General features: G+C 40.5%; 6 protein-coding genes across 20 annotated transcripts; 3 read left to right on the forward strand and 3 right to left on the reverse strand.

The window, feature by feature from the left end:
• Nucleotides 1-53,381: 53,381 nt before the first annotated feature.
• Nucleotides 53,382-391,146, reverse strand: SAMD12 (sterile alpha motif domain containing 12). Of its 5 annotated transcripts, XR_013814923.1 has the most exons (7): nt 390,993-391,146; nt 349,700-349,878; nt 327,808-327,892; nt 247,295-247,424; nt 200,963-201,103; nt 57,504-57,980; nt 53,382-55,442 (listed from the first exon to the last, which is right to left on the reverse strand). XR_013814923.1 is itself a non-coding variant. In XM_079796045.1 (6 exons), exons 2-6 carry the CDS (start codon nt 349,831-349,833, stop codon nt 57,958-57,960), a joined length of 513 nt encoding a protein of 170 aa, XP_079652171.1. In that variant the 5' UTR covers nt 349,834-349,878; nt 390,993-391,146; the 3' UTR covers nt 53,382-57,957. The 5 variants fall into 5 exon arrangements, 4 of the variants coding, with proteins under 4 accessions (XP_079652171.1, XP_079652174.1, XP_079652172.1 ...); XM_079796045.1 differs by having other exon boundaries at nt 53,382-57,980; XM_079796046.1 differs by lacking the exons at nt 53,382-55,442; nt 57,504-57,980 and adding an exon at nt 135,551-136,877.
• Nucleotides 391,147-391,192: 46 nt separating this feature from the next.
• On the forward strand, nt 391,193-770,496 carry COLEC10 (collectin subfamily member 10). Of its 8 annotated transcripts, none has more exons than XM_079796044.1 (13): nt 391,208-391,322; nt 393,968-394,099; nt 420,176-420,259; nt 502,471-502,616; nt 616,247-616,333; nt 691,218-691,430; nt 706,025-706,120; nt 728,121-728,196; nt 751,163-751,234; nt 752,572-752,643; nt 761,448-761,501; nt 763,223-763,318; nt 765,121-770,496. In XM_079796044.1, exons 7-13 carry the CDS (start codon nt 706,106-706,108, stop codon nt 765,510-765,512), a joined length of 777 nt encoding a protein of 258 aa, XP_079652170.1. In that variant the 5' UTR covers nt 391,208-391,322; nt 393,968-394,099; nt 420,176-420,259; nt 502,471-502,616; nt 616,247-616,333; nt 691,218-691,430; nt 706,025-706,105; the 3' UTR covers nt 765,513-770,496. The 8 variants fall into 8 exon arrangements, with proteins under 8 accessions (XP_079652167.1, XP_079652166.1, XP_079652170.1 ...); XM_079796037.1 differs by having other exon boundaries at nt 727,931-728,196; nt 765,121-770,495; XM_079796039.1 differs by lacking the exon at nt 391,208-391,322 and adding an exon at nt 391,461-391,815 and having other exon boundaries at nt 727,931-728,196; nt 765,121-770,495.
• On the reverse strand, nt 606,248-632,883 carry TNFRSF11B (TNF receptor superfamily member 11b). The gene is made up of 5 exons (XM_079796035.1): nt 632,693-632,883; nt 614,820-615,189; nt 611,055-611,246; nt 609,134-609,358; nt 606,248-607,413 (listed from the first exon to the last, which is right to left on the reverse strand). Exons 1-5 carry the CDS (start codon nt 632,720-632,722, stop codon nt 607,025-607,027), a joined length of 1,206 nt encoding a protein of 401 aa, XP_079652161.1. The 5' UTR covers nt 632,723-632,883; the 3' UTR covers nt 606,248-607,024.
• A 50,932-nt stretch (nt 770,497-821,428) lies between the features above and the next one.
• MAL2 (mal, T cell differentiation protein 2) lies at nt 821,429-845,092 on the forward strand. The gene is made up of 5 exons (XM_079795979.1): nt 821,429-821,669; nt 835,891-836,061; nt 840,069-840,224; nt 842,786-842,884; nt 844,104-845,092. Exons 1-4 carry the CDS (start codon nt 821,538-821,540, stop codon nt 842,855-842,857), a joined length of 531 nt encoding a protein of 176 aa, XP_079652105.1. The 5' UTR covers nt 821,429-821,537; the 3' UTR covers nt 842,858-842,884; nt 844,104-845,092.
• An 84,299-nt stretch (nt 845,093-929,391) lies between these two features.
• CCN3 (cellular communication network factor 3) lies at nt 929,392-937,486 on the forward strand. The gene is made up of 5 exons (XM_079796127.1): nt 929,392-929,588; nt 929,709-929,934; nt 931,130-931,384; nt 932,792-933,006; nt 935,945-937,486. Exons 1-5 carry the CDS (start codon nt 929,505-929,507, stop codon nt 936,239-936,241), a joined length of 1,077 nt encoding a protein of 358 aa, XP_079652253.1. The 5' UTR covers nt 929,392-929,504; the 3' UTR covers nt 936,242-937,486.
• Nucleotides 937,487-997,670: 60,184 nt separating this feature from the next.
• On the reverse strand, nt 997,671-1,074,437 carry ENPP2 (ectonucleotide pyrophosphatase/phosphodiesterase 2). Of its 4 annotated transcripts, none has more exons than XM_079796338.1 (26): nt 1,074,290-1,074,437; nt 1,073,969-1,074,071; nt 1,063,909-1,064,064; nt 1,059,978-1,060,103; nt 1,057,507-1,057,567; nt 1,054,857-1,054,954; nt 1,054,552-1,054,631; nt 1,053,740-1,053,859; nt 1,046,847-1,046,902; nt 1,041,321-1,041,386; nt 1,040,463-1,040,535; nt 1,033,787-1,033,895; nt 1,030,888-1,031,013; nt 1,027,539-1,027,570; nt 1,026,714-1,026,841; nt 1,024,470-1,024,557; nt 1,024,235-1,024,322; nt 1,023,014-1,023,186; nt 1,019,598-1,019,649; nt 1,012,825-1,012,896; nt 1,011,366-1,011,502; nt 1,010,044-1,010,179; nt 1,008,746-1,008,823; nt 1,005,072-1,005,204; nt 1,002,936-1,003,092; nt 997,671-998,270 (listed from the first exon to the last, which is right to left on the reverse strand). In XM_079796338.1, the coding sequence occupies exons 1-26, from the start codon at nt 1,074,320-1,074,322 to the stop codon at nt 998,100-998,102; spliced, it is 2,652 nt and encodes an 883-aa protein (XP_079652464.1). In that variant the 5' UTR covers nt 1,074,323-1,074,437; the 3' UTR covers nt 997,671-998,099. The 4 variants fall into 4 exon arrangements, with proteins under 4 accessions (XP_079652464.1, XP_079652463.1, XP_079652466.1 ...); XM_079796337.1 differs by having other exon boundaries at nt 1,023,002-1,023,186; XM_079796340.1 differs by lacking the exon at nt 1,012,825-1,012,896.
• Nucleotides 1,074,438-1,128,591: the final 54,154 nt, after the last annotated feature.

The raw sequence follows: 1,128,591 nt of genomic DNA on the forward strand, positions 1-1,128,591 counted from the left end.
CAAAAGCAGACTAAAAATATACATGCTGGCTTTAAGTAAGCCTTGAGAAGGAAATTGCCCACAAGAGCATAATTCTCAGTTTCCCTAATTGTTCTCCCCTACTGGGGAGTAGCCCGCCCTCACTACTGGCCCAATAACTCCTCATCACATGGGGAAAATGCAGGCTTTAGTCTTGATTTAAGACTGGATCAGCCCGGTTCCTCTCTTGTTCTTTTAGGCCTGTGGAGACTTGTTACTGATGGGAACCCCTAGTCAAAGATTGCTTCAGGCACAATGCAGGCAGGTCCCATTGCTTTGTAAAACTCTACCACCCCTTCCTCCAATAACTTCTCCATGTAAGCTCAGATCTGACCTGTCACCCTCCTTGGCCCCTCTGATCTTGAAATTCCTTGCAACAGGAACTGCCAATTGCTGTAAATTATATGCTGCCTTTATGAGGAGAATGCTAATCCTTTGGGGTTTAGGAAGAGACCACGGAACCTGTTTTTGAGGGTGAGAGCACCCACATCATTTGGAGGTGGTCGGACATGACACTGCAGTCCTGAGCACCTTTCTTCCCAACAATGTGGGACCCGTGGGTGGGGAAGGGGCCTCCATGAATGAACTACCGCTTGTCCAGTTCTCACGTTCATGGATATGGTCTCCTGAGAAAGCTTTCTGGTATTTCCTGGTCGGATCTGATATTATAGTGTCATCTAGCTGTTCAACCGTGTACATTTCTATTCATGCAGAATATTTGCTTAATGAACTTCATTCCACTGGAGGCAGGAGAGTGGAGTGGTTAAACACAAGAGCTTCGGAATCTGACAGCTGGGTTCCGTCGTGCTTCTACACTAGACTGCCTGTGATGTTAGGCACGTTAATGAAGGGCTCTGCACCTCAGTTTCCCCATCTGACCCCCATAATGATAATGACTACTTCAGATGCATATAAAACATTTAATACAGTGCCCAGCGCCTAGGAGGAGGTACTGTGCACACGTTAACTAGTATAATGGCCTCCCACTCTCTCTCATCCCTTCCCAGTTCCCTAGCAGCCCCTTAAAGTTAAAGTGACTTGGTTTCACATTCTGTTTATCAGCAGTTTTGTCTTCCAGAATTTGAATTAATGTCCTTTGTGATGAAGATGGACATTTCAGCAAAGCATGCTGAATTGTTATAGTGGCTGTGGAAGGACATGTTCCTTCATTCATTTATCCATTCAGTCGCAAATATTTATGAAATGCCTACTCTGTCCCAGGGCGGGCACTGGGCCCTGGGCGTGTACCGTGTGAGTAAGACAGACGACGCGTTAGCCCTCAGAGATGATAAAGTGTACTCAGGGAGACATGGTAACAGGTAAATAAGTTAAGATCCAAATGCTAGTGCTGCTTAGGAGATATAAAGTGCACTGAAATGGAGGCATTATTTAAATAGGGAGATTAGGAAGACTTCCCCGAGGAGGCATTTAAGCAGAGGCTTGAAGGATAAGAAGGAGCCTGCTTTGCTAGGAGAGCAGGGGAGGGGAAGAAGCTTTCAGAGAGAAGGAAGAGCAGATGCCAACACCTGAAGGTCAGATAAGCCAGGCTGCCTGCAGCTCTAGGAGCAAAAAGCAGGACCAAGTGGCTAAAGCCTTGTGAAAAAGACACCAGGCCCTGCGTTCAAACAGCTCTGGTCTGAAGAGGCTGTTATGTCTGATGCAAGTTTTCTACATAAAAGAAAGATAGAGACTCAGAAGAACTGAAGTGAGATTTTGGGGGAATTTAGGCCATACTCTCTACTCCAGTGGTTCTCAACCTTTTTAATGCCGCGACCCTTTAACACAGTTCCTCATGTTGTGGTGACCCCCAACCATAAAATTATTTTCGTTGCTACTTCATAACTGTAATTTTGCTACTGTTAATGAATCGTAATGTAAATATCTGTGTTTTCCGATGGTCTTAGGCTCTACAGCAGCGGTTCTCAACCTGTGGGTCGTGACCCACAGGTTGAGAACCGCTAGCAGGGTCGCGACCCACAGGTTGAGAACCGCTAGCAGGGTCGCGACCCACAGGTTGAGAACCGCTAGCAGGGTTGCCTAAGAGCATCGGAAAACACAGATATTTACATTACAATTCATTAACAGTAGCAAAATTACAGTTATGAAGTAGCAACGAAAATAATTTTATGGTTGGGGGTCACCACAACATGAGGAACTGTATTAAAGGGTCGCGGCATTAGAAAGGTTGAGAACCACTGCTCTACTCTTTTCTCCTAATGCCTTCATTCACAGTAGAATTGACATCTTCTGGGCTCCAGAAATCAATGACAGCACTATAACCCAGTGGTCGGCAAACTGTGGCTCGCGAGCCACATGCGCCTCGCGAGCTGCGGTTTGCTGCTCTGTTGACTAATGAGTTTGCTGACCACTGCTATAACCCATTACTGTGTTTATTCTTTCAATGCCCATCTACCTTATAGGACAATGGTCCTAGGAGAAGTCTTATTAATCTTTGTAACGCCAGCATCTAGCACAATACCTGGCCCTTAGTTGATGCCTTATAAATGTTTGTTGAATGAATGAATGACCGCTAAATTTATTTTACTTACTGTTGCCAGGCAACATGCAAAGTGCTTTAAATATAGTAATTCAACTAGTCTTCTTTATATTACCTAAAGGTATGTACTATTGTTAGTGACATTTTTACCAAAGAAGTGAAAGCACAGAGAGGTTAAGTATCCCACTCCAGCTCTTAAAGTTGGGATTTCCACCCAGGCAATCTGGTTCCAAAGCCCCTGCTCTTAGCTTAGTTACTACAGCGCTTCTCAAACTACCATGCATGAAAATCCCTAGGGAACATGTTAAAATACACATTTTAGGGCCCCACTTAGAGTTCCTGACTGAATAGTTTCATTACTTACCTATTGTTGCATAATTTTAACCCAAAATTAGAAGATTAAAACAATACAGATTCATCATCTCCCCATTTCTGTGAGTCAGTAATGTGGGCACAGCTCAGGTGGGTTCTCTGGCTCAGTCTTTCACAAGGCTCCAATCAAGATTTTAGGGGCTGCCCAGCTGGCTCAATGGTTGAGCATGGACCCATGAACCAGGAAGTCATGGTTCAATTCCAGGTTAGGGCACATCCCTGGGTTGCAGGTTTGATCCCTGGTAAGGGGTGTGCAGGAGGCAGCCGATCAATGATTCTCTCTCATCATTGATGTTTCTATCTCTCTCTCCCTCTCCCTTAAATCAATAAAAACATATTTAAAAAAAGGAGAGGGGGAGAGAGAGAGAGAGAGAGAGAGAGAGAGAGAGAGAGAGAGAGAGAGAGAGAGAGATGTCTGGGGGCTGCTGTTATTTCAAGGCTTGACTGGGGAAGATTCCGTTCCAAGCTCACACACTGCCTGTTGGCCGACCTCAGGTCTTTGCTGCCTATCCATTTCTTGCCACATGCGCCTCCCAAAAGGCTGTTCACAGCAGGGCAGCTGGCTTTCCTCATAGCAAATGAGTGAGCAAGAGAGAGAGAGTGTGTGTGTCCAAGACTGTAGCCAAGGTCTTTTGCAGCCTCATCTAGGAAGTGACATCCCATCACTTTTGCCTAGTCTTAGGGATCGCCTACCAAGGTAGTGTGGAGTGGGACCGAAGAATTTGTTATTTCTTCTAAGTTCTCAAGGGATGATGCTGTGCCAGTAGAGGACCCCACTTTGAGTTGTACCAGTACATTGTCCTGGAAAAAGGAAGAGAGAGAAAGAGAGAGGGAGAGAGGGAGAGAGGGGGGAAGTAAAGAAAGAAAGAAGGAAGGCAACCAGGAAACCAATCCTTGACTAGATCATATATTACATTTACATAGATCTTCTCTCCACCCAGGCCAGTCCTTACTGCCTGCCACCTGTAACCCCAAGGCTCCTGTAAAAAACTGTCAGGAAGATGACTATGATCCTCGGAAACCAGATGTCCGTTATGTTACTCCCTAGAAAACAACGGCCTGACCTGAAGTGGATACACCCTGACTTCCACTTTCTGTAAGTCTCCCTCCAGGGGACAGAAAACATTTCCCTGGCAGTCAAAAACCTTGCCTAGTGAGTTACAGTCTCACAGAGCAAAGAGACATAATTTTAAAGAGATTCTCTTTCCTGTTCCCTTCTTGTAAGACGGTTTAGTAAGAGGAATGAACGTGAACTCCACCGGGGCCTTTAAGAAACTGACCCGCAGAATGACGGCCAAATTAAAGCAGATTTGCTCTTCCTGCCTAAGTTAGACAGGTCTCTCCACTTGGTCTTCCCTTGGAGCAACTTGTCTGCCTTTGCTTCCTACCCCCTGACCCCCTGCCGCCTGGAGGGGAGGAGGAAGCTCTGGAATGCTGGCTGGCTCTACTGGCAACTCAAGAAGCGTCCTGCAGCACACTGCCCTTCCCAGCCTGGGAGGAGGAGGGTGTGCTGCAGCTTAACAGCTGCTCAGGGTGCAGGGAGGCGAATGTTACTAAATATATGTTCTTACTGTACATTGGTGTGTCAAGAAAAATTACATCTCCTTGTTCTCCACTTGGATGTTCTTTAAAAAAAAAATTCTTACACAAGCACAGGGCACCTCTCAAGTCCTGCCCCCCTACAGAAGTATCCAATGGCAGCCTAATTTATTCTTCTCCCCACACCCTTAAAATAAATGCCCTCTTGTTCTGACAGCTTCTGGTACATCCTACCAGTCCCACTAGACACACTGCTTGGGTCTCTCAGCCGCTAAGCATTCCAGGCTTTTCCTTTTCCTACCAGCCTTTCTCGGGGTGGAACTCAGGGTAACGAGCCTGCGATGGCCAGGGAAGTCTCTCTCATATGCAGCCAGTCATCGGGGTGTCCGCGCTTTCTGTCATTTTTATCTCAACCATAAATCAATTTCCAGAGAACCATAAACACATTATATGTAGCATGTGTGTGTGTACAGACATGTGGCCTTAAATTAGATCATTAATATTGTGTTGATTGGGATGTTTCTAAATTCAGTCACTGATATGAATGGAGCATGGAGATCTGAGAGCCTTCCCTCAATTGAAAAGAAAGTGTCATGCACCACTTGGTCTCTTAATCGAAGGTGGGAAATTGATTTCCAAATTCACGAGGCCCAGGCTCTTAAATATTCTCTCAGCCACCAACATGAATTGACCCAGCCCCACAGTTGTTCCCTTCATTCCTCTGCTTACAGCCAATCCTTACCTCTTCTTTCCTTTACTCACACTGGGAACCAGAATGTCCCTATTGCCCCAACACAGAGAGTGCAATGAATTTTTGTTGAGTGAATGGCAAAATAGATAAACCCATATTCTCAAGAAAAGCTAATGAAAATAATTTTGAGCAGATATGTTGTCTAAGCTAAGTCCTGCTTTAGGACAAACTGGTTTATTGAAATCTGGCCAGAAATGGATCACTTCCACAATGTTTATTAGTGCTGTAGAAGAAACATTTATAAAGTAAAAGGCCTACTTTACTGAATCACATTGTGAATCGGATCATTTCACCAGGTGTGACTCATTCCTGTACCTTGTTCATACTCCTGTAGTAATGCTGCTCCTGTCTTATTTCAATTGTTGATTTACACACAGAAGTCTCAGAAGGACCGTTAACTTCATAAGGACAAGGGTGATCTAGTTTTCACCTCTGTGTCCAGGGCACCTAGCATAGTGCCTGACACACTGCTAAGTGCTTGTTAAATGTATGCTGAATAAATGAATGAAGAAGTAAGTCAATTCCTAATGTAATGTAACAATGTAAATTTACTAAGAATTTGGGGAGAAGAAAGGATTAGACACAAATAACACTTAAGAATTAATCAGCCTGATAAAAATCAACTTTGACGTGATACAGGCCAATAGGAGAATGGGATTTTCTTTACAATAAGTAGATTTTTCACTCATTTTCCAGTGCTGCTTATAATCAGTAAAAGGAGGCACACATTTAGTATGGCTTGTTATTTCCACAAGCCCACTTGCCCTATTCTCAATAGGTATACTACTGGCTGAGGCTCATTTTCAAGACCAAATCATTCACCCAAGTATTCAATTTCTTTGGCTCTTGTGAGAGGTCATTAACTCTCCCAGAATGACTGTCCCTCCAGTAATGAAGGGGCCCCAAGGCCAAGCAACCATTGTCAAGTTATGCATCCCAGCCATCTTCTGGCCCTGCCCGTCTCCCGAGGTGGTAGAGCTGGGAGGTCAGCTGCCACGGCTATGTGTGCCCGCCTGTCTCCTCTGGCTTCACAGACAAGGGTATCAATAAGCTGTTTCCCTTTTTTAAAAAGACTTCTGTTGTTGGAGACAAGAAAAGATAAAATTTACTATAAAACTGGCCTACCAAAGAAAACTGTTTTACCCTTTGGAAGCTAGAATGATTGTCTTATCAATCATTCTTGTTCAACAAGAATAACCTATAAGAGCTGAGCCTCCTTTCCCTTTTAACAAGAACTGAAGTCTAAGAGCCATGCAGCTGCATGGATATTATCTGTGGTCAACAGAAAAGAGGTCTTCTTCTCCCACTCACTCCTCCAAATGCAAGTGTGCACTAAGCAACCACAATATGCATATAACTTCATGTCAGAAGGGAATCTACCTTTCCAGGTATCTCATATCCTCCTGTGGGGACAATGTTCAGAGTCCTGGAGGCCAACCAAAAAAATGATATATTTTTTCAAGCTTCTGATTCTGTGACTGAAATGATGATAAAGAGCAAACTTTAAAAAACAGATTAGCTAACAAAAATACAACAGTAGTGGAGAGTTATACTTTATCTTTCTCTGGCTAGTTTCTGATGCAAGTAATAGCCCATGCAAACACAAAGTGGTTTAATAAACGTCTGTCTGATCATTAGCTCCTCACTTAACAGGTGGTCTGGAGAGCGACATTGGTTGGTGAAGCAGGTCAGCAATATCGACAGGAATCCAGGGTCCTTCCAGAGTCCCGTTTTGCCATCTGTCATGTGCCAGTGATGTCTGCAGTCATGCAGCAACATGTCTACCCCAGCTCCAGGCATCTTGTCACATAACCCTGATCCAAATCAGCGGCTTCTGTTTGTGCTAGTCTTTTTCTTATTGAAGAGGATAACTGTCCCATAACACCCCCCACCAGCGGTCCTCTTACATTTCACACCGGAAGGGGGTCACAGGGCTACCAATCATCAGCAAAAGAGAAAACAATGACCAATGGCCATGATTGGCTGTATTAATCTGGGTTCCAAGAGAAGATTTATAATGAGAAATTTATTGGAAGGAATTGGCTTACATTATAATGAAGGTTGAGACATCTCAAAATCTGCATTCAGCGAGCTAGAGACTCATGGCATAAGTTCCAGTCTGGATCTGAAGGGAGAAGACTGATGTCCCAGGTCAAAGATAGGTCGAGAGAAAATTGTCTCTAACTCTGCCTCTTTGTTTGATTCAGACCTTCAACAGATTGAATGAAGTAGTCCACCTTGGGGAAGGCAATCTGCTTTATTAAACCTACTGATTTAAATACTAATTTTATCCAGAAACACGCTCACAGACTTGCTATAGTTTAACCCAGTGGTCGGCAAACTCATTAGTCAACAGAGCCAAATATCAACAGTACAACAATTGAAATTTCTTTTGAGAGCCAAATTTTTGAAACTTAAACTTCTTCTAACGCCACTTCTTCAAAATAGACTCGCCCAGGCCGTGGTATTTTGTGGAAGAGCCACACTCAAGGGGCCAAAGAGCCGCATGTGGCTCGCGAGCCGCAGTTTGCCGACCACGGGTTTAACCAAATGTGCGGGCATTCCATGGCCCAATCGAGTTAACATAAAATTAACCACTGCATTGGCTTCTTAGACCAAGAATAACCCATCAGAGCTGAGCCTCCTTTCCCTTCAGGCTCCTGCTCAACCCAAACAGAATGTGGATTGTGTTAGCCAGGAAGAAAGGTAAGATAATGGATAGGTCACAGAATTTCTTCTGCAGTGCTGTCTGTTTTTTTGTTTTTGTTTTTAAATCAAGCTTTTAAAACCTGGTTAAGAGCAAACCCAAAATAAATGTGGATGTTAATCATACTATCATCTCTCTGGGTTATCATAAAAGAAGAGTAAATGGCATTTTGGGGGGATCATTTGAGTATGGTCATGCTTGAGGGCTCTTAGATCTATTAGCCAGGGGTCTAGTTGCTTTTTAGGTCTTCAGAGTGTCTGTTTTAGTATACCCTATTTCATCCATCTTTGTATATTTAAATTAGAATAAAGGTATTCCTAAAGCAATTTTAGTACTTATACATCTTCCATTTGCTTTCACTTAGAAAAAAATTTTTTGGCCAAGGTGACTTGAACTCTAGAACAGGCATGAGCATATACCTGTATCTATATCTATAGTCCTTTACTTATATACCAGCATCCTCCTTCCCACATCATCCTCGTCCTGATTTTATTGCCTGTTTCCCAAAAGAAGGCTATAGATAGAAGTCAGAAAGAGCTGAATTTTCAGATGACTAGGGAGGAGTAGAAAGAAATAAAACTCTCCAATTAATGTCAATTTGTTTGCTTTGTTAAGGTAATACTTTTTCCCACTAAAGAACAACCTCATAATGCCATTGTGAGGAGCACATGACCTAACAAAGGTAAAGTACTGTGTACAGTGGTAGGCTTTCAATAAATATTATTTATTATCATCCCGATGATAAAAAAAATACTTGTTCAGAAAAATTTTATTTTTGCAAGTTAGTTACTATAGAAAATTTAGAAAATGTAGATAAGCAAAGAGATTATAAAAATTGCCTGTAATTCCATTATCAAGTGATAACTAATGTTAAGATTTTCATATATACACATCCACCATTTTCCTATTCATATTTATACATTTTTAAATAAAAGTGAGATCACATTGAATACTACTGTTTGAAGCTGAAATTCTCTCTTACAATATATTTCAGATTGATTTCATATTGATACATACAGTTTTACTGTATGATTTTTTTGTGTGTTCATATAGTGTTCCAGATTTGCTCAAGCTATCTCCTACTGGACATTTAAGTTAGGAGAATATTTCTACATAAAAAGAAATCCTGTGGTTGAGAACGTCACAACATTGAGTTTTCCATTCTCCAGTGAGTGCTCCCCACCTATAGCAGTATCTCTAATTCTGGCAAAGGAGGAATGCACAATCCTAGAGCGTTCTTTTGATTTCTTTGAATCCATTCTTCCTTAGAGTGAACATTATTAGTCGAGTATTGACCTGCTCTTATCCTTAAATAAGTTTCCAGGACATTCAGAAGATGAGGAAACCCATTCCTCACAACTGCTCCATAGTAAGTCTGGAGGCATCTGCAGGGATACCAGGCAAAATGCAACAATATTAGCAGCGCTCTTAGAGAGTTTCTAGACCAAGCACTTCTAGAAACCCGGATGGAGTACCCTGGGCCCCCAATACAAATGCTAGTCCAAAGCCACAGTAATACTGCTACATTCACCAGCTCTGAGGAGCTACTTCCTGGTTCCACCCTGAATTCTCCCCTTCCATCACAACCATTGGAGCCAAGCAGAGTTTTTAATCCTAGAAGCCTTAGTAGATAGATTTACTAAGGTATATTTTCATTCCCAAAAGTATAGTGTAAGTCTGGGTGATTTCAGAATGTGACCACCTATTAGTCAAACCGTATTTGTTGTGTGTTTTGGGGGTGAAAGAGAATACCTGTAGGGCATAGTATATATCACATTACTTAATCTGAGCCGGACAGCTTATCTAAAGAATTCCCACACTGACAAAATTGGCATGTTCATTACCTATTTGTTCCATTCTCTCCTTTTTATGTTTTTACTTCTCTTAAGATTTCTTATGAATCTTAAAGTATGATCATATAAGTCAAGCACCTAGCTCAGTGCCTTATGTAGAAGCATTCAATAAATGATAGTTCCCTTTCCTTTCCTTATTTTATAGGATGTTACATTACATTTTTATATCCATCATTCATCTGGTTTTTTTAATCCTGAGAGGGAGGTGCCACTCTATGCCCATTCAATATATGAGAAAGTATTTAAATCTAGCTGTAAAGGTCCTACTTCCCATTTTAGCTCATGAATTATTTCAAGACAAATGTTTCCCTATGTTTCTTTCTATCAAATACCTCAACATGTTAGAGTTCCATAAAGGATAGATGGGAACAGTGAGAGTTTCCTTTTCTATTGAAACCCACCTTAAAACGGGGTGGTTATTGTTTTTGTTTTTTTGTGTTTTTGGCTTCCAGAAGTTTTGCTGCTGATAGAAAAAGACAGAGTACTCTTTCTAATGTGAATTTATGGAATGATTGTCTGCCCATAAAAAATTATACTCCAGCTTGGAGCAATTAAAGTGGTCTCTCTCCTCTCCAAATTAATGTAATTAATACTATAGTCTTGGTTGTTTATCATGTCTTGATAATATCACAGGGGAATGAAAATATTGGCTCTTTTATCCCTTTAAATAGCTGAGATGAAACTGTTCAAGTTCTAATGTTACAACAGCTGTTTCTCATGTCCCAGAATATAATTGGCTGGCACTGAGGTTACTAAATTGTAAGAAATTGACTTTGGTTTTATGGTTGTCTACTTTTGGTGGAAGGAAAGATGGGAAATGCTAGCTTTCTCTTGTAATGAAAAGGCAAAACCTTCCCTGATGAAATGGCAGCTTCCGGGTCTCCTCTGTATAATTTTCTTTACCAACCCACTGTCTCTGGGTTTGCTGGATAACACGGCTGGGAAAGCAGGACCATTCTAGCTTCCCTCCTAATTAGCTCTCAACCCAACACAGCTGGTGGAAATGCATCAGGGCTTTCCCAGGAGGGCCTCTTTCTGGAAGTCATTGGAGTGGTCTGGTCTCCAATGGCAAATTCAAAAGGGGATTTGAGACCATAATTACCCCAAATAATTTATAGAAGGGAGAATCTTTATTTTTAAAAAAATATATTTCAGAAAGGAAGGGAGAGATATAAATATCAATGATGGGAGAGAATCATTGATTGACTGCCTCTTGCCCACCCACACTGGGGATCGAGCACTCAACCCGGGTATGTGCCCTGACCTGGAATCGAACCGTGACCTCCTGGCTCATAGGTCTATGCTCAACCACTGAGCCACACCAGCTGAGCTAGAAGGGAGAGTCTTTAATCTCGGTATCCTTATTGCTTAGGGTAGTTGTTCTCAAGTGTTGTCCCTGGATCAGCACCATCAGCATCATCCAGGCCCTGATTAAACATGCAGATTCAGGCCCCCCTAGGCCTATTGAATCAGGAACTCTGGAAGGGGTGCAGATCCAGCAATCTGTGCTTTCACAAGCCCTCTGTATGATTCTGATGCACACTAAACTTTGAGACCCCACTGGCTTAGGGTAGAACTAGGGATTCCTGGTTTATGCTGGCCCAAGACCAGTTCATCTACTGCTTAACCTCCATTAGTCTTCCCAGGAATAGAGGCCATGGTAAGTGCACACTGCTTCATACCAGCCTCCTCCCTCACTCCCTCACTCACTATCCTCTCTTCCTCATCAGTTCTGGAGTTGTAGGGCACTACCTCGCAGTCTTTAATGTGCACATGAATCATATGGCGATCTTGTTAAACTGCAGATTCCGATTTAGCCTGGCGAGAGTGAGGCCTGAGATTCTGCATTTTTAACAAGCTCCCCAGAGAGGCTGCTGGCCCAAAGACCACCCAGAAATCACTGGAAAAGTGAGTGGAGGAGCCAGCAGTCTCACTGTAAAACCAAGTACAATAAGTCCTTACCTAACGTTGTCAGTGGCTTCTGTGACTTGAAGCAAAATGACATATAATGAAACCAATGTTACCATAGGCTAATTACTACAAACAAGAATTAAGTTCTTAGCATCTCATCAATGTTATAATAGAATGATGTTGAACAAAATGATGTTATTTGTTATTCAAGGACCTCTGTATACACAGGAAAATATTATAAATAATTAAAGGGCTTGTTAGTTGGTCAGTACAACATGAGTGATCTAAACAATGAATATTATAAGAGTTTGTCAGGTTGGGTCTTGAAGCAGGTAGGACAAGGATATTCCCATTGCAGAAATGCTCTTTATCTCTACTTCTTTCTCCTTGAGTTCCCTTGACACCCCACTCTTCCTTCTACCACCATCCCACCCCCCAGCCATATATACTTTGTTCACCTGCTTGGTCCTTTCAATCTGAAGCTAGCTTCTCTGTTGGGACTCATGTCAATTCTCATGAACTGAACAGCCAATACCAGAACCAAAACTTTGAAACAGGTCTAGTGGGAAAGTCACAAGGTAAAATGTAAGGAGAAGATCCAATTTTACCACCTAGAGAAGCTTTTCCTGTTGCAAATCCAGATGCTCCCCATTGAATTCTAATGTCCCTTGGGGCTCTCCCAATGAGCTACAGATCCCCCATCACTTAGGCTCTCTCCTTAGATTGGAAAGAAATCAAGTATGTGTTGGATTTCCCCTGCAGCTTCCAGATTGGCAAGTTTTCTTTAACCTTTGAAAAGACTTCGAAGTTTCTCTTTGAGGGCAGTCGGTGGCATGCACAGCTGATGTCTTTGCTCCTCTATCTGACTCCCCTACCCCAGCTGCAGATATGTAAATTAAGAGAGAGGGAGACACTTTGATATCTGCTGTGAAATAAAGGCAGGAGACTTTAGAAGATGTGCAAAATAAAGCAAATGTGTAATTAGTCAGAAAAGAAGAAAACCCTGTGTGGGCAAATTCCTAGACAGTTTCTTCTTGTCTCCTCTTTCTCCCCCATTTCTTTGGAAATAGGGCTTCCTCTTCCACCAGAATGTGCATCCCTGACTCCCAGTAGTGCCTGTAACTGTCCTAGAGACATTAAGCTATGAGGATGGGAGAAGTAACAGCTTAAAGAACAGAGGCCTTCTGTGCCATGTTCTTAGGCTCTACAGGTTAGCACAGTGCCATGAACAAATGTTAAGAATACACCTGAAGGGTGGCTGCAGAAGCAGTAGAAAGCATTTCATTTTCCATAAGAGCTAACGTTTCTTCTTCTTTTTTTTTTTTTTTGTGGAGCCAAGATTAAAGGGGAAAATTAAATATTAATATTAGGCAGGATGAGTCAACAGGAAGAGGCATTGGATAGACATCTGCTTGGAAGGGAGGAATCAGGGTCAAGGTGAGAATGGAGGTGAAACTTAATTGGGCCATAAAAGATAAGGAAGGAGGTGGCAAAAATAAAAAGGATAAGAGCATGGGTCTTAGAATATGTCTAATGACTACTTCTTAGTGAGTGAGTGACTTTGAACATGCTGCAGTCAATGACTATCCATGTGAGATAGTGTATAAAAGCACTGCATAGTAGGTAAGGAAATAGAAACAACTCTAGGTATTTCACACAGAATAAGATGTAAAATAGAAAAATTAGTTACAAAATGATAGAGAGAGTGGCATGTACTGAACACAGGGGGTGCCACCAAACTTTAAGGCTTCTCTTAGGAAGCTGCAGAAAACCACTTTCACCATCCGAGCTGCCCCACGGCCTCAATTCAGGTTCCCAGACCAGCTTCCCTGGTCACTACAAAAGTTCCCATTTGGTGACAGTGTGCACCAGTCAACAATGACACTGAATCGAAATCCTCTTCCCTTCCACTTTCCAATCTCATGAGAGTACATTTCATTGGCGGGCCCTACATTGCATCTGCACTTAACATCAAGGAGAGACTGCGAATGTAATTTTTAGCTTTCTGGCCTATGTGACATAAGGCAAACTGGAGCTAGAGGTGGTAGAAATGGATGCTGAGAATATCGAGTCCAAGTACTAAGTGCAGTGCAGAGAATCAAGAAAGGCTAGGGTTGCATTAGAGGAGCAAGTCATGTTGGGTGAAGTCAGCCCAGAGATTGGTGTCAGGGCTTTGGCAGATAAGAAAAAAATATATATTTATTTTAAGCTCCAGTGGTAAAAGGAAAAGACTATCACAAGAAATTGGCAAAAGAGGAAACATAACTGCATCTCTCTCCCATTCCTTCGATGAATACTAACCATGGCTTCCATTCCATCTGGCCAGGAGAGTGAAGACACTATCACAGCTTGTGCATAGCCTGAAGCTGGACCCCCTATCTTCCTCCTGCTCACGCACCAAAACGCTGAGGCTCCTTTTCCACTAGCTTTCTTTCTGACTCTATCATCCGGGACCTTCCCCTTCCTGCCCAACCCCCTAGGGTGATAAGTACATTTTCCAGCGGCTCTGGAGTCACGGCTGCTTACAGAGACTGTGCCAATCCAAACAAGTCCAGCTGGAAGGCGCTGCCTCCAAGCCTCCCTTCCCTCTTCCAGTTAAAACCACAGGGGCTTTTGAACCTCACGACCAGCAGACATGAGCTAAAACAGAAGAAGCAAGTCAGTCTCACTTCCCTGGGGAGGAGCACAGAACAATTAGAATGATCTCAGTCCTATTCTTTCACAAACTTGAACACCTTCAAAAATGGCACAGTTGAAGAATAAACAATGACTGAGTGGAGGAGGGATGGAGAGTAGACAATACTGTAAGACCAGAATGCAGCCAAAATGTTTTCACTCTTTCACCTCAACATAGCCTCCACAAAATCAAGGAATGTTTCTGTCTCAAGCATTGCTGTGCTTCTTTGTGCCTACCACACCATCTGGGGTGCAATGACTCTTGTTGAGAGGGAGAGCCTTTTGTCACAAAGAAGTTAATACTCAGCAAATATTTTGACACCCAACACATACTCCCCTATATTCTGTAGCTTCTTCTGCAATTCAGTTGTGCTATATTAGAAGTTCTGGCGATTATCTGTGAATGGAAATGACATGTGTCACTTGTAGGGCAGTTAAAACTCTTTGAGCTTTCACCCTAGCTGGTTTGGTTCAGTGGATAGAGCATTGGCCTGTGGACTAAAGGATCCTGGGTTCGATTCTGGTCAAGGGTGGCATGTACCTCAGTTGCAGGTTTTATCCCCGACCCCTGACTCTGATCAGGACGCATATGGAAGGCAATTGATCCATGTGTCTCTCTCACATAAATGTTTCTCTCTGTCTCTCTCCCTCCCTTCCACTCTCCCTGAAAATCAATGGAAAAATGTCATTGGGTGAGGATAAAAAAAAAAAGCTTTGAGCTTTCTCTATCTTCTCTTCTTTTCCTGCAGCAATCTTGGAAACTATGTCAACAATACACAAGAACCCTGAACCTCTGAGTCATTGGAGACATCCTCCTGCCCCACTGATCTGCAGCAGATTTAACATGAGTGAGAAATAGTTTTGTTGGGCAACTCACCGAGATTTCAGGGTTTATCTGTTATTGCAGTATAGCCCAGACTAGCCTGATTAATAAACACTGAGTAATTCATACATTAATTCAACAGACACGTATTGAGAACTCCAGAGTATTAGTCACAGGGGCAAGAGTAAATTTAGAACCTGGTAAAAAGATAAGCTATAGAAGCAGATTCTAAGAGAATGTGATATTCAAGAGACATTGTCAACCCTTTCCTGACTCCTGTTTTATGAAGTCTTGGGATTTCAGTAGCTATTTGTACAATGGAACAGAAACACTTGGTAATTTGAGACTGCCATATGCTTAGAGAAGACTCAAAAGTGATAACTCCTTATATCTTTATTTACTTTATATTTTGCAAAAGCTGTCATGTGCATAATCTCACTAACTTCTTCTCCAAAACCCTGTGAGAAGGTTGGGTAATACTGTTCCCATTTACCATGGCGGGAAATAAAGTTTAGGCAGGTGAGGACCAGAGAGCTCCTTAGTGACAGAATCTAGTCTTGAACCAAGGTCTTCAGTTTTGAAACCAATGTCATATACACCCAGCTGCTTCCCAATAGACAGTCTGATGTTTAACTTTCCATGGTGCAAAAATACAAATGCAGAAATTGAGAAGTAGGTTAAGGGGAAAGGAATCAGGTAGCCCAAATAACTGTGGTGAATAGTTTTGACATAAAAAGTAAGAATGTTAGCTCTTATTCAGTGAGTGGTAGAAGCCATATGGACCTTAAATGGAAACTCTTCATACTTAATTGATCTTTGCTATGCACCTCACTCCATGACAATTCCTAGGATGTAAGCAAGGAAGAAAGACCAAATACAGACTTTCAGATCTAGAAAACCAAACCCATTAGAAAGGGTCATGGTCGTAAACATGGTCTTCTTGACCATACCTTATGCCTGTTTTTGGAAATTTGCTTCACCCTGGGGTTGTTCTCAATAGAATATGTACCAGGAGGACAACTCCAGCTCATTGTACCATAAAACAATACCTTCTTAGGCTCAGCAGCTGATAGCCACACAAATCTTGTAGCCCCAACTAAAATTTCTCAGTATACATAGGGATCAGCAAAAGTAGGTTTACAGTTGACACAGAGTTTATTCTTATATTATTATTTATTAACTAGAGGCCTGGTGCACGAATTCGTGCATGGATGGGGTCCCTTGACATGGCCTGTGGGGATTGGGCTGAAATCGGCAGTCATCCCGGCCCAGCTGCACCTGCCGCAGGCTTGCACCCAGTCAGTCCTGATCAGGAGAGGCTCACGCTGCCTCAGCAGCAGCGCTTGCCAGCCATGAGCCCTGCATCTGGTGCCCATCCCAAGAGGGGTAAGGGAGGACCTGGATGTGACTGGCCCCCTGGGCAGGCGGTGGGATGCCCTTGCGACCCGGGATCCGGATCCATCCTGCTGACATTTGCCCTGGTTGTCAGGAACCACCTGGCGGCTGCTTTTATATCATTTCTTCCTTGCAGAGCGTGTAGGGAGGGGGAGCGGCCACGGTGTCCGAGGCTAACTTTGGGATGGTGCCGGCAGCACCAGTCCGTTGGTGCCTGGCCTGTTCTCTGGAGACTGGACCTGGAGGACTATTGAGGGAGGGAGTGGCTGCCACCCAGCTGGTAGGCCGCCAGGACGAGTGGGTCAGCTGAGTGGCACTCCCACTGTGGGAGCACACTGACCACCAGGGGGCAGCTCCTGCATTGAGTGTCTGCCCCCTGGTGATCTGTGCGCATCATAGCGACCAGTTGTTCGGTCGCTTAGGCTTTTATATATATAGATTACTGTGTGATTTTTCTATACAAACAACTGTAAACTTACTTTTGCCTATCCTGGTAGTTAGAAGTTTTAGAGACAAAAAGTCCTTAACACTTGATTAGGAGAGTTTTTGGAAGTTAGTCACACAGAAAGGCCATGCATTTCTCCCAGGTCCTTGAATCACTGCCCAAATGAACAAATGTTGAAGCAGCCTCTGGCTCTTGGACAATCTATAAGCCATGAAGTGAAATGACATTAACTTTTTAAGGATCAATCTCGGTATTAATTTTGCATCCAAATCCTACTTTTATCTCTATTTCTGTAACTTTGCTTATAATCTCTCTAGAAATTTCCTCTTGCCTTACAGCTTCTAATGTCTCTCAATTCTTCAAAACCTGACTCAACTGTCTTTTCTCCTGGGAACCTTCCCCTGACCATCCTTACTCACTTCAGACCATATGTTTAACCATTCAATTCATATCTATTGAGTGCTTGCTGTGGTGGACAAACTGTGCTGGGCATTGGGAACATAATGGCAAGTTGGACAGCTTCTGTCATGGGGTACCTTCCAGTGTAACAGACCAGAATATTTGCTTTCTGCTCTCTGCTTCTACAAGAAATTTAAGTAACCTTATGCTGGCCCTTAAAATACACTGCTGACATGAAGGCTCGGCTACCATGGCATAGGTAAGCTCTTTGATGGGAGGGGCCACTCATGCCTTGTACATTTCTGATTCCTGCAGTGCCAGGCAAAGATGTAGGCTGCTTGATTACTATCTAGTGATGTATATAAGTGACTAATATTATCCTGTGTCATATAGAGATAGAAAGTGAGAGGTGAGTAAGTTAAGAAGAGGCTTGTTTAGACTTGGTCTGCCTGGAGCATAGAACCAGAGATTTGTTAGAATGATAAATAATCCATCACAGGCATGGGCTAGGGCCTGTTTATTGCCAATCTCATTAAGGAAGTATGATGGTGAACCTCCTCTGGTTGAATATCTTAGCTTATACTGCCTGTTTAAACATACTCATAAATATGACACTATAAAACTCACAACATTAAAAAAATAGTGAATTCCCAATGCTTGACTTGAGTTGTATGATTTGGCAGCCAAGTGAAGGCCTGTGATTACCTGTACATCTGATATTGGGAATCATCTGGGTTGGGCAAAACCAACAGACCCATAGTATCTAAGAGTTTAAATCCTCTTCCTTTTAGATTATATACTTTTCAGACCTTTTCATTTACAGAATTAGTTGTAAAGGACCCAAAGTCAATTTCCATAATTTTTTTCCACGAATGTAAAAACACATGATTATGCAAATTATGATTATTTTAAAGCCAGAAGAGAACTTTAGGGTGAAACCCATCCCAAACCCTCATTTCACACATAAGAAAACTGAAGCATAAATAACCTAAATAACCCACCAAAGATCATGCAATCAATTAGCATTAGAAGCTGAATTAAAATGTAGAACTCAGTTGCTCAGTTGGTTAGAGCATTGTCCCGATGTGCCAATGTTGTGGGTTCAATCTCAGGTCAGGGCACATACAGGAATCAGCCAATGAATGCATAATAAGTGGAAAAACAAATCTCTCTCTCTCTCTCTCTCTCTCTCTCTCTCTCTCTCTCTCTCTCTCTCTTCCTCTCCCTCTCTAAAATCAGTAAATAAAAAATAAAAATGTAGAATTCCTGATGTTGGTGGTTTACACCACATCACAGTGCCCTATGTCAGGGAGTACCTAACTGCGAAGGTCCAGGAGGACAAAATCCCTGTCTGCTTTACTCATGGCTGCAAGTGCCTGGGAGATAGTAGACCTTTAATGAATGTTGGGAGAATAAGAGAAAGGATAAAGGGAAGGAGGGAGGAAAATCGGAAGAGGAAGGGGTGAGCAAGGAAGGGAGGGAAGGAAGAAAGAAGATGGGGGTAGGGAAGGAGAGAGTGAGAGCAAAGAGAGAGAGAAAGGAGAGGGAAGGAAATATTTCCAAATCTCACTACTAATTCTTATAAGATGGGGGTTCAAGGTGAGGAAAACAAGAATGAATTTTAGAAGGTGAAGGTCACAATTAGGTGGAGCTTTTATTTCAGCTGAGGTATTTGAAATCTATTGCTTGCAAGTACAATGCAGCCCTTGTCAAGGCTGGGGTTTAGATTAGAGTGGGAGAGATGGGGTACAGAATTGCTTGCCCTCAAAGGAGTTCTGTCTCCTGGGGGAGCTAGCTAGGTAGAAACTTCATATAGATGGCAGTGTGACAAGTGCCAAATAAATAGGGCCTGGATTTTGAAGGATTTTTAATGCCTTTGGATTTTGTTCTATAAAGCAACCTTTAGACGAGATTTCTAGGCATAAGCAGTAATATTTAAAATTTGCTATTTGGGTAGTAAATAACAATTTTATAGCTATTGTGTAATTTCAAGTACAAATATCTATTATGACTCATACTAAATTACATTAGCCCATGGGAATATCCTAAGGGTAAATTATATATTTGGTATAAATGCAAGCATTGGAAAATACCCAGTTGAAAATGCACAATTATGTCATTCCTACAGTGCATTTCATATGTGAACCTGAGTTTTCAAATAAAAATGTTCTTGAATGTTGACCAGTACCTGTGAATTGTATAAGATCAAGACATGATTCAGTGTTGAAAACTATCTTGAGATTTATTTACTGTGTGTTGTTCTGGGAGCTAAAGACACAATTTGAATAAGAATGTGGCCCTCACCTTCAATGAGCTCATAGTCTGTGCTAATTGGGTTAACCAAAAAAACAGATGCAGTGACAACTGAGAGCCTTATCAGGGAGCAACACTATGAAAGCGAAAGAGGAAGCAGGATTCTGCAGGGAAACCCTTCATACCAAAAAGCAGATACAAACGTCTGCTAAAGGAAAGAGGGTGGAAGTATGATGAGGTAGAGAGAGCCTCAGATCACAATGCAGATCTGACCAAGTCTCAGCCAACCTGACGATTTAACACTACAAGTCTTGAGTTAGCCTTAGTACCACTATTATGCTCAGTCATTGGCTGGGGCTGCCCCAAAAAGACTGTGGCCTCAGTTTGAAAGCTGAGGCAGATTTGAATGCATTAACAGCTAGAGACTGTCTGCTAATTGCACTCCTTGCAGTTAAATAGCAAGTTCTTTCTTGAAGGGAGATCAAAGTGATGCAACCCCATGGCTGCCACATAGTGTGATCAGGAAGAAGGCAAATAAACAGGCAATTTAAATCCAGGAAGGTAATGACAGGGTGCCATGTGAGCTTAAAGATGGAGTACCTAACTTGATCTTGGGGACAGGAAATAGCTCCAAGTATTTAAGCTGAAGCCAGGGTTATAAGTAGAAGTTAGCCAAATGAAGTGGCTAGAGATAGGGGGAGAGCGCGAACTTTGATGCACAAAGCCTTGTGGGAGAGAAAGCATGGCACATTGCGGGAAATGGCAAGATCTACCGTATGATTTTAGTATCACATTGGGGGAGGTGTAGCAAGAATTGGAGCTGGAGAAGTAAATAGAGGTAAATAATGAAGAGTCATATGCTGTGTTAAGGAATTTGGGCAGCATAACCACATACAAAGTGGCCTGTGGTTTGAACACACAATTACCAACATTTTTTGTTCCGTCAGTAGAGAATCGTCAAGACCTCATGTTCTAATTCTCTGTATTTATATAGATACTAGTGATCCTTCTGAAAAGACAACTATATTACCTATGAGGAATAATGTAATTTATTATTACCCATTTTCACTTTTGCCCAATATTTTTATCCAAGTTCACCTAATTCACTCCCCCCACCCCACCCCCACCACCCCAGGAGAGAAATCACAGGATGGATGGGTTTGGAGGGTTTGGGGTTGGAGAGATTGAGAAGTTTAGAGTCATGAAATCTCAGGGAATCAGAGCAAGAATCTGAAGAACCACTCTGGGTTCCCAGTATCAGAAAATGGGGTGGACCTGGGTCAGGAGCGGGCAGGCTATAGGAGGTCAATGGGAGGAAAAAGGGGACATATGTAATACTTTTAAAAATAAAGATTAAAAAAAGAAAATGGGGTAGAGAAGAGCCAAGAATGTGTTTGCCTACTTCCAATTCAGAGAGTAGTGTTATTAAGAAATGACTCCTGAGATTTCACATCTATGATTCTATGCTGAGGAATAACCATAAATTTAAAGTTGTATAATGATTGCTGTTGAGAGCAATATGATGGCTAACATCTAGCTGGTGTCTGCCGTTACCAAGTGCTAAGTGCTTCACACTTTATTGTATATGGTGTTCAGAATAACCTTGTTGTACCTAAGGAATAGGAAGTATTAATTATGCCCATTTTCCTATCAGAAAATTAAACCTGAAAGAAGTTAAATAACACGTTTGAGGTCACACCATTAATATGCACAAAGAGGTTTAACAAAACATTATTTTAAAAGATCACAAACAATCTAAAAGGAAACTATTAGGTAAATTTTGAGTACGTGTATGTAAAAGAATATTAAGTAGTTATTAGGAAAATGTTTTCAAATTATCTTTCATGATGTTAACAAATATTGATGGTATGGTTTTAAGTGAAAAAAGTGAAATGCCGAATTGCACATACAATATTCATTAATTTTTTAAAAGCAGCTTCACTAAGGCATAATTTACATACCATAAAATTAATCAATTTTAACTGTACAACTCAATGATTTGGGGGAAATCTCAAGAGTTACACAACCATTACTACAATACAGTTTTAGAATATTTCCATCATTTCCCTCCACCCGCCCCCCCCCACCACCACAATTTCTCATGCCTATTGCAGTTAATCCCCATTCCTATGCTCAGCCATAGTCAACTCTGATATACTGTCTCTACAGATTTGCCTTTTCTGGATATTTCATATAAATGGAATCATATAATATGTGACCATTTGCATCTGGCTTCTTTCAATTAGCATAATGCTTTTGAGGTTTATCCATGTTGTAGCATGAATCACTATATGGTCATACACATTTTATTTATCTACTCCCCAGTTGGTGGACAATTTTTGGACTGTTTTTGCTTTTAGCAATTATAAATAATGCTGCTGTGAACATTTGTGTGCAAATCTGTTTTCTTTTTTTTACTACATATCAGTGTGGAATAGCTAGGTAATATAGTGAATGTATGTTTAACTTAAAAAATATGTTTATTGATTTCAGAGAGAGGAATGGAGAGGAAGAGAGAGACAGAAACATCAATGATGAGAGAGTGTCACTGATCAGCTGCCTCCTTCACGCCTCCCACTGGGGACCGAGCCGGCAACCCGGGCATGTGCCCTGACCAGGAATTGAGCCGTGATATCCTGGTTCATGCGTCAATGTTCAACCACTGAACCACACCAGCCGGGCTGTTTAAAATAATCTTTTTTATTGATACTTTAGAGAGAGAGGAAGGGGAAGTGAGAGAGAGAGAGAGAGAGAGAGAGAGAGAGAGAGAGAGCGCGCGCAATGTGATTGGTTGCCTCCATCAGATACCCTGACCAGGAACCGAACCTCCAACCTGGACATGCACCCTGCCTTGGGAATTGAACAGGCGACCTTTGGTGCATGGGATGATGCTCAACCAACTTAGCCACACTGGCCAAGGCTTTTTTAAGAAAGCACAAGCAGGTTTTAAAAATGGGTGTCCCATTTTACATTCCCACCTGTAATTCATGAGAATTCCAGTTCCTCCACATTCTCACTGATATTTTTGTATATATTTTTTATTGTAGCCATTCTAGTAGATGTGAAGCAATAGTTCCTTGTGGTTTTAATTTGCATTTACATAAAGATAATGAAGTTGAAAATTTTTTTAATTTATTGATTTGAGAGAGATAGCAACATTGGTTTGTCATTGGTTGATTCTTGTATGTGCCCTGACCAGGGATTGAACCTGCAACCTTGGCACATCAGGATGACACTCCAACCAACTGAGCTATCCTGTCAGGGTTTATTTTTTAAATCATTTTTTACAATATATTTTTATTGATTTCAGAGAAGAAGGGAGAGGGAGAGAGAGACAGAAACATCAATGATGAGAGAGAATCATTGATTAGCTACTTCCTGCATGCCCCACACTGGGGATAGGGCCCACAACCCAGGTTTATGCCTTGAGCGGGAATTGAATGTGACCTCCTGGATCATAGGTTGACACTCAACCATTGAGCCACACCAGCCATGCTTGTGCAATAGCAAATTAAAAACAATAAGACCTTGGAGTACAGGAAATATCTAGTGAAGACGTAAAACCTGAATCTTGAGAGCAATGACAGAAAAAAGAGAATGATAATTCTTTGTAAATGTACGTGAGTTCCAGAATAAAAAAGTAAGCAAATGGCTTAACATGAGACCAGTTTTGGACACCAAAGAAACTGCGAAGACTGACAGAGCCTGAAGAGAAGCTGATAAAAACTAGACCCCACCATGGACATGACTTTCCTTTGGGTGACACTGTTAGCAAGACTGCTCTCATTATAGTTAGATTTTAGTGAGCTCTGCATATCAGTTATGGCTTAGTTATTAAACTTTAATACTGCATATACATGTATAATCAACAAAAATATATATTTTTAGTATCTATTTAGTGTATCTAATATATTTTTAGTTGTGGGTCCAATCAAACTATTTAATCCTTTTTATTGTTTTTATTAAGTCCTGGGCAGAAAGATTTTTACCCAAGGTAGAATGGACCCAAATCTATATAAAAACAACAATCTAATGGTAAGAGCACACAGACCCAATACATCGTTACAGAACGAGGTAGCTGAACGTATTTCCTTTTTGGGTGGGCCACGTGTGATTACAGTTCCTAATACAGTTCTTTATAGTGCTATTCAGTTGTGAGCTGAAAAATCAGGCATCACATTGGCTCTACTATAGGACCTAGTGTTGTGCCGGGCATCCAGTTAGGTATGCAATCAGTGCTCACTGATCTAAACTGCGCTGGCACCAGAAAGATGCCCACTGATGATGCCCCTGGTCTTGACTGAAAATGGATGTGCTCGATGGAGGGCGATGCTGGGCTGCTCCTCGGACAGGAGCCACAGGAGGTCCCCGTGTTGCTACACCTCATGAATGGAGCACAGGGTGGGAAGGGTGCCAATGGCGAAGATTTCATCACCTTTTCACAGCCCCACCTGATCACATTTCTGGTCTGTCCAGCTTCCAGGAGGATGAATAATTAAAAGGAAATGGTATGTGTCCGAATCAACAGTGTCCCTGCTCGGTGAGTTGAAGAAGGGGAAGCAGCATGGAGTTTTTATTCTGGTTTTAAGTATATATATATATTTTTTCCTTCTCATTCTTTAGTTAATCCCCCTAGCTGAGTGAAATTATGTGTCACAAGCACAGAAGTAAATCCAAGCATTTCTATCCAGTGCCAAATTCTTTTTATATCACAAAGCACACTTTCCCCCCACAATATGTAGCATTAATACATGATTTATTTTCAGCCTTCTGTAATGAATAATTTCAAAGTCACTGTTCTGTTTTAGTTGAAGGCAGAGGGAGCTCTAAAATGGGACTAAACTTGCATGGGATTAGCTGGGGAATCTACTGTATTTTTTATTCCAGCTCAAGAGGGTTGCTCCACAGCTCAGTACCCATAAAAAGGCCCATTGACAGCAACGCCTTTCATTTCAGTGGCACTTTCCATGGCAATAATAATAACAACATACAATCACTCAAGCCACAAAGAACAAAACAATTGTAGTATACCATAACATCAGATTGTATCAGTGCGGAAATTTGGCCTAATATCACTTGCTTGGATCCAAATGTCTCTCAGCCAACTTGCTTTAAGATGTTAATGCCGTTTACTGTGGGCGGAAGCACAGAGTTGAGACTTCCTTTTGTGTTTCGGAGGTTTGGTGGGGAAACACTGGCTAACAAGGTTCTGCAGGGACAGAACACGGGAGGTTTTAAAAGGGCTCTATGTACTTACCAACCCAAGAAACCCCTTGTACTCCATATATTTTTAAATAGCTGAAAGTAAATGAAAATAAAAAAGCTACTAATTGATCCATTTCCCTATATTTCCCAGGATATCCAAATTTGGGGTGTACAATCAATTTAATAAGCATTTGCTGGGTACCCATTATGTACAAAGGCACTGTGGTAGACATTCAGGGCAATACAGAGAGTAAGTTACCAGAGAGAAGGAGGGTATGTATTCAAAATACTATAAAGGATGGCAGAATACTCGGGGGAGAGATTTAAAATGCTTTGTGGTAAGATTCGGAGTAGGGTGACCGAATAACCACAAGCAGGAAAGACACAAAGACTCAAACAACCATTGGTCATCTGCTCTTTGCAGTCATCAGTATTTGACATGACCCTAGCCGGTTTGGCTCAGTAGGTAGAGCATCAGCCTGTGGGCTGAAGGGTCCCGGGTTCAATTCCGGTCAAGGTCATGCACCTTGGTTGCAGGCTCGATCCCTGGCCCTGGTTGGGGTGCATGTGGGAGGCAACCAATCGAGGTGTCTCTCTCACACTGATGTCTCTCTCTCTCCCCCTCCCTTGCACTCTCTAAAACAGTGATGGCGAACCTATGACACGCGTGTCAGCACTGACACGCGTAGCCATTTCTGATGACACGCGGCCACTGAGGCGGCCGCATGCCGAGGATGAAACATTTGCTGCTCCTGAGGATGAAACATTTGCGAAATAATGTTTTTTCCTCAAAGTGACACACTACCCGAGTTATGCTCAGTTTTTTGGCGAAGTTTGACACACCAAGCTCAAAAGGTTGCCCATCACTGCTCTAAAAGATCAATGGAAAAATATCCTCGTGTGAGGATTAACAACAACAACAAAATATTTGACGTGAATGAATGAATGAATGAATGATGCATTTTGTCAGGGAAACTATGAGTGATCCCTATGGATTTTGACCTATAGAAATGGGGAGAGGAGGACATTCCAGACAGAGGAAAAAATATAGGCAAATGACACAGCAGCAAGAAAATCCATGGTGATACTGGGGCAACAAATGGTTTTGTATGATGTGAAAAGGAAGAAGTTTACATAGAGTAGGAGTGGCTGAGCTACACTGAAGTCATGCTTTGTCAGGATTCTAAAGCCAAGATAAGAAACTTACATTTAATTCAAGGGTAGCAATCAAAATTGGGAATGATATGACCTGAATAGGGCTTCAGGAAGATGAATGTATTTTTCTCGTGAAGTACATGGCTTTGGGCCAGAGAGACCTGGGCTTCAAAACGAGTTTCACCAGTTTTAAACTGCATGACCCCGTGCATGCTGCTTCATTTCTTGGAGCCTCAGATTTCTCCCAGTAAAATGGAGATAATTAGCCTGCCTTGAATGTGTAAGTCCACGGACACGAAGAACACCACAGCCAGAATGATGGCCACCTAAACAGGGAGAAAGCAGTAGATGGGTCTGGGGAAGGAGGCTCAAAGGAAACTTCAGCTTTTGCTGAAGCGAACATGGCCAAAGGTTAGTATTGTCGATTCTGGGTGTTGAGACCATTTATATCACTTTCAACTTTTCTAAATGTTTGAAATATTTCATAAATAAAAAAATCCCAACTTGCAGTCATGGTTGCTGGACATAATATTTATCAAGTGAGGGATACAAGCCGTTGCACATACAGGGTTTCATAAATGAAAGCTATTTCATCGTGGTTTTTACAATGTGACAATGAGGGTAGTGAAATAGAAAATAGAGGATGAGAGAAAAAATGGCAGAATAAAATTATAGGGCAGGGAGGACTTTTACTTATAGCCTAGATGGAATAACAGGCATAGCTTTGTCTTCTCACCTGAAAAACAGCTGGGGGGAAAAAAGGGCACATATATGACACAGAGTTTTACAAGATAGTGGACATGAGACAAGGAAGGGCAGCGTTCCCAGAAAGATGGGAAACAGATGAGGTGAACCGGTGATGGCCCAGTTACTGCCTGAAGAAAGTTTCCAGGCCTTAGAGCCGGAAATGGAGCTCGGTGGATGCAGTGGTCCCCCTGAGATGAGGGGCCAAAGATGGGAGTCCAGGGAGGCCGTGCTCCCACATTGCTAGAGTCTGCAATGGGAGAATCCCCGAGGAGAGAGACTGGCACAGAGAGAGGACTCTGAGGGTCTGTAGAGGAGATCCCTTGCCTATTCATCTGAGGAATGATCAGCACCTGCACGTAAGAAAACTACCTGAGACCAGGAAAATAATCATCTGAAAAGATTAGAGCAAGCATGTCAAACTCGAAGGCTAACACGGGCCAAATAAACGAGGCATGCAGCCCTCGGGCCGTGCGTTTGACATGGTTGGATTAGAGAAAACAGCCCTTAAGATCTCACACAAGGCCAGGAAGGTTGCATGCTCTCACCAGCAAGCATAGAAAATGCTGTGATTCATAAGGCATGAAGTAGCGTGCTCAGAAGGGTTTTACTTCGCTAGTGGGGAAAAATTAATCCTGCACCAAGTGCTGCTCTGGTTGTGCCTAACAAAGCTTTCTAGCCAGACCCCGGAGGATCAAACTGTTTTCTAATTTCCAAGTAACGTAACCATATTCCAGAACAAAGCTCACAAATACCTATTGGAATATAAAAATATACAGAACCCAACAAGGCAAAACTCATGATATTTAGGGATTATTCTAACAAAAGATAAACAATACCTGTGTACAGTAGTCCCCTCTTATCAGGGGGGATAAGACCCCCCCAGTGCATGCCTGAACCCACGAATAGTACTGAATCCTATATAGACTCTTTCCTATACATACATACCTATGATAAAGTTTCATTTATAAGGTAGGCATAGTTAGAGATTAGCAACGACACTAATAAAATATAACAATTATGACAATGCCCTTTAATAAAAGTTATTCACATAATAATGTGAAGAAGAAGAATGCGGTCTTTCTCAGAATATCTTAGCGCACTGTACTCACCCTTCCTCGTGCGATGCTGTGAGATGAGAGGATGCCAACCCCGTTCCTGAACCTGTGCAGCCACCGCTCTGGCAGCCAGTGGCTTGGTGTCCCTCATCCCAGGGCCCCCCCACCGAAGTCCTCCTACAGGTGCAGCGCGGTGCCGGCCACCAGAACACGATTCTGTTCATGCCTCCCGCCCACACGTCCAAGGCCTTTTCCAGCTTCACTCACAGCCACCGTGCACCGCGGCCGTGACTTCTGCAGCTTGAGGTGAGACAGCAAAACTGGCACGAGTTTCTTTTCCTTTTTTCACAATTTCACGACAGAAGATTCATTCGTACCCTTGACCTTGGCAACTTCAGCAGAAGCCTGTTTTTGTTTGTTTGTTTGTTTTTTGTTTTTTTCGTTTCTTACTAAGTCGAGAACTTTCACCTTTTCACTGCAAGGGAGCACTTTGCGGCTGGCTGCCTGTGGGCGTGTCCGCATCGCCAGCATCGCCACTCTGGGGCCGTGGGGCCACCATGACGTAAAACAAGCCTCTCGTGGACACAAGCCCTGGGAGACTGACTGCCCTGACAGCCAGGATGGCCACCGATTGACTAATGGGCGGAGCGTCTGCAGGTGGAGACGCCGGACACGGGGAGGATTCACGCCACGGAGCAGACATCGCGAGATTTCATCACTGCGACTCAGAACCGCGTGAGATTTAAAACGTAGGACTTGTTCATTTCTGCAAAGTTCTAGGTAATATTTTCAGACCCAGGTTGAGACCGGGTAACTGAAACCCCAGAAAGCAAAACCATGAATAAGGGGGAACTACTATACTGAAAACTCTAAATTGTTGCTGAGGCTGATTTCAGCAGACTTGAAAATGAAGAGATATACTGTGCTCATAGATCTGAAGGCACCGTGTTTTTAATATATCAGGTTTCTCTAAGTTGATCTATCAGTTAAACACAATTCCAGTCAATATAAAAATTTCATTAAAAACTGCAGCAGCTGGTTGCTCAGTGGTTAGAGCATTAGCCCGTGGACTGAAGGGTCCCGGGTTCGATTCCCGTCAAGGCCATGTACAGGCTCTGGCCCCGACCAGGGATGCATGTAGGAGGCAACCAATCAGGGTCTCTCTCACATCCATGTTTCTCTTTCTCTGTCTCTCCCCCTCCCTTACACTCTCTCTAAAAATCAATGGGAAAAATATCCCTTGGTGAGGATTAAGAAAGAAAAAAATTATGAAAAGCAGAATAGCCAATACAACCTTAAAAAATGAAGAGCAAAATTCACACTACCTCTCCAGATTTATCATGAAGTTACAGTAATCAAGACAGTGTCATATTAACAACAATGTGGACAAATTGATCAATTATGCAAAATGGAGTCCAGAAACCAAAAGAAAGGGACCCAAACATATATGGTCACTTCATTTCAACAAAGGGGAGGAAGAGTCTTATTAGCGTTTCCAACTGTGGAACAATTCACCATCCACATGCATCATTAAAGTTGAGGAGGACCTAGAAATAGCTAGTAGGTATTAGTTATCTGAACTTAAAAAAACAAAAACAAAAACAAAAAAACCCTGCTCGGGTAAGTTATTAGAGACTAAAGCCTGATTCTGAAGGATTGAATATTGAATGGATTTAAGTAAACAGGCATACGCAACCTCTTACTTAATTTTTAAGAACATAGATGACAAGGTAACTTGTGGATATGCAGGGTCAATGAAAATATGTTTGTTTGTTTTTTTAGAGTTGGAATAACGTGAGCACGTTTTTAGAGGAGGAGAAAGCAACAGAAGGAGACACTACAGACACAAGACAAGTTAGTACACAGTGGTTCTCACACTTGGTCACACATTAGAACCCCCTGCGGGAGCTTTGAAGAAATACTGATGCCTTCATGGGTCAAATCAGAATCTCTGGTTGGAGCAAAATTTGGGGGCTGCAATCTACTCAAAGTAGGGAGCAAGAGACGATGAGGGGAAAGTGTTTTCCCTTCCAATGTTACATGGACACTCTTGATGTACAAAAACAAATGGCTCTTCTTCATGGAAGAGGAAGAAAAGGAGGAAGAGAAGGGGCCGGGGGAAGAGACACTCCCATCTTTTTTGGTGTTTGCTATGGTCAGGAGACACTTTTACCCCCTCAGCTTCCACTTGTAATTATTGTTTGAGGTCAAGGTCAATGGGGGAAATGTGAGCCCTTCCAAGAAAAAAAAAAATGTAATTTTGAAGCATCTTCTCTTGTCCTTCTCTGGATTTTGAAGGTCAGCCCTGCAGCTTTAACGGTAACCGTCCAAGCTGTCAGGGAGGCCCAGCCACCTACACCACTGTCCAGGGTCCCCCTAAGCCAGTGGTCAGCAAACTCATTAGTCAACAGAGACAAATATCAACAGGTTGTTTGAAATTTCTTTTGAGAGCCAAATTTTTTAAACTTAAACTTCTTCTAACGCCAATTCTTCAAAATAGACTCGCCCAGGCCGTGGTATTTTGTGGAAGAGCCACACTCAAGGGGCCAAAGAGCGACATGTGGCTCGCGAGCCGTAGTTTGCCGACCAATAACACTGTCGGCCTAAGCAATAACTTAGGGCCTAAGCAATAACACTGTGCAAACCAATCCTGCTCCTTTGTCTCCAGACCGTAGAGGGTCAGGCGGTATTGTCTTGTCCTAAAGACCCCAGGCTTCTGTGCATTTTGTGTTCTTCTATCTGGTTTTGGATGATTTTTAAGCTCTTCCACACTGTAAGCTTTTGTGTTGTTGTTGTTGTTGCTATGAGCAGGTAACTGGCTGTCTCTCAGAGAGGCAGAATGTTATGGTGGAAAGAGTATGAGCTTTGAGACAGACCAGGGCTCATGTCTGTGTTCTCCTTCTTACATGCAAGTGTTTGAATTACTCTGAGCCTACTTCTAGTTCTTTATCTATAAAGTAGAAATAAATAATGCCTATCTTTATGTTTGTGCATATATAAAAATTAGAGACTCTCTCTATGTAAATCTCTATTATCTCTACAAACTCTATCTATCTATCTATCTATCTATCTATCTATCTATCTATCTATCTATCTATCTATGAAATCGAAGCATAGTGGTATTGTGGGCACACAGTACTAGTAAATGCCAGCTGTTATTAGTATCCTCTTTCATGCTTTTAAATTTGCTTACACTCTTTTAGACCAGTAGTTCTCCAAATGTGCTTCCCAGGTCAGAAGTATCTGTATCACCTAGAAACGTGTAAAAATGCAAATTATCCTGCTCAGCCTACGAAATCAGGAACCCTGTGGTGGAGCCCCAGTGGTGTGTGCTTTACCAAGTTCTCCAGGTAATTCTGAAGCACGCTAAGGTATGAACGAACCACTGTTCTAGATTGCGGGGCTTGCTCAAGTAAATGGGTAATGAGAAAAGGCTTTTTCTTATGCCTTGTAATTCTCAACTGTGTTTGAGATATTAAACACAGTTTCCACCTTGTAGAGCCAGCAAAAAACAGCCTCTTATAGCATGTATTACATGATACAATTCTTTGTTATTTAGCTGACATTGATCGAGTGCTTGTTTTATTCCAGGCATAGGTTTTAACCAATGGATTTTGCTGCCTTATGTTATTCTCTGGTCATTTCATTTGCATTACCTTTATTTCCAAACCAATTCCCATGCTCTCAGAGGGCAGGAACACAGGGTATCCCACAGCATTTCATGAGTCCTTGTGCCAAATTCCTTATAGGCACTAGCTAACTAATCGATAGGGGCTGATGGACTTTTCTTCTTTTTTAGAAATGAGAAAGTTCGGGAAAATAATTTTTCCTTTTTACTTTTATGGTTTGAAACATGATACTAAGGGACAGAGTCCAGTGCAGTTTTGTTTTGTTTTTAAACTTTTTATCTTCTCCACTCAACTCTGAAATCCTTGCTTTCTACTTACCTTTGGATGTGTCCTTGAAATGTGTCCGCTTGGGTAGTATCTTGGCTTCTGGGTGGGTATGTTGGGTTTCTTCACTTCATCCGATTTCAGTTCCGCACAATAAATAATAGCCATTTTAGCTAGGGTTTTAGCTATGAATAGCTTCTTTCCTCATAACTTCATCTTATATTTATTGCCTAAAGTGATAGATTGAAAGTCATCACCTAGCAACTGGCACATTTTTCTCTTGTGGTCTAGTTACTTGTAATGACTGACTATTGCTTTGGCTTCACGAGCTCATGGTGGTCAAAAATGGATATAACAGGTCTATAAATAGAGGTGCATTTACATACTCTTAAGATTATCAGTTGCGACTTACTGAAATGAGTTCATTTGTACAAGCGACTTTGTCTATCAATTTATTTCTCACATTCTCAAAAGGAGTCCCCGATTGCAGCTTATTTAGGATTTTATACTTCCAGCACTTTATTAGTTCTGTTATCTCAGACCCCAGATCTCCTGTTGGAGACTGGCTTTTGTGTCTCTGTGAAGAAAGCAACTAAAAATTGAGAGCAAGAAAGAACACAAACCATTTTATATTGCTTCATGTTCATTTCTCACATACTGCTCTGTCACACACAGAAATTAATGCTTTGTACTTTAAAAGAGCCTTTCATCCAAAAACCTCAAAGAACTTTATAAATAAGTAAGCATGATTACCCACATTTACAGGTTGGGAATGATGCACAAAGCTGTTAAGAGTGCATTGTGCACCGCTGCCAAACTCAAGAAGAAGATCGTTCTAATTAAACACCTATAAAATTAGTTTATCTGGTGCTTAAAAATACACACACTGGATTCTTCTAGGCCTCAACAGACCATGAATATCAACAAAGTTATCATAATGATAAGCTCCAATTTCTCTGGGTCTTCCCTCCTACACAATTTAAGATCTCAGCTTCCTGCAAAGGCCACTGTTTGTATCAGTGGGCATCTCTTCTGTTGCTCATGGGCTACCCATGCCTCCTCGGCCTCCTCTGCTTCACTGAGCATCGGTTTCCAATCAGGGGCTGGGATGCAGTTTCCCCTCGTTGCTCTGCCTGAAACCTTCACAGAATTCACTGTGCCCCCAGGTGCCTGAGCTGCACGGTGCCCAGTGACCTTCCGTGACATGGGAGAGGCGGGCCTCCCTTCGTGTCATATCCTGTTACGAGGCGGTGACCAGAGCACAGCATCTTGAGCTCTAGTGTGTTGTCCGAGACATTTCTTTCCAAGAGTTGTACCAGTTCTGTTCCCCATGGAAAGCTGGGCTCAGAGATGGAGCCTCTGATGATGGACATCACCTCGGACTCAGAACTTTGCATCTTCGGTGGTCTTATCCAATGCTGAGGTTCTGGGAGAATTTTATGTTCAATAGGAGAACCCCAACATCTAGCTGAGTATATCCGGCCAGGTGCTGGAGAGGAGCGGCTGCTTTGCTCTTGGTTAGAAACCAGCCTCCCAGAGTGTGGAGACGCAGAACATGGTATCTAGCACAGAACCTAAACATCAGGCCAGGCCACTCTGTGTGACCAGGAATCCAGGCAGCAAGCCCACTCTACTCACATCAGAACACAGACAAAAAATGTGAACATTGCCCACGCCCCCAAAATGGTCGACCACTGTAGCTAGAAGAGAAAGATATTCTCCGTAAGTGGGAATCTGGATAAATCTTACCTAGAATGAGGGAGCAACGAAGTGAGGCAAAAGCTGTAATTAATAAAGAAGCTGCTTTCGCCTTACTTTCCAAAAGCATCTAACCCAGAGCAAAGCCTCTCCTTTCTCAGCCCTCCCCCAAATTACCCACCACTAGCCCAAATCCCGGCAATTAGACCTCAAACCTCCCTCTACTGAGATTTCTCACGGTTCTCTAGGGTGTGCATTCTTGTCCACTACAATGAGCAAAAACTCAGTTCAACTACAGCCGTGTTCATGGAGATTTTTGGCTGGAGGGCATTGCGAAGCAAGTTGACATAAGATGGGCTCCCTAGCTACTGGTGTTTTGTTGGGTTTGGCCAATGAGAGGAACCAGCAGAAGATCAAGGGTTAGAGGAGAGTGCGATGTTTATCCCCCATCTTCTGCCCTCCAGTCAATGCATCCTCTGTCCACATGACAGGGATCACACAGTCTTCCCCTGCGCTGTGAGCCCCGACACATCGCTACAGATCTTGCTGGTTTCCCCAATGTCGGATCACACCTTTGCAGATAGTGTCTTTTTTAAAAAAATATATCTTTTTTGAAATTGACTTCAGAAAGGAAGGGAGAGGGAGAGAGAGAGATAGAAACATCAATAATGAGAGAGAGTCATTGATTGGCTGCCTCCTGCGCACCCCTACTGCATGTGCCCTGACACAGGAATCAAACCTGTGACCTTCTGGTTCATAGGTCGATGCTCAACCCACTGAGCCGAGCAATAGTGTCTTTATTAAAAGATCAACTATCCAATTTGAGAGTGCTGTCGATTTATTGCTGGGACCACAGCTTCCTTACTGGATTCTCCTCAGGATGCTCTGACCCTTTTCTCTTAGGATGGCTCTTCCCGAGGGATATTGCAGTCCTCTTGCTAACAGACCTCCTGGCTTGCCTGCTTTGCCAGTTTGTCAGGAACATCCCAGACAGGGCAGAAGCAAACTTGGACAAGTTCTCCCTTTTCTGCTCTACCCAGCTTCATGAACAGGTTTACTAGTAGAAAAGACCTTCCGAAATGATGACATTTCAAGGTCAGCTGACTGGCAGGCCTTTCCTCTCCTTTCCTGGCTGATGTCAGAACACTGCACGCCTGTGGTGGAAATCGGGTTCCAAAGGCAAAACTTCAGCATCATGAAGACATGTATGTTGAATGAATGCATTTTCATGATAAAGAAAATACAAAGAATATTAAGTAAACACATCAATAGCTCTAACCATGGAATGCCTAAGAAATCACCTTTAATTAACACATTTTTAAATGGCAAGCATTTTAACACATTTTTTTCTGTCTTTTTTTTTTTAAAGAAGTTTTATTGAATTTATTGGGGTGACATTGGTTAATAAAAATATATAGGTTTCAGGTATACAATTATATAATACATCATCTGTATATTATACTGTGTGTTCAGTACCCACCATCAAGTATCCTTCCATCACCATTTGTCCCCTCTTTACCCTCTCCTAACTCCCCACACCCCCCTTTCCCTCTGGCAATCACCATACTGTTGTGTCTATGAGGTTGTTTTATTCTTTCCTTAATACTTCACCTTTTCACCCGGCTCCCCATTTTTTTCTCTTAAAACCAGTAATAGACTGATTATACAGCCCAGGGAACACAGTAGACCAATTTCCTTTTCCGGATGCTCCTCCGCAAGGAAGTGCTGATCCTGGCTCAGCATTTGAAGCTTTAGCACACTGTTTGTTCTCCCTGTGACTTCGTTTGGCTTTATTATTGTTTTATCAAAAATGATACACTTTCTTTTTAAATATGTGATTTTGAAAAGCTTCCCTGCAGAGCAATTGTTTCAAAATTACATGTTGGGGCTACGTTTCTTTGTTCCTGTGGGAATACATCCTCACTGCATAATGTAAGTCAGTATGAAAATAAGATTTACTTAAAGGAAATTGCTTTACAGCCATGCCTCAGAAGCATGTGGAGCCCATCAGTCAGCTCATCAATGTTACCAGCAGAATCCCGACCCCAAGAGCTCTCTGAGGGAGGCTAAGAATAGTGCTGGAGGGTTTCAGAAGAAGGAATATGTACAGTGTCTGGAACATTTAAATTGTAATTTAAAAAGAAAGGATGGGGAGGACAACAAAGGAATCCCCTACTTCTAATGGGTTACCTCCAGGAGCCAGCTGTATTTTAAATAAGCACATATATTATGCAGTTTAAATGAACACATATATTATAGAGATGGAAATTTTGCATGATTTTAAAGCTTGAACATGGGGGCTTTAAGGGAGTTTTGGGTTTGCAGTGGGCTGCTTTGGGCTATGCTCTTGGACCTTGATAGAAGATTTAGACTTTCATATCTGCAATTAGGCGATATCTGAGTTATCGCCCTACAGAGGGTGATCAGTTCATCTGAGATTTTGAAATGTACAAGTGAGTCACCAGCTGTGTGAGGCAAGTTTCTTAACCCCTCTGAGCCTCAGTTTCTCATCTGGGGAACAACTGTACAATGAACTCTTTGAATTCTTGTAAGGATTAAATGCCATATGTACTTACAGAGCTCAGCACAGCTCCAGGCTTGATATATGCTAGCTACTATTATTCTTATAATTATTGCAGATATATTAGTTGAATATTTTGATTTGAAAACTACTATTCCTTATAAGTCATGGGAGGAGCATAAAGGCATCTTTAAGATGTCATATTCTATGGGTCTATGTATACTTTGCAAATTTTCTAGGAACACATCAAATATTTCCCAAACAATAAAACAGGTCAATTTAAATAACTGTAACTTTTAGAGGTTCGTGTAAGGCATGCTATTGTAAAAATAAGCCCAATCCTTATATTTCTAGTTGATTTTGACAAGGATGCCAAGATAGTTCAATGGGGAAAGTATCTTTTAAATAAATGGTTTTGAGATAAGTAAATATCCACATGAGAGACAATGAAGTTGGACTCCTATCTCACACTGCACACAAATGAACTAAGAATGGGTCACAGACTAAATGTGGGGAATATAGTAAAAAATATTCTAAGAACTATGCATGGTGCCAGATGGGTACTAGACTTGTCGTGGTGATCACTTCATAAGGTTTATAAGTGTCTAGTCACTATGTTGTACACCTGAAACTAATATAATATTGTATGTCAAGTATAACTAAAAAATAAAGCCTGGCCAGTGTTGCTCAGTGGTTGAGCATCAACCTATGAACCAGGAGGTCTAGGTTCAATTCTCAGTCAGGGCACATGCCTGGGTTTTGGGCTCTCTCCCCGGTGGGGGGTGTGCAGGAAGCAGCCAATTGATGATTCTCTCTCATCATTGATGTTTCTATCTCTTTCCCTTCCCCTTTCTCTCCCCCTGAAATCAATAAAAAAATGTTTAAAAAAACAAGTTTAATTTTTAAAATAAATTTAAAGGTAACACAGGAATAAATCTTCATGGCCATGGCCTATACTTTCTTGCTTAAGACAGCTATAAAATAATATAACAAACACAGGGTGGGGCAAAGATAGTTTTACAGTTGTTCATATGGAAAATAATACAATAATTAATGAATAAAAATACAAGAATAAACTCAATTTCCTGTACTCACAACTGTAAACCTACTTTTGGCTCATCCTGAATATAGAATGAAAAAACATATATACAGTGGGTGTTCACGACAAGTCTCCCCAAGATGTGCCACTTTGACATGCAGATTATTTTGAGCTGAAAACAATCAAGGCTCAGAAGACTCAAGAAGAAAGTCTGGCCTTCCCCTTACTGCCTAAAAGAATTTAAGGTAAAGGACCTGCTCCAGGGAGGGAGGTATCATCAGAGATAACTACAGGTTAAGCTGAAGTAGGTATGGTAGACAGGGAGGAACCCAGCAAAGCCCATTTGATCAAGACCCTCCCTGTGTCCCATTGTTTCAAGATGACCCAGCAAACTTTTTTTTTTTTAACCTGAACATTAACTCTTTTTCATCCCCTTGTAATCTGCCTTATTTCACTTTGAAGTCCTAAACCCCCACCTCCCCATCCCAGGTCTGGAATGTCATATATATCTCATTTTGCCCGGCTGTCTTTGGAATTTTCATGTGTACATAAATTCCCCATGTGCACATATTAAAACCTGATTTTCTCCTGTTAATCTGCCTTATATCATTCTTATAATTCTACCAGCCAGAAGAACCAAGAGGGACTGGAGAAATTCCCCCACCCCCCACAATCTATATCAGTCTCTGTCTCTGTTTCCTGGCATGGAGCTCCTGAAACTCTTGTCATTTCCTGAGTGATAAAAACACTAGGAGCATCTTCTGTTCTACTGTTTGATCCTGGTTTCTGATACAGATCCTAAATCCTTTGGAATTTCTTGGGTGATAGGAACATCTTTTGTTCTAATGAGGCAATGCTTGGTGGGCCCCTGGATGGGGCTGGTCAGCAGAAAGAGCTAGCCATGAGTAGAAGCTTGAAGTTTCAGTCTCACCCCCTACTGTCCAGGTAGGAGGGACATGACTGGGAATTGAGTGAATGATTGATCATGCCTATGTGATGAAGCCTCCAAAAAAATATCCCCCAAGTATGGGCTTTGAAGAACTTCCAGGTTGGAGAACACATCCACATACCAGGAGCTGACACATCAAACTCCACGAGGACAGAGTTCCTGGGCTCAGACACCTTCCAGACCTCGCCCTCTGTATCTCTTTATCTGGCTGTTCTTGTGTATCATTTATCATACCCGTTTATAATAAGCCAGAAAACATAAGTATGAGCTGCTCCAGAAAATTAACCGAACGCAAGAAGGTGATTGTGGGAACCTCCAATTTATAGCCAGTTGGTCAGATAAACAGGTAACAACCCGGACTTGAGACTGGCATTTGAGTAGGGACAGTTTCATGGGACTGACCCCTTGGCCTGTGGGATCTGGCACTATCTTCAGGTAGAAAGTGTCAGAATTGAGTTGAATTGTAGGACACCCAGCTGGTATCAGATAATTACTTGGTGTGAAAAAAACACAACAACAATACACCCTACACATCTAGTTTCAGAAGTGTTGTGAGTAGTGTGAAAAAAAAAACCACAAAAAAAGCACAGTAGGAACAGTGAGTTTTTCTGACTCAACAATGAAAATACAAGTGACAAAAGAAAAAATAGATCACACCAAAATTTAAAACTTTTGTGCTGCAGATGATACTATCAAGTAAATAAAAAGGCAGCATGAGGGAAAATATTTGCAGATCACATATATGATAAGGCACTTGTATTCAAGATATATAAACAAGTCTTACAGCGCAATGAAAAGACAACCAAATTTAAAAATGGCCTAGCCCAGCCAGCGTGACTCGGTGGTTGAGCATCAACCTATGAACCAGGAGGTCAGAGTTTGATTCCTGGTCAGGTCACATGTGCCTGGGTTGCAGGCCCGATCCCCAGTAGGGGGCATGGAGGAGGTAGTTGATCAATGATTCTCTCTCATCATTGATGTTTCTATTTCTATCTCCCTCTCCCTTCCTCTCTCTCTAAAGATCAATACAAAAAATTATTTTAAATGGCCTAAGCACATTTCTACAAACAAGATCTACATATGAACAATAAGCACATGAAAATATGCCCAACATCATTGGTCACTATGGAAATGCACATCAAAACCACAAAGAGATACCACTTCCTACCCACTAGGATGGGTATAGTAAAAATGTCTCACAATAACAAGTGCAGGTGAGGATGTTGCAACTCTCACACATTGCCAATGGGAAAGTAAAATGGTTCAGCCACTTCGGTAAAACAGTCTGTCAGGTCCTCAAAAAGTTAAACATGTTGTTACTATGAGCCCCAGCAATTCCAATCCTGGTATATACCCAAGAAAAATAAAAATATATATCCACACTTGTAGATGAATGTTTAGAACAGCGTTATACCTCATAGTCCAAAGTGGAAACAACCCAAATGTTCATCAACTGGTGAATGGATAAACAAAATGCTGTATATTCATACCATGGGATATTTTTTGGCAATAAAAAGGGATGAAGTGCAGATGCATGCTGTCGCATGGATGACCCTTGAAAACATTATGCAAAGTGAAAGAAGTCAGTCATAATAGATCACATATTGAATGATTTCATTCATATGAACTGTCCAGGATAGACAAATCAATAGAGATAGAAAGTAGATTAGTGGTTGTGAGGGGTTGGGAAAGAGGGTTTGAGGGTTAATGGGTACAGAGTTTCTTTTTTGGGTGATAAAAATATGCTGAAATTAGATTGTGGTAGATGGTTACATAACCCTGTGAATATATTAAAAAACATTGAAGTGTGTACTTAAAATGGGTGATTGTAGGGTATATTAATTATATCTCAAAAAAGCTGTTAAAAGAAAAAGAAGCCCCAAACAGATCTTGAATGTAAACTTTATAATCAGTTTCCTTAGGGTAGGTTTCTAAAATATAATATTTGAACATTGTATTGCTTTAGCTTGACACTATGTTTTATAGCAGTCAATGTATGGAAGCCTATTTGAGCATATTGGAGACCACTGGAAATTTGGATGGGAATGTAATTACCTGAGTTGAACCTTGATCAAAAGGGATGCTGGTCTAACTAGAAGATACTACTGGATTTTTATTAAGTGCCGCTTCTAGGAATCAGCCTTTCGATTCCTCCCATAAGACAGGAAGGATGCTTTTCAATCAGCCCTCTTTTTCTGTTAGCCAAATGGTGCAGTGTTGACTCATGGCTAAGAGAGCAACTTCCTGAGTGAACAATACTATTCCTGTGATGCCTGAAATTTCTTTTCTGTTTTTGCTTCCCGACCAAGTATTGATTGAGGCAGGGTTCTGTGTAGCTTACATGATACTAGGGTTGTCAGGGTGTGACGTTAAAGCTCTGTCTTTATGGAGCTGAAAGTGCAGGAGGGAAAGCTGGTGGATTAAGGAACAGAAGCACTTGCCTTAAAGGGCCCAGAGGCTTAGCTCAAAACCTGTATGTCTAGAACCTTTATCTCAGTGACAAAATAAGTACTTGTCATTGTACATTACAAGGCTGTATATTTTAGACAAATAATCTCTTTTTTAATGTGAAAAACTATTTCAAGATGTGTTATTGACCACTATATATATCCCAAATAATGTGTGTATATATGTGTATATATATATGTGCATATATAACATATATATGTGATATACAGAATTAAAATACTGTCTGCTAGTAATTGTGAATAATATTTTGAAATGTACAGTGAAAAGGGAAAATTATACTGAGTCAGAAAAGCAGGGTTCAAATCCTGGTTCTGCCAGTTAGACCTTGGGCAAGTCACGTGAACCTCTTTGTTCTTTGGTGCCCTGCTCTGTCAATAGGCTAATAATTTTACCTGTCTTGTAGGACTGAACTGAGGATTCATTGAGCCAAGATTCACCACAGTGCCTTCATAAAGTGAAAAGGGGCCTCACAGTCGTCTTTGTTTTGGGTGGACCTATACATGTCTCCATTGAGACTGACATTTCTCTGTGTTTGTAGCTAGACAGGGGTGATGAGTGTGAATAGTCCGATCAGATTTGCTGATTTGTTGGTCATTTGGGGGCCTGTTGGTTGTTGGAAGAAGGGAAGTGTTCAAAGCACCTTTCCCTGACTCATTTATAAGGAGGCCAGGAATTGGCATGGGTAAGGATATCTGAATGGTCATTCATTCATTCATTCATTTGTGCATTCATTCAAGAACTGTTAATTGAGATCTATTCTGGTCTAGGTACTTGGGATAAAGTGGTTTGCTAGACTGATAAAAAGCTCTGTTCTCAGGAGCTTACATTCCACTGGGAGAAGAAGATGTGATAATCAATAAAACAAATAAATACATAATTTCAGTGGCAGCTACTCACCCCGGCTACATGCTCCCATCTGGTGTAACGACACTGTCGCGTATGCACGTGTGTGGGTCTCAGGCTTCTCTCTTTTTCTGTTTCATGGGCCCAGAACCCAAGTTTTCTCATGCTAGAACCTTTGCTGTCAACCTGGATCCCTGAGTTCTGTGGGAGTCAGGTGTGGAAGGTAAGTAGGAAAAAATGTTTTGGTATAGTAACCATTGACATTTCAGGTTTTATTTCAATTACCACAGTATAACCTAAGCAAGGAGGACTAATACAAGACTTACAATCACATCTTGGCTCTGCATTTGCTATTTTTGTCCCCCATTTTCTCCTCTGTAAAGTGGGGGTACTGCAGCGACTGTCTGATATATTTGTCTGCCCTGCATCCATTCTTCCAGGGCAATGCTTCTCCTCCTCTAACTCCAGGAGATTCTTGCTGGGCTGTCAATCCAGGGACTCACTTTCCCTTCCACAGGCCAGCCAGTTGGAGGGCCACATCCTCTGGACACACTGACTGGGCCACGGGGTGGACAAATGGCCCAACAATGGCTAATTGGAGTCTACTTTTGGCTTGATGGTGTAAGAGAGGATCTGTGCAATGTCACCTTCTCCACACATAGATGGAAGTAGATACTGAGTGGAAAGTGGATAGAGAGCCACAGTTCTATCTAGCCCTGGGCTTTTCCATGCATCTTCCAATATCTCTCTCTCTCTCTCTCTCTCTCTCTCTCTCTCTCTCTCTCTCTCTCTCTCTCTCTCCTTAAGGTAGTTTGAGGTGGGCTTTTGTCACTTGTAACTGAAGGAGTCCTGATCAATACTACTCCCTTGAGAGTTATGATATGGGTTAAACAAAACTGTATTAAAGTGCCTGCCACATTGCCAGCGCTCCAATCATGATTGCTATTATGAGCTTGGTTGCTAAGGGGCTCCCGCCATGAGCACATTATCTTGGTTATTCCTCATTCTCAATCCTTTTGGTAACCTTAAGATTTGATGAGCTCATAAACTGTGACCACATGCCTTTGGGCTCCGCAGAATTTCTTCCACCCGGTTGCACACAGTTGCTGTGCCCTTTGCTGCGCTTGAGGGACATCATGCGAAGCAGCTACTTGCAAAACTTTATTGCACCTGCCAGGGGGACCTTGTCGGCTGCTCACTCAGTGACCCACCTAGAAAGAAGCATTAAGAAATTTTGCTCAGACTTAAGTGGGGAGGAAAACTTGACTTCCTCCTTCTCTAACTTCTTCACCCTCATCATCAGAGAAGACTGAACTCATTCATACTCCCAAGGGATAGCCCTGAGCACAGTGAACACAACTCCTGATTTATGTGAAAAAACTCACATGATTTTAGTATTCTTCTCCAGTAGACATCCATGTTTATTTTTATGGATGTTGTAAATCCTGTGGCAGATCACTTTGACTGCCTCCAAGGTTGACATGAAATTTATGGCTCCTCTTTAATAATGACAGCCAAAGTATAGAGGCTACAACCTACATCCTTGTCTTGATCTTCTAATTGCTCTACAATTTTTCTGATACTGATTTTAGTATATTTATGGCTTTCTATTGTATGGTATATTTTCCTGTGAATTGTCTCAACTACTTTGTGGAAATAAATGGGTTATGAATAAGTAAAAGCATTCATAGAAACATTAAAAAACTGACAAGCTTGAAATGATACCATATGAAAGACACAGAATGTGTACTTGGTTTCCTACTAACAGACATCTTACCCCCAACCTCAGCTGAATTGAACAACAACTGAACAAAGAGAAGGTGTTTAAAATTTTAACAGAAATGGCACCAAAAAAGGCACAGCCAATATCTTATTATCCACAGAAAATCAAAAGTTCTAACTTGAAGGGAATACATTAATACTGTTTTGGAGGCTAGATGTTGTATCAGCACTTGAAAGAGTGGGTCCATTTTCTTTCTCCTCCTCCTCCTCATCCTCCTCCTCCATCTTCTTCTTTTACCAAAGGCAATAAATAAAAATATTTTTTGCTAATAGAGGTGTTCATTACATTTTCAACTTTACACATTAGGACAGAAACTGAGCAATAGCAATATCTTTTTAAATATCCAGAAATGAGTTAGCTGATCTTTCAGACACTCTTAAAAGCATTGAGAAATTCAGAAATGCAGAATGAGGGCTACAAATCTATCTCCTGTTTACTTACCTGTCTCCCCTTCTGAACAACATTCTCCATGAGAAGTGAACCTTGTCTGCACAATTTCTTGTTGTATTCCCAGGAGCTACCATAGTACGTCCCATGGGAGGCACCCAGTAACCACTTGAGAAATGAATCATGACTAGCTCCCCTCTTCCTGTGAGAGGAACTTTCCTGTGTATTGAGGGTAAGTCATTGCTGCCTCTGCTTCTTCTGCTGCCATCTCTTCTTCACCAGTTAAATTTGTTGTCATTACTTAAGGCAGGAGTTCTTAAAGTGAGAAGGTCCTAGAACCCACTGAAAAAGTATGTAAAAGGTTTTCGTGTTGGGTACATTTTTTGATGAGAGCATCCATAGATCTCAGAAGATTATCAAAAGTACTTGTGTTGGCCTTTTAAGCAACCTTTCCCTTGGATTACTTGTCTCTGTCTTAGTGATTTGTGGGAGTTGTTTACATCTTCCAGACACAAGCCTTTTGTGTAATAAATGTACTTGCAAATATCTTTTTCTACTCTGCAGCTGACATGTTCACTCTCTTCATGGTCTCTTTTGTGAACTGAATTTATTAATTTTAATGTGGTACAATTTATCATGTATTATTATTTTTAATTGTTTCAATTAAATTTTTTTCTACACAGTTGGAGTTACAAAGGGCCTCCAAGTGAGAAATGTCAGCTCTGAAATGGAACAGGAGTGAAAGGCCTCACAAAAAATATTCTATTGTGACAGGCAAGTACTTGTGATCTTGAAGAGGTCAAGGATCACTCAATAAATGTGTATAATCTAAGTTTCCTGTTCAGAAACAGCTGAGTTAGCTGTATGATCTGGCCTAATAATTTAAGCCCTGTAAACCTTAGTTTCCTCATCTGTTAAATGGGAATAATACATCTAACAGAATAGAGAGAGGATTAAATGAGGTGAGGTAAAAAATGCGTGACCTACCTTAAAGCACTCCGTGAACATAGCTATTGTTTTTTCTTAGAGTAGCTTAAATTGCATTTCAGAAACCATGGTCATACACTCATGAGGACCAATTCTCATAACAACTTCTGTTTTTAAAAAGGTAATAAAAATAATATAAAGAAACTTAAAAAATATTATTCTATTTTCATGCAGCAGCATCACCGAATGATTTGGGAATATGATACAGACATATACAAAGGGAAATAAGGGTAGGGATTTACCTGTCTTCTTCAGGATCAGAGAGGAAGTCAACCTGGTTGAAGGAGAACCAGGTCTTTGTTTGAAACTTTTTTAGTCTCTCCCTCCTCTCCTTCTATCCCCCCCCCATCTTCATCACTGTGCATGTACATACACACATGTACACAATCACACATGCATGTATACAAACACATCAGCACACTTCCAGAAATATCATCTCTTGGAGTTAGTGGGAATAATTATGAATCTTTCTTTAAAATAGAATTCTGAACTCAGGCTCTAACTCTCCTAACTTAACTTCTGAATAGGGTGTCATTCAGGGAAGAATACTGTTAGTGTCAAGTTCAAGACCCCTTGCTCTTTTCTTTCAAATGCTTTGAATGACTTCTTTCTTTCCCTAGTTCCATTGCATCCAAAATAATTTTTAAAGATTTTTGGCTTAACCAATAAAAATCAATACCTTTTTGTGTCGGTGAAGTTACCAATTGTGGGCCTCTCTGCTTGTGTGACTGTTCACACTGTGGTCCAACTTCTCGTTTCCTTTGAAAATCTGCCATGATTCTCGTGAGAGAACACAAAAAACCATGTGAAATAAAAAGTCTTCTTCAGTCTTAAGAAGGAAAGGAAGCTACAGTGCGTGGGGCTTCCAGATTTTTAAATGTGTGCTTACTTCTCCTTGAAAGCAAATTTGCAGATAAGGTGGTAAACTTTTATAATGGGGCTTAAATTTTTGCTCTGCAAGGGGATACTGGAATCCATCCATTCCAACCCATGGTATTCCAACAACAACAAAAAATGAAAATACAGAGGTATGTGAGCCTTGGCCAAAATCATGTTACTGTTGTCTCCTCCTCCTCCCATGGCTGGTAGCAGAGCTATGATATGATAGGCTTACCGGGTTGACCTGTAGTAACTGCTCCATAATTATTTTTATTGATAGAAATGAGCAAGTTTGGTTTTAGCCCACTTTCTGGCTCATAAGCCTCCATTACCCTCTTAGGAGCCCCCCTTCTTTTTGTACCATTCAATTCCTAAGGGGCTTCATACTCACCTAGTTGAGATAATACATTGCCAAGCTAATGATTATCCTAGAATAGCATTTCCAAAGTGCTTATTATGTGGATTGTTAGTTGGTATTCTCTGAGAGGAAACAGTTGATGGTTCAACGAATTTTGAAAATGCTACACTGAACAGATGGGTCTGATTATTTCCTGCAAGACTTCTCAGAGCCTTTAATATGCTGATGTGCACTGATCATGTGTCTCTAGGAGTGGGGTCAAGTACCTACACAGTGGTTTCAGAGCTTACTTGACATGGAACGTTCTTGCATCTTTCCATGGTCCCAGCATCTGAGGATGACTGGGGCTTAAGTTATTAGCCTTCCAAAGATATTTGCATTTTTAATAAGGGTTTCAAACCCTATTTGTTGGACTCCTTATTTCTCTACCTTAGGATGTAAGATCTTAAGGGCAGGAAAAAATGTCCTTCATCTCTGAGTCACCATCCCGGTACCATGCTCACTGCCAAGGACAAATAGTACAAGACCCATCTGTGTTTGCTAAACGAGTAAACAAAACAGACTGCAAACCCCGCAAGACTTACTTTCTGGACAGTAGAATTTGAGCCATCAATGGAAACCACATTAACCTTCCGTTACTCTTCATGTTTTGATCATCTCACTACAGTTCAGGGACAAGACCTATCAAAAACTGATAAATATAATTATTAAGAAAAAATGTTGTATTCCTACATCTTGTCTCCTTCACTCACCAAAGAAAAGCTGATACTAGCATTTTGCGAGGCAGAATCAGGGTAATAGGTGTGGAAAAGCACAGCAGGAGAAGCAAAATGGGAACATTGCAGGGAAAAGGGCTGAGATTTAGAAGAGAAGGATGGGATTGGAGGGATGGAGGGTGAAGAGGAAGAGGAGAACCAGGAGAGTCTGGTGGAAGGACAGTTCTAGGTTGAGAACAGAGAGTGGCAGAGGGAGAAATATTTGGGGGGAGGAAGGGAAGCAGCCACCTTTGGGTGACATAGATGGGAAGGATTTTAAAGATAGTTTCTGTGTGACACATACCATACCTGTACACTCTACTATGGAGGTTTCATGAAGGACAAAATAAAATCGGGAAATGTTTTCATATATTTTTATTTCCCTCTTGGACTTCCCTCTAGAGACTGGGCAATGGGAGAACCTGGCCAATGGGGACAGCGCCACTTGTGAAACAACTGTATACAGTTTTCATGACCCACTCCCACCTTATATCTCCCAGCTGCACAGGAAAACAGAAGAATGTGGTTGCCTTTGTTAAAGCTTATTTTTTTTAGCTGATTTTTCCAATATATGTACAAAATCATGAAAAGTAATGAAAAGCTGTTTTATAATGTACATATATCTATATGTCATAAAAATAGATTTATGTGAAAGAGAAAGTATTGACAGTCCCTATGATTTGATTTTATTTATTTTTAAAAATATATTTTTTATTGATTTCAGAGAGGAAGGGAGAGGGAGAGACAGAAAGAAACATCAATGTTGAGAGAGAATCATTGATTGGCTGCTTCCTGTAGGCCCCACACTGGGGGATCAATCACTGCCAGAAATCTGAGGACAGCATATCTGGCACAGAATACCCTGCACTGCAGTGTACACTCACTAGATGTCAAGGAGGGGTTTTGTAAGAGTCTAAGATTCTGAGTGATCACAGGTCAACAAATTATTTTGGTGGCCTCCACTAAGCTTCTCCAGACATCACTGTTCTTGATCCAAATATGGCCACCGCATTTACTCGGGCAAGTATGAATCCCCAAAACACTGAGATGCCAGGAAACTTTTCTCTGTACTGGCAAAGTGGTTTCTAAGGGAATCTGTCCACTTTGATCATGGGCTACCTTAAGCTACCTAGGTAACCTCCTACCTAAATCTTTCACCTACTTCAGAAAACACATCTGGCTTCAGTCTCTCTTTTTTTAAAAATATATTTTTGTTGATTTCAGAGAGGAAGGGAGAGCGAGAGAGAGGTGGAAACATCCATGATGAGAGAGAATCATGGATCGGCTGCCTCCTGCACACCCCCTACTGGGGATCGAGCCTGCAACCCGGGCATGTGCCCCTGACTGGAATCGAACCTGGGACCCTTCAGTCCTCAGGCTGACGCTCTATCCACTGAGCCAAACTGGCTAGGGCTGGATTCAGTCTTATTGCTATGAGTTAATTTGCTTAATGCAGTATTAGTAGGGGTTACTAGGCTCAGTAGAAGGAGGAAAATAAGGTGGGAAGCATGTGGCACCAGGTTTAATTTAGTTCACCTAACATTTACTGAGCAATTGTTATGTGCCAAGAGATGGGGATCAAATACAAATAGGATGTGTCCTATCCTATAGAGAGGAAAATGATAGAGAAGGGTAGGATGGGTTGGGGGAGAGAGATTGAGATGGGATGAAGAAAGGGGGAGAGAAGGTGAAGAGACAGGGGGTGAAGAAGGTAAGGCAAAAAAAGTAGCAAGACAAGCATACAGAAAGGGAGACATAAGTCAAAGGCAGAGAACTGATGGAGGAAAGAAGGAAAGTGGTAAGAGAAAGAGCAAAGAAGAAGAAGAGAAGGAATGGTCAGAAATGATCCAAGAAAGGTCAAGACAAAGAGAATGCTGGGGGTTGGGCTCTAGTTCTACATCTGAAGAGGGTAACTTTGTTTCATTTTTCTGTGTTTAGTTCCTATGAACAAACTGTGAGTAAACTGTGCTTTTAGAGTTACTAGGTGTGCAGACAGATTTAGAAGGCTTATACATTAAGTTGTAAGCTAACTTAAAAGGATAATACAAGTTTTGATTTTGGAAATATTCTCTGGGGGGAAAAACTCCCCCCAAAACTAGATTTTCAGTAAACATGTAATAAAAAAAACACATGGGTGTTTTCTTTCTTTTTCATGCAATTTATAAGTGCTTTTTCCTTTCTGGGAAAGAAGTGTCTCCAGTACAAGTTGAGGCAATTCATCATATTCAGAAAAGTTATAGTGGCTACAAGTACTCATTACAATGCCTCCTTAAGAAAGGGAGGGGTAAAATGGTGAATTAGAGTAGGTAAAATGGTCTGCTGTTTATATCTGGTGCCTCATATTAATCAGTGTGTGTTTTTTTTTAATTTGAGAAAAAAGTTTGACATCTTTTAAATATGTGGTGAGAGTGGAGTGTCTCCAGATGTTTGCTGAACTAGAGAACGGGCTGAGCCAAATGTGTTGGAGGGAGCTGGTTTCTAATCCCAGATCTCCAGAGCAGGTGCTATTTGCAGGTCAGTGTCTCTTTTGATAAACTACAGATAGCTTATCCTTGGTCACTCCCTGAGAGAGATGGAGATGGCGGTGCTGGGAACTGCCATCCATCATGCTATTACATGCCCTGAAGACTCTCGAGGGTGAGAGCAAATTGGTGGCCCCAGAACTGTGGTTCCATCTCTTTCAAGGGTGTTACCATATCTGGGGATGAAAATTGTGTGTTTTGCCCAGCTGTGCTCACCACTAAAGCATCCAACAGTAATAGCGATTGCACTGGTGGGATGTGGAGCTGGGGGAATTCTGTGCGCTGGGAGCTGGAGGGAGGCCACCAATTCATTGCACATACATTATTTCTCTAGGAAACACAGCATAATTGAGGACAATTTTCCACCAGGAATTGCATCATTAGCCAACACAGGGAAAGTGAAATGCTGTTAACTTTTCTTTTTCTTCTTCAAAGCTGATGAGCTGAAGAAAATAGAAATAAAAAGTTTAATATAATTTTTTTTCTCTCAAGGATGTATGTTGAAAATCAGAATCAAAACACTTTTACACAGTAATAGAAATCCCACATTTTAATACATCGCCATGCACATAAGGAATCAAGTAATGCGGATACAAAATAGTCAAATGTACAAAATAATAAAGCAGATTTTCAGGCCCGATAGAGATCATGCTCACAGATACAGGGGGGCAAACATCTGTACAGTTTCATTTCTACCAATTTAAAAAGAATTATGCCCACCCCCCCCATTGTTTTTGAGGATAGCCCAAAACTAAAGGGAACATTATAAGAAAATATAAAGGAAACCCAAAGGGAATTGGCAAGTTGATAGCTGCTTACTAGTAAGATATGGAAATTGGTGGTTCAAAATTGTGGTGCACAATAATTCTATGTTTAGAGAAAACATTTCTAAACATTATATGCCCTGGAAATCCAGGGAACGAAAATGAACATCCAGCAGAAAAGGCACTCTTATTTCACCACCTAACATGTTTGTGTTCACCTAAGTCCAGCCTGGGTTTTTTTTCAGGGTGCATAGAGGGAAAAAATCACAGTTGTGGGCGATGAATAAAGAAAATACTTATTTAATTAACTACTCTTGGGGACTAAGAGAATTCAGACTGCTGGCTTAACTACTCACTTAAGAAAGCTAGAGAAATATCTACCATTTACGTAGGCTTTGTATTATGAAATGTGCTTGTATAATCATGTTTGTCAGTGTTTGTAAAAGAGTGAACCAGTTTTTTTTTTTTTTAAATCTGATCCCCCCATACACTATTGAGAGCACTGGTCTTCATTTCACATTGTTTGATTTTCTTCTTTCTTTCCTAGAACAATTGCTAGTATACTATAGCTCATCAAGAAGTTATATGGCTCTTTGCTTCCTGTGACCCTCAATTTGTCAATTTCACCCTTGCATTGGTCTTCTCCAACCCTGAAATCAGCAATCTTCTGGCACTAAGCCAAGTTCAAAGCTCTCTCCCTTGACTAAGTCATAGTGTTCTAACCCTTTGGGAAGTGGAGAAGTGGAGATAAAGGAATGCCTTGACTGTGGGCTCTGTAGACCAGCCCCCAAATATTGGAAGCAACATGTGTGGGCAAAACTCTGATTGTTACTTTCTTATCATTCTTTTATTTTTTTTAAAATCCCCAAATGGAGCCTTATAATAATAGCTATGAGAAGAAGGCAGAAAGAAAAGGGGAAGGCTCACTGACTAAAGCCTGTAGCTTCGTCACCGTGAGAATTACAGAGATACTGGTGGTATAGGACACCTTCTCCTCTTAGCTCATCTTAGCCTGCAAACAACCCTGTCTGCTAAGGAAGGGCAGCTGGCATCCCAACCAGAGGGGCAGAAATCCAAGGCGATGGGCAATTTCTATTGAATTCGTGTATTCCTACCCTTTATCAGAGCAGTGCAGTGTCCACAAAGTCCCAAGAATAACTCAAGTATATAAACCACAACAGATCAATATTTCCTTTTCTCAGGTACTTTTGACGGCGAATATGTAATTTTGTAACGATATTGATCTTTTCTAAAATTTTGTGTGCAGCTGTTTCATTTAGTGCCTAAAATATTAAATAGTTGGGTTAACTGGAGCTACAGTAGTATGATTCAGTGACACAAGAGTTTCGGTGGAATTAGTTTCAAAACACTTATGCTGGCTTGGCTTCTGTGCCTACCACGACCGAGACTTACAGGGCCAAGTCACGAACATGGCATTATTCGGCTCTGCAATGTGAGCTCCTTGAACTGGCTCAACCATGGTCTCCTCAAATATGGCCACATAAGGATAGCATTTTTCTGTTGGTGGAGGAAAAGCAGTGGCAGAGAGATCATTCAAGTTGCCTAAGTAGAAGGTTGAACAAGTGGAACCCCAACTACCCCCAGTTGGGGCCAACACTCCCTGAAGGGGCTACAGCTTCTCTTTCTGATGATTGGAGGTGGGAGGTGAATTACAATGAAAAAAGACAAAAAGTGCCAGTGTTCAAACATGAATACCCCTCCCCCCACATCTACAAAGAGGGGCCTTTTGATGTGGACCTGGTATTGCACTTCAAAAACCTCTGCAGCTGGTGTGAAGGGAAACCTATTCTTGGTCTTCTCTTGAATGCCTTGTGTGGAAACTAGGCATGGGAATTGCCCAAGCCGCCACAGAGTGAGCATGCAGCTCCCAGTGTAAACACAAATGCAGTTGATTATGGTTAAAAAAAGTACTGGAAACACATATAAAGAATGAGAATTAATTTAGGGATCATATAATCAAGGACCATGACCATACTCAATCCAAATCATATTTTTGGAATGATGCTTGGAGAGTTTACTTAGAACTTCGGAAGGTGTCTTCATGGCATTTGTGCTATTTTAGAGAGAGGTCAGGCTAACCTCTGGGGAGATAGAAGATCACCATCTGTGTGTGGAACGGGACAGGAGCAACCAGAAGACGCTCAAGGCATTTAGTAGCAAGCTTTTTTTCTTTAAGGTTATATTACAAATTCAGTTCCCTCACCCCGAGAAGTAATGATCTCATAAGAATCTCTTGTTTTGCAATTTTTAAATATTTTTTAAATGATTTTTAGAGAGAGGAAGGGAAAAGGATAGATAGAAACACTGATTGGATGCCTCCTGCATGCCCCCTACTAGGGATTGAGCCCACAACCCAGGTATGTGCCCTGACTGGGAATCGAGCCAGCGACTTCTTGGTTCATGGGTCAACACTCAACCACTGAGCCACACAGGCTGGGCTCGTTTTGCAATTTTTTAAAGGGTAAAGCATTTGAATACATTTTTATAGAATTTGGGTGGTGGTGGTGGTAATTAAATACAGGTCACAAAACAGATCCGTGTGCTCATGAATATTAACCCAGCTTAGAGTTCCACATGTGGTAGCTGTGTGTGTGCTAATGTGGCAAAGCCACAGGAAAGCAGCCCTTTTTATTTCCTTTGATCCAAATGACTTAAATTAGAAGGCTAGAAACAATGCAAGAGGTGACAAGCAGAATCTCCAATGTCTTAAATGTTTAAGGTATAGATCTCCAACTTTGGATTGTAATTTAACCATCTCCTCGTCACTCCTGTTTCTCTCACTCTGCACTTTAGACAAAAAGGCCTGCGTTAAAGAGCCCTTCTAAGGCTTCTGTAAATGTTTAAAGTTTGGAACACAACAACAAAACAAGCAATTAAACAAATGAAATGCCTGAACCACTGGCTCCAGTAAAAAGAATATTGTGTAATCAGAAATAATGTCTAACTACCCAAAACACTTAATATTATGTCAACCAGTCAACTGCAATTCAATGCAAATCATATGGTTCCTTTAAAATTTTATTATTAGGTGTATGTTCCTGGTCACTTTTGGTGCTTGATGGAACTGGGGAAAGGAAGCTCTGAAGTAAGAATGCTTGGAGTGCGTCTAGATTTTGAAGTAGCCCTACATGGCGAATGAAACTCCAGATTTACAAAGGCAAGTCATTCCCCAGTCTTTGTGCTGTTGGGCAGGGGGTCTAAAACTGGCCCAGTACTCAATGGCACTTCCCCTTTACAATTGTTGCAGGTGAATTTCACCCTAAAAATTTCAGATCTCAGAAACAGTGCTTGCCCCTAGCCCAGCTCTTCCCCTGAGGGGCCAAGTTGATGGCCTGAAGAAAACCAGCATGGAGACCATCCCTCTAGCCACCTTCCCAAATGAGAATCTGCCAGGAAGTATCTAGTTTGCTCTTTCTGTGGCAGAACCTCCCTGTGCACTTGGCCAGCTTTTCCGTAGGCTTCCCGCAGGTGGTCAGCTTTCTAAAGCATGCTCCCTGTCTCCCCACTAGAGTAAGTCACCAGAGCAACATGATGGAAATGTGATTCTCTTTCATCTTAAAGTTAAACAGTGGTACCAGAAATCATGCACATTGATAAAGTAGAATTCCTAAGATAGTTTTCTGGCTACAGCGTTAGATGCAGATCTAAGGAGACTAAGGGGCAGTGAAATAGAGTCCATCCCCCTCAAACCCCCCCCCTCCCCCCGCCGCCCACACACACACACTTGTCCCCTAAGCCAGGTAAACTCATTAGTCAACAGAGCCAAATATCAACAGTACAACGATTGAAATTTCTTTTGAGAGCCAAATTTTTGAAACTTAAACTTCTTCTAATGCCACTTCTTCAAAATAGACTCGCCCAGGCCGTGGTATTTTGTGGAAGAGCCATACTGAAGGGGCCAAAGAGCCGCATGTGGCTCGCGAGCCGCAGTTTGCTGACCATAGCCCTAAGCCAATGTAGCTTTTGGTCTGTCCTCTTTCATGATCTCATGGCCTCTTTTTTTTTCCTTTGTGATTTTTTTTTTAGTGAGAGAGGAAGGGAGAGGGAGAGAGAGAGAGAGAAACATCAATGTGGGAGTGAAACATTGATCATCTGTCTCCCGTACATCCTCTACCAGGGATCATGCCTGAAATCAGGGCATGTGCCCTGACTGGGAATCCAACCAGCAACCTCTTGGTGCATGGAATGATGCCCAAAACAACTGAGCAGCACTGGCCAGGGAGGGCCTCTTTTTAATTAGTAGCAATGACCAGCCATACCCCGAAGATGAGAAGATATGTCCCACTGGTGTTTGGGCAGCAAGATTTCACCAAGATCAAGCTTAAGAAGGAATTACTAGTCAGTACTGGGCCAGGGAGGGGGCGTGTGGAGGGATGACTATGTTTTTCTGCTTGAGTTCTTTATAGAATACTTGAAATCTACCCACAGAACAATGTCAAAAGTAGAAATTAAAACAAAATCACAAAACAAAGCAAAAAAGTGGGGTGGAGGGGGCTGTGGGAAAGGTGGATAAAAACAGCCTTTAGTGCATCAAGGAATATATGTCATTTTCAAAGATTAGATGTTCAAAAAGAGACTATTGCAGCTTTAAGTCTAGTTGTCAAGTAACAAAATTGCCCTAAAGAATGTAGAGGAAAACATCACAAAGAATGGAGCTGCTAATGCTCTGGGAAGAGGAGGTTTTGGTGAAACTAAAGTGCTGGGGGGTCTCAAAAATCTTTCTTCCTTGAGACTTCTAGTGTTCCTACCCAAAATCAATTGGGTGACGTTTGCAGACAAAGAGAGCATTGGCAAGTAATGAGGGGGGTGAATCCATCTGCGTTTATCCTGAGTTTATATTCTCACGTAATATTCCTTTTCCCCTTGAATGTTAAAAATAGCAGAATTCCCTCAGAACTAAGGTCTCCGAGCCTTTGTGTGAGCAACTTGGAAGTGATTCTGCAGACCTGTGTGCTGTTTACCCATATTTCGGAGGTAGCATCAGGTGTGTGGCAACACACCTCACAGAGCCTGAGCAGGATTTGAAGATGAGAAGATGCATCGTTACCCACAGAGAAAGCTCTTGGGGTCTCTACCCCGCTAGGTCTGTCGTAAATTACCGAAGCGATTGCTTTTTACCCTAGCAGAACCTGGATGTTCTGCATATTTAAATTCAGTTCTGGAGTTGGAAAAAGCTAATCCCCGTGGCACTCAGGGGAGTCTTGTAATTATTAATTTCTGTTCATTCTTAAGAGTGCTTTTCGTACACACTGTGGGTGTCAGCCTTTTCATAAAAGGTGTAGCACAGGTTTAAGGAAAAGTTAGACATCAACAGTTTACAATTCTTGGAGCTTTGGGACAGCAACATATTTTCCCACACCTCCCTGTCTCCTGCTTCCTACTAAACGAAACTCACCCCAGCCATTTCTGACCTTCTGGAGGCCGGATTCCCCATATGCATCTTAGGAAGAAGGTACAGCACATGCACCTGGGAAACTGCATCGACACGTAACAAAGAAACTCGGGCCCCAGGAATGGCATCATTGCTCCATTTTGCTGGCTCAGCTTTTGACAGCTCAGATTTGATGCTCCCGTGTTTTCAAAAGCATCCCCCGAAGTGATTTCAAACAGAGGTGGACAGTTTGGTAAACAGTTGTAGTTCATTTGCAAATATGTGGTACTTGCCAGGAATTAAGGCATTTTTAGAGAAGCCATCTTCAAGTGGGCTCTTTGTCTTCTTCTTGTCTTTCCCAGCTCCAATTTCACCCACCACCATTTTCCAGCACTCTTTTAACTAAAAAAAAAAAAGCTAGGAAACTTAACTTATTTAATTGTCCAGAACGTATTTCGCAAAAGCCAGAGTAAGTAAGGATGAAGATGAACCACCATCATTTTATGAACATCTGCACCATCAAGCATGTCCGGCTTTCCACGGGTGTTAGCGGTGGTCTCAGAATGTCCCGGCTAAGCCAATCAATTCCCAGCTACGCTCTCTCAGCACCTGGCAGTAGTTCTTTTGGATGCATCAGGTCCAATTCTGTGTCCCCAGGACTAATTATGGAATTGGAGTTTCAGAGAATACTTACAGCAAAGGACGTCTTTGTGTTTCTATAAAAGATGGGAATATAGGTGACCAGGATAGACATCAAGAAAGCAATGGAGAGCTGTTCTAGGAAGCTCTTCCCAGCGACATCTGGGCCCTGGGAGAGTTGGCTATGCATGAAGCGTGCCAATATGTGGCTCAATGCCATCCACCATCCCTTCCTCCTCTGCCCCCTTTTGCAGGCATTTTCCCAGCTTACTCTGGCAGGGGGTGAATGCTGTTCCAATGCTGTTGTCATTATGAAAAAGATAGGGTGGGGGCAGTGTTTGGGAGAAGGAGCTCTTTCTAAAGCTGGAAAGACTCTACCTTGTACACTGTTGCTGCCCCAGCATAATGTTTGGCACATAGTAGGTGCTCAGCAAATGCTTGCTGAATAGAGGAAGGAACGACAGGAGGAGGAAACCCTGCTCTTGCAATTGAAACTGAGGAGATGGGCAGTGGAGATTGGCATGCTATGTCCGGAAGAGTTGGCAGCAGGGTTTGTAAAGAATTGTGGTCTGCTGGGGGCGCTGACAGTCCTGTTGCTAACGTGTTGAAGGGTCAGATCTTGGGGGTATCTGTCCTCTGAGTTCCCTCTTGGAAGTCCTCTTCTTTGGCACCACAACCTGACAGGTGAGTCACCCTATTGGGTGATTCACCCCAATCACCTTTGAAACTCTCTGCCCTTCCCTGTCAGGTTTCCAAATCTCAGTGTAAGCCCCTTTTTCAGTGGGCTGTGTTTTCCTGAGACCCCAGGGGAAACAAAATGTGGGAGAGTGTGTCTGGTGACCCCCTAAAAGGCAAAGCTTGCTTGTGCTGGAAGGGTCCCAGAGTTGTTACATGTATTTTATAGAAAATTATTCCATGTCTGTCAGTCCCAGGCTGAGGCCATGGGCACACAGAACATGCTTTGCTGAGTTTTTGATTCAGCCCAATTTATATTTCCAGGGGGAAAAATGCTAAAGCATTCTGTAGGGTCAATTAATTGGACAATTTTCTAATGCTTAAGATAAGCAATAACTGGATTGACCTTTTCCCCAGGACTGTGCTTTGTTGTAAGACAGTAAAAAAAACAACAACAACTAGTTGTGGGTATAATCCCAGAAAGAATTAACAGGTTCTCTATTGAGGAGGAAACCTCGTGTGAAATTGGACCTTTTTCCTTCTTTAGGCACTCAAGAGTCCCTTGCTGGTTTTTCTCCCCAGAGAGCTATGATTTGAACTTGACCTTGAAAGTCTTCCACGGTTTTAAAGTCAGACCACTGGCAAACTGTATTCTGCTGCCCTTAACATCAGCCCAGCATGGTCTTTGATTAAAAGAAGGCCATTTCCCTGTTTTTGATTTGAAAGAACTCTTCTATAGACTGAGAGAGCATGCACACTGGCCAAGAAGCCTTCTGTGTTTCAGTGGTTGTATGTGCAAGCGGTTAAGTTGTGCCTCAGTGCAAGGAACCAGGAGCTAAGGTATTACAATCAGCCCACTTCTACTTCTTTTTGGGATCCAGTTGTTCAGGAAAGTGTCAAGAGGTTAAGTCTAACAGTATCGTGGCCATATTTACACCGATCTACCATAAACAACTGGGGATATGCTAGGAGTGGACTTTGTCTTGGACAGTCTGCGCCAAAAATAAGATTTATAAAGAAAAAGAAAATACTTCTTTTCTCACAGGTACTGAACGTGCTGATTCGTGTCTCCTATAAAGTGCTTAAGAGTTGGACAGACTACTTTTAGATGTCAAAACTAACATAATGGAGACATGTGGACATTCCTACCAGGGCATACTATGGTAAACACCTCCACCGAGATTGCAAAACTGCTGTAATTGTTGTCTAACACATCATGCCATCTGTGCACATAGGAAGAGAATCCAGTAGTTGCCATGCGGAAACAGGACTTCCAGGAAGGGGTACAGACAGCTCCCCGAAGGGCGCCGGAGTGATGCACAGTGATGAAATCTGGAAGCAATTTTCCAGCCAGTCGTCTGCCGATGACCGCTTGCAACGAGTCGGCACTGCATATTATGCACCTCGTTTTCAAATCCACGGCAAGCTAAGATTTTCCAAAGCCCATCAGCTTGACTGAATGGGTGCTTTCCCCCCGTTAATCCGGTTCATCTGTCAATGCTCCAAGGGGATGGTCTGGCAGGGCCATGAGTTAGTCTTTCTGGGAAGAGCAGGTCATGTTCATATCCACTGGCAGGACAGTAGCTTGGAAGGCTCACCACGTTTATGGAGAACCCTCGGTTGAGGCTGCAAGAAGAAACAGGGGGAGACACAATAATTTATTACTTTATGTTCCCAGGTTCTGGTAGGAAGCAGCAGTCATACTACTGCAACAAGCCCTAACATCCTTAGGTGAAAGAGAAAGTTCTGGCGAAGATACTGGTCACTCAACTCCAGGACAATTAAGGGTGGCTTGGATTCCTGAAATGTCCTTCTACATCCATCGCAGGAATAGGCCAGGTGGCCTGTGTTCACCTGAAAATAAAAGGCCCTCCCACAGGAGAGGCAGCCAGCATTTATTTGCGATTAAAAGAAAAGAATAACCATTTAGGTAAGCACTGATTCAGGCAGAAGCCCAAACAGTGTTCCGCCTAGTAGACGAAGGCAGTAGATACTTATGAGAAAGGGAAGGGGGACAATTACATTAATAGAAGGAAGGCATTTCTATTGGTGCCGATAAGCTCACAGGGCGATGCTGATTCCAAACAAGGATTTTAATTTTCAGTCCTGTAGCCATCAGGGAGTAGTCATCATCTCTGTTTCTTGTTAATGTTGCAAACAGTTCTTTGGGGCATGATGTTGCATTAGGCCCAGTCCAGAGTCTATTTTCCATTTTAAAATTCCAAGGTTTGAGGCCTAAGATGCGCGAGGTAGCTGCTCAGGCACGGCAGCCTTAGCTTTATTTTAAAGTAGCTCTGTTCATTCTTATTTTTTGACACCTGGAAGCGAGGGCAAAACCAGACCTCTGGAATTGGCATTCAGCCCTGATGGGCTGTGGTTTGGGAAACTTTTTTTTACATGACAAGGAACGAGTGTGAAAGCAGGTGTTTTTTTTTGTTTTTTTTTTTGGAGGTGGGGGGGGGATTGGGAGGAGGGGTTTATCCATCAAGAAGCTTTCCTGGGCTGAAACCTAGAAGGAAATATTGGAGGCAGTGTGGCTGGAGCTCCTGAGTTTGCACTTGAAAAGTCAGGCTGGCTGAGCAGGTTAGAGACCAGACAGACAAAGTCCTCATCAACATCTGGTCAGAGACTGAGCTACTTGAATTGCTTTTGGCCTTGGGAATGCTGGTGCAGATCTTGATGTTCTAATTTTTTATTTAAAAATTTTCTATTACTTTTTCTGGGTTCTCCCTACAGTTCCTGTACACAGATCCTCATTTAGTAGTTAATATAGGCATGCGATATAATGTTTTTCTCAGAAAACTATCAATATTAGCTTTGTTTAATACACAAAATTATTGTGCAGTGGGAGTGGATGGCAAGGTTTCTTGAGGTTAAAAGCAAAACTACTCTGTTTTCAAACAGGAGAGCATGCACAATGTATAAGCACATGTTTGATTAAAGCTCGCTGTTTTGGAGAAAATGCAAAAACAAAAGGAAGGTACTATTAAGCATACTAAATATAAAATAATAATACACACTACCGATAAGCCTGTAATGAAAGTGGAATACTAATACACTGCTGGTGGCATTGTAAACTGAAGAAACAGTGCCAATTTATTTAGAAACCATTAAAAATTCACATTCCTTGACGAAGTGATCCCATTCTATGAGTATATCCTAAGGAAATAATAACAAAAAATGAAAGAAGCTGTACACACAAATACATAACCTAGAGGTTATTTATAATAGTGAAAAAACTGGAAACAACCAGTCTCCTCAATGATGATGTGTTAACAAGATGGATGATTGCATGGGCACTAAAGTAATAATTATGATGATTATGGAGCAACATGGTAAACAGTTATGATATACTACAATATAAAGCTTACACATATGCATAGCAAAGCACTGTAAGTGAAATAATGAAAACACTAGAATTTTTATTATTCTCATCACAATATTTTGCAAGTCAACCACAACAATTAGGCTCACAAGGGTGCAGATTTGACCTGTGAGCATTGACTGACTAAAGCATCCAGGGTTGTGTTCCCTCACTAATAGTACCTTGAAAATAAATACTTCACAAGTGCATTAAGAGATAATACTCTAGTACTACTGAAGGGGGGTTAGAAAACACATGAGTAAAAGTCTTTCGTGCAAGGCGGCCTGCAGGGGAGCAGTACATGGAACAGGAAAGATTTCTAGGAACCAGACACAGTCCAGCCTCCTTAAGACCTTTGCTCAAGTCAGCTCTGGAAAATGCATGACTCTGGAAATGTATGGTTAAGAATAAGCTGTAAAATAAAACTTAAAAATGAATAATGATGATAAAGAGTGAATGCTACTTAACTACTGTGCATCCCAAGTCAGGGTCAGTTAACAGTTATCGCAGTTGCTGCTTCTCCAAATAACCCTGTTTTCCACGTGAGCCTCTGGTAGCTGATGACAAGCGAATGTATCTCACGTTAGCAATCACACTGATAGCCATGAACACGAGCTGAGCCCATTGCACTTTAAGGCTCTTTCACCTGTGGTTCCTCAATATGCTCCCTTTAAATCTCTGTGTGATGGGCCAACATTAGTCACTTAGGCTTCTGGGAACCCAGCGCCTCTGTAGTCCCATGGCCCGGACGTCCGGATGGGTAGGGAAACGTTAGAGTCCAGTGACTAAGAGCTTTGGAATCAGGAGGATCTGGGTTGACATCCTAAGTGCATCACTCCCTAGTTATATGATGCTGAAACATGAATTTCTCAGTGTCTTCACCTTAAAATGGTGATCACAATCACCACCTCACTGGGCTGCTGTGATGGTAGAAAAAGCACTTTGCGTGGTTTTTGGTGAATACTAAATATCGGCTAAGTGATGGCTACTATTTATTATTACTATCATCATCATTATTATTATTACAAATTCCCAAGATTTCCTAGAGAAACCAGAGACACAAATGGGGCAGTGTTCTAATGCCAAAGCTGGGAGCCAGGACAAAGACACGATGTGCCTGGAGGTCAAGCCTCTGCAGCCTCCAAGAGATAACACTCCTCGCCTGCCAAGGGCACAGTCAACACTCTCTGGCTTCCGCTCTCCCCCAGATGAGCGCAGACTTTAACAGACAGTTCCTTGATACGGAGGGTTCACATCAAAGGCAGGAAGGGGCTGGCCTGGGAGGCAATGCTGGCCTTGCGGAGCGTTCAAGAACAGCTCTGGGACCGACTGTGTCCACTCCACTTTCCCTGCTCCAGCTGCAGGGGCTGAAGGGATCGGCGTGTCTGGGGAAGAAGTGCAGCTACTGTGTGCAGGAGGCCTCGCCTCTCATGGATCTGAAGGGAAGAAATAAGACTTCACCTCTAGAAAAGGCTGTGTGGTATCTCCCATTCACAAAGAAGAGCCATATCTTCTATCTGTGTATTCTATGTGACTCAGGCTTGAGGAATTTGGGGTGGGCCTGAATTGCACTTCGATGTGGGACTATTTATATAAGGTGTGAGATGCACATTCCAAAGGAGTGACCCCCACAGTGACCCCCACATAAGAGTCAGTAATAAGCAGACCTAACATGTATTGAGCAGCTACAATGGGCCAACTACAGTTTTATAGGCTGCCACTCATTGAACCCTCACCGCCATCTTTGAGCCCTAAATTGCATTATCCTCATAACACACCTGGAAAAAACTTGAGACCAAGTTCATTAACTTGTCACAGCCAGACTGCCAGAATGCATAGAGTGGAGACTAGAAACAGATCCGTTCTCCCCACAGTGCTTTCCTGGCTCGATAAGAAATGTGTTGGAAAAGCAAATTCCTTTGTTCCAACGAGAACAGAGGAGAGAAAGCAAGTAGTTGTGTTTGTAGAGCTAGAAGAATACTCATCAAACGTGAATCCTATACACAAAGTACCATACATAAGAGGTGTGACCTAGAGAAAGTAGGTCTTACTTAACAGTCTAAAGTATTTCCTATGTTTAGAGCAGTGGTTCTCAACTGAGGGCAGTTTTGCCCACAGGGGACATCTGGCAATGCCGGAGACATTTTTGGTTGTCACAGCTTCAGGGGTACTACTGGCATCTAATGGGGTAGTATTTTAAGCCAGGGACCCTGCTAAAATATCCTAGAATGCATAGGACAGCCCCCTAACTTAGAAGAATTATCAGGCTCAAAATGTCAATAGAGTGAGGTTGGTTTAGAGGATTCAGGTCCTTGTTTATCTTCTACCCCTGGTTGTGAGCCAAATACATCACTCCTAAAATAGGCCAAGATAAAAACCAACATAAGTGTGCCTCTTGTGCGTACAGGAAATATGGCTAATTTCAAACCTCACTCCCCTCTTCTATTCATCATTTGCTCATTTTATTTGATTTTATATTCAATGTAATCAAAACCTCTAATATTAAATCACTTTCTAACTTTTAGAACCCTCACAGGCAAGCTATTATAAGAATCACAGGCAAGATTGGATGATTTAAACAGGTATGCTCAATTAATTAATTAGTATGTATGGGAGAAGTTAGGAGATAAAAGAAGGACAAAGGAAGATTGATGTGGCAATAAAACTAAACTCTGCTATACCAGCCCTTTGGTGGGAGGAGTGGCACGCGTTCTCAGTTGTACTGGTTTCATTTCTGCCACCACCTGCCCCCCAAAAAGTGGAGGGATGTTTGTCTCCGAGAGTATGATTAAGAAGTCAACCTTACCCCCTGACTGCATGAAGACTGAGGTCAGAATCTCAGACATGATGGGTATCAGGATGGCAGTGGGCTTAGGCTAAGGGCAATAATAAAGTGATACATACAAACTGTGACCTTTCCTAACCTTGTGAGGGTTAATTTATGTGTGGACTTGACTGGTCCATGAGCTACCCAGATGTTTGGCAAAAAGTATTCATTTTTTAAAAAAATATATTTTTATTGATTTCAGAGAGGAAGGGAGAGGGAAAGAGAAATAGAAACACCAATGATGAGAGAGAATCACTGATTGTCTGCCTCCTACATGCTCCACACTGGGGATTGAGCCTGCAACCTGGGCATGTGCCCTGACTGGGAATCAAACCATGACCTCCTGGTTCATAAGTTGATACTCAACCACTGAGCCATGCCAGCTGGGGTGTGAAACAGTATTCTGAGTGTGTCTGTAAGGGTGTTTCTGGGTGAGATTGACATTTGAATCAGTAGACTGAGTAGAGCAGATTGTCCTTGCTAATGTGGGTGGGCCTCAGTCAATCCACAGAAGGCCTGGGTAGAACAAAAGACAGAGTGAGGGAGAATTGACTCTCTCTGCCTGTATTTGAGTTGGGACATCAGTATTCTCCTGTCTTTGGACTGGAACTTACACCATCAGCTGTCCTGGGTCTCCATTTTACTGGCCACAGATCTTGGAGTGTAGATCTTAAGCCTCCATAACTGTGTGAGCCAATTCCTCTCTTTCTTGCTCTCTAGATATCTATCTATAGATATATACATATATCTTCTATTGGAGAACCAATATATCCTATTGGTTCTGTTTCTCTGGAGAACACCAACTAACACAGCGTCTGTAGACAACAATGACTATAATAGTAAGCACTATCATCAACCAAGTACTTACCACATGCCTAGCCTCATGCTAAGAACCTGTGTCCATTTTGCAGCAATCTGAGGAGTTAAATACCATGACCTCAGTACAGACATGCTTCAGACATACTACGGGTTTCATTCCAGGCCACTGCAATAAAGTGAGTATTGCAATAAATAGAGGGTCTCACTTCTGATTTATAAAATATGCAACACTGGTGAAGCACAATAAAGTGAAGTGCAATAAAATGAGGTGTGCCTGTACACAGATGAAGAAAGTCAGGCTCGGAGAGATAAACGACCTAACACAGGTTGTAGCCTGTAGGCCAGTCTGTGACCCTTGATCTGGTTATGACATGTCAGGAGCCCGCTGATTCCAGAAGTGCTAAGCAGGAAATATGAGATCCCAAGGGCCCATGGGAACATTTCCAGGCAATCATTTATACCCAGACAGGAGAGGAAGGCCTTGACCTCTGTCCCCTACTCTCTCAGTCCTAAGAGAGTTATTGTTTCAATTAGAATGTGATTGGCTCCTGATTATAATAGGAGTCTTTCTATAGGTGGCTCTGCAGTCCTCATTGGCTTGGGCTGACACCTCTCTCTAGGGAGTGTTAGATGAGTGAAGCGTGACCATCATCACCACCACCATCACACACACACACACACACACACACACACACACACACACACACACACACACACACCCCTCCTCTGAGTGAGAGATAAAAGAATGGACTTCTGTGCAAATTGTCCCTCTCCTTTTTTTCAGCCCTAGGGAACAAACACACAAACCAATAACATTATATTTGTCCCCTTACTGTTCAACTACAAATAGAGCTGCTAGTCTATACTATGCACCTCAAAATCCTCTTGGAAATGGACTCTGGTTCCTCTGGATTAAATTGAGTCTCTGGATTCCAAGATTTTAAAAACTCTGAGATTCTTAAACGTGAGCCCATCAGACTCATCTCAAAAAGGTTCTTACAATTTTTATTTTGTCCAGCCTCTCTCCATTTCCATTGATTAAGAACATCCAGAGGGAGATCTGGAACTCTCTATGTTTAACAAGCAGCTCCGTGATTTTTATAAAGCCAGCTTGGCACAAATCCATGGGAAAAACATCTATGTCTTTTCCCAGTGCTTAGATAGTAGTTAGTTGTCCTTTAGACAAAGAAAAGTGTGTAGACAGTGGGGAAACTGGTTTATAGTCTTGTTCACGTCATACAATAAAATACCAAGAAACCTGGATATAATGCAGTGCTCCAAACATTGGGTTTTAGAGGGGTACGAACAGGAGTGGCGAGACCTGAGCAAGCTATCCAAACCATCCCAAATCCTGGGGATCAGATATGTTCCATCATCCCAGTATTGTTTAGTTTCTATAGGTTTATTCATGCATCAATCAACCAAGAAAGGAAGCAACATGTATTCCACTGAGCACTTACTAAAATGTTCAATGTTGCCTTGGGGCCTGTCGGGTTGGGGGAGTTTCAAACTGATCATTGCATTTATCATACTATATTAGAATCCCTTGATGACATGTCTGTCTTTAGATTAATGCTTCTTGACCTTTATTGTATGTAGAAATCCCCAGGAGAGCTTGATAAAGCACATATTTTGGGCCCCAAATAGAAAGATTCATTGAGTGGTTCTGTGAATTTGCATTTCTAACACACTTACAGGGCACACCGATATTGCTAGTCTGAGGACCACTCTTTAAGCACCACTGCTCCTTACCCCGCGCTTCTTCAGGTAGCAAGTATGCCTCTTTCTTCTTTCTGAAGGGTGTGGTAGTTATGCCTGGAATATGGAAGGTGCTCTGAAATGTTTGCTGAATGAATGAATGTCTGGTGAAAGCAAGATGAGTGAGGTTAGCAGTTTCCTAAAGCAAGGGCAGAATTTATTTGGGGGCCATAGCATTGTTTTCTAATGAGAACTGACTTAGGAATTTGAACTCTATAAATTCTTGGTGATAATACAGGACACCTGTCATATTCAGTCTCAAGTCATGATTTCCCCAGGAAAATGGTAAAACCTCAACCAACTGTATGGACATCTTGAATCAGAAGCCTGCTGACAATAGTAGCTACCACCTTGCACCACGTGAATATGGGATGATACGTTTCTGGAAGAAAGTATCCAGGCCAGATGCTCTCAGCAGGGAGGCATTTGTACAGCCAATTAGAGGCAACTCCAGTGATAACACTTCTCTGCACTGGACAGAGGCAAGCATCTCAAGTCATTAAATTCCAATAGCCACTCTAAAAGCCTACAGGACTTTCCAGAAGAAAACTCTGTCCACTGGCTCAAACAACAATGAATCTCATGAGAGAGCATAAAAATACAATTGGACATTTAATCCAAGTTACCACGGAAATTCCTCCCCATCTCCACAATATCAGACCAGCTGGGAGATGATCTTCTGAGTGACTGTGTCCTAATTTCTCGCCTTGCTCTGTACTCCCCGCCCCACTCAGTCACAGAGCATGGCACCCTGTGTGTTCATCAACTGCATGAATAATTCAAGTTCCTTTTATTTTTTAAAGTTCATCTACCCCCCTCTTTGTGTTTCTATTTAATCTTATTTTAATTTCAGAGGCCTCTCTGTTGACCAAGGCAATGGCATTATTGGAAAAACACTCCCTAAGAGTCACTTCTTTAGAAAAAAATATATCCACAAAATTCTGCACATCCTGCAGCTTTTCAAAGAGAAAGAGAAGAGCACACTTTTTAATGAGTATACAAGGTACACTTAGTGTTTCTCCTTTTGCATGCCAAGTCTCAGGGGGCTAGAAGTATCTCTTTGAAACAATGCCATACAAGCTAAATAAATAGGAACAAATAGTGCTGCTAACAATAATGGATGTCACCATACAGAATCTTAGTGGGAGGGTATTTTAGAACAGTGCTTCTCACACTTTAAAGTGACTATGAGTCACCTGGGTATTTTGTTAAAATGCAGATCACACAGGTCTAAGGAGCTCTCAGGTGACACAATGCTTGTCTATGAGTGGCAAGGCCATAGCATTCCTTAATCTAGAGGAGCCCTGTCCCATGGAGCCTTCTGCTTTGTCCAGTATGGCAGCCATTAGCCACATGTAGCGACTGAACACTTGATATGTGGCTAGTGCCTTGAATTTTAATTGGTTTAAGTTTAAATGAATTACAGGTTACATGTGCCTAATGGCCACCATATTGAACAGTGTATCTTTGTAGAGTTGAAAACTGAGACTCAAAGATTTGGTAAAAAGGTTTTAGAAAGAAGAAACCTTAAAAGCCAGGTGAAGCCCCAAATCTTTGCACCCATGTAGTAAATTTAATTCTGATCCCCTCTCTCCTCCTCCCTGCTTTCTGTAGGGAGGGCTCCAGGCTGCCCCCTCTTTCTCCAGCGTGTTCCCAGAATCACTCTATAAACAAATAGTAATTAGGAAAGACTTTGTAAACATTCTGAATTGCAGAACATTATCTTGTTTACATGAACCCTCTGACTTGGCAAAACAAAGCAAAAAATCTTATGAGAAATAGTTCTTTTGTTATGGTCCTTTCACTTTGGGGTATGTCCCCCAGGATTCTGAAGACAGGCTCCTAGGTTATTTCTTTGCTCTGGGTTTTGGCCCTTTGGCCTGGAACAAGGGGAAAAAAATGCAAATAGTCCAGACATTCTAGAAAAGTTTAAAAGGAAAGAGAGCTCAGTTCAAGTTGAGTTCCCCTAAGTGAGAAAATGCTGAGAGTGGGGAAAGGGTAGGGCTTAGTTTTGTCTGAACTGGATTCGTCAGCTCTCAGCAGTCTGTAATCTATATTACAGCTAACAAGGTTTGGGGATCTTCCCTGGGCTGGTGAGTACTAATTTCCATGGAGGAAAAAGTTATGAGGCTTGGATGTCTTAATGATAACAGATAATTTCTCTGTGTTGGCAGAGCTACAAAGCACGTTGCTATGAAAACTGCATGAATTGGGCTATTTCTTTTGTGTACACAGTTTTCCCTTAAAGAACCCATGTGGGAGGAGTTGCTAACCTGCTCGGGGACCCTAGTGATTAATTGCTTGAACTGGCTGGTGGCCATCAGCATGATCTTGCAATTTACCAGGTTCTATGCAGAATTATGAGACTGAAGGTTTAATGGGATTTCAGGTAATAGAGCCCAGATGTCCAAGACTATGATGTTTGAAATAACACTGCTTACAAGGCTGCAGGGCTTAAACTTTATTTCTTTCTTGCTTCGTAGATGTCCCTGTTCCCTTGTTTATGTCATCTTGGACCAGTCACATGCTAAGGCCCTCAAGTTGACCTATGAGAGGACATTCAGGGACCGCACCTGTGGCCAATAGTCTGGAGACACACAAGCTCCCTACCTTCCTGCCCAGGCTCTTAGGATTACTTTCAGTCAAGGATACGGTAATTAACAGCCCCAACCGCCACATAGCACTGTACAGCACTTACCTTCCAAATTGCTTTCACACATTTAATTGCATTTTATTCTGTCGGGGTTCAGGAGGAATGGGCTGGGACAGGTACTATTATCTCCATTTGGATGAGGAAACCATGGTACACAGAAGAGAAGGGATAATAATAGTCAACATTTGTGGAACCCTTATGTGCCAAGAAGTACTGTTCCCCTGGGGTTTCTGTGCATCACTGCCTTTAAGCCTCGTAACAGCTTTGAGGTCGATACGATTATCAGCTCCACTTAGAAGCCGAGAAAACTTCGGCACCCCGAGGCGGATCACCCAGCTAATACCTGAAGGAGCCAGGATGGAAGTTGGCCTTCTGGCTCTTTGTTACCATGCACTGCCACCTCCCTATGGAAGTACCACCAGCATCACAGACAAGATCTGGAGGCTGTTCTTGCTAATGCAACATTCATTTCCCATCATTTGTGAGATGGAAGAAAAATCCCAGGCACGTTTTTTCTATTGAGATGACCTTGTATTATCCCTATTCTCTGTCCTCCAGACAACACCGTCTCCTGATGTCCGAGAAGAGGGGCATTCTGCTTAATACATCCCATTTGGTAAGAATATTCCAGGGCCTTTATGATCATGCTTCAGCCTCTCCTTCTAGCCTTATGCACTCAGGCATAGTAATTGATGAAATTCTTCCCATACTGCTGGTCCTTTGTTTACATGATCCCTCCTTCTTTCCTCATCCTCCTGCCCAAGTTCTCCCTTTCCTACAGGGCCAGCTCACAGGGCACTTCAAGAAGGCTCGCCATAGTCACACACAGCCTCCCTCCCTGTTCTGGAACTGTATGAATGCGTTTGTGGAGTGAATGGGTGAACAATGGCATAAATAAACATCACTTCTCCATCGAGGTACCAGGGACTATGTGAAAAACTGGGGATATAAAGGTAAATAACAAATAGCCCTGCTCTAGCTGGTTTGGATTAGTGGTTAGCGTGTCAGACCTGAGGACTGAAGGGTTCGATTCTGGACAAGAGCACATACCTCATTGCAGGCTCGATCCCAGGTGGCAGTCAGAGCCCATGTAGAAGGCAACTAATCAATGTGTCTCTCTCACATCGATGTTTCTCTCTTTCCCTCCCCCTCCCTTCCACTCTCTAAAAAATATCCTTGGGTGAGGATTAACAAACAACAACAAACAAAGCTTCATTGTCCTCAGGAAGCTCCCAGTCTAATGGAGATATGGACATGGGAAACCACTACTACATAAAGCCCTGCATGCTATCATAGAAGGGCAGGGTTCCAAGGGAGCAGCGAGAAGAGGTGGGGGTTGTTCACTGGTGTTTACAGATATGTCTGGAATTTTCCCCACGCCTTATACACCCTCCTAGTTTGGGAAACTTCATGTTTGTGTTTTATGCATCTTTGTACAGCCTCTGAGCAATCACAATCGTCTCTAAACTGAGCAACTCTGTATTAAATATTGACCCTTGCTGCTGCCCATGGTGGTGACCCAGACAGAGAGGGGGAAGCTCCCACTGTTTCCTTAGGGTCAGTGCACAGCAGCGGCCCAAACCACTGTTTTCTTCTGTAAGGGGCCGAGGGAAGTTTAATGGACTGCCTTGGAATTATAGTTTCGGCAAGTCTTCCTCAAACATACTCCTGATCTCCAGGGTTGGGAAGTAGTTCTTACTTAAAATGATTCCTACTTCAGAGTAGCTATTCTAATTATTTAGGATTATGTGGCCCCTCATAAAACTCTGCACAAATAGGCCTTTTTATTGGTTATTCTTCTCAACAGGATTGTGAGGGAATCTTGGGCAATGGCCCAGCCCCATGGAACGCTCTTTCTCTAGAGAGTTCAAGTTTGGTTTCAGGAGACTGCAACAGCGTTTCATTCAGATTTGTGAGGTTAGGGACAGTAGGCGCAATGGCCGTCACCACACAACATTTGTATCTTCCCAGAAACATCAGCCTGTGTTGCCCTATCATTTGAAGGAATCAATGTGGGAATAATGAAAATAACAGGTTCCCCCACTTGTAAGTTTTGAGACCAGTTAAGTGATCGAACCTCTCTGAGCCACTGCTTCCTCCTCTGTACAAGGAGGGAATTCCGGTGTGTTTTGCAGATGATTTTGCGAGAACTACTATTTTTCATTGTATCCAAGATGCATTTTGTGTTTGTTTAATAGTTTTTTGTTGCTTTACTCCTTTCATCTAGTCAGAAGGGCGTGGCAATTTCTCTGTCTTCAGGAACGAGCTTGTGTACAAAAGGCAATCCTTTCTCATGCAGGCCTGTAATAACACTCAACGCATCTTCATCTACTTGTGAGAGCATAAGGAGTGCGAAACTCACTATTGCTGGTTTGCAAAAATGTATGAAATTGAGGTCATGCTTCCAATTTCACTCACGGGCCTCACTAATGGCTCTCTAGTTCTATAACTTTCGACATACAAGATAAATTTTTGTTTCAATGTCAAATTATAGTGTAATACTTCTCAAGCATTTTTAAATAGCAATTAAACTCAACAGGGGAAATTTTAATAGCATACATAACATGAGTGAAGTGATGAAAATATAAATAATCATAGCCAAATTCATGCATGCATGACTGCCATATGACCTAAAGTGATTATAAGGCTGCCTACATTGTCAAATGTACAATTCAAAACTGTTAAAATAGGGGGAAAAAGTGCATTTCAGATGCAGTGAAATACAGTAAATGAAGGAGCATATACTATGGGTCTTGCACCCAACAGATGCCCAACAAATCTCAAATCCATTCCCATTAAATAATGGAGAATGGTGACCCTTGAAAGAGTGCAGGGAGGCTGGGCTCATATTTTTGCAGAGAGATAAAATGCTGGATTTAAATCTGATTCTTGCCGGATAAAATGTATATTTCAGAAACTAGAAAACCATGAATGATCTCCAGAGAAATCAATGCATTTTTCCAAACACTATGTGAGAGATGACTGCAAATTTTTTTTGCAGCCTCTCCCCCTACATCCCATTGAGAAGTAGGGTCTTTTTCCCTACCCCCTTGGACCTAGGCCAGGCCTGAGACTGCTTTGTCCAATAGTATATGGCAGATGGCATTGGGCCAGTGTGGGGTCTAATCTTCAGGAGGACTGGAAATGTCAGCTTCCTCTTCTTTGGAATTCAGTGGCTATGCTATGAATAAGCCAAGGAGAGGCATGGAGAGACTCCCGTGGAGGAGAATTGAGGCTCCCAGCTAACATTCCAGCTGAGCAACCAGCCATGTGTCCGGACTAACTTGCTAGCCATCTGAGTGTGCCATTTTGGATGTGGCTCTCCCAGCTCCAGCTGACAGCATGTGGGGGAAATAGAAGAGGACCTTACTGAGCCTTGCCCAAATTACAAGGTCATAACCAAATAACGGCTATTGTTGTTTTGAGCCTCTAAAATATGGGGTAGTTGGTTATGCATTAATAGATAACCGAAATTCATTACCTTGTTAATTTTCACAGATGTTCTAAGCTAGACCTAGTCTAGACACTTGAAGAGCAGAACCTGGAAGTGAATCTAGATCTTCTGACTCCTGGATGGAGACCCTTGCATAATTATTGTACACACTGAAGTTTTTAAGGTATAAGCATGGCTTGTAGGGCTCCTTCTGTCTTACTCCTTAGCTGACATCTGACCATATTAGGAAATGAGTCTAGGCCAATTCTAGGAAAGAAATAGGGATTAAAAAAATATTCAAGAGGGGAAAAGTTTCGGTATAAAACACACACACACACACACACACACACACACACACACACACACACAAAATCTTAAACCTAGCTTGGAATTTGGGAGCCGAGTTCATGAATTAGGTGCAAATGTGCCTGTGATATGCCCCAGCTTTTTAAGATACCCTGTGGTGGCCTCAAGGAATAACATCCTTGTGGAAACAAGCAGGAATCACTGGGGATTCAGTCATCTCAGTCACTGATTATTCAGGCTGGAATCCTAAGGAGACATAGATTACTTGTTGACAGAGGAGAGACACATGGAGTCATCTGTCTTATGACAGTAAGGCTTCACTTAGGGACAGAAGTCTGGCTGACCACAATCTCACTTTCAACAGCATTTCACATTGCTGCTCACTTTTCTGTGCCAGGATGTCATGTATCTAGCCGCCAGTGTGCTGAGACTGTGGTTTCTGCAGCATGTGGGAGCCGATGGTGAGTGGCTGTCCTTGTTAGAGACATCAAGGTGTAAAGAGGCAACACTGTCAGGCATTTCTACTGCAGGGCAATGTTCATCTAAAGAGGCTTCAGGAGAGAGATCTTTTTTTGTCTCAGAGAAACTCCATATCTCACTGAAGCAGAAAGCATTTAGCAGGATGCTATCTACCATGGGTATAGATGTTCGTTAGAAACGTGGCGTTAAATTTATTTTGGAAATCAAAAGGGGGAGGAAAAGTACAGAAAATGTACTAAGTTGCAGAAGTCTGGGGCTACTTAGTGTAGCGGCATATTACTGTAGCATAGTAAGTAAATGTGGTGTTGAATTCAATACCCAGGTTTATCTTTGTATTAAAGCTATAGCACTCATGAAATTGTAATTCTTTACCACGACTTGCTGGTTGACGACAAAGCTCCTATTTCTTTCTTGCTAGAGATTGCATGTTCCACAAAGCGTAAAATATTTACTATGTGGTTCCTCCCCGCCAAAAGTTTGCTAACTACTAATACAGAGTATGGAAATAAATCTAAATATCAATGACAGCCTTTAAGAAGCTTATATATTGCAAGAAAAATGGCTGTTACCAAGTGCTCTCTATTCCATGGAAATGCATGCAGTGTCCTTGCATCTTCACTCAGCATAAGTTCTGAGAGGAAGCTAGCAGGATAGAAGTCCAAGGTCCTATAGACAGTACCAATTAGTAGTAGTTGGTAGAAGACTGAAGAAATAGAAAAAGGACTGAATTGCATCTGTGTGGGGCCATTTAATATAGCAGCATATGTACTATAGCATAACCAATAAACTGATGTGCACAGGGAGAGATTAAAAAAAACTTTTTTAGGTGCTTAAAAGAGAAACTCTCAGTAACCTGGAAAACCCTTAAGTATTGGAGCTTATTCTGAATGTTTCTTGATAAATATCAACCACCCATAAATATGGTGTGAGACTTCCGGGAACCACTGATATGACTTTGTGTGAATAATACACACACACACACACACACACACACACACACACACACACACACCACACTGTTCTTCACTATACATTCCCTTTTCCTTTCCAGTCCCTGGTCCCAGCTTTCATCTCTTAGGTCCTTGCAATAGTCTCTTATCTAATCTCTTGCTCTCTATTCTTCTGTTCTAATCTATTCAAAACACTCTTACCAGATTATTCTCCCTAAAAAAACTACCTCCCTTGCTAGTCAGCACATACCAAGTGTATATCCACTATGGGCAAGAGATTGTGTTAGATTCTGAGGGAGACTCAGAGCTGGATAAGGGAGTTTTTGCCCACAAAGTGCTTAAAATACTAGGGAGGAATGACAATATCCCTATAGTGGATGCAGAAAAAAAGGTTTATTGGGCTTTACAGAAGGGAGTGATTGCTGTTGCATAGATAGGTCCTAGAGAGGGTGAGGTTTGAATTGGGCCTTCAAAGAAAGAAGAAAAGAGGGGAAGGGCATTCTGGGAAGTTAGTGATGTCAGTCTCCATGGGAAGACCTCCTATGGCTCCACATTCCTCACAAGATAAATTCCATTGTATAGGGCTGTATCTGAGGCTTTCTATAATCACCACCCACCCACTCACCAGTACTACCACCCCTCATAAATAAATTCTCTCCTGATGGCTCTTGGTGCTTTTCTGACTCTGAGTTTGGGGCATGCACTTCCTAACATTTAGAAAAGCTTTCTGTTCCCTATGTTTCCCTCAACTCCATCTGTTAATTGAGATCCAACTTCTCCATGGGGCCTCACCATGGGGCTCTCCTCCAGTGCTTGGTCACGTATGGTCCTACTTATACACTCACACCAAAAACAGCTTGTTGCCCAAGTTCTACAACACCAAAGCTCACCTGTATCTCAAAGACAAGCACACCAATCACAGGCTTGGATATTAAATTGCTATCAGAGCCTAACTCCTTAATCTCAACGCATTTACGTTTTCCACTGCGGATCAGTGATAAATAGTTCACAGCCTGGCACTGGTGTGCAGCCCACACTTTAAACAGCACTGCTCTAGTCAACTACATCTGTTCTCCCCCTATAAATCTTTAAAGAACTTATTGTCCATTTTAGGGGCTAAAAATGGTGGCTTGCCTGGCCGGAATGGCTGAGTGGTAGAGTATCAACCTATGAACCAGGAGGTCTTGGTTCGATTCAGGGTCAGGGCACATGCCCGGGTGTGGGCTTCATTCCCAGTGTGGGGCCTGCAGGAGGCAGCCAATCAATGATTCTTTCTCATCATTGATGTTTCTCTCTCTCTCCCTCTCTGAACTCAATTAAAATATATTTAAAAAACAAACAAAAAAAACTTGGTGGTCTGTTTGAGTTAATTAATTTGCATTCATTGCCAACATTTGAAATTGGGAGATTTATACTTCTTTGAAAAAGTTGGCAGTTCATCATTGTCCCACATCTACAAGTGGCAATAATTGGCTGAAGCTCAAGAGATCTGCCTCTTCAGATACGAGATGAACTCTCCAGTTCTCTGCCGTCCCCATTGCACTTCCTGCTGCTCTCAGGACAGCTCACCTCACTCCTTTTGTGCTTGCCTGAACCCCGCAGGCGGTTGTGTTGGCCACACTGGTCTATGATGTGCATCTTGCTGCTTTAATTACATTATTACATATCCCAATTGCTTGTTTGTGCTTCTGTCTTGGGTTCACATCTAGGTGCACATTCCTGGAGGGGGAGAGACCATGCCCTGTATTTCTTCTCAGTCTCTCTCAATGGACAGCACAATGCTACCCATATAACAAGCAAGTCCTTAATAAATATGTTTGAAATAACTGAATGAAGAAATAATATATCCTGTTTGGTTGTAAATCTAAGTACAAATCCTACATCAAATGTACAGAGTAATTTTGGTAACACTCTCTGGTGGATGGAAAACAGCTACACATTCTTTGACACCCCTCCAGTGAGAGATGAGGGTTTGTTCCTCCTCCCTGTGAATTTAGGTTGGTCTCTGACTGCTTTGGCCAGTGGAGAAGGCTGGAATGATGCCATGCCCGATCCAGATCTGGCCTGTAACAGGCAGGCAGTTTCCATGTGTTCTGTTGAGAAGTCTGACTGCCTTGCAGGAGAGATGATGAAGAGAAGCCTTGAGAGTTTATGGAGAGAATAAGGACCCGGCTGAGCCATCCCTGCCGATGCACCAGGAATGTGAGGAAAGCCGTCTTGGACCAGCCCTGCCACCAGCTGAGGACCACACAGGAACCACATTCAATGCCATATGAGGCTGAAAAGTCGCCCTACCGAGATCTGCCCCAATTCTCAACCCTCAAAATTGTGACATAATAGTTGCTGTTTTACGCCACTAAGTGTGTTACATAGCAATAAATAAATGAAACAATTTACCCCAAAGTTTCTACTGTTTACCCAGATGGCATCCTTATGATCAACATTCAAGTCCTTATTTATCTTTTTAAAATTAAGATATCCTTTGGAGCCCAGCTGGCATGGTTCAGTGGATGAGCATTGACCTGTGAACCAGGAGGTCATGGTTTGATTCCCAGTCAGGGCACATGCCCAGGTTGTGGGCTCAATAACCAGTGTGGGGCCTGCAGGAGGCAGCAGATCAATGATTCCCTCTTATCATTGATGTTTCTCTCTCTCTCTCCCTCTTCCTTCCTCTCTGAAATCAATAAAGTATATTTAAAAAAATCAAACAAATGAACAACAACAACAAAAAGGTATACATTGGAAATGATAAAGATTATCTAGCCTTCTGGGTAAATGGTTTATGCTGCTCATAGATGGAGGGACTGGCGTGGGAGTTGTGCCTCTAAGGCTGAGAGAAACAGTATCTCTTGGCACATGCACCAGGGTGAGTGAGCACTGTGGTTATGCATAATTCCACTGTCATGTCCTTTCGTATGGAAATGGTGAATAATGTTCTTGTTCTCTACAGCAATTCTGCTGGGCTATTAATTTTTTATTTTATATTTTACAAAGGCATCTATCTGTTATTTTGATATACATAAATAATCTGGCCATGATCCTGCACTTTATGACTTTGTTTCTGTGACTATTAGGCTGTGGAATAGGAAATTAGATAGTCTCTGAGAAATGTTTCATTTCAGCTGCCAGATCCTTGAAGTCCTCAAGAAGTGTACATTTTTAATAAAAGCTTACCTCCTTCCCAAGAGTCTGTTTTCAATTAATCACTGCGTTTTTTTCCTTCTATCCTTCTTATCATGTTGTAAAAGCAGTTTCCCAAGGAATTATTCTCAACTATTCTCATGTGTTTCTCAATTTCCTGTTGCAAACCCTGGGAACCAATCGACAATAATCATGATTGAAGCTACTTTAGCAGGGAAACAAGATCTAGACTTGGCCAAGTTTGGAAAGGTAATGGGAACAGAGTTGACTGTTACTTCATCCATTCCCAGTACTTTATCCCCATTACACAAATAAACAGATCGAACCCTCCCAAAGAACACCTCTCCCATATTTTGTTGTGGCCACTTTGTAATCATTTAACCAGTGATTGTGCAAACATGGAAGGCCTGTCCTTTGCCAGAGGTTGAAAAGCAGGAAGGGTGGGGGACATGTTGTACATAGAAAAGAGAAGATACATACACAGTAGAATATGATGATATAAAGACCTCTGGAATAACAGGAGAGAAAACTAACTTCTTGAAGTTAAACGGGGGCTGGGGAGGAGAGGGATGGAATACTCAAGACAAATTAGAAACTCACGGTGAAAAGAAATGACACATGAACAAAATACTTTTGTCCCCTCTATTGTGTATTTATGGTTCCACTCTATGTAATAGAATAAACATACATTCAAACCTATAGTAATTAAAACAATCTCTGCCTACAAGTGGTACACGATCTGATGGGAAGGGAGGTAGAAAGAATGTTACTACTAGTATCTACACTGAGTGGCCAGATTATTATGATCTCTGAACACATAATAATCTGGCCACTCAGTATATATATATATTAGAGGCCCGATGCATGAATTCGTGCATGGGTGGGATCTGGCCAGCCTGGCCATGGGGAGGGGACATGGGCGGTTGGCCAGCCTGTCTGCTGGTCGAACTCCTGGCCGAGGGGACAATTTTCATATTAGCCTTTTATTATATAGGATATACACGGAGTGGCCAGATTATTATGCGTTCAGAGGTCATAATAATCTGGCCACTCAGTGTATATTCTAATGGGAGAAGTGCTATATGAGTGATGGGGAAATGTGTTACAAACCTTTAGGAAGCATTAATTACATGCAGGGGGTGGGAAGGGGCATGCAAGCTGAGCTGGTGTGTGTGCAGGTGTCTCCTGTAGCTAGAGCATCAGCATTCTTGGAGAGAGTTAGTTCTGTGGAAGCCAGGATGTGGAAGAGAGAAGGAGCAGGGCTGTTTCTGGAATGGCAAGGCATGGAAAAAGATTAGTTACGGCTTAGTCACAGGATGAGTTAACCGAGTAAGGGGTGGGGGAGCAAGCAGAGTGCAGTGGCTTGCAACATAACCTAGTGTTTGGAGCCAGATCATGAAGAGACACGTATGCCAGGCTAATGCGTTTGGATTTTATCATGTAGGCAGTGGGCAGTTAGGAACAGAGGGTGTGCCGAGATCATATATATGGTTTAGAAACACCACTCTGTATGGGTACTGCTGGTAGGGTGATCATGTATTTGCCTTTGGGACAATTGTCATGTATTTGCCTTTTGACAATTGTCAAAAAGTTGCCCTTTTACATCTGTTGGAGTGATTATTTGATTATTACTATTTGGAGAACGAAGCACCGTGAAAACAAGGTCCCTGTTTGCTTTTGCTCAGAGCAGTCTCCCTAGACCAAGCACAGAGCCTAGCCCATAGCAGAGGTTCAAGGATGACTTACTGAATGAATCAAACTATTGAATATTAGTGTAGGCCAGTGGTCAGCAAACTCATTAGTCAACAGAGCCAAATATCAACAGTACAATGATTGAAATTTCTTTTGAGAGCCAAATTTTTTAAACTTAAACTTCTTCTAACGCCACTTCTTCAAAATAGACTCGCCCAGGCCGTGTTATTTTGTGGAAGAGCCACACTCAAGGGGCCAAAGAGCCGCATGTGGCTCGCGAGCCGCAGTTTGCCAACCACGGGTGTAGGCCAAGCAGGAGGCAATGAAGGCCTGCATTGGGCAGTACCGGTGACAACAGGCAAGAGAGAAGAGCTTTGACTGACATTTCAAAAATGAAAAATCAGACTAACTCTAAGAAATCTGACAGGAGAAAGGAGGAATGTTCAAGGGGGACTCAAAAGTTGCCAGGGAGGGCAATGGGGGCGAGTGGAGGGCAGTAATTAAATAAGCAGCAGGAAGAGGAGGGGTTTGTTTTGAGAGGGGAAGATAATAATGACTTTGGGTTTTGACACGTGTTTGAGAAGCCTACAGGATATCCAGGGGGCGATGTCATGAGGGCAGAGGCAGAATGCCATAGTGAAGAAAATGAAGAAGCCAAAGGACCTTGGATTTGGCTTACTCATTTACCAGCTATGGGATTTGTGCCTCTTAACTCAGGACATGTCATTAGCTTCTCAGGTCTCTAACCTATAAAATGTGGGAGATAAGACTCTCTGCCATAACTCACTCAGGATGAATTTATAACAATCTGAAGTTTAAAAGTATGTGAGAACGTGCTTTTTAAAGTATACAGAGCTTTATGAGAACTCGCTGTTATTATCATCACTGCCCTAAAACACTGCAGGGCATCCCTTAAAAGAGCCTGGTACTAGTCAGTTCAAGGTCATATAGGTTTAATGCATATGGGCCCCTGACTTGTTAAAACTTACAAGTAGGTCCCTCACCCTTCGCCGGCAGATGAGTGTAACAGCAGAGTAGTCTAGGCGCATCAGCAGAAGTAGGAAAAAATCTCTCTCCGCATGTCTTCTACTGAGAGTGACATATTCCACTTTAAACAGGATGAGGAGATATTAACAGGAGGATTAGGAGGTGTGCTCTGTTGCTGGTGACAAGAACAATTCATGCTCAAACAAATGTATTCTCCTGACAGGCCCTCTTTTCAGAAAGCCAAACACAAATTCCTTATGTAACACACCCTGACTTCTAACGTTGTCACTTTTTCATCTAGGGCTTCATCCCCACATTATGCCTATGGATTTGATGCCTGGTTCAGGCAGTGATGAGTAGCTCCCATGTCATTTCTGGTAGCACCTGGATTTTCCCTCTGACCTGCTAAAAGCATCTCAGCATTTTGACTTTAGGTCACTTGTAAGGCTCCGGAAGAGTCTGGTGGCTAGGAAGAGGAAAGAATCTTCCATTCAGATGACTGATTTCAAGATTCCTAAAAGCGAACACCACAGTGGCTCTGCGCTGACATGGAGGTAGACTAACTGAAGACAGTTTTCTGCTAGAGACGGGCTCCTGTCTTCCAAATGAGCCTCAAGCACAGATTCTTTACCACATGGAAATGCTGAGTTTCTGAGAACAATCAATAGGGCTATATCTTTTGCCTGTCTCAAGTTCTTTGATGTGATATAAAAGCAATAATGTGCCTGGGAATGAACTCATAAACAGTTATTCATTTTATAGCATAATAAAAGTGTGGCAAGATTGAACTGGGATTTAGGCAAAGAATTGGGCTGGCGGTAAGGAGATTTTTTTTTTCTTGCCAACGTGCTCACTGTGTCATCATTAGTATATCACCAGGTGGCTCTTGGCCTCCATTTTCCCACCAGTGGAACATGGGTAGAAGTGGCATGGCACAGTAGGCGAACAGGTAAAGATAAGAATCGCAATGTATAGCGAAGGCTTGCTACGTGCTAGGCTCTGTTCTTGAACGAGGGATCCATCAATGAACAGAACAGAAAAAAAGAATTCCTGCATTGATGAAACTTGCAATAAACAATACACATAATAAGTTAGTTAGTTTGTACATGGGAAGTTGATAGGAGCTATGTTAAAGGAAAACACATAGAGCAGGTGAAGTGACTTTGGAGCATGAATGTGGGTGGGGAGCACACTGCTAGCTTCAGACAGGTCTGGATTCTCACTTTGTCTAGTGACTCCCCTCATTCATAACAAATCCTATATAATAAAAAGCTAATATGCAAACTGTCCCCTCGACCAGGAGGTCCACTGGGGGGCAGGGCCAGCCCGCCAACTGCCCGCAGCCCCTCCCCCGGGATAGCCCAGCCTGATCCCACCTGTGCACGAATTCCTGCACTGGGCCTCTAGTAATATAATAATCTACTCACGTCATAGGTTGTCATGATGACTCAATGAGGGGAAGTAAAGGCACTTAGCTCTCAAATGTGACTATTCTGATCTTTATTTTCTAACCCCAAATACTTGGACTCCAAAAGCAGGATTCTCAGAAAATAGGTACTAGAGTGACAAAGGACAATATTTTAAAATCACAAAGAAAACCAAGGTGGTAGTTCAGTCCAGGAAATTTGCCTCAAGATATGGCCAATTATGGGAACAATAGTGCTGCTTGCAGACATAGAAGTGCCTTTAAGATTCACACAGGACATCTGCAGGCTAGTTTTAGTTCCAGGAGAAGAGAGAGAGAGAGAGAGAGAGAGAGAGAGGGAGAGAGAGAGAGAACACACAAATAAAATGGATTTATATAATTTTTAAGAGACTTAATTTTATAAGTCTAACAAGCCTCCGGTGGCTGGCTCTTTGGAGAATGACACACCTGAACAATAACCAGAAAAGGCAAAATTGCCCCCTCTGGGTACTGGCATTAACAGATTTGATTTTTTTCTTATTCATGCCAGCAAGGAGGCTTCTGGCAGAGGTGTGAATTTCAGAGCATCTGGCAGAACTGCTGACCTCTGTGGGAAATGCTTGCGTCCTTTGATGTAACTTCTTGTTGAGCAAACAGTATTTCTGGTACTAGAAACATTTTGGGTTTATATCGTTTTCCATCAATCTTTATTCAATGACATTATCATTGCTCACCTATTACAGACATTTCTCAAATGAGACTTCTCAAAAGGGCACAGGGTTGACGTGAGGGTATATTGAAATGACCAAAAGATTTTGCTGCTTCCTCCTGCCCTTTGCTCATAGAGGTCATAAAATCACTCATGGGAGAAGACATTTTATTAGAAAAATGGTAAAAGAGGCTCTGCCTAGTCTTCTTCTTGTACTAGGTAAATGCTACACATCTTGAGGCTGATACTAGTAAAAAACAGTGCCTCGTTCATTCATTTATTCATCATATGTTAAGTGTTTGTTAAGTTTCAGGTGCTGTGCTAGATAGGTGGGCACAGACATTAAGACTCAGGAAGGCTCGTAACTGCAGAGAGAGCCTGGATTGCCCGGAACCCAAAACAAGGTCCTTCCATGAACTCTACAGAGAATGTGGCCTAGCTTCCCGAATGCTGCTGGGAACCTGGTGCTGCCAGAGCTTTCCAAGGCCTCTGGCTCCCCCAGAGGATCCAGGAGCAATCTGAGAGGGAATGGGCTCAGCGCCAGGCTGGGGGCAGCGGAATCATTACGCTCACTAACTGCTTGCAGGGGAATAGGGTTAATGGGCCAAAGCCTTTCCGGAGCTCAGTGTTCAGGAGTTCAACTAAGTCCTCCAAAGAGCATGCTAAGCGATTTAGGCAAGTTTATTTCAACTCAGCAAAACTTTATGATGGGACTCCTGAGGAGCAAGTTGGCCCAGATGTGGAAGGATGAGGATTAAAAGGTACCCACCTCCAAGGAGTTGACAGTTCAAGTCACACCTTGGGCCAGCCAGGTGCAGCAGGGGTGCTAGAGCTTCCTCCCCAGCTCACTGAAAGATCAGAGCAACTCTGTCAGACCAGGTGATGAGACTGAGGCTCAGAGAAGGGAAGTACCTTGGCTAAGGATGCAGTGAATTAGAGCCTGTGTAGCTTCAATCACATTTTCAGGGTTTTTTGGAACTGGGTGTCCAAAATACAGAGGAGATTCAACCAGCTTTGCGGGTCACAGGATTCATAGTGTGCAGTAGGAAGGTGGAAGAGTTCACAGGTAGTCAGCCCTTTGTGCCAGGCACTGTCCAACGTGCTGATACTTCACATTTATTATCTCATTTAATTCCCACAAACCATTTGTACAGAAGGCACCATCATTGTTCCCTTTTAATGCATGATGAAATTGAGAAATAAGGAGGCTAAGTTACCAGCAAGAATTCAGATACTCAATCGTGGCTGTTGGAGACTGCGTTATTCCTAGGACACTGCTGCCTGGAACTACCTCTTTTCCTTTGGGGCACTTTGAAGATTGATACCAAAGAAATATTTCAGCTGTGGAACTTCTAGCAGAATATGGATAAGTAAGACGATCTAAACCAAAGGCACCCGAAGGATTCTGTCTCTTTCAAAAAGTCCAGACAGCCCTCCCTTGACAGCAAGCTGGTTACTCATGTATTTCTTTAAATCTCAACTTTGAAAGAACTTCCATCCATCTGTCCATCCACCCATCCATCCATCCATCCAACCAACCACTCACTAAACAATTACAGAGGGTCCACTATATGTTGTGCACCATGTTAGATGCTGGTGATACAAGGAACGTTTTATAAAAATAATTAGAATTCAGTGATATGCATATCATAACTGAGGTAGAAGTAATTCTATGTGTGCACAGAGGAAGAAGGTAGTAAATATCAGCTTGGTGGAGTCAAGGACTTTCAGAGGGGGTGACATGTAATGTAAGGTGACATGTGTGCTGCTTGGAGGAACATGGCAGCTTTGAATGTGTGTGTGTATGTGTGTGTGTGTGTGTGTGTGTGTGTGTGTGTGTGTGTTTGTGTAAAAATTGAGGAACAGTATGAGAGTGAATGAGTGGAACATGCAGAAACCACTGGCCACATTAGGAGTGAAGGACACTGGAGTAGGAATTAGAAGACTTGGGTTTCCCCCTGGGCCTGGCACAACATGGATGTATGACACTGGGTAAGCCACTTTGCTTTTCTGGGACTCACTTTCCTCACTTATGAGACAAGAATACTGCTATTCATAAGGGTGTGACTGAACACTTATGGAGTTTCAGAAAACCATTTTATTATTATAAGTGAATTTATCCTCTCCATTTCCCAGCTGTCCCTCACCATATAAGGACAAGTCTCAACCTTAAGGGAAAGTAAAGATCCATGACTAACAAATAAGACAGGAAAATGTATCTCCTGTCCAATGTTCAGATTTTTTTCTCCCTCACTGTGTCTCCCCAAAGTCCACACCATACCTTATCAGTAACTAGTGCTCGTTTTTCTTTTTTTACATTTGGCCTTTCTCCCCATCCTTTCTAAATTCACAGCGGACTTTCAAACCTGCCCTTCCCACTTCCCCAGGCACCATTTTCATTATTTTTGCTCCTATGGTGTTGACTATGATGACTAAAGGCTGAACAATCTACAACAAACTCTGGTAACCTAATGAGTTAACTTGGGCTGGGCTCTGACTCTCAACTAAGCACACATCAGGATGAAAGCATTCAGAAAATGAACTCCCAGATCCTCTCTCTGGTTTCCTCCTTCATTACAGACCCTGCACATCTCAGGTTCCCCTGTGGGAAGACTTGCCCTACTATGACCAGTAATGACTGCCGTCTGAAGTTCAGAGCAGAAGCCCAATTATCTACCTTTATTGTATCAGATGCTTCAATCCCGACTAGTTCTGGGGTGCAGAATACTGCCCCTCCTCCTGGGATGCAATCTGTCTGGGAGAGGAGAAATATGAATCTGCCATGTGGGAAAAGAATTTTAAAAAAGAACAAAGAAAGCTGAGGGTACCTGGCCTGGAAGAGAGATGTTTTGTAATGGTTGGCTAGACGTACCTACAAAGCCTCTCAGGAGGCTGAGGACAAGTGAAATGATGGCAATGGCAACTATGTTTAATGATGGCTTTCCATGGGCCAGGCACTGTGCTAAGAGCTTTATCTGGAATGCCCATTCAGTCCTCGCAACAACCCTTTGACATAGGTACTATTCTGGTCACAGTTTTAGAGGTGACAAATAAAGAGGCCTAAGTGACTTGTTTAAGGGACTATAGCTAGCAAGTGACGGAAGCAAGATTCTAACCTAAAGAGAACTATCAGACACATGGTTTCCTAGACTGGCCATATATAAGGATCATTCTTGGTAGCTTTTCAAACTGAATAACCCAGAGGATGTACAGAACCAGAATTTCTAGCGATACCACCTGGGGCCATGGAATTTCCTAAAAGCTTCCTAGGTAGTTCTGATATGCAGCCAGGTTTGAGCACCTCCACAGGACACATGCTTGTCTAACCTGAAGGGATAGATTTGGTAGCATGTGCAGGGGGCCAGGTTTCAACTCAATGGAAGAGTAACAGTCAAGGTTGTTAACACCAAGATGTCAGGTGGTACTTTGAACATGACTGTACTTCCTATGAAGTGGGGACTGGAGATCACTTCGCCAGCAAAATATAAACATGGTGATGTTTAAATCACTCCTAATCTCCAGTTGTTGATTTCCAAACACTCATTCATTTGACTGATATTCACTGAGCATAAACTATATGATAGGTCCTGTGCCAGGCATGGCCATTCAGCCACTGAACATTGAAGATGGCTAAGGCAATTAATATTTTCACCTGCCCCTCTGCCCTTTAGGAGTTCTCAGGTTTTTAATTTGAAGTACCTGTGAGCAGGTGATCCTGTACCACACAGCTTAGAATATGTTAAGAGGATGTCCTTTGCCCTAAGTTTTTTCACTAATTGATTCATTCATTTATTTAGCAACTATTTATTGGTTAGCTACCATGTAATAGATGGCTACCTAGTCACCAAAATTTGTGCTCTCTCTTTCATAGAACTTTTATTAGGAGGAGCTGCCTAGCTAGGACTACATGTTCCAGCATCCCTTGCAATTCGGTGTGGCTAGGAGACTCAGTTTTTGAGAATAGGATGTGAACAATAGCGATGTACACAGCTCTAGCCCTGGTCCAGAAAAGCCTCCCATCAGGCACTCCTTCACACTCCTTTTCCTTTTGGTTGGATTGAACAGAGAAAACCTCCAGGAAGACTTAGAAAGCTACTTACCAATGATGGCAGAGCCTTTGGTGACCTGAGTTGCTGAACAATCACATGGATGAGGACCATCTTGCCTGTCAAACTTGCCTAGTACTGTTACCCATGCTAGAAATAAAAGTCAACCATGCTTGTGCTTTTAGACACTTTTTGGCCGATTTGTTCTAGCAGTTGGCCTACCTTCATAGAGATCTGTGAGCAAGACAGACCTTGTTTTGTGTCTCAGAACCAGCAGCTGCATTGGGGAGACAAATTACAATCAAGGTTGTGACAAGATAAGCTACCCACAGGAGCACGTAACAGGGGCATCTAAGCCATTATCCTGGGTGATCATAGAAATGCCACTCAAGCCCAGCCAGTGTGGCTTGGTGGTTGGGTGGTTGAGCATCAACCTATGAACCAGGAGATCACAGTTTGATTCCTAGTCAGGGCACATGCCCCGGTTGCTGACTTGGCCCCTGGTAGGGGACATGCAGGAGGCAGCTGATCAATGATTCTCTCTCAATGTTGATGTTTCTATCTCTATCTCCCTCTCCCTTCCTCCCTAAAATCAATAAACATATATTTAAAAAAAAGAAATAAATAAAGAAAGAAGAAATGCCACTCAAATAGAGACCTAGATGTCAAACTAGAGTTCATCAGGAGGGGAGAGGGGAAGGGAATTCCCATCAGCCTGGGGCAAGAAAGAGCTGGGTGTTTGAGGAAATGGAAGAGGTTCAGTATGGCCAGAGGGAGGTCAGAGGCACAGTTGGGAAGTGGTAAGGGATGTTGCTGGAGCATTCAGATCATCTGCTAGACTTAGAGGAAAAGAAAGGTCCCATGTCCCTTTTAGAATAGCAGGCTCAGCGGCCTCAACTTCACTGGAGGAATACCTTCAGAGACCTGCTGTTCTGTATACTCAAAGTGTGTGTGTGTGTGTGTGTGTGTGTGTGTGTGTGTGTGTGTGTGTGTGAATGTGTATGTGTATGTGTGTGTATGCATGGGTGTGCATGTGCACACGTGTGTGTACGTGCACGTTGGGGTAAGAGAGGGAGGCAAAGAGAAAGGGGAGGAAGCGAGTTGATTCCGTCATTTTTGGACTGAGTCATATCAAAGAGCCAACAGAGGGTGTTGGCTGTCAGGGTGCCGCCAGCCCATGCTGGGTGCAGGCCACGGGGCCGGGAGATTTGTGTGGTGGGATCACCAGCTTTGGCAGGATTAGCAGAAATGAAGAGCACCAGCCCAATTCCAGTTTAAACAGACAATATTGAAATCCTGCCAGGAAGAATCTAAGTAAGATTTTGCAAACTTTAATAACAGCTCAGAGAAACTGATCAGAGCATTTGGCTTCGCCGTGCATTACTGCTGAGCTGGACCCATGCAATAGTAGAGAGGAATGAATCTATTCCCCCCGCCGCCCCTATTCCCAGGGAATAATATTTTTCTTCCTCCCACATGGAGAGGATTTCAGTAAAGTCTAAATGTACTTTTGTTCCTTATTTCAACTTCTCTATAAATTGCCCATAGGGTTTTGGCACCATTGGTAGTCAGTTTACTGACTGAAATATCTTCTCTTATTGAAAAATGTATTCTAGAAACTTTCTTTGGTTGGAACCTTAATTTGTAGCTTTGATGTCCCATTTTCTGGGCACTTACCATGAGAATGAGGTAGAAGGTTTTTGGACCTGCCAAGCAGTGGGAGAATTCCATATTTATTTCCCTCTGGGAAATAGAATGCTGTCAGCTTTCTGGACCCACGTAGTAGAAAGAGCATGAAATGGTTTTGGAATTTGAAATGGAACCAAGTCCCAGATCTACCACTTAGGAACTGGGTAACTTTAAAGAAGTGACTTAAGCACTCAAGGCCTCAACTTTCTCTCACCTGTGAGATGAGGACATCCCTGGTAAATTGCAGAGATTAGTAAGGCAGTGGTCGGCAAACTCATTAGTCAACAGAGCGGCAAACAGCGGCTCGAGAGCCGCATGTGGCTCGCGAGCCGCAGTTTGCCGACCACTGATAATGTGTATCAAGTGCCTGTGATAGCGCCTGCCTTTCAGGAGAATCCTAACACATGGCATTTCCCTTCCTCCTCTACCTCCTTCTCCTGAGGGCTGAGAGAAGAGGCTGTGAAGCCATGGACAGCATCACAAAGATTGTTTTCAGGTTGGTACATGGTTAGTTAGCATCATTCCTTACTCCCAGCTCCATGAAATGGAAACCTCCATAGTTTCCCCTAATCCAGGGTTTCGCTTTCTGCAGTTCTAGTTCCGTACAGTCAGCTGTAGTCCAAAAATATTAAACGAAAAGATCCAGAAATAAACAATTCATAAGTTTTAAATTGCCGCGGTCCTGAGTAGCATGATGAAATCTCATGCATCCCCCTTCCCGTCCTGCCTAGTACCTGACTTATCCCTTTGTCCCTGGTCTCCACATTGTGTGTTCCCACATGTTAGTCACCCGGTTATCAGGTCCACTATTGCGATATCTCAGTGCTTATGTTCAAAGAACCCTTATTTAAGTTAATAATCACCCCAAACCACCAGAGTAGTGATGGTGGCAAGTAGTGATGGTGGCCAAAGAGAAGCCAAAAAGTGCTTCTTTTAAGTGAAATGCTAAGTATGTATAGGAAAAAAATAGTGTTTACAGGGTTCAGTACTCTCCATGGGTTCAGTCACCCACTGGGGTCTTGGCTCATGTCCTCCTTGGATAAGCGGTGGGGAGGTACTGTAAAACTATCAGACCTGGCAGACAAGTAGATCCAGGGGTGTGTGTGATGTTAAATGTTAAGGTGCTTCCTGCAGGGAGCAGGTATCTGAAGAGTCCAGAGGATGAAGCAGACCCAAGCACACAGGAGCCTTCAAATAGTCCCGGGGCTATAAAATACAGCATCAGGAATATAGTCAATAATATTGTAATAACTATGTAGTGTGCCAGGTGGACACTTGAAATATTGGAGGGATCACATTGTAAAGCATATGATTGTCTAACCACTATTCTGTACACCTGAAACTAATACAAAATAATACTGTACATAAACCGTAATTGAAAAATAAAATTAAAAAAAAACCAGGCTGAAAGCTAATTATTACTAGAACTGGGTCACTGGGCAGAGTTGCTCAAATTTGGTTCAACCTCAGGACAAGAGAAATGCTTTGGCCTCACTTTGGGAATAACATTAAATGAAAGATGGACTGAGATCTTTTCATCTTAGACAGAGAAATATTTTCCAAACAAAACAGATCTAGGAGAAAATGAGGGGTGGTGGTGGTAGAAGGTAGGAGAGTATTATTTCCCTGATTGTTCTCAGTGAGGAGTTTGTACACAGGGGGATTGGAGCATACTTTCTCATTCATACATCTTTGCTGGGATTCTATCTCCTTCAAAAGACTTCCCTCACTACCCCGCCCCTCCCCCAAAGCAGGCATTGTCTACCTCCTAACCTTGCTTTATGTTCATCATAACATCATCATCTGTAATTAGACATTTCGAGTTGGGTTTGTGTTCATACCTTGTCTCCCCCAGTGGAGTACACCTGTGACGGCAGGCACTGCATCTTGATGGCTGGCGGATCCCTGGTGCACAATGCGAGGTACAGAAATGCTCACTGAATGAAGCCACAAACAAAAGTATGTATATTCATGTACAGGGACTGCTGTGTTTATTTTTAGTGCTTAGGACGATGATTAAGTAAAATAAAAATTTAATTATTGCTCTAAAATAAGACATTAAAAATAGATAATTTCCCAGCAAATATAGTCACTTTTTCTGGGGTTAGAAGTACTTTTGGAAGCAGAATTGATTTTCCTCCACTTTATATTATATAAGTATCCTCAAAAAAGTTCCATGTTAGGCCAATGAATTCCAACTTACATTTAGGTAAATGTGCTCACATTTTAGAATTTCATCCCATTTCTTGGTATTCGGAAGGTATTATCCAGATAAGCTGTCATTTCTACCACCACTTATCTAAAAATCTGCTCAATAGTCTCAGATCTATAAACCTACATTTTAGGGTAAGATGTCACTCTCCGTCTACTAATAAATAACATATGTATTACAAGCACTTTAAATAAATGTGATGAGCTGTATGCTGGTGTGTGTCCACAGGGTTTAAACACTCTGATAAAGAAAGCATTGTCTTTCATGAGGCAATCCAATGTGAGTCTTGCTACAAAGTGAAAGGTACCTTAGTAGTGGGAATTGACACAACTTCATACGATGCTCTACACTTCAGAGGCAAATTCATTCTGCTCCCGGTGGTTGGGTCACATTTGAAAAGTGCATAGGGGAGGCAGACAGAAAGAAGGACAACACTAACTGGCAGTCAGGACCAGCACAGTCCACCTGGGAAACAGGCAAAGAAACCTCCAGAATGTGACTCATTTGGGGCTCTCTCCATTCCTAATAAGGTGGGGGGCGAGAGGGTGGTAGAAGGTAGGAGAGTATTATTTCCCTGATTGTTCTCAGTGAGGAGTTTGTACACAGAAGGGATTGGAGCATCCTTTCTCATTCATATATCTTTGCTGGGATTCTATCTCCTTCAAAAGACTTCCCTCACTACCCCGCTTCCCAAAGCAGGCATTGTCTACCTCCTAACTTTGCTGTATGTTCGTCAAAACATTTATGATCATCTGAAATTACACATTTCTGTGTCTCTCAGCCCATCCTTAATGCTTTGCAAAAGTAACTGCGAGCAGCCTGTTCTGGGAAGACAACGTAACAGAAATTGCAGACCCTGGACTCTGGAGCAGGCATTTTCTGCTGCAGACTGTGACCTACCACAGAGGAATCCCTCCAAGCTTCTGTAAATGGGATGGTAATAGTAGCCGCCTTCTAGGGTTGTTTGAAGTGAAACAGGCTGATGGTACAGTGCCAGGCACTTAGTGTGACCTCAACCAATGTATGTTAGCAGTTATAAAAAGCTCTGTTTGGTGACTACTTCGTGCCCTTAACTGATTCTTCCACAATGCGCCCCATTTATGAGAGAGTCCTAGCAAAGACAAGGGGTGTCGGCAGCCATGCGCCTTACTAGCATGAAAGCAATCACACCCTGCATTATTAAACTCCACGGAATCCAGCGCAACGTGCGAAATAATAAGTATTAAATAGAGCCCCAATAGTAGCACTTTCCCTCATCTGTGAAAGAGTGGCACTCAACAATGAAGCTCGCTAGCTAAATTACCAAGTGCAAGGTTTAAATTTAGGACGGGGCCATTCCGAAACAGTTGATTACCGCATCTAAGATTATGGGTGTTCTTGTGAACTGTTGAAACGGATGAAATAAATATAAAACGGTGGATGATTACAGACATGTTACGGGGAACACCTTGCCCGGGCTGCCTGGAATCATTCCACATTGCTCCATGGAGAGATTAATCAATTGTAACTGGCGCCTGCAAAAGGCATTGCTAACGATATCCATTCTCTAGAAGAAATCTCACATAGTGACTAAATAGAAAAATTCATTTCATTATCAAAATTGACCCTTAAGATGAAAAGACATGTTTTAGGAGATTGGAACCCTCCCCTATGCTTCACTCAGATTGGGGGAAAACACACACACAGCAAACAAACAAAATACCTTGCAACAATAACAACAACACTCAACAGTGGCTCACGGCACAGAGCCACTCGGGCGACTAGACAAAGTGGTTCAACAGCACAGTCAGAAACTGACCTTCCTGGTTTGTGATTAGTTTTCGAGAAGGTCAGAGGTGAGGGCAGGTTAGCATTTGGGCCCTGGCAGAAGACAGACCCCACAGCTCGAACTGTGCATTTTCAGGCAGTTTCTCACCTTCCCGAGCCGTGCTTTTCGCAAGGGGTAAATTTAGCATGGTCATCACAAGGCCTTTGTCATAGGGTTGGTGTGAGGGTCCTGGTTCAACGTTTATATGAACTACTCCATTCAATCCTCACAACAGCTCCACTGTAAGTGCTTGGTGAGGGGTAGCCATTTTCAAACATTCTGCTCGCACTTGAAGAACTTTAGTGACCTTGGGCAATTCCCATAACTTCTAGGTACAGCTGTTTCCTCATATGGAGAAAGATGATGACTAATGATTGTGCCCACTTTACCACTTTGCCGGGAGAAATGAACGAGTTGGGTATAGCGTGCTTATCAGACAGATGGTCAGTCTCCTATGTGTTAGCTGCTATTATTATTATGACTATGACTCCTGCAACTATTTTAAGAATCAGTCAAGTCCCATAAGAATAGACTGGGGAAAGCATCCCTTCTTGGACTGTGGTCCTAATAGTTATGTCTTGTCAAACTGATATGTTGGGAGTCCTGCATTTGCTGTTCCTCTCTCACTGTGGTGTCTCAGAAGCCTTATCTACGGTCTATGGGTGTGCCAACCTGAGCCACCTGAGAGGCATCACCATGTCACTCTCAGCCTCTCTGGATGGGAGGGACCAGAGTATGGGAAGGAGGAGACAGAGGCTAGAAACTGTTTGCTCAGGCCTCCCAATTTTGTAGGGCCTTGATTGGGACATTTGATGTTGCTTAATAAGGTATTCTTCGTTATTATTCAAACCACACAGTTATAATGAATGTGAAGATTATAAAATCCCAGCAAAATATTGCTCTTTTCCTCCTCTCTCTGTTTGTATCTTTCTTCCCCCTCCCCCTCCTTTCCTCTCTTCCTCTGTTTGAATATATTGGGAGCTTCAAAGGACAGGAGTAGCTAAGGCAACCCTGGTGGGCACCTTGACTGAAACTTCATGAGCGACTTTGAGCCAGAAATACCCAACGAAGCCACTTCTGGTTTTTCAACCTCATAAGAGGTGATACTGTTTGTTGTTTTAACAGCTAAACTTTGGGGTAACGTGTTATGCAGTGATGGATAACTAATACAAATTTAGGTGCGCAGACATTCTCCCTGGAATCAGACAGTTCTGGATTTGCATTCCAGTTTTGCCACTTATTAGCTTTTTAATTTGGGGCAACTCATTCCACTTTTTTTACACCTCAATGTCCTCATCTGCAGAATGGAGATACTCATTACACTTATGCCCTAAGCTCCCCCCACCCCCAGGATAAATGCTTGTTAAACAGAGTGCTTGGTGCACAGTAAGCAGTCTGTATTGGGAAGATATAATTAATATTGCCATTATAACCTTTTGCACTCATTTGGCAAATCTCTGAAATACAGATTCTTCTTAAAGTACCGACTGTAAGCCTTGCTCAATTGGATTATGCAAAAGGAATCTTTTTATGAGTAAGGCGTGCTCGGTCAGAGAACACAAGCTTTGCCTGCTGTTGCCTGTGGTGCTGAAGGACATGGCAAGATTAACAAAATGCTGATTAACAGCATTTTGTAATGTAATTAAGATGACGCTGAAGAATGAGTCCTCCATCACCCCATCATTCAATCACCCTTTTCTTCCCCAGTGAGAGCCAAGAGCTGGGCTTCTTTTTCCCCTACAATCACCTGACCTCCAGCTATCGGTCCCATCCCCAGAATAGTATTTGTTGATTTTAGGGGCCAGAGTCCAATATTCTTTCAACTCTGTCTTTTAACAGTCTGCACTGAGGTCAACATGAACTATATAGTCATTTCCTGAAAGAACATATTCTGATGTGTGATTAGAAACTTTTCCCTACTTCCCATTCTTCATATCTAGGTTTCTGTTCCTCTTGGCCCAATGGTTCATTTCCTCTCTCTCATCTGAGGGCAGGATTAGAAGACAGCTCATCTTGAAACCATAATTTATCTGCAGTTACCACCTTCAGAACAGGACTCATTAAGGAGACTTATCTCCCACAACAGTGTTCAAAGAGATGAATGATCCCTCCCCACACTGGCACCTCTGCCTTTTTGGAGAAGACCATTTGACTCACTTTTTAGATGGAAATGATAGGTTAATCCAGGCTTATTAAAACATGTGTTTCATGTGATGATCTAGTCAGGTGTTGAAAAACTTTCTCATGGAGAATTTTAAGATGAGTGCACCTTGTTGGAAACAATCTGGACTCTTAATTAACCCATGAGGATAACGCTGGGAGACAGGAGACGATACTGTTGATCTTGGCTTCGTCACCGAGTAGCCATGTGAACTTGGGCACGTCACTACATCTCTCTGTGTCGAATCAGTTTCCTCATTGATACATTGGGAGAATAATACCTGCTTTCTCTAGATTTCAGGGCTTTTATAAAGATCACAAGAGATGATATCAATAAAAGTTCTCTGAAAAGAATAATTTTAGGGACCTTCAATTTGTATACACTTTCCAGTTGTAACAAGAAACTCTACAAACCAGGTTTAACCAGCACATTCCCCCAACACACACAAAAAAAGTCATATGAAAGATGTGTTCCATAAGTGTAAATCAAACTATAAGGATAAAAAAAATTTGTGTTTGGCAAAAGAACAATGATATAAAGTTAGCACAAAGATAAGAGACTTTCAAAATACAGGCAATACCAAAAACCTTAAAGTAGGTATTATTTTGAATCTGCAAGAAAGTCAGACAAATAAATGACAAGAGGGAGGGAACCTTCTGCCCATAATAATCTAAGGGTTTGATCAGGCTAATCTTAGAATAGGGAAGCCTTGCTGGCTAAGAAGTATTTGGAACTATGCCCTGATTATCAGAAAATGCCAGTTAAAATAGCCAGATAGCACTTTGCACCCATCAGATTGGCCAAAATTAGAAATCTGGGTAATACCATGTTCTCCAAAGGGAATGCACACTGGTTCACCCTTGCAGGCTGCAATCTAGCAGCACTTTGTAAAATTAGACAGAGAGGTGCCCTATAACCCAGAATCTCCATCTTTGAGCAGACCAATTCTTCCCAGGTCTCTGTAGGAGACAACCCAAATGTATATGACTAGGGTAGTAGCTAAGAAAGTGTGATGGAATGATATGTGACCATTAGAACCACGGACTAGATATATACAGAAACATGGATAGATTTCAAAACAGCGTAAGATAATAATGAAGAAACTGAGGTTTACATCACAGTATTATTTGTGTGGATTACAAACACATTTACAATGTTAAATGATATTTTAAAAACACTGGGAGTTTTGTTTAAGTGTGTGGGGATTGGAAAACTAAAAAAGAGAGGAGAAACCCACAATAGTGTCTTGAAAGAGCTGAAAAAATTTATTGCCATGAATCAAGTAGTACAGTTAACTCAACCTGGGCACCTGAGGTCCAATGAGAAGACCTGCATGTGATGTAGGATTGCATTTCTGTAAAAACCATATACCCAGGTACAAACATGCCAGAAAGATCAAAAGCATTTGCAATGAAATATTAACCGGTTATTTCTGGGTGTTGGAATGAGACATGACACATTTTCTGTTGCTTATCTGTATATTCTAAGACTTTCTACCACAGACATACATTTCTTTTGTGCAAAGGAAAATAACTTTGCTTAAAAATCCTCATCTGTGTTATGCTTTTCTGTCTTAGTAACCTGTACACGTGCCCACGATGTATGGCTTTGAAGACCTGAGTCCCTGAAAGATGACTCGAAGTTCTTGTTTTTTGAATGTTCTCATGAAAATGGAGAGATGTAAGATTTTCAAGAGTTGAGACTTCAGCCATCGTATTTACCAAAAGAAAATATTCTGCATGAAGACAGAGAAAATGGCTCAATGGGGCAATCATTTTCTTTTGTTGGCTCCCCCAAGAAACACAAGAGTACATGATTAAAAAATGTCTCTAAGAGCTGCCAGGCCTTTTCTCCTGGTTAGAAATCCACTGGCAAGGAACACTTAAACGGTTTACCCTTCTCCTATTCAGATATCAAATAATGCCACTGGGTTTGTGTGTGTTTGTTTGTTTGTTTTGTTTTGTTAATCCTCACCTGAGGATATTTTTCCATTGATTTTTAGAGAGAGTAGAAAGGATGGGGAGAGGAGAGAGAGACATTGATGTGAGAGCGATACATCCATTGGTTGCCTCCAGGGCCAGAGATCAAGCCCCAATCAGGGCCAGAGATCAAGCTTGCAAACAAGGTATGAGCCCTTGGTCGGAATAGAATGGGGGGGCCCTTCAGTCCGAAGGCCGATGTTCTACAGACCAGCTAGGGCTCACTGGCTTTGTTTTTTGATCACTGAGATTTTGGAACATTTGCAGTCCTTTCCATGGGGTGGCCCTTTCTATACATTTTTGCAGGAGGAAAAATCCATTCACATTTCTATAAGAAATGAATATTATGAACAATGATCCTACATAATAAAATAGTAATATGCAAATTGACCGCACCTTTGCTATGCCCAAGCCACGCCCACCAGCCAATCAGGGCAAGTATGCAAATTACCCAACAAAGATGGTGGTTAATTTGCATACGTCGAGGGAGGGAGGAGTGAAGACTGAAAACAACTTAGAAGGAAGAGGGAGGAAAAGTGGAAAGCAAGGTGGCTGCCAGAGGGAAAGCCCGGGTAGGGCGGGGCGGAGCAGGGCGGGCGGCAGCGGCGCATGGGTGCAGGCACCGCACGAGGCCGCACGAGGCCGCAGAGGCCACTTTCAGGATTCTTCCTGCAAATGGGCTACTAGTTATTGATAACTGACATTAGAATTCTTCTGAGGGAGGGAACTACTTTTGTTCCATCAAGTTTTTCATGAGCTCTACAGGGTAGAAGGAGAGTGGTAGTCAACACCACAAAGGTAATGATAATAAAATGCCCTGAATGAGACCGTGAGAGGAATTTTGCTTTGTTCCCAAAAGGAAAGAGATGGAAACCCTGGGAAAAGGAAGAGAAGGAAACAGAAAGAGAAGAACCAAGAGGAGGTACAAAGATCTGAAGGAATAACCAGGTAACAGCCTGTGCGGGGTGCTACAGTATAAACAGGGATGTGGAAGATAATTCTGAAGTTGTTTGAGGTCTACAAAGAACTTCTCTTCTCTGTCACACACTGTAAGTACGGTTTATTTTTGGAAACAGAAGAGGAGGCTGGGTTTTATATCATGGAAACAGCATCAGTGGAAGCAAGAGTTAGAGAAATGCTGAGGACACTCAACGCTCCTTAGAGGCACAGCCATCCTCACTTTCACACCGCCCTATCTAGTTCTTCAGAGTGATCACAGCTGGCAAGCTTTGTATTTTCTGCTTCAACCGGAAAACAAAATGAGGGCATGGACAGACAACTGCCATTTTGGGGAGCGGGGCATGTTATCAAAGATTGCCAGGCAGTGTCCAGTTCCTATGCTTAGACACTGTGAGGCCAGACTAGCTTTCAGAAGAGCTTCGCATATAACAGCAAGTTTCTTCAACAGCCTGGACCATCTGAAATTGGCATGATGAAACTAAAAATATTAGGCATTTCAATATTGCACTCTGGATGCTACAGGGTGAGGAGAGAAGTTACATAGATTGGCCATGTATGGTCCCAGCCATATTACTCAGCTAATCTTACTTAACCCTGATTATAATCCTGGGAGGCATTATTAGCCTCATTTACATAGGAGGGGGCTGAACCCAGAGAGATTAAATCATTTGCCCAACATTTCATAGAGGTAAGAGGTGATGATACCAGATTGACCCAGACCTGTTTGTAAAGTCTTTCTACTCCGTTCTCTCTTTCTTTTGAAGGAACAATCAAAAGACACATAGCAGCTGCCTTTGGGGAATATTTAATAAAAAAGGGCTGACTGAAAAACCATTCTCTTTTCATGTTTCCATTATTTCTGGCGATATGGTCAGGCATTTATTACAGAATCTTCAACTTATAAGGGAAGTCTCAGAGAGCATCCAAAATGGAAGCTCTTTTTGGGACTGGGGTGGCCATGGGTAGGGTTAAAGGGTGAATTTTGATTGAGAAAAGATAACCTACAACAAAGGAAATGGGATCCACTTTAGGCAGAAGAATTCATACCGTGGAAGGGTGAGAAGTGGCTGTCGGAGGCAGCCAGCATGGAGGTGGATCTGTAGAGCTAAGGGGGGCAAAGGTGGTTGTGGACATAGATGTGTTTTAGTTCTGAGCATGCTCAGTTCTCTTTAGCTAAGCAAATATGTATTGATTATCTACTCGGCATGCTTCAAGAGCTGTGCTACATGCCGGGAACCCAAAAATGAACATGGCAGGGGATGTGTGACCACGAGGAGCCTGGTCTAATTGGAAAGTATAGTGGATATTGTGGGTGGCCTCCAAAGTATTTTTGTCCTTTCTTGATCCCTACAAGGACCTAATCTTTTCAGCCATGGAATCTCAGCCAATCATCTCATTCTCATCCCTTTTGCACTCATGGTTGGTTTAGGGATGGGCAGAAGTCATTTATGGAGTGAATCCACAAAAACGCAAGAGCTTTTAGTTGCTGGTGACAAGAGAATTCTTTCTTCTTATTTGGATATTAATGAGAAAATGAAATCCAATGATCTTATGGACCTCTGGATCAAACTATACCTGAAACTGGATACCACTTTTTATTGATGTGAATCAATATACTTTGTAACGTGCAGCAAAAACATAATTATTTAAGAAGATATAAAAATAGATCATTAAAATATCACATGGTGAGTGCTATAATAAATATATAAACATAAAAATAGGAGGTTTTAGAAGGAAGGTACTGATTCCAACTCTGGGATACAGGGAAGAATTTCTAAGGAATTCATGATTTAACTGAGCTTTGAAGGATGAACTAGAGCTAGGAGAGGAATGAGTTTCAGGGAGAGCAAACAGCATGAGTGCAGGCACAAAGGCATGAACTATATGATATTTGTGGGGAACATGAAAGGGTTCGGTATTACTGGTAGGCAAAGTGCAAAGCTTGGCTGGATGCCGATGTGGCTGGAGAGGAGTTTGGCTTTCACTCAGTAGGTGCAAAGGAGATAAGATTTTAGGCAGAGGAGTGATGCGTACAGATTTAAATATGGCTGTGAAATGGAGGATACAATGAAAGGAGGCAGCTCCAATGGGGAATTAATTCAGTCACACTGAATCACTGTGCTAAATAGTGCTAGGCACTCACATACAATAAATGATAAGAAAAACAGACACCTTCCCTGCCCTTGAGAAGCTTACTATTGGTTAAGATTATCAAAGAAGTTCAGGTAAGAGATGGTAAGAAGCAGAATGATCCGGGGTCTATAAAGCTAGATGGGTAGGGACATTTCACCAGTAGAAGGTATGAAATGTATATATAGTAGAAACTGTGCTTGACTTACCCTAAATATAACCTAACTCCACATGATCAATTGTTTTCCTTCACCAAAAGCTACTATCCTTCTTCCTCTCATAATACAGGAATCACATGGTACGATTTCCACAGTGAATAATTCCATCTTTATTATTCCATATGGAATCCTGTTCTTACTCTTGTATGAACCTTGGCTCTGACTATGGAGACAAAGAAGGACTGTTAGCTTAGCATCAATGAGTTGGTGGTGGCTGTATGAATGGTGGTGTGGAGAAGAATGTTAAGATTGCTCAGATTGATTTTTGATGTCTGCCTTGGGCACAGGCAGGACCTGATGGCAATAGCAATGGTATATATTTGCTAATCTGGTCCTAGTCCAGTGTTTGTGGTGGGCACTATCTGATACAATGATTAATGAGTAGGTGACTTTATTTTTTTAAAGATTAGAAGATGCCCACCCTCTTCTGAAAACATAGGTGAAGTAATTGGAAGCTAATTAAAATATGATCAGTGTTATCTGACAAAAGCCCCAGAAAGCTTTCTTATTAAAACACTCTTTTAACTTCTTACCATGCACTTCTCCTTAAATACTCCACTCACTAGAACAAACCCATTTTTAGATAAATACAGCTATGAGCACCTGTTTATTCATGAGAATCTGTTCATGTTCAAGGACCATCCTCTGAATGAAACTGCTATTTTCAAAATACTACTTGAACTGACGATTATTTTATTTTTTTACATAAAAAGGAATATACATCCCAGCCACTGTGGCTCAATGGTTAAACACTGACCTATGAACCAGGAGGTCACAGTTTGATTCCCAGTAAGGAGACATGCCCGGGTTATTGGCTGGATCCTGAGTGTGGGGCATGCAGGAGACAGCTGATCAATGATTCTCATCATTGATGTTTCTTTCTCTCTCCCTTCCTCTCAGAAATCAATAAAAATATTTTTTTTAAAAAAGGAAAAAGGAATATGCAGTATATGTGTGTGTGTGCGTGCATAATTTTCTGTAGCAGCAGTTTCTGTCCTCATAAATTATTTTAGATATCCCTTACAATAGCACCTTCTGAAAGATTTTGTACTTTAGAAAGCAAGAAAGGTAATTCTAATGATAGGTAGCTTCTCACTAACAAAAGACAGGCAGTAATCCCAGGATTTCTGTGCATTGTCCATAAGACAGCAGGTTCCCTTTGCTCTTGTTTTAAGCAGCAGCTACAGCCACTTAGAATGATCTCAGATGAAATGTAAACTTCAAATAGGGTTATTTTTCAAGTGCACTATGAACCTCTGTGGAGTCATGGGTGGAAGGCGTCAGAGACCCCGTGTGCTGTTGGCCTCATCACGAGGTGGGTGACCCGAAGCTTGCAGTGGCTTCTAAGTGAACACAGGCAGCCCACACTCCAGGCTGTGGGTGGGAGGCTGGAGGACCAGCTGAGGAGCTCTCCCCGTATTGTACCTCAGGCTGAGCTCCTGGCCTGTAGGACAGGAGCGGCAGCCAGTCAGGTTGACTAGAGGTTTCCTTGATCGTGCCAGGAGCGCGGTGTGTGTGGGTAGGCAGAGTACGCCAGAGAGTGCCGGCAGGTCACGTAATTGTCCAGTCCCTGGTGTGTGCAGGAGGCAAGTAAAGGTGAAAAGAGCATGAGCTTAGAGGATGTGTATGAATCCTGGTTCATTCATTACCAGCTTACCACCTGTAGCGAGTTCTTTAAACACTTTGAGCCCCACTGCCCTAATATTTAGAATGGGAAAAAGAAGAGGGTTACAGAAGGATGAAATAGAATCCTTTATATCAAACCTGAAACAGTATTTGGCAGGTAGTGGGCACTCAATAAATGGGAATAACCTATGCTTGTTCAGTTTGATGAATATCCCCAAGCTTTAAAATATGAAATGCTCGGCAGGTAAAAAATTTGAGATAAAAAGTCAGTCAATAAACTGGGTTTCCCATTAAGCTGTGAAAATGAATCAAGCCCTGGGCTAAGGCCTGAGAGTCAGATGGGGGCGTCCTCCACAGGCACTCCGAACCTCTGTGGAATCATGGGTGGAAGGCGTCAGAGACCCCGTTAGTTACCTGTAATATTTCCCGCATGCCAAGTGCTGAGTGAAGTTCCTCATATTCAATCCCCCCACCCCTATTACTATTATCGCCACTTAAAACTTGCCCTAGCTGGTTTGGCTTAGTGAATAGAGCATCGGCCTGAGAACTGAAGGGTCCCGAGTTCAATTCTGGTCAAGGGCACAAGCTTGGGTTGCAGGCTTGATCCCCAGTAGGGTGCATGCAGAAGGCAGCCAATTAAGGATTCTCTCTCATCATTGACATTTCTATCTCTCCTTCTCCATTCCTTTCTGAAATCAATAAAAATACATTAAAAAAATAAAATGTACAAAACTTAACAAGCACAGAGGTTAGGTAACTTGCCTGAGGTTGCAGGACTTAACCCTTAGGCAACACTACCTCATATGACCGTTATAGTCCTAGCCATGTGCATAGGGTCTGACCCGGTGAGACCCAGGACAGAGTGGTGGGTGGGAGACAGGAATCAGGAAAGGCTTCATGGGAGAAGGATTTAGGATTATTCTTTAAAACCTTTCAGTCTGGTCTTAAAATGATACCTTACTCATGTGCATTTTGTAGTAGCTGTTAAGGAAGCTGGGCAGCCACATATAATGCACGCAGAGGGACGGCAGGTGTCTCCGGTGCCCGCAGGGCCCCCGCTGCTGCAGTCAGGGCATCAGTGCGGGTTCCGCGTTGCTTATATACAAGGTGATCGACTGGTCTGAAATGAGGTGTCAGAGGTGGGCCTGCACCCGAAGGTCTCTTGTCTGTCTAGTGCCCGCTCGGTGTTTTTACACCTCCACCCTCTCTGTGGGCACCAAAAAAAAAACCCCTCTGGCTTTTTGGTCACCCCTGCTTTAGATGTTCTATCCCCAACTACTTCTTTCTAGGAATAGAAATTTAATCTTCAAAACTGTTCTGCACTGCTGGCCCCAGAATTAAAAGCAAGCGCCTTCAATGGGGAAATTAAATGTATTTGATACACCTGCACATGTATAAAATTGGACCCAGCATCCATTCGGTGTGCAGACTCCCACAAAATGCTTCTCACTATCTTCTGGACCTAATACCGAATTCACAGCTGAAAGGGGCCGACCTCAAAGACCTTGTCTCCTGCTGATCCCAAGCAAGGGGATCATTAGCCAGGAGTGGGCGTCACTTTCCCTCACAGGTTCTCCCCACCTGTGCAGTGTAAGCCACAGCTGAGGACTCTTCCTCGGGGAACCAAATATTCACCTGACTGAATTTTCATTAAAGAAAAAAGAAAAGAAAAGAGAGAGAGACCCAGGGGAAAGAAATTTCAATTATACACATCTATCTTTCATTTTACATCCTCTGTTCTGAAGCGTCCTAGTCAGGCTCTGCCCAGGTCCCGCAGAGGGCAGAACCCGAGGTTGGCATTGCATGGATCTTGGCTTCAAGAAGCAGTCAAATGAGAGATTTGTGCTTCTTGAATCCTCTCTCTGTTGTGCAATTGAGCTCCTACGGAAACTGCAGTGTATGTTCTTCCTTACCAAACGTTTAGGGCACGATGCGCCTGATACGAAATGGATACTGGGGAAGTGAAGGGAACCAGACTGGGTCAGGATGCTGGCTGCTAAGCCACTTTCGCTGGTCCTTGGAGGAACAGGACGGAGACTGGCTCCTGTAGAAAGGGCTCAGTCAGATGACCTGGTCTGATTCCCTCCTGCTACAAATAAGGTCTCCTTCATGTCCCACAATGGCTGGGCGTCTTGCCCGAGGTGCCGCAGCTCAGACAAGAGCTAGAAGAATCCTGTCATTTTGTTTTGGCCTGGGCAGTGTGCTTCTAGCTTCACTAGCTGCATATCCTCCCACAACCCCCCGCCCACCCCCACCCCCCGCCCGGGTCCAGCTCCAGCATCCCTTCTCGCTGCCTTTGCTTCGTTTTCTTCCTTCTATTCTTTTCTCCTCTCTTGCTTTCCTCATTTCTCTTTCTTCATTCCCTTACTTGTTCTCTCTTTTCTTTCACTCTTTCATTCACTATTTTCTGTCTTCCTTCCTCTGTCGCATTCTTGCCCTCTCCCCACTTTGTCTCACCCTCCCTTTCAATAACCAAATGCCAATCCCCTGTCTAGGCACCCTCACAGACCTGTTAACAGCCTTGATGGTGGTAGCTATTAGCCCAGCAGGGAGGTAGGAGGGGTCCCTGGCCAATGAGCTGCTTTGGTGAGAGATGGAACGAAACCTGGATACTTCTTTGTGAATGAGCTATTGATAAGATATACCCAAGCATATTTTGTTTGGATATGTGTTATCAACTTTTGTGTTTGCCAAAATTAAGTGAAGCTTGGTGTGGCTGGTATTTCAATGAGAAACCGGTGGAAGGCAGTGCACTCTGAGATCTCATTCTTCATAGATGTGCAGTCTCGGGTAAAGCACCTGGGATGGTTAATTTGATGTGTCCTGGGCCACAGGGTGCCCAGGTGTTGGGTTAAACTGAGTGTGTCTGTGAGGGTGTTTCTGGATGAGATTACCACTTAAATCAGTGAACTAAGGAAAGCAGATGGCCCTCCCTAACATATCTCTCTCTCTCTCTCTCTCTCTCTCTCTCTCTCTCTCTCTCTCTCTCTCTCTCTCTCTCTCTCTGGCTGTCTTTGAGCTGGAACATCCAAGAAAGTTCTCTCAAACACAATTTATTTATTTATTTATTTATTTATTTATTTATTTAGAAATATGTTATTATTGATTTCAGAGAGGAAGGGAGAGGGAGAGAGAGATAGAAACATCAATGATGAGACAGAATCCTTGATCGGCTGCCTCCATGGGGGATCGAGCTTGCAACCCGGGCATGTGTCCTTGACCGGAATCAAACCTGGGACCCTTCAGTCCACAGGCCAATGCTCTATCCACTGAGCAAAACTGGCTAGGGCTCAACCACCTTTTAGAAATAGGTAAAGCTTAAGTGACAATGACACCCACCACCATAACCATAATAGTGCTGAAACCATAGTTGCCTGCAAGTAAAATAGGCCCCACCCATGGGAAAACTGGCCACATCTGCTGTGGACAAAAGATGAAAGATGCCAAGGAGAGCGGTGGGAATGGGAGTCAGAAGCCACTCCTTTTAGAATCTGACTGAAGTTTTGAAAAATCATTCCAGAGTCAACCCCCTATATGTCAGGTGTTTGGTGGCAGTGAGTGTCTCCACCCTGGGGTCTTTCAGGACGGGGTGGACAGCAGGGTGAAGAACAGCTGCAGAAGTGGCGGTGATGTAACACTCAGTCTTCCCAATAGCCCTTATCAGCACCGCAGCCTCCTTGTTGGAAACAAGAAAGTTCCAGGGATCATGACTCATGCCACATGGAAAGAGACAGTGAGCTATGTCGGAAAGGATTTAAGCAATACCCACTCTGCCCTCATCCATCTTGCCACACCAGGCTCTTTGGAGACAATAATTAATAACACGCATCTAAATTGTTTCCATTCCTTCTGTCCTGGGGGCCTCAAACCTTCCACACATCACCATCCCATTTTTCCCATGACAAATGAGTCATGAGAGTCCCTCTGCTTCCTATGGCACCACACCACAGGCCAGGCCTTCCAAACACACCCATGCCCACTGCTCGGCCGGGCTGCTGCTCAAACTTTCCACCACACAGCTCCCAACATGTCTTCACGTCATCTCCGGGCCTGGGTGTTTCCATCTGTCTAAGGCCCCACTCGTGCTTTGAGGTCCACCCTTCGTTCTTCTCCGAGCTTGATGGCCGAGGTTGTGAGGGGCAATTCTGTTGTGAGTTTCCCCTGTACCTGCCCACCCCCTCTCCCAAACCAACCTCTCCTGCTTGAGGGTCCTATAGATCAGGAATAATCTACTCCTTCCCTTTGGTGTCTCCTATTTCCTCCCCAGTGCCTTGCCCAAATGTTCTCTCAGTCCTAATTATCATGCTGTACCTCAATTTTGTTGAGTTGATGCCTTTGGTATTTTGATACCTGCACAAACTTAAATTAGTAAGCTCGCAGGATCACCTTGAGATTGATCAAGTAAGCTGTATCACCGTGATGACACCAATACAGATGGGAGAAGGGACTACAGAGCAGGGGAAGCCACACACACCCGAATCGAAAAGAGCCAGGTGTGTGCCTGCTCCTCTATTTGTTGTCTTCCTACGAAATATAATTTGTGCTCCATTCCCTCTGTATAAAAAATTAGATTATCACAAAAATAAAATAATAAAATAAAATGGAGTGACCTTAAATCCTGTCTTTTAGAGATGGCTTTTTAAAACGTTTTAATATCTATTGTTTTGAAATATTTCTGGGTGTAGTGGATATAGGATATGTTAAATAAATAACTACTATATACATACATGTGTACACATATGTTTACTTACTATACATAGAGCTTATTCATTACCACTGATTTAAACATATGTGGTTAGCCTACAGGTTACAAATAGGTTGTGTTTTAACAACTTCTTTTTACATTTGTTTTGAGAAACCATTTCCACATCGCCATAGTACTGTTCCTGGAGTTCAGTTTCCCAGGCCAGACCTCAAAAATTAATTTAACCTATGAAGCATAAGAAGAAGTTTACCTAGTATAAAATAGACAAGACAATCAGAAAACCCATTTTGTAATTTTAGTTCTGCCATTCCCAAATAAAGCCCTGCTCTAGGTCAAGTTTCAGTCCAAAGTGTGTAAGACAAATAAGGCAGATGCCCTGATTTTCCCATCTTTAAAATAAAGATAATTCATATCTCAAAGGTGTCTCTCTTAAATCACATATTTGAAAATGACCAGCCCATTTCCCAACTTGAAAATAAACATAATAATTCATATCTGAAAGCCTTATAAAAATTCCCTTACAGCACGTTATAGAAACATGGCCAGCACGTAGCAAGGACTCCATAAAAAATTACAAAATGGGCAGCAGGACCTCCTTAATTCAATGTCTCTTCTTAGATGTCCTTTTCAGTCACAGAACCCACTGTTCAATGAGTCTTTTAGGATACTTTAGATTCAAACCGATAGCAAGAATTCAACCCAGAATTTCACAACTGCACTGTTCCCACTTTTGCCTACATCCTCCATCCCTCATTTCCTAATTGGTTACTAATCCTGAGTTCTGTCCGAGATGAGCTCATCTTATACCACTTCCCTGTTTGCTCCTGCTCTAGACTCAGTGGCCTCAAGAAATTGCTGTGCGATTCTCTCATTAGAAAAGGCACTCATAGCCACTAACTGCTACTCTTTGTTATGAATAGAGACAAAACAAAGCTAAGTACCCACTGTCTTCCAAAGCCACTCCATGGAACTCCTGATCTGTACTGGGGAGACTAAATGCCAGAGAAGTGGTATCTTTCACCCACAGCAGCCCATGATTTAATCAGGCACCTTCTGCCAAAATATGGTCAAAAGTCACCATAATAAAAAGCACCATTAACCCAGCCCAATTAGCCAGTGACCTATCTGAAATGTCAAGACTACAGAACCTAAGAGATACAGAGAACTTTTCTGACTAATGTTGCCTTTTGGAAACTACAAATAGAAGGTTACTGTCTTCTAAGAATTTCTTTATCTTTCAAGGCCTTGCTATTTTCTTGAGTTTAGCCAGGTCATACTGCCTTAATTTCTTCAACAGAACTCCTCACTGAAATGACCTGCTGAAATGTGCAAGTAGAAGTCACAGCATCCTTGAGTTCATTGCATTCGGGGGACACACAGAGCTTAGCCTTGATTCTGGGCCAAGCCTTAGAGTGATCTTGCTACTACTAGCATGATCTCAGATTTCATACTCCCAGGCGGGAAGAAGGCCAATCTTTCTCAAGGGTCTGGCTGGTCCAGAATCACCCTCTGGAAACCTGTCATCCTTGGGGGCTAAGACCTGTCATGACCTTGAGAAAATGCAGTAAGTCAAATGCCATTCTTTTCCCAGTGTTCAGAACCCTAGTGGACACTGATCCCTTTCTTACTCTGTACGAGCCATTTTTTAAATGACATGCTTCCCTCTTACCTTGCACACCATTCAGGTAAGAGTTCCCCTACAGGTTCCTTTATTCTGGTGTGAGAGATTATTCTGAGCCACAGCAGATAGAAATAGCCTAACAACCTGGACAAGCAAGCGGTTGAGATCCCTAAGATTCTCTCTGCTGGTGTCGTGCAGACACTGAGAGGCCTCCCACCTTTCTTCCTGTGCGATGAAGAACAGAGACATTTGCAGCGGGCAAGATAAAAGGAGTTGCATTTGTCCTGGGAGCTGGATCTGCTGGGCCATTCCCAGTCTATAAATCTGAAAGAGAACTGCAGCAGAACAGGAAGTGGGTTGGCATATAATCATTTTATTTTCCCCTCACTCTAGGACTATTACAATTCCCTCATTATCTGTGACATGAAAGATTAGCCTTGCTTTCATTTCAAACCACTTTCCTCATCAGGATTTTTGAAGTCCTTATCTTTGGCTTGACACCCCTTACATGAGGTTTTCTATCCTGACAATTGGCAAGGGAAGTTATACCATGCCACTATACCAGGTGCTAAGATGTTAGAGATTTATTTCGCTCAAAATTTCCAAGAACATCTTACTGGCTCACATGCTACCAGACTCTGTGCAACCTCCCAGACAACAGAAATGACATATGATCCTCTCATCTAATTTCTAAATGGAAGCCCCCATGAGAAGGGTTGTAAGAAAACAAAAGACTAATTGTTTTTAGAAATGTTTGTGGTCAATGGGTAGGCATGTTTAAATTATTCTTATCCTTCTCTTATCCTAAATCAAGGATATGGGAAAGTTGATGTAAGATCATACAATCATATTGATAATCACCTTGGTGACACTACACATACCTGGCAGATGTCCCTAAAGGGAGAAGAGTTGAGGACCGAGGAATAAGAAATCCTCTGCAGCCTGGCTGGTGTGGCTCGGTGGTTGAGCATTGACCTATGAACCTGGAGGTCATGGTTCAGTTCCCAGTTAGGGCACATGCCCACGTTGTGGGCTCGATCCCCAGTGGGGGGCATGCAGGAGGCAGCCGATCAATGATTCTCTCTCATCATTGATGTTTATATCTCTCTCCCCCTCTCCCTTTCTCTTTGAAAATAATAAAAATATATTTTAAAAAAAGAAAGCCTCTGCATAAACCAGGCCCATCTGCCAGGCTCCCGCACACCCGGGGCCCAAGGTCAGGGACTGTTGATTCTCATTTTAGGTGCATTCTATAGAAGTGGTCAAACACTTTTTAAATCCTCAGCAGATTAGAAAGAGCAAATTAGTATACTTTAATGATTACAGGAAAATGACAGCTGTCAGCCTCTCAGGGAGAGAGGGCGGAGACATAAAAAGCATGACATGCAGACACACGGTCTACAAAAATGTAAGAGACCAAGGATGCAGGACACTAATCCTAACATATTTTAATGATGTTATAATTGTTACAGCCAGAATTCTAGTGTAGCAACCCAGGAGCTCATATTTAACAGGCCAAGATGTGAGCAACATATTTCAGAAAAGATTTCACACAGAATGATTAAGATTGAAAAAAAATGTTTCATGTCATGGTTCTCAATCAGGGGATGGTTTTGCTTTCTAGGGGACATCTGGCAAAGTATGGCGACATTTCTGGTTGTCACCATTGGATGTTTGGAGGAGGAGAGTGCCAATGGCCAATGGGTAGAGCCCAGGGATGCTGCGAAACATCCTACAATGCACAGGACAGCCCCCACAATAGAAAAGTATTCTGGCCCCAAATGTGCATAGGACTGAGAAACTCTGGTTGCATGGAACACGATTTAATTATTTGAAAAATTCACTTATGTAGCCTATCTCAGTTGCTACTGATGCAGGAGAAGGAGCCAACATTGTATCTTATCTGTCAAGTTATTTATACATGTCCAGTACCTTTGATCAACACAATGATGATCTTACGAGATGGCTGAGGGATCGGGCACCACTCCCCCTTTAGAGACAGACGAGATGGGGAACGGAAGACTAAATGATGTTTCCAATGGTGAAGAGAAGTCCTGACTCCCCAGCTCATGCTTGTTCCCCCAGCCACTGCTCTTTCGATCTACCTATTTCTAGCACAAAAAGGAGGAGTCGAAATAGTGCCACTTGCTAGCTTCGCATATAGCAGTTCTTTTGTTTGCTTGTTCATTTATTCTTTAAAGAGCAATTGAGCACAGAACACGGGCCAAGCACTACCATAGTGAACGAAGGGGACCTCTCACCGAGCCTGCGGGCCAGAGGTATCTTCCACTTGCTGATTAGACACATTCTGGTGACTCTGGATAATCCCTCCAAGAATCCAAACAAAGCCTCCCGGAGTCCCAAATCCTTTCCCCGTGTTCCATAGAACTTACTCGGTGGCCATGCTGATGATCTCTAAACAAGCTTTGCATATTTGTGTGAGTCATATGCCTATCTTTTCCTCTACCCCTCACGGCCTTGTGCCTCCACCCAGCAAACTCATGCTCCTTCTTTGAGATCCAGAATAAATGCTCCCTAATGCCACAGCTGGTAAGCTCTGTCAGCTGGGCTCCCACCCTATTTTCTAAGTATCAGTATAACGCTAATTACTATGGGCATTAAAATCTATCTGCTTGCCTGTCAGTCTTCTACCGCTAGACTGAGTCTCTTCAGGGAGGTCATAGTTGTGCGGGATTCTTCCCTTTGCTCTTTCCAGCTCCTTCCCCATTGTGCTCGGTGCCCTGGGAGGCTGACTCGGTACACCACACCAATGGGTTCCCAGTCCTGCTGGCTTCCGGCAGGAGTGTCAGAAGGCAGGAGAGGAGTGACCTTGGTGTTTCTCCTCCTTGGCTCCCTCCCCGGGTGTAGCTCACTGCATGAGGGCCTTGGCTGCATCTCCCAGAATGACTGACTCATACTACCTTCTCTCTGGGTGCCAGGACTCATTCCTTCCTCTAGTTCATTTGGCTCAGCGAATGGTGATGGCTCCCCACTGTCACGAAGCCTAGGGCACTGCACCGTCCCTGTGACTTTATCTAAACCCAGCCCATCCTTTTGAAACTCTCCTCAAATGATAGAATTTAATGGAGCCATTTCTCTCCTTTTACAGCAGCCTTACTCATTTTAGTATCCCAGTGTCTAACAATACACCTGGCTCAAAGAAGATGCTCAATACATGTTTGCTGAAAGTGTTAATGAATGAATCCAGATGTTACAAAAAATTTTTACTGTCAGAATTTTTCATACCAAAAAACTGCTCTCATCAAAGGCTTCTATTTCCTCAGAAGTAGTGAATTCTATTTTTTTTAACGTGACTAGACAAAGTACCACTTATTATTAGCATTGCCATTCTTGGTCATTTTCAGCTTTATAGAAAACAGAAATCAGGTGATATCTCTACCTTCCCTAGAGCATCAACAACTTTCCTCCTGAATTCTTCATCACTAACCTCAAACACAAAACAAAATCAAAGCAACAAACTTCTGTCTGAACCAAGCCCTGGTCAGAAAACTCCACCTCTGAGGATACACATAATGACAGATGGGCAGACAAAAAAGGGGTAAAGGTAACACATTCACTGAGCTTCTCACATTTCAGCAAAAGTTTTGGTCTGAAGTGGACAGGACACATTAAATGAGCATCAGTCTCGAAGACCGTTTGGAACTTCCTTGGTAGCTGTGTTTTCTAAGCCAGCAAATGCCTCTGTTAATATGAAAATTGGTTTCAACTTAATTTGGCAACCAAGAAAACACATTATTCCCTTCTTTGGTAGCTATTCCAGTCCACAAGTTCGTACTTTCCTATACTCTCCGTGACTTGTAGAGGTGATAGTAATTATAGCTTTTGACCACTTGTAAAGTCTTTACAATAGGTAGCAGGTCGCACACTGGACACTTTTCAAGGATTATCTTCATGACAATACTCCAAGGTAGCTATTTTCTGCCGAGCTACAGAGGGCAAAGCCGAGGCTCCCTGCAGAGCGGGCAGGAGGCTGAGTTGCTGACTCAGAGGCACAGGTTGGAAACTGCCTGCTCTGATCAAGAGCTGCTCACCTCTACTATCAAACACAGAGACACAGATACAGAGGGACTTCTTTCCAACTTACTAGATACTGGCTCTCTGGGTGTGGAAGTGTTTGACCTTCAGTTTGGCCAGGGAGGCCAAGTCACTTAGTTCCCAGAGTGGGTTTGGGATGAAGTTAAGCAAAAAGCAAAAGAGAAAAAAAAAATTAAAACACAGAAAAACAATTCTATAAATTGTCAAAGGCAACAGGGTTTCTACCTGGTAACCAAACCCCATGTTTATATTTCTGTTCATAGTCTAAGAAATGTCCCCAACTAAGAGACAGAAAACTCAAGGCTCATGCAAACTTGACTATTTCTTTAAATGGTACCCACACCCTAATCTATTACTATGAAACGACAATGCAGAGCAGATGGAAAGCATAATGCAGATGCAGACCTGAAGCCTAAATAGAGATGAACAATTCTTCAGTTAACAAGAGAATGAGGTGCAGCACAGACAGGGAAAAGACAGTTTACGCTGGAGAGACCTTGCTGGGAAATGCATATGTGATCGCAAGTGAGCATGGCGTTTCAAATAGCACCTCCATGTCTTTCTGGGGAACCAAATAGGCCTCTGTCTATTACTCAGGACGAGGCTACAGGAAATCTGAAGACTTTAAGGCCATGGCTATGGCTGGAAACAAACTACACAGGATTTTGATGGGTTTCTAGCATAGAGTTCAGCTATTGGGAGGCACCCAACTAATCCTACGCCAAGAGAAGGTGAAGAAGAGATGTTATTTCTCTTGACAAGTGATGGACTTATTTTTATTTTAATAATTTAAAAATGTTTACCTTATAGACATTTCCGAACATATACAAAAGTAGTGAGACTAATATTACAAACCCACATTCCCCGCCAGTTTCAATAACCATCCATGCCCACCACTCTTGTTTCAACTCATATTCCCTCTCCATGATTTTTCTTGGTATTTAAAAACATATATATTATTGATTTCAGAGAGAAAGGGAGAGGGAGAGAGGGATAGAAACACCAATGATGAGCCGAAACCGGTTTGGCTCAGTGGGTAGAGCGTCGGCCTGCAGACTCAAGGGTCCCAGGTTTGATTCCGGTCAAGGGCATGTACCTTGGTTGCGGGCACATTCCCAGTAGGGGGTGTGCAGGAGGCAGCTGATCGATGTTTCTCTCTCATCGATGTTTCTAACTCTCTATCCCTCTCTCTTCCTCTCTGTAAAAAATCAATAAAATATATTAAAAAAAGAAAAAAAGAAACACCAATGATGAGAAAGAATCATTGATTGGCTGCCTCCTGTACGTCCCACAACCTGGGCATATGCCCTGACTGGGAATCAAACCGTGATCTCCTGGTTCATGGGTTGAAGCTCAACCACTGAGCCACGCCAGCTTTCTTGATATTTTAAAGCAGTCCTGATGAAGTGCTTTTTCTTAGTTTCCCTATTTTTGTAAAATGTGCCTACTTCCCATGATTGATGTTGTGAAGAAAAGCTACAAAGTGTTATGCACAGAATCTTTCTTAAGGGAAGTACCAGGCAAATGATCATTTTAATCCTTCTGTGTGGACACATGAAAACAATGACAGAGGGTGTGCAAAGGTGAGACGTTCATTGTCAAATGTGGGAACACAACAAAACAGGACAGGAACATCAGTGGTTTTCAGAGATGTGGCATTATTTTAAATATTGGCTGATGGAAAATATGAAACTTTTCCGACACACATTTAACTGAAGTTAAGCAACAGAATTCTGTTTGGAGGCACAGAGCCATCTATCCCAGAAAAAAAATCTATCAGTGAGTCAATCCACATGTCAAGGCCTGGCTTTTTATTCGTAGTATTGCCCTATATGCACCACACCCACTTCTGCACAAGGCATTGCTGCTAGCTTCCAGGACGTTAAGACTCCCAGGGTGAATGCAGAGGAAGGACAGGAGAAAGATCCCGACAGAGTTCAAGAGGAGCATATGTGAAAACACAACGGAAGAATGTGACGTGTGAATGCTTAGGAGATGCTGACTACCTGGCCCTGCTCAGAGGCAGCACCACGAGGTGGGGCGGAGTTGGTGCTGCCCAGGAGGCAGTGCCCTCAGTCTGATGGTAACGCATAAACCAAGCATGTCAAACTCATGGCCCGCGGGCCGCATGTGGTCCACAATGAATATTATTGCGGCCCAGCCAACATAACGGTATATAAGAAACGTTCTAATAAAAATTTCATAACTTAATGTTTACAATATCCTATTATACATAATTATTAATAATGAACTACAATATTCGCTAAAGACTGATTACTATAATCATGTTGCATTCATTTCCCTTACGTGCAGGCGCACCATTTCTCTCCACTAATACCAACAGCGAATATTTTAGCAGCCGATTGCCATGTCATTAGTCTTGTACTGACTTGTTTGGTGTGCATAACAGAAAATATTTTGCTTTTGGAGAACAAGAAAACTAGGTTAATTTGCGTTATGCTTATTAATATGTGCAGTTATTCAGTGTCTGGTAAGTTAACGTTCAAGAAAAAATATTAATTTTTATTAAAATGTTCTATTTTTTTATGTTAATGATTACTCACTTATTTCAGCCCTTTGTATTCAGCATGTCTCTATGAAACAAACCTATGTTTCTATGAAAATTGAAGCTTTTGTTTTTTTGCGGCCCACATAAACTTAAATCTTGTTTATTTGGCCCGTGTTAGCCTTTGAGTTTGACACGCTTGGCATAAAAAGTCCTAAAAAGGCTTGGGCAACGTGCAAATGCACCGACCACGCCTCAGCCTGGAGAAGATGGTTTTAAGCGTGTAACATGAGACTTCCTGTGCTTTGTGAACGCTGAAGCCATATTCCATTGCTATTAAAATAGTGCTACCTTCTGTTGTTTAACATAAGTTTCAGTTTAAGTCCAAAGTTCCTACTCTGTTTCTTAAGAAAATCTGCAAAAATAAAAACAATCTTCTAGTTAGCTCTCTGCCTATAAGGCCAGTGGTTCCTGGGTGACCAGGCTCATAGTGTTTGTTCTATGGGCGCCTTTACCACCCTCTGAGGTGTCTTTGTAATAACACTAACACGTCCTCCTCTGTCCCTCCCAAGATCCACAAAAGGATATGATCAATTCCTGGATTTCTGGCCATCTTTTACTAAATTTTCCACCCTAAAATGTGTCTTTATGTTTCAACTTAATGACGTCAAGAATGTCTTGGAGTAGTCTTCTGGTTTTCAAAGCCAAAAAGGGAAGACAGAATTGTTTTAATAGAAAACATTCTGCAAGCCCTGGTGACCTATCGCAAAGTCTTCAGGATTCTCATAGCTGGTTGCTTTCTAGCGCTGGTTAGGAAAACCACTAGAGTGAAAATAAGGTTACTGCCATGTACTCAAGAGTGAAATGGGTAAAGGCAGAAGGCCAGGGGAAGACAGAAAATAGAGCAAATGCACTAGAGAGAGAACTGAAATCTCTGGGACAGGGACTTGGGCATCTGCATCATCTTACCTGTGTCCCCAGAGGGATTCAGAGACACACCAACATTTACATTCCCCACGGCTGTCCCCACCTGCTTGGAGAGTCGAAGAAGGAAATGGCGATGAAACTTTGTGATCCTGGCAACATTACAAGGTGAGGACTTCAATGGAGACTCGCTGTCCTTGTAGAATAGAAAGGACCACCCACAGAGTAAGGTTAATTCCTCAAGTACCTTCCCATGACTCTGCTAGATTGCTCTTCACGTGGCCACTGAAAGTTTCATTATCCTGCAAAGGGCAGGGCGCAGGTAATGTTGCTCAGTTACTCCCGACGGTGATCACCTGAGGGAGCACAAATGGTCTGCAAGGCGGCATTTCATCATGAGAGTCTCCTGAATCCATATACCCTGGCACGGTCATCACCACTAAACTTGCTAAGTATTCCCAACTCTCCTTAGGACTTGCACATCTTCAAGACTTCCACAACCGCTGGCTAATTGATTAGGACTTGGCCAGACAGCTCCAGGTGGCTAATTGGTAAAGCGATATCGCAAAGACGATTCATCTTTAATTATGGGCATTCGACATCTTTATGTGGGTTTTATGAGATATTAAATGTATTTTCACTAGACAGGCACTGAAGCCATATGGCAGCCTTGAAAATGTAGAACAAATTGTGCCTAATGAAGTCTTGTTTATTTATTTATTTATTTCAGAATGGCAAGACGTACTGTGAGGGCACTTTTTATAAATTGAGGCTAGGAGTTCAAGAGTTAAAGTAGTAGAGAAAACATTCTTTAAATAGTGCTTTAGGATGGATGGAGGATGATACAAGGGCTGACAGAGTCCAAAGAGCAAGGAGAGAAAGCAATCTCCATATTCCAAGAGGAAAATCCAAGACAAAATAAAGCAGACACTGATTGTGTCCCTGTTTTCACCTATAAAATCAGCTGGAACTACAGTCCCTCTCTTTGGGTCCATTCAGTCAATCGATTCAACAGTTACATAGAACCTATTCGCATAGCAAGTGATATGGACCAGACTCAAAACAGGTTCACAGACACTTCAGTGGTGTATGAATGGGCATCTGGGACTCTGATTTTCCTAAAGTGAATGCAAAATCTGATATAGGAATTTTTCTGAAGAGCAAGTCCACAGCTTTAACAAGATCAAAAACTCCTTGTCAAAAAGGTTAAGAACCACAGAGCTCTACTATGACCTGAGGACATACAAAGACACTAGGGAGAGCAGTGACTGTCCCTCCCCAACCAGTATATTTACTTACAGGTATATATATATATATATATTTCTGAAGAAGGGAGGCAAGAGACTCCATAAACTCCAGAGAATTTTTCAGCCATAATTCTCAGAAAATAATTTTTACTATCTGTAAGATCAAAAATGTCCTAAAGAAATACAACCCAAAGTGGGAGAAAAACAAAAGCAGTTAAAATGAGATGGCCTGAGAAGACTGAGGCCATCTGCTTCCTATGCATCCTAAGCTAGAGCACATCATTTCATCAGCACAAGAGGAAGGCATGACAACAGCATGTGGACAGAGCGGGTTTGCTAGGAAAGACACAAACATAGGAAGGAGACACTTTCTGTTCCTCCTCACCTCTGGCTGTTGAGACAAATGTTCTCACTAATTAGGCTTTTCAGCCCATATTTCCACCTTATGTTTATTAATCAGTTTGAGATATATATATATCTATATATATCTATATCTATCTATCTATCTATCTATCTATCTATCTATCTATCTATCTTGCAGGTTGTAAAGGGTTTTTTTTTTTTTCCCTCTGAACAAAATCTTTAATTTACCAGAGCAGACATTAAATATAATAAGATGAAAGCTCACAGAACATCTATCATTGAGTTACGTGTTCCAAGAAATTTGACATTGGGGCCACCAATCTTTTAAGAAAAAGGTAACCCTTCATCTGACATTTGACAAAAACCTTGAGAAATTATAAAAATTTAAAAAAATAATTAATAGCATAATAGGTTTAGTATTACAGTGTATATACCTTTGCCAATGAGATTAGATTTTTTAATGGTCATTATTTTTGGATACCTCAATCCATATAAACTGCAAATAAAAATACTTGATTTCATATCATTTTTATAATGTTTGATTTTATAGTCTATTTAAACAAATATTAAAGTAACTATAATGTACAGACTCCTTCAATTCATGCAGAAGGAAATTATCCCCAAGACCCCCCAACAAATTATATATATCTAGGCCTAATTTTTAATAATTGAATTGCTCTATAAGACTAGCTATTAAAAAACCTACACTATCTCTCTTCCCTCTTCCTGATTATTTTGGCATTTACCTCCATATCTCTAAATCATATTCTTATATTGCTACTTAAAAAAAAAGTCCAGCTTTGAAATTCAAACCTTGACCATCCATTCTGAACACGTAAGACTCAAATCTCCTTCCTCCCCTACTCCTGTCTCCCATGTTCTCCTTTCTATCCCCTCTTCGTCACAATACCATAATTGTCATCAAATCAATATCCAGTGTGGACAATACTATACTATTTAAATGCTATAGTCAGCATGGAGTCAACTACCCATCACAGTTCCTTTTGTGCATGGTTATTGTTTTCCCGAGAGGCAATAATTATCTTCTGTTTAAATTTGTCTCGTTTTCTCAATACTTATCACTAACTCAGCCCCAAACTTGTCACCAGTTGCGTAAATATACTCTGGAGATGATCCACACTTCAGGTATTCCATCCCGTTCGTCTCCCCAGAGAAGCCTAGTCTGGAGTCTTGCTCTCAGCTGTGCCTGGTGTACCCATTCCCAGATATTATTTTATCCTCTCCAGGAATACCGCTCCAGACATTGGCCATGGTGAGTGTGTGGCAGTCTCCCGAATGTGAGGACTGGGAGAGGGATCTGGGGATGATTGCTTCTCAAATTTTCCAACATTCTTCGTTATTTTAACTCGGATACTAATATCTTGTGTCTGCTAATGTATTTCCCATGTGTCCCTCTGCTTTCTAGCTTCCAAAATTTATGTACTTCCCTTTTCCCTTGCTTTTTAAAAAAGTTGGGAACAAATGTAGAAGTATGTATCCGATCTGCTTTTGAGAATATTTTAGAAATCAATGTTATGGAAAACCCAGATAAATACATTAAGTAGACACTTCACCAACAGCTGTTTTTAGACAATAACCAATATACGCTTACCTGTAACTTAGAGGTAAATAAATGAGGCATATTCTTCCTCCAATACATCATCGGCTAGATGATATAAATACAGAATACTTTATGCCCCAGAACCCTTTCCATTTAACCTCCCCCGTTTTAGGCTTCTGCAGAGCACTGCCTTCTTGATGGTCTCTGGCTTGCTTTTAGGTCCCAAGTACCTGAGAATTGCTTCAGTCAATCAATAACTCTGTCATGCTCCATTACAGCTGATCAATATGGACAAGGATGATGCAATGAGGTGGAAGCGAGATGTTTTATTCAATCAACTTTTGGGTCTCTTCTATTGATCCCAATACTTTGAGGTGTTTACAAAACTTTTATAGTCCTCTCATTTAGTTTTATTCCAGCTAGCAAAAGTTGTTTGTATAAAACACCCAAAGGTGACTTTCTTCCTAGTTTCAGATTGAGTCCATCCGCATGAACAGATCTGGATCCTAGACTCATCTTTGCCTCCACTTCTGTGATTTTAGGTAAATCATTATGACTATAGGTATGTCTCACCTGTGCAATGGGAGTTGTTAAGGCTCACATACTGGTATCTCATGGGCCAATTGGGATCAGCAGACATTGTGTGGCTCACACAAGAAAGAATTTTGGGGGGAATGTGACTGCCTTTAGTGGTGGTGGGAGAGGGGAAAGTACTCCATAGTTTTCTGCAGTAATCATTATTTCTTATTATGGTAACATCACCAGGTTGCTTCCCAAATTTTTGTGAATTTTCTGCTCCTTATAGGTAGTTGTGTGTTTTTTTGCACAACGACTATTCTTTCATGTCCGCTTAGCACTAACCTTTGAGTTTATGGTCATTGCCAATAACGTTGGCCAAAATACTCGAGGATCCTGGGGATGGCAGAGGTGGGCTAGCTGTGTAACCACCCGAAATCAGAGGTAGAATGTTATAAAATAAAAGTGACCTTCCTCTCCTTCTATATGTTTGTGTATTTTCCTTTCACCAACATCCAAGAACTAGCTGACTCCTCTTTCTGTATTTTTCCATTTCCTAAACGGACATTAGTGTCAGCAATATCATAACCACCCACTTTCTTTTCTCCTATCTCACTTTATGTTTGTCATATTTAGACTATGAATCCTCAGAGGGTAGGATGGTCTTGCTGGAGTTTTCATCTTTCCTTTCTAAATGTTTATTTGGATTAACAATTTTTGCATTGCACACACAGCACGTTGACTAGAAACATTTCTCATTTTTATATGTTGTTTTTTTTTAAGAGGTTATGGAGTTACAGAACACACTATGTGCTGAATTTTAGTACTTTTTGGAGCTTGGCCACTAGAAGGAAAACGAATGACACAGCTATAAGACAATCTTTCCTACCATTCTCCTCTACACATCCTTGACCACCTTTTAGATCCTATAATCCAAAAGACAACAACAGTGACGTATATCCTGGATTACAGAGAGAAAAGAACACAGAGCAAAACCAGAGAACATACTAGTACAAGGACAAAGAAGAGATAAAATACAATATTTATACCATGAACAGGCCAAGGGGTAATTGCATCAGTTGAATGTAATTATTGGGTAAGCAGGGGGTCACAGGAGATTCAAGTTTAAAGCAAACGGAGCAGGGGTAAGCTATCACATCACTTATTAATTGGCTGGGAAGCCAGGATTCATTGTTGGAATTCTGAGAACCACTTGAATGCAAGGAAAGAGTGTGAAGGAGAGAGGGCATGGAACAAGATAATTCTGAGGAGGATCTCACCTGTCATCTTGTGGTAGCAGCTTTTATAAGTCATCTCACTGTGATGACTTACTAGACAAAGTAGATGGTCAACTGGTCAGCCAGAGAGAAAGGATGGTACAGCTCAGAGTTAAGGAGACCAGGAGAGGAAAGCACTCCAGGATGTCCCTATGATGAGCTTTCCCTATGGTGATAACTGTGAAACAGATGCCAACCCAATGCCTTAAAGAAATCCAGCATTCAGGAACCCTCCACCCCATCCCACCCAACAATGAGTCATAATAGGCAATGCAGATACACAGATGGGAAAATAGGGAACCTGCCTCAAAGAATACATCCTATGGAAACGGGGCTGGGCATCATAGACGTGGGCATAGTCCTGGAGGTAGGGACAATTGTCTCCAGGAGGTCATCATCAAAGGGAAATAAATAAGGCCGGGAACGATGATACGAAGAGTAGTTGTGATGTGTTTAATGTCTACTTTGTGCTCAACATTTTCCTGGAACTCTGTGTAAGCTATTTCGTTTCTTAACAACAATCAATGATAGTTAACATTTACTTAGTCCTTCCTAAATTCCAGGCTGATAACATCTCATTTAATCCTTACCCCCATGGTATGGGGCAGGTATTATATTTTCTGCCTTGCAGATGAGGAAGTACCTGAGGGAAGTTAAGGAATCAGCAAATAACCAAGTGAGTATGTAGTTAGTTATGAGTGGGGCGTGACACAAACCTATTGTTATGAGAGAAAGGGTAGTTTTAGAAGAATGTGAAGGAAAATAAAATATTTTGGCCAGAGACCGAGTAGCAAAAAAATCCCACCAGTAAGATAATTATTCTGTGAGGTTTCTTGCACAATGACATTTGCAGTTTTTTTTAAATGGATGCTTTTGATGGGAGAAAGGACAATATATTATGGAAGAATGTTTATTCCACCCACAGTCGTAACAATTTTTTTTTTGTTTTATACATTACGAAGTATCATATAGACAACACAAAATGTAGCATCTAACTAATAATGATAATTATACATCTATTAACAGCTTTGAAAATCTTATACAAGCCCATCCTTGTGCTCATCCTCCATGCTCCCTCAGTACCAAAATTCTGAATTTTGTGTTAAATCATTTCCTTATTTTTCTTTACAGTTTACATATATATGTGTATTGTAAATATAAATTAAACATTTCCTCTTATGAACTGTATGTAAACTTCATATAAATGGACCGATACTCTGTATTTGTTCTTCTGTGGTTAGCTTTTTGCTTAACATTATTCATCCATGTGGGCACACAGAGAAAAGGCCCATTTGTTTTCCTGCTGTATAAGAGGCCAATATATTAAGATGCTACAATTCATTTATCCAGTCTACATCAAAGGATAATTGGTTAATTTCCAGTTTTCTGCTATTGAAATAAAAGCTGCTATGAATATTCTGGTTCATGTTTCTCAGGATACAAGTTATTTACGTTTCTCAAGAAGTTCCCAAATTATGTTGAATGGAAGTGGTGAGCTAGCATCCTCATATTATTCCTGATTTTCAAGGGGCTTTAAAAAATATTTCACCATTGAATGTGATGTTTATCATTTATCAGGTTAAGAAAGTTCCATTCTATTGAGAGTTTGCTAAGAATTTTTATCATGAATGGTTGTAGAATTTTATTGAATGATTTTTTGATATGTATTAAGATGACATACATGTTCCCTTTCTAATCAGTTGATATGAGAAATTACATTAAATAATTTCCTAATAATGCTTCTAGGGATAAACAGAAATTTATGATCCACCATTTAAAAACCCATTGCTTAATTTGGTTTGCAAATGTTCTTTTTACTTGTTAATGTTTTAGATATTTGAATGGTGTGTGATTTTATTTCCTTATACTGTGCATCAAGTTTTAGATCCAAGGGTAATATTGGGCTTGTAGAAAAAATTGGGACTATTCCCTCTTTTTTTTCATTGTCTAAAAGAGTTTGTGTATATTGGAATTGAATATTTGGTGTAACTCACATTCATAATCTTCTGGTCTAGTGTTTTCCAGTAGAAATAATGTTAAGTTACTGATTTCATTTTCTTCATGGTTATAGGACCATATTTTTTTTCATGGTTATAAAATCATCTTTTCTATTTCTTTTCTAAAATTAGTTTGATAACTTATATGTATTTATAGAATGTTCATTTTACCCACATTTTAAAATTTAGCTACATAAAGTAATTTATAATTTTACCTTATTATCAATTAACTTCTTGTGCATTTAGAAGTTGTATATTTATCTTTACAATTTCATTTTTTTTGTCATCAATCTTGTTAATTCATTATTCTTTTCAAAGAATGAACTTTTGATGTTGGTGAACCTCTCTCTATTTTGGTTTTCTATTTTATTAGCATTTTTTAATCTTAATTTTTTCCATTATATCTGGGTTTACTTTGCGGCTCTTTTCCCAAATTTTTCAGTTAATGATTAACGCACTACATTTTTTTCTAATATAGACATTCAAGTCTATAAATTTCTCTTTAAGAACTACTTTAGCTTCATCTCACATATTTTGCTAAGTAGTACTTATATTATCATTTAATTTCCATGGTTTCCATTATTATTTATTCTTTGACCCTTAGGTTATTTAAAAGTAGATTTTTAAATTTCCATATGCATGGATTTATCTTTTTAAAACTGATTTATTTATATTCTGTATAATAAAATGCATTCTTTAACATTTGTTGAGACTTGCTTTATACTCTAGAATATGATTAATCTTAATAAATTTTCCGTGTCTCCTTCAAAAGGAATTTCTAACTCTCTAATTGTTGGAACAGTATTCTACATATGTCCTTGAGGTCAAGCTTATTCATTGTGTTATTATAGTTTTCCATATTTTACTAAAAATCATAAGTAAAAATTTCCTGCTCTGATGTGAATTTGTATATTTCTCATTGTAATTCTGTTAATTTGTTTTTCATATCTGAAGCTATACTGTTCATTATATACTAGTATAAACTCAACATTACAATTTCCCGAGGAATATTAACTCTTAAGAAATTCCACATACTGCTTTATTTCTGGCATATTATTTTTGTCTTTAATTCTATTTTTATTTGATGTTATTATATTAATGAAGGCTTTCTTTAGGTTCATGTTTGCCTAGAATATCTTTTTTCCCCTAATTGTTACTTTCAATTATTGTGTGTCTCTTATAAACACATATACAGTTGGATTTTGTCTGATAGTGTGTGTGTTTTAATCTAGTTTGACAATATCTGCCTTTTAATAGGGAAGAGTAATAAATTGCATTGATATTGATTACCGAGATATCTGGATTCATTTCTACAAGTTTATTTTGTGGTATCTCTGCCTCTTTTCTTGTATTTCTTCTATTACTACTTTTCTTTCTTGACTTCTTGAGGATTTTTTGTGTGGGGAAATTTTCTCTCTGTGTGCAGTTCGTTTTTCCTCTAAAAGCTTAGAAATTATAGATATATATATATACCTCCCATCACTTGGAGCCAGGAGAAACAAGTCTTATGTGGTGTGGTATTCCCCTCTCCCCCCAAAAAAATTCAACTAAGAATGTCACTCTTTGGGCTCTTGCTTTTTGGATTCCTGTAAGGATACCTGCTTCAGTCTCCCATGCTGCTCAAGGTCCAGGCTTCCACTCCTGCCCATCTCTCTCCCACAATGCATAGCTCTAAAACCTAAACCACAAAATGCCAGCTCGAGGATTTGCTTATCTCTGTGAAGTAAAGCTTTTCTGGATGCCTTTTAAAACAATATTTTTAATTAATTAATTATGTTAATCCACACCCGAGGATATTTTTCCATTGATTTTTAGGGAGAGTGGAAGGGAAAGGGAAAGACAGAGAGAAACATTGATGTGAGAGAAACAAATGGATTGGTTGCCTCCTGCATGAGCCCTGGCCAGAGCCCAGGCTGGGGAGGAGCCTGCAACCAACATAAGTGCCCCTGACTGGAATCGAACCCAAGACTCTTTGGTCAGCAGGCAGATGCTCTATCCACTGAGCAAAACCGGCTAGGGCAATATTTTATTGTTTTTAGATAGAAAGGAAGGGAGAGGGATAGAGAGATAGAAACATCAATGAGGCAGGTACATCATTGATCAGTTGCCTCCTGCACGTCCCATATTGGGGATTGAGCCTGCAACCTGGGCATGTGCCCTGATCAGGAATCAAACCAGTGACCTCTTGCATGCTGGGTCAACACGCTGAGCCATCCCTACCAGGTTGGATGTTTTGTGTTTTTTTTTTACTTTGTTCTATCATCTATCTATCTATCTATCTATCTATCTATCTATCTATCTATCTATCACCTATTTGCCATCTAGCATGTTTAAGTGCAAACTGAACATCTAGCCATTCATCTTGCTAGAAGACCAGGCTTTGGTTCTGATGCAATAACTTCCTAATGTAGTTTTGACAGGTTTACGCAAGTCTGGGACAAAGGAAAAGTAATATATTTGATTTGTATGTCTCCTGCAAAATTTGCAGAATTCTGCTCTCAGATGATATTTAGGGATCAAGAAAATGAAAGAATTAACCCTAATAAAATGGTTTACTTCCACTATGTATATTATTTTCATATACTTACTTTATTTAATCCTATAATGACTTCATAGGATAGTTATTACTACCCTCATTTATAGATGAGGTGTCTGAGACCACATTTTAAGATTTTTAAATTACTGAATTGTGATTCAAACTCTTGCCTGTCTAATTCCAGAGCCCCATGCCCTTTATCCCAAAATCATGCTGCCTTGCCTTAAGCAGAGAGCTCTGAGGGATTCTTTTCAGAGCTGGTAGGAACAATCCCAGTTAGGCTTTCACTGGTAATTTTCATAGCAAACAATGCAGCTATTTACCCAGCATTGGTTAGAACTCTGCTAATTGCTAGCACTCATTCTGTTGGCAAACATGCTATTTATCGACTCCAGAAAGAGTCCAGATTGTGGGAAAACATAAACAAATGCTTTCAAAGCAAACCTTTGTTTGGGTCCTAGTGTCAAGCAATTTTTGTATTTAATTGCCATTTTTACTTTTGACCAAATATCTCATATTTAACACCCTATAAACCTCTGAGAGTAATTAAGCCTTCCAAAAAAAATCTCCTGATGTCAGTTCCCATGCTAAATGTCATAAAATCATGCATCTGTTTATGCAAGAGCATATGTGGCCCTGCAGGCTAAGCCTAAGCTATTATTAGAGGCCACCTTGCCAGGTCTAATGGATGACCCAAGAGTGCCATAGATAAGCCAATCTTATTTTATCTCTGTGCTTTATCACTGTGGACTTTACACAGGCAACAGGCTCGGAAAAGGCTCTCTGTGTCTTCCCACATGTCTCCCTTTCCTTAGCTGAACTTGAATGTCTAAGGTGGGTCTAGGAGAGCTCCAGTATCTGGGCAGCTTAGAGAACAAACCACACAGAGGGCACACGGGCCCGCTTTTATTGGTCACTGGCTGCCTCACCATTGGAACATAACCATTTCTACTTAAAACCAGGTTGGAAGCAACATACCCAAAGACAGCTCACTCTGGAGCTAAATGGGAAGGGGTTAGAGTTTGGATCACTATAATTTGGAGGTTAGTGATCACAAATGTAAAACCAAGTCAAGCAGGTTTTCTCTTCCGAGGCTTCATACATGATCAAAGGGACCCACGTGGCAGTATAAAGGGAAGGGAAGGGAAGTAGGGTGCATTGTTTCCATTACATGTAGCCATGTGTATATGTAACATGGCGCAGAAGATCTTGCCATACCCCAGGTTACTAAAGGCTGTGCTAAATCCTTCTTTGTGCAAAGTTGGCCCCAAAATACACTTTAGAAAAAAAAAACAAAGTATTAGCATGCTCTCCCAGTGGGTGTCTCTAGCTCTGTTGTGAAAATGAAATGGGTGTGTTTACATAATCTGGGAATTTAGGGGAAAAATTACGCAATTCTGTGTAATTTTCCCCTAAGAGTTGAAATTGAACAAAAATCAAGTGCACATCTGGGTCTGGAGCTGCTTTAGCCTCTGATGCAAAAATGAAGACAAATTCTAAGTGATCAAAAAGCTCAACAGTGCTCACCCCTGGCAATTTTTTTCCTTTTGGAATGAAAAACATAACGTTTTTCCAAAATATAAATTGCAATCAGCTGGTGTTAGTTTTATTATTTTTAAGACCTTCCACTGATCAGACCAAAAGTCTTTTATTACTGATTGAATACACACGAAAAGAAAAATATACCCTAACACCTTCCAATCCTTTTAACTGGAATGGATATCTACATGAAACTAGGGTGTGCCCTTGTATATTTTAATATTAGGGAATAACCATACATTACCATCTTCCCATTAATGTTTGTGATGAACATTCATAGGAAATGGTTACAAGAGAAGTGATGCAAACACCGTGTCTCTTTAAACTTGGTTTGAATCACCCATTTCTGGTCCACATTTGAATTATGTTTTGAACTGTGGCAAAGACTGTAGCTGTCAGATACAGAACCAAAACAACTAATTCTCCCACCATTTCCTTGCTTTGACATTGTGGGTCGCACTGTCAGTGCTCTCTGTATGTCAGAGGGAAGAAGTAGAAAGTTGATTTTAACATTGAGATCTGGACATGAGTATTTGATGCATTTCTTGATTCCCATGCAGCACAAATCCTGTTTCCTGTGAGACTGAGATTTGTTTCTTTTTGGGGCTGTTTGGCCCGTGGGATTGAGTTTTACCAAAGTGATGAGTGTTTAAGACAACATGAGCACAGACTACAACACACTCAAACACACAGACACATGCGACTTGCCTTGGCAAGTTTCTCGCCTGCAAATATTTCCCTTCTGAAGGATGCTCCTGAGACTCAGAGTTGACCCTAGCCCTTTCTCTCCACCTGTACATGGGACTGGGGCGATGAAGGGAGTGGGGGGTGGGGGTGGAGAACAATAAATGCTTGCAGGTTTTGCTCTGTTGCAAGTACCCACATAAACCACAAAATCAATAGACATAACATTTTCTTTAGCTGAGCAAGGAATTCCGAAAGCAAGTCCCTGTATAAATGATAGCACAATGTCTTCATTCTTAGTCAAAATATACTTCTGAGTCCAGTTGTTATGGTGTTACAACCAAAGCAAAACCTCCCCCTGGTGCCATCTTGTAGCCAAGCAACTCACAGAGCAGCACAATCACTCAAAACACATTGAGCTTATCTCCAATCAGCCGCATCGCCCACTCTCTGCTCTAAGAGCAAGGATAAACTTGAGTTCCAGATAGAATCAAGGACAAAATTGTCGTCATTGATACCTCCTGGGTGAGTTATAGCCCTCGACAGGAATGTGGCAAAGGTGGCCGGGATGCTGCTGATCGTATTTAATGACCTGGAGGGGGCTATGACACTGAACTATCAAGCTTAGGAGAAATAAAAAACTAGCTCTGCTTCCTAAAGCAAGCCCCAAGCACCAGCAAAGGGAAAGAAAGGGCTCAGGCATTCTTCAGAAATGAGAAGAAGCTAGTTGGATCCTAGCTTCTAGGAAACAAACAGAAATGGGGACAAGAGGTTATTTTCTCATTAGGCACCTGAGGCATCTTAGCTATAGTACCATATATGTACTGTGCCCCAAGCACTTTTGCAGGGAGGGGAAGGTTCTCTAGAAATACAGTTCTTAGTAACTTCAGGCTATCTTAGACACTGCACAGGGGCAGGGATCTCCATTCTTTTAGTTGAAGTGGCAGTGGTGTACATTCAGGGTCCCCACGCAGAAACATCAAGGCCACCCTCCTCTGGCCTATGTTAATGGGCACATCCTCATCATAGTCTTAGCAGTACCTTGTGTCTCCACGGATACCTTGTATTGTTAAAACTCATTCACCTGTGATCTAAATTCAATTTCAGAAACAGTTAATGGTGGTAGTAGAGCAAATACCGTGATTTCTCTTGAACAAATATGGAAACTGAGGCACTGATTTTTCTAAGGTCAAGGGATTAGGTTATTCTAGAATTGAAAGGGTCCTAAAAGAACTCATTTTGGCCTCTGTTTATCAGATGAGGAAACAGAGGTCAAGAAGGATCACATGGTGAGTTAGTAAGAGAAAGAACAGATTCCACAAAGACTCGGAATCTAGTGCTCATTTAAAATGTAGCATGACACACATCTAGAGAGGAGGTCCCCTCCCTTCAAGGGTGTTCCCGTGTGCAGTGGCTGGAGGCCCAGGAATGCAAAAGCTCCAAGGCAGGACTCTTTCTATCTTGCTCACCATTTTATTATCAATTCCTAGCACAGAGCCCAGTTTGTGACAGGTAGGCAATAATGCTAGGTGAGTGAGTGCAGATCTTCTAATTAGATACTAGGCCTTTTTAGGAATAGATTGCTGACATTTGGCATAAAGTGACAATCTCTAAACCAGAAAGAAAAGAGGATATATCATCTACACGCCAGTTGTCTCTACAAATGATGTCACTCACCTGGAAGTCGCTTAGAAACCTGAGTTGGGTGGGTAGGGGTTCTGAACCAGGCCTGAGACAAGCTGCTAAACTGCTGAGTGTGAGCAGCGTCAGCCATGGTGACCTTCACTACAGACTCTCTACTGAGTATGATGTTATGAATGGTTAAGAAGGCTTCCCAAATTTCTAAACCACTTTCTTCTCCTCTATCCTCCCTAAAATTTGCTCATCATCTATTTTTCTACATTACAGGCTATGGTCCCCACCAGGGGGTCATTTCAAACTACAGTTTACCCTTGAACAATGTAGGGGTTTAGGGCACTGAACCACTTCACACAGTCAAAAATCTGCATATAACTCTTGACTCCCCCAAAACTTAACTACTAATAGCTTATTGTTGATCAAAAGCTTTACCGATAACCTGAACAGTCAATTAACACATACTTTGTATGTTGCATTATGATATATTCTTACAATAAAGCTACAGAAAATATTAAGATAATAAAAAATACATTTACAATATTTATTGAAAACATTTGTGTATAAAATGGAGCCCTGAGGCTCAAACCCCTGTTGTTCAGGGTCAACTGTGTGTCTCCTCTCCCACCATCTAGGTAGAGAAAGCCACTGTTACACACAGGAGTTGTATCCTTCAGGAGCATTTGGCAGAAGTGAGGTCAATACAACTGAAGAAAGCCATTCATGATGTCAGTTTTCACGCAAGTTATTTGGAGAAAGGAGTGGGCCATTGGAGCTGAGTGACAGTAGATGGTAATAGCCTAATTTGTCTTGGCTACAGTTTATTGGGTCCTTTCACTTCTTTGTGACCATACGGTATAAGTAAAAATGATTATTTCCTTTTTTCCAGAGAAGAAATCAAGGCCTGGAGTGGCTACCTTACATCTCAAGGTCAACATCTGGGAGGGCTTGAACTCCGGGCTTCTCTCTTGTTCTTCCCATCTTCCTCAGCACATGAGGTCCAAGAAAGGTAAAGACTTTCTTCTTTGGATCTCTCCTCTATAGGCCAGCGTGAAGGTTGCCTGCTGAGCAGGTGGAAAGCTGGGCTCCAGCAGCTGCCTTTTCCTTCCATGGTCCAAAAAACTTCTGTGTAAACCCAACCTGTCCGTCTCCTGCCATTCATTTCTCTTGCTTTTCAAACATACAGTATGTTACTCTAAGCTTGCAGAAATTTGAAGCTGAACTTCAAATGAATCCTGGCTGTAACTATGGGGGAGCTTTTTATTCTTTACGACATAAAGAAGAAGAATATTTGAAAGAATACATTTCAAACATTATTGGAATTTGCTGAAAGTGGACAGGAATTGGCATTTGGATGCTTCAGTCAACACCATCCAGACTGGAAATTCAGGAACGAGGTGCAAGTTTTCAAAGCAAATACGACTATTTTTAGCATGCAGACTGTTTTCATTAGCTGTGGTTCCCTGTAACATTTTATTTTTATTTTTATACTAGCCATATATATATATCTATATATATATATTTTCTTTTTCTTTTTTCCCCTTTAAGCATATCATTTAAGCCTAAATTAAGCATCAGGTAGGAGCTGGACAACTGCTCTCATGGATAAAATACACAAACAATAAAAATTCAAAATTAAAAAAAAAAAAAGAAAAAAAATTCAATGAGCCTAACTACATCACAAATAAAACCTAGTTCTGAGTGTGGTTGCGTGTGGAATTTCACTTTATCTTGATGTCTGGTGGGGGCTCATGGAGAAAAGCACACAGCACTCATTCTCTGGCACTTCACCTTGAGAGAATGTTGTCTCTGGGTAAAAACAAGATACTGCTTTCCAGACACCTTTAGATCTTCCTCCTGATGTGTTAATGGCACCTTTTGGGACATCAATCAACAAATATGGTTTGAGCTCTTGCTAGGAGGTCACAACCACCCCAGGCATGCAAGGGATATAAAATCCTAAGTGAGAGATTCTTATTCTCTAGGTACTTAAGGGGTAGTTTTGAACAGTGAATACATAGCCCAAATGGTCTATTTCTTGCTGCTAAATTCATGGAAGAGGCTGCTAATCCATCACAGCATCCTTCTCATAGACTCTGTAAGAGGCCTTGTGATTGTCCTCTGACCAGCCATACCCAACCCGAAATAGCATGTGAGATGCAGCCCATGGACCATACCTGAACTGATTTGTGAGACAAAGGAAAAGACAAGAGTAAAATTGACCAAGCACTAAATTCTTGGTAAGGGAGGCAGGTACATCTTCAACTCCAGTGATGACCTTCTCTAAAGAGGAAGGGTTGCCACTGGGTCTTGTCCAAACAGCTAGAACTGGGAGAGATGGAGGAAAACAGAGGAACAGACACCAAAGAGCAGATGTGTGGACAGAGGAAATGAATATGGAATATGAATATGAATATGAATATGAATGGAAAAGGGGTCAGAGAGTAGGGTTCATTATCTATCCATTTCGTTCAGAAACTTCCCCTATTACGGTATATTTCCGTTCTTAAGTTCTAACCAATGGTTTCTGGTCTGTGGATGCCTGCTGGCACCCAAAAGTGAAATGTATCATATTCTGGAAGGTGTGTGAGCTCATTTTCAAAGAACAAAGATGACTGAGTCATACTTTTTGTGCCAATAAAATGGGTAAACTAAAGGTGACTTTAAAATACTGCCAAATCATCCCTCCACCAAGCTCATTAAAGAAAGCCTTCCCAAATACAGTCCTTTGGATTCATTATGGGCAATGCTGATGGTTACCTTTTGCTCCCCTGGATGAGAAAATGAAAGAAGCTCCAGGTTTCTTGCACTTCTTGAAAACAGATGAAAGAATAAGCCGATCTCTGTCTTTTACTGTTGGGGTGTGTACCTGGCTCGAGGCAGAACTGGCTAGGATGACCTCGTATCTTCCCTTCAAGCAATAGCATCCTATACATTTTCACACTGAACTGGACAAGAATCAGCATATCCTGTTTTGAACATCTGCACAATTAGATTGCGGAGTTATTCTGGTTGCCTGATCTTTATCCCTAAAGAATGTGAAATGGTCCCTCTTACCTTTTCTATCTCAGGGAAATGATGGTGTAAAATTCATTAAATTCTCCTGAAATTGCCAGAGGGGACACATATATACTCAGCACCATTATTTTCTAGAAAATAGGCTTTGGAGAATCTTGGAGAAGTACTGGATAACAATTCATCTGTTGCTGAAAATGACATGATTGCAGGTGGGAAAATGACCTGTCCAAAGTTCCTCCTAATTCCCATGTGGGTGCAGAAGTGCGTGGATGGGCGCCATACCCTATTATATTCAGGCAGGTGCCTTCTGATTTCTGACTCAATTTCTCTGCTCTTAGCTATGTTTGTTTAGGAAGGTCAAAGAAAGAGCTTGGAATATTAGTTGTAGGAATGTACTTCAGGACTGGATCTCCCAAGTCTGAAAGGTTTGTAAATCCAATTTGCCCAAACTGCACAATGGGCACTCATGAGTGTTGCATCAACTTTCCATCAGATATCTGCTAGCCCCATGATATAGCAATCTTGCAACCTGGGGAGGATACAGGGATTTTTTTTTTTTTTTTAAGGAGTGGGCAAGCAGAAAAAGCCCAACAATCCATCTAGCAGCTTGAAGGTTTGTTGTATTTAATAAACAATGATGAATGTAGGCATTAAAAAATAAGTATCTCATTATATTTTCTTAGGTCACTGTGGCATCAACAGAATTCCCTATAAACTGTTTCCCTGTTCCATCACCATCCCTCCAAAGGGGACCTACTAATTTGAATGGCACACTTGAAAACCTATCCCGCTACCGAGGATGTGGCATAGTGGAAATGACACAGGCTTTGGAGACAACAGGGCTTAGTTTCAATACCAGATCAGCCTGTTTCTCTGTGACAGTAGGCAATTTCTTTAATTTGTTCAGCCTTGGCTTTCTTGTCAATTAGCTGGAAATGAGAATTTACTAATGTCACAGAATTATTGCGGAGATGGTCTGGTATCTGGCACAGGGTGCATGGACAATAATTGGTAGCTGATCCTGAGAAAACCCTTGTTGGATACTTGGAGAAAGACAGGACATGGCTGGTTGTATCACTGTGGTGCCGGAATTTGGTGGCTGGGGTTAAGCCTATGTTAGAAAGCTGTGTTGGACTTCTCTTTCTGAGATGCTGTGGATTTTCTTGTCGTTTGGGGGCCTGTTCATTTCTGAATGTGGTTTGTTTCCTGTTTCTCATCAATCCCTCTTCCTTCCTTCCGAAACCCATTCAACCTTTGTTTTCTTCCCGGCATCTTTAAGAAACATAATAAAGTCTAACATGACCACGCCCTTCCTCTAAGAAGAGGAAAACATTTTCTCCCGTTACCCCTAAGGCAATGTGTCATAGCTGGCAGGGTTCTCCTGTTCTTTTGAACTGGGAAGCTAGGCTGGTGGGACCAGGAAGCTGTGAGATGAACAGGATGGATCTAAGGAGGAGGGATCGATCCCTAAGAATCAGCTGGATTTGCAGCTCTTGATTAACACCTATGCACTGAAAGAACTGGGTGGACCTGTGAGAATGGTAAGGGAGGTATGGAGAAGTCGGTTTAGGGATCCACCATCTAAGTACCTACCATAGCATTTACATTTAGAAGCAAAACTTAGTTTCTCGGGTGGGTATTCCATCTGAACTCACCAGTCTGTACCTAGCACGTTGAACATAGCTAGAAAGATAGTCTGGTCTAATGTATCTGAAAGAGCTCACGCAAGCCCTTGCTCTAGCACTTACTATCTGTACGATGCTACAATTTTTTCTCAGCTGTGTAATGAATTATTTTAAGGATTAATTAAGATATCATATGCAGAGCATCCTATGCCTGGAATATAAGAAGCTATCAACAAACTTAGTACCTGAAACCAAGAAACTCAGGAAGAATGTTCTCTAAATCAACAACAAAATGAAAAACGAGAAGTCAGCACCAAGAGCTAAGGACAAGAAAAGGAAGCAGGTTATTAATGAAAATAGTTGGGATAGTCTGGGAGTTAGAGGGAAAACCTGAATGTGACATTCATTATCTCTGCCTCCTGACAGAAGCACTGGACACCCAGTTTTTAGTAACCTGTATGACTCATTATATTAATTTGTAATCAAGAATAAAGGAAGAGAGGACTAGGGGGAAGGGGGTCACTGGAGAGGCATGCTTGTAGGGGTTTTTCTTATTGTTTGATGTCAGGTTTTCTGTTATTGTTGTTTATCTCTAGTTTGTTTTCCTTCTTTTCCTAGGGAGAAATTGGCAAAGGGTGGACTTGCATGAAATTATGAATGGGTGGGCTTTCAAGACGTTGCTGGTTCATGGGAAAGCCCCTAGTAACTATATGGTCTGTCCAGTCACACTTTCTACCCACACTTAACCTGGCTTTGGAAAATAACAAAGAAAACTTCTGCTTTTCTGGACTCTTTCACTTTGATCCCGTGTTCTTGGTAAACACAAGCCTACCACCGAAAACGACATTGTCACAAGACACCATGGACTGACTGTTCTGAAGACCAAGCTTGGGCCTCTGAGAAGCTGTAGATGCTTCTATCACAAAAATGACAATGGGAATGATGATATGCAACAATACTAATAACTATGATGCCAGCTTCTGTGCTAAAATTTTTATAAACATTGTCTTTAATCCCCCAGACAATGCTGTAAGGTAGGCATTATTGTCCCCGTTTTGCAAATGCAAAAATTGAGGCTTGGAGACATTAACTAACACACCGCAGGTCACAGTGAGCTTCCAGTGCTGCTGGAATGAGATTCGGGTCCATGGGGCAACACAGCTGTTTGACGCCATCACCCCGCACAGCCGCCTGTGATGACCTTCATCCAGCTGAGCTTTTCAAAGTCCTGAAAATTCAGACGTTGGCTGTGTTGAATCCTCCTTCCCATCATTTTTCCCCTCCTTCTGGAATGGAAACTTGCAGCCGCTGGGGAGTATGGCTCTAAGGCAGTGCTTTCTGATTTCTTGAAGACCATCATAAACTACAATTAGTTCATAATAATTAGCAAGAAACAAATGCTTCTTAAAAAAGCACCCATTTACTTAAAATGATTTTTAATTTCATAATGACTAGTATGTAATTATAGCAGAGCAGAGCTATTTAGTTTGAAAAAAATAGCTTCAAAGATGAGAGCCCATATAGTGTTTACTTGCTCTGGGGTTCTAATTACTTTGAAAACCAGCAAAACCTCATATATGATTACTAACAGCATTCACTAGCTGCTTTGAGGGAAGCTGAACCAATCTTTTTTTTTTTTTTAGCTCCATTAACATGGGAAATAAATAATAAAAGATAGCAGGGGCACTCATGCACTATGTCATGATCACTTTCCTGCTCTGTTGCCAGTTCAGGCCTCTTATGCTAGAGAAATAAAAAAATAAAATAAAACCAAACATGTCTTCCTGGTCATTTTCTGAAATGAGACCAACAGAAAAAAGACCAGTGAGGAACACAAAACAGGGTATTGTTTCTCTGTAATGTGTTAGCAACCCCAGGTCACTTTAATTTGGTTTCATTACATTTCCAATATGTGCGTGCATCAATTCATCTTCTTTCTTCCCCTAGTTAAGATTTATGCAGTTTATTAATCACCTCGCCACAGTCATCTCAGCAGTTTCGTTTAGCAGAGTAAACCAGTCAAACCCTGTCAGACTTTTGGGGATGTCACGTGGCAGACTGTAGATTCCTGGCAACTCGAATCACTCTTGCCAATATGAGATTTTTCCAGAGCCATCCATCTTAGGGCCATCTGATATATCACATCTGTCTCTGCTCTTCTCCTAATTGATGGGCTGAGAGACACCTGCTAGATCTCGCAAACATCCTCCCAAAGCAACCTCAGGAGAGGGGCTGCCGGGCAGCCAGGAGCTCAGAATGGCAGGCAGTTACACGTCCTGTGCCCCAAATATAATTTGAATGATCCGAGGAGCTTGAGTGCCATTCGGCGAGCCCACACTTTTCAGAGATCTCTGATAAGCAACCGTAAACCTTCCATGCATTCACTGCATGCTCAGATGGTCGAAAAAGACAATGTTGCTAGATGTAATGGAATGGTCATTCACTATGGCTTCTTCGCTTACAATAGAGCTAACCTCACTGAGGGGTGCATGACACTTCCTAAGTGGCTGTCACCGATTCTAATTCTTGGTCGCACTGATTTTTTTAATGCTATCACTTTTCCGATGCCAACTCCAGTCTGCCTAAAGTGCTGAAAGGCCGTAGCCCTAAGCATACTTAGTATAGACTCAAATCATTTTCAAACACCCGTTAAGTCCTTAACAGCACATCTGAGTCACTGGCCAGCTTGCATTGAGATACCGGGAGTTAAGAGTTAGATTCCAAATGTAGCCCTAATCAGAGAGAAGCAATCTCAGCACAATTATTTATTTGAGAGAGGAGTCTTTGGAGCTTTTCTAGGTCTTATCTGTTTACATCATCAAACGGATACGGTTTCGGGGTGGCACTTTTCACACTCAAGAGCTCAAATAAGAAAGATTCCACGACTTACGAGCTCTTACAATGGATCAGCTAAGGAGAGATTAGGGCCCTTATATAAAAACAGGACACACGAGACAAATTGAAAAATGACCAATTTGATGTTAAGAAAGTTTAAGGAGAAAGCCGGAGAAGAAAATGGGTCATAAAAGTACTATCTCTACCATCTTTCAAATGTGGTTGTACTTCCAAAATCTTGGAATTAATAGCACTCAAAACTGCTCAGCCTCACCCCTTTAGAAAGTGGCAGTGTGGTTTAGCAAAGAGAGCCCTACGCTAGAAAGGAGAGACCTGTATTGTAGATTTCACTGTGTACTAAACCGAGTCATTAAACCCGCCCTACAATAAAGGGGTTGGAGTAAACAGTGGTTCCCAACCAGTCACCCTCAAAGGTGGCAGTGGGCCTCCACGCAGGAGTTTTGCTTTCAATTATATTCCCTGAAAGAGGTCACCCTGGTTATTTTGTGCTAATCCAATACTCTAATTGGAGGATCCTGTTTTTACTCAGTGGGAAATCAATTTAAGTACTACTTCATAAGTGCACCTTGTAAAGAGAATCTCTCAAGAAGTAGAACTCATGGGAAAAAGCACATTTTACAGGGGAACTTGGCAGTGGCCAGTTTAGAAATGGTTTTACAAACATCCCTCCTGGGTCAGGGTTTCTATTACTACAAATCTGTAAATATCTATGTTCTCCAGCCCTTTCCCGGCACCTTTTGGCCTTCCGTGTAGAAGTTTTTATTTAACAAACCCATGACTTCACAATTCCTTCCCATTCAACCCCATACATGCAGGGAGCGTTTTAATCAAACCTCACAATTTCCCTGGCTTACGTGCTCCTCGCTTCACTGCCCTAATTATTTTAATAAGCAGCTTAACTAAAATGCTGGCTTACATTTATATTTCAGGTTAATTGTGTATACTTCCTGGTCCGATGAAAACCTTGAGCGTCCTTCCTACTTGTGACAGTGTTTCACCGTGTCTATCTGTTAAGGGCACAAACAATTAAACTATTGCTACACAGACATCTTTACTTTCTAATTTCTTTTTCTCTCTCTCTTTTTTAAGATGAACAATGCAAAGAAAAGATCTCAAAGTTCTGTCATTTTGGCTGTCTAGACGGAGAGAGAAAGAGAGCTCCCACCCAGGCCTGCAGGAGAACTTAGATCTGGTGGATGGAAATGAAAACCCGGCAGCATTCCGTGGGTCGGCCGCGCAGCCCACCGGGTGTGGGTACCTCCATTCCATCTGCTGTTATCATTTAGCAAACAGTTTTCTCAAAGGGAGGGGAAAAGCAGGAAGTGGAAAAAGAGAATGAACTGGAAAGTCACTTCCTAATCACAGTCCCTGGGGAATGGAAAACAGAATTCCCCTCATGGTCTAATGATTCTTTGGTATTTTTAATGAAACCAAATCAGGCGCGTTTCCAGCGTCTGGTTGATGTTTCAGAGGCTTCACCGCCACGTGCCCCTGGCTCTGAAAGGAAATATGTACTAACGTCCTGGAGCTTCCGTATTATCGTCTATTACCATTTAGTTCCCAGAAAGATCTTTGCCGTCTTTCTAACGTGGACGGAAAAGGCTAGAGGAACCTGAAGACCCATGTAGACTGTCATGGGTTTGGCTCGCCTGAAACCACAGCAGCGTGACCTCAGAATTCGGGATCAGGTCCCCGCGGAGCAGCTGACTCTTTGGTGACAACTTGTTAGGCACCAGGCAATGCATCCTAGGCATGTCCTGCTTTAAAGGCAAAAGTGAATGCACTGGCCTCTTTCCGTCCCTGCCCTTGCATATGGTCTATAAAAGAAGAAAAGTGCTACAGGGTGACGCTTTAGAAGCAGAATTATGTTGCCGACTATAAAATCGCAGCATGCCTGAATCGGGATTTGGGTCAATCTAAGAAAACACATTCTGGAATCTCTGAATCAAAAGCAGTATTTACAGATGCACAGAAAAAACAACAACAATACAAGAACAAATACTTGTATTCTGCACTGTTATAAGGCCAGGCTAGACTTTAATTTTCATGCTGTTAAACACACACACACACACACACACACACACACACACACACACACACACATATACACACACACACACAATCCGACCCCTGGAAAATAGAGCATGATTTCATTTTATTTAGGCAGTGTCTGAAACTCAGAAAGGCTAAACAGCGTCTCCCAGGCCACACAGGTGCCTGGTGGAGAGGCCAGCTGAATGTTTTCTAGGTGCTGTAAGATTATCCAGACCCATTCCCCCATTTACACACGAGATGCTGAACTTTAGGGCCATCAGATATTTAGACAAGGTAAAAGCGTGAGTGTGAAGTGTTGCGGCTATGGGTTCACATACAGTCAACTCTGATGCCTCAAGATAACTGAAGGACTGATACTGGGATGGTTAGCTTCTTATAAGCCAGGGAAACGTCTGTTTGTGCTCGTCTTAGTGGTGCCAGCGACAGGCATTTAATCAATGGAAGGACAATCTATAAAACGGTAAACAGAAAATATGTAAGTCAATTTATGATTGGTTATGAAATACACCATTCTCTCCAACAGATTTACATTCTATCTCCTTTTGGATTGCCTTTTTCAAACAAACAAACAAACACACAAACACACAAACAAACAAAAAACTGGTGAAAATTGGAAGCAGACGTGTACTTCTAGAAGCCTGTTGAAAATGTGAAACCCAAAACACCCCTAACGTGCGCTCAGATCACAGGTCCCAACTGGTGATAGTTTTCACTCTTAGGGTTCAGTGTCAATTCCTTCAAGAAATCCCAGCTCCCTCCCTCACACTCAGGTTCCCAGTCACGGGTGAGATGCGGCCAGGAGAAGTGAAGGGGCAGGCGATGCCTGGGGAGAAGGCATGTGCCCCTCACTAGGACTTCAGTCACAAGCCCGCTCTGTCACACCGTCCTCACCCTCAACTTCTTAGGCATTGAAGACACATCAAAAGCTGATCATAAGCCCACACTGAAGTAAGACTCAGCAGGACCTACTCAGTTGAACAGAACTGGCCCTAATTTGGGGTATCCTTACATCCCAATCTAAGGGCAGCTTGCTTTCGTGTCAAACACATCTGCCGGCCAGCTTAGGCGGGAAAACGCTTGGTCAGCAACGAGGCACAAGCTGCCATTCAGGGACATGAGCAGAGCCTGCGTGCAATGTCAGTGAAAGCTCCTCCTTCCAGCCTGACAGCCAGGAATGCCATTTTCTTGCTCGGTGAGTGCAAATCTTTTCATTCCTACTCCAAGGCCCAGGAGCCCGGCTATACATCTTGACTCTCCCCTTAGCTGCGCGGGCTGAAAAGACAGACACGGGTGTAACACACATGAGCGATGTAGGTGCACGCCACCATCGGCAAATGGAACACAAACTTAATTGTTTCCCTAGCGAAGGGAGAGGTTCAGAGGCTCGTTTCCCCAGGAGCAGGGCAGGCTGCAGGCACCCGGAGGTGCAGCTGAAATCCCCACTAGTTACATGTTGCTGAAAGGTGACATTAATAATTTACGAACAGACCACTACACAAGACTGTATTTGTAAGAGCTACGGAGGGGTGGGATAAACAGGAACTTAACTTCTTAACAAAAACTGAAGAGTGGAAAGGACAAAAAGCCTTTCTGTGAGTAATACATGGAATATACATATTATCTTGTACCTAACGTCAACCATCGGGAAAAGATCGTGTAGAGTCACACAACAAGAGGGGATGCTTTCTCTTCTGATCTGCTTTCTGAGCACATGGCTGGGTCTGAGGACACTTACCTGATTAAAGGGAGTTTTTGTAAGTGTTTAGGCTCCTCTCGTTAAGGAAGGCTGGGATGCATTCTATTTTGTCTTGTGTGTTGTTAACAGAATTATCAGCAAAGTCTGGAGTGCAGGAACTTCATTATGTTATTATGTGAGAGAGAAAGAGAGTAAAAGTTTGTTTTATTCACTTTAACTGCCAAACAGCTTTAATATGCAGTTTAGCAGTTAGAATAAAACAACCTTTTTCTTTTTGCTAGAAAATTGGATAAACAGGGTATCCAAGGCATCTAGACACAAAAGAAATGGAGTTTGTCTAGGTCAGTTTTGGGCATATGGATTCACTTAGATTTTTTCATCAATTAGATACAATATAACATGAAATAAAAGAGAATTGGATTCCTCGATTCAGCTGAATTAAAAGGTCAGAGCTCTACATGATTGCTTGCTTTGTTGCTTGAACAGCACATTATTGGTAAAGGGATATTTTTATTTTTATGCCTTCATTTAATCTCAGTATTTATATACTTTTCTAGTAGCTATCAGAAAAGTGCTGTGATGCAAATATATGTTACAATTCAATATATACATGGATTATATTTCTCATCATTCTATATCTTAGAGATGCTTTGAAGCTTTGAAATAACCAACATCCACTTACCGGGAAACAAAACCATGTCCAAACTACACAATGAAACCCCTAATATCAACGAATAACAAAGATGCATATTCCACATAGGAAACTATCAGATGCTAGAAACTCAACTTGGTATTGTAAAGCCACAGCGATTTTTTAATTAAATACAAACCTAAGTAAGAAAGTATATGTAAAACCCTAGCATACAAAGGACTGCTTAGTAATAATAATGATAATCCCAGCTGTCATGTATTGTGCATTTACCAGTCAGTCCACATTGGGATGGGCACTAAGGTGATCCATTGAAATAAAAGATCAAGTTCTTGCTCTTAATGAACTCCAAATATAGGTTATAAAAGGAAAGAAAGAGGAAAAGAAAAGGACCATAAGTGAGCATTTCCTATGGGCCAGACATTAAGCAAAGAGCCACACACATATGTTTTATACTCAGAATAACCCTCTCAGGTAGATGTTACCAAGCCCAGTGTGTCTGTCCGTCCTCACAAGCAGAGAGCTACCAAGACCTCACCAGCTTCATCTCCCAATGCTCTCCACATCACTCTGCTTTCTGACACTCATTTTTCCTCCATTTCTCCAATGCACAATGATCTTATTTTTGGGGTCTTTGAACTTGTGTTCAAAATGTTCTCGATTAGGCAAGTGGTCAAATTCAGCAAGATTAGTGGGGACAAGAGGGGCAGACATGAACATCTAGGCAGACTCCAGAGAAAGGATGTTGTTCAGATTCAGCAAAAGTAGTACTGGCAATGGGGTTAAGGAATAATCTTCTGAAAGGCTCTCACCACTTAGGACTCTGATGAAATATGTGGGTCACTCTGGGCCTACTGACCTTACTGTGAAGATGCCTAAGGGAAAATTCTGCCCCAGTCAAGTTAGGTCAGAAATTCTGCGGTGACCACATTGGCAGAACAAGGTAGGAGAAGCAGAGAAGGAAGCAAGGCAGAGCGTCTGTAATGGGCTTTGATTAAGAGGAAAAGGACCTTGGTCTCATCCAACATGAAGCAAAGGGTGTGCAAGGTAGAACCATCTAGAGCAGTGGTCGGCAAACTCATTAGTCAACAGAGCCAAATATCAACAGTACAACGATTGAAATTTCTTTTGAGAGCCAAATTTTTTAAACTTAAACTTCTTATAACGCCACTTCTTCAAAATAGACTCGCCCAGGCTGTGGTATTTTGTGGAAGAGCCACACTCAAGGGGCCAAAGAGCCGCATGTGGCTTGCGAGCCGCAGTTTGCCGACCACTGATATAGAGACTATGAGAATATAGGAGTCTGAGGAGCTGGCAGTTGGAAAAGTTCAGATGAAAGCCCACCCAAAACGCAGGAAGGTGAATTTAGAAGAGATTCTGAGAGATTGGCCAAAGTCACTTCGTGGCCTACAGACATATGGCTCTAACATTAATCAATGTAAATACAGTAAGTCCTCACTGAATGGCATCAATATGCCCTTGGAACTGTAGCAAAACCATGTATAATGAAACCAATTTTACTATAAGCTAATTGACATACACAAGAATTAAGTTCCTACAGCATCTCATCAGCATTATAACGAAATGACAATGAACCAAAGGATGTTATTCAAGTATCTACTGTATATATTTTTTGAATGGGAACAGTGGCTGGTAGATGGGTTTAATCTCCATTCAAATGGGTGTAATAAAAATTTCCTGGGAGCCGGGCATGGTTCCTCTCATGACCACGTTCTGAACGTCCTGTGTTATTAGGGTGAGTTAGGCAAGGCCCCCTGTGACTTCATGTCGCAGAGGCTCATCCTCTCCCACACGACAGTTTTATGTGAGGCAGGCAGCTTTCCTCCACGCACACACTTGTCGATCTAGGTGCCATCATCCTTAACATGCAGCCTCCACAGGTGCCTAGGAAAGGCGGGAGAGTGGAGAACCATGCAGGGAATTTCCTGCCCTGGCCCAGCCCTGGTCATGTGGCCCCAACTGAACTTCAGGCTCAGCTGGGAAATGCAGTTTCTGCGTGCTCAGGAGAAATGGGAGAGCAATGGTTTGCAGTGTGTGGTCCCAAATCAACAGAATCCGAATCAACTGGAATCTTGTTAGAAAAGAAAATCCACAGGCTCTACCACAGACCCAGGAATCAGGAGCTCAGCATTCTGGGTTTCAATCAGTCCTTCAGGCTCTTCTGATGCACATTACAGTCAGAGAACCACTGGGGAACGGCATTATTTAGTCAATCTCTTTTAGTCTGTTTTGATTAATTAAAAAAATTTTTTTTGTTAATTTTTAAATGTTACAGATTACAGATGGTGCATGTTCAGTGAATCATATGTATTTTGAGCATTTATACATGTTCTCTACTGAGAATGAAGCTTGCAGTTTCTACAATGTGCAAACTTAAACACGGGAACCGATTTTGAACTTAACATAATACATAAATATGTTTATAAGAACTGCCTGCATTTTTGAACATTCATTCATAGAGTCAAATCACTTTATGCACCTGTCAGCATTTATATATCCAAAGGTTAACAGGTTTAAAGCTGTCTAACCACCGGTGAACCACTTGCAGAAACTCAAAAAACAAACAAGCCAGAGTAGAAATGCTAATGGCAAATTAGAAGCAGGATCAGGAAGACCGACATGGGAATAAAACCCAGAGACAAAAGTGACAGAAAAAGCTTAGGCGAAAGAGAAACTTTGGAAATGCAGAGTGAAATGGGGTGGGGCCGCTGGATGTGCATAATGAGCAAGCTGTAATCGATGGGGCGGCCCCCAACATGTGAAATGTGTTACCACGGAAAACACTGCCAAGAGGAAGACATGAAATAAAACTATGAAAAGCTGTGACCTACTGACTGAAACACCGTCTCTATTATTAAAATGCTTACTGGGTGCATGTCATCCAAAGCAAAAAGCTATGAATACAACAGCAGCTCCACCATCATCCGCCCATAAAAGGCGCCAGCATGAATGAAGGGCCAGTACCTAATTACTGACACCCAGAGAGGCTGCAAAAGCTGGATACTGGACTCACTGGGTGTTGTATCTTAAAACAACATGAGTGTTCATTTGTTTATAATAAACATCTACATAAACAAATGGCATTAATATCTCATTAAAACTTTTACGACCTGCTAGAATGGTATATGTTGTGATGAATATAGATATTTTTTAAAACCAGTTCATAAATTATAAAAGTAACACAGGCTCATGGACAAAAATGATCATACAGATGGTTACAGAGAGGAAAGTACACATTCTCCTCTTCCGCATTTCTCTACTTCCCAGATGTAACCACTGCCACCAATTCCTTATGTTATTCTTAGAGACATTTTCTACTAATAGAGGATCCTTGACCTGTATTTTAGGAAGATCTCATTTAAAATACGTATCTTCACAAGCTGTCCCAAAGAAGGCAAAGACAACACACTTAGAAAATGATAGTGGAAACTGAGGAAATTGAAAAAGCTCAAGCTAAGGTCAAGAATAAAATAAGTATATAAAGACACAGATGCTGGAATATGGTAAAGCTCATCATAATATTTCCCAGTACTGTACCATATAGTTGAGTGTTTTTGCTGGGGTAGATTAAAAGGGCAAAGGGCTGGAGGGAAGCAGATTAATTCTGTGTATTATTCATGAAAGTCCGAGGAGGAGAATTTGGATGCCTTCCAAGGAAGACTAAGGAGCATCCTCACTTGTTCACTCTTCTTGGATTTCTCAGGTCACATCTCAGATGTGAATGCTGGCATCTTGAATCTGCAGCCACATTCATCTATGCCTCTGCTCATTCATTTATTTACGATCTATTTATTGAGTATCTACTGTGTGGCATTAGCTCTGATCTCAAGGAACTTACCACAAAGTTGGGGAGAACAGGATGAGCATCCAAGAAAAACATTTGGAGAATAATAAGAGATGGTATATAAAAAGATAAACTGAATATAATTTAGTGCCAGTCAGCATGGTGCCATGAACAACACAATTAAATTCAGGCCATAATCCATGTTCTGGTCCTAAAGAAAGAGTCTCCTACAATTCCTCCTTTTCATTATACCAGTAACTAATATCTAGAGTTCAGTCCAATAATGTAATTGAGCAATGGCTGTATTTCCATTCTCAAAAGGGAAATCTTTTGTTCTAGAAATGTGCATTTGTGTGTGTTTAAAAATACCTATTTAGTTTTGGGGAGAGGGAGGGTGGATTTGATTGCACTTAGTGATTGATTCTTCAAATTTACTACCTCTGAGAAAAGATGTCACAGGATCATAAAATCTAGAGAGAGGAGCCTGAGAAATCAGCAGGGCCAATCCCAAGCCTCCAGGTGGGATGAAACTTCTGACTGATTACTTAGCCAAAAAGTTACGGAGACATCCTCATATATCTTCTCTTCCTGCATATATTGAATCAAAGTATAACCAAGCATCTGGTATGGAAGCATTAGAAAGCCATATGTGATGCTCACTAACACAAAATGCTTGGAAGCAAGCTAAATTAATGCATATGGCTTTAAATTTACAAATGAAGACTCATCCATCATCAAAGGCCCAGAATGCTCACTGCCATGACATAAAACAGAATTTAGGAGAGATATCTGTTTTCATTTGTGTATCATCCGCTTCAACACAAGCAGAGAGAAAGACATGTGTGCATTTCCTGGACTTGATCTGGGGGATGCAACACGTTTTACAAAGGGATTAAAAGGGCTGAGGTCTCTTAGACAAGACTATCTTGTGTTGATTTCATGTCAGAGACAACTTATGTGGTGGAGTCATCAAAAGAATAATATTTACGCATTATGCCAAAGCCAGAACCGTTATTGGAGGTTCTTATAAAAAAATAATATGCAACAGATAAAATAGAAGACAGCTCTGGAATGGAATCCTGTGGCTAGATCCCAAACACTGAAATGATTTCCTTTTCCAAAAGAAAGTGTATGCAACTTAAACAGCATTACCTCACATAACTGATTGGAGGAGACATTAACAAGAGAGTTTTTTAAAAATCCAGTGAGGAACAAAAGTCAAAGAGGAAACAGAATGTCTTCAATGTTGGCAATACCTTCTTAAGATCTCAAAAAGAAAGTTTATTTCCTTTCCAGTTGTGACCTTTGATATGGGGCAGACATTGATTTTTCTTTCCTGCTTGTGTTTCTAATGGAGCTTGAAATTAACATGGCTTTTTGTTTCCCTCTCAGTTTGTGTGCCACCATCATCGATGTTGCGAGCAGAGTTCTGAGAATAGGGTTTGTTACTGCTTCTGTTGTACCTGCAAATGCAGAAATGAAAAAAAGACAATTGGGCTTGTCCCATCCCAGTTTGGATTCCCTGTCCGTTCATAGAAATGGTCTTCACTGCACAGCCAATGACCTACTTGGGAGCAAAAGCCAACAGCCATCTTCAAGGGCTTGTTCTTGATGATATTTCTGGACTGGTTTTGATATAGATGAGTATATCCTCACTCTTCCACTCATTATTAACAGAGGACTTGGAAACGAAACCTTTCCCATCATCTCCATTCTTCAAAGGATCTCTTGTAGGCTTTCTGGGGTTTCTCCTGTTTTCTTCCTTTGTAAAACTAGCTATTTCCAAGTTCTCAGATGATATACATACTAGTGGCCCAGTGCACGAATTCATGCACATTGAAAGGAAATTAGAATACTTTAATATTGCTATTCGCCCTTTATAATAAAAGTGTCAATCAAATTCACGATCGACAATGACAGATCGAAACACACACGATTGGCGCCAGTGAGAGCTTTATATGTATTGCACATGCTTGAGTCAACTTAGCCTTTTATATATAGACTAGAGGCCCGGTGCACGAAATTTGTGCACTGGGGGGAGCGCATTGTCCCTCAGCCCAGCCTGCACCCTCTGCAATCTGGGACCCCTCGAGGAATGTCCGACTTCCTGTTTAGGCCCGATCCTAAATGGGCAGTTGGACATCCCTTTCACAATCCAGGACTACTGGCTCCCAACTGCTTGCTTGCCTGCCTTCCTGATTGCCCCTAACTGCTTCTGCCTGCCAGCCTGATCACCCCAACCACTACCCTGCCAGCCTGATTGATGCCTAACTGCTCCCCTGCCAGCCTGATTGCCCCTAACTGCCCTCCCCTGCAGTGCTGGGTATCCCCAAACTGCCCTTCCCTGCAGGCCCAGTCACCCCCAACTTCCCTCCTCTGCCAGCTTGGTCAACCCTAACTGCCCTCCCCTGCAGGCTTGATCACTCCCAACTGCCCTCCCTTGCAGGCCTGGTCCTTCCCAACTGCCCTCCCCTGCTGGCCATCTTGTGGCAGCCATCTTGCGGGTTGGAGTGACAGTCAATTTGCATATTACTTTTATTAGATGGGATAGAGGCCTGGTGCACGAATGGGGGCTGGCTGGTTTGCTCTGCATGGTGTCCCGGATCAGGGTGGGGATTCCCTTGGGGCGTGGGGTGGCCTGAGCAAGGGGCCTGTGATGGTTTGCAGGCCGGCCACACACCCCGGAGACCCAACCGGAGGCCCTGGTATCTGGGATTTATCTTCTATAATCGAAACTTTGTAGCCTTGAGCGGAGGCCAGGGCCGGCCAGGAAGCTTGGCTTCCTCCATCGCTGGGGGCAACCCAAGCCTCCTGCTCTCTCCAGCTCCATGGCTGCCGCCATTTTTGTTGGGATTTATTTATATTCTATAATTGAAACTTTGTAGCCTTGAGCTGAGGCCAGGGCTGGCCAGAGCAGGCGGGAAGCTTGGCTTCCCCCATTGCCGGGGCATGTTTCTCTTTTATTAGTGTAGATATATACTAGAGGCCCAGTGCATGAATTCATGCACGGGTGGGGTCCCTCAGGGTGGCCTGTGGGGATCGAGCCAAAACCTGTACTCCAATGCTGCCTGTAGCTCCTACCTGCTGCTTCCGCTCATCCCTATCCCATTGCGCCTGCTGTGGGGTCACGCCCAATCAGTCCCCATCGGGAGAGGCTTGCACTGCCGCAGCAGCACTCACCTGCTGTGAGCCCTGGGGGATCAGGCTGAAACTTGCTCTCCAACATCCCCCGAGAGCTCCCAGATTGCGAGAGGGTGCAGGCCAGGCCAAGGGACCTAACCAGTGCACAATTGGGCCCAAGGAGGGACCACAGGGGGACTCCAGGGTGTGTCTGGACCCATCTCACCCAGTCCCAATTGGGACCAATCAGGGCAGGCCAGACATGGAGGGACATGGGAGGGCTCCAGGGTGTGTCTTGCCTATCTCTCTGAGTCCCAATTGGCTGGACCCCAGCAGCAAGCTAACCTACCGGTCAGAGCATCTGCCTCCTGGTGGTCAGTGCATGTCATAGTGAGTGGTTGAGCGGCCTTAGCATATCATTAGCATATTATGCTTTGATTGGTTGAACAGTCAACTGGTCACTGGACGACTGGAAACTTAGCATGGTAGGCTTTTATTATATAGGAGATATACACACACACACACACACACACACATACACACACACACACACACACACTGTACCATATGCCTCTAACTTTGCCTATGCCTTTTCATTCTGAGTTACTCTTATGCTCCATGACCATGTCAAGTTCCGTTTGAGAAAGGGGAAGCAATATTTCTTCCCCCATAAAGTGTTATTGTAAATTCACAACAAATCTTGGCCATAGAGTTTTGGTGTTTAAGTCTTCATGGTCTTTTGATCACACTGTTTTGCCTATTAGTCAACTTCTATTGCTTCATTACGGCACCTTCTCCATAAAGGGCTCTTATAATCAGTAAATACATTCAAGAAGCAAAAGGATTTTCTTATTTGTATGCTTTACCTTTAAAAATTTTTGTATTTTTAAAAAATATTACTTTATTTCTAAATGTAAAATTTGGCAGCACTAAGTACATTGACAATGTTTTGCAACCATCACCACTATCTATTTCTAGAACTTTCCATCATCCCAAACAGAAATTTTATCCCCATTAAACTATAACTCTCCATTGTTCTCAACTCCCAATCCTAGGTAACATCTGTTCTACTTTCTTTCTCCCATGAAATTTCCAATTCTAGGTATCCTACGTAATAAAATAGTAATATGCAAATTGACCACACCTTCGCCACGCCCAAGCCACACCCACCAGCCAATCAGGGCGAGTATGCAAATTACACAACAAAGATGGCGGTTAATTTGCATACGCTGAGAGAGGGAGGAGTGAAGACTGAAGACAACTTAGAAGGTAGAGGGAGGAAAAGCGGAAAGCAAGGTGGCTGCCAGAGGGAAAGCCCAGGTGGGGTTGGAGCAGGGTGGAACGGGGCGGAGCGGGGCGGGTGGCCGTAAAGGCGGCGGCAGTGCACGCGGTCGCAACAGCCGCTTACAGGATTTTCCTGCAAATGGGCTACTAGTCTCATATAAGTGGAATAATACAACACTTCTACTTTTATTTCTGGCTTATTTCACTTAGCATAATGTTCTCAAGGTTCATCCATGTTGTAGTATGTGCCAGAATTTTGTTCCTTTTTATGACTGAATCATATCCTAATATATATATCTCACATTTTGTATATCCATTCATCTGTTGATGCACATATGGGTTGTTTCTACTTTTTGGCTATTGTGAATAATACTGCTGTGAACAATGATGTACATGAATCAATTTGAGTCCTAGCTTTCAACAGAAGGACCCCCTTTTGTTTTGCAAATTTCTCAGCTTCATCCAGAAATACTGTCTAGCAATGTTTCAATCATTAGTAATTTATCCTGGTCTAGAATTTGGGTTTGGGAGCTACACCAGTTCCCTTGTTTGATTTCAGATCCATGCTTTATTCTATCTGGCTGCTCTGTTTACACAGAACTACATTTTCCAGACTCCCTTGCCCTCTGGCTTCCAGGTAGTTTCAGCCAATGTGAGGCACTACAGGTAGATGAGGGGCAGAAAAAGGGAAAGGCCAGTATCTTTCTTCCTCTATAATTTTGCTTCCTATGGCATCTTGGACAGTGGCTGCATCTTCCCCAGGAGAGCCCACGGGGGTTCCACGTTCTGCCAGGCAACCCTGACCGTTAAGCTCTGCTTCCTCCTGTTCCTCTTGCTCCAGGGAAGCTAGAATTCCTCCTCTTGCTATATTCCAAGTTGCCTCACTTTTGCACTTTGAATAGTCAACTCTTCTTTCACCTGTGCTGCCAATTCCATCTATGAAGTTCTGGCTTCTAAATATACCTGGGATGGTTTGTGGGTTCCTGACTAATAACCATTCTACTGGGAAAAGAAAGAACCAGTTTCTCAGGATGCAGAACCTATGGCAGTGAATTCTAGCTCTCCTCAACGTATCATCCACTTTACAGGATATTGAGCTGTCATCCCACTTCCAAGCCTCCTTGGCACTTTGGCATGGCCGAGGTAATAAGTTCTGGCCAAAGTGATGTAATCAGGTGTGCTGTGTGGCAGATTCTAAACCTTCTCTGAAAGTTCGCTGCTCCACACTCGCTGCACTGTCTTCCCTTCTTCTTCCCGTGGTTCGGAGCCTGGATGTGACAAATGACTGGCTTCCATTCTGGAGCATGAGGACAAGGGCCATGTTCTGGGAAGACCACGACCCAAAGCTGAAAGGAGCCAGTGTCCTTAAGTTTGTTGGGTAAAACCACCACCCTAGCCCTGCTCTTCCTACCTGTGTGGTTTTACATGAGAAGCAAAGAGAATTCTCTTTTGTCGAAGCTCTGCTATTTCAAGTCTCTGTTTACTGCAGCCAATCTATCCTAACAACTTCAAGACCAAAATCATGAGCCCGAAGTCAGTCCCAGACCGCCACTGAATTTTCTCAGACCTTTCCTTACTAAATTAAAGCAAGGACCCCCATCCTCTGATCTTATTGTAAGTTTTGACCTCCTCCTGTTTATACTCAAAATTGACCTATTCTCATCTACAACACTTTCAAAATGCTTTATTTCCTTTAACAGCTTCTGCTTTGCTTATTAAGTTTCTCTGGAAGGGGTGTAAATTCCAGCTACTCACCAAGCCCATATCCAACCTAGAAAATGATCAGAGTCTGGATGTTAGAGAATTTTTAATTAAAAGCCTGGGAACATTGTTCCTTAGGTGTTAATAAAGCCAGCAAAATGGAGAATCAGCATGGCCTAATACCACATGACAGACAGTTAGTGTCCTGGTCTGACAGCCCCTCTTCACAGAGCTGATGGGCTGTAACTGAACCTAATGGCTGCCATGCTCAGATAAATCTCACCTGTATTTTACCCAAGTGGGCATCAATTAGAAATATGGACTTCCAGGATGGGGGTTCCCAAACTATTGTGCATGAAAATCTCTTGGGGGGAACTTGTCCGAAATGAAGAATCCCACTCTTCTGCTCATGATTTAGCTGGGCTGAGGTGGGGGGCTGTGAACCCGCCTATTTAAAAGGACCCCAGGTGCCTCTCAAGCACATGGTCTATGGACCACACCAGGAGAGACCCTGCTCCTAGGGAACTCATGGCGATAAAGCGGCTGCCAGTGGAGTGGGCTGTCACTAGCTGGGGTAGAGGCTAGAGAACACTAATTGCTCCTCTGCTAGGCATTTCACAGATATCATCTTAGTTTATGCTTACAGTTACCTGATAACCATTATTATTACCCTTGTTTTACAGCAAGCAACCCGAGGCCCAGAGAAATTAAGTTAAACAACTTGTCTAAAGTTACAAAGCGGCTTCAAAGCTGGGTTATGTGTGCTGAATCTATTCTATTAACCCATTGTATGCCACAAGCGTCTGTAGATGCAAGGGGCAGACCTTGTCCACATGTCACGCGCATCTATAAAAAAAAAGTTTTCCCTAAGTGGCAGTCCTGACCAACTTTAAAATCATTTTTTGTGTGAGAATTTTCAGCTGAAAATGTTCAAGAACACCCGAATGGTGAGTAATATATTTATTTTTATAATATTCATTGCAAATTGATTTTTTAAATTAAATTCAAACTATCGTGGCGTGTGGGGATGGTTTTGATTTTGGACATGTGGCAGTTAACTGTTAATTTCTCTAGTTTTGCTCTGTACCCTCCCCATCATGCTCTGTACTCCTAGGCACTGATGTTTATGGACTGACTCAGAACAGTTTGCCCTCTAGCTTCCTATTGGGCAGGGTTCTTAATGGGAAGTGCTGGGAAGACTGGGGGTTGGTGCCTGGCTGGTGTGGCACAGTGGTTGAGTGCTGACCCATGAACCAGGAGGTCACGGTTTGATTCCTGGTCAGGGCACATGCCCAGGTTGTGGGCTTGATCTCCAGTAAGGGGCATGCAGGAGCTAGCCAATCAATAATTCTCTCTCGTCATTGATGTTTCAATCTCTCTCTCCCTCTCCCGTCCTCTCTGAAATCAATAAAATTATATTTTTTAAAAAGACTGGGTGTTGGGAGGAGAGTGAGGTCAGGGTATTCATTCCCCCAGCCTCCCTCAGTGCAGACTGTCTAGGCTACATCCCTTGACCCAAGGTCACAGCCCTTGTCAGTGACTCTCAACACATGACTCTCTCCTTCCAAGTTCTTGTAATGATTCACTCTTCTTGCCCCTTCAGGCCTAGGACTGGTAATTGTTTTCCTTCCTGTCTTTTTTCTAACTAGGAGGGGGCAGTATGCTAATCCTTTTTTTTTCCCTACAGTTTGACCAGGATTTTGAAAATACAGTCGTTTCTTTACTAAATTCTCCTCCAAATTACCCCTTTTAAGTGTTATATCTGTTTCCTGCCAGGGATCTGACTGATACAGTTGGCTTGGCTCCAAAGTTTTCCTCTTCCCACTGCTCTACCCAGCCTAACTCCCTTCCTCTGGAGATGATTATCATAATGATGATGATGATGTAGGAGAAGAAGAAGTCAAAGAAGGAGGAGAAGGAAATAATGACAACAATGATGACAATGGCTGAGCACTTATTATATGCAAGGTATTGTGCTGAGAGCTTCACTTCTTATTTTCAGCTTCTATTAAACTATTTGTAAAATAAATATCCATGTAGAACATGCTCTATTTTTTTTAATATTGTATCTACTACAAGAACCTTTGTGGTAACAATTTTACCTAAAGTTTATAATTGGGGAAATTGAGGTTCAGAAAAGTTAAATGACATGTCCAAGGTGACATGCCTAATAAAAATCAGAACTAGGTTCAAAGGCTGGGCTAACTTCAAACCTGTTATTTCTAGACTCAGCTCATAGATGGCACACAGAATAAGGACAGGGAAACTTAGTTACCTTAGTTTGGTATTAAATAAAAAACAGTATTCCCATATTTCCACTAAGAAATCCTAGTCTTTCTTAAGATAACTGAACCAAATTGATGGGAGGCAATCATAGAAAGAAAAATTTAGAATTTGCAACCACTAAGAGTAGATTATGTCATACAGATCTCAAAATTGCCATTTTCCCTTTATCCAGAGCCACTGGTACAACAAAACCATCAATGAAGGTAGTTAAGAGATTCTCTCCCTGTCACATGCCTGCTGTGGGATTTAAGGAAGATATTTTCGACCATAAGCATTCACACACCCAAGCTAGAAATCCATGTAGCTCAGAAAGCACTTCATGCCCCTGTATTGACATATTAGTTCAAAACACTGATGGCACGCAGGTGTGAGAGCAGCAGGGAGCGAAATTAGATAATCTGCTGGTAATTTGCTCATTTATAAGTTGAGAGAAGGTATTCTGGCTTTTCTTCACTTACATTTCTCCACTTGGCCAAGCACAAAACAACAGCTGAGGTGGTGGTTATGAAATTCGTCCAAGATGTAAATGTGAGAGCTGCCAATCTTTTCTCCTCCTTTCCTGCAGGCACCTCCCTCAGTGACTCTACTGGCAACCTGAAAGTGCCAATGTTTATCAAGAAGTATACAGAAATTAGTGGATAATTCATTCTCATTTTCTATGGAAAGCATGTTATATTGGGACCATGTGGGATAGTGGACAGGATATAGAAGAAGTGATTTCAAAGAGCAATATCGTGTCTCCAGGCAGAGGTGGTGGCTGGGACACAGGTGAATCACAGAGGTCAGCTTACATACTTTGAGGAAAACACCTCCTATGACCTCATTCACTGCATTTCCCCCTAAGTCTGAAATAGTCACTCCTGGTTTATATGATTTCATGGGAACAAATGCTCAAGTTTATAAAGATTTCCACTCCTGATAACAAGTAATTATCTAGGTTCCATTGTAGCTTATTGCTTTTTTATTTTATTTTTTTACTGCTATCTGATATATACATAAAGGGAGGGAGGGAGAAAGAGAGTGTGAGGAAGAGAGAAAAGAAGGAACCCCATGAGAATGAATAATTCTGAATCTTTCCTTGAAAGACTGTAAAGATGAAGGTTCCTAATAAGTTAAGTTTTGTCTTTAATCTTGCTGAAATAAATGTAAAAGAAAATATAATTCCAAACATCTTTAAATGTCTATATCCTACCTCTGACACTTCCTATTAAGTTAAAACTAAGTGGCAGGAACAGATGTTGGTTTGACATCTGTACCATTTTTTCCTCTGTATCTATTACACTTTCAAATTCATAAATTCTATAGAATAAAATAAAATCTAAATACGATTTTTAAAGTAGGATAATGGAACTCTATTGCCAATTGAAATATGATGATATAAAATTTACCAGCTTTCTTCCTTTTTAAAAAATAGACTTTGCAGATGAGATTAAGTTAAAGATCTTAAGATAGGCTCATATGATAAGATCATAAGATCCTGAATTATCTAGGTGGGCCCTATATGTATCACAAGTGTACTCAGTGGAGGGAAGCAGAGGGGAATTTCACACAGACAGAAGAGAAGAAGGCAATGGGATCATGCAGGTAGATATTAGACTGATGCAACCACAAGCCAAGGAATGCTGGCTGCCACCAGAAGCTAGAAGAGACAAGGAGCAGATTCTCCCTTAGAGCCTCTGGAAAGAATGCAGTTCTTTGATTTCAGCCCAGGGAAACTAATTTGACATTTCTGGCCTCTAGAACTGTGAAATAATAAATTTCTATTGTTTAATGCAAAAAAATTAATAATTACAGATTCAGAAGAAGTTACAGAAAAATGTTGCAGAAGATCCCTGACTGCACTTCACCCAGCATCCCCCAATGCTAACATCTTGTGTAACTATAGTACAACATTAAAACTAGGAAACTGATTTTGGCACAATCCATCTGTTTTATAAGGATGTGTGTACATGTCTATCGGATTTTATCACATGTGTGACTTTGTGTAACCACTACCTAGGAATGTTACATAAGAGAGAGAAACTAAGCCACCAATTTTTAGGAACCTATTTGTTACAGCAGCTAGAGTTTCTTGGACTAACTCATATATCCTACTTTATAGAATTGTGAGAGATAATAGTTCTAATGTAGAGGAAAGAGCTTTGGGAGGCGAGTACTATAAAAATTTGCATTTTTACATTATTTTCTAACTTTATTAAGGTATAGTTGACATACAACATTGTGTATGTTTAAGGTGTATAACGTGATGATTTGATGCATGCATACATTGTGAATCAACATTATTATTAATACAGAGAAAATGAGTGCATGTTAGACTCCCTGACACATAGTAGTTATTTAATATTTCTTTGTTGAATGAAAGAATGAACATCTTGTTGATAAAAAGCCTGAGATTAAAAAAATATTCCACACAATGCAACAGCATTGCCAAGATACTTGTTTGCTCAGAGAACATCTTTGATTGCTACACTTGAGCTCATACAAGTAAAGCAAAAACCTCTCAATATGAGCTTCTTTCAAAAGGATAGTTTTTTTCCTAATACTTTTCCATAAAAAAATTATAAAATATTAAAGAAAATTTTGGAAAAAGAAACACTTAATCTTCCCACCCAGTTCCTTCAAAATTTTAGCTGCATGCATGTCTATTTTTTATAGTTATAAATCTGCTACTTCTTATTTAAAAATAAATTTTAATTTGTACTAAGGAAAGCATAGGCATGGTAATTCTCCAGAAGTGGTTCCAACAAAGAACCACCTAATATTTCTAACAGTTCCAATTTAGTTTTGCCAAGGGGTTCCATGCTTATTAAAAAGCATACCAGAGCGAGGAGGTGACTTCCTTAAGAAAGACATGGGGGTGTTAATTCTCACTACAATTAGGGTGAGCAAGATTGCAAATGTCACACTCTCTCTACTTTCTATTTAAGAACTATCGTGTGGGTCTTGTAAAAATTACATGGAGGGAAAATGATTGCCTATGAATCTTACACAAGGATATAAATGAATTCGATGGTTAATTCAACAAATGTGTGTGTTTTTTTTGAGTGCCCACTATGCGTTAGGCAGAATGTGGACTTTAATGAATAAGGCACAGTCTCTACCCTTGAAAAGTGAAAGTGGGGGTGAAAGACAATAAGGCATGTCTCAGGTGAGCTCAGAGGCAGGGCGAGACCAGAGGAGGTACCTGGAGGAAATGAGAACTGACGTTTGGCTGGAAGTTAGGCAGGCGAAGGGGTAGAAAGAAGTCCAGGCACATGGGCCAGAATGAACAGACTCAAGAAGGAGCATGATACTCGTGGGACTGCTAGTCACTCTGCCTGACTGGGCGTTCATGGCGCACCCTGGGGGTGAACTGAGAAGTAAGCAGAGGCCAGACCCTGAGGAGTGGACAAGCATCGGCAGAGCAGTGTCGGTGTTTGTTCAGCGCTGCCGAGGACAGCCCTGGCACACAGGCATTCAATCAGTATGTGTGGAATGAATTAACCTACACCCTGCTACACAGCTGGCCCATGACTGGACACAGTCATGGGACTCTGGTTGCAAAGGAAGAGCACACACAGCTGAGCAGGGACAGCCTCTCCTCCCTCTCTCCAGGGACTCGGCTATGAGGGTACTTATTGCCACGCTGGGTATCCACGTGACCACTTGCTTCTCAATGCAGAGACGCAGCTTTACTAGTATTCTTTTTTTTTTTAAATATATATTTTATTGATTTTTTACAGAGAGGAAGGGAGAAGGATAGAGAGTTAGAAACACCGATGAAAGAGAAACATCGATCAGCTGCCTCCTGCACACCCCCTACTGGGGATGTGCTGGCAACCAAGGTACATGCCCTTGACCGCTATTGAACCTGGGACCCTTGAGTCCGCAGGCCGACGCTCTATCCACTGAGCCAAACCAGTTAGGGTTTTACTAGTATTCTTGTTGCTTCTGAACTGCCTGCTGCTAAACAGCAGGGGACAGACACACTGAGCCTTCATCTGAGAAAGGCCCCTTATCTCAATTTCATTTTTTATTAACATCAAGAATGTAGCTTCTTAGGAGATGCTTTCAGAGGAACTGTATCAATGCCATTTCCAACTCCCAGTCCTAGAAGCAGAGGAGCAGGGTAAATGGGGAAAGAGATGATGGAGCTGCAGAAGAAACAAGAGGAGGGGCCGAGAGGAAGGCCATGAAGATGACGTTTAAGTGTTTCTTTATCTGTGACTCCATTCTTCTCTATGTTTGGAAACTCATTTTGGTTGAATTTGGGCATCAATGATGTAAAAGTACCAGAAGTCTCACTCTCTAGGGAGATGAATGGATTTATAAACCTAACAATCCTGAATAATTTGGAGGCAAAAACAGATTGGACTCACAACGACCCAGCAGGGTGGTGTGCTGTGGAAACAGCCTGCTCCCACTCTGCTGGGCACACCAAGAATTCACGGTGCTGGCTGGCCCCCTGGGGTGGTGATGGGGGGATCACACATGGATTCAGCTGCTGAAAAGTGATGGGAAATTAAAGGGAGAATGAAATGTGTGATCTTATTTAATCACACCTGGTGCTTCAATTTCTCAGTAACAGCAACCTGCTCCACTGTGTCAAATTGGAGAATGAAAATGTGTGTGTGTGTGTGTGTGTGTGTGTGTGTGTGTGTGTGTGTGTATTACTATTACATAAAACAGCTAAAGAATGGATTAACTCTTAATGCCTGCCAATCCACTGCAGGAATCTAAAATGCAAATGACAGTTGAGTTTTTCTCATAAAGAATTGGGAGGAATTATCCCTGGACCCGGATTGGCATGAAATTACCATAAACTGAGGGGTAAGCAGTGAAATGGCACTTCCTAAATGGGGCCAAAAAATTAGGGTCCTGGGCTAAGGGGCAGCTTGGGGAAGAATATGTGTTTTCATACTCAAAGTATACTTTAGGTCATAGTCTACTGTTCTGATTATCTGAGCGTGTAATCTGTGTTCCTTCAGATGTCTAGGAGGATGAAAGGTACCAAGTAGAGGGGAAAAGAACCATTTCAGCCTATTTAGAAATGTCTGTTTGTGAGGAGTATAACCATTTGTAAATCTATATTAGAGTTGATATTTAGTGGAGATCACCGCCCTCACTCTCCCTCATGAAGGAGATGCTACTTTATGGCATCCGGGTTTTTTTTTTTTTTTTTTTTTTTTTTTTTTACTGATGATCCAACGCAACGTAATTCTGCAGGGCCTGCCACATTTCCCTGGATAGTCAGATACTTTATGACAACAGAGTCCTAAAGGATAAAAAAGTGCCTCATGTCACGTAAAAGGGGTTACTGTGGTTAAACGTTCCATTCTGCTTGGGGTGGGGAGATGCCTTCTGCATGGTCCTATTTAGCAGCAGAAAATTAAAGCTTAGCAATAATTGGCTCAGCATCGCCAGCTTTACATCACACGGTAAAGCAAATCAAAATGGAAACAACTAGACAGTAGCCGTTTTGGTCCCTTCCATAGAGGAACCAGGCGGTGGCCTGCTAACATGCACAGGAGTGATCCCCAGGTGCTCTGCAGGCTCAGAGAAGATCGGCTTCCAAAGACTGACTCAGTGAAGGGAACTTTCCAGGGATCCCTGAATGGACTGCCTGGGACTCTGCTGTGATTAATTTCTCAGGAGTATGGGCCTTCGAGGTATAGCTATGTTTTAAAACAACTTCCTAAAAAATAATTCCTACGGCCAGAGATCCAAGTAACTGGAAGTGCTCCTGGTTTCTCTCTTGCTCCTGAAAATCCAGTGTGTCAGCCACCTGGCCAGCACTTTTCCTATCACAGGCCATTGTCATCCTCTGTCCTCCTCCCCTAAGACCGGAGGCCTCTTCAGGCTAGAAAACCTGGCTTGTTCATCTTTGCCATCCATTTCCAAAGCATGAGACATAGCACCTGCATGCCACAGGTACTCAATAAACAGTGTGCGCTGGACCATTCATCACTCCACGTGGCATTATTCTGCAGAGCAATCAGTTATTTCCCAGTTTGTGGAAGAACAATGGATAAATGTCATTAGAAGTGGGGCAGCCTGGTAGGCAATCCAGTGAAGTTATATTGAAATGAATTCCCTGCTATTAATAAGACCGAATGGAATGAATGGCCCCGTTATAGTCATTGAATTAGAATCTATAAAAATAACAGCTGATTTAAAATAAAGGCCCGTTTATTTTCCATGTGGTACATTTCTTTGGCCCCTTGAAGAGCCTAAGCAGCCTTTGGGGTCTGTGGCCCCAACCTTTGGTTGGCAGGAGGGCAGGCAAGTCTGAAAGGTGAGGGTGGAGTGCGGCAAGATCGATGGGGGTTACATAAAAATTCTGACATCTGTTCAAAATGAAGCTTCAACTTGAAATGTTGTGAATGTATTTGAAGGTTTGCCAGATCTATGACTGAGAGTGGCATATTTTCACCTATTTAAAGAGTCTTATAGACACTATAATAACGTAACAGGTAATTAGTGTATATTAATTACTCCCCATTATACTTTGGCTCAGGAATAAGCACGTTTGTTCTTTTCACCCTCTTTTTTAGCAGACAAAGTAATGGATATAACCATACCGCCCATCCTTAAACCTGTAGAGACTTGTCCCTACCTTTAGAACAGGGATGGGGAATGTCTGACCCGTGGGCCATATAACACCTGAGAAATCATTTGGTCTGGCCGTGCCAAAGCATGAGGGGCAAGTTATGCTTGACCAAATTTAGCAGGCTAATTTTTAAGTTGATAGTTTTGTATGGCCTGCAAATGATGTTATAAATATCCAAATGGCCCTTGGCAGAACAAAGGTTTCCCACCCCTGTTTTAGAATAAAACCCAAATCCTGGTTATCATGGCGGACACGGCTCTGCAAAGTATGTTGCTCCTCATCTCTGGCCAGTGTCTACCTTCCTCTCTGTGCCCTTAAGCTAAACTTTAGTTTAGTTCTTCCAGCCTCTGGACTCTTCCCACAGGTTCTACTTCTATTGCATTGCTATCCCCCCTGCTTCTTTGCTTGATTAACTTGTTTATCCATTGGGTTCACATTATTGGCCACTTCCTTAAGAAGTTCTTTCTCTTACCTTATACACTAGATTCCCCCTTATGTATATATTCATACAGCAACTTCTTCATAACTGTCACTTAATAGTTATTCCTGCAAAGCTTTCTTTTTTAAAATACATTTTTATTGATTTCCGAGAGGAAGGGAGAGGGAGAGAGATAGAAACATCAATGATGAGAGAGAATCATTGATCAGCTGCCTCCTGCATGCTCCCTACTGGGGATCGAGCTTGCAACCTGGGCATGTGCCCTTGATTGGACTCGAACTCAGGATCCTTCAGTCTGTAGGTCGACACTCTAACCACTGAGCAAAACCAGCTAGGGCTGTGCAAAGCTTTCTTTAATGCCTGTGTTCCACTCTATATTTTAAGTGTCATGACAGCAGTGAAAAGGTATGACTTGTCTTGTTCATTCTTTGTCCTAAACACCTAGTCCAGCACATAACAGCTACTAAATAAATATTTGTTGAATGACTGAAAATATCTTTCTACTTGAGTTGACTATAGACTTGAAGCATTAGGTCTTGTGATGTAGTGGGCAGTGGGCAGACTTAGGACTGTATTCGAATTCAGCTTCTGTGTGGACAACAAGATAAACAGTCACTTTCTCTCACTGAGGCTCGCTGCCCTCATCTGTAAGCCTAGCAGCACTAACCCTACCTATGAAGACAATGTGCACACAATGGGGCTTGAACACGATGCTCTGCACCAGGGGTCCTCAAACTTTTTACACAGGGGGCCAGTTCACTGTCCCTCAGACCGTTGGAGGGCCGGACTATAGTTTTAAAAAAAACTATGCACAAATTCCTATGCATACTGCACATATCTTATTTTTGAATTAAAAAAACAAAACGGCAAAAACACCCACATGTGGCCCGCGGGCCATAGTTTGAGGACGCCTGCTCTGCACTGTTCACAGATGAACTAATAGTAATATCACCTGTGTCCAGCTCCAGCTCTTCGGTATGTATTTCTGGGAAAAACTCTCACGTGAAAGCAAGCTTCCCACCTTCCTCCTCTTAGAAATCCAAAGAGCAGCAGGAACACGGAACAGCCTCTCCTCAGTACTGAACCAGGTCGCCTAGCAAAACCCTTTTACAAGCATTGAGAACCGGCATCCAATGGCCTCTCATTGAGGGAAAACATGCAACCTCTCATCCTGAGAATGGAGCACAGTTGTTTGGCGTCTTCTGTTTGACCCTTGATCAACTTTGTTTTTGATGTTTGTCCATTCTGAAGCATGTGGCTATTAGGTGTGCATGCCATTGTTCACATACAGCACAACTTATGCAACATAACTGCAAATGGACAACGGGCTTATTTCCAGTTTGGGTCTATTCCTTGCCTTTTGTGTGGACTTACTCCTACATCCAGGGGAGAGGTTCTTACTATGGAGGGTTGAGATCTGAAGGCGAGTGCAATTAAAAGGAGGTAGAGGGACTGGCTAATATGGAGCAATGTGGACTATGCAGGGTGGGGACGAAATGCAAATGAACTCCTATGGGGTGGGGACTTTTCTCTAACCCACTGTCACCAATGTGTGACAATTCCTGAAAAAAGAAATAGCACCAACATTCTGGAACTAGACAGGTAAGTTCTATCCCATGCACATGGGTAGACATTTCATGTGACAGACTAGAGGAAGTCACACTAGGTGCACAGGATAGTGGATGGGGCGAGGCGTATCCAAGATATGGAGAGATGCGTCTTGATGCAAGAGTTCCCAGATACGTAGAAAGTGCTGCTTAAGGTAAGGTTCTTCTGCTGGCTCTGCTCATGAAAATGTCTCCTCTCCATGCTCCTCACTTACTGAATGGCCAATTTACTATATAAGTGCATGCCAGGCAGCCCACAAATTAAGAGTGCCTGGTAAGACTTCCTTCTTTTTTATGGCCCAGTAGCATTCTATTGTGTAAATGTACCATAGCTTTCATATCCACTCGTCTACTGTGGGCACTTAGGCTGCTACCAAATCTTAGCTATTGTAAATAAAGACAGAGAACAGACTGACAGCTGTCAGAGGGGAGGAGGGTTGCGGAGGCTGGGTGGCAAAGATGAAGGGATTGAGCAGAGTGAAAAAAAACCCTCATAGAGTCAGACAACAGTTTGGTGATTCCCATAAGGAAAGGGAGGTGGGGGGAGGTGAAGGAAGGTATTGGGGGGGGGGGGAATAAGTGGTCATGGACAGAGACTTACTTGGGATGGTAAACATACAATACAATATACAGATGATGTATTATAGAATTGTACACCTGAAACCTATATAACTTTATTAATCAGTGTCACCTTAATAAGTTCAATAAAAATCCTAATAAAAGAGTAATATGCAAATTGACCACACCTTCACTATGCCCAAACCACGCCCACCAGCCAATCAGGGTGAGTATGCAAATTAACCAAACCAAGATGGCAGTTAATTTGCATACATAGGCGCTCTGAGCGGACCCCCTGCAGGTCGCAGGGAGCTGGGGTTCGCTCCGGCACCAGGCCGAAAGCCTCCGCTGAGCAGACCCCCTGCGATTGATCACAGGGAGTAGACACCCTGTAATCGATCGCAGGGAGCTGGGGGTTGCTTTGGCCTGGTGCAAGAGCGGCCCCCCTGCAATCGATCACCTGAGCAGGGAGCTGGGGGTCTGCTTTTGGCCTGGGCAGGAGCGGACCAGGTCCCCCTGTGATTGATTGCAGAGAGCTGGGGGTCTGCTCCTGCCCAAGAGGCTTTCGGTCTGGGAAGGCCTGGGCAGATGATCAGAGGGAGCTGGAGGGGCCTGCCCAGGCCTAAAGCTTCGGCCAGAGGGCTAAGAAATGTCATATCCTGCCCTAGCTGGTTTGACTCAGTGGATAATGCCTTGGCTTGCAGACAGCAGGGTCTGGGTTCGATTCTGATCAAGGGCATGTACCTAGGTTGCAGGGTCCTCCCTGGCTGGGGCCCAGATCAGGGCTCATGCAGGAGGCAACCAATCAAACTTGTTCCTCTCACTTTGATGTTTCTCTCTGTCTTTCCCTTTCTCTTCCACATTCTCTAAAAGTCAATGGAAACATATCCTCAGGTGAGGATAAAAAATAAATAAAGAAATGCATATCCTATGAAAGACACATCTTGAAAATGCCTAAAGAAAGTTGTCATTTTTTCTTGGTGAAGAGACTGGAGTCCGTGTTGATGAAAACACCTTGGTGGTTGCAGCAGTGGGGTGATGGGGCTGGTGCCTTCCCCTGATCAGCCCGGTTGCCTCCCACAAAGGAGGGCCAAACTGCGGCTTAGGCCCTGGGGAGTGGGCCTAAGTGGTCAGCAGGACATCTCCTGAGGGCTCCCAGTATGTGAGAGGGGGCAGGTTGGGCTGAGGGACCCCCGACCCCCCAGTGCATGAATTTCGTGCACCGGGCTCCTAGTTTAAAAAAATAAAAGTAAATAAAAATAAAAAAGAGTACCCTGGACTACAGAGGAGTCATCGAAGGCACCCCTGAAGAATGGGCTCTCAGCTAGGCCCCCCGAATGGAAGAAGAGGAGCTCTCACTACAAACTATAAACATATCAGAAAGACAGGAAGTAAATGTAACATGCCAAAGATTTAAAAACATAGTATATTTTGGAAAAAGACTTGCCACATGAGAAAGACAAAAGTTTAAGAGAGTAACTACTTTGTATTCTCAAGGTAATTACTCAAAACACAAACTTGCTAAAAGAGAGGTAATGAGGCAACAGACAGAGATAGAAAGGGATTTTATAAGAAGAATACAAGCCAGCAAATAATACCATTGCAGAATTTAAAACGGCATGAAAAGCAGTAAAGAGGAAAATCACCCCTAAATTAAATGGAATTAGGCCAGTGAAAAAGAACAGTGGTTGCAAAACAGATATGAGAGGGTATACTTAACATATACATGGCTAAGGTCAGATATAGGAGCTTTGGATTCAGTGGGTCTTGGGTGAAAGCTAAGAAATCTGTATTTCCGAAAATGCCTTGAAGTGATTTTGAAAATCAATCTGGTTTAGAAACTATTAAGGTGAGTGTGAACTTGAGACAATCACTGAGCATTCAGAGGGAGGAAAAAAAAAGGCATCTGAAAATGATTAAAGAGAAAACGATGGGCTAGAAACGAAGTCGATGCATCATAGGCACAATGGGAGTAAGTGAGGAAGCAATCGGAGCCAAGGCAACAGAACCAATTTCAAAATATATAGTGAAGAAAATCTTGAAATAAAAAGAAACACCTCGAGTTTAAAAGGTTTCACTGCGTACTTTGTGAAAACTGGTACACATTTCGATCTACTGAATATTACATCTAAAAATGAATCTCCCCAAATCCAGGAAAAAGAAATAGATCACATAGAAAAAAAAAAAAAAAAGATGTCAATGGAATGTGTCCTCATTGTCAGGGAGAATGGTTATGTTATAATCTCCAAATTCTATTATCTGCCCAAGCTGTCAGTAATGAGTGAAGGCAATGAGAAGCCATTTACATTCTCTACAGTAATGGAGATTAACCAACAATCTGGAAATTGGGGAATACAAACATTGTTCAATAGCATTCTTTCTAAGAAAAATGTAAATGGTATCATTTTTGAAACAAGAGGTCCAAGGATATAAGAATCAACAATTTACCTATTACAGACTGGGACAAAAATCCCAAAGTAGAATCACATAAACCTGGGAGGGGGTGGGGGTGTGTGGGAGGTGCTGGATGAAGGAAGAGGGGTCCTTTTTCATTTGTGCACAGGGCTGAGTCAATAGATGCTGATTTATTCTTTTTTAAAAAAATATATTTTTATTGATTTCAGAGAGGAAGGGAAAGGGAGAGATAGAAACATCAGTGATGAGAATCACTGATTGGTTGCCTCCTGCAAGCCCCACACTGGGGATCGAGCCTGCAACCTGGACATGTGCCCTAACTGGGAGTTGAACTGTGACCTCCTGGTTCATAGGTTGACACTCAACTACTGAGCCACACTGGCTAGGCTATTTTATTCTTGATATTAATAATTTGAGAAACATTGCTCTAGATAATTGGTTTTAAACATATATCAATATTATTTAATCACTAGAGGCCTGGTGCATGAAATTCATGCACAGGTAAGGTCCCTAGGCCTGGCTGGTGATCAGGGCCAATCAGGGCCTTCCAGCTGCTGGCCAGGGCCTTCCTTCATTCCTCACAGCTCCCTGGTGGTCAGCGTGCATCATAGCAAGCAATTAAACTCCTGGTCTCCAGGTCGAACTCCCAAGGGCACAATTTGCAAATTAGGCATATATATATATATATATATATATATATATATATATATATATATATATATATATATATAGATTAGATAGTAACTATCAGAGGAACCTAAAACAAGCATACTTTCCAAATTCTTGAGGTGGCATGGGGCAAAGGAAAGGAATCAAAGAAAAATTCAAAGTAAAAATAGACCTTCCCCTTTAAAAAAAAGGGGGAGTGAGTGAGGGAGGAACACAGGAAACAAAAAATATTGAAAAGTCAAATGTAAACAAGAGAACAGAAGAAATAAAACAATCAGCTTTTGTCTATATATATATATATATATATATATATATATATATATATATATATATATCTGCAACTATATGCACCAAAATGTTGGCAATCGTTTCTGCATAGTGAGTTTGGAGTAACCTTAACTTATTTTGATATGACTATTATTTTTATTTTCTGGCAATGATTCCATATTACATATGTGATTGAAAATAAAACATAGACCTAAAAGTCCTCTTCATTCATCTGAATGAACACTGGTGAGGAAGCCACTCATGGAAACTAGAAATGACCAGCAAAGCCACAGCGGCTGAGATTGGCATTTGCTGTGATTACACAATTTGTTTCACTAATTTGACTCATTTCCCCAAAGAGATGCACAGGTGGTGTTCATTTATTTAGTCACAACACTACTTACTTTTTACAACTGTGCTCTTCCCTGGCTTTCTCAACAGAACCATTGCCGTGGTAGAAAGTGCCCTTGAACGATGGCTGTGTGTGTGTGCAGAAGGTGGGGGATCTTGGCTCACAGCCAAACGTACCTGGGTCTTCTCTGGGCTGTGAGGGTTGATTGATAACATTTCAGCTCCCCAGCACCATCCTTTTGTCTTAACTCAATCTCAGACCTCATACTTGCCCCACCACCACCTCAGACTCCAGCCACACCGAGTAAGTCATTTCTTAAATCTTGCTGCCATGCCCGGAATGCTTTACCATATTAGGGGGAGCTAGGGACCCCTTACAGGGACCACAGTGCCCTCTCCCTAGCCCTTCCCATGGTACTGTGACTGCTCAGTAATCTGTCTTGCAGAGGAAATGCCTGTCTCGTGAGGAAGACCCAGGATGCTTGCTGGCAGGGAATGGATGAATTTGCCTTGCAGCATTAGCACAGTGCCTAGAACACAGAAGGAACTCAACAGACAGTTATGCTTGGAGGGCTCCTGTCAGCTGATGCACTTCAGCTCCCAGCCCCTTCTTCCCTCACTTGCACCTCTTGTTTTGGTGGGGGAGATCCTAGGATCTAAGAGGCAGCCTTTACCAGAAGCTTGTTCTCCAGCCTCTGGGCTCCACAGAGCTCCCCGTGTCCCTGCGCACACAGATGAGATTTTTCACACAACGTGATAAATTGGCAGGGGCTCTCTGGCAAATGCTGTGCTCCAGGGCTGCGGCCTCTTTGAAGATCCTCGCTGTCTCCCGCTTTCCTCACATCTACCTCCTACACGAAGTCCCACCACTCTCTGGAAAGAAGGGGACACCAAGCTCGCTCAGCTTCCTGTAGCATGATTCTGAGTGTGTCACCATGGAAAGAGAAGGATCTTCACAAATGGCTGCTGTGGATGGCGAGTATTCCCACATTGAAAATCACCTCACACACCCGTCTCTTAGAATATGAACAAGCAATGACTTTTTGTTTTGTTTTACAAGTGAAGACCCAAAAAGGAATGTCTTATTTTCAGGTCAGGTCAAGAGAGTATTAATTGCAGGAAGACTTATAGTAAATAAAGTATTACAGACATGTAGAGCTCAAGAGATACTCTAAGAATTGGGGTTTATGTACTTGACTATCCTCCTGCCTCCTCTCTGATCCCTCTTTCCTCTCAACCTTTCCTACTCAGTAACCTCTATGCCCATCATGCTGTACTCAGCGTCCAAATAGCCCAGCACTATGCTTCTCAGGCGCACATGTGTGTCCCATACCTTCATGCCCACTCTGCAAACCAATAATCATCCTTCAAAATGTTGCTCAAATGCCAACTCTTCTGCAAAACACCCTCTAATTACTTTTCCCATAGTTAGAAATATAAACACAGTACCGGGCAGCTATTCATATTATGTCAACGGTTTAGAATTTATTTATTTGTACATCTCCATTGATATATTTATTCAATAACGAGATACTGAGCATGAAGCATTAGTCAGGGAGCTCAGACACTGGAACTCAGCTCTCTCCGACTCTGAAGCCAACCAGGATTTTACTTTTGGGGGAGGTATTGAAGCATCGGGATAGGTTACCAAAAACAAGCTGGCCATTATCATTTTCTTGAAGGCCTAAAAGCAGGCATGTTATCTTTTGTGGATGGGTTATGCATGGTTTTATGTGAGGTTGGGACCATGGATAATACAGTCTTTCAAAGTTCCTTTCTGGATCTACGATTTTTATGATCATAGAATAGTCTTAATGAATTCAGGAAGAAAGCTCCTTGTGCTTCAGGGATTTTATCCATGGAGGCCTCATTAGAAATATCTGGTTCTCTAGGTTGAGGGACAAGACTATGCAATAGAGCTGGACCCTCATAATGGCTGGCATTGGATCAGTGATCCATGTCACATGCCAGTCCTGCTTTCACACACCAGTGAGTCTTCCATGCCCTGAGTCCCAAGGTCTTGAGTGAATTCAGACCCCTTAGAAGCAGGGAGGCCTAGCACGCTCTCTTGACATGCTTTCTTTCACTTCATTCCACCTTCCAGTTCCCTCCAGCAGGTTGGCTATTCCTTTAATAACATAAGGGCCGCCTGAAGACAGGAGTCTTGGGCCATGAGAGTCTAGATAGATTGAAATCACCATGAGCACCAAGAAACATAGCAGCTAAGGGTGACGCACCAGAAACTCCAAATCAAAGAAAGGTGGTGAAACTTACAAGGACAGAAACAAAAATTAGCAAGCATGTGATGTTTGCATGAAGAGCCACAGCTCTGCCCTGTTAGAAAGTGGGCACCTTCAGCCAGAATCAGATGAAGTACAAGTCTGTGCCATATTACGAGCAAGTTAGTCAGCACTTACTATTGATGGTTTTCGCAGTTGCTTTTTATCTTTAACTAGAGGCCCGGGATCGGGCTGAAACCAGCTCTCCGACATCCTCCGAGGGGTCCTGGATTGCAAGAGGGCACAGGCCAGGCCGAGGGACCCCACCAGTGCACGATTGGGGCCGGGGAGGGACTGCGGGGAGGGCTCCAGGATGTGTTGGCCCGTCTCACTCAGTCCCAATTGGCCAGACCCCAGCAACAAGCTAACCTACCAGTCAGAGCGTCTGCCCCCTGGTGGTCAGTGCGTGTCACAGTGATTTGTCAACTGGTCGACTGTCTGCCCCCTGGTGGTCAGTGCACATCATAGCGAGCAGTTGAGCAGCCTTAGCATATCATTAGCATATTATGCTTTGGTTGAACGGATGACTGGACACTTAGCATATTAGGCTTTTATTATATAGGATAATACCTTTAACTTATTTTTTATCATTTTATTAAGTTACGAAGACAGTGAGTTTATGTTGACTTTGGATTCCAGTGTTGAAATCATGCAAAGCTACCTTTTAAAAAGGAAAATGACCCCCGATGAAGATGAGATTTCCTCCCCAAAATGCTAAGACACTGACAAAAGTTTTAAACTTTGAGGCAGAGAAAAGTTTGGTTGCTGCTGTTGTGGCTTTTATCTTCTCTTGTAGGATTTCTACTCGAAGGAGCTCAGAGTCTACTGAACAAAAACAGCAAATTAACTACTGGCTTAACTATTTTACCAGGTTCTGCTTTGCAGGTAGAAAGTCATTGCCACCTGCAGGGCTCGGCTTTCCCGCCTGGAACACACTCTCTTGGCTTGGAAATTGACGAGAGAACCCAGGCCCGGCTCCCCAACAATTTCCTGACATCTTCACAATTTGCTACTTAACGTAAACAAAAAGAAATCTCCCCAAACCCAAGTGCGTTTTCATCAACACTCTGCACGATGTTGATCGTAGCCATATGTTGACACTGATAGTCATCTCACTGGGAGAATAAAGAACAAAACCCCCTTATCTTTAATATTAAACAAAGGTCAGCTTCCCCTGTCCGGCTTTACAAAGTCCTCCCTTACAAAGAAAGGAAGGGGGGAAATGCCCAAGTTAACATTTTTCCAAATAACTTGGAAGAAAAAAAGATCATTCTTGAAGCCCAATTCGGGACAGGCTGATTAAAATCAGGGCCTTCTTCACATCTCTTTTAAAAAAACAAAACCGGCTGAAACGGGTTTGGCTCAGTGGATAGAGCGTCGGTCTGCGGACTGAAAGGTTCCCAGGTTCAATTCCGGTCAAGGGCATGTACATTGGTTGCGGGCACATCTCCGGTATGGGGTGTGCAGGAGGCAGCTGGTCGATGTTTCTCTCTCACCGATGTTTCTAGCTCTCTATTCCTCTCCCTTCCTTTCTGTAAAAAATCAATAAAATATATTTAAAACAAACAAACAAACAAACAAACAGAAAAACAAAAACAAAACTGAATTCTGGTGTTGGCCCTGCCTGTCCCAGCTCAGGCTACAGCTCCGAGGGCCATGATGATGAAGCGACCTCACCGCCGCCTCCTCAGCCAGCGGTGCACACACAGCCTGATGGAATGGCGTGTCAGTGATTCTGTTTCTGCTTTTCTGATGGGTCCCTCAGGGCGCTTCTGAGTAAGTGAGCCTCAGCTCCCACAGCCCTGATGGGCCGTTCCTCCCTTCCTCCTGCTCAAGACGGAGCCTCAACAGGAGAAGGCTGCCTCGTCAGGATGGGTGGCTTGCAGTCCCCGGCCCCATTCTGGGATCCTCCGAGGCATGTTTCCTTAACTTGTCGTTTCATCTGGGTTGGGCTGTGAACAGCAGCTCGACACAGATAAAATGGTGTTCCTGAATAAAAGAATGTGCTACCCAGGAGGCAGAACCAGTGTTTAATTTGCTGCCTGTGTTCGATAGACTGTGAGCTCCTCAAGGGGCAGGGACCATGTCTCATTTGTCTTCGTAGCCTCGGTGACTAACACGCATTCATTTGTTCATTCATTTATTCAACTAATATTTACTGAGCGCTGGAGGTACGAGATGAGAAAGGCACAGGCTTCACAAAGACTTAGACATTTTCTTTTGCTCCCCAGGCTGGATTGCCATGGAATAAATATACTTTCTAATATGTTACGAGATACACAATACACACTAGGAATCAATCACATAAAAGCAGAGAGATCTTGCTCATAGACTCATCCAAGGCTGAAGATGAATGGGACCCGCTTTTATAGATTAGGAAGCCAACTCCCAGAAAGGGCTGACCGAGCCTAGAACTTGTACACTTTTCACCTTGAGCAAGGTCATTCATGGAGGTAAAACACTTCAAGTAGAAACTTTCATTGCTCTCCGAATCCCTCCAACCCTCACATCTTAATTTTGTCTTAGATATACATTTCTTTATTTTATCATTTTAATTTCCAAATTTCACATAATTCAAGGTTCACCAGACCATGGTTTAAATAAGAATTGTGATCCCAAATTCCTACAGGAGCCTGGATATAAAATAGTTTACGTCAAAAGCCAGTGGATAGAATGGGGGTTACTATAAACTGGAAACACGTGACCTTGTTTCAGTTACCGACTCCACGTCTGAGGTTTAAAGCAGTGATTCTTATTGTACTTAGGCTTTTGTCCGTTAGGAATTCATGGGGGGCTCCCTTGGGGGCTCATCCCTGATGCACGTGTTGCCCCCTCCTAGGGACGGAGATCTATTGCCAAGATGGTTTCCTTGTCACGCGTCTGGTACCTGGTGCTCCTTCATCTTCTGTCTTTCTCCACGTGGTGCCTCTTTTTCTAGGGCCTCTTCATGGGGCTTGGGCTTGTCACAGGGCAGTTACATGTGTTATACAGTGGCTTATTCCCCTGAGCAAGGGTCCCAGGGGACAGGAAGTGGCTGCTGCTGGTGTTTTTAAGGCCTAGGCCAGAAACTGACACAGCACTACCTCTGCCATATTTTACTGGTCAGAGAAGTGATGAGGCCTTCCCAGATTCCAGAGGGGGGCGGGCGGGGGGGAGGTGCCCAGACCCCACCGCTCCATAGGAGGACTACTGTTGTATTTACAAACATCTTGAATGTGCCATGGTCTGGCCCAGAGAGCGGGTACTGTGTTCCAGGTTGCTGTATTGTGAGACGGTGGCCCAGGATGAAATATTTTGGTTGAAATTATTTAAAGAAAAGATGAAAATTTATATTTAAAAATGTGAAACATCCTGATTCTTAAATACCGGCAACTCATTCAAATTTTCTGCAAAGCTCGCGCGCCACACATTTGCAAACACGGCCCACGCCCACCTTCACTCCAATCATTAAACCAGATTCTTACAAAGGAGTTTTAAAAAAAACACTGACATGTATTTGGAAATATCTGCCTACAACTGAAAATGAAGATCTTATGAGCTGTTCACCATGTTTGACAGTAGATTTTTTATTGAAAACATACCAGTAAGCAAATAAGGGATGTTGCTATATAATTCTATCTTGACCCACATGAGAAACTGCATGTGTCCTATTCCAAAAATTCCCTTCTCCCATTTCAAAAATTCCCTTCTCCCTGGTCAAATCACAGCTTGATGGAAAAGTACAGTAATTTTCATTTCTTACTGAATTTGACTAAGAACTAGAAATATAAGATAATCATGGGGTACTGACTGAAGGCCCCAAAGGAAAGAAAAACAAAGAGAAGCCCAGAAACTAAATAAGAAGTATAAACAGCCCAAACTCCACATTAGAACTTCTTAAACTCTAGTGACTGGATCGCTTTCTGACTCTGACCTACGGAATATCCCAAGACTCAGTGTTTTGAATCAATACTCTAGATGCATCTGAGGTAGGTGGCCCTGAACCACATTGCTTGTTCTCTATTACAGGGACAGGTTCGGAGAGTCAGCAAAACTGGGCATAGCTATGGTACAAATCATGCCTCCTTTTAGGAGTTGATGGAGCCAAGAGAAGAACGTATACAGTGGGCCCACTTCCCTGACTCAGGGAAGAAAATGTGCTAGGAGTAGGAGACAGGGTTTCTAACCCTAACTTTGCATTAGTTAGCGAATTGAGGTCAGGGAAGTCATTTCTCCTCCCAGGACCTCAGTTTCCTCGTCTGTAAGATGAGGAGGGTTAGCCTGGGTCCAACAATGATAAGTGCAACTGCCCACATTCTGTGTCCACAGTGAACTCTGCTCACCCAGAGCACCATCTGTCCACCAAGCCCTGGCCTGGCCTCCCAGTTCTACCCAGCTATTTCCAACACATTAGTGTGAACACATGGATCCAGACCAACTTTGTGGCCCTGGAAGAGGTTCTCCGTGGTCTCTTCCTGCTTGCGTGGTTGCATTACAGTTTTGGAGGGAAAGTCAGGTGAAAGGAAATCATGAAAGGCAGTTTTGGAGGAGAGCAAATCGTTTTGGGGGCAGAAGCGATACAGAAGTGGTAATGTGCCACCTGAGAAGGGTGAGGCTGCCAAACAGTCTGCCAGCCACTCCCAGGCCCATCTGATTATCTACATGATGGAGGTCTTGGTGTGGTTTCCTCTAGCAAATCCTAACACTGGGACAATGAACAGGAGGGACAGGGCTGGGGTCAGCATGAGCAAAATCATGGTCTGCACACATATGACCCTCCTTACAGTTTACACCACGGGATTACTTGTCATGTTGCATTAGAACAATGGAGTTGCATGCTTGCTGTGAAGTTGTCATCTTTACCACAGATTCACTGGGTGGAGTGGAAGTGGGTCGTTGTAGAAGGGGGAAAAGCAGACAGATCAGGCCAAACTAGGCCAGAGCTGCCACAGATCTGATCTATTGAAGGGCATTTGATATAAAGGGCAAAGGCTTCGGACCAGTGTTGGGTTAGCTGTGCAACTTGGTCAGGTTACTTAAATTCTTTAAGTCTCAGTTTTCCCATCTCTACAATGGGAATAAGAACACCTTCTTGGCAGGGATGTTGTGAAGATGAAGAAGGAATGTAAGGCACCCGGCTCATAGTATTCAGTCAGTATATAGAAATTCTGTCTTTCTTCCCAGCCTCCACTCTGCCTTAAATGACTATGAGGAAACGGAGCAAGCTAAGACAGCATCCTTCATGCCAAAAATGGATGTGGAAATCCACATTCCTGTGCAGAGGAAGCCAGGCAGGTCTTTAACACATTGTTGATGTTCTGACTCACAACTGCTTTCTCCTTCAACTCCTCCCATCCTGCTCAAGTTGGACCAAATGTGGCAAGGTTGACAGTACAATGCCAGGATCTCGCCCACCAGGCAACACCTCCCAGTGCTGCTTGAGGCCAAAGTTCCAGGAAAACTCTGTGTCATAGGCTTGCTTAGTAAGAATTATAGCAAATCTTTAGTAAAAGATTAGTACATGCTTGGTCTAGCACAATATCTAAGTAGCCCTTTCAATGCTATAAGAGGTACATAGAACAATTCCCACTTTACAGGTGAGGAACCAGAGGCCACTATGGCTCATGGACTTTAGAAATGGGAAAGGAATGGATTTTTCCTGAGTTCTTAACCACTATTTACTATTGAACATTCATGATTCTAGAAATGCAAAAAACCCAAGTATAGGTCATTGTTCTCAGGGAATTTAAAGACGCAGAGAATAGTCAGCACCAGCAAGTGGGAGTAATCGTGTAGCATGGTATAGAGCAGATCAGCTGAACAGTAAGCTCCCTGGAGGCAGGGACTTGGTTTCATTTTTTTTTTTTTTTTTTTTAGCATCTCTATTTTCTAGTGCAGTGGTCGGCAAACTCATTAGTCAACAGAGCCAAATATCAACAGTACAGATTGAAATTTCTTTTGGGAGCCAAATTTTTGAAACTTAAACTTCTTCTAACACCACTTCTTCAAAATAGACTCGCCCAGGCTGTGGTATTTTGTGGAAGAGCCACACTCAAGGGGCCAAAGAGCTGCATGTGGCTCATGAGCCGCTGTTTGCCGACCACGGTTCTAGTATAAAGGGTGGCTCTTAAGTGGGAGTTCAATCATTGTGTGTTGGATATATAAGCAAAAAAGAAAAGAAAAGACAAGTGCTAAGAAGGGTGATGGTGCCCAATAGTCTGCTACACATGGACATAATGGTGGGGATTCAAGGTCAAGGGAGGTCCCCAGGGATGCAATGGAGAAGGTCAGCTTCATGGAGGACAGCGTAAGGCATGAGCTGGGATTTGGAGAGGTCAACAAAGCACAGAGGACAGAGACACACATCAATGGAGGCATGCTGCAGCATTAGCTTGAGGTTCTGAGACCGTGAGGAGGATGGACTGCTTAGAGAATTATCTGCCTGCTAGTCAGCTTGGCAAGGAGCCAGCTAAACCAACTCATAACTGGTAAGTTCTTGGTGTAGGCTGGCTACTTTGGCAACAGGTCAACAAGGGCTGTGAGAACAAGGTCAAAGGAAAACAGGCGAGGGTGGTCTAGACACACGATGTAAGGAAGTCAACTGGAGTGGGCTGGATCACAGGAAGCACAGTTCCCCACCGGGGCAGAGGATATGCAAATATAACTGTTGGCAGCTGTTAAAAACATCGAGAAGGGCAAGTCAGCCATGAAGAATGTGGAGGAGGGCGAGTGCCCGGGAGGTACGGGAAGAACACACACTGGAGCTGACCACCCTCTCCATTTGGTTTTCCATGCACCACAGCAGCCTTCCTGCTCTCAGGAGACCCTTGGTGCATCTATACAATGAACTCAGAGAAGTCATATTTTCCAAGGGATAAGCCACAGACTCAGCCATGAGGCTCAGCAAGCCATGTCCCTTTGGTAGGGTTGTCTAACTAGGTATATTAAAAAATTCCTATGTACTAGTACATATATAATTTTATGTAATTTAATATCTTTCTTCATATAAAGGCTACTATAATGTGACATATAAATTTATACAAATAATTTTATCCTGGGCTAAATAGCGAAGTCTAAAAACGAGGCCATCCTTACCATTCTGGTTCCATCCTTACCATTCGCACCTAAGTGTTCTAAAAGTTCTGGTCTGTTAGTATGTATATATTTAATCTGTGTATCCCAGCCAGTAGGAAAATCATTACTTGGTAATGACCTCCATATAGACCTTAGGAACTGTAATATTTTTTACCAAAAAGCCAGAGGGCTCTCTACCTTGGGGGAATGAACATTTCATCATTGCCTACACTATGCTTTAGAGCCCTAGGGACCCACAAGATGCTTCAAAGGCTTGGTGAAGAAAGGATTTGGGTTGTGACTGAGATTCCAAAGAACATCCCTAGGTTTGCTGATTCACTAGTAGGACCAATAGGACTCACCATATAGTTGTACTCACAGCTAAGATTTATTACAGAAAATGGATACAGAGCAAGATCAGCACAGGGAAAAGGCACATGGCAGGAAGTTGGGAGGAAACCAGGCACAAACTTGCAAGAAATCGCTCACCATGGAGTCACACAGGATGCTATTAATTCCTCCAGCACCAAGTGGTGCCAACAAGCGTGAAATGTCGTCCACTGGGGCTGCTCACCTGAGATGGACTGATCACACAGGCATCCTCTGCCTACCATGTACCCCATCTCCGCACTCCCAGAGGGAAAGCATTTGTACAGTTTAGGCACATGAGCCATTCTGATCAAGGAGTGGTGGGACCTCCCCTGGAATCCAAGTTTCAGATACCTGCAGGGGCCAACCTTGCAAGCAGGACCTTCTAAGAAATACAGCTTCAGGCCTGCTGTGCCAACTTTTTCTATATGATGGTCCAGTAATTCCAACACAGCCTATGTAACACAGCCACTTTTTGGTGATTATTAAAGGCTTTGAGAAGTACTGCAATTTAAAGTACTGCAATTTAAAGGACTGTTTTATTTTTTAAGCCAACATTTTCCAAACTTATTTGATATCTATCTATCCATCCCCCCATATATATGTGTGTGTACACACACACACACACACACACACACACACATATCCTAAAATGATTTTCTTTTCAGATTTTTCCTTGGTCAATTTAATGGTATCCAAAAGAACACACAAATATATTCTACGGAATACCATTTGGGAAATTCTGAACTAAATATATATACACGCATCACCTGTTTGGCCCCATCTTTCACCATTTATTAAATATATGAATAACAACAGCTCGCACATATATTGCACTTACTGTGTGTTCGGAGCTTTTTGTGCCACAACTCATTCAATTAGTAAGAGGCTGGACTGGGTGACCTCCAAGCATGGTACAGCAGCACATTGGGGTTAAGAGTACAGACCCAGAATTCCATTCTCTGAGCTAGTTTCCCGGCTTCGCTTGTCGTCAGCTCTAGGACAGCTTTTTTAACCAGGGTGCTCCTCCATTTCCTTATGAGCTGAGTGCTTAATACCTAGTAAGTGGGACCAGTGTGCTTGTTGACTTTTTATTTAAGTGCACAAAATTCTCTCCAACTCTAAGAGTTTAGATCCCTTTCCTATGCTATGAATCACGGTGAGACGCAGACAATAGATGGTGGCTTTGGAGCCTATGGGAGGGGATGCTCAGGTAGAGGTGGCCTGAGGGAGCCAGAACAGTGCCAGGTGGACCTACCTCCAGGTCCCTGGAAGCCTTGACACCCCAGGCCGGTCAAAGCCAGAGCCCAACTCCAGGAAGTAAAGGCAGATGTCACAGGCTAAGAGGCACATTAATTTCCTGGGAGTCTAGGACCAAGGCCAACAACAGAAGCGAACCGCTTTTGACTGTAAATAGAGCAAGACTCTAAACCTCCCTCAATTACACCTGGCAATTCAGTCCATATGTTTGAAGACAGACACCTTGCAAGAAAATCCCCTCTGAATCAAGACTCATGCAGATCTGCATGGTAGAAAAAAGAACAGGGCAAGATGCCAAATTGAAAAATGACAAACTGCTACCAGGAGAAAGCCAATGTTTAATATGCCTTAACACTTCTTCTTTATCCGTCCTTAAGCTATCTCCAGCTGAGGAATGTTCTGTATAACGGAGCCATCCTTCACCGAGATATATGAAGAGTCAGCAGCGTCATCCTGCTAAACGAAGGGCAGTGATGTATTCTGTAGTGTGTAGGTAGACACAGGTGGGTGGAAAAGGTGTGTCTGTGTGTCAGACCCCTCAGTGCACTAGGGTGTGCTCAAACAGTTCCTTTGAGTTAAGAATTTTGAAAGGGCTTGGTCAAGAAATTCGGCTGATATGTCCTTGAGACAATCCTAGCTTTGTCATATCCATAATGGTTCTTACAGATAATTCCTTGTGACTGTTTCCCTAGGATTCATCTCTTTCTTGAAGTCAGGATCTAAAACATTCCATGTACTTTCATAGTGCCATGCCTATGTACCCATAACTAACATTGGCTGGGTGCCTGGCACACAGTATATGCTAAATACATGTGTGTTGAATAAATGAAGTTATTTGTTCACCCATCCTTCTGCTTTAAATATCCAATATGTGCCTCCTTACCCAGCAACATCTTATGTCAAAGCCTCTTTCCTCTCTGAATCCTGCCTCACTCCACCAAGGAGTACGAATTCTCGCAGTACATAGCACGTGGTGAGCAATAGTGAAAGCATTGTGGGAACACCTACTTTGTCTCAGGCACTGCTCCAGGTCCTTTAAGGGGATCATCTCTTTTACTCCACACAGTCACCTCTAAGGTAGGTCCTTTGACAGGTGCAGGGCAACAAAGCCCAGAAAGGAATTAGGAAGGAATTACCTAGGAATTAGCAGATGCCACTTCTCTAGCTGCCTCATTCCTAATATTGACCACCTCACGTGTGGCTTATCATGGTCTAACCACTCCTTGGCCCATGTCAGGGCTAGCCTGGGAGCTATCTGTGATGGGGCAGGGGTGTTCCTCATGTTGTCCCTCAAACAATTAATAGAACAGGTTGACAAACCCATGCAACATGAACACTGAAAAAAATAAAACCAAGGGTTTTGTGGTCAGACACATCTGGGTCAAGCTCCAGCCTCTCCAAACCTTAATCTTGTCCCCTTGACCATGTCAGTTCATTCTCTCAGAACCTTAGTTTCCTCCCTATAAAATGGGAGAAGCACTGGAGGTGTTTCTTGTGAGAAATGGTTGAGTTAAAGAGCATGAAGTCCTTACTCAAGTACGCAGCATGCAGCTTAATAAACACTTTTACTCATGTAAATGTTTGTTTGATAACCATATTGCCCAAGATTTGACTGGAGTCTAATGGGTATCCTGCAAATGTCTATTAGATGAATACATACATATATGTCTCCATGTGAGGACGAATACAGAAAGAACCACACAGAAAGGCTAATTGTATTTTGGCTGCTTCAAAACACATCTTATTTCTAGGATGCAAGCTTCATAAAATATGTGTAGATTGGTGTCTAGACCGCAGTGTAGTAGATTCTTAAATGTGGTACCAAAATAGTCAGATTCATTATGGGAAACCTGCCTGTCTCTTACTGGCTTGTCCTTCTTTGCTTTATGTTTCTTGGTGTCATTTCTAGTTCTGATATTTTACTTCAGTCCCTTTGATCACATCCTGTCATCTCCTTGACATGTCTCTGTGACAGTCAAGAACACAAAACTGCTCTTTCTTGAGCACATAAGGAAAGAATTCTTCAAAACTCCCTTTCCCCACAACTCCATCTTTATAAGCTATCTGCTTCTTCCTCTAAATACTGGTGCAAAAATATTAATTTGATAAATGTATATCTCTGTCATTGATTAAGTAGAATGAAACCATCAATTACATAAGAACTGTGGTCAACTCCTTTTAGGGTGTCTGACTGCCTCACAGTGACCACAGGGGTGTCTCTGGGCAGCAAGCAAAGTACATTACAACTCTGCCCCTGGCTGTTGCTGATTGGCTCAGAGCTGGGACAAGCAGAGTTCCTGTCCAGGGAACATGCAACTGGGATGAGGGGGGACAGAAACTAATTGGGAGCAGAAAGATGAGAAGTTGAGAAAGCACTGGAGGAGGTGTGAGGTCTCTAGCCACAGTTAGAAAACTTGAAAGGGGTGAGAAGTCATCTGCCAGTCCGTGACATGAGTCACAGAGATATCATGTACAGGGAACAAAGCAGAGAGATAAAAGGAGAAACAAGAAAGAGAGAGCCGAGTATTGTCTGGAGACCCGCTGGTTTTCCAATTCACAGTCTACTTCTTCCCAAGGTCCTGCTGCCTCCTGGTGCTGAGCCCTGCCAAAGACTTCTGTTTGTATCTCAGGAAGACGCCACCAAGCCCCACGGTTTTGCTGAAGTCATCTTTCTGTTCTTTGGAACCACAAGAATCCTCACTTAATCCAATGGCAAAACTAAGATTACAGTTAGGGTTATCAGCAATAGTCCTTACATGCATTCAACACTGTGCACATTTACAAACTACTATTATTAATATCTCCTACAAGCAAGGAGTGGATTAATGCTGCTGAAGCAGCCATCCAAGAACGAATAATGGCACAGCAGCTGGAGGTTGAAAGGCAAGCCATGGAGAGAGAGGGAGTGAGTTTAACTAAAACGATTAACTAATATGAGAAGTCATCAAATCACTGGCAATGATTCCATCTACAGGAGTCCATCAAGGTCGGATGATTGTACATCCGTAAGACAGTACAGGAAAATGTTTTTCTATCAGGAAAGAATAGGACAATGAAACAGATGGATTGCTGTTTTTAAGCTGAAGATTACAAGAGGACAAAAAACTGGTTCAGAAAAAAAGAAATGGCTACCACCTCCATGGTTCCTAAGAAATGTGCTGTGTTCCTACAGATGCCAATAAAGCTTTATGCAACTGTCAATTTAATAATGGGAGTGCCACCAGAGATTCATATGCAACAGAGAGCAAATGGAATAGACAACGGGGAAAGGTGGTGGGTGGGATCTGAATTAACGAACCATGTTTGAGAAAATGATTGAGGCAATAAAAAGATCAATAGGAAACCAGGCCATACTCCAGGACCTGTGGGTCTCTCAGCGGAATATTTGAAAAGGAGAGCATTTTATTGACTCGTCCCATTTTTAATGCACTAAGACGTGTAGCTCAGCTGCCTGTTGTCACTGCAGAAATGGGTACATAATGTAACTTAAGCTCACTGTCAAGCCAGTGGACGGCTGATAAAAAGGAGCTTGGTCACATACCTCGCTCTACTCAATCTAGTCCTGCAGATAAAAGAACAATAGAAACATTGTCCCAGATAAGAAAATACAGTAATTATGTTGCTTTAGAAAATTTGGAAAACCCAGGAGAGAGCCAAGAAAAAAACAAAAAGCACCTTTAAGCCTCTATCCAGAGATACCACTGTTAACGTTTTGATGCATTTCTCTCCGGTTTTCTTCCCCCCCACCCTGAATGTGAATAATATACACTCTTATTTTACTGTATATACACTATTTAAAAATAACATTTTGACCCTCCTGTATATGCTATTATCATTTAATATCTAGTGAGGATTTTCTCTTTGTTGTTATGTATAATTTCAATGCTGCATCATGTTCAATTGCATGGTTTTGCAATAATTTAACCAACATATTAAATATTTATATGGTTTCCATTTTTATACTGTATGATATGGACTCAACGTTTGTGTCTTCCTAAAATTTTGAAGCCCTAATGCTGAAGCCCTAATCCCTAATGTGATGGTATTGGGAGGCAGGGCCTTTGGGAGGTAATTGTGTCTTATGGGGGGAGCCCTTGGGAATGGGATTAGCGCTCTTATAGGACAGCTTGCTCTCTCCCTCTCTCTCTCTCCATCGTGTGAGCACCCAGCAAGGAGGCACGCTTCCGCAAACCTGGATGACAGTTTTCAGCAGAAACCCAATCTGACGGCAGCTTGATTCTGGACTTCCCAGCCTCTAGAACTGAGAAAAATAAATTTCTGTTGTTTAACCCACCCAGTCAATAATATTTTTGTTATAGCAGCCTGAACTAAGATGCTGTCTTTTTTTAAACATTAAAAGAGAGAGAGAGATAGCTGTTTATTTCCACTTACTTTCTCAGTCTCTTCCCTACAATCCATTCTCGCCTTTCTTGTCCATCTCTGCGAAGGGAAGCTGGCCCCTGAGGACTGCATTCCCTGTGATCGCATGCCATCTAGCTTTTGGTTGTGTTTACCTAGTGAGAGGCAGCGCAGAAGTCAATAGGCAAGAGGTTTGCCTCTTCTTCTCTCTTCCCTCCCTGCTCTCGCCCGATGGTTCTGGCACTGGCTACACCTGTCTGCTGTGGTTACTCTGTCAGCTGACCCCTCCTCCATGGCTCCCACTTTGCGCAGACTCTGTTAATACAGTCCCTCCTTTTACTCCCTCTGGTTTCTTCTGTTAGTCCCTGGTGACTGAACACCCTTGTGGGTTCCTTTAACCTCTGCTAAGTAACTGTTTCTTCAAATAATCTTTATATTCTTATCTGATGTGTATTGAAAGTTTCAATGAATGTGTATATTATATGGTCTAACTCTGTGAACATCCTTTATTTATAAAAAGCACAACAAAATCAACACCATGTTGATTTATGCCAAATATCCAGAGGCTTAATGCAGGTAAAATACTCATACCAATCCTGTGAAATGGAGGAGTGGTCTAGATTCTACCAACTTCTTCCCTGACATTTTCAGAAAGTCTCACTCATCTAATGTCCCTCAATTTCCTTCCCTCTGTAATGTTCACAAACCACATACATTCCCCTTCCTTGCAGCCTTTGCTCACACTGCTACCTAGACAGAGTGGTCCTTTAGCTTCCTCCCGACTTCTAAGCTCAAGCTGAGGTCCTGCTTCTTTCCTGAACACTTGGAACCAGCACCATCTCTTCTTAGAATGACTGGAGCTGTGCTCCAGTAGTCAGTATCCACAGAGGGCCACTTAAACCAACATTACCTTATACAATCAGTCCCTCAGTCACACGAAGCACATTTCAAGCCCTCAATAGCCACATGTGTTCAGGCTACTGTGCTGAATAAAACAGATCTAGAATATGCCCTTCGTTTCAGCAAGTTATATTGGACAGGGCTGTTCTAGAGCACTTGATTATGGATGACTCCAATGAATATTAAATCATAAACTATTTTTCTCCAGTTGCAGAGTCAAAGAATAATAAGGAAGAGTCTGCCTTCTTCATTCTGAGTCCAAGCAGTGCTGGGCACCCAAGGAGATAGTAAATGCACTTGTTGACGTGGGTAATGACCATGATGATTTGTCAGATGAACATTAAAACACAAGGAAGTATTAATAATCGAAACAAGGGTATAGCGAGAGTACAGACTGGACAATTTGGAGGTCGTGGTGGCAGGGATTCTTCTAGTCCCCACAATAATAAAGGCAAAAGCTCTGTGTCCTATAAAATGTCCTCCATATGTAATCATATAGAATCTATGTAAGATATTGAGGGCAGTTCTTTAACAAGCTACATACCCTGATCAAATGAAATCATCAAAAGGACTCAAAGGCACGCTTATATATAGAAGCTTCTATGCCATCCTCTGGACTTGCTCACAGACAATGGAAGACTGTCATTAGGTGTTGGTACACTTTTGACTGTGATTCTGGTTGACAAAGAAACTGGCCTGTGTCAGAAGCAATGTCATGGAAGTGATACAGCTCTGTATCCTATGCAGTGCCTTCTCTCATCTCACCAGCTTGAGGTTATTGCAGAATCTTAACAAATACGCAGTGTTTGACTTATTGCAACAGCCTTATAACATACACATTTCAGCCTGCTGCTTATCTCGGGAAAGAATGTGTTCTTGGATGTAGATCTACTTCTTATCCACCATGTATTCAGATAAGTGCTAATAATCACTCTGTAAAATCTCTCTTTTAATCCTCGTAGCAACTCAGTGAACTAGGTATTTTTGTTCTTATTTTACAATAGAAAAATCTTACTTTCTGAGAGGATATCTCATTAGCCCCAGGTTAAATAGGTGGTGAAGGATGGAGCTGGGATAGCACTCCAAAGATCATGCTTAGGGTCACTCTGTGATAGTTTATCCTAATGTAGGCAGGACAGGACAGGGCACATCGCCTCCTCATGCTCTCTTTCCTCCTACAGCTGCTTGTCCCCCCACTCCCACCCCCCAGGCCATTTCTGATATTCATTGGAACAAGCCTTCATCAGAAGAGGCTGGTGATATGCACAGACACTGATGGTGGCTCAGTGAGGGAGGCACACATGGGACAGTTGGAGCCTGTCCCTCTAGCTCTCTTCACTGACATAAAATTTAATGTGAATAAAGGTCAAGAATGTTTGGCCGTCAAGCGACTGGACCACCCTCAAGGCATAATTCCTAAATTTACATGATCAGCGCCAATCCCCATTCGACCTCCATACTCAAGACATCTAACTGCTTTCTTATATGTTTCAAAGGGACCTCAAAGTCAACATGCTACAATCAACTTCATTTCCAAGTCAGGCCTCTCCTCACACTGCTCAGCACAGGTTCCTCAAGCTATGTAGCAGTTCAGACCAGGAACCTGGACTCAGTCTTGAATCTCTCCCTCTTGGCCACATCTACTCCATCATCAAGTCCAGTTGATTCTATCTGCCAACAGATTCATCCCCATTCAGCTCAGTGGGCGTCCCCCTAGTTCTAACTATCATCTGTTTTCAGCTGGATTTCTGCAGAAACCACTGTGTAGACTCCCCAGTTCCACCCTTACCTCCTCCAATCTATTCTCCACATAGTTGCAAAAGTGATCTTTTAAAAATGTAAATTATTAATACAATTATACAGGTTTCAAGTGTATAATTCTATTATATATCATCTGTATATTGCATCGTGTGCTCACAACCCAAAGTCAAATCATTTTCCATCCCAGCTTGAGATTTTTGCAGAATTTTAACAAATATTCAGATTTTAACAAATATACATTTGAGCCCCTTTAGCCTTTATTACTCCATCTCCCTTCTGGTAACCACCATATTGTTGTCTATGTCTATGTCTATGAGTTTTTGTTTGTCTTATTTATTGGATGCTTTCAGTTTTATATCTCACGTATGAGTAAAATCATATGGTTCTTGACATTTTCTGTATAACTTACTTTGCTTAGCATGATACTCTCAAGATCCACCTTATATAATTTTATTAACCAATGTCACCCCAATAAATTTAATAAAATTTAAAAATAATTTAAAAAGTAAAAAATTTAATTTTATTATATTTAATATTTCATTTGAGATTATCCTGTTATCTAGTTTTATCAACATGATTCAATAAAAATATTTGTATAACAGGGAAAAATAGGTAAATGAAATCTCATCACTCCTCTGCTTAAAAATCCTTTAATGGTCTTTTTACACTTAATGAGACCCTATTCCAAAGTTTTAACGTCGCTTCAAGGTCCTGCAGGATCTGGTCCCTGCTGTGTCCAGGCCACATGCCCTTGAGTTTTGTGGTCCAACATGTGGTCTCTGTTCAATCCCTAGATCAGGCTAAATAACCTCTCGGGTGCCTCTGAGTTTAGCACATGCCTTTCCATCTGTCTGCTTTCTCTTCCCCTACTCTTTACCTAGAAACCCTCATTTCTCCTTGTTACCACTGAAATTACCACTGTAATTCCCCAATTAGGACCTCTCTCATTCCATTTTACAAAATAAAAGGCAGAAAGAGAGGCCAAAGCAGAATAAATATAAACAAGGGAGTGCAATTAACTGAGAATATTAAGAAAGTCTGCTGACTAGCTGAACATGCTCCAGGGCAATATAGCAATGCTCATGGGCTGAAAGTGTACAGCCCACCCACTGGATGAGAGACTATGGGGGTGTTCAGAGAGTGGTTAAAACGAAAGTTAGAAATACTAGGTTGAATAGGCATAGATATAACTTTTTTTAGAGAAAACATGAAGAAAGAAGTAGTTCTAATGAGGCCATGCTGCGGAGGTGGCATTAAATGAGATAGGATTACATGCTTCTTTTTGTAACATCCATCTCTTTTCTAGGTTCTAAAATCAGGACAGGAACCATTTCTAGTGACCCCAATTTGAACTCTAGTACCTGGCATGGAACTTGGCACAAAACAATGATGAAATTTATTCATAGCATCGCCAGAGTTATAGCAACAAACTTAGCATGATGTTTAAGAACATGGGCTTTGGAGAGATCCTGTGTGCAAATCCTTGCTCCATCACTTCTTAAACGGTGTGATCTGGTTTAAGTCTCATAATTCTCTGTGACTCAGTTTTTTGATTTGCTGAATAGGGATAATAATAGCTCCATCTCATAGCGTTGTTGTAAGGACAGAATGACAATGCAAACAGTGTTCAGGAGACTACTGATACATAATTAGCATACAATAAATGGTAGTGATTATTGTTGTTGTTGGCATTCACCAGCTAAGTATTCTGGGTCTATGGACCAATTTTGATATGTCTTAGAGAAATTAAAAGTCTAAGTGTTTAGAATATTAATTGGTCTAAAGGATCTTTTAAGGTAGGGGCTGACTTGGCCTAGTACAGTATTTCACACATAATAGATGCTCAATAAATGTTTATCATATTAAATACTCAATCAGCTGCCCTTATAAGATCTGGGATCGAGCTTCTAACTTGAAACCATTCTCCTACCTTTGGAGAAACCTATTCATCTCTTCCTTTCCACCTGGGCAATGGGATTTCAGCCAGAGTCAACACTTTCAACATCAGTATCAAGGGACAAAAAGGTCAACTCTTTCTCAACCTTTTCTTTCTAAGCCCAGGGCTTGAATAGAATAGGCTCCCTAGAGTCTAAGTAGTGATTATTGCAATTATCTTTACTGTCACAGCATGTAGTACCTACCAGGAGCTATTTTAAGGATAAGAAAACTCAAGTACTGGCAGTTCCTAACCACAGTGCCGGGTTTATCCAAGGGACCAACTGACTCCCAGTAGAACTGTCTCTCACAACAGAAACTGCCAAGCTGTCATAATTTTAACTCTTATTAAACTTAAAGATTAAAATTGTGTCTATTTTATGGAGTAACTCATTAAGCTTTTGGAAACGCATCATTCAAGCCCTTTAAACCCAGTTTTGTCTCCAGACCATTTAAAGTCAAAACCAAACCAAACGAAACAGGTGAAGTGAAAAGTTTGCTCATACCACAGTAGAAAAAATGGCAATGTGTGTGTGTGTGTGAGGGAGCCATTTTAGCACAGCCCCTCAGACCTGATCTTTGTACCCACAGGGATCTTACTGCAAAAGGTGGGTGATCAAGGAGATCACATCTGGGGTTGTGAGATCACCAGAAAGTCTACGTAAGTAAAAATCTAACCATGCTAGTTGGGCATCAGTGCCCATTTCTACCCTTTTAATAAGAGAGAGAACTACTTTAACTGAAATTTTCTTCTGAGAAGTATTCAAGGTAACATTTCTCCCTTTCAGCACGGGCTCTGGAGAGCAGAGTAGGTCTCCTAAAAATCAGTGCATTGGCCTTCCAGAAAGTGAACATGGTTTGCTCATGCCAAAAAGACCTTGGTGAATCTTTTGCAGCTAGCCTACTTGTCAATTTTAAGGAATACATTGTTTGTCATCCAGTGAATACCTAGTGAGTATGCAATAAAGTTTGTCCAATGAGTGAATGACAAAGTATGCTCATTCTATTTTAACATCTTAAAGCATCTCTCTATATAAAACCCTAATATGCAAATACACCGAACGGCGGAACAACCAAACAACCTGTTGCTATGAGGTGCACTGACCACCAGGGGGCACATGCAGAACATGGAGGGCATCGGCAGCAGGTGGAAGAGCGCGGAACATGGTGGAAATCAGCTGCGGCAAGATGGTGGAGCAGGTGAGCAGGGGTGCTAGACCAAGGCGGGGTGCCGGTCGCTGTCATTGGGACGAGCCTCTGGTGGTTACGGAAAATTCTTTGCTCCCACGTGCCGCAGTCCCACCGGGCACTCACACCTGCTGCCAGGGCTGAAGCTGCCCCACTTGCACCCACTGCTGGCGCCCAGCGCCAGCCCCGATAGTTTGGCATCATCAATGGGTGCGAGTGGTGGCTGCTGGCCCCAATCGCCCCACAGGGCTTCTCTACCTCCCCCTGCTCCTGAGGGCAATCAGGGCCAGTAGCCACCTCTCACACCTGCTGCTGGTGATAGCCCTGCTCTGCTCGCACCCACTACCAGTGCCTGATGCCAGTCCCAATAGCTCCACACTGTCAGTGGGTGCAAGTGGTGGCTGCAGGCCCTGATCGCCCCTGAGGGCTTCTCTACTTCCTCCTGCTCCTGAGGGGCAATTGGGGCAGCAGCTGCTGCTCACGCCTGATGACAGCTCCAGCCTCACTTCCCCCCACTGCTGGCACCGGCCCTAATCGCTACTTGCTGTCAGCGGGTGTGAGCGGGGCCAGTGCTGTCAAGTGCATGGGAGCAGCAGCAGTGGGAGCAGGGCTGCCGGCAGACAGGGGACCGAGGGCCGAGGCAGAAGGAGCTGGGTTGCTGTGTGGAGGATAGGCCAAGACCTGCCCCTGTGTCCACCACAGCCTCGCGGCCCACAGTTCCTTTCAAGGTGCATGAATTAATGCACTGGATCCTTAGTCTATATATATAAAAGCCTAAGCAACCAAATGACCTGAAGACCGGTCACTATGATGCTCACTGACCACCAGGGGGCAGATGCTCAACGGAGAAGCTGCCCTCTGGTGGTCAGTGCACTCCCACAGAGGGAGCGCCACTCAGCTGGCCGACCCGTCCTGGCGGCCCACCAGCCTGGTGGCAGCCACTCACTCCCCCTCAGTAGTCCTGCAGGTCCAATATCTGGAGAATGGGCCAGGCACCGACAGACCAGTGCTGCCAGCATGATCCCAATAGCGCCTCTGGCCTCCTGGAAGTCAGCCTCGGGTACTGCAGCCGCTTCCCCTCCCTAGACTCTCTGCAAGGAAGAAACGATATAAAAGTGGCTGCCAGGTGCCTCCCGACAACCGGAGTGAATGTCAGCAGGACAGATCTGGATCCCGGGCTGGCAAGGGCGTCCCACTATCCCTCCAGAGGGCCAATCACACCCCAGCTCCTTCCCTATCCCCTTCGGCACAGGTGCCAGATGCAGGGCTCACAGCTGGCGAGCACCACTGCAGCGGTGGGAGTCTCTCCCAATCAGGACCAACTGGGCGCGAGCCCACGGCAGGTGCAGCAGGCCGGGATGAGTGGGAGCGACAGGCAGGAGCAGCAGGTGGTATTGGACTGCTGGTTTTGGCCCGATCCTCGCAGGCCACCCCGAGGGACCCCACCTGTGTATGAATTCGTGCACCGAGCTTCGAGTATATGATGATGTTAGAATCAGACCATATTCAATAAATAACCCTTCCAAAATTCTGAAAGGAAAGATTGGGTAGACTTTTAAAACTGCACCAAGAGTTAACATTTTGAAAGACAAATAAAGACACATGGATGGTTAAAATTACCTTGGAGACGTTCTTCAAGTCCTATAGGATTGTGGTGATGGATGTTGCTCACTTTCCTGCTCTAGCACACACAGGTACACTAGCATCCTTAAATACATATTCTTCTATGTGCTTAGATAACAGAACACAAGAAAAATAACCATTGGCATATTTGTTAATCCTGGCTTTGTTTATACAGCACTTTTAATGGGGGGGGGGGGGGGAAGCAATCATTTGTGAGCCTTTTACAGAGACATTTTTTCAGTTCATTCTGTGAGCAAATATGATGAGCTCAAGTCTCTAAGAAATTCAAGCCTGGAGAACTGGATAAATAAGTATAAATGAATTCATTTGACTGAGTGACATTTTCATTTAATTAAAGTAGAAAATCAGCTCTAAAATAAATGATTATCACTGACAAAGAAGCAGAAATAGGCCCTTAATTAATAAATTTCTAATAGTTGTTCTGTGGACTGGGAAGAGTCGTTAGTGAAGCAGCACATTGGGGAGGGGAGGAGACATGGAGGAGACAAGGAGAAAAGAAAGGGAGCGAGGAAGCACGAAAGATAATGCATATTTAAACTTTTAGAAACAGAAAGAAAATTAGGGACCATTTATTTATGCCTTAGTACATGTTAAATTCTGCCAGACCAAAATTGTTATAGTAAAACTCTTTGTGTAACAAAACAAATAGCCAAGTCTCAGGAGAGGATCCATGTAAAAACAACAACAACGAATTTAGGTCAATGAAATTTGCTCTGCTATCATTTCATTTTCCCCTCTTTTCCACAGTAAGGTCTGAATTTTAGGGACACTAACGACAAAAGAAATAGCAAATGTCCTGATACTCAGAAGTAAGGATAAGTACCGACATACATAGTTTACTATAAATATGAATAATTTCATTTCTCTGATGCAACTTGGAAAAAAGTGAGCCTTCAGATGTATAAATCAAAGCCACATCAGCTCTTACATAGCAGGCATTTGAAACCTTCGAGGTCACTTTTAATAATTTTCATGTACTCATTTATGCCAAATCAATTTCAATTAAATCAATTAAAATGGCAACTAGCAAAATGTCAAGTCATTGATCTAACAAGATTAAGATTACTCAGGATATTCCAGGGCATCGGGAAATCTAGACTGGCATCTCTGCCTCATTATGATGTCAAGTTGGGGGACAAACACATTTGATTTCTCAGTGCCCCAATATATCAGGTATGCAGGAGGTAGCTCAGCAAAACCGCACACCTCCCATTCCCAGCAGCCAAAATAATGGACAATGGGGGATGGAGAGTGATAACTGTGTGATAAGGAAGCTATTTAGAGACATCTTAATATTTACTGTGTTTTAATCTATCACCACAGGTTTGCCCCGTCTTGAGTTGACTTCTCTCCCTCCTCACTTGCAACCACCCTCATTCAGGCTGTCAGCATCTCCCACACAGATGAATGTGACAGCTTTCTAACCAGATATCTGGCCTGGTCGTCCTGTTTCAGTGCATCCCCTTATCTTCTGTTATACAAATCTAATCAGGATAGTCTCTGGTTCACAGCCTTTCAGTGTCTTAAGGGACTTTAAATTCCTTAAGGAGAATAGACAAACAGGCATTCACTTCACCACTGGGTACCTCCTTTACCCTTCCCGCCTCACTTTCTGCCTTCTCCCCTTCCTTCTCACTCACTCTTGACCCTCTAACCATACTAGCTAACCTTCCTCATATTTCTGGAATACACCAAGCCCCCTCCTCAACCTTGGCCTCAGACCAGACTGTTCCCTACAACTGGGACATTCTCCCCACCTACCCCAGTTAATGCCTCATGCACACATTGCCTCTTTTAGATCTTAGTTTCCTGAGGGAGATTTTCCCTATGCCCCGAGTCATGGACGTCCCTCTGCTTATGCAATCTCCAAAGTATCATTAACATTCCCTTTCCCATCATGCACTACGTTACTATGCTTCCTTGTTTGATGAGCATCTTTCCCATTAAAATGCAAAATCCATGTACTTGAGAATCATGTCTCTTTTGCTTACTGAATTTCAGCAAAACCAGTAAGGGCCTGACAGACAGTAGAAACTCAGTAAATATACTATTTTTTAGTAAATGTACTTTTATGTCATGGTAGACCTCTCCAAGGTTCCTATTGTCTTGGCAATTTTATATTTGGATAACTAAAAAAATAAATAAATAAACACTCCCTCCTAACTATAGCATCCGGCTCAATTCAGAATCATTTACTCTTGAAAATATTCCTAATATATTCCTTGTGGATTGGATGCCATTCCTATATAATCCTAGAATTCTATGTTTACCTTTGTCTTTCCTTGCATCTCTTTCACTTGACTTCAAGAGCAAGGACTGTCTTGTTCATCCCTGTATCCTTAACACATAACATACTAGTACAGTGCTGTGTACATGGTAGGGTCTCAATAAATGTTTTCTGGATGAATTACTGAATGAATGACTGTGTAATTACTCTTGTAAAGGGATAAACAAAAAGTGGGCTCCTAAGAATGGAGGGGTTATTTCTGAGAAGAACAGATTTTCATTCTTGGCTGGGGCACAAGACTGGGTCATTCACAGTGCAGTCCATGCCTGTGGTGCCTTCTGGAATGGTCATGTAGAAACCTGGATGCAAGGAGAGCCTTGGATATCTACACTGTGTAGAGCTTTACTCCAGGTACTGGGAATTGGTGGCCCCTCACAAAAAAAGGCCACAGAGAAAGCAGAAAATATACAATACTAGGGGCATACATTCTAAGGCACATGACATATTTCTCTATTTCTTCTCAGAAATGCCAAACCAGCTCAGCGTCTCCCTGAAAATGGCTGTGATTTTCTCTCTTCTAGTGCACATGCCATTGTCCTGCTATAGTTGCCTTTCCAAAAAGTCCAAAGAAAATTTGAATACCATACAGCCCAGACTACAGGGGTTAGACATACCCTGAAGAAATCAACTAATATCATTTGTGGAAAACCCATTTATGTATCAGTCATTCAAGATCCTTCAAATCCACAGTCAAACCACAAGGTCAACGTGAAATAACAATGCAATCCCCTGGTCATCTTGAACAGTCCAAACAAGAGGCATCACATATATAGCTTATTTCATCTACAACACTTAAATGCAAAGGGATCAAAGGTAAAGAAGGCTGAGGTTGGTGATTTCTGCAGAGGCAGACATGAAGTGTTTGGAATCTTTGGGGTTCCCTAAGGTTACTCTCCACTATGTAAAAAATCCCATTAAACACCGAGTTGTACCAAAGTAATGTTAAGGATCATTGTTATTACTGATAGAACATGTCCAAATTAGGCAAATGTGCCAGATTTCTTCCACATGCTGGTTGGAGGGGCCATCAGTGGCACTCAGAACAGGCAGGTGTTTCTCTACCACGAAGAATATAACAGTCAAGAAGCAAGGGTCCACCTCAAGCCCCACTTCAAACAAAACACCTGATGGATGGACCTTGAGAACATTGTGCTAAGTGAAATAAGTCAGTCAGAAAAAGCTACGTAAGAACTATATGATTTCATTCATATGTAGGATATAAAACAAACTCGTGAACACAAACAGCAGTGTGGTGATTGCCAGAGAGAAGGCGGGGGGAGAAAGGGGTCCTAATATGAGGTGACAGGAGAAGATTTGACTTTGGGTGGTGGGCACATGATGCAATATACAGATCTTGTAACATAGAAACTCACACCTGAAACCTAAATGTTCATGTTGCCCAATGTCACCCCAATCAACTTAATAAATAAATATTTTAAAAAACCCAAGTAAACAAAACACCTGAATGAACTGGCCATAATGAACTCTCAGAATGAAAATGAAATAGGAGTGGATACTAGCGAGGGTGCACGTGGCACAGTGCTAACTTCTGCTGATAAACTGACATGTGAGCTTAATAATACCCACAAAGACGTCTGTGTGTAGGCTTCTAAATATAAAACTCAGACTACAGAAATTTAGAAAGTTAGAAATATTCCTGGTCACAGAACTTTCATGACAGAGTGTGAAGATTTTTGAAATGTGTTGAGAGAGAGCTCAAAGGTAGCAGTCTGAGGAAATGCTATCTTGGATGCAACAGGGAAGAAACATTTGGTTGGCAGATCATAATCAAATATCACTGAATGAAGAAATGGTAATGAAAGCTTCAACTGCAGAAGAATAATATAAACTAAATCCTATAAAATTATTGATCTAACATCCACATCTACCATGAGCTCCTGCACAATTAAATGGGTTTTGGAGAAAAGATTCACTTTATGTCACCTGCAAGTGTCTCTCACAAGAACACTTAAGAACTGAAAATATTAGGCAAAGCAGCAAGTCAAGGCAAGTGGGTAGCTTATATTTTTAAGGGCTCTTGCCAAAGGTGTGTGTTATATTTAAGAGTCCTCACTATCATCTTTATTAATGGTGACACAACACAAAAAGATCATAGGGAATAAAAGAGGTCCTGGGTCATGTTGCTCATGGAGAAAGAGTATTAAAAATGATTTTGTAGCTACACTCATTTTTCAATTACAAATTCATAAAAATTGATATTGCATCCACTGCTTTGAAAAGATTAAGTTGAAAATGAAATAAAGCCAATAAACAGGACAAAAAGGGCAACATTAAATTAAAATCAGAAAAAAGAGGAACCACTCTCAGATAACTACTGTGCTAGGATGTAGGAGCACAAAGAAAAATCAGGAAACAACTAAGGTTGTAGATGACCTGCAGGGAAGATGGAGAGACACTGTGTCTCTGTGCCTTTGCAGAGGCTCCTCTTTCTGCCTCATGCCAGCCCTTGCCCATCTGTTCAAACTTTTATTCTTCAAGATCTAGCTCATATGTTATACCTTTGGCAAGTCTTCCTTTATCCCCCCAACTAGTGGCCTGGTGCATGAATTCATGCACATGGAAAGGAAATTAATTAGAAGAAATATTTTAACATCGCTATTCGCCCTTTCTCTATAATAGAAGTGTCAACCAAATTCATGATTGACACTAACAAATTGAAACACACACATGCAATTGGTGCCAGTGAGAGCTTTATATATACTGTGCATGTGCGAGTCAACTTAGCCTTTTATAGATATAGAATAAACTTGCTTAATTAGACCTGCTTTCTGATTTAGCTAAAATTTTTCCAGCCAAGTGAAGCACCCCAACTTCTCTTCAAGGTAATTGTCAGCAACACAGCAGTAAGTATCAACACAAAGCAGATTATTATTATTATTATTATTATTATTATTATTATTTTAATATATTTTTATTGATTTCAGAGAGGAAGGGAGAGGGAGAGAGAGATAGAAACATCAATGATGAGAGAGAATCATTGATTGGCTGCCTCCTGCATGGCCCCCACTGGGGATTGAGTCCACAACCCGGGCATGTGCCCTTGACTGGAATTGAACCTGGGACGCTGTAGTCCACAGGCCAACACTCTATCCACTGAGCCAAACCAGTGAGGGTGCACATGGCACAGTGCTAACTGCTGCTGATTATTATTGTAGATCACGCAGGGAGAACAAAGAGTAAAATATTTAACTGCAGTAGTATTTGACTATATTCTGCATTGTGAGAAAACCTGAAGTCATTTTCAAGGTCCACCATTTCTTTCTTCTTTTCAGTTAGGTCAAGTTTCTAAGCTTTCTAAATCTCCGTTTTCTGGCTAATGAAAAGAAACTAAGATTCCACCAAGTCTCCTATATACCTACTCCAGGACTTCTGTGAGGATCAAATGAGATGAGGCACGGGAAAACGCTCCACAGACATTTGGTTAAAGTGTGAAATGTTTCCACCTGGCTATAAAGCAAGTTGTGTTCCTGGGCTGAAGAAACTGCAAGATGACGAGTAGCTAAGGAAAGGAAGCCGGGAGTTGCTACATGGCATCATTACCCAGATGGACATTTAGCATATTATCCTTTTATATATATAGATTCCTAGTGAGGCTATGCTCCAGCTCTGTACATCTCTGCATCTCTGCAATGGCGTACACATCCTATCCTCATTGCTAGATTGGGTACTCCTTTTTATCCCTAGTATCCACTACAGAGCCTGCACTCATTGGATGGAAAAACAAAAGGACACTGTGTAATGCCAACATTATTAGCATGAACAACGTGCTTAGTAATGCAGAAGAGGGAATGACTGGTTTTGCCTGAGAGAAGGTGTAAGGTTTCTCAAAAGAGGTGCTGTCTTATAAAGGCCAGGTCCTTTTGTGAGCTTTATTCTATCATACTCATAACAACTATGTGAAATAGAGCCTCTCCCCATTTTACAATCTAGGAATCTTAATCTCTGATAAGTGACTTGGCCAAAGTTAATACATCTATAAAATGCCCAGAATGGCTTTCTACAGAATGCTAACAAGTTTGGATTTTATTCTGTAGGCAATTGAGAGATATCAAATGGTTTAAGGAGGAAAATAATGTGGTCAGAAATATATTTAAATTAACTCTGGCAATATAAGTAGAAAGTTAATTAAAGGAGAATGAATGGGTCAGGGCAGAGACTAGAGGTCAAATAATAATTAGTGGGTTACTCTATGGATTATGAAGGAGCTAACGAGGAATGAATTAATACAGTTGCAAGGGTGATGATGAATCAAGAAAAGATTGGAAACCCATTTTACAAGAAGAATTCAGAGGATTTAGTCACTGCTTACTCTAATTGGTGAAGGGAAATGAATAATCACCAGTGACTCTGAGCTTCTATATTAGGTAATGGCATTATTAACCTCGAGAAGAAATATAGGGGAAGAAAGGCCAGGGAGATAGTGAGAAAAACAATGGGGTTAATGTTGGGTATTTTTAAGATGGCAGTGGGATATTTAGGGGAGATTTAAATGAGGCACTGAAGTTTCAGAGAAGTCTAAGATGTATTTACGAGTCACTATGAAGTAGGGGATGATTAAAGCAATGGGAGTAGATGGGATTCCCCAGAGAGCATGAAAAAATGAGAAGAGTTAAAAGGACCCATTGACAGGGAACATTGAGGTTTGGGGAGTGGCATGGAAAGGCAGACTGCCACCAACTTCAGAAGAAGACATTAGAAAGAGAAGAGGGGAACCAAGAGGGTCATTATCATATTCATGAAAACAGATGATTACCAAGGAGGAACAGTTCAACGTAACCCAACGATAAGACAGAAGAGCTGAATATGACAAGAACTGAGATGTGAACACCAGATTTGTCACACCAGTAGCACAACTAAATAAAATACAAGAAGAAGTCGGGAAATTCAAGTGGTATAATTTGAGAGACACTAGAAAAGGCCATCAGGCATACTTCCATATGTATAGAAGGGAATCCGATTGGCTCATGCTTTCTTCCCTGGGAGCTGGAAATATTATGATATTTTCTTCCTCAAAAGAGAGACAACAGAAGTATTTCTCAATGGTATTTGAGGAAAGCCATATCCTATTACCTGTACAAACATGCTAAGAAAACTTTTATCAAATTAATAAGTAAACTACACATGTCTAACCTGAACTTATTTTGAGACAATGGACTAGAAACTCTCAGGAATACAGGGGCTTAATGTGGTGATGCCTTCAAGAAGTGGGAGGTGGGCCTTCTATAAAGGTACAGTAATTTTCAGAAAACCTCCAATACAAATTTTAATACATATGTATTAAAGCCCCTCTCTAATACTGTAATCTACTTTTCTTATTCTAAGAATACTAGCCTGGCAGGGTTTTTTTGTTTTGTTTTGTTTTGAAGCTAAACATATATGTAGGATACAACCTAGCAATCTCTCCTCTATGTATTTACCCAATGAAGTAAAAACTGATTTTATATAAAACCTGTATGTGAATACAGCAGCTTTATTAGTACTTGCCCAAACTGGATCCAACCCACATGTCTCTCAACAGGGAAATGGATACACAAATTGTGGTATATCCATCCAATGGGATACTAAGCAAGGAAAACGAATGAACCAGTGGTATACACCACAGTATTGATACATCTCAATGCACTGTAGTAAGTGAAAGAAGCCAGACTCTATGATTCTACTCACATAACATTCTAAAAAGGGAAAAGCTAAAGGGCCAGAAAACCATATGAATGGTTGCCAGAGGCTGGGAGTAATGAGAGGGGTTGACAACAAAGGGGTAACAAGGAAAGTATTTTTTGAAGTATGGAACTTTTATATCTTGACTGTGATAGTGGTTCTGCAACTGTATGCATTTGTCAAAACTTGTAGAACTGTGTACTAAAAATGAAAATTTTACCATATGTAAATTATACTTGAAAATAGAGCCCAGCCAGTGTGCTTAGTGGTTAAGTGCCGACCCAGGAACCAAGAGATTGCTGGTTCGATCGCCAATCAGGGCACATGCCTGGGTGGTGGGCTTAATCCCCAGTAGGGGCCATGCAGGAGGCAACTGATCAATGATGCTCCTCTCTCAGTGACATTTCTATCTCTCTATCCCTCTCCCTTCCTCTCTCTCTAAAAAACACACACACACATATTTAAAAATAAACAAACAAAAACAGTGAGGAGAAGAATACTCGTCTGGGAATTAGGAGACCTTGGATCTAGTTTCAGTTATGCCACTAAATAGCTGTGTAACCATGGGTTATCCTTTAGTCCTCTTTAAGTCTTGGTGACCAAATCTGCAAAACAAGATTGGAAAATTTCTCAAAGAGTCTATTGCAGGGGTCCTCAAACCTTTTAAACAGGGGGCAAGTTCACTGTCCCTCAGACCGTTGGAGGGCCGGACTATAGTTTAAAAAAAACTATGAACAAATTCCTTATGCACACTGCACATACCTTATTTTGAAGTAAAAAAACAAAACGGCAAAAACACCCGCATGTGACCCGCGGGCCATAGTTTGAGGACGCCCGGTCTATTGCCATGTTTTATAAAGACTTCCTTCTTTAAGCTAGGTGGTAGACCAGATGGCCTATTTCAATTCGAACCAACTACCTCAGTTGCTGAGTTATCATTGCGGGGGTGACTGGACTAAAATACCCAATCTGTGCACATGGTTCTGGAAGTCTTCTTGGATTGGAAAGTGGTATTGCTAATTTGTGTTGTTTTAAAAGATGGAGCTTTGGGAAAGTCCATCTGGTCATGCAATTCGCAATTAAAATTTGACACATATATTTGGACAATGTGGAAAAAGTCTTTTGGGAAACACTAATGTTTAATGAGTTATAACTGGCCTCAGTAAACAATCATGCTCTTCTATTTTTTCATTTTGTAGGCACTAATTAAAAAGGCATTTGAAGATGGATGTTTTTACTACCTTCATCTGCTTTATCCTCCAGTGGGAACACTGCTTCCTACTGCATGAATTTACTGAAGGCTCATAATTGCTGTTACATTTTTATACTATCCATGAATTTGTAGACAAGGCAGACATTGAAAAGGAGCCAGGAGTGGCTCTATCCGGGTTGAAGAAAGCATTTATAGCTCAAAAGGGAAGATACTAAGTATAAAAAATTAATAATCTTGATGAAAATAAAATCAAACCTTGTAAAGTAGAGGCCTACAAACCATGACTAGCAATTATGCTTGTAAATGATGTTTTATTGGGACACTGCTATGAACAATTCATTTAGGATTGCCTGTGGTCATTTTCGCACAGTATGACCCTCAAAAACTAAATTACTTACTGGCCTTTTACACAGAAAAGGTGCCAACACACTTTCATAGAACATGCCCTGAACTATGCTACATGGCTTCTGCATATCATCTCACTTAATCAGCTTAGCACCACCATGAAATAGGAATTATTCTTCCCACTTGACAGATCAGAGGTGGTGAAGTCTAATGGATAAAGATTTGATGTGGAGTCAGACAGACTTGCACCATGCTTTTTACTAGTTGTCTGACTTTGGGTTTATTACTTAAATTCTCTGACCTCAGTTTCTCCGTGTGTAAAATTGGGGCCAACACCAATACTGAGTATGGTGGGGCCAATGTCAGGGTAGCTGTGACAATTAGTGCAATGCTTTGTCTATTGTAAGCATCTCACACTCATTTGCTATATGAGAAAAGCTTTCAGTATCCCTGGGGTGTTTTTGTTCCTAGAGATATTGTCCATGAATAAAACACTAATGATGCCCATCATATGGTTGGTTATGGATTAATTTGAAGGATCCCAAAATAGTCTGCACCACTGCTCTGTGTTACATAAGGCACCTTTTTCTCGGTCTCTCATGAATCAAGCCAAAGGAAAAGATAATAATGATGTTTCCAGCTCTGCGCTGCATTTCCCAAGAGAAAATTGAAGGTGCCCTAACAGGGTGAACTTTCCTACAAGCAATCCCATCAGATCAACATCCCCATGGTGCCACTGATGGGACGCAGAAGACCAAAGGGCTGCCCAGAAGAAGGAACTGCTTCAAAGGCACCAAAAGAGACATTACAGCAGGGCCCAACATTGTTTATGTTGCTTGCAAATGTCAGGTAGTTACAGGGCCATGGTGAATAAAGGCAGGGAAATCAGAGGCCAGAATTTCAGCAGAAAGGCAGCTCTGACTTTAGATGACAAGCTGGTTCAGGAATTTTAGTCAGGATGCATTAATAGTGCCTGTAAACAGATATATGCACCATGCATCCACCATACACATGTTTAAAATGCCTTATAGTTCTTGTCTTTTGGTCAGCATCCAGGAGGAGCAGAGCAGGTAAAAGGAGGACACAGCCTTCGTCTTCCTTGAGCTCAGGTAACTCCTATTGGCTGGGACCAGTCCATTTCTGGCCATCTTGGTCCTATTACTGTCCTGGGGCTCCTGGCCAACTGGGTGAAAATGACTGGTGTAGAATTAAAAGCTTGGGGCAAGTTTTAAAGCAGCAATCAAAAGTTGGAAAAGTAGGCTTAATTACCTATTATTTCATTTCCTCTAGAAACATGGTAAAATGAGCTTTCAGATGGGTGTATCTCTTCTGGAGGTCTGATTATAAACGGATGCAATTAATTTGGTGTGTGTGTGTGTGTGTGTGTGTGTGTGTGTGTGTGTGTGTGTATGAGTATGTTTAATTTCTACATTCAAAATAATGATGTTTCCTTGAGAGAAAATATTTAGAGTCTATTCATTCATTTCATTATGGAGTTGATCTCCAAGTTTGTGGCAGGTTCTTTTGAATGACTCCAGTGGTGGCCAGACTTCCTTCCCCCTTTGAGGATGGGGTTCCTCTTTGAAAATGGCAGCCAACTATTTAGCTCCAGATCTTGTAAATAAAGTGGGTAATTAAGCATGGTGAAACATGGTGGGTCAAAAATAAAACTTGGAGAAAAGCAAATAATTCAATTAAAAAATAAGCAAAGAATCTGAATAGATGTTTTTCCAAAGAACATATACAAATGGTCAACGAGCACATGAAAATGTGCCCAACATCATTAGCCATCAGGGAAATGCAAATCAAAACCACAATGAGATACCACTTCACACACATCAGAATGGTTATAATAAAAAAGACAATAACAAATGTTGGCAAGGATGTAGAGAAATTGGAACCCTCATACATTGCTTATGAAAACGTAAAATGATACAGCTGCTTTGGAAAACAGTCTGGCAGCCCCTTAAATGGTTACATATGGAGTTATCATATGACTCAACAATTCTACTCCTAGCAATATACCCAAGAGAAATGAAAACAGGTCCACACAAAACTGGAGCACAAATGTTGAAAATAGAATTTTTGATAATAGCCAAGATTCAGAGCAAAACAAATGTCTACCAATTAATGTATGGATAAATAAAATGTTACATTCTTGCAATGGAATATTATTTGGGAATAAAAAGAGATAAAATATTGACACTTGCTTACAACATGGGTGAACTTGAAAAACATTATCCTAAGTGAAAGTAGCCAATCACCAATGACCACATATTGAATAATTCCATTTAAAAAATGTACAGAATAGGCAAATAGACAGAAAGTAGATTAGAGGTAGTCAAGGTTTGGTGGCTGGCGGGCGGGGTGTTGGGAGGACATGCAGAGTAACTTTTAATGGGTAATTTTTTTTCTCTCTTTTTCTTAAAATGAAGTAACATTGATTTATAACATTACATATGTTTCAGTTATATAACATTATAATCAAGTATCTGTATATTCTATAGCGTGTTCACCACCAAGAGTCCAGTTTCCATACTTCTATAGCAAACCTAGACCCAAAATATTTTAAGGAACCCCAGCTGTCTTTAGAACTTCTGTTATCAGTCAACAAAACAAAATAAAACAAATTTTTTGTTTTATGTTTTTTTTAAAAAAAACCATCTTTTCAATAAGGCTATGGATTTTCTAAAGGCTGCCTAACATAAAATGAGTTTGAACATTAACATGTAAAGGACAAGCAATAAAAACAGTATTGTGAGTACAGACAAAATATCCCAGAGCTGGAGAATGTGACCTCTTCTAAGGGGAATAGAAGGCAAGGATTCAAAATGCACAGCTTTTGAAAGCAAAAGAAAATGACAACAACTGAATTGAAAAGGCTGAACTTAGCATTACCTTCCCAGAACACAAACATATATTTAGCTTAATAGACTTGAGTACTATCTCAGGAAAAATCTTATATATTATGCATCTAGGGCGATGAAAGCTGTAGAAAATGATTTTGCAAAGCAAACACACTGCAGGCTGACAGTAGCAGAGATAAAAAAAACAAGTCCAAGGCACACGTAATAAATTTAGGTCTCATTTCTTATATATCATCATAGGAGGAAAACAAAAGAGCAGAGGAATCCTTAGACACTAAATAGAACCTGGCAGAACGACGCATGCGATTGAAGCTTAAAAAAATGCGTGTGTTTTTTTCTGATTATAACTGTAATATGGATTTATACTAGAAAATTTGAAAAATACGGAAAAATATAAAGAAAAAATTACAATTACCCACAAAAAAATCCCACAATATTGGCATGTTCATTTGCATCCCTTTTTCTACGTACATATAAAAATGTAATTGTTTAATAAAATTGGGCTCTCATTTAAAGAAAATTTTAATCCCCACCACTTCCTATTACTTCTTTGAATATACTCTCATGTTCTTATATATTCTTTGAAGATGTAATGTGAATGATCCATTATATTGGATCTTATGAATTTAAACAGAATTATTTGATCCTTTCCATATTACTGGACCTCTAGGTGGTTTCTAATTTTTCAGTTTCATAGATAGCACTGCATTGGACTTTCTTGTGATGAATCTCTATTTACTTTTTAGGAGAAACTTAAATGTATATCAATGTGTCAAATTCAAATTTAAATTTAAATCACTCAATGTACCCATACCTATACATTTACCAGAGGAAGTCTCTGGAGACAAGTACAAATAATGCATAACAAATAAACAATACTATTTTCATACCACTCAAGGTCTATCTTTATCCTTCTGGGCAGTCATCTTTCAGGCAGTGCATTAGTTCCTCTAGGCAAATGGTCTATATCACTGAGCTAATCTAAATGCAATAACGTGAAACTTGGCTGACCCAGATTTCTCCAATATCAGTATGCATGCAATTACAATATTCTAAAGATTGAAAAATAGCCAAGACTCTAAAAAATACATACATTATTATCCTTTCATTTAAAACAATATACAATGGGCATTAAAATGAAGTAAATAAAGGGTTATAGCCAATGGAGGTAGATAGCAACCAACTCTTCTCTAGACATACAAGTTCCATACAGTGTCACTTAAGGTTTTCTTCACATTCCAGCTTTATGCTGTCACTTCCAGTTATAGAACTCTTAAGTGCTCTCAACATATTGAAGTTATTAATGGTTCTTGTTTAGAATTATATGGTCTTAACATTCCAGTTTTAAATTCCTTATAGTCTATTTTTTTAAATGGTTCTATTTTCAAGATTCTAAATAGGGTTCTCACAAACACTAAAGTGTGTGTGTGTGTGTGTGTGTGTGTGTGTGTGCAGGTGTATACATATAGACACATACCTGTAAAATGTTTTTCTCCCATTAGTCAGTGAAAGGCAAGTAAAATGAAACACAACAAAAATTCCACTTACATCACTGGTCATATGAACTATGAAATCATTCAAATTCCAAGATAGCCTGGGCTGCCCTGTAAGTTGTGTGGACTGTGTACACTGTACAACTCTAGGGGGTGCAACCGTACCCTGATCTCTGTGATGGGTACTCTCTGGGGTGCACAACCTACATAGTTGTATGTGATGACCTTGAAATTAACTAAGGCAATACTGTTCACCCATCCATTACTTATTGGGCATTCTTCCCCCCTAGTGAGCTATGAAAAAGACAAGTTTGAGGTGGGAAGTGACCTTTAAATCTATATAATTCTTTAAATAAAGAAAATGCTGCAAAAACAAAACAGAAACAAAAATAATGACAGCTTCTCCCTGGCTCTACTGTATCCCTCCCATCTCCCCTTCCATGCACCCTCTAGGAAAAGTGGAGTACCTTGTGTGAGTAACTGTAGGTTTCTGACTTCTTCCCGCACCTTCAGCTGGAGCACCTGTTGCAAGATGTGCTGCCGGAGGTTTTCCTGGGCAATCCCCATGCGCTCAAGCTTTTTGTCAGTAAGTCTCAGCAAAGCTCGCCCTGGAGGGGTTCAGGAAATACAAGGAGAAGCACATAATCAAGGGCTGGAGAAGGATTTCCATCTTAGCCTTGGCTAATTCTTCATACCAGAAGTTTCCATCTAAACACAGACTCTTCAGAATACAGGATCCCCCATGATTCTGGTGACAGGAATGGATAATCCGGATGAAAAAAAATCCACACATTTAAAAAAAGAAGCCACATTTAAAAAAAACAAAAACAAATGTATTTTTATTAATTTCAGAGAGGAAGAGAGGGGAGAGATAGATAGAAACATCAATGATGAGAGAGAATCACCAATTGGCCACCTCCTGCACGCCCTACACTGGGGATCGATCAAGCCTGCAACCTGACCAAGAATCGAACCATGACCTCCTGGTTCATAGGTCGATGCTCAACCACTGAGCCATGCTGGCTGGGCCAGAAGCCCAATTTTTATCTAATATTGGCAATCCCCAACTGACCCACACATTGAGTGAAATGGAACAGCAACATTTTAACCTGGGTATTTGGGTCACAGATTGCAGGTTTCCATAGAAACAGTGCTGTTCGCTGGATGATGGGTTCTGAGGTTGGCCCACAGGAGCCCATGTTACTGCCAACTCAGCTGAAGACCTGGATGCTGTAACTGTGGTTAGAGAGAAACTCCAAGACGTTTAATGCAGGTTACAATAACGTTTCTGTGAAATATGTATTTAGAGTTCCAGTTTTAATCTGCAGCATGAGCTCCCTTGCTGCACCCCTGGTGCTGGGCCAGGTTCCACATCCAGCTGGTGGGAGCTAAGGCTTCCTCCCAACCATTGGCCTAAAGAGTGAGGGGGAGAGGGGGAGAGGGAGTGAGAGCTTCCACAGACTGCAAAATAAGAAGCCTCAGGGTATACATGCCTGCAGTGTGCAGACACCCCGGACCCTAGGTAGCCCAGCCTGGCTTCCTTTCGGCCTCTTTCTTTCCCTGGAAGGTCAGCGTGCTTCTGCTGTTACTGTGGTCTTCATCAAATTCTCAAATTCTCTCCTCTCTGTGCTTGCCTTGAAATAAGTATAGGTCTATTGTGAGAGCTGAGAGCAAGAAATACAGAGAATGATTGTTGTTAAAGGCCCACAGCACCACCCTGTGCACTTGCCCCCTACACCTCCAGTCATCACACTGCAGATCTTTCCTCGATTGATGAAGAGGCAAGTATGTGTAATCAATGGTAAGTCTTCGGGGATCACAGCATATACATTTCAGAAGAAAAATGGTCTACCTCTTCAAAAAGGAAACGAAATAGCTAGAAGGTGGGGTTAATGGGCACACCGAGAATCTTATGGACAGAATCTGATTCACTATTTTCTTTGGATGGTTTCTATAGTGCCACCCAGGTCCGCGATTCTGACAAATCTATATATATAAAAAGCCAGCTACTGTAATGGCCATAACGACCATAACAACCGGTCGCTATGACACCCACTGTGGCCAGCAAACCAGCCCAATCAGGGAGTGGGGCCGAGAGGTTGACCGGCCTGCCCTTGATCAGACTCTCCTACCCTGATCAAGAGCGGGGTGGCCAAACATTCCCTCCTTCCCCCCCCCCACCAGCCACACCCCCAATCAGCCCACCCCACCACGATAGGCCTGCAGCCCCTACCCCCAGCTGGCCCGCCCCTAATTGCCATGCCCAGATTGGCCCCCACCACTCTGATCGGCCCATAGCCCCTCCCCCTGGCCAGCCCCACCCCAGATTGGCCCCCCCACTCCAATCAGGGGCAGAGCCAGCCGGCCAACCACCCACGGCCCCTCCCCCAGGCCGCTGGCCCCTGATCGGCACCCCCCACCCACCTCATTCAGGGGCAGGGCCGGCCAGCCCACCTCCTACAGCCCCTTCTCATGGCCCCAATGGGGGGCGGAGCCTGCCAGACAATCACCCATGGCCCCAACCCCCAGCCGGCCCAGCCCTGATCAGGGACCCTGATCCGGCCCCAATCAGGGCAGGCCAGCCTGCCAACCTCCCGCCATCTCCTCCTCCCAACAGGCCCAGCCCCAGTCCACCCTGATTGGGGCCAGGCTGGCTGGACCCCACCGGTGCATGAATTCGTGCACTGGGCCTCTAGTCCTTATAATAATTAAATCACTTCCAGGAGCCAATGTCCCATCGATCTCCTAGCCCACCCCCACTGTTGACCATACACTAAGAGTAACCCAATTAAGTGTGGTGCTGCTTTCGATCAGGAGTGATAGGTAGTAAATCGCATCTGTTTTGTTTTTTTTTTGCAATTTATATTGTCACTTTTTGTTGCTTATCATAAAAATCTAACTGTTAATTCAACAAACATTTATTGAGCATTTACTATGTCCCAGGTTAACTTGGTGTGCTTTGCTGTCTGCTGCCTACACAGGATGAAATGCGGGAGGGAAAAGTCAACTCAATATCAAAAGAGCAGCACCAACTAAATTTCCTGAGACCCTAAACCACTATGCAGGTGATGTAGGCTGCAGGGCCATTCATAGATGCCTAGGTTCCTGCAATTGAAAGAAGCTTCAAGTCCTTCCCATGGATTGTATTCCTGGCCTTTTACTTCTTTTCTTTTTCAAATCAAAACAGGAAGTGATGGTGCCTTGGACACAGGTGGAGGTGAAGAAGTAGAAAGAAGAAGTAGAATTCTGGGTATATTTTGAATGACACTGGGATGCTTAGAGGTAGGTATGAAGGAAAAACAAACATCAGAAATGACAGGTTGTCCACCTGAGCCCCCAGTGGCAGGGAGCACCATTTCAGCACAGGACATGGAGTCACTGCTCCAAGAGAGGATGTGTGGGAGGGAGGAAATCCCATTAGTGTTTCTGCTATTTTTTTTTTTCTTTTGAGAGCACTTCGGATCTGGAGAAATGATGAAAAGGATAGAATTAAACAAAGGAGGACAATTAGAATATTCTTCTCTCTTCCCCATGGTGTTTTTTTCCCCTTCTAATAAGTTTTTATTGATTTTAGAAAGAGAGAGGAAGGGAGAGGGAGAGAGAGAAACATCGATTAGCTGCCTCCTGCACACCCTTCACCAGGGATCGAGCCTGCAACCTGGGGCATGTGCTTTGACTGGGAACTGAACTGTTGACCTCCTGGTACATAGGATGATGTCTAATCAACTGAGCCACACAGTTTTTTATTCCTTCAGCATTCTACTCAAAGCCCAGAGCTCCGAGTTGAAGGGGGAGCATAGGCATATCCTGGTGGAATGTAGAGAAATAAGAAGAGTCTCTTATGAGCCAAGCTCTGTATTGCTTGGTCCCAAGAGAGTTCTTGTGTGCTAAAAATATTTCCCAGGACTCCTTATAGAAGAAGTTCAAGCCAGGGAATATTCCGTGAGGAAGTTCACCCAGCAGAGACATGGATCCGATGCCCTGCTAACAATCTTGGAAAACTAGAATTTTGCTGCAACTGAAGCTTGAGTACATACATATAAGCTTCACTGTGTGTGACTCACCCCTCTGCCAGCTCCACTAGAATAAGTACTTTTCCTGTCAGGTGTCCCTATCGTCCCAGGTTCCCTATTGTTGCCTATGGCTGGCACAGAGTAATGCTCAAGAAATATTTATTGAATGAATATTTGCTGCTAAAATGAATGTTGTCTTGGTTACTGACAAACTGATGACCTCAAGGTCATTAAATTATTGTCTTTTCCGTTGCAACATACTCCATTGGAAACTGACCCTTAGATAGGACGACAACAATGAGAAACTGGATGTCATAGAGGGAGGAAGCTGCGTTGTGTTGGTGGCAACCACAGAAAACCCGTGCCAAGTAAAGAAATAGAGGACTTGAGACTAAGTGAGTCCTCCGCCTTTCTGCAGGCTTAAAGAAAGACACGTGACAGTCTTGTTCTGTTTTGGAACAGGCATCAAGTGAGACTACAAGCCTTGCTGGATAGATGGGCAGGGAGAATAGGTGAGAGACAACTGACTCAGAGGGCAGTGCCTTCATTTCCTCCAGTTGCCATAACAAATTACAAACATGGCGGCTTAAAACAACAGACATTTATTCCATAGAGTTCTGGAGGCCAGAGCTCAGCATCAGTTTCATTGGGCTGAAATCAAAGTGTTGGCAGTGCCATGCTCCCCCTGGAGGCTGTAGGGAGCCTCCACTTTTGCTGGCTACCACATTCCTTTGTGGCCACGGCCTCTAATCTCTGTCTCTATCTTCACCTTCTCCGGTGGTGTTTAATGTCACCCTGCCCCTCTCTTAAAAAGACACTTGGGATTTGATGTAGGACCCGCTTAAATAATACAGGATAATCTCCTCACATGAAAATCCTTAACTTAATCACAAAAACAAAGACTCCTTTTCTTTATAAGGTAACATTTACTGGTTCCAGACATGAGGACCAGGTACCTCTGGGTGGCCATTATTCAGTCTACTACACGCTGGAGGGAATCTCTGAGATTTCTGAGTGTGGTCCAGGATTCACAGCGTCCACACGGAGAACGGAGGTTCAGGGAAGGGACTCGTCTAAAACCGCGCAGGAAATAAGGGAAGATTTAGGTCTAGACCTCCAGGTCCAATCTGGTCTTTGGTCTCTAGTTCAGGTGTCCCCCATCATCTGCTCGGAGACCTGTCACAGAAGCCCTGTCATAGCTTTTCAAGATGAAAGATCGCCTGCTGTAAAGCACAGTCGGAAATTTCAGGGTTAGCTGGAAGGTGTGCCTTTAGTTCGTACCCTCCTGGGAAGTCTTGGTACCACTGCAAGTGGTTGGGAGTCCACATTTCCCAGAGAAGAGGCTGAATTACAGAGGTCACTATATAGTTACCCAAACTAATGGCCACTTACTTACTGGGTTAGCTCCAAACCTGCTCTCAGGTAAAGGCCTGCATCACCCAACGGGTAGAGTTCCCTGGCTATACTCCAGTTCTGGCTGGGCCAAAGAAAGAGAGTGACAAGTGTTGGGCATATAACCTGTGTCCTACAGCCTGAACCTGTGTTTCTTCATCTCACCACTATTCCAAAATTGGAATTTGTGAAACAAAGGAATAGGGAGAGAGATATAATCGCAAAAGCCTGGGGTCAGGAGCTGAAAGGTAGAGATACATGCCCAGAAAAGCACACTGGAGTCTTAATTTCCTCATCTCTACCATGGGGATGAAAAGGACATTATTTCACAGGGCGACTGTGAGGATCAAATGACATAACACACATGCCCTTAGCAAACTGGAGTCACTATGAAGATGCAATTTGGGTAGTACCACTCTTTGATAGCTGAGAACACTTCCTCCTTCTCTTCCTCCTTCTCCTCCTCATCACAACAATGATTATAACAGCAAATATTCATTAAGCAGTTACTGTTAAACACTGTCCTAAGAGTTTTACAGGGATCACCTCATTTTCAACAATTCTCTGAAGATACTAACTATAATCCATTACGAGATACTATACACAGGGAAAGGTCATAGACGTACCAAACTGCAGATCTGGGACACAGACATGCATAGAGACATGCTCTGGACCACCTCCTAAACGTCTGCCCAGGAATTCTTCAAACAGACCTTATGTACTCCCCGAGCCCATTTCTGTCAACTCTCACATAGGCAGCCCCACTAGGGCAGGCGAGAGACTGAAGATCAGGGAAGTCACCATTTCTGATGACTTAAAGGCGAGCAGTGCAAACAGTGGCATAACTTCATGATGCACAAGACTGTGATGGCCTTCAGTCTTTGGTCTTCACTCAGTGGAGTATGGCGGAGGGGTCTTTGAGAGCAGGCGTTAGACCGATTCGTCCACTTCTTTATCATGCAGACTATCTATATCTAGACCTTGGCTGAGCATGTCACATTGCTAGGAAGTAGGAAAGAAAGGTAAATAAGTTCCCTGCCAGGGGGACAAGCACAGGTTCTTCAAGAGTCCATAGGTGGGACACCTAACTTAGCTAAGGTCCTTCAACAACAACAATGAGTCAGAAAGGTGTGTGTCGGGGGGGTGGGGGTGGGGGTGGGGAGGGGCGGGAAGGGCAACTGAGGCACAGGGATCAGCATAGGCAAAGATAGGGCTATGAAAACCAAACGGTACATTTAGGAAACTTCAAGAAACTTGATAGGGCAGAGTGTGAAGTGTGAGGCAAGAAGCATATGTGAGGGTCTGACCTGACATTTTATGATGCCCACCTGATAAGTAAACCAATCTTACTTTTTTTCCCTCCCCACCCCCGAGCAACACATAGGAGACACAGGGATGATATTCACAGTCATAAAGCACTCCCATTTGTAGAACTAATATTATGAATAACTCATTTTTGCCTATACCCAATCCTTGCTCATTTATGGTAAAAGACTCTCTCTTTTGCATTTGGGGGCTAAAAAAAAGGGTTTTCCTGTAGTAGTTTTTACTTCTAAAGTACTGTGCAACTTTCTTGCTTATCAAGTCCATTTTTTTTATTCCGCCTCCTCCCGCAATGAAGATGCCATAGAGCAGGGCTTCACTGAAGTTTCCATGCACCTAGCTAGGGCTGACTCCATGCTGGCACTACATGAATACAATATTTGTTAAATGAATGCTGGGTGTGTGACCCAGACAGGGCAAATAAAATATCTTACTAGAATTGTTATGGTTTCTCAGAGAGACATTGTATTTCTTAGATCATATCTCCAGGGACAATATAAGCCTAGACTTGCTGTCAATGACTGTTTTTGCTACCATATGGAGAGATTTTGCTAGAGAATTAAGACAATAGAGAGACAGAAAGAGAAAAAGGGGGGTGAGAGAAGTAAAGCAGAGAGAAAGGGAGAAAGATAAGATGACATTTCATTTCATGGGTAGAGTCTTGCCTGAAGTCAGATACCCCTGGGTTTCTCATTGATGAACGGCAACGTTTCAGGGAGGAAGTGAGTGAGTTGAGCTCATTGGTAGCCCTTGCACCCAAGACAATCTTGACTTACAGATCCAAGCTTATGTATAATTCCCAGTTGACTCACTGTACTGTCCTGCATACCCCCATTTCAAGAAAGCCCATCCTGGTGTAGGTGATAAGAAGGATATGAACCTACAGTAATTTGTTCCCAAAATGTTAATCATTGGCAAATTTTGTTATTTTAATGATCATTCCTTACAAATTATCTGGAATACATCTTAATTCCGATTGCATACTTCCGTAAGTTTGATACACCAGGGCCAACCTCCTTATCCAATTCCACCAAGGTCACAATCTTAAATGTCAGGCTGACATAATGGCTGGAAGAGAACCACTCTAAGGGACTATGGGAGCAGGTGGACCACAGTGGACTAGAAAGTTTTGTTTTCCTAAAATGAGCAATTACCACCTACTTTTGCTGTGCTAGAAAACAGGCCAAGTGGTGCCACTTTTTTTTAAGAACTGAAAATCCAGAAGTTTCATGAAATCTCCCAATTTAAAATTTGCCCATATTTTCCACCCTCTGTGAGCCAAAGAAATCATGTATATGGGTCACATTTAGCTCACAGGTGGCCACTTTCAACATCTGACTTTTAACCCTCTTTCTGCCACGTCCCTCCCACATGCAATGGAAAGTGATTTGGCCAGCCTTGCCTTCAGGGTTTCAACTGACTTTAGGAATGGACTTGAAGCTGTGTGAGTCCATGCTGTATGTAGCCTATTCTAAATTAACAGCTAACAAGACCAAGGGTAGCTTGAACTAGCCCTCTGTTTTTCATAACCTAGACACGCATTGCAAACCCATCCTCCTAACTAACGCCCAGCCTGATGCCCGATTTCCTAAAGGTGACTGCGAGTCAGTGGTACCAGAGCCAACAAGGACTCCGAGGTCAGCCAACCCACTGCCTCATTTCCTGGCAGGAAAGCGCACAAAACCTTCCAAGACCCATACGTGTCCTCTCACTGCTACCTGAGTGCACAGCCCACTCTTCACAGCCCGAGAGCCAAGGCCGTTCACTCATTTGGTGACATTTACAACAATGAGCAATGAACTGAAGGCCCTTCTATGGGCCAAGGGGAAGAAGGGCTAATGGGTATTTGCTTTAGGTAATTTACTGTAGGCAACTTACCATACTGATGAGAACTGAATATTGATATTTTTTTTAACCAGACTTGGATAAAAAGACTGTTTTAGACAATCTAGTTTTTTGGTTGGGTATATTCAAGTGCTGATGATATTAATAATTAATTCTCACCTGAAATATAAACTCAGAAAGAAATGATATTACAGTGTTTTTCAAACAGAGTGAGAATGTGGCCCTGCACTGCTTTTTTCTGCCCTTCAAGAAAGACTACACAGCTTCCAAACAGTAAAATCAAGGTTAAATCCTTTTATGTTGCCGGGAGTACACAGAATTACCAAATCTCCTCCAAAAAAATTAATTTAAGAAAACGCTAAAACGTTTTGTTTGGAGATTCTGTTTCAGTCCCTGGGAAGACTCAGCAATTACTTCCTCTGTACCTCGGAGCAGGTTTTTCAAGCAAAGTCTAGTACCAACATAACACGGATGATAGCTGAAGATGGATGATATCATAAACAACCTTCAAGGTCTTTTCTGTTCCTGATAGGTGGACCTAAACTCCTGGTATGCTGGCGTTTATTTGTTAGCATGTTTATGTATTGTTCTGGGATTCTCTGTTAATCGAGTGTCACTAGGTGAGCAACCCACTGTACATTAGACATCTTTTAAAATTAATTACCAAGAGGCATTCGAGATGCCTATTGACAAGCCTCCTCCTCCCCCTCGATATTCTACTGATGGCCATCTCAGCCAGCACATGTAATGTGCTTATGCTGAAGAGACAGGCATGGGCATGCTGGCTGCTATCCTTGAATTAATTTGAACTAGTGACCCATTTCCAACGTATCATTTAAAAAGTTTCAAAGCTACTTTGACTTTCTCTTCCTGAATACTAGGAATTGTTTTTCCTTGAACTTTTATTAAATGTTTAACTTTATTCGTATCAGGGACTTCTTTAGTAGAAAAAATTATCAAGTGAGCATTGTCCCAGCTCCAGCTACATTCAGCAAGAGATGAAAACAGTGTTCCTGCCTTCAGAGAGCTAAGAAAAAAAAATTACCTGCAGATGTGAGATCAGCAAGCATGAAATGGCCTAAAAGCAATTACAGTACACCCTCCTTTAACGGCATTGAGAGGTTCTGTGACTTTAAGTGAAACAATGTATAATGAAACCAACGTTACCATAGGCTAATTGATATAAACAAGGGTTAAGTTCCTGTGGCATCTCATCAGTGTTATAAAGAAATGATGCCGAACAAAATGATGTTACTTGAGAACCTGCTGTAGGTGATAAAACCTGTAGCAAAGACCATGAGGGCCATGAGATCTATTAGGAAAGCTCTGGAAAACAGAACGAGGCCTTGGGTCTGGAGCTGCAAGTCAGGGCTAGATTAACCAGTTACTAGTATTTGCTACATGGTTACTGTGATGATCACCTCACTAGGCTTCTGATTCTTCACTTGTATATTGGGGGAAGAAATGACACCTTCTCTCCCAAGCTGTCCGATTAAGTACTCTACGAAGTAAGCAGAATAGAAAGTATCATTGCCACTTTTAGGACACAGACCTAAAGGAAGGTAAAGGGGCCCACCCAACATCCGATGGGCAGTGGTTCAGCTCACTCCAAAACTAAGAGAGGGGCACCTGAGTCATGGCCTCCTCATCTGTAAAACGGGAGTAATGATTTTAGTCACTTTTCTATATGAAAGCTAAATTAGGTAGCAAATTTGAAAGAGTCTAGCATAGTGCTTGACTCAATATAGTTTTTTTCCAATTAAACATACAGGTTACAACAAGGTGTGTCTTGTTTGGGTTTCTAAATTTATAGTTACTATATCTTATATAATGAAGAGCTAATATGGTAATTAGACTGGACAGCAGAATGACCTTCAGGAATGACCTTCTGGAATGACCACTGGGTGGGGGGTGGGGCCACACGGGCCAATGCAGCCGGGCCCGTGAGGGCCGAGCCCCTTGAACGAATTTCGTGCATTGGGCCTCTAGTTATAATATAATCACGATTTTGTTCACATGCTTGTCTTCAAATTTTGGACTCTTTATGAAGAGAATGTGGGTTTCATTGAACTGAGTAATTCCAGATTCAGCAGTTGGTAGATGTTTACTAAAGTTTTGCTGAATGAATACATGACCCTTGAGAAAGAGAGAAGAAATGATATAATCCCCATTTCAAAGATAAAAAATAGGCCAGAAAAGTGAAGGGACTTGCCCAAAGTCACAGGGCTAGGAACTGGCAGAGAAAGACAAGAACCAAGACATGTGATTCAAGTTCATGCTGCCTTCACTTTAGAAAGGCTATGCACACATCAGATTAGCATTCACTTACTAAAAATCAATGGTGCATGAGGCGGGGAGGAGAAGGTACAAAGATCCAGCCCTGCAGGGCCACTGACCCAGCTTGGGACAACTCCAGAGGTCAATCCCAGCTCCAGAATCACAGCCCAACTCTTCCCTCTGCCCAGTCCTGTTTCTGTCATTTCCTCCACAGGTGTTGAACCCGAGGACACCACCCAGTAAATGACCAACTCGCAGATCTCCTCTGAGCCCGCTTTCTGGGGGATCCAAACTGTGACGGGCTTTTGCTGGACAAAGGGGCCCCGACTGATTAACTGGCATCAGCCTTACAGGTTGCCTGTAGCGATTTTAAAACAGCCCAGGTGGCTTCCCTGTAACATCCGGCATGCTTCTGGTCACCTACCTTCACAGATGTGTGTGCAGGGAATGAAAATGAATTTTTATAGTGACCTCTGCAGTACATAATTAGTAAGATAATCCTGCTGCTAAAAATTCTGTGTGTATATCATCTATTGATTTTATAAGTGTGCCTCATTTCCATAAAACACTACATAATCATAGTACACTAGGTGTTTGAGCACTATGTAAATCATAAATACATATACATATGCATACACCCATATATTTTCATACACATATGAACACGTATGTATAATTTATCTTACCGAGGGTTAGCTCTATGCCAGGCACCATGATAAATGCCTGACAGGAGTTAACTCATTGGGCTCTCAGAGGGAGGCACAATGACTTCTATTTGTTTTTTGGATGCAAACACTTAAAGCCTAAAGAGGTTAGGGATCCTCATAAAGACTACCCAGCTAGAAGAGTTGATGCCTTGGCTCAAACCCAGGACCACCACACTTCAAAACCTGTGCTTTTAATCACTACACCACACTGAACATTAATTTGAGCGAATTTCTTATAAAATTCTGTGAATTTGATAAAAGAATAACAAAAACAAAATGAGACTCACTGATCCCTCATTTTATAAACTTGGGTTTTACGTAGGGAATATTTCCTTAAATCAGGAGACACCAAGAAATACAAACAGGTCAAAGTCACCAAGCTCTAGGGAAATATATAACATTGTCCTTTGTCCTTTGTAAGAGCTACATCTTCTCATGAGCTTCACTTTATAATCCTTTCTATGCAGAGTAATGGAGCATCGCAGCATACACACCTTCAGCTACAAGAATCTGTAAACCAACACACACTCCACCAAGTTGTGACTGTTAGAAAACACCCTCAGAAGCCAGGAGATAGCCACTGTCAAAGGAAGGGCTGATTCCAATGAATATTGATCAGCCTCTAAAAAGAGAACTGAGATGGGAAAAACATCTCATAACTGATAAATGTATTGCTATCATAACATCAACAGCTTGAATTCAATCAAAACTCTATTGGTTAAATTAAGTCCTCTACATAAAAATGTCAAATGTTAGAACTTCACTATCACAGTGAGTAATAGCTTCAAAATGTGGCTAAGCTGAAGAATTAGATGATACCATCCTTAGAAATGGCTTTGTGGAATTGCTAGGTCTGAAATCATAAATCTCGATTAGAACGTGAAATTTCCATTGGCTTGGGTTGCATTTCCCAGTGCACCATCATCCCAATCTAAGCCATCCAGACCATTTTTGTGTTGTGCTGCTACCAAAAAGAACATAAGTATTTGTAGTGAACATTCCTAGAGTTCTCCCTCAACCACAGAGTGATATGAAATTGGACACATGAAAATTTGAATTCATAACACTTCTTTCAGACTTTCTTTGACAATAAAGTAACAGTCTTCAAGGTTTTTTTTATGCTCTAGGTCCTGTGTATTTTCTGGGTTCGATTATGACACCATTGGGCTTTATTTGAAGTACAAAACCATTAAAAACTAACAAGGATAGAGAAGTCAGACCCTATGATGACTCACCTTTTAAATGAGTTAAGTCATAAGATTCATTGCTGGGATCACACACACACACACACACACACACACACACACACACACACACACACACCCCATCTGAAGATATTGGGATTGCTCAAATATCTAGTAAATGTTCCTACATTTAACCTTGAAATCTTATTTTCAGAATGCCTTTCAACCACTTACAAATGTAGCCATGTGATTTTTTTCCCCAATCCAACTTTTAAGATGAAAGTAAGCCTTTCTTGAGCACGATTTACATTTTGTTCATTTGTTCCCCACAAATTATATTTTAAGCTCAATATTCTGATTTATGAAGCTCCATGTCCTTGTCTTCTCATAAGAAAAAGACACATTTCCAAGATTAGATTCTAAACAATCCACTGCATGTGATTATTAAAACACAGGAAAGTTCGAGGTAAAAAAAATCATATGCCCACAAAAAGAAATAATTCAGTATTTCAAAATCATTGAAATTAGAGATGGAAAAGGCTTATTAGGTCATCAATCAAAAAAAAGTACATGCATTTGATACCCAGATTTAATATGCCAGAGATATTGGGTCACCCGAGATGCCTCTAATCTCTTGATAAAGTGGAGAAACTAAAAAAGAACACTTAAGGAGCAGAGCCCTTAATCAAAGGCAAGTCCTCACAGATCAAAATATCAGAGAGAAATATGTAAGATGCCGGGGACAGGCAAATGGAGCGATGATACTGAACTCTCAAGGAGATACAACTTGATTGGAAAGTTCTCCAGATAGAGAGGAAGTCATGAATGATAGCTGTGACATTCATGCTGACATTGTCCAGGGATGGGCTTTACAAGGGACCTGTCACAGCCAGGAAAGCCAGAGGGGTCAAAGGCTAAAGGTTATTATTGTGTGCAAAACCCCAACCTTTCATCTAGGGACTATAACAGCCCTTAGAAACCGGCTCTGTTTTCCTTCCAGTAAAGAGCAAAGGTGGGCAGTAAACATTCTTCTGAGTATGTGTGTTGGGGAGGGGAGTGGGAGAATGGGTGTAGGGGCTCTGATGAAGCAAACACACAGGGAACAGATGCTGGCAAATCAGCAGCCTTATCCCAATCTTTAAGTATCTTCACATTTCACCACATGACCTTCGATAACACAAATCTTTGGTAAGACAGAGTCCGGTTGATCTTCTATTTTATTTCTTCATTAGAAAAACAACCTGACATCAGTAACTAGTTGCTACAAGCCACTTGAAAAAGAGAAGCCTGCCAGAATACACAGTGAAATGGGGTTCAAAGAAGCTGCTGGGGAGCAATCTCTAAAATGTATCAGAATCTCGTCAGGAGTCCACCCACACACCCTGCCCTGGGAATTGGGTACAAAGTTTCTCTTCTGATTTATTGCATCTCTCCACATACACTGAGTTGGCTACCTGTGGAGGTGACTGGCCAGCCTGCCAATTCCTTTAAGGCAACTCTGAGAATTCTGGAGGATTTGTTCATTTCAGCCAGGTCGCTGTTGCAACTGGGCTAATGAAAACAAAGGTAAAGAGATAAAATGTGCCCTAAACTGTTGAACAAATTGGGCTAGAATTCTCAGTGGAAATGGAGAATAAGGTCTTCTATACCTTGGTAAATGTTACGTGTATATGTGTGTACGTGTGTACGTGTGTGTGTGTGTGTGTGTGTGTGTGTGTGTGTGTGTGTGTGTGTGTTTAAATTGAGACAGTACAGTAGAATGGTTAAGGGTAGGATATATACTAGTATATCAAAACCTCGTCATACAACTTAAATATATACCATTTTTATTTGCCAATTATACCTCATTAAAAATGTGGAAAAAAGACATTCTGGAGACAAATTGCCTGAGTGTAAATTCTAGCTGTTTCACTTACTTGTTTTAAATTCCTGTATCCTCAGTTTTTACATGTGTTAAGAAAAAGAAAGTATAATAATAGTACTAGTTATATCATAATGTTGCCATGAGGATATTGACCATAACAGATCAAATTTAATGGCTGGCATCTGACAGGCTTATCCTATATAATAAGAGAGGAATATGCTAATTATCCATTTTGTCAGGCGTAAGGACTGACTGCATAATGACTGGATCACGGATATGCAAGAGGGTGGGGCAGCGAACTACAAGCGGTTGGTGGAGAGCTACAGGAGGGGGCAGGGCATCAAGCTATGAAGGGGCGCAGGGGGAGCTACAGGAGGGTGGGGCAGCAGGTGGAGAGCTACAGGAGGGCGGCATCGACCTACTGGTGCACGGATTTGTGCGCAGGACTACTAGTCCTGATATAATACGATAAAGTGCACAAGTCGTGGGCGGTTTTCTCAGTGGTTAGAGCACTGGCCCATGGACTGAAGAGTTGCAGGTTTGATTCTAATCAAGGGCTTGTACTTGGTGGCAGGTTTGATCCCCATCCCAGTTGGGGCACATGCAGGAGGCAGGAGGCAACCAATGGATGTGTCTCTCTCACATCAATGTTTCTCTCCCTCTGTCTCTAACCCTCCCTTCCACTCTCTCTCAAAAAAAAAATCAATGGAAAAAATATCCTCGGGTGAGGATTAACAAAAAATAAAGGAAAAATTTGTTCTAATAAAAAAAAATAAAGTGCACCTGAGAAACAAATCAGAGGGAGGGGAAGCTCTGGTGAGGGACAGGAACAGCAGTGCCATCCTCTTACAAGGAAGGACCGGTAACTTGAATTTACAAGGCCATAGGTGATTGATGACAAAAATGCTGCCAGGCCTTTGGAACACAGACAAGACATTGCATTTGTTCTTCAGCATTTGTTCTGATAAGCTTGGTGTGATGTGTTTTGTTCCTTTGACTGACTGATTTTTGGTATTGATACTACTTGGTGTTCTCATACCTTCTTGGATCTCTGGTTTGGTGACTGCACTAATTTTGGAAAATTCTTGGCCTCCCCAAAAAATTCAAATATTTTCTTGGCCTCATTTTCTCTCTCTTTTCCTTCTGGAATTCCCAATGATACTGAGGGTGGCTGAGGTACTTTGAGGCCTTCCTGATTTCAGAACACCTCGATTGTTAGCCTGGAAATACAGTAAACAGAGTTAACCCAATGGTTCTTAGTTGCCATTTGAAGTTTCTGTCATACAAATATGTACATAGTGTGTACATACAAACTTTAATGTCTATAAGAATTACCAAGGGAGTTTGGTATGTATGCAGAATTCAGAAACAGGAATTATGACTTGGTAGATTTGGGGTGAGGTTGGGATGATGTATACTTATAAGCACCCTGCAAGAGGCTGAGGCAGGTGATATCATGGTTATAGTTAGAGAAACGTCAGCTCAACAAGTGCCTTACTATTTTTGACTTGTGGTACCCCAATAAATTCTGTAAGATTAATGACCCTCTGCCTGAACCTATACTTCCTTTGTTATATATTAAAACTAGAGGCCCGTTGCAGGAAGATTCCTGCAAGAATAGGGCTTCCTTGGGCCTATTCCTGCAAGCATAGGGCTTCCTGTGGTCAGAGCGAAGCCGAGAAGGGCTTCATTCCCTTCTCTGCTGCCTAGCTCCCTCCCGTCTCCATTGCCTCACTTTCCTCCCATCTCCACTGCCTCGCTCCCTCCTGTCTCCACTCCCTTGCTCCCTTCTCTGCAGCTTCGCTCCCTTCTGCAGCGTTTGGCTTCCTTCTATGCCGTCTTCAGTCTTCGCTCCTTGCCTGAATATGCAAATTAACCACCATCTTTGTTGGGTTAATTTGCATACTCACTCTGATTGGCTGGTGGGGTTAGCAGAGGATGGTCAATTTGCATGTTTCTCTTTTATTAGTGTAGATTGTCTTAATTTAGTTCAAGAATGAACTGTACAACTCTCCTACAATGGCAAAAATTAAAAACACTGATAATACTAAGTGTTGACAAGGATGTAGAAGAACTTGAATTATCATGAACTGCTGGTCAAAGTGTAAACTGGAATAATCACTTTTGAAAACTTTAGAGTATCTATTAAGCTAAACATACATAGGGCCCAGCAATTCCATTCCTGAGAATGGAAATGAGTGTTTCTTTCCACCATAAGACATGTACAAGAACATGCTTAGCAGCTTTACTCAAACTAGCCCCAAACTGGAAACCTTCCAACGTTCCTCAACAAGGGAATATTGAAATTTAGGATATAATCATCCAATGAAGTAATCTTCAACAATGAAAAACCACAGACTACAGTTATATTTGACAGTATGGATGGATCTCAAGAAGAAAATCTTGAGAGAAAAAAGCCAAGCATAAAAGATTTAAAAAAATGAATAAATCTAATATATGGTGGTAGAAGTCAGAATGGTAATTCACTCTGAAGATAATCAGCTGGGATATGGCATAAGGGAATCTATTAGAATGAAAAAAGAAAGGAAGGAATGATGGGAGGGAGGAAGAGTAGAAGGAAGAGAGAAAGAAAGATAAACTGCTTTGTCTTAGATCTTGAAAATCTGGAAAATAAGTCTTTTGGTCCTTCCCACCAATGACTTAACAGATTTTATTATGTTTCTTAGCCATAATGGACACAGACTATAAAGAAAGTCTAGATAAAGAAAATATTTCCTGTTAATAAATATTAACAATTGATGGAAAGCACATGTGTAAAAAGATAGCAAAAAAAATCTTGCTGATTTTCTTTTGGCATTCTATGATCAGTCATAAAAAATATTTTCCATGAGTAAATACAACAAGATTCAATAACTTCAGGAGGTTTAACTAGATTACATAAGCTGAACTCAAGCAGGTTTAACTATTTCTCTCTGACCAGAAGAAGAGACTTAAAGAGGAAAAACACACAAGGCCTTCCCTGAAATGAGCTGGGTCCAAAATTTCCGTTAAAATAAACACTATGCATTCTTTTTTTTTTTCCATTTGTTGTTCCACTTCTTTTTTTTCCCAATTTTTTTTATTAAGGTATTATATGTGTACATATCTTACCATTGCCCCCCCCACCCCACACCCATATATGCCCTCACCCCCCAGAGTTTTGCGTCCATTGGTTATGCTTATATGCATGCATACAAGTCCTTTGATTGATCTCTTATCTTCCCTACCTCTCTCTAACCTTCCTGCTGTAATTTGACAGTCTGTTTGATGCTTTACTGCCTCTGTATCTATCTTTTTGTTCAAGTTTTTAATGTTCTTTATTATCCATAAATGAGTGAGATCATGTGGTATTTTTCTTTCATTGACTGGCTTATTTCACTTAACATAATGTTCTCCAATTCCATCCAGGTTGCTGCAAATGGTAAGAATTCCTTCTTTTTTATGGCAGCATAATATTCCACTGTGTAGATGTACCATAGTTTTCTGATCCAGTCATCTGCTGATGGGCACCTAGGCTGTTTCCAGATCTTAGCTATTGTAAATTGTGCTGCTATGAACATAGGGGTGCATATGTCCTTTCTTATTGGTGTTCCCTGTTTCTTAGGATATATTCCTAGGAGTGGGATTACTGGGTCAAATGGGAGTTCCATTTTCAGTTTTTTGAGGAAACTCCATACTGTTCTCCACAGTGGCTGCACCAGTCTGCATTCCCACCAGCAGTGCACGAGGGTTCCTTTTTCTCCGCATCCTCGCCAACACTTGTCATTTGTTGATTTGTTGATGATAGCCATTCTGACAGGTGTGAGATGGTACCGCATTGTTGTTTTGATTTGCATCTCTCGGATAATTAGTGACGTTGAGCATGTTTTCATGTGTCTCTTGGCCTTTCTTCTGTCTTATTTGGAAAAGATTCTATTTAGGTCCATTGCCCATTTTTTTATTGGATCATTTATCTTCCTTTTATTAAGTTGTATAAGCTGCCTGTAGATGTTGGAGATTAAACCTTTATCAGTGATGCCATTTGCAAAACACTATGCATTCTTAAAAGAAATAAATCACAAAATGAAAATCTCAGAGGGGAAACTATTTTGCATTCATTAAATTAGGAAGGACAATGCATGGATAAAAATTTTAAATTTATTAAAAATTTTTTTTCTTTTAAAAATAACCAAAAAAGAATGCCCCTCCTTGCCTCCTTGACAAATGTCACTGGTGGGAGAGACAGTGAAGAGGTCTAGAGTGACTGATGGAAACAGTTTTCTATTTCTGCTTCCAGATTATTGCTCTTCTCATAAAAGACACCCTTTGCCTTTGATGTTCATGCCATCCTCCAATTACATCTTTACCTCTCTTGTTCTGATCTATCTTCTCATTCACCCACATCCCTTGAGGAATACGGAACCTGGATCCTGGACTCATTTTTACTGCAAATCCTACTCTCTGCTATACAAATTAATCAATTCCTCTACTATTACACTACTCCACTCACTCGCCCTCATAGCAGCACTCTAGACATTCCCTCTTCTAGACTTTGTCATCACTGTGAATTATCTGAGCTCTTAAAGTTTAAACTTCATCACCAACCTCCTCTCTCACCAGTTCTCATACTCCGGCTTCAACCTTATGCACACTCAAGTGCCTGTACCTCCCTTGTCCCCATGTCTATGAATTCCACATGAGCTCACTTTCTCACTCCAACCCTGAACTTAATTGCATAGCAGACCCCTTTGACAAATCTTCAAATTTAGTGTGCCTTATGCTTATGTGCAAAAGACTCGCTAACTGTTACAGATAACACCAACCATCTGCCTTCTCATGTGTGCCAACTTACGCATTACTGGAGAGAAGTTGCAGCCGGGTGTGGACTACTATAAGCTAAGTCATGGTCTCCATCCTCACCTGGCCTCTCAGATCTTCCAAAGAGTTCTCTTTCTGGGAATTTCTTCTCGCTTCTGTGCTGCTGCAATTCCGAATTCCTCTTTATCCCACTCTCCTTATCCAACCACTACCCAACATCACTTAGAAGTGTTCTGCTATGCAGACAAACCTGGGTTGGCAGAAGAGAACTCTCTCAATTTTTGCTCTAACACCAACCAACAGATTGCTTTGGGGTGAATGTAGGTAAGTTTCTATCTTACACCTTCCTAAAAAGGAGTCTGGAAGAATCAAACTAGTCTGCTATTTTGGTTTTTCCAACTTAACAGGCTGTTTTGTAGCAACTCTGTTCGACAGAGTTCTTACTGAATTTGCTATGCTAACTGCTTTTAGTTTTGAAAGCTCCATTATTTGCTGTTTAGAAAGAAAGTCTACTTACTTAATCATCAAGAATTACTTTATTTCAAGCAAAGATCATATGGCCATAGAGGCTTCAAGGAACACAGGTAAAGCCTCTGAGTAAAGATGTTTAAATTTAATCCCAGCATGGTCACTGATGCTCTATGTGGCCTTAAATAAGAATTTTCAACACTGTATGCTTTAGTTCTCCCATTTAAAAGAACAGAAAATATATTAATACTGCAAACTCAGCTCAGCTAATTTTTGAAGGAAATTAAATGACTTAAGAGGCTGTTATGAAATGTAAAATCCAAGACATAAAGGTGACATTACAAATGGGAAGGGTGTGAAGGGGAGGGAAATTGTTAATCTTCACTGATAAAAAGGTTAATTTTTCAAATTAGCCTGCAGTAGAAATGTATTTCATAGAAAAATATCTTCTAATTTTCCACAATGTTTTGACTAGATCATTGAGGAGATGAGTTGTTGAGAATGATGGAGATTTCTGCAATTTTTTTTGATTTGTTATAGATACAGCAATTTCCCTCTTCATTAAACAAATATCTAGTGCCTACTTATTTTTGTGTCAGAATTTTAAAAAATTACTGGTAATGCAACATATACTTATTGAATATCCATTATATCAACTGCTTTTATTATAGTGTGTTTGTACCCTACAGGTGTGCCAGATGACTCATTGGGGTATGATAAGAAAATCTTAGACTATATATTCAGATTTTTTTAATATAAAAAATAAGAATCCATTAGTTGAAAGTTCATGGGGTGTCTAAAGTATTCCCAAGAGAAAAGTGAGAATTCCATAAGCTTGATGGATAGCACTGTTGCCCACACTCACTAGTTTCTGATCAATGTCCTGGGACACACACTATTGATAAGTGTCTGGTTAAATAGATTTAAATGGACTTACACAAAATAGATAAGAAAATTAAAACAGTTTCTAAAAATCAATAAAATTGTGAAACTGGCACTTTTTACTCCATTAAAAAACATTTACTTAGCTGCACCATGAGGTAAAAGCAACAACAATATACTATTTTGACAAAAGAATGGCCTCTAAATTAATATCATTAAATATGAATACCATCTTAAATATTTATTTTTGTCTTGATTAGCAAGATATTTAAGAATAATTGGTTTTTATCATATTCATTTTTATTTTCTATTTTATAATGTGCATAATCATTAGGTTATTTATTTATGAAGTATAAATACAAGAGTATTTACACATATTGGGCATACATGTTCAAAAGTGTTTTACATTGGGGTATGCAACCCAAAAATTCAAAATGAATGAAACTAGTATGGGAAATGAAGGTTAAAAGAAAGAATGTGGTGCTAAGTCTGACTGAATACAAGGTCAAGTCCAAGTCCAAATATTTCCACAAGTGCTACGAAAAATGTCTCATATGGAATATTACTTGCATGAACGGTCTATGTGGTAGTTTAAAAATAGAAACTTGAATATTTTAACACTCCTTTCATTGAGAGGTAGAGATTATGCCCCTTCCCCTTGGATCTGGGTGAATTTCTATCTGTTTTGAGCAATAGAGTTTGTTGTCAATAAAAGCCACTCATCATTTTTTTGGCACTTGGGATGCTTGCTATTCTATGGACAAAGGTACCTGTCATGTAAAAAGTTCAATTACCCTAAGACAACCATGGTGGAGAGGACACATGTAAGTGAATGGTTCTGGCTGAGATCAATTTTCTGAGCCATACTTGTAAGTGATGCCATTTTAGACCTTCTAGACCAATCTATCTGCCAGGTGAATAACAGTGAATGACCCCAATTAACGTTACAAGGTACAGAAGAACCACCCAGCAGAGCCTTGCCCAAGTTCCTAAAACATAAAATCTCTGATATGTAATACTTTAAACAATAAAAAAATCAATAAAAAAAGAGACAGACCAAAAAAATCTCTGATATATGATAAAAGACTTGTTTTTTAAGGCCACAAATTTTGGGGCTTCTTTGCTATACAGCAATAGGTAATTGTAATAAAACTTGTTATCTGAAGTAATGAGCTAATATAACAAAAAACTATTTTTATTAACTTTGAGAATAGGTGGTGTGCAAAAGATAGAGAGACCTTGAGGAGGCTTTCAGTGAGGTTAGCAGAAAGTGAAGACAATATTATTGGAAGTTAGAGGAAAAAAGATCCCTCCTACATAGTGTAGGAAATTTTAGAAAATACAATTCCTATAGTATTTTGTAAAACCAAAAATGTACTAATAAATTGAAGAACCCAGCTAAGAAAATTTCCCGCACAATATCAAAAGTTTCACTTGGTTTCTTTTAACTGTTTTATAAGTTGCAGATAAAGGGAGATGAGCTAAAAATGGAAATATGCTTTTTCAAGCAGATTTTAGAGAAAATATAAAGGAGTCAGACTTGCTTACTTCTAAAATAAAACTATTTCTCAACTCCAGGGTCTCTCAGTAGAACATTATCAAAGTAAGAAAGTAAGGAAGGGTATAAGGGCAAAGATCAAATATAGGATGTTGTGAGGAAGGTGTGGTATCATAGTCAATATGATCCCAATATAAAGCCACTTTTTAACACCTTAGAAGATTTGAGGTGCTTTCTCATAGACCGTTTTAGTAAAGCAAAACAACAAAAACAAAAAGCAAGCATCAGAAGGATCTTAAGAGTGTGCCTAACAGACTTTCTTTGTTAAACAACAGACCTTCTAAAAAATCTTAAGAGCATTGTCCCCACAGCAGTCTCACAGGGGACTCATGATAGGGAAGGCCATGTTTCAAAGACTTAAATGCATGTGAGTCTTGTCTAATAGAGTGAATTCTAATAAGGTTTCTAGTAGTTGTCTCAGCTTGTTTTTAGTTCATAGAATTTTGAGAGTACAAAGCTCTCTTTTTGTTACTTGATCGTTTTGACCCTAGCTGGCAGTGTATTCTGCCAATACAGGTCTCTTTAAATGGGAAAGAAAAAATGACCCAAAGAGTAGTATCAGAAGTTACTATGACCCAAATTTAGGTGGCGGCCTGATTTTACATGTCCAAAGAGCTAAGAATGTCTTTACATTATGTAAAGATTATTTAAAAAAAAAATTCAACAGAATATATATGGCAAAGAAAGACTAAATATAGGGTGTCTCAAAAAATGTATTCACACTTTAACAGCTGATAACTCACTTAATTATCACTCCTTTTCAGTTTTAAATGATTTGAAATAATGGGTAAAGCCAGACTAAGCTTTGAGCAAAGGAAATTTGTCCTAAAGTGCCACTAGAGTGGTTTTTTTTTAAATGGGGATATATCAAAGATAAAATTTACAATATAAAACTGACAACTGTTGATGAATTGAACCAAATACCGAAACAAATGATTCTTGATGTTTGTGATTCTATTACTTTCCGTTATTAGCAATGCCTGGACCAGAATGGCCATCAGTTTGAAAACAGGCATTGACCAAAAAAATTTATTAATTTCTGTATGTTCTTTTAAAATTTGAAAATGAACTGTATGTTTATAAACACTGACTTTATAATCATTCAAAATGTGTATACATTTTTTGGGAACACCCTGTATTTACTCTCTGGCCCCTTACAGAAAACATGTACTGACTTTTACCTAGATGATGAAGCCAAGAAACATGGAGCATCATTCCCAGGGAGAAGTAATGGGCCCTGATCATAGAACTGGGAGTATGGCCCTGGCTATATTTCAGAACTAATATGGACTTGTGTCAATTGAGATTAACCAATGCCTGTTCCACCGTTTTAGGTTAGAAGTCACATAACTTAGTCTCTTTCATTGATCTATCTTCAGATCAAAAGGAACTACACCCAAGGAATAGCACCTGAGGTGGGAGCTTCATTTGCACTTGGTTTAGATATGATCCTGGATCTTGTGCCTAAGCCTTATATTATAATAGGATGGGTCTCTGTGTGGGTGGTCTTCTTGAGGGATTGAGTATAATTCACACATCAGAAAAATGTGATTTGTTGTTTGTAGAATGACCATGGTGGTTTCAAAACATGTCTGCAAATTTAGTTATACTTCTCCTCTTGGAATCTGGGAGGGCTTGTATCTGCTCTGACTTCTAGAGTACATCAGCGCTTACTGCATGAACTTCAAAGCTCATTCAAAAAAAGTCATGCATTTTCTGCCTAGACCTTTTGGGAGGCTGGCTCTGGAAAGTGCCTCCACCATGTAAGGGTTTTGGTCCCCCAAGATCTCACCAAGCTGGAGTGGAGTCCAGCCACTCGTCTGGGAAGTCTGGGTAGCTGAGCCCAGACTTCTAGCCAAGGCATCAGACATGTGAGTGAAGCTGCCTCGGACTCTCCAGCCCAGTCCATCTACCAGCTCAGTACCACGAATGTCATGAGAATCAAAAGAACAGCTCAGCCAAGCCCTTCCTGAATTCTTGACCCATAACTCTGTGAGACTTAATAAATAGTCGCCATTTTAAGCAACTAAGTTTTGGAGTATTTTGCTAAGCAGCAGCAGATAACTGGAACAGGATAGACTCAGGGTGGGGTGGTGCTGTGGACCCAGCCATCCAGCCACGTGAGTTGCTTTGGTAAATGGAAGGTTGGCAAATGTGACACAAGCAGAAGACTGAATGGCGCTTGTAAGAGAAGCTCTCTTCTCTTGCACCTGCACCACTGCTGTGAGAAGGTATTCCCGGGCCAGGCTGCTGGCGGGTGAGAGACGCGGCATCAGAGCAGAGGTCCCAGTTGTTCTTGTCAACCTGGTCCAGTCTGCCCTACACAAACGAAGAGCCGGCTGGCTCACAGATCAGTGAATGAGTCCAGGCAAGATCAGAAGGACCACTCAACTGGCCTGAATCACCAGGCTGTTAAGTTTTGAGCTAAATGTTGATTATTTTAAGCCACTCATCTAGAGGATGTATATGTGTAATATTATGTACCTTTAGTAGTAAGAGATCATCAATGCAAATGAGAGTTTTTATTTCAAGGTACTTCCTTAATAAAAACACCTTCTAATTATACAGTTTTGTTTTTTTTCTAAAATATATTTTATTGATTTTTTACAGAGAGGAAAGGAGAGGGACAGAGAGCTAGAAACATCGATGAGAGAGAAACATTGATCAGCTGCCTCCTGCACACCCCCCACTGGGGATGTGCCCGCAACCAATGTACATGCCCTTGACCAGAATCGAACCCGGGACCCCCCAGTCCGCAGACCGACGCTCCATCCACTGAGCCAAACCGGTTTTGGCAATATACAGTTTTTTTGTACAGTTCCTAAAACACTTGGATTATTCAACCTGACATTTTTTCCTGTGTTGCCCTTTCCTTCCAGAATGACCTCTGCCCTCTTTCTGCCTCTCCTATTCCTGCATGTTAATAGCCTAGTTTAAATTCTGGAACCCTAGAACCAACCTGGGTCCTTCCACCCCACAATGGCTGTACCTCTGATTCCTGTAGAATTCCCTTTCTGAACCACTTTTTAATAATGAACCGTCTGTGGCTTTGAGATGCTACCTCACTTAGTTTTGTGTTTCATTTCTCCCTGTTTATAGTCCAAGATCTCTGAAGGGTGGTACCTTGTGTCATCCTGCTTCCCACCCTTCATCCCAACCCCTAGAGCACGTAGCCCAGTTTCAAGTGCATCACAGCGGTTGAATATAGTAGGAAAGCAAGGACTGCACCCTAGCTTTTGAAAGGGTCTTAGACATGTAGAAACCACAGAATACACATTTTATAACATGGCTTACTATCATTTTCTATTACTTCAATTTTGAAAGAATAATAGAACTCTTTATGGAAGAAAATTGAGCAATTTGGTGCAGGGTCAGGGGGTGGGAGGGAAATCTGTTGAAATCTTAGATGTTTTCGGTGATTCAGAGTCTTTATGGGTAAAAAGGTATTAAACAGTTGCTGTCGGGCTTGACTATCTGCCAAATGACTGATCACAACAGCAGAGCTGTATTTCCCAACTTGGAGGTTTTGCAAGTCATTAATAAGCTGTGCAACATTTACCAGGTGTTTGGTTAAAGCATGCTTACATAAAGGGTTTGCAAATATTTATATGCCACAGGAATCCTCCCACTGTAGTTACAAGAGAAGAATCATTTTCTTGTAAAAGACTGTATTTCTCATAAAAGGGCATTATATTTCCAAGAATCATAAAGAGAGGTTTTATTCTGCATCTTCTCTTTGTCTAACTTTTCCCCCAGGGAAATTACCTCTGAGGCTAATGGGGAGGCTGAATTAGAGCAAATAATCACCTGCCAAAAATCACATTTTAGTAGTAATGTACCATATCTGATTTTTTCTTTAAAAAAAGCAAAGGGAAATAACTTTTTATTGTTTGTTGAAAAAAAAAGTCCTCTTTATGCCCAATTTCAATTGCAAGTAAGGTTAAGTACAGTTACTAATTTATCTTTCCTCTTACTTTTGAAAGTGGAGCCTGAGTAGGACTTAAATCCAGACCTTAAAAGTAAAGACAAATATGTACTTGCACTGAAATAGATTTGTATTGAAGGGACAGGGATTGGAGGTGGGGTGGGGAATGCCTCCAAGTAAAGGAAAAGAGTAATCTCTTTCATATTATGAAATGGTAGGTTTGAATAACCCTATCCACAAGAATGCTCTAATTAAAAGTAAGTGTCATTTGCTTTCTTCATCTAGTGGGGATGCTGACCAAACTGACTACTCTCCTTCCATACAGTGGGACGCCTAACATTGAAGCTGATGAATTTACATCCAAATACAACTTGATAGGATTTTTCAAAAGATTGCAATTGGCTGCCTGTCACCTCCCCTGTGTCAATTAAAACAGCACAACTTGCATACCAAAGGGGAGAATCCTACCAGGACTGAAATGGATAGATAAGGAGATACCCACTCAAAGTCCAAATCCAAGCTGAGAGGTGCGTACAGTACAGTTAGCTTGTGTGAAAGCTCCCCCTTGAGGAGCTCAGGAGAACTGCAACACTCAGCTGAAAAATTACATGGGCAGCTCTTGTCCATCAGAAGAGAAAGAAGGCTGAGTGAGCTCTCCTTTAGGACAAAGGAAAATACATCCTTCACAAACATTCCTGTCCAAGACTATTTTATAAAAGTGTTTTCTTTTTTTAATACCCCAGCTAAGGTATTTTATTATTTAACTGGTATCTCTAAAATGAAATAAGACATATAATAAACCATATCGCCATCTTACCCTGTCACCAGCCAGACATCTTTCAACCACCTCCAGGAAAAAAAAAACATGATGACAAAAAAAAAAAAAAAAAGAAAGAAAGATAACTGCATCCTAAGGCATATTTTTTGGTGTAGATTGCTGCCAATAATTAGTTGCTTTCTGTACTGAGAATGACATGAGGGAAAAATACACATCTTCACAAAAGGTTATAATTAATTGAAAAAAAATCATTTGGCTGAATTAGAATTTGGAGATTCCACTTTGTGTTCCAGATGAGCATACCAGCAAGCTGACCCTGACTGAGGCTGTGAAAGCATTAGGAGGTTCCGTTCTCGTCTAGTCTCCTCTAGTATCCATTCTCCTTCAGCATAAACTGGCGCCTTTTCTGAGTATGTTTTAAGAATGAGCTATCCAGTTGGCCCGAGTAAGTCAAATAAGCAAGTCTCCAGGGCACATTCCACACGCAGAAATGGCAACTCACAAGCTGGGATCTGCCCGGTTTGTGCTAGAGCTGAAGAGAGGGCTCCGTCAGCTAAGAGTGCCTGAGGCCTCAGATGACTCAAATGGTTCAACCGTTCGAGTTGTCTCAATATTCTTATTTATCTAGTGCGGCTTTCCCGGTTTCCCTTTAAAGGTTTTGGAGACATTTCTCTCAGCACAATGAAGAACAGACATCAATGCTCGGTATTACAAAAGGAGAATAGGGCTTTTTTCTAGAGATCAGGCAAGCTCCGTCCCAATAACAGTTTAACAGTTCCTCCTGAAGTGGAATCACTGTGCAGTGTGTAATAGGCATTGTCCATTTAAACCACCGAATGATGGCAACAAAGTGGATACAGGAAAGATACAGAGAACATGTTGTATGAATGATGAGCTTATATTATTATCATGAACTATATTAACTATGATTACTACCCATAATTACAGAAAGTTAATCAGACCAGGAAAAGAATTCAGGCCAAGAGGCATTCATTATTATTTTTTCTTTGCAGGGCATGCTACTCAAATTCTGGCAAAGGATAATCAATGACAGTGCACTTTCAGTTAGTATATCTCTAACATGCCCTAGGGAGTCTGTGGAAATCAAGAAAATCTTTAAACTTGGGCAGAATCAAATAACAAAGAGTTGGTTTCATTTAAAATAACATTTAGCTGTTGAAGAGAATGTTGCAGTTGCCAAAATCCCAGATTGAAGGAATTGCCCTGTGTGCAAACAAAGCCATTCAGTGGTGTACAATTTCATTCCCTGGGACTTGGTTAGCCTGACCAGTAACCACCCATGACAACCAGCACACGGGACTTAAGGATAATCTTTAAGCCCCATCTAACTCGTCCATGTTTGTATTTATTTCCCTCAGTATCTCTACCCATCTCTCTTATTTCACCCCTCAAATACTCAACATCTATCTTTATCTGATGATAAATTTATGTATATTATTTGTAGTTGTATAATACAAAAATCTGATTTTGGTGATTCAATAAACTGTGCATTTTGATTTTTCAGTGTTCCAAGATTATAAAAAAAATTTTTTCATTTGATCAATCTTGGAAAAAAAACTATAGCAGATGAAAGTTTCTACATAGCACCCTTTTGGGGATTTTTTAAAAATGGAGCTAAAGAGAATGAGGTAAACAAAGAGAGGTTGTGAACATATGTGTTTGCACTAAAGAAGACCCAGTTTCCTGAAAGACACAGTGGATCCCTTCTTTAAAGAAGGGGTACAAACATGGCCAGTTTTGCTCAGTGGATAGAGCATCAGCCTATGGACTGAAGGGTCCCAGGTTCAATTCCGGTCAAGGGCACATACCTCAGTTGCAGGCTCAATTCCTGGCCACAGTTGGGGTGCTTGTGAGAAGGCAACCAATTGATGTGTCTCTCTCACATCCATGTTTCTCTCTGTCTCTCCCCCTCCCTTCCACTCTCCCTAAAAAAATAATCAATGGAAAAATATCCTGGGGTGAGGATTAACAAGAAAAAAACAAACAAGAAGGAGCCCAACTTCCTTCTCCACACTTGTGTCTCCATTCTGCAGGCGCCGGCCATCTAGTAATTGCTCAGCAAATGTTTATTGAGTAAATTAATGAGCACTAATTTAAAGATAATTGAACAATTAGTAGGTAATGAATGATTTGTAAATTAGCAATTTATAATAAATTACAAATTGGTTAATCAGTAAATAATTAAACTTCAATAGAGACGATGATAAAATATTCAGTAAGTAAACAAATTACTGGAATAAAAAGGGGAACCCTAAAAATTGAAGCTCTAAACTTTAGCATATTTACAACAGAAAGAAATGTTATTATTTTCAAACACTGTAAGCTATAAATGGGGGCTGAAAAAAAATCAGATAAATTAGTGAGCAGAGCCAAGTCCACCGTGCCATCTTGCATAATAACCTATTATTAATAGAGATTTCTTTAATATTCAACTGCTAACTGCCCAGTTTAGAATCTCACCATTAAAATATACTTGAGAGGTTTTCTATTCAAACCCCATCGTTATGCAAATGAGGAATTTGAGCCCCCTTTCAGATGTATTACCTGCCCAAGTTTCCTTGGCTAGCACAGCTGGCCTTCTCTGCAGTGTCGTTTTCCTATTTTCTCCTATCCCCTTCTTCCCACTAATGTTAACTCAATCCCCATGTCTTCAGGGCAGAGTATGTGTCATTTTTATGTGCTCAGCCAATTTTTGTGAATTAAGAGGTAAGTGGGTCCCCAATATATAAGGGTATACTTGTAACACTTATTCTTTTAAACGATGAAGTTTCAAAGATAGGCACTCTACCATCGATCGCCTTCTGAACCCGACCTGGTTTCACCCTGAGTGAAGCAGGAAACAATCATTTCTATTGAAGCTGCGTCCAAGAAGCAAAGCAGCCCTGTTTGTAGATTCTATTTATTTTTAAATGTCCTAAGGAAATCCAACTTAAATGCGTGCAGCCAGAGGTGATAAAGAGGAAGGGAGACAGATGACAAAGACTTCCAAGAGAAAGCCAGCTAGTTTCTTAAATAAAAAGTAGACAAAATGGTAAGGATACTTTTCCAACCAGGAAACGGGTTTATGTCACTACAACACCCAACACATGATCAAATAGAAAAGTCAGTAAAACAGATGTTTTCCCATAGTTTCTAGTCCACCTGTCCCTGACATTTTGCTAATTATCTAAAAAAAAAGGGGGGGGGGAGTGGGGGTTTTAGTATAATTTGTCTTTCCCTTCTATTTCTAGTTAAAGGTGCCAATATCGTCTGGTGAATAATAGCTTCAGTGTTAAATGATCTTGAACAACCATGCTTGGGAAATATATCATTGCAGAGTTCTGAGTATGCAAAGACAACATTCTCATTGGTTTCAAAAAATTTCCCATATAGTTTGCATGTTCTATAGCATGGAACAGTTTTGAATGGTTTGTAACAGCCAGATATGACTGGGTTGAGCATTTAATTAACAATGGCCAATTCATGGGAGTAAGGAAGGCAGAACTTGCCATGGAATGGAGCCAAAAATGGAACCAAAAATGGAGACGATGGTGTCCAAGGAGCTGGGTACTGCCATCTACTGGCCATGTGGGCTGAGTCAATTTTCCTAACTTTTCTAAGCTTTAGATTCCTCATTTACCATGATACCAATGGGGTTCTGAGGTTAGCTAACGAGTGCAAAATATCACTTTATAAATTGCAAGTATGACACAAATATCAGTGGGAAATTTCTTATGAGTAATGAAATCTGTAAGATTCTGGGGACATCCTCAGTATAGTTAACTGAACACATCCAGGAAATCATTTAGAGAAACGAAGAGATCTCCCTTTTATATTCTATAGCGGCTTTTCTTTTGTCTGTGCCCAGCTCTAACTGCATCCTTTACCCTGTAACCATCTATTTTTTTTTTTTTTTGGAAGAGTGGTTAGTCTTTGACTTGAACGTAGTGTGAGCATATTTTGTAAAAACAAGTAACTCTATCTTGTTCCCCCTTTTCTATGTGCTCATCCAGATCATCACCGTGAATTCACTACCAAATGGCAGATTTGGGGTTAAGACCCCTCCAGAATGACTACAGCAGTCCCAGCCTCCCCCCTCTGGAAACGCCTCCCCACCCTGGGAAAGATTTATAAAGAAGGGCACCGTGGCAACACGCGACCTTTTGAAACTGCTCACAGTACGTCCTCTCCCCGGAAGGAATCCTAATGTCCCCCCGTCTTGTGTTACCTGCAGTGTACCAACCACTGGGGAAAGACACTCAAAATTTAATGAATTTTTAAAAAGCTGCGCAAGCCTCTCTCTTGGAGGAGTCTCCGGGAAAGGAAAGCCGACAGAAAGAAAACATTCACAGAAATTGCATTGCCCCCAAGGGTGGCATCTACAGAGGACAATGGCTGAGATTTGAAGATGTAATCCTTTTCTGGTGCCCATTTACCTGCAGGACTGGACCTACTGCTGTCGCTGGCCACAGCCCGGGCAAAGGTGAAGGAATCTGATCAGTATCAGAGGCACAAATGCGAGAGAGAGAAACTTATGAGCCTCACAACTCAGGGCTATTGACATGGCGATAAAGGGGCTCTGAGGTGCTGTTTTGAGAGTCTCTGTATGTGTGTGTTAGAGTCCGAGGCAGAAGAATTCAGAACACAATTAAGAATATAGGACAACGGGCACAGCCAGGGAAGGGAGGGTGGGATGTTGAAGGGGGAGGCATATGGCACCAGATATGCAGTTGATTTGAACAGTGGAAATATATCAACATCCAGGGAATAACTACTAACAGCCAAAGAAAACATTTTGCATCTAAGAGCTGACATATTTTTAAGTGGAAAGGGAAGGCTATTTCACTCGCTAAAGCATGGTGCCATTCTTATAAGTAACTACATGTGCATTAGACACCAATCTGAAAGCATGCACACCTAAATGTTGGTGCCAGGGTTTATTTCTGGGTGTTGGAATTAGAGGGGAATTTTACATGTCTTTCTTTATTGTGTATGTATATTTTCTACATATTCTAATTTTGCTAATATACAAAAGGAGAAAAAGTAATACTTAAAAAACAACAACAGTGACTTCTAAATTTCTTTCATAACCATTGCTGAGAAAACATATTTGGGCAGGGGGAGGATGAGGTTAGAACAGGGGTCAGGAGACTACAGCCTGTGGGCCAAATCCAGTCCAATGCCTGTCTTTGTAAATAAAGTTTTATTGGAACACAGACACCTCGTTCATTTACATGGCCACAAAGGCAGAGTTCAGGAGTTGTGACAAAGACCACATGGCCTGCAAAACCAAATGTCCCTATCTGGCCCTTTACCAAAAACGTTTGCCAACACCTGGGTTAGAAGAACTCTTCCCCAGATACTGGGTTATCCATTTCACCTTGGTGGCTCTGTGAGCCTGAGGAAAACATAACCTCAGTGTCTCAGTTTCTCCATTTACAAAGAAAAGGATAACTCATCTCATCGCTGTTAATCACAAAAAGTGCTTAACACGGTGCCTCAGTAGGAAACTCGCAACATTATCCTACTTACTATCTACATCCTTTATGCAAGATACACCATTCACTGCTGTGTGAAACCTAATGAAATTGCCATTTCTGCAGGTCACAATTGTCCAACATTAGCAATGTTATACTTTAGCCACTCACCGTCCTCATTTCTTCTGTGTAAGTTATCATTTCTGAGATAGTGTTGGTGTCATTAAGATAGTCTGGGGTTAGCTCATTTGCCACGAAGGCATTTGGGAGTCAGAAACCATAATGCCATATGTATTTGTAATGCACTTTGTTACTTGTGAAACCCAGGCAAACGAGCACTAAATGTATCTGTGGCGTGACGGGTTCTGGGCTCCGGCCCTGCGGCCATAGCAGAAGCTTTTCAGGTGAATGATCCTCTTCCCACCCTACAAAGCAACACCTGTCTCTTGGGTTTCAGTGCACCCAACAAGCGGCCACAACACAGCGACACTCACTCTTGGCACCGAGCAGAGGCCCAGGCACAGCCAAACCTCCCTGGGAAGACCTTCTTGATGGGAATGTGGGACCCTGGATCCTGCAGAATTTCAAGAGCGTCTCATTCAAGTGCACTCATAGGTATCATTTGGGGGCTTAGTACAGTTCCCAAATAGGGGTTCTTTAAAAAAGTAAAATAGGGCTTCTCCAAGAATGAGAAAAGAAGACAGATGTGAACATCAATGGAATATAGTTATAAGGAGCTGCAGGTAGGAAAGTATAGGATAAGCTCATGGAAAGCAGGCAAATCAGGACACTGAAGGAGTAATCAAAGTATTCTTATCAACAAAAGTGAAGAAAAGATTGAAGTTCAGTGTTAAGCCTATCAAAGGAAGAACAAACTCCATTTGATCCAATCAACACTTATAAAATGCCTATTTTATGCCTGGCACTGGGTTAACACAGCTTAGAGATAGTAAAATACATCAGGTGCTATTTCTACCCTAGGGAGTTTCTGGGCTGGTGGAAGGAAGATAAATATGTAACCAAATAATGCTAATATAATGTGATAAGTGTTATAATAATAATAGCTGTCATTCATTTATTGAAAACAATGTACAGAAAATCAATTCTGCTTAGAAAGGCCCAGGGAGGGGAGGAAAGAGAAAAATAATTTGAGTTAGGCCTTGAAATACTCACCAAAAGTTCACTAGGTGGGTATTGGGGCAAGAAGGAGAGTGGTCTACTGTAGTGTTTGGATAGGATGATATGAGAAATGGCTACAACGAAGCTGAGAAATGTTTATGAAGGGCTCAGATATCAAGCTTAAGAATTCAGACTTTATCCAGGCATTAAAGCCTTTTCAAATAGGAAGTAATCTGGTCAATTCTGATTTAAAAAGACAAAATAATAGATTCTTTCCTAGAGCGTCATGAAGCAGGATCATTACGAGACTGAGACTAAAAACCTAGGCCAGAAGGATGGCAGTAAGAGTAGCGTGAAGGGGATGTATCCATGATATCACATGTTTTCAAACTCAAATGCAAAAGTAGAGGCAGAGAGTCTGAAGACCCAGAAGTAAGGGAAAAGCAGATGAATAAAATTCTGGTGTGGGAGGAGGGAGGGTCTGGAAGGCCTGGAGAAGAGCACAGGTTAGAGTAGCATCCTTGGGAGAGAGATCTTTTCCTCAGAGACATAAAGGAAGCAGGTAAGGAGGGGTAAAAATGCAAATAATACTGCAGGGAGGATGTTAAGGAAATTCATTACTATTAATCTCTACTCTCAGAATAGCGAAAGGGGAAAGGGATGAGGGCCTTGTGGAGCTAGGTATGAAACCACCTTTGAAGACGGGGAAAGGGAACCAGCTAGAGACAGGTAAAAGAATTATCTTTGGAATATGAAAACAAAACAAATGAACAAACAAAACAAAACACAAAGGTAGACAACAGATTGGTAGTTATCAGAGGGGGATGATGGACAGTAAAATGGGTAAAGGATACAACTGTATGGTGACAGATGGAACATAGACTTTTGATAGCAAGTATGATGTAGTAGATACAGACATTGATTTAAAATGTTGGACCCCTGAAACTTATATAATGTTACAAACCAATGTTACCTTAGTAAAAATAAATTCAATAAAAGATATATTCTAAAAAAATTATCTTATAGCTTGAGGACCCACCTGAGCCAACAACTCAGACATAGGTGATGTCTCTCATCTGCACATTTATTTGATTTTTTTCCCCAAGAGGGCTTTGAACTTGTCATGTCACTCATTAAATATCATTAACGAGTGCTGACACTCAAGAGAGGAAAGTCTAATTTCCTTAGCCTGACACTTAAAGCCTTCTCTGCTGTAGCTCTCAACCCACTCTTCTGATCTGTCTCCACCTCTATCCCTGTTCTCTCCTCAAGATTCAGAAACCCAGTGCTTTCAGGCTCAGACAGGTAACAGAAGGAGGAAAACAGGCAGTGTCTGAGGCAATAGGGAATGGTGAAGTCCATGGCACAAAAGCTGTTATACATCCTTTTCGAATTCTCTGAAGGCCAAACAAAATATATGAACACAACTTGATATTTTAGGGGCTTTCTCTTCTAAAATTTTACAGAGTAAACTCAGCATCCTCCAAGCAGATTTCCCAATTAACCAGACTCACAGATATTAGTTATTTTCAAATGTCTGGTACTTACTGGTACCCTCATGTTTACTTTCTGTCTCACTCAAACTTATAAGATGCTATCTTTCACTGTACAGAGGTGAAATCATGAGTTTTGGATTCAGACAGTACTAGGTAAAAACCCTGACTTTGCCATTTTTTGGCTTGTGTGACACATGACAAGAAAACCTAAATTTTCTAAGTTTAATTTTCCACATTTGTAAAATGGGAATGATCATAACGGTGTTATTGTGAAGATAAAATTAAATAATTCATGCAAAATACTTATAAGAGTGCCTGGCACATAAACACTCAATAAATACTTTTTAAATGTATGATTTACCCCAACATGATAATTTATTTAAGGACAAGAATAAAATCTTCTGAATTCTTTAGACTCTAAGTTATTAGAGACATATCTTTGGAATATTTGCTGGTAAGTATACATTTGGAAGATAAATTGATATTTATTTACAATAATTACTATTACTAAAAAATGCATTGGGCAAAGCAAAATTTCGGTGGGCTGGGAAAATTGAAACTGCTGATAGGTTTTAGGGCCCCAATTAGAGAACTGGGATATTCTTAAACAATGAAAAAAAATATATATACACATGCATATGTGTACACACTTATGTATAGATATTGACACATGTATGCATTTAAATAATTCTTTACCATTTGCAAAGTGATTTCTATACTATTCTTTGCTTCTTAAAAAACTTTTTAAAGTACAGATCAATAATAACTAATACCAACTTTGTAAGTTGCATATATTTATATTTTAGAGAAAGAGAAACAGAGGTTCATTGAGGTTAGACTTGGCCAAGGTCACACACAATGAGTAATCAGTGGAGAGGACTCCATCCCAGTCTTTACAGGCCATGCTTTTTCTAATCTTTCCTCACTATCTAAGATATGGAGTTTGGCAAGAGCAATTAAATGCTTGGCTATATCACCCTAAAGTTAACATGGGAACTGAAAACATCTAATGAGACTCTGAATGAGGAACATGCGAGTCCAAACACAATAGCCTAAAATGTCACTGGCCAAGAACTCCTGAGGACAATCGCATTTCATTCAAAACAAGGCCATCGAGATCTTAAATATAATTAATCCCAGGAGTGGGGGCTTCAGTTTGCTCCATTAAGAACATTGGCATCACACTCATCACCATAAATGATGCCATCCGAAGGAAGACAGTTTTAGCAGACTGCCTCTAAAAGGGCGTAATTTCCAGTCCCCCACTAGAATGTAGTGACAGCGGTTCTGCCTGTGCAACCTGGGGCTCCGTAGGGATGACGCACCTGAGTTGACAGGAAGAGAGTACACAGTGTATTAATTTTCAAACAGGAAATGGGAGCAAAACCAAGGGGAGGGGAGCTCCAATTTTGCAATCTGACTTCAGTGCTTTTCCAAAACACACAAAATGAAACAGACACAGTAATTAGCAAAGTCATCAGTTAAAAAAAAAAAGAAGCACCAAATGGATACAGATGCTAAAAAGCAAAGGAGGACTTATCAAAAGAGATTGTGCTTAATCATCTTAATTTCTCTGATAGGGTAAAATGCCCAGGGTTTAGAGTAAGCAGCTAAGGAAGTTAGACTTTTGGTCATATTTGATTTAGAATCCTGTGACATTCTTAAAGGGGACTACAGAGGTAGAAAAAGAGGAGGAAAAAGAAGGAGCCGTGGGATCTGGTAGAAAGAAGGAAGTAAGAGACTGAATTTTGTGGCTATAAAACTTTCCTTCTGTTCCTGGAGTTTGGAGTGGGAAAAACACGTTCACTAAAGAGTGTCTTGCCCATTCCAGGCCCCTGTTCTGGGTACTTATAAGTGAGGTATGCTGCTGGCCTTCTCCTAAGAATGGTCTCCTGATCTCCCACAGCGAGTGACCTAGTTTTTAATATTTTGGGGTAATCTGAGAAGTTGTATGCTCTTGCACAACTCATTTAGCTCTAGGCTTCTGTTTAGTCATGTGATCACAGGAGGTGGATGATGTCCCTTTCAGTCTGGTATCAAGGGACCAACAGTGTCCTGCTTTTCTATCTCGCTATAATCAGCCCAGTGCCTGGCCCTCAGTGGTACTTATTAAATGCTTACAATTCATTAAACATAGACCGATAATGACGATGGCAGGTTACATTTGTTGAGCCCCTACAATGTGCCAGGCACTATTCTAAGTACTTTCCAGATTTTAACTCCTCTTATCTCTCAACAAGCTGATGTTGAGTGCTCAGCCGCTGGACTTTCTTAAGTCACCCAACTGAACTCAACCTGGCTTCTTCACCTGTGCCAGCTGGCGAGATTATCAGAGCTACTGATAGGCTAGCATGGAACAGCTGGGCATCCTCTCATGCTGTACACGTAGCTCTCAGCATAGCCTCTTGCCCATAGAAAGCCTCCAAGAAAAAATGAGCACTGTTTATGACATCAGGGGTCTTCTAAAGCAGGAATAGGCATTCCTTTTGGTTGGCACTGGTATTTCTCAGGTCTCAGAAGTCTCTGGCTTGGGCTCTGCTCCCTGGGGCTGGCTGGGGAAAGGCAGTAGTAGGGTGTCTGGTGAGTGACAGGGGTGTCGCTGCCTAATGGTCTTAGGCTCTACAGGTTGTGACCCACAGGTTGAGAACTGCTAGCAGGGTCGCCTAAGACCATCGGAAAACACAGATATTTACATTACGATTCATAACAGTAGCAAAATTATAGTTATGAAGTAGCAACGAAAATAATTTTATGCTTGGGGGTCACCACAACATGAGGAACTGTATTAAAGGGTCGCGGCATTAAAAAGGTTGAGAACCACTGCCTTAGAGCAAGTTTCCTTATGCTAGCTTGCAAAGCAGCACTGCCCTGTGATAAAAATGGAAGAAATAAAAATAATGTATTTTTTTTCTGAAAGTAAAACTTATTCCATTTTTAAATCATGAGATTTTTTAAATTTTAATATTCCTTTGGTTTATAAAATGATGGTGAGGGTAGTTTTTAACTTTAAACAGTATACACGCATAAAAGACTAAAGTGGCAACTCTATGCCATTTCAAAATGTTTTCTGAAATTAGACTCATCTTCGAATTCTAAGTCTTGAATGCGCTGGTGTAGGTTCAGACAAGTGGGATCTCACTAAGACAAGAACATTGTTCCCTTTTGTCAGGGGTAATCTTCCAAGGACAGGTAAAATTACTTTTCTTCATACAAATGTTCTGGAGTCTTCAGGTTCTTCTTCCAGTGAAAACTGCATAAAGTGGATTTTCAAACTCAATTGCTTTATATCTAAATACATATCTATAGATAATAGATGAATATAAAACCACATCTATCTATCATCATCTTTAATATAAATGATCCAATAGCCAATAAGGAAGATGTAGAATGACATTTTCACTATTTCCTCTTAAAAAACAGTATGCCATTTCAGAAAATTTGGAAAGCACCTGTTACTAAAAATGACTTTTGAGTTATAGTTTATATACAATACATTTCACACATTTGAATAGCAGATGTCTTTTGACAAAGATCTAAAGCATTTTCTTCAGGACAGAAAGTTCCCTTGCTCCTCTGCACTTTCGATCTCCCTTCAACCCCCCACTCCAAGCCACCACTGGGCTGATCTGCACTGTAGATTAATTTTGCCTATTTTAGAATTTTATATGATTGGAATTACATGGTATATAGTCTTCTGTTTCTTCTTTCATTCAGCACAATGTGATCTTCATTCATGTTGTTGTAATGCATCAGTAGTTTGGTTCCTTCCTATCGTTGAGCAGTGTTTTTGGTATGAATGTAGCATAATTTGTTTACCCATTCTACTTTTGATGGACCTAACTATTGTTTGGAACTTAATCTAATTTGAGTAAAGCTCCTTTAGATATTAGTGCACTGGAATTTTTAAAAACATATGATTCCAATGCTGTTGGGTAAATATCCCAGAGCAGAATTCCAGGAACATTTAAAAAAATATGTGATTAACTGTATAAGAAATGGGCAGTTTTAAATCAGGTGGCACCACATCATACAATAACAATGTACAAGAGAGCGAGTGCTCACATTGTTAGCAACACTTGGTATTGCCAGGCATGTGAATTTTAGCCATTCTACCTGGTGAAAAGGGGTACCTCACTGTGGTTTTATTTGCATTTTCCTGACCCATGAACATTGCTGAGCACACTTTCATGTGTTTGTGGGCCATTTTAAAATCTTTGTAAGGTGTCCAAATCTTTTGTCCACCAATATCGGGTTGGTTTCTCTTCCAGCTAAGCAAGTCTTCAGGGCTCTACTCCTGCACGGGCCCTACTCTCCAGATTTCAGGGCAATGACTGGCCTTGTGGCATCAATTCTCTGATGGGTCCAAAAAAGAAAATCATTAAATTTCAGTTTGTCCAGCCTTTCTTATAGTAAAGATCTGAGTGATGACATCCAAGCTCTTTATACATCAGAGCTGAAACCAGCAGCCTTCTGTATCTAGTGAGATGAACATATGACTTTCTTCATTTATTCTTTTGATGTGATGAATCACATTGATTTTTCACAAACTGAATCAACCTTGCATTCCTATGTACACATGACTATGATGTAATCTTTTGGTCTACTGCTAAATTCAATTTGCTTGTATTTTGTGAAGGTTTTCAGATTTATGCTCATGAGAGATCTTGGTCTAGACCAGTGGTCGGCAAACCGCGGCTCGCGAGCCACATGCGGCTCTTTGGCCCTTTGAGTGTGGCTCTTCCACAAAATACCATAGCCTGGGCGAGTCTATTTTGAAGAAGTGGCGTTAGAAGAAGTTTAAGTTCAAAAAATTTGGCTCTCAAAAGAAATTTCAATCGTTGTACTGTTGATATTTGGCTCTGTTGACTAATGAGTTTGCCAACCACTGGTCAATACCATAACATTTTTTTGTAACATCTTTGTCAGGTTTTGGTATCATGTTATTTTGGTCTCATAAAATGAGTTTGAAAGGGCTCCCCTTTTCATCTATTTTCTTTCTTTTTAAATTTATTTTTCAATTAAAGTTTACATTCAATATAATTTTGTATTAGTTTCAGGTGGGCAGCATAGTGATTAGATAACATACTATACAGTGTTTCCCCTTATATTTCCAGTACCCACCTGAAATCATACATAGTTAACAGAATACAGGAGGGCAAAAGTAGGTCTATAGTTGTGAGTATGCAAAACACTGAGTTTATTCCTGTACTATTATTAATTATTCTTTTATTTATTTGTATGATTTGGTTTATTGTGATTTTCTTTATTGTGATGGTCTGGAACCAAACCTGCAATATGTCCAAGGTATGCCTGGAGAAGGGAACAAGGCCATGTTTTCTGAAGCAAGAGGAAGGAGGACCCAGATGAACTAGCGGTTAAAAATTGTAGGAATGTCTCACGAGATAGTTTATAATTTCTCAGCACAACAGAAAAAAGATGCCCACTAGGGATGAAGGGGTTAGGAACAAAGAATAATTTCTGTTCCTGGAGAATTCTATTATTGGGGGCCTGGTGATGTCAGAAAATTTCCTATGGTGCTTGGGGTTCAATAAAAAAAAATGTAGAGCAGTTCAGACAAAATAGAAATGTAACAAAAAATACAAAGATGTAGAAAAGTAGAACGTAATATCCAGAGGGGAAAACCAATAAAGGTAAGAAAGTCTGCAGATGAGGCACAGTGGTAAATACACCCGCACTTTATTTGGCTAACCTGGATTCTGTAAGTAGTATTCTCACAGGTGCATCACACAAAGTAATTATTCTACTTCTTTTGACACCTGTTAACTACACACCCCACTGGTCTCCATGGGGAACTCTAACCATAATAAAGGACAAAACAGCACAAGGATAAAGGGGTGGAACAGCTCGGAGAAGTCCCCACTGATGGGAACGATGTTAGCAAATACACAGAGCCGCTGTCTGAAGGCCTGAAAAGGAGAAAAAGGCTTCTCCTTTATTCAGCAGCATAAGCAAACTGCCACATCCCAGGGGCTACATCTCAGCCGAGTATTTTGCAGAGGGAAAGAGGTACAAATGAGCAGTGCTTGAAGCACAAAAAGGACTAGAAGTACTCATCTCCTTGGTAGGAGACCATTGAGAAATAGGACAGATCAATATTGACCATTTGCGGAGGATACCCATATGATAACTGTTTATTCTTGTATGCACCTAGATATCGAAACGATTCCTGTTGCTGTTCACAAAGCAGCCAACACAAAAACCTTTTACACATTCAAAATAGCTTTAAAAATGCTTTGTATTTTGGGGAGGGCGGAGTGCTTCACCCATGAACATACGTCTTGAACGCTGGCAGGGGAGAGAACCCTTTGCAGATGGAGGATGTGAGGCTGAAGGAGGTGAGTTGACTTGAGCAACCACCACAGGAAGAATACCAGGCACCATCAGGGGTTGAACGCCTCAGACCTGAAAAGATTCTTAACTGTGCATAAAAGGGAATCTGAAAAGCTGTCTGGGAGCGTACACCTGGGCCCAGGGAGCGTCCTCATCAGCATGCTAAGCCTGGCCTCCGAAAGCCGGGCAGAGAAATCTCGCAAGCACAGGGAAATAGACAAATTTCTCTCCTTCAAGCCTAATCTGATGATTTAAATCTATCGCCCCTAATGCCTCTCAGGTGTTCTAACCATCTTATGCCTTTTTAAGAGCTCTTCTGCAGGGAGTTAACACTAGCAGCTTCTCTTCTGATTAAACACATCTGCCACAAAATCGCAGGAACCTTCTGGACACAATGCGATTCTCAGAACTTCTAACAGAAAATTTGCCAAAGGTTTTTTGCACGCTGGTAGGCTTGAAGCATATCCTAAGTGTGCTTAGACTTTGGAGAAACTGGGGGCAAAGTTTGTTCAGTACTTCATGGCCTTTAAACAAAGGCAATCAGAAAATGTTGACGTAGTGAAATTACTGGCTAAAACATAAATTAAAATTTTAAGCTACCGAGGTGAAAGGTTACATTTCCAAAGAAAGTTAAAATCATGACTATCGTCAATATAAAAGTGAGCACAGGGTTTGAGATTTTATTTAACTCTTTAATGAGGAAAATGATGTTACCACCAGTTCAAAAGAGGATCTAAACAAGCAGACATAGTTATAGAACAAGGAGAGTGAAAAATGAATGTGTAAGTGGAAGGCAAAACTCACCTTTCCCACAGTAGCTAGGGACGTCACCTGAAACTGTGCGACAGGATTTACATGTCTACAACAAGAATCATTTTGTATCGCTATCAGTTTACAGAGCGGTAAACCAACTCTGTAGACATGGAATGAGATCATCCCAAACGGCGTGCTACTGGCGATGCATCGTTTTCCACGGAAGCACCATTTTTTTCACCTACACAGACCACTGACAATCTTATGGATTGCTATATTCCCCAAACCTGGTACAGGGTAGAGGCTTCATAATTACTTGCTAAATGGATAAATGTCTATTATGCACTAAGCTAGGCCCTTCACATGCATCATCCCATTTAATCTTCTCAGTAACACTTTGAGATAAATATCATTGTCATTTCACTGATGAGAAACTCGTGTGACATTGCACAGCTATTATGTGTCCAAGGTTGGGGGGTGGAGGACAAGGTAGAAGGGTCTGACCCAGCATGTTATTTTTATTTACATTCACTGTATCATTTGCCTCTAAATTAAGAGACTGTTTATATGTCACATTGATATACCGCACCTCCTTGATGAGGATGATATTGGAGATCCTGGCTATAGGGAAGACAAGGGAACAGCATTACTCAGGAGAATCTACGTAAGAGGCACATGAGCATCTCTCTTGCAGCCTTGCAGACAAGCACAGCATAGTTACCAGCCCGGATTATCTCCCTCCCCTGCTTAGGTGCTCATTTCCCAGTTTCCATGAGAATAAAGATTGATGGATTCAACACTGTTTATATGTGTTGTTTATTTTCATAGAAGTCAGGACAACACCTCAGAAAACAGCAGCAGCTAACATTCATTGCATGCTTACGATGACGGGGAACCGCTGTCCCAGCAACACTGTCAGGCGGAGACGATCCTCATCCCCTTTTTACAGCCGGAGAAAGCCACAGTGCATCCAGTAACCTTCACGACATCACAGAGCTCGGTCGCAGCACCCAACCCTCTGACCTGTCCCTAAGTCACTCTATGTCTGCACAGGCTGCTGAGGTGGGCTCTGTCAACATGTCCTGATATATTTTTTAAAATATATTTTATTGGTTTTTTTCAGAGAGGAAGGGAGAGGGATAGAGAGCCAGAAACATTGATGAGAGAAGAACATCCATCAACTGCCTCCTGCACACCCCCCACCGGGGATGTGCCCGCAACCAAGGTACATGCCCTTGACCAGAATCGAACCCGGGACCCCTGAGTCTGCAGGCTGATGCTCTATCCACTGAGCCAAACCGGCCAGGGCTGTCCTGATATTTTATTAGCCTCTCTGCTTTGTTGATTACAGCCTCAAAGGGCACTAGGATTCTCTCAGCTTCTGGCACCACAGAGCTGGTAACTGCAGGCTGGCCCAAGTTCTGAGAGCTAATTCTGGGCACTTGGCACTTGTGATCACTTGGGAATTTTACCTTCTATCTTGGCCCAGAGAACAGGAGAGGGGAGTGGTCTTCTGAGGCCTCCAATAGGTGAGTGTCAAAAAGAAGTGGACCAAATATTAATCTGAAGTCATTACCTCTGATCCCTAAGTCCCCAAATAAGTCCCTTTCTTTTCTTGCCAGAAAAGGGCTTAGAATGAAGTCATAGTATGCTTTTAGACACGTCCCGATGAAACTTGACCTAAATAATAGCTTAATGCCGGCATGAAAAAGGTGTCAATAAATGGCGTTACTTATATTATCGCATTTAATTTTCACAATGATACTATGAGGCAGGTACTATTAGTACCCCATTTTCGGGATGAGGACGTGGGGTTAAATAACTTGCTCAGAATCCTTGCCAGGTCTTGCCCAAGGGCCCAAGGAGGTTGCCGGCAGTGTTCCACGGAGACCAAGGGTGCCTCAGAAAGGAACAGGATAGCTGTTTGAAATACATATCTCCGCCCCACACCCCCTTCCCTCACGTCACTCAGCAGAAATCCTTGGGAAGTGGGACCATTTGCTCCACGCGCGTTGAAGCATGAGATCTTCATTTCCGAGGAGCAATAGGCTCATCCTCTTCAAACTATTATAAATGCTTACCCTTCCCTCAAGGGTATCTCATAATTCTCACCCTTAATGAAAGATAACACTACTCTCAAATAAGATCACGAAAAAGGCTTCGCCCTCGCCATCACAGGCATTAAGAAACATTAGCGGACATTACCTGATGAAGGCTACCATAATCAGCCAAATGGTTCCTAAATGACTGATCGCTTTTAGGGGTGGAACAGCTGACCTTACATAGGATTTTCTTATATACTTAAGGGAGGGAACTAAGAAATACAATCTAACACCTGAATTCTAAGCAAAGTTCCACCTCTGTCCTCAGGATTTCAGGAATGTTATCCAAATGGGCCATTACCTCCGGTTGAGGGGAGAGAGGAAGTGAATTAAGGACCTTTTTTATGCTTAAGTTGGGAGGTATTTTATGCTCTGTTAACTCAGCTTGAGCTACACTTGGGTGTGTTCCTTATATATTTAAACATTATCCACTTGGTCACCAGGACTCCATGATAATCTAGCTTAGCGATTTTTAAACCTCAGGGTTGTTCCAAATCAAGTTTTCTGTACAATTCAAACATATAAAACAGACAAGGGAGCTGCTTTGATTGACATGCTCACCTCTACCCACAGCACACTCCTATCCCCTGGGCGGCCTTGAGTGTATCTAAGGGCTCCAAGGAGCACATTTCAAAACCACCCATCAAGTCCTGCCCTACGGAGGTAGGATCTGCCCCAGTTCTCAAAGTTACAGGGCAAACACTGAACTGCAAAATTAAATACCTTCTGCTTAATGTACCCCTTTCCAAAGTAATAGGAGTAAATAGAAACTATAGAGAAAGGTTAGATTTCAGAAGATAGAAAGGAAGAGTTTGTAAAGAGGCTGGGCAGTTAGAGCGTTAAGCTCCTCCAGAGCAAGCCACTTTCCCACTAGAGCATCACTTTTTTTCTTAGGAAAAAGGAAGACTCTGCTTGGGCAGCATGGCTCCGTGGTTGAGCATTGACCTATGAATCAGGAGGTCATAGTTCGATTCCTGGTCAGGGCACATGCCCAGGTTGCAGGCTCGATCCCCAGTGGGGGTCGTGCAGGAGGCAGCCAATTGATTATTCTCTCTCATCATTGATGTTTCCATCTCGTTCTCCCTTCCCTTCCTCTCTGAAATCAATTTTATATATATTAGTGTCCTGGTGCACAGATTCGTGCACATTGAAAGGAAATTGATTAGAAGGAATATTTTAATATCACTATTCAGGTCTTGCTAATGAAAAGAAAATAGGATTCTACTAAGTCTCCTATCTACCTACTCCAGGACTTCTGTAAGGATCAAATGAGATGAGGCACGGGAAAACACATCACAAACATTTGGTTAAAGTGTAAAATGTTTGCAACTGGCTATAAAGCAAGTCAGGTTCCAGGGCTGAAGAAACTGCAAGGAGGCTAGTCACTAGGGAGAGGAAGCCGGGTGTTGCTACCTGACGTCGTTACCTGGTGCCCACAGTGACTGTTTCTGGGCTGGGCTGGGCTGTGGGCCGCATTTTGTGCCATGGGGTCTTGGCAGCATTGGCTACAATTTGTTGGGGTGTTGCTCCGGGCCTGTGTCCCACTTGGGGGAAGCCAAATGTTGGTTTGTCGGCGTCAGGTCCGCAGTACAGTTTATTTTTAAATGGCCAGTGCAAGTCATGGCAGCTCCTGCACTGAGCGTCTGCCCCCTGGTGGTAAGTGCATGTTACAGCTACCAGTTGGATGGACACTTAGCCTTTTATAAATATAGATTTTTTTTAAAAGGAAGACTGTATTAGAATCAGAACTTTCTTCATGTTTGTTTCCTCCTGAAGCAAAGAGTATATTCCTCAGTGCTGTCTTTGAGCACAGTGTTTGCAAAGGGGCGGGAGGGAGGAAGGCTGCCATGGAAAGAGGCTCTTAGGGAGGCCAGGCCGGTGAGGTCTGGAAGAGACCCCTTACTCGGATGGGCTCCTGCAGTAGTCCCGTCCTCTCCCCCTTGCCACCCCATTCTCCCACTGAGAGACTTGATCCTGAGGGCTTTTCCAGTTCATTATACTGTCATGTTTTCTGCTTCCAAGTGCTTCTTGATCACCATATATTTTTCTCTTAGGCCCTTGATCTAAACGAAGTCTTAATTTGTGCTTTGAAGGTATTCATCTCAGGGGTAGTGAGTTAGTAATATTCTATTTACTTCAGAGTTTTCCTACTTAGAATATTTACTGATTGACCCTGTAACCAAATTGATTTGAAAGCCTTCTTCCCTTTTCTCTAGGATTGCTTTTATTTCTCTCTAAAATCCCTGAGCCCCCTTACCCTGATTTCCACATATTTTTATATTGGACACTTGAAATCATGGTTCTCTATAACAATGTCTTATGCTTGTTAAGTGGTATGGCTCACTGGGATCTAGAGTTGACCACCCATTTTAAAGGAAACCAGTGCCAGAAAATTTCAGCACGAAGATGCTGTCTCATTGCAAGGGTATGAGAAAGGCCATCGCGAAGGGGAGAGGGAATGAAATATTCTGGATGCCGCATACTTTACCAGTTATGTCATGCTGTTTGAATGACTCGCTGTAGATCTGATACTGATTCGGACAATGTTTCTTCAACCACTTGCAGACATCCTGCTGAGTCCACAGAGCCACTGGTTTTGACAGCTTCACCGTAGACGACTATAAATAGAGAAGGAAAAGCAGGTCTGTTAAAGCCAGCCCCATGCCTAGAAAGGCACTACTATTAGGAGTCCTAGAGTGCAGTAAAGGCTGCTGGCTGGAGTCCCCAGACATAAATACCTGGCCCTTGTCCTCCTAACCTCAGCAGACCTTCTCCACACCCCCGGAAACCAGAAAGAAAAGCTCCAGGCGGGGAAGCCCATCTATCCTCAAGTTATCATCTCGACTGGGAAAAATCCCCAAGAAGCAGTGCTTTCTGATGAATGCTCCGACAACAAGGCAATGGTGTTGCTAAGCAATTAGTTAACTTTAGGGGGGAAATAGCTGCCCCCAAGTGGTCTTTCTCTGTATTCCAAGAAAGTGTCCACCGCTTGTCCTCTGGTATCTCCAGGGCCTAGTACAACACTGGTCCTGGCAGATGCTAATAATTATTTCTAAAATGAATGTTGCAGGAATACTGCATACTAAAAAAGTGCAGGTCGGTCTGGCAGCTCTGGACTGAAGGCGGTTCTATAAAGTCTAGGAACATTAGTTATGCCACAGTGAGGAAGCAAGAAGTCAATTCTGCCAGCATGTGGGGAAAGGTAATAAGGTACTGGGAGCAGCTAGACCTTCTGTAGAAGCCAACGAGCCAAGGCCCTTTACTGCTCACTGGACCTTTCAAGGAGGTGTTTAGAAAACCAAACCAAGCAGAGGTACAAGGACCCCCCAGCCTTTGACAGATGGCGGGTTACAAATACATTTGGAAATTACCAGCAATTAACTGTGCTAGACACTGGTCCTCCTCATGGATCCCAGGAACTTGCTTGAACCTACATAAATGCTTAACTACCTATACTTTTAAAAATATTTTTATTGATTTCAGAGAGGAAGGAAGAGGGAGAGATGGAAACATTAATGATGAGACAGAATCATTGATCGGCTGCCTCCTGGACACCTCCTTCTGAGGATCAAGCACACAACTGGGGCATGTGCCCTGACTGGGAATTGTACCGTGACCTCCTGGTTCATAGGCCGATGCTTAACCACTGAGCCACGCCAGCAGGCCAGCTATCTATAATTTTTATCCCTCGGATCAGTGTTTGCCAACAAAGTAGGATTATAATATTGATAGTTCTTTAAAAGCTGTTGGGAGGCACATAGACCTGGCTATAAATATCACTGACCTTCTCACTGGGGATCATTTGCTTTCACATCTCTTTCAATCTTTCAGAGTAAGTCAAGGGGAGAGCCTTAATTTTGTCTGAGTGTGATTTAACACCTTTCTAACACCCGCCAGCGTGTGTTTTGACAAAGAGAGGGGTCCCTTCAGCCTCAGCTCCTTCAACAGACAGCAGTCTATTTAGCATCTAATAACTGTTCTCTTTTACTTTTATTATATCTAAGGTTGCTTTTATTTTATGGCAAATAAATCATGGCAAAAAAGAAATCTTATTTTGGTAGTACTGTCTAGTTTTCTCTTAAAACAAACTTGAGTAGGTCAATTTTAAGAAAAAAAAAGTAAGGACACAACAGTACAAATAATAAGATAACAGTAAAAATAGTGGGCGTGATTCAAATTTAGAAAACAGTGCTCAGGTGTTAGCTTTCATCAATATCTTTTCAGTTGTATGACTCTGTGCCATCATTTATAAAGTAATCATAAAAATGCGTCACTTTTTATTTTGAGCTGTGGTAATTTTTCTTCCACTCTTATTAAATGTGATAGATTTTATATATGAACACATATACGCACATTTATATACATATATACCTATCTGCTTTTCATTTATCATGACTGGCTTTCCTCCACTGATACTTGGGGTTGATGTTCTCTCCCTTTGAATTTCTCAGGGTCCGTGATCAACCTGACCAATCGAGTACAGCAGAATTCATGCTATCTGTGTTTCTGAGGGCAGGTGACTAAAACAGACACAGTCTCTGCCTGGCTCACCCTCTCCGGCCCCCTTCTTTGGAACCCAGCCACCATATTGTGAGGAAGCCCAGGCCACATGAAGAGACTACATGTAGGAGTTTGGGCCAATCACCCAGCTAACGTCACAGCTGACAGCAACCACCAACACCATTCCTCAGACAAGTGTGCAAACAAACTTTAGACGATCCCAGCCACCAGCCTTCGAATGTTCCCCCTGAGGCCCCCAGACACCAGGATGCAGAGACAAGCTGTCCCTGCTGAGCCCTAAGTGAATTCCTGACCCATATAATCCATGAGCATCATAAACAGTTGTCTTCCACCACTAAATTTTGGGGGTAATTTGTTTTGCAACCCTAGTAACTAGAACATTAAGTTATATGCTCAGGGAGGATAGAACTGTTACACCAGCTCTCCGGAGTGCCCTACATTTAATAGATGCTCATACAGCAGCAATGAATAAGTGAATGAATTAATGACATGAAACCGTTCTCACTGAGTCTGGGCTCACAGACCTACTGGCGATTTGTTCAGCAGTGAATTTCAAGCCCAGCCCTTGCTGCCCCCCACCGACCTGTGTTGTGCTCATGTGGCTCCTAGTCAAACGTGGCCTCTTCCTTCGACCCTCCATCCCTGAGTCAGATGCTGCCAGACATGTGCCCTCTGCTTTCCTAATTTTGATGACAGAGGAGGACCTCTGGCATGGATGATACAGATGAGTAAATGTTTTGTTGTTGTTCAATTTTTCCCTGTTTGCTGGTCATTGCCTCCTTTCCTTTGCATGATTAGGACACTAGACTTTTGGCTCCTTTAGCTAGAAATGCACTTACCACCACGTTTCACAAGTCAGCACCTCTGAATCTGGCTCTTTCCTGCTCTAAAAATTTCCTTCAGATGAGCTGAATGAGTTCATAGCTGACACATCATTACCCTGCAACCCCTTGCAAGTTTCCTGCAAGTCAAGCTAATCACATCTCTTGAAAACTCCTAAAACCAGACCCACAAGGCTGTAAATTAGGAAGGGAAAGGCACGAGGATAAAGCTGCTTATACAACAATATACTAAACGTCCTGGAGGGTCATTCTTTAACTTGCTCATTTCCTAGGAACAGGGCACCCTCACACCCAGACAAGCCCATGCACCTGGAGGCTCAGGGGGAGATGAGCTCAAACATGCCAAGTCATCTCAGAACGCAACCTCACCAGCCCACCAGGTTTGCTTTCGTTATAAATTTTCCCTTTATCACAAATCCAGGTGTTCTAAGGCTAACACTTAAAAAGCGGGGTCATTGTTCCTTCAGAATATACTCTTGCTATGTGGTCACTTGGTTACCACTCGCTTGGACGGCAATAGACACAAGGCTTTAGACATAGATTTTTAAGACTGTGTGAACCTACAGGGATATGCCTCCACATAAACTGCTAGAGCAAGTAACATGGGGAGGAGTAAAGATTCCTACTATGAAGAAGCACTACTCATCTCTCCTCAACCAGTGACAGAAGTATTGGCCCCATTTCTGAGCGGAGTCTTTGCCGTGGCTTTATTATGGGATTGGTGTCAGTTTGCTCCCCAGTAAGAGCCACGGTGACTCCAGCTGCCCTAGTCCGGATCCTCAGAGCAGACTCATTTGTTCTGCCTGAACTTCTCCTTGTAGCCCCCCCAGGCGCCCTCAGGACTTCTCCAGTCTATCAGGATGCCCCACCCCCAACAGCAACCAAGTCTGGGGGAGTGAATGTTATAACCTTATTCCTTTAAAAAGCTTAACCTTTATTTCTATGTGCAGTTTGAAACGCCAAGCATTTGTTCAAGTCACATCAATCTGTGTTTTACACTGTCCCACTGGGCGGTGCAGAGCAGTCAAATCTCAACAGTTCCATAGTTACTTGAACTTTTATTTGAACCTTTCCTCGCCACCCAATACACACACCTCTCTTTACACCCAATGGATGATAATTTTGTTTGATGTGCCATGTTTTTTTCCCCCAAAATAGGAGCCTAAACCAAAATAATAATAGTTCATAAAACAAAGAAATAGTATTTCACATTTATTAGAAACAATAAACTAATTTTAAAAAAGTCCTGTCCCTAGGCAAACATTAAAAAAACATTTGCCCCAGTTTCCCCCCCACCCCCATGTTCAGTCTGCTACAGCATTCTCTGCATTTACAGCTCTGGGGGCAATTTTGGTTGCTTTTGCTGCCCTGAGAGAGGCCGGAGGCAGTTTGTTGTTTTAACCTGGATGCATCCTGACACCAAGCAGAACGGCAGGGATTTCCTTTCTGAGTCAGTTCTGGCCTTTCTACAGACAAGCGGAAAGTCTAGTTTACACAAAGATCTCACTTTATGCAAAAGACACATCTTTGTTTACAAATTACTTTCTTTGCAAATGATCCCATTTTAGACAATAATTTCAGCTATGCTTTATAGTAATTTCTGATTTGTATTTAACTAGAAAGAACTCTTAAGTTTTAAGTCCTTTGAGGTAAACCTGAAGCTTTTCTGTTAATAAAATAAATGCTTTAAAGAAGTTTGCTATGGAAAGAACATACACAAGACACTTTTTAAAAAAATATGTATTTTATTGATTTTTACAGGGAGGAAGAGAGAGGGTTAGAGAGCTAGAAACGTCGATGAGAGAGAAACATCGGCCAGCTGTCTCCTGCACACCCCCTACTGGAGATGTGCCCACAACCAAGGTACATGCCCTTGACCGGAATCGAACCTGGGACCTTCCAGTCCACAGGCCGACGCTCTATCCACTGAGCCAAACCGGTTTCGGCAACACAAGACACTTTTAAGAGCTGAATTTTGAAACCAAATTACCCCTTATCTGTTTTGCAATATAAATTCCCTTTTAATTTATTGGGTTTTGATTTATAAGAGAACACTGCAATTTTAAGCTCCCAATGGCTGTACAAACTCTTAACTGGGTAAGCTTACACGAGGCCCAGTGAGTTGATTGTGGAAAAATAGAGAAAGAATAGAGTGTTTACACCCACTAGAAGGACAAAGAGAGCTTTATGGCCAAATATCAAGAAGTGGTAAACATATTTGCAGTGTCTCATTTATAAGCAAGGATCATTTATCAACTGCCTCCTGCACACCCTCTACTGGGGATGGAGCCCACAACCAGGGCATGTGCCCTGACGTGGAATGGAACCGTGACCTCCTGGTTCATAGGTCGATGCTCAACCACTGAACCACGCTGACCGGGCGCAATGTGTAATCTTAAGATTGAAAAAAGGAAGGAGACTGGAGCGGGAGGGAGTGAGGGAAGAACAAACAACAACCTATCAATATTTATTTTAGCAGGTTTTGATGGACTGTGTGTGTGTGTGTGTGTGTGTGTGTGTGTGTGTGTGTAAACAGCTTTCCTTGGATAAATAAAGACTAAATATAAATCCTCTAATAGAGAATAATTACTATTTTTTTCTTTTCTCTCTCTCTCTCTCTCTCTCTTTTTTTTTTTTTTTTGTGGGGTGGGGAGAGGAGGATACCTGCACAAACTTTGGGAAAACAATTTTCAAAACTCTCCCTGAAAATTTGCAGTATCAGAAAACACATCCTGTGAAACAAGCCATTCCATTGCTAATAAGTTCCAATGGTTTAAAATGGTCTTTTATATTGAAGCCCAAATCAACCTTCCATCATCTTTCTCACTGATTCTTGAGTCCTATCTTTGGAGCAATGCAAGACAAATTTCACCAACCATTGCACCAGTTTCCATTCGGCACATCATATCAGCACTCTCCATTAAGTCTCATTCGTGCTTTTATTTAAAGCCATGGTATATGCTAACGAATCTCCAATTTTATCTCCAGCCCAGTCTTCTCTCCAAACTAGTGAATCATACATACAGCTGACGACTTCAGTTAACATTTGCATCTCTAGTAAACATTTCAGATTCAATATGTACAAAACTGACCTCCTTTTCTTCTCAAAATTTCCTTCATCTCACCTGAAACTTTATACTTCCTGTTGCTGAAGCTCCAAATCGTGGATTCATCACTGGCTCCATCTTTCTCTAGCATTCCATATCTAATCTATTAGGACAACCTCAGGGGTCTCCCTTTAAGTACATCCACACTCCCATCTCTTTTCACCACTAACAGTGCTACAATCCTGATCAGAAACACTATCACACTACACCTAAGTTACTTCATCCAGGTACTTAATACACCTAAGCTTATTCTGATTTCCCCTTACCCTTATTTTAAAATAGTTTACAAAGCCTCAAGCAATCTGGCTACCCAGTACTTGATATCAGTTTTACTGTTCTTCCCCTAACACATTCTGCTCCCACTATTCCTTGCTCTTGGTGACTATGCCCACTTAAAAATAAAAAACAAACAAACAAACAAAATATATATATATATACATATATATATACACACACACATACATACATATATATTTCAGAGAGGAAGGGAGAAGGAGAAAGAGAGAGAAACATCAATGATGAGAGAGAATCATTAATCGGCTGCCTCCTGCACTGGAGATGGAGCCTGCAACCTGAGCATGTGCCCTGACTGGGAATCGAACTATGACCTCCTGGTTCACAGGTCGATGCTCAACCACTGAGCCATGCCTGCCAGGCCCGACTTCTTATTTTGCAGGGAATACTCTTCCCCCAGATACCTACATGGCTAATTCTCTCACTTCCTTCAAGCCTTTGCTTACATGCTACCTCCTCCATAAGTCCTATCTGATTTCCCTGTTTAACAAATGCAACACTCCTCTCTCTGCATCTCCCAATACTTACCATCTTGCTCTATTGTCTCCATCTCTACAGCAAGTACCATCTAACAAACCACACAGCTCACTCTTACTTTGTTTATTGTTTATTATCTGTCTTTTCCCATGTCCTTGCAACCTAGTCAAGGGCAGGGATCTTTCTTATTTTGTGAAGAATCCCGGACTTTAGGACAGTGCCTGGCACATGGCAGGCACTCAATAATTATTTGTCAAATGAAAGAAAGAACTGTCCGGTAGGTCATCATATATCACAGCTCCTCTATCCTTGAGTGTCAGAAAACCGGTTCAAGTCCCAGCTGTGTTCTTGACATTCCCAGGTTGGGAATAAAACAGCCTTTGCCCTGATTAGGTTTCTCCTACGCTGAGCCAAAAGAGCAGAGCCATTCTAGCACTACAGTTCTTAGCAAGATAGCTCACATTTCTGGTGCTCAATTTTTTTCTCTTTTTACATTGACACAGGAGTGATGTAATGAAAAAGGCCTTTAGGCATCTGCAGGCACGCAGACCTGAACGGAAGTGTGGCATTCACTGTGACCTTGGGCCAGCGATTGGACCCATCTAAATGTGGCCATTGGTACACTGGATATAGTGCCTATCCTGTTGTTTTGGAAGGGTTAGAAATGGTTCATCCAAAGCACATTAAAAGTATTTGCCATCTTTTATGCGTTCAGTAAATCTTCTCTTCTCTAGCATGGCTGCTGCTGGACTCTGGATCGTGCTGAGGGGAAGCAGCAGAGCAGCACAGAGGACAGGCAGGGCCTTTGGAGTTCAGTGGCCTCGAGTTGAGTGGCAGGCAGCGTGAGAGAGGGCTAGGGGTAGTGTGCTCAGACGCAAAGAAAAGAGTAGTAAAAGATAAGAAAGGAGTAGTAAAAGGCACCAGTGGAAAAGGTGGGTATCAAAACAAGAAAAAAAGTGAGAAAGTACAGAGAAAGGGAAGAAAAGAAAGATGGAAAGATAATCATTCCAAATTAGGAGAGGAAAAGGGATGCTCCTCCTATCCAGGCTGGGCTTTGCTGCACAAACACCACCTCTCCTTCCAGTGACTGGTCACCTCCGTGGTTTCCCTCCCACGCGGAGCCTGGCCTGTCCCCAGGCGCCACCACGGGCGCCGTTCCCTAATCCTGTGTCAAAGATTCATCCCACATCCCCCAGGCGACGGAGCTGTTTATAAAGGAGCACCATCCAGATGGGTAGAGGTTGCTGCTCGCAAGCTGTGAAGTGAACACTGGCATGTGATGCTGGTAGGATCTGCTGCCTCCCACATGCATGCCGCTGGGCACCGGGGTTTCTAACAATCAGACCTCACAGAAGGCATACAGAGACGTGCGCAGGCAGTCAGCAGAAAACAAGATGTCTCTGGCATCCCAGATGGTCCTGGGTATCCAGGCCTGCTCTTCCCATCAGCCCAGATTGTTGCACCTGTCAAGAGGAATACGGAGGGAGAGCATCACAGTGTACTTTGCGTCTGCTCTGTCTCAGTACAGCAGGGAAACCCATCACTCATCTGCCCAGGTGAGCACACTACGGGAGATGCTGTGTGTGCAAGGTGCAAAGCTGCCCACACACTCTGAGCACGTACCTATGGGCAAACCCTTGTGCGCATGTTGGATGAATGAAAGCATGACAAAAGCCAAAATGGTGACAAATATGAACCATAAAAATGGTTATTGATCATCATCATCATTTCATATCTCTACAACAATTCCTTGGGAATAACAATGTCGTAGATCGATAACAAAAATGTCCTGAGTGCAAAATGACCCTCTGCAATATGGCCTGAGTTCTGTCAATCATGAGGTGGTGCCTAATTCTCTGTTGCTTGGGTCTGAAAGTCTGGGAAGGGGCAGGGGAGCCTTGTGAGGTGATGAGGAGCTAGGTGTGAGATGATTTCTCAAGAGTTCTTTTGTGTTTGTGAATTCTTCCTTGCTCCTATGAAATCACTATGAGAACATGTGTGGGAAAGTCTGACCAAATCAGGCTTGGGAAGATGGCCTGACAGCTTATGAATGCCATTCCAGACAGACATGCATAGTACCAGGCATACATTCCATACAGACATACAGTTCAATACATGCAGATATAATTTCAAACATACATACAGTTCAAGACATACATCTATAATTCCAGACACACATACATAGTTCCAGACATATATACAGTTCAAGACATGCATAAAGTTTTAGATAACATTTTGTAACATAGCACATGGAAATAATTGTTTTCAATACTTTAGATAAATCACCTCTAATCTTCTCTACAACATACAATGTAATTATTTCTAACTCTTCGCAGAGAAAGGCTTAGAGTGGGGAAGTAACTCACTCAAGGCCACACTGCCAGTGAGATCAAACTCCATGCTTCCTTCATGATATCACTCTGGCTTGGTGCACACAGGGGAAAGAGAGGTGAGCTGTCTTCCTGAGAATCCCAATGATGGATTGCTTCCCTAATTGAATCAGTCAAGAGAAATCTGATCAAAACAACCCTGCCTCTGACCTAACCCGGGTGTGCCAGGCATAGAGCCCGTCAGACGCCTGGTCCAGAGCTCTTTCCACGCCCTTATCATGGAAGGAGGTCCATGTGCTGCAGTTACAACAGGGCCGTGCCAATCCCTCTCAATTACAGCACCAGCACCATTTGAATGAATCACCAATGCCCATCTTACAAAGTTTCTGTGAAGATCAAAGATCAAATGAAATAATTGAAAAGCTGAGTGTTTACTTTACATGATTTGACAGAAAAGAGGAGGGTGAGGGGTCCCAGGGAAGTTGGGGCCACCATGCTGTTGGCACTCAGAAGAAACAAAAGCAATAAGAAAATGCTGCTTGCTGTAATGAGCAGGGGCAGGGAGGGGGTCTGGGGTCTGGAGAGCCTATGGACTCTAGAATCTGTGAGGGCAGGTGTCCACTGATGCAAAACTTCCAGTACTGGCCTTCCGGGGCTTTAATTAAGTTCACATGAAGAACAGCCACTGCCCGGCTCCATGACGTCTCCGTGGTAAAACAACGTATCCACATGTTCAGTGCAGCCAGATGATAACGTTATCCAATGGGGGCTGCTATGGACTGAATGTGTGTATTCTCCCAAAACACAGGTGTTGAAACTCTAACCCCCAATGTGGCTGTATTTGGAGATAGGGCCTTTCTGGAAGTAACTAGGATAAAATGAGGTCATACAGTGGGATCTTGATGCAATAGGGTGAGTGTTCTTATATCGGGAGAGACACTGGAGAGCTCTTTGCCTCTCTCTGCCACGTGAGGACACAGGAAGAAGGTGGCTGTCTGCCAACAAGAGAGCTCTCACCAGAATCCGGCCAGGCTGGGATGCCCTGACCTGGGACTTTCAGCCTCCAAAGCTATGAAAAAAAATAAATGTCTTGTTGCTTAAACCCTACAGTTTATAGTGTTTTGTTATGCTACCTCAAGTGGACTAACACAGGGGCAAATTCTAGCTCAGATAAACTGATAAATTCATAAATTCGCCATATAGTATGCCAATCGAAGGCTGATAAGTTTTGAAAATCTTACCACATACATATAATAGAGAAGAGGATAAACTGGAAGTGAGATGAATTATAAGACAACAGAAAGAAAACATACTTTTCTTATATATTTGCATTTCGAACACTGACTTTTAGACAATTAAAGAAAATTTTACTCATTAACAAAATTACCTTTATTTTTATAAACTGTTTTTTATAGAATCCATGTCCACGTACATGTCTTTATGGCCATATCCCACTTGGAACAAAATATTTGCTTAACAATTTTAGTAGGTTTTATGCTTCTATAATTTTCCTGGTTATTTTTAATCTTCTTATGGCAATCAAAGAAAGCACGGACATGGTTTAAAAAAATGTTATACAAAAGAAGTTGTGGTGAAAACTACCAGTCTCTGGTCCCATTTCTTCTCACTGGAAACTATTACTATTTTTTTAAGTAAAACACAGATGGTCTGGTCTAGCTCTAATATCTCGCTTCTCCAACCCCAGGTGCAATTTCCAGGGGCAACCTCTGGTAGGTTCTCTTTTCAGTCTCTTTAGTTATCAGTTTTAGAGAATTATTTGTGGATACTTCGATGATAATGGTCAGAAGTTAGCACATATCCTACCTCACTCCCACCTCCTCTCTCCTTGGTTTGCTCTTGGTATTACTAATTTTAATTCTTAATTGGTTATTGTTTTGCCATGCAATTTCTTTTTAAATATTATTTTGTTTTGGTTTCAGATGTATAGCATAGGGTTGGACAATCATATACTTCACAATGTGTCCCTCTCATGTTTCCAGTACCCATCATACATTAATATGCATTTCTATGCTGTACTTTATATCCCTGTGACTATTTTGTGACTACCAATTTGTACTTCACCTTTTTCACCGAGTCTCCCAAGCCCCCTCCCATCTGGCAACCTCTAGTTCACTCTCTGTGTCTGAGTCTGTTTCAATTTTGTTTACTTATTTTGCTATTTAGATTCCACATATAAGTAAAATCACATGATGTTTGTCTTTCTATGACTGACTTATTTCACTTAGCATAATACCCTCTAAGTACATCCACATTGTAACAAATGGTAAGATCTCATTCTTTTTTTATAGGCAAGTAATATTCCACTGTATACATGTACCACCACTTTTTTATCCACTTGTCTATTGATGGGCACTTGGGTTACTTCTGTATCTTCACTCTTGTTAATAATGTAAATAATGCCACAATGGACAAAGGGGTAAATATATTCTTTCAAATTAGTTTTGGGTTTCTTCAGATATATTCCCAAAAGTAGAATAGCTGGGTCATTAAGGCAGTTCCATTTTTTTTATGAACTTCCATACTGTTTTCCACAGTGGCTGCACCAATTTGCATTCCCATCAACAATGCAAGAGGCTTCCCTTTCCTCCACATCCTCGCCAGCACTTGTTGTTAGTAGATTTATTGTTAGCTATTCAGACAGGTGTGAGGTGATATCTCATTGTGGTTTTAATTTCCATTTCTATGACAATTAGTGATGTTGAGCATCTTTTCATATGTCTATTGGCCATCGGTATGTCCTCTTTGGAGAAGTGTCTATTTAGGTCCTTTGCCCATTTTTTATTTTTATAACCTTAAGTGATATATTTAAATATATATGTTTTTCCATTTATTTCCCATTTAAAAAATATTTTATTGATTTTTTACAGAGAGGAAAGGAGAGGAATAGAGAGTTAGAAACATTGATGAGAGAGAAACATCAATCAGCTGCCTCCTGCACACCCGCTACTGGGGATGTGCCCGCAACCAAGGTACATGCCCTTGACCAGAATCGAACCTGGGACCCTTGAGTCTGCAGGCTGACGCTCTATCCACTGAGCCAAACCCGTTAGGGCTTATTTCCCTTTTTGTGTTTTCTATATTTGTTCCTTTCCTGCCAAGTCCCACCTTCTGTCATCCACAGCATTGTTTTTATATGGTCAAGGTCAATAGCAAATATTTTCCATTCTCCACCCTCTACCTGATTTGCTATGTTATAACTGTGGATTGATTCAAAGTTAAAAAAAAAGGTCAAGAAGCTGCATTTACCTAATAATAACTGTGTAAACACTGTTCAAATGCTGGGCCAACTAGTCTGGTTTGGATTATTTTTTCTTGTACTACATTCTCAGAAGCCCTATGTCAGAAATGTTGAGAATCTCAAAGAAGCTTCCCAAACATGAAAATCAAAAAGATTTTCTTTTCTTATATGTCAGGAGTTGTTTAAATTCATGCCACAAGTTAGTTTTATATTCTTACATATCATCCATATTTTTCATCAACATTAGGGGTCAATAAACTATGGCCCCATGGGCCAAATCCAGTCTACTGCCTAATTTCTCATGATCCACACAGTAAATAACAACAATTACATTTTTAAATGATTTTAAAAAATTAAAAATATGTTATGTATAAAAAGTATGAGCAACTCAAAAGTTGGTGTTTACAGAGTTTTATTAGAACATGGCCATGCCCATTGCATTCATGTTAAAAAGCCCGAATGAATGATTGTGACAGGGACCGAATGGCTTGAAAAACTGAACATATTTACCATCTAGGTCTTTAGAGAAAAAGTTTTCCAACCCCTTCCCTACACGGTGGGAGATTTTTCTCAATTTCATCTGCCAAATCATCTACTACATTTTAAAATTTATTTAAAAACTTGCATTTTCATTTCCATGGGCTGCCTTATTCTCTGGTGTATTCCTTCTTAAAAGCATCCAGGACTTTTTTGAATGGATGCAATTTTTAATGAATGCAGTATATTTCTGAATTTCTTTGAGGATACTAAAGTTTTCTAAAGGAGGTTTTTTGTTTTTTTCCTTCAAATATTCTCTTTGTTCATATTTGACTTTATCTGTATGTTTACTGCAAATATGATTTATATCTTTGTCTCTGAATTTTAAAAAATATATTTTTATTGATTTATGAGAGAAAGGGAGACGGAGAAATAGAAACATCAGTGATGAGAGAGAATCATCAATCAGCTGCCTCCTGCATGACCCCTACTGGAGATTGAGCCCACAACCCAAGCATGTGCCCTGACCAGGAATGGAACCCTGACTTCCTGGTTCACAGGTCGAGGCTCAACCACTGAGCCATGCCAGCCGGGCTATCTCTGAATTTTTTTTAAATTAAGGTAATAGCGATCAGATTTTGATTTTTTGTGTATTTGCACTGGGCTTATTGCCGAGAAATCACAGAATCCTCTCTGATTGGCCACAGATTCCCAATTAAACATGAATTCCAGCTCCCAATCAGTACACGCACACTTGGCGTAAGAGAAGCATTTTTCACTTTCTCAGTCTTTCTCCCAATATGTCTTGTCTTTTTGGTCTGTGTGGCTGACTGACCTTCTCTAGGGAGGATCATTCGGGGACATAAACAGAAATCTGGCTCATGAATCTTATTTGTGACAATAAAACTTGGGAGCCTATGGAAGTGCTTAACGAATCCAAAGCAAGAGAAACTCTCCCACTAAACAAGCATTGTCCAGAGTCTGCAGGAACAAATGATGCCATAAGAGATACACCACCAATGCAGTTCCCCTGCGTAACTGCACTTACATTTCCCCACAAATCATCATCGAAAATCCTCCTTCATACCTTTATTTATTTCTGTTTCCTGTTTATCCCCTTCTAATAAACTCCCCCTTTTCATTTCTTCTCCCATGTCCATTGTTTCCTTGAAATGACACAGGCCGTTGAATTGAAAAACCTTCGCTCTCTGCTTGGGCATAAACATTATTTTCCATTTCTATCCTGGGGCCTAATTCTGCTCTTTAAGCCATTAGGCATTCTGAGCAGGTGCAAAAGGAGGCTGGAGGTTCAAAGGTTTCTTCTGCATTTCTCGCCGTCTTTGATTTGAAAGCACATTACCTTAATAATAAAAATATCTGGGTGACACATTTGATATACAGGCCAGAGAGAATTGAGTGCAGGACATTTTTCTGATCCTTTAAAGAAAAGCCCAAAAATGGATTCCAAACTAATTTTCCACCGATTCTCTACTCCTCCATGACATTATTTTTCTGTACCTTCTATACATCAGTGGAGCCCTTCAGAGTCATTTGGGATTATTGATTATGAAGCAGCAAAAATCTTTCATACAGCAAGCAGAGTGATTCCTGCCTTTCTCTCCACTACCCTTTCAATCATATTATTTCTACTCATCAAATGAATTTTATCCCCTAATACTTTTTAGAGTCAAACTAGTTTTGAAGTTACTATTACTTATTGAAAAGTGGCCATATAAAAAGTTTAAAATGTGCAGATTTAATGTGTCCAACACTTAATTTTATGCTCTGTTTGCTCCATTGTTCAAAGCAAATAGCAGTTAAGTCTCCAGCTATATACATATAAATATATATGCGTGTGTGTGTTCAGTTCATGGCTCCAGCTTTTACACTATTAATATAGTGTTCTATTAAAAAAATCTGCTACACAGAAAAGGTGTCAAATAATAATTTATAATCTATCACAATAGTGTTGCAATTCCTATTTGCAAAGCTGTCTGATTCCCTGGTTAACATATTCAGTAGTGACTCTACATTGTTTTTTAAAAAATATATGTTATTGATTTTTTTACAGAGAGGAAGGGAGAGGGATAGAGAGTTAGAAACGTCAATGAGAAAGAAACATCGATCAGCTGCCTCCTGCACACCCCCTACTGGAGATGTGCTCGCAACCAAGGTACATGCCTTTGACCGGAATTGAACCTGGGACCCTTCAGTCCGCAGGCCGACGCTCTATCCACCAAACCAAACCGGCTAGGGCTATTTTTTATTTTCTACTTTAAACAAGTCAGCTGTACATCCAGATGACAAAGGACTGGACAGTGGGGCAATATTGAAAGAATAGAAGATGTTTCTGCACAACATCATTCGAATTAGTTAAAAACCACTCAAAATAAGCAAACAATCATTAATCACCATGGGTGACTATTTTATAGTGTCAGCTGCATGCAAAGGTTTTTACATCCACAGAATATGTGGCCCAGGCTAACTCCTCAAGGCTTAAAAAAACACTTAAATATGATGAATTTTTAATATCGGGCAGCAGGCAAATGGTTCGATAGATTTTGCTATAGAATAATGAGAAGATTCATCCACGCATGAAATATTTAATCAAGTATCTATTACAGGCAAGGTGCTTTGGGATGCACCAGGGAGAAAGAATGAAGAGGTATCTGCCCACATATGGCTTAAGTTCTAGCATAAGACAGACATTAACAAGTCGGCAGCCGAATGGTGCCAAGTGCCACGAAGACAATAAAGCTGGGTCTAGAGAGAACGTGGGGCCAGGACCCAGGGGAGGCGCTGTGAGGAGACTGCTATCAGATGGGGTGGCTACTGTATGTCAGATAACAACTAGTCACTGAAATAAAAACTCATACAAATTGGAGGCATTTGAAAACATTAACATCTATAAACCACAGTGTGAGAACATGAAAATTAAAATCATGTTACACAACACTGATTTTATTGAAAGGCTTCTACTTTTCAATAGAAATGTGTTTTCCACTAATAATATGGCCTCCAACCTGCTCTGAATTTCTCATGATATTGCTTCTCACAAATGCTCCACTCCCATTACTTTTACTTAGGCACACATGACATTGTACTGTGTGGTGATGGGCCAGGTATAAAAACACAAATTAACAATAACAACCCAGTATCAAATGGAGGGAAAATTCATTAATTCAACATCTATTAAGCACTTGCTATATGCCAAGCACTATGCTGTCTCCTGGGGACATAAAAATGAAAAAATCAGAGCTTGAGGCCAAGGGTTTCAAAAGAAACTGAAGAACAGAGAGAAAGATAACTCAGTAAGAGCAGTATATGGCAGAAGTGCAAGAGAGAGGCATGCAGTGGGTGATCTAAGCACCCACAGAGGGCACCCAGCCCACACCCTGAATGAGTGAAGATGACCTGGAGTCAGTTAGGAGGTAGAGCCAACACTGTCATTTTTAAGACAGAGGCACCCGAGGATATTAATGTGATGAAACGAAGAAACCAGAGGACTAAGAGAGTTGGAAGATTCTGAGAAAGGAACACTATGATGAAGGACGTACAGGAGCAGAGCTAGAGTAGGCCAGGGATGATGAAGCCTTGAGCAGTGATGGAGTTTTGTTCCCACACTCAGTAGGGATATTACCGAGTGTACACAGGCATGCATTCTCTCCACGTATGCTAGGCTGGGTGCTGGTGAAGCAACAGGGAAAGAGGTCCATCTCTCTAGTCCCATTTGTGAAACCAGACATGATTCATACTCCACACAGCTTCCCAGCTTCATCACTCATCCTGTCCCCAGATCCATTTCTCCAGCCACATGAACACCTGCCCCTTCTGCTTCTGTGCCCTTGCACATAACAGTTTATGGTGCTCGAGTGTCACTTTCACCATCTCAGCCTGGAGAATTCCTGCCCACCCTTCAAAACCCACATCCCATACAGCCTCATTTGGAGGCTTTCCCCAACCCTCCCTGCCTTGTTCCCACAGTTCTTGGTAACATTCTCCAATTCAAGTCCCTTAATCAGTGAAGCTTAATTATCTGTCTAAATGTCTGCTCCCACACTGAACCATAAACATGTCAAGGGTAATGACAGTTCTGTCTATCCATCCTTCTTACCCTTCACAGCGCCAACAAAAGTCTGCCACATAGTAGGTGTCGATTATATAAATGTTTGCTATCATATATTTTGCTATCCCAGCAGTCATTTAATAAAGGCTCCTATACCCAAGACAGAAGACATTATACCATGGATGTTTTCATTACTTTTTAAAAATCATACATGGTAATCCTTGAATGCATTCCCACTGTAACAACTCAAATACAGATGTATGAAGAGCCACATACTCTTTTCATAATATTTTCCCAATTCCATTCTTCTCAGAGTTAGAAACTGTCATCACTTTGAGGTGTAGCTTTGCGCACATTCTTTCCCTATGCATTTTGCACATGTATATATTCAGAATAGGAAAATACAGTTTACTTTGAGCCTGGCCCATTGCTACAAGTGGAACAATACTATATGCATTTCTTTTCTTTTCTTTTTTTTCTTCTTTTTTTTTTTTTTACTTAACAACAGATTTCAGAGATCTTTTCCAACCTGGACCATTCAGATTCAGCTCATTATTTCCAACTGCTACCCAGTGTTCACTAGTAAACAGAGACATGCAAAGAAAACCATGACTGAGTGTTCATTCAAGAGACACGTGAGCAGAGAGAAGACTGACAGCATCCGGTGGGAAGTGGGCTGTCTCTCAGACTGCGTTTGCCTTTCTGAAGTCCTAGCAGTTTACACTGTGCAATTCCATGTCAAGGTTTCTATGTGGAGGAAACACAGACCCCCGTCTACAAAAGGGCACTAGACGTGGGCACTGCTATGGAATTTGCAATAGTGAAAAAAAATCAGAGGCATTTTCAATGTCAATCATTTTCATTTTTAAATTACTATCATTTTGAAATTAAAATAAGTTTCAGAAATCGTGGAATTCCTGCATTTTATCCTGTCGATCTTGGGTACATGGTATTAAGTGAATTTAACTTCTCTCCCTCCAGTCTCATGTCTGTTCCTTTCTAAGGCTGCTTTGTAAGATCTGTGATTTCTTAATATTTCAAATGCTGCACTTCAGGTTTATGGGCATATCTGATAATGGGATGCCTCTAGAGACATTAATTATTGTAATAGCCCTGTCTTGCTTCTCTTCCTATACAAAGAGAAGGATAGGGTTGTTCTTGTAAATTTGTACAAGGCTCCCCTGCATTCCAACAACAGCCCTGAGTCTGGCAAGACAACAGTATTGGCTTTATTATTAATAACTGGTATGTGTTGACTGTTAACTACATTTAAGGGACAGTGGAGGAGACAGTGATAAAACACAAAGACCACTACTCAGTTTCACACATATCAGATACCCTGGGTGTGGCAGCCATAGATCATGAAAAGGGAAATACGCAGAATGTTTGCACATTTGTTCTTCCGTCCGTCCATCACCCATCCATTTGCTGGGTAGATCGATGCAGTGAAAGACGGGTCAACCAGAACCCTCCACAAAACGAAACAAGTAAGAAGGAAACAAAGGAAAGCAAGAGAGAAAGCAAACCTGACACCATGGCTGAAAAGTAAGGACAATGAGAAATGAGGACAACTTACAGAATCAAAAGCAGAGGTCAGACAGCACTTGGACAGAAAAAAGGCAATCGCTGGTTACACCCAGATGCCAGGATAAAAGGTTAAATTCTCTGAGAAATAAATAAAAAGTGGAGGAAAGTGCTGAGTCCAAATAGAATCTTCGCTTGGTAGAGGGAATGGATGGCTCCTTTCCAGGCCAAGAAACTGGAACTTCACAGATGGTGGGCAAGACCAGAGCCTTGAACCTGGACAGACTCACAGGGGCGAGGCAGACCCAGCTCTGGGCAGTGGGGAGAATCCCTGGCAGGCAGGGCAGTGTGGCTGCTAGGTGTACAGTGAGACACAGTGGTCCAGGAAGGCATCAACAGAGAAGGAGGTGTCGAATAGAGGTCAAGTTGTATCCGGGAAAATGGCATGAGAAAGCAGGCGTCATGGGGGAGGCGAGCAGATGGTGAGTGGGCAGGGGAAACCAGGGCTCCCACTGCTTGGCAGAGGCTCAGCGAAAGAACGTGGACTTTGGGGAGGTAGGCGGGGCACCAGGACGGGGCTTCCCAGTCTTGCAGGAACTGGAGGACAATTGGGAGAATCCAACCAAGGGGAACCAAACAGCGACCCTAGGTATTCCCAGTGCTCCCAGTGCCAGGTCACAGCAAGGTGCGGTGTCTCTACCAAGAAGGTGAAGACCTGACTCCTGAGGATGGCTCCCCAAATTCTTTCTCATTAGTGACCACTGAGCACCCTACACCCTGGCCTGGGACAGACCCTTAAGTGTGGTCAAATGTCTTCAGCTGTGGGCATCGGAAGGCTTCCAGGGCAGGGGGCCAGGCGAGTCATCATACTCAACGACTGTGTTTGGCAGGAGGAGGAGGGGAAAGTGTGGCTCTGGCAACACTGCTGAAATGAGAAGGCCCCAATTAGATTACTGGATCAGCCTCTGACTAGCAATGAATGTCCTTGGGGAGGTCTTTTAATCTCTTTGTGAGACTGAATTTCTACATCTAAAAAATGGAAATATTTCAGAGGCAGCTTCCAAGAGAAACCCTACACAGCAACAGAGTTGCAAAAAGGATTAGGATATCAGCCAATCCCTTAATTACATAATGCCCTTCACCCCCTGGCCTTGAAGAAAAAAAATGAAGGAGATATGGGAGAAGTTTCTTTAAATAATCACTGCACAGAAATGTACCTGTTTTATATTTACGCTAGGGGGAGGAGTTCGCTTTGCTGAACCTATATGGATCGTGTTGTAAAACCGTGTAAAATAACAGCCGCTTACCTCGAAGGAACCTGCAGATGAGAAACAGCAGGGACAAAGCGTCTCTGTATTCCCAGTGGGCCAACAGTTGGACTGGAATCCCTACAGAGAACACTTCGGAGAAAAGATGGCTCCCGTAAAAAGGGTAGTAAAGGTTGACAATAGTTTGAACCAGGGGAAGAATCAGAAGAACTAGAGAACTGTTTATGTTTGGGAAGGCGGTATTAATATGGAGTCTCACCCGCGGAACGGTGGCTGTTTAGCTAAGAACAAAAGGCTTCTCCCAAAAGTTTCCAAAGGCAAGTCAGGAAGGCACAAAGAAAGTCTTCTGACAGTGGAGTAAGGGGTACCCAGAAATGATTCTATTTGGCTCCTATTCTATTCTATTCTGTTCTATTCTGGCTTCTTTATTTTGAGTGGATGCTATATTGCATCCATTAGAAGCTCCCAGTGGGGCTGCTCTTCTAAGCGTTGGGGCCCAGATTTGCAAATGGCATTCTTTAAAACTGGAGCTAATAAGAATCCATTAGAAGTGGAGGGCATCAGAAACTCAAAAGATGTATCTCACTATAAGAAACTGTTCGTGAACACCCCCAAGTCTGGCTGAGGAAATGACAAACAGAATCCAGAAATTGCAAACAGAAAGCCATGGATGTTATGTTCCGCTATGTGTCTTAACAGATGATTTGGTCTTTAAGGAGTTAAAGCAGAGAACTGCGGTGTTCTGTGTGTCTGGCACCACCCAGTGGAGAGGCTCCCCGGGCCAGCAGGGGAGCGAGTTCCCTACATGCTTAGCTGTAGGCCCGGATAAAAATTAGGATAATCTGGAGAGATTTGAAAAAAGAGCAATGTCTGAGCTTCACCCCAATCCAATTAACTTGAAGTCTCTCGGGAACAGACCCAAGAGCAATGATTATACTTCACAGCCAGGCTTGAGAATTAATAGATGCTTTCAGATGGGTAAGCGGACTCATAAAACTTGATGGCTTTCTAATATGATTACTCAATGTGGGCACCATGATTAACAAGCAACCTTTTTATGGTTATTTTATTTTCGAGGTTGACTCTTTTCTTAGGGACAAAAAGGATGTGATCAGCCCTTGGCCGGGTGGGTTACTTTGGTTGGAGCATCACCCTGTACCCCAAAAAGGTTGTGGGTCTGATTCCAGGTCAGGGCACATACCTAGGTTGGGAGTTCGATCCCTGGTCCAGGTGCATACAGGAGCAACAGATAGATACTTCTCTCTCACATTGATGTTTCTCTCTCTCTCTCTCTCTCTCTCTCTCTCTCTGTCATCAATAAAAAATATATTCTTAGGTGAGGATAAAAAAAAGAAAAAAGATGATCCATTGTCCCAAGGCATCTGCCTGCTTGCCAGTTATAGTTCTTATTTCAAATCAATAAAAGAGACTTTTCATTTGTCAATTGTCTGGTTATTCGCAAAAGTCTGACAGAATCTGTTTAACTGGAAAGAAAGGGATATATGTGACTTCAGGTACATACAAAGCAGAAGATATGATGTGGGTCCCTCAGGAGAGCTATGTAATAGACTAGCCTCTGTAACAAATGGAACTTAAAAGGCAATTGCTGCATTTGAAAGGGAATAATTAATCTCTTTTTTTTTATTGTGGCAAAATAATTACATACAAACAGGACATGAGGCATGCATTTGTGAAGACTGCCTTGGACGGTCTTCTGCACCTAGGGTGACCAATATCTCTTTTTGGCTGAGACCCAGGAGGTTCTTGGAAACTGAGGTTGTTAGTTTTATTTTTTAAAAGTGTTATGATGAGAGAGAGAGAGAGAGAGAGAGAGAGAGAGAGAGAGAGAGAGAGAGAGAGAGATTTGTTGTTCCACTTATTTATGCATTCACTGGTTGATTTTTGTATGTGCCCTGACTGGGGATCGAACCCATAACCATGGTATATCAGAATGATGCTCTAACCAACTGAGTTGAGCTACCCAGCCAGGTGTATTTTCAATTTTATAGCTTGAGACAGTCCTGGGGAAACTATCCCATGGTGGGTTCCTGGGACTCAAGGCGAAGTGCTAAGTCTGGAATGAGTTGGTGACCCCAAGAATACCCCTTGTTTTCTAAGGTATGTCTACTTTATAAAAGAGGTTACATTGATCACCTAGTGGTAACTAAAGGGAAATAAGCAGATTTGAGGAGGAATTAAAGATGCTCTTGATCTCACAAATCTCAATTCCTCAACATTAATAAAGAGAAACCAGCAAACACTCCATTGCACAGCTCAGAGTTAACACCTAGCACAGCGCTTCTATGCATGAAATCTCGGTATATAATTGAAACCAGTCACAGTTCAGGCATTGGCAATGTGAAAAGAGTAAGCAGGAGTCTCAATACAGGTCTGGGAGCTTGGAGAGCAAGGAACCAGGGCAGGTCTGCAGGTTTTAGGTTATAGAATCAGAAACCAAGACAACCTTGAGGCCATCTGGCCCTAGATAAACCTTACTGATTACTAAGAGTATGACTTTTACTAAGATGATATCATTTAATCAGCACTCTATGGAACAAATCTAATGATCACCTTCCTTTTACATCTGAGAAAACTAAAGCTATAGTATGGGTTTTATTCACTCTTGTATTTCCTTCATGTCCAGCCCAGAGTAGACATAAAAATCACCCAAAACTATCACTAGCCACAAAAAAATTTTCAGTGTGGGAATTATAAGTCTTTTAAAGGACAATTTAATAAAATTTTCTTGCTTTGTTGGGCATTCTTCAAAATGGCTGACATCGTTTAAACTGGGCTGTAACTGACCATCCTTTACAAATTACTTAAAGGAAAGATAAGAAGGCAGAGGAGTCAGACTCATATTTTCAACCAAACACTCAAGTAAAGCGAACCTACACATGATGTGTTCTGGCTAGCAGTAATAAGGAGAGAAAGAATGAAAATAAAAATGGAGCTGTGTGTGTTAGGAAAGGAAATTAAACTGAAAATTAGATTCCCTGCCCGCAAATTTGGACAAAACCTAAAGGAAATAAATCAACCGCTTTACCCTTGCTTGGCTGACCGCAGAAGAGCTCTGACTCCGCTTGACAGAAGCAAACAAAGATGGAAACACTTGACATGTAATTCTGGGCTCACTTAGTGGCATCGTGTCACAAGCCGTTTTCGGTAATCAATGATTCCTAGTAAAATCACAGAGGAAGACACCAGGCTGTTGGGAGCAGAATATGACAGAACTGCATTTCCCCAAGTCATCTATTCAGAGGCAATGGGCCAACCATCAAGTGCTTCTATCTATACTTCTCTATTCATATGGCTACTTCTGGGCCCCTGTGAACGCTTAACATGAATTATAACCCGTGGATCCCAAAGTCAGACAGGCTGGGCTCAAATCACCACTCCATAGCTAGATGGCCCAGAGCATATCATCTCAACACACTTCTGTCTCCTTGTCTGGAAAGTGGGCATACCTGTACCAACCTCATAGATAGCGTTGCTGAAAGATTAAGTAGTATAGTCCATGTAGCATGCCTAGAGTAATGCCCACTGCCTGGAGAATTGATATGAATAATTATTATTTTTATCACTGTTTTGGTTGTTTTTTAATGTTTCAAATGCTGCCCCTACCTCTAAAGTTAGGATCTCAGATTTGGGTTCAGTTAGAAAAGTGGAAGAGCCATCCTGTGTGCCACCTCTAGAAGAATATGTGGCCGTGATCTTCACTGCAATCTAGACTCAGTAGAAAGTAGAGAATATCAAGACATCTAGACCGCCACCATTTATCTAAGGCTTGTTGGGCATCCAATCTAGGACAGCCTTGGGCTCAGCAGCTCTTTAACCAGTTTGGAGCTGGGCAAAGGCCAAACACACTAATAAAGAATATTCCATTCTGTGTATTTACCATAATTTATTAAGTAAGGCTCTGTTCAAATCCTGCCCCATCAATAACTGTGTGAGGCAAACATGAAGAGTAGACGGTTCTCAATCATTTACGATGAGGTCAATCTATCTATGATGCAGAGTGGCTACCTAAACTACTCATTCAAATCACCAAGACACAGTTCCAATTCAAGAGCCCAAAAGTCCTTGAGGAGATCATGAGAACAGTGGCTTTCTAAGCCCTACCGGTGCACAAGGATGGGGGCTGGGGTGTTACTATCTGCACATCACTTCATCTTCCCAGTGGGAGATTAGGACCTGCTACAAGCCACAACTTCTTTCTCCTTCAGTAATACCATTCCTGCAAACCACAGTTCTTTCTCTGTGGTAAGTAACAAGAGAATATGTCAATAGCACAAATATGGGAATCAGGGAACAGTAACATAAAGCACAGTGCCATAGTACAGGAAGTGTGCATATAGGTACACCGCCCCCCAGGCCTGACTGCTAACAATATGAAATGGATGTAGATGGTGGGCACAGAGATGCAGCCAGCTGGCCAAAAAGTGTATCATCATGATCTTTGGCAGAGTCACCAGGTGGTAACATGAACTAGCAAGGAGGGATGGGTTTTAGCCAACTGCCTCCAAAAACCAACCCCACCTTTACATGCTCACAAAAACACCACCCCCATTGGCAGGCAGCATCCTTCTTCCAAATGCCCAGACGTCTTTCAGCTACCTTGCTATCATTTCCATCAGCGCAGAAATACCTTCAGAAAATAACCCGCTGCGGAGGGAGATTCTGATGAGGCACTCGGCGCTTCACAGGGCTTTGTTGATATGAAACAAAATTCTATTTCTGTTATGAAAGCTTTTAGTGGGTTGAGAGTTGGTTTTATAACCTTCTTGTCCCCTTCACTTTTTCTTTTCTGTATTCGCCTGGCAGGATGCTGGACACAGAGCAGCTCAGGTGAGTTGAACTGAAATGGAGCTTCATTACAGCAACAGACTAGGTTTTTCACTCCAGCCCCAGCTATGTCACTAAACTTTTCACGAGCACTATCCTCGACTAGAGGAATGTGCAGGGCTTTGGGGAGCCTGTCCATGGGTGTGTGATTCTGGTCACAGTGCAGAGAAGTGGGGTGCAGAAAGCAAAGGCTTATCTCCCTGTATGACTAATGAGCTGCAAAAGAAAAAAAAAAACACCAGAAGTATTTTAAAATACATTTTTATTGATTTCAAAGAGGAAGGGAGAGGGAGAGAGAGATAGAAACATCAATGATGAGAAAGAATCACTGATCGGCTGCCTCCTGCACGCCCCACACTGGGGATCGAGCCTGCAACTGGGGCGTGTGTTGGGAATCGACATGGGAATCCAAACTGTGATCACCTGCTTCATAGGTCGACGCTCAACCACTGAGCCACGTTGGCAGGGCAACAAAGCAGAAGTTTTAATCCCAACAGTGAAAGGCTGCCGCTCTGTCAGACCATGGGGGCTTTTGCTGGATTCCACACTCCTCTCCTTGCCTGGCCTTGCTACTTCTTTCTGCCTAAAATGCTGCAGCCCAGCATGTCGCTACCCATCTGCTAGGCAGGCCGAGACTTTCTGCTCTTCCAGCTCACAGCAGCTGAAGTCTTCTTCTCTTCCTCTGACCTTTTAAGACCGAACCTGTCATCCAGATGCCCTTGGCATTGACTGGCTGTATACGTTTTGGTGAATCTGTCTTATTCATGAAAGAGGGTGAAATCCTGCAGGGTGGCTACCATTACAGATTTTAAGATATGCATTTATCTATATACCACGAAGACAGACAAAGAAAGATGCTAAGGAAACTATATCACACAATGATGCATGATTTTGGAAAGGGAAAATGTGAAAGAAAATGTGCATTTAAGTATCTATGAAATATGGTATTTAAATGAAAGGCTTCAGGAAAAATTAGCTGATCAATTATACATTGTGTCTTTCAAATGAAATGACTAATTTAATAATGGAGCGTGGCTCTCCCATACCAGTGATGCTTTATAGTGCCTTTTCCCCTTTGGATGTGCTGGCCACAGCATTTTTTTTCATGTTTTAAAAATTATATAGAATGGATAATTACTAGTGAATGCTGACCTTTCCCTCATTATGAGTAATTATGGTATTAAAAGCATCATTTGGGCCTTAATAATTTGGTATACAAATTATTCAATTACCTCGTCTGCCATGGTGGGGGCTTTTAGCTGCCACCATTTGGGGGGAGAATGGAAGGACAGTCCTGGGCAATTTTGCCTTGCACCATGGTGCAGACATTTCAGTGGCATTAAAATGGTATTAAAGTAGTGGCTAAGCCAATGATTCCACTGGAATGCTTCACAGCACCAAATTATAACCAATATGTCACCACTGAGAGTATCTGCAGGGAGACACCAGATAAAAATCCTTTTACAAAGTCAAAATTGAAACTTGTCATTAAAAAAAAACCAAAAAAAAACCAGGGGTAAGCAAAAAAAATAAAAACAAAGTAAGCCTCGTCCTTAAGATGTTCAGGTTTAGTGTGCACAAATCTTGCCTCTGGCACTCTGTGTCTATTTGTTGCTTTTGCTTTGTTGTTGATGGTGATGATGAAGATGGTGGTGATGGTGATGACAGTAGTGGTCCAGGTCCCAGTATCTTTCCCAAAGAAGGCTGGTAACCTACCAAAAGAACCTCTATTGCCAAAAGGCAGTGGGATCTAGACAAAAATACACACATACAAAAAACCTGAATTCGTATCCCAGTTTCATTTGAATCCAGTTCCCGCTGTAGTGTTCTTGGACAATCGCTATCTCCATTTCCTTACCTGAGAAATATGAGTAATAATATAGAGCACCTTTCAGACTATTGTAAGGACTGGCGATAAGTCTCAAGAGCCTGTCACAAGGATGAATCTCAATGAGTGGGAAAGAGAGAGGGGCATTATGGTACCTGGTCAGTGGTTTCTCATGAGAATGCCCTAATGGAAGAAAGTGGCCTTGTGCAAATTTCTGATACAGAAGAGGAAGGTGATTTGGAAAATTTCACAAATTCCTATCTTATCCACAGCTATTGTCTTGCAGTGGATGTTGACAGACAACAAATAAATAACTTAAAATATTTAAAATAGTCTCTGAGTGGTCTGTCCTGAGAGAGGTGCTGGTTATTTCCCATCTTGCTAGGTCTATTCATAGTCATTCTCTGGACCCCAGGAGGCAGATCTCTAACATTGCTCTCTTGCTTCCACTGGGGTCAGTGACAGGAGGCACCAGCAGGAGGTGAGGGTGGGGAAAGGGGAGGCCAGAGGCTCTCGCTCCCTGTTCCCCAGCAGGCCTGTTGGTGGCTCGTGCTCTATCACGTGGCTCCTCATCGACAGTCTCAGCTCTGACCCAGGATCTGTCATCCTGTGTCCTCCTCCAGGTCCTTCATGCTCCACTCTCAATATGACCTGGGTCCCTCACCAAGCCCTGGTGGTTTCCTAAACCCTAACAATACCTCTAAATGAGTCCCTTAACAATGATTTTCAAAAATCCTAGTCGAGTATGCCATCTGTTTCCTGCCTTGTTGATAGAGAATCCAAAAAAAAAAAAAAGAGAATGTTGTGTCCATTTGTTCTGTACCAACAAGCACGGCAGAGACCTTCACTCCCTGAAGTCCCAGACTCCTGATTCTAGAGATGAGGAATCTCAGAATGTTCTAAGAGTCACTGATGTTTTCACCCATTTGATTTTTTCAATTCGCTGCCTCCCTGGCTCTGTCATTCCCTTGCTTCAGACCATTCAGATAAAACCCCAATTCCCTTGAAGACATATAAACCCATTTGTGATATGCCCCCTACTTCTTTCTCCAAGTTAACTCTTCACCCCTCCTTCACCTGCACTCTACATGCTAACTAACCATGCCAACCGAACTGTGCTTCTAAAGTTGTCATACTCCTTCACACACAGGTTTTCACTCATGCTGGTGCTTCTACCTAGAAGGCTCTGCTCTCATCTCTCTTCCCAGCCTACCCCTGCTTTCTGCTTGAGACACACTGGCACATCATATCCCCTAGAGAGTTCTTCCCATCACGGCATGCCAAGTCTCTTCTATTCTGCACACGTATATCCAAACACATCACACCTCTGGGATGAACTGTTGACTAACTTAGCTGTATCCCCACCCAATATTACTAGCCACTTGAGAGCAGAACTGTATTTTGCATTCTCAGCCCAACAACAAAATCATCATCGTCATCGTCAACATTGTTGTCATAGTCATAATCATCGTCATTATCACCATCACCCAACGAGCTCCTAAATAGTGCTCATTATGTCTCAAAAGATGTTTTTACTCCTTTTGATACAGTAATTCAATTACTATTCCCATCAACCCAATAATATAGATTTTAAATTTATCCCCATTTGATAGATGCAGAAACTTAGCATAGAAGGATTAAGTAAATCAACCAGATCATAAAACTAGCAAGTTGCAGAGCCACAGTTGAAATCTAGGCAGTCTAGGTCTTGAGTCTATCGTCTTAAGCTCCATTCTCTACTACCTCACATGGGAACTTAATTAAGGGTTGTTGGACTATTTAATACGTGCTAGTGAGCTTACTAGATGTTGATTTGATTATAAAGAGGTCATGGCTGAGTCTAGTTATAGAAGACTTTGCGGGGAGTCCCAGTTGAGTCTTGATATGTACTAACACCTCCATGTGACTTTCCACTTCTCATGAGAAGCAGATGGAATCGAGAATTAACACATTAGTCCAGTGATGGCAAACCTATGACACGCGTGTCAGCACTGACACACGTAACCATTTCTGATGACACGCAGCTGCTGAGGCGGCCGCATGCTGAGGATGAAACTTTTGCTGCTCCTGAGGATGAAACATTTGCGAAATAATGTTTTTTCCTCAAAGTGACACACTACCCGAGTTATGCTTAGTTTTTTGGTGAAGTTTGACACACCAAGCTCAAAAGGTTGCCCATCACTGCATTAGTCAATGTTCTCCAGCAAGGCACTGCTAGGGTCTTCCCTTCCCACAAGACTAACTGAACCTGCCACAAGGTAGGCAGCAGCAATGCTAAGTTTATAAATTTCCCGTGAAAAGTCATTCCCTTTTGTAAGAGTATCCTTTAAGCAAAAGTATAAAAACATCTGCCACTTGGTATCCCAAACAGTGTGCCCATGTGTCACTATCAAACCTGCTCCCAAAGCATCAGGAAGGCGGACCTACCTCCAGTGGTCACAATTCAATTCCCGACCTGAAGAGAGTGGAAGAGGAGCCAAAATAGCTCTCCGCACTGGAACCACCACACGCTGGATGGCACGGCCCCAGCTGCATGTGCAGGTGTGCCCTCTGCTATCCACCCCAAAGCCTGGGTGCCCTGACCCAGTTCTCCTGCCCTGGACCGTGCAGGTAAAGGAGGATTCTCACCTTGCTATAGAGGGCAAGAGCAGTGTGGGTAATTTCTGGGGCTTGCTGGGCATTCTAATTTTTAAAGGAATAATGGGAGAATAAATAGGTTTTGGATGTGTTCTATCTCTTGATATCTGAAATTGTCATCTTAGGAGAGTCTGGCCCAGAAAAGCAAGGCATCTTGAATTGTGCCAAACCCTCCAACAGTTCCAAAGCTCCCAGACCGCAGTTTGGTCCCCTCCATGGCTGACAGTTTCTTCCAACAGGGCGTTACTCTTAAAGGAAAGGATTGGAGGAGAGCCCTGAACTATCAGGCTCACCTGCAGAGCCATCAACCCTCCAAAGACAGAGGGGAAAACATGGGGACCCAGGGAAGAGCCAACAGGGCTCTTTGTACGTGTACACAAGAGACGGATGGAAGTCATGTGGAGGACCTTCAAGTGGTTAGGCAGGAGACTAAAGATGCCCGGCTCTGTCTCCATCCCAAGTCAACAAATCTGAACAGGTGGCTCTAGGAACAAGACAATACCAGGCGTGTTCTTAAAATCCTTAAAAATAAATACTACAATTATTTCATGCCCTAATTCGTTTCCTGGCAGCTCCAACTATCAAAGATTTCTGCCAAGAAACCTTGGTGCTCAGAAAACAGCATTTGTTCTTCTAGCTCAAGCGATCTCTGCCAGCACATGAACAATGAATGCTCAATGCCTCTTCCCAATTGCGGGCAATAGATTAAATACAAGGCTCCTGGCGAACCTGCCATCACTGGTCCCCACCAGACACCTCACCTCCTGGACCCGCCCACGTCAGCAGGCCTCTCTCATCATCCTGCTGAGCTGTAGCCTGCAGTGGAGCACAGTGTGATTCTGAGGTCAGTTTGATGCCCAATGCATGATGGCTGTTGCATAATCCTCAAATAGCAACCCCCGCTTATTCTCTAAGACACAGCCCTACAGGGTTAGTTCCTTTGTTACAACCAGAGATATTAATTTGAATGACTTACTTTTCCTATTTCTCTATTTTTCCAATCTTTTGCCTTCCTAGGAATGGCTAACATGATCCTTTGGTTTGAAAACCAATCGGAAGTCTGTAAGTCCCAAGCCACACTGGAACCAGGACACACACAAGGATTTATTTATTCCGATGCCAATTCTAGGAACATTGGCTGCAGGGGTCTAAAGTTCTCACAGGGCAGCATTAATGTTACCTACAAGGATGGAAGAGATCAAGTCCGTGGACTCCTAAGGCCCAGCGGTGACTTACCAAGGGAGGCAGGAGAGTGCAGTGGGTAGAATGGGATATTGGGGAGCAGACATAGAAGGTTCTGGATGTTGGCTGCACCATTGATAGAATTGTAGCTGTGGACCTCTCAGCGTCAGTCTCCTCAAATTGTAAGTCAAGGTAATACTATTTACCAAGTGAAGATAAATGGAGGTCATTTTTAAAAAGCACCTGAATGGTACTGCACTTTTACAGGTGATTTTTCCTTTTTTAGTTGTCTGCTCTGTAATTTTCCAGCCACTACCTCACTGACTGCCATTCACTTTGTTTTCAGCGTTTGCCACCACTGATAACACTGCACACAAGAATCCTTTATACATGTCCATACATACGAGTGTCTTTATCTGTATGGAGAAAAATTCTGTGGTGGAATTGTTGGGTCAAAGGATCTGTGAAGCATTTAAACATTAAAAAGTATTTTTATTGATTTCAGAGAGGAAGGGAGAGAGAGAGAGATTGAAACATCAATGATGAGAGAGAATCACTGAGTGGCTGCCTCCTGCACACTCCACACTGGGGATTGAGCCCACAACCAGGGCATGTGCCCTGACTGGGAATCGAACCATGACCTCCTGGTTCATAAGCCAATGTTCAATCACTGAGCTAACCACTGGGCTAAACATTGTTAAAATAAAAGTTTCCATTGGTGCTTTTTTTAAATAAAAAAAAAATTAAAAAATTAAAAGCCTCTGGTATAGGATAGTACTCAGTAACTGATCATATTTTCTCTCAATAATGACCTGATTCTAGAGTAAAAAAGAACCAGACACTATTCTAAGCATAGCATCATGTGGATGCCAATTCCTCAAAGTCCTGAGAACCTATGGAGACTATATGCTCAATAACATTGCGTGCTGTCTCCTGTACCTCTAGTTCTCAATATGCCTTCATTCTTATTCTAGCGGCCATCCAATTACTTATATAGAAATCCTTTTATACCACATTAATTTAATAAGCTATTTTTTAAGGCAGTAAGCTCAATGACTACCCGAAAATCAATTCCTTTCAGCCTTCGATAATTAGCATGATGGCTCGGCCAACATATTTTCTTCCAACAGGGTGTTCCTCTTAAAGGAAAGATGCGGTTCCAGGGTCAGGAATGGGCGCCCTGAACTCTCAGGCTCACCTGCCGAGCCATCCACCGTCCAAAGGCAGAGGGGAAAACGCAGGGACCCAGGGAAGTGCCAACAGGGCTTTGTGGGGAGCTGTCTCATTTCCTTGAGTCACAAAATAGTAAACCTGTACATAAACCCCAAAAAGGGAGGGAGTATATGTGCATTTTATGGACAACCTTTATAAAGCATTTTCCAGGTAGTAACTAACTAACCCTCAAGGCAATTCTAAGCTTACCACAATTATTCCCATTTCAAGGTTGTGGCAACTGAGGCACAGAGATGCTAACTTACATCACACAGCTTGCAAATGGCAGAACTGGATCCCAACCCAGGCTGTCCGGCCTAAGAATCCCGGCTGTTAACCCTCCCTGGGCTGCCTCTCCACTTCAGCCACGTGTGAGTCTGTTCCTAATGACCAGCTGCTTGGGGCAGTTTCTGTCATCCTCGTCTCTGCTTCTCACGATCCCCACGTTCTCTCTCCAGCAGTGAGGAGGAGCTCCAGGATCTCATTAGCAAAGAGCTGACGCTCCATCATTTGAAAGGAAGCTACCAAAGCAATGACAGTATGTCACAGTTACTCAAGGCCAGTGTCAGCAAGTTCCTATGCCATATGTGAGACGCCAATTTCAAGACAGATTCCCTCTGTCCTTTAATGAGCACTTACTAGTCAACCCACCTGTAATTCCTTTGGTCATACTGTGCACCCCATTTCCCTCAGAGAGAAAAAAACCAATTCCTTACACTGGACCACCTGCCTTTCCCCATCTGTTTATGCAAATTACCTCACTGATCACAGCTCCCATCAGTGACCTTTAGCTCACCTTCCGCTAGCCACATTGGCCTCCCTGCACTTCCTCTAACTTGCCAGGCACACGGAGCCTCAGGACCTTTGCACTAGCTGTTTTCCTCATTGGGAACATTCTTTCTAATATCCTCACAGGTCACCTGTCTTCAAGTATTTGCTGAAATGTTGCCTCCTTGGACCATGAACTTACCCACCAGCAAGCTTTTTCCCTCCCCCACCCCCTCCCAATAATACGTATCATCTTCTTATATAATTGCTCCTAGAAAGTAAGTTCAGCAAAGGCAGACATTTTTTGTAACGTATTTTTATTGATTTCAGATAGGAAGGGAATAGGAGAGAGAGATAGAAACATCAATGATGAGAGAGAATCATTGATTGGCTGCCTCCTGCACGCCCCCTACTGGGGATCAAGCCCGCAACCCTGGCATGTGCCCTTGACTGGGTTCTCTTTAGTTTCCTGAATATTATTCCCAGGGAAGCCAGAGTGAAGAGAAAGCAAATACATTTCACATTCAGTAAAACTAGCAATTAGAGGGCAGTGCACCAAAGTACTTTTAAAGTATCTGATCTCTGCCATCCATCTCCATCTAAAAAAATCTCAGGTGCAGATATAATCATGCTAGTTTTATGCACAAAATGATGAGCCTCCTGAATAAATTATTAGAGAGATGTGGAAGAAGTATAAGGGCATTAAGCTAAATTATTTAATAAAGTAATAATCACGTCAGAGAGCATACCTTCTATTTGTAACAATCAAGACAATAACTGGGAGTATTTGAGGTTAAAACACAAACCATCTGCAACATCTTAGTGATTCACGGCACTTGACATTTTCGAGACACGCTTTTGCATTAACCTGAACTTTTTATGGAGAAACATACCACTTAGATTTGTAAATCGAAAAAGACTGACATTAGAAGAACCTAGCCTCAAATCACTTTCTCCACTTATTGCTCTGCTTGTGTCATCGAATGTGGTCATTTACAATTTGCTTTAACAAATAAGAACTGTCAATCACTCAACTCTGGCCATATTGAAACCAAGATTGCCATCTAGTGAATTTCATTACAATGTCTTATTTAATAATAAGTGGCCAACTTTTACTTTCGGTCTCAATAATAAAATTTGATTACTACAACTCAGATCTAGGTCATTAATATTTCCTAAATACATAGTAATATTTCTATATAACACAGAAAAATGACTTATGCTCTTGAAGACCATACACAATTAAAATAGACATCATTTAAAAAACACATTTTAAAAAAAACATTTAAAACTTATTTTTATTGATTTCAGAGAGGAAGTGAGAAAAAGATATAAACATCAATGAGGAAAGAGAATCATTGATTGGCTGCCTCCTGTGCAACCTTGGGCATATGCCCCAACTGGGAATCGAACCATGACCTCCTGGCTCATAGGTCGACGCTCGATTTCTGAGCCACACTGGCCGGGCTAAAAAACATCCATGTGAGAGATTGATTGGTTGCTTCCCACATGCACCCTGACTGTGGATCAAACCTGCAACTCAGGTATGTGCCCTTGACTGGGAATTGAATCCATGACCCTTTGGTGCTCAGCGCAACACTTTAACCATTTAGCCACACTGGCCAGGACAAGTTTAGCCTTCTCTTAACCTGCATGTAAATGAGATGATACAGAAAGCCCTCTTTTGTGCCTGGCTTCTTTTGCTCGGCACACAGTCTGTGAGATTTATGCTTGTTGTTACATGTGTCAGTTCATTCTTCTTTAATACTGTGTAGCATCTATACCATGATTGGTTTCAGTTTTTCATCTTTGTTTTCAGTTTGTAGCAATTTTGAGTAAAGCTGCTATGACATTCTGTACAAGTCTTTATTCAGACATGCCTTCATTTCCAATACCTAGCAGTAGAACTGTGGTATCACAGGGTAATTTAACTTTATTTAAAAAAAAAATCTCTCAGTTTTCTGAAGAGGTTGTACCAATTTACACTTGAGCAATAATGTGTGAGAGTTCCAGTTGCTCCATATCCTGACCCAACCCTGGAACTGACAGATGTTCCAATTGCAGACATTCTGGTAAGGATGCCATGTTACCTCATTTTGTTCTTAATTTGCATTTCTCTGATTAGTAGTGATGCTGAATTTTTCATGTATTATTGCCTGGGGTGTTTGCCATTTTTTCTCACTAACTTAAAGAATTTCTCTATAAACTCTAGATACAAGAGTTGCTGGATTTATTTATGTATTGTAAATATCTTCCTCTAATCTGTAGCTTATCTTTTCATCCCAGTATGTCTTTCGATGATCAGAAGTTCTTAATTTTAATGATGTCCAAGTTTGTTATTTTGATTGTGTTTAGTGCCTGTTGTACCTTGTTTCAGAAATCCTTGCCCACTCCAAGGTCATGAAAACATTTCCTTTGCACAGAACTGTTTAAATGTTCTTGCAGAAGAGAACTTCAACGCCAGCAATTTCAGCCTCGTGCTTTCCACCAAGTTTTCTCTAAAATAAGACAGATGAGCTGCTTTCCCTTTAAAGATCTCTTGAGAAACCACCTTGACAAATCTCCTTCCCTAATCTGTTCCGGTGCTTTAAAAACCCTGCTATCAGGATGCTTTCTCTTTATATCGACTGGAAATTACATTCCTGTTGATGTGATGGATTTATAATGCCTTTAATTTTCACATTAAAAACTAATTTAAAACATTTTTAGATCATAGTTTCCTTCTATTCTAAGTACAGTTGGTGTAATGGCTTTTGTTTTATTGTATGCATTTTTTTTTTTATGTTAGGGTTTCCTTCTGTCTTACATACTGAAGGGAAGTAACATGATTTAGTTGTTCAAAACAACTACAGACATTGTTGATTATTATGAGGACATTGAGGTCCTGGTGGACACTGGAGTCGGGGGATGGGAGGGGAAGAAGGCAGCTCTGTGGTCCGGAAACATCCTGGAGAATTCGGATTGCTATGGTGAGGAATGGTCCCTGTGCATCCACCCTCTGCACAGTCCCTACTTACGTTTCCTCCTTGCAGAGAGAGAAAACCTTTATTGAGTAAAATGAGTCAAGTCCATGCTAGCTAGGCATGTTAAAAATAAGGGGTCTGCTATTGTTGATGTAGCAAATCATTATCAAATGCTAATATGTTGCAGCTGCTCAGAGATGAGAGTCATGTAACTTTCCTATTTAAGATGCTAATCGACTTTGCTCAGAATGAACTGGGGCGGGGAACCATTTACTGAGATTTGGTTCCCCTGTTCTTGGCAATTAGTTTATAATTGTGCCTCTTGTCTATCATTTTTTTGAGCACTTTAAACCAGCCACTTGCAGAAACTGAACGTAAAAACCACAAAAGGTTATTCCTGTTGAAGAAGGATGGCTTCGTTTTCATCACCGTCACCCCTAAGGGACAAGGAAACGGAAGAGAAAGCAAAATAATCCTAGGACAGTGGACTAAACTTTGTGTCCATGGAATCCCAGGGAAGCCAGGATGATCTTTTAAAAATACAAATCCGCCACTGTCCGTGAGTCAGGTTTACCTAGACAGTGGTCGGCAAACTGCGGCTCGCGAGCCACATGTGGCTCTTTGGCCCCTTGCGTGTGGCTCTTCCACAAAATACCACGCGTGGGTGCGCACGTACAGTGCGATTGAAACTTCGTGGACGAGGCGCAGAAGTTGGTTTTCGGCTCTCAAAAGAAATTTCAATCGTTGTACTGTTGATATTTGGCTCTGTTGACTTAATGAGTTTGCCGACCACTGAAGATGCTTTTTCTTTCTTCCCTCCTTCCTTTCCCCTCTCCCCATAAAAGCCTGAGGGTTTGCAACGCAAGGCCGCCTTGTAAGCTCTTCTCCTTGAGGACCTCAGGATCGAACCCTGGGATGTGGCCAGCATTCTCAAGGTGCGAGGCCACATCCAAGTCCCTGGCAGCAGGAAGGAGCCGGGAATGAAGAAGGTGGGCATACTCCAGGGCTCTCCTAGAGAAGGCTCTCAGAAACCGCCAAAGAACACTCTATTTGCATCATCTCCTGTCACTGTCCCACCCCTCTCCATGCTTCCTCCAGCCATACTACACATCTTCATGTCCTTGACGAAGTGAGTTCGTTTTTACTTTCCAAGGTCTTTGGAAACTCTTCCTCATCCTTTAAAAGTCTGCTTAGCCCTAGCTGGTTTGGCTCGGTGGATAGAGCCTCAGCCCAGGGACTGCAGGGTCCCAGGTTTGATTCTGGTCAAGGGCACATGCCCGGGTTGCAGGCTCAGTTCCCAGTGGGGGGCGTGCAGGAGGCAGCAGATTGATGATTCATTTTTTAAAAAGTCTGCTTAGATGTCATTTCTCTGGGGCCACTAACCTTTCCTGAGTGTTTTCCCTTGTTCTATGCCCCTGTAGCGCCATGTAAGGCTTAATCCCATGAGTGATTTCTTAATGCCTTTTTTACCCTTCAACTGCAAAATCTAGGAAAGTTGGGACCTCATCTATTTTGTTCACCATTGCATTCCTAGTACCTAGCACAGAATTTTTCTTTTTCTTTTTTTTTTTAGGTAAAATTCACATGTAGCAAAATGTATATACCTTAAGCATACAATTTAATGAGATTTGAGAAGTGTCACTCCAATCAAAGATGGAACATTTTTATCTCCCCAAGAAATTCCCTCATGCCAACCCCTACCACTTACTGCAACGATTTTCTATCGCCACAGATTGGTTTGCCCTGTCTCTGGGCTTCACAGAAGTGGAATCAAACAGTGTATTGGGGTCTGGCTTCTTTCATTCAACACAGTCTTTGTAAGATTCAATCCCGTTGCTGTGTATACAAGTGGGGGGTGTTCATACCTCAGGAATATGATGAATAAAATTGCTATGACTACTCATGCACAAGCATTTGTGTGGCTCTGCGTCTTCATTTTTCTTGGAGGTACCCGGGAGTAGAGTTTCTAAGTCACGGGGCAAGTGTATCGTTAATGTGTTTGCCAGTATGTTTCAGGTTGAGTGCTGCCAACAGTTTCCCAAAAGTGGCAGCAAGACTTTCCACGTCCCTCACACTCTGTGAGGGTTCTGCTTGCCCACACCATCCCTGATTTGGTGTTGCTGATCTTTATAAAGTTTCGCCTATTCCGGGAGTGTGACGTAGTATCTCACTGTGTTTCCAATTTATATGTATTTCTCTAATGACACAGAATATATTTTCATGTGCTTTCATTGTGGTTCTAAATTATATCTCCCTAATGACATCAAATATTCTTTCAGATGCTTACTGGCCATTTCAGTATCTTTTTAAAAATGTTCTAATTGATTTTTAGAGAGAGAGGAAGGGAGGAGGAGAGAGAGAGAGAAACACAATGAGAGAGAAACATCATCGACTGGCTGCCTCCTGCATGAGCCCACAACCCAGGCATGTGCCCTGACCGGGAATCAAACTGGTGACCTCTTGGTTCCTGGGTCGACACTCAACCACTGAACCACACCAGCCGGGCTCAATACCTTTTTTGGTGAAGTGCCTGTGCAAGTCTTTTCCAGCTTAAAAAGTTGTGCTGTTTGTTCTTTTTTTATTGATTTGCATGACCACATCATATATTCTGAATATAAGCCATTTGTCAGGTACATGCATTTCACATATTCCTTTCTGCTTGGGCAAACACAGTGTTTTACAGTAAGGATTTAATGAATCTAAACTGAATTAAGTTGAAAGGGATGGAAGTTACTTGCCTGGGTGGGTGTGGGGGCCTGAGGTTAATTCTACTGAACAAGCCATGCCGTGGCCTTGTGACTTCCAGCTGCTGTTCGGCTCTCTCTGCTGCTCCGACATCTACTCATGGAGGACGGACACTTTCCATACATCTCTTCAACCATTCCACTGGCATTATCACCATGTCCCAGTATCCCTAAGCTACTTGGAAAGAGAAACATATACTTTCCCTTATCTTACAAATATACGTAACATGATGCTAGACTTATAGAGAGAACTTGAGGAAAACTCTGAGTTTACTGGCTCTGGTGATTTCTTCAGAGTCTAGTATGTTTTGATCATGATGTATAAACTAGATTTAAAAGCCAATGTCCTACCCTTAGACTATAAAAATGGATTCATTCACCTACAACAAGTACTTAATATATTTTTGCAAATAAAAATGGTATATATTTAAGGTATAAAACATGATTTGATATATGTATATGATTGTGAAATATGAAATGATTATCACAATCAAGCTAATTAGCAATTCACTCAAATCCCATAGTTACCCTTTTTGGTGTGTTGTGGCAAGAACACTTGAGGTCTGTTAGCATATTTCAAGTATACAATACATTATTACTAACCGTAGTCACAACGCTGTATATTTAGTCTCTAGGACTTAGTTGTCTTATAACTGAAAGTTTGTACCCTCTGATCAATATCTCGCTCTTTCCCCTCCCCTAGTCTCTGGGAACCACAATTCTACTCTGTTCTGAATTCAATTTTGAATTTTTAAAAAAGATTCTACATAGAAGTGAGATCATATAATATTTTTGTGTGTGTGTCTGGCTTATTTCATTTAGCAAAATGTCCTCCAAGTTCATGTTGTCATAATGGCAGAATTTCCTTCTTTTTTCGCGCTGAATGATATTCCACTGTATGTGCCCTCCCCCCTACCCCACACACACACCATATTTTCTCTATCCATTCATATCTACCAAAAGACACTTAGGTTGTTTTCATATCTTTGCTACTGTGAATAATGCCGCAATAAACATGGAAGTGCAGATAGCTGATTGAGAAAGTGATTTTATTTGTTTTAGATACATACCCAGAAATGGGACTGCTGGGTCAGAAATGACTTCCGCATACATATGAAGAGCCACAATAAAGAGGGATGTGTGCCAAGCCTTATCATACCCTAAAGGCTCCAAACATAGGCTAGCTTAAGATACTACACTGAAATGCAATATCGTCGGGAAGACATCTGGGTATGCCAGCATCTTAAAAAAAAATAGCCTACAACAGAGGAAAGAAAAATATAAAAACAGAAGACCTGAAGAACTTCACCAGTGATTTGTGTGAAGTCGATGCAGCTAATGTTGTACTAACCTGAATATTTGTGCTGACACTGAATACTTCAGAAAAATATCACTTTAAGCAGAAAATTAAGAACATTTGCTAACCAGCTGACCCAGTGAGAAATTGGGGTCAACTCCAAATTCTCTCTCTCCTTCATCTACCTGTCCAATTAATTGCCAAGTGCAATATGTACCAAATTTCTCTTAAATTGATCACTCTTCTCCACTCCCACTGATGGTGCCTTACTTCAAGCCCTCATCAGCGCTCACCAGCAGACCCTCTAAACATTTCTCTTCTTAGCCCTTGGTGCTCCCATGATTCTATTAAATGAAGCCCAGTTCCTACTACAGCAAATGAAGCTCTCCATCACCTGCCTCTAACAGGCCCCAAAGGTGAGCACATCCTGTGTGTACCTTCCATGGCTAACGGGACTTAGCAGGCACTTCATGATTAAGGTGAAGGGAAGACTACCCCAGATAGTCCAGGAGGGTCCAATGTCATCACAGGGTCCTTGAAAGGAGGAGGCAGGAGTGTGCGTGTAGGAGAATTTTGAAGATACTATACTGCTGACTTTGTAGATGATGGGAGGGGCTATGAATAAAGGAGTATAGGCATCTTTTAGAAGCTAGAAAAGACAAGGAAATGATTCCTGCCCTGGCTGGTTTTACTCAGTGGTTAGAGCACCAGCCCACGGACTGAAGGATCATGGATTCAATTCCTGGTCAAGGACACATACTTAGGTTGCAGGCTCAATCCTCGGCCACATTTGGGGCGTGTGTGGGAGGCAATGGTCGATATGTCTCTCTCACATCATGTTTCTCTCTCTCTCTCTCCCTCTCCTCCCTCCCTTCCACTCTCTCTCTAAAGACCAATGGAAAAAATACCTTCAGGTGAGGATCAAGAAAAAGGAAAAAAACAAACAAAACAGAAATGATTCCTCCCTAGAGCCTTTAGAAGAAACAAGGCCCTGCCCACACCTTGATTTTAGCCCATAACACTTATTTTGGACTTCTCATACCCAGAACTGTAAGATAGTAAGTTTATACTGTTTTAAGCCACTATTGAGGCATACCTCATTTCATTGCACTTTGCTTTATTGCTCTTCACAGATGTGATTTTTACCAATTGAAGGCAGACCCTTCACAAGAAAAAGTCTGTGACTACCTTTACTGTGATACTAACTTGACTGTGGTGGTCTGGAACCAAACCCGAAGTATCTCCCAGGTACGCCTGTACCTGTGGTAACTGGTTACAGTAGCAATAGGCATAGCCTCACCTGCCTCCAGTTAATAACCCCAGCTGCAGCTAAATACCTCATGCATGTCCATGAAATCCCAAACAAGGCTATCTTGTGTTTGGAGCAGTGGTCGGCAAACTCATTAGTCAACAGAGTGGCAAACCACGGCTTGCGAGCCGCGGTTTGCTGACCACTGGTTTGGAGTATCAGGTCCATGAGGGCAGTCCCTGGGGCCTGCACTGTAGGGTTTACTCAAAAACACTTGATCAGTGAAGGACTTCAGGCCTTTGCACGTGGTTCCCCTCAGTCTTTCATGCCTTTCTTTTATTCATGCTTACTTATCAAATAGACAAGAGTACCTTGGAGATATTGCGGGTCTGGTTCCAGACCACCGCAATAAAGTGAGGATCGCAATAAAGCAAGCACTGCAATAAAGCCAGTTGTAACCTTCCATTTGTAAAAAAATGCAACACCTATAAAATGCAATAAAGCAAAGCACAACAAAACGAGGTCTGCTTGTATTAGCGCTGTTCCCAGTTTTCCCTCCTGGAATTGGTCCGTCTTCCAATTGTGCTTCTCCAGCACCATTCATCTCTTTTTTAAAAAATATATATTTTTATTGATTTCAGAGAGGAAGGGAGAGGGAGAGAGAGATAGAAACATCAGTGATGAGAGAGAATCATTGACTGGCTGCCTCTTGCACGCCCCCCACTGGGGATCGAGCCTGCAACCTGGGCATATGCCCTGACCGGGAATCGACCCGGTGACCTCTTGGTTCCTGGGTTGACGCACAACCGCTGAGCTACACCCAGCTGGGCACCATTCATCTGTTTACCTCATAACTATCTGTGTGCATGACTGACTACAAGTTTGTGAGGGCAAACATCATTTCCTTCCTCTGAGTACTCAGCTCATCCAGCACCAAGCACAGTACAAAGAGTGTTTGATGAATGAATGCCTTCCATAGACCCCAAATCATGGATGGTGAGAACATGGGTTGCCCAGTCCTGCAGTCTCCCATCTGCCTCCCATCAGCAAATTACATGAACTTCTCTAGGCTCAGTTGCCCTACCTATAGGCTGGGGATATAATAGTACATACAGGGAGTTGTTTGAAGAATCACAGGAGAAAATGCTAAGAAGGTGCATAGCACAAGCGAGTTTAGAGTAAATGTTCATTGTCATCAGTCTTCCTGTCATTAGCAGGAGATATTAAAGAACGCCCGGTGAGCTTAGGCAGTGATCCACCAAATGGGAAGAGAACCAACTGTGCCAACTGAGGTCATCAGATTGGTCTGAGATGTCTGTGCTCCTGTAGATATAGGGCTGATTTGGCTTGTGGGCATCAAGCAGCCACAGCACTTAAGTCTCAGCACCCCACATCCCAAAGCTTCGGGGAAGGAAGTGCAACATCATGACATTCATGCTCTCGTCCAGTTTAAAAAACGGTTTCAAATATATTGCCTCTGTGAAACACTTCTCTTCTTCCAAGTTCAGCTGGGCATGATTTTTACACGATCAATTCAGCCAATAAATAAATGTAAAGATAGTGACCAGTTGAAAATTGGTTAACTAATAAAATCTGACATTAACAGGAAGATAATTAAGCCTCAAAGACTTGCAGGTATTTCTGACCAATTATTTATTTACCCAGACTCTTTATAAAGGTTAAGAGAATGAGACCTAAAACCAGCCACCTGGTTGGACTCCACAGTTACTGATACTGAAATGCAGTTTCTTCATCTGTAAAATGGGGATAACAATAGCACTGACCTCTGAGGGTTATAGTAAGTATTACATGAGCTAATAAATACAAAGTACATAGGGAAATGCCTGACACATTTAGGTGTTCATTAAATGTTAGCTATTTACTACTATTAATTATGTTTTGAAACAACACAACTTGTACTATCCTATGGGCCATCTACTTTGGATTTAAGAGAATAGAAAAGTTTGATAAGAATTATAAGCATTTGGGAATATTTATTTACTAAAAAAAAATGACTTTTTGAGGATCAATACCCTTAATCAAGAGTCTAACATTTTTTAGATATGTAAAGTGGTTGAACTGAATGAAACCAATCTGATGAGAAATGCTAATGAACTAGGAAATGTTAGAGGAGACATCAATTAAACTTAAAGACCAAAATGAAATTTTCAAAGACAGAAACAGATGGAGAACATGAAAGAAATGAAGAAAGTCGGGAAGCAGGAAAATGAAAACAACACGGGACTAATTAAACATAAATATTGGAAACAGTTAATGTACGGAAATAGGTGGTGAACACAGACACCATTCTCAGGCCCAGCAAGCTCCTGATTGCAGCTGAGACAGCGTTACCTCTTCTAAAGGAAGGTGTTCGCAAGCCATTTAACGTTTCAGTGACCACCCAGTCACAGAAACAGTCTCCAAGGATGCTACTTACAGAGCCATATGCTGTTCCCTTGCATAAAGGCTCATTGTATGGTCTATAAAAGATGAAGAATAAGACAGTGTTTTCAATGAAATATAAAGAACTTACACTAATCTCTTTTATTTAAGACTAGAGGCCCAGTGCACAAAATTCATGCACTCAGTGAGGTGGGGAGTTCCCTCAGCCTGGCCTGCACCCTCTTGCAGTCCAGGAGCCCTTGGGGGATGTCCAACTGACAGCTTAGGCCCACTCCCTGAGCCAGCAGTCAGACATCCTTAGTGCTGCTGTGGAGGCAGGAGAGGCTCCCGCCACCGCCACTGCGCTCACTAGCCATGAGCCTGGCTTCTGGCTGAGCAGCGCTCCCCCTGTGGGAGTGCACTGACCACCAGGGGGCAGCTCCTGCATTAAGCATCTGTCCCCTGGAGGTCAATGCGTGTCATAGTGACGAGTTGTTCCACTGTTTGGTCGATTTGCATATTAGCCTTTTATTATATAGGATGGACTAGATCGGTATGTTACACCTGTAACATGTATTACCCCACAACATTCCCAGACATGCATGGGGAGCTCCAGGCATATCAGTGAATCATGCTGGGGAATCCTGCACCGAATTTCTAATGACATGGAGGCTTCATCCTTTTCTTCCTCCTCTGATGTTAGCTGTTCAGGGATGATACAGATGTTCTAGCCAAACTGATGGATACTGGAGGCTGCCAAAAGATCAGTGTGATAAAAACTCAAACTCTGATCACAGACTTTAAGATTGCTCAGTTGAAGGCCAAGAGCTTCAAGCATTTCTTCCCTTGAGTAATAAATAAAATAAAATAAAAGTGGAGGGTACTAACCTCCTTGAGCTCAAGTCTCATTAAAAGAATCAACAAGGTTGCAGTCAGCATCCAGAGAGGACCACCCTTGATATGGCCCCATGGTCCTCCTTGCTGGCACCACCAAGTGCTCGCTGATGCTGCCTCCTCTCTACCCATTCAGCGTAGATGCCGAGCTGGGTCCCAGAATCCCTTTCATGCCTCAAAGTTTTATGCTGTCCTTGAATCCTTTCCTCCAGCTTTTCCTCCCACATCAGTCTTTCTTAAATGTAATTAGAACAATGCCTGGAACACAGGGATGGGCTGCTTTCTGCAAAGCCATTCCTCATGCTTTTAGCAAAAGCCAATGGTTCCTTCCTCTATGGTGAGAATATGATGATTTTACCTTGTTTTCCTATTTATTTCCTTCTTCCTTGGATCACAGTTATTGATATTCTTGTCTCCCCCACTCTATTAGAGAGTGTTTGAGGGCAGAGAGAGTGTCTGATTATTTACCTCACTGTCCATCACTTGTCTAGCATGGTGGTCTGCTAAAAAGACACCAACAAGTATAGGGCTAAGAGTACTGCTCTAGCCACTTTTTCTGTCATTTCCGTTTTTCCTTGTCCTTCTCAAATGGCCCCTCACTAATCAGTACTTGGTACTATAGAGACACTCAGCGAGATCTCTTTTTCGCCACATGAACCTTCCCTTTACTCATCCTCTCTTCAACCGAACTTGAAAAACTGAGTTTTATGTCTCATTTTCCAATGTCTTGCTTCCTACAGAACTAGCTGTTCAGCACAATTGCCTCAGAAGCTTTCTAAAATATATATAGATTTCTCCTTCTCACAAGACCTACTAAAGCATCATTTTGAGGATGTAGTCTGGGAATCTGTCCAGCTTGGACACTGGCCCTCTGAGTGACATTTGAAAAACACCTATATAATACATATGTGTTCACAGGTGATAACGGGTGACTCCCATAGACTATATGTTTTTTAAGCAGAAACTTTAGCCGTTTACTCCAGTGCAGTGCTTCTCTAGCTAACATGTATGTAAATCACCTGGGATCTTATTAAAATGCAGACTTTGATTCAGTAGGTCTGGGGTGGGGTCCAAGCGTATGCATTTCTAACAAACCTTCGGGCTATTGGTGTATAGGCCACACTTTGAATAGCAAGGTCACACTTTTAAGCTGTTTTGTTAGTTTGTTTTTCAGGAGGCTATTTTAAAACAAAATCTCCCAAGGTCTCTTATAAAAGACAAAATCAATATTGTATTCACTTGATTATATAAATTCAAACTTATAACATTTCTAATTATCAAGTCAGTTAAGTCAAAATATCAGTGAGGTTATTTTGATGAATGCAAGATTTGAAGTCATAGGTTATGTTAAGACAAAATTAATATTAGCATTAGTACTTATTTTCACACATCTGGATGAATGTCCTGATTCATAGAGACACAACAGAATAACCATTTACAACTCCTTAACAGCTTGCCTTACAATCTTAGGTTAGGTGTCAATGAAACAGAAATGAGAGGCAAAGCTTTTTTCTGATATTTGTGTAAATGCCAGGGCAAGTTTAGGCACTAATTGTCTCCAGTATATTCTAATCAAGAAAACATTTAAGGGCATATTTTCATTATGGTGTTCAGTGAGTAAAAATGGATAGAAATTCAAAGCAAATATTTGTTTAACTCCTGAGCCTCCAGTGTAATTTGGATGAAGATATCTTAAAAACCACACCTGGATCCTACCAAGTAGAGTTTGTAGGCTTTTCCAACCTTGTGTTATGCCCTATGCAGAGGATAATTGTGAAAACAGGGAAGGGCTAAGAGTAGCATCACTTATGGGCCTCTGCAATGACAACATGAGAGTAGCACCTTCGTCCAATTCTCTACAGCAGGCAGAGCCCATGGGCTTGGCTTCCAGGAAGTTTCAGGATTAGGATTTCCCCCACTCTCTTACTAAAGTTCATCCCCAAACAATGCATTCTTCAGAATAAGCCACGAACATGCCCAGCACTATACACCACCATGCAGAGCGGAGAATGCCTGTGTGTGTGTGTGTGTGAGGCGGAGATATTAAAAGCATCCAGGTAACAATTTTTTATGTTCAATGGATGGTTCTGTCTCAATATTAAAGAGCCTGGTAGCTTTTAATGATGAAAAAAATATGCAAACATTAAAAAACGATTTTATATAATTATTTGGAGTTTGCTTTCATTTTACAAACAACAATTTAAAATAAATCCATTAATGCTGTCTGTGGGGATTTCTAGCAAGTGAAAGGAAATACATCATGCAGTAGAGTTGGGTTGGTTTAATACTAGAAATTAAGCTCTCCTACCAGCAGTGCATTATGAACGGAAATGAAGAAACTTAAGTGATTATTTCTGTGGCTGGGACTGAGTCTTCAGTGGGGTAGGTTCTTTAGTGGAAAGGTGTTAGAGTCACCTATTTATTTCACCAGCGTTCAAATCAAGAGAATAACTCTGCTCAAGGCTCCCTTCCCAATAGCCAACAGCACTTCTAAGATTCGTCCTGCCACGCCCTGCTGAAGACACTCTAGAAAACTTTCTGTAAGGCCGAAATTTACCCTCAAGGCATAGAGTCCACAGACAGTTGACCATTTGTTTCAAGATGATGTTGCCTTCATCACTTCTGAAGAAATTGAGGAGGAGAAAGGCAATATTCTCAAGCTAAACATGCCGGCAGAAACCACGCGCCACCTGGTGGTAGGAGGGGGCATCACAGCACTGCTGTCATCTCCCTCTACCCCATTCTCTCAATTCAATCCTCATCCATAACCACCACCTCTTTTTCTGCCCCGAGTAAAATCTAACTAACTAACTAAATAAAGCAGAACTAAAATAAGCATTAATCTTCTCACAGAACGGTCCATTGAGGTGATTTTGCAGAGGGTGAGGGGAGCAGTAACACTAATTTTGCAAGTCGGCCATACTGGGTGAAGGTAACACACCAAACTTTACTTAGCTGTCATTTTGGGGTACCTCAAAGCATAAGTCCTCAAAAATACTTTCTTAGATTAATCATAACCTAGAAATAGCCTGTGCCATAGTTTCCTTGGCTTACTGCCAGCCCCTGCACCATCTAAATCAGCCCCTTATTCTCCTGTCTTTTCCTGACAGCATATCATGAAACTCATATTCACCATGCTTTTCCTATGTCCTGAGGCCACAGCTGAATGGGGAAGATAGGTCAGTGTCTACAAAGCAGTTCTCTACTAGCCTCTTTAATCTATGGCAAACCAACAAACTCCTGTCTGTCACCTGTCTCTCCTAGACCAGGCATTGTAGAGAAGCCCAGATAAGAGCAACACTGTAATGATACTTAAATTCTCTTTGCTGAGCACATACTTAGTGCCCTGTCTGCCCAATTCTCAAAGCAACCCCACAAGGGACCTGGCTGTAACCATTCTCTCTATCCCCTTATCGTCTACAACATGTGGATATTTATAACATCGTTAGCGGGCCATACAAAATTATCAACTTAAACATTAGCCTGCTCTATTTGGTCAAACATTTAATTAACTCACCCCTAATGCCTTGACAGGGCCAGACCAAATGATTTCACGGGCCTTATATGGCCTGCGGGCTGGATATTCCCCACCCCGTGATTTACAACTGGTGAGACCATGTGGTGAATGTGCCTTTAACTTGGTATTTCTAAAAGGTTTAAGCTGACCTGGGAAAACTCAGTGCTTCGAAGAGGGTATACTGGGTTGAATGGTGCCCCTCTCCCCAAAACTATGTCCATATCCTAATCCCTGGAACCTATGAATGTGACCTTCCTGGAACAAAGAATGTGGCAGATCTAATTGAGTTAAGGATCTTGAGATGAGACCATCCTGGATGAGCCAGGTGGGTGGTGAATCCAATGACAACTGTCCTCATAGGGAAAAGGCACAGGGAGACCTGACATAGGGAGGAGAAGACACAGACACACAGAAGAGGAGGCGGCGTGAAGACGGAGCAGAGAGGTAAGGCCGTAAGTGCAGGAATGCTAATAGGGCCAGAGCTTGGAGAAGCAAGGGACAGGCTCTTCCCCAGGGCCAGCAGAGTGACTGCAGCGCTCTGTCAGCTCCTCTAAGTAAGAGCTTGGGTTCTGGCATCTAGAACTATGAGAGAATAAATTTCGGTTGCTTTAAGCTACTCAGTTTGGGGGGATTTGTTAGACTGTGCACGAAATATTAACATAAAAGATGTACATGACCTCCCTCTTTCTCAATATTTCCAGTTCTGAGCCATGGCCTTCCTGGCACTAGGCTGGGATAGGGTGACATCGTGGTAGAATCTGAGACTGGGTTTCGGTGAGCAGCACCAGAGACTGGGCAAGACTCAGGGAGCCGCTGTGTTCTGAAGGTCTTCAGGCGCAATTAGCCTTGGCAGTTGGTGCTAGTGGCTTCTTCAATATCTATTCTGTCCTTTCTTGTGAACAGAACTCTAACGTTTTTAAGGGAAGCAACGGGAAAACTACACTTCCCAGGATCCCTTGCAACTATCCAATTGACTGAGTTCTAGTCTAAAAGAGAAAAGGAAGCTTTTTAGGCTGTACTCCAGGAAAACTATTTTCAAAGGGGACAGACCCCTCTGGCACTCACATTGGCCTGGGAAGGAAGACTCCTCTTCCTGATTGGCATGCAAATATGATGAGTAGAACTGAAACTACGAAAATGAAAAAGCTTTATGCTAAGGGAGAGGATGGCAGAAGAGAAAGACAGAAGAAGTCTAAGATATTGTACATGTGGGACACAGCTATGCACTGCATACTTGGACTTCGTATCATGTGAGAAAAGTCAAGCATATATTTCAGCCACTCTGTAATGGGGCTTTCTACAACTCACACCAGATATAACCCTAATACGTCCACCAGCTTAGAAAACTGAGAACGTTCTTTGTGCCCTCACTCAATTAATAAAGCTCACTACATCAGGATTTGAGGTGAACTCAGAGCCCCAGATGCATTGTGTTGCCTCCCATTTTGCAGTCACTGGAGTGGCTTTCTCAAGTCCCAGAACAGGTATGGAATATTACTTGGTGCTTTGGCCATAATACCATCCACTAGTACTCCAATCTCATTGTCATCCCAATAAAGTTATCATGATAGAAGCTTCCAGTGAAAGTTAGTGTGTTGGAAGCCACCCATTATCTTCACTAGCAGAGAGGTGTGGACAAGGAACCCGGAAGGCTGGAGACCTTGAGCTCTGAAAGGTCAGAGCTCTGCACCCACTGTTTAGTTGAGACAATGGTAGCTGAAGCAACTTCCACCTTTTAGTTTTATGTAAATCCTTGCTGATTGGCTATTATTGGAATTGCCTGCCAAGGGCTATGGGTGTATCCCAAAACCTGAATAAAAGGGCTAGCAAGGCCAGAGCAAAGTGGAGTCCTTCCTCTTGAGCTGGGCTCCCGCCTGGCCCCCAATTCCCAAATTTATATTTTCTTGTCTAGTCTCTTTCATTTGTGTGTGGCACACCTGTGGCCTAGGTACAGCACACTGCAGAACAGAACACAGGTCCCTATATATCTCAGGGTGGAGCGGAGGAGGCACCAACATGAAGAAAACCACGCTCCAGCTTTGAACACTGACACCTTGTCTTTCCCAGAGATTTTCAGAACTCCTAAGTTTTTATCTACTCCTGATTATATCTGCTCACTAATCATTGGCTTTCCTTTTGTTGTCTTCAGTTTGTTGTTGTTTTTTTAAACACACATGTTTTTACCGATTTGAGAGAGAGAGAAAGGGGGAGGGCAGATATATATTGATCTGAGAGAGAAACATTGATCAGTTGCCTCTCGTATACAACTCCACCACCTGGGTATGTGCCCTGACTGGGAATCAAACCAGCAAGCTTTTGGTGCAAGGGATGATGCTCAACCAACTGAGCCACACTGGCCAGGCCTTATCTTCAGCTTTTTAATATTTTTATTATTCATTAAATTTAATAATGTACTCATTTCTCTATGGCTTCAAATACTTAAGAGCTTTGAATTCCTACTCTGTCTTCGGTATCTAGTGAGCAAAACACCTCCTGAACCCCAATTCAGGTAAGACTACAGACCACTTTGGAGGGGCCCATTCCGTCCTGACTTTCTCTGGCTTACCTGACGTTCTGGGTCTTCCACATATCAGCATTACTCCCTACTTTTCCAGGCGGAAAAGGAAAACTGGACTAGATCAACCCTACTGCTAGATCAACGATGTTTACAAGAACTGGAAAAAGCTACCCAATCTCTCATTTTGGATTTTTCAAACTATAAATGCATAAAAAAGCACAAGGTCATAACTTGAAGTAAGAAGGGTCGCATATACTTGATATTGTCACCGATGCTGGCTGACAGGCATGAGGGTCCCATTTTTCTGCTGATTTCCTCGGCTGACACTATTTACAAAAAAATCAGTCACAGCCAATTTAGAAAATGTTAGCCTTTAGCTCAGCCAACCTAAAAATATGGCATCTGATACTAGATGATGACACAGGTGTGGTGGGAAGTGTGACCACCTGGATAACACCGAAGTCCAGAGCTGCCCAGAAAGCTCCAGCCATTGGCCTGTTGCCACATAGTGTTGGCCACCATGAAGCTACGTGGGCGGGGGCTCTCAGTGGTGGGTAAGTACGGTGGTTGTAATGAGCTAGCCATGCACCCTTCCATATGACCAGATGAGAATGCATTTTCCATGCTCAGAGACCAAACTTGTGAATACAAAGCATTCCAGGTCCCACATAATCTGTCTAGCTACAACTAAGTTCATTTTCCCAGGCTTCATTGCCATTGCTGCATTTCACACATTCTACGATGCAGTCGCACGGAGGACCTCATTGGTATGTTATGCTTCCCCACCTTTCCAGCTCTGCTTGTATAATTCCCTCCCCCTAGAAAGGATTCCCTAGCTGCTGAAATATGACTCATTTTATTCAGGCTCAGGTCAAACGAAACATCCTCCTCTATGTTGTAGGTTAGAGGTGACCTCTCCTCCTTCCGAACTCTGCCTTGTATTAAATGATAACAATATGAATCCATGTCCCTTCTTAACTGCTAGACTGTAACCTCTTTAAAGGGATATAGAACACAGACAACATCCACTCGGGAGCACATTTTCAGGGCTTATTATGTATGGAGCCTGATTCCAGGAATGGTGCAATCATCATCTCATTTATTACCTATTATTCCTATTTTGTAGATGAAAAATTGGAGGCTTAGAATTAAGGCTACGTGATTTGACCAAGGTCCCAGAGATAACTGGGAGTTGAATTCTGAACTACTAGACCAACAGTAAGAATTAATTATATATTAGCTGTTATATGGAATACTAGAGGCCTGGTGCACGAAAATTCATGCACTGGGGGAGGAGGTCCTTCAACCAGCCTAACAACTCTCACAGTCCAGGAGCCCTCAGGGGATGTCCTACTGATGCTGCATGGGGAGCGGGCCTAAACTGAAGTCTGGCCTCCCTCTGTGGGAGGCGACTGGGCTGATCAGGGGAAGGCACTGCCCCCATCACTCGGCATCTCCTGCTGCTGCTGCTGCCGCCGTCGTGGGCCCTCACAGCTGCCGCGGCTTTGTCTGGAAGGATGTCCAGAAGGACGTTCAGCTGTCCAGCCTAATTAGCATATTATGCTTTTATTATTATAGATAGACCTAAACCTGGAAACAAGAGGAAAACAACCCAAACTTCTAATTTATGAGAGATATACTCTCTGAGGAAAGATCTTATTTTCTCTCAAAAGGAAGGAGAGGCCTGCTTAGCTGAACAAACTCCCAGATAATACAATCTTTTTCCTTTTATTAAGAAAAGAACTTATGAAGCAAAGACTAAAACAGTATTCTCCCAATGGTGTTTTGTTTTTTCCATCTATGAAGTCAACATCTTCACAATAATGAACTTTGACTTGGTAATGTCATTTCAATTTATCAATGATATCTTCATGTCTAATGAAATAAAGGGAAAAAAAGACACCTCTACGTGTTTTTATATTCTCACTTCAATATCACTTGCACAATCACCACTGATTTGTATTAGTTTTTCTTATTTGGGGCAAGAGGTTGCTTATTTTTTTTTATAAATCTTTATTGTTCAGATGATTATTACAGGTGTTCCTCTTTCCCTCCCCCCTCCATAGCTCCCCTCCATCTGATTCCCCACCCCACCCCATACCCTTACCCCCCGCCACTGTCTTCATCCATAGGTGTAAGATTTTTGTCCAATCTCTTCCTGCACCCCTCAGACCCCCTTCCCCCTGAGAATTGTCTGTCGCCTCCCTTTCTATGTCCCTGATTCTATTATATTCACCAGTCCATTCTGTTCTTCAGATTTTTTATTCACTTGATTTTTAGATTCACTTGTTGGTAGGTATGTAATGCTGAAGGGTATTCTTTAAGAAGAGGAAGAAGAAAAAAAAGGTAGAGGTTGCTTATTTTTATTCCTGTTAAATATCGGGGCACTTTGGGGCACACAGCATGTGCTCAATCACTACACACTGTCTTATTTTCAACCAAATTCTCATGAACAGTCAGAAAGGTAGGCAGAGCATGACTGAGATAGAGATATGAATGAAAGGGATTTTTTTCCCCCCCAAACTCATTTTTTTCTTCAACCTTAAAAATAGAACCTTAATGTTATAACATGATTGAAAGTCTGGGATCAGATCTAAGAAATGGATCAAATTTCATACAAAATCCGCTCTGTAATAACATTTCATATTCTTAATAACACCCTCGTCTAAATATTGACCGTGAGTTGCCACTTGGGAGACCAGAGGATGATAAAAAATATATTAAGAATATTAGCCTTCTTCCCTTAAGGTTCAATAATTGGTAAAATAACAGCAGCACTTTCTTGAGTGATTCTGAATTGATCTTCAATGAAGGTGCAAAAGATCACAAATTTCATAAAATGCGCCTCTGTGAAATACTTACTGTATCCAGTAAGTGCCAAATAATTAAAAGTTCTATGTGCATGAATTTGGCAACTCTAAAGTTTAATAATATTTAACCCTAAAGAGTGACTCAGAGCCTAAACAGTCGCCTTGTCTGTGCTGATTATACACACAAGCTAGATCAGGTTGGGGCGGGCAGTGGGAAGGGCCTGAGTGGCACCTGAACTTCAGCAAAACAGCCTGAGCGTTTCAGAAGTTACTCCCCCAAGGAACAGAAATTTCATTGTGTCTTCACAGACCTGGCTTTGACTCCCTGTGGGCAGGTATGGACACATCTATACATGCTCTGTTTCTGAAATGGTTCTATTTCTGAAATGGGCAAGTATAAAATCCTAGCTACAACTTCCACACAACACAAAACTGAACATTATACACATACTCACACACCCTTTTTAAAAAATTCTCATCTGAGGACATGCCTTTCCCTCTCATTGATTCTAGAGAGAGAGGAAGGGAGAGGGAGAAGAGAGAGAAACACTGACGTGAGAAAGAAATACCGATTGGTTGCCTCGAGTGTGCACCAACCAGAAATCAAACCCACAACCTAGCCTACTAGGGAATCGAACCTGAGACCTTTTGGTGTATAGAACAATGCTCCAACCAACTAAGCAAACAGTCCAGGGCTCACACACACACACATCTTTCCTGATACCTTTTGTATTGTTTACTCCAGATTATAGCTAATTATTTTTAATTAAAATTTAACATCAATAGCAGCTTTAAATTAATTTATATGTAATGTAAATATTTAATTTCTTTGCTTTCTGTCCTTAGAATATATCGTAAATATCCAACAGTTGACTACTATTTATCTTAGATTATAAATCTTGATAGAAAGGTGCCATCTGTATAATAATGTATTAACCTACCCTAAAGTGTAACATTATATACTAACATTCAACAAGTTATTTTAATAATAGTGCATAATGTTGTCATTGATATTTAGCAATGATAATATTGTGGGGGGTAGAGTTATCTCTCAAGCTACAGTAGTTATACACACATACACATATACTCATATGTACATACACACAGACACATATACATATACTAGAAGCCCGGTGCACGAAATTCGTGCATGGCGGGGGGTTGTCCCTCAGCTCAGCCTGTACCCTCTCCAATCTGGGACTCCTGGAGGGATGTCCGACTGGGCCTAAATGGGCAGTTGGACATCCCTCTCACAATCCAGGACTGCTGGCTCCCAACTGCTTGCCTGCCTGCCTTCCTGATTGCCCCTAACCGCTTCTGCCTACCAGCCTGATCACCCCCTAACCACTCCGCTGCCAGCCTGGTTGATGCTTAACTGCTCCCCTGCCAGCCTGTTTGCCCCCAACTTCCCTCCTCTGCCAGCCTGGCCACCCCTAACTGCCCTCTCCTGCAGGGTTGATCACCTCCAACTGCTCTCCCTTGCAGGCCCGGTCCCTCTCAACTGCCCTTCCTTGCAGGCCGGGTGCCTCCCAACTGCCCTCCCCTGCTGGCCATCTTGTAGTGGCCATCTTGTGTCCACATGGGGGCAGGATCTTTGACCACATGGGGACAGCTATATTGTGTGTTGCAGTGATGATCAATCTGTATAGTACTCTTTTATTAGATAGGATAGAGGCCTGGTGCACGGGTGGGGGCCAGCTGGTTTGCCCTGAAGGGTGTCACAGTAAGGGTGGGGGTTCCCTTGGGGTGTGGGGTGGCCTGAGCGAGGGGCCTGTGGTGGTTTGCAGGCCGGCCACGGCTCCTGGCAACCCAAGGGGAGGCCCTGGTATCTGGAATTTATTTTCCTTCTACAATTGAAACTTTGTAGCCTGGGGCAGCAGCCATTTCTATGGCAGTTAATTCACCTTCTACAATTGAAACTTTGTAGCCTTAAGCGGGTGAGCCTGGCCAGGGTGTGCGGAAAGCTTTGCTTCCCCTGTTGCCGCCGGCAACCCTGGCCTGCTCTCTCAAGCTGCATTCTGCCGCCATTTGTTTGAATTTGTTTACCTTCTATAATTGAAACTTTGTAGCTTGAGTGGAGGCTTAGGCCTGCAACGGCTATGGAAAGCTTGGCTTGCTCTGTTACCTGGGAAACCTTGCTCTCTGTGGCTGTAGCCACCTTGGATTGGGGTTAATTTGCATGCTCGCCCTGATTGGATGGTGGGCATGGCTTGGGTGGTGGGCGTGGCTTATGTAGCGAAGTGATGGTTAATTTGCATAATACCATTTTATTAGAGAGGATAAAGAAGTAAAATATTTCTTTCCTTTTCGTATTCCCATCATTTTAATGGAAAAACCACTGTGTTAATGTGTATTGGGCCAGTACTTTGCAATCATCAGTAATTTTTTATAACAGTGGTTCTCATTTTGTATTTATTTATTTATTTATTTATTTATTTATTTATTTATTTTACAGAATACCCTGGGAAGCTTGGCAATCAGCACTACTCTTCCCACCAAAAATAGTTTGTCTGAACAGGCTCAGCTAGGAGGCGGGGTGGGAGGGTAGGGAGTGGGGTGAGAGGAGGGGACGGACCTTCAGTGGCAAGCAAGCAATTTAAGAAACAAAGGAGGCACCTCAGTGAGTTGTTCATGTGGTACTGAACAACCTACCACATTCAGTTTTAAAAACCAGAGAGGGAGCTAACTGCACATTTAGGGAAGTGTCTTTTATAATATTCCATTACTGCCTAGGAAGGAGGGTAATCATTACATGTATAGAACACAATCTTGAACTTTGAGGGAAAGGTTAGGCAAGGCAATTCCAGGAGGACTCATTCATATGATAAATCAAATGAAAGCTCCCCACTCCCATCATGCAGTATACACTCTGGCCACAGCCAATGGACAAGGAGGCATCATATGTTGAAGAGTGGCACTTACTGGTCCATCCTATCAATACTAATAAAAGGGTAATATGCTAATCAGAACGGGAAACCTTCCGGACAAAGCCATGGTGGCGGGGCCGAGGCAGAGGCAGTTAGGGACAATCAGGCCAGGAGGGGAGGGCAGTTGGGGGTGAGCAGACCAGCAGAGGGGGGCAGTTGGGGGTGAGCAGGCCAGCATGCAGAGTGGTTAGGGACGATCAGACAGGCAGGCAGGTGAGCAGTTAGGAGCCAGCGGTCCCATATTGCGAGAGGGATGTCCGACTGCCCACGGGGATCGGGCCTAAACCAGCAGTCCGACATCCCCCGAGGAGTCCCAGATTGGAGAGGGTGCAGGCTGGGCTAAGTGACACACACCCCCGTGCACAAATTTTGTGCACTGGGCCACTAGTCCTATATAATAATCCTATATAATAAAAGGCCAATATGCAAATAGACCAAACAGCGGAACAACCGATCGCTATGTTGCTCACTGACACCAGGGGGCAGACGCTCAATGCAGGAGCTGCCCCCTGGTGGTCAGTGTGCTCCTCAGGGGGAGCGCCACTCAGCCAGAAGCCGGGCTCACAGCTGGAGAGTGCAGCGGTGGTGGCGGGAGCCTCTCCCACCTCTGCAGCAGCGCTAAGGATGTCCAACTGACAGCTTAGGCCTGCTCCCTGCAGGGAGCCAGACATCCCCCGAGGGATCCCGGACTGCAAGAGGACACAGGCCGAGCTGAGGGACTTCCCCCCCCAGTGCACAAATTTCGTGCACTGGGCCTCTAGTTTTAGATATAACAGCCCAGCTGTACTAGGCACTAAAGACCCCAAACCTCTCCAACCACTCCAAAAACCACAACACTGCAAAACAGTAACAAAAAGTGGGGCATTTCATTCATTTAACAAGTCTCACGGAGTTCCTATCCAGAGCTTGGTCAATAGTTAAAAATGTTAATAGCTAACAACATTCAACAGATAGAATGCATTCCCTCTAAGCAATGAAAGTGTGAATGTGGTTACCTTTCTACTGATTTTAAAACTAGTGAAGCTCCAAGTCCCTCAGGAAATTCAAATGAAAAGGTATTAACAACACTGCTGTCATTTGAAAAATAAACTGACTGTAACAGTCTAGGATATTTTATTTTTCTTCACAAAGAACCTACTGGAATTTGAATATTACTTCGCTTATCATTGACAACTCATCTAGAACGGTAGAAGGAAATTGAACTGTTAACAAAAGAAATGTCTTAGTGCAATAGACTTACCAAATGAGAAAAGAAAAAATAAATATAAAAACTCAAAGCTGCAGAGATTCATTTAATTTGGCTACTTCCTTGGAAAGCACTCTGAATGATGGGAATAGGAAGGGGGGAAAAAAAAAGATCGATTCTTATTTAGAGGAACTGACAGCAATTGAAATTGAAATGTTCATATGAAAGAGAAAACCATTAAAAACTGTAGGTGATTTGACAATTCCACTTTCCCCCCACAGTTTACGGTGTTATTTTAGGCAACCTAATATGCAGTGTCTAGCAGGTCAATTGACAAATTTAGAAATCTCTTGATGTTAAAAAAAAAAAAAAAAAAGTGCTTGAATAGAGGTTTTGCAGATTGCAAAATCTGGGTAGGTTGGGTAATGCAAACCTCAGAACAATGTTTGCTGAACCTCCGCTGGCCCTAGCAGGCAGCCCCACAGCTCCAGTTACAGATGAGCTTTTCTTTTTTCTTTTTTAAAATATATTTTTATTGATTTCAGAGAGAGAGGAAGGGAGAGGGGGAGAGAGAGAGAGAGACTCATTGATTAGCTACTTCCTGCATGTCCCCTACTTAGGATCGAGCCCGCATCCCAGGCATGTGCCCTGACCAGGATTCGAACTGTGACCTCTTGGTTTATAGGTCGATGCTCAACCACTAAGCCACGCTGGTCAGGCAAAGAGAGTTTTTCTTAAAACCTTGCATTCAAGCTTCTATAGAAAGCTCTCACGGAAAGAAAAAAGACAATGTAAAGTATTTTTCGACAAAGAAAAGGACGACGTAAAATATTTTTTGACAAAACCCACAGCAAAATGAAGTTTGCACTGAACCTTACAATGCCATCTAGATTAGTGAGTAAGAAACTGAACAGACACATTTTGGTTGTAGTGAAATCGTTTCTCATGGTCGTGACTTTAAAAGCATCCATTTAGAGCAGTGGTTCTCAACCTTTTTAATGCTGCGACCCTTTAATACAGTTCCTCATGTTGTGGTGACCCCCAACCATAAAATTATTTTCGTTGCTACTTCATAACTGTAATTTTGCTACTGTTAATGAATCCTAATGTAAATATCTGTGTTTTCTGATGGAAGGGCAGATAAAAAGCTTCACGGATAAGAAAAAGCTAAAGGAGTTCATCACCACCCAACTAGTATTATATGAAATGCTGAAAGGTATTCTTTAAGAAGAGGAAGAAGAAGAAAAAGGTAAAGATAAAAATTATGAACAACAAATACATATCTATTAACAAGTGAATCTAAAAATCAAGTGAATAAAAAAATCTGATGAACAGAATAAACTGGTGAATATAATAGAATCAGGGGCATAGAAAGGGAGTGGACTGACAATTCTCGGGGGGGAAAATGGTGTGGGGGTGAGGGAAGAGACTGGACAAAAATCGTACACCTATGGATGAGGACAGTGGGGGCGGGGGTGGTAAGGGCAGAGGGTGGGGTGGGAACCGGGTGGAGGGGAGCTATGGGGGAAAAAAGGGGAACAATTGTAATAATCTGAACAATAAAGATTTATTAAATTAAAAAAAATAAAAAAGGAAAAAGGCCCATAGACTGTCTACTGCGCTGTACACTTAAAATGGGGACTTTGTTCTCACTGGTCCCAACTAAAAAAGTGATTGAGTATCTTTCTGTGGATTCTAGACAATTTGACAAAAATAAAAAAATAAAAAAATAAATGCCACAGCAACATCACTTGTGCTCCAGTTATCAGAGTGTATTCAAGTTCAGAGCACTGCACAACATGTAATAATTATGTTGGTGCTTCTATGAGTTATAATTGCCTCTTGTATGATTACTGATAATTTCAGGTAATTGTCAGCAATATGAAAGAGCTTTTTGTGGTCCCACACTGGATATTCCTCTGGGGAAGGCCTTGCAGAGCTGGGAGGGGGGCTGAGGAAGGGAGGATGAGCTTCCCCAGTATGATGTGCTTGGTTCATTCTCTAAAATAAACACCCGGCTAGACTCTGAAGATTTAGTTACCGCATATGACAACCATATGCTGAAAGACAGCACCAGCTTTTGCAAGGAAGAGAAAGGACCCATAAAAAAATTCTGCCGTCTTCGCATCCCTGACTTTTCAGAAAATGTAGTCCATTGAAACCGCGTGGAAGCCGAACCTGAATGTTTTTTACATCTGAGATATCTGAACTGGCAGGCGTGGCGAGAGATCACACCGAACGGGTGCGAGGGATTTCCAAACACGGTGGTGACTACCGTCAGGAAAGAAAAAGCGCCTGAACACAACACGAGCCCATTTTTCTCCTCACTTCGATGGGGGCAGAGGGAGTACAAATAAGATAATTTTAAAATCTAAATGCTCAGTGGACTCTATAGAGTAACACATTTAGTCCAGGAAACGTAGATGAATTCACTGTTTCTGAAAATATATAACCTGTTTGCGAACATACAGGCTCTCCACGGTAAAATGTGATGTGATAAAGAACTGGATTCCCAGGAAAAGTAATCGGAAAAGCAGGTGGTGTATGCCTCTCGTCTGGAACACTCATCATTAAGATGTCTGAGGATAATCACTTCCATTTTTGCTTTATCCAAATATCAAAAGATCAGAGTGGCCCAATTTACTGTTTCTTATGCAAGCGCACACCCCGCACCGCTCCCGCCCCACTGCTTTAGAAAGGAGAAGACCGAAAAGATAGTAAAACTCCAATCAGCCCCAGAGAAAGGTTAAAGCCATTCTTTTTTATATCCATTCTGGGTAGTGATCCATAAAAAATAATTAGGACAAGGGTAAACCTATTATGTAGCACAGACTCACCATCAGTCTTGTCAATCTGTATTTGCTCAGGCACTAAAGATTTGTTGGGCTCTGTGTATATGTATAATTAAAATGTACATTAACTGCATATGTATACATTTCTCTTCCCTCATGTCACCTAGTCCACGTCTGTGAGAATGCCTGCTGGCCTCTTCCCTTTAAGTCTACACTGGCATCCCCGCGCATGCTAATCTAAAGATTGTAGGGCTTGCCACCTCTCCATTTTATTTGTTGCACCGTCTATTTTTCACACCTTTCTAACTATCCATCACGCAGCGTTATCTCTCCCCAGCACTCCCTGTCTGTTGCATTTCCCTTGATCCTCCCTCTGAGCTAAGCTCCTTTCACACCATGTCTATTTCCTTCATCCCCCTGCTGAGCAGAGGTGGCTGGGCACAGGTCTCTGGCTCTCAGATGCAGGCGATGCGGAGCCTGGGGGGAAGGATTTTGTATTAAAGACCTGTCAGAGCTGGCCTGAAGGAGGGCACATTTGAAATCATTTCTCTTATTGAGAGATAAGTGTTCACTGTCATTTAGTCTTCCATTCTCGCTTTTACCTTTCACACCACGTCCCTATTTATCCTCCCGCCGCCTGCATATTTGACAATGTTATTGCTGATAGTGTTATAGTACCAGATATGCGCACGTATGGCTGAAGTGACGGATGCGTGACCCTGGGCGCTTCCTGTGCTTAATCCACCCATGTGGGCTCCATCCCAGACTGTTTGGGCCGCCCCGATGATCTCTATCCAGGTCCTTGTTTTCCTTAATGGTAATAATAATGCTAAGCGACAAGGCCAAGAATTTATTAGGCTTCTTTCTTCCCAGGTAATTAAATGGCATATCTTTGTCACCACTTCCTTTTGTTGGCCTTCAGCCAGACACAGAAGTATTGAGCAAAGGCAGAAGGTCTCCCCTTCATTGTGTGGGTGGGGCTGGGTGAGGATATTTTTGCCTAGTTTTTCAAGCTCACTTTGGACTGCTCATTCTTTTTTAAATATATTTTTTATTCCAAAGAGGAAGGGAGAGGGAGAGAGAGGTAGAAACATCAAGGATGAGAGAGAATCATCAATTGGTTGCCTCCTGCATGTCCCACCCAGCCCGCTACCCAGGCACGTGCCCTCACTGGGAATGGAACCGTGACCTCTTGGTTCATAGGTCAATGCTCAACCACTGAGACACACTGGCTGGGCAGATTGCTCATTCTTAAAGCGACTTACTATACATATTTGTCAAGAGAAAATGGATTGTTCCAAGAAAGTACTGGTTAACTTACAAGGTCTATCATCTATATGGTAATCCACATACCACAATTTGCCCAGTATTTCCCTCTTGCTTCCCCACATTGTGAGCTCTCAGGGGTAAGAATGTGCCCTCCCATAACTCTGCCATGTTTACAATTCACATTATAGAGGTCACTCCTAACAAGATGGGGGGAGAGGGAGCAAAAGAAAGTTTTTCAGCAGTCTTTGGGAGACTTAAACACATCCGTTCTAGGTTTAGAGTAACTCAAACACTCATGTACGAAACCAAGTTCCAAATGAATGCCCACCATGAAAGAAATTACCGATACAAAGTTCAGTAATAAATTATCATCTTCAGTTAGCAAACATAAGCTTTAATGAAATTTCCATCAAAGAAAAAAAACCAAAGAATTATTTTTTATTGATTTCAAAGAGGAAGGGAGAGGGAGATAGAAACATCAATGATGAGAATCACCAATTGGCTGCCTCCTGCATGCCGCACACTGGGGATTGAGGCTGCAACCTGGGTATGTGTCCTGACCGGGAATTGACCCCTGACCTCCTGGTTCATAGGTCTGAGCCACAGCTGGCTGGGCTAAAGAGACACTTTTTTAAAGTTGCTATTAAGCTTTTACTCTATTTGTGACAATTCCAGATTAAGGAATTTAACATCCAGTTTAAATGTAAACTTTGTCAGCAGGGCTTTCCTGATTTGTTACATTGAGAAACAAATGTATGAATAGACACGAAATGAATTTGAACACAATCTGCACAGCTTAATGCAGCAATTTTCAACTGGTGTTCCACAGAATTTTTAAAACATGCTATACCTGACCACTTACTTAGTCAGGGGCACTGACCTCTTTTCCCTTAGATTGTTACAAATACAAAAATGACAACAGCCAACACAATAATAGCCATCAGTGTGAATGAATCAAAATTATACCTATTTTTTTGTCAGATCGGGAAAAAAGACATACTTTGGTGTGCCACAGAATTTTAGTAATTGGCTTATGTGTACTGTGAGATGAAAAAGTTTGAAAATTGCTGGCTTAATGAAATAGTTTTTTTTTTAATTTTTCTTTATTTACATGAATTTTAAAAACCCTAAGATAGTGTGTTGCTCCTGAGGGCATAGGCAAGTAGCCCTGAGAAGGTCATCCCGAGATAGATTATTCTGGTATAAACACATTTTATACATTCCCACATGATGGATTTTGTTTAGATCTCTCTACTTAATAAAATACACAATGTTCCTGGGTGCTTTGGTCCTTGGAGGTCATTCTGATATTTGAGATTTCTCTGGCTGAAAAATGCAATTTTATCGGGCTTTACAAAATGTACTCTTTAGAAAGATACCTAACTCATAAAATATATTTTGTACCTGAAAATAGTTGGCCCAGTTGAGCCAAAAGGGTGGCACAACATGTGTGTGCTGCAATATAGAAAACTTTTAAAATTAGCTCTGGGAACTGCAAACCTTACAGAGTTGGCTGACTTGGCACATGGTTCATTGAAAACTGCAAGGGGTGTGTGTGTGTGTGTGTGTGTGTGTGTTGGGGAGGGGTGCTCCCTCAACCTCCTGTGGAAACCGAAGTCATTATTTGCCTGTGGACAAAAAGACACAAGTCTAATGCCAGGTCCGGCCTTTGCAGAGTCCACCAAGTTGAAGGCAGACACCAATGTCAGAGGGGCTGACACGGAAGCAAAGAGGAAGCAGCCAACTGCTGCCACACTGTGTGGGTTCCCGCTTCCGCGTCTATCAGATGCGCATTATGAAACACACGTGTCATCACAGATGGCTCCCAGTGCTCTGAGAGCAGAGCTCAACTTCTCACAGGGCATATTTTGCCCCTTTTTCATTATTGGGTCCATATCCCTGCCTGGCAAAACCCCACCTTAGAAATTCAACTCTGTCTACTCAACACCTCCAGCTGCCCCACTGAATCAGACTAGAGAATAATACACAAGCCTTGTGACTGGTGTCCCTTGAAATTCAAGGTCAGTAACTCTAAGGGGATCTCAGGGCTCCTGGACATCAGTGCTACAGGTCCCTAATCTCACCATGTGCCCACTCCCCTCCCGCAGACACCCTCTGGGCTCACTGGTGAGCAGAAACTCCAATTCTTATTTCTGAGAAAAGAGCCAGTAGGACAGAGCTTCCCTGTCTCAATCCGGCCATCTTGTCTCTGGGCCCATTTGCTCTGCTTTCTGTCTGGTAGCTCAGGATGTTCCCATGTGACACCAAACCGTCCATTTCTACACTAGACCTCACACCCTCGTGCCTACTTCAGGACGTCACACCGGCACATGCACCCCCTCTACTGGGTCATCTCATCCCCACAGAAGTGGATTTTTATACCTTCACTCCACGTCCCCACATCCTCCTCAAGCTCCCATTCCATTTCTCTTTCCCTCCTTTAGAGTAAAAAGCCTCCAAAGGGCTGCCCTTGCTCTTGTTCTTCAAATCCCCAGGGTTCACCCTCTCCTGAACTCACTCCTATCAGGCTCCTCCCCGCCACGCCCCTGAGACAGCTCTTCAGGGTCACCAGTGACGGACTCCACATTGCCACACCGTCTGGTCCGTTCTCAGTCACCACCCTCACCTCAGGGACATTGGCTCCTCCCATCCCTCCTGCAGAAACACTTTGTTTTAGCATCCACCTCCTTCCCTTCCCACCGCACCGGTTGCTCCCTCTCTAACTCTTTTCTGCTTCTTTCTAGTCTCCCCAATTTCTCATTACCAGATGCCCCACTTCAATCCCTGCATATCTTCCCTAAGGGAACTCACCCAGTCTCGAGGCTTTAAATATCATTCATACACGAATGCCTCCCAAATGTATACCCACAGCCTGGACTTCTCCCCGGGACTTCATCTACCGAGCTGCCTGCTCAACACCTCCCACTGGAAACGTCTCACAGAGAATCCCCAATCCCCATTCTCTCACCATAAACCGTTTCTTCCTGTAGTTCTCCGATTCAGTTAATAACTACCGTGACCTTCCAATTGCTCACGCCACAAACCGTGAGTCAATCTTAACTGCTTCTTATCTCTCGTGCACACACCTACATGTGATCCATCTTCAAAAGGCTTTGGCTCTATCTTCAAAACACATCACATATCTGACCCATCCTTGCCATCGCCATCACCACGGCTCCCACACTGCCCCTCCTCTCTCTGCCCCCTGGATGAAGACAGTAGCTCCCTAAGTGGTATGGCCCTCTTTCCTCTTGCTCCCCTATAGTCTATGCTCAACACAGCAGTCAGTAACCGATGTCTGATGATATCAAAACCCAAGCTCGCTTTACAAACGCCCTCAGAGTCAAAGCAAAATGCTCACAATCGCCTCCCAGGCTTTACATGGGCCACAACCACCACCCGGTTCTCTGATCTTGTCTCTTATCCCTCTTCTCATTTCTTTCTGTGCAGGCCACACGGGTGCTTGCTGTTTCTCCAGCACGTCACATACACGCTGTGTCAAGGTCTTTGTATTGTGTGTTGGAAGGCTTTTGCCAGACATCCATGTGGCTAGCTCCTGTATTCCCTCTTACTAGAGAGGCCTTCCCTGGCCACCCTATACTGTCCCCCTTCCCTGGCCACCCTATACCATACCCCTTCTGCCCATCCTACCCCACACCACTTTCTCCCTTTACCTTACTTTATAATACTTTTTCTATGACAATAGTCACCACTTCACATTATGCATTTACTTGTTTGTTCACCAGTTAAAACTCTTACTAGAATGTAGGCTCCATCAGGACAGACAATGATTTTTTGACACGTGTCTGTGTTACCAGCCCCCAGGCCAGTGCCTGATCTATAGTAGAAGTTTTATAACTATTAGTTGAATGAAAGAACAGCCGCATAGTTCATCAGTGGCCTCTCACATTGTGTCCCCATCATACTAAGCTGTGCCTTTCCCAATGATCCCACATGCTCACATCCATACACTCCATATGCCGTTCCCTGTCACGGGAACACTTGTCCTGTCTCCCTGTCCACTGGATGGACAGCTTGAAATGCCTGTGATGTTTCATAAATGTCTCTGAAACCTGCCTGCTTCTCCCAACCTCTTCTTTACTCCCAAAGTAGTTCAACAGAAAACAGCTCCACGGATGAAGTCAGGTGCATAAATCCATAACCCTGTCTCCTAGAGAACAGAGTTGACAAACATCTGCTCTGGGCCACAGCTTTGTTGGCATCAGTGAAACTTCCTAAATGACAAGTTTGTAAATATTGGAGCATCTAATTGCATTTCATTATAATTATTTTACTTTGCTATGTCCTTCACAAAAACGGAATACAGGGACCCAGTCTTATTTGACCTAGAGTTGGCAAAATCTGAGTAAGTTTATAGAGATTAAATGGATACGATCAACAGATCATAAATAACACTTACTGAAAGCATATTAAAATCCTGCTGCTTTACATGGAATATCTCACTTAAGCATCTGAAAAACAACATAAGGTAGGAATTATGAAGTCCCTTTACGTTTGTGGAACCCAAAGCTCAGACGAGTAAAATAATTATGGCCAAGGTCACACGATGACAGTGGCAGAGCCTGGGACTGAGCTGTTTAACCTCAACCATCTGGCTCATGATGTCATCTTGCCTCAGAAGGGCTGCCAAGAAGACCAGGGAAGGTTCCCCAATCTGGCTACAGATCAGAATCACTTGAGATGCTTGAGAAATTGCAGAGTCTAGGGTTTCACCCCTAGAAATTGTTTTGCTAACTTTGGGATGAAGCCCTAAGAGCCATATTTTAATAGACACCTCAAGGGATTTTGATGCTGCCAATTCACTGGCCAGGTGTAGCAAACAGAAAACAGTACACCAAATGGGGGAGATTGGGAGGAGTTTAATGAAGGGACCACTTATAAAGGTGGAGGCTGGGATAAAGTAGAGTAGAATACCCACAGAGAGCTGTTCAGACCTCTAGGCTGAAAGGGGCAGGTGAGGAAGAAGTTGCCAGAAGGTTGTGCAGTTGCTATAGCTGCCAGAGATGACAGCCTGGCAGAAGCTTGAGCATTCAATCCAAGACCAAAGGCAATCAGAAACCAGAGAGCAGGAGTGTCTGGCTACAGTCCATACAGGGCAGCCTCGTGAGGTCTGGAGCAAAGTGGAGAAAGTTGATGTATCCTATCTGAAGGGCTAGAAGGAGAGTCAGTTTCCTTGGGAAGGCATGCTGGTCCAGTAATTGCACTGGACATATCAGGCATCCTTCACTCTCAGCTCTGACTCATACAATCACTGCCTGCTGAATACTTCTGTATCCCACAGGCATGGCACATGAAGCCTGCCCATCCTCCGGCATTCCTACCCAACAACAGACCCCAGGCTCCTGGCCGGAATCTAGGGAGTCTTCTGTATCTCTTCTCTCTCCCTTCCTTCCAATCCAGTTGATGGCAATTCCTTCTGGGTTCTCCATACTTGCTATCTCAGCACCTTCCCGTTCTCTTCTTTCCCACGGCCATTTTTGCTTGAGGCCTCATCATCTCTGCCTGGATCTTTGCAGGAGCCTTATAATTGGTCTCCTTGCTTCAAACTAGTCTCTTCAGAGTCGCTGAAGCATTCTTTTCAAAACGCAAACCTGATCCTATTTCTCCCAGGCATCTTATCCTGCACTGGTTCCCCCGCGGCACATAAGTAAACTACAGACACCAACTGTGAATGCAAAATGTTTCCTCATTTCCATTTCTCGATAATTTTTGCTAAAGTAGAGAGACACTTGATTTTTCCATATTTACTGCGGATGAAAGTCTTTGTTAATTCTAGTGTTTTATAGTCCTTCAATCATGCATGTTCTAGGTATACAATTTAATAAGCAAAAGATGATATAATTGAATTTTTTTCTACTACTGATACCAATTTTTATATTTTCTTTCCTTACAATATTAGAATCTCCAAAACAATGCTGAATAATAATGGTGATAGTATCCCTCCTTGTCTGGTTCAGTTTAACTGAAATGATTTCAGTGTTTTGCCATTTAAGACAATATTAGCCACTGTTTTTTGGGGGAAAGCCTTTATTATATTCTGAAATTACCACCTATTCCTACTTAACCTTTAACTTGTTTCTTTAATTAGGAATACCTGCTGGAATTTAGGAAATGCCTTTAGGAGCATTTTAATACAATATCATTATTTTCCTTTATTTTGTTATAGAAATGAATTACATGGATAGATTTCCTGACAGTGAATATTTTTCCATTTCTGGAAAAAGCCTACTTAGTCACAGCATATTATTCACTGACACAATTATATTATTTGATAGTTATAGCCATATGATGTCGGTCTGTGGTTTCTGTTCTTTATACTATTTTTATCATTTTTGCTATAATTGTTATACTGTCTTCCTTTATAGTCTGGAATAGTGCAGTAACACTAAGATTAATTGCTTGCTGATCGGTAGAGATCTTAGCTGTATAACGGTCTGATTCTTGTGATTTCTGAAATGGCAGACCTTTAACTATGTTTCTAGTATCATCTATATCTTATATACAAATTTTCTTCTTCCTGAAGAAAATATGTAAGTTTAAACTTAATTTATATAAAGTAAGAGTCATTCTTTTTGGCATACAGCTCTATAAGTTTTGGCCAATGACAGAGTCTTGTATGGACCACGACGGGGGCCTGCTTTTCCCTTTCCTTTGGCCAAAAAGGTGGGGCTCTATAGTTTTAGACACCCCAAGGTCTGGTCCACACTTCTGTGCAACTGGGGCTGCCCTCAGGCCAAGTGGTGAGAGACAAGAGAAAAATAATGGGCTTTACCCTTCGCCCCCATTACTCATTGGACCACAGTAATCCCTTTTCTCGATTCTTCTGGCTACAGGGCATTTTCTCTCAAGATTTTAGATGCCTGAACCTCTGCTGAGGCCACCCTGGGGATGAGGCTGAGAGGAAAACAAAACAAAATGAAGGAAAAAGGGAGATTCCTCCTACACTCTCCAGTTTGCAGGAGGCCTCCTTCCTGGCCATGGACACTGGCACAGTTCAGTGAATGGGGCTGCCCTCAGAGCCAGCCAGGGCTGAAGGAGGAAAACACCAGGAGCCTCACTACTGCACTAGTTTGTCAAGTTCTGACTTCTCTCCAAAGACTTTACAAAGACTTTAACTATACTGTCTGTATAGTTTCCTTTTCAGAGGCCTCAGGTCCTTGCTTTGGGTATTCTGTCCAGGACTTATAGTTGTCATCAGTGGAAGAAATGGGCTTGGTGGGCTTCTGGGTCTTGGCCAGCACCAGAGATGGCATAATTTGCATCCAAATTATTTTGTTTGGGCTTTCAAATTTATTGTCACAAGGGTGAATGTTTTACCATTCTCTATCTGTGGTTTTATCACATTCCTTGCTCCTAATTATGTATATTTTTTGGTGTCTCTCTAAACTACAATAAAAAAGAAGTTATCAATTTTATTGGTCTTTTCAAAGAACCAGATTTTGGACACATTTAGCTTTTCTACAAGTCATCAATTTCTAAATGAACAATTTCAGCCCTTATCTTTAATACTTCTCTTTTCCTACATGTATTATTTTTATGTTCTTTTTCTAAATTTTTAAGATTCATTTCATGTCCCTTTATTATACTTTTAAAATATTGATGTTTAAGGCAATAGAGTTCTCTTAAGTTCAGCTTTTAATATGTCCCATAGATTTTGGTAGAAAAAAATTTTAATTGCTTTTTAGGTGGTTTATAATTCAAGTTTTGACTTCTATTCTTATCCAAGGGTAATTTAGAAGAATTTTAGTAACACGTAATTCAGAGCCTTATGGTCATCATTTTGCACTGATTTCCTTTTTAGAATTATTTTTAACTATTAGATTATGATTTAAGAAAATGGCTTATTAAAATTTAGGCCCAAGAACATATTTGGAATTATTCCACAGATATGCAAAAATACATATACTTTTCCCCTTTATAGAACTGAAAGTTAAATATATTCAATTTTGTTTATTAAAATACATAGTTTGTCTGACACTTGGTAATTCTGAAAGATGTGTAGCAAGATCACACACTAAAATTTTATTAATATCAAGTTTTAATAAATTTTGTTTGTATTTTTTCAGTCTCATTTGTGCATTTATCCTTATAACGGATGTATCTTATTTTATCTTGTACCTATTATAATTAAGTAATGTCCTTATTTATCCTGTTCAGTGCTTTTCACCTTAAAGACCCATGTTTGCTGTTAAAATTATAATCTCTATTTTTTCTTGGTAGCTACATGCACATTATTGTAATTTAAACCATTTTTCATCTCTTTGATTTAAAAATGCTTCGATGTTGCTGAGTTTTAACTGAATCTGTATAAAATTGGAAGGGAATTTGTCATGTTCATAATAATAAGCAACTTATACACAATTCTATTCTTTGTATCTCCCACTATTTTACTTGGATGTTCTCTTTTCCCTCCTTTTCTTGGCTTAGTCAAGTTACCCTTCACTGCCTCCTCCATTTGTAACCTGGTTGATGTCGAAGTTCTGTCTTTCTTGAGAGAATTAGGAAAACCTGAATGTGGACTTACAGTTGTTCTTGTGTTAGGTATAATAACGGTATTGTGGCGACACTTTTTTTAAAAACAGAAGTTCCCATCTATTATAGTTACACACTAGTATATTTTTCAATGAAATTATAGTATGCCTGCTTACTTTACAACACCCCAACATTGTGTGTGTGTGTGTGGTGGGGAGAATAGTTGGACCAATACATAAAACTACATATTTGTTGAAACTAAATATTAGGTAACTGGGAGTCCACTTTATCATTTAAAAAAACTATTTTGTGTATGTGTGAATATTTCATATTAAAAATTTAAGAAAAAAACTCATTTTTTTTATTAATACAAAGGCTTTTTGGTGTTGTTACTGAACCTCCTCCATGTTTATGTTACTGTTTTCATTAATGTTACTGGTGATCTCCTCCTGAACTTCCACAGCACTAAGTCAGGGTCAGCAACTGTTTCTGTGAAGGACCAGATGGTAAACAGGTCAGGCTTTGTGGGCCAAGAGGCAAGACTGAGGATATTATGTAGTTACATGTATAGCAGGAGAGAAAAATCAATCCTCACAAATTCTTTGTTGGCTAAATTAAAAATATATAATAGCAAGAATTGAGTATAGTTTTTTAAAATTTTTTTTTTATTGATTTCAGAAAGGAAGGGAGAGGGAGAGAGAGATAGAAACATCAATGATGAGAGAGAATCATTGATTGGCTGCCTCCTGCATTCCCCACACTGAGGACTGAGCCTGCAATCTGGGTATGTACCCTGATCGGGAATCAAACCGTGACCTCCTGGTTCATAGCGTTGACACTCAACCACTGAGCCATACCAGCTAGGCAAGTATAGTTTTTATAATACAAGCCTAAGGTCTACTAATGAGAAGAGTGAATTTTTTATGGGTAAATTTTGCTTGATTGAGGTTCAAAGTTAGTTCAAAGCTCTATCATCATGGTAGAAATGTAGCCCCTCCTCTCAGAAAGCCTTTCTTTACTTCTCTGAAATACAGTGATGTTCTCTCTTGGGTACTCAGCAGAATGCATTACCTGCATCTTCTTTTCTTTTGTTCCTTAAATACTGTACTGAACTTTTCACTGAGGGAGGCAGATTAAGAGTATAGGGTCTGAGGTAAGATTTTTCTGGGTCAAATGCCAGTTGAATGACCCATTAGCTCTAACTACTTAACCCATCTAGAAACTCCAGGCGCCTCCTCTACAAAAGGACTCTTAGCACATCTGTACAACAGAGTTGCAAAGATTCATGGAGGAGATCAATGCAAAGATTTAGAGGAAGGCATGACACATTGTAAAGCATTTGATGTGATATTTTTCTTTCAATATTTTTGCCACCATTTAAAACTGTAAGATGATTCTTACCTTGAAAGCCATTCAGTAGCAAGTGGTTGGTCTGGGTTTGGTCCATGGGCTGTCATTTGCCAACCCTTGGCCGAGTTGCTATCTATTCTGGGTGTTTTGCCTATCTTTCCTCTCTCTGGTTTCTGGGACTCCTTTTAGGTTATTTTCCTTTGCCCATTCAGGACTCTGTTCATCCTTAGATCAGGTCCAGCAGCTGAGGCCCTTTAAGCAATAATCTGCTAAGAGGCAGAAGGCACAATGCACCTACGAACCAGCAATGGCCAGGTTGGCAGTTGCCAGTCCCAGATGTGGTAGACATTTCCACTGTTCACCTTTATAACTCTGGCATAGAAAGAATTCTACTCCTCCCAACTTCCAAAGCTACATGTACCCATGTGAACTGTTCTGTCCAATGAATATGAGAAAAAATGGCATGCATCACTTTTGGGTGAAAACATTTAAAGGTCAGCGTGCAAATACTCATTTTCCCTCCTTCCTGCTACAGTGACTATTGAGTTTCCAGATGACAGAGCCTCAATCAGCCTGGGTCCCTCATGCAGAAACCTCAGATCATGGGTGATTGACATGTAATATGAAAAAGAAAGAAAGGCTTCCTGTATTTCTGCCACTGAGATTTGGGGAATTTTTGTTTCCACAGATTAACCCAAGCCTACCAGGACTAATATACCATGGCAAGGAACTGTTTCCATCTTGGATCCCTCAGCTGATAAAGTTGATATTCTCCTGCTTGCATGGAAATAAAAGACTCAGCCTAGGTAGTCTCATTCCTTGTCATAGCTCTTTGAGGGCCGGGGTCTTCTCAGAGCCACTTTGGACCCTTAATCCCGAGGTCCACAGCACTCTGCAGACCAAGCTTGCTCCAGATAGTCCCCGGGGGCTCTCTGCCACTGCACCCCACACTTGACTTGACTCCTGGTGTGGCCCTTTGGTTCTGGATTCCAGAAAATTCCCAGGTGCTCCTGCCTAATCCAAACCCAGTCCACTCAGGAGAGATGGAGAACAATTAGGCTGGAATTAGGAAGGAAGGTGGCAGAGACCTGATTCTATATCACCATTTTCCCAGGCAAATTCCAAGGTAGAGTTTACAAAGTCATTTTCATCTGGCTCCTGCCTTCTCTCTAGCATCATCTCTCTCAACTTTTCATTCATTTCACACTGGCCTTGTGACGTACAGTCTGCTATTCATTTGCTGTCTTCTTTACTATAGCAATGCTGTTATCTTACTTCATCCACCTTCTCACCTCTAGTCCCTTCCCCCAAACCTATTAGCACCGTTCTGAGTTTCATGTTCTTCTGAAGTACTCCTATACTTCTGTACACCTTCAACATGTGAATGTTCATACTACGCTATCATCAACCATTCACTTCATAGTCCTGGGCCTGGCTTAAGTGTCTAACCCATGAACAAACATGCATTGTCTTTGACTCCTTTGAACTCTCGAATCTAGCCATAAAGACCCAGATAAATAAGACATGCTTTAACAGATAGCTATGCAGAAAGGAAGAAAGGATGTGCATGAAAGGATGGATTTGTTTTCCTTGGGATGAGAGGAATTAAAAACGATCAGAAATGTAGCTAACTAAGGAGCATCAACAACTTAACTGTACATGTCCAACATGAAGTAATGTAGTCATGGCAGAAGTGTGTGGCAGCGCATAGGTAATGGGCATAAACATTACTGGAGTGCATGAGCCCATCCAAATCACTGTTGGAAATATCTGTGAATCTGTCATATGTTCACAAGCAGAATGGAAGGTCCTTAGAGATAAGCTCTCCCCAGGATATATTGTAGGCACTAACTGGAATATTTTTTTAATTCATACCATTCTCATCTATTCTAGCGAAGGATTAAAAGAAAACACTAATATGTATCAAGGACCTATTACCTGCCAAATATTGTCCTAAGTGTTTTGCATTTATTTCTTTATCCTTACATCATCACTGTTTTAAAAATAATTTATTACTTTATGTTTCAGAAGAAAAATTAAGACCTTTAACTAAATAGTTAAATAATGCAATAATATAGAAAAGTGTGATTACCATCCTTCACCCACACATTTAGACATTCTACAAAGGCTACTACTGTCTAATGTAGTGTGATGCTTCCTGTCCCTTTCCCATACATGTATATTTATGTACATATATATAAGTATGTTTCACATAAATTGGATCATATTATACTTAATAATTCTATTATTCATGATTCCATAATATTATTTGTGGGCCTACCTCATTCATTTAAATATCTGCAAAACATTCCACAGAATGAATATACCATGACTGACCAGCTAGCCCTTTTTGATGGACATTTGTTTCCAGTTTTTCACTCTAATGGATGCACCATCATTTAACTACTCTCCTCTTAATAAAGGTTGTTGCTAATTTTTTCTCTACAACAAAATATTCTGAAACAAAAATCCTTTTATATATATTATTGTGCACAATTGAAGAATTCTTGATGGATTCTTAGAAGTTGAATTGCTGGGTTAAAGGGTATATACATTTTGCATCTTGGAATTACTGCCAATATAACTTAAACAGGAGCTTTATTTAAAAATGCCTCCTATTAATACTATATGAAAGTTCTCCTTGTCCCACATAACTTGCTTTTTCATTTTTGCCAAATGCCATTCTTTGAAAAATGAATCTTTTTTATTAATGGGGCTGAGTCTTTCTATACATTTATTGTGATGTAAAATTTTCTTCTCTGAATTGTCTATTTATTACTTTAGCCCATTTATCTACTTGTCTTACTAATTTTCTGTGGATATGAGTTTTACTAAGTCTGTTATAGATATTAACTCAAGGTCTACTATATATGTCCCAAATATTTTCTCCCTTGCTGCCAACTATGTTTAACTGTGTTCACAATGGCTTTGTATTTAGAAACACTTAATTTTAGGATGCTTAAGAAAGCTTTTCCCCCCTATATTGCCTTCTGAAACCTTTGAAACTTTGTTTTTTCACACTAGCGCTTTAACCCATCTGGAACTTATACTTATGTATGGTACAAAGAGAAGTATCTATTTCTGTTTTCTTTCTTTCTCCTGAAAAGTCACAATTTCAATTTTGCTAATGACAAAAATAAAACTCAGAAATGTTAAGAAACTTGCTTGATATTTCAGAGGTAGTAGCAAGTGACTTACCTGGAATGTTACCTGTTTGGCCCTTTCTACCAAACCAAGTAGAAAGGGCCAAACATCGCCCAAGAGCTATTCATGATACTTTCCACATTAAGACCTTATTACTTAACACTCAGCACAAACAAGCCTAAAAATGTCGCTCACGTCTGCTGTGCTGCTTTAGCAGCGAGAGGTGCCTTGGCATTGCTGATCATGTTTAGAGACACCTGCCAAGATCTGCTTTGCATTTGCTCAGAGATGAAATCACGAAGTCCAGGAATAGAATCTCATTATTATTCAGCACCAACTAGCTATCATGAAAATGAGGGTGCCGCATGAATACATGGAACAGATTGACAGCTGTCAGAGGGGAGGGGCATTGGGGGCTGGATGAAATAAGGTGATGGGATTAGCCAAAAAACATACATACATAGCACATGGACCCAGACCACAGTGTGATGATAGCCAGAGAAAGGAGGTTGGGGTAGGTGGAGGTGGGCAAAAGGTGGATAACTGGGGACAAAAAGAGACTGCTTGGGGCAATGAGTGCACAATGCAGTATGCAGATGATGTTTTGTTGTGTTGTATACTTAAAACCTGTATGGTTTTCTGAACCAATGTCACCCCAAAAATTCAATTGAAAAATGAGGACTGCTCACATTGACACTTTCTCAAAAGACCATCCTATGCTCTCTTGGCTGATGTGAACATAAGTGATAGTAACCATGGAAGAAGAGTAGGTTGACATTCTATCCAAGACCAGGAAGCCAAACTATTCCGACTCGAGGTATAGCCACCAATCCCAAGCGAATCCTGTCCTGCAGCAAAATACACAGAGAGTTGGCTTTAATATTTTCTGTTTCATCAATCTAATGGAGCCCATTCCCAGTTGCTAATGGATTTCTTTGTGTCTGGAAATGCTCCCCATACTGCCCAACCCAAAGCCACGGGATCCTGGGGATTATGCTGCTGGCCACCATGCTGTCACAGGTGATTGAGCAGGGGTGGACTCCTAACGCACACTGGGCCAATCAGATAGATTCTCTCTCCACTAGCAGTTAAGAGTTGGAAGCAAAGAATGAAGTCAGCCTCATCAAATGACTGAAACCAGATGACATCAACTCTGGAGCTATGGGATGGCCATGTGCTGTCACATAGACTGGGAAGTAGAGGTACTAGCTTCAGGGAAGAGGAGAGGTATGAAATATTACAAACAGAGAAGAAGAGATAAGAGTTGCAGACAGATTACTATCTGGGTTTCTAATGACTTTATGGTTGGGATCATTCATTTGTAAACAAATATTTACTGAGCACCTAAGATGTGCCAGACATCATTTTAGATAATTAGAGACTAGAAGATATATTGTATTATAATAAATTCTTCTTTTTTGGTTAAGCTAATGGCAGGGGTTTCTGTTTGTTTGTTTGTTTGTTTGTTTTTAACCAGAGACCTATAACTTATACAGATGCATAAATACAGGAATCCTTTATCTGTGGGATTTTTATACTCTTAGCTGTTTTAGATGCTGTTCCATTTATTAGGCATTCAACCCATCTCCTTGTATCAAGACTCATTTTATAGGCCTCTTCAATCACCCTAAGGTGACTGCAAGTTCTTCTAGGGTAATGGTTCTCAACTATATGACACAGGTCCCCAGTGTATTGTGATCAATTATGAGGTATATCATTAATTTTTAAAATTATAATGAAGTACTAAAGTTGGCTAGTGCTTTACGATTGGGCAGCCCTTCCAACCCCTCCAAAGAAGAAACAAGGTCATCTGTAATAAAGTCATCCTCACTTGCATTCCCATATATTTTCTTGGTGGAAGAGAAATTGTCCACAGCCATAACCATGGGTGTGTACAAAGGGGTATGTTAGCTATGTGAAAACCATCCCTACTGTTTTTCAAGGTAGACGGAAGGTTAAGAATTACAGAGACTGTGTCTTCCACAGAATTCCAAACAAATCATAGGAGCCCAATAAGCAGCAGCTGTGGCTAATGCACCTCTTGCATTCTGCTCCTTAAGTCTGCGCCATTGCAGTTGGCCATACAGTAAGTGTCCACATGGATTCTGGTCCTTAGCCCTGGGGAAAATGTGTCTCCAGCAAAGGTTGGGTAAAGTCAAATAATAAGGTCAAGCAAAGGTAAAAACAATGTTCTTAACATGTTACTTTTTGGTTGCATCCCTTTCTTATGAGAAATGCCTCTCCCTCAGGCCATAGGTTCCTGATAGGACAGTGTTTGGTCAAGGGGTGGGCATGCGGCTGCAGTGGGCCAATCAGAAGTTGAAATGACAGTACAAGTGTCCTCAAACCTCAACTAGCAGAATCCTGTAAGCCTAGAGCTACAAGAAACTGTCTTTCCCAGAGAATGAAGCCAACCCAGAAAAACTACCACTTAGTATTATTTCATTAAACCTTTACGACCCAGGGAAGTAGATAGCTATTAAGCCCATTTTTCTGATAAGGAAACTAGGACTTTAAGTCCCTGTCCAAACTCATATAATCAGCAAACAGAAGAGCAGAAATTTCAGTCTTGGTCTCTCTGGCTTGTCCTCCAAAAAGGTATATAATGTTTTAGAGTAGTCCTCCTATTATCCAGTGGATGAAAGAAGCCTCAGATAGTATCAAACCCTATGAATACCATATATTTTCCCCTTACAGTACATACATACTGTCAGCATCACCACTCTTGCATTTTAGGGGACATTATTAAGTAAAATAAGGGTTATTTGAACACAAGCCCTATTAAACCATGACAGCCCATCTGATAACCCAAAAGGCTACTAAGTTGACTAATGGGCAGGAAGCATATATGGTGTGGAGAGACTGGACAAAGGCATGATTCATGTCCTGCATGGGATGATGCAAGATTTCATCACAGTACTCAGAATGGCATACAATTTACAACTTCGGGATTGTTTATTTCTAGAATTTTCCATTTAATCATTTTTGGAACTATTAAATATTTCCGTTGTTTACCAAAGTTAACCACGGGAAGCAAAACCACAAATAAGGAGGACTACTATATCTAAATTTGTAGCCCTTCTGAAAATATCTACTCATGAGATTTGGCAAGTCTTAGGGCATCAGTTGACTCATACTTCGGTGCTTTTAAGCTTGTGGTTAAGGGAATTTCATCTGTAAAGAATCAGGTAAGTATTTTCAGGTTTGTGGGCCACACAATCTCCATCAAAACTACTCAAACCTGTCATTGCAGTGTGCAAGCAATCATTGATAACATGTAAATGAACATATGTGGCTGTGTTCTGATAAAACTTTATTTACAAAATAGGTAGTGAGAAAAGGTAGGATTTTGCCTGTGGGTTATTTGCTATGCAAGTTATTACTCACCCTGCAACCAGACCGTAAATTCATTATAGACAAATACCATATGGTAAATTGTTCTATATTGTTTTATAATTTACCCATGACTAAACACATGCAAACTCACACTTATTTCAGCAACAAACTGCCAAGCACAAAGTACACAAATGTACTAATTAAATTGACATGTTATCTCATAATGATTTTGAGTATTTTGACTCTTGAAGATGAGTGCTTTCAAATATCTCATTGGCAATAAATTCAAAAGCATTAAAATGAGCAGGCAATGCTAGAAGGAGGGCATATGCCCTTTGAAAAGGGGCAGTCGATTTTACTGCTTGCATGGATGAAAGAACTGTTAAGCCAGGGAGAAATAGACTACCCTGGCTGCATGAAGAGTAAATGTTAGGTATTTCCTGGCAATAGGAAGATAAGAAGATGCTACCCCCAAAAGATAGCCTCTTTCTTGGAGAGGTGTACATAGGATTAGATCATCTTATTTGCAGTGGGAAAATACTAATTTTCCAACAGCATTTGTTTTTAAAATTAAATCACTTCATGAATGTTTAAGATATAACTGAAAATCCCCATGAGATAATAATGTTTGCTACAAATATAAATTATTACTTAAAATATTGTACTAATAAAAGAACACAATCTTAGATATACCTTTTTAAAGTCTGGTTTCTAAGGGAACATGTTCCCAAGGGCATTTGGAGAAGGAGGCGGCATTCTGATTTCAACTTCCAACATCACTAGCTGCGAATACAAGGGAGTTGTCCCCGGTCTTCCAGAATTAAGAAATCAGAGAACAAAACAAGGCAAATTTTATGACAGTCACTTTCACTTAACTAGATCCAAGTGAAAGTTAATTTCCGAGCCTATAAACATTTAGGTAATGATTTTGCCTGTAAATACCATTTCAAATAATGCCTTTTATTTCTACTATGAGGAATAACTTGCCCTTGGACAAAGAAGTCTTGTGTGTAATATGTAAAACAGAACCATGGACTTCCCAAGGTTGTCCATATTTTCCTTTCTGCCTACACTCTTCTCCCTTGCATCCATGACTGTTCCTAGCCTACACCTCAGTGACCAGGCATCTTTGCACAAGACTAGGGGAAAGGAAGCCAAAGAGAAACAGGAAAAAAAGGAATCAAAGAAGTGAAGGAGAAAAAGGAAATAAAAAAAGGAGAAAAAGAAGGCAATCTAACATGAAGCATGGTGACTATAGTTCCAAGATGAGTGAGTTTGGGAGATGGAACACACAGCGTGGTAATTACAGTTAACAACACTGTATTGTTGCCAAGAGGGTAAATTTTAAGTGTTCTCACCACAAAAAGGAAATGGTAATTATATGCTGTGATTGAGGTGTTAGTTAACCCTAAGGTGATAATTATTTTGTAATATAAAAATGTATTAAATCAACACGTTGTACAACTTAAACCTATACAATGTTATATGTCAATTATATCTCAATAGAGCTGGATAAATACTGTGTGGTACATACACTTGAAAGTTGCTAAGAGAATAGATCTTAAATGTTTTCAACACACACACATATAGGGTAACTATGTGAGGTGATATATGTGTTAACTAACTTTAGTGTGGTAATCATTTCTCAATGTATATCAAACCATCACACTGTACATGTTAAACTTACGTTATATGTTAATTACATGTATTAACCCTTTGCACTCGCTTGCTTTTTTCTCGATTCCTTTATTCTAATGCTAACCGTGTCGAGTCACACTCGACATCCGAGTGCAAAAGGTTAATAAAGCTGCAAATAAATAAAATGTAAGAAAATTTTTTTAATGGGAGGGCAGATGAAAGAAGTAGGAGAAAAAAATAAAGTTAAACAGCCTCAGAAGAAAGAAAAAAGGGCTACCCCAGCAAAATAAGATGACAGAGAACCTTGAATGAGCTATTCCATGTCTAGAGCCCTGTGGATTTGGTACTTGTTCCCTGCCTTCATTTGGGCAATCCCCAGAGTCTATGCATTTAGTCCTAAGATTACATTCTCCACTCGTGACTCCAACTACACCTCATGTGTACAACTTCCAAATCCTGTATCTCTATCGCTGATCCGTCTTCTAGTCTCTCAGTCTGGGTCTCCAATTTTCAGCTGTAGAACAGCCACCTTCATCTCAACCCCTAAGGTGATCCAACAAAATCTCACCTTTTCCTTCAGCCAGCTTCCCTTCACAATACCCCTGCTTCAGTTCATGGTAGAAACGTCAGGGATCTTGACTCCACATTCCTCAACAATAAAGAGTCTTTCATCCTGACATAATTTAGAATCCATTCATCCCTTTCCATCCCTTCTAAGAGCATTCAAAATCTTAGGCACTCATTAATTTCTAGAATAGTCTTTATCTTTCATCACTTTTTCTCCAGCATCTCCCCATTCCAAACCATCGGAGCTAAATGTTTATTGACAAAATGCATTTTTTACCCCATCAGTCTCCTGTTCTGAAAAACTTTGGTGGTCCCCTCTGCATAAAAAAAACAATGTCAAGGTTTATCTGTGGTTGTATGCCTGGAAACTGAGATTAAGGTCCCTGAGTTTTACAGCAAGTAAGAGACCAGGTAAAGAGGGCTCCTGACTCTAAAGCCAGGCCCCTTTATGACACCATGTCCAATCTCAGCCTAAGTTCTGCTGTTCTTCACCCTCAGAGCTCCCATGAGCAGTCTGGATGCAGGTCCAGAAATCAACCTTTACTGTATACCTCCTCATGGGATACACAGAAAACATTCAGAACCAGGCTTGGCACAAAGGAAGCTCTTAACACACTATCATCCCTGCCTTCACACAGTCTGCAGCGCAGCAAGGGAGCTGAAAGTCACTGCTACCAAGTGTGATGAGACGAGAGGCACAGAGTGCTGTCAGAGGATGTGACATGGGCTCACCCACACCTTACGTGGTCACGGAAACATCCTGAACTAAGGGACATTTCAGAGGAGACTTTATCAATGATGAGTAGCATTTTGCTACCAAAACAGAGGGGGGAATGTAGGGGGTGGTTTCTGTAAACCCCAACCCTGATAGGGAAGAAGAGACCTACACTCTCCTGCTCTCAACCAGAATAACACGGTGGCACACAGTTCTTCCCGGAGCCCGCACCCACTTTGTCCATTCATCCCACCAGCTCCCAAGGTGTCCAGATGAGGCCCATCAGGAGGGGAAGCAAAATTAAATCAGGAGGACTCTCAAGGGAACCGATGACCCGATTTGCTTGCAAGGCTGATGGCAATGAAGCGAGAAATCAGTCCTGCAAAATATTTCAAATTTAAATGTGTAATCGCTCCTATTTCTAAAGAATCTTTATTAAGGACAGCAAATATTGAAATGTTGAACTAATTGGCAAGCCCCTCTGCACCCCTACTCCATCCCTCCATTTAGGCAGCTCAACTGGTAACACATTGGGAATGGCTTTATTAGCCAAGGTGATGATGTCAGCCTCACCTCGGCAGATCTGCAACAGGGGGTGGGACAGAAGGAATGCATTACACAGACGCAGTGGGAACCCAGCCCGGCAAGCTCTTGGCGCCTGGAACAGAACAGAAGGCCACGTTGGTTTGCTTTACAGTAGGCTCCCAGCAAATGCAAAACCAAACTCAGGCATTTAATTAGGGATACAAAGTTTTCTTTCGCCCAAGATCATTGAAAATCATTTTTCTTTTTTGCAAAAGAATGTTTATAGGATATGCAGACTTATGCTTGAGTCTCATTCAGGAATAAAGAAATAGAAACCCCCAAACCAGCTGATAGGTAAGCACAGAATCGGCAAAGATCCCAGAATCTAATCCATGAATGTGGAAAGATTAGCTCAAGCTTGCCACTTGGAACTGGGGAGAGACCTGGAAATGATCATCTTCTATGTATAGGCAATTCCTATGAAAAGAGATACTTTCAGCAGACTCTTCATACATATATACGTATCAGAAACACCCAAGAGTCTACCAAAAGCCTCTGGATATCCTAGTCCCCGTACCTAGCATGCCCATCCCCAATTTGTTGGCCAAGTCAAGAATGACTTCAGTGAGGCTTCTCCTGGTATCCCCAAGACAGAGCCAGTCTCTCCTCTCTGTGTTATCCCAAACCTGGTCCCTAGTATATAGTTCAGTTACTGCAGATATGACACTGGATTATAATTCATCATTCATACTTCTGATGTTCCAGTAGACTGTAAACTACCCAAGGCCAAAGTCCCATCCCATTCACCCCAGGATCCTTGCATCAGGCACAGTGCCCACAGGATGTACTCGATACAGGTTGAGCAGAATGCTCAATGAACAACACTCTACACAGCTCTCTGCTAAGAGAACTGAAGTCTTTGTGGTCTCTGAAAAAGCGACATGAGGACACATCACGTTAGATTCATGGATTAATAGTGCATATGTCCTAAGCTTCGTTCATTTCCTAATGTTTATCCAGATCAGTCTAAGACATGTGTTTTCTTAATATTTTTCTTTAAAATGAATCCCTTTGTTAGTTTTCATGTTGCCCTAAACCAGTGGTCAACAAACTCATTAGTCAACAGAGCCAAATATCAACAGTACAACGATTGAAATTTCTTTTGAGAGCCAAATTTTTTAAACTTAAACTTCTTCTAACGCCACTTCTTCAAAATAGACTTGCCCAGGCCGTGGTATTTTGTGGAAGAGCCACACTCAAGGGGCCAAAGAGCCGCATGTGGCTTGCGAGCCGTAGTTTGCCGACCACGGCCCTAAGCCACAATAATTGGGAAGTCATGATTTTATGTGCTAATTACATTTTCCAAGAATACATTAGAATATTGAATTATTAAACTCAACCCTATCCATGTATGTACGACCTCCACCCCTCCTGCATATAGTCCAAGACTGGTACACATACCTCACTTTACAAATTCTGGCTTAATAAAACATGTAAGCTGATAGGTCATTGGATATTGCCAAGCCCAAACTATTCATAAATATAATTTTTTATAAACTTTTTTTTATTAATTTCAGAGAGGAAAAGAGAGGGAGAGAGAGATAGAAACATCAATGATGAGAGAGAATCATTGATCAGCTGCCTCCCACACGCCCCCCACTGGGGACCAAGCCCACAACCCAGGCATGTGTCCTTGACTGGAATCGAACCCAGTACCCTTCAGTCCACAGGCCTACGCTCCATCCACTGAGCCAAACCAGCTAGGGCCCAAACTATTCATAAATAGATAAGAACACTGAGGTTCAGGAGGGTTCTATTTCTTTCTCGACTGATGAAATGAGTGAGTGGCAGAGACTGGACAAACATCGAGGGCGCCAACTCCCATTTTAATGTTTTGTTTTGACAACAGCGACAAATAGGAGAAACAGATAAATCCCGAACATCTGACACATTATTGAAAATATTTTCAAGATTTAAAAAAAAATACCCTTTTATGAAATAGACCAGCTAGAAAATAAAACATGCCTGGTGCTGTAATGGATATACAATGTTTTTCTCTTTCCTGGTTTAACTTACAATGTGGTTACAGTACTTTGTAATAAAAAAAAATGAAAACACCACATGTGATGGTTAATTTTATGCACCAACATGACTAGGCCCAGTAGTTTGGACAAATATATGCTACTGCGAACGTGTTTTTTTAACATCAGTTGATGTTACTGTAAATTGCCCTTTGCCATGATCAATTTTATGTCACCTGGGTGCCCAGATATTTAGCCAAACATTATTCTGGGTGTGCTTCTGTGAGGGTGGTTTCCATGGAGATTAATATCTGAATCAGTAGGCTGAGTCAAGCACATTGCCTTCCCTAACAGGTGGGTCTCATTCAATTAGCTGAAGTTCTTAACAGAACAAAAAAGCTGGCCCTCTCATGAGTATGAGGGAACCTTCCCATCTGACTGCTTTGAGCCGGGACATCAGTCTTTCCCAGCTTTTGGATTCAAACTGAAACACCAACTCTGCCAGGGTGGTGAGCCTGCCGGATTTTGGACTGGAACGACACCATTGGCTCTCACGGGTTTCCAGCTGGCGGGCTGCATATTTTGGCATTTCCAGGCTCCATAATCTGGTAAGCCAATTTCTTATAATAAACCTGCACAGACTACTCCGTTTCTTTGGAGAACCCTAATACACCTTCCGTAGTATAGGTGGGCTTCATCCAATCAGTTGAAGGCCTAAAGAGCAAAGACTGAGATTTTTCCAAAAGAATTTTGTCTCAAAACTGCAACATATAAAAACCCTGCTTAAGTTTCCATCCGCCAATCACCTGCCCTGTGGATTTCAAATGTACCAACCTCTGAGATATATCTATATCTATATCTATATCTATATCTATATCTATATCTATATCTGTATCTGTATCTGTATCTGTATCTGTATCTGTATCTATATCTATATCTATATCTATATCTATATCTACATCTATATCTCTTATTGGTTCCATTTCTCTACACAACACTGACTAATAGAACATATTTTTCCATGTTTGTGCATTTGCAGGAAGGGGGGACTCAGACCTAAAGATGACCAATCAGGGATTTGGGGGGAGGGGGCAATCAATAATTCAACAACTATAAAAAAAAAAAAGCTAACATTCATCTGTTGTTTGTTAACACAGAAAATGTGAGAATCAAACAAAATAAGCAACAGACAGAGTAGCTCCACAAATTAATTATAAATAAGTTTCCATTATGACTTTCTCAGGGCACATACTGGAGAATCCCTTTCCTGATGTTGTTTATCTTTACACTTGATTTCCATTCTTTGTTTTGTTTAAATCACTAACGGGGAAAAAAATGAAGACACTCTTACTGAAGATTCACAGTTTGTTTATGGTATCTTTTTCTTTTTTGAGTGGGTGCCAGGAAAACAATACAGCAAATCCATTTCCCTAAAACAACAGCATTCCTCTTCTTCATTCCCCCAGCCCCAGGGATGCCAGCTGGGTTTCTTCTAGTGTCTCACTTTGTATTACTCACATACAACAATGAGCCTGTCTTCTCGCACACCATCACAAGGACACTGCATATAAAACTTCTGCTAATGAATCAAATAAGGGAATGAATTCTGTATCCCATGTTGACAGCCAAGTCAATATTCAAAATTATTAATGTCATAAAATTTAAATGAATTCTCTTGTACTCTGCACATCGGCACGCTGTAAATTCCCCATTTCCACTAAATAACACATAGTGCCAATGGAGAGCAGACCAGCTCCTGGCTCTGTTACGTGTTTATCCATTGCATTTCCTGAACAGAGAAACAAACCATAAGAAAGTGTCTTTTATTCTATAGGTAACCCAACCAACACAGTCCCTTTCTCGCTGCAACTTGAAATTGGTCATGGGTGTGACTGGATCCTGGTCAACTCACGATTTAGCAAAGTAATTTTAATTTTTAAAAGATATTTTGGGCACAATTACCAATCCCTAGTATTTGGCCATTTCCAGTGTGTTCTCCAGTCATGAAGGGATATTCTTCCTACTACCTGGCTTAGAAAAAAGAAAAGAAGAAACCACATCCTGAATAATAAAACCCAAGTGTCAACCTCCTACCCAGGGCATCCTAGTGCCCTTCCCATCCTCTCACCTCCTCATGTTCAAGTCCCCTTTGTGTTTCTAGCAGCTGGTGATTTCCTTTACTTCCTAATGAGCTCTGCCCGGCATGTATTAGATTTTCTACTATATTTCATTGAGCTTTCTTGAGACTTGTAATGGGAGGGCTTTCAGCTTATCTACCAGAATGAGAGGTGGTGACATAGGAAATGCATTTGGAACAGTAGCTGCCACATGAAAACTGCTATATAAGTGTTTGCTGTAATTAAAAATTCTCTCTCCTCTCCTTCTTTGTGTAGAAGTAACACACATAGCAAGTCTAGTGTGCTATACTAACTGAATGATAACACAAACTACGCCTTTTACTATTAATTAATACCTGTCAAGTAAACTGACTTTTTTTTTATTCAATTTTAAATTGATTATGTGTTCTTTGTTGGGAGGAGTGACTCCAATCAACAATGCATTTTTATGTTAAACCACAGGTTTAATAATAAAACCTCAAAGTGATAAAACAAGCTAATACCATACCATAAACTGTGAATTAAAGTAGCTGAGGTTCAGAAAGCAAATGCTTTCTTGAAATCATATACATTTAAGGCTAAATAAGGGCAAATATACGGTAACTCAAGCTGGGGAAGCTTAAGGACCCCTCATTCGCTCAGGGCCAGGAAAGGGTCTTACCAATGGCATCACATGATCATATATTTTGTTAAAATTTGTAAAATTTGCAAAGATAAAGTACTGCATTCATAGTCAATTAAGATAATGGTCTCTTTCTACACCTTCCTCATGTTGGGTAGTGTTGGTATATTCAACAGACATTGTGGGGATCCAGCTAAGGAGAAACTGAAATGGAATCACACTTAGTTTGGGTTTAATAAGTTGTATTTATGTAGTCTATATGGTATCCTATGGTTAACTTATTTCTTTTCATAGTCATTACTAGATGTTTCAGTATATGCCTTCCAAGAATATTCCTACAACCCTCCCGCCTGCATGGACTCAGTCAGAGACAGGAGCAGCAGCATTGGGCACCAGAGGTACAGGTGTGGTGAGGAAGCAGGCTTTGAAATGTAATGAAGCAGAGAGCTGGTCTTTGGGAAATTCTCCCAATATTTAGAAACGGAAAAACTGAAAGCTGAGAATCTAGTTCTCAGAGACACCAAGTCAAAGGAGAACTATAGAACAGACTTGACAGTATGACACAGACAATTACAAACACACCTTATCTGTTCCTGTTATAGGAACCAGAGGAAATAGAATTGGTCGTAATTCCTGTTTTGGGGCTCAGGACTATAGCAAATACTATAATCAGTAAGTATGTATTAGAGGTCATGTGATGCAATTCCTACTATTGATAATACCAATAAATTTTAGCCAAACATACAGAAGAACATTGAATTATCTTTCTATTATGGCTTTAGAAAACGTTACAAAATCAATGTTTTAGGGAGAGGCAATCAATGAGCAAGAAGTCAAAACATAAAGGGAAAAATGTATTATAGAGATATGTCAATCAGTTAATGAAAACTTATTTTTCTGGATTTGGTGATATTTGTCAGCTCTTTTAGATTTGCAAAGTTTCTGATTTATTACTCTAAAATAATACTCATACTATATTAAAATTTTTTATTGAAAATATTATAGCAAAAGTTCCAAAACTATCTAAGTGTCAGACCTCACAAAACCTGCATGTACTCAGGGAAAAAACAAAAACAGAAGCAACTGGAGTAAAAGTGACTATAAAAACACGTCTAATGAAATAATGAATAGTGAGATTTGAGGCCCAATATTAAAGAAAATTTTTCATAATGCATAGCAAATAAATACTTTTATTTATCTATTTGGTTAGAACACATCTATATTTAAAGTTATACCTGAATTGTTCCTTTGTCAGGTTCACTTAAAATAGGAATTAAAACCATTTATAAACATCTCAAACTTTAACTCAGTGGTTATAATCATTATCTTAAAACTGCCTATAAAAAATCAAATTTAACATTTGGCTTCAATAAGAGAAGCCAAATGTTAAATTACAGCTCTCAACCTGGCTTGAAAAAAAAATAGTATCTTAAAGTTTATGGTTCATGGAACTATCTGATTAATACATTTTATTCAGAAACCTATAAAATTTAAGTATAAATTCTTATTCAGTCTACAAATAGAGAAATTGATACTCGGTCGCCGAGTATAAAAGAAAACGACTTGGAAAAGTGAATGGTAATCAAATAATGTAGGTGTGCAGGATTTCTTAAAAGGAAATGCCTTCCTTGAAAATTACTTCCTAGATGAGCACTGGACTTGACGGCCACCTGATACAATAGACACTAGGTTTTCCCTCCCTGAGTTCTGTGTCAAAGGCTTATACGCTACTTAAGAAGGGAGGCAACCTTTCCCTGGTGATGGTCCTGTGGATGTGGCCTGTGACGTGCCTGCAGTGGGTCCCAGCGGACTGTCCACCAGGCAGCAGAAACGCAGGCGGCCTCGGGAGAGACGTCTGCCTACGCACTGCCAAGGAGGGAAATGGTAACTAAAGACCAAACTCGGGCTGATGGAAGTTTTGAAAATCACTGTAGTTGAGGAATACAGTTTAAAAATAAAAAAGAGTGTTGTAATTGTCATTGTCTTAAAGAGAGAAGACACTTATATCTGCTCAGTCACATTTTATAGGATGAGAAAATGAAAGAAGAAAAAAATAAAAGGATGTAGCTAAGGGAGCCACTTCCAGAAAACACAAGAGAGGATGAGTTTAAAAGGGAGCAGACTTTCATTAAGTTTGGTGGTGGCTTCACCAGTGTTAACTTTACTGTTAGCCACACACACATTTTATGTGCTATTGTATATGCACCAAATATTACATATATATTTTTAAAAGAGTGGGTGGAAATACATGCATGAACCTGGGAGTCACTGTTAGCAGCAGCTGGAGTTGCCATCCCCTTCCATTCCATGCTCAGCAGTGTCCCTCCCTGTGCCTGCCCAGAGCATAAGGCTAAAGCATAGCCTGCCCCGCCCTAACCAGCATTGGCTCTAAGGAGACTTTCTCCGGGAGGAAGGTGCATACAACCTGAAAATGACCAACCAAGCACAACATGACTTTTCGCATATTTTTCTTCTGTGAAAGAAAATTTAAGAAATAATCTATGAACACCTGGCCAGTGAGCTCAGTTGGTTGAGAATCGTCCTATGCACCAAAAGGTTGCCAGTTGGATTCCTGGTCAGTGCACATACCTGGGTTGTGGATTGGATCCCCATTCGGGGACCATACAGAAAGGCTACTGATTCATTCTCTCTCTCTCTCTCTCTCTCTCTCTCTCTCTCTCTCTCTCTCTCTCTCTCTCTCTCTTCCTTTCTCTAAACCATGTCCTCAAGTGAGGATTAAAAAAGAAAGAAAGAAAGAAAGAATCTATGCACAAAGAAAGCTTTTCCCCATAAACATCCTGGATTAAATATTGAATAAAGTATCACGAAAGAAAAGCCAGGATGGAGTACCAAAAGCCAGAGTCCTGTCTGCATCTCTGTAACTTCTTTCTTACAGGCTTCTACATGTTATTTCACATCTTTGTCCCTCAGTTTTCTCACCAGTAAAATGAGAAAGTTGGAACAGATGATTCCCAATGTCCATTCCAACTGTAATGGCTCCTTTCCTTTATGTTCTTTATGAGTTCTCATCAAGGCACACAAGCCTTCCGCTGCCTGAGAAATAGCTGCCAATCTCAGGGCTCCATAGGGCCATCCTCAATGAGATGGAGGAGCTGGCTAGCAACTTCCACGACCCGCAGACGTGCACTGATAAGCACTGCTGTACCTTCATTGCGCTCAAGCCCAGATGTTGCTGATAACTATTAGCCAAGGAAGCCCGAGAGGGAAAGGGGCCATTCAAGAAGCACTGGTGTCTCAGAAAGTCGGTGTGTACATGGTAAGATGTGTAGCTCAGATTTGCATTCAGGAGAGCAAAACAGGTCAGCTTCTGCAGAACAAAATAATTGCTTAATGGATTAAACCACACACACAACATACACACACACACACACACACACACACACACACACACACACACAAACGCATGCATGCGCACCAACACACACAAATGACGCCGGAAAAACAACATTCACCTCTAACTTTTAAGCCCAACAATCAGACCAGTTACACGTGCTGAGCTTGTGTGTTACACTCTAGAAAAAAGCATGAGTCACATGAAAGGAAATCACAGCATCGAAGTGAGATGGAAATGGCAGTAATTGCTGTCAATTACAGACAAACACAAAATGAGGCACGAGGGAGAGGCGTACCCCAGAATGCCCTGACATGGGTAACAATCACAAAGACCCAGGAGAGAGCTTCTTCAAATCTTCAAATAGTGATTTTCAGTTTGGCAGTTCAGTGATTCAGAGAAAAGGATAGTCTACACCTATTCAAAAGAGAGTCACAATCAATACTGCCTTTAGAGCGACAGTTTAGCAAACCCATTTTTTGCCGGGGGTTGCACCTGGCCTGATGTTCAGCAAGATGCCTGCCTGTGTGCAGCTTGAGTTTTGAGCAAGTATTATTGTATCATTTCAAGATGCCGCATGGATTAGACTAGGTTTTTATGAACAAACATCCCTCAAAGTCTTAAAAAACAGAGAACCAAAATGAGCAAAAATAACAAGCGTTTATTTCTTACTTATACAAAGTCTGTGCTTAGCTCTTGGGCAGCTGTCCTCCCCCCGGTGACTTGGGGATCAAGTCCCTTTGACTTTCTGCACTGCCACCTGAGCCTGTAGCCAACACACTCCCCAGAAGGAGTTGGAAGTGGGCACCAGAGCTCCTAGCCCATCAGTGGAGCATGGCACTCTCTGTCACAGGCCATGGTCTAGAACAGTCACTCTGGGAGATTGGGAAGTGCATTCCTGCATGAGCCCAGGAGGAAAGGAGTGAACACAAGTGACATCTGCCATGACAGTGAATACAGCCTTACACCCCTATGAAAAGTTAATAAGTCTTAAATCCTAAAGATGGTGCCAGCTGCTCTTCCCCTTTTCTGACTGCCCATGAAATGCACCGGCCTCTTTTCACTAGATGTGTAGAACAGTTCACAGTGGGTGAGCATGATGGGAGAGTGGATGCCAAAAATTAGGCTGAAAATAAAGAAATGAGGATGATCTATTTCTATCTAATTGTTTTCATGCTGTGTCAATACCCTTCAGTCTGATGTCTATTCCTCAGGCTTATCAAAGTCCAACGATGACAAGGCATGGGTAACAAGAATCAAGAAGTAGCAGCAACAAAGGCAGGGAAACCAAATGGCTACCATTTCCTAGAGGTAAGAACCAATGAACATTCCTTGACTTCTACACTCCTTGTCTCTTTACTTCACACCCTCCCCCCCCCAGAGTGACAGCTGTGACCTCTAATCTGTATCTGTAGCTGAGACCTCCCTTGGAAACCTAAATCACAAGTTTCATGGCCCACTTCACATATACTCCTGGATGGAACTCAAAAACCATAAAATTAACATGAAACTTCTGATTCTGCCCCAAAGCTTCCCCTATTAAACCCTCAAGTCCCCCCACCCCGCCCCATTTCACTAACATTCAGTTAACTGCTTAAACTGGAAACTTAGGAGTCATACCTTGATTCCTCCATTTGCTTCATGGGTTACACCTCATAACATCTTACCAGGGCTTCACAATAAACTTCAAATATGGCCACTTCTATCCATTTCTATTAACTGTTCTGTGGCTAGCCCAAGCTACCATGAATTCTCAATTCCAGAAACTTCAAGTCACTTCCTCATCTCCCGTTTCTACTCTTGCTAGCTTCTATCAACTCTCTGAGGAGCAGCTGGACTCTTCTCATTGTAAGTCCCTCCCCGATCTAATACCCTTCATTGGTTTTCCATTGTGCCAAGTATAGAATTCAGAAAAAAAAATCACATAGCTCTGCACTGTCATCCTGAGCCATGTCTAAACGTGCCACATTGGTCTTCTTTCTGTTCTTCCTAAGCAGGACGTAGTCTTCCCTATCGCATGGTCTTGGCCCAAGCTGACGCAGTCCATGAAGTGTTCTTGTTCCCAGTTTTTGGCATGACTGCATTTTTTCACATTTAAAATATGTTCTTTTATTGATTTTTTTTTTAGAGAGAGAGAGGAAGGGAGAGGGAAATAGGGAGGGAGGGAAAGAATAGTCTTTTATCTATCTTGCCAAAATGTATTCTGAGGATAATAATGATATTAAGAATAACCATAGTTCCAACTTCTATTGTGCCTACTATATGCCAAGAGCTGTTTTAAGCATGTCATATATACTAGTATGCTCTCCAATGATCCTAACATCACTCAGTGAAGTAGATACTGTGATTATTCCCTACTGGACAGAGAGACACTGAGGCAGAGAGAAGTCAAGAAATTAGCACCAGAGGATATAGTGGCAGAGCGAGACTTTTTACTATGTATTTTGAAGATAAAGCAAAATGAAATCATGTGATATCATGAGATGCGTGATCTCACTCATCTAGGGGAAATAATGAACAACATAAACTGATGAATAAAAACAGACCCGGAGACAGGAAGCATCGTTCAGACTGTCAAACCTCAAGAGGGAAGGTAGGGGAGGGTGGGGGAAAGGGGGAGAGATCAACCAAAGGACTTGTATGCATGCATATAAGCCTAACCAGTGGTCATGGACAACAGGGGGGTGGGGACATACGTGGGGAGGGGTTTGGGATGGGAATGGGGGGATGAGGACAATTATGTGATACCATAATCAATAAAGAAATTTAAAAAACAACAACAAAAAAAAAATCACAGTGAAATCACATATCCTCTATCAAAACATTCTGCTTGATAACAAATCCAAGTTTTGATGCTTCCCTTTCTTCCTTTTGTTACAGTTCTGGCCTATTACTGACCCAAGTGGTTTCTATTATCTGGGCATGTGTAGGGTTAACCATTCTTTTTCTATTTAGTACAACATGGAAAAAGGCTGGTATCGGATTTTCCCAAAAAGCAGATTACACAATGTGCAAGTTAGACATGTGAACATTTAAAATTAAACAGAGTAATCACAAAGAATGAGGAGGTACTGAAGCTCAGCTTTGGTTGTGGCACTGGGCCAAATATCGGCTATTAAGATTTGGCTTCAACCTTGGTTTCTGGCAGTCCAAGAAGCCAAATGCCATTTCAACTATATTTTTGGCAACCCTGAAATTGTGTGCAATTTATGATTATTTGAGCACACAGGTTATTTACTTACCTGATCATTGTAGAACTGTGAGTAACACAAATAGGGATGTCCTTTGGGTTTACTGTCACTATATAAAAATTCCCTTTCCAAGAAAAGTAGGCATGGTAGATGTAACTTAGAGAGTTGAAATTACCCTGGTTTGCTTTATACTAAGTCCACTGGCTAGGTGAAGATTAAATGTATACTGGTAATTACAAGACTTCATTTAAACAAATAGTTGAGCCTCTACAAGGTACAAGGCATGGTTTGAGTCTTAAGAATACATCATTGAACAAAGCAGGTTCCTGTCCTTGCGGAGTTTACAATCTAGTGGATGAGGGCATAACACAATAATAAACATAACAAGGGAATAATATACAGTTAGAAAGTGGCCGGTGGTTTTTGGGGATGGGGGAGGAGAATAACAGAAATGAGCCAGGGGATCAGGAGCATGGGGGAAGATGCCATCATTTAAATAGAATAGCCCATGTAAGCCTCCCTGGGGAAAGCTCTGAAGAAGATGGAGTGCCCCTTGTGCATCCTGAGGAAAAGGAATTGCAGGCAGAGGGAACAGCCAGTGCAAAGGCTCTGAGGTGGGAGGATACCTAGTTTTAATCCAGGAGCAACCTGAGCATGGAAGACTGTAGCAGAGGACACGTGTGACTCGCCAGGAGAGCAGATCCTGGTAGGGCATTGGAAGGACTTTGGCTTTTCGTTTGAAGAAAATGGGGAGTGATTAGAGGAGTTTGAGCAGAGGAACAACATGATCTGGCTCGCACATTAACAAGGACATTCTGGCTGCTGAAGTGAGAATCATGTTTTCTGTTTAATATTGTGAAAGCATTGCTTTAAAACAAAAAAGGAAATCACCAGAGAGAGCAGCAACATTTAGCTTGATTTTGAAAATTGTTAAAAAGCATCTTGTTTCAGTACAGCCCAAAGCTTTAATTTATGGGATTGCTTCAATAGAATTGGATCATGACTTTGGAACCAAGATGGTAAGTTCAAGAGTTGAAGTCTTTATTTTAGTTATTATTAGAGAGGAAGAAGGCTTCATGACTTGGGGGGCAGGGTGTGGAATATCACCATTAGCATGACCCTGCAGTGGCGGAGTTTGACAAAATACATCTGTTGCTCCTTCACTAACCTCAGTTGACAGAGAGCATATTTTTAACATGGTAAAGGTACAATATAAAAACCATAGGAACTGACAGCTCTGAGAGATTATTACCACTGCACTGTAATGCCATTAAAAAATCTGATTGGTATAATTTAATTAAGTTTTAATAAGTATGCATCCTTATTAATATTACAGGTGTATTCTTGTAGGCCAGACTTTCAGTATATGATGATGATATTGAACTTTAGCCTAACAGTGATTTAACACTTAGCCGTTTGGCCAAAACATGTATTCAGTATATGTTATGAACTGTTTGTGGCCCCAGAGATTCATATGTTGAAACCCTAATCCTCAATGTGATAGTACTTGGAGATGGGGCTTTTGGAAGATAAATAAGATTAAAGGAAGTCACAAGGGTGGGGTCTCCATGATGTGATTAGTGCCCTTTTTAGATGAGGAAGAGAGACCGGAGCTCAATCTCTCACCACTATATGAGGACAAAGCCAGAGGTGACCATCTGTAGGAAGAGGGCCATCACCTGGAACCAAATGGGCTGGTACCTTGATCTTGGATTTCTCAGCTTCCTAGAACTGTGAGAACTATACTTCTGTTGTTTATGTAGTCTATGGAATGTTGTACAGCAGCCCAAGCTATGATAGCATATATCTGAAGTTATTTGTGCAAGTGACATTTGAAAACTATCTCTAATTCATACAGCCCTGGAAATAATGTTTGATTGGTACTTAGTGGTTTGATCCTCATCATTTAAGGAGAAGCTGTTGCTTTCCATTTTTCTCAAGTTTTTGACTTTAAGGAGATGAGGTGAGATCATGGGAATCTGTCAGTGCTCTCAAGAGAGAATGACCCTGGTGTATCCAAGAAACAGAAAGGAAAGTATGTCTGGAGCTCAGACAATGAAAAGAGAGCCTGGTCTGAGGCAAGGCTGGGAAGGTAAGCAGGGCCCAAATGTCAAGGGTTCTTCATAATTGTGATAACAGGTCTGGAGTTTACTTTTAGGGCCATGAAAAACCATCAAGGACACTAAGCAGATTAATAGCATCCTCTGATTCAAGATTATTGTGTGTAGAATGGATCACAGGAGGGGAAGACTGAGGTGAAAGCCAGGTAAGAGGCTACTGATGAGGTCTGAGGGAGAAGATTTGGTGAGGTGGACCCATGAGATGTCCATGAATGTGAAACTTACATAGATTCCAGAATACATAGTGGGGGTAGAAAGAATCAACATGACCTACTGATGAATAATCCAACAAGAACAAAAGAATTACCATTTGCATATTTTTTTCATGATGGAATACTCTTTTTCCAATTCAATCAATATTACAAAATCTTTCTTTTTTTTCTTCTCGATATATGAGTGATACCAGGACAATTTTAAATGATTTATTACTCATGACCATTTTTTTTAACTTTGTAGTAATAAACTCTTGGCAACTTATATCCAAACTGTGCGAGGGTGGGGGGGGCCCTCAGACCAGTCTGCACCCTCTCCAATCCGGGACCCCTCAGGGGATGTCCAACTGCCGGTTTAGGCCCGATCCCACTGGCTCCTAACTGCTCACCTGCCTGCCAGCCTGATCCCCCTAACTGCTGTCCTCTGCCAGCCTGATCCCCCTAACTGCTCTCCCCTACTGGCCTGATCTCCGTAACTGCTCTCCCCTGCCGGCCTTATTACCCTAACCGCCTGCCTCTGCCTCGGCCCTGCCACCATGGCTTTGTCCAGAAGATGTCTGGTCTAATTAGCATATTACCCTTTTATTAGTATAGATAGAACATCAGCTATGGATATGTGTGTATTCCAGAGAAGAAGAGAAGGTAGGGTGTTCCTTTACAAAGATTTGAAGTACCTCTTCCACCTCCCAGCCCTCCTAGCACAATTCTCCCTAACACTGGGTGTGCAGCATCTAAAGTCAAGCTGTCTAGACTTCCCATCAGCTGAGACACAGCAGAGGTGATTCAGAGTAGTGAAGATATGCAGACATGCATCAAAATCACAGATTCACTACTTACTATCCCAATGAAATGCATCTACTTCCTCAAAGTCATGTGGGGATAATGACACCCACCATGCAGAGCCATTTACCATCTGCCTCTTTACAGGAAGTCTTTGCAAATCTGTTCTAAGGGGACACCTGGGTCCAAGTAGTCACAGTTCAATAGCAACTACCATGTAGGACTTGGGGAAAAGCAAGGCAAAGACTTACTTGAAAACCTTACTAAACAATGTTCATTTTATAAAGAAGATCTTTTAGCATGTGTGGAAACTGCATGTTTTGAGATGATGACTATTTATTTAGCTACAATGACCTCACCAAGAACTGTCATCAGCCCTTTAGCTATGGGTGTAAGCCAAGCACGTCAAACTCAAAGGCTACCATGGGCCAAATAAACAAGTTTTAAGTTTATGTGGGCCGCAAAAAAAACAAAAGCTTCAATTTTCATAGAAACATAGGTTTATTTTGATAAAGACATGCTGAATACAAAGGGCTGAAATAAATGAGTAATCATTAACATAAAATAATAGAACATTTTAATAAAAATTAATATTTTTTCTTGAACATTAACTTACCAGACACTGAATAACTACACAAATTAATAAGCATAATGCAAATAAACCTATTTTTCTTGTTCTCTGAAAGCGAAATATTTCCTGTTGCGCACACTGAACAAGTCAGTACAAGACTAATGACGTGGCAATCGGCTGCTAAAATATTTGCTGCTAGTATAGTATTAGTGGAGCAAAATGGTGTGCCTGCACTTAAGGTGAGTAAGGGGAATGAATGCAACACGATTCTAGTACTCAGTCATTAGCAAACATTGTAGTTCGTTATTAATAATTATGTATAACAGGATATTATAAAAATTAAATTACAAAATTTTTATTAAAACATTTCTTTCTTACTGTTATATCAGCTAGGCTGCAAAAATATTCATTGTGGACCAGGCTGCGAGTTTGACATGCTTGGTGTAGGCAAAGGCCAAAGCTCACTTTCTTCCACCACCCTTGGCTATGCTCTTACTCTGCCTCATGGTTCTGGCTTTATCTGCTCCTTGAGTTCTTCACTTGGCTGGGTTGACCAGGGCCTGTAGATACCTCGAATCACTCATCACGGACTGGGAATCTTTTCATCCTAAGGACAGACTAAGCTCACGGCTGTCATGTTTGTCTCTGAGGTATAAGCTGTCTATGTCTTTATAGAGATGCATGCAATCCTGCAATATCTCAATCACTTCTGACTGGAATGCCTCTTTAACTGCTGCCACATGGTTGGAAGGTTTCGGGCTAGGGAAGCATTTGGGCACAGTGCTGCCAGATAAGCCATCCCTAGAACTCAAATGCCCTTTTCTCCAGAGGCCTGTCTTTGAGGTATCAAAACTGTCAATGGAATTGTACTTGTGCTCTGATCAACCCACTGTTAGGGGTTCCATTTCTTTGAACACCAACCACTTTCCATTTGTTGTTTGTCTGTTTTTATTAATCCTCACTTGAGGATATTTTTCCATTGATCTTTTAGAGAGAGCGGAAGAGAGGGAAAGACAGAGAGAAACACATCGATGTAAGAAAAACATAGATTGGTTGCCTCCTGCATGTGGAGTGACCAGGGTTAGGGTGGGGAGGAGCCTGCAACCAAGGTACATGCCCTTGAATGGAATTGAACCTGGGACCCTTTGGCTCAAAAGCCAATGCTCTATCCACTGAGCCAGACCGGCTAGGGCCCACTTTCCATTTTGCATCCTTAAGTGGCATACACCTCAGTCTTAATTCACCAGAAAAGTTGAATTAACCAAATGGCTTCAAATACTTGTTGTTTTGTATAGATTTGACCGCATAATAGAGTGGAAAGCCCTAGCCATGAGTTAGAAGAACTAAGCTCTAGGTCTCAAGATCTTAGAAAAGCCATTTCATCTCACCTTAGTCTCAGTGCCCTTATCTATAAAACAAATTAGGTCAGAAGAATGCTAAAGTTCTTTTCTCTGTTGACTATACTATGAAACTATGGCTCAAATACACCCTACTTTTTGCAACCCTTTTCAGGGCTCAACTCTGTAGTAATAAATGCTTACCTTTTCAAACATAGGTTTGCTGTTAATTTTCGCTGAGATCTTCCCAAGTGCCCAGCGTATGTGTACTAGGGCCTTGGCATTCACATAGCATGATGTCATTTGGTCTTGCCTTACTTGTCCTGACCCTTCTGACAATTCCTAACAAAGTGTGTGCTCATTATGTTACCCGTGCATTATGTCCTTTCATATCATTAGTGACATTATATTGGGTTGGCAGCTTCGTTTGGAGAGACACTTGTGCCCCGAGCCAAGCAACACAGATAGCCAAGAATTAGATCATTCTATCCCCAAATTGCCACAGACCTTCTCAGATACAGCTGAGCAATGTAACTTGATCAAGGTTAAGTACAACCCACCCTTCATCTTTTTACCCAAGCCAAAATTCTTTTAGCTTTCTGTTCAAATCCCAGAGTAATGCTTCCTGCTCATTGTTACAAGCGGCCCTCCAGTCAACTCTCATTTATCGGCCTGTGGCTTATCCAAAGCACCAGGCTTTCTCCTCATCCTGCCTCCAGCACCAGGTTCCAGGCCGGCTCCTTTAACTCTGTGCCAAATGAATACAAACTAAATCTAATATTAGCCTAATGAGAAAAGGCCATCTGCTGCCAAAGATTTGCATGATGCATCCCAAAGCCAAACACGGGCCGTTATTCACTGTTTCAGATGCCGGCATGGCTTCTCCATTATATAATACCGCAATCACGATTTTCCGTGTTTCTCTTCGAGTTAGAAAGGCGACACACAGTGTTCTAACCTGTTCTTTGCCTAGTAGGCCAGATTCTCAGGAGAACAGCTTACATTTTCTTTTCAAATAAATAAATCATTTGTACATTTAATGTTAAGGGAATAAGAAATGCCTGGATTTGGAGTCATGAGACTTAGACTCTGATCTGAAATTCATCTTCCTCTAGTTGTTAGTGAGAAACTAAGCAAGGCACTTAAATTCCTTATTTTCTCAGCAATAAAACTAGATACAAATTTTATAAACAAAAGGTATGGGACAGTCACACATATACAAGGGACATGCAAAAGCCACCCTCAAAAAGCCAGGGAGACTCTTGATTGTCACTCTGACTCACCACTTTACAGGCTCTGGCAAATTGCTCACAAGGAAAAAAAAATGTGTAACCTTATGAAACTTGTATTTTACAGATAAAAACATAGAAAGGGTAAGTTTCCTTGTAAGAACAAAGAAAATCAAATCTAGAAGTCTAGATTTTCTAACTTCCCAAGACTGTCTGTAGGCCACGTGTAAGGACAGATCCCAGCATTCCAAGCTGGGGAACCACCAGGGTACTTCCTGCTGATAGGCTGATCGTCACTCCCCAGCCACCTTCCAAGTTGCCGCAGAAACTCAAATTCCAGCCTTCAGAGCATTTAGAAATATAATTTTCAAAGAAGACTCTTACTTTGACATTTTTCTTATGCCTGAGGCACATGTCCTCCAAGGACCAAGGATAAGGGTCAGGGAGAATGTTAACACCACACCATTTTCCTTTTTCCATCTTACTCCGGTACCAGAGACCATCAATGGCTTCCCACAGATCAGAACGGCGCTGTCCAGAACTTTCTGTGATGTTCCCTGTCTATGCTATCCAAAACAGTAGCCCCTAGACACACGTGGCAACTGACCACTTGAAATTTGGCTAGGATGACCAGGGAAATTCATTTTTTTCATTTTATTCTATTTTAATACAATTAAATAGCAACTCGTGGCTAGTGGCTACCATATTGGACAGTGCCCTGTTTTGATAGAAAATAAATCCATGCTCCTCATTCTAGCATTCACATCCCATACAACTTGGCTCCCAACATACTGTTCCATCCTGTTTCTACAACAGGAAACTTGACTGCTGAGCGCAACTGAGGGTGTCTGCTGCCACACCCCAGCTCAAGGTACTTAGACTTCATTGCTAAGGGCGCCCTCCATTCTTGTTGCTGTGTATTTGAATTGTATCCATATTTCACAACACAGGTTCAAGTTCTACCTCTACTGCAAGCCCCATCCCTACTTCCTCTGTGAGGAAAGGGTTCATTAACCTCAGGTCTGGGCCTATCCAAGAAGGGCCTCAGTCTATCACAGGGCTATGTCTTTGGAACTACATCTGGTCTTTTGGGAGCTGTGAGCTGCCTCCAGGCCTTCATAACTGGAAAGATAAGTAGAGACTGATGGGAAACAGAGGCTGTGCCTTCTCTGTGTCGAGGAGACTCATTCCTACTTTGGCTCTCATCTGGGGTAGTTGTACATGTCCCTGGGTGGATGAGGGGTGGGGGGAAGCTGTACCTTCATATCTTCTGTGCCTCCCAATTAGATGAACCTGCTATACCTCCTATCTCTCTTGCCTTGTACCCACCTGTAAAGCTAACACAGTTTTGCATCTAGAACTTGTGGAATGGTGTGCATGCTCTCTGGATTCCCAAATGCTCATAGGCATTTAGGACTTATACTGGTAAATAATCTTTGCATATCAGCATTTCAATTGGATCCATTTTTTTTTTCCAACTAGATTGAAAGGCTTAAAAGTGAGCTTGGTTCTCCGTTGCTTTGCCTTTGGTCTATGAGAGCTGAAGGCAGCTGGCGGCACAGACAACCTCCTTCCAGAATTAGGATTCTGGCTTTTTGAGGAATTGGGGCCAAAGCCACATTCTAAGAGAGAGACAAAAAGGGTGGTTCTTCCCACAATGGATATACAAGGTGGGGCAAAAGAAGGTTTACAGTTGTAAGTACACAAAACACAGAATTTATTCTTGTGTTATTACTTATTAATTATTGTATTATTTTCCATATGAAAAACTGTAAACCTACTTTTGTTCCACCCTGTAGATATAGAGAAATACATTTTTAAGTGTTGGAAGTAATACAAGTTTCAGGATCAAGATGCTAGATTAAGCTCAAGCTACAAACCCACCCTGAGGCTCTTGAAACTTAAAGATACTAAAAACAATATTTTTTAATGCCACGCTTAAAATCAAGGAAGAGAAATCTCTAGACACCAGAAAAGCACAGCAGTGAGAAGGCACAAAGTTCACTGTGCTGGTTGGAACAGTTGACATGCTATGGGTTCATTGGTTTCAAAGCCCAACTCAGTGTCAGAGCCCACAGGCATGGTAGGGAGTGGGAACCAAGTTCCCAGTGTGAAGCCTGCAAATGGGAAAGTGCAAAGGAGGGAACCTGATTTGCATAGTCAGTCAGTAGCCAAGAGACAGAATGTCAAATTGAAACATAATGTAACACCTGGTCAAAGATGTTTCATCCCAAAAGATTCAGGAAGAGACAGGCATAAAACACCTCATCAGTGCTTGCTTCAGCAGCACAAATACCAAAAGACACCTAATCAAGTGGCTTTCACCACCATTCAAAGTCCCCAAGATAACTTTCTACCTTGGCCAATAATGTACCAGCAAGAATGTGAAGCCATGGGAGGAAACACAGCACCATAAAAGGCCGAATATGACCCACCAAACAGGAAAAGCCATAGTTGAGTTACTGAAGTTAATAGGGCAACCTATAAAAGGCTTAAAATAAATACCATTCTTAAAAGAATGCATATTTAAGGGGAAAAAAACTCAAAGAAAATGTTTTCTCCATAATCTCAACTCTAGATATAAACTGCTGCTCAAATTGTGGAGTACCCTCTTTCAGACTCAGTGATGCCCTTATGCAGTGAAAGGCATTTTTACAACAGGAATGTGCTATATGTGCTGTGCAGTAACCTGCCCTTCTCATCCCCTCCCCACTTTAAATATTACCACACTCATTTTCCCACATAAAGACTGCTATAGACTGAATGTCTACATTCCCCTAAAATCCATGTTGAAACCTAACTGCCAATGTGATGGTATTAGGAGGTGAGGCCTTTGGTAGGTGCTTAGATAACAAGGGTGGGGCCCCCATGAATGGGATTTGTGCCTTTATAAAAGAGACCCCAGGCAGCTCCATGTCCCTTTCCACCATGTGAGGACACAATAAGATTACAGCTATCTATTAACCAGGAAGTGGGCCCTCATCAAATATTGAAACAGGTGGCACCTTGATCTTAAACTTTCCAGCCCCCAAAACGGTGAGAAATAAATTTTAATTGTTTACAAGCCATCCAGTCAAAGTGTTTTGTTACAGAAGTACAAATTGACTCAGATAAATCCACATAGGTCTCCCTCACTTGCCGGAAGTCAATTCCAGCATGTCAGCAGGGCTGATTCATCTGGAAATGGCTGAGGGCATTTCCTCAAACCTGAAAAGGATGCATAAAATGATTGCTTGCTGCCAGACAGCTGAAGGCATTTCAATCTACATGTTATTACCTCCTGCTGTCCAAACACCTGAACAGCTGTAGGGAGTTTCTCCCCAATCTGACAATGGATTCTGTGTACTAAACCCTTGCCTTTGATGTATATCTCCTTTCCTTAGGACAGTGGTCGGCAAACCGCGGCTCGTGAGCCACATGTGGCTCTTTGGCCCCTTAAGTGTGGCTCTTCCACAAAATACCACATGCGGGCGGGCACGTACAGTGCGATTGAAACTTCGTGGCCCATGCGCAGAAGTCGGTTTTCAGCCTGGGCGAGTCTATTTTGAAGAAGTGGCGTTAGAACACTCAAGGGGCCAAAGAGCTGAGGTTTGCTGACCACGGCCTTAGGACAATTTGTGTTAATAAAAAGCAAGTGGTCCTGAGACAAGAGAGAACTTAGTTCCTTTAGCTAAGTCTTCTCTGGCCGCCCAAGATGCCTTCCAAAATTAGGTTTCGTCTCTGGACTCTTTAATCAATTTACACACAGTGCCTTCTCCAGATTCCTGAACCTCTTGCAGATGCCGAGAAACATACACCGGCAACCCTTCTAGATGCTGGATCAAGAACCCCACCATTACTCACCCCTATCAAGTAAAAATTATTTTCCAATGTCAGTTATTATCATTATTATTATTAACAGTGCTTGTCAGCAAAAATGCCTCAATACTCATGCAGCCAACTGGGCCTTTTACAAAATACTTCCAGACGCACTGTATTATTTCATCTGCTCAACCGGATGAGGGAGGCAGCTTTTATGATACACTCTTTATAAAGACTCTGAGGCTTGGAAAGTCACATGACTTGCCCAACATCATAACATGACAAATCTGAGCCTGGCAAACAAATCTTTCAGCTTTAAGTCCAAGGCGGTCTTCACTATCGCCCATTCTCTACCATACTCAGACTCTCATGCTATGAGATTGACCACAAACGTGTTTTGATTTCACCCCAATGGGGAGGCAGTCAATATTTTCATTTATGATTACTATAATCCAGAAGCAGTGTTCGTTAAACTGAAGGGACAACGGTGATTAGTGAGAGCACCACCAGTTCTTCTCTGTGGCTTGACCACAGAGCAGCAACGCTGCAGTTTCAGAGTCTCCTTAATGTATCGGGTTATTGCTTACCTTAGCCGTCTCAGCTTCTGCCTGCAGTCGCTTGGGGGATCCTTTTTGGTCAAGCACCTTCTGGAAATGTTTGTTTTTAATGGGTTGAGACTCAACACCTTCACCTTCAATTTGCAGTTTAATGCCTTCAGCATGAGCAGGATGATCAATACCCCGTGGATTCAAACCGCAGTGGAGAGCTAGGTGAGAGAGAAAAAATGTAACTCAGAAAACAAATCATGTGAAGAAGGTGTCCAGGGCAGACAATATTTCATCTGGCCTAAGTGGAAAGAGAGACAAGGCTTCGGCGAGTTGAGCGGTGGTCTGGTAACTGCGGGAAGGAATTTGGTGAGGAAGGAGTGTTGTTGGGTGGGAAACCCTAAAGTCAGAAAGACAAAAGTGCGAATCCAGAAACCATCAGTTCCAAGTTGTTGGAACTTCAGCAAGTTACTGATCATCACATCGCACACCAGAATACCAAATCAGGCAACTTCATTAGTGAATCCAACACGTTTAATTATTTCAACCCTTGCAGGTTAGCTGATAGCTCTTCCTCTATCTGAAAAAGTGCTCATTCTGCCCCCTTCTTGAATCTTCTCTGTTTCAAGCATCCACTCAAGCCCACCATTCTCATGCATTCACTCAACAAATATTTATTAATAGTGGTTAATATATGTCATCCCATGATTCTGGAAACATGAATGCAGGATATATGATGGATGTTACCTGCAAAGAATTCACAATCTAAGTGAAAAAGCAGATGAAAGACAATGACCTAGTGATTTTAAAACCCGACACACTAATTTGAAAGACTATATGCAAACCTATGTTTATTACAGCATTATTTGCAATAGCCAAGATTTGGAAGCAGCCCAAGTGTCCATCCGTAGATGAGTGGATAACAAACTGTGGTTCATTTACACAATAGAATACTACTCAGCTGTAAAAAAGAAGGAAATCTTACTTTTTTCGACATCATGCATGGACCTGCAGAGTATTATGCTAAGTGAAATAGGCCAAGTCAGAGAAAGACAAGTATCACATGATCTCACTCATATGTGGAATCTGATGAACAAAATGACCTAACAAAGTGAAGACAGGCTCATGGATACAGAGAACAGACTGACAGCTATCAGAGGGGAGGGGTTTAGAGGTTGGTTGAGAAGGGTGAAGGGATTAACCAAAGAAAAAAAACAAGACTCACAGATATAGACAAAGTACGGTGATTGCCAGAGGGAAAGAAGGTAGCAAAGGGTAAAGAGGGGATAAATGGTGATGGAAGGAGACCTGACATGGGGTGGTGAGCACACAAATACAATATACAGATGATGTATTATAGAATTGTACACCTGAAACCTATACAACTTTATTCACCAATGTCATCTCAATAAAGTCAATAAATAAAAATAAATAAATAAGAGTGATAACTGCTACATGGAAGACAAAAAAAAACAACAACAGAGTAGAAGGTGCAAGGGAGTCAAGTCTAATGGCTTCTGATTTTACATACCTTCCCACATTCTCTGACATCAATATCCTCATAAATCAAATGTAAAGCCCATTTCCTGGGCATACTTAGTCAATAAATTCTTACTGAGCATTTCCTATGCATGCACTATTATCAAAGAAATAGCAGGGAATGTTATGGGAGCCATACATTCTACCTAAATGACCTCGTGCATGACCAGGGATGTGGGGTGTGTGTGTGTGTATGTGCACACACATGGCTTATGTGTATTTTGAGGTTTCTAGTAGGAAGTTATCTCACCTTCCTGTGTCCCCAACCTTCAAAATTAGTTAAATTCCCATCCTTACATCCTTCCCTGGGTGTCGGAGGATTTAAAGCCATGACCTTAAATCACACCCCCTTCCCGCCCCCCCCCCCCCACTCCATCGCTTTAGGGTTCTACTTCACTGATAAATTCCTTTAAGGTAATATCTTCAGTTTTACCCTTTATCATCATTATCCCCTTTCAACCAACTTCTGTGATTCTAAAAATTCTTCAGTTACTCAGCTCCCCATCCAGGTCAGGGCTTCCTTTTCTCCTTACCAGGCCTCTAAATATTTTTCACATGAGAGGTAAGAGGTGGCTTCCCAGACAAAGTGAGCTAAGGTGTCCTCTTCCCACCTACCACTCCCTCCTTAACCCATTCCCTTCACTTTTGATAAAAATCAACCTACCAGTGACTTCAACATTCAAGTCCAGCCTAGAAAGTCCTCTTATGAGGTTCAGGCATAAGTAAAACTGTCACTCAACTTCCTAATTTCAATGTATCACAGATAACTTAAAATTAACATGTTCATACCTGAACCTTGATTTTCTTATGAAAACAATGCATGTTTTCCAGTCATCTCCAGTTACTCACACAGAAACTCAAGAGTCATTCTTGACCTCACTCTCCCCATGATTCACATCCCTTCCATCTATCAGCAGATCCCGTAAGCGCTAACCCAAATGCTGCTCAAACCCATCCACTTCTCTAGCCCAACTGCTCTTGCCCACTCGAACCCTGACATCTCATTGAAAAAGTGCATAGGCCAGATCATGAGACTCTCCTGCTTCAATCTTTCTAATGGCTTTCTTTTGAACTTAGAACATTAGAAATCTTGAACATGGCCAACAAGGCCCTGCATTACCTCTCCTCTTTTTCCCTTTCCACCTTCATCTCCCACCATGTTATTCCTCGTTCACTCCACTCTGACCACACATTCCTTAAATACACCAAGTTCTTTCACACCTCCTGGATTTTGTCCAAGTTTCTTTGCCTGAAATGATCTTCCCCATTCTTCACCTGACTCCCACTCATCCTTCAGGTTTCGGTTTAAATACCACTTCTTCGGATATGCCTTCCCATAATCCCCTTTCTCAGCCCATCCTTGCCCCCTCCCCATGCTAGATCACGTGCCTTGAACAAGAATTATTTAAACTGATTGTATAATGGTCCATATGCATGTGACTTTATGCCACTTAATATGAAGTTATCCATATATTTCTCTGTTAGTCCCTAATGTGCCTAAAACTAAGGACCAGACTATTATGTGGTACATAGTGGGCACTCAACATATATTAGTCCATGGCTCCACCCTTGGGCTTTGTGCTGGATCTCAAATAACCTTCAGGAAACACTGTGAGACATAATTATATTCATTTCACAGATAAAAATGAGGCTCAAAGACTTTCACAAAAAGTTATACAGGTGTCGGCTGAAGGTTACAACGATCAAGTATCATTTAGGATGCAGATAATTTCAAGTTTCAGATGAACAAACCCAAAAGAATTAAATAATAAGACAATTTATTAGCTTTTGGGACAAAAAGTTCAGCAATGACAAAAGCTCAGAGTTAGCTATTTCACAGTTCAACAGGGTTATTGAGGACTCTGATGTACGTGTTTAAATCTCTCCATTCTTGCCAACCTTCAGCTAAAGGCAATTCCCGAAACTTCACGGCTGCTACTCAACAAGGCAGGAACCAAATGGGTGCTGGAGACACAACCACAATGCCTAATTCAGGCTGTGGTAGAAAGAGGACAAAGCCTACGAGGGCATGAGCTTCCCCAACTCCAAAGAACAGCCTACTTACACTGAACACTCAATCACCTATACACGTGGTTGGCAAACTGCGGCTCGTGGCCACATGCGTCTCTTTGGCCCCTTGAGTGTGGCTCTTCCACAAAATACCACGGCCTGGGCAAGTCTATTTTGAAGAAGTGGTGTTAGAAGAAGTTTAAGTTTAAAAAATTTGACTCTCAAAAGAAATTTCAATCGTTGTACTGTTGATATTTGGCTCCGTTGACTAATGAGTTTGCTGACCACTGACCTACACTAAAATTGTGATTACTAAAAAAAGTTGTGCTCATGTGGGGAGATGGAGGGTTAATGTGGGATGGATTGAACCATTAATGAGGAAAAGAAAAATAAATCTTTCACTCTGGCATGGTCCCTGACTTCTTCCTGTCTTGGGATTCATGGCTTCGCAATACCACTGAGTTGCTGGCAGCTTCTAGGACCTCCTGGCCTCCCTCCCCGTCACCTCCCCACCAAGTCAGACTCTAATACATCCTCCACCTTTGCTCAAGCTGGTCCTTCCTCCTAGAAAGAGTTCTACTCTCCCTGAATCCTACTTCCTTCTTTGGGAGGCTAACTCCTTCTCAGCCCATGTGTCAGGTCAGACCGCTTCTTCTAGGGGTCACTGGCTCTCAGAGTGAGAAGCCCCAGGCTATGCTCCCTCCATGCACACAGTATCCCGGAGCTTGACCTCCTGGCTGTATTGAGGATGTCTGCCTAATTGATCTGTCTGCCCCGCACACCACAACTGCAAGTTCCTCCACATAAGCTCCACGTCCCATTCATCTCCATGATCGCCACCCCTCAGTCCAGAACCTGGCACATAGTAGACATCTAAGATAAACATTTGTTCAGGTGCTGAATGAACCAGCCATCTCCTCTTTTTTCCCTCACAACCATGCCTTTAAATCTGAGGGAAACTATTCCCTGCTAGTAAATACCTAGCATTCAAAATGTAAGGTATCTATAAACATGAGGCGGAATGCGGCATTTTGACTTTCTACACACGTAGCCGCCTTCCTCACACAAATATTTTAATCCTCCATAGCTGTTCCTGCCTTACCTGCAAACCCAGGAGTTGATTTAGGTTTCTATGCTTGGGTTTGTTTATTTAAAACCATTTCTGACAGCCTTTGCTTTGTTTTCCCTGAAATTTCATGTCCCTAATATTTACATATCAAGCAACTTTCAAATGCCCTCTTGCAAGCTGTGACTGCCATTTCTTTGCACATCATGTAAAAGGTGCCCCAGTTCGTTTTCTCTTTTCCGTCTTCATCAATGCCCCTCTTGTTTTCAATAGTTATTTACTCAATTTAAGGGGCTCTGCAGCTCATAGGTCGGCTTAGAGTCCATCTACTTGTTCCCCTGATCTTCCCGACCAGTCTCATGCCTTTATCTTTATTGAATAGACACTCCAAGCTGCTTGCAGTCTCTACCTAAAGTGCTGTCACTCTAATGCCGATGCTGCTGATACTGAGCAATTCAAAATGAAGAGCTGAAAACCAAAACAGACTTCTTAAATATTGCTTTTACATTTAACAGGGAAATGTTTCACTGTAAATGCACATATTTTAGCATTGTTTTGAGCTGCCATTTTGAAGGCACCATCTCTTTTTCGTGTGTGAAAAGCCACTTCCTCAGAAATTCCAACCTTGTGCATTGCTGGTGAGAACATAAAAATGGTGCAACTGCTGTGGAAAAGCATCTGGTGATCCCTCAAAAAGTTAAACCTAGCCTGGCCATTGTGGCTCAGTGGTTGAGCATTGATTCAGGAACCAAGAGGTCAGAGTTCAATTCCCTGTCAGGGCACATGCCCCGGGTTGTGGGCTCAATCCCCAGTGCGAGAGGTAGCCAATTAAAATGATGTTCCTCTCTCATCAATATTTCTATCTTTCTATCCCTCTTCCTTCCTCTCTAAAAATCAATAAAAACATTTTTTTAAAAAACGTTAAACCCAGAATTTACCATTTGACTCAGCCACTCAACCAAAGAATTGAAAGGAGGGACTCAAACAGATATTTGCACACCTATGTTCATAGACATTATCCTATCTAATAAAGAGGGAATATGCTAATTGACTGTCATGCCCTCACAAAGATGGCAGCACCCACAGCCAATAAGAAGGGAATATGCTAATTGACTGCCAGGCCATCAAAGATGGCATTGCTTACAGCCACAAGATGGCGGCACCCAGTCCCCTCAGCCCCACCAGGGTGGCAGGCACGCGGCACAGCTGGGCCCACCCCCAGGTGAGTCCGGCCGCTCCGTGCACCTGCCTCCGGAGTCCCCCAGTCCCCTCAGCCCCCCAGCTGCCCAGGGCCAGCCTGAGGTGTAGAAAAGCCTCGGATGTCAGCCGCCCAGTCGCCCAGGGCCAGCCCAAGGAACAGGTAACCAGAGCTGGGCTGAGGTTTGCGCTGCCAGCAGTGGCAGCAGCAGAGGTGTGATGGGGGCATCACCTCACGCCCCTGAGGGTTTCCGGACTGTGAGAGGGGCAGGCCGGGCTGAGGGACCCCCTCTCCAGTACATGAATTTTCATGTACCGAGCCTCTAGTTCATAATAAGCCAAAAGGTGGAAATAACTCAAATGTCCATCGACAGATAAATGGATAAAAAAAGATGGTACATCCAGTGGAATATTATTCTGTCTTAAAAAGGAATGAAGATCTGACACATGCTGAACCTTGTAGACATTACATTAAGTAAAATAAGCCGGGCACAAAAGGACAAATATATTGTATGATTCTACTTATATGAAATACTTAGACTGGCCACATTCATGGAGACAGAAGGCAAATCAGTGGTGACCAGGAGCTGGAGGAGAACAGGCTGGGGGCATATTGCTTAGTGCAGAGGTCCTGTTTAGGATGATGAAGAAGTTCTGGAGATGGACAGGAGTGATCCAACAATGTGAATGTGCTCAATGCCCCTTAAACATGGTTAAAATAGTAAGTTTTATGTTATGTATATTCTACAATACAATAAAATAACTAAATAAAAACCCTACACCCACTCATTTCATCCCTCTACAGCCTCCATAAGGGGAAAGAGAAGTTTTAAAGATATTTTCTTTGTTCAAAGTTTTGCGAGTTTATCGATAATCTCACTGTGATTTTCAGTTAGAACTTTTGAAAACGGTAATAATGACAGCTCAACAGAGTCCTTTAGAATATTCCTGGGAAGGGCATGTTCTCACAAGTCCCAGTCTCCTGGGCAGAGAGCGCCTTCAACTGCTGGAAGTGAGCCGGGTCCTCCTGGACTTGACCCTGACCTCACAGGGATCCCATTCTCACGTGCCTTACTTACGTCACGGTAACAGACTATCCCGAAGTTCCAGGCCTCATTTAGCCTCTTCAAGATGATGTGAGAAGAGAAATAAGATGTGCTGGTGTTGCTGCATCCATTTTCAGGAATGAGTGTCTCTTATTTGCCAAGAAGTCACCCAGCTTCCCATGACTTTTGATTCCCACCCACACCCCACCATCCCTGCAGTGCAACAAGGGATGGAGCTTCATTCAAGTTGAAGGCCCCTTTAGCCTGAGCTTCTCTGTACACAGAGACATGGTGCAAACACTCCTACCGGCCTGGAGGCTGCGCGGGCCCATGCACTGAGGGCTTCCACCATCACGCAGAAACTGCTCGCAGCTCCTGAGATGTTCTGTGCTTCTCTGCTTCGTCAGAACTCATCTTTGTACAGAACATACATTTCCTTATTTTTGTGGATAACTTTTCAGGAAATAGCAAAGACTCTCTCATCTCCACTCTGGAGCTTTAACTGATTTTGCACTCATTATATCCTTTTAAGCAATGTTGACAATTACCTCTTTTTCTTACTAGAAGATACGTTTTGTGTGTGCGTGCGTGCGTGTGTGTGTGTGTGTGTGTGTGTGTGTGTGTGTATACCATGCTCTGCAAATATTTACCAACATGTCTGCCTAGCCTATGGCTGGGAATCCCCTGAAGCAAGTGACTACTTCTGACTAAGCTTTACAAACCCAGCCTCTAGCCAAGTGACTAACCTACAGTAGGTGCTCAGTCACTGCTTACAGAATGGGCTGAAGTATGTTGGAAAGAGCCTGCTTCAGTCCTATTCACTGCCATTTCCTTCTTATGAGCAATGAACATCTCTTTTCCAAAAGGGCAACTAAAAGTTGCTTCCAACCTAATTGTGCAATTCACCAAAAACATGTTAAATCACAGAACCATAGAGCTGTCCTGAAACCGATTTGCCTGACTGCTTTCTGCTGAGCAGACAGTCCTGTGCGTCCATGTGCCTGCAACAACTAAACAGTTGTACCTATTAGGCACTCAATAAATATTATTAAATGAATGAATGCCCTTAGAAACACATACATTCCAATCCCATTATTAGTATTAGAACAAAGATACACTGTTTACAGTTTCATGGGTATGTCTTGCTTCTAGCTAGAGATAAAATTCTTAGCCCATGCTGCATACATCTCTCACATAAAATATACCCTTAAAAGACATTCTCCAAATATGGGTTTCATTAATAGAGGTGACTTACTCTATTCAATTGGATTCGAATGCCAATGAGAAGAAATACATGAATGTGAAGAGTTGGACCCCAAAATAGTACACTCTATCATCCTCACCAGTTTGCCAGATGGCATCCCTGATGATCATTGTGTGGGCACTGGAGCTGGGCCTGAATGACTCTGTTCCAGCCAGATGTTCAGACCACGTGCATCTGTGTCAGAACACTGTATTTCTGTGCCACGTGAAGCACACTCACTCTGGCCTGGTGTTTACAGACAATTTTATCTTTGTCACAGTTGCTATCAGAGCTCCTCATTCCCCAAAGACTGCTTAAAAGTAATCACTACAGCTGATACCCTTCCTGCCCACGATATCTGGACTAGATAATCTAAATATAGCAGAAAGTAAAATAATGCTGAACTTACCTATTTCAACCTCAGGAGAGTGGGGGAAAGGCTCTCCCTAAGGCACACACACATTCATGAAGAGAATACGAAAGTGGATATATTTAGAGTTTCTATAAAATTTTAGACACGATTCAGGTGTCAGATAAGTGAACTACACAGGTGACTTTAAGACATTTTTAACTATAATACTGTATGAACCACATTCCATTGTGAACCAGTGCCCCCAAACGTCTATATCTATGTATATGAATTGGAGAGTTTATAGAACAACATTTTCCTTTACTGTAGTTGATCTACTCTAAGTTTTTGTATAGCCTTTATTTTTTAATATAAAGTAGTACCTCTTCGATGCTTCTGAGAAATTAATAGACATACTCTTCTTAATTTACCCTACTGAGGACAAATAAAAATGCTGGACATTATACATAACACAAAAATGACTTTGAAAGGTAGAAGAAGGAAGACATCTAAGGAGCTTGGAAGTCATGGAATGATATGGTGGTAAATTCCTAGGGCTTTCTTTTTGCCTCATCTATTCTAGGCTTGGAACTGAAACAGCCCACAACCTAGAAATGCCACAGGGCACAGAACAGAAACAAGCCAACAAAAGCCTGCCCTCTCTAGCCAAAGGACCATGATAGGGGCAGCCTGGCAAGACAGAGTTTAGTCCAAAACCGCTCTGCTCAAACATCACAGAAAAGAATATGACCCAACCACTGAGTGAAGGCTGAGTGGAAAGCCTAGCCTTCTACCCTCTCCAGGCTATAAGGACCTTGAGACTCCCGAAGGGCTGGTTGTCAGAGAAGGCCACATAAGGAGATTTTTATCTCTGTCATCTGGTTAATAAGGCCACCTGTTCGCCTCTGTAGTGTCAGCTGAGGTAATTCATGGAGACAGGACTTCCTCCTTCCTGAGGTGGTGTCAGAGGAACCTGATAACTTTCTCCATCACCAAGTGATAACTAAGAGACCTCTTCTCCCAGGAACCATCTAAGGCAGAGCGGGGCACCTGGACATCTAACTCCATTGGGCCAGAGTGGTGTTAAAGAAAGCCAAGCCAACGAAAACTGAATATTAAAGATCCAGAGATCTGTGACATGAAATAAAAATATCTAAATTTTAATTTAACAAAATCACTCATAATGAAGAACAGGGAAGATCTCAAATGGAATGAAAAAAGGTAATCAATAAATGGCAACACCAAGATGACAGAGGAGACAGAATTATCTGACAAAGGATTTATAGCAGTCATAATAAAAAAGCAATTACAACTGATATGAGTTTTTTAAAAAAGAAAACTTCAGCCAAGAAATAGAAAGTCTCGCCAAAGAAATAGAAGACAAAGAAGAACCAAATGGAAATGTTAGAACTAAAATAAATACAGTAACTGAAAAATACAATAAGTGAAATTGTTACAGAAAACCAGAGAAGAACCAAGCAACGCTTAGAGAGATGGAGTTACACTTTATTATTTTTACGTGCGGGCTGATAGAAAACTGTATTTCAAATTCTGGGCCAAGTCACACAGGAAGTTTCTGGTATTTATATGTTTTTACCTTCTTTGTCTCCCAAATAAGGATTTTTAGGTTCCCTCTGCAAGTTCTTAAAGGGCCCTCTGTGCTGGGGTTTTGAGACCTCAACCAAAGGCTTGGCCTGGCACCAGCACTGATAACTTCGTCTGGGGAAGGTTTATGGCCTCTTTGGAATAGGGAGGAGTCTTATTTCCTTATTATTTAAGCAAGCAAGCATTTACAGAAGCCAAAATAGCAGGATTAAAATTTCAAACAGCAGTTTTTATGTAAGATTGATGCTTCAAAATAAAAAACTCAGTGGATGGCTCAACAGCAGAATGGAAGAGATAAAGGAAAGGGTAAAGGGAACTTTCTTGGAAATGGAAATACTCCACATCTTGCTTTGGTTATACAATACTGTCAAGTATCAAACCTCAATGAACTGAACACTTGAGATATATTATTTCCACTGAAAATAATTTTAAAATGTAACAAAAACAATTAAATAGAGGCACTAGATATGTTTCCATTACTTTCAGAAAGAGTTTATGAGTGATTTTTGAATGATGTGTTTTCATCCACTTCCCTCTTCACCCAAGAGCCAATGACACAGCAATTCAAGTCCAAGCTCTACCACTTTCCTGCTGAGTGTACTTATGCATGGGCAATGATATCACCTTTTTTCCATAAAATGGGAATACTAATAATACATTATTAATCCTCACCTTTTTATTGTGTTGATAAATTAAGACAGCACATAAAAATACCTGACAGCACCTGTTTAATGAACATCAATCTTCCATTTTATCCTATTGCCCTCCTCCGTCATAATGGAGGAATAATTGGCATCAATTTAAAATTTTTTTTTGTTAATTCTCACCTGAGGATATTTTTCCATTGATTTTTAGAGAGTGGAAGGTAAAGAGAGAGACAGAGAGAAACAATGATGTGAGAGAGATACATCAATTGGATGCCTTCTGCACGCACCCCAACCAGTGCCAGGGAATGAGCCTGCAACTGAGGTATGTGCCCTTGACCAGAATTGAACCCGGGATCCTTCAGCCCATGGGCCAATGCTCTATTCACTGAGTCAAACCAGCTAGGGCAATTAAAAAAAAATTTTAAACAAAATTGCAGCCATGTAATTTATTTTATTGGCATTTATTTTATGCTGGATTTACTGGTACTCCTGGGCCATAAGTTTTTGTTTCTTCAGTTTCTTTTATGATATCTTTTTTCCTGTGCAACCTCCTCTGTGATTTAGGAACAATCTGCTTTTTCAGTAAGATCATCTCCATTCATCAAGGACAGTTCACGTATGGGTTAATCTACCCGTGAACTCTGTTCAATAACCAGAGAATCTATGTCTAAACCCTTAACTTCAGCACTATTCTCTGCATTTTTGAGCTGGTGCAGCAAAAATTCAGCACTCCTTTTGAGCCACTGACCCTCTGTCCATCCCCACTCTTTAGCCTAGGCACACCTACTGACTCTATGATTGTAATGATGGAATGGCACACACTGCTTCTGTGAAGTGACATCCCTCAGAAGCTTGGTGGCTTTTCGGATATGCATTCCTTGTTTCACTTGATCTTCACAAATGAATATGTAAGCATATAAATCAAAGGTCACATTCTCTTGGTGGCTTTTCGGATATGCCCTGGATGGCCTGGGCAGTTTCACAAGTGTTCTTAAAGTGAACGAGAAGATGTGAACCTCTTGATTTGCACAATTCTGTGGGTTTTTCTGGGTCAAGTGACGCGCGACCCATTTTGAGAGGTCACCTCAGGCCGCTACGGGAAGAGTAGCCATGTAGTATTTAAGGACAAGTACAGACTTGAAAAGTGCCAAGTGGCAATCCCAGTGAGGAGGGCAAATTAAAGAGAAATTCAGTATAAATGGTAAAAATAAATAAAGCCAGAGGAGAAAAGAATAGCTTTACAGTTATATAAACAACCTTGGTGAGAACTGAGGAATGAGGTTAAAAGTAAAGATAAAAGCAAGTGCCTGCCCCTTGTAACATACTCGTTACTGACTATATTTTTGTTATTTGTGAAACCAGCAAATGAAACAAACCTAACTCTGTTTACAAAGAGTTGACATATTACAACCTGGTATTTCAGGAGGGGAGGAGGACGTACAGAACTAATACGTGTGGCGGCCTCTTCATCCGCTATCACTATGGTATTAGATATTAGAAGGAGGGAAAGACTTAGAGATGCTAAGCAACTTGTTAAAGGCCATCATAATGAGGAAATGAAAACAGGAACTGTTTCACCTCACGTTCCACGTTGTTCCCACTACAAGCTACTCCATGATTTTTCCCCTCTAAATCATGGGCTTTGGAGTTAACAAATCTGGCTCTACCACCACCTAGATGTGTGGCATCGGGCAAGTTACTTAGCTTTAGGTTAGGGTTGTCTTACCTATAAAACTGGAATAACCACCACTTTTTTAAATAAAGCTTCAGAAGAAACCAATGAAAATATATTTAAAGTGCTTTGTCAATGCCTGGCACTGATTAAGTGCTCAACAAATGGCACCCATAGCTAGAGGCATTTCTTTCTTGGTTCTTGTTAATATCATCTTAATGACACTGATTTATTCAAAGGCAAACACCCTGACCCTTGAAATGCACAGGCACAGACAGCTCCACTAAAAAAAGCAAGAGGTGACTGGTCAGGGTGGTTAGGGAAAGTGGCGGGGACAAAGGGTCAGATAAAGGCATCAGAGAAAAAACAAGAAGCTTAAAATTCTCTTGAAATGGGTATCCTGGCAACTAAGGGAAAAAGAATACTATTTCAGCCCAAAACATTAAGTTATCTGTCAAATCACAGAAACATGAGAAAGGCTTGATAGGTTCTGATTTGACTTGATGAATGTTAGTGTTCCCTTTCCGTGTGTGTGTGTGTGTGTGTGTGTGTGTGCGCGTGTGCGCACACACACACACACACACACACATGTCCGTGCACAAAGCAAGGTCATCTTAGTGGGCAGTTTCATTTGCTCGCTCTCTCTATTCAGAGTAAATGCTCCTCAGACTAAAGGAACATTCAAGTTTAACACACCCATTCCTTGTTTCACTTGATCTTCACAAATGAATATGTAAGCATATAAATCAAAGGTCACATTTTCTAAAAGAAGAGCTATAATGTAATGGAGGAAATATAACTTAATGTATGGACAAAAAATAGCTCAAAGTTCAATGGAGCCATTGCTAAGTATATAACTTGCTAAAGATTCCTTAATGAGAAAAAAAGTGGTCCTTTTAAAATTTCCCAAATTTACTAAGAAAACTGATAAGATGCCATCCAAGTTGGCATCCCAGATTGCAGATCAATACTCCTGAGTGCACCTTGGTCACGTTTTTGAAGCCACACTGTCCAATGTGGAAGCCAAAAAACACACACCTGGCTATTATGTTTCAAACTCATGATATTTAAATACAATTGGAAATTTAGTTCCTCAGTCCCCCAGCCACATTTCAATGGCTCAACAGCCACACGTGGCCGTGACTACCCCACTGTCAATGCAGATGACTGGAGACATTTCCATCATCCCCGAAAGATCTACTGGATGGCACCAATGTGAAAAATCAGTCTTTCTTCCCAATAAATGTTACTTGAAAAAAGAAGAGAAAGCAATAATTTGACATCAGAAATTATTTTCTTTTCTATTTAATTGGTTTTAGTGATCTAAATAACCATATCTACTTTTTAGGGATAAGAAGAAATATTAAATGCAATATCATAATGAGGGATTTTCTAACATGTTTGCTCTTGGGGAATAAACAGCTCTTGTAGCATGTCTAGGTCTGACTTTCATACACATTTCAGCAAGAGCTTTCCTTTTCAGTTATTTTATTATATTTATTTATTTATTTATTTATTTATTTATTTTTAAATATATTTTACTGATTTTTTACAGAGAGGAAGGGAGAAGGATAGAGAGTTAGAAACATCGATGAAAGAGAAACATCGATCAGCTGCCTCCTGCACACCCCTTAATGGGGATGTGCCCGCAACCAAGGTACATGCCCTTGACCGGAATCAAACCTGGGACCTTTCAGTCCACAGGCCGACGCTCTATCCACTGAGCCAAACCGGTTTTGGCCTGTTTAGTTATTTTATACAACTTTCAGATCTTGGAATAATCTATCTCCCAACCTGGCTGCTTCTGTGCCACAAATCAGTTTGTTTTCTGTTATAAGCTTTGGGAGACCCCAGGTTATCTATCTCTGAGGGAGATCGAGATCAAGTGAGAGTCAGAGACAAGTCAGCTCTGGCAAAGCTTGCCGTCTACCAAAATAGTGGCTCCCAAATGTCTGCCCAGAACTGAGACATGTGATGAAAATTGCACTGGTCCTCAGCAAGATGGGAAAAACAGCCTTGGGCGTTTTCCATTGGCCATATGTTATTTTGATTTTGTCATTCCTGGATTTTTTATGTTAACTGCCTATCTTTTATCAAATTAGGTAAGATATGGTGAGTGTATGTATCTATGCACATGAGTTTTAATGTTGTTAGCAAAATAAAAGTTATAGAAACTGAAGTGTCCCCAGTTTAAAAAAATTACTTGCCTATGAAAGCTCAAGGTTCGAGCAGAACTTCTACGCTACTGACCCAAAATATCTGCAGATGATATGAGGGTAAGAGAGGGGAGAAATAAGAGCTACAGAACAAGTAATGATGAGAGGATCCAAAAACTGAACAAGTAAAGGATTATTTCCAAGCCACACACACACACACACACACACACACACAACATACACACACACACACACACACACACACACACACACACACACACACACATACCTATATATACATCAGGCAAGATAGAAAACTGGCATTTAAAATAGGTTTTGAAGAAGTCAGACCAGGTTTGCACTTATATTTCAGGGGTAGGTGTCCAAGCAAAAGGACCAATTTAAAAGAAGGTACAGATTAGGAAAGTTTGGAGCATTTACAAGGAAGAGCAAATCATTTGGAATTTAAAGCACAAGAAAAAAATCAAGGGAATGAGACAGGAAGATAATCTGGGAGATTACAGTGAGTGTAGAGGGCTTGGGGTACTAGGATAAGAAATTTGGATTTTTTTTTCATTAAACAATTGGAAAGTCAATAAATATTTCAAGCAGGGGGAAACTTAGCCAGGGTTTTGACTCAGTAACATGGATAAACACATTATGACAATAAACATCTGGTGATATGTGAGCATCCTTCAAGATTCAATTTAAGTCTCATTAAAAACCGTATCCTTTATTACAATACATACCTAGCTTCCTTAATCTGAACTCCCAAAGCATTTATCTGCACTACATATAGCAGCACATTATCAGTTCATTAAGTCACCACCACAAAATTAGGCACCAAATAAAATCATATTATTGTAGTTAATTATCAACATCACTCCTATGTCCATTTAAATACTGGGCCCATAACAGGGGCCAAATAATGACAAGCCAACACATATTCCATAGCACTTATGATCCCACCTATGAGTACTACAGCTGAGGGCTGGTGGGTGGGCAGGTACCCCGTGGACATCTGAATCACACACACACACATGGTCCTAAGAGCCAACTAAAGAAACAACCACAAGCAAATGGCAGAGTGTGTGATCACGTATTTGAGAGAGGATTTATATTCCTACTTAGCTTTTCAAATCAGATGATGCTTCTAAAATATTTTACCAGTTTCTTCACTGTTCTGGATCTTCTTGGCTGGTATACAAAAACGAAAACAACTCTAAAAAGTACACTCTGAAAGATTGGCAATTCATTTTATGGTGTTATAAATTATTTTTAAAGATGCTTCTAGTCAGTTCTCAATATGACAACCATTAAAGCACTGTAAATACCAACTGTTACCATCTAAATCTATCCTTAAGATTAGGGAGAAGGGGGTAAAATCAAGTACATAAAGCTCAGATCAGAGAAAGCCTATCAGTAATGCCTCCTTGGCCACTGATAGCAACAGCCATGAGGGAGACGGTACCACTCTAGTTTCCAAATTTCAGCTGAATCCTCAAGCTTTGCCCTCCATCTTTGACCAGCCCTCTTGCTCCTCCCATAAGTCTATTAACATGCTCAAATCTTGCCCTTTATAATAATCCTCCCCCAACTCTGTCGTTCACTTATTAAACCACTCCCTTCTTTTTCCCTTCCCTATAGTAAGACTGTTAAAAGTACATTGCTGTCTATAATTTGGGCAGACCTGTATGGACACTATTCTAAGCAATTTAGATCGAACCAAATGACTGATAAATACTGGTCACTCCCCTCCCCTGGGAGCACAGTGTGTGCCCCTGTACAATGACTTTGGCCTTGGCCATGTGAGTTAATTTGGCCAGTGGATATGAGCGGACAAGATGTGAGCCGAAGAGTTTAAAAGTGTGTATACAGTTTGGTTTGGTCTCTCATGCACTTGTAGTAACCAGGGAAATAGCATGCCCAGGGGCTGCTGCCCCTTCAACCTGGACCCCAGAATGAGATACACAAAGCAAAAATGACCCCAACCCGAAGTCTAGGACCAAGATGAGCCTCTCTTGGCAGAGAGGTGGTGAGAACTGGACACTGTGCCAGGTGTCAGACCCTCAGGGACATGTAGGCCATGGCAGGATTTTGCTCTTTATCCTAAGGACATAGGAGACCTTTAGGATGAAGCTTCTAGGGGAAGTCCTCTCCATTCTATTCAGATGCTGTTTGGTGTCCGTGATCCTTTAGAGGTGCACATACTAGGATACAATTACTGTTTATGCTTTTTCACACCATCAATGCTGACTTCTCCCCCCCATACTGCTTCTTCTAATTCAGGCTAACGACAAAAGTGACTAAACTCTGGTCATGTCAAAGAAAAGTGAGAGGAACAGATGTTGGAGTCGATAGGTCTTATTCCTCTGAATGCATGTCCAAGCACTTCAGAGACAGGATAAGAAAGACCCACAGCTAGGGGAGCAGTCCACAGTAACCATGCCTGGCTCAGAGCAGACCCTAAAGTCTTGCTCTTTAGGCAGCGGAACTGAATCTGGGAAGCAGCTGGTGTGAGGGGAGGTGGCTCTGCCAGCTGATTCTAAAATAAACCAGAGACTAACAGGCATTTCATCAGCCATAAGCCCTCTGCCCCCATCTGCATGGCTAACTCCCTCTTATTCAAGCCTTCACTTAACCATCTCCTCAGTGGGGACATTCCTGACCATATAATCTAAGTAGCTTTCCAGGCAAACAACATCCCATCATTCCGTTTTAATTCTCTTCATGGTACTTGGTACGCTTATACTTGAATGGCATATGTATTTACTGTCTATCTCCTCTGACAAAAACTGTAAGTCATGAGAGGGAGGGGTCTTGCCTGAGTTGTTCATTGTTATAACTGCAGCACAGTGCCTGGCACATTGGCAGCACTCGGGAAATAATTCTTAAACACCTGAATGAACGAAGGAGAATGGGATGCCCTCTTCTTTTAGACACATCCTTCTCTCTGGTATGTTTTCCTCTGTTTCTGATGCTCCTGTTTAATAAGGATCTGAAAAGTCTTATCACTGAATATAAGGTTTAATTTGTGTGTGTCTACATTTTTCTGGATAAAGAATCCTAATTTTCTCCTGGCTGGTGTGGCTCGTTCCCCAGTACGGAGGCATGCAGGAGGCAGCTGATCAATGATTCTCTCTCATCATTCATGTTTCTATCTCTCTCCCCCTCTCTGAAATCAATAAAAATATATTTTAAAAAAGAATCTTAATTTTCATCAGAGAACCAAAGAATCCATATCTATTAGGAACTAAATTGTGTCTCCCCAAATTCATATGTTGAAGTCTCAATCCCCAACATGACTATATTTGGAGATAGGGCCTTTCAATAGATAAAGTTAAATGAAGCCATAAGGTTGGGCCCTAGTCCAATATGATTGGTGTCCTTATGAAAAGAGGAACAGACAGCTGGTATGTGTATGCACAGAAAAAAGACAATCTACCAGCCTAGGAGAAACCAAATCTGTCAACACCTTAATCTTAGGCTTCTAGCCTCCAAAACACTGAGAAAATAAAGTTATGTTGTTTAAGTCATCCAGTTTGTGGTACTTTGTGATGGCAGCCCTAGGAATCTACATTAATAAAAGAGAAACATGCAAATTGACCGTACCTCTGCTACGCCCACCAGCCACGCCCACCAGCCAATCAGGAGCGAGTATGCAAATTAACCCTACCAAGTTGGCAGCGGCCTCAGAGCAGGACTCTTGGGTTGCGATGGAGGAAGCCAAGCTTCCCGCCCGCCCTGGCCGGCCCTGGCCTCCACTCAAGGCTACAAAGTTTCAATTATAGAAGATAAATAAATCCCATAAACTTGCTTCCAGCCAGCCCTGGCCTCCACTCAAGGAGGCGCTGAAAAAAAAATAAAAGAAAAAAAGGAGGGGCTGGGCGCTTGGGTTGCCGGGGGGTGATCAGGCCAGGATGGGATGGCAGTTGTGGGTGAGATCAGGCTGTGGGGGGGTGGAGGGGCCACTGGGGGTAAGCAGACCAGCAGGGGGGCCAGTTGGGGGTGAGCAGGCCGTCAGTGGGGGTCAGTTGGAGGTGATCAGGACAGCGGGGGGGAGGCAGTTTGGAGTGAGCAGGCCAGCAGGGGGCAGTTGGGAGCGAGCAGGCTGGCACAAGGGGCAGTTGGGGGTTATCAGGCTGGTGGGGGGGGGCATTTGGGGGCAAGCAGGCCAATGGCGGGGGCAGTTGGGGGCGAGCAGGCTGGCAGGCAGAGTGGTTAGGGGCAATGAGGCAGGCAGGCAGGCAGGCAGGTGAGCGGCTGGAGCCAGCAGTCCCGGATTGTGAGAGGGATGTCCGACTGTCGGTTTAGGCCCAATCCCTGTAAGCCAGCAGTAGGACATCCTCCGAGGGGTCCCAGATTGTAGAGGGTGCAGGCCAGGCTGAGGAACACCCCCCCCCAGTGCACAATTTTGTGCACTGGGCCACTAGTCTAATATAATATCCCTGTTCAGTTAAGAACCACTAATAAGAAACTACCATTTCTTTGAGCACTTAAGTAAGTAGACTGTATTCCTTACATACATCACTTCATTTATTTCTCCCAATATTCTGCTGGATGAAGAGGACTATTCCCATTCCACAGAACTAGTAAATAAAGTCAAGACCTAAACCCAATCAATGGTTCATCTTGGCTGCATAGTTAGAAAACCACTGCACTTGGTTTAGAATCACCTGGAGAATTTGTAAAGTCACTCAGATCTGGCAAACCAGAAAAGATTCCAAGTTAGTTGGTCCCCAAAGAAGCCAGGCATAAGGTACTTCTAATGATCAGCCGGAATTAAGAACCACTGAGTGAGGCAACCACAATCCAAAAACCTTGTGATACTCTGACTGCTGGCCTCCCCAGGTACTGATGGCAACTGCTAATGCATCTGACTGTCAAAGCCTCCCACCCAGTGAATCTTGGCTATTTTGTCCCCAGCCATCTCCATTCACCACTTTTCCACAAAAGCCCAATATTAGCTTGAGGATAATCCCTCCCCCATTCCCAGTCCTAATTGCTCAGGTGGAATCTCATCCCAAATTCAGGGCTTAAGTGTGTGAGCTGGGCTTAAGCCAATCAGCACATTCCATTACCCTTGATCACATGACCAATGCTGTCCAATCAGAGAACCTTCTTCACTCTGAGAATTACTGAAAACAAGATTTGTTCTGTCTCCTGCCAGTGGGCTACACAGAAAGATATGAAGTAGTAAATGCTATAGCAGTCATCACAGACAAATGCCTCTGTGTGAATAAGGCTAACGCAGCAGAAGAAGAGCCAAAAGAAAGAAATGGAGTCCAGGTGACAATTAGGAACCTGGATCACACCTTTCCAAGAGCTAGATCAACACCTGGGTTTCTGAGTTTGGTGAGCTAGCATGTAATCTCTTTGTTCTAAAGTCCACTTAAGTGGGATTGGGTTTTCTGAGACTTGCATTTCATACAGCATATGTCATGTCAAACAAAGGCCTGTCTTTTATGACTAGGAGGGTCTTCAGGTGTGTCAAGTGCAGTGGTTTTCTAACTATGTGTGTTAGGTAAGGAATGTGGGTCTTATCCTGAGTCCAACAGGTTCCCCTGAATGGTTTGAAGCAAGCAAATTGGTATTTCAACATTTTTTAAAAAATGATACTGCTTCACCCAGCTGGTGTGGCTCAGTTGGTTGAGCATCGTCCCATGCACCAAGAGGCTGCCAGTTCAATCCCTAGTCAGGGCATATGCCCAGGTTGTGGGCTCCATCACTAGTAGGGGGCATGCGGGAGGCAGCTAATCCATGTTACCCTCTCAAGTATGTTTCTGTCTCTCCCTCTCTCTCTCTTCCTTTCTCTCTCTCTAAAAATTAAAAAAAAGCAAATAAAAGCATATTTTTTAAAAATTAAACTGTTCCTATACAGAGTACATTTGTGAGGCTCAAAATTGGAGTCAGAAAAACTAAGTTTAGAGGCTCTTGGGTTGTGCAAGGGAGAAGAGATGAAGGCCTAAGTTAGAACAAAGGTAGTGAGAATGAGAAAGGATGAGTTTCCAAATAGTTTAGATCAGAGTTTGAACATCTTTTTCTATAAATGGCTGGATGATAAATATTTAAAGTTTTGAAAACTATATGGTATCACAACTACCCAACTCTTCCACTGTAGCACAAAAGCGATAATAAACTAATAAACATAACGGTGTTCCAATAAAACTTTAAGAAAAGAGGTGGCTGGTTGCCAATTCCTAATCTAGACAGTCAAGTAGGTCAGACTTGGTCACTGACTAGAAAGGAGGCAGGAAGGAAATAAAGAGTCCAGGTCGCTGCGAGGCTTTTGGATCTTTCTGTTCACAAGTGTTTGGTCCCAGAATCAACAATTCATTGAGTCAACTGAATGTCAGAGGAGGATAAGAACACATTACAATTACATAGTTCAACAGCCTCATTTCATTGGACATGATATTGAAGGCAGGAGCCTCTGAGGTGGTGACTAGTTAGCAGCACAAACAAAACCTGAGTTTCTCACTCTGGGGTCAGTAGTGTCCCCTTTGCATGGCACCCCTTTCTTCTATACCTCTAGATCAGTGGTCGGCAAACTCGTTAGTCAACAGAGCCAAATATCAACAGTACAACAATTGAAATTTCTTTTGAGAGCCAAAATTTTTTAAACTTAAACTTCTTCTAACGCCACTCCTTCAAAATAGACTCGCCCAGTCCGTGGTATTTTGTGGAAGAGCCACACTCAAGGGGCCAAAGAGCCGCATGTGGCTCGCGAGCCGCCGTTTGCCAACCACAGCTCTAGATAAAAAGATTTTTCCTCTCTCTGCCTTGAGACCACCACATTACATGTAATACTAATTATTGTGTATTTAATAAATATCACTAGACATCTGTCACATTTCCTAGGACCACTGAGAGACTGTCTCCCGTCGCAGGGACCTTAAAGTCTTATCAGTGTTATACACATTTCCCCAAGCCATTTTTGTGCTTCTGAATTGTTTTTTTTTAGATCTGATATTTTTAAGTGACCATGAAACATACATCATTATTTCTTTGCTCTAAGGATTATTCACTTTCTAATCTGAATAATGTTTTATGTTAAAAGCATACAGAGAATTTATTCAAGCCAAGAACTAAATCTAAATCACGGCTTACTCAGTCTCATGAAAAGAATAAATCACAGACATGCATTATCAGAACGTAACCACAGTCAACGCCAATTGAAGACCAAAAAAAATCTAACAGGCAAGCAAAATGCCTTTTGACTGTTATGCAAAACCAAAAGCCATACAAAGAGAAAAAGGCTAGAAGAAAATATGCCAAACACTAACAGTGGCTTTCTAAGGTGAATCCATGGAAATTTTTTTATTTTCTACTCTCCAGAGTACATACATACCAAGCATGTAATTATTATTATGTTTTAAGGTTCATTTAAAAGAAAAATGTTACTATATTGCATTTTAAAAAAACTCTTGGAATTCTAAATGTATCTTGCTTTAGGATATTAACAGAATGCACCATGTAAATATTATCAGAAAATTATGTAAAAATTTTTAAAGATCTTTACATTTACAATGAAGTATGCTTTAAGGTATAAATAGCTGATATACGGTAGCTTTGTGGCTGGATAAATTATTTTTTCCTTCATGCCAGTGAATGGCTCTTCTTCAAGTATTTCCAGACACCATACCCTCCTCACTATTATCTTATTTTCCAGTACTGCACCATTTTTTTCTCAATTCCTGACAAATAAACCCACCATGGTTGGCTAAATGAGTATCATAAGTTCAAATTTTTCTGGACTATTAATTATCTTTAAGAAAATGGTTGCCTTATGCTCATCAGGAGAGAATTCCTTGTGCCGTGGACTTGTTCTCTTCCTCTTTCTTTCAGGAAATCTTGATCCCCACAGACCTCTCCCTGAAATTGGGAGCCAGATGTCAAAATAGAGGACAAAAGCAAGACCACAGAGCAGTGGCCATGCCAACAGCTGAGTCTTTTTGGTTTCACAGTTGGCACTTCCAAAAAGGCCAGCTCAGCATTATCAAGCTCTGACCCCCATTCCCACTCCAATAAAGGGTAGATGCAGAGGGAAAGAGAGGAGAAAAGCTAGTTGGGATGGAAAGAGGCAGCTGTGCATGACCCTTGGAGACATCTCTCCATTCTAAGTTTGAAAAGACACTGCCAGCAGAAAGGAGCAGGCGGGGAAGTCTCCAGGAAGCAGTTAGCAGAATGTATGCTTACATCAGGATCCAAAATGCCTCATCTGAACACACAAGTGCGTGCAAGTCCCTAAGAGGACCAGTTCTGTACCTCAGCCAGCCCTCTCACATTGCCCTTTTCTGGCCAACTTATGGTCAATGCCACCTCAATAATAACTTCCAATCTCAAATATAAAGAAATATACTCTTGCCCCAAAAGGTTCCATAAATAGGAAACCTCTCTTCCTGTGTTGAATCTATTCTGGTTTGCATGGCTGCCTTTGTCAAATCGGAGCACATACACTCAGCACTACAATGGGAGTTAGGGAACTTGGGCTTTTTATATGCCCCCTTACATATTGTTCCGAAAGCCTGACGCACTAAGCAAAATATGAATTCATTCAACAATTATTTCCCAAGAACCTACTATGCACCAGCTGTTCTTCTAGGTGCTCAAATACATCCACGGGCGGGGCCGGAGGGGGGGTGATTATAACTGTATTGAAGGGAAATATCTGGTTAAAAGAATCATCTTCAGAAATGAGAATTTCTAGAATATCGACATTGAGATTGCTAACTTACTTAGAAACAATACAATAAAATATACCCAGACCTAGAACCTTATCTGGAAGTTAATAAAATGAGTGGATAAGGGAACATACCATGGAATCAGACGTTGGAATTCAAATATTGGGTCTTCTCTCAGTAATTAACCAACCCCATAAAAAAGACCTAAACATTCTGCCAGGAGAAGATCTTTCTTCTTGTCCTAAAAACATCCAGTTAGTTCATCTTATAATGAAAACCATGATTAACTGGTCCCTTTCAAACATAGACAGATTTCCATTTTTTTAAAATAGGCTACTCAAATATGGGCAGAGAGCCTATTATACACAAACATTTAAGGTTATATAACATGAAAGGAGACCAAAATAAATAAATTGGGGGGGGGGAATGTAACTTGGAAGAAAGAAATATGGAGAGCAAAGTAAACTTTATTTAAAAAATAAAAAAAGTTAGTATTAATATCCTCAATGAAATATGGAAAGATTACATCCACAACATAAGATCAGGTGCTATAAAAACTTCAAAAAGAAAAAAATCTCTTTAAAAATTAAAAATAATAGGTATTATAAAGTGCCATAGAAGTTTGAAAGACAAAATTAATCTACCAGAAAACAGAACAAACAAACAAACAAACAAAAAACCAGGATGAGATATAAGAAAATATAGACTTCAAAAATAAGAGCCAGTCTGGAAAAGTTATCATTTCAAAAATAGCAGTAATTGAAATAAAGAACAGAGCAAATTGGATAAAATCAAATAAATAATTCAATAAAAATTTCCAGAAATGAATGTACATATTGAAAAACTACTTTTATTTGGAAAGACCACTAAATACACAATACAATGGATGAAAATAGACTCACTCCAAGCATAGTCTCATTACATTTCTCAATACTAGGGATAGGAAGAAGGTTAAATATTTTTTAATGTATATTTCATATAAAAGATAAAGAATCAGAAGGGCTTCGGATTTCTCAACAATAAGGCTGGAAACTTGAACATAGAGTGAAAGAAGTTTTTAGGGATGAAATAGGCAGGTTTAAGAAATATCAGGAATTAAGGGGTCCATGGAAAAAGCACAGGGCCACAAAGCTGCAAAGGGTACATTTCCATAGAATAAGGGAGCTGGGAGCTGCAGAAGGTACATTTCCACAGAATAAGGGAGCTGGGAGCTGCAGAAGGTCTACATTTACAGAATAAAGGGGAAGGAAGCCCCTCATTCAGAGAGGGAAGAGGAAAGCCCAAAGGGAATAGGAGAACAGTAAGGGAGAAGAAGGAGGGAACCTCGCATACCTCACTTGAGGTTTGAGCTCTGAAGTTGCTTTAGTGACCCAATCAAGAGGGGATAGTGACCAATCAGAAGGGATATCAAGGCACAAAAAAACTGCAGCCTTTATAAACTGTGGAGAAAAGTGACTTAGTGGGACTCTTCCCCTTTCCCACGTGGGTGTCTGTGCTTGTTTCTCAATAAATTTCCGCCTTTCGTCCGTGGTCTCATTCTTCGACTCCACCAGACAAGAATCCAGGAACCATCTTGCCCAGAGTAATACCACGTTCCAGTTCAATTTTCCCGTTTCAGTAGAGACTTCAAAACTGTGACAGAAGATAATTTCCAATGTTTGAAAATCTACTCAAATTATAAATTAAATACATGGGTAGGAGATATACTTTTTCAGATATAGATATGCATGTGCCTTTTCTCTGCAGATAACTGGAAGATGAGCTCCATCAAAACCAAGGTTAAAAGAAAGTGAGAGGAATACTCAGGGTCCTGGAAAAGCGGATCTGACACTCTGACACCAAGAAAGGCACCCAAGAACAGCTGAAAGAAAACCTAAACACAACAGCTCTAAAGCAGTGGTCGGCAAACTCATTAGTCAACAGAGCCAAATATCAACAGTACAACGATTGAAATTTCTTTTGAGAGCCAAATTTTTTAAACTTAAACTTCTTCTAATGCCACTTCTTCAAAATAGACTCGCCCAGGCCATGGTATTTTGTGGAAGAGCCACACTCAAGGGGCCAAAGAGCCGCATGTGGCTCGCGAGCCGCGGTTTGCCGACCACTGCTCTAAAGCAAGTCTAGAGAACACCTAGACCTATTTGAAACAAGTCAAAATTCTTTTGGGAAACTTTCTTCAATGAAGAGAAAATCATAGAATACCTACACTGAGTGGCCAGATTATTATGATCTCTGAACGCATAATAATCTGGCCACTCAGTGTGTATGTATGTATGTGTGTGTGTGTGTGTGTGTGTGTGTGTGTGTATACACACACACACACACACACACACACACACACTAGAGGCCCAGCGCACAAAATTTGTGCATGGGTACTGTCCCTAGGCCTGGCCTGTGATCAGGACAATCTTCCCCAGCTGCCCGCAGTCAGCCCCGCCCCTGCCGCCACCCACCCCCAGTTCCCCATTCGCCACAGGGTGATCAGTGCCTGACGGCAGGGGGAAGGGACCAAGAGGTGGTCAGTGCGCCTCATAGTGACTGGTCCAGCGATTGTTCTGGTCATTCTGCAATTAGGGTCAATTTGCATATTACCCTTTTATTATATAGGATATATATATATATATATATATATATATATATATATATATGTAAATTAGAGGTCCAGTGCATGAATTTGTGCATGGGTGGGGTCCGGCTAGCCTGGTCAGGGGGAGGAGACATGGGTGGTTGGCTGGCCTGCCTGCTGGTTGAACAGGGGGACAATTTGCATATTAGCCTTTTATTATATAGGATATACACTGAGTGGCCAGATTATTATGCGTTCAGAGATCATCATAATCTGGCCACTCAGTGTAATGTTTGAATTTCTGGGAGGAGATTTAACTGAGAAGTTTTTGGTTAAAATTAGTGTTAAGTTTTTTGGACACTAAGCAAAGAACAATAAAATATTATTAAGCAGCATTTTAAAGATGACTAATTTTAAAAGTATTCTCATGTATAACTTTAATAAAAATAAAATATAAATTTTAAGTTTATAAGTGCTTATCATACTTCCTGGCAAATAGTACTCAAAGAATTTAGACTCTTACAGTGATAACTTTAACCATATTGTACATACACAGGCTTCACTCCTCACTTGTTTTGTTGAGTGGCCTCAGGAAAGTTACCCAAAACCACTGGTCATTTTGAATATAGTTATCTCTTTCAGCCTTAATTTTTTTCATGGAGGAAATGGACATAATATTAATAACCATTTCACCAGATTATCGTGAACAGGTAGGCTATTCGAAATAAACAATTATTAGTATGATCTGAACCCCACCCCATCAGAACACTCATTGCTATCAACAAGCAGTACAGTACATGCCTGTATTAGGGCATATACAATTCTAATATTAGTTCAATGCCTAATAAATGTTAGCTATTGTTATTAGTTTCTTATTTGTCTTGTCATTTTTTCTTTCTATGGTGAATAATAAAGAATTTTCATACCCAGAAAAAAATATGTTTTTAAATATTACTTTAATATAGCTACTTGGGAGATAGAGTTATGGAGAATCAAGAAAATACTGGGAGAAGAAAAAAAAGGAAACTTAATCTCTTGTTACTTGAGCCAAGGATTAGGCACAGCCAGAAATCTACATAACCACAGGCCCACTCTGGCTGCTTTCATCCAATATCTAAGAAAAAATCTTGATCCCATTTAGGACATTTCATTTGCAAACCCCTTCAACAAGGCACTGTGCCATTCTTCCCATTCATAGCAGCAATGACAGATACTGTAATAAAAAGACTCAAGACACCAAGTTCTCGATCTAAGCGCGGCCACTAATGAGTTACGTGACCTCGGGCAAAGGAGCCTTCACATCCTTACTTATGAAATGGGGACAAGGGCACCTGTTCCAGCTGGATCAGCTGTGGCTCCAAGGAGAAGCTGTACTTTGGAAAGCACAGTGCTGTGGAAAGCCAGGGCGGTATGATTTCAACGATGATGGCCTTGGGGTGAGCCCCAGCAAACATGCGGGTGCCAAAGCTACCAGCTACCGAGTTTCAATTAAGAAACCCTGGCCAAGCAAAGCAGGTCAGAGGGAGGCAGGAGCTTCCTGGGGTGGTAGAGAGGCACTTAGCAAGCAATAGACCGTGCATCAGCCAGGGAAGATCACTCTCCCTTATATGAGACTCAGGACAAGCCTCAGCATCCTGGAAACCTAATTCTTAAGGCCTTCCAAAGCAGGATGGGGGCAGGAGATAGGAGAAGAGAATGGGAAGCATGCTCTTGCCTTGGCAAAATGGTAAAGTTGCCCAAGTTAATTTCCAGCATCTGTTTCACCTTTCCTTTTTGACATCAGCCCTATTTGCTGTTGGTTTCCTGAAACCCCGAACCCAGGCTGTAGGGTCAGATTTCCCTTGTGGTACCTGCTGGTTGGACTATGCACCCAACCCCTGCTCCACTTGCAAGCACCCACCAAGGCCTCATGTTCTGAAAATTATACCCTCCCCCAATATTTAAAAATTGGAGGTCCTATTTCATCCCTGTCTCACCTGGACTCAGTTATTACAAAATAAATGAATACACAAGAAATTATCAAGGACCCACGTGTTCTTATAGGTCATCGTTAAAAATTATTTGAGATATAATTGATATAACAGTATAATAGTAGGTCATCTTTTCATAGTCTAATTTTTAAAGAAAATTCTGAAGCTGATGTCTTACTCCAGTATTCCCCCAAAGTGTCCTAACTAGGAAACTGGATGGACGCCTTTTATTTTTATCCAATTCCAGCTCTGCCTCTTACTAGCTGAGTGACCACAGCCAAGTTACTAACCTCACTGTGCCCCTTTTGTTATTTATAAGGGATGCTAATGGGCCTACCAGGCAGGATTGATGTTTAGAAGAATGAGCTAATAGATAAGCAGTAAGAACAGCACCTAGCACACAGTCCAGGTATTACTATTTTTAGTTATGTGGTTAGGTTACAGTTAACAACACTTCTTATCTGCACCACTCATCCCTTCCAAAAAGAACAGCACTTTCTCCAAGAGGTAATACGTCTAAACGCTTGATGGTCCTGTTCTAACAGTCACCCCTTCTATCCTTTGTGTCTTTAAATTCTCCCTCTCTACTGGGTCAACTCACACAGTCGATAAACACTCTCATGTATTTCCTATGTGAGCTTCTTTGAACTTGTTTCCCATCTAGGCAAGGCCCTTTGTCTTCCTTCTTCTGATTTCTCGTCATGTATAAAACTCTTTTGACCGCGATCTCTCTCTGCCTCCAACTATTTGTCCCTTCTTTCCACTTCTATCTAGTTCCTTCTTTCCATTTCTGTACATTTACTTCAGAAGAGTCGTGTCCTGGTTGCCCATTTGGTCTTTGAACTACTCTAATATGGATTTGCTTCCCCATCTTGCCTTTACTACTTGCCAGACCCATGGGCATTTCCCAGCACACGCCTTGCTGGCTGGCTGTGCGTCCCGCGATGCTGACACAGTCCATTCTGACACAGTTCCCCTAAGACCCATGCTAGAGAGCCTGGGCATGATTTTATTGGCAGTGGAGAGCTGCTGCAGAGTTGGGAGCAATTCTGTGTCTGCCATACCCTAGAATTTAAACAATCCCAAATCCTATATTTTACCCTCCTATGAAGTGTTTCTCACATCTGCTTCTCCCTGTTCCTTTTCTTTCCTGTATTATCTCAGCGAGAGGGCCATTTCTGTGGGCCTGCCAACTCCCCTGATGAAGCCCCTACACAGCCTACCCTGCCGGAGTCCATACCGTTTTTTTACTGGGATACATTTACAACCTGAGCCTGGAATCTGACTCAACAGCAAGCCCCCTGAGGGGACGGTTCATAGCCTTAGATTCTTTTACATCTCTCCATGCTGTTGACAGCTGTTATCTTATCGCAGGTGCACAATGAAAACGTATTACCATATAAATAGAAATGCACACTCACTTGTGCTGGGCAAACAATGAATGTGAAAGACAGCATGACACAACAGCAGCAACAAAACCCAAAGACCTGGGACTCCTGACAAAGAGAGAAGCTAAACTGTAGAGAGAGCCAATATTGAGATCAACGCCTTGTGAGAGATTTGATCCAAAACCCTAAAATAATTTTCCCTATTGAAGAGCAATGTTTTATTATAATTATTTTTTCTTAAGTCACCAAAGTTTCCTAAAGACATAGTAAACCAGAACCAAACGACCAAATTGGAACTAAACCAAAACCAGAAAGCAACACACAACAATGAAAAAGCAAGGGCTCTGGAATATGGCCGAGTTGGCAACAAAGCTCAGCTGCACCACAAATTAGCTGTGTGGCCTTGGGGAAATGTCGTACCTTCTCTGGACCTAAAGTCTTTCAATGATGGAGAAGGGGGAGGGGACCACTTATCCACTGCCTTATGAAAATTCATGTTTACAGATTGGACAGCAAGAGGCTGGCAGAGCATAGGCACAAAATAACGTTAGTTCTCTTGTCTATTCAACCAACAGTTGAGGGCTTTCTGTGTTTCAGAGGGGTTACAAGCACTGGAGATGTTTCAGATGATAAAAAAGTCAAATGCATGTTCCCATGGAATTCATCTGATTCTTCCTGAGCCTCCATCAGAATAGAATGAAAGCCTAGGCCTTTCCCTCATAAAGAGCACACAGAATGCCCATAGACAAGTCGTGCATACAGTTGTAAAGGAGTCAAGGATCTCACGAAACCTTCAGTTTCTTCTTGTGATCTTAGATTAAGAGCCCTGCCCCTATTTCAGGGATTCCCTAAGATTTTATTAGGAATGACTTAAGGTCATAGATAAGAGAGGTGCAGGCAAACCTCAGTTTCTTGTCCTTGGTTTCACTGTGCCTCACAGATACTGTTTTTTATATATGAAAGGTTTGTGGCAACCCTGAAACAGAAAAAAGAGTGACTAAGGGCACATGTTTCTGATTTATAAGAAAGCAAAACAACAAAACAACCAAGGGAAGGGATTGGGGATGCAGATGTTATCTAGGGCCCAGGGCAATCTCATCCTTAAGGAAATAAGATAGATGCAGATCCTTCTCCACACCTGTTCTTCCTAAGCTGACCCACCCTATGGCAGGACAGTAAATCAAACTCTGCGAGAGCCTGGCACACAGCTTCTCAATAAATTATATGTGAATGGAAAATGAAGAATATTCCACTCCTAAGCTACAGGAAGTAAACGCCATGGCTGCATAAGTTTCCTAGATGACTTTAACACCAAATGTCAGCCCTACAGTTTTCCCAGGCAGAAATGTTTATTAAACAACCACAAATGTTAAAAAGCTGTGTTTTCCCAGAGAGCAGAAAAAAAAGAAAGCAAGAGTTCGGCATCTGTCTGACACACATCTGCTGCTCCTCTCAGAGAGGGACGGGGAGACAGGGCGAGGACTCAGCCACGCCAGGAGCTGCACGTCCCACTTCTGGGCTACTGGTTGCTCTCTCCACCTATAAACCATCGGTCATCAAGGAGGCAATAAGAAACTCCACACAAAGTCACCTCACCTGTAAAGTACATCTAGTGAAACCTGGTTGATATCATAGTTTCACCTCCATATAATGTACAGGCGCCTCCTCAAAAAGAAGAAAAAAAGGCAACAAACCCTGAACTCAACATTTTACAGTGAAGGCAACCATGTATCTAGGAATTCTGTACCAATTCCAATTTCCAGTGTTCTATCCCCTGCTTCCACAGACCATGGAAAATCCTGGAAATCCTAGTGCGTTTGCACCCAAATTGTATCTCCAACCAAGTCTGCCCTTTGCATTTGGAAGCCATAGCAGATTCTGTTGTCAGGCCCTATACCCGGATTTGTGGCTAAAAAAATGGGTCTTGCGTATGAACCAAGCACTTCTCCCACTGTTTAGGAGGACAGCTAATGAAATACCAAATGCCAAGTCAGAATCGCACAGGGCAGCAAACAAACCTGGCCCCTGCCATCCTTCAAATTTAAATCACACTAGAAACAGAATCAACTAACCTTTCAGGCTTTGCTAAAGAAGTCCATAAATCCCCTGGGCAGGCAAGACCAATCCCTTTCAAGGGCAGGTTAAGGTCCGCGCCACTCCCCCCTCTAACTCACCATTAGTGGCCTCTCTGACATGGTCTTTCTCTTCCTGCCTTCATGTTCTTGCCTAATTTTCTGCAAAGGTAAGCCCTTCCCTCATCTGGGCTGCTTTCCTTACCTGTTTTTCCACCACCACCACCACTACAACAAAAATATTAATATCCAGAACTTGATAACAAATTCTGGTGTTTTTTTTTTTTTTTTTTTAATTAAAGAAGGGAATGTAACAGCTTTCTTCTGGAGGCAAAACTAGTGGTATTTCAGGCTTATATCCCAGCGTGAAGGCCTGATAGCAGTGTGTGTGTTTGCTATAGCTACCCTCCCCCTCTATAATGCAGCTCAAGGAACCCACTTCTGCAAAGGAGTTTCCTTCTAATCCCACCCGACTGCCTGCACAGTCCCCATTAATGTCATTCTCTCATTTTTTGTGAGGTCAGATTATTAATACAGAGAAAAAAAAATCCACATTGAGGGAAATACGAGTGAAGCACAGTAACTCTAGAAGACTGGCCGGCCATTTCTTAGAAAGTTAAGAACACAGTATATGACTCAAGAACCCCACCCTAGCTATTTATACAAGATAAATAAACCTTTATGCAACTATTTATAGTGGTTTATTCACAATTACAGAGAACTGGAAACAATCCAAATGTACTTCAGAATGGATAAACTGTGGTACATCCATTCAATGCAATAAAACAGAGTAATTAAGAGGACTCAGCTACTGATACCTGCAAGGACGTGGATGAAACTTATATGCATTACACTAAAGTGAAAGAAGCCAGACTCAAATGGCAACATAGTATATGATATCATTTATGTGATGTTCTGGAGAAGGCAAAAGTATAGGGACAGAATGCAAAGCAGTGATTGTCAGGGAGTGTGGTTATAGTGGAGTGGCACAAGGAAAATTTTTGGGGTGTAGGAATTTAACTTGATTGTGTGGTGGTTACGAGACTGCATACATTGTATATGTTTGTCAAAATGCAACCACAAATGGTACACTTTATAGCATGTAAATTATACCAAATTAAAGAAAATGTTAAATACTAATACAGAATAGAGAGAGGATATTTGAAATAGGGATTCAAGTTTCAAAATAGTAAAATAGATTGAATAGTATTTTATCTTGAAAAGAGAAACTGTATTTACATTATCTCCTATTTGACCAACTTTAGTTAATTGTGTGTTCATTCTTAACAAAAATTCATTTTTTTAGCCCTGCCATTGTGGCTCAGTGATTGAGCATCCACCCATGAACCAGGTTATGGTTCAATTCCCGGTCAGGGCACATCCCTGGGATGGGGGCTTGACTCCCAGTAAGGGAGGAAGGGGGGACAGGAGACAACTGATCAATGATTCTCTCTCATCATTGATGTTTCTACTTTGCTCTCCCTCTCCCTTCCTCTCTCTAAAATCAACAAAAATCAATTTTTAAAATTTATATAACTTCTGCAATAAGATTTATGTCAACAATACAAGACACCTGTTATTTTACACTTGACTTTCCATAGCCCATTTAAAAAGATCATTTTGCCCCCCAAAATATTTCAGGGTATCACTTTTAACCAAAGACTTCTTTTAATTCTTAGTTGCTTTTAATATTTTTTCTTTGGTGCCTATCAAGTCAGCATCTGATGTCAATTTTCTCTTCTTCAATGGTGTTCTAGTCTAACTCAGCCAGATATTGAATCACAGCTGTATGATTCCTCCTGTTTTCCAATGTCACTTCCATAGAGTCCATGGAATTTTTCCTCTTTTGAAAGACCTAAACTTTCTCTGTGTAATCAATATACATACATACTGTATTGTACGGTTGGGTGATTATTAGACTACTAAAGACAGCCCAGCCTACAAAATTGTGGGTGTTATGTGGCAGGTAAATTTTTGGATGGTAAAAATTATTTGCCCTAACCGGCTCAGTGGATAGAGCATCGGCCTGCGGACAAGGGTCCCAGGTTCGGTTCCGGTCAAGGGCATGTACCTTGGTTGTGGGCACATACCCAGTAGGGAGTGTGAAGGAGGCAGTTGATCGATGTTTCTCTCTCATTGATGTTTCTAACTCTCTATCCCTCCCCTTCCTCTCTGTAAAAAATCAATAAAATATATTTTAAAAAATTATTTAAATGATGAGTCCTTCATGAATATACTCATCTACACTAATAAAATATGCAAATTGGCCATACCTCCGCGACGACCACCAGCCAATCAGGAGTATGCAAATTAACCCAACAAAGATGGCAGGTTAATTTGCATACATAGGCACAGAGCAGCCAGGTGGGGCAGAACGCCTGCTATGAGGGGGAGGGCAGGGGGCGGAGGGAGCTACAAGAGTGGTCCTCTGGCGGGAGTGGAGAAGACGGAAGGCTCTGGCCAGAGCAAAGGCCTGGGTCCAGTTGCCAGAGGAAAACCGGTGCGGGCAGCCAGGGAAAGGAAGGCCTATTGCACGAATCTTCATGCAATGGGCCTCTAGTGTTATAAATACTTCTACTTCCCTCTATTACCTCATAACTGCAGGAATTAGATAATTTATAAATCAAGTAACACATTTAAACGTAAGGATGCCTTACAGTTTACCAAGTACATTTTGTTGGTTTTATCCCAACTCTGAGAACCTACATTCCTTCATTGAGTCTCTTCGATTATTATACCAGACGCTACATCACCAGGGGGCCATAAAAATGACTTAGATACTTTCTAAAGTATGGCAGGAAGACAAGGAGAGACAGATAGCAGCATCACCATCATCTTGTCTAACACGTACTGAGTGTTTATTGAGCCACTACCAGAAGGGGTCCTAAGAGCTTTATTGACACTAATATAAACCTCTCAACATGCCTATGAATATTATTAACATTCCAATTGGATAGATGAGCAAAGGCGTCTCCCAGCTGTTGAGTGAATGGCCTAGGCCCACCCAGCAAGTCCTTAGCAGAGATGGGGTTCACACCCAGGCTGGCTGCAGAGCCTGTGCATTTAAAGTCAGCACTGTGAGTGGTATGCACCCCCCAACAGTGCAACGTGAGCTGTCCTGAGCCCATTCTGGGCCTCAGCTCTCCAAGTCAGCCGCAGCTCTGAGGCTCATACCCCATGGCCAGTCCAGTAACATCTGTCAAATCACTGAAGACGTGGGATTTTCTGGGCAGAACATCACCAAACACCTTCCACAGCAGCAAGGGCAGCCGGGGAGCAAAGGAACTGAGCTTGCCAGCGGGCTCCTCCCAGCCCCAGTGCCCTTGGAAAAGGGCTGCTGGAGGCAGTGAGGCGGCCGCCCCCGACACCCGACAGCTGCCGCCCCTCCGTGCTCTTCACTCGGGGGATGGAGCTGCGCAGGCAGCTACTTGCACCCACACTTTAGTAAAATCAGACTAAATATAGCCAAGTGTGCTCTCCTGAGCCAGCTCAGAGCTGGAAGAGCTGCTGCATTTCCTCTTCAGAAAACTGGGGAGGAATCGGCCTGATTTACAGGAGAGAAGCTTCCTGCTTTGCTCCCTTGCTTTCCAGAGGACTATAGGCAAGATCCAACTGGGCCGGGGAGTGCTGAAGGCTTGGCCCAGCAGACGATGGAACCTATGGGAAAAGGAAGGTACCAGACATGACTTAGGAGCATCCTCATTCACTGTCCTGCCCATAAAGGGCTAAGCCATCATAACACCAGGACTTGGGGGGAGGGGGGAATCCATTAGGTAGAACATATTCTACATACATCACTCTGTTATGCCCTTTCCCATTTCCCTGTCCATCAATCTCCTACTGAAAGCTCACTCAAATGCTACCGCCTTGGTTAGGCTTCCCCATCCGGCCCAGAACTCAATGCTCCATTTGTTCTCAGACCTCCCACGTCATGCCACTTGGACTTTTATTTAGCACTTATATCATTCAGCCTAATCTGCTTCTCTGTCTCCTTCACCAAAAGGGGGTGGGGGTGGGGCAGAGTGGGCTAAGCTCCTTTATTTATTAGATTTGTCCTCAATCTACTAGAGTTTCTTGCACACAGGCAGCACTCTTCCTGCTTATCAACAGAAAATGCAAAACCTGCCTAAAGGCCAGTGGGAGAGTTTGCAATCCACCCCCACCCCTTTCTCCTGGTTCATTAAATGCACACCTGACACTCCCTAGCGTTCAAGTACCAGCTTCAGATCCCTGCGGCCCCTCCTGTAACAGGTCCCCCACCGCACCCACTGTGACTCAGCATTCCAGACCACAGCAACACCCGCAAAGGTTCCACACAATCTCCCGTTATTAGCACCAGCCCTTGTTCCTTCTGGTGTATGAGTAAGGCAAGAAGGATGAGAAAGAAAGGGTGGGCTGAAAGGAATTAGTAAGGGCTGGGCTGGGCTAGGCTGGGCAATGCAACAGTGGGGTTAGCCTGAAGCCCTGTCTGAACTGGCTGTGAGGTCCCGAGGAAGAGAGGGGAGTGGCAGGAACCACCACCACAGTAAGTCGGAGGCCCCACTGCTCAGTCGCTAGACAGGAATTGTCAGCGATGGGCTTCTCTCCTCCACTCTCATGTCCTAAAGCAGTGATGGCGAACCTATGACACGCGTGTCAGCACTGACACGCATAGCCATTTCTGATGACACGCGGCCGCATGCCGAGGATGAAACATTTGCTGCTCCTGAGGATGAAACATTTGCGAAATAATGTTTTTTCCTCAAAGTGACACACTACCCGAGTTATGCTCAGTTTTTTGGCAAAGTTTGACACACCAAGCTCAAAAGGTTGCCCATCACTGTCCTAAAGCGTGGTTCAATACATGCTGCTGGTGAGGGAAGGTCAGATCTTATGGGCTAAGGAACAAAATAAAAATTAGAAAGAGGGTAAAAAGGACCTTGGTGATAAGTGAAATGGGGTAGTATTCAGTTGAACAGTAACACCATGCACAGATAAGTACCTGCTAGGGAAACTTGTCCACAGTCCCACTGCTTTTACATCTACTCTGTAGATGAACACAGTTGGGAGTTTACCGTAGGGGTGAAAGGGGCCTCTGTGGAAATCGGAAGCACCCATAATCCTCCTCATTCATTCATTCATTCATTCATTCAACATACTTCATGCAGCGTCTACCATAGGCCAGGCCTAAGACACAGTGCTGCCCTCAGAAACCACCACCAAGTAAAAGAGATGCCAACAAAGAATTCCCAGCAAGGAAGTGCAGGTAGGAAGACACAGGTATGCTAGCACCAAGTCAGCCATCTTCCTCCTTCCTTCCTGTGTCCTGCAAGACGACAGCCATGAGAATGACTCTTAGGGTCTCTCTCCACTCCCTCATGGGTTTTGCTCAAAAGAGGAGAAGACAATGATGTCCATGCAAGTCTGTGAAAGGGAATGAAGCACAGGTAGGTGGCTGGGGCCTCCCTCCTTCCCTTGAGGTACCCCTGTCTGCTGTGGGAGCCCCATTCTCTCTGCTGTCCAGCTGTCAGTATCACAGTCAGGCACTTCTGTGAGGGCAGTTTCACTCTTGGGGTACAATATTAGTACCACTTTATCATTCAACCCAAAGCCAGAAAAAAATGACCCATGTGGCCTTGCCATAAACATGACGTTTTTATCTCCTATTGTCACTCTCTGCGACCCAGTTCTGAATTCAAGCAGGGTCCAGAACCATCATTTCCAACTGCTTCTCTTTGCCACAAGTGTCTCTCTCGTCTGCTCTTATTTCCAGCTGCTGTCATTACATATCTTAACAATATTTGATAATGGGCAGTTTTTTCACTCTTTTACAGGAGAAAAACTGTAGAACCTGAGCACTGAATGACTCATCAAGAGACTATTTGATAAGTCAATTTGTTCACTTAAGATGGAAAATTCCAATTCCCTAACACAGATGTCATTTAGAGCACATAGCCTTCTGATTGCAATCTTTGCATAGTAAGGGGGGAGGGGAGGAGGATGCTGAATATTAGAAATCATCTTTCTGCCAGTAAGGGGGCTATCCTCTTAGATCTGGAATAGAAACACTATGTACAGGTTCATCGGCTCCACTTTACTTGAAGCTCTGTGGATGAAGCAAGGAGATAAATTGGGGACAGGGGCCTGGAAAACCCTTCTCTTGCTTAGGAGCGTTTATACTTCATTCATGAAACAACCAGGGTGGCCCTCTAAGTGCCAGGCACCAATCTTGGAGTAATGAGATGGATACAACACAGTCCCTAATGAACCCACTCTTTCTCTCTCCCTGTATAATACTTCTGTTATTCAACAATGCCTCAATGGACACACCGTCTATCCATGGAGAGTGAATCGCCTTGTGACTTCTGCACGTACCTTCTTTCTAGTGGTCCTAGTTCTCCAGCTATTGGGGCAATTTAATACAATACAATGTTTTTTTTTAAAAGAGACATTGGATGCCAGGATAATCCCAATCTGAATGCAGACCATCACATGTTCTATGGCTGGAAGGCACAACTGCAAGGTGCCCAGATGCCCAAAGGTGCAACAAGGCATTGATTGGCCAGGGCAGGGAACAGAGAAGTAGGCTGTTGTCATTAAATTCAAAGAAGAAAACACAAAACCGGGTATCCATCAAACAATAAACAAAGGGCACCTCTTTTTCCTCTTAAACTCAAGGTTCAACAAAATGAATGAGCCTCCTACTTGCTATTAACACTTTTACAATTCAAGCTTACTTTAAAAAACAGGTTACACACCCAAGAACCTTCCTAATTTGTTAGTAATTAGAAAGACTGGCATGAATAAGTGAGAATTTAGGATTAAAAAACATGTGCCAAATAGGTTTGTTGTTGTTGTTGTGTGTTTTTTTTAATGAAGAATGGGAGGGAGTTCAGATAACATTTGTTGAGAATCTATGATCCAGGCACCCTTGTACAAGCCTTTTCCTCACAACTTTTCTGGAAAAGTACATAGTAATGTACTCATTATTTTTTCCAGATGCAAAAATTAAAGTTCCGGTGTTCATTAACATACATTATATTTCCGATTCCAGTTCCTCTGGCAAAGTTTCTTATTCTCTGAGTCAGTGTTTCTCAATGAGCTTGTGGACACTGGTCACTAGTTGGTCTTGGGCTGGGAACTTTGTGTGTGATGACCCTGCCCTGAGGGAGTGTTAACATCCCTGGCTCATGAACACAAAACACCAACAGCAAACCCCAGCAGCAGTCCCTCCATATCCCACACACCCCTGAGGCGGGCAATGCCTCCTCAGATGAGAACCACTCGTCTAAAAGATTTTTTTTTAGTATCAAGACACAAGACCAAAGAGAGGCGCATCCTTTAAAAGTGCCCCCTACCTTCAAATCTCTGGAATCCAAAGCAAGTCCCATGCTCTATGGCAGTGGTTCTCAACCTGTGGGTCGTGACCCACAGGTTGAGAACCGCTAGCAGGGTCGCCTAAGACCATGGGAAAACACGGATATTTACATTACGATTCATAACAGTAGCAAAATTACAGTTAAGTAGTAGCAATGAAAATAATTTTATGGTTGGGGGTCACCACAACATGAGGAACTGTATTAAAGGGTCGCGGCATTAGAAAGGTTGAGAATCACTGCTCTATGGAGTCATTTACAAAAGCTCTGAGCATTTAATGCCCATGCATTCCAAGAGCATTTATTGAGTACCTATTATGGGTCAGGTACTGTGCTGGGAATATAAAGTCAAAGAGAGCATGGTTCCAACCCCCAAGGGGTTACAGTCTCATAGTCTAGTGAGAGAGATTAAGTATGGTAAGAGTTAGGATACGGTAAGAGATTAAGTATGGTAGGGATGCTTAGTGCAGAAAGCATCTCCCATAGATAGGACAGAGAGCTGGAAGGCAGACCAAAAGGAGGGCTGGGACAGGTTCCCAGAGGAGCCTCCAAAGACCAAATGAAAGTAGCCAGGAAGGGCCCAGTCTGGGCAGAGAAAACTGCCTTTGCAAAACCAGAGAGAGGAATCATATTTGTAGCCAAAGTTTAAACTACTTCATTCTTCAAGTGGAGACCTCATTGTGATTCAAACTCAGGATCTCCTGTTTACTAGACAGGCAGGTTAACCAAAGAAGCCACTGGATTTATCTTCCTTAAAAGTCATCCACAGTCCATGTGTATTTCCTTCCAAAGCCCTTGCTTTTGTGGGTATAATAACCCATCAGACAAGAAATACAACTAATTCTGTATTTCTTCCAGGGAGCAGGAAATTGCTTTCAAGTACATTGTGGACTGGCAATCAGTTGGAGTGTCCCTCACTGGGGATACACAAAAGTGGGGAACAGAAGAGGTAATAATGTCACCTAAGGAGTGAGGTAGGAAGAGGGGTGTCCATAGGTCAATATACCCTTGACCCCAAGCTCAGGGTGAACTTTCCCTTGTTGGGATTGTTTTTTGTCAGTTTATTTAATCTGAAATCATGCCTCACTTATCATCAACTCTAACATGCAAAAAGCCAGATCCTGCCTGGCCAGCATGACTCAGTGGCTGAATGTCAACTTATGAACCAGGAGGTCATGGTTCAATTCCTGGTCAGGGCACATGCCCAGGTTGGGGGCTCGATTCCCAGTGGGGGTCATGCAGGAGGCAGCTGATCAATAATTATCTCTCATCATTGATGTTTCTACCTCTCTCTCCCTCTCCCTTCCTCTCTGAAATCAATAAAAAAATATATCTTTTTTTAAAAAGCCAGATCCTCACCCTATTATTACGTTTGCACAGAAAACTCAGAAAAGACTTTGGTTATTGTTTGTTCTTTTCAAAGGCATATATGTTATATATAATTTAAAAATATAGAAATAAATATATTAGATATGGATAGATACCTAGAGCTGGCCAGCTGGGGATCTCTGAACCTGAGATAGCCCAAAGGCAGTAGTTTCCTGCATTAATGGGAGCTGAGCCTAGGAGCTGGGTTGTTGCTACTTCAGGTGAAGTAATTATAAAGAGCAAGAGTCAAATTAGCTTCATTTCTCTCACCTGGGGTGGGGAGCAGAGAGGGAAGCAAGCAAGCCCTCATGATTCTTTATTGCCTCCAGTCTACAAGGAACAGGCTCATTTCCCCTTGGCAGGAAGCCTGATGCAACTAGCAGGCATGCCCTCTTTTTCCTACCTCCCGCCCCAACCCCTACCCCTCTGACCTGAGCCACACTCAGGAACCACAATTCTGTAGGTGAACTAGGCTCCCTTTAGTCCCATGCTTGTTTTTCTTCTTCATTTTATCAGTTTGACCTCTAATTTGACATCACAACCATGTCTGGTCCACATATTTCCCCCCAGAAACTGCCCTCCACAAGAAAGCCTGTGTTCCGAGCTAAGAGAATCTGAAATGAAAACGGGATCCCTCACAAACCGCCTGTCTCTGCTTTCAACCAGGAAGTTTAAAGGAGTTAGGACTGCTGAGCCCAAACTGCAAAGCCAAAGGCTTCAGAATTATACTAGGAAAGAGGCAGGTGGTCTTTGGGGTGGAATTCACCCAAAGCGAATTAGGTTGGTTCTCCTGTTTACCCCTGGCTGATTCCATTTCGTTTCTGTAAACTTTGAAATCCCAGGAGGGTTGTATAAACAGAGACAGGTGTAGGGGCGCCTCCACTCCCTTGGCACATCTGCTGCCGCCCCTGCCCGATGCATAGGACCAGGGGCCCTCGATTCCTCGACCCAATCGCAGCGCATGCTTCTTGATGACGCACCTTGCCAGGGTCCTCTCCAAGGTGTGGGGGGCAAGCGAGCATCCCCTGCCCAGTGGCCACCCCGCTGATCACCCAGCTTGCCGGCCCCAGAGGGAGGGGAACAGCGAGAGGGGCACCTCGGGGCTAAGACCTCCTGCCCGTCTCTCAGGCTTTCCCCCCATTTCCAGCACATCCTTTCACATTAGGGGCACTTCGTCTCCAACCGTAAAGTCCTGCGCACCTACGTGTCTTTCCAAAGCAACTGAATAAAGCGCCTACTAGCCTTCCGTGGCTCAGGTGAGCGCCAAGAGGTGTAGGAGGAAAGGGCCGGCTCGCCCCCACCCTCTTTCCTCTCCTCCCCACGTTCCCCAAGATTCACCGGGGATGTGTGTATTGGGGTGCGCGGGTTAAGACGGGGCTTAAAATGCCCAAGCGTCCCTTACCTTCCACAGCCATTCTCTCAGAGCTTCCCTAACGCATGCATAATTTTCTTGGCCGAGGTACTCCTCCTTCCCCGCGCAACCCCCCTCCTTGCGCTTTCGCCTAAATATTCTGCGCTCATCTGCTCCAGGACCAACCTGCCGCGGTCACGCAAAGACAGGCTGCCGGCTCCCAGCTCCGCGCAAGGCCGCTTGGGAAGTGTAGTTCCCTCCCTTCGCTCCGACCCGCTAAAACACTCGGAATCCTTGGCGGGGCGCGCCCTCCCCTCCACACTCGGACTGCAGCTATGGTTTCAGCTGATCCACGCGAAGAAATCCTTCCTGGGAGGTCTGGTAAGCGGACAGGGGGACCCCCTGGAGGTGGTAGGGACTACATTTCCCAAGATGCCCTGAGCTGGATTTCGTTCCGCACTTAGAGTAGACCTGATTGAGAGCTTCCCTTCTATTAGAAGGGAGTAAGCACCTGGCGGGGGTAGAGTGGGAGGCGGAAGGAGGCAGGGTTTGTGGTGTGATCTCCTGAGCTTGTTTTCTGGCCTCCTAGGCCACCCCTTTAATGAGGACAGCAGAGCCACCACCAGCGGGCTGTGGTTCATCGCCTGGGTTAGAGAGCCATTGCACAGGGTGCTGTTGAAACTTGTTCCTCTGCGCCCTGGGGTTTGTGGGGTTTGGCTGAATCCTGGCAAATGCGGTTCAGGGGGCTAACACTTAGCTAAGGGGTGGCGGATGGCCTAAAATTCCTCAACAGGCATCATTCCTAAGGAGCATTACCTAGGAACCAGGATTCCGCCTGAGGATGTCAGCGAGGGGAACCTGTCTGGCTTCCAAGGTAGGAAGCTTTCGAGTTGCCTGGCCTGGGACCTGTCCGGGGGTCTGTGACGGGGCCTGATAATCAACAGCGCCTCGGAATTAGTGTGCTTTCAACTTCTGAACCGGTGCCCCTGTTACAGGTGCTGGGAGTACCTTGAACACACAGGAAAGAGAGAGTCACGTGGAGGGCAGTAGCATTCCAGAGTGGAAGTTCGCAAACTTTTTCCTCCTGTGTGTGGAAACACAGATGCGCTATGGCTTGGTAGAGAGTGAGGGAATGGCCTTGGGAAGAAAACGGACCGAGGACTGCGGTGAGCCTTTGAAAGGCCTTGAGTTTGGAACTGTACGTGGTACCACTTCACTTCCACCCAGTCCCCAGCATTTCTGTCCCCTCTCCCACATATACTTAAAAAAGAAAGAAGAACGAAGGAAGTAAATAATAACTCGAAGGAAGTACAAAAATCTGATTCTTCCCATTATCATGACAAATTTTCTTTTTCTGTCTTGGTCATAATTTTTTTATTTTTTTTTTTTTACCCCTAAGTACCTATGATTTTAGCCCTCTTATTAGGTCACAAAGCTGTGTCTGGGTCTTTTAAAAAGACCAGTGTGTATCCAGTAAAGACCCTTAATGATACTTTAACTCTGAGTCCGGTTTGCTGTGTGCACATCAAACCCACGGCTTCCAGCTTTGGTAAACAGAGACCTGTTCAGTGAGACAGTACCATTTTTCCAACCACATATGCAACCAAGCACTCCAAAAATTTGGAAGGAACTGAAATCCAGGTGCCATCTTTCCTCTCAAGTATACAAAATGACCAACACATTCATTTCCTTAGATTGAATGAATGGAAAAGAAAATCATGGAAGGAGAGGCAAGATCAGTAGTTCTCAATGTCGTGCATCAGCCCTTTACAAACACACTTTCCTAAGCCTGCCTTAGTCTTACAGAATGAAGATGTTTTTGAGGTTTGGGTGGGGACACTTAAGTTTTAAAAATCCATAGGTGATTCTACTCTGTAGCAAGGGCAAAAACCATTGGTTTTCTCTCAAGCTTTTAAGGATCTGGGTGATACTAAAATGTGAAAATCACTGAAATTCATTTTTAATTTAAAAACCTCATTTGATTGCTTCTCAGCTTTTAGGCTAAGGTCGGGTATGAAAACATCATTTCACCTGAAGTTTTTAAGAGCTTTCTCAACCGATATGCAGTTTGAATTTCATTTAGTGTAAATGTAAGTAAGATGTGAAGGAAATAATTTGTTTAACCATATGAAATAGCTAATATTTAACTTTTAAAAAAATCTATAAACAGAGCAATTTTATGTGTTTTTACCTACTGAAGGATAAACAGCAGTTAAACAGGGGTTTTCAATTCTGGATAAATATTAGAAGCACCTGGGAAGCTTTAAAAACAAACATTTCTGGTTGAATAGCCAAAAGAAAAAGACAGAAAATACCAACTCTTAGCAAGATTGTGGACCAGTAAGGACTCATGTATACTGTGAAAACTGATACAACCACTATGGAAAACCATTTGGCATGTTAAGCTGAATATGGGCTTATTCTGTGACCCAGCAGTTTCAATCAAACGCATCTTCATACAATTTTCAAAAAGACATATACAGAAATGTTCGTGGCTACATTATTTGAATAGCTACAAACTGGAAACAACCCAAATGTTCATCAACAATAGATTGGATAAACAAATTGTGGTATAACCAAACCATCCTCTATAGCAAGGGTCAGCAAACTATGGCCTAGGGGCCAAATATCGCTCACTGCTTATCTTTGTATGGCTCATAAGCTAAGGATGCTGTTTATATTTTTAAATGGTTACCAAAAAAAATCAAAAGAAGAAGAATATTTTGTGACCCATAAAAATTATAAAGAAGTACCCACATAATATTCTTAATTTTGCTTTTTGGTCTACAAAACCTAACATATTTCCTATCTGGCCCTTTATAGAAAAAAGGTTCTTCAAACCCTACATAAAATGAGAATGAATGAATAAAACAACACAGTTGAACCACATGCATTAGTTACCTATTGCTGGTAACAAATTGCCCCCTAATATAATGGTTAAAAATAATACCATTTATTGTCTCAATGTCTATGAGATAGAAATTTGGGCAGCTCCTCTGGGCCCTCTGACTCAGGGTCTTTTACAGGCTCCAATCAAGGTGTTGGCTGGGCTGAAGCCATCTGAAGGCTCATCAGGACAAGATCTGTTTCCAAGATCACATGGCTGTTGGCAGATTTCAGCTCCAAAATATGCCTATAGAAACTAGGCTTTGCATAAGGTAAATTTATTTATCATCCTCAAGAAGGCTTGAGAAGTAGGACCCAATCCCAATCGTGTGTGTGTGTGTGTGTGTGTGTGTGTGTGTGTGTGTAGGGTTGTTGGAATAAGTGATGGGAAGGGAATTACTCACAAGGGGCAGGTGCTAGAAGTAGAGTGAGTTTTAACCAATTCACTGAGGACTAAGAATAGAATTCTCAGGTGTCTGGGTCCCACTTGCCTCATGGATCAGTGCAGTTGATAAAGTTGATGATTATTCGTAGGCCACAAAATCATCACAATGAATTTTCACTTTCTGAAACATGGGAGAGGTCACCAGGCTGCCTTCCAAGTCTGTGGCATGAGCAAAACGGGGCAGGGGTGGGGGGGGGAAGTGGGGGGATTCAGGAGAAAATGTAGGCAAGGTGCTTACACAGTGTTGAGGACATTTGTGGAAGTGATTATTCCCAAAAACCTAATGCTGACTCCACAGTGCTGTCTTCCACCATTTCTGGAAAAGAAAGACCCTGGTATGCACACTTTCTCCCCTCCTCCAGCAAAGCTGTTTGTGCAGCGCTAAGAAAGAAAACATGCCACAGTTAAGTATAATATATTTCAGGCCTGGGACGTACAAAGTTCATTCACTAGTGAAGTCATATCTAATACACAACTAGATTTAGTAAAGGGGAGTCGATGCTTAGATGGGGTTAGATGCTCAAGTAAAAGTATAGAATAAAAACCAGGTGTGGGCAACTTGGTGCTTGAAAATGCCTTATGTTGCCCTTTGAAATATAGGACCTGTAATTTTAAGTATACAATCCTGTAGAGCAATTTTCTAGCACATCGGAATTAGAGAGCATAAAGGAAAGACTGTAAGGAAAGACTTTATGCAGACGGCTACATATTCAAAACAGCCTGCCCTTAAAATAATCTAACCAGTGCCCGGCCAGCGTGGCTCAGTGGCTGAGCATCAACCTATAAACCAGGAGGTCACGGTTCAATTCCTGGTCAGGGCACATGCCTGGGTTGCGGGCGCTATCCCTAGTGTGGGGTGTGCAGGTGGCAGCCCATCAACGATTCTCTCTCATCATTGATGTTTCTATCTCTCCCTCTCCCTTCCTCTCTGAAATCAATAAAAGTATATATTTTTTTTAAAAAATCAAACTAATTCTGAATGGGAGGAAGTTTAGACAGTTTCATGTTTTTCCTTTCGGACTCTAATACCTTAATATGCTGTTTGATTTTGTGCGGCTTCGATGGGGTCTTTAAAGCTCCATCTGACAGTAGAGGCAGGTCTCTAAGGAAATGGCAGTGCATTCAATAGATTGAACCTACCTACAGGAATCAAACACTTACGACGTGGTTACCATTTGCCAGAAATTCTCTTAAGTGCTTTAAAAATGCACAGGTCTTCTGAGGGCCATGTGTTTAAACACTACACTGGGCTGCCTTCCTCGTTTTCCACATCACCGTGTTGCTGCCACAGGCAATTTTGGAGAGTGGCAGGCCAAAGTCAAAGCAAGAGGCTGGCTACATGGTTATCAGGTGTGATCCCCAAGGAGCGCCTCCTTGAGCCTCTCATCTTCAAGGGCGGGTGAGTAATATGGATAAAACCTCTGCAGCCTTTTCTCTTTGGGAAACTCTGTGCTTTGTTATTTTCCCAGAACCAGAAAAACAAAAACAAAAACAAAAACAAAACACAAACAAAAAACCCCCAACATATTGTGTTGTCACAAAAGAAAAGGATGGAGTTGAGCCTTCGTGATTAGGGGTGAGAAAGGCCCATCACTTGTCAGAAGGTGGGAGTCGGGGGAATTCATGCCGTCATCGCCTGAGAAAAGGCACTGCAGGTGCTGATGACAGATTACTGTCCTCATAAACCTGAAGGCATGATCTAGGGCTCAATCCTAATGTCTGCCAAACTCAAAGAAGTGAGAGAAAAATGGGGACAGAGGACATGATTTAGATTGCAGCTGGGAGAGAAGGAATGCAGCGCACCCAAGAGGTGCCTTGTGAGAGAAGGCAACCATTCGCAGGGCGCAGGCCCCGGTTTTGCTTTCGCTTTGCCTTTTCCAGCCCCTGGTAAACTGTTAGAGAAAAATGTGCCATGTGAAAGGTATGTCTGTGCAGTCTGGTTTTATTCAAGGCAATGCAAATCTTATGGGGGTGGGGAAATATTCAGCTGAATTTTGCCCCATTGTTTTTAAGGCTGATGGGGTGGTATCTGTGAGGTGTCTTAAGTGATGCAGTGTGTTATTGTTAAGGTGGTCTCTGTCTCCCTAATACAACCCTTCCATGGACCCTTTGGGGTCCTTCATTCCCATGTCCTGGGCTGGTCTCAGGAAAAGAACAAAGCTAACCATAAAGCATCCCACTGGCCCTGGATCCTTAGGATGCTGCCTCACAGGTGTGGGGTGCTTTGTTGACTCTGCCTTTGGAGGCAAAGTGAAGGTCCCTGGAAGCATACAGACCCGAGTTTGAAATCTGCCTCCCACCACATACCATCTGGGTGGACTGAAATAAAGTAATTACCATCGTTGGCCTTGATATTCTCATCGTAGAGGTGTGAAGGTCCTAAGGAGAAATGCAAGTTTGAAAAATCACCAAACTAGGTGACCTTAAGGTCATTTCCTGCTCTAAAGTTTTATGATTGTGTGAGTCCTCCTCCTTCCTGCTTCCTCATTCTTATAGAAATTAGTGACTAAGACCAGTTCATCCTTAACAATTTCTCCCTTGACTGTCCTCTTCTCATCCCTTAGCCACTGCTAAGGACTAGAATGGAAACGTTGTAGCAGTATTTCAACAAGTCCAGTTATTCTTACCTCCAAATGATCTCCCACGATCACATAAATCTCCAGGAATATCCTCTTTGGGGATGCCCTTCCAGTGTTAAATGCAAGCCCTTCAATGGCTGTGTAACAGTCCTTACAAGAAGGACCAAAGACAGATATTAGTACATATCAATGGGTGGTTTTTGGAGAATACAGTCGTAAAAGTTGAGTAGTTTTCCAGCATTGATGGGATATCCTGAAGACTCTGATAAGCAATGGTACATGTGAATCTTCCTGAGCTTCTTCCTTTCCAGCTTGTTGTGGGCAAGCACAGGTTTCAGGTTGTCCATTTGAAAACTGTTTCTTACCACTGTGCTCTTCCCTGACACGTCTCCCTTTGAACACATGAAAGTACAAAAAGCCATTTCTCAATAGGCTGTTGCTCTGCTTCTCATTTACTGTCCAACCCTCAGCCTCCTGAATTCAGAGTCACCACTGCAAAATATCAAGATGTGTTTGTGTTTGTGTATGCCTACATATACATAATTCTCTTTAGGGAAGGACTGTGTGATTTTAAAAGGGAATTGAGCCACAGAGGATTTCTAGGGCATATAAGCTACTCTGTATGATATTATCCTATATAATAAAAGGCTAATATGCAAATTGTCCCCTCAATCGGAGTTTGACCAGAAGGCAGGGCTGGCTGGCCAACTACCTGAGGCCCCTATCCCCAACTGGCCCCGCCCTCAATCGTTCCCCACCCCAATTGGGGGTGAAGCCAGCCCACCAACCTCCTTCGGTCCCTCCCCCTGGCCGGCCCAATTGCTCCCGATATGAGCAGGCCAGCCAGACCCCACCTGTGCATGATTTTGTGCACCGGGCCTCTAATAATAATATAATGGTGGATACATGTTATTATACATTTGTCCAAGTTTATAGAATGTACAACACACCAAGAGTGAACGCTAATGGAAACTATGGGTTTTGGGTGATAATGATGTGTCAGTATAAGTTCATTAATTGCAACAAATGTGCCACTCTGATGGGAGAGGTTAATAATGTGGGAGGCTATGCATGCGTAGGGCTGGGAGTATATGGACTTCTGTGTACCTTCTACTCAATTTTTCTTGAGCCTAAAACTTCTCTAAAATATAAAGCCTATTTCAAAAGAAAAAATTTACATCCTAGTACTAAATATATCTTCCTCAGGGTCCAAAGGCGTGCGTGCGTGTGTGTGTGTGTGTGTGTGTGTGTGTGTGTGTGTTGCTAAGAAGTCAGCCCTTCACTAGATGGGGGTTGAGCACATCTAGTTTTAATCTGACTTCCCTACCCCTGGATTTGCCCTTTATCCCAGCAAGCCTTATCTTCTAGACTTCTCCACTGAAGTTCCCATTCTTGTTCTGGAAAACCCCAGCTCCTACCCATTGGCTCCTTCCAGGGCCTATTTGACCCCCTCATGAGGACATTCCCCCAAGTCCAAGTCACTGAGTCCCAAATAGCATCCTGGGGTTTTTATTTGGGCAGTTGCTGATTTCTTCTGATCACCCAAAGAGCTGCAGAATGGTATAGGCGGAAAGAGAAGTCTTGGTGCTCCAGATCTTACAGCATCATTCCAGTGGGCATGCCTTCCAACCCCAGCAAGTTAGATATTTTTGCTGGTTTTCTAACTTTAAAAAGTCCTATTAGCACATAGCTTGTCCTAGAGTTATTTTAATTCACAGGGAGAACACAGTCCCTCTAAAGTTTAATGAAAAGCAAAGTATTTTCTAACTGCTATGTAAATTGCAATATAGCATTTTCTTCCTTTGAAAGCAGTACATTTCATTATTATGCAGAGTAATATTACATACAGTCCATGTTTTTAGCTTGTATCACTTTGAGCCTAATAGGTAAAGAAAGGAGGCATTTGCCTCCAGAAGGACTGTTCCCTTATCAAGAGAACATTTGAAGAGCCATTTAAGCAAGTAAGTAGTCAGGCCCTGTGCTGGACACTAGAAATGGTCACATAATACAGGTTTTTTTTCTGCTCTTGAGAGTTGGCTTTAAAAGGCATTTGTCTATTCATTTGTTCATATATCAAGTACATTCTGAGCACCTACTATGTGCCAGTTATTGTATGACAGGTACTATATTGGGTGGTGGGGAGTGCTTTAGATTGGACTCCCCAGAAATAAACTCTAAGACAGAGAATCATTCATCGTGTGCAGAGGTTTATTGGGGAACATCCTTGGGAGATACACCTGAAAGAAAGTGAGGATGGCAGCAATGGGTGGGGAGAGAAGCAGCTACTGAATATGGTTGTGACTGAGGCCTAGTTTGTCCTACTCAAGGCTCTGGAGCCGAGATAACCCTTTAGAGGCCTTCGTACACTTGTTCCATGGGTATGTGGTGGCCCAGAGTCTCTGAGAAGGACTTTAACCAGGAGCAAGGAAGGGTTTTTTTTGTGTGTGTAGCCTAGGGCACTGCCCAGCAAGGGACATGGTTTTGACCCATCAGTTATCACTAGTTTCCAGTGGGAAATGATGGTGACTTAATATTGAGACATGTCAGGTGGGATGGAGAGAAATGTGTGGATTTGAGAGATATTAAGAAGGCCAAATCTATAAGACTTGACTGATTGGATTTGAGTCTTTTGGGAAGAAGAGGAGTCAGCTTCCGCTTTGTCTTTGAGCTGAAGCAGGCTGCCATGAGAGTGAAGGATGGGTTTAAGAGTGTCAGGCTGAAACAAGGGAGCCAATTAGAGCCATGATAAACATTGTACTTTTGTACAAGGGACCCAGTCAGGAAAACAACAACACGTTTATGATCATACTCATTTCTTCCAAATGAAAATATTACGGAATTCTATTAAAATAACATTCTTACTTCTTTCAATTACCTTTGTTACAAGACTGTCAGTGAGAAAATTGTCCCAGCTTTTAGCCAATTAAATATGAATATGTGGGTCAAGTTTAGACACATCAATACAGGTGGCTTGTCATGTTTTGATTCCTATTTGTGTGGTACTCTGGGTCTCAGACAGAATATTCTAGAGCATGTTCTTTTTTATCCTTGATGCAGCCCTGCAGGTAGGAATTATTACATTGCTGCTATACAGAAAGGGAAACAGAGGCTCGGAGAAATGAAAGGACTTGCCAAGTGGCACAGTGAGTCTAGAACAGTGGTCGGCAAACTCATTAGTCAACAGAGCCAAATATCAACAGTACAAAGATTGAAGTTTCTTTTGAGAGCCAAATTTTTTAAACTTAAACTTCTTCTAACGCCACTTCTTCAAAATAGACTCGCCCAGGCCGTGGTATTTTGTGGAAGAGCCACACTCAAGGGGCCAAAGAGCCGCATGTGGCTCGCGAGCCGCAGTTTGCCGACCATGGGTCTAGCATGTTAGTTGTATTCAGTGCAGCATTTCCTGAGGCTGCAGCCAGGTTTGTCAGGGATCACACGGGGATGGAATTAATGGATCCACTCCCTGCTTCCCTCAGCAACCTGGGCCTTTCTCTCTGCTGGTGATAGGAGTGTCTGTCTGCTTAGAAACAGAGACGCCGGGATGGGCAGGGAATTCCTAGTTACCAGGGAGCTCTGTCACTCTGTTTCTCCTGATGGAGTGGCCGCCTGAGCATTCTTCCCCTCTGACCACATTCAGGACTCTTCTGGGCGCCCTGCCCTGAGCCATCCTATCAGACAACCTTTGGCTTGGGTTTCCTTGGAGCACAGGAGCTGTGCTCTGTAGTGTCTAAAAACCTTCCAACTAGGCCGAGCTTGGTTTCTGGCTGATACATGAACGAAATGTAGCTAAAGGAGCTCCTCTCCCCACCTGGAGAGCACTATGCTAAGCGAAATAAGCCAGTCTAAGTATCACATGATCTCACTCATGTGTGGAATTTAATGGACCAAATAAACCGATGAACAAAAATAGACCCAGAGACATAGAAGCATGAACAGACTGTTGAACGTCAGAGGGAAGGTAGGGGAGGGTGGGTGGAAAGAGATCAACCAATGAACTTGTATGCATATATTCATAACCTGTGGACACAGACAATGGGGTGGTGGAGGGGGATGGGAGTGTGCATCTGTGATGAGCACCTTGCTTCCATAGCTTCACTATTGTGAATTGTGTGCAGTGGACACAGGAAAAGCACTCCGTAAAAGCTCTTTGTCACCTTCCTTGCCACCTTCTCCTCTGAAGCCCACCTCTGTCCTGAGCTGCCTCCATTGTTTCCAAAGTCCCCTGATATTGTCTCTGAAATGACCATCAAACTGGGCAGGGAACTGCCTTAGCATTATAAATACTGGCTGGAGAGAGTCACAGAATAACGCTAATTTCAGTTTAAAAAGTTATAGTAATAATATAAACAGCTACCATTTATTGAGCACTTGATATTAAGCAAACTAATTTCATTGCACACACTAACTTTGTCATAGGTTGGGATTCAATTATATTACAATGTAAGGATTTTGCGACTTTCACAGCAACAGTTTAGCCATTACCACACCTTTTCTTTTTTTTTTCACTGCCTTTATCTAATTCTTGGAAATGTAAACTCTGTCCAGGACTCACAATGCTGCTCTGGCACTATTGTTTACCCTCTGTGAAGGAGGGAAGGGTACACTTTTCACACGGGTGCATCCAAGTGCACCGCTGTCCGCTTTGTTTTCTGCCATGCTGCTTCTGTGCTTCCCTAGAATCTTCTCCAAGGACGTCTCAGGCCAAGCAACACTTCAAATGCAGCAGTTCGCAGGGAGTTTCCCGTCTGACACATTCCTATTGGTGTAAGCACATTTTGATAAAACTCTGAACTAAGAAGCTGTCCCCATAGCTGTAGCAGAGATAAGACCGGCTGCACTGACATGGGGTTCCCAGCATGGCCCAGGGACACCTCCACATTCTGCTCTGTAGACAGACACAGCACCGTAATACCAATAATCTTGAGTGCATTCTAACTTGTTTAATTTAAAATTAGGTTGCTATGAATCTTATTCCACACATACATATGAGTGCAAAATATGTCACCCGTGTATTTAGAAAATCCTAAGGAATCCATCAGAAAAAAAAAAAGAAAAACTGCTGGAAATAATAAATCAGTTTAGCAAGGCCCCAGGATACAAGATCAATTTACAAAAATCAATTGCAACTTTATATACTGACAATGAGCAATCTGGAAATGAAATTTAGAAAATGATTCCATCTACAATGGCACCAAAAAGAATAAAATATTTAGGAATAAATTTAACAGAGGTGTAAGACTTGTACACTGAAAATTCTGAAACATTGGTGACAAAAATTAAAGATCTAAATAAATGAAGAGACATCCCCATTATGTACCGGAAGATGTTGATTCTGCTCAATCACTATGAAAATCCTAGCAGGCATCCTTGCTGTTCTGCTCTCACAAGAGAGGCCCATTAGCTAGAAACTGGGCCAGAGTTAGTTTCTCCAGATTCACATCTTTGTAATTTGTAAAGGTTGAAAAATTAATTGGCTTCCCAGTCATATGTTAAAGATAAAATAACTAAATGTAACGAAATAAGGCCCGTGTATATCCTGAGTGAGCAGATATAACCATCCATGGTCAGAGGGGTTGAAAAGATGCCATTAATCAAATGAAAATGTTATAAATCATCTATCTTATAAAGGACTTACGTTCAGAATATATATATTTTTAAAACTCTTGCATCATGGCCATGATACCTGAAGAGACTTTTCACTTTTGAAGATATATGAAGGGCTAGCAAGTACATGCAGAGATGTTGAGCATCATTAGTTATTAGGGATATGCGAATTAAAACCACAAAGAGATACCTAATACCTTCTATGCGCTGGAATGGGTATAATAAAAAAGAAACAAGCAGGTGTTGAGGAAGTTGTGGAGAAACTGGAACTCTTACACATTGCTGGGGGTGGGGGTGGGTGGGATGAAAATGGTGCAACCACTTTGGAAAACAGATTTCTAGTTTCTTAAAAAGCTACCAGGTGACCCAGTAATTCCAATCTATGTATCTACCACCCCCACCCCCCGCCAAAAGATGAAAATGTGTACACGAAAGGACTTTTAAATGAATGTTTATAGTATTATTATAACATGAAAACCCCAAACCAGATTCAAATGCCCATCAACTTGTGAATGATTAAACAAAATGTGGTATATCCATATACTGGAATATTCTTCAGTAATAAAAAGAATTGAACATCTTATATACACTACAACATGGATGAACCTCAAGAACATTATGCTAAATGAAGGAATTCAGAAACAAAGAGTACATATTGGGTAACTATATATGTAATGTCCAGAAGAGGCAAATCTATAGAGACATAAAACAGATTGATGGTTGCCAGGGCCAGGACTGGGAACAGGAATCGACTATAAGCAGGCAGGGGAGTGGGGGGTGGGGAGATAGGCTGGGGGGACTTGGGTGATAAAAATGTGTATTGTGGTGATATTTGCACATTTATTAAATATACAAAAAAATCAATGGGTGAATTATCTTACAGTGGGTGAATTCTATGAATTTTATACCTTAATACAGCTATTAAGTAAAAATAATTAACACAGAATGAAGAGTGGGAGGTATAGACGAAACAAGTTTGGCAAAATGTTGATAATTCTTGGGGCTGGATGATGGATAATGAAAGCTCATTATTTTTTCCTTTTAATCCTTTGTGTATATTTAAGTTTTCATATTAAAAAAATGTAAAGGCAATGATTTAAGGAAAGAGAATGTCACACTTTTTATTGCTTTAAATGCAATGAAATCCGACTCATAGCCTTTATATCACAAGGCTGGGGGAAAATTCAGTTTGTGCTTATGGAGGTCCCTTGTTAGGACCACTCAATAATCTGGGAGGCTCAGGTTGTGCTCCAAAAAGTCTTAGGCCAGCAGAAGCATGGTGGGTGATATGGCCATTATCTGGTAGGAATGGTCTTTAGAAAGAAGTCAGCAATGTTGCATTTATGCCAGGGCTGAAGCAGGGATCTTTTCTGAAGTATATGACTAGCCTCCCTCCGACCCCTGTAGGCACAGGATCCTGGGCATCATTCCCCACTGAGTCCGGGTCCATTTATTCCCAAGGCAGGTGTGACCTACATCCTCTTCTGAGGCATGAAAGTAACATCTCCAGGCTCACCCCAGCTCTCTTGTCTTGATCTCTTCCTTAGATTTAGGATTTTACAAAGGCCAGAAAGGAGTAAATCTTGCAGACACTGAAGTTGTGCTAATGAGCCTGGGGTATGAATTCAAAACATAGTCTTTGATTTAAGTGTGTGTGTGTGTGTGTGTGTGTGTGTGTGTGTGTGTGTAAAATACAGTGAATAATACACAAGCAACTTTCATTGTTTTCAAATTTGTCTTCAATATGCCTTAGTGCATTCACTCAAGTAATCATTCATACAACAGATATTTGTTGACCCCCTCCGTGTAGCACCAGGCACTGTGGGAGGCAGAGGAAATACAACACGGAACATAGCCCGCAAAGGCTCTGCTTCCATGCAGCCTAGACTCGAAGCCTTCTGCTTTCAAACTTGAATGTGCATAAGAGTCACAGGGAGATATTGTCAGAATGTCGATTCTGCGTCCATAGGTGTCCATAGGTGTGGATGCTGCCTGAGATCTGCACTTCCAGCAGCCTCCCATAGCATGGCGACGCTGCTTGTGCACACGCCACTGAGTTGCACGGTTCTAGTGTGGAAAGTGGGAAAACCTTGGGAAACACAAAAGTTAATCATTCACAAGTTTCTGTACTGAATTATTTGCAACGCGCTTCTTGTCTGCACGGAGGGGTGGTTATTGACACACTGTGCCCTGAGGGACCCCACACGTGTCACTTGTCCCCCAAGTAAATTATTTCTCCCTCTTGTCAGGGAGACCAGGGCCGGGCAGCCTACGTGAATCACACCCCCGAATGCCTGTGCTCCCTGTTCACACACACAGCGGCTTCTCTGATGAATTCACAGGTTGGGACTTGTGTCAGCCTTCCCTTAGGGATCTGGTCCTATTCAGCACTTCAGAGGCCCCTCTGGCAGGCATCAAAGGTGTGTCTAGGTCTTTGCAGCGAAACTGCAGCTTTTTCTGGTGTTACAGGTCAACCCCTTCCTGCGTACCCCTTCTAGGTTATAGTGCCAATAAAGAGAGAATGCGCGCGGGGGAAGCACCCTTGTGTTTTCCTTATTTTCTATATGCCTGGTTTCCCATGGAAAACAATCTCTGTGTGTTTGTGTGATTATTGCACAAAGTGGGTTCATTGTACGCAAGCCCTGAGGCTGTGGTTCCAGGAGCAGACTCTTCTAAACAGCCAGGCTGCTCAGGCATTAGCCCAGCCACCTGTGGAGATGTAAGGTGGTGCAAGCTTCCAGGAACTCTGCTTCTCGGATCCATGGGGAAATCACTGGAAAGGCAGGCAGACCCTCTGTGAATGGAAGTTCACAGCATCATGAGAAAAAGTCCTGAATATCTATGTTAGTTTCCGTTGCTGCTGTCACAAATTCAAATAACCTTTTTCAAAATACATTTTTACTGATTTCAGAGAGGAAGGGAAAGGGAGAGAGAGATAGAAACATCAATGATGAGAGAGAATCATGGATCGCCTGTCCCCTTGGCCCTCCCCCAACCCCCGGGGACCGAGTCCGCAACCCAGGCATATGCCCTGACTGGAATTGAACCATGACTGCCTGGTTCATAGGTCCATGTTCATACCGGCCAGGCTTAAATAACTTTAAATAACACAGACATAGTCTCTTACAGTTCTGGAGGTCAGAAGTCCGAAATCAGTTCTGCCAGGGCTGGTTCGTCTGGGATCTTTGATGGAATAATTGTTCCTTTGCCTTTTTCAGCTCCACTGAGCTCCTTCCTCCATCTCCAAAGAGCGTCACTTCAGCCTCTACTTCTGTGCTCACCTTGTCTTCTTCTGCGCCTTTTTTAAAGGACTGTTGTGATTACATCAGGTCCATGTAGATAATCAGGGTAAATAGCCTCATTTTTAAATCCCAATCTCATAAAATTAAGAACCTCAACTAATACAAAATAATATTGAATGTAAAATGTAATCGAAAAATAAAATAAAAAGACCCTTAACTTAATCACATCTGCAAAGCCCCTTTTGCCATCTAAGGTCACAGTCACAGGGATTAGGATGTGCAGGACCATCATTCAGTTTACCACAAAGTCAAAACAGAGGAAGTCGTGGTGTTATATCTATGCAACACAATGCTACGCAGCATTAAATCTCGTGAATAACATTTACTGAACACAGAAAATTGTAATTCATTCAGCATTTGTTCACCAGATCTAACACTTAGAATGTTCCAGGTCTTGTTCTGAGCACTGGGGAGATGATCCAGGGCCAAGGCCCAGCTCCCTGGCATCTTATGTGCTAGTGAAGGAGAGAGTGAACAAGTGAATGAATTAATAAACAGTCATTTCAACTAGCGATTAAGTGCCATGAAGCAAATGGGGGGGAGCATAGGAAATCAAGGAAGGTGTTCTGAAGTGGTTGCATTTCCACTAAGACCCCATGAAGCGAAGGCTGCAACATACAGACCAGAAGGCCCAACCTTCCAGGCAGAAGGTAAACAAGGGCCATCATCCTTCTTTTTTCTTTTTTTTTAAAATATATTTTTCATCAATGATGAGAGAGAATCACCAGCTGCATCCTGCACGCCCCACACTGGGGACTGAGCCTGCAACCGGGGCATGTGACTTGACCGAGAATCGAACCAGGACCTCCTGGTCCACAGGTCAACGCTCAACCACTGAGCCACGCTGGCTGGGCAGGCCATCACCCTTCCTGAGGCAGGCAGAAGACTGGTGTGTGCTAAAGTCTCAGGCCAGTGTGGCTAGGCATAGTGAGCAAGGAGGGAAAGAGGGCAGGTGGGCACTCAGGAGAATGTTGCAGCCAGCGGGTAGCAAACACTGCTAGTTGCTTCCCCCTAACATCCCATCTGTCTTCTTTCTTACAGAGGCAACCAGTTTAGTGTGCATCATTAAGATATTAGTTTTCCTGGTGTCTCTCACAGCTGGAGTCAGGGCATTGTGACACTGTCCACGCCAGTAAAGTTGTATGATGATATCAGTGTGTGGAGGGAGGTTTCTAGGAAGGCTCTTGCAAAGGAAACAGATTCTGCAGCTCATCTTCTTAGACTTTTGTCCCTTAGCATGTCTCTTCTCTTTCTCTATGAAACATGGATAGATCCTGGAATAGAGGAATGCATTGCAACCAGGAGAGTGAGAGCTTTAGGCAAAGGGTTTGGGGGCAGGAAGATAAAAGTGCCTGGGATCTTGAGGGCATCATATGGCTATTACACTCATTCTGGAATACCACCTTCCGATCCCCGTGTGGTTTGACCTCTCTCACCAGGGTTCCTTGACATGAATTGGAGCCCAACCCCTCAGTAATAAATCTAGGAAGACATTTACATTTTGTTCTGTGTAATTGGAAATCATCAGAGGGTTTTAAGCAGGAGACTATATGTCAGATTTATATTTGTAACAGATGATCATATCTGCTACATGGAGACTAGAGGGGACATTTAGTATATGATCATTGTAGTCATTCAATAGAGAGATGATGCTGGCTTAGACTAGGGTTATGAAGGTTGGGAGACAGAGTTTAAGTATATTTTATAATGTTAAAAAAGGAAACAAAACTGTATGTACATTAAAATAATAGTGGCCAGCATGTATTAAGTATCTGTTATGTACCAGACAAGGCTGTAAGGATATTACATAAACTAACTCATTTAATCCTTACACGACTTCTATAAAGTAGGCATTATTTTTATCTGAATTTTACAGATAAGAAAACTAAGGAGTGACCAAGTGAAGTAATTTTCCAGTAAGTGATGGAGGATGCGTGTGTGTGTGTGTGTGTGTGTGTGTGTGTGTGTGTGTGTGTGTGTGTGTTGGAGGTGGGGTTCTGTGTGTGGGTATGGATGTGTAGATATGGGGATACAGATGGAGACAGCCTAGAAAAAAAGGCTGGAAGGAAATACACAACTATGTTAGAAGTTTTATCTTGGAGCAATAAGATTACATGCAATTTTTCTTCTTTATACTTTTCTTTATACTTTTCTAATATTTCTACAGTGAACATGTGATACTTTTATATGCAGGCAAATAATTAAAATATAAAAGATATTGTGGATTAGCATTGTCATGTTTAGCAGTAGATTTAATACCACTTTAGTCATTCTGAAGCAAAGAAACAGCCACAGTATAATTCTCATGGATAAGACAGAAATCATACGAGGCTGAGCTGTGGAAATTAAGTCACCGAGCAGATTAAGTTCCATGACCTCTATCATATAATTACAGCTTCCTCATCCTAGACCAGTCACCTGTCCACTAATGACATCTTCTAGGAATAGTCTTACCCAATAGCCCAACTTCTCAGCTTTTCCAAACCCTGGCACAGAGAAGCAGCATTTTAGCACACGGTCTGCCTGTTTGGTTATATGTGCTCGCCATGTCTGGATTCTGTATGCCCCATTGGCTTTCTATGAAGAATGTCTCTTGCCAGACATGACATCATTTAGTTTATTGATGTTGGCGAACACTCAGGGGGCTACTACACCTGTGTTATATATGTTTGTGTATGTGTCTATAAACTGCAGAACAACAAATCTTTAGAAGGGGAATTCACTTATCAAATTCCCAGTCCATGGAGCTGTTCAAAGGTAAACCACATAAACTCTTCATATGCACCCTTCGCTGGAGTCAGCAAATAAGGAGATGGCAGTCAAAATCCAATCGGGGAATGGAGAACCCCAAAACAACTTTTTCACCTCCAAATTCTGAGAGAGTCAGGAGCCATTTTTTTAAAAAAAAATCTAGATTCAAACATCTCTGCATGCAGTAAACATTTATTCCATTTCTTATAATAGCCCAATCTCTCTATCCTTAAACTTCTTCACATGTATATTGTTTGCTCAGTTCTTAGCACTGAACCTTGTACATCAATACCATGAATATATAAGAAGAAAAAGTGCAACCATAAATTTATGAAAAAATATAAAACAAGAGGTAGTAAAATAATGGAATAAAACTCAGAGAGTGAACAAAATGCTAATACTATGCATTAATATTCATGTATCTTTTTCTTAAGGAGTTGAGAACATTGGTGTATGTGCTTCTTGTTTTTACATAGAAAATTTGCAGGTCATAAAATTCACGATATATTAAAAACATTATAGTAAAAACTGAGGATAAATGTCTAAATAAAACACAATTTGTTCTTTAAAAATAGCTTTCTGTTTCATTATATTTTCTGCCATTTCTAAGATTTGACCAATTCATAAGTGAAGGTAGCCAATCAGATCATGTTGTCAAATTACATGGAATGTCAGTGGGAAAGAAGACAATGAAGAAATAGTGTTCATTATACAATCAAGAAGCATGAAGATCAGAATAGAGAGGCTTTAGGAGAACAACTGAGTGAGGGCCAGAGAGGGCTTTTTTTGTGCATGTGTTTTTACTTTAAAATAGATACAGGAGCTTAGGTTAAGCTACATAGCAATACCAGTGTGTGGATAAAACAAAAAGAACAGATTTCAATTGAGCAAAACACTCTTTTCTAAATGGACTAATTCTGATAAATCACCAAGACATGGGCTTACTAGATTTTAGACAATGAATTTATACAAAAGGAAACAAAGCCCCATAGACATTTTTATTGTAGATGTTCTCACTATGTCAGTACTAAGCTATAAAACAAGCAAAGAGCTGAGCATAATTACAGCCTCTCAACAGAGCAAGGAAAATTGGTTTGAGAAAATCTCCATTATAACTCATTGCACTGGGGCGGGGGGTGTCTCTCAGCAGCACCATAAATCAGGTTCAAGGACAGGAACCAGATCTATGCCATGCAAAGGCTTTGGTCTGACTTGTAGACAATAAGTTGGGTTAGCTCATGTAGGCAATGATGTACGATTCTAAGTCCTGAGACCAGGGGCTTGAGATTTGGTCTTAGCTCTCACATGATGCAGGGTTGCCTTGGGGAAGGCCATCAGCTTCTCTGAGCTCGATTTCTCATTCATGAAATATGATATGGTGCTGTGACTAAGTATGCTATAGGGATCTTTCCAGTTTGAGCATTCGGATCCTTTCTTTCTCCTTCCTCTAGAATCTCAGCTTGTATTCTTTACTCCAACTGCAGGGAAGTATTGTAAGTTTAATTGCTGACAAATGAAAAGCCAATCCAAATGTCCACCTGCTGGTCTCTGGAATAGACTATATATGACTGTTTGTCATATTTTACACTTCCTCCTTGAAGGACCCCTTCTTGTGGGAGGTTTATATGCCTGCCCTGTTGAACTCAGGACTGGCTATGTGAACTTGCTTTACTCAATGAAATACTCAATGTATCACTTCCAACAGTAACATTTTTTAAATCCTCACCTAAGGATATTTTCCCATTGCCTTTAGATAGAGTGGAAGGGAGGTGGGGCGGGGGGGGGGGGAGAGAGAGAGAGAAACATTGGTGTGAGAGAGACACATTGATGATTGTTTGCCTCCCCTACACACCCCTACGTGGCTTGGGATTGAGACTACAACTAAGATGCATACCCTTGACTGGGAATCGAATCCATGACCCTTTGCTGTGTAGGCCGATGTTCTAACCACTGAGAAAAACAGACAGGGCCAAGATTAACACTTTTTACTTACCATGTTATGTCTCTCTGTTGGCCATAGATATATCAGAGATAGAAGAGGTTCTGTTAGCATGAAGACTGGAGTGACCTATATTTGGAATAGTTAATGACTGTGTATTGGGAGCAAGACATAATAACACTTTGTTTTTTTGCCACTGCAATTTTGGGGACCACTTGATACCACAGCAAAACCACACTTCTCCTGACTAACATACCTATATTCTAGGAATGGCCAACTATGAAAAGCAGTTCTCATTTCTTAATGATGATTCCAACAGAAAATCAGAACTCCAAACTTTTATTTTAAGAAGTCTTTTTTTTTCTCTGATCTTCACTAAAGCATAGCTATATCTATCTATCTATATCTATCTATATACATATATCTCTATCTCTATCTCTGTCTCTATCTCTATCTCTATCTCTATCTCTATCTCTATCTCTATCTCTATCTCTATCTCTATCTCTATCTCTATATCCATATCCATATCTATATCTAAATTCTTTGTTAATGCCCATATCAGGTACCCCAGTGCAGGCACTAGGCTCTGGAATATGTGAACAATTTAGTTTTTATTTAGTTTCTTATGTCTTTAAATTTCTTCCATGAACAAGTGTTGCCTCTATGCCTTTTAACTATTTATCCAACAAATGTTTTGAGCACTTAAGTAACTGGTAAGCACTGGAGATGGGAGAGCGAAAAGATAGGCCTGGTCCCTTAACTTAGTTGTGTCGTATCTTCCACTAGCCTCAAGGAGACAGGTACAAGACCCTGATAAATGCTGTACTAGGGAATGCATGCAATGTTATGGGAGCACTTACAGTGAGCACTGTAAATCAGAGCTTTGGCATTGAGGAAGGCTTTCCAGAGGCAGTGATGTCTAATCCAAGACCTAAAGAACAAATGCTAATTAACAGGAGGATGCTGTGTGTGTGTATAGCTAGGTTGGGGAATTAAGTGTGGTTGCAGTACACTGGTAAAGAATGTTTCAGGAAACCACACATGAAAGATTAGTGGTGAGTCCAAACAGCAGATATTAAATGGGCCATTGTTTGGAAAGGAAGGCGAAGCCAGATCATGTAGGGTCTTCTAAATAATTTTGGGGCATTGGATTTGATCTTGAGAATTAATGGGGAATCACTGAAGGGCTTTAAGGAAGATGTTTCCTGTGCCTTGAATGCCCTCCCCACCCAAACCCCATGCTTCCCACCTAAACTACTCAGCAACCTGTTCCTCTTTAAGAATCAGATTGAACTCTATGGAACCTTTCCAGGCATATATCTCCTTCTTCTCTAATTTTAGGTAGGTAGTAGATAGATAGCTATAGAGCCGTGGTCGGCAAACTGCGGCTCGCGAGCCACATGCAGCTCTTTGCCCCCTTGAGTGTGGCTCTTCCACAAAATACCACAGCCTGGGCGAGTCTATTTTGAAGCAGTGGTGTTAGAAGAAGTTTAAGTTTAAAAAATTTGGCTCTCAAAAGAAATTTCAATCGTTGTACTGTTGATATTTGGCTCTGTTGATTAATGAGTTTGCCGACCACTGCTACAGAGATATGGATATAGGTATATCTGCCTGAACACATTTAATTTATACTTTTGCACTTTCACCCCTTTCCCAATATTTAAGACCTAAACATTGTGAGGGCAGGGCCATGTCTCTTCATCTGTGTCTCCTGGGTGACTCTCAGAGTTCTTGGCTCATAGCAGGCACTCTATAAAAACGATATCAATGATAAGCAGAAGGAAAGGAGCCTTGGGGACAGCCAACTGGTAAGGAAATTTAGCCATGGGATGCAGGGCAACCAGATTCCACCTGATGGTCTGGGGCCTTTACACCTGGAAACACTCAGTTTTGAGGAATCTCAGAATGATCCCATTCAGAGTGACACTTGGCAGGGAAATTTAAGAACTAGAATTTGCCACCACCCCTTCCTCTGAGCAATCTCCGGCCAGCTGGGACTTTACCCTTGTCTTTTAATTCTCTGAACAGCTGCCACTGTTGGGAATATCTGTCTAGACTCCCACTTCAAACCTAGCTGGCTCAGGTGTGTAGACAACATCATGCTTTGAAGGTGAACAGACCTGGAATCATGCCTTAGCTCTGCCATTTGCTGGCTATGTGTGGTGGGCAGAATTCTGAGATGACCCTCAGTGCCCCACATCCTGTATAATCTCCCTGCCCTATACCTGAGTATGGGTGGAACCTGTGAATATAATTGGTTAGCACTCCTGTGATTATGTGATGAGCCTTCAAATTAACCAAAAGTGAGATAATCCTGCATGGGCCGGATTGGCCTGGGGAGGAAATAACCAAGTTGTGAACTGCCTACTAGAGTCATGTGGCAAGGAAGTGTGTGACCCCCTCCTAGCTGAAAGGAATCCTGCCAATAACCAGTGAGCTTGGATGAGGACCACAAACCTCAGACAAGAATTAAAACCCCAGGCCAATACCTTGATTTCAGCCCTGTAGACTCGAGGAGAGGACCTGGCTAACTCATAATTGCCCTCCTGATCTACAGAAGCTATGAGATCATACAATTGTGTTGCTTTAAGATGCTGAGATTATGGTAATTTATTCTGCAGCAAGAACATAGCAATGGAAAACTAATACACCATGCACTTGTGTTACTTTAGGAAAGTTGCCTACCTTTTCTGAACCTCGTTTTCATCACCTGTAAAGTGAGCATGATAATCATATCCCCTCATGGGTTGGTGTTAAAAATCACTTGAGATAATATATGCAGGGTACCGCATAGTCCCTCAACATGGAGTAATGACCCCTCTATTGCCTCAGCCCCACCAGCACTACCATCTGTGACTATGGCTTTTCTGGCACATTCTGCCCTGGTTGCCCCTGCAAGAGCCAGCACAGGGACTCAGGCAGCCACAGGTGTCATTTGCCCAGCAGCCTGTCCTAGAGCGAGTGCTCTGATGAAAATTCCTATTGTAATGCATAGCCATGAAGAGTCCACAGTGAAATTGCTTTGGGAGCCTTTGTGTGATTAACATTTCAGCTGTTTATGGAGTCTTTGCCCTATCATTTCCTGTTTTAAAAATTAATGTGCTGCTTTCTTTATTATTAAAAACCAAGAAGGGGAACTTCAGCTGGAGCACAGAGAAATAGTTCTCTATGATCCAAATAAAAGTTTCTGAGCATGGAGACTATTTGAAAGAGCCCTTTTGATATGCAGATTCTTTTGAATCCCCATAACTTTCTCTTCCCATGTCACTCCTCCCCAACCTCACCTCCTTGGCTGCCGCCCATTCCACCCCTGAACTTAAATGGGATAAAAGGCATTTGAGTCAAGAGCACTGTGACTTTTTAATGATGCCGATGGTATTGTGTATGACAGTGTTTTGTAACCCACACAATCAGAGAGTTAGAGTCAGAAGGGACTTTGCAGGCCTTGTAGCTTGCCGCTCTCATTTTACAGATGAAAAAACACGGAGCTTTGGAATTTAATTGCCCAAAGAGACACAGCTAATTAGTGACTAAGTTTTCTCTGAAGGCTGTCAGATCTCCTGATGTACTTTCCTCAAGTAATCGGAATCCACTTCTTTACTTTAAATGTATATGAGTCTAAACCCTGCTCCTTTGACATGAGGATCAAAATGCTTTCTTCTTCATGATGTGCCTCAGCGCAGACATCACCATGGCCCCATGCTCTGTGCTGCTGCCACCAACTCAGCTTCCACAGGGAATAGAGAAGGCTTTCTTAAGCCCAACAGAAGACCCTGTTCAACAAGAAGGAAAGATTTAGGTTAGATTGAAGGGGCAGAAATATCTCAGTTGCCGGTACTAACGCTCAAGTGACTGAGAAATAATGTTCTTTAGGGGTCATCAATGAAACTATAGAGTTATGTATCTATCGATGGATTTAGTTATTTGCTACATGGTATGACTCTTTCTCCTGAATTTACTAACCCATTATACTTCTGACGACTGGTATTTATATATAGGAACGCTCTGGGCTTTGTTTACCTAAGAGGAAAAAATAAATTCTGTCATAGAGCCTAATAATCAGCCAGTGATGGTAATAAAATTTTGGGCTTGATGGAATATTTACAGGGTGTGAAGAAAAGCTAACCTAGCAGCCCTAGCCTGTTTAGCTCAGTGGATAGAGCGTTGGCCCGAGGACTGAAGGGGCCTGGGTTCGATTCTGGTCAAGGGCACATGCCTCAGATCTGGTTGGGGTGTGAGCGGGAGGCAACCTGTCAACATGTCTCTCTCATATAGATGTTTCTCTCTCTCTCTGTCTTTACCCATCCATTCCACTCTTTCTAAAATCCAATGGAAAAATACCCTCAGGTGAGGATTAACAACAACAACAAAAAGTTAGGATAGCAGACCCGAGACTGCCTTGGCTGGCATCTAGGAACCTGAATGGTGAATAGTTCCCTGTACTGATGTAAAATTGCCTCCAAATGATAAGATTGGCTTACTGTGCCTAAACTGTCTGTATAAATTATAAAATTCCTGCTGAACACCTGCTTTTCTCCTTGGATTCTGGGATTTTGCTGCATGCCAGGCAATGGTGCCCAGGTGCCCAGCTTCCAATAAAAACGTTGGTCGTGGAGTCTCCAGTGAGCTTCCGTGGCAGGCAGTATTTCACACGTGTGGTAATAACCTGTTGCTGCAGGAATTAAGCACGTCCTGTGTGACTCCACTAGGACAGGTGTCTTGGACGCTTGCACTTGGTTTCCTATGGACTTTGTCCTATGAGCCTTTCCCTTTGTTGGTTTTGCTTTATATTCATTCGCTGTAATAAATCTAAGCTATGAGTAAAACTACACACTGAGTCATGTAATTCCTCCTAGCACATCATCAAACCTTGAGACGTTTTCTATTTCTTAGGGGAAATATACTTGTTTTATTTTATTTTCTTAGAGGCATCCCTAGCACCAAAAAAGCAGCAGGCTATGGCCTCAGGGAGCTCAGGTTCCAGAGCCAATATGAAGAAAGACAATCCACTCCAAAATATTGAAATATAATAACATACCTCTTTTATACCCATCATTTTCCTCTGGTTTGCACATCTGCCTTTTTCCAGATCCCATATATTTTCTCTTTTAATTTCCTAGCTTACTTTTTCCTTCTTGTTCTCCATTTTCTGTGGTTCTATTTTCCAGGGATGCAGGCTCAGTCCTCCCTCTATCTTATCTGTCGGCCTTAGATTACATGCTGGGCTGTGGACGTCATGAGGCCAGAGACTATATAAATAGCAGATTTAGTGTATGGAGGCGCTGTTTTGATGCTCAGAAATTTTATTATTTGTCTTCTAATGAAAGAAAATCACTCAATGCTATTGTTCCCCAGTTTTCTACTCCAATAAATGGGGCTATATAAATATTACCTATCTACATTGCAAAGTTACAGAGGGGATCAAGTGAGATATTCTTATGTAAGAATTTAAAAAATTGTGGCCACGTAGAAATGCCGATGCTTATTATTCTCCTGGAAGTCTTCACAAGTAAATTGTGTTAAAAACACATGCTCCTGAGATGTGGGCATACTCTCTCTCTATTCATAAAATGACAGAGAAGGGAATATAAAGTTTCTCAATGAGGAAGGGCCATAGGAATAGTTAGCCCTGAATAAAAGAAGGCTTTGATTATTGACTTTAAGTATTTGAAGGACAGCCATGAAGAAGAAACTATAGAATACTTTTGTATGGCTTTTGTCCTGCAGAATAGTCAGGACAAATAGTGGGGAGGGATGGGGGACAGAGGAATAAGACTGGTCTAAGGCATGGGAAAGGGGTAGCAGGAGAAACTGTTTATTGGAGGTTCAAGATCAAGCTGAACTGCATCTTGCTCGTTGCACAAGTAATTCAAGATTGGATTTATGAATATATTTCTTTTGTGAACCACCCCCACATTTTTTTTTGCTCTTATGCTCTCTGTTTTATTATTTATTGAATAATTTTCTTTACATGATTCACTATTTTTATTAGATATACTTATTTAGAAACTATATTTTGCACATTTGATGTTTTGGTTATTTTGTGTAATGTACATTAAAATAAAAAAAAATGACTATAGAAACTCTTCTATTTGTCAGTAAACCCCAAACTAGACACCTTCCAAACTTGATATTCCATGGAAATTGTTAATCCAAATGGAAGGCAAGAACAAAAACAAAGCTATAGCCCTGGGGAACAGGCTAAGACCCCTCCTTGTCTTATATGCACACGTGGCCTGCAGAAGTTATAATCCTGCCTCCATGATCACAGTTGATTAAAACAGACAAGGACCCCTGACCTAAGATGGACCAGTTTTCTTCTTGCTGGAATTTGCAATTTCAAACTAGAGACAAAATATAGTTTGCTAAGGCTGTTGTAACAAAGTACCAAAAACTGGGTGGCCACTGGGGAGGAGCAATGAATAGTTTGTTTCAGGGTCTGAACAAAAAGAATGTTGATACTATCTCTATATATAAAACTCTAATATGCAAATAGACCAAACGGCAGAACAACCGAACAACCGGTCACTATGATGTACGCTGACCACCAGGGGGTGCATGCAGAACATGGCAGGCATCGACTGCGGCAGGATGGTGAAGCAGGTGAGAGGGGGGTGCTAGACCAAGGCGTGGCACTGGTCACTGTCATTGAGGCGAGCCTCTAGTGCAGTGATGGCGAACCTATGACATGCGTGTCAGCACTGACACGCGTAGCCATTTCTGATGACACGTGGCCGCTGAGGTGGCCGCATGCCGATGATGAAACATTTGCTGCTCCTGAGGATGAAACATTTGCGAAATAATGTTTTTTCCTCAAGGTGACACACTACCAGAGTTATGCTCAGTTTTTTGGTGAAGTTTGACACACCAAGCTCAAAAGGTTGCCCATCACTGCTCTAGTGGTTACTGAAAATTCTTTGCTCCCACGTGCTGCGGTCCTGGCTAGCGCTCGCACCTGCTGCTGGTGCCTGGCACAGGCCCTGATCACTTGGCACCATCAGCAGGTGCGATTGGCAGCTGCTGGCCCCAATCGCCCCTCAGGGCTTCTCCACCTCTCCCTGCTCCTGAGGGGCAATTGGGGCAGTAGATGCCGCTCGCACCCGCTGCTGGCACCAGTCCCAATCGCTCCAAGCCGTCAGCGGGTGCGAGCGGGGCTGGCACTGTCAGCGCGTGGGAGTGGTGGTGGCGGGAGTGGGGCTGCTGGCAGACTGGGGACCAAGGGCCATTGCGGGAGGGGTGGACCCATCCCTTGGCCCACCGCAGCCTCACTGCTCATGGTTCCTTTCAAGGTGCATAAATTAGTGCACTGGGCCTCTAGTATATTCAATAAACAATTGGCCAGCTGGTGTGGCTCAATGGTTGAGCATCAACCCATGAACCAGGAGGTCCTGAGTCAATTCCTGGTCAGGGCATATATCTAGGTTGTGGGCTCAATTCCCAGTAGGGGACGTGCAGGAGGCAGCTGATCAGTGATTCTCAACAATAATGTTTCTATCTCTTCCTCTCCCTTACTCCCTGAAATCAATAAAAACATATTTTTTAAAAAAGAAGAAACAGTGACTAAATTAGAGGAAAGAATATTGCGAACATCTCAAATAATATAGTCCCCACAAGCAAATGCTTCAAGCAACTGACCTTTATTAATTAATGTAGAAATGTGATATCTTAAGTGTACCTTTGGTATGTTATATAATATATGTTACTTAATGGAGGAATAAAAACCATGTTTAATGACCACTGCTTAAAAACAGTTTGATCAGACTGAAGTACCTTAAACTTAGAGCCAGTTTAAGATCTTTTCATTTCTTAGCCTTCCATGTTTTTGGAAGCCTACATAATATATAATTTATATATACCATATATAAATCATATATATATCATTTATAATATCAGATAAAATATATATTAATAAGGGAAGTGGTACATTTATGCCTACATATAACCATATTAAGATTTCACTATCATTGAATAGTTAACAAAAGGATGCATTCTGTAGGTTTAATAGCATTTCTTAATTCCTATTTTACAATATTCTTTTCCAATGTTAGAGTCAATATATTTTTGATTATTTTTTTGTGGGTTTTGAAATTTTTATAGACCTAAGGTATTGTGCATTTGGTGCCTAGTGGAAGAAATGGATGCTTGTATCTGAATCTTTTTAAAAAAATTAACCTTTCTATAATTACATTTTTCTTAACAACTATACAACACAATTAACAAATAGTATAGCATTAAACTGCTGAAATATTTGTTCTCAAGAAGCATCTAGAAATTAGCCCATGTTTCCACAAACATAAAGAGTCCTATATTTAAAAATCTACTGTTAATAACTTATTCAGCAAAAAATAATCTCATTTTAAAGATGACTTTTTATTTTATTTATTTTTAAAATATGTTTTTATTAATTTGAGAGCAAGGGAGAGAGAGAGAGAGAGAGAGAGAGAGAGAGAGAGAGAGAGAGAGAGAGAAACATTGATTGGTTGCCTCTGACCAGGGACCGAACCCACAACCTGAGAATTGGTGACCTTTTGGTGCATGGGATGACACTCAACCAAATGAGCCACACTGGCCAGGGCTAAAGAACACATTTTTAAAAAATGCATCTGGAACAAGCCACATTTCATAATTGGCTGACTTACATGAGCATCACTATATCTTAATCAAACTCAAAATGTGTTCAGAAGCACAACATACAATCAGCCTATTTATATAGTTTCTGTACTTTTGAAATAAAATGAATTAAACCCAAATGAACCACTTTCATGATAGGGAATTTAGAAAACATTTATGTATAGTTGTAGATAGTCTGTTTCCTGCTTGAAAATAAAAGGCAATTAAAATATTGCCATTTGCTTTTTTTCCAGTTATAGTTCACATATAATATTATATTAGTTTCATATGTATACAATAGTGGTTAGACATTTATACACCTTATGAAGTGATCACCCTGATAAATCTAATACCCCCCTGGCACTGTACATAGTTATCACAATATCATTGACTATATCCCCTATGACTATTTTTATAATTGGCAAGTTGTACTTCTTAATCCCTTCAACTTTTCCACCCATCTTCCCAACCTTACTCCCATCTGGCAACCCTCAATTTGTTGTCTGTATCTATGAGTTTGTTTCTGTTTTATTTGTTCATTTAGTTTGTTTTTCAGCTGCCACATTTGAGTGAATTCATATCGCATTTGCTTTTCTCTGTCTGACTTATTTCACTTAGAATAAAAAAAAAAAAAAAAGTTGCACCCAGCTGGCATGGCTCAGTGGTTGAGTGTCAGCCTGCAGACTGAAGGGTCCCAAGTTCAATTCCCAGTTCCAGTCAATGGCACATTGCTGGTTGTGGGCTCGATCCCCAGTGGGGGGCATGCAGGAGGCGGCTGATCAATGATTCTCTCTCATCGTTGATGTTTCTAACTCTCTCTCCCTCTCCCTTCCTCTCTGTAATCAATAAAAATATAGAAAAACATTGCCATTTGCAAACATTTTTAATCCTCCTGAATTACTAATAGGTTTCATCCAAAAGAGTGGGCTTATCATTGCTCAACCAATTCAGTATCATCACATAAGACAAATCTCACAGCATTTGCCAGGGTTCAGCTTAAGGTCTAGCCTTTGCAAGTTTTGTCCCTTTTCAGACCTACTATAACATTTGATTTCATTTAGTTCATACTGGGTACCATCTTATATTATTTTTCTACTGCTTTCTGTCTGACCCTTCAGGAATGATAAGTTTGTTGAAGGAGCATCTGTCAGCTTGAGTCTTGAGTTAAGAAATGAACCCCGCTGAATGGAAGCATGGATGCTGTGAGTTTTTCTGTAAACACTATCAGATATTTGCTTTGTCTTTAACAGATCAGGTGGCCATTCTGTTCTTTCAAGCCTGCTATCCTATATTCAAGTAGTCTGAAACAGTATTATTGATCTGCTTGAATTAATTGTCTTTTCTCAATGCACTAATTAATCGATCAACTAACAAATATTGGTTGAACTCCAATTATGTCCAAAGTACTACTTTCTCAAAGAGAAAACGTATCTAGGTAATTCATAAAAAAAGAGATTGAATTAAATAAATGCAAATTTAAAATTTTGGAAGTTACATTAAAAGCTGTATATTCTATGTTAGTGAATGTAAGGTATTGCAAGATGAGGTACGTATGCTCATATGTAGTTGCATAGTGTATGATCTTTATAAAAATTGACAGTATTTATGAAAAGCCTGGCAACTTTTCTTAGCAGGCAGCTTGGAGCATTTACTTGAGTTCAAAGCCCTGTTTTTCCACATACCCACAGTGTGACTTGGTGAAATTACTTGATCTCACTGCCTCAGTTTTCTCATCTATAAAATAAGGATAACAATGGCAGCATTATAAGGATAAAATAAGCCAATGTTATTAAAGCTAGGAAGAAGTGGCTGAAGTGGTGAATCACACCCTGGCCAGGAGGCGAGGAAGCAAAAGCTGATGAATTTTAGATAAACTCAGCAATAACTCAAGTCAGGAGACCAGTAGGGACCAAAGCCGAGAGTCAGGGGAGGAAAGATACACCAACCAACTACAGACTGATGGTCTTGGGAGTTTCAAGTAATTTGCAAAGAGTAAATGTTATTGCAAATCTGACAGCTGGATGTAGCAAAACTCATTCCATCACCGGCCAGCTAAGTGACAGAGCCCCTTGCAGGCCTGTGGGGCCCCTTTCCCCCTAACGCTCTCCCTATCTTGGAGGAGTGAGTTATGTTCTCAAATCCCCATGTCTCTTAATGAAAATGTACCTTCACATGATTTGAAAATGTTTCTCCTCTCATCTCCTGATTTGGAGGAAGAAGTATGCCTTCATGGTGGGTGTCCAAGGAATATTTATGTCCTAGGCAATTCCTATCTGGATTTTCTTGAAATAGTAAGAAAGGGTTGGGGGGAGTGCTCTGAATACTTATAAATGTGCCTACTGAATCAAAGAATGTGTAAAGCAGCTTGGTAGTGAACATAATAAGTACTGATTATAATAGCTGAGGTGTATTTCTTTCTCATTTTTATGGTAGTAGCATTGTGCCTGAAATCCAGGGACCCTAGAGAAAGTTACAGGGAAACGTTAAGGTTAAGGACTTATCCTTTAAATAGGAGATAGGCACAAGATACATGTTCAGCCACTTTCAAAAAGAAAGTGATCATTGTAATTCATTCGAAAGGAAACATTCTTAATTTATAACCTTTAAAAGAAACTGTCTTTAATATACGGCAGAGTCTTCTAAGTGTGTATCATGGCCACTGATATTTTATGCATACTTTTTTTTTTCAGTTGAAGGCATTTGCCATAATTCAGCTTAAACAAACTCTGTTCACAGCTGTAACTCAGAGTTATGACATATATCTGTTGTCCGGCTATAAATCTATGGTTGTTATTATACTTTTATGAATCTGATTCATGCAGAAAGCATTATTCCTGCAATTTTAATTAAGGGGTTAGGAATTTCCCCATTTGAATTCCTAGCATTCTTTACACTTTATTGCACCTTCCCCCAGGAGCCCCAAATGAGATATTTTGGATTACAGATCCTTAGAAGAATGAAACCCATAAGCTCTAAATCAGGGATGGATAAGTGGATTTGATCCAACTTTAGAACTGACTTTGATGTTTCAAATTGCAGTGAGTCTCTTAAGATTGGTTCAATCATTAATATCTAACTCTTTAAAGCTGTAATTTTTGGTATTTGTTGATATCAGGATATTAAGATGCAGTCTCTTGTTTGAATTGTTATTTCTGGGAAGCCCTCCAGTCTCTTACTTAGGTTCTACTAAAGCCAAGATTCTGTGACTCATGACTAATAGGACAAAATCAGGCATGAAGCAGAGAAATCTATGTATGGCCTATAACATTATTATTATTATTATTATTATTATTATTATTATTTATTTGAGAGAGAGAGAGAGAGATTGATTTGTTGTTTCATTTATTTATGCATTCATTTGGTTGGTTCTTATATATGCCCTGGCTGATGTCCTGATGATGGCTATGCACATGCATTTAAGAAATTTGAGAAAACATAACGCTCCAGCGACATGATAATGATGACTATTAGGAGGATAATACCAAGAGACTTAGCCAGGGTCCCCATAAATCAAATCAATCGGTATCACATAAACTAAAGGATATGCCTGGAAGGGCATCAACCTGTTTTAGCCAAGTGGCTTGTTTGTTAATTTTCGGTATTTGCTACAACACCAGAGATATGTGCTATGACACAGGCGCCTTTTTGTTCAGCTAAAAAATAATGTAGAGCAATTGTATTACTAAGGCCAACTTAGCAAGAAAGCCTAGGGCCTTTTGTTGTGTGGCTGAGCGATAGATTCAGTGACAGTTGCCAGAGTTAAGGATCACTGTCTTCCATGCCTGAACAGAGAGAAAAAGCAAGCGAGAAGAAAGGAAAAGGAAGGAAGGTTTCATTCTGGAGATGAAGATCTGGGGAGCGCTGTCCATTTCAAGATCAAGATTCTAACAGCTTCAGGGGAGGAACCCCTCCCCACGCTCCCCCCTCCGCCCCCCCCTCCCCACCGGCAATTTTAATTTTGCATCTCTGGTTGGTATGCCGTGCCAAGAGCCTGGAGGAGCCCTTTCCGATTGGGGCATGTGGACCCAATGTTCAATTCCCTGAAGCTTGGCTGCTGTCTGGGTAGTGAGGGGACCTGGTAGGGTGCCCTCCAAAGAGGTTCAAGGTCAGTCTTTCTTCTTGTTCTCTGGACCAGGCAGCACAGAGAGAGACCTGGACAGCTGACTTTGGCAAGAATTCTTATCCTTTGCCGGCTTCTGCAAGTTTGCCCAGGATGTTGCCTGTAGGGTCCAGAATGACCCTCCCACCCCCCTCTCCCTCCTTCCCCCAGATTGAAGCCTTGCACTGCACCCGGTCCGGTTTCTGGTCGGAACCAGTCTATTCCTGGACGCGGCCTGGTTTCTAGTCGGAACTAGTCCGTTTCCGGACCGGCCAGTTTCTAAATTGGAACCCGTGGATTCCAGCCGCTTTCTGGGCCCAGACCAGAAAGAGAAATGCCCGGAGTCTGAAGGCTCCTAACGCAAAGCTGCGGAGCTGGGACCTAGGACCCAGCGGGACCTGCCACCACCTGCAGAGGCAGCGAGGAAACAGGGACCTGAGGCCTCGCCAGGTACCTGCCCTGGTTTGCTCCTTGCTCCTGGGCGTCTTGGTGGGTGGGTGGGTGGGGGTCTCCTTCAGTTCCCTGTTCTGACACCAGAACTGTTAAAAGGTAAACCGAAGCATATGAAAAATACTTAGGGGTTATTTGAGCAACAATTGGTTGGAGTCAGGCTGCACCAAAGCAGTCCCTTATTTCCGAAAACGTAGAAGGTGTGTGTGAAATCCACTGGCTCAATTCCCTGCAGCAGTTTCTCCCCTCTGTTCTCCCCTACCTCGTTGTTGTCTCGTCCCCATTTGGAAGGCATGGGATAGTTTGACGATTTTCCCAGGTGTTCGAAGTTCTTTTTGAATCTTGTATTTCTCCGTCAAGCCCGCAGTTAGAGTCTACGAGAGCAAATCCACGAAAGAGCTTTAAAAACAAATGCCTGGTTGCCTGTTGCTCTCTCGGTCTCCTTTTAATGAGAAATGGACAGGTTAATGTGCGATTGCACACACGGTACAGCCCGTTCCTGGAAGCCATGGTCAGCTGTAAGGATAATGTATCTCCACACTGCATCAGCCTCTTTGTTCCCTAGATGCTATTTTTTTTTTTTTTTAGAGTTTTATGAACAGCAAATGGCTTCCTTAGGAGAACATGCTAATTGCCCAGTCTGGATTTTTCCAGCAGTCTTGGTTGTAAGGGTGACAAAATGCCCACGGGGCAGTGCCAATTTGAAAAGGACGATTAACTCCAGATTTTCCATCTTTGGGACACTGGAAATGCCTGGATCAAGGTCTGATGTGTTCCAGATGATGGGCAGAGAGTTACAAACATGCAGGCTTCCATGATGAGGAAGCCTGGGAGCAAAAGAGAACACTTCATTCATTTCATCATCCACCCATAAATCTACAGTGAGACCCTGCCCTGTATCAGTCACTGTGCAAGGAGCTGAGAATACCGAGTCCCTACCTACCCGCAGGGTGTTTGCATCCTCTGGGAGAAGACAGGCAATAAATAAATAAATAAATATATTACAATGTTCTATCAGGAAAAATAAAGCAAGATAAGGAAACAAGGCGTGATATGGGTATGGCATGCTATTTTATCTAGAATGAGAGGAAAAAGGCCTCCCTGAGTATAAACTCCACAGAGATCTTAAGGAATTGATGGAGTTAGATCTTCAGATATGATTAACTGTAAACCTCCTTCTGTCCCACCCTGTCTAGTTAGGAAAGCAGAGGTGTGAAAGGAGGAGAGCTGAGGGTGCTCCAGCTAGGGGTAACCGCTGGCATCCCAATCTGGGGAAGGCAAAGAGGGGGTGCAGGGTAAACCACACTTCTGAAAGTGAATGGTAGCTACATGCCTATTTCACTGTAACGCCTATGCATGAAGAGAAGATGTTGCAGTGGTTGTGAGGGAACATATAAACTATTTTTCTACCAAGACCCATAAATGGAATCTACTGGGACATGGATGAGATTTAGAGTGGTTGATTCAGTAGATAGGGAGGTACGGATATAGCCACTGGGCTGGAGCAGGTCCATGCAGCGCAGAGAGTTGCCAGAGTTGGAGAAGGTCTAGAAGGCACATCCATGTAACTCACTCTCTCCCCCTCCCTTCCACTCTCTAAAAACCAATGGAAAAATATCCTTGGGTAAGGATTAATAAACACACACACACACACACACACACACACATTCATACACGCACACACATGCAGTAATCTAGTTGACTCCTGAATCTGCTGTTACACCTCTTCTTTAATACTAGAGGCCTGGTGCATGAAAATTCATGCATTGGAGGGGGGTTCCTCAGCCCGGCCTGTCCCCTCTCAAAGTTCGGGAGCCCTCTGCTGCTGCCCCTGCCAGCAGCACAAGCCTTGGCCGGCCCTGGTTACCTGAGCCTCGAGCGACCCTGGGTGGCTGAGCAGCCGCCATCTGAGGCTTGCCCGCGTCTCGGGCCCGCCCTGGGCAGCTGTGGGACTGAGGGGACTGTGGCTGTGGGCGCCGCCATCTTTGAGGGCTGGGCAGTCAATTAGCACATTCCCTCCTTATTGGCTGTGGGCGCTTTGATCTTTGCAATGGCATGAGGTTCAATTAGCATATTCCCTCTTTATTAGATAGGATTTCTGCTTGTGTTTATCAAGCCTGGACTTAATCACTTTTATTAATAAAAGATTCACTTCCTTTTAGGGATTTTCTTTCGTCTTGAAATAATTTAGACTGCTTGAAAATATTTCCTGATGTTGATTTGTAATCTATCTCTACACGGCCTCTGGCCCTCAAGAGCATTGAGGTCGAATCCCTGTTGTACATGACAGCAGCCCAACCACAAGCTTAAACTCAGCCATAAACCCCCCCACCTTCTCAGCTTCCTTCCCTGCCTTCCTCTTTTTAGCATAACTGCTACACATTCCCTTAGGCCCTCTTTATATTTCAGTCTCAAAACACCTGACAAACTGTTGGAAACAGCAGGTACCTTTAGTCCATTATTATAGATGCTGTCAGCTTCATGGAGCAGTATGATTTAAATTAGATACAAATTTGTCATGAAAACTAATTATAATATTTATTTTTTCCTAGAGAGATAAAATTCAATGAATTGCTATGTTGAAATTGGGCAATGTAATTTGCAATATTTATCTTTCAGTGATGTTTTATTGGGATATTAAAACTCATACTTAATTCAATAAATTGGATTTTTTAAAGGCCTACTTAGATTCACTTGATATATTTATGGGCCACCAGCCATTGACTCTGGGATAATCCTGAAATTCTTGGCTCCTTAACTATCCCAGCACATCATTAATGCAATATGTAATTTCACAAATTATCTAATACCGCATTCTGGCTCTTTGAATACACTGCTTTTAAAAGCAAAAAGCTCCAAATCTACATACTTAATTATACAGCATTATCATTTCTATCCTTAATTCCTTAATCAAAACAGTCATTAGCAAAGCAAAGGAAATTGGATTATGAAGGAAATAAAGATTGGTGACGCTAAAATCAGATAGCTTGTTTTAGAAAGTCAGGTTTGAAATTGGGCTCTATCATATTATTCAAATAAATGCCATCACACCCTTGTCATAAACCTTTTCAGTCTGAAGGATAAAGCACTCAGTATTTTTGTTTTCTTTGATGCAAACTTTGCATGAAACCCATGGGTAGCGAGGGATTATACTGTGTTATATAAGTTTATGACCAATATAACATATTGACTCACCCCAAATCAGAGCAATGCTTTGTGGGGTATCATTTGTGAAGCTGATTGTTGGTGGATTCAGTGAAAGCTATTTTCTTTAGGTCCCAAGTTTTGAATGGTTGTGTGGCTAATCTCTGGAGTTCAAGTATTTCTATTTTAATTACCCAACTGAAAGCATTGTTTTACCACCACATCAGGGTTCTAAGGAATTCATTGAGAAGAAGCAAGCTAGTACTTGGGAAAACTGTAACTAAATTTAATTAAGGTTTCTACCAGGGCAGAGATTGGTAGAAATCTACCAATCTATCAGCTCCTACCTCTAAAATAGCCTAACTCTGTGCTCTGCAGGCTGGTTAGATTCGCTGGGCCTATGTCTGCGTAATGCAAAATGCATTTCTGCTATTTAGATTTCTAGATTTTACATATTAGGTATGTACATATTAATAAACATTTTCTGCCCTTAAATATTACATGTCACAGTTAATATTCTGTACTCTCTGTCTAGATATGTGCTTTTCCATATTTGCTATTAGAACTTTATTAATAAATTTGAAGCTTGTTGTTTTTCTCCCTCCTATGTTCAAATTTTATCTGGAACACTAGGTTCAGACAACGAAGGGAAAAAATATTGGCCATTCATTTACTGATGGAAGATAGGAATGTAGCATGTGCCCTACAGTTTTAGCGATATAAGATATTACTGAGATAAGTGTTATCTTAGACACAATGCACTTCATCTTGTGTTTAACATAGCAGAGGAATGTGCCACTGTCTCCTGGAGCCACAGAGGCTCCCACATGGATGAGCTAGCACAACAAGATATCAAGGAGCCTATGTTTGTGGGAGACTAGATGGCAGGGGCTCTTAATGCGGTTGTTTATTGTAATTCCTTTGGGTGTTTACAGACTACTGTCGCCTGGGTCCCAGTCCCAGGAATTTTGATTTCTTTAATCTGGAGTAAGGTTTAGGCACTGGGGAATTCTAAAGGTTTCTCAGGTGATTCTATTGCACAGACTTCATTGATGACAGCGGTTGTAAAATCACTTCTGAATGAGACTAGAGACCTCTGCTAATCTGATTCTTTTTTTTTTTTTTCCAATTTTTTTATTAAGGTATTATATGTGTACATATCTTACCATTGCCCTCCCCACACCCCCCTCCCATATATGCCCCCACCCCCCAGAGTTTTGCATCCATTGGTTATGCTTATATGCATGCATACAAGTCCTTTGATTGATCTCTTATCTCCCCCACCTCTCCCTAACCTTCCCCTTGTAATTTGACAGTCTGTTTGATGCTTTACTGTCTCTGTATCTATCTTTTTGTTCAAGTTTATAATGTTCTTTATTATCCATAAATGAGTGAGATCATGTGGTATTTTTCTTTCATTGACTGACTTATTTCACTTAACATAATGTTCTCCAATTCCTCCCAGGTTGCTGCAAATGATGAGAATTCCTTCTTTTTTATGGCAGCATAGTATTCCATTGTGTAGATGTACCACAGTTTTCTGATCCAGTCATCTGCTGACGGGCACCTAGGCTGTTTCCAAATCTTAGCTATGGTGAATTGCGCTGCTATGAACATAGGGGTGCATATATCCTTTCTAATTGGTGTTTCTAGTTTCTTCGGATATATTCCCAGGAGTGGGATTACTGGGTCAAATGGGAGTTCCATTTTCAGTTTTTTGAGGAAACTCCATACTGTTCTCCACAGTGGCTGCACCAGTCTGCAATCCCACCAGCAGTGCACGAGGGTTCCTTTTTCTCCGCATCCTCGCCAACACTTGTCGTTTGTTGATTTGTTGATGATAGCCATTCTGACAGGTGTGAGATGGTACCGCATTGTTGTTTTGATTTGCATCTCTCGGATAATTAGTGACGTTGAGCATGTTTTCATGTGTCTCTTGGCCTTCCTTCTGTCTTCTTTTGAAAAGATTCTATTTAGGTCTGTTGCCCATTTTTTTATTGGATCATTTATCTTCCTTTTATTAAGTTGTATAAGCTGCCTGTAGATGTTGGAGATTAAACCTTTATCAGTGATGCCATTTGCAAATATGTTCTCCCATGCAGTGGGCCTTCTTGTTGTTTTGTTGATGGTTTCTTTTGCTGTGAAAAAGCTTTTTATTTTGATGTAGTCCCATTTGTTAATTTTCTCTTTAGCTTCCATTGCCCTAGGGGCAGTGTCAGTGAAGAATTTCTTTTGGCATATGTCTGACATTTTGCTGCCTGTGGATTGCTCTAGTATTTTTATGGTTTCCCGTCTTATGTTTAAGTCCTGTATCCATTTTGAGTTTATTTTTGTGTATGGCGTAAGTTGGTGATCAAGCTTCATTTTTTTGCATGTATCTGTCCAATTTTCCCAACACCATTTATTGAAGAGACTGTCTTTATTCCATTGTATGTTCATGCCTCCTTTGTCAAATATTAATTGAGCATAGTGGTTTGGGTCAATATCTGGATTCTCTATTCTGTTCCATTGATCTATATGTCTGTTCTTGTGCCAGTACCAGGCTGTTTTGAGAACAGTGGCTTTGTAATACAGCTTGAAATCTGGTATTGAGATCCCTCCTACTTTATTCTTCTTTCTCAGGATTGCTGTGGCTATTCGGGGTCTTTTTTTATTCCAGATGAATTTTTGGAGAGTTCTTTCAAGGTCTGTGAAATATGCCGTTGGTATTTTAATGGGGAGTGCATTGAATCTATAGATTGCTTTGGGTAGTATGGACATTTTAATGATGTTGATTCTACCAATCCATGAACATGGTATGTTCTTCCATCTGTTTACGTCTTCCTCTATCTCTTTTTTCAGTGTCCTGTAGTTTTCCGTGTATAGGTCTTTTACCTCCTTAGTTAAGTTTATTCCTAGGTATCTTAATTTTTTTGGTGCGATGGTAAATGGGATTGCCTTTTTAGTCTCTCTGTCTGTAAGTTCACTATTGGTGTATAGAAAGGCTATAGATTTCTTGGCGTTAATTTTGTATCCTGCTACATTGCCGAATTCATTTATTAAGTCTATGAGTTTTTTGACGGAGTCTTTCGGATTTTTTATGTACAATATCATGTCGTCTGCAAATAAAGACAGCTTTACTTGTTCTTTTCCAATCTGGACGCCTTTTATTTCTTCTTCTTGTCTAATTGCAATGGCTAATACTTCCAGTATTATGTCAAACAGGAGTGGTGAGAGTGGGCATCCCTGTCTTGTTCCTGTTCTTAGGGGAAATGTCTTTAGTTTTTGTCCATTGAGTATGATGTTTGCTGTGGGTTTATCATATATAGCTTTTATTATGTTGAGGTATGAGCCATCTATTCCCACCTTGTTGAGAGCTTTTATCAAGAAAGGGTGTTGGATTTTGTCAAATGCTTTTTCTGCATCAATTGATATGACTATGTGATTTTTATCTTTCAATTTGTTTATGTGATGTATTACGTTTATTGATTTGCGGATATTGTACCATCCTTGCATTCCTGGGATAAATCCTACTTGGTCATGGTGTATGATCTTTCTGATGTACTGCTGGAGCCGATTTGCTAGAATTTTGTTGAGGATTTTGGCATCTATGTTCATGAGGGATATTGGTCTGTAATTCTCTTTCATTGTGTTGTCTTTATCTGGTTTTGGTATTAGGGTGATGCTGGCTTCATAGAAGGAGCTTGGAAGTGTTCCTTCCACTTGAATTTTTTGGAATAGTCTGAGGAGGATAGGTTTTAGTTCTTCCTTGAATGTTTGGTAAAACTCTCCTGTGAAGCCATCTGGCCCCGGGCTTTTGTTTGCTGGAAGCTTTTTGATGACTGCTTCAATTTCGTCCATAGTTATTGGCCTATTGAGCTGTTTAGATTCTTCTTGATTGATTTTTGGAAGGTTATATTTTTCTAGGAATATGTCCATTTCCTCCAGATTGTCCAGTTTGTTGGAATAGAGTTGTTCGTAGTATTTTGTAACAATCCTTTGTATCTCAGCGGGGTCTGTTGTTATTTCACCTCTTTCATTTCTGATTTTGTTTATTTGGGTCCTCTCTCTTTGCTTCTTGGTGAGCCTGGCTAGAGGTCCATCAATCTTGTTTATCCTTTCAAAGAACCAGCTCTTGGTTTTGTTGATCTTATGTATTGTTTCTTTGGTCTCTATGTCATTTATCTCCGCTCTGATCTTTGTTATTTCCTTCCTTCTGGTTACACTGGGCTTTTCTTGCTGCTCTTTTTCTAGCTCTTTGAGTTGTAGGGTTAAGTAATTTATTACCATTGTTTCTTGTTTTTTGCAATAGGCCTGTAGAGCTATGAACTTCCCTCTCAAGACTGCTTTCGCTGTGTCCCATAGATTTTGGATTGTTGTGTTTTCATTGTCATTTGTTGCCATGATGTTTTTTATTTCTTCCTTGATCTCTCTGGTGACCCAGTCCTTGTTTAATAGCATGCTGTTTAGTCTCCATGTGTTTGATTTCTTTGGATTGTTTTTATTGTAGTTGATTTCCAGTTTTATGCCACTGTGATCTGAGAAGATGCTTGATATAATTTCTATCTTCTTGAATTTGAAGAGACTTTGCCTGTGACCCAGAATATGGTCTATCTTTGAAAATGACCCATGTGCACTTGAGAAGAATGTATATTCTGTGGCTTTGGGGTGAAATGTTCTGAAGATGTCAATTAATTCCATCTGGTCTAGTGAGTCATTTAGGATTGCTGTTTCTTTGCTGATTTTTTGTTTAGAGGATTTGTCCAGTGGTGATAGTGGGGTATTAAAGTCTCCTACTATGATTGTGTTGCTATTAATCTCTCCCTTGATATCCTCCAGGAGTTTTTTTATGTATTTGGGTGCTCCTATATTGGGAGCGTATATGTTTACCAGAATTATTTCTTCTTGTTGGATTTCTCCCTTTAGTATTATGAAGTGGCCTTCCTTATCTCTTGTTATGGCATTTACTTTGAGGTCTATTTTGTCAGATATAAGTATTGCTACCCCAGCTTTTTTTTCATTTCCATTTGCCTGAAAGATATTTTTCCATCCCTTCACTTTCAATCTGTGTGAGTCTCTTGTTCTGAGGTGGGTCTCTTGTAGACAGCATATATATGGGTCGTGTTTTTTTATCCATTCAGCTACTCGATGTCTTTTGATTGGAGCATTTAGTCCGTTTACATTTAAAGTTATTACTGAAAGGTATTTGTTTGCAGTCATATCTATTTTTGTGTCTGTATTCCTTCTTACCTGTTTATTTCTTCTTTTTACAGTATTCCCTTTAGCAATTCTTGCATTGCTGGTTTGGTGGTGATAAACTCCCTGAGGCTTTTTTTGTCTGCAAAGCTCCTGATTTCCCCTTCAATTTTGATTGATAGTCTTGCTGGATATAGTATTCTTGGATTCAGTCCTTTGCTTTGCAACACTTTGTATACCTCCTTCCATTCACTTCTAGCTTGTTGTGTTTCTGATGAGTAATCATTTGACAATCTGATGGGTGTTCCTTTGTAGGTAACTCTCTGTCTCTCTCTTGCCGCCTTTAGGATTCTCTCTTTATCATTTATATTTGCCATTGAAATTATGACATGTCTTGGTGTGGGTCTTTTGGGGTTGATCCTGCTTGGGACTCTCTTTACTTGCGTAACTTTTATCTTTCCCATATCCGGGAAGTTTTCTGTCATTATTTCTTCAAATAGATTTTCTAATCCCTGCTGCTCTTCTTGTCCTTCTGGCAGCCCTATTATACGCATGTTACTTCGTTTCATGTTGTCCCGAAGCTCCCTTAGGCTTTCCTCCTGCTTTTTAATTTTTTTCTCCAATTGCTGTTCAGCTTGAGCTTGTTTCTGTACCTGATCTTCTAACTCACTAATTCGGTCCTCTGCTTCTTGTAATCTACTGTTGAAACTTTCCATGGTGTTTTTGATTGTAGCTATATCACTTTTCATTTCTTCCTGATTCTTGCATAAGTTGTTGATTTTCTCATCCATCCGATGTATAAATTCCATGACCATTACTCTGAACTCCTTTTCGGTCATGTTGCAAGCTTCATTTTCACTAATTTCCTTTCTTGGCGACTCCACATTTTCTTTCCTCTGTGAGTTATTTCGTTTCCCCATTCTGGCTATTACCAGAAAGCTCAAGCTTCTGTTTGCGTGGACCTGGGTCGTGTGCTGTGGGGACTTCGCTCCACCCTAGTTTCACTGAAGTGCTCTGACACTAGGACGTGTGACTGTCTTTGGTTGGTGGGAACCAAACTTGCCCAGGATCAGTGTCCCCAGTGTTCCGTGTGGTCTCGTGTGCACATTTAGAATCAGGGGCCCTGTCTGCACCACACTGTTGGTATGTGCCGAGAATGAGATCCTTAGCATGTGCCAGGAGTCAGAGTTTCCCTGTGTCTGCACCAAGACTCGAGTGTCAAAGTCTCTGTTGCCTTGTGCGGTTTCTCGTTGAGAATCAGGGTCCCTGTGTGTGCACGCACCAACAATTGGGGTCGCTGGCTCTTAGTGTGAATGCGCTGTGAGTCAGGGATCCCAGGCAGCTGTGTCCGGCGTGCCCAATTCCCTGAAGTGGGGCTGCGTCCTGTGTGTGCTCTCTCTACTGAGCCAAACCGGCTAGAGCGCACATTCTTAAAAACCTGAAGGTGAGCTGGCTCAGTGCACTCTCCCAAAGTCCCAGAAGGGGGGCGGAGTCCGTCCTGAGTGCCAAATTCCCCAAAGGGAAGCCCCTCTGTGCACGCTTTTAAGAATCTCCGAAGGGGGAGCTGTGCCCCGCGAGCCAAATTCCCCGAAGGGGAGCCCTCTGTGCGCACTGACAGATTTCCCCGACGGGGAGCTGCTTCTGTCCCGTGCGCGAGCGCGCGCCAAATTCCCTAAGAGGGAGCGTGTCCCTGCGCAAAGCTCGGCAGCTTGGGCCAGGGGCGGGTCTATCAGTTACTATGACGCTGTCTGTGCACGCGCCTGTGAGCAGCTTGGGCGAGGGGTGCGTCTATCAGTTACTATGGCGCTATCAGCGCCTGCGAGGAGGGGGATAGGCTCTTTGACTCACGGAAATCTGCCGGGAAGTCTGGATTCTTGTTTGTTTGTCTGAAGCTGTGATAGCAGTTCTCTGTCCCCAGTGGCTGCAGGGTCCTGGTTTGTGTCAGAAGCCAGGATCCGAGTCTCGGGCAGCTCTGTTTCCCAAGATGGCGTGGTCTCTGCGTCCGCACCAGCCGCCGAGAAGTGTCCGCTTTGTGCGCGGGGCTCCGCCGTCTAGGGCTGCCCTGTTCGGGAGCCCCTTGGAAGACCTGCAGAATCTAACTGACCCTATCTCATACACACACACACACCACACACATCTACACTCTCCTCTATGGGTTCCTCACTCACACTCTCTCTCTCCCTACCTTCCTGCCGGTCGCCATCTTTTTCCGCTAATCTGATTCTATAATCTAAAAATGTAATCTGGTTCTATGATTTTTAAAGCTATGCTCCCTAAGAAAACCCGAGACCAGCAAAATAATGTACAAAAAAAAAAAAAAAAAAAAAAGAGATTCTGTGGCCAAATAAACTTGGGAAATGTGACATCTCTTTCCATCCTCTAGGCTAGGGGAAATTCACTTCACCTTGACATGCTAAAGACAATGGTTGAAGGAGCTTAACTTATTCAGAGTTTCCTAGAATTTTTAACCAGGATCCTCATTTTTTATAACAGTTATTATGATCTCATGAAAACCTTAGCATTCTGCATTCTATACGTTGGTTTTGTTGCTTTGTGCTTTGTTGATTTGTTTCTGCAATTTGTGTTTAAAGAAGGAAATTCTCATATTAGTTGCTTATCTATACACTTCATCACAAAGTGGACTAAGCTCTTACTGGTCACACGGTTTTGTATTGGTAATTGTTATATCTGTGTGGCTGTTGAATAAAGTACATGCTGGTATGAAGCTTGCTGGAGATACCTTTTCTTTGGGCCATTCCCTCTGGACATGGTATTTATGAACACAAGGAGCCTGGTATTAAGGCCATTCATCTTTAGTGCCCTACCTGACAACCAGCAGGAAAGGGCTCCTGGTTTTGTTTGAAAGTTATCATCTTACCAGTTACTTCAATCTCCTTTGAATTGACCCTCTCTCTGGTTTAAGTCTTGCATTCCTTGTCTTAAAATGCTTTTCTCTTGTCTTAAAATGTCATAAAATCTTGAAAGTGTTATAGAATGTGTTTCTTTGGCAGGGAAGGGGGCTGGAAGATTTGGGATGTGGCAGGAGTAGAGAATGGAGTGATCAGGGTGGTGGAGACATAACCAAGAAAGGGAGTTTTACTCACAAATGAGAGTCAGATTGAGGGGATGGTAATCGGCCTTGAGGTTGGAGAAGGCAGTAGACATGTCATTTATCATTTCTCCTTGGGTAGAAGTGAAGATGTGACTAGAATACACACCAAAAAGCAAAGCTACATGCTGTTCAGCTCACATCCCAGGTGTTGTCTTACTTGTTTTTTGGGCTGCGTGCCAACTTGGCCTCCTCCTAGGCTCATTTTCTTTCCTTGGCTTCTGTAACTGCATACACTCATAGCTTTTCTGGTATGGCTTTAACTGCTCCTTCTGGTCGCAGGTTCAAGAAGACACTCTTGCTCTTTGCTCCCGTAGTGGCCTATGCCACTTACTTCCATTATAATACTAGCTCCAGGTAATGAGAAAGATTTCTTTAATGTTCTCTTAACCATAGTATCTTTGTATTAAATATGTAACTAAATAATGTAACTTTATATGCACTGTATTATTTTTAAGAGTAGGAAATGTACTGTTCATTCATGTCTCCCCAGATTATGGCAGATACTTAACAGGGTGTCAACAAATGTTTGTTAAACTAAACGAATTGAATGATCCCATAAACACTCGGAGCTCCACTAGAGAAATGGGGTCAAGTTCAGCAAGAAACACCACCAAAAGGAATAGTGACTTATGTTTCTAATGCACACATGTCTTTTGTCACTAACAACATCTCTCTTTTTCATAGGACTCATGGATATTTATTGTATAAAATTTTAAAAATTAAAGCACATAAAAACAATTCAAAAATCTACCACCCAAACACAATCATTGTAAATAATTCTGAGTATTTCCTTTCAGATTGTTTTCTATGCATAGGTAGGGTTCTGTCTGTCTATCTTTCTAAATTATGCTTACAGGAGAATTTGGATAATACTAAAAAATGATTTTGTACCCTCTTTTATTCAATGTTATATTATTTCACCTGACAAATATTCAGAGGGCTTAATAACATGTACCAGGCACTATTTTTAAGGATACATTAGTAAACAGTATTTTGAATGTTTTCCTGAAAACCTGATTTTTAATGACTTGCTAGTATTTCATATTTTAGGTTAACTATAATTCATTTAGCAAATTCCTGACTGTTATTGTTACCATTTCACACTATTATTAGAAATCTTGCCACAAGTACCCTTATTTATAAATCTTTGTGTTCTTTTCTGATCATTCATGATAAAAGGGTAGTTATCGGATTTTTAAAAAGTTGTTTACGGGTGCTTCTGTGAAAGATTGTAATAATTTATAAACTCTGTCCCCCCCGGCAGAGTATGAGTGTACCCATCCTATTAACCTGTACTTTCATGTATATTTTAAGTATATTAGTTTGCCTATATATTGCCTCATATTTTATTTTAGTATGTCTAATTTTCACATTCTTATACAAATATGTAATCTTTGTTTTCCATTAATTTTTGTTGAGTTTTACTAAATGTGATCACTCAGGAAATGCAGACTTCAAAGAAAACCCCTGAAAACCTCTTTGAAGGGATTTTCTTTTGAGCATCTCAGTTGTAGCCTACTGGCAGCAGGTCCTGGGGTTTTCAAACTGGCTTCTTGCTGGTTGTTTTCCTTGGTTAACATATTCAGTCCAGGTGCTCACACTTAGTAGAGGTACATTAAGCAAGGCAGATGTTCGGTGAAAGTCAAATGTCCTTCAAAGAGTAATAATAGCTTCCCCGGGGCTCCCTTTGAGTGTGAAACCTTCTGAGACTCAGCATAATAATTTGTGGGAAGAATCCTGACACAACAGTCTCTTTATGAAAAAGCAAGTCCAACTTAACTAAGATCAACGTGTTTGACAATACTGCCCATTGTGGAATACTGTTTATTTTTACGCGTATTCATGGAAAAGGTCCAGGTATTGTCACAAAGTTTTAAACTCTATCACTAATAAAATGCTCAATTTCTGAAGGCAAGTAATCAACTTGTGGAAAGAAAGACATATCCAAGGACAAGAAATGCCATTCATCAAGGATTTCCAAGTGTCAATATAATGTAATCTAAATGGATGCTATTTAATTAAAGGAAAATAATTTCACCTTATTGAAATTAAAGGGAGTTCAAAAGCATCTTTGTTTTTGGTACAAAAGGTGTTGGAGTGACTTCATGTTTAGAGTGACTCTGAGTCTAGCTTTACAGCTTCTTAAGCTTATTAGTTTGCTGCTTTGCTTCCCAGGAACACACACTGCTTAGAATTTACATAGCTTGTTTTTTCCTGTTGCTTCTGTCATGTAATCCACAAGTCAAAGAGCAGATCTGCATAGATAAATCAGGATTTTTCAACCTTGGCACCATTGGGTGGATAGTTATTTGTTGAGCAGCTCTGTCCTGTGCATTCAAGAATGGTTAGCAGCATCCGTGCCCCTCCTAACTTGTTGCTAGTGGCACTCCTTTCTCCTAGATGTGATGATCAGAAATGTTTCCAGATATTGCCAAGTGTCCTGTGGGAGGCAAAGTCACTCCTGAATGAGAACCATTAGAGTAAATGCAGAGTAAATGTAGCCTAGTCTTCCTAAAAGATCCACCGATTCACCTCCTGGCAGGCACGGTCTACTCAGCAGGCATAGTGGTCTTTCCTAAAAATAGGATCTTGTCACTTTCCTATTTAAATCTTTCAATGGCTCCTCACAGCACTGCAATCAGATCTGAAGTCCTTGTAGCATTCTTTACATTAGCATCCTCTACAATCTTGACCCAGCACATTTCGTGACCTCATAGGCTACCCTACTTCCTTCCCTCATTCTTCTACATTTATCCTGGTCAAAGTTACCACCTCAAAAAGGCCTTTCTTGCTTACCTATGAATGCAGCCCCTCCCTCCTTCTAATTATTCTATCATTTGGTTTATTTTCTCTATAAGCATTTATTTCAACCTGAGATTGCCTGGTACCTTTCTTTGTTTACTCGTTTACTGTCTTTTCCAAAGCACAGTAGAATGAAAGCTCAGGTGTCCAAAGGGCATTTCTATAAACCTAGTATTTCATAGGTGCTCAAAAATATATAGTATGAATGAATGGTTACAAATAGGCAGAGGTTGTGACTCAGTATGTGTATTTTCCTTTTTTTCATATTCAGATTTAATAACTCAATAATACTTTAAATAGTCAAAACAGTACAGAGAACAATATAAGCATTCTTATGTGTCTACTATCCAGACAGTGTGATTTTGAATTATTTGAGTGTGCACACATATACAATATTGTACAAACAGATCATTAAGACCTTTTCCATCTACATAAATGAACATTTATGAGGTAAATATTCAACAGGGTGGAATACCAAAAAGAGTAAGATGCATTCCATCCATCAAGGGGCTCACAGACAAGACCATTAAAGATGGTCTGATAAGCACTTCAGTGTGAATTGAAGCATCAGAGATGAGGGGGGCAGTTTAGAGAAACTCTGGAACAGACAGGAGCTGGAGTGAATGTGCTGGAAATCAGGAAGCTGACTGGAGTTCTAACTCTCAAAGAGCCCTCTGATGCCTTTTGGTAGAGAAACTCTTCACTTGGTTAGTGAAAGGAGCATGCTTTTATATCTCCCTGCCTTCCCAAGTGAGGAGTGGCTGTTGGCAATTGGCTGTGCTCAATGGCTCCAGGAGCCTCCAGATTTGGAAAGCCTTCAGTTTTCTCACTTCCTTTGACTCCCATTTTACATTGTATGTGCAGCTCCTACAGTTTCCCACTTCCAAAAAAAACCTCTGAGCCAGAACGGGAAAAAAAATTATGTGGGGGAACTTCCAAACATTTGTAGATTGCCATCGATTGCCTTTTCACTGCAATAGTTGGCAGAATCTGCACCATCTACTAGTGACATAATATTGACATTCTGCCCTTAGTGATGGTTCCAGTATCAATACTGTGCTCCAGTGTGTCCTTTTTTTTTTTTTTTTTTTTGAGTATGGCACTATTTAAGTGGGGGCACTAGTATTTTCAGGTGTTTTACATTATTTAAAAAAAAAAAAACTACAAAAAAAAAAAAAAAAAACGTGACCAGGGTACTGAAGTATGGGTAAGTAATGGGTCTCCTGTAAGAGTATTTTTTAAAAACATTTTTGGGAGAGTTTATGACCCAGGAAGTCCAGCTCATTGGTTCTTCAGTTGAGTAGCTGCTCAATGTGATTTAGTCGATCTGGCTCTTCATGGAACAGCAACGAGGACAGTGAAGATTCACATAATTATTGCATTTCAGTATGACATGAGAACTCAAAAGGCAAATGCCTCTCAGATTAATTTAATATGTAGGGGTAATTCATGCTGTCCTTGATTTGGAGGTGGGTGGGCAGAAGCTACATACACTTTACCCAGTCATATTTTCCATGTGACTTCAAAGTCAAAATCATTGAGATATTGTTCATTTGGGAGGACAGACACAGGGAGGAACTCAGAAGTAGCTGATGAGAGCTTTCTACTCATCTGAAGATAAGTGGCTAATCATCTTGAGAATAAAACTCTTTCCTCTGATTCTGCTTAAATTTTTAACTACCCAAAGTAGAATGGGAGAGTGATTTGGCTCATTACTCCCTGGTTCCTATTCCCCTAATCCCATTTTATTTATTTATTTTGCAACTCCTGTGCTTCTACTGATGTACTGAGATGGCTTTTGTGATCTCTGCTTTTGTTACTGTTAGTTGAATTGATGCAGGGTTTTCTTTAACTGCCTTTATAACACCATGCCTCCCCCACAAGCAAAATAGTCACACACTCTCTGCAAGGCAATAAAAAAAAGAACACAAAAAAACTTCTCTTCTTTTCCAAGGATTAAAGATATCCACTTTCTAGTTTGTTTCTGCCCCTGTGGACATAAATGTCAAAATCCATATTGCTGGTGATATTTGAAATGGTATATGCACAGTTCAGGGAGCATAACTATTTACCCATTAATCACTCTGGGCCACTAGTCAAAATATTTTCTCTGCAAAGATGCCTTTTCCATTTTGTACCAATTAATATTGGATGGAACTTGAGTCACAGTTAATCTGTGGCAAAGCTTTTATTTGCTGTCAGGCACGCAGACATGAAAAATGCTCAATGCAATGTTTTAATTAATAAAAATATGCTGAGAAGTGTATTTTTCTGAAGTAGATTCTTTATTACACTTCATTACATTTCCAAATTTAATGGACACATATATTATGTCCTGTCACCATGGGAACCGCATCAAGACAGGCTTTTTATAGGCTGTTGGGTGTAGTTATAAAACTCTCACAAAGACAAAATTGTTTCTTGTAAGTTTAAAAGAAGCTGTGTTCATTTACAGTATGTATAATTTACTACAGAACTTGAGGCAGTAGAGAAGGTCTTTATTTGATTTAGAGACTAACACTTCTTTTTATGAAGCTCTTGAATTTTAATTATTTCAGATCTCCGTTCAAGAAGATATAACTTGGCTTTTTATTAAAGTAAATTTAAAAAATGTAATTTTTGTATAACATGAAAAGATGAAATTATTTTTGTAACTGTTTAAAGTACAACACTTTTGAAAACAAAAACTTCCAAATAGATGTAAATAAACTCCAATATCTAGCTTTAATAACCATCAACAATATGTGTACTTATTCTATCTATTCCTCTGCCACCGCCACATTTTTATGGTTGATGTATTTTAAAGTAAACCCAGACATTATATTATTTTACTATCAAATACTTTACAGTCTGGATCTTAAAAAAGGGAGGAGGCAAGAAAAGGACCACTATTTGTATTCAATAAAAATATCATAAAACAATATGACAGAACAAAGACCAACATATAGATCATATTAACAGATATAACAGGGTTGCCTCATTTATTATATAGGGGGGGGGGAAAGGATTTCAGTTTGCCCAAAAAGGCAAAACTCTGTTCTCCACTGTTTAAAAGAAATCCACATGATTTTAAAGGTTAAACATAAAAGGATAGACAAATACAACAAAAATAAACAGCGGTCTTGATATAGACAAGATAGAATGAAGGCCAAAAATATTAAAATAAATAAAGGAGAATATTGTATAATGCTAATATTGTAAATTATAAAGATGGTGCAAACATTATTATTATTTATTCATCCAATAACACAGCAACAACTTTCAAAAAGCAAAAACTACTAGAGACGAGAAATAGACACACTAAAACAGATTTTAACGCGTGTGTCTCAATCCTGGGAACGCCAGAGGACAAACCACCAATAATGTGTAGCTAATAACTATTGAAATGTGAACCCTGATAAGAGAGGTTATTTTTTCTTTTCAGGTGAAAGTCTTTGGAACGGAAATTAGTGAAAGCTGTTGGGGGAAAAACAGTTATAGAGTTTGAACCCTGGCTTATTGACATCCTTTAGGACTTTGAAAGTTGGAGAATGTTCATTTTTTTCCTACTCAAAATTATTTATGCATTTTCCATGTTCCATTCACATGGCCTGCCCCATCCCAAACAGATTTATTCTAGCAATTTATGACTTTCCATATTAAAAGTAAGCGTTGGTGCTGATTTTTACATCAGACCGAGCTTGAAATATTTTTCCTCAAAGGTTTCCAACTTTAACCTGCAAGCGGCTATCCAGTGTAGACTCATATTAGCTTTCTGCCTTTTAAAAAATGCCAAGAGAGCAGTGTGAAATTTTAAAAGCAGGGAAATAGCTTTTCCATCAGTGACAACCCATGCCTGACAAGTGCATGGTGCTTTTTAGTTAGACAGGTAAACACAGGTCTTTTTAAACAAAATGAAGGATTAAGCTATTTCTTTGGGTCACTACTTCTCTTTGTTCAGACTCTCCCTCCCCACGAGGGAAATGACATTTAGGATGGAGCTCTTGTGGCCTAATTTTTCTAGGAATGTAGCATTTTGTTTAAATGCTGCATTTGTTAAAATCCTTTAGAATGTTTCAGGTCTCTAAGGTATAGCATTTTCCTCCTCCCACTTTTTATAAAATGAATTGAATATGAGTGAGTGATAAGGAGTATGGTTTACATCACAGCAGCCAATATAGGTTGTAATCCATAAAATGGGAAATGCATTGGAGTTCAAAGCCACTCAAGTGGCAGGCTGCCCTGCTGGCTTAGCATTTATTCATTTATTTACTCCTGTGTTGTTGTTGTTGTTGTTGTTGTTGTGTGTGTGTGTGTGTGTGTTTCATTATTATTTATTTTGTTTCAGTATCTGGGGCTGGGGGGCAGGGATGTGTGGGTTGAACTGTTTCAAGTGAAGTTTGCAATTATAGCAAAGTAGCTGTGAACGTGGATTTTTGTAGTCAAATTTCTCTGCAAATTAGAACCCCTTGCTAGCAATGTGACCACTGCAATTTACTTAAATTTTCTGACTTTCATGTTCACCACCTGTAACATGGGAAACAGAATACTAAGACCCTAATGGAGTTGCAAGGATTCAATTGAAGAATTATTGTGAAATGCTTAGCAGAGCCCTTACATACATTAAGCATTCTATCAATGCTAGAGGCTACACTAGTAATAACTATAATATTGTAACAATTAATATTGAATATTAAGATGATTGAAGAGAAACTCTTGACTATATCGCTAAAAGTGGAAATGAGGCTTTTTACATTTTTTAATTATGATAAAAATCCCATAACATAAAAATTAACCTTCTTAGCCATTTTAAATGTACAAGTCAGCAATATGAAGTATATTTGCATTGTTGTATACCAGAACTCCAGAACTTTTTCACTTTGAAAATCTGTAACTTCATACCCTTTATACAAGGCTTTTTAAAAACAAACTTTTTAAAACAACAATTTCATATTTACACATATAGTGCAGAGAATTTCTGTATATCCACATCCAATTTCCCCTGTTATTAACATGGAACACTAATATGGTACATTTGTGACAATTAATGATATTGATACATTATTAACTAAAGTTCGTACTTTATTCAAATTTCCATAGTTTTTACCTCATATTCCTTTTTCTTATTCAAGATCCCATTGAAGGTCAACCTTACATTTAGTTGTGATGTCTCTTTAGGTTCCTTGTGGCTATAACAGTTTCTCAGACTTTCCTTGTTTTTGATGACTTGGACAGTTTTAAGGAGAACTGGTTGAGTATTTTTGTAGAATTCTCTTTATTTGGATTTGTCTGAAGTTTTTCTAATGATTAGACTCAGAGTTGTGTACATACTAATAATATGACATTCCTGTGGATGTTGACCTAGATCACTTGGCTAAGTGTGATTGATAGGGTTCTAAACTATAAAGTTTTTAATGTTTTAATTTGAAATTCCCTAATGACAAGTGATGTTGAGAATCTTTTCATACGCACATTTATTTCTGTATATCTATTCTGGTGTATGTTCAGATCTTCTGTCCATTTTTAAATGTTGGGTTGTTTGTTTTCTTACTGTTGAGTTTTAAGAATTCTGTGTATATTTTAGATACAAGTTCCTTCTCAAATAAGTGTTTTCTGAATATTTTTCCCAAGGCTGTAATTTGCCGTTTCATTCTTCTAACAGTGTCTTACACAGGGCAAAACTTTTTAATAAAGTCCAATTTACCAGGTTTGTCTTTCATGGATCCTGCTTTTAGTGCTGTATCTAAAAGCTCACCATTGCATAAGTTCATATGGATTTTCTGCCTTGCTCTTTTCTAGAAGTTGTATAGTTTTGCATTTTACCTGTAGGTACATAATCCATTTCGAGTTAATTTTTGTGAAAGGTGTAAGGTCAGATCTGTGTTTATGTATATTCTTTTTTTATGCATATGGGCATCCAATGATTCCAGCACCATTTTTTAAACATATATTTTTATTGATTTCAGAGAGGAAGGGAGAAGGAGAGAGAGAAACATCATTGATGAGAGAGAATCATGGATAAGCTATCTCCCACGCGCCTCCTAGTGGGGATCGAGCCTGTGACCCAGGCACGTGCCCTTGTCTGGAATCAACTTGGGACTCTTCTCTCCACATGCTGATGCTCTATCCACTGAGCCAAACCGGCCAGGGCCAGCACCGTTTTTTGAAAACAGTGTCTTTGCTCCATTGCATTGCTTTTGCTCTTTTTTCAAAGATTAGTTTACTATATTTGTATAAGTCTATTTTTGAACTATTTTGTTCTATAGATTTTATTCTTAACAATATTATGTTGTCTTGATTACTGTGAATTTATCATAGGTCTGCAAGTCAGATAGTGAGTGTTTTTCAACTTTGTTCTTTTTCAGTATTGTGCTAGCTAGTTTATGTCTTTTGCATTTCCATATAAACTTTAGAATCAGTTTGTAAATATCTACAAACAGGTGGCTGGGATTTTGACTAGGATCATATTGAATATATAAATCAAATTTTGAAATATTGTCACTTTAATAATACTGAGTTTTCCAATCAATGAAAATGGAATATCTCTCCATTTATTTAGATCTTCCTTTATTTCATCAGAATTTTGTAATTTTTCTCATATAGACCCTGTGCATGTGTTAAATTGATACCTATATGGATTTCTTCTTTGGTGCTATTGTAAATGGTATTGTTTTTTAAAATCCCAATTGCGCAGTACTAATATACGGGAAAGCAATTGACTTTTGTATATTAACTTTGTATCCTGTGACCTAGCTAAACTTCTTGATTAGTTCCAGAAGTCCTTTCTCTGATTCTTTGGAATTCTCTACATACCAGGAGACAATACAATCTTGTCACTTGAGAATAAAGACTGCTTATTTCTTCCTTTCAAATCTGTATATTATTTGTCTCCTTTTCTTGTATTATCACACTATCTAGGACTTCCAATATGATGTTAAATAGAATTGGTAAGAGGGGATATCATTGCTTTGTTCCCCATCTTAGGGGAAAGAGTTTCATTTCTTATCATTGAATATAATGTAAGTTACCTATAGGTATTTTGTACATTTTCTTCATCAAGATAAGAAAGTTCCCCTCTAGTCCTAATTTGCTGAGGGTTTGCATTCTGAATGGTGGTTGGATTTTGCCAGTTCTTTGTCTGTATATATTAATAGGATCATATATATATTTTTACTCTTACCTGTTGTTTTGGTGGATTACATTGATTTTTTAAAAAAAATATTGAACAAGCTTGTTGTTCAGGCATAGTTATTATTATACATCATTATATTTTATTTGCTAATATTTTGTTGAGGATTTTTGCATCTATATTTATGAGAAAGATTGGTTTGTAGTTTTTCTGTCTTGTAATGTCATCTGGTTTTGGTATTAGGGTTACAGTGCTGATTTCAGAGAATGCATTGGAAAGTTTTCCATTCACATTTATTTCTGAAAGAGATTGTGGAGAACTGGTGTCACATCCTCATTACATTTTTGCTAGTATTCACCGGTGAAATTGTCTGGACCTGATGCCTTCTCTTTTTGGAAAGTTATTAATTATTGATACAATATATTTAATAGATATAGGCCTATTCAGATTACCTGTTTCTCCTTTGTAAGCTTGAGAAGTTTGTGTCATTAAAGGAATTTGTCCATTTCATCTAAATTGTCAAATTTGTTGACATAAAGAAGTTGGTCATAATATTTCTTTATTGTCCTTTCAATATCCATAGTATAAATAGTGAGGAACCTTTTGTTTATTTGTTTGTTTCTGATGTTAGTACATTTGTGTCTTCTTTCTTTTTTTCTCCTGGTTAACCTGGCTAGAGGCTTATCACTTTTATTGATCTTCTCAAAGAGCCAACATTTGGTTTTATTGAGTTTTCTCTATTGTTTTTCTGTTTTCAATTTTATTGATTTTTGCTTTGTATTTTTCCCCTGCTTGCATTAGACATAAATTCTTTTTTCTCTAGTTTCCTAAGGTGAAAAGTTAAGTTATTAATTTTAGATATTTCTTCAATTCTAATATATGCATTCAATGCTATAAATTTCCCCCTAGGCATTGTTTTCAGAGGATTCCCACCGTTTTTTATTAAGTTGGGTTTTCACTTTTCATTTAGTTCAAAATACTTTTTTATTTTTCTTGTAACATTTTCTTTGATCTACATTATTTGGAAGTAAGTTGTTCAAACTCCAAATATTTGGGAAGTTTTCCAGCTATCTTTCTATTATTGACTTTTAGCTTTAATTCTATTGTGAGGTGAGAACATACTTTATATGAGTTTTGTTCTTTTAAATTTCTTAAGGTACAGGAGTTGAAGGGAGGTTGAAGAGGGCAAAGAAGGATAAATGGATGGAAGGAGACTTGATTTGACATGGTGAACACAAAATAAAATATACAGATGATGTATTATAGAATTGTACACCTGAAACCCATATAATTTTATTAACCAATGTCACCCCAATACATTCAATAAAAATAAAAAATTTTGTTAAGTTATATTTTATGATACAGAATGTGGTATATCTAGGTGAATATTAAAAATTTAAATGATTTTATTTAACTAGTTTAATATTTTTATTTCCCAATTTTAAAAAATGTACTTATAGAACACTTTCACTATTGAAAGGCATATTGAAAAACAATCTCTTTATCTATCTGAAACCCTCTGGCCATTATCATTTTTCTTTAGTTGAAACAACTGCTTTTGTAGGATGAGTCTTGATAGTGGTATTAATAATTTTAGTAGAGGAAGCAGCAGCATTGATTGAGTACCTTCTGTGTCCCAAGTACTGTGCTTTACCTATATAATCTCAATTCTCACAAACCCTCTAGGATGGATGCCATTAATACCTTCATGCTGCAGAGATGAGGAAAGCAATATGTGGAAGCTTTCCTTGTCACCATGTGACTTACCTGGTCACCTGTCAGACAAGTGGCAGAGGCAGAATGTGAACCCTGGTCAGTCTGACACTTGGGTGTCCTTGCTTTACAGTTCTTGCTTTACCCCTGCTTAAAATATTGTATTTATGATTGTTAGGTTTTGCTTTCTTAACGTCATATCTTCAAACTTCCTACCCCTGACCGGTTTGGCTCAGTGGATAGAGCATCGGCCTGTGGACTGAAGGGTCCCATGTTCAATTCTGGTCAAGGGCATGTACTCCTGGTTGTGGGCACATCGCCGGTAGGAGGCAACTGATCGATGTTTCTCTCTCATCGATGTTTCTAACTCTCTATCCCTCTCCCTTTCTCTCTGTAAAAAAATCAATAAAATATAAAAAAACTTTCTTAATTAATTTATTGAATAATATTTGATCACTTAATAACTGTCAGGTCTTAAAGCTAAAATAATGAGCAAACCAGGCATAGTCCTGCCATAAAGAAGTTTACAGTAAAATAAAGCAAAAGGAATCTATCAAAGTACACAAAAATAAACGTGGAATGATGTAATGTAACAGTATATAGAACTGGTTAGACTTGATGTGGTGTAAATAGGAAATTATCTTTTTCTGTTTCTGCCTTTAAACATGCTCTGATAGATTTCCTTCCTTATGCAAAAAGGTACCGTATTTTTCCACGTATAAGATGCTATTTTTTTCTAAAATCATTAGACTGAAAATTGAGGGGCATCTTATACATGGAGGCATATTATACATGGAAAAATATGGTATCTTTGACATGTCATATAAGTGTATTATGGAAAATTTTGTATATATAACTTTAGAGTTACATCTATAATAATAAAAGTGTAATATGCTAATTAGACCAGCTGTCCTTCCAGATGAAGGGGGGGAGCCCGGGTCCTGAGTGACAGGGGGAAGCTGGTGCCAGCAGCCAGGGGAAGGAAGGCCTACTCTTGCATGGATTTTGTGCATTGGGTCTCTAGTATAGTTATAAGAAATAATAGAGAGAGAACCCGTGTACTCTTTACTTAGTTTCCCCCAGTGCTGACATTATATAAAACTATAGTATGGTGTCACAAATAGCATATTGACATTGATAAAATCCACTGACCTTATTCAAAATTTCCCACTATTTTTTGTATTCATTTATGTTTTCACATGTGTGTATGTGTATTTAATTCTATATAATTTTACCACATATATAGGTTCATGTATCCGCTACTATAGTCAAGATGCTGAGTAAAATTTCAGCACTACAACGACACCGTATGCCACACTTTTATAACAACATCCACCTTCCTCACTGCTTTCCCCCTCTATCTCTAACTCCTGGAAACCACTAATCTATTCTCCATTTCTAAAATTTTGACATTTAAAAATGTTGTATGAATGGAATCATACAATATGTAACCTTTGGGGATTGGCTCTTTTTCACTCATGATAATTTCCTTGGGATTCCTCCAAGTTGTTGCATGTCAAAATAGTTAGCTGTGTGAGCAGGGCTCTTATCTTAGTTGTTACTCAAAGTACCTCTTTGGAAGATTCCGGATGACAACTCTTTTTCTATGGGATTGATAAGAAGGATTTTCAGGTGGGCAGTAAAAGAAGGGAATCATTCAAGGGTTAAGTTCATAGACTCCAGCAATTTTTACTCCAGAATGTTTAGAGATGATTACTCAACCAGAGTAAAGCAAAAAGCCCAAACAAACCCTATCTGCACTTGTTTACATATATATTATCAGAAACAGCCAACATTTTGTACTTTATGTCTTTATCAGAAATATTTCATTTTACTCTATTCCTTGATTTACTTCTACATCTGCATTCTTCAAATGAGTGCACTATTGTTGAGTTGACAAAAACGATGAAATTTAATGTCTGTCTGTGGGTAGTACCTGAATCTGTAACTTTACCCTAATTTTCATCAAGGCCTTGAAAGGAAGAAGGAAGATTTAGCAGCATTGAAAAATATAAAGACTCATCCTTGTCTCAGAGCCTTCTAGGCATATTCCTTCAACGAGGCAACCAATTTTCAGTCCAGGTGACTATATTAATCTCTGAGCCAATTCAAACCAATCTAACAAATAGAATTTTATGAGGTTTTTGTCTCTAGCTTCAGCAAAGGCCAATTATGAAACATCTACTTCATTTCCTTCAGTCATTGATTTTCTAATTTGTTGGCAAAAATCTATGACTTCAGCCTCACGTGAGATTTTCTTTATAAGCCCATCTTATCTTTCTCTTAGGCTCCCATTCTCTTCTAACTGTTTAAAGATTTTTTCATCTTATTATATTTGCTTCATGATATTGCTAAGGTAGAGTTTCTGAATTATAATAGCTGCCTCAGCCATTCTTACCTGCTCCATGGAATGATACCACATTTGTTTGTATCTAATCTTACGGTGTGTCTTGAGTGCTTTGTGTTTCAAGACAATTATAAGCAATTCAATAGATGTTTGCTAATTTTCTTAGTATGTTGGGATGCATATTATCCAGACCAAATGTTTATGTTCCCATTTACTCTAAGTACTCCCCACCTGGTCTTTGCCAATACTTATTTTGCAGCGTCTCCATTATTCTTATTGTGCTAGTTTATTTTTCTAATTTGACTTGGTAAGCAGGAGTTGAAAAATAACTACAATCATTCAGCTAAGTTTAGAGTCCTAATAATTTAACAGTCTATATTTTTATTAGCCGACCTGTCTTCTCTAGAGTTTATATTTCTCCCCTGGTGTATTTGTTTAATGCTTTTTAAATTCTACTTCCTTTCTCTGTCTCTTAGTAGCATTAATTTTATTCTAGATTTTCACTCACATGATCAACTCTGGCCACACTCTCTAACAGAACAGGTATTTTCTCTCTTTCTTTTGCTGGTCCCTCTCTATGGAACCATAAAGCAAATTATAGACATTAATTTTTATGACATGGAGACCAAAGTTAAAGAAAACTGTCAGCAAGAATTACACAAATGACTATAATTATTCACCTTGATAAGAACTTAAGCTTTTAAATGTTGGCACTTTTAAGTCCTGTCTGAAAATATGAAAAATCTTCACTTGGCACAAATTGGGCATTGTAGAAAATCGCTATGGTAATACGTTACATAAAGGAAGTGAAAGAAAAACAAAAGGGAGGAAATTAATCCACATGTCGATATTGTGACAGACCCTGTGATCAAAAAGTTAGCAAGTACTCTGCATCACGAGGGCCTTGAGAATTGGTTTCTAACAAAAATGGTAATTAAGACAGTCTCAGTGTATAGAGTCTTTCTTTTAAAAAACAGTCTCACCAGTTGGAAACACGACCTCATGCTTTTCAAAATGAGGCTGGTAAAAGTTAAGGATTACCCAAGGGGACCACACACGCTACCATACAAATAAGGTAATCATGGCTGACCAGGATCCGATTGGCCAAAGTCTCTCATGTGGTGATGGTTGGGCTTGGCCTTCCTCCCAGGCCATTGCATTTTGGGTCTGTGACTATGGCTATCTGATCATTTTGGCTACAATACAGGGTATAAATTAGGCTCAGGAGCCTTAAACACCTGGATGTTTTATTAGGGGCCCATTGAGAATCATTAAATATATTGAATAGGCATATCATATGGTCAGAGATGCTAAACCTGTCTGGAACCATATTCCCATCTCCAAAACAAGTAGGATTTTGGGTTCCTGTATCAGTCAGAGTTTAAGCAGGGACGCAGAATCCACTAGTGTGTGCACATGTATTTCTCCCAGGGACTTGGTCATATGCAATGGGTTTGGGGAGCTGCTTAAGCATTGTTTTAAGGCTGTTGTTTTGCACCTGCTACTACGGCTTGAAGACAGGCGATCCTGATGGGATTGAGGATGTAAAGTGGGGTCAAGCAAGATCAAGCTGGAGCCCACAAGCATGAGTTGGAGCCCACAAGGATGAATAAAACCTGTGTTTGTTCTTAGTGCCTCTGATCTTAGTGGTGTGAGTGCTCTACAGAAGCCACAGCTCTTTGTCAGGGGGTAAAAGACACACACCTGGCCCAGGAGTCAGCCACACTTCTGATAAAGAGATTGACTCCATTTTTGTTGTTAAGCTGACAGCTTTCAGTCCCCATCCTACTCCCCACTCTCCTGTCCCCTCTGCCACACAGCTGGACAAGCAGATAAGAGAGCCTAGGTGGCACTTGTGGGAAGTTGGAACCACATAAACCCCAGCCCAGGTGTGGGAGTTATCACCCTAGCCCCACCCTCTAATCACCATAAACCCTAAGCGAATCTCTTTGCTCTCTCTCAAGCCCTTTTCCAACCCGATTGAAAGCCTGCCTTACTCTATCCAGAAAAATCTCATTATGTGGCTAATGGACCTCTCATGGTGCATGTGTAATCTCAATGTCTGAACCAAATTTATGTGTAGGCAGATCCATCCCACAACAAAGTTGGAGGATCCAGGAAGAGGTGGAGCAGTTGAAGGCCCAGCTACTATCTCACGCCAACAAGATGATCAGCAGCAATGTATATGAGCTATGAAAGGACTGACCTCCTTAGGAATCTCTCATCAGAACCTCCTGTGGTTTAAGCTCACACGAAACATACAGGAAAAGGAATTTGGGGAAATGTTGTTCTGTCAAGCCAACTTAACACATTGCAGAGCCACTCTACCTCCACTTTGATTTCTTTCTTTCTCTTGGTACCCACAGTCATTTAATCAATGACATAATCCAACACATGATTTACAGTTCTCAGCATCTCCTCTTTTTTTCCGTAAAGGAGATATTATTAAAGCATTTAATGCAGTGCCTTGTACATGCATCACACTTCAAATTGAGCTATTATTCTGTTGTCACAGAATGTGATATGTTTGCCTTATCATTTTGCAGGGCTGACCATTCCCATCAACCACTAAGAAAGGCTCTTGACCTCACTGGCCTTGATACCCTTTGGGGGTGGAGTTCAGAAAGTGTGAAGGAAATTTGCGTGCTCCCGTGGTGTTGCCACAGAAGAAAAGGGTTTCTGATTCTAAACAGAAGTAGATTTCCAGTGCAAGAAGTCCATGGGGCCAGACACCCACTTTCCATTTTAAGTGTGTTTTCCATTAGATGTGTAAGTCTGTGAATTTATTACACTCTCTCCTTCTCCCCCAAAGTTTAAAACATACTTTATTATATGTCTAGCTCTTCTACTAGATATTCTTAAGTCTTTCATCTCTTTTTAACATGGCCCTTGGTTCTCCTTTTTGCCCTCTCCTCTGGTTTTCTGGTAAAAGACTGCATGCGCTTTGGGTTTTATTTGAAAAGATCCAGGTCTATTCATTTTCTCAAGTACAATTCAAGAGCAAAACTAGAAACTTGGAAAAGGGAAACTAATGTGCAGAGAGTTTAATGAAATACTGGCAGGAAAATAATTCCTTTGTTTAGTTGTGTCACAATAGACGGCACATTTAGCAACATAGAGAAATACAGTGCTTATTTGTTCCCACATAATCGCTCTGTGATGCCGATCGGGTCCCAGAAAAGCAGACTGCGAGATGGAGATTCGTTTGGAGGGCTTTTATTAGGGAGTGTTCTTGGGATCCACCTATGGAAGGGAAGTGGAAGAAGCAGGAATGTGCAGAGGGAGAAATCAGGCTAAGGCAAGCTCAGTGGAAGGCTCAGCAGTTCTAAGGGGAGTTGTGAAGATGGCATTGCCTTTCAGAACTTCCCTAGTTGAGCAGAGAGGTCTGGCCCTTTATAGGTCTGTCTTAACCAGTCTTGGATGTGCACTGTTCTGGAATTGGGAAGAGGTGCATGACCTTGGGTGAAAGTCTTTCTTCAAACTAAGGCAGTCCCTGGAGGGCACTGATGATTGAGAGCCATTTGCCAACACCATTTCCAGCATCTGGGGGGCTAAGATCTTTTTCCTGCTGAGGAAGCTGCATGATCCTTTACTGTGTTCTACATACCCTGAAAGGAGTGCTCATGGAGAAACAATTTTCTAGAAATACCGTTTTGCTATCCTATTATGGAATACTAGAGGCCCAATGCATGAAAGTTTGTGCAAGATTAGGCCTTCCTTCCCCCGGCTGCCAGCACCAGCTTCCCTCTGGCACCCAGGACCCGGCCTTCCCTTCTCCTTCTGCCAGCAGGCAACCTGGACCCTGACTGGCTTCCCCCAGGCCACCCACAGGCACCCGGGACCCAGCTGGCTTCATCAGGAAGGACATCTGGAATGAGGTCTGGAAGACCTCTGGTCTAATTAGCATATTACCCTTTTATTATTATAGATTCTCTACTAATCCAATATCCAGTACCTACACCATTAGTGGTTAAGGGAATAAAACCATAATAAAAGGTACTTTTAATACTTTTTTATGCATCTCATGATCACACATTTCTTCCTATAAGTCTTTATAGCATAATTGTATAGCCATGTCAGTATGTTACCTTAAAAATTGTAGAAGAAACATGACTTCTATAGACTCTGCCGTGGGGGAGTAACCATTTTCTACTCTCTGCTAGCCATATTTCTGATCCCAGTCAGGTTCAAATGACTAAATGGGTCTTCAGAGCCTGAATAAAGGAGAGAAAAAGAACTAAATGAATCACCCCTCTGCCCATCCACTTTGATCCGCTCTCTGCTCTGTGCCCTGCAAGGCTGACTGCATTTCCCTGCCCTCTTCTGGCTGGCTCTCGTTGGGTTCAGCTAATGGGAGATAAGGAGAAGGGAGTGAGCCTGTGAAAGGAGAAAGAGATTGGCCAACTCCTCCCCTGTCGCCTCCCAGTGTCTGTCAGTGCTGCTTCTGTGCAGTAGCAGTATTTTGTAATTACAGCCCAGCCCCATAGTCCCTCCTCCGAGTTCAAATCTCTCACTGGTTTGACTCTAAACATGGACCATGAGAGTGCCTGGCCAATGAGGCAACTTTTTTTTTCAATTAAAATGCATAGCTCTGTTTCATATTTCTTAGGAGTTCTGCCCCCCAAAACCTGGTCAATTATATGTTGATGTCCTTCAGGATCAAAACAACATCTGTGAGTTTTTATGTTATACCAGATACTCATATTTTGGAGGCTAATAGTGATGAACCCCTGTGGCATATGGGCCTATGCAATGTGAAGTGTAGGCTGTGGGTCCCGAGGCAGCAGTTTATCATCATTAGCAGAGCTGAGAAGCTAAATACCAAGAAAACTTGGAAGGTCTCCTGCAAAATTAGCGAGGTGCCTGCCAAGCTCAGGCACTCTGACTTCAGGACACTTTTCTCTAGGCTGCCTGCGGCCAGTTCTCTGGTAGTTTATACAGGTCATACCCTCTCTCCCCCGCAGGCAACTTTCTTCACCACTGCTTGTCTCCTGGTAACAGCTGTTGTTATGTAGTGAAAATGAATGATTAGGAAGAACAGAGTCTAAGGGATGTGAATGACTCCTTTCTCCCCTCCTAGCACAGGACAGAGAAGCCAGCACCATGCTTCTACATGTCTGAGTTCTCTTGGAGTAGAAGGGGGAAGAGTCAGGAGCTTTTGAGGATTGGGTCTGTTCAGAAAGATTAAGGGTAGGTTTCTCCATAGAGAAGGAGGCCAGTGCTCAGCTGGGCAGAGTTAGAAAGACCTCCGAGGCTAAGAACATGACCCTGCTGAGTCTCAGTGGGAGAGGGAGGCTGTGGAATCAGAGTCTGGGAGAGAGGGCGGGACTCCTAGGAGATGCACCCCTCAGCTTGTCCAGGGCATTTGTACTTGGGAGGATGCACTGAAAAACGGAGAAAGCCAAAAATGCCCGAACAGTGGTAACAGTGTGGGATGTTGTCAGGTGATATTTATTTATTTACTTTAATGCATGTAGGAAATACATATACCTTGCACATTAAAACTGTTATTTTTATGTTCATTACCTTTTTAGATGAAATATATTGATTTGAAGATCAGATCAAGAAAATAATTATATAGGTCGTTCCTAGATATGTGAATGCCCTAAAATAGGGAAGACTGACTTGGCCAAGGAACAAAATTAACAATGGCAGCAACCACCAGGACCTGCACCCTCTCCCAATATTTATGCCACAGATTCCTAGGATTCCTCTGTAATCTCATGGAGGAAGTGACTGGGGGACAAGCATTTACTGAAATTAAATTTCTCTCCAACCAAGTAGATAGAAACTTAGAGCAGGTATAATGTAATAGAGAAGGAAAAATGAGGTGTGCACAATATTCCACATGTTCTTCTGTGAATTTGCTCTGTCTTCTCTCAGCCTGCCCACAGGGCCGCAGCCACAGGCTGTCTTGCTTTCTGGTTTAATGGGGTTTAATACTTAAGGGTCAGATTAAGGACCAAGGTCTCCAGAGCCTCCTTAAATTTTGTGCTTATTGCAGGCCCTGTATTCACCAATAACAGAATGGAGGAGAGTGAGGCTGGGGTATGTACTCCCCAGGCCTCCCTGCTGGTGACTGAGAGTTTGTTGCATTCCTTCACTGAGACCAGGGTTCCTATCAGTCAGGCGTCTCCATACAGTTCTTCCCGGTTCCCCTAAGCATGGTTTTCTTTCTCCTTTAATTGTGTAGGCGGGGTGAGGGAGGGGGCCAGAGAGAATAACTTGGGGGTAATAGCTGGCTCCCTGCTGTTACTAGGATACTTAACCATTTCTTATTATTACCCTGAAGGATGTCATGATTCCTTGCAGGGGACTAAATCCTGCCCACACCTTTATAAATAGTGTGTTTATTAAAGTCTCTCATTTACCTATATAAGTGCTATTTCTTGCTGAGACCCAAAGTGATACAGCATGTAACTTGTTTTGATCCCTAGAGCTATGACCTACATTCAGTTCTTTTACATTTAATAAGTGAAATAACTTCCTTAATATGTGTCTTCCCCACTAGTTTTCTGGCTCCCTTAGTAGGCAGGCCATTATCTGTGTGTCACCAGTGTGTCCGCAGAACCTAGCAATGTGCTCAGCATATAATAGATGCTCAATAAATACTTGCTGACTGACGTACTATCTTGGCAAAATCCAGGTCACAATTTCCTCATATAGGAAAAATATCAAGGATTATTGGATACCTGTCTGTTAGAATAAAAATCTTGCAACAGAGGAATAGACTGAGAAAAGAGAGGTGACTTTGTCCTCTGTCCCTGCCTCTCGGATATATCATGGATTTCCCCCAGCCTCTTAATTTTATCTTTGCAAATACCCCTGTCTGATGGATATGGGAAAACAGCCAGCAGTAAGCAAACTTCAGGGGGAAAAGCACACAATAAGTATAGCACATGTTCATTTCTCCTTTATTGCTTCATCTTCCATCTGTTGGTCTGGGATAATATTGGTAAAGGAATTAAAGACACCACACCATCTCCCGAATCAAATGAGAACAGTCATTTTCAAATTACAGAGTATGACATTTTATGTTTTGCAACATGAAGAAGGAAGAACATTTAATTTATTTTAATGTGGTTAATTTGAAGCTAGATTAGATCATTGAGTTAACGCACAGGTTCTTGACTTTTAAGACCAAACGTTGTGCGGCATCTCATTTTCACAGTGGCAGTCACTGCTGTTAATATTGGCTTACGAATAATCAACTAAGAAGTTAACCTTGAATACCAAACACAAAATCTATAAACTAAAAGCTAGAGGTAACATGATTTCGGGAAGAGAGTCGTTCTTAAATAAGAGACAGCTTCAAGTTGCTTCAAAGTGAACATAGCTTTAATGCTGGAATATTTTGATTTATTTTTATATGTGGAAAATGTCTGTTATTTTAAAACCTAAGTTACTTTCTCATGGTGAAGAGTAGATAGGATGAAGGAAGATTTCAGAATAGCCAAACAGGTGTGGCTCAGTGGTTGAGTGTTGACCTATGAACCAGGAGGTCACGGTTCAATTCCAGGTCAGGGCACATGCCTGGGTTGCAGGCTTGATCCCCAGCTGGGGGCCATGCAGGAGTCAGCCAATCAATTTTCTCTCTTCATTGATGTTTCTATCCCTCTGTCTCCCTCACCCTTTCTCTCTTAAATCAATAAAGATATATTTAAAAAAAAGAAAATTTCAAAATAAATAAAAGCAACACTAGTTGTCAGCACTTGAGATCATTTCTGTTGTGCCTAGTGAAATGGAATAATTACACTTGATCTGGAGACAAGTTGACATTTTCAGTGGGCTTGGGTGTGTTCTCAGGTAGATGTTCTTGCTTCTCCAGGGAGGGGGTTCTTTGAGCCACGAAACCAGATGTAGAATTGGTAATAAGCCATAACACACAATTGCAATTTTCTGCCATAGTTTAGACTGTATGCTTGGGAATGAAATTGGGCAAATAAAATCTTTCAGTGGCTTAGAAATTTTGAGACTCCTGAAGACTTTAGTATTTGAAGAAGAGGGTTGTAAGATGTGCTGTTCAGTTTCCTTTTTAAATGATTTTGGGAGCTTTTTAGAAAAGCTTAAGCTCTATGCTGAGTAGATTTTAAATTTTCCCACAACCTCACTTCTGTTTACCAAGTTCCAATTTCAGTTGAAGCTCAAATATTGGCAGATAGTTTTCAGAAAGTCACCAGTTCTCAATTTGCACCCCGTTTATCCTCCACTCCCCACCACTGCCTTTACTCTCATTCTGGAGTTATCCATTTTCCTCTTGACAAAAATTGAAGAGCTTCATTTAACTGAGTCCAGACTAATTATGGAATGAGTATGTAGTACATTTGCCTGTCTTCTAGGTATCCTCAGATGATTGTTGTAGATTATTTATGTTTCCTGTAGGCTAGTTTTCCTACAGGCTACATTGAATGGTATTTTGATTATTGTCTATTATCTTTGTAGGCTTAAAAAATGCCATGAAATATGTCTGTCTTTATTTATCTCATCTATAATTCTTTGTGATTAAAAAAACCATGTTTATTTAGCCCAATATTCAAGCCCAATCGTGTGAAGTTCTTTGTGGCCCACCTGTTATAGATAGAAACAGTGAGACTTTTCAGTTGTATCTCTTACCATCTGTATTAGGACAGGAAAGGATTTAAGGGTGAAAAGACTTTTCAGCTGAGTAGCAGGAATCTAAGTGGGAGCATCAGCATTTTTGCTTTAAATATGGCAGGTTGTATCGATAGGTATCTGGGAGCAGGGGAAAGGTCTTGAAAAGGCAAATAAGACAAGATCATACAGAAAGGCTTTAATTCTGTATGTGTCTCTATTACACTTTGCCCCAAATCTCTTATTTTTTTGCTAAAAACAGTGGAGTCAAAATCAATTGCCCCTTCCAGTGTGTTCACAGAAGGGATAGAATGTCAGAGACATCTTAAGATGAGGACAGACCGATGCCATCTCTGAGTCCCGAGAGTCACACCACATTGATAACATGGTGATCGGGGTTGCAGTATGTTGAATGGTGTCTTGTGGAAGTCAGCATGGCTACTCAGCAAAGATTCCCACAGTGGATGAACACACCCACCTAGAAGGAGGGAACCGGTGAACCTCTGGGCTGGTGTGTATGTAGTCAAGGGCACAGTTCCCAGGAGAAACATGAAGCCTTAAAACTATTCCCAAGGGAAAATGGCCAAGGAGAAAACCCAGGCTTCAAATATAGACGGGATTGATTGACACAAAAGGACACTCACGTTAAAGTAGAATCAAAGAAACTCAGCTTCGCTGAGATCGATGTATTTCAAAGATTAGATTTAAAAGGACATTTTTCAGTGGTTTGAGTTACAAAGAGAAAAGGTGGCCTTCACTTGGCAAAAACACAAAAAGACAGTTATTTAAAAGGTAAGTGTACCAGGCATAGATTGTGTTTTTTTTCTAACTAAAGAAACCAGGGGAAGGCAGGCAATTAGTAACAAACTCAGTCTTAGAGATAACCCTCCCAGCAGGAGAAGTGGACGGAAATGGGGAAGACAAGGTTTATAGGCTACAGGGCAGGGAGAGCTAAACAAGAAAATTGTGTGGGTCAAGGGCATGGTGACACGTGTACCTGATACAGAGGGCGTAAGCTGGCGGCCTGTGTTTGTCCTGCTCATAACACTTTCAAACCAAAAGATTTCACATCGGTCAAGCTTTCTGGCTCCTGAAAAACGGGAAGATCTGGCCAATCCGCAGTCAAATCCCTGCGGAGCAGCCATTATGCAGAGCCCAGCAGCAGTGCCCTCCCCCGAAATGCCCCACTGCAGGCCCACCTTCCTGGCTCACTCCAGCTGCTTGGCCTCTTCAGGTAGACATTTGAGTTGGTGAAGGAAACCCTGGCTTAGGGTGAGTATGACAGAGGCTGTACGTACTTTGTCTGGAGTGGTTTGTGTGTATTTATTTTTACACACCTCATAAACATTTAGCAAGCATCTGCTATGCACCAAGCTAAATACAATCGGAGACCTGAAGACAGCAGACGTAGACTTTGTTTAAAGAGTGTATGCTCCAGCAGACTGTACCACATGCACACATCGTTATGTGCAAGCTGTAGCCTGGTGTGAGCTAGGACACTGATCAATGCAGGGTCATGGGGACAGAGCAGGGCAAGACCACTCCAATCCGAGTGACATTAAGGAAGGCTTCAATAAAGAGGAAATGTGTGTGTGTGTGTGTGTGTGTGTGTGTGTGTGTGTGTGTTAGTGGCTGTAGCCCTGGTCAGGTGGCTCAGTTGGTTGGAGCATTGTCCCAAACACAAAAAGGTTGTTGGTTCCATTCCTGGTCAGGGCACATGCCTAGGTTGTGGGTTCAATCCAGGATCTGGGCAGGTACAGGAGGCAACAGATTTATGTTTCTCTCTCTCTGTCTCAAATAAATAAAAAACAAACATATCCTCAGGTGAGAATTTAAAAAAAATTAGTAGCTTTATTTTTAAATGCCTTGGGTATTTAAGAAGTTCATACAGGTGGTTGTTAATATAGAAACACTTGATTTTGGATAAACTCCCTTGATGTAATTATGAGAGCTACACAAAACTATTCTTGATTGTATAGGTCAGAATTCTAGTTGCAAAGTGGTTCATCGGCATACTCATCTTCGCAAACAAAATTGATGTGCTTGGGGTTGCTGAGTGCCTCTTAGTTTTCTACCTCCTGTTAATGAATGTTTTTTAAATTTTTGTTTAAGTCCATTTGCAACCCTGTGAGAGAATCAATCTCACTTTGAGTGGAAGAACTTACTTCCTTTCCTGATCCAATCTTAGGTCATGTTCTTTAACAATGCTAGCAGTGGTCAATAAAATGCTAAACTGTTGGCTTTGTTGATGACAGTTGGGGAAACAAAACCAAGTGACCACAGTAGGTTTGATTCAAAGCCAGGCTGAAATCACTGTCTACTCCCATTTAGGCTCATCTCTTACTTAACTCAGCATTTTTTTTTTTTTTTTTGCTTTTCTATATTTTCATCATCAAGTGTGGCTTTGAGAAATATGTGTGTTATAGTAGGAAAGGTGTCTATAAGCCAAAATCGCAGATAATCCTACATCCTATAACTATATTTAAAAATCATTTCATAGTAACAGGACTGTTTTCCTGTTTTATTTGCATTGGGGCAATTTTACAATAAGCTTACACACCTGAACATATCTGGGTTTGGGGAGAACAAATAACTATTCCACTCCCTCCTCCAATGCCTATGGTAGTTTAGTCACGCTGGGCCTAGACTCAGCATCAGAGCCCTCTGGCACTTCAGCGACAATCCAAGTGAGGACTCGGGCCCAGATAGAGCTGTTTGTCTTCCCTGCAGAGCTGGCGGAGGAGGAAGGCGGTTGGAGATGGGAAGGTACTCTGGGTGGAGTCACTCATTGAGATGCACCATGTGTCACGCCCTTGCTGGGCATTTCACCCAAACTCTCCCTTAATTCCTACCCATTATCACTCTTACTTTAGAGATTACAAACTGGTTGCTAAATCAAACTAAATCACCAGAGTCTGGGGGCAGGGGAAAGCATTTATCTAATTCCTACTAGGCATTCACAGAAAAATCAGTGAACTGAGGAGAAGCCCTGCCTCCTTTTAACCTTCTCACTAGGGGTGGGGAGCTCCCTGCTGCATTTCAGCAGCAGCCGCACAGTTTAGTTTTGTCATTTATTGAGAGTCAGGTGCTCGGATCATGCCCTGTCTCCCCAGTGTCCAGGGTAGTGCTTGGCACACAGCGGGTTTTCCATCGACATCTGCTACATGGCTTAGCTACGTAAGGCTTCCCGGTAGTTGCTTCCCTCCTTTACATGATGAGGGGATATTTCCAGGGAGTCACCTTCTCACGTCTTTCCTTCTGTTTTTTTTTTTTTTTTTTTTTAATTTGAATCCAACTATACAAAGATTATTATTTTGACTTTTTTCTCTTAATAAATATCTTGAGTGCTTTCGCATATCATGAAATATTTCTTTAAAACATTATTTAGTGTTTCATCATTTGAGTTTCTCCTCATATTCCTCGGTATAAAACATTGAGATTATTTCCAGGTTTTCTCAGTAATAGAAAGCACTCCCATCAATGCCCTGGGTGGGACTTCTTTGTTTGCATCTCCATGTCATCAGATCAGTTTTCCAGAAGTGGAATTACTGGGTCTGCTCATGTGAGGGCTTGTGATAGACATTGCTGTGGACCTTCGTGGCTGGGCATCCTAAGCATACCCCAGATTTTGTGGCATAGGAAAAAGTTTTCCTTGGCTCTCATAGGGTCCCTGGCTGGGTCTGAAAAAATTTTTTTAAATATATTTTATTGATTTTTTACAGAGAGGAAGGGAGAGGGATAGAGAGCTAGAAACATCAATGAGAGAGAATCATCGACCAGCTGCCTCCTGCACACCCCCTACCAGGGATGTGCCCGCAGCCAATGTACATGCCCTTGGCCGGAATCGAACCTGGGACCTTTCAGTCCGCAGACCGACGCTCTATCCATTGAGCCAAACCGGTTTCGGCTGGGTCTGAAAATTTAATGGACAAAGACAAATTAGCAGGAGAAAAGCATACACATTATATTCATTTTTATTGTGTGCATGGTAGCCCTGACAAGAGAATGAAGACCTGAAGAGACCAGAGCAAGGAGCTTTTATACCTTTTAGACAATACTTTTGTGAGGAATTGACAAGACAAGGGGGTTTGGGCTAGGTGTAGGGAATGGTAAAGAAATAACTAGGAAGATAGGCTTGTTTGGCCTGATTTCTCGGCCCCAAATCCCCAGTCTCCTCCTCCTGGGTCATGGAGGTAACCTTTCATGTGGGAGATTTAGCTACTGCTTTCAGGAGGACAGAAGAGGGTCAGAGTGTCCTTGTACCAGCTATTTCTTAAGTGCCTTTAATTCAGAATATGCCAAGTGGCATATTTTAGGGTGACATTCTCCTGCACTTCCATAGACACATAAGACTGGCTATCATGATATACTTCCCATAGGATGGGGTGTATGTAAAGTCCAACCATTGCTACATGACTCAGGCAGTGATACCATACCAGTGATGAAGGGAAAACTCACACCCCAAGCCTGGAAGTGAGTCCTCAGGAGCACCGTGGTCCTGTGCTGGAGGTATAATGGCACAAAGTTTCTGCTTTGCTCTTCCCGTGACTTTGCAGGACCCGTTTTTCCTAATTCCCTAATTCCCTATCTGGTCTTCTATTACACGATAAATTCTTCAATTTATTTAAAAAGCTTTCTAACCACTTTCCATGACCTGTTTTTCAAAACTTTCATCAGTATGGAGTTTATCATTGCAAAACAAACTTTGCCAGTTTGGTGAGAATATTATTTATTATTCGATACTTCTTGGATTATATATGAGATTGAAGTTTTGTTCATGTGCTTATTGATAATTTGGATTTCTGAGAGTTGAATATTTAGTTCCTCTATCTGTTTTTCCCCCCTAGAGGTTTCTTGTATTGATTTATAAGAACTAATTATATATCATAAATATGTATCTTTGTCTATCTTAAACATTCCAATATTTTCTGTGTTGGTTATTTTCCTATTGATTTCATTTACAATATTTCATGATATGTGGAAATTTAAAATTTTATGTAACAAATCCTATTAAACTATTCCTTTGTGCTTTTGTGCTTAAAATTTTATCAATATTAACTACATAATCTATTTTCTCTGTGTCTTGCTAATTTTTTTTGCATCTCACTTTTTAATCCACTTGGATTTTATTTTAAATGTTATGTGTGAGACAAGTATCTAACTTGACATATTTTCCCTGAAATAGTGCATCTTCTCTCTTCCAACCCTCTATCACTTTGCTCAGGGAGCTGAGTCACAAATGTAGACAATTCATTGAAAAGGAAGACATAATTTTCAGGCCACAGAGGCTCCGTAGTTGAGCATTGACCTGTGAACCAGGAGGTCACGGTTCGATCCCAGGTTGGGGCACATGCCCAGGTTGCAGGCTAAATCCCCGGTAGGGGACTTGCAGGGGGTAGCTGGTCAATGATTCTCTCTCATCATTGAGGTTTCTATCTCTCCCTCTCCCTTCCTCACTGAAATCTATAAAAATATATTTTAACAAAGGAAGATGACATAATCAAGGAAGACCACCTCTCCTTGTGCCCACCATGCTAGAGAAGGGGTGGCTACCTTGCTTTGGTCATTCAGAGAGTCACTTAACATCCCGTTGAGTTCTTTAAAAAACAACAACTCCATAGGCTTCCCTACATCCTCATTAATTCCAGACATAATAGTGGTACTTGTCTCCTTTATGCTGCTGAATCTTATTTTTCCTGGTGTAAGGTGTGATTTTTTTTTTTTCATTCCCTTGGTCACTCATGATACCCTTTTCAAAGGAGGTGGATAACATTGACTCCCAGCTTCCCCTATGCCTTGGGAGAGAAGCCAGGCTTTCATGATGAATTGCATCGAGAAAAAGGCAGCAGAAGCGGCTTGTTCCGAAATGAGAGTGGCTTCTGGCTCTGCTTCAGTGGCGCCGCTCCACACTTCTTCCTGAACTCTCACAGAAGTGATAATGGGAGTCTAATCGCTAGACTTGCGCTATCAGCCGTTTATTTCCCTTAGACTATTTTAATTCCTACACGGCCTCACTTTCAGCCACTAGAAGCTGCATTTTCATGGCAGTTCTTCCCTGGCGTGGAACTAATCAGAGGGTGAAAATCCAAGGCTTGCCATAGTTCCCAGTGTATATTCACCATTTTAAAAAAGACCAAGGGTGCCAAACAAAGCTTGATGGGAACGAGATGAAGGAGAGAAACAAAGATATTCTTCAGTTTACTGGAACCCTGCTATTTCTTTTGACATTAAAATTTTTTAAAAATTACGGTTTATGTTCAATATTATTTTGTATTAGTTTCAGGTGTACGGCAGAGTGGTTAGACAATAATGAAACTCAGCTATCCTGAAGGTATAGTATTCAGTATCCTTGTGGATGCTGCTACTCTGATTCTTCCATGTCTCAGGACTTTCCTCTCTACCTCACTGCAGGGGCCTGGAAGGTACCTTGTGGTTCCTGTTGTTAGACTTTGGCAGAGTTGTGTGTGTGTCACCCACAGATGTGGAACCCACGAGAACTAAGGATTTCTTCAGTGGAATCCTTCCTTGAAGCAGATAGAGTATCATGTGGACAGAGGAAGTGGCAAGGACCAACAAGAGTGCTTGTCTAACATTTTTTTAAAGGATTAAAACCATTTTTCCCAAGCCTTATGAAAATAACACTTCTAATTACTCCACAATGCTTGGGATACAGATAATGCCATATTTACATATTCATTTAAACCACATCAAATATGGCTCCCAGCTTCTTGTTGCTAATACTGATGGAAAGCCGACCCTTTCTCCTGCTTTCTCTGGCTCTTATCTATATACTAGAGGCCCGGTGCATGAAAATTCATACACTGGAGGGGGGGGGTCCCTCAGCCCAGCCTGTCCCCTCTCACAGCCGGGAGCCCTCAGGGCCAGGAGGCGACCCGGAGATCAGGGGAAGGCAATGCCCCCATCATACCTCTGCTGCTGCCACTGCCAATAGCGCAAGCCTCGGCCGGCTCTGGTTACCTGAGCCTGGGCAGCCGCCATCTGAGGCTTGCCTGCACCTTGGGCCAGCCCTGGGTGGCTGGGCAGCCACCATCTAAGACTTGCCTGCACCTTGGGCATCTACTGGACAGCCACTATCTGAGGCTTGCCTGTGCCTCGGGCCGGCCCTGGGCAGGTGGGTGGCTGAGGGGACTGGGTGCTGCCATCTTTGAGGGCATGGCAGTTAATTAGCATATTCCCTCTTTATTAGATAGGATATAAAAGGCTAATATGCAAAGTATCCCCTCAGGAGTTCAACCAGAAGACCAGGTGTTTGATCGCTTGCTATGACCACCAGGGGATGTCACGGAACGAAGGAAGGCCCCGGCCGGCAGCCGGAAGGCCCTGATTGGCCCTGATCACCATGAATTTTATGCACCGGGCCTCTAATATTTGATAAGGCTCTGGGGTGGCTATGGCTCTGGTCACCCCTCCATGTGAGTACTGGCATAGGTCTTTTGATTCATCTGGGGAGAGCTGTTTCTGCCTGCTCCACTTCGGTCTTCTCCACGTCAACCACAGAGCTGCTGAGGTTCCTGAGGTCATGTGCTTAACACCACATCCTGATAAACATGCACAGGGCCAGCCCTGGTGAGGACTGGCTGGCCACAGAGGGGCCAGGCCTTGAGAAGGGCCTCTGCATCATCTTTTTATTCAAGCCAGGGATTGAATATCTCACAGGAGTCTGGGAGTTTCCCTTGCCAATCTTTAAGACATAAAGCTGCCATCTCTTTCCTCTTTAGGCGATTCCACTTAGTTTCCACATTTACCTGGCGCTTTGACCTTCACATGCCTCTAGGGGCCATCATTAGGGCAATCACTTGCTCTGTGAGCCGCTCTGGAGGGCATAGAGCTTGCGTGATGGTTCCATGCATTTGGGGATCAAGCAACTGAGCAGATATGTGGCCCTTGACTGAGATGGAGAAACGGGGTTGGGGGATGGGATAAATCATATTTGTATAGGTATAAAATACAATATTTATCATGTGCCTTTAGTTTTATAAAATTTGAAAGTTGTTTTGGTTCCCATGGCCTTTCATGAAGAAGTTTATGTTGATTCATAGCAGACAGTGCTTTCAGTGTTGAATGCGTTGCTCCTACCATGAATAAGGTCCTTTCAAGAAGTTTAGTTTTATTCCACCATCAGGGTATTCTCTATGGGAAATTCTTCCCTGTGGTCGACTATTCACAATCATACAAGGTCCCATTCTTTGACATGGAAATAAGTGGCAACGCCCACTGAGGTCAGCAGTAGGAACTTGGCTTCCTTGGCCGTGGATCGTGCAGTTCCACAAGTCCCGAAGATAAGAGTTGGGAAAAGAGTCAGGACTGAGAAAAAGGGCCTGGCTCTGATTTCAAGGGTGAGCCTGTGTAAACATTTCTAAAGCATGATTCTTGTTCTTAAACACTGGAAAATGGCTTTTATAATGAAAAAACAATTCCCTCGTTGCCCACACACCAATGCTTACGTGTCAATCATTTGGGTTCTAAGAAACAAAATCTTTTCATTTAAAGGGAACTTGGTCATCGTAATTGTCATCATCTGAAGGAGGATACTCACCCTGCAACTGGTTTTAATGTCAGCCCAGAGCAGGCTTCTCAAGATAGAGGCTTGCTGCCTTATTGGATGAGGTTTGCCTCTGGGTTTATGATAATGGTTTCTGCCTCGTGAGGAGGCTAGGATAACCTTGTTGTCTCAATGTTTTTAGCACTTGGAGGTCTGCCATAAATGAAGTTTCTACTCCTCTTTAGATTTTCCAGTGTAAAAAAAATTTGGTGCTGAAGATAGACAAGGTTTATGGAGAAATGGTTTTCATTTTTTCAGAGAAAGCTTTTGTTCTTGCAACAAGTGCCCACTTGATTATTTTGCCACAGAGTGCATGGTGGTCCATCCTGTAATGTCAGCCCCTCGCCAGCAGATGGCAGACACACCACACTGTGCTTTGGCATTCAGGTGAAGCTTTGAACAGGGAGAATTTGTCCTGTCCACAAAGGGAGGGTCTAATGGACTCTGCCTTGGAAGAAGGGCTAACTTGTATGGAGACTAATTCCAGGGAATTCACTGCATAAATATGTGAATTTGGCCTTGAATTTGGAGATATACTTAGTTGGAAAAGGAAACAAAAATTAAGTAAAACAACAGCAACAACAGAAACTCCTTAAATAAATCTGTCAAAATGAGCCATGAGGTGAACATCCCAAGGTCTTGGGCCTAGTTTGGACTTTGTTTCAGTGATTCATGGGTCAATATAACCACAGTCAAGGAGTTGGCGTGAAAACATAATGGACAAGAGAATAGGCTGGAAACAACTGCAAAAGTATTTTATTTTCAGGAGGATTTACTGTGCTCTGGGCAGCTGAACAGGGTTGGGGAAAAATAAAAGAAACTCAAAGATGAAACTAGAAATCTTAGAAGAACTTTTCTCTCTTCCATAGGGATGATCTTTCCAAAGGAATTCTTTATAGGGAGAATAGACGTTTTCTCCAGCTAGAAGGGAGACATTGCATGCCTTGCTATCATCATAGCTTCTACTTCATCATGCTTCCCTGAATTTCTGCCGCCACACCCAGCTGATCTTGGTCACTCTTCCTTTCCCACCTGTTAAGTGGCTGCTTGGCTCTCGGTAGAAGGTGCGCCAACTTTGGGATAGGTACAGGGGTTATCTGGCAGTCAAAGGACATTTCCTATTTCTCCACCCGCAGTGTGTTTTCTTTGAGCGAAAGGCACAGTTTGTCTCTATTTATGTTTAGTTTGGTTTTCTGAGTGTGTCTCACCAGGAATGGTGTGGGGATGAGGCTCTGTTTAAGGAAAATGGCCACAGTCCATTGTTAGGGAGAAGGCTTGGCTCTCATGGAAAAGGACTACCTGGATCAGGAATCTCTGCAAATGTTTTCTCTCCCAGAGAACTATCCAAACTAGGAGTTTTGTTTCTGACTCAACGTCTTAGGGAGATCCTGGAATACACAGTAACAGAGCTATCCACAAAAATGTGCTCAAAACCTTTACAGATTTAAGCATACAGGCATCATTAGAGGTGTTAACAGATTCCTGGTTCCATTGCCCTTCTCATGTCTGTTCACATTTTCCATTCCAGTAAGTGGATAGTTACATAATCATCCATCCGTATTTGGGCAGGGGTTGGATGCACGATCCACCTGGGGTACAATTAGGGGGTGCATCACCCGTGGAGAATTTAAAACACACTGAAACTAAAAGTCGGTCTGCTTTTAAATTACCACCATGCCCAGCAATTCTTAAGCACTGTCAGTGAAAAAAAAATATTTTTTTGTGGTCCACTTTTGAAACATTTGCCACAGTTTCAACTGAGTTTCAATAACATATATTTATGCTTCAAATTAGCACATTAAATGACCTCTTTATAAAAACACTGGATTCTATATGAAATTTAATTTAGACAACTCCCAGCTGTGTAATTGGCCTCCAACACATGTGGACTCAGCAACCAAGTTCATTTCCAGAGGAAACCCTAATGATTCAGAATCCTTGGAACTTGCTTCCGGTACAGTTTACTAGTATATTCCCAACTCCCGTGGCATTATATATTCCTGCATTCAAACAGTACGTTTGAAATAAACAAAGATAACTGTACTTGATTTTTCTTTTCTGAATTACACTTTTTTTCCCCCTGGTGTGAAGAAATCAGGCATAAAAATATTTGCAAACAGCCAGAATGAGTTTAATATTAGATTGAAAACAGTAAGCTTCAAGCTTGTTCCTTGCAGACTAGTGCACAGACATAGTGGGAAAGGCTATTTATTAACTATGCAAAATGTAGAAATTGGACATTTACAGTGAAAAATGAATCAAGTTAGAAGAAAAATACTCAGAGAAGTAACAAAAGATGCTAAGCTTATATTGTTGGAGAAATAAAACAGCAACACCTGATCATTCCACCAAGATACAGACACAAGTTCTAAAGCAGAAAAAGAAAACCAAATTTACATTTACATTTTACTAAATGTAATAGAAGTTTAAGATGATTTTCTGGTGAAAGTATTTTAGTGGAATATTTATGACTATAACAAAATGGAAGTAACTAGAATTGATACCAAAGAAACAAAGACGTGGACAGTATGCAAATTCTGAAATTTATGAAGAAATGGCATTTTTATGAAAGTTGGCCAGGCTTATAGTGTTTAAGAGATTTCTTAGCTGTTTGTATCTGTTGCTTCACATGAAAGAAACTTTATGACATTGAAATGAATAAAAATGTATTTTTCCATCAACTATCAGAGAGATTGACAAAATGTATATATTAACAGAAATAGATGAAGAAAATTAATTTTGAAAAAATCATTGACAGATTCGTAGAACATTAAAGCTAGAAAAATGGAGGCTATTATTAGACTAGATCAATTGTAGGTGTATACTTTCGCCATTTAAAAAATACAATAATGCAATTAAAATGATTTTTTTATGTTCTCTTATTTTATTTTTTGTTAAAAAATTTAAGTCATAATATATAGAGTTATATGAAATAGAAAAATTCACTCTGCCTCTATTTTCTGACTGTTTTTATTTTTCATGTTGTAAGTCAAAACAATTTTCTCATATTGAGGAAGAGGGTATTAAAAATGATCCTGTGGATATCAACTATGCTAGGTAGAACACTGGACTTTTACCATATTTATTCATCACAGTGGGCCATGCTATAGTAACAAAGAAACTCCTAATCTCAATGGCTTACCCCAATTATCATCTGTGTCTTGTTAGCACAAAATCAATATGGACATTCCTGGTTGGACGTCAATCCTTGGTGGTTTTCTGCAAGTGTAGCCTAAGGGACACAGCATCTTGAGTCTCTATAACATTGTCACTTCAGAGTTGCCCTGATACCATCCAGCTAGAACATAGGGAAGGAGATATGGGGATGAGAGAATATTGAATCTGGAGCAAGATATCTAATGGACAGGCCTGGAAATAACATATACCACCCCAAGTTCATTGAATTGGCCAAATTCAGCCACCTGCAACCTAACTGCAAAGCAGGCTGGGAAATAGTCTTTGTGTATGACAAGGAAGAGGGAACAGGCTTGGTTAGCAACTAGTCAGCTCTGTCCTTCCATTTGTTCAAGTTGATATTCCTGCAACTTTCTACTGTTACAATAGCTATTGAATATTGTTTCTGCAGTCTCTCCCTGTTCCTGACCATGCAGAGAACAGCTAAACAGTCAATGGTTTTCAAATCAAGCAAGTGAACTGCTTTTTTTTTTTTTTTAATGAAAGATTCTATGCAAACCAATATAGTAAAAATGGATACATACATAGCTGTTCCGGTTGGAGTAGGCATGGACAGTCAGAAACATTATTTAATTGCTCTTTTCATGACCTCAGCTTCCACTCCAAGCCCACCCCAGACATTCCTGGGACCCTAAGTCACCTTTGCGTAATTAAATCCTGGGCTCTGATGAACAGAAGTTGAAAAGCATCACAAGAAACAAAATGAAGTCTTTAGAGCTTTAAAACAGGGAGTGTTGTTTAGAGAGATTAAAGTTCAAACTCTGGCATGTAAGGTTGCCACACCCTACCCAATACATTTTAACTTTTTCTTATTAAGCTCTTCTTCATGTTTCATAGAAGTTTTCTACTCATTTCAGCCTGTATGTTCATATATGCTGCCTTTTAACATTGTTTTCAAGGTTCAGCTTGTTTTTATTTATTCAGCATCACATACGAGGCATCAGGAAAACTATAACAGAGGCTCTGTCAAGGGAAAGAATTCTCATAAAATGAAAAAGAAAAACTCTAAGTACATAGTTGAACATACAATGCAATATTAATAATGTAGAAAGAACCTTTTTCTCTATACCTAAAGATATAGGTTGAGCCTCTTGTTTATTTTTCCAGCCCCTTTGGTGGCCTCAAGGCCCACCAAAAGTAATCAAGCCCAAAGGCTGCCTTACTTTCCAAGAAACAAAGCCAATCCCCAAAAGCCCCCATACCAGGGGAAGGAGCTATTCCCAGTTCCGGGATTTCCTCCCATGCACGAAGGCCACTGGGAACGGCTGGCATCACAACACAAATGTGCGAAGGTTTAATTTACTTGTCCTGACTGGCCGAGGCAGACATCTGCACTGTACAAGCAAGCTGGAGGTCTGTCTTACTTATAATCCAAGACTAAACCTCTGTGATCTTATACTTGTGAGTCCCTCTACATCTCTCCCAAATCTCCCCACCACAGCCCTTAGGCAGAACCAACTACAGCATCCAATTTACTGTTAGCTTCCTTTGCACGGGGCTTCTCTTCCATGGTATCATTGATGAGGGCATACGTTCATGACCACCCTGCTAGTTGCAGAACAGACATAGTGTCACTTTTTAAAAAATTGATTTTTAGAGAGCAAAGGAGAGGGAGAAAGACAGAAACATGAATGTGTTCAGGCATGCCCCCCTACTGGGGATCAAGCCCGAAACCTGGGCACGTGCCCTAACCAGGAATCAAACCAGCAATCTTTCAGTTCATGGAACAATGCCCAACCAACTGAGCCATGTCAGCCAGGGCAATAGTGTCACCTTTTTGTTGTTGTTGTTGTTAATCCTCACCTGAGGATATTTTTCCAATGAGTTTTAGAGACAGAGAGAAACATTGATGTGAGAGAGACACATTGATTGGTTGCCTCCTGCATGCACCCCGACCAGGGCTGGGGAACCTGCAACCAAGGTACGTGCCCTTGACCGGAATTGAACCAGGGACCCTTCAGTCCGGCCAGGCACAGTGTCACCTTTTTAGAGATTTTTGACTCCTTTGGTCTGGACCCAAAGCCCTGCTGTCTTATCGCATTCTTATGGTTCCAGGAATGTAAACACAGCTCCCCAAAGAGTTCACACACCTCACAGTTAAACTATTTCCAACTTGGCTTTTTTATTGTCTTGAATTTTTTTTCTCCTGGAACAAGCCTGACATTGCTAATTCAATTATCACATATACTTCCGACCACTTTTCACACACTATATAACAATGTCCACAATGTCAGAACAGCGTATAGTTTGGGCAAACCAACCTTGAGAGGAACTCACATAAGGAGTAGTAGGATTATTGAACTTTCTGTGATGATTTCACTATGCTGATTTGAGCTTTCAGTATAGTTAAAGCATGCTTTTTCATTGATTCATCTCTCTGTCCATAGGTGGCTGGGGATGAAACCTGAGATATTTGTTCATGAATAAGCTATCCTGATGATGGGGGATGATATACAACTGTCTATCCATTCATCTAAAATGTATTTATGTTTCTCGGCTGGCGTGGCTCAGTGGTTGAGCATCAACCTATGACCAGGAGGTCACGGTTTGATTCCAGGTCAGGGCACATGCCTGGGTTTCGGGCTCAGTCCCCAGTGTGGGGTGTGCAGGAGACAGCCGATCAATGATTCTCTCTCATCATTGATGTTCTCTCTCTCCCTCTCCCTTCCTCTCTGAAATCAATAATAAATATATATATTTTTTAAAAAGTTTAAAATCTATTGATGTTTGGATAGGCAAAGAGATGAATAGGATGAAACATCTGCCGTTACATAGCCCCACCAATAGTAAATAGTTGGGAACTAATGTAATATTTGCTGATAATAGAACCATGTATGGGATATAGTGGGTTCAATGGGAATAGAAAGGGAGGGGGCAAATAGCACAGGGTAGAATATAAAGAGAGTCTAGACCAGGAAAGAGCAGGACTTAAAAGGAATGGCATTCAGGTAGCTAAGTGTTGATCAGTTGGTCATTATGGAAAAGAGGTATTGGAAAGATCCCAGAATTTCAACACTGCCCTGTTTTGGTGGAATCCTTTTGTAGGGATTGGGTTGAAGGAAGTATTGGAAGGTCACAGATGCTCTCAGAATATAGAAAGGGGGACAGGAGAAAGCATGGAAAAGAATGATAGAGGCCCTCAAAACCTTGAAGATAATTCAGCTTAAGGAATGAGAATTTGGAGGAGAGACGAAGAGAAGGATAATGGAGAAGACTCGGGGGCCTGATGCGGCGGGGGCCAAACATGGCGGGGATCTCCCTTTTCCGCGTCCCGCGCGGAAAGAGAGATGAACGAACCGGTTCTAAGTGGAGGCGGCCAGGGATTGAGAAATAATAGAAATAAAGAAAACAAGACGCAGAAATAGATTCATGAAGCTGGGGCTGGGTGGGACGCCATCTTTCCTCTCTCATGGAGAGGCAGCATGATGACGACGCTGAGCCACCCAGCAGGTTTATTTTATATCCCAGAAATCCAGGAAGTAACACCAAAACTTAGGATCAAAGGAGCTTATTTGCATTCTTAACTAGGCCCTAGTATTACTGGATTTACATATCTAGTCCCGCCCCTGCTGACACCTGGGCTGCTAGAAGTCAGAACTGATTAACATGTCCAGCCTTATTGGGGAAGCATGTTCCCAGGGCGTGACTCGGCCTAAGCCCTGAGTTCAGCTGATGATAATTAAGGAAATGCCCAGGTGCCTCCCAGGCGGCCCTCTACAGAGAAGGGAAGGAGGGAAGTTCATATAAGATGTGCTTGGGTAGCCAAGTCAGTGAGATGCTTTGGGCATGTGACAGATGAGCAGGGAAGAAGATGAATGCGGGAGGTAAGGGGGGTAGAAGGGACATTGCAGGACACCCACAACATAGATGCCTACTTTGAAGCTTGCCTAGCATTGGTCTTCCTGGTAGTCTCATCCAGCAGCCAAGTGGATTCCTGTGGGTAATTTATAAAATGAGAAAATATAAATTAACATCTTCATGTACAACCAAGATGTCTTAAGCCTCCGAAAGGTTTCATGTATCCACTGTGGTACATGATGGCTCCAAATGACTTATTTGGATCGCTCCCTCTGAGATGTCGCATTCTCCTTTGCCAAACAGAGCTTCTTGAGGGAAGGAAAAGAAAATCATAGTAAAAAGCGGGGGCGGGGGAAGGGCACAAGAAGTCCATGTTGTAACACGGATAAAGGACCCACAGGACAAGAAAACCTAGTTTTGATTTGAGATCGCATGAAGTTCCTTTGACATCTTATGTAAGTCATTTACATTCCGTAGGTCTTTGTTACCTCATCTATAATGTGAAAAAAATCTATGATTTCTGGGCTCTTGTATGATACACAATTCTGTTATGCAAGGGGTTCTTTTGAAACTGGTTAACATGGCCAGAATTGGAATGAGCAATAGGGAATGAAAATACAGACTTCCGAATCATAGAGATTAGTAGCTGAGTTAAATTTGGGAGTGTTGCTGACCTGGGTTCCAATTCTGACTTTACCATATGTAAGCAGATGACTGTGGGAAAGTTATCTTATCTCCCCATAAATAAAACTGAGGATAACAATAGGTATTTATCTATCAATGTGGTGAGTGTTAAATGAGATAATATGTGTTAAGTGCTTAATGATACATGATAACCTGGAAGTGCTCAGAATGTGTGTAGAAAATAAAGTGAAACGTTTTTGTTCATGTAAGAACCACATTTTTCTTTCTTTTTTAAAATTATGGTTTTTTCTTCCAGATGGGGAAAAAAATGTTGTGAGCATCTTGGCAATAAAAATACAAGTAAATATGGTAGTGATTTAGCAGTACATAGTAAACATACCACTTCACAGCAGGAAGGAAGGAAGGAAGAATTAAGATCGACCAAACAAGAGAGGAATATTACTCAGACAGGGAACCAGCCAGCTCAATGGCTAAAAATACTGTGGGATCATCAGAGAAATTGAGTTGCTCTTTGGGTCAGGAACCCTGTGATTTATAAAACACAGCACATTTCCGTTCCTGACTGTTCGGTAGTGACCCCGTGGTCTCTCCACTTCCAGGACTAGTCTGCTTGCCCAGCCTCATTGGAGCTGATTGAGCTCTGTGGAAGTTTTGCTGTGAGTGTTTTGAGTGAGATTTGATAGACCAGCACCACCACACCATCCAATGCCTCAAAATCCAAAATCCTGTTAAATGTTAACAACACCTGCACCCTCACAGCCCTCTCATGGGCTGACTCCAGGAAATGATGAAATCTTTCCACCTGCAGAATTTAACTTTTAAGAAAATATATTTTTATTGATTTCAGAGAAGATGGGAGAGAGAGAGATAGAAACACCAATGATGGGAGACAATCATTGATTGGCTGCCTCCTGCTTGCCCCCTACTGGGGATCGAGCTCGCAACCTGGGCATGGGCCCTGACCAGGAATTGAACCATGACCTCATGGTTCATAGGTCTGAACCACGCCGGCGGTGCTTCAGTGTTTAACTTAATGTGAGAAAATGAAGATTTCAGAAAGGGGCAACAGTGTATTTGCAACCAGTACCTATGTATTATCTCCTAAATGCTGAAATCAGCCATGATCCCAACCCATGAAGAGTGATAGTCAACAGTCATATATAGGAAGGAGTGTTTGGAAGAGAAGTGTGATCTAATGATGAGAAATTAAGATAATTGAGATAAATTTCTATCTTCCAGAAGTTCACAAGATGATGAGAGGAATGAAGTGGAAGGGGAATGTTTCTGTGCTCTAAGGGTTATAAGTACTAAGGGTTATAAGTACTGATGAGGCAGGATGGAGAAAGTGGTTTTACAGAGGAGACCTACTGAAAAGTTATACTGTGTTTCCATTGCAAGCAAGTAAGAACATCAGGAGAGTTTGGAACTATTTTGGGGATATTGGGAGAAAAGATTGGGTACTAAGGTGGAGTCAAATTCCCATTTTAATAACCATTTTTTATTTCCACTTGGTACGATAGGCCATGTGATTTTTCAGATTTTTGCTAATTCTCTTGGTAAGGTGTGGATTAAAATTATTTAGCATAAGTGAAAATATGAAGCTATGGCACAAAATATATCTGAGCGCACAGTATAGCACAGAAACATTCTATTCACAATGGTGGTTTTTATAGTCACATTATTCTATCATCATTTACTGTCTTGGATAGCAGGTCTGGCCTTCCCCCTTGCACTCTACATAAAAGGTCATAGACACAGGGTGGAGGAGGCTCCATGTCGGAGGCCACAGGAGAGTCCCTGCATGAGCCGTCACATGTGGGTACACACGAAGGAGCAGGGAGGAGAGGAAAGCTCTACCCTTCTGGTAAAAGGCACATTTGATCTTTCCTGACCACAGTAGGACAAGGCAAGTTTCCTGGAAGAAGCTTAGGGGAGGGAAAAGGAAAATTAGAAGGCTTCATTTGAAAAGTTGGGGCTAAGCTTGAATTCCTAATTGCCACAGGTCTTTTCCAAGAAGCATGTCTGTCTGTGGTATACCAGCCTTCTGCTGGGTGGCTCCTGGATCATGTCTCCTTAGTCAACCAGGCTGATGGCACCAACACCATCAGCTTCCTTCCAGGAATGCAATGCCCATCCTCTCTGGTTTTCTGTTGCGTTGGTCTGGCCCTACTTAAGAGGAAAATAATTGGTATTCTTGACTCCTGTGTTGGGCAGTAATTTCCCTTTGAGCCACCCTTCACATCAGGGCCAGCCCTCTGCAAAATTATGCAGCAGACAGTTAGTTTTTAAGCATTCCTTTTCCCCCCTGGTGCCCATCATTCACCCTGTCCTTCTCCCCGATGGCCCAAATTTTCAGGACCCTCGAAAATTTGTGAGGGTTAACTGCACCCTCATCACTGTGATACCTGCACTTAGCTAGGAAACACTGCTGCTTCCTTTGGGAATTGTCAACTGTCTTTAAAAGTTACCAGTCCTTTGTCTCATTCTATCCTGTGTCAGTCACTGTGTCAGGTGTCATGAAATACAACAGTAAACAAGACATGGTCCCTTTGCTTATGGAGCAGTTTCATGAGACAGATTAGTAAGACTATCCAGGATCGCAACAAAGATGGAAAGGCACGAGGCAGCATAAAGCACTGGGGAAAATGTCACTGTGGCAGAGAATCAAAGACCCCTAAACATATGCTTGGAGTTGTTCTGGAAAAGCCACTAAACAAGAGTACCTGTGAAGACAGAGATGGGTGTGAGCTTTATCCTGAGGACTGTGGGAGACCACAGGGAAGTTACGCAAGGTGACAAGATCAAATTTAGCAGTTTAGAAAAGTCTCACATTGAAGTAGGGTCGGGGAGTAAGACCACTTAGTTTATATCAGAAATCCAGGTGAGAGGTGGGGATGCCTAGATAGATTGAAGTGGTGGCAGTGTGGATAGAGAGGAGGGGGCAGATTTGAGAGATATTTTAGGAAGTACAAATTGCACATTTTGGTGGTTCTGTATGCCATTTGGGGGAGATAGTGAGGGAGATGGAGGATTCTAGTGCCTTCCCAGAGATGTGGAATGCACAAAATGGAGTTGATTAAAGATTCATATTTTGATAGTGGTGGGTGTAGATGAGGCTTAACCGAAGCTCAGAACTTCATTAATCAGCTCATATGTTCCTTTCTTACCAAATTGGCATCAGATTGGTTTCACTACGTTAAAATACGTATCTCTCTTATTACAACCTTGAAGAATTTTGATAATGCTGCCAGTTTCAGAGACCATGATAAATCAACTGCAGAAATGTTCTTTTGGTTGCATGGTGGGGTGGAACTGTACAGAGCTACTCAGAACCGACTTGCATCATCTGACCTCTGATCATGGTTTAACATGGGATCCCGCCCTCTCTGCATGCCTAATTTGTCTCTCACTTCAAAAAAACAACAACAAGCCTTTAATTTCTGTACATTTTAGCTTTCAATTCATTCTTTTATCCCTTCCTGTTCCAGCACAACCCAAATCCCCCCTCTGTGGAAGTGCACTGGCTATATCGCGAAAAACGCCCCAGCTCTGTGCATTTATTCTCTAAAAGGAAAGGGATGAAGATTTCTTACCCATGGACTCAGGATTCTGAGAATTTCTCCTGCTACCAACAAAGACATTTTGGGAGAGAGGTGATTACTGAACCAAGTAAACATTCCCAAATCCTTGCTATTTCCCAGACAGATAAGCTCATTAGTGTTGATAGAGCTTAGGGAAATAAGATACATGAGAAATCTGAAAAATGTTTTAATGTTAAAAAGCTGAAAGTCTTTGGTTTGGTTCTTTTTTTTTTTTTTCCTGTCAGCGTGCCTTTTACATATTCATTCTCTTTCTCTATTTGCTCGATCTGTAGGTATTCAGTGAAAGCCTTAAATTCCCCATTCTTCTACTCCCCACAGTTATATTTTTGCTAGGATGTGAGGAAAGAGAGAGAGAGCAGCAGACACTTCCCAAGAGTCAAAGACAGACTAGCAATGAATATGAATAGAAAAAAATGTTTAATAAACAACATGGAACCAGATAGCTTGCAGTTTTTATAGCTTAAACATAATAGACAAACACTTTCACCCTTCATATGACCAGACAACTAGTTACCTAGTGCCCTTGGCCATGATGTGGGAAAGAACATATCCACTTGTTATGCAATGTGGACCTAGGAAGTGGTTTTGAATTGGTTTTGGCTTCTTTGAGATGGTTTTGGATAAGATTTTGTTATGAAAGCTAAACACAAGTTATGATTGCATGCTATAAGAATGCCCCATACTCATTGGCTGTTCAGTCACCTAAACCCACACTGAAATCCTGTTGGGCAATTGATGTCAGGGGCAATTTAGAAAGAAAAGGATAAGAGTTAGCTACTGAAAAATATGGCAATGGCTTTGGGTCTTGTTGCTGTCTGTAGATGAGCAATGCAATTGCTATGGCAATGGACATCAGCTCAGTTCTGCTTGGCAGAGGCACATGCCTTGAGTGACTTTAATCCAAGTGGCATGCCAGGACCCTAACAAATTAAATGACATAATAGGGAATAAGCATAGGAAGGAGAGGTCAGAAAGCATTCCAGTGGAGTTAAAGGTGGGGGAGAGATTTCACACTTGCTATAACTCCTGTTTTCTATCCTTGAATAGAAAACAGAGAACTACTTGACCGTCACATAGAAATATGAAATTCAATAACCAATAGTAGCTGAAAACAGAAAGAGGAGGTCATATTTATTTGAAGTGAAATTCTGTAGAAATCCTATGTTCTTCTTAAATTCTACTAGAATTACTATGGTAGTAAAATAGACTGATTTTTTTTAGAGCAATTACCATTTATGTTCAATTTTATATGATCAACAACCAAGACAGTTTCTAGTATATAGTAGGTACTCAATAAATGTCTATTAGCTGAATGGCTATACAGTTGTCCACATACACAGATGTCCACATATCACAATCATAATATGTTTTTCATTGTGATACCTACAGTAAAATAAACTTTGTCTACCCATTATCTATAACCAAAAGTCATCAAAATTTTTCTATAAAGGGCCAGATAGCAAAGCCTTGACCCTTGTCAGGCTAAGAGATAAAATTGAGAATATCAGGTAGGCGCTTATGTAACATGAGGGAAAACAAATTTCCACTATATTTTACTGATGAGATTAAAAATATAATAATAACAGAGTATATAACTAAAAATGAGAATTTTTGGGGGTGGGTAAGAACATTTTGTTTAATTGGGTTCCCTATCGTAAGACTATTTTGTAAATACTGTATTTGTTAATGCTGATATTTAACAAGATTTTAATTATTTTATTTAGAGTTTGAATTGCATATAAATTTTGCATGTCACTCAATATTATTTGTCTTTTAACTTTTCCCTATCATTTAAAACTGTACAAGGCATTCTTAGCTCTGAGGCCCTAGAAACACAGGTGATGGACAGGACTTGGCCATTGGGCTACACCTGGCTGATCCCTAATCTACACCTACTGCTTTGAAAAGTGTTCGATCCATTTATTTGTTTGTTTTCAAATCTGTCATGGGGAGTTGAATTTGAAAATGTGGGCCTAATCACATTATTTGCAACATCTCACATGGCAGAAAAGTCTCAAGTTTGAGAGTTTTTCATGTGTTTTTTGAAAAAAATACTTTTATGTAGGTGTTGGTCTGAGATCTATAAAATTAAAAGTTGCCTAGGTATCCTCTTGGTTAACTTGATAGCTTCACTCCTAAACTGACTATGATTCTTAGCAAGATGGGATGAGAGGACAAGAACTTCCTCTCCCTGGGATAAAAATACAGTGACGGGGACAGCACCCTCAGGAACTGCCAAGTCCTCTGGATGCCCATATTTGAAGTTATTTTTTCTTGTTGTCCTTTCGGTCGGAAATGCTTGAAATGCTTCAGTGCCTTATAAGCCTTACTCCTCACTGTCACTCTCAGGCTGTCTCCTTCCTCTCTCAAAACCCCAGATTCTTTGAAGTGCACATCATTGACTTCATTACCCACATCCCTTCCTGTAGCTCTCATGTCTCTACCTCCAATGGCTTCTCCTCTTTCATTGTGTCCTTGCCTCCTGGCCTTTTCTATTTCCCTGTAATTCACCACATAGAATGGTGGCAAAGGGCAGAGTATCTGGAATCACATAACTTGGTTCAAAGCCTGCCTCTACCATTCCCAGCTGTTCTATGTCTCTGAAACTATGAAATGGGCATTAAAATAGTACCTACTTTGTAAAGACATTGTGAGCATTAAGTGAGATTTTAAAAAAGATAAGTGCTTAGAATAGTACCTGTCATAGAGTGAATACGCAATATATTCAGAATCTTAGTTATCATTGAAAAATAAAGTAATACATATATAATACAAATATAGACAGTACTAAATGTTAATACCTACTGAAGGCTTACTATGTGCTAGACACTGTTGCAGACACTGTATATATATATATGAACTTATTTAGGTTTCAAACAGCTCTACGAATTAGCTTATATTGTTATCCTTCTTTTTTAGATGAAGAGACAGAGACATATAGATATAAAGTACCTTATCCATGATCACCAGCTAATAAGTGGAAGGGCCAGGAAGAGGATATCCTAGACCCCCAGATCCTTGGTATCTTTAGCTCCAACTATCAGCTGTCTTGTCATCATCAATAGTTAGCCCACTTTCAAAATTTTAATTTCAAACCTCCCATTTTCTGACTATCTTCTGCTCACCTTCTACATTTTCAGTTTATTTCTTTTACTGCTCCCACAAAAAAATATATATTATCTGACTTCATTCAAATTTTCAACCTGTTGGCCTTCTTCTCTTCTTACTCAGCCTAAAAATTTCATGATCTAGTACTATAATACCTTCTTGAAAACACTCTTATCCCCTTTACTTCATTTTCCCCTCCACTGTCCTCATTATATGGCAAAATCCCATCCCAACCAAACCAAATTATCCACTAAGTCATTGCCAGTGTTGTAACAGTAAAAATTATTTTGAAAATCTGAACTCTTCCTACCTGCCCCATAATAGTGAATGCATTTCCTCCATCTCAGAGCCTCTCACTTATCTTCTCTCCCCAAATTTCAAACATCCCCTCTTCATCTTCATACTTTTTAAATAATATTGAAGCTCACTTTATAGAGAAATTAGATACAATTGGATGTGAACAACCTTATCTTCTAAAAATTCCATGAGCCTGTCAACATTTGTACTCATCTACTGACTTACTTATCCTATTAAAAGGACAGGCTTATTTTTGCTACTAACACCAAACTCTCTATTAACATCTCAGATTTTTTCCATCTCATTTTCTGGAGGGGTTGGCTTCTGCAGTTGTCACATTGCTTACATAAATTCTTTCCCATTTTAGGGTAATTCATACTGACATACAAAAATGCCACTAAATCACCTACTCTAAAAATATAACTAAAACCAACCCTAAATTTCTTTGACTCTATATCAGTGATTCTCAACCTTTTTAATGCCACGACCCTTTAATACAGTTCCTGATGTTGTGGTGACCCCCAACCATAAAATTATTTTCGGGGGTCACCACAACATCAGGAACTGTATTAAAGGGTTGCGGAATTAAAAAGGTTGAGAACCACTGCTCTATATCCTTCTTTGGAAGATGTTAGGTTGATCTTCCCTTTACATCAGAACTTCTTAAAATATTGTTTATGTTTACTGTCTTCTTCACTTCCCCTTCTCTCTGCAGCTTCTCCAATAGAACTTTTAGTTCCACTCTCCACTGACATTGTCTTTATAAAACTGTGGGAGTCGGTACTGTTGGTTATCTATCCCAAATATATTTTCATCCCACCTCTTCTTTTCTTCTTCTCTTTCCTCACCTGTTCCTTTTCCTCCTCCTGCTCCATTTTTCTCAACCTCCTCTTCTTTTTAGTCCTTATCTTCTACTTACTTTAGTTAAGACTTTTATGATATTTGGACTTTTTCCCCCCTCATGAGATAAGGGAATATAACCAAACCCCTTCCCATTCCTTAGAATGTGAATTGTAATTGATCTGAGCAAAATATAAAAGGGGAGGGGGGTAATTTTTCTTTCCAATGACTGGTTTAGGCTTTGGTTTAAGACCAAATTAAGCCTATGGGTTCTGAGTAAAGGTCTGAAGGGGCATATATGGGCACTTCCTATTAAATAGAGAAGCATAAAAGAAAAAAGCCTCCTTTCTTGGATGTGGTCACATCTATATGAGATTTTGAAGATGTATAGTAATCTTGCTAGCACATAAAAAGACATTGTTCACACTCTGAGGATAGCAGGAAAAAAAGATGAAAGTATCTGTTTCTTGGTAGTATTATTGATCCTTTGAATAAAGGAAATCTAGATAACTCATGGCTTAGACGTGTTGATATGTGAGATAACTAGCCCCATATTGTTTAAGATAATCGTGGTTGGATTTCTGTAGCTTGCAGCTGGAAGAATTCTGTTCCAAACTTTTCTATCCTTATTTATTTGATCTCTTGCATTTGGTAGAATTTGTTGTTGTTGACTTCTTCCTCCATTCTGAAACACTTTTTTTCTTTAGGGTTCTTTGACTTGGAAGCCCTTTATTTTTCTGCCACCAAACACACTATACCTTGAGTGACTTGCTGTCAGCTCCTTCTCCACCAGCCCTCTCAATTTTGGTTCCTTTCTCTTGGTTCCTTTATCTACAGTGTCTTTTTAGGGAATGCATTCATTCCAGAGAAATCTATAAGCTGAAGACTATGGCTTTTTACATCAATTCCAGCCCCTTCCTGAATTGTAAACTCAGATGCCTAACTACCTATAGGACATCTCCACTTGGATGTCTAATAGGCATACTAGTCATAACACTGGTAAAACAGAAGTATCCACTCCCACCCACTCACCCACTCTATCTGCTCTACCATAAGTTTTGTTATCTCAATAAATATCCTTATCACATAACCTGTTGTATAGCCAAATATCTAGGATTTAGGAGAGAGCTGGTTTCTTTATTTTCTTCACACAGTTTTATAAGCTTTTTCTCCAAAATGTGTCTGGAATCCATCTACTGGTCACAAATCTCACAGCTAAAATTGAGTTCAAGCCTCCACCATCTCTTGCCTATTCTTCCACAATGGCCTCCAGCCTCCACATGTGTTCTCCCCTCACACAATTCTTCCTTCAGAGTCATCATTCTAAAGTACAAATCAGATGAAGTTACTTCCCTATGAAACTGTTCAATGACTTCCCATTAAACATGTAAAGCTCTTGGCTTTGGCCTACTAACCGCTGCAGGATCCAGATCATGCTCACCTGTCAAACCTCTTCTCATATTTCTCAACGCAGCTGCTGAGATATAGTCATACTTGCTTTATTTCAGCCCTGTGAACAGGTCAGGCTTGTTTCCTTCTGGAAAGGTCTTTACACTTGAACTTCCTTCTCTTTGGAACGGTCCCATTCTTCTCCCCAATACCTCCTACCCACCCAGAATTCTGCATGGCTGTCTTTGTCTTATAATTCAGGATAAATACACACAGCATGGATGTCAGAGAGACTGGGCTTTAATCCAACATTTAAGTTCCACTGGCATCAGCTAGTTCTGTGAAGGGCTGTGCATCACCCCTCTAGCAATAGCTTTCTCTGAACCATTTTCTCTTCTTAGGATTGGAAACAGATAAAGACAAAAACACAGAAAACTGTGTGAAGTCCACCTACTTATTTATTGGGTTGTGTTGGGCACACTTTAATTTCTTTTAATTACTTAGCTTTTATTTTCCTCATCTGCATAATGAGAATAATACTTGCAGGCCCTACATCATGGTTTTTATAGTGAGCATCTCTGAGTTTGTCTCATGATAATTGTCTCCAATTTACCTGTATCTTCCTCATCCCACTCCCATTTCTTGACATCCATAAGGTTTCTTTAAGAATAGGATGAGTTTATTAGCCTAGTGGGGTAGGTAGGATAAAAATAACTTTTTTTTTGCCAGAATTTTTTGAACTGATAAGTGCAAAGAGAGTTAGTATCTCTCCGGGGCCAGACAATTGAGATATAAATTTTTGGACCTGTCGATAGCTCAGTTTCTTGCCAAAAAAGAAAATTTGTCTGGAATGAGGGAATAAAGGCACATGCAGAGCAGTCCAGACAGGAGCGAGACAAAGTACTGGAAAGCTTCAAATTGCTGGCTCTATGCATGCCTGAGGCCCTGCTGATCTATGACCTTCTTTCAGTCTGTTTGTTTAAACTTCTTTGGAATTTTTAGTCGAACTTTACCCCTTTTTACCTGAATTAATTGGAATCCTATTTCTGACACTTGCAAACAGAGGATCCAGAAACCAACCCCATTTTATGGCCTTTTAAAAAGTTAGGTCTGAGCCTTGGTTTCCTTAACCACAAAGGACACAAAACGTACTTTCATTTAAATACCCAGCACAGTGTCTGGCACATGCTTGATGATTCATAACAGGTAGCTGTTATGATCATCAACAAGGTACTCCTGTGAGTGACAGAATATCTCTGACACACTCACCTTCTCTTTTCCATTCCACCTTGTGATCAGGCCTCCTGAGGGCAAGCCAACTGAATGATATGTAAGAAATACCATGGAGCAGAAAGCGTTTCTTATAAAGACTTCTGGAAAGTTCTCATCATAGAGGATTAATGGAATTTGGAATCAGTGAATAATGAGAAGAGAGATTAGCAAGGCTGGAGTGATCAGAATTTCTTAAAGAGTTCTAACTAGTTAGTCTCCAGGGTACCAATTTAAATAACCTGGGTCACTTTCCAAATAAAACTTTTTATTGCCATCCCAAGGGAACAATTAAAAAATATGTAACACATGTCATTAACAGAAGTATAGGAGATAGAATGAAGGAAATGATGGAAAATAGAGTAAGTTATAAGCCAGCTTGTCTACAGGTGAGAAATAGACACATAAAACCACTACCTCCTCCCCCATAAGTAAGAGAGGAAGAAAGCAAGTCATGATAAAATATGACTTTCAAAGTAGTAGCCAATCAATCCATGCTTTTAAAAAAATTAATACACATCATTTTTAGAGCAGTTTTAGGTTCACAGCAACTTTAAATATATATATATTGATTTCAGAGAGGAAGGGAGAGGGAGAGAGAGATAAAAACATCAATGATGAGAGAAAATCATTAATCAGCTGTCTCCTGCATGCCCTCAACCAGGAATTGAACCGTGACCTACTGGTTCATAGATTGGCACTCAACCACTGAGCGACACTGGCCAGACAGGTTCACAGCAACTCTGAGCAGAAAGTACAGAGCTTCCATAATCATTCTTCCCCAACCCCCACCCCCAACATTTGACTTCCCTCATTCCACACCAGAGTGGTATATTTGTTACAATCTTCCTTCATTTAATAATATGCATTTAAGTTTCCTCCATGTCTTTTCATAGCTTGATAGATCTTTTCTTTTTATCACCAAATATATCCATTGTCTGAATAAAGCCCAGTTGAACCACTTGCTTACTGAAGGACATCTTGGTTGCTTTCAAATTTTAGCAATTATGAATAAAGCTGCTGTAAACATCCATGTGCAGTTTTTGTGGACATAATGTTTAGGTTCATTTGGGTGAATATCAAGAAGCATGATTGCTGGATTGTATGAGAAGAGTATGTTTAGTTTTGTAAGAAATTGCCAAAATATTTCCCTAAATGATTATACCATTTTTCACTCCCATCAGCAATGAATGAGAATTGCTGTTGATCCATATCCTCACCAGCATTTGATGTTGCCAATGTTCTGGATTTGGCCATTCTAATAAGTATGCAGTGGTATCTTATTGTTGTTTTAATTTGCATTTCCCTAATGATAAATGATGTAGAATATCTTTTCATATATTTATTGGCCATTTGGATATATTCTTTGGTTAGGTATTTGTCTCTATCTTTGGACCATGTTTAAATCAGGTTGTTTGTTTCCTTATTGTTGAGTTTTAAAAGATATTTGTATATTTTGGATACTAATCCTTTATCAGATGTGTCTGGCAAATATTTTCTCCTAGACTGTGGCCTTGTCCTCTCATTTTCTTGAGATTGTCTTTCTAATCCATGTTTTTGAAATTGAAAATATTATTGTTTATTTAAATGCACTTGCACTGATATGCCTCAAATTTAAGACCCTCTTAAGGCTTAAATTTGGATACTTAAGATTGACTGTCTGCTCCATTAGACATTCAATTATAGTTGAATATAGGAAACCTCAACACTGCTCCATCATCCACCTCTGATTCCATGGACAACAATGTCTATGGGTCAATTTACACAACCCAGACAGTCCACCTCAGCTATTAGTATCTCTTTCATTCATTATATTTTCCAAAATTGGAGTAGGCAGAAATATTCTCATGATGAAATGCAATCTAGTCTGAGGCAATGTCACATAGGACAAAGTTCTAGCACCTGTTTTCAATCTTTATCAATATAGTACAGGTATGAAATGAATTGACTTTATCTATTCCTGTTGTAATAGAGAATTACAAGTGTCCTCCTTTATGTGTTAACCTTGTCCTATTCACTCAGAGTGAACTTAAGCAGTATGGGTCTATTGACATCTTCATTTTCATAAGGAGCAACTCAGCATAAAATTTTGCAAAACAAAAAATTATTATATGTGGTAGACATTCAATTTTAAATATCCTCAGGCAACAAGTCAATTTATTCTGTCTTTTGTAAGGATTTAGTCACTCTTAGTGTACAAGTAGATTTATTCTCTTAGTCAAGCATGCATTTTGCTCCTAATTCATCCTGGTGGGTCTTGAGGATCTTAGTTTTTAAAATGAGATCTTTGCTAGTTTATGTATTGATGTTCTTTTATACTTGAGGCCAACGGCTAGACACACACACACACACACACACACACACACACACACACACACACTTCTATAAGATAAACCTTAAGCAAGACTAAATCTTATTTTATGTTGCCTGGTTCTGAACTCTAGGCTTTCAAACAAATACACATACTGAAAGAATCAAACCTTTGCTCTGAAAAAAAAAATTACTTTATTTTTACACCTCCCTGCTGCTCTCTCTAGACTGTTATAATTAAATTTGAATGCATGGGAAATTTCCATTTTTGACTCAGCTGCCAGGAAACAGAATGCAGTCACTACCTGGGATACAAATTGATTATTCTACTTGAGCCTACCCTGTTGACAAGCCTCACTTGCTTCTGTATTCTTTGGATAATTTTTTAAAATTTCTGTTTATGACATTCAACAGTGTGTTTAATTTTGTAAGCATTAAAATAATTTTTGAAGACATTCCAATTGCTTCTTTCAACAGAAATTTATGCAGTTATTAAGTTATTGTTTCTCAGTTTCAAAACCATGTTTCCATACTCAGCTTTGTGATGCTGTCTGAGCTGGGACTGTGCAAATATTTTGGCTTGGCCAGGTGGCTCCATGGTAGGTAGGCTCCACCGTAAGGGGCAACAGAGGGAGACAGCAAGACCTGAAGAGGAAGAGGGGATAGTCTTCCTCCCAGCTTCCAGTAGAATCGCCCAAACAATACTTCTTCACTCGATAGCAGTTTTTCCTTATCATTTCAACAGCTGGATCCAACATGCAGTTAATTCTTCCAGCTCGAACAGAACCCATTTCATCACGCTTGCTATCTTGCTAGCTGCCCAGCCTGCAGAGACCATTCCTTAAAGGTCTGGGTTCCATGTTATTCCTTGGAGCTCAGAGACACCACCCATGGAGAGACCACTCCTCAGAGCCCCGAGTTCCAGCTCTGCAAGCATCCTCCTCCAGGTTTCTAAGATTTAATAACTCCGATATCTTCCTTTTCCTCAGACTGAGGGTGGTAGTTGTTTTCTGCTGTTGTTACTTCTGGGACACTTGAGAGTTCTCTTTGTATCCTTTCTGGTAATGATCTTACAGTAGTTCACACTTCTTTTTAAAAAAATATATTTTTATTGATTTCAGAGAGGAAGGGAGAGAGAGAGAGATAAAAAACATCTATGATGAGAGAGAATCATTGGTTGGCTGCCTCCTGCACACCCCATACTGGGGATCGAGCCTGCAACCCAGGCATATTCCCTGTCCAGGAATTAAACCATCAATCACTAAGCCACGCCAGCTGGGCAACACCTCTTTATATTAAACTCCCTCTCCTCACATAACTGATGTTTCCTGAGTCCCTGTTGGCTCCTCACTAACGCAGTTACTTAACATGGATCAGGCATAGTTCTAAATGCCAGCAAACAGTCATGACCTAAAGGAATCCACTGCCTTCATTGAATTGATCTTCTTATAGAGAAAGGCAGGCAATACACATAAATGTGCATTATGATTGTTTTTTCATTGCTATGAAAAAAAATAAAGCTAGGTAAGGAGAAAGAGAAGAGCAGGTGGCAGGAAGGGGCTGCTATTGTATGGGGTGGTAGAGAAAGGCCTCTCAGGGCAGGTGACATTTGAGGATATTTGAAGGAAGTGTAGGACACAGCTCTGTGATACAAGAGGGAACAGGAAGTGCAAAGACCCTGGGGCATGAAGCCAGCTTGCTATGTAGTCATGGAATGGAAAGCTCAGGGCATCTCTGGAGCTAGTGGGAAAGTGGGAGGAGCTGAAAGCTGAGAAGAGGGCGGAGGACCAGATTCTGTAGGGCCCTGGGAGCCACTGTTACATTCTAACTTTTCATAAATGTGAAATGGTAAGCCACCGCAGCAGTTCTGAATATAAGAAACATAAGCACAAACTCGATTATCAAAGTTTTTGTGAGCATCTACTTTGTGCCAGTTACTGCTCTAAAAGCAAAGAATATAGCATTGAACAAAACCAGTTTATTCCTGCCCTCTGGCAGCAGAGACAGACGAGGAACTTCTGAGTCAGTATAGAACATGGCAGATGGTGTTTTGGAGAAAAGTACAGCAGGTTCGAGGTGTAGGGAGTACTCAGAGGATAAGAGCCTGAAGGGAGCAGGGAAGACAGGGAGGCCAGTTAGGAGGCAACTGTAAGACTCTGGGCAGGAGCTGGAGTGGCTTGGACCATCATTGGGATGAAGATGTGTAAAAAAGCGTGGTCAATTCTGCATACATTTTATATGTAGGGATGGTAGGATTTTCTGATTATTTATAACTCTCCATTGCTCTTAGAATAAGGTGCAGATCCTGATCATGGCCTACACAATTTTGCATGATATTGTCTCTGCTTACATTTCTAACATCCTCTCTCCCCAGGCTTCCCCATTATGTACTTTGCTCTTTCTCTCTACTAAACACCAATTCCCCAAAAGAGCCATGTCTCCCCTGGCTAATGCTTATTTGCACATGGCTGTCCCACCTTGTTTATCTGAATAGCTCCTTGTCTTCTTCCTTCAGGCTATGGCTTACATTTCTCCTGTTCACAGTAGCCTCCCCGTTTTCTGGAGACCAGGTTAGGTGTCTCTCCTGTGAGCAATACACCAAGGCTGACTTGATTTTCTGTAGCTAATCAGACCCCAGTAAGCTGTGCACACTCTTCTTATAATCAAAATTTTCTGTTTGTTGAGCCACATCGTTAACTCTGTTTTGGCTTCCATGCTCTTGGTTGGGGAAAGAGTTGAAGAATGGTCCCTTTACTGTAGACTGCAAACACAAAGATATAGGACCCATAGCAACAGAGATGCTTGGCAGGCATCATAGCTTCCAGTGAATACTTGGTGGAGACACTCCTCAGTGTGTTCATATTTACAAGTCTGTACCAATAAAATATAATTGGATGAATCACTGAATTTTTTGTTTTGGAACCTAATGTGATGCCATTATGACCTTTAAATGCCCTCGTTTTCTCAAGATTTTCGTTTATTATATTCATTTATTTTAATGCTTTGTTTTTGCTTCTTGATTGTGAACCTGCCAGTTTATAATCAGCAACTCATAACGTCCCGTGGAAAGAGCTATTGCTTCTGCTAAAACAACATGCAAAATGCATCACATGTTCATTTCCCGAAATATGGAGTGAATTTCTTCAAACTTTGAAAACACTTCATTTCCATGAAATAAATCTCTCAGACTGGTAAATTCCCCGAGATTATCATAACACACATAAGTCAAACTGAGAAGAGGTTTTTATTTTGAGAGAATACTGCTTCTGGCAGCCAGCAGAGCCTCTGGTAGACATCTTTTTGAGAATGGGATAACTTATCTGCATTCATCAGAGCCAGAAATAAAGATTTTTGGTGCCTGATGTAGGTGCATTACCGGAAGGATGATAAGTCTGGCTTAGTATTGCTTGCAAAAATTATTTATGATTGGCACGCCCAATGTGTTTACAAAACCTCTTTTCACATTTGGTTAAATATCCTGTCTTGCTTTTCATTATTTATTTGAAGTCTCCCTTCAAAATGCTAAAAATAAGGTTGTTTTTGGACAGACCTCTATCTGAAATCCAGGAAATAGTTTTCATTTTGGCCCCAGTTAGAACCCACATCATGTATATTAATGCAATTTTCTCATTTGAAACTACTTTCTGTTTTTCAGTTGCAGCCAGGCTTTTATTAACATACTTAAACCAATAACTCCTCATCTTTACTGGAAGGAGCTAATTGTGTTCTATAATGAAGAGGTCTGAACATCATTTGTAAAATTTGTGTTTGCACACAGGCTACCTCCCTGAGAGCAGACCAGCTTAAGATAGAGGAGTATCTTTTCAAAGAACTATGTTGAATGAGTACCTCAAAAATATCTTTCTTTGCTAATGACATTTTATACAACCTAACCCTACAACTATTATTTTTGCCATAGGTATGCAAACTCTTCCTACTAATATTTACAAATTTAGGTTATGATATGTCATTTCCTATTAGTTAGAATGCTCATCTCACCCACATTCTTTCTTATATGAAAAATATATAGTCATTAGCTTGTTTTATTATTTCACCTTAGCATGACCTTTCTGTTCTTTGCAGGGCTCAATTTTCTGCTTCCTTCAAATCCATCTAAAGTCTCACCCTGGCAGCCTCACCTAATTTTGGCAGAATATTATGGAGATTTCACTACTAAGTGTGCTGTATGCTCGCAGGTGTCAATGCAGGCAAATATTTCCTGGGTGTCAAATATTCACCTATAAGAATTACTTTATTATTATCTTAATGGAAATGATAGGTCCTGGGAGAAGTTTTGCTTGCTTTTACAACTCTGAGCGGCATTATAGGGAACAGTGGTTGTTTTGGTCTTTCTGTAAGCCATTTACCTTCATCCAGGTAATAGCAGTCTGGGTTACCTTGGGATTCTTTTCAGGTGTGGACATATAACTGATCAGAATGAGGTTGAATTCTTAAACTGCTGGCAGGACGAGTTTTCATTGAACTGGACTTGGGGCTGGGGAGATATTATTCTTGAGTTCTGGGCACAGTCATTATGGAAAAGCTTACTTAAAATTCAGCCATTTCACCAGAAAGAAGGTATATAGGAAAGGTCACTTCCTGACAGTATTGAGCACCTGAATCAGGTATGCCAGAAACTGGAGATGCGTAGGCCTTTCTATTACATAGTCAATACATTACTTTTTTTTTTTTTTGCTTAAGCAAGTTTGGGTTAAGTTTCTGATATTTGCAATTGAAAAGAGCTCTGAATAAATATATTAATCCCAATTCTATAGGTGAGAAAATTAAACCGAGAGAGGCTTAGAAAACTATAAAACTTAGAGACAATTAGAATTGGCAGTCAGGTATACCTGCCTCCATGGTTCATTCTCTCTCTGCTCTGTCATTATTGCATTGCAACTTTCTGGTATGCTTTTTGCCAGTATATTTTGACTCCTTTAAAACTTGTCGTTTATTTATTTTTGGTGGATAAAGGCCATGAGTTGCAGTTGTATCATTTTCTACTAGTATTTCCGAGGAAGAAAATATGAGGGTCACAGAAACATTTGTGTTCTAAGTATTTATAATAGAAACCCCATTAATACTTAATGAGTTTTCAGCAATTCACATTTATCAGATGTGGTCTTTCTCTGGGTGTAAGTCATTCTTGTTCATGGAGGGGCCTGCTAGGCTTTGAGTCTGTGTTGGTCTAGTGTCTCATGTCCGTGATCCCTATCTCCATCAATTTGCATTATTTTCAGAAACACAAACAAGGGTTGAGTTGGACCATTACAAGAACACTTATGGTAAGGATACTGGGAAAATTATGACTACTCCTAGGCGGGGTCACAGACAAGGCCGCAAAAAACATCTGAATTTCATTCCTGGAATTGTCACTGCATTTCAGAGTGGCCTTGTAAAAATTATTGTTTTAGGTTTCTCCAAAAGGTATATAATAGGGGAGGGAGAAGAATGATCAAACAGTCCCAAATGTATAAATGTATTCTTTGCAGTATTAAGTACTATATTCCCATTTTCCTGAAATTACTGTGAACTCACAGGCTAGATCTCAGAGAGCACCCTTTGAAATTCCAAAAATAGAAGAACGAAAACAAAAACAAGTAGAAAACAGTCTTGGTGCACACACAAAGCTCCAGACAGGTGGGCCATTCCGGTCAGTCAGTGTCGTTTACTAAAACCTAATTAGCTAGGCTGCCTTGGTGGCATTTTCAGAAAGGAAACTGGGCTCCTCAGCCTGTAAATGTCTCCATTAGCTCAGTGTGTGTGTTTTTATTGGCCTTTGGAGAAGACTCTAGGTCTATTATGGTTTTGTTGATGGCTAACAGAGTTCTTGGCGCTGAGTGAGATATAGAAGAAGGCACAGGATCCGCCCAAGGCGCTTGCAACCTAAGTTAGTAAGACAAATAACGCACTATTAGTCTTGACCTTGCTGGAAATTGGGCTTAAATATCACTGGTGCTTAGTTCCAAAATACTTCTATTTTTGCCCCTTTTGGATGGGCAAGAATGACATTGTGGAGCGACCGTATTGCCTGGTATGCTCTCTTGTTTCTATTTTTAGTGTGTCTGTCTTTCATACTCCAGGGCTTTTTCCATGGCTGAGTGAACCGCATACATGGTTTCTGAGCATCCATTTGTTTTGATGTAATAGTTACTCTGACTTTAGTTCATTATAGTCAAATCTCATTTATCTTCACCTACTACAGATGGTAGAAAAAGGATTGGTGCAGATAAACCCTAAATAATTTTTATGTGCTAACAAATGCTTCTCATATATAATCATGTGGTCATCCATGGCACCTCAGGTAAAATAGTGAATCTTGAGCGTGAAGATCCATTTAGCTAGTGGTTGAAAAAGTGTCCAACATTCTCTGCCCATGTATTTTTTTTCTATATTGATACTAAAGGAAAACTTTACACTTCAGACTCCCTGATGTTCATATCTTCAGGAATTTCTGAGTGAAGTACAAGAGCTGGTGGAGGGAGGTGTCCAGTAACTGGTGGGGCAGAGCCTAGAAAAGGTAGACAAGAAATATGTCATTTGATAATACTTTTCAGGCTATTGCCAAGTGGAAGCCTGTCTGAGAAAGAATAAGTAGAACTGTTTGAGTTAAGGAAATTGTTGATCTTGCCTCTGCATAACGCCTGCTTGTAAGCACTCAGAAGTATGCCAGGATTGATATATCAAGCTAATTGAAATATACTGGTGAGGACTAATCTATATCTATGAAATAAATGGCCTTTGGCTGCATGTAGCCACATGTTGAGAGTAGAAGTCAAACACAAGAGACAGTAGACTGAGTAATTTTATTTAAATGAAGTTCAAAAACAGACAAACTCATCCACGGTTACAGAACTCTGCATAGTGTGACCATTAGAGGGGTGGTGGTTGAAAGAAAGAGTGATAGGGATACTCTGGGATGTTTGAAATGTTCTATTTCTTGGTTGAGGTGATGGTTATATGGGTGTGCTCCCTTTGTGAAGTTGTAATTGGTACTTTTTTTCTGTATACATTTTCACTTAATTTAAGAAAGATTACTTATACATTGTTTTGTCTATAAGAGAGATGCTCGCATGCATGTATGTTATTATGGACCCATAAAAACTTTTAAACAATTGTATTTGCTTGTTTTTCCTGTTAGTAGCTGCCTGGCATGAATTCTGGGGGGTATTTGTTAAGTAAATAATTTCCAGTTAAAAGAAAGATCCAGTATGTCTTGGACAGCAGCTGGACAGATCCCCAAGTATTATGGGCTGATGTGCACCCTCATCACAATCAAAGGCAGTTAAGCCAAGAACCAAGTGCTCTTAGTGCATAATGAGTTCAGGAGGAGAGTGGTGGGGGTACGTTAGCAGACTTTTATGGTAGATTAAGAAAAATGATCTTTATCCCATTATCCCTCAGATTCTGAAATGGGTGGCACCTACTGTCACCAGATCTTGTCCCCTTTCTTCACTCTATGGCTAGCATGTCTAGAAAGGGAACCTGTTCACTGTCTTCCCAAACAGGGACATAGTTTGTTCTCTCTCTCTCTCTCTCTCTCTCTCTCTCTCTCTCTCTCTCTCTCTCTCTCTCTTCCAGGAGGGGAGTAGTCATTTGAATGACTATGGTTGACTTGGCATATAAGAGATCAGAGAGAGAAGAAATAAGAGAGAGAAATGAGAAGGGAGACAAGGAGAGAAAGAAAAGAGAAAAGTGGAGTAAGTCAAGAGAGATGTATCGAGGTCACCTGGAAGTTGTAAACTTCAAAGTAAGACCAGCTAATAATGACAAAGTGGTGAGGTCTTTAGACTATCCTATTTTTTAAAAAGTTTAACATACTGCTGACATGCTATCTGTCCTATAGAATTCTATTTAATTTTAATTTTATAGATGATAAAATTGAGGGATCAGGATGATTTTGGATACAGTGTGTCAGACTCTATTCTAAACCGTCTTACTCACAAAGATAAACCCTCTTGTCAGAACCCACTCCACTGAGTAAGAATAATAATGCAATGTGTTGAGAGCCTACAATGTCCCAAGTACTTTTACTTCAACTTTTAACCATTTTTTTTTATTGTGGTGAGAACACTTAACATGAGAGCTAACCTCTTAAATTTTGAAGTGTGCATTGTTATTGACTATAGGAACAATGTTGTACACCAGGTCTCTAGAGCTTTTTCATTTTGCTTAACTGAAACTTTACATCCATTGATCAGTAATTCCCCATTTCTCCCTTCCCCTGGTCCCTGGAAGTCACCATTCCACTCTTTGATTCTATGAATTTGACTATTTTAGATATCTCATATTAATGAAGTCATGCAGTATGTATTGTTCTGTGATTAGCTTATATCATTTAGCATAAGGTCCTCAAGGTTCATTTATGTTGTCACATATGGCAGAATTTTACTACTTAAAAGGCTGGCTATTATTTCATTGTATGTATATGTACACCATATTTTCCTTATCTATTCATCTGTCAATGGACAATTAGGTTGCTTCCACATCTTGGCTAACGTGAATGATGCTGCAATGAACATAGATGTGTTACTGTTTCTTTGAGATCCCAATTTCAATTCTTTTGGATAAATAACCAGAAATGAGGTTGCTGAATCATATGGTAGTTCTATTTTTAATTGTTTGAGGAGCTCCAGTCTGTTTTCTATAGTGGCTATACCATTTTGCATTCCCACAACAATTGTAAAAGGGATCCGATTTCTCCACCTATATATTTGTCCTCGCCAACATATTTATTTCATCTTAAATAGTTTGTTTTTATTCCCTCTGATCAACATGTGCATATGACTAAGGCTGGTTACCTGTGCCCATTTGTATCTTCTATTTGTTATTGGCTGTGACCTTATCATTTGGAGTTCCAACCAAGGATGGCCTGGAGCTGGGCTGGACTGCATGGAGCTACTCCAGGCCACATGGACCCTCTGGCCACTCTGGTCTGGACTCATTCTTCCTTCCCACTGGGGTTTATCTGGAACTGAACCAACTCCCAAGGGTAAAGATAGGTCACTAGGCAGATGAACATGTGCCTTTAACTTCTGACCCTGACTGTGTATACTGGCTTTGAGGGTGGATTTTTGCGGCTTTTTTACTCTGGGTTTATATTTAAGTGAAGATTAGACTTGCTGCAGTCCTCTCACTGGCACATGAAAGGTTGGGTATGCATCATTGGATAGTATCCTACAAAACCAGAGGCTTTAGAAGTTGATTGTACCACGTATAAGTGATCAACTTGGACCTTTACATTTGATTGACTAAAATGACTAAATGTTTTGTAAAGATCAGTTACAGGATCATTGCAAGTGACTGAGTATCCCTGGCTTGCAGGTATTTTTCTAGGTCCTTTTGAGGTGTGATGTCAAAGTCTGGAATGACAAAACTACTGGGAGCAGGCTGTCAAATACTGTGCTGAAAACCAAACCTGTTTGTACTTTCATACTTGAATGAGATCATTAGGAAAAAGAGTTGCAAATGAGCACATGTTAAGACAAGCGAGATGGTCATTTCACAGTGCAAGGAGAATGACATTTCCATACATCTGTACAAGTAATCACTTCTATATATTTACAGATCATATACATGATAATTGGTGATTTGTGTAGAGTATGTCTTCATTGGCCAAATAAGTTAGGAAATACTAGTTTAAAAGATATTTCTAAGCTTTTTAAAAAATATATATTTTTATTGATTTCAGAGAGGAAGGGAGAGGGAGAGAGAGATAGAAACATCAATGATGAGAGAGAATCATTGATCAGCTGCCTCCTGTATGCCCCGCACTGGGGCAACCCGGGCATGTGCTCTTGACTGGAATCAAACTCGAGACCCTTGAGTCCACAGGTCAATGCTCTATCCACTGAGCCAAACCAGCTAGGGCCTTACTGAGCTTTTTTAATGCTAATGTTGAAGCTCCAAATAGAGATGAATTTCCTGGTTTTCCTCATTTTGCACCTTGAAACATTTTCATATGCAACATCTCCTGGAGCTAGTCTTTGGAAATCTGGAAACAATGGTTTCTAGATCATCTGCTTTTCATTCCATGACCTCTTCTCCTTTAAGTTCTGGAGGAGAATATCTAGGCAGTATATTGTGATGGGAAAGTGACCAGAAAGTAGCCCAAGACCTGGCCTCATCACTCTAGGCTGTTTTGGTTCTACCTTCTATGAAAATAAGTCCACTCCTACTGTTCTCAATGGAGTGAGCCTTTTTGAGACGCACTGACCCAGAGAATGAATTGGCCAAAGGATTTCTTGTTTCCTAAAACAGGAACAAATCCAGCCATAAACACTTCGGATTTCCAATATGCATACCCCTTTTATTTTCTCAAAATACTCAATACTAAGCCCTTACCTTGTCGCTCATGTTGTGTTTTCTCAGTGCAACCCAAAGAAATGGAGTAGATTAGTGCTAGAAAGGTCCTAAGGAAACACTTCAGTTCAGGTCTCCTAATTTACAGAGGAAGACTCTTAACTGTCTTTGAGGTTTGCCTTTCCTTTGGGTCATAGCACTAGTTAGGGTGAGGGAGAGTAGAGAATTAAAGTCACCTGGTTCAGAGTCTGTGACACTTCCTCTGGTGGCATACAGAGATCCCAGGAGCACCTTGAGGGTTGATTCCCTTCACAAGAGGCTAAACTATGGGAAATCCCCAGGGGAAGTTCCCCTGTTTCACCTACATCCCCTTACTTTTTGCAGAAATATAATGCTCAACCTAAATATAGCTGCTTTTACCTCTTGGGGGAAAACATTCAACATAAGTAGTCAGGTTTAAAAACTCCAGTGGTCTTTTAGGGATTTACCTAACTCTGTCCCAGAACTACAACTCCACCCCCAAAAAACAAAGAAACAAACAAACAAAATCACCTATTAGCAGATTCTAGATTCTATTGTATCAAGGATCTCAGGAAATGATTGAGTTTAACACTTGAGGGTTTCAGAATAAGACCTAGGGAAAGAGCATGGTGTCTCTGAACCTCAAGCAAATTTAACTGTGGCTGCCAAGGCATCCACAGAAAGAGTGTTTCAATTGGTATATTTATACTTTCTTTACTTAGTATTGATTCTAAATAAGGATAAAACCCGTCCTTGATGGGAAGCCTATGAGTAAGAACAGATGAACTAAAGTTTGTTTTATCTTCCCACTTTCCTTTCTCGGTAGCCAAAAAAAGCCTTCCCTTTAGAGGCAAATGGGCGTGTTCTAGAGGCAGGAGCCACTACTCTCAGAACCACTAAATGGTGAAGAACAGGAGTGTTCAATTCCTGTGTAGATCCAGAGCTTCCTAAACCTTTCGTCTATAAAACTGGGGAAATAGACCATCTTGGAGGACCACAGTTCTCCATACGCCCCCTGCCCCATGCTGCATATTGATGCACAGGCCCATCATTTCCTAAACCCTATCTGCTGCTTAAAACAGCTGCTCTGGGCCACCAATAAAGCAAGCTCTCTCTCTCTCTCCCCCACTCTCTCTCTTTTAGGTCTTACAACAGATTGACTTCCCATACATATTTGCTCATTGATTATTTGTAGAATTGAAAATAATCTCTGGGTAATGTGCCTGATGGCATAATATGAATGGAGAATGAATGACCAATGTCTGATTATTTAAATATCAGTGTGAGTGTGCGTGTGCGTGTGTGTGTGATATGTACAAACTTCTTTAAATCAGACCTGCTGAAATAGGAATTGTAATGGTTCTCCTAAATTAACACAGGGCTCAGGTTCATCTTTGCTTCAGTTATTCAACAAGCTTTACAAATACAGGAAGGCTTTATCTGTACTTTTAAGAAAAGTGTTTTTCAACACTGAAAATTTCACCTCTATCTATATCTAATGTGCCCCTACTTTCAGCCTATTTTCTATGTCCCAGTGTTGTATCGAAAATCAGCAAGCTGGACAAGACGCCTAATGAGCCGATTAGTTAGGAGCCATCTTTATTGCACGCAGGTTCAGAGCAGATTACCTCTGTCAAATTCTGAACTAACACAGGAGGGAGTATTTCCTTTTTTTATATCCTTCTAGTTCTTTGTGTAAGACAGCTTGTAACCTTGAATACATATTATATCTAATCAAACACCTGTCATATCTATACAGACAACTTGTAACTTTGAGTACATGTTATATCTAATCAAACACCTGTAATATCTATACAGACAACTTGTAACTTTGAGTACATATTATATCTAATCAAACACCTGTAACCTTGGATGAACAAACACTTGGCAGAATATGTGATTTAATATAGTGTACCAGCCCCTTTAGATGGCTAGCTTGCAAGGTCAGACAGTTAAGTTTATCTTTTCTATTATTCAAGCTAAAAAGCAAAGTTATATTTTATAGAATAAGAGACTATCTAAAAATAACAGAGTAGTTCAAACAGCAGTTTTAAACAGCAGTTTTCCAAAGGAGGGCCACCATGCTTCACCAGCACACATCTACTCTCCCTGGAGTTTGACATTGCTGGGCCTTTGCCGGTATAGATTTACTTCCTGGAGTCCTCTTCCTCTTCCTCTCCTTCTTTCTCCTCTGTAATCTCACTTACCTGGTTCACTTTAAATGCCCTGAATAAAGTCTTTCTTTACCCCCACCACCCAAATTCATTATTACCTCCCTGGGTTCCACAATCATTTACTTATTTCATTCTGCCTGACGTTATGGTGAGATGTTGAAAGAGGAATAGTAAAAGAGTAGAAAAAGAACAGACTTTGGAAATACAGAGGAGGTTTAAGTGAGGCAAAATTCTAGCTGAAAAATGTTGAGCAAGTTACTGAATCTTTTTCAGTCTTCATTTTCCTCTCTTCAAAATGAACACAATTATCACCTTGCTGGTTTTTGTGAGCATACTAATGAGCAAATATAGGTAAAGAGCCTAACACACTGCATGTTTTATGTTGAGTAATAAATGTAAGATGTTATTAACAGTAAAATTATATCTTTTTCTCATTTCTTAGTGTTTTCACAGTGTCTGGAAAACTGTATCTGTTTTAAATATGTTTGTTGAATAAGTGAGTTACTCCCTTGACATATTCTAAGTTCCTATTTTCCGTATGCAGTTGCCACAAGATTTAATACAGTGTCACTGAATGAATAAAAGATGTAATTGTTTAACAAGGTAAGCAGAGATATGATATAATGATATAATTGTCTAGACCATTGGTCGGCAAACTCATTAGTCAACAGAGCCAAATATCAACAGTACAATGATTGAAATTTCTTTTGAGAGCCAAATTTTTTAAACTTAAACTTCTTCTAATGCCACTTCTTCAATATAGACTTGCCCAGGCCATGGTATTTTGTGGAAGAGCCACACTCAAGGGGCCAAAGAGCCACATGTGGCTCGTGAGCCGTGGTTTGCCGACCACTGGTTTAGACTAATTTATTCACCAAAGTAGCAGCTCCATGGGACAACTCTTGAGATTTATTTTTTAAAATCATATCGAACTTGAGAATTTTTTGTGCACTGGGCTCTGTAGTTGGAGGACAGAAATGGTCACAGTTGGTAAAGATTGAGTGATAATATGTACCTGAGCCTGGACTTGGAGTTTTTTTAGATGGATGATTTAGCACATACAACACCAACAATAATCTTATGAGGTAAATAATGAAAAAAATGAAAATGAAGACTGGAGAGATGGAATAACTAGACAGAATTTATAGACATAGAAGTAGCAAACACTGTGCTCAAACCCAGGCACTATGACTCACCAAATCCACTGTTACTGCTATGCCATGGGAGATTTGTCCTCAGAGAGTGTGTACACTCATCAAATAGAGTAATCGTTATAGTGTAATCCATGCTCCAATCCAGGCAACTGTTAGGTGCCTGGATGTGCATAGGAGATGCCATCGGAAAAGCAATTGATTTGTTAGGCTTTCTGCGTCTCCTCCCAGTTATTTCTTCAGTTATACTTGAGCGTTTCTTGACCAGTTAGTTATTGGTGGGTTTTCCCCTCATTTTCTCACAGAACTACTGTGATTCATTTAGCTGGGAGTTTCAACTGAGAGGGAAAGTACCGGCCTTTGGTCATGTTTACTCACTGGCTGTCTCCAGGGGTTACATGTGGTCATCCAAAGAAATCACAACCTTGATTGTGTTTGTAACAGTGCTGCTGCTGGCCTCTGAGGAGGAACTAGATAACCCCTCTGCTATCTCTAGTTTCTCTGAAACCGTTCTTCAAAGAGTGTCTTCTGCATGAACTGAGATTCTTTCAAGGGTGACTCTGGAAAAAACAAAGAGAGAAGATAGAGTTAGTACAGCAGCAGCCGCCTAGACTTATTCAGATCCTCCATACACAACAGCATTTCTCAGAGCCCTTTCAGGGGATACCAAGGGGAAAGGATGAACAAATAGGTGTCTTCCTGTCTGATAGAGAACTAGGCATTGTCCCATTATAATGACCCATATTAGGGTCTTTGCAGAATGGCTTTCCTTGGATGACATTTTTTGATTTTCTGTTACCTTGACTTATTAGTACTTTGATTAGTACTTTGTTTATGGCTGCTTACCTGGTTGATTAATGCATTCACACCAGATTGCCACATGGGGGCGGGGAGGGGGAAAGAGAGAGAGGGAGGGAGGCAGAGAGGTGTTTGTGATACAGAGAGATGGGGGGAAGGAGTCCAAAGCCTGGGTGAAGACAAGCTGAGGCATTCTGAAAATCAGTGACAACCAAGGGGAGGAACATCTCTCACAGATGGAAACAAAGGGAGTTGGGAAATAATGAGGCAAATTCCCTTTTACCTTAGGCTGGTCCCATTGTTTTGCTTACAAATATCACTACTATTCATTCATTCTTTAGTTAGCCTCAACTCTTCCCCAGACACAGTACGAGACAAGTCACTCAAAGAAATACAAAGAAGAAAACTTTGTTTCCTCCTTCAAGTTCACAGTCTACCAAGGGAAACATATCTGCACAATGAAGACTGCAGAGGGCCTGGTTTTAGAAGGAAGGTGTATACGCAGTGGCATAGAACCGTGGGACTTTCGCCTTTTTTATCTGAGTCCCGAGAAAATGAAATAGAAGCTGGGGGGAAGGGGGAGGGGGGTGCAGGCATGGCTGGGTCTCTGGGTGGAACTTGTCCAGCTCACCTCTCTGTTGGTGGAGTTGCCTTCAGTGTGGTACTTGACCGTGGCCTAAGGAAACCTTGGCCTTGTGGGGATTTGTGTAACGTGTTCTACTGAGTAAGCCTGGCTAAGGCAGGGGTGTGCAGGTAGATAATGAGAATGCTAGGAATGAAAACTGATATTTTTTGGTACTTTTTATGTACCAGATACCACTAGTCTATTTAATAATCTTGCTGACCCTGTAAATGATAGGGGCAGAAATAGAATATTGGAGACCATCTATAATTGTAAGAAATCTTAATTATACTGTTAACCGCGATTGTTTTGTTCTGATTAAAGAAAGCACATTCTAACTAACCTGGCTGGGAGTTGGACATGGGATTTGGGAGCAGCCCATCCTCCCCATCAGGGAGCTGATGCTATTATCAAGAAAAGATGAACAACTTCGTTGCAGAAACCAGAGCCGCCAACCCTTTGAAAACCCCCAGCCCTTTGCATACCCGCAGGCCTTTGCAAATCTCCAGCCTGCATTACCTGTTAACTGCCCATTTGGTATAACCTTTTGCCTACTTCCCCATATAATCTTTGTCCTTCTACCCAATATAAGCAGCTGGCTTATCGGGAGAGGTAGAGCAGATTTTTGTGGATGACCTGCTGCTCTCCCATACTGCCAGCCGTATTAGAATAAACTCTCATATATGATTCACCCCTGTCTCTGCTTAATTGGCTCAGGTAGTGACAGGCAGCACAGACCCACTGATTTTCCGATTACATAAGTACTTTTTTTATTCCCATTTTACAGGTAAAGACACTGATGCTGAGGGAGGTTAAGTCTATGCTCCAGGACATGCAAGTTAAGTGGCAGAGTTGGGATTTCCTTCGGTAGTCCAACTTGACATGGCAATCCTTAATCACTACGCTCCTGGATATCCAGTCTTCCTCACACTGGTAAGTGGAGATCCTCTTTGCAAGCAACTCTAGGAGTATACCATGCTGGGGATCCAGAAGCTCTGTTGGGGGTGCTAACTGTGAGAAAGGGAAGCTACTGTGCCATCCTGGGGTAACAGTGTTCCTTTGGGGAGAAAGAATGAGTCAAATGAGACAGACTTTAGTGTGAGTAATGGTTGGGAGCAGGTGTGTGATTAGAAGGCCTGAGAATGGTATCTTCCCATTGACCTAAGAAACTGACTTTCATATCCTCCTGATGAACTCATTTGGAAGAGGGGATGTGGTGATATTTCTAAGCCTAAGATCTCTTATTCTCTGCTCAGCCAGACAGGCATCACTATCATCATATCAGTGTTTAAATCCAATATCGGTATCAATTGAATAGGAAAACAGTAGTCGTTTTTTGTTCAATGGAAAAGTTTAAACCAAGATTTTTGTTTTGTCTGTGGAAAACTATAATAAAACAAAACTAGCTTTCCAAACACAGGTTGCACTATATAATTAGGTAGATAAACATGGCTGTAGAAGTTACAACTCATGGACCTTTAACAAACAGCAGAGAAAAGATTATTATAGTCATCTATTGGTGAGGATATAATTCTGCCCATGGCCAAAAGAACATCGTTTCCTTGATGATAGCTCTACCCTCAAGTTTAGCGAATATGTGACTTTGTATTCTGTTCCAAAAGAGTGTGTTTTCAGCTGAAGATGTGTAGTCAGTATTCAGTGTGTATTTTTCAGTGTGTAGTCAGTATTCATTTTGGCTTTTGACATCAGTACTAGAAAGCACAGATGTGATAGCTTTTTCTTTTAAGTTTTCTGAAGTATTGTCTTGATTTTAAATGGAAAAGAAGCACAAATTAAAGTACAAAATAGAAGCATGACTATGAATGTTCAGTATACAGAATTTGGGTCTTTCTTGGAAATGAGGGAGTGTCTGGAAAAATGTTGTCCCTTCTCATACACCTCCTCCAGCCTTTTTAGTAGTAAACTGGATAGTAAAGCATCTACTCAAGCAAGGTTTCTCCTGGGTATTTTTGCCCTCCTGAGCCCTCTAGTTATCTTGTCGCCCATTTTATGTGTTTAGGTAGTTGGCATGTGTCATACAGGCAACAATGAAAGTAATGCTGCTGTAACACCCATGCGAAATTATCTTTAAGCAGAAGTGAGTAGTCTATGGGAGAGAAACTGCAAGGTGAGACTGCTAGGCCAAAGTATAAACGCACTTGAATTTGATGCACATTATGAAATTACACTGCAATAAGGTTCTGTTTGCTCTCCTACATAGCGTGTATGAAAGTGTTCATTTTCCTGCACCCACACTTTTCCCAATGGTAGAATTTGTGTAAATTTGATGGGTATCTTAGTGTTGTTTCAATTATTCCAAATTCTTCAATTACTACAGGTTGAGTATCTTTTCAAGTGGTGATTTGCTTTCTTGTATTTTTGAACTGTCCAAATCTTTTGTGCATTTTTCTAGTGGTTTATTACTCTATTCTTAAAAATTTGTAAGAACTTTTAATATCAAGTATTGACTTTTCAAATAAAGATTTTTCTCCCACTGTTCCTTGTTTTCTGAAGATCGTAATGATATCTTTCAAAGTATCTTAATTGAATGACTTAGGTAGTAAATTCTACCAATTGTTGTATTTATGTCCTTTGAGTTTTGTGTGTTGCTTAGGAAGACTTTCTCATATGTATGGGAAATATATGTATATCCTATAGTTTTTTCTAGTGCTTTATGTTCATAATTTAGTCATAATTTTTCTTACTAGCATCTGTTTCCTTCTAATAATTTCAAAGTTTTTTTTATACATTTGAGTCTTTCGTTTGAGTACAAAGTAAAATATATCGCTTATTCTCTACAAGTAGATATCTAATTTTTCCAACTGCATTTTGAGTAGCACATAATTTTACTTCCAAGTTGAAGTGTCACCTTTATCACTTAATAAATTCTTACATATGTTCACTTTGAGACTTTTATATTCTGTTCCAATTTATGTGTCTATTCCTGACATAATCACCACAATGTTTTAATAACTATATCTTTATGTTTTGATTTGGTACACTTTTTGTATAGAATTTGAAACTTGGGACTAAATTCATTAGATTTGATTCATCATATTTTTAATGACTACCAATTTTATTGGATTGTGTAGCTTTTATCTGAGGTTATGCAAACTCCAAGAGTGCCACCAAATTCAGTGAATTCTCACCCAGGAAAATTACAGACAAAATTACACATAAGGTTTTTAAAATATATTATTTGACATTATGCACACCAAATTATTAGATAAGTTAACAAACTTTAAACTCTTTCTTTCCTTACTTTTCTTTCCTTCCTTCCAACAATGCCTTAACTTATTTTCAAAAGATTGGAGAAAATAGGTACCATTCTCCAAAGTGTAGTTTTTACGTATTGTGATTTACCATTGTGATTCTTACAAATTGCAAGCAATCTAAATGTTTAAACAGCCTAGGTAAATAGGTTGGTTTTTTTTGTTTTGTTTTGTTTTGTATATCATTGGGACATTACATTATAAATACTTTAAAACAATGAGAAATTATTTATAATATGTAATGGTAGTAAAGGTTTAAGATATATTACTGAACAGAGCTGACTTACTCTGTAGAACAGCATATATAATATGATTCATTTTGTTTAAAATAACATGTTTATTAAACACGCATACATACATACCTAAAGGAATATGAAAAATAATTACTGAATATTAGAGTTTGGAAGTATAAAATTAAAATTCCGCCTTACTCATTTTGTAGGTTAACTTAGTAGCACTGCTAAACCATCAGAGTAGGTAAAGTGCATGGTGAAGACACCATGGAAAAGCACTGTTTGCTTTGGTCTGTGTTTAGATCTGTTCTCTAGGTGAAAAAAAGGCAAAGCCAACCAGCACCACCTTTCTTTAGGGAATCTATTCATTTGCTAGGGCTGTGGTACTAAAGTACCACAAGCTTGGTAGCTTAAACAACAGATACATATCTTCTCCCATGGTTTGAGGTGCTAGAACTAAACCAAGATCAAGGTATTGATTTCTGAGAACGGTGAGAGACAGTTCGATCCTCTCTCCTAGCTTTTGGTGGTTTGCTAACACTCTGTGGAGTGTCATGGCTTGTATAAGCATCACCATGATCTCTACCTTCATCTTCACATGCCACTCTTGCTGTGCCTGTCTATGTAAAAATTTCCCCTTTTTATGGGGATACCAGTCATATTTGATTATGGCCGCACCCTACTCCAGTTCGGCCTCACTTTAACTAATTGTATGTGCTGTGACCCTACTTCCAAATAAGGTCACATTCTGAGATATGAGGGTAGGACTTCAACATCTGACTTTTGGGGGATCCACCTAAGCCTCTACTAGAGCGTCACTTTCTCCTCCTGGGGCCAAGGCATATGCTGCAGAGTCCCTTCTTCATAAGCCAGATGTCCCTTTGCACCCCAGTGCCTGTGGATGAGACACTGAGTTCTTTGGAAAGTCCTCAATATTCTCTGTTTTCCATCACTCTTTAAACACTTTAAGGAAGATAATTGGTTGGAGCTTCTTGTTCACACTGATCTTCTCTTAGGAAACCTGATACTAGCTTTGTATGGTTGCTTGTAAGGTGCTCTATAGTTAAGATTAGTTTGCCAAGCTTTGGAAGTACAATAACTTCATTTTTCAAACCCATCCCATTCACACTTTGGAGGATATGGGGAATTCTATATGTAAAGCATTATAATTACTGTGGCCTCATACATGTCTGAGGAAAGTTGCTAATCTTAAAAACCTACAGTGTCAAACCTGTACACGTTTTCTTTCCTTCTGAGTTGCAACCTCATAGAGTAACATAGAAAAGAACTGGAAGCTTTGACCTGGAATTAGCACTAGTCAGTAATTTCTTGTACCCTAACAAAAAATCCATGAATTTTAGATCAGGTTTTGTGCTGACAGCTAGCTATGGGGGTGTATAAAAAGACGGATGATGACAGGCACTGTTAGTTTCCTGCATATTGGTTCTCTCTGCTTCCGATTAATGCAATCTGGTTTTTATTGGAGAAGCAACAACTTTCTAATTTTCTCTACAGAATTCCTTTTAGCAAAGCCTTGCCTGTTTTAGGACAATGAAATATAAGGGGAAGTCTGCTGGATAGAGCTTTTGGTTCAGACTGTGCCACTATCATTCTCATGGTTGTGAGAAGGTCATTCTACCTTCACCTGAGTTGTAGGCAGAAAGATGAGGGAAACACAAAGGACAATACCTACAAGCAGTTAAGAGAGAGAAAGAGTCTTGGTATTTGAGGATTTTCATGAGCAGCTCTCAGCTCTGCACTACCCTCCTTTATACCTTATTACATAAGAGAAAAATAGACTCTTATTTGGTTAATATGCTGTGACTGGATTTTTGACTTCAATCCTGACTGAAACATCAACCATCTCTGGCTTCTTCGTAAAGGTGAGCTGTTGGCTCATGTTGGACAATATTGTGCTACTGGCCTGAAAACGTTCTGCCGTTTCCAGAAGTTTCTCTCAATGGGGTCTCCCTAGAAGAGTGGCTTCCAACTGATAGCAGCCCCTCAAGAAACTTGGTCCTCGGCTGAAGCTCCAGAAAGTGGTGGATCCTTGACTTTCTCATTAATGCTTTAGGTGACCCTGCTAGTGGTTCTCAACCTGTGGGTCGCGACCCACAGGTTGAAAACCATTGCTGTAGAGCCTAAGACCATTGGAAAACACAGATATTTACTTTACAATTCATTAACAGTAGCAAAATTACAGTTATGAAGTAGCAATGAAAATAATTTTATGGTTGGGGGTCACCACAACATGAGGAACTGTATTAAAGGGTCGCGGCATTAGAAAGGTTGAGAACCACTGCTAAACTTTAGTGTCTCGCACGTGACTCTAGCAGGTCCAGGCAGATGCTGGGTCCGTCATTAACAGGTCAGCTCAGGGTGTTTTTTTAAGAACTCCTGGACATCATGTTCCTGTTGCGTTGGTAGCACATAGGTCTTTCAAGGAAAACCTCTCTTAGTGAACTCCCTGAAAGCTCTCAGGAATTGGTCCAAGAAAAAAAGCAAACTGTAATCCCAGGTGGTGTCATAATTCTACTGTTTATCTAGTCTAGTTTGCATTTTCCTGAACCCAACAAATATCTCCTAACCCATGTAAATGGGAACTCTAATAGCTCTTAGTTGTATGAGACTTTTCTGGAGCCTCAAGAATTAAGTAATTAGTAGATTTGATAAGAGACCATGTTCTTCTTTATGGATGTCCCTTGAGACACAAAAACATGGTTGCCAGGGGCTGGGGGAAGGAGGAATTAGGTATTGCTACTAATGGTTCTGAGATAGCAGAGTTGTTTTTTTTTGTGGGTGTGTGTGTTTGTGTGTTTTTTTTTTTGTTGTTTTTTTTTGTGTGTGTGTGTTTTGGGGGGAGAGTGGGATGATTAAAATGTTCTGAAATTAGACAGTAGTGATGGTTGCATAACTTTGTGAATGTACTGAAAGTCACTGAATTGTATACTTTAAAAGAGTGAATTATATAGTATGTAAATTATCCTATATAATAAAAGAGAAACATGTAAATTGACCATACCTCCACTATACTCATCAGCCAATCAGGAGTGACTATGCAAATAAACCCAACAAAGATGGAGGGTTAATTTGCATAGGCAGGCGCTGAGCAGCCTGGGTCTCAGGACACAATACGTGGGGTCCTCTGTGCATGAGCTACAGAGGAAACACTTGGTTTTTTTAAAAATATATTTTATTGATTTTTTCACAGTGAAGAGTGGAGAGGGATAGACAGTCAGAAACATCGATGAGAGAGAAACATCGATCAGCTGCCTCCTGCACACTTCCCACTGGGGATGTACCCCCAAACAAGGTACATGCCCTTAACAGGAATCAAACCTAGGACCCTCCAGTCTGCAGGCTGACGCTCTATCCACTGAGCCAAAATAGTTCAAGCATAAACACCTTTTCTGACAGCTCATTGGCTAAGCTCCCTGTACACCACCACTTGCAGTGTTCTTGGTAACTTGGGTTATAAGAATCCAAGAAGGTGATCTAGGGTTTTTCCACCACACTCCTGGAGGAAAAAACGAAGGTCCACTGCTGGAGGGGCTAAGAAATGTCATATCCCTCGTGCACCAGGCCTTTCAGAAGCCTCCGCCCCGCCGGAGGCTTCTGAAAGGCCTGGTGCACCAGCGGACAGGCACCCAGCTCCCCTCCCCTAAACGTGCATGATTCAATCATGCACTGGGCCTCTAGTATAATAATAAAACCATTATTTAAAAACAAACAAACAAAGGTATCACCCATAGTCACTGAATGAGAACTTTCTGGTATCAAATGGGTCCCTTAGAAGATTATGGCTCAAATACCAGGTTAAGAATCACCACTAGGTCACAATATGCTATCCTAGAATGAAAGGGCTACATATTTACACGTACACACAATATGTCTGTAAAATACACTGACTATTATAATAGTTATTTTAGGTTCCTCTGCTCCTTTATTTGATTTCAGCCTGTAGCCTCATATCCTACAAATAGAATGTTGCAGAACATATTCTAGGCATCATTGAATGTGGCCATGAGATATTGCTAGTGAAAGTTTTATTTCTGCTTTTCCACCATTCAAGTTCTTAATCCACTAAGCTAGATAAGTTACTTTGCTTGGTCAGTTGAAATTGTTTTATAAATACAGAAAATGGTCAAAGGGTAAGGGTTTTTTTTTATTGTTGTTGTTTTAAATATATTTTTATTGATTTCAGAGAGGAAGGGAGAGGGAGAGAGAGATAGAAACATCAATGATGAGAGAGAATCATTGATTGGCTGTGTCCTGCATGCCCCTACTGGAGGTTGAGCCCAAAACCTGGGCATGTGCCCTGACTGGGAATTGAACCATGACCTCCTGGTTCATAGTTCAACGCTCAACCCTTGAGCCACACTGTCTGAGCCAATGCGTAAGGTTTTTATTACCATCACTAGCATTCCAGTGCATGGATTTGTGCCCATTGAAAGGAAATTAATTTGAAGAAATGTTTTGATATCACTATTTACCCTTTCTCCATAATAGAATTATCAACCAAATTCATGATCCACTATGACAGATCGAAACACACGCAGGCAATTGGCGCCAGTGAGAGCTTTATATGTATTGCACATGTGCGAGTCAACTTAGCCTTTTATATATAGAGAATAAACTTGCTTAATTAGACCTGCTTTCTGATTTAGCTAAACTTTTTCCAGCTTTGTAAAGCACCCCAACTTCTCTTTCAGGTAATTGTCAGCAACAGAGCAGTAAATATCAACATGAAGCAGATTATTATTGTAGATCATGCAGGCAGAACAAAGGATAAAATACTTAACTGTAGCAGTTTTTAATTATATTCGGCAAAGTGAGAAAAACCTGAAGTCATTTTCAAGGTCCACCATTTCTTACTTTTTTTCAGTAGGGTCAAGTTTCTAAACTCTCTAAATCTCTGTTTTCCAGCTAATGAAAAGAAAATATGATTCTACCGATTTTCCTCTCTACCTGCTTCAGGACTTCTGTGAGGATCAAATAAGATGAGGCACATGAAAATGCTTCACAAACATTTGGTTAAACTGTAAAATGTTTTCACCTGGCTATAAAGCAAGTCAGGTTCCTGGGCTGAAGAGACTCCAAGGAGGCTAGTCGCTAGGGAGAGGAAGCGGACGTTACTATGTGATGTCATTACCCGGAGCCCACAGTGACCATTTCTGGGCAGGGCTGGGCTGTGGGCTGCATTTTGTGCCATGGGGTCTTGGCAGCATTGCCTGCAATTTGGTGGGGTGTTGCTCTGGGGTGATGGCAGGGCCTGTGTCCCACTTGGGGGAAGCCAAGTGTTGTTTTGTTGGCACCAGGTCCGTGGTGCCATTTATTTTTAAATGGCCAGTGCACATCATGACAGCTCCTGCATTAAGTGTCTGCCCCCTGGTGGTCAGTGTGCATCATAGCTACCGATCAGACAGATGGACACTTAGCCTTTTATATATATACTAGAAGCCCGGTGCATGAAAATTCATGTACTGGAGGGGGGTCCCTCAGCCAGACCTGCCCCCTCTCACAGTCCAGTGGCCCTCAGGGGCGGGAGGCGACCTGGTGATCAGGGAAGGCGACGCCCCCATCATACCTCTGCTGCTGCCACTGCTGGCAGTGCAAGCCTCAGCCAGCCCTGGTTACCTGATTCTCTGGTGGCCCTGGGAGGCTGGGCAACCACCATCTGAGGCTTGCCTGTGCCTTGGACCGGCCCTGGGTGGCTGGGCAGCCACCATCCGAGGCTTGCCTGCACCTCGGGCCGGCCCTGGGCGGCTGCGGGGTTGAGAGGATTGGGTGCCACCATCTTGTGGCTGTGGGCACTGTCATCTTTGAGGGTGGGACAGTCAATTAACATATTCCCTCCTTATTGGCTGTGAGGGTCAATTAGTATATTCCCTCTTTATTATATAGGATAGATGAACTTCCTAAATTATGGGACAGTCAGAAAAAGTGTAATAACATTGCAAATATTATATAAAAATAGACTGTTTATTCATCTTTGAATTACAAATACTTATAGACATGAATTTGATGGTCAACTTTTTTGACATGAACTATTTCTATTTGTCAGGAGGGGAAACTTTAGACATTCTCTCAACCAACCTTCCTCCAACTAACCTTCCTCCAGCCTACCTCTCCTCCCTAAACTAAGTGACTGGTACAACGTCTCCTGACCTTTTAATTAGAGAGATAAGGATAGAACCAAGGTCTTGTGTATCCTGGGCTAGTGCTACATCCTTTCATCTTCATTTAAATAATCAAAACCCTGCATTGTTAAAACACCATTTTATTTAATGACAAAAAGTACTTCAAGATCATGGACATCCCTGATGAAAAGCCAGATCTTAAATTTAGACATTTATGGGAGTAAAAGTTCAAGAATGGGACTATATTTCAGTAGTTTGTGGCTTAGAATTGAGAGAATTTTTATGTTGACTTCTTTATATTAACTGGATTTTCATGACTCTGTCCCCTTGGATTGCAGTAGTAATTATGTAGCAGTTAACATCTTCTCCGGGCCCAGCACATGCCATAATTAGCTGTGTTCTCTCCACAGCATATGACTCAACTCCATGTGGTTCTTCTATATCAAAGGCAGGGTAGCCAGATTTTTTTAACCGCAGTACGTGAGCATGTAGTGGCAGATGGCTGCACAACCCAAGTGCATCGGGTTCTTTTGAAGAGCAACCTCACCAAGAATAAGCAAACAAACAAACAAAACCAGACTCTGAGATTTATTTTTGAAAAAAGGAAAGAACTTTCATGAGGATGTTTCCAAACACTGCATCATTTAAAAAAAAACACAGCATGCCTTTTTTTTTTTAAGAACTAAAAAGAAATAAATGACTTCAAAGTTTGAGGTCAACCTTGAACAGGAAGGAAGGCACTTCCTGGTCTGTAATCAAGAGTTCTGCAGAGGTTTGGTTGATGTAGGGCATTGGGTATAATGTAATATACGTATAGTGGGAGGAACACAGAACTAGGGGTCAGACAACCCCATTTCTTGTCTTTGCCATTAATTAGGTATCTGATGTTGTCAGAGCTTAGGTGAATCCAACTTCTTCTATCTGAGATCATTTATGCAAGACCCCTCTTATAAAGGCAAGATCGTATATTATTAGACCGGCTGGAAAATAGAGCATCTCAGGCTCCCTTCTGCACATACACATTAATATGTATCAACTGGTGAAGAACCCGAGAGAAGGGAAAAATCTCAGTAGCTGCCCTGGCAAGCCTATTCTAGGCTTAGTGAAACTCACCATCAGGGAGTTCTTTATTATGTAGTAATAACATATAAGAATGTGGAGAATGTTTTATTCACCAGGATTCCATAGAGGAACACAGCTATATTTGTGGGGAAAGGCACTTAGAATGGAAGGCCAGACCCATTAGACCTAAATATGAGCTTTACTGCTCTGTACTATGTAAGGGAACAGATTTTCTTGCCATTCTTCAGAGAGAGGGTAGAGGAAAATAAGAAAGAGGAAGAGAGGGGATGGGACTAAATGATGGTATGAGGATGCTACATGATATGCAAGGTGATACCCCTCATAACCCTCAAATACTGAATTTTCTCAAATATACATAAATGCTAGTGTATGTGTGTGAGAAGACAGGAAGAGGTAGTTAATGAGAGAAGTTGTGAAAGGACTCTATTTTATACTCATTAATTTTGAATGGTAGCAAGCTTGGGTGTAGGAATGAGGAGGCAGAGCTCAAAGAAAACCAATGTTGGGGACTGGCAGGAATGTTATGAGAGCTCTTGATTTCCAATCTATGGAATTGGACTTCAGATCACAGTCAACATATCTTTATAAATATTTATAACAAACATACCAGCAACATCTATGATTTGCATACTTTTCACATTCCATGTACTGTTCCAAATGCTTTGTGTGCATTACATACATACATACATACATACATACATACATACATACAAAGATTATCCTTTTTCATCTTTACACCAGCCCTGTGAAGTAGATATTATCATTTCAATTTCACACTTGGAGAAACTAAGATTCAGAGAAGACACATAGGTGTGAAGTGCAATCTAGACTCCAAATATACTCGAATATTATCTTATTATTTGTCAATATAAAATGTCTCAAGCACTTTATCTGCTAGATATCAAATGGTCTACAAAGATAATTCTAAAGTGAATCTTGCCACAGTGCATTTATTTTATCACCCAACAGAAGCTATACGATGAGGACAGACCATGTGATCAAGACAGTATAAGGCATGGGCCATGTGAGAGGTTTAAGCACTGACCATTTCAGAGGAATCAAAGATCTAATTCCACCCACCCCAGGTATAGTCTGAATCCTTTGCTCTTGTGGTGCTGGAAGATAGCTACAGGTGACTCAAAGTCGATGTTCTCTTGGCCAGTGTCATCAGTTGTGACAAGGATCTGCCTCTTCCTTAGGTTCAGTACTTTTGGCAGTCTCTACCGAAAAGCCTTGAGATAACGGCCTGTGGTCACCTCAGAAAGCACATTCCATCTCATTCTGTACATTCCCCATCCAACATTTTTCCTGTCTTCAAGCTCCATCTGTGGGTTCTTGTTTTTCTTCCATCTGCCACATTCTTGCTCCTTATCTCTTGGGGTAGCATCTTCCCTTCCTCTGGCTTTCACCTCTACACATTCCCTTCCCAATCCTGCCCTGAAGGGATTTTAAGGAAATATTTCCCAGCAAAGCAGATCTCTTGAAGTGAGGGATTTATTGTCTGTTGCTAATAGAATGAATTTTCTTCATGTAGCAATTTCTTTCATGAATGTATCGACCTACTGGAGTCATCCATTCCTCAATTGTCCCTTACTTTCTGAATCTTCTCCAAAATCTCCACTCTCCAGCCATCTTCCTTGATTTCAAGCATCTTGATATTCTGTTGCTCATTAGTTCACCATTTTCCCTATACATTGAATAAGTATATATGAATAGTATGGGAAACTAAAATAAGCCAAATGTTTTATGTGCAATTTTCATGAAAGATCTGAAATGAGAAGCTATCATGGTGATTACAGCTGGCCTGGAAGTTGACATTTATTTGATTTTTCCCTATTTCACCAATTCCAAAGTTCACTTTCTAGTGGAAAAGGGGGACCTCTCTTAATACATTGGTGTTATAATATATAAACAATTTTATATGTTGGGATTAATACTGGTCCTGAAGTCAGAAAGGCTCTATAAATCCCAGCTCTACCACTTTGCAGTTCTCTGATGTTGGCAAATTATACTTAGCCACTCTCAGTCTCGGTTTCCTCATCTGTAAATTGGGATGATAAAACTGTAGTTACTTCATGTTATTTTAAGGGTCAAAATAAGATAAGTATGTTTGTAGAACTCCGTAGGTGCTCAATAAATGAAGGCAGTTGGCTACACTAGGAATCTAAATCACACCCATTAAGAAAAGCAACTATTACAGAAACATAAATATTCTCAAATTCCCACATTCTCTTGGACCTTTTCATACCAATATTAGAAGGTGATGCATGGGTTGGCTATCCTTTGGTTTAATCCAGTTACAAGTCTGTAGATATATAATATGAGTGTTCATAATTGAATTATAAACTCTGCTAACTTAGAGAAGCCCAAGATTGGCATTCATAGCTGAAAATAATATCCCATCCCTGAGCCTAGGTTTCACATCTCTGCAATTCATTTCCTGAGAAGCCTTCCAACATGTGAGTTTTTCATAGCTTCAGGCTTTGTTATTAGTCAAGGACCTCTTGGGCACCTTACCAGTTCTGGCAGCTGCTGGCACAGGTTAGGGGTGGGGACAGAATGTAGGTGGGGGTTTTCCAATTCTGGGTGCAAAGATTCTTTGTAACAACAAAGTGGATATATAGTTTAGCTGGGATATAAGATCTCTGTGAGGAAGTAGGGGGTCCACAATGAGAGTGTGCTGCTGATAAGCAAAAGAATAATGATTGAATTTAATAAAAAGTTCCAGGTCAATAAAGCCCCACATTCATCTCTGTGTTTTACATGGGAGACTGCAAAGTAAAACTCTCTGAACCAATTTTTCTAACTTTTGTTGCCTCAAGGTACCTGCTACCTTAAATGAAAAGGGTAAGAAAAGTGACCAAGGAATAACAAGTAATTGCCATCATTTATTGGAAAATTATTATGTTCCTTCTAAATTATATAAAGTAGATATACTTAATTTTACTGTACAGATGAGGGCTGTGAGGGTTACTGATGTTAAATGATCTGCCCAAGGTTCAAGAACTAAGAAGTTACTTCCAAGAATCCATTAGTTCAACATTTTTCCATTAAGAAATATACACTAAGAATTGTTTAGTGATAAAATTTGCCTTCATTTTGTCCTATTGGTTTCAAAAGATATTTTACCAGTGACTTACATTTGGGACTGCTTAAATATGGATGAATCCAGTTTGAAAGGCATGAAGATTACTTCACCTTTTCTATACAACAGAGTAGCTGATCAAGGCAGCTTTGGTAATGTCTTTCTGTGGGGAAAAAATTGATCCTACAAACCTAATACCTCTTAAAAACACAGGGACAATACTAATATAATATATTCGGTCTTAGAATACTGGGGAGTCTTAAACAGATTAAAGAGGAAGGTAACACCATTCAAACATAGTCCAATCTTAACCTTTCTAGAATTTAGCTTCCTTCAGGGTGTGAAATCTTGTCTTTAGTATACTTCAAAGCACTTATCACAGTTTTTAGCAAAGAATGTGCTATCAATAAAATATTTTATCAAATGGATAGCATTTAAACATCTCAGATATCTCAGAAAGTCTTTTCTCCATGTTCTTTATGATTAAAGCATTTTGTCACAAAATAAACAGACAAATATGAAACAGAATAAGAATAAACTCCTTTCCAAACATATGATGTCAGACAGTTAATTAGGAAAAGTGATATTATGGTTATTTGAAATTTAACTATATTAAAAATGGGAACTCACATTATTGACTGACAACCATTTAGCAAGATTTTCTGTAGATTAAATCATTTTCCACCATGCTTATTGCCATTTTATTGCCAAAAAATGGAGGCCGAATTATATGTGCCTAAAAACATACAACACATTGATGAATGGGCGTAATTTGAGTCCCTTGCTTAACCAGTTAGTTTGACTCTGAACTCTTTCTTCTATTACTCTATACTCTCTCCTACTACTTAACATCATTTCTAAGGTTTAGGATAACTTCATTTCATAGTGATTCCTTGTCGATAAAGAATAATCCTCTAGAGATATCTGGACCAGCAGCACCAGCCACACACAAGAAATTCAGTCTTTGAACTCCTTCCTTCCCCCACTGCATCAGAATCTGCTGTAGTCCTTTATCTGAGCTTTCGCTTCCCACCATTTCAGTTACCTGTGGTCAACTGAGGTCCGAAAATATAAAATGGAAATTTCCAGGAATAAACAATTCATAAGTTTTAAATTGTGCTTTCTTCTGAATAGCATGATAAAATCTGCAGCTCTCCTGCCCCATCCCGCCCAGGATGGGAATCATCCCTTGGTCCAGCATAGCCGTGATGTAAACATTACCTACCCATCAGTCCCTGAGTAGCCATCCCAGTTATCAGATGGACTGTCCTGGTATCACAGGGCTTGCATTCAAATAACCCATATTTTACTTATTATTACTACATTCACATGACTTTTATTACAGTATATTTTTATAATTATTCTATATTATCATTAAGTATTGTTGTGAATCTCTTATTGTGCCTAATTTATAAACTAAGCTTTATCATAGGTATATTTTTATAGGAAAAAAAAAAAACAGTATATAGAGGGTTCTGTACTATCTGCAGTTTCAGGTGTCCACTGGGGGTCTGGAAACACCTCCCCCAATAAATAAGGGGGGGGGAGCTGTTTGTTTAACATGATATCTTGGTGATTTGTATGTAGATTAGTGCTTTAGTAGCACTGCCCAAGAAGTTATGTCCCCCGGCATCTCAGAAAAAAACAGGATTGTACCTTTTCAAATAGGCCTCTTTCCTTTCTTGGTGGTGAAAAATATTTGACTGTTATGATTTCTGTCAGAAATATGGCAGAAGATCAAAAATGTGTGTTTTGAAATCATCCACTCATTTATTCTGCCAGATCGCTTTTACATTATCAGTGCTGAGGAAATTAAGCCTCCACAGGACAGTTTCTCACTGGAGGCGCCGACACTCACACTCTCTCCCGCAGAAGGATGCAGATGGGCCTGGACAGAGACATTATGCATTCTGATGGCGAAGTGGCAATCTTTCATGAGCTGCCCTGGAGCAAAGTGGGAAGAGTTCTGTGTTAATTTTTTAATGTCTTTTTAATTAAAAGTGTCAAGCCAGAGCCCCTGAGTTTCACTGAGAGAACCGGGTTCTTCTCTGTTCTCTTTGAAATGAAAGTCAATTCATGGAGCCATTTATATTTCTTAGTCTTCGTTTCTGTTTTCCTTGTTTCTAGTTTTCCTATTTTTGGCACATTTCAAGGTAAAACTCAGTTATCATTATTTGCTAACTTTCATGTTTGCATTTGAAGTTATCTTGGAACAAAAACAGATAGACACCTGTGTCAATCAGTGGTGGTCATGGTAATGCTGCATACTAGCATCAAACACCCCAGGTGATCAGCCATAAACATTTACTTCTCACACATTATGTGGAGGTGGGTGTTTGCTCACTTAGAAGAAGCTTGGTTAGGCAGCTACCTGCTGTGGCTCTCGTCCTTGGGTCTCCCATCTTCTTCCTGGTACCTGTGGTCTGGGCATGCTCTTCTTACAGAGATGGCAGAGGTCAAGAGAGCAAACCGAACCGTACAAGGCCTCTCTCTTATTGCCTAGTCTCAGAACTGAAGACTACTGTCACCATTGCTTTGCTCCATTGACCAAAGCAAGCCTCTTAGCCAAACACAAAGTCAGAGGGCAAGGAAATTTACTCTACTTTGTTACATGGAGCAAACTACAGAATTACATAAAAAGGGTATGGATAGAGGAAGAGGTGAAGAATGGGGCTTATACACTACAACCTATACAATCTACCACACTGCTTGCTTTGTATTTTTGGGATTTCCGTAATTCAAAGGTACCTAACTTCACATTTCTGATGCCAATAGGCATTCTGATATATGTAACATAATGGGTAGTGCATAGTTTCTCTCACACATGCTGAAAAGGGATCTACTTAACACTTGGAGTTCAATTTATTTCCAATTTTTTTCATAGTTATAAGTAATGGGACATTATAGAAAATCACGTCATGCTAATTACAAAATCATTTCAGATGCTCAATATTATGGATTTTTCCTTGCTTGGTAATAAAGCCTTTCAGAGATGGTCAGATCACATTGGGGAGAATTGCTGAATGTAAATAGGAGTGAATAATTCAAACACCAGTCATGAACCTATTGAGAAATAAGTTCAAAATAGGGAATCCAAAGAATTCTTTTGTGTTCTAACAGTATTAAAATCCACTACTTTTCAACAACACTTCCAGGTTATAAAGCAAAAGTTAATTCAAGTACCACATGGGAAAAAAGTTTTCCATATTTTTGAGGAAGGACAGGAAGATAACCTTAAAGGTAAAGCAGGTTGATTGTCTTACCCCAATACCTCCCTTCCTATTCCCAGTGTCTAAAGTTTCACCCTTAGAGAGTTACTCTTTGGGCAAAGAGTTTATTGATTTTTAAAACATTTACCATATATCAGTTTATTCTATATTCCCAGTTTATGCATGGAAGATTTAAAAAAAAAGACAGTCATCAAAATATCAGTCTCCAAGGAGACCAACCTTTTGCATTATCTTTCACTTTAGTTACCTTTGTTTTATCCTCCTTATCTCAGACTGGGCTATGGTCTTGCCTTGTACAACCAAAGATCTCATTAGAAATAATACTACACAAAAGAGATATTCTCCCTTAATAAAGTGTTCCTTTCTTAGACTTGTACCTCATGGGATTACTGTGAGGACTGAGTAAATTGACACATGCGCACCACAGAGGAGAGTGCCGGACACAAAGAAATTATTCCTAATAATATTTTGTCATAGCATCTGCATCTCTGAATTGCATTTATTTTTATGGTTGTCTGTCTTTTGCTGTTAGATAGACAAATTTTTATATGCCTAGAAATAAATATTTATGGCAGATAACATGTGCTGCATATTTATTAATTAAAAGAGTTTGTTTAGTATTCATCATGTGTCTGAACCATGTAAGGCTTTGGGTATGCACAAATAACAATTAGTTAACACCTACCCTAGAGAGGAGCATAGTTTACGAGCAAATACACATTTTTAGGAGTTGTAAACTATAATATGAAAATGGGTAGAATAGAGGAATATAAAGAGTAATATGGGGCAACCAGAAGCAAGAAAGATAATGAAATGAGCCCACAGCTTTGGCTTGGATGGCAGGAACATTGTCTAAGCAATTAAGAAAATGAGTTAGAGCAGTGTGCTTCTCACATTTACTGTGAATCAGAATTACCTGGAAGGGATTTTAAAACACACATTGCTGGGCCCTTTGCCCAGAGATTCCTAATTTAATTGGTCTGGGATGAGCCTGAGAATTTGTACTTCTGACGGGTTTCCAGATAATGCTGCTGATGGTGGTCTAGGGAACACACTTTGAGAGTCAGGAAGGAATGGGGAGAGAACACTATACATGGAATCAGTTCTTGAAACTCTGTCATCATACAGGGAATAGAGAAGTGCATACACTGAAAAAGGTGTAGAAGGCCCCTATCCTACAATGTGCTTCACATTCATTTTCATGTGTTCATCTCCAGCAAAGTTGTACAATAGGTTTATTAGGCAGGGTAGTGTCTAGGCCATGAAATTAACCATGAACTCTCGGTATTGAACACACACACACACACACACACACACACACACACACACATACGTGGTTTATTTTCATTTATGCACATACCCTGTGTAAGTAGATGGGTCTCTACTCTGCTCTGCATAGTCACTCAGGGACTGGAGTAGATGCTCTGGATCATCACCCATAGGGCTTAGATACTCAATCTCCTTGGTGGTTGGGACTTTTGTGTTGTTAGGTAGAAATTTTTTGATATGCCAGAAATATTCAGAGATGATCAGATCACATTGGGGAGAATTGCTGAATGTAAATAGGGGTGAATAATTCAAACACCAGTCATAAACCTATTGAGAAATAAATATAAGATAGGAAATCCATGGTCTATGAGCAATCCATGACCTGTTAACAGTTAAATGGAGCTGCCATGCATGGATTGGGCAAAGTGGGGACTGTAAGCCTGGCCTACTTGCAGGAGCATGGGACTACACTGAAGAGCCATTTTAGCTCTAGAAGTTGATTGGATTGAACTTACTTAAACCTGCACCTTCGTGGGCCCCTGTCTTAGGCTAGATTTCCCAGGAAATAAACTCTGACATGTTTTGTTCAGGAAGTTTATTGGGGAATATTCTCAGTATCAATATGTGGAGTGACTGACAACAGTGGGACTAGGAAGAGGGTGTGGTTATGAGTCCGGAGCTGAGATGAAAGCCTACATCTAGCTGGGCTGCTTGGCTCAGAAGCAGGCGTGAGAGCTCAGTGGTGATGGTTCATCACCATCATGTAAAACAGTAGTGCCTATGGGAGAAAATGTGAACTGTGCTTTGACTGGCTGAGTATTTGGACAGACACATTGGCATTTGTCATGGATCTCACTGTTCTTGTCACTGATCAGAAATTAATTGAGTATCAGTATCATCTGGAGGAAGTTTTTGAAGTTTCAACTGAGGCTCTGCTCCATAAGTCAATCTATGTTTCAGATTTGAGTTTTGTGTTTCATTCTGGGCAACACTTTGTTCAGATGGCCATTGAGAAACAGAATCCCACATAGAAGAGGCTGACTGGGATAATGAAGGGATCTGTAAAACACTTCCAATGAAGCCGTAGAGCCCAGAAATAGACACAACTTGAGGAAACCTGATCATAACCTCAAATGTTGAGACTGTCCTGTGAGAGAGGATATTGACTCAGTCTGGCTCACTTCCAGAAAAGTCCGTAGCTAGATGTATAATCTCCAGTAGCTTAGGGAGAGTGTTTCTCACAATTGCCTTGTATTTCCAGAGTCCGGCATAGTACTAGTCATAAAGTAGGTGCTCAATAAATATTTGATTAAATAATAAACTGAATTAATGTTAAGTGGGTTCAGATTTTACCTCAAAAGAGTGAACATCTGCATACCTAAGACTCTAAAACAATGAGGCTGCCTTACAAACTAAATCAAAACCTCCTTATTGAGAGGGCCCCAATGTAGGTAGGATGACTTTCTCTCAGCAAGGGATATTGTAAGGTCAAATTCCTGCTCTGGGTAGGAAGTTGGATTTTTAAGGCATCTTTCAATTTTGAGATACTTAATATTTTAAGGATAGAAAATGACTACTCTTTGGGGAAAGAGCTGTCACAGTGTATGGTGGCCACTGAATACAGGAAGCTTTACACTTCCTATTTTTACTGAATTCCCACAGAGATTCCAAAAACAAGTTGAAGGAAGTCACATTTACTCTGTGGCATTTGATATATAACGTCAACTACTAATATACCAATTCTTTCCTGAACTCAAAGACAATTTCTTGGTGAAGACCAGGGGATCTCCCAAATCTCTGGACATGTAGTGATGGAGAGTTATAGCTCCAAGGATGCTTCCTGTCCTCACATACCTAGAATTACAAAGTCAAATTCTTTGTACTGTAATTCAGGTTAATTGAGTAGAAGCAGAAATTATGGAGCAAGCTCTGAAGGGTAGGATATCTACAATCAGGAACCACAGTTACCTTTGAGGATTTGAAGAAAGCTTGTATAAATTATAAGAAAAATGTATACATGTATAAAAATTATTAACATGGACCTCCTAAAACCCATTTATGAATTAGAACCATGGGGTAAAGATGGAGATTTTTAGAGGCCCCTATGCCTTCTAGGTATTCCCCTTTGAGCACAGAAAGCTACTCTTATCCCTGATACCCCATATAAGGAATAATTTATAGAGATATGATTCATTGCATTTATTAAGTCCAAGGAGAGATGGGTGACCTGACTCAGAGTCAAACAGGTGGGTAGGAACTGATGTCTCATTTATGCTACTGGATATAGTAAAGCAAGTCGTGATCACAATACTTCATTATGAATGGTAGTGATTGGCACTGGCTCTTAGGAATACTTGTTTTCTTAAGTTATATTTCAGTCCTTCTAGGACCCACACTCTGCATAGCTGGTTGAATATGCCTACTTGACTTGATTAATGGGTAATGATGGACCTGCTCATTGGAAGATATGTCAAGCCAAATAAATGTATGCCTGAAATTGCTACCAAATGGTGAGCCCTTCAGGAATTTCTGGGTGCATACACCTGTTAACAGAAAGAAGGCTGGGAAACTATGTGCAGAGTGAAAAGAGTGAAAAGAGCGTGGCTTTGGGGACAGAAAGATCTGGGTTTGAATTCATCTTCACTAGTTGTTAACTATATGATCTTAAGTCAGTTCCTTATTTAAACTGAGCCTCAGCTACTTCATCCATAGAATGAGGCTGAGAGCCCCTCCAAATACATAACATAATTATCTTATTTATACTGCCTAGAGAGAGTAACCTGAAGAGGAAAATTAAATAACTATGGGCTTAAGTAGATGATTGATGAGTAAGGGCTATAAAATGTAAAATTTCTAACAACAACACAGATCCCTATATAGATTGAGATGGGAGATAAATGGTGTGGATTGTTACAAAGGCTTCTAGGTAAGATTAACAGGCTGAAATTGAAAATAAAACAATTTTGTCCCTTATGACAAATATCAAGACATTCAGATTAATGATATACTGAATACTTTTATAGAGAACTGTATACTCTGCAGTCTTAGAGGGCCTGAAAACAAAATATGACAACATACAATATATTCAGAGGCAAGGAGATTGGGGGGTAGTGAAATATAATAATAAATGCTTTGGGAACCTTCAGAGATGAGGTCATTGACTGCTAAGGTTAACGGCAAAAACAGTTTCTGTGACTGTACTGCTCAGACTTAGAATATACCAAAACGTACATTAAGCATTAGAATGCCTCTTTCAGATCATCTATGATTTATAGACTCCGCATGTTAGCAATATATAATCTTGGACAGATGGGATAAAATATTTCCATAATACAAACTCTACTAAGTGCTGGACAGTTCATACCAGTGTTCAGAGAAAGTATAAGGTGTGTAATTCTCTTCAAGGAAATAATACTAGACAGAAAATACCAGACTGAAAGTTTTGGGCTGGGTTATATTATAGCAGGTAAACAAAATACCCAATGTCTTGAATAGTATTTCTGCCCTATATGTGGTTTTATACCAAAATTTACAGAGAATTATGAGTTTAGTAAAAAAGTGAGTATTGGATTTGGAAGAGGTAGTTTGTCATTGTGGCAAGGTGAAAAGGATGACCATAAAATAAATAAAAATATGTATCAGCTCTTTTAAGTCAAGATCTGAGATGGTTTATTTTATTACAACAACTATCTACTGAGAAGTGACTCTGTGCACATTACTATTCTAGGAACTGAGAAGGGTGACTGTCACCTGGGTGCTCACAGTGTAGGGAAAAAGGCACAAATGAACATTAAAAATGATTCTTGAATAAAAGGCAGGCTAGAGCAGGGATATAAAGATGAGGGGATAAAAAGAAATCCACATAAAATGAGATAATTTAGGATTAGCCTTAGAATCCCTACATTGGCGAGGGATAGCAAACAAAAAAGAATTTATGATGAAAATATTACCCAGATTAAATTGCAACAACACCATATTTCTGGTATATATCTTAAAACAATTGATAGAATGAGGTTCTGGCAGGTATTAAACATGGGAGCAGAAGTATAGGGTAGAACCAGGGATAATCTCATTTATGATCCTTCTCAGTGTCCCACTAGAAAAGTCTAAGCCTCAGTCCTTAGCAACTCTGAGCTCTGTGGGCTTCCGAGAGCAGACACTTCCACCAGGGGCCAGCAAGAGCCCCGCTAAGCACAAAGTTGTGGTTGCCACTGGTCACTTTAGCATTTATATGCCAACAGGCCAGTAGTCAAAGAAGGAGCCACCATAAAAGCCAAGCCATTAACCCTGATCATTTGGGGGAAGTGGGGCTGCTGCTCCATAGTGCAGTACAGGAAGGAATACCTTTGGCACTCAGAAGACCCAAGGAGGCATCACTAGTTTTAAGGGGAATAACTTTGTCCTAATAAGGGCATCCCAAGCAGTGGACAGGCTTTTTGGGAACAGGTCAGACCACCAGGCATGTCACCTGCTGCCAGAAGTGTCAGAGGAAGAGGAAAGTCTAATACGACAGATGAGGGAGATGATGAGAATCAGTTATGGTCTTGGAATCTATAGCAACAGAGAGGCATGTAGTTCCAACTGACATACTCTGTGACCAATAAGAGTTCTGGAGAAACTGTGCCTGGATGGACTAAACTTAGATTGAGAAAGCAAAAGGTCTTAGCAGTGCAAAGTATAGATTACAGAGAATGTTGTTGGTATTCCACTCCGACGTCCCCCAGCTCCCGTAAGTGTTGGCTTCTCATAGCTCGCAGCTGCTCCTCTCGCCAGTGAAATGCCCTCAACCTATGGGAGCTGCCTTGCCCAGGAGGCTACACCCACTCCTCTGAGTGGTTTGCAACCAAGGGCTGACTCTCTGGTGTACAAGGGGCTGGTCCCTGACATGGAGATGGGGCTTACTCTGTGTTGCTATTCATGTTCCAAAGCTCGCTGTTAGACAAAGCTGAAGCTGGAACTTTTCTACTCTGATTCGTTCTTCCATTGTTTTTCCAAAGCTCTGCTACAATAAAGCATTTACAGAAGAATCCCTGCTTCTAGGAAACTCAAAACAAGGTACATGCTCATACAAAAATTTCAATGCTACAGAAAACTGCAAGTCATCCATAGTCCTACCTTACAGTTTTTACCACTGATGATTCTATAGTCTTCCATGTTTATTTAAACACTAGTAGCCCCTTGCAGGAAGATTCCTGCAATAGGGCTTACTGCTGTGTTCTCCCCTGCCCCGCCTGCTTGCCTCCCTTCTCCTCCGGCCCCGCCTGCTTGCTTCTCCACAGCTTCGCTCCCTTCTGCAGCACTTGGCTTCTTCCTATGCTGTCTTGATATGCAAATAAACCGCCATCTTGGTTGGGTTAATTTGTATACTCACCCTGATTGGCTGGTGGGCGTGGCTTGGGCGTAGCGAAGGTGCGGTCGATTTGCATATTACTCTTTTATTAGGTAGGATATGTAAAATGGAATCACATAGGTGACATGTGTTTGTGTGTATGTGTGTACATATGCATGTAACATGTGTTTCTGTGTGTGTACATATACAGACCCAGACTGTGTGGTGAATATCTTTTTAAGTCATAAATATAACTACATCATCCTTCTATATATATCCTCTATAAATACACATATCTTCTATAAATATATAATTATTTATCCTATAAGCTATATAAGTGCTATGATAAAAGTATTTATACATACATCTTTGCACACTGATCTAATTATTTTCCTGGAATAAATTTTTAGATATGTAACTGTTAGGTTAAAGTGCACATAATTTAAGGATTTTATTTTCTCTTGGCAAATTGCCTTTCAGTGTGCTATGCATATGAGACTGACAGTTTCTGAACAGCTTTGCCAACACCTTGTCAATGACAGTTTAGTGCTGAATCAATTTATACTGTATATTAGAACTGACAATTTAGAGCAGAAGTTTTAGAAAGGCCAATTGAATTGAATATTAAAGATTATTGACTAATTTAATATTTCTAATTAATGCTTAAAATAAAAACTACTGTCAAGTGCCTACATGCTTAGTACTTAAGATAACTTCACCAAAGTTTTATAACCTCAAGAGATTAGTTTAATTATTATCTAGTGTAAAAATGAACAAACCAGTTGTGAGACAGACTAAATTGCTTATAAAGTGTTTACCCCCAAAATGTATACACATTTTAACAGCTGGTAACTCATTTAATTTTCACTCCTTTTCAGGTTTAACTGATTTGAAATAATGGACGAAGCCAGACTAAGCTTTGAACAAAGAAAATTTGTCCTAAAGTGCCACTAGACTTTTTTTATGGGGCTATATAAAAGATAAAGTTTACAGTACAAAACCAGCAAGAGTCGATAAATTGAGGGTGCACAAATACTGAACAAAATTATTCTTGATGTTTCCAATTCCATTGCTTCGCCTATCAACAGTGCCTGGACCAGAACAGTCATCCGTTTGAAAACAGACATTGGCCATAAAGTTATTCATTTCTGTAGATTCTTTTACATTTTGAAAGTGAACACTAACACTATACTAGTATGTTAATAAACACTAACTTTATAATCATTCAAAGTGTGTATACATTTTTGGGGACACCCTGTATTTATAGAGCTAGTTAAAGACAACATGATCTGCCTGATTTTATGGCATAGCTCACTGTCTCCCACAGGTATTGTAAATCTGAAAGTATTATAGTATGCAAATAAAGTCAACACAGAAAAAAATTAGGTGATTGTTAATGAGGAGGCTGATGACATCTGAAGTACTAGCTGAAAACATCCCTATGCATTACTTGTATGACCAGCTAAGCCTTTCCCCATCTTATCTGTTAAACATTTTCCCAAAGGTAAGCATTACTTTGGTGGATGTTCACTGTCAAGAACAAAAATGCCACACCCTAAATAGATAAAGCCAAAAGGATAGCACTCCTAATGTGACATTAGACTAGCATGAAGAGGCAAAGAGATTTCTCTTTTCTTTCTTTCCTTCCTTTCCTTCCTTCCTTCCTTCCTTCCTTCCTTCCTTCCTTCCTTCCTTCCTTCCTTCCTTCCTTCCTTCCTTCCTTCCTTCCTTCCTTCCCCATCCCAGTGGAGATTAAAAAGAGTTTTTTCTTGACTGGTCATTCCAAGAAGGGGGTTTGAGGAATAGAAGGTTATGCTTCTCTGCTATTCGGCTGAGCTGCAGGCCTCATGGTTGTGTCTCTGTGATGGGGGTGAATGACAGGAGAGTGGCATGTGGTCTCCAGGAGAGGTTATCCTCTGTTCCTGTGCCCTGCACATGCCATGGACAAAATCCAGATGAGGGAGCTAAAGTGGATAGCTGGATTGATTATGGAATATGACCAAAGAACAAAATTGGTACTGAGGTGTCAAGTCCAATGATCTCCTACTCCATTGGAGAAGGGGTCAGTCTACATGACAACCAAAAAAAAAACAGAAATCAGTATCAGTACTCTTCAAATATATATATAATTGATTTCAGAGAGGAAGTAAGGGGGAGACAGAGATACAAATATCAATTAATGAGAATCATTGAATGGCTTCTTCCTGGATCTCCACTACTGGGGATTGAGCCTACAACCTGGGCGTGTGCCCTGACTGGGAATTGAAATACAACCTCTTGGTTCATAGGTCAATGCTCAACCACTGAGCCATACCAGCCAGGTAGTATCAGTACTTTTGTGACATTCACCTAAGTTGCTTTTTCTATCCTTTCTTGCTCCAGCCAAACAAGGGGAGGGGATGAAATATGGCTCTGTGAACAGACTTAAAGCATTGTAGCTTTTCTAAAATGACTGATGAATCACTGAGTTTGCTGATAACTCAGCACTGGGTTTGCTGAAAGCCACGCAGATGCAGTTGCAGTTGTACATGAGTGGGTGCAGTGAAGTGGAATGGACTAGGGAACAAATTATTTCTCTTAAAGAAATAGCTTCACCTCTGTACATTAGGACTTGCCTACTACCCTAATTTTAAAATATCTGATCAGTGACGGGTGCAATGTAACATCTCAACACTAAATTTTGTAAAAGTGAAGCAATCCCATGTTATTTCACGCAGAACATTGAAGTAGGTAACTGGGGAGTAATTGAAGATCTGAGTCAAATCTTCATTATGCTATGTGAATTTCCTATTAGAATTAGCTTTAAGATCCAAATGCTAGCTTTCAGGTTTTTTTGTTTTGTTTTGTTTGTTTGTTTGTTGTTGCTTTTTTGCAATAGTTTCATTAGTGTAACAATTGTTCTATTGTGTTAGATGCTTTCTGGAATCACAGGGGCCCTAAATCTTAAAGCAGTGATTGGGACAGAACTTTATTAGATAAGCATCAGCTAAAACCATAACTTTACCCACAATACAATATTTGAACAAAGACAGGAAGTTTCATAATCTTCCACTTCACAGCATATATATTTGACACTATTTATAGATAAGGTAGAAAAATAGAGAGAATTTCTGTTTAAAGAGAGAGAGTTTGGCTTATCACATTTACAGATAAGTGTCGATGTATAACATTCACAGGTCATCTAACACCTATGAGAAAAGGCATTGATGTCTATAGTGTTTTTACAGGTATGAATTCATTGTAAAATTTGGATGTGAGAGATATTCTTTTTTTCTTAAATCAAATTAAATCCAAGCCCAAAATAATATTCAGTAGGGGGGGAAAAATCCATCCCTTGTTTTGGCAAAGAGGAAGAACAGGTGAGAAGTGGATGGTTGGAGGGTATTTTCTATGTTTGCATGATATAATAATCCAAGAGAAATAAAACTCTGGTAATGGTACAAAGGCTTGGTCCTTATTTTGCGGTGCCTGGTATAAGTGGAAATCATCATTGTTGTCACCTTTTATACATAAGCAAGAATGGAGCAAACGCTCTGCTCTTGGCCTTTAAGGGCTTAATATCCCAATGAGGAAAATGAAGACTCAAATACATGTGACAAATGACGCCAAAGTAATTGATTGAATTTTCAAACTAGGAGTACAAAAGGTAACTGCTCTGGATGGGCTGTTTAGGTTGGATTGGACAAGACAGGCTGTAGCATGAGGAAGAGATTAGTGTTCATTCTGAGATGGTTTTTGATGTGTTATATTATTTGTTCTTAAGTGAGTGAGAAGCACTTTTTTTCCTTTCCCTAGCCTAAGTATGCAGACAGATTTTCCGAATCAAACAGGGATAGGCTTCCTTGCCTCAGAAATTCTTTTGCAGCTTTGGTCTCAAGCCAAGAAATACTTTCCAGGCCTTCAGAAGCAATTAAGTCCTCCTTCCCAGTCTTGTATTCTATTGTAAGGATGTGAACACTCATTGAAGGAGAGAAGAGAGAGGCTGGTTTGGGGAGTTGCAAAGCCCAGGGATACCCAGTGCTAGCTTCTCAAGAACAGGAAGATATCGGGGTTTTGCTTTGCAGATCTGGGCCTTGCTTGCATGCAGTGATTTGAATGTAGATGCCTGTGGATGCTGCAGAGCTGGCTCTGTGCTGAGTCCTTAAAGGGTCAGTAATCTGTTGGGAAGGACACTTCTGATCTTGGCCTTCTTCCTCAGTGCCAGTCCCTGACTTGGAGGATATCAAAAACAGCACGTCTGCACATATCTAGGGTAGCTTGCAAAATGGCAAGACCCAAACCCATCATCTTACACGCCCTTCCTGGAAGACTCTACTGTGGGAGTGGATTATTATTGCTGACAAGCAAGGAGAAAGTCCTGCCCATATCCCACTTAATTAAAATTTTACCACTTTTTTTTTTCCAGGCAATTTCAGAAAACCCTAGAGATGTTGGGGCTCAGATCATGAGTTCTATATTGCCAACAGCTAAATGGGCATAGCCAAAGCAGGTAGAAAAAAAGAGAGGAAAAAAGGATACAAAAGTTATCAGAACACTAAAGCAAGAATCCATTTTATATGAAGCCTCACAGGGTTACTCATAAAAGGCTTCAGAAATCCAGAGGATTTTAGACATAAATGGAGATTTAGAGGTCATATGGACTATCCCCTTTACATTTCTTCAATCACTTCTTCTATTTATAACTGGAAACTGTAAAGAGGCAGATGTCAGTGAGATTCAGGCAATAACTAGTTTATTCACAATTGCAAGGCTCCAGAAAGAATTGCTAAAACCTAAGCCATTCCTTCAGTCAGGTAGAAAGCTTTCAGAATGAAATGGAAAATCAAAGCTCTATTTGAAGAAATTAGCTCTGAGGATTGAAAGTAAGGATGGCTTACCATTAGTATGTGGTGACGGAGGCCAGGGAACCAGGGAGGACTTGATCTAATGTCCACAGGCCCACGGTGGAGAATTGCACCTTATGTTTTATACATACCAACCTCACTGGGCTCTCAACTTATATTTTACACATTCCAACCTCATTGGGCTCTCAACTTATATTTTACACATTCCAACCTCATTGGGCTCTCAGCTGAGAGAAAGCTCCAGGCTGGATGAAGGAACCACTTTAACTGTGCCTCATCTTCCCCATGTTGGCTGAATGTGTTTGTCTCCTTGATCCTAAATTTTGACACACTTGGAATCATCTGTGTAACTTGATTTTGCCTTCCAGATCAATTAATCCCTGACAGTGGGGCCCAGGTATCAGGGCTGGGGGAGTCCAATATGAGGCAAAATACTAACTTGTGCCCCCTTCTCCAATAACATCACTTGAACCTACTCGACTCCCAGAGGATCCCAGCCTAGAATGAATACCAACTTTTCAAATGATTTTGGGCTGATGCAAATATTATTTTTAAAAATAAGAGAGAAAAGACCGATAAAAATACACAAAATATTGGGAGTGGGTACTTTCTGCTCTAAAACTAAAAGTGCTCTAAAATATAAACTCTACTAAATACCTTTTTTAAAAGCTTTAAAAATCTGGTAGTCAATTTGTGCAGCTATAATAGAAATACCATAGACTAGGTAGCTTATACAAAACAGAAATGTATTTTTCATAGTCCTGGGAAGTCCAAGATCAAGGCACTGGCAGATTTGATATCTACTGAGGACCTGCTTCCTAGGCAGCCATCTTTTTTTTTTGGTAACCTCACATAGCAAGGGGTGAGGGAGCTCTCTGTGGAGTCTCTTTTATAAAGGAACTAATCCCATTCATGAGGGCTACACCATCATGACCTGTTCATCTCCAACAGACCCCACATCCTAATACCATCGCCTTGGAGATTAGGGGGAGTAGAAAAAGGAATGGGGCATAGCCCTGAAACTTCATGATACCCAGTAGCCCCCACAATGATGAGAGGCCCTATACATTGGGTAAAGATTGTAGGGTTTGTGAATAAATCCTTTCATCTGTATCTTACCAAATGGTGATACAGCTGAAATGGTCCCTGAGCTGAGCTGATGGTTTTATGATACAATTTGGCATTTTGTGTTTATCAGTTATTTTGGTAAAGAATACTTTGATGATTGGAAGTAAGTGGAGACCCCCTACTTCTTTGCTATCCAGGGTCTTGTCATAGTGAAGTTAAGACTGAATAATAAGGCACAAAGCAATCACTTTGCATGAGAAATAGAATCCAAGATGGACAAACAAGATCCTGATGCTAAAACAAACCCATCTTTTTGTCCAGATTTGCCTACAGGGTCTTTACAGAGGTCAATTAAGTTAAAATGGGGCTGTTATGGTGGGCCCTAATCTAATCTGACTGGTATCCTTATAAGAAGAGGAGATGAGGATGCATGAAGAGACAGGAACATTGCACAGAGAAAAGGCCATGTGAGGACAGTGCCACAAGAAGCCAAGTAGAGAGGCCTCCAGAGAAAGGAAACCTGCCAGCACCTTCATCTCAGACTTCCAGCCTCCAGGATTTTGAGAAAATCAATTTCTGTTTTTTAAGCTATCCAGTCTGTGGTATTTTGTTATAGCAGCCCTAGAAAACGAATATAATTTCCAAATTCTACAGGCAGCTTTTTCAGTTTTTTCAGCTTCCAATGAGCTCGTTTTCTTGAAGTGCATATATCCAAGTAGGTCTTGTGGCAGGTACATTATTCAAACCACCACTTCTCCTAACACCTCCTACCTCCTCTCAATTGTCTAGCTATATCTTACTGGGCCAGAATCCTTTTCCTTTGTGGCATCAGGGACCCTTGATGGGGGAATATGTCTTCTCTACCCATTCCTTCCCATGAGAAGGAAAGTTCTGCTAAAATTTCCTGGTGTCTTAGGTTTCTTCATTCCTTTTACTTCTCCCCCAAAAGTGTGGTGAGCTATTTCATTGGTGAGATTGGGAGAGGAACTGGATATGAGTACCTTGGCCTGTTCCTTTCCTCATTGTCATGGAGGGCAGTCTGGCCCAGTGTGTCCTTCATTATATTGGGGCGCCCTGCTTGGAGAGGCTTTGATTATCCAGTGCTGTGTGACAAACTGTCTCAAAACCTATTGCTGTGTGACAAACTGTCTCAAAACCTAGAGATTTTTGAAATAACAATGATTTTATTAAGTTGATAATTTTGTGGGTCAGAAATTTGGGCAGGACACAGCAAAGAGGACCTGTATCCTCTCTTCTACAATGACTAGAGCCATTGGTTAGGTTGACTCAACTAGCTAGATTTGGCTCAGTTGGCTTGACTGGAGCCACATATCTTGGTCCTTAATTCTAACCATCAGTTGAATTCCTCCATTTTTCTCCACATCATATCTACCAAGGCCAGAATGATCAAGCTTTTTGCTGACATAGCTTTCCCTGGGCTGGGGTGGCTGAACCAACTAGGGCTAGCTGGATATTTCTACCATGGCCACTCTACAAGGTTATCTTGGACTTTCTCACACTGTGGTGGTGTCAGTAGTTGGGTTTCTAACGTGGTAGTTGGCTTTCCCACAGTGAGCATTTTAAGAGACCAAAGTGGAAGCTGCAAGTCTTCTTCTGACTTAATCTCTAACCGCATCACTTCTGATGTATTCTCTTGGTTAAAAGTGAGTCACAGGGCCAGCCAAGATTTAACAGGTGAGGGTTGACCACACAAGGATGTTAATACCAGAAGATGATTCAAAGGTTGGGGTATCTTTTTTAGAAACTAGCTACCACCATGCTTAAGCCTTGTCCTTAAACTGGTAATTAAGGTGCTACTGTGTCTTCATTTGCCTGACTGTTTTGTTTTGTTTTAGTTTCCATTTGATATAAAACTGAAGCCAGGAAAAGTGAGATTTTTTTAAATTGATATTCTCATACGTCAGCAACAGCTATCATCTGTTCTTACAATATGGCTTGTATCAGAAATATCCTAATTACAGACAACATTTAAAAATGCTCTATTTGCATGCAAATAAGAGAATGCTTGGGGGTTGGGATGTTGACTAACCCATGTATTAGACACAAATTACCATCATATTTTAGTTAGAAATAAATTCTAAAGACAGGAAGGAGTTATGAAAACATGCTGGCAAAAACATCCTGGTTCCCTGCCATTCCCAAATTCAACTTCAGTCTTTTCTGTTCATGAGCCAAATGGCTGTTTGGATAAGAAGGCATCCAGAACCTAGGGGATGTGTACGATGAGGGCTTTTGCATGACTTGCCATGCTTTGGACATGATGAGTGTCCAGGACCAGTACAGATGAGCACTGGGGTGAATATTTGAACTAGGGTCAGATCCTGAGATAGGTCATCATTGGTCTGTCATATATGACCATCTGAAGAGAAACTGAGCAGATGAGCTGAGTCTACTCCACTAGAAAGCTTGGAGAAACCAAGGAGCAGGTAAATTTCCTCAGGTGATCTGACAGGAGGCCCCCAAATTTGCTGGCTACATCAATATAAGTAAGCATGGCAAAAGATACCAAAATCAATGGATAGATGATATATTTGTAAAATGTATTTTCAACACAAATGTAGGAAATAGTTTAAAATCTATAGAATAGAAAGAATATATAGGGTTAAAACTGACACAAAAACATAACTCAAAAGAATGTGAACAAAGGGTATAAATAGAAAACTTTCAGAAACAAGAAATCATATGGTAAAATTCTTAATCTTACAATTAATATAATGAATCTGAAGACATAAAAGCAGAAAGGAGGTGTAGGGAAATTTAAAAAAAATAAACTTAAGAGAAAAATAAAAACTGAACAAAAAATTCCCAGAATGTTAGATATAAACCTGTATGTTTAAAAATTTTAATGTATGTGAATACATGTGTTTTTAGAAACAGATTAAATTAGATCTATTAGAGGAGTCATTGGAGAAAAAAGACACAAACAAAGGGGACATCTTTAATACTTTCAACAATAAAGATAAATAAAAAAACAATAAAACGCCTATGAATATGATTGCATGTATAAATTGGATGACATGATTTGAAAGTATATACCCCAAACTGGTTACTCTGTGAGTGAGTGTGAGTATGTGTGAGTGTATGTGTGTATGAGTATATGTGTAGGGGTATTGTTGAGAGTGGTGACATCTAGTGAATTTCCTTTTCTGTTCTTTTGTAACGTTGTTTTTACATACTATAAGAATATATTACTCTGGCCCTGGCCGGTTTGGCTCAGTGGATAGAGTGTTGGCCTGTGGACTAAAAGGTCCCAGGTTCGATTCTGGTCAAGGACATGCACCTTTGTTGCAGGTCAGTTGCAAGTTTGATCCCCGGCCCTTCTTGGGGTATGTGCAGGAGGCAACCAATCAATGGGTCTCTCTCACATTGATGTTTCTGTCTCTCTGTCTCTCCCTCTCCCTTCCACTCTCTCTCTAAAAAACAAACAAACAAACAAAAAGAATATCTTAATCTGGATATTTGAAAAACACCAAAACTAAAAGGGTATATATATTTATAAATCAGTTTTCTGTTCTGTGTTAAATAATAGATATACATTTATGAAAAAAAAAAGAAATTCTAAATCATTGCATAAGGTAAAAATTGGGTATAGTTAGAATTAAAAATTCCTTATATCACGAAGTATATAACACTTGATTTCCAGCATACAAACCAATAAGATACTTTGCACATTAAGGTTTACAAATGAAACATCCTAAGGAGGAACAAAGGAAATATCTCTGCGGGTATCTTGGCATGTAACCCCTTTGCTCGAACATAGCCATATGAACTCTTAAGGTGAGGAAAGATGAATGTAGAATTCTGAATATTCCTTCTTGGCTGTAGAGTTTACTCCATTCAAGTTTAATATTTAGTTTCCAAACCATAATACACTGATTTATTGTCAGGATAAACATAGTCCAGTTGCATTTTTTTGGTATAATTTAGGTTCTAAGATTACTCTAAAAGTGATATGATCTTGATGGTTTTATATGATTACATTAAATGACAGCTCTAACCTAGATGACAATAAAAAATCTGCCTACATATCAGGTTGTTGGATTAAAAATCTCCATTTTACAAGACAGTAGTTAATAGGCTTTAAAGTCACCTATGTAAGGACCCCTCCTATATAATAAAGAGGTAGTATGCAAACTGACCATCATGCCCTCACAAGATGGCTGCCTACGACCAGACTGGCAGGGGGGTTAGTGAGGGACAACCAAACAACTGAACAAGCAGGCTACGTGGGGCAACCAGGCTGGCAGGGGGGTTAGTGAGGGATGACCAAATGACTGAACAAGCAGGCTGTGAGGGGCGACCAGGCCAGCACGGGGGGGGGGGGGCAGTTAGGGGTGACCAGGCTGGCTGGGGGGGTGCAGTTGGGGGTGATTAGGCTGGTAGGGGGGAAGTGAGGGGCAACTAGGGTGCATGTGGATTGGGGGTGAGGTTTTCGTGTACGATAAGTATATGGAAGAGACTAGAGGAAATTGACTTGGGGAAATCTAATTGGCTTGGGAGTGAGAACTGTGGGTGACTTAAAAACTGCGGTGGCCTCCAACTAGCAATTTGCACTTCATCCTACCTTTATTTCTTGTCCAAAGGGAGAAAAAAAGCCCTTGAAGAACAGGAGTAGGAGGGAGAAGAAAGGAAGAGCTGGTGGGAGGTTGAGCCAAGGTTGGTTTCCTTCCTGACCTCACCCACGTTCTCCCACTCTTCCTGTCTGCACCCAGCTGCTGCCCAGGCAGAGGCTGCTTGGGAGAGCTGGTTTCAAGGAGGAAGCTGGAGGCTTAAGATGGAGCACAAGCTAGGGGTAACTCTTAGGTAATGTGTGATAAGCTTTCCTGGGGAGCATGTGCCCCTTCCTTGCTATCTCATTGAGTTATAGAGGCAGCAACAAGAGCCTCCTATGTGGTAAGTGTCCCTTAAAGGGTAAGTAAAGGAATGAGTGACAATATGATCATATTTGCCTTGCAGGATATGGATGTTAGTAACTGTAGTTCTCTTACTTGCCAAACACCAACTGGGTGTCCAACAATTAAAATCTATTCTGACACTAACTACCTGGAGTTAACATTAGACTCCACAAACTTAAGGGCTCATTTCCAAAGACTTCCCACTTCTGGTGCTAGTTGCAAGTATTGGATACTAGGTTACCTGTACTAATATCTGACTTGGCTACAGATTCAGGAGTTTCCACATCCTCACATTTAATATTTCCCTAGAAGGACTTACAGAATGCTGGGAAGCACTTTATTCATTTTTTAAAATATATTTTAATTGATTTCAGAAAGGAAGGGAGAGAGATAGATAGAAACATCAATGATGAGAGAGATTCATTGATTGGCTGCCTCCTGCACACCCCCTACTGGGGAGGGGGATCGAGCCTGCAAACTGGGCATGTACCCTTGGCTGGAATCGAACCTGGGATGCTTTAGTCAACAGGCTGATGCTCTAGCCACTGAGCCAAACCGGCTAGGGCAGCACTTTATATATTACTATAGTAGCCCAGTGTATGAAATGCGTTCATGTGGGGGGTGTCCCTCAGCCTGGCCTGCACCCTCTCCAATCTGGGACTCCTCAGGGGATGTCCGACTGCTGGTTTAAGCCCAATCCCTGTGGCAATCGGACATCCCTCTCGCAATCCAGGACCGCTGACTCCTAACCACTCACCTGCCTGCCTGCCTGATTACCCTTAACCACTCTGCCTGCCGGCCTGCTCGCCCCCAACTTCCCCCACTTGCTGGCTTGATTGCCCCCAACTGCCCCCTCACTGGCCTGATCACCCCCAACTGCCCTCCCCTCCTGGCCTGATTGCCCCTAACCACCTCTGCCTCGGCCCTACCACCATGACTTTGTCAGGAAGGATGTCCAGAAGGTCTCCCAGAAGGTCTCCCAGTCTAATTATCATATTACCCTTTTATTAGTATAGATTATCCATATGTGATAAAGGATAGAACTCAGGAAGAGATACACAGGGCATAGTATGAGGGGAGGGGTGCAGATCTTCCACGCCCACTAACCTGGATGCTCTCTGAATCTCACTGTTGAAGAGTTTATATAGAGGTTTCATTAAGTAGACTTGGTTGATCAAATCACTAGCCATTGGTGATTGAGCTCAATCTCCAGCCCCTTTTCACTCCCCAAAGATCATGGGATGGGGCTGAAATTTCCAACCTTCTAATCATCCTTGGTCTTTTGGAGGCTCAGCCCCCATCTCGAAGGTCTCTAGGGTCACTGAAGAGTTCCCTTTTGAACGTAACTCAGGTATGGTTGAGAGAGGCTTGTTATGAAGATCCAAAGACACTTTGCTCAGGAAATTTCATGGGTTTTAAGAGCTCTGTGCCAGGAACTGGGGACAAAGAGAAAATATATATTTCCCATTATACCATATTTTTATATTAAAAATTGAACTTTTTTCGAGGGGGGGACTTTTATTTGTTACATTGGAATAAGTCATTTGTTTCATTCTAGGGGTAATCTGATATCTCCTCCCCCCCAAAACCAGGAATTGTTGTTCTGAATAAATCTCTCTAATTTAAAGGAAAAGGCCAATATCCCCTGTATTAGTTTACTAGGGCTGATAGAACTAAGTACCACAACTGGGCAGCTTAAACAACAAAAATTTATTGTTTCAAAGTTCTGGAGGCCAGAAGTCCAAAATCCAGGGTTGGTTCCTCTGAGGGCTGCGAGGGAAGGATCTCTTCCAGGCCTCTCTTCATGGCTTGTACATGGCCCTGTTCTTTGTCTCTTCCCATTGTCCTTGTCTTCCCTCTCTGCTTATTACTGTGTCTAAGTTTCCTCTTTTTATAAGGACGCTAGACATACTGGAGAGCCCACAATAATGAGCTCACTTTTACTTGATTAGTTCTATTAGGAAAAAAAAAACAACTGTCTCCAAATTGAGTGATATTGGGTGTTACAGCTTTAACATATAAAATTTGGGGGAACATAATTCAACCCATAATACCCTGTTTGCTCGTGGTTTGGCTTTTAAGGAGAGATCAACACTTCTGAATTAGTCACTAAGGGCTATTATGAGAGATGTTGTGTGGAGTCATAAATATGACTTGTTATAGACTAAATATTATATAAATGTAGAGTGTGGATAGTCTAAGAAGAAAACACCATAAATTATCTCTTTCACTGTCAAATTCCCACTAGGACACACCAGACTGCCTTGTTATCCTATTCTTGGCTCTGCACCCCTTTTATCCAACTACACAATTTGAGAATTCATCCTATACATTATTCACAGAGTTCGATGCTCATGCTTTCCATCAATCCCACCCATATTTTCAGGATATGTTGAAACAATGTAATCCTCAATGATGTATTTCCCAAATTCAGATATTTTCCAATCTGAAACTCAGATTTGTTTGGTTCTATTTCCCTGTTGTGTTTAGAAACAATGGTCTATTTCTATCCAATGCCCAGCTCAGCCAAATAAGAATTCCCGAGGGTCCGACCCTGATTTTTTAAGCTCCAAGGTGATTTTACAACAGAGTTAAAAACCACCAATTTAGAAAAGCAACATGAAAAATGGCAAGATGAGGCCTGGCTTAGATATTCCAAGTATAAAATGCATATGCCTTTTCCAGAAGCAAACGTTACATCCCCGACAGTGTAGTCTAAATGCATACTATGACGAGGAAATATTTTTCTAATTGCAAAGTAATGTAAAAAAGTTATCCCTGCCCACCATGGATATAACATCTTACCTCATTATGATAAAATTCTACATTCAGTTTGTTGATTGGATTCCTAAATACAGACTGTACATTGCTGGCTTTGGGTACCAAGTTCAGAAGTAGCTATGCTGAATTCTACACTTAGGTACACAAAAGGTTTGCTGGGGTTATAAAATTAAAAATATTTTCATTACTCTTTTCAGCTTTTCAAAATTTACTTTTGAATCAAGTTACACATTTACATAATTTAAAGGTCTAAATTGCTACAGAAGTATTTATTAAAAAAAACAGCTCCTTAATACACCTCATCTCATTTTCTTGTCCCATAGGAAAACATTTTTTAATGTCATTTTAAATTTTATTTTGTTAATCCTCACCCAACAACATCCCTCCATTGACTTTTTGAGAGAGTGGGAAGGAGGAGAAGAGACAGAGAGAGAAACATCGATATGAGAGAGACACATTGATTGGTTGCCTCAGGCCTTTGATTGGACTCAAACCCTGGACCCTTCAGTCTGTAGGCCAACACTCTGTTCACCAAGCCAAACAGGCTAGGTCCAGAAAAATATTTTTAACATTTGGTGCTGAGTGCCACTTTGTAAATGTCAGCTCCTTTTGTTATCTTGCCCTTTCCTAACTGAGCCCTGGTGTCCGTATTTGTCTCATGTTTGTGAGATGATGGGTTCATCATGTTAAGTAAATTATACCAAATTATACCAAGTTTTTATTCATTGGGATGCATTGACTTTATTGTGGATATTCTTATATAAACTTTATTTTTCCTTTTATCTTCCTATTTTTCTTTTAGCTTGTTGTGCTTTCTTTAAAAAAAATTATTGAGGTAAATTTAACATAAAGTTAACCATTTTGAAGTTTGCAGTTCAATGGCATGTAGTATATTCACAGTGTTGTGTAGCCATTACCACTCTCTAGTTCCAAAACATTTTCATCATCCAAAAAAGGAAACCTCTTACCCACTAAGCAGTCTTATTACTCTTTGGTAAGACCAAATAATTACTGTATTATTGTCTATGTCTATGTAACAAATGACTGAAACATAGCAGCTTAAATCAGTAATCATTATTATCTCACTAGAGGCCTGGTGCATGAATTCATGCACATTGGGTCCAGCTGGCCCGCCCCGATGATAAGGGCCCATTGGGCAGAGCCAGCAGGGGGGAGAGGCCATGGGCAGTTGGCAGGTCGGCCCCACCCCGATTGGCCCCTGGCCTGCCCCACTCTTGATCAGGGTGTTGGGGGCCTTTGAGGGGCCAGGCAAGCCACGTGGTGGTGGTGGGGGGGCAATTGGGGCCCAGATCAGACTTGTTGGCTGCCACAATGCGTGCCATAGCCACCAGTCATTCTGGTTGTTCTGGTTGTTCCACTGTTCTGGTTGCTGAGCTTTTATACTATAGATAGTTCCTGGGGGTCAGAAACCTGGATACAACCTAGACTTCAGCTCAGGGTTTCTCACATGCTAATCATAGTATTTATTTAAATACTATGGGGCTAAAGTCATGTCCATTCCTGACTAGAAGAGGGTCAGTTTCCAAGCTCACTCACATGGCTGTTGGCAGGACTCAATTCCCTGCAGTCTGTTGGTATGAGGGCCCTCAATTCCTTGCTGGTTTTTGGTTAGAGGGCAGCCTCAGTTCTTCACCATGTGGGTCTCTCCAGAGGGAAGCTCATATCAGGACAGGTGGCAAGCAAGTGAAAAAATAATGTAGGACTCTGAGAAAGAGAGAGAGATTGTGATGGAGAAATAGAGATAGAGAGAGGGAATGGAAAGAGAGAGAGAGAAACAGGGAACGATAGAGAAATAGGGAAAGAGAAACAGGGAGACAGAAATAGGGAGAGGCACAGAGAGATCCAACAAAATGAAAGTCATAGTCTTTTGTAAACAATCTTGGAAGTGACATCCCATCACTTTTTCTGTATTCTATTTGTTAGAAGCAATTATTATGCCTAGCCCACATTCAAGGGGAGAGGATTATTCAAGGCCATGAATGACCACATGTCAAGAGTTAGGGATTATTGAGGATCATTTCAGAGGTGGCCTACCATGCTTTGGCATGGCTTTCTCCAAATATTTTCTGTTTAAAACTGGTGGCTATTTAAGGACCTGTTATCCAATTTTGAGCAACCTTTGGTAATTAAAGGGTGGTTTTGCTTGTCCCACTGCACATCTAAAAGAATTTACATTAATTTAGAGGAGAAAAAATTATACAGGCAAAACTCATAACAATTAAGACAGAACAAAACAAATTTTTGAATATATGAGCCTTGCATATGAAAAAGGAAGGCAGGGTTGAATAATTATTATGATCCTGTACCCAGATATATGTATTCATAAATTTATATCCTATATACTAGGTATGGAGCAAAATTATATTGTTAAGTAAGAAAGCAAAAGATTAATGTTGGCTTTCGCTATTAAGAGGCGGGTAGAAAACGTTTTAAAGACCTTACCACAGTGAGTTAAAACCATGTTATTTGAGCAGTAGGAATCAGTTGATGTTTAACATGAAGAAGCTAATATTTTGTGAGTTTCCATAGGTGTTTCAATAACTGCCAAGAAGAGGATTCTGATGCCTTTGTGTATCCCTGGAGGCAGATGTAGAACCTCAAAGTGGAAAGACCTTCTTTGTATCCTGGATTTTCCCAACTACCTGGGAAACTTAAAGCAAATTAATACCTTTAGGTTTTCATTTCCCTGTCTATAAACTGGATAATCATAGTATAGATCCCATAGAATTGATAGAATGATAAACCAAGTAGAAGTTCAAAGATATATTTTACTAGAGGCCCAGTGCATGAAATTCGTGCATGGGCAGGGGCCCTAGCGGCTACCAGCTGCTGGCTGCTGGCTGGGGCCTCCCTTTGCACCTGCCTTGGGCTGGCACTGCCCGCTCACCTGCTCCACCATCCTGCTGTGGTCCCTCTCTTGTTGAGGCCCATCAGGGCTGGCAGTGCCTCCACTGCTGCCTGCTGCCAGCGCTGCATCACCGACACTTGCCATCTTCCACACCGTCCCCTGGTGGCCAGTGCACATTGAACTCCTGGTTGGTTGAACTTGCGCCCGTAGGGACAATTTGCATATTAGCTTTTTATTATATAGGATTATATTTACTTGTATTTAAGTGGGGTTAAGGGATGAAAACATTGTGATGAGGGTAGGCTTTGCTTAACTCTGGGAAGAGTAATTTCAATTTAGAGAAGGAGTTGGCAAACTATGGCAGGTGGGATTTCGCCCATGGGCTGTTTTTGTATGGACTGTATCTTAACCAGTTTGGCTATTATAACTGAATACCATAGACTGGATGGTTTAAACAAGAAACATTTTTTGGTCACAGTTATGGAATCCAGGAAGTCCAAGATTAAGGTGCTGCAGACCTGTGGTCTGGTGAGGGCCTGCTTCCTGGTTGTAGATGGCCACCTTGTCCTTGTTTCCTCACATGGATAAGAGACAGAAGATACAAGCTTTCTTGTGTCTCTTATAAGGTCACTAATGCCATTCAGGAGGACTTTACCCTCATGACCAAGTTACTTCTCAAAGTTCATATCTCCATGCCCTAACCGGCTTGGCTCAGTGGATAGAGCGTTGGCCTGCGGACTCAAGGGTCCCAGGTTCAATTCCGGTCAAGGGCATGTACCTTGGTTGTGGGCACATCCCCAGTAGGGGGTGTGCAGGAGGCAGCTGGTTGATGTTTCTCTCTCATCGATGTTTCTAACTCTCTCTCCCTCTCCTTTCCTCTCTGTAAAAAAATCAATAAAATATATTTAAAAAAAAAAAAAGTTCATATCTCCAAATACCATTGCATTGGAGGTTAGGATTTTGACATATGAATTTTGGGCAGACACAAACATTCAATACATAACAGATTGTGAGTGAAGAAAACAAAGGAGGAGAAGGAAGAGGAGGAGGATGAAGAGGAAGAGGAGGAGAAATGGATACTCTGTGTGGCTCACAAAGTAAAAAAAATTTAATATTAAATTTTAAAATATTTAATATTTGTCCAAAAACAACATTTTCAAACTTCTGAAAATCTTTCTCAAAATGGGATGTCATCCCAGGAGAGAGAGTTTCTGTGCTTAATAATTTCTCAGAGGTACTTAAGATAGAACTAGAGTGTTTCTTCAATGATGGTATAGAGATGATTCAAACTCAAGAGGATAATAAACACCTCTGAAATCCCCCTTAGCCATAAGATTCTATCAATTTTGGGCTGCTTATTCCATATTTTGACAGCTCTGGTTGTTGGAGAATTCTTTCTTATATTGAACAAAGTGTTTCTTTTTTAAGTTTATCCATGGCTACTCTCTTTCCTGCCCTTTGTTCTTTATTGCTCTGTGTCTTAGAGTGGTTGTCAGTGTTAGAAGAATTGAGGCCTAGGCCACTGCTGAATACTTGACACTAGATTAGTTCATATTTTATTGCAAAGTGTTGGAGAGCCATAGTAGTGATAATAGTGAAGGGACAAGAGAAGATAAGAAGACACTCTTCCTGTTCATAGCAAGAAAAGTAAATTAAGGAAGGCAATAAAAATAACTTAAGAAAGGCAATTTAGATTTTCTGCCTGACTGATGGCACCAAGACAAATTATAATAACACACAGTTATTGTTCATCTATTTGAACAATAAATATATATATACTGATAAGTATATATAATGATAAAAATATATGTATCTCATTTAATCCTCACAAACACTCTATGAGGTACCAACTATTATCACAACAGTAACTAAATATAACAACAAATCTGCATACAATATGTTTGATACTATTATCCCCATTTTACAAATAGAAAAATGAAGCTTAGAAACATTAAGAAACTTGTCTGAAGTCAAGTGAGAAAGTAAGTAGCAGGCTCCAGACTCAAGTCTAGATTTGCCCAACTTCAAAGCTTGTTGTCCTACCCACCATAGTACCTAACATATGGCACCTTTTATTGGTAGTAGTTATACGTAATGTGAATATCACTGCTATAAAACCTCCACCTAAAAAAATAATAAAAATAAATAAATAAATAAATAAATAATAATAATAATAATATAGCCCAGCCAGCATAGCTCAGTGGTTGAACTTCAACCTATGAACTAGAAGGTAACAGTTAGATTTCCGGTCAGGGAACATGCCTGGGTTTCGGGCTTGATCCCCAACAGGGGGGGTGTGGGTGGTGGCCAATCAATGATTCTCTCTCATCATTGATGTTTCCATCTCTTCTCTCTCTCTCTCCCTTCCTCTCTGAAATCAATAAAAATATATCTTTAAAAAAGTTTTAAAAATAATGATATAAAATCCAATTGTCTAATTTTACATATTCCCTCCATTTGCATTATAGGAAGAAGCAGTGTCCCTTACACATTATCTTCTCTTCTCTGTGTGCCAAAAGCATGATGGGTATTTCTAAATATTTATTTTGGTTATCCAGCACTATGTGCATAGCTAAAAGAGTTGATATACAATCCAGAATTCTTCCCCTGCTTTGTTTGGCCAAAAAACAATGGTTTTCTGGTCTCCAGACAAGTGTAATGAATATTTTTAAAAGAAAATATTATCCTGGAGCTACCTGAATCTATTATATGTGGTAAGTTTCCACATTCCTTCCTGCATGTTTTTCTACTTCTCCAAGAATTTGGTGCCTCTGCATTTTTTTGTTGCTCAGAAGGAAGTCTATGTCTCTCTGCCTTTATTTCATTTATTTTAAAAAGCAACAAGATTTAAAGAAGTTGGTTACCATGTGGACTGGGGATGATCGTTAGTTCATCTAAAAAGATGAATCTTCCAGGATTCTCATGTGTACAACCATGAAAATGACTCCATAATATAGCTCTGGGTCTGCATACTTTGGCCTTGAGGATGGGTAAAGCCTTGATGGACAGAACAAGAAAAGCTATGGGAACTGGTGGAAGTGTGAGCAGATTGAAGTTACCAAAGGAAAAGGGTGTCCCACACAGGCAAGCATCCACATAAAAACCAAAGAAAATTTTGGTCACAATTGCTTGGTTTAGTTACTAATCCTCATCCTAGGCTGGGCTAGGACATACCTTATTATTTATTTATTTAAAAAAGTAAAACAAAAGATTTCTAACTCGCCATCTTTCTGATGGACTCATTTTTACATGCCTGTAAGTGACAATGGCACTCCTTTATGATTCAATGCATGTCTTGTATGTATCTCTGCCTTGGAGGAACTAATATTATCTAATGACAATCAGAAATAAAGTGTGAATACAGATGGACAAGTGGGGCCCCGAGCAAATGAGCCCTGAAACATCGCTGGAGGCAAACGTGACAAAACTGAGGCTGTCCTACTTTGGGCACATCGTAAGAAGGCAGGGTTCTTTGGAAAAGACAAAAATGCTGCGAGAAATAGAGGGCAGCAGGAAAAGAGGAAGACTAAATAGGTGCTGGAGTGACTCCATAAACAAAGCCATTATGGTATGAGTCTCAAGGAGCTGACCAGGACTGTGGAGGATAGGACATTGTGAACATCCCTCATTCATAGGGTCTCCAGGAGTTGGAACAGACTCAAAGGTGCATAACCCACATGAAGAAGATCGCAAGGCAATATGCTCTCAAGTATTAAAATGTATGTGAATTAACTGTGATGAAGATTTTGAGAAGGATGAGAGCTCATGTGAGTGAAACATTGGCCCCAACAATAGTGGGGATGAAATTGAGGTTTGCCATGATCAGTTCTACCAGTGTCACCGTCTGTCCTTCTAATCTCACATGTCCCGGGGCCTTGCCTCTGAGTTATAATTCATTTAGGAGATTATTGAGCTGCCATTTGCTGCAGCCTCTCAAGGTATCTTTTTCAATATATTTTCTCTTTCTCACAAAGTCTTCCTTTTCTTCCCCAGACCACTTTGCTTTGCTAACATTTTTTAAAGATAGTTTTATTGATTTTTTTTTTTTTTTTTTTAGAGAGAGAGAAGGGAGAGAAACACTGATTTGTTGTTCGACTTATTTATGCATTCATTCGTTCCTTCTTGTATGTGCCCTGACTGGGGATGAAACCCACAACCTTGGCATATCAGGATGACCCTCTGACCAACTAAACTACCCAGGCAGGGAACATTTCTTAATCCATTAATGTAATAACCTGGTATCACCTCTATCGAACCCCTCTCAGCCTGCTCGGTTTGGAATAGTTGTGATCCGCTCAAACACTCCATACAAATATCTGTCACTGCATTTACCATATGCTACTACAATTTCCTATTTATATGTGTAAATAAATACCTCTTCCAATTATTCTGGGCCTTAATTTTCTTTGTGCAGAGAAAAATAAGTGGTTTAAAAAGGCCACCCAATGAAATAAGTCCATTTTCCGAAAAGGGCTGGCTTCAGATAAACTAGCACATGATCACATAACTGACTTAGGTTAAATCATCTAAGAAGCCAGACACACAAGGCCATATATTATGTGATTGCATATATTTAAAATATCCAGAACAAGCAAATCCATAGAGACAGAAAACAGATTAGTAGTTGTGAAAGGCTGAGGGAAGAGGGAAATGGGAATGATTGCTTAATGAGTATGGGGTTTCCATTTGGGGTGATGAAAAATTCTGTAACTGTATTGTAGTGAGGGCTACACACATTGTCAATGTTCTTAATGCCACTGAATTATACACTTTAAAATAGTCACAGTGATATTTTACCACAATAAAAAAATGTAAAAAGAAATGTAAACTAACAGCCAAAAAACAAAAACAAAAACAAGTAGTAAAGCCAATTTCCATATTCCCATGTGTGTTCCTAAGACTTCTGATCAGAATGTCCTAACTTCCTTTGTCTCCACAAATACTGAAATGTTGATATTTTAAGATGCTCTGAGATGAATTCATAACCTACAGACTCTTCACTATAATATTCTTCTATATCAAAGTCCCCATGATGGGAAAAAAAAGAAGAGATAAGATTTTCACACAAGAAAAATGGGATTAAAGTGGTCAGAACCAGGTAAAAGCATGCCCAAGGATTGTTTTTCTCTCCTTTACATGCATAACTTTTAATTTACAAAGTAATAAGAATTGTTTGCAAAAAAAATTGGACAAACATATAAAGTAAAAAATAAAAACTGTGTTTTAAAAATCTCCTTTAATGGAGACAAAGTTATTTATAACCAAACTGGGATTTTGTTTTCTTTTTCTGGGCACACAAATTACATTCCCAGCCTCTCTTGCAGTTAGGGCAGGACTGTGTAAGTGTGTTCTGTGCAATGGGGTGTTAGAAGAAGTAATGTAACCCACTTCAGAAGCTGGCTAGAAAATCCTGTGCAGTCATCATGCTCTTTCCCTTCTGCAATTACTTGGGGGTGATGGATGTGTTTGAGATTAAGTAGAACCATAAGTAAGGAGAAACCTGGGTCCTTATGTCATTGCTTGGAAGGTGAGCTGCCCAGGAGAGCCAGGCAACTTGCACAGAACTGAGTTGAATGAATGAAAATCTATATTGTTATCCCATTAAGCCTCTGAGATTTAAGGCCTATTTGTTATTGTAGCATAACCTCTCCTATTCTGATTAGTTTACATCTTAGTCTTACTTAACAGAGGTAACTATCCAGTTTTTAAATCAAAATATAGAATATTTCCATGCTATGGCTTTTTCTTATTTCTTTCAGATCCTGATATAGTTTTGGTAACCCACTTACTGTCAGGAAGCCATGTTCTTCCTTAAACAAAGAAAGGGAATCCCATTCCCCTTTCTAGGCACTTGCTTAGGAACGGATATGTGATCTGATTGTGGCAAAGGGTAATGAGAGGAAGTCTAACAGAAGGTTGCTTGGAAAGATGTTTCCTTAGGTTAAAAAAATGATGGTTGTTCATCTTTTGCTCTGCATTGTTAAAAGTCTGGATTTTTGTGCACTCTGGGGAGGGAGGGGGGGGGTCCCTCAGCCTGGCCTGCACCCTCTTGCAGTCCGCTGTCCAGGAGCCCTCAGGGGATGTCAATCGGACATCCTTAGCGCTGCCAACCTGATAGGCAAAATAACTCCATTCACCAACATATGGTAACATATGTTGGTGAATGGAGTTATTGTGCAAACAAAGTTTACATGCCAAGCTGAGGAAAAAGATGATTGTAACTATTGTTCTTTCTGACATCATTGAGCTAATACATTAGCCAACAGTAGAGACCTTTCCCCCATTAAATATTTGCCACATGAGATAATAAAACTTTCTTATTTTTTAGCTACTTTGGAATGTTTTTATTACTTGCAGCCGAAAGCATCCTATGACATATTGATGTTTAAGTTGTTTTCAGTGATTTTATTGTTTTAAATAGTATTGCAGCAAATATGCTTTAATATTTATCATTGATTATGTCTACAATTCATTCTGTAGTTGTACTTGTAGGTCAAAGGATATAAGCATTTAATTTTTTGTAAATATTACCATATTTTTCTTCAAAAATATTGCTTTTTCTTTGTCTTTTAAGTTTGCCATTTTGAATATTATCAATTTACTAGAGGCCTTGTACATGAGATTTGTGCACTCCGGCGGGGTGGGGGGGGGGGGGTCCTTCAGCCTGGCCTGCACCCTCTTGCAGTCCGCTGTCCAGGAGCCCTAAGGGGATGTCAATTGGACATCCTTAGCGCTGCCAACCTGATAGGCAAAATAATATTGTTTTGCTTTGTATTTCTTTTGTTACGGTGTTAAACATGTTTTCATGTGCTTAGTAACTATTTGTAGGGCTTTTATAAGTTGCCTGTTCAAGTCTTTTGACCTTTTTTTCATTGACATTTGTATTTTTCTTATGAATTAATAGGAGCTGTGAATAAAAATAGAGCTATTAACCATTGCATTGTAAACATGTCCTTCTAGTTTGCTATTTATCTTTGACTTTGCTTATGACATCTGTTTCCACATAAGGATTTAACATTTTTATCTCATCACTTTCATCACCCTTAAATTGAATGCCTCCCAGTTTTCATATCTTAAAATCCCAGATGTTGTTCCTCTCGGTGGTATTTTCAAGGACCAAGAAATCTTTTAAAGTACAAGTAATCCCAATTTTAAATGACTGAGGAGATATTTAGAGGGCTAGGGTATATAGGCAAATATTTCATAAGTTACTTCATATAGATAACTGATTTTCCTGTGAGGGCATCGGAAAGAGAGTACTTACTCTCAAAGGGGTAAAAGATTTGAATAGGCAATTTACAAAAGCCCTACAAACAGTCTGTAAGCACACAAAAACATGTTAAACTCAATAACAAAAGAAATACAAAGTGAAACAATACTATTTTGTCTATCAGGTTAACAAAATTACATTTTTGTCCAGTGCTTACTGTGTGCTCGGTATTATGCTAGATACCTTACATGTGATTTTTTTTCAATTTTAATTCTCATGACAATCCTATAAACTGGTTTTTATCATTACTATTTTAAGAGAAGCAAGGTTAATTGCTTGCCCATGGTCACATAGCCAGCAAAGAGTAGGTCTGTGTTATGACTCCAGGTCTTCTTAGCTTTCCAACACTTCCCTTAAGGCACTATACTGTCTCTGAAAGATACACATTCTGGATAAATATGCAAAATATTTGGATTTTCCTCTTTCATACTTCTCTTTTTGATATTCTTTTATCCTGGAACCAAGAATACAAAAAAAAAAAAAAAACAACCCAAAAACAAACAAACAAAAAAAAACAAAACAAACAATGCCCGGCCAGTGTGCTCAGTGGTTGAGCATTGACCCATGAACCAAGAGGTCCCTGGTTCGATTCCCAGTCAGGGCGCATGTCCAGCTTGCAGGCTCCATCCTCAGTAGGGAATGTGTTGGAGTCAGCTGATCAATGATTTTCCTTTCTCATCGATGTTTCTCTCTATCCCTCTCCCTTCCTCTCTCTCTAAAATCAATAAAAATCAATAAAAAATTTTTAAAAACAATGACAAAATAGTTCTAAGAGATTCAACACTAGTCTTATTTTTTAATTTACCATGATGTCTTCCCATGAAGTTAAAAACAAAAACAAAAACTGGGACATTTTTTTAATATTTTTAGCTGTTTGTATCAAGCACAATTCTTTTTACAAAACCAAATTGATCACCAACATTACCCAGAAAAAAATTCATGATGTTTGTGGGCTAGATCCATATGTTTCTGGAGATTTTGATAAATTCGATGATGACTTTGTCCCATTTATCAGCAGAGCTTGTTAGGGACTTACCTTGCTGAATCCCTCCCTGTTTGAACAGTCACTTCTTCCTGTCTCAGCGGCTGACTTTGATGTCTGGTACTGTCTGGTATTATTTTTAAGAAGAGAGTGTGGGAAGAAAAGAGGAAATGTGTCTGTGTATTGCTGAACTCTCTGATCCAGGAGGACTTTTCTGCTTCTGAATCTTGAGATGTACTCTTTCAGGGCTTTTCATTTCTGCGGATGCTAATCCCAATTTGAGCCCCGAGTAATAGCCTTTTCTTGAATAAACATTCAGAAGAGACAAAAGAAAAGAACCTTTAATTCAAAGACTGAAAAGCTTTGAAAATAGCATCTGGAAAAACCCTACTAACTGAAGATCCTAATCTTAAGAACTGCCATTTTTTTTTTTAATTTAGCAAAGCAGGTGAAGAGTCAGAAGTCTAGATTTCTAATCTTTCTTCTATCACTTACTCTCCGAGTAGATGTGAGCAAGCCACTTATATGTCCCAGACAATGTTTTCTCTACACATAAAGTGAAGGAATTGAAGAGGGTGTCTCCAAGGTCGTTTCTGTTGTTCAGTCTCATTCTAAAACCCAAGAGCAGCCCTACACAAAATTAGAAAGTTTTCTGAGTTTGTCTTTTTTTTTTAATTGATTGAGAGAGAGAGACACACAGAGAGAGAGACGAAGAGGGAGAGCAACATCAATGTGTTGTTCCATTTATTTATGCATTCATTGGTTGATTCTTGTATGTGCCCTGACAGATGATCGAACCTACAACATTGGCATATCAGGACAATGCTCTAACTAACTGAGCTACCTGCCAGGGCTCTGAGTTTGTCTTATGTGCTCTTTCCTTCTCTTTACATTCTCTGTTCTCTTCTGAGCATTCCACCCAGTAGATAACATTTGTATTTTTATTTTGACCCATGAAAGTCTTAGGTATCTGATTCTGGGTCCCTTTGTTCTAGTTTTCTCAAACGTTACCTATTATTCTAAAACCTTTCATATTTGTAGTCTCCTAAGGCCCTTTTCCTTGGTATGAAAATGATACATTAATCTATGATAATCAGTTAATGGTTTACTTTTTCTTACTAACTTGCTTGTATTTTAACAAGGACTTTCAATAAATATATTTATTCCAAGGGAGTGACCCCCAAAATAAAAATTACAAGCACTTTAGTTGGACCAGTGGGAAAGGTTGAGGGTGGGTACTGAATTCTTCTCAGAAATCTTTAGAAACAGCCACTTGTCTGCCCTGTAGAACAGAACATAAATGCATTAGGTTCCTGACCTCCTTGAAGAGACTGATCTTGATGTCCTAAATTCTGTTTGTAAAACCTGATATATTTTTTTCTTTTAACAAAGAGTCTAATATACATTGAAGGGGGAAATGAGGACCAATGCTTCTTATTAATTCAGAGAAGCCTGAAGCCCAGTCAGATGTCAGCTGATTTCTAAGGTCCCATTAGGGAGCAGGCATAAGGGACCTGGCTAAATCACCAGGGCCTCTCTCTTAAGTTTAAGATCCTTAAACTCTAGTTGTTGCTTATGGAGACACATTATTTTCCTGAAGAGAATTTTGAGTTCTCTGTGGTCATGGTTTGGGGATTTTACTTCAAGTACAGGCTTGGAATATAGAGTTGCTTAATGAATACTTACTGATGTATAATCTTTCTGGAAAAGAGACCAAAACAGTTTTATAGTTAAGCAGCTATGCGGTTATTACCTCATTATTCTGAGATATAGCAACCTTTAAAATATCAATAGCATCAGTATCTTTATTTTGCAGAGAGAGAGAGAGAAACAAAGAAGTTTGAATGACTTGTCTTATGGCACAGCTTGAGAGTGGCAGAGTTCGGATTAGAACTAAATTTTGACCAGTAACTAAAGCAGAAAATGCAGGAAGGATCATCCCTTTGAGGATCACTCTTTCGTCCCCTGTGTTCTCACAAGCAGGTTTTGAGCAAAAGGAGAGGAAGAAGGGATATCTGAGAATGGGGGCTGGGTACAAAGGAGAGCTGGGGCCAGGCAGAAGGCTGGATGCTGCTTTGCAGAGGAGGACTTTGTGGTAGCACCTGAAGATAGATGCCTTCCAGGCCACCATCTTATCTGCTTACCGAAGTAGCCCTTTCTGTGTGTCACCATCTCAGATACTGAACTGGAAGACTCCAAGTTATGCCCCAGGCCTGCCACTTTCTAGTTGAGAGCTCTTTGGGAAGGTCCAGAGAACGATGCAAAAGCTGTTATTGTTGCCTGCAAGTCCCTACATTACGGGGCTCCTGCCGACCTCTGTTCTAGCCCCGTGTCCACCTTGCCATTTCCTCACCACAGCAAGCATGTTCCTACCTCAGGGCTTTTGCACTTGCTGCCCCCTTTCCCTGGAAAGCTTCTCCTTCAGAATGCTGCATGATTGGCCCCTCACTTCATGGAGATTTCTGTATCTTATCAGTGCCATTGGCTTTGCTGATAGTCTAACCTAAAGTATTGTTTCTGCATTATTATATGTAAAGCAAGAATAATAACCCTACTCTCCTGTCCTTGAAGAGTTATATGTGAAAGATCTTGGTAAACTTTAAAGTACTATGCAAATATAGAGTTTTGGTTGTTTTTATAATTCTGAGAGAACCGTAAGAAATTTACTAAGGGCTTTGAGTTTATTTTTTTTAAAAGTTTTCTTTTTTTGCTTATAGCTCCTCAGAATCAACACTTAAATCATCAGACTAGTGTTCCACATAAGTCCTTTAAATATATTTTTATTGATTTCAGAGAGGAAGGGAGAGGGAGAGATGGACACATCAATGATGGGAGAGAATCATTGATTGGCTGCCTCCTGCATGCACCCTACTAGGGATTGAGCCCGCAACCCAGGCATGTACCCTGGACCCTTCAATCTGCAGGCTGACAATCTATCCACCAAGCCAAACCTGCCAGGGCTGAATTTAAATATTGACGAACTTTTGCCCTAATTTGGATTGACCTTTTGAAAAACTTCTTATTGATATTTTTCTTCACATTTTATAAGTTACAGTCATTATATATACTAATAGCAAAGATCAGACTTTACATATATATCTGGAGAAGAACAATGGCCTGTTCAGTAGTCCTGTTTTCCAATTTCCTTAGTCTTTAATGGAATCAATTCAAATTCATGACTCTACTTATCTTTAAGAGCAGGGGAATCTTCCCAGTTTAACAACAGTTGGTAAATCAGGAGAAGGAACTCTTTTTAGGTGGAAGGTGTTAAACCTGACTTTAGATACAGAGACTATGCTGTAGTGATGTAGCTTCCACATGAAAATCCCTAATGGACTCTTGGATATTAGCAGGAAGAAGTTAGCAAGTGTTATTTATTGAGTTTTCTCTGAATGGAGATATGTGAAAACTGGCCATTCCCCAGTACAAATTCAATATTAAAACATCTACTTTGGCCCTAACCGGTTTGGCTCAGTGGATAGAGCATCGGCCTGTGGACTGAAGGGTCCCAAGGGCATGTACCTTGGTTGCGGGCACATCCCCAGTAGGGGGCGTGCAGGAGGCAACTGATTGATGTTTCTCTCACTGATGTTTCTAACTTTCTATTCCTTTCCCTTCTTCTCTGAAAAAATCAATAAAATATATTTAAAAATTATATTTTGAATGGCCCTATTGTGCTAAGTACTTACTATGTGCTAGAATCATGCTTTGTGTTTTTCATACTTTATTTCATTTAATTCTTACAATAACCTTATGAATTTGTGCTGTTTCCCAATTTTTAGTTGAGGTGGCCATGGTTTAATGAAATAAATTAATTTGCAAAATCCCACAGAGCTAGTGAGATTAGGAGTTGGAATTCAAACCCAGGTTTGTCTAAGTTGAAAACCAAAGCTTTTAATCACTATATTAGATTGCATACTGTATAATTTATGCAATAAAAATTAAAAGCATTCTCAGCAGGAACGCTGTCCCCTTGTAATGTGTTACATGAGAAGCCCGGGGAGTCCCTGAAATGACTCCAGTTTTTCAGTTACTCTGCTCTCTGGGTAGAGTCCAATATGACATCCAAAGGGAGATCTCATATTTCCCACTTACATGTTGGGTATTCATAACATGTTCTTTAGGAAAACTCTCTCTCTCTCTCTCTCTCTCTCTCTCTCTCTCTCTCTCTCAGAGAGCCAGTGTAATTGCACATGACACAGGCTTTTGTGTAGAGTTCACTTTTATCTCTGTAAGTATTTGGATATGTATTATATGAGTTTGTGTATCTCCTTGAAATAAATATAATGTGAATATTATAACTAAATGGAAATAGTTTTTGGCATGAAAGCAAAGAATGATGAATGAAGCCTAGTGTGATTTGTCTATAACTGTTCTCCTCTGTGTCTATCTTATGTCCTTTCCTTTGTTTCATTCCAAGCAAGTATAACACAGAACAAATAGCAATACTAAACCATACTAAATAATTCACTACGGTGCTTGCAGATGTTTGTGGGGTATGTATATTAAAGGTGACGGTATTCTTGGTAGAAGGAGAAAGACCCGGAGCTTCCACATAGTTAGGAAATATGTTTATATTTCTTGCTTTGTTTCTTTTAAAGATTTAGCTTCTTTCCAGCTTCTGTTAGTGTATTATTTGAGGAGTCAGCATATGACTTTTCTTTTTCTTTTTTCTATTAGATACTTAGGGGTCAGATATCAAACCAAGGAGTGTAGCAGTAGGGGAGGTAGTGTGGGAAGACAGTGACACTGGGGGTTCAAACCACATGCGTGTGTGTGCACGCGCACACACATACACACACACACACACACACACACACACACACACACACACACACACACACAGAGCCAACCACCCCCAGGAGGTAGCTGGAAGAGAGAGAGATTCAAGGAGTGGTAGTGTCTAGCACCACTCATAGGCCAGCAGCAATGGGAAAGTCAGTCAGCTATTCACCAGCCATCTTTGCACTTGGCTAGGATTTACAGTCAAGTCTCCCGTTCTTGGAAGCTGGGAATGCCAAGAATAAAGCAACTTAGAGTCACTAGGTAGATTATCATGTTGGAGATGGAGACCCAGAAAGAAGCAGAAAGAAGTGCAGTTTCAGAACCAAGCCAGAGGGCAGAGCTATAGCCCACAGGTCCTACATTCCCAGGAGCTTCTATCCTCTGTCACAATGAGTGCAAAAGATCAAAGAGACTACTTCTGAAGTTGGGGTCAAATAGATCCAGGCCCAAAGCACAGACTTTTACTCCGTGGTCTGCATTTGTCTGCACCCTCAGTGAACAAACCTTCCATGAGGATATCGACTTGGACTAGCAATACCATTGATTAATACTGGGCAACGCAGCAACGCTGTGAGAGTTGTTAAGTATGTAATACTAGTACGTATATACAAATGAACAAACATTTATCCAACACATAATTTTCTTTATCAATGAGGGTCCCAGGAAGAAACAGATGGCATGTTCTAATGGGGTAATTGAAAAAGTTGAATAGCTTACCAACCAAGCTGTAGGCAGGGAAGGAAGCCCGACCACAGGAGGATGAAGCATCCCGTGGCTTATAACAGTGAGACCATTGCCATCCCAAGAAAGGATGGGAGCTGAGAACAAAAGCATCTACACCCACATAGCTTACATTCTACCTTAACATGACTTTGCTATTTCAGGCAACTCAAGCCCAGAGAGATGAAGTTTCAGATAACCTTATTGCTTGTTTTGGGAATTTCCTGAAAGATCATTCATCTCAATATCATACAACTTAGCTTATCCTCACTTGAGTGAATGTCCCTTTCTCAGGATAACAGATAGCTTAGCCACGCTTATGAAGCAATTATTCTTTAACTCACCTGGAAAGGACTCATCTTGTTATATCCACCAATCCTAAACTGTGACACCATGAGCTTTGCCCAATGATAACCAAGCCCTCACATTGAAAAATGCACCTTAAACCAGACCTTCAAAACCTCACGTGTGACCTGACTTGGCTCTCCATTCTCCTGCAAGTCCTTGCAAATAATCTGTCAAGGTGGGGATTTGTCTTATCTCGATGAATGAAAACTCAGCTTTGCTTTATCAACAGATTATCTTGGTAATATTTTCACCAGCCAGCTTTTGACAGAGCTCCCACAAGAAGCTGGTACAAATGCTTTCAGTATAGGCAATGGCCACCCAACAGGAACTGAGGCCTCTATAGTAGAGTAATGCAGCCTTTATTGTCCAGGTCTCGGTAGGCCCAGGAAGAAACACCCAGTGTTGCCCAGCTCTCAGCCTCTGGTCTCCTGCTGGTGTCTCCCTGTGTTCACATCCAACTGGGAAATGGAGGCATGGGAATTCTGGATACAGCCCTAGTTTCAGAGTAGGGTAGCAAAAGGTGAAACACAAATCTGGGGAGAAAAAGGAGACTGTCCAGCACACTGACCAGAAATAAAAATCAACACAGACTTTAAGCTGCATCCTTAAAAATGTAGGTCTGCAAAAACTGACCTAGAAAAACTGGACTTTCTAGAGATACACTGAAGTAGCATTTTAAAAACTGGTTTTAAGTTCTAAAATAAGTTGAAAATCATGTGTAGTAGAATTACCCTGGAAAACCCCTAAATTACCCATAAATATAGAGTACAAAGATTCTGGAAGATAGTGCTGTACAGTAATATGTATGTGTAACGATAACATATGCAATATTCAATTCCACAGAAGGGCCATACTCAGCAAGTAAATAATTCAAGTATTTTGCAACACTTTCATAATTTTGCAAAAATTCCAAATTGCCAGCTCTGGCATTATTATTTTCTGCATCAGATTTTAATTTTTTTTTCAGTTTTGGTCAGTGTTTCTCTGAGACCTTCAAGTAATAATTTAAAAAAATATATTTTGAAGTAATTTCCAATTTGAAGGTAAGTTTCCTGAAACCACAAAGAATAAGTGTATATCCTTTACACAGATTCACTGATTTGGAATATTTTGCCACCTTTGCTTTTTATTTTTTCACTATGCATACAGGCACAGACACACACACATACATACACACACACAGCGTTTTACTGAATCATTTAAGAATAGATTGCATACATCGTAACTTTTTATCACCTAATATTTCAGTACGTGTTTCCCAAGAACAGGGGTATTTTCTTACATAACCCCAGTCTAGTTATCAAATTCAGGACATTTGGTATTGCTACACTGATTTAATATAATTTGTAGTCCATTCCCAGTTTCATCAATTATCTCAATAATATTCACAGCGACTTTTCTTCCAGTGCAGGATCTAGTCCAGGATCACATACGTATTGCACTTAGTTATCTTGTTCCTGCAGTCTTATTTAATTTGGGATGGCTCCTTAGCTGTTTGTCTTTCCTGACCTTGATATTTTTGAAGATTACAGACCAGTTATTTTACAGAATGCCTTCTCTTTAGTTTACCTAGTCCTCCCTCATAATCTGATTTTGATTATGTATTTTTGGCATAAATGCTAAATAAGTGATGTTATATGTTTCTTAGGCTATCACACTTGTAGGCACATCATATCTGTTTGCCCTTTATTCATGGTGTTAATTTCTATCACTTGGTTAAGGTATTATTATGGTTTTTCCACTGTATAGTTTTTGTCAATTATAATTTGTAGAGAGATATTTTGGGATTATGTTAAGAACCTGTTTCTCATCAACACCATTCTTCCCCCTCAATTAATTCCTTAATTTCTTTATGGAGGAATCAGTACCGGATTCTATTCTCACCATGCATAAAATCTTTCAATGTTTGGAAATCCCTTGGGGGTGGATTTGGAGAATCACTGAAACTCTTAGATTTATTTTAATTTTTGGCCAAGCTGATTAAATTCATGTAAATTAGATGTGGGTCTGTCAAATCTCTCTTATAATAACCATAAAAGAGTAGTCCTAAGGGTAGATGTTACAATCAGTCACATTGGATGTAGACAAAATGACTGACCAATAAATCAGATGTTCAGTGTACAGTTTACAGAAAAATGATCCTGCTGAATATAGTTTCAATAAACTACACATAAAAATGTTTTAACTGTGCCAGATAGAAAATTCAATAATAAATTAAACTGGCCTAATGATATTTGCTCTATAAGGTGCTTGCTTGACAAAAATGTTTCAGTGGTCTTATGATTTTAAATAAAATGTTTGCTTTTATAAAGATGGAATCCAGATATCCATGGCATCAAAAAAATAGGGCAAACATTATAGGGGGAGGCAGTAGAGCTCGCTGTTTATCACAGGGACCTTGGAGTCTGGAGTCCAGGGTTTGAACTTCATTTCTGTCAGTTATTAGATGTGAACATGAGCAAGTTATTTAATCTTTGCCTCTGTTGTTCTACCTGTAAAATGAGAAAATAATAATATACAGCATTATATGATTGTGATGAAAATTGAAATATTTAATACATGTAAAATGCTTACAGTAGTGGTGGCACATAGTTAATTTCTGTAAGAGTTATCATCATCATCACCATCTTCATCATTTTCACCTCCATGGGGAAAGGAGATATATTTAAAGACTGGAACCTCGTCTGACCTGAGACTAAATTAAAAAATTAGGAAACAATTCAGGATATTACTTATTATTCTTTGATAATGATAATAATGCTGTTGCCATTTGTTTATTGAGTAAAGTAGCACTACTAATGTTCCTTAGCATTGGTCACTAAAAACAGTCATCTGTAAAATGTTTAGATTATACCTCTCAGTTAAGGTTTCATCCCTGGAAACATCATTTTTTTTTTAAATCCTCACCCAAGGATATTTTCCATTGATTTCTTAGAGAGAGTGGAAGAGAGAGGGAAAGACAGAGAGAAACATCAGTGTGGGAAAAACACATTGATTGGTTGCTTCCTGCATGCACACTGACCAGGGCCCAGGCTTGGGAGGATCCTGCAATCAAGTTACATGCCCTTGACCAGAATCGAACCTGGGACTCTTCTGTCCAAAGGCTGATGCTCTATATACTGAGCCAAACTGGCTAGGGCTGGAAACATCATTTTAATGCCATTACTACAATTATAGCTACAGGCCATAAGTTTTATTGCTGGTGGCATGCCATGAGCTCAAACCAAACCATTTTTGTGTAATCCCAACAACATTTTATGAGATATTATTATCTTCATCTTATTAAGGAAGAAACAGTTTTTGAGAAGCTACAAGATATGCTCAAGTTCATGGATCTAGGAAGAGGCAGAATGAGAATTTGAACCCTGGTATGAAAAACCAAGTACTGATACAATCACTACACCCGTGGTCGGCAAACTGTGGCTCGCGAGTGGCTCTTTGGCCCCTTGAGTGTGGCTCTTCCACAAAATACCACAGCCTGGGCGAGTCTATTTTGAAGAAGTGGTGTTAGAAGAAGTTTAAGTTTAAAAAATTTGGCTCTCAAAATAAATTTCATTCGTTGTACTGTTGATATTTGGCTCTGTTGACTAATGAATTTGCCGACCACTGCACTACACTATATTGCTTTCTGGAAATATACTCTTTGTCTGTGGGATTGTTGTCACTGCATTTTGCATTGACTTTGCTTGTAATAGATCTGTGGTTCTTTAGATTTGGTGTTACAGTAAATGGTGTTCCTCTGCCAACTTCAGTAATCAGAGTTCTAGAAGGAAAGGAGATGTTGTACATGTAAACATAATTTAAGAAAATATAATAAGAAGGCTTTGTACCAAAGTATGGCAGGGCTAAGGGATCCAAAATAAATTTGCAAAGCCCTCTGAGACTAGGAATGACAGGAAACTGTCCCCACCATGAGGCCAGCATGAGCAAGGGGAGGAGGCTACCAATGGAATGTGGAGAGAGCTGTTGTCACATGACAGGGACCCTCTAATATGTCCACTCCAAAGACCATGGCCCCTGCTAAACTACAATCCAGTTGGAAGAGAGTAAGGGTAATAATACCCCAACCTTTCTCTCCTCTTAGCCAAACCCAACTGGAATCCAGAGGGTAAGGGAGTCCAGGTGGTATAGTTGGTGGAAGTCATTCTTCCTGGGCACAGGTTAAGGTTGAGAAGGGTGGAAAGTAAATCTAGAGGGGGAAATGGAGTATTTTTGTCACCCTAGCATACCTGATATATTATTTTAAATTATGATCCCTTAGTACAATATTAATAAAGAAAATTGAGCAATTCAAGAAGAAAAAAGATAAATTATGCAAATAACATATACTAGTAGCATACTCTTCCAAGTGTGAGAAGAAAAAATAACTTTTCATTAAAAGAGAGCATCCTGGAGGTAATGCTATTGTGCAGGTAGGTAGGATGTAAAATGTTCAAATAAGATCAGGAATCTTATCAAAGTTCCTTATATGTTATAGCTGTCCTTTGATCAGTGGCTATAATTACATTTTTAAATAATTTTTTTTATTTTTCAATTTCAGTTGACATACAATATTATAATAGTTTTAGGTATACACCCAGTGATTAGACATGATATAAGTTACTAAGGGATCATCCTGATAAATCTCAAACCCATCTGACACCATATATAGTTATTACAGTATTCCTGACTATATTCCCTAGGCTGTACTTTACATCCCTGTGACTATTCTATAACTACCAATTTGTACTTCTTAATACCTTCACTATTTTTACCTAACCCCCCAAACCCCTCCCATATGGCAACTATCACAAGGTTCTCTGTTATCTCTGAGTCTGTTTCTGTTCTGCTTGTTTGTTTATTTTGTGTGTGTGTTTTAGATTCAATTGTAGATAGATATGTATTTTTATGTGTTTTATAGCTTATATTTTATTATTCATATTTTATTTTCTTCTTCATCTTAAAGAAGACACTTTACATTTCATGTAATAACAAATTAGTGGTGATGAACTCCTTTAACATTTTCTTGTCTGGGAAGCTCCTTATATATTCTTTGATTCTAAATGATAGCTTTGCTGGGTAGAGTGATCTTGGTTGTAGGTCCTTACTTTTCATCACTGTGAACATTTCTTGCCAATCTCTTCCAGCCTGCAAAGTATCTGTTGAGAAATCAGCTGACAGTCTTATGGGAGCTCCCTTGTAGGTAACTAACTGCTTTTCTCTTACTGCTTTTAATATTCTCTCTTTGTCTTTAACCTTTTGCATTTTAATTATAATGTGTTTTGGTGTGGGCCTCTTTAGGTTAAAGGTTCTGGCAAACTTTGCAGGTTTGCCACTTTGATTTCAAATTGGCTCTCCATCTTGGTGCCAATACCAGTTTTCCAAGCTGGTGTGAGCTAAGCTGTGGGTTTTGAATGGTTCACAGAGCTCTGGGCCCCTCATGGTGTTTCTTTGGAAACACTGTTGACTGTTTCTCTACTGTAAGTCATCTTCTAAGAAATCACATTAACATCTATTCTCATCGTGTGTCCTGTCTTGTGCTTCTGTTCAAGGAACTCCATGCCATGTGCCTGCTTGGCCAGGTTTGATTTGGTGAAGTGAAACATGAGTATTACAAGATTTTGTTCTTTTACTCAGTTAGAAAATAATTCAGATGCCTTCATGTGCTGTCTGCTACCCTTTGTTTTAGTTTTCTACTTTCATATTCCCAGAGTCCACTTCTGAATTGGGACTTCTTTTGCTCTTGCCTAGCAGAGCATAGAGAAACAAATGCAGCCTTGGTCATGCACTAATAGGCCACTATGAGCCTAACTAACCCAAAGCCTCACTGGTAGGAGAAGGCTGAAAACTGAAATCCATGAATTATTTGCAAAGTTCAATATTTTCTCATCCCAAGCAAAGTGTTATCGTTTAGTCACCATGTAAATCCCTTCCAGCAGTGCCTCCAACCCATGTCACATAGCCAGATGGGGAGGAATTCCTAGAACTCATCCCGAACAGTGGGAATTGATGAATTTAAAAATTAAAACAAAATTAAAAGTTGCTAAAGCTGAGTTGAGGGGAAAAAAAGAAAGACAAGGTTTTCTTTCTATTATAATATGCTTTGTCAAAGTTCTCCATTTTTAATTCCTCTCATTTTATGTTTTCCAATGATTGAAGCACTTTGTTTAGAGCAAAGAAATATAAATCAATAGAGAATTACTTAACTAGGAAATGCAAATCAATAGAAACTTACTTACACAGGAACTTTTGGGTCTGAAATGTTTAGCAGTATACTATTTGTTCTAAATGTGTGGCTTTAATACGTGATAGCTTATAGTGATGCTATTTGCATATCAAAGCACTGTATGATAATCTTTCATTTATCTGAGGACAACTAGTGTTTTTTAGTACAATCTATATCTATCATAAAGACAACATAAGAAAAACAAATCAAATCAGAACAGCAATAAAAAGGGCAGTTTCTAGTGTGAGTTCATATAAAATGCATGCTTAACTCAAATGTCCTATATTTTCTATTAATAAATCTCTAAAGAGAATTGTTGAGCATACTGATCATTGAGAAGAACTTTAAGTGGCTTTTGAATGAAAAAAACACAAAGATTACTTTGTGTTTGGTCTTCTTTTTCTTTTGGTATTCTGATGATTTTCTATGACAAGAAAACAGAAATGCTGAATGAGAAAGTTAAATTATTTTAGTGTCTGCTGTAACTGCTAGAGAAAAAACAACAGTGTCCTAGAAATATACCTTTAGTTCATGATTCTGAGTCTACCACATATTAGCTGCTCAACATTGAGCAAATCATTTATGTAGTGGTTGTCTTGTATTTCCAGATTCTTCTTGGTACAGATCCTTTTCTATGCTGGCCAATGGTTGCCTCCTTGTTGTTGTTGTTTTTTTTTTTTTTTTACAAGACACTACTGTGACAACAGCTGCCCAACTGGACCAATTAAGGTCCTTCCCTAGGATTTGGCTTGGCCCAGAGATACCATCTCTGCAGTGGTGGACGCTCTGTGATGTTTAACTTATGACTGACGGAGGCCATGTTTTCCCGCGTCTGAAGAATGTTGGCCTACCACAAGAGAGAAATAAAGCCAGTGTACAGTGAGAAACAAAGACACAGAGAATTCTGGTGAGGTTCCTGTCTCTGGTTCCACTTGGTTCTGATATCCTCTGTTTCCCTACACTTCAAGGGACTGGGTGGTTTTTGCTTTTGCTTTTTCAAGTTGGGTTTTATCTCATTCAGTTCTGGTTAGAATATTAACCTCTCACTTTAATGAGCCACTCCCAAAGTCTGGTGTATAATTTTGTATTTGTAATTCTGTGTGAGTTTTTTTAAAGATGGCTCTCAAAAATTGTGTAAATTTAACACTGCCATCAACCTCAACTCACTTTTGACCCTAATTAATACAACTTAACTTCTCTGATTTTCACCTGTTTGTAAAAGATAGGAAATCAATCTTAAATGTCCCTAAAATTCTGTGCCTCTGCTACTGTATAAAGTATAACTTCCCTTCATGTTCCATTGGTTTTTACAACCATTGGGAAACGGCTCCTTTTACTCAAACTTATACCAAGATTATAACAAAGTGCCTGAGATTAGTACCAGGAAGAATTTTGAGGAGGAAGTGACCAGGAGAACTGGAAACTTGAGGGGATTTCAGGTAAAATTCTACCTGTCATTACCCCTCTGGAGCAGACAAAGGGTCTCAATATTGAAGGGACAATTGCTGAAATGAAAATTCTAGGTATTATACGTTGGGGATTTTTAAAATTAAAATATCATACTTCCTCCCTGGTGATCAGATGATACTTGGAAGTTTTGTGGTCTAGTGTTTGATTCTTGCTTTTGTATTTTTCCATTTTATTAATTTCAACTTATTAAAAATGTAATATCTTTCAGATGTATTAAATATACTGACCTTCGTTTTCTACCACTAAACTTTTATTATCAAAAGGTAAAAATGTTTTCATTGTTTGTTGTTGTTGTTGTTGCTGTCCAGCTGTCAGATGCTGAATTCTTGTCAGATGGTCCTGGTTGCCTCTTCTCTTCTTACTTTTCTTAGTGTATAATAATGCACCTCGACATTTTTTGGTTCTAAAGGTATTATGGTTTTTATTGATATTGTGGCTTTACTCACTTTTAAGGGAGAAGTTACAATCACAGGTAGTAGTTAGCAAAAGAATTTAAATTTTAAAGAATCAAAAACAGTGGATATATGGTGAATTAAATATAACTTTAATTTGGTATGATTTCTTTATTATTCTTATTGCCCTGTCCAGTATCAAAATTACAAGATGAGTGCTGTGTTCAGAATGGAAGTTAAGTAGGGCCAATTTGTGTGTGTGTGTGTGTGTGTGTATGTGTGTGTGTGTGTGTGTGTGTGTGTGTGTGTGTATTTCATATATATATATGAAATTAGCAGCCATGGTTAACATTAGCTGATAGAACTGGTCACTAACAATCCAAAGTCAGTGAAAGAAAATGTCAGCCTAGCCCTAGGTAATATGACTTGGGTGAATGGAGAACGGTGGGTATTTAGAAACAAAAAAGATCCACAAGGATAGCACAGGCAATAACAAAGGCACAACCAGTAGCAACTGTGGCATTTTGGGACTGGGGTGGGAAAGCAGGTTGTGACCCTAAGACATGGCAGAGCATATAAAATAGAGACAGTGGAGCCGAAGCCGGTTTGGCTCAGTGGATAGAGCATCGGCCTGCGGACTCAAGGGTCCCGGGTTCGATTCCGGTCAAGGGCATGTAACTTGGTTGCGGGCACATCCCCAGTAGGGGGTGTGCAAGAGGCAGCTGATCAATGTTACTCTCTCATCGATGTTTCTAACTCTCTATCCCTCTCTCTTCCTCTCTGTAAAAAATCAATAAAATATATTTAAAAAAAAATAGAGACAGTGGAGTTAAATATCCTTTTTATGTAGGGTACAATAGATGGAGGGCAAAGAGGAACCCTGATTTCCAGGAAGGGGAGGGGCAGGAAGGGAGTTTAGGGTCCTTAGGGTCTCTCAGGATCCCAGTACTAGCAGACAGAAGCCACTCCAGGGTTGTTGTTATTTTTTTGTTTTTGTTTTTTTATATTTAAAAAAACATCATTTAAAAATTTTTATCTTTATTGAAAGTATTACAGATGTCCCCCTTGTTTCCCCCACTTACCGCTTCCACCCCATTCCTGCCCAGATTCAGTCTTGGCGCTCCTTCCATGTCATTCTTCACACACAGGTGGCAGATGTGCAAATGTAATTATATCCTTTTCCAGTTTAAACATTTTAATGACTTCCATTGCTCTAATTCCTTAGAATAACCCTGAAAGTCTTTCTTGAGCTGAATTACGTCTTTCCCATCTGCCTCATTGCTCACTCTCTATATTCCAATACACCAAGCTATTATAATTCGCAAAGAGAAGCTCTATGCATGTTATTTTTGCATATGCTGTTACCTCTGACTGTAAGACTTTTAGCTTAAATAATTATTGTCCTTCCAGTTTTAACTCAAGCAGCACTTCTTTTATGATACCTACCTTACTCATTCTTTTAGTTGATTTGATCCCTACTGTTAATGTACATTCTCAAATTACAGTACTATTGTACTGTACTGAAATTTTATTTTACATGGTTGTCTCTTTCACTAAAAATATCAACTCATTGTGGATAGATTCTATGTATTATTTATTAACTCTAATCTTACTGTTGTTTCTAGCTCTTGTTAGGCCCTCAATGCTTATTGAATGAATGACAAGACATGTTTACAATGAGGCATTGGATGAAAGTTTGAGATACAATGAAGTAAGATGTGGTCACAAAAAAAAACAGAAAAGAAGGTATAGCATACCCTATGCCAGCAATTACTTCTGCTGAGCTCTTGAGTATGGGCCTCCACAACTCCCTTCGAACTAGAAAGAGGATTATTATCAAATGCAAAAGCAGAGTGAAACTTATTTAAACATCTGGATTTAAATAACAACCAAGGCCTAGGTTAGAAGGATGTAAATACAGAATATGAGGCTGGTTAGCCAAATTTCAGAAGTGAAAGCTTCCCTTGGCTTAAATAAAGAGGCACCAGATAGTAGAAAGAAACCGGCCTTTGGAGTTATACAGAACTTGGTTTATAGCCATTTGTTAGGTGTGAGATACTGAACAAGACACTTTAATTCTCTGAGCCTCAGTTTCCCCAAATAGCAATAGTAATACTAATCATAAAGGGATTGTGAGAATTAATTGAAATTATAAAGTGCAAATGTGATAGCATGGATTCAGAAATGTATGTCTCTTTTATATGCCAAGCCCCAACTACTTATTGGCTCTTTTCAGACCTCCCAGAATTGTTTTGAGGGGGAAAGTCAGGTTATAGATAAAAATACACATCAAAAGTGTTATACAGTCCTGGCCGGTTTGGCTTAGTGGTTAGAGCATCAGCCTGAAGGGTCCCAGGTTTGATTCTGGTCAAGGGCACATTCTGCAACCTGGGCTCGATCTCCAGTAGGAGGTAGGCAGGAGACAACCTATCAGTGATTCTCTCATCATTGATATTTCTCCCTCTCTCTCTCCCTCTCCCTTCCTCTCTGAAATCAATGAAAATATTTTTTTAAAAAAGAAAAAATAGTGTTATACAAAGAAAAATCTTAAATATTGAGCATTGGCTACTAAGAATGGCAATATCACCTAGATAATGTCAAACGTTAAATATTTTTGAAATGTTAACCCTAGATATACATAAATACATACATAAATGTAAGCTATTGTATATGATTTAAAAGTGTGTGACGAATAAATTCAATAACATGGATAAAGTTATATGAGCATGCTGAACCTCAAGAAAATAGTTTGCTAGCAAATTGTTTTATCCTCATCCATATCTGGAGGTCTTAAGTGGAACAGACTTAACCTTTGTGGAGCATTGCGGAGAACTTTATAGCTTAGTCAAAGGCATTGTCTTTCTTCTGAATCATGAAAGATGACTTATCCAATTATCTTTCTAGTTTTTCCCTATTCTAGTGATATCACCTTGTTGGTCAGAGAGACACGACTTCTTCGAAATATACATTTATCTATATATAAAAGGCTAAGTGACCGACCGTCTGTCTGACCAACCAGCCAGCCAGTACATATGACGCACACTGGCAATTTAAAAATAAACGTTGACTCGCGCATGCGTGATACATATAAAGCTCTCGCTAGTGCCAATTGCACGGGTATGTTTCGATCTATCATTGTTGATCGTGAATTTGGTTGACACTTGTATTATAGAGAAAGGGCGCATAGCAATATTAAAATATTTCTTCTAATTAGTTTCCTTTCAATGTGCACGAACCCGGGCACCAGGCCACTAGTATCCAAATAGGGGATTTATTATGGTGTCTTGGCCTTACAAAGTTGTCGGACATGGTTAAACCATTATGTGAGGCGTTTGCTTTCTGAGTCTGATGGTAGAGTCAAAAGTCCACAGGGCAGGCAGTTGAGAAGGAGGATGGATATGAAATACAGGTAGAGAGCATAAATGAGCACCTGCAAAGCTGATGGAGCCCATGAGGATGGGCTAAAAGCCGTGACAGCTTCTCCCTGCCTTTATACCTGCAACACCAATGATGGGGTGTCCTGTAGGTGAAGCTAGTGCCCTTCATTATGGAGCTAACTCTGCATCTAGCACAGGAGTCAGAGAAGCCGAATGAGGATCTGCGGGAGCTGTAGGAACCATAGGGCATGGGGATGCCACCCCAATGGTGTGAGCCAGCAACAAGCAATGATGTGTGTAAGCTGCAAAGAGCCTTCCTTACTGCCTGCTCTGACCTTCTAAAAATGCAAAAAGAATGTGGCCGATACTTCATGCTAGCCAGGAACTATGTAGGGAAAGAAATTTTGTGAAATTTTGTTCCAGTTGAGTTAAATCGACATAATATAAATCCATCACATTCTGAATGGTGGTGTAAAATTCCATCTCTGTACCATATACTTTTCTTAACCTAACTTGTTCTAAGCTACATCCTTGGTATAAAATCCTCTCCCCAGATATCCCAAACACTTCTTGCCAAAATTGAGCTCTATTTGCTATTCAATAGATACATGAATTCAACTCACTGTATCAATTTTCTAGTGCAATGTTTAACTTTTATTTGTTTCGTAATGGGTTCCCAGAACTAGTAATCACATTCAACCCACACTGTCTAGAAGAAACTTGTTTAAAATGAATTCTGGTTTAATGGTTTTTCCATGTTATTTGGAAATGTAGCTCTTCCTTTATTCCCCCTCATTTATCTTGCAACTAAGTCTTTTGTTTTACAGATGTAGATAGATCTGCATTATACCGAGAACCTGAAATGGATTAGGGAGGTATCCTGGGTATTGGAAAAATTAATTTATTGTTTAAAATGAAAGTAATTAGTTCTGGTTCAGCTTTGAAGAGAAATATGGAAAGTCATGTCATTAGCAATAATTTACTCATTTGTATAGTTTATACAGATTTAATAAGTCTTTTCTTTAAACTTGGCTTTCAGATGGAGATTATAAAGTGCTTTGTCAGGTTTGCAAATACACTTTGAACCTTTAAACTTGACTAATACACCATGCGGCTATTCCCTCTTCTTCCTAATTCCATATGATAGAAGCAGGAGCTGAACAGACAGAACTTGGCATTAAGGGAGCAGAGGCTATGAAAAGTTGATGAGATGGGGGACCAAGCAGAAGGCAGACCTCCAGCCTTAAAATCATCACAATGCAACATCTCTAGGCCGAATATGTACTGTATCATCCTACAGACCTTAAGAACAACCTCCCAAAAAGCGGTGTGCCCAAACTGATGGGCAGCTGTTGTCAGAAGGATGGGCCAGTCCTCTGATGGGCCAGTGTTGGCAGAAACTCCTTTAGGAGGAGGAGAAAAGACAGGAGCACCGAGACGCTCTGGAACAAGGGTCTAGGGAACAGGTCAGGTGCAGCATCTGGGAAATTATGGCTCTTAGCGATGGAAAGTAAGGGTCAGGCCAGTATTTGTAGAGGGGAGATGAAAGAAAGCATCTGTGGCTAGCAGTGCTCCCCAAAGACCTATGAGTCCTCTACACAAAGTCATCTCACAACCTCACAAGCACTTCACCACCATCAAGGCAAAGCCCGGGGAAGTGATCCGGACAGGTACTGGTAATCTTCAGGCTACACTTTATATCTCTGATTTACCCTTAGGAGCCATTTTGTCCAAGTCTTGCCTACACGAAGACTATTTGAGTAGCATTAAACACAAAAGATAGATAACGTATGAAATGTTTGCAATTTTATTGAACTATTGTTAACAGAATTTATCTTCCGAATTACACTGTGGATATTGCCGTTTGTAAAACGAATACAAGAATTTCTCCTGAGGTTCTTTATTCCACAAATATTTATTGAGCACCTACTAGGTGCAACCACTAAGGAAATACAAGGGAGAAAAAAATTCTTAATTTTATAGAGCTTGCGTTATAGTAACCTTGTCACCTGTCTGTCCTTCCTCCAGTCCCCCAAGATAGTGACTACAAGCCTAGTTTACCTTCTCAACTCTCTTCAGGTTTCCCTGTCTCATCTTTTACTCTTAGTGGATAACTTTGTATACCACTTCACAAAAATAACAAAGAACACAGGCTAAATTTCTCTTTACCTCCCTCTTGAGTAGAACCCAGCCTCACTCCCTTTCTTCCTGGTTCAGTAGACCAGGCAATAATTTTGGAACATCTCCAAAATTACTTGGAGGCCAGGGACTTATAAACATGCCTAAGTCTGCAATGGATATTTGTCTGCAGTGTTGAGAGCACCAGTATTTTGCTTCATTCAAGAATGTCTTCATTTGCTAGCATACTAGCTGCCCTCAGTCCACTGCATTTGACTAACTCATTTTGATAGCCTCCAAGAAGATGTACCCACTCTTATTCGGGGTACAGAATTGCTTCTCCCAACAAAATTTTATTAGTCATTAGTTAGAGGTAATATAACCAAAGAGTGGTAGTATAAATACTGGTGCCATAAAGAGAGGGAGGGTCTGCAAAAAATTCTCTTTTAGTTCCTAAGTCACAGAGATGCCAAAATGTAAGAGTTCAGCAAAAAAAAACAGACCCTTAGTAAATACTAACTAACCTGACAGAGCGCTAAGGTCGAAAGGTGATGGGTTCAAAGAATCCTTGGTTCAAATTCCAGCTCTACTACTCAGTAGCTATGCAATTTTTATAAAAGCTATTTGATATCTGTAAAATCAATTTTATCATTTTTTTAAATGAAGATAAAAACATCACCTTGTCAGGATTAGCTAGAGTAGATGAGATAACATACCCAACATGTCCTTTTCTTGGGTTAAATGGCAACTGATTCAATATTAAAAGCCAGTTTTCTTTAGAATTTTGCCCCCCTCTCACCACCACCACCCTTTGTCTCATTTGTTTGGGTCATAACTCTGTAATTGAGGTAGAGTGGACAGCTGGAGGTTCCCAGAGGAGCTGACCAAATACAAATGTTCCTAAACAGTCAGTCCACTAAGAGACAGTATTTGAGTAATTCTTTTGTTTGTGTGTTGAGTGGTAGACGTTGCCTATTTGACACAAATTTGAGTAATAGAAACGTAACAACCCCTTTCTCATCAGAAGGCTATCTCTACTTACAAACAAAATGTATTCATGAAGGGTCAATTATTTTTTTGCTTTCTTGGCCAAATTTTGAGATGATCCGTTAGTAGCAGGAATAAGAATATTGAGAGTATCATTCCATTTTCTACCCATGGAAATCCTGCTGCTTTATTAGTAAGACATAGACTAGAGCAGAAACACTGATCAAGAAACTTGTGCCCTTCAGATTAATTTAGATATAGTCACATGCTTTTGATTAATGTAGGAGTTCTTCTCCTTTTAGATGACTCTGTTAATTCATTTGGTAAAATCTGATCTATCTTCCTTAGTGAAGAGAAATGGGATCATTTGCCAGGGATACAATAGAGACCAGAGCCTCACATTTGTTTTAATCTCTGGTGATATACTATGCTACTACTAAGAAAATGCCCCATCTTTATTTTCTGAAGTTGACTTGATGTTTATCAACCTAATGCTGATTTAATATAGGAGAAAGGTAAAATTGAGGAATGGAAAATATTCTCTGAGGAAGCTGATAAAGGAAAAAATAAAAAGGAAAATTTGGTTTAGATATATGGCCATTAGCTACTGTCAATGAATCTATTCCATTGATAAGGTACCACTGTTTAATTACCTGCATTGTTGTAGGGCTTGATTTGGGGAGAAGGGCTTTTTCATTCCCCCTTACTCCAGAGCTTACAGCTTCTACCCACAATTCATATTAATTTGGTCTAGGAGAAAGCTTGGTATTAAATGATAATCCTCTTTTGCACTAGGATTTATCTATTCAGTACAAGATGAGACTAAAGAATGAGATAAATATACTTGCATATTAATTCAAATTTACAAAATTTTTTTCGTGTTTACTATCTGTCAAGCACTGAGTTAGGTCCTAGATATGAAGAGATCAACAGAAATAAATCATTCTGTTCTTAGGACTCTCAGAGTTTAATAGGAGAAAAAAAAATTTGTTACAGAAATCAGTATACTCAGTGCTATGTCTTACGTCAGATTTCTTAAAAGTAAGCCTGAGATTGGGGTTCTTGTGCAAGCAATTTATTGATGGCGTGCTTTCAGGGACAAACTTGTAAGGATGAGAGGGAAGCATATTGGAGGAGGGGAAGAAGCTAAACAAAGAAACAAAGATGTGGGTTCAGCTAAGTCCAGCCTTAGGCTGATCTCCAGGGGAGCCCTGGAGTATGAAAAATATCACATGTTGTCTCACCTTGAGTCAAGAGGCAGGGACTGTGTGCCCTTGAATCATCCAGACATTTGATGTGGGCTCTCCTCCTAGGCATTTCTGGGTTCCTTTTGGCCAAAGAAAATTCTCTGAAGAAAGACAGCTATGGGCCATTAGTAGCCAAGACTCACAGCAACTGGGAGATAAGTGTACTGCTCAATAAAGGTTCCACTACTGGAGACAAAAACAAATATGGTTTAAAGCAAGGTGATTCAGAATCTCGCTGCATAGACTGACATTAGACAAACAAGAGCATTGTGTGCCAAGTATAAGCACAAGAGTTGGTGCAAGGTGGCAAGCTCAGGAGAGGAATTGCCCAATTATATGTTCATTGATACTTTATCTCATTGCACAAAATGCAGGAGGTATTTTTGAAATAGCTTTATCTTTCTGATGGTAAAGAGTATAGTCGCAGAAGTCTTTTCGGAGAAGGTGATGACCAAGGTACATTTATAAGAAACAGGCCTTGTGAATGTGATACTGGTGAATGGGGAATTATTAAAAGTGCATGGCGTGGCTCAGTGGTTGAGCTTCAACCTATGAACCAGGAGATCACGGTTCGATTCCTGGTCAGGGCACATGCCTGGATTGCAGGCTCAATCCCCCTGTGGGGGGCGTGCAGGAGGCATCCAATCAATGATTCTCTTTCATCATTGATGTTTCTATCTCTCTCTTTCTCTCTCTTCCTCTCTGAAATCAATAAAAATATATATTTTAAAAAGTGCAATGTCTAATCCATGATCCTGAATTAAATCTCAGTGGGAACTCTTTTTCAACACTGTTGCTATTCTATCCCATAATGGTAGAGTTAAACATTTATATGATATTAATATATTATATTTGAATATATAATTATGTAGCAGATAGTATATGTTATATAAACTATGTAATGATATATATATATATATATATATATATATATATATATATATATATATTATATATTACTAGAAGCCCGATGCACGAAGATTCGTGCCAGAATGGACCTTCCTTTCCCTGGCTGCCAGCACCTCCTTCACTCTGGCCAGAGCCGCCATTACCCTCTGGTCCGGAGCTGCCTTTCCACCTTCCCATGCTGCCCAGAGGCCCCGCCCCAGCCACTCTGTGCCTGTGTATGCAAATTAACCCACCATCTTTATTGGGTTAACCCTTTGCACTCGCTTGCTTTTTTCTCGATTCCTTTATTCTACTCGGGATTTAATTTTTTAAATGCCCCAGATTTTACAAAGTGGGGCAGTAGAATAAAAAACTGGAGTTTTTTTTCATACAAACTTATTTATTTGGATTTTTTTATATTTCAAATTATTGATACATTCAATAACTGTCACACTCGACATCCGAGTGCAAAAGGTTAATTAGCATACTCACTCCTGATTGGCTGGTGGGTATCATGAAGGTATGGTCAATTAGCATGTTAGTCTTTTATTAGGTAGATTTTAAGTGAATCTTTAAGAAAGAAAAAAAGATGAAATTTTAAGAAAGCAAGCCACTCCCAATCCAATGGTAAAAGCCTTTTCATGATAGTAAGCACATGAAGACAGCATTCTCTTTTGGAATCTATCAACATGAGTTTAATGCAACCAGTATGAGTCAAGATATGTTGAAAGATGTAGATGATTTTTGTTTAATAATGGAGTTAGCCTGTCAAGTGAAATGATTGAGGTGTATTTTCATAAAACATTTTTTCCATATCCAGTGATATTTTCATTTAATCATACATTGTTTGACTTGATATGTCTTTGAAGTAATGTTGCTATAGGCTTGTAGAACCTCCAGGGAAAATGGGCCTAACCTAGATCTGGGAACATCAATAATTGCTTCCAGGTTTTCATTTCTTGTCATGCACTCCTCCAGAGTTTTAGTTCTTGTGATAATAAATAAAAGTTATGCTTCAGTGTGCTTATCTGATACACTGCCCACTCAAATATTCATGTTTTAAGAACACAGTAGAATTATGTGAGATTTCTTTGTATCTGTGGCTTAGTATCAGTTTCTGTGGTTTCCCCCTTTATTTTAAATCCTGGAATTTAGTGCTTGGCTTACAGGTTGAGAAACTGGAAGAGAACTTATTTAATTGTGTTCATTATTTATTACTTGAGATTTTCATATTTCATATTCTTTTCTTAATGGTCTTCCCAATATTTTCCCAGTATTTTCTTTTAACTTGTAACCTAAAAATGCATGTCTCATTTCATAACAAAAGGTTAGAAAGTAAATATTTTGTGACCTTCATTATTATCTACCTTCTACATTTGTTTTATTTTCCTTCTCATGTGCACATTTAAAAATTGGCTTGTATCTCTGACATTCCTCTTAAGAAACAGAGTTATGTTATCTCAGTATTATTTCATTCTTCCATGATTGTTGGCTTGAGTGGTAGATGACCATAGAGAAGGAAATTTCTTATGAAGAGAAATGTTAGGGGAGAGAATAAGGAAAACACAAATACTTAAATACACACACACAAGCGCGCTCTCTCTCTCTCTCTCTCTCTCTCTCTCTCTCTCTCTCTCTCTCTCTCTCTCGTATATTAGTATGACTCTAGGACAAAATCCCTGACTTGGGTAATATCTGGAGCTTGCCATCAATGGGACTTTTATTTTTATAAAGGCTTCTGGAACAAAGCTTTATCAGGAATTATTGGCAATTTATGTCTCTCTGAATGTTGTTATTCTTACGTATTCTTCCCTGAGACAAGGGAAATATAACTAGGACAGACAGGCATGGGGAAATTGATCCTTTTATTTACATAAAACTTCTGCCTTTTATTCACATTCTTCCCCTCAGGGTAAGTGAATGGTAGAAGCTTCCAAGCTATGTCTTGTAAGGTTATGTCTCTGTAGGCAAAGTGGAAAGTTTAAAGTAGGCATGTAGGTGGTTGATGAGAGAGGCTAAAAAAGACTCCTTAGAAGGAAATTCTCTCTTAGCCAAATGAGTGATTGAGGAAACTCTGATTGGCCGAGTTGGCTGTCTGCTGATGTCCATTTCACTGACAGTGCTTAGACCCAGCTTTGTGGCCTCTAGAATGATTCCAACTACATTCTATCAGAATAGGCCTTGAATTGGCCTGTTTCTCTTTCATAGCTCCAGATTTTGGTTTTGAATAGGAGGAAGCAGGCATTTGGAGATGCTTTCATCCCTCTTGGTTAGTAATGTCATCCTGGTTGGTTTAGTTGCTTAAGGAAACACAGCAGCTTTTAAAGCTTTGTCTGGTAGTAGCACCCTGATTTTCCTTGAGTGCATGTCTCTTTCTCTGTCCATGTGGTTTGGGTAAGAGAGCACTCCCCTCCCAAACCCCTCACTCATCCCAGCCCTTTGAGGAGGTCATATGACCCATAGCCACACCAAATCACCTCATCCTTATTGCCAACCTGGACCAAACCATCCTGTCCTTGCAACCAGACTATTTAATGAATACTTTCTTGCTTACTTAAATCATAAGTAGCTATAAACTGAGCAGTCAAATGAAAAGATATTTTCTTACTCTCTATTATAAAAAAATAATAGTAATAACATGTCAGGAGCCATGTTCACTACATTTAGTTCGCCTTCTACCAAAATTTCCACAATAATTCTCTGAGGTAGGTACTTCTTTTATCCCCATTTATACATGAGAAACTGAGGCTTAGACATATTAAGTAGCCTTTTGAAGGTCACATGTTAATAAATAAATGGTAGTATGGTTTTAATCTACTTGTCTGACCTAAAACCTGTGCTCTTAGCCACTGCATATTGTCTGTAGGCATTCTAGTGAGTAGAAGGAAAGCCTACATTTAATATTTGTTGATATCAAAATAAAATGTGTGTTTGGGACAGAGGAATGAAGGAGAAGTGGATAAAAGTTTGTGAGAGAGAATCACAGAGTCAGCGGGACCTTTGTCTTTAAGCTGCTGGAGATCAAGATCTGAGCATCCTGAGTAATGGGGAGGCAGAGGAGGGTAACATTCAAATAAGCCGAATCCTAGCTAAATACCAGCCAAGCTAAATCTGTAATTCAAGGACACCTGGGGGCATCACATCACCTTCCATGTGAGCTCCATATTCCAGAGTATTCTGAGGTTTGGGTCTGGAATGGCACCCTGTTGTTTCATTCTTTTTCATTCATTCACACATTAGTCCATTCAGTCACTCATCCTTTCAATTTATATTGAGCACCTGCTAAGTGCCAGGTATTAGGTGTCTAGACTCTATCAAGGTGCCTGATATCAAGGATCTCCACATATAGACAAGAAGATGGATGAATTAAAAAGAAATTATAATGAATTAATAAATGTTCAACAATTTTAGTAGAAAAGAAAGAAAGAAATTATAACAGAGCAGATTTGGTAACTAGGCCTGTATTGGAAGATACAGTCGAGCCAAGGAAGGTGGCTCTAATATTTATTCTTATTCATATTGTTTATTTAAATATGGTTATATTTAATTCTGAAAATATTCCCAGATGTCTTTTCCTACTGAGAAACCCAGCAGTTTTATACATGGCAACCTTTTCCTCTTAAGCTGGCAGGAAGCCATCTAAATTCTTCAGTGCCTCTGGTAGAGGTGATATTTTAAGGATTTCATGCTGAAGTACTATGGCATAATTTGGAAAAATACAAGGAATCAAATACACTTGGGTTCTAATTCAACTTAACTGCTTATGAGGTGTATGATATTATGCAAATTATTTAACATCTCAGAGCCTAAGTTTCTTTAACTATAACATGGAGATGGATATGTAAATTTTAAATGAATTTATAAATATTAAGTATATCTCACATTAGTATTCATTCACTTGCTCAACAAATGTTTAGTTTAACTAAAATGATCTGTATATATAACCTGAATGATTTGATTAATATTACCCAAATCTTATAAAAATAAAAACAATGCTTTGAAACCATAAATGGCACAAAGAAAAAACATTGCCTTATTTAGTCTATGGAAAAAGTAATTTAGAAATAAAATTTTTATTCATTGGTCACCTATATTTTGTAATATTGGGCCCAAACCTTGGAGCTGATAGTCTGATTATATAGAAGCCCCCTTCTTACTGAAAAGTAGTTTCCTATACTAAGCCTACTTTTATTTATGCTGAAATGATGAATAATGCAGTGTGAAATTGCTTTTTGTCTGACTTAATACTAGCAAAGAACTCCTCTCTAGAATAATATTCTATTAAAATTCACTGTGGCAGATGTGGGCTGTGGACCTGGTCAAAAGGCATAAATTCCCAACCCACCTTGTGATTGTTTTAGTAGAAGATTTCCAGGCATTACTTCGAATGACCTCAACCATGCATTGCAAGTAATGAGGGAGGCACAGTTTTATACCAGCATCCTAACTCCTTGGCTGCTGTTGAATATGGTTTTATTTTCCATTTGGTGGGCCGAAACATCCCCTTGAATTAGAGAGAAGGCAGCCCTTTGCAGTTTATAAAAGCGCAATTCTGTCAGGAGTGAATAATAATAGCATGGACTGTGATTTTTTATAGTCAATTTTATTTCTACTCTAAGGAACAAATTCTTTTTTTATTACATTTGTAAGCAGAGGTAGAAGGCTCTTGATAAAAGTTAAGATAGGAACAATTCCAGCAAGGATAATTGAAATCTACAGCTTTAAATCTAATTCCATTTGATTTTTTTAAATAGGTATTAAGCCTTTACTATATGCAAAAGAGTATGTTCAGTGCATATATGTTGAATTAAATATGTCAACATCCATCATTTAGATTTGTCCAGCAACATTGAATAGAATCTCCCAATTTAATGCAGTTATGCAATTCAACTAGTGATGGATAACTTTGATGTCCTTCTTGTCTTTTTACTGTTGCCCATAAAGTTTAGATCCATCTTACATTCTTGGAATATATTTGCTTAAGTGAAAGCTAATTTTGTGAGGGAAACCTGTTAAGATTCCAAGAGTACATCAAAGAATCAAAAAGGAATGAAAGTATTAAGAGTAAAAAATGACTAATCTCTGTTGTGGTCTATGCTGTATTGAGTGCTTTATATTCATCAACTTTAATCATCACAATAAATCTTAATTTGTGTTCCCAGAATCTCTGAGACAAAGATTCAAAGAAAAAAAACAATAAAATTATATTATCAGAGAGACATTAGTAAGATGAAGAATAGAAAACCCAAGACTCTCCATCTCCTTACAAATACATCAGTTCAACAACAAAACATTAAAAAAAATTTTTATGGCATAGGAAGATATCACCTCACACCTGTTATAATGGCTTTTATCAAGAAGACAAGAGATAGCAAGTGTTGGTGGGAATGTAGAGAAAGGGGAACCCTAACACACTGTTGGTGGGAAAGTAAATTGGTACAGTCACTATGGAAAACAGTATGGATATTCCTCAAAAAGTTAAAAATAGAACTACAATATGATACAACAATTTGACTTCTGGTTATTTATTCAGAAGAATTGAAATCAAGATCTTGAAGAGATATTTGCACTCCCTTGTTCATTGCAGCACTAGTCACAGTTGTCAATTTGTGAAAACAACCTAAATGTCCATTATCAGGTGAATGAATAAAAAATACGTAGTATATTCATAAAATAAAATACTATGAAGCCTTATAAAAGGAGAAAATTCTGCAACACGTGACAACATAAATGAACCTAGAGGATATTATGCTAAGTGAAATAAGACTATAAATATTTTATGATTATACTTATATGAGGTATCAAAATATCCAAGGTCATATAAGCAAAGTATAGAATAGTGGTTGCCAGGGTTGAGGAGAGGGGAAAACAGGAGATGTTCAATGGGTATAAAGTTTCAATTATACAGATGAGTAAGTTCTAGAGATCTGTTGTACAACATTGTGCCTACAGTTCACAAGGCTGTATTTACATTTAAAAAATGTGTCAAAATGGTAGATTTCATATTAAATGTTTTTATTAAAAGAGTGTATATTGTCAAAGGAACTACTCCTGGGTGTAAATAGAACTTACTCTGTTTGGGGACAATGGAGGCCTGTACAGAACACACATCTCAGTTATTTTGCCCAGCAGATGAAGTAGTTCAATGATTAACCATGCATTCCACAGCTATTCATTGATTGAGGGCTGATGGAGGGAGGTACAGGGCATTAATTCCTCCAGAACTTCTCCACATAGGAACAGAAGGGGTTTCCTGGTCAGAGGAAAACCTCTGGCAGTAAGTCAAAGGTTGCTGGCAGTTGGGATTTGGGCTGCACATGCAAGGATGTGGTTAAGTGTAGAAGGGATATAGGCAGGATACCAATGGTATCTGCCACGTGTTAGGTATGACTCTTAATCCATTTTGCAAGACAGGAAACTGAGCAAGGAGTTGTGGAATCCTTGCCACATCTCAGTTTAATTCAAGAAGAGCTGGGATTAAAATCCCAGTGAGACTATAAAACAATACTTATCCAGTAAGGCAGTTGTGAGGATTAACTACACATTAAATGTACCTAGCAAGTAATGAGCACTCAGTAGATAACAGGTTTTACATGACATGCTCTCATATGCCTGGAGTTTCCAACAAGAAACTGGATAGCATACATAAAGAACCAGGGATGGGGGACCCATGTCCTAATATCAGCCAATAACAATGATTTGGGCCCTGCCTGCAATATATGTACCATTTTTTTGTGCTATAGTAAAAGAGATATAAAAAGTGACTATTCTTCCTCTCTAAATTGAATTTCAGCCTAGATTGGTGTGGTTCAGTTGGTTGGGCATCATCCCATGCACCGAAAGGTTGCCAGTTTGATTCCTGGTCAGGGTGTTTCTCTCTCTCTCCTCCTCTCCCTTCCTCTCTCTCTAAAAAAAAACAAACACCAAAAAACAAAACAAAACTCATTAAAATATTAAAAATAATGATAATAAATATAATTTTAATGATATGAGAAACTAATAACCTTTCTTAAAAGTCTCATAAATAAGGAAAAATTAAAAATTCTTTTATATGACTATTAGCATTTTTGTACCTTCCCTTCTAATCTCTTTCACATAAACATGTTTTACTTGGCTGTTATCATAGTTTATATACACTGCTGTATGCAGCATTGTAATGTGAGTTTGAATAATGTAGGAAAGAGACTGTCTCTATACCCCTTTGACAATCCAGTGCCTTACCAAATTTTAAAAACTTTTTTGTCTGACAGATAAAACGGGTGCCTCAGAATAATATCTCCTTCTAGTAAGACTGAATATCTTTGCATATGTTTAAGGGTTATTGTTATTTTCTTCCTTTAATAACATACATTTTTCACTGCAGTGGACAATTTTGTTTGAGCCTAGTGAGAGCTTGAGCAGAGAACCCAACTATAACATGTGGGACTACTGATCTTCAGAATTATGAGGAAATAAATTATATTTTAAACTGCTAAGTTTGTGGTAATTCATTACACATCAACAGGGAAGTGGTGAATCCATGTTTATTTTTAATATCATTTTTAATATCATCACAAAATATGCTGTTTCCACCTGACTTAATTAACCTTTTACATAAAGTTGAGCATGTAGGTGGCTATTGGTTGTATACTATTATAAATACTGTAGTGATGAACATGTCCATGCACATAGCTTTACCTATTTTTAAAAATAATTTATTGTTTATTTGCTTTTATATTGAACAGGTAATACACTACTTGTTTCAAAATTCCAATGTACAATATGATTAACAGCAAAGATTTTTCGTCTCAATTGTATGCCTTGGCTATACATTTACCCATACCCCAAACAATCAAAGTATTAAATTATTTTGAATTCTTCTGGAGATATTTTATCCTTAAGTGATAGTATGCCCACTGTTCTGTATCTTGCTTTTTCAGTAAACAATATGTCTTAAAGGTTGTTCTACATCAGCACTTAAAGAATATCTTCTCGCCCATGGCTTAGTTGATTATGCCTTGTCCTATACACCAAGAGGTCACTGGTTCGATTCCAAGTCAGGGCATATGCCCAGGTTTGGGGCTCAATCCACAGTTGGGGGCGAGCAGGAGGCAGCCAATCTATGTTTCTCTCTCATTGATATCTCTCTCTCTCTCTCTCTCTCTCTCTCTCTCTCTCTCTCTCTCTCTTTCTCACTCTGAAATCAATAAAATATATATAATCTTCTGAATGGCTAAATAATGTTCTATCATATAAATGTACCATGATTTGTTGATTGGTAGACATGTAGGGTTTTTCAGAATTTTGTTCACGGTCTTATGGGCAAGATTAAGTGGACCAAATTCCCACTAGGACAACCAGAAAAGCTAAGTAAATGTTTTTTTTAAATGCCTGCTTGAAAATAGTAGACTAAAAAGAGAGAGAGGAATTACTTGGTCAGGAGCTGAGGGGATTTGAAACCCAGGACTCTGAACCCAGCATTTGAGGCTGCTTTTTACCCGGGCAATGAGAATGTTGAGAAGGACTTTGTGACAGCCTCATAGAGCTAAGAGGAGTTGAGGTCCCTTCAAAGAAGGGAAGCCTTAATAACCCCTCAACTCCAAAGAGTTGAACCCTAGGAGTAAAAATGAATCCCAGGTATAATCCTTCAAAAGGGACTGGTCACATTCTCTTAATTCCTGAATTTGCAATGCGATGATGTAAGATTGCTAACAGCTCTTGGTGGAAGCAAAGATAAACCTCTGGAAAAGATAAACACACTTGACTTCACATTATTTTTAGAAATGATTTTACAAAGTCCCAACCACCAGAACCAACCAAACCAAACTACAGGCACATGAGGAGGCATGACAACCCGAATAAAAACTAATGACAACAATAGAACGTAGACACAGATCTGCAGCAGTCCCAGAAATTCAGAGGCCACCTTGAAAAGCCCAAGGCAATAAAGGAAGAGAACAATTTCAGTGGAGAATTAGAAACAATATTGTTTACAATATTTTGTTCTTACAAAAATGGCAGCCGTGAATATACTCGTGCAAGTGTACTTGTAGACGGACTAAATAGATGTGGTATTTGGTTCCATGATATATGCACCTACAGCCGGTAATTCCAAATGGCTCTTCAGAGTTATGTCACCAGTCTGCACTCCTATCCACAGAGCATGAGAGCTTAGACTCTCAGTCTCTAACAACACGAGTGAAAATTTTCTATATGCTGATTCCTTGTGTTTTTTATTAAACATTTTTAATGTTGACATAAATGCAGGTGTCCCTCTTTTCCCTGCCCTTTGCCCACATCCACCCACCTTCACCTCCCCTTCCTCTGTCCTTCACCAAATGAAGGACATTTGGGTATGCATATATGTTCTTCAGCTAACCCCTTCACCTTCTTTACCCAGTCATTCCACCCTTGTGTTTTAATTTCTGTTGTATAATATTGTTTCTGTATTTTTTCTGTCCTCATTTTTATTTATTTATTTTTAAATTTTGTATTTTTAAAAAATATTTTTTATTGATTTTTTACAGAGAAGAAGGGAAAGGGATAGAGAGTTAGAAACATCGATGAGCGAGAAAGATTGATCAGCTGCCTCCTGCACACCTCCTACTGGGGATGTGCCTGCAGCCAAGGTACATGCCCTTGACCGGAATCGAACCTGGGACCTTTCAGTCCGCAGGCCGACGCTCTATCCACTGAGCCAAACCAGTTAGGGTTCTGTCCTCATTTTTAATAGATTACATACATTCTTTATTTAAAAAGATATCTAATTTCATATTATTGCCAAGCAGGATTCTCAATATATTACTTACATTGGAAAGATCTGTGAGGTTTCTTCAAACATTGCCATTTTTCAATTTACAAAGCATTTAAAAAATATTATTTATATCAGGAGTCTCTACTTTTGGTAAGAAAAATCTACTTTTACTTTTCCATAAGCTGCCTATCTAAATACAGCAGAGAAGTGGCTAAAAACTCAAAAGCGAACTAAGATAGGGATGAGGAGGGAGCAGGAAGTCAATGTAGGCACAGCGATCATTTCAGAAATATATTTGCTCATTTAATAACCACCTAAATTTATTATGTGCTGGGCACAATAACAAATGTTGATGATACAAAGATGAGTAAGACTGTCACCTCCCTTAGAAAACACAGGTGCAGTGGAGGAGAAAAGCATGTAAAAACAAGTGAATTACAAGTGGAACTACAGACACATTAACAGAGCACAGGGCACACGGGTTTCTTCCATTTTCTGACTCAGATTTTCCAGTGCTAATGTGTTTATTATATTCATGACACATTTTCAGAGTCACATTAGGGAAGAAAGAAAGAAAAAAAAAGAGAACTGAATCCATTGATTGTTGGATTCAGTCAACAAATATTTGCTGAATGACTCGTTCTGCTACTGCGCCAGGTGCCAGGGATACAAAAGTGAGCAAATAGCCAAGCGATAAACTTCAAAGAACAACAACAAAAAATTGTTGTCCGATTTTAAAATTCCCAGGAGCAGTAGTTCACTGCAATTCATATAGCATAGTAACCCGGAATGTATTAACATATTCCTTAGTCATCTATTGCTGAAGGTCAGAGGTCATAATATGTGTTTATACATGGGAGTAAGCACTTTAATTTTGTGGCTTTGGCCACATGGTGCTAATTCCATCTTATTTTGCTAAGATGAACAAAGATGCATTAAAAAGAAGGAAGTGTTGACATAAGGCAGGTGGCTCTGCTTGCATGGCTAGTGGCCTGGCCCTCTTCAGAGTTTCCTATGGCAAGGATGGAATGAATGTCAGTCCTCTTCAGTAATCTTCCAGTCCTGTCCCAGGCAGAGGGACATCTCCATGTGAGGGGCTGGGTGCATGCCGACTTAATGGTATATGACAGCAGAGCAGAGGCTGGTTAGGAAGTCAGTGAAAAACAGTAAAAGCTTGAGGTGATGTAAATTTAGTCCTTTTGTTTCTAAGGCAATAATGGGGTGCTTTGAATCTCAGAGATTCTAGGGGAAAGCATTTCTGGACTGTTTTTTTTTCTTTAAATACCGATGAGGAAATATATTGGGCAATAAAGTTGCCTCTCGTCATTCATTTTACTCTTCCCTCTAAATCAACTGGAATAAACACATTCTGCTTACCACATTAACTGGTTCATTGGTAGCCCAAAAGGCCTGCATGGAGGAGGAGGATTGAGCTGGCCTTTGAACACAGAGTAGAATTTTGATAAGTGTTCTTCACTTTTGAAACAGGAATATGCATGGTTTGTTCAGGAACTGTGAACAAATATTTTTAACTAAAGCAAAATATTATATTGTCTTTATTTCCCAGAGCTTCCCAGGTGATTAAACTCGATTCTTATATTCAGTAAGCAATTTTTGATCAGTGCATAGTACTATACTAATAAAATTCAAAGGAACTTGCCCTTCAGGTTGAGAAACTCCCCCACAAAGATAAGCACATCACACTAAAAAGGCTATAACATAATCTGACACAATCCATTCATTTTCAAGTACAGAAACCAAGGCCCACTTAGTTTAGGTGAATGGAAGCAGCAAAGCATGCAGGGAAAAGTACAAATGGTAGGAGTCATTTAAACTCTCTTTCTTTAATTTCCATCGCTGGAAAAGTGGCAGGAATAACACAAGAAGCTATTGCTGTGATTCAGGGAGATAGCATATGCAAAGAAACATGCACAAAGTAGATACTACGTGAATATTCCTTGTCATTTTCTTTCTTCCCCTTATTGATAGTAACATAGTAAATGTATGGCAGCGTTAGGAATCCCTCTACCTTGATTCCTAGGACAGCTTCCTCCTACACAGCACAGGATCCCATTGTTAGAAATCCAATGAGAACAGACCCCAAAGGCTTCCAACTTTCTTCCAAATGGAGCATGTATCATCACACATTATTTTATCTTGTCTTGTGCACGTACCAAGCTCATTCTCTTCTCTAGACCTGTGAACACCTTGGTTCCTAATCTCCACCTCTGTAGGAATATCTTTCTTCCTCTTTTCCATCTATCTCAACCCTCTCATTCACTCATTTATTCACTCAGACAGTCTGAATGGAGTCAGTCAGACATTTATTAAGCACTTACTATGTGGCAGACACGAAGACAGGATTTAAGACTACAGCAGACTGCCTTCAGGGGTCTAGCTGGGGCATAGTCTAGCTGGAGCACAGATATGCTCTCCCCAGAGAAGTTAAGAGATAAAGTTGTAGAGGTATGGGCATGATATCTTGGGAGTATTGGGAGTGGAAAGACTAGGTGTGCCTGAAAGGTCTCTGCTATTATTCTACCCAAATTGCACATCCATCATGTTTTTCTCTGCCTCCTATTATACAGTATGCTATAACATACAGAGATGGCTACACACAATTGATCCCAAAGTGTATAAACTGCTTCCTAACATTGCAGTGATGCCAGGATATGGACAGGTATAAGTGCATCAAGCCAGAAAGGACCCAGGCAATCCAATGAAACACAATATGTCAAGGAGGTACCTCAGATTTGTCTCCAAAAGCAATGGGTAATGTTCAGGTATAAAGAATGGATAATTCCTTCACAAACACTTTACTGAAGGCCTACTGCAGTATTTCTAAGTCCTGGTTGGCCATCAGAATTATCTGGGGAGCATTTGCAAGCTACAATTGCCTGGCTTCTATCCTAGACTTAGGGAAGCAGGATGATTTGGGATAGAGCATAGGCATATGGATTCTTAAGTGACATATGGTTGGTTCTAATGATTAATTAGCAGAGGTTAGGAAGCGCTGGTCTATTTTGTGCCAGGCATTTGAATATCACTGAGAATGGAGACATGAATAAAACACAATCAGTCCTATTCCTGCTTTAGAAGACAAGTCTCTGTTCTAGAAACACAGTCAGGTGGGAGAGACAGGCAAGCGAAGAGTCACGACCCCCAGGTAAGATATTTGATAGAGACTAGTACAAAGTGATGTTAGAACACAGTAATGGGAAGGTCCAACTCACTCTTGGGAAGGGACAGAAGCTTTTTAGAGGATGTTGCATTTGAGATGAGATGTAAAGACTCTCCCAAGTGAAGGGGATAAAGAAGGACATCCTAAGCATAGGACTGAGCCTCCAAGAGGCATGGGGATTAGCCAGCAGGCCAGATGGTCTGTGAGAGAAGTCTGAGTGGGAAGGATTAAGGCATTTGAATCCTGGGACAGGGCTCTTAGGTATGTCTGAGATGGAGATGGTGATGCTCATTGATTGCATCGCTGATTTATAGCTGTTTCATGTACCATTTTTATTTTTTTCAAATGGACATTTACTGGGTGTCTTGTCCCTAGGGGACAGTCATAAACAGAATTTGCAGTGGAAATACACTAGAAGAGTAACACCTCTTTCAAATTTGAAGCCAAAGAAAAGATTGCAGAGAAAAATGATGCTGAGGGAAGCCAAAAGAATTAAATGGAGTTATCCTAAACAGGGAGAAGGGCAGGTAGGGGCAGAGTCATTCTGCAAGGGCAAAGCATGGAGACGATAGCAAGCTCTGCACATTTGAGGACCTTCAAGTTCAGTTTGACTGGAGAGAGGGTGGCTATGGATAAGACTGGGAGGAAGGAAGGCATGCACCAAACTGTGCAAAGGCTTCCTATGCTCTGCTGGAGTCTAGACTTCATCTGGCTGGCACTGGGGTATGCAGTCATTTTACTCAGGGCAGTGATGGGGTCTGACTTACTTTTCTGAAAGGTCACTCTGAGCATATGTATATTTTCTTTCTCCAACAGAATTGTAAGCATGCTCTCAACAGGGATCATATCTTGCCTTTTATAAAAAAAAATCACCAATAGCCCTTGGCAAAGTAAAGGACACCTGTGGAGAGGTCAGTACTTAATGGATTCATTAATTAACTGAGAGCCACAAATTCATGCTTGAGTTAATGTTGTAATGTGGCCTCTGGATCCTATGTGGTGCCTGATACTTAGAGACTTCAGACACGCTCAAGCTGTGCTTCTTCATTTTCACACGCACACAGATCGCCTGAAGATCTTGTTAAATGGAGATTCCGACTCATTAGGTCTTGAGTGGGGCCCAAGATTCTGCCTTTCTAACAAGCTTCCAGATGCTGGTGCTGCTGAGAGAGACCTGCCCATTTGGGGTGGCAGGGATCCTCAATCTTTTTTATGTGGATTTTAAAAACATTTATCTTTATTGATGAAAGTATTACAGATGTCCCCTTTGTTTTTATTGTTGTTTTTCCATTGACCACCTCCTCCCCGACCCCACCCCTCCAAAGCCTTTATGACACTATTGTCTGTGTTCATGGGCTATGCATATCCTATATAATAAAAACCTAATGTGCTAAGTGTCTGGTCAGCCGGTCAGCCATTCAACCAATCAAAGCAAAATATGCTAAGGCCACTCAACTGCTCGCTATGATGTGCACTGCTCTGACCAGTAGGTTAGCTTGCTGCTGGGGTCCGGCCGATCGGGACTGAGCGAGGCAGCTGAGCGAGACAGGCCGGACATGCCCTGGAGCTCTCCCACAGTCCCTCCCCAGCTAGCCAACCTCCTGTGTCCCTCCCTGGCCCTGATCTTGCACCAGTGGGGGTCCCTTGGCCTGGCCTGCGCCCTCTCGCAATCCGGGACACCTTGGGGGATGTCAGAGAGCCAGTTTTGGCCCAAATGCAGAACGACCAGTTGCTATGACATGCACTGACCGCCAGGGACAGACGGTCAATGCAGGAGCTGCCCCACAGGGGAGCACCCCTCAGCCAGAAGCCAGGCTCACAGCTGGCGAGTGCAGCGGCAGCAGCAGGAGCCTCTCCCACCTCTGCAGCAGTGCTAAGGATATCTGACTGACGGCTTAGGCCCCAGGGGAGTGGGCCTAAGCCATCAGTCAGATATCCCCTGAGGGTTCCTGGACTGCGAGAGGGCACAGGCTGGGCTGAGGACCCTCCCCCCCCGCCGAGTGCACGAATTCATTCACCAGGCCTCTAGTATGCATATAAGTTCCCTGATTAATCTCTCCCTCCCCAACTTCCTACCCCCACGTTCCCTCTGAAATTCAACACTCTATTCCAAGCTTCTATGTCTCTGGATCTATTTTGTTCATCAGTTTATTTTGTTCATTAGATGCCACATATGAATGAGATCATGTGATACTTTATCTGTCTCTGACTGGCTTATTTCACTTAGCATAATACTCTTCAGGTCCCTCCATGCTGTTGCAAATAGTAAGAGTTCCTTCTTTTATACTGCTACATAGTATTCCATGGTGTAAATGTGCCCCAGCTTCTTTATCCACTCATCTGCTGATGCAGGTGCCTCATTTGGAAAAGTTCTGGTGGTGAGATCATCTGTGATCTGTTCCATAAAGAATGGGGAGAATAGAGGCTAAGATTCCTTGGGTAAGACTTGATACAGCTCTTTCATCCTGATTTTAAAGGCAGGAGCACATCTTTGAGGCCCCTTGGGCAGACATTGAAGTTATTCGCCTTTAGGGAATTTCCAGTGCCACTGCCAGTTTCTCCTTTGTGCTGCCAAGCATTGGGCTCCACCAGCAAATTCCTTAGTAACCGTGGAGCTGATCATGGAACAGCAGATTAAGTCAAAGGCTCTGAAAGCCACATGCGGCCAATGTGCAATTTGTTTAGGGTTACATAGAACTGAGTCTTTTCTCGGGAGTTTTCAAGATTGGAGTGTGATGATGGGCCAGTTTGTAACTTTCTGATATTTTCCTCTGTTCCCTTTCACACACTCATTGTCATATAATAGTCATCAGGATGTCCTCAGGGCCTCACCAGCTTGTAGGCATAAAGACCCCCTCATGGATTAGGCCGATTTTCAAACAGTGTGCCGCAGGAATTAGTAAAACGTTCAATACCTGACTAGTTAGGGGCACTAACCTCTTTTCCCTTAAATTGTCAAATAAAAAAATTACAACAGCCAACACAACAATAGCCATCCAGTGTGAATGAATCAAAATTATACTTTTTTTTTTGCCAGATCGGCAAAAAATACATTTTTTGATGCGCTGCAAAATTTTAGTAATTAGTGAGTTAATAAGGTTTCCATGAGATGAAAAAGGTTGAAAATCGCTGGATTAGGCTATGGTCTGCTGGCTTGGTACCACTCATTACTATGAGCAGGAAGTTGGTCTTCATTTGCAGGGTCCCCGCCTTCTCCGGTAGCTCTGAGAGGAGTCCCAGGCCACATCTCCCATCACCCCCCAAGTTCATATGGGGTTTTGCTTGCATTTCTCCCGTCATTCAGCCATAGACCCACAATGGCTTCTCCATCTCAGACAGCTCCCCAGGACCCTGCCGGTCTCCTTGGCGTCCACTCCATGCATGCGTGTGCCCCCTTGTGAGCATACGCTGGGAGGTAGTTCAGGGTAGCAGCTCTGTAAGATAATTTTCTGTGGAGACAGTGCTACCTTTCAGCTGTGTGAACTGGGCAAGCTATTTTAGTGCTCTAAACCTCAGATTCCTTACCTGTAAAATGAGGGTAACCAGAGTTCTAAATTCTTAAAATGGTTGAGAAAATAAGATAATCCACTTAAGCTCCTAGCACTTCATTACCGGCATAAGAAAAAGCTCGATAAGTGTTATCCATTATCCTCACTGCTGTTCTCTTTATTGCCATGGTCTGAGCCCGAGCAGGCTTCCTTTTTATTTCTCTGCAGCACATCTGAGACCAGTTAGTTAATAAGGTTTCCATGACATGCCAGTGGCTCTGGGATAAAGAAGGGAATAAAAGCTGCTATTTAATATGGAGACTCTCAGAAGTAATAGGCCTGAGGGTATTTCTGGGGTCCCTCTCAGGGACCTTCATGCATGCCTGTAGGACTGCCTTTCATGTCAGAAGACATTGTCCCACATGACACAGAAAATAAAAAATGCCTTTGAACTTACCTGGACTCCTTTGAGTCCAGGCTCAGAGATCAGTTTGTCATCCTGGGTCCATTTCCTTTTCCAGCACCAACTCCCTCTTAGGGTTATTGACAGTAGGAATCCGCACTCCCTTCACAGAGTGTTTATCCTACTCGGGGCGTCACCTAACCTTGGAATGGAGGCCCACATCTCCATCCCCTTCCCAATCTGGTTCCAGGATTCACTCTTTCCTTTGTGAAGAGGATAACTAAACTCTTGACTCAGTTCTCTACTCAGACTCACATGAGTGATAACCTACAATAATAATAATAATAATAACAATAATAATAACAACAACAACAATTCATTGTTCTCTTGTTTTTCTTGCCCCACTGTCTCTAAAATAATCTTTCTAATATAGTCTTCTTTATTATTTCACTTCCTTTTTAAAGCCATTGCCCTTCCCCCCAAACACACACACACACACACACACACACATACACACACACAAATTTTGGAAAAAGATGTTTTACTAGCCTAAGAGGCTCTTTATATGTGCTGACCTTTCTTCCTTTGTTTTCTCAAAAAGGCCCATTTGACCTTCATGGTCCTGCTCCAATCTGACTTCCTCTGTGGGGCCTGGTCTGGACCCATCAAGTTGCAACCCATAATGATCGGCTTCCAGTTCTGTGTCCCCCCCTTTGAAAGGGAGCTCCATGACAGCAAGGTCTCTATCACAAGAGTGGCCAGTGAATAAACTAATATTTACCTTGCATTTTCCCAGGTTCCTTTTCAATTTTCTTTTTTTATGATCATTCCTATAAGTCTATGAGACAAGTAGGACAATTATTATGTGATCTCCACTTTATACATGAGAAGAGGAGGTTCTGGCAGGTGGCCAGTCCATAGTTGCCTGAGTGAGACTGAGCTCTTTGGATTGTAATTCCAATACTCCCTTTCACGTCTTTATATTGCATCCTTTTAAAAAAAACAAAAAACAGGTTTTTTTTTAATTGATTTTTAGACAGAGGGGACGGGAGAGGGATAGAAAGATAGAAACATCAATGAGAGAGGAACATCATCAATTGGCTGCCTCCTGCACACCCGCTACCATTCCCTACTGGATTCGAGCCCCTATCCCAGGCATGTGCCCTCACTGGGAATCAAACCATGACCTCCTGGATCATGAGTCAACACTCAACCACTGAGCCACACCTGCCAAGCTACATTGCATCCTTTTGATAGACTAAACCCTGGTAGCAAAAGGATAAGATCTCAAGGAAAACAGGAGACATAAAGCCAAGGAAGATTGAGGGGAGGTGGCCACACACAGAGAAACCGCAGCTGCAGAATTACTAGGACTCAGGTAAAGCCATTGGGCATAATGAGAACGCTGGGCACACTGTTGACTGACTTTTAGATTTAAGGAAGATGCTCTTTGATTAAAATCAGGTGGATGGGAATGGGGATAAAAAACAAAAACGCCAGATTCCACTTAAAATCGGGTCTCAGGCACCACCTCACAGAGCCATTCCTTTCAGCAGCCCTCGCTCTAAGTGGCGATGGATAATTTCATAAAAGTCTGGAACAGCTGCTCAGAGTCCTTTTTAAAGCTGAAAGTAAAACAAACAAGCGTGAAGTTTTACAGAGCCGAGAATAAGCACCAGAGAGAATGAGAGCAGCGGAAATAGTTACTGGGATGGAGACAGAGATCACAATGTACTTTGTTTCAAACCCCACAAGCGTTGTCACCTCACCCACTTGCAGGTCCTGCGGGCAGTCTGAGCTCCGCTGAGGAGGGTAGCGGGGAGACGCCAGGATGGGAGGCCTCAGAGCTATTTCCGTCTTAAGGCCAACATCCACGGAGACCTTGAGTTCCGTCATTGAAACTGTCTGGACTTTAGGCCCCTTATGCCAAATGCGGTTTCCAGAAAAAGGATCCGTCGCATATTTGGAAGCCATCAGCCAAAAGTCGTCTCGTCACTTTTGTGCCTGAGATCTTTTAATTTGTGTAGAGTATATTATTGTGCTTAATTATGGGCTTTGAGGAGATGGCATAGAGCAGCGGAAAAAGCAGGAGTTCGGAGTCAGAGTCCTGGGTCTGAATCATGGCTCTGCCCTCACCAGTTGTGGGGCACTGGCTGGCGGGCCTCAGTCTCCTTGTACATGGCTGACAATTACCTTGTAATATTGCCTATGTTCTAGGGCAGCTGTTAGGATTAGATTTTTAACGCATATTAAGAATTTGACATTGTTCTTCTACTCAGATATTTAATAATCAGTAGTTAGTATTAATAAAGTGACGTTTATCACAATCACTTTTGGCAAATGAGATTTAATTTTTATTTCAGAAGTAGTATATTCACAGTGGTATGTTTATACATATATACATATATATTTTTTCCCTTTTCTTGTAAATACTACTGCTTATATTAAGTTTCTGTTTCCTGGTGGAACTTGCTGTGATTCGAAGATACCTCCCTAAGCTCACCTTTCCCGGAAATTTTTAGGTGGAGTCTTAATGGTACCTTATGGATACCGAGTTTCATCACCTTAAGAGTTTGTTCTTTTTAAATACTTTTAGTTTATTTCGTAATCATCTATGCCACGATTGATTCTACTTTTGTTAGGGAAGGAATGATCCAGAAAATGGGTAAGATCAGAAGCCTTTTTCTCCATCACTCAGTCACTCACTGCCTATGACTTGACTCTTCATCTCAAGAATGTGGATAATATCAGACCTATGTACCTTACAAAGGTTTTGTTTGTTTTTTGCTGGGGAAAAAAAAGTCAGATAAGGCCATGAGTAGGAAAGGATTTTATAAATGAAATAAGATATGTAAATTCAATGTATGACAATTTTTGCCTAGACCTTTCTGCAACATACGGGAATGTTCTTTGTGCTGTGGCCACCTGCCTAATGCTGTTGACTGGCTGGTGTTTGATGCCTGGGTCACCTTGAGGTGACTTAGAGCCTCTTTCCGCCACCGGATGTCAGGAGATTGGGCAACTTTCTTGAGTAATTGTCTCCTCTGACTCATGTTCCTTGCAGTCCCCATAATAACCTGTGCACTACCCAGGGTGAGCAAGGAATTTCCTCTCCGAGTTGCTTAAGGAATAGCCCCAAATTTTAGCTTAATCTTTTTTTATACCTCTTCCGGTACTACCTACCTGAGTAGCCACAGAACAAATCTGTGCTGCTCTAAATTCAGGTTTGCTTAAATGTATTTTGAGCATATACTCTGGGAAGAGCACAGAATCTCCACCTCTCTAGTCAGAGTATGTTCAAGAATATTCATGTCTCCTTAGAGGCCTACGGGGGATGGAAGAACATAGTGAATATAGAGAGTGAGTGCCAACAAGTGGTCAAGAGATACCTTTAAGTGTATGTGACTAACTTTCTGTTTCTGGTTTCTCCCTTTTTTACCCCTTCTTTTCCTTTACTATATTCTTTTTTAATAAGTAGACCCATCATGGAATTCCCACACATAAGTCATTAGCTTCATTAGAAGTACTCAGAATGCAACAGTCATAGACATGTGGTCCAAGTCACAGATTCTCATTCCTTGCTGTGTATTATAATTACCTGGAGAGCTAAAGGAAACTGCTTGGACCTCCATTGAATTAATATCTCGGGGGAGCGGGGGTTTAGGCCCTAGGCCTGGTAATTTTATGGTTTTTATTTTCCCCTTGTTTTTCCTTTCTTTTTTTCTGGATCTGGTAATTTAAAAATGTTTCCAAAATGATTTGAATGTTCATCTAGCATACACTGGTTGAAGATAGTTGGGAAGCAAAGATATGACCAAACTCTTCTAAAAATAAAATGAAAAAAAAAGTTATGGCTCTAAGAGCTGCAATCACATTGTTTGGCCATGCTTGCTTGTATTCTACCAATTAAATAGCAAGTATTTTTTGAGAACCACAGAAAGAAGGGTTGCTGATGCCCAGGCAAAGCTTCTAGGTGAGTTTCAAAGACAAGATGAATGACAATGAAACGCTATTAGTGTTAGTATTGTTTGGGAGCATACTCTGAGCTATGAGCTACACTCAACACTTTTACATACATCGCATCATTTAGTCTTCTCAATAATAACTCTATGAGGCATTATTATTCCCAGTTTACAAATAAAGACATAGGGGCATCAAGTGATTGCTTAAGTAGCTCAAGATCTGACCACTAGTTAGAGATCGAGCCAAGAGATTTGAATCCAGGCAGCTGGACTACAGTCTTCCTTTTGATCATCATATGATACCTCCTCTCTATAATAATAGATAAGATGAAACTTACAAAAACTTCCTAGAGAATTGGTTCTCAATCTTGGCTGCATACTAGAATCACTGAGAGAACTTTGTAAAAAGTTATCTGCTCAGATCACACCTTAGACCAATTTAATCCACATCTCTCAAGAATGGGACCCAGGCATCAGTATTTTTCAAAGTGCCATAGGTGAATCCAGTGTACAGACAAGATTGAAAACTACTGGATTAAAGCAAAACAAACACTACAGGTGAGAGTTATCAGGGAAAGCTTTATGGGTAACTAGAGGTCCAGTGCATGAATTCGTGCACCAGTGGGGTCCCTTGGCCTAGCCTGCGGGATTGGGCTGAAACCAGCTCTCCAACATCCCCTGAGGGGTCCCAGATTGTGAGAGGGCACAGGCCAGGCTGAGGGACCCCACTGATGTACAATTGGGGCCAGGGAGGGACATGGGAGGTTGGCCAGCCGGGAAGGACTGCGGGAGGGCTCCAGGGTATGTCCGGCCCATCTTGCTTAGCCCTGATCAGCCAGACCCTGGCAGCAAGCTAACCTATCGGTCGGAGCATCTGCCCCCTGGTGGTCAGTGCACATCATAGCGAGCTGTTGAGCGGCCTTAGCATATCATTAGCATATTACGCTTTGATTGGTTGAACGGCCAACCAGTGGACCGGACACTTAGCATATTAGCCTTTTATTATATAATTAGAGGCCCGGTGCACGAAATTCGTGTATGGAGGGGGGTTGTCCCTCAGCCCAGCCTATACCCTCTCCAATCTGGGTCCCCTCGAGGGATGTCCGACTGCCTGTTTAGGCCTGATCCCGGTGGGATCGGGGCTAAACGGGCAGTCGGACATCCCTCTCACAATCCAGGACTGCTGGCTCCCAACTGCTTGCCTGCCTGCCTTCCTGATTGTCCCTAACCGCTTCTGCCTGCCAGCCTGATCACCCCCTAACCACTCTGCTGCCAGCCTGTTTGCCTCCAACTTCCCTCCTCTGCCGGCCTGGTCACTCCTAACTGCCCTCTCCTGCAGGGTTGATCACCTCCAACTGCCCTTTCTTGCAGGCCTGGTCCCTCTCAACTGCCCTCCCTTGCAGGCCTGGTCCTTCTCAACTGCCCTCCCTTGCAGGCCGGGTGCCTCCCAACTGCCCTCTCCTGCTGGCCATCTGTGGTGGCCATCTTGTGTCCACATCGGGGCAGGATCTTTGACCACATGGGGGCAGCTATATTGTGTGTTGCAGTGATGATCAATCTGCATATTACTCTTTTATTAGATAGGATAGAGGCCTGGTACAGGGGTGGGGGCCAGCTGGTTTGCCCTGAAGGGCGTCCCGGATCAGGTGGGGTTTCCCTTGGGGTGTGGGGCGGCCTGAGCAAGGGGCCTGTGGTGGTTTGCAGGCCACCCACACCCCCTGGTGACCCAAGCGGAGGCCCTGGTATCTGGAATTTATTTTCCTTCTACAATTGAAACTTTGTAGCCTGGAGCGGAGCCAAGCCTGCTGCTCCCTCCAGGGCGGCAGCCATTTCTGTGGCAGTTAATTCACCTTCTACAATTGAAACTTTGTAGCCTTAAGCAGGTGAGCCCAGCCAGGGTGTGTGGAAAGCTTTGCTTCCCCTGTTGCCGGCGGCAACCCTGACCTGCTCTCTCAAGCTCCATTCTGCCGCCATTTGTTTGAATTTGTTTACCTTCTATAATTGAAACTTTGTAGCTTGAGTGGAGGCTTAGGCCTGGCAAGGGCAGGTGGAAAGCTTGGCTTCCTCTGTTACCTAGGAAACCTTGCTCTCTGTGGCTGTAGCCATCTTGGTTTGGGTTAATTTGCATACTTGCTCTGATTGGATGGTGGGCGTGGCTTGTGGGCATGGCTTGTGGGTGTGTCGGAGGTATGGTCAATTTGCATATTTGTCTATTATTAGATAGGATGCTATGTTACCTGAACTTGGCATGAGATAGAATATTTCCCTCCCTCCACCAAAGATGTTCACATCCTATTTTCTGGGACCTCAGAATATGTTGCTTTATATGTGAAAGGGGAAGTAGGTGTTCAGATGGAATTAAGGTTGTTAGTCAGCTGATATTAAAATGGGAATTAGCTTGGATCATCCAGGTGGACCCATGTGACCTTACTGGTGGCAGAAGGAAGCTGAAGAAGGAGAAACAGAAAGATGGCAGCCTGAAAAGAATGTGGCCCAGTATCGTTGAAAATGGAGAATGCACTTAAGGACTGTAGGTGTCCTCTAGAAGCTGGAAAAGACAGGAAACAAGTTCTACCCCAGAGCATCCTAAATGAGCACAGCTCTTGCCAACACCCTGGGATTAGCTCAACAAGACTCATTTCAGACTTCTGTTCTCCAGAACTATAAGAAACAAATTTGTATTATTTAAATCACTGTTTATGCTGATTTGTTTCAGCAGCAATAGAAGGTTAACATAGTGCCTTAAGAAGGAAGGATTTGGAGAAATGTGCAATAAAAGTGAAAAATACCCATTTAAACTGCAGGTTAGATTTTCTGTTTATAATAATCTGTGTGCTGAGTACCTTACATCTCTGCCCTATGCAATGCCTCTACCATGTAGGCATCCACAGCTTGAAGTTGAGCCAGGATTCAAACTTAAGCCTTCTGAACTCTGGATTCAGTGCTCATTCCAGTCTCCATCCTGGGTGCTTTTCCTCAAGTCCATTTGGAGCTCTGTTGATTTTTCTATTCTTCCTTGAGCAAAAGACAAGGATGTCTCAGGGGACCTCCTGGTAGAATGAAAAAGGATTTTCATACATGCTGCTTAGAGGAACAAATTACTGCTAATTACTTGGCTGTTTAAAGAAGATTGATCTAATAGTTGCATGGAAGAAGGATTGAAGTAAATGAAGCTGGGAGCAGGCAGATCAGTCAAGAAGTTGGACCAACAACTTAGGCTCCTGAGGGCTTGGATTCTCAAGGGCAGTGTCAGTGGTGGTAGTGGAGGTGAAGAGGAGAGGATGAATCCAGGAAACCTGGCGAAGAAAATAAACCTAGGGGAAGCCATCCTACTTGAGGAGGAAACGCAGAGTCAAAGACAACTGCAGGTTTTCAAGTGTGGCAGGCTTAAAAGGGGGTCGGTTAATGTCCCCGACTGAATTGAGAATGCTAAAAAAGGGGAACAAATTTAGGGAGTGGGATGGATAGAGTGGTGGCCTGTAATAAAGAGCTCAATTGGTCTTTGTTCCGCTCTAAATCCTTGAACTATCCCTAGTGAAATGACTTATGGTAGCCCTCTAGATAATTTTAGCCTGGAGGTTGGTCATGGGAAAGACCTACCATGTTGACTGAAGTGTTGGGAGTTTGAGCTATCTTAACTTCTTGGGCGTGGAAGAGGGCTGGAAATTGAGTTCAATCAGTCAAGCTCATGTAATGAAAACCCAATAAAAACTCTGAACAGTGCAGCTTCCTGGTTGGTAAACACATTATTGAAGTGCTGGGAGGGTGATGCATATGATTCCACATGGAAAGGGCATGGAAGCTCTGTATTCAGTACCCTCCCAGTTCTTGCCCCTAGAAGTATCCTATCTAATAAAAGAGTAATATGCAAATTCACCATCACTCCGCTACACCCATAAGCCATGCCCACAAGCCACACCCACCAGCCAATCAGGAGCGAATATGCAAATAAACCCAACCAAGATGCCTACAGCCACAGAGAGCAGGAGGGAGGCTTGGGTTTCCCAGGCAATGGAGGAAGCCAAGCTTTCTGCCTGCCCTTGCCAGCCTAGGCCTCCACTCAAGGCTACAAAGTTTCAATTATAGAAGGTAAACAAATCCAAACAGAAATGGTGGCAGCCACGGAGCTGGAAAGAGCTGGAGGCTAGGGTTGCCCCCAGCAATGGAGGAAGCCAAGCTTTCTGCACACCCTGGCTGCCCAGGCCTCCACTTAAGGCAACAAAGTTTCAATTATAGAAGATACATAAACCCCAACAGAAATGGCTGCTGCCATGGAGCAAGCAGAAGGCTTGGCTCTGCTCCAGGCTACAAAGTTTCAATTGTAGAAGATAAATAAACCCCAGATACCAGGGCCTCTGCTTGGGTCGCCAGGGGGCATTGTTGGCCTGCAAACCACCACAGGCCCCTCGACCAGGCCGCCCCATGCCCCAAGGGAACCCCTACCCTGATCCGGGACATCTTTCAGGGCAAACCAGCTGGCCTGCACCCATGCACCAGGCCTCTATCCTATCTAATAAAAGAGTAATATGCGATTGACCATCACTCCAACACACAAGATTGCTGCCCCCATGTGGTCAAAGATCCTGCCCCCATGTGGACACAAGAGGGCCACCACAGGATGGCCAGCAAAGGAGGGCAGTTGGGAGGGACCAGGCCAGCAGAGGAGGGAAGTTGGGGGTGACCGGGCATGCAGGGAAGGGCAGTTGGGGGGGGGGGACTCAGGCCTGTAGTGGAGAGCAGTTTTGGGGGACCAGGCCTGCAGGGGAGGGCAGTTAGGGGTCACCAGGCCGGCAGAGGAGAGAAGTTGGGGGTGACCGGGCCTGCAGTGGAGAGCAGTTGGGGGACCAGGCCTGCAGGGGAGGGCAGTCAGGGGTGACCAGGCCTGCAGGGGACAGCAGTTAGGGGTGACCAGGCCTGCAGGGGACAGCAGTTAGGGGCAAACAGGCTGGGATCGGGCCCAAACAGGCAGTTGGACATCCCTCGAGGGGTCCCAGATTGGAGAGGGTGCAGGCTGGGCTGAGGGACAAACCCCACCCCTGTGCATGAATTTCATGCACCAGACCTCTAGTCCTTTATAATAATCAGTAAATCATAAGTATAGCACTTTCCTGAGTTCTAAGAATCATTCTAGCAAATTATCAAACCTGAGGATGTTGTGAGAACCCCTTTTTTTATAGCCCTTCTATCAGAGTATGGGTTGCCTGGGGACCCATGAAACTTATGGTTGACAGCTGGCCTCCGAAGAGGGCAGTCTTATGGAAGGAGGACTTTGTTCTTCCCTTATGAGGCTGTGCCAATTCTGGCTAGTGAGTATGAGAATTGAATTTCTGTTCATCCACTGATGAACATAATAGGTGGACACTAATGTGACATAAATATCTGTGGGCAAGACTCAGAACCTTGTGAGTTTCCCCACAACACAAGAGTGAAAAGAAAATGCAGAGAATCTGACATACAGCTTTAAAATGCCCAATTCTTGATTCTTAATTGATCGCCCGTTGGCCTCCCCAGTGTCTTCGGGCCACTGTGATTGAATGAAATATCAGGGGTTTTAAAGACAAAATGGGGCTCAAATTCTGTCTCTGTTAGTTGCTAGGAAATCATGGGCATGTAACCTGTTCTCTTTTGTCCATAGCCCATTATCTTTAAAATGGGAATATTAAGGCCCAATTCGTAAAGCTGTTAAAAGAATGAACATTAAAAAGGTAAGATCCTGGCACATGACAGATGCTCAATGAATGTTATTTTCTGGTGTCCTTTACGATGAAGTCCAGTTGGAATGGTTCTTTCTGAGAGAGATTTTCTTTTATCCCGATTCATCAAAAGGAAGTCAGCAGGATTGATGCGGCTTCACTGAAGACTCCACAAACTCTCTGACTTTGGGGGGATATGCTGACGCAGCCTCTCAAACATTAGAGAGTTTTGTCTTACAGAGGGTCTGAGTGTAATTGAACCTTCGGGATCTCCACTATGTATGTGATGGGAGACGCTTCCTACCTTGCCTGCAACTGCTTGGAGCCCCATTGGTCACAAACCATCCAAGCGGCAGGTGCCCTGTGTCCAGACTCCGCTCAGCACCATTGTCACAGGCACACAGTAAGCTTCAGTGACTTTTCCGGGGAGTCCCAGCAAGTCTGGGGCCCCGACTGGAAGCCAGGCCTGCGGATACCTCCTTGTTTCTTTCATTGCCTCATCCAGACTTGCCTCTCTTCCATTTTGTTCTGAAGTGGTCACTGCTCTGAACCCATTAACCAGCACAGTTTTCTGGAGGGATGCCCCTTTGTCATTTTCCCCAGACCAATCACACAAATGGCTGAGAACAGCCCTTGTGTGAATTTCTCTCTTGTGAAGGAACAGTGTAAAAAAAACAACAACAAAAAACAACACGTTTACTATGCCAAGTTCTGTGATAGAAACATGGAGTACCCAAAGGGGCTTCTGAGGTTTTGTTCTTTTGATTATGCAGACAGGCAGGCTGAGCCTCAAAGCACTCACGCTATTTAGGAGAAGAAACAGGATTGGAAATCAGGTGGGTCTCACTCCAAAGCCTTTAACGAAGGTTTATTGACCCACGTGGGCCTGCTTCTGAGAAAGCCAGCTACTTATTTCTAGGTGGAAACTGCTCTTATTTTCTTTTTATTCCCAGAGTCCATCAAATTTTATTTTTTTTCTAGAAACTTTATTATGCTATTTTTTAAATGTGGCGTAGTCAACAAAGCCAGTTTTAAGTAATAAGGAAAAAAATATATGGTGCCAGGTATACCCAAGTGTGAGCCTGCTGGTTTTAATTTTTTTCTTACACTCAGTTTCAACCTCAGAGTTTGGGTTTAAACAGAAATTTATTCTGGAGGCTTTGGCAGAGCTTGTTTCTTTTGCCACCTCCTCTTAGCAGGCGTATCCTGGATGCTCTCCTCGCCACTGGTGTTTACTGGAAGGGTAAAAGCAGATCCTTGAGAGTGGCACAGCCTCCTGGCTGGAGGGAAACATCTGCTCCAGACCCAACAGAAAGCAGATGCAGTTTTCCATACAAAACCATTACTCTTGGCTTCCGCTGGTGGATTTCTTTTTTCCAGAATTGTGACTTTTTCTCTATTGATCTTGCTGTTATCCTACTTCAGGAGTGATATTTGGCAGCTCGAGGTTAAATCCAAATGTATAATCAAGACAGATCATTATAGGATGAATAACTTGGGATATCTGGGACTATATCAGGCAAATATTGCACCCATTTCAAGCAGCAGATGATAAGAGACCCCAACAAAAGAATAGGGGATGTCAGGGGAAGTCAGTTGCTATGGCTGTTAAGATTTAGTAAATGGTCATGAGATAATAAGTTGATCAGGGAGAGTCAGTTACTTGGTGTTTGGGGATTCAATGAGATGATGTTTATAATGCCCTAAGTAAGGCTGTGTGTCTAGCAAGTTCTCAATGAACGGCATTTACTCTGAGTACCAGGGTCAATGTATAAACCGTGACAAATCTGAGGATCAATTAGTAACTTCCCGGCTTTGGCTTTATGGAACATGGTTTTCTAAGGACTCAAATGGATCTAGATTCTGGGGCTAACAGGAAAATGTATAATAAATGATATTGATTATTCTTATTGCTGTTGCTATTATTACCATGAGTATTAGCATCAAGGGAAACACATAAACAGTCAGGTGATAACTGCAATGGTAGATACGCACACATTGTGATTAAATCACCCAAAGAGGAGAAAGCTAGTTGTTCCCCGTCTTCATCAAGAGAATCACAAGTTACACAAGAGTCTTAGTAAGACAGGAGCTCTGAGTTCTTCTACCAGCTGTGCAATTTAATTTCTCCTAGCCTCATTTGGATCCTCAAGGATTAGATACAATATTTCCCAAAATTGCCCTATAAGAACTCTAGCACCCTGCACACTCCCTACTGGGTATGTGCCTGCAACCAAGGTACATGCCCTTGACTGGAATTGAACCTGGGACCCTTCAGTCTGCAGGCCGACGCTCTATCCACTGAGCCAAACCGGTTAGGGCTAAAACTATTTTTTAAATGCTTAAATCCAAGCTCATCACTCCCCAAAATGATTTAGGAATGGCTGGACCAAGGCAGGAGGGATGAACAGATGACCTCATGTTGTCTCTCAGAGACCTACGAGTCCACAAGAATGACACAGCTTTTATGCATGATCTTCCCAGTTTACCTCCTCTTGTCTGAAGTCAGTGAGTCATGAAAAACCAAAATTGCTATAGAAATGTCAGTTTGGGAGATGTCTTTGTTTTAGTTAGAAGAATATTTGTGGAAATATGACTTAAGCTTTTTTGTCTCTAAAGATGTGGTGGATTTCCCTGGGAAAAGACTCATGAAAACCCAAGGAAATGAAAGATTTGTGTTGTAGTAAATACTTGGAAAAAGACAGGAATCCTGATCCATTAGTCATAACCGAATACCCAGGGATCGTCCTCCTCCTCTGGTGACTCTTCTGGAAAGATTAATGGTTATTTAATGTGACTGTTCCTTTCCCCTCTGGGCTCCCACCTCCAGTCTGAGGGGTCTGTTTACCTCATGGCTGACCCATTTTAATAGTCAGGTTTTCTGGGTTCATTGTCTCCAGCCTCTAATTCATTCTCTACTCTCCTGCCAGAATAATCTTCTTGAAATGTTGCTTTGCAAACATCAATACCTTTCTTAAAACCTCAATGGCTGCTATTGTGTTTATAGGTAAATAGAAAATTAAAGAGTTTCAGGTGGTTAAGGACCTCACAGTCATCACAGTGACCTCCTCAAATCCAAACATCTCTGTCTGGTATTCAAGGACCTCTTGTTTACTCCACATATTTGTTAGGACTCTTGTTTAGGAATGACAGAAACTGGCTTGGATGAGAAAGGGAAGTCAGTGGTTCCCAAAACAAAACAACAGGACGAAAAGATGTGGCTGGAACCAGAGGCTTGAATATCAGCAGGACTCCTTGCCTCTCTCTTCCTCCTAGTTCCCTCTGCTAGCTCCCTTTCTCTGTGGCCTCTGGCAGCTTTCACTTTACACTTTCATAGCTTTTCATTGGACAGGAAAACAATTCTAAGTAATTCCAATGCACAGATCCTAAGAAAGGTGTCTTATGGAATGACTTGGGATAGCGATGGTGAAGGGTTGCAGTGAGCAGAAAGAGAGGCTATGGGGTGTGGTGGGAGAGGGCAGTTCCCTAAAAGAAGGAGCTGCTTACCAGACTAAAATGAAGAGTTCTGGGTAGACAAAGCAATTAGTCTTTCTACTGCAACTCACCGTCTGTTCATAATAAGTTTCTGTGAGCTTATTTTATATTACTCTTTGAATTTTTATATAAGCTGCATGAGTCTAGACAATGTTTTCGTAACAAGTAATGTACATTTTAGCCTCTCTGGCTTTCCAATTCAATTCCTTATGTCTGAAATATCCTGCCTATTTCTTTCTGGCTAGATGTGTCTACAAGACCCAGCTAAACTTACTGCTTCTTGGCTTGCCTGAGGCTTCAGATATGGTATTTGATGACTGTGCCATGTTTATACAATTCAGTTGGCACTAAGTAGATATACCATATGGTATTAGCAATTACTCTTTCATGTGTGAATCATGTCTCCACAACTAGATTATAATCAATTTCAAAACAGATGTATTTAAACTCAGTTATGGAGATTATTGTTGTAGGCTATTATTACTGTTAAACCCCTGTTTTGTAGTTTCCTAGAATCGAGGAGTGAAAATTTTGGAAAACATTAGCAAGAAAGTCAAAGAATTGTAGTTGTATCCAATATCAGCAATCATAATTAAACTAATTATAGCCACCGTTGTAAACTTTGAGCAAGGGAAGAGAGTAGTAAAAGTGTAACCTTCACATTGAGTTTGGGCATCAGTTTAGGGAACATTTCCAAAGGTGCTAAGTGTTTAGAAAGGAGCTGCTTCCAGGGTTATCAACCTCTGCATTGGTAAGAGAGTGCAGAATTCTCTGTTCTTAGAACTCTCCCTTTCTCTCACAGCTCAAGGGGAAGACCTAAAACTCAGAATCAAACAAGCATTGATCTAATAAATATCCACCAGCCTAGAAACAAGCTACAGGAATTTGAAACCTATGAGCTCTGAGTATAACCATAGCAAAAACAACAACTAGTCCAATTACTAACTGAATTAATGTAAAGCCTTCTATTACAATTCTAGCAGAAGGAAAGGCATGCCCATATCCAGGTATAAAGACTGTATACCTTAGTTTCTACTGGTTTACACATGTTTCCTTTAACCAAATATTAGGAGGTATACAAAGAGCAAGAAAAAGAAACATGCTTCCAAGTGACAGCGTAATGATCAGAAATAATATTAAGATTTACCATAAATGGCAGTAATTAAGACAGTGTGGTATATGTGAAAGGATAAATTTATAACTAAATGGAACAGAATAGAGTCCTGAAATATACCCACACAAATGTAATCAACTGATTGTTGACAAAGATTCAAAGGCTATTAAATGGAGAAATCCTAGTCTTTCAACAAATCATATTGGAAAAACTGGATGACCATATATTTTTTTAAAAGGGACTTCAATACGTATCTCACGTCTTATATAAAAATTAACTCAGTTATCTGATGTAAGAAGGCTATCACCTATGTGATATTCTTCCCCCATAACATCAGTCTATTCATGAGAAACATCAGACAAACTGATTGGGGCATATTTTATAAAATAGATCATTATGGGGACTTTATACTGTTTTTTCAATGATCCTAAAATTATTTCAAAATTAAAAGTTTAAAAAGAGAAAAACTGACATGAATTTATGTATTATATCTCCCTTGGAAGAGAAGCTTGAAGTAGACCTAATCCAAAGGAGTAGCCAGGGAAGCCAAACAAATTAGCAATTGCATGATTTATACTTAATATCATTAACTTTTAAACTTTTCTCACACTTAACTGATGTGTGTAGGCCACTTCATTATCCATAAACTAGAGGCATGGTGCACAAAACCTGTGCATGGGTAGGGTCCCTAGGCCTGGCCGATGATCAAGGCCAATCAGGTTCCCTGCCTCCCCGCCTCCTCCTTCCCTCGCCACCCACATGCTACCACCACACTGGTCACCCACCATGTTCCGCGCCACCCCCTGGTGGTCAGCGCACATCATAGAGAGCGATCGAACTCCTGGTCTCCGGGTCAAACTCCTGAGGGGACACTTTGCATATTAGCCTTTTATATATATAGATAGGAATTTTGGTGGGGAGACAGATGCTTCTGAAGGGAGAGTGCAGGCTGTTAGTTAACGCCTGTCCTGATAATACCTGCAACATGTAATCTCCACAATTTTTTTCCACTTCAAGTATTGCAAGGTCGGGACTCAGATTCTCCAGGTTTGAGCTTCTTGACTTCCCCTGTGCTTTTTATTTCCCTAGATTTATGAATTTGTGTAGTATCTACGTGGATCTGCTCTTCTGTCAAAGAGCCATAACTGATCTGATTTTACAAAGGCAAGGCTGCTGTGGCCACATTAAATTCTAAGTCATGGTAAAGCGAGAGGAAAGAACACAGACTGGGAAAGGATGGGAGACAGTGTACCCTGTTCACAATATCCCATTCTTGGGACCTGAAACTGATAAAGATATCACTGGACGTGTCTTTATGCCAATGTAGGACAACCAGGATTTTTCTCCTGGGAATTTGGAATTTCGAACTAAAAAATACAGAAATTAAAGATAAGAAAATAGTATAGGAACTTTAGCCCACCATGGTGCCAGAGTTATCTTAATTCTGCCATTTGTGAGGCTTGGACACAACCTTATATAGTTTCCAGTGGCTGTTGTAGCAAATTACCACAAACTGGGTGGCTTAACACAACAGAAATTAATTCTCTCCTAGTACTGGAGGCCGGAAGTCCAAAACCAAGATGTCCACAAGACTGTACTCCCTAGGAGGCCCCAGGGTAGGCTCTTTTTCTTGCCTCCCCTAGCTCTCTTGGCTCATGGCTACATCACTCCCATCTCTGCCTCTGTCTTTACATCATCTTCTCTTCTGCCTGTCCCCTCTGTGTGTCTCTTGTAAAGACACTTGTCATTGGATTTAGGGCCCATCTAAAATCCAGGATGCTATCATCATCTCAAAATACTTAACTTAATTACATCAACAAAGATCCTTTTTCTAAATAAGGTAACATTTACAGGTTCTGGGGATTATGAAGTGAACCGATTTGGGGAAGGGACACCATTCTACCCAATACACCACCCTTACAATTAATTTCTTCTTAAACTAGGTAGTGCCAGGTTCTATAACTTGCAACCAAAATAACTTATATAGTTGGCCTCAATGCTAGTGTCAGCAGTTATAAGTGGTTTTCGCCATCTGTATGCTAAGCTTGACTTCAGAAGTTCTCCAGTTTTTTGTTTGTTTGTGTTTTTTGTCTATAAGAGACTCACTTTATTTTTTTTAAATAATTATTATTGAAAGTATTACTTATATCCCCTTTTCCCCCCATTGACGCCCTCTAGCCCGCCCCCGCCCCGCCCCAGGCCTTCAGCACCCTATTGTCTATGGCCATGGACTATGCATATATGCATTCAAGGTCTTTGGTTGATTACCTCCCACCCACCCACCCTCCCCCATCTTCCCTCTGAGATTCCACACTCTGATCCATACTTCCATGAAAGTTCTCCAGTTTTAATGTAAGAAGAAGTGTTTGGGGAATTTGTTACAAATGCAGGTTTCTGCCCTTCTCCCCCAAATTTGCCAATAAACTGACCCAGAAATCTGCATTTTTAACAATTCCCAGATGGTCCTGGTGATATAAGAACAGAGAAAATTATAAAAACTCAGACCTATTAATATCCCATTCAAATAAAAACAAGAGGAAAAGCAATGAAAAATAATTTGAAAACTTTAATGGTTTATACACTAAAACATAAAATCTTTTAAATAAGGTACATTCAATTTCTCAGCGTATCTAATATTCAGATAATTTACATTAAAACATTAAACAATTGACTAAATAATGCATTTTTCTATAAAATGATATCATAGCTTATATAGGTAAAATTATATTACAAAACACACCACACAGGAAGGATGGCTGTACTTATCAGGAAATGCTACAAACTTTCCATTAAAAAATATATTTTATCTCTTTCATTTGTCACAATAAACAGAATATATAAATTTTTTCTTTCTAAAATTAAGTCCACACAGTTTCCCTTTAGGACGATAATATGTACAAACCTTATATCTGAATGAATATAAATAGCAAATACTGTAATAGTGTTACAGATATATTAGTACTTTTACAGAAAAAAAATGGCTTTCTGATAAAAGCCTCTAGACAGCTGAAATCTCAAAGCTATTTAAGTTAGACATTCCCATATTTAGTAAGGCACAATGGAGTCTAGTTTCTTATTTCCAGTTGAATTACTTCAAGCAGTAATAAAGGAAAACATAGTCAGTAGATACTGGACCAGATCTGTCAGTTGGATAAACTATTTGGGGTTTATTGAATTTTTGGGGGAGAAGTTCGTTCTTTCTTCATACCAAAGTTTTTTGTGTTTGCCCTGGGCCCAAATCTAGTCCTCAGTGATGAGAAAGAAATCACTGTACCCCCTCAAGTGCCTGAGAAACCTGAGAAACAGTTTACTCATCCATCGGATCTGGTCCACGGTGAGGAAACAGCCCAATGACCATTTCCCGTTATAAGCAGCTTATTTTCACTGATTGGACCTGGTTCCCTATCATTTCTAGAAATAGCTTCTGATACAGTCTGTACATGGTGAAGCTGTGAAGGAACCTGATGGTCTTTTTCAGGCTCTGGGAGACCGTTTTGGGGAAGTGGTACATTTTCAAGTGCTTCAGTGCGTGCATGAGGCCCTTCAGAGTGTCCTGGTCGCCGTTCTTGACCCTCCACAGGCTGAGCAGCTTCAGGATCTGCTCACCCGATGTGCAGGCCTTGGTTGTTTTCTCAATGTCTTCTGTGGTGACTTTCTTCCCTGGCAAGCTTTCCATCAAGCTGCAGAGCTGCTCGAAGGTGAGGTTCATGTGCCCGAGGTGCCGCTGCACGCTGTTTTCACAGAGGTCGATATCTGCACAGAGCAAAAGCAGAGACAGTCACACCATGTACATTCTTCTAGTGCCACCAAACTACGCTGAGGCAAAGGCAAGGGTCATCACTTTAACAATAACCTTTTCCTTTATGTTTTTGGGAGGAGTGGGGGAGACTTAAGTGGTGTTAGTTATTTCTGAGAACTGAGATGAATATTTCTGTGTTAATGTAGGAGAATGTGCTATATATTCTAGGCATCCAACAAAGCCTTGTGAGAAGCTCTACTGTTGAAAATCGCTAGTAGAAAACTACAGGCACATCATTCTCAGCTAAAATAAAAAGTTTGAGGAATTAAAACCGTAACATTTCAGAGAAACGAAGTATTCAAGTTAGTTATTTTGCAATATAAACTTTCATTTGTTGATATCTGACGTATGTGCTGCTTTAAAAGAGTTAGTTGCTTCAAATGGTCTTTAATAAATAGCATGAGAGGGTTACCACCACAGAGAAGAAAATTTAAAAACAGAGTAATGTGAGGCCAAGGAATGTGGTGATACACACAGCCTAGAGAATTTTTCCATAACGAGTTAGGACATAAACATAAGAGGGAGTAACTAATGTTTCTGTTAATGACATGAGTCATTTAGTATCTGAGCCCTAAGGCAAGTCAGTTCATCTTTCTGGGCTGAAATGTCCTGGTTTATAAAATAGGGATTTGGTCCTTTCCGATGCTAACAGTCTCTGAATCTCTACTTCCCTTTCTTTTTGCTTCGGGGCTAATTATAATTTCAAAGAATATATTTTGTCTGCTGAAAACAGAAAAAAAGTTTACTCTTTGCACAAGTGGAACATTCAGCTGAAAAATGTTAGTCTCCTAACATCTCAGTTTCAAATGTTTGAGGCCTTTAGGGTAGGGTCAGGACTCCTCAATTGTTTTACTATAGCGAAGAGGAGAATGAATTTCTCATTGCCATTGTCTGACTTGTGAAAAATCTTGCTCATTTTTCTTCTGACATGTCTTCTCATTGCTAATTGAATTCGGAACTCTTTCCGCTGTATAACCCAAATCTTACGGTCCACACTGTATGAAATTTACTTTTACTATTGAATTATCTCATCATCATCATCAACTCACACATGCACACACATGCACACAGGCACACACACATGCACACACAGACACTCACTTTCTAAAGGAGATTCTTTCGAAAACTCTAAAACGTGGTTTTAACTAGCCCTTTTCTCCAAGAAACTCAAATACTTTTTACAGATCTTATCTCATTAATCCTTACAACATATGCTATTAAAATGGTAATTTTAAAATAGGCTATGTTGTGAGGATTAATGAGAGGCTATCTGTAAGGCTCTGGGAGGCTCTCTAGAGAGAATTACCAAATAAATACAACAGAGCTTCTTGGTAGAAATGCAAGGTAAGATTCAAAGTGGTTAAAGAACTTCTAGGAAGGTCAGAGGGATAATAAAACTGCTGAGGGATGTAAAGGCAGATTTCCTGAGGTCTAGCCCTGCACTTGAAATGCATTGTGGCTTCTTTATACACTCTATAAAGAATGAGGGGGGACAGGTGGGGGGATTGAGAAGGAAACCCTGCATGACTGCTCTAGAAACACCATCTACATCATCGTGAAAACTCCTTCAATCCAGCAATAATTACAGAAAGAAAACATCATCCACACAACTAGCCCTATGGTTAAAGGGTATGTTTGATTTCTGATCGATTGGTTTATTTCAGGTTATCATACCTTGGATGATCTTCTTGACCATATCCTGGTCTTTGTTTTGATGTTTCCATAACTTCAGCAGCTGGAAGGTCTGTTCTTGTGAGCTGTGCCGTCTTTTTATCCTCTCCACACTCTCTGCATTTACTTTGGTGCCAGGCAAATTGTCCACCAGGACACTGAGCCAGTTAGGGGTGAACTTGGTAGGAACAGCAAACCTGAAGAATGCCTCCTCACAGAGGGTAACATCTAAAGGAAGGTGGGAAAACCAAGATTTACTCAACAATTGGATTCCTGGAAGTCTATTGGACAAAATCCAAAATTTAAAAACCAACATAATTGAGGTGTTTTTTTTTAATATAATGTGCTAAAATGAAAATTTTGAATCAAAATCAACCTTCTGTTGGCTGGTCTAAGTGGTAAACTGCCAATCCAACTGGACTTATGTCCTTTCTAATGTTATTTTAGAGTGTTTTTGGGGGAGAAAGTTTAATAAGTGTTTAATAAGAACTTAATATTGCTATAAACAAATTACAGCGAAAATTGTATGATTTAATATAAATATTAACATTCTGTTAAAGGTGTTCCTAGAGCCCACAGAATGCTTTGAGATAAGGGCCAAAACAAATATAAGCATTGCTTTGAAAGGGGCTTGAAAGTAATCTGGAATAGTGTATTATTTTCTGTACATACACAAACATGTAGTTTACCTTTGAGAATAAGAATATATGTAAACATATAAGCATGTATTACATGAGAAAAAAGTCACACACAGACAAAAAACAACAACATGTCATTTAGAAAAGAGGTGCAATAGCCTGAATGTCTGGGTAGGTCAGTATATCTCAGGGGTTAAGAGTTTATCTTTGGATGCATCAGGCATAGGTTTGAATCCTGGCCCTGCCATTCATGTCCTATATTAAACTTGAGCAAACTTAACTGTGTTTTTATAAAGATTAAAGCCCAATAGCAAAGAATCTGTAAGACAGTAAGTATTCAATGATTGACAAAAATAAAAATTTAAATGTTTTAAAGAGAATGATAAAGTTAGAAGTCACTCCTCTTACTACCCCTTCCTTTATTCCATTTTTAGATAAGAAAGCAGAACAGCTAAATGAATTGTCTAAGATTTTGATTACAGTGGAAATATGTTGGGACTGAGTTGGAATCTTAAATCTCCCAATCCATATTTCTATGCTTCATACACTTCTGTCATACAAATAGATGCTTGGGAGAGTCAAGCTGGTTCGTGACATTGTTTAGCTAAATGCTAAAAGCAGATTATCCTTGGTGTAATGAGTCCTCAGTAGAAGGCGTGAGATTAGTCTAGCGGTAGGAGTGACAGGGAGAGGACACCAATCTGATTAGTGACATCACCTACATGGGATGCATTCAGATAACTTAAGCTCAGAGCTAGTGACCCTTCCTGAATAAAAAGTGCAGGACAAGAGGAACTTGGAACTTCCATGTGATAGACATAGCATTACCATAGGTAACAAAGCCAGTTTTACATTTCTAATGTGTAATCAATTACATCATTGTGCTTCTTAGTTGCCAGTTTATACTTTGGCTAATAATACAGGTATTTTTAAAAGTGATAAAAATGGATAGCAAAAAAAAAATTCTGCAATTTGGACTCTGCTCATTGGGCCTCAGACATAATCTTTGTACCACCCTTTCTCCATGGGTAAAATTTGAGTAAAGTATAAAAGGAAAAAATTCAGGGTTTAGAGCATGATCTGTGAGAGATGAGGACTTTTTGAAGGACTTTGAGTTGTGGCTTTAGCAAGAATAAGACTATTCTCCACTAGAGAATAGTCTTAGAATAGAAGAGCTGATTAAAATTCAAGAAAGGGAAAATATGAGTTTGACTAAGAAGGTGGCCAAAGGGTCTTCTACTCAACTCAGAGGTGGCATGAAGGCTGATATTCTGATTGATAATTACCTATTCCACATCTGTGCGTCAAGTCACTGTTTCCGGAACATATATTGTCATGTGTTGCATTTCCTTTCTGAGTCAGAAGGAGACCGAATGCACTGCAGTTGGTGTGTTTTCTGCAGGGTGCTTTAGCGGACGTCTCATTGGAGAAGAACCCATCTGGACATCTTTTGCAAACCGTATTTCGCTCTGGGGTTCCTACAGAAAATACCGAACCATTTAGCACCTTCTTCTCAAATACTTTCACAGCAGATACCCTCTTAACAAAGTTTTAGAAAGACTTTTCACTTCGTTTTAACTGCTATGTTGCTAAGTTTTTACTATTAACGCTGTACCAAACTTCAGGCATTCTCATTTTTCACTTCATTACACAGACAGAACAAAACTACAGTTAGCCCCTTAGGCGGCCTCCCCTCCCAGTAATACAAACACAAGTTTGTTTTCTGTTACCTACAAAACATTTCCAAAATATGAGAGGAAAGGAAAGAAGGGAGGGTGTTCATTAGTCCTGAGTGAGCTACAATGGCATTAGGTCTCGTTGTCCACATATTCTTCACACAATTTTCCTGGAAAAGCATCAAGATAGCCCTTGTGTAACTGCTGTGATATCATTCTCCAAAAACAGTACCCATTGACTGCTACATCGTTAAATTCTAATCGGTAGCTATCAAAGTTCTTTCTTTCCTGAATCATAATTGTGAAGCAGCTCATAAGTATGCTAACCTTGAGAAGTAAAAATTTACAGCATTATAATAAACTCTTGAAGGTGGCAATAAAGTTGGCCACTGACTCAAAAGCGTAAGTCTGCAGTTAAGCTACACAGTAAATGGAAGATGATATACCGTTTGCTTAAACTGTTGAGTTTTAAGAGTCTGGTTGTTAAAATTTCAGGGAAGGGTGACTGCAAGGGCATCTTATTTCATGGTGGAAAAATACTTGACAAATTTGGAGAAATCACTGGTAAGCAAACTTGAATCAGTCAACTACTAAAGATGCTATTAGCTAAATACTTTCAAACCCTTGACTCTATCATTCGTGGATAAATCATACATTACAGTGCATTTGCATATGAAAATACCTCCATCTAGTGTAAGCTAGTTGAACAGATTTAGACTTCAATGTTCTAATGTGGCTTTTACAGTCCAATTCCGGCTTATGCGAGATAACAAATGTGAACGGGACAAATGAAGCTGTGGGAAGTTAATAAACTTCAGTTATTAAAAATTTGAACCTCCCACTTTGTATCAAATCCAGAGGTGGGGGGAAAAGAGCAAAGTGGTTTGGTTCTCATTTTATCTCTTGCTTCTTCCAAAGGGATTAATGATGCAATGACCAGTAAAAATGATGAAGGGCTGGCAGAGAAAAAAGAGGAGGTGGGAAACCACAGGCAGAAAACCTTCACATATTAAATGCCACCTTTAGTGTTGCAGTGACAACATCTTAGGAACCAACTTACAAAGAGGGCTACTTTTTTTAAAAAAGTACTTTCTTACTGTATTGCTCTTTTTAAACGGCATGCAACGCCACACCAAATTCTACAATATCCTAAGTGAAGGTATTTGGGCAGGGAGTCCATGGTATTCTTTCGTTGCTAATATTCTGGAAATAAGTGGACTTGGACACCTGGATCCAAGTCTCCCTTTGCCAAGTGTTCTGGAGAGCCAACTGCACAAAGAACAATGTGTCATCCTTCACATACACATTGACGGGTTGGGTCTTTGCATGCATCTCAGTGAGAAAGTCATCGGTACAAGCCATTCTCTCAGGTAGCTTAGCCTTTAAAGTTCTTTAACAAAAGAAATCCAAGGATGACAGAAGTAAAGTTTCTCAGTGTCTTTGGAGGCTTTATATAATGAGCTTGCTGAATAGGACTTCCCTCTTTTATAATTGATAGAACTTTTTACAAAGAAAGATTTATCCATCTAAGTAAAAAAGTTTGCCTTATTAATACCAGTGGAAACATACAAAGTATAATCAGCCAGGCCAATGCCAAAAGTCTTAATGATGAGAGGAGTTCTGTTCTACTCTTGAGAATTTCACCATGCTGGCCCCTGGTACTGACATAGGAATTATAAGACTAAGAGATAGAATGAAGTAAATAAAATTCAGAGACAATCTGACTTCAAAGCAATGACAGAAAGGAAGGGTTAATAAATATTTCTTAGAATAACGTTGCATAATTCTTCCTTCTCTTTGGGCTGGAAACTCTTATTGTCCATGAGGAACAGGGAGTGAGAGGTAAACAAGCCCACGGTGGTACTAGCTTACTTCATTCTACAAACAGATTTCCATGCTTCTGTGAGAAAAATCCTTGCTATTTCCATTATTTTATCAAATCTTTCTAATTTCCAAGCTGCCTAGTCCCTTCATTAATTTTTCTACATATTCAACGTACTGAATTAAATGGATTTATTTTTGTTGGATTGGCTTTTCCCGTCTACAACTTGGCTTAGCTTTTGAGTCCCAAAGTATCATCCAATATAAACTAGGAAGTGTTACCAATTTCTCCCTCAAATACTCATACTAGAGGTACTTTAAGGAGCCATCATGCAGTTTGCACCTTCTGTGATTAATTTTACAAGATTCACAACTTAGGAAACAATAGATTTAAATATTTGAATATGCTTGTTTTGTATTTGTCATCTAATAATTTAAACTCTGTATATCACAACTTTTGAAAGTTAAAATAGTTTCAAATAATTAGCTCCTCTAAACCAGTGGTTGTCAACCAGGGGCAATTCTGCCATCAGGAGACAATTGGTAATGTCTGGAGACTTTTTTTGATTGTCACCACTGGGGGAGGAGCATCTAGTGACTAGAGACCAGGGATGCTGCTAAACACTCTAAAACACACAGGAGAGCTGCACATGGAAAGAATTATCCAGCCCTAAATATCAGTGGTGTAGAGGCTGAGAAATATGATTTCTAACTGAGTAATCAGAATTTGTACTGATTACTACTTCCTCCAGAAATTAAGTGAATTACTCTTCATTTTCTCAAGCTATGAGACTACACTGAAGCTTCATGAATGTGGTAGGGGAAAAATAAAAGTGAATTGCAGCTTTAAAAGATTCAGTGCACACTGGCCTTAACCTATGCTGTTCAAAATGCAAAGAGAAAGTATTTTGTTTGTAGACAAGTACTTACTCTTGACTTGACAATCTGTTTTGTCTAAGATAAAGAATAAGCTCATCGGTGAGATACTGCTGCAGTCTTTATCCTCCCAGACACTCAACTCCCATGCCAAAGGAAGAACTAGCTTCATTTTTTATAATGAAATTCATTTCCCCTAGCCATTCTCATTTTTTGCATAATTAATTATAACTGCTCATTGTTAGCACTGCAGAGCCTCATCAATATCAGCATAATTACTCTCTTGGTATCAATTAAGATTTCTGATGTTTGTCAAAAAGCACCGCAGTTTGAAGCTGTCCGTGCTGAAGTGAAACATAGAGGTATCTATCAGCTATAAACAGTGCAACTCAGAGTGTGTCCCTTTAAAAAAGCAATCCATCATGCATCTCATTAGAGAGCAATTTGCTGCTTTTGAGATTTGTCACTAAATCGCCCTGGAGCAGCAAAGTATTCCTCTGAGAAATGGTCGTTTGGCAGCCATCCAGACACATAGTACATATCTAGCAGGTTCCATTACCTTTGCAATTTGCTATCCTTAATATCATCAGACAAAAAGTGTTCCCTTAAACTTCCCCTACTACTTGACTTTGTACAATCCTAATCACTTTGGCAGCGTGTTGGAAAACGGATGCATACCAACTTGCAGAACTCCGAAGCCAGGGGGGCAGCTCCTGTGCTTCAAGCAGAACTCCACCTCGAGGTAGCGCCCTTCTTCGCATTCGCACACGCGGTTGTGGGTGCGGTTGCACTCCTGCTTGACATACTGCAGCTCTTTGCACGCTGCGTTGCAGTACAGACACTCGTCACTGGTGTGCCAGGTGTTTGTGTAGTAGTTGTCAGGACAAGGGGCACACACGGTCTTCCGCCTTGCTGTACAGTGCTGTTTTAAGTAGGTGCCAGGGGGACATTTGTCACACATCAGCTGGCGAGAGGTTTCTGGGTCATAGTGAAGGTACTTTGGGGGAAATACTTCTTGGGTGGTCCATTTAATGGAGATGTCCAGGAACTAGGAGAAAGGAAAGAGTGGCGATGTCAGCATGGAAATAGGGCGGTTCTTTTGTGCAAAGGCATCACAAGAATCAAAGAGTCCTTTACGAACTTCCTACCTGCTGAGCAGCACAACAGAGTAAGTTCTGAGGCCACAATTCTTGCCTCTATTCGCTTAATCTCAAAGACCAAGATGGGGATGGCATCACATCTATATTAAGTAAATTCAGCTCATAGATCACCGGAGTAGAAAGCTTATCAGAATAGAAATTATTACAACTAGCTGTATCACTAAATAACCCTCGTGGCCTCAAAGACACTGTATCTCCCTGGCCTTCATGATTTTCTCTAGATGATTGAGTTGGATGAACCAGTGGTTCTCAGAAGAGCATACCACACCTCTTCTAAGACTTAATGATTCCAAACATATAGTAAGTAAAGAAGTGGAGAAGTACAAACAAAAGTTTGTATCATGACATCAACAGTCATCTTGATCATTCATTCATTCATTCATTCATTCCACAGATATGCATTGAATGCCTACCAGGAATGTACCAGGGAGATGCTGATGAGTAAGGCATGGCCCCTGTCCCCATAGAGCTTGCAATCCACTGGAAAGAGTCCTAGATTTTTAAGACTGATATTGCCTCCAGAACATCAATGGCCCAGTCTTGACTGTCACACGTCAATTGTGTCTAGAAAACTAAATGACTACCTCTCTTCTGGGAAAAACTTCAGAGAGTAGGTAGGGTTTCATAAGTATCCTTACATATGGCAGGAAGAATTCTGTGCAGCAAAAAAAAAAAAAAAAAAAAAAAAAAAGTAAGAAAAAAAAAGGATTTTTCAAGCTTGGGAGGGCAGCTCCAACTAATCAGTCCATCTTGTATTTTAGACCTCACAGGGTCTTCTAGGGAGCACTGACATAGCTCAGAAGAAACAGTGTTCTTTGTATGTAGGGGATGGTTTGTTTGCTTTTTATTATTTGTTTTTGGAAAAGGGATCAACACTGACTATTTTCATACTTTTGGGAGGTGGCAGGCCAAACACAATAAATTTTTCCAAACTCTTCCTTGCAGAACGCAGGAAATGTCACAGAAACCCCTTGACCCAGGAAAAGCATGCCACGCTGAGGAAACAGCACCTGGGGACTTAGAGTGACAAAGGTAAAGAATGGCCTCTTTTTTTATAAGCATTTGGGCATTTTAATCTGAGTCATTTCATTCACTTCTTATTGCAACACAACGAGCATCTGGGCTGACTGGACCTGATAGCAGCTGATTAACCAGAAGAAGAGAACAAAGTATCTCACTTAGGGCCATGCACCTTTTATCCAAGAGAAATTTTCAGAGTGCTATGATGTTCAGGACTCCTAACCAACAAAACATAGAGTACAGTGCAAAATGCGGGTGACACCTCATAACCTGAGGTTCACTGAGGAAAATGTTCTTAAATTTTCCCTTCCTTCCTTCCTTCCTTCCTTCCTTCCTTCCTTCCTTCCTTCCTTCCTTCCTTCCTTCCTTCCTTCCTTCCTTCCTTAATTTTAAATTTAAAATTTTAACATTGACACTATTGTACTAGATGTCCCCAACCCCACCCCCTCCTGCTTTGTCCACCTCTACAGCCCCGGCTCCCCATCCCTTGGCCCTGGCTCCCCCTCCCTTGGCCTTCACCACCAATTGTCCAAGTCCATGGGGTATGCACATGTGTTCTTTAGCTAATCCCTTCACTTCTCAGTCACCTCTCCCCGCCCCACCTTCCCCGCCTCTCCTCTGGCACCTGCCAGTCTGTTCCATGTATCCATGCTTCCAGTTCTATTTTGTTCATCTTATTTTGTTCATTAGAGTCCACATATTAGTGACATTAGTGAGATCAGATGGTGTTTGTCTTTCTCTAAAGGGCTTATTTTGCTTAGCATAATGCTCTTCAGGTCCATCTATGCTATTGCAAAAGATAAGAGTTCCTTTTTTTTCTTGGCTCATTTGGAGTGGGTGGACATTAGAAGAAAGGAATGAATCAGAACCGTGTGAAAGTACTGTTTTGCTCCTAATCTTTCAGAAATAGATGGAATCTATTCATTCAACACACATTAACTGAATACCCACGGAATACCAGGCACTGTAGAAGGAAGGAACATAGCATATGGTGATGCATAAAACTAAGATGGTCTGTGCCTTCAGGAGCTCATAGTCTAGCGAGGAGGAGGCAGACAGCAGAGGAGAAATAAATAGTTACAAATAATGATCAGTTTTAAAAGAAACAAAGCAAGATGAAATGACTTTGTTGCTTCTTGATCATTTGAATATGTTCTATAACATATGGCTACGTCTTCTTTCAAGGCCCCTTGTGTAGATTGGACTCAAATATTTCTAAAATACTCAATGGTAGGAAATAAAATTTTCCTGGTGCAACTTTGCAAAGACAAGGCAAGCAATGAGAGATGCTTTGTTCTCCCGCTGTTCCCTTCTGAAGGATCTGTTTCTTTCAGAACACTAGTCTTGCATGCGACTGCTGAGTGAGCCCCATCCTGGTAGGCCTGGCAGTCCTGAGACCTTCCCCAGCCCACCTTCCCATTATTCCCCCTTTCCCATTTCAGCACAGTGGTTCAACTGTGCTCACTCATTCAGTGCCTACTCTCCTCCCTCACCAAGAAGTGATGAGGATGGGATGGGAAAACCCCACAGATGGTGCCTGTGTTCCTCACTGGAAGGAGCCACGTAAATGCAAGATCAGACCAAGAATGCTGACTCAATTTGTATTTTTCTAGGCAATGGGACATGACACTATTGGTTTCCTGAAGCCATGCTTTGGAAATTAGTTACCATTTCTTCAAAATACAGAGAAGTTGAGGTAAAAGGAATCCACAGAGAAAAAGATAAATAAGTTTGACTTAAGAATTTGAGAGCAATTGTATTATTGAAGGCAGTTTCTCTAAGGCTACTGGATAGAATTATACTATATATTTTAAAAAATAGGAAAGCCTGGAGGGACTGCAGACTTGTTTTCAGTAAGTTGCATGGGGACTCTGTGTTTCATTTGAAAAATTTCCACTTTGGTAAAAAGACAGAACTCTGTGTGGCCAAAATTGGATGCTTAGGTCTCAGTCTCTGGTTAGCCCCAATTCCCACATAAAATTTCTGGAACCAGTTACTGTACAGAGGGCGAGGAAGATTAATAGAATGCTTCAACAGTCCTCTCTCTTACTTTCTTTTGCATTTCCTGGAAATGCAATGAAAAAGATGCCCTAGGAAGGCAGACTGACTTAGCATGGCCTTTATCCCCTTTGCCAGCTGATAGTACTGATAAAAGTTCAAAAATTTTTTTCTGTATAAATTACATAATCACTGAGGAGCACCTGCAAAAGCCAGGACATGTGCATAGGTGTGTAATAACAATTAGCACAAGCATAATTCAAACCCAGAGCATGTGGCACAGAATACTATTTTTTTGCCAAATCCTTTAACATTTACCAAATGCTCTCACGTATGCTATAGCCTTCATGCAATCCAAAAGTAGCCCTAAGGTGCTAATTTTTCATGTAGACTCAAGAGCATAGAGTTAGGAGATCATGAAAGTTAGAAGATCAACCAAAGCCTTCCTAAAGTCCTTGACTTTTCTTTCTTTGTGCTAAGTCTAGTAGCTTTTGTCCAAAGCTACTGAGAAGGACATTTCTCAGATGATAAGTAACTTGAGTATAGCACGCTACTGGTGCATGCTTCTTCAAAAAGCACAAGAGGAGAATACACTTCCTCCAGCAAGTTTATTTTTTTATTATGCAATGCAGCCAACCCCATACTACTGGGCTTGCCCTCTGGTATGTAGAACCGTGAGTGACCCAGTGGGTTTCCATTTATGGAAAATTCATTAAAAGAGCCCACGCAAAGCTTGAAATAACTACTTGGTTTGGGAGTTCCTTTTGTGATCCCTCGTCATGATCTTTGCCGCAGAAAACTATTTGAGGACCATCCAGAGTTAGATAAACTTCTGGTCAGTTGGGAAACCATGCCATTTTATAGTTCATCTTGGCCAAAAAAAAAAAAAAAAAAAGAAAAAAAAAGAAAGAAAAGAAAAGAAAAAAGAAACATTCAGGATATATAGCATGGTGAGTTTCCTAAAGAGCTCTTGCAGTATGAACTATAAAGCTTATTTAAAGAAAAACAACTTTTCCCCCCAATATCTTATATCAAAGCCTCCTACAGAATAGAATGGAACATTTTTAATGAGTTTATGAGATAAAGCAATGTTTGTTGTGAGTAGCTTTGGGCTACATCTATAGGACTTTATTCATTCACTCATTCTTTCTTTCACTCTTCATTCATTTGATAAATATGCATTGAGTGCCTAAAAACACACACACAGAAAGAACCGTTTTTCCTATGGAGGTTAGTTTATTTGATTTCCTACAGTCTTAGAGTGTAGTGGCTCCTTTGTATTTTCCTCCATTCCTTAAATAACTCATTTATTCAGCCAACACTTATTGAAACAATTACTATGCTTTAGAAATACTGCTAAGCAATGGAGTTGAATAAGTTAATGTTCCTGTTTCATAGGAACATTCATCTAAAAGCTCAACCTGATGTTAAATACTCATAAATCACTGCGAAACAGTTGGTTGCAGAAAGAAAGAGAAAGAGAATCAAAAAAAGACTCAACAGAGTAACAGGTCAGAAATGAGGAGGGGCTGATGTGAAACACTAGTAATGGAGGAAAGGAAGGATAGATATGATCTGTTGGCTGCCTGCATGGGGAAGAGGGACTAGACTGAGCAATTGAATATCATGACCACAAATTCTAACCATTAGGTATGTGCTATTGCCATTAGTTAGTGACAGAAGAAGGAGGAGACAATTATGGAGAACGACAATGAATTTAGTTTGGAACATCTTCCATCCATGAGACTCAAATGGACATATGTACTGGGAATTCAGGACATAAATGCAGCTAAGATCACAGCTTTTGGGGTTATAATCATGTAAATGGGTCTAGAGGCACAAAAACAATCAGATGGCATTCCCCAAGGATATTGTATACAAGCAAAAAGGACAAAAAATGTTAACCCTTGGGACTCATAAATATTTGCAAGATGGGATAAAAAAAGAGAATGTTAAAAAAAAAGTAGGGATATCACAGAGAGTTTCAAAAATGCTAAAGGGATAATGAATAATCTAAAAAGTGCATGGCATGGCAATTAATTAGATCAATGTGAATCGACAAAAACACTTTCAGTTTGGAACCTGCATCTAGACTATGTACTCCAGGGTTCCAAACCCAGTTAGACCCTGGGCCACTATCTTACCTCTAAAATGAAAATAATACTTAGTTTACCTCTCCTTGTACAACTGTTATATTTTAGATGAGTAAAGCGACATAAGTAAACTTGATAAAGAATAAGGTCCCAGAAAAGTATGAGGCACTGTTATACATGCTAATTACACAGGATGTGAAAAATGGGAGACATTTTGAATCACACACATTTCGGGAAGTATTTTCAAGTTTCTTGTCCAGTAAGAAGTAACACGTCTAAAATGTGGCTTAAGTTGATTTTCTGCCCTGTCCTTAAATGTCTCCAGGAAAAAGCATCTCTGATGTGTTTTTAACATCAGCTTCAGTGTCTTCCCAACTGGTATCATTTTCTTGGTGTCGGTCAAATGCTTCAAGGCAGTTCCATGGGTTTCCTCAGAGAGCCTCATACATCTTAGATGCTTAGCATAGTGTCCTACACATAGCAAGTATTCATGATAGCTAATGTGATTTTCTTCAGTTCAACAGATATAGTGAATGAGTACTATGTGTAATTAGGATCATTGATGATCATGTAGATGCAGATAAATATCCACATTAAAGGATATGTGAGCAAGGACAAGCACAAAAACTGCAATTTTCTCATCTGTAAAACCATAGTGATGACAATCAGCCTAAAGGAAGACTTTTTAAAAGCGTTTTTCATTTTGCACAAACTGTTCCATTTGTATTTAGCTTCCATTCCACAGAAGAATGTGTGAAAAAAGCAGGTTGTTCATTTGAGAGGTTTATCTGCTCCTACCAGTTCCCAACCTGAGGGTTTACCACTGCTTAATACTTTCCACAACAGCCAGTTGCTTGGCTGAGGATTATGCCTGTAGGTAGGAAGTAAGAGCAGATGAGTTAAATCTGTTCATCTGTACAGAACTGATTTGCTCCCAACAGCTTTTGCTAGGCAAACAGGGGAAAGAAAATACAAGCAATTATGATTTATTAGATGAATCACTGAGCCAAATTCTACACTATTTTGCTTTCCTTGGGGCTGAAGAACTGTCTCCAAGTAAAACTTAACTTTAAAATGTGATTTTTTTTGGAGTTACCTTCAGACTTTTCCTTTAGTTGTTTGAAGGCTTTTACATTCATTAGCAGTAGCTATTTATTTTTGGCATCAACCAGAATTGTCAGGGCAGATTTGCTTATGATGCTTTTGGTGCTTCAGGAGTGTTACAGACAATTAACATTTGACAGATTAATAAATAAAGGAGGAAAATCTCTGGGGAAAAAAAGAACTTGTAATGCAGGTAAACACTTAAAACTTTCCAATGGATGTATGTAGAAATCTCAACATATTTTGGATCCCAGATCTTAACATTTCTTCTCTTGGGCTTCTGTTAATCACCAGATTTGAGATATAAAATCAATTCTAAAATCTTCAACTCAACAGCAAGGTTGATTGCAATTTTTAAAATAATTATGTCCATTCAGGCCCACTTGATAAGCACAGGGTGGAATCACAACAGTTTTCCATCTATAGTCCTTGATATTTGGTGCTCAGAATTGGCAATGCATTTAGTATGCCAATAGTTTTTAACATCAATTTTAAAATTTCATTTTATTTGTTTTCCTTTGAAGATAGTACCTGGCTCACAACATCTTATGCATCTCTTTTGGTTGCTAATGACCTGGATTAAAGCTCAATCAATATATGGTCAAGGACAGCTGGTCAAAATTAGAAAAGGAAAACCATGGTGGTTGTGATATGGAATAGAAACTGGAAGTAGAAATGAAATAGAACAGCATCCGATTTAAGCATGTAGACATTTACTCTGTGCCTATAACAGGTGAAACACCATAGAAGCCCTGTGTGTAGTGAATAATAATAGCCAGTATATTATAATATTATTATACAGTATAATATAATATAGCCAGTATATTATAATATTTTATATTATTATTATAAGCCCTTTTATTATCCATCCCCTCCAACCATCTTTTATTTTCTTTTTTAGAGAGAGAGAGGAAGGGAGTGAGACAGAGAGAGAGAGAGAGAGAGAGAGAGAGAGAGAGAGAGAGATTTGTTGTTCAAGTTATTTCTGCATTCATTGGTTGTTTCCTGTATGTGTCCTGAGCGGAGATCAAATCTGCAACCAACTGAGGGATGACTCTCTAACCAACTGAACTACCCAGCTAGCGCCCCCTCCAGACATCTCTGGGGAGATAGGATTAGCCCATTTTATAGATGAAGAAACTGATTTTCAGAGAAGGTGAGTGACTTGGCAAAGGCCAGAGGGCTAGTGCACATTTCAGCTGAGATTCAACTCCACTCTAAGCCTTTAATAACTGACTCACCCCCCCCCCCCCCGGAGACTTACATTCTTATGAAGGAGAGAGGCATATCAATGATCAACTACAGTGTAAAATTCAGTAAGATCTATCTTCTCTCTGTCTACCTGTTGATCTATCGTGAATGAAAAAATGGAGCTGTGGAATAAAATCTGACAAGCTCAGGGGGCACATGGCAGGCCTGACAAGCTTACTGAGCAAAAGTAACCTCACAGGATGGTCTAATCACAAATCCCTAACTGGGCAGGCCATGGCAGTAGTCATGTCTCAGGCTTATAGCTCCCTTAGCAAAGGTCAGTTTACCTTCAGTGAGCCCTTTCCATTGTTCTTACTCACCTAGGATAACATACCTTTGAAATGTCAGAGTAATTTTCTTTTCTAGACTCCTCTAAGGCACACTGCAGGCACCAGAGCACGAGACCACAGAACCCCTTATCTTGTTCCCCTCGTACTGTCTCGTCATCATGCTGTGTTATTACCTATCTTGTACCCACCAATGTAAAAGAAGTATGTGCTTCTTCTTTTGCTTTTGATCGATCCTAGAGATTTCCCTTGTTTTGCTTCCTCTCACCTTCTTCATCTACCACCAGGGAATTTTATGTACCTTCCTTAGGTTTTTCTTATGATTCTAAATGCATAAAAGGGACTACAAAACTGCCATTCTTCTGAGCATTTTCTCAATCCATTGAGATTGTGTTTCTGGGCTTGTCCTCAAAATTTTGCTCAAATAAACTCTTATCAAACTTTTGTATAGGCTGGGCATTCTTTTGTTGACTCTATCTATCTCTATCTATCATCTATCTATCTATCTATCTATCTATCATCTATCTATCTATCTATCTATCTATCTATCTATCTATCTATCTATCTATCTATCCATCCATCCATCCATCCTGGTGAATAAATTCTTCTCTCTGCCCTGAAATACAGTCAGTTCACACAGCCTTTTTGGAAGATGGTCCTGTGAGATTGAGCAATTAGCTGCACTTCACACATAGCAGCAGCTTCTCAGTCATGCACCCCCTCGAATCTGCTTTCTTTTCTGCCTTACACTTATTTGGCTCACTCTTGCTTCCCTAGGATTGCACTTTCTAATGAGGTACTAACACATAAGTGTTTGCCTCTGGCTTTGTTCCCTAAGGAATCTGGGCTTAGAATTAAGTCCAATAAAGAGGCCCAGGCACTTAATTTCAAAACAATCAAAAACCATGGTGACCCCTGGAGCAGGAGAGAAAAGGAATGAAAATACATTGGCATTGTGTTGTCCAGGGATCTGGCCCTCTGGGGTCCCATCCTGAGGTGTGTTTAACCCCAGCAGAGAGAACTCTGGGTTGAAATCAGACTCCGCTCTGATTTATGGGTATTTTTCACTGGACTCAGTAACTAGATCTAATCTCCTATAGGGCAGAAGAAAACTTAGCTAGTTAACCAATCTTAGGGAAAACTATTCAGTTTCTCGTTCATAAAATAGATACTAATCTTTGCATGATAGGATTTTTGCAAAAGTTATGTGAATCATCTTGTGTGACTTTCATATATTCTAAGAATGGTGTCTCTTTGTTTTACCGTTTCCTCCTTTTGGCTCGTTTATGTGGGTAGAAGTTGTCCTGATGAAAGACAGAGATGAGTGTACCTCTATAAAGGAAGGGTCAGTTGGAAGCAATGAAAAGAAAAAGCATGATCCCTGTCTATTTACTCTCCCAGAATAGTGTGTTTGGTTTAGAGTCTCCTGTTTAAGTGTCTGTTTACCTACTCATTTTGAAGGCCAGCTAAACTTTTAAGTAATCTCAGTTCCCTAAATTTTGAATTTTTAGCATCAGAAGAGGTTCTTGCACATGACTCCTGCTAGCAATAGCTTTGAATGAAAAGGAGTTTAAATTGATCTTCTAAACCCATAGATTTGAGTCACTTGTGATTTTGAAGTGCTCTCTGCAGTTACTGTCCCTCAATGATCAGAGATATGCCTGGGGTTTGGCTACTGTATAAATCAAGACTGGCTGAGTTTTATGCTGCGCTACCAACTTCAAAATCTCAATGGCCTAAAAATAACAAAGGTTTACCTCTCAGTCATGCTACATCCCTAGTGGGTCCATTGAAAGCTGTTAGCATTGCCCTCTGTCCAGGATTTAGGATGAGACAGCAACTAATATCTGGAACATGGCTGGCTTGTTGTGGAAGAGGGAAAGAGAAAAAAAATGTTGGGGGGGTCACATATTGGCCAGCGCGCTAACTCAGATGTGACTTATTGGCCAGAACTATTCACACCACACCACCCGCCTTCCCCACCAGAAGGAAGCAAGGAGGTACAATCCTTGCAAGTTTCTGGAAGCGAGGAGAAATTAGAACAATTTACAAACAGCATTAACAACTACATCATCGCTCAATAAACATCATTCATACTATTAATTGACCTTTATTTTAGCACAATCTAGTTGATTTTTTTTTCTTTTCATGGGGCATTAAAATAAGAGACAGGAGTGTGGGAGCAGAGGGTTCTATCAGCCAGGTGGAGTACTTGTTGTAGTAGTTAATGGCCATGCCAACCTACTCATTATCATGCTTATTCTGCCTGAAGGATTGACATTTATTCTAAAGAGAGGTATGCAATTGTCAAGTACTCCCTTATGAATATAAATTCAAAGAAAATTCTGCTCAATGAGAATAAGGAGATTGCTAGTTACCATAATTATACCTCTGCATTAAGTCCTGAGGGAATGTCTTGGACCTGGCTTCTAACTAAATGGAATGTAAGACATAGGCACATTAATGACTCCGTGTATACTAGCTAAAGACAACAAGGACTTGTTTCAGGGTGGGAAAATAGTTCTTAGTTTCAAAGAATAATCTCTGATCCTAAAACAAGTTCTGCTACTTAAAAGTAAGTGGCATTTTGAAAGCTGCTTCCTCTTGTGATCTCATTGGCTTAAACAGAATTTCTTATACATAAAAACAGCTGAGCAGAAGAAACTTTGACAATTGCAACAAAATAGGTTAAAACAAAACAAAACAAGACATTCCTTTAGGAATAAGTATATTTGATTTAAATATATGTTTTAAAACTTTAATATTAAATAATAAAGTGTTTAAATACAAATACTTATTTAAATACCTATTATTTAAATAAGTCCATTTGATTTTTGCATGTTTGGAATAGTAAATAATACACTGTATAATCAACCTTTTTTAAATTCCTTTTTTAACTGACAGAGCTGAAAACTGAAAAAGCCTTCCACATACACCTGGTCCAATACCCCTATTTTAGAGATGAGTAATAAGTCGCAAATAAGTGGAGTCACCGACTAGACCTTAGAGTCTAAAGCAAAGCTGAGAAATGAGATCCCTTGCCTCTTGTCTGCTGTTGCAGAGGTCTTATTGTCAGTATATCCCACAGATGAATTCCTAAATTACTTTTTGTTTTGGTGGTGGTGGTGGCAACTAATGGTAGGGGGAACTTTCTAAGGAATAAGGCCATGATATCTATATTTTCTAAGAATAAAAGAAATAGTTTTCTGAAACAAAATAACATTACTGTGTGGCAAGAGAATTGAGGTTTTTGGATCAAAGACCAGAAAAGAAAATTGAATTTACTAAAGGCAGTCACAAAGCTTAGATGAATTACTGTCTTACTTTAAATCTAAATTCATCTTGACACCTATTTTTCTATTTTAGAGTTGATTATTTAAGAGGCACTTACAGAAAGTGCTTCCAAGGTACAGACTAAATTGAAGTGAAAATCCTAAGGCTATTCTTTTTTATTTTTATAGAAGATGCTTCAAGGAAATTAAACAATGTTTTCACAGTATTAAAACTATAATTTTGGAGATAGAATTTTTATTGAAATCACAATAAGAGGTAATGAATCAAGCCCATTAGGAGCACATTACATTTTTTAGAAGAGCTTCAGGAATAACTGCATTTCCTTCTGCATCTTCTACCCATTTATGGTCAGGCTGACTCAGTTGCTTCTGTGAAATTGGGGTGAAAAAAAAATCTACCCAACACCTGGGAAGTTATGTCACCTTGTCGTTGGGGAAAACCATTTTAGTGTGTCTGTAGACTGTTCTGGCCTTTGGGACATTAATTTAGAGAGGCCAGGTAAATGCGAGAGGGAGCGGGTACCACACAACTTCTTACCTAATGTGTTGTAACCCTATTCTTATCCCTTACAACTGTCTAAAAGAATTCTTTTTTTAGACATTCTATGCTAGTTACCCCAAAATATTCTGTGGTAGTGAGTTCCAAAAACTAATTACATGTCACATAAAAATACTGTCCTTGTATCTATTTCAAGTTGGCCATACCTCACTCTTTCTTCTTGCACAGATAGTTTACAGATGTTGCTAGGATTTCCGATCCACTGGTTCCTGCCATTGTGGGTTGCTGTTTTATTTTGATTTTTGTTTTCTTTTCCAAACATGGCTGCTATTATTGTTCATATTTGCATTTTGTTTACCAGACTATCAGTATCAGAAATGTGTTCTGGACCAGCTTCCTTCTCTCCTCTCTTGTCATGTGTAATCATCCTTCCCTCAGGGCTTTCAAAGCCCACTCTATGTTGATAACCTAGAATTTTTATCTCCAGCTTGGATTCTACAAAGATCAAAAAAATTTTTTTGTAATCTGCCTACTTGATATCTCCATTTTATAAACACATAAAATATATCAAAATCAAAAATGAGCATCCATGCCTGAGTCAATCAGATGGGACAATCAGAACACAGGTTTGACTGAGCTTAGGCAGCACCTCCGAGGGTCAATATATGAATCTAGTTATTCTTTTTTTTCTCACTTAAGAATGGGCCTTCATGAACTTCATAGTGAAAATGTACAAAAAATATTTAAATATCAGTCAGATGGGTAGGGTGTTATATTTATATCTTGAAAAAGATCAAAGCCAACATTAGAATGTTAAGTCTCAGGCAGTAAACTAAATTGTGTGGGAACATCCATGGAAACTGCTGGTAGGTTATACAACATACTAACAAATCTTGCCATAGCTCCTTTGACTCAGCAAACACTTAGTGTCAGGTACTGTGAAGACCTGGGGTGTGGGGTGTGGTATAAATATGAAGAAGATGGAAATTATTATTTGCAAAGAGCTCATACTTGGTTTGCTATAGGAATGGCACTATCCCCTGAAAGTTCTGCAAATTTGTGGGGGATTTCTGTTGTTAGAGGGCTGTGTTTTGCTAGGTGTCCTGAATGATCAAGACTAAGCCCATGTCACCCTGGGCAAGTAGCTCGGCTGGTTAGAGCATCATCCCCATACGCTAAGGTTGCAGGTTTGATCCAGTCAGAGTACATACAAAAATCAACCAATGAATACATAAATAAGTGGATATAAAAGGAACAACAAATTGATGTTTATCTATCTATCTATCTATCTATCTATCTATCTATCTATCTATCTATCTTCCCCAATTCCTATTTCTCTAAAATAAATTTTAAAAAATGAGCTCATGTCCCACTTTCAAATGTCCGATGTACAAACCTGTTTCTCATTAACTGAGCTTAGATTCCAATTCCATTTTAGATAGACACAAACTGGTTTTTGCACCCTTTCTATAAATACTGAATTTTCCCAAAATTCAACAACATAAAATTTGATAGAAGCTACTTTAGTTTGGTTTAAAACTTGAGCAAGATTTTTTCATCATCTCAGAAAATCATAGCACGGAAGCCAACGCTGATCATGGCTTTGAGCCCCAGTGAGGCACGTGCTCCAGTCTTTGTTCCTAATGGTCTGTTCATGGCAATTGTACATAAAGCCACCAACGGATCACTATTTCATGTGTCTTCTAGAGAAGCTTATTTTATAAATTACTGTCCTTTTATTTCTCCTTTACAGTATAGTTATGCTGGTGTGGTGAGTTTCAAAAATTATGTATATGGGTAAAATATGTGCACTCTAAATTTCATTTCAGGAGGGCAAGGAAGTTGTTACAAAGGATTTACTTTCAAAGTCCTTGGAAGAAGTTTAATATGATTGAGAACTACTGTCCTCCGAGGTAACATAAACATACAAATTCACTGATAAACTTGGCATCTCTGCTCTATAGTAACAACATAAGGCACAGCTAAGGCAAGCATCCTTAGTCAAGGCCTTGAGTAATACAAACCCAAGTCTTTTTTTTTCAATCTACTTCCCAGTCCTTTCTTTCTTTTTTTTTTTTTTTTTTTTGGCTAAAGGAAATGCTGTTGGTTAATGAGATGCTAATGGGAATAATGCTTTTCACAGAAAGCTTTCAGAAAAGGGAACTTGCAGGCAGGGGGCTGAGGGTTGCTTAAAGCAAAACCCAGGAGGCAAGTCAGTGACTAGGAGAGTAAGAATATTTGAATGTGTGTTTAGTGTTCCCTTGATAGACACTGCCATAGCTCCCCTTCTAGACCGAAGCGGATAAAACATCTGGCACAGAATGCCTTCTTCCGAACCCGTGGAATTTGACAACTGTGGTTTAAGCCTAAGAAGTAAAATTAAAGACCACATTGAAATTAGGAATTGTACTGAAGGTTGCTAGGAGACAGAGGCCAGGAAGTTTGCAAGGGACAGGGATCAGGGCTGTTTTGAACTGAGTATATGTCAGATTCTCCTAGAAACTTCACAGGGATATTCTCTTAAAATAAATAAATGAACAAAGTCATAGGCTAGAGAAACATGCACACACTCAAAAGGGGTGTGTGTGTGCGGGGGGGGGGGGGGGGGGGGGGGGAGGGAGGAGGGGTAGGAAACCAAAGTAAACAACCACAAAACAACCAAAAATCTGAAAGCGTACTAAGAGTATTATACTAAAGGAGGATCAAAGATCAGGCAGTTGTTCTGAGAAAAGGCATCTACTCTCCCCTCCCCCTTCTCCTGCCTCCCCCAAGTCCTATTATCATTCATTCAGAGCTTGGCACTGAGAAGGCTAACGGATAATTCTGACACTTATGTTGGAAAGTTTCAGCCACCAGTTAAAATCTAGGCTGAGGTCGGGACGTTCCCAGTGGTCCCAGGGCAGCCATGAAAGAAACGACTTGGTGATGTGACTGCCTCACCTTGCAGAAGTTCTCTGCTGAGTTCATTAGTGCGCATTCCAGAAAGCCCAGAACCATGGCAGTAAACTCAATGATCACATCCCCTCCTGGTTGCCTACCAGCATACCCTCAGCTCTCATAAAGAAGTCTAGAACTCTACTTTGCCACAGGATTCTATTTCTCCTACTTCTTAGGTTTTAGGACACCTTGATTTTATCTCCAACAATGAAACATTCTACTCCTCCTTCAAGGTAATGGTTAGTGGCCCTTAGAGCATCATCAATACTTCCTATGCACAATTCACTGAATGCTAGAAGCTGGGATTAGTATAAAGCCACAGCTTTATGTGGTCATATAGCATGCATGCATTATCATCATCTCTATTTCCCAGAAGTGAAAACTAAAATTCAAAAGAGATGTGACTTGCCTACTGTAATTTATCAAGTAGTGGTACTGGCATTTCATTTGGGTCCACCTGATAACCACCACATTGCAACTCCCCTTATAAGTCCTGGAGGACAGGATCTTTTATATCCCCAAGTCGCCCAGCACTTCGCCATTTGTTACTTTCATTGCCTGTATAATTACTTGTCCAATATCTGCTTCTCCATTAGGCTGTGAGGTGCATGGGCACAGAAAGGGTACCCATCTTGTTTTACCCCTGTCCCTAGTGGCCAGTGGCATGCCTGGTACAAAGTATTAAATATCTGTCATGCTTCCAGATCCTAGAATTGCACCTCAGTATTCACAAAAGGGTAACTGGGCTCTTTAGACGTAAGTACCAACTATCCATTTCCAATCATTTATAAAATAAAGTCAATCTCAAAAGCTACAGAAAGGGAAAGGGAAGACTTTTCATTTATTTAAGGTATTTATTATGTTCAAGACACAAAGTTTCCTCTTCTGATTATGTTATACCATCTATAATTAGTATTATCTACATATATGTCTATCTTCCTATACAGACCACATATAAAAACATTTATCTACATATTATTTATGAACACATTAGTAGGTATATATGGGGTGTCCCAAAAAATGTGAACACACTTTGAATAATTATTAATTCCAATGTGTTAAATCTGAAAAGAAAGAAACATTAATTGGGCTATCTGCTGTTCAGTATGTATATATTTTTTGGTACACTGTGTATATAAATATATGCATGAGGATGTTAATTATTTGAGATGAAGACAATAAAAAAATGGATATAATTTAGTGGATATTCTGAAATTTAAGTAATTGACAATATCTATGTCATTAATTAAATCTTTAACCGGATATTAAATGCTAGAAAAAATAAAAGTGTCCTCATATTAATAGCAGGATTACTTACACTAGTAGCCAAAAAGTAGAATGAGAAAATCAATTGTGGTGTGCCCATAAAATGGAATACTATGCAGCAATAAAAATGGACAAACTACTGTACACCCAACAATGGAGATCGTCTCACAATAAAACTTTAAGTAGAAGTAGGCAGACATTAAAAAAGAGTACATGTGGTCCATTTATGTAAAGTTCAAACACAAGCAAAACTCATCTATGGTGTTAGAAGTCAGAATATTGACTTCTCAGTCCCTGGACATAATAGTGATGGGAAGAAAGCCCAGGAAGCTTCTGGGTGCTGGTAACATAGTGTTACTTGATCCATGTGCTAATTCACAAGTGTTCACTTTGAAAAACTTCATTAGGCATTATGACTTGTATAATTCTCACTGTGTGCTGTATTTTAATAAAGGTTTACTTTTAAAAAGTTCCCCATAGTAGCCATATTGGCGGATACAAATATATGGCAGTAGCTAAAATTAGTATACCTTTATGTGGACTCCTGACCAACCTACCTTTTCTTTCGTGACTTTGCTATTTATTTACTTACTTGTTTGTTTCTTTATATTTGTGTATCCCCAAAACTAATTGGAAGACATCTTAGGGTTCCATTCACTGCAGGTTGGATGTTGAAATGCAAGCATTCACATGAACAGATTCAAAAACAATATGTAGCTTAAATATAGGTTTTCCTAACCTTTTGTGAATGTCTGATTCATATCTTAATCTAGTCCTCCTTTTAGTGACTATAAAGGAAGTGAATCACGCTCATAGAATAGTCTTCAAATCTTATTAACTTAACTAGTCAAATATCTAATTTTTTTAAGGAGCTAAATCAAGTCACAGAAATTCCATTTTTCTCCAAATAGTATGTTAAAATTAACTTTTAACCCTATGTAGTGCTCAATTTCAATTATTTAAATATACTTAGAACGTAATTAACATTAGCCCACCAATATTTCCCCCATTATATTGGAATTGAGGACTGGAATATGCCATTTCCAATAATAAAATTATATTAAAATGTTAAATTGCACAGTTAAGAAGTATGGGTGTGTGTGTGAGAACTTTTCTTTTGTGCTAATTATTCAAAATTTGCCATATCATTTGCTTAAGTGGAGAATGAGCCTAATGTTCTATCTGTCATGTAACTGTATCCAAAGTTTATTCTAATTATAATAGTTTTCAATAGACTGACATATCCTCCCAGCTTACTCCGATTCTAAGGGACTGCTTTATTGGTAATAATAAGAATGGCCAAGTTATAAGCAAAGATGGTATGAACTACATGAGGGCGTTAATTATTTGAGATGAAGACAGTCATTAAAATGGACAAAAGTCATTCAAATACGAAAGGTCTAGAGCTCCTCTCTCTTCTCCATAACCCGGCAGGAACTTTCCAGTGTAAAGGGACACCCTGGAAGCATGGTTAGCTTAAAAGAGGTCTCCTGTTCCAAACTGACCCCCAGTCTCTCCGGGGAGAGGGAGGGAGTTGAGCTTCGACCCCATCCATCCGCGGGGAGGTACAGAAGTCAGGAGACAGGCAGCCACCCCAGGTGCCAGGGTCCCCGGCACCGGCTTCCCCTGGGCCAGGGACTTACCACGAGCGCGCAGCACAGCAACTTGTTCATTGTGGTCCCCGGGAAACCTCAGGCGCTGGGTGGCGGCAGCGGGGCAAGCGCTTCGGTGCGTCTCCGCAGCGCAGCCCGCGCAGTCATCACGTTATATATAGTGTTGCAACAGGAAGTATCGGCTTGGCTTTGATCATTCATACCCTATCTGGACAAAACTCTGCACCTTTTTTAGGAACCTAGGGCGGGAGCGGTGGAGGCGGGGCGGGGTGGGGGATAGAGTATGGTACCAACAGCTCCGGGGTTAACGCTTTCAGAGCCGGGACTGGAAGAATCCGCGGGAGAGACAGGGCAGTGGAGAGTGGGGAGGGGATGTCTGACCCCTGGGAGCCGGGGGCGGCGTGGGGGGGGGGGGAGCCCTCAGACTGCAGAACAAGGCTCTTCTGTCTCTGCTGGGCTCTGAGGTTTTCAGGCCCCTTCCCGCCAGCGGGCGGCCTCCTGGCAGCGGAGACCGGCGGTGGGAAGGCTGGGCGCACGCTGGGAGCCGCTAGGGCTCCTCCGCCCTGACAGTCCCATTCAGCCAAGATTTGGGCACAGCCTAGGTTCATCCCAGACACTTTATCGCTCTCATCCTAACCCTTTCTTCTGCGGTTTCTAAGAGATCCAATGTCAAGACCTCTCATTTATGCACCACATTGTCTCAGAACATGGGGAGTTTTTTAATCATTAATCCCCCAGGTTGCATAGACCACTTGCAAGGAACGTCTCTGACTTTTGGTCCTAAAGGGCAAGTTCTGCTCTTCACCAAGTTCAAGGATAAAAGGTGAGGAATCAGGAAAAGGGGCAGTTATGGCCAACAGGGATCAGAGCTTCTGCCCCTTTAAATGGGCATGGTTCCACTTAGGATTTCAAAGTGGGTCCCTAGACGAATAAGAAAATATTTAGAGGAAAAGAATGTCAGCCTTCTGCTATGATTGTGGAGTTTAGAAAGACAGAAGATTGTACTCATCTTTATCTCTCCAATGTCAGAACATAACACCATGCTGTGTTGCTGTGTTGTTTATTTTAATATATATTTTTATTGATTACAGAGAGGAAGGGAGAGGGAGAGAGAGATAGAAACATCCACCATGAGAGAGAATCATTGATCGGCTGCCTCCTGTACACCCACACTAGGGATCAAGCCCGAAACCCAGATATGTGCCCTAATAATCGAACCCAGGACCTCCTGGTTCATAGGTTGACGCTCAATCACTGAGGCACTGGGGCCAGGTGCATGTTTTGTGGGTTTGTTTGTTTGTTTGTTTTATGTGAATTAGTGAGTAAATGAAGGTCAATAAATAAGTGAGGACAGAGTTGTCAGACTCCAGACTTGTCCCTCAACTTTTGAACTTCAGTTTTGACATCTACAACCTGCCCTACTAACACTTAGACTTAAAGTGAGAGTTGAGTAACTTCAAATGTGAGTGGTGAAACATTATATAAATGGCAGTATTATTGTTTTTATTAGGATAATGTTTGTCTAGGCTATCATTTGAAGACATTTTTTCTTGAAATATATCATCGATGTAAGAAACATTCAAACATGTAGATAATTTTTATGAGTGTATTTGAGCCAAACTGACCACAATGGCTAGAGAGCAGAGTCTCAATGGTTTGAAAAAAGTGCTCCAGAGAATGGCAGTATTGCAGCTTATTTTATACATTAGAATCAAAGGACGAGATGTAAGGAGGTTACATGAACGCCATGGGAGGTAGGTTAAGGGAGAGAGAGAAAGCGAAGCAGGGAAATCTCTAGGGTTGGATGGAAAGTAAAACAGAGACACATACTTCTTTTACATTTTGTGGATACAAGATAGTAAAGATTTACAGCACTCAGAGATGGTAAACAGGGGACAAAGTAACAATAAGAACTTCTGTGGTCTGCTCTGATGATTGTGCTCTGAAGGGTCTGGAAAGTCAGTTTATTCTGGCATTTCAAAGGTACTAGTATGTTATCTAAGATGCAAAAGACAATAGACAGGCTCACTTAAGTAAAGATTGACCTTTGTCAAGGAAGCTAAGGCCTATCCCTAGGACCCACTTTTGGTTAGGAAGTTTTAAGTTCAGGCCATCCTCTGTGGTTACTTTCAGTCTCTGAGTTTTTAAGGCCCACCATGCAGGCCTCCCCTGAGCAGGTCAAGTTTAGCATGTGGCCCCCTTTTTATCTATAATATAATGCTATTACATAGGAGTCAAACTTGGAGAAAACTGATCAAGGATTGAATCTTGCAATATTAACCCCAGAAAAGTTTCATGTGACTCTAAGCCTCAGTTTTCTCATCTATTAGATAAAAATAATACTGATATTATAGAAATGTGGGAGGGAACAAATGAAAACATTTATAAAGAAAGTTAATCATTAATTGTGAGAATTAAGTAAACTAATGCATGTATGGTAACTTAGCACAGTGACTGGCCCATAGGACATATTTACTAAATTATAGCTACAATTATCTAGGGCAGCTATTTTCAGCCTGTGTGCCACAAGAATTTTTCAAACAATGCAACACCTGAGAATTTAGTCAGGGGCACTGACCTCTTTCCCCTTAGATTGTCAAATAAAAACATGACAACAGCCAACACAACAATAGCCATCCAGTGTGAATGAATCAAAATTATACCTAGTGTTTCCTTCAGCTCAACAAAAAATATATTTTTTGGTGTGCTGCAGAATTTTAGTAATTACTTTATGTGTGCCATGAGATAGAAAAGGTTGAACATCACTGGTCCAGGGGAGTACCTAAGAAACTGATCTGGAGCCAGCCACATAGATTTGAATCCTAGCTCTACTACTTCCTAGCTCTATGACCTCAGGCAAGTTTTATGTAACCCATTTGCCTTTATGTTTAGTTTATTTATGTTTATTTATTAATATAATAAATATTATAAGGATTATTATGAAGATTAAATCAGATAAAATACATAAAGGACTTAAAATATGTCTACCACATAGTGGGTGCTCATTAATTATTAGCTGTTATTTTTCTTATCTTTGGGACATTTATATGAGCACAAGGTGAAGTCTAGATTCTCAGCTCCTCAGGGCAGGAATGAAGCTCTTAGCTCAGCCTTCTGGCTCTCTGTAATTACTTGATAAATGCTAATATTAACATTGGTGGTTGTTGTGTGTGTGTGTGTGTGTGTGTGTGTGTGCGGGTAATTAGCTGTAATTTTGGGAAAAGTTGGGACACCATTTATCTAGAGTCACAAAATAGACTGTGTATTGACTCTGTATTTCAGGGCCTAACTGTAGGCAGTTTATTAATCACCCACTGACAGGAAACAGACACTATGAGTTATCATCATTTCATTTCCTGGAGCAATCTGGCCATCCCCCTGGGTCTTCCCATGTGACCCACTACTGTGTGCTGCAGCCCCTGAACACTCTGAAGCTAGAGTTCATCTTAAGCTTGAATGGGAATGGACTCAGGGACTCCAGACTGAATCCACAGGGGGTGAGGGGGGACGTATGAACACTAACTTGGCAGACTGCATTCATCTTCCTATGACAGATCCCTCATTGGCAGAGGTCATCAGTGACATTAAACAGTGTCTCATCCATTTAACTCTATGTTTCTGGGCACCAGCTATGTGTGATGCTGACTTTCCAGGTGATACCTCATCAGATAATCCTCATCTTCTCTTCCCTGAATTCTTCTGAGTCAGTCCTCTCACCGAACTCATATCTCTGATTGAACTTGCCTCCATTCCAGCCACTCTTAAGGCTTAAAGGTGCCTGACAATTGGGAACTCCCACAAGAAAGCACCTGATCTCTACAGCACAGCAGAAACACACCTGATACAGAAGGGCATTTGTAACCATCATCATCATGGAAACTCAGGACAGGAATTAATTTACTAGTAGGTCATGTGGGGGCAAGGTGTGGGCTCTGAATGGCTGATCAGATATCTAGAACATCTGACACCTAAGCTCCCTCACCTGAAAAATTGGAAATATAAATCCTGAGGTTATGAGTGTGAAAGGGTTATTAACTTGAAGAACAAGAGCATATTCCTTGTTATTACACTGCTATTAAAATGAAGCATTTCCTGATTCCATAGAAGGCACAGAAGGAAAAGAGGAGAAATGTCATGCACCTAGCCTATTGATTTTCATTTATTAGATTAATGTTTGTCAGTTTCTTCATTAACAAACACAATTTTAACTGTATTAATAGTCTAGACAAAAACTATTTGACTTTTAAGGTGTGATAGACTATGTACAAATATGGTTGTGTACTTGCTTTAAAAAAGTAATGTACAGTAAGGCAAGGTTGCATGGCTGAAGCACTTCCTGGTTGAGTAAGTCACCAGCTGCTGAAGGATCTGTTGAAAGTGTCAGACCAGAGGGTCAGTTGGTGCTGGTTCCGGGTCCCCACACAATGTTTGTGTGACTCAAGCATGGTCACCCATCCACTACAATAAACCTTTCATTGGCAACTGACATTAATCAAACAGTCACACAGATTTGTAATTATAAACAGGACTGTGAGCTACTGGGAAAGAAATAGATTACAGTAAGAGTACCTGACCCAGTGTGATTTTAAACCAGACCTCTGTACAATGAGTGTGCTAACTAGTGGTGAGAAGATAGTGTAGGAAGCACTGGAGAGCGATATGCTTATTTTAGCTTTTGTGGGGTAGAAATTCTCTAATCTCCACCCTGCCAACAGCTAAAGTCATAGGTTCAAACATGGACATTCAAGAGAAAGCCTTCTGAAACTAAGTATCACAACATAAATTGAAAAGTATTTTTATTAGCTTAACTAGGTTTTTTTTAAAATTAATGCCTGCATATGGTTAAAAAAATAAAATAGCATTTACATATATACTGTGGAGGGTCAATGTTCATTTCATATCAGACCTCCACTGCCCCTCTACAAAAGCCACTACTGCTAATGATTCTTGTCTGATCTTTTATGTCATAAACAAACAGGTGCTTTTGCACAGATATCCTGTTATTTCATGCAAAAAGCAGCATACTTGTGTCTGAGATCTTCAAAAGAGAGAACTTAATGTATGGAATTGGTTACTCAGGTTATAGAATTCCCGAGAAGTCAAACAGAGGATGGGGAGGCAACCAAGAACTAAGTAACAGCATAAAGCTATTACCTCCACTGGCAAAGGAATGAGTTAGGGGCCTGGCTCACCTGGAGGAAGCTGGAACCACAGTGGCTTTGTCCAGTGGGATCTGAGCTCTGAACAGAGTTACTTTTAAAAACATTGCCCCTCAAATCTCCTGCCGGAGCTTTCCAGTGGCCAAACACAGACAGGAGCCAGCAGACATGGGAACCTGGTAATGTGGCATGGGCATGCATTCATGGGCTCTCCTACGATACAAGGGATGGTTTTATAGGGGCAAACAGACTACACATATATAGAAATGTCTCATTCTTTTTCACTGTAGCACCATATTCTAGTCTAGTGTCTGAATGTGCCATAATTATTCTAGTACTCTACCTATGGATAATTTAATTGCTTACAGTATTTTTTTCTGTTACAAACAATACGGCAATGAGCATCCTTATGCATACATTTTTGTACACTTATGTAAGTGGACTCTTTTAGGATAAATTTTTGAAATGACATTGGGACAAAAGCACATGTAATTTGCATTTTGATAGTTTTTGTCAAATCATCTCCCAAATTCCTTATTAATATCCTTAATATTGAGCTTACCACTTTTGGAGGGATAGTGACTTATGTCCTGTCACCCATATCACGTGGCATTGGAAAAAGCACTGCATTTTTTAAGTGGGAAGTCTGGTTCTTCAAATTGAGGTCTATAAAGAGAGCCTCTTAGCAACTGCTGTCAGCCCAAGAGAAGTGGAGGGTGGGAAGATGCCTCAGTCAGCTGGGGCTGCCACATCAAAATGCCATTGTCTGGATGGCTTAAACAGCAGACAATTCTTTTCTCACAGTTTTAGAGGCTGCAAGTCTGAGGTCAGGGTGCCAGCTCCTGGCAAGTCCTCTCTTTCTGGCTTGTGGGTGGACACATCTCACCGTGTAGAATTTTCTCTCTCTTCCTCTTGTAAGGCAACCCAATCCTGTCAAATTAGAACTCCATCATATGACCTCATTAAACCTTAATTACCTCCTAACAGCCTTATCTCTAGACACAGTCCCATTAGGAATTAGGATTTTAGTATATGCATTGGGAGGACAGGACACAATGGAATCCATAGTAATATAGTTCTACTCTCCTCTTTCAGGCTCATAATCTCATGCTTAATTTTTAAGGGAATGAAGGCTTTTGAATACTTGCTACATAATGCTCAGTAAATGTTATCTACACTAATAAAAGAGTAAGATGCAAATTTACCGTACCTTTGTGATGCCCACCAGCCAGTCAGGAGTGAGTATGCAAATTAACCCAACAAAGATGGCAGGTTAATTTACATATGCAGCCGCTCCGGGCCTCTGGGCAGCATGGGAAGGCTGAAAGGTGGCTCTGGTCGGAGCGAAGGCAGTGCTGGCAGCCAGGGGAAGGAAGGCCCATTCTTGCACGAATCTTCGTGCATCGGGCCTCTAGTGTACATATAACTGTAATAATCACTCTTTTTCTCTTCCTCAAATTTCCTTTCTCCTTTTCTGAATTCCTCAATCTGATAAAATAGCCTCCGTAGTTCAAGCAGTTGTGATTTATGCTACATAACTTTCTAAAACGCATCACCCATTTACAGATTCTGGCTTCTCTGGCTGTAGGAGGTTGGCAAGCTACAAGCAGGGAGGAAATCTTTGTCATTCTTTGATGAAGTCTTTTAATGGAAGAGTTCTATTACATTACATAGCATAGTATACCCTGCCCACTTGAGCAGAGGAAAACACAGGTCAAGCCTTTCTGCACATGCTACACACATCACAATTTTCTCTTTGAAATTTGTGTCAAGGACTGAGCCAAATTCATGATACTTCTGGGTAGGAATTATTGGGGAAAGGAACAAAAATCTCAACAGACTATTATAAAGTTTCTGTTGTTCTCTGCATCCAGAGGAAGAGACATCTCTCCTTGCCTATAAACACTTTGACCTTGTCTGCCAGTCACCCCAGTCACTTCAACTGGGGTTTCCTGAAACTCAGATACCCATAAAATGTCTACTCAGTCCCAAGAAATTGGTTCCTTAATTAAACAGGGATGCAATCCCAAACAACCGCTCACCTGGAGGCTTCTGAAGTTTATATCAGAAGAGTGTTAAAGAGTACTACCTGCCCACTCAGAGTTCCTCTTCAAAAATCCTTCAGGCAATTTGTTCATCTCTAGTGTCAATTCAAAGATTCTCCTCCACTCCCAACCCCCATACAATTTGCACCTGGCTGATGAAAATATGATAGCTAAGAACCCTTAGAACTATTCTCTTAATAATCAATTAGGTGCTTCTATCTGGGAAACTCCCTCCTTTAACTAAAACAAACAGAAACAAAGGTTTTGATGAGATAGATAGTTTTCATGAGAGAGAATTGCTTTCTGAAACAATAGGCTGAGCTTAAAAGAGTTTTTTCAGGTTAATATTAAGCTAAAGAGTGGAGTGAAGTTATTTAATACTCAACTGAAGGGACACCATTAACAAAACCAGGGAAGAAAATCTGTTGGAGCATAACAACTGATAGCATAGAAATACAAATAATCATAGACACTACTACAGACAACTATATGCCAACAAACTGGACAACCTGGATGAAAGGAGAAAATTCATAGAAGCATACCAAGACTGAATCAGGAAGAAAAAGAAACTTTGAACAGACCAATTACTAGTAAGGAGTTTGAAATAGTAATAAAAAATCTTTCAACAAATACAAGCCCAGGAGCAGATAGAATCATAGGTGAATTCTACCAAACACTTAAAGAAGAATATATTTATACCAATACATCTAAAACTCTTCCAAAAAATTGAAAGGAATACTCCCAAATTAATTTTACAAGGCCAGCATTACCCCAATGCTGAAGTCAGACAGGGATACTTATAAATCAAGTGGGATTTGTCCCTGGAATGCAAAGATGATTCAACATCTATAAATCTATAAATGCAATACACCACATTAACAAAATAAAGGATAAAAAATGTGATCATTTCAAGAGATGCAGAAAAAGAATTTGACAAAAATTCAACATCATAATATCATAATAAATCAGGTATTGAAAGGCCATATATGACAAGCCACAGCTAACATCATACTCACTGATCCTAAAAATAAAAGGTAAAGAATTGGCTACATTCTGTATTCTGAAGAGGCTGTAGAGCAGGGGTCCTCAAACTTTTTAAACAGGGGGCCAGTTCACTGTCCCTCAGACCATTGGAGGGCCGGACTATAGTTTAAAAAAAACTATGAACAAATTCCTATGCACACTGCACATATCTTATTTTGAAGTAAAAAAACAAAACGGCAAAAACACCCGCGTGTGGCCCATGGGCCGTAGTTTGAGGACGCCTGCTGTAGAGGATGTTAAAATACTTTAGCCCGATATTTCTCTACTTTTTTTTTCTGTATTACCCTCACAGAAGAAAATTTTAAGTTAATTTAAGGTAAGAAATTAAATATTGGGTGTAAGATTTTTTTCATGTAGGGTTTTGTTTTGGGGGACTATGAATAAACTCTTATAAAAGCTCAGACTCTTTTTCACCCTCCCTCTCCCAAAACAAATTTTGCCCACTTGCAGGACATATCACTCCTATTAAGATTGTATGCTTTGGCCAATCTCATGCCTTGAATACACACATTTCACCAATGAGAGCCCATTTTACCATAATTATGCTAAGTAACAAAGTCTCTAGTGTTGGGAGAGGAGCAGGGTTGGATCCCTGGAATATGGACCTTCAGGTGAAATGCTAATTCTCCTTCTGGGAAAAAGGGAATCCTGGCTAACGCAACTCTCTACCTGTAGAGTATAAATTAACCTGACTAATGTGTGTGTAAGAAAATGCTTTGCTAAAATATTAAAATAAATTACAGACATAATAGCAGGAATCCAGAGCCAGGAAGTGAACAGAGAAAAGGAGCTGTGTGCAGGGGAATAGCCTAGACTTCAGAGAAAGGATGAGAGAAAGGATGGGGTTTGGCTCTGGAGGAATATAAACAGTGTGCAAAGCAGCCCAAGTTCTGTCACTACAGTTCCCCCTTGGGTACATGTAATGGCCTTTGAAGGTTCATATTTCTGTGGGCGCCACATGCAGTCAGTGAGCATTGGACTGGTGAGAGCAATGGAACTTGAGAATAGTCAAGGTCACATTTTGGGTCGTGGTAGGAAGGACATTGTCTGTGCTTTGATTTCTTCTCTCAAAAGATGCATTGTTTCTGCCGGGAAGAGTTCCCATAGAGGCAAAGCACACTTGCACTTCTAACCCAGACCAGTTGGAAGGGTTTTGCACAATAAGACCAAAGGCTGGACCTAGAAATGATGATTTAGTGGCTCTAACTCCAGTCGGTGTCTAGCAGGATCACTTTCCTGGCATGAGAAAGACTCATGGCTGGGGCTTTCAAGTTCATGAAAGCGGCAGGTCTTCTGCCCAGAAAACTGTACGTAGGTACACATAAATTTTGCATTCAATTTCAGAAGGTTCATGGCCTATGACTCCAGAAGAGACATTGACTTGAAATATGATGAAACTTTTTGCTGCTCTGTTTTAAAGAGATGTTTGTACCTCGGTTAATAATAATATTGGTTTATCATCATTTGCCATATTTCAATATTTATATTTCCTGGCTTCTGGTCCAGGATACTGATCCTGAATTTTCTAAAATGCATTTATATAAATGGGGATTGTTTTCTCCTAACTAGTGCACCATTATACTCACCACGTCTATAAATGGCCTCGCCCTTTGAGACTGTGTATTCTCACAACAGCTCAAATCTCCGGGTGGGCAGCTGATTCTGCCTGGCAGGTGTGGGATGTGTGATTGAGTCATTCTAGAGTCTCAAAGAGATATTTGTTACAGGGAGCAACAAACACTGGCTGATTCAGTGGCACCTTGGGCTCTGAACTACCTGGTACTTACCACAATTTACATTGGAAGGAAGCTCTGATGTGGAGGAGATGAAAGGAACACAAAAGCAGAAGTCCCAAGGGCAGGCACAGTAGGAAGTGTGGAAGGGGGGTTTTCCTGGGGCCTTTTCTTTTTAAAGATAAGGCTTAGGTAACACAGGATGAAGATCTGGCAGTTTAGTAGCAACTGTGGTCAAGTCATTTGAGTGAAGACAATGGAGCCGGGTGTTGCTCTGGCTCTGAGGCAGGACTGCTTACATTTGAATCCTTGCTGCCTTGCTCTGTATCCTGTCATTTCTCCGTGTCTCAGTTTCTCCTTCTAATATTGTTCACTTCTTAGATTGTTCCCAGTATTAAATGGGAAAATATAGGCAAGGCACTTAGAGCAACACTCTCCACAAACATCAGCGCCTATCTGCAATCAAATTCACTGATGCGTTCCTTTAGAATGATTGTACCCTGTGCCGTGTGGACACGGCTGTCTAGGCCATTGAATGGAGAAATTTTATAGTTTCAAAGAATGTTCATGCTACAGTAACTGCCTATTTAAAAGTATAAACCAGATACTCAAAGCAGAAAATCTCCCCGCAACCATGGCAGTCACATCAGCTGGAACCTCAGTGTCAGGAGTGCCTGCAGTGTCTTCAGCCCTGTGCTAAGCACCGTGGAAATGTCACTGGGCCAGTTCAGAGGCCGGGGGCTGGTCCTGCCCTGCAAGGTCTGGGACCTGCAGGCTTTTGACTCCTGCAGGAAAGAATTCAAAGGTGGAGTGAGAAGGAAAGCAAGTGTTACTCCAGCAGAGAAGAAGAGGCCAGGATATGGGTGCAGCCACTGCCTGCTGGGAAAGGAACAAAAGTAGACATCTGAGTGGAGGCAGGGGAACTCACAAGTGAGCTGAGTGAATGGTCAGTCAGTTCTTGGGATTTTATGTGTTTTCAGGGGTGGGTTGTTTTTAAGCTTTGTGGAGCCAAATTATGACTCCACCTTCTGGTTGGGAAGGGTTTTGTTCCTAATATGGTCCATTAGATCCCTTCATTTCCCCTTCTACTTGTGGTGTCTGTTTTCCCTATACTGATGGTATACTGAGCTTTGTTTGGGATTGTTCTCTGGTCAATATTTCCTCCATCTTGGATTGGTCTGGTTTGAGCAGTCCTTGTTGTTGTTGATTTCCGCCTGCACTCAGGGGTTTCCTGCCATAAACCTGCTCCTTTTGGTCATGCGCATACATGGAGGTGAGGCTTTAGTGAGAGGACCTAGCAGCTCATCTGCTCTTGTTGTCAGGTTCTACTTCCTCACTCACTTGTCCGGATTTTTCCCTAACTCAGTCTTTCTATCCTGACTCAGAAACCTACCAAAGGTGGATGTCCATGTGTTTGTCTTCCTTGCCTTCTGAGAGGTTATCATCTGATTTCTTAATCAGAGCTTGGCCTATACCATTACACAAAAAGTTACAAAGCAGAAGTGGTGCAGGAGATCAGAGGCGTAATGATGCAAGTATGGTATGAAGTCTTCAGGCATTTATGGGGTCAGAAGGATACATTTGAAATGGGGTTCGTGAGGGATAGCATCTGGAAAGGCTCCTGAAAGGCAGGTGCTTTGAAAAATTGGCAGGCTTTTGAGAGGCAGATATGAGAAGGAAATGGATTCCTGGCAGGAAAATCAAGGCTATTGAAGGCCCAGAGGACTGTGGATGTGGGGTGTGTGTTGGTGATGGTGGTGCGGGAAGCATGGGTGCTTTGAAATGGTCCCAACAGAAGGAAGGTGAGCAGCACCGCTGAGAGGATCTTGTCATTGGTGCTAGGGCTGCAGAAAAGGAAGGAGCTGAAGGAAAAGTGTGGATGCTTTTGAATGCCAGGTGCTACTGTTGTTTAATGGACAGTGGAGCTTAAAAGGTTTTTGAATTGATCAGAACTATGCTTAAGGCACCATGGGTAAACCGCTTTGTTCTTGTTAAGTACTTTTTCATACTTTATTTTGTCCTTAGGGAAAGGGAGTGTGATACAGAAAGAAGCCATTATTTGCCTCATTTTTGCCTCATATATGCCTAGCCATGTCATACACATTGCAATTAAAGCAGAAGATCAAGAGATTGTCCTGTTGACACCCAGAGAAGGATTGGGAGGAAGGGGATGGGGCAAGATGGGATCCGCTATGGACTACTGTGCAAAGCTAATGGTTTGGAAACAGAACCTGCTTTTCATCCAAGCTGGATCCAAAGCTTAAATAAGAATGATGTCTCATTCATAAAATGTATCTATATTGTCATGATACCTTTAATACATATCTGAAATACATATTATTTTGTAATTTAAGCCCTAAGACAAAATCCAACATCTGTACAGTGCTTTTAAATCTCCAAGTTATCATTTGATTATTTAATCATTTGACCTCCCCAATAACCAACAGGTAGATAGGTTAAAGTATTATTGATATTTCTATTAAGACAAAACCAGCATTCAGAGAGGACCAGTGACCAGTCTAAGGTGGCACCGTTAACAAGAGGTGAACTCGAAATTAAATAACATAACTCTAGATTCTTTCAAAACTTCCATAGTCCATCATATTTTGCTAGCTGTTTCTGCTTACCTCAATCCAAGCCATTATCTAGCATCTGACAGTAAGCTTCTATAGACTAAAGGGTTCTTTCTACTGTTACTAGAATTTTTCGTGGCCTGATATTTGAGGACTCTGTGTGGGTGCCAAGATGGAAGACTACAAGTGACTCAGCCAATACAGGGGCCGGCCCCCTCTTCATGGTGCAGACACTAGTCAACAGCATCAAGTGGCTTGGCTATGAAACAGGTTGCAGTTTGTTGATTTTTTTGGCCTGCTTTCCTCTCCTCTCATCTTCTACTCCCTCTATTCCCAGGCCAGAGTCGCAGGGAGAGTCTAACACTAGAGCTCTATCTTTTTTGGATGGCTACCTATCTGAGTCAAAGTGTCATTAGCTTTGGTGCCCACTGGAGGGAGGGGGGAGAAGGGAGAAGGGGGGCTGGACTCAAGATCACCCTTAGGCAGCTAAAATGATTTCTTTCTAATGTGCTCTTTAACTTGTGAAACCAGAGGAAGGTTATTTTTGCCTAGAGAGACTTCAAGATTTTAATGAGGAGCTTGGTTTTGCAAATTTTTTAATGCTCTACTCAGTTCTCAAAAAATAAAAAGAGCTATGTCATTTTCAAAGAAATGACTTTACAGGTTGGCATGTGAGCTTGTGGGCCTACAGCTGAGCTCATGCTCTCCGTGGCATACTTGTCTAAATGAGGCACGGAAACCAATCATCCCCCTGTTGTTTTGTAATTTCTACAAGCCACCGCTCCTACAGGGCAGTGATGGATGTAAATTCTGGCACCCATATGAAAATGTTGAGAAGCATTTGCATTCTCTTTAGTCTTAAAAAGTTGAACAGCTTACCATGGGAAGGGACTTCTGGGGCAATGCATCCAAATCACACTTAAAGCAGTAAACTGCCTGTGGTAAAGATTAACTAGTTTGACTGGGAGAGCCCTAGGTGAGTACTGACCTATGAATTCCATGAGCCATTCCTGTGTATTCCAAGGAGCAGTAGTCTTCTATTCTGAAACTTGTGCCAATTAGCACTCAAAAGAAGTGTTGTTGAGTGAATGGATGGATGCCTACAGCATTCCTCACCAGGACTTTAATGAAAACTTTCCCTTTACCTAGGAGGCCCTTTATTCAATACATTTGTTCTTACATTCAGTCAACAAATATTATAAGAACCTTCTAGGTGCCAAGCACTGTAGTATGCATATTATGGATGTGATGAAGTCATGCTCAAGGAATTTACAGTGTAGCAGGGGAGACAGATAAGTGACACACTGAAACTAAAGGTGCAAATGACAAACACAGAGAGCTGGGGAAAAACCCAGAACTGGCAAGTCAAGGTGACGGTCCAACAGTTCAAACAAACAAGCAAACAAATAAACAAACAGGAAACTAACTAGAACTTAATTCAGGAGTTACTGAATAAAATGATAAGGTAACAAAAGTTACCATTTATTGAATCCATTACGTTCAGGGATTTTCTACATACATTATTTCAAATATCGCATTTCATAATAACCATTTTCCAAATTAGGAATCTGAGACTCAAAAATTGCTTTAGTCCACACAAAAAATGATTGTCAGGCTGGGTTTTGGATATATCTGCCACTAAAGTTACTAAATACTATGTGAATACAAGGCTGGTTCTTGAATAATATACCAGTTGTTTATAACTACCCATGTCTCTGATATTCCTCATCTCACCATACCTAATTAAAATCTAATTCATTCATTAATTCAAAGAAATCTCTCTTAATACATCTTGTCTACATTTGTTTTTACTATACCATTTGTTGTTATCTAATGTACAATATACTATATTTATCAATTCTAAGATGTATAATATAATATAATTAATATAAGGTTACATAATAGTGCATCTTTACTAGTACGTTGATAACATCTGAAGTTCCTTAAAATCCAGTATTTTGCTTATATTGCCTATTTTCTTTTTCTCCTCAGTAGATTATAAGCTCTAGGAGAACACAGCTTTTGTTTGCCTTTTTCATCTTTATAGTTCCACCACTTGGGATGTCATTGAATAAATTAATGACTGATTGGATATAGATTGCCTACTATGTGTCAGTATCTGTGGGAGTGAGGAGTATAATACACATGGTCTTTGCCTACCTGGAGAAGGTACAAATTAAATAAACAGATAAACAAGCACATAAATGTGTAAAGTCACATGGGGAAGTTAGGAGAAGTGAAAATATTGAAGGTGCTGTGAAGAGAATAAATGAGGTGGTTTCCAAATTTAGATTGGAAAGTCAGAGAGGACTTCTCCAATCTGATATCAGAATGATGATGGCAATGAGTCCAAGAATCCAGACTATTGTATTGCCTGGCACATATAACAGTCAATCTTGACCATCCTAGCCCAAAACATTTCTCCCATCTTGCAACAATGCATGTCACTTATTGTATCTGCTTGCATTTTTAGTTATATTTTTTTCAGATATCCTTTTTGTCCGCCTAGATTACCAATGTGTTCATCCTTCTTGTAGAATAGAAAGAGCACTGGATTAAGAGACTGTAGGCCTGGATGGTAGCTTTAGCTTTGCCCCTATTTTACAATTGGAAAGGTTTTATAAACTCTTCAGACCTCATCAACTTTGCCTGTAAAATTAGAATTTTATATTAGAGAATCTCTAAGGACTCAGTGAGGTTTAAAATTTAAATTCTATAACTATCAGCCCCTTTCAACAAACAATTATTGAGGAACTACTATGTGCTAAGCTGCTAAACTTTCTGCATTGCACTGGAGGAATTAAGATGTAAGAAAGAAAAGAAAACACCATATGTCCATTTAAGGTGTTTATGGTTTTGAGGAGGAGGCTGGTGCATTAATATGTGCTTCATTATATGCAGCATAGAATTCCATTTTTTAAAAAAGATCTTAAATTGATTTTTAGAGAGAGAGATAGGGAGAGGAAGAGACAGCAACATAGATGTGAGAACAAAACATAGACTTGCTACCTCCTGCATGCCCCCTACCGGGGATGGAGGCCACAACCTGAGCATGTACCCTGACCTGAAATTGAACTGGCAACCGTTCGGTGCATGGGATGACACCTAACCAACCGAGCAACACCAGCCAAGTCTTCCCTCTGCTTTTAAACTTTCAACCACTATCACTGTCTTTCCTAAAGCCCATCTCTTAGTAAAGGCACTGAACTCTGCCTGCCACCAACTGATGGACAAGTGGTCACATCAACTAGACACTGTTGCTTTGTATTTGAGAAGAAGCTTTGAGAACCTAAGTTATTTCTAGGAAAGTAAGCATCTATATGCTATTCTGACCTTTCTGAGAATATTGGTTTTTGTTCTTAAATTTTTCCCTTCATAATTGCATGATAGCTGCTAAATTTCTTGGCATAGTATCTTAAACAACTGTATTAAAAAGGCAACTTTCTCAAAATCTTTTTGATCACAGAAAAGAACCATGTTCTTGTCCTATTTCCTCTATTTCTCACTATAGTCTGAGCAGACTGCCCTTTAGGCCCCTGTGACCATGGTTGGGGCACATGACCATAATCTAAATGCAAGGGAGGCTGGGAAAGTATGTTCCTGGCATTTACAGTCTCCATATTGGATGGCAGATTCTCTGTGTGCTAAGGGGAGAAGCAGTGAACAGTGTGGTTGCTGGGTAAACCTCCAACTGTCTTCAAAACAGGAAAAGAAGAGTGGGGAGTTATTAATGGATCTCAAGCTCAGGCCCTGGCACAGTCCTTTGCTTTTTGAATTATAGGCATTCAACTGATATTTGTTGATTGTGGGATTATTGTCATGGAAATAGAAAAATCAATGTCAGGTCAGGCAAGTGAATAGCAAAACCAGTTTATTCTTTCCAGGCCATGACTGGATGGATGAAATTTTTTTAAAGTATGTCACTTGAATGAGTGACTGTTGATATTTCTCTCCTAGGTGGCTAAACTAAAATACTAATTCAACATCAGGAGAGGTAGTGGTGGTTTTTTAAAACCATGTCTAATTTGGCAACATTTATATAATCTAAAAGCAAATCAGGGAAAAGTCTGATTTCAATGGAAAAAGACCAGATCCTAGGAAATGAAGGTTTACTGAAAATAGCATGTGTGGGGTTCTAATGAAAAAAAAAAAAAAAGTGCAAGATGGCCCCAGGCTATGGAAAAAAGTCAGTAGGACCCTAATAAAGTACTCAGTGTCAGTTGATTACACATGGAAACTCACAACAAGGAAGCAGAAGAGGGTACTACATTAGCCCAATTTTAAAAATTACCTATATATACAAGAACACATGAACATTTTTTAAAAATGTCCTTTGCTTTCCTCACAAGTATAAACACAACAGAAAGCCAGAATGTTGTCTTCTGACTAAAACAACAACAAAAAGAATATTGCATAGAGACTAAAAGAAGACCTCAGGGATATCAAATTCAATCTTCTTTTTTTTTTTTTTTAATTGAGTGATGTTAAGGCCCAGAGACATTGGCCATTCGTTTATTCACTGGTTCAACAATTTATTGAGCTGCTAACATTTGCCAGGCACTGTGAGCATATGATCCATACTATACCTTTCTGAACATTTCTCCCAGGATCCTGGGAATAGAATCTGGGTGGAGAGACCCCCCCTCCACTTCATCCACCTCTCCTCCCCCCCCCCGCCGTCTGCCCAATGCCCAGAAGAATGGTATTTGGAGCTCATGAATTCTAATGGGGCTACACCTGATTCCCAGAGCTGCACTGTTTTGATTTCTTCCAGAGGGTTTGGAAGTTCATTATCCTTTGATTTTTGAACTACCAGATTCTTACAATAAATTCCCTCATGTAGGCAAGTTGGCTGGAGTAGGTTTCTGTGGCTATTTTACCTGCTCTAGTAAATTATCTAAAAAGTTGATAGTGTCCTGTGATCACTTCAAAGGTTTGTGACAGTGTTATAGTCCAAAAATGTATTTTTAGCAAGCTCATTTTATTCCACAGAAATAGTCTGCAGGTCATTAACCAGCTGATGTTTCATCCCCAACAAGCTAAGCCCACATCCCAATCTCAGTATTCGGGAAATATTTTTCTCTGTCTACGTGGAAAGAAACATGTGAGCCACAGACTAATTTTTGCAATCCTCTGATGTCTGAGCTGCTAAAATTTGTTATGCACAGAATAGTTTTGTTATAAATATGGACTTCATAATAATTTCCATGAATGTTATCTACCATACGCAAATAAATAAATTGCCTTTTCTGGTAGCTTTTAGAAATAGCCATGGAAGGGATGGTGACAGGTATATAATGCTTTAAATAAGTAGCTGTCATCCTGTTCCAGAAATAGCAAGTTCTTCCCACAAAGAGAAAGAGGCACTGCTTGCATCGGCGCCAGTCTATGAGGTTTAGTTGAATGATTTCAAGTGCAACCCCTTGATGAATCTGGCCCTAGACATCCTTGGCACATTACTGTGTCTCCCCTTACAGAGCTTGCTGGACTCCGAGAATAGCAAGGTTCAATAGGTTGGTGAAGTGATCGCAGTTGAATTAGGGCTTCACCATTTGATTTCCTTAATTGACTCAGTTAACTACCCTACGCCTAGAGATCTTTAACTGAAAAGTAGGATAAGTTATAGTGTCTATGTTCCAGCTGAATTATCCTATCTAATAATAAAGTAATATGCAAATTAGGCGTCACTCCGTGACAAAATGGCGGCCCCCATACCCACAAGATGGCGGCACCCAGTCCCCTGAGCCCCACTGCTGGAGTGTCTGGCCTGTCCCACCAGCAAACAGAGCACTGAAAAACATGGTTGCTTCCTTAGTGCTGCGGCAGCAGGAAGCCGCCAGGCCCTGCACACATGGAGCCAGCACATGGAGCCAGCAGAGGAGCAGGGCATGGGGTCTTCCCTCTTCCCGATGGTCGCCGCGGCGATCGGGAAGCCGCCAGGCCCTGCACCCACAGAGCCAGCGGAGGAGCAGGGCCTGTCGCCGTGGCGATGGGGAAGCCGCCAGGAGCCGGCGGAGGAGCAGGGCCTGTCGCGAAGCGATCGGGAAGCCCAGGAGCCGGCAGAGGAGCAGGGCCTGTCGCGAAGCGATCGGGAAGCCCAGGAGCCAGCAGAGGAGCAGGGCTTGTCGCCACAGCGATGGGGAAGCTGCCAGGCCCTGTGCACATGGAGCCGGTGGAGGAGCAGGGCATGGAGTCTTCCCGATGGTCGCTGAGGCGATCGGGAAGACTCCAGTGCCAGCAGAGCAGGGCATGGCGGCTTCCTGATCTCTGCAGCCGGGAAGCCGCCAGGCCCTGCAAAGCTGGGCATGGTGGCTTCCTTAGTGGGGCAGTGGCAGGGAAGTCCCCAGACATGGCAGACAGAGCCCAGACAGCGGGGCTTGGGGGCTTCCTTAGTGGGCAGTGGTGGTGGGAACACCCCCAGGCCCTGCAGACAGAGCCCGGACAACAGGGCATCGGGGCTTCCTTAGTGTGTCCGTGTCTGGGAAGCTCCCAGGCCTGGCAGACAGAGCACACTGCAAGGCATTGGGGCTTCCTTCACATGGCACATGGCGGCAGCAGGCAGAAAGCAACAGCAGGGCATAGGGGCTTCATCTCCATGGCTGCAGGGAAACCTCCAGGCCCCGCAGAGAACAGAGAACCATGGGGAGTGGGCCTAAGCCATCAGTAGGATATCCTCTGAGAGCTCCTGGATTGTAGAGGGTGCAGGTTGGGCTGAGGGACCCCCGTGCACGAATTTCGTGCACTGGGCCTCTAGTAAAGTATAAGCAAATGAATATGTGGATGATAGTCATAGAGATGTTCACAAATACTCTGGTTCTCCACTCCTTCTAGGTGAGATTGAACTTTCTCACCCTTGTGGGAGTAAGAGTGGCGGCCAAGTGACTGACTTTGGCTAATGAAATAGAAGCAAAACTGATACGTGTCACTTCTGGGAGAAAGTCTGCAAGAGCCAGGGTTAGATTCACAGATTCATTGTCTGTTCAGTAACATCAGTGTTCCAGATTGTGGCCTCTCCTTTCACTTGGAGTCCTAGAGTGAGGGTGATGTGGTTCTGAGTCCCCAGGTGACCTGAAATAAGCCTCTGGAAGCCCAATATCAAGGTGTCAACAGGGTTGGGTTCTATTGAGGTCTCACATCCTGAGTTGCAGATGGTCAGTTTTTTGCTATGTCTTCATGTGGCAGAGAGAGCAAGCTCTGGTGTCACTTCCTATCCTTATAAGGACACTAACCCCATCATTAGAGTTCCACCCTCATGACCTCATCTAATTACCTTCAAAAGGCTTTTCCTCCAAATACCATCCCATTGGGGTTATGACTTCAACATGTTAATTTTGGGAGACACAAATATTAAGTCTGTGACAATAATGTACTGAGAACAATGGAACAATGGAGTCAGATATTCTGGGTTAAAATTTTCAATGGTCGCACTTGCTATTAGGTTACTTAACCTCTTTGTACCCCAATATCACCTATTAAAAATAAATTTTGCCTTGTAGAGTTATTATAAGAATGAAGTGAGTTAATATGTGCTTGTAAGACATTCCTGAAGATGGATGTTTGTGTGTGGGGTACCTTGGGGATCCACATGAAAGTAAACCAAAACATTGGAATGCTTTGAGTTATTGAAAAGCCCATATAGCACTCCTTTAAAGTGACATGCTAAAGATGATGCAATCTTGCTTCACAAAGCAGAGAAGATAATCCATTAGTTGTTTTGAAATGATTTCATATATATTTGTCCTTATCTTATCTCCTAATGACTTCTGACAATGAAATGTAACAACCCTCTAGGGATGCTCTTGGAGCCTTATTCAGTATGTAAACACCAGAGTGTCACCCACATGTTACAATAAAAAAATTCTCAAAGAGAATTACATCAGAAGCTTTCAGATACATGGGTCCCACACTCCCACCTGAAGCCATACTCTGACCTCTATTACCTTAGAATTAACTCCTACATTACTGCTTCCCACCCCTACTCCCAGTTCATCCCCTTAATAGCTCAAGTACTGGTCAAACTGAATGTATTTGTTTGTTGCTAATACCATGATTCTACCTCCTACTCCTTCCTCATCAATTGGCACCTGGTCAGTGATTCAAAACTTTTTATCCCTTGGTGGCCATATTTTCTTGAGTATAAAAAGTTATGCCGAGTTTAAGACCAAACTTTTTTGACTTTGCCACTCATTTATTTGTTTATCTTCACTTTCTACCCAGTCAAACCACAAATTGGAAGGAACCAGACACTAGGTAGTGACATTTGAAGACTTTTCTGTAACTTCTCCTGGTTTCACTCAATCTTTGGCCCTAAGAGAGTTGAGTAAAGAAATAGTTGCATGCTCTGCTTTCTTCTTTACTCTCCAGGGTTGGGGGTACCTGCTCTTACCATCTCCCAAAGAGGAATGTGAGAATGAGTCATGTGATTTTCAAATTTGTATACCCAACCTGGGCCTTCTAAACTCTAGACTTAATACCTGCTTGGAAATGTTTAGTAGTCATCTCAAACTTGGCACATACAAGATAGATCTCTTATTTTCAACCTTTCCGCCTATTCATTTCCCAAAAGATGAAATAAAACAAGAAACAAACCACAAAACCCTTTTCTTCTAGTCTTCCCTAGGTCAGTAAACAATAGCTTGAGTTGCTCTGGCTAAAAAACTTGCCATTATCCTTAATTCATTTCTTTCTCTCATAGTCCACATGTTGTACATGAGCAAGACTATGAGCTCTGCCTTCAGAATCCATCTACTTCCCAGCATAGTCACTACAGCAGCCCTACTCCTGGTCACTGATGCCTCTCACCTAGGTCACAGCTCTAGCTTTCTGTTTTCCCAGCTTCTACCCAATTTTCCTATACTAGTTACCTATTGATTAATAACAACTCACCACAACTATTATCCAATAGTTCTGTGAGTCAGCTTATCTGGGTCCTCTGCTTCACTTCAGGGATTCCAACAAGACTGCAATCACCTGAAGGTGTGACTAGAGAAAGATTCACTTCCATGCTTACATGATTATAGACAAGGTCAGTTAGTTCCTCAAGAGCTGTTGGACAGAGGGTCTCAGTCTCTTATTGGTTGCTGGACAGAGGCCACCTTCATCCACATTCCTTTGCCATATGGACTTCTCCAACTTTGTTTCTTGTTTCACCAAAATGCACAAGTCAAGAGAGCAATAAAGAGAGTCTTCTAGCCAAATGGAAGTAATAGTTTAGTATAGCCTGATCACTGAAGCAATATCTTATCACCTTTACCATATGCTGTTGGTTAAAACAAGTCACAGGTTTTGCCCACACCCAAAAGCATGAATACCAGAAAGCAGGGACCATTGGATGTCATCTGAGGAGTTGCCTTCTGCATCCTCCTATAGTTTATTTTTCATGAAATGGTCAAAGAGATACTTTAAAGCATGAACCAGGTCCTGCCATAACTCTATTTCAAACCTTCCAGTTCTTTCCTATTTATTCAAATAGACTCCAGATTCTTCGCCTGGTGTTGCACCATTACATTTTAAACCACTCTCCCTGTATCTTCTTCTCATTCCTCAAACCCACCCAACACTGCCCCATCTCAAGGCCTTTGCACTGTGATTCACTGTGCCTGAAGTCATCTTGTCCCAGATACATCTGTGACCTGTCCCCCTTTCACTTAATTCAGGCTTTTGCTTCAACATCATGTTTTGAGAGAGGCCTTTCTGGACCATGCTATCTACAAACAGACATTCCTTCATTGTTCTGTGCCTCCTTAACCTTCTTTATTTTTATTCTCAATATTATTTTTAACTACTTAAAGTATGATATGCCACATTTAATTGACTGCTTTTCACCACTAAAATTAATGCTCCATGGAGCAAAGACTTTGTTTATTTTGTTCATGCAATATGTATAAAAGGACCTACTTGGTAAAATAAAGTGTAAATTAATATAAATACAAGTACATTAGAAGGAGAAAAATTAGATTTCTTCTAATAATTAGCCTCTAATTATCCAAAAACATAGACCAAAATACTATGTTCTGATCACTAGAGAGAGGTGCATCTTCCTTTAATTAAGATGAAATTCCTTGAAGGACACTCAGTCCCTTTACTGCTATCTCATCAAGCAGCTGTCTATCACTAACTCAGTTTTCTAATTGCCTTGTTCCTAGGAAAGTCCACAAAAGGAGAGTTATTGGACATGTGTGTTCTGATCACTAGACTTGTTCATTCTCACTGTTTTCAATATCTTCCTTACTAATTAGTAAAGTGACATTCCTGTTTATAAAGTAGCATCGCAGCTAAAGTGTAGGGACACTTAGAGAATCAAATTTATAAACCTGAAAAGCCAAGTCCTCAAACTCTTCACCATCATCTTCTTCCAGAGGGTGGCAGCCATGATGAAACTCATCTAGAAAAGTCATTGGTCTTACCCATTGTGATCATTCCATAGTCCAGGGAGGCACATACATTTTGAGAATGGTTATATTCAAGTTCATATTTGTTTAGCTGCAGCAATTATGGAGCTTGAAATTAACCCAAATGAGCTTAAGTTTTATAGTTTGTTACTGGGAGAAAAGGGAGACATTTCTGTGGCAGTGACCACAAAGTTTACTTTTAATGGACAAATTTTCATTTAGTGAACTGCAGCAAAACAACACACAAATACTGAAGACATTTTTCTCTCAGTAGCTGTCTAATAAAACCTAAACTGGCCAACTTCCATGCCCTTCAGGGCTCCAGAATTACTACAAACAGGAAGTTAACATTTCCATAGCAATAACAATTCTGTAATAAAAGCTGAAGAGAAACAATAAAACAGAAGGTCAGGATACAAGCAATTTACATTTTATTAACATCTTAACACTACATCAGAACTGATCTTGAATATTAAAATGGAGTCAGAGTATAATTAGAAAATAGCATTTGTAATCAAATGACATTTTTTCATTTTGAGGAATGACTTTGCTCTGGTCTTGCAGGAAGTTACAAACTTATATAGCATTTCTAAATCCCCTCAACTTATAAATTCTGCTGTGTTGTCTCATGGGTAATTTTGGCCAACCTAGTTTCTCTATTTCTGGTGTAAATGTTTTTGTATTTTTTTTTTTGGTATTGTTTTTTGTTTTCGTAGAAAAGCAATGTGAATCATTGTGTTGTTCATTTGCTCATAGTCACTCCATTATCATGAGACAACATATACTCTAATGAATAATAAACAGAGTGATTTGAAGCAAGTCAAGTGAATTCTTTCAGACATCCCTTATAAGCCAACAGGTGACAGATTGTCCTTTGGGCAAGGACCTAGCTAATAATTAGTAAAGTTTCCTTAATTTCCCAGTACTTAGACCAGTGATGGGCAACCTTTTGAGCTTGGTGTGTCAAACTTCGCCAAAAAACTGAGCATAACTCGGGTAGTTGTCACTTTGAGGAAAAAACATTATTTCGCAAATGTTTCATCCTCAGGAGCAGCAAATGTTTCATCCTCAGGAGCAGCAAATGTTTCATCCTCGGCATGCGGCCGCCTCAGCGGCCGCGTGTCATCAAAAATGGCTACGCGTGTCAGTGCTGACACGCGTGTCATAGGTTCGCCATCACTGACTTAGACCTTTCTTTTCCAAACTATTGAACATTCCTTTTCTCTAACAGTGAAAGGTGGAGATGATTTCCTAAGAGAGTGATAAGATTCTTCAACATTGCATAGTAGGATGAACTAAATGTCAAGTTGAGACATAAGGGATGTGTGACCAGGATGAACCAGGGTTGAGGCCAGAAGAGGGAGAAGAGACTGTTTAGTTCTGTAAACCGTGAATTTGTTATCGTAACCTTGAGTTGAGCAAGCTTCCGGGGTTGTCTATCCTTGATAGATGATGGGCTTAGAAAGCGGATAACGTGGCTAACAATTGGAACACTGATTCAAATAATTGAAAGTCTTCTTATTGTCAAGGAATCTATCTTTCATCAATTATCCATTTTCTTTAAATAATTGTAAATGCCTTAATAGTAAGTTTCTAAGCTTTCTAAGCCTTCCATTCCTTTAAAAATGTGTTGAGCACCAAATAAGATCCAAGTAAATGCTCGTCCAAGGATAACTCTTTTATTGTCCCATGTCACCTCTTGTTGCTGAAATGTGACTTTGATGTGGGACATTAACACTGATTTTGAACATTTTGTTGTAATTATATACTCTGAAGTTTACACACAATCCATAGGAAAATATATTTTTATAAATCTGTATCCTGGCCCTAAATGTCCCCACTTAACTGGGTTGACAAGTGTGTTTTAATATGTCACAATGCTGATGAGATTGAAGAATAGGCTATTCAATTAAGTGGAAGCCTGATAACCAGGAAAATAGTAACATGACTCTCCTTTGACTCCAGTTGTGATAAATGTATATATTCATACTTAAAATTGACAAATTACTTTTCTTAACATAGTCCTAAGGGGGTTAAAACTAGCAAAGGTTATACCAGTCTCAAAGTCCTGTTATTTCAGTGTACTGAGCACTGGCAGGAAATTGTGTAAATGGAATGCTGCCCTCTTATGGTTCCAGAAATTTTTCTAGGGCCAAACATGGAATCCCAGGCTCTAGTTAGGGCAATTAAGAGAGAGATTTAAGAACTGGAGGATCCTGGACATATAAGCCACACTTTGATTTTACAGATTACAAAATAGAGTTGCATGGAGGCAACTCATTCCAAATTCATATATCTAGACAATATCGAGGCAAAGATAGAACCCACTCCATTGTTTTATCCATTCTAATAAATATTTGAATGCAGTTTTAATTTCTGTTTTCATCATTGAGGTATTTCAAGAGAAATCATAAAACATCCATTTTTATCAAATGGAGTTGTAATAAGGCTAATTGTACTAAGTCAATATCGTGTCAAAACTTCTCAAATGTTATAGAAGACTTTCCCATTTTATCAAATTAGAAAATTTGGAAAGTTTTCAAATATCATACTAAAAAGTTTCCAGTTTTCAGGACATTTTTACTTATATTCTCCCAAGATCACTATTAATATTATTTATCATTCAAGGCATCACAGAACCAGTTGAATACTTATGCAGTACATGGAAGTCTGTCAAGCATTAGTTAAAAGCATTTTTTCCTTAAAACATCCCATCTCTTCCAAGATAACCATTTGTATTTGTATTTTTTCCCAGACTATTTATTTAAATCAGCTTTACTGAGGTTTAATTTACATATTATAAAATGCATACATTTTAGTGGACAGTTCAATGGGTTTTGACAAATGTCTGCACTCATGTCACCATCATCAGAATCAAGATATAGAATATATACATCACCTAAGAAAGTTTCCTTGCACCTGATCTCAGTCAGTCTTCCCACTCTGGTCCCAGGCAACCATTATCTGATTTTTGTCTAATCTATAAATATTAGATTTGCTTTATGTAGACCTTCATATGTAAGAAATTATGAAGTAGGTATTCTTTCATGTCTAGCTTCTTTCATTTAGCATAATAGTTTTGAGATTCATCATTGTTTTGCATATCAGTAGGTTGCTCCTGTTTATTTCTGAGTAGCATTCATTAGTATGGATGTTCCACAGTATTTATCTTCTCACTAGCTATTGGATATTTGGGTTGTTTCTAGTTGTGTTTTCTATTATTATTATTATTATTATTATTATTATTATTATTATTATAGGGGGAAACGCACTGCCGTGAAAATTCATGTAGAAGTTGTGTGTGATATGTTTTTATTTCTCTTAGGTACATACCTAGAAGTACAATTGCTGGGTCATATGATAAGTGTATGTTTAACTTTATAAGACACTGCTCAACTGGTTTCCAAAGCAGCTGTTTGATTTTACATTTTCTCCAGCAATATATGAGAGCTTCAAATTCTTGCCACTTCTTGGTATCATCAGTATTTTTATTTTAGTTATTCTAATGGTTGGTAGAGATTTCTCATTTTGGTGGGGGCTTTAATTTGCATTTGTCTGATGAGTAATGATGTTGAGCATCTTTCATTACCTATTAACCCTTCCAATATCTTTTTTTAAAGATGCATCTGGCTAAATCTTTTGCCTATTTAAAAAATTTGGATTTGCAACTTATAATTGAGTTGTAAGTGTTCTCTATATACTCTAGATGCTGATCCTTTGTCAGCTGTATGTGTAGTCAATATGTTCTCCAGGCTGTGGCTTGCCTTTTCATTTCTTTGATGATAGTTATGAAGCCCACGTGCTGTAGATAGAATATTTACATCCCTCCTAATTCATATGTTGACATAGTAATCCCAAAGGTAATGTATTAAGGGGTGGACCTTCCGGAAGTGATTAAGTCTTGATGGTGGAGACTTTTAAAAGCAAATAGTTCTTTTATAAAAGAGGCCTGCCCTAGCCGGTTTGGCTTAGTGGATAAGCGTCGGCCTGCAGACTGATTGGTCCAGGGTTCAATTCCAGTGAAGGGCACATGCCTAGGTTGCGGGCACGGTCCTCAGTGGGGGGCATGCAGGAGGCAGCTGATCAGTGATTCCCTCTCATCATTGATGTTTCTGTCTCTCTCTTCCTTTCCCTTCCTCTCTGAAATCAATAAAAACACCAAAAAATAAAAATAAAAGAGGCCTGAGAAAGATCTCTTGCTTCTTCCACAATGTGGGACACAGGGAGAAGATGCTACCTTTGAGAAAGTGGGTCCCTACCAGACACCAAATCTGCCAGTGACTTGATCTTGGACTTCACAGCCTCCAGACCTGTGAGAAATAAATGTTTGTTGTGTATAAGCCACCCAGTTAATGGCATTTTTGTTATAGCAGCTTGAGTGTAGTAAGACACCATGCTATTATTTTTTTTAAGCACTGCACCCTCCTCTCACTGATCAGTATCCTGTTTTAAGACATCTTTTGGCAACTGATCCTGCCAAAATGTGGCTTTCATAAATGTCCACAACCCTAGTAGGTATTCCTTTCTCTTCTAAAACATCATAAGTATATTATTTAATTACCAAAATATGTATGTAAAACTCCAGAATAGGGACTCACTGTATAGCTTATATAATTTGGAAAATTATTTTAAAAAACTACAAGCCTCTCTGTCTAGATCTTGTCTTAATATTTTTTAAAAAAGGAGGATGGATTTGAATTTCTCATTCTCTGCCATAAATAAAAGTGCAAATTTAACATGGAAGAATATGTAAAAATACAAACTCTTTCTCTCCACAAAACCTTCAAATGTCACGTTAGGAGATAGAGCTTCAAAGGGAAATAATTTGTTCCAGGAACACAATTTTTCATTTAAACACAATCTTCATTTTGAAGAGAAAACAAATGGGTGCAATATGACCCCGAGGACCTCATGCCCACTCATGTACCACAAGTGCCATGTGAAACCATGAAAGGAACCACATCAAGGCAGATTAGCCACTGAGGACTTCAAGGCAGTCACATCAGCCACGCATGATTTCTCTGTGGACCTTTGTTAGAGAAGCACGCTCAGTGGCCCAGAGCTAGTGGGAAAAGTCATCAAGTCAGAAGTCATTTTTTGAAATGACCCTAAGAAGCAGGAAATGCCATCAGTTTTATAGACTTGGAGCTTTCTCTCTTTAAGGGAATAAAAAAAGCATGATGTTGCTCAGTGTACTTAAAGCCATTACCCTTTTCACAAATTGGACACCTTTTCATTCTCTCCCTTCAGCCTAAGAAATAATTTTTAATTAATTTGTTTTTATTTTTACACTTTGATACAGTCATGTGCCCAACAACGAATCACATATACTATGGAGGCTTCATAAAATTATAATGGAGCTGAAAAATTCCTATTGCCCAGTGACATTTTGGGCATTGGAATGCTAAAAGCACAATATATGAATCACGTGTTTGTGGGGATGCTCGCATGTAAACAAACCTACTGCACTGCCAGTCATATAAAAGTATAGCACATGCCATTACAGTAGTAGGCTATCCCATCTAGGTGTGTGTAAGTGCCCTCTGTGATGGTTGCACAATGATGAAATTGCCTAATGATGCGTTGCCCAGAATATATAGAGCATCAGCCCATTCACTAACTAAAGGATTGCAGGCTTGATTCCTGGTCAAGGCACATACCTGTGTTACAGGTTCAGTCCCTGATCCTGGTTGGGGCACATGCAGGAGGCAACCGATCGATGTGTTACTCTCACATTTATGTTTTGATGTTTTTCACTCTCTAAGAATAAATAAATAAATGGAAAAAATATCCTCAGGTAAGACTTAAAAAAAAAAAAATCTACCTCTCTGTGTCTTGGTTAGTTCAACTTGAGGATAGTGAATTAATACCTTTTTATCAAGTCACTAGAGTCCTGGTGCATGAAAATTGTGCACTCGGGGGTGGGGGGGAGGGTCCCTCAGCCCAGCCTGCGCCCCCTCGCAGTCTGGGAGCCCTTGGGGGATGTCTGACTGCTGGCTTAGGACCGGGGAGTGCAGGGAGCAGGCCTAAGCCTTCTGTCGGACATCCTTAGCGCTGCCATGGAGGCAGGAGAGGCTCCTGCCACCACCAGTGTGCTCGCCAGCCATGAGCCTGGCTTCTGGCTGAGAGGCGCTCCCCCTGTGGGAGCGCATTGACCACCAGGGGACAGCTCCTGTGTTGAGCATCTGCCCCCTGGTGGTCAGTGCACGTTATAGCGACCGGTCGTTCCACTGGTAGTTCCACTGGTCATTCCACTGTTCTGTGGGTCTACTGTTCAGTCGATTTGCATATTACCCTTTTATTATATAGGATGGCAAGAACTGAATGAGATACAATAAGCAAATTTCTCACAGTCTTCCCTGGTCTAAATTAATACCAACAAAGAATATCTATTCAAATCCTCATATCAACCCCATGAGGTAGATGTGCATTCTATGGATAAGTATGTTGAGACCTTGAGAGAGAAAGCCATTAGCACAAGATTTTTTTAAAAAAAATATATTCTATTGATTTTTTACAGAGAGGAAGGGAGAGGGATAGAGAGTTAGAAACATCGAAGAGAGAAACGTCAATCAGCTGCCTCCTGCACACTCCCCACTGGGGATGTGCCCATAACCAAGGTACCTGCCCTTGACTGGAATCGAACCTGGGACCTTTCAGTCCGCAGGCTGATGCTCTATCCACTGAGCCAAACCGGTTAGGGCACTCACACAAAATTTTACAAATGGTGGAGACAGAATGCAAATCCCCTGGAGTCTGGAGACAAAGCCCTGGCTCTACGCACTCATTGAAATCGATTATTTTGTAACCTTTTCATATTACTGTCTTTTGCCTTTACACTTGGATGTAAACTCCAAGAAGGCAGGAGCAAATAGGTTTTCTTGTGTGGCTCAGTTCAGTGCCCTGGAAATACATGGTAAATATTGCTGAAAGAGGGAAAATTGACATTTATAAAGCACTTGAGAAAATTCTGCCAGAAACTGTGGCCAGACACTCAGATAAATTACATTTATATTTTATCATTCTAAAAATCTCAACAGGCAGGTGTTAAAATCACTGTTTCACAGGTGTTTTCCAGATGTTGCCTAGAGGATGAATTTTTCTTTCTTCTGACTATGCGTTTTCCTTGTGGGATGCACAGTGGTTGGGAGCAGGATTTTAAAGGCAAATGAAACTTGGTAAGAAACTTGATTCTGCTACCGACTGCAGTATGTGATTTTGAGTTATTAAACTCTGAGTTTCATCTGTAAAACGCAAGTAGTAAATACAGCCTATCTCAATGGATAATTATATTAAATGAGACAACACACAAAGTCTTCTATTGGAATCACAGTAAGCAGTCAATAGGTGTAAGATATTGATATTGTTACTGTTGTCACGATTAATATGAATTTCAATAGAGTCAGTTGAAGTGAAAGAACCTTTATTCATCTTTAGCCTGTCAGTTTTTGCTTTAAACTGAGAAATATCCTTCCTAAAATGGAAAGGCTTTGGGGGTCAATTATACAGGTAATTGAATTAGTTTAAACAATTCCACTGGACAGTACCTGTCCAAAATGATCATTGTTTCAGTAAAACAGTTGGTAGAACTGTTTTAAATAAAACAGTAAAAATACCACTTTCTGACTGCAGTGTTGCCTATAACTTTATCGGAATAGACAGCATGTGATGTGCAGATAGAAATCTGTATGCAAACAGTTTCTTCTCAAGCGAAAGGATCTGACCTCAGAAAGGACCGTGAAGCCAACCTATTGAGATTTTATCACCATTTGTTGATTGCACTTCACAAGTTCAAAATCTCTTGGGGAGGAAAACTTCACACATAATATTTTTATCTCCATCTACTTTTAGAAACTATGATAAACTACCTTTGATCCAGAATGATCAGTAAAGTGAAAGTGCTAGTTATAATTAATAATATTATCCAATTTCTGAAATTAATTAAAAGCTAGAATAGTCACATCAAACATTATACTGTAAATAGTATACATAACTTTAAACTTTCAGTGAGTAAAATGTTGTCTTTGACTGCTAGGGTTCTGGTGTTACCATTATGAACTTTAATTGTTATGATAATATGAATTTCAGTACAAAGTAAGGAAGATTTTCTCACAGAGAGAGCAGTTCCAAATTGAAAGGGACCATGCTGAAATGTTGTTGTTTTTAAACACTCTAAACAATGTTTTAGTTTTTATTTTATTTTTTTGTTAATCCTCACCCAAGGATATTTTTTCATTTATTTCTAGATAGAGTGGAAGAGAGAGGGAAAGACAGAGAGAAACATCAATGTGAGGGCCCAGGCCAGGGAGGAGCCTGCAAACAAGGTATATGCCCTTGACTGGAATCAAAGCCGGACCCTTTGGTCCATAGGCTGATGCTCTATCCACTGAGCCAAACTGGCTAGGGCCCTGCTGAAATTTTGTGGGTACCCTTTGCGGAAAGACTCAGAGGCTGCAGGATTGCTTGCATGGAAGGTTGCAAAACAAATGTTAGTGTAGGATGAGGAGTTCCAGAATTCATGTTATTCAAAGCTGATAACATTTGTCTCCTAGGACTTCCATAACAGAGCTATGTTATGTATGCGTGGCTTACATAACAGAAATTTATTTTCTCCAGTCCCAGATCAAGGTGTTGTCAGGGTTGATTTCTTTGAGGCCTCTGTCTTTAGCTTATAGATGGCCATCTTCTCCCTGTATCTTCACACACTCTTCCCTCTGTATGTGTCTGTGTCCTAGTCTCCTCTTTTCATAAGGACACCTGTCATATTGACAGGTTTAGGAGGTCAAATGAGGTTTAGGAGGTCCAACCCTAAACCTCATTTAACTTTAAACACTTCTTTGGAAACCCTATTCCAAATACAGTCACGTTCTTCAACGGGGGGTCAGGACTTCAACATACAAATTTGGGGGCAGGGACACACAATTCAGTCCATCCCACTGGTTTGGAAGGAGAATCACTTGGGGCCCTGATCAAAGATTCATAACTCCTCAGCTCCACTCTTGAAGAAGGATTTAGTAGGTCATGGAGGTTGCATTTTTAACAAGTGTCCAATAGTTAGGAGTTGTTCTTTCACAAGTAACATAAGATCTATCTCAAGCTGGCTCAATCAACATAGAAAATTTGTTAGCTTACACAATTGGACATTTCCGGATTGAGGTTTTAGGGGTACCTTGGTTAGGAGCCTAACTGATTCTATAGCATGACACCATAGTGTACATGGCACCATAGCAGCCGGCTCCTTTTACAATTCTTTCATCTGCTTTCTCAGCTTTCCCTTCGTTTCTCAGTCCCCTCCAGGTTGAAAGGTAGCTTGACCCAGCCCCTCCGTCTACAGAGGTTCATATTTAGTGGAGTCGAGGGTAAATCTGGTTAACTTTTTATCTGTAGGATAGCAAAATGCATGCTAAATGGCCAAAAATGGGATCTTAAGTGGCAAAATAGAGAAGGGCTAAAAAGTGAGTGAACTTCTGTGTTTTTTGGGTAAGGTTGTCAAGTGACCTAACACAAAAGATACAAAGTGAACAATTATACCAAATATAATTCAAAGTCAACTATAGCAGCAGATTAATAACATTGATAGTGTTTATTGAGTGCTTGCTGTGTGCTGGCCTCTGTGCTGAGTGCTGAGTGTGTCTTTAGGGTCACTTTATTATGACCACTGTACGGACAGGGGAACTAAGCCTCCCAGAGGCTGGCGCTTGCCGAGATAGTGAAGCCAGTGAAGGAGGTAGAGCCAAGATGCAGGTCTCTGCACTGGTTTTAAATGTCCTGCTTCTAAATGTAAATTTTTTGGCTGTCTCCTTAATATACTAGCTGTCGCTTTAGCGCTCTCTCTTTCTTAAAAAAAAACTAATTAATTAATTATTCCTTGTAATTAATTTATTTCTGTTTTATTGATGTAAAACTGACATACAGCACTGTATAAGTTTAAGGTGTGCAGCATAATAACTTGATTTACAAATAGTATGGAATGATGACCACAATAAGTTTAGTTTATCATCCATCAGCTCATATAGATACAAAAAAAAATGCTTTGATGTTTGTGATAAGAACTTTTAGGATCAATTCTCATAACAGCTTTCAATGTACCATATAGCAGTGTTCACTATAGTCAGCATGTTGTATGTTACATCCCAGGATTAGCTCTCTCGCAGAGCTGGCCTCCGTCAACTATCGGCAGTTCTGATATGACAGCATGTCAGGGATGAATGGAAAGTGCTATTATCTATATATATAAAAGCCTAAGTGACCATTGCGACCGAACGATCGGAACGACCGGTCGACCAGTTGCTATGACACCCACTGACGCTCAACGCAGGAGCTGCCCCCTGGTGGTCAGTGTGCTCCCACAGCCAACCTCCCGCGGCCGGCCAACCTCCCATGGCCCCTTCCCCTGGCCAGCTGGCCCCCAATAGGCCTCGATCGCCAGCCAGACCAAGGGACACCATCTATGCACAAATATGTGCACTGGGCCTCTAGTTTATCATAATTATCTATGAGTCCTAGAAAGACCGCTGTCTGACTTTAGTTTGCAAAGTTATCTTCCAAGCTCAATATACGGTGATCATAGCACTAGCCACTGAAGTCTTCAGAAGGAGATGACTTATGAATCCATTTCAAAAAGAGTCCCAAAGTGCTTTATTATCTTTTACTGAAGCTATGAGTCCTGCCTAATGACTAGTTCACTTTGACAAACAGCAACTGGCAGACTGAGGAGCCTAACGAACAACGTTACAAAGCCACGGTTCACTGGCGTGCTGTCTGCATTCAGCTAAGTCTATTTATTTTACTACTGAACTGCAGCAAAGATGTAGGTAGGTCTTTCCCTGGAATTTGAGCAGGATGCCTTTGTCCTATTGCTGAGAAAATGCATATAAATGCCTGAGCCAGTTTAGTGGTCTTTGCCAAAAATAGCTTGGCCTTTTGACTCACCCAGACTGCCAGTAAACTCTGTGTGTTTTTCCCCCTCTTCCACAGATATGCTAAATCTAGTAACAGCACGTCAGTGCATTCCGAATTGGATACATTGCATTTGTTTGAGTTTGAGAGTCTCTGTTATCAGGTCCTATGTTGTATCAGAGACTATTAGGGCAGGAGGGGTCTGACAGACATTCAATATTCAGCCCTGCCTCAGAGATTTCTAGATAAGGCCACTGAAGCCCATAAAGGGTAAGTGACCCACCCAAGGCCACATTGCTAGTAAGTGGCCGACCCAAAATAACTGGGCTGCAGATTCATGAAGCGACTGGTTTTCTGCCAGAGTGTCAGCAGGTTTCATGGGTGGAATGTCAGGTCCCCTCAAAGTTGTTTGGGAGAGTGATAGCAAGTTATAAATCCTGACTGTTGCTGTATTTACAGAATTGCTATTTTACAAGGTGCTGTTTTAGCAAGACAGAATGTTTGAGAATCAAGTAATATAAAATCTTATTACTTCACTCATATATAAATATAAAACAAAATATTAAACAAAAACGTAGTAAATGAACTAAAGAAAACAAAATAAAGAAACTCATTGATACAGACAACCGAATAATGTTTATCAAGGGGAGGAGGGGTGGTGGAAGGCTGAATTGGGTAAAGGGGTCAAATGCATGGCAATGGAAGGAAAGTAGATTTTGGGTGGTGAGCATGCAATAGAGTATACAGAAAATAGATTATAATCATGTACACCTGAAATTTATATAATACTAGAAGCCCAGTGCAGGGATTCATGCACCAGTGGGTGCATGTAGCCTGGCCTGCGCCCTATGGCAATCCGGGACCCCTCAGGGGATGTTGTACTGCTGGTTTCGGCCCGATCCCCTCAGGCTAGGCCAAGGGATACCACTGGTGCACTAATCCATGCACCAGGCCTCTAGTATGCATATAAGAGCTTTGGTTAATCTCTTCCCGCCCTCCCCCCCGCCTCCCTTCCCTCAGATTCATCAATCTGTTCCATGTGTCCATGCTTGTGCATTGAGCATCTGGCCCCTGGTGGTCAGTGTGCATCATAACTACCAGTCAAATGGTCTGACGGTCACTTAAGCTTATATATATTATTAGACAATGTCACCTCAATACATTTTTTTAAAAGAATGTAAATGGATATTTTGATGCTCAAACTTGGCCATAGGTGGCTTTCTTTCCTGGGTCTAGGGAAAAAGCTAATTCACATCAGCAAGGTGCTCTGAGACCTTTCACAGCACTTGTGGCTCATAGGTCTTCCACCTCCTGAGGTGGCCCAAGTCTACTACCTGGTGCAGTCTTTCACACAGCAAGCAAAACCTCTGTGTTTCTCTACCTCCTTTTACTGAGCAAAGGTTTCATTGCAGATCTTTTCTCTCTTGGGTCTTTCTATCATCTACTTGGATTTCAGGTTATGTTCTTATTGTGTTTTGTTGTGAGCTGAGAAGGATATGAATTATTTCTATTTTAATTTGCTCAACCTGTTTGTAACATGAAGATGGAATTTGCAGTTATAAAATGAAACTTGGATACACTAAAGGAGGCAAATATGCCTTTGCTGAATAGATGTTAAATGTCTCTTTAAACAAATATCCTTAATATAATTAAAATCTGTGCAATAGACATTTTAACAACAACAACAAAAAGTAAATCATGGATGCATCATGGACCAGTATTTTATTTTTTTTTACAGAATGTTGTGTGTTGTGCTTGCATGTGTGAGGGCCTGATGTGACTGTGGGTGATGCAGACTGTTAACCTGGTGCAGGGGAATTGACAGGAGTTAGTCTGAAGAATGATAAGGGTCTGAATTTATACTGGCATGGTGGGTTGTTCTGTTTTATTTGTTTGTTTGTTGTTTTTCAGGTGCCAGTGCCAATTTATTTTTATCCTACCTAATAATAGACAAATATGCAAATTGACCATACCTCCGACACACCCACAAGCCATGCCCATAAGCCACGCCCACCATCCAATCAGAGCGAGCATGCAAATTAACCCAAACCAAGATGGCTACAGCCACAGAGAGCAAGGTTTCCTAGGTAACAGAGGAAGCCAAGCTTTCTGCCTGCCTTTGCCAGGCCTAAGCCTCCACTCAAGCTACAAAGTTTCAATCATAGAAGGTAAAAAATTCAAACAAATGGCGGCAGAATGGAGCTTGAGAGAGCAGGCCAGGGTTGCCGCCGGCAACAGGGGAAGCAAAGCTTTCCGCATACCCTGGCCAGGCCCACCCGCTTAAGGCAACAAAGTTTCAATTATAACCCCAACAGAAATGGCTGCTGGCCTCGGAGGGAGCCCCAGGCTTGGCTCCGCTCCAGGCTACAAAGTTTCAATTGTAGAAGGAAAATAAATTCCAGATACCAGGGCCTCTGCTTGGGTTGCCAGGGGGCGTGGCTGGCCTGCAAACCACCACAGGCCCCTCGCTCAGGCCGCCCCACACCCCAAGGGAACCCCCACCTGATCCGGGACACCCTTCAGGGCAAACCAGCTGCCCCCCCCCCCCCCCCCTGTACTAGGCCTCTATCCTATCTAATAAAAGAGTAATATGCAGATTGATCATCACTGCAACACACAATATAGCTGCCCCCATGTGGTCAAAGATCCTGCCCCCATGTGGACACAAGATGGCCACCACAAGATGGCCAGCAGGAGAGGGCAGTTGGGAGGCACCTGGCCTGCAAGGGAGGGCAGTTGAGAAGGACCAGGCCTGCAAGGGAGGGCAGTTGGAGGTGATCAACCCTGCAGGAGAGGGCAGTTAGGGGTGACCAGGCCGGCAGAGGAGGGAAGTTGGGGGCAAACAGGCTGGCAGCAGAGTGGTTAGGGGGTGATCAGGCTGGCAGGCAGAAGCGGTTAGGGGCAATCAGGAAGGCAGGCAGGCAAGCAGTTGGGAGCCAGCAGTCCTGGATTGTGAGAGGGATGTCCGACTGCCCGTTTAGACCCGATCCCGGTGGGACATCCCTTGAGGGGTCCCTTGAGGGGTCCGATATTGGAGAGGGTACAGGCTGGGCTGAGGGACAACCCCCCTCCATGCACGAATTTCGTGCACCGGGCCTCTAGTTTTTTAATAAGTCTTTATTGCTGAAAGTATTGCATATGTTCCCCTTTATGCCCCATTAACCTTCTCCAGCTCCCCCTTTCACACCCCGCCCCCCCTTTCACTGACCCATTGTCTGTGGCCATGGACCATGCATATATGCATACAATGTTCTTGGTTGATTACTTCCCACCCACCCAGCCTCCCCCACCTTCCCTCTGAGATTCCACACTCTGTTCCATGACTGATCATGGACCAGTATTTATTGTGTGTGTCAATTTTGCAGGTGAGGACATTGAGCCCCAGAATATGAGGAACTTGGATAAGATTGCACAGCTAGGAAGTAATACACATGGATTTGGTGGTAGACTGAAGGCTCAGCACTGGGCATGCTCTTTCTATATTGCTGGGCACCCAACATCTGATGACTTAACCCTTTGCACTCGCTTGCGTTTTTCTCGATTCCTTCTCGGGATTTAATTTTTTAAATACCCCAGATTTTACAAAGTGCGGCAGTAGAATAAAAAACTGGAGTTTCTTTTCATACAAACTTATTTATTTGGATTTTTTTATATTTCAAATTATTGATACATTCAAAGAGTAATTTTAATCTCTATAATTTTTCATGGTGTGATATTTTTTGAAACATTCACCCACATGAAGACCTGGTTTACATTCACATGTTTTGCAAATATAAATCATCTCTCTTCTTCCTCCTTTGATTTTTCTGTTAGAACAAACAACACAATCTTTGTGTTTTTTATTAGGGTGAGGTGTGATTATATGGAGCTTTCCATCTAAACGTTGCTCTAAGTTAGTGGATAATAATCTACCCCTGGAAGTTAGTGTACTGGTCTAACCTTTTTCACGTGACTGATGTGTCTTAGAAACAAATAGCCTTTGAAGATGCCATTGGTGAAGCTTAGGTGGTGGCATCAGTTGAGACGGCATTTACATTTTACTTGTCCTTTCATGCTAATGAAAACAAGAAAAGATACTGGAAAAATAGACAAAAATCCCCCTTCCCCGCGCGGTGAAACTACGTGTCGAGTGTGGCTCGACATACGAGCTGCTACCGATGCTAACCATGTCGAGTCACACTCGACATCTGAGTGCAAAAGGTTAAATGTCAAGTGTTTGACTTCAAGAATAGGAAAACTGCCAAAACCGGTTTGGCTCAATGGATAGAGTATCGGCCTGTGGACTGAAAGGTCCCAGGTTCGATTCCGGTCAAGGGCATGTACCTTGGTTTCGGGCACATCCCCAGTAGGGGGTGTGCAAGAGGCAGCTGGTCGATGATTCTCTCTCATTGATGTTTCTAACTCTCTATCCCTCTCTCTTCCTCTCTGTAAAAAATCAATAAAATATATTTTTTAAAAATAATAGGAAAACAAAAATCTAGCACAAAGTGTTTTCACATTCTTTAAATCCTTTGCTCTTTCTAAAACCTTGAGAAGAAGCTAGATGTCATTGTCCCTATTTGAAGAAAGGATACTTGAGCTTTAGAGAAGTTAGTTGATTTATCGAAAATTGCTAGCCCAGAAATAACTGATGTGGGACTCTAGTCAAGATCTTTAAAAAAAAAACCCCACACACATTGTTTTGATTAAATTTATTGGGGTAACATTTGTTAATAGCATCATATAGGTTTCAAGTGTACATTTCTATGATACAAGATCTGTAAATATATATGACAAAAGGTTTGACTTTGAGTGGTGGGCACACAGTGCAATAAATAATCATGGTCTTTTAAGTCTAAAGTGGGTAGTGAAAAGAATTTGGTATGTGAGGTCAAGAGACTGAGGCTCAAATTCTAGCTATTTGTTTGAAGTCTACTCTAGACAGATTCCTTACATCTGTGACTCAGTTTCTAGCCATCTGCTGAACGGGTATAAAGAAAATACCCTGTTGGATTTTTCACTAAAAAAGACAACTATAAATGTAAGGTGCCTTATAAGATTAGAAATCAACTTAGAAAAGTTAGAAGTAAAAAATTTACAAGTTATAACTTTTACTAATTAAGAGTTACAATTTTCAAACAATGTAAAAAGTTAATAGGTCCATTGACAAATTGAATGTGAAAATTCTCTTCTGCTGATAAAGATTGTTGACTCATCAATTTAATCCTCACAAAAGGGTACTCATTTAAGTATTTTGGCATTTTCTCTTCTAATTTTATAAATATAAGAGAATTGGAAACACTCAGCCTTTTTTTTCTCACAAGCTATCTCTGTAAGCTGTAATTATAAAAATGAATCTTAAACAGATTTCTAGATTCTGAAAATTAATACAGTTCATTTTCTAATCTTTTTTCTTCAGTCTTTCCTGGCAAATTAAGGACTATTTGCAGGAGAAAAAAAAACAATATGTGGATGAGTAAAAGATGGCATTTTTGAAAGGATAAAGGAGGCAGATTTTTTAATGAGTTTCTGCATTTGATAAAAGAGATTATGCTCACTTATCAGCAAAATCCCCTTGGGGAAATCAAAGCAATACCTATCCAAGAGGCAATTTCTTCTTCAAACCAAGCATAATCAAATTACCTTTAAAAAGTTGCTTTAAGTGGGCTGATGAATACAAATATTCTAATGCCTTCCACATAGGTTTTCCTATATCGGAATTTATAATTAACGAGCCAGACAGAGAAACACAAACACCATATAATCTTACTTATATATGAAATGTAATGAACAAAATAAACTGACAAACAAAATAGAACCGGAGGCATGGATACATGGAACAGACTGACAGAGGTCAGAGGTAAGTGGTATGGAGAGGACAAAAGGTGAAGAGATTAGCCAGAGAACAAATATGCACAGCCCATGCACACAGACAACAGTGTGGTGATGGGCAGAGGGCGGAGGAGCAGGGGCTGGGTGGAGGTAGATAAAGCGGGGGTGGGGATGTAGGGGGGGGAATGAGGGACATCTGTAATAGTCTCAAAAATAAATTAAAATAAAATAAAAACAAAATGAATATATTTTAAACAATTAAAGAACAAAACAAGAGTACATATTTGATTTTAATTACCCTCCACTGCACTTGTAATGAAATGTCCAATTGGAATTAGTGTTCTCTCTTACTGCAGGGTAACATCTTTCACCAAAATGAACTAGCAATTACTGAGTGGGCTGCAGTGGAAACAAATACTGCTTATTAAGCACCAGCAATGGATGAGGCACTTTAATCCTCACATTGACCCTGTGAATGAATTAAACCTTAGTGTCTTCATTTTTAAGTGAGAAAACAGTTTCAAAGTACTTACACTTCAAATGACATAGCAAGGTGGTGATGACCCAGCTCTGAATGATTCTGATCCTGATCTCTACTCAGTGCCTTATAGAAATCTATTTGTAGGCTCTGCTCTTGCGATAGACCTTTCTCCTTGGTTGGTCACACTTTATAACTGGTGAATGTTTGAGTATCTTCAACCTTATGGAAACTCTCAAGTGTTAATGGGCCATGTTTCATGGCATATAAACGTATATACAGTAAACGAAAGCACAGGTAGTTGTGGCTTCTTCGTCAGGGAGTGATAAGGAAACCTTTTAGATGGCGATAAAACTGAAGTGTTGATGTTAACAAGTGAAAAACAACCTGTTCTAGTTCATATAATAAAATAAGTTCATCATACACTCTACAAGGCAGCAGCAGCTTTAAGGACTAGTCCTGGAGTATTCAGTAGATGAGCAGTAATCAAGAGCTGCATTCCAGGTACAAGTCTATCAATGATAAGTCATGTGACCTTGCACAAGTTAATTAACCACAGTATTTTTCATCTATAAAATAAAAACTATATTCTTAACCTGCAACCTCATAAAGTTGACTTAAAGATAAAATGAGACATCTTCACAAATAAAATGGTAATATGCAAATTAACCATCACTCCGCTAAATAAGCCACGCCCACCAGCCAATCAGGGCGAGTATGCAAATTAACCCAAACCAAGATGGCTACAGCCACAGAGAGCAAGGTTTCCCAGGTAACAGAGCAAGCCAAGCTTTCCATAGCCATTGCAGGCCTAAGCCTCCACTCAAGCTACAAAGTTTCAATTATAGAAGGTAAACAAATTCAAACAAATGGCGGCAGAATGGAGCTTGAGAGAGCAGGCCAGGGTTGCCGGCGGCAACAGGGGAAGCAAAGCTTTAAAGCACACCCTGGCCGGGCCCACCCGCTTAAGGCAACAAAGTTTCAACTGTAGAAGGTGAATTAACTGCCACAGAGATGGCTGCTGCCCCGGAGGGAACAGCAGGCTTGGCTCTGCTCCAGGCTACAAAGTTTCAATTGTAGAAGGAAAATAAATCCCAGATACCAGGGCCTCCGCTTAGGTTGCCAGGGGGCGTGGCCCGCCTGCAAACCACCACAGGCCCCTCGCTCAGGCCACCCCACGCCCCAAGGGAACCCCACCCTGATCTGGGACACCCTTCAGGGCAAACCAGCTGGCCCCCACCCGTGCACCAGGCCTCTCTCTTATCTAATAAAAGAGTAATATACAGATTGACCATCACTGCAACACACAATATAGCTGCCCCCATGTGGTCAAAGATCCTGCCCCCATGTGGACACAAGATGGCCAGCAGGGGAGGGCAGTTGGGAGGCACCTGGCCTGCAAGGGAGGGCAGTTGAGAGGGACCAGGCTTGCAAGGGAGGGCAGTTGGAGGTGATCAACCCTGTAGGAGAGGGCAGTTAGGGGTGACCAGGCCGGCAGAGGAGGGAAGTTGGGGGCAAACAGGCTGGCAGGGGAGCAGTTAAGCATCAACCATACTGGCAGCGGAGTGGTTAGGGGGTGATCAGGCTGGCAGGCAGAAGCGGTTAGGGGCAATCAGGAAGGCAGGCAGGCAAGCAGTTGGGAGCCAGCAGTCCTGGATTGTGAGAGGGATGTCCGACTGCCCGTTGAGGCCCGATCCCACCAGGATCGGGCCTAAACGGACAGTCGGACATCCCTCCAGGAGTCCCAGATTGGAGAGGGTACAGGCTGGGTTGAGGGACAACCCCCCGCTGTGCACGAATTTCGTGCACCAGGCTTCTAGTTGTATATAAAACAGTATAAATTTAGAAGGAATAAGTAAAGTGTACTTTTTACTTATGACATACTAGAGGCCCGATGCATGAAATTTGTGCACTGGGGGGGAGGGGCGTCCCTCAGCCCTCTTGCAGTCTGGGACCCCTTGCTCCTTACTGCCCGCCTGCTCGCTGCTCCTTACTGCTCGGCTCGCTGAACCTTAGCTTCTAGCTGAGCAGCACTACCCCTGTGGGAGCGCAGTGACCACCAGGGTGCAGCTCCTGCATTGAGCATCTGTCCCCTGGTGGTCAGTGTGCATCATAGCAACTGGTCATTCTGGTCGTTCTGCCATAATGGTCACTTAGGCTTTTATTATATAGATTCCCCAAAGGAAGTAAATATTTTAATTATTCCCAGTGTAGATAGATTTAAACTCTATGTACTAGTATGTATGCAATAACTAATGCCACCATAAGCTTCTATTCACAGCTCCATTCCTACATAAAATTGAGGCAGTGGAATGTTTCTGGACATGTATGGTGGAGCCATGAAGCCATCACCTTGACCAAGTGAAGGGCTTAATCATTTAAGCACCGTGGTGGGAAAGCTCATGAACAGAGGTCCCTGAAATGTCAAGTGGTTTATATAATCTTGTGCATGTGATCTTGGGATGAAAATTTCAGAACTTGGATTTGTTTTGACAGTTTTTATTTTTCCAAATAATGTCTCATCCCTAGTATAACTAATATATGTTGCTGTGTTAGCATTTATAGAGAGGGCTTCCTACTTACCAGGCACTATACTAAGTGCTTTGGGTACATTATCATTTAATTTTCATAAGAACTTCAAACATTAAATAATCTTATCAATTGAGGCATACATACATTAAGTAATTTTACCATGGTCACACAGTGTGATATACAAAAGGTATACATTTAAGGCTATCAGTATGGTTGCATCTTTGCCATTCATTTCTTTATTCATCAAGATTAGTTGAAATACTTTGTATAAGGAAGATGGATATTTAGATGGTATTAGAAGCCATGGGAATGAAAAAAAAATTACCTTGGGATGAGTACAGCTAGAAGATAGACAAAGGCTGAGAGGACAGAGCTATAGGAGGTTCCTATAGTTAGAAGTCTGATAAAGAAAAAGAGGTAACAAAGGAGGCTGAGTAATAGTGTCCTGAAGAAGGGAAAAAAACACCCACACTTAAATATGATCTCAAAATCCTAGAGAATAAAATTAAGAAAAATGGTTATGTTTGTTGAAATCTATGGAGCAATTGAGTTAGGTGAGGAGAAAATTGACCATTGACTTTGGGAAGACAGAGTCCCTGATAGAGATGATTTCAGTTAATGACTGTTCAATTTCAGTGATGTTAGGAAAGATGCAATGTGAGGAAGTAAAAGCAATGAGTACAAAGAGTTCTTTAAATTGTTTTATTGTGAAGGGAAGCAGATATTGGAATGATAACTGGGGTCTTTTTAAAAGATGGGTAGTAAGGCATATTCATAAGCAAACAGAAATGATTCTGTAGAAAGGAAGAAAATAATGTTGCAGTAAAGAAAGGGAATAGTGCTGGTCTCCAGATCATTAATAAAGGGGGTGGCCTTACATGAGAGCAGGACACCTATCCATTAAACCAGGGAGAAAGAAACAGTGTGCAGACACAATGCAAGGAGTGCTAGCATTGAAAATGAGAAAATGGAGTTGCTCTTTTCTGATTCTTTTTGGGGGAGATTATCCTGCAATGTTTTCAGTTGAGAATGAGAGGGGAGTAAAGGTTGGTTATCTGAAAACGGTGGCACATCAGAGTGCAGGGAAATAAGAGCCCTGGAGAAGTGTGGTAGGATTATCAGGCATTACAGAATGTCAGTATGAACTTGTGGTGTTAAGTTTGAAGTGAGGCCCATTAGCACATCTGTGTGCTTTCTTTTAGCATCATTCAGCCTCTTAGGTGCAGGCACAGAGCAAGTTGGGTTTAACCAGGCAAAAATGGCAGAGTGAGGGAGGAGAAAGGGAAATAGAGTTAACGGTATTTGTAAGGGAATGATGCATTTCTGAACATGGAACCTAAGCAAGAAAAGGAGCCACAATGATGACAGGAGAGGGTGACGGATATTAAAAAAAAAAAAAAAGTTATAGGGGAAAACAATGGAGATTTTGGTGAGATTATAAAATAGCTTAATTGGACCTATAAAGAATAAGTGAGGCAGAATAATAGAACATTTCCAAAATGGCCCCGTTATTAGGCAGAATGGGTATTTATATGAGTGGGTAGTTGAGATGAGTCAGCAGCCAAGGTGATGGAGATGAAAATATTGAATCCATTAAGGATGAGTGCCTGAAATGTGGTGGAGGAAGACAGTGGTGGTGGTGAAGTCAATCACGAATGCAGGGGGAATGATGGAGACCACAACCAGTTCACAAGAAATTCACATATGTGAATTAACACAGGACACAAGGTGTTAACAAAAGAATTGAGAAGTTATGTCCTGGACATCACTGTGATGTTGGGGATGACCCTGCTCTTCTTCCTGAAAATTCTGAGCCTTAGCGACCATGAGTTTCCATGGAGGCTACAGGGGTACAGCTGTCCTGGGATGGAATATGATGTATTAAGTCAGAATGTCTAGAGTGTGGTAGGTGATGAAATTGAGGATTTTAATCATTGAATTTGAAATTTAATATCCCTGTGAAAAATTTGGAAAGGAGATGAGGAATAAGAAATTGAAAGAAGAAATAGAAAGTCCAAACTCTGATGAGAGAACAGTAAAGGAAATAAAAATAAAAGGCTGGTATTTTAGCTAGTGATCAAGCCAATGGTATCCTGAAGCAAGGCAGATAAAATTTTCCCTAGATCCTAAATCCCAATAGTGCCCTTGTAGACTGCATTGGGGAGAGGGAGAGGGTCACTTATGATCTAGGTCCTGCCTTAACAGAAAGCCCAGCTCTGGCCATAGCTGAACTGTTGCATGGAGATAGGAGACTATAGTGACTCAAAGCAGTGGACCGAGTGCCATGCTGTGATGCAGCAGCAGGAGGGGAACATCAGCTACTCTAGACTTATAAGTAGGTACTCAAAACATACATGTTAACCCTAGCTGATTTGGCTCAGAAGATAGAGCGTCAGCCTGTGGACTGAAGGGTCCCAGGTTCAATTCTGGTCAAGGACATATGCCCTGGTTGCGGGCTTGATTCCCAGTAGGGGGTCTGCAGGATACAGCTGATCAATGATTCTCTCTCATCATTGATGTTTCACTCTCTCTCTTCCTCCCTCTCCCTTCCTGTTTGAAATCGATAAATAAATAAATATATATATATATATATATATATATATATATATATATATATATATATATATATATATATACTAGAGGCCCAGCGCACGATTCAATCGTTTGGGTAGGGTCCCTAGGCCTAGCCTCCTGCAATCAGGGCCATCTTCTGCCTGTTCGCCAGTCCCCAGGCCCAATGCTGCCTCCGCCGCCGCCACTGAGCTGCCAGGCTGTTGGGATCACCAGCTCATCCCCAGCCGCTGCCACTGCTGCTGGGGCTTGAGGCGCTGACGAAGGGGAGCACGGCAGGGGATCCGGGTGCGGACAACCGGCTCCCCGCCTCCGATGGCAGCGGAGCTGGGTGTCCAGGGTGTCCGAGGCAGCCCCCCTCATCGGCCGCCAATCCAGCCGTTGAGAGGCGGAGGGGGGGGGGTGGTGGCGGGCAGGAGTCCCGCGCCTCTCAATGGCCGGATATGCCACCCCGAGTCCCGCCCCCCAGCCTCCCACCGCCCAATCGTGGGCGTAGTGGAGTGATGGTTATTTGCATATTGCCTTTTTATTATGAAGGATATTATAATATATATAAATATATATTATATATATATATTTTTATTATAATAAAAAATATATATAATATAAATATATATATTAAAAAGCATGTTAATTGAACAAGTGCTACCTGATTAGTAGTTCTTGTAAAGTTTATTGATTCTCTGAATCCATTTAGCCCTAAACCTGGCTTTTTGTCAGACTTTTATGAGGCACCAGCCAAAGCAGTAATGCTATAAGTAAGAATTATTATTTAGCATTATGTTTCACGTATTCATTTACAAATTTGAAGTAAGAAGTGAAGATAGCTACTTACAGTTTTTAAAAAATGGAAACTTGGAATTAACCTACAACTCCTCTATAATCTTGAAGTTCATGATTTAGAGTTTCTGACACCAAAAGATCAGTCAGGTTTTGGCAGAGGCAAAATACAAAACCATATTCAATTTGCCAATCAATTTTATTATAGACTAGAGGCCCAGTGCATGATTTAATCATGCACCTGGTGCACCAGCGGGCTGTCCGCCGGTGCCCCAGGCCTTCCGAAAGCCTCCGGCGCTGCGGAGGCTTTCGAAAGGCCTTGCGCCGGAGCAGACAGGCGGCCAGGTCCCCCGCTTTGGCCTTTGATCGCGGGGGACCTGTCCGGCTGGCTGTCCGCAGGCGCCCCAGGCCTTCCGAAAGCCTCCGGCAGCCATGGTACAGACGCTGAGCTCGCGGCGCCCAGAGGCGCCGCGAGCTCAGCGTCCTTCTGGCCCAATCAGCTACCCCGGCCACCCTGAGCCCCCCCCCCTGCGCCTCCTGCTGGCCCAATCGTGGGCGTAGCGGAGTGATGGTAATTTACATATTACCATTTTATTATGTAGGATTTTTTTTTCTATTCTCAAATGTGAGCTTAGTTCTATTACTCTGTGTCTTACAAACCAAGGCCCAGGAAATTAAAATATATATATTATATTTATGGGTGGCCTGGAAATAATCAGTCTAGTTCCTTTATAGTCCCATTTTATAAATATCAGTACTCAACTACATATTTGATGTGATTGTATGAGTGTGCATGTGTATAACTTTTAGTGTGTATATTCATAAAAATTTAGTACTCTGTGTGTTACTTATTTTGATAAATTGTATTAACTTAATAGAAAAATCTTTTAAAATAATATTAAAAAAACATCATTAACCTGCTACTTCTTGAAATTGTTATATCATAATAATGCAGCTTAATTTAAACATTTCCTAATGAAATATGTAGAGATGGTAGGTTATTAAAAGAGAAGTTTCATATTATTAAGAGAACCTTTTTAAATTCTGTGAGTAAACAAATTACTTTTTCATTAAGGTATTAAATAATATTTGTCCTCAAATATTATTGAACAACCATGGGTGGGTGCTGAGACTTATCTGTTAAACATATTTAACCAATCACTTAATAGACTAGAATATAAAGGTCACGTAGACCAGATTTTCTGGATGATGTCACTTTATTTACAATGCTTTATTGTTCTATTCCAATGACTAAATGCCTTTGTCTCTATAAATCTGCTCAATTACATTTTATTTTTTTTGCAAAGAAATCTGATAAAAAATGTGGGTGGAGTTTGCCCAGGTTAGCTAGGAAACAAGATCATAGTATTTTGGGAAAACTTTGGTAAAATAGTTAGCTAAAAGATACTATCTAGCTATTATAGGAAAGTGAAGTCAGAAATAGATTAATTAGGTTAGGGCGGGGGGATGGTGGTATGGAGGAACTCACAATTTTCATGATGTTGAAGAAAAGATTCAATTGGAATTAAGAAGAGAAACAATAAGAAACTGTAGTTGGAGGGAGAATTCAAAGAAAGGAAGTTGGATCAGTTCTGAGAAATTGAGTCTCATGAGGATGGAAATCCAGGTGAGTGACAGAAATAATTGAAGAGCATCATTGGAAAACCTCAGGCTTTTGGAGTCATCTAAACCTGGCTTTGATGCCCTCCTCTGCCTTAGACAAGTTAGGGTTGAAAAGTTCTTTGCATAATCATATTAGATTCAATCTTCTCTTCATTGACTTAGTTCCGATTGAATTTGCCCTTTACCAAGAGAAATATTCTGGCTAAATAACATAACTAGTTTTAGAGACCAAAATGTATTGGTAAATATTTAAAAGAATTGTGTGACCAATGACAATAAAGAGAAGAAGTCCAAGTCTTTACCAGTTATGTTTTTCAACTATTCTTTGTAAATCTTCTAAGTCAGGTGACTTTTAGAGTGTGCTTGATAAGAAAGCTGTGTTTCAATGTGACTTGAAGATTCAATGTCAGGAACCACATAAACGGAAATGGTGTGGAGAATAAATTACACTCTATATCAAGTTCTAGTTCACTGATTTTAAGGCTCTTCTGAAATATTCTGTTGGGCCCCAAATGGCACTATTGTTTCTACAAAGTAAGAAGGAGGATTTCTCTTTTTGATCGTCTGAAAAGATGAATAATTTCTGTTGTCATTGTCACAAAGTTATTTCAGCATAAACAGGGTGAGTCTGTGAATGGCATCACTGAGCAGAGGGTGGATTAGCTGGATGTCCTCTTTAGAGGAGGATGCTTGGAAAGCAGAGTAATTGAAACAGATCTGGATTCTTATCTTCTCTCTTCCTGTTTGATCTTTGTTGGACCACTTAACCCATATCCTTATCTCTAAAATTCAGATAATGATACCAAGCATGTTGCCCAGGTTCTCTTAGCACACAGACAATTGTAATATTCACCTAACACACTGAAGCAAATGGATGAGGCCAGAGGAAACTAGCATGGGGCTTCCAAGTATTCAAGCTGTCCAGCTTCCTTGAGGGGATCAATATCTCAGCACATTGATAAATAGGAGGACTTATAATTTATCATGCAGATATGAACATTTCCAAAAGTGAAATTGGGTATATTAATAATAACACTGGGATTGGCAGATTAGGCAAAAACTGGCATTTAATTGGGCAAACCAGGACATATGTTCAACCTAACAATAACCTATTCACAGCTTTGGGGGAAGCTCTAGACGCAAATAATACCTTGTATATTAAGCACTCAAGAGTGGTTAGCTATTGTTATGTATAGGAAATCTAAATGTGCAGAACTTTTTTGACCCCTTAGGGAAAGAGTTCACTACAAATAGTTCAGCAATGATGCCCACCATTTATTCTAGCTATTCCAACTGTAGGATCAAGGGAGGGGAGGGGGCAACAACTATGATCCCCAGAATCCTATGTCACCTTTTCTGGTGTCATGGACTTATGTTACTTCAATTCCAGTCTTCTCCTTTTTTCCTTTCTGATTTATGAGTAATCCAGCTCTAAAATCTTATCACTCAGGTTTGTTTTTATACAAACACTACTAGTAACCAGTCTTTCACATTTATTTGAAAACAAAGCCTCAGTCAACGGTTTACATAAAGGTAATTTATTTGGGAAGTTATCTCATGGATCAAGAGTTATAGAAAAGGGGACTAAGAAGAAAAGTGAGAGAGAATAAATAAATATTAATTGATGAACTGCCCATCAGACTGGTGACAGGTGCTCAAATGCATATGACCTGCAGTAGAAAGAGGTTTATAAAATATGTCCCTGAATCATTGTTCCAGGCTTCTCTCCCCTATACATCAAGGTGGCTCCAAGTGTGTGAACATTCCACACTTTGGGGCTGCCCAAAAGTGGTGGTGAGAGGCTTCCTTAGAGTGCCATGTTTTGATGACAGATATACCTCAGGGAAGGAAGAGCTATGTGAGGCATTTTCAGAATGCACCTGAGTGAAGCTATTCAAATTCTATATAGAACTGGTCATGGTAAGATGACTATGACCTGTGATATAATGTGAAAAGGATTGAGCAGAATTTGGCTTGAAAAAGATGATGTCAAGATATTTCCATGTAGATGTCATTGAAGGATTTTGAGCATGGAAAAAATATGCTCATATATGCATGTCAGAATGATAAAGACAAGTTTGTAGGAAGTGTGAAAGGTATTGGAATGAGTGATATAAAGAAAAACAGCTCAGCGGGCATGGCTCAGTGGTTGAGCATCGACCGATGATCCAGGAGGTTGCGGTTTGATTCCCAGACAGGGCACACACCAGGGTTGCAGGCTCGGTCCCCAGTTGGGGGGCAAGCATGCAGGAGGCAGCTGATCAATGATTCTCTCTCATCATTGATGTTTTTGTCTCTCTCTCCTTCTCTGAAATCGATAAAAAATATTTTTTAAAAAGACAGTTTTTAGTAAAGAGGTGAGAGATGATAGTCAAAATCCAGGCTGTAGGAATATACAGAAAATACCCACTTGAAAGCTATTTGGGAGCTGGATTTGGATTGAGTAAGAAGAGTATAAGAGAGAGAGGAATCTAGGATTACTCCCAAGTGAGCAATTAAGTAACTTATGGTGCCATTCTCAAGTTAGAAACATAGACTCAGAAAAAGTTGTCTGGTGTGGGTGAAGTATTGGGCATACAGAATTCACTTTGGGTGTGTAGAGTTTAAGGAATTGGATGTAAACTTGGATGTATCTATTCAAAAGAGAATTAAGAATATCAGTGTGGAGTTCAAGAGAGAGACCTGGTCTGGATAGAGTGGGGATTAATAGCATATAGGTGATAGGTTGAGAGAGAAATAATAGTCTCAGAAAGATTGCTACTCCAATTAATTGCAAGCAGTTAGTGGAAGAATGGTGGGAAAGAGCTAATTTGGGAACTCAGATGACTGGGAAGGCTGAAAAGTTCCAGAATATCATTCCTTTCCTTAGATTACTAGCTCCCATATCACCTTGGGGTAGTATTCTTCAATCATGATTCCAATGAAAATTAATAAAGTAGTAAATGTAATACTATAGGGCCTTTCTTCTTTCCTCCCTCCCTCCCTCCCTTCCTTCCTCCCTCCCTTCCTCCCTCCTTTCCTCCCTTCCTCCCATCTGTGTATGCAACTATTTATCTCTCTATTTAATTAAGCAGGAGTCAAAAGAGATGGCCTCATTAGCAAATCCAGTTTGCAAATTCATTGACAACACAAACACATACACTATTCCAGTTTCCACATTTAGGCAGGCAGTGCCCTCATACCCTGATACATGCTCCTGCCAACATTCATCCATAAAATTCACCTTTGAGATTCATTTTGATAGAATGCCACAGACACAGCTGAGTGAGGGAGAACATGACCACTGCCTCATACCGTACTCGGATGCAAAGCCTCTCCCCTCCTGGACGGATTCTGTGGAAAGTTAGAATAAAGCCTATAGCAGTGACAGATTCATGGAGCAAAGCAAAATGGGTGTCTGGTTTTTATTTCCTGCTCTATTCTTTTGGAAAGCTGAGCAAATTACCTTTGATCTGCTTATCTGTGGATTAAGGATTAAACCCACTTCAAGAAGACTGTGTTTTGGCTCCTGATGGCTGTAAATCAGTTTAACAATTTACTCACAAATGAAGCAAAGAAAGCTTAGCTTTCTAATGCTGTCTTTATTAAAATTAATAATAAAAACTTACCCTAGAACACTAGCATGTGCCAGGGAGTTATCTAATCTTCACAAACACCTGGTGATATAAGCATGCTATCATTCTACCTTTTACAAGTGAAGAAACTGAGGCACAAAATGCCTGAGTGACATGTTCAAAGACATAAAACTAGGGAGTGTAGAATCAGAATCTGGCTCCAGGAAGGCTGGCTCCAGAGCTTTGAGCTTTATCATTATCCTCTACTGTTGAGGTTGGCGATTGGGTTCAGCAACTCTTCATGAAAAGACAATGCTCCTGGAGAAAATGCATTGCATTCTTTTGAAGAATTCTTGTTGCATGTTTTACTTCCAGTGAAGTTTTATTTACCTTGACAGGAGTGAAGGTTTCAATTACTTCACAAGATGATGGGCTCATAAAAAGGAAGCATTTTTCTTCATTTTATAGTTATATATTTTTCTTCTACAGATAAAATACCCCCACAAAATTATATAAATCCCATAGAAGGTATGTCTTCTTCATGAGGTGTGAGAGCCCCAGAATTGTCCATGGGGCAATCCATGCACACAAAAAGAAATACTAGAGTATCTATTTACTTTACCTCATTTGTTTATATGTTCCGCTGTTAAAAAATAATGTTAATTTCTATTACAGTAGTCCTATCAAAATTTTTTTTCTTTTTCTTTTTTTCTTTTTTTTTAGTCCTATCAAATTTATAAATTAACTTGTAACTATATTGGAGATGAATCTTCAAACTTTTATTTATTTTTTTTCCTGATAAAGGTGAATATTCAAACAAATTTGGAGACCACTGTTTTAGAAACTCTAGAACAAGCCTGTCAAACTCAAAGGCTATCACGGGCCAAATAAACAAGGTTTAAGTTTATGTGGGCTGCAAAAAAACAAAAGCTTCAATTTTCATAGAAATGTAGGCTTATTTCAATAGAGACATGCTGAATACAAAGGGCTGAGATAAATGAGTAGTTGTTAACATAAAATAATAGAACATTTTAATAAAAATTAATATTTTTTCTTGAACATTAACTTACCAGACACTGAATAACTGCACAAATTAATAAGCGTAATGCAAATAAACCTATTTTTCTTGTTCTCCAATAGTGAAATATTTCCTATTGCGCACACCAAACAAATCAGTCCAAGACTAATGACGTGGCAATGGGCTGCTAAAATATTCGTTGCTAGTATTAGTGGAGAGAAATGGTGCGCCTGCGCGTAAGGCGCATAAGGGAAATGAATGCAACATGATGATAGTAATCAGTCATTAGTGAACATTGTACTTCGTTATTAATAATTGTGTATAACAGGATATTGTAAAAATTAAGTTACGACATTTTTATTAAAACGTTTCTTACATACCGTTATATTGGCTGGGCTGCAAAAATATTCGTTGTGGGCTGCATGTGGCCCGTGGGCCACGAGTTTGACATGCTTGCTCTAGAATTTAGGAATCTAACCTTTCATGCTTTATTACAAGGAATCAATTTACACTTTCACAGAATGATTTAAGCCATCTTCTAAAGACTCACTGGATTTATGGGCAGTATCAAAGCTATCATATGTCTGAAGGATTCACCATAATATAAAATTCTGACATTTCTAGCATAGCATCTAATGCATAATGAACTCTTACAGGAAACTGTAGGAAGGGAGGGAGAAAGGGAATGAGGAAGGGAAGCTGACATCTTTTACCCAGCATTTTATCCTTAAGGCATCTTTAAGATCACAGATTTTGTAGAGTCTTGATCTTTGCCCACAGCAAGGAAGCTTTCTTGATAAGAAACACAGACTATCCTCAGTTTCAGCATATTGGGGTGTTCATCCAAACAGTAAAGCTGGTGTCTGATGAGAGTTGGGGGGGGGGGGGGGCAGTGTCACCCTGCTGAGGATCTGGCACATCCCAGATACCCCATACATTCCTATCTAGTTAATAAAAACACATTGCAGATTTATTGTGTGCTATGTTTTGGGCACTGTTCTGTAAGCTTTACACATTTATCTCCTTTGAGCCTTATAACTCGATTATGAAACTATTATGAGGTTCTGTTATTAACCTCCTTTTGTGGATGAGGGCAGCGAGATTAACTCACCCAAGGTCACACAGCTAGTGGCAGATGCCAGATTCACACCCTCACAATCTGGCCAATCACTAAACTATTGCACAGGCTACCATTGATTTCAATTTTAACGTACTGTACTTATCCTGGATTTTGCAAGGTGAGGGCAAAGTGGGGGTCAGTCTGTGGGAGAATTCCTAGAATCCTAGGGAAGGATTAGTTAAAACCGTAATACCAAGATTACACAGTGGGGCAAAAGTAAGTTTACAAGTGTTCATATGGAAAATAATACACAATCCTATATAATAAAAGCCTAATATGCTAAGTGTCCCATCGTCTGATCAGCCATCCAACCAATCGAACTGTAATATGCTAATGATATGCTATGGCCGCTCAACTGCTTGCTATGACGTGCACTGACCACCAGGGGGCAGACGTTCAATGCAGGAGCTGCCCCCTGGTGGTCATTACACTTTCACAGGAGGAGCACTGCTCAGCCAGAAGCCGGGCTCATGGCTGGCGAGTGCAATGGCGGTCGGACATCCCCCGAGGGCTCATGGACTGTGAGAGGGCACAGGAGGGACCACCCCCTACCCCCAAGTGCACAGATTTTGTGCACCGGGCCTCTAGTTAAAAAATAATAATACAAGAATAAACTCTATGTTTCATGTACTCACAACTATAGACCTACTTTTGCCTCAGCCTATACAATGAGAAATATTATCATGACAATTCACATCTTATGTTGGTTTGAACACTTCAGTTTTCAAAGTACTTACATATATAAGACTTTTAAAATTAACATAAACACTTCCAGAATCTTCTTGGGTAGGCAATATTTTCCCATTTCTACAAAGGAAATAAGATCTTGATGTAAAAGGGTTAGCGACAATCACAGAACTAGGGCATGAATTTGCACAATCTCATTCCTTGTCCTGTGCCCTTTAGATAATTTATCCAACTGATAGCCTTTGACAATGGGCAATTGAGGTGTGTAATTGTTCTCGAAACTGTACTAATAACAATCCCTTACATTTGTAGAGAGCCAGATTAGAAGTAGGTTCCATACCAGCTCTTCGTTATTGGTGGCGATCAACTGTGTTGAGGAAGGTTCTGAGGCTGAAACTCAGCTCAGTGGGAATGAGAGCAGTGATGGGTTAGTCCTATCTCTCACCGGTACATGTGCAGTGTCTGAGGTGATACCTACAGCATATACTCTAAACTTCTTATTGAGATTTAAGTTTAGGAGATTGCTATCTTACATATTTCTTCTTCCAGATACAGTTATTCCTTTAGGATCCAACAGCACTATTTTTATACTTCTTTGATTTTCTGTTTGTAACTATATAAGTATCTAATAACATTTTTCTCACTATCCCTCTTGAAGTCAGAGACCTCATATATCTGGTTATTCCTTCAGCCTGATTCAAACCTTGGCACATCTTAGAACTCAATTAATAGTTATTGGACAATTTATGGTTAAAAACAATTTTGTAAGATGAGCTGTCTGTTTAAGAAGTCAAAGAATTCTGTGAAAGCCATCTTGAGTTGACACAAGGTTAATGAGCTTCTCCTCTGGACTATCTCTTATTCTTAAGATGTAAATGACTTACCTGGTGACCACTGGGACTTTTCAAAGCCATTAGTATTCTAGGAGGAACTAAAGATTTCTAAAGTTGCTCCCTTTACGTGACCTACTGTACTTGGTTTTGAATTCAGCTGCCTGTGTTTCCTGCAAACTTCATCAGTTCCCCACAGACATGAAAAGAAATCGTTTCCGCTGAGCCATCTTGCTAGGAGACCTTTACTACAATTGTCCCGAAGAAGAAATTATTCTTCACCCCTGGGGTCACTTGGTAGCAAAAACAGACTTCTCCCTTTTCTTTTAATCTGTTCTACTTCACTGCTTCCTTTCTGTGTGTGTTCTTAAAGGTATTGCCTTATTTACTTTGATGGTTCCCCAACTAATTGAATACAGCAGTGAGTTCTTTCTTCCTTGACTCCTGAATGTTTCTACTACCCCAAGGGGAAGGGTCCGCACCAGACAGCTTGACTTTGAGATACTTGCATATTGAAACAACTTTCAAAGTTGTTGGTATTTATGAGACTGAGAAAAGTCTGCACATTTGGCTGAAACAGAGAACAGACCTTGGCTTGGGTGGTAGTGTTCCTGATTTATGCACAGGGGAATCGTTTCTGAAAACGAAACGATAGCTATGTCCTGTAGCTTGATTTTTAGGTTTTTGTATATTGTCACCAAATGGTCTTAATATGATTTAAAACAAAACAAAACAATGAAGGGATTACCTGTATATGAAATAAGAACCACAAACTATAAAGTCCAAATCATAAGAAAACATTTCTGTGGAGAAAGAAGTAATGGTCTTAGAACAGAATCCTCCCTCCTGACTCAGAGATGACTTACTTCTAACCCCATCATTAGCAAATATTTTCTGATTATTTAACACATGTGCATACCCCACAGAAAAGGGACATCTTCCCTAACTGGTCATAGTAGTATATATTTTGTCATCCTCCTTTCTCCATCCTTATTCTCACCCTCACCTTACCATGTCCATTTTATGAAATACTCTCAAGAACATTTTCAGCAAGACAAGGATGTTGCATGAAAAGCTATAAAATTCTAAGAAAAGATTCTTATTATCTGCCCCTTCTGCACACTGACCCATACCCAGTGGCTCTCCGGAGCTCAGGATTTTCCAGGCTGCTATGTTTAGTATGCTGTATGTGTAATGAATCATAATGTCCACCTGTAAGTGTCATAAACAGATGGTATAAATATGCTGGCATAATGTGACTCAAAACACATCGCCAGTTTTAGCTGGAGTTCAAACAATATTCGCGGTTCCAAGAAACCTGTGGCTTGCAAGTTCGGGGGAGTGGGAGGAGAATACCGGAAAACTGAAGGCCGTGTTCTCTGCTGCCTGTCAGTGCACACTCCACGGAAGGGGCTGGAGAAGGTGGGGGGCGGGGGGAGTGACAGGAAACCCTGGTTTCCATTCGCGTTTGAAGTCATTCATTTTAAGGACTCCCAAGAAATTGGTCTTTGGATCCTATGGGAGTGGGTGGTTTCACACACGATCTTCCCTCTTCCTGGAATGCCCTCCCCTCTGTCCATCCCCTCCCATTTTTCCATTTGTCTCTCCTCTCACTCATCAGGTCTCGGCTGCCAGTTTTTTTTGTGTGTGTGTGTTTTATTTTTTCTCTGAAAGGGGAGTTCTTTCCAGCCCACAGAGGGGTGAAGAGTCCTCTGCTCCAGCTTTGATGACAGTATAGAGTGGAAATCCTCTAGGGCAAGGATCCTGCTGTCTCACACACTCATCAATGCCCAGCACTGGGCACAGACACTGCTTGGCACTTGATACATATCGTTCACTTAAACCCAATAAAGTAAAACGGCCCCGTTACACTGTCAGTAGGATATTATTTAGCTTCTTAAAGAGTGATGACAATTGCCTTTTGAAGGAAAAAAAAAAGTAAACAGATTCATCATTGTCTGTGCCGTTTCATTCATTCATCAGCACAAAGTTCAGCACAGGTATCCTATCCTCTTTGAAGGCCTGTTTGATCTCTCAGACAGTAGCTTTCTCTCCCATGATCACAGGGTGTTCATGTATAATCCAGGCTTCTGCTTTGTCTCCTCCTTTTATCCTGGTCCACCTGGTCACCAGCTCCTTAAAGTTGTGAACTGTGTCTCTGGTTCTCTTGCCTTACTCTAATTTTTCTAGGATCTGGTGTATTGCTTAGCATAGGGTAAGTGCTCACATTTGCTAAAATGATTGAAATGTTGGTGAGAAAAATAGAGCATCTATTTATTTAACCAACACTCCATAAATATTTATGGAGAACCCAACTGTTTACCAGGTACTGTTTTAGGGGATTGGAATTCATCAATAAAATATCTCCTATTCAAATAAACATTTTAGAAGTTTTTAACTTTTCCAAAGCCAGGGAAATGGTTTCCAGGTTTGTTTTGTAACTCTGTTTACCTAACAAGTACACAAAGGTACCAGGTATAAGTTGCTAAATACTAGGTGTAGAATTCTAAGGTTGTGACTGAATGTCAAGCTTAATAGTATTTTTTTCATATATGGGTAAACCTAGTAACCTGAAGATATGTATTCAATAAGGAAAATACAAGAAGTAGCTATGTTGGCAAATAATTGGTGTTAACCAATGTTACCATGGTCACAAATATCAGTGTAATAATGGTGAAGGTTCTTTCCATTTTTTCTTATATGCATCCTAAAGTGTCCTTAAGGCTAAAAACTGAGCAATCTTCAATCAGTTCCTAAAATTGTACTTAATTAAATTTCATTTTTTAAAAAAGTACCTAGTCCTTCTTAAGAAAATAATCTTCTTTTTATTATATTTAAATTAAATTCACCTAGAAATAGATTTTTCATTTGTTTGCTTTAAGCTGGAATCATTAAAAATGCACAAGAATTCCATGCTGTGAAATTTTTATCTTTTCTAATAATGCTACCTTAGTTGAAAAGTGTTTAAACAACTGGGACTTGCTCATTTTCAGTCATTTATACATTGTAGATGATATATGGAATATAGCAATTCATGTCCATTTTGATCCACTGGCACACTTCATTTCTGAGCCAGTAAGCAAAATTTTTAGGAGCAAACCTTCAGTATTAATTGCAAAATCAATAAACTTTTGATGGAGTGAATTTTGTGCTCTCTATTTTCCTAATTTTAGAAGCTTCCTCAATTTAAATCCATGGGACTATCCCATTCATATTATTTTGTGAAAAGGCAGGTGGTGACTTTTTATTCTTCTAGCCTGTAAAGGAGACATGTAGCCAATTATTTCCAGATTTATGCTAACGGGACTTAACGGTTCTTTAAGGGTCTTGTAGCACTGCAGACTTCATAAACAGGTGCTCTCATTCATCATAGAACTTGACTCTCTGTGAATGAACTACAGCAGCAATTAGAGCTAAGACAGGGATACTCTAACGCAGTTAGGGGCAGGGACTGAATGTCCTCCATAATCAAAGCATAGGCACTGGAAAGCATTACTCCTGCTGGAGCTGGGAGAGGTGAAGACTTTCATCTGGAGGCAAATGAAACAGGCAGTGTTTCATCCTGGCTGAGTTTGCATCTCAGGTCAAGGTCACCGAGATCCTAGAATCCTATTGAACACCACCACCTTTTGTTCCTGGAAAGACTAATCCTTAGTTAGACTGTAAAACTGAAGAAAGTTCATTTATGGTCCCCCTTCTCTTTCCAGATCTATCAGCTTGCAACGAGGAGGAACATGCCTAGATCCCATAGTAGAGATGTGATGAGAATTCAGTTGTGAACCCAGTTTTGTACCTGGCGCTGTCATTTTTCAGTGATGTGACCTGGAGAAATCAGTTCCACCTCCTTGAGACAATATGCTCCTCTGCACGATGCAGCCAAAAGCACCATCATTCACAGATTTGCTGTGAGGATTATACAGGTAAAACAGCACAGTCAACCGAGAGCAATCTATACACTTGGCAGGTAATATCATCATTACCCATAAAACTGACTCTGGGACAAAAATTGGCAAGACCATATTATGGTTGGTATTCCTCCCTCTGGCAATCTTGTTCACATGCCAAGATTCCTCTCGCCTCTCTCCCAGCAACATCCAAATATAATATCTTGATGTTTCAGAGGAAAAATAAAAGCTGTAACTGTCAGTACTGTGATGGAATTGTCAACAGCAAATTAAATCAGCTACATAAATTGTGAGCCAAGTATGGGTTCTATTGTTTCTGTGACAGTTTATACACTGGCCAGTTGTGTGTGTGTGTGTTTAAAGGAGACCAAATGAAAACCAAGGAGACTATAAACATCCTCTTTTAGAAATGGAGCACCCCCATTATAAACCTTTTTTTGCTTGTTAAGTCTGGGATGGATGAAATAGCAAAGATACAAAAATATAGGTGAAATGATAGCATTACATAAAAATGATTTCAATACTAAGCAGAAGAAATTCTCAAAGTGGGAAAGATAGAATTCATCATTTAGGCAGCATAGCAAAGTTGGGAAAGGCCAGCCATTTTTTCACACTCTACATCCAATCTCTCAAGAAATCATGTTGGCTCTTCTTTCAAAATAGATTAAGAAAGTGACCAAGTGCCCTGGCCAGGTAGCTCAGTTGGTTAGAGAGGATCGTCCCGATTACACTAAGGTTATAGGTTCAATTCCTGGTCGGGGCACATACAAGAATCAACCAATGAATACATAAATATGTGGAACAACAAATCGATGTCTCTCTCTCCCATCCTCTGCTCTCTCAGAAACTAATATTAATTAATTAACTAGAAAGTGGCTCCGAGAAAACTTCCCACTGCCTCCTCTTTACACCCTCCTAACTCATCCTCTCCACTGTGACTGCCTCCCCAGTCTATTCTCAACTCAGCAGTTAGAGTAATAATCACTTTAAAATGTGAAAGAAGCTTATCTTTTCCTATTAAAAAGCCTCCGATAGCTTCTATCTCACGCTGAGTAAAGGCCACAATCCTGAAAATGTCCAGGAGGGCCCCTATACCCACTTCTGTTTATCTGACATCACCCACCTTTAGTCTTCCATCTCACACTCTGGATGCCTTCACCTTCCTCTTACCAGGTATCCCCTCCTGAGGGGCTCTGCACTGGCCATGTGCTCTGCTGGAGGCAGCTTCAGTAATCCAGCTCCTCCCCAGACACCTGCACGGTTTGTACATGCACCTGCCTCAAGCCTTTGCCTAAATATCGTCATCTCAATAAAACTCACCCGAAACACCTTATAGAAAACTGCAAGCTGCCCACCCACCCTCTGATCCCTAATATTGCTTACCCTGCTGCATTTTTTTTCCGTAGCACTTATCACCCCATGGTGTAATCATTTACTTATTTATTATGTGTATTATTTATTGTCTACCTTCTTCTATCCATTTTCCCCCAATATATACTCCCAAAATGCAAGGATCTGTGTCTATTTGTTTCATTTGTGTATTTCATTGTAGAATGAGTAAATGGATGCTATTCCTAGCCAAATATTTTTGACAGTGGTATTTCCACAATAAAACCTTAGAGAGAAGCACAGAGCTTGGCATGGAGTCCTTTTTAAATGGAAAAAGAGGGGGAGGGGCATAGGAAGAAAAATGGAGCAATAGAATTTAATGAACAGAACTAAAGCTGAGGCTATAAATGTTCTAAAGAACCTAAAGACTTGTTTTAAACCTCCAGTTTCTAAACACATTAACTAGTCAGCTTAGTTCTCCCTTTGTGCTTTCTATGAAAATTGGAAAATATTCTGGTTTTAAATTTCAGTGATGTTGAAAGAGTGGATAACATTTCATGAAATAGAACAATGATGTTGTTTCTGTTAGAATTTATATTGCAATCATTAAATCTTTCAGCAAAAGCAGCATCCCATTCCGTATGTGTCTTTTAATCAACTTATTTGATGTCAACACATCCTGTGAAAGCTGCAATTACGTACCATCATTTGAAATTAGATGAATAGCTTTTTAATATGCAGAAGCAGGATTTTTGTTTGAGACAGTGCATACAGTCATCTATGCCAGCTGCTTTTGTCCAGAGCCAGGCACTGCATGTCCAAACCTCACATGAATGTGTATGCTTTCTGGGAAGTCTCATGCTAATGTGATGAAGGCTAGGAGGTGAAGATCATCCAGCACAGTATAGATATTAAATTTGTTTTGTTCTCATGGTTTCTCATTCCAAGACAGTGATTTGAGCTTGGTGTTTCCAGTTCTTCTGATTGGGGGGCGGGGGCGGGTAACAGTATTAGCTGTTGACAAAGGACAAATTGGAAGGGCACCCAGAAGTTATTTTCCACCCATCCCCAGGAGGTTCTTTGAGATCTCTGGTCTCACCTTTTATGACTAAAGGTTGCAAAGGTTGGGAAAGGTGGAAGTGGAACAAACTAGGAAAAAAACATTTAATTGCTTTTAGAGCTTCTCAGAGATTGGGGCAGATAACATTTTACTAGTTTTCTCTAATGGTGGGATTCCTTGTAGGGCCAGGATAAGTGTGTCACCTCAGATGGGAATGCCTGGTTGGAGCACTTTGGATGCTGGATACTAGTAGTATCACTCCCCCACACGTACACATGGACACACACACACACACACACACACACACACACACACACTTCTCTAATGACCTGCGGTCACCTGCCTTTAGGACTGGTGGGCTGAGGCCCCTTGTTAAATGTTCTAGAAGGCACGAGACCTCTACTATTCCTGCATGACACTGAGGAGGTGTCATATTGACACCTGGTTACATTTCCTCACTTTTTCCAGAAATACGGAAGCCCAGAATGGGTCATCTGCTTTACTGAAAGAGAACAATATGAAGTTCCTTGCTTCCAGTTTTGTGGAATAAAAGTTATACCTACTACAATGTTTCAAGAGAGAAACTGGGAGATTTATGATTTATCAAAATTAAGAGTTCTCACACCCTCACTTTTTTAAACCACAAGTGGTCTACACAAAACCATAGACGTGTAATCTCTTAACCCAGTGAAATTACAGTGAGCTGGGAATTTGCATGGATTATCATAACAAAGAGATTCCACTTTTTATAAGATACACATACAATTGCAGTAACACATGGCTGCATAGTATCATTTTTCAGAGCAAGGTCTCCAGCTGAAATCTACAGAGTCTATTTCCTCCAGAGTTTTGAAATTGACTGCGAGGTCATGCATTTGATCTTTGCTCTTCAAAGCTAAACGGAGAAAAAGTGATCCTGAAGTATCTGGCAATTCAATCCACTGAGTGGAAAATCAGAAATGTTCCAGTCTTCCACATTTGCTTTCAAATTTACCACAGAGATTATTTTTTTTAAAGTTTCTGCCGCTGTTGCCTCTATTACATAATGCTCGGTACTGTATTCTGTGGAGAAGAAACAAACACAGAAAAACACCAGCATTTCAGACATGGGTCCTGTGCTCTGTGGGTTCGTGGGAAACACTTTCTGTGGTTAATTCTCCTGGGCCACCCACCCTGTGGCCTTAGGTCGGAGACTTCTTACCTGAAACAGTTCCTGGTGTTCTTCATAGCGTAATGGCAGGGCAAGACGTTAGGGGAAACTCTGGCTTCCAAAAAATGGGCTGTGCGGACACCAGGCACAGAATTAAGCATGCAGCTTAACCACATCACAGCAGGGTACTTGGGAATTTACTTTTGGGAACCTCCAGTTCTTGAGAAAGGAGAAGATGGGAGGTGAAGAACTGTTTACAGAGGCTCAGATGTTTGCTTAAGATTTACTGCAAAGCCATATTACTCTAGGTTCTCTGTGTGCATGCAGCATACATGGGCCCAACTCAACCTTGACACATAGGCGATGTTAAAATACATCAAGACTCCATTCTGGCTCTCTTGCAAGCCAAACACCTTGACATCCTAGTTTATAAACACTCCTCGTCTTTGCATCCCCATTCTTTCTGTAACACAGCAGTATAGTTGATGCGTGCACTGTGTCACATCAACCGAACTCGCTTATTTTGCTCCAACCTTCCCATGGTCAAAGCCATTGGACATTGTTCAGTCCTTAGGTCTTTTCAGTTTCTTTCAGTATTTGATGTGATTGACTAGTTCCTACTTCTTGAAATGTTTTCTTCCCTTGATTTTGATGGTACCTGGTTCAATATATTCTCAGTTCTCTTCTAATTTCAAGTATATTATTATTGAATGACTCATCTGTATCCTGAACTATTACAAAATGTAGAAGTCATGATATGTCTACGTATGAATCATTTTTGCAGTACTGGGCATTGCCCTAGGGTATTTGCTTTTGCAAAGCTATATAGAAAAGTGTTCAAAACCATGGCCATGACAACCAGTAGATAGGGGATCAAATGCTATTTGGGCAATGTGCCTCTCTTCCCTTAATGGGGCTGAGAGCTGAGGGCTGTTAACAGTAATGCCAGCCATTAGTGAATATGTACTGGTCCTAAAGGGAGTCTGGGCAGAGCTTCACAATTTTCATTGCCATAGCTCTATTAAAAATTATTTAATTTTTCTGTGCCTCACTTTACACAGCTATAAAATAGGAAAAATAAATAACAGTACATATCACGTGTGTTTGTTGTGATTGCTTAAAATGATATCTGGCACATAGTGTTATTGTTTTATTTCATAACCACTCAAGTCAGCTGCAGAAATAAGCCTGCATTCCAGGGCTAAATTCAACAGATTGCCAAACTATAACCTTAAACTCATCCTAGACTTATGCCCACATTCAACTCATAAATTCTATGAATGTTTTTTAAAAATATCTTTCTTATTAGTGACCTCTTCTGCAGTCCTAACAATATTTCCCTGCTTCAAATTCTTATTTACCGGTGTCTCATATGTTTTGCTTCCTATCTTCCTCCCTTCCAAACAATCCTTTGTAAATAGCTAACAATCTTCTATACAGATTCAAATCCATCATTTTCCTTCTTAAAATGCCATTGCCAATAAGACACAGTAGCAGAAAGATAACCAGTTCATCTCTTGCTACTTCTTTCTATATAGCTAATTCTCCAGCAACAGCTAATAATGTTTAGCTCATCTTATCAGGCTCTTGCATTGCTCAGTTGTTTTGTGAGTTTAATTTTTCTCCACAGGTAAAATAGCTTCTCCTCCATGAAGTTTTCTCCAACTCATATATATGAGTGCACAAATGCGCACGGACCTTTTTCTCTCTCTGCCTGTGGAAAATATCTTCTCTCTCTCCTTCCTGTTATCCTGCCTCTTCTATTTCTGTCTGGATTAAAGCATCTAACATAATATATCATAATGTGATATGGTGAGACTCCTATTAGCGGGGTGGACTTGGACAAATTGCATTCTTGATTTCCTTTCAGCTTACACTTGGAAGGTCCATGTTAGGATTAACTGAGAAAATGTATACAAAATGCGCACAGCGTGTACTGAGTATTAGTGCATGTGAGTACTATTGTGTGTATCTGCCTGTCTCCTCCATTTGGTATGAGCTCCTCAAGAGAAAGAGCCTTGTCTTACACATCTGGGTTTCCTTGACATCTGGGAGAGTGTCTGGCATAGGCAATGAAACTTGCTGGGTAAATGGCTAAGGAAAGGTTTGATACGTATCATATATCATATTGAAATTGCACAGGATAGCCTTTTGAAAAAAGAGAAATGTCAAGTGTGTGACACTTGAAGAGTTATTATCTCTATTCTAAAATAAAATGCTTCATAATCTTTTTTTTTTGAGACTGTGAAAGCCATTTCAAAGGTTAACTCATGTGGCATGTCATCTCAGGTAGATAAATATTGTTTTTCCTTGCTGACAGAAATGAAACTCATAATGACTAATTAATGGTAGTATGATATTTTTTCATTCATTCATTCAACAATTATTTGTTGAGCACCCACTAAACGTTAACTGTTCTAGGTGCAAGCACTTGAAAAATGAACAAAGGCAAGTATGGTTCCTGCCCTAATGAAGCCTACAGCTTAAGTAGTGGGGGGTGACTATTATGGCAGAAAGTGATGATAGTCAGTGTGCTAAGACCTCTCACAGGGGATGTGTGGAATGCTATAGTACCATGTAACAGAGGTAGCATTAAACTAATCTGGAGGAACTCAAGCTAGAGGAGAGTATAGCACAGTGGTTCGGGGCACAGAGTTCCTGAAGAGCTTTGTAATGCATATTAAACTCTAGACTTGATACAAGGGCAACATGTGGATTTAAACAGGGGAGTAACAAATCTGATTTCCATTTTGCAAAGACCATTATGACTTCTATATAAAAATTGGATTCAAAAGGCCAGAACCAAAGCGAGAAAGATTGTCTGGGAAGCCACCAGCAATCTGGACAATCAGATCCTCAAACTCTGAATCTGAGTCTCCATTCACCATTTGTGTTTCAAGGTTGACTATTGTGGTTCTATGATAATAAGGGGACGGCACCATAGGTATGATGGTAACAAGTCTGTGTGATTGCACAAGAAAAGCAACTTACTTTTAAAGGAACATTTAGAAGTCATCTTGTCTACCACTCTCACTTTCAGATGGAGAAGCTTTTACTCACAAAGTTCATATCTCACCCAGGTCCCACTCTCTAAATATGACTTGAGTGCTTTGGATTATACCATGTCCCAAGGGCAATAGAAAATAAATGGGGGACATGTTCCCTAGTTCCAAGGACCTTTGAATCTTGTTGAAGAATAAAAATGGCTCTCCCTAAGGGACCTTAAGCCAAAAATAAAGAATGAATATAAGGCTAATTGTGTTTCTACTACTCTAGCTAAGTATTCTCCATGCCCACACTGATTAATGGGAAATCTTTATGTCTCCTTCAACTCTAAACAAATCTATATAAGTTCATAGCTAGCAATAGAGGTTGACCAGAAAGCGTACTGTTATTATGTCTAAATAAACTTTAAAGTTTCCTCCTCAGCTATATATATTAGTATAGTTTTCAGAAATAGGAATGGGGTAGGAATACATCCCTATTTATCTTCCTTTAGCTTCTCCCTGTGTAGGGTCCAAATCCTATTCAGATGATTGGTTGCTTGGAGCCACATATCTACCTCCTCATCACCAGTACAGACAATGGTTTATGAAAGCATGAAAGGGTAAAGCTACATGGTTGGATCCTGTGGAAATACTTAACTGTGATAATCATTTTTAACAAGACATTAACAAGTAGCAGATATATAGTATTGGGTATAATGATTTTACTGCAATAAAAATATATTTTGAAGTATAAGTATTTCCAAATTTTTAACATATCACTAATAATTTAATATTTGCAAGGTAACTTAAATGTTTCTGAATTTAAAAAATACAGTCCACAGTATAAAAGTGTGTCAATACTTTGCAGTGATCTGGATTCTGAATCCTACTACTGACTAATCATATGATTACTTATTGGTCCTGTGCATTAATTTCCATCACTAAGACAGGGGTGATAATAGTGATCACCTCACTGTGGTTGTTGGGAGGATTAAATGAGTCAATATATGTAATGAGCTGAGAATAACACTTGGTATATAAACAGCACTTACTATTACATAGTTGTTTTTAAAACTTTTGAGACAATAGGGTCTTATCCTTCAATAATTTTCATAAAGCTATGAAATATGGAACTACATATATTTCATATTAAAGGCAATTACTACCCCCTCTCCCTGACCTATAATTCTGAGTTATTATGTGGAAAAGTATTTATAATTATTCATCCTATTTTCTGTGAAGATTTCAAAATTCCATTGATAACTCTGGGGTGGAGGGATGGGAATTGTGAGATAACATCACATCATTTTAGGCTGTAATCATCCCAGATGGAAACCATATCCAAAGGTTCAGTGTATTCTTTGGAAGGAAAGATGTAGGGTGGTGCCACTTGCATCATAGTCCAGACCAGATTAAAGGTCTTGGAACTGTGGTTGTACACACCCTGTTTTGGGTTGTGAGAAGCCACTCCACAACCAAAGGCACATGGAACTTCCTCCAAAGTCCCATCTCTGAAATATGTGGACCCAATGAAATATCATGCGACAACAAATGATTATTAGTCGCCAGCGTATGGAAGGTTCTCATTAAAACAAATATTTTGAGTACATACTCTCTGACAGGTATTTGGCTAGATATAAGGCTACCAAATAAGAAGGAAACATCAGCCTTCCAGCCGGGAAAGTTCCCATTCGTGGAGGAAAGAGACAAGTAAAAAAATTCTAAGTGCTCTCTTTGGCAGCATATATACTAAAGTTGGAATGATACAGACAAGATTAGCATGGCCCCTAAGAAAATTTCCAAAATAGTACAATAATAGAAGTATGTAAAGTTCACCAGAACGAGACAAGGGAAGTGAGCATAGGGTGCTCTCAGGGAAGAAGAACCAGAGCTGAGTCTTGGAGGACAAATGGAAGTTAATCATACAATAAAATAGTGTTAAGGGAAGAGCATTTTAGTTAGAAAGAATAAAGGCCAGAAATCTCAGTATGTTTGGGTAACTATAAGTATTGCTGTTTATATCTGGAACATACAAGTTGAGATGGATGTTGGGGAGAGTTCAGGCTGGAGAGGGCTTTTTGTCTTGTATGTCTTGCTGAGGAATTTGGACATTATTCTGTGGATAATTAGGGCTCCCAAATAATTTTTGACAAAGCAGCAACACAATCTTATTTTTTATTTTAGAAATATCCCTCTTCTGCAGTGTGGAAAATGGCTACAGGCAGGCAATAGGAGATTCTTATATAATTAAAATGATAAATAATGAGGGTCCACATTTATGCCGTGTTGGAAATGGAGAGACAGCTTGAATTAAACACAGACTCCAGTGATAAAACTTACAGAACTAAGTCACTGATTAACTTGAAGTGTTGGATGAAAAAGCAGAAAAGTATAAGTCAAAGAAGATCACCATATTTCTGACCTAAGTAAACCAATTGGTGAGCAGTGGTGCTGGTAACTGCCAAGGGGCATGGAGCTGAAGGTGATGGTAAGGTGAGTGAAGGGCAAGACCATTTCCAGAGTGCCCTCCCATTCCCCTATGTGTTACTGCAAACACTTACCCTGGTTATCCAGAATTCTTTCTTCTGGTTATGTTAAAAGTTAATTTAGAAGAAGGGTAATAATAGGAGGAATAATTATGGATAAATTTCTATTATCTATCTTGACCTTAATTCAATTTGCAACAGAAATTGCTCATTCAGAGAGGACAAATGTGATTTTTAAAGCCCAGATAGGTCACAGCTTAGAGAATAAGATTTTGGTTTGTAAAGCATTGAATTAATAATGATAATCGATATTAAATTGACACTTACTATGTGTCAAACATTGTGTTAAGCTCTTCACAGACATCATTTTATTTAAGCCTTACAACAAACCTATGAGGCAAGTGCCATTATTCTTTCCATTTTACAGATGGGGAAATGTGAGGCTTAGAGAGTTTGATCACTCACTATTAAGTTGCCCAGGATTCAAAGAAAAGTCTTCCCTTTGTTGTGGAAAAAGAAGAGGATTGGAAATTCAGAAACCTGGTTTAGAACCCTACTCTAGCTATTTATTGGCAGGGCAACAGTCATGTCACCCTTTTTCATCTGAAAAAATATACCAGCAAATGGAGGGATGGGAGAGAAGGGAGAGATTGGAAAAGTTGAAATTAAAGACCCCATGGCCCCTTTAAGCATTGACATTCTGTTTTTTGACTGTGCATAATAGAGTGTTCATTCTGGTAATGACTCTGAATTCAGAGGAATATGCTGACTGATCTATATTATATACTAAGAAGACAGGCATGTCGCTGAAAGGAAGAGAGACCATTGCCCAATACATGTTATCACTGGTATAATTCATATACTTATTAAAGGCCCTTTCCTGGCTGTGCTTTTATTCTCAGCTTACGGAATTATTTGGATTGTTGCCCTTTCTTTGTTAAGAAAAGGAGTGAGAACAGTTTCTCTGGAGAAGGAAAATCTCCTTCTCCCATAAACAGAGGGCTTCTTGGTCTCTGTTTTAAAACAATTCAGAAAGGGACTTTCTGTGAAGTGTTCTCTTGAATTTTGTCATCTTTCTTTTACCTCGCGGCCCAAATATGGTAGAATAATAGCTCTTCTAAGTAGGGACTTGGAGAAGATGAAGATTTCCATGAGAACCACAGAAAGGGTCTTTTCAAGCTGCAGAAGGGGGCAGAAAAGGGAGGGGTGATGTTATCAGCAGTTTCTAACATTGATCTTTCACAATTGCTGGCTCATTTGGGTACAAAGAAGTTATTGGGGCTTTTGGTAATTTCCTTAACTGGAGATATTTAAAAGTGGCCCCTTTGATCATTTAAAGCTCTGTGATATTAGTCCTACTCCTGGGGTTTAGAAGAAAAGTCACAAACATTGAAGTCATGCCCTGACCAATGTGGCCCAGTTGGTTGGAGTGTCATCCCAAACACTGAAAGGTTTTCAATTTGATCCCCAGTTGGGGTGTGTATGGGAAGCAGTCGGTGGATGTTCTCTCTCTCTCTCTCTCTCTTGCTTCCCCTCTCTCTAAAATCAATAAGCATGTCCTCAGGTGAGGATTAAAAAAGAAACTAAAACAAAAACATTGAAGCCACAGCACTAGCTCTGTTGTTTATTAGCTGTGTGGTCCCAGATAATATTCCTGAACCTCCATTTCTCATCTGTAAAATGGGAACCAAAATCTTTATTTCATAGGGTGTTGTGAAGTTTAAATACAATTTTATATATATATATATATATATATATATATATATATATATATATATATGCCACTTAGTCCAGTGCCTGGTTGAAGTCTGATAGATGAGAACTAATCACATTGTTTAAAATAGCAATGGCTAGAAATCTGAGTTGACAGAAGTAGTACTAATATCACAGTGTTCCCTGTTCTTTGGGAAAAATTTCTACAAATCATTTTCTTCCACCTTGCATGTTTAGCCTCCTTACAGCAAACATGAATAACAACAGCAACAGATGCTGCATCAATAAACAAACAGAATGGAAAATAATTAATTCAGTATGCTTGCATGCATGGAAGTTTCATCAGAAATTACAATGCCTTTGATATGAATTCTTCTAGAAGGCAATTTGAGCTTGGAATGGCTTTATGTTGCATTAGCTATTATTTTGTGTACACACTGGAATATCTGCTATCTAGGGCTGGCTGTTATTATTTGTGAAAAGCAGAAACAGGGAGAAAAGATATGAAACTGTGATAGATTAATGAGTGCTTGAAGCATGCACAGAATATTAATATACTGTGTACAAAATTGGGCTGACCCAGCTGAGCTCAGCTAATCAAACCTATCTGTATACATGAGGATGTTAATTTCCAGTGGAAAACTGGGAGGGATGCCAATAAATTCTGGGAAAAGGAAATAATATTATACAGATTCCTTCTCAGACATCTTTGCTGTCCACAGAGCAACCCTTCCTGAAAAGACAATTATTTTCTTCTTTGGTTCATCTTTGAGGATTGCTTGAGCTAGGTCATTTGGCACCCAAAGACCACCACAAAGTTCAGAGAGGGTAGGAGGGTCCTTCCCTTTAAATTTCTGGTCAGCCATTCAAATTTTCCAAAAGTTAGTTGACAATTACAAGGTTTGGGGACTTGCAGTTATAATTGTATTGCAAAAATAATAGGAGAGGAAACAAGCAGAGGTTATGCTAACAGGCCCTGGTGGCTGTCAGGACATGTGGTTCGGCCTTTGAAGTCAGGTTCAATTGATTTTCATGTGAAATAAGTGGAGTGAAATGTTTCCATTTCAGGTTTCACACGTGACATTTAATGTACTGATGTTCTTTCTTGTAAATTTGTTTTAGGCAGTTATTTTATTTCCTCTGTGGAAATCCGAACTCCTCTATTAAGCTAAGCAAAATAGGGGGTTGAGATGGCATCTTTATTTCTGTTTTTACATTTTTAAAAAATTAATTTAAGCACATGGTTTTAAAAATAAAAAATAGTTACAAAAAGATAAAAGAATCCTAGCTTATCTTCCCAAAGGTTTCCCTTTCAAATTTTTTTTCCAAATGTTAGTAAAAAACTACAAATTTTATGTATAGACCCACTAAGTTTATATTGTTTGTTACACAGTAGCTTTATAACATACTGTCCAATACTTGGATTTCTCATTTAACATATCTTGGAGACTTTTCTATATTATTACATACAGATCTACTGTATTTTCCTAACACCTGAAAATTATTCTGTTGTTTGGAAGTACCACAATGTATCTAACCAGTGATTTCTGTATTTCGTTGTTGCAAATAATGCTGTGGCTGTAATGAACAGGGTAAATTCTTTGCATGGAATTTTTGAGAAAGGGGGTAAGTGAATTTTAAATTTTGACAGATATATTAAGTTCCAACTAAGAGTATTTCAGAGTGCTTATTTTAGGCAGGTATTAAATTGTCTCTATCTGTGTGTCCTCCTCTACCACCTAGTTGAAGATGTGGTATCAATCAACCTATAATAATAAAAGTATAATATGCTAATTAGACCAGACGACCTTCCAGATGAAACTGGTGCTGTGAGGGAAGCCTGGGTCCCAAATGCCAGAGAGAAGCTGGTGCCTGCAACCTGGGGAAGGAAGGCCTACTCTTGCACGATTTTCGTGCATCGGGCCTCTAGTAGAAAAATAAATAAATGAAGGATAGAAACTTGGAATACAACAAAGGTGTCGTTTTAGCCAGGGTCCCAACAGGGAAAAAAGACACAGGCAGAATAGGATAACTGAAGAAAGAGTCATTTACAGAAGGACTATTTACAAAGATTCAGGTGGATAAAGGGGAAACCCTGGAATCATGCAATAACCAAAGGCCAGTAAATAACGGCTGTTGTTTCCATCCGTAAGCCATAATGGAGAGAAGAGGGAGCAGCTATTGGACCTCAGAAGGAGTCATGTAGAGGAGTGGTATCGTTAAGCTGAGGGCCAAGGTATCATAAGAGTTCAATGTTGTTGGGCTTTCCATTGGTTTAGCCACGCAGAAGCCAGAGCACATGCCTTTTGATGGGGTCCATTCTGGTCAGCTTCCCAAGGCAAAGAGGAGGGTTGAAAAAGGTGAAGAGTGGCTCTCAAGAAGCAAAAGTCTCAAATCACCTTAATGCAGGGATTACTTCTGGTCACCGCTGATTTCAAGAATGACCCATTACAAACCAGATAAGAAGCTGGTTTTTAACACATATACAATTTTTAACACATATGTGGGAGCAAAGTCTATCTTTTTTTTTGGTCAAACATTATCTTGTTCATTATTTAATTATCCTATTTTGTAAGTTGTTTGAGAGGAGGGTCCATATCTAACTTATTCATCATAATTTCAGCAGAACCCAGAATAGTGCCTGACACAGATAAAGCACTTTACTAATTATTTAATAAATGTATGAATAAATAAATGCCAGAAAGAAATATTTCTTATTTTTGAACTTGACATTCTATGTTAATATTTAAGACAATATCCTCTTTTTTTTGTTGTTGTTTTGTTTTGTTCATTCTCACCCAATGATATTTTCCCATTGATTTTTAGAGAGAGTGGAAGGGAGAGGGAGAGACACACAGAGAGAAAGAACAATGTGAGAGAGACACATTGATTGGTTGCCTCCCATACATGCCCCAATTGACCAGAATCGAACCCAAAACCCTTCAGTCCTCAGGATGATGCTCTATTCACTGAGCCAAGCCAGCCAGGGCCAATTTCTTAATTGTTAATGAATTATTCAGCACTGGTGGTGGGGATTTCCTCCTGGAGAATGTCTGCCCCAGTGCCTTTATGAGAGGTCAGCCCTAGAGCTGAAGTCATACTTAGCTCTGCTCTCCTAATGGGTTCTCTTATCTAGTGATTCCCAAGGGGATGGGATATTACCTATATAGGGAGCATAACTGAGAAGAATTATACTAGTAGATGTGTAAATGGCATTCTAGATGATGGGAGGTTTCCATTTCTGCTCTTTCCAAAGTTTACTAAAACTCTAGCTTTATTCATAAAAAATTTGACAAATAAAATTATATATATTTAATTGTACAATGTGATGATTGGCTATATGGTTCTCACAGACAAGTTAATGAACACATCCATAACTCCTATAGTTACCTGTTTTTTTGTTGTTGTTTTATGTGAGAGAGTGTGTGTGTGTGTGAGAGAGAGAGAGAGAGAGAGAATGAGAGAAATTGGTTAAAACCTACTCTCTTGGCAAATTTTAAGTATACAACATACTATTATTAACTATAGTCACCATGTTGTACTATAAATCCTTAGTCCCCATGTTTTTCTAAACCCTAAATTGATCATCTGAAGCATCTATACATTGTATGAACATCCTTGGTAGAGCCTTCTTTTCTTTTGCTTGTGTAAATCTAGGTTATTATTCCTGGAAATTTTCTCTGTACCCCCAGTTAACACTCACTCCATAAAAGCAATGATCACATTGAATTGTCCTTTTTTTTGAATGATTGTATTAGCTATAAACTTTGGTTGTCTAGCTGCCAGAAGTTTTGGACCCTACCTTGGAATATACACACAATAAAAATTCAACAAGTAGAAGTTGAATTTATTTAGGATATTAACATTCTTTTTCCCTTTTCTAGGCTCTTCTTGACACATCCCTTAACTTTGGAGATGCAGCAAGAAAGTTGATTCTCACTCTTTTCTGATGCTGAACAGAGAGCATGAAAAGCAACATGGTAAGATAAAATAAACTAGGGCTTTGATATGAGAACAACCTGAGCTCACATCACAGATATGCCATTTCTAGCTTAATAACCTTGAGCATTATTCAACCTCTCTGAGACTGCTGGGAGAATGTAATAGGATTGCATACATAGTAAATTCACTGACATTGACACTTGATAAAATATTACCTTTGCTTCCTCTATCACCTTCCCCTTAAGGATATCAAAAACTGTGCTCTGGTTGGAGAATAGACCAGTGGGTTTAAATGGGTGATTTAGGAGCTTCTTGTAATTTAGACAAATGGTATATTGGGAATCAACAGTATTCTTTTAAATTTTCTTATTCATGGGTTGTGGAAACTTAATTGTAGTACTATTTTAACTAAATAGACAACTGATTAAAATACCATAGGAATTTATGTATATTCACTCTTCCTTTCTTTATGCAAGCTGGTATTTAAACTTGTTTTAGGAATGTATTTAAATCAATGGATGTTGATGTCTAAATGGTAATGTAACATCTGTGTACCTCTCATTCTCACTAATTTGTGAAAACTTGTCTTGTAGATCAGTCATCAATATTTTATTCATGAGCTAACCAGCCCACACCTTGGATTGTAGAGCTCATTTCTCAAACCCTGCCTTGTCTGGCCTTGCTATTTCATCAGCCCCTCCAATGTTTCTCTCTCTTTCTCTCTCCCTCTCCCTCTCCCTCTCCCTCTCTTTTTCACTCTAACACCTACAATCACATAGCTTTCTTTAAGTTCTTTACAATTGTACATGACCACTTAGTAACTATTATACATAAAATTACAACAAAAATGATTAAATACATAAAACAACCATCTTACTAACAGCATTAAATTATATCACCAAATTCTGACCCTAATGTCTCAGGGGTCACAGTCTGTGGCAAGTATAGCCCTGTCCCTTTGTCCCTGATGACTTCAACAGCCTCATCTCTACCATGTTCTCTTTACAGGGAAGGGCTTCTGTCTGTCAAACTCTGGCCCTGCAGGGTGACTATGAAGGGAATACTTTGACTTCTCTCTCTCCTCACTTTCTGATCTTCAACTGGTATCTCTCCCCTGTTTGGCAAACTCAAACCTGGAAGTCACAGGGCAAGTGAGACTATGATACAGTTTGAAAAGGACAGTCCTGCCCTAGCTGGTGTGGCTCAGTTGGTTGGGCATCATCCTGTGCCCCGAAAGGTTGCTGGTTGATTCCAGGTCAGGGCACCTGTGGTTTGCAGGCGCAGTTTTCAGTAGGGGGCATGTAGAGGCATCTGACCAATGTTTTGCTCTCACATTGATGTTTCTCTCTCTATCCCTTCCTTTCTCTCCAAAAAGCAATTAAAAAATCATAAAAATAAAACAAAATAAATAAAAAGGACAGTCCACCAGAAAAGCAAAAAACAAAAACAAACAAACAAAAACCAGGGTAAACAGAGAATAAATAATACTGAATGAATCCCAAAGATAGGAGATTGTAGTTTGTGTGCCTGGACATAACCTGGGTGAAACTTCACATTTAGTTTGGCACCATGCCACAGGGACACACAAATCCTTGTCTAAGGGTCAACTCTGGGGAACTTGGTCCCAGACAGGGATGGACCTGGGTCTGAAGCCTAACTTCACCTGCTCCAAGGCCCATGTTGTTATCTGCTGTCTAATGCTGGCTCATGCATTAGACAATCTGGTACAGCAGCATTTTTTTTCCCCTGCTCTGGTCCCCAAATGATTGATTACTATTTAATTCTAAGAGGAAAACCAGAAGGTCTTTTTTATATATTTCACCCAATATATCAATTCAGGAGTAAAACACTGTTGAAATACATTTTTAATATTTTTACAAAATGGATCAGAGACTAAAAGAGTACTGCCTAACAGAGTTCTTAAGTCCTAATAAGTTTGAAATCTTAGTTTTTCTAAGTTGCACTAACTGGGTTCAAATTGTCAACTTGCCTCTTAGTATAATATCACTCCAGAAGACTACTTGAATTCTTTATGCCTCATATTCTATACCTGTGAGATTGGGTTAAAATAAGATAACTGTTAGGATTCAATATATTAGTATGCCTAAATTACTTACAAGAATGCCTGGCATATATTAAAAATTAAGGACTCAATAAATGTGATTGTTATATGTCTTAGCTAAAATACCTCCTGTTTTTGTTTACAAAGTTTCAGTGGGCACCCACTCTATGGACAGACCTATAAGAAATGATTTTTGAATTTGGGAGGAAAACCAGACCAGTCTATATAACATGGTGCATGGAAGACAGAGGGAGTCAGAGAGGTTTGGGTTATATTAACCCAATTTATTGTTCTAGACCAAAAAAATATATTGGGGTTGTCACAAATTCAACCTGGCCGGATTGGGATGTGGGATAGGCAAGGGGGTGGGCGGGGTGGAGAATTTGTTAAATGCTACCTCCAGCATTTGTGATTAGTATGGCAATTGTTCCCTATTTATCTATATTTGATTAATTATGCTTTCAAATTTTTGTTTCTTCCTAGTTTTACTTAATTTTTGTTTGTTTTGAAAAAATAACTCTTGTTTTCAGGAATTTGCACTAGGAAGCAGCCCAAAGACACAGGTTAAATTGCTGGCACTACTACTTGTTGGCTTTGGGACACTGGGTCCCCTCTTTGAACCTTGACTTGCCATCTGTAACACGAACCTAGCACACCCTTTTTGCTGCCCTCATAGAACTTTATGAAGACCAAATATGCTACCTGGATATGCCAGTCAGAGTCTTGTTCAAATATGAAGAAGAGAGTTGGTACTGTAGGATGTACTCCTAGATAACACACTACAGTTGTTATGGATATGGGTGTTGGGTTTCACATATCCAGTTGGCCCTTGGACAAAACAGGTTTCAACTGCACCGGTCCACTTATACTCATGTGTTTTTTTTTCAATAAGTGGTGCTTCTTATCCTCTGGTTTCATATCTACAGATTCAACCAACTGCCACAAACTGTGGTTGGATATATGAAAATAGTGAGCCACCACTGGTTGAATTTGTGGACGCAAAGGGCCATCTATAGTTAAGTTTTGGGAGAGTCAAAAGTTATACACGAATTTTTGACTGCATGAGTGTCAACATCCCTAACCCTCATGTTGTTCAAGAGTCAACTGTATTTGGGTTTGAATTGTGGCTTTGCCACTTACTAGCTGTGCAAACTTTGAGTAATTGACCTTTCGGAACCTCATTTCCTTCATCTATGTAATGGATCATTTTGAGGATTGGTTGAGACTGTGTACAAAATGCTAGTGCATTAGCAAGCTCTTAGCTCACTAAGCTCATTTATTAACTCTTCTTTATACTGCAGCTTGGCTAGGAATGTATCACAGTAATCAAATGAGGAAGCAATCTTGTGCCTAACATTTAGCCCAAAGAGTCGTAACAGAAGAGAAAAACCCGTATTTCTATTTGTCTCTCTGGCTCAGCAAGATGACTTGAGGAACTCTTGAAATGTTAGAGTTCAAACAAGCAATATGAAAAGATAAAACTGCCCCAAATTGTGCCTGTAACATTTGCAGAAAGCAGATAAGCCTTATTGCTTATCATTTAAGAGGGGAGATTTATTAAACTAGAGAAGGATCTGGAACTTGTGATAAATTCTGTTTGTGTTTCTTACCCAACCAGTGTAATGTTTTTAATAGTTTCACACCTTTTAAGTTACATGAGCCACGTAACACTTTCCTACCACCAAGTCTTTCCTTTCAGAAGACACATACCAAATTGCAAGGTCTTGCAGACACCCAGAAACAATAGCAGGAAGCCAGAGAATTTGCCTAAAAATTGAAGGTGAGTCAAATGGGAAAAAGCCTTGGTAACCAAGAGCAACCAGACAGCGTCTAATGTGACTTTGCCACATAAAAGACTCTGTTATAACAAAAAACCCACCAGTATCCTTACTTTTAGAGTTTTGCCAAAAACACACATGAAAATACATTTCCTGTCTGTCACTGAACTACCTTCCAAGTTGCTATAACATTATGTCTCTGGTGTGACTTTCAATATAGGTAAACAATTCTTCCCTTTTTAAAAAAATATATTTTTATTGATTTTTAGAGAGAGAGGAAGGGAAAGGGAAAAAGAAAAACATAAAAGTGAGAGTGAAACATTGACTGCATGCCTCCTGCACACTCCCTATCGGGGATCCAGCTGGAAACCCAGGCATGTGCCCTGACCAGCAATCCAACTGGCAACCTTTTGGTGCACCGACGATGCCCAACCAACTAAGTCACCCTGGCCAAGGCTAATTCTGCTTTCTTTTCAAAGATAACATTATCAACGGAATATTCCACCCTGAAAATCTGGTTATTTTCTTATTTAATATTTATTGAAATTTTGTATGTTTTCATAATTGACCTCTCTTTTATAAATGCATTGGGTACATGTATATGTATGTATGTGCACACACCAACATACACATGTTGAGTAGGAATTCTAGACCATTAGAGCTGGAAGAAAACTTAATGGTGACTTAGTCCTCATCTAATAGATGCAAATAGTGAGTCCAAAAGAGGGCAATGATTTACTAAACGTCCCACAGTTAGAGGTAGAACTTTGACCATCAGATCTTTTTCTTTCTATTCCTTTTAATGTTTCCACTATCTAATGCTGCCTTTAAAAAAATCAAGAAAACTAAAAAATCGAAACAAATACCTGAGTGTACGGGGGAATTTTTACTATTATGGATGCTGGAAACACTAAAGCTAGCGACATCACATGTCCTAGTTGCCAAGAACAGTTCAGGTTTGCACCTGTTGTAATAATCAATAGCACCCCTATCTGCTTTCACAAATGTATGGTTTGGAAGATAATTTATATGGTCACCTTCATTAAAGCACAAGTTTCATGTTGAATGTAAAGGTCCACATTTTATTTGCAAAGAGTCTGAAGATACATTCTAAAACTTGGCTTCCCTTAAGGAAATACACAAAAACTATCCTAAGAATTTGGGATTAAAAAGGGGGGCCAGGGGATACTATGTACTTGAAAATAAACAAGACCACATGCAACGGCCACAGTAGAGCTAACCCTTGCCAGAAAGACTCAAGCACATATGTGTGGCTTTATAAAATGTCTTCAATGAGAATTTTGGTTCTGTTTTTATTTTTGTTGGTTTTTAACCAACAAAATGAAAGTACATGAAAAAGTATAGCTATACTGTAGCTAAAAAGACTGAACATGTAGTTGAGACTCAAATTCTTGTCTTAGCAAAGTGTGACCTGAGGTAAGTTGCTCTTTATGTCTGGGTTTTATCATTTCTATCACCTATAAATTAAAGGGGTTGAATAAGACCATCTCTGCTTCTTTCCAGCTCCAATTTTTTATTCCTATAGACTTGTTAATACATTTCCATAATTTTATCTTTTCCCGGGAAAATGTATTACCTACCCCTCTCCCCCACCAATTAGTCCCAAGTTCTCAATGATACAAGTATTTCCTCAGAAGGTAAGGGGAATAGGCACTGCAAAGAATTTCTCCTCCTGGGATTTGCCCGCGGCATTAATACAATCTAACAATTTAAGGTCGGAAAGATAAAAGTCCATCTCTCCATCCTGGTGTCCTGGCTGGGAGAGATGTCACTTGCTTGTCTCGCATTTTTATTTTATTAGCTCAGTGGCAAACTTAAGACTCTGCCTGTATGTTTGGAATAGATAAAATGCATCATGGCCAATAAGCTCAACCCTGCTTTTTCCCCCAATTGGTTGAGACCACATCCTAGCAACTCTTGTTGACAACAGAGAAAGCTAAAACGATGGGATTAGAAATGCTATAATCCTATTTGATGGCATAAATAGACCCAGCTTCATTTTTCCAGCCTGGATTGCTGAATTTTAATGAGAAGTCCAAAGGTCAATTGTTTTTTGACCTAGTGTCTGAAGAGAATACTAATGCTAGGAAAAGTTGATTGTATAATTCACTCTGCACACACAGCAAATTGGTTTCTATTTATGGAGAACGTTTTTTAATTAGTGCTTGAATTGTGCATTAAAATTGGGCATCTATAAATAGTTAACAGATGTGATATTTTATATCTTAAGATTCACAACGCCTTTCCCCCCTCATTTGATGAATTCTAACCCATAGCTCTCTGTTTACATGTTTGCTATTTTGGTTCTGTGTAATTCTAGAAATAACTAGTTTCAGACAGTTATGGTTTAGTGAACGCAGGGAATTGCTTTAGCTAAAATTGTTGTTGCTTGTTTCTAAAACTCCTACAGAATAAATCTACAGTCTTCGGAAAAGCAGAAGTTATTTCCAATGACACATACTATTTGCTGAAAATTTACGGTAGATTGACTCATGCATCTTTGCATTGTACTTAGATTAAAATACTATAGCTTTGGTTGAGGGCTGGATGTGTCAGTGGCCTGGCTGTGGCTTGATGGTTTGTTTTGATAGGACAGAGAAAGTTTACCTAATTATAGGAGGCTCATTATTCGTTCTGAAGGAGGAAAAAAGTCATCTTGACATTGATTTCTTCTGGAAATGAATCATGCTGTTGTATAACTTTTAGCACCACTGTCTGTCTCCAGCTATGATCTTTTTCTTTTTCTCTTTTAGTTAGTGTGAAGTTTGTCATTTCAAATAATGTCTGATGTCTGGCCCCAGGCTATTTGTAGATTTATCCTACCCAACATGTGTCACTCATCTGTGTTTAGAATCCGCAACCTTCAACATAGCAACCTCTTTTTATTTTTTCCTTGCTTTATCAGCGGCTGTGTACAGATTATAATGGGCTCTTTCAGTACGAGTGTGATTAATGGTGGGTATCATAAGTCCATAGATGTACAGTAAATTGGAATTCTTGACATGAATTTATCATCCAGATAAATACTGGCTACATCTTATTTCAACGGTTGCTTTGCCAATATTTTATGGGGGTCAACCCATCGTTTTAATGGTACCTCTTAAAGAAACAATAGAAAATTCAAACGGTTGACCCCACACATCCCATCTCTAAATTGAAGCTGGAGATGTCAAAATTCTTTCAAATATGAAAAAAAGCTTGATTTTCAAATAATTGTAATTTTTATCTCAGTCTTTCATGATTTTTATGTGATATTTGCTTTAATTCTTGCAAGCAAACAATTAAAAAATGGATTCAAGTATGTTGCCTATTTAGGAATCAAGTTTCTTTTCATTTAAGCCTAATCCTGAGCCATAGTCTATCTTCCTAAGACTTCATGGGCTAGTCAGTAGCCCCAACATATATTAAAATCCATAGAATTTTCTACTTCATCCTTAGCTTTAGTATGAAATGACTGGCATTTCACTTGAATGTCAAGAAGTCAGGCAAGAATGTTGGGAAGCCCTTAAATGCTGACTTAGCTTCCCTAAGTAAGTAAGCATGCCTACCCTGGACCCTATTAAAAAATGTATTGGGGGGTGTGTGTGTGTCTGTATATACCAGTAGATGTTAATAGATTCCATCTCAAAAGAGATAATACATTTTTATCACAAAGAAGCAGCCACCTTCAAATAAAAGTGTATGGGTCAGTGTACAAGGTAAACATTTTGGGTACATCCAAACCTTGGTGAAACTGGTTTACCACTTTGGCTCTCTTGCCACATGGGTAGTGGATCAGGCAGCCAAAAAATCATGGACTCATTTCAACTGTGGAAGTTCAGGGCACAACTCCAAGCCAAAAGCGTGGCCATGGCCAGCTGTCTCAAGCCTCTGTGTGTACTCAGTAACCAATAGTATGTTACAACATATGCTCTGTCAAATCCAGCCATTAGCCTTCTAAATCAGGGTAGGAGAGTCTTTCTTTCATTTGGTGCACCAGCAAGGAAGCACATCAGTTCAATTATAGGGATCAGGAAATAGAAAAGACAGAGAAACTAAAAATCAAAATACAATTTGGTCTTTTATTTTCAGGCTCTTAATAGTAGTTGACCCACTTTTGTCCCCTCATAGAACTAACATATATGTAATATGTACATGCAGGTTTTCCAACCCTCTCCCCATCAGTTGGAATGTTAGAGTTTCCTTTCTAGAAAAGGTGCAAAAATAGTATATATTTACTCTTTCAAACATAAACCCCAAAGAGGTATTTGTTCATTTCTTTATTAAAACTCTCCAGTTTTCTATATTTTGCTATAAAAATATAATTGCCTAATGAACACTAAAAACTACTAGGATAAAACACAATTCTCAGCAATCATACAAATAAATGGAATATCTGAATTGCCTTCTCTTATTAAAAGAAGAGAAATATCAGGAAAACAAATTTATGTCATAAATGTTAGAAAAAATATGGTTTTCAAGGTAAATTCTAGAGTTTGAACAAATGTAATCTATCTCCAAATATATATATATATATATTTGGAGATATATATATTATATATATATTAGTGTTCCCGTTGCAGGAAGAATCTTGCAATAGGGTTTCCTGCTGCACTCTACCCCACCCCGCCTTCTCCGCCAGCCCGCCTGCTCTCCTTCCTTCTCCCCCACCCCGCCTCTGCTCCTCCCTTCTCCTCCCCCTGGCTTGCTTGCTTCTCCGCAGCTTTGCTCCCTTCTGCAGCTCTTGGCTTCTTTCTATGCTGTCTTGATACGCAAATTAACTGCCATCTTGGGTGGGATAATTTGCATACTCATCCTGATTGGTTGGTAGGTGTGGCTTGGCTGGTGGGCATGGCTTGGGCGTAGTGAAGGTGCAGTCAATTTGCATATTTGTCTATTATTAGGTAGGATACCCATCTACTATAGGATAAGAACCACCATTCCACATAATAATCCCTAATTCTTGGGTGCTCAATCAAAAAGAGATATTAATTTTTAACATACTTATTTACTAAGGCACAAGAATAGTAAAGTAATATTATTAAAGTTTGGCCTCTTTTATTGAGTAGTTCTTAACAAAATGGGATTCTCAAGATGAGTGGATAAAAAAAAAACTGTGGTACATTTACACAATGGAATACCACTTGCTGTAAAAGAGAAGGGAATCTTACCTTTTTCAACAGCATGGATGTATCTGGAAAGTATTATGCTAAGTTAAATAAGCCAAAAAAAAGACAACATGATTTCACTTACATGTGCTTACATGTGGTATCTAATGAACAAAATAAGCTAATAAACAAAATAGAAACAGACTCAGATACAGAGTTCAAAGACTAACTCTTATTCATTGTATTATCTCCAGTGATTATATTAAGTATGTGGCACAGAGTAGGTACTCATAAATTCCTGTTGAGTCAAAGGAATTTTCTTTTAAGCCTTGATTAGAGAGTTGTCGTATATGCCAAGGTTGTGGGTTCAATCCCCAGTACAATGAATGCATAGATAAGTGGAAAAACAATTCAATGTTTCTCTCTCTCTCTTTCTTCCCTCCTCTCAATCTCTAAAATCAGTGAATAAAACCAGTTAGAGGAGGCTATATAATTGGCTCTAAAGAAGAAACAAAAAGTCATCTCAGCATTGATAGCACCTGGAAAAGAACCATACTTCTAGCGCTACTCTCTCTCTCCATCAATAATCTGAGAATTCATTTATCTAAAATTCAGTTCCCCCCATTTTTCAGAGAATACAATATTGGTGCGGTTGAACTAGCTTTTGCCAGGAGAGGCAGTACAAGTTTCAAGGCTGAAGTTGAGACTGTGAAGGTGACTGCCAGTCTTCATTGTTCAGATCCTCAACTCTAGCCATGGAAACCACTTCTCAACACCTGCCTCCTGGTAATGAGTGCCTGCCCAACTTGGCTTTTTGGGGGAATCTTGTTCAAAGATGTAAAGAACTTGTAAAGGTGAATGTTTCCTACCACCTCATAAGTCTTGACTATCTTATTTTTTATGACATTACTGAAAATAAAACATTTTATTTCAAAGCTCTCATCATTTATAATTTTGAGGAATTTCCACAGTAACTAGAGAATTGATTTTCATAGTTTCCTATTGAAATCATCTTCTGGTAGCCTTAAAGTGACGTGATTTCTTCAGAAGTGGGTCAGTGAAGAGATTTTTCTTTCCAAGAGAATCTTATAAATCATTAGATAGAGGCTGCAAGAAACAGTATGTACACACACTTCAGTCTCATTAAATGCCTGGATATTTTTTCTTAGGAAAATTATTTTGGCTTGGTAATTTATTTTACTTTAATAAAGCCCTTACCTTTTAAGACAATGCAAAATTAAATAAAATGACCATCTGATTCTAAGACCCTTAAAAGGTGGATGAATCAGTTCACATCCTGCTCACTGCTGTGAAAGGATTCTCCACGACTGGGGAAGCCTCTCTGAGGGATTGTCCTGGATTCACTGACTTGTTTATAGATAAAAATGACAACCCCTTCCATTATCCAAGGCATTATCTCATTTAATTTGAAAGCTACCACAGCTATCATTGCTGACCTTCATTTCTAGAGTCTGAACTCACTTATTAGTTATACAAATTTATTATGTCACTTAAAGTCCCGAGTCTCCATTTCCTCAGTGAGAATCTCAGATTAATATAATAGCTCTGGGAACAAATTACAAACAACAGAGCAAGCTAATTCTCTCTCCCAAGGTTACCTGGTGATGTGGTGGTTTTGTGCCCATTCCATTTCCAGAGGACGGAAAAATAAGTATACTTACATTTAAATTTAATGAAAGAAGTGTTGCTGATGGCCATGGGGGAAAAAGAGGCATTTGATTTTAGAAGTTATTGGACAAATTTAGTAGAAAGCACACAGCAAAAGTATCTGCAAAATGAAAACAAAACAAAAATTAGTTTGAAGCTTCTTTGGCAGCTCAAGAAAGAGGGAGATTGAGGGCACCTGGAACCAGAAAAGACCAGATGTAAACTTCTAGAGAAAAATGTTGGGAAGGAAAGGCCTGGGGGAAAGCAGCAAAGAGGAAAATGCTGGTATGTTATTGGCTAGAGATCTTGGAAGAAGAGGAACGCCTAAGACTCGGTTCTAAGTTGTTTGATGTGCTTGAAATAATCACCCTCTGTTACCGTCAGCATTTCCGCAGAAAAATGTTGCATACGGCTACCTTGCGTTGGAAATCAAAGAAAAGGACTAGGTCCTCTATGTGGTGAAACAGGCTGCAGCTGCAGGGGACATAGGCAGAGGCTTAAAGAGACAGCTGCAACAGGTCACTGAGGTCACGAGGCTGAGAAGGAGAGTCCTTCGGAATTCTCAGCCATGTCATTGAGGGCACTAGGCTGGCGAAGTGAGCAAGATGAGGGCTCAACACCATTTTATTTAAGTATTAACGAGCACTGTGACCCCCCAAAAGCAGGGAAACCCGAGGACCTTCAGGGGACTGACTTCTGGGTTGCATATTTAAGACCCGCAGTATGACAAATGGTGCTCGAGGCAGCATGCCATAGCTCTTAGCAGGGATTTGCATCCAACAGTCAGGGTTTGAACCCTGACTCCACTGCCTGTCCCTGTAGCCTTAGGTAAGGTGCTAAACCTCTCCAAAGCCGATTCCCCGTTTGTAAAGTGCAGATAGTCTCCACTGCTCAGGATCGCAGGCAGTAAAAATGAAATAAAGGCCCCTCATGGAATGGCTGACACGCACACTTGAACTTACAGAGTGGAATCTATTCTTTCCTTCTGTCTTAATTTAGTCAATGGGCTGGAAATAATTTACTTCCAGGACATCACTTGTGAATGTGATTATTCATCCGGGACATTTTCCCATATCAACAGATTGCAAACAGGTCATGTAGGGATGTTTATATGTTAACAGATATGTGCTTAAGATGTTGATACAGGTAGCATGTGGCAAATGAGGAGCCACTTAACAGAAACACCATAGAGCTGAGATGAAAGAAAAACACAAAATCCAAATTGCGTTGTGTTCAGGGGTATGGCCCTGATATAAAACATGAACTATGCGGATATTCTCATGGTATCCAGAAACCCCCCACATTGTTTCTGGGAGTCCCTAAACTTTGGATTCCATCTTCTGTGATGTATTCTTGCCTCTGAAACTAACATGTTTAAAAATAGTTTCAGCAACAGAATGCTCCTATTTAAACAAAATCGTCTTCTCAGGATTGTATACATTGTAACATGTCCTTGTAAGCTTTTGCATCTTTTGAAAGAAAAGGTAATTATGTGAATAAAAGGGACTTCAACATGTATGCATATTCTGATGTAGAAACTTCAGAATCATTTTTTGGGAGCTTTAGAAAATAAAGGGTATTTATTTGATAATTAAGTTTAGATCTGTTCAAAAGTATTTCATGAAACTATGTTTTGATAATTACATATGATGGAAGTGACCCAACTTCATGATGCGAAGTCTAAAACATAAACAGACCATTAAAAAAGGGAGCATACCATTTATTATGGCACATGCTTCCCAGCAGAGCTGGAATAAATATTTATCTCCACAGTGCAGGAACTATTTTCCCAGGAAGGGGTGGTATTCTGTGTTTCATCAGTTATACAAATGCCTGATAGTCTCCCTTAACTCTTCTGTGTTGGGTATCTGACAAGGATAAAAGGTCAACCACATACTCTACTGTCTGTGTGGAAACCCTGCTGCTTCAGGCTTCTCAGAGGAAGGGGTAAAGTAGAGTGAGCAGTAGGAAATACCTTCAAGAATACTCATTCCAGACCTCTGGATACATCAAGGAGAGAGGCAAAGGTGTCCTTTAGTAACCCAGCCTGTATCTGGTGCCTGTCTCCCAGATCTCAGGTACCATGAATCATTTTTAGACCCATCTCTACAAGCACAGCATGAATCTTCATTTGAAAAATTGAGAGCCAAGATGTAGAACGAGCAAATAATCTTCCCAGAGGCAACATCTGCGATGGAATTGAAAGTTGGGCTCAGGCCTCTTAAATGTCAAGTCACGACTCCTGTTTAACACAGTTTCTATTAAACATATTCAATTTAATCATCTATTTGTCCTAGAGAGCATAAAGCAATTTAAAAGAGATCATGTATTTGAGCTGACTACAAAGAATAAAAATGCCTTGTCAAAAAGAAAAAAAAGTGCTATAAAGTATTAATTTCTTTTTTGTGCTGCCAAAAGCATCAAAGAATCTTCCAGTTATAAAATGTGAACTTTCTCTGCATAGATTTGACAACATACCGAACTCTTTTGATTCTTCCTTAAAAAAACACCTTGACTCTTCACTCTTTATTCTTTCAAGACCTCATCCATTCCAGAGGCTTTATTTACAGTTTATATGTGGATGACTTTCTAATCTGTTCCTCTGCCTGAGATTTACTTCAGGCTACCAGATACCTCCCCTTGAACATTCTAGAAGGATGTTGAGCTTAACACATCCAAAATTTAGTTAATCATATTTTCTCTGAAATTAGCATTCCTTGTGCTCATAAAAGAAACCTGGGAAACACCCTAATTCCTTCTTCTCCCTCACCCTCCACTCCCAAACAATCAGCAAGTCTTATTACTTCACTGTTTAAAAATATATATTTACTTCCTTATATTCCCACTAGGGGCCCAGTGCATGAATTCGTGCACCTTGAAAGGAACTGTGGGTTGCAAGGCTGTCATGGGTACAGCAGTGGATCTGAGCCCATCCTCCGTGCCCCCACACGTCCCTTCCTGCTGTGGCCCTCAGTCCCCTGTCTGCTGGCAGCCCTGCTCCCACCACCGCTACTCCCATACACTGATGGCACTGGCTCCCGCTTGCACCTGCTGACAGTGCGGAGCAATTGGGGCCAGCACCAGCAGAGGGTGCGAGCAAGGCCAATGCCATCAGTAGGTGCAAGCGGTGGCTGATGCCCCAATAGCCCCTCAGGAGCATGGGGAGGTGGAGAAGCCCTCAGGGGTGATCAGGGCCGGCAGCCGCTGCTCGCACCCACTGACAGCACCAAGCGATTGGGTCTGGAGCCAGGTGCTGGCAACGGGTCCAGCGGGTGTAAGCAGGGCTGGCGCCAGCAGCAGGTGTGAGCACCTAGTGGGACCGTGGCATGTGGGAGCAAAGAATTTTCAGCAACCACCAGAGGCTTGCCCCAATGACAGTGACTGGCACCCTGCCTTGGTCTGGCGCCCCTGCTCACCTGCTCCACCATCCTGCTACTGCCGATGCCGCCATGTTTCGTGCTGTGCAGCCTGCTGCTGACGCCCATCATGTTCTGCATGCGCCCCCTGGTGATCAGCGCACGTCATAGCAATCGGTTGTTCGGTTGTTCCGCCGTTTGATCTATTTGCATATTAGGGTTTTATATATATAGATTGCTTCTGCTAATGTTCAGGCCACGCTAGTGAGGCACTACAGGTTGCCTACTTAATATTCTTACCTCTAAAGCCCTGATTTACCTATTAAAACATTTTATCTCAGCCTCCCTTGCTGTTCGCAGAAGACATAACCCTGGCCAATGAGATGTAAGTGGATTTCCCCCCAGAAGTTTTCCAAGGAGGTTCAAAAAAGTGACTAACTTAGCTGTTTTGTTTTCTTATCCCTTTATCCACAACCATTTCCTTCATCTAGAATGTAGGTGTGATGTTTGAAACTGTAGCCCTTTTGTGACAATGAGGAGGAAAGCCACATATAAATACAGTGAAGCCAGGAAGTGGAAGTCTTGGTCCCTGGTGGTAACATGGTAACACTATGCTAGGGTTTTCTTCCTCCAGATTATTTATTATCTCAAAAAGAAAACATCTTTTATTTCATTAAGTTGGTAAGTCGCTGTTGCTGAGTTTCTATTCCACCTGACACTTCTCTCATATCCCTATTTAGGTCTAACAGTGACCTCCCTTTCTTAAAATCCTTCATGGGTTCCCACTGCCTTTAGGATATTTTTTAACTCCTGAGCAGCACATGCAATACCCTTCAGGAGCTAGCCCTTACCTTCAGCTTAAGCCTCGTCTACCCCATCACATTCCAAACCCTAGCCTCAGTGGACGACGTACAGTTCCCATACACATCATTCTTTCTCTCAACAAGACTGTATATGCTGGTTTTTGTGAAATATATTCCTTTTATTCCTTTCAACTTGATTTGGCTAATTTGAACAGGCTTTCTAAAACCCTACTAGGAAACACCCCCTAAAGGAAATCTTTGCTGACCTGCTAAACTTAAGCCAGGTGCCTCTCCTCTAGGTCCCCATAAGAACTGGATATTGGTATTAATCCCCATCAGAATGGCAAAAAAGTAATGGTAACTACTTTTAAACTTCTCTGTCTTCTCAGCAAGATATGATAAATTCCTTAAGAGAAACACTGTGTCTAATGAACTATTGCAACTTTAGAAGTTGTTACCACCATTTAGATATTGAACGAGTAGATAAATGAATGCATTTTCATCACACATCCCTATAATTTAAACTGAAACTCTCATCATTATATGCCTTTATAATTATCCATTTGAATTCATCTAATATTATTCAAGACATTACCATATATAATTAATCATAGAGCAAAAACAATGAAAATTGAGAATTTGCCTCTAACCCCATTAGGGCCAGAAGAAGGTATTGATCCCTTAGTCAGTAAAAAAGGTTGAGGATACCTGTGTTCTTTAAGGTAATTAATTTTGTAATTTAATTTAGACTTAAAATTTTGAAACAACAACATTTAGTTATATATCTGTGTTAATATCTTTTCTTCACTCTGGCAATTTTCTATTGATTGCTTTAACTGAAAAAAAAAAAAAAAGAAGAAGAAGAAGAAGAAGAAGAAGAAAAAAAAAACTCACATCAAGACACTCCTTAGGTGAACTAAACCAATACATACTGAACTGGAAACAACCTCAAGATGAATGACTTACTGAATCTACAAAGACTGCTCTCCAAAGTAGAGGCAAAATCAAGTTTGTCTAATGATTTCCTGGCTTATAAGCCCTACTAGAGAATTAAAATATCCTAAGAGTTTTAGAATGCAATTTTAATATTAGTTTTTTATGCAGTTTTATGGAGGTATAAATTACATACCATACCATTAACCAATTAGAAGTAAAGAGTAGGATTTTTTAGTATACTAGAGGCCCAGTGCACGAAATTCGTGCAAGGGGGGAGGGGTGTCCCTCATCCCAGCCTGCACCCTCTCCAATCAGGGACCCCTTGAGGGATGTCCGACCGCCCGCTTAGGCCCAATCCTATTGGGATCTCACAATCCAGAACTGCTGGCTCCCAACTGCCCTCCCCTGCAGGCCTGGTCCCCCTCAACGGTCCTCCCCTGCTGGCCTGGTCCCCCACAATGGTCCTCCCTTGCAGTCCTGGGTCCCCCCCAACTGTCCTCTCCTGCAGGCCTGGTCCCTCCCAACTGCCCTCCATTGCAGGCCTGGTCCCCCCCAATTGCTCTCCTCTGCAGGCCTGGTCCCCCCCCCCCAACTGCTCTCCCCTGCAGGCCTGCCCCCCCCAACTGTCCTCCCCTGTAAGCCTGGTCCCCCCCAACTGCCCTCCCCTGCAGGCCTGGTCACCCACAACTGCCTTCCCCTGCAGGCCTGGGTCCCCCCCAACTGCCCTCCTCTGCTAGCCTGGTCACCCCTAACTTCCCACAACTGCCCTCCCCTGCAGGCCATCTTGTGGCAGCCATCTTGTGGCGGCTATCTTGTGTCCACATGGGGGCAGCCCTCTTTGACCACATGGGGGAGGGCATCTTGTGTCTTGGTGTGATGGTCAGTTTGCATATTACTCTTTTATTAGATAGGATGTGTATGGTTGCACAACCATCAATGTCATCCTGTTTTGTAACACAACTGTCACACCAAAAAGTTCCATTGTGCCCATGTGCAATTGATCTTTGCTTCCACCCTCAGCCCCAGTCTCCTTTCTGTCTGTAAAGTCTTGCCTTTTCTAGAAATTTCACCTAAGAGGAATTATATAATCTATAGTCATTTGTTTCTGGTTTCTTTAATTTAGCATAATTTGGAGAGGAGACATCATCCATGTTTCACGTATCAGTAGTTGTTCTTTTATAATTGAGTCATATTCCACTGCACAGACAAATTACTTGATAGACAAAATCCATTCACTGTTTGATGGACATTTGTATTGTTTCCAATTCTTTACTATCATGAATAATACTGTTGTGAACATTTATATACAAGCATTTGTGTGAAAATATGCTGTAATTTCTCCTGGGTAAATATCTAAGAGTTGAATTACTAGGTTATATTTTAAATTTATATTTAAATTTTTAAGAAACTGCCAACTGTTTTCCAATGTGGCTGTACCATTTTACATCCATATTAGCAATGAATGATAGTTTCACTTTATCACATTCTAGTCAACACTTAGTACTGTCACATTTTTTTATTATGGCCTGTCTTTTCTGTGTGTAGTAGTATCTCACTGGAATTTAATGGGTAGTGATTTGGGGCACTTTTTCATACATATATTAGCTGTTTATTGTCTTTGTAGATGTGTCTGTTCAAGTATTTAGCTTATGTGTTATTTTTTTATTTAGTCATTTGTATTCTTATTCAATTGGGTACAAGTCCTTTATTGATACATGACTTGCAAATATTTTCTTCCAGTCTGTGACTTGTCTGTTTATTTTCTTAATGGTGTGTTGTTGTTATTATTGTCTTGAAACACAAATGTTTTACATTTTCAAGTAGAATGATTTATAAAAATTTCTATAAACTATGGCTTTGGTATAATATCTAAGAAATGTTGGCCTAACCCAAGGTCACAAAGATCTTCTCTTATATTTTCTTCTATAAATTTTATAATTTTGTCTTTTATGTTTAAGTCTTGATCCATTTTGAGTTAATTTTTGTATAGTGTTAGGTATTGTTCATTTCTTTTCATGTGGCTATCCAATTTTCCAGTGGCACCATTTATTGAAAAGACTATCATTTCCCCCACTAAGTTGACTTGGTACCTTTGTCAACAATTAATGTGAAGGTTTATTTCTGTGCTCACTAGGCACTTACATTAATTTATTAGTGTGTTTCATACCCCACTCCATATTGAGTCAGCGCATGGCAGCAAAGCTGCTGGATTTTGTGCCCATCCTTGTGCTGATAATACTGCTATTCTCACCTAGCAAGATGAAGAGAGGGATGGATTTGGCTTCATTCATAAAGACCTCATACTTTCACTGTTTTTCCAAAAAGCTATGGCATCTTTCAAGAATAAATACTTCTAAACTTGTTGTTTGCTTTGGTCAATTGTCAGGACCCTGAAATGGTTATTTTTAATAATTTTTGTCTAGTTTCATTGATGTTATGTGGAAAGGATGTTCTGATCTCTTCTCATGGCCATCCCTGGAATTCCCTCCCCAACACTCATATTTAGGGGAATGAGTAGGCATGTAGAACCTCATCTTAACACATCTACACACAGTAGTTTTTTTAAACTATATTAAAAGGTAATCTTTGGAATATCTGAGTCCATATGGCAGGCTGATTCTAGATGTTTATGCTCTGATCCCTCCAGAATGTCACCAAAATAACACAATGGGATAAAAAAAATAAAAATCTACAATGACAGAGAATAGAAGAAGCAACAGAAAAGTAACTACAGATAATCCAATGCAGTGAATGCAAAGAAAGCCAATATTAAGGACATATTACTAAAAATTTCAGAACACAAGCTATGAAGAAAGGCTTCTAAAAGCTTCCAGAACAAGGAAAGACATATTCTGTATAAAGTATAGAGAATTTGAATGACATTGAATGTCTCAACAGCAGCACTGGAAACCAGAAGAAAATAGAACCTTTTTACACCTGGGATTCTATATCCAGCTAAAATATTACATAATTTGGAGGTAGAATGATCAGATTTTCAGACATGCAATGCCTCAAAAATGTATCTGCAGCTTCACTCTTTTTATTTAGTCATTTGTATTCTTATTATTCAATTGGGTACAAGTCCTTTATTGACTTGCAAATATTTTCTTCCAGTCTTTGACTTGTCTGTTTATTTTCTTACTGAAGGACACACTACAGGAAAATTACTGAGGGACATACTACAACAAAATGAGGGATGAAACCAAGAAAAAAAATTATGTGGATACAGAAAAAGGAGTTGTAACAGATCCCCAGACAAAGATAAAGACAGGTCCTAAGATAACTTTGCACAAGCCTGACAAATACCAGATTCAACTTGAGCAAGAAGCATGAATATTTCAGAAAAGTATTTCTAAGAAAAGCAATGGAAGCCAATTGAACATTTTACTTTTTCCACAGAACTGACAAATCTCAAAGTAGTTATTGTGGGATTTGTACATAGAAAGCTATGCAAATGAAAACAATATAATTATTAAACCTTGTGAAAATGAAATTAGTACAAGAAACAAAATGTAATTATAATGCACATGCGATTCAGCTATGAATTATTTTTATAGCATCATTATAACATTAACATTAAATTTTACATTAAAATGATAATACTATTAAATTACAAAGAGAAAGAAAATGTATGAGGAGAGGGATGCAGAGCTAGGGATGAAAAAATAACCATCTTCCATATAAAGAAGGCAATGAGTATCTAAATTGAAAAAAAATTAAAATCAAGAACATCAGTACAAATTTGTTATTTAAAAATACTAAAGAGATAAAATAGGAAGCACTAAAATTATTGAAATAATTTTCTTGAGGGAGTAAAAATCAGAAGTGGGGTGGGAACAGCAGGAGGCTCATATGCCAGTTAAAACCATTTGATTTTTATCCTGGCCAGGTGGCTTGGTTGGTTGGAGCCTTGTCCCATGCACCAAGAGGTTACAGGTTCAATCCCTGGTTGGGGCATGTACTGGAGGTAACTGATGTTTCTCTCTCACAGCTATGTATCCTCAGTGAGGATTTACAAAAAACCATTTTAATTTTTTAAAATATGTTTTTATAAGTATAAAACTTAAAACAAAAAAAATAATTTTATGAGTATGTTTATCATGTTGATTTCTAAATATGTGACATTTTATTTATTTTTATTTTTTTAATATGTGTCATTTTAAAAGCCATTCTACTAATTTCCAGTTTTTACAAATGGCATTTAGTTAAATTAATTAACATGAGAGAACTTTAATCCAATAAGATACGCACGTGAATGGACCAAGACCAAACCAAGTCCAAAGTTGAGTTATTTCAATTTATCAGGAAATTCCTTCAGGAGGTGAGGTTGTCATTTTGTTGCTATCCTGTTTTAACTAGAAAACAGATTTGCCTTAAGATATGCTTGTTTCATATCCTGTATTTATTTCCCTCCAGATATCTTCTAAGCTGGATGCATAATAATTAAAATGCACAAGAACAGATGTTGCTCGGTCTCTGTCAGGCACTAAGTTTTTTGATGTGTCATTCCTTCCAGTAACTGTGCATGAGTATCAGAAGAATGGTGTATTAGCTTCCCAGGGCTGCCATAACACATTACCACAAATTGGATGGTTTAAAACAACAGACATTTATTATCTCACAGTCATGAAGGCCAGAAGTACCAAATCAAGGTGTCAGCAGGACTAAACTCCTTCTGAAGCCTCAAGGAAAGATGCATCCTTGCCTCTTCTAGTTTCTGGTGGCTTTAGGTGTCCCTTAGCTTGTGACTGCATAACTTCAATCTCTGCGTCCGTCTTCAGGGCCTTCTCCTGTTGTCCCTGTGTTTCTTCTTTGGGTGTCACTTGTAAGGACACTTGTCATTAGATTTAGGGCCAACTGAGATAATCCAGGATTATTTCATCAAGAGATCCTTAGTTTAATTTCAACTGCAAAGACAATCATGTTCACAGGACCCAGTGATTACAGTGTAAACATATCTTTTACGGGGCCACCACTCAACACATGATCTCAAACTTCTGTGAGATGATAAATTTTTGTTGTTTGAGCCACTCAGTTTGTGGTTCTGCGTTACAGAAGCCCTAGGAAACAAATGCACCTATATTTCTTAGACTGAACATTGCCTCTCTTAAGAATAATTCCTTATTAGGCTTTCCCATGATATGTAAGGTCCTACTTTGAAAAGTAGGCCCAAAACCCCATTGATCCAACTCTTAGTTAATATGCCTCTTCACGAATTGAGAAAGTAAGGCATCTGCCTACTATATGCGATTCTGGTCCTAGGTTTTCAGTATCTTACTATGACTAAGTTATTTATACAAGTTATGGGTGGATGGAACATATAAGTGTGTGGATGGATAGATAGATGATAGATAGATAGATAGATAGATAGATAGATAGATAGATAGATACCTCTATCACTTTAACTTTCATATCTATCATGCTTTTTAATAAATACAATATCATTAGCTTTTTCTCCACTTTATCAAACACTTGCTACAAATACCATTTTAATAAAATTGTTATGTCATATTCTCTCATGTTTGTGTTTACTAAGATTTTCCAACCATTACGTATTTCCACCTTTTTGTGACATCTTTTCAAATACAGCTCTGTCCAAATTTCAGAATATTTTCTTAAGATAGTGTACCAGAAGGGCAATAACTAGGCCGAAGGCTATAAAAACATTTTTAATATTCTTGATACTTATTTCCAAAATTGCTTGCAGTAAAACTGGTATTCTTTACTTGGGGGTTAAATCCCAAGAAAATTACTTGTAGCAAGAGAAAGAAATAAAGTCATGAAGCGCTGTGGGAGTTTTGCTGTTTATATATATTTCCTTAGAAAAACTCAAAGCCATGCATACTGCTTATGTAAGATGGAGGTCATTCAAGAAAATTCTGGCTCAATCTGTCTGGAACCCCAACATTTAACTGCAGATAAGGTATTAAATTGTCAGCTCATGTACTGAGCAGACGACATCTCTCTCGTCTCTGTTCCTTGGAATGTTTCTACTGACCTGCACCCTTGATTATTTAGTTCAGAGATAATTTTCAATAAACTGTTGTCACTTGAAAATAAACAATCTGGACGATGTAGGGTCCGTTTGGAATACTGACAAGATAAACAACCCAGGATGTGTCTTATTCTCTTTGCAGGCCGTTTTGGAATGTGTGCTCCAGACACTTCACTTTCTTCCCCAAAGAGAAGATTTTATTTCAAATAAAGCTGTTTACTTGGCACCTCTGGGCGACCCTTTTTGGAAGAGCCACAGCCATGGGTGGCTTTGGAGTCTCACTTCAAAGGTACCAGTTCGTCCTCCTCATGCTCTTTCTTTTGCACATTCAGAGTCTGGGTCTGGACATGGAGAGTCATCCTACCACTGAAGTCTGTGCCACACACACCATTTCACCAGGACCCAAAGGTAAGGAAGGAAAGTAAACTTTCCATCTCTAATAAGGAGGCGGTCTTCCTTCAGCTCTCAGCCCCATTCTAGTTCTCAATAACTTTCTCTTCTCCCCTCGCTAGTTCCTTCCATTTTTCATCTATTTTGGAAAACCAATGACCTATTATTTTTAAATCTCCCTTGATGTTAGGTAGGAGAATATTAGGAGGGGGTGGGACTGCAGGGGAGGGATGTGATGGAACTGATCCAGGGCAGAGGGACATTTCCGTGCTGCTCTAGAGGAAGACACACGAGCAAGATACTAGTCTTCAGGAATCCTTTCCTTTAAAGCCCAACTCCTTTCTCATACTGTGCTGCTAACGCCACTAGGCAAAAGCTCAGCGAAGTAAATAGTAAACCTTTTGTATATTTCATAAATTAATGGGCTGCTGAGTTCCAATGCAGTGGAAAAGTTTTGTTGAGGATTGGAGATAGTATACAAATGAACATTTCTTTATTTGAAAGCGAAGTCTTTGGGGCCAAGTGCCTTCGGCTGAGGGATGATAGAACATTGCAAGGTTTTTTTTCAAGTGGAGCCAAGGTCTAACTGTGCTTCAAGCAACTGGTTGATGAAAAGTGCTGCTGTTTTCCTGGTTTCAGCGCTGACCCTTTGGTTCTGAAAGTGGTCACTGCAGTACAAATTGGTGCTCTCTCATTAGTAATTCATGTGATGTTCCTCCAGGCTAGAGGGCAGAAGAATTACAGCTGCTTAAAATTTTAAGTAGAAAAAGGGTCTTTAAAAAAAAATCCTAGAAATGCATCACCCTATGCTTGTCAGTTATTTAAATGTGTATTGCTTAAAGTGCATTTTTCTTAATCAGTGAATTAATTTCCTCATAAGATTGCAATCCAAGTTTTAACCTTTGCTACCGCAAAATAAATGCAGGGGGAACAATGAGACCTTGGGGCTTCCTAATAATTTCTTGGGTGAATTAATGAATAATCTGAGGGCAAATGTTTAGAAAAGAAAGTTTTGATGAGAAGTAAAGTGTTTACTTAAAACTATTACTGAACTTTCCATAGAATATAGGAAACTTTGTATTATTCTTTGTATTATTCCTAGGGTATCATGGAGAATGCTGAAAATTAACACTTCCCCTGTTCCTGCAAATAGGAGAATCCATTTAGTAATAGAACTGTTAAAATGTTTTTCTTGCAGAGAAACTGCAGTTTTCAAACTGGAAGAAGAATGGACAACGTGTTGTTAAAATAATGTTCAAAATATAATGTTCAATAATTCTATTCATTCCAATTCAGTGAACATATATTGAATATATACTAAGTGCAAAGCATTCTTTTAGGCACAAGAATATGCTTAATATGCATTAAATACCATATATTAATGTCATGAGCGATGAAGAGATATATGATTTAGGAGGGAGATCAGAGGGTAACTAATATTTGTTAGATGCCAGTAGGGTGTCCACCATAAGAGTGTGTATCCTCATTTCTTTGCTTAATCGAAAACACCTCCATTCACATTAGAAACTCTATTAAGATTTCAAACAATGGAAACGTCTGTCATGCTCTTCCTGAGCCTGTGTGGGAATCATGAGATGATTACAAGCCAGAAAAGTGACAGAGTGAAGAAGTGAGTGCCCCTAGGGAAGAAAGGTTTGGGAGTTTTTATAAATCCTGGGTTCCAGAACCAAGTCCGTTAAGAACCCAATTTGATTGCTTTTTTTTTTTAAGTGTGTATTACTGAAGAAAACTCTTTACTTTTTTAAATTTCTTTATTGATTAAGGTATTACATATGTGTCCTTATCACCCCATTACCCTCCCTAACACCCCACTCATGCCCTCACCCCCCCTGTTGTCTGTGTCCATTGGTTTGGCTTATATGCATGCATACAAGTCCTTTGGTTGATCTCTCCCCCTTACCCTCACTCTCCTCTACCTTCCCTCTGAGATTTGATGGTCTGATCGATGCTCCTCTGTCTCTGGATCTGTTTTTGTTCATCAGTTTATGTTGTTCATTGTATTCCACAAATGAGCGAGATCATGTGATATTTATCTTTCTCTGACTGGCTTATTTCACTTAGCATAATGCTCTCCAGTTCCATCCATGCTGTTGCAAATGGTAAGAACTCCTTTTTTACCGCAGCATAGTATTCCATTGTGTAGATGTACCACAGTTTTTTAATCCACTCATCTGCTGATGGGCACTTAGGCTGTTTCCAAATCTTAGCTATGGTAAATTGTGCTGCTATGAACATAGGGGTGCATATATCCTTTCTGATTGGCGTTTCTAGTTTCTTGATTGCTTCTTATTCTTCCAGAGCCTGGGGGCTTTTCATCCAATGGATTCTAAGTTCCTTTCTTATTAAAGACATCCCATGATTCTGGAATGTACTGACTACCTACTAAGTGCCAAGCATCATGTGAGATGCTAAAGGTTTCCAACTAAGGAAGAACTTGAACTTGTCCTAGAACTTATATCTACATTTGCAACTGGGGATTAGATTGCAAACTCTTGGCGTCAGGGCCCAGCTAGCTCTTTTTTTTTCTTCTTTTTCTTTGTGAATTGCCTATGTGTGCACACTGTGCAACATGAGCATAGTCACTACTATCCTGCCTCTGCTCTGGGCACCGTCTAAATGTGCGCACAACAACAAATAAGATATTGTCTTCTCTCCAAATATAAACTGCCATCTACCCTACCTGATTCTTTCATAAGCATGGTGATAGTCCCTCCCCACTCCTGAACAATGCAGATTTGTATATTTAGCTCTACAAAGTGAAGGGGGAAAGAACACAAAAAGACAAAGTTTGATTGCCAAGTAAACATTTTAAAGGGCTGTTGTTTCTGCTCAATACATTATTTCTAAGATCAAGCTATTCTATACTCTTCCCCATGGCTAGTTATCATAATTCATATTTACCAGCAGTGAGCTCAGAAACTTCTAGATACTCAAACAGACAATACAAGGAGTTTTCCCTACATTCATTTGTAGAGCCTGGGAACTAAAAATTATTTAGCATTGCAGGTGCAAAACCAGTTAGGTTAACCCATCATATAATATGTTGTTCAATATAGAGACACCATATTTCACTGCATTATTTCCCAAGCGTAACTAGATTCAATCTGTTTGGTCTTCAGTATATTATTACACCTATTTATGCTTCAGTCTTCTTATTTGTAAAATGGACCTTAATCATAGACCTATTTTTAAAATAATGTAAGATAATCAATGTAAACTTAAAACTGTGTAGACGTCGTAAGTAGGTACTTAAATTCTATTTATCTTTCCTTCCTCTCCTTATGTAAGTCTGTTGGGTAACAATTTTGAGATAAGAATTATTCCAGTTATCAAAACTTCTTTGTGTAAAGCTACCTTTATTTTTATTTCTTTGCCTTAAATTTGTTATTTTATTCTGCCTAGTAGGTAAACGTTTTTGGTGGGTTTTTTTTTTTTTTTTTTCTACCTTGGTAGTTTCTTTAAACAATTTATGTGAAATTCTGACCTCTAGTGGTTTTACTTAAAAACAACAATGACAAAAAATTTTAACAGAATATGTTAAAAAGAATTTTAAAACCAATAAGAAATATTGAGGTGATGCTTTACAATTTCTAATGACCTTTAAGATACATTATCTTGTTTAATTGCCCTTTGAGGTAGCAATTACTTTAAACTTAAAGATAAGGAAAAGTATCAATGAGGCCAAGCTCTTTCAAGTAGATATAGCTAGTCATGCAACTTGAACTTTATCCCTACCTTCTGGCTCTGGGTCCAGTGTCATTCCATGACATCCACTGGTTTATATTAGAATCCAGTTATAAGACATAGTACACTGTGTCTTTGATAAGAAATGGATAAGGCAGTACCTAAGAACATGGAGCACATGTAACCTCTCGGCCCAACATTGTACTGCATGCCAAAACATGTTGAAAGTGATGACATGCCTCCTCTTTGGTAATTAACTTCACTAGTTTGTTTGGAAACTAATGATATTTTACCCTATTGCTTATTTTGGCTTCTGCTAGCTTTTTAGTTTAGCAGCTTTTTCTTTCAATGACATCTGTGTGTGCATGGCCTAAAAGGTCCTTTGCAACCCATTTTGCTTCTCCCTACTTCTTCCAGGTCATTTCAAACCAATTTTCAAAGGATGTTTGCTCCGGGCATCCTTGCTTTGTCTCTCACCTCTGACCCTGGAACTTTGCATTTGATGTTCCCTCTGTTTGGCCCAATCTTACTGAACATGTTCCCAAGCAGAGTTCTGCCTTCATTCATTCAGGTTTTAGCTCAAATGCCATTTGCACAGTGAGGCCCTGCCTAACTATACATTCACTCTCTACCATAGTTCTCAAGACATTTTATTATTTTAAAGGGCTTACTACTAAATGAAAATCTCTTGTGTATATATGTATACATTTATAGTCATTCCTAGAATGCAAGCTTCTAGGATGCAGGGATCCTGTCCATCTTGCTGAGTGTGCTTTCCTACTGTCTAGAATAGTTCCTGACACATAATGGGTGCTCAGTAAGTATTTTTGGTTACATAAATGAATCCCAATTACCTAAGATCCCCCACCATTTTAGCTCATGGCTCTGACCTATTCACTCAGCTCCTTAATGCTCTCCATGTTTGCCCTGTATTTTCAAAGAAAGGACTGCTCCTTTTATGCAAATGCTCCCAAAAGGAGGACTGATCCTGGGAGTGAACTGTCACTGCACCATTTCTTCAGTGACCAAAGAATTTTCCCACTAGTGGCCACCAATTTTCTGCAAGTACCAGGGTAGCATGGTAATGCCCCTACCTCAGCCTAGCCTGGCCACTAACTCAACGCCACTTCCCTCAGTAAGGAAGGCTTTCCATTGACTGCATCTGAGGACATGACAGCTCCTACAAGTCACTGTTATGACTCCTCCACGCACGTGGCCTGTGATGAACTCATGGGGCTTGGATCATCTCTTTTTTTCAGCGCGATTCCAGTGACAACCTCCACCATAGCTGTAGGAGCAGTAATGCCAATATATTGAATAGTTGCCATTCGCCTTTGCACTGTATGAGTGCTTTACAACCATTTTAAAATTTAATTACCTCAAAAAATTTTAATTACCTCAGCAGACACAGAGAAAAACACACACATTATGATTACCATTTGACAGATGAAGAAACTGAGATTCAGAACAATTAAGTCACTAACCTAAGGCCACCCAGTTGGAAGGTGGCAGGTTGGAACTCCATCCTGTTACAGTTGGACTCCATGCCCTGATCAGCTCGCTAACCCTGCTCATCAGGTAGAGGGGGCCATAGGCACTGTGGACTGCCCCACAGTACTTTCTGGGGCCACCTGAAATAGCTACTTTAGCTTTTGCTTAAAGTTCTTATTGGTCCTTATGAAGCTCGTACATGGGTAGACCAGGTGACCCACGCAAGTGCCAGACAATAGGATGTGCACACAGCTTTGTCATGAGGGAAGCCTTATAGAGAACCCTTCCACTTCTGAAATGATTTCCTTCTCCACAAACCCCTTAGCCTCTGGAAAATGAACTTCCATCTAGCCACCCAGCATTTTATTGATTACTAGAGGCCCGGTGCACGAAATTCATGCATGGGGGCAGGGGGTCCCCTCAGCCCAGCCTGCACCCTCTCCAATCCGGGACCCCTTGGAGATGTCCGACTGATAGGGCCGAAACTGGCTGTTGGACATCCCCCTCACAATCCGGGACCGCTGGCTCCTAACTGCTCACCTGCCTGCCTGCCTGCCTGATCGCCCCTAACTGCCCCCCCTACCAGCCTGAACACCCCTAACCGCCTCTGCCTGCCAGCCTGGTTGCCCCAAACTGCCCCCCCCCCCCGCCAGCCTGGTCACCCCTTAGTGCCCCCCTGCTGGCCTGGTCACTCCAACTGCCCCCCCCCCCCCCGCTGGCCTGGTTGCCCCTCACTGCCCCCCCCCCCCCCCCCCCCGCTGGCCTGGTCGTCCCATGCAGCCTTCTGGTCAGTCGTTTGGTCGTCCCTCACTAACCCCCCTGCTGGCCTTGTCACCCCACCCAGCCTGCTGTTCAGTTGTTACTATGAGGGCGTCATGACCAATTTGCATATTACCCTTTTATTAGTATAGATGGCTCTGGGTCCCAGCAAGTGACACAACTTAAGTTATTCCCAGGAGTCCCCTCAGCCTCCAAACAGGCTGTCTTGTGACTTCCCCAAATGGATGGCCAGAAATACCCAGAAACACCTGGATCACTTTCACACTCAAATTGGCATCTCACTACCTGTAAAGTGACTGTCAGATATAATCTAATTTAACCCCAGTTATTTTTAGGCTTGTGAAAACTAAAGCCCAGAGAGATAACAGACCATGTTCTATCTACATCACACAGCTGCTCATTGGAGGCAGGGCTGCAACTGGAGCTCCTGTTCCAGTTTCCCCAGCCAATCATTGTTCCCTTCCGCCATATTATACCATTGCCCTTATGTCTCGTCATTCCCATTAAGCGTGAAATGATCCTTCCTTCAGTTTTATAAATGAGCATTAGAAAAGAAGTTCTGTGAGGGCAATGTATAAACATGCTGCAGAATTGTTTTAACTCGGGCACCTTGATATAATTTAAGGTGCTAATTTCTTTCTGGTGCCTTTATCAGAGAGGTTAAGCAAGTAGTTATTTTTGAAAAACCTTTATATTAATTGTAGTAATTAACTGGATTCATTCGTTTTGAGTTTTAATATGTATTTTATGCATAAGGACAGACCAAAATTTTAAGTGGCTTGTCTTTTTTTAACTTTATATTTCAGTGTGTGGGTGTTCTGAAACATTTTTTTTCCCTCTCCTTTTTTTTTCCTCTGGGTAGATGCCAAAAACACATTTCAAGGTTATGTCAGGAGGGAAAGAATAAAATGTGGGCAAAGTGTGGGCAATGATGAGTCAGGAAGTACTCATTTGTGGAAATGACAAAAGAAATTTGTTTCATTCTAGTAAAGGTGCATCCTTTATCAATGCCATCTCTCTGACCAACTCTTTTACATAATATCGTGGCTATATATCAGTCTCTACTAGGGACCATACTAGCAGGTGCTTGCATGTTGCTAAAGATCATGGGCTTTGGAGACAGAATGTATGGTTTCAAATTTGAGTTCTACCACTTCCTATCTGTGTGATCTTAAGCTTTAATGTCCCCATTTTTTTTAAATGATGATAATGATACTACCCATATATAATGCTTATTTTGAAAATTAAAACCTATTTACCATATAGATTAGCTGTTATGGTTTTTTTTCATTAGCTTCCATTGCTGTTACTGGTCACTATAGGCTTCCTCTATTTTTACATCCTAAAAGAAAGGTTCATAGATTATATAGGTGGGTCAATAAATAGAAATCTACCAGGGAAATCCACTATCTCTGCTCCTTGCTGAAATTTCCTGAGTATTTTTAGTCCTACTGCAAAGTCAACTTTTATTCATCAATAGCTCACAAACTTGAGAGCACCCATTCTCTTTACTAACGTTGCCTTCTTTCTGTAGTTCTGCAACTGAGCCTGGTACTCCTTATCAGAAATAGTTTAAATGGTGTTGTTTTGCCTGGCCTGAGGTGACAAATATCTAAAAAAAAAGTTTTTGACATTCTTAACCAAAAGTTGACAAAGATGTCATCTTTCATCACACCACATGCCACGTGACCAAATGACAGGACAACCAAAAGGAGGAGGCCTATATGTCACATGGGAAGTTGGGAGATGGAGAGTGGTAGCAAGTGTGACAATATGCTCCAGACCAAAGTAAAAGTCTCCAAAGAGACTGGGGGCTTTGAAATACCTTAGAGGAGGGTCTCTGGAACTGAAGATATCAAAACGATTTATCAGTGCTGCCCTAGCACTTGAAGAGCAAGGCTGGACAATGCCACCCATGACTGTGGGGCAAAGCCAGTACTAGACTGCAGACACAGGCCAGATACACTGGAATAAAACTCACATAGAGTGTTCAAAGGAAAGGGATATGGCCTACTTACTTAAGCTGGAGCACACCTAAGGTGACATTTTATTCTTCAAAGTAAAATGGGCTCAAAATTTTGATTAATACATATATCTATCTATCTATCTATCGATCGATCGATCGATCGATCGATAGATAGATAGATAGATAGATATATAGATATATATATGACTTTTCATGATCAGAGAAGCCAATACCATGTTGTTATTATTCTAATGTGGCCCAACCATACTAATATACAACTTCTTCTTGCTCCCTCTTTCTGCTTCTATAATATTGTATATCTGAATAGATGTGTGTATGCAAAACAAACATTTCCAGCATTTACTGCTGCCATCATGTTCCTGTACCTGCTTATAAGGCTTTATTAGTGGGAAATGACTCTTCCAAAATGCATATTACTGCCTGTTCTCCTATATCTCTTTCTGTCTTACATTTTGGAATTAGAATATGGGTAGGGTGGGAGGTTAGGACCCAGTACTCTTCCATATAAAAAACCATCATTAATGCAACAAAGTTATTGATTCAATTTTCTGGTCAGTATAGACTGAGTCTTGGAGTGGGGTGTCCAATGGAAGAGGAACTGTTATCCTACCTCTTTTTAGTAAGTAAGATCAATTTTTTTTAATAAGGTAGAGCACAGAATTATTTTCCCTATTCTAGCTCCAATGGATTTAATGTAAATAGAAACTCGATACACTTTATTAATCCAGTTTTCATTGTACTTTGGGTTTTCCCTTCTTCTCTTCCTCCTCCCCCTCCTCCTTCTTTCTCTTCTTCTTCTTTTTAGTTTTTATAGCTATTTTCTAGAAGTTGTGAGATTCTATCAGGTCCTACCAGCCAAGTAACAGTTTAAACCAGAGAAGCCAATAGAAGTTTTTGAGTAGGAGAATGAAATAATTGGAAATATTATTTATTTATTAATAATATTTTTTATTCTTTCTATAAAAAATATTGCTTTCTGGCAGATAAATCTCTTGGCAGAGTTGAAGGTAGACTGAAGGATGTGAGAAGGTCCTGATGGGATATGAATTAAAAACAAGAGATGAATTAGGGTACTGAGATATGGAGAAAGGGGTAGGATGTTAGAGGGGTCTTTCAGAAGCAAAATTGGCAGGTTATTATGAGCTCTAAATTTTGTTTGAGCTGCCTGTGGACATTCAGATGGAAAAGTCCATAGGCAGTTGGAAATGGGTACTATAAATATTTCTTAGCATTTCTTCTCTACAAAAGCTATACACATGACCTATATAGTCTTGACTCATAATTTTTCTATTTTGTGATAGTCATCAGTCAGAATACTTCCATTCTCAATGAGTTTTGGGATGTCCATGGATTGGGATATTGATGTATAGCAGCCGTCCTCAAACTACGGCCCGCGGGCCACATGCGGGTGTTTTTGCCGTTTTGTTTTTTTTTACTTCAAAATAAGATATGTGCAGTGTGCATAGGAATTTGTTCATAGTTTTTTTTAAACTATAGTCTGGCCCTCCAACGGTCTGAGGGACAGTGAACTGGCCCCCTGTTTAAAAAGTTTGAGGACCCCTGATGTATAGTAATAGCATAGTTATCAGTTATATTCAATGACAATACTACTATTTTTTTAAAAATGTTTTTGTCCCACATTTTACTAAAAGGAATTTTAGACAATATTGTATGTCACCGCTTTAGAGTGTTATAAACATTTCAATGCCAGGACACAAATCTCTGCAAGCAAAAACAGGCATCAGCCTGGAAGTTGCAAATTTGCACAAGCAAGGAATGGGCTAAAAGAGGCCTGGCTTCCCATTGGTGTCTTCTTTTTATCCCTCTAATTTTGAGTGATTAGAAATTCTAGATGGTCTATTGGATGATACTGTCACAATGCGCTACTTCTCCAGTGTATACTGCATTCCAGGCACCATTCAACCCTTTGCCGGCAATATCACATTCGCTCCTCTCAATAACACCCTGAGGGAGATATTTCACTATTCTGATTTTCTAATGAGGAAACTGAGGCTTAAAGAATTTGTGTGGGTTACTAAAGTCTCTCAGCCAGTGAGTGATGGAGCCAGGACTTGAACTAAGCACTTGGATCCCACAGCCCATGCTCCTAACTACAGTGTATTGCAGAAGCATGCCACCTAGTCCTGGATGGATGGGTTTTTCCTAGCATTTGCTTCTACTGACTTGGCTCTGAATGCATCTTAATAATGAATGATATGTGAAGGCAGCAGAAAACCTGCCCAACAAACCTTAATGTTGTATTTTTCATTAAGTACAATGTTAGTTGTTTATTTTTTTTTCCTTCCCTGTTACTCAGACATGCAATGACTGCAAAACACTTGCAGGCCCAAAGTAGTAATTTTTTTAAAAACCAAATAAGCTTGAATACAAAGGGAAGGTGCTTTGTAATTCAAGTAGGAAAGATTGTAGGATCCTCACTTGTATTTTATTTTATTATTTATTTATTTATTTACTTATTTATTTACTTATTTATTTATTTATTTTGGCTAGGTTGCACAGGGACAAGTTGAAGGGCAAATGAAGTTCATAGGTCCCTAGAATTGAACAGGCACAAATAAGGGACTGGTTGACATTATGGTCATGCACATTAATAACCTGGCTTGGGCCATAATAAGCACCCAATAAATATTAGCTCTTACATTCTTGACAGTGATATTACTACCAGATAAATTAATCACAATATATCTCCTTAAAGATTGCATTTTCTTGCATTTGTTTAGCACATTAATATTGAAAAAGCACTTTTATTTTATTTTCCTATTTGACATGTTATCTTGTCATCTGAGGAGATGTAAGTAAAAGCATAGTCTCCTCAGCCCCACATCATTGATCTTTTTGAAGGCTCACCTTGTTAGATACCAACAAAACATGCAGCAATTTCCCTTTCATAACACTCATGATATTTACAAGATCTTGTGCTTTCTTCCCACAAACTTCTAAGCTTAGATCATGTCTTATGAGATATGGTGCTATGCCCCTAGGGCCCAACCAGGACTTGATAGCTAGTAGAAATTTGATAAATGTTTGTTCAAATAATGAATGAGTAAACTGTGAAGTGTTGAACGACTCTTGAGAACAAATAAAGTGCAGAATATCGGCCCTTATCACAAAGAACATACACGCTAACTAGCTTATATTAATTCAAAAAATTACATAAAATGCATTTTTAAATAATGCTTCAAGGCAGCAGTTAGGAAGGAGTAACAAGGAACCATATGGTGAATTGCCAAGGAAATAATTCTGTCAATAAATTCAGAGAGTTTAGAATTTAATTTCAGACAAGACTCATGGGTAGTATTTATAAGGGGAAAGAAGGCCACAGTTCCTTTATGTAATTTATGATTTTTTTAATTGCAAGAGTATTTCATGCTTGTTGTAACACATAACGTTTATAAAGATGTACAAAATATACACAAAGACCCTTCCCTGTCCAGACCCACATCTTCCATGTAATCATCATTAATGGCTTGGCATTAACATTTATCTCTATACTAGAGGCCCAGTGCACGGATTCATGCACCGGTGGGGTTCCTCGGCCTGGCCTGTGCCCTCTCGCAATCAAGGAACCCTCAGGGGATGTTGGAGCCCCGGTGCACAAATTCAGCCCAATTCCGGCAGGCCGGGCCTCTAGTCCTATCTAATAAAAGAGTAATATGCAAATTGACTGTCACTCTAAGACACAAGATGGCTGCCCCCATGTGGACACAAGATGGCCACCACAAGATGGCCAGCAGGGGAGGGCAGTTGGGAGGGACCAGGTCGACAGAGGAGGGCAGTTGGGCAGACTAGGCCAGCAAGGGAGGGCAGTTGGGGGTGACTAGGCCTGCAGGGGAGGGCAGTTGGGGCGATCAGGCCAGCAGGGAGGATAGTCAGGGGTGACCAGGCCAGCAGAGGAGGGCAGTTGGGGGGGACCAGGCCTGCAGGGGAGGGCAGTTGTGGGGAACCAGGCCTGCAAGGGAGGACAGTTGGGCGAGACCAGGACAGCAGGGGAGGATAGTTGGGAGGGAGGGGGACCCAGGCCTGCAGTGGAGGGCAGTTAGGGGTGACCCAGGCCTGCAGGGCAGGGCAGTTGTGGGGGACCAGGCCTACAGGGGCGGGCAGTTTGGGGGGGGGGGACCAGGCCTGCAGTGGAGGGCAGTTTGGGGGACCAGGCCTGCAGTGGAGGACAGTTAGGGGTGACCCAGGCCTGCAGGGCAGGGCAGTTGTGGGGGACCAGGCCTACAGGGGCGGGCAGTTTGGGGGGGGGGACCAGGCCTGCAGTGGAGGGCAGTTTGGGGGACCAGGCCTGCAGTGGAGGACAGTTGGGGGGACCCAGGCCTGCAGGGGAGGACTGTTTTGGGGACCAGGACAGCAAGGGTGGGCTGTTGGGGGGGGGGGTACCAGGTCAGCAGAGGAGGGCAGTTGTGGGGGGACCAGGCCTGCAGGGGAGGACAGTTGAGGGGGGGCCAGGCTTGCAGGGGAGGGCAGTTAGGGGTGACCAGGCCAGCAGGGGAGGGCAGTTAAGGGTGACCGGGACAGCAGGGGAGGGCAGTTGGGCACAACCAGGACAGTTAGGGGCGACCAAACTGGCAGGGGAGGGCAGTTAGGGGTGTCCAGGCTGGCAGGGGAGGGCAGTTATGGGCAATTGGACTGGCCAGGGAGCAGTTAGGCATTGATCAGGCTGGCAGGGGAGTGGTTAGGGGGTAATCAGGCTGGCAGGCAGAAGCGGTTAGGGGCAATCAGGCAGAGGTAGGTGAGCAGTTTGGAGCCAGCAGTCCTGGATTGTGAGAGGGACGTCCAACAGGCGGTTGGACATCCCTCAAGGGGTCCCAGATTGGAGAGGATGCACACTGGGCTGAGGGACAACCCCCCCCCATGCACGAATTTCATGCACCGGGCCTCTAGTATGCATATAAGATTGTTGGTTAATCTCTTCCTGCTCTCCCCCCTTCTCTCTGAGATTCATCAGTCTGTTCCATGTTTCTATGCCTGTGTGTTGAGAGTCTGCTCCCTGGTGGTCAGTGCGTCTCATAGCTACCAGTCAAACAGTTGAATGGTCACTTAGGCTTTTATATATATATATATATATATATATATATATATATATATATATATATATATATATATATATTATTCTTATTCTTTGCTTTAAACAGGATCATCTGTGTGTGAGTCTCTAAGAGACGTTATTTACACAGTGTAACACGGAGCTCACTCTTCTTCCCAAGATTTTTAATAGCTGCATCATATTCCTCCTTGTATTTTCATCAATCTCATGATGACAAACTTTAAGGTTTCTTATGTTTGTTTGTTTTTTCCCACTCTAAACAAATATTTTCATATATATATTTGTTCTTACAGTTATTCCCATCAAATAGGTTCTTAAGGTAAAATAGAGGGTGTGGGTTTTAGCTTTAGTAATTATGGACAGATTATTTTCCAGAAATATTTTAGCCATTTACATTGCTTAAAACAATGACCAAGTGCTTTCTGTGTGTGTGTGTGTATAAATATATATATGGCATCTTTGGATGCAACTAGTCCTTGAAAATTATTATTAAATCTGATGGCAAGCTCTGAAAGACATTGACATATATACTTTTTTTTTTTTTACTAATAGTGAGTTTAGAAATTTTTTATCTATCATTGTTTATATTTGTATTGCATCTTTTTATTTCATTTATTGTCTTTCTTCAAAAACAATTTGCAAAAGCTCTTTGCATATTAAGAATATTGAGCATTTTTGTCTTGGTGTTCTCTTTTTTCCTTTGTCTCTCATATATTTGTTTATAAACTATATACAGGGTGGTGAAACATAGGTTTACAGGTTTTTGTATAGAAAATAATACAATTATTAATGAATAATAATGCAAGCATAAACTCTGTGTTTCACATAAACCTACTTTTCCCCACCCCATATGTTTATGAAGCACCTTTTATCATGTAAAAAATTTCATTTCTCATATGGACATATAAGTCTACATTTTTTATGCTACTGTTTTATTTCTCTGAGGAGATAAATTTCAAATAAAAAGAAGATCATAAGCCTTTCCATGGAGGCACAAATATAAAGACATTTTAATGAACAATGAATAAACAAGTTAGACAGGAATAGAAGTTACGCAGGTCAGTGTCAGAAAATAATGCCAGAAAAATTCCATTGAAACTGATTTGTGAAGGCCTAAATGCTAGACTAATTAGTTTGGACATGGCTGTAAATACAAAGGAACTACTGAAATGTTTTGAATGGGGCAGTTTTATAATGAAAATGTGGTTTTTATAAAGATTAGTTTGCAAGACAGTGTGGAAAACTGAAATTCAGATCCAAGGAAACCAATACGCCAGCAACTATTGAACAGGCCCTATTCTAGGCACTGCAAGTCACCAGTGAGTAAAACACCATGGAGACCATTGAGGGATCACCTGCATGGAACATAAGTATGGGGACTCTAAAAGGTAAAATAAAGGCAGTAGGGATGGGTAGAAAAAGAAAAGATGGACATGAGAAAAATTAAGAATCAATATGGGAGTGAAGAAGGAAAACAGTCAAAGCCAATTTGGATATTGAGCCTGAGAGATGAGAGCATGGCGGTGATATCAGTAGACACGGGCAAATTAGAAGAGGAAACAAAAGATATGGGGTGGAGGGAGCAGTAGAAACAGGGATTTGTGTATTTGCTTGTGTTGCCTTACTAGATTCTAAGCAATCACAGACATCCCAGCAGACTAAAGTCAATTCATTAATCAGCCATTATTGAGAATGACATTTCAATCAATTACTAATTTATTTAACTGTATTCTCATTAAGCTCACATTTACCCAACTTGTCTTTATGTATATTATTCTTTTATTTTGAAAACCTTTATTGAGGAAGCACCTATTGTATCTCAGACCCTGTGCCAAGTGCTGGAGATACAGAAAAAAAATCGTATCTCACCCCTGATCTGTCCCATTACCTATGACACTGTGTGGTGGACACTGTGAAGTATGAAGGGAATTCCCTTCAGAGAATGAGATTAATCCTGACTGTTGAAGAGGGAGATAAGCAGGAAAGGCTGTACTGAGGAGATTCCTAGGTAGAGGAGGTGACTTAAAAGTTGAACCTACGTTAGGCATGGAGTTGAATAGAAGATAAAAATCCACATGAACTTTTGAGAACATTTTGCCTGAATAGAATGATAAATTTGTATTTTAGCTTATTTTCTTTTTCACTTACCTTAAGATATAAATTTATTCTGTGGAGCTCAGTGCAAGAGACATCATTTACTTCTTCCTGAGAGAGAATTAGGGAAAGTTTAGGGGTGGGTGAGTAGAGTGAGGTGTTTCCTTTCTTATGCTCCCACAATAGCTACGCTTCCAGCATTTGCCACAGTAATTATAGGCTTACATGTCCATCATCTCCAGAGGTTTTGATCTCATAACAAGGCCCTTATTCTCCCAATCAGTGTCTAATAATTATATGAGCAAAGAAACTTGTGTTTGCAAGTGGAAATAAAAGAAACACAAACCAAACTTAAACTAGTTAACCAAACAAACAAGCCAAGGAGAGAAGTAGACTCACGTAATAGGGAGGGACTCAAGCTGAGCCACGTTTCAGATTCAAGTGATGTGTTCAGGACTCAGTCTTCACCCCTTGGTTCTGCTTTTCTCTATAATGACTAATGTTCATGAAGGTTCGCCCTTTGTAGTGATTCAGATACTTCAATAATAGTCCATCCTTCCTGCCACCCGTGCAGAAAGAGCAAGTCTCCATTTTTTTTTTTAAGTTGTAACTGTTTGATTTACTGAGAAGACTTATCTACAAATTGAGACTTATTGGCTCTTATTGGGTCACACATCCAATGTTGGGCCCATTACTGTGACCAAGGTTCAAACCACATGCGTGGAGAATAAGCAAGTGTGGTTTCCTATGGGAAATTGTGATGCTTTTACCAGCAGCACAGGTAGAAGATACCAGATGGGCACAAGCCACAGATGCCCACTATGTACTCGATATGCAGTAGATCAGTAAGGGCACACTCGATGCAAGAAATTTCCCTATGAACTTTGCATCCATAATATCATTTAATCTTCAGGTAACTCCATGAGAAAAGTATAACTATCTCAATTTTCCAGGATAGGAAACTGAAGCACAGAGGAAAACTACTTAGTGTAAAATATAAGAGGTGTTACTGTGAATTAGTATGCTAGGACTGCCTCAACAAAATAGTACAAACTGGGTGGCTTAAACAACAAAAATGTATTGTCTTACAGATGTGGAACCTAGAAGTCCAAGGTCAAGGAGTTGGAAGATTTGGTCTCTCTTAGCTAGACCTCTCTCTTGGCTTGCAGATAGTTGCCTCCTCACTGTGTCCTCACATGGCCTTTTTAGGAATGTGTGCACACAGCCCTCATGTGTCCTTCTTTGTGTGTCCAAATTTGCTCTCATCCTAGGGACACCAGTCCGATTGAATTAGGACAGCCCTAACAGCCACATCTTAACTTGATCACCTCTTTAAAGGCCTTATCTTTAAATATAGTCACATTTTGAAGTACTGAGGGCTAGGGCTTCAACATATGAATTTGGGGGGAGAGGACACAATTTAGCTCATAATAGGCTACAAAACTGTTCTGTCCATTGCATGGAGCTTCCAGAGGGAGCTTGAATGAGTGTCCTGTCACTCATTCCAGTTGAATAAGCCTGCGGTTCTGAAGGCTGAGTCCTTGGCAAATGGCATCCTGGTTAAGAGCTGCTGCTGTCTTCTGCACAAGACTCTTCCTGGGACAGCCTTTCTCCCTAAAGGCATGCAGTTTCCTATGGTCTAAGATGAACTTGTTTTGAGGTGTTTTGTGTGTGTGTGTGTGTGTGTGTGTGTGTGTGTGGTTTGTTTGTTTGTTTGTTTGTTTTTGTAGTAATATCCTTATTGCAGGATCAGAATAAAGAATATTTTGTGAACATGTAAATATTTCTTTCTCTCCATAAGAAGCGTACGTTTATTGTTACTCTTAAAAACGTTTGGCCCAGGACTGGACCTCCCTTGTCCACAGATAAGCTGCCTCAGGGCAATGAAGGTGGAAAACTGAATGTCTGTAAATCATTCTTCATTTAGATCTTATGTGTGCTTGCTTTTTATCCTTTTATTAAAAGAAATATGAAGAAACCTGTCCCTTCCGTTCTCAAATGAGGAAAGAGGGCTGCGATGAAGTGTCACCACGGGTCTGTAATCCATCCACAGTGAACACCCACTGCTACCTCTGGGGGTCAGGGATCCATACTCACAGAAGCCTGGTTTTAAATTACAGATCACCTTCTCCTGTTGGCTCCCATTAACCAAGCGATCAATGCCAGTTCTGGTATAGGACCATATAGGCCATTGAAGAATCCCACCTTCAGGCAATCGGCAGGAGCAATGCAGGAAACACTGTTACTCAGCAATGCATTTGATAGGGAATAAAGGAAGTGAGAAATCTTGTTATTGATGTCTTCTACATGCAATTTTCACCACAAAGCTATTAAAATAAATCAAGGTACCATGTGTCTCAGAGTAAGGAAATAGCCTCAATTTGGCAGACTTTAGAATAGGTAAGTATTCTACTTATTTCTAGTTATAAAGCGAGACTTTGAGAGGTTAAATAGCACACCTGAGTTCACAAAGCTGGAAAGGGATATAATTAGGACTTGAATTCCGGATATATTAAGAGTGGAGCCCAAGGGCTTCATCAATATATCATTCCAGATTACCAGCAACTACCATCTTCTATGATTGACCAATGGAAATTTGTCTTCCTCCAACCACTCTGGTCATGGCAGTCTCTTGATACATTAGGAGTCCTCTCAGAAGAGAAAATGGAATTGTTTGTCATGATTTGTTTTCAAAGAACCTAGGTTTACTCCTCTGAATGTCTGCTCTTTCTTAGTGCTTACCTCTTTTTCATTGTATATAGCACAGCAATAGAGGCTCCAGATAAACAAGATAACAGAATTCTATGAAGGTGACTTCAGAAAACCCTATAGTCCCTTAAAAAGTAAGATTAATAAAATGATATTATGTTTACACAGAAGAATGTTCTTACCTTTTAGAGACACTTGCTGAAATATTTAAGGAAGGTTTGTCACGATGTCTATAATTTACTTTTTTTTAAATCAGTAAAAAATAAATATATAAAGCAAGGACAACATGTTAATTGTTAAATCTCAGTAATGGGTGTGTATTTATTTCTGTGTATCATATGTAAAAATGTTTATATTAAATATTATAGTAAGTATTTTTAAAAGTCAAGTAAAAAAAGTAAGTGATGAATATAGAATAAAGATTGAGATACTGAATACAAAGGGAAGTTTAAAAGAGATGGCATTTCGGGTGATGATGATGATGACAATAGTAATCCTATTGAAACAAGAACGGTCGAGTTTAGCAAGTGCCAGGCCCTGTGCTGAACACTCATCATGCATTGTCTCCTTTAGTCCACACCAGTCCTATGAAGTAGGATCATTTTCTCAATTTTATGAATAAAACTGAGACTCAGAGAAATGAAATGACCTGCTCCAGACCTGTCTTCACCAATTCAGTACAGTCCTGCCATAGGGAGCGCTGGGAGGCAGTGATGAGTTGAAAGAATCCAGGACGAATGGGGAAGCAGGTGTAGGCACAGAGAGGCTGATAAACTTGCTGAATGGAGACAAGACAACAGTAGCAGGCCCCAGGGAAGCCTGAATATTTCAGTGAAAAGATGAGGCTGTAATTGGGGAAGGAAAAGTACTGGGAGGTGGTCCACTTTAAGTCCATACTATTGTATCTGGTATACAGAAGAGGGCCGTGCAATAATCGATGATTATTGACATTTCCAACAACGAGGAAGCAATTGGCACATATGGAAAACAATGTAAGTAGGGATGGGAAGGATATCTTTTAAGCAGGAATCTAGCCTCATTAACAAAGGACACCATACTATCTACCTCATTCAGTTATAGGGCTGATCAGGGGACGGATTGCTAGCAACTTCTCCCCAGTTCAGTGGTTCTCAACCTTCCTAATGCCGCGACCCTTTAATACAGTTCCTCATGTTGTGGTGACCCCCAACCATAAAACTATTTTCATTGCTACTTCATAACTATAATTTTGCTACTGTTATGAATCATAATGTAAATATCTGTGTTTTCCTGATGGTCTTAGGCGACCCCTGTGAAAGGGGTTGCGACCCACAGGTTGAGAACCACTGTCAGGGGTCGCCTAAGATCAGCGGAAAACACAGATATTTACATTACGATTCATAACAGTAGCAAAATTACAGTTATGAAGTAGCAACGAAAATAATTTTATGGCTGGGGGTCACCACAACATGAAGAACTGTATTAAAGGGTCGTGGCATTAGGAAGGTTGAGAACCATCGCCCCAGTTCATAAGATTATTTTGATGGTGGGAAAAGAACAGCTTCCAGTGAGTTTTCTTTAGCATTTCTAAAGCCAATTCACTAATTTTTAATAATTACTTCCTTTGAGCAGGGGGTACTGACCTAGGTTCAGCTATTTCATTTCAAACTAGAATTTAATTTTAACATTTTGCTTGTTGGGGGGGAAAATATCCTACCTAAGAAAAATTGGTCAACTATGTGCTCTGCTGGAGAGATTATCACAGCACGCCGGTGGCCTGGAGGTGCCAAAACAGACCGTTTCTGTAAAATTGAAATTAGTTCATTTTAGCTTATGGCTTTTTACTTACATTTAAAATGGAAGTAGCTATTTTTAAAAGAAGGAAAGGAAGTCTAAATTGCTCTGCTAATCCAATGAAATATTGCCAAGAGGATAAAAGCAGACGGCTGTGAGCCATGCGGGGGATCCTCTCCAAAGCTTGTTCTTATACCTCTCCTCTGTTTTCATTAAAGCAAGTCCCAGAGATCAAATGAACCGCAGACCCATGCTGAAGGCAAGGGCACATGTAGTGTGCTTGCTTCATCTCTGCCAGCAGCCCGCTCACCTCTAGGCTGGGATGCGGGCACACAGGTCAGAAGAATAGTAATCCTATACTCACCCTCCCAGGTCTCCCATCAGGAGCCATCAGGGAGCAGCAGATGACTAAGGCACTCATCTAATTGCCTCCAGTTAGGTACTTGCTTGAAAATGAATAGGGGAGCTCACATGAAAGGGGGAGACGGATCAGAAATAATAATGGCACCAATAATTCACATCCCTGTGGTTTTACGATTCACAAAATGCCTCATATACACACCTGCCTTTGATCTTGCCTTTGGGTGAGCATCTTCGGTCCATTATACAGAATAGCAATCCCAAACCCAGAGATGTTAAGACAGGAATTTGTTCCCAATAATACAGTTTGTTCAAAACATGGATTTTGATAACAAATGCTCCAATTCAAATCCCAGCTTTATTACTTAGGAGCTATGTGACCCTGGGAAATTACTTAACCTTTCTCTGACCCCATTTTGTCATCTGTGAAATGGAGCTAAGAATAGTATCCATTGGAAAGGTTGTTGTGGAGATCAAATGACAGGATGCATGTCAAATACTAGGAACCTTCTGGCATATGGTATTCAGTAAATGCTATCATTACATTTATAAAACATTTGATGGCTCACAAAATATATTCAGTTCAACTGTATTTATTAAGCACCAGAGCCAAATACTGTGCTAAATTCTGGTGATGATAGAATAAATCATTCATGGACCCAGCCCACAGGTCATAGGGCTAGCGCAGATAAACGGACGCCCTCAGTATAAAGTGATATTTTAAACAATGAAGATAATTAGAGAATTCAGCCTGTCCTGAAAGTGTTAGAAAGGGCTTTCTAGAGAAACATACATTTCTGACTTGACCTTTAAAAAATCCTCTGGGGAAAAAAAAAGTATTATTTTTGTTCAGTCGACAAATGAGTGAAACAAGCCTCAAAAAAGGTCGAGGACTTCCCAAGTTCCCTCATTGGTGAATGGTGAAGCCAGGTCTCAGTTAGAGAAACTACCTCAAGGGCATGTTCCCTGTGAACTGTCATTGAGACAATAAGCTGTGTGTTTTTCCTTCTGCACTAACTTTCTTGTTTAAAAGGGAAGCATCATTTTTTCTGCCTCTCCCCCTTTCTCTCAGAAAAATTTAGCACAGGGAAGTTCTCTAAAATCCACAATCTGCTAGCAGTCACAGAAGCCTAGACTGAGAGGGACAATTGTTTACCTGTAGGGATCTGGAGAGGCAGAGATTTGCATTCTGTTGAATCATAGTTCTACCACTCACAAGCTCTATGACAGTAGGCAAGCAACTTAACCTTGCTGAGCCTCAGTTTTTCCACTCATGAAATGGGGCAATAATAATCCTCACCTTCTGGAATTTCCATGATGATTACATTAGCACAGTGCTTGGCACACATTGTAATTGCTCAATAAACTTTCACTATGAACTGTAGAGAAATGCCTCTTAGTCCATCCACTTCACCCCTCTGTTCTGATCACACAAATCATCTGCCCATTCTATTTTGAAAGCCTTTCCCAGGAGAGTCAAGAGCTTCGTGTGTGAAATGTTCCAACGCTTGACCAATGGTGCTACCTGGAAATTCAACTCTTCCATACATTGCTTGTGCTTGCGTCTATAATATTAACTTTCTTCTCTCAGGAAAATAAAAAAGAGGATGGCTGGCCATGCTTTTTCTGGATAAATAAATGAACATCTCAACCTCTCTCTCTCTCTCTCTCTCTCTCTCTCTCTCTCTCTCTCTCTCTCTCTCTCTCGTCTAATCCCAAGAACTTAATTGTTGTCTTTAGAAGTCCTTTATTCACTTCCTTCCACTGGTGATGGACAGGACTCCTCATGTCCTGAGATTGGTGTGATGATAATGCAGGTAGCTGGTCATAATATTGTGTGTGTTGTGCTCTTTGTTTTCAAAGCATGTTCACATGCCTCACTTGTTGATCCTAAAATAACTAAAAGGTAAGGAAGGCAGGTATTATCCCCATGTTAAGGATGAGGAAACTTAAGTATAAAGGAGAAAATAAAATAGCCACAACTGCTAAGCACTGATTAGGTCCCAGGTCTTTTATGCATATTATCTTATTTAAATTTCTTAAGAGCCCTCTCTAATAAGTGTTAGCAGTTCATTTTGCCAGAGAGGAAAATGAGACCCAGAAAAGGAAGTCAGGCACCCAACTTTCTCCAGACAATAAAGCCAAATTTCAAGTCCAGATCTGTCATACTCCAAAGCCAATAAGCTCAATCATGAACTTTTAAAAATCTGCTCAACCCATCGGTGACTGCCATGACATTAAAATCCAGAAGTCCTGATTCACAGACCAGGGCACCTTTCATTAAACCACTCATTCAGTCCTTCTTGACTGGGTGAGGTACGGGAGCTGGACCCACCTGTGATCAGGTAGTCGCTGCTCACACAGACTGCTCTGCAGCTGTCCCAGTCTTCGCTAGTCTTCTGTTCATAGCTTCCTGGTCCATGCCTATGGGTTTCCAAGCATGCAGTCGGAGAGTAATAAACTGATGTGTATATAATATATTTCTATAATTTTAAAATAACAATTTATATTACTTTACAAGTAATATTTATATAATATATTTCTATTATACATGTCATACAAAACATATAATTATACATATAACATATCAACATATATAAGTTTATAGAAGGAGAGATATACATCTATCTACTGCATATATTTAATGTATATACATGTAAATGTTTCCAGAGATTGCCAGATTCTCCAGCAAGAATATAGATTTGTCAGGCCAAACAAGCTTCTCCAGGATTCACCAGTAGTATATTTCTTTAAACATAGATTTGGACATGGAGAAAAATGAAAGAGAAATGGTACTGGGAGTTTCTTCTCTTCCTGGGTGTCCAGTCTATTTATATCTCTATCTCTATCTCTCTATCTCTATCTCTATCTCTATCTCTATCTCTATCATTTCACATGGAGGTTGTAGGCAATCTCTGAGTGGAAGGATGAATTCCAACCATGTTCCCCTTATCCTGGGAATATGTGCTAATGTTGCTTCTTGAGCTGCTTCACTTGTTCATTTTCCATTTCACAAGGAGACGATGGTGAAAAAGGAGATCCAGGAGAGGAGGGAAAGCTTGGCAAAGTGGGACGCATGGGGCCAAAAGGTAAGTAAAATGGTATGAACTTGATGCTGTAATGTTAGAATTGCTCTTCTCTCTCCTGGACTTGCTCTAGGAATTAGCAGCTTTCATAATGCCTTTTGCTCTAAAGATACATGAAATGTATTTCAGATGTAAAGTTGCCATCAGAGAGTTCTTATGAGCTACCTGTCAACAAGACTCAGCCCCGTTTCTCAAATTTCATCCTTAGGATGCCTAGAGTGGGACGCTCTGGGAGCCCCAGGGAATAGCAATCTATATATATAAAAGGCTAATATGCAAAGTGTCCCCTCAGGAGTTCAACTGGGAGAGTGGGAGTTTGATCACTCGCTATGACATGCACTGACCACCAGGGGGCGGCACGGAACAAAGGAAGGCCCCGGCAGGCAGCCAGAAGGCCCTGATCTCCAGCCAGGCCTAGGGACCCTACCCGTGCATGAATTTCATGCACCGGGCCTCTAGTCTTTGATAATATCTAAGAAACTATGACTTTTGGAAACACAGCTATGTTCAAAGCTGTGTCTCCCCTTAGAAGCCACTGCTAAGCAACTTTCTTTGGCTGACCTAGAAATTAAGGAGGAAGATAAGAAGGAGAAGAAAAATCATTTGATCCTTTGATTTTCTCACCTTTTTCAAACATCTGGTGGACTATGGAAGGAATAGGAGGAAAGAAGATAATACAAAAGCTATTAGAGAATGTTTTTACTCACAAAACCAAAAGTAAGTCTCACCCAAACATGGCTTCTGGACTGTGACATGTGTCTTCAAGCACTGGGAATATTCCCTGCCAACTGTACAAAGTGGTGGCCCGAGACCACTGCTCTTTAAATCTTCATCATTTCAAGAGAAGAAAACACCCACAGGTCTTGAGACCTCAACTTGAGATTTCTGATTTAAAATACTTTTATACTATAAATATGTATAATATTCTATACATTTGTTGTACATTCCTTAAGATAGTCAAATCTGGTTGTAAAACAGAGAAGAAATAGAACCCCAAAGTGAAGCTGAAATTGATCTAGCAAGGCACAGAATTAGAATAAAATGCAAGAATTCTTCACTCAGCCCTTTATCTGGCCTTTAGATTAAACATCTTCTGCTGTAGTCCTTTCAGAAAGATTGCATCAGCAAGCATCTTAATATCATCAGGGTCAGGATTGTCATACCCACATTTTAATTTTAATACATCCATTATGATGCTATTAAAATAGTTAATACAAATATACCACAGGTAGGAGAATGCACTTTTTGGTATTTCCTTCAAGTGAATATCATAGATTAGCCACATCTTTAAAGGGAAGATAAAATGTTAGGATATAAAGATGACATGCTTTGCTTTTCAGGAGTTAAGGGAGAACTGGGTGATATGGGAGACCAAGGCAACATTGGCAAGACTGGGCCCATTGGCAAGAAGGGTAAGCCGCATCTTCCCATTCTCCAACAGCAATTTCAAGCGAGTTGAGCGTACCTTGATATATCTGAAAGGTTCTTTGGCATAAAAATGATCTCTCTCTCTTTTTTAAATATAAGTATTCTATTTATTCATATCTTGGTTGTTCAGTAGTAGAAAACAATTATTAATATAACTCAAGGAAGCAGAGGACAGGATAATTTTATTTCTTGAGTGGACTAATAATAATTCCGTGTCAGTCATCTATTAACAGGACAGAAACTTGAAATGTACACATATGAACATCTTTTGTTTTTAGTCTGATTCTGTACATAATTACTGCTTCAATACTACAAATACCTCTATTATAAAAATAGAGGTAACCTCCTCTTTATTACCTAAGTACCCTTTTCCTATCTTCTCATAAAGCCCCACATACATAGCAGGTTGTAATTGCTTCTGATCTTTAGTCATTCATACAGGCATTGTTCCACTTTGTTTGAAGATACAAACTAAATGAGACTCAAACTCTTATTGCAAGAAGCTCAGGTGATTTAAGAACATGGGACTTTTTCTGAAAGAATTATAATAATAACTCTATGACTACTCTAAGAATCATCTGGGAGAGTAGACAAGATTGACATGGAGAATTGACCTGTGTCTTGAAGGGCAGTAAGATGTTTATGGAAATGGAAAAAAGGCATTTGAGGGGGATACAAGAAATAGTTGTGCAAAGGTATAGGTCAGGGGAAACTCGGTACCTTGGGTAATAGAATTCCGCAGCCGTGTGTTACCCTCCAGCCTCCACACATGCTCGAGCAGCTGCGCAATTCAACATGTGTCTCACAGTGGCCAGCTGTGTGTTCCTGTGAGCAGGCTGATGGATGAGGTCTGAGCTAAGGTTGTGGCCTCTCTCCTGGCATCCTGCAGCACAGTACTTCTCTCCCTACTCTCTTCCAACCCATTCCTTTGAGAAATTTCCTTTGGTCTGTATTTGAGGGCAGGGATAGAGGGCAGTGCCACTGAAAGGAAATCGCTATGGTTAATTTTGATCCAGTATATTCATCCGAGGGTGAAATCCTCATAGCTGAGAAAGAGCTACATGGACTGCTCAGAGTTCATGAGTCCTGCTGCAGAAGGTGCCTGCCATGGGTTTACCACGAAGCTAATAAAGCTGTGGCTTCAGAGCCTCACACATGTTTGGGTCCTTCCCAAGACCCTGAGAGGATCCTTAGCAATAGGTGCACATGTCTTGGTAAAGTTGAAAAAGAAAAGATGTTAACCTCAACTGGTTAAAATACTACATCTCAAAGTTTTTAAAAACTAGTGCCCCCCTCCCAACAATTTTTTTAGACATATTGCCCCCTTTAAAAGCTTTTTACTAATTCCCCTTTACCCCACCCATCCCTCCCCCCGATGAAAGTTTAATACCACCCATGGGCTATCTATTTGCTATGGACCACGTGTAGAGTAAGAGTTCATTTCCTCTCAAGAGCTGACTGCTGCGTCCTTGAGGCGATGTTGTCCCCATTGAGAATGCGCAGGCTAAGATTACCGTTTCCTTTTGCTTCAACGTCTCTTAATCATATTTCTCATTGCATTAGGTGGTTTTTGGAGAGGATGCCAAGTATTTGGGAAGCTAGCTAAGAAGAACTTGAGTGAGAGAAATATTTAGTTTGAACTTACTTATGTAGTGTGCAGTTTCTTCCATGTACCACTAATAATTCTCTGAAGGGGGAGTACCCAAGAATACGCCTACCATTTACTGTCCGGATCTATCCAAAGTCATGATGAAAAAGTGTGAGGGCAGAGATTTAGATCATATATGAATGTGTCCTAGGCCATCCAATGCAAGAAATATGTGGATTGTGGGGAAAACACAAGTTTTGTAATGAATAGGGCCAGTCTGTAGAAAAATTTTCCAAATCTAACAGCTCATATATATGAAGAAGACTTTATAGAAGTATTCTTAAATTTGATTATTAATGATAGCAACAAAATTCATATTTATGCTATAGGCCATGAGAGAATTGCCTGCGTTAATCCTGATGCTAGTCATTCTTAACAGAAAAATTAATGCAATTACCCAAAATGACGCTTTTATTGTTATGGGAAACAAAAAGTACAGGTGTTGTGGGGGGAGAGGGAGGAGGATGGGAATTCCTTTGGAGTAAAGTCCGCACCATGGTCAAAACAGTTCTGCACAAAATCTACCCTTGTCACCTTCCTGCCCTCATCTCTCCCATCACCTCATCTGGCACATGGTAGGTGCTCAATAAACATTTATGAATAAATTTTTTTTAAAAGAATGACTAGCTGAATAAAAAGAAATGTCCAAAAGATATTTAAAGCCATTGAATAGGACTTTAGGGTTCATAATCTGGAGGAGAAGGGAACCACTGCAAGATAAACCATATATTCTATACTTACTGCTTTTCCTCTCAAATCATCACCAGTTCATTAATAAGGGAGCACTAAGAGACTCAGGGCCTGGAGCGGAAAGTTTCTCAAACTTTGCATTGGGCTGCCCAAGAAGGTTGGCCTTGGAAAATGCCACTCCTTTTTATTTCAAAAATGAAAATTTCCAGTTATAACTCCAGAAAAAAACATTTCACTAAGCATATTCTCATCATATTTAAAACATCTTATCCAACTAGGAATAGAGGGAAACACACTTAATATTTAAAGGAATGTCAACATCAACAACAATAAAAGACTATTTAAAAATTATACTCAATAATGAAATACTCAACACTTCTCTCCTGAAATTGGGAATGATGAGTATAGCCCTCATCACTAATTCTAATCAATATTATAGAAGTTCTAGCCAGAATAAAAATGCAAAAACAAGAGATAAGAATCATACCAACTGGAAATAAAGGAATAAAAGGATAATTATTTGCAGATGTCATGATTGCATGCTCAGAAAATACAAAAGAATCCACAGATTAGCTGTTTGTATTGTTGTTGTTTTTAGATAGCTTAACATACAAAAAATTTTTTATTTTTACATACCAGAAACAATTTTTAAATAAAATTTAAAAGGTGCCATTTATAACATCAAAGTTATCAAATATCTAGGAATAAATGTTAAAAGATGTGTAAGCCCTCCACAACAAATGCTATCTATAATAATAAAATCATAATATGCTAATTAGACCAAACGACCTTCCAGAAGAAGCTGGGGCTGTGAGGGAAGCCCGGGTCCTGGGTGATGGACGGAAGCCGGTGCTGGCAGCCAGGGGGAAGGAAGGCCTACTCTTGCATGAATTTTGTGCATCTGGCCTCTATTGTAATGATAATGAGAGAAATTAAAGAATATCTAAGGAAATGGAAGTAAAGCTACATTCACAGATTGGAAGACTCAATATCGTTAAGATGTTATTTCTCCCTAAATAGATCTATAGATTCAATGCTATCTCAGTTAACATTCCAGTAGTTCTCTTGAAATTTAATAAGCCAATGTATAATTTTTGTGAAACCTGGTCTGTGTGACTCAGTGGTTGAGCATCAACCCATAAACCAGGAGTCAAGGTTTGATCCCCAGCTGGCATGCAGGAGGCGGTCGAACAATGATTCTCTCTCATCATTGATGTTTTTATCTCTCTCTCCCTCTCCCTTCCTCTCTCTGAAATCAATAAAAACATATTTTTAAAAATAATTTAAAAATAAAATAAAATGTATGTGGAAATGAAAAGGACCAAGAATACCTAAAGAAAATCTTGAAAAAGAAAAACAAAGCTGGATGACTTAAATCACTGAATTTAAACATTTATTATAAAGTTACAGCTATGAAGCTAGTATTGATTTAATACAGAGACAAATAGATCAATGCAAAGGATTGGAGCATGCAGAAGCAGACTCCCACACTTGATTTATTCAAAGTTGACATTACAGTGGAAAGTGATGAACCTCCCAATAAATAGTGCTAGGTCAATTGGATATTCATGAATGCAGCCAAACATATGCAGCCCATAATGTATGAAAAAGAAGAATTATAGAGGCACAGAATTCATTTATTAATTAAAATGTTATAATCCTAGAGTACTGATAATGTGCTATTTGCCTATTTTTAAAATTTAGTGACTTTATTTCTTTTGTATAAGCATTCATTTTTATAATCGCTTTTCTATTTGTAATTTGGTATTATTTTTATATTTTTATTGATTGATTTGAAAGAGAGAGAAAGAGTTTGTTGTTTCATTTCTTCATGCATTCATTGGTTGATTCTTGTATGTGCCCTGACTGGAGATCAAACTTGCAACCTTGACATGTTGAGATGATGCTCTAACCAACTGAGCTACCTGGCCAGGGCATTGGTATTATTTTTCTTAATGAGGGCTCCTTAAATTGTGTAAGCTTCAGATAAAATTCATTATTGATCTTTTCCTGACTGTATCAGCTTCATTCAACAACTAGTTGAAGGAATGGAAAGGTGTAGCCAAAAAGTGGGATGTTGGACATGGAGATTTCTGAGATGCAGCCCTGTTAGATGAGGTCAAGAGCCTCAGTACTGTCCTGGAATGGGCAGAAGTGGGGGAGGAGGGTACATCACTGCCATGAGCATCCCCAGAATTCAATAACTTCATTTTTCAATGAGTTATTCAAGATGTTGCATGATCCTAGTTTTAAATGTATCAACTAAGAGAGATGGAGTTCATGACCTTGAGCCAAGTCTTAGTCCTTTCATAGATTAAGACTCGATAACTTGGAAGAGTGGAAGATGACAGAGACTAAAGAGGGTCAAGATTTTAGTATGATTTTCTGGGTGTGAAAATGGATGAACTTTCACAAATGTTGGAAAAGTAACTCTGGGGTGGATAGAGTTAAACTGACCTTATCTTCCTCAGGACAATTCCGCATTCACACTCAGGTGCATAAACAGCACCTTGCATTCCTCTCTCACTTTACCCATTGTCATGGCTTATTAGCTTGTCTGTTTTGCCCTACAGACCATGAACTAAAGCAAACAAATGAATGAAAGATTTATTTGGTCAATTTGCTTAAATAAATATAAACTATATGTGAGTACCCTATTTTTAATCATTTTATCCTAATGCCTATTTTATAGTAGAAACTTTCTAAATGTTTGCTGCATTAAGGATGAAAAAAATGAGTGGTAAATATATTATTTCTAATCATGTAGCCCTCTTTTCTACCCTTTATTTCTTTAAGTACCACTTTCCCTTAACATCAATTTTCAACATTGACTAAGATTTCTTTCTCCTCCAGAGATATGCCATCAAAATTTATGAGCATGTCCTGAAATTTTTTAAAATGGAGGTTCACTGTTCTGGCTCACCTGGATTAATTTCATTTTTAATCGAACTTTGAAATTTATTGCCCTCATTTTGTCAATAGCCCTTCTAAATTTTTCACTGACTCAGATTAATCTCAACTTTCTGGACTGGTCTTAATGTCACTTGCTTGGACAGGTAGCTTTCTGGATGTCAATATTTTATTTCATGAATAAAAAAGAATAATTTAATATAGGTAAATTAAATCTCATGGCAAACAAATGCTTTTACTTAAGGTCAATATCCTTTTACAGTGAAAGCATTATGATTTTTATTGTTTAAATGAAACCTCTAATTCTTCAATGTTAAGGCAGTTATTACAAACATGTTTCCACTCATGGACCAAAATAAGTCTTTGTATATGGCTTTAAACCAGAATGTGCTTGGGCAAAATAGACATTATAAGTCCACATCATTCATCGACTGGCTAAGTACTTAGTATACTCACTTTTACCATAATTCTGATTTAGGAGACAGAAGCTAATATTGGTTGAGCATCTTCTATGAGCCCAGCACAGACATAATCCTATGATACCATAACATTATCTAATCTATCCTATTTAATGATCTTAGATTTAGGTACCATTATTTCCACTTTAAATATCAGAAATGGAAGCTTTAAAAAATGCAGTAACCTGTCCACATTTAGCTAGTAAGTGACAGAGCCAAGATTCAAGTCTTGGTTGTTCAGATTTTATAGTCTTTCACTCCACCATACTGCTTTGCCTTTTCCATCTGTAAAAAAGGAAAGTAATTTATATCAAAATACTGGAAAGTCATCACAGTGCTTACATCTTCTCAGGGAAAAAAAAAGTGAATTATCAGTTTAATAATCTGTTTTCCACACTATTAAGATTTAATTAAAAGCTATTGCTTTGGTGAAACTTTCTGTGCTCTGATCCACAACCATCTTTGCTTTCTCCAAATACCTATCAGATATTTTCTTTATTTCACTCTGTTAATACATGATGGTGATAATGTCTCATCTCCTTTGTCCCTAATATGAGCTTTGTTTTCCTTAAAAATATTTTTTTCAAAGCAAATATTCTGTTTATGCTTCTTTTATGTCCATCATTGGGCTTACCCCAGAACTAGGGTCAATTTTTAGCCCATGTTAAATTGAAAGGGATTTACATATAAAGAATACACTATCTTAAAGTAATTAAAATATTAAACCATATTCATATGATCTTTCAAGCCCATATTGTTTTTGGTGGTGCTAAGGACTGGTACCCCTTTCAACTTTGCTAACATTTTTTATTTCTTTCATTAAATCATTAGCTAACTCATTTGGGAAGCCCCATGAACTGGGGAGTCAGAAATGGTTGGGCTTCAGTATCAGGAGTGCCATTGAATTGCTGGATGTCCCTGAGCAACTTATTGTGCCTCCTGGATCCTCAATTTCTGCAGTGGTAGACTATAGATAATGATAGCACCTAGTTCATTGGATTTAATATGATAACATCTATAAAGTACCCAAAACACTACTTGGCAAATGATCAGCACTTAGCAAATCTATATTTCCTTTCTTTCTTTAATGCATTCAAAGTCTATTCTTATATTTTCCAATTTACATGTAAAGAATGAGGAATTTGCAGGACACAACTTAGGTGTGAGTAGATCAATGGCATATTCCCATGCTTTTTCCCTTATTATACCTATGCTGTATGTTACCTCCTACCTTGCTCCCATCTCCACCTGCTGAAGTTTTCATAACCAAGCTCCAGTGCCTCCTTCATCCTTCCATTTGGAGTACTATCTCTTCTAGCTCCCTCCCAAAGTATGTGATCTCTGTTCAAGGTCTTTCTTGCAGTATTATCAGCACTCCATTGTCATAGATTTCACCATATCTCATTTATTCTAAGCACAAGTTCTGAGGTGTCCTCCCACATATTTAAACTGTATTCTGGATTTCAAAGACCCCCGCCCTTTTGTGTTGAGCTCATACATGACTGGCAACACTGTAAAGAAAAGTGTCCACGTAGGTTGATTTAGAAAAACTCAGCAAATCCTTGGGGGCCAGCAGGTGTTCCTTTCTGGATGATCAACAGTCAATGTGTACAGGACTATTAATAAAGAGCACACAGCAAGAATGTCCAATGCCATGGTTACTAGCAACATGTGATTATTTGAGCATTTGAAATATGGTTAGTCCAAACTGACATATGCTGTAAGTGCAAAATATATATCAAATTATGAAGCCTTAATACCAAAAAAGTAAAATATCCCATTAATATTTTTATATCGATTACTTATTGAAATAATATTTTTATATATACATTAAATAGTATATAGTATTTTTAAAAATTTGAAGCACTAAACAGACAGTGATGACAAGATTAGCTAATGGACAGGAAACATGGGACACCCTATGGGTTTTGGAAAGGCTTCCCCCTTTTGGTGGGAAAGGATGGGGTTAGGCAAAATCTTGAGGCTGACTTTGTCCCCCCCCCCCACATTGCCCCTCAGGTCACATACCCAATTCCCTGCATACATCACATCTCTTCAAAAAGTGTGTAAACCCCTCAAGGCTAAGCCACATACTCCTTTCTAGTCTGGATGACCTTTACCCTGTATTTATCCCTCCTAAGGCCTTCTTCTATTTCCAGACCTCCTTTGAAGCATTAACTCTATTTTACTTCTATCAGGGTCTTCTCTTTTCATTCTCAAGAGCTTCAGCTAAACATTTCCTCTTGAAAATCAAAGGCTTTTGCTTTCAAAGGTTGTGTCTGATGTGACCATAAGAGCTTATTTTGAAGTTAAAAAAAAATCAACATTTTTTTTCTCTCCGCTTTAATAATCCTGATTCTCTGAGTGGATGCCTCTGACTAAATAAGAAAATGATGACATACAAAGAAAAGCAGAAGGGAAAATTATCAAGGTTGATATTTCAGTATGATCTATTTGACGCTATTTTATTTATAGATTTTGCATACATCACATCTCTTCAAAAAGTGTGTAAACTCTTTCAAGTCAAAAGTTTAATTTTGTCTCTTTATATCCTCTCAAAGTACCAAGACTTCTGTCTTGTGCAGAGTAAGTAAATAGTAAATATTTGAAAAAGTAAATAAGTTGAAAAAGCACAATACATGTTTTTGAAAATTCAAGGGCAAAGCCACATGGAAGAACTTTGGTGCATGATAAACAGATGCTGCAATGTGTTAATCAGTTGATCCAGATATACAAAACAATGGTACTTGTAAAATTAAAAACATGCAGAGAATTGTATTAGCCTTGCTCAGAAGGGCACATTATAAACACAGGTTTGCAGGATTGGTGACACAAATGTTAATGTTTCTTACACATCCTACTGGAATTCTACATTCAATCTGATTCAGTTATGACTTGTTCGATTAGTTGTACCTGTGCAGCCAACTCCAAATCAAATTATTCATACAAAACCAAGGAATGCTGGTGGAAGATATTGCAAATTAATTTCGAAACTGTTTCCTCTGATTTTAGCTGATCAAGATATTGTTTGTCTGAAACGATTCATTATTTTAATTATTCTGCGGCCATTGTTTCTATTCAGGTGACAAAGGGGAAAAGGGTTTGCCCGGGATTCCTGGAGGAAAAGGCAAAGCAGGTATGCTTGCTAATCTTGCTCCTTAATTTCTGGCATTATTCCAAATGTATTTATCTCCAAAATAGATTTACTTTTTATGAAAAAGAAAAACAAAAATATTTGCAGTGTACCTATTTTATTCAAGGTAGAGGAAAGAAAGAAGGGAACTTTCCTCTCTATTTGCTGGTGACTTTCCAAGCCCTGGGGAAGGGGTGATGGCACATTCCGTCCCGTCATGCTGTGAGGAAGCAACCCAGTGCATCAGGAAGCAGCCCTCATTCTGCTAGACCAAGAGGAAAATCCACAATGGCCTCAGCACTAGGCCTGGTCAGCATGCCTGACATTCCACCAGCATCTCAACCAAATACTGGCTAGCAGTTTGCCAGAAGCAAATTGGCCTTATCTGAAAGACCCTGTGATTACAGGACATCAATGACCATGGACACTCTCTCCAAGTACTGAGAGTTTCATTTCCAGAGCTACATGCAGGGATAGAAAATACTTGTTTGAGGGGGGGGGGGGCTTCAGTTGTTTCTGTCTATAGGGATATAGTAAAGACTAATTCTAAGAACTGTTTTAAATTCCTTATTTAACTGAGAATATGGAGAAATGAAGCCACAAGTTTCCCCCTTCCCTTTGTCTAATAAATTTCTTTTTCTTTTTCAACCACCTTACAAGAAAGCAAACAGAAATGTTTAAATGAAGCAGCCACCAAATAGAAAAGAATAGAATCATATGAATTTCACATCATTTTCCTTACAATTTTTCTGTGTCACAGTATCAGTAGGTAATTGCGAGGGGGGGGGGAGATAAATGAGCAAAGGGGAATGAATGGCAGAAATTAAAATCACAATTAACCCACAAATGTGACAACTGGCTCTTGAAATAATGCATTGGATCTTTTCATGAGATTTAAATTTGGTCCTCAATACATTCAAGCTATACTTCAAGTGGATCATCAGAATTTATGTTTGATTTCATCATGAAAGGTTTCTCTTGCCCTTGGAGGGTCATGTGACTGAGTGAACAATGCAGTAAAAGAAGAGAAGACTGGCTAGAAGTCGGTTTTCAGAAAGCTGCAAAGATTTTATTCTGAAATTGGAGAGTCACATCCTGTGTTCCACAAAAATGCCAAATGGTCCACAACATGTGTGCAGTGGCTCATCGTATTTACTCTCCTTTTTAAGAAGATGGTTTTGAACTGTGTTTCAAACCATTCACAATATTTTAAAAGATATATTCGAATTCCTAAAGGCAGTGTAATTTGGAAACCTTATCCTATCTAATAAAAGGGTGATATGCAAATTAACCATCACTCCATCACAAATATGATGGCGCCCATAGCCACAAGATGGCAGCACCCAGTCCTCTCATCCCCACTGGAGTCCCCCAGTCCTGGAGGGGTGGCCGCTGAAAGCAGGCAGTATGAGTGGCCTGGCGGAATGTTTGCTTCGTCGCCATGGCGACGAGGCAAGCGTTCCATGCCTGGCCGCGGGTGGGCCTCTGGGCCTCAGAGAGCCTCTGGGCAGTGGGCACGGAGCAGTCAGACCCTGCAGAGAGCTACTGGCGCATGGATTTGTGTGCAGGGCTACTAGTTTTTAATAAAAGATTAAAAGTATAGCTGCTCACAGAGAAACATAGTAGACTAGAAAAAGATAGTAAATGTTGGGAAGAGAGGGGTGGCTCCTTTCAACTCATCTGCATGTGTTTCAATAAGAATTCACAGTTTTGTCCTCTGAAAGGTACTGTCTGCGATTGTGGAAGATACCGGAAAGTTGTTGGGCAAATGGACATTAGCGTTGCTCGCCTCAAGACATCTATGAAGTTCGTCAAGAATGGTGAGTATATTCTCTTTTGCTTTGTGCTATTTATTGATTTAGTCTTTTTCAACATTACAATTCCAGTATTTCTAGCAGGAAATACCTTGGGTTGGGCAAAGGACTACTAAGATAGTGTCGCCAGATTAAAGGTCTCTCAAAATATTAATTATCCACTCCAACTCCAGGACACTTCTTCAAGTCCACTACATATATTTGTACATACTGTATTGACTATGGGTAGAAAAAGTTATTTTCTGGAGAGTGGGGATGGTGAAAAGGTCAGAGTTGGCAAGCCATACTTTGAGAATAAAAAGGGACAGCAAGACTCAAACAGAGCAATCATCTCAAAGAAATAGAAGTAATAATAAAAACAATAGCTATTTTCTTGAATACTTGGAATATTAATAATTGTGATATAAGTGCTATGATTAAGATGAAGCTTAGGAAGATCATCTTGCCCATAGATACAGAGCTAATGAACTGTGGAGCAGGGATTTAATTATAGGTTTCACACAAAGTAACAGGGACATCGTGTGTTTCTTTAAATTTTGCAACTTTTCATATTAGTCATTTTTGCTATCTCTTGTCCTTAACAGTTACACCCTTAAAGTGAGGCTATGTGTTCTCTTCTGAGACAGTATGAATGCGGGAACTATTGTAATTAGTGTTACAATTGGTTTCATTTTGTTGTACTTTCATTTATTGCAATCCAGCTATATTTGTTTACATTATTGGAAGCACACAGATGCCATCGTGTGTTCATCCTCATCTTGTAATACTACAGGCACAGGAAATGCTCGATATTAACTATTGACCCTAATTATAATTCTGCACAAGATGCATTCTCTGGCATGACTTGAATACTCATGAGTAAACCAGACCTCAGAGGTTCAACATACAGCAGTAGTTCTTAACATTTGAGTGGTCACAGATTTCTTTGTGCATTTTAATTTATGAACCCTAAAAAGTATATGTTGATGTCCCTGAAGCCCAAAACATATATAGCACACTCTGAGCTCGAAATGATTCTGCGTCCCCAATTCTGTCTTGAAGCATACTCAGTATCTCAGTCTACTTTATGTACCTGGAGTGAAGTATGAACAATCTCAAAAGATGTACGTGTTCACAGCCCTGGAATTGGCCCAATGTGGAAAAACTTGTGAATTATTCCCATATCAGTTTAATAAGCTTCTATCATCCTTTGCAATGTTGGAAGCACCAAGACTACAGAATAGCAAAGGCATTCTCAAGATGTTCACAGTTTAGTAGAAGAGACACACAAACAACTAGACTAGAATGTGTTGAGTACCAAGAAATGGGAATAGGGGATAAGACTCCCCAGTGTGTGCTCAGGGAAAGGCTCCTCTGAGATAAAACACTTACACTGAGATTGAAAGGATGAGTAGAGTTTTCCAGGTAGAGGAGCAGTGAGAAAAATTCCCAGGCATGAAAAGCATGGAACTGGAAGAGAGAAGGGCACGCTCATGGAACTGTAAGTTTGGCAAAGGCATACACTAGGATGGGAAAAATAGTCTGAGATGAGCTGGGCTGCGGTTCATGTAACAAGTCTGTGTCAAAATAGCTCTTTGCTTCAAAGTTGTGTGGGAAGTTAAACAGGAATGGCAGGGAGGAAAACTGGTAGGAGTTCTTTCTCCATTTGAAAACGAGAAAGGTGGAGAAAATATTAAACCAGTGCTAAGGTCATCAGAGGGCCTTGCAAAATAATTGTAGACTTTTGAAGAAATGTATTTAAACCCAGAAATATTATATACTTGCCTTTTCTCTTTTTGAGATAAATAATTACACTCTTCTCTGCAAAGTCATAGCAGGGATTAGGGAAACGGATGAGAAATTCTACTACATCGTGCAGGAAGAGAAGAGCTACAGGGAATCCCTGACCCACTGCCGGATCCGGGGCGGCATGCTAGCCATGCCCAAGGACGAAGCTGCCAACACACTCATCGCGGACTATGTAGCCAAGAGTGGCTTCTTCCGGGTCTTCATCGGGGTGAATGACCTTGAGAGGGAGGGACAGTATGTGTTCACGGACAACACCCCACTGCAGAACTACAGCAACTGGAAGGAGGGAGAGCCCAGCGACCCCTATGGTCATGAGGACTGTGTGGAAATGCTGAGCTCAGGCAGGTGGAATGACACGGAGTGCCATCTTACCATGTACTTTGTCTGTGAGTTTGTCAAGAAGAAAAAGTAACTTCTCTCATGCTACACATTGGTTATTCCCTGTGACTACCATTGCTGTTCTTTTTATCTATCCTTTTCTTCCTAGTTATGCTAAATTTGTTCTGACTCAGGACAAGTGGGAAATGCTAAATTGAGGTTTGGAATCTCCATCGCCCTGTTCTTTGGTGACAGTTTTAGACATTTGTTTATATAGTATAGTATTGAGCCAACCGCTTACATGGGTCTCAAGAGAGAGTTTGAATTGTTAGTTGTGTGGGAGGTGGTTGTTTATGCCTCAAATAAAATGTTCTCTTGGCATTTGCTCTGTCCCCTCTCTCTAGAGCCCTAATCACTCTCTACCTGGCCCAGCAGATAATTGGGACAGTTGGTTGGTGAGGACTAGGAGAATCTGTCATTCCCAAAGTCAGACATGTGGCAGGGTCTTATGTTTTCTAGAAATGCCAATATATTATTCATCTTGGAATCCAAGATCCCTAGTTCTTTGATCAGTCACTGCCATAGCCATCCTCATACTTGTAAGTCCCTCTGTTCACACAAGCATAGAAACACTTCACCCCCAACCTCTATATGAGCAATTTCTGGCCCAATGACCTGTTCCAGGCCATATGGAACCACACAGAATCTTTTTGTGCTTCTGACCTATCATTTTCAGTGAAGAGTATCAGGTAGCTGCCCTGGCTCCCTTCCTTTAGGCCTACGACTTAATCCCAGACCCCCAGATGATTAACTCTCTGACTTGAGGAAAAGGGACCTTTAGAAATTAAAAAGAAAAAAGAAACAAGAAGAGGGTTTGTTCCCAAGCAATATGATTTCTAATCCTCCTGCTAAATTGCTCCTTGCTACTAATATGGCTCCATTTGTCCTTGTCTTAGGTTGACTCATATCAACTGTCCTTCCTTAGTCATAGGGAATGATGGATGGGGTGTGTGAAGCCTTCAGAAAACTCTAGAAGCTCCCAGGTGCTACCAACATCAAGTCTCTAATCGCCCTCCTCCCTACGTCTAATGTATCACTCGGGGCAACATTTTGTGGGAGGCCCTTTACTGCCATAACTGTATGTTGTAAAAACCCAGAGCAGAGATGCCCTTTCTAGTACTCTGACATCACAGGAATGTCAGGCATGGAGTTTGGAACATGGCTAGGATTCACATTTACTGAGCTGATGAAGTTCTATTTTGAACTACAGATCAAACTTCTAAGCAGCTTTCATTTTGGAATCTAAAAATAAACAGTTCAACAAAACTCTAGATTATCCCCTTTTATATTGCTGCTCCAGTTATAGTTTGTGACATATGATCAGACTCCTTAAAATGCTGGAAACATGGTTAATGAACTTAGAGAAACAGATCAACAACATATGTTCACCTTAAACCATGTGTTCATGGTTTCACCCATGACTAACTGGTTATGAGGTAGGATTTAATTAGGTTATTTCTGTGGATTTAACAAGGGTCACAAACTCAAGTACTACAAGGGCCATACAGATGACATAAATAAATGAGGTGGAACAGGTGGAATTCTGGTACACTGAAAACAGCTTGCCCATCTAAATGAACCAGCTGTTCCTCAGTGGCTGCTATTTTTGCCATGGAGGACCCAATGTCAATACATGTTCTGATATTTCAAGAGAAATCAGAGATCTGGAATTTTAGAAGTTAACTTTATATTTTTTAAAGTTGGCATATAGTCCATTTTTAACCCAAATTTTAAGCCATACAAAACAGTCTGCTAGCCAAAATCATGACCTTTCCATTTCTCACCCCTTGGGGAAAGTTCCAAAGATTCTAACCATATTCAATGTCATTAGGATACAGTGACATCAAAGTCAAGATCTCCCATTGATATCTCATTCAGTTCAATACCAGGAATTTCTTCAATGTTTTCCACTCATCAAGTTAATAAACTAGTTACTTATTCAGGCTTTGAGACCGTGACATATGATATTTTGAAGGCAGGCAGTTTAATAAAAATTACAAAGAGAACACCATATCAAAACCAATATCTTTGGGTCGAATGCCAGCCAGGAGCATGAGGCACAAGACTCTAGAAACACTTGGAGGAAAAGGAAGGGGGAAAAAGAGAGAGAGGGAATGGACAGTAAACCTTGCCTAAGATCTCCACTGGAATTCATATTCTAATTTGTTCTGAGACCCTAAAGTATGAATATTTGTTGTATGCATTACAAGTGCTATTATGAGTTCTATTATGATTATCACAATAATAACAGCATTTTTCCATGGCTCATCTTTGCTTCCAATGCTTCCAAGAGAAGATCCCAGAGCTTCAAAGAATAGGATTCATCCTTCCACGTTGCCTAGAGGAAATGTTTAAGGTACCACAGACTTAATCAGACCTATTATGAAACTTGCTTTGTGCTTTACAAAATAAACACCTTCACATATCAGATATGTGGTTTTGCTAAACTTTGTGAAGTATGAAGAGTAGATATTTTTATTTTAATTCTTTATTGTTTAAAGTATTACATATAGTATTACATATGTCTCCTTTTTCCCCCATTGACCTCTCCCCAGCTACCTCAGCACATGCCCTTACCCCTCTAGTGTCTGTGTCCATTGGTTATGCTTATATATGCATGCATACAAGTCCTTTGGTTGATCTCTTACCGCACCCCCTCCCCTCCCTTCCTTCTGAAGTTTGACGGTCTGTTTGATGCTTCTGTGTCTGTGGATCTATTTTTGTTCATCAGTTTATATTGTTCTTTATATTCCACAAATGAGTGAGATCATGTGATATTTATCTTTCTCCAACTGGCTGATTTTGCTTAGCACAATGCTCTCCATGTCCATTCATGCTGTTGGGAATGGTAAGAGTTCTTTCTTTTTTACAGCAGGGTAGTATTCCATTGTGTAGATGTACCACACTTCTTTAACCCACTCATCTGCTGATGGCACTTAGGCTGTTGCCCAATCTTAGCTATTGTAAATTGTGCCGCTAAGAACATAGAGGTGCATGTCCTTTCTGATTGGTGTTTCTAGTTTCTTTGGATATATTCCTAGAAGTGGGATCACTGGGTCAAATGGGAGTTCTATTTTTATTTTTTTGAGGAAACTCCATACTGTTCTCCACAGTGGCTGCACCAGTCTGCATTCCTACCAGCAGTTGCACCAGGGTTCCTTTTTCTCTACATCCTCACCAATACTTGTCGTTTATCAATTTGTTGATGATAGCCATTCTGACAGGTGTGAGATGGTACCTCATTGTTGTTTTCATTTGCATCTCTTGGATGATTAGTGACTTTGAGCATGTTTTCATATGTCTCTTGGCCTTCTCTATGTCCACTTTCGAAAAGTGTCTAAGTCCTTTGTCCATTTTTTTTATTGGATTGTTTATCTTGAAGGGCAGACATTTTTACTTCCATTTTCCCAATGAGGATAATTGAGGCCCAAGGATAATTTACCAAAATTAAGTCATTTGAGAGAAAAGTAGGACTCCAGCCTGCTGATGGAAACTGTCAAGCCAGAGTTTTCTCCAGCTTCTGTTTGTTGCTCTTATATTGAATGGAAGTTCATCCTCAATTCCCTCATGATAGCAGAGGCTCAAATAATGTCTCTTGATTTCCTTCCAAAGTTAAAGATGAAGGTCAATTAACAGAGATGCTGGGGATTCAGAAACTTTCCTTACAAATATGGTGTTCTCTGGTTTACTTTTTCATTCACAAATGTCTATATGTGGCATTAGTGTAGGGGAGGTGACTTAGTACAATTTTGCAGATAACTGCAGATGTAGGAAAAGCAAAACAGATATGTGAAAATCAAAATTTGCCCCAAATAAAAATGAGCATGTAATTATTTTCCCCCATAAAATAATTCACTAGAGTATTCCCTTAAGTAATTAGCATTTAAAATTGATTTTATTCTTAAAATTTGAATTTATAATAAACTTTTCAGGAACATATCTGGGCACTTCCTAAGGATATCATAAAATTTCCAGGGGAAAAAATTTTAATTTTTTTTCACAATCTCACAACACTATCTTATCAAAGCAGCATAATTTATAACCACACAAAGGGAAATAGTTTATGCCCAGAGTCATAGTCCAAATGCCATAGAAAGACATAACAGTTGAGAGAGAGATAATAATCATTGATTATACTTTGGACAACTCACCCATAAAAATGGCTAGAATTTTTTTAAATGTATTTTAAAATTCCTACTTAAATCTACGTTACCCAAATATGAGTTGCTTTGATTATTAACAAATTACTTTTCAGCTCTCTAGATTTCAATTCTTGAGACAAGAAAATATCAGTGGAATCAGAAATGTTAACTAAACAGTAGCACCCATTACACTAACAATAGATTGAGACAAACGTTTGCAGAGAATCATGGTTGGATTCCATGCAGGTAACACGGGTTTGGTGTATTACTTTGATATTCAAAATCTAGGTCTGATGTCATGACTGCCTTGAATTTCAGTGCCAACTGTGTCACTTACTACCAGCCCTAGTAGGGAAATATTTTCCACACTCTAAAATTTGTTTCCTGATCTGTATGGTTCCTCCTCACAGAGTGCTGTGATAATTAAAGGAAGCAATATGTAATGAGACTAGACACATTATATGGATACAATAAAGCAGCCATTACTACCACCTACAGGTACATGTTGAAAAGAAATAAGCCATATTTTAAGTTATGTAAAAAATACCTAAGTAAAAAATATATGTACACAGCATATTATACACACACACACACACACACACACACACACACACATTCACATATGTGTGTGTCTATATGTATAAAGGTAAATTTTTATCCTCTTTTATAGTTAAAATTTTCATCTTCAGGGCAGTAAATAAACTGCCAAATGCTGATATGAATTAGAACTGACGTTCACACCTGGATATGATTGATTCTCTAAGATACATGCCGAAACCGGTTTGGCTCAGTGGATAGAGCGTCAGCCTGCGGACTCAAGGGTCCCAGGTTCGGTTCCGGTCAAGGGCATGTACCTTGGTTGCGGGCACATCCCCAGTAGGGGGTGTGCAAGAGGCAGCTGATCGATGTTTCTCTCTCATCGATGTTTCTAACTCTCTATCCCTCTCTCTTCCTCTCTGTAAAAAATCAATAAAATATATTTTTTAAAAAAACTTTAAGATACAGTTCATCTGAACCTATGTTTATCACATAAAAAGTAACATTTTTAAATTAAAAATGAAATCATTGATTTGTATTACCCTGAGATCATAAGACCTTCATAGTCTAGCAAAGTCCTTTAAAATTTGAGGGGGAAAGAAAGTCATTTCATTTTGAATGGAGATGAAAGGAAAGGAAGAATTTGCAACAGATGTATGCATAAAGCTTTTCATAAATATTGGACATTCTTTTACTGAACCCCTAACAGATGGTCATGCAGTCTATATTTGAATGTTTTGGGTAATTGCTAACCTCATTAGAAAGTTTTTCCTTATAGTGAGCATCTCTCCAATTTCTACCCATTGTCCTGCCCTTTGCTATTGATAACTCTGAGAGGTCTTGCCCTGAGATAAACTGGAGCAGGCTATTAACTAAAGTAAAAATGGGTTAGGGCAGTGGTCGGCAAACTCCTTAGTCAACAGAGCCAAATATCAACAGTACAACGATTGAAACTTCTTTTGAGAGTCAAATTTTTTAAAATTAAACTTCTTCTAACGCCACTTCTTCAAAATAGACTCGCCCAGGCAGTGGTATTTTGTGGAAGAGCCACACTCAAGGTGCCAAAGAGCCGCATGTGGCTCGCGAGCCGCAGTTTGCCAACCATGGGGTTAGGGAATGCTGTCCTTGCTATGGGACTGGTTACTTTGGTAGATATCTGGTTTTATACATTTTGCTAAACCCAGATGGTATGACCCACGTCCACTGAATTAAAATTTTGAATTGTTAAAGGCATGAGGGGCACAGATATAGAGTATGAATAGTATTCAAAGTCATGGGGGACATCTCAAGCATAAATAATCTATTTATTAGGAGGGGTACATGATGGTCAGGGTTCAACCCCCAGGGGAGGAGGCTGCTAAGGTGTAGATGGTTTGGTAAGGCCCCACTGAGAGGGTTCATTCAAGACTGTGTCCAGGGCCAGTGGGAGAATGAAGTCAAAATCAGAGTCCAGGTGCATGAAGCTTACAAGATGAACATCTGGCTCAGGTGGGTAGTAGAGTTCATTGACTCACTAATTCATCAGATATATTTTTGGAGCATTTAATATGGGTTAAAAGACAGCATGATAAGGACTGGAGACACAATGGAAAAGAAGACTGATCAGGTTTCTAGCCTAGTGGGCAGAACCCTCGGGTTCATTGAACATCAGGCTTACCACACTGAGACCCAAGACTTAATCTATTATGGGGGATTGAATCTATAATCCTATTCTACTTCTATACCTCTTTCCTTAGCAACATAAATGCTCTTTAAAGATACACTGAAATAAGTTGGACAAGGGATTTTTTTGTAAGAGTACCACATTACCTTTCTTAAAGAGCAGCCCTGATGCATCTCAAGTACTTTTATACTTGCATTTTAGCTGATTCATGATATGAACAAAAAATTCCCATAACAATGTGTATACTCACCCACACCATTTCCTCACCAGAGAGAATACATTCTTGTGTTTGTGCATGAGTGAACTTTGACACCTGGCAAATGTTCCCTGCCTTATATTTTCCTGGTTACCTACACATGATATTCAGTGAAACCCAGATTTGCCATAGATTGTCACATTTATAATAAAATAAGGACAGGTAGGAGGAAGAGAGGAAAAATTATTCAGACATTTTATAATTTATTAAAATGTGAGGACAGCAACCCCACATGAATCACCGTGTTGGCATCTACAGTTGGGAGATAATGCAGATTAATGTAAGTCCATACCATTTTAAAGCTAAATCACCATTTGGCATATGCATTTTTCACTTTAGAACCCTTAAATAGACTAATTTATCAAGAGTTAAGCCTTACTGTGAGTAAACCTGGTTGAAGGGTCTTTGGGAGAGGGATGGAGATAAGGATTGGCTAAAATCCACCCCTTGAGATATTGATAGAATATCAGTCCCAGGAAAGAGTGCTCATAAGCTCTGTCATGATATATAAGAATTTCAGGCATTTTCCAAGTCTTGAGAAAATAAACTAGGGGGAGACATGATTGCAAATCACACTTAATTTAAATCAAAAAATCTAGGTGGATATCTTTACAAAGACTTATATTTGACATAGTATAGAATTCTGGAAGACTCTTCCCTAGCAGGTCACAATTTTACATGGATATTTCCTGAATCAAGTTGGAGAAGATGATTCTGGAGAAAGCATACCAGAGAATCATGTTTTAGAAGTGAGTGTTTTTTGGAAATATTTATGATTTAAAATGTTTTCCCCCCAAATCCCCTGTTTTATATGATCTTATCTTTGATGTTGTTGACCTTGACACTTTTCAGGCACTCAGCCTCCAGGAATGATGAAGGATTTTTGTACTGACACAAGCACCGAAGTTCTCTCTTCCACAGACTAAGGACTTTGTTCTTGCCCTAAAGGACCTTCAGACTTAGGGAATAGAGTGAACAAACAGGAAGCTATTTCCAATTGGCCTCTACATTTGAGAAAGAAGATCTCAATTGATATATCCAAGAATAAATTTTGAAACACTGGAAAGAAGTATCAGAAGCACAGCTTTTTAAGAAGCTTAAAAATATTTATTCTGGGTTTCCTAACATGAAACTTCCTTGCATAGAGAGATCTTATAAAAAGAATAAGGCAGTGGTAAAATATATTTTCATGTCTCTACTTTTGAAAGTGCAAAAGAAAGCTACCTAAGCTCTTCTTTCCTTGGATAATCTATCTTATTGGGGACAGGGTGGTTGGTGGGGCATTATACTAATGCTTCTCTTTAAAAAACAACAACTGTGTAAGCTGTGTTCTTCCATTTGCAATAATTTAGTAGCTTTATATGCACTAATATTCTTGCCTTACTGATTCATGCTTCTGTGAATTTTAAATACAATATTTTCAGGGTGAAATTACACATGAGCAAAGGATGTATTTCTCTGATCACCACAATCAAGCCCTCAGTTCCCTATGGATAGAAATTACACGATACCTGGGTGCTGGTGTGCAAACTCCTTGTTCTGGAAATCCTTACTGTCAAGTTGTCAGCAATCACTTCCAGATAATTTACATACTTAAGATTCTGAGATACCCTTGAATCCTTATGGCCATTTATTTCCTGGAAATGTCTAGCCATAGTTGGAAAGTGTTCTCATCCTCTGCAAAAGTATACTTGCCATATAGCTATTGGGAGTATAGATCCTTAGTTCCCTTACTCTTAACATGGCTTCCTATTGACACCCAATGATGAAGAGTAAAAGGCAATTTCATGTTATTTTGTGCAAAGTTCTGAATGTAAACCCACCCTCATTTAGGTTTATGTGCTCAATGCCCATAAGAAATCTTTGGTTATGCCTTAATGAATCTCCTTCCCATCAAGTTTAATGAAATCCTCCTCAACCAGATAACCGATGCCCTGACTGGTACCCCAGCTCCCAGAAATATTTGTCCTGGAAGACAGCCATTTTTACAGGTATATTGTCTAGCTTAGGTCTTGAACATTTCTTATCATACTCAGCACCCCACAAGAGGTGAATAATACACTATATCTGAGAAGTCATGGTTCCTTATATTCAAAAGGTCTTGTCAGAAACAACGTATGCTACAATATGAGATGCCAATTCTGCAGCTCAGCAAGCCATGTTACATATGCCTCAAGACCAGGTTCTAGAACTTGAAATTCTTCTACCTGGCAACTTTTCAGTTTCACTTTACTTGAGTCTGTGTCATACGACATAGATACTCCCTGTTTATGTTTTTTTAGAGACTTTTTATGGACAATACTGGCTATAGTATACCATAGCAATCATGGGCATAGATATAGGATTTGAAGGTACAAAAATAGGTGAGGTTGCTTAGGGAAAAATGTTGAGTGAGTAGAGCAGATACCCCAGGTCTGAGATCTGAGTTATTCTAATATATAATGGTTAAGAAGAAGGAAAGAGGTGGGATTCTTAAGGTATTACTACTTTTTCACTCATTGATAAAGAGTGATGAGAAAAGTAGTAATGGAATCAGAAATGTTTCAAGAAGAAGGGAACAGTCAACTTTATTGACTGTCTCTGAGAGTTCAATTAAAAACAACACTTAAAAAGTACCTATTGAATTTGCCAAGATGAAGTCAAAAAAGAACTTAGCAAAAGAAGTCTCAGTATTATTGAGGGAGGCAGAAGACAAAGTAGAGTTGGGCTGACCGGAAAATGGGCTGCAAGAGAAGTAGAGATTGTATTCATAGATAATATGTTCATGAAGCTTGTCCATAAAGAAAAGTTAAAACAATAAGATCAAGAATGGAGGTTAGACATTGTCAAGCAAAATAATAATAGCTGACACAACTTGAGTGCTATGCTAAGTAAGCATTTTATATGTGGTTTGGTTTAATCCACAAATCAACCCCATGTGACACATGTTATTACTATCTTCATTTTATCTATGAGTACACTGAGACACAGAGATTAAGTAACATCCCCATAATCATTTTGATTCAGTCCAGTGCCTGCATTGTTAATCACTGTACTGTTCACTCGCACAGTATGATAACGGATGCGTTTGGAAGTTCCAGTAGTTCTGCTATGGCTTTGCTATTTGTGTTCTATGTGACTTCTTCAACCTCAACTTCCCTGAGCTTATTCGTTGTGAGTACAACATACATATTGATGAATAGATGTAAAAGATGAAAAACTGTATAAGAACATTATTGTTTCACAACACCTTCAGCAGTCATGAATACATTTGAAATTTAGAAACATTTCATCCATTTCTCCAAAGGACCAAATAGATATTTCAAGAATTCTGAAGGCTACCCTTTTTTTTTCTGTCCCTCAGAACTCAAGGAAAAATATAGCAAGGAAAAAATAAAGGAAATGATTCTAAGAGAGACAGAGTGCTCAGGAGCTCTGTTTGAAAACAGTCAACATGATGAAGTTTCTTTTAAAACCTTGAGAAGCAACTGCTCTGACTGAGAGAAGGAAAAATGACATAATTGGGGTCCCCTGGGCCAGAGCGATGTGACCCTGAGATGGAGTGTGACAAGAAGATGGAGAGCACAGAGTGCTCCTCTTAAAGGACACTGAGTACTACTGGACAGAAGCTTGGCCTGTGGGTCCCAGCTGTCAAGTACTTTAGGATTCTGAAAGCATTCAGGTCCCTCTGCTATAGAGAACATTCTAGGCTGGAAACACTACTCCCCAGCAATTTTAAAATGACTCCTGTCTTCTTCTCTTATTTCTGTGATATATGTAACAGAATAGGCAATTTTTATTGAAGAACAAAATATCACTTGTTCCATGATGATGATGATTTTCTAATTTTTGCAGTTATACAACCACAGAACTCTTGTCTCCAATTTTATTTTTTACTCTTATAGTCCTACACAATAAATCCACAAGTTTGTATTGTAACATATTATGAAACCTAGATATTTGATGAATGAATATGCGTTCTTTGTACTGTGGCTTCTGCCTACATTCTCAGCTCCTCCACTTGCCTCCCCCTTCCAGGCACACACCTTCACATCTACACATACACTAGAAGTTTCCACAGCAAGTTCATCTTTCTGATTTGTGGATGCTGCCTTCCTGTATTACTCCATGTTGTTACTTAGCAACCCTTCACTCATCCAATGAAACACTGCTCACATATCTCAGCTTCCCAAAGACCCTCAGAGGTTTATTCCACTGCTCTCAGCACAGTTCGACATGGTCCTGTCATGGTCTTTTCTGTTGAGGATGGGATTATATCATATTAATCTTTGTAGCATGAAGTCCGAGGCAAAGTGTCCAGGCTACAGTAAGCAACCAGCACATGTTTGCTCAGTAACTACTTTGTTAATGGTAAATCCAGGAATAGAATTTAAAGTTACACGGTGCTCTCCAGTCCTACTGTGTGTAGGGCAGTGTTCTAGGAGCTAAGAGTGTTTTAGTTAGGGTCTTAACAGGAAAGAGATGGTCCATGCAAATGAGGTAATTGAGAAAAGTCAGAAAAAGTGCAGTCTACCCCTTGGCACATACTGGTATCTCAGGTCTTTGAGGACTCTTTTGTGATGTATATAAAATAACAATTATAATGAATATAATTATCAATGTTATATAGCAATCAGTAATACACCATTAATAATTATATATTAAATATGCCATGTAATGATATAATTCTGATATTATATTTTTTCCTCCAAAAAAATTACCAGTAAGTTTTTTTTGTAAGTTTATTTAAATTTTAATCCAACCTCCTGTCATAGGGCATGACTCAGAATTTTAATTTCAATCACAATCAGCTCAATCAGAAAAAAGGTCATTTGCACAAGTAATGGTTACTGCGCTTTCCTATTCCCCTGCACTGCCAGTTCTGGCCTCATAGCTCTCCTACAGTACTGCTGCAGCCCAGAGCCTTTCAATTGCAGGAAACAGAAATTCAACTCAGACTAACTGAAGCAGTGAAGGAAACGGAATCATAGGGCCACAGCTGTGTTGTGGTTCAGCTGGACCCAGGGCTGAAAGGGCTCTGCTTTCTTTGCCTTTATTTGGTTACTTTCTACAGACTCTCATCCCATGATAGGAAACACGGTCACCTGCAAGCCCAGATCCTCATTCTTCCATTTTACAAACTCCAGGGAAAATATAGTGTACCCTGTTAACTAGACACAATTGCCTTTTGTTTTCTTCAAGTAACTTGGTCTTGGTCTTTTGTCTACCACATTGGCAGAAGAATGGGAGAGATGGAGGGGGTGAGTAACAAGTTCATGAATTCATGAATCCCTTCCTCCCTCCCTTCCTTCCTTCCTTCCTTCCTTCCTTCCTTCCTTCCTTCCTTCCTTCCTTCCATCTATCTAGAAATAGATACAGATATGTATGGAGCCATAGCATTTTGAATTATCTTCATTTGAATTGAATTGGAGAGTTGAATGGAAGGAAGGGAAGGAAATAAAAAGGGGTAAAGGGTGTAGTGAGCCATAACTCCCCTTTGTTCTGTCCAGGAGACATCACGACTACTTGGAACTTTTATCCTTAGACACCCAGGCCTGAATTTTGTTCTTCTATCCAGTGGCCAAAGACTAGTGGGATTTTAGATATAAATATCAGGAGGTGGAAATACCCATCTTGTTAGATTGTAAGATGCTTCCCACACCCTTTTTTTCCTTCTGTTCCCTCTCCAAATTTCTCAGTTTACTTAGACTCACTAACTGGTTCCTGCCAAGTGATTCATTCCAGGGCAGCTGAAGTACGTCAATGCTGCAAAAATAAATATATTCCACATCTCATCTCAAAAATTCATGTAAATGTCACAATCTAATCTACAATATAGAGTGTCCCAAAAAAATGCACATACACTTTGAATAATTATTAATCCCAATAGGTTAAAACTGAAAAGACAGAACCATCAATCAAGTCATCATCTTTTAGTAGTGTATACATTTAGTGCATTTAGGGGGGACACCCTGTATAATGTGTTTATTTCAATATAAAATAATGTGTCTACCAGGCATTTAAGTAAGACTGGGAGTAGAGAAATGCAGGTGATATTTCTCCTTTGCACTTTCCTTCCTTGCACACTGCTTTGAATACCTCAATCCAATAAGCAAGGCTGTGTTTACCGAAACCAAACTTGGGTAAGACCGTGGACAATTACTAGACACTTTCTGAATGAGGAACTAGCAATAGTAGTTTTCCAAGAAGCAATTGCCATGAGGTGCTTTAAATTGTTATAATGTCCATGGTGATCTTACTGTCTTTTTTTTTTCTTTTCATCAAGTTGATGTTTTTGAGGCGAACGAGGCTTTTTTATAATTTAAAGTAATATATTGCTGTTGAATTGACACATTCATTATACCTGGCAATATGGCAAGGCCACCAGCCATTTTCACTCTTCTTCTTGGCCACATCTGATGTGGGTGTTACGCACCATGGCTTCTTTAGGGGATTGAACAGCTTTTGAAGCCTGATTCTTTTCCTCAAAAGTTTGGGCCCTAAGGAGTGTTTTACTAGTAGGTCTCATACAGTCAAAGAATTTTTTTAAACCAGGGTTGTGGTTTCTTTAGCAGGGCAATCCCTTCGAAAATTAGTAGGCTTCTGATCTCGCTTTCGGTCCCATGTGCCAGCAACCACACAAAACGTTCTTTGATGGGAAGAATTCTCAAACTTGATGTATTCCTCCGCTTCCTTGCTCTGTGCCTGCCCCACCCCATCTCATTAGTCAATGGCCATTTCTTTAAGGCTTCCTGGAACCGTGGATGGGAAGCCTGAATTCTTTTTTTTTCCCTACAATTTTTAAAAATTCTTTATTGTTTAAAGTATTACTTAAATCTCCTTTTTCCCCCATTGACCTCTCCCTCGCCACCCCCACACCCCAGCACATGCCCTCACCCCTCACCTCTCCTCCCACCCCCATCTATGTCCATTGGTTATGCTCATATGCATGCATTCAAGTCCTTTGGTTGATCTCTAACCCCCTCACTCCCTGTCTTCCCTCATAGGTTGGACAGTCTGTTTGATGCTTCTATGACTCTGGTGATAATGAAAGGATAACTACATTGGAGGGTGATAGTCTAGAACAAGCCTGGTGTACAGTAAGTGTGATATGAGGTTATGTAAGTGTTACATAGCAAATTTGAAATGTCAGTACGGAGCACACCAGGATAATTAGCAAATGTGCCATTTTATCGTTAGTCTAATTGACTAGGAAGTCAGATCGTTTTTGAACCCCCGCCCACATGACTCTGAGGCCAAAATAATGCATTTCTTCATATCTCATTTTTATGACCTTTTATTTCATCTCAATTTGAGTTTGCATGGGAGCTTTTAGAGTGTGTGGGAAGCAATGGGATGAGACACTAGTGGAAGTTTTTCAGATGGAGCTAATCTGGATCTCACTGAAGAAATAATCTTCCTAAAGGCTACTGAGAACTTATCTGATTAGTGACTGCCAAATTTACCAGGAAGTGAGTCTGTATGAGAAAATATTGTCTTTCATTCATAAAATAATTTATTCATTTTCCAAAACATAATAAGCATTAAGTATATGCCAGGCACTTCGTTAAACAAAAAGCTATAAATAATTGATTCTCCCTGGGGCGGTAGAAGCAGATTGTATGCCTATCAAGTAGAATTTATTATTATTATCCAAATTTTTACAAAGAATAAATTAAAAATTTAAAAAGTACCAGAGATAATCATCTTTCTCCCCTTAGCATAGAAAATGATGGAGTGAAGATTTGCATCCGGGACTCTCATGCTAGCACCCACACTCTTTATTTCTCCAGCATGTTAGTCAGGGTGCTGGCAGGAAACAGCTGGCACACAGAAAATGCATAAGGCGAGTTCTAAAAAGGGACTATGAACCAAAATGTGGGCAAAGTAGGGGGAAGCACAGGGAGAATGTCATACACTAGGGCTGACAGCAACTGAGCACTGTTAATACCTGTGGCCCTGAACGGAAAGACAGAGTGTGGTTACCAGAAGCCAGAGTGACAAGGGAAAGAATGTAAGGGATGCAGCCTGTCCCATGTGATCCCACAGGGAAGGAACTGGGACAATAAATACGCCATAGTTCCCTCCCTTTGATTTCCTGCCAGGGATTCTCACTGGCTGGAACCAGTGGAAGCTGGAGAGCAAGGGAGCCCACTGATGAGTAAGTGCTTCTAGTTCAGCCTCCTGAAGAACAGAAGAAGATGAGAAAGGAGACAGAAGAGTAAATTTGAGGGGGCACCAGAGATATCCAAGGTGGGTCATGGAGGAGAATGCGTCTGAGGTGGCTAACAAGATCACCATCAATCGCTTTAACAATGGTGCACCTACCTAATTATACAGTACACAAAATTGTATTGGTCAAGATTTTACGATGGATTTAACTGAATTTTCACAGTAAACTCCCTTTTACTATATACCTCAGTTCATTAATATTTCATTATTTAATTACAGTAATAAATGAACTGGTAAAAACAGGCTTGGTAACAAACAGACTGGACTCAGTAAGTACTTATATCAACAGGTGACAGGTGAAGCGCGCAGGTATAACCCAGATGCCCACTCTCTGCAAGAAGTGAGTGGGCAGAGGAAAGGGTCACTGTGATGTACTGAATGGTGAGATGCATCAGCGAAACCAGCAAATCAGATTTAAAGGGCAGAGAAGAGAGCTGCTAGCGAAGTTCTATGCTGAGCATCTGGCCATTTTGCCTTGTACCTGAAGTGGAAAAACATTTGTCTGACCAGAATTATTCAGTCATTTTTCCTAATCTTTTCTTCTTTATAGTTTCGATGATCTTCAGTTTTTTAGCAAAGCTGTCTTTGATAGTTAACATCTGTGTGGTCCTCATGTCTGAAAATTTCACGGATCAGCGTCTCCTCCACTACGTGCTTGGTCCATTTTAACAGACCAGTTTTGCAGGCGACATAAATGATTAATGAAGTTAGTGTGGTGAACGAGCAGCTAGTTTGGTGTTTCTGACCTAGGTGCTTTAAAACTCATTACCGGTACCTATTGAAGCTTTGCTAATGGATTTAAAATAGATTTCACTACTGTTAAAAGGACTCTGCTCTTATGTGATCATGATTTTTCATGTTCCTTGTTTATGTGTTGTTACTTGAGTTGCTAGGCACTATGAACAGATGTATGTATATTTTTTTTAAAGTCAATTTACAAGCAGGGTGACAATTTACCAAGTTCCATTTAGAAAACAAAGACATTTATTATGCAGTTACAGGTCTAAGTGATTGACATTTGACACAATATAGCACTTTTTAATGTATTTAATATAATATTACAAGTAAAGCCAGGTTTGTACTAAAATAGTGCCCTGCAATACTCCCTATAATGGATATTACCTATTGGCTCAACAATTTCTTCTTTCATATAGTTGTGAGGGGGCTGGCAAACATGTTACTCTGTCTCTCTCCTTCCATGGATGGGGCTTCCTCTAGGCTAGCCAATCAGAAAAATGTATTTCCCCCAAACACTGTGATTGGTTCCTGAATGATCATGTGACTCAAGCACAAGGCCAATCACATTTTTAAAGGTTTTATATATGCATAATGGAAGAGATTCTGTATGGAGTCTTCCTTTGTGATTGTAAATAATAAAGGTGATGGAAACTGCAGCTGTCACACACATCTTTCTTTCTCACACAGAGGAAGCCATTTGCTCTGGAAGAGAATGGAAATAACTAGAAGATGATCACCTAATTTTAGCACATGAAGAAATAATACTTTATTACCAATCCTTTTTCTGGTGGATAGTATAAAATCAGGAATCTCCCCCACATTCCTATATGACTCATTTGTGCTCATTTAGACCTCAGTCTTTAAGGCTTTATTCACCTCTTAGCTTAGGAAGAACAGGCAATCTGATGGGCATCCCACACAAAATGTATTTATAGAGAAGGAAAATTGGGGTTAACAGAAGAAAGAGGAATGAATTAGAATGACCTGGAAGAAAACACAAAAGAAAAAGTGAAAAAGAAATTTAGTAAAGCCCTAAACAATAAACCACCAAATATGGATTGAGAACCAAATTGTAATCATGTTTGGTTGATGCTTAAAGAATTATAATGGGGAAGGCAGACAGTAGATAATATATTTAAAGACTTATACATCTTGTGCTTTTAAATTTCAGGATTCCAGAAGAACTGATGGTATCAATAGCCAAGAAATGTTATAGTTATTCAGAGAAATTGGATGAGTTAACCAAAGAGCCTCAAGTGAGTAATTGAAATTGCACATTGCAAATGGGAGATCATATGATCTATTCATATTCTTGACTGTGAAGTAATTTTGAAATTACAGTATTTATGGTACGAACAAAGAGATTCCCCAATACACAGTGAAGGCAAATCTTTCTGATTATTGACACTTAGAACAGAGCCTTATTTAAGGAAATCTTATTAACAGGAGGAAGCAACTAAATAGACAGGATCCAGAAAGAAAGAAACGCATAGGATTAGACCCCAGGAAAAGTGACTGTCATTTACAGTTACTAGGAAACAAAGTATTTCACAGAAGTCTGTCTAAATTGATGGAATTTTCCCTATTCAGTGATCAAATTCTTAAACAATGTTAACTATTTGGGAAGAAAAATATATTTACTGAATTATTACAATTGCATTCCTTCTTTAAAAGAACATATAAAATATAAAAACATTTTTTATAGTTAAAGTAGTTATTATGAATATGAATTATGGTCTTGTATTAGAAAATAATGCCTAGTGGACTTTTAGGTGTTTGGAAATGTTTACTGATCTAGATGTCTTTGCTTCCAGAATTTTGGTGTCTGAATTTTATTAGTACTATCTATCTATCTATCTATCATCTATCTATCTATTTAACTTTCTGTTTAGTTGCCACTTACCTCATTTTGGTGCCATTATTCAGTGCCATTATTTGCTAGGGAAGAGGACATGTGTATAAGGTGGAGTTCATGAGTGAAAGCTTAAAACCACTGTGTAGTAAAGTTCATTAGCTTCCAAAGGTGTGTTATTTTCCAGCTATTTTAGATTCTCGGCAAATCTAATTCATTCTCTGTCTCTTGCCTCTTGTCTCTCATCTGTTGTCTCTCATCTCTCTCTGCTCTTACTCATCTTTGTGCTTCTCTCTGTGCCCTGCATACAAAAGCAGCCTCATGTTTGATGTTGAAATATATAACAGTGTGTGTGTGCGCACTGAACATACACATAGTAAGCATACACTATAAAGAAGAGAAGGGGTTGTCAGTTTATTATTAAATAATAGGAAATTATAACTGTATTTATATACTTGATGTGGCAAAGAGTGAGAGTAAGCAAAAAAATCAAGACAAAGACTTTAATAAAACATTTTAGAATGATGACAGTAATAAAATTCAAATTCTGAAATTTCAACTATAAAAGAATTTCAATGTAAAGATTGAAAATGATTTGAAGAAATATTTGATTCACGCTATATTCTCTGATAATTCCAAATGCATGAACTAAGAGCTTTAGGCCATGAAATTTAAATGCCTTTGAGAGAAAAAAAAAAGACTAATATAACTTATGCTCTTTAGAAAATGATCTTTAGATAATAATCATGAAATGTTTGAAGCCAGGGACCAATTTTGTTCATCTTTGTCTCTCATTCACACCTAGTCTAATTGCACATGGCAGATGCTCAAAAAAGGCTTATTAAAAGAACTAGAGGCCCAGTGCATGAATTCGTGCACCAGTGGGGTCCCTCAGCCTGGACTGTAGGATTGGGCCAAAACCAGCTCTCCGACATCCCCCGAAGAGTCTCAAATTGTGAAAAGGTGCAGGCCAGGCCAAGGGACCCCACCAGTGCACGATCGGGGCTGGGGAGGGACGTGGGAGGTTGGTTAGCCGGGAAGGGACTGCAGGAGGGCTCCAGGGTATGTCTGGCCCATCTTGCTCAGTCCAGATCAGCTGGACCCCAGCAGCAAGCTAATCTACTGGTCAGAGTGTCTGCCCCTGATGGTCAGTGCATGTCATAGCAAGCAGTTGAGCAGCCTTAGCATATCATTAGCATATTATGCTTTGATTGGTTGAATAGCTGACCCATCGACTGGACACTTAGCATATTAGGCTTTTATAATATAGGATGATTGTCAACCTTGCAAAAAAGTCAAAATGCGAAGCTGGCAGCCTGGCTCTATAGATAAACATATGCATAGGTATATTGATAAATGTATGGGGGGAAATCCTCCATTGCCTATTCAATCAGTTGTAAATAAAATAACTTCATTCCTTGCAAAGATATTTATTACTTTTAAGTTAAATGGATCAATAAGACAGTCTCTGCCTTGAAAAGTATTATAGTTCCTTTAAAGAAAGCAATATATGTTACACCTAAGGCTGTTTATTTCTGAAATATTTGGCAGTAGAACAATTTAAAATATCAAATAAAACTGAAATTTATAAAATTTCATATTATTTTCATGTTTATTATCTACTTTCATTTAAAATAGTTGCAGTTTGTAGATTCTAAAATAGACAATTTTACTTCCTTTTAATTATTTTCTTTTTAAAATAGCAAAATCTTCATAAAAGAGACAAAATATGTTTTTCCAATGGCTATAAAGTTAATTTGTGGTAAATTTAAAATAAAAAAATATATATTTCAGGATTTTACATTCCAAATAAAACTTCTATACTGCTGCTAAATTTACTTAGTTATTATGCTTGCTAAATTCACTTAGTCATTCACTAGGTGCACTGATCCTTCCAGAGTATTATTTAGTGATGAGGAATTTATGCCTAAATTTTTCCATTAACTCTGTACATTCTGATTTTGTGAATAACTTGATTCAAAACCTTTGTACTCTTTTTAAAAGCAATTAAATGTCTGAATACCAGGATAAGTCCACTGCTCAAAAGGTTTTATTTTTAAAATAGCTTAGGCAAGAAGTGCAAAGGTATACTTGTTTAGGATATATAGTTTGAAAAACTTTTATCAAAATGAATTAAGTAACACATTTTGCATTGCCTGGAAACTAATAAATGAACAGATGACAGTTTTACCTTCCCAAAGTACCATGCATTTCCCAAATATAACATTAATCTAACCTGTAATCTCTTGTTCAATATTTATAGTCACTGATAATCTCTAAACCCCACAAAAGCAAGGATGTATTAATACCATTTTTTTGCCTGATTTACAATACTACAAAGAAGTGTCTGACACATAATAGTCAACCCAATAAATATTGTTGTATGGAACAAAATTGAATAAGTGAAGCAGAATGAAAATCCTTCCAATCATTTTGAAAAATATAATAAGGAATTTCTACATGTGAAGGAAATTAAAACTATGCCAAAGAAAATTAACTAAAATCCTTGATAATATTTTATATATCTGTTATGTATGTACATACACAGATATTGACAGACACATGTGTATGCATGTGTCTATTTTGTCATAGAATTTGTAATGTAATAATAATAATAGCAATAATAAATAATATAGATAGACATTTGAGTACTTACTACATGCCAGAAACTATGTGTTTTACTCATATTAATTTATTTTTCACAACTGCCTTACTAGATAAGTACATTTTATCCTTATTTCATGGAGAAGGAAACAGGACCTATTCTATAGGTACTATAAAATAAATGGAAAGCAATGTAACCCTTACAGTTTCTCATATGACTACCAGAAAGAAAGAAGAGTGGGAGTTGGGGAGAAAAAGAGGTTAGGAGTGTGGCAGGAAAGAGAAATTAATTTAACTAACTAATTATGTACTTGAAAGTGTGCATAGAGTGGAAATAATGATAGGGAATGAAGGAGAGGAACCCTAGAAATAACTAGCATTTAATGAGCTCTACTATGCTTCCCGAGATCAAGGCTTGATTTCTTCAAGATATTCTTTACTATTTGCTCTTAATTATTACACAACTCTTATACTAATAAACTGTGTTTGGATTCCAATAAACATTATGTGGATAAAATGATAAATAAACACGATAAAATAATAAAATAAATAGTATAGTATAAATATATAAATAAAATATAACTAAATAAATAGACAATAAATAAAATAAATATGTTATAAATATAAAATAACATAAATAAATTAATTGACATAATAAAAACTATCAATCAGTAACATACAAATTAAATAAATATAAATTGGATATAAAATATTACAGATATTCTTATCATAGACCTGACAGTGTTTATGAAGTGATTTTATAATAAAATATGAATTGTAAAATAATATTAAAAGTGTAAAGAAACAAAAAATCAATGATTTTACCACTTGAAGATAAATTTGTTCAGAAATCAATTTATGTACTTCAAGTAATTTATGGAAAACATAAAATATGCTTACATGATTTAAAATTAAATTAGAATAATCCTGTATTTTCAGTGTATGGCATTTTTATTTGCTTATTAAGGAAAAATTAGTATAATTCACACTTTTTAGAAATGTAGTGCATTGAGTTGTGGCAAATGCATATATTCCTGTACCCAACACTATCATCAAGATCTGGAATACCTCCATTATCCCAGAAACTCTCCTCACATTCCTTTCCAATCAATACCTCCAACCTGTGGAAAGCGCAGTTTTGATTTCTATGGCAATAGATTAGTTTTGTCTATTCCAAAACTTTATATAAAAGGAAGCACACAGAATGTACTCTTTTCTGTCCTGCCTCTTTTGATCAGCATAATGTTTGGAGATTCATCCATGTAGTTCCACGTTATCAGTAATTAACACTGCTGAATAGGGTCAAAATTTGTTCATCCACTCATATACTGTCATCTAAATGGGATGTTTTCAGTTTGGAGCAATTATGAAAAAGCCTTCTCTGATCATGTTCTTATGTATTTCATGGCTATATGCCTTTCAGGACTTTAAGATAAATTTATGTTGTTTGATGCCACTGATTTTAATTTCCTATAATAGCAATAGGACATTAATACATTATTCTAGTAGCCAATTGGTAGACACAACCCATCAAAACCTCTCTAAACTCATTTCAAATTGCAACAGAAATTCATGTTAATTTAACTGTAATTCCCAAAGTTAAGATACCTTAAGTCAGACATTTCTTCTAAATGCAGGGGTTTTTGTTTTGTTTTGTTTTTGTTTTATTTCAGGACAAAAATTACATGGCCTGGGACCCTCACTTTGATAATGCTGTATTTTATCTTTTTTCTTTTTAGTAAATTTATTGGGAGGACACTGGTTAACAAAATTATATAAGTTTCAGGTGCACAAATCCACAATACATCATCTGTACACTGTATTATGTGTTCACCATCCCAAGTCAAGTCTCTGTCCATCACCATTTATCCCCCCGATACCCTCCTCTGCCTCTTCCCAACCCCCTGCCCCTGACAATCACCACAGTTCTTAAATAAAATGGGCAAAAAAGATGTGTATTTGTTAGGAAGCAGGCATGAAAAATAAGCAATAGTTGCTTATTTTAAAAACTTTTGTTTTTAAAATAAGCAACTATTATTGATATAAATATTTCCAATCATCTGAGAATATCTGCCACTATGAAACTCGTTCAATGTTATAAAAATGCGTCTATAACTAACATGGTAATAAAAACTGTTCTGTGATTCCACTGCTCTTCCTTCAGACAAGTCTATGCAGCAGCAGAACCTCCCCTTCCATTGGCAATAAACACCACGCCCGTTCCCTGGACGGCCCACACCTAATTCTCTTGTGCAACAGCTTGTGCTGCTCCCACTCTTAAAACGACAGGAAGGGCCACCCACTAATATTTCAGTATTGCTCCTTTTCCCATTTACACTTTATCAGTGGAATTAACACCTCCTTCACTGAATCAATCGCATAGCTGAACAAGAACATGTCAGCTGAAAGGAGTTTTCTGATCTTTGGTCTCAAATGTCAGCAAACAGTAAGGTACATGCCGTTGATCCAACACTGCTTTATATATATATTATGTATTTTTACTTCCTTGTGTCAAGAAGCAGGTAATGCTCTACCAAGAATGTAGACTAACTGGTTTGATTAGTTTGGTGTATTTATAAAAGATTTTATGAAAGGGAAGAGTTTCGGTTTTATGAAAACCTACATGTCTAATGCTTCAGTTAGAGACTGAAAAATACACGAAAGCACAGCAATTTCATTGACTAGGGAATCAAAAGGGTGGTGGAGGGATGAAAATTGGCTTTGTTATAACAACACAGCAACCTCTGGCTCTGAGTAAGAAAATGCTTTTATTACCAAGTTATTGCATCCTGGTTCATAAAACTGTGTGTCAGTCGTGGAGCTAAAAATTTCTCATATATTTTTATCCCCAAGATAAATTTTACAAAGCAGAGATTATAGTAATTTTCCATTTCCATGTATATCTGAGAGTCAGGGACTGGAAAAAGGAAAGGCATTTCTTACATGGTGGTATCTGTCAGTTCTCTCTCTCTCTCTTTTTCTTTTTTTTTCTTGACAAATCACTGTCCCTTTAAACCTCTATGTATGAAGTGCCTAATGTGGGCATTATTCTGAGGTGCCAAGCATATAAACAGCATGGAACCCATGCCTAGCTTGAAACATGCCTTAAAGGGACAAGTAAAATCAAGTAGATATCTTGAGGGGTCAATAGATGAATAAGTGCTGATGGTGTAATTTACTGCATGGTGACTATAGTTAACAAGACTATATTATATATTTGAAAGTTGTTAAGAGAGTAGATTTTAAAAGTTCTAAACACACAAAAAATTGTAATTATGTGAGGTCATGGATGTATTAACTAGCATTATTGTGGTAATCATTTTGCAATATATACATATATCAAATCATCACGTTGTACACCTTAAACTTAAACAATGTAATATGTCAATAATCCTATATAATAAAAGGATAATATGCAAATCGACCGAATGGCAGAATGACTGGTTGCTATGTCCCGCACTGACCACCCGGGGGGAAGATACCCTATTTTCCGGCGTATAAGACGACTGGGCGTATAGAAGATTTTCCTGGGTTAAAAAGTTGTCTTATATGCTGGAAAATACAGTACTTAACGCAGGAGCTGTTCCCAGTCCGCAGGCCCCAATTGCCCGATGGCTAACGGAGAACTGGGGGTGGGTGGTGGCAGACACAGGCAGCGCCAGGCCAAGGCCCCCACCCTGCCAGTCACCCCACATACAGAGGGCGACTGGTGGCAGGGGGCGGGGGTGGTGAGCAGGTGGGAACAGCCAATCTCTTGGCCCCTCCCCTGACCAACAAGCTCTGATTGCCCGATGGCGAATGGGGAACCGGGGATAGGGGCAGGGCCAGCTGCCGGCAGCTAGGGAAAAAACCCTGATCACAGGTCAGGCCTAGGGACCCTACCTATGCACGAATTTCATGTGCCAGGCCTCTAGTAGTGCAATAAAGCTAGAAATAAATAAATAATCAACAGAATCAGTTGTGAATGATTTGGGGGAGGTTACTTACAAATTTTAAAAATACACATATGTAAAGACAACACTTCCCCCCATCAAGGGTCATAATTAGCCAGGCTCCTTAAAGGGTGAATAAATCTTTCAGATTTGCCCAAAAGTCCCAGTTCTAAGACTAAAATTTCAATGCCCCTCAGTCCCAAGCAAGCTGGGACAGATGATCACCCTAATTATACGTGACCAAATTCAAGTATGTGTAATCTGAAAATACTCATTGGTTTGCTCATGTATGCCTAGCACTTTATAGGGAATCATGTATAAGGTCATTATGGTTCAAACCAAGAGTTTGACCTTTTGACAAAGTAACATATGTAATGAAATGGCATGTTTCAGTTTATTTACTTCTTTATTTGAAAAAGTTAGAAGAAATTTCAACGCCTTATACTACTCATATAATAAAGAAATGCAAACCTTCAAATCATCTCGTTCTCCATTAAAATCCCTCCATTTCACTTTTAGTACCACCTTTTTGTCTACTCAGGCCACAAACGTCAGCTGAACACATGCAATTTATAATTGCTGAGGGAACAGTAACTTTGAATTATTTCACTTTGGGGCCTTTGTCTGTTTTTTAGGCGACAGTGTGAATGGAGGAATCTGCTTCCACATTGATTTATATGAAATGTTTCAGAACATGAGGGGAAGGTATTATATCACTTGCTTTTTCAAAAATGCTGCTGTTAAGGTAATTTGGAACCTAACACAAACACATTGACTCAACCCAAGTATGGTATATGTTAACTAACATAAAAGCTTGTGTGCTATCATTTGCTTTTTAAATTTGCACTTTATTGACAGGATGAAATGAGGTCTCCATTTCAATGTGGCCACTCTGGATTTCATATTCATTTTTTTTCTATATGTATGTTTTTTTAAACCTTGAAAATTTTGTCAATATTTCATATCCCACAGAAGTGCACTGAGGGCAAGCATTAAGGGAGAATAAATAAAGATAGAGGGTTGTGTGTGTGTGTGTTTTCTGATGGGAAAGAAATTAAGTCTTCCACCTTTCCAGTGTTATCTTTTTTTAAAGTTTTATTTCTGTTCATTTTGATTTCATAGTATGACACACTAATATCCTAAACTCCCTTGCTCTCTTGCCTTTCATTGCTCTACTGTGGCAAATAGCTAACCTACAGCTAAGAATCCAGCTACCCTTCTGTTTTAGACCTGGGCTGATGAGTGCTTCAGAGGGAAGGTTACATTATTGGGCAAATGGCTAACACTGTGAGTGTGTGTTCAGCTTTCTCAACTTAGCCCTCAGTATGGTTACAAGGCCTACCCTATCATTATAGTCATTGTACACATTTCCTTCTTACAATAATTCTTTTTCTACATTTCTCAAGCATTTTATGTCTTCTTATCTCCACTCCCTCTCAGCAGAGGACCTCAAGCAATTCCCCAAATTTTCAGAAAAATAGAAGCTATTAGATGAAATTTGCCTCAACTTCCGGTCTTGAAACCTTCATACATAGTCAAATCTTCTCCCAAATTTTACTGTTTTCATCATTTTGTTGATGTTCTTAGGAAGTTAGCATGATTAGTTATCTCTTCTCTATCATCAGTCCAATGTGTGCACCTGTTCTTTATATGTATGTATGCATACATGTATGTATATACGTATAAATGTATGCATGTATGTATACTAGTACATGTATTTTTGTATTTAAAAGGCTAACTACCATTCCAGTTACTATCCTAACTTCTTTTCAACAACATAATTTCACAATGTTGTCTATATTCACATCTCATTCACCTCTTAACTTTCTACTTCTACCATTCCACTAAAATTGTTCCTGCCAGGTCACTAATAATTTAAACAGTATGCCTTTAAAAGTAAACCTCACTAAAGTATACTTTTCAGTCTGCATTTCATCCTATCTCTTAGCCTCATCCAATAAGGATTTTTCTTTTTTTTCAAACAATGATTTCATTTGGCTTTCCTGATGCCTCTACTTTTGATTTTTTTCTTCTATTTCGCTGGCCACTCTAGTCTCCATTATCCACACCCCTCCTAGTGGCAATGAGATATTGGAATTCCTTGGGACTTGGTCCACTGATGTCTTCCTAGGCAATCACTAACATTTTCAAAACTTCCATTACTATGTATAACTCCCATTCAAATCTATGTCTGAGTCCATGAATTATCGATCCATCTGTTTACACAGCCTTTCCATTTGGGTTTCTCATGAACACCTAGAACTCTGCTTTCCCTAAGATTCCTGCTCTTCCCATTGCTCATGGGCATCCATGAGAACACATATTCCTCCTCGATCCCCATCTTCCTTTCATCACTTTGCACAGGTAGTCATCTAGTCCCTGATGGCACCAATCTAGTACATGGCTCTGCTGTCTTCTGGGTGCAGTAATATAATCTATAATAACAAAAGCATAATGTGAAAATCGACTGAATGACTGAACAGCAGAATGACAGTCCAGATGACCATTCAGAGGATCACACTATGATACTCATTGGTGCCAGGCTAGCCAAGGCTGGTGCAATGCAATTGGTCAGGGGCCTGGCCATAGTCCCATGATTGCCCTGCAGAGGGAGACCCAGGCCACCGGCCAGTGGGGCGATTGATCAATTGGGGGGCTCCACGATCGTCCCAAAGAGGGAGGCCCAGGCCACCAACCAGCTGGCTGCGGTGTGTGGGTGGGGCCTCCCTCTGCAGGGGCGATCCATCGCAGAGCCCCGGCCAGGTGGGCAGGGCCTACCTCTTTGGGACAATCAATCATGGGGCTCCTGGACTGTGAGAGGGCACAGGCCGGCTGAGGGATGCCGGCCCCACCCCCACCCCCCAGTGCACGAATTTTGTGCCCGGGCCTCTAGTGACAATATAATATCCTTCTAATTGATCTCCTACATCTAATATTGTCACTCTCATGCCAGGACTGACCCACTCTCCTCATAGTAGCCAGCAGGATCTCTTTAAAACCATAATCATGATTAATGAAACTCCTGTTATGGCCCTTTCATAACTTCTTATTAAGATTAAGTCCAAAATCCTTAATAATCCTTTTAAGACCTTTTAAGAATCAGCCCAGAATTGTTTCTTACTCCTTTCATGTGATTGTCTTTTCAGCCCTACGAAGCTTTCTTGAGACCTTTGAACACACAATGCTTATTTCCCTGAGTCAACATATAGGCATTTGCTCCTCTTTTCTGTGCCAACATCCTCTACATGTTACAAATTAATGATCTCCAGCTCAGGGAAGTTTCCCTTGTTATCCCCACTCCCTCAGATTAGGACTTGTGTATCTCTGTATCATATCCTGGTGCATGGTCAGGGTTCAGAAATATTTGTTCACTGACTTTTTAATTCACTCTCGGTTCCTCAAGACCTGACAGCTACTAAAACTTGATGTGAATCAGGAGCAGGTGAAGACTGTTCACCCTAGCAAGTGCCCATAGTCAGTCATACGCACGAGAGCTACTGTAATTGGAAATGGAGAACTCCCTACCACCCAGCTGTCAGAAAAGGCCCATGTTAATTTGTGACATGGCCAATTGCTGTCAAAATTCTCGGTTTCTCCTTCTGCTGAGATGTGGTAGCTAGGCAACTTCAATAACATTTGGAATCCAACCCACAAATATCTCACGCACTCCAAGATGGGATAAAATGCCAAAGTAGTTGGTTTCCCTTGAGAGATACTCTCCTAAGGCTATGAATATGGGCCAAATGTCTGTGAAGAAATGTTTATAACTGCCTATATTTTAAGCATGCATGGGTACATTGTATTGACTTAATTATGTGGCATAATGTGACTCATACAATACGTGAAAGACTTGGATTTTCCTACTATAAAATGAAGTTCCTCCTATATAATAAAGAGGTAATATGCAAATTGACCATCACTCCAACACAAGATGGCTTCCCCCATGTGGACACAAGATGGCCGCCACAAGATGGCCAGCAGGGGAGGGTAGTTGGGAGGGACCAGGCCTGCAAGGGAGGGCAGTTGTGGGCGATCAGGCCTGCAGGGTAGAGCAGTAGGGGGAAACCAGGCATGCAGGGGAGGGCAGTTGGGGGGGACCAGGCCTGCAGGGGAGGGCAGTTGGGAGAGGACTAGGCCTGCAGGGGAGGGCAGTTGGGGGGAACCAGGCCTGCAGGGGAGGGCAGTTGGGAGGGACCAGGCCTGCAAGGGAGGGCAGTTGGGGGCAATCAGGCCTGCAGGGGAGAGCAGTTGGGGGGGACCAGGCCTGAAGGGGAGGGCAGTTGTGGGGGACCAGGCCTGCAGAGGAGGGCAGTTGGGAGTAATCAGCCCTGCAGGGGAGGGCAGTTTGGGGGGGAACCAGGCCTGCAGGGGAGGGCAGTTGCGGGGGGGGGGGGGGTACCAGGCCTGCAAGGGAGGGCAGTTAGGGGTGACCAGGCTGGCAGAGCAGGGCAGTTAGGGGCAATTGGGCTGGCAGGGGAGGGCAATTAGGGGCGACCAGGCTAGCAAGGGAGGGAAGTTAGGGGTGACCTGGCCAGCAGGGAAGGGCAGCTGGAGGCGACCAGGCCTGCAGGGGACGACAGTTAGGGGTGACCAGGCCAGCAGGGGAGGGCAGTTAGGGGTGACCAGGCCAGCAGGGGAGGGCAGTGGGATTGGGCCTAAATGGGCAGTCGGATATCCCTCGAGGTGTCCCAGATTGGAGAGGGTACAGGCTGGGCTGAGGGACACACACCCCCATGCATGAATTTCATGCACCAGGCCTCTAGTATGTAAATAATGATCCTGTTAATATAGCATTTATTTGAAAAACTGGCTGTATATGGCAACACTGTAAATTTAGCAAAACAAGCAGTTATTTCAAGAGAACTTTTCCAAGCATAAAATCCTTGTTGTAAGATTTGTCCTGTAAATAACAAATTTAAATGAAATAAATCAAATGTCTTGTGCATACACACTTTGACTGAAGAAACGCACCTCAGCAAATAACCTGACCACATAATGATTTTAAAATGGAGGCAACTATTGCAGCAGGCTTATTTCAGATAAACCTTTATCTTTCACAAGTTAGCTGGAGATTGAACATATTCACTAAGGGACTCTCTAAATGTCATCAACAGTAATATGATTGACTTATCATAGATTTTAAAGATGAATAATGGCTACTTAATGCTCTGGACCCTCTAAATTCTCTAGTGTGAAGTGACAAGTTTTTACTTTTATTTTTCTTAACTTGTAAATGTATATGTAAAACTGTAATGAGAAAGTGGAAAGCCTAATGATATCCATTCCCTAGTGCAAACAGTGTTTTAATACATAATTAAAAATTCCCAACTGGGGAATTGCAGTGATATGGTGGAGCTGGATGAACACAGAAGAGTCATATTTTCCTAGCTATTTATTAAGCAACCTAGATAATCAACTATTTTTCTATTTCCCAATTGTTTTCTTGCCTGAAATTATAAGCTCATTCTAACTTTCCCAATACTTTTTAATACCAAGAAAGTGTTTTATTTCTAACAATGTAATATGTTGTTCTTTCCTAAATCTATCCAGCTATTAAACCAAAGCAAGCTCGTTATCTCATATGATTATTCTTAGCCTCTAATGAATTTTTAGCCTGGGATTTGTTCAATAAAGCAAGCACATTGTTATAAACACAATGATTATATATTTCTCAGCCTCACATAAATATATATTCATGGTGCATACATAAGCATCTAAAAATGTAATAAAATCTCTTAACATATAATAAAACATCCAAATATTTAAATACAGATTCAAGTTTTTAAAATTCTTCTCCAATGTATTCATGCAAATTTACCAAACGAAAGTTCTATTCTGTAGAATAAACATATTTTGCTAAATCAGTTTAACATAGACAAATAGCACGAGTCAAATTATCAGTAGAAATTGGGGCATGTCTATCAGATATCAGACGGAGAATCATATCCAAGAGAAGTTTGGTGCCAAGTAATTGAGAAATTGTTTAATGCATTTCAGGCTTTGATTTCAGAGCAATTATCCAGAAGTTCAGTCCTGGGCCAATTACACAGTATCATGCTTGGAAAACAGCAAACTGCCTTAAGAGGAAGTTGTTACTGTCATTTGTAAGCTATCTCAGACAGCTCATTTAAGGACAGATCAGGTATTTTGTTGTGAAGCAGCTGTATTGTACTGGAAAGCAACATAGTCACAAGAAATGGAAATGGATCTTGGCTCTCCTATGTACTATTCCCATGTATAATCTTGGGCAAGTCATTTAATGTTCCAGCCTCAATTTTATCATTCTTTAAAAAAATGGGGGCCGGGGGTTGCCTAGAATACCTGCTTCAAAGGATTGCAATAAGGCATATAAGATTATAAGTGGGAAAGAGTTCTCTGTTCCAAAGTACTACTCATATAAGAGATGATGGTTATTATTCTCCATATGATAGCGCTTGCCATAATATTAGTGAATTTATAACCTTGAATGTTGAGTTTTGAAGATCCACTGAAAGACCTATAATTTCTTCCTCTTGATGGTATGAATGAATCAACATATACAGCACATCTGAGAACTGTTAAAATAGTAATCTGGAATGAGATGAGTTTATGTCCAAATTTTGAATGCCTACATATCATTACAGCAGACAAAACCATGCAATATTCAATCCATTGGACAATTTATTTGTGCTTACAAGTTTGCTTTCTTTATATAAGAGATGTATCCTGAAATGTTAAATACAAAGTGACTCATATTTAACTATTTTGGGGAAAGGTTGTTACCTAGATTAAAGAAATGCTATAGTAAATCTTTTGCAAAATAAATAATCCTTCAGGTAAAAAATAATAACCTTGCAAATTTGAATTTTTATATGCCAAGTATTCTAAAAGTGGGAATATAACTTCTTTAGGATTTTTTTTTTTTTACTTTAGAGCCTCACTCATGAGCTAGAAGTGCCTACATCAGATCAAGAGATGATACAAATGAAGAATGAAAACATCATTTGAAAATTATCTTCTTGAAATCATTGTCTCAGGTGAGATGATATTCTGTCCATTTCCAAACACCCATTTAACAGCACCTTTCCCTTCTGCACGTGGTTTCACAGCCACCCTTGAATCAGAGCACTGGCTTCTTTGTATCATAGCAGGATCTGTGATACAGATGCTGATGTTCAGGTACTGATATAACTACCCATTCTAGCCTGTTTGCTCCTTTAATTATGTCCAGTCACAGACTCTGGCTCTTGACTCCTTTTATTTGTCTGAATGTTTGTTATTTTTATTGTTTACTCTCTGATTGTGCTCCTAATGGCTAGAAGATTCATATGGATGGCCTCTTACCTCCCAACATTTTCTTTGCCCCTATCTTCAATCCCTGACAATTTAGGTCCATGTTTAGAGCCAGGTAAGGGCAACATCCACTCCTCAACAGCCCTGACTTCGGGCTCTCTTATTCACTCACATTCTAGAACCTCCTGTTGGCCCTGGAGTGAGGATTTACGGGGCCTTGATTTTTTGTAAAGGATTTACTAAGTCAGGTTTACTTCTAGTTAAAAGTGACAGCAAGCCAACAGAAAACTAGTTGAGCCAAAAAAAAAAAAAAAAGGAATTTATTGGAAGACTTGTAACCACACAAAAAAGCAAATAATGGCCCAGGGGCCAATTGGGAATAGAAACTTCAATGTCTCCAGAAAACACTACATGTCTTCTATCCACATGTTGGCTTTATTTTCTTAGGAAAGGTTTTCCCACTAACAGAAAATATAGAATCTGGCAGCAACTCCATCTTCAATCTTTCATTGTCATCACCAGAAAATGATTGACTCCTGCTGTCTCTTTTTTTCAAGTTAAAAAACTAGTTTGTCCAGTTTGAGTGAAGGGTTCATTCCCAGACCCATCAGCTAAGGTCAGGCAGCGAGTCGTGTCACTCTGGATTTATTTACTCATCTCAGATCCTTACGTGTGGCTGGGACTTACAAGAAGTGCCAGCTCCCATTCAGACTAGATGGCCAAAATGGGCGAAAGACCATTTCCCAGAAGGAGGGAGTGAGAGTAGAGAAACAATTTCCAAGAGGAGGGAAAAATGACCGGACAGATAGGCAATGACTGTTCATTGGGGTATATATCCAGTTGGCATATTATCCTTTCACTTTTTTGTTTTCCTATTTTCCCCATTAACCTCTGCTTTTGGTTTGAATCAAAAAATTTTAAGGTCAAGGTGACTGATAGATAGTAAAAGCAAACTAACCTGGAAAAGCTTTGTAGGAGAATTAACACTTTTTTAGTACTGGCTACATTCCAGAAATGTCTTCTATTGTCTTTTCTTTCCTCCCCAAACACCCCTGAAATGAGATATCTTAATTTCCAGATAAAAACATTAATACTTGGGAATAATAAATAATTGCTTCAAGATGATAAAATTAGCAAGGGTTATGCTAGAACTGAAGAGCTGTATCTATCCCATTGGAAAGAGGGAAATGCAATGGGGATAGGACAAGTTTAATTCATGATGCCAATTGTGAGGAAGTAGTGTTTGGTGTCCAGGGCTTATTTTTACACATCAACCTCACAAACTAGACTTGCTGCTTTGCAGGGATCAAGTCCAAGAACAAACTCAGGCCATGTTATTCCGTTGTGAGTACAAGAAATTTAAATAAATAATTGCTCTCCTTTCTTTTGGGGGAATCTATTTTACTCACCATCATAGTATTAAGAAGGAAAGTTGAGATTAGTATGTAGATCTAGAGAAATGAGGCCAAGGAGACAAGTTGTCCTACTGACTATAGCCCATGCTAAAAAGGCTTTCTCATAGCATTATATAAGAAGACTATATCAGGACTTGGTGGAAAGTCTTTTAAAAAAATAAACAGAATGATTTTTTCCTAGAATATCCTCTCGATATAATGCATTCTGAATTAATGAAGGTGTTAGCCAGCTATTGGAAAATTCCTGGGCCTTGAGTTCTTATCAAATACAATTGCAGTCCCAATAGCAACTGGTAAAAGATGATCATACATATGAAAGATGAGAAGATATTCACTGTGTATCCACAGAATACAGTTGAAGCCCTTCCTTACATTGTACAGGCCTTGTTCTTGGCTCCAGGCATAAAAATATGTATGTGTCTGTTCTCTCAACTCACGGTCAAGTGGATGTACGTTGATGTACCCCTGAGTTCAAAACTTTAAATGAATTCTGGAGATAATTTTGTGATGTGAGTACCAAGTATGCAGAGTGCTAGGCATGGATCACAGGCCACTCTGACAACAGGTTTATAAAGTAACTAACATTACTCCCATGTTATAGGTGAAGGAACCATCTGAGAGACAAAGATACAGACAGTGAGTACCTGACCAAGGCAGGATCTGAGTCTATCTGCCCCGCTTTGGAGCTCTCTTACTTATCCCACTCCTCCACGCTCCCATGTTCAGACTGCAGGTTGGAGATGAAGTCTTGTCTTTCTCTTCCTCTTCTCCCCTTACACATGTGGCAGAGACCTGGAAAATAAATCTGGGCATGTGTTGATTGACCCAAGCACTGACACCCAATAGAATTAATTTGCTTTTGACATTTCACTTCATATTTGTTCGAGCTTATATTTAATTTATGATAAACCTGTGAAAGAGCCTGGCCTGGAAAATTGAGATAAAATTAGAAATGTTTCCCCTACCTAATTTTCAAGTCTGGAATTACAACCAAATCTCGAGTCAATTTAGTTATTAAAAAAGTTCTGAGATAGAAAAATATTGCTCAATTGAACAGTAATATGCAAAGAAATGGCTCTGATGTAAGAATAACTTCTTGACTTTAGCATTTTATTCTTGGTACATTCTATTTTAACAAGTGTTACAGAATAGAGAGTTCGTCCACCCAGCACTAGCAGAGCCAAACACTAGACACTAAGAATTACAGTGGAGAAATATTGGCTATTTTATTACGAATGGCACCCCCCAGAATGGGAAGCGAATGCTCAAAAGGCCAAACTCCCCAGTGGCATGTAGGTTACAGATTACATAGAGCAAAATCACAAGACTGTGTGTTAGAGGGTCCGGGGTCTGCTGGGAGCTGATTTGCTGGAGGTGAGGTAAGGGTAAAGAATCATTTTTTCAGGTCTTGGGGACAGCTCTGAGGTCTTTTCTGGAGTCCCTCTGTCCAGTCTTATGGGAAAGTAGCCAGGGGTCATTCCACCTTAGTGCTCAGGAGTTGAAACGTAACTTAGGTCAAGATGTGATCTTTAGCTTGCCAGAGGTTCGGACAGTGTCACCATTGTCAGGGCCAGCTACTGTCTTCTGCTGCCTCTGGGGGTTGCTAATTAAGGGGAAAGGCTAGGTCTAGGAGGGGTATAGACAGTAAAAGAGAGACAGAGACAGAGATAGAGATGATTTCTAGAGCTAGAATTTAAAACTAAATTTAATCCAAGTCATAAGGACTCTGAGTTTCCCAGGAACTTCTCAAATGACCCTTTACTGTATGAACTCTCAACTGTTTCTTTTCTTTTTTTTTTCGAGGACATTGTGGTGTTACCTGGCAGTGTTTTTGATGTGCAAATCCTAAAACCCTTAAATAGAACTTTGCCATTTTTTTATTTTAGCAAAGCCTCCTGATTGATTTATGCTTGATCGACAACATGTACTACTTATTTTGATTATTTATCTTACATATAAAAGGTGGGTCTGTATAACTTTCAGCAGTTTCAAAGATAGTAATTCTTAATGGCTTTCCCTGGGAAGGAGTGAGGGGTAAATATTATGACCTCACTGTTTTCCCCTCTTCAGTTCCCTAGGGGTGCTCTCCAAGCATGGCATGAAGCCAGAGGGAAGTAGCAGCAATCACATGGAGTAGCAATAACAGACCAGCCTCTTGGGTGCAGAGCAAGGTGGACAAGGTAGGGAAAGAACATTTGGAGAAGCAAATGAAAATAGTGGCGGAAACTGAGTTGCCCAGGGCTCTGCTGTCTTGTACCTGCCCCTTTGTTGACCATCTTGCTGCTGCCTCTCTGTTGCACATGTCAGCCTGTGCATGTTCTTTGAGGCAGGGACTGAGAATCTAGCTCCACAGTGAATCCGCTATGCCTGGTACATGACAGGAGTTCTATAAATACCCATTAAATGCCCATTCAGTTAATTTTTTTTTTGAGCTTGTGTTTAGAGAAAGGCACAGAGCACCTACACAGTAAATACTTATCAAATTCTCTCATTTGAGTGACTTCCTGAGCATAGACTCAGGCCTAGAGAAGCATACCTCTGACTAAACTCCATTCACAATCCCAACCTCCCACTATAATAAATGCTCAGAGGCAGTCCTCTGGACTTCCGATGTGCTCCAGAAAAGGAGGTTGCTTAATAGCAATCAATCAACAGCTTTAGTTCTTTGCAGTGACTATCAATGTGTCTTGTAAATCTCTGGCTTTCAACAAGTACTGCCTTTGACAAAACTGAGTTGAAAGTTCCATTTAACTTAGATGGTGTTACGCATATAGTAAATGTGGATCCAAGTGCCCCTCACCATCTGTCTCATTTCTGGAGTGAAAAGGAAGGAAATTGCAAGTGGGCATTGCAGTAAAAGTCTGAACATCAGTGCTTCCCTAGATAGTAAAAAGGATATTACTCTGTGGGAACGCACGCTGCAGGAGATAAGGCACAGCACACTCCCTCACCTTTGGCATTTTTCATCTTTCATGTAAACTTGGTCTCTTGATGCTTAGAATAGGCTCAACTAAATACACCAGAATAAAACACCTTAGACATTTGTGTCTTCAAATGTTGACAATGAGAAATGTACTGGCATCATGAGTTTAGTCTCAGTAGACTAGACCAACAGCCTCCACTATAACACAACCCCCAGGTCTCAATTAGTGCATTCAAGTTGCAAGTCAGGCAGTGATATATCTATTATCATTATTACTCAAAACCCACTTAACATATTTTTGCTAAACCTTGTTTAATTTTATAAAGTAGTAGGTCTTAGGAAATTGTCTGCAATATAAAAATATATATATAAACTTATTTATGATAAGTCAGATGTAAAAAAGCAAATACTGGGTGGTAAGACTTGTTTGTGGAATTTTAAAAGTCATAGTCATAGAAACAGAGAGTAGAATGGTAGTTGCCATGAGCTAGGGTGTAGGGGCAATGAATAAATGTTAGTCAAAGGATACAAGTTTCCAGCTATAAGATGAATATGTTCTATGAATGTACACTATGTTAACTTTCCTATATTATAAAAGGCTAATATGCAAATTGTCCCCCCAGGAGTTTGACTGACCAGGAGTTCCACCGCTCACTATGATGTACGTTGACCACATGGAACAAATGAAGGCCCAGGCCGGCAGCCAGAAGGCCCTGGTTGGCCCTGATCGCCAGCCAGGCCTAGGGGCTCTACCCATGTACAAATTTCATGCACCGGGCCACTAGTAGTTAATAATACTATATTGTACACTTAAAATTTGCTAACAGAGTACATCCTAAGTGTTCTTACCACAAAAATAATAGAAAAGTATGTAAAGTGATGGGTGTCTTATTTTGACTGTGGCATTCATTTCACAGCTATACATATACCAAATTATTACACTGTACACCTTACATATATACAATTTGAATTGTCAGTTATACCTTAAGCCTGAGAAGAAAATAAGCCTATTAAAGGAAATTATCCTAAAAAATATTATTGATGATGACACAATAACCTAAATTTGTTACTTTTACCCAAATATTATTAGTTCTCCAAAGAAAGCTTTGTATACAGTTGTTTTATTTCCAAAGAGACCCATTCTTTTTGCCTTTTGTTTCCTGTGACCTTTCTGAACTGTTTAAACTTACAGGTCTTGTCAGTTTTCTGGTGATAAATATTAGCTCCTATGCTTGCAGAAAAAAACTTAGTAATTTGCAGGACAGAGTGATCAGCAGAACTGCATCCTTTTCACACTGGGGCTCATTTTACTCAGATGTACTAGAAAATCCTTTCATGAAATTTGAGAGATTAACCCTCCCTCGAGTGCTGTGTCCCAGAGACAGACACATACACAAGTGTCTCATATGTTACCTTGTACTGCTAATGCCTCTGCCTCATTGATGCTTCTCAAGGCAATGGAGGGTGGGGTTTGGAATCATACAGAGCTGAAATCCCAGCACTGCCACTAGCAAGTAACATGGCCCTGGACAAGCTACTTACACTCTCTTGTGTCTCAATTTCCTTGTCTGTAAAGTGAGGATAAATAGCATTGATGTGTAGGGCTATTGCCAAGATTAATGAGCTAATTCCAGCAAAACACTCTACATGATGAAATCCAGAGTCCCTTTTTTTGTCTTGTAACTCTGAGTTTGCTTGCATTCGGTAATTAGATGTAGCTATTGTATTTACAGGGCAAGAAATGACTGGAGACGTGGATTCTAGCCGTGGGACTCCCTCACCCACGTGATCTTCCTGGCTTCCATGATTAGGGAACTGAAGAGATGGGGATGGGGTTCAGAACCAGTCCCTGACACTTAAATAACTTAAATAACTCTTCTCCTTAGATGTTTTTATTCAACACACCTTAATTAAGAACCTTAGATTGAATCATATGAAACTGCCAATGGTCTACATTGGGTAATTTCACACATTTGAATATCATGCCCCAGGCAAAAGGTTAAGGAAGCCAAGATTAACAAAACAAACCTGGACTCTGTCCTCACAGAACTGATGATACAGGTGGTGAGGAAGACAAACAACATACTAATGGGAAAAAAAAAAAAGAAGTGAAGGGGGTTATGGCAGCAAATAGCATTTACCCATGAAACATACCCAAGGGACAAGAGGCCAGGAGTATTCAGAAAAACATCTCTCCTTATGGAAACCAAATGAATGGGTCATCATGGTTTGGAGGGTGTATTGCTGTAACAAATTACCACAAGCTTAGTGTATTAAAACACTACCTATTTATTCTCTTACAATTCTGGAGGTAAGAAGCCCCAAATCAGGTTTATTGGGCAAAATCAAGGTATAGGGAGGGTCAATCTCCCTCTGGAGTCTCTAGAGAGGAATTTGTTTCCTTAGCTTTTCCATCCTCAAGGGCTGCAGTCCTTGCATGTCTTGGCTCATGGACCTTTTCCTCCAACATCAAGGCCAGCAGCACAGCATCAAGTGGTCACTTGCCTCTTCTGTTTGTCTAATCTCCCTCGTATAAGGATGCCTGTGATTGCATTGGGACTCACCTGGATAATCCAGAATAATCTCTTTACCTCATGATTCTTTATTTAATAACATTTTCAAAGCCTTTTTTGCCATATAAGGCAATGTTCACAGGATCTAGGCATTAGGAGCTGGATTTCTTTGGGAACACTATTCAGTCTATTACCCAGGAGTTGAAAGCTAATTATTTGCAGGAGAGATCTTGGGGGATATAGCAACCTAAACTGAGATCAGTCACATGCAGAACAAGGAAGGATATTGCCCAGGTGGGAAACTGAACATCTCACTGACATTAATAATAACAACAACATTAAGTGGTTACTACCACTTATTTACTGCTTATTATGTGTCAATACAATGTTAATATTTCACTGTACTATCCCATTTGAGCTTCAGGAAAACCTCTAATATCCTAACTAATTTTAACATTTTTTTCATAATTTCAATAGGCTTTTATGAAAGCAGATACACACATGTGTACATAAACATATAAGTTTGATTCTATAATGGTACTTCATGGCCTTATAAAGGCTTTTTATTTTTTGCATCTGCACAATTTTAAATTACTTTTATTCAAGAGTTCCTGATGCTCCAATATGTGTTCTATTACCACCAAAATTGCTCGGATTGTTTTTGTTGCTGGGAAATGTTTTGCTCAGGGTCAATTTATTAACAAATATTTATTGGATATATACTCTCTTTCAGGTACGTGGGATACAGGGTTGACCAGATAGTTCTTGTCCCCTCAACATCCACAGTTTTTTGTGGTTGTTGTTTTATTTTGTTTGTTTTTTGTGGGTGTTTTTTTTTTTTTGGAGGGGGGGAAATAGTATATAGATAATTACTGCACAATGTGATTTTTTTTCCCCCACAATAGAAGCAAGTACTGGAAACTATAGAAGCACATGGTGAAGAAGACAGTTGGCCCAGTCTTAAGAGATTTGAGGAAGACTTCCTGGAAGAAGTGACTTCCAAAGTAGGATGTAAAGCATAAGTAGGAGTTTGAAGACAAACAGTGTGGAAGAAGAAAACTATTGCAGGTAGAGCGAGAATAATTTACAAAAATCCAAAGAGAACATGGGATACTATCGGAATCTTAAATAGTTTAGTTAGGCCTCAGGCTAGTATGGGAGAGGTAGAGCAGTAAAAGATGAGGCCACACACTATGCTAAAGGAAGATCATAAATGTTTATCTGTCATATTAAAGAATTTGGATTTTAGCCTCAGGGCGCTGGCATGTGGAGGAGGGATGTGGAACACAGGTTTATAACCAAGGAAATTACACCACTGAATTTAATTTTAGATCAACTTTTTATTGTGGAAAATTATTTTTTATCAACTCCCGTCCCTTGTAAGCCCACCCTAAATAACACATTATGTAAGTAAAGACAGTACACTTGCTTTGCAAACACAGCTTCTAAATGGTTCTCCTATCTCTCCATACCAGCCATTGCACACGTATACACTCCTCTCAATTGCTCCTAGAAGAAACTTCATTGACAATGAAAATAAGGCCAAGGGATCGCAAACAGAAACTGACCAGGATTTTTTTTTAAAGCAGTAAGTTATTTTAGTTCAAAATAGAAAGTATCCCACAATCCTGTCCTGACAAATTTTCAGCTGAAAGCTACTTCTGAAAGGTACCAACAACTTAAACATACACCTCCCTGCCCCTGGCAAATTCCCAGCACCGTGTCAGTATTTTAGCCTTTTTCTCCTGCTCCTCGCTTTCCTTTCAGCCTACATAAACCACTGACCTTTACTGGTTCTCATCCTTCCTGGTCTCCTGCCCGAGCTGAAAGTAAATATGGAAGATCCTTATCGAAAAGAAGAAAGAGAAGCCAGTATTTACGGAGCACTGGTTCAAGGCATGTTAGGTATTTCCTGATATCTTTACTACATTCATTTATTTGTCCTTATGTCAACCCTGTGGAGGCAGGTAAAACCCCTATTCTGTACATGAGAAATTGAATCTCCTGGTGATTCATTTCTCCTTTCTCTGTGCCTGGCACTGGGACACTGGGCTAGAAGTTCGGGGTCACAAGGCGTGGTTGGGGAGGAATTTGAGGTCAGATTCTTTTGGCTCATGCCTTTCCAACTACATCATAAACAGGGCTTGGCCCCTGTTATCGAGGGCTTTGTTGTTGGTGCCAGTGCTCACACAGCTTGCTGAGTTTCTGGTTCCCTGGTTTTCCCTCCCTGTGGTGTTCTCAGTTTATTACCTGCCCTCTCAGACTTTGGAAACTTCATATTACTTTGCCCTTGGGTGCCTGTAGCCTCCTGATTGCTGGCTGCTCACCTGGGTACACCCCATTTCCTCTTTGGTCTGTTCCCAGCTCTGAGCTACTTACTTGGTTTCAGTGTCCGAGCTCCACTCTGCACACCAAAACCCCTATCTGCCAAGCACAGCCCAACATCTTCCTAGTTTCCAAGCACCTGTAGAACTCTCCAACTCGAGGCCTGCAGGTCTGTTGTATCCTATTCTTCAGCAAAAGAGCTTTAGAAACTACGGTCTGTTTCCTGCATCTCCTACCATTGAGCATTTAAAAAATGTTTAGTTCTTTTTCCAAATTAAGTCATAAAAAGCTTTACAATTAATTAGTAATGCTCTCTGTTTTGATCTAATTAAACCCAGTTATTTCTTACAAACTTAATGCAAATAATACAACCTAGCTTATGAGTAAATTTGGTCAAAGAATATAGCTAGAACTCTGGCCTTGTGGTCCGGTAGGTTGAGTGTTGTCCCATGCACCAAAAAGTTAAGGGTTCAATTCCCAGTCAGAGCACATGCTTAGATTGCAGGTTCAATTCCCAGTCAGAGTATATAAGGGAAGCAACTGATCAATGCTTCTCTCTTACATCAATGTTTTTTCTCTCTCTCCCTTCCTTTCTCTCTAAAAAACAATTTGAAAGCATATTATATATGTACATATATTAGTATACATGCCCACATATATACATGTGTACATGTATACATATATACATATATATCTGTCCTCGGGTAAGGATTTAAAAATAACAATAATAAATAATAAAATAAAAAGAATATAGCTAGAGAATCACAAGGCTATAAAATCTTTGAGGGTCCATTTAGCTTACCTTTAACCTTGAGAAAGAAATATGAGAGAGAAAATAAGAAATATGAATATATTTAAATATCAATATATCAATATATATATATATATATATATATATATATATATATATATATATATATATTAACTTCAGGGGATGATCTGTTTAGGGTATTCTTCATCTAGGGCCATTCATACTGGAGCTCAGCAGATTTAAGAAAGAGTCTTAGCTCCATAAAAAGCAGGGTTTGAATAATTTTCATAAAGGGAGTCTTTCCAGTGGCAGTTATCCAACTTGTAAAATTTAGTATGTAATGGCCAAAACTCAGGACATACTACTGGTTTGATATTTAAAAAAATATATAGATAAATTTTTAACTAATAATAATGTGTTTTCTGATCCAAGGCAAGATATGAATGATCAAATCTCATGCTTCAGGCTATAAAGTAATTACTCCAGAGAACACAGTTCCTTTGCTTGTGTTGTGGGGGTGGGGGGAAGAGAGAGAGAATGAGAACCAAGATGCACACTGAGCAAACCTATCTTCCTTCCTGGAACCCTGAGCCATTCCAATTTTGCAACCGAACTGCCCTGACTTTGAAACAGAGGTAATATAGCTTTAGCCACAATATATAAAGGTCTGATTTTTGCCAGTCCTTTCAAAGTCTTCCCTTTATTTGCCAGGTTAACCCCTCCCTCTAAGTAAAACAAAAGTATTGTTTTGCTAGTTAATATAAAGACAATAACTGAATGCCCATGTCAGTATAGGATGTTTTTAAGTAGTGGAAGCCTGGTACAGAGGCTCCTGTTTAAACTGGGTTATAATGACTTCACAGCAGTGCAGGCACTGTGCCAGGTGGCATTGACCTGTAACTCACGTTTAAATCCGATTTGTTATAGCCATCATGGTAATCCAACACACAGTAAGTTCATTTGTTTGTTTATTTTTTTATTTCTTAAGATCATATTCAAATGAAAATGATAAAGCAAAACAATAAGCACAAAAACTTTAGTTTGGGGATTTTCGTTTGACAGGCCCAGATTTTAATTTAATGCTAACCAATTACTAGTTGGATAACATCAAGCAAGAAATTTAATCTGACATTCTGCTGCAGAGATTACAATAAGAAATATTTAAAAATCACAAATAATGATACTAACTACATAGTGTTATTGGGAGGATTTAAAGAAATAACAGGCAGTGTCCAGCGTATAATAAAATGATTAGCAAATGATCTTATATTCTTATAACTAATATAATGTTCTTCTCATACTTATACTTAGATTTATAAATTAAGAGAAATTCCTATACTGCTTTCACCTAAAATATATATTTTTGTGAGTAGCAGTTTCAATAAATAGGAGCCTCAATACAGAAATTCCAGACTGGGTCCACTTATCATTATATCATTACTTAATAATTAAACCTTCTTATGCCATTGAAATCAGACTCCGTGGCTGAAAGTACGGTTTCTAAGTTCTTATTACCCAAAGCGAGTTTAGACAATCAACAGCAGTAATAGCATCTAGGAGCTTGTGAAAAATTTATAATCTCAGGATTTTCTAGACTACTGAATCAGAAAATGCATTTAAACAAAATCTTCAGGTGATTCATATGCACATGAAAGTTTGATAAGTATTGTTTGAATTTAGCATATACCTGGAGAATTGGTTAAAATGCAGATAGTTGGACCCAACCCCAGAGTTTCTAATTTAGTAAGTTTGGAGTAGGCCTAAGATTTTGTGTTACTAACAAGATGATGTGATGTTGCTAGTCCAGGGACCACACTTTGATAATGGCTAGGGCATTCAGTAGAGACTCTGGAAGGGTTATACTTGAGTAGTAAGACTAACTAGGCTTAGAGTAAAGACCCATTCTAGACCTACTTTAATAAGGGTTAAGAATAAGCCTTGAAAGTATCGAATCAACCTTTAAGTAACAAAACTACCTGCCACAAAAAAAGCTCAATGCTCCTTAAAGAAAAATAACAAAATCCAAACAGTCAACAATATAACATTCAAAATGTTGATCATCTAATCAAAAATTACTAGCCATGCCAAGAAGCAGAAAAATGTAACCCTAAGCAAGAGTCAATCAGCAGAAACAAACATAGAAATGAAAGATATGATGGATTTGGCAGAGAAGAGTGTTAAACAGCTATTGTATGTATATATTTCAATATGCTCAAGGATTTAAAGAAAAACATAAACATAAAAAAAGAAAAATGAAAAATATATTAAAGAAACTAAATGGAATTTCCAGAGATGAAGCTAAAATTAAAAGATGACTGAATGAATTAGCAGCACATATATATCCAAGAGAATTAAAAATATATCCATACAGCCTGGCCAGTGTGACCTAGTGGTTGAGCCCTGAACCACAAACCAAGAGGCCACCAGTTCAATTCCTGGTCAGGGCACATGTCCCAGTTACAGACACAATCCCCAGTAGGGGGTGTGCAGGAAGCAATAAGTTGATGTTTCTCTCTCATTGATGTTTCTATCTCTATATCCTTCTCCTTTCCTCTCTCTCTAAAATCAATAAAAAATATTTTAAAAAATTTTAATAAATATACACATAAAAACTTGTATACAAATTTCCATAGGAACATTACAATACTCAAAAAGTAGCAACAAACTCAGATGACTATCAACTAATGAACAGATAAACAAAAGGTGGTATGTCCAGTCAAATAAACAAACTAAGTATGGTTATAATATGCTACACATGATTGAACCTTTAAAACAGTGTGGTAAATGTAAAAAGCCAGTCACAAAGGCTATGTTATATGATTCCATTTTTATTAAGTGTCCAGAATAGGTGAATCTTTAGAGACAGAAATAGAACAGTGATTTTTTGGAGCTGGCAGGGAGGCTTGAGGGGAAATGAATCTTTGCTAATGGATATGGAATTTCTTTTTGGTGCCATGAAAATGGTTTAAAAGTAATTGTGGCAATGGTTGGACTCTTTGAATATACTAAGAGCCATTGCTTTGTATACTTTAAGTAGGTCAAATGTGTGATATATGAATTATTTCTTAATAAAGTTGTTATATTAAAAGATAGAAAAGAAAAAAGTTAGCACTGGTTCTCACACCTAGGAGATCATTAGTGACCTTGGCTTAAACAATTTCAGTCTGAGATGAGAGAATAAACAGAAGCCAAATTTATGTTGTGTGTTGTGAGATAAAGGGGTATAGGGTAGAGGAAGTGGTAATATGCAAACCATGATAATAGACTTCCCTCTTAAGTTTAGCTGTAAAGGGAAGAAAACACAATGTAATTTCGAGGACTTTGTGTGAAAGGGAATGAGATAATAGGAAGTGAAAAAAAAGAAACAGAGAGTGGGGGTGGGAAAGAGAACTGACTGTGCAAGGTGTGAGAAGAGATCTAATCTAGAGAAATAAAAGGGATTAATCTTTCATATGAGATTACTCTTCAATTGATAAAGGAAGGAAGAAATAAAGAACAAATGTTCTGCCCTTGAGTTTCTCACTTGGGGCAGCAACTTGTCTATCTGACTGAGAAGATATTGCTCAGAGATCTCTTAAGTATCTCCAACGTTTTAGTACTATCCCTCCTGACACCTGGGATGATACTGGTGGTGGTAGTGGTGATGTGTGTGCATGTGGGGGAAGAGGGAGACCATTCTTCTCAATGAGGAAGTGACAATTCCCACAAGGAAACCTGATAATTTTGAAGGCACAGCACCTATGGGGGATGATCAAGCCAAATGCAGAGATTCTAAAACAAGAGCTGCAAACTGAACTGTCTACAACGTCCAGGAAGTTAATAATAATACCCAATGTTTATTGAGCACATATTATGTGCAGGCACCAGTCTAAACATTTTACATTAATCAACTTACATAATTCTCACAGCAGCCTAATGAGGTAGGTATTCTTAACCCTACTTGACAGGTAGAAAGAACATTGAGGCACACGAAGGTAAAGGAACTTGCCAAGGACACAGTTATATATCTGGACTAGCAAAGTCTTTTCTGAGTCCTGGCAAAAGAACTTGTGATTCACCAGAAACACAAGAAAAGAAAGGTCTCTAAGAAACAACTATGAGGCCATCTACCACTTACCTTCCTATCTCCCCTCCTTGCCTCCTAGACTTGTGTTGAACATGGGGCTTTTAGTCCATCCTCCTCAGAATAGAGATGCAGAATAGAAAACATCTTAGCTGCCATCTAGAATGGGCTCCACAGCAACAGGGCGTCTTGTGTTCCTTTCATCTGACTCCTTTTGTTTTAGTGTCATCCTTTTTGGTGCATGGGACACAGACCTAGGGAGCTGGCACCTTTTTCTTCCTCTCCCGATTGCTCTCTGTGTAAGTAATAAACTGAATCTCAAACGGGCCCACTGTATGTTTACCAGTCCAGTCAGTTAGGCTTTGTCCTTGGCCTTACCCTGTCTTACATGTGTGTCCAACCAACCTGCTCAAACAGAAGGAAATGTACTGATTCCTGTAACTGAAAATGGGGCCCAGTTGAACATGATCAGTTCAGATGAAATGATCATGATGCAGTCTTTCTTCTCATTATAGACTCAGTTTTCCTCTCTGTTTAGCTTTGCTTTTAGACTGGCTAGCTCCATAGATGGTCCCTGGAATGACCAGGTTCACAAAATCCTTAGAACTAACTATCCAGTGGAACCACAGGTTCTCTTTCCCAAACACCCCAACAGGAATCACAGGACTGACTTTCACGGGACTGGTTTGAATTGTGAATGGAATATGAAAATCATCTCTGGCCTTGCCATGTTCTTGCCGTTGGAGGCAAGAATTGAATTATCCCCACCCAAGCTACATGGATTGAGATGGGGGAGTTGTGGCTTATTAAAGGAAATATAAAGCCCTAAGAAAGCCAGAAAACACTGACTTGGTGAACATTCCAATATCTCTGTACCAGAGGCCAAGGTACCACTCATTCCATGATGCATATTTAAGAGCCTACCTTAATGCAGTTAAATGGGTAGACACATGAGAAGTCAGAAACAAAACATATGGACCAGGAAAACATTTATGAGAGATCTTGGGATCTTGGTTAAATGCGGATTCTGATTCTCTAGAGCTGAGGTGAGGCCAGAGACTCTGCATTTCTTACAAGCTCCCAGGCAATACTGAGGCTGCTGGCCCATGCTGGTATCAAGGATCTAGAAATGTACAATGGAATAGGCACAGATCACAGGTAGTATAAATCAAATCCTGTTTTTCATTGTTGCTGGTTTTGGTCTCCATGCCAAGGAGCATACATCTAATTTGTCAAGCTTAGATCACATGGTCACCCCTAAGCCAAGGAACACTAACCTTATCATTGCTGGCAGAAAGAAGTTCCTCAAAAGCAAAATTAGACTGCTGCTACCATGAGAAAGAGCAATACATGCCATATGGTCCTGCAGGGACATAGGTAGTAAGGCACCCCTCTGAAAGCTAAAAATAGATCTCCAAATCAGGTCTCTTCCACAGTAGCTTAGGAATACCATACCTAGAGTGATGTATCTAAAATAGTGCCATACAACCTGTTCACAGCCCATTTTCAAACACTTCTGTCTGCATTGAAAAGATGAAAGGCACAAACCAATGTTAAAGTAGCCAGCAATCATTACAACACAGTCACTACATGACCAAAGGTATCAACCCACACAAGAGTCCACTGTTAGCACATCATTCACTTCAGGCCTTGGTGCTTGTCTGGGAGAAACGGTTTGCTATCCCAAGAGATCTCTCTTTTATTCTCACAAGGCAAAGTTATCTTTTGTTCCAGTAAAGAAACTATTTCTGCCTTCAATCCTATGCTACACTTCCTACCACTGACTCACAACTCTCCATTAAATCCCATGACCCTCTCAGCCCAAGGTTCTATCTGGCAGAATTACTAAAACGACACAAACAGCAAAATAACAGCAACATTAAAGCATGACCATTGTATGAGTGTGCATCATATGTAGGAGTTGTTCTAAGACTTCACATGTATTATCCCACTTACTGCAAAATTGGGGGGTTGTACTGGTCGGTGTACCTCAGCTGGAATCCCATTTCCTAGAGTCCCTTACCTGTGTAGTTCCAGGTTAAGTTTGGCCACAGGAAAGATTTGGTTGAGATCTGAGAGGTGGAAGTGAAGTGGCTAACATGCTCTGTTCATCATTGTCTAGAGTGATGAGGGGCAGGTACAGAGGTGATGGTGGGTTCCCGTCTATTATTGAATTCCCCTGCTCCATACCCAGCTTTCCATCCCAACTTCTGGGCCTGCTGACCAAATGTGACCACAGACTAGGGTTGCCAAATTCAGCAAATAAAAATATAGCGACATTGAGCTAAATTTAGATTTCAGATAAGAATCATTTTCTAAAAAGTGTAAGTATCTCCCATGTAATATTTGGGACATACTTATACCCAAAAATTATTTGTTGTTTATTTTAAGTTCAAATGAACTTGGCATCCTGCAGTTTATCTGGTAATCTGGATAGAACTAACTCAAGGATTTTTACTGAGAATTCACAGAGCCAGCAGCCACAAAGAGCCTTCCATAGACTTCTACAGCAGCTGGAATACCCAGAATCTGGAAACCCTACTTCTTTCCTCATGTCAGGACTGCTGGCTAACAACATTTTTTCTGCTCCTTGCAAATATTTATTTCCCCAGATTTCTCCCAGGGTTGTGTAAGGTTGCATTCCTATAGTGCATTCTTCATTCCATGACACTCACAGATTTCTACTCCCTGATTAAATGCTAAGACTCATTCTGACTTAGGAGGAAGGTGCTGTTACTATTTCTATTTCACTGGAAAATAAACTTTGACACAAAGAGGTAAAGTTGCTTGCCCAGAATCATATGTCTGAAAATAGAATTTAAACACAGGATTTTGCTTAAATAGCTGGCTTACTGGTAACTACCATAATACATTGCCATAACAGAATAAAGAGAGAAGTATTATATAATTGTCTTAACAGTATACATAGGAAGAGATATTATGCATATCTAGTATATATCGTATATAAATATATTATGTAGAATTATATATATGACACATATAACATATGCATATGGACTATGTAACTGATTATAGGTATATTCACCTTATATATAAAATTTACCTCCAGTATTTCATAGATATTAATTTTTCAACTGTACTCACTAGTGGATATCAAAATGCCACCATTGAAAATATATATACACATTCTCAACTGCATACATTTGGTATTTATTAGGGACAACAGTTGAAAAACCAGTTTCTTTAAAATCCTGGAAGTAAACTGTCATATAAACAAGGAAGAATGGGTGAAATTGTTTCTTTGGATAATATTGGCGACTCAAAAAAAGAAAAAGAGTGAGCTCATTAATGTTCGAATGAGGATGCATTTAAACAGAGAAGGTTGATAAGTTCTCTGTGTGGGAGGGTTCCTGAGACAGTTTAAGGCTGTGAAAAAAAAATGCTTAGAAGAAAATGATAGATAATTCCAGTTAATGAGTGCACAGCACACTAATTATTGTAATAAAATGTGTTTAATTAAAGGGAAGTCTGCTTTCTAATGATTGTACTGACTATAAATCAGTTTGGAAAACCTGAAAGATAGCTAAAGACAATATGTAGAAAGGCTGCAGGGAAAGTCTATGAAAGGAGGATAAATATGTGTTTACTAATGTATTTAGAGTTAGCATTCTAGCAAACCTAGACTCTTTTAATAAAATGTTCCCTAATTTCTTAAGGCAATGCCCAGGCGAAGAGAGAAGTATTTGGAAATAAATTTTAAAAAGTCTTAAGAAAATCATTTAAATATATTTAAATATAATTTTGAAAAAAAATACATTTTAACATCCATTTGCAGAAAAATGTGAAATTATAACAAGTCTATTCAGACTAAACTCCATTCATATCATCAAAATATCAACTAAGCCCATTCAGTCCCGGTTTGTAGTGGGACTGAGGAATGGCATATAAAGCATATTTTCATGCTGTACTACAGTCACACAATCATTAGTGGTTCAGTGGATAGGGAACAACAACTGCAGAGAGTCAAACTGGGAGTTTCAACCCAGGGTTGCAAACACGTGACCCTTTCTGCCTCTGATTTCTTATGAGTGTATAATAATGTGTGTGTGTGTGTGTGTGTGTGTGTGTGTGTGTGTGTGAAATGTTATCAGGCATATCTTCAAGAAAATTTCAATCTGGGGAGAATTCATCATGATTCATTTTCTGGGCGTATTCTGCCCTTGAACCAGCTACTTTGCTTGCCTCTTCCTGGACAAACGGTGGAAGGAGGCAGTGGTGTCCTGGGGCCTGCCTGTACCAGCTCATGAGACTGACTGTCGGATTTTTGAGAAACCCTCAGGCTGCTTATTAAACACAGCCATTTTTAAAATTAAATTATATAAACTTAGAAGTATGTAAAGTATACCATGATAATGGTAACAACTACTGGATAATTCCTAATTGTTTCCCTGCTTTCTTGTCTTCTATGCTCTTGAGGTGATCTAATCTGTCATATTTGTGTATTGCTGTACACCTCTTCATGCCTCCACTTTCAGGAACTTCACATGAATCGTTCAAAATTGACCAGGGTGGGAATGTTTGCTCACTGAAATCAGTGTGTGCTACCAATGAGAGCTCACCTGTGCCCTAGATGGTTGTTAACCATTTACCAGCACACGCCTGGATAGAGGCCATGGTGGGAACTGAGTCAGGGTCCTCGATATGGAGGACAGTGATAACAGGTGAGTCTGCAGAAGAAACCACACAGATGTGATGTAAATAAGTTGTCATTCTGCGGAAGCTAGGCCAACAGAAATTGAGATTCTGGCTAGAAGCAGTTGAGATAAGATCTTAGAAAAGCAAACAAAAGCCAGAAGGTCTAAAGAATTAGTTAGGTGGTGAAACTATAAAACAGTTATTGAACTCAGTAGATTAGCAGGTTTTATAAGGTGGGAGGCATGGACAGGGAAAAGGCATTTAAAGGCAGGGACACTGATTTCCACGTTTACCCTACGTCACTTCAAATAAGACCCTAATTTTTGAAATTATTTATTTTCCCTCAATTCAGAGATCTTAAATATGCAATGTCTGATCTCACATTAAGAAGGAAAGAAGCCAGCCCTGACTGGGTGGCTCAGTTGGTTGGAGCATCGTCCCATATAACAAAAAAGGTTGTGAGTTTGATTCCCAGTCAGGGAACATAGTACCTAGGTTACAGGTTCAATGCCTGGGCATGTACCAGAGTCAACTAATGGATGTTTTACTCTCTCATTGATGTTCCTCTCTCTCTCTCTCTCTCTCTCTCTCTCTCTCTCTCTCTCTCTCTCTCTCTCTCCCTTCCTCTCTCTCTAAAAGTCAATAAAAGCATATCCTCGTGTGAGGATTAAAAAATAATAATAATAAAAAGGAAAGAAGCCAGATTAAAACAATTTAAACAAAGGTATGATTAACATTGTTTAATTCTAGAACAAATGTTCATGCTCATACACCCCCCCACACACACACATACAGGTCAGCTAGAATAACATTGATTGGGGGAAAACTATCAGAGATAGAATTAATGGCAGATACACAGGTTCCCAGTTGCTCATTCATTGTAGCAGGGCCAGTCATAAGATTCAGATGACCCTAAACCTTGCTCTGTGAACTTAAGCTCCATGATTAAGGAAGCACTGACTCCTCCCTGGTGTGATCCCCTACTGTGATGTGTTAGAAACTTGGCTTCAACTGTATCCTGCCCATTTAGTGGTCATAAGTGGTGGGATATTGTCTCTACCCTAGACACTAGGGTCAAGACCTTATAGTTCCAGTTATATGACACACCAAACTAGCAGTAGGAATTGCAACATCAGGGTTTACACTTGGGGATGCATCAGTCCTTCATCAGAGGTTGGAGACCAACCCTTGCATTTGACTAGGCTGGCTCATCCTGAGGACTAGGGTATAGCCAGCTACCCTGAGACTTGAAGAGGCCATCACTCTCGGCCACAGTTATCCTTATTTCTCATTGACTGATAGCCTGGCTCCTCCAAGAGATTCCGGGAGTCTAACAGATGAATTCTGATTAGCCTCTATTAGATAGAAAGTTCAAGGATTTTCTTTTAAGCAGAAAGGTCTTCTTTTGCCTGTTTCCCAGTCTTCTAGAATACCTCAGCCCCCTAATAGAACAATTATTAACAAATTAATACCCCTTTTATGAATATCTGGTACAAGAATAAAGCATTTCTTTTTTTTTTATCCCCACTGTTTTTGATGATAAGGGAATTTTGAATATGTTCATAGAGGGGGGAAGATTAAGTGTAAAGTGGAACATTAACTATTGAACAGAGAGAAGGGAAAATTAATGGATTAATTTCCTAAGGAGAGTACAAAGGGGAAATAATGAAAAGCTGAGATGGGGCTCAACTTTGAATAAGGAAAGAGATTCTTCTTATGAAACAGGAAGAAAAGGAGGAGAGTAATGGTGCTGAAGCAGAGAAATGTAAATATGGAGTTTATAAGGGCAGCTGATATTACTGGAGCTCCTATTTTGTAATTCAAATAAATCTCAGCTGCTCCCTAAATTGTGGGGGAGGGAATGGAGGAGAAGGGGAGAGTAAAGAGTGATTCCCAGCACAGTTCTCCCCAAAATCGCCTTCTTTCTAAATCCTCATTCCTGAGCTTTTCATATTATTTTTGTTTGTTTTTTAAGCCTCATCGAGAATATTTTTTCCATTGATTTTTAGAGTGAGTGAAAGGAAGGGGGGAGAGGGGTAGAAAGAAAGAGATTAAAATATCGATTTGAGAGAGACATATTGACTGATTGACCCCTGCACATGCTCTGATTGGAGCCAGGGATTGAATCTGTAATCTAAGTACATGCCCTTGACTGGGTATCCAACCCAAGACCCTTCAATCCGCAGGCCAATGCTCTAACCACTGAGCAACCGGCCACATTGCTTTTCATATCTTGATAGAAGTGAAGGATTTATAGATTATCTGATCAGTTCTGAATCAGCCCATTTTAAAACTTTTTATTCACAGCTCACATTGGTATCTGCTATTTATCATTTCTTGATACCTCCACTGAACTTTTCAAATTAATATCCTGCTACATAAGGAATATGAGACAAATACAATTTCAGTTTAGTAAAATAGATGTTCTATGTGGAGTATGAACATCAGGTTATGGAAACACATTGGGTGGGAGGGGACCCTGCATGATCTTCAATGATCAGAGAAAAGCTGCCATACAGAAATGACCTTATGACCCAAAGGAATTAGCCAGGAAACAGATGTGGGATCCAGAGTAGTAAGAAGAAAGAATGTTCCATTAGAGGGAGGAGAATGTGTAAAGGTCTGGAGGCAGGAGAGTTATTGGAATTGTAGATGGGTCAGTAGGACTTGTGAGGTCAGAGAGCTCATTGGAAGCCACACCCCAGAAATCCCTTCAATGCATTCCCATGTGTTTGGAATTGATGCTGAAAACAGTGGGGAATTTCAGAGGAACTTGAAGTAGAAGAGTGACTGTGATCAATTTTGTGTTTTGAAATCATCCTGATTGGCAGTCTAGAGAATACAAGGGTGGGAAACAAGACTTGGAGTATTCATTGTGAGGTGGGATAGAGTGAGAACAGTGGAGAGAAATGGATATATCCTAGACAATAAGATGGTATAACTGCCAGACAATATAGCTGATGAAATATGTGGCATGAGAGGAGTTACCAAGGGCAACACCCACATGTTTGTTTTGAATAACTGGATTGATGGTCCTGTTTTCAGTGAAACAAGTATTACGGGTTAGATGTCCTCAAACTTCTTGTAAAGTAAAAGAAAGCAGGGAAAATTGGAATGGTTTGGATTTACTTTCATTCATCGTGCATATTGTTTACTAGTGCCAGGCATATAGACAGGAAAAGTGAAAGAAGCTATGAAATAATAGGGGAGAGAAATAGAGAAAGGGGTGGTGGAAGAAAGTGACAACTGGGAATTATGTTAATTAGTCCTAATGATGACATTCTTATAGGTACCCTGGGCAATGTGCGAGCAGAATTAAAGAGAACACACATAGATAGTGGGTTGAACTTAAGCTGAGGAATATATGAAACAGTGTGGGTAAGTTTATAGTAAAGTACAATATGGGAGGCAATTCTGGGACTAATACAAGCATCTCTAAAATGCCTTCCCATGAGCCCAGGGTGAATAGAGAAGTCGGAAAAGCCAGAATGGGGCCAATGTGAGAATAAGGAAAGACAAAAATACTGGAGGCCAAGGGACTGAGAATGAAGGGCTTAGAGGAATAGGATGTAGTCATCAGAGAGAATGTCAGCATTCAAGAGAATGGCAGGAGCGAAATCCCAAGTCATAAGGTGGATCCAGATGTTGTGCAGCAAGATTGTTGAAAGTGTCATGAATATGGATGGGGACATTCCAAACAACGGGATATAAAGGAAGTCTGTGAGCGAGGTAAGAGTCATACTGGAGGTCGGTAAAGCATAGAAACAAGATGAATAAAGGAAGAGCAAAAAGTGAAACTGTTAAGAGCGCATGCTCAATTATGGGAGGAAGAGACAGAATGGGGAATGGAGTGTCGATGAATGTTTGTCTTTCTTTTTTTTTTTTATTTGAGAGAGAGAAAGAGAGAGGAAAGCATCAATTTGTTATTCCACTTATTTATGCATTCATTGGTTGATTTTTGTATGCATGTATCCTGACTGGGGATCAAACCCTGCAACCTTGGCATATTAGGGTGGCTCTCTAAACAACTGAGCTATCCTGCCAGGGCCTTTATTAGAATGAAACTGGTATTATTAAGAGAAAACAAGTTTGGGTAGCAATCTTAACAGGGAAACTATACCAGGAAGGAATTAGTTTACAAGCAAATAATACATTACAATAATAGAAGGGGCTCAATGACAGTTGTTTTCATTCCACTGGTCATTGTGGAAGCATGCAGAAGAGGAAAAGCAGGATGGTTGGGGATGGTCAGGTACACCTGGTATAGCAAGGAGCATGCTTGAGGGACACAGTGAAAATTTGTCCCCTTAGTGGCATAATTGAGGCTCTTCTGGGTTATTAGCACTTCTAGGAACTCCAAAGTCACTTTAAGTTATTCACTAAAATTGGGGGAGGAGGGGCATTATAGCTACTGACCATTTCCATAATGAATTCTTTGTAGAATTCTTCCCTTTGAAGATTCTTTAGGTGCTTATTGAGCAATGTTAGGCAGAAAATAAAACAGACAGGGAGATTATTCCCTACCAGTTGGGGTCTGAACACAGAGAGGGTTTACTAATGAAATAAATCAGTTCAGAAAACTTTAAATGTCCTATTAAATAAATACCACACATTAAAAATCAGAAAGGGATGACTAAGAGGTGGAGAAGATAGGAGGTGTATTTTCAAAAGGTTTCACCCACACCCTGTCTTGTGGCTTTTTACCCTGATGCTGCCACCACACCTATGAGTTTCGCTTGTTAAGATAATAAAGAGGTAGAATGACTAAAATCTGCTGAATGGTGCATAGTGGTAAACACAGTCCCTCAAAGGCTAAACCTGACAGACAAGATCAGTATTCCATTTGGAGAATGTCTGACGATGTTAACTAATGTTTTTCCAACCTTGTCTACGTGTGTGTGCTGGTGTGTGTTGTTTTATTTTCAGCTGATCTTTGAGAATATTAATCTCATCTTCTTTATTTCACTTACAAAATGTTGACGTTAGAAACAAAGATAAAAATTGGAATAAACTGGGACAGGGAATTCAAAGTACACACAGACTTTTTAAAAATTTGTTTTTAAAATTTTTCAATTACAGTTTACTTTCAGTATTATTTTGTATTGGTTTCAGGTGTACAGTATAGTGGCTAGACAATCATATACTTTACAAAGTGTTCCACCAATATTTTCAGTACCCACCTAGCACCACACAGTTATCGCAAAATTATTGGCTATATTCCCTGTGCTGTGCTTTACATACCCGTGACTATTTTGTAACTACCAATTTATACTTCTTAATCCCTTCACCTTTTCACCCAGTGCCCCAGCCTCCCTTCCCTCTGGCAATCACCAATTCGGTTGCACAGATTTTTTTAAGTAAAATTAATGATTAAAGTTTGATATGCAAAATGTAACCTCTACAATATCATAGGTGCACAAGAATGTGATATCTGTGTGTGTGTGAAAATTCAAAAACTAGCAGTCATCATATCAACTATCATTTAATAAGTGTTACTATGTGCTAAACTCCTTTCATGTTATATCACGTAATTTGGGCATCCATACCAGGTAGACACCCTCATCCCCATTTCACAGGTGAGCACATCGCACTACTGGCGCGCCAAGCAGCAGTTACCTGCGGTACATCCGCTGCCAATAGGTGATGGAGCTGAGCCATCTGACTCCAACGCGACACTCTGCTAATGATGTTTGAAACTTCCCACCTAAAAAGAGTCCCATTTAAAGCAGATCCGCTCCAATTTTTAGGCACGATTGGGTGACCTTGATTTTACCTTGCGAGTCACGGGTAGGGGAGCTGTGAGTGTTGGGGGAGGACCAGTGGAAGAGCACAGGTGGAAACGATGAAACGGGGTGGAAAGAACAAATTAAGGAGCACTGCGTTGGGGCGGGGTGTGGAGCGGCTCCAGGAGCGCCAGGCACTGGTACACGGAGGAGACGGGCGAGCGGAGCAGGTAAACCCCGCCAGGTGGAGGCTGCACCTGCGCACGTGACCCGCGCGGGCGCCAGGTGGTGGCGCGCTCACCTGGACCCACGTGACGGGGCGGGGCCCCGCGAGGCCCAGGGTAGCGCGGCCACGCCCCCTCCCGTGCGGCGCGCGGACCAAGCCGACCGGAGCGGCGGCGGCGGCGGCGGCGGCGGGAGCCCGGGAAGTGGAGGCGGGCGGAGGGCGGCAGCGGCGGCGCGCGGAGACGCAGCAGCGGCAGCATGTCGGCCGGCGGAGCGCCAGGCGTGCCGCCCCCGAACCCCGCCGTGTCCTTCCCGGCGCCGCGGATCACCCTGCCCGCTGGCCCCGACATCCTGCGGACCTACTCGGGCGCCTTCGTCTGCCTGGAGATTGTAAGTGGGGCAGCCTGCGCGCTGGACGCGCCTGGGGAGCGGGGGCTGGCCGCGGCATCCCTGGCCCCCCGTGCGTGCTGCCTCCTCTGCGCGCGCCCCAGCTCCCTTGCCCTGACCTTTCCTGCGCGCCCTTCGGAGTCCCCTACGGTCCCTGCGCCGCCTGAAGCTGGGCGGCGGCGCTGTCGCCCGGGCCCGCTCGCCTGGCACCTGTTACCGCGGGCACCTGCGCGCCGGCTGGCGCGAGAAATGGCCCCGAGAGGGCGAGCAGGTGGCCCGGTGGGACCGAGGTTTAGGGACTTGGAGAGGAGAAGGGTGCTTGCGTTTGAGGGGGGAGCCGTCAGAGACCCCGGGCGGCTTGGCCAGCGGCCGCGCTTGGCTAGAGCCAGAGCAGGCGCTCTCGGCCTTGCCTGTTGCTAACCTGCCATTTTGTTGGGTGGTGCAAAGGTGTAGCGATGGCTGGTGACCAGGAGGCTGCCACGCTGTGGAAGGCGGGGTGGGGGGGCTGGAGGTAACAGGGAAGAGAGGAGGAAGGCTGAAAACCTGGGCACATCCCCTGCTTGCCATTCTGAGTGCCCTTTGCCGGGGCTCAGGAGGCAGGGCGGGGGGGGGGGGGGGGAAGTGAAGCGTGGAAGGTGCCCTGGGCAGTTTCCAATCGAGTGGGCGTGAGAACGTGAGGGGAAGGTACGAACGGAGCTGTCAAGTTCCTGTCTGCCTGCCTTTGCCCTTTGCGCCTCCTTTCTTCCCGGTTCACCTGTTCAAACCCAAGCCTCCTCGGCACACTTTGCTGGGCCTGAGGGAAGGGGAGGTCACCTGGCTCGGAGTGCTGCCTTCCTGGGCTGGAGACGGGAACGTTTTTAAAGGAATGTTACGGAGTTGGGGGCTTTTGAAGCTTGTCGTGGACCAGGGGAGATTTTGCGAACCTACATTGGGCAACCCAGAGTTGCATCATGCCCCGAGAAGTACAAATAGAGTGAAATGTCAGCGCCTCTCTTGCGGGCTAGTTTTGTTTGCTCGGTTTGGGCTTTTCCTAGCTCTTCCCCTCTCTCCCTCTCCTTTGGAGTTTGCATAACCTGGATTTGGGTCGCTTCGGTTTCCCTTTTGTGCTGCTGGGGCTGGGACACCTTGTGAGCATTGGTTTTCTGCCCTATTATGGGAAGGTGGCTAAGTTAAGTTTAGCTCAGATTTGAATCAGAAAAAGGAGATGAGTGAGTTATGTGACATCAGTCATCGGATCGTGACTGCGAGGCGAGGGGAGGCTGGTTTGCGTCTGAGCCCAGTTCGGAAGCCTCGAAATGCTTTGGAGGAGGCACAGGCATCCATGTGAGAAGCGTGGGCCGTGGATGGCGCTGTGCCGGCGGCACCCTGTGCGGAGGGAGACCCGTTGAGAACAGGGAAGACCTGGGGAGAAAGGTTGTGCAGGTTCTGGGCTACTTTTAATTCCGTGTTCCCCAAACTCCAGGTGACCGCGTACCTCTTTTATTAGAACTTGGTGCCCTATCCACGTGCCGCTTGTACTGTACTAGAATTTACAGAATGTTCCCTTAAATAGATTCACCCTCTAAACTTCAGTGCCCACCTTTGCCTCATCCTAAGCAATAATATATGTGAATTCTCAAATTTGATATTGCTGGTTATGTTTTTTTCCTAGTATTCATTCAAATTATATAGTTATGTATTTACACATGTATGTGTATATGTAAAGTATGTAAAGAAACATGCATATAAGGAACTATATATGTGTACATATGCAAAGAAGGCTCATCCTTCTTTGTGCCAGCAAATCAAATTCCAGCTCAAGAATCACCTGTGGACATGTGACATTTTCAGAAGCACGGCCTAATTCTGGGAGGAGGGAGAAAAGAGTGGGGAAAGTTCATCTATTTTCTCTCCCTTACCCTCATCTCTCTTTATCTAGCCCAGTGGTTAGTTCTCAACTCTTGTTGCACTTAATTACTTGGGCAGCGTCTAAAATACTGTTGCCAGCCCAGGTTAATTAAATCAGAATCTCTGGGGGGAGCACCTGCAGCCCGCTAGGTTTTTTTAAAAGCTCCCAGAGGTTCTGGTGTACAGTCCTAGCTGGGAACCACTGAAGGGGGCCTTTAGGGGGGTTCTGTGGACAAGTCAGCTCCCTCTCGCAGATGAGCGTTCTCTCTGCTAGAATATCTACCACTCGCCATCCTAGGAGGGACCCCAGACTCAGAAGTATTCAGTTCATTCCTCTAATCTCTTCATTTCCACTGGCTTCTTCCCCCAAAACACACCTGGGACCCTTACCTAGCTAGAACAGAATCCCTTCCAAAAGCCATTTCAGTTTACTTTCCCTATGGCCAAACCCCTTCATAGTTTTAAATCTTAGGCCTCCGTTACCTCTTTTGCTTGAATTATCAACCTCTCTCCTCCCCATCCTACGCCCCTCAAAAGTAAAAAGACCATAATAGTCCAATGCAGGCGTCCTCAAACTACGGCCCGCGGGCCACATGCGTGTGTTTTTGCCGTTTTGTTTTTTTTACTTCAAAATAAGATATGTGCCGTGTGCATAGGAATTTGTTCATAGTTTTTTTTAAACTATAGTCCGGCCCGCCAACTGAGGGACAGTGAACTGGCCCCCTGTTTAAAAAGTTTGAGGACCCCTGGTCCAATGAAACTAGTGACTTTAGAGAAACAAGAGACTGCACTGGAGCCAAACCTTGGCTCCTTGACGCACATCCACCCGCACCATTTGGAGATACTGGCTTACATGCTGTCAGAGAGCAGCGACGGAGGCCGTCTGGGTACTCCTCTATCGCAGATGCCCACCCTGAGCAGATGCACAGATAGGAGCTAAATAAACAACTTTTGAAGCACCCTGCTTTCTTCATTTCCCTCTGTTTTCTGATTCCTTTCAGGGGCTCCACCTGAGGGGGCTCCTCTTCACAAATTCCTCACCCTGTTAGTTAAATGTGAGATTTGCCAGGAGCAGCCCTAAACTCTAGGGCAGTGGTCGGCAAACTCATTAGTCAACAGAGCCAAATATCAACAGCACAATGATTGAAATTTCTTTTGAGAGACAAATTTTTTAAACTTAAACTTCTTCTAACACCACTTCTTCAACATAGACTCGCCCAGGCCATGGTATTTTGTGGAAGAGCCACACTCAAGGGGCCAGAGAGCCGCATGTGGCTCGCGAGCTGCAGTTTGCCGACCACGGCTCTAGGTAATCTTTCTGGGAACTGATTGTTTAGCCTCTTTCGGTGTTTCTGGATGTCTCCACATATCTTAAGTTTAACCTTCTTTTCAAATTCATTTGTCTGTGGTAATTTCTCTAGGTCCTATTGCTGTCTGAAACTTCACACGTGAAAACAGCATCACTAAGCTAATGAAACCACAATCTTGGAGTTCAGTCCTCACGCTAACCAGTAACTTTGTTGAAAGAATTCAATCCCAATCTCCCTTACTGCACTCTATTCACAGTCTCTCAGGTGGAAGCCATCTGTTGGGAGATCTTTCAGAAGATACAAATAGTGCCCACCTGCCCTGGCCTGTGTGGCTCAGTTGGCTGGGCGCCATCCCACACACTGAAAGGTTGCTGGTTCGATTTCTGGTCAGGGCACATGCCCAGGTTGCAGGTTTGATCCCTGGTAGGGGGGGGGGGGGCATGTAGGAGGCAGCTGATAGATGTTTCCCTCTTGCATTCATGTTTCTCTTTCTCTCCCATCCCCTCTCTCTAAAAATCAATAAAATAACATAAAAATAGTGCCTGCATAACACCACCGAATAAAGCAACTTATAGTGCTAGCTTCACATGCATGGGGTGGTCAGCCCCTCGTTTTTGTACTCAGCTACATTGACCAATGCATGCTTGCCATAAAGTGTTTTATACTAAGTTGGTTTAGCAAAGTGAAGCCTTTTAGTTTAGAACGAAAAACACCACCTTCAAAAGTTATCACTTTTAAATCTCTCCGTGTTTCCTGAGTTAGGTGTTTCTCATTAGGCGTTTATTGGTTAACTGCTGTGTGCAATGCACTTTTCCGGGAGCACAGGTGTTCATACTGCCTTCCTCACCTCAAAGAGCTTACAACCTGGTTAAGAGGATATGTACAGAAATACCTACCGTTCAGGGAAGAAAGGTGTGAGCTTGGGAAGTGAAGTACAGAGAAACATTTTCCTGGCTGGTCTCTTTATACGAAAATGACGTTAGAGCATCTGTAACATTAGGCTGAACGAGATATTTCAGGTCTCTGTACTCAAATAGCTTACCTTGTATAATGTACAAGAAAGATCAAACATAACAGTTTTAAACACGAAAAGAACAAAGGTCATTATTGAATTCAGTGTTTTACAGTTTCCGTGTTTAAAGAACCATCTACATTCCCTGAGATATTCATTAACATTTCTCTTTATGGGAAATACTTTAGGACTCTTATTCACATGCTTCTAACTGTAGTGTTTTTGGGTGCCACAATAATTTTTATTTATTCAACAAATAATTAAGGATCTGGTATGCATCAGGCCCTATTTCATGCTCTGGGAATAGGATGATTAACATAGCTCCTGCCCAGAAAAGAAATTCCTGTACAGTGAAGTATAAAGCCAAGGAAGAAATACAGTGCTGTGTTTGAAGTGATAAAAGTGGGTTATGAAAAGCACAATTGGTAAACAGGGTAGAGAACATCTGGCCACTGCAGAGGCGGCTTTCATGGAATGGTATCATTTGAGTTTAGCCTTAAATGAAGTGTAGACCTTCGATAGACAGAAAAAGCAGGAAAGAGATTTCCAGGGAGAAAGAGGGCATGAGCAAACCCCAGAGGTAAGAAAGGCCATGGTATGAAAGTTCTGGCAATGGTTAGGATTTTCTGTCGGTTTTTACATGACTGATGGGAAGGTGGCAGGAAAAGAAGGGAAAAGAGCAGATAAGGTTCACATTGTTGATTTGCTGAGAAATGATAGGCCAAGGCCGAGAAGGTGTTCTGTCCGTGATGGGGAGCTGCTGAAGGACAGGGGTAGACCTGATCAAGCCCGTGTTTTAGACATCTTTGTGTGGTGAAGTTTGGTTAGAAAGGAGGGAGATCGAAGGCTGTGAGGTCAGGAAAGGGGCTGATGGCAGTGATTTGGATGAAGGATGACTGAGACCCTGAAGTAGGACAATGGAAAGAAGCAGAGAAGAGAGAGATTTGAGGTTTAGGAGGTCTAGCAAGTATGTGAAGTTGGACATGTCCTGAAGTGATATTACACCAAACTGTAAACTGTCACTCAGAGGAATTATTGGGGGCGGGGGAGGAGCTGTGGAGCTGACGTGTGTAGTCATGCAGGTAAATCTACGGAAGGGATTTCAGGTTCCCTTCAACCTAAAGCTTTGACTGTAGTTGGACTAACACATGAGTGTTTAGATCCATATACTTTTCTTGTCTAGAAAATAGATTTTTAGTTGCAAAGGGAAATTGTATGTTTGCAGGAGTGAAGAGGGGCTAGCCCTGGATATGGTCCCTCTCTAAAAGGGATTTCATTCTATAGGTAAGACTTTTCCTTCGCCTCTGAGTTTCGCATCTTCATCCCTGTGAAAAAGAGTCTTTAAAACTTCATATGGAAATAAACCAATGGCCCTTACAGGGATTACTTCAGCAGTCATTGGCCCTGACTGGCAGCCCGGTAAGAAATGTGAGGAACTGAAGTATGGAAAACTTTAAACCAAGTTGCAGAAAACCTTGACCTTGAGCTCCCAGGTAAAAGGTCAAGGAGAGGAGATTTGTTCTGTGGAGCTCTATAGAAATGTTGTACCTGGTAGTAGGTGCCATGGACATGGCTTATCTGCTTACTGATATGGATGAATAGAAAAGACTGGCATGATAAAGGACCAGGTTGGTGTACCAATACCTAGCACCTGCAGGACTTAACAGGCACACCTTGATTGTTCTGTAGGGCAAACTGCACAGTGTGTGGAAATATTCTAGAGAAATTGGCTGGAGCGGAGAAGGGCAGCCCTCTTCAGTCCTGTCCGATTCTTCAAAGGTCTTGATTCTTCTCCAGGAATTTGTAGTTTGACCTAGTTTCCTGTGTCCTATTTTATATGAAAAGGGCCATGTCCTTTCATAGGCACCATACGTGACATTCTTAACTTTTGTATAATAGTTTTCAGAAAGGAGGGAGATAAAAAGGCAGGAGAGAGGTATGCTTTGCACAGTTCTTGCTGACATCAGGGCCCTGGCATGCATGAACATTTTAAACCTTGGGGATAACTAGTTACCAACAAACCAAAAGAGGATTTTAAAAATCAAGGGAATTTTTAAACAAGAATAAAAAGGAGCCAGAGCATATTTCTCCTGTATAGTATGTGCTTTCCATTACAAGGTGAGCATCAGCTATTTAAGAAACCAAAATGAAAGTTTGGGTCACATGGGGAGGATGAAAGTATAATCCTTTATAGCATCCTCAAACATATTTCTAAAGCTTTCCAATGTAAATCTGAAAAGCAAAACCTCTTTTGCGTTAGGCTATTTTATACCTAGGCCTCTTCTATATATGTGATTTCTCATTGCTTCCCAAGACTTATATTGCTTTTCTTTCCCTGATTAAAAAACCCTGCTCACTTGTACCTCTAATTCAGAACTGTACCAGGGCTAGTCCAGGACCAGTTTGGATGAAAGTCAGCATGGTGGGAGAACAGATGGGGATTAATGGAAGAGAGCAGGAGGGGGTGGGGGGGCGGTAAGGCACAATTTCCAATGGCAATTGCAGCAGAATAGGTAAACTGAACAAATTTGGGGCCTGAAGAAGATTGAAAAGGAGGTGTCATGAGCTCAACTAGCAAAAGGTGCCAACTTCTCCATAATTTTCCACTCTAGTCTTCTGAGATCTTATACCAGGTGATAGGCGTTGCCAATGATAACTTGAAAATTGAGAGGTACATGTTTCTGCTTCAGTAGATTCATGCCTATTTTCGAATACCCACCATGTGCCAGGAGGTGAGCTAGGCTTCAGACAGCAGTGTGTTTCTAGCATCCCCACCTGCACTTCTGGAGCATTTACTTCTGGAACCACTCGTTACACACGCTGGTTGGTTTCCATTCATTTCAAGTTGAGTGCAATGGAGCATCTTCTGTAGAAAGCACTGCCCTAGGTTCCGAGATGCTTAAGGCGAGGTCACCCACTCTGGCTGCACAATCCAGTGAGTGAAACACACATGTGTGCCCAGGATTTCAAACCAGTGGTTGTAAGCTTGGAGGATACACACATCAGTAACCATGGCAGCATCAAGGGATGGCACCCAGCCATGGAAATTTTTCTGGAAGACATTGTATCTTTCTAGAATACATGGAATTTAGTTATCCAGCAAAATGTTGATGGCAGCGTGACCAGTGTAATGGACTCTGTGTGCAGGGGATAAGAAATAGGCCAGAGTGAAAAAAACAAAAACACAAAAACAACAACACACAAACAAAACAAAGGGTGGTAGGGAAAGGAGCATTTCAGGGACCAGGTGAACTTGGAGAGAGAGGTAGGCAGCTGTGTTCTCTAGTTCTGTTACCACTTGACTGCAGTCACATTGTGAATGAATTTACTTTCATGGGCTACCTTGTAAACACATCTGTCAGTTATTGTATCTTATCTGTTGACTAAAATATGTTCCCAGTTTGTAAAACACACACACACACACACAAAAAAAAAACTTTTGGAATACAATTTGTGTATTAAATGGAATTCATTGTAGGTCCTCTGTTTACCAGGGGATCGATTGTCGAACATATTAACCAGTTCCTTAACCATGTTGTTTCATTATAGGTACCCAATAAATAAGCACCCATTAAAATAGGAGGGGTTATTGAGTCTATAAGGTCTTCTGAACTTTTGGAGGGCACCACAGATCCCTTTGTGATTCTGATGAAAGTTGTGGATTGTGTCCTCAGAAAAATTACTCTGCACTTATCTACCCATTTTGATATCATTTCAGGGAATCAACCTTCTCCCCTCCCCAACCAAGCCAATCTATGGCAAAAGGGTAGAAGCCCTGCTCTAGAATGAATGCTAAGCTTTGGGAGAGGCAGAACAGCATAATATTGAGATCATAAGCTCTGGAAGTCAATTGCCAGGTTCAAATCCCAGATCTAACATTTATAAACTGTGTAAGTTAGGGCAGGTTATTAATAGCTCCCTACCTCAATTAACTTATCTATAAAATGGGAATGGGAATTATCTGTGAGGATTAGATTGGTACAAATAAAACACAGCATTGCTTGGAACATAAGAGCTCCATAAATGCTAGCTAATGTTTTTGTTATCCTCATTAGCTTCACCCTCTTACTCAAACTAACTCTATAAGCCAGACTGGGAGATTTTTTTTTTCCCTCTAGGCTTGCTGGGTTGTTGATTTTTCACTGCTATAAAGTGATGAACTACCCAATATGTAAGTAGTAGGAGAATTGAAAAGAGAGGGTTATATGTTATATACAGAACATTCTAAATAATGAAGTATTTTTCCTTCAGGGCAGTTGAACAGTCCTTTATACCTTCACATTCACTTACCCTGTTCTCATTCCAAACATTGACTGAAAATAGGTCAGAGTCAGAATTGGCCCGTTTACCTGATGAATAATAAGAGTATACTAAGATGAAGGTGTCAAATTGGTCTGAAAACTATTAGCTAAGGTGTCGGAGGCCATGTTTAAAAGCAGGCTATTAGAGCCCTAGCCGGTTTTGCTGAGTGGTTGAGTGTTGGCCTGCAGACCGAAGGGCCATGGGTTCGAATCCAGTCAAGGACATATACCTTGATTGCAGGCTCGAGGATTCCTGACCCTGTGTGGGAGGCAACCAATGGATGTGTCTATCTAGCATTGATGTTTTTCTCTCTCTGTCTGTCTTTTCTCCTCCCTTCCATTCTCTCTGAAACATTAATGGGAAAAAATGTCCTCGGATGAGGATTAACAATGAATGAATGAATGAATGAATGAATGAATGAATGCAGGCTATTAGGAAATAAGTTACCTTTGAAAGGAAAAGGGGTATTTGCAAAGAGAATCCTTTGGAGACATAAGAATGCCATCCAAATAGGAGACAAATTGAGAAGTCTGTAGTCCTTCCAGCCAGAATTACAAGAGTTGCTGTTTGCTCAATTCCTTAGTTTCCCCAGGGCTCATGTGTTTTATCAGCCCAGAGTTTCTAGTGGAAACACATTTTAACTCCAACTCTGAGGGCTCAGGTCAGTGTGATGTGGGGGTGAGTGAGTACTTGCACAGTTTTCCTGTGGGAAGGCAGCAGTCAAGTCTCACCCTTCTGGCCTGCAGGCACCAAACTAAAGTGAGAAGTATATATGCTAAGCCACAAAGGAGAGCATTCTTTTTGGGATGTGTAGCAGTTTAATAACTGCACTCAGAATGTAACTGAGCACTGAAGGTGTGTCCAGGTGCACCTAAAGTGGAGCTCAGAAGGTTAGGGAACAGCCACAGGGAAGGCTGACAGCTACTTCTAGGAAACCTTTGCCTTTGCATGACCTGCGAGTCGGGGTGTCTTTTAGTTAGAGCTTGAGGCACAGGGTCATGAGCCCCAACTTAGTTCCTGAGAGAAATTTCAGAACGTGATGCATTTGGTGTGAGAGGATGGATGCTCACTTGCCGTGGTGATCTTTCACAACGTAAGTCAAATCACTATGCCAGACACTCTAACCTGTAGTGAGTGCTGCATTCAGTTGTATCTCAGTAAACCTGGAAAAAACAAGTTTTGAAAAATGTGATACACTTGGGAGTTTTATACATAGTCAGACAATTTTGGACACCAAAGAGCAATGAAAGGCAGCGACAGACAAGAAGTCAGCACGTGGTTCTGGATCCAAGATGAGAACAGCATGGGCGACGTGGCCTCCCACCCTTCGCAGTGGGTGTTCCCTGCAGTTGCCACGACTCTTATCAGCTGGTCTCCCTCCGACTGGAACCATTTTTGTGCTCTGCTGTTCATCTCTGAAAACAAGGCTCCTCCAGAGTGACATCTACTGAACAGGACACTGACGGTGACCGTGTGTTTGGTAAATACTCTGAGCTTGGCAATGCCCAGAATTAGATGAAGAGAATATGTCGTTCATCAGTAATGTCATTGAAAGAACTTTTCTTAAAAAATATATTTTTATTGATTTCAGAGAGAGGAAGGGAGAGGGAGAGAGAGACCGAAACATCAATGATCAATGATGAGAGAGAATCACGGATTGGCTGCCTCCTGCACGCTCCCCACTGGGGATCGAGCCCACAGCCCAGGCATGTGCCCTTGATCGGAATTGAACCTGGGACTCTTCAGTTCACAGGCCCACGCTCTACCCACTGAGGGCTTGAAAGAATTTTTTAAGGGGGAACCAGGTTGGGAAGCTTGGGAGCAAAGGTAGCTTTTGGCAAAAGGACACCAGGAGGAAGGGAAGAAATAATTGTGTCAAGGCCCTAGTGACGCCCGTGTGATAGTGTTACAGCGAGGCAGGCGGGATCTCCAGAGCAGGCTTAATTATGTTCTCTGGCCCATCCTCCCCCTTCCAGAGCTACTGTGGTGAGCAGGACTTACATCTGAACTTCCCAGGATCTCTGGCCGAGGGATGCAGTCTATGCTTATTCACATGCCTTCCTCCCTACCTGCCCATCAGCACACATACCACAGATGGGTAGCTACATCTGTTCTTTTCACGTAGGCACTGCACTTCCTTTCCAAGCCTTTGAGGTGTGGGAAGGGCTATAATTTTGAGTATGACAAGAACAATTCATGTTCCTTGTGTCACATTAGCATCCCCTGTCAAAGCCCTGCTTTGCCTGGAAAACGTGCTTCTAACCCTGCCTCCCCGCCTGCCGCCCAGAGTCCTCCCAGCATATTCCTCTCCAGCCTCCAGAGCACGCTGTGTGGAGCTCTTTTTATAGCTCGCTCCACAATCTGCTTCTGAATCAGATTTACTGGTGTCTATTTCTCCCTTGTTTGGAGCTGCTGTAGATAGAGCCTTGCCCTTTTTTTTCTTCTTCTTCTTCTTCTTCTTTTTTTTCTGGACTATCCTTCTGTAGTGCCTGGCAGTAGATTTGAGGCTGCCCTGTTTGAGGTCCTGTCCAGTTTTACAAAATATTATGTTTAGTTCCAAGGGATCAGATACTCTCTTCTTCAGTGGTGTCAATTTATCACAGTTCCTATATCATATAATTAGGCCCATCTGTTTGAGTCTGCCTGCCCCTAATAAACAATGGCCCATTGTTCTTGATTATGCTTGGTATTTGTACCTTCTCAATAAATGAATTAATAGATAGCTAATAATGATGTATTCCTTAAGTAGTATTTAAAGTAACATGGGTTATTTATAGTGGAAGAGGAAGAAAAGACTACCAGGAAGAAAAGGTTGAGGGAAAAACAAAAACAAAAACAAAAACAAAAAAACCAACAAGAGATTTGAAGATCTTATCACCATCAAATATTTATTAAACAGTATGAAGAGTAGAAAATATTTTACCGGGATCACTGTATCTTTCATAGCTTACTAATAAAGTTGTGGTTAAATTTTTTAATATGCATTAATATTCATGACTTAGATTTACTTCATAAAACTGTCTGGTTTGGTTGTTCGTGCTTGATTTGATAGTAGGACTTAAGATATATCACCACAATTACGAATTTATTAGGCTGGTGCTTTATCATTGCTCAAGTGATAAGTTATTATGCTTTTCAAAATGCTTTTCAAAGTAGTAATGAATTATATAACTGGGCCTTTTTTTTTTTTTTAGAAACTTGAATTAAAGCTTGTGTTTTTAACTTTCAATGGCTTGTGCAATTGGGATATTGTCTAGATACTTAAGAAGCGAGACATAGATGATTGTTGGTTTTTAATATCTAGAACTCCAACTGTTCTTCTATGGGCACTAGGCATTTATTTGTTCACTGAGCAAATATGTAAGAGCCTTGTGCCTGCCAGGTACTCATACTTCTGTGATGTCATCTGTGGGTGTGGGAGGCCACAGGTGAGGGTGGGGTTGATTCCCAGTGGCCTGTCCGTGTTCAGGGCAGGTATATAGCCTAGATTTTTGTGTTTACAAATCCAGCATAAGGCCTGACAGTTAGGAAAGGATTATCCCGCAGACTAATAAATGGCTTCAGATGTGGAGGCACATGGCTGCCAAGCAGGTCTGATAATGTGACTGGACTGGAAGCCAGGACATTCAGTTACAGTGTTTCTCATCAGTGTAACACGTTCACAGTAACCAGCGTGCCCAGAGGACAGAGGTTCCTGAGCATGGGTGGGACTCTGGAACGAATGCCTTTTTGGATCATGAGCTATCCCAGATGAGCTGTGAATGAGAGTTTCTCAAATACACGAGGGGGAGGGAGTGACATTCTTGGCCAGCGTAGGTCAGGCCACTCAGACATGAAAGAGCTTTATCTTTGGACTGTGGGTTTTGTTTTTTTCTATAGTGTAAAATGTGAGAGGCTTAGTGACAAGAGACAAGGATGTAAAAGACAGGTTAGATCCTTAAGGGTCCCGGCATGCCCTGCCAAGGATGCCTGGCCTTAATGGCTTTTGTGGTAGTGTAGAGGAGACTGCCGCTGTTAGATTCAGGAAACGTACCGTCTTCACCCCCTAACCATTTCTCCCCTGTGTTCTCTCTCTCACTCCTGGTTGCCCAAGTCAGAAAGCTGAGTATCTTCCGTGTCTGATCTTTTGCTGTCATGCCCACATCTGATCCACTAAGCATCCTGTCTACTTTTTAAAATTTTGTCTAATCTATTCACGTCTCTCTGCAATCAGTGCCCCGAGTCTGGTTTATACTCTGTTGTTATAACAGTCTCTTGTGTGGTCTCCAGCTCCATCCATTCCTCTCCAGTCTGTGTCACACTCTCCAGGGGTCCTCAAACTTTTTAAACAGGGGTCCAGTTCACTGTCCCTCAGACCGTTGGAGGGCCGGACTATAGTTTAAAAAAAACTATGAACAAATTCCTATGCACACTGCACATATCTTATTTTGAAGTAAAAAAACAAAACGGCAAAAACACCCACATATGGCCCCCGGGCCGTAGTTTGAGGACGCCTGCTCTAGCCAGAGAGAAACTTCTAAAGGCGAATCTGGTCATGCTAGTTCCTGCTCAAGATGATCTGTGGCCTCCTGTTGCCCGTGGGTGTGGTTCACGCCTTCACCTGACCTTCAGGACCTTCAGCTAGGTCTCCAGCTCCCCAGGCTCTCTCTCAGCTCCCACTAGGTCCGCTCAAGACTCACCTCCTGCCCTGGATCAGCCTTCTCTTCACCCTCCTTCTCCCCCCGAGCCCTGTTCTTTGGGTTGTTGCTTCCAGCGAGTATTTTCTGACTTTTCAAATCTGGATCTAGAGCCCTCATTGTGTGGACCCGCAACGCTCAGATTTTGCCCAGTTCTGACGTGTATGAAGCAGCATTTTAATCCCTTGCTTAATTGGCTTTTTGCTATAAGAGACTGTGAATTCTGCGATGGTGGAGACCAAGTGTAGCTTGTTTACCATTAATTCCTAGAACCTGGCACAGCACCTGATGGGCAGTAGGTATGTATTAGATTAGGTCTGTGACTATCTAAAGCAGCTGTCGCCAACCTTTCGGACCTCACGGACCACCAGTGGTCTGCAGACCACCGGTTGGCGACCACTGACCTAAAGTACCTATTTCCATGCCCAGCACATAGGAGAGTATCAATAGGTGATGGTGTATTTTATTGGTTACCATTATGTATGACAGCTGAAACTTTTACTCTCTATAGAGGCAGTAATTTCACATGAACAACAATTTCCTGATAAGGGCTGAAACATGGCCATTAAAAGTGACGAGCTAGAAAGTTATGGCTGATCTTTACTGATAAAACTCTGAGACGTGGCGAGAGCAGAGCCACTGTCCAGTGGTTTGAAGAGTAACACCAAGAAGAGGTGGAGACCAAACAAAGATGAATTTATAAAAATGGTTACTGAAAAGGGAAATGCTTAGGAGGGCAGTGGTTAGAAAGGCAGCAGGTCAAAGGAAATCTGTTTAGGGGCCTGTTCGCGGGCTGAGGACGAGAGCCCATGCAGGCAGGTGCGGAAACAGGTGTGCAGTCGGATCGGGCTTGCGAGTAAAAGCGCTGGGCTGGCACCTGAGGGAAGAAGGCATCTCACATCCTGATAAAGAGGATGGGGCGGGGATGTGGGAGTGTGTGTGGGGGCCTGGGGAGAAGCAAGAGTCATGGTAAGAATGATGAACCTGCGTTCTATTCTGTTGCCCAAACTTACTGCCATTTTTCTTTTTACCCTTAGCTGTTCGGGGGACTCGTCTGGATTTTGGTTGCTTCCTCCAATGTTCCTCTACCTCTGCTCCAAGGATGGGTCATGTTCGTGTCCGTGACGGCTTTTACCCTTTCCCTCCTCTTCCTGGGGGTGTTCCTCTCCGGCATGGTGACTCAGATCGATGCCAACTGGAATTTCCTGGTAAGGGAATTTTAAGTCTTTTTCAGGGAAATGTGGGAAACATAACTATCTCACTCTGTACCAAAATGCCTGATCTCTGTTCTGTGTTGCCGCTAGTGGGAGAGAAAAGGTCAGGCAGCAGCGCCTGCTTTGCCCAGCTTGAGAGATCCCTGTGCTGATAGAGCGGAGCAATCTTTCTGTTGCTCCTTTATGAGTTAGATGACCTTTGCTCACAGTTCACACAACAAATAAATTGGATTGTAGTTATTGAACAGATGCCTTTGACAGGTTCTGTGACATATATCTTGAAATTTTCCACTGATTTCTGTTTCAGATATTAAATACATATTTATTCTTTTCAGAAAACAAGCAGCTATATATCCTACTCTCCGAATATTTAGGAAAAAAAGGGGGGCGATGTTTTATATTTACAGGCATAGCTGGGAGATGTTGCAGGTTCAGGTCCAGACCACTGCCATAAAATGAATATCGCAACAAAGCCAGTCACACAAATTTTGGGGTTTCCCAGTGCATATAAAAGTTATATTCGCACTACTTAGTGTGCAATAGCATTATGGCTAATAAAAGAATGTATGTGCCCTTAATTGAAAAAATACTTTATTGATTAAAAATGTGAGGGTTTTTAATTGGCCTAATTTTAATATTCTTGTGTCTCATGGAAAAGGGAGGCCAGAGGATAGGGAGAGCGCGAGATACAGCCAGAGCAGAGCATACAACATTTATTAAGTCTGCCATCTTATATGGATGCAGTTTATGGCACCCCAGAACTAATACAATAGTACTAGTAATATCCAAAATCACTGATCTTGCCCTGGTGGATGTGGCTCAGCTGGTTGGGCATCGTCCAGTGCACAGAAAGGTTGCTGGTTCAGTTCAGTCAGGACACATATCTCTGTTGCAGGCTAGATTGCTGGTAGGGTGCATGCAGGAGGCAGCCAATCAATGTTTCTCTCTCTCCATAATGAATATAATAATGAAAGAGTTTGAAATATTGTGAGAATGACCAAACTGTGACAGAGAGACATGAAGTGAACAAATGCAGTGCCAAATAGTGCAAAAATACTCAACTCAGGGTTGCCACAATCTTCAACTTGTAAAAAGCACGGTACCTGAGAAGCGCAATAAAACAAAAGCACAACAAAATGAAATATTGCCTGCATTTTCGATTCCTGTGCTACAAGATCAAGAATTGGTAAGTTTTAAGAAATGAATTTGCAACCAGCACAATTCTTAACATTACAACACCATTCAACTGGATCAACATATTTCACTTTTTTCTTGTAACACGGGGGCGCCTCTTTCATGCTTGTGGTTATTCATTCTCTCATATCTCAGAATGGCCCAGTGGAGCATGAATTTCAATCCGTGGTGGACATGCTCTCAGAAAGTTCATGACGAATCCCCCCTTTGGTTCCCATCCCACAAGGGTGTTTAGAAACGTAAGTCAGGCCTTTAGTCTGGTGGTGTATGTGTCCCTTTCAAGTATAGCAGCATTTTACTCAGCAGCTTTAGGACAGCTGTTAGAGGAAAATTATTTGTTCTTGTCTTATTTGTAGAGCATGAGGAGGGCTGTCATCCCAAGTGTTATCAACAGCGAAGTCTAGTGAATGTGGCTGCCTGCCTTAAACCAAAGGGCCGGGGTTAGTGCAAAGCTGAGGGGGAAGTGTGGCAGCAGTGACAGTCACACGCAGGCTTCGTTCGAGGGTAGATCTGGTTCGAGGGTAGATCTGGTTCGCTTGGTAAGTGTGTAGCCTCAGGCAAAATAGTGAACCTCCTATAAATTTCACTTTCTTCCTCTGTAAAATGGTAATAATCATACCTACCTCACCAGATGCTATGAAGGAATCACGGAATTAATGTGCTATATTATAAAGTGGTCAGCTCTGTGTCTGGTTCATAGGAAGAGATCAGTAATCGTCATCTCTCAGACATGCTGAGGCTTGCACCAGAAATCTCTGAGAGACCTTGAGTTTCTTGGGTTGCTGATGCAGTGTGCTCTGACCTTTTTGCTTTAATGTCTCATTAATGAGAAAATATTTCTAGTAATTGCTCAAGCGATGAAGATCAAAGGTCCCTATTTAAGTTACAGGTAGATGCTTAATCTCCTCTTTCTAAATGCCTGGCTTTCCCATAATATGTATGAGTGAATCCGTAGTCCCTAATATTGGTAAGCACCACCGGGCTATTGTAGTATCAGGCTCAAGGTTGGTATTCGACCAGTGTGAACCAGTATAGCCGTACCGCTGCTTTGGTACTAGTTAATACAGTCATTGCCACAACCTACTGCCTTTTCCCAATGGTTGTGACCTTCATCACCCTAGCCCGTCCTCTGGGACCTTCCTGGACCTGCTACCAGCCCAGCAACTAATGTGTTAATTATTGGATAAGTACTGAGTCTCCAGGATCCTGCAGGGCCCAGCATTCTGTCTAATTGGTCAAAGCACATTCCTCATCAATGTTTAAATATTTTTTCAGTAACACTCCTGATTTTATTAGACATATGTCTATACCATCCTTTTCCTTTTTGTTCATATTGCTTTATCATTGGTATTGAACACAATGATTCATACCCTTTTTAATTTATTAGGTTTCCTAAGAAATTAGAAAGACCTACCAGTCTATAAGTCACCTACAAAGGTTATCCTGTGATTTGTTTTGTCTGTGTTTAGCTGACTAGTCCATACTTAAATGCTTGCCATGTTTAGAAATGGCTCCTTTTTTTTTTTCCTCCTCTTTTGAGATTTTCAACGTACTCTGCCTTTTTGACTACCTGGTCACTTTTGATAGGTTTTGTAATATACCTTGTACTCTCTCAGCCAGGAAAATTTTTGAGCCATGCATATCATAGTGTTGTCACCAGACGTTAACAATCTTAAATTGCTACATTCTAGAACTGTTAGACATTAATTGCTGAAAAAATAATTGTTTCCCCTGTGATAATGGTTTAATGTTGCCTATATATCAGTCATGAAAGAAGCAAGAGTGCATTTTGATAAAGAATTTTCTAGAAGTATTTGTTTAGCATATCAACTAAAATACTTATAGCCTCTAGCTTTTATTGATATTGAGATTAAATTAGTATGCTTGGTAGATGTCTCTAGAATTTTTTGCCAAGATTTCTAGTGTTGGTAGAAATGGTGAAATAAAAATATAATATGTAATAAATAAGAAGTGGACTCTGGAAACAGACAGACCTATGTGGGCTTGAGTTCTCCCTCCCAAGGTTCATCTTTGTGTGGCTTTAAGACTGTCACTTAACTAAAAAAAAAAGAAATTTCTTATGCATAAACTGAAGATAATAGATGTTGTAAGGATGAATGATAATGAATGTAAAATATCTGGTGTTGATCTATTCAGGTAAGATGAAGTGAATTTTAGTACAGTTGTGCTTTACATTAATGCCAGCAATAGCTTAATAACAGTTGAGTTTTATATGAAAATTTCTTGTACTTTTTGTAAAAGTATATGATTTTGGGTTTTTTTAGAATGTTGGGAGATATATTATTGAATTTTGTGATTTCACAGGTCTTCTGTATCTTTTAATGTATAGTGTGACAATCTAATAGATAAAAATAATTGCTGAAAAATAAAATGCTTAATTATAAAATGTGTATATAATTATATTGCAGCAATAGATCTTATTAAATAGTTATTATATAATAGCTATAACTTAAATGCCATTTTACTTACATTTTAAGGACAGCATATGTTATTTCTCTTTATGTTATGTTAATTAAAATTGATCTCTATGGCACCTTAATATAAACAAAAATTATATACTTTATTATAAAACTCAATAGGCCAGAAGGTTTGCCACTGCACCAGTTACATTGGGGCAGTTGGTTTTCATTTGGATTCTAATAGCTTGACATTGCTAAAGCAGCCAAAAGAAATGGTTAATGTAGTTCAAGATTGATTCAATGTTCTAAACATCATTGAAATAAGGAACAGAAAAAATACAGATTATTATTTTTAATTGTAGACATCTCTCCTTTCCCTCCTTTCAGGATTTTGCTTACCATTTTACAGTGTTCGTCTTCTACTTTGGAGCCTTTTTACTGGAAGCAGCAGCCACCTCCCTGCACGATCTGCATTGCAATACAACCATGGCCGTGCAGCCGCTCTTGAGTAATAACCAGTATAACATAAACGTAGCAGCTACAGTAAGTGTTTGATGACTACACCTTACCCACACTTCCCTTCCACTGTCAAGGTCTCCAAGTAACTCCTCAGGCAACAGTAGTTTTTGTTTTTTTAAAAAATATATCTGTTAGCATTAAACATATAATAGCCATTTATCTGTACAATACTATGAGCAAAGTTGAGCAAAGTACTATTATTACCTCGGTGTTGTGGATGATGAAACTGAAGTACAAAGAGGTTGACATTCATGTAAGATTAGAGCAGTCAGTGGCAGTGGTTGGCTTTACACAACAAAGTCTACTTTGTAGAAAGAATTATTGTGCCTTTTACTTCTTGTAACTTCAGACCTGGTAAGGGAGATTTGTTCTTCAGTGTTCAATACCTATTTGTAATTCATTTGAATTCACTGAGAGCCTACCACGAGGCAGGTGATTTGCTGGCAGGTGATGGGACAGGGATGCATTAGGCACAGTTCTGCCAGTGAGGAAAGTCCAGGTGAGTGGGGAGGTAAATATGCGAGCCACCACGTAGATGGTATAGAGGTGAAATGCCATCCATGGGGACATTTTTTGAATTGTTTTATCCTTCTAAATTCATATTCTTAAATGAGTTTATCATTTTGTATTGACATTGGTCATTTTAAGGTGACAGGCATCTAAATTATTCCCTGAAACCTCTTGATAAGTAATATGACTATAGAGCAAGTTGTTGATTATAAACAATTCAAATTCCCCATGTAGCCATTTAAAATATGTCTGGAGCTATGCTGTCCAATAAAACTTTCTAAAATGATAGAAATGTTCTATATATGCACTGTCCAATATGGTTGCTACTTATTAATAATTATATTAATTAAAAATAATAAAAAGCAGAAAGACGTTGTGCTTGGTGACCGATACACAATTTATGTTTAAATAGCCATGTGCAGCTAGGAGCTATTGGACAGCACAGGTCTAGAGTCTGGGTTTCAAAGGGTAGAGGACTGAGGATTCCAAGACCTACTGTCCCAACTTTGTTACGATTGCCAGAGTTTGTTCATGGTGTACAGTGAACTAGACTGAAGGTGGCTCTGAAAGGCTTATAGGTCAGTGATTATTATCCTTTCTTTCATAAGAAATGTAACTTTTACTTAATGAAATCTTACTTAAAACCCAATAAGTGTGGAAGGTAAAAGCATACATGCCCTAGCTCAGTGGTCGGCAAACCGCGGCTCACGAGCCGCATGTGGCTCGCGAGCCGCGGTTTGCCAACGACTGCCCTAGCTGAAGTGTGGAAAGAGGGTCTTGTATGATGCCCATCTTTCCTTCTCATAGAGCCACCTCTATCCACCTCATCATCTCTGAGGTACTTTCATAGGATCTGTGTAATCCAAAGATTACAGTTAGGAAACCACTGTTTTTAATAATTTCACAAAGTTCAGGGACTTAGAATTGACATCTAGTAGTCATCTATTCCCAGTAGATTTTCCTTTACTACTTCCATCCCCTCCTTTTCAATGGTGCAGGTTAATTCTCATTATATCCTTGGATGTGTGAAGTCACCGCATATTGATTTTTTTTTTTTTTTGTAGTTGCTCTAAGATCCTACTTTCATGAGAATAATAGGCACTCAAGTACTTGATTGGCGGTGGATATCACTAACTTCTCACTAATATCCCTTTGCCGTAAGAGCTCAGTTTTCAATGTTCTTCATAGTGTGACTCTGTTCTGTGACTTTGTCCCTGTTATCCTTCCCTTTCTCTGTCTTCCTACGTGAAGCTGCCTTAGCAAACCTCTTAAGTGCTTGAAGTGCCACATTAAGTCCCAGTATACTCTGAGTTTTAATATTTAAATGTATGATCTATTCATTTGAGACATTATATTTAAACCCTCACTTTTCTTATTTCAATATACCTTAAAGAGAGGAAAATTCCAGTTCCCTAATAATAGATATCAAAAGTGGTCATTCTCATTCAGCAATGTCTGGATTAGAGATGTATCAGAGATATAACCGGCTCCATCCCCACATCCTGACAGTTGCACTTTCCTTGGCTGTGAGATCACTATATGAATAGAAACCTCATAATGAATTTTTGAATATCATATTGGGGTATCACAAATACTTGATTCTAGTATGTGAGCAAAAATGCTCAACCTAAGGCTGTTTTCAAATGAGAAAATTATTAAGAGGCTAGAATCTTTAAAAGAAGGGTTAATGGTGTAAGGAGATGAAACAGTTGTACAAATCAACAAAAAGAGATGAATATGGCCCTAGTTGGTATTTCTCAGTGGTTAGAGCATCGGCCAATGGACTAAAGGGTCAGGGGCACATATCTGGGTTGCAGGCTCAATCCCCAGCCCTGGTGGTGCATTCAGGAGGCAACCAATCGATGTTTCTCTCTCTCCCTTCTCCCCCACCCCTCTAATCTCTCTTGGAAAGATCAATGGAAAAAATATCCTCAGGTGAGGATTAAAATAAGAGATGAATAGGAATGGCTTTCATAAGTTTGGAAGTATCTTTAGGTTGGTCAGTCTTCAGAACGAGTGTTTTCTTCAAGTCAGTGTTCTAACTCTGATAAGAATTTTTGTTTCTCTTTTCTTAGATTTTTGCCTTTGTGACGACGGCTTGTTATGGTTGCAGTCTGGGTCTGGCCTTACGAAGATGGCGACCGTGACACTCCTCAGAAGCGCACTGTCTGTGTGTTAGTATCATTTGTTACTTCATTCATCTGATCATTTTGGATGCCATTTTGTTCAGATATGATAACAGTCCGAAAGCTGTGTGTTTAGTAAATGGAGAGAGATTCTAAGTACGGTTTTGGTTTATTTCAAAGATAGAATTTTTAATTTCATTATGATATTAAACAGAGAAATGGCCTTTAATTTTACATAAGTCACTATTCCTATATATTTTATGCATATAAAAATTTTTGTCTTTAAAGATAGTTTATGAAAAAAGGGTATCTCTTTTGTTTAGTTGCTAAGTCATGTGAACCTTAATTTCGATCGGTAACTAGAATAGAACTCCCTAAAAAAAAAAAAACCCACATTTCAAATAGGCTTCCCACTGAACTCTTTCAGTGTAAAACAGATTGGCATCCTTTTTCTATCATGGCCCAAAGCATTTGAACAAAAATTATGGCATTTGAGAATTTCTTTTTAGATCTTAGCCCAAATGGTAAATATTTTAGGCTTTGTGGCCCATATAGTCTCTGTCACAACCACTGTCCTCTGTTGTTGCTACATGAAAGCAGCCATAGATAATTTGTAAATAAAGTTTTATGGGAACCCTCATTCATTTACATAAGCAGGCAGCAGGCTGGAGTAGGCCTGTGGTCTGCCAGCTATAGTTCGCTGACCTCTGGTGTAAAACCTTAGTTACGTGTCCTGTATGTTATTGAACTGATCCCGAAAGGTATAAAGCTAATTAGAGAAACCACATACTATTTAGTCTCCTTATGCAGTAATCACACTGCCTTAGTGTTAATGGTCAAATACTTACCCTTGAAGGGGCAAATGGTTTTTCCAGCTAATTCAAGTAGCTTCCTGAGTATAGGAATAAGTAATTTATGAAGTGAACAGTAGTTGCTTAATCAAACTTAGGGTCTCCTAACACCTGAGCAAAACTCTCCAGACAGACCATTAACCACTACTGGGACTGGTTTCCAGCTACCTGTGTCTTACTCCGGATTTATTTATGCTTCAAAGTACAGCTGTTTTCCCTGTGCATGAATATACGAATATTTGTGTGTGGGCATGTGAGGCTTTACCAAATAGAGCTCTCCAAAGAGTTAACTTTTTATATGTTTTACATTACTTTCTGAGTTAAATCTGAGTAGATTAACTATAACTTAAAGTTGTAGATTCTGATATCTTTTGAAAATAGCCCTGAGATCTGTGTTATTTCTGCGTTGGTGACAGATACACAGAATCCATTTTAAAACAACAGCCGTCACAAAACCTGTGGCTGGTGGAAATGCACAGGAAAGTGGTGTCGCGCCCCTGCTTGTGGAAAGGTGCCAATGGCTTGAGTGGGAGAAGTCAGGCCCCGCCCGCCTCCCCTCCCCTCCCCACCACTCTCTTCAAAGAAGGTACTCCTCTCTTGCCCAGAGAAGGCTACCTCTGGGAAAAGAGGACTTTGTGATTGTTCTGCACTTTCAACCCTTGCTTTTTGTGGCTGAATCACCCCGTACGAGTGCCATGGATAAATCGGGCTGTTAGATTTCATGGAGCATAGAACAATCCTGAATGAGTAGCATGATCAATGATCAAACACTGTCTGTGTGCTAATCCCCTGGAAGGAGGAATCTTACTAGAGTCCTTTTGTGATGTTTTTCTAATGATAAAAGACGTGTTTCAATACGTGGCAAAAGGTTATCAGTCGTAGGACTTTATACTCATGCTGTATCTGTTCTATAATTTCTGACTTCCTTGGTTTTTCTAGCGCCATACCACACACTTACACCTGTATTATGAATTGTATATTACTAAGTCATAAATGTGCCATAAGAATATATAGTCCATTCTGGTCTGAATTGTTTAATTAGTCTACTAGGTTTAGTCGTGAGATTTTATCTTCCAGAGTATAACAGGTCCGTGCTTGGTGGCATTAACTTAAATGATTTCACGAAACTGCTTGACCGCACTTTGTAAATGGATTGCTTCTCGATCATGAAGAACCAAGCCTAAAACTCATCTAACTGTGAAAACTTAGATTTTCAGATTAATTGTGTTCTAGATTTATGACGTGTGTGGCAAAGCACTTGAACCAAAATTATGGCATTTGAGAATTTCTTTCTAGAGCTTAGCTCTAAAAATGAGAAAGTGCTGGTTTTAAAATCTGGTAACTCCATGATGAAAAGAAATTTATTTTATAAGTGTTATGCTAATAAAGTATTCATTTGATAATCTCTTTTGGTCTTCTATTTTTTTATTTAATTCACTTTGAAATTCAGTTCATCTTTTTTCTTTAATAAAGGTCAAAGAGGTATGTCTTTGGAAGTAATATTATAAAGGAAGTTTCTATTTGTACCCTATTTTATTTTAAAAGCATTTATATAATGCTTAATGTATGCCTGGCAGTGTTCTAAGCAATCTTTTTCTAATATTAGCTCATTTAATCCCCATCATGGCAACTCTATGGGGTCTGTACAGTCATCTGTCTCATTTTAAAGATGGCAGAAGTAAAACACAGACCTTAAGAAACACCCAGGGTCATGTACCTAGCAAGTGGGAAAGCTGGATTTTAAACCCCAGCATCCTGGCTCCAAAGTCCAGGCTTAATGACTGTGTAGTCCTCAGTTTTCCCAGATTTCACATATGACCCTTCCCCCCACACACACCCCCAAAGAATGTTTAGTAACAATCATGTATGATAGATGTCATCTTTTAGGCCTTTTTTAAAAATCGTAACCAAGAACTCACCTTCTTCCACTGTGTTCCTTCGCAGTTCAGCTAGGAGTATGCACCATCTGGCTGGGGGTAAGGAATTCTTTCTCATCCAGTCTTACGTTCTTTGCTTGATCAGGCGTCCTTAAAATCCAATCCCATTGGTACTCCCCTGGCTCCTGCTAAAAATATGTGCTAGTTACATTTTGCAGCTTCTTTGGGTTATAATCTCTTTCTTTATCAGACATAACATGAATTCAGCTGTTTTTCTGTTTTGGTCACTTGATAATTTCCATTTTTATTAAATTCAGAATGGCCAAAGAGCATGCAATGTAAAACCCATGTTCATTACTTTTAGCTGTTCTTCCATTCAACCAGGAGAGGGCAGTGTAAGTACATTTTACATACTTGGGAAGCAGCTGCTCAAGCGTGGGAGACTTCAGAAAGATTTTTCCATTTCAATATGATATACTCTTGAGTCTCTTTCCTCAGGGTAACATGTAACACAAGTTTAAGGCCACATGTAGCATGCTGTTCTAAGCTGAGAGCGATGGCCCCTTTTAAGGCACTAGCCAACACCTGACTATAAAAAGCCTAGGTAGCAATAATTGTAATCACAAAACCTGTTTCCATTAGGGTGAGAGGGAGACCCTAAAAACATCGGAGCCTTTCATGTCCTTGAGACACTTTATTACAATTAAAAGTCATCTTTTCAACACCTTTCAATATATTTCACTGTTAAATCATAATGCAGTTTTGGAAAATACTCACTGGGCTCCCTTTGCAAATGTTGGCTGTCCCTTCTGAGGTTGGGCACTGTGCTTTCACTTCAAACCTTGGCGGTGAGTGAATTATTACAACAACACATACTTAAGATCATTGTGCATTTCATGCAATGATCAAAAATGTCTTAAAGTGCTGCATATTTTAGTGAACTTTCTATTTGATGAAAGTCACATTCTCACACCTGGCTTGGTCGGGTGGTGCCATGGAAAGAAGACAGTTTGGAGCCAGGTGGAATTTGTTTCATATTTTGACTCAATCATGAGATTTGAGGCAAGTTTCTTCATTTCTAGGTCAGTTTTTTTCCTCCAGTCTGGAAGAAAGGGCTCTGGTTTTACTGAGTAATAAGAATTGAAGCAGGAACTGCTCCTGCCATTGTTTTTGTTACTGTTATTTTGACCAAATTACCCAAGAATTAACCAATGACTTCCCTCCAAAGGGTAGTGGAGCCTTCGCTTTGCTCTGGTAACACAGACATTAGCCCCGATAAATCTGGTTTTATTGAACCACCCAGTTTTCAGTGTTAAGGAGGAAAATTCAAATTTTGTTTTCATTCGCAAAAAGTCATATACCTCAAATTTCTCTTTTATATAAAATCCCTTTCTTTTATATGCCTTTTTTCCCTTTGGAAATACCAACACCAAAAAAAGTAAGAAATAGCAACTCTCTTAATATTTCTAGTTGATTGGATGTATGTGATAGTTACCTCCTAGAAAGGAACCTAATTTGGTCTTAAAGAAATAATGTTTGCAGGAAATACCACAAATAAAATCTTTCTTAGGTGCTCTGCATATTGCACTGTTTTATATACGCAAATTGCATGCAGAAATCAAACTGTCAATTTAAACACTTTCACAAACTTAATTTGTTATTTACGACAAGCTTCTAAGAAAGCAGATATTAACATTCTACTGAAAATAAACTGATGCTACCAGACCACACCATTAACTCTACATCTTATAAAACAGGTTTTCAGACTCCAGTATCTTTCTAGAGAACAGCATTGTTTTTATCGCCCAATTTCAAGCTATTTAAACAACAGTACATTTATAATGGATTAACAGGTGAACCACCTCTCTCAGCGAGTGCACCAGAGGCTGGGGTCATCCCCTTTAATGCTATACACATTCAACCCCAGGGGTAATCACAGAGCTTTGCAAATTCTTACATCCAAGGTGGGATGGAGTTAACCTCTGAGGAGACCCCAGCAGCTAAAAAACAAAGCAAATTTTTTGACCTTCAAGTTAATGCCTTTGAGTGGCTGCTTTATTATTGGAAATCGCAGTGGAACTCAGCAAGACTAAGGACTATATATGTGCATGACATCACTTGGTTGGTAAGACCTGGGGTTAGTCATTGCAAATAACTGAATTATAACTATTGATCTAGTTTTTCTATATGGATGATTGGCATTTATGTGTTGGTTGGTATACTCTTAAAAAAAAAATCCTCAGCTGAGGACATGCTTAGAGAAACGGGGGAGGGGGGGAGACAGAGATGAGAGAGAAACATTGATCAGTTGCCTTCCATATACACCCTGACGGGATAGAACACGCAACCCCATTTATGTGTCCTGACTAGGAATCAAACCGGCAACCTTTTGGTGCACCGGACAGTGCTCCAACCAAATGAGCAACTCGGGCTGGGGCAGTTAATAAACTCTTTTATTCTCAGGGAATCCTAAAGAATGAAGGATAATGCTGGCATACTACATAGGCACTGATAACTAATAATTCGTGTCAGAAAGGTGTAATATGTGTTTTTAAACATGTGCCACAATAATACCAAGAGCGACTGTAGGTCAGGGTGGTGTGCTAGGAGTTTTTGTATTTTGTATATTATTTCATGCAGCCTTTATGACAACCCTGTGATATAAGAACTGTCATAATTAAACCAGTGCAGATAAGAAAAAGACGGCTCAAGGAGGGCCCTGGATCATGAGCCAAAGGCTTTTCACGGGGAGATAATGAGCAAATGAGGTCACAGTGGAGCTGATGAAACAAATTATAGCAGGCCTTGGATGATAAGCTATGTGTTTAATATTTTAATCTGTAAGGAACACTATGTGCAGGGTTATTCTAGCTGCAATTGAAGGAGGAGAGACAGGATAGTCAGCAAACTAGAGCTGTGTGTGTGTGTGTGTGTGTAAGGCAGTGAGAATATAAATTTCTTGACCTCTGCTCACAAAAAGCTCACAATCCTGTGAAAGAAAGTAGATATCATAGATATGTTATAATCGGATTGTGAATACAGTGCTATAAGTGTGCCGAGGAGGACGCTGATCCCAACCAGCCATGATCAGAACAAATTCTTGGACGAGCAGATGTCTAAACTGATCTGAACCATGAGTATGAATTATTTAGACACTGGAGGGCTGGAGCAGTTTTAGAAAGTGACATGATGCCCTGTGCGAAGGAACAAAATGATTTGAGATTGCTGGAAGAACTATAACTAGTTACTCTGATTGGGGCTCTGCATGGGACCTGCCATCGAGCCTAGAAATTAGAGGCAAGGTGATGTGCAGTATAGTATTTCCATAAAGAAGTGTTGGACTTGATCTTGAGGGTAAGGCAAGCTATGGGTTGGAAGCAGAGTCATGACGTGGTCAGATTTTTGCTTGAGAAAGATTTCTCAGATGCTGATGGAAAGAATGGCTTGTAGGGAGTGTTAACTGGGAAGTGATACAACCATCGAGGAATCCCAGCAAGAGATGGTGAAGTTCAGAATTAAGGTAGTGGTAGAGTACATGATGGAGAAAAAGAAATGCACAAAGAAGATAAATGAGGTATAATTGATAGAACTTAATTCTCAGGATTCTGTCTTGAGCTCTGGAGACTGAGCTGAGTGGTTCTGTTGTTTTATTTTTCAAAAACCTGGCCAGAACTAATAGGAGAGTCTTTTTCATCTTTCTCTCTCAATGTAAACATTCATATGTTTTCCAGCAGAAATATTGATAGAGATTATTACAGGGTGCTACTTTGCACCCCACTTTAGGTAATATCTGATACATGTTCTGCATTTCTTTTTAAAATAACAAAAAACTGAATTCCAAAACACTTTGAGGATTTTAGATGAGAGATTACAGACATCTAGAATTAGAGCACTTTCTTAGAACACCTCAGAAAACACACATTTTTTTCTCTGGATTAGGCCCTGCTGATGGGAGCCATATATAACATTTGTTTTGAGTGTGAACTCTCTGGCAGAAACCACATTATTGCACCAAACAACAGTCTATTTATCCCTCTCTATGGTAACTATCACCAGTGCTCCAGAGCACTCTGTCAGAGTGCTGAGCAGAGACCAGAGGGCCCTCCTGGGCCTGCAGAGAGAGGGCCTGTCCTGGAGTTGACCTCGCTCCCCTGAGCCTTCTCTCTGCTTCCTTCGCTCTATGGCCCAGGGTCCGCTGGCTCCCTTTTCTGCCTTGCACCTGGGTCTGCTTCCGTTTTCCATGAAATCTTAGGCCAGGAGAATCTTCCCATTCTCATTTGGCAAGCTCAAGGTCATTACCATTTTAGACTTGGAAGCAAACAGAGAGAGCATTGAGTTCAGTCCCCTCCTTTTAGAAATGGGGATACTGGGGCGCAGAGAAGTGAAGGGACTTGGCCACATCACCTAGGTAATTTATGACAAAACTGGGACATCGATCCAGACCACTTCCCTTTCCCAAGCCAAGGATTCCAACATTAGATGAATGGGTGCAGTAGGTTATATGGCAGACATATTTGGCTTTATTTGATAGATCACTTGCTTGACTCTCCAATTTTTCTCTGGAATATCACTTCCCCATTTTTATCCCTGAGGTTCAAGCAAAATTCACTCAAATCCCTAGTTCCATGGGTAGAACATAACTGGGGCCACGCCAATCAGATAATCATATCTTTCAAGTACCGTGATTAGCTCAGAAATGAACTCCTGACTCAGTCATTTGGGAGTTTGGGTACAATTATCAAGATGGGGCATATGCACATGTCTTTAATCGCCCATGGGACTTCAGCAGAACTAGACGCCCTTGGCTTCAAGTTACTTAAAGCCAGCTTGTCATTGCATGAAACCAAGAGAGGAAGTCAAAGCTTGGAGAGACAAAGACACAGAATTCTGATGACATGGGTCTCTAAATTCTCGCATCCCTGATAGACTCTTTACCTCTGACTTTTGCAGTCCCATTACCAATGAATTTCTTCCTTTGTTTTAGCCCACTCTGGGTGTATTATCTGTCACTTGCTAAAGTGCCTTACCCAGTAAAATGAACTTTTATAAAGCCTCTTCAGTTTTCAATGTGATGACTTTTTCTTAAAGGTCTGTTGTTGTTTTTCTAGAATCTCTAAGAATTTCCTCATTTCACCTTGCTGAAATAAGGTGAAGTGAGGAAATATGCATTGTGAAATTCTTATGTCTTAATATCGTTTTCTACTCTACATAAAAGACACCATTGCTCATTATATCGTAGATATGTGAATCTATTAGTTTAATTTGAAACTTACACTAGCATAATAGCTTCTTATGTTACAAACTGAATGCTTAGCATCGAGCTTTCCTGTTTATGTTTATAAGATCATAATTTCCTGTTCTTAAGAACAAAGTGAGTTTAAAGGGTTTTTAAAATTAATTGTGTGTGTTTTTTAAATAAATAAGTCTCAAGAGGTTTCTTAAACTTCAAACCACTACACAAGAATGACATGATAATGAGCTAAATGTAAATGAAACAGAACCTTCCAGATTAAATTTGCCTTCAAATCCACATGAATTTATAAACTAAAGGGAAGTTTTTTTATTTGTACTAAACCCCATGGGAGAATGCATAATACTTAACATGTTGGTCTATGCTAAATTGGGCCATGTTTATTGAATAATTACCCTGTTGGCATACGGAAAGTGTCTTCCCCTGGCCTCCCAAACAGGAGCTTTTTCTATGTAAAGTCAGTGGAGATAAGTTTGAGGTAGAAAACACAACTCTTACACCACGGCACCAAACTACAGAGGTTGAGGTATCATTAAGAGGTACACATGTCTACACGTTTAATATTTATAGATTAAAATATTAATTGTTCAAGATTCTGAAGATGGCGACCGGCAGGAAGGGAGGGAGGGAGGGAGAGAGTGTGAGAGAGTGAGGAAGAGATAGAGGAGTGTGTGGACGTGTGTGGTATGTTTGTGTATGAGCTAGGGACAGCTAGATCCTGCAGGGCTTCCACGGGGCTGCCAAACCAGGCAGTCTTAGACAGCAAAGCCCCGCTGCCACCGCAGACACTCCAGGGGTGGCCCGCGCGGGCACAGAGACCACGCCATCTTGAAAAACAGAGCTGCTTAAGACTAGGATCCTGGCCTCAGCACCACCCAGTCTGGTCTCGGATGCCAACCAGGACCCTGCAGCCACTGGGGACAGAGACCTGCGACCACTGCTGCAGACCCACAGACACCAAGAATCCATACATCCCAGCCACAGATTTCTGTGAGTCACAGAGCCCATCCCCCTCCCCACAGGCTCACTGCAGCGCCCATAGGAACTGCTAGACCCACCCCTCGCACAGGGCTGCAGCTCCACTACAGGAATTTGAGCCTGGGAGCGCGAGGACACTGGGAATATGTTTCCCGCAACGCAATTGGGCGACCAAACCCCATGCCCACGCAGGGCAGCAGTGCCACCTGACTTCGATTCTGGGCAAGCGCACATGGAAGTCTGTTTTCCACAGCGCAGGAGTGGACCTCCTGTGAACACAGTGCAACTGTGCAACCCAGTCCCCCAAGAAGACCGGGGACCCTGATTCTCCATGCGAGAGGCAGCACTGAGCACCAGTGACTTGACTCTGTTTCTCATCACATGCACCTGGGATCGCTGATTCCCAGTGCACTCCCAATAAGAGCCAGTGACTCCAATTCTTGGCGCATGCGCACGCAGGGACCCTGATTCTCAGCGTGAGGCTGCACCAAGCAACAGAGACTCTGATACTCGATTCTTGGTGCATGCACAGGGGGATTCTGATTCCTGGCACGTGCTAGGGGACTCTGATATTCGACACATGCCAGCAGGGCCTATTTTTCAGCTCAGCGCAGATGGGGTTTCTGATTCTAGGTGCAAATATAAGGCCATACTGAGCACCGGTGACTCTGATTCTGGGCGAGCGTGGCTCCCACCAACCTACGGCAGCCACACGTCTTGGTGTCAGAGCTCTTCAGTGGTACTCAGGTGGTGCGAAGCTTCCACTGCACACAGTCCAGGCCCATGCAAATCGACATTTGAACCTTCTGGTGATAGTCAGAAAAGGTATGCAATGACACAATCCCCAGAGGAAAGAAAATGAGGAATCACCAAGAAAGGAAATAAGTGAAACGGAAGCATGCAACACAACAGAAAAAGAATTCAGAATAATGGTCGTACAGACATACACCAGATGGATGAGAAAATCAACAACCTATGCAAAAATCAGGAAGAAACCAAAAGTGATATAGTACAATCAAAAACACCATGGAAGGTTTCAACAGTAGACTAGAAGAAGCAGAGGACCAAATTAGTGAGTTAAAAGATAAGGTACAGAAACAAGCCCAATCTGAACAGCAACTGGAGAAAAAAATTAAAAAGCAGGAGGAGAGCCTAAGGGAGCTTTGGGACAACATGAAACGAAGTAACATACATGTAATAGGGCTGCCAGAAGGACAAGAAGAGCAGCAAGGATTAGAAAATCTATTTGAAGAAATAATGACAGAAAACTTCCAGGATATGGGGAAGAAAGAAGTTACACAAGTACAGAGAGTTCCAAGCAAGATGAATCCCAAAAGACCCACACCAAGACACGTCATAATTACAATGGCAAATGTTAACGACAAAGAGAATCTTAAAGGCTGCAAGAGAGAGACAGAGAGTTACCTACAAAGGATCCCCCATCAGATTATCAAATGATTTCACAACAGAAACACATCTAGCTACTATCAAGGGAATGGAAAGAGGAATACAAAGTGATGCAAAGCAAAGGACTGAATCCAAGAATATTCTATCCAGCAAGACTATCAATCAAAATTGAAGGGGAAATCAGGAGCTTTGCAGACAAAAAAAGGCTAAGGGGGTTTATCACTACCAAGCCAGAAATGCAAGAAATTCTAAATGGAATGCTATAAAAAGAAGAAATAGAGAGGGAGGAAGGAACATAGGCATAAAGTATAGAAATGGCTACAAACAAGTACCTATTTATTAACATTAAATGTAAATGGATTAAATGCTCCAATCAAAAGACATTGAGTGAATGGATGAGAAAACATGACCCATATATATGCTGTCTACAGGAGATCCACCTCAGAAGAAGGGACTCACACAGGCTGAAAGTGAAGGGATGGAAAATATATATATCAGGCAAATGGAAATGAAAAAAAAAGCTGGGGTAGCAGTACTTATATCTGACAAAATAGACCTCAAAGTGAAGACCATAACAAGAGACAATAAAGGCCACTTCATAATTCTAAAGGGATCAATACAACAAGAGGATATAATTCTGGTAAACATTTATGCACCCAATGAAGGAGCACCCAAATACATTTAAAAAAATGTTCTGGAAGATATCAGGGGAGAGATTGACAGCAACACAATCATAGTAGGAGACTTTAATACCCCATTAACATCACTGGATAAATCCTCTAGACAAAAAAAAATAGCAAAGAAACATCAATCCTAAACAACTCACTAGATCAGATGGACTTAATTGACATCTTTAGAACATTCCACCCCAAAACTACAGAATATACATTCTTCTCAAGCGCACATGGGACATTTTCAAAGACAGACGAGATATTGGGACACAGGCAAAGTCTCTCCAAATTCAAGAGGATTGAAATCATATCAAGCATCTTCTCAGATCACAATGGCATAAAATTAGAAATCAACTACAGTAAAAACAATCACAAAAAAATCAAACACTTGGAGGCTGAATAGCACACTATTAAACAATGAGTGGGTTACCAAAGAGATCAAAGAAGAAATAAAACACATCCTGGAAATAAACAACAATGAAAACACAACAATCCAAAATCTTTGGGACATAGTAAAAGCAATCCTGAGAGGGAAGTTCATAGCATTACTGGCCTACCTCAAAAAAAAACAACAACAACAAACAAACAAACAAAACACACAAGAAAAACTGGTGATAAACCATCTAACTCTGAAACTTGAAGAATTAGAAAGAGAGCAACAAGAAAAGCCCAGTGTGATCAGAAGGAAGGAAATAATAAAGATCAGAGCAGAAATAAATGACATAGAGACAAAAAAACAAACAAACAAACAAACAAAAAACAATACACAAGATCAATGAAACCAAGAGCTGGTTCTTTGAAAGGATAAACAAGATTGATGAACTTATAGCCAGGCTCACCAAGAAGCAAAGAGAAAGGACCCAAATAAACAAAATCAGAAACGAAAGAGGTGAAATAACAACAGACCCCACAGAAATACAAAGAATCATAAAAAAATACTTCGAGCAATTCTACTCCAACAAAATGGTCAACCTAGAAGAAATGGACATATTCCTAAAAAAAATATGACCTTCTAAAATGCAATCAGAAGGAATCAAAAAATCTGAATAGACTGATAACTATGGAGGAAATTGAAGCAGTAATAAAAAAAACTTCCAACAAACAAAAGCCCTGGACCAGACGGCTTCACAGCAGAGTTTTATCAAACATTCAAAGAAGAAATAAAACCTATCTTCCTCAGACTATTCCAAAAAATTCAAGAGGAAGGAGCACTTCTAAGCTCTTTCTATGAAGCCAGCATTACCCTAATCGCAAAACTAGATAAAGACAATACAAAGAAAGAGAATTACAGGCCAATATCCCTCATGAACATAGACGCCAAAATCCTCAACAACATTCTAGCAAATCGAATCCAGCATTACATTAGAAAGATCATACACCATGATCAAGTGGGATTTATTCTGGGGATGCAAGGATGGTACAACATCCGCAAATCAAAAAATGTGATGCACCACATAAACAAACTGAGAGATAAAAATCACATAGTCATATCAATTGATGCAGAAAAAGCATTTGACAAAATCCAACACCCTTTTTTGATAAAAACTCTCAACAAGGTGGGAATATAAGGATCATACCTCAACATAATAAAAGCCATATATGACAAACCCACAGCCAACATCATACTCAATGGGCAAAAACTAAAACCACTTCCCCTAAGAACAAGAACAAGACAGGGATGCCCACTCTCACCATTACTGTTCTACATAGTACTGGAAGTACTAGCCATTGCAATCAGACAAGAAGAACAAATAAAAGGCATCCAAATTGGAAAAGAAGAAGTAAAACTGTCCTTATTCACAGATGACATGATATTGTACATAAAAAAACCCTAAAGACTCCATCAAAAAACTACTAGACTTAATAAATGAATTCGGCAATGTAACAGGATAAAAAATTAACACTCAGAAGTCTATGGCTTTTCTATACACCAATAATGAACTCACAGAAAGAGAAATTTAAAAAAGCAATCCCATTTACCATTGCAACAAAAAAAATTAAGATACCTAGGAATAAACTTAACCAAGGAGACAAAGGACCTTTACTCAGAAAATTTCAGGATGCTAAAAAAAGAGATAGAGAAAGACATGAACAAATGGAAGAATATACCATGTTCATGGATTGGTAGAATCAACATCATTAAAATGTCCATACTACCCAAAGCAATCTATAAATTCAACGCCATCCCCATTAAAATACCAACGGCATACTTCAAAGACCTAGAACAAATCCTCCAAAAATTCATCTGGAATAAAAAAAGACCCCGAATAGCTGCAGCAATCTTGAGAAAGAAGAACAATGTTGGAGGAATCACAGTACCAGATATCAAGCTATTCTACAAAGCCACTGTTCTCAAAACTGCCTGGTACTGGCACAAGAACAGACATATAGACCAGTGGAACAGAACAGAAAAACCAGAAATCGACACAAGCCAGTATGCTCAATTAATATTTGACAACGGAGGCAAGAGCATGCAATGGAGACAATACAGTCTCTTCAATAAATGGTGTTGGGAAAACTGGACAGATACTTGCAAAAAATGAAACTAGACCACCAACTTACACCATACACAAAAATAAACTCAAAATGGATAAAAGACTTAAACATAAGATGGGAAACCATAAAAATCTTGAAGAAGCCATAGGCAAAAAAAATAGACATTTGTCGTAGCAATATCTTTACCAATACAGCCCCGAGGGCAGTGGTCGGCAAACTGCGGCTCGAGAGCCACATGCGGCTCACGAGCCACGGTTTGCTGCTCTGTTGATTAATGAGTTTGCCGACCACTGCCCTAGGGCAATGAAAACTAAAGAGAAAATAAACAAATGGGGCTACGTCAAAATATAAAGCTTCTGCACAGCAAAAGAAACCATCAACAAAAAACAAGAAAGTCCACTGCATGGGAGAACATATTTGCCAATGTTATCTCCGATAAGGGTTTAATCTCCAACATTTACAAGGAACTCACTCATACAACTTAACAAAAGGAAGATAATCAATCCAATCAAAAAATGGGCAAAGGACCTAAATAGACACTTTTCGAAAGAGGACATTCAGAAAGCCAAGAGACATATGAAAAACATGCTCAAAGTCACTAATCATCCGAGAGATGCAAATCAAAACAACAATGATGTACCATCTCACACCTGTCAGAACGGCTATCATCAACAAATCAACAAATGACAAGTGCTGGAGAAGATGTGGAGAAAAAGGAACCCTTCTTCACTGCTGGTAGGAATGCAGACTGGTGCAGCCACTGTGGAAAACAGTATGGCATTTCCTCAAAAAATTAAAAATGGAACTGCTATTTGACCCAGTAATACCACTTCTAGGAATATATCCCAAGAAAACAGAAACACCAATCAGAAAGGATATATGCACCCCTATGTTCATAGCAGTGCAATTTACAATAGCTAAGATTTGGGAAACAGCCTAAATGCCCATCAGCAGATGAATGGATTAGAAAACTGTGGTACATCTACACAATGGAATACTATGCTGCTATAAAAAAGAAGGAATTCTTACCATTTGCAACAGCATGGATGGATCTGGAGAGCATTATGCTAAGTGAAATAAGCCAGTCAATGAAAGATAAATACCACATGATCTCACTCATTTATGGATAATAAAGAACATTACAAACTGTTGAACAAAAATAGACAGAGGCAAAGAAGCATCGAACAGACTGTTAAACTACAGTGGGAAGGTAGGGGAGGGTTGGGGGGGTAAGAGATCAACCGAAGGACTTGTATGCATGCATATAAGCACAACCAACAGATGCAAGACACTGGGGGTGGGGCAGGGGGGACAAGGGCAAGTGCCGGGGGTAGGGGAGGCCGGGGGGAGGTCAGTGGGGGGAAAAAAAAGGAAACATGTACTACTATTTGTAATACCTTAAACAATAAAATAAATTTTAAAACAATTGTTCTTTCTTACAGGACAGCTTCAAGTTGAGGAGGAAAGTACATGTGTGGCTTAAAGTATCAACAGTAATCGTTTAGGTCCATCTTCTTTTGAAAGAAGACTCCACTCCTTTCATTCAGTTTCCAAACCACATTCCTACTCATTTCTATTCCCATTTCTATTCCCATTCCTGGTGTTGATGAGCTGCTTCTCCAGATTTGCTCCATGCCACTCTCCTCTTTTGTCCTCCTATTTAGCTAAATATCATAACCCTTTCTAGATTTTTAACTTGTCAAGCTCTTTCGTACCCCAGGGCCTTTGCACTAGCCATTTCCTCTACCTAGAAGACTCTTTTCATGGCTCTTTACAAACTGGTCTGTGTGATATTCACAGAGGGACCTTCCCTGCTCATTGTATCTCACACAGCTACACCCCGTTATTTCACCCCATTACTTTGCCACATAGCTGTTATGATTGTATGCATCTTGTTTGTGTTTTTTGTCTGTCTGCCTTTTAGAGTATAGGCACCTACAGTGCAAAGGTAATTTTCTTTTTTTGTTTGCTGCCATATCTCCAGAGCCTTGAATAGTATTTGCACTATATTGTACAAACAATAAATACCAGTATTTGTGAAATGAATGAGAAGGTCATGGTAAAATTATACAAATATGCTCCTTTCCATCCTTTTCACTAAGATTATTTCTCTACCTAAAGAAATATTTCTTGAAAGGGATGGTTAGTGTGCTTAAATATTAGCTACCTAAAGGGGGAAGAAGGCTTTTCTTTCTCTGTTTAGCTTCCATTAACTTTCATGAAGAAAAGCAGTGTGCCCCATGACATCATGACCCATAGCCTAACCCAGAAAAATGAATCCATCATAGTGAATTATTTCATCAATGACCACATACTGTTTAATTATCTCTACTAATTAGAAAAGCTCCAATATCCAGAATTCTAGGCTACTAGAATGAATTCTATGTTATTTTCCCTTCCTAGACTTTCATTTAGAGATGAACCAGTAGCACAGGTTACTTGTAGGTTTAAGGACAAACACCAATGGCCCAGAGGAGAAATGCCTCAGTAGTGGTGGAAAACAGGAAAGAGATCACGCTACATGTTGTCCAGGTTGAGGTCAATTAGTTAAATAAACCAAATTAACTGACCTTATATCTATGTGTACCAACAAAATAAGTTCACCGTAAACCATAATGCATTATTTCATTTGACTTTATGACAACTCAGAAGATAGGCATAATAAGTAGTTTGAATCCCCAAAGTCCCAAACCAGGAATTCTAAGAAGACCACAAAAGCGCTACTTAAAGACCAGAATACTAATGATATCCAGAAGCCACGTGAAAAGAAAAGTCTAGATTGAAGAAAAGGATAACAGGGGCTTTTCTTTAAATAAAAGTATATAAATCAGCAACTTGTTGTGTATAAAATTTATGCCAGGTTTGGTGATTATGAGTATGCAAGACAAAAATCTCCTGACCAGGAGGTATCAATCTAGTTGGTAGAATCAAGCTTGCACACATAAGGTGGTTTTATAACAGTGCAGAACATAATCGCATACTGTAAAAGGAGATTCAGATCACTGGTACTAAAGCAACTGGGGGGAGGTGGGTAGAAATGAAAGCGCTTCTTGGAAAAGATGGAGATTTAGCTCAGCAGAGTCAGCACAGAAACAAAGGCTTGATAGGTCAAGTCTCGGTGTAGACACGCAGTGACGCGGGGACATTATGCCATGTTTCAGGAAAGGAACTGGCTTGGACAAAGGCTCTACATTGGTGGAGCGGAACTTGGTTACAAAGGACCTTAAAGCCAAACTACAGAGGGTGAGGTGTCATGAAGAGGCAAACGTGTATACAGCAAAGGGAGGGGAAAGTAAGAAAAAGGATAAGATGTTGACAAGAAATGAAGGAGGGGAAGAAAAGGAGAAGGAGAAAAGGAAGAGCTTTCTTCTAAAGACACTATGTTTTCTAAACCAAAAATACCAGAACAGGTGACTGAACTCTTTTAGGAAATCCTGGGTGCACAGCCAACTACTCTGTCCATAGATCACACTGCTTACATGTATCGTTTTAAGGCACGTGTTTTTAGATTGAAACCTGGTGGCGTTTTTTGTTATCATTGTTGTTTTAAAGGATGCATGTATCCTTAAAGCAACTATTAATCTTCAGCGGTTTCCAATAAATGAGGATATTCTTGGAGATATCCATCTGGTATCTGGGTGATAAGGGAATGAGAAGATGGTAGAGGGACCAGGAAGTGGGGAATAGGATTAATGCTACCTTAACTGGCAGAGTGGAGAACTGACCATGGGAGGTGGGCCTGGCCAGTCCTCTCATGCTATGGAGATGAGGGCTTGGCTGGTAGGAAGAGGGAAAACAACCACTGAGGGCCTCATAGGGTGGGAGCTCGGTGCTCTAAACAATTTGCTCTCTAATATCTTAGAAGAATCCAATGAAGAATTTTTATAACCACTATTTTGCAAAGGAATGAAACATCCCGTTGAATTGTCACATGTTAAACAAAAGATCACGTGTTCAATGGTAAGCCCAGTCTGATACTGGGTACTTAAAGAATCTATTCCTTTCTGCTCACCTCCCACTGCCATCATCTTGTTCAACCCACTATCAGCTCTTGCCAGGATTTCTACAACTGCCCGCCAAACGTTATTCCCGACTCCAATCCTATCCCCCTAGAATCTATTCTCTATCCTGCAACCAGAGTGAGATTATCAAACCAGAAATCAGATCAATTCGCACCCTTGCTGAAACCCTTCAAAGATAGCATGTTTTCTTCTCACCAAAAGGCCCAACTCCTCAGCATTGACTATAGATGGGCCAACCATACAATGTAAGAAACTGCATCTGCAATGATCATCTTACAGATTTTATTCATTGCTATCTACTTTGTTCTGGTGGAGAAAAATATTAACCTTCTATGTGAAAACTAGATGGTATTTGCCTTGGAGTTACTAAGTTGCAATAGCTGTAGTTACACTACCCAAGGATTCTCAGAAGAGTTCAGTATGATATGAAATGTTCAGAGGTAGGTCTATTCAGTTATGCACAAAGCCCACACTTTGGATATTCATCTCTTCCATCTGGAGCTAGCTCCTGCTGGCTCACTCCTTTGGTCAACATTTTTAAGATAAGAAAGATTTCTTAGAATAAGCCAGCAACGCGGAGTGAGAAGAAGGCAAGAGTTCTCCTCAGGAGATACATTGCTGATTTTTTTTTTAATCGCCAGATTTCCTATCTTTAGCATTTGAAAAAGATGGACTGTACTGAAAAGTTTTAAAGTTATGGCAGGTTACTGGGGATTTTTCAGTGTGGCCTGATCCAACTATTTCCTTTGAAGTGGTGCTTATGACATAATATACTTCATCAAAGAAAAGAAAAATAGTCTGTCCCCTTGAGAACAAGAACAAATGTCTTGCAAACATAAATTGAAAGCCTATTTTTGAGTAGTGGATCTGAGCTGTTCATAACGAGTGACCAGCAAATCCATAACCTATCTCCGCACCTCATTCACCTGCAGCTGGGAGACAAGATGGGCACAGACCTCTCTGCTGACTTCTCAGAATCAATAGCCGCCCGTCTATCTACCGGCAGATAAGAAATCTCTAAAAAGGGAGAGTATTTGAAACTCTTAATAGAGGCAGGAAACTGAAGGTCAAAAGACAGACTCCACCAGGTTATTGTAAGTGTTGGATGAAACACTCAAGTTCTGGGCTCAATATTTTATCCCTTCATAAAAATAAGTCTTACAGTACTTTCCCAACATGCCAGGTCTAATTACCACAATTTGACGCCATAAAATGTTTTGCATTCCTTAGTGAAACTCTTATCTTAAAGGTCAAGATACCAGCCTGAGCTTGTTTTGTTCTTGGGATTAAAATGTTCAGATTAAATGACATTAATTTTTTTTTAAATCTCTCATACAGGCTAAAGATAGATCAATTCCCATCTAAGGCTTTGGTGATTTCATCCGCAGGCACTTGTGTGTTATGAATGAGGATAATGACAGGTTTTGTGTCTCCATCTAGCAGAAAAGTGGTCGTATATAAACCAGGAGGGTCTCTCTGTAGAGCAGAAATCAGAGGACAATTGAAAAATAAATAGCTGTACATCAAGGCAGGAAAAAGCATGGATGAAAGTGAGAAAAAGAGGATCACTGTATTTAAGTAGAAAATCTAGACTACCAAAGGGAAAAACTAATGCAGAAAATCTGAAAGAGATTCTAGGTATTTGAAGATGTCAGGCAAAAAAAAAAAAAAAAAAAAATCTTGTTCAGTCCACTTAAAAAGATTTAAGTGCATGTTATTTTAACTTTTTATTTTGAAATAATTTCAGACTTAAAAAAACAGTTGCAAAAATAGTGGAGCAAGTTTTCAGATACCTGTTCACCCATCTTCCCCAAATGTTAATATCTTACATAATAATACTATAATTGCTTAGACCAGGAAGTTAACATTGCTACAATACTATTAACTAGACTACAGTTTTTATTCAAATTTCACTGATTTTCCCACGTTGTCCTCTTTCTGCTGCAGGATCCAATTTAGAATCCTATAGTGAACATTTTTGTCATGTCAAAATCTCCTAAAATATGTGACAGTTCTCATTTTTTTTTCTTTTATGACCGTGTCACTTTCAAAGAGAACTTGCCATTTATTTTGTAGAATATCCTTCCATTTGAGTTTGATATTTCCTCATGTTAGATATGAGAGATTAATAAGAATATTTATTTTGGACAAGAATACCAGAGGGAAAGGGGTGGGGGGAGAAGGTAGAAGAGAGTAAAGAGGTGATAAATGGTGATGGAAGGAGACTTGACTTTGGGTGGTAAACACACAATAAAATATACAGATGATTTATTGTAGAATTGTACACCTGAAACCTATGTAATTTTATTAACTAATGTCACCCCAATAAATTCAATAAAAAATTTTTTTAAAAATATCACATAAGTGATGCTGTATCCTCAGTGCATCAGATCAGGGGTAGCTTATGTTGATATGTCTGATTAGGGGTGATTTAAACTTTCCTCACTTGCTTACTGTGGTGTCTATCAGCATTCTTCACTGTAAAGTTACTTTTTTCTCTCATTGTAATGAATGAGTAGATTATGAAGAAAGACTGAGATAATGCAAATATCCTTTTCTTTAAAAAAAGAACTATGTTTTTAGAGGCATTTTAGGGTCACAAAAAAATGAGAAGGTACAGAGGTTTCTGTATACCCCTGCCCCTACATCCCCCACCAGAGTGGTACATTTGTTACAATCAGTGAACCTACATTGACACATCATTATCACCCAAGGTCTATAGTTTACATTATGGCTCAGTCTTGTTGTACAGTTTCTGGGTTTGGACAAAACTAGAATGGCATGTATTTACCACTATAGACTCGTAAGAGTATTTCACTGCCCTAAAAATCCACAGTACTCTACTATTCATCCCCTCACCCATGCCCTAGCAACAACTGATCTTTTTACTGTCTCCACAGTTTTGCTTTTTCCAGAATGGCATGTAATCGGAATCATATAACATGTAGCCATTTTATATTAGCTTCTTTCACTTACTAATATGCACTTAAGTTTCCTCCATGTCTTTTTATGGCTTGATAGCTCATTTCTTTTTAGCACTGAAAAATATTCCATTGTCTGGATGTACCACAGTTTAATTACCCATTCATCTACTGAAGGGCATCTTAGTTGCTTCCAAGCTTTGACAATTATAAAAAAAAAAAAAAGCTGTTACAAAATATTTGTGTGCAGGTTTTTGTGTGGACGTAGCTTTCAGTTTCTTTGGGTAAACACCAAGGAGCATGATTGTATGATCATATATTAAAAATATGTTTAGTTTTGGAAGAAATTGCCAAACCGTCTTCCAAATTGGCTGTACCATTTGCATTTCCAGCAACAATGATGAGAGTTCCTGTTGCTCCACATCCTCACCAGCATTTAATGTTGTCAGAGTTGTTACAGATTTTTCCATTCTAATAGGTGTGTAGCCTTATTACTGTTTTCATTTTAATTTTCCTGATGACATGACACAGATCATCTTTTCATGCAAATATCCTTTTCATTACATACTTTTGACCACCAATTTTAGCATTTATCAAGGGTTCTTATCTGCAAAATTATTGCTATCAGTTTTGCCTTATTGATAATTTTTCTATTTCCTTATTTCTTCCATGTTTAATCATTGGTACTATACCTGAGGAAGAATATAATATTATTTCAGTGAAGCTTAATAAAATGGCTTTCTGAGACAAACAGGCTGTGCTTTATAGTAAGGAGAACCTTATTCTTGCCCCACGAGAAGAAGCTTCACATACATATGTGTTCTTTTCACTGAAGATGAAAAGGTGTTTTCAAGCTTTCACAATACTTGATATAAATAGAATTCATCATACCCATTGTGGAGATTAGTGAAATTTTTATCTAAATGGGCACATGCCACACAATCTGAAACAACAACCTGATAAAATTTAATTCTCGTAATTTTAGGTCCTTGTTTATTTAAAAATTCAGCAAATATCTTGAATTCCATGCTAGGTACTATATTAAGCACTGGAGATACGGTAGGTACTAATACAGACAAGTTCCCAGCCCTCATGGAGTTTTCAGTCTAACAGAGAAGGCAAATGATAATATCATCAATTGAATAGCAATGAGTTCATAAATGGAGAAGAATAGAAATCTCTGTAGATGAATAAAGGTACCTAAGCTAGTCTGGATTGGGTAACTGGTCTGATCTACATACAAGGGTGTCTCATGGAAGTAAAAAATGAAAGCATGCTATTGTATAAAGATAAATACAGTGTGTGAAAAATTGAGAAATCATAAGTTTGAAGAAAACATGAAGGGGAAACTCTTTTGGGCTACTTGGGACATATTAGAATTGTTGACCAGATGAACAATGGATTTCAGCAGGGGTTCGGCATATTCATATTTGTGATTTCTAAAGATTACACTGGCCAGCTGTGTGCAAATAAGGCAAGATGGGTAGCAAAGGAGAATGAGAAGGAGTGTTAGAAAAGTAGGGACAAAATCCAGAGGAGGTGATGTCATAAAGGAGAGTTTCACTCTTCTCTCCCACCAGGGTAGCTTCTGCTCCCACTGTTCTTTCCACATCAGTCTGCTTCTGTTTCTCCATTTCATTATGTCATGTAGAGAATTGAAGGGACACTTCTGTTCAGTCTTCATCTAAATGGCCTTCTAGAAATCTAGCAACTCCCTCAGTTCCAGTTATGTATTGCTGTATAATGAACTAGCCCAAAGCTTACCATCTTAAAGCAACAGCTCACTGTTGTCTCTCATGGTTCTAGAATGACTGGATTTAGCTACATGTTTCTTGCTTACAGTGTCTTATGCAGACACAGTCGGATGTCAGCTGGGGCTGCAATCTCTGAAGCCTTAACTGGGAAGGGTAATTTACATGGTTGGTGGTTTGTGCTGCCTGGCAGCTGAAGTTCAGCTGGGGCTAATCTGCTGGAGCATCTACATGTGGTCTCTTGTGCCGAGTACTAATTTGTTGTTTTCAGCTCCAAGTTTATCCTTCTCTGCCCTGCTTTGGGATAATGCCACTGGAACCTGAAATCAATTCTCCATCAGCAACTGGTGAAATGGTGGGCTTTTCATAGATGGAAGTGGGATATCCCTGGGTTCTGGGGTGACACTGGTACCACTGGGGTGATAGCAACAGGAAGATATTTCCTTCAGGGCTGCATTCTCCATTGTTAGCATTGAGTGTGGGAGACTGGTGGTCCCTGTGGAAAAGCTCCAGCTGCACCCTCAGACCACACTCGGCCCACTGGCAACCATTTGAGTACTTAGAGCACACACATTCTGTGGTAGCTCTGGCTGTAACCGCAGGCTACACACTACCCACCAGGGCCTCTTCTGAGCAGCTACAGCTCCCTCCACAACCCAACTCCCTCACCTTTTGGTTACTTACAGGCTGTATTTTTCTGTGGTTGTCACAACCTCTTCAAAAAAGTCCAAATCTCAGCACTGGGGAAAGGGACTCTCTCCTCGTCCTAAATTCCTTTTCTGAACCTATAGGTGGTAGTTTGCACCTGCTACTTCTGGACCTCTTAAAATCCATGTTTCCCCCTCTTGGTAGTTAACCACTTCAACTAGATAGCAGTTACTTACAGTATAGTTTCCCTGCTCAAATAACTGTTGTGGTTTCTGTCTCCCGGCTCAACCCTAATTGATTTATCTGTTCATGTGGTGTGGCCCACACCTCTCTCAGGATGGGCTCCTAGAGACAGTGACTCAGGACTTATTCCCAGCTCATCTTTAATTCCCTATATACATCTGTCCTTGCTGTCTCATCTAGGGCCATGCTTTAAAATACCATCCGTATGCCGGTGGCTCCTAAACTGAACCTCCAGCATATACCCTACTGAGCTTCAACGCACTTATCACCTGCATCTAAGGGATAACCTCAAGCAAAGCTCTTAATTTTCCACATTCCAAAATAAAGTATTTAAAGAAGGCACCACTAGTTGTTCAAGCTAATGAGAAGTCATTTTTCATTGTTCTCTTCCCTACACCCTGCCCTCCACTGATTTCAATTCTTAAACAAGCTGGTTCTATTTTACCTCCAAAGTACATTGCAAAGTCACCCACTTTCTCCATGTCAACTGCTACCACCCTAATCTAAGTGATAATCACCCCTCACTTGATTCCTTCTTTGTAAACCAGCCAGAATAAAAATTCAAAAGCCTTAACCAGATCCTGGAAAACCCTGCTTAACACCCTTCAATGATATTCTACTCTACCTAGAATAATTTAGAATTCCTTACCCCAGCCTTGGAGACTCCAGACATCTGACTCCTGTCTACTTCTTTAAATTGATATGAATTTTCCTCTCATGCTGCTTCAACCACACCACCCCTCTTTTAAACTCCTAGAACACCTGAAGATCTTTCTTTCCTCTGGGTTTCCAGAGTTTATTCCCTGTCTGTGATGTTCTTTCTCTTCCTTTGCACTTCCTTTGGCTTCGGTCATCTTCAGATGTCACTCCCTCCAACACCCTAAATATACTCTCACGTTACTCTCTGTTTCCTGCTTAGCATGATTAATCTCAGCTTTCCATTAGTTCCTATCTGAGAATCTAATTTCTTATTTATAAAATGTAAGCACCATTTGTCAGTTCCACAAATATTTTCAAAGTTTGCACTATGTTGCTGATATTTTTCTGGGTGCTAGAATATAGCAGTGGTCACTGTCCTGCCCTCTTGGAGATGACATTTGATTTACATAGCCAGTCAACCCATATCAGAGTGTAACAAGGACAATTTAGTTTTGTTTAATTCCAAATGAAACAAACAGGGCCTACATCTGAAGAGAAATTGTCCATCTTGCTTATATTACGAAGATTCTGTGATAAATCACTGTAATGTAAATTTTAACAATAATCAAAGGGGCTCTGGGGGGCAGAGAATCATCAATGTGGAGACATCGAACTTCTGTGGGCATGTTTACATCTTTGATGCTGCTTTTAACTTAAAAGTGGTGGTGACATTTGTTTTCTTTAGTCATTTTTCCTGTACATTCATGTAGGTGTCTCCATCTGGAGCTTTATTTTAAATCTGCTTTGAATGCCAGCCAGAATTTGCAGAACACTCTGTCTCTTTTACAGCAAGCTCATAGAGAATGGTGGCTGGGATCTGGGGGAATAGCTACCCAGGCTTCAATGCATGTAGAACCCAAACCCACTGAAGGCTCCAGAGGACGGATGAGAAATGCAGCAAGAGTGGACACACCATAAACAGAACACAGCCTAGGGCCACGTATGAGATAGAAACTCACATCTTGTTGAAATAGATGGAAGGACAGACTTTCTAATATTATAAGCTATTCACCACAATCTGTTTACATAGACAACCTATATACAAAAATCTATCTAAAAGATCAAAAATGACATGTACTGAACCTTAGAATCTTAGAATCACTGCAGCATAGAGCATCATGGATGACAGAAATCCAAAAATCAAAAGCATGAATTCCTCATACAATGTGCCCACCACGCTGTCCTCTAGATCATGTTTACATACCTTTAGTGCCAAAACACTCATTGCCTTTTCATCTAAAGATATACCTCAATCTGTTAAAAAGTTCTTATTTGTGATATTCAAGTGTCTCTAAGTCCCTAATATTCATCAAGTCTCAATTTTAATTAATGCAAAAGCAAAATGACTCAAGCCTTCATATTATAAACTTGGAAGGTTTAGTTTTTCTGCAATATCCCCCTAGGGATCTTTGTGGATCCTGCGATGGTCTGGACTCTCTCATTCTGGATACCTGTGCACATTGAATGCACCATCCAGGTTCCTTTATTTCCAGAGGTGGCTGTCCACCTGTCACATTTTGTCCCCCAGGTGCTAATGGCCTTGCCCATAGTTCACTCTCCAAAGAACCAAGTACTAAAAGCTGTTTATGAAACTTGGTGGGGTCACAGAAGTCAAGTAATTATTAGATATTATAGTCATAAAACACTTGGTCACCTTCAACACAGGAATTTAATTTCTCACTGCCATCCTGCTCCTTAGTCTCTAGTCTACCACGATCTGTCTCACCCACTCTATCAGACCATTCTTCCTCTTTCTCCTTTTTCCACCTAGAATGTCCAGATCTGCTGTCTAAAAACACTCAATTCTCTCTTATTTTTATTACAGAGAGCAATTCACTCTCTTGCTTCTCCTACCCAGTCTAATTTGGGGTGCGAGATTATATTTATACAATAAGATTGTGTTATAGGGTGTTGTTTTGTGTGCAAAAGAACAATTTTCTCGCTTAGATGAACTCCCTTTCCTTGGTTCCTAGGGTAACCAGCTCAAATTGTAACTACTGCTAAAATAACACAAATTTCTTCCCTAAATCCTTATACTGATCTGAAATGTGTCATCTTAATGTTTCTATGTACCGATTTAAATTCGTCCATTCAATGATCTTTTTTTTTTCTATGTGCCAGCTACCATACTAGGTATTGAAGGATGTGAAGAACCAATTCCTGCCCTTAGTCATATAGAGACAATGCAAAGGCAATGAAAATATGTTATAATAATTGCCCTTCTGGAGCTGAACATAGTGTTTAGAGTGAAATAAATTTGGAAGGAGCACTGGGTTGAATTGTGCCCCCACCCCACCCCCCAAAAAAAAAAAAAAAAAGCAAGTCCTAACCCCTAGTACCTGTGAATGTGGCATTTGGAAATAAGTCTTTGTAAATGTAATTAAGTTGAGGATATCAAGATGAGATCATTATCCTGGATTTACATTTACAGTGAGCCCTAAATACAATGTGTATTGTCTTTATAAAAGAGAAAGGCAATGACACAGAGACACAGGAAAGAAAACCATGAAAAGATGAATTTGGAGTGATGTTGCCAGGAGCCACCAGGAGCTGGGAAGAGCAAGGAAGCATTCCCCTGTAGAGTCTCTGGAAGGAGTCCACCCCTTCTAACACCATAGTTTCAAACTTCTGACCTCCGGACTGTGAAAGAATACATTTTTGTTCTTTTAAACCACCACATTCGTGGTACAGAAATTAGTTGCAGCAGCCCTAGGAAACCAATAGAAAGCGTCGTTTAAATTTATCTCAGAAATACGATGTTCAACTAAGAAAATCGATGTGAGCAGGTTAGTGAAGGGGTAAGAGGGATTAAAGAGTGTCCCGACTCAGAGAACAGTACATGTTGAATATGAATATGTTGAGTGATAATTGCTACTGGTTTTCTATTTCCTACAAGAGCAGGAATGGCTTAAAGATGACTCAGCCAATGAAAGAGGCCATATACTTATATGGGTATACAATACATAAGAATACCCATATACTCATGTAATATGAGCAATATTAGTTATGAATTATCAGATTTAATATGAATATCTAAACATTCACTTTCAAATATAGACAGACATTTAAAATGTGACTCGGAGTAAAAAATAATCTCCTGTGTGTTGTATATGTGGCAGTTCTGTCCAGAAGGAAAGTTTAATGACTTGGGGGTCATTTCACCATCCACAGCACCTACAATGGCAAAGCTCAGAAGGGAATAGCTCACTCCTTCCTTGACCTGAATTGAAAGTGAGACTCTCTTTAAATATTGCAAAGTTAAGTGAATTGACCTCAGCTGAGAGGTCTCAGAAACTGCCTTGTACAATAATGTCAAACTTTTAAAACTTAATGACCAGCATTTTTAATGATAAAGTTAAAATTTGGAAGTTTTAATATTTGGAAATTCTTCCCATGGGGTGAGATTAGTCTTCAGCTTCAGCTTTGGCTGAATGTTGATTTTAACCCATGGTCACTTAACATTCAGTCCAAATGGGTGTTTGGTGGCCCCATCCCATGTATTCGATGAGCTTCTCTGGGAGGAACTGCAGTGTGCTAAGCAACCAGGAAAGACCAAGATTCTTGACAAGAAAGTCAATGTGCCTAATTGACATACTAAGTATTCTATGATATCCTGAAATAGGTTTCAGATTTATTATGTTCAAGATTAAAATCCTCACCCCTAAACCCCAAGTGCCATTGGGGTGGGCCATCACCTGTATATATTAAAAATGTATCAAATAAATGTTTATTGATTTTTCCAAAAAAGATTAAAATATGTTTAAGATTAAAATATAATTGTTGGGGGGTAGAGGGAGGAAACCCAAGGAAAGGCCCTGTGTCTAGCTGTAGTCCCAGTCTATTTTATTAGAGAAACCCCTTTGTGAAGTCCAATGACAATAAAAAAATCCCTCTGTGTTCATGGCATGGTGCATGTCAAAGGAATAAAGAATATCAGATTATGAAAAGGCAATATGGTGTGGCTGTGGGTGCAATCAGGAGAATGACAATAACTACTGAAGACAGGTGGAGATGGATAACTGATAGAGAGCCCGACAGGAGGACTGGCCTGGGGTAGAGAGAGGCCACTTCCTCCCAGTCATGGTCGGACAGGAAGATGGGATAGCTGTGCCTTTTATCTTGTTTTGTTTCCATTTTGAGACGGAACGAATCGGAAGCTGGGTTTCTGTCTTTGAGAACTAGTCCGTTTGCAGTTCCCCCTCACATCTAGGAATAGCCTTGAAAGGCTCCAAAGTCCAGGTATTATCCTTCCAGCCTCTGTTTCGCCAAAATCTTTGCTCAGCTCCTCAACCTCTCTGCTGCTTTCAAATTTACCACTGCCCCGAGGGAGAAGCAACACGTGACGTGGTGCTTTCTGCCCTTCCTTTATCCCTGGGATCTGGGTCCACAAATCCCCGCTGCCTTTGTAGCTCTCATATCTTCAAATGTCTTTTTTTTCCCTTTCTTTTCCTTTTTTCAGCTATTTTGGTTGTTCTCGAGGAGAGGTTTGACCTGATACAGCTATTCATGGAAGTCTAACTGTATTTTTTCCACCAATATTGCATATAGTTATCTACATGACTCCTATCCTCAGTATCTAAAGATTCCGATCTGGACCATGTGTAGTTATTTTTTTTATTAAATTTTATTGGGGTGACATTAGTCAACATGAACATAATAAGCTTCATGTATGAATTTCTAAGTTACAAAATCTGTATTTAGCACCTGTGCCCACAACCCAAAGTCAAATCTTCTCCTGTCACCTCATATTAGGAACCCCCCAAACCCCCCCCACAAACACCCCGCCCTCTGGCAACCACCACACTGCTGTTTGTGTTCATAAGTTTCAGTTTTATATCCCACATATGAGTGGAGTAATATGGTTCTTAGCGTTTTCTGTCTGACTTGAAGAGCTGCACAGCAAAAGAAACAGACAACAAAACAAACAGGCAGCCAACCAGATGGGAGATGGTATTTGCAAATAGTAATTGTGACAAAGGTTTAATTTCCAAAATATATAAAGAACTCGTAAAACTCAACACCAAACAAATAAACAATCCAATCAAAAATACCTGAAAATACATCTCTCCCAAGACAACATACAAATAGCCAACAGACATATGAAGAGATGTTCAACCTCACTGGCAATTAGGGAACTGAAAATTAAAACTACAATGAGATACCACCTTACACCTGTTAGAGTGGCCATTATCAACAAGACAAGCAATAACAAGTGTTGGAGAGGTTGCAGATAAAAGGGAACCCTCATTCACTGCTGGTGGGAATGTAGACTGGTACAACCAATATGGAAAGCAGTCTGGCAATTCCTCAAAAAAATTAAAAATAGAGCTACCATACGACCCAGCAACCCCACTCCTGGGTATATACCCGAGAAACTCGAAATCATTTATACACAAAGATATATGCATCCCTATGTTCACTGCAGCATTACTCACGGTGGCCAAAACATGGAAACAAACAAAGTGCCCTGCAATAGAGGACTGGATAAAGATGTGGTACATATACACAATGAAATACTACTCAACCATAAGAAAGGATGAAACAGCATCATTTACAGCATGGATGGACCATGTGTAGTTTTAAAAAACCCCATGGGAGATAAATGTCACCGCTCCCCATCTCCATCCTTCCTCCATTCATAGTCCCAGGTTCACAGACTCTTTGCAAGAATCAGACTGACAAATCAGACATTGGCAGAGGCTTAACAAGTAATCTTCACAGCCGTTAAACTTCTCAAGGACTGTGGCCTTCTCTTTAGACCCACACACCTGTGAATCACACTTGCCACCTGAGAGTAATTATTTCCAGGTAAAACCAGGCTTTAAAACAGCCTCTAAAATGCAGGAGAATTTTTCATTAAACAATTTATTCTTTCCTTTTTCCAAAAATCTCCAAGAGAAGTTTCACATTTCCCCGCGTAATTGATACATCGACTTCTTTGCCTTGGGTGTTTTGCTAGAAGGTAAAACAGATATTCTTGGATTTGCATAAACACGTTCCCAGGCATCACTGAATCTGCAAGCGCCCTGTTCTCCTTGGCACCTGACAGGTGACTCTGAATGTGTCTATCAATTGTTCTAAAAGGAAGAACGTGGCCTCAGGAAGAGGCCAAACAGCCAGTTACCCAATAGAAAAATAAGCCTTTCGTCTCAAAGATCAAGATGGCCATTTCTAGTTTCCCAAAATTTTTCAGAGTAACTACAAAAGAAGAATTATTAGAAAATAGGGTGTGTGTTTTTAACCATTGAAAAAAATCCCCTTGAAACTTATCAAAAATAAATACACTATCCTGAACTGGTGATTTCTTGCCAGTGCAAGAAGCTAAGAACATAGCAAAGCAAATCAATCATTCGTCTGAAAAGCTGTGCTGTTTTGGAGGACTCGGTTCAGCTCATGGTTAGTGTGCGAACTACCACCTCCTGGAATGAAACCTTAGATGATAGGTGATCACTATACACCCTTTCCTTAAGGTGTAAATTAGCCAATGACTACGTCCAAGGAGGTGAGCCTGTTTTCCGAGGGAAAAAACAACTCTGCCATGTTGACTTAAATTTCACAGAATGACACAGAAAGCAAAGCAGCCATGAAAAATATGTGAAATTTTCTTTCAAAATAATCTTTTCTTTTTTTTCATAAAATACATATCTTAGAAAATGGAGGACAGGATTGTAATTAAGATTGTATTACTAGAAAATGTCTTTACTTTCATAATATACATAGAACATCTCTGTTTCCCAATTTTCTACAATAAACATTTTAGATTTATAATAAGAAAAGGAACATTAAAAACCTTTACAACCTTTGAGCTGCCCCCCTTGGCTCCTTGCTAACAGCTCCTATGGGGTCTGAGTGAGTTTGGCAAGTTGACAGAGGGGAGCCATTTATCACCAAGGTGTCATCTGAAGCTGCTCCACCACGTCCTGCTTCACCGTGACAGGACATCACTGTGAGATAACTGCTTGTCCCAAGCTTAAAAACATGTGACAACCTCACCATCAGCAGGGCTGCTCTTTCTCATCTCTCCAAGTAGAAATGAACTTGGACTGTAGCCTACAGGACTCAGAACAAGAGAAAGAAGTCCAAGAAGCCAGTTCTCTGCTTTGTCATTATTGTAGAAAAGAGCTCATTCTAAAATGTTTCACATGCATATTATTTATAGTGTGTATTAACCTGGAGTCAGTCTATACAGGGGAGCCAACTGGATGATTTAAACCCAAGGGTACCAGGCAAAAATATCGCCCACTAGCTTATCATTCATATTAGTCATGCTGTTGTATTATCCTAAAGTATCCCCTAATATTCAATGATACAAGGTCTTATGCATATAAGAGCTTTACAAGCCTTATCTCATTTCTCTCACAAAAACCATATAAAACCAGGTGCTTCCTATTATTGCCGTTTTTTAGTAAGGTTTTGAGAATTAGAGAGATTAACTGCCCAAAGGCATGCATTAGTGAATGGCTCTGAAACGCAAATTCAGGCCAGGCCTGACACTCCACACTCATCACCATTTTGCTAGATTGCCTCTTACCGTGGCCCCTAGGAAATGGTAAGAAAGGCAGTAAGTTTGTGAACTACTGAATAACCTTGGCAAGTTACTTAACTTCTCTGAGTTTGGTTCCCTTAGTTATGAAACTAGCATAGTAACAACACTTATCTCCAAGGGTTGCTGTGATGATTAAAATGCAATAATGCACACAAAACATTTGCAACTCAGAAGGCACAAAATAGATGTAAGCTACCATTATATGCCTTAACCTGAATATTAATTAGCTCCTTAACCTGTTCTTGTCACTCACAATATAACAAGTCTAACAGAACACCTTTTAAGTATTAGAGCCACCTTTGCTGTTTTCTGTTCATCCATTAAGGGCCAACCTATAACTAATCCTGTGTAAAACCTTGAGCATAGCTAAGCAGACCATTTAGTTTACATTTTCCACCAAGTCTTTAAGGAACATGGAGGCTTCATTACACTCTTTATCAAAGTCTAGACATACTCTGTCAAGGCCATTTATTGTCATCATGTGTCTAACCAGTCTAGAAACACATTAAAAATAAAGTAAAAAGCCCTGCTGGTGTGGCTCAGTAGTTTGTCGGCCCACACACCAAAGGGAAGGGTCTCAGATTCGATTCCCCATCAAGGGCACAGGGTTACAGGTTGTTTCGTTGTTGTCGTCAGAGGATTTTTTCCCCATTGATTTTTAGAGAGAGTGGAAGGAAGCGGGAGAGAAACATCGATGTGAGATAGACATTGATTGGTTGCCTCCTGTACCCACCCTGACTGGGGCAGGGGATGGAGCCTACGACTGAGGTATGTGCTCTTGACCGGAATCGAACTTGCGACCCCTCAGTCTGCGGGCCAATGTTCTAACCACTTAGCCAAACCGACTAGGGCATGAGGCCCCATTCTTTTCAGGCCAATTGCCTGGAAAACGCAAAGTGGGAAGCAGGCCCAGAACCGAACATAAAGGTGATTGACTGAGTCCTAGGCAGCTCTTTCCCTTGGTGTTCAGCCTCTCTCTCCGGCTGGAGCCCTTGAACCACAACGTGACTTGGAGAAACCAACCCTGCATGCTGCCTAGATTACAACCAACCCACAATCCCTGGGATTCTGCATCCGTTACGCCCACTACCCTACCTGCAAAATTAGCTGGACTGTGAGTAGACTAATTGCAGGCGCCTCTCCAGTACATGCAAACATGGCTCCCGGCTTCCTCTGCTGCAATGCTTTCTGGGAGGGCTACAACTCCCCAGGACCCGTAGCTTTCAAGCATATAAAAGCATGCACCTGTTTCCTAACTAATTCCCTGAGGAAGCTCAGGGAGAAAACTCAGCTGTTTAACGTCATTCTTCTTAAAGGGCTGCTCAGAAGCCTGCACAAAGCTGAACTGCGGATCAGTTCCACTGACTTTGGGTCAGAGCCCGTCATGCATGAAGTAGGTAGAGTCTAGGGCAGACGGACTATGGTCACTGTTTTTGGAGCTATGCCACTCCCAGAACTTGTGAATGTCCCACTAGGCAAACCCTGGGGTTAGAAGCTGTTCTGAGGTGGGAAGAGAAGCTAGGACACCTGTAGGGCATATGCCCTTTAACTCCCTCCTACCTGGAAGGATACCCCACCTGCCAAAACAAACTTTCTATAGCTTAGCCCAGTGGTCGGCAAACTCATTAGTCAACAGAGCCAAATATCAACAGTACAACGATTGAAATTTCTTCTGAGAGCCAAATTTTTTAAACTTAAATGTCTTCTAACACCACTTCTTCAAAATAGACTCGCCCAGGCCGTGGTATTTTGTGGAAGAGCCACACTCAAGGGGCCAAAGAGCCGCATGTGGCTTGCGAGCCACAGTTTGCCGACCACTGGCTTATCCTTGGACAGGGGTGGGGAATGTCCAGCCTGCGGCCCGTGTAAGGCCCACAAAATCATTTGGCCTGGTCCTGCCAAGGCATTAGGGGTGAGTTTACTAAATGTTTGACCAAATATAGCAGGCTAAATTTTTTTCTTTATTGATTACGGTATTACATATGTGTCCTTATAATGCAGGCTCATTTTTAAGTGGATAATTTCGTATGGCCCTTGAATGATGTTATAAATATCCAAATGGCCCTTGGCAGAAAAAAGGTTTCCCACCCCTGACTTAGAACATAGCCACAGAGCATTAGCTAAACATGTGGTCTCTGAGTGGAGCTCTCGATAGCACTAGATGGTGCATGACATCACCTTTTAAAAGTAGGATGTGCCTATTCAGGTCATCATCACATTCATCAGCAACGGCAACACATTTGTCTGCATTACCCAAAATTTCTTTGAAAAGTTTGTTATCCACTATTCCACTGAGAACGACTGATTCAGCCTTACTGTTATTAAAAGCTGCTTTGACCATAATCAACTTTGCCCTTAGACATCAGCACACTTACCCTGAGCTTATCTCTGGCCCTCCTCCTGCCGGACTCCTCTTCACAAAGCAAATAGTCCTACAGACCAAGCGGATGTGACTACCCAGTGTCTCTGCCCCTCTCTTAGACCAAAATCTGAGTACCTCAGGCCTTGGAATGTCTTGTCCTAATGGACACAAGCCCACTTCCAGGGTCTGCACAGGCCTTTCTCCAAATTGATCCTGCAAAAGTTGGTTGGCACATGAGGGGTGGCCATGCCACAGCTCTTTGCTAAGCCTGAGTTTGGGAAAGAGTCAATGAATGGAGCTTTGAAGTATGGGCTGGAATGTTCACACTCCTGTGTGTGAAGCCCCTCACAGCTGCAATGGAGCTGGTCATGGGAAGTTTCAGTGGGCTGTGGGCTGGACCCTCCATTTGACTTTACCCCAGGCTCTGCAAGTGTTTGGGTTGGACCTGCCAAAGATCCTCAAATTATAAAATCTTACAGTTTCTCAAATTTCTTAAACCATTCTTGGCTTTGAAATTCAACTCCCCCATCTAATCACCCCCTTTCTTTATTGCCTTCTTCAGATCTTTAGAGATGTCTAGTGCTTTCTGCTCTCTCAACATAGTGCTAAATGACATCTCATGCTGAGTGTAGCTCTCAATCCATTACATAAGACATTTCTCTAGTTATTAAAAATATTATGCTGTACTCAACAGCATGAAGCTTTCCAGCATCAACAATGCTTTCACAATATTTATTTTCTTATCATATGCACAATAGATACAGACATGTGGATGGCCAAGCTTTATATATTGAATGCATTCACTTTACTCAATATCACCTCCAGCATTTTTGTTAAGCACATAAGCTTCTCTAGACAATTTCTCTTTTCATAGCTTTTTCTAACTCTCTTTAAAAATATTTTTACTTAATAATGTGGGGAAGATGATAGCAAGGATATACAAAATGGTTGAAAACAGGAGCATGAGACATCATCCTAACAGAACAGAGAAGATATTGGAGAATAGATTATTCTAGTCCAGATTCCAATCCAAATGATTTTTGCCAGCACATGGTTGCAGATCTATTAGCACAGATTTCATGAAAAGTACTAAGTTTAGGATAAATAGTTTACAAGTAGTTATAGTGAATATTTGGATAGGGAGCATTCACATAGTGAGGGATACCTGTACTTCTCTCTCCAGTTTACTGCTGCCAAAGACTTGTGTTCCCAACATAAATGCTATTCTAATTAAAATTCCCTCTTTAAAATTATGAATAATTCCTACAATTTATGGAAAAACATATTGAATCATTGATGTAGCATTCAAGGCCATTCATAACATGATCTGAACCTACCTCTTCAGCTTCATCCTATCCTCCTTCCATTATACTTTATGCCAACAAAGCTACTTCTCATCCACACATACTGGTTCCTCTGTTTGGAATGTCCTTTTCCAACTGGTACTATACCTTTTTTGCTTTTCTAAAGCCTCTAATGCTTCCTCTCTCATCCTCACACTCGACGGCTAACTTTGCTTTCTACTGCACTAAAAAATTTGAAGTCATCAGAAGAGAACATACACAAACTCTCATCACCATAACTATATGCCCCTTAGCATCTGTGCCTATAAACCCTGCCTTCCTTTGTGTTACTATAGAGAAACTGTCCATGCTTCTATACAAGGCTAGCTCCATACATTCTTGTTGACTCAAAGTCAACTCCATTGAGATATCCCTTCAAGAAAAACCTTGCTGTTCAGATACAAGGAGGACAGTTAGATGATAGCCTTCAACTTAAGTCTTTGGATCTATCTTAGCTTTCAAGGTAAGATTCTGGCTTCCTACATAGTCCCCAGCTAAGGACAGACCACTAAGAAGCTAGTAGGATCTATGCAATTCCTCCCAAAATATGGGACTCCTTCAATAGGAAGTCTTTGCTCCAGAATTTCATCTTGCTTTATCTGAAGCTCTCCCTACTCAATCTTGCTCCCGTTCCCTTCTATTCCACCGGTGTCTGAATGCTTCCCCTGCCTAACCTTATTTCTTCCCCCTGTGTTTTCCTGACATTTCTTAAAAGGAAGCTCTTGCAATTCTCATTTCATCTAATCATCTGCTTCCTGCAGGACCGGAACTACCAGATACTCAGAATGCATTGAGAACCAGATTTGAGGACTGAATCCCCCACCACTCAGCTGCCAATAAGGACATCAGTTGTCAGAGCTTGGCCAGGATATCATCAGTAAAGTAAAAGAAAACAAATTGTTGCAATGTGCATCTTCTACACAAAAGAAGCAACTTCTTTGGGTTCTGAAAAAGAACATTTTATACCTAGGAATATTTTCTCACTTACACATTGGCTGACCCAGAGCATAAAAGGGCTGTGCATCAGGTACAGTCTGGTATAAGCAGCCCTATCTCTTGGGGCATACATTCTAGCGGACCTTATATGATTGAAGGAGTCAGTAGTGGAAAGGGGTACAGTGTGGAGTTTATGGTGGACCATTGGGAGTACTACAAAGCAGGCTCCTAAAGTTTGATGCAAGGCCATGCCATATTCAGGGGAGATTTATTTCCCTTTTGAGGACAGCTTCTAGGGAGTTAACACTGAGCCCTGGTAGAGATGGAATACTTGACCATGGGATATCAAGTAACTGTGCCAAAACTTGTCATCGAGAGCTGAGTTATGTTGGAAACATCAAGTCATAAAATCAAACAGGTCCAGCAGCAATCCATGCTAAAATTAAAGTGGTAGGTACACCCATTATTAAGCACTAGAAAGACAAAAGAGCACGAGTAAGCTGCATAATCAAGCATCACAGAACCCCATGTCACATGGTGGTTGCACACTCCTCAATCAGCTCACACCAGTGGACATATTGAGAGGTGGGAGTGTTCATAAAACTATCAGAAGGAGGAAGAAAGAGCCTGTACTTAATTTATGAATAGTTTAGTATATGGGTCCAAGCCAAGATTGAATGGTGCTGTATGACAGCTCTACTCCAAAATGACCTTGAAAGACAGTGGAAAGAAAAACAAAATTTCCTAATGAGCAGAATCTTCAATAACACAATTTATTTATCTACTTTTAGTGGAAATGTAAGTGGCTTAAGGTGAAATATGTGACATTGATGGCAGTGACGTATGGCCTGGTGAGCATGTCAGGGGCCTGGAAATTTAAAAAGACTGAAAGATTGGAGACAAAAAAAAATTCAGGTGTATGAGAATGTATGTATTGGAGTGAGCACCGTGTCTAAAGATATTCACATCACATTTTAACACCTTCCAGAGGGCACCCACCATTGAAGAGACACTAAATAACCAAGTAGAAAAACTGGGTTGGCCAGTTGATGTTAGGCAGTATTGTCACCAGCCACCCTTGAACTGGCATGATGGTTCCATGAATAGAGTGGCTACAACAAAATACATGAAGACTATGCATGGACTCCCTCTTACCAATGCCTCTGAATGTCTAATCTTGAGCAACAGATCCTGAAAGCATACCTTCAGTGTGGCGCTATTCCTTAGAGACTGACTAGCCACTTTGTGGCAAGACTCTATTAGACCACTGTGAATCTCATCTCTGCTCTGCATCTGCCTCAAGAGAACAATGGCATTATTTCTCTTTCTCTTTGCAAATCTCAGATGGATGCCTTTCACTGGAAAACTGTAATCAGGAATCCAACTGAGAAAGGGAATGTAGGGAGTGTAGTTCTCACCTTATCTTCCATGATGTAGAGGAGATCTTGGAAGGTGATAGTGATGAGGCCAAATTAACAACAGATACTCATGTATCATCCATCCCTTGTCAACCTGGCATTTATACAACACCCCTATTGGTTATAATTAAACTTCTAAGTTAAAACAATAATACACAAAAATGAGAGTGCTGATGATTGACTTTATAACAATCTTAAAGTATGGCATGAGTGTTAATGAGGGGGGGGGGGCGGGAAGGAATTTGACCCAGGCAAAATAAATAATTGATGACAGAGTTACAGATGTCCTTTCTTTGTTGTGTTTAAATAAATTGGACATCTTTAGAAGAGGCAGGAGAGCATAGTAGTTGAAAGCATGGACACAGAAGCCAGATTGTTTGAGTTTAATCTTATCTCTCCTCCTTATCACTTGTGACATCAGGTGAGTTATTTAGCCTCTTAGTGCCTCATTCTCTTATATAAAAATGGAAATTATAACAGCACCTGTTTCAAATGGTCGTTGAAATAATACAATGTTCAAGAATGTAAAACACCCAGAGTAGTGCCTGCCATATACTCCATAGGTTTGGCTGTGGTTATTCCTATCTACATAGTTTGTATTTGTGCTTACAGGAAAAAGAATGTCCAAACGACCTCTCATAATGTCTCTTAGTGCAGAGTTTCAGAGATGTTGTGATTTAACAGTTGCTGAAATTGCCCAGTCCTAAAAGTTTCCCCACCCCTTCCACCTCATTCTCATCCTCACTGACCTCTTCATAATCAGAATGCTCTTAGAAATATATGGGCACTGCCCAAGCCAGTTTGGCTCAGTGGGTAGAGCATCAGCCTACAGACTGGACTGAAGGGTCCTGGGTTTGATTCTAGTCAAGGGCCTACACTTCAGTTTCAGGCTAGATCCCTGGCCCTGGACGGGGTAAGTGCGGGAGGCAACCAATCGGTGTCTCTCTCTCTCTCTCTCTCTCTCTCTCTCTCTCTCTCTCTCTCTCTCTCCCTTCCACTCTAAAAATCAATGGAAAAATATTCTCAGGTGAGGATTAAAACACACACACACACGGAAATATATGGGCACAATCACTGACTCATGCTCTCCTGTCACCATTACTCTGTCCTCCTTCACCATCAATCTGCTCAAGTCACTATCTAATCAATCTACCTTATTCTTTTCTCTTCCTTCCATTTCAAAATAAAAATAAAAATAAAAACTCATGTCTCTTCTGGATTTGGGGATTCTGTCTTTGGTCTTCTTCCTAGACAGCAGCTCTGGTTGAGTCCAAGGAAGAGTAACATCAAGTCAAGCATACTTCTGGGATGGAAATTTCAAAGGCTCAAACTTAATGCCAGCTTTCCAGTTTGGAACCCAGAGGGTCAGGAGTTCCGTAGCTGGTGTACACTCAGCACTTTGCTCCCTTGCATTACATGTGCACATCAGATTTAACCTCTTTTAAGGACACGGCCTGTGTTTTACTCATCTTTGTATCTTTCCTAGTATCTGGCACAATATTTTGCTCAATAAGGGATTGGTAAATGGAAATAAATAAAATAAAATGGAACTTAATGTTCTTGGAAACTCATGAATAGTTTAATTGCCTAGCAATGATGTTATTTTCTGAGGTTATTTTTTTATTTGAATAATATTTATTATGTTTCAATATAGAAAAAAATTTAAGTATGATTATCATAATATCACAATTCAGAGATAGCCACTGTTTTCACTTCTTTTGCACTTTATTCTAATATTTTGATACATTTTTACTTACATATTAATATCTTTTTTGTATGCCTAGAGGGTTTCTTTAACAAATTTGCTTTCTATTATTTATTTTAACAAATAATATTGGTTACATCAGAACTAACATCTTTAATTTGATAAAGGCTAAATGTCAAAAACCTGTGAATCTCCTATAATTGGACAAATATCAGATAAATTCTCTTCATTTTATCTAAAACAAGACAATAATGTCAATAATATTCATTTACTCATTCATCCATTTGTTTGCTTTTCAACAAGTCGTTACAGAGCCCGTCCTATATGCCAGAAACAGTTATATGCATTGAGGATGTGGAATAAGCAAAGCAGCAAGCAATAACAAAAATGCCTGCCCTTATAGACATTATATTCTAGTGGGGGAGAGAGAGAAGTAAATAAATAATTGATATATGTCACAGAGTGTTTAAATATAAAGCAAGAAAGTGCAGTGTCCATTTTGCATGTCCTGAGAAGGGGATATCTAAGCAAAGACTTGAAAGAAGTAAGGGAGTAAGCCCTGAAGAGATTTGAGATAAGAGCTCTGCAGGAAGACAGGAGATTAAGTATAAAACAAAGCTTTGACTAGAGGGAGGCAAGTTAGGTTGCAAAATGTAAGGAAGCACCCACTCTCACCTGGAGCAAATGCGATGAATCCTGGTAAGGCCCTGAGGCAAACTGTCTGCAAGTTTCAGGATTTGTAAGGTGTTCCTTGTGCCTGGACCAAAGGGACCAATGTGGGAAGCATCTCACTGAGGTTGGGGGTCACTATAAGGCCTTCTAGGCATTGCAAGGATGGTGGCTTTGATCTGAGTAAGATAGGCAGCCATTATAGGGTTTTGAGCTGAGGGTTACTCAAAAAAAAAGAGGAATAAAGATATAAAAGAATGAGAAACTGTATTATTTGTTGATAACATAATTAACATAGAAAACCTAAAAAATTCAATGGAAAAAAAAGCAGCTGGTTATGTACAAAGGAGTCCCCATAAGACTCTCAGCTGATTTTCCAACAGAAACTTTGCAGCCAAAAGGGAATAGTACAATGTATTCAAAGTGATGAAATGTAAAACTACAACCAGTAATACTCTACCCAGAAAGGTTGCTGTTCAGAATTGAAAGAGAGATCATTTCCCAGACAAGCAAAAGCTAAAGGAGTTCATCACTACTGAACCAGCATTACAATGAGTGTTCAACGGGCTTCTTTAAATGGAAAAGAAAAGGCCAAAATTAAAAACTAAGGAAATTAAAAAATCTCACTGGTAAAGCAAACATTAAGTAAAAGTAGTGGATCGACCAATTATAAAGATAATATGAATGTTAAAAGACAAAGGTAGCAAGGTCATGTATAAATACAATAATAAATTAAGGGGTACATACATACATAAAATGTAAAATATGATAACAAAGATATAAATGTGTGGGGAGGGTTAGTAAAAAAATGTAGTGCTTTTAGGATGCATTCAAACTTAAGTAACCATTAATTTTATTTATTTTTTTAAATATATTTTATTGATTTTTTACAGAGAGGAAGAGAGAGGGATAGAGAGTTAAAAACATCGATGAGAGAGAAACATCGATCAGCTGCCTCTTGCACACCCCCTACTGGGGATATGCCCGCAACCAAGGTACATGCCCTTGACCGGAATCGAACCTGGGACCTTTGAGTCCGCAGGCCGATGCTCTATCCACTGAGCCAAACCGGTTTCAGCAAGTAACCATTAATTTTAAATATAACAGCAAAAAACAAAGATAAAGGAATCCAAACAAACCACTAGAGAAAGTATAAGAGAAGAGAGTAAGAGAAGAAGCACAAAATAATCAGAAAACAATTAATAACATGACAATAATTACATACCATTCAGTAATTGCTTTAAATATAAGTGGACTAAGTGCTCCAGTCAAAATACATAGGGTGACTTGAATGGATGAAAAAGAAGACCCAACATATGTTGCCTGTCAGAGTCTCTCTCTCTCTCTCTCTCTCTCTCTCTCTCTCTCTCTCTCTCTCTCTCTCTCCCTGTGTGGCCCTAGGAGCACCTCCAGGACTTGTGAGTAATAAACCTTTTTATTTTTATCAAAGTTCCTGATAGTTGTTGCTGAGGTGTGTGTTGCAATCATAGTAAGAACAACAAGGGCTGGTCCAGTCATAAGAGTGGTTCTGGTCTGGAAAATGTCGGTGGTGGGGGAGGGGCTTTCCACAAACCATATTTGACATGAATATGGGGAAAGGAAATTCACCTGCAGATAGAAGAGTAGGCTAATGCAGTCACCTGGATTTGCAGGTGTTTGGCTTCATCCAAACAGAACAAGTTGAAGTATTTAATGTAATTAAATATTAGTAAACCCTAGTAATACTCTCCTTATAATATATCCCAGAGAGGTTTGTCCACAGGTCCATAAAGTGGCATATCTAAGCATAATGATCTCAGCATTGTGTATGGAAGTAGGGAATTGATGACAACCTAGGTATGCATCTATGGATGGATGGGTAAGTAGAAAGCGATGAGCGTATTCAATGAGTTAGTAAGCAGCTGTCAGAAGTAACACCGAATACAAACATATAAAACAAATGTTGATGGAAAAAGAACTAAGAATAATGTGATATAAAGTACCTTGTATTTAGGTAAATGTAAAATACATATATATATACAACATAACATTCATTTTTTAAAGAACCATACATCTTTAAGAACATTAGTGCCCATGAAGAAAATGGAGAGAGATCAGTGATAATGGAGAAAATAATAAAAGGAAATAAAATAAGAGTAGGGAATTGCAATTAATGATACCATTGAACCTATAGGACACGTGATTAACTCAATGCTTTATACTTGAGGTCTAGAAGAAAGAAAAAAAATAAATTTAAATAAAAAATAGATAAAATCAGGAAGAAGACTAATTCATCTTTAAAGTTACTTCTTCCTCTCACATTCTGGTTTTCTATGACCCATGAGCTCCTTCTGCACTGACTAAGCCTTGAGAGACCATTTGTATCGTTTTCCATTAGTGGGATGAAGCCAAACACCTGCAAATCCAGTAAATTCAGACCAACTAGGCTCAGGGGAGCTGGTTTCACATCATCTGTCAACACAGACATCAAAGAGAGGTGGGAAATCAAAATCACATGTCTCTGGGCTGCGAGCCCTGGCGACAACTCCCCAAACACCAATCATAGAAAGTCTGAGTGTTCTTACAACCCTCAGCATCTGTTAATTGTTTAGAGCTCCATAGTCTACCCTGGAGGCCTATTGGTGTTTCAAGTTTAGTTTAGAGAGAACCAAAAGGATAGACAGGTAGTTTAAAAACATGGAGTCCCTGAGCAAATGTTTTGTCCCAGGAATCCAGTGTGGTGTGCAAAAAGCTACAAAAAACACAAAACAAAACAAAAACCCAACTTTTTATAGCTGATTTTAATCCAATAAAGTTTAATTAGGACCCCCAGAGAGGAGTTTGTGGGTAGATGAAATCCTGCTCAAAATGATGAAAACAAAAAATCCTTAGCAAGTGGAATGAGCAAAAATGAAAATTTTAAACACAGGATATAATTAGGTTCTTATTCCTGTTCAACTTTCTGGTAGAATCAGATATCATGAAGAGTTAGAGATGGTGTGAAGAGTATTTATTGCTGGGTAAAGCTTTCTGAGCTACAAGTCTCTTTAGAGTCCCCTTTCTATCATGGGTATTACATGGTTTCATGGTGTGTGTTACATGTTTGTGCACATGCACACACATACACTCAGAGACCATAGAGTATGGAGGTGAGGTGATAAGCAGTAAGATGGTGAATGAAGTGATAACTTTCATCTTTATGGAGCTCTTTCCAGCTCTGTAAAGCTCTGGAGGGTTTTGTTTTATAATTTTTATAAAAAATTTTAGTCCACATACAATATTTCCCAGCAAAAAGACAATGTACAAGTAGAGTTGCTATATACTACTGCTACAGAAGCAAACTAAAATACTAGAAAAAGATGAAAAATAAATGTGATTTGCTGATTCTATTTTACTACACTCAAACCAAACACACAGCTGGTACTAGATCCAAAATAAAAGGGAATGAGGCTGGAACTGAAATAAAACCGCACACAATGAATAGCTACATCACTGAAATTTACATGCAGATTTACCCAACAAAATGTCACTTCCTCACAGTGGTGTGGGGCCCCTGTAGAAGTGTTAGGATATCCAAGTCGAAGAATGTGGACTAGAACAGAAAACTCTCCCTTGGTGGATCTATAAACCTCAGAACTTGACAATGTAATTGGTTATCTTGGGAGGTGGTCACCTACTTGTCCCTGTGTGCCTTAGCTCTAAGTAAAGAGGAGTAGGAAACTGAATTGATTATTAGTATGTGTCCTTTATAGTTTCTTATATATTTGTGTGCAAACCGTATACTTCTGTCTTTATTGGGTATTGGGTAAGGCATATCAACAAATGTTTTATGTCATCTTTATAAAATCTTTACCTAGAAATCTTTTAATGTATTGCTATGTATATAATCCTGAACTTCACTGATATTCTGATAATTATATAATCCTGAACTTCACTGATATTCTGATAATATTCCGATAATCTTTGGATACCAGATTCAGTCTTCTGGTATCCAAAGAGAGAGACACGTAGCACCCATTGGGTCCCAGATTCTGTTTTTTGTGTTTTTTTTTGTTTTGTTTTGTTTTGTTTTTACATATTTTATTGATTTTTTACAGAGAGGAAGGGAGAGGGATAGAAAGCTAGAAACATCGATGAGAGAGAAACATCGACCAGCTGCCTCCTGCACACCCCCTACCGGGGATGTGCCCGCAACCAATGTACATGCCCTTGACCAGAATCGAACCTGGGACCCTTCAGTCCGCAGACCGACGCTCTATCCACTGAGCCAAACCGGTTTCGGCCCAGATTCTGTTTTTAAAAGACACATATCTTTTCATACTCCCTGAGCCCCAAGAGAAGATACCAATGAACATGCTACACCCAGGATTCTTCTCTTTCTTCTCTGAGTTTCCTTAGTGCTTCTCTGAATCATCAAACCACAGTCATCTTGCAGACCCATGAGTATGAAAATTACTTACTTTTAAATTCTTTAGTATATAGCAAAAGACAATTCATATATTATATAGTTTGTAAGTTCTACCTATTCAAACCTCCTGAAACACATCTCTTTGAGAGCTAGGTCCTGAGGCTTCTGCATAGTTACTGCAGCTAAACACAATACTACAGTAGCTATTTTTTGGTGATAGAAAAATCCTTTCCCTACCCTCCAAAATCTCCATCAAAAGTCAAGCTAGGTTCTCCCTGCCCATCCCAACATGAGGTAAAGGAAAGAAGAAAAGAGAATCCAGCTGCTTAAGAGTTAAGTGAGCATCATAGACCCTGAGAGTGTGTCTTATTCTATCACACTCGGATTTTGGTGGTTTTCTATAGTCATAAGAATTGGGACCCTGTAGGCATTAATTTTCTGCATGTCTCCGTTAGTAGAGAGAAAGCACAATCTCCCCTTCATAAATGAGATCCCTTGCAAAATCTAGTCTAAACAAAAGAAGATAAAAGTTCCCATAATTTCATCACCAGTAGTCACCATGGAAACATGAAGACTCAGGGGCTATTCTAGAAAGGAAGTAGAAATGGCACCCATTAGTGCTACATCTGACAATAACATGAAAGTTATCATGATATTGGAGTCTTGAGGAGATAATACAGCTCACCATAGATTAAGCTCTATTCTCTAGTACCAAAACCATGTGTGTGTTTATTACCATCATCAAAACTAGGTTGGCCAGGAAATTAGATCTAGAAGAAAGCAGCTATATTGCTTTTGAATATATGCATTGGGTGAATCTCTTCACCTCTCTGAGTCACATTATTTTTCAACTGTAGTTCAGGGATAGTACCTCATCAATACTGGATTGACAATTCAAGCAAATGAGAATCTAGAAGACAGATTTGCAAACTGCAAGGAACTCTTTCAATTGTAAATTAAATGAAACAGAAAAGTAATGGTTAGGAAATTTTATATTGTATCTATTACAGCACAGTTCTATATTTAAATTCATAGTTTCATATTTAAATATTCATTCTTGTTAATATTTTGAGGGGGGATTTCTTATTGAAAAAATAAATACAAATTAAAACACATATATTAAAGAGAAGAATCAACCTATGTTATCAAACAGTTGAAATGCATATAGTGGGGTTGGTTGACTCTGGTATTCTCCACCTTATTTGTGTCAATTTGTGAATGGTAAAGGACAGTGCCTGTAAGCCAATGCTATAAAATTCAGCTTTGTTTCACTTCCATTTCAAATGTAATGCAAGTGCCTTGAAGCCAGCTCTTTCACATCCCATTAGGTTAGTGTATTTTATACACATGAAAATCCAATTTGATCAAATGTTCATGACCAGCCATTCTATGAGTAGAGAACAGAAAAGATCTATTAAAGATAAAAATTAACAAAGAGGAGATGGACATAATTTGTGAGACTTAGCTGTAAACAGCACTCTTTTTCCACTATCAGATTGTCATTAGAATTTCTAAAGAGCTGCTGAAGACAGGCCTGTGTCCTGCTTAAATTTCAACCTTTCACCTGCTTGACATCATTCTCTTAACGTATGTTCTGCCCCACACCCCCACCACCCAGAAACTATTGCATTAGCTGCCATAATTAAGGGACATATATGAATAACAGTGTGTGGAATATTTCTACATAACCCCAACATTTAAAAGCTTCCAGGGTCCTTCCAAAATCTGTCAATGGTTATTCTGCTTTCAGTTTTGTTAGAATTTGGCTCCTCAACTCCATTATTTAGGTGTACAATAATATAGGAGTTTGGTTTGGGACTATATAAAGAAAGGTTAGAATTTGACTATAAACAATACTTGGTTTTCTATCTCTGTCTGCTTATTCAATAGCACAAATATTTCCCAATATTCCAAGTTATAGATCAGAACATAGTTATAAGATATTGAGAAAAAAGTTGGAAAGAATAGAAATGGGTTTCAAGATGATGAAGATAAACATTTATTGAAAGATTAGTACATGCCAAGTACTTAATTGGACAATTTATCTCCATATGCTCAAATAATTCCTCAAATCATTCTCTAAGGTGGAAGTCATCCCCGTTTTCTGAATACAAAAGGGACTCAGAGAGGCTGTGTCAACAAAGCAGGTACAAAAACATGCCTTTTTACTTCTAATATCATATTCCTTTCATCTACCTTCAATGACCAATAGTCCAGATTCAATGGTATAGTAATCAGAAGTCCCCATTCAAACAAAAAAAAAGAGAAATTGGTATAAAAAAATATTTTAACCATTGGCACCTTGAATCCACGTGGAAAGTTTTCCTTGTTAGAAAGGTACTACAACTGGCCCCTCAAGCTAAGGAAGGTGAGAGCAAGATGGTTTGATTGAGAGAAGGAGAAGCTTAACTGCTCTGCTTAAGAAGAAAACAAGAATCTGGAGTTGGAATAAACAATGAAAATGGAAGAAGAACAAAGAAGAGAGAAGGAGCCTGGTCAGTGTTGCTCAGTGGTTGAACTGCGACCTATGAACCAGGAGGCCATGGTTCAATTCCCAGTCAGGGCACATGCCTGAGTTGCAGGCTAGATCCCCAATGTGGGACGTGCAGGAGGCAGCCAATCAACAATTCTCTCTGATCATTGATGTTTCTATCTCTCCCTCCCTCTCTGAAATCAATAAAAATATATTTTTTTAAAAAAAGAAGAGAGAAGCTGGATAATATTACAGTGGTCTGCACCGGCAAAGAAATGCTGTCCATGAGAAATCTCCAGTAGCAAATTTTCCAGATTTTGTGTTTTGTATTTGCTATGTATCTCTATGAAAGTGTCCTTTATCCTCCCAAACTTTTGGTAAAATTTACTCCAACTCTTGTATGAAAAGAAAGGGGAATGCTATTCCACATCTGCATCAGAAAAGGGTAGTGAGAGGAGTAAAACTAAGAACTGAGAAAGCACAGGAAATTAGAAATAGAGATGCCCACTGCACATTCCATGGATATAGAAGAGGTAATGAGTTAATTTATATAAATGTCAGGGAAATCACACACCCTGAATTAGGCTTGATCACCTAGCATTGTTTGCCCACCAGGTGTGTGTTAGTAAAGAAAATGCCTAGAAAGCTATTGACATCATCCCCTTTCAATAACTTCTGACACATAGTTGTGATTGAAAAATGGTAGCAAAATTCCTTTCCAACACACTTGCTATTCCCATTGATGTCACCATCTGCCTTTTACTTCAAAGAACCATAAGGAAATTAAGAGAATCTTCTTAGATAAAAAACTGGGATCTATGATATTAGGAAATTTGGAGTTCAGTCCAATGTTGTGCTGTCTACCATAAACAGTATTATGATTGCTTAAGTTACAGCCCCTTTGCAAAGGGCCATTCAAATCACTCCTTGTGCCAGATAGCCTTACAGTATAATCTCTGCAGAATATTTCTCCTCTAAATACTGCAAGAATTTCTGGGCACCTAGCTTACTTATAGAACCCCTATAATAACAATAATAATAGATTTGAAAGAGAAATATCTAGTTTGATCTTTCAACAATATCAAGAATTCTTTCTCCAATAACCTCAGTGGGATTGTTATTCATCCTTTTGAACACATCCAATGACGAGGAAATCCTTTGTATCTGGATAACATGTAGTTATATTGAGAAAACATTTTCTTATATTGAGCCTATATTATACTTCTGGTCCTAGATTAAGTCAGGTATCTGGAACAACATAGGCGGTATTCTTTTTCCATCTGTCCTTCAGTTATTTGATGACAACTCTCGTGTCACTGCTTTATGTCATTCTAAATGTAGTCATTTCTTTTAATTATTTGCAGATGTTTTTCCATACCAGGAACCACTTCCGGGCACACTCCATCTACCAATGTTACTCATAAATGTGTGGTATGCAAAAGGGAAACCTATGTTCCAGATGTGTTCGCAAATGAGCAAAATTCAGTGGTACTTGCATGTCCTTCTTCTGCAAATGAATCCTTTGACAAAGCAAACTTAGATAATTTAGCTTTTGGGGACATTATATCAAACTCAAATGATACTGAGGTTGCCATTGCCTTATTATTCTAGCAGATTTTTTTCTGATTTCTTAGATCCTATTTCCTATATACATTTTTACCCATTTAAAAAGCTTAATATGTCACCGGATAATATGTCCCATTTGATAATATGGTCAACCGGACCTGTGTCATAACACTTCATAATACTGGGATAACATAGAAGAGTCAAAGATTGTGTAGCTAGTAGAATTTTATTATGGTATCATTTATTATGTAAATTTTATTATGGTATCATTTTTAGTTTTATGGCTTCAACCATGTCAAGGAGGTCACAGGGTTCAAGCTCAACTCAGAGAGATACATGTTTGCATATATAATTTTGTAATTAGTATAATATATTGCTGATTCTATTTTACTCTCTTATTTAACATGATTATGCACTTAATAGAAGGGCAGGGAAATAGGAACCTAGCATTGTCTTATCCAGAAACTTGATCTCTTCCCTGGAGATTATTAGTCTAAAACATGTCTGTAAGTTCCCAAATTTACTAAATTTTCTACATGAAAAGAGTTATTTCTAATCAGAGGGCTATTAGGGAGAAAAATCTATAGTACTGTTAGGAAAATCATGAGGAAAAATAGAAAACACTATTATCCCAAAATGTTGAAACAGAACTAGAACACAGTATTAGCCAGTGGGAGAGATGAGAAATGTGAGCTTCTCTGAGTTTGCTTCTAAAACTGCTTGAATTTTAAACCTCTTTATAAACACTGATTCCAGATCTCTGAGTCATTAGACCTCTTTCCATTAACACTATGCTTCATTTTATATTATCTCAAAACAAGCCCCACCTCGCTGAAATAAATGTTAAAATAACTTCTACTATATCTCTTCCAAGTCATCATCTAGATTCTGCTTTTAAAACTCCATGGTAGGAAACTCACAGATTTTAAGTCACTGAAATAGTCTTAGAAAGCTATTGGTTCATTGTTAAATTTAGAAAGTAAGATATAGAATTGTGTCTGGTTCTTATACCCACCAAAGAAGATGCATGTCCATATGAACAAAAACTAAGTGAGAACAGGGACCAGTGAAGGGAACAGTGGGACCATATGTGAAATAATATTTAAGAATTCTATTTAGAATCAATGATGTTGATTATGGAGGAAAGAAAATGGCACTCTTACTAGTAAACCAAAATTCTATCTCACTGCATTCCCAGTGCCTGAAACTCTGCCTCGCACATAACACTCAATAAACATTTTGTGGAGTGGATGCATGTAAGATCTTCCTATTAATATTATATCAGACCACTGAGATTTCACGTAAGAGGTGTATTTCCTCTTTCACACAACAGAAACCATGCCCTCTGATGATGTCTCTTGTCTAGGATGAGCTTTTTCTCATCCCTTCAATAGTTCCTAAAATAATATATTTTATTGACACCTCTTATTGCCCCTCCCTCCAGTATGTGGCACTCAGAAGGCTGATTTTCAGGAGGGTAGTCAGAGGTGAAGGGGAGAGGAGTTGCCAGGAACAGAAGCCAAATTTTTCTGCCATTTGTCTGACATGCTTTCTCAGAACCTTCTGATAATCTTTTGTAGCATCATTCTTCCAGATACATCCCCCAAGTGAATTTAGCAAATCAGTTCTTTGGAAACCCACCCTTATTCTCCCCATTAGAATGAAATACAGACCCTGGCCGGGTAGCTCAGTTGGTTAGAGCATTGTCCCGCTATGCCAAGCTTGCGGGTTTGATCTCTGGTCAGGGCACACACAAGGGTCAAGTATGTGATGAATGAACGAAATACAGCTTAAAGCTTGAGATATGTATCTAAGAATATGGTTCAGGAAGACAAAAACGGAAAGAAAAACACTCTGAGCTGAATTTCAAACTACGAAAGCCTGGCACCCTCAGTATCTGTGGGTAAATTCCTTAATGAACCCTTTCATTAATTTGGAATTTCACCAAGACGTAAATTTACTCAGACCTATTTTTAAAGACAAGAATATTGATTTTGGATCAGCCATGAATTCCTGTAATATCTGTCCTCGGTGAAAAGCCAAGACAATTCTAGCCCTTTTCTTTTCGTCTTGAAAATGTTATGCCAAAACCATCATTTTGTTGGCGGCTTAGGTTCTGATTTATATTCAATGAGAGTTGTAAAAAGCTTTTATAGAGGAGACAGCCGAGTGACATTTTCCTATAAATCACGACCATTTTTACTGCCACAAAGTTCTGGGGCTGAACTTCAAATGCAACCGTGCTGTAAACTCTGTGGATAGAACCGCATTCTTGCTGAATGAGAAGCATGTTTCCGCTCGCACCATGAGCGGCTGACTGCACATTCCTCTGTCCCTGGCAGGCAAGAGCATCCCAGAAACGCAGGGAGCCGTGCTCAGCGCCGAGGTTGCAGTCGGTGAGAGGCAGGTCACCTGGGTTACCTTTTAATTTAGCCTAGCTTTCAGCTTCATGAATCACTCTCATTGGTACAGACATGGCACGGTGAGCTGAAATAAACTAGGCATTGAAGGTAACCAGAGTGAGGGAAAGCTAATTTTGGCACTCATCCGTATTGCAGATCAGAAATATAACCTTAGAAAGGAATCATATTGCCTTAGTGTGAGCATTTCTTCTGGCCACAGAAATGTCATGTTTGTGCATAACTCTCCTCAACCCTCCAGTGACCAGAGCTGTTAAAGTCCAAGGTAACTCACGTTTATAAGAAAGCAGTGTAGAGTCGAGGAAAGAGAAGGTGCCAGAGATTAGAAGCTCGGAATTTTCTTTCAACCTGTCTTAGTCAAAAGAGCCTGGGTGTAGAGGCAGAAAGATGGCTTGTGTGATTTGAAAAAGATAATAAGCCTCACCCCAGCCAGTTTTCTCAGTGGTTAGAGCATAGGCCCACAGACTGATGGGTCCCAGTTTGATTCCGGTCAAGGGCACATACCTTGTTTGCAGGCTCCATCCCCAGCCCAGTTGGGTCCGTGCAGGAAGCAACCAATCGATGTGTCTCTCTCAAATCTATGTTTTACTATGACTTTCCCCCTCCCTTCCACTCCCTAAAAATCAATGGAAAAAATATCCTTGGGTGAGGATTAAAACACACACACACACACACACACACACACACACACACACACACAAGATACTAATCCTCTTCATACCTAGATTCCTTATCTATATGTAACATGTTCTACTCAAAAATACAGGTGGAAAAAAATGTCGCTATATCCTCCCCCCAAGTCAAAATAAATCCAATTTGAGTTTCCATTCACTAAGATTAGCAAAAGCTTCAGTATTATTTTTGGAAGTTCTTTACCCCGTTATCGGTTGGTTCCAGAACCCAGGCTTACGTAGCACAGGAAGAATGTGACAGAAGACTCTGGTCTTCAGTTCAAAGGGGCAACCCCGTGACTGCTTCTGTGCTAAGCCTGTCATCCACACAGGTGTGTGCCGCTTGCTGGCAGGGTCACATTCTTCAGGCCCCCTTCAGATCAGAGGTCTTTACCTAGGCTCCGAATGCCCGCAGCTCTGTGCCCAGTCTCTCCTGGTATCAACATAATCCCCTCCCTCCATCAAAGATCTTCCCACCTTCATAGTATTAGGATGAGCAGGAACCCTCCAGTCCTTCGCCCTCCATCCACACTGCAGTCGGCCAAACCTGCCTCCCTGGCTCAGACCAGACTCTGTTTCAATTCAGGAGAACCACGGACTGCATCCTCATTTTATCTCTGGCAACACAGCCTCATCCTATTAAACGCCTTTTGCATGCACAAGCGCAGCCTTGCACGCTTGCCTGTGTAAACACACATGCGCATGTGCACGCGCAGAATTCACTGGCCCTTGGAAATAAAGAGAGCTCAGACCTGCTGAGTTTCCCTGGAATAAATGAGGATAGAGAAGAGGATGCTCTCATTTTGTTTTCTGGTGAGTCCATTGCAATGTTGTGTTTGTTGGGGGAAGGAAAGGGACAATGACAACAATTCATTCTTCATGGGAAATCTGGGGGAAATCTCATCTATTCCCTTGGTATTAATTACCAATTAAACACCAGCTGTTTCTAAAGCTAGACCTCCAATCTCTTTCTCTCTCCTGAGTTCCAGATCTGTATGTTCAACCCTTCCCCAGGCTCCTCACATCAAAGCCAAGCTCATTTTCTCTACTCCACCCCACCAACCTGCCCTTTCTCCTGGTTACATACATCGCCGCCATCCAGCCAGAAACATAGGTATCACCATTGAGTCCTCATCCTTTCTCAGTCCACGTATAATCAATCACAGGGCCTATTGATTTCACAGTCTTCAAATACCTTAAGTCTGTTTACTTCTCTTCTACCAGTCCAGGACAATCCACCATCATTTATTTCTTGGGTTGCCACTATTGCTTCTTAATTGATTTTCCTACTCCCAGTGTTGTTCTGGGCTTGCTCCCATCCAAACCACACTAGAGCCAGAATGCTCTCTCTAAAATGTAAATTATTGCAGCGTGTCTATTGTAATTCCACCATAATGCTTTTTGTCTGAGGTTAATATAGTTCCCCTACTTCTTTTTTTTTTTTTTTGAACTGAGATAAACCCTTTTATTTATTTATGCTTCTGCATTTGGTTAAAAAAATAACAACCACCTTAATTTTAACTGACAGCCCTTTCTCCTCACCTTTTCTTGGGCTGAGGGTGGTTCATGGGGAAATAGCCCCCAGGGGTGGGGCTGACAATAAGAGCCCCTCAAGGAGGCAATGTAGCCCAAATCCCCTCCCCAGAGGATGGGGCACCTGTCTTGTATGAACTGGGGAGTTAACAGCCCACCTTCCCTGCACTGTCTTGCTCATAGCCCTCAGTTCATGAGACAAGGGCTGGCAGGACACAGAGGAGCAGTAGGCAGCCCCTCCCCACATGCTTCCTGACCCTGGATGGCCAAGAGCATATAAGTTGGTACAACAATAGGTTAAAAATAGGTTAACTCCCCTACTTTCTTTTGGTTCCATTTTCCTGCCTTGTCCTTTGCCATTTGTACTTTTTAGAATAAGCTAAGATACTGTAGCAAATATTAAATAGACCAAAGCATAATAATTCAACACAACACAAGCTTTCTCCCCTCTCCTCTATAACAGTCCTGAGTTGGTGTCAGTTCTCTGGGGATGATTCTACTCCAAGCTCTTATTCAGGGGCCCCAGGTACAGCCACGTGTGGCTCTGCCACCTTGTGGGGTGGACTCAGCATCTGCATCCAACCAGAGCAGGGGGACGGAGCATGGGGAGGTCATGGGAGGGATATTGGGCCAAGCCTGGAAATAGCACGTATGATTTCAACTCATATCATACATGGCCACGCCCAGCTGCAAAGGAGGCTAGCTGAGTGCCTAAGAAAGGGGGCCTGGGTTTTTGTGGATGGCCAGTATATATCCTTTAAGTTAACAGAGAGAGACAACTAGTCTTCCTCTTTCTGTTTGTTAGAAACAGTTTCCTAAGGGCAGTAGACGCCCAGGTGTCTGAGTGGCAGAAAGGTGATCAGAGAATAATTAAGAACATGGGTTTCTAAGACATACAAGTTTAAATATTGGCTCTGGTGCTTTCTAGTTGGGTGACTTGGAATCAATTACTTAACATCTCTGAGTGTCAGTTTGTTCATCTGTAAAATGAGAATAATAATAAAACATGGATTTTTTTTTTGTAAGGACTGAGGGAAATTAAATATTTAAAGCAATTAGCCCACTGCCTGGCAAAAAGCGGTAATACTACATGGAATTATTAGCATAAGCTATTGACTGGGAAAAGTGGCAGCTAGAAAGAGAGACTAGAAAGAACAACTTTGGTATCATTGGATTCTGCTCTGTGACATCTGGCAAATTAACATATATATATACCTTTGTGTTTTCACCAATAAAATGATCATAACACCTTATACCTCATAGAACAATGTGGGAAATGAAGCACATAAAATATTTTACATTGTGTTCTGCACATAATAAGCCCTTATACATGATAATTACGATTAAAGAAGTAAACAGTGTTAGGAAGAAAAGAATTATTTACATGATAAAAACTTCTTTTAGCTTTCCAAAGGGAATAAATGGCTCTCTGGGGCTCTCTTAGGCTTCCTTGGCTGTCCTTTGTCCTCATTGCTGTCACTTATGTCTGGTCCTTGTCTTCCATCCACTGCTACTGTCATGATGACCGCAATAGCCTCATGGCTCAGCTGGATTTTCTCTCACAATGTGCTGTCGCTACAGAGAACTCAGCAGAACCGCCGGATCTCTCTCTGCCCAGCTCCCCATGGAGCCAACAGTCCCTCTACTGTTTCTATGTCAGAATCACTTGGGAAATTTTCTGCAAGTCTTCTGGTTCCCAGGGCTCACAAGGGAAAATCTAGGCACTGCCCCTTTATTTGAAGATGCCTCAAATTAATTTGGACGTCTATTTTTCCCCTCTTGGGGGATTAAGAGTAATCCCAGGAGAAGGGAAGAGCCCCTCTGAGAACCATTAGCATCAAATTAATTTGCTTCCTTTCAGAGTCTCTCTTTCCTCCCCAACCTGATGCAATTTTTTAAGTTTAAAGATATTAGTACATACTCACTTTTGAAATTTGAAAGTCATAAATTTTATACCTTGATCTCTGTTTTATTGTGAAATTTCTTTCTTAAGAAGAAAAACAACTTAGGTCAGACTTTTATGGTAACGCCATATCTATATCAGGTAACTTCTCTGTCACTGAGAAAACAGAGGCATAAACGAAGAATGACATTGTCCCATGGTCACCAAACTCGAGAGACTTCATGCATCTGCACCCATGCTTAGCATCTTTTTTTTCTGACTCTACTGAGTAAGTTTCTCTAATTCTATGAGAGACCAGCCCCTAATCCTCTGGGACCCAAGGTCTCAATGTCTTTCTCAAGGTCTCCTCACCAACTAAGACCCAATAGTAAACACTCGAGATTTGCTGGCCATACAGTCTCAGAATTCTTAGCAATAGACATTATATAAATCAATCGGTGAAGCTGTGTTCCAACAAAAGTTTATTTATGGACACTAAAATTTGAATTTTGCATAATTTTCAAAACTCACTAAGTATTACTATTTTTTTAAAAAAAATTTTTAACAAATGTAGAAACTATTCTTAGGTCATGGGCCATCAGTAGTCCACAAAAACAGACAACAGGTAGGTCAGATTTGGTCCATGGGCCATTCTTTGCCAATTCCTGCATATATTACATACCTCTCCTTACTTATCAGAATATTGACAATCAGTTATTTTGTATGTTCTAGTGCAGTGGTCGGCAAACCGTGGCTCACGAGCCACATGCGGCTCTTTGGCCCCTTGAGTGTGGCTCTTCCACAAAATACCACGGCCTGGGCGAGTCTATTTTTGAAGAAGTGGTGTTAGAAGAAGTTTAAGTTTAGAAAAACTGTCTCTCAAAAGAAATTTCAATTGTTGTACTGTTGATATTTGGCTCTGTTGACTAATGAGTTTGCCGACCACTGTTCTAGTGTCTTACATTACATTTTTATCTTCTCTTAATTCTTCAAGTGTTTCTAGCTACTATTGTTTCTCTGTTGATCTTAACGTTTTCTAAACATTTATCCCATGTATTTATCTAATTATTTTTCATATATTTTAATGTAATTTTCATCCCACCACTATGAAAAAATAATCTTCTCGTGTAAAGGTCACTAATTATCTCTCTGTTTCTAAATCTAATGACAGTTTTGGTCTACATTTTATCCAACTTCTCAGCAGTTGCAGCACAGCTGACTACTCCTCCTTGAAACATTCTCCTCTTGCTTATGTGACATTTAGTCCATCTGCCTCAATGGTCATTTCTTCTCAGCCTTTGCAGAAGACTCCTCCACTTAATGCCACAATTCCTGGGTATTCTACCCTATTTTCTTTCTCTCTCCAAGCATCCTCATAGCCCGAGCTATAATCTATAGTCTGGCAATGCCAAAAGTGTATTCCTCTTCTGCCCAGACCATTCCTCTGAGTTCCAGACTCATGTAACCAATTATCTAGTTGGTATGTCCCTGCACATGTCTACGAGGCATCTCAAAGTTGACACGGCCAAACAGAACTACTGATTTCTGTCTCCACCTGAATCCTATTTTTCCACCAGCCTTCCCCAGTTAATGGCACTTCCACCTATTTAAATACTCAAATCATCTTTTACCTTTATTTCCCCTCTCTACCACATGCTAATAATTAATAAGTCCTATCAATTCAGCCTCTTAAATTATCTTAAATCTACTTCCTTTTCATTTCCCAGCCACCACCTTGCTTATCTAAATTACTAAAAAAAACCTCTTACCAGTCTCCCTTCTGCTCCCCTATATTCTCTCTACACAGAATTAAAAGCAAAACTTTTGACACACGAATTAAATCATACCACACATGTGCTATAAAGCCTCCTTTGACTTCCCATTGCCTTTGAGATTAAATCCAAACTGCCTCCCATGGTCTGCAAAATCTTGCAAGACCTGCTCTGTCCACATTTCAGGGCCTTTCTTCTCTGCTAGGGACATTCTTCCTGAGTATTTAAATGTGTCTTGAGACCTTCCATGGACCCAACCCAGAGGCGCCCGATATGTATTCAGTCATGTAGCTTAGCTCCTGTTCTTAGAGTATCTACTTATTATAGATAAAGCTTAATAAGTTATCGACTTCTTGTTTTTTATTTACTTCTTCTCTCTTTAAGTTCCACGAGGTCAGGCATCATTTCTATCTTGTTCACCATTGTATGCACAACACCTTGCATACTGCCTGATAACGTAATGGGCAGTCAACAAATAAACATGTGCTCATTTAATTTTTTAAAAGGTAAGTCTTAGAATGTTAGATTTAATAAAGACTGCTAGATTTAATCTGATCCCCTCCGTTTACAGATGAGTAAACTAAACCCAGAGTGTTGGGGATGAAATGAATTAAATCGTAGCTTAAATGGAGCTAGAATCCGTTTCTTTCATTTCCAGCCCAGGGTGTTGGTTCTGCAGCACAGAAGGCAAGGCCAAGAGATCATGGGAGTGACCTTTGTTCTGTGTTTCATTTATTTTTCTTTATTACGCTTAATGTTTTCAACCTTTAAACAAGTTCCTAGAGGATGGGGACAGTCCTTTTTATTTGCTTAATGCAGCAAAAAGAATATAGCAGCAAAATTTCTCCAGACGTTTTGTTTATAGCCCTAAAGTCACTGTCCAATAAAATTTAAATTGAATATAACCTACTTTTAATATTTCAAACCGTAGTTGGTTCATGTTTTCCATATAAAACCTGCAGTTTCATCTTCGCATTTTGCATTTCCATCCTCTTTTTCCACCGTCAAGCGGTCTGGCTCTCCCCTGAGTGTGGCAGCCAGATGACAAATGCTCTTCCAAATAACCCCAGGAGTGGTTTCTCCTTCTGCCCCGGAGTTAGGCAGCCAGCTCAGAGAGTGGAAAAAGCAGGGGTTAGAAACCGGGCGCCCCACTTTACAACCCTGGCTCTGCTACTAATTCCGTGTCACTCTGGACAATTTGCTTAAACACCCTGGCCATGGTCCCTTGATTTGTAAAATGAAGAATGAAGAAGCAAACCTTTCCAAAGTTGCCAGCTGGCTCTAACCTTCTGTGGTTCTAATTTCTACACATAAAATAAAACCTTGCACCATAAGATCAATTCATCTCCTCTGCCTCACTTGCACTTCATATCTTGTTTGTTTTCTTCCTTTATAGAGTGAGCTCCTTAAGGAATCTTAGGATTCCTAAAAATCTTAGGAACCCTTAGAATCTTAGCATTCTTGCTTAGAATGCTAAGATCTTAAACTTAAAGAATCTCTTCTCAAAATCCAAATCACTTCTACAAATTCCTTTTCACTGATCTGCTCCAGTCTCCTGGAGGTGATGCCTTAAGCAAGAAAATACTTGATGTCATGAGGATTGATGATCCAACAGATAGCCTCAGCACACACTCGGCCTTTCTCCCCAGGAATTGCAATTTCTGAATATTTCTGGAAAATGCCTGAGAAACCTTTCTGGAGCCCTGAAGTCTGTTCTTCCACTGCCAATAGCAATCAAATATATACTTAAACATCCAAGAAGAATGAACACTTTTTCCTAAAGTATTCCGCTCCCTGCTTAAATTGAGAGTACTAAAATTACATAATAATCATTCTTACCTATGTCAAGGGCCACCCTATCGACGGGCTGCCATAAAATGATGTCATTCATTTAGATATTTAACAAATGTGCTGTGTTTTTCCAGAAATTACTATGTGCCAGGCATTGTGTTATGTGCTGGAGGCCTAGAAAGGGGTAAAGCATTAATCAATGCCCTCAGAAAACTTGGCTTCCTGGCATGCAACTAAGTTCAAAGTAATAACTGCTAAATTTGCTTTTGCAGACTTTATGGCTATTTTGAATGATATATTAGGGGTCAATGAGTCTGCAATGGCATCCCCAGTATTTTCAGTACTCAAGCCTATAAGAGACTTAATCCAGCAATGTGCTTTATGAGAATTGTAAGAAGGGTTCAAGGTAGGAAGGTGGGAGTGGTGATTTCCCCTTCATGGTACTAGGGGGTCTTTGAAGAAGCTGGCCATGTTTGGATGAGTCCAAGACCTTATAGTCTCATTTTAAAGTCCCAGGCCAATGGCCCAAATTCTATCCAGGTTTTGCAAGAGCTGCACAACAGAGCTTTGCTGAAAAGCTACTGCCTGCTCTTCTCATCCCAAATCTTGAAGTCCTGCTGGGGTAGATTCATGCCTTTCCATAGTGGAAATTCCTGACAAATCGAGAGGAGCTCCTTAGCTTGGTGGTCCAAGTCCCAGCAGAAACAGAGAGGCTGGGAGACACACCATGTTTTCCTTCCCACCAGCTGGCGCAGTGTCTCCTGGCACCACTGAGCTGTGTGATGTTATTATCTCTGTAGGTGATTTGGAAAGGAGGTTGTTTATACATTGATATTATAGAATTTGCATTTCACTTTATAATGCTTTCTAGTTGCCTTCATTCTTTACAGCACAGAGCCAGAAGGTATGCTAAACCTAAGGATAACAACAATAGGAATATAATTAACATTTACTGAGCATTTACTAGGTACAAACATGGTTTTTAGTTCTTTAAGTATCTCTTCTCCTTTAATTCTCCCAACACCTTTATGAGGTAGGTACTAACATAATCACCCGCATTTTACAGATAAGAAACTGAGGCATAAAGAGAGGTTAAAAAATGTGTCCTATGCCACACAGCTAGTAAGTGGTAATGTGAGATTTTAACTGGCAGTCCATGTGCTCATAACCTACATGTTTACCTGCTAAGCTAGATTGTCTCAAATTTTATATATATGTATATCCTATCTAATAAAGAATGAATATGCTAATTGACCCTCACACCATCACAAAGATGGTGGTGCCCACAGCCAATAAGGAGGGAATATGCTAATTGACTGCCCCACCCTCAAATATGGCGGCACCCACAGCCACAAGATGGTGGTGCCCAGTCCCCTTAGCCCCACCAGGGTGGCAGGCACGCAGCAAGGTCGGGCCCGCCCCCAGCTGGACCCGACCACTCTGCATGCCTGCCTTGGGAGTCCCCCAGTCCCCTCAGCCCCCCAGCCGCCCAGGGCCAGCCTGAGGTGCAAGCAAGCCTTGGATGGTGGCTTGCCAGCTGCCCAGGGCCGCCCGAGGCTCAGGTAACCAGAACCAGCCGAAGCTTGTGCTGCCAGCAGTGGCAGCAGCAGAGGTGTAATGCGAGCGTTGCCTTCCCCTGATCGCCGTGTTGCCTCCCACCCCTGAGGGCTCCCAGATTGTGAGAGGGGGCAGGCCGGGCTGAGGGACCCCCCGTTCAGTGCATGAATTTTCATGCACCAAGATATATATATATATATATATATATATATATATATATATATGTGTGTGTGTGTGTGTGTGTGTGTGTGTGTGTGTGTGTGCAGTATCAATTACTGTAGATGCTAGCTAATTTGAAACATTATGGCTAAGTTAAAATTACATTTTTTAAATGAACAGAACAAAAACTTCAGATTAAAAAAAATTCTAATAACAAAATAAGAGATTTCAAATATGTCGTACATAGTCTTACTGTGGGCCACTTTGAGTCTTTCTTTCCCAACCTTCTGCAGCCCACACCTCTGGCTATGAATTGACTATTCCTTGTTGTTAGAAGAAAAAAGTTTAGATAAGACAGAGTAACTGAACCAAAGGTAAGTGCCTCATCCGGTTATTTCACCTCTTGCTCTGTTCCAATGAGCCAACAATTTTTTCAGGCAATCCTACTGAACTCATCATCTCAGCTCTACGTCTTTCATCCCACCTTTCCAACAGCCTAGAGCACCCCCTTCATAGAGTATATGGCTATGTGAATTATGATTGGTAAGTCCATTACTGGCCGTGTGAGGGTGGCTTAATATGCACATTGACACATTTAGACAGCTAGATGGGTGGGTTATCATAGTCAACATGTACACTAATCCCATCTAGATCAGCACATGAGTTCAGCTAGCGTGCATGCAGCCTCTTTTAGGAAGGAGGTGAATAGCAACAACCCTAGGCAATCAGGCACAGAAATGTAGTTCCCAGTGATAAAAGATAAGAACCATGAACTCTCAGGATCAACGGTACTTGGGCTCACTGCAGTGATCCATGCTGTCCTTACACTCTCCTAGCACTTGAAGGTTTAACCTCTGGCTGGAAGCTCTGGATCTCAAAGCAATTTATATCTCTCAGTCTTAGTTCTATTGAGAGTGCCTATCTAGCCAGTCTCTGAAGAAGGAAGCCAAGTACATTATACCCACAAGACCATTAGTGAACCATCACAGTAAACCATCTAGAGCTTTAAGCACTGAGGCTTTTTACTCCTGCCCAAAAAGAGTATATATGTGTGTATAATATGTGGATGATGAGGAAAATTCAGCTTAGATTGAATTACTAATATTATATTGAATGTTTTTGTCCATATGAACATAATGTGAATAATTTGAAATGGCTACCTCTGTTTGGTTTCCACTTATTGTATCAAAGATAGTGGAATCAATACAAAATAATTCACTGAAGGTTTTAGACTCCCTGTAGCTTTTCCATCCTTCCATTGTCTTCCTGCCAATTCCTTTCCAGTACTTTCTCCAAGCCCATTCTTCAGCATTTATGTTTACAGTTTGTTCCACGTGCAAAGTTTTATTCCCTATCTACATTTTATAATTATGTTGTATAGAAATTTCCAGTTTGTGTCTTTTGGAGCACAAAACAGACATTTCCTTGAATGTTTATTGAAGGCATAGCTACTTGCTAGATATTCAGTCAGTTGAGTGAGAGATTGGCTGAATGCTGAGAGTGCAGAGGACATGACCACAAAACTTGGACGTGTGTATATAAAATTGAACTTGCAATCCTCAGCGCATGCAAAATAAATACCTGAGTGAAACCTGATGCCATAAAGACCCATTAACCTATACGTTTCGCATTTTAAAAATAAATAGTAAAATCAGGGGAAATAGAGCCCTTCCCGTCGGTAGATGGGAAACACGAGGCAGAAGGCAGTAGTGATTTGACTGAGCTTTTTCCACTTAATTTTATTGCCTCTTAAAAATGACTGAAACATCCGTGGAATAACTTTATGCTGATTCACTCAAAAACTCGAAGTGAAGCCATTGTGATTTCTCATTTCTATTTTGCGACAGAGTATTTTTGTGTCTGCAAGTGAGGTATAAGTGTAAAATCGATTAAGAAGGATGGAGACTACTGCAAGTCTGGATCAGAGAGAATTTTTCACCCTGACTGAAAGGTAAATTCATTACTCCTTAATGAGGTGTTTTCCTTTGTTTCAAACTTCAAATTTAATACTTATCCCCAAAAAAATGGTTTTGGATATAAAATCATATTCAACACACCATAAAGCTGAGGGATGAGAGAAGAGGAGGCAAGCAAAATTAATATTTATGGTTACTTAATAGATGTTTTTAAAAATTCAGAACCAATATTTTGAAAGACTGACTTCTGTTTAGTTACAGAAAATCAATGGAAAATCTTGGGGTGGGGTGGCCATGCCCAAGCTACTCAAATGCTAGGCAAAGAGACACAGCAAGTTGTGATTGGTGTTCTCACCCAGAGCAGAGGAGTAAGAGAAATCTACATAATAGTCCATGATTTTATACCTGCTGTGGTAGGCTCAGTAATGGCCTCCAAAAGGTGTCTACATCATAATCCCCAGCACCAGTGAACATTTTACTTTATTTTGACAAAAGGGACTTTGGAGATATTTTTAAATTTAGGATCTTGAGATGGGGAGATAATGTTGGATTATACTATAGGCCCAATATAATCAAAATGGTCCTTATAAAAAGGAGGCAGGAAGATTAAAGGTAGGTGATATGACAACAGAAACAGAGATTGAACTGATGTGAACATGAGTCAAGGAATGCTAGCAGCCTCTGGAAGCTGGAAGAGGTAGAGAATGGATTCTCCCTAGAGGTCTTGAAACTAACCTGCCCACGCCCTGGTCGGTTAGAGTGTCATCCCCTGCATTGAAGGGTCGGGTTGCAGGGTCAATCCCCAAGGTGCATGCGGGAGGTAACCAATCGATGTGTCTCTCTCACATCGATGTTTCTCTCTCCCTCTCTCTCCCTTCCACTCTCTCTACAAATCAATGGAAAAAACATCCTCAGGTGAGAATTAACAACAGCAAAATAACTAACCTGCCCAGCTGACACCTAAATTTTAACCTCATTAGACTCCTTTCACATTTCTGGCCTCCAAAGCTATAAGAGAGTAAATTTGTGTTGTTTTAAACCACTGGGTTTGTGGTTACCTGTTACAGCAGCAACAGGAAGCTGGCACACCTGGGGGGAAATCCCTATTGAGAGTCAATACAACTGTCTTCTAGTTTCAGCTTTGTCACCCAATTAATTATGTGAGCTTGGATAAATCATCTAATCTCTCTGTATTGGGTTTTCTCAGAAATATAATGGGCAGGATGGGAGGTGGAGAGATTAAAGCAGAGCTTAAAAAATTGGTGATCATCATTCAGATAGGTGTGTTTTCCTGCAAAGTGTTTAAAAGTATTGACTAGTCAAAAAAAATTTTTTTTAATCATGGTATTTTATATTTAAAAACCAGCATCACTTGGAAATGTGAAAGATCTGGCAAAACTGAGCCATATCCCTCATGGCAACAATGCCAGTGCTAAATCTCAGCACTGCCCCTCCGATGGAGCATGTACTTTCCAGTTTGCCACAGTCCCCACCTATCCAACCTCACACAGTTTTGCTACCCATTCTGACCCTACAATTCCAAATTGTGGGAATTTGTGCTTCCAATCTCTGGACAGGATGATGCATATCAACAGTCAGAGATGGTAAAGTAATGCAACTAACCCATATGAAGATACTCTGTTATAGTGGGCAGAATTCCAAAATGACCCACCAAGATTTTCCACCCCAGTTCTTAGCACTGTGACTGATGAAATATCATGCCTACAATTATGTGGCAAAAGGGATTTTAGATGTAGTTAGAGGTCACTAATCAGTTGTTTGAATTGGTCAAATGGGAAATTATCCCAATGGGCCAAATCTAATCAGCAGCCTTTTTTTTAAATTTATCTTTACTATTGAAAATATTACAGATGTCCCCTTTTTCTTTCCTCCCATTGACCCCCTCCACCCGGTTCACTTCCCCTCCCCAGGCCTTCCCTATACTATTGTCTGTCTGTGAGCTACACCTAGCATGTCAAACTCAAAGGCTAACATGAGCCAAATAAACAAGGTTTAAGTTTACGTGAGCCGCAAAAAAACAAAAGCTTCAATTTTCATAGAAATGTAGGTTTATTTCCATAGAGACATGCTGAATAGAAAGGACTGAAATAAATGAGTAATCATTAACATAAAATAATAGAATATTTTAATAAAAATTAGTATTTTTTCTTGAACATTAACTTAACAGACACTGAATAACTGCACAAATTAATAAGCATAATGCAAATAAACCTATTTTTCTTATTTTCCGAAAGCCAAGTATTTCCTGTTGCACACACAGAACAAGTCAGTACAAGACTAATTACATGGCCATCGACTGCTAAAATATTCACTGCTAGTATTAGTGGAGAGAAATGGTGCGCCTGTGTGTAAGGCGCATAAGGAAAATGAATGAATGCAACATGATTACAGTAATCAGTCATTATCGAACGTTGTAGTTTGTTATTAATAATTATGTATAACAGAATATTGTAAAAATTGAGTTACGAAATTGATTAAAACATTTCTTACATACCGTTATATTGGCTGGGCCACAAAAATATTCATTGTGGGCTGCCTGCGGCCCTCGGGCTGCGAGTTTGACATGCTTGAGCTATACATTGGTTAATCTCTTCCTGCTCGCCCTGCCCTCCTCCCCTCTGAAATACATAAAACCAGAGAGCTTTTCTCTGGCTGGTAGCAGAAGGGAAAGTGAAAAGATTCTGAGCAGAAAACAGATTTGATGTGCTGTTTTGGCCTTGAAGATGGAGAGGACCACATGCAAAAACCAGAGAGCAGGAGCTGCGAGTGACCCAGCTGGGAGACAGCAAAGCACAGGCACCAGAGCCCTATAGCTGCAAGGAGCTCAGTTCTGCCAACAACCTGAATGACCTTAGAAACGGATCCTTCCCCACAACCTCCAGATAAGAACAAACCCAGATACGTTGATTTCTGCTTTATGAGACCCTCAGCAGAGAACCCAATTGAGCTCCCCTGGCTTTCAACCTACAGAACAGGAGCTAATAAGAGAGTGTAGTTTTAAGCTGCTAAGTTTTTGGTAACATGTTTTGGCAGAAATAGAAAACTAATTTATTGTAGAAGTTCCAATAAAATAAAATAAACTTCCTTGATTTATCCTTGATGCCCAGAGGGAAAAGCAGAGGAATCTGTCTTCTGAAGTAATCAGATTATCTTCCAAAAGCCCTCTCTCAGTGGAATTTCTTACCTAGAGAATTTACCATATGCTAGCATTTAAATTCCTAAATGTGTAGGCTCAGAAACATGCCACTTCAAGTCTGGCCTCTTAACCACCAGTCCTACTAACTTACAATGACCTCAGGCCCAGATGCAGAGGCCATAGACTTCCACTTCTTTGATAGTACCTACAACCATGTAAAACTGAATCATCCCTGTCATAAATCCCTTATTCCATATCCCTCACAGTGCTTCTGCTTCTCTGCTGGAACACTAATGCAGTATATCTTAATATTAAATAACAAGGAATAAATAATGTTAGTGGTAGTCTCTGTGGAGGGAGGAAGGAGAGTGAATTGGTTGGAATTCACCAAGGTCTTCAATGTTATTTATATAATGAGCCATACATTTGTAAGAATTGTATTTGTTATAGTAAATTATAAATCTTTTTTGTTTTATAAAACTGTATGTTTTATAATAAAATTGTAAAGTTATGAAGTTGGTTGCTGGAGACACAAGGATTGGATGAACAAAAGTGTGACATTGGGCAAATTATTCAACCTCTTTTTTGAAATTTCTTCATCTGTACAGTAGGATTAAATTATATTCATGTGCCTTCCATGTCTAAAAACTCCTGAGCTCCAACAGTATAATCTTTTGATTTAGAACGTATCAGAAAATAAAATACCTGCTTTGCAATATTTGAAGGCCATCAAGGAAGGTGGTGGTCTGCTCCAACCTTTGTTGGATTTGAGAGTAATGAAAAATAATTCAATATGAAAAATAATTTTCCAGTAACTAAAATTGCCTACCAAAGAAAGAAGATGACCTTAGACATATTGTGTTCTCTCTTCTTGGAATAATCCAGGCAAAAACAAATGGTTGTTTACCATGAGGGCTACTGAAGAATTTACCCTCTTGGGAGAATGATCAAGCTGGATGCCCTCTAACACCTCCATGAATTTGAATTTGCTATGCCTTTTGTATAAATATTATCCACTTACACTATTAGCTTAGATCAGTGGTCAGCAAACTCATTAGTCAACAGAGCCAAATATCAACAGTATAATGATTGAAATTTCTTTTGAGAGCCAAATTTTTTAAACTTAAACTTCTTCTATCGCCACTTCTTCAAAATAGACTCACCCAGGCCATAGTATTTTGTGGAAGAGCCACACTCAAGGGGCCAAAGAGCCGCATGTGGCTCGCGAGCCGCAGTTTGCCGACCACAGGCTTAGATGGTTACAAAAAAATGTCTAGGTGTAATTTTTTCCCAATTATAACTAAGATAGCATCACAGTTTGTAATCATTGATCAAGGCATAAGCGATTTCTTGCTTGTTAATTTGAACATGTAGCCAGGACTAAATAGCACACAGTATGTGTAATGCAATCTTTTTATTGGAATAATTCTTAGACCTCTACATGAGGATGAAAAAAAAAAAAAGAAATGTAAATTAGTGTGATGTCAGACTGATGAAGCAAGTCTCCAGAGGTGCTTGGAAGTTAAAATGGGTTTTAAAATTCATCATGATTGAATTATAAAATAAATGAAAACCAGCAGCTTTAAAAATGTGGTTGAACAGGGTGGGAAAAGAAAGTTCTACGGGTATCCAGGACAGGGAACAAGCAAGTTCAGGTTCACCTCTAGGACAAGGAGAGATTTTCTTCCAGGTTCTTGTCTTTCAATGTTTTCACTCTGTACCAGGCACTGTGCTAGTCACTTGAAATACAAAGGCTAAGAAAACACATTAACTGTTTAAAAGCGTGTACTTTCAAGGGAGGAGCAGACATATACAACTGCATGCAAGTAATAATAATAATAATAATAATAATAATGTAATAGCTAAAACTAATTGAGCACTAACCATGTGCCAGATACTGCTCTAAGCACTTTATACATTTTAACTCATTACATTCTCATGCCAACTCCATGAGGTAAGAACTGTTATAATACCTATTTTATAGGTCTTATAAGTGAGGCACAGATGGGGTAAGTAGTTTACTCAGGTCACACAGATCATAAGTGGCAGAGTCAGGATTCAAACCCAAGCAGCTATAAATTCACAGTCTGTGCTCCTGACAATACACTTTATTGCTCCTCTCAGCATGATGGTGTTTCAGCGCTAAGAAATCTAGAGACTGCTACTTTAAAGATCTTTACAATTATTCTTATTGTTGTTTTAACAATCTGTTGTTCAACAGTTCTGAAAAATAGAGAGTAGGAAGTAGACAGGAACTTCCATACAATTTAGCATAGATTAAGGCATAGACATGTATGGCCTCAAGAAACTTATCAATGGCAAAATTCAGGTCCATAACCCATTTCAATTTCATGCTTCAAGCACTTATTGAATGCTACATTGTACCAATCATTGCTTGGGCAGGGTGAAGGGATAAAAATAAGAAAACGTTCTTGACCTTAAGAGGCTTAAATTCTAATAGGTAAGATGAGGCAAGTACATTTTAAAACATCATAGTAGAGAGCAGGTTGTGATAAATGCCATAAAAGAGGTACAAAGTACTAGAGAAGTTCAGAGTAAATAAATTTTCATTCAGCAGAAAATCAGGAAGGTCTTCCTGAAGGAGGTGACATCTCGAAGTCTCTTGAGTCTCGGTAAGATCTCGATAGGTGACAGTGATAGTTAAAGACATGCTGACAAAGGAAACAGTGGAGTAAAACATAGAGTAGAATGCAAGACATATCCTTAGCAATGAATTTTTAGCATGCTGTTTGTTGGAGAAAGGTGAAGATATGCATGAAAAAGTGGGTTGGATTATTTGGAGTGATTGCCAGAAAAAAATAACTCAGAACTTTCATAATAAAGGTCTCATTTACTGGTGTCAGGTCATATTTAGGTCCATGCTAGTCTATCATTTTCCTACCATTTTCCTTCCTTCCTTCCTTTCAAGATCCTAGAGTGGCTAGCTAACATGGCCTTAAACACCATAATTGAAATCCACAATTACAACGTTTCTTTATTTTTTTTTCCTGTTAAACATACATACAAATATTTTTCTGATCAAAGCTAAGCACAAAACTTTAAAAATCTATTGTGCATGGTGTGTAAGATATTAAAATATGTATATAATTGAAAATACAATGTCATCTTAGAATTTAGTTATTAATTTAATGAATCTTTACTGGGACAACAACTACACACTCACTGTATAAGAAGGTCTAAACTTCTGAGGTATCTAAATCAAAATTCATGACTTCAGGGTGCTCACAAAATGTGGGATAAGTACACAGAAATGAGTTATTAAAATACCAAAAGGCATAACAAAGGGTTGTGAGGGTCTGTGTGGGTGGTGGAGGAGAGATGACCTGCCTGCGTTACCTGTGAGCACAAGAGGAACTTGCTAAGATGAATGGAGGGAGATGGGCTTCCTTGCAAAGGGAACAACATTACAAAAAGACGGGAAGGAAGTCCTAGCTTATTTGAGGAATAATAATCACTGAGGCATAGGATGCAGAAAGGAAAGTGGCAAGAAATGTCACTGGAAGGGGAAAATGGAGCCAGCGTGGGAAAGGCCTGATGGCATACAAAGGGTATTGAGCTTTGGGCTTGAGGCCAAGGAGAGCCAGTAGAAAAAAAAGGACCGGCAGACTTCATTCAGTTTACAGGTAGATAGCTGAGCTGGCAACACGGAAGATGCGTTGAACTAGAGGGAAAGTGTTAGTGATACTAAGTCAAGTTAGAAGTTTATCGAAATAGTCTAGACCAGAAATTTTCTACTGGGGTGCCGCAAGAATTTGTAAAACATGCCTGACTATTTAGTCAGGGCTACTGACCTCTTTTCCCTTAGATTGTCAAATTAAAAAAAAAAAGAAAAGAAAAGAAAGGGCAACAGCCAACACGATAATAGCTGTGCTGTGTGAATGAACCAAAATTATACCTATTTTTTTTGTCAGATCAGCAAAAAACATAATGTCTTTTTTGGTGTGCTGCAGAATTTTAGTAATTAGTCAGTGTGTGCCATGAGCTGAAAAAGGTTGGAAATCACTGGTCCAGACCATAGATGACAACATCTAGAATGCTGAAATGTAAATCAACAAACATTGATTTTAAAAAGTAAGTTTTCAGTAGAGTGCTAAAGATCCAATATTAACTACACTTCTTAAGAAAATAAATGGTAAGCTTTGAATTAATCTGTGGGAATCAATGGGGAATCAAGGTGAGCATCTGGGATGGGAGGGCAGGGAAATTTTTGTGGTTTCTAGGTGGGAGAATGGCCATCTCTAAGTACCACTTACTAAGAGAGGGAAAACAGAAAGAAGAATGGTTTGAAGGTAAGATGATAGGTTTAGCTCTGTATTTGTGCCTGCCAAATCTTTAGTACACAATTGACAAATACTTTTTAAATTAAACGGAATGGTATGGCTGTTCACTAGAGTAGACAATCCCTCAGAAATATTCAAACACCACTATCACCTCTGAATTATTATCTGACCTTTAGAATAACACATTTTGGGAATAGCAACTCAAGATTTCATCTTATTGCAAGATTTCTTAAACAATCAAATTCCAGCTTGCCAAAGTTTCACATTAAGGTTTCACTTATCTAGGTTTCTTTTTCTCTGAGAATTCAATATTCTTCAGTTTACCCTTATAGTCTTTTCTTGCCCTACAATACAGGGGTTGTTGTAATAAGGTAAACAAAAGATGAAAAAGTAAATAAAACTAAGCAGTAGGACAGTGGATATAAAGAAAAGGATAGAGTCACGTAATTTAAAAGGTTCAATTGGCCAGGGGAATCAACGGGAAAGACTAGGAAAATTGGAGCAAACGGTTTAGTGTGCTTTCAAGATTTCTAACTTGGCCCAACCAGTGTGGCTCAGTGGTTGGGTGTTAACCCATGCACCAAGAGGTCCCCAGTTTGATCAGTTCTGGGCAGGGCACATGCCCAGGTTGCTGGCTCAATCCCCAGCAAGGTGTGTGCAGGAGGCAGCTAATTGATGTTGGTGCATCAATGTTTCTCCCCCGCCCCCTCTCAAATGAATTGAAAAACTTTTTTTTAAAGATTTATAACTTGGTTGAGCATGTTGATGGTAGAGTCATTCATCTAAGTAAAGATTAATGTAGAAGCAACTTCGGAGTGGGAAGAAAAATACTATTTCAGTTGAGGTCAGAGTGACCCTGAGATAATTGTGGGGCACCATGGTATCTAGGAGACAGAAATATCAACAACTAAAACATAAATTGGACTTATTGGCTTGGATCAAATCAACCAAGTAGAATTTAACAGGGAGTGAGATACAAATTCTAACAAATACAATAATTGACAAAATCGCTGCAAAGAGACATATCTGCGAAGATTAAAATTGCAGAGAGAGGTAGGGGGAAAATAGGACTAAGAGCGCCAAGGAGATTCAAGAAGGAAAGAGAAGCGAGCACTGCCTGATGCTGTGAGGCAGCATCAGTAAAGATGAAGAGGGTCTGTTGGGTTTTAGTAGTTCCAGATTTCCCACTGGCTTCCTAAAAACCCCTGCAGGGGACAGTGAAATGCGGTTACCATGGGCCCAGGAGAAGACGCAGGTCATAAATTGTAATCTCAAGTAGAGACTATTCTTTCATGAATTTTGTTCAAGAAAGGAGGTAAGGCGAGAATTGAAGTAGCTAGAAGCGGGGCACAGGATTCAATTTACAGGCGAATAACAGAAACGCTGCTGGGAAGTCAAAATGCTTTTGTCCTTTATTCCTTTAGGTTCTGTTTGTGAAGTGCTTTTTACTGTGCATATGGAGGAATTTCTGAAGTAAAGATTTCTGTAAAATTTCCATGAGCCCCAACAACCATCATTTCAATTAATGTAAATTAATATAAAATAACTTCTCACTGATTTCCAAATGACTGTCTTTACTAGAATCCTAAAATTGTGTTTATCTGTATTTAGCCAGCATATTTTGTATTTACTTATTTATATGAAATTTCTGTTCAGAGTATTGTTAAATTAAATATCCAAAACTAGCATTTGGGGGCATTTACACTATGCCGGGCACTATCCTGAGTGTGTGTATTTTATTTACCTTTATTTCTCCTCCCAAGAATCCATGAGATAGGCCCTGTTTTTATTTCCATTTCACAGGAACTCACAGGGACACTCCCTTCCCAACATCACACACTTAATACATAGCAGATCTGGGTTCCAACCCAGGCAGCATCAGAGCCCATGTTCCTAACCACTATGCCATTTTGCCTCTTAGTCATACATTGTACCTATTTTATTATAGATTAAGAGACCATCTCAAGACTACAGTGTCTTGTTATCTTACTTCTGTCTTCACTAAGTTTCAGAAGCTTATGTCTTCCTCCTGACTTCAACTTACACAAAAAAGAGAACAGCTAAGTCATCCATGTAATTATACCAGTAATCAGACAAATTCAAACTTGGGTAAGTTTATCCCTCTGTTTAAGAAGGTTCCTTAGCTACCTGGGCTTATTCTTCAGCTGGGAACTGAGGAAGGATCCAACCGGCATGAAAAGGTCAAGGCCATCCAGCCACTGGACAGGGGTATGTACTTGGAAGATTTAAAAATGGTTTCTGATTGTCAAAGTTAGAGCTGAGATCCAGAGGGAAGAAAATTTATTTCATGTGAAAGCCATTCAAAAGATTTGTACAAAAAACATTGTGAACAACAATACTCTTCTTTGAAATTTGGGATCCAAATATAGAGAATGCTTCAATAATAAGAACAAAATAAAGGGGGGAGGGGGTGCTACTTCTCTCTCAGCTCCTATTAAATGGGTAGGTCACAGTTTGCAGCATGAGTACACACATATTTTTTTAATTTCCTTTTTATGGGCTACACAGTTAGCAACACACAATAATATCAAGTTTAAAAATAAATGAAAAAACATGAGGACAAAATTCTCCAGTGGAATGGGAATAATATACAGAAAAACTGATATATGGATATTATAACAGAAGATGGATTCAAAGCATGTCTAAGCTCCCTGTAATTCTAAATGTATAGTGTGCTAAGAAATATGGGCATTTCTATCAGCATCCATAGATATGCCAGTTCAAGTAATTCTTTACCCTGACATCAAATTAGCATTGAAGAAGATTTCATCTAAATACACATTAGCTCCTTCTCATTGAGTGTTTAGAAATTAGTAAATAAAGAAAAACATTTAATATTTTTAATTCAAAGAGCAATATATCTGCTTGTCATGCCTTCTTAGTGAACATTTTTGGAAACAAATCTAAGCGTACTAATTGGAAAAAAGAAAAAAATACTTGCTATGAGCCGTTAGGAATCTTAAAATACATTAAAAGTTTTATATATGCTATCTCAGTATTCCCCACTATCTCTTTCTGGAGGGTTCTGTAATCACTCACAATTTTCAAACAAACAAACAAAAATAACAAACAGGCTCAGAGTTCAATAACTAGCCCAAGTTCACTGAGCTAGCAAGTAGCAGAGCTGAGAGTGGAACCCAGTTCTGTTTGATTCCAGAATTCCTTGCACTTCAAATGTTCCTCTGTGTGTAATAAAAACCATGATCTTTAAATTTTTGGATATCATAGATATGTAGAAATGAAATAATAAGTATTAAATAACAAAAAGTTTAGCTCAGCTTTATAACAAGTCAGATAATAATAGAGTTCTGAAATGTCCTTGTTTTACATTAAAAGTAAAATAAGTCAGCCCAAACCGGTTTGGCTCGGTGGATAGAGCGTCGGCCTGTGGACTGAAAGGTCCCAGGTTCGATTCCGGTCAAGGGCATGTACATTGGTTGCGGGCACATCCCCGGTAAGGGGTGTGCAGGAGGCAGCTGGTCGATGTTTCTCTCTCATCGATGTTTCTAGCTCTCTGTCCCTCTCCTCTCCCTTCCTCTCTGTAGAAAATCAATAAAATATATTTTTAAAAAAAAAGTAAAATAAGTCAGAGAATAAAAACTAATTTGTATGTAAAAATATAATTCATCCAGTAATAGCCCATGAGAATCAAAGCATAATTATTAAGAATCACTAATTTTCCAAAAGACCACATTGTCCCGGAGTTTGTCTTATACTTGAAAAAATTAACCTGTGTATAGTTAATGGAATAGCATCCATAAATTATTCTAGTAATGAAATTTCTAGGTAAGATAGTAAAAGAATAATTCTATTTCTATCAGTACATATTTAACATATGGCGAACAAATTTCATTCTCAATGAAAATTGTGTTATCAGTAAAGACTGAATATTGTAAGAAAATAACAACTTAAAATAGTTTAAATAATAATAAAATATGATAGCTCATATAATAGAAATATAACTAGTTTCAGGCAGGATTGCATCCAGGGTCTCAAAAATATATCACCCAGAACTTCATTCTTAAGTATTTCTCCATTCTGTTCTCTGCCTGATCCCCAATTTCACCTTGAAAGTTTTTTCTTTGGCTCTCCCTTTGTAGCAGCAATGGTTTCCATAGATACAGACCTCATGACCTCACCTCAAAATTAGAAATGTCCAATATAAACTGAAAGATTTCTGGGCAAGACAATGACATGAACACAAGTAATCTCATAGGATAAAATAATATCCATAACAATAATGAAATTAGTAATTATATTAGGTAATAGGTAGTGACTGGCTAAGTCAAAAGCTAAACACTGTACAAGTTTTCCTCGATTGAAATCTCACAACTACCTATGACCATGGTCGGCAAACTGCGGCTTGCGAGCCACATGCGGCTCTTTGGCCCCTTGAGTGTGGCTCTTCCACAAAATACCACGGCCTGGGCGAGTCTATTTTGAAGAAGTGGCGTTAGAAGAAGTTTAAGTTTAAAAAAACTGGCTCTCAAAAGAAATTTCAATCGTTGTACTGTTGATATTTGGCTCTGTTGACTAATGAGTTTGCCGACCACTGACCTATGAAGTAGGTTTTATTATTATACCTACATTTTACAGATGAGAAAATTGAGACCCAAAATATTTAAGTAATTTTTCCAGTATTAAAAAGGACAAAAGCTCTCTCACATCGATGTTTTTCTTTGTGTCTCCTCCCTTCCTTCCACTCTAAAAATCAATGGGAAAATATCCTCCAGTGAGGATTAACAAAAAAAAAAAAAAAAGACAAAAGCCTGAATCACCTCTGTAAACTATGGAACAGTGCCATCTAGAGGACAAAATTTGAAGAATTGCTAACCATAACAGATAAGGATATGCCAACTATATACATAGGAATTCCAAAAGAAGACAATGCTGCAGAAACAATAAAATAAATGAAATACTAGAAGAAAACTTTTCAGAGATGAGATAAGTCTGAACAGACAAAAATGTTGTTACAAAATTCAAAGCACAGAGACCAACTGTTTGTTATTGCATCCAAGCAGAGAGAAGAAAAGAAAAACAAACAATTTACCTTCCAATGAAGAAAAAATGTGACTTGTTTTATTATTACTCCTCTAAAAAAAAAAGATAACTAATTAACATCTCAAAATATCTAACAGGCAATGAGCTACTATCTAATGGATCACATGGTGTAGTGATTTTGAGCATGTGCTTTGAAACAAAACTGGCTGGTTCTAAGTCTGACACCACTTACCAATTGTTTAACCTTTGACAAGTTACTTAAGCTTTCTGTGCTTTGGTTATACCATCTTAAAAATGAGGATAATGATAAGAGCTATCTCAGAGAAGAATTAAATGAGTAAATATATGGTTAGTACTTGTAATAGCTCTACCTAAATATATTATTATTTAAAATAAAAATTCTGTTGTCAAAGAATTCTATGTCCAACCAAGTTATTCTTCAGCTACAAAGAACTTCATGTGCAAAGGTTTTTCAGCAAGTGTACAATTCACCTATCCCTCTGGCAAACTAAGAAATTAATCAAAGTGAAGAATGCAAAAAAAAAGGGGGGGGGGAAGTCAAGGCATAAAAGAATTGGAAATCATCATTGAAGCTGTCGTTGAAGATAATATTATGTAAATAGTTATTTTAAATATGATTACATAATTCAAATGTCAAATTTTACTCTTATAATAAACATATATAATATAAAATTTCAATGAAAAAAATTAGGACTAAATAAAAGTTATATTCCCAATCTCATTGGGAGAAAACAAATCATACTAATTCTTTAGCTAAATAATTGACGTAAAATAGACATTTTTACTTAAAGATAATGACTACTAAAATAAAAATGAATTATTTACTCTCTAAATCACTTGGGTGAGGCTACAAACAATAAAACCTAGAGATGTTAAAAGGACACAAGGGAATATTATGAACAAGTTTGTGCCCACAAATTCAACAACTTACACGAAGTAGAAAAATTCCTTGAAAGACACAAACTACCAAAGCTCACTGAAGAAATACCTATTATTCCTATATTTAATAAAAAATGAATTTGTAGTTTATTTGTTTAACTTTTAATATTTTTTAGTGATTTTATAGAGAGAGGAAGGGAGACAAATAGAGAAATAGAAACATCAAGGGGGCTTCTTGCATGCCCCCTACTGGGGATCCAGCCCAAAACCTGCGCATGTGCCCTGATGAGGAATCAGTGACCTCTTGGTTTTAACACTGACCCATACCAGCTGGGCTGAATTTGTCATTTCAAATCTTCCCACAAAGAAAACTCCAAGCCCAGATAACTTCACTGGTGAAGTCTATCAAACATTTATGGAAGAAATAATAGCAATTCTTTGCAAACTCTTTCAGAAAATAGAGAAGGAGAGAATGCTCCCAACTCATTTTCTGAGGTCAGATTATCTTGATACCAAAACCATGAAAAGAATTAAATTAGAAATAAGAAAAATACAGACCAATATTCCTTATGAATATAGTTGTAAAAATCCTCTATGAAAACTGACAAATTAAATCCAGAAAAAAATTATATATTTTTTATTTGAGGTTTATCTCAGAATGCAAGGTTGATTCAACATTGGAAAATCAATCAATTAGCTCATCATATCAACAGACTAAAGATGAAAAATTACATTATGATTTAAATAAATGCAGAAAAAACAGTCTATCTCACTGATTGCAACTAAAAAATTTGTACAGAATACAAAAAGCAGCTACCTGAAGATTTTGAAAGTAAAACATTTCTATGATATTCAGGTAAAGGAAAAACTAGGTCAGAGATTGGTTTTCAGGGTCTAGGAATGGAAAGAGATACTTACTATAAAGGAACATGAATGAATGAGTCTATATCTTGATTGCATTAAAACTTTTTCAAAAGGTGTGGAATTGTGCACTAGAAGCTGTAACTCTAACTGCATGCAAATCATACCTCAATAAACCTGACTTTAAAAATTTCAATAAAAGATTTGTTATATGAAGTCATGGTATAGCTTTCTAAAAACTGGGAAAAAATATTAAGATGACAAATAAGCTAGAAAATACTTAAAAATTGGATCACTAATCTAGGAAATTTCATATTTAGCTTAAAAAGTTTCCAGGAAAAAAAAGAACAGATAATATGAAAGAAATTAAATTATCGAATAATATAAGAAAATACCCCTAAGTTGAAGGTATACAAAATGCTCAAAGAACAACAAATGGAACAAGGTAGGTAGGTAGATGAATAGGTAGGTAGGTAGGTAGGTAGGTAGATTGATAGATAGTTAGATGATAGATAGATGATAGATAGATAGATAGATAGATAGATAGATAGATAGATAGATAGATGATAGATAGATAGGATAAATATGAGAGAGAGAGAGAGAGAGAGAGAGAGAGAGAGAGAGAGAGAGAGAGAGAGAGAACAAGCAAACCATATACTAATTAAATTTTAGCAACTTAAAGTTTAAGACAAGTTTTGAAAAACTTTTGCAGGAAAAATAACATATCACATACAGAAGACTGGGAATCAAAATGTCACTGAGTTTCTCAAGAGCAACTCTAAAACCTGGAAGACAATGCAGAAATAGCTTCAAAATGTAGACGTAGTATCATATTACCAATCATGAATAAAAGTGAAATAATGACATTTTAAGATGCATGGTCACATAAAGTTTACTTTGTATGCATTCTTTATATGAAATGTACTTCAGGCCTATCTCTCTCCCTTCCTCTCAGTAGTTGAGTGTCAACCTATGAATCAGGAGGTCATGGTTTGAATCCCAGCCAGGGCACATTTAATATACATATAATATATTAAAAAATAAATGTACTGCAGGGCACATTCTGAAACAGACAAAACTGTAGGGAGTAAACTAAAGCAGGAGAGCAGAAGAAAAATACCTGATATTTATTACATAGAATATCCAACATAGCAATACAACAAAGGGAGGTCCAGGTGTAGGAAGGTCTCGGCACAAAAACTAATGAGCAGATTTGAAAAGCACCTCCAATTTGGAATAAGAGCTTGCAGTGCTCCAGGTGAGAAGTAGTCAAGAACAAAGGAAAGGAAACTAGTAGTTTATCTGCAGTTCTTGGGCCTTTTTTGAGGATTTCTACAATTTAATTGTACAATTTGAAGCTAATTACTAATGAGTACTTAACAAATAAAAAAGATGAAACAGTCAGTAACTCCTGAAAAAATAAGTTTTATAAGAAATGACATGCAACTGTAGTACATTTTCAACTATAACTCATATTAACCTAGTAAAATGATGTAAATGGTATTTATTTATATAGAAATTGTAATGGGATTTGGAAAATGGGGGGGGGGGGTAATCTGTGGGTGAGAAGGAAGCCTAGAAATATGTGTGGTTATAATTTAAGAAGGCTGAGTCCTCATCTTCCAAAGAAGAAAGTCGGTAATGTACAAATTTGAAAAATCAAAAAAACAAACAAAAAATAGCAGTATAAGCTACATAAAGAGGTATAGTACTGAAAGGTACACGGGCAAATATTGGAAAGTAAATACAGCTAAAAGAATAAAAATTAATGCTGAGGAGGAGTCGGGGAGAAGACCACTTTTCCTAAAATTATATAGCCCTTGACATTTTTAGACTAAGTACAATTTTACTTCATAATAATTAACTTCAAAATACCATGATATTTTCCATTGAAAGATTTAAACTTTTAAAAAATAATTAAAATAATTGCCTTGCCTTAACCGGTTTGGCTCAGTGGAAAAAAGCGTCGGCCTGCGGACTCAAGGGTCCCAGGTTCGATTCTGGTCAAGGGCATGTACCTTGGTTGCGGCCATATCCCCAGTAGGAGGTGTGCAGGAGGCAGCTGATCAATGTTTCTCTCACATTGATGTTTCTAACTCTCTATCCTTCTCCCTTCCTCTCTGTAAAAAATCAATAAAATATATTAAAAAAATAATTGCCTTAATGAAAAAAAAACATACACACAAAGGGAGTATCTATAAATTGTTGACATTTTTAAAAATTCTGTACACCAAAAATTATCAAAATTAAAGGCCAATGACAAACTAGAAAATTATTCATCATATATAGACAATGGGTATTTGTCTATTTCAATATTGAACCTTCCTGTCTACCTGTGGGGAAAGTTCCCATTTTGTGTAGGATTGAGGAGATAGCAGAATCAAGGGGGCAACCTCATAACAGTGAGAGATAAAAGAATCTCACCTCTATTAGCTGCAAGACTGATAAACAAAACAAAACATGATTTTTTTCACAATGGAGAAATATCAGTAGAGTCGATGTCAGAGCCTAAGCAGTATCCTGGAGATAAGGAAGGGACCGAATGTTGATAAGTGGAATTGGAAATGGGAAGACCTGGGAGCTTAGGGACCACAGACCCCTCTGAGAATACTTTAGCAGCTGAAAGAACACCTCTTCCTTGTCTAACAAGGTGTCTTCTCCCTTACTTAACACAGGCCTCTTCCTTTACTTAAAATTCTAATCTGGCCCAGAGTATCCAATTCTCTTCCTGCCCTAACCCTCCATTCCTCAGAGTCAGATCCCACATTTGGGGTGAGAAGTCAGAAAAAATAAGCATAGATTTACAATTAGTAAAATAATTGCCAAGCTTTGGGCTAAAATATGGAAACATATGTCTGAGAATAAATGTTATTGGTATCTGATTAAGGAGGAAGCAAGCATCATTTTACATCAAGGTGAATTTTTGGTTGTGGTTGAATTTACCACAGAGTCTGAATTCTGGGAGTGAGTAATGAGTATCTGGACTCAGGTTTGGACTGTAACAAACAAGTTAAAATTTCTTGGTACAAAAAATTAAATCTAAGACGAAGAATATAAGATGAAAAATAAGAACGTAGGAATTAGTTATTATATGTTAGCACTTTCTGACTCCTAACCAAGGAGACATTCCTCTTTCACTAAGACATAAAAACATTAACTTAAGAGGTTTAAACACAATGTTGCAAAAACATGTTTGTGAAACTTGTTCCAATCGTGTAATCCTATGTATTTGCAATATGCATATATATAAATGTGCGGGCTGATGTGTGTATATGTGAAGATGCATTTATACATATTTGTTCATGATGTAAATTTTCAATATTTCTTATTGAGTGTCATGGTCAAAACTACCTGAGAGCCACTGTTCTAGCTGGTCTACCGATGACCTGGTACACACAGGCTAGCACCAGCAAGAAGGGATGGTTCTGAAAGCTCAACTCTATACAGGAGCATCTAAAAGAGCATGGAAAAGACCAGTTTGATTCGTGACACCTTGTTGTCCATTTAACCTGGGAAAAAATGACTTGAAGGGAAGAACTATACCAATTCATGATTATTGACATGAGGAGGATAAAATGGGCAGGATGGGATAATGACAAAAAAGTAGTCCCAGTGTTGGTGGGAGTTATTGATCTCAATGAATAAAAAGGAAAGAGGTCTGCTACTGGGGGAAGAAGGGACAAGTATGTGGGCAGGGTAATTTTAAATGACCCCTCCTCATATGACCATTCAGCAGTAAGACCTAACAACAGAGAACCAGAGCGGTAGAACCATTAAAAAAGCACAGAGGGCTTGGGTCACTCTCTAACAAATCACCCCAACCATTGAAGATACAGGCTTTCTGAAAATTGCTCAACATTTATCCCAGCATTACACACTTCCAGCAAAAGAGTACATTGATACACACTTCTGAAAAGCAAACTGGTAATATGCATCCACAACCATAAATTACTCAAACCTTTGCTTTGATCAGTCTGCTTCTACTCATCTCAAAGAACGAGTCAAAACTATGTATAGGCAACAGTAAGGAGCGAGAGGGAAAAAGGCATCCCTGACTCCTGACATCTCTTGCCACCAGCTAGGTTGTGAGTTTCTTCTGCTGTGAATTTTACACAATATCAGCATCTGGTGAGGACTGTCCAGGATAAGACCACTTTATAATCACATGGGACAGAGGTAAAAGTAAAAATACTGTGCATTCACAAAAATGGCTGGGCTTCCCCCTGGCCTGGCTAACATGAACAACTATCATTTATTCTCCAACAACAACTCCGTGTGTGCTTTGTTCACCCCACCTCTGAAATAAAGATTGTTAAGGTAACCATTGGTGGGATTGCCCTGCTTCCTGTCAGCACCCAATCTGGAACAAAACCCACTTCCTTGAATCGTCTTCAAAATCACCTAACCTGAGCCCAAATCTTATAATAAACTGGTTCTAACTTTTGTCTGAGATGCCGTGTGGTTTCCCATGGTGTGTGCTACATGCTAGCACTATTCAAGATGCAGAGAATAGAAGTTAATTCATCTAAATGGATGCCTCACGGTGTTGGGACTTAAGTCTCTCAGAATCCCATTTGAGTAGGTCTGCAGGGAAAGTTGTGCATCCTCTTATTTAGCATAACGGCAATCCTAGAAAAGAAGGACTTATGGGTATTCCTGTCTTATTGACAGAGAAAGAAACTGAGGCACAGACTGGCCAGGAAACTATTCTAAGGTCTAGAACACAATCTTATATTCTAAGATTGGAAAACAGGCAGTCTTTTGGCAGACGTGTCTCATCACATAAGCTGTCCAGCTTCCGCCAAAATGCTATCACAAGCCACTTAGTTATCTAGGGTCAAAACCCAGTATCATCTTACATCTGTGCTACCCATGCCTTCAGCAGCCAGCCAGAGCTCCTGTAAAGGCACACCATCTCCTACCTGCAAGCTCCTCTTTCCCTGGGCATGGCCAATCTGTAGTCTTCCTCATTATCTCTCCCCGAACCACTGCGAACACATTTCAACTGCAGTACTCACCTCCTCCTGTAACCAAGCATAAATTCTTGAAGAATAATGTTACTACATAGAGCCCTGATCATGTAATTATTTGCTGATTGGGGAGGGCGAGTAGGAGGGAGGGAGGAAGGGAGGGAGGGAGGGAGGGAGGGAGGGAGGGAGGGAGGGAGGGAGAGAGAGAGAGAGAGAGAATTGGGAGGAATAGTTTGGCATTTAGAATCTTCCGAGAGTTGGTATGTCCCATTACTTTTCCCTCTCCCAGATAAATGATGCCACTCTTCAATTTTCCCATCCTTCTGTCTTTGTTCCACTGTCTCTGCTCAACCCACATCTCCAGGTTTCAAAATCCTATCCAGACTTTATCCAACTCAATGTCCTATAGTCTTTGAGGCAATATGGCTTAGTGAAAAGACAAACAATGAACATTCCATAATAGTTTTCCCAACACTCCCCCCGCAGCCACCACGAACCCCATGTTAAAGAAATTAATATCACCCTCCTTTGTGCGCCTGTTACTTTGCCTATGTTTATTTACAGGAATCATCACGTTCTGCCTTCCATGACAGTTATCACTTCATTTTCCAACTAGGTTATAAAATCCATGAGGACGCAAATATCTTAGTCGTCTTTGATTTATGCCATGAAGTATAAAATAGCTATCCGTAAATGACCTGGACATTACGATTACTCACAGTCAAATACAACACAGTTCTGTGGGCATGTCTTTCCTAAAAGTCTTGGTTATTTGTTATTGAGAACTCAGAAATTGGGTGGTAGAGGCTGTATAAGCTTTTTTAGGCTCTGAGGCATCATTTGGGGATAGGGACTCTCAAAAAAAAAAAAATCCAAATTTTTTTCTTCCTTTGAATTGGTGTAGGACAGTGGTCGGCAAACTCATTAGTCAACAGAGCCAAATATCAACAGCACAACGATTGAAATTTCTTTTGAGAGCCAAATTTTTTAAACTTAAACTTCTTCTAACGCCACTTCATCAAAATAGACTCGCCCAGGCCGTGGTATTTTGTGGAAGAGCCACACTCAAGGGCCAAAGAGTCGCATGTGGCTCGCAAGCCACAGTTTGCCGACCACGGGTGTAGGACATTGGCTGTGTTCAAGTGATCCTACTTCCCTTCCTTTGTTTCAGCAGTATGCGTGGCCACCAGCATTTATGAATCGGGTCCACCCTCCTCCAAGGTGGCACACTCCTGAAAGGCTAGCGGCTTTGTGTCCCGTCCGTATGCATGCGCCTTGGTCTCTGACACCAATTCCTGGTTTAAAGAGTCCTGGTCAGTGGAGCAGGATTGGTTTCACTCAACCCAGCTGTTATGAGCCATAAAAAATCCACAAAGAAAAAAACTTATCAGGGCCACTTTCTTCAGCTGGGTGTTGAAATGGGCAGTTCGGGTGCCTGGTGGCTGGAAATAATGGGGCCTGTGGAGGGGTGAGCAAAAGTAGGCTTACAGTTGTGAGTGCGTGAAACACAGAGTGTATCCTTGTCTTGTTGTTTATTAATTTTGTATTATTTTCCATATGAACAACTGTAAATCTATTTTGCCTCCCCATGGAAAACTTCATAAAATTTTACCTTTAGAAAGGGTAGGCATTTCTCTCAATGTGTTCTGGGTAGGAGTATTGACTGAGAAGTCATAAGAATATAAACCAATGAACAAACTCTCTGAGACAGAGAGGGAGAAATGAGTGCCACACCTGGGGTGAAGGAAAGGGAGGAAAGGGAAAAGATAAACCAACCAAGGTACTTGCACCTCATAACCCAGTTGGTAGCCAAGACCAGCAATTCATGAAGTCTCTAACAGGGTGTCCCCGGACCCCCCAGAGACCTCAATTGACCCCTGGTCTATTTCAAACAGGAGATCACCAGCCCGCATGCTACCCTTCAGACTCTCAAGTACCAGAAAACACAGAGAAGGTGCATGTCAGAGGCAGATGGCTAATGGCTGAGAGGACCAGTTCGGCCTCTACTGATGCTGAGGAACCAACAGCCCCCAATTCTTTCTTTCCTCACCGTACGCAGAGCAGTGGCAAAACTTAAAGTGAGGTTTGAAGTATCTCAAAAGGTCCAAGAACAACTGACCACTTGTCCATCGCTGCAGTCAATGCTGAGGGTGTTATGGAGAATATGACAGGCTCCCTGTCCTCCAGGGAAAGAAGACAGATACAGAAGCAGACACAACATCGTTATTCAATGAGTCAAGAGATGTAGGAGAAAAGCAAGGGGTGACAGGTGTCCAGAGAAGATAAAATCTATCCTCGAGGCCACAAAACATGACCTGACAGAGCTATCTTCAGGTGGCTTCACTAATTTCCAATTGTTTTATCAAGGAAATCTTTACCCAGGAGCATTGATAGCTGACAAAAGAGTGCTTCAGTACTGTTTTGCAAGTTTGTTTTCTTCTTAAAGAATAATTCCTTCTTTCCTGGGGAGCTATCCTTCCTCCCCACTCCTCACCTGTCTTGCCTCCTTCAATTGACCCAGGGTGTGCTCATCCAACTCCTTTCCTGGAACTTTCCAAATTAAGCCTAAGGGAGAAGGGTATACTTCCTGTGGTGATAAGGTCATAGAGTAAGAGGTTGCGGAGAATTGAAGGACTTATTGGCGGAGAGAGACCAAAGTCAACACACAGAGAAGCACGGAAGATAGATGGAAAGGTGAAGTCCTGATAGCGCCGAGGCCCAGACCCTAGTGCCTCTGGGGCCTACCAGCACCACTCCTATTTGTCACTATGGGAAATGCCACAGCATTTTTCCAATCAAGTCTTCTTGATGAAAGTAGTCCAGTTTCTATCACTTGCAATCAAGAGGAATGAGTAGCAGCCCACATTAGCAGTGACTTCTTGACATTTTCATCCTTACCTTGAACTTACATTTCTCCTCTCAGCCTCCCCATTTCTTTTTTTTTTTTAAATATGTATTTTTATTTTTATTTTTTAAATATATTATTATTGATTTCAGAAAGGAAGAGAGAGAGAGAGAGACATCAATGATGAGACAGAATCTTTGATCGGCTGCCTCCTGCACACCCCACACTGGGGATTGAGCCTGCAACCAGGGCATGTGCCCAGACTGGGAATCGAACCATGACCTCATGGTTCATAGGTCGAAGCTAGACCACTGAGCCACGCTGGCTGGGCTCAGCCTCCCCTTTTCCAAGAAGAGTCAGACCAACCTCAATGTTGCCAGTTTCTCCTTGTTCTGTCTAGTCACACTTTGAAAATTTGGCCCATATTTTAGCATCCCCATCAGCTGCAGCTCTAGTTGCTCCATATGTAGGTTTCCCAAAACCAGCTTAAATTTCAAAGTAAGTCAAAAACCTGCCTACCAAGGTCCCTCACCAGAGAATCCAACTGATTGGGTCAAGGGCGGGGCCTAGGAATCTACAATTTTAAAAAGAACAACTCCTGGAGGATTCTGTTGGGCAGTCAGGTGGACGCATCACTAGGCCAGAGGACCCATGACAACCCATCCCCTTGAGGAGCACATCAGTAACCTAGACACGGCGCAAATGGACTCTTTGGTCTCTCGACAAGCTTTGAGTGCTGCTCAATCTGGTGTACCGCAAAGAAAGCAGAATGTGTGGCGGCTTGGAAGTTTGTCGTGGAAGTTCCAAGCTGCTCAGAGAACTCTCCTGAAGGGGCTTGAAATGACTTCATCGCCAAGGTGGCAGGAGTTTCAGGGGCAGCCTGGCCCCTTACACAAGGTGCCATTGATTGAACTTCATACTGGAGACAGATGAAGTCCAGGGAATTTATTTCTTTTCAAGGTCTAGCATTACATCACCAGTCTGTGTAACTTTTCTTATAAAGTGTCTTTTCAATGCGGGTATCCTCAAAGGAGCTGGGCATAACTAACTCAGTGGCTGCAGCAAAGTTGAAATACAGGGGAGCAATTTTTTTTAAAAATCCAACAAGCAATATCACCTTTGGAGCAGTAAAAGTTCTCTCCTTGCCCGGCCAGGGTGGCTCAGTGGTTGAGCATTGACCTATGAACTAGTAGGTCATGGTAGAGTCCAGTCAGGGCACATATCTGGGTTTCAGGCTGGATTCCCAGGAGGGGGCGTGCAGGAGGCAGCCGATCAATGATTCTTTCCCTTCGTTGATGTTTCTCTCTCTCTCTATCTCCATTCCTCTCTGAAATCAATAAAAATATATTTAAAATAAAAAATATACTTTTATTGTTTTCAGAGAGGAACGGAGAGAGAGAGATAGAAACATCAATGATGAGAGTGACTCATTGATTAGCTGCCTCCTGCATGCCCCCCCACTGGGGATCCAGCCCGCAACCCGAGCACGTGCCCTTGACCAGAATCAAACCCGGGACCCTTTAGTCCACAGGCCGATGCTCCATCCACTGAACCAAACCAGCTAGGGCAAAGTATATATATTTTTAAAAGTGCTATCCTTCTCATGAGAGATGACCAGTGTTCAGAGCAGCCACATTCTGAAAGTGGATGCCAGGTGGAAGGGAGATTTGGTTCCCTAAATAAAGCAAACACCTTCCACATTCCTTCCTTGATTGTTGGGGTTGACAGTGGCTGAGCTGAACCTGCCTGTAAACTGTCAAAGCCTCTTGTATTTTGAGATGGGTTGTTGGGCATCAGCCATGATCTAACAGGTGTTTCAAGGTTTTTTATCCACCAGGCAGAACGTTTGTATTTATCTCGAGCTCTTATGTTTTTATTTTATTATGTCTTGCTTCTATTCCTATAAAAACGTAGGAACTGGAGGTTTAGGAATCAGTGGGGTTTGGAATGAGTAGTCAAATGAACTTGGCCATTTGGCCAATAGCATCCCCTATCCAATCACTGCTGACTTATTTTATTTTCTTTTTCTGGGGTTTCCCCCATTTTGTCTTCCTTCTCTTTCTCTCTTCTTCCCTTTCCCCCTCCCGCTCTCCCACAACACATTCAGAGAGTGCCCTAAACGGTGACAGACTTGCTCATGCTTCCCTTATGACTAAATCCCTGGGCCTCTGGCCAAGCCCCCACAGATGGCCCCAAACTTCAGGCACCCCTATAGGAGAACCCCACGTTTGCAGCCCAGCCTGGGCCGCCTGGGCAGAGATGTGGCGGTGTCTTAGTCCTGGGGGAAGGCAAAGCGGCTTCCAGGAGGAAACGGGCGTTTCCTTCCCACGCGCTCGGGGAGCCCTGGGTCCCGGCCTGGGGACTCCACCCAGCCCCTCCCGGCGCTCTGGGACCAGCCGGTCGCCACACACAGGCACTTGCAGGCCCTGGTGCCGCGCCCTAAGGAGAGCAGCACCCAAGGCCAATTGCCATGGCAACCCCGGGGTTCATTCCATTCCCCACCCAGCCGATCCCCCCCTCCTCCCTGCGCTGCAGCCAACCGGCTTGTGCGCGTCCGGGGAGCGCACTATAAAACCTGCGCTGGTGGCGCTGGGGAAGGAAGGCGATCTTGGGACCTGGAGGGAAGTGAGCAGAGCCAATCCACAGCGCGGAAAGTCTCGTTTTGCAAAAGCGGGAGGAAAAAGCCTGAGCATGCAGAGTGCGCAAAGCATGAGTCTCAGTCTGCCCACGCAGTGCCTCTGCCTGGCTTTCCTGCTCCTCCATCTCTTGGGACAGGTAAGTGGCGCACCCTGTAGGTGTCCCTGGTTACTTTGCCTTCCTGGGCGGCCCTGCTGGATCACTCTGCCTTACTGATCCTGCTGAGAGGTCTCTCCTTCTTTTCTCGCCGGCCCCCAGGTCGCTACGACTCAACGCTGCCCAAACCCGTGCCCTGCCCAGTGCCCCCAGACGCCGCCGACCTGCGCCCCCGGGGTGAGAGCGGTGCTGGACGACTGCTCCTGCTGTCTGGTGTGTGCCCGCCAGCGCGGCGACAGCTGCTCGGAGCTGGAGCCGTGCGAAGAGAGCCGGGGCCTCTTCTGTGACCGCAGAGCGGACCCCAGCGCCCGGACTGGAATCTGCATGGGTAATCCTGCCCCCTCCACCTCGGACCTCTCTCCGAGGCTAGCTGGGGCTGCCCCCTCTTTCCTATCCCTCCCCCTTCCCAGAAAGTGATGCGCAAATAATCACAGTCATGAGGATGCTGTGGGTAATGTTTATGGAGCACTTACTGTGCACCAGGCATGGGCTTGGGGGCGACTGGGGTTTGGGGGAGCGACGAAGCCAGAGGTGAGCAGCATTCAATCACTTGCCTCCCTAGAGAAGAATCGAGATGGATGGGGAACAGAGCAGAGTTAAGGGCCAGTGAAGTCATTTTCTTTGGACATGTCCAGGGGGACGCTTGCGGGTGATGGACACTGGGGCTCACTCACTGGCTCCCAGCTCCCCCACTGCAGTCCAGCAGGTTTGTTTTCACACCTGTAATTGTCCTATTTGAGCCAAAAACCTCCCTAGTCTCCTGGGACGACTATGTAACCCCTCTCCTGGGCTGTGAATAACAAAAGGCAGGTGGCCAGCCGGTGCAGGCTGGTGAAACTTAATTAATTGGGCATCAGTTTTCCACATGGTGCACCATCTAGTTGGAGGCTGGCCCTGCCTCCCTGGATTAGAGGCTTGGAATAGCCCTGGAGCTCATAATGATTTTTTGTGCTGGAATGCCAAGGAATTCTAACTTTCTGCCCAATGTGACCAGTTAACCTATTTGGAGAACATGAGTGCTTTTTTCCTCCTCCTCCTCCTCCTCCTCCTCCTCCTCCTCCTCCTCCTCCTCCTCCTCCTCCTCCTCCTTCTTCTTCTTCTTCTTCTTCTTCTTCTTCTTCTTCTTCTTCTTCTTCTTCCTTCTCTTTTTAATTCTAAGCTGCTGTATGAGGAGAATCTGAGGAGTTTCTTGCAGAATAACTTTAGCATTGGGAACATGGCTACGGGACCTTGGGAGGGTCATTTCTCAGCTGTACACCTCTTTCCTCATCCATAAAGTTAGTGGCAGGGCTGGATGGTCTTGAAGGCTCTTTCTTGCTCAGGGAGCCCTTCGTGAGGATAGCTCTCTACTGGAGATGGGTAAAAAAAAAAAAAAAAAAAAAAAACAAGGCTCTCCCAACTAGACAATGAACAACTTGGGCTTTGGAACACGTGCTGCAAATCTTACGTGGCATCCTCAAGACATTGTGATTTTGTTTTCCTCTCTCCCCTTCCCTCTCTGCCCCGCCTCCCCACTATTCTAGCGATAGAGGGAGATAACTGTGTGTTCGATGGGGTCATTTACCAAAGTGGAGAAACCTTTCAGCCCAGCTGCAAATACCAGTGCACCTGCCAAGATGGGCAGATTGGCTGCGTGCCTCGCTGTGACGAGGACCTGCTACTACCCCAACCTGACTGCCCGGTTCCAAGAAAAGTTGAAGTGCCCGGGGAGTGCTGTGAAAAGTGGATCTGTGACGCAAATGACACGGAGGCATTAGGGGACCTGCACGCCCTTCCAGGTGAGAAACTCGGGCTACCTGAAGGTGCTTACAGTACAGGATACAGGTGGGCAGGAGCACGAGTGTCCTTTAGGATTTGCAATGAGAAACTGGCCTCTTTTTCTGGCCATTGATCTGTGGATTCCAGATTGCCCACTGAGACCAACACACCATGGGTTGGAGTCCTAGCCAAGTATGCACAGTTTCTCCTAAAGAGAACCTGCTCAATTCAGTGGTTCTTTCCAGCAGTGGGACTGATTTGGTCTGATTGCATGACTACTGTGTATATTTTAGTCCATCCTACTTGACCTTTATTCACATTACAACGATACAAGTAAAAACAAAAAATCACACCCTTTTGTGGATTCTGCACACTAGCTGTGCATTCTCAAAACCAGCCTCCCTAAAGAATGCTACTCATCACTGGACAGGTGTCACAGAGAAATGTCACCTTTCCAGATGCTGCAGGAAAGGTCAAGTGACACTTCAGGATCTTGGTTTTGCTTTGCTTTTTGTTTTATCTTATAAAGGAAATAGTTTCGGGTAGGGAGAGAAACTCAAGAGCCAGTAAAGAATATTTTAGAAGCCATTCATCAGCCAGATTATATCTACTGGTGGTATGCAGACATTATTAGCCATGCCTTGCAGATAGTTCTGCCATGTAGAAGAGAAGACGTGCCCCAAGTCATGATATGAAGTGTTGAGACAGAACTTTTCATAATCAAAGTCCAAGTGTCTATATCCCATAATCCAAATCACCAGTTCCACCTCTCTAAGGCAAAGTATTGCTTTCATCACTATTTTGAGTTGGTTGGTTCTACTTACTCATCCAATTAAAATTTTAGCATGGTCCTTTTTCTGTAAGAAATCACATATTGAAACACTGTAATTTATGGAATGGTCCTTGATGCTAAACTGTTCTATATTCTTAAAATTCCTAAGCTTCTTTGTTTTTGTAAATCCTCACCCAAGGATATTTTTTATTGATTTTAGAGAGAGAAGAAGGGAGAGAGAGAGAGAGAGGTGAGAGAGAAACATGGATCCGTTGCCTGCTGTACATACCCTGACCAGGGATCAAACCCACAACCTGGGTATGTGCCCTCACCAGAATCGAACCCGCAAACTTTTGGTGTAGGGAAGATGCTCCAACCAATGGAGCCACCCAGCCAGGACCCTGAGCCTTAAGGACAAGTTAACAGTCATTCCACAAAGATTTCCTAAATGCCTACAATGTGCCAGGCATTGTGCAACCTGTTAGGGGTTTATAAATAGAGTAATCCATTCTGTCCCTGAAAATACCTGAGTTTTAGGAGGCACAGAATTGGCTGAGACCTTCTATCTGATGATGATGGACAGAACCACCTTGTGATCCTCATGTTTTACTCTGCCTGGTTGTCTTTTTTTTTTTTTTTTTTTTTTTTCTCATAGCCTACAGGACAGAAACCACTCTAGGAGTTGCAGTCTCTGACTCAAGTATCAACTGCATTGAACAGACCACAGAGTGGAGCGCATGTTCCAAGAGCTGTGGCATGGGCTTCTCCACCCAGGTCACCAACAGGAATCCGCAGTGCGAGATGGTGAAGCGGACTCGGCTCTGCATGGTGCGGCCCTGTGAACAGGAGCACAGGCAACCCACAGATAAGGTAGGCGGTGGCCTGGCCTCATTGGAATCCAGGCTTTAGAAAAATCACTGCGACACTAGTTGACTAGAGGCCAGCCTCTAGCTGGGAGTTAACTCCAGAGATAAGGCAGAGAAGTAAGTGAGTTTACCTTCTTTTATTTTTTTTCTCTTTAATGTATTGAAAATCCCAGGCAGCTCACAGCAGGCTCACAGGTAAAGGAGGAGGGGCCGGACAATTATCATAATGTCCCCAATTGAGAAGGGTATGGCAAAAGCTCATTCCATTTCTGGAAAAGACTGGCTACTCAATTGCCAAGGGGAGCTGATTTTACAGAGGGCATTTCACCCCTTGAGTTCAATCAACAGAGTAGGAATTATAGCTGCCTTATTCACCACTCCATTCCCAGCATTCTGCCGGGCCCATAATGTGTGCCTGATAAAACACTGTTGATGAAGAAATGAATGGCTGTCTGGGAATTATTTTCAGTATTTTAAAAAGCTTAGTGGAACTAGTACATTTGCCAGCATAAGGCTATATATGCCAAATAAAATAGCACATTTCTTTCCTTTTTTGCTGGTATTATATCAACTCAGTGTGTTAACGCTGAGTACAAGGCATGCAGATCAGAAGCTTGGATTGCTTTCGGATGACCTCACAGTCCTTGTTACCAGAACCCTAGATAAATGCAATACCCCAAAATTAAATTATTATATGGACCCTTGGACAAACCTAAGGCCAAAATAAAATAGTCCCTAGCAATGAAAGATTTACATATCTCTGGAGCCAGCTAGCCTGGCTTTAAATCCTGGCTTCCCACACCAACTAGCCGTGGGATCTTGGACAATTTTCTTAACTTCTAAGCCTCCATTCCTTCATATAATAGGGTCATTGACAGTACTTACTTCAAAGGTATCATGAGGATTAAATAGAATGAATTAGCAAAGCTCTGGGCATAGATTACTCTGTTAACATTAGGCATCATTATTTAAAAATTTCTATGTATTGCTAAAATAAGAGTCTCTAGTAGTTGCATTCATTATATGGCTGCTGAGCTATATGACTTTTTGAGGTCCATCCTAACTTTGTTTCTTTCATCAATTTGGAAATGACACCTAGAGATACCTTATCCCTAAAATTATATGCATGTCCCTACACATAAGGAAATTCTAACATACATGTAACATGGTCATGCAGGTTCACCCACAAAGCAGTTTCTATCTCTCTGTTTCTCTCACTCTCTCTCTCACACACACACACACACACACACATATCCATACACAAAGGGATGTTGCTGCCCTTGTATTTTTTTTTGTGGTTGATGGCAAGAATATATGCCAAATATTAAATATAAAAAAGAAAGAAACAAGAAGCCCTTAAGTATTGTCAGACACACTAACTTCTTTATTAAATAATGTTTTTCCATGTCATGCTTTTTACTGTTTCTTTAACCAAAATTTGTGTTTTCTTGCACTAAGTTTAATATTGGGATTTATTATATTCAAAATATTTTATGGTAAATATATTTCTTAAAGACCCTAGGAATGTATCTAGAATTTAGGAAAATACTAGCATCATAATTGTTACTTTCTTATCGAGAGATTCTTAAATGGGAGATAGTGCTTCTAAAGTGTGGCCCTCAGATCAGCAGCAGCATCTAAGAACTCGTTAGAATGCAAATTATTGGGGCCCCCATCAGACCTACTGAGTCAGAAACTCTGGGTGTAAGACCCAACAATCTGTGTTTTCACAAAACCTCCAGATGACTTTGATGCACACGGAAGTGTGAGAGCCACTAATTTCATAGAATCCCAAGTCTCATCGCCCCACAATCTGCAGGCTGTGCCCAGGAAGGTCAAGAGGAGTAGAGAATTGTGGCAAATTAGTAAGTGAAGAAATCTGAGTAGGAAATAAACATATTGTCAATTCCTTGCTGAAGTATCAATATCGGGATTCTTCATCAACCATTACTAATGGAATATTCAATAAATTCTCCACTTACTTTGCCTTCATGGAAAATAGCCATATGGTAGAAGAAATGGGCATTGCATCAGACAAGTTCAATTACTAGATGTTTTCTGATCACTTTAGCTCTTTGAGATTTTTTTTATTTATCTCTAAAACTTGGGCAATTGTTCTTTACATTAACAACTATTCCTTGTATGAATAAATGTTGTTGATAAGGTTAACGTGAGTTAACATTTGCAAAATGTTTGAAACATTAGTGGACTTGCAATGATGCCGAATTTATTCTCTTTTGCTTTATAACACCTAAGAATGCATTTAGCTATAAGCAACACCAAACCTGTTATAGTGGCTTAATAATATAGGTTTCTTGCCCTAACTGGTTTGGCTCAGTGGATAGAGCATTGGCCTGCGGACTCAAGGGTCCCAGGTTCGATTCCGGTCAAGGGCATGTACCTTGGTTGCGGGCACCTACCCAGTAGGGAGTGTGCAGGAGGCAGCTGATCAATGTTTCTCTCTCATTGATGTTTCTCTCTATCCCTCTCCCTTTCTCTGTAAAAAATCAATAAAATATGTTTAAAAAATAATAACAATATAGGTTTCTTTATCATACATATGCTTTTACTCTTAGTTTACCATCAAGATCAAAAGACGACTGTGCAAAATGGGGCACGGTTTCCACATTCTAGGTAGGAAGGAAAATGAACGCAGGAAGCAATAAAGAACTGCATCTGTCTGAAGGGCAAAGAATTTCCCAGAATCCCGTGGCGTGTGTATCATTGGCCAGGACTTTGTCAGAAGGCCATCCTAAGCTCCCAGATATTCTGGGGAAGCACTTTTAGCTGGCCACATTACCCACACAAAATTAATGTCCTGTTAGCAAAGAACAAAGAGCAATGGATATTGGGCAGGCAACTAGCAAGCTAATCCATACCCCTAAAATGGTCCTGGGAGGAAGAGTCACCATCCATGCATCATTCCCTTTCTTCTTTCTCAGAAAGGAAAAAAGTGTCTGCGCACCACGAAGTCCCTCAAAGCCATCCACCTGCAGTTCAAGAACTGCACGAGCCTGCATACCTACAAGCCCAGGTACTGCGGAGTCTGCAGCGATGGCCGGTGCTGCACCCCTCACAACACCAAAACCATCCAGGTGGAGTTCCAGTGCTCCCCGGGGCAGATCATCAAGAAGCCAGTGATGGTCATTGGGACCTGCACCTGTCACAGCAACTGTCCTCACAACAACGAGGCTTTCCTCCAAGAGTTAAAGCCGAGCACCAGCAGAGGGAAAATGTAACCTGGGTCCCTGGAGAAGCCCACCTACAGAGGCAAACCTTAGCTATTGCGGGACCCATCTTCAAAAGAATATAAGAAAAATCGCGAGAATTATGATTTCTCCCCTGAGTCCTATGTATTTTCTGTGGTCATATGAGGTCAGTTCTAGCTGTCTTTTTTTTTTTTTTAATGGAAGATATGATTAACTGTAAACTTGGAATCAAGGAAAACTCAGGATAGCGCTTAGGGATAACTTACTGTTCTATGGTGTTTACTGCAAATGAAAATGTCTATAAATTTAAGAAATCAGATAGAGGTTTGACTGTGTAGACTGCATCACATCACACTCATCTTCTTTTGTTATATATTAGTGCAATTTCAAGAAAATGTCCCTGTCAGGAATGACACGGGGAAGTCCAGCATCATACTGACCATGTCATCATACAATTATTTCACCATATCTTGAGGTTTGACTTGAGGGGTCTCCGCTGAGCTCTTTTTGTGTAGCTCAGCTCTGAACTTCCAAGTCCAAGAACCGGGAAACATAGAGCTCTTCAACTTGAAATCCAGAGTCTATTAGTTTTGTGTTTAGTTGTAAACTAGGAAACGAGCTGTATCTACAGTAATACAATGTTACACTTAGTGAAATGGACTGGTATCATAAACTTGCTCCATGTCAGACAAATTGACTCCTTTCCAATAGAAAGAAGCTGAACAGAAAGCTCCCCCTAATACAGAGATGACAAAGACTGGACCTCACCAGCCCCCCTACATTTGTATATGCTGCAGGCTTCTGGGGCTCATAGTGTTTTCACTCAGAAGAAGCAGAGCCTGTCAGCAGAGATCCTCTCACCTCATTGATGAGTAAACTGAGGCCCAAAGCACCTGGTTAACAACCTCGGATGACGTTCAAATGTGCTTGTAGTGAAATTTTAAAACAGAAGAACAAAGCCGACGTAAGTGGGATGGCACAGGAACACACATTTTATGGGAGTTTAGAATTTATTGTAGACCTGCCCATAACTTACCCTTGGGCCCTACTTATGCAAACTCACCAACAAGATATGGGTGCATACGTACGTGCATCTAAATTGTCAGGCTACAAGATAGGCTGCAAACTTAAATGCATACATTCGCCTAATGTCACCAAATGTGTTCAACTTTTCTCCTTAAAAGTATTTATATAAATATAAATTATACATTTTTAAAATATTCTTTTTACTTTCTCTACTTGTCAGATAGCACTAAATAAACATGATCTTATCAATGTGTGACTTTGCTATTACTTTGTGCTTATAACTTGTTTATTAGAAATAGAAACAAAATTAAAATGTACACATTAAATCAGATGCCAAGCACTGAAAGCAACGTTATTTAGATGAAGTTACAACTTCTCACCATGAGGGGAATGAAAGATAGCTCTTCCTGAGTTAGGTGTTCTCTACTGCCCAGGTCTCAAATATTCTCCACCATGTTTACCCAAACCAACAACTCAGGTACTGATATTTTCTTCTAGACAGTCTGCTATATATATTAAAAATTGAACTTCTTGCTCTGGTGGGTGTGGTTCAGTTGGTTAAGCGTCATCCCATGCATCAAAAGGTCACCAGTTCAACTCCCTATCAGAATGTCTGGGTTGTGGGCTCCATCCCCAGTAGGGGGTGTGCAGGAGGCATCCAATACATGTTACCCTCTCACATCAGTGTTTCTCTCTTTTCTCCCTCTCCCTCTCTCACTAAAGTCAATAATATTTTTAAAAAAACATTAAAAAATTTGAACATTTTGTTGGACCAATCAAAACTCACCTTTCTGGCTTCTTTCATTCAGTTAAATGCTCCCAATTACACAGCTTAGATCACCAGCATTATTTGATCAGTCTCCTCTTGCTGTGTGGCCAAAAAAGCATATTTCCAGGGATGATGCAGACCAGCAAGGCGAACAGGACTGTGTGAGAGTCAGAGGTAGTATAAGCTTTATGTTTTACAGTTTATAGCTGATGCTGTGGGTGTATACTTATTCTTCCATAATTTTTAAAAAGTTTTCCTCTTCCCAACTTCACTTCCCCTATCTCAGCTTCCTTCCCACACATCTCTTTAGCTTGTTTCTTTGTCCTTTAAGATAGTTTGGAAAGCCAATTGGAATTCACAGGAAGTTATCAAGGGGAGCTAACACATATGGCATCCTTTGTGCTGAGAACTTGACCTTCATTATATTGTTTATTTTGCACAACAGTCTTATGAAGTAGATTCTCCTCCCCACATTACAGTTGAGAAAGCTTTGTAAAGTTTAAAAATAAATGGTTAAAAGAAACTGGTGGATCTAGGACCCAGATCAATTTACTTTGGCTTAATTAAGCTACCACATGGATTCATACAAATATTATCTCTCTGCAAGGCTGTTCAATATTGTCAGTAATGGCAAAATGGAAACTTTCCCAGGTGCAGCAATATAGATTGGCTAGATAAATTCTAGTACATCTATTATGATGAAGAACAAAGCAACCTTTAAAATAAAAATGTCAGAAAATCTTTAACCTCAAAAAGGTAAGAATTATGAAAAGAGTGATTTGGTTTTGTTCAAAATATCTGTGAGCATGAATGAAAAGAGAAGTGCAACAAAATATTATTTGTGATTATATCAAGTTGACCTTATTTCTTTTGTGTGTGTGTGTGTGTGATTTTTTTTTTTTACTAACTTTGAAACTAAGAATATACTACCTTTATAACCAGGGGGGAAAGTAACATATCCCTTTAAGCACAGTTCTCCTCACACTTCTACTCATGCTAAATTGGCTGCTCCTTCCAGCATCCAAAACATTTATAAATTCATTTATTTTGTTCATTCAAAACATGCTTACTGACAGCTCCTATGTGCCTAGCATTGTTTTAGGTCCTGAGAATATAGCCATGAAAAAAACAAAACAAAACAATAAAATCAATGTCACCATTTCTCCCTGGAATTTACACTGTTGGCAAAGGCAGGCAAAAAGCAGTAAACAAAAAAATCAAACAAGATAAATATCAAATAGCAATAAATAAACTCTAGGAAGATCATGAAAACAGGGGCAATCTAATAGAGAATGTCTGGGTAACAAATTTAACTCAAGGTGGTCAAGGAGGTTCTTTCTGAAGAGGCAACATTTCATCTTGGATCTGAAAGATCATAAAGAGAAAGAATCTTCCAGGAAGAGGTAACAGTTAGTGGGGAAAAATGTCAACTATTAAGTTTGTAGCTTCATTAATGATCTGTGTGCTGAAGCCTTATATGAGAGGTGGTGAGAAAGGGCTCAAACACATAGGTCTTGCTTTTATATTGTACTTCTCACACTATTTTAGAATTGATTCTTTTTTTTTTTTTTTAGAATTTTTAATTGATTTTTAGACAGAGAGGATGGGAGAGGGAGAGAGAGAGAAAACATAGATGTGAGAGTGAAACATCCATCTGCTGCCTCCTGCACACCCCCCACTGGGGATTGAACCTGCAACCCCTTACTGGCCAGCACTACAATTGATGCTTTAAATCCAAGTGCACTAAGCATCTTGAGGCCAGTATTCTGGCCTTCTTTGTATCTGTCGCGTACCTGACACACAGTAGGACCCCACTGTATACCTGTTGAATGGATGAATACATGAATAAAGGGAAGAATGAATGGATTGTGCATTGACAAAACACAAAATATTCTTTGAAATAAATGTTAAGCTTTGAAATTATCATTTTCATTAGCATTATCACTATGATTTTCATTATCACTATCACTTATAGAGCAATCCCCACTCTAACACACACACACACACATTCCTGAAATTGTCATTAAAGATGGTTGAAAAATATGATCTGATCTACCAATATTTGCTAAGTCCAGAATGTCCTAGTAATACAGCAAGGATAACAACATTTACTGAGCAGAGGTTAGAGCTGCAGAAAGAGCTTTTCAAGCCTGGGTTTGAGTACTGGGCCTATTCTTTCCCAACTGTGAGATACTGCGCAATTTGCACACAACCTCTCGGTTTCCACACCTGTAAAATAAGACTATAATATTGAAAGAGTGACCAACTGCTCTCTCTAGTTTGTCCTGGTCTGAGAGTGTCCCTGGGACTCAGGAATTTCAGTTGTAAAATCAGGATAGTTCCAGGCAACCAGAGGCAAGTTGGTCACTTTAAGAATCAACCACAGCCTGGCCGGCGTGGCTCAGTGGTTGAGTGTTGTTGACCTTTGAACCAGGAGGTCACGGTTTCATTCCCAGCCTGGGTTGTGGGCTTGATTCCCAGGAGGGGGTGTGCAGGAGGCAGCCGATAAATGATTGTCTCTCATCATTGATGTTTCTATCTCTCTCTGCCTCTCCCTTCTTCTCTGAAAGCAATAAAAATATTTTTTTAAAGAATCAACCACATAGTATTGTGAATTAATATATATTCATAAGCACTTGACTATGCCAGGCACATACTAGGTCTGCAGATGACAGATATTAATATAATAAGAATCCAGTAGGGCCAACCAATGCCCCTTCTTTTGTGCATGTCATGCTCAGAGGCAGACAATATTATTGACCTCATTTTTACAGGAAAAGGCGAAGAGACTAAAAAACTCTGATGACCTATTAAGGACACAGTGAATGAAGGAGCTAGGATTCAAACCCAGGGTCTGCCTGAGCTCAGAGCCAAGGCTCTTTCCCTTGCATAGTGCCACAGCACTGCAGCCAAGTGTATTTTCAGCAACCAAAACAATTCCAACTGTTTTCATTTTCCCAAACTATAAATGTTCTCTTTTAGAAAAAGCATTGCAAAGCTGTGAGATTGCTGAGATCATTCTGTGAATGTGAAATCTTGAAAGCACTTAATTGCGGTTTAGAGATAAGGCACACTTCATTGAAAATTATTTGGGGAATTTTCTTTTCTTTTACTAGCCAAGGATTCGATTCAACAATGCAGCAAGGCCATCTTTAACGATGGAAGGAAATAATACGTCACACTCTTATCTGTGCTTGATGAGACTCTCAATAAAGCATTTGGTGGAGATTTCTGGGCAGCATCAGATCTCTCTCTGTGTTTCCTTGTAGGCAGGTACACACTATCATGCTTCCGAATGGATTTCACTCCAACATGCTCAATATCCTAAGTCAAATCGTCAAACAGTACATCCTTTTGGCTGTGTGCTGTTGAGCTTAGTCTGAAGATTCATTATTGTTGGAAACATATTCCTCCTAACCACACCGAGTTGTCCTTACAGGTAGTGCTATGCTGTCTGAACCATGGAAGAATCACCAAATTCAACCACCACTTCAATAACGCAGCTGGCACATGCTGAACTCAGTAATGAAGAATTTTCTGCGACCGTCCAGTTGAGGACTGTGAATTACTGTTACACTAAGCCAGCTGTTCCAGGAATAACCTGAAATTGCAAAGGCTAAGGGTAGCAATGTTGTATCATTCTTCCTAAAGGATGTGTATCTTTCCCTTTAGGGCAAAAAAAAAATGGAGGTCTAAGTTTCAGCCCAGGTTGCTCTACAAAAGAATATACAGTTCCATTCAGAGGGCAGAGTTTCGCAGAATGAATGGCCCACGGGTTCTACTGAAAGGAGCCTGGAAATAATTGTTTGATAATCCAAGAAGAGGATGGTGCCTGGACTTACATTTTATTAGAAAAATCTGAGAATCAGGCTCTGCTTGTCGCATAGATTATGAAGTTCAGAAGAGGTTACACAGTTCTTCATGTGGGTTAAACAAGGGTCAAATGCTCCAAGCTGACCTAGATTTGTTCTGCTGAAGCAAGGCCACCCACAAGGTCCTTGGAGGACCTTGGCAGAGGAGATCCCAGCCAATTCCAGTTCTAGTTCCTCTGAAAGTTCATGTCTGTTTCCTGCTAGACTCTAAAGTTCATGAGGGCAGGGGCCTGGTTGGTTTTCTCCCCACTGCTTCACACGTGCTTCTCAGGCTTTTCTATTACCCCAAACAGCTGAGCATAAGGAACACCTAGAGCAGAAATCCAGCATTTCTGTGGCATGCCACAATTTTCTCTTAACAATTCAAGTAAATCTCAACTTCTCTTCAATGTATCCATGTTTGATTAAATATTAAAAAATAACATTTAAAATTCCTAATTGATTAACCTATTCAATTTTTTCCACCCAAAATTCAAGAGAAATTTATGCTCCAGAATGATGTACAACATTTTCCTTGAAGCCTCTTGTACCCCTTGCATACTTCACATAGTCAAATGAGCAGTAATAATAAAAATAATTCCAAATTTTATCTCATTTTACACACCATTGATTGTAAGATGTCCTATTAATTTATGCATCAAAAGGACATGAAAATTCCGCCAATCTTCCTAAGAACAACACCATCAGTTGTAAGATTCATCTCACTTTCATAAATGCAGATATTTTTAAATGTTTATTTTAGAATACATAAAATTTAGGGAGAAGGTAAAGGAAAAAGAGAAAACTAATCTACAAGCTCATTAGGTAATATGCAAAATGTTTTACATAGATTACTCATTTACGTTAGTCCTTATGAAAACCCTATGAGATGGCTACTATTATATCTTAGAAAACAAAGCTCTGTGGAGATAAACAACTTGCACAGGTTCATAAATATGTTATGTGGAAAAGCCTGCATCTGAATCATCACATTTTGAGTCCAGAATTTGTACATGTAATCCCTCTATCTTATTGTCTATAGAAGCCAGTTTCTCATCTGAAGGACAGTTATTCACAGAGGTCCCTCTGCAGCAACCACAGGTAGGGGAGTCTCTTGTGCCTATTAAACAGATGCCTGAAAGATTTCAGAAGTACACAGGGAGTTAGGTGTTTCAGAGGTCTCTCTGTAAGTCCTCATTCATGAAGAGAACTAAGTAGCCGCCAAGCCTATGCTTAATGGTTTATTCAGAGGGATCATGGTTGCTTCCCACAGGCGCCCAGATAGGGGGTTGAACTCACAACCCAGGTATGTGCCTGACCAGGAATTGAATCTGCCACCTTCTGGTATATTGGATGGCACTCCAATCAACTGAGCCACACTGGCCAGGGTGAACATATTCTTAATTAAAATTCCTTTATTGATTGCTTTTTAGAGACAGAGAGGAAGGGAGAGAGAAAGAAACATCAATCTGTTGTTCCACTTATTTATGCATTCATTGGTTGATTCTTGTCTGTGCCCTGACCCAGGATATAATCCCCAATCTTGGCATTTCAGGACGATGCTCTAAACTAACTAGGCTACTTGACTAAGGCTTGAACAAAACCGCTGTATGTCATTATCACACTAAGAGGTTTAGTGCAATACACATTGCTCAAACTTGGAACAAAGGTAAAGTCCAAGTATTATTTTCTATGACCCTCCTTAACAACACGAAGCACTGCCTTTTAGTGGGCATCTTTTTCTCCCAAAACTCTGTATGATTTACACATTTCTTCACTTCTATATAAGTTAACTGTGGGTTTATAAGACCCTTGAATCTCATAAGTTTCATATACTTTTATTGCATCACTGATTTTCTACTACTTTTTTAATTCTGTGACTTTCTCTTCTTTGATAAATAGCTTTAAAAATACCCAGAGAAGGTATTTTATTGAATTCTAGTGGTGGGGGGGGGGTGGGGTTGAGGGTGGTATTATTTGACCTGGGTGTTCCCTGAATTTTACAGTTTCACTCTGAAAAATATAGTTATGGCCAAGAACCCGTGATTTTTGTAACAAGCCCTCATCCCCACCCTGGCTAGCTAGGTATATGTAGCATTTTGTACATGGGCAGTAAGCCCAGAGGTAAATGTGCTATTGGTTATCTAGAGCTTATATAGGCACTTGGCCAAATTTTAAATTACTCAAGATCTGTGTCTTCTACAGAATAAAAGCCTTTTACATGTACTTTGGCTCTTTCTGATTCCCCTGCTGGTTACATGATTTGATTTTAAAGGGTAGTTCATACATCGCAACTCCAGAGGAACCACCTAGAGCAATATTAAAAGTGTTGCTTTGTTTCCAAGCTTTCATGTTTGCCTTCTTCTCTTCTCTTTCTCCAAATGATCAAAGTCTTGCTTTCTTTTCTTTCAAAGATTTTTAGAAAGTGTTGAAGTAAGAAACATCCAAACCTGTAGAGAATTTGTATGAGTTCATTTGAACCAAACTGACAATTGCTGGGAAGCAAAATCACAACAGATTGTGAAAATGCTCCGAAGAAGGCAGTTTTGCCATTATTTTATAATTAGAATCAACAGAGGATTACATAAAATTCCTTGGTGGTAGATTAAGGGGGTGGGGGAAAGCAAAATGGGGAAATTTCTAAGTTTGAATAAAAAGCAAAACAGAGAGACATATACTTCTTTTACATTGGTGGGTACAAAATAGTTAATAATTAACTTTTACAGCACATAAAGTATGCAGAGAACTAGGTAACAATGAGGGGCTCTGTGCTCTGGTGGGAGATTGTGCCCTAAGGGGTCTGGAAAAGGAGATTACTCTAACATTTCGAAGGTATGTTATTTTAGATGCAAAAAGACAATAGTTAGGATTATTTAAATCAAAGATTGACCTTTGCCAAGGAAGCTACAGGCCTCAGATGTGGCTACCTGCCATGATCCTCTTATAGTTAGGAACTTTTGTGTTCAGACCATCCTATGTGGTTATTTTTAATCTCTGAGTTTATAAGACTTGCTATGCTGGCCTTCTCTGAGCTTGTCAGGTTTAGTATGTAGCTCCTTTTCTCCTCAAGTGTGCAGGCACTCTTCAATCCATTGGTCCACTGAGATAACATTGAGTTGTAACCTTTGTTCTGTGTGCCCACTGATGGCCTCTTTTCTAGGCTAAACCATCAAAATGCCATTATCAACTTTAGAAAATCATCTTTGAGATCATCCCTAAATTTAGAAGGTGGAAAGCAAACTTAGGAGAAAAATCTCTACATCAGGACAATGAAGAAAGAGCCTTATCCATCGATAACAGAGTTCATTGAGCAGCCTCATGCTCAATCTGTAATTTTTATAGCCATTATGACAGATCACAGATAATATATTATGGGCTGTGTTTAACTCTCTTCACTCCTCTACAAAACGTCAAACAATAATTCTGCACTAAATGGGTACTTCATAAATGTTGTATAAAGAATAAAAGGATGTATTGATGAAAAGATGGAAGATCATTAGATGGAGAGATTAGATGGGTGGGTAAAGGTATTAATTGATGAATGGATGAACAAACAACTGAGAACTGGCAGTTTATGACTATAATTCCCAATCATTTAAAGAAAACAATTTTACCTTTGAAAAATTGTTGCTAAAAGTCTAGAAACTTTCATTAATGATTATCTCAGAAACTTGTCAGAGTTCACACCTGCCCACACATATCGCTTTAAGCTCCCTTTCCTAGTCCTCAGCAATCCTCCTTTTAGTTCCATGACTCAGTTTGCATTGTTTCTATTGATTCTTGTTCCTAAGCAGTAACCTGGCCCAATTTCTGATGTATGTCCTCCTACCAAGCTCTCTCTAAATTTGCTCTTTCCACGATTTTGAGCCTGGCCAGCTAGGTTGGCCCACTATCTCCCAGCTTGTCCATCAAGGTACGGGAAATGGATAGTTTACTTGAGCTATTAGACATAAAACCAACACAGTTTCAATTGATTTGATTTTTTTTTACTCCCTTTGTCCTTGCCTAAATAACAAAGGGCTCTAATACCATTGTACATTAGAGGTCCTTCTTTGACACCAGATCACCAATTTTGATCAAAATTAAGGACACAGTAGCTTAAGGTAAGTAGTACTCTCTTCAACTCTGGGGGGAAAGGTATGTAAAAGTAATTTTTAATTTCTAGATTCCCATTTGGAATAAATAATTATTAGGAGTCATTAGCTGTCAATACAACTCCAAGACTTTTGAGTATAAATTCTAATTTTTCACCATCCAGATACTTGATATTTGAAAAAGCCCATTTGGCATTTCAGCCCCAACCCTCTGGATAATTAATGGAGCAATAAGCAATAAGGAAAAGTCAAAGTTTATCATTTTGTACACATTCTTCCTATAAAGCTTAAATGCCCTAACTGTACTGCAAACAGAGAAGGAAGTATTATAGCAAGGTTTTTAAAATTTCGACCATATGCAAAAATGGTCAAGCAACATGAGTCACTTAGCTGACCACTGGCAGACAAGACAATTATTTTGGTTTGGGATATGTTTTTGTGCTTGGTAGAAGTACTATCAAATGCTTTAGAGTGTAAGTCGGGCTACAAGTATTCATGGTGGTAGAAAGTGAAGTGTTCCATGGACAATCCCTCTCTCTATCCTGATTCAATTGAACAGGATAACCAGTGTGTGTAAGTTGGGATCCCCAAACTTAATTTCATGAAAACATGGTATATCATTATGTGAACATTAATCACCCTAACATTTACCGAGCACTTGTGAAACTCAAATACAGCAAAATCTTCCTTTTCTATCACAGAAGGTATTTGTTGCTAACCTACAGAATGTACACAAAGAACTCAATTTTATTTTCTCTCCTGCCTGGAAGGAACTTCTCTGCTGCTTTCACCAGATGCTGGGGCCCTGACCTGGGCCATCATCCCAATACTTGTAACAGCTTCTTTTGGTAATTTACAGTGGAGTGAGGGAATATTTGCTGTCTCAATTATATTACCACAAGAGTTCACAAGATGACTGGGAGCCTAATACTTCTCTTCCCTAAGGACCACTTTACCTTCCTTTCTTGCGCCAAATATCTACTGGACTATGATGGGAGCATATAAAGGGGCAGGTAGGGTAAATCTCAAAACAGCAGTATAGGATAATAGAGAGATTCACTTTGTCCAACTTAACCATTCCTTTATATCTCACTAGCAAAGGTAAAAAGGAAGGGTGTTCCAAATGAAATCTCTTTATTTCCCTAATATTCCTCCCCCCACCCCCCCCCCCCGCACATAACTGTCTTTCAAATTCTCTACTCTAATGTCTAATATGGTCTCTCAGATAACTCTACCCTTTCCCCAATAAAGTTCCTCCATCTCTATTCAACTTTTACAAATTCAAGAGTGTAGGGCATTAGCCTGCAGCTAACGGAGGTTCTGCTCAACTCAGTCCTGTTTTGTTTATGAGGACAGGGCTGGATCAGAGTCCTGAGGATGAGGCAGAAAAGGAATGTTCTGAGTTTCATCTCCTGTCATCAAGAGGTTCAGCTGATATCCTCATGTTTACCTAAGAAGGGTGGGTACCTCAGGGCAAGGATTGATTTTTTTTTTTCCCCCACAGAAACAAAAGAAACCAAAACCAAAAATCACAGTCTATTCTGATATCATGAAAAATGATATGTCTCCTTTCAGCATGATTTTGACCTCACCCTTTGTGGAAACAATGACCCTAGAATTATTGAGGGAGGAGCCTGTGTTCTTTCTCAGGTCTCATTTATACAGGGTGTCCTCAAAAAAAAATGTATACATACTTTGAATGATGACAAAGTCAGTGTTTGTTAACATATAGTTCATTTTCAAAATTTAAAAGAATCTACAGAAATGATTTTTTTTTTTTGTCAATGCCTGTTTTCTAACTGATGACCATTCTGGTCCAGGCACTGCTGATAACACAAAGCAATGGGTTTACAAACCTCAAGAATCATTTTGGTCAGTATTTGTGCGTCAACTGTTGCTGGTTTTGTACCATGAACTTTATCTTTTATGTATCCCCACTTAAAATAAAATAATCTAGTGGCACTTTAGGATAATTTTTTGTTGTTGTTGTTCAAAGCTTAGTCTGGCTTCACTCATTATTTCAAATTAGTTAAACCTGAAAAGGAGTGAAGATCAAGTGAATTATCAGCTGTTAAAGTGTGTGTACATTTTTTGGGACACCCTATACTCTGTCATCTTAATGGGGTAGCTCTAGCTCTAACTAGGTTGATTTCCACAACAAATATCCTTACACATATTATCTCATTCAATGCTCATAACTACCCACTGAGGTATTGATTTTCCTGCCCATTTTACTTATTCAGATCCCTTAGAGTTTTAGAATTCTCACATTTTAGTTAATTATGCTGGTATTTGAGAAAAAATATGTAATCTGTAAGCGCAAATGAAATGCCATAATTAGTTTATTTGAACCATCAGTCATGTTTTCCATAAACTATGTAAATGTCTAACTTTCCCAAAGAAATAGTAAAGCATCTTGTTGGTTTTGTAGCCTTCAGCCTTTTCTAGAAAGTTCTTAAGCAGTATCCTTTTAGAGATCTTGGAGAAGATAATCTTCATTAAATGGACATCATCCCATTATCATAGACTTGGAGTGTGCCTATTACTCTATGTTTCAAGGCATGGAAAAATATATTATACAACACACTATTATAAACTTTATAAATTATAACCCATTTTTCAGATGACAAATATACCCAAGAAAAATGAAGAAATGAGGAGGGTGAGATTTCTATTTTTTTTCTAAATCATGTTTCATTCCAATTTATCCTTCATATCAGAGAAGGATAACTGATGCTGTTTGGATGAGCTCATTTAAACATGATGAGCTCTTTCCATAAAGATTAATTAGAATATGTCAGCTATGCTGGTGGCAAAACCATCTTGTTTTAAATCTTCCAGAAGTAATGTACAAAACAGGATTACAACTGCTCAATCTGTAGCATGACATGCATAAAATCAATATTTCAAGCTCTTTTGGGAGTTACAGCCCAACATGTTGCTGATGAATCGTCATAATGACCTCAGCCTGCCCCTCCTGTCCAGTGGGGAAAATGGGATTACTCAGCCTTCAAGGCGGGACTCAAAGACTGGGCAGTTCACAAGCATTGTGGACAGGCTGATGGTTTTCTAGAAGACAAATGTCAGATGGAGAAGTTTCCTAGATGCCATGCCATAATGAGTTCCAGCTGCTCCAAACGCAGAACGCCAAACCCAGTCATTGGAAAGGCTTTGGGAACAGCGAGGCAGGGGCATATTCAGAGACCATTCCGAATGACTTGTCAGTGTCTAAGAGATCACAATAGCAGGATTCCTAAATATTCCACGCAGAAAGGGGCCTCAAAATTCCCTCTGGTCTTATACAATCGGATCTTGTATCTCACTGAATGAAAGCAGTTCCTGTTGATTGATTGATCTTGTTGGGCTTTTATCAACCTTTACACTTCTAAATTTATTAAATTTGTGAAAAACTGAGGTTCTACTTTGGACAATCTATGATTTCTACCATTTCTCCCATGGGTGAAACTCCAGCTCTACTCAAAGATTTTTTTTTTTTAAGAATAATCTGAGGAAGACATGGTTTAGGATTTACTAGCAAAATGTTTTCCGCTGGGGATAATTTTGCTTCCCAGGGAACATTTGGTAATATCTGAAGACACTTTTGATCCTAAAAACTGGGGGTGGGGGTGGTGCTACTAGATCTAAAGGGTAGGGGCTGGGAATGCTTCTAAACATCCTGCAATGCAAAGGACAACCCCACAAGAATTATCCAGCCCAAAATATCAATAATGCCACTGTTAAGAAGCTCTGCCCTAGCCAGTTTGGCTCAGTGGATAGAACGTCAGCCTGTGGACTGAAGCATCCCGGGGTTCCACTCTGATCAAGGGCACATGCGTCGGTTGCAGGCTCAATCCCCAGCCCTGACTGGGTCTTATGCAGGAGGCAATCAATCCAGTTGATGTGTCTCTCTCACATTGATGCTTCACTCTCTTTCTCTCTTTCTCTATGTCTCTTTGTCTCTCCCCCTCCCTTCCACTCTCTCTAAAAAATAAAGAAGATGAAGAAGCAGCTTTGCACTAGTGTAATGGCAAAAGCCCAATGGCAAAGCTTAAGTTTAAACACAGATTAAAAGCTCCCCAATACCATGTTGCAGGAGGCAAAGAAAAAAGCAGGCTAATTATTCCAAAGTTGATTAATAAGAAATCTCTGGAAGGAAGTGCTGCAGAAACCACTTTTGTGACAAGATCAGGCAAGCCAAAAAATACAATGTGGCCTTACAGTTGGCCCCTAACAATTTGGAACAGCAAATTCCAAGGATAACTAAAAGAAAAGAATTGATGCCCAAACAGATGTCCCCCTTTTAAGATATTTCAAATGACTTAAAGACCCCACCCCCCACCCCGCAAGTCCCCAAAGTGTTAATTTCCAGAGGATAAAATGAAGGAGGAGTTAAGATAAACTTTAGCTGCAAGTTGTTCCTAAGCCACAGTTGAAGAGAGAGCTTGAAATGTATTTTTCATTCATTTTCTCTCTGTCTGTCTCTCATGTGAGAAATATGGCATGCACAATTGGCGCCTATATTATCCTTTGGCCAATACTTTATCCCGGTTGCCTTAGCAACTGTCAATATTTGTCTGGTATGTCACAGCCCCAGCTGGCTAATGTCTGAGTAACATCTACTTGCAAAGTTTGGGGAAGGGAGACACCCAGTGGTCAAAATTAACTGGTCTGCTGAAAACCATCTCCTGCTTCATTTTATTTTCACTTCAGAAACGCTTAGTTTTAAATCTGATTCTCTTTTAATGACCAACAATCCCCACAATTAAATTTATGGAAGAAGAGAAAAACAGGGGTTGGAACACCTACTTTTTTCTGCCAAGCAAGCCAACATTCTGTAAATTTACCAACCAGTAAATATTTTAGGTTTTTGTGGGCCATATGGTCTCTGTTGCAACTACTCAACTCTGCCATTATAGCACAAAAGCAGCCTTAGACTACATGTAAACAAGTGAGTGTGCAGCTGCATTTCAATAGAATTGTATTTACAAAGCAGGGGCACAGCAAGCGGCACACCAGATTTGTCCCGCAATCCAGTTTGCCCACCCCTGCAAAAGGAAGTAGAATCTATATGCTCTCAATAGCAGTTTTACAATAACTATTTCTTCTTTGTACTATGTTCCCAGCTCCATTCTAAATACTGGGGTAACAGCAAGGTACAAGACAAGTGAAAACCCCTGTCATTGTAGAACTTACATTTATAGTCAGAAATATAATACAATAGTATATGTAAAACGTCCTATAAGCCAAATGATAAAAGTGCTATTCAACAGGAGAATCAGGACAAGAAATACTGAGTCAAGGTTGCAGGTGGAATTGTGTCCCGAGAAAGATACGTTGAAGTCCTAAACCTAGGTACCTGTGTAATCTTATTTGAAGATAGTCTTTGCAGATGTAATTAAATGAAGTTTGGGCCCTAATCCAATATGACTGGTGTCCTTATAAGAAAAGGAAATGCCTTGTGAAGACAGAGACACACCCGAAGAACCCCAAGTTCTGACAGAAAAATAGATTGAAATGATGCAGCTGTAAGCTAAGGAATGCTAAGAATTGCTGGTCACCACCAGTGCTCTGAAGAGGCAAGAAAAGACTCTACCCAAAGTCTCAGAGGGAGCATGGCTCTCATGATACCTTAATTTCAGAGATCTAGCCTCTAGAACTGTGAAAGAATAAATGGCTGTTCTTTTGAGACACACAGTGTGTGGTACTGTGTCACAACAGTCCTAAAAACTACTACAGGAAAGAATTGCCATTGGGAAAAGGGTGATAAGGAAAAGCTTCAGTGAGAAGGTGAAGGAGTCAGTCAGGGATAATGTGTGAAGGTAATCCGAGCAGAGGAAACAGCAGGTGGTAAGGCCCTGAGGCAGGAGATCACAAGAATGTCCTTGGGATAGGGGCAGAGTCCCAAGGGAAAGAAAAGAAGGTGATAACATCAGAGAGGTACATGGAATAGGAAAATAGCTGGCCTGTCACTATCTGGAATTTCTATTTTATATTAAGTGAGATATGATATTAAAGGATTTTCAACAAAAGAATGACAATACAGGACAGAGCAAAAGTAGACTTAAAATTGTGAGTACATAAAACACAGTTTATTCTTGTATTATTATTTATTATTGTATTATTTTCCACACAACCAACTGTAAACCTACTTTTGCCCCACCCTGTATAATATGACTTATTTGTGAAAAGGATTCTCTGGCTGCTCTATTGAGACTATGGAAGCAAAGATGAAAATATAAAGGCCTATTATGAGGATACTGTACTAATCCCAGTAAGGAGATACATGAAGAAATAGTGGAGGTGGTGAGAAGTGTAAGACTTGTTAGAACAAACAGGATCTGATGACACAGTGCAAAGATGGGAAAGTGACAGTCAAAGATGATTTCAAGGTTTTTACTTCCTGCAAACAGTAGTTCAGACTTATGATGGGGAAGACTGGGGTAAGAGCAATTATTTTTGTGGGAATATGTCAAGAATTCACTTTTGGATCTGTTATGATTGGGATGCTATTAGATAAATAATTGGATATATGAGTCTAGAGTTCAGGAGAAAATTCTAGGATAAAGATTAAAAGTAAGTAAATTAATGGTGCTTAAAGCCACAAGACTGGTTGAAATTAATAAGGAAAAGAGTGTAGATGGGGTATGGAGAACAGGACTGTCTGTAGAAACTGAGATGTGCTGTCACCCCTGGTCATGGAAATATTGACAACAGCAGTTTCATGGGTGTGATGGGGTGGAGATTGAACTCAATAAATTGAGTTCAATAGAGATTGGGTGGAGATACATTAGAGACAGAGATTCCAGATAACATTTCAAAGTCTTTACAATAAAAGGAAGTAAATAGAATGATCTTTAAGGAGGTTTTTTGTTTTGTTTTTAATATAAAGGACATTATAGAATTTTTGTGCACTGATGGGAATGATCTAGGCAAAGAGAAAAAAAAAATACCTGAATCAGGGATTGGAGAGAATTGGAGCCTGGGATCTAAAGCACAAACAGAAGAAATTGGCCTTAAATATGCATGTAGATATTTTATCCATAATAATGAGCAGCAAGGCAGAGAAAATGTGTACAGATTCAGATAGATGATATGGTGGAAACTTGTAGAATTCCTCCTATCATTGCTTAAAATTTCTTACCCTGAAATTTTAAGGAGAGAGAAAGAAGAAGAAGAAGAAGAAGAAGAAGAAGAAGAAGAAGAAGAAGAAGAAGAAGAAGAAGAAGAAGAAGCAGCAGCAGCAGCAGCTGGATAGATAGTGGGAGGACTAGTCCTATATAATAAAGAGGTAATATGCAAATTGACTGTCATGTCCTCGCACAAGATGGCCGCCCCCATGTGGTCACAAGATGGCTGCCACAAGATGGCCAGCAGGGGAGGGCAGTTGGGGGTGACCAGGCCAGCAGGAGAGGGCAGTTGGGGGGGACTAGGCCAGCAGGAGAGGGCAGTTGGGGGGGACCAGGCCTACAAAGGAGGGCAGTTGGGGGGGGACCAGGCCTGCAGGGGAGGGCAGTTGGGGGTGACTAGGCCTGCAGGGGAGGGCAGTTAGGGGTGACCAGGCCAGCAGGAGAGGGCAGTTGGGGGGGACCAGGCCTGCAGGGGAGGGCAGTTGGGGGTGACTAGGCCTGCAGGGGAGGGCAGTTGGGGGCAACTGGGCAGGCAGGGGAGGGCAGTTGGAGGTGACTGGGCCAGCAGGGGAGGGCAGTTAGGCGTCAATCGGGCTGGCAGGGGAGTGGTTAGGGGGTGATCAGGCTGGCAGGCAGAAGCAGTTAGGGGCAATCAGGCAGGCAGGCAGGCGAGTGGTTGGGAGCCAGCAGTCCAGGATTGTGAGAGGGATGTCCGAGGGGTCCCAGATTGGAGAGGGTGCAGGCTGGGATGAGGGACCCCCACCAGTGCACGAATTTCATGCACTGGACCTCTAGTGTTATATAATAGGTCTTGTGAGCAGCACTAAGACTGGTTGGATTGGATGGGCACAATTAATTGGAATTGGAGGTGTGGTTGACCTAATTGAAGGCAACCCATGGCCTACATGTGGAAAAACACTGATTTCACAAGTAAAACCTGAAATTGAGGTAATATTAAATAAAGGTGGAATGAATGTTGGGACGACAAGTTCAATAGGCCATAGGTTCTAGTCCTGGCTCTTTCACTTATCATCTGTGTGACTTTGAACAAGTTTGTTAACCTCTTTGAGATTATGAATAGTCCTCACACACAAACTGTAGGTAGTAATATCTATCTCATTATTAAATGAGATACTGTATGTACAAATATCTAATTCTGTTCTCAATAAAGTTTTTTGAATTGGTGCAAATCAAAACAACAAGGTACCATCTCACACCTGTCAGAATGGCTATCATCAACAAATCAACAAATGACAAGTGCTGGCGAGGATGTGGAGAAAAAGGACCCCTCCTGCACTGTTGGTGGGAATGCAGACTGGCACAGCCACTGTGGAGAACAGTATGGAGTTTCCTCAAAAAATTAAAAATGGAACTCCCATTTGACCCAGTAATCCCACTTCTAGGAATATATCCCAAGAAATCAGAAACACCAATCAGAAAGGATATATGTACCCCTATGTTCATAACAGCACAATTTATAATGGCTAGGATTTGGAAATAGCCTAAGTGCCCACCAGCAGATCAGTGTATTAAAACACTGTGGTACATCTACACAATGGAATACTATGCTGCTGTATAAAAGAAAAAACTCTTACCATTTGCAACAGCATAGATGGATCTGGAGAGCATTATGCTAAGCGAAATAAGCCAGTCAGAGAAAGATAACTATCACATGATCTCACTCATTTGTGATAGTTTGTCTCTGGAACAAAAATAGATCCAGAGACACAGAAGCATCGAATAGACTGTCAAACCTCAGAGGGAAGGCAGGGGAGGATGGGGGGGGGGGGGATAAGAGATCAACCAAAGGACTTGTATGCATACATATAAGCAAAACCAATGGACACAGACAGTAGGGGGATGAGGGCATATGGGGGGGGGCGGGCGGGGGCGGCAGGGAGGGAGTGATCAGGGAGAGGTCAATGGGGTAAAAGGAGACATATGTAATATTTTAAACAATACAGAATTTAAATTTTAAAAAATAATAAGAAATTCTTTTGAATTGGAAAGATTTTTAATTCTATAGAATTAGGCAATCCTTAACATTTAAAAGAACTTATTGAAAACAGTATTGGATGTTATGATGTAAACATAAAGTGATGATTAATTCATAGTCGAATTTTGAAATTGTTATAATAGTTATGACAATAACTAATTATTATCATTATCATTTTTATTATGCTTCCAAAATATTAGACCACTCTCTATAAGCTGAGTTTGACCTCAAATTCCAGTTAATGTTAGAGAAATGTGTGAGAGATGTTTATAAAAAACTTGCATTTTGTGGGAAGCTGAATTTTGAAGTAAATATAGAATATAATTTATTAATTATTATGAGGCCAATGTGAGGGAAATAACTCTTCATTTCTACTAAAATAAGTGTTCACATTTAAGCCAGAGGGTTAAAATACATGACCTCTAAGAGCTGTTCCAATTCTAAGCTCCTATATTTAAGTTTACTCAGGTTTATTCGGATCGATGGCTTATCAGTTCTGTACAAATTACTCCCTAAATCCAGCACTGCTGTAAACTCAAAGTCACCAGATCCTTCTTGTCTGCAAATACAAATGAACTGACCTTTATGTCTATAATCAAAGTTTCTGTTCTTGACCTCTAACTATTTCTGCAGAACCCCTCAATGCCCACCCCATCACTCCCTTAAACATTTTGTGAATTCTCCAAAGTAAACATCACATATCCTCACATTAAGTCTGCTAGCTATTGACATCATTTAAAAATCCTTCATATTCTTTCTCTCTGGTTCTGGTTTTCCTAAGGCAATAATTGTACATAAAATTGCCTGAGGTCGGTTTTCCATTGTCATTATCAACAACTCATCCAAGAGAACTCTCTCTGGAAGCTCCCAAAGTTGGCCAAGTTTTTAGTGTCAGAGAAGTGTTGGGATCTGAGCAGAGGTGGGGGGAAAGGACAAAATTAAAATCCCATTATTCATTCATTCTAAATTAATTGAGCACCTGCTACATACAGTAGTGGAGCTTAGTGGTTAACAGTAAGGACTTTTAGTGTCAGTCATCCCTGGGTTCAAATCTTAGGCTTCCACTTATAAGCGTTGTGGTCTTGGTGAGCCTGTTTACTTTCCTATAAGTAGGAATCATAATCGGCCTCTCTCATGTGGTTGCTATTAGAATTATATGCGACTAGAGGCCCGGTGAACGAATTTGTGCACTGATGGGGTCCCTTGGCCTGGACTGTGGGGGTCGGGCGAAACCAGCTCTCCGACATCCCCCAAGGGGTCCCAGATTGCGAGAGGGTGGTTCTCGAGTGATGCACCCTGGAATCAGGCTTCCTCCTCTCTGGTTCCAGGTGCGTCACCTGAGAACCACAGTTGCCAAGTCACCGCAGCTCCGCAGCTCCTGCGTTGAGCGTCTACTCCCTGGTGGTCAGTGCACATCATAGCTACTGGTTGGAAGGTCAAATGGTCAGACGGTTAGGCTTTTTTATATATAGATAATATATGTAATGCAGGAACTTGGGTCAAAATATAGCAGTTTTCATCCTCACCTAGGTTCTAGACCTTAATTTGGCTCAAGGGATGCAAATTTGCATTATATCTGCAATATTTGGTTTCTTTAAACACAGCTACCATGTCCACTCAAGAACCAGATCAAAAACAATCACAGAGGTCCATAGGCAGGTTTAAGAGTTACTCTAAGCCAGTGACCTTTTCCATTCATTTCAACCCATTTCAGACACTGGCTTCAGAAGGTCATTGTCTTGTTTGGCTCCATACTTTGGCCTCTTGTCTTTACCTAAACACTTTTTGGGAATGGTGGAAAATGTTACTTCTTTCTGTAGTTCTCTTATCTTTACCACTTCCAATAGTTTGAGTGATCATATATTTGACTCCTCACTCCCTCCACCCTGGTTCATGGCACAAGCAACTCTTGCCTGAACTACCTTAAAAACTTTTCAATTAATCTTCTCATTTCCTCCCTAACCCTGCTTTATTGTTTTTACAACAGAGCATATGAATAGTCCCTTCATCAGCTGACCATTGTACTTTTTAACAAAATCAGTTTCATGACCATCTGGTAGAGAAGATAACTAAACTTGCTATCTACTGATCTCCTCTTCTACAGTAATAGAGTTGTAGCAGAGATGCAGCTCCCTAGACTTGTACTTGCATGTGGTCTTGTAAGTTACTTATAACAACATCATCACCAAACCTAGTGGCTTAAAGTAATATGTATTTCTTATTGCATAGTTTCTGTAGATCGGAAATTTAGGGGGCAGCTTAGCTGGGAGTTCTATTTCAGTTTATTTCATGAGTTTGCAGGCAAGATGTTGGACAGGGTGTCAGTCATCTCAAGGTTCAGTTGGGCTGAAAAAAATCCTCTTCCGTCTCACCAAACTGTCTGTTGGCAGAGGCATCAGTTCCTTGCAAGGCCAGAGGATTTATTTCTATGCCATGTGGATCTCTTTTAGATGAGTATCCTTATAACATGACAATTGGCTTCCCCTAGAAAAAGTAATCCAAGAGAGAAAGCAAGCAAGAATCCAGTGCCTTTGATAACCTAGTCTCTGAAGTCACAAACTATTATTTCCATTATTTTCCATTCATTCAATATGAATCATTAAATCAACCACAAAGGGAGGGGAAACCCCACCCTCTCTTTTGAGCTCCAGACTTATATTTCTTTTTTTAAAATATATTTTATTGATTTTTTACAGAGAGGAAGGGAGAGGGATAGAGAGTTAGAAACATCGATGAGAGAGAAACGTCGATCAGCTGCCTCCTGACACCTCCTACTGGGGATGTGCCCGCAACCAAGGTACATGCCCTTGACTGGAATCGAACCTGGGACTCTTCAGTCCGCAGGCCGATGCTCTATCTACTGAGCCAAACCAGTCAGGCCCAGAATTATATTTCTAAATGGCTAGTGAAGTCTCTCTCAATGTGTTGTAGATGTCTCATACTGAACTTACCCCCAAATAAACTCATTATCTCTATTATTATAGACCCTGTCCCAGTCTGCTCCTCCCCTTATATTTCTTCTCTTGGTCATAGTATTTCATCCAGGCAGACAGGCAATATTTTTCACCCTTCCATTCTTCCCACCACCTACATCTAGTTGCTCACCAAGTCTGTTAAAGTGTATCACAGTCTCTGGAGTTTCTCCTGCTCTCCATCTCTATGGCAACATTCTGGATAGGCACTTCATCATGGATTATTACAATAGACTTGTACTACTAATGCCCCTTCCAGCTCCTCATCCACTAATATCAAAGATCTCTTGCTAAAACCAAAATCTAATTACTCTCCAGATTACAATGTGGATCACCTATTCCCAACACACAAACCCAACTTTCTTCCTTATATTACACCTATGTCTTTGCATCATCTGACTCTTGTACTCATCTCTTTCCAACTTTTTCTGCCAAAGCCCCATGGGTAGCTGATGCTCAGGCCTCTACCAGGAAGGGCCTGAGTATGCCATTCACTCCTCCAAGCTCTGGGACCATGAGCTTCATCTACCTGGAATTCCCCTCTCCTATTACCCTACCTAAAAGATGCTTATCCACACCTCAAAACATAAAGCAAAAATCATTTCCTCTTTACACCATCTTCAACCTATCCTCTCTCCCCTCTTTGGATTTTATACAAACTCATATTATTGAATTTATCCCACTGAGTAACAGTTGGTGTTTATATGTCTGTATGCCCATAAAATTGTGAGCTCTTTGGGAGCAAGGTTCATTAGTAAGTCAACTTTATGACTGTCAGACAGTGATGTCAATATATTGGCAGGGGGAAAAAGATTTTAGTATGTGTAAATCTTTTTAAAAGGGAATGGGTTTTATTTCTCCAGCCAATCTTATGTTCTTTTATGAGTGATTAAAATATTGTCTTGGGAAAAGGAAACTTTCTTGGATTTCCAAGTAGGCAACTTTGACTTGAAAACATTATAGTCTACCCTGGCCAGCATGGCTCAGTTGATTGGAGACTCATCCTGTACACTGAAAGGTGGTGGGTTCAATTCCTGGTCAGGGCACATACCCAGGTTGTGGGTTCAATACCCACTCAGGGCACAGTCGATGTTTCTCTCTCACATCAGCATTTCTCACTCACATAGATGTTTCTCTCTCTCTCAAAAAAAAAAAAGTAAATAAAAATCTTTTAAAAATATAGTCTTTGCACATCTATTGAATATCACCTCAATTCTGTTATTTGCTCTGGCAGAAAACGGCCACTAGGGTGCATTATAGTTACATCTATTGTGTAAAATCTCAAGTGATTTATTTTAGGGCAAAAGCCAGTTTTGAAACCAAGCTCTTTTATGTCCCACCTTCGTATAGCTGTTTAGGATTCTCTCTCTCTCTCTCTCTCTCTCTCTCTCTCTCTCTCTCTCTCTCTCTCTCTCTCACACACACACAATAGCATGTAAACTTCCTACCCCTTATCTCACACTACTCAGAAACCCTTCCACAAATAGTCCTATTTGGAATACACTTAAAAAAAAGTTAACTCCCCATTTTCCTTCTAACTTTAGCAAATTCTTCATTAAACAAACATTATCTCCAAATCACCAACTATGTGTAAAACACTTTGATAGAAAATATTGAAAATAGAAAATTTTCAATCAACACATTAGAATTTGGGCACTATACTGAAGTATAAAGTACAGGAAAAGTAAAAGGCATATATATTTACCTTTAGTCTGTTTATAACCTAGGATAAAAAAAAGACAAATAACCTCCTACTTTTTAAGAAGGTAACATAACAGAAGAATATATATGCAAATCAGGCGCAGAGAAGGAATTTAGTAATAACTGAATTGAAACCATTAGACTCAGCCAGGCTTACGGGAGGAAAGAATCAATTTAGGAAGAGCATATATAAAGAAATTTAAAGAACATGGCATGAATTTTCACTACTGAAAGCCTATTAAAAAAAAGATTAATATAACAAACTATAAATTTCATTGCTCTTTCTTTCCTATTTCTTTAATAGACAGAAAATGATAAAAAATCATTATAACAATGTTTTTTGGGTTTGTAGCATATACCTATAATATATATAACAACACACAAAAATAAGAAATAGAACTATGTAGGAGTAACATCTTTATATCTCATTGGAATTAAGTCAGTGTAAACCTGAAGTAGCTTCTGATAAGTTGAGATGTATATGGTAAGCCTTAGAGCAACCACTAAGAAGGTAACCAAATATATATATTATATATATATATATACTAAAAAAAATGTGTTTTAACTATATACTGTAAACTTAAAGACAAAAATTGTATACACTATATTCCAGTTGAACGATTTGTTTTTCACAGGGATATGGAACAATTTAGCACATAAATTGTAGAAAATGTGAGGCAGGTTTCTCACTGTCAGAAAACAAGTCACAAATCAGCAGAGGACTGATGCTAGAACGAGCCCCATGGCACTCCTGGATTACAGAGGCATTACTGTGGCCTCATGTTTGTTCTACTGTGTGTGTTGATGTTAGAATCTGTATATCTAACTCTATTTATGCACATACAGACAGATAGATACAGCAATAGATATAGATTACATGTGTACACGTGGGTTAGTGGAAATATATATATTTCCTAGGTGTTAACCTAAAAAGTAGCTTGGTATAGGATTTATAAGAACTCTCTGTAATATTTTGCCTCTTTTCTATAAGTTTAACTTACTTAAAAATAAAAATTTGAAAAAGTTATGTAAACTTACAATTACATAAATTATATTGAAAATAAGAAAAGAATAATAATGAACTACTGACAGATGCAAAAACATGGATGACTCTCCAAAAAGCTATGCTAAAGAAAAGAAGCTAGATCTAAGAGTACACACTGTGCGACTCTACTTATATGAACTTTGAGAACAGGCAAAAATAGTGGTGATAGGAGTCTTATCAGTGAGTGCTCCCAGACAGGGAGAGAATGACTACAAAAGCTCATGAGGGAACTTTCTGGGCTACTGGAAATATCCCTTATCTTAATGAGCGTGACAGTTACATGGGTGTTTACATGTGTAAAATCTCATCAAACTGCACTTTCAAAGGTGTATTTGTAATATTTAAATTATAGCTCAATAAAGTTCCTTTAAAAAAGATTATAAAGTGGAAACATGAATAAAAATGTATTTATAAAATATGTGTGACATAAATAAAATAACACTAACTTGATCAAGAAAAAGACCCAAGAACAGGCTCAGGCCTGTTTCAACCTTTGAAAATTACCATAACCTCCAGATTGACCCTAAACTTCTGAGCGCTGAACCTGAGAAATGGTCTAAATTTCCAGGAAACAAGGGTGAAAGCAGGCTGATCCTGCACCTCCAGCTAGTTCTGGCCTCCCTGTATATTTGAGATGAACTGACAACTATTAAAATACTAATAAATGGTCAGTACTCATGGCACCAGCGCCATGCAAAATCTCTTTGAAGTCCATGCCCATTTCCTCCCTTTGCTTGGAAGCACCTGGGGCCAAATTCTGCTGTGCTATCCAAAGAGTCTGTGAAGCTGACCTGAAATGAGACTGGGCAGGACATCCCAAGAGTTAATCCAAGTACACCCTGGTGTCGCCATCACCCACACCTCCAGCCCCAAACAAGTATCCCAGGGCAGCTGCCAAATCCAGTAAGCCATTGACAGGAAATATCTAGGTGAGGGGGGGGGGGGGGGGGGCGGGGAGGAATGGAAAGAAGTAAAAAAAGTTGACTTAGAGAACTTTGACTTGGGCCAATAGCATTACTGGAGAAGAATGGGGAAGAGATTAATCTGACATGGTTTAGGTTTCAGAGAGTCCAGAAATCTGGAAAATGCATTCTTGGGAAGCTTGTTTAAGCCTTCTATGATTTAGTGTCCTCATCTGAAAAAAAAAAAAAAAAGAGCATATTTATGTCACAAGGTTGTTACCGGAAAGGGGACCTGGCCCTGAGCGGGTCTGCCTAGGGCCAGCCTGGTAGTGTGCGGGTTCTTGACTTCATGCAGGAAAGATTTCACAGTGTGAATCCAGGTGATTTTAAGAGGATGTTTATTGAAGCTTGGAACAGTGAAACAAGGAAGGGCTTAGAAGAAGCAGAGACTAGGTGGGGAAATGAGATTAGGCTGGGCTGCTTTAGCTCTCTGGGAAGTCAGAGAAAAGAAGTCCTTAAGGACAGGGTCAGTGAGTTAGCCCAGGACTGTTATCAGGGAAATTGGGGTATCCCTTTCCCCACTGCGTGCCAGGGGTGGAGTTCTTATGATATCTCAAGGAAAAGAATTTTCTGAGACTCACACGGGAGGACAAGTGATTTTCATTTGCATGAAATTACATCCCTGGGTTTCCAAAGTCCCATTTCCCTTACTCCAGTCATAAAAGAAGTGTAGTTGGGATTTCAGTAGAGCCAGAAGCAAAGCCAGTGTCCAGAGTTTCCATTCCATGTTGCAGCTGGGTCCAGTTCAGTATCAGGCTAGTTGCAGTCCGTTAGTCCATTGTGTGTGGGCAAAGGTAAGGGAGCCAAGAGAGCACACCCCTGCAACAAGAGTCCCAAGAGAGCCAAGAGCACCAAAAGAGCACAGGAGCTGCCTGGTGGCATGGTTCAGTGGATGAGCATCAACCCATGACCCAGGAGGTCATGGTTCGATTCCCAGGCTTGCAGGAGGCAGCCAATCAATGATTATCTCATCATCGATGTTTCCATCTCTCTCTCCCTTCCCCTCTGAAATCAATAAAAATATATTTTAAAAAGAGAGTGAGAGAGAGCACAGGAGCACAATAGAGTGAGTTCTTTGTTTAGGAGATTAAATATTTCAAATGTTGAGCCCTTGCAGTGGCCATGCCTATTCTTTTCTATGACCTGTTCCCAGGTATGACTGATAGTAAGCACCTTCACTAGTCCCCCCAACTTACTGGGCATGTGTTTATCTTCCTTTTGCTGGACCCCTGGGGAGGGTAGAGTTGTAGCTTCTTGGTGAAGCTTCCCAAATGACATGCCTATAATATTTGGCCTTCCCCTTGCTACTTTCCTGTTATTAATAATTGGGTTAATTCTAACAGTATCAATACCTCCAGATAATGGAATATTATTTAGTGCTTTTGAAAAAAACTTGGACTATCAATCCATGAAAAGACATGGAGAAAACTTAAATGCATACTACTAAGTGAAAGGAGTCAATCTGAAAAGGCTATATACTGTATGATTCCAACTGTGTGACATTCTGGAAAAGGCAAAACTATGGAGACAATAAAAAGATTAGTGGTTGCCAGAGGGTGGAATGGGAAGATGGCTGAATCACCAGAGCACAGAGGATTTTTAGGGGAGCAAAAATGCTCTGTATGATACCCTAATGATAAATACATGTAATTAAATACTTATCTACACATATAGAATGAACAACACCAAGAGTGAACAATGATGTAAACTCTAGACCTTGGGTGATAATGATGTGTACGTTCATCTATTGTAATAAGAATACCACTTTGGTGGGGGATGTTGATGATGGGGAAACTGCATATGTGGGAACAGGCAGTTTGTGGAAAGTCTTTGTACCATCTCCTCAATCTTACTGTGAACTTTTCTTTTAAAAAAAAATCTTAATAAAATTACATATCTATATGTATAATTTTGGAATAATCACAAACTTACTGAAAAGTAGCAAATACAGTACAAAGAACATTTTTTATGAACCATTTAAGATTCAGCAAGTATGGTGTTCCAAACTCCCAAGTCTGCATCTCTACTGGCAGGAATATCTTCTACATAACCACAGTGCAACCATCAAAAACAGGAGGCTAACTCCCTGTCGGAACCTACTATCAATCTTTAGGCTTCATTGTCCCAATAATATTCTCTATGCAGAAAAGAATCACATATTGCATTAGTTATCAAATCTCTTGAGACTCCTTCAGTCTTAACATTTCTCTCCTTTTTCTTGACCTTGACTTTCCTGCTTTCTTTCTTGGTTTCCATGACCTTGATTCTTTTGAAGAAGTTTTGTCTCTTTGACAAGTCTTCATCCTGGCCTGGTTCAAGCATTCCCTTACTTACTTGCAGAAGATATTCTAGGTTCACATTGCATTTTCCCTGCACCAGAATTGGAATCAGTCACTTCTTCAAGTGACCCAGATCTTTTTGGTGGAGAATTTAGAAGCTAAGACCTGGGTGCTAGGCATGCTTCCTGCTATAGCAGTGGTTCTCAACCTTTTTAATGCTGCGACCCTTTAATACAGTTCCTCATGTTGTCGTGACCCCCAACCATAAAATTATTTTCGTTGCTACTTCATAACTGTAATTTTGCTACTGTTAATGAATCGTAATGTAAATATCTGTGTTTTCCGATGGTCTTAGGCTCTACAGCAGCGGTTCTCAACCAAAAATTACAGTTATGAAGTAGCAACGAAAATAATTTTATGGTGTGGGTCACCACAACATGAGGAACTGTATTAAAGGGTCACGGCATTAGAAAGGTTGAGAACCACTATGCTATAGGGATGTCCCAGACCTTCAAAGTAGACAGATATGGGAATATATATAGATGCACCACATACAACCATTTTATTTCTATGTGCATATATATTGAAAACCATGAATTCACATTATATTTTAAATTTCAATTCAACATCAAGTTAATTCAGGTATTCTTACTTCCTTTCTATATTTGTAACTCCCTTCTCTGACACCTCCCGTTATGTTTAATACATTTACCAACATGATCAAACCCACTTTATGTAACAAATCTGCCATCTTCTAATCTGCAGTCTCCCCATATAGATGCCCTCCCTCCCTCTCTATGGCGTCACACAGGCCACACCCCCATGCAGACACATTCCTCATCCCGTTTGGGTATGATTTCCCACACCAGGCTGCCCTCATCCAAGTGGGGTGCCCTCTTCACCCCATGTTCCATTAGGTCACCTCTCCTCGAGATGCCTCCTTACTCTGCCCCCCATGGACACCCTCCTTGATCCACTCAGCCTCCAACACCTTACACACTATACTTTCAGCATGGATGATGTCCTTTCATCTTGCTTGGCCTTTGGGGACCACACTTTGATAAAAGCTCCATTTAGATTTCAGTGTCCAGCCTAAGTTAGGCTGGGGGTATGGGTGGGGGGTGGGAGTGAGAAAGTTTTGGCATTTGGTGGCAATTGAAACATTTTAGCATAAAATCAACCCAAACAGAGCTCCTGGGCTGTGTGGATGCCAGCTATAAAAAATCATGATGGAAGTTGGAGATTCAGCTCTCAATCCCTGACCAAGTCTTGAACTTCTCCTTCCTTTCTCCTTCCTTTAGAAAACCCTAGTCACTTAGAAAAATGGTACACAAAATTTGCATTTCAATTTGCAATTTAATTAAAATAATAATTACAACCAAGGGGACATTTACTGCTGCCTTTGGCAGGTTGTCAGTGGCCTGGGACCAAGCTTCCCACTGCATTTATTGGCTTCCAGGTAAAATAAAAATATTCTTAGTATTCTTTTATTAAAAGTTGTAAAAATCCATGTTACATAGGTCCTGTTTGTTCTTGATTCATAAGTAACAGTCCTATGTATGGAAATATAAGTGTGTCTGCCTGCCTCTAGTCCTTATAAGCCACTCCTAGATACTACCACAGAGAAAGTGTCTAAAAAACGCCAGCACACATTCATAAGAACCAAAGTGGGCAAGATGACCAAAGCACTATGAGGACAATAGACTGTGAATGAAACATGTTACAGGACCATCTGGTCACCCATTTGGGGCCACTCAATGTACAGTCATCTTCTCTTAACAGCTGAGCTACCTTATTCATAATAGCTCTTCGTGTCAATATGTATTCATAAGCTTCTTTCAAGTTCAAAATTCCCTCTTTTTACCACTATGGATCTTTTACTATCACCCTTTATCTCTCATCCCCTTCACAGCAAAACTACTCTAAAAAGGGTACTAAATACTCACTGTTTCCACTTTCTCATCTCCATTCACATTTCTCAATGTTCAGCCAGCTTCTTTCCCTACCATTCCTAAAGTTGCCCTTGCCAAGATCAACTATGACCATCCTGTTGCTAAATCCAATAGACAAATATTTATCAATCTCTACATATTAGCCTTTTCACAGCAGTTGGCTCAGTATATCACTGCCTTCTTCCTGAGTCTCTCTGTGATTGGTTAGCAGAGCATCACTCCCTCCTGGCTTTCCTGTTACCTCTATGGCTGTTCCTTCTTAGTTGCCTTCATTTTTACCTCCCATCCCTGATTGGGTTCAATCTCACCAGGATTCAATCCTCTGTCCTCTGAGTGATCACATGTACTCACTGCCCTGTCTCTAATGACAAATGCAGCCAAGGAACCCAAATCTGCCTCTTGTTCCTGGAAATCTACCTCATACTCCTGAAACTTAGTTCTCTAAATGAACCCATCAGTGAGCATCTCTGCTGTCCATCTCAAACTCATCATATTCAAACCTGAACTTCTAAGCTTCAAACACAAAACCTACTCCTCCTGCACCCCTTCTCTTTTTGGGCACCATCAACTCACCCCTGAGTCTCTCAAGTCATGAACCTGGACTCATCATGACTCCCAAGTCATGAACCTGGACTGCCCCTCACCCTTCTCTTAAAGACCTATTGAGGCTACCTCCTAAATAGCCCTGGACTTGTATACAGTGCTTCTGTCCTCCTAAATCATGTCCAGTTACCCCAGCAAATCCTGCTGCATACAAGTCCCTGCCTTTGGGCATACGGTTTCCTTAGCCAAGAACTCATACCCTACTACACCTCCCTCTAACCAGCCAGTACTGGGCACATGGTTCACACACATGTCTGATAGCCTATTCTGACTTCCCTTATCTGGACTAGTGCCTTGCCTCTGCTCAACCAGCACCCAAACCTCTCCTATCATAACACCTGTCAAAATGCTTTAGCATATCTGTTCTTTAATATATATATTTCAGAGAGGAAGGGAGAAGGAGAGAGAGATAGAAACATCATCAATGATGAGAGAGAATCATTGATAGGCTGCCTCGACACTGGGGGTTGAACCATGACCTCCTAGTTCATAGGTTGACGCTCAACCATTGAGCCACGCCTGCTGGGCAATACCTGTTCTTCTTGTCTGTTTCCCCTTGAAGGTCACAAAATGGCTTTCCACAGACTGCATTCCAACTTATATATGTTTTTTAGTTGCCAACATTAAAAATCTGAAGAATTTCCTTAATTAAAAAAAAAACAAAACACAAAAACCTCTGGTCCTGGCCAGTGTGGCTCAGTTGGTTGAACATCATCCCATGCACCCAAAGGTCACCTATTCGATTTCCACTCAGAGCACATGCCAGGCTGTGGATTTAATCCCTGGTTGTGGGGTATATGGAAGGCAGCCAATTGATGTTTCTCCTCTCACACTGATATCTCTCTCTCTCCATCTCCCTTCTAAAAATTAATTTAAAAATATTTTTTAAAGTATGGATTTCTACTATTTCTTAAAATGTAAGACAAAACTGTTCCAAACTTCTGAATACCAATAATTTTCTGGAGTTGAGTCATGGGTACCCCTTTACACAGAAGAATTGTTCTCCAAAATACCAGTCCCCACATGACCTTCTTCCCTCACTGACCCTACCTGCCTAGTCCCCGTGTAGTTATTTGACTTTGTAATCTCCCCAACAAAGTGTGTGCTTCCTAAGAACAGGGGGTGGAGTTTTATTTATTTTTCTATCCTTAGTGCAGCTTAATAACCACACTTTGTTTCCTCCTGCTGGCCATGGTGAACCCAACAAAGCACTCTGCATTTGAGGGTACTAACTAACCACCACTCCATGAAGGTGACCAAGACGACTGGGCCTGGGCCTCTGTTCAGGCTGGCCAAGTAAAAAGGAGGGTGGAGGTGGGGACACTTTAGAGAACTGTAAAGAAGAAAGGTGGCAAGCTAATGCATTCCTGCTGCTGTGGCTCTGGGCACCCCACTCTGTGACCGTTGGGTATTTGGTGAATGAAAGGTTGGCCCAGAGTTCTTAAACACTATCGGGAGAAGTAAAATATATAGAATGTTCTGCGTTCCAAAGAGATGACTTTTTTTTTCTCTTTGGAGAACAGACCAAGCCTGAGGATCAGTTTCCTCAAAGAGCTGAAGTTTTTGGTAACTGTTTCATATTAAAACTGGAACTGTAGTCTGCCTGATTCCATTGCCAAGTTAGGCTGTACTATTGAAGAAGAATACTTGGGCTGTGGCTTTCCAAAGCAGGGGGAAAACCTCCCAAGAATAACAGAATAATAGTTGAGGGAGAACAAATGTTATTTCAGAGGTGTTCCCCATCACTGACCATACAGCCCCGATGAGCACATGGTTCTCTGACCAGCCCCAGCATTAATAAGCCATCCTCCCCGCCCCCATATTTGTCTAAGGGGAGGCTCCCTAAACATTGAGTTCAACTGCAATGAAGCCTTGACTCCAAAGTAAGGACAGTTCCTTGTCCACTTTTCCTTGGTCAGCCGATCCAGGCAGAACTTATTTTTATACTTTTTATTATTTCCCACACCCAACACACACACACACACACACACACACACACACACACACACACACATTTTCTTTCTTTCCCTTGCAAGAATATTGACAGTGTTAGATTTATGCCCTACCCTTGCAAAGCTACCTTTCACTGATGTTAGATAACTGCAGCAAAGTTTTTTCAATATTGCATGAATGACAAGCTTTGAGGTCAAAGAAAAGCGTGTTCATATCCTGGTGCCAACGTTTCCTGGGCGACATAAGTCAAATCACTTACCTCACATCCTACATAACTTAGGATACATCAATTTGATAGAATATTATGCATTGGACAGAATGATTATAAAGTTATAAAATATAACAATATTTATAATGCTATAGGAACGTAACAGTTCTTTTATCAGTAGAAGCATTCTCAGAATACCTTTCAGTTTACAAAGTCCTTTATGCAGCTATTATCTAAGTAAGGTAATGAGTATTACCTCACAATGACCTTACCGGGGTGATACCATCTTGTCTTATTTTACAGAGCAAGAACCCCAGACTGCCAACAGCTGGGTAACTTGCGGAGGGTCATACACTTAGTAAATAACAGAATGAAGACTTAACCTCTGGAACCCATATGATAGCTTTCATATTAAAAATAGTCTTCAATGTAAAAAATTAATATAATATTATAGGAAATTGAAACAATTCAGAGAAACTATCTCAAGCCCTGCACTATTAAAACCAATAAATGGCAGTTTCTCCCACTTACCTCCCACCCACCCTATCTTATTTCATGGAGTAGAAAACAGTTCTGCTGCTCTTCTCCCACCATTGCCTAACAATCCCACCACTGATAAATTCATGTCATCTTTCTGAACCATCAATGGAACCCCAGGATTTTATCTCATTTTTATAAGGAAGGAATATTTATTTGAGTAAGTGATGATCATGTGATGAGAAATGGACACATGCTCTGTAAGTCGGGCTCATCATGTCTTTGTCACCCCCTATCTGCCAAGATATCCCCATCTACACATCTGCGGGCTTGACATTTGTCCCATTTCCCTAACTTCAGTGAGCTACTCGCTACTCCATGGTAGTCACACACATACAAGGCTGTTATTCCTTGAAATAAGTTTTCATTGAAGCTGTTCCATTCTTAGATAGCAGACAACTTGGAGGCTATGGAGTCGCACAAATCTGAGTTCAACCCCTGAGGCTATCACTTACCAATTTTGTGACATGGCCAAGTTAGTTAATAGCTACACAGCTTGCATATGAAAATTGGAAGATGATTATAATATTTGATCCTCAATGGATCAATTTGAAGTAATATTCAACAACTTCTGTATCCCAAATAAATCTCAAAGTTTAATATGGTCCAGGCTCAACTAAATGTGGCAGAGAAAGAGTTCAGTTATAAAAGTAATTCCTAAAATAATTCAATGTAGTACTTTCATCTCTTAGAGAAATTTAGTCAATAACGCAAGGCAAAATTTTTAAAAATCCCCTTTCTTTTCTTCTATCCTATAGTGGTTGTTCCAAAATCTCTCTCCTCTCTCTCTCTCTCTCTCTCTCTCTCTCTCTCTCTCTCTCTCTCTCTCTCTCTCTCCCCTAGATTTTCTTTTCTCCTCCATGTGTTTCTCCCTCAGCTCTTTCATATGTAGCTTGGCCTAGCTTTAGTAATATTTTCTTTTGAGTTTCAATCTCTGCCTTACCTATACATGTTCTCTTACTGAGAAAACTCTGGCATTTTCTAAAGTACCTCAATAAAAGTGCCCCACTCAGGTGAAGCAAAGAAGAAACAAAACCTGAACTGAAGAAGGAAACAAAGAAGAAACAAAACCTGGGCTACGGAAAGACCACGATGGTTTTCCCTGGTGATGACACCTGCAGAGGGCAGTAGACTAGCTGGGATGCGCTCTAGATCAGATTTTCTACTTTATCACTCAAACTCTGTTGCCTGGCATTTGCTTTTCTCTGAAGTAGGAAAGGCCACAAACACAGTTCCTTGTACATCACAAACTCTTCAGCAGAGCAGATCCGTGTCTCCACCGCTAATAGACATAGCAGCCTGTAGCCAGCAACACCCTTCTGAGGCAGGACAAGTCTGTGTTTGTTAAAGTCATCTTCTCTTTGGCTCCCCACCTCATTAAGTTTCACCCACTGACCAAGCTCTCCCAGAAGGCAGGGAGGCCACAGTTTGGAAAGTTCTCCTCGGCAATCAAGCCACCTTCAGCAGCTTCTAGGTGGAGACAGTTCGGTTGTATGGTGGTAAGTGCAGTCTCTGGAGCCAGACACTCTTGGGTTTGAACACAGCCTTTGTTTCTTACTAATTCTAGAACACCGGGCATGTTTGTTAACCTGCATATCCTTCAGCATCCTCCTGTAAAATGGAGACCCAAATTAATACCCACCTCTCAGGGTTGTAAGTCTTTGACACAATGATCTCCATAAATCACTTAACACAGTGTCTATCAGGTAGTGAGCATTCGAGAGACAAGCTATTAAACTGTGGGGGAAGCAGCCTTGGCTGGTGTGGCTCCATGCACCGAGCATCACCCCATGCACCGAGAGGCCACCAGTTCAATTCTCTGGTCGGAGCACATGCTTTCAGGCCCTATCCCTAGTAGGGAGCCTTCAGGAGGCAGCAGTTTGATGTTTTTTCTCTCTCCCTCTCCCTTAAAACAAATAAAATAAAGTGGGGATGTAGGAGAAGCAGAAATCATAATAACAACCTAGGCAAGCTCCACTGAAATGGTTAAAAATGTGTTTAAGGGTGATTTTCAGATGATGAACAAAGAAGCAGGGAGCACAGATGTTGAAGAACTATTACTCAGGTTGCCTCATAAGGAGTCTATGCTATTGGATTTTCTTGCCTAATACTTTGCCAGTTCTTCCACATTATCAATAATGAGTTTGCCTATCGCATCTGTGAACAATCAGACCAAGGCAAAACCTTTCAGGTATTTCCCTTCTCCATCAATAAGCTGAAATTGTTTTTCCAGTCCCTAAACAACTCCTTCAACCTCTCCCCTCCCCGCTCCCACACACACACACACATATGCATTCAGCAGCTTATTGGGGTATATTTTGTGCATGACAGTGGGCACAAAGAAAAAATCAACTATTACTTAGGATCAAACATTGTTTTCAAGTCTAGGTTAGCATTCCTGGAAAATCCATTCACAGTATTTTTCAGGCAGGTTAAGATCTCTGAGCTATGATCAAATAATGTGCCAAGAACATGGTTAAACGAAGAGGCCTGGAAAACTGGAAAGGAAGGTTTGTTTCCAAGTGAAAAGTATAGTGTAGTCACAGCTGGTGTCCTGGCAGGAGGGCTCTGTGGCTAAGACCATGGTCTGGAGAGAAATGAACTGGTTTGCGGGTGAGATCACTATCAGGGTGCAACTTGGTTCTTCTCTCAAGAAGGGCTCACTCTTCTCCCCATCTTCCATTTTAAAGAAACAGCTTTATTATGGCATTTTTGCCCCCATATAACTTGGGTAAAATTCTCAAATTTGTATCAGTTGAGGTGGCACATCTATGCTCTGTAGAAATTGGTTTTGCTTTTCCTACCTTATTTGATACTTTGATTCCCACAACAAATGTTGTCCCTAAAGCCTATGAATTGGATATACTTTCTGCATGAAGATCAGCTTCTATTTCCTTCAGGATTCCTTTTGGAAGAAGCTAGCCAGCTAGACAGTAGGCCTGGGGAGCCTTCCTCTTCCAAGAGCCATCACAGAAAGGAAGTGCATTGCAGATTTGGTAAACAGGGCAAATCGTACCGACAAGTGGCATAAGCTAGAATCTGACCAATCCTCCCACACCTGGAATCCCAAAGGTGCCTACATTTCTAGGTTTTAGCTTCAATAACATGATATAAAAAATAGAGATGCAATTTAGAATTAAACAGATAAGAACTTGATTCCTGACCCTCTTTTTTTTATCCTCATCTTGAGGATATATTTTTATTGATTCTAGAGAAAGATGAAGGGAGGGAGAAGTAAAGAGAGAGAGAGAGAGAGAAAGAGAGAGAGAGAGAGAGAGAGAGAGAGAGAGAGAAACATTCATGTGAGAGAGAAACATGGATGGGTTGCTTTCTGTAAGTGCCCTCACCAGGAATCAAACCTGAAACCTTTTAGTGTACAGGACGATGTTCTAACAAACTGAGCCACCAGCCAGGGCCTGCCTCTCCATTTACTAGCCATGTAATTTGGGGTGGGAAGGTTACATTTCCTGAGATTTTTTCATCAACTAAAAAATGGAAATAGTAAGAATGGCCTTATTAGGTATTGTCTATATCAAATGAGATGGTATGCATAATTCTCTTTTGCAAACCAAACAAAATAAGTATGTTTAATATTAAAATAGTTATAATGATTATTCATTACATCTCTAATTTACATTATTGGTATCTGTTAAAACTGTTTCTCTCTTTGAGGATAATACTTTAGCCACGCCAAATTTTTGCACTTCAATGTGAATTAATAATAAAAGTAAAGGGAGGAGAAATGACTGAGGAAGGGCTCTAAGAAGCAAAAATGTTCAATAACAGGTCCCCGAGGAGGCTTAACATAAACTCTCTCTTCTTCAAAACTTCTCCCCTGCTGCTAGTAAGTTAACTTTCTTTTCCCCAACAGAGAAATGCAGAGGACATGGGCTTTCAGCCCAAAATTAATTATTTATTGAGTGACTACTAAGTGCCATGCTCTGTGATAGGTGTTGGGAATATAACAAACAAATGAACTTGTCATCTGCCCTTTAGAACCTATAACCCATGTTGACAGTTGACACCACCTAGAGAAGAAGGTCTAAGACTGAGCCTTGAGATACTCCTCTATTTAAGGATTGAGAACAAACAGGTAAGAAACTTGAAGAAGAGGGTGAAGAGAGTGAATAGAAAAACAAGAGGAGGTGAGAACAGGTGGGATCCAGAGAAGAAGTGAAGATCAGTCTTAGGTGAGAGAAGGGTGGCCTTTCCATCTATAAAAGGAATTACTCAGCTTTGTTAGAAACTGGGCTAGGTCCTGACAACTTAGTTATCAAAAAGACTGTTACAGATTGTTCCCAGGAAGCCAATATGGGGATGTGGCCTTGGGCAAGGGACTGTTTGCTGATGAGGCTGACAGCTGAAGGGGCTGACAGCTGGAGCTCATCACCCAACAGCACTCCCAGCATCTGAAGAAACAAGTCTTTCAGTGATGGGAGGTTTGAGGGACACATACAGTGTCACCCCAAAGAACAATACAGTTTCTGCTCCCAGGAGGGCATGGTCTTGCCCGAGGTACAGACATGAAGCAATTAATCCAGCAGGTGGCAGCATTATGATTCAGGTTAGTCAGCAAAGGATCAGTTGAGTAGGGGTTCTTAAATGCAACAGCTGAAACAAACTCCAGTTATGGAAAGCATTAAAGGATTTGTGGAAGAGCATGGATGAGCTCAGGAAATTAATGGAAAAGCCCAGGAAACAAGCTCCAAAATAAGCAGAAGTAGCAAAGAGAGGGTGGGTGTCCAGAATCTCAACCAAGGTCCTGCCAGAGGGGCAGCCTGGATTGGTTGACTCTTCTGAGGCCAGTACCGAATGGGTGTCACCACTTCTTCCAGGAAAGAATCTTTACCTGTTCCCTAATACCCGTCACTGGCTTCAAATTCAGAGACCCAGACAGAAGCATCTGTTTGGCCATGAGTAGGTAGGGTCCCACATTCTAGCTGCCAGGGCTGAGGCGGAGGAAGCAGCTGGTCTTGTAGGCATCCTTAGCAGGAGGTGAGGACCTGCTGCCACCTCAACTCATGAAAAGAAGTACCCTCAAATGTCAGAAGGAGTTCACACACTGAACTGATTTAAAAGATCTATCTATCTATCTATCTATCTATCTATCTATCTATCCATCCATCCATCCATGTGAGACCTGACAATCAATGTCTCCACACTCATGAGAAAGGGTGAATAAAAGTCATGCAGATGTCAGGGCCCACTAAAGGGGGTGCAGACAATGGACTGATAAAACAAAACAGACAAACACTAAAGTCCAGACCATCACTTGGGCTCTGCACTGGTGAGAAGGGGTTAATGAGAGCTATGCAGATCCTGGGCCCAGCGGGATAGGTGTGGTGTTGACAGAAGGCTCCATGCTCAGCAAAGTAACAGAAATGCACTCAGGAAACGAAGGCCTAGTCCAGTCAGAAGATGGAGATTCAAGAGGACTGAAGCTCAGAGAGTGGGCAGATACCCATGACCCACCCCCAGCACATCCTTGGCAACAAGACTAATTCAGGTTCTTTTCAGTGGTAAACGGAGGACCCTTAAAATATGACCACATGTGGCCAGAACTGACTCAGACACCAAGTAGAGTCTGAGACCGAGATGAAAGTTGTCCATTCCAGCAAATGAGTGGGGCTGGAGAGGGTGACACTGGGAAAATAGATGACCCAGGGCTCTCCTCCAGAGCCCTCCCCAAAATAAAGGAAAGGCAAGTAACCGCTATTTCCTGCCAATGATACTAAACCAGAGCTAAGTGTTTTCACCAATATTCTCTCCTTGAAACCTCACGAAGAAATCTACTGCCCTCACTTTGCTCACTGCAGAAGATGCAGATGTTAAATAATCCTGACTCTCACTCAGGATTCAAACTCTAGTCTATCAGAAAATAGGGCATAGCCACTTTCTGTTACTTACACTCTCTCACCCCTTATTTTATCCTAGAATCTTTATTTCTCAGCCTACTCCAATAGGCATTTTACTTTTGGAGTGATACTTCTCAAATTGGAATTTATATTCTCATTAAAATATGTCTGGGGATATTTGGGTCATAGACTTAGAATAAAGCACATTCCTACAATGACAATTTTACTTGAAGATTTTTGGGCTGGGGTTGCTGAGTGGGGGAGGTTGAAGGGTTGAATGTTTTAATTGGTTAGTGTTAAAAATATTTTCTCATTAAAACAAACAGATGCCTTTAAGATATGAATGCTCAAGACAAGATAGGTGACGTCAAAGAAATTTCAAGCCACTTGGGCTACCTGCAAATCCCTATGAGATATGCGCCCATTCTTCTCTGTCACTAAGCATCCATTAATAGCAACTTTTAAGAAACACTAGTTATGAGAAGAAGACCTGGGGAAAACTGGGTTACGCACACATCAGCCCTCAAGCCCACTCTTTGCAGCAGTGTCTGAGTTTGGTCCTGGAGAAGGTGGGGTGCTGATGAGGATTCTGAGGAGCTAGGGCCCTGGGGAAGCTCCTTGAGACTTCCAGCCTTTGGGAAGAGTGAAAAATGTTAGAGACAAAAGGATGACTCAGCCCTGGCTGGGTAGCTCAGTTGGTTGGAACACCAAGGTTGTGGTTCATTCCCGGTCAGGACACATACAGGAATCCAGCAATGACAGAGAGAGAGAGAATGACTCAGGCCTGAAGGACAAATAATAAGATAAAAATGGAGCAAAAGAAAACTTTGGCTTGGGTTGGGAAAATTTCCAAGTAGAAAGGACACTTATGGGACTGACTCCTGGAGGAGAAAAATGAGAAATTCCCTGCTTTCCCTCCTCCCCTTCAGCCCCCCACGCGTAGCTCATCAGGCCTGAGAGGACAGAGGCAGCCTGGTCTACAGGGAACCATCTGCACTGACTCCAGAGAGCAAGCTGGCTACGCAGGTCATTTTCATCTCCTATTTCTGTTATTCTATGGAACAGGGGTGATTTAAACCTTATGTCTTTAAAACCACTCTTGATTTCCGTGGTTTGTTGTTTGGGTTCTTTTAAAGTCCCACGTGACAAAGGCCCTTGTGACAAAACAAAGCACTCTCACAAACAAAGTTTGTTTCAAACCTCACTCCCTTATCTTCTGTTGCCCATGCATATAAAATAATGTGCTTTCTTTTAGAACTCATTCCAAGGTAAACTGGATTGATGCTGTGCTTTCTGTAAACCGTGAGGCCAAAGAACAGAGGAATATGAAAGATCCCACTGGGCAGGATCAAATTTCAGGGCAGCCTGGGGTTCTGAATCTGCCAGTGGTACCCATGAACATGTGACACACACACACACACACACACACACTCACACACACACACACACACTGGTTGTTGTTAACCTCAAAAGGACAGGCATGAGCCCTGATCAGCCAAATGCCTATCTTGTGGGCAGATGCTTTATGGATGTCTTGCTCCATCTCTAGTAAAAACAGCCTGGGCTTCAGTATCAGACAAAACTGGGTTCTGACTTTATCCTGTCACACAGAACAAAGAGATTTTGACACTGGATTTTATCTTTTCTGAGCCTCGTCTGTAAAACAGAACTGACCTTAGAGCATGGATGAGAAAATATACACGCAGTACCGAGCACAGTGGCTGGCATGTAGCAGGTGCTCAACAAATGTGAGCAAGTAACATGATGGAGGTTATGTCTAAAACTCTCTTACGACTACATATTTTCTCAATTCCTGCTGCAGTAGTACTGTAGTTCAGTTGTATATGGTATCTAAACCATTACTGTAATTACATTCCTCTAATAAATGATTTCCCACCTCACCAAGAGATACCTATGCCTTCCTAGAGGAAGCTGTCTTAGTAGGCTCAGGCTACTATACCAGAATACCATAAACTGGGTGGCTTAATCAACAAACATTTATTTCTTACAGTTCTAGAAGTTAGGAAGTCCAAGATCCAGGTGCTGACTAATTTGATTCCTAACGAAAGCACTTTTCCTGGTTTGCAGTTGACTATCTTCTGGCTGTGTCTTCACATGGCTGAGAGAGAGTGAGTTTTCTCCTGTCTCTTCTTAACAGGGCGCTAGTCCTAGCCCATTTGGCTCAGTGGATAGAGCGCCGGCCTGTGGACTAAAGGGTTCGATTCCTGTCAAGGGCACGTATATACTGCGTTCAGTTGCAGGCTCCTCTCCAGCCTGGGCCCTGATCAGGGAACCTGCAGGAGGCAACCAATTGATGTGTTTCTCTCACATCAGTATTTCTCTCTGTCTTTCCCTCTCTTCCACTCTCTAAAATCAATGGGGAAATATCCTCAGGTGAGGATTAAAAACAAAACAAAACAAAAAGGGCACTAATCTCATTCACAAGGGCTCCACCTCATGACCTAATTACCTCCCCAGTGTCCCACTTCTAAATACCATCACACTGGGAATTAAGGCTTCAACATATATATTTGAGTGTGGCAGGGGGCACAAACATTCAATCCATAGCAGAAGGGAATGTTGGTATTTTGCTCACAGTGTCCCCACTTTAGGCTGCAGGAGAAGCTCTTCTCTGTTTATTCTTGATCCCTAGGGTGGTCTTGAGAGCTCAGACCTCCTTTCTTGACCCCTTCCTGGCCCCTAAGGGATCAACCTACTCCACACCTTCCAGATGCTATGAGTTAACTTTCTCCTTTTATGGGATCACCTAAACGAATATAACACTCTCCAACATCTGCCATTTAAATAATAGGAGATTTATACTTACTTGTTGCAATGAAAATGCCATAAGAGTTAGGAAGAAATGTGTAACAGCTTGTGGTTGCCTTGGCAGCCCAATGAGGTTTGCCAAGTAACCTCTTTTCTTGCCATTGCTATGGTATTCACAAGTCTGGCATATAGCTTCAAGAATGCATCTAAGTGAATGATTAAAGGGTTCCTCTGATGGGCAGAAAGTTAGCTCTGACTGGGGCATCCAACACACTTCTTCGTTTCTGCCAGTTTTCTAGCTGCTGCAGAACTGGAAACGGGCTCTTCAAGGTAGTCCAGAGCCCTTTACTCAGTGATCACCCCAAGCCTATGACACAGCTCTTCCTCGATTCACTGGTAATCACTGGTAGAGAAGATAGGTTTCTGTTCATTTTTAGGCAGTGGGGGCATTCAGGAAATATTCCTGTCAACACAAAATGTGTTGGACTCATAGATGAACAGAGTACTAGTAAAGACTGCTACAAACAAAGTCAAGGCCACAGAAGAACAGTAGGTCCCTGTTGCTTATATTTGTTGCTTATATTGTGACTCTGTTGCCATCATATTTCTCTCACTGCAAAGACCCAGACTTCTTAGGGCAAAAAACAGGCAAGTTATTTCACCCAAGTTTCAGTAGTGGAGAGGAGCTCGTTCCCCTCTATCTCCATCTACCTTGAACTGATTTTCTCTGGAGTTCAAGTGCCTGAATTATTCATCCCTTTAGGTATCTGTATTCCAAGAACCTATGAGTGTCTTGGGATATTTGTAGACTGCACAGGTTTTAAATACTTTACCAGCTGTGGCAGGAACCAAGGGAAACCCAGCCATGGTCCTGTCCAGTGATGAACTTCCTGGAATGCCACCCATCTAGATAGAATGTTCCTCAGCCACCAAATTCTTGCTGTAATGACCCTGGACTTATGAATCTGCCACAGGCTCCAGGAATAATTTTTAACTGACTGTGCTACTTGCTTCATTTCCTCAACAGTCAAGGTTTGATGCTGGAGAGTCTGATTGGCTAAGCATGAATCATATGATAATGACCCAGGTAATAGGTCGCAGCAGAGTTAAGGAGAGCATGGCCCACTTCTTTCAGTTCTGTGGGAAGAAGAATCTCCCACCTCTCTTAGGACTTTGCCCAAAATACAAATTTTCAGATTCTGGGCAGCCAAAATGATTAACATCCTTCATAGTCCTGCACTCTGGCTATATCTTCCCAGATCCTTCTTCCCTTCTTAACATTCCCCAAAACACCGTTCTTGTCTAACACAATGAAACTATCCCCAGGACAACTAACCTCTCACTGTCTCCTGATGGGAGGCAAAGCAGTGCTTTATATGGTACTGTAGGCAGCTGCAGGTCCAGGATCTTGGGATGATGTCCTTTCTCCTTCCTGATATTCTGCCACTCAGACTAACTAAAAGTCAGCCCCTAACAATACATGATATCTACATATATATGAAAATGGGATAGAGCAAGAGAGCAGAGAAGGAAGAAAAGTACACACACACCAAGGAAAGAAATACGGGTTGAGGCTATATTCCTCACTTTTGTAACAAAGATGACTCTATAACTGATATTATAGGTTCGCTTCTTTGGAAAGTAGACTCTGAGATGGCATTTAGTTTTCAGGATCTTTATTTAGAAAAGCTCTCAGGATCAACACAAGTGGGAAAGTGGAGAAGGAAACAGAGAAGATAAAGGGAAGACCATGGTGAGGCAATGAGTGGGTGAGTCGTGCATAATTAATCCATTTCAACCTGCCTATCTCTGAAATTCTTTGGATTCCATCACTACGATGATATTGGCATCTTTTTTATGTAGGTCCAGATTTCACTTAACTAAGTGAACAAACAATTGGAACCACTCCCAACTGTTCAGTCTTGTACGTTAAACCCCAAATAACCAGAAAACGGACCAATATCAATATATGCAGCCTGAAATAAAACTAACTTCTTCTATTCTTAATCTAATTCCCTCAGAATTTATTCTTGCATGCATATCTTATATCTTTTGTCCACACAAATTAGTAAAGTCTTGTAATACTTTTGGAGTATAAGATTCCTTCCCTCGGATTTAATTTTTTAAATGTCCCATGCCAGATCTTCTAGGAACAAACTGAGAATAAGGTTGGTAGAGAGAGGACAAAGGGAGAACTGGTTTCCCCTGCAAGTGTTAGGAAGTTAGTTACAGAGCCTTCCAGCCAGGTTGGAAAGAGAGGAGCTGTTTCAAGTGGCCATGGATGGTCACAGGGATTATGGGTTTAGACACTAAATTCTCCCACATATTTACATTCTCATTCATGGGGTCACATCCTATTTCACTGGCCCAACTTTAGAAGTCTGATGAGACTTTGAATGCACTGATATTGTAACTTGTCAAAGCACAGAACCACTATTTGTTTGTTTTTTTGCTATCCTGGCTCTCAGCCTCTAAGAGAGAAGATATTCTTTTTCCATAGTCATAGAAAATACCTGCCTTTTAGGCTGTTTCTTGAGCCAAGAATGTAGGAATTTAAATTGGTCAATCTCTTTAAAGTTATCTAGGGTCATTAGAAATAGCTGCCCTGTGATGGATGCTTTCCATTTGCCCATCCTGGTCCGTATGCCTTCATTTTCCACCTTGCTCTTTACCCCAGAGAGGTGATCTTCAATTACTATATCAGTTAGGTGACCTTAACCTTCAAGCATCTTTAGGTTGGGTTTAGCCAATTGGATACATGGAGGAGAGAATCAGGTGAAGAAAGGAGGATTTTATTTCCTGACCGCCAACCTGCCAGGTCATAAGTTAATAGTGGCTGAATTCATTTCCCAGAGTCGCCAGTTACTATTGGAAAACCTTCCACAGATACAACTCCAGGCTCTTAGCACTGTGCCTTCTCCTTGCTCTTATAGGCCTAGGGGGCAGTAAAAGATTTTGTAATCCCTAAAGTACTTCATCATCCCTTGTTGATTTCCCTCAGCCTTACACACAATACTGTAAGTAATATTTTTGTTAAATAAACTCTTTTCAAATACTCCATATGAGTGAAACATCTCTTTCCTGCAGAACCCCAAATAATACACACCCTAACACAAAGATTCTAATTTCTAGGGGTCTTTAGTCCATTATAGGACATTAAACTGAGCCCTTAATGTATATTTCAATCCAAATTATCAGGAATGATAGTTTAATTATTAGACTCTCAACCATGTGCCATAAGCTTCCAGATTCTCATTCCCAAATTTTGAGCTGAACTTCCATCATTTTTAATTCTAACCAATTCAGGTATTCCCATATTTCTCATATTTCCCTGCATACTGTATTGCTGGTACCCATATCTGCACTAGTCAGAATTCCTGTTTATAAGTGACAGAAAGTAACATAAAATAACTTCACAAGCATAAAAATGTAATTTATAGGAAGAAAATTGGTAGTTCACAGAATTGACAGGAAAACTGGAAAATTATATCCCAAAAGAAGTAAAATGAAATAAAAAATAACCGGAACACCACCACAGTTACCACTGATGTCATCGCCATAGAGTACTTGGACTTGCCACTGTTTAGGGCACCAATACCACTGGACTTAAACCCACTGGCTGGTTCACTGGGTTCTGCCATTGGCTACTCAATTCCACTGCAGTTGTCCCAATGACTTCTAACTTTATGGCACATCCTTCTCTAGTCCATTGGGCCCACCATTTTCACATCAGGCATAGACCAACCCTGAAATTAGTGGTCACATATAGTTCAGGCTTCTTCTTGGACCCCGAGCTCTGCTGCCCATCCTATTACCTCATTATTGTCCTTTATAATATAAAATGGTTCATTCTGTTCCCTTTCTCTGACAATGGAGTGAAATGTAGCTTGAGTAAGGGTTTAAAAGTCAGATATTCGTACATTCATCATTTCTATATAATTGTTTAAACTTTTTTCTTAGATCATTCAGTATTCAAATGTCAGGACAAAGGTTTGTTCCCATACAGAAGGTTTTCCAAATATTTGTGTCACACTAAGGCTTTCAAGTTTTTCAATAGTCTGGGCCACTGTTATATCAAGTTGCTTTGATAGACAAACACTAATTTGTTCTTGGTTTGCTATGTAAACGATGTTGAGGACATAAACTATTGACTTCTTGGTTCCAGGAAGAATCACTTAAAATGCCTCTCTCAGATATGTAGGTAAAGCAAGTGAACATTAATTGCAATCATTTGGGGGTATTTACCAAAGCCCCCCCCACCCCCCTGGTATTCTTTGTTGTGCCAAAGGCTTCACTGTGATTAGATGGGAAAATTTGCATACAGGTTAAGGAACGCCTAGATGGTAGAGGTTTCAACAACTTCCATTCTGATATTCAACATTAAATCCTCTTGGATAGAATGGGGTGATCTCAACTTAAATCTACCAAAGGCCTTTAAAAGGGGATTCACCGTGAATAAATATGGAGCCTGGACACATAACATAGATTCAAAGCCAAGGTCTATTGCTCATTGGAAGAGGACTGATTCTAGCTGAACATGCAAAAGTTCTTGATCCAACAGCTGTTGTGACCACTTTGAGAATCATGTCTTTGCATGAGAATAAACCAAAGAGTTATAAAATGGCAAGTTGTTTGGCAACAGATAACACCGGAGGCATCAGATTATTCTCCCTTGAAGAATCACTGTGGCAGGTGCAGGAATCTGGACCAGCGCTGTCATTTTGCTAAAGTAACTTAAGATACAATTACTTTGAATATTAAAGAAGCAGTTCATGTGTACCATGAAGTTGGTGAGGCAGAACATTTTAGTCAAATGGGACGGCTAGCTATAAAATATCTCCATTACAGTCATGCCCTATTCTTTGTTTGTTTTGTTAATCCTTACCTGAAGATATGTTTCCATTGAGTTTTAGAGAGAGTGGAAGGGAGATGGAGAGACAGAAAGAGAGAGAAACATGGATGTGAGAGAGACATGATTGTTTGCCTCCTGCACGTGCCCTGACCAGGGCCAGGGATTGAGCCTTGAACTCAGCACCTTTCAGTCTGTGGACCCACGCTCTAGCCACTGAGCCATACCGGCTAAGGCATACCCTTTGCTTTACAGAGCCCTCTATGTACATCTTGGGAGGGGATTATTGACATATGTATGATGAGGTGACACGCATTTGGATTGGTGGATCAGTAAGACTACCATTGTGCTGACAAGAAGATGCACCAAAGTTCAAGCAAAGAGAAAAGCCATTGCCTTTAGTATCTTTTCTCTCTTCATTATGCCTGCCTGCCTAAATCGGTGGCATGGACTTTACCTACTGCGAAGACTGGCTTGTCATTCATTCCATGAGTATATTTTAAAATTGTACCAAGTAAGTCCTCATGATTAAGTATAATAAGCACTAGACTGGGAATGAGTAGACCAAATTGATTCCCAGACCTCATAAACATTTAATTACCTGTGCAAATAAGGACAAATAAGTTACTCTCTTTAAACCTAGTCCTCATCTGTAAAAGCCATAAAATGGACAAAGCAAGGCCATTTCTAAGTACAACCCAGAGTTACCATAAAGATCAAATGGGACAATGAGTGTAACGTTGCATTGCAAATTGGATTAAACAATGAATAAATGTGAGATATCACCTAATTCATCTTTACATTTTAACTGGTAAATGTGGAATTGGCACAGAGTCATTGGAAATAACATTTCTCAGAGGAGTTCAGGACTTTCGATCATCGGTCCCCCAAGGCTTTTAAAGACAGTCACAGGCTAAACCTCCACTGCCACATTCAGAGCATGAAAAGCCCATTTAGCTGTCATCCCCGGCTCTTGGCAGACTCTCAGGGAATGCCAGCAAACGTCTGAAATTGGAATGGCAACCCACCAAGTACATCCAAATCTTTCATCAAACTGTGCCTAGTTTAGAAGCAATATTATGTTACCATCACCCCCATGGTGGATTATTGCTAATGAAACCAATCTGCCAAGGTGAAATAAGAGCCTGTGTTACAGAGAAGCATAATTGGATTGCGCTGAGAACTCAGTTTACAAGTAAATATCCTTTCCAATTAAAGAGGAGCGAAAAGATTCCAGAAAAATATCAAGACGCCTTTAAATCTGTGGCCTGTCCCTTAGACTGAAATACAATAAAATCTTTTAAGTTTCTGAAAGTAATTAGAATAGAAATTTCTAATTCTGCTTATTGAGTCAGAGTTCCCTGATGGCTAAACTCTCCTAATTGCAGGCTAGCAAACTTCAAAGGCAGGATCAGCTCTTTCAAGCTAGCAGGGCACCATTCAGGATGTGGAAGATACCAAAGCAGTCTTTAAGTTCAACCTCTGAATTGTCACCATTTCCTTCCTCTCCTTCCTTAACTTCTTAAGTTTCTACCTCCCTTTGTAGCCACCTCCTGCTAGACCCCAACATTTTTTGGTCCTTCTATTTGCTGGACACCATAATGGCCTCTAGAAATGAGTAAGCCATGGGCCCTGGCATTGAATACTCTGCTTTCAGCCCAATCATTTGGTCATTATTACAGTCTCAGATCAAACACCTCTTCTACAATGCTTACTCATCCTTACTCACCCAGAAACACTTAAAAGGTTCTTCTCTATGATTTAACTTTATACTCCATTTTAATATTTATGTTGCATTTATTATAATTATTAATTTACAGATTTCCATGAAATCAATGAACTAGTCTTTTTATCTCTGTAACCCAATACTCTCCATAGAATCTGGCACAAAATAGGCATTTACAGTATTTGTGGAATAAATGATTTCCCAGTCCAATCATTTACCAGCCTAACACTTCATTTCTAACCCCAGAATGGTTCTCCTCTCCAAGTCCCTTTCCTGAACAACTTTTACTGCCAAACTTTGGCCTTCCATCACCTTTTACTGTAATTATTTCAAATAAGTTTTTTATATATTATTCACACACATCTCAAATTCATTTTTGTGCCTACCAGAGTTATATGTAGTACATGTCCAACCATCTTACTTCATTCATCAAATATCCTTTTCTAATTAGACAGTAAAAAATATATATAATCAAATTTACCTTCTTAAACCTATTTCTGTTCCCTCTACCCAAGTTTCTTGTACTCCAGAATAATTTATGCATTTATTGATGTTTCTGTGGCCTAGCTTATGTGTTCTTAAGCTTAGAGGGCTCTTTGACTTATATCTGTCTATTGAAAACCTACCTATCTTTAATGTGTTAGTTTATTTTTTTAATATATTCTTTATTGATTTTTAGAGAGAAAGGGAGAGGGAGAAAGAGATAGCAACATCAATGATGAGAGAGAATCACTGATTAGCTGCCGCCTGCATGCTCCCTACTGGGGATCAAGCCCACAACCTGGGCATGTGCGTTTGACTGGATTCGAACCCAGGACCCTTCAGTCTGCAGGCCGCCGCTCTATCCACTGAGCCAAACCAGCTAGGGCAGTGGTCGGCAAACTGCGGCTCGCGAGCCACATGCGGCTCTTTGGCCCCTTGAGTGTGGCTCTTCCACAAAATACCACGTGCAGGCGCACACGTACAGTGCGATTGAAACTTTGTGGCCCATGCGCAGAAGTCGGTTTTTGGCCTGGGCGAGTCTATTTTGAAGAAGTGGTGTTAGAAGAAGTTTAAGTTTAAAAAATTTGGCTCTCAAAAGAAATTTCAATCGTTGCACTGTTGATATTTGGCTCTGTTGACTAATGAGTCTGCCAACCACTGAGCTAGGGCTTTACTGTGTTACTTTAAAGAGCTCACAAAAATCAGACTAATAAGAGCCCAGCCTGTCCAAGTTACTAAAGTAACCTGCCACAGTCAAATCTAAAGGCAGAGCTAGAACTAAAACTAAGGTTCCTAACTTTAGACCTCCTTAACTGGTCTAGTCCCCTCACCTATAGACAGGATGACCTTACCGTGTATGGCTCAACGTGGAATACCTCTAAGAGAAAAAAAGAGCACTATTAACAACTACACCAAAACAACAAGTGTAAATCAAGACATATGGTCAACCTACCTAAATCTTATCCTTCTAAAGCTATACAGCAGGTCCTCGGGTGACGTCGGAGATCCATTCCTACGGCGCGACGTAACACGATTTTCGCCGGAAGTCGGAACCCACCTACATAAGCACCTGCGTCACTCACATGGAGCACACACACAGCAGTAATGAAGTGAAACAGTAGCAAAAATGTAAAAGAAAGACAGCAATTCCTGACCTTTACTTGTGGTAAATAAATAAAAAACATAAAGCACATATGGACATACGTCGAAATGACGGAACTTTTTTTTTTAATAAATAAATGGGAAATGGTGACGTAACCACGAAACGACGTACGTCCGACGTAACCCGAGGACTACCTGTATTAAGATCACCTGGGCCCTGTTTAACAGAGCTCTACATCATCTAGGATAGGCGTCCTCAAACTACGGCCCGCAGGCCACATGCAGGTGTTTTTGCCGTTTTGTTTTTTTACTTCAAAATAAGATATGTGCAGTGTGCATAGGATTTTGTTCATAGTTTTTTTTTTAAACTATAGTCTGGCCCTCCAACCGTCTGAGGGAGAGTGAACTGGCCCCCTGTTTAAAAAGTTTGAGGACCCCTGATCTAGGACCTAGATTCTAGGTCTTTCTCCTAATGACAACCTCTGGTATAACTAAGGTGATCTGAGCCATCAAGAAGTTATTTTGTACTTTAGTTCTGTATTTTAAAACGGTAGCAACAATAAACACAAACACACACACAGCACTGGGACTAGTGTTACTCCCTAGTAACTCCACAAACTATTGCAGGTACTATTTGGGTTCTGGAGTCAGATACACTTGTGTTGGCCACACAATTCTACCACTTATTATTGTGTAAGCCTCCGTTTTGCTATAGGGACAGGCATAGACTTCCAAGTTTGAAAAAGTTCTGCTCTCACGGCTTCATTTCCTCTGAAAGTAAGAGGAGATGTCAGAAGCTCAGAGAAAAAGTACATAAAACATGGTCAGATGTTGGGCCAGAGTGATAATGGCCACTGTGGACAGAGAGTAAGAGAGCTGATGGGCCACATGGAGGGTCCATACGTGGGTCTGATTGTGAATTTTTTGTGATACCACTATGTCCATTGTGTGATTTTCTCCAGCTATAGGTCAGGAAAAGCAGAAAATGTTAAAATTTTTGCCTTTGTCACTGTGAGAAAAAGGCAAATAAGAAAAGAGTGGGCCTCAGGACTGCAACTAAAGCTTTCTTTACATGTTGGTGTTACAGGCTACTGAGTGGCCCTTATGCTAGCCTCCCAGAATTATAACAAAGGCCAAAAGTCAAAGACCAAGTTGCCATGTATAAGCCACGTTTCAAAGGGAGCCTCCAATACTCACTGCCAACTACTGAGGTCCCTGCCCCTCTTCCTTTCTGCAATTTCTACTACCAGGACTTCCTAAGAAGAGGTTTAACAGGCCCTATGACCACAGGACTTTACTCCAAAACCCCATCTCCCACCAAACACGCACAAGCATCTTCACACACCTCATCATGATTTTAAAAAGGAAACAACAACCACAAAAAAAAGACTGAACAGGGGAGGTCTAAACTTTCTGGAAGAAGCAGAAGTGGTCAGAAAATTATGGTCTTTGTTTAAGACTGAAAGGAAAGGAAAGGAAAGGAGAATGAGTCATAGGTATTTCAATCTCAGTGTGTTATCTTCACCTCAACACATCGATTTTTTTATACATAGATTACCGCACTTTAAAAAAATACTTTGATTTTTAGAAAGAGAAGAAGTGAGAGGGGGAGAGAAAGAGAAACATGTATGTGAGAGGGAACATCTATTGGCTGCTTCCCATACACCCCACACAGGGGATTGAGCCTGCAACCCAGGCATGTGTCCCTATTAGGAATTGAACCAGCAACCCTTCGGTGCATGGGCCAATGCCCAACCCACTGAGCAACACCAGCCAGGGCTCAACACATCAACCTCATTAGCCACATTTTTTACCTGTAACATGTGGGTAACATGCGTTCACATGAATAAGTGTTACCTAAGGAACGGAGATTTATGCTGAATAACCCCATCCATCATTATTTCTCCCTCTCTCTGCTTGTGTTGCTCTCTCATGCTTCCCCATCAATGCTTTCTCACTTCCCAGACCCAACAAGTAGAAAGGAGATAAGGACCTAGTGTAGAAAAGTCTGACAAGATTCTTTCAGCTGCTCTTCTTGTACAGCTCACGTTTGCCCAGACTAGCCAAGAGACACATGCTCTGCTCACCTCACCTTTGCCAACCCCGTGGGACAGAAGGCGAGTGTTGTCGCCTCTCTGTCCCAAGAAAACTGAGGTTTCACTTCACAGTCACAGCTCCCTGGTCCTTGGAGACGCAGGACGTGTTGCCATTGGAAGGCTCAGTGTAAACGGTTTCTGGCTGCCAGCGCGTCACCCTGCCCCCTGGGATCTGGGGGCCGTGGCACCTGTCCCAGGCTCAGAAAAGAGCAAGGGATTACTGCCAACATTTCAGTCCCTCTGGTGCGATGAGATCTTACCTTAGTGCAAATCCATCACTGAGCTCCAAAGCAGTGACTTCCTCTCCCCTTTCCAAAACCAACACTCGACTATTTGATGAGTCATTGGTTCCCTGACATTTGTAAAATACGCTTGAAATGCTCCCAGAGGGAGGAAAATTATACTGTAATCAAACCACACTCTCCTTTGCCTTCCCCTTCTCCCCCGGCCTCCACAAGCAAGCAATCTACAGCTGAACAGTGGAGGCCTGCGGCGCTAGTCCCTTTCTCATCTACTTCAGCTGAAGGGGTTGTTTTGTGAGTTTGCAAAAAGGAAGAACTAGGTCTCCCCGCAGCCTCACACAGGATTAGAACACTCACGTTTATCCTCGGAGCTGAGAAAGATCCGAGGAATAAGATAAGGACCAGTTGCTAGGTTAGTATTGGTTGTGTATTTGTTCATTACAGCAGTGTAGGGGTGCTGGTGACCAGGTTAAAGTCAGCCAAGGACCGAGGGAGCCAAGGGCTGGGAGGGAGCTGGTGAGGAAAGCACAGGGACCAGGTGGGTGGGTAGGAATGTGATCAGGTGGGACATAGAAGAGATAAATTAGTGGATATGGTTGTGTGGCAAAAAGGTAGAAGTTGAAGCAAGTGCTTTGAAACAAGTGGCTGGGTTGCCTTAACCCTTGCAAATTATCCCTTCATTTAACTCTCTCATGCCATCCCCTTGGAGTGTGCGCCTGTTTCTTACCAGGCCAGACCAATAGCAGAAATGAGTAATCTCCACCTCCACCCCAGGGAGAAATCCCCAAAGAAGACCTCAAGAAAACTAGAAGAGAAAGAAAGAAAAAAAAAAAGCAAACCTGGAGATGACCATCTTCTTGAACTGAACAAAATGCCGACTTATGTTTCCTATATAAAAATCTTTCCATTTCAAGGTCAGCAATTATTTTTTAAATGTTTTTATTTATTTCAGAGTGAAAGGGAGAGGGAGAGAGACATAGAAACATCAATGATGAGAGTCATCAATTGGCTGCCTCCTACACACACACACACACACACACACACACACACACACGGGATAGAACCTGCAACAGGAGCATGTGCCCTGACCAGGAATTGAACTGTGACCTCCTGGTTCATGGGTCGATACTCAACCACTGAGCCACTCTGACCTGGCAAGGTCAGCAATTATTTATTTTAAAATGTGAAACACAGCTATGATTATAGCTAAGGAATTAAAAAATGAAGACTGTCCATCCTCCTTATACTTTCTTGACTAACAAGGTCATACTGGCTCAAACTGTCAGCCTCTAGTTACCCCAAGTGCAAATCCACCCTGGGTGACAGGGTAAGGAGTGTCATTGCTCCCTAACTTGTGGAAGCCAAGACCTTTAACAAAAGAAACTAGTCCAACTCCAGAAGCTCAGCTTGTGGAAGGGAGGGGTAGTTAGAACAGGAGCAAGTGTTTTCTGGCCAGTATGTTCTCAAACATAATTACTAATAATATTTTAAAGGTAATGTATTAAGGTGATAAAGACAACAGAAGTGGTATGAACACAAGACTTGAAGACACATAGAAAAGGTAATGGAAGGGGGCACATTTTAATGGAAGAGTTCACTCAATCTGAAAGCCTATGCCACAGTCCCCAACTTGGCCACACCCCCAAGATTCAGTCCGAAGATGGCTTTGCTTCTTGGGAACTGGAAGCAAATGCCATAAAAATACCAGATGTTTCCTGCTCTTCAGCTACTTGGAGTCTTTGGATCACTTTCTGAAGTCACTCTTATTTGGCCTATCTCAGGTATAACACATGGATGAAAGGCACATTTTCACTACAGAATCCCAAGTATTACTCACCCATTGAGCATCCCCAACCCTGGGCCTAGAAAAGCTACCTTATCGATATTATTATTATTACTGTTAATAAATATTACTTAGGAACAAAATATTATTGAATTCAGGCGAGTTCATTTTTTCCTCAAATACTTGGACTTTTGTCACATGTTGTCAAAACAAACTGGCACTTCTATATTCAGATTTTGTAAAACTGTGTACAACTCCTTGGATAAAAGTTAATTTGTAAATGCAAAGAAAGGGATGCTTTAACCAAATTCAGAGCAACAGAACTCTTTACTACATCAACAGATGTATAGTAAGTCCTCACTTTATATTGATAGGTCTTACGACTTTAAGCAAAACAATACGTAATGAAACCAACTTTACCATAGGCTAATTGATATAAACAAGAGTTAAGTTTCTATGGAATCTCATTAACCTTATAATGAAACAACCGTGAACAACATTGTTACCGATGAGTTTGGGTTCTTGTCTCCTGATATAAAAGAATTTAGACCGGGGTCACTGATAAAAACAAAGGCAGATGTATTGAGGCTCTTCAGAGGGTCCCAGGTTCTGCACCCCAAATGTGGGGCTATGGGTTTTTATGGCTTGGGAACATGAAAGTTGCTTGGTCAACCAATCAGGGAGTAGGTCAACAGGCTTTTCCTTTATTTTGGAACACTGATGTCTCAGTATAGAATACATGTCCAGTATATGTCAGCGAAGCAAAGCATTCTGGGATTGTGCAGCACTTATTATGGGATGCAGGAAGGGACTTTTCCAACAAGGTATTCTTTGTCTCTGTGATTGGTGACTTGGCTTTAGATCTGAAAAACAGACTTAAAAGAACTCAGGATAGTTCCTGGACCATTGTTTTATAACTGCATATTGATAACTGCCATAGTTCTGGCAGGGCTTGACTCAATGGAGCAATTTGTTCTGGCAGGGCTTGGCTGAATGGAGCAATTTTAGAGAACATTTTATTCTACCTGTTTCAAAATGATGTTATTTCAGGACCTTCTGTATGTGATGTGGGTTTGTACAAGCCAGAGAGAGCAGTTTAATATGACCTAGACAAGACTGAGCTTATCTTGTGCTTTTACTGAGTATAAAAATCAAGAGGGGGGGGGTCAGACTCAACCTCTACTCTCCCTGCTAACCCCCAGTTTAAAATACTTTCCCATTTGACAGAATTTAAATCAAACTCCCTCCCACCCCACCAAAAAACCTAAGCATAGTACTATGACACTACTCAACCATCTTCCTACTGGGACTTGACAGCTGAACTACCCCCCCACCTCCCGCCACATTCAGTATAGCTAAAAGAGAAAAGAAAGAACAGTGGGTCATGATTAAGAACTCTGGATCTGACCTTGAAGAGATGTGGCTGGATCCCAACTCTGCCAAAGACGCATGATCTTGGGCAAGTTACTTCACTTCTCTACACTTTAGATTCCTCGTCCAAAAAATGGGCCCATCACTATGATGGGCTTTCAGGTGACCAATTTGTCCTGTGTGCTTGGGACTGTCAGGGGTGAAGAGAGAATAAGGCTCATCGGCCACTCATTTATCACATTATGATAATCAAATCTGTGTGAGGCACTATGCAAAGTTCTCTGAAAATAATGATGAACAAGACATTAAAGTGTAACACTGGCTTGAGATATTTTTGGAAAAAAAAAAACCCTAAGTAAGGAAAGGGATGAAAAGTTATTAAAGATTATTAAGTTAGTTCATTAAAATGGCAATGCTCTTTGATGGCAAAGTACTAATAGAAATGTAAAATAATAGAAAAGACAGTTATCATGACAGGCTGATCATGATTTACCCAAGAATTTCCTGGTGTTACCACTGCAAGTTTTTCAGTCCAAGGCATCTGGTCATCCTACCTGGGGGTCAAAATCAAATGCTTAAAGGTAGACAAAGCAGATTAATTGACCAGGGTAAGTGTGAGAAAAACAAAAACACAATTTTTTAAAATGGCAACTTGTACTCCATATAGAGTGAAAAGAATGGGACAGATGGTGACCTAGAGCAGTAATCACAAACCATAGTCTAAGGACCATACCCAGCCAGCCACCTGTTTTCATCTGGCCAACAAGCTTAGTTAAATTTTTTAATGGTTAAGGAAAAAAATCTAAAGAACATATTTCTTGAAGTGTGGAAATTATGTGAAATTCACATTTCTGTGTCCACAAATAAAGTTTATTGGGACAAAGCAAAGCCCACTTATTTATGGTAGTGTCTATGGTTGCTTTTGCACTATAAGGACAGACTTGAGTAAATAAAGACTGTATGGCAAAGCCTTTTACAGAAAACATTTGCCAACCGCTAGTCTAGAGAATGTTTGCCCTAAGGGCAGCCAACTGATTGTTGATAAGAACTATAGTGTACAAACAATGACAAAGTAAAAAATTATTTTTACATTTTGAGAGAGGCCAAAAATTTGGATTTTCATGTGAAACTTGTTGATTTTTAAATTTTGGCACCTCATTTATTTTTAAAATATCATGTGGGCACAACAAAGACATCTGTGGTCTGTATCCAGCCTGCAGGCCACCATTTTGCGAAGCATGATGAACATCATATGTTCTCTACTAAAGCTTATCCCAAGAGATAATTACATTAGCTCCTTAATTTGAAGGCAAATCAATTACAGCTGACTCTTTATTCATCGATTGCTTTCAATTGCAAATTTGTTTACAATTCCGTTGCTTTACCCATTAGTGCCCTTCTGGGATCATCAATTCTTTTCAACAGCCTATAAAAGCTGTTTCCCAGCCTAACTAGAATAAAATCCTCACTACCCGCTCCATTTCCCCCCCCCCCCCCCCCCCCATCCTGCAATTTTTGTCTGTGTCTCCTATTTCCTGTTTCTTCAAAGGGCAGTCTCCACTCTCTGCCTCCAGTGTGGTCTCCTATTCTCTCCTCAGTCCAGGGCAGCTTGGCTGCTTTTCAGACCCCTTCATTAAGAGTGCTTCCAGGAAGGTCATAGATGACCACCTTCTTGCAAAACTCAATGGATGCTTTCAAATCGCCTGCTAATTTCCCTCTGGAGTTTGACATCACTGACCACTTCCTCCATTTTGAAAGTGTCTTTATCCCTGGGTTTCACAAAGCCCTCTCCCTTTCCAGCTTCTCTCTTCCCTCTTGGGCAGCTCCTTCCATGATTTTTTTTCTTTTTTCCTGGCTTGGTTTCATTTAGTTAATATTTATTGAACACCTGACTTTGTACCAAGCACAGTGCTAAGCATTTTCCAAAGGTAGCTGGTATCTCACTCGACAAGAAATAAAATGTTATTTCCTTACAATAAATTTTATTTCTAATCTAAGCTTCCAGCTTAACCACTGCCTGATATAGTCCAGGCTTATGTGGTGTTCTAAATCAGTCTTTATTGAGGCTCCCATCTTTTCCCAGGGTCACACCAGAATCTTGCAAATGGAAAATGATGGGAGGAGTGTAACAAGCATGCAAGTCTTCACTATAAATGGCTCCAGGTCCCTTGAGGTTTACTAATCTCCTATTTCCAAGCTATGGCCAGACACCCAGGGCCTAGGGTTCCACCTCCCTATGAGGATCATACAGCACCCCCTGAGGTATAATCACCTGCTCAGACCCACACTCTCTCCTCTTCTGAAGCCCAGGAAAGGTCCTCTCTCAACACTCTAATGGCTATTTCTTTTCACCTCTTCAGTGCATTTAGGTTTTCTCAAAAGACAGGAAATCCATTACTCTCAGACTGCATTTGCTCCCTACCCCCACTCTGCAAAATGCCCCAAAGCCAAGAAAACACCTTAATGGGGCCCCCACTCTGCAAAATGCCCCAAAGCCAAGAAAACACCTTAATGGGGCATGCCTTCCTTGGTGGGAAGTGGAGATAAAAATGGAGGAAAAATATTCCCCAACTTATGTTTCAGCAAGGTGCCCTGCCATAATTCTTAAGCCAACGCTGAGAAGTGGGTATTGTTATTTACAGATGAGAAAATTTAGAGTTTAAGTTGCCCAAGATCGTGTAACTACAAATCTCCAGCTTTTAACCACTGCCTGATATGGCCTGTCTCTGCACTCTCTCCTAAAACACCGGTGGTCCTACTCTTCCAGATACTGCAGTGAGTCCCAGGTGTTCTGGGGAACACTAACCCGGGTGAGCAAACTGCCTAAAGGCAGGCAAGGAACCACCTGAAGGAACAGTACCCGGAGCTCACCCTGGGACTGGACTTTTGCCTGTTCCAAATCGCCGGAGTGCAAAGTTTTCTAGGGCAGGGGCACCCTATCCACTTGGACATTTCAACCAAAACTGGACATCCTTGCCAAGTGGGGTCAAGGTCATATGCTGATAAAATTATGACAGAGACTTTAACCTGGACATACCAATCAGGAGGGCCTGGGGGAGGAGCTAGAGCTTATGGGAGGAGTTCTCACACGTGTCCTGCCAGAGTCCTATAGGAAGAACTGTTTACAACAGAACTCTATGGTAGTAGTAGCTCTTCCCCTGAACTTCCTCTTCCCTCTGTGAAGTATTCCTACATCTTCGTCCAGTGCAGTGCACACATGTCTGCACGCACAGGATTTCAATCCTTCTTTCCGCCCTCCCCCCAATAAATCCTTTTGGTGATGCAATACCTAGTCAATTCTGTTTTTATGGTTGACAGAGCTTCCTAGAAATGCAGCTCTTCCCCCCTTCCCCCCCCCCCCAAAAAAAAGGGAAAAAATGCAGCTCAAACAAGAAATACTGCCACCACTCCAACAGGGCTGTATTTGTCCAGCCTGCAAACTCAAACATCTTAATCTTGTTCCTCACTGTTTTGCACAGTCACTCTGCTCAAAGCCCTGGGAGAATTCCCATTGCCTCTACCACTTCCCACCCACAAGGCAGCTGGGTCCTGACTCAGCAAAGAGATAGTGAGAGACAGATGAAGTAAGACCAATACAAACAGGAGGAATCATCCGGACTTCATTCCCCACCCCCTCACACCCCCTCTTCCCAGCCACCACAAAGAATAATGGGAACTGGAATTGGGGGCTGTGGCTCTTGGGGAGTTATGCAAACCTAAATGGCACCAAACATTACTTTTGTTCAGAGATTTTTTTTTTTTTCAAGCCAACTTTCCTAAAAACAATTCAGAATCTTTTTGTCCTTGGGAAACGATGTGGCTGTTTTCCTGGTTTACCTTATTTACAATGAGCTCATTTTAGAAAGGCGGTTTCTGAATCCATCCACTAGAGCAGGACCACCATGCTAGCAAACAGTTGGCAACTTGCTCAATGAAATCTTGAATGGACCAAGGTCTCAATATTTAAAAAAGAAAATACCCCAACTTAAAATAGTTTTCCAGACCTCGCTTTAATAAAGTCCCTGTCCATTCAGAGACTTTCATAAATAACCCCCACAATTAATGACATGTGTTTATCTACAAAGCCACTCACCTGAAATACACAGTGGTTGATGTTCTCTCTGAATATGGAGTTTATTTATGAGAAAGACTTGACCTAAGAATAAAAATAGAGCAGCAGTACTCAACTAAAATTGCAACTGCTCTCCTCCAAAACCTTGGGTGTAACCTATTTGGAAAAGAGTTCAATCTGAGGTGATATAGAAATATAGCTAAGCAAAGAGTTTGCAACTATTAAGAAAAATAGGATAGGCCCTTCTCCCTTGTAATGCTACTGTCAAAAGACAGAACTACAGCATCTAATAGGTGAACCCTCTCTTATCAGATATATTTTATGTGGAATTACATTTAAATCAATCTATGTAATTATTGCATATCAAAGTCAATGTACTGAAATCTTAGATCCTGTCTCACCTTTCTTGCAAATTCTCAATTATTTTCCATTGCACTTAAACAGAATTCAAATGCTGCAATGGGGTCTAGAGGGATCTACTGACCTGGTCCCTACCAATCTGGCCACTGTGTTCAGGCATACCTGTTTTCTTTCAGACTGTCACACATCCCCCGATCTTTCCAACCCCAGTCCTTGGCCGTGCTCTTCTTTCTTGTCCCTATTCTTCTTGAGGCCAGTTCTTCTTATCCTCCAAGTCTTGGCTGTGATGTCATCTACAGGGCTCTTCTCTTTCCACCCCCTGGTCAGTCTATGCCTGCTTAATTCTTTCAAAGCACATATCACAGTTAAATCATGGGGATTTTTGAAGGGGTCTCTTTCTCGCCTTAAAGTATAAGCTTTACATCAGAAACCATGTTTATCTTATTTACTATTTTATACTGAAAGACAAGTATAGGGACTGGCATATAGCAAATGCTCAATAAATCATTATTGAATATTAAATGAAGAATGAGTCATATTCCAATTCACGCCTACCAAGCTTTTACACTATTCCAAACTACAAAGTCCAATTCAAGCATTCTTCTCATTCCCATCTTTGTACTTCCCCTTTCCACAAAATCTTCTCTGAGCTTCTCACCTTTCAGTGTTTGGAGACAAGGCATATGAATTGCTAGACATGCCTGGGACATAATAGCGTCTCAATAAACATAGCTACCATTAGTATTACCATGCTCTCTCCTCCCAATGTACTTCTGTAGCTGTATCCCAAACATCAGTTTTTCTCTTACCACTTTCATGATTTCTCTCATATCCCTATACCATTTGTTCTACTTTTGTTGTAATGCATTTTTGACACAATGTCTTTCTTCTTACATTTTTTATAGAAATTTAAAGCGCATTTCACTGATCATAAAAGGGGAAACTACAAAAATTAACACAATGTAAACAAAACAATATGCTGTTCTCTTTTCTTTTTTAAAAAATAATGGGGGATTAGAACTGTTATAGAAAAGGCAACACTGTGAGTCTTCCCCATGACACAATCAGGAGTGAAAATGTTTGAATGACTTCATTACTCTGTGATTCATTATTATTGAAAGGCATAATGTTCATTTAAAATCACCCCACCTACCATTCAGACCCTTCTGTCATTGCGTATTATTATTAGAACTTTTTACTTGGCACTTATTAGTATCTACCTTGGTTGGTCAATTATACTTTTATGTCTGTATCTCATCCCACTGTCTTAATTCTCTTCATATCCTCTATGATTAAGTTGGTGCCTTATATAGAATATATGCTTAATACAGTCTCAGTTGAGTCTAATACTTAGAGCTTTGAACCAACTTGATCAAAAGAACCTATTCTTCCAAACTTCAACATATTTTAAAAAGAGGTAAGTGAGAAAGGGTATTAAGGAATTTTTCTGGTTTCCTTTTCCCTCTTCCCTTCTGCTTTCCCATAGATATGTACCTAAACTATCTTATCCAGGCCACTGTAGCTGAACATCAAGCATGCCCCTTTGACTGTGTGAACTACAACCAACTAGAAAAAGGGCCCACCCAATGCAAGAAATGTATACCTTTCATGCATGAACATACCTGCAGCAAACACTCTAGTTCATAAGTAGAATAAAGGCCAAGTAAAACCAGAAAAAAACCTGAATGTGTGATTTATTATATTTAAGATTGGTTTATAAGGTTTAAATATGTCTGTTATCATTAACAGAAATAAATGCAACTTTACAAAATCAGTGTTTCAATATAGTACAGGACTAAATGTAGCAACTGTGCACTGGAAAATCAATATTTCCTCAATGCATGTATCAAATTTGCAGCACCATTTAGAAGCTTCCACTAAAAATCTCTAGCTGCAGTATTTCTTACAAGCTCTACGCAGCATACAAGTCTACCTAAATCAAGCATTAGAGAAAAACAGTGGAGCCATTCAGGCGTAATATGTAAGATTTGGTACAGGATTAAAATACTAACATTTTTTTTAATGTCCTGGTTTCAAATTAATAAATACAAAACAATATAAAAATATACACCAGTTGATAAGACAGCACTGCAGATGATCAGAAAGTTAAATCTCGCTCTCATATGTATGCAGGTAGGTCTTTAGTGCCAGGATTTCTGAATAGCTACGGCTGGTCTTTCGGAAGAAATCCAGACTGGTGAGATGTTCAATGTCCCGCACCCGAGCTGTGTGCATCTTGATGAGTTCTTCTACCCATCTCGACTCGTCCTCTGAGCTCTGCAATGGAAATAGTATACAGTCAGAGTCAGAATTTTCCAGAGGAGGTTCTCCAAATGATCAGTTTGTTCCAAGTCCACGAATGACCTCTAGGCACTCCTGCACCCAGAGCCAGTGTGTTATTCCTTCCTGGCCTCCCCGCCACTCTACCACATTCCTGTCAGTAATGCGCCACAAATACTTGCCCTTGGCTATAAACATTCTCAACAGCAATTAGCTGCACTAAATAAACGAAACATGTGGTATGAAAGGGCATTTGACTCAATAGGTTCTCAGAACATAAATCAAAATGAGGAAAACCAAAGGTCTTGGAGAATTCAGTAATCTGTCCCCCCGCCCCCTCCCCGTCAAATTACAGTGTTGAGCACAGAGCACAAGTGATCGGAATGCTCCTCTGCCTCCCCAGGAAAGTAAGAAGTTTGTGTCCAATGCACAACATTATTTGTGTGCATTCCTAGTCTTTCAGACGAACTCGCTGCGTCAGCTACATCATCTATTAGACTGTAATGAACTGACATTTGAATAATGAGTTTGACTGGAAGCAGCTCAGTTGATACACCTGGCACTCTGGGGCCCAAGAGACCTAGGTTGGAATTGTGGCTGTACCACTTCCCGGCTGGGAGACTTTGGTTAAACAAGTTGATCTCTCTAGTCTTCAGTTTCTCCCTTGGTTCACAAGGAGAAATGCTTACCTCAGCAGCTCCCTAGGGGGGTAGGAAGAAGAGGAAGGAAGAAAGGGTGGGGAGAGAGTAAGAAAACAGCGCCATGGAAAAAAGAAAGAAAATCTCTCTGTGTCTTAACTACTTGCCTACAACAGCCCCACCAGCACATATTCAGAAGAAGGACGGTCAGATGTCTCACACCAATCAATTTATTTCATGTCTAAGTTGAAACCAAAAAGCAATTCAGGAGAAGCAGTCCTTTACATTTTAAAAACAACCAATTTCACTTTTGAGAGCAAGAATGAAATCTGAGAGCTCTGAGAATTATGAAGAAATACCTTCATTGGTAGACACGAAGCAGGAGAACCTTTGCAAATAATTTCATTCCCAAATGCCCCAGAAGTGCAATGGCTCCCAAGAGTCTTTCTACAAGTTGAAGGGTGGCTGTGTGTCCCAGGGCTGAGAATGTTCAGACCTGCCCTCGCCCAACTCTTTTACTGCTAGTGGGATCAATGAACCAAAGCCCAAGAACCTGCAATGGGTTTTCTCGAAAAGCTCCAACCCACAGCGACCTGGACAGGGAGCTAGAGCAGCTTGTGCCAGTGCTAAATATGTACCATGAGGGTGTTGGTTCAGGAAACTGATGCCCGGCCATCCCAGGCGAAATGAAGAAATAGGAAGAAATTGCTTTGCAGACTAGAGGAGTAAGGATTTTAACACTCCATGCCCCACCCTCCTAACCCAAGCTAACCAAGATCTCTGAGATTCACAGGAAAGACCTAAATATAACTCTACCCACAAGGGTACTGACCAGTCCTCAGTGCGACCATATAATTAACGATGTAGGAGGTCTCCAAACCCTGTAGGACCCCCTCCGAGTAAGCAGAGTAAGCATGAAGCTATATTTTGGGAGAATTTTCATATTCAACTCATTTATTTGATTTTCAATGGTCAGTAAGTCTACTTGTTTCTTTGTAAATACAGCCATTTGAATGTGTGGACATGGGTGAAAAGGTTTTTCCTAATTTAAATTTATAAGAATTCAGGGGGGAAATCTGTGTTTTGCTATTTCTTTCCTTGGGAAGTGATTTGCCAAATTCATTTGACAGACATTCTTTCTGGCTCTAACATGTTAAAATCTAGCCTCCAATTAATCATTAGAAAATACTAGCTATGCTAAACATGAAAAAAAAAATGCCTCCTACCTGATGTTAGCAGGCAATCTACAGAAGCATTTGCTGAGGGAGAATCTAGTGTGAAATGCAAAACTAATAAAACTCAAATAAAAGTTCATGTGTACCGAGGGAGGGAAGGAAATGAAAAACTTTAAGGATAAATAACTTAGAACACTAACGCAACCAAAAGCACAATCCATGAATTTGCTTATTGTCTCTATTACATGAAAATTTACTGTTCACCTGCCTGTTCTCCCTGATTTTATCCCAACTGAGTTTGAATTCAAGTCCTGGCAGTTTTAAGGTGAACTTCAATGCAAGGACAGGTTTCTATGTGGATAGCGGGTTCTTCTCTAAGCTCTATGCAGAGCCAGGAACCAATAAGAAGAGAAAGACCTATGAGAACGTTAGTGGATTTCATTTGTCAGATGAAAAATTTGCAGTAACTAAAGACCTGCTTTGACCTGAATTTAAAATAACATTTTCAAATTCTCCCATCATCAAATTCCTCTACTGACAGAGGAACTTGAACATGTATTCCCTAGGAACCTACGAATACCTTAAATAGCCTATTTTGATTCTTAAATGTTCTTTTTAGTTTCCACTTTATCTTTAAAAATGCATGGCAATTTTGAGTTTCACTCCACAACATGTGTATGTTCGTTTTTTGCAAAAAAATTACCTCCCCACAACAATTTTTTAGTAAATTTGAAGTTCAAAGAAAGCATATCCTGTTATACACTCTTCTGGTGGACCACTAGCTACTCTTGTGGTTCTAAACAATCAAAATTGAGATCTAGCCAATATGTTGATGAGAACTCGCCTCTCTTACAGTTCTCTTGCTTCTCCACTTCCCATCCAATAATTTATAAGATCTTAATGATCCTTTCAGTATAATATTGCTGCCTTCACCCTTCTTTTTCAATTTCACAACCCCAGTTTAAGTTATTACCTCAATCCCATGAAATGAATCTTGCCAAACGCCATTGAGTACCATGCTTGACACCCTTTCATTCAAATTTATCCCCCTAAAGCAGAGCCTACAATGTTTCTCCTATGCTTAAACATTTTACATTGCTTTTTAATGCCTATGCAATAAGAAAAATTTCTAAGGTCCCAAGGTTCCACAATGAAAATCTGATCAATTTGAAAGAGGATGGGCATTTAGAGTCAGAAACATTGACTCTAAAGTCCTGCTCTCCTAGTGACTAAACAGGTTAACATCTAACATACTTTTCCTTTATTAGCTCTAGGTTTCTCAATAGTTAATAAAAGGGGCTAGGGGAGAGCATATATATATCTGCCTCACAGGGTAATTAGAACATTAGAAATAATATATATAAAGGGCTTGCACAGGACTTGGATGGCCACATGTACTCAATAAACGGTACAGCTACTACTGCTGGTAATATGACTATTGTTACTATTTCTTTCATTTTAAATTTGATTTCAAGCAAGTTTTAAAACCAGATTGCCAGTTATAAAAATGGTCACAAGGCTATAACGTAAAGTGTAGGGGATATAGTCCATAAATTGCAACAAATAGGTATGGTGTGAGAGGGGCACTAGACTTACTGGGATGATCCCTTCATAACGTATATAAATGCGTAATCGCTATGTTGTACAGCTGAAACTAATGTAGTATTGGCTGTCAACTTAATTGAAAAATTTAAAAAAACAAACCTTACCTCCCACTATTACTTTTCTTTCCAATATTCCATCTGAACTTAATTAGCTTTCTTGGCCATCATTTCAATTTTCTTTCTTTTTTCCTGAATCCCTTATTTTGCTTTGGATATGCATAGCCTCAATCTTCTCCTATAGTTGAAACCATTGTCCAAAAGCCACCTTGGCCATGAAGCTGATAATCTCTGTTGAAGCTATTCTATGGCACTGTGCCTTTTACTGTAGCCATTTCTGTACCCGTTTCATTTGCTCTCCCCATTTCATTTGCTCTCTCCCACTGAAGGCTGCCTAGGGTAGTGACTGTTTAATAGACTACTGTTTCTCCCAGAGTATCTTACACAAGTTAGGAATTTGAGTTGTGCTTGTTGACAAAAAAATTCTTCTTGAGTAGATTTTGTCCCTGCTCTTTATATTACATGAAACCAAAGCATAAAGACTATTACTCCTAAAATCAGCCTTGGAGCACAGACACTCAATCGCATTAGTGAGACCTGGAATAGCTGTTATTTGTCCCCGAGTGTAGAATTAGTTCAGGACCAAGAGCATACAGCATGGCTCATGTCTAGCTCCCTGGGGAGTTTTCATCATGCCATCCTGCCTCTACATGTAAATAAAAGAGTCAGGAGTCCCCTGTGCTATTTGAAAATGGGGTGACCCCCTCCCATAACTAGAAGCAAATGAATTCTGATTTATAAAGAATATATTCCCCTGTGTGTCTTTTAAAAATGTTTTTATTATGGAAAATTTCAAACACCCATCAAAGTAGAGAGAACTCTTATCTATTTTCAATAATTATCAAAATTTTACTACTCTCCTCATTCTTTTTATAAAATCTGTATGTCTTTTGCAAAACTCAAAGCATTTGGGCACTTTTATCATCTGTCAAACTCAAATACATAAATAGAACTTCATTAAAGCACACACGCACATACACCCACACTCTTACATTGAAAAATAAAAAGCCATTAGAACACAGTTCCCAAGTGTTAAGCAAAGTTTGCTTGGATCCTTTCTTCTTTCTACTTAATTGCATAGTCCAAGTGTCTAGTGTCTTATAATAAGTATGTTCTGGTTCAACAGTGGAGACACAGATTGAGAAGTAAAGATGTAACCACATCCTAAATAGCTCTCTTTGAACTCACATTGCAGCTCTCCTCATTTTCAGGTCTGTGAGGAAGAATGAAGGAGGAGACAGAGAGGGGGCCATCACACTTGTCTGCAGGCTGAGTGAAATCCAGGCAGCTGGTAAGGATGCTGTAGTAGTGAGTTGGAACGGGAATGGAACTGCCCTCCACGTACCTGAAATAGGAAGATATTTACAACTGATGTAGTAGCTTTCCAAGTGGTGTACCCGTTTATTGCCTTGGTCACTAAAAATATTTCCCACTTAATTGAATTATTTTTTTCTTCTAAGGAGTAGCCCACTTCTTTATCTCTGAACATAATGTTTTAGCTGCCTCAACTCTCCCTCTCTCTCAACTTGGCAGAGTAAAAAAGATATTCCAGGAAAATAAAACAGCTTGAATCAAGACTTGATGCTGGGCATGATGAATAGAACAACATAGTAGGAAAGTGAGGCTGGAAGGGTCAACATATTTCAAATTATGAAGGGTTCTGAGTGCCAAGTTGTGGGGTTTGTGTTAAAAAGAATATATGAAATCTTATGCTAACTAACAAAATAACCTTCTTGATTAAGTAAAATATACTGAACAATGCTTCTCTCCAAATCAGGGAATAGGGTGTATGCCTTCCCCCAAAAAAATGCCTGATTAGTCATGTCTGCAATAAATCGCTAACAGCCTTTTGAGCATATTACAGGAACTAGCTTCAGGGAAGGAGGCTAACTCTAGCAACCAGATGTTCTGGCTCTAGGAGACTTGCTCTCAACCATAAAAAGCTTGACCAGTTTTAATATAATCATTGAAATGGATTCTTCTGACTTACGTGTCAAGAACTTTCAACCTTCCCTCTCCCTAATTTCTTTGTCCTGCTTTCCCTCTCCCTCCTGATAAAAACCCCTGCCTGCACTGAGATGTTAAAATGGGCTTTGGGACAACAGTCCTCCATTTTCTAAGGTTGCTGGCACTTTAATAAACCGCTTTACTTTTTACCAGCACCTGTTTCATGATTTTAGATTTTGCTGTGGCAGGCAGCCAAAACTGCATTCAGTTACGTTACGGCATTGTTGTTTAGGCAGTAACATGACTGAAGGTTTCTGTGCTAGGAATAGTCATTGTGAAATCCATGTTTCAGTGAGATAACTTTCATAGTTGTGTAAAATGGGCCAGAGAGAAGACACACTGAAGATAGGGGTATAATAGTGCTTTCAAGCCACAATAAGATCCTGAACTGGGTACAGAGAACTAACTTACTAAAGGAAATACTAAGGACTGAGTGCTAGTGATAAACCTAGAGGTATTAAAAATCTTTTCCAGTAGAATGAAGTATACAAATCACAATTCCTTACCTGGTATTCTATTATCTTAATTTTAATCATTTTCAAAATATTGAAAATTATCATTGAACTGATAACATAATTTTGGCTAAAAACTATAACAATAATCAGCAATAAAGTAATTGTACAGTTATGATGAAATATAATGAATGACTGGAAAGGGAGTAAGATAACCTCTAATTTATTAATTGTCTATGTAAAAAATAGCATTTTCTCTAATTATCTGTAAATCACAATTAAACCTTCTTAATTTTTGTGCTGCTCTGATTATTTCATGTATGTATAAAATTAAATGATGACATATGAATTGTTCTATTTGTATCTTCTTGCCTTCACCACCAGATTATAAGTTCCTTGTGAGCAGAGTATTCTGCATATCCTATTATATCCCCAATAACACCACAGAAGGTAGAAACTAGATTCAATGAAAGTCTATATGCAATTTCCTACTGAGACATACTAACTCAGAAAATCTAAGAAATTTTAAAAGTCCCCCAAATAATGAAGATATATGAAAATTATCATTTTCCCACAGAAGAGTTGTTGAAGAGTAAGTGACAAAAAATTTTAAATCTTCAGGTACATTTTCTTTCCTAGAATGGAAAAGTGCATTTATTTACCACAAAACCCAATTTCATTCCAACCACCAATGCCATGCTTAATCAAAGGTCCATAAGAACTAAAGAAATCACAAGGAGATTCAAAGAGCAAAAAATTTAAGGGGTATTAGCTCTTCTCTAGTACGATACTCTTTGAAGAATAGTCTTGAGTGATATACAAGAATTAGAAAAACACACACACCAAGTAGAAATGAAAAGCTTACTGTTTGATTTTGTCCTGTGTGTCATGTAAGCCATCGTAATCATAGTCGAAAATGGGTCCACTTATCACGTTAACTCCATTCCTTTCTGAAGCATATTTCTTCACCAATACCCTTTGGAAATAATTCCAGACTCCTGTGCAAAGACAAAATCAGTACTTCATGAATAAAGCTCCTTGCTTTGGCTAAATTCTCTCTAGAGTACATTCTATAAGCCAAATGTCACAAACCAAGAGACAATAGAGCTGAGAAGAATCCATCCTAAAGCATTAGCTTTGTGTGTGTCATTTATGGACCAGCAAAGAGAAAGGTATGGAGACACTGGTAGGGAAGTTTACCCTAGCCCCGTGGTCGGCAAACTGCAGCTCGCGAGCCACATGCGGCTCTTTGGCCCCTTGAGTGTGGCTCTTCCACAAAATTCCACGGCCTGGGTGAGTCTATTTTGAAGAAGTGGCATTAGAAGTTTAAGTTTAAAAATTTTGGCTCTCCAAAGAAATTTCAATCATTGTACTGTTGATATTTGGCTCTGTTGACTAATGAGTTTGCCGACCACTGTCCTAGCCCAATAACTCAGGGAAGAATTTGCAGATGAAGTGGTTACTGAGTTGAGATCTGAAGGACAAGTGGATGTTTCCTAGGCAAAGAGGTGGTGACAGGACATTCCAGGCAGGGGGAATAGTATGTACAAAAGAAGAAGTATAATACTTGTGAGAAATGGAAAAAAAGGCTTTACTCTATAATCTATTCCTTCATAATCTCATAGTTATCGTAGTTCCCCTGTTTATGTCTCCAGACATAAACAGGGCTTCAGACATGCTATCCAACTACCCATCTCATGGTCCACTTGAAAATCTAATAATCATGTAGAGCAAAAATGTATCCAAACAGAATTCTTGATTTTCCTCTCCAATCTTGCCACAATTCTTGTCTTCTCCATCATAGTTAATGGCACACACACCCAGATGTTCAGGTCAAAATCCTCCAAGTCATTGCTGGCTTCTCTCCTTAGTTCATATACATGTGAACAAGACCCAACTGTGCCATCTCTAAAATACATCCCAGTCATCCAATCTAACCACTTCTCACCATTTTCACCCCATCCACTCTGGTCTAAGTTACTATCCTCTCTTCCAGAAACTACTACAAAAGCCTACTTCCTGGGCTCTCTGTAAGAAACTCTCACTTTCCTGTAGCCCATTCTCTATATAGACAGATTCTTTTACACCATAAATAAGGCTGCATCACACTACCCCAACACGCATTTCTAACACTCCAGATGATTTCTCACTGTATATAATTAGAATAAAATCCCAACTTCCCACTGTAGACCCCGCCTACCTCCATGGCTTTGCTTCCTACCCCTTCCCCCTGAGGTACATGGCTTTCTTCCTGTCCCCAGCCTTGCCAACTTGTTTCCAACTAAACTTTTGCCTTTGATCTTCTTTTTGCCTGGAAAAGTCATTCCCTGATCCGTGCAAGTCAGGTTTCTTCTCCATTACTCATTTCTTGGTTTCAAGGTCACCTGCTAGAGAGAACTTAATTGTCCACTCTAGCTCCATTTTGCATTACTAGGGGCAGGAAAGGAGAAAGCAAAAGAAGGAAATAAAAGAAGAAAACAGGAAAGGCAAACAATGCATTGGTTCTGAAAAGTTGGATTCAACTTACTACGCTCCATTCCACACGGAGGTGGTAAGGTGTAGGCTGTTATCACTTCTTACCACTCGCATTCAAAAGTACTTGGCCATTTTGCCCATAGTACTTCAACTGCATATGATATCTCCTGATGCTCTGAGTGGGAAAGAGCAGGCCCCCAGAGCCAAAGCACTACAGATAATTATTTGCAATAAAGAAAGGAGGACAGTAGGAGAGGCGTTCAAATGTTAACTTAAGCATAAAAACTGGAGAGGCAAACAGGGAAAGAAATAACAATGAGAACAGTCAAAAGGCCAAACCCGCAGAATTGTGGCATATTGAGAAAACCATTCCCCAGTGAAGAACAGTGAGCCCTCTGTGAAAGGCCTTCTGTCATGCCAGCCTCAGGGTGGTACCAAGTGTTTCCTTTATTACTGCTTGGTCAAAAGGCATCAGTAAGAATAAAGAAATCCAGTGAACCCTGATTTTTGGAAATTAAATGAAGCTGCATCTCATGTAATATTTTGACATGTGTCAAAATGGGTTGCTGAAACATTTCTCAGTTGGGTTGGAGAACAAACCAGGAAATCTTTTAAGAGCATACTTTAATTTTTCATTCATAAGCAGTGGATTTCACCTTTAAATAAACCTTCACTTAGTAACCTAGGGCATCAAATAAATATTTTCCCCTCTAAACCATGTTGGCCATTTCACCAAAGTCAAGTTGGGGAGGCCTGCCACGGTCGATGATACTCTACAATCATTTGTTCTTGTGGGTCCTATTTTGAGACTTTATTTCAGCCCTGAGAGTCCTGTAACACAGCCCAATGCTCCCGTACCAAGTGGGGAGAGACACCTCCTTTTCCTATCTTTCCTGTAAGCATATAGGTCTGTTCACTGTAAATGAACTGAATGGAGGTAAAAGCTACTCCACACTGCTTTCTCTATGTTTGAACACATGCATGGATAAGCAAATGGATGGATAAATGAGAAAATGAATGAATTATTTGTTATCAGAAATAGAAAATGGATTGTTTTGGCCAATTAAGTCATAAATCTATATGTAAACCATAGAGGCCATGCAATTAAATCTCTTAATTTTACAAATGAGATGTTAAATGATATCTATATGATCACATAGTTAGAGGTCACCCTTCTGGGACTAGAACCCAGTTTCTGGCCCAGGGCTTATTGTGCTTATATCAGTCATATCACTATTACCCACAAATATTTATGCCATGTGCAAAGAAATAATGAGTGTTCAGAGAAACTAAGATAATTTGCAGAGCTCCAAAAGACATCTGAATTCAATACTCTGATGATTCAGAAGACAACTGAGCTCTTACTGTGTTTCAGCGTCAACATTCAAAATACATTGTCACCATCATCCTGAAGGAGAGAGGTACTAGTAGCTTTTACTGGAGCATTCAATAAATACATATTAGATGCTGTTGAATGTCAAGTAGCTTCCAAAATACAGAGAATCCCCCCTTTTAACCAGCCATATAATCAGCACTGAAGCAGAAAGAACACCAGGTCAAAATGAAAACATGAACTTGGTTTAGTTCAGCTTCTACCATTCATGATCTGGGTCACTTTTTAAAAAAGATATATTATTTATTGATTTCAGAAAGGAAGGGAGAAGAAGAGAGAAATAGAAACATTAATGATGAGAGAGAATCATCAATCGGCTGCCTCCTGTATGCCCCCTCCTGGGGATCGAGCCCAAAACCCAGGCATGTGCCCTGACTGAGAATCGAACCGTGACCTTCTGGTTCATAGGTCGATGCTCAACCACTGAGCCACACCAGGTGATCTGGATCACTTCTTGTGACTCAATTTCTTAGTTTTAAACAATGGATAAAGAATCTGCTTACCGCTGTTACAGATTCATATTTTGGATTAATGGTAGAGAATTTACATGAAATGTCTTCAAATGTTGCAAAGCTTAACACAAAAGGTAATACAGAGGTAGAAAAGTTAAGTGGTAAATTTGAAAATATTTTTTCATAAATAATAGCTTACTAGGTAAATATTGGACTTACGTTTGAAAGCAGGATACATTGGAACCATATTGGTTACAAGGAATGTATCATATTTAGCTTCTGGTGAAGAGCTCAGATCTAAACATTAGAAAAACAAACAGTGTCCATTACTTACCAAAACCTACATCAATTTAAAAAATCAATCCTCTAAAATAATTCAAACAGCCTGAAGTGGATGAATCTACTCTTTTATTCCTACTCAATCCTTACTTTATATATAGAATTTCCTACTTCCCACCCCCCACTCAATCTCTTTCCTTCAGTCAGTAGCTCTCTCAAAAATTTTTATGTTTTTTCTTCCTACCTAGTCTTGGATCTCTTAAATATTGTGGAAAAAAGTCCTTGATTTCACTAGTGTAATTTGGACTTTTAAAAAATGTCATCAAGCTAATGAGAGATAATTAAAGAGCTTCATGTACTTTTAAGAGATCACCTCTATAGTATTATTTAAATAACTAGAGGCCAGGTGCACGACATCATGCACTGGGGGAGGGTGGTGGTTCCCTCAGCCCAGCCTGCGCCCTTTAGTAGTCTGGGAGCCCTCAGGGGATGTCCGACTGACATCCTTAGCGCTGCCACGGAGGCAGGAGAGGCTCCTGCCACCACCACTGAGCTCATTAGCTGTTAGCCTGGCTTCTGGCTGAGTGGCACTCCCCCTATGGGTGCGCTCTGACCACCAGGGGGCAGCTCCTGCATTGAGCATCTACCCCCCTGGTGGCCAGTGCGTGTCATAGCAACCAGTCATTCGGCTGTTTAGTCAATTTACATATTACCCTTTTATTCTATAGGATTATTCTATAGGATAATGTCTTAATGATTTACTATTTCACTTTCAGATTCCCATTTAATGATATGAGGAGGCACACAGAATATTCCCTTGCAGTTTAGAATTGCCCTGGAGAATAGGATTTGTGAAAGCTGGTCTCTTTTCTGGCCAGTTTTGGAAGGATCCCATAGAACAGGGGTCCTCAAACTTTTTAAACAGGGGGACAGTTCACTGTCCCTCAGACCGTTGGAGGGCCGGACTATAGTTTAAAAAAAACTATGAACAAATTCCTATGCACACTGCACATATCTTATTTTGAAGTAAAAAAACAAAACGGCAAAAACACCCGCATGTGGCCTGCGGGCCGTAGTTTGAGGACGCCTGCCATAGAAGGTCATCCCTTCAGTCTCTTGAGCAGCTCTCCTGAAGAAAAGCTGAAACCAATGAAGTCTTAAATACCAAGTTGCACACTCCAGACTCCACAAAATTACACCCCTCTAGGACGGTCAGATCCTGATACTTTGTAACTTACAAGGAGGGAAGAGGAATCCATAAGACATCTGTTTATCATTTTTGTAGGCCAAACAGCTCTGACTGAAATTCGGAGAAACACGAACATCAGGCCGGACACAATTGGTCAGATGCTCAGGGATGCTGGAGACCTCCGCCTGCATGGTGAGTCAGAGGTGGTCAGTAATGCCATCACAAAGACAACATCCAACTGACTGTACCATGCTGAAACCAGTCTATTCTGTTGCAGCATCCAAACCCCTCTAGCTTGTATTGTAGCTCATATTCTGATATCCTGACTCCTTAAAAATAAAAAAGACCTCAGTTCAAATACAGTAAGCCAGTAATTTTCAAACACTTATCTATTTAGCAGCAGAACTCTCTTGATAAAATCTTAAGTAAAACAATATATATAGCAGGAGTCCCACTGTTGAAATAATAAATGGGATGCCACAGAAGATAATTAAAAAATAATACTCTGAGAAATAATATAAACTTGGTCTCTATGAAAAGAAAGACTGTACATGCCTATTGTATGCCAGAGCAACACACATGCACACAATACAAATTAACAAGAAGCTGTGTTTGAGGTTGTAGAAGTGCTCAGTTGTATTTAGAAATTAAAAACATATCCTCAACTGTCAAATAAAAGTGTCTAATTCCTGATATCAACTTATCTTCATCACAACTGAAAGTCCAATATAAACTTTTATTAAAAAACAAATAGGGCCTGACCAGCAGGCTCAGTGGTTGAGCGTCGACCTATGAACAAGGAGGTCACAGTTTGATTGCCAGTCAAGGCATATGCCAAGGTTCCAGGCTTGATCACCAGTAGGGTGATCTCATCTTTGATGTTTTTATCTCTCTTTCCCTTTCCCTTCCTCTCTGAAATCATTAAAAATATATTTTAAAAAAACAAACAAATAGGATGTTGATAGTGGGGAGGCTGTGTGTATGTAAGGGTGTAGATATATGGGAACTCTCTGTCTTTTCCACTCCATTTTGCTTTAAACCTAAAACTACACTAAAAAATAAAAGCCTATGAAAACAAACAAATCTTGGCGACTTCTGTAACTATTGGGCAATGACAAGCATAGTAAAAGTAACAAAAATAATTAATATGTCCCCTTTAATATTTAACATATTACCAAGACATTATTAGAACATTGCATAAAGTCCAGTTCAAAATATCTTGCAATAGATTCAACATAGGATGATTTTTTTTCATCAGAAAAAAATTTAAATCTTTCCTAAGGCAAAATTCTGTTAAGCAAGCAATTATAATATGAATGCAAGGAATGTAATCACATGAAGAATTGTATAAAACCCAATTTCCTCAATGACCTGTTTGGAAACAGTGTATGATGTCCAGAGTGGCATTTGGAATATCTCACTATAACCACTTTCAAAATCTGTATGATATAAGATATCATATCTAGTCCGATAAAGCACTGCAGGGCGTCCATAGAGGAGGTGTCTCTCTAGGAAAAAACAAAACAAAACTGTGTTAAACACAAATTAAACTTTACATCAAATGTTAAAGAAACATTGGACGAGTCCAGTTGTCCAAAATTTGCTTGCTTACTTATTAATAACGTAGAGCTCCTTCTCCTTAATTGAATCAAGTACTTTCCTAACACTTTGTGGTTTATCTGATTACCTAAGTATGGGTCAAGGCTTACAGTTATCAAAACTATTATGCAAGTGCCATATTTACTTTCATGCTTTTTTTTATTTGTAAAGGATTTTTATCTGTATAGGAAGGAAACATGGTTAGCAAATTTTGAAATGATTCAGCAGAATGAGCAGTCAATAGGATTGATTTTGGTGGAATTAATTCATTTGACCCCTGAAAAGGCTCATCAAATTAACCAATGATTTAATTAAGAGGAAGGCACCCTTTGATCATTAGTTGCAAACAGCAACTCAAATATGCATTATTTTAGCATAAACAGTGAGTAGTAATGAGCATTTAAAGTAAGCAGCTTCATCACATGGAGGAAAACTCTTTAGGTAAGAACTTAAAGAAACATGTATAGATAAAATAAGTGGACATTTAGAAGCATCCTTTCAATACAAAAGAGGGGAGGTCATCAGTGACTAAAGAACTCGGTGAAGACCCCAGAATGTAGATTCAGACCTCCAAGGGAAAGCTCTTCTCTTAGGGAAGAAATCTCACTCTTCCAGGAAGAGAGAGCAGTTTCGTGTGCAAACTTTCATTCCACACCAGCAATAGCTGCCTGGAGCTTGATCTGCCCGGTTTGGATGGGCTGAAGTCAGCACTTCCATAGATTCTTGGAAATTGGGGTCTTACAGACCGAAATATTTAAAGATTGAGATATTGAGTTTTAGGCAATTCACAATTCCCTAAGTGATCATCAAAAAAATATATTTATGCTTATTTTTATTAGAGAAAATCAGTTCTGGCAGTCACTTATTAAATTATTTATACATGTTGCTTTAATTAAAGTATTGCCCATCTATGCAAGTAACAGAGGAAACTTTTCCTAGAATACTTTGCAAGACCCTCCCCAAGTAAAACTGCTGATTTGAGGCAAAGCGGCCCACACTGTTACAGCACAAGCCTGTTCTGCGTAGTCTGGTTTCAGCACTGCAGTAAATGTAGAAGCTTTGGTTAAGCAGCTAAATTTGGGGACCCATCCGGAAGAATTAGGACATAATATGATCATATTATATAAATGAAATATAATGAGCAATAACAACAAAAAAGCCAGCAAATCATAACAGTAGTACTTGGGGGTAGTAAACAAAGTCAGACTTTCCTTCAAAACTCAAACCAAACCTTTTCTAGGTTCAAAATTTCCATTAACGTTTTCCTTTTCACTTTTGTTGCCTCTGAATTTCCTGGTTTCAGCTGGAAGCAGAAGTATCAAAATTCTTTGAGAAGCTATTATCTTTTTAGCATTCAAATTTTAATGCTTACCAAACACATTCTTCCAAATTCAAATGCAAACCTAGCATTCAGTCTATTCCATTAAGGGGTGGCAGCAGCCATGTCTCTCCATGGAACACCCCTCCTTAGAGCAGCCACCAAATAATAGTTTTGGACAATCAATAGACTCTACCAACTCTGCCCTCCCTCCCACCCCACTAATCCTCATCACCTATTGCCATTTTTCAACATGACACTCCATTCCACGAAGGCTGACTTATTTGCAACACTAAGCTCATAATCATTAGGAACGCTATGCTTTTATCCCTTTCTCTCTACCGGGAATAATTTCTCCACCAATCCTGTCATCTATCTACCTCCACATTTTTCATTAATATATTCCCTCTCATCAATGAGTACATTTTTTGTGTCAGCCCTCGGGCTATAGAATAGAGATACTAGGCAAAGATAATTAAGATAGAGCTCTTACCCTAAAAAAGCTCACAGTTCAAGGGGAGACACCAACATGGCACACTATATTAGAGATTTCTACAGAGCGTAATGGGAACACAGGACATGATGAATGCCATGGATGGGCGTGAGGTGGCATCAGTACAGTCCTCACAGAATATAGGAAACTAAGCCAGGTTGACCCCACATCCCAGTTTATGCCATTGCCTTGGCATAATTGTTAATAGTGCTTATTTCCATACTCAAAAGTGGATGACAAATAATATGGTCACATTGTTCAGCCCTCATGGAAGAGACCTGAGAAAGAGGAGGGGAGGAGGGGAAGTGGCATCTTAAGATTCACTTTCTCCTGAAAGATTTCCCCAGTTAAGTTACTCCATCTCTTCTGCTCCACATGTAAAGACTCAATTTTATTTAGAAATGTGTGCTTCAGAGCTTCCAAACTATGCACAACTGCAATTTTTGGCACACAGCTGAAGCACAAATATCTCATGTGGACTACTTTTTTCTCAGTTGTTAACTGGGCAAATATGTCATGGTCAACCGTTTTCTAAAACCCAAACAAGAAACACAAACTTTAAAATCCAGAATCAAAATTTAGATTTTCCTTTCCCAGTTTATCAGAGTTTCGAATAACCACAGATTCTTGGTCACAGCCTGACTGCTACTCTGTATGACATCACAACCTGACCCTGCTACTCGGGTAAGCCACCCATTGCATTTCTGTTTAGCAAATGTCCCTAACGTGAGCCATAAAGAGTGTGACTGAATCTCAGTCTGTGGACACATAAACTCTTTATCTTGAGACCAGCTACCTGGAGACACGTACGAGAGCCTCTGCTCTGGAAATATATTTGTTGTGATTTCTTGATAGGGATCTAACACAGTCCATATCTTCCTAGGTTAGGTCCCTACTCCACGAAATTTCAGACAGAGCCTTCATACCACACCCAAGTTCCCTGTTTACAATAGTCTCTGGCATTTGGGGTACATGCCAAGGTTCTCCCTCAGATACCACACTTGGCAAAATACTATGAGTCAAATCTTTTTAAGTGGTGTGGACTTCCCCAATGCTCATTCTTCTTGTCTTCAAAATTTGGCCACCTAGACTTGAGCTTATGTTTCTCTTCTCTCCTCAGCTTCTTGATTCATAGTCTCAGACATTAGCTGGCTAATTTAAGAGCCACATGAAAATTCCTCCTCTTTGTGATTTTTAAAATGTCCACAATAATGTACTCTTACATTTTACCACAAAATCTCTACCCATGATCTTTCTTTTCCCTGCCTCCTTTCTCCTCCTTGCCTTGCAAGTGCCTACTATCATTTACTACCATGTCAACCTCCTCTGGGATTAGATTCAATGCCTCTATTCATGTCTTCTTCTTGCTTACCTCAACCCTTAAGACTATATTGTAATTCATTAACTGGCTAAATCTCACAATAAAATAAGAAGAACAAGAATATCATTTTATTTATTATCTCTCTAACTCCAATAATATCAACCACATACTATCTTCTTGGTAAATACTTGTTGGGTAAATACCTACTTGGTAAATACTTGTTGAATGCTTAGTTTATTTTTTAAAATACTATTCTTTATGACTATAAAGAAGTAGATTTCTAATATGACCTGCCAAACATAACCCCAAGAGATAGACTAAGCAGATGAATTCATCTCTACTTCACTGAGAAAGAACTGGAGATTAATGATTTGCATAAAATAATTCAACTACATAGCAATACCCAGATTCTCTCCTGACATAGTCACTTAGAGTAAGAAGGATTTTTCACCGGACAGTACAGGGCCTTTAGTGTCATGTAGAACTAGAGTTAAAACCCTTCTCAGCTCCTAATAGCTTTGTGATTCTGTAATTTAACCTCCCAAGGTCTCATCTCTTCCTGGGGTGTTGCACTGTTTGGAGACAAATATGTAAACCTAGTCTTGACCCAAAGTAGTTGTAGTTGTAGTAGTTAGAGTTGCAGTTAAAGAAATATTGGTAGGTAAAGGTTATTAAAATTCAATGCCTATTCCATCTGATTCACCTTGAATCCTACTATAATTCATAAACAATTATACTATATAATGATTTCTCCCAACTCTTCCCCAAAACACACACAAGGATACACACACACACACAGAAACACTTTAGCACAAGTAACAGAGATTCCCTCTCTAGTCAAATTGAGACTGTGCTTTAAAGTTAAGAATTACCAACATATAAGTCATTTATTTTATCCAAATGAATTGCTATTCTGTGTGACAGAAGGCCAAACATATATAGGTATAATGATTTTTAATCCCCTTTTTCACAAAGATAAGAGTGTATGTCAAACTGACTGAGAAAATATAAAACATTTTTATAGCAATGTTAAGTAGAGAAAGATTAAGGTAAAAATAAATAGTGCAATTCTTCTTACAGTGAAAATTTACCTGGCTCGAGTGCCAGATTGCTTGCTGGGAGATTTTAAATTTCCATTTTGTCCATTCATTCATCCATTGATTCAATCTCTCAAAAAAGTGAGTTTTCATTGCACAGTAAGTTTGCCAAGACATTAAGTACATGTGATTCAGAAACAACAGTCATCTAATTAAGATCCAGAATTCACCACATGTCTAGAAATATTAAAGCTTTAGCAAGCAGTTTAGATCACTGTTTTTAAAGATTATGTATTCTTCCTCTTCATTTTTAGTAAATTATTTCGTTCTATGATAGTTTAAGGATTTATAGCAAAATATGTATGGCAAAATATTGCCTAAGGTTAATCTACTATACCTTTCTTTTGTTACCTCAAATAGAACTCCTGGGTTGTTTCACTACTGTTACGTACAGCTTTTACACATGGGTATTATATACTAGATGTATGTGTGTGTGTTTTTTGGCAGATGACATTAAAATAGCCACATATGAATGTTACAAATGGAATGTGCATAGCACATCATTCATTCTGAAAAAAATCAGCTACCTACACGTGTGTTTTTAAAAAACTAGGAGTAAAAGTAATAAAACTTAATATTTGGATAGAACTTTAGGTCTGAAAAATGCCTAAAGGTTTCAATATATATTCACAGATATACAGAAAGGGGAAGCAATTATTCCTACCACACACATGTACTCTCAGACACACTGACTTGAATTCATGAGTTTCTATTCTCGTGGAGCAGACATTGAATACTTCAGGTGGGAGACCAGATTTAGGACCCAGGAAACACCATGAAGATGAGAAAGAACTCTGATCACGAAAAATGTCACTTTGTAACTGAAGACATAATGGATGTAGGATCCTTAAGGAGGCAGACAAAAGACCAAGAGACAGAGAGACAGAAAGAGACAAGAAAGGGACTACTGAGGCTTATACACATTCTAGACACTAAACAAGGACATGCTTTGCACATAGTAAGAAAGGAAATATAATTATTTTTATTGCATGTAAGTTTTAAAGTCTCTCTTGTATCAATAAAGGCTATCCCAATAGGCCGTGAACAGACAAAGGAGATGTGTCACTAGGACCCTCCCTAATATTTTCGGTCACCAATGTGAAGTCATATCTAACTAAGATGACAAAATAGAAGGGAACCAGACATTTCAGAGAAATCAGTTCCCAGCCCAGGATGAGTACTCTACAAATGCCCTTGAGGGCCCATTTGCATGAAAGTGTATACATTTTAAGCTTCAGTGATGTAAAATCATCTTGAAATAAGACACTTAGGCTCACCTCTGAGCAGGGGGATGGATGGGTGAGGTCTAACTATAGTTCCGCCAGCTCTGAAAGGTAGTGACTCACCTTGAGACACACCTCTGGTTTTCATGCTCAGAAGTCTGGGGCTACTGAGCATGAGTTGTGGGGCTGGTCTTGTCACATGAGCACACTGCCACCAACAAAGTAAAAGCAGATTTTTTTCCCCAGATGGAAATGTTTTAGTGCCAGGAAGAGCCAGAACTTGAATCAGCAAAAACAGGGGATTCAATTTAAAGTTATCATAATTCCCTGTTTCATTAGTGACTTTGGGAGAGAAACATCTCAGTATTATTTCTCTGTCTTGGTGATGGTATATTGAAAGACGCAAATCATGAGCTTCCACACCCCTTGACAACATTCCAATACAGTGGAACCTCAGATTTTAAACTTAATTCATTCCCGAAGGCTGTTCGAGAAGCGATTTGTTTGAAAACTGAATCATTTTTTTATTAGAAATAATGTAAATTTAATTAATCTGTTCCAGACCCCCAAATAATTCCATTTTAACCTTTCTTATATACAATACATGTCTAATGTACTGTTTAATCTATAAATAAACAATTCCTTTCTTAAACTGATTGAGCCACCCCCTACTAGCCTTAGGAATCACTTTCAGCACTTGTTCCGGGTGTCTTTGTTCTTGTATCATGGCCTCTGAAATAGCTGTCACTGGCTAACAGCTTTTTGTTTATTCAAATAAACAACAGTTTTTCTACCTCTTCAATTGTCTGTGATCATTGTTTCTTTCACACCCTTAGCAACATTAGCACTCTTTATGTTTTAAAATTGTGGCCTCTTTATGTTTTAAAATTGTGCTAATCATTGACTTTACCAGCAACAAAAGCATTCTCTCCTTTGTCGCCTAAGAGACAATTTTTGTTGTGCTGAGGAATCAGCATGAAAGGGTTGTCAGGTTGAAACTGAAGTTTGGCTAAATAACCAGACATTTTTTCTGTGAATAACTTGGTAAAGAATAGAACTGTTCGAGATGGGAGACGTTTGAGACGCGAGGTTTGACTGTATTTCTAATTATAATGACACTGAAGTGCACTAGAGGTTAGATATCAAACATTTCAAATCACTTCTAGAATGTGTGAATGATCTGTGTACCTTCCACCAACCAAGCCCTATCTTCAAAGCTGTTTTCTTCCAATTATATGTCAGAGTCTGTGTTCTATGATCAAAGAAGAAGGGGGCGGGGGGAGGGGCGGAGATGATGCAGAAAGGGAAGAAGAAACAAGATGAAGATCTTTATAAAGAGGGAAAATAAGTAAATAAAATCTTCTACTGGTTTCCTTAACCTTGACTTCATCAGATTGGAAACAGCACATGTGATAAACAGAACCACATGTCAGCTAATAACTCAAGTACTGCTCTCAGGAGACAGTGACTCCGCATCTTTACTGCATGACTGGGGGCTGCTGTGCTTGAGTTCTACTTACTTTTTAATAGACTTTTAGTCCTTCCCTCGCTGTTACAAGATACTAACCCATCTACTGCAATAAACTGCATGGAGGCATTTTCCTCCCCTTCTGATTTCTTCTAATTTTCTGGAATTTCAAAACCAGATAAAAGGGCTTGTGGGGTAGATGCGTTATTGTCCTTAATTATTACTTCTGCCCACTGCCATGTGACTTCAGGACCATATCTCCATCTACAGAATATACTTATTCACTCCACTGTTTTCATGTGCCCTGCTTTTGCCAGTGAACTGTGAAGTTAACAAATGCCTCATAATGGCAGAAGCCTGAGACCCGTTCCATGATTCTGTCATTCCTCCTTCCTTCAGCCATAAAAAGGGCATGTCTCAGCTAGGGGCTACCCCTGCCTGGATTCCAGAATAATGAGGCAGACCCACACTTAGGCCTATAGTCAACATGCTGAAATGTGAGCACGAAATGCAGCTTTCTTGGTATAGATCACTGAAGTTATTATTTTATCACAAGCTTGCAAAAGTTGACTAACACATGTGTATTAACATTAGACATAAAATAAGAGAATAAGTTAGGGCTCAAGGTGATCCTTGTGTGAAAAGGGAGTTCTGATTTGGTTCCTTCTGTCTATCTCTCCCCACCACAACAGACACACTTGACTCTCCATGTACCAGGTAAGCGAGCTACAATATAGGTACCAGCGGCTACTATTTGTAATTGTGACTTTCAGTCCCTTCATCGAAGTTCCCATCAGCACCTTAACTTATGACCCATCAGCTACACAACGCATATGTTTATTTTTTAAAGGGCTGAAAAGTTATTGAAGAAAAAATATACAATGCAATTTTTCTATTACACAGCTGGCATCTGTGTACATAGAATAAACCAATACCCTTTGCCAGATGAATATTGAAATCATTTTGCAATCCAAATTTGAATTTAAAAAATATTGTGCTTACACTATGAAGTAAAGAAGTCTCTTAAATTTTTGAAAACTAGAAAACAAAACGTATCTGATTGCTTTTTCCATCAACCCCTTACCTTCTGTGGACCCTTTTATATGAAGGCGTTTGTTGAGCTCATCCAATTTGTTCTTCATGTGTGAAATCCAGAAAAAGGAAAGAGAAAAGAAAGCAAATCAGAAATATTCCTTCTTTTCTGCACCTTTGTCTCTACTTAGTAGCTTGCTAAATTCAAATCAAGATCCTAAATGCTATCAATATGATAAACTCTGTAGAGGAATTACAATTTTATCTCAAATTGACATCCACTTCCTGGAAGTTCTATGGTCATGGGCATCTTCTGTAATCTCTCCATGATGTTGTTTTTCCTTTTCTTAAAATGAATAATCATGGTACCAACCTTCCATGCTGGTAATGATGATTATTTGGGCCCAGGTAGATAAATTAATTCAAATAGTGGCTCAATATTTCATATTAATCCCTAGGTACATTAAAGTGATTCCTCAACTAATTTATGGAATTGCTTTTTTCAAAGCTGAAAAGATAATGCCTCAGCAATTCTGAAAAGAAATGGCTCAGCAACTCTCTCCTTCACTATATATCTGAGAGACATATCTAACATATGTGTACAAGAGGACATTTGCAATAATGTCTATTGTAGCATTATTGGAGGAGCTAACAATTGGAGATTACCAAATGTTCTCAAATAGAAAAATGAATAAAATCACTATGACATATTTTTCCAATTAAATATTAACTATTAAAAGTAGAAGTGAGCCCTGGCTGGTGTGGCTCAGTTGGTTGGGCATTGTCCCATGCACGGAAAGGTTGCCAGTTTATTTCCAGTTAGGTCACATACCCGGGTTGTGGGCTCAATCCCCAGTGGGAAGCCTGCAGGAGGCAGCCAATTGATGTTTCACTCTCACATCAATGTTTCTCTCTCTCTCTCTCTCTGTCCCTCTCCCTTTTCTCTTTAAAAATCAATAAAAATATTTTAAAAATAATTTATATATATAAAAGCCTAAGCAACTGTTTGACCGTTAGCTATGACATTCACTGACCACCAGGGGGCAGACGCTCAATGCACAGACATGGAAACATGGAACAGACTGATAAATTTCAGAGGGAAGGGGGGAGGGTGGGAAGAGATTAACCAGAGATCTTATATGCATACTAAAGGCCCAGAGCACGTATTCGTGCACCGGCGGGGTCCCTCGGCCTGGCCTGCAGGGATTGGGCCGAAACTGGCAGTCCGACGCCCCCTGAGGGTCCCGGATTGTGAGAGGGCACAGGCCAGGCTGAGGGACCCTACCAGTGCATGAATCTGTGCACCGGGCCTCTATAAATAAATAAAAGTAAAACTGAATTAGCTAAAACTTTATGTATTAACATGTATAAATCTCAAAAAACATGATAATGAACAAATTTCAGAACACATAGTTTAACAGCACTTATATAAAAATTATAATATGCAAAACTTTACTATAGGTTATTTTAGGAAACTATGCTGAAGATTAATTAATATATCAATTAAGAGATGCATGTGTATAAAGTAAAAGTATAGAGACCTGCATGACAATTATACACTATATTCAGGACACTAGTTACCTTTGGAATAGGAAGAAAGTGGGATTAGGGGAGGGCAGGTACACAAGAAGCTTCCACTGAACCTGTAATGTTTTCTTCCTCATGATGTATGTATTGAGGTAGTCATTTTATTAATCTCTGTACCTTTTCAATATGTCTGTTGTGTTGTTGTTTTTTAAATATATTTTTTTGATTTCAGAGAGGAAGAGAAAGGGAAAGAGAGATAGAAACATCAATGATGAAAGATGATCATTGATCATTTGCCTCCTGCATGCCCTCTACTGGGGATCAAGCCCGCAACCTGGGCATGTGCCCTTGACCAGAATTGAACCCAGGACCCTCCAGTCCACAGGCCAATGTTCTATGCACTGAACCAAACCAACTTGGGCTGTTGTTGTATTTTAAGAAAAGGAGGTCTTTTGGGGAAACCCATAGACAAAATAAAGACAATTCATTATTCCTCTAATATGGCTTAAGATAACATAACCAAAATATTTATTGTTCTCTACAAGAAAGTTAATTTGGAAAACAAGATTCAACTAATAGATTCCTCTAAGGTTATATTTGGATTCCACTTTCAAAACCACTTCCTGTTGACTTTGGCAATGCAACTTCTCCAGCTGAGGTCTGAGAGTAATTACCCTCATTGGTTCTTGTCAGGAGCAAAAATTAAGGACAACAAAAAGGGAGGTGGGGAATAAAGGACAAATTGAATTCCTCCAGTGGTGAGATCCCAAACTGTGGCTCCTAAGCCTGTAGGAATTTTGGGAGGTAACAAATGGTAGGAGATGGGATGGGGCACTAGAACTAGTTTACATTTCTTCGAGGTATAATAGATCACAGATTTACCCATAATAAAATCACACATGCAAAAATAACCCATTTCTTTGCTTTGTGTTGGAATCACATCAACTCAGTGTGGCAACACCATAGTTTCTTACTGTCAGAAGCACTGATTGGCCAATATAAAGGTCTTTGATCAATACAAAACTCAACAAATTATTGCTTAACACTGGTAGTTTGGTATTCAAAACTGTCCAAACACGATGTGCTGGGTAGTCTCTATTTGCACCCCCCACCACCACCATCACCATCCAGGTTGTACCTTTCCCTTCTCTTCCTTGTGCCTTGAGAAACTGACCTCTCAGAATAGATCAGAAGAGCAAGCTTGCTCTCTGGCATCTTGTTGGGCTTTACCAATAGGAGGCACAAGCAGGGGATTAAAGGAAAGACAACAGGGGGTATGTATTCCCCAACATTACTCCCTACAGGGTTATAGTAGGCTGCACCTATCTACCAAATTCCATAGTTTCTTCCTACATATAGCTCTCTTTCCATGTTTTCGTAAATGCTCTGCCTCTAACTGTTCAGGCCTAGGACTGGTCCCCTGTTGGCACCAGGGTTCTTCACTATCCCTTAATGACATCCCTCTATACTGCTCAGCCTTTATTAATAGTCCTCTCATTAAACATGATGGAAACAGCCCCTTTAAACTCTCTTAAAAACCTCTTTGGCATGGGCCATCTATTTCCTATTGGGACATGACTAATAGACAATGACCCAGGTTGAAAAAAAGAAAAAGTCATTCACTGGGAATTCTGAACCCACAAAATAGCTTAATAAATTCTACTTTTTGCCCTTCACTTTCTATACCTATAGTGGTATAGATATGTGGTCCAATATGATAGCCATAAGTTACATATGGCTCTTTCAACATAAATAATTAAATTAAGCAAAATTAAAAAATTACATTCCAAGTGCTCAAAAGCCACATCTGGCCAGTGGCTACCATTATGGACAGCACAGATATAGACCATTTACATATTACAGAAAGTTCTAGTGAACAACACTGCTCTATACCCAACAACCTCCTCCACGATAAACTATTATTTCTACCTTTGGCTCTACCTTATCATCACAGGTGCAGCCCAGGTCAAAATCAGACTGAAGATACATAATCCCTGGATAGCTGGGCCTGGTGACTTCCTCTGGAATAGTTGGTCTGAAGGTATTGGTACGCAGGAGATGATTCAAACTTCCATGGGTCCCATTGTTAGGAGCTGGCCTCAATCCCAGAAGATCTGATGAGAAGAAAGAAAAGAAGCCAGGGGCTTTGTAAATATTTTTGGATGAAATATGGCGGAAGCCAAAACCATTCACCTTCCAAGAGTCTGAAAACTCTGAACACAAATCAAAATGGGATAAGACTAAATTTAGATAGTAGACACTCCGTTCTTACTCCCTGAATCATTCTAGCCTGGCATGTCTTGCCACAGCTTTCTGAAACAGCATGTTCACTGCGTGGTCATAGACAGACATTCCCAAAAAGAAAAAGTGAAGGAACCCAAAGACTATCTGTGTCATGCTGTTCTGCATCTCTATGAAACTTTGTATCCCAAATGTTGAAATGAGTCTTATAATCAATAACCTCTGGCCTGACCTGTAATGCACTCCACAGAAGTACAGGGACAAGAGGAGGCTTTGGCCCTAGGCCTTGAAGTGCCACTGTGAAATGAACAGACTGACTTCATTGCAAGTGAATGGGTGCCAAGCAGGCACACAGTGACTTGCCTAAGCTGAGAGACAGAGAGGGGAGAGCTAGCAGCCAAGTTGGGAAAAGAACCCAGGAGACCCGACTTTCAGACTCCCCCTTTAACCACCAGACTGGCACTCCCTTACTAAATAGGAAAAGTTGTCCTCATTCAGCAACTAGAAGTTCAAGGAAGAAAAATAATTAGGAGTACATAAATAGCTGGCCAGGATGCAAGCTGGCAAAATTTTAACTGAACTGCAATACGATAGATGGAGGTGGGAGAAAGCTCTGTGCAGAATTCTTGCTTCACTAGGTCTCTGACCGGTGGTGTCAAACTGTAATGCTATGTTGGATCAGCCAAAGGCTGCCAACAGCAACATGATGAAAACCCCTCATTAGTCAACTGGTGGAGGAAGACAAAGAAGCCATAGTAGGGAATGGTATTCTGTCCTTCAAACCAATGGGCAGTATTATTTTTGCAGGGGGATGAGGTGGTCCCAAAAAGAAGTCACCTCATTTCTTTCTCTGACTTTGAGGAAGTTCATATGTTAACTCAAGATTGCTTCATTGGTTTTGATTAATAATAAGTGACTTACCACACATAACATTGTAAAGTTCAATGTTTTCAAATGGAGGCACCTTGGTCTTGTACTTAAATGTTGGACCATAACCTACAAAAACAGTCTTCCAATGATAAGAAAAGAAGAACAATTAGACATTGCTAGTATCTAGTAGTAACCCTTCCCTTACTTATGAATACCGTGTACCTTCACTCACACCTCCATTCCCCATCCCTCCTGAAAATCACCAATACCGGTTCTTTGCTCATACCTGCATGCTGTTGACCTTGTTATCAAAGCCATGGTCTCCCTGGAAAACACATTTTCCTGATGGTTTCTTATAAACATCCAAAGGTTTCCTACATCGAAATAATTGCACAATCAATCAGGATTTCACAAGAAATCACTCTGATAAAAAGCCAAGTTCAGTGCTCAAAGAATCTCTAAGAAGAGATGTTCCAAGCATATTTATCTCTATTTTAATTGCATCATCCTTGTGGTGATAAAAAGGCAATGCTGTTCATTTCTCCCACATGCCTTTGCTTTGACAATCAGTCCAGGACAAATGTGTACCTCTGAACCGAAGTCACGGTGCCCTCTTTGTACCTTGTGCTTTATACATTGTGGATGAAGCAAAGCACCTGCCACAGGCAATGTTCTGTCTGCCTATGTGCTTCAGCTCAGAGATCATAAGATTCTCCAGTCTAGGACCATGTTTTCCAGCTCACTTCTCTATACTCGTCACTAGGCTCGATGCCAAACACATGGTAGGCACTTTTAAATATGTGATGTTTAATCAATGAATGAAGATCTGTGTTCTATAAAAATGTTTGCATTCAACTTTACCTATGATATAATACAACTAAAGAGTATAACTGAGTGACATATCTAACAAAAGCCCAGCCTCACCTATATAATTATCTCAATACAGAAACAGAAAAGGAAACATTGCTCTGTATACATCAAAACCATTTGACTTTATTTGTGACAAGAAGACTCCTTTTGCCTAAGTGTCATGTAGCACTTTTCCAAAAACTTTCATTTTTAAAAAACATTTTTATTGACTTTTTAGAGAGAGAGGAAGGGAGAAGGAGAAAGAGAGAAACAACGATGTAAGAGCAAAACATCAATGGGCTGCCTCCTGGACGCTCCTTACCTGGGATGGAGCCCGCAACCCAGACATTCACCCTGACCAGGAATCAAACCATCAACCAACCTCTCAGTGCATGGATGACTCCCACTGACCAGGGCTCATGTTTATTAATACAAATATTTGCTAAGTACATCACACTGAACTAAAATGCTTAGGGGAAAATAAAGAAATTAAGCATTTGGATCCCCACCCTTAAGAAAAATGCTTTCAGCTTGGTTTAATAAGATATGAACATATAATAACACAACAATGCAAGAGTTAAAAGATTTGCTGCTAATTAAAATGTCTGGCTTTAGTGCTAATTTGCTTAACTGTCATCATCTTTCATTCAACTTCCACTCAACAACCACATTTACTTCATATAAATCTACCAAGTGTGCCAAATTTGCTCTCTCTTCTAAGCCACCCATACATAAATGGTCCTGCAGAGGACAGACTCAGCCAAGCCATTTGGTCATATCTTTGTAACTTTTCCATGAAGACTCCCCATGCCTGCCCTAAATTATTTCAATAATTTCTCGTCTTCATACATCTCTCTGCATAATCTTACATATTTAACTCTATGTACCCCCCTGACAGTAACAATGGGCTATGATGTCATGTGTCTCTCCATGTGTTCCATACTGATGTAAGTTCCAAGAGAATAAACATTTTCTCATTATCTTCTCTCCCTTGGAAACTCATTAAAGAGCTCTGCTAGAGTGCATATAGAAGCTGTTTAGTCATTACTACAGATTGATTCTCAGCACTTTTTTAAAAGGAGAAAGTCAGAATAAGAGTGAGTTGGAAGGGGCTGCTGTCAGGTTTGGGTGGAAAATGGATAAACTTTAAATGCTTAACTCTTCGGAAATGGTTAGAGCTTCCGCAGGACACGTTTTACAAAAGATTCAAGAGCAGGAAATGGACTCTTCAATATTGGAGTCTTTGGTAGTTCAAAAAAAGATAAACAACTGAAAATTTGTAAGCCCAAATAAAACATGTCCACAGTAACAGAGGTTTTAAGATTAACAACATGTTCTGAACTCCTCTATAAACATTGCTATGGGCTTAGTCTTGTCAACTGAGACCAAATCTGTTCAGTGTGGCAAAGCAGTGCCCCAGTCACACTTTTGACTTACTCAAGTAATAAGAATAGAGGCTAGAATGTAAATTCAAAAATTGAAAAGGAGAGAGACACTGAGATGCTGAGACCCAGAAAATAGAAATGTATTATTATCTCAGCACGAATTTTTTATTTAGCATAGAAAACCCTTTGGAAAGGGTGAGATTTCCTCTTAGGATGGCTGAGGACCTTATAGGCACTCCAGTTGCCAAAGAGCTGGTTATGCAGATAAGAAACCGGGCCAGCCAAGCCCACGTTACCTTGCAACATGCCATCTGCGCTCCACCAATAAATGGATGTCCTCAATTCTTCTGTTGTTGGCATAGTGCAAACGTTTGGGAAGGTGCTGCTTCATGTAAGGCTTAAAGTGCTGATCTGGTTTTTTACACTGAAACGTAAATGAAAATTGGACTTTAGATGGAGTGTCTTCTAGAAAAAGGTGTGGATAGTCTCTCTCTAGAAAGCTGAAGGAAATTTTAAGCCAAAGAAAAGGTTAGTGAATAAATGGAATTTGTTACCCCCTTTCAAATAATATAAACTGAAAAAAAAATAGGTTCAAAGAGGATCAGGTAACTTTGGAGATGGAAGGCTATCGTCAGAGGGGAGTAAGGCATTTTTAAGATACATTCCTGACTCACTAAGAGCAATTCAAGCTCCAAGGCCTTTCCCAGCAGCTTCAATCAAGGGTGGGAGGTGGAAAGAAGGGGAGGTGGACACATGTTGAAGCCCATGTGATTACATCCTCATGTGCTTTTAAGGTCTCTATCCTGGATGGGGGAGTGATGGAACCGGGTGGTGGGCAGATCTGGTTCAGAGAAAGTAAGGATTTGTTTAATCTTGAATGAATACTGTTCAGTACTAATGAGGAAAGATCAAATACTGTCCGTTTGTCTCATTGCCAAGACCATTAGGGAGCCTGCAGCTGTCCACAGGCCAGGAGTTTTGAAAGCTCGAAGGAGAACAAATATACAGGATGCAGTGCAATGGGGAAAGTACTCCTCCCACCCCACAGGGGAGGTGAACACAGGAGATGAGCATGTGGAGGCTGCTCTAATAGCAGAGGTCTGGTCACGTGCAGTACTTACCGTGAGGTTAGCAATAATGGCTTTAGGGTCATCTGTTCAAAGAAAGAAGAAAAATGTCAAAAAGAGATGACAAGAATCAATGAGAGAAATCACTTTTGCAGCAAGGGACTCCATTCTTTTTTACCCCACTTCCAGGAGGGCCGTCCCTTTAGTGTTTTGTTTAAAATATATTTACATTGCGTGTGGGTACTGAATATTTCAGTAAGTGAAAAGCAGTCAAATAAGTGGCACAATTCATACAGTGAACTTCCCTGCTGGGTATGGGTCTCCTCTTCCACAAGGGAATTGCTCCTTCCAGAGCATCAAGATGAGGCTAAGTAATTGCTTCTTTAAGGTTCTCCAAATGGTCCAAAATGGTCCCTCTGGAGCCTAGATTTAGTTTATTTGCAATTTAACATCAGGAACTAAACTGGGCATTTGGGACTTTTCCTGTAACTTCCTATTTATCTGCGGATCTTTGAAACAAGCTATCATCCACTTTGAGATGAATGTCTAATCCACTGAGTTATGTTTTTTAAAGGGGATTTGGTTTCCTTGGTAATATCATGGGTCTAATTACATAGGTAGCGGCCCCTTCCAGCCACAGACACACACACGGATGCACCTCCTTTATTTTCACTACCAGCAAACAAAGGATATTTTAGTCAATACCCCAAACTAGCTAAAAGCAAAACTATGTAAATGATGGCTGTGTATAAACTGTGGACAGGATTATATTATCTGAAGGCCCCCTTTAGGGGGGTGGGGGGAGAAACAGGAGATTGTAGGTTGGTTGGACTTTGTTTTGTTTTCAAAAAATCTGCCTTAGTATGTTATTATAGAATCAGCAGAAAAGGAAAACAGAGTTCAGAAGAGGTACCAACTATCACGACACAGCCCTCCCTGGAATATAAGCATCAGTGGGACAGGTCATGTCCGCGTCCTTTCCTGCTGTATCCCCAGGGCCTGTGCACAGTAGGCACTCCATAAATGTTTAGTAATAGATATAAATACATATTTGTGGAAAATGCATAAATAAACTTGCCTTGTGATATAAACATATACAATCAAAGACAATGTTCAGAATCATAGTTCTAAAGCTATGCAATCCAAAGCTAAAAAGTAGGGTTCCATTCTACTTAAATGGGGCTAAATTTTACTTGCATATTTTCATGGAAAGCAAATACAGTTATATGTTGTGTAACGATGTTTCAGTCAACGATGGACTGCATATACGACGGTGATATGATGGTGGTGTGCAATACAGCCCTGGTGTGTAGTAAGCTAGATCTGTGTAAGTGCAGTCTATGATGGCTGCATAATGATGAAACCACCTAACAGTGGATTTCAGAGTAGGTATCCCTGTTGTTAAGCAGTGTGTAACTGTAATGAGGGTAGCAATAATGGTTAACCCAAATTGTGTCCAGACCATGTGCACTCTGTCTGTAAGACTGTAGGCACTTTCTCTCTGATCATTCATGACAACTCTAGGAGGTAAGTGCTAGAACTCTCACTAAACCAATGGGCATTTAGAAGGTGGAAGGAGGGGCTTACATACTGGGACCCTAGCACTGACTGAGCAAGCCATGCTTTGAACCTCTTTACTCTGTGGCCTCATGAACCACAGTCCTCAGCAGGACCAGAGTAAGTTCATGTTCTTTGATAATGAAAGAAAACAAAGAGCATGGAAAGTAACAAATGCCCGAGGCCACATTTGGGACACAAATCCATCATTTCCGAAGTAGTTGGTCCTCTCATGCTAGCAGTTCTCACATTGTGTGAGTAGAAGAGGCCCCCAGCACAGGACAGTGGTTAAGAATCAGAGAATCTTGGTTTAAATCTTGGCTCTGCCACTTACTGTCATACTCTAAGCCCATTTCTTCACCTCTCTCTGAGCCTTGATTTCTACTGTCTGTAAAGGGGACAATAATACTTATCACACAGGGCCATTGGGAGGATTAAATAAGATGGTGCATATACTTAGCTAAAATAGTGATGCCACCAAGACATCATCGTCATAGCTAACATTTATTTAGTTGGACTGCATGCTAAACACGAATCTAAGTGAGATGTAATCTTTCATTTACTCTTCCCAACAATCCTTATTTTGTAGATGAGGAAACTGAGGCAGAGAGGGTTTAAGCAGCCCGCCCAAGGTCCCAGTGAGCCCGTGGCAGAGCAGGGATTTGAGCCCAGACATCCTGTCACCATTGTCTGTGCTCTTAACCACCACTCTAATGTCTCTCATAAAATGAAATCACATGCACAAAACAATTATTTGGTAGTTATTGTTTCTTCCCCCCATAACAACCTCCCCATTACATTTACTGAGGTCTGAGATAGCTTTCAAAAATAGATAAAAGCTTTTGTGCATAAGTGCTGCAAGGCAAATACTAACTCAAGGGATGCCCTAGTGACTTGTATCCTGTCTCTGGAGAGGCCCTGCCCATCTCAAGTGGGCAGAGAAGGGAGGATGTGGAGGGCAGAAAGGACATTAAAAAGAGAGGGTGGAAACACTGATGTTTTGTTGATTTCACAACGTTGCCTGCAGCTGACCTTGGAACAGTTCCCATTTGTGTTGACTCAAGAACACAGTTTGAGAAAAACTTCATTTTCCAAAGCTTTACTCTTGGTGCCAATGGTTTCTTATCCCCAAGGCTAAAAACTCTAAAAGTATTTCCCCCACAACAATGCAGCATGTCTCCAATAAAACTATGGACTTCCCAAAAACTAGGTGGGCAGCATCTAAAACATCTTAGTTCATAAGTTAAAGTTCTTGTCGGTGGTATCTCAGAACCTGAATGTGCAGAACATAAGTGATAAGATTATTCCTGTTCATTTCTAATCTTTCAAAGCAGCAGCCACTTCCCAAGGGTGTAATAGTTTTCCCTCCTGGATTCTGTCAACCACTTTTATTAAGATAAAGACTCCTCTACAACCGGACTTGAAGGAATGCTTAGGGTCTCCATAACCTTGTGTTGGGCCCCCTAACTCCAGCTCAAGAGCAAGCCTGAACCTCTTACTGAAGAGTTACTTTCTTGTAAACAGAAGTTTATGGTTATACACATGCCTCAAATGAAATGTATTTCTACATAATAAAAACAAGAGCAAATATTTATATAATGCTCCCCTGTGCCAGCAACCACTCTAAGTGATATGCATAGATTCATTTTCACAACATCTCCAGGTGGTAGCTGTTATTATCATCCCCATTGTTCAGATGCAAAACTGAGGCTTAGAGTTTAAATGACTTATTCATTTAAATTCATTCTAAATCTTTGCAGAGCCAGGATTTTTACCCAAGTATTCAGAGAACAAACCCTTACAATATTACCGCTCTAACAACTTAGTTTTTTAAGGATCAACTTACATTTGGCATTATTGCTAAATTTGGGTCGAATTCTTCCTAGAGTTCCAGGCACTAAAGTAATATCATCCACATTAGTCAGGTAATTGCTCAAGAACTCGGTTCTATCACATGTGACATCTTCCATTCCTACGGGGACCGAAAAAAAAAAAAAAAAAAAGATTTTCAGGCAATCTTAAAATTAAAATCTTAACACAGCCACATCTTAATAACATCCAGGCATCTATTTAATTAGTTTTTAACAGCTACATGCAAGGATCTCTTCTTTTGAGATTCCTTAATTGACTTTACATTTTTTTATGCTTCTTTGTATAATTTTTGCATCAGGCTTTGATTTAATATTATCTTGCAGCGCTAGATGGTTTAAAAAGTATCATCTCAATTATCATCTTATGTCATTCAGCAAGAACAGCAAGGAAAAGGAAGTAACCACAATCTTTTAAAAAACAAACAAAAACTATCTACACAATCCTTATGAAAAGGATCTTATTCTTACTTTCCCCCCCGCTGGGGGTGGTGTAAATAACTGGAATATATAGTTCCAAGTCTCTTTTACAAAATGTCATTTTCCAACCCTCTATCTCTCTAATATATCTCCTGACTTGAGTACGTAATCACCAGTCCTCACTCTGTCTCCACTGGTGGCCTTGGATGTAACTGACAAAACAATACTGGCAACAACAGATGAGAAAGAAAAATGTCAGCCCCAATGACCAACCAAACCGAAGAACAAAATAACACTGAAAAGCAAAGTAAGACGGAAAACAAGTGGTACATAACGTAATCAGTCCAAACGGAAATTAGCAACTAGAAGACAAAAGGGTCTAGGTAGGGAATTTTTTTAACCAACAAATATCCCTCCAGACCCAAGATTTGTTTCCTGCCCCGACAAGGATAATTTCTTGATCAATGTTTAAAATGTATAAATAAAAACAAACTCAAGTCTTAGAATCATAGACCACGGAAGCTGGTAGAGACCTTTATTGTCATTTCAGAATGTATGAGATGACATGGAACTGCGAAAGTTTAATACATGGCTTTGCACAATCCATTAGGTGCATATTCTCTAAGAGGGGGAAATAAGTGATTCTATAAAGAATGTCCTAAGGTTTTTGTAGTAAACAATTATAACCCAAAGTGGCCTGGATCTAATAAAATTCAAATTATCACCTTCTGGGATCCCAGATCCAGACCTTTCTGTTTTATAAACAAATTGAAATGAAGAGAGAAGAAAACAACTTATCCCAATATAGCACAAGGGTTATATATCTTGCTTTTTAACAAGAAGAAAAATAAAAACAATAAACAGCTACTATGTTCTGGTACAGTGTTAACCCAGGAAAGGGAAATCTACAAAAACATATTAATGGATGATTGGAAGGATCGTCCATTTGTTACATTTCTAGGAAGTCACCTACCCCACCTTAGTAGTGAACCATTTCTCTCACTCTCGAAAACCATAAGGAAAGTGCTTCTGAATCGCCATAACCCTTCACCCTCCAGACTAATCCCATGTAGGTGGTGTTAGTGTTCTCATTCTACAGACGAGCAGGCTGAGACTTCAAGATGTCACATAACGTCTACCACATCAAATGGCCCTTAAGTGGTGCAGTACAATTTGAACACCAATAAAACACATTCTTATTCCAAAGCCCAGATACTGAAACACTAGACCATACTACCTTTTATGTAAGAGTTGCTGTGGCTTCCCCAAACCAAAGCAATCTACTCATTTCAGAAGCCTACACACTGGCAACACAAGGTTTAATCTACCCAAGACCTTTACAATGCGCCATCAGGACCCATCTACTTCTTAGACATCTGGCTCCAGCATGTAACCAAATGCTCTTGACAACTTCAATTGGATCAGCTGTGTCCCGTGCTCCAAAGACTTTATTCTATCTTAAGCTTTCCACAAAGTTAAACTTGTGGAGCATGATTTTGCAGAGGGTCACATTTAGTCCCTGCAAAAGAGCAAGTCAGTCCCACTGCTTTTTTTTTTTTTTTGCTTTTTTTTAACTTTCTCATAGATCATCTAGAACATTCTGGAAAGAAAATTTCAGGCCCAGAGCAGAGCTGTTTACTAGGGAAATTTGCCTGTCATTCATTCTTAAATTATTAAATAGTCAACCAATGTTCCAGTTCCAGAAGAATGAAGCCCCAGATACCAGGGTCACTGTTTCAATTTAAGAGTTTCCGGAACTCAATCTGAGCACTTGTGAAATAAGAAGGCTCTCAGAGGACCCCCTCCAGCCAGCCCTATAATCACATAATGTTTATGACATTCTTGATCACCTCAAAAAAGGGGTCATGAGTTTTTCTACTTTACACTGTGATTTAGAAAAACTGCTTCTTCCTCTCTTTTAACTGTCTTCTCTAATAGAGCAGTGTCGTCTGGTTTTGCTTTGAATTCCCTCAGTGGATGCAGAGACATACTTTTACTTATATGCCACTTTGACATGAATCTTATGTCTCTGCCTCCTTATCATGTGTGGATTTATTTTTTAGTCTCATAAACCCTGTCGACTCCTTTTGGGAATATGGCTATCAGAGATGGGGTATTATTGTCTAAAACATCGCATTCACAGAGGAAGATATTAACATAACAAGCAAATTGCCTGCAATGTTTTAACAAGAGAAAGATTTCTGTAGGAAGGCTTTTCCTTCAGAGAATAGGTAGATAGAGGAAGTGCCTTGTTTTGATCAAAATGAACTTGGGGTCACCTCAGGTCATCTCCTAGTTTGAGTCGTGGTTTGATACCTTTCCCTATCCTGATGAAATAGGAAAAGAGGTGAAGAACCGGATGTGGGATTCTGAGGGAAAGGGTTCCTTCCTTTCCGCTACACCATCAGAAACATTATCAATGACTATCCTAGTAACAAAGAAGAAACAAAGCTTTACCATGGTCTCCAACGAAGATGACATTCACACATCGATGCAGCTTCAGTTGTTTCAGGCCATCCATTAATTGCCCCACTGTTTTGTCAATTTCCCTCAGAGGATTTGTCATCTAGAAAAAGGAGCAAATTAGTCCTTGCAAGTTTTTTTTTTTTTTCCTTTCAGTTTCTCATAGATCTTCTACTCCTAGAACATTCTGGAAAGAAAACTTCAGGCCCAGAGGCAGAGCTTTGTCTAGGGGGATTTTCCTGCCATTCTTGATGGAAATCTGGTCTAAACACTTTATTTGTATTCTTTCAGGAGCACAAAATCACCCCTCATCCAATCCCTTTCAAGATACTTTGATATAAAAAATATAAGAAATATTAAAGGAACTTGTTTTTTTAGAGATAAGATGCCTTTCTAAAATGTAACCATTTAAATCCAAGAATTTTGAGAGTGAGCAGAAAGTCAGATGATTGTTTAAGTCTCCTATGCCCTAGGTGAAGTCAAGTTAGGCATTGAACCACAGCAAGAAGATTTAGGCTTTGAACCACTGCAGGAAGACGAAGGCTAAGTGAATCAAAAGCGATTCTAAAGTTAAAGGTAATCTTCACTGGATGCTAAATTAGAACATCATTAACACAATGCAATCTATCTAATGTTCCAAGTAACTGTCAATTTCTGAGAATAATAGGTTCTTAATAGAAGAACCTCTTCTGCATATCAATTTAGTCCCTTTCAATCTGATTTTGAGTAAAATAAGAATCTACAAGAGTCCTAGCACACAAAAGTAAACCACTGATCTTATTTAGCCTAACAAAAACCCAAAAACTTATTTCTCTGAAGAACATTTCCAAAGTCTAAGAAACATAATCTATCCCTTATGTTCTTGCTTCAAATGAAAGTGTCTAACAGTATGAATGCTCCCACATACTAGTGGCCTCTCCTTCACTTTCATCTCTGCAACAAAAAGATTTTCAAGAACCATAACATCAGACAAAGACTTGACAGTACTTTAGATGAATTTTAAAATTTAGCTACAATTATACATATGCACTCAAAATGACTGAGATAAGAACAGAAGGGATCTACATATCATTTTTCATCCCGACACACAATATTATCTTCCATTAGCATCTTCTCAGATGACTCAAGACCTTTCCTCATATCATGTCACCAGTAAAGTCAGTTGTTAACTTGTTTTTCTTCATGATGGGAGTCAGTATTTCAAATTCTGTCCCAAGGAGGAAGTCACAAGTGAAGATTTCAGAATGACAGATGCATAATCTGAAGGGACTAACAGATGGGGGATTGAGTGGTATTTGCTTCTGAGAACACCATGCTCTACTCTAAGATCTTTGCCTAGACAAAGAAATACTAAATATAAAACATACATCAACCTCAACAATTACTTATTTTCCTTTATTAAACAAGACAACTTAGATAAAATCCAGAATAAACTTCTTAGTGATCAGTTCAGATCATAAATGTGCCTTGGAGGTATCTGAAAGTTTTGAGAATATGAACCTCTAGGTTGTTGTAAATATACTAAAAAGACTAGACATTACTTATTATCCCTATGTGAAAACACACACCGTTTTATCTGCCCATTATTTCCTCTTTCTTTCTGTCTCAGTTATTCTCTTGTCCATAACCTAAGACCTTTTTAGAATTCTGAAAGAACAGACCACACATCTAAACCAATTTTCTATTGAGCACTAATCTACATTATCTTTGAGGAGTCCCCCAGATACCGTGCTGGGTTGTTTTCAAGAACCATTGTAACAATTCTGTGAGCAAGTGGAAGCAAAGCCAGTAGCCTTCTTAACATTCACTGAAGCCTCAATGTAAATACTAGTTTTAGAGCAACTAACTCTAAAGAAAGTAGAAGGCTCTTTTTTCCTGCCTTGCTGAAAGTTTAGGAGGTCTTCACATCAGTGTTAACCTCTGCAGTACCAGTTTCTTCTGGACTCAAAGCAAAGGATGATGCACCAGAGTTTTTCTGAAACTTATTCAGCTGAGTTTCAAGCCAAGGTACCGAAGGAAACCTTCAACTCAGACCTACCCGCCACCAAGCTTTGGAACAATAGATAAACTTACTTTGTCCTGACGCGTTTCCACAGCATAATGATCCATCCTATGTAATTTTCTTCTTCTTTTCTTTGGAGGAGCAACTGGTCTTTCCTGCCTCCTCTTAGGGATAACCTTCCTCTTAGGTCTCTTAGCCGGAGTAAGAGGTGAGCCATAACTACTCTCCTGTACTGGCGGATAGAGATGTCTGGACTCAGAAGTCGTCTGTCCCTCTGGGTCAGATAATAAAGCTCACACTTTGCCATCTGAGGCCACTAGAGTCTTAGTTAGAAAAACTAAGGCTCCTTAAGTGAGAAAAAGTTGGTATGAAGGATTATTCGGGGATCTCTATCAAGAGAAACCCCCTAAATTGACCGTGATGCTGCTATCACAGCTTCTTCACTGAGAACAAGCATATAATTTAAGAGCATCTCACCATGTAAATGTCTTATGGCCGAGGAGCCTACTGATAGGCGTGGATACACCTGATGGTGACCTAGAATTCTACATTTCAAAACTCCTGCTTTAGTGAGAGTCTGGATCTTGGTTATGAAGAGCTCTCCATCTAAAAAGTACTAGCTGAAAACTAAATAGAATATTAGTCAGGTGGTTATTTCAAGGTGACAGTGGGATTCACGTAGGTGGTTCCAGTTCAGAATCTGATAGTTATCTGTTCACACCACCAACTATATCAAAGCAAGTGTTCTTGGCAAGGAACAGGAAAAATTTTAAAACCAAGGATAAACTAAAACATAAATAATAAGCAATCCTCCTTGGTCATGAATGTACTTGCACGAATCAGGACTTTCAGCAGGAGAGAGAACTTGTCACTGATAATTTAGGTTTCTAATACAGACAACCTCCAAGCCATGAGATAACCATAAATAGAACTGTCTTTTTAAAAAAAATTCTCTTGTATAATGAGATAAAATGTAAAAAGTCATCAATATCTCTTCATCTTAGTACACATATCAAGAAAGAGTAAACTTATACTCTTTCTATCAGAAACCCATTTTGGGGGGAGTGGCAGTACTATGCATCTTGTTTTGAAAATCTAGAGAGCAATAAATGCCAACGCATAAACTGCATAAGGAACATAACCTTTTGGGACTTCCCAGATGCTGGAGAAAACCAGGCCCCTGATTTGCTGATGGTGCAAAGGTGAATTCAAGCAGCAAGCTCTGCTGTTTACCTAGCTGATTTCTCTCGGTAGGACTGTCCAGAGACTCATTCAGATGCAAGAAGGGGCAGAAGGAGGAACAATGTTAGTGTATCCACAGAGGAGGCCATCTGCCATGCGATTTCACTGTTTCCAGAGCAAGCAACTGCAAAGGCACTTCCATTTCTGTCTCATCCTCGCTCTCCGATAGAGGGATTGAAAGACACAGCCCCACAGACTCTGGTAGAGTTTGGTATTTTTTTTTAAATGCTTCTAGTTTTAGGCAATTCTCCATGAGAAGAGAAGCAAAGGAAAAAGAGGGTTTCTCATTTCATGGTCACCGAATACATTCAGCTAGAGCTCAAGTCTGCCTATCAGACACCCGGCCATTTTTTGCAAGAGACCTCAACATTCCGAAGACTCTGAAGGCGGGCCCTTCCGATTGCAGCGGGTTAGAGGAGCAGCGGGAGGAACAGGATTTAGTCAAGATGAGTTTTCATCCAGTGATTATATTGCATGTATTTCCTTCTTCGAATGTTAGAGGTAGACGGAAGCTAAGTGTTCACTGACCAGCCATACTTTTTAGTCTGACTTGAGGAGACTTAGCCTGAGGTTATTAAGAAGACGGGAGGGAGAGGGGCAAATTTCCCTGCTTTTCAGGATCCTTTGCCATCTGAAGGTAGTCACTAGCCAGCCAAAGCTCTGCCTCTAGGCCTGGAAGAGCAGCCGAACAAGGGGTCACAGAGGAAGCATAGAAGGTCAAAGAGAAAAAGATTGCGCCAATAATCGAAAGCAAGCATATTTCTGAACATTCACCATTACACTATGAAACCAGGAGCAATAATACACCATTTCTTGAAACTATTAGCCCAATGTTTGGTCAGCTAATTGAATAGCCTTTGAGAATTGTCCTGAAAAAAAAGTATACTCAATTAAGCAAGAAAGTACAAACTTCAACTGTGTACAGCACAAACCATTTTGCTAGATTGAATCATTTCAATGAAATTTCAATATTTTCTCATTGATGGAAAAGAAAGCACGTACCTGATTTTAAAAATAATACTGCAGCTAACATAACCTTTACATGCACAATAAATGTGTATGATGGATATATAGGTATATAAACCAATTTTGTCTATAACAAAAGAGAGATTTTGCTGGCTTGCTTTGGTTTTGTGTTTTAAAGTATAAACTGTCTTTTTTTTCTTTCAGTTAAAAATAAGATTCCTAGAACCAAATAAAAAATAGTGACATCTGGAAATATCCTTTGTATTAAGAGAAAAAAGTGACCAGGTTACCAGGTTATCATAACTGAAAACATATTCCAATAGATGTAATTCAGACTGTTATACCCAGTAAATATGTGAGAATATCCTAGTTATAAGAAGTATTAATACTAAAAAGAACATAGCATTCCTGAATACTTCCAACTCTTAATTTAAAAAATGGTACAAGAAAAATCTGTTTGTAAACTAATGAGCAAAATGAGCATAGACCCATCATTACAGCAAATTAAAACATCCTATATTATGCTTCATTTATCATTGCTCGGTACATTAAAAAACTTTCTAGTTTATTTCTTAATTAAAGCATACACACATACACTAAAGTAAGTAATCATAACTGAATTACACATATTAGAAATCCAGAGAGGTCCATTTAAAAAGAATGTTTATTACTAACCCATACAACTTTTAAGAAAATGAGGATTACAAGAGTTTACTGTAAAAAGCCAAGTTCTGACATAAAATGTCTTGTATAATTTGAACATAGTTATTAACTGACCACTCTGCTTATCTCCTGGACTGAAGGAGGGTTAAATGATTCCAGGGGAAGAACCTGGTCTGGGAGTTGGAAGTTCTGAGGTTCTATCTCTAAGGTCACTTATCAGCCATGCAACTTGAGCAGCCCTAAACCTCTTTAAGTTTCAGCCTCATGCTTTTAAAAGCATGGTTATACCAAGTGGCTCCCCAAATCCCTATTTTGCCTATGCCACAAGGTCTTTCAGGGGATATCATTATCTATTTAAAGTCGGACCTTTAAATAGGGCACATGGAACTGCTTAGAGGTTATTTTTTTTAACATTTTAATAAAATGTGGTTCCATTTGTTCACTTTAATCTCAAAGAAAGACATCCTTAAGATAAAACAGCCAGGCTTGCTCTGGCAAAAATAAGTTTGTGTTTCATGCATGCAGATGTTTATCTCATTTTATCATTTGTGTTTCATAATCATGCAACACTGGTTGAACATCAAAGGGATAGGAAAAAGATCATCAGACTTATATGATTTCAATGATTTAAGGCAAACTAAGAATGGTTTCAAATAGCCATTAGTTTCCAGTGCTTAAAAAATCACCACTGACATAATGTGAATGCACTCAGAAATACTTATGGCTCTCTGGTATTTACTGTCTTTGCTTAAACATGCTGCATTTTGCTCAAAAATATTTAAAACAAGTATTATCCGTATTACAGTTATCCTATTCATTCTATGCTGAACACAATGAACTTAATTATAGCCAACAGTGTTGTCATGGCCTAATGGAATTGAAGGCAATTTCCATTAACAATGTTTTTAAATGATTTCTCAACCAGAATCAAGTTTTATTATGTTGGTGTAGTCCTCATCACTCTACTAAGAATGAGTAGTGGGAAATATTGAAAATCTTAAAAGGTTTGGCTTTGCAAATGTCATGGAATTTTTAAATGATCATTGCTGAAACACTGGAAGATTTCCATCTCTAGATGAAAGAGGAACATAATAAAACATCCCATCCTCTTCCCCTCCTGAATTTGAAGTTATACTGGCTACTACCTTACAGATTGTCTTCTACCACATATTAGTGTTTGATAAAGGGTGTCACATTGCTCTGCTAACTAGATTCATTCAACAGCATTTTTCTCCATTAAGAACTTATTTCACTTTTGGAGGTGATGGACATGTTCATACTCTCGATCATGGTGATGGTTTCACAGGTATATGCCAATGTCAAAATTTATCAAATAAAAAGTTTACAAAGCTATAACATATGCCTGGTTGATTGTAGCTGACGTACCCCATCTGAACTGCATAATAATTTTAATGGAGTTGAAAGTCAGCTGCATGTTTTATGCTGCAGGTTTTATCTCCAGGTTCCTTTTCATTCCTGTTCCAGTGATGGAAAATGCCAGCCCTTCCCCATCCTTCACCCTTTGACTAACGCCGGCAAGGAGGGACTATACCCCTCCCATCAACTCCAAATTTAAAATCTATTTGAATATCAAATCAATCTGAAGTGAAATCCCTGCAAGAAAAACAAGTATGTTGAAGGTTTTCTAAAATGATTTTAGTCTCATAATTCTTTGAGTATGCACAAACCTTTCAGGTATGTACACCCCGAGAGACTTTGTACAAATCATGAAATAAGGTCATAGATCAGGTAGCCCAGGGACACAGGTTCCCTGCAGGCAGATGGTAAGCTACTAACCTCAGGGCCAAAAGGGCCATATTTGTGTCCAGATAAATCAGGTTGCTCTGAATAGAAGGCATAGACTGAAGGCCTAGAGGAAAATAGGAAGGTTCAGAATCTCTCCCAAACCACATATAACAAAGAACATCCAACATTCCTACACTTTTTTTTAATCCTCTCATATCAGGTTAATCTCCCAACCACTTTTAATCTTACCATGGAAAACATCACGTTCTTGTTTTTTGTTTTATTTTGTTTTCTATTGCTTCCACATCCACCACTCCCAACACCCACACCCACACACACACACCACCACCACCACCACCGTGATGAAAGAGGAACATCATAAAACATCACCATCCCTTTGATTCCTGAAGGCAGTAACTGCCTGGTACAGCCTTTAGGAATCAAAATTCACAAAGGAAAAAAAAAGTCACAGAGGAAAATCTGAACACACACTCAGGTCTTTGATCCTCAAGATAATACAGCCCAGTGACAATTCCCAGGGGCCACGCAATCAGCAGCTCCATTAAAGGGAAAAGTCAGTCTTACTGCTTCCCCAATCCTTGGAATGCAGTTGGTTCATTTATCCAAGCCAGGAACTCCCTTAAAATATGTGGTAGAGGCCAGGATTAATAGCTGTAGTAATCCATGTAATTAAATGCTCCCATATAACCTAGTCTATTGTATCTTCTTAGGGAAGTAAAGCTTAAGGCTAAGAACCACGAAACTTAATAATACCAAACCTTGGCTGTGCTTCTATTTCACAGCCTGTTTGTTGTTGTTGTTGTTTTGTTTGTTTTTACCCAATTCTAACCTAAGATTAAAATATACTGAGAAAAGGGAAAGAAAAATCAGTAAGAGGGAAACAGATACCTTTCGTTGTCTGGCAGGGTAAGCCACTGCAGTATGGTTAATATTCTCCGCTCGTGAGGGATGACCCTGGAAAGTAAAACAAGCAAAGCATGATGGGAGTTTTGTACGGTAATAACCAAAACACATGGGAGTTTTGTAGGGTATTAACAAGAAAGCATGATGGGAGTTTTGTAGGGTAATAACAAGCAAAGCATGATGGGAGATTGCATGTCAACAAGCTCCAGCCTGTTGAGCACTTGCTCTTGCACCCAGGCCAAGTGCTCTCTAATTACCACCATCTGTTTTCACTTCATTGTCGTAAAAGAGCCTCATTCAAATCAGTGTTTGAACTTCCATTTCCATTTGCAACATATTACATTGCTCAACCACAAAGGAGACTGGAAACTGATTCACAGTCAAAGGAGGAACCTGCCTTGCTGATCAGAGACTAGGCTGCAGGCAGGAAGGACCCAGGGCTCAGAATCTTTGCCATTTAGTGGGTAAAGCTGTTAGCTGTGGCCACAGAGGGAACGAGATTTACATCCTCAATCTTTTTTTTTTTTTAATTGATTTTGGAGAGAGAGAGAAACATCAATTTGTTGTTCCACTTATTTATGCATTCATTGGTTGATTTTTATATGTGCCCTGACAGGGGATCAAATGCACAACCTTGGGATATCGGGATGAGCTCTAACCAGCTGAGCTACCAGGCCAGGTCCAATCTGCCTGTGGAAGGTGGTGTGACTTTTCTTGACTTCTAAGCCTCTTTTGGCCTCAGTTTACTTATCAGTAAAATAAAGATAATAGCAAAACACCCTACGCTAGCTGGCTGTAAAGATGAAATGAGACAAGACAGGCAAAGGGCATGTACAGTTTCTAGCCCTTAGTAAGTATTAAAAAGAAGGCTTATTTTTATTAATGAATTAGTTATCGTACTCTCTCTAAACATATATATGCCTTTAGAAACATGATTTAACCTGAAACTTTACGTTCCTCCTCTACAAATAAGGGGTTTAGAAAGGCATTCTTGAAATTCTCTTCGGGCTCTATAAAAATCTATCAGGAATGGCACATATAATTACGAGCCTGACAAAAAAGGGTATAATCTTCATCCACAATGACTTTTGTGTTTTAAGTCTCATTCTTCTGTTGAAATATAATTACCCTAAATCTGGCACTCGCCTAAAGAGTTCTTGGCTAACATGACAGCAATGCATTCTTGCGAGAGTTTCCTTCAGATGCTCACAAGCTGAGTGATGTCTTTATTCATAGGGAAATGTGCTTATTCTTTCCCAACAAGGAGCACAGCATGCTTTTCTGCTCAGCCATCCAACACTGGGTATTAGAGTATGTTTATGATGAATTCAAACTAAAGCTCAAGTTTAACTGTGGTTAGTAAAAATCCCTGTGGCCAAGAGTGAGCCATAGTGTGAATTACGGTCTCTGGGTGATAATGATGTGTCGATGCGGACTCATCACTCGTAATAAATGTACCACTCTGGTGAAGGATGTTGATAATGAGAAAGACTATGCATGTGTGGGGGCAGAGGGTATACAGGAAATCTCTGTACCAACTGCTCAATTTTTCTGTGAACCTAAAACGTATCTTTAAAACTATTAAAAATGTATCCTGGAATGTTGGGTGAGCCATTTAAACATTTACTCCTTGTGGATGTGAGCATGAGAGAGCATGGAGAAAGACAAATTTTCAGAGCCATGGTAGAAGGCTGGGGTTGGCCGGATCTCTAAACAAGCAGCCTCCCCCATCCCCACCCCCACCCACTCCAGCCTTCTCTGATAGACTAGGGATTTTCACTTCTCAAGGGGTCTCTCTCTGTCTAAACCATTCTACCCAGAAAATCATGTTTACCATAAAATGAGTCTTCATGTAAGCAAATTCCAATTGAATAAATGTGGCCCCGTTCATTATATCTTATAATTGAATTAGAAATAGGCATAGCAAAGTCAGGTTAATCACATAAGATATTTAATTTGTCAGCCTTAGAAATCCCCTGAACAAAATAATTACATATTTTGAATTCTTTCCTAATTAAAAAAAAAAAGCAAATGCCTTTTCATCTTATCTTACTTCACTACCTACGTACAAGCTGCTTTATTTTATGTAATCGGCATTAAGTCATAAAAATGGACTTTGATGAACTCATTTGATGCTGATGGAAAAATACAAACTGTTAGGATTTGTGTCCAGTTCAGAATGCTCTCACCCTTTAAGGCTTTCATTGGACAGGGTGCTTGGCCAGTAGGGGGCAGGGAATAAAACATCAACTCAGAGGCCAGAATGTCTGGGTTTGAATCCTGACTCCACATGTGATGGTGATGAGACTGGCAAGTTACCTACCCCTTCTGTGCCTCTAAAAAATTGATGGTAATAATATTACCAGACTGTTGTAGGGATTAAAAGACATAATTTATATAAAGCATTTAGAACAGTGCCTGACACATAGAAAGAGTCTAGAAAAATGTTAGCTTTTACAATTATGTACTGGATTCACAGGTCCTAAGAGATTATATACTCATTCAGAAAATATTTGTTAAAAGCTTATTATGTTCAAGCTATTTGTGGAAATAAAATTAAAGATAAAAGATACTCCTACCAAAAAAAAAAACAAACACACACACACACACACACACACACACACACACACACACACACACACCTCTTACAGAGGAGTTACCATTCTCTGCTTAGAAAGATAAGCAGGTCATTATGATTTCCTGGGCAGGACTGAGTGTGTGTGTGTGTGTGTGTGTGTGTGTGTGTGTGTGTGTGTTAAGAGTGTAAGATGACAACATTGGAGGCCTGAGTATTTATTCTAAGTATGACCTCGAGCACAACATTTTACCTCTCTAAGCCTTAGTATTCCAATCTCAAAAAATGAGGTATTGGGCAAAGTGGTGTCTAAATTTCCTAGGAGTTCTAGATTATCTTTATGAAATAACCACAGACCAAAACAACATGGCCTTTACCCATTAGTGTTTAAAATACAATTCAGAGTCAACACAAACATATCTGACAAAGGAAGAATGTATGTCCACACAGAAATGAAAATAGGGTTCATGCTGTCGTCATGACCATCACTTACGGATACAGAATTTGTCATGAGACCTCATACACTGGACATGGTCAGAAAAAAAAAAAAGGAATGCAAAATGAAGGACTAGATAAGGTATTTAGTGATAAAGGAAAACAAATTACCTTAGGACATACATAGCCATTGTCTGGTCATGTTAAAGAGATAATGTAAAAAAGAAAAATAGCATTTATTGGTTGTTCTCTATGTGCTAACTTTCCTACTGAGCACTTTAAATAAGTTAACTCATTCTATTTTCACAATATCCTATGATGAAGGCACTACCATTCCCATTCAAAGATGAGGACATGGGTTTAATGAGAGATTACATCACTTGTTCAAGGTCAACAATCTATTAAGTGGCAGAGCTGTCATTAGAATCAATCTAAACACTCAGATATAAAAGGAATTGCTGCCCTTGGACATGAATTGACATTTTTTAAAAATGCAACAGTATCAGCTGAGGATGATTTTGAAATGAAATACTATCACTTAAAAGGCAAGAATTATCTAGGTTGCAGCACAGAATCATGTTAAAAAGATGGCCTTCTAAGTCTATGGCTTGAATCAGGTTTTAAATTAAAATTTTTTTCTAAAGGCACTATGTGTAGATTTCCTTGACACATATATTCCATTAAGTAACTGGAAATATAACCATGTTTTTATTAAGTTACAAAAAGGTATTTTAAAAAGAAAACAAAAAAATGAATCCAAATCATTTTCAAGATATAGATACAAGAAGAATGGCCTGAGAAGCAAAACAAAACCACAGACATCTTTGGAGCACTCAAAAGCCACATTCTTATAAGTGGTTGGAAATGGGTGGAGAAAATGGCCATTCAGAACCAGACACTGGGCCTTTTCAATAAAGCTTTACAGCAGTTTGGGGGGGTAAGGGCAGGGACTAAGTATTAATTACATTGTTGGCTCCTCTCCATTTTGCCAGGCAAATATGTTGTCCAACAGAAAAAATCACTTCTATAAGCATCTATGACAGTCAAGGGTCAAAGAAAAAGTAATGCGTAGGATTAAGCTAGTAGATCAACATGCCATTTACGTAAAGTGTCTGACGTGCCCGTGTGTATTTCACAACTCAGAAAACCTCTTTTTTAAAAAGGGAAAAAAGACTTTTAAAGGAGTCCTCTGTCTTCACTTCAAATCACCAAACCCAATTACAACTTAACCATTCAAATCTGAAAAAGCTACTTTTATTCCTGAATTTGGAGAATATAGACAGTACCACTCTGGATTAATTTAAACCTGTGATTGCTGTCAGCACACTACTATTATAGAATAGTCAGATTTTTGTTAAGGAACATGGGGCAAACATGAAAACAGCTTTAGGTGGTTTAAAAAAAAAAAAAAGATGGAAAGAACATCTCAGGAGGAACAAAATCCCCATGAAAGTCAAAACAGATTCCTTTTCTTACCAAGGGCTTAAAAATAATCAACATGTTGGCACTTTTATTAGGTAAGTTTCTTCTATTTTATGAACATTAACTACTAATCTCCCCATCACCTGGGAAGGGGAGTGGTCCCATTTTCCTAATTAGGGAAATCCTGGGGTTCAGTAGAAAAATGGGGTGAAAATCGAGGCTTCCCCTGCCTCCTGTCTGGAATATCCACTATCTATACCACTATATCAGCCTGAGCTCACACTACATTTTTAAAGTTGTGAGCCAAAATAAATATAGAAGGTTAGAATATCTATATATATATAAAAGCTTCAGTGACCATTCAACCATTTGACCATTCGACCAGTAGCTATGATGCACACTGACCACCAGGGGGCAGAAGCTCAATGCACAGGCATGGAAACATGGAACAGACTGATGAATCTCAGAGGAAAGGGGTAAGGGAAGGGTGGGAAGAGATTAACCAAAGATCTTATATGCATACTAGAGGCCTGGTGCATGGATTTGTGCAATGGTGGGGTCCCTCAGCCTGGCCTGCGGGGACTGGGCCGAAACCAGCAACCCGACATCCCCCAAGGGGTCCCGGATTGTGAGAGGGCACAGGCCAGCGGGGGACCCCACTGGTGCATGAATCCGTGCACTGGGCCTCTAGTATTTATAGAAAATGATAATACAAACCACGGCAATAAACAAAGACAAATACACATTCCCTGGGTGGCAAGTTATCAAAAACCTATGAAAGGGAACAGAAATTTAAGGAATGACTAGAAGAGGAAGAGAAAATCTTCCTTACATTTGATTAAGAAAAGATGGGATAAAAGAGATATAGAAGAGGAAGAGAGGGTGGGAGAAGGAGGTAGAAGGGGGGACGGAGAGATGATCTCTGGAAAAAATAACTGGAAGGCTATTTTGAATCAGAAAATTTTTGTAAGTTCATGCACTTTTCCATTTAACTGAAATGAAATAAAATTGAATCAATGTTTCACAAACTCAGTCATCACTGTAATTTTACAAACATTGACAAAATAAAGGTAACTTACACAGACCAGAAGAATGTCCCAGCTTTCACCCCTTGCTTGGTGGCTGTGATCCATAGCTAATGAGGAAAAATAAGAGCCTTATAACATGTTCTGAGCTTTGGTCAAGGAAGGAAAAAAAAAGTTTTCAAGCATATTAGATCAGCTATCTGATACTTTACCCACACCATAAATTTCACATTATTTGCAATGATTTTTTTTTTCACATCTGGAAATCAGAATCATTATTTCCATAAATGTTATTTGATCTGTTCGCTGCAACAGCTTTCAAAAGCTCTGCCCTGATTCTAGTGGCATTTTTAAAAACTCTTATTTCATCTCCAAAGTCTCTTCTGTACCTTTCTCGTCTGATCATTGTTCTGAACATCGCACGTATACGGCAGAATTCGGATCATCAAAGGACCCAGGAGTGGACCATATGTTTCCTTTACTATTGAAAGCCTACAGAGGAGAAGCCAAATTTGGCACACAGATGTCAGGATCTCGAAACCTAGCTTTGTCTCGTTTTGTTTTAAACTAAGTGAATGAAGAGGAAGAGAAAGGTTATTTATTTATTTTTATTCTGGATTTTCCTTTGTATCTTTTACTTAGCCTGTTAGGGAATGGAATTTTAGGAATAAGTTCCTGGAATAAGTTAGGCGAACCAAGCATTTCATTAAGGTTTTTAAAATATTCTTTCCAGCCCATGCGGTTGTCAGGCAGAAGATAGGGCCGTTAAGAACCTGAGCTCTGCAGCGAGGTGGCTGGATTTTAAGCCTTTTCCCTGTCATTTACCAGCCTGCAGTCCTCCAGTGACTTAAGCTCCCTGTGCTTCAGTTTCCTTTAAAATACAGGTAATATTCCCTAGCACATAGGCTTATTCTAAGCTGTAAGGACATAATACATTTAAAGGCCTTAAAACAGTGTCTTAGCATTTGGTAAATTTGATTAATTTTAATCTTAATTATTATGCAATAATGGAAAGAAATACAATCCAGTTACTCTAGGAATGTTAAGAACAGCTTAGGATGTGTCCCATTGAAGAGCAGTCTGTGAGAAGAAACCCACTCACTTTAGGAGGCAAACAGGAAGGAGAAGAGTGGCTTGTTTGTTATAAGACCGAAGCAAAAAATGTTTAGGAATCGTAGCCACTCCCTTTTCTGGTTTCATTGCATCCAGATTTTGAGAGTGTGTCTTACTGACTCCAGCGAAAACCTTTGGTTTTTGTGATCAAAGTGGTAATTGGGAGATGTAAGGCATGGAGGAGCTCGGCCATGGTTTCAGAAGGCCATGGTTTGAGATGGCTGGCCTGTGAGAATACTGCAGATTCCCAGCTCCTTGGCGAGGGGGGGGGGGGGGTGAGCGGTTGGGGGCACGCAAAAATCCTCAGCCCCCCAAACTGCAGCTGTTGCAGTTGGCAAGCAAGGGATGGGGCAGGAGAGCATACACACCCTGTCAGATCCCGGATGTCCTCAGACTGGCAGAGGTGGGGTCCCATGGGGATGGATCTGAGAGATAAGGATCTCAGCTTGCTCCAAGAAGTGTTTGGTCCAGAGTATATTTCCACCTTATGTACAAACTCTGGCATGCCCGGGTGCCCCAGCCCAACCAGGATTCAAACTGTGCCCTGGACTTTCATTCATTCATGTTCCAGCACCTCCATGAGCAAGTAGATGCACTCAAACTAAGTGCCAGACACCCCACTGGTCCTCAACACCACATCAGATCCTGGAGAGACCAGTTAAGTGATCTGTTTGCATACTTAATTTTATTTCAGGGACACAGCTTAGAGTATTCATTTCCAAACTTTCTTGAAAATTGAGTGGCTTGCTATTTTCAAGAAAGCTGTACTAGGCAATATTTGGCAGATATGAAATGTAAGATCAATATGGGGTTTTCTAATGGATTTTTTTTTTAATGCAATGTTGTCAAATGATGACCCTGCACTTTCAAATGTTGGTATTGTGGAACACATGCTGATGTTGGCATTATCGTGGCAACAGGAAGCCCTATAAATAACTTTCAGTCAGTAACACTCAAGGCACAAGATCACCAGAAGCGGGCTTCTCGGGGGTGCAAGGAGAGAGCACTGGGAGAAAAGACACAAGAGGGGGTGCTAGACGTATCCCAATGGCAAAACCAAGATCGTTTGTTCTTTATACTTTTCTGAACTTTCCCAAATTCTTACAGTGACAAGTAACATCCTTGTAATCAGGAAAAAAAAGTAACCAATTGTATAAAGAGCAATGTGAACGATGAAGACAATGTTAAAGTTCAAAATGTTTATTTCTTCTTAAAAAAAAAAAAAAAGAAGCAAAATATTTCTCCCTGCTTTCTGGGAGAATTTTTGTAAAAGGAAATTGGCAGCATAGTTAGAAAAATGCAAAAAGAGAACAAATAAGAGCGAATACTTAAAATTTTAAAAACACGTTTAAAAATCTCAAATTCCAGCAGTAATGAAGCCGGCCTGTCAAGGGTTGGCCAATGGCACCAGACTGAAACAGAGAGAGTGCTTAAGTTACGGCAGATCATAAGCAGCCAGAAAAGTTCCTTTGTAAGTCATATGTATTTAAAGTTAAATCTAGTAGTTACAGAGAAAAAAAGGCACTATATCATTGGCCCAAAAGAAGAAAAGTGAAGTAGAGCCCCTAGGGCCATAAAAGAGAGAAATGAGAGACAAATGCCTAGTTCCTTGTTAATTCAGAGAAGTGGAATTATGATTTCCCTGAATATAAATGCAATGTAAATTTCCTCAGTGGTTGGTAAAACAACATAGCTTAAAAAAAAAAAATGAGCTGAGAAGACACTGGGTTTAGACACACCTGCCTTTAATCCCAATATTTCTTCCATTTCCCTGCTTTATCAAGAGACACAGTTTTCAACATTGTGTCCTAGATATTAGAGTTTGAAAAAGAGACAAGTGGGAATAATATTGTATCCTCTTGATATGTTATGGGGGTGGGGGGAACTTTCCCACTGCAACCAGAAGGATTTAAATGTGAAATCGAAAACTATCTCAAATTAAGTAAAAGATGCAGCTGTGGGAGAAGGCAAGGAGTTTTGAAAAAGAAAATAATCAAAACACATTTTTCAAAAACATGAATCACTGTTGTAGTCTTTCTAAGCAGTTCTTTGCAGAGAAATGACTCCTTTGCATTCAAAGGCACAGACCTGGGATACACTGAATTCCGGGAGACCTTAGGGAAGGATGGGGGTCCGGTACCAGCAGGAGTAAACCAATCATTGAGATTAGAGTCAGAACAAATGAAGGATGTGAAGTCTGGGGGATGATCCAGCAGAAGATACTATGGACCAGTGTGGCTCTTTCCAGGTGGTTAGGGTCAAAGGTGAGTGATGAAGAAGAGGAAGGAAGTACAGGCAAATGGGGGTGCAAAACATATCTATCCAAAATGCAGAAGTGGGACACTTACATGTGTCAGGCTGTGGGTTAGGTCCTGAGAATAATAAAATAAAGAAATCAAGGCCCTAAAGCAGACATGTGAATCATTTCAAAATGATATGGTCAAATTTATGATAGAAATCATATGAAAACCCAAAGGAGGGTCCCTGAGCTTAGCTGGGGATGGGGGAGCTTAGCAAGGGCTACTTGGGGGCAGATATTTCAACTGAAATTTGAAAGATAAATCAGAGCCTATAGCAAGGGTCAGGTGAGCAGAGTCCATCCTAAGCATGTGAAGATATAGTCGAAAGAGAAAGAAATACAGATTTCTGGCAGTATATGGGAAAGAAACAACAGAATAAAGAAAAGATAAAATTTTCCTGAAAAGAAAGTAAAGCCTCCCACTAGCAGGATAATGAAAGAAACAAAAAGAGACATCAAGTCAATCCCTTTAACTGGGAAGTTCACTCTTTTCCAATGTCATTCTTCTCTTTGCTGTCTCTTTCTTGAACTCACCATCTTTCCTGCATTTTTATATTACAGTAACTGTTGAGGATGGCCTCAAGACCAGCTCATTATATCACAATACTGGTAGAAAATGGCAGTGGGCCTAGCAACTGGAGAAGTGATGATAATGTATCTGCTCCTCTCAGAAAGGCCTTACTCCAGAAATTAGGGCTTTAAAAGCCTGCACATCTGGTGGGGCGTTGGAATTGTTTCTCAAATCCCCACATGTAGTGGGCCCCTTGGAGTCTCATTCCTTCTCCACCTTGCTCAGGTCCAGATTTAAACTGAACAGGGAATTGCCCACTGAGATATCTCAGTATGAGAAATTGCAGGATTACAGCAGAGAGATTTTGCAAACAAACAAACACACTTTAAAAAAAAACAAACTTCATTAAGAGTACTGAACATTTGTAATGAGAAAAAAGTAAATAAATCTTAAAACAACAAAAGAAATACCATTAAAATATGTATGGGAAATGTAGGATCATAGAGTGAGTGACAACTTTTAACAGCGCATTCTAATGGACAAATCAAAAGCAGACTCAACTTTTGCTGAAGTGGCTATATCAAGATTTTTAAAAAGATGAAGTTAAATTATAGAAATTATTTTGGAGAGCCTAATGGTGAGATTCCAATTTTCAAATAGTCACTGTACAAACACCTCATCCATTCTATTAGATTTTAAACTAGGTTAAGAGTGATTCTTATTCACCATTTAATCTGACCTCTATATTATTTAGCCAAATGACTTTCCTGGTTTCATCACTCTGTAAAAATAATTTGAGTTTAACTTAATTATCTAAGATTTTTATTTTTTTTAAAGATTTTAATTATATTTTTATAAATATTCTCTCCATTCCAATTACTTTTTCACTGGTGATTTTATGAAATGTACAAGCCTCTGAGAGGAGGATATAAATGTTTAAGAAGTATTTATTAAGGTAGTATCTTATGCTCTTATACTGTAGTTTTTTGTAGTTTCTGCCCATATGTTTTTCCTATAGGCCAAATTTCAATAAAATATGTTTTTAAATTAGAGCTACTATGTTCCTTGGAATTCTTATGGTGGTGTCTTGTTCCAGAAGATAGAAGCAAAATCAGTTTCACCACAAATCTTGGTCAGCATTAGGAGAGGACTAAACTTGGTCAAATGTGTCAACTTTGAGCGTCATTAAGGAAACAGGCAAACACAGTCGAGACAGAGGCTCCACTTCACTGGGCCGGTTAACAGCGATCCCTCTGCTCCGTTTCTGCAGAAGCTAATGAATGTGTGGACTCATCTTCTGAGTCATGTCAACCCAGAGGAAACCTAATGTCAACATTTGGTGTAAGGCGATCCAATTTGATAAAATTACTATTTATCTCTATATCCTTTGTGGCTCCAGGCAAGTCTGCTTCCATGACAAAATTAATGTAAAAGACCAACTAGCAACAGCTTGATGGAGTTCTAATTTCAATCATTTTATTTACACATACACTGTTCCTCTATCATAAACTCTGTGTGTGAAATCCACCCTGTAAACAAATTTCACAATGTTCACAACCTAGGTCATCCTAGACTTCTGGGAGTCCAGCCTGAATAAAGACAGCAGAATCAGGCCTTCTACTATAAAGAAACACTTCTACAGACATACGGGAAGTCTTCCAATATTTATTTTTTTAATGAAAAGTCCATATTTAGCCTTGTATGCTGACTTATTATGCGATATGAATATTTTTTTCACCGTGACCTTTTCTCATAGAGCAATACCATTTTTTCTTCTTACTTCATACTCTCTATTTTGCCCACAGATAGCAGCAAACATTTCCAGGTATGAGATCATTTCAGGATGGTAAACACATGGATGTGTGCAGCCCCTGTCCACTCTTCTTGCCATGGTGATGCCACAGAGGTCTGCATCCCTCTTTCCTAACCAGTACCCCAGGGAGACACAGCCCCCAATCACAGTTGACATGAGATGGAACCATTTGCCATTCTTCTTCCACAGGTTTCTGATTGACTATGTGTACCGGGTTGTGTTCCTGTGGGGATTCTGATCCTTCTACCCTCAGTCAGTTCTGTACTTTCAACAACCATTGCCCTGTGTTGCTGCTTTGCTCATGTCTGACTTAAGCAATTGCCTAACCAAGCACATAGTCACAGGAAAAATATTATGTGGAAAGCCATCTACACCCCTTTTTACTTTCTGCCCAACCATTTAATCTGAAGTAAATAGGATGATTTCTTTCAAAGTATTAATTTTCTGGTCCAGCAGCAAGGTAGGAGGATTCCACATATTATATGAAACTTCCAAGACTTTGAAAAAATTGGGTTAAACAAACAAAAATAATTAAATTACTGTGGGTTTCATTGAGTTCCCCATTTCTGTTGACATGTCACCTGGGCCAAAATTTTGGGGTAGTTATAGTCATTCACTACTTTTTCTCATTGTACCCCCAAATCTAATAAATCATTAAGATCTGGCTATTCCTTCTTCAAAATGTTTCTGAAATTCATCCCTATGTCAGCATTTCCACCACTATCACCCTAATGAAGATATTTTCATCTCACGCTTTTATAATCATAACCGCACATAAACGTACACATATAGACACATAAATGTCTGTATATATACATTATAAATGCACATGTATATACATGCCTATAGAAATACATCATACATGTATAAATACAGATACACATACATATCATATACATGTACAGGGTGGGGCAAAAGTAGGCTTACAGTTGTGAGTACACAAAATAGTTTCTTCTAGTATTATTTTTATTAATTATATTATTTCCCATACAAAAAATAATACAAGAATAAATTATTTATGTACTCACAAACCTACTTTTGCCCCACCCTGTATATTATGTACACACATATACCTATAGATATATACATAATAACAAAAGAAAGAAACATTGCTAAGTGTGAGAAAATTATATGCACCTCTTTTGTTGGTAACCAATTTGGGGATGAAATGTTTCAATGCGCAGACACACACCCAAAAATGCAAAACTTACCGGTTGACCTCCCCACCATCGATGATTAAATTTCTCTCGCCCCCGAAGATGGAAAGTGGCATCAAATACAGGATCATACATTGAATTGCCAACAATTCCATGTGATTCTGGATACAGCCCCTTTGAGTAAAAGGAAAGTTATCACTAAAGTAACAATAATCCACCCATATTAGTTCTATTATAAATTTTCTTATCATAGAAGGTTTTATGGAAACAATTTCTAAAAGTATATGTTTCTGAGCAAACATAAATATTACCTGTGGACTGATTTTAAGTCATCTGATAAACTTGACATTATTATAAAGAAATTTAATATTTGGCAGCTATTGCAATTTAATAAGACGGCAATAATTTTTATTATGTCAAATTAATCTTTCATTGAAATTTACTTATGTACCTCCAAAAACATTTTTTTTATATCTACATACATTTTTCCTTTCTCTAAGTTCTATTTCTACCCCAAACAAAAAATAATTTAAATAATTAAGGATGTTTTTAAAGAATAAAGCAAGGTAGAAATGGAAGTATCTGAAAATTAAAACATAGCAGCCCTTAAGTCAACATTTTTATTTAAAAATTCAGAGGTTTAATGTATGTGTTCAGAGAGAACTGTACCTAAAAAATTGTTTGTTTTAAAGTTACGTTGACATTGAGTTGTAAAAGGCATTTACTGTGTACAGCTGAGGCAGATAAGATGGAAACAGAAACATTTTCTTTGAACACTAAGGAACATGTTTTAAAAAAATCTCCCTTTAAGTCATTTCAGGAAGAAATCAGCCCTTTAAATTTATATCATTTGAAAAAATACTTACAGTGGCCAAAGTGTATAAGTTGGGGAAAGTTTTCGTCGGGTACACAGGCCTCATGTAGGGAGAATGTGTGCCACAAGACCCTGGAAACAGAAGTTAAGATCAGAACAAAAGAACCGGCAGGAATCACTTCGTGCATAGAAACCCATTCTATAAACCATCAAAGGCATGTGTTAATCTTTACTTTTATATTTCCAATAACAAAATACATTTCCAGCCATGTGTCCACAGATCTCAAAGCCCATAGCTGAGCAGTTACTTTGCAGATCATGGATTACAGATGAGAACACAGTATGAAAATGACTTACTTAGTTTTTCAATGTTAGGCATGACCTTGCTGCCTTTTTTCATGTATGAGGCACGGAATCCATCCACAGAGAAGATGATTAATGGAGGGCGAACAAACCTGAAATGTAACACATTAAGCTTTAGAAAAATGATTGCCACAGAGTTTCCATTATGCTGAGTCATTGTCAATAATTGGGACCAATGATTTCCAAGATGAAACCAAAGATACCTATACACTGCTGGGTTTCCAGCCACATAGCATTTGTGGCACCTAAGTCCAGAGTTAAACCGCCAAAGTCATAAAATAGCCAGTGAAGGAACCGATATCCCCTAATGTACTTCCTCCATGGCTGCCTCTCACATTGCAAACAAGGTATTTCACAATGTAAAAAGCTGTTATATTTGCCTAGAACAGTGGTCATCAAACTCATTAGTCAACAGAGCCAAATATCAACAGTACAACGATTGAAATTTCTTTTGAGAGCCAAATTTTTTAAACTTAAACTTCTTCTAACACCACTTCTTCAAAATAGACTCACCCAGGCCGTGGTATTTTGTGGAAGAGCCACACTCAAGGGGCCAAAGAGCCACATGTGGCTCGCGAGCCACAGTTTGCTGACCACGGCTTTAAGATATCAATTCATACATCTTTTATCATTTATACTAGAGACCCGGTGCACAAAAATTCATGCACTGGGAGGGAGGGGTCCCTCAGCCTGGCCTGCACACTGTCACAGTCCAGGAGTCCTCAGGGGATGTCCTACTGACAGCTTAGGCCTGCTCAGGGGACAGCGTCATCCCCATCACCCCGCAGCAGCTGCTGCCGGCCTCCCTCTGCAGGAAGCAACCAGACAGGCCAATCAGGGGACTGTGTAGACCCCCCCCCCCATTGCCCCTCCGCCGCTGTTGGTCGCTGCCCCCCCCCCCCCCCCATCGCCGTTCCCTCCCTCTGCCCACTGGCAAGCGCCTTAGCTGGCCTGGTACTGCCTGCTCACTGGCCCCGCCCCCTGTGACTGGTTGTTCCACCATTCAGTCGATTTGCATATTATGCTTTTATTATATAGGATTATTATATAGGATATATTACATTATAGTATAATGATCTGTTAAAGTGTTTAGCTTCTTCACTAGTTTCAAAGCACAGTTTGTGTGTTATTCATTTTTCTATTTTCTGGACCCACAGTAGGGCTTCAATAAATGTTTATCACATACATACATGAATGAATGGATGGATGGATATAAAATTAATAGCAGTAGCACTCCTTTCACTGGAACTAAGCACTAATAAAAGTTTATTTTAGGTTTAATTATAAAATAATTGCAAAAATAATTTAAGTTATTGAAGATCTCTAAAACTTAATCAGTAAAGGACTAGACTATACATCTAACTAGGGCAGGATCTGGTGAAATAGACCCTTTGTTATATTCTAAATATTCAGTTATTTAATCATACTTGAGATTACTAAACTATAAGCAAAACTGTTTCTGATAATTTAGCTAATATAGGCTTGAGATTATTTGAAGCCACATAAAAAAAGGCATATTTTAAATGAGTCACATATAAAGCATTTAGAGCAATACTATGTGAGAGTTCATTATTATCATTACTATTATCAGTTAACAAGGCTTCTACCACTTAGACTGGTTTTTCCTCAAAAATAACTGAACACATTTTAAACAGTCAGAAATCACTGCTATCCCATTCTAACAGTCCAAAGACATTCAGGTGGCCCATTACAGTTAAAAAGGAGGCCAGAATCAAGACAATACCTAAATATTTGGATTAGATATAATAGCTGGTTTTGCTCAGTGGGTAGAGCGTGACTGAAGGGTCCCGGGTTCGATTCCGTCAAGGGCACATGCCCAGGTTTCGGTATCAATCCCCAGTAGGAGGCATGTGGGAGGCAGCCAATCAATGATTCTTTCTCATCATTAATGTTTCTATCTCTCTCACCCTCTCCCTTCCTCTCTGAAATCAATAAAAATATATTTTAAAAATAAATTTAAAATAAATAAATACTTTGATTTGGTGTCCCAAGCTATGCTTAAAACAAAAAACACATTCCAACAAATACATTTATGAAAACACACTTGTTGAAAAATTATTTTCTGACAGGCATTTTAAGGGTCCATGAATTTTCAACAGTTTCCTGAAAAGCATAGTAAGTGCCTTCTGCTGGTCCCACCTGAGTATTGGGGTGTCACTCTGCTTTGGTGGTAGGTCAAGTTTCTACATCATCTTGTAGATGTTACCATCTCAGATGATATTTTTGAGTTCTAGAGTCTTCCCTCCACCCCATCCCCAATAAAGGCAAAAGCAGCACTTTGGGGGTGGGCGGGGGGAACAAAACACACCAAAAAAACAAGTGTCTGCAGAAATGTTTCTTTCCTCCTTCAGTGCCATTTAGATTCACTTTGTAAAATCTCCAGCTACGTCGGAGAATAGAGAATACTAGTCTTTGATATGTCAGAAGTGTTAGGAAAAATATTTCTGTGAATTTCTCTACTTCAAGATGCACATTGTAGCTTTTGACTTGTATATTATTCATAAGTTCGCCTGTATAAGTGTATTTCAGTTTTACATCCTTTTTAAGCATTTGCCCATCTATATCCTGTGATAGTTCATCAAATAATACATAAAATTTCATACTATTCATAAAATACACTTACCCTGCAGGACATTCTGGCGTCTTTATTTCCTCACAGTCATCATCTACCCAATGTGACTCTCCTATAAGGAAAATGGGTCAATGTATTGGTTGAATCAAATTATAAGTGCCATCCAGAGCCTTGCAGAGTACAATTCCAGGACCTGTGTCCTGGTTGATATTCGTTGCTTATGGGACACCATCTAAAAAGAAACTCAAAAATAAAGCCTGGTGTCTGGTTTAGCTTCCTAAAGCACACCCATACACAATGGGAAATCTAAGGTTTAATAACCCCGAGTGCTGTTTATGCGAACCTTCGGAGTCTAAATGGTTTCTAGATAAAAACACCAGTGGCGTCAGTGAATAACATTTCATGTTTGTTTCCCTCCAGAAATAAACTGTTTGGTCATTAGATGGAACATCCCCCCCTCCTCCCCCCACAAACATCTCAAAGCCAGAGACAGCATGGCACCGCTTTTCTTAGGTTGGGAGGAAAAGCTTAGAATATGCAGGGACGATAGCTGGAAGACTGCAATAGATTATTTGCCAGTGGATCTGTGTACAGCCCTAGAATTTAGGAATAAAAACTAATGCTCTCTTTCACTTTTATCTTCCACCAAGATCTGAGAGCACGAACTACATCTTCTAAGAACAGAGAAGAGAAAGAACTCAGATTTTTTTTTAAAAAAAAAATCTGGCCTCCTTTAGAGAAAATAATTTACCTTAAATTGTTGTAAAACAAACAAAAATCACAGTCTTAAACATGAGTAAAATTTGTGACCAAGACTTTGGAGAAATTGCTCCCATGTAAATAGCATTGGAAATCTCCCTGGTCAACAAGAATCTAAGTATTAATAACTGTGTAAGAAAAAAAAATAACTGTGTAAGTAAGTACCACGCTCCTTAAAATGTAATAACCCAGGGTGCACACATGGTCCTCACAAAAGTACTGAAACCAGCAAAAGCTGGTTTAATGATTCAGTGACCAGTGATACCTCGGACTTTTTCTTTATTTTCTCATCTAATAGCCTTTGTGGCTTATTGGTACATTTACTACATAGGGAAGTAAAAGGGAAGAGGAAACAAATTTTCAATCAAAGTTATGCTTTATCGACAGTGACAATGATTATTTGGATAGGGGGAATTTTCCTAATTTAATATTAATGTAATACCTTCTTGCCACAACCGAATACTATACATGTTTCAGAACTGATTTGCTTTTTCCCTCAAATTTTTTCTTTAACTTTTATTTTTAGTATTTTAAAATTTGCAATTATAGTTTACATACAATATTATATTAGCTTCAGGTGTACAACATAGTGATTAGACATTTATTTATATAATTTCTGAAATGATCACCCTGATAATTCCAGTACCTATCTAAAACCATACGTAGATTCTACAATGTTATTGTCTAGATTTCCTATGCTTATCAGAAACTCTTCTTGAATATTCCATGCCACAGCTAGGAAGAAGGACTTAAGTCAGACACTAAAAAGTGACTTGCAAACTTTACATAAAGATTCTTGGATCTTTCCATTAACTTCTATAAGTGGGTGCCATGGCAACTGAAACTCCTTAAAGACAGAAACTGCATATTTTATATTTTTGGTAGTCCACTAACTATTAATTATTGGAAGAAAACCATAATATTACACCATCAAGCATCCAAAGTCAGTGCACATGCTTGCATGGCTTTGGAGGAGGGCAGGAGCTGTTGATGCCCTGACCTTCTTTACCAACCTTCTTTATCTCCTCTGACTGCTGCTAGTGCCTGGGCTTACAACTGTCAAGACCCCTGGCCTCAGGGTAAGAACTCAAATTTACCTTCGTGACTCTGCAGTAGAGCAGCCCAAGGTGAAACTTTACCTGGGACCATATCCTTGCTCGCCTCCCTCTGCCCCCACTTCCCTTACTCTCTCATATGGGTTTTTCTGCAGAATATTCCCTCAATAAATTCCATGTATGGCATTCCTTTCTCAGGCTCTGCTTCTAGGAAACCAACCAAGGCAGGAACTTTAAACATATCTTCATTACTGTGGTTCTAGCTAAATACAAAATTTGGGGTTATTTTCTTGTTATTTCAGATCAATAAGATGCAGGGAAGCAAAACTAAGAAGGAAGCATGAGAAATGTAAAGGTACTTCTCATTTCCTCCTCCGGAGCCCATAGCCAAGGCATTATATCCCCAATAGCCAGGATGTCTTGGAGTATCTCCAGTTTTTACTCTTTTGTTTTTATTTTTTATATGTTTATCTTTATTGATTTCAGAGAGAGAAAGGAAAAGGGAGAGATAGAAACATCAGCAATGAGACAGAATCATTGATTGGCTGCATCCTGCATGGTCCCTACTGGGGATGGAGCCCAAACCCCGGGCATGTGCCCTGACTGGGAATCTAACCGTGATCTCCTGGTTCATGGGCTGAGCTCAACCACTGAGCAACACCAGTTTTTATTCTTTTAAAGCTCAAGCCAATCCAAGGAAACATGTACCTTTGCAAACCACTTGGTAGTTGGTACAGCAGTCTCCTCTGGCCAAGCAGTCCTCTGAGCAGTGACAAGCATGGTCTTCATTTCTTACTTCTCCGCATCTGTCCTTGGTACACTCCCAGCCACCAGCTGAAATCGGCACAAGAAAACACTTTCGCTGCTTCACGCAAACCAAATGAAAGAGGCCACAATTGCTTACAAGGGTTGCCAACAAAAAGAGCTAAAAACCCCACATCATTTCATCTGCTTGTGAAATTAGAGTTGGCCTGAAGCCCAGATGATATTTGGAGGACTTACACATAGAATGAATGCCTGATTTTTAAATCAGAGTACAAAGCCAAACATGATCAGGCTCCTTAGGGAAAAAAATGGAACCCTTACTGATTGCAAACTCTCTTAAAAGACCCAATAAAATGTATGGGATCTGAGTTTTGTAATAGGGGGTATACTAGTATACCATTGTAGGCATAGTCACTATAGCTCAGCTCTTAATTTCCAAAGTAGCTTTACTTAACTTTAATCAGCTTGATTTATATATAAATGATAGTGTAACTAAATGCCCTCTATCTACTTCTGGATGCACTGGAGGTTAAAGTCTTAAAAAGAGTATAAAGGGTATTTAAAAACACTCACAGTTCCAATCATTGACCAGAGTGGAGCGCTACCTACAATGAGAGAGGTCAGAGTCCCTATATTCATGAAGGCCAGGAGGCCAGTTATGGATTTCTGTCAGAGCATACTTGATTGAGAGCTCACGATTCAACTCTCCCCAGAGGATATTTTCAGAAAAGTAATATTTTCATTTTAAAGAGAGTTTTTTATTCTTTGTTTTGGCTTTTTTGTCCATTAGACTGTAAGTTCCAAGGCAGGAAAACACCCTCCCCCCTTTTCACCATTCTATCTCCAGTGCCTGAGACTGTGCCTAGTGCACGTGCGGTATTCCATGAACAGCTATTCCATCCCATTGGAAATTACCATGAAAACAAAATATGACTCTTTAAATTCAGGATTGCCATATTGAGACACTTCACAGTAAATTAATTTCTTCAATAAATACTTCTACTATGTTTTCCATGTTCTAGGTGTGAAGAGGGAAGACCCAATCCTGTCTGCATGGAGCTTACATTCCAATTGGGACAGACAGACCATAAGCAAGGAAACAAGAAAACAGGATAATGTCAGCTTGTGCTGAGCACTAGGAAAGAAATAGCAGGAGGCACTGACAGACAGTGACAGGGTAGGGTCTCTGGTTGAGATAGAATGGTCAAGAAAGCCTCTTCTGAGCTACAAGACACTTCAAGTCTTCATCTCCTAAAATATATCCTAAGGGGAAGGCAATGATTTTAGAAAACCATGCTGCTCCTTATTAATGGTCTACTAAGCCACACCACTGTTAAGTGAATAAATAGATAAAGAGATATTAGTTGCCATTCTAGGGAATCATGCCATTACTGTTTCATTTCCATTCTTTTAGAGTTACCTTTGCATCCTGATTCCATTTTCTGAGTTCATTCTCCTATCTCCACTGCCTTCTCTTCCCAAGAAGATTAAATGCTTGGAATTCCTTTATCCAGACCTTCCAGTCTCAATGGTCAGCCATTTCCAAGGTTACTTTGACTGATAGAGATCATGGGATTTTTTCCCCCAATTCAAGGATAATTCTACCCTCTAACATACTTTTATTCCTCCCCAAATTCCATAAGGAAATCCATTTGCTTGCAAAACAGCATCACTATTAACAAGTTTGATTTACTGAGGAACTACTTACTTCATAGAATAATGAAGTTTTTAAAAACTCAGGGTTCAGAGTGAACTATAATGCAAGGTATGAGTCAATCAACTGCCTAATTTTCAAAGCAAGCATGGGAATAAGCATAAAAGCATTTAACCTTACTGGATGATAAGAAAGTTACCTATCAGATCCGAAAAAAAGACTTTAAAAATGAGGATATCCATTTTAAAAATGAGAACTGCTGAAAAGAGAGTAGTAGCTCTTGTGCCCTTGGAGAGGAATATAAACGTTGAGAGTGTAATTTTTGTAATATATATTTAATTTTTTAAATGCATATACATTTTGATCCCACTCATAGGAATTTATCTTAAGGAAAATAGACAAAAATATGAATGTGCATGAATAATGTTCAATGATACATTGATAATAGTAAAAATGGAGAGAAATATAAATGCTGATCAATTTCTCAATGAAGTAGGTTATATCTGTTCAATGGACTACTATGCAGACATTTGAAGGATGGTGTGTATAAAGATATGTAAATACAGATACACCCTCACAAGGCATATATATATACACACTTGTATAAATATAGAAACACACAAAATAGTCAGAATTTACACTGAAACATTGATTGTGCTTATCTCCAAAGAGTGCTTCTATCAGCAAAGTAGAATTGCAAAGACTGTTTTCTTTAGCCTTTTGTGGTTATTTAATATTTGATTGATATTTGATTCTTCCACATTTGGCATATGTTATCTTTATGCATGGAGAATAAATGACTTTAAAATGTTATTGTAGACCATATTTATTAAACCTGGGAAGAAAGGCATGAGCTACGTTCAGAAAAGGCTAAGCTAGCATCAGGAGATCCATTAAACTTTGCAAGGAGCTCTGAGATCAGGAATCCAGATGGCTGCCATGACGTCAGGGATAAGATACACCACATAGAGAGGAAACGTAAAATGTTAGTTAGTTCCTCACTGCCAAGCAAACACCGGCTGCTGGTTTGAAATAATGTTTTAGAGCCAACGGACTCTGCTGAAACATCTGTTCCATCCATATGTGTAGTTTACAAGGTTCTCAGCATTTAAGTTTGCAGACTCACAACCAAGGAACTGGGAGGAGTTCCAAAGGAAAGTAACCCCCCTTTCCTCCCCCCAAAAATGCCAAAATGTTTGGAAAATGTATTGTGCAAAAAAACAACCTAATAAAACATTTCTTATTTGGGGGAAACAAACAAATCAGAACTAATAAATGAGTTGATGTCAGTTTTCATATAAATTAAGGACTATTTCCTTAGTAGAGGAGAATGATGTCTCTGTTTCTAATGATATTATTAGAAAGATCAGAGCAAAATCAATGATAATAGAATCAGATTTTTTAAAGAATTATCTCATCATAGAAGTCCAAAAGCAAATAATAACTTGGCCACGGAGCTGTGGAATTTCTGCACCTAGTGGTCTGAAGTGCAGGGTTGAGTGTCATCTTTCTCAGAGAGTTTGTATGTGATGCTGCTCAGAGGCACGGTGGGCAGCCAACAAGGTATCGTCCAAGTCCTACATAAAGTACTGGGCTTAGGACACAGTGCAGGTGGGATGGCAAAAGTCTCCAAAAGTGCTTCAGAAGCCTGTTAATTCTACTGACTGTTCTAGTATAGAAGAAATATGCCAGAAAGCGATTTTAGAGCCACCCTAAGCAAGTGATCCCAATTCCAGAGCAATTTTCCACTTGCACAGAGAACAGGAAATAAAATCCGGGTAGACCATAGTCACTCACTATATGATACAATGAAATAAACAAATGCCAGAAACTGTGCAAGATAGATAGATAGATAGATAGATAGATAGATAGATAGATAGATGCAAATTTAAAAAAAAACCAACACTTTATGAGCATGCACAATTTCAGCCCAGGTGCCCTGGCAGTGAATGCAGGAATTGACAGTAAGAGACAGAAATGATGAAGATTAAAGAAAAAAAAAAGCCCAGCCACAAATATTTCCAAAATCAGGTAATGACTGTAGCTAAGAACCTTCTTGTATGGAAACAAGAGTCATGCTGGGTGTACTCATCATACAATTGACAAGTCATTCAAGAAGCAAAACTCAAACCCAGAGTTTGGTTTGGCAAAAGAAGGGTGTACAACAGTAGGGGTTGGTAAGCCATCTAATCGAGGTTAGAGGACCCAAAGGTTGCATACCTGTCTTCAGACAAAGCTCATCAAAGTCATGGCAGCAACTGCTGTAGCTCTTACACAGGTTGTCACACCGACAATCAGGAGGTCCAACTTCTTGAAGTTCAAAGCATCTGCCCTTACAAGATCCGGAGGTGTTGGTCCAGGGGGAGTCTGATAACACTGCAAGAGACAAGAGACAAAAGAAGTGAGTCATGTCACCATGGAGGGGTGGCCCTGGGAAGCGGTGCAGTGCGGTGATGCAGTCAGACTCTGGCTGAGCAGCATGGCTCTGTCACCTGCCAGCAGGTTGTTGCTTTCTTGTGCCAGTTTTCCCATCTGTAAAGTGAGGGGATTAATAAAAGGGATTAATAAAAGTAACTCAAGGTTATAAAGAGAATTAAATGAAACAATCCATGCAAAACACTTACCAGGCGGTCAGACATAGAGGAAGTGTAACAAGTGTTGGCTATTGGGTTTATGCTTTTTACAATTATTATGACTACAAATCTGTGAGAGTCAGTGTCTCTGTGGATGTGAATGATGTCAGGGCAGAAGAGAACTTCGATCTATGTACTGAGAGACAAGAGCTCATTTCCCTATTTGAAAATCCATAGTTTTTTTGTAAGGAAAAGTGAGACTAAATGTTCTGAGAACAATCTGACCATATGGGATTGAAATAGAGATTTAAGATCTCTTCCATCCACAAAACCTATACTTCTGCCGAAACTGGTTTGGCTCAGTGGATAGAGCGTCGGCCTGCAGACCGAAAGGTCCCAGGTTCGATTCCGGTCAAGGGCATGTACCTTGGTTGCGGGCACATCCCCAGTAGGGGGTGTGCAAGAGGCAGCTGATCGATGTTTCTAACTCTCTATCCCTCTCTCTTCCTCTCTGTAAAAAATCAATAAAATATATATTTTTTTAAAAAACCTATACTTCTAACTAGAGTTACACATACACAAATTCCACAATCTCGGCTTGTCAAAAATACATTCCCATTCATTATTTTCATATGATCATTGCATAGCTAGAAATCTTAAGAATCAACTAAAAGTTAAATGGAAGTTCCATTTATCATACTACTTAAAAGATAAAATATCTGGGAATAAATGTAATAGGACCCTTGTAGAACCTACATGAAGAACACATTAAAACTTTATATAAGGATATTTTAAAAGACTTAATTAAATGGAAAGACATACCATCTTGGAGGTAAAAAGATCCACATTATAAAAATATCAGTTCTTCCTAAATAAACCTAAAGATTCACTGCATTCACAATAAAAATAGAAAATTACTTGAAAGAATATTAAATGTTTATAAAAAATAAATATAGAAAAAAATAGAAAAGAAAGAGTAGGTTGATGAAGAGTAAATGGTAAAATATATTCTGAAGTTAAATAATTAGCATAGATTGATTGGTACTAGAAAGTAAGTAGATCAGTGTTGAGGTTGGGGTGAGGAAATAGGACCAAATATCTGAGAATTTATTTTATAATGCAAGTAACATTTTAATTTTAAAAAAAATTTAAATTACAGTTTACATTCAATATTATTTTGTATTATAAAGGTAACATTTTAAATCAAAGGAAGAATGAAAACTTAATCAGTAAGTGAAAGAAGGATTAATCAGTAAGTTATTCCAGCACAACAGGCTGTCTGAAAAAAAAAATTAAGCTGGATCTTCACCCTAGCTTACAAAATAATTACCTTCTTTTGAACAGAATGTATAAGCAGTGTCATGCCTGTTGCTAGAGATACTTTTGTAAAATACAATACAATTCAGAAATATCTATCAGTTCTTAAAATGCATATGAGTCTTTCATCCAGAAATTCCACTACTAGGAATTTACCTCTCATACATATTTGCAAAAATTTGCTAAGATATATGTACAAGAATCACTGTAGCCATAAATGAAATATTGCCCAGTCCTTAAAAGAATGAGCAGATCTGTGTAGGCTAATATGGAAAGATCTACAAAATGTCTAAGCAAGTTCTTTTTTAATATCAAAGTACAGCCCTGGACAGTGTGGCGAAGTGGTTAGAGTGTCAGCCAGCAGGTGGATTCTGGGTCAAGGGCATACATTGGTCACAGGTTCATTCCCCACCCTGGTCAGAGAGCATGTAGGAGGCAACCAATTGATGTGTCTCTCTCCCTCTTTCTCTCCCCACTCCCCCTCCCTGCCTCCCTTTCACTCTCTCTAAAAATCAATGGAAAAATATCCTCTTGTGAAGATTAACAATAACCAAAACAAAAAGATCAAAGTACAAAACAGTGTTATAATATTACGTAGTACATATAACTGAAATAAAAAGAGCAATAAAGAAAATGATAAAAAATAAAAACAGAGCCAGAGCTAGCTAGCGATGAGGGAGAGGGGGAGGGTGGGGGCAGAAGCATGAAGAAAAAGTGCAAGTATGCATAACTTTTTAAAAATCAACTTTTTGTTCCTGTAATGAAATATTTACAGAAATTACATTTGGGGAAAATGACTAACAAAGAGGGAGACAAAGAGACTTTTTACTTTTTTTGTTTGTTTATTTATATACTTCTGTCTCTCATGTGTGTATGTATATATGCATGTACATATATAAAATATTTATTACATAATATGTATTACATATAAATATCCTAATAAGTGTTATTTATGCCATGCTATTTGTAATTTTATTTCCTTATTTACATGTTTATAATCTTTTAATTTTTTATAATCAATATGAATTTCTTTTAAAATTAAGAAAACAGAGGCACAGGGGAAAACAGATGCTAAATGACATTTCTAGGTTCAGCGAAGCCATTTATCTGAACATCCTGTTCATCCCTTACTCCTCTGTCCTCTTTGAAGTCAGAATCACCCTGTTTTAGCCTTTATGGCATCAGATCAGTTCAGCTAAGCAAACAGATTCACTAGACCATGAGATGTGAAACGCTTTTGCATGGTTGACTGTGAGATGTTGAAATGCATACAAACCAAGCCAGTTCCATTTAGGAACTAATGTCAGGTTTCCAAAGCAATGCCTTCCCTCTGGTTCATAAACCACATTTTTCTATTGACTTTGGCCAACCTATCAACAGTGCATGCTGGACCATAAGAAACTGGGGCAGGGGGAGGGGAGAGATAAGACAGGGGGGACTGAGATGTGAAAAAAGGAAAACTAGAGGAAGTCTTATAATAAAAATAAAGAGAAGGAAAATGCTTATGATTGAATTATTTGTTTTTAAGAGTACTGCTTTGACAGAATCTTTCCAACAGTCATCTAATAAATTCTGAGTAGCATTCATTCCCATGAGCTGCATACATTAATATGCTTCACTATGCTTATAGCTGAGATTATAAGAGATCTCAAAATACATTGTTTACAGTTGTTTACTTGCCCCATCTCCTCTTCTTTATGGAGTCCCAGCATGCATTTGAAATTTTCCTCTATTCATGTCCTTTGCTTTTCCTTCATCTAATCTCTTCACTATCTCTTTCTTTACTTCCAAAATACATAATGAATTTTAGCCATTTTTAAACTTTCTTCATTCTATCAATGTGAGTTTTTCTATTTTCTTAACCATTCTCTAAATTTATCCTGCACTTTGTTTTTGAAAATAATGGAATCTCATTCAATAGCTAGCTCCTATCAATTACAATACTCCTTTCCAACCCTTAAACTGAAGACAGCTTTGTTAAGAAAGCTGTCCTTACACTCATAATGGCAAGATCTATCTCCTAAAAAAAATACTGTACCCAAGACTGGGTTACCACCAGCTTTTGGATCGGAGTTAATTCCTGGGTGTGTGTGGATATGGGACACAGATGTCAAAATTCATTCAGGGCTGACGTGGATTCAGGCGACAAAGGCAGGAAAAGAAGTGGGAAGATGGACTGAGCCATGTAGTACTTTGAATCCAATAACCCCAAGAATTTGAACTGCTGCACCTTTTTGAATAATATAAAATGATAGAGTAGAACAGAATGAACTTTGCCTTTGCAGGGCCTAGTCCATCCCTGCCTCTTCTGTCATAACAAGCTCCTGCCCCTATTTCTTTGTAGTTTGTAAGTCATCCTCTATGCCCTGACTTTCTCATGCTATGCCCAGGACCCCTATCCTTCTCCCCACTCCAGGCTAATAACAGATTTTAGGACTTCTCTTTTTATTGTACCTGATTCAATGGCTAAATATGGAAAGATTCCCTGCCTTACTACAAATCTGAATTCAAACATCTGTAAAGCCTTCCTTTATCTAACCTAAAAACCAAGAGAATATGGACATGAGCACTTTGGCTCTATAATTTATTGAAAGGTGTAATAAAAACTGAAGGATCAATAAACTTGTAGTATCCCATAATTTTTATCTTAGATTATTACTGAGATGTCCATAAAAGCTCAGAACTAACAAGGAACTTAAAGAAAAAACAACAACAACAAAACCATAAAAGAAAAAAAAACCCTCAAAAGGATCAAATCAAAGTCAAAATGTGTGTATGAGGGAGGTTTGGAATTTTGTATGAGGCATTTGCCAATACTTTTATGAGATTAAACGTCTACTGCTGCCTTTTTAATGACATACTTAAATGATGTTACTTTACTTCAAAGATACAAGTCAGTTCCAGAATCTTAAAATATAAAGGTTACAGGTCTCTAGCGACACTTTTTGTTTTTATATGGGACTTCAAATTTTAAAACCTGCATATGTGTACATATATGATATGCATAAAAACAATGTTCTGCTTCCCTTATTTTTCACAGTAGCATGACTTTGAAAAACACCAATGTGAAACATGATTTATTTCCTCCAAATTCATAATTCTGAGAAAACCAAGTAAAATTATTTTTTACTTTGTTAAATAAGACCTCAATTCTGAAGCACTCCATCTTACCATATATATATATATATATATATATATATATATATATATATATATATACACACACACACACACACACACACACACACACACAGGTAGTGCTGTAGAATTCTGGTGCTATCTATACAGGTAAAAATACTATTGATAAGAACCTAATTGGAAAGGACCTAATTCATGACAAGAGTTGTGACCTGAGCATTACTTCCTCCTGGACTCCCAATCATAGTTCCCTCCAAATCTCCCTGCAAAACAGAAACTTCCAGATTTCGATGATGGCCGATGAGAGAGGCAGTATTTAAGCTTAAAAACAGCTCAGCCCAAAGCTGGATGATTCTTCTTTCTAAGTTTTGTCTGGCCCTGGGAGCAGAGTTTGAGATATGGCACCCTATCTGTTCCTCCCGTTTCCCGTGGTTCTCAGCTGGAGTGTTTCCTGAAAGTTGAGAGCAACTAAAGCTTTGAACCAGCTCACAGACTGCTATGCTGCCTCCTTTCCTAAGAGCATTGAAAGGGCAGGTGTTTGAAACGTCCACACACTGAAAGGGCAGGTGTTTGAAACGTCCCAGGCAGACTTACTTATTTAACACGTTGTCTGTGAACTCTGACCCAGCACCTGTCAGAGGAGAGAACAGTGGTATTGGCAAAAATGGGTATTTACATTGTGTCTGCCCGTCCCATCTGAAGTATAAAAGGCAGGGAAAGGTGGCAGGGGACATGGATGACATTCGAGATGTCACCCAACTCTAGAATGTAATACTGTCTATGCCTCTTCTGGATCATGTGACTCATTCTTCCTGGTCATACTTTCTTGCGTTGAAGTTGCCGTTTTCCTTTGATATTTTTTACCTCGTATCTTAGCAAGCAGCACCCGCATACAGGCCTGTTTCCCAAATTCACCACTGTCTGTAAATACCCATTTTTGCCAATACCACTGTTCCCTCCTCTGACAGGTGCTGGGTCAGAGTTCACAGACAACGTGTTAAATAAATAAGTCTGCCTGGGACGTTTCAAACACCTGCCCTTTCAGTGTGTGGATAAATGCAGCGTCCTCACGTAGAAAGACCTCATAAGCTGCAACAAAACAGAGTTCTATAAACTTCAATCTTAAAAGTAAAAAATGTGAATTTAATTTCTAAACCACTCCAATCACATTTGTGATGGTAGTCAGTAGAGTAATTCTGAATGATCTGCAAAGCTATTGCAAGACAGTGAAACACTGTCCTTTTTTAATCACAAGTATTATCAAATTGACGAGATAAAAATTTAAACACTGGCCTTCAAACATAATTGAAGGTCAATTAAATATATCATCAAATACTCAACATCTTGTATTGTCATCAGCATTAATACGGCATTTTGTTTTCAAAACTCTTTTCTGATAGAGAGGCAACATTATCCCACTTTTCTGGTTGGAAAATCTGATCTCTAGGCCTACTTCGAGCTAGCAAAGGCCTGGCTAAAATTTTAGATCATTTGAATATAACTAAAGTACTGTTTTCATTAACAAATGATTTTTCACATTTTGTACATAGGCTCTGAATTATCTAAATTATGTTCTTTTTAAGACATGATTTTGGTAGAACTGATACTTTTTTGTTGACTCAAGATTCTATGTTGAACTATATTGAGGACCGAAATTTCTGTTTTTGCAAACGAGATAGGGGATTCTGTATAGTTTTAAGATAAATAAAAAATCACTGCATCAAAGCTCCATGTAACAAAGAACTGAAATATCTGTGCTCTCCTTAGATTTGAATTCAGGTCATTTCAGTCCATTGACTAAAACCCCAGATTTCTATACTAGGTTTAACACAAAGCCCCATGACATCATGAGATTGTTTTCCTTACAGAGGAGGGTTGATATATCTGCCAGCTTTGTAGTTTCCTACATGCTACTAGCCCATCTTTTAAATAGCTTTTCCTTCTCCTTGTAAAAAGAGATTCTTAAAGTTATCAAATGAACATGAACAACCTCATTCCTCTTATTATTGTCTGATTTCTCTATGATTCACAAAGAAAAGCTTTGCTCATAAAGTTGTTAGAGAAATTCATTTCATATTTATATCCGTGAATTTCATTCACACTCACAAACTTATAACTTTCATGCCACTAAAAATGATAATAAATTGAACTGAGCTTTCAAGTTTATTAGCCAGCCATTCACAAGCTTACAATTTCCCTTCATCTTTCAAGTATTAAGTTGTTTATACTTCAGAGGATATCCCATTTTTCACCTGGAGACTGAAAGAATATCTATCACAAATTTTAGTAAAACAGACTCCACAACACCATAAACACACATGGATGCATATGTACATGAGTGCACACACACACCTGTATACACATAAATTCTCTTGCCGTCTTAAAGGTGAATCAAACTGGCTGCATCAGCTGTAGGTATGGGATAAAGATGTCAAGCTAAATTGCATTTATCACTTACATTGTCTTTGAAAATGTATCTCAGCCATCTCATTTACCTGATTGCCCATTATATTTACCCAACAGAATTATAACTGGCTCTGCTCATTTCATATCTTCTAATACATCTATAAGATATTTTATGATCTGGCAGAAGACACCCTATTCCACCATGACTTCCAATAGATCACCAGGTCCCAACAATAAATACTAACAAATGTGCTAGTTAATTAATTATAACAGTCTGTTTGCACTGCAACAGCCTTGAAACTAGCAGCCCAGTCCATAGTACAGCAGCTGCATGTGTGTAGGACGTCCTCAGCTATTGCTGAGAGCTTGAGGAACGATATTTACCAAACAAGGCACTGTGTGCTTCTGAATGGGGGATCGTGCTCTGATCAGTCTGAAGCTGGCCATATATTAATACCCTTTGTGTTCCTTCTATTTTGTGAAACAACCTGGAAGCACTGAGCTTCCCAGATTTCTGTAAACATCAAAGTGTTGCTGAACACAGGCATGGCTGTCTTTCTTCCCAGTATCTTGTTCTAATATGAATAGAAAAGTTCACCCAGTATTTCCTGATGTGAAATCTTTGCTGACAGAATAACCAGCCACATGTGTTAATTGAGGGAGGCCCTTTCTAGGCACATATTGCCTTTAATAAGATTAAAATGCTTTGAGTCTCTGCACGATGCCTTCACCCATTTTCCGAAGTGCATCTCTGGTCTTGCCTAAAGAGCAGATAAGCTCCATCAATAGAAAAATAAAAAATAAAAAAGTGTGCCAGCATACCAAAATCCTAAAACTCAGATTTACTAGTAAATGTCATTATGTCATTAGACATAAGCTTCATATAGACAGACTTGTCATTAATAAATTATTCTAGAAGATACACCATAGAGGCCTAAAATAATAGATGATTTCCTCAAATAATTCAAGAAGCAAATATTTTATAGTGTAGATCACTTAGATTTATTTGAATATAGATCATATTATTTTCCCAGAAGTAGCATTATTTCATTAGTTCTTATAGCTGTTTCTTATAAGGTAGGGAAATAGTTTGTTATACACAAAATATGTTCCAGGATTAATAACTGTGGCCTACACTTTCCAAGTTCTCCAGAGAGAGGACATACATTCAGAGGCAATGGCACAGAATACATAGAATCATGGGCTTTTATTTTTTTAATCCAGTAGAAAAATTAGAAATCATCTAGATCTGCTCCTCATTGTACAGCTAAGGAAACAGACTTCACAAGTGACTTGTCCAAGACCACACAGGAAGTTACATGAATTCAGGCTGTCAAGTCCAGGACTTTCATGACTGTTTTCCAAAAATAATGAGGGGCTGGATTTTACACATTCATTAAGGAAACAGCTTCTAATTATCAGTTTCAGCCGAAGTGATATATTAATACAAAACCGGAGTAAGTTCCCTGTAGGGTGCATTGGAGAGATCCAGCAGTGGGCTGCTGAGCTGCTAGCTTGCCCACACGGCCATCCCAAGGATCAGCTAGACCACCCTCCCCTCCCTCTCCAGTCTGTGCAGTTACAGTTGGTGTTAATGGGAGTTATACTTGTCTGGAACAAGAAAAAGAGGTCTTTGAAGAGAGCATTTGTTACCAATAAAAACGGGATTCTCCAGCCCAGTGATCCACTCTTCTCTCCCCTCACCCCCCAACAGAAGACAACTCATTGTGTCCATTTGGTTCCCTGGGGGTGCAATTTTTATTATTTGTTTTCTCACTTTTCACCCCAACCATACCGCACTTCAACTCACTAAACTACTTCTCATATAATTCTGGCAAGACACACAAAAGTAACTTCTCAGAATAAGGAAGACTTAGTAATCCAACAATATATGTATATAAGTTGGTGAATACAAGCTCATGCTGGCTAACCAGAGACAGGTGATAGCCTTTTATAGCAGTCAGGTCAAGAAATACAGAGAAATACAAAATGCACAGGAAGGCAGACAAAAACATGCTGAGATGTCAGGCAAAGTCAAGAAAATATTGCCCCCTAGAGTACACATTACTTAATATGTAATTTTTATTTATAAAACCATCAGCAGCTCCAATTTCCAGGAAATTAACTAACTCATTACTTAAGACCTGGTCAGTTAAGCCCCCTCCATCTGCACAAGGAGCTCCTTTATAAGAACTCCCACACTGCTTAGGGCGCATGTATTGTAAAAGGAAACGCTTTCACTTCGGGTCTATTAGCTGAGTCTAGGTACACTGTTAAAACTTACCTTTCTCTAGGCCGAAAGAAAAAACAATGAGCTCAAATTTGAAGCACCTCCTTTTTAAAAAATCTTTTTCCTATTTTAGGTAAATCTTACTCTGCCAGTCCTAAATTTCTGAAGTTTCTTGAAGTCAGCTCACTGCCTTTTTTACTCCCACTCCTCTTTGCCCCTACGTCAGAACTTTCTGGAGATAAGCACTATATCCAACACCACCAGATAATCAATCCGATTGACGTATCTCCAATATTAAAGCAGCACCTGCTCTCACCACTTCTAGTTTAGCCTTTTCTATTAACAAGACTTCTAATTTTGTCTTAACATGTATGAATTGCAGTGTAGAAAGAATTAAATGGCTAGTTATCACGAAGACATCATAAATGTTCTTTAATTAAAACCACGTTCTCTCACCTGATTGATACACAAAGCTGCTTTTATTTTGGAGAAACCAAGGACTAAATTAGTTATACTGCAAAATTATTTAAAGATGCCTTTCTCACTGAGCTTCTATTGATGACCTAGTGTATAACACTTTTAAAAGGCTGAAAATGCAGGTAGTTGCAACACTTACCTGTAGGAGGGCCTTCATCCCAGTCTTCTGCCCTCTTGATTCGATTTGCTGTGAATCCCAAGCAGATATTGGCTCCAAGAGCAAAAGTGAACAGGGATATCACCTAAGGGAATAAAGAGATCGAGTTGTCAAATACAGCTAGACAAGACTGCATCAAATTCTAGGAAGGTAAATGCAAATGACTTCAACGTCACCACCCAATCCCACAAGCTTCCAAATTCACCATCAAGCGCTGTCTTCATTTCTCAAAACAACAAAAAGAAAAACAAAATCTGGAGCTGCTTCTGAAGACCAAGCCCTGCCATTCCACCTTCCTCCTACCTGCCACGCCTGGGACACGCTGCTCCTTGCCATGGCAGAGGGTTCTTGGAAAGCCTTTTGCAGTGTGTTCTCTTTGCCCACACTGAATGCACTGCTTTTTGGGGCTCTGCGCTCAGTCTATTAACTGCATGTAATCCCACCTGGGAGGTTGACAGGCTGCTCTGATTTGTCCAAAGCTCGATTGCATCACAGGCTGTCCACAAATCACAGCCCTGAGCTTAAGAGGCTGGAAACATCACCCTCCTTTTCCCCACCCCCTTATCGGTCCCTCCCCTAACACACACACTTTCATGTGGTTTCTTCTGCTAACATGAGGGTTTCTTGGATTGCTGGGGCCAATAACAGCTCATGTTCATTTTCCTTTCCCTCACAAAAACATGGTCTTTCAAAAAGAAACCAAATGTGTTTTATCCGATAAAAATGAAACAGAACTGGCAAGGGGTTTCTAACCAGCTTTAAGCTTTGAAGGTATACAATGTAGTTAGTTATAAGGGATCATCAACCTCACGGCATTATTTTAAAAGAAAAAACAAAACAAAACAGGAAAGTTTTATCATTTATAAACCTAATTGCTTCCCCTCTGTGTCTCGTGTATTTATTTTTTCTGGCCGTTGAAATGACCTGCTCCTGTTGCCACATTCGCAGCTACTCCTGACTCCTCAAGTATTTCTCAGGACCAAGTCTCCCCAGATTGTAACTAACACAAGAGACAGCATTATGTTCCCCCTGTTGTGAGAGTTTAGAGAAGTAACTTTTATCACAACACTGGGAATGCCAGCTAAGCAGCAGAAAGTCCTCTGCCCTGGAGGAGGGGGGAAATAATTTGTTTCTGCCTCCTCTTCCCGAAAAACTGTCAGCTTGGTGTGTGGGGTGGGGAGTGAGGCGGGTGGGGAGTGGGGCGGTGGGGGGGGGGCGGTGGATGGGGAAGCTTTATTAGTGATTGAATTTAGGAAGGAAATCTCAGTGGTGCAAGAATTTATCTTTGAAGAACTGTTTCCCTGGTTATTTCCCAGTTAAATTATCATCCAGCCCTCTCCCCACCAAATTGTGTCCTTTGAGGCTATTGTGAGCATTAAAGTTTCTTTATTAAGCTATTTGGCAGCCAGGAGCCATCGAAAAGAAATCGAGTCGTCTAAGTCTGAAAGTGATTTAAATGTTGTATGCTTTTAGGATCCAAATGCGGGAAGAAGATTCGGCCTTGGGTTTTCCCTCCCCAGGCCCAGCGACCATCCTTCTCCCACAGAGAACATGCGTGTATATAAACAAATACACCACTCACCATGCAGCGGAGCGGTGGCTTTGCTTAAATAAAACAGGATAGCACAAAAGCAAGAACTTGTTTACTATAGTGGGCTGCACAGTAGGCCTGGGCGGCATTATATATTCTAGGACTTAGTAACAGCTCACTGAAAAAAAGAAAACACTGACAAACATTACATTGCCTTTCTAAAACCCCTTTAGTTGAGCACTCTGGCGAGAGGGCTGGCCCATGAATTTTTCTCTAGAAGTCTCTTACTTTAATCTGTGTGCCATACTGAAATGATTTGGAGTGGGGTATTCAGCAGGGCTAAAAAATAAAATAAATAAATAAAAAACGTGTAAGATTTTTCTCCTACTTATATTCAATTTCAAGATGCAGGCTAGTTTTTACAGAGACACACTATAAACCAAAAAGGAAAACATCAAGGCAGCCTTTGATGGCATCCTATGCCACGATGTTCTCAATGTCCTTCAAACCCTGCCTCCCTGTCCTTCAAACCCTGCCTCCCTGTCCTTCCAACCTCCCCGGCCCCTGCCGGACTCCAACAACTTTAGATTCTGTCTGACATTTGATCGTGGAAACTCAGTTTGAGAATGATGAAGGTTCCCCTTGAAAATAAAATTAGACTCAGGAGCTGAACACCATCTCTTAATTTTTTTGACATGCAGAGTAGCTGTGCAGGGAGAAAAAGCCATAAGTATAATAGCCAAGTTGATCCATAATTGGCTTCTGTACAGCACTTGTTACCAATTATCTAAGAGGATTGAGCTCAGTCACTATTTCTGTTCATCATTCTGCCAAAGAACTTTATCTTCTACCAGGTCATTGTGCATATGGAGTTCATTAACAGACACATACACATAAGTGCACATGTGCACGCACACACACACGCAACACCATCTACCATAGCTAACCAGAATTTTACTATAAGACATCATTATATATTAATTCTCAGGAAGATGACCAAAATCCATACCTTGGGCATCAAATCAATTACAAAATACAATTACCTCTAAAAAAACAAAACAAAAAATAAACAACTCTCATTGTCCAAAACTGAGAAAACCAAAAAGTCTGATAATGCATAGGTCTAAAAACTCAACTAAAGTGACTGAAATACAGTCCAAAATATTCTAGAACAAAACCAAATTAAGAAAGTTCAGAAACTTAAGAAACTACTCTGCAGTTTATAAGATTTTTATATAAGGCCATCCACGGTCGGGTCAGTAATCAAGAAAATGTATGAGAAAGACTTAAATTCACTTCCAGGATGCTTTACTAATCTAGCTGTACGTCAGAAAACACTGCCCCCTGGCAGAAGAAAACCCAGAACTATAAACAAATCTTTGAAAGTCTCAGGCCCTAAAAATCACTCTGTGGTTCTCAAGCTTTATTAAGCAAAAGAACCACCTTGGGAGCTTGTTTAAAGTGTTGATGCCTACGGCCTACTCCCCAAGATTCTGATGTATTAGGTCTAAGGGGTGGGGACAGGGAAGGGGGGTTTAGGAACCAGACAAGAACTGGCACAATAGACTATTCTGATGTAAGTAATGTAAGGACCACATTTAGAGAAACAGAGCATTAGAATAAATTACTCTGAGTTCATTTGTTTATGCCCTGAAAGTTGACTTGCTCGATCTAATTCATAATGTAATTTTAATATATTATTAATAACATTTACATGGATTGGACATTAAAGTTCAGATCTCTTGGTGACAAACCATGGCTTCTCCTCCATGGAAATCATCCCCAAACTGTAAGCAGCAGAACGGTCTTTTATTTACCTTGCTGGTGGCACAAAGCAGCAGTGTGTGTGTTGCTTAATTGCAATACAGTAGTTGCATTTATACAAATGCACAGTCTACCTTTTCATGAAATGGCTCTGTGAATCCTTGTTCCCAAGCTCTGATTAAGGTAAGAGGGCTTGAGGTTAACAGTGATATCTGAGAGAGATGTAATTGAGGGTTGTCACTCTTGCCTCCTGCAGTAATTATGACATTTTCATGAACTGCTTCAAACTTTATCTATATCCAGTTTCTCATTATGCAGAATTAACATGCCTTGACTTTAACACCATTCCCAGAATACTTCTAACACTAGGATGCTAGACAATTCACTGGCCACCTGATTTTCAGTGGTATCAGTTAGCAATAACTACAGCACATGCACTATGAAAGTAAGAAGACAAATTCCAGGTGTATTCTTCAGAGTCTATTTTAAAACTTTTTGAGTTAAGTCTTGTTTTTCAATTCTGATGTGGTGGAGGGCTGTTAGAAAAGTCAGAATAAAAACAGGCTAGCAGTCCTTTGCCAATCTAAATTGAGCAAGACATTCTAACAGCTAATAGAGAAACAAGCTGGCTCAATTGGCTCCTGCAATCCAGGACTGCAAATGTGTACCAAGTAGACACCACTTAAGATTCTAAACCACAGATGCAAAGTTCTATGAGTAATCTAAGTCCCCGGGGGGTTCTCCAGTGGAGAAACAGCATATGCCTATTCAAATGCAAACAGGGCTTGCGCTATTGGTTATTACACAATTGAGAGCTGAAATCAACACTGTCACATCTTTCAAGGGCTTCAATTTATATCATAAATTTCCATGCATTTCATTTACTGCCAATGGAATCTAAGCATAAGCCCCTCCACCAGAACAATCTCAGCTAAGAATATTCAATCATTGCACAAATATTCATTAGCTCCTACTGTGTACCCAACACTGTTCTGGTCACTGGTATTATGTAGGGAACTGAACCAGATATAGTCCGCTGCCCTCCATTGTCATCAAATAGACACAGAAAGAAATGGAAAAGGCACACAAGTTAAAACTTATGAGCTGTTTATTTCTGGGATTTTCCATTTAATATTCAGACCAGGATTGGTTGTGCGTAACTGAAAGTGAAAGAAACAAAACCATGGACAAGAGGGAACTACTGTAATTCAGGATTGATCTAGTCAGCAGGATCAGAGATTTTGTGGAGCATCACTTGAGCTGTGCTGTGCAGATTCTAGAGAGAGGGAACAGGATGCACAAAGGTTGTGTGTAGAGTGGACCTCAGCACATGCATAAGGTGAAATGACAGCCAGTTTGACTTCTATAGGGAAAGCAAAAGTTAGCGTGGGATGAAATGAGACTGGAGAGGTTAGTAGAGGCCAGTTCATGTGGGGCCTCAATGGTCATGCTAGGTAGTGTTGTCTTTATCCTAAAAGCAATGGAAAGGCTTAAAAGGGCTTAAACAGGTGGAAGTTTAATCAGATTTTGAGGTATTAATCTCTGTACTATGTGGATAAGAATTGGAGAGTGTCAGAAATGAATACAATAGAAAAGTTTGGAAACAATGTCAGCGATCCAGGCAAAAGATAGTGATATCTCCCACCCAAAAGGTTATGGGAGTAGTGGAGAGGTAGAAACCCAGGTGAGTCAGGATATAAAGACTTGTTAATGAATTGGGTATGGGGGTTGAGGGGGACGAAGGCATTAAGTATGACTCCTGAGTTAATGAATATTCAACCATGATGATGACCAAATACATATTCAGTAGAGTCACTTCTTAACTTTTAATTGGCTTATAAGAAAGACATCCATTTGCTAACATTCTAGAATTACATAGTTAAAATAAGGGATAGGCTAGTAGCTTTAAAACATCGGCCAGTAGTTTTAAAAATCAACTGAAAAAGTTGATTTAAAGTAAAGTTATATCTGACTTTAAACACTGAAAATACATTGGTTCATGATTGAGTTTTAAAAAGAATTACCACAACAAAATAATTCAGCTTTGCCCCTAACTCTAGCTTGTAATAAAACATTTTAAAACTCAAAACTCAGCTTAAGTCTACGTCTTTTCAGCTGCCCTGAAACCTGCATGCGAAACATCCAGGTGAATGGAAGAAGGCTGTCACCATTTGGCCAGATGGCATACCAGCATGTGTGTGAACCTCTTGAAAGTTTTCATCTTGAGCCTACTTTGTAATGTGGATTGTGGAATATCTGAGCACGAGTGGGTGGGTGTATATAATCAGAGAAAAGTTTTGTTTTTTTTTTATCCCAAGTTTCACCACAGGGTTGAAGACGCTCATCCATTACCTTCCAGTCTTACAAAGGCAGGCTGCGAAGCTGTTCTTAACTCCACTTGCAGGTGAAGAAATGGAGGTTGAAAGGGTGCGTGTCATCTCCAAAGTGGTGGATAAGTGATTGAGCCAAGACTAGAATCCAAGTCCCCTCAGCCAGCTTAGTCCTCTTCTCTCTATAACATGAAGTCTCTCTTGCACCCCACAAGGGCCTCAACTCGACACATCTAAGATGCAGCTACCCAAACAACACATTCACCCTTCCCTCTTCATTTCTACTCAAGGAAACCTTAAAACTATTTTTTCTTCTACAACCATTCTTTCATCTAGCTGCTAAATCAGACACTCTACCCAGAGGTTCTATTTATTAATTATAATGATTACCATCATTTATCAGAGCTTTCTGAATGCTATTAGTACCTAAATTATTTTCTTTCCCTTTTAGACTCATCCCTTCATCTTCATGCTTATGGATGGGTATTAGAAGTTCATCTCTTAACTGCTCTTCCTTATGTCCTCTCTGTCCCCTTCAAACACCAGTTCATTGAGTTCTCTCTTATTCAGCCTGTAATTTATTCCCATTCCTTGACCAGAGAGCCCTACATAAAATGCAAATCTGATGATTTTCCTCCCAAACTTGAAACCTTCTAATGGCTGTCCATCACAGTCATTCTCAAAGTGTGATCCTTGAACTAGCAGGGTTGGAATCACCTGGAAACTTGCCAGAAATTCAAATCCTTTTTAGACCTACAGAATCAGAAACTCCGGGGGTGATAGAACCCAGAATCCAGGTTTTAACAAGCCCACCAGGTGATTCTGATACAAGTTTGAGAACCACTGACCAAGAGGATAAAATCCAAACTGCCTACCAAAGTACATAGGACTCTCAAGGTGACATTAAGCCCCCTGGGTTCAGATCCCAGCTCTACCACTGTTTAACTGTGAGACCTTGCATGACCCTTCTCCATCCTAAGACTTGGTTTTCTCATCAGTTTCCAGCTCATACGATTCTTAAGAGTATTAGATGAAATAATCCATGCAAATTGCCTCGTACAATGAGTGGCACAGAAGAATGTAAGTTTTCTTAATTAGAAAAATATTTGCTATTCCTTAATTAAGTTGTGTTTTCTCACACCTTCATTCCTTATTATATGTTGTTTCTTTGGCCTAGAATGCCCTTCTCCACCACATCTCCCTGAAAAACTCCAACATAGTCATGAAGATTCATGTCCAGTGTCACTCCTCTGCGAATCCTCCCCACTCCCTGCTTATCCCCTTCCCATGAAAAGCAATGGGGTCCTTTTCTCTGCTCCCACATTGTCTGTAATCTCCTTTTAGGCACCTCTATCCCTTGTGATCTCTCTTCGAATGCAGGGACCAGTCATCCTTGCACTCCACAGAGCTTTGCATCTTTCCTGGGAGACAACAGCCAGACAATAAATGTTTGTTGAATGAAGTTACTTGGCATTGAGACTTGACTTGGAACTTGAATTCTTGCTCTCTTACTAACTGGCTTTGTCACTTCAAGCCCACGTTTCTTCATCTGTAAAGCAGAATTATTGGCTAACTCTGTGCTTTGTAACCCTTTTTTAAGCACTAAAACCCTATTTTCAAGTAAAATCTCAAAAGGAATACCAACATCTAAATTTAGAGTGGCTGTACTTTAACGGGGTGGGGAGCCTGGATTCCAGATAACCAGACACCTCCCTTCTCCCAACAGCACCTTCACAGAAACCTGGAAATTCAAGAAGTGCAATTTGTGAAAACAAAACAACAAATAACTAAGTTAAGTCCACTACTTAAATACTTTCCTAAATCCAACCCTGTGTTGTAGCATGTACATCCCAAAATCTGACCCAAATGGTCTCAAGTCAGATCTTTCATTGATGAGCCATGGATACTCATTCCAGTCAAGCTATTCCCCCAAGGAGTCCAGGCTTATTTCTGCATCCACACTTCTCCTCATGCTGATTCTCAGCCCTGAAGTCCTCCTCTTTCCAATGCACTCATCCAAATCTTAGTCAATCCATAGCCTTCCTCAGGGCTCAGCATCTTCACAATATTCCCCCTCTTAACTGTAGCACCCACTGCATCATCCTCAGTTCAAGAACACCTAGATTCTACCCAAAGACATTTGTCTCTTGTCTCTCTAGGCTTCCCTGTTTTATCTGAGCGTTTCTTGTCTTAACAATAAGAGCATAAATGCCCAAAGAACAGGAGAAAGGAACCACTTGATATAGAGACTAAGAACCTGGATTCTAGAGCCTGACTCACCTGGGTCTGCCACTTTCAAGCGTGAAACCTTGCTTAAGTTCTCTAACATTTGGGTGACTTTTAACAACAACAACAAAATGATAGTCACCCAGGATTGATATGAAGACCAAATTACACAATGCATGTTAAGCAAGTAGCTCAGTGCCTGAAACATAGAAAACACACAAATATTAGCCATTATTATATACAGGGTGATAAAGACTGCATCTGCTATCATGTTCTCAGCATTCAGCAAAGTGCTGGGCACATAATAGGTGCTTAGTAGTGACATAGGTTCTAGGAAAATTCCTTTTTACTTATGGTGAGATTATATGTAAATTAAAATTAGAAATGCTATGAATCACTCTTTCTGCCTCCTCACTAACCTCAGGAGAAAATGAGCAGCACTTACTTGGCAAAGGGTAGGATGACTCTGGAGGCAGCTTTCAACTACAGGTTTCAACTACAATAATAAAGACCCTCTATTTGGATTGGAAAGCCCCAAGAATTTGTGTTTCAACTCAAGACATTTGTTTGAACTCAAACCTAAAAGGAAGTGTACGCTTGCTACTGGAATGGAATAATCACATACTCAGCAGCACAATGATTTCCTCTTGGGGAGGAAGCAAAACTGCCATTTCTGTGATTCCCTTTGCAATTGAACAATAGCTACAGACTTTCACAAATTAGAAATAAAAGGGAACTTTCCCCACTTGATAAAAGACTTTACAAAAAACTCACAGCTAACATTATACATAATGGTAAAAGATTAAATGCTTTCCCCCTAAGATCAGGACCAAGACAAGCATGTCTTCTCTCACCACTTCTATGCAGTATTGCATTTCTAGCTAGTGCAATCAGGCAATAAAAACAATTAAAAGGTATTCAAATAAAAAAGGAATAAAACTATATTCATAGATTACATGATCCTGTATATAGAAAATTCTATTGAATATATAAAAAGCTACTAGAACTAATAAATAAGTTCTAGAAAGTTGCATGATACAAGATAAACAATTAAAAATCAGTTATAGGTCCACACATTAGCAATGGACAATCTGAAATGAAATTAAGAAAACAATTGTAGTTACAATAGTATCAAAAACGTCTAAAATACTTGGGGGTCAATTTAACAAAAGAAGTATGAAACTTGTACATGGAAAACAAGAGAGGATCGTTGAAATAATTATAGTGTAAAGGACCTAAAGAAGTGAGAAGACATTCACATTCATGGATTGGAAGACATAATATTTGCTAAGATGGCAAGAAGGTAAAAGGACCTACAGAATGGGAGAAAAAATTGATAAATATTTTCTGATAAAGGTCTAGTGACTAGCATATATAAAGAACTCTTACAATGCAGCAATAAAAAGACACACAACCCAATTTTTTAAATGGTCAAAGGATTGGAACAGGCATTTCTCAAAAGAAGACATAAATGGATAATAAGTACATGAAATGATGCTCAACATCATTACTCATTGGGGACATGCAAATCAAAACTACAACGAGATACAACTTCATACCCACTAGAATGGCTAAAATTTAAAAAATAATAATGAGTATTGGAAAGGATGAGGAAAAATTGAAATCCTCAGACATGATTGGTAGGATTGTAAAATGGTGCAGCCAATTTGGGAAACAGTTTGGCTGTTTCTCAAAATGTGAAAATAGAGTTACCATATGACCCAGCAATTCCATTCTCAGATATATATCCAGAGAACTAAAAACTTATGTTTACACAAAACCTTGGGCATAAATATTCATAGCAGAATTATCAACTAATAAATAAACAAAGTAAAATATATTCATGCAATAAAATATTAATCAGCAATAAAAAGGAATGAAGTTCTGATACATGCTATAACATGGATGAACATTGAAAAACATCATGCTAAGTGAAAATAGCTAGACATAAAGGCCACATATTGTATGATTCCATTTATATGAAACATCTAGAATAGGTAAATCCAAGAGAAACAAGGAGTATTAGTGGTTGTCAGGTGATGCAGGAGTGACTGCTTTTGGGTATGAAGTTTTGTTTGATGTAATGAAAACATTCTAACATTACATAGTGGTGATATTTGCACATCCCTGAGAATGTACTAAAACCACCGAAATGTACAGCTTAAAAGGATGGACTTTATGGTTTAAGAAACATACCTCAAAAAGAGTAGAGGAAGGGGACTAAAAAGGGCGGCGGGGGGCGGGGGGCAGAACTAGTGAAATTATCACTGCAGGGAAGCAAATTCCAATGCCTCTGAACTCTCAGAAAAGGAACATTAACCTTGGCCTTTGGCTCTCAGGTCAGTGCTTTCAAAGCTGTCTCCAGAGTCACCTCAGTTGCCCTCTGAACCTACCAACAGGAAGAAGCATTTGATTCGTGGTATGGACCTATTTTAACCAGCCTCTTTCTATGATGAAACCAGAACATTCCTAGAAATAGAAGGATTTCCTGGGGCTTTCTCAGAGCACGTCAGGCCCTCTGCCATACCACTTTCATCAGGTGTCCCGTTTCATTTTACTTTCAAATAAAAGAGCTTAAGAAGAGAACCCAGTTCGCACCTACAGATCTCAAGGGGTTTGAATCTTAATGGCAAAAAACTGTAATCAGAATTTGTGGGACAGTTGTGGGAATTTAAGAGCAATGCCTTGAAACAACATGGGTGAACCTTGAGAGCATTATGCTAAGCTAAGTAAGCCAGACAGAGAAAGACAAATACCATATGATCTCACATGTGGAATCTAAAAACAAACAACAACATAACCAAGCTCATAGATACAGAAAACAGATTGGTGCTTGCCAAAGGTAGGGAGTGAGTGTAGGTGAAATTGAAAAACTGGATTAAAAGGTACAAACTTAAAATTCATGGAGACGCAATGTACAGCATGATAATTATAGTTAACTAGAGGGCCGGTGCACAAATCTGTACACAGGTTGGGTCCCTTGGCCTGTCCAGTGATCGGGGCCTATCGGGGCCAGCCAGCCGGGAGGAAGAATTGCAGAAGGTTGGCTGATGGCAGGAGGTTGGCTGTCGGAGTGCACTGACCACCAAGCGGCAGCTCCTGCATTGAGCATCTGCCCCCTGGTGGTCAATGTGTGTCATAACAACTGGTCAACCGGTTGTAACAGTCACTTAGGCTTCTATATATATAGATAGTACCATATCGCATATTTGAAAGTTGCCAAGAGAGCAGATCTTAAAAGTTCCCATCACATGAAAAAAAAAATATTACTATGTGTAGTGATGGATGTTAACTAAACTTACTGTGGTGATCATTTTGCAATATATACAAATATTGAATCATTATGTTGTTCACCTGAAACTAAATAATATTATATGTCAATTATACCTCAATTTAAGAAAAGAACAACATTTGCATTTGAAGAACATTTCTTTAGAAACAAAAAACAAAACAGCCCTGTAAGTCAGAAGAATCAAGGCTACGTGCCCATGTTCAAATACGTATTAATTGGGGGAACCATTTTTTTCTCCCTGATTTCCCAATGAGGATTACAAAACTGGCAATATGTAAAAGGAATGGAAATTTCCACTATTTGCTAGAAGAAATTCGAGTCTATTAAAAGTAGAGAATGTGATTAATGTTTGATAAGTCTTGAACACTTGATAATGTTTCCTAATTCAGAGTATATCAGAAGCCACAGATAAACTTCTATTCTAGGCTGACCTTGTTCTGACCTCCAAAAAAGAAGAATTGGCTAATAATGAGGAAATGACCAGAACCGTGGGCGTCATAGCCATGCCATTTCAAAACTCCTAAGAGATAAAAGAGAATGATGGACATTGTGAGACAACTGCCCTAAACTTTGAAAATTCAGAATTTTAAAAATTCATATAATATTGGATCAACGCAGATTTAGTAAATACTAATTGCATTAGCTAATGCTAATTGAAAGCTTACTTTGGGCCACGTACTACTTGCTATCAGGGATATTGAGATAAAAAGCATACTTTAATTTGGAGATTGGGAAGTCCACAGTTTGTTAAAACACACTATCCTATCTTTCACCTATGCAATGGGTATGTGTGGAGGATCCGGAGAACTGGCTCACTCAATCTCTATTCCACCCCACCTCCGTGGGCCCTCCTGCCTTATAGTTTTTTGGGTTTTTTTAATCTTTATTGTTCAGATTATTACAGATGTTCCTCTTTTTTTCCCCCATAGCTCCCCTCCACCCAATTCCCAGCCCACTCCAGGCCTCCTCCGCTCCCCACCGACCTCATCCATAGGTGTAAGCTCTTTGTCCAATCTCTTCCTGCACCCCCCACAATTTCTTCCCCCCGATAATTGTCAGTCTGCTCCCTTTCCATGCCCCTGATTCTATTACATTCACCAGTTTATTCTGTTCATCAGATTTTTTTTATTCACTTGATTTTAGGTTCATTTGTTGATAAATATATATTTGTTGTCACTTTGTTGTTCATAATTTTTATCTTTACCTTTTTCTTCCTCTTCCTCTTCTTAGAGAATACCCTTCAACATTTCATATAATACTGGTTTGGTGGTGATGAACTCCTTTAGCTTTTTCTTGTCTGTGAAGCTCTTTATCTGACCTTCAATTCTAAATGATAGCTTTGCTGGGTAGAGTAATCTTGGTTGTAGGTTTTTGCTATTCATAACATTGTATATTTCTTGCCACTCCCTTCTGGCCTTCATAGTTTCTGTTGAGAAATCAGCTGACAGTCGTATGGGTACTCCCTTGCAGGTAACTAGATGTTTTTCTCTTGCTGCTTTTAATATTCTCTCTTTGTCTGTTGCCCTTGGCATTTTAATTATGATGTGTCTTGGTGTGGTCCTCTTTGGATTCCTTTTGTTTGGGGTTCTCTGCGCTTCCTGGACTTGTAAGTCTATTTCTTTCACCAGGTAGGGAAAGTTTTCTGTCATTATTTCTTCAAATAGGTTTTCAATATCTTGCACTTTCTCGTCTTCAGGCACCCCTATAATTCGGATGTTGGTATGCTTGAAGTTGTCCCAGAGGCTCCTTACACTATCTTCATATTTTTGGGTTCTTTTTGCTTTTTGCTTTTCCAGTTGGGTGGCTTTTGCTTCTTCATATTTCAAATCTTTGACTTGATTCTTGTGATCCTCTAGTCTGCTGTTGGATCTCTGTATATTATTCTTTATTTCAGTCAGTATATGCTTAATTTCTGATTGGTCCTTTTTCATATCCTGAGGGTCTCACTACATTTCTCAGAGGTTTCTAGAAGATTCTTGAGTAATGTTATAACCATGATTTTGAACTCTATATCAGTATTTTGCTTTCATCCATTTCTTTCATTTGTGACTTATTTCTTTGTCTCCGCATTTTGGCTGCTTCCCTGTGTTTGTTTCTATGTACTGGGTAGCTGCTAAGTCTCCTTGAGTTGATAGAGTGGCTTTGTGTGGTAGGTGTCCTATAGGGCCCAGTGACTCAGCCTCCCCAGTCACCTGGGGTGGATGCTCTTGGTGCACCCCTTTGTGAGCTGTTTGCACAGTCTTGTTGTAGTTAACCCTTGATTGCTGTTGGTATCACTGGGAGGAATTGACCTCCAGGCCAATTGGTTATGATGACCAACTGTGTCTTACACTGGAAGATTTGTTGTGCACGAGACACCCTGAAGGGGCAGGACTTGCTTCAGTGGGGCTTTAGTGCTCACTGAGTCTGCCCCTTGAGTGTGTCTCTTATGGATGTGAAGAGTTGTAGTCTGGTATGGTCTCACTGTGACTACTGGGTACACTGACTCTTGGATCTCCAAGGAGGTGCAAGGTCAGCCACTGTCTGGGGCTGCCCAGCAGGAGCTACAGAGACATCTGCAGACTCCTCCTCTTTGTATGGGGTTTGGAAGTGCCCAGATGAAGCCCAGCTGTGAAGCAAGGCAGGCTGCTGCTGCCGGGCCTTGGGCCTTCTTTTGGAAACTCTGGGGCTCTCTGACACAGCTGCAGTTTGACAGGTTTTAGGCGGAAAAAAGACAGGCCATTCATATGCAAAAGCCGATGAGCACAACTTCAGTGGCGTTATAAATTGGGTGGGGCGGGGTCTCTGGGAATCACCAGGGTGGAGCAAACAGCAATGGCTGCCAGTCAGCCCTGCACCAGAGAGGTCACTGGCTCTTTGCATCCCACGCCCCCACGCAGGAACAATGATCACTCCGAGCACCTCTGAGAGAAAGCCGCCCTCGCGTCCTGTCCCAATGCCAGACAGTCCAGTTTATTCCCGTATGTGTCTGGGTCCCCCAGAGTCTCACCCAGAACAGGAATTCAGAGCAACCGGGAGCTTGTATCTCCCTCCTGATTAAAAGAGCAGCACGTCCATGTGCCAGCACTTTCCGCACCTCCACACCTCCGCACCTCTTACCAGTCTCAGTGTGCTTTCTTCACCTCTCTAGTTGTGGAACTTCCACTCAGCCAGCTTTCCTGCGGTTCTGGGTGGTAGTTGTTCTGCCTTTTAGGTGTAATTTTGATGTGGTTGTGAGAGGCAGCAAGTATAGGTGTTTACCTATGCCTCCATCTTGGTTCTCCTGTCCTGTCTTACAGTTTTTTTGTAGAATGAGTTATACATACAGTTTATAGACTCTGCCAATTATGCCCCTGACATTGTCATTATGTGCAAGAGGAGATCTGGATGCAGAATTGAGACAGGATCCATCATTCTACCCCTGTTAGTGGTTTCTCTGGGAAAACAAGACTGTGGAATGGGAGGTTTTCTGCACTATTATTTCGATGTCCATTCTTCAGCTTTCTAAGCATCAGGAGATATCTGTGGAGGTGACCTACATGGTAGTAGCTTCCTGATTTCTGAATCAAGGATGTGGGAGGGGGGGTATGTTCTTGAACTCAATATTCCAGTGACAGCTAACTGCCATGTACTATGTACCATGGACTGATTCAAAATTCAGAAATACCTTGACAGGTTGAAATCAAGAGTTGAAAAAAAGTGGAGAGAGAACCAGATCAATCTATCTGGGATAACATCCTTGAAAAAGAATACTAGGAGAGTCCAGAATTGACAACAATTCTTTTAAAAGAAACCTGGGAGTTTTTGTTACCCACAAGTTCTACAGAAGCCCATTTTTTCTTTTTCTTTTTTAAAAAAAAATGTATTTTATTGATTTTTTTTTTACAGAGAGGAAGGGAGAGGGATAGAGAGTTAGAAACATCGATGAGAGAGAAACATCAATCAACTGTCTCCTGCACACCCCCTACTGGGGATGTGCCTGCAACCAAGGTATATACTCTTGACTAGAATCGAACCTGGGACCCTTGAGTTCGCAGGCCGATGCTCTATCCACTGAGCCAAACCGGTTAGGGCTAGAAGCCCATTCTTGACCAGAACTCTAAATGACCTCATTTTAGCTTTTCTTTTAATAAACAATCACTACCCAAATATAGGAGAGACAAGTTCAGCAGAGCCTGGTACTGTCTGGACTCTATCTGGGTTATGTTCACCCCTGGGTGTTTCATTTTAGGACAACCCTACTAGACAGCATCGAGAGGGGCATGATCAGAATGATGAGGAGTCCATAGTACCCAATTCAGTCATTGATCACTCATTTGTTTATTTATTCAACAAACTTTTATTAAGCACCTAGAATGTTTCAGGCATTGGAGATGCAAAGTGAGCAGAATAAAAGCTCTGTTCCATGGTCCCACATTCTAGTGGGAGAAGAAGTATAATGTCGGGTAGTTGAAAAATGATAAGAAAAACAAAGCAGAGCAAGAGAACAGAGGTAATGGGGAGAGCTATTTTCAATTAGGTGGCACTGAGGTCTCTCTGAAGAGATTATATCTGAACACAAATGTGGATGGAAGAACCAGGTGTCTTCGGGAGTAGCAAGTGGAAGGCCCTGAGATAGCAGTAGCCCTGTGTGTGATCAGGAAGGCCAGTGTGGCTGGAGTGGAGGGAGAGATGGGAGGAGGAATAGCAGATGATGTCAAAGAGGTGATGGGGGATGCTGGCTCATGCAGGACCTCAAAAGTCATAGTGGAACCTTTGGGTTTCCTTTTAGGTGAGATGAGAGGCTACTGGAGGGATCTGAGCCAGGCAGGCAGTGACATAATCCAATTTGTATTTCAAAAGGCTCAGTCTCACTGGTATTGAGAGAATGGATATTTAATGAGCTCCCCTTCTGGCAAGTGGTTAAGGACCCTGTGACCGTGCAACCTGGGTGCCCTGCATGAATGGTGGGAGAAGGTGGGTGTGGCTGTCTTTCTTTAATATTCAAAGGACAATGCAAGGCATATGAGTTTTATTGTATGTATCTCCTTGGGCAAAACTAAAAGTTACAGAGAAGCATGCCTCATCTCATATTAAGAGGAACTTCCTAACAATCAGTGCTGTCAAGGTTCTCTTATAAAAATAAAATAAAATAAAATAAAATAAAATAAAATAAAATAAAATAAAATAAAATTCCCAGTCACTATTCAAGGAAAGGCTGGCTGCTGCTGGTCAGGAATTCTTATGAAGTCTCTAAACTCAGAGGAAGATTGGCTATACAATATGTAAAGTCCTTTCCAACTCTGAGCATCTATTATTTTCCTCTCTTCTTAAAACTCTTAGGGAGCTCAATTCTCCCTCTGTAACTACCAGCAAAGAGCTACTCAAATGATTAAATAACCAGAATTCAGTTCTATGTTTTCTTGATAAATCAAAAGGAAAGGGAAGGATCCTTACACACACCTTGTTCTTACTCTTTCATCTCTTGAAGGAAATATACAGATAGATATAGTTAGGTATAGACTGACACAAAATTAGTGTGTGCAATTTAATTAATTCAAGTAAGTGGAACACTGGCCAGGGTTAAGGAGAAAGAAACACCTTTCACAAAATAATTTGATAGACTTATGCAAGAGATGTAGTAACATACTTTGGGTTGACCTAGAAGCTGGCCTTATATTGCTTCTCCCAGCTTTATAGGCCTCTCATAATCCTTTGTGAACACAGAGCCACTTCAAAGTTGCAATCCAATAACCCCAGCTTGCCACTAGAGTATTATGCAAGAAAATGCAGAAGTAAGTTCTGGCCCTCACGTTGTCCTGCTAAGCTTTTGATACTCTTAGAAGAGATGTTATACAACTTGTTAATTACTAAAATCCTGGGCTACTGGGCTTGGTTACTAGCTGTGGGCCTTGGAGTTAGAAACCCACTCTGGACCTCCAGTTCCTCATATGTAAAATGGGAATCATCCCAGTGCCTTCCTCAGAGGGTTGTTGTGGGGATTAAATAAAATAATCCATGTGGGGTTCATTGTCAATAACCACAGCTACCATCTGCTGAGCTCCTAGAATGTGCCAGACATCCTACAGAAATGATCTCACTGAATTCTCAACAATCTTGCACAGCACATATCACTTTCTCTTTTTGAGACACTCACAGAAGTTTAAGTAATTTGCCCACATTCACAAAGGTTCATTTAAACTCAGATCTGCCTACCTAACCAGAGTCCCACTTCTAAGCATTTCTTGCTATAGTCCACACCATTGTGGTACATTTAGTTTCCTTACTTTTATTTTTTTTAAATCTTTGTTGTTGAAAGTATTACATCTGTCCCCCTTTTTCCCCCACTGACCTCTTCAAGCCTGCCCCCACCCCCTGCCAAGGCCTTCACCACCCTATTGTCTGTGTCCTTACTTTTAAAACAATGTCCTCCAACCTCAAGTTTGGAGGCCAATGGAGGGAGTTTTCTCTAGTGCCTTTCACAGTTCAGAAACAGAAGAGATTCTGTCAAGTTTTTCATGTGGGCACCCACTGGAGGTTGGAGCCATTATACCCACGTACTCTTTTGTGTCATCTGAGCAATGCAGCTGGTTTTGCATGCCTTTAGGTTTGGGGCTGGGTGAGTCTCGGTCACAGATGTATATAGCCTGTGGCCTCATGTGATAAAATATTTTGCAAAAGATGCTATTTTCTCCTTTGCCCAGTCTTCCCTCCCTTTCTGCAGCTGTTTCCACTTCTTCCTGAGAATGCATAAAAAAAAATTCTGAAACTCTTATTTTTGCTTTGTCTCATGTGACCTTACTATTGACAATGACCTGGTTGTTTCAGCCCAACTACAGCACAGTGCATGAGATGCCAGCGCTAAGAGCAAAGATCATCACCTGATGGAGTTGGCAGCAATCTTTCTGTATTGATTCCTCTGGCGACACACACCATATTCTAATCATAATGACACTAAGCACAGGAGAAGCTACTGTGGGCTGGGAGCCTCCACTTGCTAAACATATAACAGAGGATTTGGCATTCATTCATTTGCTTAATCATCCATTTATGCAGCAAATATTTTACTGAGAACCTAATGTGTTCCAGGTACTCTTTTAGGCCCAAAAGACACCAGCAACTAACAAGAGAACCTAAATACCTGCTTGTGGAGCTTACATTTTATTGATGGAAAAAGACACAAAATATATAACTATATCAATTACTGATGAGCTATGAATATAGAATAAATAGGGAGGTGTGAGTGATGAAAGAATGCCGTTAGCTCTTGAGCCACACAAATAAGACTATTAGAATAATCCTATTTAGGAGAAGAGTTGGCATAATATGCCCAAAGTCAGCCAGTCTGTATTAGAATAGGGATTGGCCATATTCTAATAATAACATTAGTAAATACAGCAACAATAATAACATCTTAAGGTGATTATATAAGTGCATGAATTACTTATCAAATCCCAGTTTATGAGTAAAGAAACCAAGACTCAGAAAGATGAAATCATTTGCTCCAGGCTACAGGGCAAGTGGTGGGGATGGGGAAAGGATTTGAACGCAGTCTCAGTGGTTCCAAGTCCCTGATCTTTCTGACATACCTTGCCCGGGCTATTGAGTTTGACAGATCAGAATTTGTTCTTACTAAGCTGAAGGTTCCTCAAAGATAGGGATTGCATCGCCATCGTCTCCTGCAAGTTATAGAACATCTTTTATAGAAAGTGTTAAACTTTCTGCATCTGGACCAGCTGCCTTCCCCACACAGAGAGAAATCTAAATACCCAAGAAAGGTGGCTACCCATTCTATGTCTCAGACCTTCTTAACTTCCCTTGGCAGAGGTTTGCAGTGTGTAATTAGCTTGGAGGGCAGTACTATCCTTGAACCCCAGAGTGCCGCCTGTCTCTCAGAGTTCGGGATGCAATGGCAACCTGCTAGCATTAGCTCAACCTCCCTGCAACACCCGCCTTTCCACGCGGACTTGTGACCTGGACAGACTTTCTTGCTTCTTTATTAGATTTGTGTTTGTCTAAGAATGAAAGGAATAAACAAGTGGGATTCACACGCCCTGCATTATAATCAAGATCACGATCCCAGGGAGTAAAGGGGGCATTGTGATGCATCTGAAGAGGGGGCAGACTCTTAATGCATCACCCAGCTCCAGCCCAACAATGCTCTCTCCACACTCCTCAGCAGTGGTGCGTGCAGCTGTACTTGGCACTTACCAGCACATTGTGACCAACCCAGAATGGCTGAATGGTTTTTCTCCTCATTGTTGCTCAAATTGTTTCGTGGGAGTACAGCACAGCTAAACGGAAACATTCTGAAAACAAGTATAAGTTTTTTCTCCTTTTGGTTAAGATTCAGTGAAAAATAGTTTTTAGAGTCAGGCAAATGTAGGCTCAAACTTCAGTCCTGCCACTTACTGGTTGGCTGAGTTTGGAAACTGTGACTCATTGGACTTCTCAGTTCTCAGTGCAGAGAACTTCCCTGACCACACTGCCTCCCCACCCCAGCATGCTCTTTCTCACTCCATCCTTCTCTCTTGCAACACTTAACCCTAATTCCTGGTATACGTGCCCCTCCCACTGGACTGTAAGCTCCACACGTCTATGTCCCTTCCCATGTATCCCCAGAGCCTAGCACAGTGCCTGGCACACAGGAACATTCAATAAATAGGGGTTGAGTAAATTAACAAAGGAAGATAATGGTAAAGAAAGAGGAAAGGAAATGTAACCAGCGTGTCGATGTTGAGGGTTGAGGCAGGAGAGAAAAGGGATCAGGCAATTGTCCTGCAGTTTTACTCTGTGAAATTTGTAGCAGTGTTGCTTGGGCCTGCTCCCTCCATTTCTACTCAGCCGGGCCCCAGTTCTCAAGAATTCTCTAGATTCTAGAAGAATGCTAAGCCCCAACCCTAGAAAATAATGCCACTTTCTGGCCCATTGTCCCCTGTCCCCAAAACATGCTGGAAACATTGTAAAACCCTGTTGATGATGTCCACATCATCACATTCATGCTGCTTCTCTTTAACAAAGACTACAGACATCTTGGCCACCATATTGACTAGTCATGAATTGGTTGTTACAATGTTGAACATTTGTCCAGTCTTTTCAAGGCTTCCACTCCCTTCTTTCTCAGGGAACAAACTTATCTTCTTATCTCCTCAAAAGATCAAGGCTATTCTAATCTGCTTAATATGCACTTTATACAGATTTTTAAAAAAGATTTTTGAATTGATTTTTAGAAAGAGAGGAAGGGAGAGGGGGAGAGAAACATCAATGTCAGAGTGAAACATCAATGGGCTGCCTTCTGCATGCCCCCTAGTGGGGATCGAACCCAAAACCTAGGAATGTGCCCTACAGGGGAATCAAACTGGCAGCCTTTAGGTGCATGGGACACCGCTCCAACCAACAGAGCCACACCAGCCAGGGCAATACAGAGTTTATTCCTCGTGATTCCATACACAAAATATGCTTTGGAGGATGAGGAATACTGGTAAAAACTGATTTTTCCCCCTTGTATTTTGCCTTGGGATCAAATTATAAATTGAGGTGTTGCTGAGGAAAAAGGCTTGTCTTGTGTTATTTGGTAAGGCCATTCTCTGGCAGCCTGGCTACACTTCAATCTGGAGCTATTGGGAGTGGAAATTAGAACTATAAATATCAGGGGCAACAGTTCAGGGTCCAGCAAAGACAGGATGAACATCCTGTAACATCTCACAACACGACTTCCAAAGCAAACGTAGCCAGCCAAGGACTAACAGACATGCTCAGGCCCAAGACCTCTCTCACAAAGAAGCTGGAAAAGCACCTTCAATAGCTGTCACCTGACAAGCAGGGCCACTGTGCCCTGTGAGCTTTCTTGTTGAAGTGTCTGTCATCCGACCACTGTCAGTGCTCCCAACCTTTCCAAACTCTACTTTGTCCCTACTTGGAAATAATGCTTATTTGAAATAGAAATAACAAGTGTTTTGTAGATCACCTGTCAGAGGTACTCTTCTAATTGCTCTTTAGACATCATCTCATTAAACTCCAGCCACAACCATCCAAATAGATATAATTATTATCTGTAATTCATGGGGGGGGGGGGGGGGGGGGCGGAACTGAGGTACAGAAAAACTGGTAACTTCACTGTGGTTTCAACAGTGTGGCCCCAGGGACTCAGCACTTAGCCAGCACACCATCCCGTTTTCCCGTTTGCTTTGTCTTTCAGATGGATGTTTTTAATAAGAAGTCACCAATCAGTTTCCCCAGTGCTAAAGCCATTTAAGACAAATGCAATTGACAATGACCTTCAGGTCAGCTGTAGTAAGAGCAGAAGTTTTGCAATTCAACGGACCTTGGTTTGAATTCTAAGAACTATGAGACCTTGCCCAGTTAAACCTCTTCAGGCCTTCATTTTTTCATTCTAAAAATGGAAATAACAGTTACTCCTTCAGAGGGTGGTTTTGTAAAGGGCTAGATAATAAATATTGTAGGTCTTGAGGGCCATCCACAATCACTGTATCACAACTCCTCAGCTTGCTATTGTAGTGTGAAAGCAGCCACAAATGGGGGTGGCTGTGTTCCAATAAAATTTAATTTTAAAAAACAGGTGGTGACCAGATTTGACCTGCAGGCTGTAGTTTGCCAGCCCCTGGTTTTGAAGATTACATGAGATAATGTATGTGCTTTGCATGATCCTTAGAATACATCAAGTCATCAAAAATGGTAGCTCAATTCTGGTGCCAGCATGAGACGGCCTGAAGCCTTCTTGGGTAAATGTATAATTTTCATAAACTTTTGAAAAATTATCAACACTTTAACCCCCTCCCCCCCAATATGACCTTATAGGCAGGGTTGCCAGAGATAATATTTTTTTCTAGTATTTTAAATCTTTGGGACATATTTATACTAAAAACATATTCACTGATTATTTGAAATTTAATTGGAGGATCCTGAGTTTGTTTATGTTATTGTTATTGTTGTCTGTTTGTTTGTTTTTTCAAAATCTGGCAACCCTACCTATAGACCTCTATGGTTCCAACATTTGGGAACCACTGGTTTTATTTATAACAAGAATAACCAAAAAAAAAAAAAAAAAGAATAACCCAACACAAGCAATATTTTGTCCTTTTGGGGAGAAAAGATTACATTCTTAGGGAATTATCCCCAAGGTTCAAAAGTAATAAGTCCCCTGGGTAGGAGCCACTGAAACACTCTGAGACGGCCAGGGCTCTGCACTCGAGGGTGCCAAGAACAGACTTAGGTCACCCAAGTAAAAGCGCAATAATCTTGCATTTGTTCCTGCTGATTAAAGTCAAGCGGCTTCCTGGAACATGTGAGGTGCCCTTCACGTCACTATGTTGAATTAATAGTGGAGCCGTATTAATGATGGAAAAATTCAATTCTATCCAACGGCTCCAACATTTTGCAGTTAGATGTGTCGGTAATCAAACTGTGTATCGAGAAAGCCCATTTTGTCAGTAAACAGAGCTTCTGAGTGGAGAAGAAATATTCTGTGCACATAAACATAGGCGCCTAAATTCCCGATAAATATTTGATAATGAAGATGGGGATGGAGTCGGTGCCTTCAGGCAGCAGATATTGTCCAACAAATAGAATGATAAAATCATTTTTAAGGGATTTAGGGGGGGAAAAAAGAGTTCAGCATGCTGAAAACCAGTTCTTTTTAAACTTTAAAGAAGAAAGATGGTATGTGACATGTCCATGAAGGTGAAAGGTGTCATGTTTTAATTCATTAAAATAACACAGTATTTAGTATCAAAAGGCCCATGCTTCAGTGTCAGCTCTACCACATACGTCCCAGCTGTGCAACCTTGAATAATTCACTTAATCTCTCTGAACCTGTCCCTAAAACAGAGATATAAGAAGCCCCATCTCTTATGCTTCAGTCAGGGTCAATGGAGATAATGGATATGAAAATGCTTTGCTGAGAAACAGCAATTCACTGTCATCTATCATTCCATGAACAACAACAGCAAAATCTCTGGTGATTGAAGAGCAAAATAATGTTGTATGGCGTGTTACCAGCAGAAACTATGCTAAGGGGATTATGTTCTCATAAAATCTGTATTAATTTGCTAGGGCTGCTATAGCAAAATATCACAAACAGTGTAGCTTACAAAACAGAAATTTATTGTCTCATAGTGCTGGAGGCTAGAAGTCCAAAACTGAGGCTTGGCAGGATGGGCTTCCTCTGAGGCTGTGTGGGAAGGATCTGTTCCAAGCCTCTCTTCTTGGCTGGTAGTTGGCCGTCTTCTCCCTGTGTTTCTTCACTTCATCTTTCCTCCACCTGTGTGTCTGTGTCAAATTTCCCCTTTTTATAAGGACACGAGTCATATTGGATTAGGGCCCACCCTGATGACCTCACTTCACTTTGATAACCTCTGTAAAGACTCTGTATTGGTGAATTTGATGTGTCAATTGGATTGGGCTTAGGGATGCGGTAAACATTTCTGAGTGTGTCTGTGAGGGTGATTCTGGAAGAGCTTAGCATCTAAATCAGTTGAGTGAGGAAGATGGCCCTGACAAGTGCAGGTGGGCATCATCCAATTCACTAAGGGTCTGAATGGAACAAAAAGGCAGAGGAAGGGTGAATCTGCTTTTCCACGTGAGCTGGGACATCCATCTTCCTCTGCCCTTGGACATTGGCACTCCTGGTTCTCAGTACTTTGGATTCAGACTGGAACTTACACCACCAGCTCCCTAGTCCTTTGGACTTGAACTGAATTACACCACCAGTTTTTCTGGCTCTTCAGCTTGCAGATGACAGATTCTGGGACTTCTCTGCCTCTGTAAGCCAATTTCTATTCTCTCTCTCTTTCTCTCTCTCTCTCTACTCCTCTTTCTCTCTACCTCTCACTGCCTCCCCCCCACTCCCCCATCGAACACATACCCAATAATTTGCAATTGACTTTTAGGACCCATGCACAATACACACTCCTCCAAAAATAAAAACTCAAAATAGACTACAACTTATTGATAGCTTGTGGACTCCTAATTCCTATGTCTTTTCTCTGAGCAAATCTGATCAGTGTATTATGCCTCCATGGATGTCAATGATATTTAATAAAATAGGAATGAAAACAGAGTCCAGTGGCATACCACCAAAGATATCCATTTCTTAATAATCTCTCCTTTATTGAATACATTCAACCAGCCATTAATTCAGCCTTTTAATTCAGAAAAATATCACAAGATCTGGGCCCTTCCTGTAATCAATGTTTTAAATCGGTTAATGTGAGTTGAGTATAACGTTCCAGGTGCTTCCACATACTTTATTTTAGCTAAAATTCCCAACATCTGTTATCCCTTTTTAATAGATAATAAAACTATCACTCAGAGAGAAAGTAAACTTATAACTAGTAAATACCAGAGCAGGGACATGAAATCAGATCCTGTGACTCCAAGTTCATGGTCAATACCACACATTCCACTGGGATCCTCTCAAAAGAGAGAATATACATCATTGGACTTATGCTGGCTCCTACTAATCACTGTCCCAAATATCTATTGAACCAATCCTTTGCTTAGAGATTCTTAACCTGAGGTTTATGGACAGTTGTGTTTAGTAACTAGTTTATTATTTAGGACAGTTGTGTTTAGTAACTCAAGAGGGCCCAAGGGTAGACTTATATGAACCCCCTTGAGAGTTTGTGAAAAGGAGATATATATATATATATATATATATATATATATATATATATATATATATATATATTGCATTTTTCCCCTGAGATTAATGTACATCCAAATCTCCAAAAGAACCATGGCTTCAAACAAGAACTTTCGATTTAAACAACTCTCTATAGAACTTAATCATCACTCACCTCTCTGTCTATAGTATCAATCAGGATGCATAGAAAATCAAAACTGAATTTTCTCATCTCTAATCTCTCAAAACCTCTCCCAAAGCCTCCATCATTCTCTAGAAGCCCTTTGAAATCTCACCTGCTTGTCCCTTTGAAGGTCCCTGGACATCTTCTCTGGTATCAAAAAATACCAGCATCTACCTTTGACAGACGGGGTCTCAGCTTACCAAAGGGGCTCTCTTAGAAGCCACCTTTCTTGGCCTTTACTACCTTCCTCCCATGCCAGTTTGTAGCCTGAAAAGGATCCCTTTACCTTCACAAAGTCAAAGCAAAATTGCAAAAGGCCTTTCATGCAGCTTTTCAGCAAGGTTAGGATAGGTACAGATAGCAATAGGAGAAACCTATCAGTGGAGATGTGAATTGGACAGGGACCTGGTAAACAGGGAGACTTGGGGCATTATCTCAAAAACCTTTCCTTTGTTAAATTAGTGGATTTGTGACTTTTCCTGATAATCATGGTTGATCTTCATTCTTTTTTCTTAACCATGTTGTATTATAGATGATAATTTCCAGATATGCTTTTGTATTATTGCCATCCTATTCAATGCCTGACATTGACAAGAATTGTGCAAGAATTCACAAGACCTCATTGAACATCCCAATTGAGTCCAGGTTCTAAGGATTCTAAGACAAAAAGAGCTGATTCCTGCTCTTGAGTTACAGACCAGTGAGGGACAGAAAAGTAGATCGTTGCAATAAAGAATGGTAAATACTCTTATAGAATAAAGGAAGCTCTGGAAGCATGTTGGATATCCATTCTAGAAGACAGGGAGCAGATGGTCTAGGTCCGTGGTCAGCAAACTGCGGCTCGCGAGCCACATGCGGCTCTTTGGCCCCTTGAGTGTGGCTCTTCCACAAAATACCACGGCCTGGGCGAGTCTATTTTGAAGAAGTGGTGTTAGAAGAAGTTTAAGTTTAAAAAATTTGGCTCTCAAAAGAAATTTCAATCGTTGTGCTGTTGATATTTGGCTCTGTTGACTAATGAGTTTGCCAACCACTGGTCTAGGTCATCTCTAAGAGAAAATGGCTCTTAGCTGAGTCTTTAAGGAAATATAAAGTTAGACATAGACCTAAGAGAAGGGTGAAGAGGACAGTTGTGCTTAGGAACTAGTTTATTATGCCTAAACTTGCACACAATGTGCATAGCATGTGCATTAAAATGTGGAGAGAGAGTGAATGACAAAGAGATGAGATTGAAGAGGAAAGTAAAAGGCATTTGACACAATATAGCAACAAGAGAGGGGGTCTGGGAGTGGACAGCACTGGCTCCAAATGGGGTTAATGGGAAGTTGTGAGCAGAATAGAATTTAGGGTGGTACTGACTTCAACCAAAACAGTAGCAGGAGAGATGGAGGGAGACACAGGTATGTGCATGAATTGCATTAAGCAGGAAGAATAGATAGGATTTGATGACTGATAAGGTGCCACAGATGAAAGAGAGGAAGTGACCTAGGATGTTTCTGGTGTCTGGCTTGGACAACTGGCAATGGAAGAGAAAAGCTAGCCTGGGAGAAGGAGGGAGAAGACAAATTTCATTTTGAATATGGTGACTTTAAGGTGCTCCATGACACATCAAAGTGGAGATGTTCTGTATAGAAGGAGAAAAATAGGATAGGCTATAGAATTGTATGTCGTGGCCAAAGCCACGGAGTGGATGAGATTATCCAGGAAGACTGCAGGTGGAAAAGGGAGGAGAGTCGAGGAATAGTGGGACACACCAACATTGATGAAAGGAAGTCCTTTAAAGGAATTAAACAGTAACTCAAAAGGTCAGAGGGAAACCAGAGAAGCATGGTATCATGGAATCTGGGACAGAGAACACACACACACACACACACACACACACACACACACACACACACACACACGAAAACTAGAGAGGGAATAACCAACAGTTCAAAATGACCCAGAGAAGACCGGAGGGCAAGGTTTAGCTATCAAGGTCTTTGCTGGCCCTGACCAAGGTGTGTCTTCAGAAAGGAGGCAGATGTCTGGTAACTGGGTGGAGTAACTGGGTAGTGAGGACATGGAGATCGACATTGCTAATAAATTTGATGGGAAAGAGGAGGAGATGGCAGCTGATGGGGGCGGGGGTAAAAGGGGGAGCAGAAGCTCAAAAAACATCTAATGAATGGAAATGTGGAAAACCTCCTGTCCTCTGTGGAACTGGGTGTGTGATAAACACATAAACAAACACCGGAGCCTGCTTCCCTCTCGTCCTGCTGAGCCTTAGAAAGGCTTTTGTTCTCATTGTCTTTATCAGCGAGACCAGGCTCTGGGCTTAACCTGTTAAAGTGAAACCCGAGCGAGGCAGGGCAGCCATCCCGGAAAGCCTTTGACCCGCCGCTCCTGCCCACTGCCCCTTCCGACTCTCCCCACCTGCTCTGTTTGCCCAGGGAGATCTCCAAGTCCAGATCAAAAGCCCTCCTACTAGGCTGCGACTCCAGGCTCCTTCAACTCTTATCCAAAATTAGCAGTTGATTTGAAAGGCTTATTCAAATAGTTAAGTAACAAATGGCCCTGAGGCTGGCCGCCGGCTTTGCGCCTGGGAATCCCCTTTACTTTGTGGAGCCCGCGAGGGGACCCTGCGCGCTGAAGGGGTTCCCTCCGTCTGCGCGATGATTCTATTGCCTTTGGATCCCAGAGAACATTACTGACACAGATGGCTTTAAACCTCCCGCCCCCCCCCCCCCCCCTCCGCCATCCTTCTTGCAAAAAGCCCATGTCCGACAGGTAATAACCCCAACGCGCCTGGCGGGCCCCGGAGGACAGGGTTCACAGAATGCAACCGATGTGCCCACGCGAGCTCCCACTGGCCCCGGGTTTGGGGACTCGTCCACGGTCCCTCTCTGCAAGTTCTACCGGCTCGTTTTGCAGACACGAGACACAGATTTACAAACTCACTCTCTGGCAACAAACACAAGGAATGAGTTAAGCTCTCTGCGCGTTGCGCGCTTGGAAACTGTTCCAGCTGAGTGCACGGGAACGCAGTCCAACGGGGGACCGCTTTCCTGAAAATCCGGAGGCCCTTTGCAAGGCTGCTGGGCTGACAGGACAGCAGCTCGGACCCGGGAGCCCAAGCCATGGAGGACGGGAAGAGAGAGGCGCCTACCGTACCCGATCGGCGCGGCGGGTCATGCTGCGGGCGTCTGGGTGTTTGGTCGGGGCCTCGGAGCTGCGGAAGCCGCCTCTGCTGCGGCCGTGGACCTGTGAGCTCTGCCCCGGGAAGGCTGCCCCGGCTGATCTTGTTTGCACTGGCCGTTTGCTTTTGGGATTTCTCCAATGCAGATGTGGTCAGGGGGCCGCTGTCCCGAGGGACAATGATTCCATTGGAAGCTGGCCTTTGACAAGACTCACACATGACCTTTGACTAAAATGGCTTTGGGGAAGGAAAGTGTCCCTAGGCTGAAGACGGGGCATCCAGGGCAGCGGCCCACATTCCCACCCCCTGCAGTGCCAAGTTAATTTTTCATCGAGCAGTCTTTCAAGGACAGTCTCTGGGAGGTTTGATTTGCCATTTCTCCCTCATTCTGTAGGTTTTCCCCGTTTCCAAAAGGGTTTCCGCTGCAGAAGATTCCTGCTGTATTGCTTAGGAGTTCCCGGAATTAGCACTTCCAGGTTATCCGTGGGCAGGCCTACAGTGTATAAATTCCTCTCACACTCTCAGGAATAATACCACCATTATTTTATTTTCTTCCTAGAACATGCTACAGTTTACAAAGGGCTTTTCACAACCGGGCTGTCATTTGGCCTCCAGGACAATGCCAGGAGGCTCTGCTGTTACTGCATTTTTACAACATAAACAAACAGAAGCTCCAGCAAAATAAGATACTTGCCCAATCGCCCAACCAGAAAGTGAAATCTGGGCCCTCAACCACCTTCCTGTCCACAGGCACAGACCACGCACGTCCCTGCTGGGTGACCAGCCACACTAACTTAATTATAGCACAACCTACTTACAGCACAACTAAGAACTATAATGCATAATATACAGCTATCATTATTTCAATTATCATTTTCAATTATGAAAAGTTGTTTTAATATAAGAGCTGTTTTGGTTATTGATACCCACAGATATTTTGAATTTATTCACTACAATTTTTTTTTTTTACTGTCTAAATTTTTGTCTTTACCAGCCACTAAAAGGAAGTCATGGGGACCAGCCTGGCCACTCTGAGAGGTGGTACAAGCCAGGGACTCCTGAGGCTGCTACCAGAGTCCATCAGAGTCCATCCCTAGCCACCCTCATAACCTTTCCCCTTGGTTTGCTGGGTCCTTCCCGACGGTGAAGGCTGAACAAAAGGGAACGGGGCTGTGGGATGGTAAAGAGAACTCTGAATTTTAGTGTGATGAGGAGACGTGTGATGGAGGTCTGCAAGATGCCCAAGGACCACCTGGGGTGTCAGGTGGTATCCTTCTCATTTATTTTTTATTTTTTTCAGTTTGGAGAAAGGGAAAGGAGGTTATATACTCAGTTTGGAAGAACTAGAAGTCTGTCAGGAGGAGAAGGATTATCACCAACCCAGACAAAATTATGCACAAAAGTTGTCCTTGTGCCTTGGGCAACCTGAAAATAGTCCTTGCAGGTGGGAGCACAGGGCGAGGGAGGCTGCGTCCAGAGAAGAGGGTGTGGGTTTGGACTCTGACCAGCCTCCTGTGTCGCTTTAGGGAATGTGGAATTCATCCTGCAGTGCAGGTGGCTTAATGTAACTGTTATATAATATCAACTCCCATGAAAATGATACAGGAGTCATATGTTGTTCCACAACAAGAAAAAGATAAATAGGTAAGTAGATAGATAGATAGATAGATAATCAACCTAGGTCAGTGGTCAGGCTCATTAACTTCATCAGACAGATATAGTTGTATTCATCTTTCTACCTACAAAATGTGAGCAATATATTTAAGCCCCAGTTTTCTTATCAGTAAAATGAGGATTATGGGCTATGCTATGAAGATTAAGTGAAGTTATTTAGATAAAACCCTTTGCCTTCCCTCTGACATACAGTAGTTCTCAATCAAAGGTAGCTATTAGACTTTACAGTAATTAAATGTGTGTGGTGCCTACATGAAGTAACAAGGAACTCCCTCTGTTTTTCCACTTTTCTCACTCCTTTCTTCCTACCATACTTCTGGCTTTTGACGCACTGGAGTTTGTCCTTTGTTCCTTCCACTTATTGTCCAGCTTCTTGGAGACACTGCTTCCTTTATGTCCCAGTTTAGACTTTCACATGGGTTTCCATCCTTCTCTCCTCCCACCTCAGTTTATTCATTTCCTGTCCTACCACTGCCATAGACCCCTGGAAAGCCCCGGCCCAGGAGGTAGCTATCTGCTAGAGCTGCACATCATCACACAACCGTGTCCGTTGTCACTACCCTTTACGTGTGGTCTGCAGCCTCGGCTGGGTGCCCAGCACCACTATATTCCGTACAAGTGTCCCTGGGCAGCCGCCTCTGCAGTTACACAAAGTCACTGTTACCCCCTCTTCAGAACACTGAGCCCACTCCCAGCTGGCCTTGTTTCAGCAAGCAACCTCACTCTCCCCAGCAGAAAGCACAGTGGCCATCAGAAGGGAACGCTGCTTCCTGCCCTGCAGGAAAATTTACTTCCAGTCTCTGTTTCTTCCCTCTCAGCTCAGGGTGCCCCTCCTTCTGTGTGCTACAGACTCTCTCTCATCCAATTCCTCTAGAACAATCTTTCATCAACCATCCCCCTGTCTTTCCATTTCTTCTCTACTGATTTCATTAGTTCATTTATTCAGTTAACATTTATAAAATAACCATATACAGTCAGTATCTTGGATTCTGGGCATAAAAGGACAAATAAAACACCACAACCTACAAACACATTGTAGTCTCTCCCATACAATGAACTTCATTTTTGCAGCTGTCCCTTGTAATACACGCCACATGTATCCACGCCTGAAACATATTTCCCATGGGTCTTCAAGGCTGGTTCCTTCCTTTAGAACCTGCCTTAAAATAACCTCAGAGAGACCCTTCCCAGACCAGCCAGTCTGGAGAACTATCCTCTCCCTTGATGTTATCTGTTAACTGTCTCTGTTTCCATCATATCATTTATCCCCTGTTGTAATGAGAGACCCCTCTTTTGGCTTACTTCCTGTTTTCTGTTGCTTCTGCCAGTAGGAACCTTCATGAGGTCTGGGACTCTTGTCTTTTACTCGCTGCTGTATCCCCATTGCCCAGGGTATACCTAGTAGGCTCTCAGAAGACATTTGTTGATTGTAAATTCCCAAGTGCTGGGACCATCTTTGCTTTAATCCTTTTTTTCCCCCCATCTCCATCATACAGCCTACTGGTTTTCTACATTGACTATGAAGAGAATTGCCCCCAGGAACTTTGAAAATTCCTGATGCCCAAATCACCCTCAGGCAGTTGTCTGTGGGGTGAGACCGAGGTGTCAGTTTTTATAAGCTTTCCAGGCAATTCTAAAAGCCAAGCTTAAGACCCCCGACCTAATCTGACACACAGGGGATGCTTGATAGAGAAATGAATGGATGAATGAATGATTCAAGGCAGGAAGTCATTTATCTCCTGCTTACCTTCCAATCCTTCTCTTTGTGGTCCTTCCACATGTAGAGCATGCCATCCAGGCATGCAAACACTAAACAAGCCAAGTACTCTCATTTCTTCATATTTTGCTAGCTCTACCAAAACCCCCAGACCCCATCTCGGCTACCTAAGGAGTCTCGTGTTGGACTGCCTCGTGAAATCTGGGTGTGGGCTTAATACCACCTCCTCTGCCAGATCTTTCCCAGGTCCCAAGGGCTCTCGGCCTCCTCTCTCCTTGCACATGACCTTGTTAAGAGTACTCCTGCTGCCACCTGCTGCTGTGTCATGACCGTTCCTGTCTATTTGTACCCCCATGTGCTGCAGACTGCCTGGCCAGAGATAGCATTCTGCAGATGCTATGGAATGAACTCACAAATTAATAGATGAATACATTGAATGAATTATTTTTATTGATTTCAGAGAGGAAGGGAGAGGGAGAGAAAGAAACATCAATGATGAGAGAAAATCATTGATTGGTTGCCTCCTGCACACCCCCTACTGGGGATTGGGGATTGAGCCCTGACCAGGAATTAAACCATTGACCTCTTGGTTCCTGGGTCTACACTCAAGCACTGAGCCATGTGGGCCAGGCGAATGAATTTTTTAAATTGACTTCCAGAGACAGAGGAAGAGAGAGAGAGAGAGAGAGAGAGAGAGAGAGAGAGAGCGAGCAACAGACTGAGCCACACCGCCAGGACATACATTGAATGAATTTTTAAAGAGATGCTCTACTGTTTCTTTGTTTTGTTTGTTTAGTTGGTTTGGTTGTTTTTTGTTTGTTTTTTTTCTCCATTTAACAGCTTTATGGAGCTATGAATCACATAACATACAATTCCTCTATTTAAACTGTACAATTCAATAGTTTGTAGGATATTCACAGCTAATCATCACCACAATCAATTCTAGTACATTTCCATCACTCCAAAAAGAAACCCATTAACAGTCACTCCCCATGTGTCCCCAGGCTCCCAGCCTAGGTAACCACTAATCTACTTTCTGTCCCTATATATTTGCTTACACTGGGCATTTAATATAAGTGGAATCATATAATAACTGTGTGTTTTGTGTGATTGGCATCTAGGTCCACTTTTGAAGACTCATTTGGCTATGAGCACCTGTTTCACACTGAGTCCATGTGACAGAGTGTGGGCTCTGGCAGAGATCTTGGAGGACAAACCAAGGCAGTATTTCTTAGACAATATTTACACAGAAACCTGGTAAATTATCATAATTCTTGAGCTAGGGGAAGGGGGATAGAGAAGCTTAGCTACACTTGCTACCACAGAATAAGGGGAGAGGAGATGGATTCCAGAATGGCTCAGCTCTGCCTCATTGCAGTAGGGCTGTTGGGGCAGGACCTCCTATGCCATAAGGAACTCCCACTGAGGGGAAACTAGCTGGGCCAGACTCCAGGTTGGCCACATATTAGCTGTAATTGTTTATTCCTGGCTTCCTCGTCTCTAAAAAGTGGATAAAAATAATTCCTGCCTCTCAAGTACCACATCTTCACATTATTATAAAGATTATAATAATGAGGGGGTGTCCATCAAGTACATAGCACAACACCTGGGACATTATAAAAGCCTGGTGAATATTTATGCTGTTGTTAATGCTAAAGTTTGACCACAGCTGTTTATATATTATTATTCTAAGTAAAATTTAATATGAAAAGGGAGTTCTGGTGCTTTTAAAAAAATAAGACAAGCAGTTATTATAGAACAACGTCACACACCATGCTGGTATCTACTGACAGAGGGTCATCTGTGTTCTTCTTGACAGTAAGGGCGGTGGCAAGACTTAACAGAAGCTGAAGAGCAATCATTAATGAAAAGTGTGGGGAGGAGGTGGGTTAGGATGATTCCTGACATAAAAGCTGATGGAAAGCACCTAGTTTCCCACCAAATGCTCATCAGTGCCACCCTAGCCGGTTTGGCTCAGAGAATAGAGCATCGACCTGTGGACTGAAGGGTCCTAGGTTTGATTATGGTCAAGGGCACATGCCCAGGTTGCAGACTTGATCCCTGCTGGGGGGGGGGGGGGGGGGGAGGCGTGCAGGAGGCAGCCAATCAATGATTCTCTCATCATTAATGTTTCTCTCTCTCCTTCTCCCTTGCTCTCTAATATATATATAATTTTTTTAATGCTCATTAGTGTCACTAATAGGAAGAAAATGTTGGCTCTATGGACCTTGGGTCTCATCTGTTCACCTGCACTTCTCTCCAGCAATTTCTTTCTTTTCCTTCTACTATTCTTATCTGGCAGACCTGCCTGGAGCATCCTCTGCTAAGTCCACCTGGGGTGTCTCTTAAGCACATCTGAATTCAGAACTTGGGAAGACAATTCAATGATCAGACACACCATTGCTAGCAAGTGGCCACAGGAAATACCGATTTTGCTACCAACTGATCAGACAGTTATCCTGCCGGTTCTAGGGGAGCTGTTCTTGCATGGAAGCATGGAGTGTCTATTTTGAGTAATGGGGGTAATTAGTGGGCCTGCATCTGATTTCCACTGCTTTGAAAGGACTTTCCTGCATATCTGGCAAATCCCGGTTTAGAGTTAGCTCAGCTGTCTCTCTTTCTTTGCTTCCTCACTTCTGCAATCCCACAGTTCCCTGTACGTGTCTGTGAGACAGTGTCCAGTTGTCACCTGTATATAGAACCAGCTCCTCTACTGGACTGTGAACAAGTCAAACATAAGGGCCTTCTTCATTTATTTCTGTGTCTCCCATTAATAGCCCTGGGCTAGCACACAATGCTCATTGCTCCAATTTTACAGACATATATTGAGAGCCTACTGTGTGCTGACACTTCAGAAGCATGGGATTTTTATGTCTGAAATGAATTTTGAGAGAGGAAATGAGGCCCAGAGAAGATTTCTTATCAAGTTCCCCAAGGCCTGAGAAAGGAAAATATTGGGGTTAGAATCCAACTCTCCTGACATCTTGTTCTTTTATGGCAGGGATTTTTCTTTTGGTTGAAATAACAGATTTTTTTTTAACATGGTTAGGAAACTAGAGAAAATGTGAACGAGTATTTTGTTCATTAATGGTTTTCCAGCTCAAGCACTAGCCCTCAAAGGCTCCCTGAGTTGGTGACTGAAGATATAAATACAGACCAACCCAATTCTGCAATGTGGCTATTCCACTGTTGTCTGACTGTCTGTACTAATTACATCCCTGTGCGCTGGCTCACATCTTGCCCACGCCAGGTCAAGCAAGGGCCTGTAAAAAATTAACTTGGTGCAATTGCACAACCATGGAAAGCTTGAGTTGCTTCTTGGGGTAATGAATGAGATTCTTCAATTGCCTTGTGAGAACATTTCCAGTGGGAGGAAAAACAGAACGAGTTGTCACAAATATGGATGTTCCCATCAGGCTCAAGTGAGGTTATGATACAACTAAAGGACCTATGGGACACTTAATTGGGCCAGGTTGGGGCACAAACAAAATCTTGTTCTGTTTTTGTCCTTACTCCTTTGTTGAATATCTATTATTAAAAACCTTTTGAAGGTGATGGATATTTGTTACATTGACCGGTATATGCATGTGTCCACTTCATCAAATTAGATACATCAGATGTGTGTGGCTTTTTAAAATATTAATTATACCTCAATATATGTGTTTTTTAAAAAAGAACCAGTTTCACTCAGGTAGTGTGGCTCAGTGGTTGAGTATCAACCCAGGTACGAGGTTCGATTCTCCGTCAGGGCACATACCAGGTTGCAGGCTCAATCCCCAGTAGGGGGAGTGCAGGAGGTAGCCAATCGATGTTTCTCATCATTAATGTTTCTATCTCCCTCTCCCTTCCTCTATATGAAATCAATGCAAATATAAATATATATATATATATTTAAAAAAAAAACAAAAAAACAACAGTTTCCTCATTGAGTCAAAACCACAGTCCAGCAAGCTTCAGTGCTCTGTGTCTCTCACAAAGGCAGACTTTTGGTAAGAAAGAGCAAGACTATGATTCCTGCCTAGCTCCTTGAAGGCTACTGCTGAGTTTCTCTTAATTATTCATGATGGCACTAATGCTAACAAATGCCACAGGTCAGGCCAACATCATCTCTCATCTGGACCACTGAGAGTCACCCAACCATCCTTCTTTACTCCAATTTGAAGTCTTCTAACACATCTTCCATGCTTCAACCACAGAGATTGTCCAAAAATGCTAACCTGACCATCCACTTCGTCTGCTTAATATCCTGCAGAGTTTCCCGATTGTCCAGAAGATAAAGCATTAACTCCTTCAAATAGTTTAGCAATAACCAGGTCAAGACAAAGATCCACAGCTAAGGAGATGCATGAGCTGGAACCAGTCCATGTTCCACATGCCAAGCCATAAAACCTAGCATGTGTCCACTTCTGCCTCAGACCCCAAAAAGGCTACAGGTATATCCTGGAGGGCCTATCACTTCCTGCTGTAGGCTCACATCTAATCCCCCCTATACCTGCTTCCATCCTAACCTAAGCACTACAATCCCACCATATTGGCATCTCAAAATTCTCCCTCTGTCCTGCTTCCGATGCTTGGCCCATGTTCTCCTCCACTTGAACTTCTTTTCATTCCCCTCTTTCCCTGGGCAATTCACATTTTTCTTTCTGCTATCCAGGCTATTCACTTAAGCGTCATCTTCTCTGGTCCTCTTAGACTGGGTTAGGTGCTCCTAATATGTGTTCTCAAAGCACCGTGTGTTTTTCATAACTGAGTGCTTATTCTACAGTTTTATAACTGCCCAATTCTCTCTCCTTTCTGGAAAGCAGGGACTGTACCTTGGTTCTTTGTAACCTCAACGAGGTATTCAATAAATGTCTGTTGATCAAAGAAATAAATGACTAAATGGATGGATACATGAATATGTTAAAAAAAACCCACTTGAACTTATGTATCCAATGAACATCACATTTTGACTACTAGTAAAAGAGCTCCACAAGCTTATTACATACTGTCCTGTAAAGTCGTCCCCACTTATCTGTGATTTCACTTTCCACAGTTGAATTATCTGCCATCAACTATAGTCCAAAAATATTAAATGAAAAATTTATTTTTTATTCCAAAAATAATTCATAAGATTTAAATTGTGTGCCATTCTGATTAGGGTGATGAAATCTTGTGCAGTTCTGCTCCGTCCCACTTGGGATGTGACGTATTCCTTTGTCCAGCATATCCAGGCTGTATATCCTTCCCACCCACTAGTAACTTAGTAGCCATGTAGGTTATCAGATCTACTGTTGTAGTATACCAGTGCTTGTGTCCAAGTCACCATTATTTGATTTAATAATGGTCCCAAAGTACAAGACTAGTGGTGCATTTGATTAAGCATGGTTGTAAAGGAGGGAGAAGAAATCAGGGATGATTCCAGGGTTTCTGGCATCAGCAACTGGATTGCTGATGGTGCCATCATCTGATCTCAGGATTGTAAAGATAGTAAGTTCACTTTAAGACATGTCCAGTTTAAGTTATAGACTTTAAGAAATAAAGGCAGAGACCATCTCTGTATGCCCAGTCTCTGGCATCCCTGTAGTAGGTGCTCAAAATGTTTCTTGAACTGAACTGAATTCCATAGGTACATCTTGCCTATAGAATTTTCAATATCTAATTTCAACTGTGTCTTCTGTCAAATTCCATGCAAAGACCCATACAAACATACTGCTCTAGTATTCACATACAATTTATCCATATGAAAAGCTAAAAAAATTCAACCCACTGGAAAGTATGACTAAGTAATTTTACTGCAATAATAATTTTCACTACGCGGTGGAAGAAGTCAGGAAAGGGGCTAGTTATTAGAGCAACCACAAATTGGTTCAGGGCTACACTGGGCTTTCAATTTCACTATAAATTTCAGAGAAGCCATAAAAGATTCAAGTGCAATCTGGTTCATTGATTAGAAACATTTAAAGGAACCCCAGGCAGGCACGTGTTTCACATTTCCTGCCCCAAAGTTTGCCAAGGATTAATCCTCCTCCTCCCTCTGTTATTTCAGAAAACAGAATCACTCCAGCTGGCCTTTGGAAGGACAGGACCTGGTTCAGGAGAACATCTGCAAATCCAGGACTTCCATAGACCGAGAGTTAGCAAGTCAGTGCCATGCAGAGGAGAGTTTGCCCCACCCAACTTTCCCCATCTTCCCCAACCCTCCATGCCCCCACCCTCAGCCCAGTCCATGTCCAACGCCACATTCCAAAAGAAGAGAGTTTGGGAATGAGCCTCTCAAGTGAGAACACTGTTGCTTCACTCAGAACCTCCCCTCCCTCTCTCCCTTCCCAGAACACAGATTTCAGAATGGAATAGGCACAGGCTTTAGTGCCAGAAAATCCCAAATTTGAAACCAAACTCCACCACTTCCTTTGAGTAATTTATTTCACCTCTTGAAGCCTGAGATGTCTTCATTTACAAAACAAGAATGATAAGACCTACTTTGAAGGGTGAAGACCAGATGAGGTAATGTATAGAAACATATGCATGTGTGTGATGTTAGCAGACATGCATGGACCCTTCTTGCCCCCTTCCTTTCTGTAGGATAACCTGCCTGAGCAAGCGTGAAGCCCAAACTGTCACTGCACACAATCCCCACTCTCAGGAGTTCCAAGGATATGGGTCTGATTCACCCACAACTGGAGACCTGATCAGGGTGCTCTGTGAAGGACTCAGATAGAGTCACCTCACCCTCCTGTCACTGGGTAGGTGAGATCACAACAAATCTGGCCTCTCTCAGATTACAGTGCTACAAGAGCAAGGATGGAAGAGCTAATTCTGCCCGGAACAGTCGTGTCAGATCTCATAGATAAGGCATCATTTGAACTGGCCCTTAATGATACATAATATTTTCTAGGAGGGAGTCAAGGATATTTCATGCAAAGGGGTAAGTGAATAAAGACACTGAGGCCATGATGTACTCAAGAAACTATAATTGGATAGGCATGGCTAGAGGAAAGGCAAATGAGAGAAACGCAAGGAGACAGCTGGCCAGGGCAACTGGGTTAGTCTCCCAAGAGTTTGCCATGCGAGGCAGAGGTCTGGATTTAATCCTATAAATTACAGGTTCATTAAAGCAATTTGAAAATTCCTCTTTTGTATTTTATTGTACAAATACTCCTAGACTTATGATGAGGTTACATCTAATAAACCTACTGTAAGTTGACAATATCCTAAGTTGAAAGTGCATTTAATATATCTAACCTATTTAAACTTGCTCAGAACACAATATCTAAAATATGTTGGCAACATGGTGCACTATAGACAGTGGTGGTTTACCCTCAAGGTCTTGTGGCTAGCTGGGAGCTGGGGCTCTACCCAGCATCATGATAGAGTATCAGCCTATGGCTAGCTTGGGAAAAGATCAAAATTCAAAATTTGCAGTACAGTTTCTACTGGATTCGGTTTCAAATTTGGGACTTTCTAGTTTCTATCCCTTTTACACCATCATAAAGTAAAAGAAAAATTTTAAGTTGGGGACCATCTGTATTTTGTTTTAATGTTTTCTATTCTTATTATGAAAACCACACACATAATAAAAAAAATATATTCAAACAGTACAAAAGGGTATAACAAAACCATGAATCCTTTTCTTTATCCCAGACTACTGGATCTACTCCTCAGTAGTAAACCTTTATTCCCTTTTCCTCCAGAAATTTTACATATGAATGCTCTTATAAATCTTCCTGTAAATGAATATTTATACACTCAACTGTCAGTGCTTCTTTCTTGCTTTACAATGCATCTCAGAGATCTTTCCACTTCAGCCAATATAAAGTCACCTCAGTGTTTTAAATAATAAATGGCATACCACACTTTAGATTGTCGCATCATCATTTAAATTCTTAATTCTTAGTTGATACATATTTAAATCATTCCCAGTTGTTTATTATTACAAACAAGGCTTCATTCCATCCTTGGAGTCATATCTTTGCAAATATGTGAGAATATTCCTATAGAAAAAGGAAGACTAAAAGCAGAATTGCTGAATCAAAGGATATGTGCTTTTAAAATCCGAGAGCTATTTTCAACTTGCCCATTAAAAAAAAAGTGCCTATACACTCCCAGCACCAGAGTATGACTGTATCTGCTTCCACATACCCTTGACATTATTCTGTTATCAAACTACAAAATCTTGGCCAATATAAGTTAACCTTTTAAAATTCCCTTGTCTTGACTTACATTCCTATAACTAAGTGAAGAAAAGTGACTGTTAATAAACCATTTGTACTTCTTTCTCTGAGAACAGCTTTTTTCTTTTCCTTGCCAACTTTTCTATTAGTTTTCGGTCTTTTCCTTGCTCATTTATAAGAGCTCTTTATATATTAAGAAAATAGGTGAGTCAACTACGATTTCATTTATGACTTCTGGGCCATGGCCAGTTGTTAGAGATGTCTCTTCCGCTCCAATGTTATTTTTAAATAAACCCAGGCTTTCTCTCATACTTTCATGACTTCCTATTTTATGTTTACATTTTCAATCAATCATGAGTTTATTTTGCTATAAGATATCAGATGTGGCTTTTATTTTATTATTCATTCTTTGTGTCTTTTAACAGGTCATTTTAACCCCATTTCAATCTATTAACATGATAGATGTGTTTTTAGTTCCCTTCTCTTAGTTATGTGAAGGGTTCCAGTTCCTGGCTCTGTCTTCAATTCCCTGTGACCTCAGCAGACTGTCTCACATTTGTGAGCTGCAAAGTTCTTAATTAATAATAATAAATTAACAACTTGCTAATTACTTAAGTATAACAAGAGAGTTGGACTCATCGTCCTCTAAGGTCCTATTTAGCACAAATGCTCTGTGACTCTATGGCTAGAATAAGCCCTAAATAGAAAATTAGAAAATGTTGAATTCACTTGTGTTGATGACCATATGAGCGATATACATTGGCTAACCTCAGGTTCTTCACCTATAAGATAAGGGAGTTGAAATAGATGCCTTATAATATCTCATAGAACTCAACTATGCTATGTATGCTTTATGCAAAATTATTCTTTCATGATGGAAACAAATCAAGTTAATAACATTATCAGATTTTAAATCTATAGGTTGTACTATTCTAAACAGACTCAATCTAGCCCTAGCCAGTTTGGTTCAGTGGATAGAGCATTGGCCTGCGGACAAAGGGTCCCAGGTTCGGTTCTAGTCAAGGGCATGTACCTTGGTTGCAGGCTTATCCTTGGCCACGCCCTCATCAGGGCGCGTGCAGGAGGCAACCAATCAATGTGTTTCTCTCACATCAATGTTTCTCTCTGTTTTTCCCTCTCTCTAAAAGATCAATGGAAAAATATCCTCAGGTGAAGGATTAACAAATAATAATAATAATAAATAAAAATAAAACTATAAAAAGGAAAAACAAAATAGCCCCATTCTAGTGTTCCATGCACAGAATAAGGATAGTTAAAACAAAAAAAAAGTTACCACCCTGTGGTAATAATAATATTGGCTCAGAGATGGAATTTTGCATTCTCTTTCATTATTTCACATAGGCTCTTACAGGTCACGATTAAGGTCATAAATGAAAATGTCCTCTATGGAAACAGAGGTATCTTTAAAAAGCATAGAGATTCTTGTTGATAAGCATATCCAACAATCTTAATATCATGTTATTCCCTTTGATGCCAAGTCAACGTTTTTTTCTCTTGTCCACATCTAAATAATTCATCTCTGTCCTTTGGAATAAAGTTGCTCAGCATCATTTATCCCCTCTTTTGACACCCTTGCAATCCTTCTTTATACTAAAACTCAGCTCAAGTCAGCACAGTATCATGTTTTTTCCTTTTAGAGCTTGTACAACGTGTACACATTTCCAGAGGAAGACATTCTACGTCAACTCCAGGCTGTAACTAAGGACTTAATAAACAAAACAGTCAGGGTGGTTAACAGAGATTAGTGCCAAAAAATGGGAAAATCACTATCTTCATCAAACAATGAAATCCTGAGTGAATGGAAAATTGTAATGCTTTGCCTTTTTCAGGCTGGTTTTCAATTTGCCAGAAGAACATATGTTTATTTACCTATCAAAGGTAAACTTTAATAAACGAAACACCCCTAAGCCTCTTCCCTTCCTGAATTGAGGATGAAGGTGTGAAGCCTCATGCTATGGGATGATTTGTGTCCCCTCAAAATTCATATGTTGAAGTCCCCTACTACCTGAAGATGTGACTATATTTAGAGATAGGGCCTTTAAAGAGGTAATTAAGCCCAGCTAGTGTTGCTCAGTGGTTGAGCATCGACCTATGAACCAGGAGGTCATGGTTTAATACCCGGTCAGGACATATGCCTACATTTCGGGCTCGATCCCCAGTGTGGGGAGTGTAGGAGGCAGCCAATTAATGATTCTTTCTCATTATTGATATTTCTATTTTTCTGCCCCTTTCCCTTCCTCTCTGAAATCAATTTTAAAAAAAAAAACACAAAAAAACACTTTCACGTAAAGGAAAGGTGGACTTCCAAGGCAATCATGAGCATTTCAGCAGGAGGAGAAGGGAGACAACTGGGAGCTGAGCTCAGTAGCTAGGAAGACACCTGGGCATAAATCCTGCGGGTGCAGTCCCATCAAGCAGAACAGGTGAACACAGAGACCACATGTGGTCTCTTAGTGGAGCCAGGCGCTGTGATCCTCCCAAGCAGTCTGGGTCCCAGGAACCCTGAGGGAGCCACTGTGCCCGGCCCTTTGGCCTGTCTTCCTATCTGTCCAGGAATCTCAAACTTCCCTTTCTTAACTCTTAAGAGTTTCTCAGGAGACTTAGCCCACCCTGAGGCTGTCTCCTATCCCATGTTCTACCTACTAAAGTTGTGACTCAGGCTTGATTTGTTTGGCGTCACTGGTTATTGATTTCCTTTGTTGTTGTTTTCTATTTTGCATTTTCCCAATGCAGAATATCACCCATCACAGGAAAGCCATGGAGAGTGAAAAAGGCGATACCCTCAGTTCTCTGCAGGATTTGTCTCCCAGCACTTGCCATGTGATGGGAAAGCTACCTAAGATGCCTCCTTCTGAACTGAAGATTTCTAACACATGCCTTGATGATTTGGGCTGGACAAATGTGATTCATTCCTTTTGCTCAAGGCCATTAAGAGAGCAAATGATGGCGATCTGGTGTTCAGAGCATCTGCTAATTTCCAGACACTATGCTAAGTATTCAACACCCACTATGCAGTTTAAATCTCCTACCAGGCCTGCTCTGTGTAGAACATGTTAACTACACCCATTTAACAGATGAAGAAAGAGAGGTTCCAGGGGTTTAAGTGACTTGCTGAAGTCGCACACCTGGGAAGCAGAGGACTGAAATGTGTCCTTCTGACTTCATCATCCATCTTCTTACAACTACACACCATGCTGCCTCCCACCTTAAGCACATCAAACATTATTTCATTATATGTGATTGATTTGCAAGTACCAAGGTCCTGAAATGATGGAGTGCACACTCCATAAAGCATGACTAGCCAGCTGGTGTGGGTCAGTGGTTGAGCATCAACCTATGAACCAGGAGGTCATGGTTTGATTCCTGGTCAGGTTACATGCCTGGGTTGTGGACTAGATCCCCAGGGGGGGGTGTACAGGAGGCAGCCCATCAATGATTCTCTCTCATCATTGATGTTTCTGTCTCTCTCTCCCTCTCCCTTCTTCTCTGAAATCAATAAAAGATATTTTTTTTTCAAAAAATAAAATAAAAGCATGACCTTTAGGTACTGAAAGCCCACACTTTGTGGATATGTCAGGGACCACATTTCCCCCTGAACTGTAAATATCATTTAATCCAAACCATACTTGTCCCAACATATATTCATAAAGTGTTTGACACTCTAGAGGAGGGTATACTGCAACATAATACCCTTCTGAGCAACATGCTTAAAACTGCATTTACAAACATCATTCTCTATTCAACTGGAGCCAGGATGGCTTTTTAATCCCATGGCATTAGTTCAAATCTGTTCTAGATTTGAACTGACGGGAAATTGTTCCCTCCTGACAACCATTCAGTGGCCCATGATCATTCTCGCTAAATTGGTGCTCCCAGGAGGCAGAGCTGCCTGTGCACAGACTCCGAAAGCCACTGGCCTCCACCGAACCACATGGCAGGGTGGGGGGACCCGAGGAAAAGGTCAACCTCCTTTAAAAACATTCCCTAAAGGGACCTCATGCTTAAAGCAAAACAGATGTTCCTGAGAAACAACATCAGGCTAAAGGGAAGCATGTGCCCTGCCCCAAACCATCCCTTCATCTCCTTGCCCAGGTCTCCGCTTTTTCTCTTCTTCTTTATGTCTTAGAAGCAGTGTACACACACACACACACACACACACACACACACACACACACACACACACGGACCAGAAGGATGATGGGAAGTCTTCCAGCTTTGCACCAAACGTTGTGAGTGACCCTATCCAATAGCAACACAAACACTAAATGCACTAAATGTTAAGCACTAAATACACCAGGCCCTAAGCCAAGTGCTTCCCGTGGATGGATGTGTACATGAAGACATGGAGGCTTACAGAGTTATTATGTCCAAGATCATGCATCTAGCAACGGTGGTCCTAGTACACACGGGTCAATCTGACCGTTCATCTGGCAAGCCAGACTACCTCCCTCATCCCCTTTGCGGTCCAAGCTGCCATCATCTCTCACCTGGATTATTGCAACCGCCTCCTGGATGACCTGTCTCCTTCACCTTCACCCTCCATAGTCCATATATATAGAGAGAGGACCTTTCAAATGTTAGACCAATTCATTTCTCCACTCAAAATCCAGCAATGCCTTCTCATTTTACTCAGAATAAATTTCCAAGTCTTCATCACAACCTGCAAGTTCCTACATGCACTTCTTCATCCATTCTTTCCTCACTTACTCGAAACAATGGTTCTCAAAGTGTGGTCCCTGACATGCTTTCAGGAGTCTAAAGATCAAAATTAATTTTATTCTAATATCCTAATTATGCTAATATTCTAATGTTTTCATGCCCATTTTCTCATGAGAGTACAGAGAATACTTTATTGATATAGTTTCTGATTCCACATTGCAACTACCCTTTAAAAGACTACCAGTTGGTGAGTTTTAATGTAATATCAAAGAAGAATAACTACAAATATCTGAAAAGGCTATTAAAACATTCTTCCATTTTTCAACCATGCATCTGAGTGAGGCCAGATTTTTTTTATATACTAAAACCAAAACATACTATAATGGATTGGATGCAGAAGCAGCTATGAGAATCCAGCTGACCTCTAGCAAGACAGACATTGAAGAGATTTGTAAAAATGCAACATAATGTTACCCTTCTCATTAAGTTTGTTTTGTTTTGTTTTGGAAAATATAGTTATTTTTCATAAAAAATATTACTTTTATTAATATGCAATGTGTTTATTATACTTTTTAATGAATCAATAAATTTTTTAAAATTTTTTCAATTTATAACTTCTAATGTGACCAATATCGATAGAATCCTTATAACCAAGGCTCTTGGGGATCCTCAATAATTTTTTAAGAGTGCTAAGGGGCCCTGAGACCAAACAGTTTGAGAACCACTGCTTGCCTTCCCATGCCCAAAAGAGAGTTACTCTAAGGAATTGGCTCACGTGATTATGAAGGCTGAGAAGTCCAGGATCCACAGTGGGCAAGCCGGAGATTCAAGAGAGCTGATGGCGTCAGTTCCAGGCCAAGTCCAGAGCTGAGAGAAAATCGAGGTTCCCACTAGAAGAAAGCCAGGCAGAGAGAGAGAATTCTTTTCTTACTCAGGCTTTTGTTCGATTCAGGCCTTCAGTGAATTGGATGGAGCCCGCCCACATTGGGGCAGGCAATCTGCTCTACTCAGTCTACTGATTCAAATGTGAATCCCCTCCAGAAATACCCTCACAGACACACACATAATGATTAACCTAACATCTGGGCATTCTGTGGCCCAGCCCAGCTGACATAAAATTAACCATCACACCTTCCATTCATTCACATCCCTGTTCAAATATTTCATCAAAGAAGGTCTCTTCTATCACCCCATATAAAATCATACTAACAATCCCATATCATCTGTATCTCCTGAACCGTGCATGCATCAGCCTTTATAAATTATATATCTCTTCTTTTATTTATTCTTGTCCCACTGAAATGTAAGCTTTGACTATTGAACAGTTGAGTTCACTGTTGCAGTCCCAGTACCTAGAACTGGCACATGGTAAGTCTCAATAAATATTTGTTGACTAAATGAATAAACACATTCCACTATGTATATAGGCTCACAAACATAAGTAAGGTTTGAAGAAGCAAAGTTACTAGGAGAAAGTAGTGAATTTCCCAGAAGTGGACTGTGATGTGTAGGTCAAAAATGGTGCTTTTAGCAAGGTAGGTATTTATTTCTCTTTCATTGAAAAGTTTGGAATTAGGCAGTCCAGGGAGGTATGGCAGCTCGACTTTACAAAGTCCTCAGGGACTCTCTGGTGTGGCCTTTGCTTCTTGGTCCAATATGGCAGGTACAAAGCCAGCCATCATCTCTTCACTTTCAAAAGAAAGGGAGGAAAAAACTAAGAAGAAAAGTGATGCAAAGGGTGCATAACAGTTCTTTTTAAAGAGAGATTTTCAGAAACTGTCACACAGCGATCCTACATGAATTCATTTACCAGATTTAATCAAATGGCCACATCTGGTTGCAAGTGAGCCTGAAATTTATATATGCCTTTGTTCTCGGTGGATGCATACAGAGCTAAGACACTGGGGGTGGTTACTTAAAAGAAAAGGGAAAAATAGGTAAGAGAGGGACCACTGGCGTTCTCTGCTGTAGGTAGCTATTGTTTTAGTCTGCCCTTTTCCTCTGGCAATGAAACCCAAGGCAGGTGGGGTTTGGGGGGGTTGGGTGGGGAGGGTTGGGTGGGAAAAGATCAACTGAAGAACTTGTATGCATATATGCATAACCCATGGACACAGACAATAGGGGTTGTGGAGGCCTGGAGGGGGGCAGGGGTAGGCTAGAAGGGGTCAATGGAAGAAAAGAAAGGGATATGTAATACTTTCAACAATAAAGATGTTTTCTAAAAGATCAGGGGAAAAACAACAACAAAAAACTCTTCCTCAACTCACATCATCACTTGTGGTGCTGGTGATGTGGTCTACACAGTACTTCCTCTACAAGATGTGGGAATGTGACTTGGGCTGGGTAAATCATCATACCCTATGCTCTTGGCCTATTGCTTGGTCCAGAGATGAGCACACGGCCCAAGCAAGTCCCGGAATGGGCAAGCATGACCCCAGAAAACTTCCTTTGAGACTTACATATAAACGGTAGAAGAGAAAAGCTTCCTTACTAAACTGAGAGTTAGTGCATCAGGGCTATGGCTGCAGGTAGTAAGTTCTACTTGCAATAGGAACAAAGGAGGCCAACATACAAAGACAAGCAACCCCAGAGGGTGGAGCGGGGACATCACTGGAGTTCTCTGATGCAAGTCTGCCCGAGCCTGATGTCTCAGTAAATTCCCTCTTTCGCTTACATTGGTTTTCATTGGATATCTGTCCATTGAATTTGAAATTCCCGAATAAAATGTGCATTGTTGGCATGTTTTCTTTAAAAATTGTTCTCAAATGCTCTTTACTGTTTAGTAAAGATCAATTAGGATGTAAAAAGCACACCAAGTTTGTATGTTTCTGCCTCAAACACACATTTTTGAAGTCTGGGCTGCCTCCTCTGAGAAGCTCTCCCTGACTGAGACCTCCTGCCACGCTCCATGCCCACGCTGCCTGTGAGATGCCCTCCTCTTCGTCACAGAGCGCCCAGGCTTCTAATACAATACTCAACACATTGCATCAGAATTCCTTGTTTCTAGGACAACCTGCCCCTTGAAATGACAATTTCCTTGAGGACAATGGACTGTCCTCTCTTAATCACGTTCACATCTTCATATCTCCAGCATTGCTGGGTGTATAGTAATGATTATATTAAACCTCATCTTGCAAATATATACATACAACTTTTTATCTCCACCTCGTGGTAGAGGGTCTAATTTACTCTTCCATTTTCTTTGGGATATATCAGTCAAATAAATGAAGTCCCCTTGGAAATGGAAACCACAAAACTAAAGTAATAAATGGAAGTACAACTACTGCTCAGCTGACTCAATTAGAATAAAATTCTCAAAAACAGGAAGTGCTGAAAGGTTTCTAAGAAAAAAGCACCCCCTAAATAGCAAACCAATGTCTTTAATTTTAAATCAATTGCAACAAAGATCAAATCATTGGAATATGCTTTAGTAGATAAAGCTTGACTTATAATTATAAAATTTATATTGTATCAAAGGATTAAAAAAAAAATTCTGGTTCATTTTTACATAAAAATGGTTTGCGGTTGTAAATTTCCAGCAGTTTCTCTCCTTGAGGTGAAAAGCAAGGTCAGGTACAATAGCAGTCTAAGCCACCAATGATTCCAAATGGCTGCATTTCGGCATCAAAATAAGAGACCTGGGGAGGGATAGTAGGCCCTGGCCTTCTCAGCTTGCCTCTCCCGGCAGAAATCTTCAGCCTCTGAGTCAGCTGGGGAGAGGGGGATCAGGGCCCCGTTATTCTCAGACTGCCATGCGTGGGGCAGAGCCTCCACCCTAGGAGGGGGGCTGGATGGAGAATACCCAAGCTCTTGGCTGCACTCACTAGGGACTTTCCCTCTGTAACTTAAAGGTGGAGGGGATTAGGAATGTTGTTGGCCTGTCCCCTGGCAAAATACCGTATCCTTCAGTTAGGAATTGACAGGACCGGGAGCTCTTTTTCTTTTTTTAAATATATTTTAATTGATTTCAGAGAGGGAGGGAGAGAGAGAGAGAGAGAGAGAGAGAGAGAGAGAGAGAGAGAGAGAGAATGAGAATCATTGATCAGCTGCCTCCTGCATTTTTCCAAAAATCACAAGGTAAGTGGTTATGAACTCAGGCTTTAAGTCAGCCTTGTGGGGTCTGAATTCCAGTTCCACCGATAGCTAGCTGTGTAAATCAGGCAAATCATTTAACATGGCTGGCCCTCAGTTTCCTCATCTGGAGATTGGAGATAATAATGATATTTCCTATAGCAGTCAGGAAGGTATTCAACTCCAAGTATATCTAACCTCGGTGGCTTTAAACTAAGGGTTTTTTCTTCTATATAATGGCAAGTCTGATAAATGCATCCACAGATATTGGTTTAGCATTTCAATGATACCAGGGCTGGTGTCTGTGATTCTTTCAGCATTTTCTTCAGGAGCACAAGATGGCTGCCGCAGTTCCAGATATCACATCAGTGTTTTGGGTAAAAAGACAACAGAAGAGGGTATCAGCCACAGGGGTCCTCTTGATCAGGAAAGCTGAGGCAGAACCCCAGATATCTGCCTATGTCCCCATAGCCAGAACTCTGTCATATGTGGCCACTTGAGCTATAAGGAAGCTTTAAAATATGTAGGAGACACATTTTCATCCACACAAAATTGAGATTTACTGTATAAGCAAGGGAGGGGAGAATGAATGCTAGTGGGTGAGCACCTAAGCTGTGCTTATCACACTGGAAGAATTGAGAGAATCCATGCTAAGCTCTGAACACAGCCTGGAGTCCTCATCCAGGGCCAACAGATGCCCACTGTTTTCTTGTTTACTGGAGAGGTTAAACAGTTTACCCCAACTCACACAGTTTCTATACAAGAGATGAGGTTCAAGGGCAGCCTTGGACTCCAACGCCTAAGCAATAACAATGTAAAGGGTCTAAAGGACAACTGGGTAGAGTCCCATTGCTCCCGAACCACTTTTTGTATTCTATGTAAGATTCCCACTTCCCCCTTTCATAGACATGCTGAGGTATGCCTCAGCTGGACCCCTGCAGAGATCAGTGGGAAAAGAAGTGAGAAGCAGCCAGCTCTTCTGTTCAGGTCTCGGATCACCTGGCAATTACCTAAGAGGCAGCACAAGGACATCTGTATTTAATAGAAAACTCCATATTTCATAGAAAAGTAGCTGTGAAACTCGCTACTAAGCACAGAAACCAAATGGTGGTCTCCTCAGATAATGGTTGGCTCCTCTCGGAATGGACAACAACCACATGAGAGTCAAAACCTGACGTGTGAAGTGACCCCTCAAAGCGAGACAGTCAAAAGATGTTAGGAGCTTCCGCCAGGAAAACAGACATCTCTATTTTGCAGTTGAAAACATTTACCATTGCTAATTAAAACCACAACACATAAAGGATGATGTCTCCCCTCCCACATGAAAGGAGTTGGCTCCATATTTGCAAGGTGGAAGGAACATGTGAGGTCTGGTGACCTCATATATAGTAACTCTATGCATGTAATTACTGTGCACAGGGGGACTGGGGAGCAGATTTTTAATCAATGCCAGGACCAGCCTGTAGTACATTAATGGAAAACGTAGAACACATGGTTCCAAGTCTGGTTGCTCAACCATAAAATGAGCAGAGGACTACCGCCTTGACTTCCCCCTATAGGGTGAAAGAGCAGAAGACACATTCCATGAAGACAACAGCTATGCTGACAAAGGACTGATGGCAGTGCTTGCCAGACCTGGGGAATTCAAGACTTAACAACTTTGACCTTGCTGAGTAGGAACATTAAAATGACAGTCATAACAACCAACCAACCAACCAACCACCTACCACTGTCATTATTTCAAAACAGGACTTTTGAGCACCAAGCAACCATAGTAGCCATATATGTTCTCAAAGTAAAAGGAATGAGTTTTAAATGGAATGAACTTTATTAAACCTCACTCCTTTATCCGAATTGTGTTCATTTGATATGCAAATATTAGCATTCAGGAGTCACAGTGTCAATCCTAGCCTCGCTCTCTCAGTCCCAGATAGACTTTCTGGACACTGGACCTCAAGAACAGGGGGCTCTTCTATAGCATTACAGGCAGGACCGAGGAGTTCCAGGATGTGTGCAACTACCAATCTCCACTAGAAATTTTTAGAGTGTATCTGTAATTGGAGCAGAGAAGTTGGCAAGCTGTCCCCACTCCCCTCATGGCCTATCTTCAAGTATCTCAAAAGTTTAGATTCAAGTTTCTATTATTGCTACTCATGCATTCATTTTAAGTCTACTACTGGAACCTAAACACCTTGAAGGTAGGGGCCTTAAACTGTCCTTGGAGTCTCGCACTAGGGATATCTACTGTCTCAGTGAGAGCTTGAAGAGTGTGCAGTCTGTCAAAACTCTAAAAGCCAAGCCTAGCAGCTGATGAACATCACTGTGAGCTGGTCTGGGGAGGAGATGGGTCTATCCAAAGAGATCAGAAAAAATAGTGTAGTCCATTGAAATTGTTCATCCTCATATATCTAACTTCATAATGTCTTATGCACATGCTCTGAGCATACATGGATGGTCTGAGGCTGAAATATACGTTCTTTTTAGAAAGTGCAAATAAACTAATCAAGGCTGTCTATATTTAAAAGCTGAAATAAAGAGTTTATAACCTAGATTTTCTCCCACAAAGTGCAACCTTCTCTTTGTATTTACTGTGTAGTGGTAACAGAATAATCACAGGAGTCTGGCAACTGGCAAGAAAACTTTGAGACAATCCTATCCAATCTCCTCATTTTTCAAAGAAATAGCCCCAGTGAGATTGGGTGATTGATTCACTGGACACCCATGAAGTTGGGACAGAGAACCCAGGTTTACTGGTTCCCAGAACTGTGATCTCTCTACAATATTATTTACTCTCTGGCTGATAAAATCGCCTTCTGCTTTTATATTCAATTCAATAAGAACAGAGCCTGTAAGTGCCAACAATGACTTGCAATGACACTAGATGGTTAACGGAGAATAAGCATCATAAACAGGATAACAGGATGACCTCCACCCTCACTCAGTGACTCATAATCAAACGGGAAGGACTTCTCACACCCAAGCAACATGTTTTTGGGGTAAAAGTTTATCTTGAGGAATCATAAAATTTTTCAACCTTTTCAACCCACTCAATTTGCTGAGTCCTTTTCTCCTTCTGTACTGTACTTGGGATATCTAACATTACACAGAATATCTTGTACAGGCAGCTAGATATACCTGTTGACAAAGCAAAGTGCTCTAGAGCCTGCTCCTTGATGTTTGAGAGTAGGAAAATGAAATAATATACTTTGTGCAATTCTCCTTTGTACAAACTCCTGCACATCAGTCTATACACTGGCATGCAAATGTGTGACTGTTACACCAATCCAATTAACAATGTCACTTAATGACAGGCTCACAGATAGAGGGCAGGCTAACAATTGTTGGCAGGGGGTAGGGTAGCTGGGTGGGAAGGGGAAGGGAGAGGAGGGATTAAGTTAAAAAGGAAAAACTCATGGACACAGACAACAGCATGGTGATTGCTGGAGGTGAAGGAGGGTACGGGGATAAAATGGTGATGGACGGAGACTTGACTTGGGGTGCGAACACACAGTACAGTGTACAGATGATGTATTGTAGACTTATGCATCTGAAACCTGTATAAATTCATTAACCAGTGTCACCCCAATAAATTCAATACAAAGGGGAGAAAAAAAGAATGTCACTTAAGTGAATGCACATCAGTATTACTCTAATCAATGTTCCAAGCAAAGGACATTATAGTAAAACACTGAGCCACACCACCTGATGAATCCTGTGAGCACTGTGAGACATGAGAAAAGAGAAAGCACCAGTTCTCAGTGATGTGACTTTTAAGGACAGGGACTATCTGTCTTATTGACTATATTATCATAGTAATAATTTAGGCTATAGCAATGATCAAAATATACTCATAGCTGAGGATTACAATTCTATTAGTAAATTTCCTCCTCAGCAAGTATGTCGTTCACCCAGTTTTCCCTACTGTTAACATGTTACATTCTCACAGTACATGAACAGACCTAAGAAATCAACATTGGTCCATTAACTAAACTCTAGCATGGATCTGGATTTCCCTAGTTTTTTCACTAATGTCCTTTTTCGATTGCTGCATTCAATCCAGGAAAACCCATGTTTCCTTGATCTCCTCTGGTCTGTGATGGTCCCTCAGTCATTCCTTAATTTTCATGAGTTTAATAGTACTGAGGAATATTTTGCAGAATATCCCTCAGTTTGGGTTTGCCTGGTGTTTTTTCTCATGATTAGACTGGGTAGACTGGGATTGTGGTTATTTATAACTATAGAGGTGCCCTTTGCATCCTGTCATATGGAGGAGGACATGATATTAACAGAACTTCTCACTGATGATGTTTCCCATGATCACTTGGTTAAGCTAGTGTCTGTCTTCCTTAACTGTGAAGTTACTATTTCCCCCTTCCCATACTCTCTTCTTTAGAAGTCATTTAGTCCAGCCCACACTCAAAGGCAGGGATGCCAGAGGTCAAGAGCTTTCACAAGGATTTCAATGTAAGAATCGTACTCTGATCAAAGTATATTTTTACATTTACAAGACATAGGTAGTAAATTCTTTCCTTAAGAATCATCCAAAAGAAATAAGAACAAGAAACAAAAATTGTAAACTTCACATTCTAAGAAATTTGAAATGCAAACCCTCAGCACACATGGGAGGGTTGCCAAGTGCAGAGAGGAGAGGTGCAGGAAGATGTTGAGAGAAGATGCCCATCCCTGCAGCTCCCAGGCACACTCAGCAAGAGAAGGAAGTCAGACAAAAGAAGAAATTAGAAAATTAAATGTACAAAAATTAGGAAAGAGGTAATAAAGTTACCATCATTAGCAGATGTGATTATTTTCAAGTAAAACCCAAGAAATGCATTAACCATATTGTAAGTAATGAGGATTGAGTCATGTAGCTGTAATGGTTAATTTTATATATCAGCTTGGCTGGGTCAAGGGATGCCCAGATAGCTGGTTAGACATTATTTCTGGGTGTGTCTGTGGGGGTGTTTCAGGAAGACATTAGCGTTTGGACTGGTGAACTCAGTAAAGCAGATGGCCCTCCCCAGGCCTGAATAGAACATAAACATGGAGGAAGGCTAAATTCCCTCTGGACCTGACTGTAAGAGAGCTGGGACATCAATCTTCTGCCTCAGTCTTGGTTCTCAGATCTACAGAACCAGACTGAAATCTATTCTGTGGGCTCTTGCCCTCAGGCCTTTGGATTACAACACTGGCTTTCCTGGGTCTCTTGCTTGTAGACAGCAGATTGTAGGCCTTTTCAGCTTTCATAATCATGTAAGTCAATACTCTGTAACAAAGATGTGTGTTTCTGTTTCTCTGGGAACCCTGATTAATGGAGTAGCTAAGTACAAAATCAGCTTAAAAGAATATACATAATATTATAATGAAAAAAACCCACCATTTATAGAATGCCAAACTATAAAATAAACCACCTTATGATGTAACTAAAAAAGAAATACTATATTGATAGTAACATCAACAATACATTAGCTATTGATTTAACATACAACCAATACTTACTACAAAAACAACTTCGAGGAGAAGGTAGAAGGACTGATTCCAATATTTATGTAAAAAAATAAACCCAGAAAAATGAAAAGTTATAGGGATGGAAAGTTGATCAGTGGAAGCCAGGGAGGGACTGGGTGGTAGGAAAGTTGACTACAAGGAGGGAATTCTGGAGTGGTGGTTGGATATACAAGTCCAAGTATTTGTCAAAACCCACAGAAATGTACAGCATAAGGAATGAGTATTACTGTATAAAAATCAATAAGTCAACCAGAAAAATAACCCACAAGAATAACCAAAAAAAAATTGACAAAGAGATTAGGGGAAGCTATCTCTACTGTATCTGGTAGTTACAAGTAATCTAAACAGTGTGGCATTGGCTGTTGAGCACACAGATCCATGAAACCAGCTACAAACTCCAGAAATGAACCCAACTATATTAGGAAATTGAGTACATAACATTTGAAATCTAGAGAAAAAAAGATGTTGTTTTAAATACATAGTATTAGGTAGCATTCTAGAAGGGAAAAGTACCCTACCATCTATCAAAATAAATTCCAGATGAATTCCAGTTGAATAAAGGATATAAACCTAAAACATAAAACTTTTAAAATAGAAAAAATGGGAGAATTCTTTTATAATCATGCATTGAGGAAGACATTTGTTAGAATGACACAAAATGTGGTAGTCATAAAAGATAAACTATACAAAAATAAAAAATTTC

This window comes from Cnephaeus nilssonii (assembly GCF_951640355.1).
Source record: "Cnephaeus nilssonii genome assembly, chromosome: 18".
Taxonomy (NCBI): Eukaryota; Metazoa; Chordata; class Mammalia; order Chiroptera; family Vespertilionidae; genus Cnephaeus; species Cnephaeus nilssonii.

Bases quoted from the DNA above. Each gene is read 5' to 3' on its own strand.
- COLEC10 (XM_079796041.1), top strand. From the start codon at position 728,049: ATGGGTGGCTTTGGAGTCTCACTTCAAAGGTACCAGTTCGTCCTCCTC. The intron at 751,235-752,571 runs GTAAGTAAAATG...TTTGCTTTTCAG, and splicing joins GGGACGCATGGGGCCAAAAG to GAGTTAAGGGAGAACTGGGT. The intron at 763,319-765,120 runs GTGAGTATATTC...TTCTCTGCAAAG, and splicing joins TATGAAGTTCGTCAAGAATG to TCATAGCAGGGATTAGGGAA.
- MAL2 (XM_079795979.1), top strand. From the start codon at position 821,538: ATGTCGGCCGGCGGAGCGCCAGGCGTGCCGCCCCCGAACCCCGCCGTG. The intron at 836,062-840,068 runs GTAAGGGAATTT...CCCTCCTTTCAG, and splicing joins ATGCCAACTGGAATTTCCTG to GATTTTGCTTACCATTTTAC. The intron at 840,225-842,785 runs GTAAGTGTTTGA...CTCTTTTCTTAG, and splicing joins ACATAAACGTAGCAGCTACA to ATTTTTGCCTTTGTGACGAC.
- SAMD12 (XM_079796045.1), bottom strand. From the start codon at position 349,833: ATGCTGAAGGCATTAAACTGCAAATTGAAGGTGAAGGTGTTGAGTCTC. The intron at 201,104-247,294 runs GTAAAGTATGCG...GAACCCCTCCAG, and splicing joins CAAACAGCATGACATAACTG to GGCGAGCTTTGCTGAGACTT. The intron at 57,981-200,962 runs GTACTCCACTTT...TTCTTCTTGCAG, and splicing joins CCTACAGTTACTCACACAAG to CCTCAACCGAGGGTTCTCCA.
- TNFRSF11B (XM_079796035.1), bottom strand. From the start codon at position 632,722: ATGAACAAGTTGCTGTGCTGCGCGCTCGTG. The intron at 615,190-632,692 runs GTAAGTCCCTGG...CCTTTCTCCTAG, and splicing joins TGCTGTGCTGCGCGCTCGTG to TTCCTGGACATCTCCATTAA. The intron at 611,247-614,819 runs GTATGCATCCGT...TATTTTCTGTAG, and splicing joins CTTCGGAGTTCTGCAAGTTG to GAACCCCAGAGCGAAATACG.
- ENPP2 (XM_079796337.1), bottom strand. From the start codon at position 1,074,322: ATGGCAAGGAGCAGCGTGTCCCAGGCGTGGCAG. The intron at 1,041,387-1,046,846 runs GTAAGTTACCTT...TTTACTTTCCAG, and splicing joins GGGACATTCTTCTGGTCTGT to GGTCATCCCTCACGAGCGGA. The intron at 1,023,187-1,024,234 runs GTAAGTCACTTA...TCTTCTCATCAG, and splicing joins ACTTTACAATGTTATGTGTG to ATCTTCTGGGATTGAGGCCA.
- CCN3 (XM_079796127.1), top strand. From the start codon at position 929,505: ATGCAGAGTGCGCAAAGCATGAGTCTCAGTCTGCCCACGCAGTGCCTC. The intron at 929,589-929,708 runs GTAAGTGGCGCA...GCCGGCCCCCAG, and splicing joins TCCTCCATCTCTTGGGACAG to GTCGCTACGACTCAACGCTG. The intron at 929,935-931,129 runs GTAATCCTGCCC...CCACTATTCTAG, and splicing joins CCGGACTGGAATCTGCATGG to CGATAGAGGGAGATAACTGT.